At 39.5% G+C, this 1,153,433-nt stretch overlaps 3 protein-coding genes and 2 long non-coding RNA genes across 6 annotated transcripts; 2 read left to right on the top strand and 3 right to left on the bottom strand.

Annotated features, from left to right (window-relative positions):
* Nucleotides 1-66,586: 66,586 nt before the first annotated feature.
* LOC105082351 (kazrin) lies at nucleotides 66,587-70,404 on the bottom strand. Its single transcript, XM_045508058.2, is given in 3 exon segments — nucleotides 66,587-68,963; nucleotides 68,966-69,281; nucleotides 69,284-70,404. Coding segments are annotated over 3 exon segments (1,248 nt in total). The 5' UTR covers nucleotides 70,160-70,404; the 3' UTR covers nucleotides 66,587-68,907.
* A 32,449-nt stretch (nucleotides 70,405-102,853) lies between these two features.
* Nucleotides 102,854-220,585, bottom strand: LOC123613044 (uncharacterized). The gene is made up of 4 exons (XR_006720380.2): nucleotides 220,404-220,585; nucleotides 219,573-219,669; nucleotides 123,496-123,545; nucleotides 102,854-103,402 (listed from the first exon to the last, which is right to left on the bottom strand). It is a non-coding gene; the product is annotated as an uncharacterized LOC123613044 (long non-coding RNA).
* A 2,927-nt stretch (nucleotides 220,586-223,512) lies between these two features.
* Nucleotides 223,513-376,721, top strand: CYP7B1 (cytochrome P450 family 7 subfamily B member 1). Its single transcript, XM_074355101.1, has 6 exons — nucleotides 223,513-223,814; nucleotides 344,895-345,031; nucleotides 352,026-352,613; nucleotides 353,077-353,283; nucleotides 363,398-363,573; nucleotides 371,129-376,721. The coding sequence occupies exons 1-6, from the start codon at nucleotides 223,702-223,704 to the stop codon at nucleotides 371,414-371,416; spliced, it is 1,509 nt and encodes a 502-aa protein (XP_074211202.1). The 5' UTR covers nucleotides 223,513-223,701; the 3' UTR covers nucleotides 371,417-376,721.
* Nucleotides 376,722-382,601: 5,880 nt separating this feature from the next.
* LOC123613025 (class E basic helix-loop-helix protein 22) lies at nucleotides 382,602-388,383 on the bottom strand. Its single transcript, XM_074354898.1, has 2 exons — nucleotides 388,246-388,383; nucleotides 382,602-387,204 (listed from the first exon to the last, which is right to left on the bottom strand). Exon 2 carries the CDS (start codon nucleotides 386,838-386,840, stop codon nucleotides 385,698-385,700), a length of 1,143 nt encoding a protein of 380 aa, XP_074210999.1. The 5' UTR covers nucleotides 386,841-387,204; nucleotides 388,246-388,383; the 3' UTR covers nucleotides 382,602-385,697.
* LOC123613024 (uncharacterized) lies at nucleotides 388,378-874,103 on the top strand. Of its 2 annotated transcripts, XR_012503154.1 has the most exons (7): nucleotides 388,399-389,247; nucleotides 389,986-390,388; nucleotides 397,399-397,474; nucleotides 616,944-617,057; nucleotides 684,494-684,561; nucleotides 844,081-844,289; nucleotides 871,402-874,103. It is a non-coding gene; the product is annotated as an uncharacterized LOC123613024 (long non-coding RNA). The 2 variants fall into 2 exon arrangements; XR_006720339.2 differs by lacking the exons at nucleotides 616,944-617,057; nucleotides 684,494-684,561; nucleotides 844,081-844,289; nucleotides 871,402-874,103 and adding an exon at nucleotides 415,193-417,300 and having other exon boundaries at nucleotides 388,378-389,247.
* Nucleotides 874,104-1,153,433: the final 279,330 nt, after the last annotated feature.

Below are 1,153,433 nucleotides of genomic sequence, written 5' to 3'. Positions count from 1 at the left end.
TGGGAAAAACATTTGCAAATGATACATCTGATAAAGGGTTAATATCCCAAATAGATACACAGCTCATACAACTCAATATCAAAAAACAACCCAATTAAAACACAGGCAGAAGACCTGAATAAACATTTTTGCAGAGAAGACATACAGATGGCCAAAAGGCACATGAAAAGATGCTCAACATTGCTGATCATCAGGGAAATGCAAATCAAAACCTCAACGAGATATCACCTCACACCTGTCAGAATGGCTATCATCAAAAAGACAACAAATAACAAATGTTGGCAAGGATGTGGAGAAAAGGGAACTCGAGTACACTGTTGGTGGGAATGTAAATTGATGCAGCCACTATGAAGAACAGTATGGAGGTTCCTCAAAAAACTAAAAATAGAAATGCTGTAAGATCCAGTGATTCCACTCCTGGGTATATCTATTCAAAGAAAATAAAAATAAAAATTTGAAAAGAAACATGGACCCCCAATGTTCATAACAGCATTATGTTTAATAGCCAAGATTTGGAAGCAACCTAAGTGTCCATCAACAGATGAAGGAATAAAGAAGATGTGCGATACAAAAAACACACACAGAGTGGAATAATAGTCATCCATAAAAAAGAATGAAAATTTGCCATTTGCAACATGTATGGAGAGTATTATGTTTAGTGAAGTAAGTCAGACAAAGAAAGACAAATACTGTATGTTTTTACTCCTATGTGAAATCCAAAAAATAAAACAAACTAATGAAGATAACAAAACAAAAATAGACTGACAGATACAGAGAAGAAACTGCTGGTTATCAGTCGGGTGAGGGATCAGGGAGGGGCTAGATAAGGATAGTGAATTAAGAAGAACAAACTACTATGTATTAAAGAACTAAGATACAAGGATATATTGTACAGCACACATAATAAGGCCAATATTCTATAATAGCTTTAAATGGAGTATAAACTGTAAAAATGTTGAGTCACTGTGTTGTACACCTAAAACTAATATAACACTGCAAGTCAACTATACTTTAATAAAATAATAATTTTCCCTTAGAACACTGAAATTATACTACCATCAGTACTGTCTTTTAGAAAAGCCAGTGACCATGAGGAATTTGATGCAACTATGATTCTTACTCCTTTGAGAGGGACCTGTTGTTTCTTTTTGGGACTCAGTGGCCAAGAGTTTGGGCTCCAGGGTCAAACTGCTTTAGGTTCGCATCCTAGCTCCATCACTAACCCCCAGTATGATCTTGGGCAAGATACTTAAGTTCTTTGTGTTTCACTTTCTTCATCTGTAAATAGGAGATACTGCTATTTACCTGAAAGGGTTGTTAGGAGCATTAAACTAGTTAATATTTGTGAAGTGTTTAGAAAAGTAGCTGGTATGGTTAATGCTCAATAAATGTTAGCTGTGGTCATTGCTGCTATCCTTTATAACTTTGGGATTTAAAAATTTTATGAAGATGCATGGGATTTTTTGCACTCAGCTTAGCAGCACCTTTTTCTGAAGATTAATGCTCTTCAGTTTTAGGCAATATTTTTATATTCAGTAATAATGTCCTCTTTTATCTTTGCTCTTTTCTTTGTATCTGGATCTTCTGATACTGGATTATCAATATTGGAACTCCTGGATTGAGCTTTGATGAGTTATGAGTTATTATTTTTCTTCTCATATTTTCTTGCCTTATACTCAACATTACGGAAAAGTTTTTTTTTGTTGTTGTTTTGTTTTTATATTTTCTTCTGATCCATATATTAAATTTTTTATTTCAAGAACATTATTTTTCTTGTTCTCTATTCCTTTTTAAATGCTTTGTTTTACAGATGGAATATCTTCCCTTCTTTGATTTACTATTTCCCCCATGGTATAATTTTTTTGTGTTTGTTTGAATTTTGGTCTTTCTTATTCTGCTAGTTTCTGCCTGCTTTAGCTGTCTTTCATATTTATGGTAAGAAGCATAATGCGGGTACATATTCCCTCGATTCTTGTGTAGGTAAAACTGTTTTCTCCAGTATGTTTTCCCGCCAGAGTGTTTTTCCTTCAGAAATTCCTGAATGGGGATTCTGGCTTGGAGCTCCAAAAGGAATGCTGTTGTGCATGTTGACTGTTGACTTTATTACAGGGAGAGTGGATGGGAAGCCATTTGTCAAGCTGAAGATCGCCCAAATGGCAGAACAATGAGGCACCACACTCAGAGCCCTTGCTTTCTCCAGATACTTTGTTCTATTTTTTAAGAGTCTACCACTCTGGTTTCCCATGTTCTGTGTATGAATGTCAAGGAGTGGAGGGCAACTAAAATAATGATTCATCACTATATCTTCTATCAAGTCAATTTTTTAAACTCCACTTCTTAATTCTGCCTTATGACCTACCCTATTGACTAAACTAAGATTTCTTTCTGGGATTTCAATGACTATTCCAATCCTCACTTCTGTAACTTCCTTGGAATAGACTTATGTCTGTGGCTCCTTCTCCTCTGCTACTTCGATCAGCACAACGTGGTGTAGGTATTAAAAGCAGCCTTTGGCAATCTGTAGCCTCTGGGCTAAATCGGTCCCACAGCCTGGTTTTGTTTAATAAAGTTTTATTGGAAAAGAGCCACGCCCACTTGTTTATGTCTTGTCTGTGGCTGTTTTTATCCTACAACTGCACGGCCGAGTAATTGCAGCAGAGACCATATGGTATACAAAACCTAAAATATTTATTTCTCTGATTCTTTACAGAGAAAGTTGTTTGAGCTCTGCTTAGCAGCATAGATTCTAGAGCCAGACTGCCTGGGTTCAAATCCCAATTCTATCACTTTTTAATTGTAAATATATTTGATATCTTTGTTGCACTATCTTTATTGTTTAAGTAAGTATTAAAAAATCCAGAAATAGTTATAAGGACAGTCATAGGTTTGCTCAATGTAGACCTTTCTCCTTCTGATTTCATTTTTTTTTTTCTTTTTTGGCATTGAATTTTTCAACTGCAAATGGCTGTTTTCATGAAACTTAATTTCTCAGGTAAAGAAAGTAAAGTATATATTACTTATACATTGGAATCAGAATTTTTTGCTTTATATAAGTTATAGAGTTGATCATTTCTTTTTGTTAAATGAGAATGATCTCTTTAAAGTGTAACAATATCCAAACGTATATACACTAGAAGCAGGAGACGTTTTATGAAGGTCACTTATTGATGACTTTCTTTGTTCTTCATATACCTGTTTTGTATGTTTTGTTTACATTTAAGTTACTTGTTTTGGAAAGTTGTGTGTTTTCTAGAAGTTTTTGACGTTACTAACATGCAATGGTGTATTCCCCTGTAATAAAAAGTTTTACTTTTGATATGCTGTGCAATTTCTCACGTGTAGGTTTTTTTTTTCTTGTTTAGATTTAACAGAGGTTTATGTAACTTATTAGTTCTGAATTTTAAACAAGTAGTTTGATAATAATAATCAATTTCATTGTTTAATTTGTTTTCTAATTATTTTTGCCATTTTTTCCTTAGAGATTTTGTTACTGCTTTTAGCTTAAATGTTCAGTAAAATTTGAATTTACCTTTTCATTTGTGGCCAATGAAAGGATTTAAACATATGAATTTACCTTTATGGGCAGCTTTGACCCATTCCAACAATTTAACTTTGAATTTTGTTTTTTCTGTTTAGGAATGTGTTTTGCTTCTTTTTTGATGCATTTTATTTAAAAGAGAGTTAAAACTTTTAAGGATATTGAAAATTTGTAGTGTTTATTTTGTTGAATTATTTCAATAAGTATAATATAAAAGTTCTGCTTTTATAATTTGGGGGGATTTAAAACACAAATCAATATTTATAAATATTTTGTGTATAGTTGAACATAGGAAAGTCATGTCTCCCTAGCTTGCAAAACTTGATATTTATATAGTAATTTTGCCCTGTAATATATTGTGTTTATAATCTTTATATTCTTAGTTTCCCTTGAGGGCACAGAATAATATTTACATGTTAAAATTTATCAATCGAATTACATCTGTAAATGTATCTTTGGACATATCTCTCAGGAAGATATACAAATGGCCAATAAGCCCATGAAAAGATGCTCAAAATTATTAGTCATCAGGAAAAGCCAAATCAAAACCATAATAAGGTATTATTTCATATGCACTAGAATTACTAAGTCAAAAAGCCAGATAACAACAAGTGTTGGTAAGGACGTCGGGCGTCAGAACTGTCATACGCTGCTCGTAGGAATAGGAAATGGTGCAACAACTTTGGAAGACAGTCCGGCAGCTGCTCAAACAATTAAGCATAGAATTGCCATATGACCCAGCCATCTCACTCCTAGGTATATAACCAAGAGAGATGAAAATATGTCTACACAAGTGAAGGCATTTATCTACACAAATTCCTGTGCATGAATGTTTACAACAGCACTATTCATAACAACCAAATGGTGGAAAGAAGCCAAATATCCATCAACTGGATAAACAAAATGTGATATATACATAAAGGGAATGTTATTTGTCTTAAAAGGAATGAGAAGCTGACACACGTTACAATATGTAACGTTATACCAATAGAAAGAAGCCAGCCACAAAATACCACGTGCTATATGATTTCATTCATATTAGATGTCCAAAACAGGAACATCTATAAAAACAGAAAGTAGATTAATGGTTGCTTAGGGGTAGGGTTGAGATTTTCAGGGTTCTGTGGGCTGATAGCTGAAGAGTGCAATTTTTTTTTGAGGTGATGAAAACTCTAAAATTGACTGTGGTTGTGGTTGCACACATCTTTGAATAAACAAATATTGAGCTAGAGAAGTGTAGGAGGTGGAGGGGGTCCTCTGGTCCTGCCTTTGACATAGGTGAAGACTTACCTGGATGTATCACTGTGGTCAGTCCTACCCTTCCATGGGCGGCGTCCATAGTCCAGTGTTTCAGCCACCTGGCTCAGCAGACTCCTGCATCCACTGCTGGGCTGAAAACATGAATTCTGGAGCCAAATAACACGGTGCCCCAAGAACTGGCCTCAGGCACTACTTAAATGTCACTTTGGCTAACCAACTTGTCTTAGTGCTATTTGCTTTCTAAGCGAAAGAGACTTGAGTTCAAAGTTTCATTCTGTGGTAAAGGAACCAATATTCTTCAACTTCTTTATCCCTCCTCACCACAAACATCCCACCCATGGCATCAGCACCCTTGGAACACTCTTAACTTCTGACTGACGTAGCGTTACGTAGTAAGATCCAAGAATGAGGAGGAGGAAGGAACAGTGCTGGTGAGTTTCTAATATTGTCTTTCCCTTATTAATTTTGAACCATTTCCACTTGCTAAGTCATTTCCGTGAACACAAGAAGAAATAGGCTCTGTTGTATGAATAAAACCCATTAGCTGAGAGTGTAAATCCCGACAGCATGTTTTGTAATAACAGAACTATTAAGAGGAAACAGTCAGGATGACCTGCGGAAGAGGGACTTAACTTGTATTTTCCTCTCTGATTGATATGTCCCAAGATATATCTCTAGTTGATACGTCCAAAGATACATCATTGAGTTCTGAAATAAAAATGGATTTTTAAAATTTTTTATTTTATTTTATTCTTTTACTCATCTTTTCCATCTTTATGTGCTTGTCAAGTCTATTTCACCTCTAATTCCAGATTATCAGTTGTGGATACTTAAAAAAGCATATCTTTATTACATCGTACATTATTTCTATATATGTGCACAAGTGTTGGTAACACCTGTTGTCATTATGTATCCATCTTCACTGAGCAACAGTCGTTTCAGAACCCAGGGTAGACTGGTAAAATCCTTGTCTTTGTAATAAGGACAATTTAGAGGCTATCTCTTTCCCAAGACATTATTCCCCTTCATCAATGAAGTGGATAGAGAAAATGAGGACTGGAGGTTATCAGGACTGTCCAAGAAAGTGAAAAGACCATTATGTGTCCTCTGATCAAAAATATTTGTGGATTAATGTGTTTACTACTGATTTATGAACTTAGGTTATTTTATGTAATGTTTGCCACCATATTCTAGCACTGATATTTATTCTTAAGGGAGAAGCGGGACACTATTCATTGAGCCCTAGGCCAGCCTGTCCTGTCACTCACTTCAGCTAGTGCTCAGGGTTAGTTAGGCACACCTCAAATTTCCGTAGTCTCAAGTAATAGTCATAAATCTCAAGATTTTTAAAATGATTTCTCTAAAATGTTTGGACTCATGTTTTCCATCAAGTAAACGTAAATAATGAACAAGATACCTCTTTGTGTTTTAAAGAATTAAATAATTTTAATAAAAACACGCTAAATTATATTTTCACAGGAAATGCAAATTTTTCTCAAGTTGTCATCTTCAACACATCCTTAAGGGTGGGATTGTGGAAGGTTGCGAAAGGTCAAAGGGTTGGAGACTGGCGAGTTAGTTTGGTCAGTGTGCCCTTCACACCTCAGAAAACAGCAAAAGAAATGGGTATTATTTATTCCCTTCTGTCAGCTTTTTTGTTCGTAGAAGATAAAAATGCTAAACACAGGAAACATATATTTACTCCATTTTACATTCCTGCTTGGACTGACATGCTGTTCCAAATATGCCCACACCCTCTGTAATGTCCCTCTCTGTCTTTCAGAGGCTGGCCCTGAGTCTCTGAAAAGCTCTATCAACTCTCTCCTTCACTGAAGGCACTTTCTTAGCCTTCAGAACACAGCTGGGGCATCCCTGTCTGAGGAAGCCTCTATAAACCCCTCCCACATGAGCTCCACTCACCAGCCCCTGCTGCCATCCAATCAGTCATTGTTCTGAGAAGCATGTACTTATTAATTGGTCTATCTTTCCCTCTAGGTTGTGTGCACATAAGAGGAGGGACCGTGCCCTTCAGACTGTGACACCTGGAGTTCTACCTGGCCCAGAGTGGGAGTTCACTAAATGTGGGTGAAGTAAGTAAGTAAAGGCTTGTTCAATAATTGTGTGCTGATGGAATGAATGAAGTTTCACCTAGCCACGAGTTTCCTAATTTCACTAACTTTTCTAACATGGCAACTTTTGACACATGCACATTCCGTGGAGTGGGAGGTATAGTAAGAAAATGGGGAAATTTCCTCATTTAGCAATGTTGATATTCTAAAAACATAAACCTGTACACGATGTTCTGTATTTTGGGGGTGGGATCATATGGATCCCATCATACGCTGGCATATGAAGTTGTGGTTCTGTCCAGATGGGGTGGTCAAGATGGAACAGATGCGTGTCACTGTCCCTCTGAAAACACTGCACGTCATAATCGGTCCCAAAAACTCTGACAAAGAAACTGTTTTTACATGAGGGCACTGCAGCTACACCCGGTACCGCCCAAAGCTAAATGGCGCTGTACCTCCAGTGAAAGCACTTATTGTTTATTGCTTGGGTAGGTAGCTAAATCTATAAATATACTTTAAAATAATCCTTGTAGAGTCTCAGAATATCGGGAGGGGAGTGCCTAAAGAAATCACTGATTTGACTGTATATGTGCTGTTTTTAAGACGAGGACATTATGCCGGTGGAATATTGATTGGACTCACATCATACCTGGAACTAGAATCCAGTTCTCCTGCTTAATTGGTCCATTGCTGTCTCTATTATACCATAATAAAGCCATTTAAACAGAGTTTTCAAAAACCATTAGGCCTCCCCAAGTTCTAAACCGGATACATAATTTGTGTTACTCTCCGCCTTGTGGTGACAAGTGGTGAAAGAACACTGGGTTGGGATGACACAACTCGGGCATATTTGTGGAGGCTCTTTGTGTCAGCCACGGAATTCACTCCAGCTAACTGAGATGGAAGGGAAGGAAGTCCCCCAAACCTTGCAGAAAGTCACCTCTGCTGCCCCTGCCATGCGGCGAACCGGGAAGTCACCTCTGCCCTGAACGGGAAGCTGCTGAATTAGAGACGTGCTGGACAAATCAGGGAGTCGCCGCCATGACTGCTGGCTCCAAAATCCTGCTGCTTCTGTCCCAGTCTGGTGCCCTGCAATGGACGCCCTGCACCCCTCCTCCCTCTGCATGCAGCTCAGCCCTCACATACATGGCCCTGGATGGCAGTACCTGAAGCATACGCGGAACCCTCGCTTCAACAAAGGAGTCTGGGAAATGGTGTTTTTGGCATCAGAGACCCACTAGAATATATGGTGAGTGAGCCAATCACCGGTACCTGGCACACTGGTTTTAATCTTTTTTCTTTTTTATTGAAGTCTAGTCAGTTTACAATGTGTCAATTTCTAGTGTACAGCGTGTTTCAGTAATGCACATACATACATATATTCCTTTTCACATTCTTTGTCATTGTAGGTTACTACAAGATATTGAATATAGTTCCCTGTGCTATACAGAGGAAACTTGCTTTTTCTTGGGTATTCATGGGATAGATTTAACCTGAGCCCCAAATAAGACAATGGGTATGAAAGCAGTTTGTTGTAAAGATGCAAAATGCCAGTCATCTAGTATTATTATGTCATTTTTACCCCCCAAGCCATTCCTACTTCTGTTTAGCTTATGTGGTGTTCTCGTAGGATGCAATACAACCATCTTACTAGAATACCACCCTTTTATCCAGTCCCTGAATATATCTGCCCATGAAAATAGTACCAAAGGGAACGGGGACTATGATATCTTTAGCTTGGACTTATTTCCATGGCTAAGTTTAGAAAAGTGTTTTAATGAGTCTTCTTGTTAGCAGGCTATAGCTTAATGCCATTTGGCTCTTCCTGAAGACTCTTCTAAAATTATTCCTGATCTTGAGACATATTTTACTTTAAAGTAAGCTGGCATACTCTGTGAGTCTTCAGCTGGTTCATTAATTGCCGGGTGAGGAATGAATGACCTTAGAACACTTAACTGGTGTCCTTGAGCAAAATTTTGGCCTATTAGGAACATTTTAAGACCACACTGAGAATCTAACTTGCTGGCTGGGGAAAATGGGCCCTCTGTTTGGACACTCATGGTTTTCCAGTGGTCTGGGCTGTTTTGTGCCCTCAGTAACAGTCCATTGTGATCTCAAGTTCCTGATCTTTCTTCACACCTGCCTTACACCCCCTTCCCACAGTCTTTGCCATGTTTTTACTTCCAGGGCTATGTGAAATAAAAATGTCAAGTACATTCCTACATATGCTCTTTAAATTCTCTTGGATAATGAGCCATCGTTATTGTGGGTGAGAAAGTTGATCACTGATTCATTCTGTGGGGAAAACATGACACAAATTAATTTTCAGCATTGGCAGGTATTTGCACTTACACTTCCCTGTGCTTAAAATATTATCTCTTGCCATTTAAAAAATGTATTCAACATTATGATTTGTAAATACTGCTCAGAAGGATTATAAAACTTTCTGTAAAATGTAGGTTATCTCAACTGTGATTGCATCGTTGTAATCTGAACTCTTCCTGACAGTGCTCTGGTCCTTGGGCAATCTCTCTGGCCTTCCGTTCCCCTGTGTCTAAAACAAGCTTCATGTCTAACACTCTGATGATCTGTGAGTCACTGAATGCCTGACCCAGTTAAATGCAATGACTCTTGCCAATTTCACTGATCTACCCCTAGAAAAGGATACGAGGAATTAGGACTACAGAGCACATTACTAAATTCTCTTTTCTATCTTTCTCTTCCTTCTCCTCTCTACAACTCCTTCCATCTGTCTCTTCTCCCTGCACTAAAAGATTTTAAGATGAAAAAGGTAGACCCTGAAGGGTGGTCTTTCTTTACACTATCCAAGCTAGAGGTAGACATGGCCGTGAAGAGCTAAGAGTGGAATTGTTTTTGAGCCTTGCTTTCCCTTAAAGGAAGTAACAGGACACACCTCACCAGAACAAGGCCACAGGGCAAGTTTTCACTTTCTTCCTTGGTCTGGTAGCTCATCACAAGCAGTTACATATTCAAATGAATCTGTCAGGGACAAGAATCTGGTGCTTGAGTTCCTGCTCGGCCCAATGACATTGATTTGTGAGCATAATGCTCGGCTGCGGGATGTGTGACAGATAAATTTTATCAAAATTAAGGCACAATTAAACATTTCATCTTCCTAATTACTGGCTGTAGATTCAGCCTGATGACCATGTGCTGTAAGAAATCAGCGACCATTACACATTTTAATGGAGCACAGCTGTCTTACAGCTTGGTAATATTTGCACAGTGCCACAGAACTGTAATTTATGATAAAAAGAAAAAATGTGTATTGGCGCTTTTTTGCCAAAATAGATTAAGGATTCATATACTTTAATGAGATTTGGACCTAGTCTTGAATTATCGTTATAAATGATTTATGTGCATGTTGGTGGACTCCTGTAGTTCAGAGTTGATTTGTGTTTGGGTCTACCAATATGTGATTCAGTATTTATCCTTGAGCCAATATCTATCACTTCCCTCCCTTTTCTCTTTCTTTTGTGTCTTGAATTTCTTTGACTTCTCACAAAGAAGGGCAGATGGGAAGGTAAACAAAGCAAAAAAGGCAAGGACAGGAAGGCTCTTGCTGAAAACAACTGTGGCTTCTTTAAAAGTCATCGGAGAGGAGCTGGGCCAAGATGGCGGAGCAGAAGGATGGATAGCTCACCCTCTCCAGCGAATATGGCAAAAACTACACCTTCATATGGAACAAATCACACAGAGTACCTACTGAACTGTGGCAGAATATCTCTTACATCAGAAACACAAGGAATTCCTCACAAAACCAGATAAACAACAAGTTTATACTGTACAGCACAGGCAATTATATTCAATATCTTGTAGTAACCTAAAACGAAAAAGAATATGAAAAGAAATATATATATATATGTTTGAAACATTATGCTGAACACTAGAAATAGACAAAACACTAAACTGACTATACTTCAATTAAAAAAAAGTCATCGGGAGCAAGTGCAGGGAAGGGAGGAGTTCTGCTGAGGGCAGGAGCAGAGGCAGCCCTGGCCTTACATGCAGCCACAAAATCCATGCTCACTGAGGCAGAGCAGCAGATGGTTCCACCCTCCAGCATGAAGCTTGAGTGTAGAACTGGTCTTTACTCTTCTGAGAAGGGGGAGGACTGACAATTAAACTCTCCTCTGTTTCTTCATTTGTAAAATGGGGGGAAGACACATTTCACCCCATTAACTGGAATTCATGAGTGTACCGATGAGAAGGATTGTCAATGATTTATAATTATAAAAGCCAACATGGCAGCGCTGTGTTCCTTACTGCTATGACTACTGCTACCACTGTAAGGGCTTCTGGGCTGTGAAGTTGACACCACTTGCTGTTAACGACTGTTGATAAGTGTCTCTTTATCACCGTTCTTACTGGAAAAACACTTAAAAGTGCATGTATTTGTGGATGAACTGCCTTCAGCAGATTGGCCACCAGTAGGGTCGTGAGTGGTCAAAAAATGTCCACGGGAAATGTATATAAACAGTTGGTGCCTGGTGCGTACTTGTTGTTAATAAATTAGGGAGAAAATGTAATGTTATATCTGCTTAGTTTGTGTGATGGTGATTAAATTTGTCCAGGCCAGTGGATGCCATCATTTCCACTCCTCCTGATACGAAAAAGATGCAGATCTCTTCAGAAATATGTCTTTTCAGAAAGCACACTGTGGATGAGAGAAAAAGGCGAGATACCAGAATCTACATGAATCTGCTCAATTTAGGTGTTAACGTGCCTACTGAAAACAGAGAACATATCGTAATGAATTCAGAAGGCCTAAATATATATATGTAACAGGGAGAGAAGAGCCCATCTTTTTATCATCCCGATCTTCTCCAGGCTTGATTTATTTCGGCACTCATATGCTGGAATGTTTCATACTGTACCAGGTTGCATATGCTTGTACACTAATTCTCAATTGCCGTATGCAGTTTGTGACAACCATCTGCTTCGACCTCCCTTTGAGTTCTTTCTCCCACTCAGCCCAGCTGAAGTAAAAATATGGACAGAAACAACTTCTGCAGGGAAATGAAAAAGTTAATAGGAGAGTTAAACTTATACTGTGTGTCTGCCTTTCGCATGGATGTGCTCCTGCAACTTATGCTCCACTTATCAAATATTTGAAGTGCAAAGCCTGACACTTAGCAGAAAGCTGTAAAAGATGCCATGTTTCCTCTGACAGTCTTGGCTGTGGAGGAAAGGTAAGAATAAAATATGTACATCTAGTGCACATGCCGGCGCTGGAGCCCACTCGGGCTGCTCCAGCACCTAGACGTACAGCACGTAGCACCTTGTCACTTAACAGAGGGCGATGGGGGGGGGGGAGGACGAGGAAGGAAGAGATGGGCTAGCAGATTTGAAAATGCCTGGAGGAATCAATGACATATTTTGGAGTTTGATTTGAAAAGGAGGGTTGGTGTATATTTCCTAAAAATTATTGACTTAGAGCATAGGAGGAAGAACCCTTGTAATTACAGAGCCCCGATCTCATTTCATTTTTGTATGGAGCATGAAGAGAGAAAATAGGGAAAGGTGTCTGAGCATTTTAAAAACAGACATTAAAGTTTGTGGATTTGTGTTTGAGAGAGAGATTTTTCTTTAAAAAGGGTGCTTGAGTTTACTGGGAGACATACCACTGTCATGAAGTGTTGTGTTTACTGTACTTCATCAAATCAAAGGCACCATCAGTTGTATCAGACTTGATCTCGTGAATGCCGAAATGTGAAATAATCATGTCTTAAATCAGGGCAGAGTGATCTATCATCTGTCTATCCATCTATCGATCCATCTATCTCTGAATCTGTATCTGTATCTCCCCAAGGTGATCAAAGGCTCAAAGTGTGATATCTAGACTTTTCATAGCTTGACCATATGTCTAATTATAAAAAAAGAAAAAGAAAAATGACCTTGGGACCATAAGAAAGATGGATAGTATGGGAAACTTATGGGAGAAGAGGAAGGAAAGAAGGAATAAGAAGAGGATGAGAAAGGAAGAAAGAAAAAACTGGGTATGTGGAGAGAATACTAGAACAGCAGTCTGACTGTTATATTCAGAGGACCACCATCCTAGCCTCCGTCATCCAAAATCATTAATATTTCTCCAGGAAAAGCACAGAGTGAGACCATGAAATGAAATTGGTGGATAAAGAAAAAAGAAACTTCCTGGATACAGCACTGATGAATTTCAGATGGAATCAGATACAAAGCCTGGTGAGTCATTACTAAAAGGCGCAAAATACAAGTTCAGTGTGTTCTTGTGGAGTCTGAACTACCAGATTCTGTCTAATTATAATTGATCAAGTCTTAAAGCCACAAGTCATGCAAATACTGGCTGTTGCATTTTACCTTTTCCTTTAAACTTAGGTGGTTTATCAGAAGAATTTTGGTATCAATACATCAGGGTCAGATGGTATAGCGGGAATATCTCACCTTACAATTATTGAGAGAATTTTAGAAATCCTTTTAAGAAATCCAAAGGTGATAGTTAATGATCAATTATGTGATGGTTAGGAGCATGGGCTTTAGAATCAGACTGGGTTAAAATTCGGCTAGAGTTCTGACTCTGCCATTTATTAGCTTGTGAACTTGAACCTCAGTTTCCCTACTTGTAAAATGACTAGAAAGAGCACTTATCTTTTTGTTGTTAGGAAGTGAGACGTGTAAATCACCTAGCGCCTGGTACATAGTAAGTGCTCAATGAATGACAGTTACTCCTATTACTGTCAAAAATCTGGAGGGAACAAATGAAAGGGGGGAAAAAAATGCTGTACACGGAGTGGGAGGGGAAATGCCGAGAAATGACCAGGACAGTTTGTGGTGAATGGGGCAGAGTTCTGTCTTGGGCAGATAGGAACCTGAGATGTGAACTTTGGTTATTCTAGAAAATGTGGTCTTTTGTCATCATGTGACAGTGATGCATAAATTAAGAATTACATAGGCCACTGATTCCTCTGCAAATACTCTGTAAACCCATAGCACACGTGCTACGTGCTTCTCCAACAAGCAGAACTGGTTTATCTTCTGGTTTATCTTAAGCTTTTTGCTACCTTTTGTTCATCAATGCCTGAGCTCAGCTGAAATAAATGTGTATATGAGTATCTATACATACTACCTGTATGAATACATAGGTACATATATTTCTTAATGTTTTTTAAAACCTGTTGTGATCTGGATTTTCAAAAGTGGTCTCTATTTTGTTTCTTAGTCTCTTCCAGAAATGGAAACACTTGCTCACCCTCATTTTTATTTTCAACTGATTTTATCTACTCTGATTTGTGTCGTACAGCAGAATTTTTAGATGCCAGATGCCTAAAACGCATAGGTTAAAAGCAGGTCAGATTTCAATACGAGACTATCATTTTACAGTTTAGTGAATATGTTTACAAATGCCATAGTAACGAGCCTGTTGACACAGGCTCAGTGAAGTTATTATCCTCAACAAATAATCTCATACAAAAACGTTTCCTTCAGAGCCTGTGGACCTCTCAGTCACTGGTGAGAGCCCAGCACCTGACTGTAGGGTTTATGAAAGTTTGAAGCGGAGGAAGAGGAGCCGTAGCTTGGGGCTCTTGTTAATCATTACCGAATCCTCACTCTGCAGCCAAGGCTGGCAAGGTCCACAAGAAACAGCAGGGTTTAAATAGCTCACTGCTCATCCTAGCAGGCTTCTTGTCAGTCAGATACATTCACTGCATACCTATTGTGTGCAGAACGCATCTTGTCACTTGCCAGTTCAGCACTGAGACGTTGGTTTAGCTCTTTTTATCTTTATGACCCGCAGACTGGTAACAGCGTTTCTAGCAGTGTGTTCATTTTAACAATAATTTATTCCAATAAAACAAGGTGGATGTTCCCTAGATATGGTCACCATATGCCCTGAATTTTCTGAGATAATCCTGATTTTATGTAATTTTATTTTCATTCCAATAAAGGCAATTAGTGAAATACAGAATGAAATGCAATTTCAATTTTTTGTATTATTCTGAGATTTCATATAATGAATTGGCATATCAGAAAAAAATATTTTGCTAGATTATGATTATGGATTTCTAGTTTGGAAAATGTGGTTACTGGGTAGGCCATGGTGTTCCTTAAAAAGGGATTTTATTTTTTACTTCTTGCACAAAAACCATGGTATTTCATGGTATTTCTACGTACATCTCTGGCACCATTGATGACTTCCCAGCTCCTCTGTCTCTTCCCTCAGGGACCACTGAGGGTTACATCCCGATACAGTCTTGGATCTTATATCTTCCAGGAATCTTTAGTTTTCACGTAGGAATAGAGACCCCGGCACAAACTGATATAAACAACAGAGGAGATTTATTAGCTCACATACTCGAAAAAGCAAGTCAGGGCTGGCTGTAATTGAGACAATTTGGAAACTTGTATGATGTCTTCTAGCTCTGATTTAATCTCAGTTTCTCTGTCTTTTGTGTTGACTTCATTCTCAGACTCCACCCAGGGCCTCTGAGAGCCCTCAGTTGCCTCATGGTCTCGAAATGCCCCAAGCAGTTCTAGACCTTACATTTTCACACTTTATCAGCGAGAAAAAGAAAGATTTCTTTTGGTAGCCTCCATGGAAGAGACGTGCTTTTCATTCCCAGAAGCCCCTGCAAACATTTCCTCTGCTTCACTGGCTTTACTTAGGTTCTGTGCCCTGTACTCAACCAATTACTTGGCTAGAGGGATGGGAGTCGCCTGTGGATTTAATCCAATCAGACACCACTTTAAAATTTGGGGGGTGAGGTCAGTGGTATCTATGCCATGTCACGCGATTTAAAAATGGTTCCTCCAAAGCAAAACTTGGGTTCTGTTACCAGGAGAGGGGAGGGATGCTGGGAAGAATGAAAGAACAAATGTCCACTACAAGGCGCTGTGATTGTGTATACCGTTAAAACACACTTTCCTAAAATCAAAGATCATGTAATGAGAAAACAGTCAAATTGTATTATCTGTAAGATGCTGAGTGGTCAGCTAGACTCCCACACTAGCTGAAAGTCTTTTTTTCTCAAAGACCAGGCACATCACCATAAGAATCAGTTTCAAATTTCAAGAGCCAAAATGCTCTTCAGTTTCACTCATAAGTAGTCAAAATTACAAATGTTAAATCAGGAAATTCCAAGTGGGCAAGAAGTATAATGATATCAACATTTCTTTTAAAAAGCATGGGAATTGTGAGGATTCCAGAAGTCCTTTGATAACTGAACAGAGAGGAACATTCTAGAATTATGGATCTAAGTTGGTATAAACCTTTAATATGGTATCTCCCAAATTTGCTCCATTATAGGTATCCTCTAGGAGAGCTGCTTTAAAACACTGATGCTGAGGTCCCAAACCTTCTGAATCAGTACCTCCATGGGAACGATCTGATAATCTGTATTTTCAAAACCAGGCAAATTGAGGAAACACTGACTTACTCTATACCTCCTACTTACCTACTGTAAAAGTCACGAGAATTTATGAAGGACTGGGAGGGTGCCACTTAAAATTGCCTCCTTCATTCATTCGTTCAACAAATATTTATTTTATGTTTATTCTGACACTATGATTCTAGGCAGTAAATATAGAGTCAGATATAGCCTGTGTTTTCATAAGATTTACGATGTTATACAAACGCAGTTAATAAACAAGAAGTGCATAGATGTATGGTTATAACTGTGATACTTACTGCAAAGGAGAAATACAGGAGGCTAAAAGAACGATTAAGAGACCTAGCATCACTGGGATATTGTTAACTACTTATCCAAAAGCCTGTCCAAGTGTGTGGTGCAACTGAGTCTCCACTAGTGCGAGAGAATGAAAATACAGCACAACGTCGTTTTACGTTCCTGATCTTCAGCAGCAATATTCTAAAGTTTGACAAGATGTTATTTCTTTATGAATGGAAAGCTAGTGAGTTAGAAAGTGGGTTAAAGGTGATGAAAGTTTATTGAAGGCAAAATAAACCAAGATGAAGTTTTTATGTCTTAAATTTAATAATTACTTTTGCAATTACACGGTATAGGATGTTCTGCCAAGCACAATCTGCAAACTCTTCTTATAAGAAAGAGACAAATGAACAGAATTCACTCTCAATGTGTTACGGTTGTTTACAGTGTTTAATAGAGAGTCAACTTTATGTTTCAAAACATCTGCCTCTGTAACACAGGTGACCTGAAATTCAGTAAGTTTTGTTTACTAACACATGGAACTGTATACTACAAATCTGGGGAATGTTGCCATAGAAAAAGGAAATTAAAACTCTGAGAACTTGAACTATCCACAGAATTACTGACTAACCCCACATAACTGAGATCTTGTAGAAAGATGACGAACTTTAATGGTTCTTAAGCAACAAAAATACAACTTGATATGCAAGAAGGATTGTAGAATCCTTGGTGCTTTCTTCTAATTCAGTATTTATTGCACAAGTGGGGCAAATGTATCTAACATTTTTAGTCCAGTGTGTGTTTCCTCACACCGGTGTCCTTGAATGAAAGTTTGTATTTACACTTTATTTAAATGCTTACTGTAAAAGAGACATACTTACTACCTTGTACCTTGTTGGATAAATGGACTTTGTTTTCGATACTCAACTGACCATCCCAGGGAAACAAATTGTCAGTTTGATCCCTAGCATCAAAGATAAGAAAAAGGATGCCCAGATATTTGAGGTATGTTAGGGAGCCACCTGTAAATCTCAGGACAATTTCTTCTCACTGGCTAAACACGCTTTCCCAGAAGGGGCTGCATGTGCTCCTTAAACATGATCTATTCCCTCTGTTTTTTGGGGTTTTTTTTTTCAATCTTTTCTCTGCTTCTCATACTTCTGTGTTCATTGTTAGTTTCTTCTTTCTTAGTGATGATGGTGCCCCCAGTCATAGCTAGTAATAAACTTCACCAATTTTTATTAACCAATTTTTATCTCATTAATTTTTTGGCTTATTGTTTCTCCTGGCACTCACTATAATTTTTATGGTTATGATTATAATTAACATACCTGGTTAAATTTGACTATGTACTGGTTATTAAAATTAAAAATCATTTGGAAAAAAATCATTTGGAGAATTAGTACAAAGCATAGGATGATGGCATCTTCCTCTGTAAAGAGTGTTATGGATTGAACTGTGTCTGCCAAAATTTCACAAGCTGCAATTCTAAGCCCTAACACCTCAGAATGTGACCTTATTTGGAAATAGGGTCATTGCAGGTGTAATTAGTTAAGAAGGGGTCATGCTGGCCTAGGGTGGGTTCCTAATAATGTGTCTGATGACCTTATAAAAGGGACAGAGATCGACACAGAGAGAACATCAAGAAAAGACTGGCATTGTGGTGGCACAATCAGGGAGCTACCAGAAGCTGGGAGAAAGGCCTTGCCTGGAACTTCCAGAGGGAGCACCGCCCTGCCAACAGCCTCATCACAGAATTCTCGCCACCGGAACCGTGAGGCAATACATCTCTGTTGTTTGTGGCGCTTTGTCAGGGCAGCCTCAACAAACGGATACAGAAGGTGTGCTTCGCTTGCACTTAGGATGGGGACAGAGAGAGCCATGCCTTTGGCTGGCAACTAAGTTGATCCTCTTCAGGACATTTAGAATCTCTCTTGCCCTCCTTCCACAACTTAGCAGATGGAGACAGTTCCCAAGTCGGTTCAAAGGCAAAAATCGTTCAAGGGCAAAAGAACGCAGCCTGGGGATGACCCTCCAACTGGATTTAGTGCTGTTTCTCCGTTCCGTGATTACACGTCTGTGTTTACAATCTCAGGATATTAGTGACTGCTCTTTACCCTGCACTACTCAGCTCGAGTTAAAATAAGCTTTCATGAGAAGGCCCGGACACATTTATAGTTTAATGAGCCAAGTAGCTCAGTTTCCTACAGATAGGTCATTTGAAAAAAGGGTTCAATACACTTTTTTCCAGCCAATTAAATATTTTTAAAAATAGCTCCTTTAGTTAGACAGCTAAACCTAAATTTTCAGAGAGACAGTAAAAGCAGATTAATAAAGGAAACAAGCCTTTAACTATAATTAAAGACTTTATTAATTGAAATTTTACTTACATTATTAATTAACTTAATTTAATTCTAGCTTTTATCCTGGCTTGAGAAGAATGTCTTTGCAGATTTTTCTGACTTTCCTAAGTCATCAGGCTGGTTTCTTGGCTGCTTTTTTTCTACCTGTCACGTGTCTATTTGTGTAATTCTTAGCATAAGATCTTGAACTAAAAGCAGAAATAACAGTGATATCTTATATCTGTAGAATGCGTTATAATACACAAGGCACTTTATACGACAGAAGCTTTCCTAAACCACCTACACAGACACAATCTACTAGGTGAAGAAAACGTTTCATTTATTTCTTGGCACCCTGAGGATAAGGGGCCTATAAGTCCCTGGCCAGCAATCTGCTCACCCTTGTGCCCCACAGTCGAGCAATTTCTACCGAGTTAAGTTGATGTTCAAAATGGTTTAAGTGAGGAACACTCGTTATTGTCATTGTGTCATTTAAATGAATATTATATAAACCAGTGACCTAGGAGTGCAAACGCAAACAGAACTGTATTTACACAACCCAAATCAATATTTCGGAGGGAGCAGAAGAGGCAAATCAAGTCAAAAATGAATTTCAGATTGGTTGTGGGACAAATATAAAAAATATCAAGAAAGAAACCTGGAAGAATTCAACCTAAGTTGCTTTCCAAATGTCTTTATATTATCATTTTACTTTAAAGGTACAAACCGGAAACCATAGACAATACACTTTATGTATGATTCACGAAGGAAAGAAAACTCATCGCCAATCGGCAGAGCCATGCTGTGGTTGGCAGAATAATGTCCCCACCTCCAGCCCCAAAGATGTCCACTTCCTAATCTTCAGAAGCTGTAAATATGTTACCTCATGTAGCCAAAGGGACCCTGCCGATGAGATTAAGTTAAGGATTTTGTCATGGAGAGAGTATCCCGTTTATTCAGTGGGACTCAGTGTGGTCCCAAGGGTTCTTTTAAGTAAAAAAAGAGGAGAGTCAGTCGGAGAAGGAGATATGAGGAGGGACAGAGGGTTGGAGGGGTGATTACTGGCTTTGTAGGTGGGAGACGGCCATGAGCCGAGGAATGCGGGTGGTGCCCAGAAGCTGGAAAAGGCAAGGAAACAGATTCTCCCCTGCAGCCCTGCTGACACCTTGATTTTAGCCCAGTGAGATGCATTGTGAACTTCTGACCTCCAGAACTATAGCATCATAATTCTGCATCATTTTAAGCCACTATGCTGTGGCAATTGGTTACAGCAGCAATTAAAACTAATACATGTAACTAAAGGAAAAGTTTGTCTCTCCATGTGTAGAGACTAAGTGTACATTCATGTTTAAAATTAAATTAAAATCATGAGAATATGTATGTTATCATTTTTAATGAGTTTTTATTTACCTAGCTTTTTAATTAATTGGCCGACTACAGGCTCCAATTGCTTCAAATGAAAGGACACCTACTTTCTATGGTATCTCATTTCATCCACTGGAGTTTTGCGCTGTCCATTTCACAATTGTATTCAGAGTTGTACTTTTGTCTCTGTTTTTGGCTTTATGACTCAGATGGAGGAAGTCATTTCAATCCTTTCTTATTTTCATTTATGAAAACTAGGGGCTTCTCTCACAGGGTATGATTTTAAAATTTTCATCAAATAATCTTCTCTCCCCTGTTTAATTTGTAGCTGGAATCTTTGGGTTTATCTGTGACTTAGCTCTGATTTAACTTGAAATTAAAGTCCACTTGCTTCGCAGCTGCTGGCTGCCCCTAACAAGGGAATTATGACTGGAATATCTGAAGGACACTGGAGTTGAGAGACCAGGATTTTAGGTCTGATTGGCACTCACTAGCTGGGCACCCGTTAACAAATCATTTCTTCTCTCTGGGACATAGCTTTCTCAGTTATGAAGTTGGAGTCAGTACTTCCTAAGGTCCTTTTTAGCTCTAAGGTTCTATGATTCCATAATTTTAATTCCAGAAAAATTCAGTTCTGAGGAATGTTGAATTTCTCTTCAAGGTGGGAAGAAAGCTATTATGGCTTATTGGCTATCTATATTCCTGTTTCTCTTCTAAGGAATTGAAAATCTCCATTTAAGTCCTATTATTTGCCTTATTTCCCCAAATCATACTACCCTAAAATCTTCACTGAGATACAAATTACTTTTTGTTGGGATGACCCACTCTCGGTTTGAATCCAGCCCATTCTGCAAGGCAGAGCAGGTTCCCATCTGTTATGGACACTGAGTACTGGGGAGAGTACAGGGGAGCACTCCAGCACCTCACACATGAGGGGGACTCAGACTTGAGGGCAGATGGATTACAGTATCACCTGGAAGTGCTGTGACAAGGGCAGAACCAAACGCAGAAAACGGGCAAGGGAGTGAGTGATTAACTTCTGTAGTAGTGACAACTGCTTCCTTCACACCATGCTTCCAGAAGGTTCTGAAAAGCAAGTTTGGGGGTTGGGTGAGCAATTTGGGCAGAGAAGATAACTTGTTCCAAGTGCAGAGGTGTGAAAGGTGTGGCTTATTTGCAAAAATGTGAAAATTTCATGTTTAAATAGAGAGCAAGTGAGATAAAGCACTAGGAATAGATGGAAGAGAAGACAGAAAATGTGCAGGCCATTTAGTGCAAGCTAAAGGCGACAAGGATTCAACAAAGTTACGTGGGAAAATGACGTGCTCAGAGGTTCCTTTTAGAGTCAGTTCTGGCAGATACTGGGACCGTGCAGATTGATAGGTGAGGCTTTGTGGAAGGAGGGAGAGATGACACTCAAGAGGTAGAGACACCGAACTAAGACAGTGGCATCTGGTAGCCATTTCAGAAAAAGAATGTATTGGTTTTATAAATAAGTATTCTTTCCCAGAGTACTGCCCTCTTCCCCTGGAGGGCTGCCAGGTCACTGACTGAGTCTCGGTTTATTCTCTAGAGCAATGAAGAATATTTCATAATACAGAGCTCCTAACCATCACCACCGGTAGCGCAAAAATGTCATTTTAAAAACATATGTAAACAGAATTTACAAGGATTCAACAGATTATAAAGTGGTTTCTTATCGCCTCTCAAGGCTATGAATACATTGCAAAATCTAGGGCAGTTAGATACTGTATTTAAATTCAGATGTGATATTTACATATGTTTCTTACTCTTTTTATAAAGATCTGTCCTAGTGCAATTTTATCAGCATTTGCAAGTTTATGTACCGTTTGTATTGGGAAGATGGTTTAAACTAAGTTGATTGTTTTAACCTGACTAAAATCTCCAGCCGGCCTTTCAGCAGAGAGATGTCTCAGAACCAGGTTTACACAAGTGATGGAATATCCAAATAGCAATGTCTAAAAAAGATAGAAGCTTGTCTCATGGATACATAAATATGACATGCAGTACGGAACTGGGATTAGGTAGAGCACTCATCAGGAACTGAAGCGCCTTCCATCTTTTTGCTGCCAGCCTTAGCCCATGATTTCCTCTTCATGGTCCAAAACAGCTTCTAGAGCTCCAGACATCACTTCCTCTTTTGCGAATAGAAAAGAGGAAAGAATGGAGACAGCTGTACTTCTCTAAGGACTTCTCAGAGCTCATGTGTGATACTCCTGCTTATATACAATTAGAATATTTTTACATGGCAGTTAGGTAGCTGAAAAATACAGTCATTATCCCTGATGGCATTATTCTGACTAATAATTTAAAGACGGTCTATAAGGAAAATAAGCCAAATACGTATTTGAAAGTAACTAAACTAGTAGTCTGTGCTGGAAGGAGACACTGGACAAAGTGTGATAACAACTGTAGGGCCAAAATCAATCGCTCTGTAGTCTAAATGACATTTAGCAACCAGTTCCATAGTTAAAAAAAAAGTCTTAGTCGTTTGAATCCAGACTGCCTAGGAGGTACATCACCTGGGATAGTGGGAACTGAATGGTTAAACTGCTCCAAGTTCCTTATCTTGTCGAGATATATATATGGAAAACTATGGAGTCATTGTATAAATATACACAAGTATCAATATCTACCAATCTATCTATGGCAAATATTAAAAGAACACGACAATGAGAAAGGTTGGTATGGCAGCTTATCTCTAAGAGGGCTGCCACGAATTCCTTCTCTCTGTGTACATACAGACGGAAAACTCTTCAGTTATTTGTATTCTTTGGGGAAAAGAGAGATGATGGGTACCATATAGTCTTTGGGCTTTAGACAGATACATTTTTTATGTTTTTACATCACCCACACATCCTTGCCAACGCGCACTCACCCACCACTGCCCTCCACAGCAGCCTTGTAGCTTCCTCCTGGGCCTTGTTTGCTCCTGGAAGGCTCACTTGGAGGAAACCAGCTGCTTTGTAAGAAGTGTGACTGTTTTGTAACCACCATGCTGTAAAAAGCCCAAGCTGTGCACAGAGGTCTTGGAGGAAGAGACCCTGTGGAGATTGAGGGGTCATCTTAGAAATGGATCCTCCGGAGCCGCCCCCACCCTGTGGGGCCACGTGGATCAAGATGAACCATCCAAACAAGCCCTTCTCAGATCCCTGACCCACACACCTGTGAGCAAAGTAAAATAAGCATCTTAAGTCCTTAAGGGCTGGCACAGATAGGTAGCTGGAAAAAAAAGTTAGGTAGGTTAAAAAAGGCTATAAAATAGGGAAATGTGGATTGAAGCAAGAGGTGAGATCAAGCTGAAGGATTCAAAATGAAGGTTGGAAGCACAGGTTTTTTCAAAACGTCACGATGTGCATCAGCCGTAAAGAGCGTTGTGCCTCCGTTAGATGCGATCACTGCCGCGCCTACATTCGGCACTTTTAGCCAGTTTCCTGCAGTGACCATGCTTCCCTCCCTCTCAGTCAGCCTGGGCTGTCCTATACATTTGTTCAGTCCAGCCTTCCTGCTGACTCCACCCACTGCCCACGCGGTCCCTTTACCTGTGGCATTTTGCACTTGAGGGGAGCTGCGAATGGTTAATAACAAAAGGCCTGCTAATCACACCAATTAAGAGGTGTGACTGTCACCTGTTACCTACCAGCTTTGTGACTGAACATGTTAATGAGTCGTTGTACAGGCGCAGGCTTTTAAGTTCATAAGGTTAACACTGCAGCACAGCTTTGTTGTGGCTGTTTGTTTAAATATTGAAAAATCATGGGTAAAGGGCTGGTTTATGTTGAAGAATGAACAGATGTCATTGCTATACTTCGACAGAAAATCTTTAGACTGACTTAAAGCAATAAAAGTGACCTTCCAAGGAGTGATTCTCTCTGGTCGGTCTAACCAAGGGCAGGTGTTTTGGCTTCTCTTGCCCTCTGAAGGAACAGGGAACTGGTCTTTACCTCACAGGACTCTGGAACTCTACTGGAGGGCATTATACTAGATGCATGTGGAGTTTATTAAGAATTTTCTATGAAGCCCAGTGTTTCCATACATTAATCTCTGAAAGCTGAACTCATTCCATTGATTGGTGTCACACATGTCCTCTAGACTTCCCTTTAGAAAATTTTGACTGACAAAACAAACCCCTGGATGTTTCAGAATCTGTTTCAGAGTCTTATACCCTCAGTTTGACAGAAACCCAGAAATTACTCTGACCAGCTTCTAACTAGGGAAGGTAACAAAAATTCATTCTACCAAGGGGACAACTGAGGTCTGAGACATTTCACAACTTGCCCAAGGCCATTAAGACAAGATTAACCTTGATTTGCAAAATGAGATAGATTTGGGGAAGAGCTAACCTTCCATTTTTCTCCAGCAAAATGAGTAATTCCTATGAGGAGCTGGTAATTTTTAGCTTGTCCTCAAGCCTACTGAAATATCTTTGCTCTTTCCATGCATCTGTAAGAGCAACTGTTGTTTGCAGTCATTCAAGGGGAAAGTGTGCGGTAAGGGCCTCTTCTATTTTTGTGGTAGACTCCACAACAAATAAAGAACGTCTCTCTGGCTCCCTGGAACCCAAGCTCCAGGGTTTTGAGAACTGCTGTGTGATGGGAAAACTAGTTGACTGGTTTGAGATCAGTGCCCAGATCACGCTGGAAGGAGTTGATCCGGTCCCGGGGGACCAGTGTGGTCCCCTTGCTTGTGATGTGCCTTGCTTGTTATCTGATGTACAGGAAGGAATAAAATCGGAGTACGGATGGATCAAAGTTGAGGATGATAGGCTGCCCTTCTGTCTGAACACAGGGAATAAACCTGAACCCTTACTTGCGTTTAAGCAAACACATGCCCTCCAAATTCTTAGCACATGCCTGGTCCCTTGTAAATGCACAAGAAATGGAAGTCGTTATTGCTAGCAGCTTACTCACCTCTGAAAACATTTGCATCTTATATTTATTAACCATAAAAACTAACATTTCCATTGGTTTTCGGTCTTGTCTTTTTCATGAAGCTGAGGACTTTTCTTCCCTCCATTTTGCATTTAAATTTAATTTTTAGCTTCTTGTTGTTGTTTCACTAAGATAAGAAATATTCAGTATATAAAATTATAAAAATACATGTCTTTCAGTAAAAAAATTTATAATCCTACCTCTCAGGGACAATTATTATTAACACTCTGGTATGTAACTTCAAGGGTTATACTCTATACATGCATAAACATTTAAAAAATTAAAATGGGAGTGAGGATGTGAGTGGGCTGGTTTGGAAATTTTATTTTCATTTATTATATTCAAATGCTTTTCTTTAAATATATATATTCATTTCCATCATAATTTTTGTTAACTGAATAATATTTCCTTTTGGAGACTTTTCATAGTTTAACACATTCTCTAATTTTGCATATATTGATTGCTTCTAAATTTTCATAATTAAAAAATACTATTTTAAGTATTCTTGTGGCTGTTTCTTTTAGGTAAATTCTTAGAAGTAGAATTTGGGGTTAATATACATGTCTTAGTACCTACTGCTGCCTAACAAATTACCTGAAACTCAACAGCTTAAAACAACACACTTTTATGATCTCGGTTGCTGTGGGTTAAGAGTCTGGGCACAACTTAGCCGGTCCCTTGTCAAGGTGGCAGTCATCACTGGGGGCTGTGGTTTCCTCTGAGGCTGGACTGGGAAGTTTCCACTTCCAAACTCACTCAAATTGTTGGAAGAATCCATGTCCTTGCTGTTGTAGGACTGAAAGCCTCATATTCTTGTTTGCCATAGGCTAGAGGGTGCCTTCGGCTCCTAGAGATGGCCTGACAGTCACTACTATGTGGCCTCCCAACACAGGCAGCCCACAGTACGGCGGCAAGGGAGAGAATCTACTCCAGCAAGAACTGTTTCATCTTATGTAACATAACCATGTAATCACATATACCCTGCTTCTTTTCCTGTATTTATTCTGTTGGCTAGACGTAGGTTACAGCGTCCATGAGACACCAGGAAACAGCATGACCCTAGGGCATGAATGCCAAGAAGCCGGGCGATCAGGGCCATCCTAAGAGCCTGTCCACAATAGTCCATGTTCAAAACTTTTGATGAATATAACCAAACTGCAAACACATCTCCGTTATCACAGAAGTAATGTGCCTTTTTCCCTACAACACTGACCAATTTATAGGAAGTAAATTACCAGTTTGATAGGAGAAAAAAAGATACGTTTAATTTGAATATATTTGAAATGAAATATATAAATGAAAATAAATATATGTTTTCCTGTGTTCTTTGGTCCTTTGCATACGTCTCTTTTGAGAACTGCCTTCCATGTTCTTTGGGTAGAGTATTAACATTTTTCATGGCTACACTTGTTGCAAGTGTTTTTCCCCTTTGTCTGCTGATCTTTGTATTTTGGGGGGAATATTTAGGAATGTGGCTTATTTATTTTATTGTAGTCAAATTGGACATTCATTACATTATTGATATTCTCTTTACCACCTTGTAGAGGGTTTTCCTGGCCCAGGATTACATAAATATTTTTAAATGTGAAATCTAAAAAAATAATACAAATGAATCTATATACAAGATAAATAGACTCACAAACAATAGAAAACAAACTTATGGTTACCAAAAGGGAAAAGAAACGGGGAGAGGGTTAAGTTAGAAGTATGGGATGAACAGATACAAGCTACTATACGCAAAATAGATTAGCAACAAGACTCTACTGTGTAACACAGGGATATTCAATATCTTATAATAATAACCTATAATAGAAAATAATCTGAAAAAAATACATAGCTGAATCACTTTGCTGTATACCTGAAACTAACGCAATATTGTAAATCAACTATACTTCAATTTAAAAAAGTTATAAAGAATTTTATGGTTATTTGCAAATTTACATTTAATCTATCTGATACTGATTTGGTATAAACATAAAATAGAAATGATTTATTATTATTTACTCATTTATTTTAACCACAAGTGGTTGGTAAATTTCTAGAAACTCATTAAGACCTGAAAGCCTGAAGGATCTGAAGCAATGAATTGAGATTTGTAGAATTTGTAGCATCATTAGGGGCACATAGAACAGATATTTATTCAGGAAATGGGAGCTTAGTTATGCCTACTTGTTACGGTCCCTCTGGTGTGTCACGAGTTATTTTTTGTCTGTGAATGTAGCGGGGAGGTAGTGCAGTACATCCCAGGGCAGTCTGACAAAGTGTGGAAGACCTTCCACTGGTCCCCTTCTTCCCCAGAGTGGCAGAATCAGCTAACTGTTCCACAAAGTGAATTCGCCTCTTCTCCTTCCTAATAATAAAACCTCTTGAGTTGGAGCAAGCTCAGGAACTTGGTAGGGTCAGGCCCTGGAAGACGTCTGCTCTCTTGCTCTCTGTACATCCCCTGCCCACCCTGGCCCTGCCTCATTCTGACCTTATGCACATGACTGCCTCCCCACCCGAGGCTGAAAGTTTAATCAGTAACTGCCTGCGTGATGGGCCAGGCCCGCAGCTAATGACTGTTTGATTCCAGTCTGTTCGGTCATCAACAGGAAACATCGGCCCTCGCAAGGTTGCTAACCCAAGGAGCTGTGGGGTACACGTTCCTTCAGGGACCCACCCTGGCAAGCAAGGAGCCCTTCTGACGTCAGGCTCCCTGTAACTGACAGGCTCCTCCTCCCTGGGGTAGTGAAGATTGCTGCCATGTCCTGCCTGCCGTGGGCCTGGGCCATACAAGGTGGGGTGTCATTCCAGGAATTTGCCTCTGACTTGCCACCAATGTCTCTGTTGCTGACACTGGGCTCTTTCTTCCATCTTGTGGCTGGGCTACTGAAAGGATTTCAGGACTTCAGGGCTCAGACCGACCACCGTCTACATTTCCCACATTCTTCTGCAGCTAGTCACGGCCCTTTGACTAAGATCAGGCCAGTGGGAAATGAGTGAAAGTGAAGGGTACAATTTCTTGATCATGTGCTTAAAGAGGCTTTTTTTCTTTTCTTTTGCTCTGGAATGTGCATTTGCAGGAGATTCAGCTTTGACCGTGAAGGCAAAGACAAAGCTGTAGGGTTGTGGTTCTCAATGCAGGGTTTCCAAACCATCAGCATCGTCATCACGTGACTTCTTGTTAGAAATGCAGATCCTTGGGGCCCACTCTGACCTACTGAATCAAAAACTCTGGGGGTGGGCTGAGAAAGCCCTTTAGGTGATTCTGAGGTCCGAAAGCAGGGACTATGACAGCCTGCTTTTGTACTGCAGGGAGCTAAGAATGGTTTTCATATTTTTAAGGAGTTCCAACAACCAACAACAACAAAAAAGCAAAACCAAAGAAGAATATATACTTGAGACTAAATGTGAGATGCAAAGACTAAAATATTTACTATATTGTCCTTTACAGAAACAGTTTACATTAAAGTTTGAGAACTACTGCCAAAATAGTATCAAATGATGAGAAAGAAGGAGCTTGGATCCCCGAATAACTTTACAAAGCAGACCTGCTCTGTCAGCTTGGTCTGCCCATCCCCAGACTGCTAAGCAAAGGAAAAAGAAGCCTCTATCTATGTGAGCCTTATTATGTGGGTCTCATATTATGTGTGAGTCCATACCTGGAAAGGGTAAGAAGAAGTTACTATGCAGTATATCCCTTTCCACAGCTCACCCGTTAGCCAGTGGTCTATGGTTTGCTCCTAGACTTCCACTTCACCTCTCTCCAGGGAGCTCTCTTCAAAGATTCAGATGGACTTGTCAAGAGTCTTCCACATAATTTGAGCCCCAGAGGCTTCAGAAAAGTTTACTGGAGCTTCAAGGTCAAGTTCAACCTGGCTTAAATGTTTCCCACTGAAAGAATTCCTTCAAAATCATCAGTAATCTTAAAACCAGTCATCTTGTAATTCCATAGCCTGATTTTGATCTATTGAGTTAGAACGCTCGGTGTATCAGCATTGAACAAACCATCCTGACCCGTCTCCTGGCTGACGCAAACAGATTCAGCCTTGTTTGAAAAGGTACACAGAGGGGCACCCCTTCTTAAGAGATACGATTTGATGGTACAATCTGCAGCTGTGGGCTGTGGGGATTTCTTTGTAAGAGGGCAGTTATGCATTAGGCCAGACACATAAGATTATTGCAATGAGGGAGGTAACTAAAAAGGTAAATGACTTTGTAAGGAGAGGGGTTTGTATTCCGGGCTATCTGCGTGGTAAATCATCCTGTCCAGATCGGGAGATGGTCCAATGGAGACTGAGGCTCAGAAAGTGTATATCAGAGGGGAAGGAAGAGAAAGGATGGTTTGGAACAACAAAGTTCAGTAAGCAAATAAGCTCTTCTCTGAGTCCCTGGAAATTTATACATCAAACAGCAAGCAGGGAGGTAGAGCCTGGTTTCCAGCAGGAGCAAGCTGTCCCAAGGTGAGGCGCTGCAGCTGGGAACAGAGCTCAGGTTGGGGGCACTGGGGTGGGGAGTGTGAGTGGGCGGGAAGAGGGGTCGGGACTGCAAGGAGAGGCAGTGGCTTCGCAGCACTCCATCGGCGCAGTGTGACCACCGGCTCGCTCGTGTCATTTTGTGGGCAGTAATGAAGCCTGACGAGAGGTCTCCTGCTCACGGAAAGCCGGCTGTTGTCCTAAAAATGCAAACCATCGCCTCAGGCCATGGAATCGGGAACGGGCAGAGGACAGAGGCTCCGGCTGGGCGCCCCACTGCTCGCCCTCCCTTCAGCACTCGCAACTTGGACGTGGAAAGCTGGTCTTTACCCTTGTACATAAGGACACAGAAGAAAGGGATTTTTTAAGGTGTCCCAGAGGCCGATGATTTTAATCCCGTCTTTTTGCTGACCCGATATTAAAGACGGGGGGAGGGGTGATGCCTACCACCGGTCCTCCAGTCCCCGTGTGTTTTCTCATGCAAAATAGGCCTTTTGAACTTGAAAGCTGCATTTGCGCCCGGTTCCCCATTGCCCTCCCCGTCCCCACCTCCACCCTCTGTTTTCTCTAGAGTGCAGGCAAGTCGCTCACAGCCTCCCTCAGCAAGTCTTTTTTAAGCGATGGCTCTTTAATAATCGATGGGCCAGGGGAATGCAGGGGTTCACAGCTCCGGCAGCCGCCGACCCCTCACCCCACTTTAGAAACCCGGGTGTGGAGGGAGCCCCCGGGCGGTGTGCAGCGCTGCTCCGGAGGCTGAGACCTGAAGGCCAGTGAGAATCAGGCCAGGCCTGGAGCCGCAGCTCTGCCTGGGCCCCAGTCGGCTATGCAAACCGAGTTGTTCCTTTTCCGCAGTGTTTGTTTGCTTGTGGTTTGTTTTTGTTTTGAAATGTTGCCTTCTTGCTTCCCAGCCAGCCTGCTGGTCCCGAGGCTGCAAAGACATCCCTGACTTGGGGAAAGGCAATGTCTGGGCCGGTAGCCGGTCCCCCATTCCTCCCAGGGTCTTTGTGGCTCACTGCTCATGTTTCAGAAACCCTCCTCCTCCCTCTCGTCAATCTCCTTGGAAGCAAACCCTGAAGTTGGGAAAAAATGCACTTTTCCTTGTGTTTTTAGGCATCAATTATTTCTATGGAATTCTTGACAGACAACAAAGGATTAAAAAAAAAAAGCTGTCGATTTTCTGCTGTCAAGGAAACAAGCTGTTCTCACCACTTAAGGCTCCCTCGGTAAACCTGGTGAAAACTGAAGAACTGACAACGACAGTCAGGCTCTTGCAGAGCTCACCTGGAGGTATTTCTAGAGCTACTATGTGCGGCGGGAGAGCTTGGAGGAGCTGGGTCTGTGGATCCCAGCTCCGGCGAATGGATGGCATCCCGCACGTCTGGAAAAAGAGCGCAGCACCTTCTGGTGCGAAAGCACTGCTCCCCCGGGACCCGCAGGGGCGCGCGTCTCGCAGGTCTGTGGGCGGCACACAGTGTGGCGCTGGGCGGTTTCAAGTGCTGGTGGCATGTAACCAACCCCTTCTTTCTCTGTCCTACTTCCCAGACAAATTCCCGGCTTTCCCCTAGCTGCGCTCAAATCCCCATGGACTGTCCCTTCCAGGTTCAGAGCCAATCTACCCCACAGACCACTCAGATTTGAATCCAATTTAATAAACTTGAATTGTGACCACGTTGGCAGTACTCTGTCGTTTTCAGAGTGATTTTAACTGTGTCCTCTTAATCGACCCCGATAAAGGTAATTAGTATATTCGGACCCATTCCTGGGAGGTCGCCCGAGTGGCCTGGCCCATGTCACAAATCTAAACCCAAGTCTGCCCTCACCTAACCAGCAGACCTCGGTATCAAGGAAGCCACCGCACAGCAGTCAGTCTTCCAACTTAGCATTCGCAAGTTCACCTCGCCCTGGAAACCAGGACCTGCCGGTCTCCTAAGGACATCCCCCACCTCCAGGTCCACACGCCCTGATTCACGTAGCCGCTTCTCACTGCTACAAACTCGCTGTTGCCTGGCAATGGGAGGAGAGTGTGTGCCCCACCCCCAAGAGGCTCTGTACTCCCAACCCATGGGTTGGTTTCCCTTGAATAAAGGATATCCAACTTGTTACTAAATTGTGTTCGTTTTGTCATTTGACAACCCTCACAGCAGTCCTGTGAGGTAGGGGCTTACGGAAGGCAGCTCAAGCTCAAGCAAGTTGTGAATGAGCCCTTCCCGCCCGGAGCTCCTGTTTCTCCTCCGCTCCGGGCACCTGGCGGACCACTGGGGTATGTTCACAGGCGCACCAGCTTGGCCTCTGCTTTTGTGAAGCCTATAAACCAGCAGGTAACCTATGATGTGTAGAAAAAGATTGTAATTCAAAGTAGAATTGTATTCCCATGAAAAGAATATGAACCAAGTACTGTGTTGTTTGAGAGTAGGAGAGATTCCTTTTGGTGGAGAGAGCACATGGAGTTGGTTAAAGGTGTAGTCTTTAGGGGCCAAGGGCCTGGGCTGAATCTGCCTCGCTCTTTGCAGGCTGCTGACATGGGACAAATTATTCAACCGCCCCGAGTTTTAGATGTCTTACCTGTAAAACTGGGTTTGTTACACTTACGGCATTCCCATGGGATTAAAGGAGCTAATGTATGTAACTCCCTGGGTCTTGCACAGAGTGAGGACCCCACAAATGGTAGCAATTATTGGAATTCTCTGCAGGCACAGGATTTTGACAGTTAGAGATGGAAGGGTTGATGGCATTTCTTTCTTTCTTTTTTTCCGAGTGTGATAGAATTTTAAGAAGGGGTAACCAGGTCGCATTTACATTTTATATAAATCACTTTCTGACATTTTCTGCTTCATAGTCCCAAAATTGCACTGCGTGACACAAGTCGCTCGCAAAGAAGGTGATTACCGCGGTAGTTAATTTGACCAGTACTTGACAAAGCTCTATCACGTCTTCTGTACAAATGTGTGGATAGATATTGTTGCTGCTATTAACAGAGGAGAAAACAGGAGCCTGAGAGGTGACATAACTTGTTCTTGGTCACACTTTCAGTAGCCAGAGCAGATTCCTTTTTCTGATTCCTGTTCAAGACTTCTTTCCTTGAGCCCATCCCGTCTCACATTTGCCTAGTACATACAGTACGCTAGGCACTGCTTCAAGCACTTTTACATGTTAAGTCCATTAATCCCTACTGCGTTTCCTTGAGGTCCGTCCCATCATTATCCTACATTAGAGGGAACTGAGGCACAGAGAAGGTAAGTTAACTTGCCCGAAGCTTCCCAGCATGCGCTGGACCTCTGCATGGCACTGTGCCCAGGAAACTGAGCATCCCCTGGTTGTGTGCTCTGCATTCTTCAGTTCCCTTTCCACGACTCCCTCTACCTTGTTCCAAACTAAAGAACCAGCATGGGGTGATTAGGCAGTCAACAGGCGCTGGCAGCAGCAGGCAGCTCACCTCAGCAAGGAGAAGTTGGCGGCCAGTGTTTGAGCTGCTCTGTTGGGGCCCTCTTCCGGGCTCCTTTTTATGAGGAGTGGTATGACCCCGAGGTGCACAAGTAAAGGTGCTGGGGCAGCTGGGGTGCGGGGATCATGGGATTTTGAACTACAGATTGGGATGGAGACCAGTGTAGCAATGGGGACTTGCTCTTCTGGAACCTTATGCTTATCACTGAAAATCTGGGGGTCTTGGTTATCAAATGTGAGAAAACACTGGGGATCATAGGAACACTACTCCCACTCGCCTCACACACTGTTCTGATAATAAAGTAAAGTACTGAGTGAATATGCAATGTGAGGACTCTAAAGGGTATATAAATATGAATCACTGAAGGGCACAAACTTATTTTTAGTATCATATGAAATCCTGATTTGCCGCGTTGGCTAGAAGGGCCAGGGCAATAATTTGTTTCTATAACTGATCTCAGACTAGATCTCTGGAGACCAACCTTCTTTTAATCCATCTTGACTTTTTCATCCAGTAAGTTATTCTCATTTCCACCGAAGTCCATCTTTAATGATTGCGTCACACTCCTAGGCTGAGGAGAGGCTCTGAACTCACAGCTCCCTTCAGCTTAACACCTGTGTCCAAAGAACAAAGAAGAGATGATTTCCCTGTTTGTGACATTAATTAATAACTGTAGTCAGCGTGCACCCCCCAACCCTACCCCCCCATTAGGGTGGAGGATGAGGTCACATTTATTTTGTTATGCAAATGATAATAACTGCATTTCATCCAATGTCCTCTTTCCTTATGGCGTTTCATGAAAAGACCACGACCTGTAGGAATTTGCTCTGTCCAAAGAGCTTAGTTTGCGTAGATACATCACCTTAGAAAGGAAGATGCTAGAACATCTGGCCAGACTGCAGAAGAGCCCCTTTCTCTGGTGCTGTTCTTGCATCAACAGCAAAACCCCCAAATTTAAGAGCTGACACCTTGTCTACTGACAGCTGCTCTGTCAGGACGGTCACGGGGTCACAGAAGGTTTCTCAGCACGTGGTCTGGGGAAGGGAGGACAGCATGCTGGAGCTCCCCTCACACTGCGGCCCTGCCCCGGGCACACAGTGGTTCCAACGGGAACTGAGCCTTGGCCACCTCGGGGCCTCAGGCCAGTCCTCCCCTCCAGCAACCCCAGCCCTAGAGTTTGCTTATTCGGTTTGGACCCTTCTTTCCTTTTAATCACTTTCCTCTTAATCACTTTCCTCCTATAAAATCTTTTTGTCTCTCCTGCAGGCAGCCTCTGTTGGAGTCACCCTAGCCCAGGGGTCATCCAACTACAGCCCAGGGCCACGACCAGCCTGCCACCTGGTTTTATAAATAGTTTTACTGGAACACAGCCATGCTCCTTTGTTTCCGTATGAGCTATGGCTGCTTCCCCGCAGCAGAGTTGAGGACCTGTGCTGAGACCCCGTGGCCCACAGAGCCTGAAATATTCACTGCCTGAACCTTTATAGAAAAAAATGCGTACAGACACCCGTGACCATCAAAAAAGTGTTATAGTGACGTTGATTATCAAAGTAAGATAATCATGATTCTGTCTCTTTTCCTCCTACAAGACTCTGTAGTCAAATAAATGGATGGAGGTTAATTAATCCTGGTTGAGGGACCACTCCAATCATCAAAGCAGCCACGCTCCAGGTTCTCGTCAAGCCAGCAGCACCACCAGTTCTTTTATACTTGTCACCCAGAGCAATGATTTCTTTTTTTTTTCCCCCGGAACAAAGAAGATGAGCTCTAAGCTGGCTTGATATCTCCAACTCCCAGAAATAGAAATAGGTAGCAAGTTTTAAATAGGGAACAATCTGACTCATCAGTATCGCAAACACACTCCCAAGGATAGGAGGTGCTCTCATAGGAAACAGCCAATGGCAACTCAAAATCAATAATCACTAAGGGGCGGGGCTAGCTCAAGTGGTGGAGCGCATGCTCAGCATGCACGAGGTCCTGGGTTCAGTCCCCAGTGCCTCCCCTAAAAAATAAATAAACCCAACTACCTCACTGCCCCCCTCCTGAAAAAAATAAATAAGAAAACAATTCAAAGAAGTCAATCTACACCTTAATAAAAATGGAATAAAATCGATAAGTACTAGTAAGAATGGTGACTTTCAGACCATCGAAAGACAGAGAGACATAAAATCAATCTTTCTCGAGAGATTCTGTGAACAGTAATCCTCATATTGAAAAACATTCATGAGAGAAGCCTAGGTTTTAAATAGCACTAGAGTTATGTTGACCCAACTGATTAAAAACGAGAATATTCACAATGCGGTTTGGCTTTTCCTCTCTCCCTTCAAGAGCCTTGTTTTGTAACAGCCTGAGCTAAACAGGCTGTGTCAATCTTATCTTTTACATTTCCCGGGTGTTTTCTTCTTAGATCATGCAACAACCCTGTCATTATTTTAAATATTTTTGCCTGTAAATTGCAGAATACTTGATCTGATTTTAATAGGACCCATGTGTGAAATCCTTTTTTTTTTTCTTTCTTTCTTTTTTTTTTTTTTTTTAATCTATCGTTCTGATTCTTTCTGCTCTTCAGCACAGCTTGGTAGCACTAGGTACGTCTTGTTGAAAGTATGTCCATAAATATGTCCCTGGCAGCATGGAACAGCTTGTTAAGTTGGCAGTCCTCAGCAGTTTGCCTAGAAAAGTTTGCCTCACTTGCGATAGTCCAAATGTAGGGCAGAACACAGCGTAACTTTTTTTTTTTTATCTAATTTTACCAATTGACATATTCTTCTTCAAATTTTTAACTACCTCGTGTCTTTCCCTTAGAGTGCCACCACCTGATTTTAAAGTGGCTACATGGTCTCACAGTTGCCAAATGTGGAGAGGGAAATATCCTTTTATTACTGGATATTAATGGAGGGGGGGGGCAGAGTAAGGAAAAGAATACCGTAATTTAAAACAGGATGCTACGGCACTGTGGGAGATGCATCTTGACCGGCCGACTGCTACTTCTGAGGGAGGCCTGGAGCTGGTTTTCCTTAGGGCAAGGGTGGGGCTCACCATTTTTAGTCTTTCCAGTGTTATTGATTACCTGATTGGCTTACAGTACTTAATGGCACCCCATTATTGATACTGATATACATCGGCATTTTATTGCTGGGTTGATATACTCTGATTCTCCTCTCTCTCTGGTTAGGATCCTGTGAGAACTCAGGATAAGTACAGAAGACCCCTCAGTCCAAAGGTTAATGTCACGAGGATGAGCGTTCCACACCACAGCTCTTGGCTCTGTCCCTGTGAGAGGAAGCCTGCTTCTCTCCCTCCCCACATCCACAGCAGCGCCACCCATGTCTCCAGGAATCCAAGCATCAGAAAAACCACCCCTGTTAGCTCCTAATCAAACTATCTAAAATTTGCCAAACCTTATCCTGGGGGGAAACAGCACAACAGAAGAAGACCAAACAAAGCACGTGTCTGAATACGGCCCCGGGCGGGGCTCAGGCCCCAGGGTGGAGCGCAGCTCGGTGCCTGTGCTCAGCGACCCTTCGGGTGGTCGCACACTCCAGGTGGTCCTAAGTGCTTTCGCGTAAGAGTCCTGAAGAGAATGCATTTTCCATGCTTAGTTCCTGTCTGCAGATTTTACCGCCCAGCAGAGGATCTGCCTGTTTCCAAAGAATCTATTAAAAAATACCATTTCAGGAGCAAGCCTTCCTAGAAGTTCCAAGTGGATTTTTTAGAAATGACATTCAACTTTCTATCCTTTTCTTAAACATGCTTTCCTAGATGCAGGAGGGTGAGGACCGCTGCATCTGGATCATTTTAGTTTTACTTGAACTAGGAGAGATATATTACCACCTCTTATTTTCAGGGGTAAAATTTCATATTCCACACTTCTTTGAAGATTTAGAGACAGAATCTGAAGCTCTGCCTCGATATTTCTCAGAAGTGGGGGGTCTGAGTCCCTCTTCCATCAGCATCACCTTGGGTTGACATAAGTGCACATTTCCGGAGTCCACTTTTAACTCACTGAATCGGTTGCTAAGGGAGAATCTAAGTGATTCTGACACACATGGAAAATTTGAGATTATTACATCTATTTCCCTGTACATAGCTAGTGTTCAATACATTTTTGTGGAGTGACTCAAAATAATTCAAGGGAAAAAACCCCCAAATCATTCAATCAAATATAGTACTTTTTTTTTTTAAATTAAATGTCCTTCAGGCTTTATGTTGATTTAACCACATTAAAACTGTGACCAAAGACATTCTAAATTGTGGAACTGTGGTTGATAACTGAAAGAGAAAATCTCTTGGCTGGTCTCTTGAAGAGTATTCTTTCATACTCTTGGAAGGGGATATAAAGCACATCTAAAATTTCAATTCTGGATCATTCTACCTTTATTTTTTTCATAAAAAATTTAGTCATTGACAAAAGCTACTTGCTGGAGTTGTGAAAAAAAAATGTTTACAGATGCCTTAGGAAGAAAACAGCAGAATGTGGAACTAATTGTGTTGATTCAAGATAATTATGAAACACAGATGACCATTACTTACAACAAGTCCCCTGACAATGAGGGGCTGACTCCAGGGATCAGGCTCAAATCAAGGGGAAAAATAAATAAATAAATGAAGAGTGGGGATATATTTATGTGATCATAATCAAACTAGAAAATGTGTCCTATCTGCACGTTAATAAAGGTCTTTTGTGACATTTCAGTATTTAAATTATATATGCTATATTTTTATTAAGTAAAGCCTTTTTTTTCTAACTTCAAAGGTGCATATTGTTTTTTAAAATCTTGAATTCCTATCACATTGCCTCTTGGGAGTAAGAGGTGAATGAGTGTTCCATTCTCTGACTTCCCTTTACAGTGGAAGGTGATGTATTTAGGCACGAATTATTTTAATTTCTTTTCCATCCTAGATTGTCAGTGGGCTTTTATATCAGGATGGTAAGAAGAAGCCCCGAAGAGACCTTCTGGATGTCACAAGATGTCTTGGCACAAAACTCTGGAGCAACTTGAATGTAATTTAGATCCTTACTGGGGTGTTTGCAGGCTGTCCCCAGCCAGCATGAAACTCTTGGTCTATTGTGATTTGGTCACCTTCTATTTAGTATGAAAAGGTGGAATTAAACACATAGGAAATGCCAGAAACTTCTAGTGGGAATCACCGCCTTTAAGAAACGTTAGGGAATCCAGTAGGAGTCTGAGTCTTCTATTGACCTGTAGCCTCTAAAAGAAAGACTCTTCTACCTTTGCAGGAAAACAGTCAGGCTTTGTTTCACGTGAGTAACTGAAGGAGAAGCTGTAAATCAACATACACGTTCCCAGACCAGCTTTGTCTACGAGAGATAGAAGATGGGCCACAGATGTGACTTGAAATTTTCTACTAGCTACTTCAAAAAAAAGTAAAGAGAGCAGTTGAAAATAATTTGATGACAATATATTTTATTTAACTCATTTCTAAAATACCTTTTCAACATTTAATGAATATAAAGACTATCAATGAGACTTTTGGGGTTATTTTCATCATACTAGATCTTCACATCTCTGTTTGAATTAGCCACATTTCAAAAGCTCAAGGACCACATGTGGCTTGTGGCTGCCATCCTGGGCAACTTAGCCCTGGACCGTTAATCCTCCATCCACATAGGAATTGTCTAAGAGGGACTCTTGTGAAGGATGGATTATTTCCGAGGCAATAAAATGTGATTTCTATTGTGATTTTGGTGCCCAAAGCTGTAAATATACGTGGGTCAATGACTAGAAGAAGGAGTGAGAGTGAGGAAGTCTACTTTCCACAGATGTATGTGAAGCAAACCCTTGGGTTTGCTCAGCCCGCAGAGGCTCAGCCTTCTCTCTTGACTGACTGGCTGGCTCACTTATATGTTATCTGTCTGTCTACCTTTCCATCCATCCATCTATCCATCTACCCATCCGTCCACCTTCTTATCTCTCTAGCTCATTTGGCCTCCATTTCTCAAGTTCTCACTGCCGTTCTCATTCTTTCTCCTGCCACAAGCAGTCATGTTAATGTGCTTATTATTTTTAATGGAGGTACTGGGGACTGAACCCAGGACCTTGTGCATGCTAAGCACAGGACTCTACAACTGAGCTGTGCCCTCCCCCTTTCATTTTAATGTGTTTGATGATGTCCTTTTGTTTTCATGTGTTCTTATAAATCATTTATTCATGTACTCTAATTTTACAAATGTCATCATGTTAGATAGCTCATTCCATTTTCTTTTTATCATTATGGCCCATTGTTTCTAAGACCTATCTGTGTAGCTGTGTACACGTCTAGCTCTTTGTTTCTGATTGCTACTGAATACTTTATAGTTGGCATCCACCATGTTTTACTTATTCTCTAGTGATAGACACCATGGTTTCCTCCCTCCACCACAAACAACATTGTGATAAACATCATGTAGCGTGTCCCCAAGTATGTGAGAATATTTTTGAAAATTATATTCAGGAACAGTACTGCTTGTCTCAGGGAATGTTTAATTTAGCTAAGTACTACCAGGTTCTTTCCAGAATATCTGTATCAGTCTATGTTTAAATCAGCAAGCATATAAAGGTTTCAATATACCCATATGCCCAATAATAATGACTTTATCCAGCTTTCCAATTTTAATCAGTGTAGTGAGTTTCTTGAACGTTTTTATGCTGTTGTGTCAAAGTGAATGGTAAAAACATATAATTGGCAAGAAAAACTAGGTGATAAAGTCTAGTTTTCTATTCCTTCTTAAAACTCTTGACACATGTTGGTTTTTACAGTACTAGAGGCAATAAATTCACTAGTGTCATATTTTTAGAAGAACCACAGGTCAGAGAGTAAAATATACTGATACAAGGAGATACACTGAAGATATGTTGTGGCTATTAGCCACTTCTGCACCGCAGCCTAGAAAGAGGAGAAATGCATTCTTTGTTTAATAGTCACGGGAAGCCTATTCTTGGTCTGGGCTGGGCTTAGGGAACTGGGGGTTCTCCAAGAATCAGTCAATTCTAAGTGAACCTCAAAACCAGTAAAATGTCTATAACCCACTTCTGCTTTCTCACATTCCTTAGAAGTTTGCTCCAATAGGTTCTAACTGCATAACTCAGGAAAGACTATGAGGACATTGTTAGCGTGAATCAAAGAGAAAGAACAGGGTGCCGAAACCAGATGGGCAAGGGGAACTGACCTAATGCTAAGCTATCTCCTGGGCCCTGGAAGAGTGGCTGATATGTAAGCAGTGCTGTGCAATGAGTCACAGTGTCCTGGATCAAGCTCTAAGTCAGGCAAGATGGTCCACTCTGATGGTTGAGCCACTGTTGGAATTCCCCAATGATGGCCTTATTCCAGAAGTTACATGGATGGTAGTCTCTTGGGAAATCTTTCTGTTTTGAAGGAAGACATAATTATTAACTATAGGTATGAAAAATAGGGTCCAGGGCCATCTCAGAAGAGACTGGCAAGAGGGAGGTGGGGTCTAGGGGCTTAGTCAGTTGGACTATGGCTCAGATGGCCTGGACATTGGAATTGAGATAAGGCCTGGTTATTTAATCTGAGCAAATGTAGATGGTCTTAGAAAAGACATAGGACTCAATGGCCATTTGAGGATTCAGAGCCCAACCTGGAGCCCAGATTTATGAACACAAAGGTTTGACCAAATTAGACACCACTGGCTGGTGGAGCCAAGCCTGGATTCTCTCTTGATCAGAGCAGCTCAGAGCCTGAATGAAGCTGAATCTACTGGTCTAAACTCTTGTTGCCTAGAGTTGAAGGGTTAGAGACACAGACCAATGAGACCCTAAGTTTTGGAGACAATGTAAAAATGGGTTCTAACACCACATAGTCTGGATCCCCAATTTGGCTCTGGAATTTTTTGGAAATAGATTTCAAGGTCTTAAGATTCCCTAAAGGTCAATCATGTACTTTTTCCCCTTCTAATACTTTAAGACCTCCTTTTCTCTCACCAAGCTCTCTCTAGATTATATCGGCATCGATGGAATTTTTAAAGAGTCAATAGAAAATCAAAAGGAAGAGGTGAATCTAAAGCCAGTTGAATGGGCACCACCATAGCGAGAGGAGAGTGGGTGCTGTGGCTGTTATTTATAATCCTCACCAAGTATGCTTCTATAACGGGCTTCTGAGTCTCAAGGAATGAGCTGCATGGAGACTGAGTGACTTCACATTGCTTTTTGGCAAGGCCTCAGCATATATGGCATCCATGATTCTGTGGTCTCATTTATGGACTGTACATGGAACATTCCACAGGGATCTCTGGATCATTTTAAATCACAGCATTTTTATGTCCATGTACTTAACAAACCTTCAGTAAACATTTGTTGAATGAATGAATGAATGAGTAAATGAATGTTGGAAGACAGGGTTATTAATTTACATGCCATGTAAAGGCACAAGAGTGTGTCTGTTTTTCTGTAATGTGAGTAATCAGGATTATGAGACGGTGAGAACAAAGTCTGAAGACAATAAATTGGAGGATATGTACAAAAAGAAAAACCACATTACAAATGGCACAATTTATATGCATATCCTCTTACATGTTTATTCATAATTAGGTTCACTGTAAAATAATTTCAGAAATGATCTTACACAAGTTGGGAAACACTGCCCTATGGGCTTTTAAGAGAGCCCTTACTCTGTGAGCAAAAGCACAATAAGGTCATGTCACAATTTGTTACCAGGACAGGATTTATCACCAGGCACTCACTTCTTAGACCCACAGCTCATGCACAGAGGTGGCTGAAAACAATTCTCTGTGTCCAAGTCAGTTCTTTGGAGCCTTAGAAGAAAGTTTGCAGAAAATCCTAAACCGTCCCTTCTGACTTTGGGTGCCTCTTGGCCCAGAAGCTGTAATGAGGGTCTGTGGTCCTCAAGGCGCCAGCCATGGCCCTGCCCTTCAAAATCAGGAGTCAGCTTATGCCCAGGTGAGAATGTGGGGCCAGGGGGTGGGATGGGGTTAAAGATAATGAGTCTAAATGTCCACAGGGCAAACCTAGAAGCACAGCACCTCCATTGAGACAAAAATAGAAAATGTCAGAAGAGCGGTTCTCCAAAGGATTCCTCCATTGTCTGGTTGCCTAGTGTTTCTAGGTACCAGAGCCCAAACAGCAGAGAGCAGAGGGAGCTGATGGTCTCTACCTCCCTTCCCGGACTGATTCAGATTCTGCGCTCAGGGTGGGGAGGGGTCCTCACATCAGGAGGAATTAAGGGATGATAGAGACTTTCTGCTTTGAAGGGTTGGCCAATACTTTAATTCAACCAGAACCCCCTGACTCATGTTAAATTAGTAAATGAAAAAGCAGCTGAGTGGCAAATTAATCTCGTCCAGCAGTTGGGCTCTTCCAGCAAGTATTAGCCAAGGTTTTTAGGGGCAGAGGCTAATTTGCATAAACAACTGACCCCCAAAAATATTTCAGGCAAGTACATGTCAGCACGTGGCATGACATACACGCTTCAGTTCAAGGCGGAGGAGCAAATACTCGCAGCAAGCAAACCAATTGGTTTAAAAGAAGTTCTTTGTTTTTTACTTTTACTTTCCTTGGGCAGCAAACGCATCACCACTATCCTCCTTGGACCGCCTGCCCACACCATCTTATCTCATTGTGATTATTTGAATTTGGTGCCTAATGATAAAGCAGCCTCACGTTACTTCCATTCATCTGACCTGGCCAAGGCTAAATGCAGCAACCGTTGCTTGTGTGTAGTCCTCTGACTGAGATTTTCATGGAAGGATGTTCATCTTCCTGTTTGTGTGACTCTGCAAAAATACTCAGCAATTTTTAGCTTCTGAGATACTTCTCCAACTATAAAGTAAATATCTGGTTTTAAACACTTCTGCTCCAGCATGAAATGAGACGCAAAAGGCAATATCCATTAACTTATAATTAAACTGTTTGGGGAAGGGAAGCGCCTGCTAGCAGATTTGTCCTCGGTGACTGATCCGCTCCCTGCCGCAAAGCCACCGCTGGAGGATGATTTATTATTTTTCCTAACGTTTCTCATTCTTGTTTCAGCTGAGAAGGTCACCCACAAAAGACAGAATCCGGGAGAGAGGAGACACAGTTTGACTTTGGGTGGCTGCCTTTTTCTCCAGCCTTTCACTTAAATTTCGGTATTTACAGCTTACCAGTCTTAAATTTGACACTCAGCAGACATAAACTGTATTCTTGAGAGGATTAAAGGATTATTCACTCACTAGCTTAATCAGATTAATCAGAGATTTTGAACAAGATATCTAATGCCATTCACAAGATGAGACGTGTGATCGCTGCCTGCTAGTTGAATTTGGCTTGGACACACACACACAAATACACATATACACACATTGATTTTTTATTTTACTTGTTAAGATTTATTTTTGAAAAGTACTTATTTTGTAATCATGATCAATTAGCCTCTTATGCCTCCTTTATCCAGTGACATAATGGAAAGGTTAGGTGCCTATTTACTAATGTTATTTAGATTTGGATTACTTTGTTCATTATAGGTAATTTGAATTTATTTTTAGAACTGCTTTTTTTTTTTTTATTGTCCTACCACTCTTTAAAAGAATCTCTGGAACTTTTTAAGGAGAAATAAGTTATTTCTATTTTTTACATTCATATGAAGTAGCCCTTGAAATTGGAATATTACTAAATTAAATTACAGTGCAAGAATAAGATCCTGAAAAATAGAATTTATTGTTTTTCATTATTATTATATCAATTATTGCTTTTCCATTCCTATTAGGAGCTTAAATTCTATTCTACATTTATTTTAATAAGCTCCTTTTTCTACAGAAACAGGAGGCAGCAAAGACCCTTTGTACTACAGACATATTAAACCAGGATTGGAACCAACTGTCCCATTGTATGAACTCTTATTTTAAAGCAGCCTGAGTTAAGCAGATTTTGTTGGATTTACTTTTATTTGGGTCTTATGCTATTTGGGGGATAGACATTGTAATATTGGAAATATTCTCAAAGATAGGAAGAGGCAAAATTAAAATGTGAGCCCTACTCGTCCACTGTATTAATCAGAATTACATGAGCCAGGAACGCCTGAGATCCCCGGGAGCAGAATTTAGATGTGCCTTCACACCAGCCTGGTGGTTTAGAACGCAGTGAATTCTGATACCCTTGCTTTCCAGCTAGACTGTAAGTTATTTCTGATAGTTTCACATTTATTATAAAATCTTCATTAATCTGTTTATAACACTCATTAATGTTTGGTGGTGAAGCTGTCTTTAGTATGTAATACCAGCCCCTGATATTTAAGCCTGTACAGTGTTTCATATTTTTACAGTCCTTTTACAGATTTGATCCTTACAGCAACCCCATGAAATGAAACATATTCCAATATCTATTTTACGAATAGAGAGAGAACAAGTGTTTTGCCCAGGTTAAGCGATAGAATTAGGACCCATATCCAAGCCTTTTCATTTTGAGTCCAGAATAATGCCCCTCCATCTCCTGTTGTACTTTAAGGTGTTTTCCCAGTAAGTGCTGTGGATCTGGGTGGCTCTGGCTACACCCACCCACCACGTGTGTGTGTGTGTGTGTGTGTGTGTGTGTGTGTGTGTGAGAGAGAGAGAGAGGAGACACAGCTTAGCAAATTTATAGGTATGGTTTGCAGCAATGAAAGAAAATAAACAATAGTTCCAACTTAGCAAACACTGAAAACCAAAAACAGCAAATAAAAGTGAACAATGAATTTTGGTCAGTTTCCTGGGCTTTGGAGCAGCAATTAGATTTTATCGCTACACCACAGCCAAAAGTGAGTAAAGGATCAAATCACAAGCCACAGTTTCACAGCCATCAGAGCAGTCGGAGTGCTGGCTAAATTTACGGTGCTTATAATTTGCCAGGCATGTTACTTATATTATCTCAGCTAATCCGAGGTAAGTTTCTTATTGTTACCCCTCTTTTCAGGTGGAGAGCCTGAAACACAGAGCACTTAACAAACACGCACAAGGTCACACCAGTCACCAAATGGCGAGTGAAGCAGGGGCTTTCTTCTTCACCCCTCTGCCCTCTTCCCTCCATCAAATGGGCATTTACGATTCTGGCTGTCTTACAAAATATGATTTCTACAGTGCCACCTAATAATCTTAATTATTGCATTGTATATGCATTTGCAGCACGAATTTTTAACAGGGATGGTGACGTTTGTTCTGGCTGGATTTCAGTCGTAGCATGCATTAAGGGCTTTGTACGTGCCAGAGACGCCTGTGGTTTCCCCTTCATGGCAGTTAATCCCCACTTGGGGGATTGGAATTGTCTTGCTCATTAGCAGATAGAGAATCTGAGGCTGGGAGACAGTAAGCAACCTGTCCAAGTCCAAGGCCAAATAAAGAGGCTACAATTCAACCCCAACCTGATTCCAAGCCCTCTGGCCTCTCCCTGCACCTGAACCCAAGGCCACGGCTGGGGTCACTGTGCTGAGCTTTGGACCCCAGCCTCACTGGACACGCCATAATCAGAACTGGAAATAAAAACGTTCAGTGTTTCAGACTCGCAGCATTACTTTCTCCCCACCTGGGGGCCGGGAAGCCCTGTATCTTAGCATGTGTCATCAACGCTAAGTCATCAAACTCAGTTTCCCTCTCTTTTTCCTGGGCCTTCGCAATCTTTTCACTTTATAAGACCACCTTTTTATTTTTCATCAAATGCACTGTTATTTCTGATTATCTCCCTCCTTGCTGGAGAGCGCGGGCTGTATTTGGCGATTTGGTTTTCAATGTGCATCCTTGTTCACGGTTTTTGCCACAGAACGACGTGATGTTACAAAGGTCAGGATCATCTGTTTACCTTTGCAGAGCTAATCCCAAACTTACTCTTCTTCGTGCTGGGTAGAGAAATGATATACGTTGGGGAGAAGGCTGATATTTTTAAAATCCATGGCCTTGGGAAACAATCTCTCTGAGGCTCATGTTCAGGGACCGGGGATTATTTCTGACAGGTGTGACTGCTTTTTCCTTTTTTGTGTCTTTAAATACCATCTGCAAATTTTCTCAGTACAGTGAGCACACAAGCCTATCAAACACTTACATTTCCTGCACACACCCAAACCTTGGAAGCATTATGGACACATTTCTTGATGCCCCAAAGGAAAAAAAAGTTTAAAGTAATAGTTTACCATAAATCTCTCCTCGGAAAACACGTTTGTGTTGGATTGTGCATTAAATTTCTTCCTCTTAAAAGTATTTGGTAGTGACTATATTCTGTTATAACAGCTGTTTCCTTAATCATAGAAAACGTAAATTAAGTAGCACCATCATGGAAGATGATGGGTTAAATGAAGTTTACCAAAAAAGTGAAGTTGGTCTTTTTAAACACTGTTGTCTTCTATTCACATCTTCTCTGGAAAGGTCTCTCATATGTAAACCAACATGTGAAATAACTGTTGGACTTGTGTTCTGGAAGAGACTTGGACTCTATTACTTTTTGAAGAAAAAAACTACCCACACTCCCAACAAAAGCTGGTACTTCTGGAAGAGCCAGGCCCTTAAAAAATGATGCATAAGAGACTGTGAATCCAGCATCTCATGGACAGAGAAATCCCATGCCATTTTTTTAAAATTGATGTATTTATTTTACAATATCGTATTTTTAAAATCGAAGTATAGTTGATGTACACTATTATATGTTACAGGTATACAATATAATGATTCACAAATTTTTAAAGGTTGTACTCCATTTATAGCTATTATAAAATATTGGCTTTATTCCCCATGTTGTACAATACATCCTTACAGTTTATTTTATACCTCTTAATCCTCCACCGCCATCTTGCCCTTCCCCTTCCCTCTCCCCCCAGTAACCACTAGTTTCTTCTCTACATCTGTGAGTCTTTTTTTTCCTATTGTATTCACTAGTTTGGTTGTGTTTTTTTAGCTTCCACATGTGAGTGGTATCTTACAGTATCTGTCTTTCTCTGCCTGACATATTTCCCTTAGCATGATGCCCTCCGAGTCCATCCATGCTGTACACTAGAAACTGGTACAACATTTTAAATCAACTGTACTTCGATTAAAAAGCAAACAAACAACCAACCAATCCATTTAAAATATGGCAGAAGAACCGAACAGACATTTTTCCGAAAGAGGGAATGCAGATGGCCAACAAGAACATGAAAAATTGCTCAACATCACTAATATCAGGGAAATGCAAATCAAAATCACAATGAGACACCATCTCACACCTGTCAGAATGGCCATCATCAAAAAGAACCCAGATAACAAATATTGGCAAGGATATGGAGAAAGGGGAGCCCTTGTACACTGTTGGTAGGAATGCAAATTGGTGAAGCCAGTGTGGAAAACAATATGGAGAGAAATCCCATGCCATTTTAACCAGAACCATCAGGGTGTATTGTTTATGGGAAAAGCAGTGGGGGCAGCCTTAGGCTCCTTAGTCTGTCTGTTTATGAGCATTTACTTATTTCTGTATCACAAGTCCGCTGGAGTTTTGAAAATGTCCTATATCTTGACCTGGACAGAGTATTTATATGCAAAACTTAAAATGTACATTTAGGATATATACACCCTTATATATAGCTAAGTTATATCTATAAGGTAAAAAAAAGTGGAGAATCACTTTCTTTACAGCTAATGTGTATTTGCTTCATCGTATTTATTTTTGCACATGTTACAGTTCCACTCGAATTCCTTTAGATCCTCTCAGAATTCCTGATAGTAAGTGACAATGGTGGTTTGGGAGAAACACACATTTTTACCAGCCAGCCCCCAATCTGCTCAGATGCTCAGAATTCCAGCCCTGTCTCCAGCCCTCCCCATTGTTTTTTTTCCCAGTGGAGAGTTTACTAAGAGGAATTTTTCTAGAGTCCCACCGTCCTTGGGGTCTTCCAATCTTTCTCACAGTCAACAGCACCCAAGTCCCTCCCTGGACCCTCGTGCCTTGACCCTTATTGAGACACAAATGGGCCCCCTCTTGGGATTACTGCAGAGAAAACAATGTAGAATTTAAAAATGTGTAAAATGAACAGAAAATCTTTAAAAGGAAAAGAATGACCCCAGTACAATGGAAGCCATAATCCCAATCACAGGAAACAGGATCATGTCACTTTATTTCCAAGCAGTGGCCCCTCCCCCTCCTGATCGCTTTTAAAAAATCAACACATGAATGATGCATCCACAGACACACTGGTTTTCACCCAGTGCCCGTCAGGAAGAAGGGATTTGAGAAAAGAAAGGAAGGCAGGACAAGGGGATTGCTTGACTGTACCGTCTTAATTTCTCGGCCTCGGCTGATGGAATTATTGTTTATTTTTTTAATTTTCTGAGGTAGGCCGATGACAGCTGAAGAAGACTGTATTTGCTGAGGAGCAGCATGACGGGAGAGAGGAGCAGAGCTCCTGAGGGAGACCTAATGGTTCCTCTCCTTCCTGCGCGGAGATAAAGACTTATAATAAGCGTGCATGTTCACCATCTGGCTCTGTGCATGTGGTCCTTATGGAGGGGCGAGCAGCGCAATCTGTAAATGATCAGGAGCCATGGCGCTCTCTCCAGAGAATCCACGATGCAATCAAGGTGACAGATGGCATGGCCACTGCTGTGGCCTCATGGAGAAGATCAAAATCACCTTCAATAAACTCTGACTGAAATGGGCATGAGCACCTCGAAAAAGTCAGTTTGTCAGTCAAACTGCGACAGCGAGCTGCATTGGGGACAGAGAGCGGCCAGCTCTGTTTTCAATCGTTTCCATCTGACTGGGCCTGAACTATGATCTTTCTCAAATTGTCCTTTCTGTTTAGCTGAAGCAGGCCAGCAAATTGCCAGATTCATGGCTTTATTGAAGAAAATTGAAAACACGATGTCCTCAATTGCGGGGCCGCCCGGCTGGCAGGGGCTGGGACACCCAAGCACTTGCAGGGAGTGGACCCCCGTGTCTTCAGCCCAAGTTTGCTCAACTTGAGGCAGATTTTTGGACACGGAAATAAAATGCAAATGTGAGCCTGGCCTGCAAAGCTCAGCTGGCAGTGGATAGAGGAAGGGTGGTAGGTGTCCAATAAATGTGTGCAGAATAAATAAATGGTTGAAAAGAGAAGGAGGGAGGAAGGAAGAAGGGAAGGAAAGAAAGGATGTCTCGGGGTTGTTAGAACTATGTATTTCGACAGCAGGCTGCAGCCTTGATGACAGGTCTGCTATCGGTTTCCATTTCCATGCATCTTAATCGTGCGTGAGTTTCTGTAAACTTGAAACGTTGGACATAAGGTCGATGACATGCAGACATATAGTTTGTCCTAAACTAATTATAGAGAATTTTCAGGGGTCAGCAAGTTTAGACAAAATTCCATTCCTTCCCTGCCCCTCCACAATTGAAAAATGTTCAAAAGCTCCAAATGCTTATAAAAGTTACCTGCAGTGGGAGAAAAATATACTACTGTCTTTTGAGAGGTAAGGGCACTGATTTCGGGTCAAAGATGATGGATCTTACTGAAAGGATTCTCCCCTCCCCCTCCCCCCTCCTCCCTTGGCAGAGTTCCACTGTTGTTCTTCCTCCCAAGCTCCAGGAAATGTGGATTTCAAGCAGAAGTCGACTTTTCCAACCTTGTGGTTCCCCAAGAACGCAACATCTTTTATCGGATATGGTGTTTTATATTCTAAGCCTGCGAGGAGACCTCAAAATTTCAACTTCCCGTTGATTTTCCTGCTTGAAATGGCCATCTTCTGGTTTTGCATCCTTGCTTTATTTAAAAATCCAGATCCTGTTCCTGCCCCTGTGTCTATCCTGCACGATGTAAATGATTTGTTTGACAGCGGAGAAATATCTTATTGTTGGGTCCTGAATTCTCATAAAGTGTGTATTCCTCTCATAGGTGCTTCTGGATGCTCAAGTCCTGCTGTAGAGATTTACAAACATAACTAAAGGGCTTCAGCCTTAACCTGTGTACACCAAATAAGAGAAACAATTAAAAAAAGGGGGGGGGGGCGCTCACTTTCTGAATGACAGGAATAGCAAGAACTTCATATAAGAACTGTCATTTCACTGGGTGTGTAAGTGTAGCTGACGTGTTATGTATCACAGTGAAGTGTGGTCTCCTAGGAACAGAGGGCTAAATTTATTCAGGAGGAAATACCCATTGAGTGCTAAACACCTACTATGTGTAGGCTGTACCAAGAGCTGAGAAATAAATCTTGATGAGGGAATAGTAGGCATTAAATGGTATTTTAAAAATTGAAGTATATTTGATTTATAATGTTGTGTTAGTTTCTGGTGTAGAGCATAGTGGTTCAATTGTACATATTTATATATATATTCCTTTTCATATTCTTTTTCATTATATGTTATTACCATTGAACATAGTTCCCTGTGCTAGACAGTAGGATCTTGTTGTTTATCTAATCTGTATGTAGTAGTTTGTATCTGCTAATCCCAAACTCCCAATTTATCCTTCCCCTTCACCTTCCCCCCAGTAACCATAAGTTTGTTTTCTATGTCTGTGAGTCTCTTTCTGTTTTATACGTAAGTTAATTTGTAGGTTATCATACTAAGTTGAATGGCATGTTTATGGACACTGACTATGCCTGCCCCTTCTACCCTGGTCTGGCTCTTAAGTGCGCAGGCTCTGCAGCACTGTGGGTAACAGCTCTTGTGGGACATCAGGGCCCGGACGTGTGGCTGGTGGGAGCGTGTGGCTGGTGGGAGTGTGTGCCCTGTGCCAGGAGATGCTGTGTGTCCACTCTGCCCTGGCCTGCAGCTCTCTGGAATGACGGGCTGTATAATGGATAAGTTCATCAACGTGGCCACCAGGAGGGGTGGCAGGGCAGGTCATTTCTGTCCTTCGGCAGCAGTTTCTGGCCCCAGACTCAACTTGCTTCGAGAAGTAATGCTTCAGAAAGGCAAATGGATCTAACCCTTCCCTTAAGGGTAAAGATTGCCTGGGGAAATTCAGCAGGGGCCAGATGTTAAGGGAGCTCACACTGGAATGTGAATGCTCTGAGACCTACATCTAGCATGAAATTTGGAAATCAGAGGTTGGTCTGAATGCAGACAACCATATTCTGGCCGTCTCTGCTAGGATGTGTTGCCTGAGCGTACGCAAGTTGTGTAACCACACAGCGTTACTTTCCTCTATGTGCCATCGCTCTTAAATAATCAAGTGCTTAGGGGAAGATTCTCTGGTGGTCATTCTGAAAGTTCTGTCTGTCAGCAGAGCTCCTCCTCCATCATGCTGCAGGTAGGCATTTGCTGCCTCTACCTGTGAGGGCGGCAGCTAAGAGCACATGCTGCTCTGCAGGGTCACCAGCCCCTGGAATTCACAGAAGATGCAGGCACAGGAGAATGGCTTGTGCTCACAATAAGGATCATAGCTCCAAGGTGGACTAAGGAATTTTTAATTGTGAAGAATGCTTTTTACTTTTGGAAAGATGGCTACAATGGTGAAAGAAAAAGTTAAACCGAAATGTTAAAACAAAAACCCAGGAAGACAGGCAAACCTTTGTGAAAAGCCAGATCTCTGAAATATGGCACTGGCCTGAAATAACCTTGCCATGAACAATAATAAATGAACTCTGTCTCCCAGGCCCTCTACCTACCAGGCTGTTTGGACTTCTTTCCAAGAGGACTTGCTGTCTTATGTCAAAAGAGAGAGTGGCTCACAACACACTTCTCTCACTGCTGGTAAAACAGCTCCGACGTAGCTCTGTTGCTTTTGGAACAAAGAAATGGAATAGCGTTTTGCTGTGTAGGATGTCACCACCCGAGCACACACCAGCTCTGCATCGGGGATTTGGAGGCCACCACATTTTTGGGTCAGATTCCAGCTCGAGCCCTCAGTGTCTGCACTTTTTTCTGTCCTTTCATAGCTGAACAAGAATGGCGGTGAATGAGGATGCAGCCCAGTACATCCACGCTTCCCAAGCTGCTTGTGTGTTTCTGTTCAGCTTTCCTGATTTTTCATTACCAGATCTGTGACTTAAAAAAAAGTCCTCCCAACAAAGTATTTGTTATAGCAGAAGTATTTGTTATAGCAGGATGTCTTGCTTAGAAAGGTTAATAAGCAGATTCCTGTTTCATTCTAGTGATTACTTGACACTCATTTTAATCTTCATCAGGCTAGCTGTGAGCAAATGGTTCCCGTTTCACATTAGATTCCTCCACCCTGTGTAATGAAAGAGCTGTTGATTTGATTTCAATGAATTCTTTTTGGTGAACCATCCACTATAACAAATGCTTTCTTTGGCCATCAAATCGTCTATCCTCCATACAAAAATGCTATTGTTTGGGTATTTTGAGCTGATGTAGGGCATAATTCTTTGCTTGGAGTTCTTATAATCAGCAAGAACCTATCTTCCTTTCTCCCCCATGACACTTACAAAGTCCTTAAGATAGTGTGTCCCCCACTTCTCCCTAAGTGTACTGAGGACTCTCAAACAGCATTGTCCAAGGGACACACTGCAAACTACAAATGCAAACCATGTACGTAATTTTTCCTTTTATAAGAGCTCTATTTTTAAAAAGTAAAAAAGAAATAAATGAAGTTAATTTTGCTTAATAGATTTCATTTAACCCACTGGATAAACAAAATACAGTATATTTATACGGTGGACTGTTATTCAGCCATGCAAGGAAAGAAAGTCTAACACGTTACAACACGGATGAACCTTGAACACAATATGCAGAATGAAATGAGCCAGTTGCTAAAGGACAGACAGTGTATGATTCCACATTTACGAGGTTCTGAGAGCTGTCAAATTCACAGGGGCAGGAAGTAGAATGGGGGTTACCAGAGGCTGGGGGAGGGAGGAGTGAGGAGCTAGTGTTTAAGGGGTATAGAGTTTCAGGTTGGGAAGGTGAAAAAATTCTGGTGATGGTTGCACAACAATGAGAATGTTCTTAATGCCATTGAATTATACTCTTAAAAATGATTAAAATAATATATTTTATGTATATTTTACCAGATACACTCAAAAAAGGATCAGATCATGTCATTCTTTGCTCAGAAACCTCCACTGTCTTCCCATCACACTGGGAACAGCATCCAAACGCCCTTTCCATGACCTCTGTCTCCCTGTGGCCTGGCGCCGACTTCTCCGGCTGCCTGTTCTTGCCTTGGCCACTCACAAGCTATGTAACTTACCCTGCTTCTGCCTCGGTGTCTTTTATATACAAGTTGGGGATAAATCCAGCATCTATCAACTGCATGGGTTAGGAAAGGGTTCAAAGAAATAATGCGTGTACAGGGCATGAGCACAGTGCCTGGCACAGAGGAAAGTCTAAATGAAGACTAGATTGAAATTTGTGGTTGCTATGTGCAGTTATTTTCACATGAAATGTTTAGCACATCATGTATCATTAATTCCTGCAAAAGGTCTGGATAAAAGCTCCAACAGGCAAATGACTGGTGTGTGAGTCAAGACAGGACAAGTATTTAACAGGGTTCATTGTCGAGTGGTCTGTGTCAACATCCTGACACAGGAATTGGGAGAATTTGGTCTAAAATTGCGTTAAAACAAACACAGGAATAAAAATAAAGCTCTCCCTAGAAGAGCTTATTCCCAGTGGTCATAATCTGTTGATCTGGTTACGGGACATTGTTCAGGCAGTTTGCAAAGCACTTGAGTATCAGCAGAGGACAGCTGAGCCATATCAGAAGGATCGGATGTTTTCACAGTTCAACACTTCCCAGCAAACAACATTGAGAGAGTCCACTGTTTCACAAAATTAGGGAGATGCAACTTACGTTCACAAAGAGCTATTTACAAGGGAGGGTTCATTGCCATCTGGTTCATCTCAGTGACCCTCCCTTCACCCTCACCTGATGCCAACAGGTCCCAGAGACACCTGACCTGGGCCACTGTGGAAGTGGTCAGACAGGCTTACCTAGGAATGTGACCGAAAGTTCTTGTTTTTACTGAGATGAAAATTGGAATCAACACAATGTGGTTATGTTATAGCTTTGCTTTTTTTTTTTTTTTTTTTTTTTTTTTGGTTACAGAAACTCAGAAGCAGCTCTTTGGCACATTTAAAGGGTAACCACTGTGTTTACTAGTGTATGCGCAATGCACTCACCCCTGCGCACCAAGAACCTGGAGACCTTTGCTCTCAGTCTCCCCGGGCTCCTCTGCTCTCTCCCTTTGCCTGGCATTTGGCAATTCCCCTAGAGGTGGCCAGTGACAAGGGGACAACAGAAAAACTCAGGCTAGTTGAATTAATCAAAAGGATTATGAGGAAAAGTTGAAAATATGCCTAAGATGAAGTATTAATCCTGTGATCTGTTTGAATCCTAGAAGCAGCCGTATGTCTTTTTAAAACATCATCAGACAAAAAAATGAAGAAATGCACCTCCAGATCCTCTTCTAGCCAAGTCTCTGGCCCACTATTTTCTTTGTGGGCCTTGGTTTCTTTCCCAGTTAATAGTAGTATCTCCAGTTCTGAAATATAAGAAGTGTTAGCAATACTGTAACTTTTATCACCTTATAAGCTGATTAGGAATCAAACAAACACCCCAAAAATGAAAGTTATTCTTTATCCACTTCTCCATCATTTTTCCCCTGAAAGGATGGGAAAGTTATTTAACCTAAAGCACTACGATTCCACCAGACTACTGGATGCGTGGATTTGCACTTGGGTGGTGGGGCACGATTTTATGCTACATCTTTTTCTGACAGTTCAAGTTTTAAGCAACTGATAACTTGTCAGAAACTGTCAAACACACAAAGAATTTGAAACTCTTCAAAAAATGTGAAGGAATAGTTAAGGGCTGAATTAGATGAACAAAGCAAGACCTGTGTTTCATCTTGTCTGCTGGTATTTGTATCTCAAATTTGGCAATAATTGCAAAAAAATTGCTAATCCCAATTCTGTTTTGCAGATGACCAAAGAGTTTCAAGATACAACATAATTTTATTTTTGATTGCTATGTCAAAACAAAACTATAGCCAATAAACATTTTGTCAAAAGGGTATAATTTCCATAATACTTAGGAGACTTCATTATCAGAAAATAATGTAGGCAGAAGATTTGGGAGGGTGTTTATAGAAACCTTAGATAGAGAGAGTCAATTACAAACAAGTTATTTTGTATAAAAATAAAACTCTTAATGTTGGGCTTGAGAATATAAACATAATATTTTTGGTTTTATATTTTAGTTGATTACCGGCTTTTATGTTGGACTATAGAGTAACAGAATAGTGAAATTTGTGGATTACTTAAGGAAATTATTTGCTTTTTATTTCTGTCTCATCGAAGGAAAGGTAGCTTTCTTGTCTGTTTTGCAAACAATGAGAAAAGAGAGAATATACACAGACATGGGAAAGGAAGCCATCAGGTCTAGTATTCAACTACTCACACTCAATTCCTCTGTTAGGTGCTCCCTGCTCAACAGACTCAGCGCCTTAGGGAAGGGATTACAGGAATCCTGGCCTCCAAGCACTTTTCATTTATGGGTTGTCGGTTGGTGTGGCCACCTCTGGGTGCACATCTAAAATTTGTAAAAGGCTGTCTGTTGGAAAAACAACAACGAAGATGTGCTCCTATTTTAAATACTTAGGTCTGTATCATATTCAGCTCCTCTGAATAGGGTACAACTGTTTCTACAGTTTCTCCCGGTGGACAGTGCAGGTGGGCACCACTGAGTCACGTGGACCTCAGCCACAGTGTGGCAGAGAAGTACGTTTTTGTCCAATGAAAGGTGTTTCCTCTAATAGACAGTCCTTTTGTGTGTCCACCATCCAGATGGCCATTTCTGTTTGTCTCCAGGGGTGAACAAGCAGTAGAGCAGCATAAAGAAGACAAAACAATATTTTCTCCAACATCCATTCTCTCCAACCTACTCCATTTCTCCTTTAAACACATTAAATGCAACTAGAAACTATCTTGTTTTGCAAGATTTTGATTTATTCAATACATTTCTTAGGATTTGGAGGAATGGATGCCTGAAGCTCATAAGGCTTATAGATTTCCTCTTCCAAAGATCATGAACTTCATACACTGGAGGATGGTACAAAAAAGAAAAGTTTGAATAATATGTGACGAGACATTTCTAGTGAGTTGAGGAGAGCCCAAATGTGATAGCAATCTTCATTCTTATTCCTATTTGGTTTGCTCCTGATTGTTCAGACTTAGTTCATGTATTCATTTCAAAATATTTCTGTATTAACTACTTCATTAGAGTGAGGAATATGCATCAGAAAGAATGTAACCTGTTAAGAGAAAAATTAAGTAGATAATGGCATTAATACATTCAAGGCTTGTATGGTATGTTACAAATTTCAGTTCTTATAGATTGTCCTGAAACAATAATGAAGCAATATTATAAATATAAGTAAGGAACGGCAGAAGTGAGGTATCTTACAGACACATTATTGTTGCTATTTTAATTATTCAACTTATTTTAGATTATTAGGCTGTGAAATATACATCTGAGTTGCATATAAAATTAGTCCTACTTTATTCTAAAAGGGCTGAACTACTTTTCTAATTAAGAGATCGGACCGTCTGATCTTGTGCGAGTCACTCACCCTTTGGTTTACTGAAACAGCAGTGTGTAGGGAGGAGCGGAACAGGCTTGAGAAAGACAGAGACCTGACTGGAGTCTTCATTTCAGCTCTTACCGGCCATGTGACCTTGGGACAGGACTTAGTCTCTGTGAGCCTCTGTCCCCTCATTTTCAAAGTGTGAGTGTCAACAGTCACCCTCCAAGGTCGTCTGGAGGACGCAATGAGAGGGTATTGGTAAAACACAGTGTTTGGTACATGGCACACGTCCAATTAGAGCTTTTCATTATCTTCGAAGGAAGTGGTCAGATCCACTCCCTCTGAGCTTAGTGTTTGATAATTCACGGCAGGTTGACCGGCCTCTATGTTTTCTCTCAGCAAAAAGTAATTTGCTGCTACCCCGCCCCCATCACATGTGCGGTGAGCATGCACTTGTGGGGTCCCTGGTCACATAGAGCAGGTCACCTTACGGTACCAACTTGGCATGGTTAGTTTTGCGCCTGGCGTGGAAGCTGGACACCTCATAACTCTTCAGACATTTGGTTACTTGAGCCACACATCAACCCTAAACCGTGACTGGGTGACCTACTTCTTTCCGAGGCTGCTGTAAAATCAGAGATGGAAGCTAGCACTGAATCAAAGCACTGTGGTTCTCTGTCACATACACTCTCTTGGTTTCTCTCCAACCTTATTTTAAATATCCTTAGGGATGGGCTTTTATCACTTTTCTTGGAAGACTTTTCTTAAATAATAATTTTTGACTGTCAGAAAGTTTTCTCTCCCATTCAGGGTAAATTCTCTTCCAGCTATCCTGTCCTAAATTTGATTAAATAATTCCTCCTGCCTGTTCAGTATTTCTCCTGTCAGATTTCTGTAGTCAATTATTGGTCCCCCCTCAGTCATTACTTAGCAACACCGGACATAATCTTTATCTTTAATCATTTCTTATAATTCATTCCTCCATCACCACAATCATTATGCTCTCTGCTCTGATTTAATCCATCTGCTCTTCTGAAAGTAAAGTAACCTCTATGTCTTCCTTGGAGGTAAAACATGTAAGCATATTTATTTTAAATTTTTAATAAAATAAAGAAAACAAAGAAAAATTAATCTGCTCTTCTAACACAATGGCTATGGTTACTTTTGTTTTTTCCATTTTAATCTTTTTAAGTATAAACACTTTATTCAGTGGAAATTAAGTATCAGGCACTGTGCTAAATGCTTTCTGTGCATTGTCTTGCTTATCACCATATCAGCCCTGTGAGATCGCTTTATAATCCCATTTCACAGATTAAGAAGTGAAGGTTCAGAGAAGTTAAGTAAGTTGCCCCAAGTCTGGCTCCAGGGATCACTCTTAACCATTGTGTTATTCTGTCCACTCATCTTTTCCCATGTTGTATCTTAGTAATTATTTAATGGCAGTATCTTGGGTGAAAAATAATTTAGTTAATAATTCCCCATCAATAGTTCTTTAGAGGGATTACAATTTTTCACTATTACAAACACCTCTGAAATAAACTTTTTTGAGCAACAAATACCATAAATTTAGAGATTGCCTTATTTTTCCCCTACTTTATATTTTAAAAACTTATTTAAATCAAGGAATCTTAAAAGGAAATGCTGATGGACTTGATTAAATTATTACTAAAAAAAGACCCTGAGTTCTGACTGGTACAAAATACCAAGAATAAGACTGTAAGACGAATGATAAACTGGGAAAAAATGACCTGCATAAACTTTGACAGGTAAATACCAATTTTCAATATGCAAAGAGTTCATATAAATGAATTTTTAAATACGCCATTAGGAAAACAAAAGAGGAATATAAATGGCAATAAACACTTGAACTAATGTCCAAACATACTGGTAAAGAAATATAAATATATATATACATACATATATATAAACACTAATAGTTTTTACTTAGCTGATAGACAACACCAAAAATGATGACAATATACAGTGCAGGCAAGGGTACTGAAAAACATCTTTACTCATATAATGCCAGTGAGATTAAAACCAAATACTAGAAGTTAATCTGCAGTGCACATCAAAGCTTTTCTCTTCTCCTCTTTGATGTGGCACTTCCTCCCACAGGGAGGAGGAAAGACCTTTATCCCTGCAGCAAGTTACTACCAGAGCGCACCCTCTGGAGCCTAACCTGATACTGGTGTATGTAGGCAAGATTCAGGTAACGTGTAACAAACCAACATCACACACTGCCTAGAACTCTGTGGAGCAGAAAGGCCTGTCCATTTTTATGTCACTCCAGCGAAGAGCATGGACATTTTGTGATAGACTTTTCCCATTAGGAGGGTCCAACCCTGGCCCTCCAAAAATTAGGTTTGAAATACAGAGAAAGATTTTGGTCCCCAAGGGAGAGAAAGACACATGTAAATCATTGTCTCTTCTCACCTGGAGGACTGAGGCAGGCAGCCCCGCACTGACCTGACGGTGTTCCCAACCCGAAGAAAACCTGGGGGAGAAGATACAGTCTGGGAACACCATCTTTTTTTTGGGGAGGTAGTGGGTCCCATTGAAATACTAATGACATACTTCCACATCTAATCTAATGTCAGTCACAGATTACCCTGGAAAGAACCTCCCGTCACACCTACAAACAACTTGATTAAAGCATTCTGCTAATTTGGCTGCACTGAAAAATATTTTGCAGAGAAAAAGGTTTGAAACTTTCCTACAGCCCAGCAATAGAGGGGACCCGGGTATTGCCAGCATCAATATAAATCCTTTAAGAATGTGATTGCTATGTCTTCTTTCCATGAGGGAATAAATTAGCAGATAGATTTGCAGGGATTGCAACTGTTTTCTCGGGCCAAATAAAACAGAGAGAAATGTGTTTTTTCTTAATCTCACTGTTTTCTAGCTGTGTGTTGGGGGAGGCAGGAAGCACTGGGTTCCGGTAGCTGATTTGAAAAGCACTGTCACTTGTATGGGTCTAATAACTTGTAGAGTCACTAAATATTACCTGTCCATCTCTGGGAGGTTAGGGACATTTTTCCCCATTTTACTTTTCAGTATTGGTTTCTTTTTTCTTTTTCTTTCTTTTTTTTTTTTAAATCAGTTAGCATGTATTATCTCTACAAAGAGAAATGATATCTTAAAACTGGGTTTATAATTTTACTATCATTTTAAAATTTCTAGACTGGTTCTAACTTTTTCCTCTTACTTGACTTGTGGGTTTTGTGATTGTTTTCTGATTTCAGAACGATGTATTTTGGGCATGTCACTGTGTTCTGTTTCTTTGTTTACTATCAGGGAGTTTTTCTTTTTTTTTTTCCCCCTCTAATTTAACTTTAATGTGGAAGCTCAAAACTTTGTTGCTCAGTAGTATTCAGTTGGGGGACCTACAACTGAAGATGAACTGGGAGAAGTTTTTTACTCCAGAAAAATAACAAAAATGATTATGGGATGAGGAAGTAAGAACTACGCTGAAACAGTCTAGAGGGTGAGATCATCTCATCGAAGGACAGTGAACAATGTCTTGTTTCCTTAATCCATTTACATTCTCTTGTTTCCTTAGTCTATTTACATGTTCATTGACAGCAGTTGGCATCTGCACCCCTCAGCTTTTGCTCCTTTCTGTCCTCCTTGCATCTTCCCTTTTCTTGTCTTGCTCCCCTTATTGTAAAAAAAAGAAAGAAAACAATGTTTCCACATCACATATGACTCCATGTCTCATACGTGCCACCTCACACATGGGCCAGTGTTCGGCAGTGAGCTCCTCTGTGATTTCGCCCATGTGTTAGAGGGAAACCTGGGAAGCATTTGGGAAGTAAGTGGAGTCAGGAGCTTTCCCAGCCCTGTTGAGTCAAGAGTCACAGGGAGGTTGTGTAATACTCGAAAAAGTAGCAGCCTACCGTTTCACAGAGACGTTTAGTAGGGGGTGAATTACCCTAAGTCATTTCATTATTGTTCTTAAGAGCATCATTTGGGGAGAAACAAAGTGAAACTGCAGTTAACTAACTGCTAGCATCTGTTTAATTGTTTCAAATCTACAAAATGTGGTGATTTGTGAAAATTCTCTTCCATGTTATACTGTTTATAAATCTCTGCAGCTGTAATCATAATTTATTAATTAATTCCCTCATCTATTTGTTTTCACTAAACGTTTATTAAATGCTCATTAATTCACCAAGCGCTGACCTAGTTAGTGGGTTACAAAGATACCATAATTAATGTGACTTTTGTTGAACTATTTTACCGAAATATGAAATAAATCTAGTTAAATAAAGTAGTTTTTGAGGCTCCTGTAATATATGTTGGGCCTTAGGCTTAGTGGCTTGTTGGTACTGAGAATCAGATAGGTGTATCCGGCAGAGCTCAACCAGAGAAACAGACCAGTAAGAGACACACATAAAAAGATATATTGTGAAGAGTTGGCTCACATGATGTGGTGTCTGGCTAAGCAAGTTCAAAATCCAGAGGACAGGCTGTCAGGAAGGCAGCCCGGACCTCTTGGACATAGGCCATAGCTGCTGTCCCAGGCAAAATTTCTTCTTCTTCAAGGAAACTTCATCTGTGTTCTTAAGAACACTCAACTGACTGAGGCCCACACAGATTATCCAGGGTAATCTCCTATCTACACTCAACTGATTATGGACTTTAATCACACACCAAACATTTTCACAGTGACACCCAGACTGATGTTTGATTAACTGGGGACTGTAACCTAGCCAAGTGGACATTTAAAACATTTCACCATTGGCCAACTTGGCATTCATACACATCTCTTTAAGCCATACTTAATCTCCAAGTAGAGGCAATAACAAAGTCATATGTCTGCCTAACATGATACGGCTATCCTCAGCACAACCAAAAATGTGATCACCCTTTACTCAGAAGAGAATGCACAGCATTTGGGTGCTATTCACTTGTCTTCAATAGCTCACAACTTAAACACTGCGACATAAAGTTAATTGTTATTAATATACTTTATGTCAGATGATAAAAGGGTAAGAGAGGAAAGAAAACAAAAATATTTGATATACACACTCACTCACAAACATATTTACAACAAGATAAGGAAGAAGTATTCACACCTATTGCAGCTCTTCTGCAGCTGGGCAGACACTGAGGCTGGTATGTCTAACTACCTTTATCCATCACCTGTTGCATATTCCTCTTGCCTTTACCACGCACCTCTGTTGGCCATGGTTCTCTGCCTGGTGAGGAGACCCAGACCTTCATTCCTGAAGGCTGTGGGTCATCACTAGCCCTGCCTGCACTGGGGTTGTAGGTTTCCACTGACTTTAACGATCAGACACAGTCGTACTGGGAGAGGCCCTGAGTGAGGGAATCTCCTGTGTCTGAGAGGTACTCCTTCTTATCTCCTGTGTGTAGTAGTAACTCAGTTGGCCCTTGGTAATCAGGATTAGTCATCCCAGGGAGTGCAGTCATCTCCTTTTTTTTTTTTTTTTTTTGCCTATTCATTCAAAGGCGTGATTAGCCCCTAAGTGGCCAAATGGCAGCCTCAGTTTGCAGTTCAATAGAACTGTTGTTGTACCTCTTGGTGGAAGCGTTCTTTCCTTGGGAGCCAAGACCTCTAGTAGCCGGAGCCTAGAGTTAAAGTTGTGACGGAAAGCAGAGATTCTGCTGTCGGATCACAAGTAGGGGGAGCAACTCCCATTTCCACTCATCGACTCCTGGCCCCATGAATCCTGGCTACGGGAGAAACAGCACCAGACGTTGGACACTGATTTAGAGCACACGCAGCCTCCTGGAGAACCTTGCCCCAGCCCTGCAAGGTTTTTCTATGTCAGTGGCACCATAACTGGGTCTGTAAGCCGGCTTCAGTTTGGGAATTGATGGAGGGGCCATGACTCTCTGCTTTGGTGATTCACATTAGACTTCCGTTCACTCAACCTAGAAGGCTTCTGTTTATACAGATCAACTTAGAATTTAGTAGACTGCCAAGTGTGTATTTTCAGGGGACACTCTGATCAACTAGTCAACACCACAGGTCTCTGCGAGGCAGACTATTTGCCCACCTTGTGCCTGGGGATTAAGTGCAGCTGTGTGGCCCCAGGCATCCTGGGACCCCATTATACCGACTGCACTTAGGGATTTCGTTTTGAGTAGAAGTTCTCACTGTAATTTCTGTCCTACAGAGAAGAGTGACCATAAACCACTTCAAGAGTGCTGAGGCTCCCCCCTCAAATTTACTTCTCACAGTTGTGATGAAAGGCACGTCCTCCAGATGCTCCCGTGGTGGGTGTGCAGGTCTCACGTGATACCTCTGCTCCAAGTCCTCTTCCACCTGCTCTCTCTTTACAGATCTTTACAAATCCTGTATCATTGTTTACTTCACTTGTGTCAAGGGCAGAAGAGCCAAGAGAGGTCACTGGACTTTTCACAGCAAAACTTTGGGGGTAATATTATTAATCCCTAACTAGTTAAAAAACAAATTGTGGAATGACTTGACCTTCCTTTAATAAAGTGACACAGTTGAATATTTTATCCTGTTACAATTCCAACAAGGGAAGAAGAAATGGCAGATACCTTGCTTATTTTTCTCTTTTCTTAATTATATGCTTCTTTTTATTTTTTCACTTATATAATTTTCTTCTATAGAAACAATTTTCTGGACAGCAAACCATTTAAGAATTTTGCTTATGTTCATGATTGTCACTGATCTTGGCTAATCTGATCTCTTACTTTTAAAGATAGCTGGGTTGTGTTTATAATTTTGAGGTAGAAGCTTATTATGTCTTTCTCGCATGCCCATAAGTAGGATATCAAGTGATTTCTTAGATTAAACTGAATGCGCTTTATAGAAAAAAAGTTAAATTGATACAAACAAAAAGCTATCAATTAATAGCTTTTCACTGTAAAATTGGACCAAGTTTATTTATTTTTATTTCTAACTATATATGCTCAGTTATATACTAAAAAGTTGCCACTTAATTTTAAACAATTTCTTTGAACTTTCTCACTAAATTTGTTTTTAAAATCAGAAATTGTGTTCTAACCTCTAAATATATGCATTTGGAGAACTCTCTTTTGCTGAGACTGGAGTGGGTACCGCTTTATCTTCCCGGCGGGGCTAAACAAATAAAGACTACCTGCTTCTGCTCTATTTGCTTTCCAGGCTCCCCCGACAGTGCATCTGAGACATATTATAATGTTTTCCTGCTTAAATAAACAAAATGGTACTTACAATAAGTGGAATTTCATCACCTTCTCATATTATTAAAATGTACTCACTTTAACGGAGGAAAATTCCTGAGGGCTCAAATACTTACATATTATAAACATAGATGTAGTAAATTACTACATAGGGCCTATACTAAAGATTCCCACTCCAAGAAGGATATCAGGAATTTAAAATTTAAATAAAAGTGTTAACCTTTGAGATGAATTACTAAGAAAAGTTATGGATTCTCTCTTATATAGAATTGAATAACCATAAATTATTTTTTATCTGTTTGAGATATCTGAAGATGGTGAAATTAACTATATAACTTTTCTCTCTCATAAAAAACATATTTCACAGATTTTAAAATATTCACAAATGGTAGAAAAATGGGAAATACAGGGCAGAAAAAGTAAAACAATAAGATCTATGTCAATCCTTATAACCAGAAATGAAACATTTGATATATTTTTCTTCAATCTTTTCTTTTTTTTAAAAATTGAAGTACAGTCAGTTACAATGTGTCAATTTCTGGCATATAGCACAATGTCCCAGTCATGCATACATGTACAAATATTTGTTTTCATCTTCTTTTTCATTATAGGTTATTACAAGATATTGAATATAGTTCCTTGTACTATACAGAAAAAATTTTGTTGTTTTTTTTTTTTTTAGTTTTTAATTCTTTCTTTAAATCATATGTGCGTGTTACATGTCTCCTATGCTTGCATACACCCATTTACATACATGGTATGTTAATATATAAGTATATGTTTTGCATGACTTAAATTATACTGTGTATATTCTTCTCATTTTGCATTATTTATTTATTACATTTAGAAAATGTGACTATAATGCCCACAGAGGATTTCTTTTTATGGATGTATCTTAATTTCTTACAGCATTTCTTTATTATTAGCATTTATGTCTATTTTTATTCCTGCCTTAAATATATCCACTGTGCCAAATTTTATCAAAATGACTTCCTGTCTTCTTAAATACCTTTAACACCTTTGTGTGCATCACAAATGTGATTTAGTTTTGCCTGATTTTGAACTTGATGTAAGTGTAATAATATTGTTTATATTATTTTGTTCAGGGCTTCTTCCACTAACTTTTCCATTCATCTATGTAGTTGCATGTAGTTCTACTGCGTCCTTTGTCTTTGCTGAAATGTATTCTATTATATGAAGATGTCATATTGAATTTATGTTACTTTCAGCTTGTGACTAGTACAAATAGTTCTGCCGTTCACGTCCTCCAGCGTATCTCAGAGTGCACGTGTATACCTTTCTCTTGGGTATGCAACTAGTGTGCAACTATCAGGTCATAGGGTAGTCATATCTTCAACTTTAGCTGATAATGTCAAATTCTTCATCAAACTGGTGATACCAATTGCTCTCCTATCAGCAGTCGGAGTTCCAGTTGTTTTATATTCTAGCCAATATTTGGTATTGTTGGTCATTTTCAATTTCTTCTCTTCTGTGACTACATAGTGAACATTATACTAGTTTTAATTTGCATTTCCTTGATTACTTACAAGACTTTATGGTTAGTTGGATTTTCTCTCTGTGTATACATATATTTATATATAAAATATATATATGTTTATATATACATATATACTTCCATAGTCTCTTTCCCATTTAAAATTTATTTTTGTTGATAAATTTGTTTTATTTTTGTTGAATTCTAGGAGTTCTTTTTATTTTCTGGATACAAGTCCTTTGTCAGTTACACGCATTGCAAACTTTCATTGATGGAGAATATTTTAGTTGCTGTGTAATTCCAGGTAGGATTTATTTTATTTCATCACTTTGAGGCTGTCCTCCGACTTCACTGCTTCTTTTGAGAACTCAATTGTCTATCTAATTTTTGTTTGTTTTGAGTTTTTTTGAAAGTAATGTGTCTTTTTTCTCCCTTGTTGCCCTTTGTAGCTGCTTTTTGGATTTAATGTAATGTGTTCAAGTATGCTTCTCTTTTTATTTATCTAGCTCTGTAATTGATGAGGTCCTTAAATCTGTGGGGTGAGGTCTTTCTTGGCTTTGGAAAATTCTTATCCCTTATCCCTTCAAACTTGTTTGTGTGGTGGTTTCTCTCCTATCTTTCTGGGACTTCAACCACCTGGATGTTGACTCCTCTCTGTATACTTCATGTCTCATGTTTCTTAATCTACATTTTTCATCTTCTTACCCCTAGAATTTCATTCTGAATAATTTCTTCTGACCTATATATCTCTTAAGCTGCATTTAATATTCCATTCATTGGTTTCTTAATTTCAGCTTTTCTTTGTAGAATTACTACTTTTTTTTTCTATCTGCAAAGTCACTTTTTAGTTTCCAGTTCTCTGCAAAGCTTCCAAGTCTCGGCTGAAGTGTTTATTCTTGAATAGTACACAGACATCCTAATCCAAGATAAAGAACGCCATGTTCATTTTGTCTTATCTTCTCATGAGCCTGGTTACTTTTATGTTAAAACACTGAATTTCAAAATGTACTGATTTGATAACTAAGATAATGTTATCTTCCTCCCGAGAGGATTTTTATTTCCTTATTCCAGGTGCAGGGGGCAATGGCGATCTGGGAACATCATAATCTGATTTTAGGAATTACACAGTTCAGATGAGGTCCACGAGAGGTTTGGCTACTTCTGAGTCACCATTACTGGTCGGTGCAGCCCTTTGGGTTCCCAACTCAACAGCTGGGGAGTCCCAAGCCCCCATCTTTAGCTGCCTGATCCTTCCGCTCTCATTCTTTCAACTGCCCCCAGTCCTGTGAAAGGCTTCTCAGTTAAGCTTCTCAGTAACTTCTTCCGCTTATCAGCACATGGCCCCAGGGAAACATGGCCCTGAATGCTCAGATCACTTTTCTAAAATTAATCTCTTGAATATTATCTCAGTGGTTCTTCATTACTTTTTTTTTTCATATTTTAAAATAAGCTTTATTTAGATTTTTTTTTTATATTTTATGTTTGCATCCATGCCTTCGAGAAACCTTTCCCCCAGGAAAGGTTATTTTCATCTAATGTTACCCATAACTCATTCGCTATTTGACATAGTTCTCTTAAATAAATCATCCTCAGTAACTCTTAGAATTATCTCCTAATTTACAAAAAACTGAAATGAAAAGGAACTACTAAATCATTACCAGGAGGGGTTGCAATCTTATTTTCTCGTAGGTAAAGGGCAAACAAAAATCAACCAAAAGAAAAAAAAGTCATGGGGGAGAAACGTATTTCCTAAAATATCTCTCTGTTGAGAAGGAGGCCAGCTCTGGCGATTTCCCTCAGCCAGCAGAGGCCAGAAAGTTCCTTATTAGGTATCCCGCCTACTCCTTCCTGACCTCCCCACCCCCGATCAGGTCCGAAGGAAAGGGAGCAGCCAACTGGGGCTGCTGTTTGTTTTAGAGACTTTGGACAAATCCTACCCCTTCTGATAAGACACGCTCCAGCATTTAAAAATCTTGTTTCTTGGTAAGAGCTGAAAATGTTACTGTTAGCAGAAAGCGCAACTACTGTTGTTTAGAGGGTGTGTGAACTGAGCTGTTAGTTGTTAAGGTGGAGCAGTGGGGGAGTCACAGGTCAAGAAAAAAGGGAAGGCTAGTTTTAGGCCTCGGGAGCCCTGGCGGAGCAGCCCACGTGTTCTCCATCACCCGGGGCTGCAGTGCACTCGTTCCTTTGCTGGTGAAGTCTCACTGGGGCCAGCGTTGCTCCCCAAATAGGCAGATGTTCCTGCCAGCCCTTCTCTCCTGGGGGGAGCTGGCTCAGGCTGCTGTGACACGTTGGAGGACAGGGCCTGAGGAATCCTGATAGATTCTGTGACGTGTGGCTGGAGGAACCCACCAGAATAGGGAAGGCAGAGGTGCTGGACACTGTGTCCCCAGCAGCCCTCCCCTTGCGACGTGGGCCTCCCCTGGGACACCTGCCTGGCCAACGTGCAGAATCAACCAAGGATGAGAGACAGCTTCAGGGAGTCCACATGCCACTCCGGGGCCCTCATGGAACCAACTCAGGCCGAGGGTCCCTGTGGTCGTACCCTGACGTCATGCAGTCGGCTGTCTCGCCCTATACCCAGCTTCTCTCGAAAGACAGATCCAAGAGGAAGTGACCTTGACAGTAGGCACTCTGCTCACTGAGGTCGGTGCTCTGTATTTCAGATAAATAAATATGTCTAGAAAGGCCTGGAGAGAGCTATAGCTGGGAAGAAAGGCAGAGCGCACTTCCATGCAGGGGCGGGAGAAGGGGGCAGAGAGGAGAAAGAACGGAAAAAAAGCAAGCTTCGAAATCCAATGGTCCCTGGGTCCTGGCCACCCTAAACTCTACCTTGCACAGTTTGGCAGCAGCATGATCAAAGACTAGCGAAGTCTGCAGAGACACCCGCCTCCCACCCGCCCCGTGGAAAAATATACATTCCAATATTTATGTAATAATTTAGTTAGAATAAGTCTTCTGCATTTGTGCAAATAAATTAAACGGAACAATTTTCTTTTCCCCGTAAATAAAGAAACAGCAACGCAATTTAGAAACTGGCCGGCCGTTAAAAAAGAGCCCATTTGGCCCCTGACAAACCCAGCCAAGATAGGGCCCCTTGGCCAGGCTCGCGAGTCTTTGTGAAGAGTGGACCTTTACCCTGATGACGATGGCGTTTAGTGGTTAAAGTGACTTGGGCGCACCCCGAGAACAGGGTCTGGTCCCACACGTTCACACTGAGAGTGGAGTGGGAGGGGGAACATCAAAAACAGACCACATCCTCGGGGAGACGGGCTCCAGAAGTAGCAGTTCGGACGAGGGACATTTACAAGCACGGAGTGCACAATACTTTTGTTATTTACAAATACACAGCAGTCCTTCAAGTTTTCAAGTTTCATAAAAAGGAGTTGGAGGGGAAGGGACAAAAGAAACAACCCAAAGAACCAAACAAAAAGGGAAAAAAAACATGGAAAGAAACAAAAACAAAACCCAGATTAACAACACAACTATATCGCTCCAAAGACAACAGAGAGTTGACAGGGTCACACACGTTTGTAGTATGTACAGCAATTACAGAGGTGGCGACGCGGGGGCGGGGGCGGGGCCCACGTGGGCGGGGCGCGGCCACACCCGCGCCCACGTGCGCAAGAGCTTGCGCGCACGCGCACACGCACTGCCACGCACGCCCAGACGCGCACCCCACGCTCGCACGCACGTCCACACGCACAGACACGCCCGCCGGGCAGCAGGCGAAGGGAGGCGGGTATCACCAGTCTGCGTCCTCCTCTATGTAATAATCAGGGGCGGTACCATCAAAGAGGCTGGGTCGAGGGACTTCCGCTGCTTCCCTCTGGCGAAGACTCGCGAGATGGAGCTGAATCCCATCTTCTCTTTCTTCTTTTTCCGTTTTTGGTCTTCAGGATCCTCTAGTGACTGTACAAGGGGGTTGTGCAGGTTCTTCTGAACCGGGCCGGGACTGTCGCCGTTGCAGAGGGAGTGCGTCCGGTGTCGAGGGGAGTTGATGTCGCTTGGCGTGGACGACCGGTCGCCTTCAGCCGCAGAGGCGTCGGAGATGACGGAGGGCTGCCGGGAGTGGCAGGGGCTCACCCTGACCGCTTGCCGGTCTGCGGGGTGGGGGTAGGGGGGTGCGAGTGGTAGAGAGTCTGCTGGCTCTGCCGGATGGCCGCGGTCAGCGGGAGGTCCACCTGCACCACCCACTCCTGGTTGCCGTTCAGCACTGTCTCGCCAGGCATGGCGAGTGAATGCCGCTTGGGGACGTCCTTGGTCAGCGTGGCTAAGGACTGCTTGGCCATGGCCAGCTCGGCCTCCAGCTCCTTCATCCGGTTGTCCTTGAGGTCCAGCTGGGAGCGCAGCGCCGTGGCGTGGTCCGTGGCCTCCTTGGCTTGGCGCCGCAGCTCCCACTTCTCGCGCTCCAGCAGGTCCTTCTCCTTGGCCAGGGCTTTGACAGCGTCCTCGCTTTCCTTGCGGTGCTGCTCGTAGTTGCGGATGAAGTCCCGGAGCTGCTCCTCGGGGCTCTCCAGCGTGGCGTACAGCTGCTGCATCTGGCTCACCAGGTCCGTCTTCTCACCCTTCAGGCGCTTGTGGTCTGCTTTCATGGCCTGCAATGCTTCTTTGGCTCTGGCTAGCTCCTGCTCCTTCTGGGCCAGCTGGACCCTGAGCTCGGTGGCCGAGAGGACCTCGGAGGACTTGCCACCCTGCGACTCCTCCAGGTCCTTCATCAACATCTCCTTCATCTGCCGGAGAAGGTGAACTTCCTCCTGGAGCCGTGACACTTCCTCCCGCAGGAGCGCCGGCTGCTTGCAGTCGCCATCCGCTCGAACTGAGGGTGCCCCGGCGCGGGGCCGATCGCCGGGCGCCGCCGCGTCCGCACCTGGCTCGCAGGCTGCGGGCCCCGGGTGGCGTGCCGGCCCGGCCCCCGCCCCGCAGGAAGGCGCCGGCTCGCCCTGTGCGGCGAGCTGGCGGACGCGCTCCCAGGTGCCAGAGTCTGCCGCCCGCATGCCGCGTGCCCGGGGGGCGCTGCCCGTGGCGGCGCGGGGGGCTCCCACTGCGGGCGCTGGGCTCACAACCCCCGCAGCCACCGCCGCATCTGGGCGCAGCCGAGCACCGCCCCCGCCGTCCGCGGCCGCCGCACGCGAGGAATTCCTTCATTACTTTTTAAAGTTCTCCATGACTTCAAGCACATTTCTTTTTACAGTTTTTTCCAGCGTTTCTTATTGTCCTTGATGGAAAGATTGTTTCAAATTACCTAGTCTCTCATTAAAGGAAGAAGAAATTTTCTGATTTTCTTTAATTAACCTATGCCATTTTTATTTGTTGAAAATTTGATCCCTCTTTATTAGTCTCTAGTAATTTCTCTATCCATGTAAATATATACACACTTACAGATGATATATAGATATTAATCACTTATTTCTTTGTTGTACGTTAGGCTGGCAGTTTGGTAGAGTGGTCAAGCACAAACATTTCTGCAGCCAATTGCCCAAGTTCAAATCTCAGCTCTAACACTTCCTAGGTGACATCGAGCATTTTACTTAACGGCTTTGCGTCTCCATTTTCTTATCTGTAAAATGAGGGAACTGACATGATAGTACGTCGCCAGAGGGCTGCTCACAGGGTCAAATGAGCAATATACGTAAAAGCACTTGGAAAAAATACCCGGCCCATAATAAGCTCTCCAGAGTATTAAGTGTTTTTATTTCTGTCTTTTTTAGATTATGAAATAAAATGTATTATTTATTGAATGTGAACTAAATACAAGGTGCTTTTAACAGACTGCTTTCTAATCATGCAAAGTAGACACAGTTATTTCATTTTTCTTAGGGTTTAGTGTGATCTAGTAATCTCCCCAAATACAGAGCTATTAAGCAAATTAAATGACAGAGCCGAGGATCAAACCCAGTACAGTCTTCTTTTAAAATAAAAATTTTAAAGTTTACAAAAACTTAGAAGAAACCCTGATTGCTTTGTAGCCATGGGGATAAGTAGCGACCAGAATGTATTTTAAACCTGTTCAATTAATCAGTGACAACTCAATTCAGTGAACATGCTTTTGCAAGTCAGCCAATCAGTGTCAATCTCTTGCTTCTGTAATTTAGCTAAGTAGAGACAGACTTAGTCCACAAAACACGCCACTGAGGGCTCATCCGTCAACAGCAGTCACACATGAGTAACCACACTTCTGACAATGCCAACCCACTTCTGAAAGCCCACCGGTCCCCAAATTCCATGCTTCTCCAAAAACCCAAATAAGATTAGCACTCTGCTCTGCTCTGAGAGAATGTGCCCGGCCAACACTGCTCTCCCTTACTACAGCAAGCAATAAATTCAAATTTGTTTATTTTAGCAGTTCAATGGTGGTCTCATTATTCTTTGACAGTTCTGAAAGTGCCACTGGCATAATTTTGAAGACCCCTGCATGGCAGGATCCCAGGCAGCCCGTAGGTATACGCACTGGGGCCTTTGGGCCCAAACTCCACTCCTCCTTCAGGTCTCCTGCCAGGGATGTGAGTCCAGCAGTGATCTGAGCTCCGACTGGTGTCACCGAGCTCTCGTTGCTGAGATCATTCTGCTCTCCTGGGATTCGTAGCCAAGTGAGTCTTTGCATAAGTCTGTTAGACTCAGGTCTTTGCATAAGGTAATGAGGCGTTGTTTTTTCTTTATTCAGGAATTAGGTCTTCGATTTGGAAGTGCATCATTTGGTAATTATGCCTATTATCTTTGTACAAGGTAATGAGACTTTTTGTGCTGGAGGTATACCATTTGATAAACGTATTTTCCATTAACCTGCATATTCTCCTGAGACTTGCTTTGTTTTTGCTTTTGTTTCTAAACACAAGGTTTTTTTTGTCTGTGTGGTTTTGTTTTGTCCCAGAGTTTCTGTTGAACGTGTGTAGAAGAGAGTGGCTTGAGGTATTTGTCTGATAAGTCTCCAGTCCAATCCAAGTTTAGAGTTCTACTAAATGAGCAACAAATTTGTGGAGAAGAGAGTGGCCAGGCTTTGTAGGTCCCTACAAAACTTTCCTGTGTGTTCTCCTTGTGTTGTCAGTTTGTCATCAGTCACACAGCTCTTCCTCACCTCTGCCTGGTCTGCGAGCTGAGCTACCATCCGGAAGCACATGTTGTTTTGTTGACCAGCTGTCATGGCTGCTTTTTCTAGTCCGTCATGGATCTGTTTATGTCCGATTCTCAAACTTCTCCTAGAAAAACTTCTGCTGCCTACATAAAGTTGCCCTGTAATCCTAACTGTCACACTTACTTTGGGAAATAGCAAAAATATATTTTAATTTTAAAAAATTGACCTAAAATAACAATTTCAAAATAGCACTTGACATTTAAAATGTCAAAATCGGTAAATTAATATGTTTCAGAGGAGCTCTTAACACTAAATAGTCAATAGTCAGCTTTTAAAATAGACACCAAACCTTCTCAACACAATTCTGACTCCAAGACAGTCCTTCTCAATGACCTTGAACCTTCTGGAACTCAACCTCCTTACATCTCTTCTTTTACTGAGCTTCACGTAATCTTCCATCTGAGTTCTTTTCTTCAGGATTTTCTAAGGAAAGAACCCTCCCATTATAAACTTACTTGACACAATCCAGATCTACAGAAGCTGAATTAAAACTCTCTGTAGAGCCAAGTTAATGGCCAGAATTAAAGGGTTTCCTAAACCTCAAAAGGACAGGCAAGATTTCCTATAGAATTCAGGACTTTGCTAGACACTTACTATCCTAAACTAAAGATCTATAAACCAACTAGTCAGTTAATTATTAAGCCCTCAGTTGGCAAAATATTTAAGAGAAGCAGGCTAGGTAAGAGAAGATTTAAAGAATATCATTGTGTAAAATTTTTAAAATAAAAATGAAAAATTTCTAAGCCTTTCTTTCATTAAAAGTTTAAGATTCAAAAATTTTAATGTAAATAAATATAAAAAGTAGATTTAGAAAACTTTCAAACTGTATTCTGGGGTAGCCTCAAGTACTGAAATAAAGGAGCTTTGTCTTCTATTTTTGTAAATGGCCTCAAATCTGAACTAAGGACTTTAAAAATAAAAAAAATAAATTAAAAAGTAGCATTGCCAACTTAGAATATATCCAATAATGGCTAGCCATTTCTAGATCATCTTACAAATAAACAAGGCATAAATCAATACATCTAATAACTCTCTGAATAAAACAACCAAATTCTGTCTTCTAAGATTTTGGAACCTATAGAGCAGGATACCTGTGGATGTTAGCGTGGAAGGGTGATTGTAGGAACCAGCGTCTGATACTGGCTAATGCATAAAAGAACAACTATCTAAAATGTATCCACTGATGCCACTCCATGGAGTACAAATGGATGGATTCCCATCTTGCTCTTTAACTTCTAAGGGGTATTGTATTTATTTACACAATAACACAGTTTTCTTTTTTTAATGGGTGTCACAATATATGCCACTAATTCCGTGACTGTAGAACATCAGATACTTCAAAGTAAAATGTTAAAGTTGTCTGAAAACAGAAAAGCAAATTGATTTGTAATAAGCAAAATATTTTTTAAGAGAAAAATGTTATCTTAAAGTAAAAAAGGCGATGAAAGACAAATTTGAGGGTGTCTAATACGTTGTAGAAGGCTGACAGGAAAATAAACTTTAATTTACCTTAGTTTGGCAGAATCATTCAAGTAGTGAAAATCTCTAACGATTCTATGACCTAGTCTGAGATGGATATTTGAAATCACTATCAAAGGAATACTTATTTATTCTTTGAGATAAAACACTTACATATTGAAAGGGTAGCATCTGCTTCTAGACAAAATGTTCTGAAGCTTTTATACATGTAAGACTGTAGACTATGAAAATGAATACACTTTCACTAAATATGACTCAAGAAATTACCAAAGAAATAGTTACGGTCTCAGAATCCCTGCCGGTAAAAGACCACAGACAAAGGCAGATTAATCGGAGTAGAGGTTTTACTGATCCAAGTTGATTCCTCCTGGATTATTGATTCCTCCTTTCTTTCTGTACAAACGTGAACAAGTTAAGCCAATAACTTAATAGTATGACACACATCGAAGAATCCTCAATTACGAAGCCTGTCTCTTAATTCAGCAGCCAGTGCTCAGACCTCTTGCCTCAGAACAATTATGATATCAACTAAATCAGTGGAAAGCACCTTCAGAACCTATTCTAGGCTTGAAAATCTAATGTAGTCATGTGTAGGAAATTCTTATTGCTACTGGAAACCATTCAACATTTTATACTAGTTGATTAACTAATTATGAATTATTATTAACTTTCCCTATATTACTATCCACTGATCTAACAATCTAGCAACCCCATAACCCTTATTCAGTAGAGAACAATCCTTCATTATATTTCTTTAATTCAAGTGTCCACGCCCAGCATAGAATTTTTGGACACTCCAATATCAAATGCTGACCTAATAATGTTTGTCGATGGGTCTTATATTTATAATAGAATAAGGATAATACGGAGCTTGATTTTTAAGTAATAGTCCAGCTTCTCTTGTAGAGTTGAATGCCTTACGAGGAGCCAAGTTGTTTAAATGTCTGACCTGTCCAGCCTTTTGTATGTAATATGATGTAACTAAAATAGAGCAGTAAATATAAAACTAGAAGCTGGTGAGTTTTAAAATAATCTCCTTACTTTAAATGCTGCAGAAAAATAGTTTTAAAAAATTTCCTTAGGCACTTTTTAATAATGAACAATGAATTTATTAATGAATAAGGAATAGATGCCAAGACGCTACCTGAAATCATTGCTGTCAAAAAGTGGATTCTCAGAAGAGTTCTAAAACTAAATCATGATGGTAGTTGCACAACTCAACGCATGTATCTAAAGCCATTGAATTGTATACTTAAAATGGATACGTTTTATGTGAACTATACCTTAATAAAGCTGTTTTTAAAAATTAAAGACAGAAAAAAAAGGAACTATAGAAAGCAGTGTGCTATACTCTAGATCTTTTCAAATATTTAAAAATACAATTTAGATACTTTGGGAATAATATAAAAATAATTCTAAAATACTATATAAGTACTTCAACAACCATCATGCTAAGCAAACTGTTTTAAGTGAGGTCCCTATACGAGGGCTTCATTTAAGACAAAGACAGAAATAGTAAGTCCCTGGAGAAGTTTAATAATTAGTCCATGATAAATACACAGAAAATGTCCTACCAAATTATGAAAACAGACTCTAGAAATGACTAGGTTGTATGATTTATAGAGTAAGCACTGGCAAAACCTGAAAAACCACCCAGAAGCACTGAATAAAATCTCACATGTCCATTTGAAAAAAATCTTCCATGAAACAAAACATCACATCAGGACAAATTTGCTATGAGATTAACCACTGTTCAGGACCCTTCTGTAGGCTAGCAGAGGACAGAGGCAGCTCATGCTGCAGCTGTAGTAAATTAATCTGGAAAAGCCGTAGTGGTAGAACGTGGACTGCTTCTATGCCTAAAGCACCGTTTGGATACTTCTGAGTAGATCTTAGCTGCCTCCCTCGATGAATTCTAAATATGTACTAATAACAGTAAACTTGTTTTTTTCCTGAATGAATCCAAGCATTTTTCTGCTGAAAATCATGACATTCACAATGGCTAAAATGCTACTGGCTTCTGTGTTTCCTGCTTAGACATTGCAACTTATTGGTCCAGTTAGATGGGGCACACTGAAAGTCATCTATGTAATTTCATTTTGCAAGGATTTGCTCTTAACCCAGAAATCCGTCTCCACCACTTCCAATCCTCTGGGAAGATGAAAGGAATTTAACATATATGGAACGTTACAACCGTGAGAGCCTAAACAGAAGTTCTCCAGAGTCTCCAGGAGGAGGTGGTCCTCAGAAGCGGCCGGCGGATGCAAGAACAAACTGAGGGTCACATGGAGCAGAGAGCGTCTGCCCAAAACCATCGGAACAAGATTCTTCTCTATAGACACTCTCACTTATTATCATTTCCCTCATCCTTTACTAGTTTAAAGTTATGACACTTCTGACTTAGTCTACAACGTTCCCCTTACTGATAAACAATAACTTGCCTACGTTCACGCTGTAAGTAAAATGTCTTCTCATTGATATGGCCATTAGCTAGGCCAGGAGCAAGCAACTACTTCCTGTAAAGGGGAGACGCACATGCTCTCTGTCATATATTCTTCTTTGTTTTGTTTTGTTTTGTTTTTGAAACACACTTTAAAAAAATGTAAAGACCACTCTTAGCTTGTGGTCTGGATTTGGCCTGCAGGCCACAGTTTGTCAATCCTTGAGTTAAGTTATTGCAGAAATGTGACTACACCCTCACTGGACTAAAATCTCTCTACAGCGAGTCCAAAGGGATCGGACTCCCCCCACCCCAACCTTTTTTGAGAAAAGACTTTTGGTGATAGTGACTCCATCCTTAGGAGGAGTCATTTGAGGTTGTCATCAAAAATTTGTTCCCTCATATTGGCTGGCATAGTCATTAGGACAGCTTAAAGATATAACGGACCAGTTTAAATTCCTTAACTGAAGTAGTTATGGATAATAAAACATCCATGGATTTTCTTTCAGTCAACTAGGGAGGGATCTGTGCTACTGCTGCCTGAATTAACACACACAGGAGAAAAAACAGTCCATAGCTAAGCTCAGGAAAAGACGATCTGGCTATTTCGCGTAGACCCAGGACATTGCTGAAATTTATCTTTGCCCCTCTTTCTAAAATATACAGCTTCTAATTCACCTCATTATTGTTCAGTGTAGTTGCACAGGGTCTTAAAGGCTTCTTGGGAGTCATTGTGCCGACAGACGATTCTACAAATGATTCAGGCAAAAGCAGAATAAAATCACACTGATCATCTCTCAAACTAAAAACCCGACGTCTATAAACAAAGGCTTATCTTCAAGAAGAATTCTTCACGTGTGGTGAAGATCCGGCCAATCACTGATAATCTCTCGTGCAGTTTTATCTGAAGACCAAAAGGGAAGAAAAATAAAACAGTCCCTGCAAATCTAGGGAGAAAAAACTGATTGTTCTGTAACCATGGCAACAAGTAGTCCCCCAAACCAGTTTTAAAGCTGTTCACTCAATCAACACCAACTTACATCAGTGAATAGACTTTGGCAAGCCAGCCTATAAATATATTTAAATATATATGTTTAAGACATTCCAACTTACTGATCCAGTAACCCTTAGCTACTTGCTTCCAAATCTGATTTCTTTTTTGAGAAAGTAAGAGTTGCCTAAATTTCTTTTCACAGAAATAAAAACTTTCCTCAGAGGTTATGAGACAATCTGGCTTTTCTGCCCACAACGTCCAACCCCTTTGCAAGCTTTTAAAATTTTATCTGGGATTATAGTTCCATCACATTATTATACAATTTAATACATTTTACTTTAAAAAGAGACTTTGACACTTGCTTTCTATTGTGTTATTTATTCACAATAGCCATTTATATTTTATGGTACATATTTCATCTGTTCCAGGGATCACTTCTAACGTAATCTGAATTTGTCATTCTTCTTTTTTCAATTGAGGTACCATCAGTTACAATGTATCAATTTCTGCTGTACAGCACAATGTCCCAGTCACAAATATATGTACATATATTCGTTTTCATAGAAGTTTATTAGAACAGATCTTTTGGCACACTGGTATATTTCTTCGGTTCATCTGAGGGGGTTCATCTTCAAGGCCTTCCTTATCTGGGCATGTCCCTGCTGTTTTTGCATGTGGGACAGCTTGACTTGATAGCTAATTCTTTGACCAAAAATCTGCTCCTGTTTGTGCTGAGAAGAAGACTGAGAAGAGCCGTATTTTGGTTCCTTTGGAAGTTGCCACATGCTGCTCCCAGGATTCCTTTTTGTTCAGGGAAAGGGAAGAGGGGGTGTGCTGGGCGGAGGGAGGAGCCTACGGAGGACGGGGCTTTCCTGGGGACTGTGGCAGGGGACTCAGTTAACTTGAGAGAGACCTGGGGGCCAGCCGTGGCAAAGGGTGAGGGGACCTGCAGAGGGGACTGGTCCTGGGGAATCTGGGAGATCTTCTGGCTGAGATGAGAGCCAAGAAGCCAGACAGAACCAAGGGTCCCAGGAAGCCAGGAGAAATCTCACCACGCCTTTTTTGGCTCCTGACTTCAGCCACCTTACCTGCAGTGTAATAACAACCAAGCAAAGGCTATCACTCCAGAATCTGAAGGACTGACAGGAAACAAGGTGGGTCCCAAAGCCCTTCTCAGTCGTGGGAAGAAGGGAAGCCCCTGTGAGGTGGCAGGTGGAGGGGTGGGCTGGGGAGGAATCTGAAAAGAATTTGTTCCAAACTAACTGAATTAAAACTGAAAAAGACTGTTCGACTTAGTGAATCAGATTCGGGTTTTCACCAGATTGGACTAAATTTACTACACAGTGAATTGTGAGAAAGGAAAGATAATTTTAAAGAAATAAATGAGCTCTATTTTCTTTGTAAAAACGACATCAAAAGACAAGTTTCACTGTATTCTGAGTGTGCTTTTTTCATTCACTTTTCCTGGGGCTCAGATCACTCTTCAGCTTGTGAAGTCTTCAAATGAAACATGACGGCTGACTACCTAAGATGATCATCTCTGTGCCTTCGCAGGCAGCCTTCCTCTTGGTTTGCCGTCCTTAAAAGCAATTCTCTTCTCTCAAAGGTTCCTTCTGGCTTCACCGTTGTCTTCCATATTCCGGTTGAGTATCCCACATTTGTCTTCTACCACTGATTTGATTTTCTGCAGTGTTGTCTGTGCTTTCTTGCTTCCAAAGTATATTTTAATTCTGCTATTGTTTTTGAACATTTTTAATGAAAATTTCCAAAATATTAAAAAAAAAATACAACACGGTCATGCATACTGGCTCATGGACCAGTGACATAGCTAGGGCGGTGAGCCCTTCGCATCTCTCATCTGGAGGAAAACTGCTTGCGCTGGAGGAGAGCGGTCAGCGGAGTCTCTAGCAGCAGCAGCATGGCTGGGATTTGCCCAGCACCCGTGCCAAGATCCTCCTGCGCCAGGGCAGCCTCCAGCCAGTGAGCAAGCATAGCGGGGTGCCAGGGCCTGGCCCCTTCTGCCCAGGGTGGGGACTCTCCAACGGAAGCCATCAGGTCTGCACCCGGATCCCTGGCCCATTCTCCCACAGGGGTCAGGTGTGTGTCACAGACCGCAGGCTTTCCCTGACTAATCCTGCCTCTTCCCCCTTTATCTTTCACAAGAATTACCCCCCAGAAACATCTGTCCTTCAGCTCTGCCTGCGCATCTGCATTTGCACCACCTGCCACTCCTCTGCAACAATGCGGTTTCACTGCATTCGCGCCCTGCGTCCATTCCCTCATTTTCATTTCCTGGCTGGAGTATTTTAAAACAAATCCCAGGCATCCTGCCATTTCACCTCTTTGTACTTTGTTGCGCGTCTCTTAGAAATACGGAAAATTTATTAAATGTTCATAATGCACACGTAACAATGGGAACAATTATTTCTTAGTGTCATCCACTTAACACATAATCAACTCATTCATGTTAGATTCTAAAACATTTTATGAATCAAAGCCTAATATTGTATTTTTATGTCTCTTAAGTCTTTTCCTGCTATTTTAACTTAAAATCTGCATTCATAGTTCAGCCAGCTCACTTAAAATCTCTTTTTCATGACTCTTTTTTCTATTTAGGTTTCTTGTTTTTTTCTACAGGGTCCACATTCTCCTGTGATATTTGGAGGGCATCAATCAGATTTCTTCTAACATTTTCATCTTTTTTTTTTTTTTAAAGAAAATAAGAGTTGGAAATATGATCCTCTTAACCTTCAGAGCAATGATTCTTTTGTCTTATCTGTCTGCAAAGTGGGTAATTCTTTGCTGTTTACACATATTGAAAAGGAAGACCTATATTTCTTGCGTTTCCAACAGACAGGGTAGAGCCGTCTAAATTCCTTTACTACAGACTTGTGCTAGATTAATTCCCCTCTCATATATTAACCTGAAGTTTCAAGCTGGTGGAATTTACATTGGCTAGTTGTCATTCTTCTAATGCAAGTCTCCTGGATTGAAGATCTATCTTCTGATTCAGTTATAGGATTTTCTGATCCACCTAGATAGTTAGACACAGTTTCCAGTTCTTTGAACAATCTGGAGTCAAGTCACAATGGTTCCCCCCAACTCCTTCGAAGTGAACTGTTCTGCTTGATTCAGAGGCGAGAGTACATGATGGTCTGTAGTCCAGAACTGTGTTGATAAAGTCATCTGAACGTTGCAATTAGTGCACATCCACCTGCACTTCATATGTCATCTCTGAGAGCTAGTGTCTGATGCAGTTGCCAGTTTTCGTCTTTCTTGATATCTTCATGGCAATTTTAATGGGAAGTTGAGCAGAAATGTTTCAGGCATGATTCCATTGTAACTTGGATGTCTATAAACGCCATCATTACCCTTTATCTGCAGGATTCTGCCACAGTATAGAAAAGTATTATGATAAATGTAGTGCACAACGTAGAAGGAAAAGCTATATACGTTCGTATTTAGGAGGAAAAAAGTAATACAAAGAAAAGAAAGACTATGCTAGACGTAAGAGCTGTTGCCTTCTGCATGAGAAAGGGGGGAAAGAAAAACGTAAATTTGCAACCAGAGGGGACAGTATCAGACCCGTTTGTGACACAGGCTAAGAATTCATCAAATATTTTGCTTTGAAAAGTGTGCATGGTTGTAAACTGATTAATTCCCACTGAAACTATGTACCTAATTTAGGTAGTGGTTATATATCTCTAATTAGCTGGTGATTATGAAACACCTTGTTTATGACAGTGTTTGTCGATGGACAAGAATTTCTCTAAAAGTGAGTTTTATGCTAAGCACATGATGCAATTAAGCTTGTTTTCTTAAAAGAAGAAACATTTAATGGAAATAATTGCATAAACCCACATATACAACTTTCCAGGGGAATACTTGTATCTAGAATATATTACTATTTATAGCTTTTTATTTTACTCACATTTCAAAATGTTAAATAAAACAAGACTTCAGGAAGACACATATTTAACTGTCACTTTCTTCTCTTTTTAGGATGATTTTTTTTCCCTTATTTTCAGAACTGATAAATGTCACCCTAGAGTTCCCGAAATGTTTCTTGTAAACAGCTTCTCTTTCCATCTCTGCCATTTCTGGCAATGGCACTAAAGCCTTTAACTAGTTCCTTTATACTTTTATTAAACTCCTGATTTTTTCTTTTGAGAATTGCTGTGGTAATGATTCTTCTGTCTCTTCTCACACAATTTAAAATGTCTATTTGTTTCTCCACTTTGTTTATCAGAATTAAGTCCCCATACCTTCCCCTTTCTGACTAATCAGCAGAGTTAAAATGTGAAATAAAATGACCTTCTTCTTATTGCTTACTTATTGTTCCTCACTAAATTAAAAAGGTAGTACTTTTGGAACGATCCTGCTGGATCAGTTGCAGTTTTTACCTCTTTTTTCACATCGATACTCAACACTGATTGATACATTCAGTTACAGAATTTTAGAGCTGCAAAATATCTTTTATTTTAAAAGGGATGGAGAATTATGATTATGGACGTTTCAGACATCAAATGAAAATGCAGATAGGTGCTTATACGCTTGCGTACACAGTGACACCTGCCTAAGGAGGTCCGTATAGATTTAACACACGATTATACCTGAGCTACTTATGCTCATTTGATATCCTGACTCAGCCAATCATCTAACCTAATGGCTGGAACACAGGCTCTAAAAAAAAGTTAGAGTGGAAAGCTCTAAGTCATTGACTCAAATTAAAACAAATGCACATTTTCTAGAACCCCATAACTGCAAACCCTTAAAGATACTGCAGGATAGTTGCCTTGAAGTGATGCAGTGATTGTTAAAATTATACACACATAAAATTCTTTAATATTCATTACTATGATTTTAAGTTTTCCTGATTTTGTTTGGTCATTTGAGATTGTAAAACATTATAGTGTCCTTTTGGGGGGAGGGGCTTAGTTTGTTTTTTAAATAAACTTTTTATTTTGAGGTAAGTTTACATTCACATGCAGTTGTAGGAAATAATACAGAGAGATCGTGTATATCTTTTCACCAGTTTTCCCCAAGCAGACACTTGCAAAACTATAGTACAAGATTACAACCAGGATACTGACAACAACACAGGCAAGATACAGCACATTTCCATCACCACAGGCTCTCTAATGCTGCCCCCCTTTAGCCACATCCATTTGCCTTTCACCCTCTGATTAACCGGGTCTCCTTAACTGGGTCCCCGTCAATCTATTGTTGATATTTATAGTTTTGTCATTTAAAGAATTTATATAAATGGAATCATACAGTTTGTAAGTGAGATGGCTTTTTTCATTTAGCATAATGTTCTGGAGACTCATCCGTGTTCTTGTGTTGTATGGCTGTTAGTGTAAGTGACGCCATCTTGGGTCCATATAATTCCTCTTGTCCTTCTGCTGACCCTACCCAGGACTGTCCCTTGGGCTGAATCACTTCTCTGTCATCAAGGGCCTTGTAGTTTTAATAGATACTTTTCAATCACTAGGACCAGGTGGCCTTGATGCTCTGTTAGTTCCCAAACAATGATTAAGACCCTTGCTTTCCGGCACCAACAAGACTAGTTACCCATTCATAAGTCTTGACTTAGGAATGCACTTCCTGCCTCCAAGCATGCACCCCCATACCCTAGGTTAAGTATAAAATTGTCCCAATGGCCCCTTGGCGGTGTGGAGTGCAGCTTTGAATACTTCCAGATCATTGTGCACTGATCCCACCCTGTGATTCAGTTACCCTGTAATAAACTGATCCATTGATTATAGGGAGCTGACTGCCTTGATTTTTCAGTCTCAAGATGGCTTCTCAGTTCAGGGAGCACTTTTGTACCATCCGCCCTCCAACACGTGTGCATCAATAGTCTGTTCCCTTTTGCTGCTCAGCGGCCTTCCGTGGTTTAGATAAACTATAGTTCATTTAACCATTCACTTGTTGAAGGACAGCTGGATTACTTGCAGTTCTGAGCTATTAGGAATAAAGCTGCTATCAACACTCACGTACAGGGTTATGTGTGAATATAGTCTTTATGTTTTGGCAATACCCAGGATTACAAATGCTGGGTCACATTGTAGTTACATAGTTACTTTTTTTTTTTTAAGAAACTGCCAAACTTTACTAGACCCAGTTTCTCAGCATGTACGTGCATGTGTGTGCGTGTATGGGCATCTGTGTGTGTGCGCGTGGGTTCAGCCTATTGTTGTTTGGTTTTGAATGGTGAGCGTACCATGAGCACTGTCTCTTGGTCTGGTATCACGCAGCCAGACTGTGGTGAACCTCTCTTAGATCGCCTTACACACCCTGGGAATGCTATGTGGAATCCTACTCTGAGATCACAAGCTGGAAGGCAGTTTGAGGTGTATTTCCAAAATTCAACATTGTAAATCTGTTAATTATCCACATAACATTTATAAATTCAATGTAATCACAAAAAGCTGCAAATTTACGTATTATTGTATGTGCAAAATGATTACTTTGACAGTTGAAATTTTAAAATAATATTGTAGATACACTTGTTTTAACAATGTGATGCTCAACAGCAGACAGACTAAAACGAGCAAAATTCTTCCAGTTTACATATGGCAAAATTAAGTAATTAGTATATAAGGAGTTTTTGTAAATTATTAATATAAAAATGAATGTCTCAACAGGAAAATGAACAAAGAACATTAACAAACGTACACAGAAAAATGAAACTCAATTACGAAGTAAAAATATGTTGAACTTAGTAATCAATAAAGTGCAAATTTATAAATTCTATACAATTTTACTTTGCCAAATTGGTGATTACAAAAGCGATAACACTTTGTGGTAAGGTATGGTGATATAATTAGGCATGAAGATTGGTAGAATTTGTTAGGGGTAGTTGGGCAATATATATCAAAAACTTAAACATTACCTTTGTTATTGACTAAATAATTCTGTTTCTAGAAATTCATGTGAAAGAAACAATCAAATGCATGCTCTCTAAATGTTTTATTTTAAGATGAATCAAACATTCAGCAGTTAAAAATTAAAGCAACACAATGAGTACAACGAAATATAAATGATTTTTATAGGAGAAAATTTGCAAACAATTTAAATTTCTTTTAAGAGCAATTTGGAAAAAGAGGTTGGTATTTATAAAATAGACTACTACAGAGCCACTAGAAGTCATGCTTTTATATTATTTAATAATATAAGAAACTCTTAGTGAAATATTTGTTTAAAGAGTAAGCTCTATCCAATAAATAATTTTACAAAAAACCCCTATCTGCATAAGAAAATAATCTAAAAGTGTATTGACAAAGTTGTTAAATATGATTATCTATTACTATTTGAATTAGAGGGGATGCTAGTTTCCATTTCATACAAAGTAGTTAATATTATTTCATTGATAATGTGAAAATTAGAGTAATATGTGTTCAACAATTTTAATATGATATATAAATTTGGCCAAGCATGGTTCATTTTTTACTGTACTCTTCTTAATTTTCCAGGGCTTCTACAATAACACATTATTTTTGTCCCCAGAAGAAATGTTAGATTTTGTAACTGATTGACCTAAAACAGAATAAAAATGAATCTTAATTGCTAGCGTTAGTTCTGTGCCCACTGCTTGTCGGCCACTGTGGTAGCAGCTAACATGCGTGCTCTCACTGACGCCTCAAAACAAGTATCATTGATAAGAACTGTTACCACTGTATTTTATGGATAAGAAGGTCAAGGTCGAGAGTCTAAGTAACTTGCCCCAGGTGACAGCAATCATAGATGATGGAATTGGGGTCCAGATCCCACGATTAGCTTCCTACATGGTACCAAGTACCCATTCCCCTCAGAGAAGTTACCTTTAGAAATACAGAGATAGTCCTATTTAATTGACCATTTAGTGTGGAGAAGAGAAAGATTTTAATCTTCAATTTACAACAAAGACTTATTTAATTATGCCAAAGTCAAGAGCAGAAACAAAAAAAATCCCCACAAATAGGGGGGATATTACTGAATTTTTGTTCAGAAAATGTTATCTAATCATTAACATCTGGACTAATGATTTCTCATACAATAAATTTCCTTAAGAGATCTGTTTTGCTAAACGATAAGAATTTTGGAAAGGAATTTATCAATTGTCTGAAAAGTACAATATTTCTCATGTGTTTAAAATCAGTTTGTCCTCTAAGAACTTGTTAAAAATCCCAATACAATTTTGTTTATAGAATTTGCAGTACTCCGTCCACGAAGAGTATGCTAAAAGAAGTTTAACTGCAGCTAGACTTTATAAAAAAATTCCAAATAGTCCAAATTATTTAAGAATGAATTTATGAAATGTTACCTAAGATACAATAATCAACAAACGAGAGTGTGTGAGTGAAAGGATGTTCTGGGCGCCTTGTGTGTAGGACAGTCTCTTCTACTAGAAGAGGTTAGGAGCTGGTTCTAACTTGTACGCAGCACAGGGTTCTCCTTTGCACTGCAGCCTTCCTGCAATCTATTCTTTATCCAAGCATCGTTCATTAACAAAATCTAGAGAGAGAGGATAAGTGTGAGTTCCCTGAGAACATGTCTGTGTCCTATTCACCTTTATATTTCAGACTCTAAAAATTACTTGGCATCTAGTGGTTGCTCGGTATTTTATCGCTAAATTAAATTTAACTGCTTGCAAAATTCAAGTCAATTTTTTCAGTGTCCTTATCTCCACCTGTCCTTTACTGTAATCAGCCTGAAGAGAATTCTTCTCAAAAGATATTGTTTATAGACTGACCATTCTGTGGCAAGCAAGCTTAAAATGAGTGTAGGAGTGACGCATAGGCAGACACGTTTCCTTCTTTCTCTTGTTTAGGAATAAGAAAATAGGAACACATCTCAACTCTTCTTTCCAAGATATAAGAAATTTTGTAATAATTTAATACTCTGTAATAATGGATTTGCTATTGCTGTATTTTAATTTGGGTTACTCAGAAATTGGAGCTTGGTGTTCTGTCAAAATTATGACCTGTACCAAAACACCCAAAAAGAGAGTCTGGTTTTTAATTCTGGTCTCTCAGAAGATTGTAGATGTTTTGATCGAATTTACAGATGCTTATTTATTTGAACATTAAAGGAAAGTCTTCTAAAAGATCATTGTGCCTCTGGGCTTCAGAGTGAATTCAATTTAAAGCTGAATGTATTTCTCCTTGCTTTTGGGGTATATTTACGTAAACATTGCTTTGTGAAAAAAAAATTGGCAATGGTGTGTTTATCATGAAAATAATTCATTATATTTATTGAAACCATATCTTCTGTAATGGCAACATCCTGAGGGAGGAGATGGTAGATAGTACTCATTAGATACTTTTCTTCATTTGTGAGCCAGACAGTATATTAGTTTTATCCAATTGCCATCTGCCATCCATTTTATATACAGTGTGCCTAAAGAGCTCATTCCATATAAGGGTCTAGAAGATAAAGGTAGACCATATTGTATTTATATTTGTAAATACTGTGTGCACTGAATTACAAATATTTGTGTGCCATTAAGTTTTGAATAAAGGAAATAGAGAGTTGAAACAGACATGCCTTTCTCGCTCAAAGCTGGGAGTTGAGAATAAGGTTTGGCTAGACGTGTGGTTCATTTGTGGATACAGTTGCATTTGTCATAACTATTTGAATGTGTCACTTTGATTTCATTTTCCATTTACTTTGCTCAGTACCAGTTGCAAAGTAATAGCAAATATCTATATAACTTGAGTTGATTTAAAAGGGTGAACTGTTGAAAAATGCATGGTGTAAACTCAATGATTCAATAGCTCTAATGAGGAGACACATTTAATAAATTTTTTAAACATTTAAAGAATTAATTTTTTACTGTGTGCAATTATGTAATATATTACACGATAGCGAAAGCAATAGATTTTTTTAAGCACGTTGGCATATATCACTTTTGAAATGGGAAAAACAAAATTGTTTACCTTTTTTGCAGTTGTATGCTTTTAATCATACATAAGAATATTAGTTTTCAGTATAAAATATTTGCTACAAAATCCATTTCAGAGAAACCAAACTTAAAAAAAAAAATGATAGGAGTGGAAAACGAGCCCTAATCTAACACGTTCAAAACATGTTTTTGCTCAAAACAATCCATGTAGGCTTGCAAAAAAAAATCTCTTATTCAGTTTGAAATTTTGAAAATAAAAACCTCAATGTTAAATGTTAATTGATAAATTATCATAAGTCTCCACAGAGGCAGCAATAAGGTCATTCTAATGGACCTGCTGGGATGGGGTGGATGATAGCAGTGCCATTATAATATGACAAAGGTGTGTGTGTGTGTGCGCGCAAGTGTGTGCACACACGTGTGGCGTGCCTGTGTGCAGGCAACATGGCACTCAGAAGCAAAGGAAATGAGCCAGAAACGCCTGACATTCTGCTGGCATCTGTGGAGTGTCGCCATATGAGAACCGCGTGACTGCCGGCAGATTGGCCTCAGCTCAGGCATGGAAAACTTGACCGCACTGAGCTCAGGGCTCAGCAGTTTATCGCAGGAATATGGATACAATGTTGACTGCACTCTTCATGCAAGGACATTTTATCTTTTCCCAATGCCTCTAATCCCAATCCCGCCTTTGAAGTTATCTCCAAGCAGAAACAAGACATACAAGGCTTTCCAATGGAACTTAAAATGAAAACGAACTGCTCAAAACAGCCGCAACATTTCATGCAGTGAAACTGGCTTTTCCCCTCATGTTTCCACAAATGCTGACCGCCATGTTCCGTTCTGACTCAGAGATTCGTTTTTAAAAGAAAATCGCTTTAACATGATTCCTAAGGTAGGGCTAGAAAGGGGGACCACAAACCTTCTAAACTGGGGAAAGGAGGCCTGTCTTGGTGTGAGCTCTTCCTCCCACAGGTAGAAACTCTTGGTGAACTGAGTCTCCGGTTATCTTTGGAAGATGGTCTCAGTGTTTGATGTTTGCAGGGTAAGTTTCTATCATCCATCCTGTTCAAAAGCTAATTGCCTTCTGTTGGTACAGTCTTAACTGGCCTACCTTTCAATGAGTAACGATTTTGAAATAGAATGTTCTACTTGATCTTCATAACCAGGAAAGACAGAACAGAGAGGCCATTAATCTATTTTTCCTGGGGTCTACTTAAATCATAATATTTCTGGTTACTGGTATGAATTAAAAATGGAGATGACCAGACTCAGGCCTAGTTCCTGACAGACTGGAGTGGGCGGTCCAGGCTTTCCCTCGCACGGCTCCACCTCTCCTCAGCGGCCTCGTTTCAGCACAGGGGTGGCAGATAGCTCCATGCACAGGGTCCCCTACCACGCACAACCACTCTGTTTCTCTGCTTTGCATCCTTGGAGCAGTCTCCATAGCCCAGTCATCACTGAAGTGTAGACGTGAAGTAGACACGTTGGGGGCAACTGTCAAAACAATGGGGCAGGGTGGGGGTGCTAAACGCTCCAGTCTTCCTGTCCATAGACGGGACAACCTTGAGGCACGTTCTCTGTGCTCCTCAGAGGGCTTCCAGAGGTGTTGAGCTCTGGCTGTCTTGAGCAGTAACCGGTTCATTAACATACGTTTTATTGGCTTTTTGCATTCCCCTGTCTCATTGTTCCCACCAACTCACTACCACTTCCTGGGATCAAATTCAAACAAACTATTTATACCTGGGACTTTATCTCAGGCTCTGTTTTAGTGAGAAGCCAAACTAAGGCAGGAAGTGTGTCTCATGTGTCCTGTCCCCTTTTATATCCTCTTTGGGAGTATCTGCCCCCAAATGTGACTTGTATCCCTTGACCATGGTGAATTTTGGCTCCATATTCTGCTATCTTTAGTCATCCTCCACCTCTAGACTTTGCCCAATTCTTTCACACCTTATAGAAACTTCCCTGTCTTTTTTATTGTTATTATTTAATTCCCTTAGGGATCCTGAATTCTCCTGAATAATAGGTCCCTTAAACATGTGTCCAAATCGCATTGATACACTATTTGATTTATGACATTTGACACATCACAGTGATATTTTATCAAAGCCTTAACCCAAAGCAGTAAGTCCACTGGTAGGAATTTGGGTTCCCTCCAAGTCTTGTCAAAGAGGCTAACAGCACTGCTGCTGACACAGGGAACTTGCCCTGCCAACACCCTTCTGCAAGAAACAAATCCCCGAATGTGTGAGTAAAAAGGGGTCGGGAAACTGGAGAGCCTAATGAAATGCATGCTTCAAGTATCATTGTGTGTGTTGTGTTTATTCAAGAAAATCTCGTTCGAATCATTGACCAGAGCACCTAATACAGGAAAATACAACATTCTGAACTTGGCCATGGCATGATTCTACTCACTGCATAAAAAGTCTGTGCTTGACAAGACATCGCCCCCTTGATGTTACTCTTGACAATATAAACATACGATGTACAATTTCCTGTCATTTATTACCCTGCAACTAGATGCACCTTGAGGTGAGGGGATCATCTTGCCCATTTTTTATTTCTATCACCTAATCCATCACTTAGATTAGACTTTGGGCAAGTATTTGTGGAAATGAACGTGTGAAATACCTAAACACTTCTATTATTTATGGAGCACTAACTACTTAGCAAGTTCAGTTTAGGGCTGGATGAGTGCTTTTGCAGTGCAATTTAAAGTAGTATTAGATGGTACTGTGAGCTGAAGATCACTCGGAAAAAACCCACTGTTTTCTGAGCTGGAATACAGCAAGGACACGTTAAGCTTCACATAATAGTTAAGGGCGCTGGCTTAGAAGCCGGACAGACATGAGTTTCAATCCTGTTTCTTCCAATTCAGCACTGGGTGACCTTGGACAATACACTTAATATCTCCAAACCTCATCTTAAAAATGAGATAATAATAATAATACTTATTTTACAGGGTTTTTTTTTTTTTTTGGTAAAAGTTAAATAAGATAAAGCATACAAAGTACCCTAACAACCAATTTGTTGTCCCCACATCTGTTTTTGTCACTGTTACTCAATGTCCCTGGTGCACACAACTGGTGCTTAACAGATCCAGGGCAAGAATCTGGCTTAACGATTTTCAAACTATTTTCCTTTTCATTGTAAAACACTGGGTCAACACAAAAACCCCTGAAATTACAATCTTAGTTGATGAGAACAGAGGATTTGATGTATTGGTATATTTCTGAGTTGCAGCTATGATCTAATGTGTCCTCTGATTGATCCAGTCCATTAAGAGACCCACAGGCTACTAGCTGAGGCAGATGACAACCTTCAAGGTTCTATTTGGAGACTCAAGTAACTAATTTGTACCCTTTACCTCATAATAATGAGGTCACTAGATGTCTCTTCCCTTAAGAAAGTACTAACCTAACCGATGTCCTTGAGAAGACAAAAAGGTCCACTTGGCCCCAGGCATCGTAGTCCATGGCGATGAGCTGATATAGCAACTGTTCATGGGTGGCTGTTTGTACCGCTGTCTCATGATGGGTGGCACAGGCCCAGGACGTGCTAACACCAGAGCTAAGCTTCCTGCTGCTCTTTGCCCCAACAAGGAAGAGGGGAATCACTTTTCAGTACGAGCTAGACTGCAGCCTTCTCTATCTGAATTAAGGATTGCTGTTGACATAAAATCTGTAGCTGGCGCAGTAAGGGTTCTGACAATGAAATTAGACTAGAAATCCAGAGTCAAATATTTTGAAAGGGTCTTTATGACAGTGGGTCTCACCTGGTTGCACATTAGATTCAGATGGAGACCTATGAAACCTTTGCTGTCCAGACCCCATTCGAACCCACGGAATCAGAGTCTCTGGGGCCGAGGCCCAGGCCCTTGTTGCCTTGTCAGAGCTCCCCCACCTCTTCACTCAGGCTCCGGGAGGACTGTACACCACCTTTTTCCTCTTACTGCCGTGCTAAGGGACAGGGAGTTCCACCCAAAGCTGACTCTCACTCCCAGTGCTGGCCTCTGAGCTTCAATTCACTCCGGCAGGTGAGTTTCATGAATCAGAGGAGAATCCAGGCCAAGTGGACTTTTTCATTAATTTTTAGAAAAGCAAATCTATTTGTCCTCTTGGCTTCAAGCTGCAAACCACTTAGAATTGTGAAAACTTCCGTGTATAATGGAATGAAAATTTTGACTCGGCTTGCAGAAGTATTTGTACCGGAAACGTGCTGAAGAAGCCTGATAACTTTAGCTAATTTTTTTAAAAAGACGCCATCAAGAATAAGCACATAAATCCAAGATATCTTTGGAACTTTTCCTGCTCACCCCTGTGCCTACCTCTGGCAAGAAGATGCCCTTGCACTCACCCAGAGCTGAAACCACAGGAACATCAGTGGGTTCAGCTCATCCTCTTCTAAACCACACATAATAACTGAGCTGCCCCCTTTGTGCATATTTACCCCCTCCTTCCTCTGAATAACTTCAAGGGGTTTCTTTATGCCTCCTGGTAGGCAAACCACCCCAGATTGATGAGTCTCTGTCCATCCTTAGGAAGCCCAGCAAAACAGACATGTCCCTCCTCTCTCCGCTGGCCACAGTTGGTCTAAATCTGTGAGAGACAGGCTCTTGCAGGCTTCTGAAGTGAAAGAATGGGTTTTGTGAGTAAACCCAATCAGAAAGATCACGATATCTCCTTTTGGAAGAAAGATGAAGTCATATTGCAACAGAAATCTGCCTCTAAAAAAGCTATTTCTAAAAAATCTGTTCAATATGTATCAAAGAATCAAATTACACCCATCTGGAGAGACGCATGTGAAAAAAAAACTGCATTAAACAGCAAACCACATCTATAGAGCTTCTTGCAGCAAACAAAGAAGTGCTGGGGGTATCAACAGGCAGGGCCTCTTTTGATTAAAAAAGTACTTAAAAGAAGATGACAAATCAAGCTCTTAGCCTTTCTGGCTCTTTTCATAAGGTGAGGACGGTGGGGGAGTGGGGGGCTGCTGCATACAGGAGAAAAATCATTTTCAGCGGCTGGTGGATGGCTGTGAGTGAGAGCAGATTGCCATGCAGAAATGATCTATGGGCCGGGGATTACACCCCCTTTTGCTCTCACAAGGACTGATTGCATGGCCCGCAGCTGGAGCTAATCCAGATATCTGTTTAATTAAATAGGAGCTGTCATTCTGTTGCATTACATCAAAGCCCGGGAAGGTGACACGGAGGTGAGATGGCAAATGTAAATTTTTAGTCCTTCATTTCTTACATAGTGAAGGGATAAAAATTCTGGTTTCTGCAGGGTTTGTGTGTGTGTGTGTGTGTGTGTGTGTGTGTGTGTGTGTGTGTGTGTGTGTATGTGTCTGTGTGAGAAAAGAATAGAAATATAATTGAGACATCTGTGACTATTTCATTTTCCGTCAGGATCATCCTTTCTAAAATCATATGTTTTTCTAGGGCAGGACGTTTGGGAGGATAAATCTAAAAAGCTACCAGTGAGGCAGTACTTTCCTTCAAGAAAAATCCACTGAGCGCCCCCTATAGTAATGGCATCACAGGGAATATAATGGACCCAGCCAAGAAGATTTGCTAAAAAGAATATACCAAGAGCACCGTTTACATTGTTGAGCAATTTTGGGTAACAGAATATTTATCATACTTGCTCTTTGGAGTTCAGATAGTTACCAAAACCATTACCTGAATGAATGTGTTTATATTTACATTCAAACAAACAAAAGATTATTTTTAAAATATTGATTTTGTTCTTTTAATGAAATTATCTTAATAAAAGACCAAGCATAGTTTACTGAATTGGCTTTAACATGACATACACACATTAAATACATCAAATGGAGACTTGTACAAATATGATTCTGATATTAACTATCTTCCCACGAAGTGATTATAAAAACCCTTCCCCAGGTATGGTGAAGAGAACTCTTTCTGTTACAGAATTTTTTCTAAGAGACTCTCCTTTTGCTTCCATGTTCCCCGATCTCCATGCCGCGTGCATTCTGTACCATTTGTGATGGAGTCATCACTTCCATATGACAAGGTCTTTATTATTAGCTTGGGAAGATGCTCCAATTCTGTCTGTGTTTGCTCAAATTTCTGACTAAGTTTAGAGTCCTCAGGAACTGCAGTAATAGCAGATCTGTGCCATGACTACAATTTAGAAGGTTTACTTCCCTTTAATGTACTCTGCAAAATGGCCTCTCTATTGGACTGACCCCCCCTAAGGGTCTCTGTTTGCACTACACTGTAGCTCTTAGCTTCTTTCTCTAATCTGAATGTTGTAATCACCACTATATTCTAACAATGAGTAGAAATTCTTCTTCCTGGTTTTATTGGGGAAAGGAAAACACAAAAACTGGGCTAAATCCAGAACAAAACCTCACGCGGCCGGTAGTTATCTGCTACCTACCTGTCTCCTGAAATAGTTGAGAGTGTACGTTCTAACGCCCACAGGCCTATGTTCATTTCCAGGCCATTCACTAGCTGTGTGACCTTGGGCAAGTCACTTAACCCTGCTGAACCTCAGTTTCTTCATTTGCAAAATAGGGGTGACAGTAGCTACAATCACTGGGGAAGAAAGAGAGAAACAGCAGGTCTGTAACTCAGTTCCTCCTTCCTTCAGAGATTGCCTTCAACATACAAACTTTTTTAATAGTTGAAAGACAACAGGAGGGGCTATTAGCATTAATTCTCCCCTCAATTCATATCTAATACGGCTTTTAGGAGAATATACTTGGTCTATGTAGATTTTGTATCACAAATTGATCTGTAAATTATAGGCTTATGAGTCACAGCTCCACTGGAGAACAGAAATTTGGTAACAAACATGGACTGGGTCATTAACGTGGAGCTGTGTGATGAAGGAGACACAAAAACAGGGGCACCCTGAAAATACGCAGCTTCCTTGGGCTCACTTGTACTTCACGCATAGTGATTTTCTGTTAAAAAGCCAGAGTGTAACTCAGTCCAGGAAAAGGAAGCTCCATCTCAGAGTTCAGGGTCTCCTGGATACTGGTTCTGTGTCACTGATGGTTGCTTCTGTTTTGTTTCTTTCACTGGTCATTTGTAAAGCTCTGTGTTGGGTAAGGCTTGTGTTTAATGTGATTCTGTTTGGGTCGGTGCATTTCCTCATAGGGGTGTTGCAAGGAGTAAGTGAGTTGATTCATGAAAAGCTCTTAGAATGGGGTCTAGCAAAAACATGCAACCCAAGTGTCATCTATGAACAGTATTATAGTTTAATGATTTCATGAAACAGTGTTACGTGGGTTACTCTGGATGCTGGGTTTGAGTGTTGGAGAAGCCAGTGGTCTCTTCCCACAGCTAATTTAGATTAAGGAGAAAGGCACACCGAACAACAATCTCACAAACAGGTGCTTTGCAGGATTTTTCATGTTATTTCTTCGCTGTCTTTGGTCTCAACTATTCATGTTCGTTTATTATTACTTTATTACCAATTATATGCATGATGCTAGTCTCAGATGATGGTATCTGAAATTAGCTTGGTGAGTGAAAATGAAGTGGCAGGGACGTGTTCAGGAGATGTTTAGGAGATTAAGCCCACAGAAATGTAGACATCCCAGATACCAAAGTGTACCATGTTGTATTGTGCTTTGCAGACATCTTCTGTTTTACAAATTGAGGTTTGTGGCAATCCTGCATTATCAGATAATGATTTAACATTTTTTTAGCAATAATGTACTTTTGTTTTTATTTATTTTTAATGGAGGTACTGAGGATTAAATCCAGGACCTCGAGCATGCTAAGCATGTGCTCCACTCTCCTCACCACAATAAAGTTTATTTAAATTAAGGAATGCACATTGTTTTTTAAGACATAATGCTAGTGCAGACTTAACAGACTACAGTATAGTGTACACCATAACTTTTATATGTATTCTGGGAAACCAAAAAATTCGTGTGACTCACTTTATTGCAATACATGATCTGGAACTAAACCTGCAATGTCTCCAAGGTACGTCTGTACAGAATGAGTCCAAACAGTTTCATACTTTATGATATAAACTGTGTCACATTTAAAATTTTTTCAAATTAAATAAAAACTAAGTGAAAACCCCAGAAGCCTTGCTGGCAAGAAGTTTATTATCACACTGTTGGGTTTCCCTGGATCACTGAAGGACCCCAGGTCTTACACAGGCACTGGTGAGGTGCATGAGTCAGCTACATCCCAGTGGGGGATTTGGCGTTGCCATGGCTACCTGAGCTCCCTACTGCAGCAGCAGGTATTTGCTAAGTCCAGCGCGCCTCGCTCCTGCTCTGGAAGGTCCTGAGGAAGCCATCCTCCCTACTCCGCCGGACCCCTCAGCCCCCAGCACACACAGGGCCTGGAACGTTCAGCTGTAGGTGCTCTTATTCTTTTCTGAAGTCTTGACAATTAAAACATGCTTGGCCTGAGTGAATTTAGGCATCTGGCCTTTGAGGAGCATGCAAACACTACCCTTTTGCTAATCCCAGGCAGCCACCCAGGGAGCTGGCCGCTTTCCTTTGCCAATTCCCGAAACACAAAGGGTGTGTTCAGTAATCTCCTTCCACAGAGAGCTTGCTTTCCTTTCAGGAAGCCTCCAGTCATTGAAGATATATACAAACATACAAAGGCTTTTCCTCTCCTTGAAGTGGAAGGGTGGAGGAACATTCTTCTTTCTGAACCTCCCCATTTCTACTGCCACTTATCCCAAAGACAAAAGATGATTCTAGAAAAGTAAGTGCAACCATATTGTCGAGGGCTTTGTAATGGCATATTTAAAAGTTCAGACTTTTCTTTTTCCGTAGGGAATGGGAAAATATTATAAATATTTTTACTATATTTTTTAATTGGAGACAAAATCAGATTTGTATTCCAGAGAGTTGGTTCCAGGAAAACCTTGCAGGAGATATTGGCAGACAGTAGCATCTGAGTCAAAGAAACACATCAGAGGCTACTGCGGCTGTCCTAATGAGACACTTACTCAGTGTCTCCTGTGTACCAGAAACCACGCTAGGTGCTTGGCACATGCAGCAATCACGGTGGTTGAGAGTGGGGCTGCTGAATGGCTCTGGAGCCAGTTTGCCTTTATTCAAATCCTGACTCCTCCCTTACTAGCTTAGTGACTTTATAACAGTTACTCAACTTACCTGTGTCACAGTTTCTTATCTATAAAATGATGACAATAAGAGACATATATTGGGACCATTGTAAAGACTAAATATCAGAGCACATCGAAAGCACTAGATATACGGTACTTATTTTTGTCTATTTTATCCAAGTAACATCCCTTGAGGTAAAAATAATTATTCTCACTTTTCAAACGAGAAAACTGAGTCTCACAAAGGTTATATGCTTTGCTTAAGTCCCAGAAAGGAGTCAGGAAGAGATGGAGCTGGTCCTTGAGCCCAGTTCCCTTTGATGTTAAAGTTCATGATGTTCTCCTGTCACTGTCTCTTTTTGGAGGCTGCATGTGAGGCACTGGTCTGGGAGTAAGGAGGAGCTAATGAACTTCAGCATCATTAGGAGGACGGGATCTATAGGAAGAGAGTTGGCTTCTGCACTCACTCAAGGAATGAAAGGGAGAAAGCTCGAAGTTTAAGAGATCTTTTTGCAGCATAACATGCTCTCTCTAAATCAAAGCTGGGTAGTTCTGCACATAGACTGCCTGGATACAGGCCAGGGACTACGTTATCTGTTTCTGATGCATTTTGTCAATCTTGGGTTTACACAGTTATCAGAGATCACACAACTGCAGGGCACAGCATGTACTCTTAGGAAGGAACACTATGTCATCCATCACGCTCAGGCTTTGATCTAATAGAAGCTGGGCCAAATGCATTCCTGAACTTAGTGATCCGGGACCAGAACAAAGTCTGTTCCCAGATTACTCCAAGAATTGTGCTCGTAACCCACCTACAAGTTTTATCCACCTTGACTTCAACAAAATGAAATGTCTGTGAGTGTCAGATCTGGGAAAACAATGGAGTAAATATTTTTGGAAAGGGTGGTCTTCCGTTGTTCCTTAAAAATGAGATAATGTAATTAATGCCACAGTCATGATGTGCCCAAAACTAGCAGACAAGACCTTCAGACAGGGAGTTATTAGATACTTGCGCACTGGAAGTTGCCAGTAGAAGTTGCCCCAGTTAGCATAAGTCACCGCCCATCAAGATCTGATTCTAAGCTTTGCCCCTCCAAAAGATTAATGTTATTAATTTTTCGGGTTATAGGAAACAGATTCTTGCTGATCAAATTGAAAGAAAACAAGACACGATAACACTACCTTTAAAAATCAATTTGTGCCCTCTAGTTTCTTATTCTGATATATTTTCATATTGATTTTTCTCCATTCTAATTTTCCCTTGACTTTTTTCTTCCTCCCTCCCTTTTTTCTTTCCTTCCTTCCTTCCTCTTAAAAATATGTAATTAGAAAGAATTATTTCTATTGAAAGGAGAATATGTTGTAATCTAAATTCCAGTATTTTTCCTAATATATTTAACTTTCTAATTTCACAATGTATACAATGAGGGCAAAGTAACAAAGCGTGTTCAGACAATAGGACTAACGGGAGACTAAAATACCCCCTTCCGATAAATGAAATTCCACTGTACAGAGTCATGAGTTGCTGTGTGATTTCTTCAGCAACAAAATGTGAAACTCTAAATGCTAGTACTGAAGGCTATTTAGGGTAGTCCTGAACCTGAGTTTAAAATTTTAGGAATGAGACAAATGGAAGTAAACTATATGAGGAAATGTGACTAATATAATTAAATGTGATTAGGCTGACCAGTTTCCATATTTAATTTGGATATAGAAATCTGAAATCCAAAATATAAACCTACAGTACATCTAAAATAGAAATAAGAAAGAATATTACAACACTGCATGAACTCATCCATTCATTCAAAAACATTTATTGAACATACACTTGATGTCTGCCTTGGTCCTGGGATTTATAGCAGGTAAAGAATTTCTGCCCTTGTGAAATTTGCATTCTAGTCTGAATGCTATTTTTGTGGGGGAAAAGTTTGTCTTGCTATGTCCAATGATATGATATGTTGGTTTTCTGAAATAACTTCTTTTTCAATACTTCAACAAATGCTTAAATGTTAAATATTTTAAATAATGCAAAATATTTAATTCCTTTCTTAACTATATGGCCAATCAGATGGGAAGACTTTTAAAACAGATGCTTGGGTGTTCCTATGGATAGAAGAAAATTGACAAGGAAACACTTTGGAAAAGTGATGAAGATTAGAAGAAGAAAGCAGAGCATGCCTTTGAGAGACAGAAAAGTCACTAGCATGAAAATGGCTTACCAGAATACTGTCCTTAATGTTTTTTCAAGTTCATCAATTCAACATTTTCTTTATGATTTAAGTTCTTAAATTTTGTGCTGGATCTTCAGTTAAATCCAAGAAGTGTAAAATTCTTAGAGAGTATTTCTGACCACAGATGATACTAAAATTGTCTTTTCATAAAATAATAAAATAGTCAAGCTTATAATTAGAATGTCCCATCTAAGCAGTAACGATGCTTCTTTAGCATGGTCTTCTGCTTTGCTGAAGTTCTACATCTTTTTAGCCCACCGTGAAAAGATGTTATGTCTCACTTGACATTTTCTTCATGTTTTCAAACCACTCAAGTTTTGAAAAAATAAGTAGCATTGTAAAATAGTCACTTCATTGGAGGGGAAGTGTTTTGAGCACACCAAAATAAAGTTTCATAATGAAAAAGACCTGAAATATGAAATAATGCCTGTGCAGTTTAGAATGTGAATGGACTGGACAGGAAAATTCTGTAAAACACTGTGCTTTTAGCAAAGTCCTCTGATGCATTGTGGGAGCTCAGATAATGAAAAATAGCAAATAAGGATAATATTCACAAATTCACAGTAACTCTATGGTATTTTCACACCCAGAGTCTGCTAAACTACACAGGAATTTAGAACCATATTTAGAAAGGAAAATACAAATCAAATGTATTCCTCTCACGTCTGTTTATACTTACTGGTTCTGGTCAAGATCTTTTCTCTCTTAAAAAGTTGCAAGGCTTCATTATTTGGTTCACATTACTTACAGAAAATTAAACCAACATAATCTTATTAGTTATATTTTAGCTGTTTTAAATGATTAAATCCCGAGTTTCCTTTATTTTCAAGAAAAAAGGCAAAAAAGACACAACCTGAGTTTATTTTGTAAAAAGAAGTAATTGCTATTCTTGAAGAGATGGTTGATCAGCAGCTATTCAATTTAATAGATTAACAAACATTAACTGAAAGATAATGCTTATCATCTGCCTAGTTTAGCATCACACAATCTAGCGCAAGTGGTCTTTAAAAACACTCTGGCCACCCATTCACTTCATTGTGTGTGGGGTTGTATTTGGCTTTCAGGAAACAACGCGCACTATTAGGAGAGTCAGCGGAGGTCACTGCCAGAAGTAGAGCCGGAGGTCAAAGACCGCAACTCACCTAGACAGAGCCAGGCACTCTGTCATTTTAATAGCTCACTAATTCCAAAAAGTTTTAACACTTATGGCCTTGAAGCTTAATTACTCTCATTTATCTTCCTAATAAATGATGCCAGAGCTTAGAAATGGAAGAGATTTACCCATGGTAAGTCAATAAATGAATTCGGGGGCATGACTGTATTGGAACACCAGACCTGTGTATGACTTGGGTCATCCTGATGCCAAAGTAGTCAGGAAGTGAAACACTCAACCCGAAATCACTGTACCTGTCAGATGACTACCACCTTTTCAACTGATGTTTTGATAGAGTTGGCTGAGACTACACCATTTGCCACAATGAAATTTCGGTCTCTAAATAAACATACACAGAGATGACTAAAATGAATCAATCAGTAAAATAATTCCAAGATTGAGAGGTGCATACAGATTTGAGTTTCACTGCTTCTATTGAAATTTAATAGAAACAAATACAAAAATGGAAAAGAACGAGCAGTTAATAGAGATCCTAAAATCAAAAATAGATTAAGTGGAATGAGCTTTAGAGATTATTTAGATCAATGACCAGCTCAAGTCAAGGGGAAAAAAGTCCAAGGAACAAGAGAGATTTGTTCTGCTTGGAAATACAACCGGGTGCTGTAGAATATGAAAATACTCACTTTGTAAACTAATGTGAGGCTCTGTTCTTTCTTAAAAACTGTTAGTTCATTAAAATCATAGTGAAATATCAAAATGCTTATTAATATCAAACTCACATTGGAAACATCTTCTGCCCAGATACTCAAGTTTTTCTCTTAATCATGTTTCTGTTTTCAGCCGCTAGAGAAAAATACACATGTACATATGGTGAGCATTAGTTTGAAGTGGTCTGTTAGCTTTTGTTAAGTCCTTTCATTAAATTCCTTGGATGGATTCCTATCCAGCTTATCCTACCAAATCTAAAGTTTACTCAGGTGTTGACAGTGAAGAATTTCAAAAATGAGTCAATAGGCTCATGAGCGGTCACTAGAACCGGATTGTAAGACCAGTCAGTGGACTGTTCTCTGTGGAGGCTGGAGGAGGAAAACACCAAGAGAAGAATGAAAAACCGTGAGAACAATGGTGGCAAAAAGGCGCACCAGAAAGTTGTCCTTGGTAGCATTTTACCGAGCTCTGAAAACCCAGATTCTAGCACAGAGCCTGGAATGTTTTGCCGATGGCTAATACTAATTACATTTATAAACATTTTCTCAGTTATGCACTTTTCTCAGAGCTTCGCATACATGAACTCATTGAATCGTTACTACCGCCTCATTAGGTAGAAACTGCTATTATCTCCACTTTACAGATAAAAAGATGGAGGCAAAGTCAGATTCTACCTATTCCCCAAGATTTACTGTTGCTCTCTGTTGTTGTTTGCTTGTTTAGTGATTTTTGTTAACTAATTTTGTAAATGTTCTTTGTCATGTGTGGACACTGATACCTCTGTTCCATTTGCTTAGTGGTCAGCTAAAGATTGGAAAAGAATTTCCTTAAGTATTTTGAATCAAAAAAATTTCTTTTTGCAGAAGGTCTCTGGGTTTATTGAGGTACGCATTCAACGTTTCTCCAAGCAGGGTACGATTCTGCCTTAGACTTCTCTGTCTTCTTGTGCAGAATCTCAAGGTTAGCCAGAGGTAAGAGCTTCGGGTCTTCTTAGGTCTTTTCATCTGCACACAGCCCTGGGCATGTGTGCAGCCTTCTAAGTTCTCAGAAATATTTCAGAGCCTTTCACAGTTGTTACTTCTAAAAGCACCTCATTCTCTAGCCTTTCCTTCCAAGCTTTCTGATAAGTCTATTTTTTTTTTCTCCAACAGTTGTCTATTGCCTTAGACAAGAGGAACTAAAGCATTTATCTGTAAATGTTTTCAACCAATGCACCGACTTCATCCCCTTACTCCTACCCACCACACATTGCAGCTTTAGCACTGGGTATGTTCTTAGGTGAGATAAAGACTAGTCTTTTGAGCCAGACTAGTCAAAACAAAAAATAACAATTCTTTGCAAGTAAGGTCCATTCTTCTCTCTCCAGCACCAGTGCTGGGAATGTGGGCTATTATTTTCAAGTCTGAGGGAGCTAGGATGAGACTAGAGTAAATTAAAATGCCACAAAGCTCATTGGTCTTACCAAGAATTAGCCATTTTCTTGAATAAGCACTCCTTGGATTGCTGCAAGCTTTCAATTAATTTCTAAAGTTTAAAAATAGTTGAGTCTACCAATTTTCCAGTTTTGCTGTTGTTGCTGTTATAAAAGGTGGACTTTTGGAGTTCCTAACTTCACCATTTATATTGATATCACTCGAAAACTGTCTCTTTTATAACCGTACTTATAATTTTGTTTTTTTTTTCTTCTGAAGAGGATCCCCCAAATTACGTAAGCATAAAAATCCCATAAAACCTGAATGTGTCCTTATATATGACAATGAGCAATTGTGAATGGAGTCTTTTAGAGGCAGTATTATGGAAGGGAGAGAACATTTTGAGATTAGGGGAATCAAGAGGAATTTAAAGTAAGCATGGAGCAATTACATTTTCACGGGTAGAGATGGAGAGGTGGTGTAGAAAAGCTGAAAAAATATTCCAAGCCAAAAAACAACGAAGCAGAAAATTTAGATTACGGGAAAGCTGATACCGTATTTGGGGAAAAGAAATGGGTTCACTTCAACTTAGGTGAAGAACGTCTGGAGAGTGGTGAGGGGGATAAGGCTGACGAGGTAGGTTAAGGCCTCAAATGCCCAGATTAGAGGGTTATATAACAAGTTGCACTATAAAAAATAATATTTTTTTCACCCTACATCTTCTTTTACCCCCAGGTTAGAACCTCACAGTCTATTCTGTAAATAGCAGTGTGATTTATCCTGGCATGTGTATCTGTTGTGATCTGCAAGCCATGTCTTACTCAGTATTCTGTACCCTTAAATAACACAGTTGTGAGTAACTTATAAAACCTTATTGAACCTAAACACAATTTTAAAACTCTGTATGTCTGGAGGAGATCACATTTCAGAGGCTCACTCATCACCCCTCTGGATAAACTTTTAAGTGTTGGGATCCTGATTCTGGAATCAAAATAGAACATGACTAGGAAAGAAGAAAGAGGGGTGTGTGTGTGTGTGTGTCACAAAGAGAAAGAGAGAGAGAGAATTAGAGGAAGCAATAGAGATAATAACTCAGCGCCAAAAGGAAACACAAAATTCTAAAGTCTAATTTTTGGAACTGGTGAGGCTTTATAATAGCAATTCACTTCTAATCATCCTCAAATAATAAATGAATAGAACAGTCAATGCTATTAGAATAATTTATTATTCATCAAGAATAATAAATGAGGGGAATAGGTTGTTATTCAAATTTCTCTAAAAATAGCAAAGAAGGAGAAGTACTATTGTTTTCCAGTCTGTCAGCAACTTGTGCAGTGGTGGTAGGATTGCAGGGACACTGGGGTTGACAGACGGGGCAATGGAGCCAAATATGCTTACAGCCAGTGCCTCTGGCTTGGCTAGACACCAAAGTCAGCTGAAACAATGATGAAGCCTCCCTGTTATTCCAACTCCAAAAAGCAAAAGACCTTCCTGCTTTACTAATGTTTTCCCCAATGGGTTGCCTCTTCCTCTCATTAATCTTTAGTTTATGAACTCTATTGACAAGAGGCACACAAATCATCCACAAGTCACACACAGAGGTAGATGGTGTTGACGGCTCCTGGACACACAGGGCTGTTCATTCATTGGCAGTGGCTCTGAGTCAGCATCCGGCTCTACATCACTAGTTTAGCCACACGATGCAGATGTGACGCAGATGTGGTTTGGTTGTATTCTTCCTCCGTCACTCCTTTCCAAATCCTCTCAATGAAAATAAGAAGTGGGGATGAGCACTGGGGCACAAAAGCTGGGCATGGGAAGAAAGGGTAACGATTCTGGACCAGCCTCCCATCAGGTCACCTACAGGTCTTGAATTGCCATTAGCACCATTAACGGGCTGTTGGTGGCAGCCTGCTAGTGTTGTTGAGCACCAAGCTGAAGCCCCAGGAAAGAGCTATACTGAATTCTTCCCTTGCTATCACTCGTGAAGATCCTGAGAATTCACACAATCTGGGGGGACTGTGTCAAGACAAACCAGCATCCATTCCCCTCTTGCAACTTGGCTTTACTAGTGGGGTTAGATCTTTAGGCCAAATTCCATCAATATTGATGGTGGGTTTCCTGCTGTGGCTCAGTTGTGTCTTTCTACAACTCAATCTGATGGGCTGGAGCACCCCAGCCAATCATTTTTTTTTTAATAATTAAACTTCCCATAGGGCTAATGAAGTTCTAAATCAAGATCTAAACATTTTTTTACACCCAATAGGCTCCTCCAAGCAGTGTAATTCAGTAGATCTAATTTATGGGAAAGGCATACCACCCAGTTCTCTCTAGCAACATCCAAGATCCAAATGGCAGGAGATTTGTTAGGGGTAGGGAGTTGACAGTTTAAGGCAACTCCAAATGTCTTGTTCCGGAAGTGAAGCTTCTATATGGCTTGTACTAGCTTAAACTATCTGTGGTTGAACATTTTTAAAAGTAGTTGAGTTCATCTTTCTAGCACAAAGGGGTAGGACTGTCAGGTAAAATACAGAGTGCCCAATTCAATTTAAAATTTAGGTAAACAATAAGTAATTGTTAGTATAAGTATGTCCCCAATATTGCATGAAGCAATGTTTATTCATTGTCTATTTGGAATTCAAATTTAACTTAGTGTCCTATATTTTAATTTGCTAAATCTGGCAATCCTAGAAAGGGGATTATATCACACAAATAATTTGCTCAATGGTGGAAGAAATTTTGCTTTATATATATGATTAGAAGCCCTTCATGGATATGTGTACCTTGTGGAATTACTCATGAACTTGTTATTAAACATGTGAAAAGGCAATGCTCTAAAGTCTCTTAAACTGTTATTAACATGTGACTCATACTGTGAATAAAACACCAATAAATATGTATTATGCTAAAATAAATAGCATACACAAATGGTTCCAAACACAATATCATTTGATTCCTAATGCCATAATCAAATGGTTTCATGCAAATGAAATGGCTCTGGTAGTTATCAGTGTAATAATGTTGTGAAACAGCCCTACTGTCAGGTAACCTTATCTTTTATGCACTTTTCAAAATGCCTAAAATGTCACACTAAAGAACTTCTGGAATTAAATAATGCCCTGCTATTTCTGAGGTGAGATGCCTGCTGAGTTTAAATCATTAAAAAAATAAAGAAACGCTGGTAATTTTTCTGCAAAATTAGGTAGTTAGTTATCTAATTCCATGAAAGAAATACATTAACATATTTTAGGTTAAACTAAACCTTTTGGTAAATGTTTAGCTACGACAATCAATATTTCCAAATAAAATGATCATTCGAAGGGTAAGTCAAAAGTTGAGCTGCAGAGGCTGAATCTCTCTGTATAAATATTCAGAAGCTCTTAAAATAAACTCAGAGTAACCACTGCTCACTGAAGAGTTTTCTACTCTTTGTTTATTCATCAATACTGACATTTTTTCTGTCAGGCTCTAACTTCTTGAATCTCTTACCCACTTCATTCCCCATCTGGGGCCATTTGGTATCTTCTTGCTAGGTACACCCATGTCAGTCTCTAGCACTATAATCCCAATCTAAGGCAAAGGAAAATTAAGAAAATCTGGCCAATACTTGGTGATTTTGCATCTTATCACCATCATGGCCTGTCCCTTCCTGATCTTGTGCTTCAGTAACAGTAATCATGATTGGTTGTGCTCCAAGATATGAAATCCAAAGTAGGTTGTCCACCTGCACCCTACAAATTTCCAACATTCAAAGTGATCTTTTCTACCCAATTACCTCTTCCCTTATTTAAACAAAGTTTCTGTAATTTAGAGTAAGACAATACAATTACATGGTAAAGGGAAGTCCCGCATAGTAACAGAAAGGGGGAGTTTTTCCTCATTACAATACTAATGTATTGGCCAGTTGAAATCTTGATACATATAGGAGAGGGAACCTAGGTTAAAAAGGATAATATGAAAGTAAATCAAGTGAGTGCAGTTGGGTACAGAGGAAGAGAAAGAAGAGAGAAAACTACTGTGTGGAGCTCAGAGCACTTTGAGGTTGGAATTTATGTTGAAAGCTTGGGAAGGCTTTGAGATAATGGGATTCCACTGAATGTGCAAGAAGAAAGCACCAAAGACAGTTTTTCTCTTTTACACATTTTTGCCTTGAACTAGCTGATTTTGCTCATAATTATGAGTTACATTTTCCTCCTTCTTTGCAATTATAGTACTTATTAAAATTAGATGCTAAATATTATAAGTGTTACAATGTCTGTTCAGATTTTCTTGTTTTCTTTTTGTTGTCTGGATTTTGGGTCTGGATTCGGTTGTGTTTCTTTAAGGAGTATTAAGATATTTCTGACAGGGCATGCATTTATTTATTGATTAGCTTGAAACTTTTAAGGCTTGTTTTCAAGCTTTCTTTTGGCAAGTAGCCTTTCCTCATGGACTAGTCTGGCACTACTCCTAAGGCATGACCTTCACGGGGCTTTATTGAGTACACATGGTGTTCAAGGAGGTCTCTCCACTTTGGTTGGTCAGGACAACATGTTCAGTCTCGAGTATTTTTCTAGCTCATAGCTCTCAAGTAGTTATTTTTCCCCTGAGATTTGTTGTTTCCACAGCTTCAGGGAGTCTCATCTTATACATGTCACGGTTTAGTATACAGTAGAAGACTCAACAGTATCCACGTTTAGGTGTTTCAAACTCTTCATCTTATACTCTTTCATGCAAATTCTAGTCATCTGTGCCTCCTCAATCTTTGATCTACCTCTTCAGCTTAGAAGCCTTCGTTCATCTATTCAGAAAATATTGATTGTCCGCCTACTATATGCCAGGTATACCATTCTAGATGCATGCAAATATTAATGCAAAAAACATACAAACCCCCTAATTTTAGAGGGAGATTACATTTGCATATGTGGGAGACAATCCATAGAATAAAAACAAAATAAACAAATAATAAAAAATTTAAGTCATGTGTCAGAAGATGACAAGCAGCTCTATAGAAAACAAAATCGAGCAGGTGACAAGGCATCAGGATACAGGAAGTTGCAATTTTAAGTAGGTGGTCAGGGTAGACCTCATTAAAAATAAGCGGAAGGATTTAGCATGTGAATCTCTAAGAAGAAAGCTGAAGGAACAGAGGCGTGTTCTTGGAGTTCTGAAGGGTTGGCAGAGTCACCGTGTCTGGAACTGAGTGAGCTATGTGAGGCCCCAGTTATCCATTATAAGGAATTTGGCTTCTAGTCTGAGTAAAACAGAGAGCCACTGCAGGATTTTTAGCAGATGAATGATATAATTTGATTTACATTTTAAAAGCACCATTCTTGCTGCTCTGTTGTAAATGAACAGTAGAGGCACAAACAGGGAGAAACCCAGTTAAAAGGCTCTTGCAGACCAATGGACAAGGCTGGTAGCAATGGAGACAGCAAAAAGTGGTCAGATTCTGAATAAATATTTTCAAGGTAAAGGACATAGAATCTTATAAAACAATGACTGTGAGCATGAAAGAGAGATAAAGAGGAATCTTAGACAATTGGAAGGTTTTGGGTTGAGAAACAGAAGGAGTAGAACTGCCCTCTGATGAGATAGAGAGGGCTACGGATAAGGCAGACTAGTGGGAAGAAAATCATGAGTTGAGTTTTAGATTGAAATCGTAGATTCCCAATAGATATTCAAATGAAGATATCAAAGGAGCAGGAGAATATAGGGGTCTGGATTTCAGGGAAAAAATGTCTGAGCAGGAGAAATAAACCTGGGAGTTACGTGCATAGAAATTATATTTAAGAACACGAGATTCAATGCTATCATGAGGGTAAGACTGCAGGTGGAGATAAGAAGAGATAGAAGAACTAAGTCCTGGAAAACCATGACATTAAGAGGTCAGGGAGCAGCAGCAGCAGCAGCAAAGAAGACTGAAAAGAAGGACCTAGTAGAATGGTAAAACCAAGGGAGTATGATGTCCTAGAGGCAAAATGATGAAAGTGTATCACAGAGGAAGCAGTACTCAACTCCGCTAAAAACCACTGAATAGTCAAGTGTAGAAGGACTGAGAATGGACCACGGGATTTAGAAATGCAAATATTATTGGAGACTTAAGCATGAAGAGTTTTGTTGGGGTGGGTGGGGGCCCAAGCCTGCTCAGAGCTGATTCAAGGGGAAGTGAGAGAGGAGGAACAGGAAGTACTCGTTTGGTAAATGCCATTAAGAAGTTCATCAGATAGGGAGGGAGAATGAAGGGATAGTAGCGGAAGGGGCAAGAAGAATCAAGTAAGGACTTTAAGATGAAAGAAATAACAGGAAGATGCTTTGTTGATGAGGAAGCTCCAGAAGAAGGGCAAACTGATAACATAGGAGAGGAGGAGAAGTGGAGCACTGTCCCACGCGGCAAGGATGAGACCTGCTTTCTGCGTAAGTGGAGAGGTTGATGATGGGGAGGAGCACTGACGGCTCATCCATATAAACAACATATGCAAGTAGATGCAGAGTGCAGAGCAGGTATGAAAGTGAAGGTAGCAGGGCAGTGTCATGCCCCAAAGCGCCAACATGTGCGCCTATCCTTACCATCCTCACTCTCAGCGGATGCCTTTGCTTCCCACTTCACTGAGAAAAATTGAAGCAATCAGAAGACAACCTCCACAGCCTCCAAGAAAAAGAGTGCACTGAGGAGGGGTGTGGAGGTTGAGGAGGGTGAGAGGGTGTCTAGGAGAGTGAGAGGATGGAGGGACTCAGGAAAACGGCATGACTGCCCGGCAACATCATGGGTGCACCTGAGGTTCACGATCATTCATTCAAAGAGAAGCCAGTTAGTTTTAAGTTTTTCTCCAACCACACACTGTCCAAATGCAGGCAAGAACTAGCTGACTGATATGGATTTAACCTTCAGCCATGGTTTTGCCATCAAGCATGAGGATGCAATTATAATGCCGGATCATCAAATTTAAGCTGGGAAGGAGGTTCAAGAGTTGGGAGGATTAACAGAGTGCAGGTCCCAGGCAGGGAGCTGTCCAGCCATGGCACAAAGACAACGTGTGTGAGCACTACCCCCAGCTGGGCTAACGCTGATGCTTTAGAAACCTGATCCGAGGAGAAAGACATGGCAGCCCTCATCTATGTAGCAGAGGAAAATGAACAAATAGGTCACCAGGCAGCGGCCCAGGGCACTAGTTTCTCAGACGCACTAACACGTTACAAAGGTGCTAAAACATCACTGGAAGTGGAAAACAATTTTTTTAAAGAGAGAAAAAAAAAAAATCCCCCCCAAACTCTTCACAAAGGGATTTTAATATGGTTGTTAAAAATACCCTTCTCGCCCCTAGACTTCATTTTCCCCATAGAGCTTCAGCCTGTGTATTTTTGAATTGCAATAGGTGGCTTCTTACTTGTCATTTTATGATCTTGCTCTTTAACATGATCTCCATCAGGGCTGCTGAGGGATAGATGGAGTTTTGAAGCATGGCTATTTTAGCCAGAGTTTACTGTTCACAAGGATCCAAAATCCATTTTAGCTAACTCTGAAAAAGAGAGACTTATTGTAAAACAAAAACAGCCCCCTCTCCCCAGAACGGCCATCTCAAGGACACAGCAAGGGACACGGCAAGGACTCAGCCAGGCCCTGTGGAAACTGAGACAGGAAGACCCGGAAACTGAAGGTTCTCTCTTGTCCAGCTCAGAAGCCACATGGCTGCAACGCTTTCTCGTTCTTTCTGTCTAGTCTTCCCTTCAACAAATTTCCTCTGTTTATAAATGAACCACCTGGCCTCCAGCCCTGGCCTGTTTGTCCTCATAGGTCCAACAGAGACCCCACCAGTGACCACCAGTGACCAAGATCTTGGTGTCTCTGTATTGACATTTTCAAGAGGGATTCTGTCTCTCAGAGTTACTGGCCTGTCAACTGATAGGTTGCACTAGATAAACGTCTGCCGAAGGCTAATTTATCAGCTGCAAACAGGGAAAGTCAAGGTTACATAATCATCGGCACCATAAATGGTGATCCTTTCCAGAACAAAGGACTGTAGATGGATAAATATGTCTATTGCAAGAAAAATCATGGGACACCCCCCCCCCTTTTAATATGCTTTCTATCAATGCCTATTTCATGTTTTGGATTAAGTAAGCGGGAAAGAATGCAGAAACCATAACGATTCTACCCCTGGCCACTTAAGGATAAATTTTTTAAATTAGATTTTTTTTTAAGTTAGCTTTGTATACAGACTCTCTGCTAAAGCTGCAGCTGATAAAGGCAGCAAAGTTAAAATAAAACTGAGTTTTACCAAAAGGCTTAAAGAGTAGCAAGGAACCCATGCAAGAAAAGAGGGGAAAAAAAGTGCCTGAGTGAATATTTTAATTAACTCACATGCAATTTTAATTAAAAACATAATGTGTCAGGAAAATGAGTAATGCCTTAGGGCAATAAAGTAGCTGGGCTTCTTGCTTAATCTTCCACTTCATCTCTCGCATGGCACGTGTATGTTATTGTTAAGAAAAGATTTTCTTCTTCTGTTTCATAGTCAAAGAGAACCCCTGCTGACAAAATAGCGAAGTTGTGGAGAAATACTGCGTGTGACTCTTTCTGAACTAAGAGTCCCTGATTCCCTTTGGCTTGGCCACTTCCTCTCTTAGCACATACCCTTCCCAGAAAGCTGATAGCTCGATTAAATCAAGGCCTCGAAACTCACGCTTGCCAAAATTTATTTTCCTTTTGTGATTTAGGATTATAATGAAAGGGCAACAATCTCTTCCCACCCCCTACATGTTAAGAGTCCTGAGAGTGCCTGGGTCCCTGTGTGGTGCAAAAATAACCCTGACTAGAGTCATATGATTTGGGTTTTATGCCACGTCTTTTTGCAAACTCACTATAAATCTTCCTAGAGTTTAGTCCTCTCACCTATCAGCTATGGAGAGAAATTCCCAGGGCTGCATGGAGCCATGGACACAAACGTGGTCACCTCTCCTTAGGGATTTTATTCTGGTGTAATAGAAATATTTCGTTGCTTTGTTGTGTAACTCACCACTGCCTTCTAGGAGGGACTGGTGTTGGTAACTGCATAATTAATAGGGGAAGACAGGAACCCACCAGAAGGTGCCGGGGCACCGTGTGATGGAAGAACAAAGAGGAAAACCACTGTGGGTCCTGGTCAGGAAGGTGGGTGTTTAGAAAACAAACATGTCCGATGAGCTTTTTAAAATGATACACTGTTGAGGCCTCAGGTTAAGTCTCCTCTTCTATTTCCCTGATAAAATCTCTAGAAAATTCCACATTGTTCACTATTGATTTGTGGGCTGGTGGATTCTTCATGGAGACTGCACAGAGCTACAAAGTCCTCTAACCCTAGTGACAGCTCATGTTGGCTTCCAGGGCCGAAGAAGAGGTTGTCCCTTAAAGTCTTGCCTTTTAGAATTACTCTTGGTTCCTGGAAATCCCAAGGTCCCTCTTCTATCACCTCTAGAAGCCAAATTACAGAAAACAGTACTCAGCACCAATGACACCCATTGTGTTACCCAACTGGTCTCCAGAACTTGCCCAAAGCCTTGTTGTTAAGCTGGGAGGACAGACCTATGTCATATCTGCTTAGCCCTAATTCTTCTGAAGAATTCTGAGGCTGGAGTAGAGCGAGCTTTCCTAAATGACCTAAAACTACAAAGTATGCCAGTACGAGAGAAATGGACAAGATCAAAAGTTGGGTAGGAGTGTTAAGATCTGAGAAATCGGAATTGGTGTCCACACATCATGAAGGCCAAGAGATCCAGCAGTCAGAAGTAAGTCAGGTCACTGAGTTAGCAATACGGGCCCCCAGAGGGTTCATGTCCTAGGGTTCACAGCTGCATATTCCTTTATGAGCCAACCATGGTCTAGCCTGTGGGTGGCTTGGCCTTGAATAAAGGGCCAACATCTCATAGTCAACTCTACCTTAACAGTTGTTTGCTTCTAGCCACCTGGCCAGGTCTCCTCCTGTGCACTGAGGGAGCGCACAGACCTCCTGGCTCTGCTGGGCTCGAGGAGAGCGCCCACAGTCTGGAGGGACGCTCTCTGTTCCTTACTGTTTCTCTGACCTCTTACGGAGCAGTGAAGTCATCACTCCGGTACACCCAGGGGACTTGATAAAAGCAGCACTTTAGTCCTTTCCATAAAGCACTTGTTCAGATTAGTTCCCCCGTCTGTCTCAGGTACCCTAAACTCGATCTATATGTACTACATCCTAATATTTTTTCCGAATTTTCCTAAGGAAAGCACATTCTATCTTTAATGAGATTATGGGACTTCTTGCTCACTGTTGGCATGTCTTGTAACTGTATTTGCATCCAGATGTACTGGACGGATAACAAATAAGAACAGACAGATAACTTGGGAACTTATTTGTGTGATTTTTTGCCAAATAAATCACAAATTAGAGGTAAAAGTTCGGAGTTGAATTCACTGCATGCTGAAAAGATAGGATCTAATTGTGTGTTACAGTTCCTGCTATTGTGACCATTCAGACTGGACTTCCTCCTCCTCCTGCTCAGGCAGCTACCCTGAGATCAGGCAGAAGTTCATTCAAAGAGCTGTTAATTCAGCATCAACTCCCTATCTTCTGGGCTAAAGGTAGAGAAACATGAATACAGATGTGTGATTCGTCACACATTCTGAAGCGTGCTTCTCCAAAAGGGGCCCACTTACAGTCTTGGGATTTCTATCTTTTTGGTTCCCAATCCAAGTCTCTGATTTTCAAGTCCACTGGCTGAAACAAGAGGTTTTCACTGGACGTTCAACGTCACCAGTTGAGGCAAAGAAAAACCACGCAGTTTCAAAGCTTCCTTCATAGAAATAACAGCAATGCCTTTCTGCCAGCATGGTGACGGTGGTACAGAACAAATCCACGTAGACATGGGAACCAGTTCAGACTGTCCTTCACGAGAAGAATCTGCACCCTTGAGGTTTTTGCATGGTTCCTTCTGGCCCAACAGCCCCCAGTGACCTCGTGACCTCTTCCTTCCTACTTCCTGTAGCAGCCCAGAAAGGCAAAGGATAGATCAACAGAGCAATTCTGCTGAACTTCCCCTTCCGTAACCATCCTGCTCTTTGCCTTCATCTGGGGCTTACCCGAATCCTCCCTTGAAAAGAACCCTATTCTGCACCAATCAATTAGAGGTAAACGTTTTATTTTGAATGTGGAGCTTTTTATTTACCAAAAGAATCCTTAAGTCATTCTGGCTTCATGTCAGTCAAAAGTAGAAAGCAATTTAAAATAATTCACAGTCTCAGTATTGCATAGGACATGTCCAGAAATCATGTTTTTTCTCCCAGTGCCTCCTTCCTATACCCCAAATTTCAGTAGGGACTCCATCATTATTAAGATAAATCAATTAAAAAGTATATATTTTTTACCTCCAAAATTCATTTGCTATGCTTCTATCAATACTTTGGGGAAGGAGTCAGTAAGAATGATGACACACACTTCATTGTATCATTCAGTCCTTGGAAACTTTACATGTAAACGAAGCAGGTGAATGCAATGAGTCTATGTCACCTGTCCTTGGCTACATGCCTAAATTTCCTCCAAAGGACCTTTAATCGGTTAGTTTGGAGGGATTTGATTCTGGTCACAATGCAAGTAGCCCTTAGTTTTCAATCTCTACCCTGCAGTGTAACTAAACTCCTGAAAACGTTCTGAGCTCAGCTTTTAGTAGAACAAAAGTACAGTGTGTCAGGCTCAGTTGAGACAAAATGAGAAGACTGTGCCTTGAAGACAAGTAGTAGGAATTGTGAGGCTGGGAATGATGGGACTTCACATTCAGCCCAATTTTGACTAGGACTAGCCTGAAAGCAAGAATTTCCCAGGCAACTGCCAGTTCAGGGGAGGCTAAGAGAGTTCTCTTAGCAGCCACTCAGGGCTCTCTGCGACCACCGAAGCTCAGGATGGTCCTTCCCAACATCCATAGTTCCATCTCATGTCCTAACACAGACAAAGCAGCATCGTTTACTAAGGAGCCTATTTCTTCTATCACCAAAGAGGAGGTTGGTGCTGGATACCTGTTTGTCCTTCCCTTGAAGCCATCAAAAAGTGAACTGTCCTGACCGCCCGGGACAGCCTTTTGGAGAAAGCGATGCTTAAAGAGAAAAGGTACAACCACTCAGAATATTCAGGCGGCTTTGGGTGTGGATTCTTGTCACTGCCGTGGAGATGGGAATAAAATTGTTTTCCAACACACAAGGGACTTTCCACTTTCACTAGATATAAAGTAATTTTTATTAGATTATTACCATTTTAATGGGTACTAATCAGCTGGTAAACATACGGGCAAAGCTTCTATCAACACCTGTTCTCTGCTGGTATGGAGATCTCTTTGCAGCATTCTGCATACATAGGCTGAGTTCATTAAATACTAAATACTATATTAATAATTGACTTCCTTGGAAACGAATTGGCCCCAATGCTGCATGTTGTTTTAATTTTCCTTGTAGAGGCACAAAAAAACATAGAAAGCTTCTCGTACAGGGTATTTTAACCAAGTAATCACAATTATTACTGAAAACAATGGTTCTGATGCTTTTTTGCTGGTTTCCAAGGACTTGTGAAAAATTCCCTTTTTTTCCCTTTGTAAGACTGTTCATTTCATTTAGTTTTTAAAGGCCATTTCAATTCCCATTTCAACTGCAGGATCTTGCTGCCTGAAGCCAGAACACAACCTACTTTCTCTTTCTTTCTTTTTTTTTAGACAAATAAGAAGAAACCAGAATCTTATCTACTTAGCTCAATTTACTAAATAAATTTAACTAAATGTCTGCAGTTTGGATTCAACGTTATTTAAAAAATTTTTTTTCAGCTCTTCATTTGATCTGCATTTAATCTGTAAGAATAAGGATAAAATGAGGAAATCAAAATAAAGAGAAATAAAGTCAAAAGAAGCCAGTGAAATAGGGTAAACTCATCTTTTAACCAGGAAGTTACTGTAAGTATGTTCCACCTGGGCTCCCACTGGGACATGTAATATAATATTAATAATTCTAATGTGAACGATCATTTATTTAATGATTATTATGTGGTATATACTATGCCAAGTGCATTGTTTAAATTTAAAAAAAGCCCATAAGGTACCTATTATTATCTTCATTTTTAAGATGAGTACACAGAGGTTCGGGGAACTTAAATTCTCTAAACTACTGAGTGCTAAGTTGGGATTTAACCTAGAGCTAAATCCCATTTTCTTCTACTATCCTAGGCTGCTTTCTCTCCCTGATAAAAATAGTTATGTTTACTAAGTTTCTACTATGTGTGCTGGGCGTTTTGTATATCCACCTTTGTAGCCACCCTCTGAGATAGCCATTTTAATCTGTCTTTAACAGGAACAGGTTTAGAGAGACCCAGTTTCTTGTTCAAATTTGCACAGTTAGGAAGGGGCAGGACACAATTTCAAATCTGGATCTGCCTGACACCAGAACCAGGGTTCTTTCCATTTGGCATCAACTCCTCATCAGGGACCAACAGTGGATGGATGGGGAAGAAGAAGGCATTTCTCAAGATTGACACTGTAGTTCATTGCCAATGATAAATTAAGACATTAAGAAATACTCTATCTATAAAGTACCTAGCTTATATGGCTTTCACAGGTCTGGTAAATTAATCAGAAAAGCTTTGTAACTTATGGATAGGTCAAAATGTACCCAGCATCTTATAACTACATGAAATGCTTAAATATTATGTTTAATTTTCCTCTCATCTCTGTTGATCTATCAGCTATTTGGTGTTTCATATTTTAAGAACAAAAGACATGTAATTAATGCTTTGGAAATATGGAAACCAACCTCCACCCTTTGGGATACATGTCTTAAAGGAGATGTGTTCCATAGGATTATGTCCTTGAACTCAGAAGATATTAATAACAATAATGACATCATTCTTTTGTCTCGTTTTGTTCACATAAGAAGACAGGTGGGGCTGTGTATGTGTGTGTGTTGGGGTCAGGGCACAGCGGATGCACAGGAGATTAGGTCTTTCTTAATAGATGGATAGCATTCTACCCATATGACCTACATTGTATAAGTCCCTACCTCATCTCCCAAGAATGTGTCGCTCTGCTCGGTTTCAGAGGCAATCACGATGTGCCGAGAACCACACTCGTATCACCTCAGTTCTCCACAGTGGGGTCGAGAGTAGCCACCAAATCAAGGTATCTTAGTGGTCTTCTCACTGCCTGTGTAGCCCCCGCTCTCCCCACTGACAGGTCCCAATGGTGGGGCTTGCAGCTTTGGTCTCACTTTTGTTTGAAGAACTCGGGCCTGTCCTCGAGCACTTGCTGAGTAACTGAAGCCCGCTGCTCCGATGGGTGAATCCAGATGGTGCCTGCCTCCCCCTGATTCTTATCCAGGGGCCGCACTTTCTTGTTGCGGTGACCTTGCTGCCACTTGAACAAGCTGCAATGCTACTTGTTGGCAGAGTCACTACTGAGCCTGCCTTAACCCTTGGACACTTTCTTTGGCCACTTAGTAGAAACCCCATAGTCATATACCAACCTGTTCAAGTCTAGTGAGCCTCATTCACCGTCTTTCTGCCCAAGGATGTCTCAGTGTTCATCGCGTCCCAGTCTCAAAGCGGGAAAACAACGCTGTCATTCTCCATCAGCCCCGGGCATCTCTACCACCAGTAAAGAGTCCCATTATAGTTATTTTAATACGATTCCTTTTCTCTTTTTCTGTTAGCCTCAATTCTCTCTGATGCATTTGTCACAATGAAAATGAACCAGTTAAGATCTCTGAAGACAGTCTCTCCATTTTGAGCCCGATATAGCCGCTTAGTTCTCTACACTTGCAACCTGCATCCAAATAACGGATGTGTAACGACACTCACCCAAGAGAATTATAGTGGGTTGAGGCAGCCAATTTACTGCTGCTGATAAGGTGTGAGGGAGTTGCTGCCCCTCTGGGCTGGAGCGCAACGAACAAAACAATCCTTCTCTATGTCTTCACAGAGCTGGTGTGGCTGGCAATATTCTTTTCATTTAATTAATTTTCAGTTAGTATTTCTCAGGGGTACATAGAGATAAAAATTCTAAAGTTTTCTTATAAGATGTGAATAATTACTGGCAAATACATTTAAACAGTAAGAAGAAAAAGAACATAACTTCAGTATTTCACAAGTTTAGTTATCAGTTCATTATTTGCCTCCTCAAGTTAAACCCACAGCTGTTTGACGACCACCTGCAATGTACAAGATACCCACTATGCACAAGGCACCCACTATGTACAGTTCTGATGGGATACTCTCAATCTAAAACTCTGCCTCTTCCAGCTCTAACACCCGCTTCCTCCATGTTTCCTCACTATGATGCTTCTTTCCCTAACAGTCACAATAGCACCAGGGATAATTTGGAATTTCAGTGGCCACCTCGGGGAGTTTTGGACAGGAAAGAGATTATTATTAAATTGAGATTAGCTTAGAATAAAAAGCAGACACTTTAGAAGTTGACTTGTTTGCCTAAAAGATTACTATGTTTATCAGAGGAGACATAGCCCTCACTGCGGATTTTTGTGGTTTTTTTTTTTTTTTTTTTAATTTTAGAGATTTTTAAGTACAGGCTTTTTAGTCATAATTAAACTGAGATAAAACTGTCAAGAGCCCAAGCTATGTCTAAATCAGCTGTACTTCACTCTCTTTTGTGTGTATGTATGTCAGGCTGTTTTTCTACATTGAAACTTTATTGTCTTACAGAGGAGACACAATTGTTTTTGTATATTAATCTTCTATCTTGCAACCTTGCTTATTGTAAATTATAAAATCGTCTGTTAGTTCCAGGAGTCTTTGTTGTTGTTGTTGTTGAATCTCTGCTTTTTGCCTAGGTAGATAACCATGTCATATAATTACTTTTTATAGCAATAATTTCATATTTTTATAAAGCTGGCTCCCTCTCATTACTTTTCTATTCCTCTTCCTCCTTTTTCTATTCTTTCAGGAAGCATTAAAGATTAACTGATTTAAAAAATCTGTTAAGTGCCCACTCAAATATTTGGTCCAAATAAATAGTCTAAAATGTCCCAAAGAAAGTAAAAATTAGTTATTTAGCCATGTTTTTCTACGTGTTTTGTTTTGTGTTTCTCTTTATGTATTTTGATTTTCTATTTATGAATATTTATATAGTAGCCTCTATTACTATAGTTACAAGATAAGAAAAAGCTTTAGTTCTAAGATAAAAAATGAGCTTTACCCATGATTCAAATACTTTGAAAAATTAGTTTACTGTATGAGAATAATGTCACTACAATAAACTTCTCATGATTTAACCTTCCTAAATATCCTACATTAGTTTGGTGAATTAAGTAGAATGTCACTGTTTTCATAGCTTGTTTAAAATTTTTAATTATATGTATTAAATTGTACTCAACTAAATGGAATGATAATAATGAAGGACTTTTTTTTAAAGGTTTAATTGTGTGAAATTCTTACAATCCTACAAATCATATGATTTAAAGTGTTAACTAAAATTAGTAATTTCCAGATCCTTAACCAAATTTAAGACCTTAGGTAAATGATTAACTTAATTAATAAGCAATCTTTGGAAGCCTATAAAATTTCTAAACAAGCAACAGGCACAAACATTGGTTAGTTGAACCTAATTTTAATTTACTCATTTCTTAAAATGACAATAGATAACAAAATATGCAAATGATTTTAAATGACATAATATATGTTTGTTTTTGCCTTCTTAAATAAGTGTCCATGTAAAAGAGTAGCTAAATAATTTCATCATTTTTTGTTCTCTGGTTTTCTCTTGTGTCTGGAAAGAAAAAGAAATGCTTTTTTTTTTTTAAACTAAATAATCACTTTGATTAAAGATAATCTATATAAATGATTCCTTAAAATAGGTAGAATAGCTATAGAAATATACAAATATGTATACAAGTCAATGGATTTTTTTAAATTTTAAAACATTATATGATACACTGGTGTTATATTACATTATACTGCACATGATACTAAATAATATACTAAACGTCCAAGGCCCAAAGTTCTGTCATTAGCTTTCATGGGATTAAGGCAGATCCTTTCTAGGGCACACAAGTTGTCTCTCAAGAGAATTACTCAGGCTTTTAGAAATTACTTTCAGTCATAGATTCTACTCCTTTTCAAGCTGATATGACTACTTAATGCAATAGACTGGTATGATACCAAAGGTCTTGTCACCAGTAGGTGAGAGCTGCCTTTCTAAAACATTCGTCTAAGTAGCCTTTATAAAATCTTAAATCTACAGATTTGTTCTTTTGAAAAAAGACACAAGAGAAAAATTGCCCTTGAGCCTTGATGAAAAAGAAGCTAGCAGGTACTATTAACAAATAAGACAGCAGTAAAACTCCAAGATGTTAATCATGAGGGTGATGTTTTCAACTCAGAGACATACATTCCTTCCTCCTTACTATTGGACATTTATTCCATAAAGGGGTCTTACAGCATTCTTAGGAATTCTCTGCAAGTGACAACTACGTAAGTAGACAACTCTTGTTTAAAACTTTAGAACAAGCTGGTGATTGGAAAAGTAAATGGCTTTTATACAAGACAATGGGATAAAATTAACTTTCTGATTCTTCAACATATTTTTCTTACCCTTTGTGAGCCTACTAATATTGCCTATTATTATTTGTTGACATCCTTTATTAACTAAAAATTTCTCAAACTTATCTTCCTTATCTTTGTCCTGTTACTTTAAACTTCCCATGGTCTTTTGCCACTTAAAGCAAAATCAAAACTCTAACATTAAAAAAAAAATGAATAACTGCCATTCTGAATTTGACTTAGTGCCAACAAATTTTATTAATTATTGATTAAGTATTAAACACTGCAGAAGATGGATTCCGTTTTACAGTCCTCTTCTGATACTTAAGTACACCTCACATCATTTAGTCCCAACCTTTCAGTCCTATAAAAATTAGATCTTGACCTCATGTCAATTAAAGGCTCCTATTGAAGTAATTGTAATCTTATCAGCAAAACCTAGCCTATCAGAAATAAAAATTAATATTTGGGTTATTATTACTGTAATAGCTGGCTTGTCCACTTCAGAGATACTCCAGCCTGCTTAAAAGTGGACTATTTAACTCCACTCAAGAAATCTTACACCCTTGAACAAAGAAAATGGTTCACATCTATTATCCGAAATGTTATTCTTACTTTCAATATAGTCTTTGCCCCACTGGGACATTACTCCTTAAATGAATGTCAAACTTATATGCATTTGCTACACACTGAATCCTACGGATTCATTCGAATTATTAGCTGCCATGTGAACTACAGTTATCCCACAGAAGGGATAATACATCTGTAAAAGGTGGTCTGAAACTTGTCTCTGATTCTGTCAAACATTATAAATAACACAAATTCTTCCCTGGAAACCCAGCAAACAATTGTAAATTTATTACTCAGCATTGTCATGGACAACTCAATAGCCACTGGTTTTCTCTCAGCTAGCTAAGAAGGAGGTGTCCTGGAGTAAATGCTTCCTCACCTGACCTATACAGGTTACCAGGCAAGTAAAACAAACCACAGCTAAGAAAAACAACACGCACAGTTTGATTCTGGTACGTGTTTTCATTGCATAGGTTTTATAATCTAAACTCCTGGCTCCAAGACTCGATACAAGGACTAACAATCACTATTTTGTGGTAACTGTGGTACAATTGTTGACATATCTTATTCAGAGCCTTAAATGCACAGCCTTTGTCACACAGGGTGACTCAAGAACTCAATGGAAAGAAAAGGATGGATTAACCCTTGTACAAAGATTGACTATGTTCTCTGGACACCCTCCTGCTCATGATCAGTAAAACCCTGGCAATGGAGAAAATTCGAGTATCATGGATTAATATCCCAACTTCTGTCTTTGTCTTTCCTTGGTTAAAGAGGAGGACTGAAAAAGAAAAGTAGAACCTGGCGGCTGGAACCTGGTCTGGCACTATCGGTGTCTGGGGTTGCCAGGCACTGGTGTTCCCCAGTTAAACATAAGTGATTCCACAGAACACTAATATCAGGGAAGACTGTTCCTGTGACCACGAAGGATCAAGGCAAAAGCAAGAGCACACCATAATCATGTCTGAACACAAACAAAACATGAACGTTTTTTAAACCACAAAATTATCAAGCATCCCCTAACATGGCTAATATGTGTAACTACTGATTCTTTAGCAATTACACCTTTAACTTCAGTCTATATCTTCTTCCTTCTAGTTGAGATCTTCTAAGATTGCTGATCAGAATTACTTCAACTTCAAGTCAGCATCAAACCCAAAACAAAGGCTTGCTTTCCTAATTACTCCCCAAAAGCAACAACCACAAACTCAAATGTTATACATAATTTGTCCTAAAACTGCAATATGCCCCAGGGTGAATATTCTTCCTCCTTGAAATAGCAACAAACCCAACCTCATCTACAGGTGTGTTCTTGGTTGTCTCTGGTGAGAGAACATTGACAGGTGATCAATAAAAGGCAGTTTCTGATTTAAGACATGTACAATTCAATGTGGAAACAAGCAACTATTTATCAAGATTTATTATATAACATTACATCCCATGATAGGTTTAAAAGCAGTTTTATTACAGAGGAGAAAGCATAGTGTGTTCTGCTGCTGGAATAGGTGCTCTAACCGTCTCATAAAGGAGAAGGCATTTGAAGTGGACTCTGCAGGATGATGAGAGAGAAAGCAACAGAATGAAAGCTAACACTCACAAAGAGGGAGGAACCTACCCGCATGAGCAGCGGCATTGCGGTGTGAAAGTTGATGGGTTTTCAGTGACAGCGAATTGTCAGGTGTAAAGCAACTGGACCTGGTACAGGAAACTATGGCATTTGGACACAAGCAAGGCTATGGCAGGAGAAATTAAAAGCGCTAAGCAAAGCGATATCTAATCAGAGTGTGCTTTGGGAAGACAGCCCGGGAGTGAGAAAACAGAGTAACCTTGGGGAGAGACTGATGACAGTTATAAAACTATTGCAAGTGTCCTAAACTCAGGCAGGCAGTGGGAAGGGCACTGAGAGGACAGACTTCAAAGGAAACATTCTTGACTTGCAGCATTACTGAACTCAGGGGCCCACAGGATGTGTGAACTGAGGGTACAGAGAGGACCAAAAGTTGACTCTAACATGAAGTCTGAGGAAGATATAAATCCTGATTTGAATCTGCTACAATTTCTGTATATTGGAATATTTATATGGGAAGGTGAAAAGGCTTCTGGAAACACAGATTTGGAATTTAGAAGAGAAGTCTAGTCTGGAGAAAGAGATATGTATGGAGGTCAGAGATGAAGGTACAGCTTCTCGTGAAGAGATGGTTAAAATGAGGACTGAAATCTGGAATTCTGGAGAATCCCATCCGTTAAGGGGCAGACAGAGATGAAATAGAATGTTAAGAGAGATGAGATGAGAGCTCGGAGATAAAAGGATGCCTCAAACAGTACATGGAGTGTGGTAAACACACAGCATGATTTTTTTCTGAATGAATACATAAAAGTTGTAAATTCCCATCACAATTTTATCTCTCACAATACCACCGTTTCTCCAGTTTTGGCAAAATGTTCTTTAGTGTGATTTTTCTGCTACCTTTGGCTAATCTAAAAATCTTGCCATGGTCAATGTCAGGCTCTTAGACTTCCCTTCTGAAAAACACTGGCGAAGCAAGTATACGCAATCCTATTTATATTTTTTAAATTACTTGCCTGCCTTGACCTGCCTGAGTAGTCAAGAGACCCCAGGATATCTGGAACACGTAAACAAAGAAACAGGAAACAGTTAACGGCTGCTTCTGCAGCAGCTCGGTAAATTAGAATAATCAAATGCATCTTGGAGTAAACTCACGTGCACATAGCTGTAAACAGTAATCTCCATTCTTTTAAAAGTGCAAATCATTTATTACAGCAATTCATAATCATTCTCATTTTGAGTTCTAGATGAGAATAAGTCATAATGAGAGAATCTGTACTTTCTAATTAGAGTTGAATTTTTTTTTAAAGCAGAGAAATAAAATGGTGAATTACTACAAAGGAGAGGAAGTCTATAGTCGATTGAAGAAAAAGAAAGAGAACTTAAGACATATCCAAATCAAACAGAGATAAAAAGTTTCAGTCACTGAGGGAAATACACAAAGCACATATCCTTTCTCCCAGCATCCCATAGAATTTTGTATAATAGAGGTAAGACAGTATCGTGAGTTGCTGTGGAAGAGGAATTTGGAGGGTTGGCCAAGCTTTGAAAAGGCCTCCCTTTTGGGTGTGTGCCAGGCTTCCCCGAGCACCCAGTGCACACAATTACTGCATTTGCATGTGTAAATTGGGTAATGGCGTGCCTAACTATCAGATTTGTATGTGAAAATGCTATCAGCATATGCACTATTGGTTGTGTGCCCACTAAAACAGGACTTTTAATGGGGCTGCATTAGTTGGGGTGCAAAATTTCTAAGAATTTGAGACCAGGTTCTATATCCCCGGATCCAGTGTAGACGCCCCTCTGGATAATTGGCACCCCTGATAATTACTTTGTTGTTGTATATCCTCTCAAATTCTATCTAGGGGAGGAAATTCATCAGAGGACCATTTGACCAACTCTAATTAGCACAGAGCAAAATTGTACCCAAGTCACTCTTGACAGTGCCTGTCGGAGCCAAATGAACAGACTGCAGCACAACCAACCCATTCATCCTGGCCATCTTAACAATCCACATGGATCTATGCAAAATTGACTCAGGTTCCTTTTTTCCCTAAGATACAATATTTCTCAAACATCTTTTTTGTCACCTCATGTTACTTTTCCGGACGTCGGTGTTTCTCAGTTACATCACAGGAGGAACAGACAATCCCGTTGTCCCTCCACCCCCACAGAATAGGTAACAATTGATCATTCTCTCACCCTACCTTCGCGGTCTTCTTTCTTCCAGAAGTTTTCAAGCTTATGATTTAGGACCCTAGAATGTAAAATGCAATCTGAGAATTTGCTCAAGAAACATAGCGATCATACTTCCTGAATCAAAAGTTGGTTCACATGGTGTGGGGATAATAGCACTGAATGCTTCAAACCGGAATTTGGTTTTAAAAATCTGGGAAGTTTGGCTGCTGCAGCCCAAAGGTGCCTTAATCGGGGCAGCTCCCTGCTGATAACCCTTACTTCCCCTGCCCACCCCTCCTCCAAAAAAACCCCCACCTCAGTGTAAAACAACTGTCAGAATACATCCCTCCAGAAGCCTCCTTTCTTCAGTCTAAAGTGATAATTTGCACACAAATTGCTCGTCCCAATTCAGGATTTCATCTCTTAATATAACCTTCGGTCAAACTGCTCAAAACAAAGTGATTATGGATCACTTGATCTTTTTTCACCCATTCATCTTTCTAGAAGTCTTTCTCAAAGTCTGTCCTAAATAACATTTAATAAGAAATAACCTGGAGAACTTGTGAGAAATGCAGATTCCAGGCCTCACTCCAAACCTCCTGAACTGGAATTTGGGGCAGTGAGGCCTAGGGATCTGAAGTTTCACAAGTTCCTCAGGAGATCTTTGCAGATGAAAGCACGCATGTTGTGCGGGTTTAGCTTGGTTTTGTTGTTTGCCTTCTTCCATCTCGCTGCGAGGGGTCTCAGCACTGAGTTGCAAACTATCAAAAGCATGAATTGCAGCCTCCTCCTTTAATACAGATGGGATCATTGTACTGGTTTGTAGTTATGAGAATGAAATCTTAGCAAGAAAATACATCATGAATATTCAAAATAAATGTCATAACATAAAGCACGCTTCTATCCAGGGAGATCACTGCCTTCCTCAACCTGTCTGCTTTGCCTCCTGATATTTTGGAGAAATGGCAGCCCGGAAGACCCAAGATCATCTCCCTTCAGGTCCGCCACGAAACAAGCATCTCTCTAGCAATTACCCCTGCCCCAAGAATGCATGCAGTAGGTGATAAGAATAGACTGATTTACGGTCGCTCAATATCGGAAAGGTGTAGCATTCCATTTCACAAATGGTATTCTGCTAGATTAGAAACTATCATAAACACATTGGAGAATTCCCAGCCCAGGACCCATAAACCGCTGCATTTTCCCCCCACATTTTAATTTAGCTATCTGTTTTGGATTACATAAATAAAAATGAGCCTGCATTTTCTTTATAAAATAAGTCAGTCTCTCTACATAGGAATCACTAGTTAGATTGAGCATTAGAGCATATATGAAATTGCATCCTTCAAAGACATGAAAACATTTCTCAATGAGAAAGGGGCTGCTCACGGTGACCTTCAGGTTGAACAGTGGGGGGGTCGGCACCGGCACTAAATCATTGTGATTCACAGATGAGATCAACATATTCATATTTGTTTGCCAAATGTGTATTTTAATTTAGGCTTTTCTGATTGATGCGTGTAATTTATGCTGCCCAGAACTAAGGCGTCATATTTTTCTTTTTTTCCTAACTAACCGGGGGAGACTTTCTTGGAAACAGATAAAGGGAAGAGTCCAGTAATTTGTAGCAATGTGACTACAGCCACACATGTCCTAGAATTAATGTTCTTCATTAGGGTGAGTAGGATCAGCTGTATGTATACATCAGGTTTTTAATTAACTCGGTCCCCACAACAGGATTCATGATTCAAACTGTTAGCATTTTTTTTGTTGTTGTTAAATCACAAAATAAAAAAAATTGGATGGCACATCTTTTTCACACGCAAAAAAAAAAAAAAAAAAGAAAAAAAAAGGAGAGGGATGTTCAGAGAAATGAAAGGCTCTTTGTATAATACTGAGAGTGCTCAGAAGATCTTTATAATCCTGTGTTAACCAGATAAAGGAGAGCTTGGCATTGAGTGATTCCAAAGAGATGCTGAAAACTCGACCATTGTGACAGTTTTCTCTCTGTATGATACATACGATTGCAGTTTATTCATGTTGATGTCTTTAAGCTAACATTTGGAATTTGTTAGATTATTTTTAACTGCCTTGTTCTTGCAGAACTGACCTGGCGATATTTTAATAAGACACTGCCAATTTAAAGAAACTTCAGTAAGGCAACAGAGGAGCTTAAGCGAGGGGTGAGGGGAGAAACTTTTATAGCAGCTTCATTCTCTGAGATCATATTAACATAAATTTGACAGTTAAACTCCATATTGCAAAAAGGCTGCCCAGACTTATTTAATTAAACTTAGAACAAATATGTTTCTTTATTTGCCAGGTACAGCTTTTATCTTAAAATATCCACTTCCAATTATGATGCAAGACTATGGTTTAGGGCAGGAGCATGGAGCAGTGGACAGTAAGACTGCGCAGATGGAGGGCTATGCAGCTAAGTGGAGAGGCTGGCTGCTGATGCCCGGCTCCTGGTACCCACGATGCTGAAGAAATTCCAGGAGAGCTGCTGATAATTTGGAAAAGTTATTTCTTCTCTATAGATTTTAAACTATAAAATTCAAATACGATTGAGATAGTTCTCCCAAATACATTTTCAATCTATTCTTTACTAAATATTTGTCGGATAAATGTCCAAACTAATTATCCAAAGAACTCTGGAGGAATGAGCAAGGCCTCTGACCTCAGGAGGTACTGAATTTGTACTTTGGATCTGTTCTGTATTGAACTGCAAATGAGTTAACCCTGATGAACCTCGGCTTTCTCTGCTGCTGAGATTATCTCATAATTTTTGGTAAGGATGAAATATGATTCATTCATTCAATGAGTATTTATGGGACACCCTTATTTTGTGCCAGTCCCTCTTCTAGACAATAGTGAACAAAGTAATATCCCTGCCTTCTTGGAGCTTCTATTTCAGTGGAGGAAACAGGAAGAGATAAATGGATTCTACACGGTCAGGGAGTTTTAAATTTCATGAAGCAACATGGACGAATAGGAAGCTAAAGGCTGGTGGCAGTGGGAAGGCGGTACCCAGACGGGGCAGGAAAGTGGCATTTGAGCAGAATGGAATGAAGGGAGAAAGCAAAGCCTGAGAATTATGGGGGAGACAAGCTCAGAATTCCTGCTGGGATCTGCCTTGGCCTGGCCAGCAGACGGGAGGCTTGAGTGGGAGGGAAGGGGGCTCACCAAACCTGACTCCAGGTTGACTTTCTCACCTCCTTTCCCACCACCAGCCCCCTGAGGATTCAGTCTGACTCAGCCAGGGGATACCACGGAGGGACTGGTGGCAGGGAAGAGACAGGATCTGCTTGCATGTTACAAATACCGTTTTGGCTGCTGTGTGGAGTGCAGACTTGTAAGAGCAGAAAAGACAGACGCCAGAGGTGATTGCTATTTTTTTAGGCAAGACAGTACAATGGCTCAGACTGTGGAAATAAGGAGAGAGGAGAGAAAAATGGTCATTTCAGGATATATTTTGAAGGCAGAACTGATGGGATTTGATAATGGATTGGATCCCATTCCTCTTGGACAAACTAAACAAATACAGAATATATTTACCTAAGGTCACTCTACTATAAAATAAACCAATAAGAACGCCAAATGGTTTCAGAAATGCAGCAAATAGGAAAGTCCTCTCAACAGGATGGCTGGGTACCACACAGGACTTGTCGCACTGTTACAGTGATGAAACAGTGATAGAAAGCCCCGGCCTTTGTTAATGGAGCTACTGTCCTAAAGGACAATGAAGCGTTTGGAAACCCCTACAGGGGTTCCTGTGTCTGAACACACTCCTCGCGGTAATGTGTGTAGGACTCCAAACTGAAAGCAGAGACAGCGATGGTGGAAGTACCCTTCTCTGCTGCTCAGGCAGAAATAAGAGGTCAGACCAACTCAGTGGAATTTTCACACCAACAGAGGAAAATCCTCTACGTTGTAAATCCCAGGGGAACGAGACCATGTATTCCTCACGTCTTCAGGGCCTACTTTATGCTAGATGGCCATTTAATATTTGTCAAAATGAAGAGAAGTGGAGAATACAAGGGCTTTTCAGGGATGGTGCATAAAACCACATTCAGAGATCCAACCTCCACAAGCAACATTTTGGGTTTGGGTGAGACTTGAAGCAATTGCCATTTACCAGTTACAGTTACAAAACGTTTGTGGTCTGTTTGTTCCTTTCAATAAAACATCCTTCTGCCACATCATAGCCTGGGCGCTTGCACAATTTGGAACTGTGGCCAATCAACTTGGATGCCTGGTTTCCACGTTTCTCAGTGTGGCCAAAAGCCAACACAAGTGTCACTTGCCCACAGAATGCCTTGAACCCTCCCTACTACAGATGTCTCAGCACACGGCTTCCGCTGTAATACTCCTGGTCATCTGTCAAACGTGAAGAGCGGGAGGTTGAGGGAAGATGGACTGAGAAGATTTACTAGAGGGAGGTGAGTATCTTCCCTTCAAGATGTGAGTGGGGTGGTCATGAACTTAGCTGCCACACATTGGCTTACCTCCCAGCTCTTTGCAAACAAACTGCTGAGTTGTAGGCTTTCTGCTACTTGTTTCCCATAGAGTGGGGATGTTCTTCTATATCGAGTTTTAAGCTCCCCGGAATATTCTAGCTTCTCCATCATACATGGGAATGGCTGAGTAGTTTTCTGCGGACTTCTTAGCCTCGTTCAGAGAAACAAGAGGGAGAATTTTCTCCCTTTCCTTGAACAATATTGAGCCATTGTGTCTTGAGAATATAGAAGAGGACAGTAGAACATAAGATCAGGAATAAATTAACTTTCCTTCTTAGAATAACATCCAAAATAATCTGTTTATTAGTTTCTTACCAATTGGTGAGATATAAAATCAAAATAATTATCATACTCTGAGCATACAATAACTTTTCTTTCTATTACATACACTGATTTATATTTGACAGAGTAATTTTACACACATTTACTTGTTCATTAAGGGTAGATGGGATAGAAATTGTTTCTGAACTTTATAGATATAAAATACTCTCATCCAGATTAAGTGGCATGTCCAAGGATACATAATATGCAGCGAGCCTGGACTCTGATGTGGGTCTCACACTTGGTTAGGCACAGAAACTCAGCAGGGCTTTGCAACATCTATTTAGTAAAATTACTATATCAGTCAGGGTTCTTAGTAGCCCAAATCAGTTTTGCTGATTTAAGAAGAAAGCCAGTTTATTGGAAGGCTCTTGGGTGGCTCTCAGAATTGCCAAGAGGGCTGAGAAATGATCCCATTTATGGGCCCACGATTTTTAATGAAAGAGATTTTTATCACATCCAACAGTAGTCACACTACCTGGTCACTAAACATCCACTTAAGGAAAGCTTTGTCTAGAGAAATATTTAACTCATGGGCCAATAGTCCAGCATAATCTGTCTCTTCTCTTTCATCCCTCAGTAGTACTTAGTGAATTTAAAGGCAGAGGAATTCAGCGATATGTCTTTTCCCTTTAACTCCTGCATATGAGTCTACAGAAAGCAGAAGATTAGGTACCTTGAAATCCTTTGAGTCCCAGATCAGCGCTTACTGCCCACATGAAATCAGACTCCTTACATTTCCTATTTACCTCAAAGAGTTGATTGTTCATTCATTCAGGAAGTATTCATTGAGGAGCAGAGATTAATGCTGTGAAAGTGGTTCATAGACTATGAAGTTCAATGACAGTTGTTGTTACCACACAATTTAGTGCCTAATTCTGTCCTGGCACTTATTTATAACTGTTCGTCTTTCTGGTCTTTCCTCCTGGATTGCAAGACTCTTTCCTATAGTCCATTCCTCTTTTAATAAGCAAGAAGAATGCTAGTCCACAGTAGGCTCAGACGGTGCCAGACGCCGAAGTCCTAAGTTGATCTGTGCAAAGGGAGCTCTGACTTTGGCTCTTAGCTGCAAAACGTCATCTAACTTTTCCATTGCTCAGTATCGCATCTGAATTCCTTAGACCATCACTCAAGACCCTTCATGATCTGGGCTTAACTTACTGTGTTTTTTCCCTTGCTCTCCTTCACCAAACTTCAACTTTCTCTGGTCAGATTAACTTAAAACCCCTCACCGTGCAAACGCCCTGTGCTCCCCTGTCATCTCCTGAAGCTCGTGAGCTGTTTCTTTCCTGTGGAAACACCCCAACCGATTGCATCTCCACATTGCAAAGCCCAGCTCAAGTGCTAACTTTTACATTACGGTAAGTAGGCACAATGTCTTTGCCTTCAGAACAAACAGCAATGTTTGCGTCTATAATATTTTTGCCATTATGAAGTCATCACACTCATTTTATTTCTTTGTCATCTCGGGGATGTTAGTCTTCCAGGAAGCTGCATCTCCTGGGTCAGATACTGCGTGTTCTGGACAAACCCCTGAGTGAGGAAGAGCAGAGTTTATGAATGCCTGGGCATTCTGTAGATTTTCAGCTCTTAAAGCTTATTGTAGTTTTTATTGTGACAACTTTTTGATGTATTATTGCTTACATTTTATAGGCAGAAAGTTTAAGTCAGGCTATAAGCAAATCAGGTACTGAAGGGAAAACAGGGTTAGAAGCCGGGCTCCTGGATGTGAACTTTATATTGCTTATATCCAGCTGTTGTGTACATTTCTCCCTATAAATTAAAAAATAACTGTAGATAAATTAGTATCCACAGTTGTCTGGTTTGTAAGTGACTATATTTCGCCAACATTTCTTTCCTTCCAGACATGGTATGGTCAACGCTGTACCTAATCAGATTTTAACTGAGTTTTTGCTCAAGCCACAGACTCTGAGAAGCAGGTCACTGTTCATGAATGAAAAGGAGCTTTCCAAGCAGCTAGAATAAAGTATTTTGTTACACAAATGGCAGGTCACGTAAGTCCTCAAGATACAGGCAAGAGTGAGGTGGGAGTGAATCACAGAACACTTACTGGGCTTCTGTGGACATCTTACTTTTGAATTGATAAGAAGAGGATTGTGAATCTCTAGATTCCTATTCCTTGTCATCAGGGGAGATGCTACAGTAACTCTCCCCTGCCCCGAGAGACTGTGCCTGGAAGCCCTTTTTGCCAGTAAAAACTGGGTTACGTATTTCCTTTGTTTAAGAAAGTTAGGGACCCCATTTTCAGCCATCAAAACAGATATTATCAATACAAGTATGGGAAAAGGATTATCACTGTGGCACTATGATTTCATACACGTCTAGTCACCAATACTAAGGAGTGTTGTCAAATATTTCTGAGAAAGCTCACACTGTCTCCGTAGGTTGATTAGATGAGATTTCGTACATTGGAAATCTGACTACTTTCCAACAACTTGATTTCACAAATGGAAAAACAGCATCTGTTTTCCTGCCGTTTCACATATGGCGATCACTGTCGCTGAGATGAGCTGAAGCAGGTAGTCCGTGTGACAGTGTCCCTCTGGAGTGCCGCAGTCCCCTGGGACCAGATAACACTGGTCTGCTGTGAGGGGCTCTGGCTCCCCGGGCAGTGGAAAGTGCATATTTCATCAACATATGCAAAGCATCCGTATGAACAGCAGATTACAGAAAAAATGATCAAATGCAACATTTAGAATCTTTCTGTTTGTCTTTGCAGTGGCTAATTTGGATAGGTGTACTTGGTCCCACACTCTCCCAGTCTGAGTAGCTGACAAAAGAATCAGCCAATGGCTTGCAGAGGGAAAGGAGTGGAAATGCTTGTAGATACACAGGAAGGCGGGTAGTACTTGTTAGGAGAGACTAAGACTGTGTCACGTTAGCCAGCAACGAAAAAGGAAAAAAGAGAAGCCATGTTGGACAGAGATGGGAACTATGTTTGACATATAAAAAGACTTAGACCCCTCTGGAATTTCATTAAGGGGGTCTCTGTCCCTCTGGATGTTTAAAAATCTTCAATGTCTATAATGGAAAGAAGAGTCCCTAATCAGTGGTCCAACTGGGGGAAGAAAGTCATGAAACTGAACCATGAAACCCTTTTTTTTCCAGGATCAATGTTTGTGTTTTGAAGGTCAAGAGATTGGCAGCAGTAAAAATTAAATTCCAGAATCCATCCACCAGCCAGGTGCACTGCAAGGAGATACTCTTTTTCTGAAATCACTGTGCCAGTGGCTTTCATCCTGGTTTGGAAGGACAGCTCAACCAACTACAGAAAGGAAAGCCTTCAGGGATTCCAGAGCAGTCCTAGATTTCTCCTGAATATCACTACCATGAAACAAACTGTTCATCGGGAGCTGTTCCTCCAGCAGATCTCCATCACAGGCCCGTAACAGACTGCAACTGCAAAAGCTAAAAGTGCTCAATCTTTAACTATGAAAACAAAAGCCAGGGTTCTCAACTTGCCCATACTTATTTTAGGTCAATTTTATTCTGAAAAATTATCCAGTAAGGCACTGATAAATTTGGAGTATTCTGCAAGGTTGAACAATAATCCTCTTTTGACATATGAGAATCAGAAAGACACTGGGAGAAAAGTAGAAATTGAAGGCAAGGGAGAAGAAGCACATCAGGTTAAAGACTAAAAGGTGCACGCGGGCTAAAAGATACCCAAAAGAAGACAGCTGAGGCCACCGTTCCTCGGGAGAGACTGCAAAATTAGATGCTCCCATGCCGATCGAAAAAAAGATATCTATCCGGGGCTAAGTTTTACAATTTATAATTTAGAAACTTACATACTTTAGGACTGGTACCCCTGAAGTACATAATCTGGAAAGTATCGGATGTTGAACTTCACGCAATTCTATGACCACCAGGCTGCCCACAAGGGCTAGACCATTCTTAAAAGGTAATTGTCAATGATCACCACCCATGAGTCTCCTACACATGTTCTCAGGTTGCAAGAGAAGTCACCAAGCCAGGCCAGCTCTCTTCTCAGATCACACTTGAGCCTCTTGTCCCGAGAATTGTCCCTTCATCAATTTGGCCTCTTTATGCTAACGGCCCGTGTTACTTGCAGTGTGACTCTTACCTTCCCATGCTTGACCCAGGTGATTTGCCCATACCTGCATTTCTGCATCTTGGTCAAAGCCTGTTTTGGACTTTACTGTTCTCCTATCCGGCCTGAGTTCTGTCAGAAAGAATTGGGAGGTAATATATGTGGATTCTGTTTTCAACTCTCGACCTAACCAGCAATGTAACCTTGGGAAGTCAATTTCTTAATATTGCTTGGCCTTAACTCTTCTCAGCTGCACAATGAGGAGATTCAGCTTGAACAGGGAAGCTCCTCAGAGACCCAGGGAGAGAAGTGCTTCCATGCACTCTTTGGCCAGATTTAGCTGAGTAACATTGTGGAATTCCATATAAAATTTTGTTTGAAAAAAGGATTGGCCACTAAAAAAGAGTCTTCAAACTTTTGAACTAGAGGGTCACCAAGTTCTATTTTAGAGTCAGTAATTTTGTCCTTTATCCAAACATTTAATCTCTTAATCAATCTTCATTTGAAAATTGAGGTTTTATCATCCTGCAACATGGCCTGATGAAAATGTCAGGGATCAAGGTGAATTATAAGCAATTTGTGAGCAGTGAACATACATTTTAGTATCCTGCATATATTTTTTTTTATCATGGGTTAGATTGTACTGAAGGCACTTAATACAACTCAATAAACACTGATGGAGTGCCTGTTTTGTACCAACACCTTCTTATTTTTGGGGATGCAAAGATAAATCAGGTGTTTTTTTTAACAGATTCAGTGGTTGAATGTTGGCAGGATGAAGAAATGGATATATCTAAACGAAGAGGGAAACTCTGGAGCAAAATTTTAGCCAAGTTGACATAAGATACAGAGCAGCACCCTACTTAACGGTGTAGTGTGTTTTATTGTTTATCTAAGTTTCAACGAAAATGAAAGCCTTCATAAGGTTGACCATACTAATTCAGCTTGAGGAAAATTTTCCTTTGACAGCTTTTCCAAACTTAGTAAAAGTCCTAAGTGTTTTACTGCACCCTGCAAAGAATAATTTTCATGGCTGAGACTGCAGAGTTGTCCCTGACCCCACGCTACTCACAAAATTTATAAACAAGTTAAGAAGTTTTTATATTTATAGTGTTCCTCTTGACCTCCTCCTTGAAACACCCTCCGAACAGCTGCCTGTCCAACGTCTGGTGACCCAGTCTGGTAGCTGTCGCTGCATCACTAGGCAAACTCTAAGGGAAACCTTATCAGTTCCAGAAAGTCCTGACAGTCTACTTGTTTTTCAGCCAAACGAATCCCAGAAACAGTATCAAGTGCAGATATATATTAAAACAAAAAAAAAAAGCCTTGGAGAGCAAACTCTTCTTCAAATGCTTGTTCCTCCCTGTTTCCTAACTGAGAAGTAAGTAGAGATAAAAACAGCACAGTCATCCGCGGGTGTGCATGGGGGTTTGTTTCAGGACACGCCGGTGATACCAAAATCTGCGGATGCTCAAAATCACATAGTCAGGGCTTGGTGACTGCGGGTGCTCATCCGCGGATACGGAGGGCTGCGTGGATCTGAGAGGCTGTCTGAGGATACAGTGTATACGGAGCGTGATTGCCCCTAAGAGAGCTCTATAGGCAGCAGCTACTGTTATCATTGTCAAAATGTTTTTAAAAAACCCAGTGAGTTCATTAACAGGCATGATGTCTACATGGAGATGTTCATACCTGCCTTGGGAAACTTTCACACAGAAACCGTGGGGCGCTCTGGGGGAAAAGTGATCTTTCCGGAGTGGGAAACAGCAAGGGCTTAGAAATCAATCCGCTGGAGTATGGGCCCTCCTTCCCCCACGCTTCAAAATCACCAGAGATGCTGGAAAACGCAGCCTCCGAGGCACCACCTTAAACCTCCAGAGTCAGATTCCCTGGAGTTGGAGTTCAGGAGGGCCATACACACAGCAGAGTCTTCTGCACATTCAGCCGCTCAGGGTTTGAGCCTGGCTCTGCCAGTTACCAGCATCTAGCTGGTGACTTGGGGCCTGTTGCCCCATCTCCTCAAAGCCTATTTCCTCACCTATACAATGAGGCTACTTGTCCACAAACACCCCGTGGACCTTAGACGAAACAACGCATGGAACGCACCCGGGTGGTCTGGCACAGAGAGTGTTCCATACGCGACCAGTGTTAGTTCCTTTAAGCTTTGCCCCTGTATAGCATTAACTCTGCAGAAAGCACAGAAGAAACACTTGGATAGCACTCACGTATGCATCGATTTCCGTAGCGCAGCAAGTGCCCATGTGACTTTTTTTGCTGAACCACGAATCTTTCCTGTGGTGCATTTCGAGGTGGGCTGGGAGGACACCCATCCTTCTGAACAAACGAAGCACAGTAACTGGTGAGACTGAGATTATGTTGAAACCCTTTGTTGTGCTAAGGAGCAGAAAAACAAAGTCTGACTACGCTGCCCTAAATAGACCCGTGTGACTTTCTTTCAGATAGTATCATCCAACTCCTCACCCTCAACTCAATCTTTGCTTTTATCTTCCACTCACAGGGAACTTGGTGTCCAATTATAGTAACTCACTTACCCCAAATTCCTGGTCCATTTCTCTCTCCCCTTTCTCTAATGCCTCTTAATGTTGATTGAAATGAAACATTTTGAATTGTCTTATTTTATATTTATTTTAGGAAATTAAATTATATCAATTCAATTTATTTATGTAAGAATGAATGAAAAACATATAAAATAAAGTACAACAATGTACAGAGAATATATTCATGTTCCTCATCTAAGAAAGCTGAAACAAGAGCAAGAAGAGATAAAATACTGATGGAAGTAAATTCAGGTCTGAGCTCAACAGAGACAAATGAGGCTCGTAATTTAGCGATCAGGAAAAGATAAATACATCAAACAAAAAGCTGTTGTTAACAAAATACAAAATATTGAATAAAAGAAAAGCAATGACTAATCAAACCAAGATTTTCTTGTAACTATGACTACACCTAAAATTGCCACATATATAAATAAAAATAGAAAAATCTAGTTAATGATTTCTAATTACTCTTTTCTAAGTGATGCCAAATGTATATTAACAAATAGCTGAATGATTGAATGTTTTGCTTTTCGTCTGTATGTTTGGTGTCATGTCGATAAATACTCACTCTAAAGAGGATCATATTAGCAAAGCGAAAAGCAAAGCAGCAATCCACTGAGGAAGGGATGAAGGATTTTAATCCTTGTCTTATAGATAAATACCATGAAGAAATTCCCAAATCAAAACTCCTGCTAGCATCATTTTTAGCTCTTGGTTGTGCTTTTTCTGCATGGATGAGTCTTTCTTGAACACTCAAAATGCCTATTTTACTCTTATGTAAATTTTAATATTCTAATATACATTTGTTAATCAAATAAACTTCAAGTGCAGATTTAATAACCACCCATTTATGATGTAGTGGCTTGCATACAAGGCTTTTGTGAAAATGGGGTTTTCTTTTTAGCAAAGCAAAATAGCAAAATAACTCTACAATTTACTGATGAGGACTGCCAAAATAAAAAGACAGTATTTACATATACACATGAATGTATGAAGAATGGCTGGTCCATATTGATGTTCCAAGCTGAATATACATATGCATAAATCTCAGGGCTGGCATCTCTATCTTTGAAGCAGTGAGGTTCCCCTTTTGGGGTAAAAAGGGAAGTTCTTGGAAAAATAGTAAAATTCTTCTTTTATCCTTCCTTTATGTCCATCTCTCTCCCTTCCTCATCCTTTCGACCGTCACAGCCTGCTACATGCATGATACATAGAATGTCAGGTGTAGGTCAATGGGTGTGACTGGCAGCAGAGGGCAAGTAGTCTCCCTGTCACTTCTCAGTGCTTTGTGTCATGCACACTTTTTTTTTTTGGTATAGGGATGTTAAGGATCAGCATATGCATTTGCATGAACTTTTTCCCACCAATTAAACCAGATGCAATGAGAATTTTTTTTAGTGTATTTGAATGTTGTCCTGGAAAAGAAAAAAGTATCCAGACACTTAACTGGCACAGAACATTAAAACTAAAGAGAATTTGTATGCATTAGGCAGCAATATGCAAAGAGTCAATTCCCAGTCCTCTGTGCCGATGGATGATACAGACTATCACAAACTGTGGATGATCTAACAGCCATTTGTGCTTGGCATTGATATGCTTTTGTAATTTAGTTTTGCCAGACATTTTTCTTTTAGTTTAGGCAAAAATGAAAATGTATTATTTCTTGAGCACACAGAAATGATGCACATGAATAACAGGTTGAGGAAGGACGATTTAAAGCACATTATCGGGTCACTGTTAGAAATAAGCCATTTAATTTTTGATGCAATGGAGAAAGAATAGAAGCCAGTAGTTAATGGACAGCTAACTACAGCATGCATTTTACACTCAGTATGTAAGGAAATCTACAAAATAACCCAAGGTGATATATGCCCACTTTGTAGATGAGAAAACTGATTCTCCAAAAGTTCAATTAACTGACTTCTACGAATTTGCAGAAATTATGTTAATGAGGTGCTTTCCATTTTGTTTTGTTTTGGGATTGCTGCTGTTTGCATGCACTGCTTGCCTACAAGGTCTTGGGTTCCATGCTTTTACCTTCTACAGCCTCTGTCTTTCACGTTCACAACTGTCTTCAGAGTGGGTCTGTGATACCCCGAAGGCTCCAAAGAGCAGAGTTGAAAACCACTACATCAGGCCATTCTGCTTCTCTAATTAAAATATTTCTAACACAACTCGAATTGTGTTTATGGTTTAATTTTTAGAGCAATTTTAGGTTTATAACAAAATTGAGGGGAGGTACAGAAATTTCCCACATACCCCCTGCCCTGCACAAGCATAGCCTTCCACATTATCAACATCACTCTCCTGAATGGTCCACTTTTTACCAAGAATAAACCTACACTCATGATTGCCCCAAGTTCACGGTTTACATAGGGGTTCACTCTTAGTGTCGTATATTCTACAGGTTTGGACAGTTGTATAAAGACACATACCAATCAGTATAATATACAGAATATCTATGCCCTAAAAATCCTCTGCTTTTTCATCTCCCTACCTCTAGCACCACTGATCTTTTCACTGTCCCCATAGTTTTGCCTTTCCCATAATGTCATACAGCTGGAAGCATGCAGTATGTAGCCTTTTTGGTTTGGCTTCTTTCACTAAGCAACATGCATTTGAGGTTCCCCCACATCTTTCTTTTCATAGCTTCACAGCTCACTTCTTTTTTAGTGCTGAATACTATTCCAGTGCCTAGATGCACTGTGGTTTATGTATCCACGCACCCACTGAAGAATATCTTGTTTCTTTCCAGATTTTGACAATTACGAATTAAGCTATGACAAGCGTCCTCGTGCAGGTTTTTGGTTTGGACATAAAGTTTTCAACCTTTTGGGGTAAATACCAAGGAGCACCATTGAAGGATCACATGGTAAGTGTTGTTTAGTTTAGTAAGAAACCACCAAATTGTGTTTCAAAGTTGCTGCACCATTTTGCATTCCCACCTGCAGTGTATGAGAGTTCCTGCTGCTCCACATCCTCGCCAGCATTTGGTGTTGTCAATGTTCTGGACTTTTGGCCATTCAAAAAGGTGTTTAGTGGTATCTCATTGTTATTTTAATTTGCATTTCCCAGCCACCCCTACTTGCTTGTATGTTTATTTGCCTGATACATAAAATACACAATTTAAATAGCTTTACTCTCATTTTGTGTGCTTCTCTTGTAAAAAAAAAATAATTATAATCATTTATAAAAATACTAACTAATCTTTATTGAGCATGGGCCATGCTCCAGAAACTAAGCCTATGATTTACTTACTTCTTAATTAGCATTTTTATATGAGAACTTGAAGCACAAAAAGAATTGTCTAAATTTGCAGTTTGTATTTTAAACACTAGTTTATTTTCACTCAGTTTATAAACTTCGCATTTTAATAAGGGAGTTTAGCCTATTTACATTTTTTATTTTGTTTATTTTATTTACTTTGTTCTTCTGATGTATAAGAAATAAATTTTGTCTTGAATTAATTGAGATTACCTTTTGATATTTAAAAATGCATTTACACTTAAAAAAAAAAAGTCAGTGTTAAGACAACAGCCTCCCTTTCAGCTCACCCTGCCACTCCTTTACACACTTCTAGCCTCTTGTAGATAACATCTGAGACTTCTTAAAACTAGGAATTATTTTTTTTAAATGTCATATATTGTATATTTTAAGTATATATTTAACTTTTGAAGCTTTAACTTATATTTACAACAACTATTTATACAATCTGTTTAACTTTTTATATTCAGTTCTGAGGCTTTTTTGTTGGCCACAACTCCCCCATTTTTATTATTTAATTTTTACTTATATTTGGGTAAGTTAGAGCATACCTTCACATAACACTTTTAAGAAGCATACATGGATGTTTATTTTCTGAATTTATGTATACCTGATAAAATCTTTGCTGTTATTTGTGTTCATTTAATTTACAGAGTTAGCTTTTGCCGACCAACACTATAAGTATCTGTTGATTTTCTTCCTATTCATACATTGTGGGTAAAGTTTGAGGCTAACTTGATTTAGTGGTTTTATAGACAAGCTGTTTTTACTGCACAAGTCTTTAGAGAATATTTTCAACTTTCCTTAAAGTCCAAAAATTTCAGTAGGAAATATTTTGGTATATGCTGCTTCTCATTAAATGTACCTGTTTTCCTGATGCAGACTTCCCACGTGCATACTTTTGTCTTCCTTTAGCTCAGGAAACTTCCAGTACGAGGCCACAGTTACTGATATTTAATCTTTTCCTTTTCAGAAACATTATTTGTGTATTGAATGTCCAGGCTGTATCCTAAAAAATTATCCCGTCATTTTATTTTATTTTTAATTTTTTTTTCTCTGAGTTCGGAGAAAGTATTTCAAGGTTCCCCTCCCTATTATTACTCAGTCTACTTTCTACCTTGGCACTTCTGCATTTTATTGATCCCAGTGATGATTCTGCATTTCTTCAACTTAATCATTACTTAAAAAATAAATCTGCACAATTTGTATGTGAATTTAGCAATATGTTATAGCTTCTATCCATACAGCTTATACATTTTAAATTAATTTTTAAATTTTCTGATCCCTGATTAATCTCAGCCACAGCTCTTTAACTTGTTTCCTTTCTGCAAAGTCCATTGACTTCTCAGCTTTGTTTTTACTTATTTGTTGTTAGATAATTTACTGCAGTACAGAGAGGGGCTTAAAAAATGGATACAGTGAACTCAGTTAAATTAATGCAAGTGTCAGAAGAAGACATTTAGAGTTAAAGGTTACTGTGATCGTTCAGTCTTTACAAGACAACTGAAGAATCTCTTGTATTCTGGCTATTGGTGAAGTTAATTGAGGAGGAAGAGAAGAGAAAAATGGCATTAAAGACTCTTCAAGAACTATGCAAGAACACAAAACCAGTAAGTAAAAACCTAGATGATGCCTTGACAATAGAAGTTAATGTGACTATGCCCTAAATCCCTTAAGTAATCTAGAAAATATCTACCGAGATGGAAGTCTAAAGTTAGTCTGATTGGGTCACCATGCAGACAGGACTTGGGAATTCATGTAAACAGAACATCATTTGTATCATAGGTTGGCAGGACCTATGGGCAATAGGGGTTGAAATGGTAATCCCAACATTACAACACATCCTATTGCATCATCTCAAACACTCTTACTAGGATGCTTTCACAATCACAGCATCCAAATTCCCAGCCTCCGTCTTTCCCCAGGGAGATCATCTAGGTCCAGAATGGGCTTTAGACTTTGTGATTTGAACTGCAGCTTCCACCACAGCCACTAGTCCCAAAACTGGGTGATTTCCCAAGTTTTGAAAATAATCCATTTTCAGCTCATTGCCCTTTCTATGTTTATTGCTCTTTTATGTGGGAAACTGGATAGATCTGTGGAATAAACTTCAAGTTTCTTGCCTTTCTCCCTCTGCTTATTGCCACCATTTGTGTTCCTTCTAGAATAAATATTTTTGAGTCTGAGCTAGGAGTTAAAACAACTGGGAAACACTCATAGCCTCTGAAAGTTATTATTGGCTTTCTCCTTTCCCTTCACATTCTTTTTCCTGTATAGAGTTTTCTGATACCAGGAAGCAAGGAAATGAATCACTTCTCCAGAACTTTCACGGCTACAGTGCCCCCTTGTGCAGCTTGATAAGGGCCAGGATGGCGGAGATCCAAGAGAAAGAAAAAGGCTCAAATAGGATTATTTTAGAGGTTTTGTTTCCAAATATCTAGAGGAGCCAAACTACATTTTCACACACAGCAGTTTTTTTTTTTTTCTTTCATTGCCTATATAGAAGAAAACACTTTGTTTTTAAAAAGGGGAAATCCACCTCTGAAATTACGGAACACTGACACAGCATCATTCATCTTGGCAAAAGTTGACTGAGCAGATGATGTAGATCCACTTAACTTGGACTCAATCAAAGGTTTTGCTATTTTCATTTCACAGGCCAGATGTAGCTCATCATCGGTTGGAATCAATTCCAGAAGAGGTGTTAGAATCTGTTGGTCCAAGAGAAAGTCTCATCCAGGCACCAAAAAGAGCCATGAGGAAAACGGATACTATCTCCACTAATCTCCCAACAATTCAGTTAGTCCAATATTCAGTTCAGTTTAAGCAGTGGGATAATCTAGAAGTGATGCTATTTTAGTTAATTTATAAGTTACTAAATCCCCAGTCGTTGTGAAATCATCTCCCACATCCTATCTTTGTGAAGACACTGTCATATCTGAACGGATAGGACAACTGAATAATTAATAATATGCACTCCTGGTTTCCAGTAAACAGGAAAAGCTAGAAACCAATTACCTCTTAGGGATATGTTTAATTGGGCTGCTTGAGTCACCTGTGTTAACTTGAATCTGGCCATCAAATGCTTTATAATTTGTTACTGCAGCTCCTATCTCTCAAACGGAAACGAATGCTCAATTTATTGAATAGAATACAAGGAATCAACATTATCTGGCTGAAATAAAAAGAAGTTTTAAAAAGAAGTTTGGAATTTTTTTTTCTTATGTGCTTTCCTGTTCAGCTGTCATCTCATTGAAGCCTTTCCTGGCAACAAAAACTACTCCTTTTATTCTCTATCTTAATTATATTATCTTTAGATTTATTTGTTTATTGAACGTCCCTTTCCCTAGAATGTAAGCTCCAGAAGGGTTAATGATGTTTTCCCTAGCAGATACACGGTGCTCTGCCCGCAGTGCTCACTTAATCAACATTTGTTGAATTGTGATTCCAGTCCAAAAATCTCCTAGTTAAACTGAGACCCAAAGATGTTAAGTGACTAATTTCTTACCCCTCTCCTTTGATTTATACTTTTGAGAGGCCAGAATAATTGGCAGAGAAGAAGTAAAACAACAAATAGCTTTCCTTGGCTGGGAGCAAGGTAAAGAAAGCACAGTACAGAAAGATTTTACTTTAAGTTTTTAGAAAGAAGATGAAGAGCATGACTGAGCCAAAAGAAAAAAATGTCAAAAAGAAAAAAAAAATTATTATGTCACCTTCCATATTTAAAAGAAAAATAGAGTCAATGTTTTGAATATGATTCAAAATTTCTGTATCTGTTTTATGTCAACTGCATTATTTTCTTTTTACCTTTTGACACCCTTCACTCATTTCTCCCACCCTCCACCCCCCACCCTCTGTCTCTGGCAACCACCAATCTGTTCTCTGTATCTATAAGCTTAGTTCTTTGTCTTACTATTTGTTTGTTTTCAGATTCCACATATATGAGAGATCATATGGCATTTGTCTTTCTCTGTCTGACTTATTCCACTTAGCAAAATGTCCTTGAGGTCTATCCATGTTGTCACAAATGCCAAGATTTCCTTCTTCTTTATGGCTGAGTAGTGTTCCATTGTGTTTATATATCACATGGTCTTCATCCATTCATCCATTGATGAACACTTAAGCTGCTTCTATATTTTGGCTATTGTAAATAATGCTGCAGTTAACCTAGGGGTGCAAATATCTTTTTGTGTTAGTGTTTTCATTTTCTTCAGGTAAATACCCAAAGGTGAAATTGCTGTATCATATAGTAGTTCTATTTTTAATTTTTTGAGGAAACTCCATACTGTTTTCTATAACGGCTGCACCAAGTCACATTCCCACCAACATTGCACAAGGGTTCCCTTTTCTCCACATCCTCATCAACACTTGTTATCTCCTATCTTTTTGATAACAGCCATTCTAAAGATGTGAGACTCAATCTCATTTCCCTGATAATTAATAATGTTGAGCATCTTTTCATGTTGGCCATCTGTATGTCTTCTTTAGAAAAATGTCTCTGAGGATCTTCTGCCAATATTTTAATAGGATTGTTTTTGTTATTGAGTTGCATGAGTTCTTTACATATTGTGGATATTAGCTCCTTATCAGGTATATGACTTGCAAATATTTTATTCATTCAGTAGGTTACCTTTTCTTTTTGTTTATGATTTCGCTTGTTGTGCAGAGGTTTTTAGTTTGATGTAGCTCCATTCATTTGTATTTGCTTTTGGTACCAGATTCAAAAAATCATCACCAAGACCTATGTCAAGGAACCAAACACCCATATTTTCTTCTAGGAGTCTTATGGTTTCAGGTCTTACATTTAAGTCTTTACTCCATTTTGACTTAATTTTTGTGAATGGTGTAAAATAGTGGTCTAGTTTCATCCTTTTGACGTGGCTGTTCAATTTTCCCAACACCATTTATTGCAGAGACTGTCCTTTCCCTATTGTATATTTTTGATTCCTTTGTCAAAAATTAATTGACTATATATGCGTGGTTTTATTCTTGGCTTTCTATTCTGTTCCATTGACTTATGTGTTGGTTTTTATGCCAATACCATATTGCTTTAATTACTATAACTTTGTAAAATACTTTGAAATCAGGGAGCACAATGCCTCCAGCTTTTTATTTTTCTTTCTCAAGATTGCATTAGCTATTCGGGGTCTTTTGTGGTTCTGGACAAACTTTAGGATTGTTTGTTCTGCTTCTGTGAAAAATGCCACTGGAATTTTGATAGAGATTGCACTGAATTTGTAGACTGCCTTGGGTAGTATGGGCATTTTAACAATATTAATTCTTCCAATCCATGAGCACCGTATATATCTCCATTTATTCTGTCTTTTTCCATTTCTTTCATTTATTTCACCACTTTGGTTAAATTGATTCCTAGGTATTTTATTATTTTTGGTTCAATTATAAATGGGATTGTTTTCTTAATTTCTTTTTTTTAATAGTCTGTTATCAATGTATAGAAATGCAACAGATTTTTGTATATGATTTTGTATCTTGCAAATTTACTGAATTCCTTTTATTAATTCTAACATTTTTGATGGAATTTTTAGGGTTTCCATATATAATATTATGTCATTTGCCAAATATTGACTGTTTTACTTCTTCCTTTCCAATTTGAATGACTTCTGTTTCTTTTTCTTTCCCAATTTCTTTGGCTAACACTTCCAATACTGTGTTGAATAAAAGTGGCATGAGTGGGCATCCTTGTCTTATTCCTGATCTTAGAGGAAAAGCTTTCTGCTTTTCAATACTGAATGTGATGTTCACTGCGGGCTTGTCATACATGCCTTTATTATGCTGAGGTACATTTTCTTTATACCCACTTTGCTGAAAGTTTTTAATCATGAAGGGCCATTGAGTTTCATTAAATGCTTTTTCTGCATCTACTGAGATAATTTCCAGTCTTCATTTTGTTAACATGCTGTATCACATTGATTGATTTGTGAATGTTGAACCATCCTTGCATCTCTGGATCCTGGTGTGTGATTCTTTTAATGCATTGTTGAATTTGGTTTGCTAATATTTTGTTGAGGACTTTTGCATCTATATTCATCAGGGATATTGCCTTGTAATTTTCTTTTCTAGTGGCATCTTTGTCTGGTTTTGGTATCGGGGTTATGCTAACCTCATAAAATGAGTTTGGAAGTGTTTCCTCCTCTGATTTTTGGAATAGTTTGAGAAAGATTGGTGTTAAATCTTTTTTGAATGTTTTGTAGAATTTTCCAGTGAAGCCATCTGGTCCTGGGCTTTTGTTCCCTGGGAGGTTTTTGATTACTGTTTCTATCTTCTTATTAGTAAGCAGTCTATTTAGATTTTCTGTTTCTTTATGATTCAGTCTTGGTAGACGGTATGTTTTTAAGAATTTATCCATGTTCTAGGTTGTCCAATTTGTTGGCCTATAATTGTTTGTAGAAGTCTCTTATGATCCTTTATATTTCTGTGATATGAATTGTAACATCTATTCTTTCATTTCTGATTATTTGAATTCTCTCCATTTTTTCCTTTGTGAGTCTAGCTAAAGGCTTGTCAATTTTGTTTATCTATTCAAAGAACCAGCTTTTAGTTCCACTGATCTTCTCTGTTGTCTCTTTAGTTTCCATTTTATTTACCTCTTCTCTAATCTTTGTGATTTCCTTCCTTCTGCTATTTTTGGACTTTTTGTCGTGTTGTTGTTCTTCTTCTAGTTTCTTGAGGTGCAAAGTTAGATTGTTTATTTAAGACTTTCTTTTATTCTGAGGTAGGCATTTATTGCTATGAACACCCATCTCAGAACTGCTTTTGCTACATTCCACCAATTTTGGTATGTTGTTTCTATTCTCATTTATCTCACGGTGTGTTTTGATTTCTTCTTTGACTCATTGGCGTATTCTCTTGCTTTTGATGGACTGTTCAGTATATATATATATATATCTGTTGAGTCCATCTGCTCCAACTTGTTTAAAGTTTATGTTTACTTATTGATTTTCTGTCTAGATTTGCCTGTTCATTGATGTCAGTGAGGTATTAAAATCCCCTACTGTTATTATTGTACTGCTATCTACTTTTTCCTTTAGGTCTGTTACTATTTTCCTTATATATTTAGGTGCTCCAATGTTGTGCTCATAATATTTATAAATGGTATATTTTCTTGTTGGATTGACCCCTTTATCATTACATAACACCCATCTTTGTCCCTTATTATAATCTGTGTTTAGTTTATTTTGTCTAAGCATAACTACTCCAGCTTTCTTTTGATTCCCATTTGCATAGAATATCTTTTTCTACTCCTTCACTTTCAGACTGTCTGTGTCTTTATATCTAAAGTGAGTCTCTTTAAGGAAGCATTTAGATGGGTCTTGTTTTTTTTTTTTTTTTATCCATTCAGCCACTCTATGTACTTTGTCTGCAGAATTTAGTCCCTTTACATTTAAAGTAATTATCACTAGGTATGTACTTATTGCCATTTTGTTCATTGTTTACTGGTTATTTCTGTAGTTCTTCTCTGCTCATTTCAAAAAGTACTAAATCTCAATAAGATCAGTAAGAGTTTATGACTGAATAAAGAAGATGTGGTATATTTATATGATGGAATACTATTCAGCCACAAAAACCAACAACATAACGCCATTTGCAGCAACATGGATGTTCCTGGAGAATGTCATTCAAAGTGAAGTAAACCAGAAAGAGAAAGAAGAACACCATATGAGATCGCTTATATGAGGAATCTAAAAAACTAACAAACAAACAAACAAAAAAAAACCATGAACAAAACATAAATACAAGAAACAGACTCATAGACATAGAATACAAACTTGTGGTTGCCAAGAGGGCAGGGGGTGGAAAGGGACAGACTGGGATTTTAAAATGCAGAATAGATAAACAAGATTATACTGTATAGCACAGGGAAAAATATATAAGATCTTGTGGTAGCTCACAGTGAAAAAAAAATGTGACAATGACTATATACATGTTTATGTATGACTGAAAAATTGTGCTGTACACTAGAATTTGACAGAACATTGTAAATTAACTATTACTCAATAAAAAAAAATGTAAAAAAAAAAAAGATCATTGAGAGTTTGTGGTGCTTGAGCCATCATCTCTTCCATACTCTTGCAGCACAAAATGATGCAATCTCTACTCTTTACTGGGTAAAAAACTGATGAAAGAAATCAAAGAACTAAATAAATGAAGAAATATTCCATGTTTATGGACAGGAAGACTCAATATTGTCAAAATATCAGTTATTCCCAATTTGATCTTCAGTTCAACACAATTTCAATAAGTTATATTGTGGATGTGGACAAACTGATGCTAAAGTCTATATAGTGAGGCAAAAGACAACACAATATTGAAGGAGAAGCAGAAGTTGAAGGACTGACATTATCCAACTTTAAGACTTCCTGTAAAGCTATAGTAGTCAATACAGTGTGGCATTAGTGAAAAAACAAAAACAGATGAATAGATCAGTGGAACAGAAAAGAGAATTCAGAAATAGACCTACACAAATATAGTCATCTGGCCTTTAACAAAGGACCAAAGGCAATGCAATGGAGAAAAGATGGTCTTTTCAACAAATGGTGTCATAACAACTGGATATCTACAAGCAAAAACATAAATCTAGACAGACTTTACTCCTTTCACAAAAATTAACTCAAAATGAATTATATACCTAAATGGAAAATAAAAAGCATAAAACTCCTAGAAGATAGCATAGGAAAAAGTCTAAAGGACACTGGGTGTGATGATGGCATTTTAGATAAAACACTAAAGGCATGATCCATGAAAGAAATAATCAGTAAGTTGGACTTCATTAAAATTAAAAAGCTTTCTGCTTTGTGAAAGGCACTGTCAACAGATTGAGAAGACAGACCACAGACTTGAAGAAAATATTTGCAAAAAACATATCTAATAAAGGCCTGGTTTCCAAAATATCCAAAGAACGTATTAAGTCAGTACCTTCTGGATGCACAACACTGTACTGGCCACTAAGGTGATATAACACTAAGACCTACTTGAATGAGACCTTCAGAAGCCTATAGCTGATCAGACAGATAAGGTGCATCTGCATGGCACTAGGTTAAATTTTTTCCCATATATCATCCCACTGAATCCTCATCATACTCTATGAGATAATTTTCATTTCTCAAGAAAAGTGGGTATCAAATAAATCACATGGCTAGTAAGTTGCAGAAAGAGTTAAGCCTGTTTTCTGTTTTCAAATCTCAGTCCCAGATTCCACCAGGCAGCAAGATGGCCCCTTTGCATTGACCTGAGATGGCTCACCAGACCCTGAGCAGCCCAGTCATGGTTTTTTTTTTTCTCTATTTCCATCTTCTTGGCTTACAACTTTCCTACCATACCTAACTCTTACTCATTTTCAAGCCCAACTATGAAAAGCACCTCGATGTCATAGAGGGTAATCAATTGCTACCCTCTCTCATTTTCAGTAGCTTTTTGGACACTTCTCAGGTTACTGATTCAATTCTGGGGAGAAGAGAAGAAATTTTTATCCAGCATTTCTAAATTTCAGGCATACAGTAATGTTATGAGGTATTATTATTATCACACTAAAGATAATTTAGAGCAGTAATTTAAATTATAGATTCTATGAACACTCTTCACATGTTCCAGTCCTGGCTCCACTACTAGCCATGCTATGTTACCCTCAGTAAGATGGGATAATTACAGCACCCAACTTCAACGGCTTTTGTAAGGACTGAATCAAATAATGCAAATAAAGTGTTTGATGCATAGTAAACACTCAACACGTGTTAGCGATTGTTAGTTAATGTATGAAAAAAACTAAGGATAATACAGATTAAGTAAAGGTTATTTAAGCCTCCCAAGGCTAGTAGGCTAATAAGTGGTGGGGGCTGGATTGAAAACAGATCAGTCTAACTCCAACCTTGGAGTTCCGCTTTTTCTTGAGAGCAACTGTATCAAAACTTTTAAGTTACATACTCATATAATAGAAAAAAAAAGAGCATGTAATCCAAACACTTATTATAAGTTGTATCTGCAATTCTCTAAAAATATAGTATGTATAACACACAAAATTATAAATCAAAGGAAGACTATAAAAAAAAATACCAGTTTAGTGCACTTTCCCTTCAGATTATTATTCTTACTACCTCTAGGTGGGTGTTTGTCCAATCCTAGTTCATATCGTTAACCCCAGTGTAAAATACAGTATTTTGCCTATAGCAGGTGCTCAATAAGTGAGGTAAAATAAAGAGTATGAGGTTTCAGTCTATGATGTTACACTCCACACTCACTGCTGTAACATACGGACAGATTTGAATGCAAATGTGCTCAAAAGCAGTGTCCTTGAATTGATTTTTAATATATCTGCTAGCTTTCAGCTGCTAAAGGTCAAGCTTCAGTCATCTTCCTCAGAGCATTAGTTAAAAGAGAGTTTGTTACACAGCATGAACAGCTGGCATCCCAAAAGGGACATTTGCAAGGAAAAGGAGGAAGGTCCTCAAAGGCAGACATACTCCATTCAAAACTGTTCACTTAATTCTCCTATCTGTAGTCCTCCAGAAAAGAAATACTGCTGCTGTCTCTTTAAAAGCTCTAGTTCTGCTGGGGAATTTGTAATTGTTTAATCACCATGGCTCTCAATTTTTTTTTTTCAGTGACTAGAATAAACTATAGGTGTAGATCTTCAACCTGGAGGTGATTGCCTGTGGACTGGATGGAAGTGTGTGTTTTATTTCCTTCCCCACCAGATGAGAGGGTATAAAAGCAGTCACCTGTCAACCCACTCCGGCGATGAAATTCAGCAGCCTATTGTCCCAATCACTGCTCTCAATCACTCTAAATGGCCTCCAGAGGCCATGATTATTATAGGACATGTTCCTAAGAGTAGATAAATGGAACTCCACCTGCCAGCCTGCATAGGGAAAGATGGACATTCTTGGCCAAAAATATGAAAGGGCCTGGAGCTTTATTGACATTTACATCAAAAATAGTTAGCAATGAAAGCAGCTGTTGTGGCGTGCCTTCACCACGACGTGTTTGGAATATGCTGTGAATTGAAATACAGACCTCCTGACAAGCAATTTACCTTCTGTCAGTCTCCATGTGCTTGCAGCATTACGGGGTCCTCGCTGTGATAGGCCACTTAAAGCTGCACATGTGTACAGTTTGGATGAAAGATTAACTACAATTTGAGGCAGGAAGTAACGAATTGTGGAGTGTCATTCATAATGGCCTACATTGTCATCTGCAGGGTGACACCACAGCAAGAAGGTGCCTCTGTTGTGACTGCCTTATGGAATCAGATGTCATTCATTCTAATGAAGATCTGACTACAATTCTAATAAGCAGAGTGCAAGACAGCTCAGGACTGGAGGCATTAATCTGCCTTGTTTGTTGACATTACAATGATGACTAAAATGCCATTCTGCACAAAATTCTTTCAGAAGCGATTCAACAGGGGCAATCGTAACACAACGTATAACGGCCCAGAACAAAGGATGTGCCAGGAGTTAATTACGGTATTTATTCTTGTCAGTTGATTCAGTCCATTGAATTCTCCCTCCCTTTAAAAATTTCTACTGGATGAAATATTATGATGCCTCACGCGTAAAGTACCTATGGCTATGTCAAAGCAAGATCTAGAATTCCAATCTCTTCCATACAAAAGTCTGAACCAAGTTTTGGTGGCAATTTCAGAAAGCAATGAAGGATTTATGATGAATAAGAGGAGATTAAATACTTAGTTGCTCCTTCCCTAAAACTGTTGCCTTCAGCCATGCTATCCACCACTCTAGAAACAATATTTCATCAAATCTAAAGAGAAATAAATAACTGATGTAGCTTTTCTTCCCTTGGCTAAGGAGTTCATCATTTTCAACCTGATAAGCTGCAGGGTCAGTGATCACCTCCCAAAGCTGATATTTCCATAGAATTCAAGCTTTTTATGAATCATTACACATTTCTCTTGAAATGAGGACACAGGGTTTCATTCTCCTTGCTCTGTGTCTCTTCTCTTTTACTAACATCTGATTCTTTGGGTTCCTCGGGGAAGTGGCTGATGAGGAAATGGTCCACAACAGTTTAATTCTTCATGACTCGAGTAGGAAGAAGACATTTAGTACAACAATGCCTCAAATACCCGGTGCACCTGCTCTTAGGATTGTGTGTCCGAGATCCCTGCAGTTGGTCGTCAATCCTAGAACCATCCCGGAATACAATTCTGCAACTGTCCCCCACCTCCACGCCTAGAATCACGGGCTGCGTGTGTCCAGTATTTCTACTTCTGCTTCAGATTAAAGTGTGGTCTAAAGTCCTTAGGAAGCTTGGGAATCTAGATTTCAGCCTCCATAGGCTGACCAAACTGCCCTGGGAATCCAAAACTACCAGTAAAAACAAGTTGCTTTTTGTTTTTTCTTCACACTCTATTTTGTCAAGAAAGAAAGAAAGAAAGAAAGAAAGAAAGAAAGAAAGAAAGAAAGAAAGAAAGAAAGAAAGAAAGAAAGAAAGAAAGAAAGAAAGAAAGAAAGAAAGAAAGAAAGGAAGGAAGGAAGGAAGGAAGGAAGGAAGGAAGGAAGGAAGGAAGGAAGGAAGACAGAGGTGGATATTATCACTAATCTCTGACGTATGCTGAAAGATTTAACTAAACCTACTCCAGAAGCATATTCCTGCTAATAACAATTCCAAACATGTTCCCATGAGTATAAATATAGGCACGTATTTCAGAGAATTCATAATTCACGGAATCATTTGTTGTGATTGGCTCCTGGGCGCTTGGCAGCTAACGCTGGCTCAAAACTGAAAATTTCTGCAAGGTGAGTTCTAACAGGCCCGTGTGTACCGGAGCAGAGGCGACACTGAGGGTGACTTTCACTTTCAGTGAAACTGCCGTAACTGAGGATTTTGGTAGCTTCCAGCCAATAAATGGCCAAGGAAATCACCGGCAGCTGTCTGGCTGCTGGCAGACACAGGCTTTGAGGCAGCTCTGCAAATTAGCATGTTCCTGGAGCCCCTCCCAAAAAACAAAGAGGCTGCAAGCACCGAAGTTTCTATTGAATGACTTACTTTTGCCTTTCTGTTAACTCAGGCCTATTCCTAATTGCTGCTCTTCTTGCTCCTGTAACAACTTACCACAAACAGTGGCTTGAAACATACAAAGTTATAGCTGACAGTTCTGTGGGTCAGCATGCAAATGGGTCTCACTGGCCTCCATTCAAGAGGTCAGCAGAACTGTGTTCCCTCCGGAGGCCCTAGGCTGAATCTGTTCCCTGACTTTTCCAGTTTCTAGAAGCTGCCTGCATACTTTGGCTTGTGGCCCCTTCCTCCATCTTCAAAGCCAGCAATCCAACCCTTCTCTCTCACTGAAGCTCCTGCCTCCCTCTTTCCCTTATTTGTACTTCTTTGATCTCCCATCCCCAAACCCTTAACTTAATCCCATCTACAAAGGGCGCTTTGCAATGTGAAGTAACAGAGCCCCAGGTTCTGGGATTAGGACGTGGACATCTTTGAGGAGCCATTGTTTTGCCTCCACATTTACTCCATAGGAATGGTCTCTGAGTTCATTGCCTTTGCTCCTGTTCCAGCCTCTAGGGGTGGTCATGGCAGCAAAGGCTGTCACTCCCACTTACAAGGAGACTCATGCGTGCAATCATTCATGACTTGCCTAACTCCACACTGCGTTAGGCAGAGTCATATGCCCGGGGTTGTAAAAGGAGTGTAAAACACGTCACGTTCTTTTTAACTCTCAGTTTTGTACCCATATAAGGAGAACTGGGCTGCCACAAAGGTAGGCAGCAGAAAGGACCTGCTCCCACTTGGCGACACTGTATTCTAGTCCTGCTCCTTCCCATACCAGCCTCTCATAGCTTGAGTCTTTGCTTTCTTTGCACTCTGAAACTGGGTTCAACAGAGACCAAATCTTTCACTTCCGTTTCTTAAAATTCCTATCTGCTCTTGGTCTAAGAAGCACCTACACACTTTAATCCTTCATTTCAGTCCAGATCAATAAATATCTTAAAAACAATTTTTTTTATGGGCCACTAGATTAGGTTGAGCTTTTTAGTAGACTGGAGGTAAGGAGTTACAATGTCATAATCCCAACAGTACAGTAGTGAGACCTGGATTCGAATCTCAGTACATTCTTTTCTACCCAGGAAACCTTGGCTGGATTACTCTATGCTTCTTGAAATCCTAGTGCCTCTATCTTCAAAAAGGTGATAACGTGGCACCATTATTAATGGTTAAAAAGGATTACATATAATAGTACCAGGTCTGTGGAACAATTAACATTTGTCTGTTCCTTCTTTTTCTCTCTTATTACCCAGAGAAACAGGACAGCTGAATCAGGGACCCAAATTAGGAGTATTTGGCCATTAAAAAAAACAAGAGAAGAAATTTTATTTGCCAATATTTAACACTGGTAATAAGTCTAAAAATTTGGAATCTCAAGTAGAATGGCAGGTGCAGAGGTGTTTCTAAGTGAGCACCTTCCAAGTACTTGTCAGATCTCATCACATAGGTGTAGATCCCAGAATGCAGGGAATTACAGTCCTTCTAATAAATTACATGGGAGACTGCTTCAGATATATGATAAAAAATGACTAGGTAATACAAATCTCTCTCCTTAATACAGGAGGATCATAGGGAAGTGAAAAATAGTAAAACAAAAGTCCTTGTCTTATCTCCTTAATTTCACCCAAATGCATTCATTTGTAATTTGCCCATACATTAATTTATTTGATAATTTTTGAACATATACTATGTGCCACCTTCATGAACCTAGGAATACTATGATTAATAAAACCAGGTTGTCCTCCAAGATGGCACAGACAAGCAGTAACAACTGAGGAAAATAGAACTATGATGAAGTATGCCAAGATGTTTTAGGAGCAAAGTGGAAGGGCATCCGTTCTAGCCATTAGGGTAAAGGAGTCAGGAATGTCTTCCTGGAAAGAGAATACCTAATATGAGAAACAAATAATAAGTAGAAATTAACCAGGTAAGGAGAGAGAGGAACCGGGGTATTCTGGGCAAAAGCAGAGCACATACAGAGACTTGAAGAAGACAGCACACACCATGTTCAGGTGAATATAAGATCTTTGTTTGGCTAGAGTGGTTTGTAAAATGTTTAGAAATTTGGAAACATGCTATCCTTCTCTGTCTCGCCAACTTTAATAGCTCTCTTGAATAGCAAATGTGGAACCCTCTCCCAAGAGCTTCACACTCTCCCAAAGGAGACACAACTTTCCAAAATGCAACTGCTTCTCTATTAGAGATTTCCCCAAAGGTTTTGTAACCTAAAATCTTTCCCTCAGAAGCACAGATCACTTTCCCACAGCTCTGTATCCATATTTTGGGGGAAACAGCCTCATGCTTCACACCCTACTGAAGTGACTCCAACCTTATCCTATAAGGCTAGAAAAATATGGATTGAAATAAATGCAGTGAGCAGCCCGCCTTATGGCTACCTGATATTAAGCAGAAAGTGCTCCAGCTCTTCCTGCTTTTGTCTCCTAGACTTGGAAATGCAAAGTGTGATCCCGTCAGGAGAGTGAGTGGCTTTAAATCTACTGACTAGGTGCCACTCAGGGAATCAGACTGAAAACTGCCCTCTTTCTTCTGTTACCGTCAATGCTGCTTTTTCTGTTTCTAGGGTAACATATTAGGTCACAAAACAATTCTTAACAAATTTTAAAATGTTGAAATCATATAACGTATCTTTTCCAAATACAATGGAATGAAACACAATGGAAAAAGTTAATAGAAGAAAGACAATTGGAAAATTTACAAATACCTGGAAATTACATAATACACTTTTGAATAACAAATGGGTGAGCAAAGAAATTCAAAGGAACATTAGAAAATATCTCCAAATGAGAAGAAATACACAATACACCATCATTTATTGGATGCAGTAAACACAATTCTAAGAGAGGAGTTTATTGTGAGAAACAATTATATTAAAAAAGAAAAAAAAAAGAACTCAAATAAACTAACTTGACAATTCAAGGAACTAGAGAAATAAGAACAAACTAAATCCAAAATTAGAAGAAGGATATAATAAAATTTAGAGAAATAAATGAAACAGACAGTATGAAAACAATAGAAAAAAGTCAACAAAGCTGAGTTGGTCCTTTGGAAAAGATAAAATTGACAAACCTTTAGCTGGACTCATTAACAAAAAAAGAGAAGATTCAAATAAATGAAATAAAAAATGGAAGAGAAGACATTACAACTCATGCCACAGAAATAAAAAGGATCATAAGGGACTAGTATGAACAATTATATACCAACAAGCTGGATGACTTAGAAGAAATGGATGAATTCCTAGAAACATACAACCTACCCAGACTGAATTACGAGAAACAGAAAGTCAGAACAGGCCTATAACTAGTAAGCATACTGAATCAGTAATAAAAATAAACCTTCTCACAAAGAAAAATCCAGAACCAGGTAGCTTTAAAGAAAAATTAATGCCCATACTTCTCAAACTTTTCCAACATTTTATAGAGGAGAAGACTTTTCCAGATGCATTACCCTGACACGAAGGCCAAACAAAGGCAAATATAAAAAAAACACTATAGGCCAATAGCCCTGATGAGCATAGATCCAAAAATCCTCAACAAAATACTAGCAAACCAAATTCAGAAGTACATTAAAAGGATCATACACCATGACCAAGTGAAATTTCTTCCATAGTATGCAAAGATGATTTAACATATGAAAATCAATTAATGGTATAAACCACATCAACAAAATGAAGGATAAAAACCACAAGACTATCTCAATAGACACAGAAGAATCATTTTACAAAATTCAACATCCTTTTATGATTAAAAACTCTCAACAGACTAGGAATTGAGAGAAATTATCTCAACATAATAAACAACCCATGTGAAAAGCCCACGGTTAATATTATACTCACTAGTGAATAACTAAAATTTTTTCACTAAGGTTAGGAACAAGGCAAGGATTCTCACTACTTCCATTTCACATAGTAATAGAGGTCCTTACCTATAAATTAGGCAAGATAAAGAAATAGAAGGTATTCAAATTACAAAGGAAGAAATAAAGTTTTCCCTGTTTGCATATGACATGATCTTATATATAGAAAATCCTAAAGATGCCACCAGAAAACTTAGAATAAAATAAAGTTGCAGAATACAAAATTAACATACAAAAATCAGTTGTATGTCTCTACACTAACAGACTATGATCCAGCTACCCCACTTCTGGGGATTTATCCAAAAGAATTAAAATCAGGATCTTGAAGCGTTATTGGCACTCCTATGAGATAATAATATCCCCACATTCATTTGCAGCACTATTCACAATAGCCAACACATGGAAACAATCTAAACATCCAGCAGTGGATGAATGGATTAAAAAGGTGCTATAAACATACAAATGAATATTATTCAGCTTTAAAGAGGAAAGCTATCCTGCAATATGTTCACATGGGTGAACCAAACGATATTACGCTAAGTGATATAAGCCAGTCACAAAAGGACAAATACTGCATGATTTCACTTACATGAGGTATCTAAACATATCGTCAAACTCATAGTAGCAAAGAATATAATGATGGTTACCAGGAAATGGGGAGAGGGAGAAAGGGGAAAGTGCTAATAAATTGGTAAAAAAATTTCAGTTATGCAAGGTGAATAGGATCTAGAGACCTGTTGTACAACGTTACGCCTACAGATAACAATATTGTTGGACCCTTGAAAAACTGTTAAGAGGGTAAATCTCACGTTAAGTAGTCTTACCACAATAAAAAATAAAAAACATACTGGTATAATCTGAAAAACGTCTGTACCTGAGTAAATAGTATGACAATATTAATTTCCTGGATTTCCCAATATACTATGGCTTTGTAACATACAGTATTATCATTGAAGGAAGCCAGAAGGTACGGTGCATGGAAACTCTATACTGTTTGTGCAATTTCTTGTAAATCTTTATTCAAAATGTACTATAATTTTTAAAAAAGAGGAAGAAAGAAAGAAAGGACATGCCCCAGTGGCAGGAATGCATGAGAATTTCAAAGCCGAAGCAACAGGAACTTACACTGAATGACTCTCACGTGGTCCTCATGGAATGTGTGATCAAGCCCCAGATCTAACTACCAGTTTACAGGAAGATTGGGGACCCAGAAATATGGTGAACATGACAGGAATGCCATTAGGGAACTGCAGACTGTGAGAACGTATGGAAAAGCCACCCGGATTCTTTCATAAATTACAAAAAAAGTTGGGGAGTGAACAACAGTAAAAACTAAAAGATACTTAGAATATCAAACAATTACAATCTATATTCTTATTTGGATATGAATACATTGATAAATAAAATGGATCCTGGCCTCAGGGTTGAGAGCTGTGGCTTTAATTTCCACAAAAGAAGAGGTGAGTCATAAGCCTGTGTCAATCAGGGAGGTGGAGCTGGGCTTCCTGCCTAGTCAGAAGCCACAATAGACCCTCTGGTCTGGGAATCAGGGACAGGAAATGCCTCTAGAAACTTGGGAAATGATAAGGAAGCTGGTTAATTTGGGGTGCAGGGTGGGGAAACATTCAAAATAAAGTAGGCCAAAAATACTCTGAACCAACTACTATATATAAAACATAAACAACAAGTTCATACTGTATAGCACAGGGAACTATATTCAATATCTTGCAGTAACTTATGGTTAAAAAGAATATGAAAATGAATATAAGTATGTTCCTATATGACTGAAGTATCGTGCTGTACACCAGAAATTGACACATTGTGAACTGACTATACTTCAATAAAAATATATTTAAAAATACTCTGAAACATTTATCAGAAGATGAGTGTGGGATAATTATTTAAAAGGAGAATAAAAATGTTCATTAACTTTAGGCTGTCCTTGGTATGTATATTAAAATTTAAAAGCAACCACAGAAAGGATGAAAGAGTGATATATAACACTTCTAAAGAGAAGGAGGCTTTCTGGGAGAGGAAAATAATAGAATATGGAAAATTCCATTAAATCTAATAAAAAATAGAAAAAAAGGAAGCAAAGAAAAACCATGTTCTTTTCAAGCAGAGTTGATTATAACCACAAAAATTGACCATATATGAGGCCCTACAACTATGTCACAAAATTCTGAAAAACTGGAAATTGGTAAGGAAAATATATACTCCCAATCATATATATTTGGAAACCAAAGTAAGTCTAACTATTTCAGAGTTAAGGAGAAAAAAAATCAAACTGGAAACCTAAGTAAGTCTAACTATTTCAGAGTTAAGGAGAAAAAAAATCAAACTGGAAATTTCAAAATATTCAGATTTCATTAATTAGTGACAAAAGAAGATGAAATTATTTCATTGTTCATCAGTGTTTTAAGAGCCCTCTGTTTTCCTGAGTTTTAGTTTATTCTGTGTCTCAGTGCCTCTTTGCAAGTCCTGCAAGTCCTTGTCCTGTCCTTCAGCTCCTCAGAGTCCCGTGGGAGCTCTGAAGATTGTTCCCTTTACAGCTCCTTCATCTTTTGCCCTGCTCAGCTGAGGTCCGCCCTGTGTGTGCCCAGATCAGTGTGCAAAGACCAAATCCAGGACCCCATGAATCTCTGGACTCTTTCTCTGTGGCTCGAGCCCTGCCCCTCTGGTGCCCTGCTCCACAGATCCTAGCTGCCTAAGCTTCCCCCAGCGCTATTGCCCTGACTCAGCCAGTGGCCTGTGGGATCCCCGCCCTGCACGCTGGTCAGCAAAATGCCTCCAGGCAGGAAGCCAGGGCAGCTATTCCCTGGGATCACAGTCCTGCAGGGCTGTTACTTATGTCTGAAAACAGTCTCATATATTTTTGTCTAGTTTTTAGTTATTTACAGCAGGAAGGCAAGTCCAATCCCAGTTACTCTCTCTTAGCTGGAAGCAGCTCTCTGACCCACATTAATTTTAGCATTTTTTCCCATTCACTATTTGAAAAAAAGTCCCTAATGTGAGAAATTTCTTTCTTGTTTATTTCCCTCCATAGTTTCAAGACAATTTGAAAGTGATTTTTTTAATTGAAGTATAGTTGATTTACAATACTATATTAGCTTTAGGTATACAACAGTGATTTGATATTTTTATAGATTACACTCCATTTAAAGTTATGATAAAATTTGGACTATGTTCTCTATGCTGTACATTTCATCCTTATATGTTACTTATTTTTTATGTAGTAGTTTGTACCTCTTATTCTTCTTCCTCGATCCTGCCCCTCTTCCACCCTTCTCCCCACTGGTAACCTCTGGTTGTTTTCCATATTTGCAAGTCTGTTTCTGTTTTGTTATTTTCATTAGTTTGTTTTATTTTTTAGATTTCACATGTAAGTGAAAACATAGAGTAATTTTCTTTGTCTTACTTCACTAAGCATAATAGTGTCTAGGTCTATCCATGCTGTTGCAAATGGCAAAATTTCATTCTTTTTATAGCTGAGTAATACTCCACTGTATGTACATCTATATATATCACATCTTCTTTAGCCATTCATCTGTTGATGAACACCTAGCTCATTTCCATATCTTGACTATGGCAAATAATGCTGCTATGAACATCGGGGTACATGTATCTTTTCAAATTGGTATTTTTGTTTTCTTTGGATATATGCCCAGGAGTAGAATTGCTGGATCATATGGCAGTTCTATGGTGTTTGCAAATGGTGACAGTTTGACTTCCCTTCCAATTTGGTTGCCTTTCATTGCTTTTTCTTATCTGATTGCTGTGACTCTCAAACTTCCAATACTATGTTAAATAGAAGTGGCAAGAGTGGCCATCCTTGTCTTGTTCCTGATTTTAAAAGAAAAGCTTTCAGCTTTTCATCATTGAGTATTATGTTGGTTGTGAGTCTGTCATAAATATCATTGACTATGTTGAGATATGGCCCCTCTGTACCAGTGTTGTGTTGTACCCTGCAGTCTTGCAGTCTTTGTAATTGCCCAGCCACTGGACTGAAGATAGAACCCAGAGTCAGGAACAGAGACATCTGTGATTTATTGGAAAAGGAATCTTATAAGTCAGAGGCAAAGGTCCTGGAGTGACACCCCACTGTGCATGACCAATGGCAAGTGGGACACAGCTTTGCGCCCCTAAGGAGAAGAAGGTTATCAGTCATGGGGGCATGATGTCAGCAGGGCTTCTTGGCTGCCAGGGGAACTGGAGTGAAGGCCACTCTTTCCTGTTGATGACTGAACATACTGGAGCTGTTCTGGTCCAAGGGCAAGAACAGTTGTTAGCTGGAGGTTGGGTCAATCATGCAGGTAGTTACTGAGCAAACTTTCAGCCAAGGAGGGGGAGGCAATCATGTGCATAATTTAAGAGTGAGGCAAGACTGGGTCACCCAGGGGCTATACAGAGAGCAAGAGCACAGACATTTTTATAGGGCCTGATCCTATAGCCCACTGTGATGAGAGTTTTTATCATGAATGGGTGATGAATTTGCCAAACACTCTTTTCTGCTTTTATTGAGATGATCATGTGATTTTTGTCCTTCATTTTGTTAATGTGGTGTATCACATGAATTGATTTGCAGATATTGAACCATCCATGCATCCCTGGAATAAATCCCATGTGATCGTGGTGGAGGATCCTTTTTATATATTGTTAAATTAGGTTTCTAGTATTTGACTGAGAAATTTGCATTTATATTCGTCAGAGGTATTGTCCTGTACTTTTCTTTTTTTGTAGTGTTTTTGTCTGGTTCTTGTATCAGTAGTAGTGGCTTCATAGAATGAGTTTGGGGGCATTCCCTCCTTTTCAGTTTTTTGAAGTAGTTTGAGAATGATATGTATTAACTCTTCTTTACATGTTTGGTAGAATTTAGCTGTGAAGTGTCTGGTCCCAGACTTCTGTTTTAGGGGAGTTTTATAATTACTGATTAAATTTCAGTACTAGTAATCATGCGTTCAGATTATCTATCTCTTCCTGATTCAGTTTTGGAAAATTCTACGATTCTAGGATTTATCCATTTCTTCTAGGTTGTCCAATTTGTTGGCATAACTGTTCATAATATTCTCTTATGGTTGTTTGTACTCTGTGATATCAGTTATAAATTTCCTCTTTCATTTCCTGTTTTGTTTATTTAGGCACTTTCTCTTTTTTTAATGATCCTGATATAATTCTGTCTTTGTCTTTAACTTTTGCCATTTTAATTATGATATGTCTTTGTGTGGGTCTCTGTGGGTTTGTCTCATTTGGGATTCTCTGTTTTTCCTATACATGGATATGTTTCCTTTTTCAGGTTTGGGAAGTTTTCAGCCATAATTTAGTCAAATACATCTATCCCTTTCTTTCTATTCTCTCCTCCTGGGACCCCTATAATGTTAATGTTTGTACATTGGATGTTGTCTTAGAGGTTCCTTAAACCATCCTCATTTTTAAAAATTTGCTTTTCTTTTTGCTGTTCTGACTGGGATAATATCCATTATTCTATTTACAGATCACTTACGCAGTCTCCTGTAACCTGCTGTTAATTCCTTCTGGTATATTTTTCACTTAAGTTATTATGTTCTTTAGCTCTGACTGGTTCTTTTTCATATTTTCTAATACTTTTCAAATGTTCTCACTTTGTTCATCTATTCTTTCCCAAGTTCAGTTAGCATTCTTATTACAATTGTTTTGAACTCTTTATCAGGAGAATTATTTATCTGCTTCATTAGGGATTTTCCAGGATTTTGTTGTTGTTGTTCTTTCATTTAAAATGTATTCCTCTGTCGTCTCACTTTTTAAATTTTCTTTTTCTCTATGAAATCAGGTGAAACATTTACCTATCTCAGTCTCAAAGGGGTGTCCTTGTGTGAGAGTTTCCTCATGCAGTCTGTGTGTGACCAGTAGCTTTGGTGAGAGCTGGATCTGAAGTGAGCACAGGCCACATCTTCCTCTGGGGTGCACTGGCAGCCACCGCCTTGGTGGGAGGCAGGGCTAGAGCCAGAGCCAGGTGCAAGCCAGGGCTTCTCCAGTGCTCAGTGGCATTCACTGCCCTAATGGGGGCAGGCACAGGGCCTGAGGGCTTAGGGCTGCACTTCTGGCTGGGGTCACTTTTTCCCTGGTGTGTATGCCTTGTTTCAATGCTGAGGCAAGGCCAGAGGGGTTGGCGCCACACTATGAGTTGGTTTTGCATACGTAGAGATGCACACACTGGCAATGGCAGCCTCTGCTTTAGTGGAAAGCAACGCAAGAGCACAAGGAACTGTAGGGGGAGCCCAGTGTGTGCTGTGGGGCACACTTGGGTGGTCCTGGCAAGCCAGTCAGAGCACCCGGCAGGTTTTAATCTGCTGCTTCTATGCTGTGATTGGGAGTCAGCAAGTCTGTGCACACACTCTTTAAGAGCAGAGTCTTGGTTTCCTATGGCCCTCTGGTTAGGCCCACTGGTTTTCAAACCAGCTTTAGCCCCTTTAGGGGCTGTCTTCCCAGTGTCAGACCCCAGGACCGGGGAACCTAATAGTGGCTTGAATCTCCTTTTCTGGGTCCCCTGCTAGGGGTGCATGTCCCAACTAGATGGCTTTTCTTTCCTTCCTATGACACTTTGTGTGGCTCTTTCTTGCCACCCTGGTTGTAGAAGAGCCATCCTGCCGCTCTTCAGGTTAATTTCAGTGAGAGTTGTTCTTTATGTAGTTGTCGTTCTGATAGTTCATGAGGGGAGGTGAGCTAAGCCTCTTTCTACTCCACCATCATGATCCCACCTCTGGATGAAATCTGACTTCTAATTAAGTGCTAGTCAAAAATCGTCAGTCCAGAATGACAGAAATACTTAAAGTCTAGACACTAGGCAAAGTGAAAGTAGAGGATAATGCTATTTAACTCCTTTAAGATGAGTGCAGAGTGTTAATATCCACATCACTCCGAAGACCTACTTCCATCACCACCAAGAAAGCAAATGGAAATTCTGGTAGGGCGTGGCAGTAGTACAGTGGTCCCATAACTCCCTTACTCACTCCTATTGTGTGATTCCTTCCCAAGTCACAAGAGGTATGCACGGTAACCTTCACCTGTAAGTGATCATCTCCGTGCGCTGGTGCTCACAATCACCTTCACTTTTAGTTTTCCTCTAGATAGCGCCAGAAGACTTACATGGTCACAGCACTAACTGAACTAGGGTAAGTTACTCTAATCTGCATAGTGGGGTTCCTGCAGGCCATAGTCTGTTATCACGGTTCCATTCTCCCATTTGGGACAGGCATAATTTGGCTTTCCTCGGGCTGGAACAGTGATCTATTGATGGTGGACAGGTGGACTGCACATCCTTGCCGTGGGCCCCTCAGCGCTATACTCCTGTCCGAGTGCTCACACAAGTGGAAATTTCCCAGTAGGTGCTCCACAACTCAGCCCACTCACTTCCCTTGATCCACCCTACTTCCTTCCATGGCCCTGAAGGAGCAAGTGCCTCACGACTAGGAAAACCCCTCTGATTTCCACAGAATAAAAGACACCAGTGGAGCGGGATCCTTCCTTCACTTCTGCCTGACACCTCACACAGCAGGCCCATCAGCAAACATGTTGATGGCTATGTCCCAGGTAGACCAGACCTTCCTTGCTGGTGATTTGCTGTATGACTAACGCTTTGGTTAGGAACATCCAGAAAGTGCCACGTGCTGATGAAGGTATGAGTGTCCTTAGCCTTCTGGCTAAATTTTAAACAATCTATTGTTATCCCCTAGTTTCACACAAGCCATTTAAAGTAGGCAAACGAGCATAAGTAAGCGTAACTGTTCCAATGAAAAAGTAAACAAGAAAAGGAAGAAGCGAAATGCTTGACGTATTTTTTGGTTAAGTTCACTATAGCTTATATTACAAATTAAGCCCCAACTTGGTAACAGAGAAACCTTTCTGTTTTGTTTGTATACATTGTCTTCTGTTTTTAGTTTAATTGGGTAGGTTGTGTTTTTGGAGGTTTTAGGTTAAAGATGATTGAAACATTAACAATTGCTATGTGTTGAATTTCTTTATATCATCCCAAATCACTTTCTTGCATTTGACTAAAAGATTGAAATTAAACATACCATCCTCTATGCCTCATGTTATTTTTAATTTTTATGGAAGATCAAAGTAATATATAACTTGCATTTATTTACTCTCCATGGTAGAACATGGAAGAAAAGTTTATGCAAACAGAGCATATTAAAGTATAAAAGCTACCAGGATAAAAAGATGACAATCTATTTATTATGAAAATGGCAAGGAGAATCTTCTAAACTGTATAGTTTTTTTTTCTTATAAGGTTCCCAAAGAAACTTCATAATAACATTTGCAAATGTTTCCATAAGAAGGAAAGTTTATGAAACATGCTTAAATATTTATGGAATGTTAAAAATGAGGCATTAATTGGCAAACAACTTAATTAAAATGCTTTCTCAAGTAATTAGCAACAAATACTTCCCTATCTGTTTTGCATGCCATTTGTCTTGTTGTGTTTGTTAAACCCGCCTGTCAGTCAAACTTTGCTTCAGGTAATTTTTTTGCTCTGTGGGGAGAATCTTCAAAAATTACATCTGAATTTAAAATATTTTGATTATCATTTTTATCTAACAAATTCTCTTTTTCACTTCATCTTCTATATGTCCCAGTAAACCGCCATCCTGGGAATTCAGGGCCTGAAGATGAAATTCCGCATCAAGGCATTACTGAGTTTCCAAAAACACTCTCCAGAGAACAAACTGAATCAATCTAGAATCAACAAACAGTGCAGTTAATTAATGAGAACACCATAAGGGAGCTTTTTTAAACAATGTTGACGGCTGCTGCCTCAGGACCAATAGCACCAGAAGTTATTGCTGGTTTGAAAGAAGTGACTTGTAGGGGTCCCCCAAGGCACCTTTTGCTTACATTAGCTATTTACCACAACTTTTCCTTTTATTTGCACCCTAGAGGAAGCACACATTTCCTAAATTACTTTTTAAGTGATGCTTATTCCTGCCAGTAGCCTGAGGTGCAGTGAAGTTACCTCTGAGTGAACAAAAAACAGAAACCAAGTCTGAAAGAGCACTGAATAAGTCTGCAGAAAAATCCTTATACTGAAGGATTGTTTCCCAAACCACAAGTCCTGAGATGGTATGTAAAGTGTGGGGCTCCTTCCTCTGGTCTGGTCTAACTGGGGGATGGGGAGGGGTTGGCGAAGCTCGGGGGGAGCGTTAGGGGCCGGTGGTAGTGTAAATACTGATTCTGGGCAACAAGCCTTCTTAAAACTAAGGCACCTAAGAGATACTTAGACCTTATAATGAAGTCTTGCTATGTCTTGGTGTTTAGAGGCATTGGTCCATAAAATCTTGATGTCCACAGAATGTAAGTGCCTCAAAGTCAGGCAGCTATCTTTTGTTCCCTGACTACCCCAGCTTCAAAGACAGTGCGTGGCATGTGACCAGCACTCAAAAAAAAAAAAAAAAAAAAGTTGCTGAATGAATGATTAAATGATTAGGGATTGAAGTGTGTGGAATTTGGTAACAGAAGATCTTAGTTCTGCCCATAACTCCCCCAGTGAGAGGCACCTAAAGAAATCCTTGGTTTGTAGAATTATTAGCCATTTGCATTTTATGTCTGACACATGCTACAGAAAATAAGACCTATAAAGTTCAGTCATTCATTAAGTATTGATATAAAACCTAGTAGATGTCATGTATTGTGATAGACTCTGAGATCGACAATGATTAAAAGACAATTTGGTTCTTGCCCTGAGTTTGTCGTCTGATGGGGAAATCAGATATTAATCTAATAATGATACCAATATACAATTAAAAGAATGTGGTAAGTGCCTTAAAAACAATACTCAGGTGTGTGGAGGCACAGACAAGCGTTCAGAAAATTGGAGGGGTCATATAAGGCCATTTTCTTATATGATAAAATATTTTAAATGCAGAATAGATAATTTAAAGATGATGTGAGGTTTAGGGGTTCACAAAACAAGAATATTCGTCTACGTATCTTTCCTTGTGAATTACAGTCTCATCCAAACCTCTGACATACAGTTATTCAAGATGTCAGCTGCTTCAAACTATGCTGTGCAGTTTCAAACTTTCAAAACTTGTACACCCACGTAGGACTATTTTAGTAAAACAAGTAGGCATTAAACTCAGTAAGTCTTAATTCCTTTCCTATAATTAGGATTTTTAAATATCTTAGTAAAAAAGAGAAGATTAATCCTTTAATTAATGAATAACGAAATACAGTTTCCAAACTTATTGACTTTAAAAAAGTTCAGGTTTCATGTTAAAAACAGTAATAGGAAAAAAGATATTTATTGACTGCTTTTTGTATACCAAGAACAATGCTGGATTCTTTTACTCATTTTTAATATTAAATTATATTTTAGTAGTTTTATTAAACTAAAAAAATTGGATTTGCTTTCCAGACAAGATTCCTATTTTTTCACTATTCATTTTATTTATTTATTTATTTATTTATTTATTTATTTATTTATTTATTTATTTAATGTCATGATGGATAAGATACAATATTACAAATCATGTTGGTGAACGTTTTTACAAGTTTAAAGAAAAATCTGGATACAGACATCTAAATAATAACCTTAGGTTTTATTTATCAATGTGTGCCCAGTGCATCAACAGAGTTGGGCAAATAAAGGTGTTCCATTATTGAAAAAGGTGAATGAGTAAGTCAGCTTGATTGTTTTTGGCTGCATGCGTGTCTGTGTGCTAGGGAGAGCTGGGGGTGGGGGAGGGAGATAGCCTGTTAGCATCCTACCGCTCATGCTTCATTCTTCCCAATTCCTTTATCCTGTAGGTTATTTGCCACCTAATAAAGTTGAATTTCATCACTGATAAAATCTACCAGAGTTGGTTAGGAAGTCTATTTTGAAAGTGATGGTGTCATGAGAACTGGACCCCCCCCCCAAAAAGACAGAAGAGCAGCTTGGGTTTTTAGGCATAATCTATGGTGGACAGTCAAATGTTTGAGAGCCTATTTGATCAGAATAGCAAATTCTGGGATTTCAGTGGTGGGGGTGGGGAGATGTGGGTCTACATAAACTGCCCACTTCTATTCAGAAATACTCTAGTGCTTGTGTCTTGGTGAATCTGGTACTTCTCTTCACCTTGGTTATTCACACAGACTCCTCACCTTGTCCACAAGTTTGGGAATTCCAGATGGTAAAGCAAATTACCTAAACTAATGTGACATTCAGGTCATACTTGAATCCAAGGAAGAAAAAAAACCAGTAAAAGCTGGAAAGTTATAGATCTTACTTATTAAAATAAGTGTTTTTAAAAATAAAAACTTAGTTGGACTCCAAGGAATCTAATATGTACCATTCAATAATCAAAAAATTGAAGACCATAGAGAAACAATAAATGTGTCACAGAAAAGGAGACCTGGAGAAGAAAAGTGAAAATCAAGGCATTTGAAAAATAATTTTTAAGGGGACAATATTTAGGAAAAGAACTAAGTGAAGTACTGGCTGAAACAAGCATTAAGACCAAAGACGGTAGAATTGCATAAAATGAAGACTGTAGAAGAATGGAAAGGATATAAAGTATATTAAGAAAAGCAAGGGAGAAAAGCATTAGGCAATTATTTTTGGACTCTTTCCATTTATACAAACAAGTGATTCTCTGGCAAAGAAAACATAATACTAGGAAGCAATAAAAATGGACAGGAAACAAGCATGCTTCAACAACAACAATAAAAAGTCATATTTGGGGGATGGTACAGCTCAGTGATGGAGCACTTCCCTAGCATGCATGAGGTCCTAGGTTCAATCTCCAGTACCTCTAATAAAATAAAATAAATTAAATAAAAACCTAATTACCTTCCCCCACCAAAAAAAAAGTACTGATTAAAAAATAAATATATAAAATAAAAATTTTTTAAAAGTCATATTTTTGTGAAACTAGCAATGACACTGTCCTCTTCTCCAGTAGCAAATCACAAATTAAGGAACTGAATTAAGTAGCAGTGGACTTTTAGAGGAACCAGACGAGTAGCATTCAGCCATCACATAATTTGGCACATAACATTCAGTCTAAAATTTATGAATCAATGTTAGGTACCAGAGGTAATCTATTAAAAGAAGAAAAAAATAGAAGTATTAAATGTAATAATCATGACCTCTACAAAAAGCAGATAATGTTTGGCAATCTATGTAAATATTAGTGGGTAAGAACCCTGAATCTGAACATGGAAATTCCCTAGGAAGTTTTACATGACCAGGAGACTATCCAATGGAACCGCAACTCTGAAAAATCAGTCCGGTTCCACAGCATTCTGCAGGTTCACTCTTGGTTATGAATACTAGATTTAAGAGCCCATGGCTCTAGGACAAGCCTAGGTTATTCTTAAATTATAGGCTGGGTTATGTCTGATCTAAACTCATAAGAGTCCCTTTAGCTTCACAGCAACATGGGAATGAGGCTGTGGATTTAGATCAAATTAAATTCCCAGATAGCCTCTTTCTTTGTAACTTGCTCTTTTCTAGAATTCTATTATTGGGGCTTGTCCAGAATTTAGCCAAACTCCATGGTGGCAAGGACATCTGGGCATTTACCTCAATGTGTTCAACACGTTGTCAGATCGAGAGATATATATGCATCACAGAATGGAAAGTTTTGGTTTCACAGAGCATTGGAAATACCTCCTAAGAAGAGAAGTGTCTGTTTGGATTAGATGGTTTCCAGTTAAACAGATGGGGTACCAGCCTCCTGGGTTTAAAACTGGCAGAACCTTTTAGGGCATTCAATAAAAGAATCAACAGTGTTTAAAGAGGAAGCAGAAACACTAGGGTCAAAAACATGACATATTTTTGCATGCCAAATAATAAAGTTAACATATCTACAAGTTAAATGTGCCAATAAATTTGATTCTTTGACAAAGTACAATTATATAAAGTAATGGAAACTCTGACTTTTTTAGATTTCAACATTTTTGTCCTAAAGTCATCCAATTTAGCATACAAATTTCAATTTTACAGAAAACATTTGCTTTTCTACAGTTTAGAGTTAGGATTATCCATGATAATGTCAGTCTATTCCTTCTACCATTCAACCAAATCTCAAAATGTAAGTGAGGCTCAATTAAGAGTGAGTTCAAGTTAATTTAATAATCATATACTGGCTACTTAACATGCTCCAGGAAGTATGCTAGTTTCAAAAGGTGAGTAACACTCAGTCCCTGCCTTCAAGGATTCACTATTCAAGACATCAGTTCCCCTCATTTTTTCCTGTTCCCACAAATGGGCAAGACATTCCAGAAGAGAGATCTAACCTGAAGGTATGATTTTCTTAAGAGTCTGACAGACTATATATAGACTTCCAGATCCTCCAGTCCCTCATTTGAAAATCACTGCTCTAGTAGAAGGAAACCAATTTAGAATCCAAGAATCTTAACAAGGCTTTCAGGTGCTATTTAAAATCTGACTCCAAAACAGTTGAAGGAAGACAATGAATTCAGTTTTGCATGTGTTCTCGTAGATTCTTTTGGAATACCCACATACGCTATCCAGCATTCTACGTTTCTGGAGTTTGAGGCTGCAAGATGATCCACATATGGGTAGATACCGAAGATCTGAATGCAGATAACTTGTATGTATAAAGAAGATACAGAGGAAGCAAAAATCATAAAGGAGCTCAAGAAGTGAATATGTTGTAAAAATCAAGGCGAAGTAATTCCACATGACAGTTAAGTGGTTTTAAGAGCAGGAGAGTTCAAATATGAGACCTAACAAGCATGGACTGGGTGTGGCAATTTAGATACAACTGGTGACTTTTATCTGAACAAATTTTATAGTGAAGTGAGGCAGGACCCTAGATTTTAAAAAGAAGTACAGAAGAAAGATGAGTGTGAGGAACTGGTGGATTTAAAGACGATCTTCTGTGTAACTTAACTATGAAGAGACAAAAAAATGTGTAAAGTAAGAACTAGAAGAGTGTTCAATTAAACAAGGAATTGAGGAGGGGAATTATTTGTTGGTTCATTTGAGTTTGTTTGCTATTGTTGTTTAGTTAAAATTAATTTTAGCAGGATTATTAGAAGGAACTTTTTAAGAATGGGAGGTTGAAATGGAAAACAGAGAAACCCAAGAAAGAGTACACACTTTACAGAACGTCCCTTTATGATAGCAAAGAAAATTAAAGAAAAGAAGAAAAACTAAGAAAAAAGACTTTACATAAGCTAAATTTTTAAAAAGCCCTAACCTCTGAGGACAAACTGCAAAATGTAGCTCTTTTTGGAACAAATCTTTAACAGCTAAGTAGTAACTACTAAGGCAAGGAATTAAAATCCATCAGAAGCATAAAAAAGTCATTAACTTTGGTATATCCAATAACATTTGCATTTTAAGACATAAAGCAAAAGGTGTTAAAAATATAAGGAGAATTAAATAAAACCACGGGGGTTTTATTTTAAAACTTTTAAAAACTATTGTAGAATTTGGTAGGTCATAAAATCAACAAATAGATATACATACAGATGATTTAAATAATAGGCTTGATTCTATATACATGAATTGTTATAAAATTTAACCATGTACTAAAAAAGTGAATCATCTTATCAGAAAAATGAGAAAGAATCATGAACAAGAAATTCATACAAGAAGAAACGTAAGTGGATGATAAACACGCAACCTTACCATTAATCAAAGATGTGCAAAATAAAAACAATGAGATACCTTGTCTTCCCTATCAGATCTAAAAAGATTGAAAGACAATAGTGCCTAGTCATGATGAAAATATGGGAAATCATGAAGTAATCTGCATTACTTATACTGTGAGTATAAGTTGGCACAGTTTTCTGGAGATAATTTGGCAATAAAACTAAATTTTAAATGTTCACATATTTTGGTCAAGAGATTTCACGTCTAATAATTTCTTCAGGAAATAACAGTTCAAAGGTGTATGTAGAAGGATGTTTTCTTCAATGATGTTAAGGCAGTCTTACATTTAAATCAATGAGAGAGTTTTGCAAACATTAAAGAGATTAAATCAACTATTCTCAACTATGACATGAGATGATACTAATAGAGGAAAGTAGGTTGCATGAGAAATAGTAAATAAATTATAAACCCACTTATGTAAATTGAAAACTAACATAAGTATAGCAGATGATGTATTTTTTAATTGTAATGGAATCTACTTTTATTTGGGGGATGACATAAGTGTCTCTGAAGCAAATATGGAGCTTTTTAAAATTCAATTAAGTTATCATTTCCTGGTAGACCAAGATGGTTGTATCTTAAATCATTAATTGCACATAATTCACATCTGCTTCCTGAGATCTGACGGTACCTAGATCTGTTGAGCTGGATCAGAGTTGCCTCACCAAGGTCCGTATCAGGAAAGCTCCTGAAATAAAATTACCTCAAGGAGAGGGTAAAAATAGGCTCATGACTGGGGCAGGAAACAAGGACCCCAGGATTTATGAAGGAGGATTGTTCCAGCAGAGTCTGTAACTGACCAGGGAAACAATTTGAGACCTCACCACAATAGTTGACTTTTAGAATCAATTATTAATTTTCAGTGTGTGGAGAATGGCTTTTACTCTTCCACTGACTTTTCATCTTTTGCAATGATCGTATCATCAAATAAAATAATAAAGTTACAGTAACAGGCAAAAAATAGTAAAAGAAAAATGCAATATAGAAAAGAAGCAATCTAGGATCAAAATCACAGAAAAGAGTAAAAGGAAATACACAATGAGCACAGAGGAAGGATCTGGTTTGAACAGACAAAGAGCACATCTCCCTAAAAGATTAGAAGAAAAATAGAAGTAGAAATAGATGTGCTTTTAGGCATTGATGGGAGATTTGAGGAATTTCCATTAAGAAAGCCTTAATCTCCTCTGTAACATATAAAAGAGGTTAATTTGCTTAGAGAAAGATTCTAGATGTTGGAATTGGGGACTTGAAGAGGTTGGCAAGCATCTGAAATAGCTGCAGTGGGAAACAGTGCTGAGAAGGCAGCTGAAATTGAGAACCATAAAAATATAATGTCATCATTGCTCACATTTATGCGCTTTTTTTCCCAAGCAGCCCCCCAGCATCTCAGAAATAGAAGTAAAGAAGGCAGATGTTTGGATTAAACTAAGTTTCTGAATTGCAGTATAACATAGAACAGGCTCTGGGAGACAAACTTCTGGCCATGATGCACTAGCAGGGACTAGATTTGCCCTCACACCTTAAACAACTACCTAAGGAGGCGAAATGCATGAAACAACAATTTTCAGATAATTGGTAACAGCCCCAAACAGCCCCAAACATTGTTTTCCTGAGGAGAGAAAACAAATAAGATGAAACCTAAAGTTGTCCAAGCTAACATCCCACAGACACATCCAAGGCCTCAGTGCAAAGGGAAACCCAAAGCCCAGAGGCCTGGCTGAGTAGAGGAGACAGAGTCGGAAATCCAGGAAGGCCCAGATGGCTAGAATTTGTTGAGGTGGGGGAACCGAGGGAAATGAATTGCATCAGGCAGCTCCAGAGATCTGCAGAGGGTTCCTGCTGAATGCGTGACTAAGTCCTGGTCTGCACACCCATGGGATGAAGGTACCAGGGGCTGGGGAAAGAAGTATGAAGAAGAAAGAAAATAAGTGTGACAATGTTTGGAGTTAACATGGGTTAACTTCAGAGTAGAAAGGCTTCCAAATATAAGAAGAATCAAGTAATATCTAGAAGGATTTTGCCCCAGAAAAGCTTAAAAACAAGCCTTGAAAGACACAAACTGATTCCAAACAACTTAACTATGCCCTAGAACAAAGCCTAATAATATTTAAAGAAATATAAGTTATACAATTTACAATGCCGAGCATCTAATAAAAGAAACCCTGTTCATGCAAATGAGTAGAAAAATAGAATTCAAACCCAGGAGATAAATCAATCAATATAAGCAGACCCAGAAATAGCAGGTTGAGAAAATTATCAGACTATTTAACACTCTCAGATAGTGTTAAATCCAATATCTCAGATATACCCCATATAGTTAAAAAAAGGAAATCATGAGCATGATAAGAAGAGAAATGGAATATATAAAAGAGGCTTTCAGAGTTAAAAATAATGTGAAATTAAAAATTCACTGACTGAGATTAAGAGCAGATTAGACACTGCACAAGAGATGATTTGTGAATTAGAGGACAGAAATAGAAGCTATACAAAATGGGATTTTAAAGATATGGCTGAAAAAAATCAACAGGAAAAAAAAGAACATTTGAGACCTGTGAAAAATGCCAAATGATTAATATACAGGTAATTAGAATCACAAAAGAAGAGGAGAAAGGGAAATGGAAAAAAATACAGAAATAAGGGTAGATAATTTTCAAAATTTGATGAAAATTTATAAACTCAGAATCTAAGACATTCAACAAAGGCCAAGAAAATAAAATAAAAGATGAAGAAAACTACACAAATATATATCATCATTAAACTGCAGAGAATCAGTGATAAAGAGAAAATCTAAAAAGCACCCAGAAAAAAAAGGATACATTATTAACAAAAGGACAGAATGACAGCAGAATTTACATTAGAAACCATGCAGTCCTGAAGACTGTTAATCAAAATTGTAAAAGTATGAAGAATCAAAACCCTGTAACCTAGAACGGCATACTCATCTAAAATGTCTTTCAAAAACGAAAGCAAGACTTGGCTTCCACTTTGGATGTAGAAGTCTGAAAAGAGTGTCATTCTGGTCCTTACAACAAGAAAAAGACCAATAACCTAAACTCATAATTTTTCCTGCTAACATATTAGAGAGCTGAGGTCACAGGACAATGAACTAACCTGAGGTCTAAGGAAAAAGGTGTCTTCAAAAGAGAGAGGATGAAAGAATCTTTTTGTTCTGCCCTTGAAAAATTACAGTGCAGTTTTTCATTTGCAAAAGTCTCAATAACGTTTCCCATCTTCTAATGGGATTGAGGTCTCTAAGTTAACTGTCATGCATTTGAGTAATGTATTGTGATTTCAAAAGATGCAAATTTTGCTACTAAAAATAATCTCAAAGAAAGTAATATTTGGTATCCTGAGAATAGTAAATACTCTAAATATTTGGCATAATACATCTTCATTCTAATATAATAAAAACCTCAATTCAGATGTTAATCTTCAGGATTAGTTTTATGAAAACCTGTGACAAAAGCAGAATTTGTCACCATTGCCCTCCTTCTTCATGACCCTCACTTAACGTCTGATTTCTCACCTGCCGAGATGCCCAGTGCCAGCAATGGCCCCTGGCTAGTCGAGCTCCTTTATTGGAGCTCTACGCAGGCCTAGCCCTCCCAGGTATAACTCAGTCATGTCCTACCTTTCCACAGTCCCTCTTATCAAAGAAGCTTCAGTGACTTCTTGGTCCTGAAGAGGCTTACTCTCAAAATGCATTAATAATGCAGGAGGGAAAACTGATGAAATCTCTTTATATAACCATGTTAATGAGCAGTGAAGTGGGATGTTTTGCCTATCCCCAAAGCACACACAACGTATTACAGGTCATTATTCTCTCAGATGAATGCAATTATCTTTTATTGGTAAAATGTTACACACCTCAGTGCAGATTTAAACCAGCAAGGTAAAGAGTTGGAAAAATGACAATTTTCTTTTTTTAATATTTTTAAGGATTTAAAGTTCTTAAGGTTTTTAAGCTTCTAAGGCTTTTATGATCATTAGGGATTTGGGGATTATGAGAGTACCTCACTTAAGTCAAATTCTTGGGTAAGGAAGACAAAAGACAGAAGAGCTTAGTAGAGCTCAGTCTCCGAGCATGGCTAGACTTTTGATCTATAGCAGTGAAAGATGATTGTGTGCGTGTGTACACGTGTGTGTGCGTGTGTGTGCACTTGTTTTATTAAACAGATTGCTTCACAGAGATCCTAGGAAAGGAAGAAAACTGTGAGGGTTTTTTTGGTTTTTACAACAGCATGATTGTTTTCTCATTAAAGAACAACATGTATAATTTTCATCTGACGTATTACCATGATGAGCACAAGTTGGAAAAAATTCTCCTTTTGGCTCAGTCAGGGAATGTACTACTAATAAATATTTAACACCTCTGGAATTCTAAGAGATGCCTAAGAGGCATCTACAGCGAGTCTAATAATTTTCAAAAGTAATTACTCCACTTTGTTTACATGCAAAGTTTATGCTGCACACTTAAGAAGGCCTTTTATCTTCACTATTTAATTGCTGGTCTAGCTGGAAGGAACATTAGAAGTGTTGGCATCACTGAGTCCTACCCAGGAAAGACCACTCCAGACTGAAGAAAACCTATCCAATCCTGATAAGAGAAAAACAGAGAACAAAGAAAGGGCCCCCATTCCTCTATGGAAGAATGTTTCACTTCTCCAAATCCTTCTGCCTTACTTCGCTCGAGATCTTTGCAGCTTGGTCCGTGGATTCTAGCCTTGTCCACTGCGCTAGACTACTGAACTTTTTTCAGACACTCTGTTTGGCTGGTTCATTCACCACAAATACAACTAAGACCATTTTTTTCAAGAAACAAAATAAATTCTCTCTCCTTTCTTCTCTCTCTCTCATGCCTTCTTTGTTTATACTTTAGACATTTCTCATTATTTGCATAATAGTACATAACATGTTCTTCACTATGGGGGATCTGAAGAAACCTCTGAGATGAGGTCCTTGCCTTCTGAGGGCTGAGAATTTGATAACAGTGTAGGTTTTCAGGGGTTGAACTCTGTCTATGTTATCTAGGTTATGATGGCCAAGGTAGTTACCCGCTTTTGCCCTCAATTTTCCCCATAAATAGAACAAAGGAATTGAACTAGATAATTTTACTGCCCCTTCCAGCTTCAACATTCTAGCACTGTTTTGTTCTATTCTGATTTTTTCCCAAACTTCTGGTTTCATTAGTTTAGTGCTTTAAGCCCTTTCTGAAATATTTTGTGGAATGTAGACATGTTCAGCGTAAGTGAGTATTGTGTTGAGTCAAAACCTAGTCAAACCCATTGTGCAATGATAAGGGGGTGAACTTGTCCTGCCCCATTCCTTCACCTAACTGTACACCCTGATCACCATCTTCTGTGTATACCACCTAGTTTGGTCACATTTCCTGCTCTGTAACATACACCAACTCTTTAAAAATTATGTTAAAAATTAAGAAATTATCATTTGGTGATTTAATTTGAGCATTGGAATTTGAATATGTGTGTTTACTATAAAATCTATAAATACTCATGTCTTTCAAACATAGCTTCATATTTTCTGCACAATACTCTGCCATCTACATGGGGATGCTGAGTGAGGACTGCCAAGAAGGTTTTCAAATCAGTATCTGAGCCTCCACCTTGAGAAATCAGGAAAAGGGCAAATTAACTCAAAACAACCAGAATAAAGGAAAAAATAAAGATAAAAGCAGAAATAAATAAAACTTGTACTGGAAGATAAATAGGAAAAAAAAAATAATGTAACCAAAACCTGGTTCTTTGAAAAGATCAACAAAATTGATAAACATATAGTCAAACCAACCAAGATAAAAAGAAAAAAACACAAATTACTGATTTGGGCAAAGAAAGTAGATATACCCTGAAGACTTTATGGACATTATAGGGACAATAAGGTACTATAACAAAAATATTTATGCCTGTCACCTCAACAGTGTAGACAAAGCAAAAGTTTCTTAAAAGACACAAAATACTAAGACTAATTCAAGAAAAAATAGATAACCTGTATATTCTTATATCTTCCAATAAAGAAAATTTCAGGTCCAGATAACTTCATTGGTAAATTCTGAGAAACATTCAAGGAAGAAATAATGCCAATGTTCTATAAACTTTTCCAAACAGTAGAAGAGGTGGGAGCCCTTCTTAGCTCATTTTATGAAGCAAGTATTACCCTGATGCTAAACCCAGATAAAAATATTATGAGAACATCAACAACACAACAAAACTATAGACCAATATCCCCTCTGAATATTGACGCAAAAATTCTCAATGCAATATTGTTAAATTGAATCTATATAAAAAGGCTAACATATAATAATCAAATAGAATTTATCTCAGTAATTCAAAATCAGTTAATGTAATCACCACGTCACAGCCTTTAAAAAAAAATCTATTTCAATAGATGAATAACAAGTTTACCTTGCACCATAAATATAAATGACTTCAAAATGGGCCCTAGGGTGGGAGGGTATAGCTCAGTGGTAGAGCACATGCTTAGCATGCAGGAGGTCCTCAGTTCAATCCCCAGTACTTCCATTAAAATAAATAAACAAACAAATGAATAAATACAAACCTAATTACCACTCCCCCTAAAGAAAAAGAAAAAGAAAAAAATCCTAGATCTAAATTTAAATTTATTGGAAGACAAAGAGAAAAAAATAATGTAAGCAAAAACTAGTTCTTTGAAAAGATCAACAAAATTGATAAACATAGCCAAACCAGTCAAGATAAAACTATATCTAAATTCAAATCTAAACTCAACTAAAGTAAATCTAAAATTATAAACATTTGAGAAAGAACTAGAAGAAAATCTTCCAACATAGAAAAATTGATAGATTTGATTTTATCAAAATTAACAGCTTCAATTCTTTGAAAGAATGAAAAGATCAGTCACAGAGGAGAAGAATATATTTACAAATCACATTGTCTGATACAGTTTGACATTTTCTTATAAAGTTAAACATATACTTATCATAAAATAGGAAATTTCTTCTTCCTCTTCTTCTCCTTTTTTTTTTGGTATTTTCTCAAGAGAAATGAACACCTATGCTTACGCAAACACCTTTAGGCAAATGCTACAACTTTATTCATAAACACTAAATCTGAGGACAAGCCAAATGCCCTTCAGCTGGCAAACAGGCAAACTGGTACAACCATACAACTGCATATTACTCAGCAGTAAAAAGGAACTGACTACTGATAGGAGCAACTAGATGGATGAATTTCACATGCATGATGTGAAATCCAAAAGCTACACATCGTTTGACTCCATGTTATGGGATACTCTGTAAATGGCAAAAATACAGGGACAGACATCTGGGGAGGGACGAGGACTGACCTTAGAGGGCAAGAGGGACGTTTTGGGTTGGTGGAACAGGTCTACATCTTGACTGCAGAGGTGATAGTGCAACTGCACGTATGCATCGAAGCTCACAGAACTGCACACTTGAGCAAGTGAATTTTACTGTATGGAAATGATAACCCAGTAAAGCTGACTGAAAAGAAAGTAACTGTGGAGATAATTACAAATATGTAATATCTATAGGCCAAGTTTTTTGTACTTAAAAACATGTTAATTCAACTAATAAAAGTACACATACCTCTTGATGACTACTCCCACTTCCTGGGATCCTTGATACAGACGTCAACAAAAACCACACGGAGATATGAGCATGTCTATTATGTCATTGTTTGGATTAGAGAAAACCAACAATTTAATGTATTAAAATATATAGGACTAAGTGACAACCATCAGCGGAATGGTTAAACAAAGTGTGTGTGTGTGTGTGTGTGTGTACGCACATGTGTATGTGTAGTATATAATATATGTGCACACTGTGCAATACTGTGCTTTGAAGTTCCAGAATAACGTATCCAAGTAATGACCGCATTTGGAGGTTAAAAAAGAAAGAACAGAGAGGGAAACTAAATACAGAGCTAAATTGTTAGCACAGAAAAGAGATATGAAATATATATCCGATAACATCTGTCACTTTGGGATGGTTGACTTGCAAGAAGAAAGGATTCTTAATTTTTGTGTAAGTTTGTGTATTATTTGGCTTTATAATGATCATAAATTTCTTTTGTGAATGAACAGATCTAACATAGTAAAAATAGTTTAAAAAACATATTTTTGAATTCCATACCAAAGAGAGTTGATATTAACAAAATCAAGACACTGTGATGTTTAGTGCAGTGAGCTTTAATTGGACAACTGGTAGCCCCATGGTCAAGCGCACGGACTCTTGAGCCATACCCTTCAGTTCAAATGCTGGTTCTACTACTAGGAGCTGTGTGACTTCAGACATATTCTTTAACCTCTCTGACTCACTTTCCTCCTCTGTAAAGTGGGAATAATAACAACAGTGTTTAACTCACAGGATTTTGTGAAGATTACATGTTATATGTGTATTAGTTTACATGAGAGCTAAGTCCACTACCTGATACCTGAACACTCAGTAAACGTTTGCTGTTATTAGTAGTAAAATCTGAGATTTCAGCTCATTCTAGAATCTGAAGTAAAGAGTTATGATCATGACTGTTCCAGCTAGACTACCAGAATCTAAGCAAGTTCTTTTTCTTTATTACTCAAGGGAAATAAAAAAAAAATCCATGTATACTCTAACAAAACCATAGTACTAAAATTGTCTTTTCACAAAAAAAGGTGAGTACTCTTTACTTGTAATATAATCCTGTATATTAAGCCTGACACTTTTTCCCTTTTCTTCACCTCCTTCCCCAAAATTGTGCCCAGGTGCAGAAAAGGATTTGAGTTAGTAGAAGGGAATTCACTGCCATCTAAACTCCATATGGTCACAAGAGATACCAGAAAATGAAAGAAGGTTCAGTCAAAAAGACACTCGCAGTATAACTGAATTTTTAAAGCTACATCTGTCATATTATTTGTGCCACATGAATCATTTGGTTGCAATGAGGACAAAAGGAACGCAGCGCTAGGACTGCAGGACGCGTGTGTATCCGTGTGTGCACGTGCACGCGGGTGTGTGAGCCTTTCCCACAGAACACATATTATCCCACTTGGATTTTGCCAAAGGTGAAGCTGGATCATGCGATAAAATACAGTGATACACAATCGGAACGTTGGGGTTCTGAAGAAAAGCATTTGATGTGAACTTGGATGAGGCGGCTTTGTTGACATTTTCCTACGACTGAAAAAAAAAACTGTTTTTATCTTTTCCAAATGAGCTCCCCTTCTTTTTCCCTCCTCCCCTCTTTTGTGGCATTCAACAGCCAGCAGGGGAACTTTGCAGACAATAAATGCAGCTGAACCCTGAAAAAAAAATGAAATAAAATGGAATCGCTCTGCGACTCACATGGTGTGGCTACAGCGAGGCAGATCCCAGAGAGTTGGAATCATATCATTGCGAGCATCTGCAGCTCCCCTCCTTGGAGAGTGCATACTAATCATCTCTCTTCATGGTCAGTAACCACATAAGGACACCACCAGACGATGCCAGTGGTTTTGGTCCTGTAGCATTTATATGCTTCCCTGCAAAGACAGTCATGCCAGATAATATTCGTCAACCTTGTCCTTGGTCTTCTCTCCTGATTGAGGCAGATGTTTACTTTCCATCTGTACTATATGTCAGTGCAACTGCAGCCTTCATCTGGCAAAGGGTGCCTGTAATATTATGAGGCCATCACATAAGCTGCTGGAAAGATTACTCTGGTGAATAAAATCAGTTTATGGCTAAAAACATTTATTCTTCATTTTGATAAGCTCTTAACAAATGGAAATTTGCTTTCTTACACTTTTGCCAAGCATAGGACTATGTTTATTTCTCGCTATATGGGTCACGAAGGATTCCCAGCTGTTAGCTAGAGTCAGTTGTGCATTGCTGCACTCAACAACATCTGTTTCACAAAAACAGTATCCAGCTTTTAGCACTCAAATGGAGGTTGTACCATATGCCGGCAGACCACTTAGTTTTTACCTTGGGAACTAACTTTACTCCAGTCAAGGTAACAGAGGAAAAGTTGAATATTTAAATGTTACCCGGCTTCAGTCACATCTTCATGTGTGCTTGTCATTTCCAACTATATATAGTAAAGTTAGTTCCAAGCCTATACCGCAAGCTGTTCCTCTGTTTAATTATTAATTGGAAGAAAGTTTGCTTGCTAAACAGTTGAGACGTATTTTGTGATAGACGCTGATGTTGAAAGGGGTGCCATAAGGTGATTCCGCAAAGAGAGCATTCTATTAAAATGTCGACTAATATTAGCCATGGACAAAAGCAGACCAGGCTCACAGCCCCCAAGCAACGGGTGCCGTCATGGAAAACTCCAGAGTGCCAAATATTTTCTTACATTGCGGAATAGCCTTTGTTGCTTGACCTTTGTCTCGGTTCCCTTATCTTAGCCTATGACACTGTTTAAAAGAAAACAGAAAACAAAACATGTGTTTTCAGTTTATTTTATCAGAAACATAAACTTTAAAGAAACATATTTTCAAATGCATATTGGTTTTCAAATTTATACCCATTAGCACAGTCCTTAAATCTCTACAAATTTAGTGTTTAAATTGATATTTTGTCCTTTTTGATTCTAAGGCCCTTTCCAAGTGCTGTGGTTCTACAATAGTACATAATGATTACTCAAAGAAGTCTATGGTTCCCCTCAACCGGCAGAGGTCTGACTTTTTGAGTCTGAGTCTTTGATGCTATAATAAATGCTAAGAGAAGAGATTTTCCTGAGTCAAAGCCTTAGTTATCAGTCCAGAGCATCAGGAGGGCCTTATCTGGACCTCAACTGGGGAACACCCAGCACAAATGAGTTAAAAACCATTCAGCAATGACCACAACTAATTATTACATTATTTGAATTTTCCATCTGTGAACTTATGCATATAAGATTATAAATCCATCCCTGGAATAAATCACATGACTAAAAAGGAGATAAAGATGGGTTATTAGCATGTGCAGGTTATTCCAATGTTTACCTTTGGTTATCTTCTACTTTAAAGAATTGTCTGTTTCAAAAGCTAAGTCAAGGCCAGTAATGGGTAAATATATGAATTTATTCAAGTTCATTTTGGCCCCCTCCATAGCTGACCTCCCCTCTCCTTTTCTTGAAACTTATCTTTTAGAAGTTATCTGTCTTTTGACTTATCGCCAAAGAACTTCATGTTCAACTATTTATCAACAAAACTTTTCTGCAACATTTGCTAATAAAACTCAAGTCCCTCAGACCCTTTTCCAGAAATAGTTTTATTTTTACAGGTAACCTTGGGAAGGAGGAATGGTGAAGATGAGACTGAGAATGGCAATAAATGATGAATCACCTTGTTCACCAATAAGTACCAAGGTAGCTAGCGTGACTGTTAGCTGCCCAAGTTGACAACTTTGGTTGTCAACTTTGATTACAGCAAATAGAAATCCCGATAGAGTCATATCCAACGGAGCCGAGGCAGGAAGAGCAGGTAGATCTGACAACGAACGCAAGGCAGGAACTGAATACAGAATTCAAAGTCATTCTCTCCATTCCTCTGAGGCCATGAAGTCTTGACTTTTTTCTGCAACCACGCACTTGATACGCCAAAAACACACGAGCATGCATGGCCAGAAATGACTGTGCAAGCCTTGACTCCTCACTGCTTCAGTCTCTAGTACTGATGATGTTCACAGTACTTTTTAGCCATGTTACAAAGATAGATGAGCCCTTCAAATGGAATACATTTCAATTAAAAATACTAGAAATGAACACACTGCAAAGGCTTAAGACCTCTTATAAAAATGAAACCTTTCATGTTTCCAAAAAGTCAGTGCTCTTGGTACTTGATTTAAACAAATCCTCCTGCATGTTTACTATTTACTGAATTCAACCAGTTTTGGGGAGAGAATGTGGTGTTCTCAGAATTGTGTTTTAATACATGAACCAGCAAAGACGTTCTCAGAAACCACTTAATTATTATACATTCATCCTTTTGTACTGATTTATTTTCTAAATTAATGATCAGCTGCAGTCAAAAGAAAGGGTGAGAAACAAAAGGCAACCTAAAGTAACAAGCCTCACTTTCCAGGCTTTTGAGCAGAATTCCGGGAAACATCAGTCTTTGGCTGTTAATTGAAAATAATCTTATTTCCCTAATAAAAATAGTTGAATAAATGTTTATCTCTAAGTAACTGATAAAGACTGGGAGTAACTTCTTAAGACGCTCCAGCAAAATCGCTTCCTTCCTTTTTATCATCAACCATGATTGTGCAAAGCTTTGAGCAAATTTAAATTTCATTGTTAACAAACTAGGACTGGGCTGTGTCACTGACTTTCTTTGCATATTCGGCTTTCAGAAATACAGGAAAACCTCTAAATGTTCTTTGCATGTGTGTAATTCTTCTTCCACTCTTCTTTATTCTCAAAGTACCTGGAGATGGAATGACCATACAATTTATTGCAAAAATCAGGAAATCTTTGAAAACAAAAGGGTTGCTATGCAGTAATTTTCTCGAACAACTGGTGTAACTGGGATATAGTATTACCCTATTTACAGGGTACTTTGAGCTTATCTTGCACCTATTGTAACTGTAGAAAATGGTTTATAAACTCCTCTGACAGCATTTTGATTGAATTAAAGTTGTTTATCCTCAGTCCCCATTTGAAAATTATGTATAAAGAAAATGTCTTTAAGAGCTGTGTGAGTTTTGATCCATGAACACAAAGGTTACTAAAGATAATGATAACAAACACATTCTTGAACCTTGACACAGTCACATGCCCCTCCATTCACTTATTCATTCAAGGGACAGTTACTGAGACCTCACTGGACTTGGGATATGCTCATAAGCAAGACCCACACACTTCACTGACTCTGTTGTGAGTTGGTTGTCCGTGAGCAGACAATTAGAAAATATAAGGGCGGCGGATACCTAACACAACCAGTGGGCAGAAGCTGGCTCTCCCCCTCCATCCCTGGGCATCTCGTGGAGGCCCTCCCACTGTCCCCAATCCCTGGTTCAGGACTGTAGGAAGGCTTGTGGTGCCACGGCAATCCCTAGGAGGGGCACCAAGTCTAGACGTGGATGAGGGCATGTTTGGGGGGCGGCTTTCTGCAGAAGCAAGAACTTAATGATAAGTTCACAGTCAGCGAAGGGTGGTCTACAGGGATGGGCTGTAAGACGGAGAAGGACGGAGGGGGATGAAGAGGCTTCCAGGCAGAGAGAACACTATGCATACACGCCCTGAGGACAGAGAGATCAAGGGAATGGAAGGCGGTCTGGTGGAGCTGGGGAGTTGGCCAGCGCAGCAGGAGAATGGAAAGCAATCGCAGACCACTTGGGGCTGGAGAGGGAGGCCAGTGTGGAGCTCCAGGCCTACACCAGGCAAGAAATTCAGTGACGTGAATTAAGGAAATGTAAACAAAGATGCCAGACCATTAGACTTGAGGAAACCTCAAACACCCTAAGTTAGGTAGGATCAGAGAGAATGTTGGTTCCCAACTATCTAGTGCTTTCAGACAATCTATTTCTGCCTGGGAAACCTAATCCACGATTGGCTGCATGGCAAGTGTCCTGCAGCCAAAGCACTGACGGATGATACGTGACCCTCACATCCAGTGGGGAAAGCTGGCTGTTCCCTCCACCCCTGAGCACCTCATGGAAGGCTCCATTGTCCCCAATCCCCAGTAAGGATTGCAGGAAGGTTTCAGTTGTTTATTTCCTACCTCCACCTTTTGAATTGAATTTTAAAAGAAAAGTAAATGCTGTTTAAAACAAAAGTACTGCCCTGGATTATCTAAAAATCTCCCCCAGGGAAGTTGAAGCTCGAGGGCAGGTGGTGACCATGGTGACTTTATCCAGGACATGGGCTATGATTATGACTGTGCTTTGGATGTAAACACATAAAATGCAATATTAGTCAGTTCCATGAATGAATGCTCATCTAGAAGGCCAGTGTCACACACAGACTGAAACCACAAGAGTCCTGTGAGTTGCAAACTCTTCTGTCAGTCACAGACACCTGAGGATGGTGACACAGCTCTGTAGATGGCAGCTCCTCCCTTATCCAACCCCCCCTACGCTACTCCTCTTTTCTCACAGGGCATTGAGACCCTTCTTCTCCCTTTCACATACTGGCCCAGTCCTTTCCCATCAGCCTGTCACTCCCTCACTATATATAGTCAAATGGCAACTGGAGAATAAAAAAAAAAATCATTAGCTACTAACGAGCATCTAAATAAAGGTCCAGCTTCATTACCATCCTCAATTATCAAAGAAACTAAATTGATACATACTTTTTGATTAAGAGATTGGCTAAGATTAAAAAAAATACAATGCTACTAATGAATCTTTTGAAACTAAATCTGTCTCAGTGGGTATGGTTCTGGTAACACAGAAAGCAAAATATTTCATAGATTGAATGCTGCTTCTTTCACAACAAGTGCACATCTGTACCTGGATACTTTAGTTCAGTTAGAGTTCAGTTCGGAACCAAGTTTTTTTGATCATGTACTATGGGGAGCCCTGTGCTAGATGCTGATGCTCCGAGGACATGACTACTCCATTCTTGCCCTTCGGGAATGCAAAGCCTGCTGGGGTCGGGATTACGACAACGTAGCATTAGGTCATGCACAGGGTAGGGACGGTGTTAGATGATGCTCTGTAGAAGACTCAGAAAACCCTTTCTTATGAAAGTGTAGAGACTTCTGCTGAAATTTTAGTGTCAATTCCTCTTTCACTGGCACAGAAGGGGGTGTGTGTGTGCATATCTGATAAAAAGCATGGTGGGGATTTTCTAAAGAAAGTGAAGGGATGGAAGAATTTTGTGACAAAACGGTCCCTCAGCTCTGGAGAATCCCGAGCTTTCCAGGATGCCCTGGGGGCCATCGGGGCTGCCTCCGTCCTGGTCTGTGAGGAGGTTCCCAAGCCCCTCTAATCCGTAATAAAATTATCTTGATAGATCAGTGGTCCTTCCTTTGTTTGGGATCGCTAGCCCCATGATAATCTGATGAAGCTGGGAATCTTCCCTCAGGAAAAGAAATTCTTACCTAACTTTTTGCATAGAATTGGAAGAATTTATGGACTCCCTGACATGCATCCATGGAATCCTATTTAAGGACCCCTGCTCCCCACTGGACTCCCAGAAAGTAGGGAAGAAATGGGGACATCATCATATTCTTGTTTTATTCCCATTCTCTGGCAGGGGGCCTACAAATTTTTTTTAACAAATATTAAATAGTAATAATAAAATGCATATTTATCATCCAGTATTTATTAAATGATGACTAGTTGCAAGTTTTTTTTCTGAGCAGAATATAACTAATTTAATCTTCACAGCAACCTTTGATGGAGATTTCATTATCTCCCTTTTACAGATGAGAAGATTGGTCAGAGAAACTGCATAAGAAATGAATGGCATCCTAAACCTAGCAGACCAAGGTTTAAGTTGTATCTTTCTTTAAGTTCTTCTTACGTACTTACCTAAATTTATGTAGGAGATAGCAACTCAAATTTCCTATAAAGGAAAGATCTTATGCCATTCTACAGCCAAGAAAAAACAAACAAACAAAAGATAGAGAGAGAGAAAGAAAGAATGCCACAAAATCCCAGCTTTTCCTGTTCTATAGATTATGACCACCAGCAACTTCCCTACAGGGTTTTCCATTCATTCCTTATTATTCAGAACAAAAAGCCTGTCCTGGGATTACCAAGGCAAAAGTTCCAAACACCTAAGATAAACAAATCTCACCATGGAGTTATTTTTAAAGGTGGATCACAGATTCTTTCAAATGGACTAACTGACATTTCCTAACAGAAAAACGCACACTGCTATTTGATTTTTAACTCCATCTTCCTTCTCAGTTGGTATTTTTATTATGATTTATTGTTGCCCTATTTCCCCCATTTCCAGTTCTCTATTACTTCCATTTTAATTCTCCCTAACCTATAAACTTGATGAACTATCTATAAAGAAAGCAGGAAAGATATTAAAAATAAGAGGATTTTCCAGGTGGGTTCTCCCAAGCTCTCGGCTCTCTCGTTAGAATAAAGATTTTACAGTTACATCTGCATAGTTCTTAAAAAAAAAAAAAAGGAAAAGGTTTATAAAGGGAAAAAACAGAAAGGAGTCCGAGAGATGTCATCACTCTTCACCCACCACCGCCCAGATGTGCAAGGGCATTAGAGAACGGTACTGAGACCATGGTGAGACAGAGCGTGCGTGAACTAGAGCAGAGCACTCCAACTCCACTTATAAAAGCACCAAAAGCATCTGTCCTTACATATTAATGCGCCAGCCTTAAAGTATTCATCTCATATTTATATATTGTATTATATTTTGCTGAGATTCAAGTAGTTAACAAGAATTAAGGAAAGCATGCAACTAAGCATCGGTCTCTAAACAACCAAACTTTAGCTCCAATAAGACAAGGTGACAGGAGAGAAAAGTCCGTTCCATCTCACGTTCCTGTAAAATTGCTCTAGGAGTTATATTTTTATTAAAAGTCTCTCATGCTTTATATTTAGTAATTAGGGAAATGCTGTCCAATATTTATCTAACTGTAAGTATGAATATCTGAGTTAAATATATGAGCAAGTGACTGAGATTATGACATGGGTTCTGAGTGACTTCTGTTTTCACATTATTTTTGGACTAAGAAAAAATTAACCATGTAAAATCAACCCAGGATGTTTTAAAATCATTTTTCTTTTGGTCTCTTGTCTTGATCTACCTGCTATGGAATAGGAAGGACAGGGGAAAAAAAGATGCCAGAAATCGCTAAATATTTAAAATGGAAATTTTCCTCATAAATTAGAAAATTGATGTTTGAAATTATACCCATATTGGGCTACTCAAAATGCAGTTTCAAGGCAAATAATGTGTAAGTCATCCTGGCTCCTGAGTTTAGCATCATTATTTTATATATGGATGGATAATAAATCAATATCCTAAAGAAGAAAGTATAATCTTCTATTTATTAGCTTTCTCATGGGGATGAACTGAGTCATTCAAAAGAAATTTCGTGCTGTGTTTACATCATTAAAAGACATGATTGCCTACTTCAAGAAATCTTTCCTTACAAGACCTATACATTGCTAAGAGTGGAAATAAAATAACCAGCTCCCAGAGCAGGGGCCTCTGTGGCAAACCCACCACATATTCATCTACCTGGACAGGGACACCAAGCATGATCCAGGCACTAGCACGCTCCGCATATGAGACAGAGCAAGAGCGGAACAGGTGAGCCCTTGGGACCGAGACACAGAAGGGGAGATGCCTGGTAAACAGGTCACCAGATAAGCAGGCAGTTTCAGTAGGTGACAGGGTCTCCTTGGAAAATGGCACGAGGCATGGGGTAGGATGTCTAGGGGGAGTTAACCTGAATTGGGACATAGGAAAAGACTTGTCTGAGAAACAGGATTTGAGTTGGACTACAGGGTGATGAAGTAAAATTTATAATTGAAGGCAAGACCAGAAAAATGAAACATAAAATTCTTTCTCTGTGTGTGTCTGGGCCTCCTCCCTCCTCCCTAATGTGCAGTGTCCATCTGCAGTACACACCAACCAGAGCTCGTCAAGGACGCAGGGCCTGCTCCACTGTAAAGACCAAAATTTCCCCTTTCTACTGATGCTAGCAATGTAATTTCTCAAAGAACAGAGCTCTTTCCCAGCTCTGTAGGGGGTCACGGTGACTTGCTACTTGCTTTGTACGTGCGTACGTGGACCACGTACCCTCGGTGAACTTTATATAAAATACCTGTATGTCATTTTGATACGACTGTGCCTTCGACTTCTAAGAGGTGGAACAGTTCTCAGAGCTTTCTGAGAATCAGCTTCCCGGGTTATACTCCTCAGTTTGGCTTGAATAAAATTCCTTTCTTTCTTTCTTCTTAGCGTGATTGTTAATTGCATTTTCATCAACCAAGTCAAGGAGCCAGTTAGGCAAAGATCTAGAAGGGAAAACACTCCGGGCAGAAGGTAGAGCAGATACCCCAGACTGTGAGGTTGAAAGGAGTAGTAATTTTGAGGAAAGTCAGAAGGATCGAATGAGTGAGCAAAAGCAAGAATTGATGTGATGAAGTTAGAAAGGGAAGCAAGAAGCGAAAGCAAATCTGACCAGGGTGACAAAGATGTTATCAGTAGGCGGCTCACGGGAGACTCAACACTTGGATGCGTAGTCTGGTGTCAGGCCTCCCTGCCTCTCTCTGGGGCTCTCCAGGTTGCATTCAGCCCACCCCGTATACAAGCAGCCTGACAATAAGCCCTGCCCCAGTGCCTCTCATATTTGCTAAGACAGTGACGCCGCTCACCTCTTCTACATGCTCTTCCTCCAACGTGTCCAGCAGGCTTGTAAGCCCTTGGTCTACCAGTCCATAATGCACCCCCAGACTCCTCGGCACATCTAGCTTCAAGCAACATTGCTTTCTCAGACACTATTTTGTCCTGGGTCTCTGATTCCAAACAGTATCTGCTGGAAAAAAAATACCTCTGCTCTTAACCTGGGCCAGAAGAGACCAGGGCAGCCAGGTCTCTCCACTCAGCTCTCCCAAGTGAAGGGAGCTGCACAAAAGGAAGGCCCCCACCCGGCACTGTAGCCTGGTGACTGCTGGCTGGAATGAAGAAGCAATGGGCAGGAAGAATGACCCCCATGGAACAGAGTCCAGAGCCACATGGGAGCACAGGGAGGACAACAAATGCTAGTGGAGGCTAAGGCCATGGCCGTGGTGGTGCTGCGACCCCGTTCCTCCCCATTACCTCGCAGAGCGTGGCAGCTTTGCTCAGTGTATAAAGTCCTATATTTCCTCCGGCGAGGCTGCTGTTGGAAGTTGTCCCCACCACTAAAATACAACTTACAGGAAGACAGAGAGAGAGAGAGAAAGAGAAAAAGGGTCACCAAAACGGCTCCAGTGCTTTGGGGGAACAAATATATCGGTGATCTTTGTAAGAAGGCCTTGTGTTTGTATTTTGAACATTTTCTGATTTTTCTCCATTCAGCAAGTATTTCGTACTTAGAGGAATGGTACAAAATAAGGTGCACATTTGTTGAATAAACTAATAATCTATTGTTATTTGTTATTTTCCTACCTCTAGAATCAGAGTTAATGTTCAAACTCGATTTACTTTATTCAAATTAAATGTGCTGCTTAAGAACGTATGTTCAGTTTGAAGAGCACTGTTATTATATTACTGAAACATCAGTATGACATTCTCTCTACATACACTATTTCACTTAATCCTTACAACAACTAAAAGATAGATGTTCCTAATCCCATATTATAGAAAAGAAAACAAAAGCTCATAGACATTGTCACCTGCCCAAGGCCACTTACGTAAGAAGAGGCCAAATCAAAATTTAAGCTCATAGCTCAGCCATCACACTACACTGCCTCCCGTAAATAATATAGAAATGAACACAGACAAGTTAATTAAAACATGGCATCAAATGCCTTGGAGAACAGACTGTTTTTTTTTCATTCTAAGGAAAAAAATTAATTGGCCTTTTGATTATGCAAATATAAAGTTAGAAAAAAAATCTATTCTCTCTGTCTGTAGAGAATGGGCCTTGGGTAGTAGAGCTATGCTCAGGGATGCTCCTATTGCAAGTGACCTCAGAGCTAAGAGACATGGTGACACCCGAGATTAAAGAGAAACACTGTCTGCAGGCTACCCCGATAGAGAGGCCAGGCCCCTAAATTTCCTGGAGTCCTATCTACAAGATTATGTTTGCATCTTTTCTGCACTGTGATTCCCGTTTGCTATTCCTCAGTCTTCAGCAGATCTAGTAGGTAGTATAGTTTGTTCTCATCTAGCCTGAGGTGAATTCACTGTAATCACTTAAGATAAAGTGGCTTAAGCAAGAGAAGGCCAGCAGGGCTGTGGAGCAGCGGTTCAGAGCGAGACACTCAGCTGGGGGCAGGTGACCTCCAGAACCTATCTTTGGAGCATGTACACATTCCCCGGTGATTCCCATAGATACATGGGGTGACAGCACTGATATAAGACTACATTGTCTGTAATCAAGGAAGATGAGGGGTCTTGTGACAATAATTTGAGGATAAAAAAGGAAATGTGACTTCAGTTTGTGATCAGATTTTATGACAATATGAATACAGGATATGTATTTTCAATCTTAGCCAATCTCAAGTCAAAAATATGTATCAATTTAGCTTCTTTGATAATTGAGGATGGTATTGAAGTTGGACCTTTATTCAGATGCTTTTAGCAGTATGTATTCATGCTAATGTCTTCTACTACGTTTATGGTTTTAGTTTTTAAATTTGAACATCAATACAGCAGAAATTCACTTCCAAATTTTACCTAACTTTATCCATTTATTGAATCGATCCTTTCCCAAATGAACTGAGGTATCCCCTTTGTGAAACTTTAAAGTATTATACATACAAACGTGTGTCTGCTTCCCTTCTAGCTTTCCTCAAATTTGTAAGAAGATTTATCTTGCAAGATGTATTTTAAAAAGAATTCTGAGGTCAAATAAGGCTGAGAACTATATTGTATAGTAACGCCTTAGAAATTCACAATGCATAGTAGTAAATGAAAAGTCTTGAACAGTCCTGATTAATTTACACAACTTATATACTAGTGATCCTCAATACACACCTGTACATACTGTTCTGGTCTGATTTGTCTCACTGCAATACCAGTGAGAAAAAAAAAAAGTGGGATCACCATTGTTTCAAAATAAATGTTACTATCTCTTAAAGGAAGTACACCTTATTTGTTTCTGTTTTCAAAATTGCCTTGGCAATTTAGAATCATGGTTTTACTGACCAAAAAAATTGAGAATAATTGTGATACACTCTAAAATCTCACCCATTAGAATTCTCATCATGTTCACATGACTTTATGAATAATTTGGGCAAGAATTCACATATTAAAAATAGTGAATCACCTAATTCAGAAACTTTAATTGTATTTCATTTAATTTTTTCAACTTTGTTTTTATCATGCATAGTAAGAAATTTCAGTTTTCTTTACATAATTTCTACCCATTTTTGATAAATTAATCCTAAGTATTTTACATTTTGATTGCTGCTAGGAACAATCCCATTGTGGTTTCTCATTATTTTGGGGTGATTATTGCTAATATACAGTAAGTTCAATATTTTTATAGTTACAGTTGACCCTTGAACCACATGGATATGAACTGTGAATGACCAGTTATTCACAGATTCTTTTTCAATAAATGACATACTACAGTACTACACAATCCACCACTGGTTGAATCCATGAATGTGGAACCACAGACAGGAGGACAGGAGGGCCTACTGTAAAGTTACATGTAGATTTTCAATGAACTGAGGGTCAGTGTCCCTAACCCCTGCATTTTTTAAGAATCCATTGTACTTTATAACCTGCCGCATTACTGAACAACCATATTCATTCTACTAGTTTTTACTGTTGATTCCTTTATGTTTAACAAAAAGAAAAATAATAAAAATAATCATCAGCTAATTTCCAGTATCTATACTTATCATATATTTTTTCTTGTCTTATTATAGTGGATAGAATTTTCAGAGCAAAATTTAAGACTAGCACTGATGGTCAACATATTCGCCTTATTCTTAATGTGCAGCAACTGGCCCTGGGGACTCTCTGCAAGCAGTGAGCACAGGCTAAGATAATGATGTGGGCTGACCTGCCAAGGAGTATCGTCTCTTCCCTCGGCCTGCATCCTGACTGAAGTTGCTTTACAAAGCAGCAACATCACTTTTGTTAAGCAAGAGGGAACTCAACACGAAATGGCTGAAAAGAACCTGAAGAAATCAGATTCACTGATTCTTCCAGTTACTCCCAGTCATTCTCATGGGAATTAACAAGATTCCACATATTCAAAGCTGGGCATTAAACAAAAACACTAGGGTTGTGTCCAACTTTACAAATAGTGCTCCAGTAGCTAAAAGTGTATGTATTTCTTTTCATGTGTGTCATGAATTGGTGACAATATATTGGTTCAATACTACATACCACTCTCCTAATTCAGGTCTTCATTTTTCATCACCTAAAGTTAACGCACGGTAATCCTTCCACTATATGATCCTCAAAATCTTTGTTAAATTTGGCCCCCACACAAATGCCAGAGTGTGTTTTACTTTAAATCCAAATCTGACAGATTGGATACTCTGATGAAACCTTTAAATACTCATCTGTCTATCAGGTTAACTTAAGTTCCTTGAGCTGGCATGAAGAGTTCTGCATGATCTGATCCCATGTCTTGCTCTCAGTTCCATAACCCATGTCCCACCGATGCCTTTGCTCAAGTCTCTTTTCCGTCTGGACGCCTTCTGCATCTTTGTCTACTTCTGTGAGACTCAACAGAGGCGGCACCTCTTTCAGGAAGCTCCTCTCATCCTTGGTCAAGTCAGGCTCACTTTATCCGTGGTCCAGAAAGACTAGTGCCTATTTCTATCACCGCATTTAAATGGCTTTTATAAATAGGCACCATTACGTCTGTCACCTGGATGGCGGTGGTTATGTCTTACTTTGTATTTGTATTCTCTGTCCCTAGCACACTGCTTGGCATATAGAAAGAAACAGAAACAAAGTGGTCTTATAAATAAACTATCCAGATTTATTGTCTCTTTTTAGGAGTTCTGTTGCCTCTTGTGCATCAGGAATCACATTTGAAGCCTTAAGATTCTGCTATTTTACAACATGTATCCCTGAAGTTTTCCCCTCTAAGTCAGGTCTTAAATGTTTCCTAGTTGATTAAATTCTTTGGGGAAATATTACATTAGCTCTAAGTTGCAATCAAATTGCTTTTCATAAAACAAAACATTTTAAAGCCCTTGTTTAAAGGAAAATGAATCTTTTGAATTCATTATTCATAATATCTCATATTAGATAGTGATATTTAATCATTTAATTTAGTCACAATATGCTAATAGAAAAAGGGTTACATCTAATTTGCACACTTATGTTCAATGTATTCTAGGAAAATGGGAGTCTATAAACTTCAACTGTACAGAGCATTTATCATGTACCACGCTTATGCTTTACATAGCAAACGTAATCCTCAGAAAACCTCAACTACTTGAGTGCCATTATTCTAATTTTACAAATGAGGAAACTGAGTCTCAAACAGGTTAAGTAACTCTCTTCATGAAGTATTATTTCACTTTTTTCAGGAGTTAGATTTGCTAAAATAAATGAACTTGTTCTTCCTCAACATCTTCTACTTCCACATTCTGAGACCTAAAGGCACACACCCTACACCCTCAGAACTTCCCTCTTTTTCTTTCCACAAGGAACCTTATTATAGAGATGAAAAGAGCTAGTTTATGCAACCAATATTTAAGAAATCAGATAGGAAATGGTATTTGTTATACGGGTTTCCTCCATTCCTTCTAAGAATGCCTCTGGGAGCTACAGGCGGACCCGCTCTGATTAGGGGCAGTCACCGAACAGCCACTCTCAGATAACGCTCTCACTGGATCCATCCTTCAACACATGAAAGGTCTTCCTTTAGGAAAAAACCACTCCATCTCCCCTGTGCAGAGCTCAGATATCAGCAAACTTTATCCATCTGAACACAGTTAAGAAACAGAAAGGAACCAAAAAATACACTGACCCTGTCCAGGGACATAAAGAGTAGAAAGCTCATGGAAATTCATCCACTTTGCTGACCCGTAAACCTCTCTTCACCCTCAGTGCACATTCACTCCTCTGCAGCACTTGCTTTCAACAAGTGTCTTTGTATTGTTTCAAAGTCCACTTCACAGAAATAGCAGAAAAATCATGGAGAGAAAAGCCGTCCCTCCTCTCAAGATAGACTGACAATCACAAGAAACGGCAGCCGAGAGCAAGAGGACACACCGGGAAACCGCAGCAGCGTGGAAAATGTTAACATCAATTAGTGAGATATTTAAGGAGAAGTTTGTCGAGGATCAACACCCTAGACCGACGTTCAACTAGATATTCTCAAATGAGGATGTTAAAGGAACAATAACTTTGTCCAGTGCCTCAGCTTAAGATGCTACACACCAGTCTGTCCTCCACTGGAAATGACAGGCTGAAATTTCAGTAAAGCTGTTTAAGACCAAGTAGGAAGCACATCTTGAACAGTCCTGCAGCATTACAGGTGAGGAGTCACAGCAGATGACAAATATGTTTAATTAAATCGGGAAGCAAACGGTCTCAAACTGAAGCTTGCAGTGAACCGAGCCACGGACATTAACATCACAGGCAAGGTCCTCTTGAACGTGGCTTACTGTCCTCCTTTCTCAAGTTTGCTGAAGGCCAAGTATTCCTCATCTGTTATTGTATGCAACTTCAGTGTGTTGTGTAGTTTTAAAATTGCTGTTTGGTAAGGTGTGTACATAGATGTTTGAGTGTGTGTGTGGTTAACCTTTTTTTTGTGTGTGTGGTAAGGAACTATTATCTCTGATAAATTGATTTCATTTAACCAAATTAACTCTGTTAGTTACATGAAAGATTACACACTATTACCTTATACTGGTAGGCAGAGAGTTACACAGAAGTACAAAATGTACATTGAGGGCCAATTACACATGAAGAACTACTGATAATTATGAGAGCTGGTTAATATTTCTGAATTATTAAGTCTGACAGCATAATCCTGCTCTCTGCATTGTTTAGTCTGTTGATACCAGATGCTTAATGCATAGTAAAATGTGACAGTGCAGCAGAAGTCAATGCCATTCCGCAAAATAAAGAAAATTACTGTGCGGAACGTGAAATACAGCAGGCAGAAGCCGAAATCTAGAATTGGTTTTAAACAGAAGGGTGGCTGTGAGTCTGAAACCATACTAAACTCCAGACATGTTTATGCCTGATTTCTGCGTGCACTGGAGGCAAGAGGGCTGCAGTCGCCTCCTGCCACGACAGCTGGTTAGAGATTGCCCCTTCCTGGTGTCAATGGAACTTTCCCACCTGCAGGGACATTATTTTGGGGTCATGGGTCATTTGCCATCAAGCTGATGTTCAGCACTGGTTCAGTGAGGGTGATGATAAGCTTTTTCTCTTAAGTACTCAAAACCAGTTTCTACAAAGCAGCATCAGAGATGAGTGAGAACTATGCACCTGACTAAATGTTTGTGTGTGTTTTTAAACGCTAGTTATAAAATTCACTAAGTGACACGAGGGAGAAAAATTCACGAGGGCCAATTATGCATGATATACTATAGATGATTATGAGAGCGGATTAATAGTCTTGAATTATTAACTCTGACAGTACAATCATGTCTTTTTCTTGTTTCTTCTGTTGATACCAGATGTTTAATGCAGAGGAAAATGTGAGTGCAATATTATCGGTACTTGTGGCTAGAAAACACAAAAAGTGCATGCTATCACTGGGAATATAAAGACACACAAAACACATAAGACAAAACAGATGTCTTCTTCAGGATTTTCACTCTCGTTTAAAGTACATGAATCCCCTATAGGAAGTGTGAGGGAATTTTCTGTGACATGAAAATTGAAGATAGCATTTCGCCTCTTGGATAATAAGAGATGTCACTTCTGTTAATTGGTATTATTAGCTGCAGAGGTGAGGGAATATGATGTATTAGATTCTGCCCACACGAACTGAAATTTCCATTGGTATCAACCCTGGGGTCAGTGAAATTTTTTTGTGATAGTAGCTAAGTAATGACATAGAATATACTAACTATACTTACCTGTATTATTTAGGTCTTCAGTAACAGTACTGAGAGCTAAGCGTACTACATGTATTAATTTAATCTTTACAAGACCTCTGAGAAGTGAGAATTATCATTATCTTCATTTTACAGATAAAACATAGACATAAATGGGTTAAGCAAGTTGCCCAAGATCATTCAGATGTTAAGAGGCAGAACTGAGATTTGAACTCAGGGGGTCCGGTTTCTGAAGCCGCAATCTTAAAATACGTGTTAACACCATCGCTGCCACCAGCCCAACCCCTGCCCACTCTTTCTCCTCTCTCCCTTGTTGTTTAGGACACAAAGCCATGACTGTAGCTGATGGGGAGAGGTAGAAAGCCTCTGTCTTCTTGCTAACAGAGCACACAGATACAAAGTATACCGCATCATCACAGGCGTACATCACTGCGTGCTCCAACTCTCTAACCATGGTTTATTCTTCTTGGCATAAATGGGTTCTTTCAGGTGACACAGGTTCTCTTATTTACCAGGCCTTTCAATTCTACTGTCACTCAAAGGCTAGAAGCTTCCTCTGTCACTGAATTTCAATTTTAAAAGGATCTAGGCAATCATGGAAACAGAAAATGCAGGGACCAGAGATGTTTGTAGCTGGTGCCAGGCCACAGGAGTTCCTCCCACATAAATCTCCACACTAGCTGTATTTGCCTTTACTTAAGTTGAAATAAAAAATACAGAACTCCAAACAATTCCAGGTTGTTTATATATGACCCAAGACAGTCAAATTCCATGGGTTTTTGCCACTTAATATTCTATTTTAAAATCCTGAAAAATATTTTTAGACAGACCAATAAGATGTTATCTTAGCAAAATATTTTAAGGAAAAATAATTGCTTGGTATTTATAAGAGGATTATATACATGTGTGTGTATGTGTGTATCGATCTTGTTCAAATTTCTTTTTATGTGGTTTATATTATCACAACGACTGTCACTGGAATTTCTTTTAGGAAGGGAATGTCTTTCCAAACAAAGACATTCTTCAGAGGGAAAGAGAGTGAATTACTAAAATGCTTTGCTGAAACCCATCTGGGAGTTGGGGTGTTCTGAGCACTAGCTGGCCTGGACCCCTTGCTGGGCGCCCTGCTATAAACACTGCACTTCCCTTCACCGCAGCCAGGGGCCAGCCGATTGGCTTTACTGCGCACACAAGTGAGTGAACCCAGGTTGGATTCAGTTAACAGAAGTGGTAGAGGGGCCCGCAGCTAGATAGGGTCTGGGCCCCATCATTAACGTCTGGAAGATACTACAGTTTGTGTGGACAGGTGTTTTTAGATTTGGAAGTTTGGGGGCACACAGAGAGAACGAGCAAGAAGGGCAAACGAATTACTGAAGTTCTGTGAAGAAAAAAAAAAAGATGAAGAAGAAAAGACTCAGGATATTTAAGAACTGCCTCCCTCTGAGAACTATTTTATTTCTAGTCTATCTAATGACACATTACACTGGGATCAACGGCTGAATTTGGGGGAGAGGGGTTTTGGAATTCAGTAGTGCAGTGGTTTTCAGTCCTGGTTGAACATTATAATCACCTATAGCTCTTTTTAAAAAATACTAATGCCTGGGCCCGTTCACAGCCAATTAAATCAGAATTTCCAAGACTGGGGCCCAGGTGTTCATATTCTTTACGCTGTATTCCAGGCACTGAGTGACTCCAACCTGTGGTCAGTGTGGAAACAGCACCACGAAGGAACGCTCTGTCGGTACCGCATGTTTCAGTGGAATACACAATTAGGCCTTCTACTGATCATTCTGGCACTTTGAGCTTTAATTATTCTTCACTGGTTATGCATAAGTGTAATCTGAAAACTAAAACACTTACTCAGGCTGAGAAACTAATTTAAGAAGTCCAAAGCACACCTTGGCTTGCTGAAATGTTGCTTGCTACAACTCGAATATTCTAATCATCCTCATTATTAAAAAAAGGGAAGGTGCATGATATAACAAGATTACACATTGGGTTCTTTGATAAAGTGAAGATAATGCAAGTGTTATCTTACAAATTTGGATATCTGAATCTCCGGTAAAGTTAAAGAAGGTTATAATTGGAAATCTGCACAAATGCAAAACACAGTTTGAAAGCAGATCTCCTCTGGGAGCTGATGATACATGTAGCAGAATCTGCAACAAGGAAATAATGTTTTCCGGAGTTTGAAAAAACTGAATTATAATTTCTCTACTTTTTATAAACAATGTTATCTAGTGCATTATCTTCCTAGTTGACAACTTGGAGACAAAGTAGAATATTCAGATGTTAATCTGTTCTTTCCTCTGAGGATCTTCAAGGATGTTGTGTCCCAGATATACTATTTTTAAGTTTAGAGCTGGGTGGGGTGAGGTGTAGTCAGCATACTGGAAGTGAATACAAGGTACCCCTGAGGCTTGCAGGAGAAATTGTTCTCAAGCAAGGTAAACTAATAAGAGGTTGATCATTTAGAAAAAGGTCTTATAAACAAAGCCCCCAGAGAAGTCTTGTTATAACTTTATTTTAAAAATATGTTGAGGACTTGACTACTCTTCAGTTCACCCTGCCAGGCAGCCCGCCTGGGAGGCCCTGTACGTTCTTCCCAAGTGCGCCAAGAGCACCAGGCCTGCCCACTCCTCACTTAGGACGCAACTTAGGGCTGTGTTTGCAGTGAGTGACCTGAAGGGATGGAGCAATGTCACCCTCCGGGATAAAGAGCAGGTCTGCTTACTGCCTGCTGCTGCGAAAGAGATGGATTCCCTGAGCTCGGTGTCCCTCAGCTGCAACACGTGCCCATCAATCACGGGGCACTCATCTGGGCCCATCCGCGTTCCTCTGAGGGACTTGGCAGGACAAGGGGAACCAACACAAACACGAAGCTCATGCTGCTGTTATGCCATGAGTAATAAAGTCCTCCATCTCTGACCCAAGAGTCTCATGTCTTCTGCCAGAATCTGTGAAACAGTTACAGTTTAATGTATTACCTTGTAAGTAGGGTAAAATCAACTCGCAGACCCATGACACTCATCAAACACCACATCAATCCTAGACAGCATCACCTCTCACCCAAGTGACCGCCATGCTTTCCTTCTTGGCCTCCCTGCTTCTGCCCCTTTTCCGTTTGTTCTCACACAATACTCAGAAGGACTGTGTTAAACTGAAGTCTGATGACCTCACTCCTCATGTAAAACTCTTCAGTGGATTCTTATCTTACCCAGGTCTCCACAGTGAGCCACAAGTCCCAGCACTGTCCCTCCAGACGCCGTCCCCTATGGGGCTCGCCCCGTCCCACCTGCCACGCGCCACCGAGCCTCAGCTGCTCACGAGGCCCGCTCCCTAGCTTCCTGCAGGTATTCACTTACTTTCTCAGGAAAGCCTTCCCTGCCGCCTTCGTAAACTCTCCACAGCTCTGCTCATCCCTCAGCACTTCATGGTCTCCTTGCTTGCATTTTTATTGTTGTTGTTGTTTCCCTTTACTTCTTAGCCCTTATATCCTATTTTGTTTCTTGTTTGTCTCCCTCACTAAGATGTAAGATCTGAGAAGGAAAGGAAGTTTCTACTTCTGTACCTCCAGCACCTGGAACAGCGCCCAATATATAACAGCAATACAATAAATGTTACGTGAACGAGTGAATGAGGGGCTTGTGAAAGTCACTAACGAACAACTGGATATAAAGGAATAAAAAGCTTATGCGATATCCTGACCTAGTTGAAGCAAAGATGGATTGAGGGACGGCAGATGAGTGTTTCTAGAATCTGTTGCTGCTTGACATACCATCCCAAAACTTCAGTGGCTTAAAAAGACAGTTTATTATTATTTCTCACAGTTCGGTGGTTTGACTGCTTTCAGCTGGACAGCTCTGCACTTGTGGTCAGATGGACCATGGGGCTACAGCCATCTAACACGGGCTGGACATTCAGGGTGACTCACTCACAGGACTGGCAGTTGATGCTGGCTCGAGGGTGGAAGCTCACGTGATGCTGCAGCTGGAGCACCTGTCCACAGCTTGCACGGAAAGCCCAGCGGAGTAACAGGCTTGTTTTATTCCCCTGCGACCACCACTGGAAGGCTCGTGTGGAAATGACTTTCACTGCTTTCACAACTGCTAGTCGTGCCCTGGAAGATTCTCTCCAGAATTCAGAAGAGATGTGCTGTGTGATGTTTATTTAAATTCAGGTAGCTTTGCCCATCTTACAGAGAACTTACTGTGACGATTTTACTTTGCACTGTAGGTTTTGGGACAACCTCCTCCCCAGTCACAGTGAGTGTGGTCTGTCTCTTCTCTTTTTCTTTCCTTCCTTCCTTCCTTCCTTCCTTCCTTCCTTCCTTCCTTCCTTCCTTCCTTCCTTCTTTCTTTCTTTCTTTTTCTTTCTTTCTTTCTTTCTTTCTTTCTTTCTTTCTTTCTTTCTTTCTTTCTTTCTTTCTTTCTTTCTTTCTTTCTTTCTTTCTTTCTTTCTTTCTTTCTTTCTTTTTCTTTCTTTATTTCTCTCTCTCTTCTTTCTACCATGATTACCTTTTAAGTTTACTTTTCTACAAATAGCAAGAGAAGACACCAAAGTTTTTCTAACTCTAAGATACAGAGAACAAATCAGTGGTTACCTTTCATAGGTATTGATCCTTAATAATCACCTTGCACCCCAAACTGTATCTCAGTTCTGCCTGTAGAGAGTCCAAACTATGACAAGTACTTTAGCTCTTTCTGTCTTCATGTAGCAGGACACTGAAGACACTTTTCCTGTGACCCTTAAATTGAAGATTAGGAACAAAAGCTGAGGACAAAGATGCCAACGTCCTGCTTGCAGTGACCAATTGACTTGTTACACTTAGTTGTCACTCCAGGACCCTCACCCCTGGCCTTGTAAGCTGAAGGCCAGGGAGGAAGAATCTGGCAGGTCTACTGCTCCACTTCCACCCCTGCCATTGTGGAAGAGAGGAGGGGAGTGTACCCCTTCCCAAAACAGGGCACCAAGAAAATCAGTCATGGAGATTCAGGGGACCTACAAAGGAAAGCTCATTCTCCAGCTGATCTGCCTCTGTGCTTCTTTAAGAGGCAGAGACATGGGAAGAGAGAGAACTGGAAAACAGGCAAAATGAAATGGCCCGCACCAACACACTTTGGGGCAGCAAGGGTGTATGGGTTTCTCATTAATCAAATGAACACCATTCAGGTACCAGGTTTGACTCATCTTATGTGTCCCCCATCCCATCTAAGAGGCGCAGGCACCTGGAGAAAGACATATAGGAGCAAAATCTATGGGGTAGACCATCAGGGAAGGGGGCTGAGAGGTCAGAGGTCCTCCAAGAATACATCCTTTCCCCCAGGAGCTGGGCAGCAGGGAGGCCTTGTCCGGCCCCCTGGAGGGACACACACAGAGCCCCATAAGAGTGTCAGCACTTGGATGTTTTCCACACAGAAGGCACTGATGGCTGCTGGTTGCCATCCCTGATTGAATGTTTAAGAGCGCAATTCCAGAGTCACCTGATACATGTGTGCTTTCTCCAGCCCTGCCCTTTCCATGCCTCAACACCAGGGAGAAGTAAAGGCCTTGAGGCAGGAGACGGGTCGGGGAGGAGGAAAGGAGAGATGCCCATAGCAGGCCTTGCCCCGCCCCCCTCTGCCATATCCCTCAACGAAGCCTGGTGGACCCTGGGGAGAGGGGAGGAGGGGAAACATAAAATTGTATGAAAGACCAAAGGTTTCAATAGGGTTAAACTGGTTTGGAATTGTTATGCCTTAAAGTGACACATGAACAATTAAGTTTGTGGCAGATGCCATTAAAAGACCTGGAAGAGTTTCTCAACAGCACTGTTAAAAGCAGTGATTGGAGAAAAATTAAACCATTGCTGTTTGCACCTCATTGAGTTACCACTCTTCAACAGGCTGAGTGTATTTGTTTCCAAACTGTGGTTTCAGAATGTCTGTGTGCCAGATGGAGATGAGTTTTCTTGGTATTGATCCACTTTCAAAGGGTTGGATTTCCTGTCTCATTCTTATAACTTCCTTATTATACGAAAAGAAGCCATGTTGAGAAATGAAAAAGAAAAGACTTTGGGACAAAAATTACAATACACTATACGTGCTTAAGAGTCAGTGAGATGACTTTACACAACTGATCGAGAGGTGCTGGAGGCCATCACAAGGTGGCTAAAATCACATTTAATCGTCCTTCAGTGTGACAGCTAACTGTTGCCCGCTGGTCCTGCTTCTGTCAGCCTCAAACTGCAGAACTCTGGTAGACGTCATTGCTTCTGCACATAACGTGCCCTCTACATTGGCCACATCTGTGGCCTGAACACATCACTCAGACTACTTAACCTCTGAGAGCTCAAACTTCTGAAATGCCCTCTCTGTTTACTACTTCTCTGCCCACCACCTCCCCAGACCCTTGCTTCTTTTGAGCCTTCACAAGGGTTCTAATCTCCCAACATCCTTGAGTCTGGCTCAAATCCCTTCCCCTAGACCTGGTGGCCATTTCAGCACCTGCCAAGGTTCAGGCATGGAGGCGATGACAGAACAGGCTAAAACGCACTTGTCCTGATTAACCAGTGTAATGCCCCAAAGGAAGTCCAGGTTGTGGTTCAGGCCTGGCTTTTCAAGTATGAGTACCCCTCAAAGAAATTCAGGTATTGTACCAGGAGGGGAAAATTTCCAAGATGAACAAGACATACTTTCACAGAGCATCGGTTTTACTCATGAGGTCAGGTGGAGGCAGAAAATTATTTGAGCTAAGATAGTTAAAACATTATTTTTGCATTAGTGGGTATTAATATTTTCTCGATTTTGAAGCTAAAGCATGGAAAGAGCTATCATCATTTCAGCCCACAGGTACAAGGCCAGAAGCAGATCACATGCAGCTTAAACTTTCTTCTCTGTGTTAGGTAGAGGAGCTTTGGTAGGAAGGGTTGCAAAGCACCACGTTAGGGGGAGATGAGGGCGTGTGACGTGCAGGAAAGAGAAGAGGGACAGGAACGCCTGCATCAGGCCCTGGAGACCCCCTAGGCCAGCGTGGGAGGCTTTTACAGAGGGCTCTGGGTCTAAGCAATGTGAATCTAAGGTAAACAGAACCTCAGATCAAGATGGGAGAAGAAAAGTGATCGCGCAAATGACACAAACCTTAATCAGTTTCCTACTTCTTAGGAAAAAAACACACGTTTAGCGGCTTAAAAACAATATAAATGTATTATGTTGCCATTAGCTCACTGAGCTACAATCAGGATGCCAGTAGCACTGGGTTCCTTCTGAAGACTCAGCCTTCACCTTTTCCAGCTTCGAGAGGCTGCCAAAATTCCAACCTCAAAGTCAATGATGACATGACCTTGACCTATGCTTCTGCTACCCGTTCCCTCTGACTCTCCTGTGTCCCACTGTCCCTTATCGGGACCCTTGTGGCTACACTGGGTTTGTCTGAATAAGCCAGGATAATCTCCCCGTCTCAAGATCTTTAACTTGATTACACTTGCCAAGTCCCTTTCGTCAGGTAAGGTAACACATTCAAAGGTTCCAGAGATTAGGACGTGGACATCTTTGGGTTGCCAGTTTTTTGCCCACCACGTACAGGGAGTTTGAAGGTAGTCTAGAAACACATGAATTTTGATATTGGAAAAATCTGAGGCATTAATTCACTTCAACACTACAGTAAGTGCTGGCAGGTCCAGAAATGTTGGGTCAATTTTCCAAGGGCACATACTTAATGAAAGAGCCAGGTTATGGATTCTTTTGACCCAGACCACGTGCCTTGGGATAATAGTCTTGTAAAAAGCCCAGGAAATTGTTTGAGACCCAGAAATATATATACAGGCTCCAAAATATGAAAAGAAAATCTAAAATCAAAATTAAGATAATTTTGATTGAATGTTAAAAAACATAAAATCGCATCAACCTCATTATTTGTTAAATTTAGAATTCATAGTAATATAATAACATTTTAAATAATTTATGTTTGATTTTTGTCACTTCTCAAGAATTCCTAAGAGGGTAGGATGATGGCTGGTAAATTATTTCTAATAAAAATTTAAATAAAACTTTAAGCTAATCATTTCTAAAACAAAACTATAAAACCCTTTCCATCTTTACAGCCAAAAACGGATTTTATAGTGGACTATGAGTATATTTTAATATATTTAGTATGATGTGAAGTAGGGACCCCAAAAGGAAGAATGCCTAGAGCCTAGCAAGGTTCTCCAGTGCATACACGAGATGAAACCAGGGCTGATGGCCAGACAAATGCATCATGGGAATTCTACTGTTGTGTGAACTCCCCTTAATAAAACCTTTGATGCAATTACGTCTGAGGGGACTACAGCTCCATCAGCTTCCTCCAAGCCATGGAATTACAAAAAAGGAAGTCACTCCAGCTGTCTAAATAAAGGAGCTGCTCCCTCATTAGTTTCCAAATGTTTTGATTTAGAACTTAGCATAAATAGAGACAATACACAATTCCCTTTCAATTCAATTTGTATGTTTCAATGATGTATAATTGAACAGCACTGTACTTTCACAGAAGAATTTAAAATGCACCATCTCATGCAACCTTCACAATAAACCAGTAAGGGAAGTATCATTGGCGCCACTGTACGAAGGCAGAAACGCCTCTGAATGGCTCCTGACTTGCCCAAGATGAAACCTCTGGGAACAGTCAGAGACACGGTTAAGTATCAGGAGTTTTCTGCTCTCTTGCAATCGGTTAATCATGCAAGTTTTCACAGCATCTCAAATTAGGGAAACACTTTTGGAGATTTAGAATGAAAGGATATGGAAATGTGCAGTAAAGCAAGAAAAAGAAATAATTACATGTGTGGGTAATAACTCTAGAGGAAATTTTTTGTTACCATATCAAAAATCCCAAGAAACTACACATGTACATACACACTAAAACATGTCTATTTCCCTAGGTTTCAGGTCTTCTAGTCCAAACACGGAGAGACATGGGATGTGAGACAGAATATTAAGACAGAGGTTTACATACTTAGTTTGATATGTGACTATGTCAAGGGTCTTCAAAGAACAACTGTGACATCCCAATCCCTGTATTTCCATAGTAGTTAGAGCAGAAAGGTGAGGTTTGGAGAGGAGGCGCCGCCATAGACATAACCCTTAAACACACACACACACACACACGCTTATATGCATTACGGAATAACAGGATATCAATCTTATTTTTTGCATTTAGATGCAAGAAAGGTAGAGAAAATAGCTCTTTCACTGCAGGAACTACAGCGACTGAAGAAAGCCATTTTTAAGATCATACATGAAGAGAAAGGTCTGGGGTTGGCTAAGCAGTGGTTAAATTAGGAGCTGACATGAGGAAGTTGGCTCCGGCATTCTAAATGACTGGTGAAAAAGGAAAAGACCCTGGTGCCTTTGTAGAGCACCAGATGGCACATGAGTTAGCTTGCCTCCCCTTCATCATCGGAACAGGATTATTAAAGGAGGTTGTGACAGTTTGTATTAACGTTCAGCAAATAGTGCCTCCTCTTGCTTCCCGTGGTGTGCAGGGTCCACTTCCCTGCCTGACTGCTACTGGACCCGGCCTTCCTTTGGCCAATGGAATGTTAGTAAACAAGACGCAAGGGGAGGCCTTGACTGTCTTGAGGGGACTGACGACCTGATGCTCCTTCCCAGAAAGAATGTGCCTAAGAAAGTTTCTGCCCTCTCGGCCTGAACTTCAGAAAGAGACACATGAAGCAGCTCACATGCCCGAGATGCTGCTGGTTCAAGGAGGGTGAGAGACCTTTGTCCCTGACAGAAATCCGAAGAGCAGCCTGAGGCCTGGAATCTGGGGTCCAGCTCAGCCCAGCAACCTGAAGATCCATAAAATGGAAGTAAGTTTTAAGTCACTGAGTTTGGGGATGGAACTTTTATGTAGTGTTACCATAGCAAAACTGATTAAAACAGAGTAAATATTTCCCTCTCAAGTACAGGAATCCCCTAGGAAAGAAAAAAAAAATCGTATTTTCATAGTTACTCTACAGGATTCTGTATGTATGCTTTACTCATTAAAGAAGACTTGCACACATTTAATAACTATAATTATATACGTGTTGAAACAAGTTTGATGCATTGTTATTTTTTGGAAGTCTATAGTAATGGTATGTTTTTTAAGGACTTTTTTTTAAACAAGATAAATACAAGGAAAAGTAAATTTGTTTTTAAAAGCAAAACAACAAGAAAAAACCCATGTAAAGACTTTCACTTGCAGGAGGATGCACTAGACATTCTTCTCCCTCCTTCTACTGGACAAGGAGGGTAAATTAAGCTGGCTAGGGGCTTTGGAAGCCAAAGAAAGACATGGTGGTGAGTTTCCTAACTCTTCTTGACAACAGCCTAGAAGTGTCAACAGACCGAAAAAACACCAACCAAGGCCACTCTCTCTAGCCGAAGGACCAGGAAAGGGGCAGCCCAGCAAGACAGAACGTGTTTACACAGTAATTACTCTACTGTAAGTAAACAACGCAGAAAAAAATGATGGCTCTGCCTGATCCATGTGAACAAAGCCTGAGTGAGGAACCTCCCTCCCATGAGCACCCCACTGAAACCCTAGGACATCACAGACTAAAAGAAGATCTTTCAAAGCAGCCCGGAAGCAAAGACAGATTATTTGAAAAACTGCAAGAGTTAAATCACCTCAGACTTTTAAACAAAGTAATGGAAACTAGAAGACAGTAAAATCTACCTACAAACTGTTGAAAGAAAACTACTGTCAGCCTATTGTATTCCTAGCAAAATTACTGTTCAAAAATAAGACAGTGATCATAACGGCAAATTTTTTAATAAATTAGGAATGTACAAAACGCCACCAAGAAACTCACTTTACAGAAACCATGAAAGAATCTACTTCAGGAAGAACCGTGTGAGAAGGGCGGTCTGAAACATAAGAAGTAACAGTGAAAACAGAAGAACAAGCATGCACATAAATCCAGAGAAATATTGCTAACAAAAGACAATAATGTCTAATATATGGGGTTAAACAAAACAAGCGACACATCCAACCGGAGTACTAACAACGCTATATAAGGCGTAAGGAGGAAGACATAAGCTCAATGTCCCCCGGAGGGGCAGCTCGACACAGAATGCCACAGCCCGCGGGAAACACAGAGTGCCAGCAGAACGGGGCACTGGGGCCAGCGTGGACTGAGGAGGGCTACCGCTCCGCAGTGTGGTCCTGCAGGTGGTGTCTAGAGCATCAACAGAGGGAGGATGGTGTCCCTGTGGAGGCAATGACAGTAGCCTGACCCCAGGAGCTCAGGTGGCGGGAAAGAAGACATCCGTGTGAAAGACGGAGTGGCAGCAGCGACGGGAGACTGGCGGCACATAGGATGACTGATCAAAGAGGTAAATGTATTAGGGATAATAGGAGCTATGTTGCTCAGTTGCAAAATGGACTACAACTACGGGAAGGCAAAAATGAGAACAAATCTTGCAGTACTGGATTGGAATTGGAGGTGCTCGTGTGAACTCAGGGTGTTCAGTATACACACCCAGTGCTGTCCACTGAGACCATCTGAGGGCAGCAGCTCCCCAACAGCAATGGACACTACGCAGTCGGAACTTGGCTGCCAAATACTACCCTCCTTGAAAAGAACCCATAGTTTCTTGGAAGGCTGAGGCAGAGAGTGCACAAAATAGCCTGGCACATCTTGTTTGCCAGGAAGCAAAGAAATGCTAAAAAAAAAAAAAAAGGTAAGGCTGTATCTAAAGAACACAGAATCCATCCTGAAGTAGCTTCCATCAGCCAAATGTTGGATAGTTTGAGTATTAAAACAAAGAATGACAATAACGGAGTATATCCCTTTTAATAAAATAGAAATCACACATCTACACTGATATAAATAAATGAATAAATTAAAAACTTTGATGAGGAACACAATATTGATAAAGCTTCCAAGTTTTCCCCAACAATAATACTTACTTCTTTCTTTCTTCTTTTATTGAATGAAAGATTCTTTAAATTCTATAGTGTTCTACAATTTTCAAAAGTTTCACACACATGATTTCATATAATCCCATAATAACCCTCCTTTTTTTTTTACCTTACCCCTCTATTCCACCTCCCCCTTCCCTATCCTCACTGGTAACCACTGTTTGTTCTCTGTATCTGTGAGTCTGCTTCCTTTTTGTTTTATTGACTAGTTTAGTTGTATTTTTTAGATTCCATATATAAGTGATAGCATACAGTATTTGCCCTTCTCTGTCTGACATTTCACTTAGCATTATGCCCTCCAAGTCCATCCATGTTGCTGCAAATGGCAAAATTTCCTTCTTTTTTATGATTGAGTAGTATTAGATTCACATCATCAAAAGCCCAAAAACAAAAATGAGAATTCTAAGTGGGTCCAAAGCTTGTCTGGAAAGGATAACTTCTTGAGGACACTCAGGAGAGGCACGTTCTGTAAGGACACCTGAGACAGACGCGGGGTGTGAGGAATGGCGGACCACCCGGGGACAGGCATCTTCTTGAGCAGCTGAAACCCAGGCATGACCAGATGCCCATGTGACTGCAAATCCGGACGGGCTTGCCACGGGTAGTTAAAAGTCCAGCCTGAGGGAAATTTGGCCGCCACTCAGGAGAGACATGCCATGCATATTAAGATTCCATGGACCGAGAAAACAAACAATGGTTTTAAATATCAGCCTCGAACCAAGGAATACCAGTTCAATGTCTTAAATGTGTCATTATTGATAAAGACTGAAAATAAAAGATCAGTGCAAAGGTTCCACATGGAGGTCAATGAATGAACCTCCAGAAGTACTGAAATGGTTATTAATAGAGAAAAAAATAAAATTTTTAAAAAGATACTGAGGTCAATAACATTGTGTGAACATAGGGAGCAGCAAAAAGGAGCCAGGGTTTTCCCGGCTGGATCTCACTGCTCCCCTTGGACCACTCTGCCCTTCCCAAACCTCTGCAGTCCCCGTGCAGCTGCACTTCCCCCGAGACATTAACAGGCCACGAGTGTACATGCTGCAAACTGCGGTCACTGGCTGGTGACTGAGCAGTTTCCCTAAGTAACGTGCTTCACGATGGGGACAGCATTCATAGGCGAATCATATACACACACATGATACATCAGGCATAGCAAACGCATGCAGATATGAAAAAGATTTGTTACAAAGTTATAAATTATTATAGCTCTGTTTTAATTATTTATAGAAAAATATTACAGCATTGACTTTTAAACACCTTTTATATAAAGATAATTAAGGGTCCTCTCAAGGCAAGCTGGGCAACGTCTAGATACAAAGGGAGACAGAGAGAGAAACAGGAGAGAACAGCAAAAGGAAGGAGGAGGAGGAGGGGAGGAGGCGAGCAGAGGAACAGCAGGGCAGGCGCTGATTCAGAGTTTCAAAATGTAAACCAGTAGAAACTGATGAACTGACGTTGATGGAAGAAGATGAATCAGACAGATTTTGGTTAGCGGCTGAAAACTGGAGAGGACCTTCCTACCCCCAATATATTTTCTGTTTTCCTTCCAGTAGAAACCCTGCCTTCTCACTATTTTTTTTTTATATATATTTAAGGTACTTCATTCTTTGGGATTATGGTGAGACTACCAATTACAGTCACACAACTATTCCCAGAGGTAGAAACACAACCCAACCTACATCAACCATACTCACCCCCGAGGGACTTAAATAAGAGCAAAGATGCCGACGTGCAGAGGTGTGGCTGGGTGAGTCAATGGAGTCATCTCAGAAAGAGGGCTCTCAGCTTCTTGAAGCTAAAAGCCACAGAGACACTTCAGATCCTGCCTCTCATTTTCACGAGCTAATCTACGTTCTTCAAATGGATCACATTTTGTCGCTTAAATTATGGTTCCTTTAGCCTTCAGTCAAAGGGTTCTAGACTGTATCTCCACGGGTGCAGGGGCCATAAGGAATTTCACTCACTGTCATGTCCCCTGTGCCTGGCTCTGCGCTGGGCTCTCGGGAGGCATTCAACTATTTGCTGAATGATGAAACAACACGGGTGAATAACTTCACCCCAACTCCTAAAAATACTTCCTGCCTTTAGGATTCAACATCTTAAATCTAAATAGTTGAGGTAATTTTCATTAAACACCTAAAATAATGTGACAGAGATGAGTCAAGTCCTAATATGAAAATCAGATTTAAAAAGGCAAAAAATTTTGACAGAAACTTTAGAAAATGACTTTCGTCTTTCCCATTACATGTTCTACCCAACAGAAGTAAAGTGTAATTCTTACTTATTGATAACATGTAACATACTTCTTTTCATTCTTATCTATGTATATAATTGAATTATCTGCATGAATTATCTTGTTTTTTCACAGCCATCGATTCATTACAATTTGTTGCTACTTCTAATTTTTTTTGACCACTGATAAACGTGCTGAATGTATGTGTCCCCCACCCTACAAAACTTGTATGTTGAAATCTAATCCTAATACAATGGTATTTGGAGGTGGGCCCTTTGGGAGGTAATTAGGTCATGAGGGTACAGCCCTCATGAGTGGGAACAGTGCCCTTATCACATGAAAGCCTCTTTGTAGCACATGAGGATACAAGAATTTGGCAGCCCACAACCCAGGGGAGGGCTCTCAGCAGAATCTGACCATGCTGGAATCCTGATCTCAGACTTCCAGCCTTAAGAACTGTGAAAAATAAATTCTGTTGCTTATAAGCCACCCGTCCGAGGGTACTTTGTTATAACCCAAACTAAGACAAGCACATAGGCCAATAATTACCAAATTGGGTCCATGAAGGTTTTCCAAGAACTTTGTAGGCAGGGAAAGATTTAAGAAAATTCATTTTCACATTCTCAACTTCTACTGTGTCTGAAGCCTTCCTTAACCAAGTCAACATGAAGTTTTGAAAAGGCTTTTGTCTTTTCCTAACACATTTTTCTGTTCTAGACAAACTGAGTGTTAGAAATGGGGTGTTTTGGGAACTTTCTTTGTCCAGAGACCCACATGCTGGTTGCTGCTCCCTCATCTTCAGGCCTCTGCCCACGCCGGCCCTCAGCCAGCCACCCCTCTCCATGCACACAGTACAGCTGCCCCGGTCTCCGCCCCGGCCAGCTGTACGCGCCTTCCCATCCGACACAGTATAGATTTGGGTAAATTCTGTGTGTTGTTGCCACTTCTGTGAAAATGCTGTCTGTTTTATTTCTTTGTTTCTCGTCAGTGGCCCCCTTCATGATGGGCTCTTGGGGGACTCAGACTCTGTGGGGTGGGGTTCTGTCTGGCTGGCTCCCTGTGGAGTCCCTGTGCCTAGAGCAGTGCCTGGCACTCAGATGTTATCAGGGACTCACCAGGTGAGGGAGGGATGAAAATGAATGAATGAATGAATGAATGAATGAATGAATAAACGAATAAAAGAAATGGGGTATTTTGCCCATGTTGGAACGTTCCAAGATCAGATATATTTGTAGAGTTGGATTAAAGGAGAAGTGACAATTATCTTTTAAAAACCTATCTTCCCCAGCCTCTGTAATTCTTATCAAAGAAGCCGTTGATGTTGAGGAAGACCCTGGGAAGAAAGCAGCACATGTGTATTGGTAGTAAACACTGAAGGGTGCTGTATGTTGTTCCTCATGGAAACTCACAGAGAGGTTGTGTCCGATCTGTGTTCAATATCTACCTCCAAACTAAAAGAGTTCAGATTTGTAAACATGCTCCCATCCCCCTCCTTATCTGGTTTTCTTTCAGGATGATTTAGTCCAAAAGCCAGCAGTTAGGGCAGAGTAAATGACCACGAGGGAGTGCAAGCACAGAGCTGAGTGTCTGAGCAGGTGGAGGAGGCATCTGCACAGCGGCCATGCGTGGGCTGCACGAGGAGGTTGTGCAAATGCAGCGATGGTGGTGGTGGTGATGGAGGCTGTTTACGTACAGCTGACATTCATCAAGCAAGTAAATATTTTAAGGATGCTGGGATCCACGTTCCTCACTGTCAGAAGAGTTACATATGCATATACATTGATATGTATTTTACATATTAAAATGCACATTTCTGATTAAACTTCTTAGGTTTTTCTATCAATTTCTGTAATATATTCAAGTTTCTTTGATCAATAATGAGCCAATAATAATTGTAATGATAACTTAATCCAGGTGAAGGAAATACAACACTTCGGTCTTCTGGTCACACAGAATATTAAAAAAATTAATTTCAATTTATATACATATTTTTATAGCAGAAAGATATAAAATGTGATCGATAAAAGACCTTTAAGCATAAAAATATATTATGTTAGGATAAAATTCTGTAGGAGAAATGGAATGGAAATATGAGTTCAAGAAGAAAATGGGACAGTGTAAAATTTCTGGTTGTTAAAGAAGAGCTTATTCATGAATTTTTTAAATTGATAACGGTGGACATAAAGTCACTATAGCATTTAAATGATATTGAATAGATACACTGAAAAGAAGGATAATGTGATTTTTATATCAAATGTCAATAATCAAAATATGCCCAAAGTCACATCTTTTGAAACTATTTTAACTTACCATGAAAAAATTTCACTGTCAGTTTGAAAACTCACAAAAAATAGCTTTAAAAAAAATGTTAGGGGCATGCAAGTCAACATGTAAGTATTTCATCTATGTTTACAACTAGAAGAATAGAAATCCACAAGCATGAATGAATGTTCCCAAGCTCACAACAGTAAGTGATGAAACCAGGAGAGTCCGTTTGACTCTGATCTTCCAGGTTTCCCACTCCCTCATCACCCTCCCTGACCGTCCTCACTTCTCTTCTTCACTTCTTGCCCACTTCATGTCTCCAGCTGTTGGCCCGGCTGACCCTCAGAGGCCCCAGGGTCAGCACGGCGGCTTGGCTGCAGACTCAAAGGCAAGAGCTGCACAGGAACCCAGCCTCCACACACCTCCTCGTACTCCCCCTCAGTCCATTTTGGCAGATGTGTTTGGCTTCCCGATTTCTCTGCAAGCTCCAACGTGTCCACCTGCCACAGTGCTTCCAGAGGACTGAGGAGGGCTTTTTCCTCTGGTCCTCCAAATTTCCCTTCTGTGCCTTTACTTTCCTAGCTCCTCCCACAATTGTGTCAAGTTTAATTCATGTACTAAATCTCTTATTCCCATAATATGCATGATGGCTCTGCTTCTTGACAAACACAATTATTGTTACCTAAAGTAATTCCAGAGTAACAGAGCCATAGTATTACAAATCTGGAATTGGTTCTCTGGTCTGGCTAGATTAAAAGACAATTATGACCCTGTTGCCAGTGGTAAATGGGGTAACGGTAGTCTATGGTAGTAGGAAAACATTACTTAAAGTATCATCTACAGCCACCTGGAAAGACCTTGCCTGTCCAATAGTGGCTGCCACAGAACAATTTAGTAGAGATAAAAGTAAAATTACCATAGATGGATTTGGTTGTTTCTAAATGTGCTGGACAACATGGAAGGGAAAAAATGAGACTAGGGCTTTAAATTCCTAACTCAAGGTCTTGGTAAGAAACCAAAAAGCTTTTATAATATAATGGCCTTGAAGGTGACTTTTATCTTCTGTACTGCAGAACTGAAATTTCTAAAAACCAAATCCAAAATTCAATGTTGCAGATGGCAGAATTACAAAGAAAATTTAATTCATAACTTCTCAGGGTCTCTTAGGGAATTAATTAGAAAAGAATGAGATTTCAAAATCTGGGAAGAGGACACACACACAGATGCCAATAAACTGAGGATTCTGAACACCCAAATTCTGCAGTTTTCTTTGATAATCAGAGTATGATTTCTACCATTTGCTGGGATTAGTCACCTTTTGTCTGAAGTAACTGTAAAAGATCTCTTAGTTTTCAGGGCACTGCTGATCCTCCTTAAGGTCTACTCCCATCACTTCTCACTGCTTCTAACTTTATAAAGAGATTCAAATCCAGGATGGCTCCAGGGGTCCAGCTAGAGTATGCCCCATGAGGATGTGCTCCCAAGGGATAGGATTAAGATTATTTTCTTATTGTATAAGGTAATTGCACTACCTGTGAAGCAGTATAGTGTTATTTGAAAGTGTACTTGAATTAGTTATAAATGAGTATTGCAAAGTTCTAGGGAAACCACTAAACAAAGTAAAAGAAAGAAGTATAACTGATATGCTAAGAGAGGGGAAATGGAAAATCATTATAAAATGCTCAATGAAAACTTCAAAAGGCAGAAAAAGAGTAGAGAACAAAATAGTAACAAAGAACAAGGGCAACAAGCAGAAAACAGTAACCATGCTAATACTAAAGAAAATAAAATGGGAGTAGCTATAACAATTTCTGACAGAGTGTACTTCAGAACTAGGAAGGTTATCAGGAATAAAGAAGGGTATTACGTATCGATTGAGGGGCTAATTCTACAAGAAGATGTAACAATCCTTAACATGTATGTACCTAACAACAGAGCATCAAAATACACAAGGCAAAATCTGATGGAACTGAAAGTAAAAAATAGATGAATCCATTATTATAGTTGGAGACTTGCATACCTTTCTCTCAGAAATAGACAGTATAGCAGACAGAAAGAACATAGTTGAACTCAAAAATACTGTCAGTCAACTGGATATCATGGACATCCACAGACTACTTCATCCAACAACAGCAGAATATACATTCTTCCCAAGCTCACATGGAATATTCACCAAGATAGACCACATTCTGGACTATAAAATACACCTTAACAAATTTAATAAAAAATAGAAATCTTACAATTTCAGCTCTCAGATCATGATGGAATTAAACTAGAAATCAGTAACAGAAAGATAGCTGGAAAATCCCCAAATACTTAGAGATTAAACAACACACTTCTACATAACACATGGGGTCAAAGAAGAGATCTCAAGAAAAAGTTAAAAATTTTGAAGTAAGTGAAAATGAAAAACACAACTATCAAAATTTGGGGATGCAGCAAAACCAATGTTCAGAGGGAAATTTATAGCATTGAACACATATATTAAAAAAAGAAGAAAGATCTAAAACCAGTCCTCTACGCTTCCACCTTCAAAACCTATGAAAAAGTAATAACCAGACAATTATAAAAATTAAAGATCAATGGAATTTTAGCTTAGATCAATTTCGTAAGTGGGTTCCCTGAAAGAATGCATCTAATGGACATTTCCTCATTTACAGAATACATAATTAGAATAAACATACTCAGCAACTGACAGAATCCCCACATTGGTTCCTTGAACTGAAGACTGAGGGCTATTAAGGTAGAAAAGGTAAATGGTCAAGTTGTAAGTGGTCACATGGGATAATGCCTTTATTGGCTCAAAAGAACTGTGCTGTTTCATTTTCAGCCTTCTAAGTACAAAATAATTATGTTCTGATTCCTGATGCAGAAATGTAGAGAAAAGTAGGCAGGGAGAATTCTAATCCATTAATCTCTGAATAAGCATTCAAAGTTCCTTAAAGCATCACATTATGTTTTTCTTGGCATGTGGGTTGTGTAAATGCTAGAGGACTAAGTGTTACTGAGACATGGCAGTGAGAATTTAGATAAGGAACAGATTTACAGGTTGTTCAGAACTGCTACAGCAGAAGTCAAAACAAGGAGACATGGGGAAAGAGAAAGGGATTTTGAGGTTCTGGAATACTCAAAAGCAGGAGGCAGAAACACTGAAAAGCTGAATTAGCCCTTGAACTTTTCTAGAGCAAGAATCTAGCTTATCATGGTAGGGAGTAACAGGCAGAGAAAAGACATAATATGTCGATAAATGGGACTCTCTGAGACACCTATGAATGCAGAAGGGGCACATGTAGAGATTTGTCTGTCCATACACACTCGAATTGACCAATTACTGTCACTAGAGCACCTTTAAGGAGGGGAGAGAGGGGACACCACTCTTGTCCAATTTCCTGAGTATCTACTTACATTCTTGAAAAAGAGAATGGTTAATTTTGTTTTTTAAAATTTTTAAATTAGTGGTGTTGATGATGATGATTATATTTTGAAAGTATTATATGCTCATCGTTCAGAAGAAATTTTTCTATAGCTTCTTGACACGAGAGACCCCAGTGGTTTGCTCAACTAAAAGGTGTGAGTTGCATGGCTTTGCTTTACAAAAGCAGGAAGTACTTGATATTTGAATAGGAAAATTCTGGAGGGAAAGTAGAACCAGAGAGGCTGGACTCCGTGAAGGGAAAGAGAAATACATTTCCAATTGCAATGTGGTCCAGGAGGACTGGGGGAACACAACAGGTTGAGGATTTTGTGTGTGTGTGGAATCTTATGTGCTGTATAATGTGACTTTTTATAAATTTTCACCAAAGATTTCAATGCCTGCTGTGTTTGGGTTTATTGCAGAAATAAGTTGAAGTACAGAGCTGCCTTCTGGTTATTAGTTGCCCTAAGATCAAGACAGATCTGGCACATGTGATTCTAGGAAGTCCCAGACTGATGCTGGCTTATGTGTGTAGATATCCCATCTTTGTTATATTTCAACCCTAGCAAGCAGAAAATTAGACTTTTTTTTTCAGAAACATTACAAATCAATTAATTTCTCTTGCATTAGTGCAATGTTTGCTCATAAATCAGAATATTCAAAACTTCCAGTATATGTATAGTTGCTAGTATTAATTGCTTTTATAAATTTCAAAATGTAGCAATTTTTGTTGGTGGAAAAAAAGTGCCAGACTTCAGAGAAGAAAGGGGAAAGGAACAGATCAACCGAGGAAATGTGAGTTAGTGATCAGAAAACTGGAAGAGGAAAAGAGAAAAAAGATTCAGAAAACCTTAATGGAATAAATTTGATCAGTTTCCTTGGACAAGTGGAAGGTGGGGAGAAGCTGGGAGCAGAGTTCACACAATGAGGAGTCAGACAGGAAGGGCAGGATAAAGAGTGAATCAGGTCTTTCCTAGTCTGTGAAGAAAGGTATGGGTGTGGAAGGGCTTACCATGAATCCAAGTTGCAACCAGCCAGGTAAGAGGGTTGGGGCTCTGTGAAGGAGGGGGCGCCATGACAGACCAAATAAATAGAATGTAGCTAGTTAGTGTAAAAGAAAAATTGTCCCAAACATTGTCTGTAGCAGGAACTTTTTTGCCTAATGAAAAGGAAGAGTGTAGAATTCCTGAAAATGCTTAAGTGGTCTTCTGATAAGATTTCATAGGATTCAGACTTGTTTGGGAAAACTCCCTCATTGACCATCACCTATCAGCCGGGGGTTGAATGATTTTAAGCCTTCTTTTCCTTTTGTAGCTCCTCTAATGGTGGTTAGCTAACATTCTCTTTCTATGATGTTCCTAATTAGAGTCAGTGTTTGAACTGGCCTCCCAGAGGCTTTCTTTGTTGCAATATTGTAATAAGGTTCACTCGTAAACACAGCAGTTCCCCGCCACCGCCCGCTGCCATCCCTGGATTCACTTTATGCGGTTTCAGTTAGTCTTGGTCAACTGGGGTCCAAAAATATTAAGTGGGAATTTCCAGAAATAAACAATTCATAAGTTTTTAAGTTCACATTATTCAGAGTAGGGTGATGAAATCTCACACCGTCCACTCTGTCCTTCCTGGGACGTGGCCCATCCCTGTGTCCAGCGTATCGCGCCCGTTAGCCCTTAGTAGCCCTCTCCGGTATCAGATCAGCTGTTGTGCTATCAAAGTATTTGTGTCCAAGTAGCCCCTGTTTTACTTCCTAATGGCTCCAAAGTGCAAGAGTAGTGATTCTGGCAGTTCAGAGGCCAGGGAAAACCCTCAGGGGCTTCTTTTAAGTGAAAAGGTGAAAGTTCCTGATTTAATAAGGAAAGAAAAAACATCGAATGCTAAGGCTGCTAAGATCTAAAGTAAAAATCAAACCTTCTACTCATGAAATTGCGAAGAAAGAAAAAGAAACTTGTGCTCATTTTGCTGTCGCACCTCAAATTGCTAAAGTTAAGGCCACGGTGCTTAAGTGCTTAGTTAAGATGGAAAAGGCATTACATTTGTACAATAAGATTTTTTGAGAAAGAGAGGCCACATTCCCCTAACTTTTATGAGTATATTGCTATAATGGTTTTATTTTATTATTAGTTATTGTTACTATCACCTACTGTGCCTACTTTGCACATTAAACTTTACCACAGGTATGTATGTATAGGAAAAAACAGTATACATAGGGTTTGGTACTATTTGCTATTTCAGGCATCTCCTGAGGGGGCTTGGAAGGTATCCCCCGTAGATAAGGGGAGACTACTGTAATATGAAGTTTTTTCTTTAAGATTAAAATTATTTAAGAAACATGATTGCTGTATCGTCTCAAAAGCTGAGAGGCTAGTGTCACCATGGCTCTGCTAGCGAGAGAGCGCACAACTGCGAAATAAATGACTGTAAGAATTAACATCTCTGTACTATCTGACCGATACACTTCTGCGGCACTGCAGTGGACACCGTGCATTTGGTGGACACTGTGTTGTGTTGCTCAGATTCTGTTGGGATGGGAGGCCTTCTGGAAGTGTCACCAGCTGCTTCAGGAATTGCCTTCAGCTAAAGAGAACTCCTTTGCAAGGCTACCCTTCTACCTTTCGCTTTCCTGAGGGCACTCCACAATCAACGCATGTTGATAGTGAGCCCCGAAGGCCTGGACCTTCACCCCATCCTGGGGTAACGCCGAAGGGCTGCCTAGGTTCTGGATATCCTCATGGGCTGAGTCTTTGGTTGAGACTTCACCCCAACCCCACCTCTCCCTTTGTCTTTCAGTTTCGTTTACTTTTCAACCCCTGGTGCTGGTCCTGAGACGCTGTCCTAATGAAGTCCTGTGCTGGTCTGTCTCTCTCTGAGTCTGTTTCCAAGGGCTTCTCCTACAGCACATAGAAACAGCAGAACCTGGTGGGACAGGTGGTGTGGGTAGATTTTGTTTCAGACCAGGGCTGGTGTGGCTTCTCCAAGAACCAGCCCAGCCCAATAGTCCACCCTCCTCTCTCCAGTGCCCCCCCACAAAAAAAGTCTTTGAGTCTCTAAAACTTTCTCTTAGTGAACAGAGATAGCTGGGGGGTGAGGTTGGGGGGAGGTCCTTGTGCTTTCTGCCCTCAGAAATCTGGATTCAAAGGCTAATTAGGAAAAGAAATGTTGGGAAAACCAGTGAACCAGAAACAGAGACAGAGAGTTTCAAGTCTTGGCGTGGTAAGTAGGGTCAGATCGTGAGAACGAACTAAGGTTTAGCATGGGTTCGTGAATTTAGAAGCCAGTGTTTTCAGATCTCAAGTGTGTATAAGTAATGCCAAGACTATTAAACAAGAAACGACAAAACTCTTGAATCTATTCCTTCCTCTTGGAGATAATCAGAGCCATCTGTTCCACCATTTTAAAAACTGCTTCAAAATAATTATATTCAGGTCTTCCCTAAAACTGTACTTTATTAAAAAAAAAGATTCAAATGTAACAACACTCTATTGCTGGGTCACTCTGCTCATTCAATAGCATTTTATTTAATAAGCATTCTTTCCTGTTGTGTCTGTATGTGTATGGGTTGACACTATAAACTGGCTCTTTAGGAGACAAATTGTTCAAATTTTAAAGAAAGACAGTATAAGAGGAAGCATTTGTGATTTAAGATATTTGCAGTCAGGTTCAGTCAGAGCCAGGATCTAAGGTGTCTCACTGTTGACTATGTGCTGATTAAACAGTAGGTGCTAGCAGTCTCGGGTCTCAGAATCCACATACCATTACTGCCATCTCCGCTGCAACCAGAACAGCCACCTTAAGAAAACAAGATGTGGCGCATTCTACATTTTAACTGGGCAGAAGTAATATACCAACAAGCTAACACCTTAGCTGGGCTGAGTTTATCTGATAAACTCATTTCTACTTGCACCCTATGCCAGTGGAGCAGAAGGTCCTCGAATGTGAAAAAAGGGACACACTCCAGGCATTTCGACTGTCATATAGTTACTGCTCACTGTGCAATCCTCATAAACCTACAGGAAAATTTTGCAGATGGCGAAACTGAGACCAGCCCCCAAGCTAGCGAGGTTGCTCTGAGGTAGGCCAAGGTACAAAGCAGAGGCCCAACTGTCCCCGTGGGGTACTGCGGTTGTGGGCAGACCAAGGTAAAAACAGGATCCCTAAAAACAGAAGCCAGAATGGTTGAACAGATACGGTGGGGAGCTAGTCAAAGAAAGCTCTAAGGAAGGCAAGATGGTACCATGAAAGGAGGGACGACTTCACAGCAGAATGCATGAGCTGAATAATCACAGGTGCCCTGACACTCTTTAAGTCTGGGTTTCCTTTAAGAGTAATTTCTACACCAGAGGTTGAATTTGAAGATTAGGGGAAAACGTGTGTGTAAAACACGAAGCAGTACCTGGCACACAGCAGGTCCTCTCAACCCATGCTCCTTTCTTCTTCCATTTTCTCCCCTTCCTCTGCTTCACAGTTTTGCCCAGAAAGTGGTCTTAATTCTAACAGAAGGAGATAGGAAGTCAAAGTTAGCCAGGACAAAGCTCATGAGAAAGAGGAGACTAACTGCTTTTTAGTTCTAGGTATGATTCAAACCTGGTCTGCATTTTATGTCAAAGGTGAATGGGACCTTTCAGGCTTGAGTACTCAGATCTGTGTTTAGGAAATTCCCAGTCCCCGAAAAACAAATGTGTGGAATTCCTCTTTGACAATTTCCACAGTGGTACTTTCAAATGTTTCCCAATGCCTGAAGCCTACAATCTGCTTTCCCCAGAACATTATTTGCCTCCCAGGAGCTCACAAGATTGCAGCCATATGGGGGGCATGTTCTTAAATCTCTCAGTTTTCACCCTACAATCTCATGTCCACTAGCCTCTTTCTTCCTCTTTTCCAGTGTCAACCTTTCTAGTCCTCTTAGGTCCAGCTCATTCTCTTTTACAGCTCCAGCCGGCCAGGGATAGGGCCATGGAACAATCTGCACTTAACAAGAATTGTTGACTAAATAGTGGACTTGGAGGGCCCAGACCAGTACCTTAGTGTTTTCAAAGTCAGAGCAGGAGAATTGGGACGTAGATGTTGAAATGGAGGGAAACAGCCATTTTTATCAAGTTTTGGTGACTTTCAAACATGCACTTTAGACCCAAAAGAGAAGACCTCAAGGGAAGCAGGGTCAGAACTGAAGCCTTAATCACAGATTAGAAAGAGCGCAGAGAAAGAGGCTGACAGCTCAGGTCACCTGGTGATGAGGGTCCCCTGAGATGAAAGGCGGCGGCTTTGGTGTATGACCTGCCATCTGGACTTTCACGAGTCTTTCTTTAGAGATTCCAGCAGATCACCCTCTCCCTTTACTCCCTCTGATTCCACTTCTGTTTTTGCCTGTGTTTTTCTCTCTCCATGCATCTCACAATCAGTATTTTCTGAACAAAGGTCAGCTGCTATCCATACTGAATACATTTCCACATCTGGATACCTCAGAGTCTAAGGGCCACCCCATGACTCTTTTAGATCTGACCGTTGACCCTGGTCTAATTACTGCAGCCAAGTCACAGAAGACACTAACGTCGGTAGCCAACGTTGAAGGAAAAAATTGTGGCTGATTTTTGAAGAGGATTGTTAGGCAGCTAGAATTTTACAGTTGCCTTACCTGTACGCCTAGTGAACCCCTGGGTTGAAATTAGGCTAGAATTGCCAGATTTAGCAAAAACAAGTGTAGCATCCCCAGTTAAATTTGAATTTCATATAAACAACAGATAATAGTGAATGCAACATGTGGGGCATACTTATATGTGCGCAGATGGCTGCTTGAGTTCCGGGCATAGTGTCTACATCCTAACCTGGAGAAAAGGGGAAGGAGGCAAAGGGCCTGACCATTCCTGTGTCCTCAAGTAACATTGTATATCTAGTCAGCTGGTGAGAATTCATTCATATGGTCACATCTAACTACAAGGAAGGGTGGGAAAGCAGTCTTTATAAGGGACAGCCACATGCTCAGTTAAAAGTCAAGGACTGTGACTGAGGAGGAGGTAGGGGTAGAAAATATGGAGGGTCAACCAGTCATCTCTGTCAGAGAAATGATGGGAGGAAAGGCATGTTTTGGAGGTAAAATAAATTGAACTGGATTGAGTATAATGATGCTGTTACTGGGTTGCAAAAGTGAAAGAGGAATAAAAGATGTCTTTAGATTTTATTTCAACCAGATCAATTTACAGTAGGGAGGCCCCTTAAAACAGAAATAGAAAACATAAGAGAAACATACATGCAAAGTGTAGTAAGTGTATACCATGGTGCTCTGAGTAAGGCACTGTAAAGACCCCAAGGTCATGACACAGTTGCTAACCAATTATAGCAGGTGACAGTGTAGCCTTCTTCCCTCCACTTACCTAAGACAGTGGATTACCTGCAGGCGTTTGCTATTATTAATGTTATAAAATAAAATGTTTAGCATGTTGCCTGGCACATAGTAAACGTTCAATAAAGTGATGAATGCTTAACCTTTTAACCTACATTTTCAAACAGAAGAGTCATCCAGGAGATCAAATGGAAAACTAAAGTATAAAAGTTGAGGCTTCTTGTGAAAATTAGTGGGAGAGGCTTTCTGCAGTGGGTATAGCAATGCACAGTATAGATACCATCCTGCAAACTGGCTCTGTGGGCCAGGCAGTGATGGAAACCAATCTGCTTTTTCTGAGAGGAGGCAGAATAGCTGTTGGCTCATTGTGCCCTGTTGACTTTCCTGAGAAACTGAATCTACGATAGGAGAAAAGAGAGGCAGTAGAAAAACCCTGGAATAAAAGTCAAAGATGAAGACATTCATAAACACTACAGTTCCCATGCTCGCTCAGCCACAGTGTTAAGGCCAAGGAGAGCAATGCAGCTTTAATTTAGTTTCGGGGCATGGACTAAGAGCCAAGCACATGCTGAGTACTTCCAGGCATATTATCTCAACTCCAGGGTGGGGGACCAGGGTGATAGTGGCTAGAGAGCAGGTGTGGACAGGCTTGTCTAAGAGGTGGTTCTCACCTTCCACAGCAAGAAAGACAGGCATAAACAGAAATAACTCAGATACAGAGGGAAAACATGAAGGAGTGAAAAGTAGAGACAGTGTTGAAAGTATGGAGGTGGGAGCGATTAATTACAAGGGTCAGGAATACTTTCCAGAAGAAAGTGGGATTTAAACTGGGTCTTGAGAGGTAGGTAGAATTATAGTATTTAAGGGAGAGAGGAAATTTTTCTCAGGCAGAGGATACACCATAAATAAAGATGTAAAAGGGCTGATTGTGAGGGACACGGTGGCTCGAGCTTTCGTGTCTATGGAGCTTTCGAGCCATGGGATGGTGACAAACTGTGGAGGGCTTCTCACTGCAGGTCGAAGATTTATGACTTTATCACAAAGGCAACCATTAAGAGTTCCGAGTAGGGTCAAAGCAGGATAGGTCTGCGATGCAGGGACGTGGCAATGGGGAGGATGGGCTGGAAGGCTCAAATGTCAGAGGTATGGAGACCAGTCCTAAAGCTGCTGTAATTGTCTAAACAACTGCAAATAAAGTCTTATACGAACAAAAGAATGTCGTGGTCCTGGAACAGCCCTGGTTGGAATGGTTATTAGTTACTTATCAACTGAGTGACCACATTAAGTTACTCAACCTGAGTCTCATATTATATGTTTTCTGATATACTGATAACAACTACATCCCAAGTCTGATGTGGAGAGTAAATACACATGCGCGAAGTCCCTGGTGAAGGGTCATTACTCAGAAAAAGCTATTTTTAAAGTTTCTCCCTTATTCGTTCTAAGGACAACCTGCAGGACGTGTGCCACTCCTGCTGTAGTACCTTAGGGTCCTTCTGCAATAGCTTGATTCATCTGTCTTCTGTCTTCCTGGAGGCTGTGGCCCATCAGGACTTGTGGAGGGTCCCAGCCCTGGTCTCTGTACCCCGGGCCTCTGGGCCGGGCCGGCGTGCTGCGTGCAAGGAGCGGGGGCGGGGGGCTAGCGGGCGGGCAGCGCGGCCCGCAGGTATCCGCCAGCTCTCCGGGCGGTGCCTAAGGGAGACCCCCTCGGCGGCACAGCCCCAGGCCTCTTCAGGGGGGTCTGCGCGCTCCCTCCTCCTGAGGGGCGCGGGCTAAGGGATGAGGGACCCGAGCGACTCACTTCCAACTCAGAACAGAAATCCCCTTCCCTAGGCCTTCAGAGGCTCTCAGGAAACCCAGCCCCTTCGCCCTCATTTCTGGCCCTTCCTGCCCCGGGCAGCCGGCGCGCGCCGTTTTCCAGAAGCGTCCGGGCCGGAGGGGGCGCGGAGCGGGGCGGCGCACGGGGCTGGAGGAGGGGGTGGGCCGGGGGAGGGGAGTCCGGGAACTTTTAAGACTCGGCCTCGAGGCCCCTCGCTGACACGGCAGGCGGCGCCGCGGCCAGGCTAGCCTCTCGGGCCCGGAGCCTCCGCGGGCTGCACAGTCGCCCGGCGCGCCGCTCAAACACAGACCCCGGCTGTCCCCGCGGCCGCGCACGATCCGGACGGCGGAAGACGTGCCGGCGGGCATGGGCTGCTTCTCGCCGGAGCTGTGGCTGCGGCAGCTGCTCAGCGGCCCGGGCCTGGGCCTCGCCGCGGCCCTGCTGCTGCTGGTCCTGTGCCTGCGCGCCCGGCGCACCAGGTAAGAAGCGCCCCGCCGCCCCAGGTAAGAAGCGCCCCGCCGCCCCGCCGCCCCGCCGCGCGGCCCCGCGTCCCCGCGCCCCGGCCACGCATGGGTCCTGGGCCCCGCCACCGCGCGCGACGCGGAGGGCCCCGCTGTCCCCTCCGTGACAGCGAGCGCAGATAGTCACAACTTTAGCGGGCGCCGACGTCTCCGGGGTCGTGTGTAAAGACAAAGGCTTCCTCTGCCTCTCCCCTGCATCCGCGTACGCAGGCAAGTTGTTGGACTCGGTTTGCTGCGCCTGCCCAGGCTGCAGGAAGCGAAGCCCCAGGTTTGCACTACCCGTTAGGCATCACGCATTTTGCTGCCTTGTTACAGTGAGCTCATGCTTTATGGCCCAGCATTCATAGACTATTTCAGGAGGGGACATTTCACATTTCATTCAGTTAAAAGTGAAGTGTTTTAGGAAAGTGCCAATGTATAGAATGAACAGTATCTCTGAGTGCCTCTCGGTGCCTCAGTTTACCACTGGCCCAAATCTGGAAAAATGAAATGATAGGACCTCATGGGATTTTCACGAGTACTGAATGCGTCTGTAGTGTGTGTTTTATGCACTTGCTCTATTATTTTTATTAGAACAAAACAACAACAAAACCCAGAAGTGTGTCGCTTCATTATCTGATTTGAAATGTCGAAGTAGAAACAAGAGAAGTTCAATATAAAAACACTCACTTTGAAATCATCTATTTTCCTTTTCTTACTGGGTCACTTTTTCATACCAGTTTCCTAATAGCTTTTTTTTTTTTTTAAACCCCCCCCCTTTTTTTGTTTTTTGTCTGATCACCTGGGTGGAGTGTGGTATCATTTCCTGAGAAAGGGCAGGTTTACGGGAATTGAAGAGATCGATAATTTTGTTTGGACATGTCAGACAGACAGGTAGTCAAGTGTGTGTTTCTGGTGCTCTGTGGACAGATCCAGTCTTGATTTATAATTATGCAAGTCACAAATATGAACATGGACTGTAAAGTCATGAGTATAGATCAGATCACCTGGTGAGAGAGTTTGATGGAGAAGCAGGGGGCCCTGCCACTCGCCTTACTAGAGAGTCTGGCAGAGGAAGAACTACCAAAGGGCACTGAGAAGGAGGAGCCAATGGCATGGGAAGAAAACCAAGTGAATATGGTGTCATGGAAGCTAGATAGGGACAGGTTTAAACAAGCAGGGGGAGTTAATCTGTGTCAGATGCTGCTGCGAAGACTATAGTCTTTTGAGATCAAAGGACCATCAGAGGTGACAAGATGCAGAATTAATAAGAGTTAAAGTTGATCACTGAGAGTTAATGGAAATGACAGCCTGTTTGAAATGGATTGGAATGCTGTCTGTCCTCCAACAGCTTCTAAGATTTTATGTTGAGACATGAGTGCGATTTAGTAACATGTTTCATACCTCTTGAGCTCATAATCCCAGTAATTTTATTGAAAAGAATTTCTTCTGGTGAAATAATTATGAAGGCCCTTAAAGATTTAACCACAGCAGTCACAATTAGGGCAACTTATATAGTGAAACATTAGGGGAGAAAAACTTTTATTTCCAAAAAATAATTGGTTTAGTTAAAGAAACTCTAGCATATCCAAATAATAGAAACATATGTAGCCATAAAAAATATAATGTAGAATGTATGAAGTCATAGAAAGCCATATTCAAGATATATATATATATATATATGTTTTTTTCAAATAGCGGTATTTTCTTCTCTTTTTCTTTTTCTGTTCTTTTTTTGGGGGGGAGGGGAAGTAATTAGATTTACTTATTTATTCTTAGAGGAGGTAGTGGGGATTGAACCCAGGACCTCCTGCATACTAAGCATGCACTCTACCACTTGTGCTATGCCCTCCCCACCTCAAGATATATTAAGTAAAAAGAAAAACTACACACAGAATATGTTCATATACATGGTGTCAGTGACCTCCAGCCAAAGACCACCATCCACACACCTGCAGTGGAACAAGCTGAGTTCTCGCTTATGGCAGCGAGAAAGAAGACACACCATTCATTCTAGGGATGGGTGTTACGAAGGACCCATTTAAAGGATTTGGGTTTGTGTTATATGACTTTGGGAAGGGTTCAAGGAAGCAAGGTTTTGCTCTGTGGGTAAGATACTCTAAGAAAGCTGGAGCTAATCTATGACTGGACACCTAAATAAACCTCCTCTGTGAGTGAAGAGGAATGGATTAAGGCTAAATCAGTAATTCGTAAATGAGCAACAAATACGAATGTTAGTAAGGTTTGGAGGGTGTTTGGTCCTTTTATTCATTTAGACAGTGTTCATGGTTTTGTCAGTATTTAGACGTGATTATAGATTGATCTTGTTTTTGACTTTATCCAGAATAGTCATGGAGTGGCTTTCTGTGATCACTTAATAAAATATGTGATTAAGAATGGCTTAATGTTTGTGCAACTGTTTATGTTCAGCAGAAGAGCAAAGTGTGGTAGCTATTGTTGATTGAAAAAAATGCACAACCTACAAGTTGTGAGCTATGTTTCATTCATTTGGGGACCTTACTGAGGACTACATAGCCCGGGAGACAGCCGCTCAGATGTCTCCGAGACACTGTTCCAAAGACGTAAAGGAGGAACCAGGCTATATGGGAGTTTTTGCTGGAAAACAAAAATGTAGTTAACATCAAAAGATTGCTGCTGATCACAAAAACCAGACATCTCAAGTTAATGATTTCAGGCTTTTCCATAAATGGGTAGATGCAAGAGTCTGTGCTCATTGAAATTATTTCTTTGATAATGCGTCTTCACTGTCTAGTGCCAGTATCTTGTTTTTCCCCATCCTGAATTCCTCTCAGGACACACCACACCGTCAGGGGTGGCTGCAGTGGCTGACGGCTGGGCAGCATTCCTTGTTTACTGAAACGGCAAACATCATTTCTTGTCCACACTTGGAGTGCCAAGCGAGCAGCTCAGTGTCAGCATTGCTTTTATCTTTCTTAAAAATGGAAAAGGCTGCAAGGATACGTCTCAGACATTCTGGACGGCTAAATTTATATACAATGAAATGTGCAGATTTTAGGTGTACCGTTGAGTTAGTTTTCATAAATGTACACACCTGTGTAACTGTCACTCCAATCAAGATATAGAACACTTTCATCACCCCGGAAAGTTTTCCCACACACCGTTCTCATAAGGCCCTACCCCTAGGCTCTGATTTAGTTTTGCCTGTTCTTGAACTTCATGTAAATGGGATTATGCAATATCTACTTTTGTGCATGGCTTCTTTCTGTCCACAGAAAGATTCTGAGATTCACCCATGTTGTTGCATATATCAGTAATTCATTTATTCTATTTCACTGCGGAGTAGTTTGCATTCTCTCTGTATATAATCTGTGATATATATATATATAAAGTATATATAGTACTTTTATTATGTGTGTGTATGTGTATGTATATACCACAATTTGGTCATCTATTGTTCTGTTGATGGACACTTAGTTATTTCCAGTTTGGGACTATTGCTAATAAAGCTTATGTAAACATTCTTTTACAGAACTTTTTGTGGACATACACTTAGCTTTTCCTTGAGTTACAATCTTGAAACCTATGAGAGGGTTGATGAATCATAGGGTCTATTGCTAATAAAGCTTATGTAAACATTCTTTTACAGAACTTTTTGTGGACATATACTTAGCTTTTCCTTGAGTTACAATCTTGAAACCTATGAGAGGGTTGATGAATCATAGGGTAAAGTCTTATATTCACAACTATTTTGGAAAATTACCATTATTTCTGTCATCCTTGTCAAAATTCTCCCAGTCTCTGCCCATTGCCCAATTCCAAAGCGACTTCTCATTTTTAGGTATTTGTTACAGCAGCATGTCACTTCCGGGTACCAAAATCTGTGTGAGTTTCCTATTGCTGCTATAATAAATTACCCTCAGATTTAGTGGTGTGAAACAGCACAGACTGACTCTTTGAGGTCTGGAGATCAGAGTGTTACTGAGCTAAAACAGTAACTGGAGGCTTTAGGAGAGAACCTACATTGTGGGAACACAACTGACCTTGCACTGGCTGAGAAAAGCCTTCCACTAGAGAAAGACCTCAAAGATTGTGCCCAGGAGAGACACGTCACCACATGGCATTTTCTGGGCGACATCAGAGAGGATCACCTCCTCAGCAGGAGAATCAAAGGGTCCGCAGTTCTGTGACCACTGACCAGTCGGAGTAATCTGAGTCATCTTCCTTAGTGGAAAATGGAAGTAACAGCTACCACACAAGGTAGATATGAGAAAGGTGAAGGCGTGTTTATGAAATGTGAGGTTACTTGGAAGACAGCTGGCTTGCATAGTCAGGTCTCCTTGGTACTTTCCAGAGACCCCTTTCTCCTAGTCGCTGTTTAGGGAGGAAAAAAAAAAGTGGGATGGGTTTCTTTACCTCTTTCATCCCTCACACATATCCCCACACCCCCAAAAGGCTGTAATTGGTGAGAAATAAGATTTAAATGTTTTTGAGATAAATCTTAGTCAAGTAAAAATTCAATTAGTGCTTTTTTATTGAGTTGCAAGATGTCAAGGTTATGTAGATAACAAGTTGTTTTGAAATGTTTGTTTGTTGACATCACTCTGTCACACAAGTCAGTTATTCCCTCTTTCTAATTATTTACTCGCGAAAAAGACCCCCGTAGCTCTCGACCCCTCACATTGTTACACTCCTGCATCAACGAGAACTAGATTGCCATCATTAGAGGATGTTTTTCTTGTTTCTTCTCCTTTTCTCGTAACAAAATGTAGGAAAAGGTTGTGGGCAGCTGAGAGCAAAGTCATTTTCTGCTCAAGAGTATGCTGACTTCAACAGGTGGGTCTCTCTGTTCTTACACAGGAGGTGCTGGCTCTCTAGGCACATTTGTGGCTCTTGGTTCAGTGACTAATCAGGGACTGCATGGTGCTTCCCTGACCCTTACTAAGCTGTAAAGTTTGGTTTGGTCTTGTTGCCATTTGAGACATTTGGGGCTGCATCACTATTTTATTTTGTAACTTAAAAAAAAAAGGTCCCAGAGATGGAGATGGAGAGTATTCCTACTGTGTAATGAGAGGAACACGTAAATTCTGAAAAGCACATACTTTGCTGTCTATTTGTGTGACATCCAATGTAGGTATTTGCTGGGTCTTGGGAAGTTCGGAACTGCCAGCTGGGCCAACACTGAGGATTGGTTAATGCTGTAATCACGATGTGCTGATAAATACTGGTATGCTTAACTGAGTTATGTGGGACCACTTATGTATGTAAAAGCATCCACGGATCAGTTTTTCCAATAATGGAACTTTGTCATAGAAGGTCTTGTCTGAGACAAAGAGCGTGGCTGGGAAGACAGAATGGACCTGGGTCCAAAATCCAGTTCCAGCCCACTGTGATGTTGACTTTTGAGAGGCAGGGAAGGGAAGATGGAAATGATTGATTTTAGCCTAGGGAGACCCATTTTGGGCTACTGGTTTACAGAACCGAGCAATAGCAAATTAGCATTGTTTAAAGCCACAGATCGGTGGTGCTTTGTTACGGTGGCCATAGAAAGCTAACCCGGTAGGCGTGTCCCTCATGCTCTTTGCATGAAACTGTGCTGCCTCTTGCAAGAAGGTTCGGAGAGCCTGGGACCTGGGTGACTTTGCTGGTTGCCCCTGAGGACCTAGATTGAAAGTAAACATTTTTAAATTCTCAAAACCTTCATCACTATTCTAATGCATAAGCATTTGAGGATTTTTGGTCTCCACCACCACAGATTCCTGGGGGCTATTCATTGATGCCTCTCTTCCTTATCCATCAATTTACAAGTAAGATTTGAATGCTTGTTATGTAACTTTGTAACTCCGTGAATCTTTGAAATCTTTTTGAAAATATGACGGAGGCCACAGGCATTGAGACCTGGATGCGACTGGGTCGGATTTTTAATTTCCCAAACTTGGTACCTACCTCCTTACTGCTGCGCACGGCCTGGAGGAGATGGCTGAGGGTGACTGTGAGGAGGTGAAGAGATCTGAGGGGAGGGGACGCTGTACTTGAGTGATGTCCCCAAAATTGAGGAGTGCAGAGAGAACCGTCAGCTGCAAAGAAAAGATTAACGGCTTCTTGTAGAAGGATATTTTTGTACTTTATCCAAAGTAAAATCCTATTGAAACTACTTCAGGTTACTGTTCTGTGAAAGGCAAAGGACAAAATTACAGAAAGCTACTTTGCTGAATAAGAGAAGGTGACATCTATTATATCATGCATTTTTATAGCTGAAGTGCTCGTTTTTATGGCTTTGGCATTTTTTTTCAACACAGAAGTATTCGGGATGGGATCACTTTTTGTCTCTAGGAAGGTGGAAAGGATTAATTAAGTCTGTAATTGCTTAATGCAAAAATTAATAGAAATTTTAATAAAAGTGCAACCATCACAGGATTTAAATCCATTGTCATGTCTCCTTGTAACTTTATCCTAAATAGCTGGTAATAATGAAGAAGAAACCTCAGAAGCTTTACTTTAGTCTTAGCACCTGACACAGTGCCTGGCAGTGGGTAGGTCCTCAGTGAATATTTGCTGCAAGGATGAAGGATGAAGGATGAATGTGAACAGTTTGGTGCAGTAATTGTTATCTGTTCACAGTATGAATACTTTAGAGGAGTAGATATTGATATGAGACTGTACAAACTGCATACACAAATGATAAATCAAATGTCATGCAGATCAATTTTTCTGCCACTTTAATTGCAAAGTGAAGATTTCATAAGCAAGTGCTTACCTATCATGAATATTTATAAATGGAGCACATATTGGCGGAATGATTATTCTCCACTGTAAACCTGACTGAAAACATAGCAGTTGGAGTGCAGTCAATTCCTAAAATTCCTGCTTCTGAAAATTCAAAGTTTAAAAATACGTATTGTTAGCTTTCAGGTCTAGGTTCTGGATTTATATAACTGTGCTTTTGATTCCCCTCCTGGGCGTAGGTGGACCGTGTACTTTATTTAACGAATCAGAGCTCCTTTGTGAAAAGGCTGAGTCTGGTTGTGGTTAATCACATCGACTCACAAACATTTTGATCCTTAGTGCCTTTAGCACAAAGGATGGTGGGATGATGGCTCATAAATATTACCAGGTTTTCTGTTTGAAAATCACCACTGCCCTGGTGAAAGCATTGCTGTGTGTTAGCTGTACCTGAGAACTGTGACCCCCCCAACCACTTTATCCCAAAAGACAGGTGGCTTGTTGCTTTTGGTCATGTCCGTGTATTTTGGCAGTGTTGTACCTTTGGGACGGGATGTGAAGGGATTAGCCACTTTGGATGGTAGACAGTCACCTGATGGATAAGTTCAGCCACTCCGATATTGTTGACTTTTTAATCTGTTTTTGTGTGTTGAGAATGTAGCACTGTTAGAGCAGGCAGGTAGCTAGAAATGAGCAGAGAAAGGGGGACGGGGGCCCAATGGCAGGAAGCCACACATCTTGTGAACAACAGGGGTCCTTAGGCAGATCAAGAAAAGCAGGAACCTCCAGACTGATAAATAACTGTGCATTTTCTGTTGACAAGTGTCCTGGAGGCCGACAAAGAAAGATGGGACAAGACGGGAATCTCCACCATCTGAATGTAACCTTTTGCTCATTATATCCAACTTCCCAATGAAGACTAAATAAGGACAAAAATCCCTCCTCCCCTTGGGAAGAGGGAGCAGGGATAAACATCAGGAAAGAAGACCCCAAGCCCCTCCCCACCGATGAATATTCTGCCCACTCATTTTTACACCCATAGAACCAGCTTGCCAAGGTAACTCGGGGCAGCTACCCACCTGAGTCTGCCTGCTCTCCCCCTGAGGGCGTACTGTCCATCACTTAATAAATCCTCGCTTTGCTTTCTTGACCTCCATATCTCGTTTCTGAATTCTTTGATGAGAAAATAACCTGCTCTCTGACAACAGCATTACAGAACAGTTTTTGACTTGTTGTAACGATGGCAGTGGACAGTTCTGAGCACTTCCTGTGTACCTACGAGACACCGAGGCGAGACTATAGCTGTTATTAGACTGAATTGATTGAATCCTCCCTCACAATAACTTCCCTCACTTTATAGAGGTAAAAAGTTAAGTCTCATTTTAATAACGCTCCCTAAGTCATACAGCTAGAATTATAGTGCAGTTAAGGTTCAAATGCACAGTGCTTGACTTGACGTCCAACCATTTAACACTGTTTTTTTTCTTCTTTTTTTCTTATGCTTTGTGAGTTTTCTTGCAATATTGTGCTAACATACGCACCTACCCTTGACTAAAAATGAAATTATGAAGGTCTGATACAACTTTTAAGCATTTTTAGTAGTTATTTAACTAAGATATGAATATGTACATCTGGATTTTAAAAGAAGATGTTAAGTCTCAAAAGAGCAGGCAATAATAGTCTGCAATCTCCTTCTGACACTAGGTTGTGGGGAACTTACATTTGTTGGACAGTGTGAGAAAACACCTCTTTTTCCTGATTCCATTTACTGGCTTTTGCACCACATATTCGCTTAGCAGAGGTTTTGAGGTTCACTGTGTGCCCGGACTGCCCTTTGTTTATATACAGTGGAGAACAGACAGGTAATGCAGGACTCTGTGTGTCTGTCTGTCTGTCTGTCTGTCTCTCTGACATACACAAAACTACATATGCCTGATGAACACACTTCGATGAATTTGGAGATAAGTGTACATCAGCAAGACCATCATCACCACAACCTGTTCCATAAACACATCCATCACCTGCAAAAGTTCTCTCCCACCCTGTGATTATGATTATTTTTATTATTAAGAATACTTAACATAATGTCTACCCTTTTAGCAAAGTTTTAAGTGTATAATAGAGTAAAAACTACAGGCACCATGGTGGGCAGTAGATCTCTGGGACTTACTCATCTGCTGTAGCTGAAACTCTGCCCCCTTTGACTGACACTGTCTGTTTTCCCCTCCCCTCGGCCCCTGCGGACCACCATTATTCTCTCTTCTTCTGCGAGTGTAACTCTTGGAGGTTACTCATATAAGTGATACGATGTAGCATTTGTCTTCCTGTGTCTGGCTTATTTTACCTACTATAATTTCTTCTAGGTTCATTCATGTCACAAATGGCAGACTTTCCTTCTCAAGGCTGAATAATATTCTATTGCATGTATAAAACACATTTTCTTTATCCACTTGTTCATTGATGGACATTTAGGTTGCTTCCATGTCTTGGACTATTATCAATAACATGGGAATGCAGATACCTCTTTCAGATTCTTATTTCAATTTGGGGAGATACATACCCAGGAGTGGACTTGTTGGATCATATGGTAGCTCTATTTTTAATTTTTTGAGGGACTTCCATACTGTTTTTTATAGTGGCTGCACCAATTTACATCTTTACTAGCAGTGTACAGGGGTTCCCTTTTTCTCTTTTCTCCACATTCTTGCCAACACGTAGCTTTTTTTTGACAATAGTGTTCCTAACAGGTAAAAGATGATATCTCATTGTGGTTTTGATTTGCGTTTCTCTGATGCTTAGGGATGCTGAGCACTTTTTCATATACCTGTTGGACATTTGTATGTCTTCTTTGGCAGAATGTCTATTCATTTCCTTTGCCCATTTTTTAACCAGGTCATTTGTTGGTTTTCGTTTGTTTATTTGTTTGTTTGTTTACTATTGAATTGTTGGAGTTCCCTATACATTATGAATGTTAATGCTTTATCGATAGATGATTTGCAAATATTTTCTCCCATTCTGTAGGGTGCTTTTTCATTTTATCAATTGTTGGGCAGGAGACTTTTAGTTTGTAGTCCCATTTGTCTATTTTTACTTTTGTCTGTGCTTTTGGTGTCATATCCAAGAAATCATTGTCAGGAAGCTTTTCCTGTTGTCTTTGAGGGGCCACTACCTCTTGACACAAAGAATAATGAGCAGGCTAAGTGTCACTCTTCATCCTTCTGAAGACTTGTAAAATCCAATTCAAGATCACGGTTTCCAAAAGAAAAACCATGTTGAAGCAACGTGCAATCAAAGGAGAAGGAGATTTTCACCCTCTGGGAATCGATTAAAGACAGTTTAGTGAGGTTCCCATTTTAACAACCCTTCCTCAGTGGATTTTGCAAGCTGTTCCCGTGTCACTGCTGCAGTTACTGTTGCACTTAGAGACGCAGCATTAAATATTGTGTGGAAAAGTGTTGCAGACAGTTCAAATATTACTCGGTGTAGCAAAGTGTAGGGGCTCCTGATACATCTCTTGAATGCTTTCAGGTTTGTAGGGAACGTTTACTCCTGCGTTGGATTTTGGAAGACCTTTTTCACATGGACAAAGAATCTCAGTAGTTTGCAGAATGTGTAACTTTGCCCTTCTTTCTTTGCGGGCATACATGCAACTTCTTTCACTATGCATGCAGTGTATGTGTGTGTGAATATATAAATGTATAAATATATGTGTGTATATATGTGTATATATTTCAAACTAGTTCTACCCTTTTTGCTTGTCAGTGTGTTATACCATATGGTACAGAGCATCATGCCAAAAGATAAAAATATTCCTAGAACATATGAAATCACCAGTCAACTGAAGAAGGGTAAAGACTTTTGACCACAGCGTTTGTGATTCTGATGCTTTTGTGGGCAGTAGTACATGGCTTAATACCCCAATTCTAAAAACAGGACAGATTTCGAAGTTAAAATGGCTCTTCCGTTTTAAGGGAAGGAATCCAAAACTGAAGTCTTTAAAATTTTTATTTTTCTAAAGGAATTGATTCAAATAAGTGTTTTCTTTCTATGTTGAAATTCTCCATATGTATTTACGGAACTTTCCCCTCTTCACTCTCTCGAGTTACCACGCAGGGAGGCACTGGGGACGGAATACACACCACTGAGGGGTGGAGGCTCTTGGTTGTGGACAACACGGCCGCTACACAGGTTTTTCCTGACTTGTTCGGTGGGTGGGATGTTTCAGCCAAAAAAGGAAGGTCCAGAAAAATCAAATCCTCCAGTATCCCTAGGGACCCTGGAATGAACTCCTAACAACAGTGTGACTTAAGGCTGTTTACTGCCCAGCAGTCACAGTGAGGGCCTGCAGGTGGCCTGCGATCTGCCTTATTGTGCTATTTAGATTTTACTCATTTTAGGTCTCAAGTAGACGCGGGTTCCTTTGTGCCACCTTGGATATTGTTGTCAACTAATTAATTAAGCAAAAATGGGGGGAAGAAACTGCAGCAGTTAATTTCCCAGCCAAAGATTGAGTATATAGATATATTTTTTTACTAGAGAGATAAACTACCACTTAAAATAGAGGAAGTGCCATTGCTGTGAAATTACCGGGTAACAGTTCTGTAAATAGTACTCATGTTACTTGACAAAGACCCAGTCTTAACTTTCCATCTCTTTCCTGATTATGATTCTTCTTCTTTTGTATTGAATGAGCTCTTCTCATTGTCTTTTTTTTTTTTTTTTTAACAGAATGGTCCCACCCAGCCTTGGTTTTTACAGGGTGGATTTATAATAGAATAGTCTTGCTAGACTGCAGCGTGGCCCTTCCTCGTTTTATCATTTATGCTTGCACCCTGCAGTATTGCAGTTGACTTCTTAGGCAGTGGTTGCCTTACCTTGAGGCAAAGGTAGATCTCAAAAATGTTGCAGCAAAAGGCTTGTTCCTGACATATTTGTTTATTTCCTTTGTGCCTGTGCTTTTTCCTGTGTTCAGTGGAGTTCACCTTCAGAACAGTTTCTTTAGTCTCAAGTATGAGTTAATGAAATGGAGTTAGTAGGTAAAAATGTTCTGAGTTACATTGCATTGGAAGATACGTGAAAATTGCCTTCCACTTTACAGGCAGCTGTAATGTTTTTAAAAGGCTAGTCTTTCCTTTTTTAGAAGCCAAAATGACTGATTCTTGTCAGTTTTCTCAGTCTGCTTTAGTGGGACTAAGATAACTCAGTCCCTGTTTGAAACTCTTGCTTTTGCACTCTTTTAAGACAGCCGTATTTGAGAAGGAATGCTGGCCAAATAGAACCAGAAGCTGAAATCATGTCTGCTTTTGGACTTTAAAAAGTCCAAATTGCTACTGTCCTATAAAAAAGAACTCATAACAAAAGAGTCCCAGGCACTGTGTTTCTATGAAGTAGAAACTGTGTTTTAGGATGACTCAGATTTGAAGGACATCTCATGACCTGTGTAACAAATTTAGGATAATCCTAGGTTTACTGAATCAGTTAACATTGATCATTCTTTATTTGTCAACAACTTTGAACAATGATCATTTTAAAACTGTGTGTGTGATATGCATAGATTTAATTTTCAAATCTACCCCCTCCCTTAGAACTGATTATTACCAATAAGTGGAAAAACAAGGAAGAAACAGGAAGGGGCCTTGCTTCTGTCTGTCGCAGGATGACTTTAGACAATGCGAACTTTGGCTACAGCCAGAGCATCCTTTCCGCTGGGTCTCTGAAGCCTTGACAGGTCAAGTTAAGAAGAATCCAGAGCAGTGAGATCTTTCCTTTTCCAGCTGCTGTTTCCAAGCTCTTATTAGGATGGTGCAGCTGCAGCCAGGTCAAGAAAATAACTTAGCTTGTGCATTTTTACTAAAACAGAACACTGTGATGATGACATGTATGAAATCAGCAGTGAAGGAACTCCCACAGAACGGGAGATGATATGATAACACTTCTCACTAACTCTCTCTGAGCCTCAGTTTTCTCTTCTATAAATGAGGAAGTCAGACTAGATAATCACTAAGGAAATGATATAATTCTACCAGGACATTGCCATTTTCAAATGAACCCCCCAAGCCACATGTATTTCAGGATACGGAATGTACTGGTTTTCAAACATGGCATGTCTCTTTCCGACTCCTTCACCATACCCTTCCTCCTGCCCATTTAGTCTCAGTGTGAAAGCTCCATCGCTGGAGACTTTCCAGCTCTTTCCCAGGCAGAGTTCACTGTCTCTTCCCTCAGCCTCTCCTAGCACCTTAGAATTCATATCACTGTATGGTACAATTATCCATCAATGTGCATCGCTATCCAGTCAGTGTGTCAGCAACTAATATGAGAATCGGAGTCTGCTTTTCATTCATCTCTGTGTCCTCAGCGCCTGGAAAAGAATATCTGATGCACTGTGGATAGTCAATAAGTAATACGTTCTTAATTTAAAAATAGAAGTCTCCTTAGAATCAGTACTCATAATGTGGAAAAAAAGCTTCTGATAATTTTCTTTGTAGTCATAATTGATTCACAGAATGCTGAGAAACCTGACATACACAGCTGAATATAAAGAGCATGACCCGTGGTTCCACCTGAGTCAGAGCTGTGCCAGTTACTGGGAATTCTCCTTAGATCACTTTTAAACTACAGGAGTAGTTCCAGGGCCCCACATAGAAGGATCTCAAGACCCTGAATCCCAGAGTAGGTTCAGGACCGTGAAAAACATTTCATTCCTGAAGACTAAGGGCAACACTGTTTCTAAGAATTAGAGCAAAGAGTTTTTTGAATGGGATTGGATAAGGACATTTGGAAATCGAAGCGTCCCCTGAACTCAGATCAGAGACAAGAAGGCCATTTCAGGAAACACATTGGAGGACACTCTTGGTACAAAATTAAAGGGAGTGAGGCATTTGACCATTTCCTTTGGTCAGAATACTTCAGGCGGCAATATGGGAGAATTGTTACTATCCACAGAGTTGAAAGTCAGTTTCTGTCCTCCAGGAACCCCAAATCTATAGAAATATATAAATAACCGAGCAATTCCGTTACACAGTATGATAGATAATCAGGAGAGAAATAAGCCACTGAAAAACAAGTGTTGATGGTGGGGCTGGATTAGAGAAGTTCTTAGAAGCAGAAGCTGCTGGACTTGGTATTGGATTACATGTGACTGGAAGGAGGGAGCAGAGGAAGGTGTCAGAGTGAGTCTTAGGTTTCTGGCCTGAGTGACTGTAACTGGGCCACCTGATAAGATGGAGACTGTTGAGGAGGAGCAGGTGTGGGGCTGAGGGGTACGCCCACCTTGTTGGACATACTGAGTGTGCAGTGTCTGTGGGACGCCTTGCTGTAGTGTTATCTTTGACAGTTGTATGCATGGACATTATTTTTTCTTTTCACTTCTGCTTTCATAATGTTTGCTGGTAGAAGGGACGGAGTGATGGGGAGTTAGTGGAAATAAATTTGGGGTAACTGCCCGCTCGGGACAATTCTCCCAGATGTCACATCGTCACCAACAACTCATGTGACACATAAACGTTATTTGCTGTCCTTTTACAAGATGTGTCTTCTAGGCCAAAGGAGTTGTCTGGAGGGTAGGTATGTGACCTAAGTCTTTCACTTGAATTTTTCAAGCTGCAGTTGAGAGGGAAGACTCCATTCATGTACAGTCCTGGAGTTGTAAAGCTGTGAACCTGGAAATGGCCAGCAGGTGTCTGACCCATCTTGAGGGAAGCAGGTCTACACTAGGAGGAAATTTAACTGAGTAACAGGAAACAGAGAGGATAGCTGAAGAGCATCCTCATTCATCTATTCAACAAATATTCTCGAGTGTCATGTATGTGCTAAGCATTGTTTCTGATACTTGAAAAATACCAGTGAACAAAACAGACACACAAAAAATCTGCATATGGAGCTCAGACATTAAATAACAGAACACAGTAAATAAGTATATTGTACAGTATGTTAGGAGCAAGAGCTGTGGAAAAAATAGAGCAGAATAAGAGGGATCTGGAAGTGGGAGTGATTCTAATTTTACGTAGGATCATAAGGTCAGCTATCGCTGAGGAAGTCATAGTTGAGCAAAGAATTAAAGGAAGGAGGAAACTTTATATCAGTGGAAGGAACGGAAGGAACTTTCCAGTCAGAGGGAACAACCAGTGCAGGATGGGAAGGAGGCACGTGCCTGCGTTTCTGCGGAATAGCACGCAGGTCAGCGCTGTGGGAGGGAAGTGAGGGACGCAGGGTGTTGTTGAAAATGCTGCTGACAGGTGAAGTAAGATGAGGACCAAGAGGTGACTCTTGAATGTATCAAAATAGAAATTGCTGTTGCTCTCAACAGGAGAAGTTTCCATACAGTGGTAGAATTGAAAACATGTTCGGAGGAGGCTTAGTGGAAAATGAGAGGAGTGAAATTGAAGGCAGTGACTACAGATAAAACTTCACAAAGTTTTGTTGGCAAGGGAGTCAGAGAGATGGGACAGTAGCTGGTGGGGGACATTCAATTAAGGGCAAGTATGGTTTTTTTAAAACTTAGATATACAGAAGAGAAATGACAGCATGTTTGAATGCAAATGGAAATGATCCTATAGAAAGAGAAAATGATGACATAGACCAGAAAGGTGAGAATTCCCGGAGCGAATTCCTTGTGTTAATGAGAGGGATAGCTCTAGAGAAGCAGAACCAAAAAGATGTGTGCATGTATGTGATATATAATATATATTCCATAGAATACACACTATGTATTATATTATACATTATAATATATTCCTATATATTATAAAGAGTTTGCATACATGATTATGGAGGCTACAAAGTTCAAAATTTGTAAGGTGAGCCATCAGGCTGAAGACCCAGGAAAGAGCCAGTGTTCAAGGTCAAGTTCACAAGCCTTCTGCTGCTCATTCTTGTTCTGTTAGGCCTTTCACTGATTGGATAAGGCTGGCCAACATGATGGAGGGCAGTCTGCTTTACTGAGAGTAAAGCATTTCAATGTAAATCCACCCATTTCAATGTTAATCTCGTCCAAACACACCCTCGTAGAAACATCCAGAATAGTGTTTGACCACATATCTGGGCGCCACAGCCCAGCCGAGCTGACACCTAGAATGAACCGTTCCAGGCAGGTGCAGGAGGAGGGTTGGGTTAGCCAGGGACACGGATGGCTCCTTCACAGATGAAGGAGGAAGCAGTGTGCAGGCGTGCGAAGCTGATGGTGGGCGTTAGTGGTGCTGAGTCTGCAACGGTTCCCTTCAGATTCCTGCAGTTCTCTGGGAAGGTAGGAGCAGCGTCCCCTGATGAGAGTGAACGTGGGGGACTAGGTGTTAGGGGTTTGAGGAACAGAGGGAAGGGAAGGTGGGAATTAATTGTGCAGGAGCGTGGGGGAGTGAATGGAGTAGGGAAGTGTGGCCTGACTGCTGACAGAATTCAGGGCCCCCTGGGCTTTGGGGGCATTAACTGAAGGTGAGACCTATCAACAGGATGGTGTATTTCGCTCTGGCCAGGTTCACTGCACGGCTGAGTGTGGAGAAGGCAGAGCTGGACACCAGCAGGGTGACGGTTTTGCCCCGGGCCCCCCCCCCCCAGTGGGAGGGAGAAGGCAGTTGAAGGAGTAAGCCAGGAGTGACTGCGATGCTTGGCCATGGAATTTGATCTGGGAGACAGGCAAGAGAGGACGTCACGTGGGAGAGGGACTCAGAAAGTAGAGGAGTAGAAGGTGCATGTTCTGAGGGCCCCACCTGGGGCCAGGTTCACTCCTGACTTTAGATGTGTGAGCACGTTCGCCTTTGAGCCAAAGTAGGTTGGGATTCTGTCACCTGAAGCTGAAAACGTCCTGCCAGTTGGGCAGGAAACGTCAGGAAAAGAAGGAAAGGACCTAACTGACAAAACTTCTATCCACCAGACACTTGGTTCTTAGCTCTTACAGTGTACAGAATGGTCAGAATTAAAGTGTATCAATTTTTAAAAAATAATGCTTAGATCCCACCCCTGAGATTCTGCTTCATTTGGTGAGAACTGAGGACACTTTTTCCAAACTCCTCCTACAATCCAATGTCCAACCTGTGCTGGGAATGATAGTTCTAAATCCTCTCAGCTAAGGTCTTTAGTGACAGCCTCGAATTATTTAGATGCTGCAAATTAATCTTTGAATTAAATGATCAGTTAATTTTTGGATTGTGTCTGCGTGCTGCCGGGAGATGGATGGGGCGAGGAAAAGGTGTGCAGGTTTCCCCTGGGTACGTTTCACAGCTCTAGCGTCCGGCTGCATAGGAAGCCGAGGGGGCCGGCCGTGGGCTGTGGGTTCATCCACGGGACGTGTGTGACCCCAGAGAGCCGGGCAGCGTGCAGACAGAGGTGTGGCTGCCCCTCCCAGGAGCCCACCGGGGGGTTTTATTTGGGTTACTGTTTGCTTAATGTTTACTGTGAGGAGTATATTGGTTTTGGATTTATGGTTTAGTAGTTTTATTCTTTATGGTAGCTGAACACTTTATTGCAAATTAAGGCTCCCTAAATAATTGGTGTGTAAAGTTTGCCCTTTTAATAGGCATTTCTAGCAGGGCAGTAGACTATGTTAGGAAGGGCTGTGGTCTGCATGTCAGCAGGGCTGTGCCTGAGTTCTGTTCCCATCCCTTCTCAGCTCTGAAATTCAGGGCAAGTTTCTCACCTTCTTTGTGGCTTTGTGTCCCCATCTGAGAAATGAGGGGGCTGGTACTGGGGCTCTAAGATCCATTTCAGCCTTCTATGACTTAAATCATAATTTTATTTTTTTCCCAAATTATTTTTTGAGATACACTGGTGCTTTATTATTATTATTACTACTATTACTATTATTAGTTTTATGCCCCTGTTGGTCTCAGCTCTCGTTTGTCACCACTCCTTACTGAAGCATGGTGCCTGGGGGGGAAACAGGAATGGGCTTGGTGACAGTCGGCTTTCCAACATGGCCTTGAGGGATGCGTTGTGGTGAAAAGTGAGGGCACTGTTCACAATGTCATTGGGATTGCCAAACAATAAGGGTGAGGTAGAGAAGAGTGGGAGGAACACTGGTTCTTGCTGGACTTCAGAAAGGAAAGAGGGAGCACTGATTCCCTGTTGTTCTGGGAAGACTTCAGGAAAGAGCTGGGGACGGACCCAGTGTTTGCAGGATGAGCTGGATCTCAGTCTTCAGGGAGAAGAGGACTTTTCCACGTGCGCCTGGCTGGGGTGGTGGAATGAGAGTGGAGGCCTGGGGCCAAGATGTGGAGGTGGGGAAGCGAGAATTGTATTTGGGGGATGGAGGGAGCGGATCTGTTTGCCTCAGAGGAGCAGAAGGAAGGACTGGAAATGCAGAAAGTACAAACTGCATACCTGCAGTTGACACCACAGTGAAATGTAGTGGACTGGAGCACGTTCAAGTATTAATATTTAAATCTTTTTATAAAACGTTGAACAATTAAAATGTAATGGGGAATGGAGACTTAGCAGGGGTTAAAATAACCTATAGAAAATTGGAATAAAAAGTGGCGTTTGCCTATCCCTTGGGGGGCGAGCCGAGGGTAGAGTGAAGATAGTTTGATTCTTCACTCTATTTTCATATACTTCATAAACTTTTAATCTAACAGAGAGATACCCTAGATGTGCTTGGGTGCCAAGGAGTCTGTCGTACCTCCTCTTTCACAATCTTCCAACTCTCATTGAATCTTTCCATTGTCTCAAGGTATAAAAACCTCCTTGGTGAAGGGAAACAAGTGAAGATGCAAAACGTTTGTGTTTGTCAGACTGCTTTAATCAAGGCACTCTGCCACCCCCACCCATGCATTTCGTTAAGGAATTCGACTCCAATTTTACCGTTTAAGCTTAATAATGTATTAAAATATGTAGTGCATTTAATTTGTTTTGCTCAGTTGAGTGCTGCTAATGATTTTAATAATTTAATGATAGTTTAACCCAGAAGAACATGTTTAATGGAGTATGATGGTCATGAGCGTTAAAAACAATATTTTAAATGTTAATACACATAACATGTTTTTTGCAGAGAAGCATAGTGGGGTGATGCACGAGAAAAACTGGTGAGTCATTAATAATCCTGTGCAACTAATCTCATGTAGTTTGCAGTTTGTTTTGGAAAATACACCAGAAATTAGAACCACTCAAAGGTAAGCGATTCTTCTGTTGAGGAATTTGGTTTGATTTGGTTTGATTTTTCAAATGGTCAAGTCAGACATGTGGTTATGCCTAAAATCAAACAAATCTTTGAATTCAAGCATTGCCATCTACCGTTTATATAGTCTTAGGTAAGTTACTTAACTTCTCTGGGCGTCAGTTTTCTCCTAAGTCAATTAGGGATAATAAGACGTGTCATAGTGTTGACCTGAGGAGTAAGTAAGATAGTGATGCTGAATGCTTAGTACACTTCCAGATGCACAGAAGACTCTCTCAGTCAATGGCCTCTCTCTCGACCTCTCATTATACATCGGTAACTCAGGCTGATTGTAGATCAGTCATTAATTTAAATATTGTTTTAAAAAGTAACCTCACTGTGGAGGTTCCTTAAAAAACTAAAAATAGACCTATGATCCAGCAATCCCACTCCTGTGCATTTATCTGGAGAGAACTATAATTCGAAAAGACACCTGCACCCCAAGATTCATAGCAGGACTGTTTACCACAGCCAAGGCATGGAAACCACCTAAATGTCCATCCACAGATGACTGGATAAAGAAGGTCTGGCATATACATACAATACAGTATTACTCGGCCATAAAAAAACAATGAAAAAATGCCATTTGCAGCAACATGGATGGACCTAGAAATTATCATATTGAGTGAAGTAAGTCAGACAGAGAAAGACAAATATCATATAGTATCACTTATATGTGTAATCTAAAAATAATCATACAAATTCTATTTACAGACCCAAAACAGACTGATGGACATAGAAAACAAACTAAAAAGGGAAAGGGTGAGGAGGGATAAATTAGGGTTGGGGATTAACAGACACACATTACTATATATAAAATAGATAAACAGCAAGAATCCACTGTATACCACAGGGAACTATATTCAATTTCTTATAGTAACATATAATGGAAAATAATCTGAAAAGAAAAAAAATGTATATAAAAAAAGAATTAAATCTGCACAACTGATTTTAAAAAGGAACCTCACTTGGAAAATGATCACAGAAAAAGGTGAATAAATTAGTTTTTAAAAAATAAACAAAATATTGGAAATACACGAGAAGACTAAATTATAACATAATTTCTCCCTTAAATATAAATAATACCTTTAGGTCCCCTCCTCTATTTTAGATTATTGTTCATTTCTATCTATCTACCTGCTTGGCTATCTGCCTTTTGGCTTATTAATGTAAGAAATGCCTGAAAAGCATTTATTATTCACTAATAATTATAATAATGAATAGCAAAATGGAGAGGGAAGATGTTTTGGAGGAAAGAATGTTGTGGAGTCTCGGTTAATTTTGGTTCATAAGACTGATAACTACAACAGTTATCTGAAAGCTGTTTGGAAGGATTTGAACAGTTACATGAGTAATGGTCGCCAAAGCTCGTTTCCTCTCAAAAAGGATATGCACTATTAAAGTATATTCCTTTCATACTGTGCAAATCTGTGCTGTAGTAAACAGTTGGTAGCCCTTATCATTGCGTTATCTAGCCAAGGTTTCAAATGCACTATGAAAACTTAATGAAGTAATGTGTTTTCTTACCTATTTATGCTATCTTCTCAAACTAATGCCACATAGGTATGGGTAACTCATTGTCTTAATTTCCTTGCATGTAAATTATTATCAGTGTTACAGAAATTCTAGAAATTTGGGGGGCTAATTGTTTGGTTAATATAAGTAAAATTAACCATTAAACCTGTAACTGAAGAGGAGTCAGAAGAGAAAATCAGTATAATCACTTATGAACAGGTAAGTTTATTCTCATAGCATTCCAAAAATAATTTTAATATATCCCCAAGTGACCCTTTCCAGGCTTATGTAGCTTTACAAATCATTATTTCAATGAGATAAAACTGCAACTATAATATTCTTATTGATGTGCTAAAAAATCTACTGTAGTAGGTTTTTGAGCTGTAATTAGTATAACACCGTACGGTGTGACTCTCCCCATAAGCTGAATGTATATGCTCTGCGCTATCATTTACAACAGCTTTTGCAAACTAAAGAAATTTTCACATTTGGAAATTTGGAAAGCAGTTCAGAATCTCAACTTTGGAACATGCCTGTCTTTCTCATTTCCTGCCTCCCTCATCAGCCCTGCATGTCTCTTCACCCTGGAATATGCATAGGAACGAATGGGCTGAAGGCAGCACTGTATAGTTCACACAAGGTCTTGTTAAGAAGGTGGGACTGCATCTTCCACCATATGGAGTGCGGAAATTTTGGGGAACAAACCAAAATGGTAATCCGAAGGCTTATTTAGGAAACATAACTTGTGTGACTAGAAATAGACCAACTCCTAAATATATTCTGGTTTATGTGCATTCAGGGAGAAACCACATGTCGCTAAGTAGGGTTTTAGGAGGTTCACAAAGGGCAGCCATATTTTCTACCTGAAAATGTGTCCACCAGTCCAGGGACTGATTATAATCTTTTCTGGTTTGATCATTTCAAGTCTTTTCTACCCTAGTGACAAATCTGTGCATATATATATATATATATATATATATATATATATATATACACAAATTTTTAAAAATATTGCCCCTTTGAGGACATGAGTGTTCATTTTAAGATGATTTTGATTATGAATTGTGACTTTAGAAATCTCATTTCTACATTTTAATTTTTGAAATTATCTTATAAAATAGTCTCTGAAATATTGGTCCTCTCTTGGGCTTAAACAGCTGAAAATAAAGTTGTTAGGCTATTGAAATTTTTATATTTTTTCCCCAAATAATCCATGTTTCCTGTGATATGCAGCTGTGATAAGGTGGGTTCAAATCTCTAGACTTTGAGTATCCTTCTCATTCATTAGCTGCTTCATCTTAAAGCAAATGACTTAACCACTCTGAGCTTCAATGTCCTTGTTCATAAAATAAAGATTCCTGTATTTCATGATCTCTCAGACTTATTCCAGGTCTGAATTTCCACTTTAGTCAAAGTCTGATATCCCCTGCTCTTATTATAGTCTGATCATTTTCCATATTTTTTCTTCTAAACCATTTCCCTGTCAGCTTCATTGTTTGCTGGGTCTTATAATTTGACGCATGGTTATTCTTTGTTGCTGGCTGTTCCTTTGATTGTTTCTGGGGCATTTCTTGTGCAGTTAATAGATAAAAGGGACCCCACTGGAGTTTATTTTTGTAAAAATGATCTGAGAAGTATAGATATTTAGAGATCTAAGTGATGATAAACAGCATCAAGCCCATCCATTAAAAAGAAGAAAAGTGATGGCAGAACTGTTCAGGGCCTTGATTTGGGTTTAGAGGGAGGACCTATGAACTCAGTAATCAGCAGATTGATGACCCCTCACATTTCTTCATGTATCCCCTCTTCTGGCTGTGTCATCAGCACTAGTGTTTCTACTCGGATGTAATTGCTGGGTGTGGCACTTAAGAATACATCTTTGATTCTGGTGAGCCATGGCAGTTCCAGATTTCTGTAGTCAGGGCTCCAGTTCCTCCTTCCATCACTGGGTTCAGAGCTGACCAGGCTGAGAAGGCCACCTTAAGTCTTATTTCGCTTCCTCCACCTTCCTCTTCCCACCGAGCATCAGGGCCCCCACGGTGCTTGGCGAGCTCCTTGGTCAGCATTTATTCCTCATCAGGCCCTGTGCTGGGCTTGTCTTCCTGTAGATGGCAGTCAGGATTGCCTAATGCCCCAGCTGGGAGGCAGGGTAGTGTGATAGGAAGAGCAGGGACTGAGGGTTCTGCCTGTAATCAGTTAGATGGCATCGATCTCTCAGTCTCACTGTTTTAAAATGTGGATTTTCTCATTTTTTAGGTATGGTGAGGAATACCACACCATAGAGGGCCACTCAGGAAAGCACCAGGGTTGGTCAGGAGGCAGAGGGAGCAAGGAAAAACACGGGGAAGAGGTTTTGTTGGGGTTTCCACTGGAAGAAACGGGCTGGGCAGGGTCAGCAGGCTGAGGTCTGGCTGGTTGGAGTGGTTTGAGCAGGCTCTGGGGCAGAGGGGCTGTTGCTCGTTGCCTGGTGCCTGGCCCTGGGGTGATTAGGGCATGGGAAGGTCCCCCAGACTGTGAGAATCCGAGATGAAAGACGTGGCGGGGGCGTGGGCTCTGGGTTGATTGGTCTGTGTGTGAAAGCATGCTTGCAGGTGAGCCATTAGTTGTCTCTCACCTCGGGCTGGTGAGCCCAGGAAGGGACAGTCCCTCCAGTGCCGGCAGGGTCCCAGGTGTCAAAACATCATAAATCTAGAAGAAAGAGACGTGCTTCATACACTCACTCGCCTGAGAAGTTTTCATTTGAAATAAGTAATTATATTATTACTAACATAATATTTGTAATAATCGTAATAGTACTGAGAACAGTGCTGTGGTACTCCTTATTTCATTTGATTCTCACCACAGTGAGGAATGATGTATAGATGATTATATCCGTTTCACAGATGGAAAGTGCAGAGGTGGGGTTTACTGGCCAAGCTTACACAACGAGTCACTGCATCTGCACATCCCCTGCTCATTGCATTTTAAAATAAAAGGGAGAACAGAGTTACATGTATTAAGCATCTTGTATGTGTCAAGTACATTCTTAGGCACTTCAGCGTATTCTATTATTAAATGTCAAATACATAAAAATGTTTAATAACGTTAAGTATTCTTAGTAACACTGTGAAAAGAAATGATTATGCTCATCTTATAGATGAGAAAAATGAAATTCACCAAAGTTAGGAAAGTCGTTTCGAGGCTGCACAGCCAGTAAGAGGCAGAGCTGAGATCTGAACTGGCTGGGTCTGTTGGACCCAAGGTAGCAAATGAATTTTAAATCAAGCATTAGCTTCGGTTAGTTGATGGAGGCGACCTGAAGCAGTGCAGAGACGGATTCTGAGGCTGTGTCTCGGTTCCTTGAGAAGGAGTGTCACGCTTAGTTAGTGACCTTTGTCCCTGGAGTGGGGGGGGCGAGAACAACACCCGGCCATCTCCTTCTCATCCTGGAAGTAAACTCTCTTCCACGGTCCCTTCTACTGCATAAACCTATTACTCTAGGAAACCAAGGGACTGGGTAGTGTCAGCATGAAAGCAGAGCCTGACACAGAGGCCACATGCAGGTACTTTGTGAAGAATGTGACCCCAGGGAGCAGAAGCAAAGGATGGGGGAGCGAAGGGAGCCGATACAAGGGTGCCTTGTGGAGGTGGCCACCACTTGTACTCAGTTTCACGGGATCTCCTGAAAAGTGTCATGAAATGTGCCTGAGGCTTGTCCGTGTGCAAGGGTCACAGGGGCAGGAAGCATTTTTGCCTAGACCCCTACGCCTTATTGGACCAGGGCAGCTCTGCAGGTGTTAACGCCTCCATCCTGGGGGGTTCAGGGGTGTCCTCTGCTGTCATCAAGGAAGCTCAGGGGTGGGCAGCAGGGATGGGCAGCGTCTCTTGTTGATGAACTGCTGAGATGCCCCGGGGTGAAGCTGGTGAGGCTGTGCTGACCTTGGTCGGCTCGTAGTGGCCGGCGTGAGGGGCGGGCTGAGAGGATCTTGAGATGGTGTCCAAAAGGATACTGACCATTGTTGATTTCCATGACTCCAGTAGGCCTGGGGAGCCTCCAGGACTCTTGTGAAAGACTATATTTACTCCAGAAAAGTACTAATAGCACGTAGTCTTAAGTACTTCCTGAACTTTCCCTCTCCCCATCCTTTTCTGACTGATAGAAAGTTAGGCTTATAAATATCCGCCTATTTGTAAGACAACAAGTGTGTTGGGCGTTAGTAATTTTATTTTGTTGGGTCTCTATCAGGTGCCAGCCTCTGTGCTAGACTCCGTAAGCCCATGATCTCACTCAGTCTGAACCAGAGTATTGTGAAGTAGGTATTAATCCCTCGAGTTGCACAGGAGGAAACTGAGGCTCGGAGCCGAGCTGAATTGCCAAAGTAAGGCCACTTCTGCAGAGCTGAAATTCAGACCTGCCTCCAGCTGATTCCTGAGCCCGTGTTCATTTTGCTCTGAGGGTTGTCTGATGGCCAAACACAGGAAGGTTTTGGCTCTCGTTTGACCAGTGCCCGGGCTCTCATTCTGGGACTCTACCAAGTGAACTCACTTCTGGGACTCAGGTCTGTTAGCATCTTCCAAGTGAGTCAACTGGGGACCTGGCCGGTCTCCACCATAAATACCGGAAATCCCCACTGTGGCTCTGACTCACAGATGCCTTTCTGAGCCCATGAATCTTTAAACCGTCTGGGTAAGTACACACCCAAGTTGAAAGTTCCTAGAAGCTGCACTTTTTTTTTTTTTCCCAGAAGTGCTGGAAGGACACTTTTTCTCTAGGACTCAAAAACATAAAATTAAACAGCATGCCAACAGTCACAAAGAAAAGCAGGATCCACCTCTCTGCATCTCCGTTTTCCCATTTGTGAAATAAGGATGTGGATTTCATGGCCTCTAAGGTCGCTTCCAAGAGAGAGTCGATGAGGCTGAGGCTACACCGAAGGAGAGGCCGAGAAGCTGGAGGGCAGGGGCGGGGCTGCAGAAGTGGTGTTTCCCCAGGATTCAGCGCAGAGTAAACCCTGAGCCCCAGATGACAGAGAATGTAGAACAGACAGGACACCTTCCTGCCTTGATGGTTCATCCCAGCAGCTGTCAGTTCTGCTTCTGAAATAAACCTTGTGCTTAAAAACTGGTTGGACATTTAATTGTGCCTTCGGGTGAGGGACCTCAAGTCAGTGTCTTTTCTTCCCCGAGTATATTTGCATGTTGAGATTTATACCTAATTTCGAAATTAAAGAAATTTCATCCTTCAGCCAATTTCATTTTTGAAGGACAAGACTCTTCTAAGGCGCCAAAATCATCCCTTGGACATAAGACCCAAATCGCCCATTTGGTTCACATCCTATACCAGGAAAGAGTGCTTTTCATTAAGGACAAGAGGGGAAAAAATGAGGAGGAGGAGTGAAGATTCCGATATAAGAGGATCACAGGCAGTGCCGGCAGCCAGACACCCTGTCTGTGGTTGCAGCTGCAAACCCACCAGGTTCAGAGCACGTAGCAGGGGCACGTGGTGGGACTGCTTAGAGCAGGAGCTGGCCTGCGGCCCAAGTCCAGCCTAGCCCCCAGGCCTCTTTTTGTGCAGGGTGTGAGCTCGGAGGGGTGTTTACAGGTGAATATTTGCTACGGATTTGGTGACTGAGAACACTAACTTTTTAAACTCCAATTAAGTGAAATTTTAATCCCACAAAAAAGAATCCATTCCTTTCGCTAGTTGTATTATAACAACAGCAAAAGAACAAAAATTGTACTAAATCATTATTATTATTATACTTTAGACTTTATCAGTGAGAAATATTTGGAAGTTTTGTCTGACTCTTAGTATATAAATACCTACATGATAAGCTGATTTTGCCTCTTGGCCCACAAAGGTTAAAATATTTACTGTCTGTCTCTTTAAAGAAAATGTTTGCCAGTCTCTCATTAACAACAACAAAAAAAGGAATCATACAATGGGAAGATTAGTGGGGATATGGGAGAGGATAAAAGGAAAAGAGAGCAACGTGAAGTGGTGTCACACATGACGTGGGAGAAGTAGAATGTTCTTTCGCTAATCACGTGAAGCACTTACATGGAATCTTTAAGGACTGGTCAGTTTCCCCTTTCCCAGCGAAAAATTCTCTTCTGTGTTGAAACACATACAGGGTGTGTGGGTGTGCACACACACACACACACACACAGACACACGGACACGCCTGCAGTTGGCCTGCTACCAGGGAAATGTGATCGTGAGCCCAAATCCCAGCTCTGCCCTGAACTCACCATGTGATTTGCTGAATTATCTCCTCCTCTCGCCTCATCACCCTTCCCTAAAGTTGCCAGTGGAACTTGTAATCACTGAGGCTAGTGGGTTTTCCTACTTCTCAGTCCCCTTAAAGTCTCATCTCTGGTCTCCGGGATGCTTCCCTCACTCCTCTTCTGCTCTGAATCCTCTGCGTAAACATGGGCCTTGTGCGAGATTCGGTGCTCAGCCCTCTGCCCACTCTCCTGACACTTGCCCTGAAGATCTTATTCCTTCTGGAATCTGATCATGTCACTCCTTTCATCACCTTGACACAGGTCAGACGACCATCCGCGCATCCAGGCACTAACCCCTGCACCCGCGTCCCTCCAGCCCTGCCGGAGGCAGGCTTCTTGCCCTGCTTTGGCTGAAACCTCTGCCTCTGACTCCGGGCCTCGCTCCGTCTGGCCGCTTCATCTGCCCACGTCCTCAGTCTGCTCTCTCCTCTCACCTTCGCTGACTTCTGGTCCTTCAAGGCCCGTCTGCCTTGACCCCTGCCTGTTAAATAGGTGATGCTAAGCATTTCAACATTGCTTTAAAGTGAACAGGCCAGACTGTTTTTTGAGCACTCCCGATGTCTGTCAGGGCAGTCACACCTCCGGGGCTAAGGCCAACACTGAGACCTCATGCAGATCTTAAACATTCAATTGATCAGTGTCACATGTCAAGTCTGAGCAAATATTCCAACACTGAGACTCTCCCAGCACCACCAGAGAGCTCCTGCGCACTTCCTGGACAGGCTTTTTATCACTCAGGCCTTGCATGTCACTCCCCTGCTGCAGATTCTGCATGGCTTCCTGTTTTTCTCGAAGAGAGCGCACATCCTAGCTGGAGCAGTAGGGCCCTCACAGAAGCCTCCTCCCATCCTCTCCCCCTACCCCCCACCAGCCCCGCTGTGCATGGGCACCAGACTCACTGGCCTCTTTGTTCCTCCACTGTGCCAAGCTGGTTTCTCTTGCACCCTTGCTCTTTGTGCTGGAGCTCGGCCCTTACATTCTTATGACAAGTTCAGCCCTGTCACCCAAAGCACAGCTCAAATGTCAAATGCCATCTCCTTGGAAAGGCCTTTCCTTGCCACCCCATCTAAAGTGATCCTGTCACCCCATCAAATGAACCCACTGTGTTTCCTTTAGGGACTCATCACAGTGTGACTCCTTCTGGCTCATGGATTGTGTGCTTACTCCTATCTGTTTACAGTGACTAGAATCTAGGCTTCGTGACAGCAGGAATCTTGTCTGTTTGGTCTTTACTAAGCCCCTTCAGTTGTCCTGCCCCACACTTACTCCCTTAGGATGGACGGCAAAGTCAGTCTGAAAGGTCTCATTTATTCTCTGCAGGGAATGGGTGGCTTTCCTTTAAAGCGAATGTTAACCTTGGGAGTGATACGTTACATTTTTGGTTTTCAAGGAAATTCTCCATATATTGGCTTACTATAGAGAGGAAGCCAGGTTTGTTTGCAGTTTGTGGGAGCTGATGCAATGATGCTAAAGAACTACTGGCATAGTGCTTCAGATTTCAGCAAAGCAAAATAAATATTTTGTAGGCTATCAGTCAATTAAGATCAAAGGCAGCCCAAAATAGTGCGTATTTGGCATTCATTTTTTGTGGTTTCGAAAAAATTGCTATGTTTTTACGGCTAATTCCTGTCAATCTTTCCAAATCTGAGCTCATCATCTTCATTTTTAAGTCTATTAATCATTTAAAGAGAACCCTCGAATCCTGATGCATTCTAAACAGAAGTCTTCTCTTTAAATTTTCAGTGGAAAATAGCATTTCAGGAGCTGGAAGACTTCAGTGATTTGTATTTGACCTTTATGTTTTGTTCACTCTGTTAACTTTCCCCGAGTGTGTGCTGTCTGTAGGTTCTCTCTGATCTCTCTGCATCCTCTTACCATGGATACAAGTAGCATACGCATAGTGAATTTTCCAAAGCTTTCATAATCTCCATGCCTAGAAAGCCTAAATCAGGGTATTCAGTCAGAAGACATTGATGGGTACCTTTAAAATATTGTAATGTCCCAGATTTTACTTTCTTCATACGTTGCAAGAAAAATTATAACAAAATGGAGAGAGATATACATATATATAGGGTCAAAGTTTCAAACTTATTTATAGACTTACATATATAGAAAAAGACATAAGGTTTTGCAGTTTCCCTTCAAATACTGTACTGTATAATTTCACACAGAGAACATTATAAAAAATATTCTCTCCTTGAGTCTCATTCTGTATCTCTTACCACCTACCTCAGCTCTACATAATATCCCATATGTCTTTCCTCATTACCAGCATATTTTAAAGTCATTAGAACTCTGTGGGTGGCAGAGCGACATTGGAGAACAGCTCATAATTAATATAAACCTCTTGAGGGAACTTTAGAGTTTATCTTGATATATACGTATACATATACATACACACACAGTTTGTTTTAACAGAAAGTTGGACGTGACATTTAATTATGAAAATCTATTCCAAAGTATGTAGCCTTGCTTGTAAGTAAACTTCCTTTATATGGTTTTTATATAATCTTAGCTGTGTACCATGCACGATGTAGATGGAACGCTGGTTTGCTTACAGGACTGGAACTTAAAGATTCTTCTTCTGGTCTACATGGTGGATCAGGTAGTGGCATCTGCTGGCAATGAGTGATATTGCTTTCTGATTCTATAGGCATCCTGGCTTTTCATCACAGGACATCCCTGGAAAGCAGACCGTGGTGGTGTTTTTTAAGAACAAACATATACATGAAAGGATACGTGACAAAACAGAGTGGCGATGGTGATTTACATAGTGGCTGGTATGTGGCATATGGAAGGAAGAAAATGAACTTGTTCTGTGAATTTACTGTGCCTGTAGGGCTGTGTTCTTCTCCCATGCTATCAGAGCGGTTAGAGATCAGAGAGGTTGAGAAACAGGCCTCAGTTCACTGGCTGGATTCCAGTGAAATCGAATCCTGTGGGAAATAGTTAGGATGACCTAGTTTTTTGAGGGAAAACAGAAAAGGCTTTTCAGACAAGAAGGATTTGGACAGCAGTGAACACTCTCATATACTGCCAGTTGTAGTATATACTACTTCCATTTTTTCTGAAGGGCAATTTTCCACTATGCATCGAGAGCCTTAAAAATGTGCATGCCGTATTTGACTAAGCAATTCCAATTCTGGTCATTTATCCTCAGAAAATAATCATAGAGGTGCTTAAAGATTTATTAATATATATAGTTATTGCATATATATATGTATATATATATATATATACACACACACACACATGCTGTATGTTATAGCATTTACTATAATCATGAACATAAATTGTCTAAATGACAACCAGCAACAAAGTGTTGTTAACATAGATTATAGTGTATCCCTATAAAGGAATTATATTCATCCATTAAAAATATCTTGAATAGGAATATTATTGACATGAACAAGTGTTAATACCATGTTATTAAGTAAAAAAGCTGGCTTATGGTGCTGTATGGTGCCATTTTCAAGGACAGCTCTATATATGTACATGGGAGTTGTCTGGGCTTATGAGGAAAATTTAGCAAAATACCAACAGTGGTCAGTGGTTATCTCTGAGAGATAAGATGACAGATCACATTTATTTCCTTTTCCTCATCTCTATTTTACAAATCTTCTTCAATAAAAACACATCACTCTTTTTTTTTTTTTTTTTTTTTTTAGTAATTGAAGTATAGTTGATTTACAATGTTAGGTTAGTCTCTGGTGTCCAGCATGATGATTCAGGTATACATATATATTCTTTTTCATTATAGGTTATTACAAGCTATTGGATATAGTTCCCTGTGAGATACAGTGCCACAAATGAACTTATTTACAAAACAGAAAGAGACTCACAGACATAGAAAACAAACTTGTGATTACCAAAGGGGAAGAGAGGGGAGGGATAAATTAGGACTTCGGGATTAGCAGATACAAACTACTCTATACAGAATAGATAAACACATCACTTTAAAAATTTAGAACAGCTTACATTTTAAGAAGAAAATTAAGAATGTGGTAACAGGGAGCAACCAGGGGCCCAAGAATATGGAGAGAGCCAGCTGGGACAGACCTGGAGAGGGACTTGTCCCTGCAGCAGGCACTTGATGGGAAGTGACATTAAATAGCAAGGATGTCCTGCAGTGACACAGGGGTGGTTTTCTGGCCTGTTGTAAAGGGAGGGGCAAGAGGTGTGCAGATGCACCGTGGGCATCTGCGATGTTTAAACGGCAGCATGGCGCCCGGAGAGTAGCTCCAAGGTAGAAATCACTTTCATCCTGTAGGTGTTGGGGGGCCAGAAAGAGAGCAAAAGACGGGAATTAGGCTTGGCTCTGGGAAGCGGAAGTAAAGCCAGGGCAGAAGGAGAGGCAAGTCTAACTCAGTATTAAATTACTGAACAACTGTCCCAGGACTCTTCTTGTTTCCCCTTGATCACGCTCTAGACAAGTTTTGTTCCCTCTTCCGCCCCCACGCCAAAGACAGAGAATCGTTTGTCCGCAGATGGAAGAAGCATAATATCTAGTGCACGAAACGCTGCTTAAGGCTATTAATGTACTTGGAATGAGTTGGAAAACATGCAAATAAAACAAAACCAACAGATGGAACCAATATCTTTTTTATTTTCCCACTTAATCTTTCCCTAGGAAGCAAAGTTGATGAAATTCATTCCCTGGACTTCAAACGTGCCCTTAAGTTGGGGTCATTTGCAACATTTAGATGTTTTAAACCTTGCAGAAGGTTTTGTTTGTAAAGTTTTGAAAAGAAAAAGCCCCTTGGATCTGGGTCAGTAGCTCTAGATCCTGGTGTGCTGCCATGTGTGGCTGGGAGAGCCACTTCAGCTCTTTCGATCTCAGGTCCCTCATCCTGCAAAGGGGGGCAGAGGGGAGGATCCTGTCAACCCTGGAACCCCAGGACTCTTGTGCCCTGAAACTTTGCTGTTCTTTCCATACCCTCCTCTCCCGGCATATCTACCCACCCTGGCTCCCAAATCAAAGAGCCACAAGAGGGAAATGTGGATCACAGAAGGTCAGATGTTTGTGGGGAGAGCTGGCTCTTTTCCCTTTTTCTGGAGTGTCCTTAAAGACTGACTGTATGACTAAAAACCTAGGAGCACTTCAACATTTGTTTCTTCATCTACTCCATTATTCAAGAAACGCTGATCACCTGGTATTGTCCCTTCTGTAGTGTGCTGGGTCTTTGGTGAACAAAAATTTAAAAGATGCCTCTTCTGTTGTCAAGCAACTTTCTGTGTAGTGGAGGCTTTTCAGTTTTCCTCTGTCTGTTCCCCTAGAGATTTTGAACTTTTCCCTCTTCTCCTCCCCCTTCCACCCACACTGCTTTCAATAAGGTGTGTTATGATGGAAGTTGATTGCATTTATGGATAGTACGGAGGTAGAAAAATATTGAAAACTACTGGTCTGATGCAGAAGATAGACTTATATACAGACACTTACAAATGACCACTGTGCAACCTGTGACAGGGTGATGCTCCTTGGGCCATAGAAACACAGCCACGTGAACACATTGACCGCATGTCTCCTATTCTGTTTCCAGGAGTTTCTTTCTTAACCAGCTTCAGGGCTCAATTAAGAAGTATTGTAATAGTAAGTATCCGCAAATCCCAAACTTCTTGAGATATATATATATATATATATAAAATAGATAAAATATATCTATAAATAAAATAAAACAAACAGCAAGGTCCTACTGTATAGCACAGGGAACTATATTCAGTACCTTATAATAACCTATAATGAAAAAGAATATGAAAAGGAATGTATGAATATATTTAACTGAATCACTATGCTGTATACCAGAAATTAACATATCATAAATCGACTATACTTTAAATAAAAAATAACAAAAACAAGTATTACAAATTATTGAATCAGTTGTCCTAAAATCCATCTATTTCTTTCTGTCTCTTACTGCCTCTCCCTCAATGCAGTTTTCCATCGTTCACCTGGATTACTGTAGCACCTCCTAACTCACGGTCCTTCCCCCTTTGAATCCATTTTTCACATTATAGGCAGAGGGATCTTTCTAACACACATCTGATGGCTCTCTCCTGCTTTTATACATTTGAAGTCTACACCCTCAGTGCAAGTTAGGTGACCCTCTGCTGTGCTTTCTCATCTCTGTCGGTTGTTCAGCGTTGTAATTGTGCGTAATTACTGTTCTCCTGGACCACCCAGAACTCTCTGAAGGTGGAGACTAGTCTGTTCATCAGCAAATGAATGCGCCAAGGACCATGCCCAGCACAGAGTGAGTGCTGATCAGTGTTAGAGGGATGTGAGATGTCAGTTTGGAGGTCATATTTATTTGCAGTCATCAGTGTAGATAAAATTTGGATATAGGAAGTGCTCAGTAAGGGTTTTGTTGAATGAATACACAGATAATGAAGATTGGTAGACTAAGAGCAGGTGTAGACAGCAGGACCTGGAAGAACACTTACATTTCACTGCACGGTGGGGAAGGGTAAACTGTGAGAGCTATGGAAAAGACGGGGGGAAACCTAGGAGAGAATGTGGGAGGGATGATGAGAAAAAGTCTCAATAAACACTTCTTTGTATTTTCAGGGCCCAGCACAGGGGCAGGGAAAGAATGGGTTGAATGAATGACGGTCAGCAGATTCAGATTCTGCAGCAGAGCTGAGTACCACAGGGGCTTGGAAGTGCTTGCCGAATTTGGCGGTTAGGTGATCCTTGGGAATCACCTGGGTGTTCCAGTTTTAGTGGAGTGTTCGGTGCAGAAGCCCAGGTGGCAGTGGAGGTGAGGAAGGAGAGATGGTGAGTAGGGACCACTCTTGGAAGGCAAAGGAAGGAGACATGTGGGGCAGTGGCTGCCCCAACTCTGGCCATGCTTGGGAGGACAGACAAAAGGGCAGCTGGTGACAAGGGGCAAGCACAGATCCTGAAGTTCTGGAGGTGCTGCTTCTTCCAGAGCAAAGCACAGAAGGTCACAGGTCAGCCCATGACCTAAATTTTTCCATTTTCAAGTTTCCTGCTTTGCCATTGGGTGACTTAATACTTTCTTCTGCTGTATATTTTCTTTACATTTCTCTAGTAATAAAATGATGATGGTGGTGGTAATAATAATAATAATAATAATAATAATGATAATAATAATAATAATAATAACCAGGTACTGTGTTAAGTGCTTCTATAAGTACTATCTAATTTAATCCAGCTAATAACAATGATAGAGATAAAATTATTATCCCTATTTTATGGATCAGTAAAAGTAGTTGAATAAATGAATTTCATTTTCTGTTAATAGGGTTGGTGACAAAACTGAATTATTTTTATAAACTTATTTTGTACGCAAATTATAGGAACCAGATCTTTTATAAAAGGAGGTATATTTTAATGTAGATTTGTAAATGAAGTTGATTACAAGGGTATGTCAGATCCTTTTAAGCTCTATTCTGTAACCTTAGAGAGTTATGATATAAACAAATGGTATTTAGGAAAAGTATACAGCGTTGAGTACTGTACCTCTTCCAAAATTGTATGTCTTAAGTAATGAAAAAAAAAATTTTGAATTGTTTGCTATCCTGTTTCTAATAATTTATTTTTGAAATGAAAATTTGTCTCCTGGCTAAGGGGTAAAGATTTTCTTGCTCTTAATGCTTACTATAAAAATGCGGAAGTAGAATAGTTTGGTGATGATAGCACACATATAAAATATAGGTTATTGTTTCTTTTAAAGCACCAAAATGCGAATGCTTTTAGGATTGATACTTGAGCCTTCACAGCCATTGCAGTCAACTGACTACAAAATGTATTTTAATATATTCTGTAATTGAGTGATGATAACACACAAGAATGACAGTGTCTCTTGTGTTACTCCCTATGCAATTCTCAGAACTGATTTTTCTTGTGGTGAAACAAAACCGGGGTGGGTGGGGTGGAATGTCTTGTTTTTGAAGTAACGTTAAAAGTCTGCTTTAAATAGACAACAGAAGCTGGGGAGATCAACGCTGGGGGATCTTCTCTGCATTATGAATCTACCTTTTTGTGTTGCAGAATTACTGTGCATCGCATACACGAAGGTCTACACTGCAATTTTAACAAGAGACCTTAGCTATATGGTCTCAAGAAAGGGATTTCGTTCTTACCTCCTGAATACCTACTTCTCTCCTTTCAATTCAACATAGATTCAGCAAGAGAATTTAGCAATATTTGAAAATTTTTGTGGAGAGAAAGACTCCTTAATATCAGATAGATTAAAAAACATGCATTGAATGGTTGACTCAGGGGCTTTCACTGAACTGCCCATGAATGCTGAAACCATCTGTTTTTCTGGACGTTGTCAGGGTGAGTGTGGCAGAGGCAGCTGTTTGAAAAGGGACGCTTTGGATGATGAACCAGCCCATTGTTTCTAAGCAATTCACTTGCATTCAGAGGCTCTACCCAAGCGTACTATAGAGCAATCAAAATCAAACTATTGTTTGTACCAATCATATTGATCTGAAAAGAACGTGGTGGGATGACCCCATTGTCGATGCAAATAGTTGTTCTGAGCAGCTGTTTGCTGGTCAATATGTACCTCAGTAGGAAACAGGCTTGGAGGCTAGAGGGCTCTCTGCACCCTACTGGGGGAGGAAAAAAGATTATACCAGATTGAACTGCACTTTAAGGGGACTGAGGGGAATGAAGACACAGGTCTGTTGGTACTAGTGGCAATTTTCTCTCACAAAAACATTGTCGACATTAACTCCATGGTGGTAAAGCTACTTTATATTAAAGCTTTCTGCAAACTAGAAATCTGAAATCTCCATAAAATTAGATAATGACCTAAAATGATAGCACAAAAAGTGATTTTGCTTTGGTTGCAAATGTTAAGTCCTGACTAGTTTTGCAAATTAGAAAATTGCTTAAAGTTTTATAATTGACTTACAGTTCAGAAGAAATATAGAGACGATCTTGATATTGCAATAATTGCATGAGCATTAAAAAGGACATTTTTGTCTATGCAGAGAGCAAATGGAAGCACACAAAAGGAAAATTATACTGGCTAGTTTTTAAAAATAACCTGAACGCTGTCTTTTATCCATTAACATTTAAGCTTTTTGGTTGTCCTTATCACTTCATTGCATGCATGCTAATATCTTCTCATATAAAATTTAATCTGTTGAACTAAATGAAGGAATTAGTATCTGAAAGACATCTTTCATTAAGCAATTAACGAGTCTCTCCAACAAATCTACAAAAGCATATGTGTTTATAGTTAATAGTTATTTGTATGATCAGCCAGCTATAATACACGCATACATTTTGTTTTAGTCATGATATCACTACACCTAAACTTATTGTCATTGTAGTGTAGAGTCCTAACGAAAATGCAGCCAAAGCCGGTTATTTGCTAAAGGATATACGTATCTGTAGTTTATCGGCTGTCACAGTTCTTCTGAGGTTCACTTTAGAGCAACGGCGAGTCCCTCAAGCAGAGCTATTTGGTTGTGGATGAAATTTTGCATTCTGTTGCAGGGAAAACCAGAAATAACAGGGTGAAGTTAAGACAATTCACAGGTTTGTGGAATATGTTTAAAAGAAGGCTCAAGACCGCGTATACCAACAAACCTTTACTGTCAAATATAGGGGCCATAATGAGGCTTTGAGTCTTTCTTTAATAAAATAAAAGAAACATCTGAGTTACCCATAATTTAATGAAAACACTTTCATTGGCAGCCTACCCTGCTTCTCCCAACTGTATTCTGTTGTCCTGGTGTCACGGTGAGTATGGCATGGGCTGGAGCCTGTGGAATATTCCATCATGGCAAATTCAGTCCACCGCTAGGTTGGCAGGCATACGTATGTGAAAGAAAAATACTGAAAGCTATCTTTCAATTAAATCTCTGATTTTTACTTGAATTGAGTTATATGTGTGGATGGAATGGCTATGAAATCTCTGTAAAATGAACTTCATTGGTTCAAACTTCTTAAATGTTTTATGTATACTGTTATTAGATGCAGACAGTATTTCATTATTCTAACACTCAGCTGATTATATTTTCCATCTACTTTTTGTAGAATGAGACCAATTACAAATTTTTAAGCCAATATAAAGGGTTTATTCCAAAAAGCAATTTCCAACTAGTATGACTAAGCATTTGGCCGTATTTCCTATGAATATCTGTAGAAATAACTATAGCTGTGGTGAGTGATATTCAGAATGATGACTTCATGTGCCACAATGACATGTTGGCCACCAAAGGACAATTACATAATGTTCATAATACTGTACTTAACAACAGCTAATTATTATTGGATTTTTACCATGTGTCCAGGGGGAAGTTCAATTTCTTTATATGGAAGGAGACAATTTACTGCTCCAAAGTGATAAAAATGAGAAGTATATTAGAATGTGTTGCAGGCTGAATTGTGTCCCCCCAAAATTCATACTTTAAAGGCCTAACACCCAGTATCTAGGAATGTGATTGCATGTGGAGACAGAGCCTTTAAAGAGGTAAAGTTAGATGAGGTCTTATGGGTGGTGTCCATTCCAAGTGGTGTCCTCATAAGAAAAGAAATTTGGACATACAAAGAGGCACCAGGCATGTGGATGCACAGAGCAAAGGCCAGGTGAGGACACCGTGGTGGTGGGGGGGCACATCTGCAAGCCAAGGAGAGAGGCCTCAGAAGAAACCACACCCACCACACTTTCGAGAGAGGTTTTTGTATTTAGTACAGGTAAGGAACCAGAGGCTTTAAGAGGTTCAGATTTGCCAAGGATCCCACAAGTAACAACTGGGAAACATTGTTTTGAACCTATGTTTCTATGTCTTCAAAGCTTTTTTTTAACCACCACACTGCCCTTTGTCTCAAGCAAGTAGAGAACTGTATAACGCCATTTAGAAAGAATTTCAGAAATAAATGTAGAACTATACTCTAAATTTTTAACCATCATTAATAGAAAAACTAGTTAACATAAACAGTCTATTACTGAAGAGTTTTGTTAATAGAGGTTAATATTACCTATTACATAACTCATCTTTTGCTAATTTTATTTCCTTGAGTGAATTTACTGGAGAAAACTCCAGCTGTATTGATTATCTAGTATGTAAAATGAGATAAATTAAATTTCTCCAGGAAATGCTAACAGGAAGAGTTTAAGTTTATAAGAAAAATATGTTAGAGATAGAATATTGTAAAATAAATAAGTTAGGAAATTAATAATATTTTTAATACACTAAGTGTATTCACAGGAAAGTTCCACTTCTTTATAATGAAAAGGAACAATTTACCACTCCAAGATAATAAAATAAAAAAAAATGTATTCATATTCAAAGACCATATCATTTACTGTTTTTCTTTTTTATTGGGCTGAGCTGTATAATTCAGGGGTTGGTTAGAAGTTGAAGCTGAGAAAACCATACAGTGATCTACTTGGTATTTGCTCATAAATTCTTGGTGGGGGGGCAATAATTTATTTAAAAAACAAACTGTGGACATAATGATACATTTTCTTTTTGTCCTCTTCTATCCTGTCATCACTGATATCTTAGTACTTGTTGTAAAGAAAAGTATTCAGTAAACTTATAGACCTGCTTTTTAAAAAAGTTTTTAGATTAAAGTATAGCTGATTTCCAAGGTTGTGTTAGTTTCTGGTGTACAGCAAAGTGATTCAGTTATACATATATGCCCAGGAGTGGGATTGCTGGATCATATGGCAACTCTATTTTTAGTTTTTAAAGGAATCTCCCTACTGTTTTTCATAGTGGCTGCACCAATTTACATTCCCACCAAGAGCGTAGGAGGGTTCCCTTTTATCCACACCTTCTCCAGCATTTGTTGTTAGTGGACTTTTTAATGATGGCCATTCTGACCCTGTGAGTTGATACCTTGCTACAGTTTTGATATGCGTTTCTCTACTAATTAGCAATGTTGAGCATCTTTTCATGTTGGCCATCTGTATGTCTTCTTTGTAGAAATGTCTATTTAGACCTTTTACCTATTTTTTGATTGAGTTGTTTGTTTTTTTGTTATTGAGTTGTATGACCTGTTTGTATATTTTGGAAATTAAGCTCTTGTCAGTTGCATTGTTTGCAAAATATTTTCTCCCAGTCTGTAGGTTGTCTTTTGGTTTTGTTTATCTGTTTTACACCTTCTTAAAATGGCAAATGTGAACACATTCATTAATATAACCCAGAGGTAAAACCACTCCACAAATATAAAAATAGGAAGCAAAAAGAAAAATACATGGTTTAACACCATGCTTGAAACTAATGGCTCAGTATTCTGTTGTACTTAGAAATGTCCAAGTATTCAAAGATTATCTGTTAATTAACTCAGCATAATATTTGTCCAGGGTCTTAATATGAACTAAAAATTTTGGAAGTTAAATTTAAGTTGACAGAGTAGAGAACATAATTTCTGTTGTCATAAGATATTTGTCAGGATTACAATTCAATTTAGCTGAACACATAATTTTCTAGTTTTCATCATCATAGACCTTACATAGGACTTAGTAAATCAGTATTAGATATTTAGAAAGTTTATATTAATTTGTCCTTTTGTTAATATCTACAAAATAGATTGCTGGAATTTTAATTGGGACTGTTGAATCTGTAGGTCAAGTTGAAAAGATGTAACTATTCAGTCTTCCACTCCTTTAACATAGACTGTATTTAAATATTAATTTCTTTTGTCAAAGTTTTGTAGTTTTCTGCAGAGATCCTGTACCTATTTGGTTAGATTTATATCTAAATATTTCAAAATTTTGGTGCTGTTGTAAATAGTATTGTGCTTTCATTTTAAACTCCAATTTTCATTGCTGGTACATAGGAAAGCAAAAATTGACTTTTGTGTATTAATCTTGTATCATGTAACCTTGTTGTAACTGATTGTTTATTCCAAGGTTCTTTTGTTTGATTCTCTGAGATTTGTGCATAGAAAATCTTAACCATCTGCAGATAAAGAGTTTTATTTCTTCCTTCCTCTCTGACTGTCCCAACATGTATACTTTTTGTTTTCTTTCATGGTCTTATCACAGTAGCCAGGATTTCCACTATGATGTTGAATGGAAGTGGTGAGGGGCATGTCTTTCCCTTGATCTCTGTCTTAAGGGTAACGTTTCCAGTCCTTCACCATTGAGCTCTCTTCCTTTCTTCAAGTAGGTCCAAGTTTTTCACTTATATCTTGTTCCTCCCTAAGGAAATTCTTGTAACACTTTGCAGGGCAGGTTGGCTGATGACAAATTCCCTCAGTTTTTGTTTATATGATAAAATCATTGTATCTACTTTACTTTTGAGGGATAATTTGAGTCATATAGAATTCTAAGGTTTTTTTTTCCAGCACTGAATATTTCAGTGCAGTCTCTCCTTTCTCGCATGAGGAGAAGTCTGCTGTGATTCTCATCCTTGTCCCTCTTTGGATAAGCATTGTTTCTCCTCTGATTTCTTCCAAGACTTTGCCTTTGGTGTTCTGTAGTTTGAATATGATATGCCTAGGTGTGGATTTTTCAGGATAATTGCTTGATGCTTTTTGAGCTCCCTGCATATGCGGTTTTGTGTCTGTCATTTAGAAAATTCTTATTATTATGTCAAATATTTTTCTGTTTCGTTCTCTTTTCCTCTGTTATTCCACTTATGCTTTTGTTACATATTTTGAAATTGTCCCACACTTCTTGGATGCTCTATTCTGGTTTTTTTTTTTTTCATTCTTTTCTTTTTACATTTTGGTTTGGTAAGTTCTGTTAGACTATCTTTAAGCTGACTGATTCTTTCCTTGGCTGTGCCCAGTCTAGGGATGAACCCATCAAAAGCATTCTTTGTTTTTGTTACCTTTTTTTTTTAATTTCTAGTATTTCCTTTTGATTTTTCCCTAGAGTCTTCATCTCTCTATCTAGATTATGCTTCTATTCTTAAGTGTTGTATGCTTTTTTCCATTAGAGCCATTGATACAGTCATCACAGTCATTTTGAATTCCCTGTGTTGTAATTAATTCCACAGTCAGTGTCATATTGGGGTCTGGTTCTGATGCTTGCTTTGTCTGTTCGGAATGTTTTTTCTATTGATTGTTCAGGTTATTTTGTACAATTTTGGCTTAGATAGTTATCTTTATGGTTCTGAACTGTTGTGCAAAGTGAGGACCGCCTCTGTGTGTGTGTGTGTGTGTGTGTGTGTGTGTGTGTGTGAAGTATTTTGGTCAAGTAATGAAGTACGTAGCATAGTAAGTCCTGGGTTAATGCTTTCCCTTTGCTTTGATGTACCAAACGTAAAGCCACCTGAGCCCATGTCTTTAAATTGGCTGTTATCGTTCAGCTTCTCTTTGATTTCATTGTGGAGCTTTCTTTCCTCTGTCTGATTGTTGTTGAGCTAGAATTCCTATTGTGAACTTTTTTCTTTCAACAGACCTTTTCTGTCATTGCATTTTGAAGCAGTTAGGAAACAGCAGAAATTCCCTAAACATCTCGAAATTGAATTTCAGTTGTTTTGCTGAGTTTTGTTAGAAGCATGTGATAATTCCCTGGAGTTTTTCTTAATGACAGTAATAATTATAATAATAGCATCTGACATTTACTGAACATTTGGTATGTGTCAGCTTCTTTGCAGGGCATGTCACATCTATTATGAGAAAATACAATACATTTCTCCCACTCAACAAATAACTTAGAATTTGAATACGTTCAGAAGAAAAATATTTTACACATCAGTATTGCTGATGTGAATTATATCTTAGACTTTTTCCCAGATGAGACAAGGGTGCGGAAGGCTCTTTCTCAGATCTAGGCATTTCCTGCTCACTGCGTGGAACAAGGGGTTCCACTGGCCTAAGACTTGACCTCCAGGGAAGAGCTGCGGGTGCTGGCCACCAAAAGCACCAAGAGGATCTAAAATGTGCGTTTATGTTATTCTTAGTACCACCCTACTTGGTAACTTGGTTTATGATATAAAAACTTAAACATGGCCCTAGTTTAGAAAAGGAATCAATCTCCTGCCTGGAGATACTGGCAATGAATGATAATTACACTCTCCAAATCGTCCCATAGAAAACTCAATGAGCTGTATTTACTTCTTTCTGGCATTATAAAAATTATGTATCCTTTTATGTGCAGAGACAGTTCCTTGGGGATGAAGAGTTATGCATGCTCATTAACAGAAGAATATGTACCACAGCAGGTACTGCATGCTAAACCCAAGACTTATGCCCCTATTGTCCACATGAGTGGCAAGCATAACTTCTCCATTGTGGTGCTGAATGAGAGGATGAAGAGGTAATGATGATAATGAAAGGAGATAATTTAAATGCTCTTGCTAGTAGTTTGGTTAAATATTCAGATACATTTCAAATTAACCATGCTTCTTCAAAGGTTGCAATCCAAGTATGATAAAAGTATTACTTTTTTGCTTAATTTTCTGTGCTTTGAAATGGAAGATACTTTTGGAATTCTGTCTTATAATTGGCAGAGCACTTTGCCCTGGCTGTAAACCTTGATTATTGCTTTTACACCTTTCAGTCTAAAAACACTTTAGATTGTTCTCATTGGTCTTTCTAGACTGACTTTCCCTGACTCTGTTGGTAAGTATATTAGCATAATCTTTGCCTAAAGATTTTTACTTGGTCAACTGTTCTTTATAGTCCTTTTCAGTTTAGAAGAATGAAGTAGTGGGACAGAAGCGGTCACTTTGATGTTGGAATCTTCATGATAATTCCTCTTTTCAAGAATTCAGGTCCTTTGTGTCATTTACTCTTATGATCTATATATATATTATGTGAAGACCTGATTCATGAGAATTATCATGAAAATTGGTCATTGGTTATGTGTACATTAAAAGGTCTCGTGTGAACACAAAATAATTTCAGAAGAACAAATCATTTAAGGAAAGCAGTGAATGCTCAGAATTATGCCATTAGGAAGACTAGTGAGCAAAAAGAAATGGTGACTTATGCCCTATTGTATAAAAGAAGAGGTTTGAGAATTTAGGCTCCAAAATTAAGTGAAATAAAGTACAAGAGACTTAGTAACACATTTTGTCCTAGATCAGGGTCCTTAAGAAACAGAACTCCTGTGCAGGAACCCCCAGGGGAAACCTTAAGAGAACAGAGAAAACAAGACAGGGAGGGGAGGAAACTGAGGAAGGGGGAAGCTCTCAGGCAGAATCTCCCAGAGGGTGGGCTGCAGCCTAGTCCTGTGGAAGGTCCCCAGAATATGAATTATACATGTTGAAGGTTTGTACTCCCTCACCCCATAATCACAGCTCAACAGTCACTGGGCATGTAAGAAGGCTGTAGACCAGCAGGTCCTTCCCACCCTACACCTGGGGCAAAGCGATCCTGGCAGCCTGAGAGTTGTCCTCTGAAGAGTGGCAGGCCTGGCCATGGAAAACACCAGATTATAAATTCAAGAGGTAGAGTGGATGCAGAAATGTTAAAAAGGAATAGGATGGGGGTGGAGGTGGGGGGGGGGTGTGTGTTCAACAGTGTCTGTTATACAGATGACCCCAAGGTACTTCAGAGTGGTATTTTTAACATGCATAAAAATTCAGTGAAGATATTTCAAGCCTGTATAATTTCTCAAGTTAAAGAAAAAAGTCAAATCAGGCATACCAAAAATCCTTGTTTGTTGCTTTGTTCTTAATCATATAACAAAAACCAAATGAAATCTACTATTTACTGAGCTCCTACTGTAGATGAGGAGCCGTACTGGTCACTGTAAGTTTATTAACTCTCTGACCCTCAGGGCAGTGAACATGGGTATTATTTCCCCCATTTCAGAGAGAGCAGAAACTCTGCTAGAGGCAGTGGTGTGCCAGAAATGATTTTTGAATGAGCAAATGAATGGGATACCCCACATTGAATCAAACATCAGCGGGCCATATACTTGTTTTCCATTTATCTTATGAAAATACAGCTCCCTATGTCTGTCTGAAGCCCCAGGTGTTTTCATCTGTTCCTGTATACAGACAGCCCCGATTTCTAATGGTTCCACTTACGATTATTTGACTTTACAATGGTGCGAAAGTGATACACAGTCAGTGGAAAGTGTACTTGAGTTTTGAGTTTTGATCTTTTCCCGGGCTGGCGAGGTGTGGTAACAGCCTCTCTCCTGCTGCTGGACAGCGGCAGGGAGCCGCAGCTCCCAGTTGGCTGCCGTCACAAGGGTCGACAACAGATACACTGAGAAGCATTCTGCTGTTCACCTTTAGTACAGTGTTCAAGGAATTGCATGAGGTATTCAACACTATGTTAGAAAATCAGTTTGACGTTAGAAGATTTTGCCCAACTGTAGGCTTATGTTAGTGTTCTGTGCCCGTTCAAGGTGGGGTGAGGCTAAGTTATGATGTCCGGTAGGTTAGCTGTATATATAAATGCATTTTTGACTTACTATATTTTTAGTTTATGATGGGTTTATCAGGATGTAATCCTATTATAAATTGAGGAAGATCTGTAGTGCCTTCCCCCCCCAATTGTTTTTAAATACGTTTTATCTCTATTTCCCAAACAATAATGATAACTCCCTGCATTTGTACAGCACCACAGTTCACATAGACTTTCACATTCTCAGCCCATTTCATCTTCATCACCACCCTCCTTACAAATCAGGCAGCTGATGTTCAGAGAGGTTAGGTAACTTACTTGAGGTCACAGAGCCAGGAATCACTAGTGCTCAAGCCAAAGTCAGCTCTCCTGGCTCCAAGGCCAGTGCTCTTTCCAAAATCAAGTTGTTTTGATTGTGTACTTTTTTTTTTTTTTAACATTTTGAGTTTCCCCATGGGATTCAAAGTGTTTTATGGAACTTGTGTCATTACAGGGTCAGTGAATACATAGTTTCTAAGCTGGTTTTTATGAAATTGCATTAAAATGAAGGATTTTCTGATTCCCTAAGTTACGTATTCAGTCTCCATAGTTTTTCAGGTACATGAAGCTTTGTGGGGATGGCCTGTGGTTCAATTTAAATCATTTCTGAAACAAGTTTGCTAATTAAAATATGAAAAGTTTAGGGAATGAGAGGAACAGTGGGGTTTTGTTGTTGTTGTTGTTGTTTTTCTTTAAAGATCAGAGGGGCTGAAGAAAGGTTTCTTATCCTACGTTTGTTCCGTAAAAGGAATCTGTTTTTCCTTCAATTTCATCTCAAGAAGACAACACCTTAATTAAACTCCAGTGGGCCAGTTTAATTAAAAAATGTCAGTCAGATCCTCACAGGGTGACCAGATATCCATGAAACTGGCCGTCTGTTTCCTTTGCGATTACTCGGAAATCTCTGACCAGCTCCCACCAGGGCAGCACGTGGTGGTGGGTGGAGCTTGGGAGTTTCCACTGCTGGACCAGATCCTGCCCTTGGTGGGCTGGATGAGTGACGTTGAGACACGTTGAAGGAGGGGGCGCCAGGTTATCAGCAAATTTCACCACAGAGAGACTTTCTTCTCTATCACTGTCCGGAGCTAAGGGATTCATAGTCGCGTTTTTTATTGTCATCAACAAGGATACCTAGAAGTTAGTCACTCTTACATCCCCGATCTACTTCCGGACCTCTCTCCCTGCTTTCCTTTCCCTGATCTGGTGGGCTCGGATCCTGCAATTTTGGTAGCTTCTTTGGCCTGAGCCCAGATAGCCCTCTCAGCAAGGAGGCCACCTCCCTAAACCTTGGCCCAGAGTGTGGTGAGGGATTGCAGAACCACAGTGTCCTGAGGGCCTGCTGAGGTCATTCCCCCTTCGAGGTGCTTTAAATACATGATTTCATTTAATGCCCAGTTAATTATTACCTCACTTTGCATAGAAGGAGAAAATAGTGGCTTAGGGAAATTCAGTGATTTCCCCCAAATTATAGCGCAAGCATATGGAGAAGCTCGGAATTGACTAGCAGAGCTCTCCATGACATGAAAAGCTTCCAGCTATTCTTGCGTCTCAGACATCTCTTCTTCTTTATTTATGAGAATGGCTTTAATCTGATTGTATAGTTATTACACGCTTATTTAAAAAATCTGATATTATTGGAATAATACACTGTTTTCACTGAGGACTTAAAAAAAAAATAATTCCTTTGGTTATCAGCCAACCTGCTATCTCCTACCTGCCTCCCTCTTCCTTGCGTACTCATAGGAACAGCCTATGACATAGCCTTTCAAACCTTGCATGCGTAAATAGGCAGTTTGCTGTTGTCAATTATTTTTAAAATGTGTTCTCTGCCCCTTACTTTTCATCCAAGAATATATCATGGAAAAATTTCCTGGTCAACTGGTATAACTCTAACACATTCTTTTAAAGGTATGTAATATTCCATGTGATGGATGGCTTATAGTTTTTCTACTGTGTTTCAGAACTTTTTTCTTTTTTTCTCTGAAGAAACAGTTGTGCACTGAATGTCTTTGATTACATATGATTTCATATTGGTGCTTTTATTTCTGTGGGATAGATTTCCAAGAGGTGAGGTTTTGGGGGGGTTGAATAGTATATGCATTATTTTTTTTATTTTAATAGATATCTCCTGATTGCCTGAGCAGTTTCTAGGACAGTTTATAAGAGGATTATAGCTTTTATTAAAAAAAAAAAGTCAGACATACATAAGAATGGCTACATGTGTTTTCAACTAAAATTTGGCTTTCGCAAACCCTGATGATCCCTTGTCTGTTGTGTTATAAACATCTCAGCCCTGGATTAGGCAGAGGCCAGGATCCATAGGATGAAACGGAAAACAAATTTCCAGAGACAGTGGTTTACTTGTGTACACCCCTACCAAATTTCCAGGTTACGTAAACTCACAAAAAGCCTACAAAATTACTTACGGGGCATTTGGATAGCAAATTGTAGCATAGAAGACAAATTTGGGCATTTATTTGTAGAAACTTCTCCTATGATGTATGGTGTATCATAGGATTTGAAAACTGTAACCTTTGTATCAGTGTTCCTCCGCATATGTATAGAATCTATGAGAATCATGTCTTGATGGGACGTGCCTTTGGAACATGCTGCAATCTTATCTCATTTAGTGCCTTCCTGAAAGCCTATTTCCAATGTGTTTTTCAAAATGTTCACATTTTTAAAAAGAACAAGACATTTACTTAAATTTACTTTAAAGACCACTGATTCGGGGCTAATGGTTGTATAGTTTATTAATCAAATGTATTTAGCAGGAAAAAAAACTCAGCTACAATTCACTTACAATTGGGGTTTTACTCTATTTTAACGTTATTTTAATGAGCTACAGATTTGAATGTGGCCTTTGTTCATCTGTTGCTTCCGCTCAATTGCAGTTCCACCCTAAGACGACACAAGACAGATTGATCAGCCTTCCAGGCATTGTGAGGCTTAAATGAAGTGAACAGGGCCTTATGTTTCTAAACCAAATGAGAGGATTAAGGCAAAAAAAGAAAAAGAAGACAAAAAATTTTTTAAAGTCTTCCTCCCCCCAAGAAACGCTCTATACATCCTTCAAATCATCTTTTTGCTGTTCTTAAACTTGCTACTATGGTATCCCTGTTTTCCTAGGAGAGCATCAGAAGATGACATCATAAAAACGAGAACTGCAAACATCCCAGACAAATATTAGCATGTGTGCATGTAAGGGGAAGGCAACTGTCTCAACTCATGTTTAATTAACATATGAGATTTTCAGTGCAAAACTAAAAGCATTTTAATTACATTAGATTTCTCTAGTAGATAATGTGCTTACATCCAGTTTTAAAGGCTAGTTATTGTCTAATAGCTTGTTAAAAATTATTCTGTGTTTACGTGATTTTTTTGAATGAAAACACAATTCTTTTGCATTTGCAGTGATTTTTGTGGTTAATGTTTTTTCAACACTGGATATGTTTTAGGGGAACTTCTCAGATGAACCACTTAAGGTTTGCACATTCTGGACAGGTTTTGGCTGCTCTTGTTTGCAAGGGTAGCCTGGAGAGGCCATAGCTTCCGACATGCAGTTTTCCATTGTATTTATACACCAGCTATGCTGCTTGAGATGAAAAAAGGACTTCACATCCAGAAAACGGAACTTAGAGTCATCTTCTAAAGCTGCATGGCAGCTTTGACCAACCTCGTTCAACAAGAAACTAATCATGGTTTCTGAATTTTCATGACTCACCCTTCTGATAACAAGAAAGCATTGTATACCCCCATTATGTTATTTTTTTTAATTCTAAATGATTTATATTTAATGTAAGTTTCATAAATTAACTTTGTAGGTATGAACGCCTTCTAATTAGCAATGATATTTTTATGAATTAACATTCTTAGCAGAGCAGTCCAGATGCTGTGGACTTCTTTGAACAATAAAATAAATGAAAACATTTACAGGAGACAACACAATATGAACATGAAGTATTATTTCATGTATTAGGTATACTCAAGGACAGTCGTGAACATATATATTTTTAAAACAGCAAATTTCAACCAGAGAGCTCACTACTGAAAAATTGCTGTTGCTAGTGCTGTGCGTTACAAATGTGAATCTTTTCAGCATCCTGAATCTACATTTATTTGCTGGTTTTGCTTAAAGCAAGACAGACCTATTTCTCCCTGAGAGCTTGTTGCTTATTTTAATATGTTTCTTTCATATTGATGATAGGATAGATGTGGTAAGACCACAACCATATAAAATAAAAACCTATAGAAACTAAGGCATCTTTACAAAGGAGTGGAGAAACACCATGTCTATGTGCTACTGGCGGAGCAAAGCCGCCACGGAATCGCTTGGAGCTTTCCAGCAGCCAGAGCAGATGTTTATCTTACACTTGAGTCTGTTGTGTAACTTGGTGAAAGACAGAGTTGTCTCCAATTTCAATGAGAGTAGGTTTTGTTTCATTGTTTGCCAGTTAAAATTAATGCTGAAGTTTTAATCCATTCCCCATTAAAAACAAACACAACCACAAAGCAAATGTGTGAGGAAGTTGAGATTGACATTACAGGTAAAGAACTAAGAATCAAGTATTTTTCTATAGTTTGTCATTTGTGATGATGTGTGTGTGTGTGTGACTTTGTAATAGTTTAGGTTTTAATTTTCCGTTTTTAATAATTTTTGTTTAAACAAAAAAATCTTTATACATTCAATTGCCAGTAAATTTTTGCATAAAGGAAAATACCTATTTGGAAGTAGTTTACAAGTAGATTAAATTCAAAATGTAATTGAGAGCCTTTTACCAAACTCTGCAAAAATTTTGCTGAAAAAATATATAACATTCCCATTACACAGAGACCATTATGCTGCTTATTAAATCATGGTAAAACTTAAAATTCATTCACATGTAGTTTTATAATTACATAATTTAAAGAAATGTTTTTGTCACAAGAGATTATTTATTTAACTAATATGTCTTTTAAAATATGCATGTGACATACATTTTGGCCTCAGACAAAGAGGTGAGTTAAAATTATGTAATGACATACAACCAATGTTAAAGAGCTTAATTTCCTTTTGATGGCATGTGTGTACAGCCGTCGTGTGGATGTTTTTGTATTGCTTTGAGCATTAACATTTTCTGTGAATATTCTGTGTATCTAAGTAACCATGATTGTGGTTCATTTCACTTAATGGACATTCATATAAAATTAAAGCTTTGAGAATCTTATTATTTGCTTCAGCTAATACCAGTTATATTACTCTTTTATAGGATGGCTGATACTTTCACATAACAGAGATTTTTCCCAGTCTCTTGACTTTTTCATTGTGTTGTTTCTTTTACTGAAAATAAGCTCATAATAAGTTCAAGGTGAAGTTTTCAAGCTCAAAGCGGTAAGTCAGTTTTTGTGTCAACAGTTGGCCACAGCCATCTTTGACATCGGCCTTCTATTCATTCAGCTTTGTGTTCTGTTGTGTAAATAACCATACCTGTGTGGTTTTAAAAAATCACTATTTCTAATGGGCACATTAAAAAATCCTTAGGCATTCAGTGCTTTTCTGCAAATAAATGTAAAGTGGGTATATTGCACTTTAGATTAAAGGCCAGTAAGGCAGACAAAAGGGACACCATTGCAAATTAAACCATAAAGGCCTGAAGTATTATTAAGAGGTTCACAGATACTATGTTCCAATCAGGCTCAATAAGGGCTGAATTCCTATTATGTTTCCAAAGCCTTCAGAAAGACATGGGAAGGGACCCAAAGTTAAAGTCGTCAAATAGAAAGCACTTAGGCCAAAATCACATGAATGTATGAGTGGGTAACGGGCCTTTCATCTTGGAAATAAAAACAGTTGAGTTCAATTGGAACTGAAGTTTCTCCCTTTGAGAAAGTTTATTTTAATGAGTTTCCATTTTATGCGTGGGCTGCTCTTTAATCCGTGCTGGTCCATTGAAGTCTCACCCAATGAAGACGCAAGACAGATTGTCCAAGCTTGCGGCTATTGTTAGGGGTTGATGAAGTGTATGGGCCCTTATGGTTGATAACAGAAGTAGATGGTCAAAGCCAATAAATAAAACTTTAACTCTGATTGTTGGGTGCTTTATGCTTAAAAGGTTTCCATTAGCATGGCTCTTTGGTTTTGAAGAACTTGTGAACCCAAAGGCAGCTTGTAGCTCTGTCACACAAACTAAGTCACTTAGACAAGCGGCAATCTGTCCTAGCTGATCAACTCAGTTTGGCTTTTAAAATCGTAGACTTCTCTTTAGAAATCAACACTGCTGATATCTTGACAGACAATTAACTTAACAATATGTGAATCCGCTGCGCTGTTGATTTATCGCATACGTGGTTTAAGGAGGAGGTAGTTTGTGCTTTGCTTTGTGGAGTCTTAATGAAAATTTTAGAATTAACAATTTAGTATGTTTTAAGTGGTGGATATTTGAGTGTGTGGGGGGAGGAGGGTATTTTACAAGCAGTCATGGAACCGTCTCAAATGTCATAAATGTTGCTGGCTCACCCCTATGATATTCATATGCTCTCTCCAAATTTTTATTCTTCTGAATCTTATTTCATCTAATTTTTTGAGTGTTGGACATGATCCGTTGTGTACCCATCATTGTTCTCAAACCTACCAACACCATTTGTCATGAGTTGAAGTTCCTTAAAAATCTGCCCCAGTGACCTCAGAATTATACAACACTAACTTAACCCTTCGGAAGCCACTGCATCCCGTGACTGTTTCAATCATGATTGTAGTAATACAAAAGATGGGACCCCTGGTGACCTTGAAGGAGTAACTCTGCTCATCTGTGCTTCGCCACTGGAATGTTAGGTAGGCACGTGAGGGAATCCGTCGCATGCTCACCTTTCCCATTACCCCGAGGAAAATCCACCTGTGATATTTTTGAGACAGATACAAGTGGCAGCTATTAGCTCACACTCTGAACCTGCATTTCTACAAGGGACCTTGCATACCTGGAGTAGACCGCTCTGCCCCAAAAAGCTCCAGCACACTTCCCCCTGCCCCACAACTGTTGGCTAACTTCAGACCTACAGTGAACCCGATGACTGCAGTATGGGAAAACAGAGGCAGGATCCTGGACTGCGGCAGAATGGAATCCCCCCTCCTTCTCTCTGCATCTTGTGGTAAAATATGAAAGAGCGAATAAAGTGACCAGCAAGGACGAGGGGCAGTGAGGGAATGACAGAAGGAGGGTTAGAAAGTCTACGGAGAGGGTAACTTAGGTGGTGGTGGCTGATTGGTGTAAATGATCCGAAGAGTGTCCTTTTATCTCCCTTTTTTCCTTTGAAGAATACAGTACATAGTTTATAGCCATGTGCACAGCTGTCTCTTCCTTAGTAAGATTCCAGCTGTTGTCTCAATATATTTCCATGGTGTCAAATTTTTTTTTACTTACCATCAAAAATCTTCCAGCATTTTTCTCTTCCAGAAAGGACAGTCTAAGTATTAAGATGCCCACTGTTATTTTTTTTTTCTTTAAATAATGGCCTTTGAAGAGTAACACAAATCCTCATTTCTACCAAATTTCAAAGTAGATATGTTGGAAAGGTACAAAGATGCTTCCAGAATTCTAGCCTGTGATTAGTGAGTTGGAGGCCCTGAGAGGCGTTAGAGTCTCAGGTCTTTTACCGAAGTCTCCTCTTTCCTTATTACTGCATTTGGTTGTTTAATGTACGCATCCCCAAACAAGGAGTGCCCCAGCTTTATTCATATGTAAGGAGAAAGGATTCTACATCTTTTTACAAGACATCGTTGCTCTCTGCATTATTAGGTTAAATATTTGTTTAAAATATGCAGAAATGTTGAGTTTATCCTCTTTATTTTTTAACCTTTAAAAATCTCATCATCATCGTATGCAGCTATTCGTCCTGAGAGTGGAGTGATGGGGACATCAGTTTTCATACGGTATGTGACACAGAACCAGAACTGGGACGCTGTCGTGTCCAGATCTGTCCGTCACTGAGGAATGACCTTAGACTTCCTGATCAATTCTGACAAGTCACTGACAGTTTGCAGGGGAACCACATATGTGACAAAGGACAAACAGAGGCCACATGTGTCAGCAAGAACCCTCTGATTCCAACTAGAAGGAGTCAAGTTGCTGACAACTCTGGTATTTGGAGTCTCTTGGTTTTCTTTTTAAATATGACTATAGAAAACCACAGGTGCTCATTCTTCCGGACACGCAGTCTTCCTGCTGATTTAGTCTGTAGCCAAATGCCGGGTCACAGTGATTTCAATGGTAACGTGTTCACGGTCTTTTTCCAGTTTGTTTATGAATTTGTACATTTATTGACATAATTCTGGATCTTGAGTGACAAGGGGTAAATTGACACTATTTATTAAAACCACAATTGAATTGTTTTTTAAAATCATGTTTGGTATAAAAATGGGCACTTCTGGCTCAAGTTTGAATCTTAAAGCATTAATGTCTGTCCCTTGCACAGATGGAACAGAGGCCACATAGTATATTGACTAGGAGCTTAGATGCTGAAGCCAGACCTTATAGGTTTGAGTCGTGGACCCATGTAAGAGTCGGCCTATGTTGAGCATACTAACTAATATTTCTGGGAGTCAGTGTCCTTAGCTGTAAAACGGAGAAACGAGAGCTCCTGCCTCCTCAGGTTGTGAGGATTTTGTGGTTACTCCCTGTGAAAGCTTAGAACAGGGTCTGCCATATGGTTGGTGCCATATAAGTGCAATTATTTTAAAACTATCTAGCCAAGTTTTTATATCTCCAATATACAATTTCTATGAGTTAGCCTAATGTAAAGAGAGAGAATTCATGAGTTTATAATTTTGATCAAATCTGGAAAAATTTGGGCCATTATTCCTTGAAAATGCTTTTGTCTACCTCTCTTTCCCCCCTCCTTTTGGAATTCCAATCAGTTGCATTGCTTTGGCTGCTTTATATTGTCCCACAGGTCATTACTACTATTATTTCTTTTAAGTCTTTTATACCTTTTTTTTCTTTTTGGATTGCTGTTTCTTCAAGTTGACAGATCTTTTCTTCTGCAGTATCTAATATAATCTGCTGTTGATCTCATTTCAGATATAGTTTCATTTCAGATGTCTTATTCTTCATCTCTAAAATTTCCATTTTTTCAACCTCCCATTTCTTTCTCATTTCAAGTTCATGTTTTCTTCGATGTTCTTGAGCAGGTAGAGCATACTTAACATCCTTGCCTGCTAATTTTATTCTCTCTCCTGTATTTTTGTGGCAGCTTTTATTGATTGACTTTTTCTGTATTTTCCTACTTCTTTGCTTGCCCAATAGCTCTTTCCCATGCTGGACATTGAAGACTTTATTTTGGAGTGTTGTATTTCTTTTTAATGGTGTTGGACTTTGTCCTGACACGTAGTGAAGCTTCTTGGTCGTTGCAATTGATCTGAAGCTTGCTTTTAAGCTTTGTAAGTTTGGTTCCTGGAAAGATCATTTGACAAATCTCATACAACACACTGATAATTTTTGTTTGATGGTGATTAATTATTAATTTAATTTATTAATCCGGTCTCTATTTTATCCATTCATCCAGCTAATATTTTATTGAATTCTTCTGACATGGTTAAGATGAGTAAGAATCCTCAAGGAACTTACAGTTCAGAAGATCAATGTAGACATAAAATGTTATCAGGCAGTGATATGCTCTGATAGGATTATATGCAAAGTTCTGTAGAATCTGCTGGGATCTTTCCCATGTGTTTGTATGGATGTTTAACCAAAGTGTACTCCCTTATACTGAATTTTCTTTTCTCTGTGATTATTCTCTCTTGGCCTCACAATGTTTAAGAAAATGTCAGTATTATTAAAATATATATATCAATCATTAGGAGGAAAATGTTATCTATTTTTATAACAATTCAAGCATTTATTCAACAAATGTATCCCAGTTGGCTATAATGTGCCAGTCCACAGCTGGAGCTAAGACATGAGCGAAACAAAGTCCTTTCAAAATGAAAAATCAAAATGCACAACCAAGTGGTGATAACATATACCATATTACAAAATTATGACTCTATATTTATCTTCCCGCTTTTAAAGTGACATAATGATTCTAGTATTGAGTTAATGGGAGAAAAGTTGCCCTTGGGCTGACCAGCTTGTTCTGTGTTCGGAGCTCCAGATTATCAGTGCTGCTGAAAATGGCTAGTTCCAGAGAAGTGTTTTTAGAAAGGGTTGCTGATGTATCTATATTTTTGTTTGTGAGAGTGCTATTAATATAGATAGAAATTGGATTCCTCTTTTTTTAGAGCTCCAGGGTATGAATTGCAAGAAGATTTTTAATTGCAAAAGAAAAGCCAGGCTAAGAGCTGCTACTACATATGTTGCTGCTGCTGCTGCTGCTGTAAGCTGTAATTTCCTGAGTTATCAGCATCTGCTGGGGCTCTGTTAGGTGTTCTGAGAAGTTCTTAATCTGTTTTTGTCCTCAAAAGAATTCTAGGAGGTGTAGAATAATAATAGTACAGAAAAGTAAGGATGGCCATAAAATCATTTTTTAAAAGTATTTATGGAAATGAGACATAGTCACCAAGACAGAAGTAGTTTTCAGTCTGCATTATTGACAGTGCTGTAAGACTTAGCACATGCTAGGTTGCATATTGTAAATTGCAGTGAGCATTGCTGGTTTGATGGCTGAGCAGATAGGTGGCTTGCTGAGCAAGGTTTATTTGGAAGATTCAAATCAAATTCTATGTTATTTTTTAAAAAAAGGCATAGTATAAGAATATTGGGAATTTAAAATAACCTTTACAAGAGTGCCTTCTAGTATTTCAGCCTTACTGAACAGCAAAGGCCCCTCTTAGCTAGCCTTCCAAAGATCTAACTAAAAGTGGAAGGGAGACAAGATTAGAATGGTCAGTGGAGATGCGTGTGGGGGTCCTTTTTGCAGACTTTGGCTTCCTTCTTAAAGACAGGGGCTCCTTTAAGAGAATGACAGATGACAAGATCCAGACAGCCTTCTCTGACACCTCACCTCTTTGTAGTGCCTCCGTGTGCCCCTTCCCAGAGAGCAGAGGGGACGGGCTGATCAGCAGTGATTGGTCCCGGACCGGTGGGGCTGCAGGTCCACAGAGATGCCAGTAGGCTTAGGTGCAGCTGCAAAATCACTTCCACTCAGCTGTGTAGTGTGTAAAAACAGAGAGCTGGTTTGCAGTGATTCTGCCGTTCGAGGAGTTGTAGCAGACTTCTCTCTGTCTCTTTGTGGAGAGGACAGAAACTTCCCTCGAGCTAAAGTTTCCTAGCACCTCTATCTTTGTCTTCTGATGGATTAAACTTTCAAAGATTTGAAAGGTGGAACTTTTGGTCCACCCCTCCCTGCAGCCTCATGTCTCCCCTCCCCCTTCTAAAACTATAAAAGGGAAATGGGCAATCTGTAATGTGCTCATTTCTATATGTGCAGTTTGTTACGATGGCAGAGAAGGTATTTTTAAGAAAAGATATGTGTTAATGTGCTATTAAGCTTAATTTGAAAGCAAAATATTTTATCTATTTTTAAAAGGTGCTTTATGCTTACATATATATTATATAGAACTATATAAATATCTTACAAATAAATATCTATATATAGTATCTATCTATATTTTACTAGCTGCTTTGTATTTATATATTGATCTGTAACTAAACCATTGATTGATTCATTCATAAAATGTATTGAGCTCCTACTACGTGCCAGTACTGTGGGCCAGGTATGGTGATGGATGAAGCAGGTGATAGATGTGCCAGGTACGGTGATAGATGAAGCAAGTTTCTGATTCTAAATATGCTAAGTCTCCTAACTGAGCTCAGAGTGCTGGCAGAATTCAGGGAAAAGCAAGATTGCGTCCAGCTAAGATCAGAGGAATGGGGAACATAAGAACGGTTGAAGAAAGAAAGTGCCAAACACGGTGCCTGGCACATAGGAACTGCCTAGACAGAATTTACTCCATGAATCAATGATGAATGAACACCCAAAAGAGAAGCGGCATTTGACCTTGAAAAATGGGTAGGTTGGACTTGAAACAGTGCCTGAGCAAAGGCAAGCATGTGGGCAAAAGTTGTCTGACTGGTCTTTGGGGATTAGTGATTGTGTTTTAAAAGAAGGTCGGGGCCAGAGGGTAGTTGCCTCAGACTCCACGTGAAAGAATTTTGTCGTTCAGGGGAAGAAGCCACTGCAAGTTTCAGAGAGGAGCAGTGCCCTGCATGCAGTCAGTGACTGACTCTGCTGTGATTGCCTACTGCTTGAGCAATACCCTCAGAAAAATGACCTGAACCCCGTTATCTGATAGGACGCAGTTCGGTACGGTCTGTAGAAAAATGTCGGCCAAATAGTCTGGCATGACCTAATCAGTCCTGAAATCAGACTAAAATAAATTACTCCCCAGTGGTGAAGTGTGAGGCAAGATATCTCATGAAAAATAAAAATCATCATAGTGAAACTAACTGAGAACTGAATCCTTTGCTGTTTATTGTGCTTAACTTTCAACAGTCTTAAGTGCTTTGGGAAGAGTACTTGCTAAGCAAATAATTTCTTTTTTCTTCTTTGAGGATGCCACTCATTGTTTAGACCATGTCTCCTTTTTTGTGCTTATGACACAAATTACGGTTTCGTCCAGACTAGCCCCAAGGTATCTCCCTTTTAATACCCTTGAGAACGGCTTCATTCTTTGTAAAATACTCAGTGAAAATAAGGAACACGGAAAGCAGTCCAGGTGTTTAGGAACAGCCTTGTAAGTTCCAGAACTCTAGTTTCTTAATAATTTCACCATTCCACTGGTACATCTACATACATTCTGAGTAGTAGTGCGGGCATTACTTGAATGTAAATTCATATTCAGTTCTGCAGTCTCTCTCACACACACATTCACAAATATCTTCAAGCTTTATTTGAAGGAAAAGTTTATGTAAATATTTTTGACTGTGACTTTGCTTATGTGGGCTGTGATTTTAATGACTAATACTTTTAGTGTGGAATAGTTACTAGATCAGAACGCATGTATTATATACACGTCTACTTTCAAGAATGCAGACTATTTTTAAATATTTCAAAAAATAATGAATTCTGAGTAAAACATTAATTCAGAAAAATAATTGTAAGTTAAACTTTGAAAGTCATCATTAACATATTGTTTCAGAGCTGTAGCTGAGCCCCTGAGGATTGACGTGGAGGTCTCATGTTTCAGTAACCACAAAATATCTTCTAAACTTTGTGTATACATTTTTGTTCTCAGTTCTTCTTTAATTAAAAAAAAAAAAAGAGTTACCTCTGTTATATAAAATAATAATAATTTTATTATTTTGCATTGTTCCCAGTCACCTTCTAGAAACTCTTCATTGTTGGTCCTCAAATGGTTAAATGGGAGGCTCTCGCACAGAAAGTAAACCAAAGCTGAAAGGTCTAGGCTGCCCAGGATTCCTGCATTGCTATTATACCCTTTAAGTGTGTTTTATTCATGCCTTTGGGTTTTTCATGGGAGACTTCTTTCCTTAAAGATGTCATGTACAACAAAATAGTGATAACTAAGTTTTCAAAAGTACCAAAGAAAAGTTGGTGGGGTATCAGCTGGTCATGAAAATGAAAGAAGGATGACTTGTCGAGTAGGGTGAACTGCTGGCAGCAATGGGGGCAAAGGAGAGAGCAGAAGATGTCATCATAGAACCTCCCCGCTCGGTAAACTTAAGAGAGGAAAGCCACACTTTCATTTAAATATTTTGTGATCCTAAATGAGGTAAATAGGTTAGCTCGAGTTTATACTCAAGACTCAGTGTTTAATTTTATGGTTACCAGGGAAAAGGGGTGGGAAGGGAAAAATTTGGGAGTTTGAAATTTGCAAATGTTAACCACTATTTATAAAAATAGATAAAAAACAAATTTCTTCTGTATAGCACAAGGAGCTATATTCAAGGTCTTGTAATAACCTTTAATGAAAAGAAATATATGTATGCATATGCATGTCTGGGACATTGTGCTGTACACCAGAAATTGACACATCAAAACTGACTGAACTTCAGTTAAAAAAAAAAAAAGGCAATGTTTAGGTAAGATTTGTGCTCTGTTGTCCAGCATCTGTATACTCAGTCCTTGGTGTGGAGACAGACTGACACACAATCAGACAAGGAAGGAAAGAGCAGTTCCGTTGCCTCTTTCCGCTCATAGTCAGTGTTCCCAGAGGCCACTGCACTTATTTGGATGTTGCAGCAGCAAACCTGGCAGGATTAGAATTGTCATTAGCATTTCTGATTCCCAGTGCATCTCCCCTCTACGTCCCTTCCTCCCAGCACTGCCCATCATCTGCCCAAGATACAGCTCCCTCTTCCCAGTTTTACTGTGAGAGTGAATTATAAAAAATAGCCCCATCCAATTTCCTATGTATATTTACCAATGAAACCTTCTTCAGAAGTCTAAAGTTCATCATCAGTCAGAGTAGAGAGAATTTTACATTTGATTTTGGATTTTAAGCCTTTAGAAAAACAAGGTGGAGTCTAAGAAAAATTAAAAAAAAAAAACTAAGTTAAGAGGAAAATGTTAATGTTCTGGTGAAACTGTTTACTAGTATAACTGGGCAATAACTGACCCTTCAGTAGAGGACTTGCCCTTTCAGTGACTGGGGAGACGACTCGTCTCAGATGACAGCTGAATTCCATTCCCAGTGATTAGCTGTTGATGACAAGCCATGTTCGCAGTAGAACGTATTAAGGTTTTAAAACAGCTTTGCTGGTCTGATCTGGCCTTGTGAGGTCTCTGTTCACTCAGAAGGGGAAGAGGTGACTCTTTAGTCCCAATAAACCCACTCGGTTTGCACCTTTGCCTAGAAAAGAACTTTCACCCGGAGATGACTTCAGGAAGCGTATCGACTAACCTATTATCGGGGGAACGTGGACTTGAATCAAATACGTTGAAATAGAGAACAGACTCTGGAATTTGGGAAGTAACGTTGGCTCGGATGTTCGTTTTGGTGGCCTCTAAGGACCCTCGAAACTAAATGAAAATGAACTCCATTAAGGATGAAAGCATTATCTTAGCGGAACTCTGAGGTTTTCATTTTCTGTCTTGAAGGCTGTTTGGTACACACATATGTTGCACAGCATATGCATTTTGAGTTACTCAGGTGTAGACTCTACATGCATACTAATGCTTTATTGTTTAAAGCTGAATCATTCAGTGTCTCATAAATTCTGATTCTGTGAGCTGCTTGATGGCATGAAGTAGATAAATTGCTCAGTTCTGCTTTTGATAGTGATCTAAATACCTTCTTTTAAGAAAATGTTTTTCTGTTAATAATCTTTGCTCTCATTTCTAGAGGGCTTACTGGGTGCCACTGAGACATTACTGTTACTGCACTACTGTAGAGATGCAATTCAAAGAGGTGAGACACGTGTAATGTGATTAGCTAAGGCCGGACCTTCCTTGAAAGCCTCTTCTTGGTGGTGATGTTGGACAGCCTCTCTGTCAAGCAACATCATGGTTTTTGGGGGTTATTTTAATATTTGTAATACAGGATGAAATGGACCTGATTAAATCCAGTCAATAAGAACATTAGAGTTCTTATTATTTAGAACAAGAACTTACTTCCATTGTCCTAAAGCAACCAGGATTTCTTGCAACGTGTTCATCAGAAACCAAATAAGTGAAGGAAAGTTTCATAATTGATAAACTTTCGACAACTATTTCTATTCCATTAGAATTAGGATCCTGATTACCAAAGTTGGACAGATCAGAAGTCACATATTTAAATGACTCATAATGTAGTGATAGTATATAGGGAGTGAGTATATAAGAAGAATGATTATTCAGAGGACAATTATCTTCCTAGCTTAAGAGTATAAAACAGCACCTCAATTAAAATGAGCGTACTCGATATTAGCACTCTGTACTCAGTCTCACGGTCAGTCTTACCATGAAATCTAACTTCAGCGTCACCTTTGCACTCTAAGATTTCCTCGAGTCAGGGTCAAGTTTATAGCTGTATAAGATATACTTTTGTTTCCACGACAGTCCTATTGTTTCCATGACAGTCCTACTGAATATATCTTCAGAGAAAATGTTATCGTAGGTTTGAAATCTGCTAGCGTCAGTTAGAGGAGTTCTCAATACTGTTTTCCTTTTCTAGCAAGGTATTTTCAAGTAGGTATTTAATAAAAAGTAATTCTTCTATAAATAAAAATTTCAGGCTGATTCTAGACCTCTTGGGTTATAATAATCTGTTGGAGTTCAGAAAGCTTATATATACACCACAGTGTTAAATGCTTCAAGTATCCAAGTGCCACATTCCTAAATTTTATTGTTCTTGCTGAATCACTGTATTATCTTGATACTTTCTAGCATTTTCAGTACAATTATTAAAACAGTTATAGTGGCTCTAAAGGAATGTAATTGGAAAAGAAAGATGGTCTGTACTGGGTGAAATTCTTAATTAATCTTTCACTGTTAAATGGTTCAAAATTAATCAAGTATATTGCCATAAGAAGGCAACTACACTTTACATACCTCAGTATTATCACCAAGCCATATATTAAAAGTTAATTTCTGATTTAAAAGTGTACTTTAACTGCAAAACCATCAATCCTAAATAATTCCATTACCCCCCCCCAATTTCAATACCACCAAAGAACATGATAGAAAAAGTACCTTGTGCTTAACATTTTGAGATTTTTTTTTTTTTTAGGCATGAGTTTTGCAACATCATAATTAGGATGTATGTTCTTATAAAAAAAAAACTAACCTGATGTGGAGAACAGCATTCATTCACTCATTGATGCTTTCATTTGCTCTACACGTATTCATTGAAAATAGTGAGATTTCAGGCATTGAGAATAATGGCTGTGAAATGCAATAGCAATTTTCTGGTGTATAAGGAGGCAGTAAACTACTTGGATTCTAATCATATTTGCAGATAAATATCCTTGGGGCTATTTGAGAAAATTATGAAAAGGTGGTCTCTCTCCGCCCCAACTTGTTTTGAATTATGCAGATTATATTCTCCACTGGTTTTCAATATTTTTACCACCCTAACACACCAGAGTGACAAGACACACCCCACCGGACACACTTGGCCCCTAGGGCAGTGCTTCTCAGCTGGAGAGAGAAAGTCACTTGTCCCCTTGCTAGAGCCGGAGATGAGTGAGTCCCTTGGCTCTCTGCCCTATTCCTAGGTGGAGAATCACCAGTAAATGTGATCATGCTTAATTATGGAGCAGGCCACAGAGGTAAATGCCTCAATACATCCAGTGCAAGGTCCATATGGTCCTAATACAGTCAGCAGAATGACTTAACTTCAGTTGATTTTTTCCCCATTAAATCAAATAGTTGTTTGATTCAATCAATTAACTAGCTGATTTTGTGTGTGTGTGTCACACGACATCATCTATATATCAACATAGAGGAAATACATTACTTGTTTGGATATTTTGTTAAGATGTGACCATAAGCAGGACCATTTTAAGATAAACATGTAACAGATGTTCCTCAAAGCCAGACTAGCAGGAAACACTGTATTTCGTTGAATGCAGAGTCAAGAGTCAAGTCTAAGATGCTTTTATGCTGGAGGACTCTTGCTCTTATGAAAGATGGCAGAGACTATGAGAAGCTGTTTCAAAGAGGTAGGATGTAAAAAAAATGTGCTATTGTTCTTTGAATCAATGAAACAGGATAATATCTTTTCCTGACAATGTTCTATGTTCTGATAAATACTATATTCTTAAACCTACTTGGACAACACATATAATGCTGCACATCAAGAAAGACTTAAGTAGGAGTGTTTCATATGAATCAAATGGGGAACCTGCTGCAATGATTAAGATCTGTCTGTGGAACTTACAGGTATTATTTGTCTACCAGATATACCTTTTGATAAGCTATCCTGAAACACCTAGTGTGATTGCACGCCTTAAAATTGGGTAAAATCTTTTCTGTATCGGGCCACCATACAATCCAGTAGGACGACGTGTAGATAGATTGGACAAGCTACTCAATGTCTTTGTATTTCTCCATGTTAAGGATTATATCAGCCTTGCCTCCTCTTTAAAATAGACGTGCTTCCCTGAAAGTCCATCTATCCTATTCCTAACCACTTAGTATGAGTTCATTTTTTTGATTGCTTTCTCTCCTGGCTGGGACTACAGAAAGAAAAATGCAGAGCACAAAAGGATACCCTGAAGAGAAACGTGAGCTGTTTCTCCACGTTGCCTAGCCTCCTATCAGGACTTCGTTGATCAACTACAATATCAATTTTAGAAAACTGCTTTGAGAAAGCAGCAAACTAGAAGTTAACAAGTGAAGACGAAGTCCTTCCAAAGTTAAAGTCACGCGTGTGTTTTAAAATGTGACATTGAACGATCAATTAAAATGCTTCTTTAAAAAGGCAGACTCCTGCTTTAATTACTGGTTCAATCATCTCTAAAATTTCCGAAATATGCACTCTTGCTGTAACGATAAGAGGACTAGATTAAAACAGTCAAATGTGCTAGTGCATTTTCTCAATAGTCATACGTCCTCTTCCCCTCCTGAGTGACAGAGCTGCTTGACCAACTGCTGTTTCTCAGTTTGGGATGTTCTGCTTTCTCTTATTCACTCTGCTAACTATGAGGTTTTCTGATGCTTCCTCCTTGAGAGAAGGGGTTTATCCTGATGGCGTAACCATTACTGGAGACTTCCCTGGTTTCTTTTGTGTGGTTTTTAAGTGTGATTTAGAGGTGTCATCAAATTTCATGTGCACGAAAGGGAGAGCACAACAAGCATGCAAGAGCCAGGCAGTTTTACACGACTAGTAGAGCATCATGGTGGGGGGAGGTTTTTCCATGCTGCTGTTATGTAGTTAAGCAGATCATGCAAATCAAGATACTTTGTCTCAGAAACGAGATGATTCTTGTTCTCCTGTCAAATAGGGGCTGTCTTTTATTTTGCTCAAAAAATGCATTTTTACCTTGTATCTTGGAACAGAATAGAAAACATTGCACAAGACAGAATTTTGTTGAATAAGAGAATTGTTGAAAGAAATGAAGGACAAAAGCTCCCGAACCTTTCATAAGCCCCTTTCAGCCCACCTCCGGCATGGTGACATTGGCACAGACAGGGTTTGTCACCCATAAATTTACAGCTTATTCCAGTCTCTTTATAAATTGACTAAATTTTTTGAAAGAAAAAAAAATACATACAGGTGTATAAAATACCGAGTTACAGGTTGTGTTCTATTTAGCCCTTGATTGAAACATATTCCTCCTCAGCATCCTTTAGCCATGAAAATTATAATATGGAACAGAGATTAGAATGAGATTATCATGGCTTGGAGGCATTTACTCAGTGGTGGCAGCCATATAAACCTGGGTCCTGAGGACGGTGATAACACATTAGGTTCTGCATGCCCGGTATTATTGCCGTACATTATGTATGTTTCATTTATACTATTTCGCACACACCAGCAACGCTGACAGATAGGTAATTACTCCCTGCGCCAATGAACAGTTATCAGCACCGCCGCTGTTTATTGCTGGAGTGAAGTGCGTTTGTCAGTCAAGGTCACTTGTTCGTGCGTCCTCTGTAATAGTTCCTTCACAGTTGTTGAACTTTGCGGGCAGTTCTTACTGCAGGGTTCCTGGGGGCGGCTTCGCTGCATCATGCGTTTCCTGGGTGATCAAAGTCACTTGTATTTATCACTTTAATTGATAAACAACTAAGTTGCAGGAAGCAGAACTGAAGATGTGAAAGAACATATTTTGCTCGTCAGCTGATCCCACGAGGTGTTCAGTAATAAATGACCGACCTCAGGCAGATGCCTTCAGCACGAACTCCCTCCGCCAGCCTGAGCTGGGGAAATTTCATTTTCTGACGTTAACCTTAATTTCAGCCGCTGATGGATACTGACACCATTTCATGACTACTATGGACTTAACGTTGGTACCCCCTAGCAGGATTGTTCTTTGTTCATTTCTTGTGCAGGGCAGAGGTGATTTTCACGCTTACTATACTTATATAATGGGCTATATCCATTTGGTTTGACTTTAAACCAATCGTGTTTATTTTTTAGATATGTGCCATTAAGCCTCCCCTTCCCATAAAAAATGTTATCAGTCTAATGCTGGTTATCATCGTTGTGTTAAAGCACCAGTCTTGTTCCAAAATGAACATTGCATGGTGCCTTTTTGAGAGTAAAAATAAATCCAGTGCTGTTGGGTCTGTTCTGTGCAGCCTATAATTTCATCTGTTGGAAAATAAAGAAAGCGGTTGATCTTTTTATTTTTGTTTGTTGGCCACGGCACTTTATTAGAAACTGGAATAACCTCTGGGATATAATAATTTATCCAGTCAAGATAACTGGAGCTATTTCCTTAAGCCTGTGATCAGCTTGAGTTTGTGTGGTGGGAGATTTATGCTGCCATTGCTTATTACCAAAGAAACAGTTAAAAAGGATTTATGGTAGTGCACATTATGTGTGTGTCTGGAATTTTTGTGTATTTAACTTCTCTCCTTGCCTGTCTCTGTTTTTCCTCTCTTAATGTTATTGTCAAATAGGGAGGTTATCTATACCCACTATTACATGCAAATTTTATTCAGGCATTTAAGCAGCATCACATTCATTCATTAAACCAAATGATTCCTTTAGTTGAAAAAAATATACCCGCACATGGTAAGATCACACCCTGTTTACAGAGGACTTTAGCTGTCTGTCGGAGCAAAAGTTTACTATTTCATTATTAAAGGATTAAACTCTGGTAAAAGGTGCCTGGTGGCCGTGAATGTTTTAGTTAATTTGATTATGCCCATAAAAAAAAGAATTTAATTCCATAGCAGCCACTGAGTCTTTTGCCTGACAGTGTGGTTCCCACGCACTTCGGGGCTGATCTTGTCCTGGGAGGGACTGAAATGGCCATCCGTTCGGGCGAGGCGGGGAGGGAGAGATGAGAAATTCGGTTCACTCGTGAACCCGGGTTAACACCGTGCTCCTACGTGTTCAAAACGCTTCCTTTTCTTAGTTCTTAGTTACCAGAGTGTTACAAAGAAAGGGTTTTGATCTCATGTAGATAGCATAGCATTAATTACCCTGACACTAATTAAACTGCATCAAACAAATACCACCGTGTTCCTCAGGGGGACAACAGAAGGCAGTTTAAAATAATTACTGGAGCTTCATGCATGTGTGAAGTTTTCATTACTCTTAGGACACAAGCAAAAGAGATTTGATATCATTAAAATAGCCACCCTTTAGTGATTGCAGCCACCACCAAAAGAGTGACTGAAATTTCCTCGGAGCATATTGATGTCTAAATAGTGGTGGCTTCAGTCCTTGAGGATGGTATAACTTTTCCTTAAGAACTGCAAGTCTGTGAAGCAGGAACAGGTGTTCCAGTTCACATTCTGGTATGATTATGTATTAGCTTATGTTTGTCAGACCATTTCATTAACCACCCACTGCTATCACATATACATAAACTTTGTTCTTTCTGAACCATGAAATGAAATGCATATATCTTCACTAATGCTTGCTATCAATGTAAATGAGAAAAAGAGGCTTATTACCAATCACGGCTGCTGAGAAGCACACACCTCTGCACACTTACAGGTAATAAACATCTTTTTGTAAGTAGGACACAAGATATATTGAGTTCTGCCTATAATAAGAAATGGCGATCTTGCCCTACGTTTATAGTAATGGATGATACTTCCCATACGTATTTAGATGTAGTGCAACGGGACCGTTTTGAAGCAAGCATCTTCTCTCAAAGCTGGAAGTGGTCATTATTTTTGAGATCTTTTGTCGTCCTGAAGGTAAGCAAGCCTTTCTGGTCACGGATATCAGACTTTTTTTTCTTGCCACTGGACGAGTGTACCAGATCAGTAGCCTCTATTATTAGGACTGTAGATGGTCTCTGTAAGAGTAGCTGTGAGGAAGGACTGGTGTGAAACCTGTGAAATCCTTGCCAAAGGGGAAGGTGGATGGAGCAGTGGGTGTGCTGGACGCTATCGCGGACAGTTCGCATGTCTGATTCCCTCTTTCAGGTGTGTGTGCACCTGCATGGGTGTGTGCACGCCTGTGTCCCTGCACGTGTGTGTGTGCATGTGTGTGTGTGGTGAATCAAATGTATTTTGCCTCCTGTCTGCTCGGTATATACACACACTGCTTAGTCCATGGCCCTTACTTCACAAGGTCATGTCTCCTGTTTATTTCAGTGACATATGAGCAGTGGGAATCAAGTTGCCTGGGTTCTAGCACCAGGTGCCAGCCATCCTCCCTGAAAGATGCTGGGAATTAAAACGAGAGAGTGGTCATTTCCAGATTTATGCAACTCATATTTCATCCGGTGAATGACTCTTTGTGATTATGGACTGGTTCTGCATATGCAGTACTGCATATTATAAGCCATTTATTTTTTTTACTTCCTTCTGAAAGCAATAATTTAAGGGAATTATGCATTATGAGGTTTTTACAGTGATTTTTTTAAAAAAAATTAATATAATGCCAGATATTTTAGGAAACCTGTTTAGGAAAATAACACTGAACTCGAGTTTTAAAATAGTCACAATAAGCAAAAAATGGATCAAAACTCATTGTAGAAGAATAAAATTTAATCCAGTTGTAGAATTTGATGGGTCCAAAAATTATGCAAAAAATATACTTTTGTTCCTTTATAGCCAGATGGTTTGTCCTATTTTAAGCTGATAGTATCTTCGTACATCGCTCTTGAATGTCATTGGTTTTAACTGGCAGACAGTGTCTACTATTAGAATTTCCCTTATTCCTGGATGATCTAAAGTATATTTTTGGAACATTTGGATGATCATACTGTACACCAGGAAAATTTTTTCATTACACTTAGCTCATACTCAAAAAAGTGTTTATATAATTAAAAAAAAACCCCTCTGAAAATGAACAGTTCTTTTGACATGATGTTGACAGAAGTCACTTTGATGTAGTTTAGAGTCATGAATTTTCTATCTGTTCCATTTTTCCTGGGGCTCCATCAACTCAGACATCCTGAGCTGTCATTTTGCAACTCTTTGTGAAGGCCTTGACAGATAGAGGTTTTGACAAGTGCTGGACATGAGCGGCAGTGCAGAATAAGCAGTGTATATTTCTCCAGGTAAAGTGACAAAATGTCTCAAAGCGTCAGAAGAACTGTGTGGTCTTCAATCATGTCTAATATTATAAAGCCAGCCTCTCTTTATGTCCTGCGTTTTAGCATTGGACGGTGGCTAAGATTTAAAATTCTGTCTGAATCTAAGATTGCAGATCTTTTGCTTTATTTGTGAGCGTTTACAGTAATGAGAACATTGGGGGTAACTAGAAACATCCCTTAAATTCCTGTTGAGTGAATGACGGGAATTAATGCTTACTATCATAGGAGTCTTTAAAACTGTAACCTGCCAGGGGTATTCCTTGCTGTGTCTGCAGTACTGAGTAGGGGAGTGCTGCTTGATTAAAAAATACTCTCTCCTCCTTCTTTGGAGTTAATGGTTCAGAGTTCAATGTAAGAGAACATCCACTGGGCACTATTAGACCTGTTGGACAGGGCATTGACTTCTCAGACGTCAGTGTCTGTCTTAGTTAAATCCTCCATTAATGACGATGGAATAAATGCAAACCTTGCCCTGCATGTTGAATATGTTGTTCTTTTCGTGTAATTATTTTGCGTCTGTATTCACTCAAGAAACAGCTGTTGAAAGTTGAGTGGGATGCAGAATGGCACAGCCTGAAGATGTTCTTGTTCATGCAGCCAACTCCTTTTTGATGTGATACCTACTGGCAGGGTTGTGCGGTGAATTCAACTTCTTTGACAGCCGTCAGTGCTACTGACCAGTGGTTTCAGGTTTTCTGGTGATGGGAGAGAGTCGGAAGGGATTCCATAGTTTAGCTTCTCCCCCGCTGCTGGATCCAAAGCTTCTGCCAACAGCCATCTAAATCAACACCATGCCGATGTGCTCCGCAGACCGAAGGTCACCCCAACATCTGGCCCCACTGTCTGCTTCTTTCAGGTTTGTCACTGGGCAGCATCTGCTTGTGGAGTCTTTCTCAACCTCTCTTTGATCTCCCTGACAGTAAAAAGAAGCTTCTATCACCCATCATGTGTTAGGATTGAATAAAAAAACAACACATTCGAAAGCATGGAGCGTTGGAAAATTGGTGGGATTTTTTGTGTTTTCAACTCTATTTTTTGACCTGGGCATTCTGTTTGACCCAGAGGCACGGGGTGAGCCGATTCTCCTCTAGATTTCCAAAAATATTGTCACAATCAATAAGTCTAATAGGTGAGGACATCTGGTCTAAGCGAGCCCTGTCTTGTCCCTCTTGGTCAGCCTTTAAAGAATAGGAAGTGAATCGTGCAAACTGTTTTTGGGTGCGTTTGTTGTGTACCAGCTCTGAAGAATCAATGTTGATCTCTCTCATCTGTACTTCTGACATTTCTATCAGTGGCTAAGCACTCATGCATTTTTCATCCACCCGCTTGGAATGTAGTGGGTGGATTGGGGATACTGCATAATCCCTGGACAAGTATCGGCTAATGTGGCTGATGGTCATCCATCTGAAGAGTGAAGCCCAAAACTGAATGTCCTCCCCCAGCAGCTTGTGGTTGGATCACAGGCTGTTTACAAAGGCTGAGGAACATCCCCATCCTCTTTAGGTCTTTCAGCCCTTTGCCCCTCAGGAGGATGCTGAGCTCCAGTCTGGAGTTCAAATCCTGCAAACAAGTACAGAGGGCCTCCCCGTGCCTGGGTGCATCCTATGACCTGGACGAGACAGACACACTGCCTGTTCTGAGTTTGCAGTCTGGATGCATAAGGGGGTTGGAATTTTCCATGTCAGGAGTAAACTCGAGGATTCAAAATGTGTTTGACCTTCCCCAAGAATTGGCATCTCATCACTCTGTTTGTATGTGAATATCATTGTGACAGTTCACAGCTATGATTACAAGATCTTTAATTCTAGTCCAGATCAAATGCCAGAACTTGCAGGAGGAAGTTCTGGTGCATTCGCCGGCACCTAGCACAGCCACTCAATACACATTTGTGGAGAGATTTTGGGATTTTCTTCTGTTTTTACTCATTTTCTATAAGGGTTGTTGATTTCCTTCTGTTTTCCTTCATCTTCCAGGAAACCTTAGCCATAGACAAACTCCTTTTTTTCCTGTGTGATTTAACTTTGACTAAAACAAGAATTTGTTTTCACAGCACTTAACCACAATTTTCAAAGTACTTTTATAAACTAATTTGGCATCATTTGTTCTTCACGAAATCCCAGAAATTTTTAAGAAACTCAGAGTTTAACTCTTAAGTCCATAGTAATGAGGAGTTCACTTGGACCAGGAATCTGCATATATTATTGTTAGTATTTATGATTCATTTTTTTAATTCTCATTCCATCAAAGGAATTCCCCAGGAGCTTGTTTTGTCAGCTAACAAGTGCTTCTGAAAGGGCTTAAATAATCTATAAAATGTGAAAAGGTGCAAGCGGTGTGTCTGAAGGAATGAGGATCTTTCATGTGGGAATCAGTCGAGATGCACTGTAGTCAGAGGGGCACGCGAAGATGCAAACTTAAGGGAAGAACTGCTGATAAAATTAAGATTGTTTCTCCTTAGTCACATGTGACAGAGAGAGAAAGAGAAAGTCAGGGTACCCAGGTTCCAGCTCCTCTTCTGCTTAACTGGTTCCATGACCGAGAGCAAATCATTTGAGCTCTCTGGTTCCCAGATTTTTATATTTCATCTGAAATACAAAATCTCAGGATTAGATGGCAAAAATAATCATTTATATCTGGGTTTTTTGCTTTGCAGTTTATAGAATTTCCACATATATTATCTCCTTTAACCAGACCTTTCAGTTCTAATATTTTAGAAATCTGCAATTTCACTTTAAAGGGTACACATTTGTTATGTAAAATAAAGCCTTCATCACGGGCATCAGATTATAATGATTCTGTTTAATGACCTGATACCTGCTTTGGAATAATTTGTCTGTGGATTTTCAGTCACCTAACTGCTAAGCGCTGGTATTGGGAAAGACTAATCATGGCTTTATTAATAGATTTGGTAATGTGGCTTCTTTATTCTGCACGTCTAACATTATAAATTCAGAAGAATGAATTAGTGTCTAATCAATAAGAATTATAAGCTAAATATAACATTTACCACATACACTTAGATAATTTAAGAATAAAATCTACATTTTACATTTCTTTTGATGTATATATAACGACTTCATTTGAAGTACTCCAAAAAGAAATTGTACCAAAAATTTATTTTCTTTTGAAAACAGCCAGGTTTACAAAAGATAAACGTTTTTTTGGTCAACAAACCTGTGAATTTACATATATTACTTTGGCCACTAGAGGGCGTCCGCACTGCCACGAATACCGAAGAAACCCTGCGAACAGAACACAGGCTGTGTTAGTGTTGATAATACATCCATTGTCTGCCCACAAAATGTATGCAGGCAAAATGTCATACAAAATAATACAAATACAAAATAATCAAACTCAGTTCATCTGGTCCATTATTCGCCGCCAAAGGAGTTTTTCGTATTTTATTTTGCTTTTTTTTTTTTTTTTAAAGTACAACTTTCGAAAGGTGATCATTCTGATAATGCTTGCTCAGAATGACAGAGATTTGGAATCTGAAGGACCAGGAGTGATGAAAGAACATACATTAGTGATAACCTGATCACTGGTTTCCTAAGTCAGTTTTAGTGCTGGTGAGAGGAGTCCTCTGGAAATGGGAGCCTCCTCTCCTCCCTCCGGCCCTCCCCACGTAAGCAGCAGCTGTGCGGGCTTTTTTTCACGCTGACCTGCTGAAATCCATCACCCCCAACCTGCGGGGACTTCCTTCCAGGGTGAGAGGGTAATTGTGTCTCATGTCCGGTCAGTCTTCAGCCCCTCTTCTGAGACCGCCAAACAAGTGGCTCTGTGTGTGTTTATAAATGAGGAGCAGAGCTGAAACCACCTGCTCACTGCACCTCAGCTCCCGGAGAGCCGAGGGAGGGCAGGGGCGGCACTCCCTTCTCGGCGTGGCTGGTTTCCGTCAGCAGAGATCAAGTCTTTAAAATTTCAGGTTTCTGAGAAGGCCCCTTGGCTTTTGTGTCAGTGACGTTTGATTTGATTTATTTCTGGGTTATTTGCTTTTTCACTATCCATGTATGCAGAAGTTATCCAGAGGACCACAGTGCAGGGGATAATTGAAAATAGAGGTGGTTATTACAGATATTTATTTATATTTAACTTAATGGTCTCATATTGAGATATAGGTATCCTTGATATTTTAGGAAATCATTATATTCCTCCCAAATACACCCTGACTCAGAAGTCCTGGTGAAGTTTCCCAGCAGAGTGCTTCTCAAACTATCTGTGGTGATGGACCCATTCATTTTTTCCTTTTCCCGTTGGCTGTAGGTCAATTCTTCTGTAAAATACAGTAAAAATAAATGACTAGGAAAGTGAAATAAAAAGCATTTGAAATACTATCTAATTTTGTATTATTATATCCATCAGACATAAAACTACTGAGGGAAATTGCTGTCAGAGTTTCTATATCTTGCCTCCCATTTTCCGTATCTCGCCATGGACCAGCGCGGACCCGGTCTGGGTCAGTGAGGCGCGCTGGAGTTGCCCAGGCCAGTAGCATCCTCGTCTCTTTCACCGCAGCTCCATCCCTTCCTGACGGTCCAGTCAGAGAACAGGCGGCCTTTGCCGTTCAGACTGATGGAGAACAGCAGCTCGAGCAGAACTCGCTGCTTCGCCCTTACCCAGATTAAAGGAGGAGCTGGAAGGTTTTGCTTCTGAGCTGAATATCGGGTTGAGATAAACAGGAAAGGAGCTGTGTTAAAAATTAAAAAGCAGAGTTGGTGGCAGTGCCGGTTTAATGAAAACAAGGTTCTGAATGTTTGACCCTGAGCATATAATTAAAAGTTTGTTGCCGATGGTGTTTTCTAATCACCTCGCACTACAAAAGGCGCAAAATTAAATTATTTTTGTCTTTGAATTTGGGGCAGGAATGAAGCAATTAAAGGAGGTCTTTGTGCTCATGAAATATTCAGTAGGTGAAGAATCTGAAGAGCTTAGTGAAATAATAGACTGAACACGTTGCCTTATTTCTCTCCTTCTTTCTAGTTGCCCTTTTGAAATGGGGCTGACGGTAATTTTGTCTCCCAAGCCACAACGCGTATTGTGGATAGATTACCTAAACAAACACGCTGGCCTGGGAAACAAGGGACCCAGTTATCATCTTGTCACTGTTTACTAGCCATCTGGCCTTAAGTAAATCACTTTAGACCTCAGTCTTCTCTTCCTGAGATGGGAAGACTATTACCTGTCTGTCCTCCTCGTAGGATTACTGAGAGGACCAGGTTAATTAGCCAGTGTGCTTTGGAGACCATCAGGCATGTTACACACACACATATATGTGTGTGGCATTATTCATTTTTCTTAAACAGGCATTTATGTTCTTGAACTCTCTTGAAATATACATTCTAAGCTAATTGTTTACCCATTCTGTGTATATTTATGGTCCTTTCTCACCACATCCCCAGCTCACCCATAACTTTAAGTCCATAATGATTTTTATTCTTGTTTTAGAAGGTAGAGGAAAGAATCACGTAAATACCATCTCTGAGGTGCAGCCTTACTTGTTCAGTGATGTTACCTAAGCACTGCTGTGGCACTGAACTTGCAGGTCTGCATGAAAGGGAGCCCTGCTTCCGAAGGCTCAGTGCCAACACAGACGCACGCACGCACACACACACGCACGTGCCCAGACCCTTTATCGTCCTGGTTCCGCTCCACACGTGGTCATAATGGGGCTTCCTTTGGAGAACAGTGACTGCAAATGAGAAGAGAAGGTCGTTGCCCTGAGAGCAGAGAAGCAGGTGGTCTCAAGGTTGTGACACTTGGCAGAACCGAGTCCTGATCAGCCTGTTCAATCCCGGGAAAGAAAGGTCTGGACAACTTGAATCTCAGTATGAAGTTCTGGAAATGGAAAATGGAAAAGCACTTTTCACCCTAGTAAACTGCAAGGGTCTGCATTAGCCCCTGAGAGAGTTGCTCGTGTCTCGAGAGCAGGTTCGAAGAATTATGGAAGCTCCTTCATCTATCTATCCATTCAGATACTGATTGAGCCCCTCTGGTGATCCAGGGCCAGTGCCGCCTACATAGAGGCAGTGAAAAAATTATCTGGGTCCCCGCTCGTGAGAATTACAGGTAGTTACAGCGCAGGGTGTGGGAACGGCTTCAGGAGACTTTTTCCCCTCTCTGCTGTCTTTGAAGGTGGATGCAGTGTGATAAAGTCAGAGAACGCTGGAGAAAACCAGCTTGAGTTTATTTTTACCTTTACACGAGCTGTGATCCACTCAGTCCACTGTGATGCGGCTGCTGTTCTCTGTGCTCATCTAAGACATTTTTCGAAATGTCTCTGGCCAGTTTCTGTTGCTGTTATAGAGGGCTGAGCCAGCAAGGTCAAGAGAGACAGTTGGCAGAGCGAGATCCTGGCTCCATCCCTCTGCCCTGGGGCCTGGCTCTCTGCTGGGGATGGACCCTTTCAGAGACATAAATAATTGCATATCCTAATTAGGACATCAGAGGTAACTTGAGGTCACCTGGGTCTTCCAGAGGCCTCTTCATGAAAAGGGAATGGGAAGCAATGGAGTGTGGATAGTCTTGGGGCGACCTGGGGCAGGCACCTATTGGTACTGTATTGTATGCTCATTTCCTTGATTCTTTCTCCTTGCTGCATCTGTGAGTGTCTTTTCTAGTAGTGTTCTGCCCACAGAGGACACTTGGTTAATGCTGTTTGATTTCAGTCCTTTGAGATAGAATCTAGCTCTTGGCACTCTGTACCTTCCAGTATAAACTCCCTTGAGGTGTGTCAGAAAGTACAGCGCTGTGGGTACTCCCAGAACTCTGCGAAGCCTGGTCGCTATTGAGGAGGCATGAGTGGTGAGCAGGTGGACGCCCTGACAGAGGGGCCCTGCCCTCCCGGCCCCGCCCCTTAGTGCGGCAGTGGCTTCCCTCCCCTGCAGGCGGGAGAGACTAGACTGGGGAGCAGTCGGGACCTGTTGTTCAGCATTAATGTTCTGCCCATCCCGAGGCTGCGCTGCTACACGCAGGCTTGCTGGTCCTCAGGCCGCACTGAAGTGGAAGATACCTTTTATGCCCTTACCGTTGCACTGTGTTCCCGTTTATACACCTGCGTTGTCTCAGGCACGTGGGAGATGATACTAGCCTATTGCGTGTTGACTTGAAAAGGACGTTGGCGGCCACCCCATCCCACCTGGAACCAGTACCGTCCCCCCACCCCAGCTGTCATCACAACCAGGTGTTTGTGTTGTATTTCACCTGTGTGGTGGTGGAGGCGTGGGCCAGTGAGGTTCCTGCTTTCCTGGTAGTCTGTATCCTTTGACAGTGGACAGGGGTCATAAAAGGAGGAGGTGAATATTCATTTAGCTTCTCCTCTCCTGTCCTTTATTTCAGAGCTGTAGGGAGAGCTGATAAGTCATTTTGTGCCCTGTTCACCAAGCCAACTTAACTTCCCTAACCTCTATTAATGGTTGCATTTGTGTTGCTAAACGAGGAAATTTATGCTTTTTGGTAAAGGATACAACTTTGAGAAGTGTTATGTCCATTTAGGCTTTTTGAGACTTTTAGAGGCCGTGGGTGTTGCTGTAGAATGCTGAAATAATACTTAGGCTATAGTATGACTCTTCTTACTGTTGTGGGTGAGCTGCCTCCACCTCAATCCCTGAACAGCATTTACCCCAGGAGCTGGCTCCCTCCCCAAGCACTGAATTGTTCCTAAAGCCAGGAAGGGGATGGGGTGGTGGGTTCCAGGCAAAGTTACACATGTGCAGTCCCTTCACACCCTGAGTATTCAGTTTCACTTCTTACTGGAAGGCATAAAACTAATTGCTTATGTGCATGTTTAAAACACAAAAATGTCCTGGCAGTTAGCGAATGCCTGGGGATATTTGTATCCACCACCCGCCGTGGAATGAATGGGAAAAGTAGTTCCAGATAAAGGAGAAGCAGAAGACTGCCTGGGAATATCTCTTCAACTTCCAAAATTTATTTTATACATTCTCCTTTCGAATAGAACACATCTCAAGTATTTCTTTAGCCACAGCTCAGCATATATATGGTATTGAAAATACATGTTATTCCTTCAAATTTAGGAAAGAATAATCTTTGGGGGGGGGTGCCTTTAACCAGCATTTTCTAAGCAGAAAAGCAGGATTACAAATTACAAGGGCCTTAGAATTTCTTAACTTCAAAGTAGGTTGCAAATAAGAGTAGCTCTCTGTGTCCCCCAGTATACAGCATCCGGGTCAGTCCATTGCCTTTTAAATAGAGGATTTTATCATAAACATGGCAAGCCTGATGGCATCAAATAGTTGGTTTTGTTTTCAAGAGTCTGTAGTGTTGGGACATTCTTTTAGAGTCAAAGGGAAAAAAGGTATTACACATGATGTATTTCTCCTTATTTATAAGGCGGGTATATATTATAATGCAATGAGTGCACAGCTGCAATTTATTTGAGGCATTTTCCAGAGTGGAGATAATGCTTGAAACCCAGAGTCAAATAATTTCTTTACTGGACCACTAGCCAGTTAGGGGTTGTGTATTATTAATAGAGACCATGGACATTACAAAGTGGACTGATTTAATTAATAAATAATAATGCAGAAGGGGGAAAGTATTATGCTTTTCATGATTTGAGGGATAATAATGTCTCTGGATATGTGTCTGCAAGTGTCAGTGTATAAGGCAAGTAAGTCCTCATGGTTCCAGTCAAGAAATAGGGGCTACGGGTGGGGGTGCACTGTGAGGGAATTCAGTTATTAATATGTTCCCCTCTCCTGTTTGGGAAAAGCCTAGAAATGAAATTGACTCCACCATTCAGCTATGAATATTTTGAATTTATATAAGTATCTACTTCATAATTTCTTTAAATAACGAGTACCAGTAGGACATTATAAATATAACATATTTTAAAGTTCGATGTTCATACATATTTTAAAGAATATCTCAAAAGAGTGTGTAATATATTTGGAAACAAGAATATTTTTAAAGGTAAAAACATTTACACAGCTATTTTATAAAGCCAAGTTAATACTAAGAAAGAAATGAAAGGCTATTTAGACTTAGTGACAAACATCTCAGAACCTATTTTTAAATCAACAATTTTTTAGCACCCAGAGCCTGAAAAACCAGAACCCTAGAAACTTGAACTTCAGCAAAAGTAGGTTGTGGAAGCTTCCCGGGAGGGGTACATTTTAAGAGGAAGTGTAAACTCCTTGTAGGTGTGTCTTTTTTTCATTCACTGTATCCTCAATGTCCAGTATTATGTCTGGCACATAGTCCATATGTAATAAATATTAATTGCTAAATAAATAGGTGAATTTAAAATTTAAAAAAAAGGAAGGGAAAGAAAAAAGGAAGAAGGGTTCCAGGAAATGGAAAAGCTTCACAAAAAGCTAGTTTTAAATGTTTTTTACTTACTCAGCCACAACTGCCCCCGTCTCTAAAGCTTTGCTGGGGGAGGTGATGGAGATGGAAGGGCACAGAGTTGCCGGAGTTGCCACAGAACTGTCACAGGTCCAGTGATCCAGCTTGAATTTGGAGTTTTATGTTCAGACATCTGTCTTATCACCACGGCTGTCACTGAGTCAGGAAATGAGTTTTATGCCGACGACAAAAGCTGAGAGCATAGGAACAACGGTTGAGTATAATTATTTAGTGCTAAATATGTTTGTCTGTTTTGTGAGATAGGATGCTAGAACTCTGCAAGCCCTGGAAAGGTCTGCCAAGGGCAGCGTGACCTGCAGGATGTTAGAACACCCATTGAACCAGCGTGCCCTGTTGCTAATCTGTAGTTAGCCAAATGCCTCATACTGAAGAGAATCTTGCAGACAACCTTTAGGTAAATCCCCTGGAATGCAAGAGAGCTTTGATCTCCTGAAAAGATCTACAATGAACGAGTGAGGCTTTTATTATTTATGACTCCTTCCACAATGTTGAAAGCAGGTGGAGCTATTTTCCCAGCTATTCAGAGTAACACACACTTGAAAAATACTGGAAGAAACTTTGAATTATCTAAGGAGTAATTTTTTAAAGAAAAATTTACATTTCTTGAGCATCTGTTATGTGCCACGTAATTTTAGATGCTATGGCATTTTGATGTGAGGTCATTTATTTTTTTAATTGAGATATAATTTACAGACTATAAAATTCACCTTTTAAAAGGGTACAATTTATCAGTTTTTAGTATATTCACAAAGCTCTGCAACCATCACCACCATCTAATTCTGGAACATTTTCATTACCCCCAAAAAATAGCTATGACTCCCCATTAATCCCCCCTCCATCCCTAGATAATCACCAGTCTACTTTCTGTCTCTATATGGATTTGCCTGTTCTGGAAATTTTGTATACATTGAATCATACACTGTGTCTCCTTTTGCGTCTGGCTTCTTTTACTTGGCATACTGTTTTCAAGGTCCATCCATGTCTTTGCACCTAACTATGCTTCGTTCCTTTTTATGGCTGAATAATATTCCACTGTGTGGATATACCACATTTGTTCACCCATTCATCAGTTGAGGGGCATCTGGATTGCTTCTGCTTTTTGGCTGTTACGAATAATGCTGATATGAACATTTGTGTGCAAGTTTTTGTGTGGGCATACGTTTTCATTTCTCCTGGGTATATACCTAGGAGTGGAACTGCTGGGTCATATGATAATTCTGTGTTTAACTTTTTTGAGGATCTTCCAGACTATTTCCCCCAGTGGCTGTACCATTTTGCAGCCATCTTAGTAAGTGTGAAGTGTTGTCTTATTGGGGGTTTGATGTGCATTTCTCTATTGACCAGTGATGTCGGGCATCTTTTCATGTGCTTGTTGGTCATTTGAGTATCTTTTTTGGAGAAGTGTCTGGGAGGTAGTGTTGTTTGGTATTATTATGCATTTATGAATTGTTGAGGAGACAAAAATTAAGGCAAACTTTAATTCAATCCATCACCAAACATTTATTGAGCATTTCCTTTGTACCCGCTGGTAATTGCTCAGGAAGATGGCATTCAGAGATGCTTTTGAGTAAGATTGTCTCTGAACTTGGAAGAAATTTTTGATTATGACCTTACACATTTTTATTTTGAAAAATAAATCTGTGTTGTCTGACTTCTATAATACATTACATTTTAGCATTATTTCTACTGCTTACTGACTTTATTCAATTATTAAATTATTTAAGGCCTTACATCATGTTTATCAGGTACTCAGCATTTTTGTAAGCACTTGAAAAATAGAAATGCATTTAATCCTTATTGCAATCAGTTGTAGATTTTATCATCGTCCCCATCTTACAGATGAGGAAGCTGAAGCAACAAGAGATCAAGTAATTTGCTCAGCCTCACACAGCAAGTAAGGCAATATGGTCCTGGACCACGTGTTTTAAACTACCATGTTCTTCTGTCTCTCTCATGCTTTGTTGACTCACTAACACCCAGTATTTGGAATGAGGAGTATCTAAGCTCAATCGTGCATTTATTTAACAAATACTTGAATGCTTACCCTGTGCCAGCCACTGTTCTAGACTCTGGGGAAGCTCCAGTGAAGAAATTGAGCAGACCTCCTGTCCTCGTGGGATTTCCCTTTTAGTGGCCCATATCCTGTACCAGAGAGACCTATTATCCATGAGGTGATACAAAGAAAGTTAACACCACATAACGGGAGAGAGGGTGATGGGTGGTGGTGGGAGTGTTTCAGTAAGAAGTCAGGGGAAGCTTTTCTGAGTAGGTGACATTTGAACATAAGTGGGAATGAGGTGAGCCACAGGGGTAGGTGTATGGACGAGTAGCATTCCAGACTGAAGAAACTGCAGGTGCAAAGGCCCTGAAGTCAGAGCTTGATTGGCAAGCTCCAGGAACAGAAAGGATGGTATTTCTAAAGTCTTGTTGGAATTGGTATCTGGAGAATAGCCAGCTGCAGAGCAAACACTAGCCCCGATACAGGCTGTTGAATTTGTGGGGGGAAGGGATAATGGTGATCTGGACTAGAATGTAACACTACTTGGCTTTGGAAAATATTTTGGAGGGAGAATGAAGTAATTTGCTAATGTTATAGTTGAGTTGTGAGAAAAAAGATGAGAGTCAAGTTTAAATCCAACTTTCTTGGTCTGAGCTTTGGGTACATGGGCCACCATTGGTTGAATTATGGAACAGTGAAGGGGAGCATCCTTGGTAGAAAAATCACATGCATTTAGGACTGGGTAAGTGGAAGATGTTATTAGACCTCTGGCTGGTGATGTTGAGTGAGCAGTAGGATTAGGAGTCTGGAGTTCAGGTGGAAACCTTAACTTCTCACAGATATAAATAACATAGCATTGTTAAATGTTGCTTCAGAATTTAATTTCAATTTTCAATGCTAGGGAAAAGTGACAGTGTAGAATAGTCAGGGTCATCTGGGTCTTTTTTCTGCCATACATTGTGCTTCATTGAAGCCATATTTCTGGCCGAAGTATTGGCAGCTTGTGCCACTGGCAACTGTCACCATCTTTCTTTATTTTCTGTTTTTAATTTTTAAAGGGCCCCTGCATTGGTTTATTGTGAATTCTTATAAATCGGAGAAACTTCTATTGTTTAAATGAGACAATACCCCTGTGCTGCAAGACATGGGAGGTTGGATTTCATATTTTTAATTTAAATAAAGTAGAAAGGTTGAGACTTCCCACCTCCAGTCCCACACCCGTGGCAGGAATTGTCACCTGTCCCTCTGGATGAGAAGACAAGGGACTAGCCTAGCTTATCAGTGGGAACAGCCAAAAGGAACATGTCAGGGAAAAAAGAATGTATTTGAAGGAAATAGTCAACTGGTTAGACAAACTAAAATAAGCATGTACAACACGGAGAGAAAAATGAGTTTGTGGTGAAACCAAAAACATGAAGTTTCCCACAGAACAGCTAGGAAAAGAAGAGCTGGTTTTCCTAGTGGAGGATAAAAGCTACTATACCTGGGGAAAAAAGGTCAAGGGGAAAAGGTTTTCTGTTCCCATTAAAATAAAAAAAAATTAAATAGAATTATAAATTAGGGAAAAAAAGGAAAACACTTGACAATTTCTATTAAGAAGAATGAGGCATCTCTGCTAGCAGTCACTGAGTTGAGCCTTTTGCCGAAAATGTGTTTTTTTTGTTTTAAAAATCATCTTTAACTGATAGCAACAAAAATATTTTCAAAAGCAAGAAAACAGGTTTAAAGGTTGCTTTCATCTATCAACAGAGCACAGATCCTGGAAAAGGACTCTTGCTTGGCAGTCTGTGGGTCTCAAGGAGCCACCACCTGAGGTCAAGGCTAACTGAGGTTTGCTCTGGGATGAGCGAGAAGGCTGACGCTTCCTTTCACAAAGGGCTTCCTCATTGCCTCCTGGTCGTCCGCCCTAGTCACTGGCCAGTGAGGTACTGATGATAGAAATCCCTGCCAACTTCCATGAGAAGCCGATGTGCTCTGTCACAGAAGAGACTGTCCCTGGTCAACCCTTCCTTCTTCAAGCTGACTGTTGGATGAATGAACGAATGTGGGAAAACAGGCATTCTAGTTTGACTATCTCAATGAAGTTGAATTTCAACAGGAAAGTTACGAAAGTTATACTGGTCTGTGAATCATCAATTCTACCTTTTCTGCCCCCTTGAAACTCAAAAACGCTAGGACTGTCATAGATATGCAACCAAATTCATCCTTCAGAGTCTCTTGCCCAATTGCTATCATGCTGTCTTTTCAGAAACTGGCACTGCAGTCTCCTTGCATCTCTCTGTCTTTCTGAATCCTAGATAGACAGACAGACAGACAGATAGACAGATAAAGTGATAGTTAGCTATAGATACACACACACACACACACACACACACAAGATTGTCTTACATATATAGGGCATTGCTGTTTAACAAAAGCAGTTTCCTTAAGTTCTAGAAGAGTTCCACTTTCTACTTTCTTGGGATATGCAAAGCCTACATGGACCTCATATGGATGGGATCCCTTCTGAAATGTCAGCTGCCTTTTCACACAGCCGTGGCTATCGCTGTATATTCTCTATCTCAAGCAGTATTTTCTTTATTTTTCTGTGGATGGAGTAATCGTCCTTCGCAGCAGTCCCGGGACCACATACGGATGGTAGACATTGTCTTGCTCTGCTCTGAATATCACCGCATATACCCCACCCCTTGATTTGTCCAGAGTATTCCAGAGAAAAGCTCATCTTGGCTCAGTGTAGGTGAGATGCCCACTGTGGACCAATCTACTGAAATGAAGACTGGGTCTTTATCATAGCACATGGCGCTTCCCGTGAGGATGGTGGAAAGAGTGGTTACTGGATCCCATGGATGTCCACTGCATCATAACAGAGGAGCCAGCATTTTATTTGCAACTAATAAATTGGCTTTGTTGTCACAGGAGGAGTTTTTTGGAAGAGGACAGATACCTTCTTTTGTTCTAATGACTTCTCTAGGGGTAAAGAATAAATCCTACCGACTGGGGACCACAAGAACCCTATAAGGTCTAGCTCTTTTAAGGGCTGTGTCAGGGCAGTTGGTGGACTTTCAGCCTTGATGCACGCGGACAGCAGGCCTAGTGAAATGAAATTCACTCTGAACATACCCAAATGCTGCTTCTCAACAAGCAGGAATGGGAGCCTAGCCCTTGGCTACGTGTGTGGGAGGTTTTGTCCATAATGCCAGACACGGAAAGTGATGCAAGGACAGAGTCAAGGTGAAATGAGCAACAAAGGCAAGACATACAGATCAGAGTCTCAGTCCTAAGCCTTTAGGCAGAGAGGGGATTTAGGGAGAAGACAATGGCTTGGAACTAGCATGCCAAAGCTGAGCAAAAATATCCAGAAAGGAGGGTAGAAACAGAATTATGGCTCAGCCGTGAGACATCCTTCAAGGATTCCTTTGAACCTTGGGAGGGAGCCACGCAGATCAATGAGTGAGCTGATTCTGACACCGTAATAATAACAATCATAAGGGCAGCTACTATTATCAGACCCTCACCATGTGCCAACACGGATGCTGACGGCTTGATAACAATGATCTCCTTTGCAAGACCAGGTTTTATATTGAGTTTATTTTCTAATGGAGAGCTTACGATACATTTGTACGGAAAGAAATCCAGGGCTGTGGCTCCTTCTTATGCATTCCTTCCAGCACAGAACCTTTGGGAATATTTTGATGAATCCTTAATTTTCTGACATGCAGTGATTTTAGATGAGGCTTTTAATGTGATGGTGATAGAGCTTTGACGGCCTGTCCTCCTCAGTTGCTTGAGAACGTTCTGGTGAGCAGTTAGTTTTGTACTTGCATGTAATTGTCATTTCTCTGGCAATTGACTAATAGAATCATCAGGTTTGCTTTTTTTTTTTTTGCTGTTTTTTTTTAGCTCTTGCAAATGTGCTATTTGCCTCATTACAGAGAGTTTTCTGTAAGAACTTTCAGCTCTTATTTAGATGTTATTTAAATGTTACTATTATCTCTATGATAACTTCTATTGCAGTGTATTATTTTGGTCAATTTTAAAAGGTTTTGTTTTTCCTTAGGGTTTTTGATTGTCCAGTGAGCACAAGACAGCTTTGTTCCAAATATTAATGGCCAGTTGGGGCAGGAAGCCCTACTTTTTGTTTTGAATGTATTTTGCCATAAGGGTGCATTTTTCCCCCCTGTAACTCAAAACATTGTATGAGGATTAGGCTTCTAACCATCTTAATTCAAACTGTACATGTAAATATATTTGGTCTAGTGAGCTTTTCTGTTAACATTTCTGAGTTTTTGTTTTCGCATCATAATGTGCTGCCTTTTACATTAGAACAAAAGCCCCCAAATGTCGGTTCATCAGCTGACAATACCAGTTTTGTCTCTTAATTAGAAAAGAGAATAAAGCTGTTTAGGGGTGTCAATAAAATGACAGATGCATCATTAGCAGACGGTGATGGTGGATCAGTTCTGTGCAAATACTTGGAAAGGAATTAATAGGAATTTCTGCGAGCATATTTAAATCACAATCTTGGGGGAAAAATCAGGGTTTTAATGCACTGAACTAGTAAAAGAAAATGGGAGTGAACAGCCATTTAAGACTGAAGTAAGAATGCAGGAGAAATTAAGTTGCAATAGAGAATATATGACTGAGAGATTTATATATTATTAATATATCACAAATGAGCCGTTGTGGATATTGTATGATTAATTCATTTAATAAATATTTATTGAGGGTCTACTACATGCCAGGTGGTAAATTTAATGAGACAGTTCAAGCCCCAAGTCCAAACCCAATGTGACTGCCCCTGATAATTAGGAGGACAAAACTGCAGTCCAACCATGAATCTCTGAAGAGGTTCTTCGAAGGTTTTGCATTGGATGGTCTCAGACTGTAAAAGCTGGATCACTCGGTGAGATTGAAGGGAGAATTCCATTTAGTCCACATTCCCTGACTGGTTGGCAGGTATATGTGGGTGTGTCATGCACAAGAGGTTATGGCATGTTATTCTGTGATCAGAAAGCACTTAACTCACAAGACCAAACACTCTGCTTGTCAATGATTATGTTCCGAGGGCTTAAAATAGTGCCACCGTAGAGTAGGCACCAGTAAATATTTATTAATGAAGGGTCTTGAGAAAAGCATACATATAGAACTGAAGACAAGTGATTGACTGATCGGATACATTTTAAGAAATATGTGAATGGTCACGCTCGAAGACTTTCATTTTATTTGAAATCTATTCCCTGCTGTCTTCTCTGGCCACCTATGGACACCTCTGTGGAGCAACTATGTTGTACAGTAGTTTGATTTTTTGTAATTTTCCCATGTCAGCTCCAGATCTCCGAGAAGAGGGACTGTGTTTTGTTCATTGTACGTATGTCCAGTGTCTGGCACTGTTGTTGGTGATAATGTACTTTAATCTAAAGAAAAATTGTTAAAGAATGAAAGTTAGTGACAAACAAAAATAACACTATGGCGAATCCGTGAATTACGTTCTTATTGACTGACCGAGAGACATGGATTACCCCAGGGATAACTGGAGGGAATACCCAAACTGCCAAAATTAAAGGAATCAAAAAGAATATAGCCAAGCAGCCCCATGGAACTTCAGTGGGCTGAAACTATCACTGTTGTACAGAACATCATCTCATAGTTTCTATTCATGATTCAGTCCTCCTGCCATAATTTTTTTTTTAAATTATGGTTAAGTATGACAATGTTGAGTCAGGTAAATTTGTAATAAAATTTACAAATATTGCTATCCTGAGCACTTCGTTATAGCTACAGCTACACAAAGCTGGCTCATCAGAAATATTCCATTTCTCTATGATCCAAAACAAAGGTGTAACTGTTTTTCATGAACAGCCCTTCAGGTCTACGTGAATTTTAGTTGGTAGTGGCTCTGCTCAGAGCTCAGTCACTAGGAGTGAGCCTTCTGCATCCTACGTAATGTTGTGAACAGCAGCTTGCCTCGGTTTCCGCAGGGAAGAAAGTGCCCAGTTCGCTCTATCTTTGCTTCTTTTCACATAATAACTACAAGGTGAGGAAGGGAAGCTGGAGCATCAGTGCTGTCAGTTTTGTAAAGTTATAATTACTTATGCATTCACACATTCATCTTTTCAACAAACATGTATCAAACACTTGCCATATGCCAGACCCTTGCCAGGCTCCAGGCAAACCAAGTCCAACAAGGTAGAGGGCAACACGGTGTTGACTGATGAGGAGCTCTCCTCTGTGGTACAGCTTGGCCCGGGCCAGTGACAGAGGTGCGCACTCTCAGCTCTGGGAACACAGGCGTTTTTGAAAATGGAAACACCAAAGCACACAAGAGAAAAATGGAAATGAATTTAAAATATCCGTCTCTGTGTGCACTGTAGCTAGAGTCAGTACTCAGCTGTTAAATCCGGCAAAAATTCCATTGCTTTAATTAATTTCTTTGTGCTGATTCTTCCTGGTAAGCCTTAATTTTAACAAAGTTAATTAGGTTGAAGATTAAAAATCCCATTAATGTCGATCATTCACTTCTTGGTTCTGCCAACAGGGTGCTAAAACCTTGCTCGGTTCTGGAGGGGCAGAGGACAGAAGGGGCAAATGGGAGCCCTCACGTTCGCTGTTTGGCATTTTTCAAAATCGATATTTCATGCCATTTGTAAGGCTTTAGATGGATATCAGGTACCATTTTCATGTTAAAGCATATTTTTGTATTTTTCCAAACATCTCAACCCTTTAGACCTGCAACTGTTTATTTTCCAAGAGGTCTGTGGCCATGGTACGTTTGCTGAGAAACTTACCCCATCTCCTCTGATTATCTAATTTGCAGGTTTGCAGGGCATGGATTTTTAATCAAGGACCTGTTTCCACTGTCACCTTGTCTGCCCGTTTATTATGGTTAAAGACTCATTGGTGGCTAATACCTCACCCAGTGCAGGAAAGAACAAACAATTAATAGACTCATGAATTACTGGCAGGTCATAATTCTGTTCAAAATACTGGTTTGTTTGAGTTACGCTGTCTGCTTTGGCTCTCGCACCCGACTCACAATGGCAGGAATTGCAGACACTCGAACATGTACTGTTGACGCTGGTTCCCAGGAAGTGGCTGTAATGCTGATGTGTCAGCCACACAGGCACAAAGGGGACCAAGATCAGAGCAAGGAGCACAAGCGACCGTCCTAGTCGCGTTACCTCATTCACGATGGAAAGTTGTTTATAGGAAGGAGCCCAGAGAGTGTGGAGGAGGCAGGAAGCCGTCTGAAACCCAGTGACACAGCGGTGAGGTGAAGGCGTTCCACTTCCTGAGCGGAAGTGAAGGCCGGGGGGAACTGGATCGAGGGTGAGGAGTATAGAACAGAGTGAACATTGTGCATAACGGTATTTTCCAAGCAGATTCATTTAAACACAAGATCAGGGAAAATCAGAACAGGGCACAGCCCCGTAACACTTACGTGGGACACCAGGGTTCATAAAAGATGGAGAAAGTCCCAGAGATGGGAGCAAATAGGTTGCTGGATAGGTACCTTGAACCTTCAAGTCGTGTGCCCATGTGCGTATCCGGCGGGGCAGGCAGAGAGGGAGTGCGTAGTGGTACATGGAGTGTATGTTCTACACGTAGTGAATCATCAGAAGTGTTGGGTTCACAGGGGAAAGTCTATTATCTTCCCTTGAGCTCCTGCCAGCACATCCCTGTCCTTGTTGTCATCATCATCAGCATCAATATGTAATATCAGTGTGAACAGGTGGGGCCAAAGCAAGCTGAGGGTCTCATTTATACATGGTCTCTTGCTATAATATCATTGAGAGTTAGGGCCTAGGGCAAGCTCGGTAGAGATGCTTTCCTGGCAAGAACCTATTGATAGGCTTGGGTAGCCTCCATCTGCAAAGTACTACCTACTCAGGGCAGAAGAAAGGAGTTCTTCAGATAGAAGGTGTTTCTCTTGGAGCTTCAAGTGCATTTTTGAAATAATGAAGGCGAGATACTGAGTGATTTTTGTGGTCAATTTTAATTCTTTAAAAACTATTGATTCTTAACTCTAAATGAGTGTTATTGTCTCTGTTTAATTTATCCTGGTCTTTCCCTCCCCCCTCCTCTTTGCTGAAAAAAAAAAAAAACCATCTCCTATGACCTCACCCCAAAACACCCTGCTGCTATGGAAATCCTGTTCAGGTGGGTTGGACGACGCATTCTGTCTTCCTCTCAGAGCACAGGTGTGAATTAAGTCTGTAGCACCACGTCTTATCTCTTCACACACTCCTTATTCTGGTCAACCTCTACTGCCTACAAGAGTCTGCTTGAAAATGCTCCAAAGTGCCTTCTCTATTCAGATATTCAGCCTCTGCTCACATTTTTTGCATCACAGCTCAAGGCGGGAAGGAAAGAGGCCTCAGAGTGACAACCTGTGAAGGAACCATCCTAACTCACTCAGTTAATCCCTCCTCATAGGTAGGAATCATTGTTTTAAGGCATGATGTCTCTACTTGAAACTTTTAGCACCTATAAAGAAGCCAGCATCTTACCTGACCCCATTCTCCATCATTCCGAGTATCCTGTCCTGGAATGGCTTCACTTGGACTTATTTTGTCTAGACCCCTAGATCTTGAGCTGGTGGGCAGCAGGTACAATGTCTCTTGAGATGTAACTAGAGAGACTCTGAGTCTGACTTTCTTATGTGTAACTTATGAGATAGATGTTGTAATTTTGCCACTGTACCTCCTTTACCTTTTCATTCTCTCCCTTAGCCTTGAACACGACTACTCTGCTTATGTTTGACCCTCATGAGACCCAACAGAACAGAATGAATCTATTTTTAAGCAAGGTTAACATCACTTCTCACATATCATTTGAAAACCTGCAATCCAAGAAACACAATGAAGAGCAGACAGAAGGGGGCACACTAGCTGATGGTTGCCGTTGGCTTTTGCCTACATCTGGTCTTTGGTTATGATGTACACCTCATGTACTCATACTCAGAAGTCCATTTGTGTGTGCTAAGAAAAACCAACTTCAAATCTGCATTTCTTGGAGATGTACACCTGGGTCTTGCTGCCCTGTCTAAAATGGGTGTCTAGCCCAGACCTCTTCTAATTGATGTGAGCTACAGCTCTTGGATAATAAGAACGTCTCTTGGTTAAGGTTTGGAGGATTCTCAACTTTCTCCCTGTCATCTGCCCCCTTCCCTCACACCCACACCCACCCAGCCACACACACACACACACACACACACACACACACACACACACACAAACACACAAATCATTCAACAGTAAAGATAGTAAATGTGATTGGCCAGGTAGTAGGAATTATGGACAAGAAAATTGAAATATTTGTGATGAATAACCCATCAAGTCTTGTGGGTTTAGGGTGGGCGAGTGTTTATGTGCTTTGAAGAAAAGGAGGAGGAGATGAAGGTAAGAAGAGGCAGAATGGGGTCAGGAAGGGCTATTTGTTCTGCTTTGTACTTTGTCTACCAACTGTGTTCACTGATACTGTTTTCAGATTAGTGCAGGTAAAGGGAATTGCATACCCAGAACGACTTCATCAGTCACCTTCACTCATCAATCAAGCCAGAAACAGGAGCCTCCAGCTCCAAGTTGATGTAATTTCAGCTCAGAGGAAAGACTTCTTCTCATTAAGGTCTTAAACTCAGCTTGTTTTTTGGTTACCTAAAATTAGAATGACCAATCTTCTGTAAGACTGTATTATTAATCTGCTCATTATTTATTCAAAATAATTCGTTGAGTGCATACTATGTAAATCACTTTATATGAGCTGTGTGGAAGGAACACCAACAGTCAGTATAGACTCCTGTTTCAGCTTAAATGTCACACTTCAGAGACGCCTTCCCAGACCGCTCAGTCTAACCATAGCTCTCCACTGGCAGTCATTTTTGTCTTGCTTTATTTTCTACACAGCCTTGTCACTCACTGTATTTCTTTTGATTAAGGATGTGTTTAAGTGATTATTAGTTTATACCTAGGAGAATGTAAGTTCTATAACAGAACCTTAAATCTTACCCAACTCTCGTTATTAGTCCAGATTTTCCAGAGAAATAGAACCAGTAGGAGAAGAGACATACATATATATAAAATGTGAATATGATATATGATATGTATATATATGGTATGCATATAATATATGTATTACATAATGTGTGCGTGTGTGTATATATATATGATTTATTTTAAGAAACTGACTCATGGGATTTTTAGGAGTTGTCACAGCTAAAGTCCATAGGGCAGGTGGCAGGCTGAATACTTTCAGGCAGGAGCTGAGCTACATACTGTCTTGAGGCAGACTTTCTACTTTCTCAGGGAAAACTCTACTTTGCTTTTCAGGTCTTTCAACTGACTGGACAAGGCCCACCCCCATTACTGACGGTAACCTCCTTTGCTTAAAGACAACTGACTATAGATGTTCAGCACATCCACAAAAATGCCTTCACAGCAACACCTAGATGAGTTTGACCAGTAGCATGGTGCTGTCACCTAGCCAAGCTGACACAGGAAGCTAACCATCATGCCTCTCTGTCTCTAGCATTTAGAGCACTGCCTGGCACATGGTGGGGAGCCAGTAACACTGTTGGCGACCTAGTAATTAACTCATAGTATAGGCTTTACAAGAGACCCTGTAAGGTACAACCCTGCCGTCCAGTGCTTATGATCTGGATGGTAAGACACATTCCACACAAGGAAATAAATAAGCCACAGCAATGGGCAATGTGTGATTCGGAGCTAAAACAGGTGGTAGTAATGCCAATTAAAAAAAAAAGACAGGGCATTCAGAGAAGGGAAGATCCTCATTAGCAAGAGGAATGAGAGAAGATCTACTCGGGGGTCTGGTTGTCTACGTCAGGCTGTTATTTCATTACCGTTTTTCATTGTGTGACAATAACTGACAGCCCAGGGGTGTGGGTTTCCCTTTGCCCTCTCTGGGTCTGTGGCTGTCTGTCTTCAGTCCATCTCTGCAGATGAGGATGGCAGTGAACTGTTTTCTTGGGAGGATGAGCTGCTGAGATTTGGTTTCTGCAGCACGAGTGGCCCTTCTGCCTCCCAAACTGTCGTCCTCTTGGATCCTGTGGGTCAGCTCTTAACTGGGCGGAGGAGGGTACTCACTGAACCTATTTTGTACTTAGTGACTTTAGTGTTATATTTTATGGACGGTCATAAATGTCATTTGACTAATGAGATTGGCAATCTTTTTATCTTGAGACAAATGATGGAGACTGACTTTTTTCTTATTTTGTGTGCTTATTCCTACAAAAGTTATCTTTCCTCGGGAAGCTAGAAGACTTAAGATTACACCTATATACACTATTAAATATAAACATTAAGTGGAAGTGAGTAGGAAAGCTGGTGGAGGGTGAGGTTTGTTCATCGCTTTGCCCCTACCGCTGGCTGCTTTGGACTCCTTGGGCTGGGATATGTGATATGTGTTTGAGATGGGGGGGGCGCCCAGGGGTATGGAGAGGCCCCGGGGTGCAGGGCACTGGGGGAGGTGAGATACCCAGTGTCCCTGGGGTCTGCTGCTGGCGTGTGGCTTTGGACGAGTCGTGTGGCTGTCATTGTGGGGACACATTCAAAATAGAGTGGGGACACATTCAAAATAGAGTTGGAATGGCCCTGAAACATTTTTAAGTCCTGAAACACTGCTCGCACAAAACCTTACGTTTAATTCTAATTCGTGAAACAGAGAAAGGAAAAGCTGGAGGCTGGAGTCGATATGGAGGGGGGTGCGTGTGCGTGTGCGTGTGTGTGCGTGTGCGCACGAAGCCCACTAGTTACTTCCTTTCTCCCCTCCCCGCAAGCAGGCTCTAGAAAATCCCTAAGGCTTCAGAGTACAGTTTGTAAACTATAAATTCAAAGAAATGGAATGATGTCTTTGCCTGATACAGAATTCTATGAAAATTTGTGAATGGGATAATTCATACACAAGTTTTTATAAAGATGTGTTTTCTTTAAAATAATAGTTGCATAAGAACTATGAGGACATACCTGCCTATCAGAAGTTCAACTGTCTATGAAAACATTTCCTATCAGAATGGCAAATTTGAAATCTTCCTGTTATTTTAATTTATTTTCTCTAATTTTTCATTCACTTGAGCTCTGTATATTGGCAAGGTAGGTTTTCCATTACCTGTTATGTTGAAGATTGTCTAAGGTCTAAAAAGGGGTGAACATTTTAACCATGGAATCTGTTTAACAGAGCTATTGACTGTTCATATTTTTTGTCTCTGATAAGAAAGTTAGGCTTGGTAACCTCTAAAGCAATTTTCTTCTGGGATTCAAACATATTTTCATGGATTTGTAGTCATTAATGGCCTTGGATAAAGAACATTTTATTAATTAGAGAAAACTTGTCCTCATGATGAAATGTAAATAGAATTTTAATTAATAAATGCAGTAATTATCAGCCCCACCTTGATTTAAATTGCCAGGTCCAGCAATTATAAAGTCCCAGTATTCTCTTTTTAGCTTTTTTTTTTTTTTTTTTGGTCAATATATGTTCTTGTCAGTTTAATAGAGATTTTTTTTTCCTTTAAAAACAAGACAAAGCAAGACAGAATAGCCGGCTTTCACTTCTTATTTCATGTACCAACCAGTCCGTCAGGTAAGTTGCCAGGCCCATCCATCAAAAGGAGGCACAGATCTCCTAAGTAAATGCCAGTAAAAAGGAATAGATTTAGTAAGATTAATAATCCCTTTAATTTATAGCACTCTCTCTCCCAAAGACACTTGGGAAGCTTTGCAAACATGTGAACCAAAGTGCAGTTTAAACCACTGGGAACCAGACACGTAAACTTGCTTAAAAAAGTAAAATATGACCCTCGTATAGTGGTCCTTCATAGTCAGAGATGACACATTCATATTATATAGTTATCAGTTCAACAAGTTTTTACTGCATTTTATTTGTTCTTCCCAAAGCCTTATTTTTGATAGATGACGCCTAAGATATACAGGGAGCGTCCTCTCAATATCGTCTGAGTGATGAAAAGCAAAACAAAACAATTTATCAAATCACCCCGCATCCATCCCTATAAATTTGGAGAGTGATGAATCTGTAGACCCAGAGAACTTGACATGTCGTGCATTCATCAAAGGTAAAGCTCCAAACATCTCAAACACTGCTGGTGACAGGAAGGCTGATCTTACTTGGGGGAAAAGAAAAGTAATTACCCTTGGAAATTATTCTTAAACTGTAAGAATTCTTTGGAAGATTGAACAGTTGTCTGTAGAGTTTGAGTTCAGTGTTGTGCGGAGAATTTGAGATGAATGTTTGTACAGAGGACAATGTCATTGTATTCTTTCCCATTTAGCAGAGTTAAATGGGTTTACAAAAACAATCGAAAACACCTACACTGTGTTATGCTATATGTAGTATTTATAGCTGATGAAGATCCAAATAAAACACTTCTTTAGGTTGTAAAAAAAGAAAAAAGAAAAAAAGGACTAGATAATCATTTTTACTCATCCTGCTCCAAGGAACCAAAGCAGTTGTTTCCCCTATCCCAGATATTTCACAAATATGAATAAGGCACATCTTGACCTAAGTTGTTCTCTGATGGCGCGGTGCCCAGCTGACACCTCATTAGAGGTCAGTCTCATCCTTGTAACTTGGTGAGCTGACTGACAGATCACTGCAGTGGGCTTTAGAACAAAAGGATCAGATGATAATTATCTCCTTTGTCTGCTTCAAGACCTCAAGATTTTTAAAGGTCACTATTGTCACCAAGTCCTGAAACACTCAAGTTTTTTCATGGGAGTGTTAGGGAAGTGGTGGCTTTTTAGGGTTCTCTGGGTCTTTATACACAATAGGAGAGAACTCATGCTCTCTAGCCCCCGGCCTGGCTCTCCGGTGCCAGCATGCTCCGAGAAGCCACCCTCTTCTCTTCTGCAAGGGGGTGAACATGGTGGTCCCTGAACCAATGTGTAATTCTGCCCGATTTTAAATTACAGTTGAACACAGTGACGTGGGTTAATCCTCGTGTAACTTCCGGTCAGCCTGCCACATCTGCAGTTCCTCTGCATCCAAGGATTCAGCCAAACCAGGACCACGTAGTACTGTGATGTTTTCTGTTGAAAAATAGCCACGTATAAGTGGACCGTGCAATTCAAATTTGCGTTGTTCAAGGGTCATCTGCACTTAATCATCATGAGACCCTCCCCTCAAAACCCCCTTTTTTCCCCACGTCTGTAACTCCACTAGCACAACTTAGCACATAGTAATAGCGTCTGGGTTTTTTCCTTTTGTTTTCCCCAGTCATTCAGAGTCCCTCCACCACCTCTTTGAGAATGAATAGCCATATGTAATTAAGAAAAACATCTTCCAAATTAAGCAGAAATTTTACTTTGGTGAATAACCCTTGAACCAGTGAGAACCCTGGCTATTTTCTGTAATATCCAGTAACTTTGAGACTGTTTGGGTGAGAAGCTGGGTGGCAATAAGGGAATTAGAGTGGAAACCCCATCCTGTAGGCTTGCAAAGGCATCCAGAGTAAAACAGGTGAACATTCTAGGGTACGTATATTTTCACTTGAATTTCCCAATTTAAATAAAAACACTGCCTTAGCACAACTGTTTTTTTAATAGCCAACAGTGTTTGTTATTTGTTGGTATGTGTAATTTTTTTAGGGCAGACAATAGCTATAGCAAACCAACGGACTATCACGTCAAATAACAGGTGTAACCAGTATGGTTGAAGGGAAAAATCCAAGTAATTGCATAGTAGACTATTTTTCTCTTCAATTCGGTATTCTGGTGAGTTCTGCTCATTCTCATTCACTAAATCAGGTGTAAGTCAGTGTCATCCAAACTCACCCTTCTGCAGAAGGAACACAGACACTTTCCTAGGCGGTCACTTCACATTTTTCTCCTTCTATTTGTATTTTCTCTGGAAGATAATCCTTTTGGTTGATACCCTTTCTAAAGTGCATTTCTGATAACATGAAAAAGTAGTCTCTCCCAACAGTGTAAAATACATTTGTTTAGTCTGAGCCCCAGTTAAATTCAATGATGCAAGACTAAAACAACATTCTAAAAAAGAAAAATGGCATGTATGTGCTTGTGTGTTGGAGGAAATGTATGATTATATTTATATAAGCTTGTTTCTTTTTCATCCAGAACTGATACCCTAAAAAAAAGTCTCTTTAATGATATACATCTCTTAGTTATATAATGAATAATGGGGTTTTTTTTTTTCAAATTAATACGTATTACTTTTGGTTTCATTGCTTAAAAAGAAGTGATGGAAAGATTTTTGATTCCCAAGAGTTTGCTTGGTAATAATCATAATTAGTTTTTAAATTGGTTATAATAGACACTGTTTTTTAAACACATTATCTCATTTTATCCTAACCACCACCTCACCCCCATGAGGGTTTGGTCCATTTTACAGATGACTAAGGTGGGGTTTAGGGGGGCCGGGTAGGGATTTCTCCAAGGTGAATCTGGGATTTCTGCCAAGTCCAGCTGACTCAAGCATCTGAGCTCTTTGCCCCCATTTCTCATGGCCTTGAGTTACCTCTGTCCTACCTGCTGCACTGCTTACTTTTGAGAACAGGTTTACTGTTGGTGGTAGAAGAGAGCCTACAAGCTCCCATGGGATCTGGACCCTCCCTGTCTCTCCAGATTCCTCCTACCCGTGCAGCCTCCCTGTAGATGGTCCAGCCGCAGCATCATAGTCCAGCCCCGTGCTGGCTGTCTTCCTCCCAGCCCTCAGGCAACATGCTCCTCTCACCCGAACACCCCTCCCCAGCCTGTTGCTGATCAACCTTCATCCAGTCCGGAGTGTCAGAACCTTTCTCCTTCAGCACCGCCCCCTCAGCCACCACCAATTTAATTGTGTTTGTTCCCATGACCCTTTTTCACAAGACCCTGATCTTTTCTTACTTTCAAGTCAAAATTATGTATTTTTAATTTATCTAAGTCATTTGACTTCTGCTCCCTCAGTAGTCTGCAAACTTTCTGAGGGAACTCTGACTCACCTCCGTACCCGTAATGACAAGGACAGTGCCTGGCACATTTAGTGGGTTTTGATTTGTTGAATGTGGTTTTGTTGTTGTTAAATGTCTGAGCTCTTGAGTTACTAGCTCTGACACTTTCTCTCACATAACACATTTAAAAGTCTATGTAAAGTAACTTGTGCTTAGGACTGTTTACCAAAGAAGTGTAGCTTTATTATTGGAAATTTGTAAAACTTGGAAAGGTGCAAAGAAGAAAATGAAAGTTACCCATAGTCCCAGTACTCAGAAACAGTCACAGTTAATTTAATATCGTAGTGGGTGTATATCCTTCACGTCTTTCCTCTGTCAGTGCATGCATTTGTAAGGTAAACCATTTTAAAAGAGCATTAACATTTATTTGCAGAAAGTACACTGACTTTTCAAATACTTAAAAGTATAACTTCTGTGTGTCAGTGACAGCTAATACTTAAGGGCTGGACAGTCATTTAAAAAATTGGAGAAAGTGTGTAAATTTTTTTTAAGTACTTGAAGTGAAGCACCTTGTCTAAGGTAAAACAATTTGCCCAAACTCAGTTTGCCTAGTCGTTTATATAGCTTGTTAAATATTGACCGACCTTCTCTTTTCTTAGAATGCCTTCCTCTGGCATTTCTGCCTTTTAGTGTAAAATGGCCCCTCCTCCTTGAAGCCTTTCCAGCCTATCTGAAAAGAATATGACCTCAATCTCCAAAACCCCAGAGTGCTTGATACTCCACATAGCCTTAATCTCCCCACCTTTGTAGTCTTGTAAACAGACAGGGTGGGAGATCCCTGGAGGAAGAGAACCAGACCTAAACTTTCACCTTAAGAGAAGCCATTACGCCTAAGCCATTTTGTGAGCTAAGCCTGGCCACCGTACTAGTCCTTAAAGAAGAATAGCTCTCAGTAGTTAATGATTTTAAGAGAGCAAAGGAAATAAAAAACAAACAGCCAGGCCAGGGAGAAAAGGAGATGACCATGTCAGAGGACTGGGAGTCAGTGTGTTAGTTGCAAAGACTCCCAGTTCTGTTTCAAAGGCAAAAATTAGCCTGAAGCGTGTTCTTGAGCTGTTCTGCAGAATTCACCCCCTTGACCGCTCAACCAGCAGATTAACTGGCACCTAAGGAATAATGATACTAACCTTTCTGACCCTCATAACTTCTTCAGTCACCTAGTGCCTGGACTGTGTCACCCTTTGACCCAATTCAATGCTGAATTCTCCTCTGCTCAAGCCCCTTCATGCATATGCATACACCACCCAAATTTCTTCATGAACATGCATGTCTCCTTAGCTTATAACTTTTTTTTGGAAAGTTTTTTCAATTCTGTTGTTGAGGGAGACATTGCTTTGGGGAAGATCCCCAGTCTTCTACCTGCTGCAAGTAATGATAAATCCATCCTTCTCCCACTCCTTGGCTTGCATGTGTCTTTTGGCTCAATACCCACTAAGAGTCAAACCCAGTTTTCAGGTAACAATCTGATTTTATTCCCCGCTTCTTATAATGACCTCTTAAGGGAGGGCAAAAATCATAGCTTTTCATCTAGGAATTGCACACAGAGCCTGACCCGGTACCTCTAACACAGTAGGCATTGTCTGCTGAATTAATAGGCATTAATGTGTGCCCCACGGACAGTTATGAACTGGTATCATTTTCATATGTGACACATAGAAAATCATTGTATAAGTTGCCAGGGTCCAATTCACTGGCCAGCCATGGTCTAGGTTTCTTCTTTATGGTGATGCCAATGTGATTGGCAGAGACAAATTTTAATTCCATGCATAATCAAGCCAAATTGCAGTTGGCTTGGGTTCCTTTGGACAAACTAATTATGCCATTGTTCTGCTGGTATTTCAGCTCTGTATTCTGTCTCAGTGTTTCTCGTGCTTCAGTGCCTTTAAGACAGACAAGAATTTATAGATAAAGGACAGGTGCAACCAAGGTAGCTTCCCCATGGAGATTAAGGCTCACATCCCAGGTCTCTCCACCTTTGGCACGCCCACCCATTTAGTCTGCACTCAGCAGCGAAGGTCAGTGAAATTGGGTGAAAGGGCGTCAGCTTAATGGAATAGCAGTTCTGGGGCGTGGCTTTCCCATCGCGTTCAGAGGGCAGCGGCCAAAACCTAGCTTCTGACTCAGGACTGAGGGGCCCTAGCTGTGACTGTGGCCACAGGGTCCAAGCAACCCTCCCGTAAACCCCTCCCTCTTTGTGTTCTCACGCTGTGGAGCCCCCGTCCACCTGGCGCCAGGGCTAGGCTGTGTTACCCACAGAGTAAGTCGAGTGATGGTGCATCACTTCCGGGTTGTGAGTTCTCCCCGGGTCACTTGCTTTGGAACTATTTCTCTAAAGTGGAATACTTTAAGCAAAAGTATGGATGAAAAAGAATGAACTACTGATACACAGAACATTGATAAATCGCAAAATAATTATGCAGATTTTTAAAAGCCAGATACATACTAGGACATATTATCCCATATACACACATACACACACACACACACACACACACACACACATACATAAAATTCTAGGAAATTCAAACAAATCTATTGTGACAGAAAGCAGGATGCCTGGGAATGGGTGACAGGAGAGAGAGAGTGAGAAAGGGAATCAGGAAACTTGGTTTCAAAGGTGCAAACATGTATCAAAACTTATCAAATCCCAACTTCCTTGCTGTCGTGTGAGACACACTTCTTTCCTCTGCAAGTCTTGGTTTCTCTCCCCGTAAAAAAGAATAAAGTTAAAATCTGCTTCAGGGGTTGACTGTAAAGATGAAAAGAGGTGATCTATACAAAGCATTCAGCACAGTGTCTGACAGAAGTAGTTTCTATTATTATTAAAATTGAGCTGAAACCAATAGCAGTGTGTGTGTGTGTGTGTGTGTGTGTGTGTGTGTGTGTAAGTATATATTGTGTGGCCTGAAAAATAGTGCACTCCTGTTGGCCGGGTTATTCAAATTGCGAAGCAGTCAGATCTCAAGTCCCACCCCCACCCACACATGTGTACTCGCACCCCCCGGCTGACCTCAGGCCTGGACAGGGTGTGCTCTGAGACCCAGCAATGAGAACCAGTACAGGCAGCCTTTCCCCTTCCCCAGCCTGGATTCTGAAAGCGCCCAGCTGCAGTCTCTCCAGTGCTCCCCGAGAGGCGGCCGTGGGTCTGGCCAGAGAGAACAGTGGTGGGGCTGGCGGGGCTGAGAAAAAGGGAGTATTGGGCAACTTAAAGGCAAAGATGGGGTTTCGGGGGACAGGCTAGAGAGAAGCATGGTGCTGCCAGATTCAGTGGACAGAAATGCAGTTCTTGATCCTCGGGATCTAGGGGTGAAACTGAACGCAACCTTGTCTCTTTGTGGTGAGACAATTGTTGAAAAGAAAGCTTGGAGAACTTGCAGAGAAAGGACGAAGAGGACAGTCAGCAGTATGTGCCATGTGCTGTCTGCAGTGTGGCTGCTGGTGGAGGTGAGACAGCAAAGAGCCCGGGAGGCGAAGGGTCACCTTGTTGCAATTGTCTGGCAGACATTTCCTTTGTGTTTGCAACTGTCAGAAATTGGAGGGGTTCCTTGGCTACTTCATGCATCTTTTAGAACATAGTGTTCCGATGAGACAGGCCGTGTCCATGGATGGAGAAAGCGAGTGGATCATGGCAGACCATATTTCAGGAGCTTCAGCGTCTGATTCAGAAATGACTGCTGTAGATCCAGCTCTTGCACGTTCCTGAGTGGAGTCTCCATTTAGCCGTTCATTCCCAGTCATTCGTTTGGACTATTTAAGTGTCAGGCACTGGGCTAAGAGCTGGGGAAGCAGAGATAAATATCAGACACACCAGTAGGCATTCAGGAATAATTAGTTGTGCGAAATGAATCAATAGATGATTCCCCGTCGCCGCCTATTACAAATAAACATTTGTAATAAAAGGAGGTGGCAGCTTCCTCACAACTATTTGCAAAGTATCACTGAAAAGAAAATACTTCTCATCTTCCAGCAAGGAGAGGGCGGAGGAAGGAAGATGAGAAAATGGTTCAGAAGAAGTGGTTTGTTTCAGCTGAGTCTTAAGTGATCCCGAGATACCTGCCAGGTGAACAAGAAAAATAAATAAATTCTGGAAACCAGGAAGAGCAGGTTTCAGAAATTGCCTGTGTTCCAGGATTACTTGAGTAGATGAATAGAATGAAGGGGAGGAAAAGGACGAGGGGGAAATGGGGTCCTGGTTTGGAGGAGAAAGGCAGAGGGTCAGAGGGGGATGCAGGATTGGGGTGGAACAGACTGAGTTTGAATCCCATCTCTGACAATTAATAGCCTTGTGATCTTAGAAATCACCCCAAGATATCATTTGTTCTTCTACCATGATGGAGAGCACGCATATCTCGTAGGGTTGTGGTGAGGATTTGTGGCCACGTGAGTGGAATTCTGGACACCTGGAAAGGACTCAGAATTTGACTGGGGCCGTTACCACTGAAACAGCTGCTAAGGGATTTGTGCTTTGTTTCGTCTATTCCAAGGAGCCAGTGAGGCTTCTAATCAGCGAAGTGGCCTGGTGTGCATTCACATTCTGGTTTATTGGGAAGAACAGAACTGACTTAGGATTTGGGCAAGTTGCTTGACCTCTAAGTCTTAGTTTGCTCATCAAGAAAATGGAGACAGCAGTAGAATTACCTTCTCACCTTATGATGAAGATTAAATGAGATCCTGCCCAGCCTTGAGCACTGTGCGTAACCCAATAGTAAGCTGTCAATACACATCAATTGTCACTTTTATCCTCTCTGTAGGGGCGAGGCTGAAAGCAGAGAGACCAGCCAGCCAGGAGGCCTTTGTTAGGGTCTAGTTGGGAAGCAAGGTAGGGCCATATACCTCATGAGATGGGCTGGAGAGTTGGATGTTAGATATTTAAAAATTAAAGTCAGCAGGCCTGTGATTCATTGAATGTGGAAGATAATCTTGCTGTTGGTATTTTTTGCTTCACAACATGCTTTTTCAAACTCTACTGAATAAAAACTATAGTTAAATTAATTTTTCTAAATAATGCATTTCATATTAAAGTCATGTATTTCCCAAACAATCAGGTTCACACTCCCTGAATGTCCCTATTAATGAACCATTGCTTTTGAGTGTCACATCTTAAAGGAAGAGGTTACTCTGAGTTCAACAAAATTGGAACAAGTACGAGAGACTGCAGTTGGATTTAACAAATTCATCAGAAGTCCAGCAGGAGCTGTGACTTCCAATCTGTACCAGATCTGCCCCCCTTTACCCTGCACACAAATCTAAATATATTAAAAGGATTATTAACAACATTAAACAGTTTAGCAGAAATCAGCCTAAGCAATGCAAACCATCTGGATGTAGCTAGAATCAACTGCTCTGGCTCCAGTATCATAGGAAAATAGTTTCAATCATCTCTGGTTCTCAAAATGAAAAGGATTCAAAATAAAAACTGGCTTCCTTGCAAACAAATGGCAATAAATCATATGAGAGTGGTTGAGCTGGCAGAAACTAACTTTGAAGAACACTGAAGTGGCCTTACGTGGAAGGACTTGGCTGCCTTCTTCCCAGATGCTTACAAAACGCTGTTTCGTCCTTGTCAGAACTTTAATCTGGAAGAAACCTGCACCCTCTGAGGTGATCCCTCACATTCAGAAAGGACCACCCTCACACTACGCAGACCCATGGGATCTCCTGTTCTTGGACTACGTAGCCCTTCTGCCAAAGCCTTTACCCTTTATGCTTATTGAAGTCCTGCATGTTGCCGCTGAAGTGCACTGTGTTGCACTCTCACTCATTTAGTAAAGATCTGCAAGTTATCATCACACATCCTCTCTCACATCTGCAGGCCTCTCTTACGTTTCTCCTCCATTTTCTGAAAATTTCATTGTGCTTTTCCAGCCTCTCAATTATTAGCTTTGTGTGTTTTCTCATTACATTTTCCAGATTAAACAAACTCACAGCAGCACAAAGAATGAAAATGATAGCCTACATTCTAAGGTATTGCTCAGGGAAGTGTAAGTCCCCACTCCTTGCTGCCTGTGTCCGTCTGGTTAGCCTAATATTACTCTCACAGAGTGGTGGGACACGCAGCCTCTAAGGGGCCTCCCGGTGATCCTTGACTCCGGGTAGTTATGTGTGTTCCCCTCCCCTTGAGTGTGGGCTGCACTTAATAGCTTGCTGCTAACAAGTAGAAGGAATAATGGGCTGCTGCTTCCAAGATTAGGTTACAAAAAGACTGGCTTCCACCTTAGACGCTCACGCCCTTGCTCTCTTGGGTCACTGCCCCGGGGGGAGCCAGCTCCTCCGTCACGAGGCAGCCCTGTGCGGAGGCCCCAGTGGCCAGGGACCAAGGCTTCTTACAGGCCTGCCCACCGAGCCTTCAAATGAGACCACAGCCCCAGCCAACACGTGAGCACAACTTCACTAGAGACCTTGAGCCAGAGGCACCCTAAACGCTGCCTGGATTCTAGACCCACAGAAATGGTGAAATAGTAAATGTCCTTTTAAGCTTCCCCATTTGGGGGTAGATTGTTACACAGCAATAATAATGAACACAAAAGGCTAAGACTGTAGATTCTGGAAGCATAACGTGTGTCTGGAAATCCTGCCTGCACCATGTTTTAGTGAGTGGCCATGGGCTAGCTTTGCAGCCTTAGAGAGCCTCACTCTTCTAATCTATAAAGAGACTGTGATAACCATAGTAGTGCCTTCCTCATAAAGGTGGATATTTAAGCACTGATCGAGATAATGGATATAAAGTGCTTGACGGGCCACCTGACTCGTAGTAAGAACTCAGTGAATGTTGTTTTGTTGTTGGTATTATCTTTAGCGCTTATCATTTCTAAATACTGACTTTTGACTAGGTTCTGTCCTTTCGTGTCTTGCCGTTGGCTCTTCCTGGGTGAGTTTCACACACCCCAGGACTTGACTTCCCTCCTGTGTTCTATGTATTGACAACCAAGCCTCTACATCGTTTACAAACCCAAGATGTGTGTTTGCTGTTGCCTATTGAATAACCCTGCCAAGCTGTCCCACCCCCAGCTGTCTCAACTCAGAAATGCAGTCTGGCTCCCACTTTTCCTCCCAGCCCCGCAGTAACTGTGGCTATTTTCTCCTGCTGGGGAGGAGTCAGGATCTAAGAACCTTGTTCCAAGTACAGATAGCCAAGATTGTGCTAATCTTTCAAAACAATCATTGCAAGCATACAGTGATCTATGTGCAGGGATATTCATCATAATATGTTAAAATTAGGAACTATCTAGACATCCATCAATAGGAAATCAACTAAATTGTGCTCATAAATATTAATAATTAACGTTTTTTTAGTCCTTGCTATGTGGCAGGCCCAATTCTAAGAGCATTATGTATATTGTGCCACTTACATCATTACAACAACCCTGTTTATATCCAGTCCGTGGAAGTCACACAGCCCATTTTAAAGGATGCTCTAGGTATAGATTTACTGATATAGAAAGATGAAATTATATAAAATCAGAAAAGAAAATTACCAAAGGTACATAGAATAGCACAATATTAAAACACATCTTAGCATAGATGTGATGTATGATAGTTTTTTATTAGTCACTTTGCAGTTTCAATGTGCACAAATTTTGAGTTACATGACTTAGTTAAGTAACACCAGTTCCCCAACAATATTGTTCAAATGTCAGTTGCTACAGCATATTACTGTGAAAAATAAAGTACAAACGTCCCTGCTAACTCTTCAGTCCACAAATCACCATGTAGATAACAGATGCACATCATGACCAGTGACCAATCACGTCAGTCCTTTCAATGTCAGTCCGTGATCGGTCACTGCATGTATGTTATTCAGTTCACACCAGTGTGTAGTTGTCTTGCTGCCTTGTCTCCCAGTGATAAACCTGTCTCAAAAATTGGACACTTGAAAGAGGGAGTTGACCAAGAAAGATGAAAGTACAGCAAAGAAACAGTGATAATGCTGGGATCGTGACTGGAATCTAACGAGAGTGGGGGTTGAAGACGAAGTAGCTGAGCCTGGGGATGTTGACACCGTGGCCATTCTGGAGACTCCAGATGAGCAGCAGAGGGACTTCAGTGAAGGGAACGTGACATAAATGTGGAACGTGGTTGTGATGCAAAGGATAATCTTCCCGGGGAAGTGACCACAACAAATAACTTATTGCACATTAAAAGAACTCTTGGAGATATTTCCCAACGCTGAAAGCACAAAAGATAAAGTTTTGGAAGCTGACCCCGGCTTAGAAAGGAATGTGACAGTTGGCCAAGGCATAGAAAAGATGCTCACCCTGTGTCACACGGCAAGAAGAAGCAGGCAGTCCCTGCTCAAACTATTCAAGTTTTTCATTAAAAAAAAAAAGTTGCTTTTCAGTGTTTCTAATGCTTTAAAATCCAGTTTACTAAGTAAATATTAACTTTACTTTTTTTTTTATAATTTCACTATACATTTATACCCAACAGAAAGAGGGGTTTTAATGCTTTGACAAAAACTTTAAAAGATCACAGAATGATGGTCATTCTCCCCACTGATTATTAAGACCACTTTGCACAGTTCCATCACGTACAGTTTTATGGTCCCTCATTCCTGTGAAAAGCAAGGATTGCCTGTGTCTATCGGGTTCTTTTTTTTTAAGTCCTCAGGATATCTGTGGTGATTCACAATAGTCCCCATCATTGATAGAGCCTTTCTTTTGAACTTGAATGTTTCTAAGTATTTTCCACACATCATTGAATCTTCACAACCACCGATAAGGCAGGAGATATGATTAGCCCTACTTTGAAAAGAAATTGGAGCCAAGATGCAGAGAGATTTCACCCCGAGAGAATACACTGAGTAGATAGAAACCAGGAGTCAAACCCAGATAATCTGCTCCAGACCCTGTGCTCTTAGTCACCCAGATCAACAGCCTAGGTTCTTGGGAAGCACTGCAACATTTGTTTTAAATTCCAGAGTCTCCATATGTTCATTTACTTCCCCCAGATTACCTTCCAACCACGCCATTTTATTTTGTAGAAATAGCTTCAGCCTTAATCTGGACCTTGTGGGTCAAGCGGTGCAGCAGAGTGGCCTGGAAGGTGGAGGGGCATGATCTCTGCACCTGCTGGCTGCCCTGCTGGCTGCACGGTGGGAGAATGAACCATATCTTCCGGGTGCTGTCAGAGGGCAGAGAAACCGCATCCGGAGGGCCAGGGAGCTCTGGAGCATTAGAGAGCCACTGAGAACACTCTCCACGGAGTATTTCCCCAAAGCTGAGAGGATCGGAATAGATGGTGGGTGGTCTCAGCCTCTCATCCTCACTTCCCCCGTTTCCCCCCACCTCCAGTACACCTTTCTGTATCTTCGTAATCTAAGAAATCGGCATTTGTAATTGTGTTTTGTACACCCAGTGAAAATCGTACAAGGTCCTCCAGGTCATCGGCTGCTTCTTGGCCCAACCACAGTGCTTTGCAGGGAAGTTCCCAGGTACACTTGAGAGTGAGGCATTTTCACTTGGATGAAAGGCCCTATGAAGACCAAATACAGGAAATTTTCTGCTGCTCTTAGTTTACATTTTGAATGATAAGTATTTCAGAAGGTCCAAATTAAAAACACGAATTTAAAAAAAAAATTTCTAATCTATTATGATTTAAACTTAGAAAAGCTCTTTGCCAGGCTGTGTTAGAAAATGATTTTACCTGTGGCATACAAAACGACATCTCTCTGTCTAGGAGTGATCTGTGACTTTGTTTCTAATGATTTTTAGGACGGTAAGGCAGTTTATAGTAATACATCTAGTTTTACCTTTTTGTTTCATTTTATTATTAGGGACAGGTACACAGTTTTAATAAACTTGACCCATATTGAGCATCCAACATTTATCTTTCTTCAGGGAATAGTATTATTAGAGAGAAGCCTCTGTTAACTTAAGTCCTTGTTTATTCTGAAATTAAACAAACTGTAAAGTGATTTTATTTTAAACATATGCACAGATCCTAGAGCATGTGGGCATGGAAGGCTGATGCTAATGCTTATTGGCAGGAAGGTGCCATCATACTGTATTTTTAAACCTCAGATCACTTTGGGAGGCTGACAGTTGATGCTTCTGAAGTATAGAATTTACTAATCCCCTGTCGCTCCCATGTCTCATTCAGCAGAAATTACAAGATGCATTTTGGGAAATTAAATTTTGAGAAAAGGTGCATAGCATCTTCTAGATCAAATGGTAGGAAAAATATTCCCATCCTACTCACTAAACTACCTTTAACATAACCTCCTTGTGGGATGAATATTATTGTATCGCAAGGAAAATAATTATTACAAAGCTGCCAATGACTAGCAGAGGTGAAAACAAAACAGGATGAATCAAATTTTCGAAGTTCCCCTTCACAGAGATACAGAGGTATCAATGAGAGAGGGGCCCTCCAAACACCACGTCACATGCACTGAAGTTACATAAGGTGTTAATGACATGTGTTAAGAATATGAGTGCGTCCTGCAGGACTGTGAATAAACCACTCTGGGAGTTGCATGTTCATGTGGGGATTTGAGCATAATTTTACATGGCCAAGATGGATACAGCCATTAAATATCATTGTCTTTCTGTAGAGTAACAGTATTCTTTGGCGAGGGTATGTGGAGACCAGATATACAAGGAAGAGGAGCAGATGCATGGACTAGGGTGTTAAATTCAACAGAGAGGAAAGACAAGGAAAAAATGAATTGGGGAAGTCATTTAGAGAAACTGAATCAGAGTACGCAGCGAGTTACGAGGCATAGCACATAACCCATAACAACCCTATCATGACAGTCATTGCATTGTATCTTAGTTATCTTGGTGGGAAGGTGCTGAGCAGTTTCTTATAATGGTAAACATACACTAACGGTACAATCTGGCAATTCCACTCCTAGCCACACTGCTCACAGACCTTTGGCCAAAGAAAGTCACGTGGTTAAGCCTGGCATCACTCGGGGCATCAAGGATTAATGCTTCTAAGGAAGGAACAGTGGATATTTTTAACATGACTGCAGTTTATCACAGCTCTTAAGCTATTTCCTTAAAAGTTTGTGTTTAAAGAACTTCTAGTTCTCATATTCCTTTTTTCCAGGGCTTTTTCTGAGATTTTGTTAAGAATTAGTTTGCCTGAGCCCTTTGGGGTAAATACTGCTAGTTCTAGTCTCTGAAAACTTAGGTGCCACAAAGCCTTGAGTCTCTGTCACTTTGCTACAAATAGTGTAACTCTCTGAGTTGGTGGTACTGAGGGCTAAACCGTTCTGAGACTCAGATAGCCTCATCTTGCCTTTTGCTTCAGATGCCTAATTTTTGGCCCTGCATTATACTTCTGTCAACGAGAGGTGATTAAAAAAAAAAAAAACAGACATTAAACTAGACAAAGTTTCTAAGTAGTTTTCTGTGTTTCTAAGTAAGTTTCCAAGTAGACTAAGTTTTATTGGAGAAGTTTCAAGAGATACCGCTTGGAATCTGGAGATGGAGGAAAGGTATTGATGGAATATAGACTTTGAACCCCATTAGCTACCACACTCTGGCTGATATCAAGTGGCTCATTTTGTTCCCAGAGAATTAATGTTGTTTCCAAAAACGAGCTCTCCTATGGCTCATTCAGGTAACCAGTGTTGAATATGGAAATTAGATTTTTGTTCATACGAGTTTATTACATTATAGTTTATGAATCACAGTGGCTATGTGCCAGACTCCCTTTCAAGCTCAGCAGCCTCTTTGCTATGCTGCTCCAGCTGAGTTTTTTATTTGAAGTGTTTCTTCATCTTGGCTCATTTAGCCACAAACAGAAGTTGCCCTATGGGAGATAACATCTTATGTTTATTTACTTTATAGCTTTATCACCTCTGGGCTCATTGCAAGTGAAAAACATACCAGAAAAAGAGAAAAATCTGCTTTCAGAAAGTCAGGACTCCCTCAACCCTGAGACGTGCCTGTCTTGCCTTGGATAGTATAGTCAGAAAAAACAAATCATTGGATTGGGAGTCAGGAGACCTGGCTCCTGGTCTTTTTGCTGCTTTGTTCCTGGTGTGACTTTGGGAAAATCATTCATACAAGATGCCTCCTTGTTTTTCAGCAGGTTCGTCAAGGTGTGCTTTACATATCATGAGATTCATTCATTTTAAGTGTACAATTTGATGACTTTTAGTAAATTGATACTGTTGCAGAACCATCACCACAACTCAGTTTTGAAGACTTCCATCATCTGAAAAGTTTCCTTTTGCCTGTTTGCATTTAATCCCTGTTCCTACCATCAACCCCAAGGGAGAACTGATCTACCTTCTGCCTCTATTTTTATCTTTTCTAGAAACTCCCTGTAAATAGAATCATGTATCTGGCTTCTTTCTCCTACCATAATGCTTTGGAGGTTTATCAGTATGGTTGCATACATCAATGGTTTATTCTTTCTTTATTGCTGAATAATATTCCATTATCTAGATATACTACCTTTGGTTTATCCACTCACTGGTTGATTGACATTGAATTGTTTCTGATTTGGGGCAGTTGTGATTGATATACCTATGAAAAATTCACATGCACAAGTCTTTATGTGGATATGTATTTTCATTTCTTGTAGGTAGAAATATTTAGGAGAGCAATTGCTAAACTGTATTGTTAGCATATGTTTACCATTGTAAGAAACTGCTCAGTACTTTTCCAAAGTGATTACACTGTTCTATATTTTCCCACCAGCTGTGTACAAGAGTTCCCATTTCTCTTCGTTCTTGCCAATACTTGGTACAGTCATTCTTGATTTTCACCATTCTAGTGAGTGAGTATTAGTATCTCATTTTAGTTTTTAATTTGCCTAAAGATGAGTGATGTTGACAATCTTTTATGTGTTTATTGGACATCTGTATATCTTCTTTTGGTGAAATGTCTATTTGAATCTTTCGCCCATTTTTTATTGGGTTGTCTTCTTCTTGTAGAGTTACAAGATGTTTAATACATTTGTCTCTAATTTTAAAGGGACTTGCTCTGCCATTAAGCAGGCATATATATATGTGTCTATTTATAGATGTATGTAAACTGCTTGTTTATTTCATATTCATGCTTTGAAGTAAACGCCTTTAAAAATAACAGGATGAAATTTTTCATTCTAGGAAAGAGGCAGAATGAATTTTAAAAGGTCATTAACAATCATTAAGTTAATATTTTGCGGGGTTGCTTGTAAGCTCTCAAAGTGGTAGAATGACCATTTATAAATCTAATAGTGGCATCTGTTTTTTTAGCTTGTGCCCTACTTATAGAGGAGGAAAAAACACCTTCTGTAGATGCATAAGGGTTCTGTCAAAATCCAGGTCTTCCTGAGGAGGGACAGGAAGTATCTGAGGAGCGAGAAGAGAGAGAGACATCGGAGTCTTTGCTTTTTCGTTTGTCTGTCTGTTTTGGTGGTGGGGGGAGTGATTAGGTATTTATTTCTTCCTGACAGAGTCACTAGAGATTGAACCCATAAGCTATACCTTCACACTGAGTCCTTGCTTTTTTAATGCTTTTATTCTACTCAGAGTTAAGGCATCTGCCTCCTGAAGAGTGGTCTGTGGAAAGAATTCATGTTTTACTGACCCTGGCATCACTTTGTTCAAGTCCTAGTTCAAAATAGTTACATATGTACATGCTCACACACACGCACACACACCTCACCAGATGAAAAAGACGAACCTATCGGTACCTCAGCTCTCTCTGCCAGTTCTCCCTAATCCTCTCAGCCCCAGAAACAAGATAATATCACTTAACAGAAGTGTTGGAGTTCTTTTGGAAACAACACACTGAAATAATAAAGTCCCTTACTCCACCCTGGAATTTTTGCTGAAAATTCGCACAACTATAGAACCCATCATCTTTTCCTCTTTTCTTATTTCTAATGTCAACCTTCCACTTTGTGACAATATCTTCTATTTGTTCTCACCTCCATAAATAGAAATGAACTTTAATTTTTTTTTTATCTGCAAACTTTACTCCAAATGACTTTGGCAGTAATCTCCAAAAAATGATAATTAAGACAAATTCAAAATTGGTTAACTTTTTGTAGGAAATATATTTATATATATTTGTATACCATGTTCTATTCCCAAAGTCCCTAAAGCAAAATTAGAATTCACAAAAGATATAGCCTTATTTATTTAACTAGCAAAGAGACATAGCTTATTAAAATGATGAGACACCCTTCCGATTACAATATAGTGAAATCCACCAGCCTCACCAACACACACACAGTTGTGTTTTCAAATGTTAAAGGAAGCTAAAATCATGAAACATCGAGGAACGCTTCCATCATGATAGGGAGAAACCATGACAAAGAAACAAAAAAAGAGACAGAGGAAACACGATTTGGGAACAGAAAAAAATCCCCCCCGAAACTGTGTTTAATACTCTTAGAAAGATAAGAGAAGAAACTGCATTTATAAAACAAGAATGGAATGTAGTTTGTATAAAGTATAAGCAGACAGCACAAAAGACCTCTTGGAAATTAGAAATCTAAGAGTAGAAATAAAATAATCTTTGAAAGGGATAAGTCAAGGCAGCCTTTTTTTGACTGGAGCAAAGGAAAAATTGATGGAAAATAGGAGACGAGCTATATGAAAATTACGGGACCATATGTCTGACCATATTGAGAGCAATTTTAGAGAGTACTGAAAGAGATTGATAAGAATTAGTGATGAGTGCACAGAAAACAAGGCAAACACAGAAACAAAGCAGTTGAACATGACCTAAGTAATGATCATGGTAAAAACACTGAAAATGGATTTCACAAAATAAGTGGGAGCATGCTCATAAGAGGGAGCAAGATGAGCAAAGGACACGGCAATAATTATATTTAGAATATGTAGAAGGTTATCTTTAACGGAACTTTAGAGTCTGCAAGATAACTTTAGAATTGTCTATATATAAGTATGGCACCATGTCTTCTATGTCCCATGCTCTCATAGTGGTGGTGGGCTTCCTGAAATAGTCATACATTCCTTTTATGCAGTGACAAAATCTCTAGCCAAGGTTAGGAACCAGTATTTGGAAAAGAATGCTATTTTCCCTCTTTAAGAGTGCTCTAATTCCTGACAAGATCAAAACATTGCCTTTCTCAGGGCCTTGTGCTGTGTTACAAATGTAGAGATACTGTTAGATTCAGCCATGTTAATAGTTTACACAGTATTTTGGTTCTAAATGATTGCATTATGAAGCAGATGTAACATATGGTCCTCAGGCTTTTCATAAGCTCCACTTCTCTGCAAACCACAGTACCCTTGAACTGCCTTTCCTATGGTTCTGATAAGTTGAGCTTGATTATTTTAGTATTGGCCATCAAAATTTGGACCTTGGTTTCTTCATTGGCTTGGATTGATGAAATATCATTTGATAACTTGACTATGCATTTATATGTTGTTGGCATTGATCTCTGTATTGTCATTACCAAGGCTCTCTGGGCTAGTCCTCTGTTACAGTTTAGTTTCCACAAAACTGTGGGTTCTGATTTTTGATTAAATGTTTCAAAAATCAAATGATTTAATCAAATGTACAAAATGATGAGTTAATGGAATTGATAGCTTGTCCATGGAGTCCAATCAAATCCCGTCTGTAAAATAAATTAGCAACTGATCATTTCAGAAATTACAAATTCAGTTGCACGGTTTTCTATTTTAATTAAGGAGTTGAAATAACTTTCCATTATGAACTGATTTCCCTTTTTTAGAATGGTCCAGGCCATTTAAACATTCTTAACTGGCTTCCTCCTAAGATCCTGTGCTCTTCTGAGCCATTTTGTTCTTTTGAGTGTGTTTATTCAACTAATCCAAAGCCTGAAAATATAGGAAGGGCGTTGTGGTGTCCAGTCCCCTTACCAGCAAATCATACGTGGCAGCTCTAAACTGAAATCTAAATTAGGCAAATAAAAGAAGTGAAATGAAAATGAATGCAAATGAAAAAAAATCTTAAAAACTGGTACTCTATTGTAAACTTTTAGGGAAGAGAAATCAGGAGAGAGCCGAGATTGGATTTGTATTTTAGAAAACCTCAGTGGCAATGTGAAGATGATGATGACAATGAAGATGATGATGGTAGTAGTTAACAGTCTTCAGTCCTTTCTGAGCACCAACTTATTTAATTCTTACATGAGGAAAGTATAGTAGTGTGTCCATTTTACAGATAAGGAATCTGAGGCAAAGATAGGTTAAGTAAATTGGCCAAAGTCACCAAGCTGGTGGCAGTGGCAGAGACCTGAATCTGAGCCCCACAGTGTAGCGACATTCATGAGGAGCTATTGTAGTAGTGCACATAAGAACAGATGAGAGCTTGACCCGTGCCCTCCTTAGCCTAGGGTCCAGTTCGTAAAGAAATGGTATTCCAGTATTGTGATCAGTCTGTGAAGCCTGCTTAGATTAGACTCAATTAAGTTTTAAATGATAGGTTTGTAAAATATGCCTTGACGTTATTTCCATGGTGCCAACCTGGGCATTCCTCTCAGCTTAAAAAAAAAAAGAAACAGCTCAGTCATAGATTTCTCAGAGGGAAATCCTACATGGTTGTGGTTTGGCTTCTTAGCCAAAGAAGCATTTACAAATCACTCACTTGATCAAGGCATGAGTATAAATCTGCTAATGGAATCAAGTTTAGAAGGCATACTGTGCAGACGAAGCTTTGTTCGGATCACACAATTGCATAGGTGAACTGACAGCTTAAAGATTCAACTGGAACATGGCTTGAAGAGTTATGCTCTCGGGTGTGAAGATACGCTTAGTCATGTTCATATTAGTTTTGCTCTGATCCCAAGCCAATAATGGAGACATTTGTGACCAGTAAGCATTGCTTGCTTTTACTTTGCTATTACATTTAATGCATTGATCAAAAATGCTTGAACAGTGAATATCTTTGCTACTGAGAAGTTAAGTCAAATTTTAAGTCAATTGCCAAAACATTTCCAGAGTAGAAGTCTTGTGTGTGAGCCCTGAGTTTAACAGACCTTCCTAGAGTGGTACCGAAGTTACCAAAGAGCAGAGAACAGAACCATTGATAGTCTGAAAGGTGGCATTTTCAGCCTGGGAGTTCTTCATTTATTTTTCGTGAGGCAGTGCTTGTGTGAACACCAGATGCCAATCACACACCACCAGCGGATTTGCAAGATTATCGAACTGGGGACAAAAATGAAGGTTAAGCACAGGGTACAATAGAGATTATGTTTGGTAATGAATTGTATAATTTTTCTAGACAGAGTTGGATTAATGTTCATCCTGAAAAGAGATTACAGTAGGTCTGCTTCTTGTAGTCAACAAATATTAAGCAGATCATACATGTACAACGTACGAATCAAGAGTCCTAAAAATGTATGATTTATTATTTACAAGGGGAAGAAATTAACCTGTCCTCTAACCATGCACGTGAGATGCACTGGGGTTTTGTGAGGGGGTGGAGGCAGTGTCCTCAAAGTGTCTCTATCCGTGGATAAAGACTAAGGGCAGAGATCGTCACATCGTGTCACGGCTGCTCCTCTTCACACTGTGAAGCCCCGGACACCACCAGCTCGGTCCATGGGGGACTCTGTAGTCAAGGCTTCTTCCTCTGAGTGGAGCCATAAAGAGACTAGCAGGTTGTCACAGTCCAGCAGCTGCACCCCGAGTTGTGACAAGCACCCCCCCCGTGGCTGTCAAAGAACTAACTTTGCCCACCTCATTTGCATGTCGCCTGGACCCTGCTGGACTAAATGGGCTCCTACTTTGTAGGGTTACCTAGTCTGGCCCCCCACTGCTTGCTCTTCCTTGTCGGAGTGTGAGTGGGGTGGGTTCTGCTTGTCCTTGGGGTGAACCTCAGGCTGCTGCTGCCGCCTCCTGCCTTAGGACCATTGTGCTCACTTTTAGAATCAGCCTTTGGTTCATTTGTAGAGCGTCATTTTTGCCAGCCACTGCTTTTTAGAAGCCAGTGCCTTCTGTACGTGGCTTTCATGCTGCCACTAAAATAGCATTTTCTTTAAATTTCCATAACAATCCACTGAGAGCAGCACACTTCTGTGGGATTCTTCCCAAAAATGTTACCACCTCAGCCTCATCAGGCAGAAACATCAGACAACCCAAACTAAGAGACATTCTACAAAATCAGTGACAAATATTCTTCGAAAGCAGTATGTTTTGTCATGCAAATGAGAAGGCCAGATGACCAAACCCTGTAATTTCACCAGCCAGAAATAATGACCTGTAGCATCTGAAAGTACACCAGACCTTTTTCTTTGCATTTATATTCCCTTTTTTTTTTTTTTTTTTAGGAAAATAATGTGATTTGGTTGTGTCTGTGGTTACTTAACTGCCTTATTCACTTAAAGGTATATTGCAAACAAATTTCTCTGAATAATAAATAATTGATAGACTCTGAGGCGAGTGTCAAACAGCACCCCAAAGTGTCTCTGTCCATGGATAAGGACTAAGGGCAGAGATCGTCACATCGTGTCACGGCTGCTCCTCTTCACACTGTGAAGCCCCAGACACCACCAGCTCGGTCCACGGGGGACTCTGTAGTCAGGGAGTGGCTCCCTACAATTTAGTTCCTCATCTCCATGCTCTGCAGGCATCCGGGAAATTTTCATGATTTGCTCTAAAGTGCCTCTCTTGCTGGAATTGAGGATAAGAAATTTCTCTGGAGCAGCTTTTCACACTCTGTGGACAAGTAGAAGGAAGCTACCTGTTCCCCATGCTCCTTTAAATTCTGTCCATCAAAAGGCTGGGGTCCACTGACCAGCGTGTTTGTAGGGTGACTCTCGGGCTCCACACACCCACCGCGAGGCCCTGGCAGCCCGGGGGAGCTGCCACACGAGGGATCCCATTTATTGCCAAGGGTGAACTCCTTGCTGAAGCGAAGGTCTGTGCAGCCTTGATGTTCACGTCAGCATCCAGGGCGGGTTTTCTGGCTGCAGTGCGTACAGGGGATCTCCTCTGGCATGATTTGCCTGGGGCCTCTCTCTTTCACACCTCCGTGATCCACTAGGTGATCAACCATCTCTCCTCCACCAGCGCACTCCACGGCAAGGTCCAGTGTTTCCTCCATCTCCATCACTTCAAATAACTTCATGGTGTTGGGCTGATCCAAGGCTTCCTTACTTCGACTTTGTGGGATAGTCTCTGGAGCCTGGAGGAGCTCTGCTGGCTCTTGTTAATGGTGTTCAGGGCCACCTCTTTCCCTGTCGGGATGCACTGGGGCAGCCTCGCCTCCGTGAGGGTATCCTTGTCGACGTCTCCTGCTCCTCGGCAGACCTCGCAGCAGCTTGCCCTGACTGCGGGGGCAAGGTGCCCCATGCTCAGCTTAACACTGAGAAAAGGTGGTGAAAACCTTGATCCAGATCACTTCGAAGGAAAGTCAGTTCCAAAGCCCACCTGTAAAACTGATCTCCTGTAATGGAATCAAAGCACAGGGCCAAACAGAAATGAAGATAAACAGACAACAAATATTAACACACTAAATTGTTTTTAAAGTGAGAAAATACGAGTATATGTATGTGTATGCATTGTGCTGTACACCAGAAATTGACACATTGTAACTGACTGTGCTTCAATTTAAAAAAATAAAGAAAATAAATTTTTAATGAGAAAAATAATGAAGAAAAGTGTAAAGAAAAAAATGAGAAGGAAATAAAATAAAGAAGAAAATCAGAAAAAAAAATTAAAAAGATTAAAGAAAATATGAAAAATAATAGCAAACAAAATAGTCAAAAACCCCACAATGCCAAGGAAGAAACTAACTTTGGCCAAAGTCCCTCAGGTCACTGAAAACCAGCTTCCTGACTTAAGAGATACAAAAAACTCAGTGCTCAGATTTTCATAATAGTGACTCCTTATGAGGTCATAGCCAGAATGGACCTAGTTTGGCTGAGGATAACTGATGGCAGATATTCTCTTTTTGAGTTCTAGAACTCTTTACTTTAAAAAACAAAAAAAAAAACTTGCAGATTGTACCAGTTTACATACTGAGCAGTCCTAAAATCCTAGAATTGCCTGTCTTTTTAAAAACTCTCTTTAACTTTTTTAAAAAATGGAAACTGATACATATTTCCTGCTTTAAATTCATTATATATATATATATATATATATATATATATATATATATGCTTTATTTTATAGGACAGTTTGAGGTTTACAGAAAAATTGAGAGGAAATGGCAGAGTTCCCAAAACCCCCTCCTGACCCTCCCATCCTTCCAGTTGTCCCTTTTAGTAGCATCTTGCAGAAGTGTGGTACATTTGGTACAACTGAAGCAACACTGATACATTATCATTAACTAAAGTCCTGAAGTGTACATCAAGGTTCACTTTTTGTGTTGTACGTTGTGTGGGTTTTGACAAATGTATAATGACATGTATCCACCATTCCAGTGACATAAGGATAGTTTCCCTGCTGTAAAAAATCCCCTGTGCTCCACCTTTTCATTCTGCTCCTTACCCCCTAACAGCTGGCATCTGCTGATCTTTTAACCATCTCCAGAGTTTTGTCTTTTCCAGGTCATGTAGTTGGAATCATACAGTGTGTAGCCTTTTCAGATTGGCGCCTTTCACTTAGCAACGTGTAGTTAAGGTTCCTCCAAGTCTTCTTACAGCATGATAGCTATTTCATTTTGTAGCTAAATGATATTCCACCGTCTGGACTTATTATATAAGTTTGTTACCTATTCATCAGTTTAAGGACATCTTTATTGCTCCCAAGTTTTGGCCATTATGAATAAAACTGCTGTAAACATTTGTGTGCAGGTTTTTGTGTAGACACACATTTTCAACTCATTTAGGTAGATACCCAGGATCATAATTGCTGGTTTCTCTAGTAAGAAGAGTATGTTTGGTTTTACAAGAAACAGGCAACTGTCTTCCAAGTGGCTGTTCCATTTTGCTTTCCCACCTGTAATGAGGGCTTCTGTTGCCCCATATCCTTGCCAGGATTTGAGGCTGTCCATCCGTGTTTTGAGTTTAACCATTCTAATAGATGTGTAGTTGCATCTCATTGTTTTTTTAATCTGCAGTTCCCTGATAACATCTGATGTGGAACATTTCACATGCTTATTTGCCATCTGTATATCTTCCTTGATAAGATGTCTGTTAAAATCTCTTGCCCATTTTTAATTTCTTTTCTTATTGTTGACTTTTAAGAGTTCTTTGTACATGTTGGATACTAGTCCTTTATCAGACATGTATTTTGCAAAGATTCTTCTTCCAGTCTGCAGCTTGGGTTTTCATTCTCTTAACAGTGTATTTTGCAGAACAAAATAATAATTAATTGGTTTGATTAATTAATAAGTGGTTAATAATTAATTAATGATGGATTCAAATGGTGAAATCAGACTCTTGTCTATAAACTCACTAGATTTGTATTCTTCCTCAAACAGTAAACAGTTGTTGAAAACTTGTGATTTGCAAGGTGTCAAAGTGGGGCTTCTGAACTCAGTGATAAAAGAAACAGACGTCAGTCGGAATTCCTTTCTATCGCTTACCTTTCTCAGATCATAGCTCTTCAGCTGAGCCAGGTTCTCCAGGTGCTGAGATCACTAAATCATTTGACATCCAAGTACTTCTATTTACACATACACTTAAAGTAAACGTGTGTGAAATTTCTATCCCACATGGGGCGGGAAGTCCAAGGTCCCCTTTTAATACCCACGGGATTCTCCACAGAGCAGGATGAGGAGCAGGTGTCCTCTGGCTCCCAGTCTTCCCGCTGTGTTTTGCCTCCTGCATCCGCCGTCCTTGACCCGCTCCCTCCCACCCAGCGGAGTCCCTCAGCTGGACGCTGCCCTAATTCCTCCAGTTTCTCTACTACCGTTGATATGAGCTTACGTGGTGTGTATGACAGACTCATACTGAATGTTTTCAGGTGAAAAAGGCCATGTGGGTGTAATTTGGAATCACTCTGACACTTTATAGTTTGCTAATGCACCTAATGCTGTTCCCTGTGCATATTAAACACTCAGTAAGTATTGCTAATTACTTTACTGGGCATTCTAAGCCCTGGGCTTAAAGTAAAGAGTCACATATATGGAGTATACTGAGACTCCTGAATTTCTGTGGCAGACTTTTGCTTTTGATTAATAAATTTACTCCACAGTGAACTGCTGTCTAGAATTTACCAAGGGACAACTGTATAATTTTTTTAAATGTAAGAAATATCATTAGAACTTGATATGCAAACTTCAGAAGACCTAATAATTTCTAATTACACTGTCACACACCAGAGAACCATCAGATATTTTATACTGCATTTTTAATGTATTGCTAATACAAATGTATAACTCTTCGTTATAATATTATCTGAATAGTCTGGAAAGAAATAAAGAAATAAAGAAAGAAAGGAAGAAAGGAAGAAAGAGAGAGAGAAGGAAGGAAGGAGGAGGGAGGGAGGGAGGGAGGAAGGAAGAGAAAGAAAGGAAGGAAGGAAGGAGGGAGAGAGGGATGGAGGGAGGGAGGGAAGGAAGGAAAGGAGGAAAGGAGGAAAGAAAGAAGGAAGGAAGGAGCCATGTGGTTCCCAGGCCAACAAACAACTTCCTAGAGCTGAAGATTCGTCATGTCTGCTCCTATAAGCAACCTACCCCCACTGTGTCGTTTGTCCTATTAGGGTCCTTCTCAGGGTCCCAGCTCACCGTGATGTAGCCTCACTATTTTGTCCTCTGTCCTTCCACTTCATTTATTTCTCTTGCCCCTTAGTGCCCAACTGCAGCCCCCCACTGAAATTCCTCTTTGCATCTTATGCAGAGACATTTCATTAACTCTTAGACCAGGCCATGCCCAGAGAACTTCATCATAAACACAGCACCCAGTGAAGCTGTTCTTGTGAATGAAGGCTGTTCTTTCCATAAGAAGCACACTCAGACTGAGCAAAACCACTTCAGTGCACTGCCTATAACACACAAATAGCAGGGAAAACAAATCCTGCTCTGTGTACCAGCCACTTTCAAATACTTTCTCAGCTCGATCCGTGGATCTCTAAGTTTAGAATTATTATTATCATTTTTAGGTGAAGAAACTAAGTGTCTCCATAGAGTTTAAAAATTTCCTAGGGTGAGTCAGATGTACAGAAATGTAACTTCAGTTCTTTACAACTGCACCCAAGTTTCTGAGCCCCTCTTTCTGCTAATGGCAGAAAACACTGAATATTTCCAGGCAAATGTGGTTCGGTCACTTCTTGTTTAAGACTTGGTCCCACTTGTGTACAGATTAAGTGAGACTTGAGGTTCTCCCTCCACCTTCCTTTCTGTTGATCTGGTGAGTCCTGCTGCACAGATGTTCACGTCGGTCACCTTTGGCTTCCCGGGGTGCCTTCTGCCTAGGGTCTGGGGGTGGTCCTTCACCTTTGTCTTCCTTACTAAAGTGCCTCAGTTGGCTGTAACTCACCTAGTTTCCAGAGAAACCGATACACGTGCCTCCTTGGCCCAACCTGGGCTCCCACTGAGGCTGCTGGTACACCGAGACTCAGCCATGTCTCACACACACACCTCTTTAGGGACCTTCTGTCCACAGCCCTGCAGTGAGGCCCCCTCTCCCCAATATCCTGAAGAGCATGTTGATTCTCAACTATCTAGAATTGCAGGAACATTTTCAGGTGTCCCGGTGCCTGCATTGGAGCCAGAAAAGAGTGGAGAAATAGAGGATGTCCCAAGAATAAGTTCTGAGTGACACTGTGCAGCAAGTTACGTTTTCCAGTTAAGTAGTTTCCAGAGTCAGTCAAGGAAGCGTCAGACAGCAGCTGCAAAAGTGCCTTGCTTAACCGCAGTTTGTTCCAAGGTCTGTGTTATCAGATACTGCCGTGCACTTCAGCTGTGCTTTCTGAAATTTTAAACACACACACACACATACACACACACACACACACACACACACACACACACACAGAAAACCTTATTAGTTAGGGAAAAAAAGGTTAAGGCACTGTTGTAGATACTAGGTGACCTGATACCAATATATTAAGTCTTCAAGAACTTCTAATCAACATGTTATTTTATTTTTCCTGAATTGCTGTGCGTGTATCAAGATTACTTAACCACTTACTTGGGAGATGCTTCCAGTAACCGGGACTCCTAGCCTAGAATGATCACAGGAAAAATGGAAAAGAAGAAACCACTCTGATAAGTATAGATTGCTTTGGAAAACACTGGGCTTTAAACATCTAGGGGAAGAATGTGTGAAAGGTCAGGTCTTTTACCCGTTTATCTAACTAAAGGTGTTCATATATCATTAAAAACCAAGGATTCTGTGTTGGTGCACTCTTTTTAATTTTATGTGCCTCCTTTTAACCAAAGGAAAGTGTTTTAAATATCTCTTAAATTTTACAGCTACTTAATGTATTTAGATTCTTCTCCGCTCTTTGCTTCCAGATAAATGTGGACCATACTTGACACTTTGTATAAGCTTTAAGATGTAGCCTGCAACTGGTACAGAAGAACTTGCGAGCGGTGATGCAGCGGTCTATGCACAGAACTTGGGTTTAATCACTGAGAACCTTTGTAAGCTTAAATTTGTGTAATGTACAAGATATGTCCTTGCAGCCTTTTAAATAGTAAAGAGGATATTTGAGGAAGTCTGTTTTGTTTGGGTGGGAAAAATAGGGATACGGACCATAGATTTTGAGGGGTTTTTTAGTTACTCACCACTGCTTCTGGACCTCTTTCTCTTAAGCTTTGGAACGTGATCATCCCAGTAAGCATTAAGCATCCTCTCCCCTCACTCAGCAGTGAGCAGTCAGTATTTCATTTTCAAAGTCGCGGAGCATGAGAGAGACAAATAGCAGTATTTGCGCTGCGCCAGATGTCAGCAGGTCTTTCTGGATCATTATGGTGCTGTCTTTCCTCCCTAAATAATTTTTACAAATACACTGATGAAGACAGATTTCTGTTACCTGTCTTCGATGGGTCATAAGTTGAACTAGCACTGTATTTTTTTTCCTGAAAAATATGCAGAGTGGTGACATAGTGTTTAATACTTTGAAGCTTATTTCTGCCAAAATGAGCCCAGCTGTAAGAAATGATGACCCCCTCATCTTTGTAACAATGGCATGGCTTTCTAACGTGTTTCCCTACTTTGAACATTAAGTCCCTATTTCCCTTAGGTTTCTCAGCTCCATCCTCCCACCCTCCCCAGAAATCCTTTGAAGACTACAGCTTTTGACTGAGTGACAGAACATAGAGGATGAAATTAGTTGCATTAAATTATGATATGACAAAAAGCCTTTCAAAATCTTTGTCACGATGCAACGTTCGAGCAACAAGAAACAAAACAGAGTACAAGTAGACCGAGGAAGAGAGTTAATATTTTGAAAGGAAATTTTGTGAACTAGATCACTTGTGAATTTTGGAAGAGTCTTTGATGAATAGCCTTTCTGACTTGAGGATTTCTAACTTGAAAATTCTCCTCTACAATCATATGTGCAATCTCTTCTTTTTTTATTAATCTTTAGATATAAAATTAACTGTTACAGTGGTTTCTTGGTACACTTTTATATTTCTCAAAAAAGCAAATCTCCATTGCTAAGGTTGCTTTCAAGAAAATAATGGGGAATGGGACAAAGAATAAGACACACATTTCTATGTAACGTTTCATGTCTTCCTATTCATAAGTATATGTATTTAAACAACAGCATCTATTTTGTAAATTACTATGAAGATAAATTGTCCTCTAAAGACAGAAAGCAAAGTTTTGATACAGATTTCCTTTATTTCTATCACACTTTGGATTTATTTTATTTTAGTTTATTTTTTCCCCTATAAGATCCAATATTTCTTACTTTTTTTGTTTAAGTCTAATTCTACCATATTGGGTTGTAGGAAAATAAAATCTACTGATAGGTTAATCGAGTCACATAGAAGTCCGTCGTGAGTATGAACATAATCTTGATCTTTGATTAGATCTGAGCTAGTAATATCTTGTGATTAATCAAAATGCGTTGTACTGCGTGTAGTATAAGTCATCTTCACAGATGGGATAGAGAATCATCAGAGTTCTCTTGAATATTTGTTTTAATCCCTGCTAGGATAAAATGGCTTTGGATTTTTTTAAACTTTAAATCAGATTGAGTTCACCAAATAAATGACTAGGAAGAAATTTTGCAGTCTGGTTTTGCTAGGATTATAGGACAAAAGAAGAAACTTGCTTTTTATTTCAGTATTTCAGTGTTTCATTGTACATACTTCATATGTTCAAAAAAAGTTATCTTGTAAAATTTAACAAATATTCCTATTTATTTGGAGTTTGAATAAAAGTCTTCATAAAAGAGTATGATAAAACACACTTCATGGAAATAATGTTAAGGTTTTATTGTTCTGAACAGTACAAAAGATTTTTCAACACTAATAATTGCCTCTTCTCATTATGTAATTCCAGTATGATTAACATCTGTTAACAAGAGCTTTCCTTCGGCAGCTAAGCTACCTGACATCTAACACCCGGCACCCAGCACATGCTCTCAAACACAAAATGTTTACCGAACGGGTCTGTCATTTCAGCCAACCATTTGGGCCTCACAACACACAATTTCTCAAAAAGTTGCTCACCAAAAGCTATGAATTGAAACTGTCTACCCCAGAGCCATCCTGGAGGGACTCAATAAATCCATGTCTATGATTATATTAGAATCAGTGAATAAAAGAATTGAAAAAAGCTGTGTGATTCATCCAGTTCACTTCGAGACTGGATGAGTGACCCACATGTATTAAAATAAGAATGACTTAATTTTTTCTTTTCTTTTCTCTCTCTCTTTTTTTTTTTTTTTTTTTCTTGCAGGAGACCTGGTGAGCCTCCACTGATAAAAGGCTGGCTCCCTTACTTTGGAGAAGCCCTGAAATTAGCGAAAGATCCCATAGGTTTCATGGCTACTCTCCAAAAGCAGTATGGTGATACTTTCACTCTTCTCCTAGGGGGTAAGCAGTGCTTCTTGCCCCTCCTTACCTGTATCATAATTCTCACCTGTTCTTTAATGTCTTTATCTTTTTCTCTAGACAAAATATGGAATATTTGTTTCTTATTGTTTCATTTGTAGACTAATGCACAAGAAAACTATGTTTCTGAGTATAGTAATCCTCATCTTAAAAAACAACCAAATTATAGAATTCTCTTGAAGGCACCTAGGGACCCCACCCCCCTCCTGTTAGCATCACCTGTCATTTGCTTTGGTGTGGCTTGCCTTTCAGAATTGTTTTACAAAAAGCTAGAATGTGTTAATGGACTTAATTTTGTAGAGCAGTTTTAGGTTTACAGAAAGTGGATCAGACAGTGCAGACAGCTCCCATATAGCTCCTCTTTCCCTGATCATTGTTTCCTCTATTATTAACACCTTATGTCAGCATAGTATCTGTTGCAACTGATGAGCTAATGTTGATCCATCATTAGAAGTCTGTGGTTTACATTAGGGCCCACTCTTTGTGTTGTCCAGTTCCTTGGGTTTTGACAAATGTATGACGTCATGTATCTGCCATTACAGTATCCCACAGAACAGTTTCAGTTCCCTAAAAAATCTCCTGTGTTCCACGTATTCATTCCTCTTCCCCTCCCTTCTGAGTCCCTAGCAACCACTGATCTAGAATGTATTTTTAATTTAAAAATATTTGTTATGATTCTAACTTCAGTAAAATGTTTATAAAACAAGGGTGGAAAAAAAAGCCCACCACAGGATAACTACATATCCCAGCATCATTGGGCTGAGAGAAGAAGCTAGGACGTTCTCAGCTCATCCTCCTTTACGAGCTCCATGCTACCCAGCTGCATCAGCTATCCTCGGCTGCATAACAAATCTTCCTCAAGCTTGATGCCTTCAGACAACAGTTGGTCTCGCCTGGGTCTCTTGTGTGGCTTGAGTCATCTGGCTGCTTGGTTGAGGCTAAATGGCCCAAGGTGGCTTCATCACATAAGATGTCCTTAGATGACAGCTAGTATTTCAGAAGGGTGAGAGGAAAATGTGCAAAGCCTCTTGAAGTCTAGCCTCTGATGTTGCAAAACCTCACTTCCACCACCTTCTATTGGTACGAGCAAGCCAGAGGCCAACCCAGACTCAAGGGTGGGGAAAACAGATGTCCACTCCCTCCTGGGCAGAGTGGCAGAGCCACACTGCAAAGGGGCACATGTAGAAAGTCAGAAGGAATTTATTGTAGCCACGTTTGCACACAGTCTTCCCTATCAGCTTATCTCCTGGGCTAGCCATTCCTTTCCTTCACTTTTCATCTGTCCAGTCTACATCCCGGAAGGCTGATCATTAATTACACCATAGATTAACTACACCCCTTTGCCTCTGACTTCTAGTTGGGTGTGCAGGTGGGAGGGCAGGAAGGCTGTGTTCCAGCTCTCCATCTCTCACTGGGCTCTCGTAACAGTTCCCTGTCCTTCCTGAGAACATTGAAGGCATCCCTGTCTCACCCAAATCCCTGTGTATCTACCAAGTGTACCTGTGTTTCACCTCTGTCCTTCCCCCTTTGCTCCAATTTCAAAGAATGTTCAAGACCATCCATTTACCTGTCCCCATGGTCCTCACTTCCTGCCTCCTCTGGGCTGGTGTTGCATTATTTCTTCCTCACATGTGTATCTTCATTATTTCTCTCTTGGGTCCTTACCCTTAGCTTATAACCATGCTTAAGCTTTCCTATCTTCTCCTTCTAGTTACTTTTCACTTTTTTTTTTTTTCCTCTCTCTCTCTTTTGCATCCAGATTTTTTAGGAGCGTTGCCTACGTTCACTGACCCTGGTTGCTTAGTTCTAAGAGACCTTCTGCCTGCAGAGGTCAGCAGTGGGCCCTCACCTGACTGGACCTCTCTAGCTGGTTGACAACCAGATCTCTCATTCCTTCTCAAAACACTCTCTTCCTTCATCCTTTTGACACCACACCTTCTAGGTCTTTTGCCAACTCTGAATGTTCCTCATCTGGGTCATATTTACACATGGGTCTTTCTTCGCTCAACCCCTTTTATCCTTCTGTAATCAGCTTTAGAATTTTATGTTCTATTCCTAAGGAATTTGGGTAATTTCTTCTTACTGTAATTACTTTGCCAAGCATCCAAAGCAATCTTTTGTACCTAGAAAACTTCATTTTGGAACTACCATTGCCTTGTCATTGGGAGAAAAGAACGATCCATTGGAAGAAATGGTCAGTACAGTTTAGCTCTCCCATGAAACACACAGTATTTGTTTCATCACAACTTATTCCTTTGCTTGGCAGCTGGCAAGTCGCTTCCAACAGCAATTGTATGCACTCTGATTTCAGAAGAATTAAATGGGAAAAAAAATCCTACATCATAGAAATGGAGAAATAGTAGCATATAGCGTGATCCTCATAAAGGTCCTGAAGGCCCAGGCTCCACCTCGCTCTCCAGCCCAGCCCCATCTCTTACTACTCCTGGCCATGTGCTTAATGCCCCATCAATACGCTAAGTTGCTTGAAATTTCCTCCTCACACTGTGCCCTCTTGTGCCTCTGTTTTCTCTTGTGGTTCTTCCTGCCAGAGTGCTGTTCTATTCTTTTTGAGTCATCCTTGAAAGGTGACTGGCATGAATTCATCGCTTGAGGCCATCATCGCATACCACTTCTTCCCAAAAGCCTTCACTGACGCTTTCCCTCCCCGTGCTATGTGTGATGCTTCCTTTCTAGGCTCCAGTTACTCCCAGTATCACTTCCATCGTAGCATTTAATAAATTGTGAATTTATTGCTAATTCACTTGTCTATTTCCCTTCACTACTTTCTAGCTCCTCTATTGCCAACATTTAGTTCAGAGCTCAGCGCTGATTGATTCACAATAACTATGTGATGAGGAAATCCCCAGTACTTTACAGCTGATGAGATACTATAATACAAATGAAGGCCATCGCTGGTGCTTCTGTTCTAAACAAGCTTTTGGCTTCATAATATAAAACTATATTCTTCACTTAAAAAAAAGTCAGCCTTACCTGAAAAAATTAAACCTTATGTTCCAATGAGTAGATACAACAAATTATTGAAAATTTCGGTTTTCCTTTTTAATACATTATACAAAAAGAACCTAAGATGATTAAGCAGTGAATTTTATTCACTTTTCAAAAAACAACCCATTTCTGCTGACACTTGATGTCTTAATCTTAGATACTGAGACGCTTACTGAATTCCTAATGTCTAAATAATTTGACCATGGTTATGCTTTTAAACTCAACCGGTAGACAACCGTAGTTGAATATGCCCTGCTACTTTCCTTTGGCTTCTTTCTAGAGTTTGAATAAATTCCTGTCAAGAAATCCTTTTAATGTATGTGGTTCAAATGATCAGTTTGCAAAGTAGCTCATTTGGCAAATGTGAAATGAGGAACAGAGTCTTCCACCCTTGTCCTATAATATGATTTCAGTGAGTGTATGTTTTTGCATGATGAGCAAATGATTGTCATCCCCCAAAGTCTCAAGGGACATGGATGTCATCTTAATCAAGAAATTAAAAGGTACATCTTTTCATGGGAAACCACGTAAATTCATGACCTGTCGCAGAAAATAGTTCTCTAATTGGTTTTGTGTGGTGGTGCAGCGGAGTCATTTTCCCTGGATGTCACCCCCGCGAAGCACCAGGGCACATCATTGTCAACAGCTAGTGAAATCTCCCTAATAAGAGGGGGAGCGTGGAATGTGGCCATCCTCGTACAATAAAAAGTTGGTTCATAGTCCACTCTTCCGACCAATATTTTCAGCTTCAGATTTAAAAAAATGTCTACTGAAGAACCAGCTAAACATGGACACTAAAAGCTTATAGTTATGGAAAATTTCTTTAAAATTCAAATTTATCTCATATTTGTTGACTGGGCATTTCTATTCCAAATAGTCAAATAGTTGTTCTGAATTCCCTCAGTTGTACAGCATCAACTGTCTGAAATACTTGGCATCAGGTAGCTGCACCTTCCTAAAAGAAGTAATTTTGAAGGAAGTGTAAAGGCTGTTAGGTTAGTAAAGGATCATACGCGTGTTATTCAGGAATGCTGGAGTTAATATCTTTAGGCCCAGTCAGCTCCTGAAAAGGAGAGAGAATGAAATTATTGGCAAAAAATACATTAAAAATTTGTACCCCATTTCAAATTTACTGCTCAAAAGGATGATTTTTTTTTTTGCACAAGTGAGTCTCATTTTGACATTTATATTTTAGACAAATGCAAACCCTGAAATTCTTTAAATCAATATTTCCTATCAACTGCCAAGAGCATTCTTTTCTCTTTTGAAAACACAGCAAAAGATATTGTTTCTATCTTGTGAGCTTTGTGAACTAGGCAACTTGCCTGTTGACACTTGGCATTCATTACATGAAACCACACTGGAGCAAAAGTTAATTTTGCTCCAAGAATACACGGCCTTTAGAATAACTTTTCAGATGTCCTTTGTTAAGAAATTTAAATTCATTTTATGAATGTATATGTGTTTCCTTAACTGCCTGATTAAGGATTACAAAGAAACTCTGGTTTTGCATCTCACATTAGCAGATGGTGGACAGATGGTTTAAATTAATATTAATTTTGGAAAACTTAGCTTAAATTGTTTATACTGAAGATTGAAAGTTGGAAAGCCAGATAGCATCTCCTGTGTGATTAGTACTTCCAAACCCACTTGAAAAGTAAAACCTAGAAAATCAAAATGTCTTACTCAGCAATCCACATCTTATTCGGAAAGATAGTAGGTAAAACATAATGCCCTGATGTTGAAGAAAATTAAGAATGAGAAAAAAGAAAATACAGATCCTGAAGTATGAAGAGCCTTGAAAAGAGTGAGAATTTTATTTACAGTTTGCTTTAAACCAATCAGTAATGATTTCTTAAAAGAACCTATATGCAACAACTGCTTATTTTAAAGTATTAATAATTGGCTTATAAAAATATTAATAATACTGGTGATTAATAAAACCAGACACAGCTTTCAACATTAGCTTTTACTTTTTATTTGAAATTAACCTCATAGTTTTGTTCCATATCCTCACCCCCGAGGAGAGAGAAAGAAAGGGCGAGAGAGGGAATACATGTGTATTTGTGATGAATTCTACATAAAGAAATGAAACCGCTCCTTCAGTAGGCCAGTGGCCAGTAGTTTAATGCTGCCATGGCTGAATGGAGTTTTGTCTTTCCACTTAGGTTTTGATGAATGTGGAAAATCAGTAAGAAAAATTTCAAAATATTGTCTTAAATGTATTTATACAAGACTGAACCTTGTATACATTCTCTGAATGTTAGTGACTAATTTTAAAGAATTCTAAATAATAATAATAATAATTCTGTAAAGATATTTAGCAAAATCATTTAGTGAAAGGAGAAAAATGTGAATCACCGCCTGTGAAAATACACAGCCTTGCCTAAAATTATATCTTTTGCAAAATAAGAGAATTGACTCTTTTTTTCAATTATTTGCCAGGCAGATGCTGGCAGTTTTATTTAATTAAGCTGCAATGGTAAAGCAAGTGTCATAAAATATGCCCAAATCCAATTGAGTCTCTCCCCGGGGGGGTAAAAATTCCAGTGTACTTTATGAATACAGCTTTGGGATCTGACCAGAATGAGCAGTCACTTAGCTTTCCCCTCATTCCTACATTGAACCACCTTATTAAATACATTAAGGGGAAATAGGGTGAATAAAATTCAAGTCATATGATGTGTAGAAAAAAAATTATAGCACATGTATGTTCATTTACATTAAAAACTTAAATTATGTTTTAAAACTGCAAAACCAAAAACATGTAACCTATTCCTAGGATTAGGTTGAAAATTATTCAAAACTTTATCCTAAATCTTATACCAAACTGAATTTAGTTTCTGTGTGTGGTGCAACTAGGAATCTCCAAGATCTCTGCCAGTTTTGAGAGACAGACCATAGTATGACTCTGTTCCTCCTTGTGCCTCCTTATGGAATCACTTGAGGCCCTTGTCGGAAAGAGAGACTTGTAGGTCCCACCTCCAAACCTTATGGATTGGAATCAGGCAGGAATCTGTATTTTTACCCAGCACCCTAAATCTGGACTGACATATGAGACCAGATGCCATCACCTCAGAGGACCCTTGTTGATAACTCCAGGCAGGCTGAAGCAGATGCCATTTCCTGCTTCCCTTACACTGTGTCCCCACCTCTGCTCTATTACTGTCCGTAACAATACAGTGATTCTTTGACATCTTTATATCTTAGAAGGAAAAGGATCCAACCAAGTATCTGAATGTCAATAGCTGTTGAATGAATTCATGAATGGAGGGGTGAAAGCATGAATGGATGGGTTCTAGTTTGGAATCCTCTTTTAGTCACAAATCAGTATAAGACCTTGGATGTGTTATTAAATCTCCCTGAGCTACTATTTTCTCATCTATAAACATGAAAATATTGGTATTTGTGATTTGTTGTTAGTGTTGAATTAGACATTCATTTGTGAGTACCTGCTTCATACCACATCTTCATTTATTTGAATTAAAATTATTGTATCTAATCAAAGCTAAGATAGTACTAAATATGAAAAAGCCCTTTGTGAAGTGTAAATAATCAGGAATAGGGGAGCATCTTGCCAATTTGAGGTGTTTGTTTGTTTCCTGTTTGTATTATTGGGGAAAAAATGAAGTGTTTAAGTAAGGAACTTTGAGGCTATTTAAAAGATAATTTAAATATCTTGGTACTTGGTTAAAATAAAAATTTGAAGAATAAATTATCTTTTTGAAAGTCATTAAGAATTTCACAATATTTAACTTCAAGCTTCTAGACTTTTCCCACCTTCTCCCATTTTAAAAAGAGACGTAGCGGAATTTTGAATCAAATGGATTTTTATTAAATTTTTCAGCCTTTCCAGATGTTAATTCTTAAGGTCTTTCTAATTTTGATTAAGATATTTTCAAATTTCAGATTTCTTGTTTTGTTTTGTTTTGCTACCACATAAGCTCATATTCTTATTTGTTTATTTTAGGAAAGTACATCACATTTATCCTGGACCCTTTCCAGTACCAGCCAGTGATAAAAAATCAAAAATTAAGCTTTCGAATATTCAGTAATAAAATAGTAACGAGAGTATTTGACGTCAAAAAGTTGATAATGGATGATGAGATGAATGACGAGCTTCACACCTCCTACCAGTTTTTACAAGGGAAGCACTTGGACTCACTCATGGAAAACACAATGCAGAGTCTAAGACAAGTTTTTGAACCCCAACTCCTAAAAACCACAAGCTGGGACACAGCAGACCTGTTCAAATTCTGCAGCTCAGTAATATTTGAGACGACATTTACAAGTCTACATGGGAATTATCTGGCAGATGATAGGAAGACATTTATTACTGAATTAAGAGATGATCTTTCAAAATTTGATGACAAATTCCCACAACTGGTATCAGGCATGCCCATTGAGCTTCTCAGAAATATCAAATCCATTCGAATGAAACTTAAAAAACACTTGACAACAGAAAACTTAGCTAAAATACAAGGATGGTCAGAAATTATTCAAAGGAGGCAGGATACCCTGGAGAAATACTATACACCCGAGGACATTGAAATAGGAGGTAAGAAACTTGTGAATGATGAGTTGTCTAAAATAAAATAATTTACAATAGACCTTTGAAATAAAAAGACAAAATGGCGACCTTGAAAATTTTTATGCTCTTTCTAATTGGCTAATGATAAAATGTTTTACTCTGAAACAACCCTTTGTGATAATTGATTTTTTTTTTTTTTTTTGCTGAGGTGGTAATGCAAGATATTTAACAGTGATAATGAGAAAGAGTATAACTAAGCTGCATTTACTCCTCTTATCTCATCCCCCTCCTCCCCACCCCCTCACACACACATTACATTTTAAACTATTCTCATTAAGCAGAAAATTAGACTTCAGAAGCCTATTGGTCCTCATTAGCATGCACTGATCCTTGGCTGGGTCTGTGTCCTAACATCTTTTAATTAGCACACTGCAAATCTAATCAGTGTAATAAACGCTATTAATCTTCCTTTTCACTTATTTTCTCCCAGCACATCATTTATCCTTTCTCTGGGCCTCTGTGACAAACACCACTTCAGCTATGTTCTGGACGATGTATTACCTTCTACGGCACCCAGAAGCTATGGCAGTGCTGCGTGACGAAATTGACCATTTGCTGCAGTCAACAGGTCAAAAGAAAGGGCCTGGACTTTCCATCCACCTCACCAGAGAACAATTGGACAGCCTGATCTACCTAGGTAATTTATTTTTATCTGTTATGAAGAAAAGAAGGTAGCTCTCTGCAAACTCAGTTTATCACTCAAAGCTGTTTACCAAGAGGTGGAGGACACAGCTGCCTAATTGACATAAAAACACCCATTTACATCAATTATAAATTATGTAGTTTAGGTAGGTACTCTCACTGCATGTAAACATTAAGGCCTAGGTAATTAACTATGTAAGGTATGCAAAAAAACAAAGCTTTGCAATTATTTATTTGAAAAAAAAAAAAAAGTTCATGCCTGCTAAGTCATCTGATGCTGAGCATCTGCTGGTGGGCTGATGTTTTCCGAATACTGTTGCACAGTCCTGACAAGAAAGGTATTTGGGACTGAAAAAAAGAGTATTTCAGAGAAGCAACTTGTGCGCAAAATGTATTTGTTCTTCCCTAAAATGTTATTCCTATGTTTTCAAGCAGAGATTAGGGTGTTCTGTACAGCTTGGAGTGTATGACTCTCAAAAATGTAGTAAGAGTTGTTTCCCCTGGGAATTCATGATTTAAACACACTTGGGGAAGAAAAAAAAAAAAGGAAGGAAGGAAGAAAGGGAAGGAGTGAGAGAGAGAAAAGGAAAAAGCCACAACTACAAATTACTCCAGGTGAAATGTCAGTATTTTATAAAATAATCACTGACTCATGAGATATACATGGTCATTATTTCAAAAATGTGTGTTTTTCTATTTCCGTGGAGGCCTGTGTGTCAATAACAACGAGCTTTTGATGACAGTGATTCTCCTTTTTGGATTTTGATAAGACCACTCTCCTTAGGGGAATGAATTTTAATTCCTGAAGTCTAAATTCCATCTTAACGAATTGTTCTCTGTTCATTCTGTGTTGACAGTTCACACTGTGGTGTCCTTGACGACACAGTATTCCAAGTCCTTTTGGACAAATGTAGGAGTAAGTCTTTATATGTAGGAGTAAATTGCTTTCCTCTTTTGACAATGTGGGCAAATCTTTTAGCCCACATTGGCCTCAACTTTTTACCTTTTAATTATGCTCCAGATTCTTTGATGGGAATTTCTGGGAGCAGAGGCCCTCCAGGTCTTGACCAGTGGTGACCACCAGTCGGCAGTAAGAAGAATGGCCCAAGTGTTCTAGAGATTGTCCTCACCGGCTGGGATAAGACCGAGCAGAGGCAATAGCAGAAAACTTGCCTTATAGAGACAGCTGGCCAGCTTATTCAGTCATGCTGGTTTTAGCATACATTATCAAAGTAATCGTATATTTGCTTGGAGAAAGAAAATAATCCCAGCATTATTAAAATACAAATTTTATTTTATCTTTACTTTCAGAATTACTAGGGAAGAAAGGCACAAAGTTTGCATAAAGTTCTGGGTAGTTGCTTTCACATGGACATACAGTATTTTCTGGGTAGAAGACTTACAGTTCCTCTGAAGATCAAGGTTGCATTTCCCATATATTCAAGTAATTTCAGTTGCATTTTATGAATCTGATGGTGTATACCAGGAAGTAAAGCAAATAAACTTTAAAGAATATGCATTTGTATTTTAAGAGTGACACTGTTGTTCCTCTTTAAAAAATCAGATGAAATTCATCAACTCTCCTTTTATCCTCAACTTCTCACTATTGAAAGAAAAGATCATTTCAAAATTGTGGTATTAAAGCAGACATGTTTAAATGTATTCAAGCAGAGGAAGTGGCAATTTCCAGAGCTATAATTTGGGTCCATTTAAGTCCATAGTTTGAGCTAGAGATGTTCCTCCTGGAACCCTCCTAAATTTACCACTGACTTGTCATCAACAAATGAACTCTATCCCCAATCCCAGGAGCATGTAGATCTACCTGAATAAAGGCAGTGCCTTCAGCAATCTAGAAGGTGGACCCCATTCATCACAACCTCAGGTACCAGCAGAGGCCAGTGTTGCTCATTATGGGAATTTAATCTTCTAGAAAATAGGGTGCACTTTTTGTCTTTCTCCAGATAGACAGTTTTATGCAGATTGAAGCAAATTTTTATATGAATCAATTCTACAGCAAATAACCCCTTCATCTAGTCAGGTCAATCGTATGTCTATCAAAAGAGTATGACCTCTATGTGAAAAGGGAAGATGGACAGAATTAAATATTTACAGGGCACCACATGGCATGAATATGTGTGTGTGTCTTCTTCTTAAAGAAAGAGATCTATTCTAAGTACAATTTCTTTAAAGAAAGATATCTTGAATTTTTATTTTTATAAGAAAAAAGATCACAAGGATGAAAGGAACACTGCATTTTTGTTTTTAAACTGGGAAGGAGAATTTCCATAATTAGTAGAGCAAAGGGAAAGGAGTATTTTTTTAATAGAGATTTTACATGTCAGCATACATTGATGACCAAGCAAGGTTGGAGAGGAAATTTAGCATGCTATAAAAACGAGTATCTTATTCCTGAACAAAAATGATTTCTCTTGTTGAGAGTGACCCTAGGAGACAGAGCCCCCTGGGGCACAGGCTGATCGTGAAACACATCACCATGCATATAGTATTAATGGATTTATGCTTTTTTTTCCCAATGCTCTTGAGAATCTTTCTTTATAAGCATTCTGCCTTTTTCTTATAGATAAAGAAAAAACACAACTCTCTTGTTTTATATTTATGTAACTTATTATAAGGATTCTGCTTCTCAGGTCCTCACTAAAATTTTCTATTAGTGTTTTTAAATATACATTTAGAATCAATGAGTATACACCATGAAGTTCAGATAACCATTACTTGGGACCTAATTCTTCTTAGGAACAGTTGCTGATAGAAGAGAGGTTGCTGATAGAAGAAAGTAAGCAGTTTTCAGTTTTCCCAGAAAGAAGAGCCTGGGGTAGAGGTAAGATTTAGAGTGACAGGTTTCCAATATGGGAAAAAGGAAAGGAGAAAACATGATTCAGGGAGAAGACAAAAAAATAAAAGATGATGCAAGGAAACAAAATTGAAGTTCCAATAAATGGATAGCAAATAATCTCATTGGGTACTACTTCTTCAAGATTCACCTGAATAATGCATATAAACCACTTGGGAAGTATAGGTTCAGTAAATGCCATCTATTGTTGTGACCAAAATTATAATTTAACCTCCGTGCCCTCCCTCTGATGTTTCTATTGTTTCCTTCGTTTTTCAACTATTTGTGAACCAAGCTGGTATCAAGTTCAAGTCTGCCTTACCCCACAGGAGTGCTCTTTCTGTGTATCACACATGAAAAGAGCAGACATGCTCTAAATAAGAACATAATGCAGAGTGGATTATAACTCCTGAACTGCTCAGGGGAACTGCAGGCCCCTAATTTTGTTCAGTTACACATCCTGAAAATGAGAAAAGGTGCAAAGGTGGTCCAAGTGAGAGATTTTGGAATAAAAGGAGGTGTTACAAAACTAGAGCTCGGCAAAGCTTGTAATACCTTTTTTAAAGGAGGAGAGCGTATATTATAATAACTCTAGAACTATAAGCTTGCAGTGATTCTCCAGCAAAATCCCATAGAGATTTCTAAGCACACTGTTTGGGAGTAACTCAAGGGGGAAAGAAACAAACGAATGATCATTGGAAAAAATATTCTTTAATAACAAATAATGATTATGACGTTCTATCTATTAATGACTTCAATATTTCAAGGCAGTCTTACAGATTTATATTGTTTCCTATGATCTTCACCAAGATACTGGGGGGCTGGGGGCAGCTATTATTTTGTCATTATTTTTACGGATGAGAAAATCCTCAGGGAGCCAAATAATTCGCCTGGTAGGGTCCTGGAGGTAAAGGAGAGAAGCAGGATCTTAACTGTGGTTTTCTGGCCACACCTGTGCTTCTCCCATCAGACCCGTCTGATCCCAGAATCCTTTGAGTCCTTTTCCATTGTCCGAACTGAAAGGGGAGAGTTCTTTGCATCTTGATTCATCAAAGCCAGCTCTGATTTGCACGTGGGCGAGATCAGAAAATACGGGCTAGATGGTGATAGAGTTAACTGTATTCTTAATTTCAGATGAGATGTTATAAATGACAATATTAATAGTTATTATTTTACTGTGTGGCAGGCTTATTAGTTCATTTAATCATCATCAAGTATTAGCTTATTTATGTCTATATAGATATTTATATAGATAGATGTAAATTTATATCTATATATAGAGAGATAAATAAGCTCAAATATAGGTTTTCTAATAACCCTCAAATATTACTATCTTCTTTTAACTGTTGGGTAACACAGTGCAGAAAGGTTAACCAACCCGAATCATGTAACTAGATAGTGGCAGAGCCAGAAATGGATGCCAGGTCTACCTAAGCTCAACGCTAACCCATAAATACTGTCACCTCAGGGAAAAGTGCCCCAGAAATATACCAGAGATCTTGACCCCTACTGTTTACAAGGATATGTATCACAAATTCTCAAATGCAGTTGGATTTAAGGGTGAGATTGGGGCTAGAGGTTCACATCAGAATTTTGTGCCTTTTTAAAAAAATAAAAGTAAGCTTTTCATTTTAGAATACTTTTAGATTCACAGAAAAGTTACAAAGAGAGTTCTCATATACCTCTCCCCCCCCCACCACCACCGCCACACACAGTTTCCCTTACTATTAACATCTTAGTGTGGTATATTTGTCATAATTATTGGGTGTAATTTTGAAAAAGCTCATTCAATATTATAAGATAATTGTGTACTTGAAAAATTAAAAGTGTACATAATTTAGCCAGCAGTAGTGAAGTTTAGCAAAACCTCTTCCACTGGGGATACACAGAAGGTATAAATTCTACTTCATGTTGGAGACTTCTAACTGGAGGAGAGGAGAGAGGTATCTTCCACAAAGTTGTACACCAGAAATCAGGTCATGAAATTTGTATATGTAACATAAGGAAATGCTGGCTAAAAAGTGAAAAATACTGATTTGGATGTTTGTCAAACTTTCTGCTTAGCACACAGCAAAGAGGGCTAGATAATATAATGAAATGCTGGAAACAGGAGTTGAAAGGATTGAAAGGGAAATTTAATGAGAATGAAAATTATTGTACTTAGGTCTAAAAATCAACTGCATAAGAATAGGATGAGGCACTGTGTGGTCTAGCAGAAGAGGGTTTAAAACCATGCTTCTCAACCTCGTTGCTCACTGGAATCATCTAGGAAGCTTTAAAAAGTACTCAAACCTGGTCCCACCTCCAGAGGTTCTGATTTCATTGGTCTGGGATGCAGGCTGATGGCTTTAAAAGCTCCCTAGTCAATTCTAGTGTGCACCCAAGGTTCAAGATCACTCATTTGAAGGTTTCAGTGAATGCAGTGGTTCTGAGTCCCTTGGTCTGGGATGGAGCACTTGTTTCTGTAAACCACTTCAGGGGGTTGTGACGAGAGGACATCCTTGATAACCTCCAGAATATCAGCTTAAAACAAGTCCGTGGTGGTATTACTTCAAAAATCTGTTGCTCATCTGCTTCCAACAAAATATTAATTGAAGTGTGGTTTCGAGGGCAGAGAGAGGTATTCCTCTCTGCATTTCCAACTGAAATAGCATGCCCAGCTCCGCCACATTTTAAGGGCATGTTGACGAACTGAATTAAAGACTAAAGGCCGTATCATCACTGAGGTATAATTAAAAATGACATGATAAAAAAAATGACATATTTCTCTTTAAATACTTTTTAAAGGGCTGTTGCGTGGAAGAGGGATTCAAAAAAAATTTTTTTTGCCTTTGTATTTGCTAAAGGGTAGAAATTAAAGGGATGACAATTTCAGCCCAGTATAAGAACTAACTTGCTACTGTAATGGGCTTTCTGCATGCCCTCACTGGAGTTACCCAATCAGAAACTGAACAATATCTTCACTAGGACCCTGGGGAGTCTTCCTGTGTTATTTGTACCTTGCAGCCCTGAATTACCTAGATTGTAGTGTCCCTGAAGGCCAAATCCATATGCCGTGTTCCCTTTTCTACCAACATCCGTGGCCCAGTACACCGAGCAGAGAAGGACCTTAGTAAATGTCTATTGACTCTATGAAGGTTGAATTTATATTTCCATCTTTTAGCAGTAAACCAAAAGCCTGCAGTGCAGAGAGTAGGCATTCGTACCAATTCAGATTTATTTTTAACTTAAAATATACAATTGTGGAGCCAAAAAGTAGTTATTCAGCTTCATATTGTCTAATTATGCCAATTTCCTATTTACCCTCTCACCTGTCTTGAAGGCAGTTATGTAAAACCTCGTGTGCACACCTGGAGGGAGGCTCCCTGCATTTCCTCACACCTTCTCAAGCACACTACCTCCAGGTCCCCCTTCCCATTTCTGTCCCCCTTCCCCTTTCTGTCCACCTTCTTTTTTAAGACCCCCCAATCCCCCCACCGAGTGACCAGCCCCAGCCGACCGCAGCACGGCCTGGCTGTTCATTCCACTCCAGCCATCACCGCTATCCGCTGATCACCATAGCTAATCAGATGGTGTGACAGTCTGCACCAATCATTAAGATGACCCAAATTAACAGCCTGGCCATGTCACAGCACATTCATTCCACATACCCAGACGTGGCCTGAGTGTGAGGCAGCAACTTGGATGTGCTTATTTGTGTTTGCACTGTAACATGCATTATTGATTGTCATAAGCTGCTTCTGTGCTTTAAATCTGCAAATGAGAATCATCTGTCAATTATTACAGCCAGAATTGAGAGCTGAGGGCAGAAGAGAAAGTGGATATATTCCTTTTTCTCCCAACATTTCCTTTTATTTGCCTTTTTTTTTTCACAGTCACATTGTAAAGCATCTTAGCTCAAAGTATCCCCCAGCTTTTTGCTTAGAAGGGATACTTAATCAGAATATTTTTATATCCTGTAAAGAGAAACAAACCTTTCCGAGACAGATAAAGCAGGTTAGTGCTGGCTCTGAATTGTAAGTTCATTGCGGGAATTCTGTAATCCAATTTCCTGGTGTCTACTGGTCAGTAAAGTTTCCTCCTTGATAAAACACGGACTGCCTTTTCTTAATCACAATTGCAATTGTTGGCACCTTGCAATGTCTGGTGTAAATTATCCCCCAAATATTTGCATTCTTGTTAGCCGTTTTCCTACGATGCATTTAGTAAGTAGAGGGTCCCCATTACCTGCTAAATATTAGTATAAATTAACAATCCATTATGCACAATAAGTTTTATAAAACATTTACAGAGAGAGATCATGTTTAATTAAAATTAACGTGCATATGAAAGCCAAGTGCACTAATGATCACAGCGACCTTTTATTACCTGCAGCCCCTTGTTTTGGCTGGAATGATTGACAGCTTGCTGTTTGGCCACCATGTTGAATTTCAGCTGACAAGACTTTTCATTTTAACTCAATTTGCCCGCCTATCACAAGCTGGTGGCAGGCCAGACCCAAGTCACCCAGCTTTGCCTCAGCAGCTTGCTCCAGTTCTCATTAGTACGCATTTATTCAGTGGAAATTGGAAGACAAATGCTTGAAGGCATGTGAACTAAGTATAGCAAATTAGGTTTAAAGACTGAATATTTATAAGTGTATGGAAAGTTTTTTTTTTTTTTTTAATTCTAGAGCGAATTGAGAACTGAGTGCTAGCTTTGGTATAAAAGACATGAAGCTAGAGGGGGAAGGAAGATTCTAAGAATAACAATACTATAAGGTTTTTCTTTCCATTTTGGAAGTATGTAAAATCTCTCTGACAACACCTTATCAAACCAACCTGGCCACTCTTCCGTGGAGTACTTGCACGATGAAGTTAGCACCTCAAGTGTGAGAAGGGGGGGAAAATGAGGGTCATGTTCATCTGTTGCTTGGTTATCCCTTGGTATGTTTTAAATTGCCTTGTTTGTTCGGCACTAGCACAGAAACAGATGTTGCTCGGCCGCGCAGGATAATTTACTGTACCTCCTGGTGCAGCATGGAAGTCCTCCCAGGGCCCAGCTGGTCTGTCAGTGGCACTGGCTGGTGTCTGCTCGACTATGACAACTACAAGTAGAGGCTGCAGTTTTTTTGTTTTGGGTTTTTTTTTTTTTTTTTTGGTTTTTTTTACTATGCAGTTGTCATTCTTCTCAACTTATAGCTCTGCCTGCGTTCTTACTGGGGAGAGGCTGCTGGCTTTTGTGTCTGTACTTTGAAACACAGAGCCACGGAAGCACCCTCTCCATTGCTGCTAATAATGCCACTCATGACTTTCGGCGTCTGATGCTGATCGGCACAATGGCTCAGAGCGAGAGCCAGCCTGTCTTGCGCACGTAACTGGTCCTGGAAGGTAAAACCGATTTGTCATTTACGATCTGACCGCTAAGCCACACTTTGTGCTCCATTATTGTGATTAACTTCTGCCTAAGAGATGCTTGCCCGATTGTCATTTGTGATCGTGCAGTGGGCGCAGGCCGCCTTGCTGCCCGCGAGCACGTCCTCCAATCGGATGTGACCGCGCTCTGCGGGCTGTTAAATGCCCGCCCGGTCACAGCAGCCACCCCACAATTATTCTGCTTTTGTCTTTCTTCTTCCCACACCCCTCCTGGACTTGGTGGGGGAGCAGCCCCGCTGCATATGTCGGCTACCATTTCGCACCACAAGCTAAAGCGATGCTCTCTGTTGTTGATCCAACAGAGCCAGCAGCAGTACGTGGGAGGCTGACCCTCGCTTTTCACCGTGGAAATGTTGGTCGCTGGTGTCCTGCCAGCTGAAATCCGTCGTGTCAGGCGCCTTGTGGCTATCTGCAGTAGAGTCCATGTTCCAAAACCAAAGTTCTTTTCTGGCCTCATCACCAACAAACCGATTTGACTCTGCCTGATTATAATAACGAAGGCAGTCCAAAAGAATATGCACAGCCTCACTGTACGTCACATTGAATCACCACACTGGCCACACAGAGCTGACCGCAGCCTCATTTCTTTAGACAAATGCATGCTTATGGAAAAAGCTCCCGGGAGAAGGTCCCCAAAGCTACTTGATACCCCTGTGCGAGCTGTGCGTAGATCTCAGTGTTCAGGAAATAGCATTTATTTGTATTTTTGGATGGATGCAAGCCCTCACTAACCAGCCTGCTTCTATAATCTAATAACTGGGTATTTTACGTTTGAGAGCTTTGCATTCAGCTAAGAACCTGGGCACTGTGTGTGTGTGTGTGTGTGTGTGTGTGTGTGTGTGTGTGATTCTAAACTGCAAGCCATAAACACAACCATTTATTACCATGTGAAGGGGAAAAAATACTCAATTTGGGGCTCTTTTTCACATTACTGATTAGAAAGAATCAAGCTTTTGATACTAGGACCCATTCACGCTGGTGAAAACATAGTCAGTTTTGATTATGAAGGCAGAGATGCAGACCTAGACAGGAGCTACATGCTGCTATGCATGCTATCAGAGTGATTTATGCAAATTATGCATATTATTCCCAAAGGAATTCCTCCTCAAACTGCCAGGATAAATTGCCGGAAATTAGCCATAAAATCTGTCGTGCTAGGAGCAAAAGGTGAAGGCCACTGGGAAAGCAAGGACATTCGGCTTCTGGAATCTTCCAGGTTATGATGGTGGCTGTTACTTTCCCTGGATGCTGGAGGGAAATATGGTTTTCTTCCAAATCCTATGAAATAATTTTCCCTTTGAAATTTTTCCAGCAAATGCTGACTCACATTTTATTTACAGCTTACATAAAAGAAATTAAGAGTTAAGCTGTCTCAGAAAGCACTACTACAATTACTTTACTATTAACTGCCTAAGTGGTTGTTAAATTCCTGTGCCTGTCTTTGAAGTCATCACTGTTCTGAAGGTTGGTGTGCCAGTGGTGTACTTTAAGTGGGATACAGTTTTTCTTTCCAGCACAGCCTTCCTCTCTCGCAGATCATTCTTTCCTACAAAATTCCTGATGAATGACTTTCTGGCCAAGTACAGCGCTATTGCCTCCTGCCTGTAAAATGCCCCAAGCTTGGGGGACTGGGTGTGCCTTCCCTGCCTTCTGTCTCATCCTCTCCCCTTCTCTGTCTCCCATCCAGAGCCCCCATTGGTCCCCTCTTGGTGCTCAGTGGATCTGATTGGGAGAAGGTTTCCCTGTCAATAAAAGCTGTTGGTAATGAGCTTTACTGACAAATTGAGAGCACTTTTCAGGAGCAGTCATGTTTTAATATAACGTTACTTTCCTGTTTCCTTCAGAAAGCACCATTCTCGAGGCCCTACGGCTGTGCACGGTTTCAGGCATCTTCCGTTTTGTTCAAGAGGACTTGACACTACATCTAGAGACCCAGGACTACCGTCTGCGAAAGGGAGACTTCGTGGGCATCTTTCCTCCCGCCCTACACTACGACCCTGAAGTCTTTGAAGCCCCAGAGGTAAAGAACCATCCAGCCGGTACTGCTCCCTCCTGGGGATGGCAAGCTCACTCCTTTTCCCGTGATCTCTCTCTCTCTCTCTCTTCCTTTTGCCACCTTGTTCCAGAAAGGATTTGAGAGAACCTGAGGACTCCTGTTTTTCCTTCCAATGGGGAAATGTTCCTATTTGCAGAAGTATTTCCTTAAGGGTCTTTCTTTCAAGGGTTTCATGATCTATAAATAGAAATACAGTGATAAGACTAAACTAGTTTCTTCAAATGAAATGAACATTGATACACCTGTGGACACTATTCACTTTTGGCCAAAATTGGGTTTCACTTGGCAGAGAATTATTAAAAGCCGTGGAGGGCTAGCTCTTGACAGGTGGCTCGGAGAATAAATAATGATGACTATTTTGCTAAGTGTTTCCAGAGAGGAGTTAACTCTCCCAGAGTCCAACACCATCATTGCCATGGTTAAGCCCCCTACTTTTTCACCTCTTACTAAGGGTACGTGCCCCTTCTTGATCAATTAGGATGGCATTATGAACTTGAGATTGTAAAGCCGCCGCTCACGGGTGAAGCTCTGAGGGTAATTGTGTCATCTCCTTGTATTTTTTTTCTGAAGCTGGAGTTAATGAATATCAAAGACTGGAAATTAATCCACCCTGGCTCATCCCTTAATACCACTTCCGAGGCTCACCACCTGCATGCAAATTGAATGCAGTCATATTCTGCCCATGCTTCTCATGAAGTCATGTTCTTGCTGCAGTGGTTTTTGTACCTAAGATGCCATTTTTCAAAGGGAAACTTCTGTCCTCTTTTTTGAGCGGTTCATAGCTGAACCACTTTTAAACCCAGTTTCTAAGATGTTTTTGCAGTCAGGCTAGATGAAAATATTGTTGAATTTTGGAAATTAATAAGAAAAGAACAGACTTCAAAAACAATGAGATAATTTGCATTATTTCATCAGCAAAGGCAAAATTTTTTAAGTGACGGGAGAATGTATGTATAGTTTCTATGTGTTTCAGAAGAGGCATTACGTGAATAATAATAGCAAATCATAAGTAGGGTGATAGTTGTGAATGAACATTTTGCAGGCAACAAGCTTTACCTCCACATTTTATAAAAAATAAATTCCACACATAAATAGGTACTCAATAAATAAATAAATAGCTAATATTTGAAAAATATTTTAAAATTTAAAAAATAGTTTTATTTCTAGCCACAATTTTTAATTTCGTTTCTGCTTAGTATTTCCATCATATGATTATTCCACTAGTCATTATGTTTACTATTCATGTCACAATAGTAAAACGGACATTAAAGTTATCAACAAATAATGAATGTTTGGCAAGTCACCACTGTTGTTGTGGTCTTTGGGCTCTTCCCATTCTCAACCCCTGACCCTGACCCCATGATGGAAAAGACCATGAGTTAGACTTCTAGGAATTTAAATATCAAAGTTAAACATTGAAAATGTGCAGATCTATAGTTTTTTTCTGTGAAATACTAAATAGCAGTGCCCAAACATTGCATAATAAATCAGCCAATCTTAATAGTAGTCAGAAGGGTTTGCCTCATACTAAATCCGTAGGAAGAACAAAATTGCAATATTGTGAATACTGATTTAGCATCATTAGGGTAGCTCTAAAAAGTTGATGAGCAGTCTCTATTACTTACTAGACTTGACATTAGTCAATTATGCTTGACTAGTGTTAAAGTCAACTAGCTAATTTTTTTGCCTTGGTACTGTTTTCTTGAAATGGGTTGTGTTGTGCTGATAGTTATTGGCACAGAAAAAAAAAAGTGATATAGTTCAGAACCATTTCCATATGATTTGGCAAAGTCTTATGTAATTCATTCTGTAAACATTTACTGAGCATTCACCACTCTCAGGCTTGTAGGTTAATTCCTTTTCGAAACAACATAGGATGGCGAAAAGTAGGTACTGTAGCTGCTCATGTAACAGGTGCCCATCTGAAAACGATCATGCACTAACAATTAAGAAGAGAAGACGACTCGGGAAAATTCTGCCCTTGGCCATCTGTCACTGACAGCACTGTCCCAGAAGCCTCATTGGAGGCTCATATTCCTCACTGCCTGTCTTTCGTACCCTACACATCTTGAACGAGAAGATCCAGCCTTAGAGGCAGAAAACAGGCGATAGCTACTAGGCCAAAATCATGGGGAAGACTAACTCCACACACAAGTGTAGTTGCTCTAGGAGGACATGGAGACTGAGGAATCTTAGCAGAACATGGGTTACCCGACCCGGTGAGGCATGGTTCCAGGATGTTCAAGCCAAAGACACTCTAGAATATTACATTCCAGACACAGGCCGTGATCGTCCTTCACAGAGCTCTCTGTTGTGGAATGTCCCTCCTTACTTGTCCACCAAGAGACTCCAGATTAATCCACAGGAGTCTCCCTTAACTACCTCTTTTTGACAACGTCTCTAATTCCCATCTCGTTCCTCAGAGTGCTGGCCACTCCTCACTCTGTGGCCTGTGTGTACTTTGTTCTAGGGCGTCCCACGCAGCATTTTGCAATTACTTGTTTGCCTGTGCTCCCAAACACTGTAAGTTCCAGAAGGAGAGAGACCCTGTTATCACTTTCTCTGAATTCTCAGTGCCTGGCACACAAGAGGGTATCCTGGAGGGTGAATAGAGGGGGGTTGCTGTGATGGGTGGATGTACTGAAAATGAAAATACACTTCAGTTAAATCACCACAGATATGTACTGGGCCGAATTAGACCCAGTAGATGAAGTGGCTTGTGTCTAAATACAATATTGTTGGGAGTGGTATGAACCATGGTGAAGGGACAGCCCAGGAGGCATCTAAGTGAGACCATTTGGCTACTTCCAAACCAACCCTGAGTTCTTACGAGCGTGTCAACTTGATGTGGCACAGTCATTTTTATTACTTTTTTTAAATGTCAAAAACAGATTTCTGGGTGAAACATAGACTTTTTAAATGTTTGAAAAATTAAATTTAAAACACAATGTGAGCTAGACAGAAAAACAAAATTGGGGGATCTTATTGGATCTATAACCGACCAAAGTGTAACCTGTGTTAAGAATTATTCTTTTCCTGAATATCGGTTCCTTACTCGGGTGGTACTTGGGGATGTGGGAAAACACATTGGCAGGTGAAATTTGAAACAATGGGACAGAGCAAAGGAAACATCCCTTCCCAGTTCTTCCTTCCTCTCTCTTTATCAGTCAGAATGCTACTTGAGAAAGTCTAGATAATCTCTTAATTAACTGGGAATGGATAGCTTTTTTAAATTTCCTGAAGCTTCCTCAAATTTGTGCCAGTTGTCAGCCAGAATTCTAGCCACTGGCTCGCAGGTAATCAGTACGTGGTGATGACTACTTTTCTACCAAAATGCAACATCTAAAACCAGAACTATGGAGAAGCCCAAATCTCTTGGTTGGTTTTTCTACGGAGGTGCTAAGCTATAAAGGGAGGCTGAGGGGTAGGGAAGAAACAGCCACCATTTAAGATGGTAATATGTTACCATAACCTTGTAGCCTCCTCAAGTGAGGACTCAGGGAAACAACAAAGTAATTGCAAAGCCATTGGAGTACACCCCAGCCCCTGCAAAAGCTCTGAAGTTGAAAAGCCTGATTTGACCTCATGCAAGCCTGTTCTGTCTACTTCTCAGAGGCGTAGGGATTATAAAGTGATAAATGAGTTTGAAAGCCCTTGAAAAAATTCTAATCACTATAAAAATTGTTGTATCAATATTCTTTTGATGATCGTCACTGTTCTTAGAACACACTAGTTATGACAAATGTGGAGATACTCTCAATAATTTTTTGTCTGCCCCTCAAGTTGGAACATTGCGCCATGAGCACACATCAAGGAAACAAATGAATAAGGAGCATCTACTAGCCTGAAAGCACTTGCATGGGTATAGCAGGTAACATGGATATAAAAAAAGACGCCTGTCCTCAAGAGCTCACAATTTAGGGGCTTGTCCTGATCACACGGCTGTGTTTTCATAGCCAGATGCTCCGTGTTCAGAGGGTTCCTGCCATGCCAGTAAGGTGGCCCTTCATACCTACCATGTTGGAACCTCAGTGTGCTGATAAACCAACACTCTGAAAAGCCCCGACTTTGTCATTTGTCATGGTGTGAATACTTTCACCCTGGCTGATTTCACGTTACCAGTGTGAAGACCCTGAACACGGTGTTGGAAAGAGACGTATATATTCTCTCTAGCTGGTCCCAAGTGGCTACAGCACACCGCTGATTGGAACCTACGCCACGGAGATGGGAAAGGAGCTTCTGTACTTAGTCATCTTGCTCCCAGGAAGACTGACTGTAAACTGGGGGCAACGGTGCAGCCCCTAGTCACCCATTTGAAACAGTGACAGTTTTTACTTCTAGGAAATCCTAGCTTTTGTCTAACTTAGATTCCCATACCAAAAATGATGAATTGAGCGAGTCCAAGGTCTGATCATATTCTGTGTCACCTACCCCAGCAAGACCGCGTTTTATGTCTTTTTAACTTCAGTGCTTCATGTACAGAAGGGCTGGGGAAAATCTGTTGAACTGAACTAAACATAAAATTTGGAGAACAGAGATTAGGGTGTTATGCAGTGTTCCTCAGTCACTCGTACCCAGAATTCTTTTCCATCCAGGAAATTGTACCATCTACCCAATCTTTATTTCTAGTGCTAAATATCATACCATTTTCTATTTGTAAACATTTTCTATCTGAATATTCATCTACTTTTCATTCCCTACATCTTTATTTACCCCTTCAATATCTCTGTTTTCTTCAAAAGCTTGAAGATTGCTTTTAAAATATACTTTATTGTCATGTATTTATTCAACAAACACATAGGGAGCCTCTACTATGTGCACAGCACTCGGGTGAGGGCTTTGAAAATACAGAGATAAATAAGACAGTGTGACAACTCCCGTCTCCTGGGATTTCTCAGCTCTGCCATTTCCTGTGGATGAGCTCTGTCTTCAGCTTGGTGACAGGATAGCTGCCGCCTTGTCGGCATCGTAGTCACCTGTAACCGGCGCCAGCAGAATGGTGATGAACCACCGCATTTTGTTTTTCTTTCTTTGTAAGAAGGACGCTTTTCCCAGATGTTGCCACAGACTTTTCCCCTGTAGCGCAAATGAGATTGGTTCACACGTCCGATCCTAAATTAGTCAGAGGCCAGGGCAAGGTGTTTACCATGATGTCCTCGACAAATCTCATACAGAAGACAGGCTGCTGAGGAGTCAACCACAACTATCATTAGAGGAGCAACGGGGGATGTCAGTGTCTTACACTTTTCTCTTATCATTTCTCTACTCTCATCCATCAAATAATATTGCATTTAATGTACCCCTTTAAATTGTGAAGCGCCAGGCTGTTATGGTTCCTGCAAAGAGTTGAAGTCAGCATGACGCATCCTGTATTTAAGTTGTTCCAAGTCAACCTGTGTCTCTTGAGCACCCTAACTTTTCGTTCTGTGTCACTGTGACCCCCAAATCTCCAGGGTAAGACCATTATACCCTTTCTCTTTTGGGCTAAAATCAGACTATATTCCTAGCAGCTGCCACAAGCCTTTCCTAATATTGGCTTCCGCTTGGGTTCTCCATGTCCCTGCAATGGAAAACAAACAAAATAAATTCTAACTCAAAAAGATATTTATGCCCATATTCCTTTTGAGCTTGATGGTAGTCACAGAGCAAAAGAGGTTGGCCTTCCCCTTTCTTGTTTCATAATGTAAACAACTAAATAGGCGTTTCTATGATTTTGTTATGAGGTCATTGAATGGAAGGTGATGGAAAACAAGAGGATGGACGTTACTGATTGGCTAGAAGTTTGAGGGCATTGAGTGTAACACTGCCTGCAGGTGGCAGGGGTTGGGGAGCACTTAGGCATTATTTGTTGATCACGGTGGCTTTCCAGATGTGTATTCACTTTCACAAAGAAGAGCAGAAAAACCATGACAGTGTTTGGCTTATTTATGATAACAGCATTCTATGAAGTCATAACCCAAGCTAAGCTTTCCTTTTGCACGTTCTGGCTTAAACAATGGGGCTGACTGCAGTGAGAGCTTTTCCAAACAACAAATAATTTCGTGGCAAAATTGACATAAACTTTGGCCCAGCCAAGGAGCTCTTGGGAAGACCTCTGGTCTCCTCTGATCGGTCACTGAGAAAGAGGAAACAGCAGTCCTGGACCCCAATAATGGAAAAAGACTGACTGGGAGAGAATACTGTATAGTAGTTCTATCTCCAGTGACAAAATGGGTGTCCACGGAGTGTGTGCTTGTTCATGCTACAAGGAGGTTAGCACTGGTGAGAGCCTTTTCAGACTCTCAGACATCCCAGAACTGCCTGTGGGAGGTACTCTTGTGTCCTGATGCAGACTGATTTTGCCATTATGATTTCATCAACTTGCAAGTTTGAAGACGGGGTGAATAGAAGCTAAGTACGTTGTGTTTTCTAAACTTGAATATTTATCAAAATCAGTATCCTAGGTAAATGAAGATAAAACCAGTACTTTTAAAGGGAGTGACTTCGCTCACATGAATACTGGCATTGAGTGAGAAAAGTAGGTCATCTGTGATGGATTCAGAATCTATTCATACATCGCAGGGTTTTTGCTGTAACCTAAATGTTTTCGCCTTCATGGTGCGTATCAAAGTTGTGTGCTGAGCAGATCTAACGCTAATGAGCACCACGTACAGGAAAGACTTGGTCATTGTTATGCCTGCCATGTGCGTTAATCTAATCAATGGTTTAATTCACCATGGGCTGAAATAAGGTCACTCAGTCTCCTCTCAGAAACTCAAGTGAGAGTAAATTAAGATGGCGGACCGAACACCCTCGATAGACCAGTCCCATAATTTTCTGTAATGAGTATTATAACTTATTTACGGAAATGTATCAGAAACAGAGTTAACCCAAAGAGCACTCATTCTAATAGAACTGTTGTAGGAGAGAGTCAGAACGACATCAAAAAACAAGCAAGACCAATACTGTGCTTTAGTTCCTCTTGTGCGCAACGTGAATCTTACTATTTTATATCTGTTTCGTCCCAACATAAGCACTGAATCCTAAACTCATCCATCAGTAGATGACTGAGAAGGGATAGAGAAGTGAACACTAGGAATCCTCAGTTAGGCAGCTTCTGTGGCCAGTCAGAGTCACCGTCCACAGTGACAATGGTGGCAGTGCGGGAACCCTTCCCTCCAATCCAACACTTGTATTTCAAGTGCCTGTAAATCAAGACCCATCTTAAAGAACAAAAACGGAGATACTGCCTCTAGACTTAGGAAACTCAGTGTAGGAGAGAAGTGGGAAGGAAAGTCATGTAGGAAAGTCTGGATTTCAGTTTAATACTGGAGATGTAATTTTCTAATAGCACTTGAGTGTTTTGAAAGTTCATGCATGATTTGCATTTAGTCAAGTTTTACTTCTTGGTGTTTGCTGGGTTAAAAGGAGCCTGTTACAATGGGGTAGGGAAAGCCAGCAACTTTGTGAACCTGAACTCAAACTATTTCATGTAAATTTTTTGTTTTAACACTCTTTTTTTCTTTCTTCCTTTTTGTAGGAGTTTAGGTTTGATCGTTTTATAGAAGACGGTAAGAAGAAAACCACCTTTTATAAAAGAGGGAAAAAGCTGAAGCATTACGTCATCCCATTTGGATTCGGAATCAGCAAATGCCCAGGCCGATTTTTGGCGTTTGTTGAAATAAAGCAGTTGTTGGTTATACTTTTAACTTATTTTGATTTAGAAATAATTAGTGATAAGCCTGCAGCACTGAACTTCAGCCGCGTTTTGCTTGGTGTTCCATATCCAGATTGTGATGTTTCATTTAGGTACAAAGTAAAATCTTAAAGAAGCTAAAAGGAAAAGAAATCTATCAAAACTAACCTAACTGTGTTTAGCTCATTTATTTGTTTTAAATTTCTTCAAATGTAATTGCTTTTGTTTGTTTGTTTGTTTAAAAAGCACTAATTTCTATTTGATCTGAGATCAATCCAGTTTGTACTTGGTCACAAAATGCATCATAAAAAAACCAGGATGGTGGCATGAGAATGGACATCAAAATCAACATAATGATAAATTTTAAATAAATTTTTTAAGTTTCTATGTATTGAGATTTGGGGGCTGTCATAGTAAATGTGCCTCCACAGCAGTAGGTTTGACACTGGGATTTTTTTAAGTCATAAATTCTCCTCTAATATGTAAAAATACACTTTATGTACTAATAGAAATTTGTGCTGGAAATGGGCAGGAGTCTAACAAATTCCAAGTTCTCAGAGAAGAAGGAAATTAAATTTCCATGAGACACACTGGATGAAAATGTTCCCTTCAAGTGTAATATCAATAATATCTATATTGCCAGGGTACGTTTGCATTAAATGAGTTTTGCAGTAGATTAAATGCTTCAACTTCACTTCAATATTTAATCATCCATAAATGTTCTTTATTGCTTTGTATACTGTGGCTCAATGGAACAAAATTTCTTGTTATATAAGGCCACTCATGTTCAAGTTAGATACTGGTAAGATTTATCAGTATAAGAACACACGAAAACCTATTATATATTCAGCAATTGCCCTAGGCATTAGTATTAGGTTTATTGTGGGAGTGAATGCTGAAATCATTACAGGATTGATTATAGCATTGGACTCTAGTGTAAACTCTAAACTCTACGGTTATGCCCGTATTGCAATTAACTTTCCTAAATGCTTTCATTTATATCAACTGAGAAACTAGATACCAGTATTTGTTCTTGACACCTCACCTCTTGGACTTGGAGTTTATTTGCATTATTTGAATGGCAATGTTACGTACTACAGTATAATTCCATATGCCACAATGAAGCATTGTGCGGATGGTTCAAAGATTTCTAATATCAGATTGTCTGGCATCTGGCCTAAATGCTCATGCTGTGTATAAACAGGCAGAGCAGGTGATTGCACCCAGTTAATTCACACTGCATTTACAGGAACTTCTAGTATTTCAGAAATGCACTATTGTTTTCAAAAAGGAAATTGATTTTTTAAATAGCATTGTAAAATATTACCCATACTTAAGAACTAAATAGGTTTCCTAGCATTTATTTTCTCCTCCCCGAAGTACATGCTCTAAACGTACCTTCGGGAAGCCCTGCTGGTCTAAACTTTGTTTTCGCTGGACTGGAGATGTTTTCATTTTTGCCCGCGTTTCTGAAAGGTGCTCTGGCTAGGTGCACACGTCTAGACTGACAGTTACTTCCTCGCGGCACTCTGAAGACATCTCATGTTCTTAAGGCTGCCCTTGTTCTTACCAAGAGGGTAGCCTTCATTCGGTTTAATTATTCAGTAGGTTGTCTGCCTCTTTCCGCTGCTTTAACGTGCTCCCTTTGTCTCTGATGCGCTTGGTTTCTGTTTATCATGCTTGCATCTCCTGGTGCTTCTTGAGTCTGAGAACGTGTCTTTCATCAAGTGTGGAATATTCACAGCCATCTTCTCTTTTAATATCTCCTCTCTCAGGCTCTGCGTTAGGGCCTCTCCCCCTGTACCCCATGTTGTTTGACCTTTTCTCCTCATATTTTCTATCTCTAATTTACATTCTGGGTGATTTCTTTGGATCTTTAGATCTCCCTCCCAGTTTATTCTGTTCTTTACCTCATCTACTGAGTTTGTTTCTTCCTTCTTTCTGTTTTAACCTTGGGTTCATATGACTGAGTGATCACATTTCTTATACCCCCTTAGCTCATGGTACACAATTATAATTGATCCAGACAAGGCCTCTCTGGCTTTATTCACGCGTTCTGTTATAGCCCAAATCGCTACCATTATACCCTTCCCCATCATAGGCAAATATTCTAATGTGCTTGGTGTGTATCTTTTTGTTTGAATGTGTTTTTATAAAACATATATTATTACCTTGGGTGCATATGTTGTTAATTTATGTAAATGTATTTTCTATACATCATGTTCTTAACTTTTTTACTAAGCTCTATATTTTTAAAGATATATCCATATTGCTTTTTATATATATGAAATCTATTGCTTCTAACTGCTGTAAAGGATTCCATAATGTGTACTTGCCATGTTTTAATGCTCTGTTCACCCAGTGATGGAAACTGTGTTGGCGAGATGGTTAATTTCGGGGAGAGGCCAAAGCAGAACCTAAAAACTCTAACCCCTACCCTACCCATCCTCCCACCACTGTATGCAGCCATCCTCCACCCTGGATTGGTGTAAACCCTGTCCTCAACGTCCCCACCACACACACACACACACACACACACACACTCACTCACTCGTAGTTCATGATAGCCTTCATTCTCTGAGATGTTCTAGATTTTTGTGTTCCATCCTCAGATCCTTACCACCCTCTCCCTTCTATATGGTCTCCAGCGTTGATTTGAGTCAGGCACCACCTGTCAACTTGTCAGCTTTTAGATGTTCAATGCCACTGAGTCTGCTAAATTTAACGATTACATTTTCAGTTTGAGAATTCTCTTTGGTTCTTCCTATCTGTCTGGTCATTTTTGATAACATCTTGTTCCTTCATCATACATTCAACATCTTTTTCATTTCTTTAAATGTATTAAGAAATGTACTTTATTTTCTGTATCTGGTATTTCCAAGTCATCAGCATTTTGTGGGTCTGATTCTGTAGCTTTTTGGGGTTTTTGTTTTTTTGTTTTAACTCTTCCTCAGGATGGCTTGTTTACTGGGCCCATGTTCCTTGGAATTTTATCTTTGGAAAATTTTTTAAGACCTGAGTTTAAAGCTTACACCTTCAGAGAGAATTTGTGTTTGCTTTTGTCCGACTGCTGATGTTCCTGATCAAACTCAGGTCACTTCGGATTTTCAACTTGAGTATTTTGAGAGGTGATTGGAAACGACATGTGTGGTGTGGTTTAGCCAGACTGCAACCCTATGATGAGGAATAGGCAGGAGAGACTTTCTGGGGTTTTCTCCCCTTTACCCAAAGCCAAGGCTGAGACAGGCAAGTACACCCACAGTCCCTCTCTGTGGAGCAAAGTTTCTTTCTAGGTCACTTACTGAGGATGTTGCCTCAACAAGTCTTGGCTTTGTGCAGAGGCCTTGGATTACACACACACACACACAGCTTGGGCCCTAAGCTTTATCTCATGCCTTCCACAAAGTGTAGCCCATTCCTTTTGTACTAGGACATCTAGTCCACCTTATTGCCTGAAGTGGAAACCTCCAGATTCTTAAATTCATCTCAGTAGTAACCTTTGTGATGCTCAGCAGAAGGAGCATAGAGAATCATCCCATTCTAGTACCTGCTTAATTTATAATTAGAAGTGAAAGGAATTGAGAATAGAAATATTATATAAAAGAAATGGATAGTAGAACCAAAACAAGAGAGTCTTGTGACAGGCTTACATCTGGAAATTAAAGAGTGTTTACGAATAGGATAAATGTCACAGAGAACTAAGTTAACAAACATAGACTTCACCTATGACATAACTGGTCTGTTATCATCGAGTCACTTTGCCTCTCTGTGCTTCAGTTTCTGTATTTGCAACATAAAAATAACAAGGCTTTTTAACATCAGGCTTCATTATGTGGACTGAACACAGTAAGATGTGTGAACTAATCTTGGAAAGTGTGATGCAATATACAAACGCAGAGCTGTAAAAGAGATACTTTGACAATGTTGTGCTTTTTTAAATCTGTTCTTATGTATTCATTAAAAGGAATGATTTTTTGTCATTAGTTAATTCATTATGCATTTATCCAATCAAACATTTATTGAGCATTTCCTCTATCCTAGATATAATGCTATGCATTAGATTATGCTTCTTCAAGAACACACAGTCTATTAGAGAAAACAATTCATAGCCAACTAATTTATTATAAACGTAGTTGTAATAAGTTCATCTCCTTAAAACTATTCTAAAATTCTGATTTATCACTAGTTCTAACTAACCTTCCTTTACTCCTTCCGAATTAGTGTTCTGTGATGAAAAGTTACTATCAGCATAATTACATATAATAAAACATACACCAAGTATTGTGATTATATGGTAAAAATAACCAAGACCAAATACAGTCATTGAGGCTTCAGTACTTTTTAAATACTATTTTACATTTAGTAAAAACCCATCTTTCCATTTTTACAGCCTCCTTTAAATGTCAAATTAAAGAAAATGAATAATTAAAAATATTATTTTATATCAATGACCAACAGTAAATAAGCATTCAGTTAGCAAAAACTGAATGCTCTGAAGGTATTAAGAAAAAAGCTATTTATCACTAAATAAGATGTGCCGATAAGCAACCTCTTTGGGAACTTTTATCTGCCTTATTTTGGCTTTCCTGGTATACTTCACTATATTTTCTCCATTTTATCATTAAATTTTGGGTCACAAGTCTAAGACAAAGGAGATTCTGTACTCAAAATTTGCATGATTACTTCTATTTTCCCATAAAAAATAATTTGGGTAGCATTTCCTATAAGCTAATTCTTCTAATTTAACCACGGAATCTTAAATCCAATCTCAAAACTCAAAGCACAAAAATTATCTAGGTTTTGATCTTAGTATAAAATATTTTCAATAATTATAAAATGAGAATTATATGCCCTTAGAATGTACACTGTTTTTAACCTATTAAATTGGCCAATATTGCCAACCATTATTTGCTTGAACTGCATTATTAGGTATTCATATGCACATACTCAATTAAGAAAAAGTTAGCAAGCCAAGACTACATTCCCTGTAGCATTATTTTAAATTATGATGAGCGACCACATAAAACTCTCTAGCATTTCTCAAAAGCAATTATTACTTACCCTACTTCATAGTGTTAATCTAAATCAGCAACCGTTGATATTTGAACTTTTTTGCTTAAATGTTTACTTTTTTATATTTTCCTGAATAAGATTAATTTGTGAAAATCTCTACTGCACAATTTTAAAAAGGAACTAATTTGGCAATACTTACATTGTGAAATATGTTTTAGGCAGATGAGTGCTGTGTATTTATAAAAAATCTGTTGTCCTGAATATTTGTTTAATATTATCTTTTGATTTTAAAATGGTATATATGTGGATTTATGAAGAAGCAAATTATCTTGAAAAGATCTTAGGTGACATGCAAGCGCTTTGTAAGCCAGTTTTAATTTTTTTTTAATTTACCACAAGCCAGTAAATCAACTTTTAAAGCACAGATGAGTGACTATGTCTCCTTATTTCCCTACTAGGAGCATGTTGGGTGACATAAGATTTGATTACAAATAGTAGATTATTGGGGAAATAATTTTGCTGTCTGAATATCCCCACCTCCCCGTTCCCCCCCCACACATACATACATTCTTATTTTCTCATACTTGTGATAAAAAGTTCATTAATTGTTATATTCAGAATGTTTTTCAATATGTTTTCATGTAGGTATATATATGGGAAATAAAAACAGATCCAAGGAATATCAGTGACTAATCATTTTCTTAACAAGTTTAGTTTAACCAGGCTGAACTTGCTAGGCTACAGTTCTTAATAATAGTTACTATTCTGCAGAGAGATGTTTAAGAACAACGAGAAATGGGAGAGAGAGCCCATTTCCACATCAGAGAGATGTGGTCTTTGTCTTCTGCAGCTTACTTTACTACAGATAATGAATGAAGCAAAGTAATAATTTGGACAGTATTCTATGTATTCACGGAGCTGAATGCAAGCTGTAAATAAAGCCTGTAATGCAGAATGCTGTGATGAAGTGTGGCTCCTTCAGCAACTGTACATCCAGCATCTCACTGGGATTCTTGGCATTTCTAAGGAACACTCCTATGAGCCATTAATGCTTTCCAGGATCGCCTTAGACTCTGAAACTGTTCCTGTTCATTTGAACTAATCTGTTCAGTATGTTTAATGCTTAGGGTAAATTATGTCGTTAAATGGACAGTCTATGAAATGATTATCTTTGCTTTCAATTTTACTCTAAAAAACACTTATTGAGTAAATAATTGTGCAGAACTGTCTGGCATTACCCATGGTCATATGAGTAATAATGTGCATTTTCTATTCAGGGTATAGCTGAATAGAAAAAAATACCCAGCAGCTATGCTGGATAACATTAATGTGTATTTGAGGTATAGTTTATGTTCTTAATTCCTAAATGGGTTTATTTTTGTAAAGAGAGACATGCTGTATTGGACTACATAGAAAGTAAATATTTAGGAATTGACTCATGAAGGATTTTCTTTTCCTTACAATTTACAAGTTTTGTGCCTATAGGAGAATCTAAGGCAGTAGAAATAACAGGTAATGGTATTAATACCTAATGGTTTGTCATTGAGTCAAATTTAAACACTTTCAAAGCACACATTAGCCGGAAATTTTTGTTTGTGAGAGAACCTTTATTCTATATAACTTTTATTTCTCAGAACTACCCATTACAGTTAACATAAAATGTATTATTACCTGACAACCCCCATTTTGAAGTAAATGATTTTGTCTTTTGTGTTTCAATTACGTTTAAATTAAATGTACTTGCATTCCATAACCTCTAAGAACTGGCCCATATATTTAAAGTTTTATAAATGCCTTCACTTTATACTTTAAATGGAATGTTTTTTTAAAGTGTTTGAAATCACTTTTGAATTTTTTTTAATAAACCTGAAAGTATACAGAAAGTAGTACTTTCTCCATGTATTTAAATTGGATGTTTCTTAACTTTACTTTTAACTAATTTTAGACTTGTGAAAAAGTGTAAAAATAGTATTCACTTTTCAAGAAGAAAGTCCTCAGACTAAACAAAGTCCTCAGACTAAACTAAAAAGAAACTTTTGCCAAAAGTTAAACTAAAGGGTGGGCATAGGACTTAGCCAGTTGAAGATCTCAGTTAATCCTTGACCTTTGGAGTTGTTCATCCACAATTACCACCCGAGAAGGCAACATTCGGGAAGTAACACCTGCGTGGCAGGGATCATTTGTGTGTATCTGCTGCCCAGATCCTCTATGGTCCAAATAGGTGTTGCGTTTTCATTAAAACATAATTTTCTATATTTTGAAAAGAGCTGACTTTGTTGAGTAATTCCAGATTTTACTTAATTTCACTCTCTTGAGAAATCTGCATGCTAAAGATACATATGCCTGATGCTCTCCAAAATTAAAGTAAGTTATTCCCTGACCCTGCTTCCTGATGTGTTTATCAAAGGTATTTAATAGCTAGCATCCCTTTCCTCCTTCATGACTTTTCACGTTTCTGTGTAGGCCTGGTTAGGAAAAGAACTATTTTCCACAGAAGTCTCAGATGGAGGGCACAGGCTCAGCTGAACAGCTACATTTTGACCATAGCTCTGCAGAAAGAGACTGTGCATGGCATGTAGCTGTACTGACTTGAATAGACAGTGCATGATTTAATGTTTTAACCAGTTGGGTACGTCATCTGAGTCTCTCCCATAATAAGAAATTATTTGTCTTCCCTTTTCAAAAGGGAGATAAGGTTATTTAACAAAGAAGTCCTTACACCAAGTTCTCCAATAATTGCCAGAGCAGAATAAATGCATAAAATGAGGTTAGGCCATGAAGAATTTTTATGTTTAAAACTAAATTCTCATCTCTAAACATCCCTATTAACATAGCAGATTTGAGTTGCAACCAACCTCCTAATAAAATATGAAATCTTTTAAGATTGGGAAGCATTTGTAAATAATGGATCCTTTAAATATCCCTGAACTTTATTCTAAAACTTATAAAGAGAAATAATAATTGCTTTATATAACCACTGGTACCATTTTAGCATTTGATGAAGATGTTAATTTATGGTTGGTTAGCAGTTTATGGCTGTCATTAGTTTTTCAGTTTGGTCCACATTAGAAATCTATTTTTCTTTTTTATTTTAATCTGAGACAATTATATAAAGATATGGTTATGTTTTATCTAAAATGTATCATTCTAGTATAGCATTTCAAATTATTCACAGATCATAGTTCTTATATGTGCATATATGAATTTAAAAATACAGCAATAAAATGCTTGAAACAGATCATAAATTTGCTTCATATTTTATTGCATCTCTGAATCAGGTTGAGAAGACAAGGGCAACTATGGTCTTTGGGAAAGAATTAACTCTTTCCCAAGTTGGGAAAGAAAATGATATCACATTGTGCATAATTAAAGCCAAATCCCCATCAAAGCATCCTGGTGACTTGTAAGATAGGCTTGTCCATCATATACTGGGGGCTGGGGGTGGGCAATAACTGCAAAATCTTTCCCTTTGCAATCTGACCTTCCCAGCCCAGTGATTTCTCTTCCAGAGCTCTCTAATGTGTATGTCTGTATTGTCCGAATTAGAGAACACAGGGAAAGGAAAGAAAGAAAAGTCACACACGCGCACACACTCAGGGGTACCTGATAATTTTGCAACAGTCCAGAAGTCTCCTGGATCGTATTAAGATGAATAATTTAGAAAACGTGGTAGAATTTAACCAAAATCAAGCCTCAGGGAAAGAGAGATAAGTTTCTCTGCCTTGCTAGGAAGCGATGAGCAACTGGAGGTTTAAAACTGGGGCGCTTTCGCAGAATTCTCAGGTTTGGCGCGGCTGCGGGGGTGCCTCTTAGAAGCCTGGCATCTGCGAGTGAACTCACCAGGTCACTGAGGTTGCAGAGAACAACCCGATCCTGGTGCCTCCCTCGAAAGAGAGTTTGAGGCAGAGTCCCTGAAGTTCGCGTTCTATCCCTAAGAACTTGGAGGCTGGATAGCCTTGCGCCCCGCAGGAGAGGCCCAGAACGCCAGTCCAGAGGAAGCACCGGGAGAAGGGATGCTCTTCGGCTGCGATCCCGAGTCTCTCCCGGGCAGCAGCCCCAGCAGAGCAGCGCGGTGGGCACGCGAGTTGTGGACGTGGTTCTGTCTGTAACTCGGGGCTGGCAGACTGGCCTCCCCTCCTTCTCCTGCCCTCCCAGGTCCCCAGCACAAACACTGGCCCTGGCCTTGAAGCGGAACAGACACCTGGCAATCTCGCACAGCCCACAGAACCCTGGTTCTAGTAAACACACAACGGATCAGAAAAGCCAGACATCCGCCAGGGAGAAAGAGACTCTTATCCTGAGAATTGCTTTACTCTTAAAGTTACTGTCGTCTGGTTTTCCCTCCTGTTTCCTTCCTTCTGGCTACTGTGCCCAATGTCTGATTTAAAAGGCCCAGTTTGAATCGACCTGATGCTCATTCGCTTGGCAAATCCCGGGGCATCCAAGTTATAAGCGCCAGCGCAGAGCTCGAAGGAGACCGGCTCGTTTGTTTTGCCCACACAACAAAAGATGTTAATCGATATAAAGTTGCTTGGCACGTGGATAATTTAGGCCGACCTGCATTTAACTAAAAGAATACTTATTCTTCTGATGTTTGTTTTGCAATTTGATTTTGTTTAGAGGCACCGTTGTACAGTTGACCCTCCCCATCCCCCACTTCCTCATCTGAATTACATTTTCATTAAAGGTATTACTGAGGAGCCTCGCCTGACCAGGATTCATTACCTCCCGCCTATCATGAGCACACGTTCGGGTCTCCGCTCGCTCTGCTGCTCCGCCCGGCAGAGCCGCCACCGTGTGCTGCGAGCCGGGAAGTGAACTCTCATCAATATTTTTCAAAGTCTGAGAAGTGTATTATCCTTTTTCCTAGTGGTAATTAGTTACCATAGCATCTAATACGTAAATGTGCCCAGAGCACACCATTAACAGTTAAACGGAGGGTTCAATTTAACACATGATTATATCTTTCATAAGTCATTACGTTGGAAAAGTCAACGCCACTCATGCTGGAGCAATCTCAGAGTCCTGGGCGCGTAGAAAGGTTCGGTTCCGGTGTCCGAGCTTGAGAGTGCAGGGTGAAAGGAACCCTGTGAGCCTTGGCCCTCCCTAGTGAGCCGTTGTCATTAAGGATGGGTGGTGGATGAGACAGAAGGGAGAGGAATTTAAGCTCAACACAGGGTCTTGGAGGGGATGCCCAGCTGCGGAGAGTGGAGAGCGCACCGCAGGGCGCGCGCTGCGCGCGCACTCAAACACACACGCACACACACACACACACACACGAACACACAGAGGCACCACAGGGAGGGAGGAGGGGTAACTAGTTAGCTCTCCGAAGATGATCATTTGCTGGTCCTGCAGTCCAGGAAAAGCCCCAACACTTCACTTCTGTAGATGCCCAATGTTAAGCTGGAGATGAGACCTAAATGGAAATTCGAAATCAGAGAAGGAAATTGAAATTAGAGAGAAACCAGCAAAGGAAACCGGTGCAATAAAAGACCAAGTGGGGCTCTGGGTTCTCGTTCGGCCTCTTCTGCCCACTGTCAGTTCTCTAAAAAGCCTGAGCAGCGGGATGCTCCGGGCGGCGTGCTTCTGGGAGAAGCGCTCCAAGGTGCGTACAGTGTCAGAGCAGAGTGGACCAAGGTACTCTGGCAGACGCCGCAGTTTTAAGGGCCAGGCTGACGGTTCTGGCCCAAGGGCACTTCCGCAAGACCACACTGATCTCTTGGTGTTCAGACACCCGGTCCCACCTCGGTCCGAGGTGGACCATGGAAGGCCATCAGGGCCCACAAGTGTGTGGGGCAACTTTCCATTCTGGGCTGAAACTTACGGGTCAAGCGCCCCCGCCCCAAAGGGGTTCCGGATCCGCCGGGTGGGGGTGGGGGCGAATTGCCTCTCCAATCATTGGTTTCCTTCCCTAAAAGCTGATGCTGAAAAAACTTTGAAAAGGCTAGGGTTAAGGCCTGGAGGGTCATTTAAGTAAATCACCAAAAAGTCCTCTCTTGTTCCTTTCAGATGTCCCACATTTATTCCTAGAAACAAACGCTGGTCAACTGCTTGATTTGGAAACAGAATTAATTTGTCTGAAATTATCAAAATGAAAATAAGTATTATCAACCCTGCTACTTTAAATAATTGTCTATATTTGTCAAACGTTTCAACTTATTCTCGGCATCCTCTCCTTTCCCCCATGCTATCCATCTCCAGTTTCATTCAGGACTAAGGCAAGAGACTGACTTATTAAAGGGTGAAAGGAGGGTGAGCATTTCTTTTTCTCCTGAAGTTCAAGATCTTTTATTTGTACAATTTCTAATAATATTTGAAGAGTACAGAGGTTGCAGAGGAAGTACTCCAAAGAGGCCTTCTTAATAATGAGAAATATTAAGCAGTAAATCTTGCAGCAAATGTGTCCCCTACAATGTTAATATGCAAAAAGAAAAAAAAAAATTCAACTGATGGTGGCTGTGGTTAATTCCTAATCAGAATGATGGACAGCAGGGCCAGAACAATACAAACTAATGGCTGTGTTGCTGATCACTTTACCCCTTGATTAAAGACACCCAATTATGGCGCAGAACAGTGTCGTAATTATGTTTCTTAATCACATCCAGGAGGTTTAATTGCCTTAACGATGTGTTTCATTAAATGAATTTAGGTATTATAGTCGACAGTTTTCATACACAGTTGTTTTCAAATTAACATAATATTAGACATCGTCATGGAAATTGTTTTAATAATTATAATTAGACGCACCCAGGCTTTGTCTGGTAAATGCTGAGAGACGGGTCTCCTCCTGCCTGGGGGCTGCCCTGGTCTCTTCCCTGCCTCTACCCCTACTCCCAGACTGGGACGGCTGCAGCTTCAAGGCCCTTTCTCTTATGTTTTCTGAAAAGTTACAGGTTCTGATTAATCTTTTTTGATGGCAAGTGGAGCAGAAAACATCCTCCCTCACCCCCCACTAAGTTTGATGGCGTTTAGGGATATCATTATGAGCTGAGGCCATACAGACCAAAAAGCGTGGAGCAAACTGCCCACAGAGGAAACGCTGTAACTTCACCACCACCAACTCCATCACCTTCACCACAAAAACCAAACCTAAATGTCAGGGCATTACTAAAGTCCAAATACAAGCCTATACAGACATTTTTTAATAGAATCAATGCCCAATCCAATCCAAACATAGTACCTAAAAAAAAAAAAATCTCATTAACAAGCAATATTAGAACGTTTTAAAATCTCTATGGGCATTGTTTACACATATAATTCAACCTGGTTGATTCTTCTGTCACATAATAAAAGGGTAAAGCCACAATCCAATTCATCCTTAGCAAATCCAAATTTTTTCAGGAAGTTGGAGATAAAATTTTTGATAAAATCTCTTTAAGAAACTTCACCCTCTTTGATGGGCCCTGGCATGTTTAACAATGCCATACAAAGTGGGAAAAGAATTCCAGGGGGAGCAGGCCTTTCAAAGTTCATGCCAGCAGACAGGAGCTCTGGACCTCCTTGGGGTCTCACCACTGACCCCATTTATCTCTCCTCCAATGACCAGGCCCAGCCATGGTCCTTTAACAAGTAAACAGTGAACTAGGGCTGCTCCTAATTGTGTAACCCTACAAAACTTTAGTTCCACCTTCTCTGAAACTCCTTTCTTTTTTGTTACCTTTCAAGCAAAGAGTAACACAGAAGAGAGGTGATTGCTCCTTCCACAAAGCACAGCATAATAAAATGTTTGATCAAAATATTTTAATAAAGATTCTTTCTGACATAGATACACATACAAATGGTCGTACATAGCTGTCATAGTCTGATCGACCTATTTAATATATATATCATTCTTCACACATCCAAAACCCGCCAATAGATCCATCATAGCTCCCACTCACCATCCATCCTGACAAACTGAATTTGTATTATCTGCAAGGAGTGGAAAATAGCAGGACTCCATTTTTTAAAAAAAGGTTTTCTTGATTTTCATAGGATAGAAAGGCAGGCAAACAGCCATGCAAACTAAAACTGAAAGCTCACTTTGGGTAAATAGCTTCTTGCTCTTCCTTAAGTTTTATTTCTTTTTAAATTTTACTTTTTTAGAAAAATAACAAAGGATTTCACACCATAGGCAAATCAAACCAGCCTCTCAACTTAAATAACTCTCCACAGTTAAAATAACTTATATATGTACATATATATTAAAAGCAATTAAATTAGACCTTTTAAAAATGCACAGCACAGCCTGGAAAAATATTTGCTTAGCATGTTCTTAAAGGATCTATTGCTGTGATGTCTTTCCTTTTTAGAATGCAAAGGAGTCCCCTTTCAAAAAAGAGATCAATTCATTCATCAATTAAGAATACACCTTTCCTGTAATTTTTGGACTGAAGCAATTTATTAAAGCTCAATTTAAATACAGGGATGATGCAACTGAAGATATCCAGGTGACCTTTGATAAACCTAAGCAGCTCAGATACATCAATATGTCTCTTCATACTTGTTGGCAAATAAACCCTTTAAACACTTGGCACACAATATAAGTTAATCTATAAAACAGAATTTTAGAGTCATTAAAAAAAATCTGCACATAAGACCCATGACCTTAACACATGATAAATACTGTTGGTGTGGAAGGGTCATTGAAGAATAACAAATAAATACCATGAATTGTTAATACATCATTGCAGAGTGGAAAGTAACAAGGTGCACATAAATATTTTTAAATGCAATTCTTTCAGCCACAGTCAGTTTTTTTATATCACTCTTGCCAAAACTTTTGAGCAGTTTCACAGGATTAAAGTTCAGAGACAATAAAAAATACAAGTCTTTCATAGCAACGTGTCTCTGTTTTTTTTTTCCCCCACTTAAATAAATCTACATTTCAAGTTTTTCTCCTGGCTCAGAATCAAAATTTATTTTCAAGTGCCCTTTCTGATTTGTCTAAATGAATATTCCGTCCCACAAGTCACCCAACCCCGGACTCCTCTCCCTCTCTGCACTAGCCAAATTCACAATTATCAGTAGGACTACTATTTTGCCATTTAATACTCTCCACGCTTAATAACGACTACTTCTCAACTTATTTGTAATCTTAATGGAAAACTCTGCTTCCTCGAGGTCTAGGCTGCCACCAAAGTTGCCACTTTTCCTAGAAAAAAGACATATCCACACTCTCCATCCCAACTCCACCTCCCTCCTCCCTCGCTCCCCAGCCCAAAGACCGAGATTCTGAGGGTGTCAAGGCTAGAAGTCCCGTTTGTCTCTGATACTTCTCAGTTCTCGCCTCTGCTTTGTTTGCTCTGCAAGTGTTTCACAACTACCAGAGGACCAAATAAAGGGGGCCGGGGAGGGGGGCAGCTTTTCACTTTCCTCTAGCTTTGGGGTCGGTCTTGTGTTTTTCAGGGGAGAGTGTTTAAGGCTTCTCCGTGCACTGTTTGCAGAGGCTGGAGGAGACGCTATTGAACAGGGCGCACTTCTCCGGGCAGGAGGCGGCCGGGGGCAGCCCCGCGCTGAACGGGTAGCTGGCAGCCTGCTCGTAGGCGCCGAGCGCCGGGTGCAGGGCAGCGGCCGCCGCCGCCGCCGCCGCGGAGCTGGGCAGCGAGGCGGCCGAGATGGCCTGGCCCTGGTTGAGGTAGGCGACGAGGCGCCGCATCTCCTCCAGGGCCTGCGCCTGCATGAGGATGTAGTTCTTGGCCAGCAGCAGCGTGGCGATCTTGGAGAGCTTCCGCACCGAGGGGCTGTGTGCGTAGGGGATCACCGCGCGCAGCTCGTCCAGCGCGTCGTTCAGGTCGTGCATCCGCCGGCGCTCCCGGGCGTTGATGTTGAGCCGCAGCGCCTTTTGCTCTTTGGACTTCTTGCTGCTGCTGCTGCTGCTGCCGCTGCCGCTGCCGCTGCTGCCGCCGCCGCCGCCGCCGCCGCCGCCACTGCCGCTGCTTCCCCCACCGCTGCCGCCGCCGCCGCCCGGGCCCCCCGGGGGGGCGCTGGCGCCGCTGTGGAGGTGGGCGTTGGAGCAGCCCTCGGCCGCCTTGGCGCCGCCGCCTCCCGCGCCCGGGGAGGCCCGCGGGTCGGCGCCTCCGGCCCGCAGCACTAGCTCGCAGCGGCCGTCGCTGTCGTCGTCGGGGCTCTGCTCGCCGCCGCTACTCTCGGCCACCGAGCCCCGGCTGGTGCTCTCGCCGTATTTGAGGCACAGGGCGGTCCCGGCCGGCAGGCTGCTCAAGCCAGGGTCGCCCCCAACGCCGCTAGAGCCCACGAGCAGCCCGGGGACGCCCATCCCGCTGCCGCCGCCTCCCGCGCCGCCGCCGCCGCCTCCCCCGGGCGGCGGCAACAGCAGCCCTGCCCCCTCGGGGTCAGCCGGCTCGAAGCAGCCCAGCGGCGACGACGACGAGGAGGACGCCGGGCGCTCCCGAGGCGGCGGCGCCAGGGACAGGTCCATGCCCGGGGGCGTGGAGCGGAAAGCCGCCTCCAAGCGCTTGGCGGTGGAGGCGCTCAGGCTCTTGTGCAGGAAGAGGTCGTCTTCGCCCGCGGCGGCCGCGCCGAGGTGCAGCCCGCGCTCCATGGTCCGGCGCCGGCGCGCAGCCCGGGCCCGCCGCGCCGGCCGCCGCCGCCGCCTCGGCTCGGGAGTCAGGCGGTGCCGCAGACGCGCCCGAGCCGGGCTCCGGGGCTGGTGCGCGCGTCGGTCCCGGTGCTGCTGGCAGCCCTCTCCCCTTCTTTTTCTTTTTCGCCTTCCCCCGCGCTCGCCTCCTCCTCTTCTTCTTCTTCTTCGTCTCCAGCCGATGGTGCTGGCTGCTGGGGCTCACCATGGGCCGCGGCCCCGCATGGTGGGAGGGTGGGCGCGGAGGGAGTGGAGCCGCCGCCGCTGCCGCCGCTCTGAGCCCAGCCCCGCGCCTCCTCTCCGCACCGTTTATCTTGCTTGGATTCACCTTCAAGAGATTTCCGGACCCATCAACCAGCCGCAGCCACAGACGGGGGAGTCTTTTACATCATTATCTCTGAGTAGGTTATTATGAAGAAGAGTCGCCTGTTGGGACAGCGCTTTCTACCCAATCAGGTTAACGTTTTAATTAATAGGATTAAAACGGTAACAAACAATCGCAGGCGCTATCTGGCCGCGAGTCTGAATAGTTTCATTTCCCAGGTCTGAAGACAGGCAGCAGCTAGAGCTTTATAAAAGGCGCCTGCTCCATTATTCTGCCTGCCATCTGTATACACAGCTTAGCGCATATGTTTGCAAGGCGCTGGGTCCTGTTAGTAACCCAACAACTGCCTTTAGCTTGACATGTGTGGCGACTTTCACTCATCAATGAGCACACTAAAAGCCCTACTTAGAGCCGAGGATGTTCTTTGCTCCTTCAGCAAATTGTAGATCGGTGCTGAAGCCTGGGAGTCCCGTGGAAAGCAGACGCCCCCGCCCCCGCACCCCATCCCCCACGGCCCTTTCCTCGCCACTGCTGTCTCATCTTGTGCTACATGACCCTTCTGGGGGAGAATGATACTCCACCCCTGTTCCTAGGATGACTCTGGTCTGGATTTGGAGATGGGACTTTCAGGGGAAGTGGCGTCCCCGCTGGCTTGCCCAAAAATTTTCGCCCAAGATTCTCAGCTAGTGAGAGAGTAAAGCGGTCGCCCCCCGCCCCTAGAACACACTGCCTTATGCCGCCCCCGCCCCCAATTGCCCACTTCCTGCCCGGATTGTCGGGGGAGGGGGGAAGAAAAGGAAAAGCAGGTGGATTATGCAGCCCATTAGATTATTTTTTTTAAAAAGGGGAGGGGGTGCTTTTGCAGCACTCTCCAAATAGGCTATAGGGATGGTGATTATGAAGCACACGATTTCCTAATCAGGAAGAAACTGATTGCTCAAAATTTCCTCAACATTAAAATCTAATTGTTTCAAAATAGTTCAACTTCACCAGGAGTCAAAGCCTCTCACACACCAAGTGGGGTATTCGTGCATATTTATTTACCCGGAAACGTAGCCGCCACAGCTAGGAAGCCATTCAGGGACATCTGGGTCTGCCTTGGTTGTTCTTGGAGGGAGAGCGAAGGAAGAAGTGTGAAAACAAGTGCTCCTCTCCGGATGGGAGATGGTACACACGGTCCTCCGGCTCCTGTGTCCCGTGTCTGGGAGCACATGGTATTTAGCGGCTGGTTTTCATCCTTATGACATAAGAAAAACAATATTTCCCAACACCTCCAGTAAATCTTTCTTATGTGGCAGAATTACTGAAGCCTATGAAATTTTTGGTTTCTCTGGTTTCATTAAAAACCTTTTAATTGTGGCTTTCAGAGTTGGCCCCAGGTGTTGGACTCTTTTCATTACATTTTGCTCTAATGTGATGAAATTCTAATTCTCTCCTTACCATATGGTTAAATTTCCCCACTGAGAATTAGTTGAAAAAGGAGAAATAATCTATTAATCTCTGTAATAGATTCACAAATGAGGTCCGCCACAGAACCTGTTTTTGAATGGTAATATCAGAACAGTTGGACGCCTTATTTCATAAAGGAGGGGTGAGGACGACGCAGAGACCTCTGAATTTTCACCTGGAAAGGAGGAAAAGGGGCCCAGCGGTATTTTTCCAAAATAACTGCCTGAGATTCAATCCCTTGGGGACAGAAACGCCACGCAGTCGTCGGTTACCTTCCCGCCTCTGGACTGACCAGGACCCAAAGGTTGGGAAAGAACAGGCAGGCTGCGAGAGGCTCTCCAGCCCGGGACACTGGCCGGCGGCTCTGGAGGGCGGGAGCCGGCCCACGTGGCTCGCGGAGGCCCCAGAAGCACGTTGACGTGCGGGGCGGCCGCCTGCTCCCGCCCCCTCCCTCCCCCTCCCTTCCCCTCCCCTCCCGGGCGCGCGCAGCTGTTAACCTCTCGCTTTAGGAAGCTAAAGACACGCTCCTGTTACCGTTTTTCAATTAGCAGCTTGGTTTTCACTGGAATCATAAACAAAGGTTCTCTATAAGCATAGGTGAGTCGTGTGGGCCTCATACCAACTGACCAGAGAACTCTGGCCACCCACGGGGGGACGGAGGCGGGCACCGTCGCGGCCCTGGGCAGGGTGGCGACCCGTCGCCAAATGTCTGACCCGGTTCTCCGTCCAGCCCGCCTTTCTGGTGCGCTGGCACTTACCGCAGGATGCCTGGAATCCTGCCGGCCATTCAGGGGGCACGAGAAGGGCGAAGGATTTACCAGGTCCGGGCTGGGTGGGAGCTACGAGCGCCACACAGGGCTGTGCCCTGCAGGACCTTCCGGTGGCCAAGCAGGGGCCACCACCGAAGTGGCAAAGGCGCCGCTCCGGGCCCCTCACCAGACCCTGGTCCTTCGCTGCTATCAGATAACTTAGAATGAGAGAGTACCTCATGACCGTTCCCCGACCCCACTTCCACGCCTTCCTTCCTCCCCTCTCCTCTCCCTGGCCATCGAAACTACTGGAACAAACTTTTGCGCAACTTAATTTCACTCAGTAGGAGCCCAAAACCTTTCTTCGGCTGTTCAAGAAAATCCCCCCGGTCTCCCCAGAGGAGGTGGCCGCTTAATTGTCCCTGGAAACTTAGCTTTGGGAAACTACCGAAGAATTTATAGAAGCTCTAAATGTGGGCCTTATAACAACCGTCGGGGAATGGTCTTTGAGGTTTATGCACTCGTAAACTTTTGCTGATTGCTTCTGGGAAGTTGTCAGGCACTTAACGCTGCATTTATCTTACAGGGCAATGAAAACACATCTGCCCGGTGTCTCCTTACCTGGTTTAATCGTCGCCAGCCCCAAGTCACGGCCTAGGCCCTTTCTTCTCACTTGAGTGGAATCCCGCCGCCTGGTTTCGGGCAAGCGAAGGGCTGATGTCAGCTGCTCATTTAGTGTCCTCTGGCCGCAGGAGCTCTGGAAATCTCTGCTCGAACTTTATTCTGCCAAGAAGCGGGGAAGGGGCCCGGGTCCTGATCTATCTAGCAAGTTGGAAAGATAGCAGAGGAAAAGCCAAAATAAACACTTTCTGGTTGCCCAGGAAGAAAGGGTGGGAACTTAGCCCGCGGCGGAAACTCCTGACCCACAGATGACCCCTGAGAATGAAGCATTGGAAGTGATATCCTCTGACTGTGCAGTTTCAGAGAAGGTCAGTGTGAGTTACTGAAGCAGTTGGGGCAAAGGCAACGCAGGGGGCTGTTTTCTCTGCCCAGTCATGGTGGGGGCAGCTCAGGCCACTCGGTGTTCCAGACGGTGGGGTGGGCGCCATCCATGAACACCGAGCAGGGCGCCGTTGGTACTGGGCTGGCTGGGGCAGTGAGGCTGGTTGGTAGACAAACCAGGACAGGGAGCTTTCTTGGCCGAGAGTTGGATACCAAATTTACAGACGCCAGAGCAATGTTGTGGAAAGATGAGTACAGTTTTGTTACATCAGGAAGGAACACACCTCTGGCTTTGAAAAGATTCTTAAATATTCAACAAGCCGCACCCTATTGAAATTATAGAGCTTTTGAGTTTCAGACCAAACTAATTTTTTTAGGTCATACTTAAATTTCTTAATGATCATCTTCATTAATATTTGCTTGAAATTTGAAATAGGAACCTAAATAAAATTAGAAAGTAACACATCCACCATTTGAGAACGAAGCTAGAGAGTTCCTCTTTGTTATTTCTACAGACCTGATAAACAGCTTATTATTTACCTAGATAAAAAAGATAGGAGAACACCGAAATACTGGGATTTGAGTATCTGTGTGTGTGTTTTCTGAAAGGGAGAATTGTGTGTGTGTGTGTGTGTGTGTGTGTGTGGGTGTGTGTGTTGCAATTTATCTATTTGAGAACATTCTAAAAAGTAAAAGCAAAGTTTGGAGAAAATGACCTGAACTTTGGCTTGAGCTGCTCTGGAAAAGCAAATTCCCTAAGAGTGACGGAAACCCTGTTGGGGCTGCGCTTCCCCCGCCGCGGACGAGTCCGGCCTGGAAGGTCGGGTCCGCGTAGACCCCAGAGGCATTTCCTCTTAAGAAACCGCCGGGGAAGTGCAGGCTCCGAACCCTTCTTCCCGGCGCCTAACGCGCGCGCAAGCAGGGCGCGCCCCCAGCTCTCCAGGCTGGAGCACCCTCCAGCCCAGAGGCATGCTGACCTTGAAGTTGCATTTACCCACCCCCGCCCCTCGCCCGCCCATCGCTGTCTGGTGGCACTTGGGTCTGCTTGAAGTCCGCACGGCATAGGTTCATCATCCTGCGCCCCTGCGGGGTTTGGAAAGGCAGGATCTACTTGATGGCAGAGAAATTCAAGCTCATCCAGCTCCTGAAGTCAAGTTTCTCGGTGTCGTTTTGTCATCACTATTTTCTTACCCTTTTGGCGGAGTCCCAGAAAGCTCACTCACAGAGACGCTATGGGTCCATGTGTGTGTTGGGGATTGGCGGGGCTCACGAGGAGGACAGAGAAAGTGCAGGGCCGGCGGGAGCTGGAACATCACTGGCAGTGCTCCAGGGGCCCCAGTCTTACACTTTCTCTGTAGTGGTTGGCAATTCCAAGGACTTCGACCTTGGAAAAGTGGAAATCTGTTTACGTAAAGTTCTTTCGGGAAGATTTCCCTTTTCTTGATCTATTTTAAAGAAAAGAGGTCGATCCTCACGACTGGGGGCAGGTTGGTTTAAGTTGGAGCAAACGTTGAAGGGAAACTTTCAGCTCCCGGAGAAGCAACTTTTTACGCTTGACGGTGCGTCCGGAGCCGGTGCGCAGGTTGGTCCCCTCGCTCGCTGAGAAGGGCTCATGTGGCTCCCGCGGGGTCTGTCCCATTGCGGCGACGTTTAAGGGGAGGGGCGCGGTAGCGATTGAAAAACTTGCGCCTGCCTAGCACTGCTTGGGCCCCAGAGAACAATGTAGGGACACTGATAGAGGAAAACCAGTAAAAAAAAAAAAAAAAAGTTTCTTAACAATTCTTTCCCTCCTTGGTTACCTGGGATGTACGCCTGCCGTCGTCAATTGCACTCCCTAGGGACTGATAATATTTGTGTTATACGTGTTTCCCCTTTCGAATCTTAATCGAATCTTGGAAAACATTCGAAAAAAAATTTTTAAAGGAAAATTGTTGGGACAAAAAAGTGAACACTTGTAGGGCTTGTCTGGTGTCCCTGAATTAATGAAGAAACACTGAAAATTCAGGGCTCAGTTCTGCTTCGAGATTTTAGCTCTGAGATTTAAAACCCACAGCGCCATCTCCTGGCATTGAGGAGAATGTAACGGTGGATGACAATAACATACTTAAGTGCTGAGTATGAAATATTCAACTATGAGACATACTTTGTTTTACGCCTCAGAAGTTATTTCAGTGACAAGTTGATTACGGAGACAAAATGAAAACTGGAAATTATGATAATTAAAGGTTGTGAGACACAATCCTGGAATCTAATTATTTGTGAATAGAAGTTTGTATGTTATATTTATATACGTGTCATTTTTATAGAGTCAGATATAGTTATTATTCTTGGGATTTGTGATAAAATATGATCTTTAATTTATCGTGAATACATAATTTGGTGGAAGAAATTAAATCACTAATTAATTTCTAAATCAGGATTTGAACTAGTTATTTTATGCAAAAGGCACTGCAGCTTTTTAAATACCTCAGTTCTCTCAGGCATTAATTGACTGATGAAAACCAATTGCTGAATTGCTATTCAGATCCCTTAATCACCGGACGGTTCTTTTTCAAGTATGGGTTTACTCTTGGTTTACTTTTTGTGGATGATGCTTACCATATATGATAGAAAGGAAACTACTGTGAAATGATGGGGTTGAAACACAAATTCTCTTAGTTCCTAATCGAATTTCACTAATCAGTATCAGCAAGTAATCTGCCTGATTTTTCTCAGTAGCCCTTTACCGCTTTCCTTAACAGTCTTCTCATCTCACAATCCTTCTAAATGTTTTATTTAGGCTTTCTGAGCCTGAAATTTCATCTGAAGCTAAATTCTTTTTGGAAAATTTAATGCACATAATATAACCAAGGATACTTAACACTTTGGTGAATTAAAATGTTTCTCAAATTTGACTGTTTTTGCAAGCTTTGCTCCCTTTTATAAATAAAATCAAAATCCAGTAAAATTTAGAGATGTTACCCAATTAAGAAAATGTCTCATCTATGATTATATGCCCAGGCCAGCTGCTTGAAATACAAATAATAGTAGATATGCTTTTTGTAGTGTACAAAATATTATGAATATCCTTCAAGAATATTGTAGATCAAACAGACAAATGTAAACTTCACTTCAGTTGAAAGATTAATTTTATTTGATTAATTAAAGTGAAGATCTATTAAGCCAAATATTTGGACTCATTTACTCTGTCAATGTAAGCCTTCCTGTTTGAAAGAAATTTGATTATATATAGGAGGAATGAGATAAACAGATGGTTAGCTAGAGAGCTTTTCACAGTTGAAATTTTTAAACTTAACATGGCTAAGTTTGACACCTTCTCAAACATTTTTGATGAGGTCGTTGGTTCTAGCAATGCAATATTGCTGCACATGATCATTTTCACGAATGTTTAAGAAACATTTAACTTGGTTTTCCTATTAATGTATTTGGCTGGAAACTGTATTGATTGGTTTGTCCACTTGGAAAAAATTGCACACATACACATTTGTGCTGTATTTGCACAGTGGTAAACAAGTTTTAAAAAAGGAAATCAGCAGTGGTAAGGCATCATGACAATGGTGTCTTAACATAAAGAGAACATTCCTCGATGAAATATTTCATCCAGACTACCTGAAGGGGGCCGTCATTTGCTTACAGTGATGTTGGCAGGCAAACCAGGATGTCTGCCTATTGCAGCGTAATGCCCAGGCGGAGAGTGGATATTACCACGTGGCAGGCAGACAATCAAGTCAATCTCCAAAGTGACTTAAGACCCTCCTAGGCCTTAGATACTTGTGAAAAAAAATCTCCTGTTGCCTTCACAGATCAGAAGCTGAGATTTTCCCAGAAAGATTGTTTTTTGATCCATGTCCTTAAACATTCTTTCTCCCTTCTGTTACTTCTCACATTCCCCTGGTTTTTAAGAACAATGGTCATGGGGACAAAAAGGAAGAAAAAAAGTGAGGAAGGGTAGAAAGAAGGAAGGCTGAGGAGAAGTGGGGATACAGATTTGAGGCCAAAGGATGCATCTCGTGTATTCAGTGTACGTGGAAAGTGCTTGTCTCATGAAGATACAATCTGCTTTTCTTTTAAAGAGAACTTTTTGAATTGTGATTTTTACATATGTCCAAACCTGATTGCACTGCTCTATGAATTACTTTAAAAGGCATGAGTAGGTGTAGTAGAAGCAGCAGACTCCCAGCAGAATGACTATGTCATATTTGGCAATTGTCTTGTTTCTCCTTAGCTTCAGGAGGAAAATGGATCTAATAATCACGCCTTTCCTGACTGCCTCAAGGTATTCATCAGAGGAGACCAGGTGGAAGCATTTTGTAAACACTAAAATGTTAACATGAATTGAATGTTAGCATCTTATTATGCCTCTTTGTTTCATCTAAACCAGTTCAGTCACCTTTAATTATCATTATTGGTTTGTATTTAATTAATTCATTCTTATTATTTTTTAAATCACAGCTTTCAGAGGCTGGCAGATGTGAGAGCATCGTTCACTGCCTGGGCCGTGTTTGAGGGTCATGGGAGGAGGAGCCATAGCTGTTGGACGTTTTATGTTCCCGCGATCAGTGCCCATCCCCTCCTCCTGGGTGTCCCTACTGCCCTGCTTCTGGAAGGCTTGCTCCCCTTCCGCCATCTTGGATGAGTGAATTTTTCTCTAGCCAGTTACAAAGTGGTCACCATAGTGTCATTTGACTGAACTACTTGGTTTATAGATAGACAAATGGCTGTGGATTTGGCTCCAAGTCAGTTCTTACTTGGAAACCCTCCCTCCGTGTTTCTGTGCTCTATGACAATCTCCTATTCTAATGCCTCCAAATGTGTGGGACACGCTTTTCAACGTAGTGACACTTGTGAAATTAACGATTGCATCATTTTCCTTTCTTCCTTCTAGATCATTAATATAAAAGCTTCATGAATCCAGGTCTATCACTGGCCTTAGTGTGGTATCTGTTTTTCCTCCTCACAGATGGATACATCAATGCTATTATTATTTCTGTTGTTTGTGGTCCATCAAGCAGTTTTCAGTTCAGTTGACAGTGCTTACCCCAAAGCTAATTTGAATTAATTTTTTATGAAAGATTTATGAAGACAGTGTATGTCAAGGGTCAAGATTTATTACACTCCTTGCCTTCCCTTACTCACTACTTTAGTATTTTTATCAAGAAAGGAAATCAGGCTTGTCTGAATTGTTCTTTCTGTTTATTGGACCCAGGTTTCATTGTTCTGTAAGAATTTGAAAATAATTTCTACTTAAATTTTGTTTTGTTATTTTACTAGAATCAGAGTTAAATCAATTCCATATGGATTGAAAAAAGCATTTAAATATGTGATGGGAACGTTATTTATAGAGATGCTTTGTGTAGACTTAGGGTGGAAAGGCTCTCCTAAGCAAGGCAAAAATTCAGAGACTCACACAGAAAAATGTTGACATCTTTAACTACACATTAAAAAAATTAAAATTCCTATTCTCCAAAGAAAAAGACCATAAACAAAGTTAAAAGACACATGGCAGACTAGGAGGAGAAGATGAACACATCAAATATACAAAGAGTTTCTACAAAACAAGAAGCAGCTATCTAATAGAAAAGTAATTTAATCTGGCAATTAGCTGAAGAAATATAAATGTCCAAAAATGATATAAAAAGATGTTCAGAATCCTTAATAAAAAGAAAATATAAATTAAAACAACTTTTAAATAGATCAAATTAAAAAAAAATAATGTATAGGGTTGTGAGGGAAATGGTCGTCGTGAAAACCAATACAGTCTTTCTGGGAAGGTGTTTTTGAGTTTGACACCTAAGAATGTATCCTACAGAAATAATGACATGAGTACTGTAGATGTATGTATCAGGGTTTTCCGGAATGGCAGAAAATAGAAAGCAATCTGAATGCTCTTCAGTAAGCAGACGATTAAATAAATAATGGTATCTCCACTCTATAAAACAGCATGTTGTTACCAAAAGTAAATGACCTGCAATATACACCGACCTGGAAAGACATTTGTGACACAAAATTAAGTTGAAAAAGCACAATGAAGAATCTAACAGGGTCATTTTTGGTATTACAAAAAGTATGTGGGTGGATATAAGAAGGACAAAAAATCTAAAAGAAGTTAGCCCTGGTTCACTCTGGGAGCTGAGATCTGAGGGTCAAGGGTAGGATTTTTCACAAGTGATTTTAAACAGTTTGATAAAGACTGGGTGACAGACAGGTATTTACTGTCTGTTATGTGTATAGTTTTTTTTTTTTTTTTTAGCAATTAAAAAGTTAAGAGTAAACGAATAAATAAATAAATAAATGTGTTACTATTTCCTGGAGGTTCTTGGCATCATTATTTATTTAAATGATGCACTATTAAATTAATAAATAAAATTTTCTTTGCATCATTATTCATTCTCCTCTTTTTTAAAATACTGACAATAATTTTCCTAATTTTAAACACTTGCTCTCCATAATTTTGTCCCTCCTATTTTGTTACCCAAAACCATATTCTTTCATGTTGTTTGGATCAAGAATGCATTTAAAACTAATAATGATATTTAGGGACAATGTCTATCTTTGCTTAGCCACAGATATCTGCCCTTTATTATTAATAATTAAATTTTTGAAAAAAGTATGATATTAAAATGTATTATTATATATTATATGATACATATTATTGTGTGTATTATATATTCTATATGATTATATTGCAACATTAGTGACTTTATTGAATTTCAATAAAGAATAACTCAGTTTGACTTTGTAAATTAAGCCATTTTAGACTTAAATTTTAGCATGATCGCACAGCTGTCTTCCAAAGAGCAGAAGAAATACAGGTTTCTGTGGAGCAAGAAGTCTCACCTCCAGCTTTGACAGAGTGGTTTTGGGGTTTGACTTTTCCCTTCTGCTCTCCTTACATGTGTTTGTATTACCGTTTGCCCATTCTATTTCCTGGTTCAAAAGTGAAAGAACAATGGTTTTTGCCTTCGAGGTTACTGAAACTCCCACTTTCATCTTTCAGGGGCTGCTGTTTCCCAGTCACGCTCGGATGTCTGATTGTCAGCTTTATGTCTCAGGAAGTATTCCCCGCAATTCAGGTACAGTAAAGCATCGCGCTCCAGCCAGCCTCTGTGTGCTATATAACTTTTATAGTCATTATAAAAAATAATTTATTGAAAAAACTAAACCTTTTCCAACTCAGGTGACTTTTGATTTAAATGTCTGTGATCCTGGCTATGGTAATCAGCGATGGCAGATTTTTTTTTTTCTGAATTAAGTTTGCTGTTTATATTACAAAGTTTAGAAAATATGAAAGTAACATCATCTCAGAGCTAAGCGGTTAGAAGAAATGGAGAGTCTGTCATCCACATTTCACCCTTACTTGCTTAGGAATCGCATTTAATACAAGGCCCAGAGAAATTTTCCATTCTTTGTGTCGTATTTTTCCTCTTCTATATATTTTTACTTTACTTGGGTTGCTACATAGTAAAGTCTAAAATACAGCAAGCCTCACTCTGCCATGACTGTTGATTGGAAGTGCTTTGTTAGGTGAAATTATGAGAAGCAACTTAAGCTATTAACAGCACCAGTAGATATTAAGAATAATAATTAATTATTAAAAGGTTTTTAGGAGGTTATTTAAAGGAGATGGTGCGGGCAACAAATCTCTGTGAACGCTTAACTGCTTAACCTCTAAAGACATAAACGCTCAATATATTGTGACCTGAATTTGGAGGCGCTGCGCTGACGGCGGTATTTCCTGTGCACATGGGGGTAGCTGACGAGACCGAGGGGTCCTCTGCAGCCTTAGACACTGGTCAGGGATTGTGTCTGTTACTTGCAAGGTGTGTTTCACTACCTGTGGGCTGCTTTGTTTCCTAGACTTTGGGCATCGAACTGAAATCACTCCTTACTCAAATGCACATGCAAATAGCACCAAGCTATTTTTATATTTGCCAACTGAGCTCTTCTGACTCGGACTGTGGTCAAAGCAATTAAGTCATCTTTCATCTGTGGGTAGTTTGATGTGCCAAGACCCAGAAATACCATTTGTGTTGGTTATGCTAGCGTTTAAAAGAAAGCAATTTGCATACGACTTAAGGTCAGGGCAGCTCTTGACTGTTTTTTTGCTACCATCCAGCTCCCTGTATTTTCTAGTTTCTGATGCTGTTATATCTTTTTTTTTTCCCCTTTTAAATGCATGGAACTTTTCACTTGAAAAATATATTGTGATACAGAAATAGACATGTTGAAAACAATCGCAGACTACAGTTATGAGGAAGGCTTTTTCCCTTGTTCAAGGAGCACAGGCACTTTTCGTAGAACCTGATGCTACTTAGGATGTGAAGACATGATTGTTGCCTATAGAAGCTTTAAAATCAGTCTCTTCTGCCTACATCAGAATATACTGATGGATAATGAAAGACAGGAGAGCAAAACTTCTTTAAGGAGAGACTTGAAGGGGTCTGGAAAGTGGTAACTTACTTAATTGGGTATCTTAAATAAATGTATGGGGAATAAAAGGACCTCCGCTATTAAAGGAAGTGTCAGAAGAGGAAATGTATTAGAGAGGCTGACAGATGACAGTGTGTCTAAGAAGCGCTGATTCTTACTGAGTGTGACTCATAACAGAGGTGACAGTTTTGAACCGTGGGTAGGTCTGAGAGGTAAAAGAAAAAGCAGAGGGCTTCAGCAAGAATTTCTTCAGCCTGTTTTTGAAGAGTAACAGTCCTGCAAGGAGAAACTATGCTTCAAAGCTCATTAGCAGGATCCAGTGTGATCTTTATCTTGATAAGAGTAAGCACTGAGTTTAAAACTCACCTGAAGGTGCAGAACCAGGAAAGCTCCTGCCTCTATGAAGCATGTCAGAGTAATTTTGTAACCTAAATTAAGGTAAGTGGTGACAAAATTTATTTAAACATCCCAGCAATGCATCTATCTGTACAAACTTGGTTTAGTGCAGGGCGATTCAATTCAATTGGATGCAGTGCAACACAGCAAATATTCTATGGTCAAGTACAGGGGTTTCTTTAAATCTTGTTTCTAAGATGATTGCTTTTGTAAACAAATATTTAATTAATTTTTTTGTTAGTTCAGTTCTATTTTAATAACAACAAAAAAATTCTGAATGAGATGTGTTGATTGTTGGTTAAGTGTCAGATGCCGTGGAGCAGAGGGTGCAGAATCAGGATGAAGCTATTGTACCAGGTCACTGCTACCCTAGGTAGTGCCACTGCCACCTAGTGGCCTGAATTTGTGGACACCATACGTGCACATGGAGTGGTATCTAGTTAGTTAATTTAGTGTAATTTCAGTAGCAGCAACCATTATCCTAGATAACATAAAAATACATTTTCTACTTGTGATTGAAAACATCAAAATTTGCTTTTTTCTTTACCTCAAGGAAAGGCACCCTCCTTTTTCGTAATCTCGCCTTCTTCACCTTGTATACACTCCGTTGCCCTTATAATTCCATATACAGAGTTTACTTTAGAAAAGAGATAGAAAATAATCATAGCATGCTAGCCTTGTAAATTTATTTGGAGGTTACAAAGGCACTTATTGCAAAATGGGCCATTAGATAGGCAAACAGATACTTCTTAAAATCTCATTTTATAATACAAAAATGGATTTTATGGATTTTCCATTTGCTCAAATGCGTAACATAATTTCAACACTTCACATGCCTGTAATTACTTAAGGCGTCTGAGGGCGGCTGGTGACTGCCTCCATATATCTCAGCTTTCTCTCTTTCGCCGATTCTTGGCTTTATTTGTTTTTAACACACCTGTAAACACATATTCGCTACTGCATCTTCATCCTGTTCAGGTTTCATCTTCTTTTCATTGCGATTTTACTTTAATTTGCGACTGTGAATAATTACACACTTTATCTTATGTCTTAGAGAGGAAAAAACGCTTGCACACTATTCTGTGAACCACGTGCAGGAAGGCAGGTTGTTCCGTTCCTTGCCCCTTGCGTTCCAGCGCAGCTGGTGAGCTAAGTGAGGAACGACCATCTTCTGAAACACATTCAGGCATCACGTTCATGGGGGGAAATAAGGCACGGAACTGGCTAAACTTAGCATTTGCTTGACTTTCTATTATGAACTTCAGGGAGTCATGGGACCTGGAACCTAGTTCTAGTTTTCTCATTAATTAAACTGTATGACCCTTAGCAGTTCTTTTAACCTCTCTGATCCTCAATTTCTTAAGCTATAAAATAAGTCCACGTAGTGTTTTCCTATCTGGCATCTATCGGGAGAAGGTAGGTCTGGCTTTTGATTTCTTGGTAGTAGCATTCAGTGTCCAAAGGCAAGGGAGTAAAAGAAGCCTGGTTCTGAGGCAAAGTGTGACCCAAGAGTGTTACAGCCATCAAAGCTGTCCGTTAAGTCTGAAGGCAGGAGGCAGCTATCCCCAAACAATTCGGCACTGTTGAGTCCTTCCTAGAAAAATTACTTGATGCTGAAATTTAGCCAGCTATGCAATTAATTAAAATAAAGAAATCAGGAACGCAGACAACTTGAGAAAAGGAGCACTTCATGTCAGTATAAAACTAAGACAGAAATCTATGGGGATTATTAGAACTGGGACAGAAGGTAAATGTTGACAGGCCAGAGATAATACTTAATTAACCAAAAACATGAAATGAAAGGCAGGAGAAAGTGTTAGTGTGAGAATCTCCTCAGCCAGTAGTATTTTAAAGAGAAATACAGTTTGAAAAGTAGCCATAAGAATTCCAACTACTCAATTCTTTTTCATTGCGATTTTCATTAATTTTAGTAATAAAAACATACCTAAAATTAGAACGCTTTATATTTCAATTTCGTTTTGCTGTTAAGTGCAAAAGATTAAATAATTCGAACACATGCATAGAACAACCTCTGTTTTGTAATCGCATGTCTCTGGCTGTTATTTCTCTGTATTTGCAGTATGAGGATGTCTAGGCTGACGCTCACTTATGTTTAATAAGGAGAACTTCTAGCTGGTTGGATTTGAAGTCATTATTTCTTTGGTTTTGTTGTTGTTGTTGTTGGCTAGAATGTTATAAAAAAGCCATAGATCATTTATAAAAGTAATTTTTAAATGAAAGAGTAACATCTGCTGTTTTACCTTTGGCTCATACCATTCCCTTTTGCTGTGAGCTTCGGTTTGGGGCTTTGTTGGTTATAGACTCGGAGTGAAGCATTTTGTTAATCTGGGTGAGTGAAGTAACTGGTACTGTTTGACATGCTGAGTGCATCACACAAAGCTAGTATTCAAATTAAATATTACAGCAGATGTACCCACGCGCCATACGTGTAGTTTGCAAATGCTGCTTATTGTGCGTTATGTATATTATGGGTTCCTTTGATACCTAAAACTGTGAACTTTTGTTGGAATATGCATTATTTTGCTTCCGAACTCTTAACTCCATGTTGCTAAAATTGTACATGTTAAAGTCTGGTCTTTAAAAGGAGCGCTCTTTTGGCTTCTCAAATGAAGTCTGAAAAAGGGTTAAAATCAACTTAAGCAAAATCATTCTTTGCAGTGTGAACATGGAAATGTAATTTTAAAATTCAATCTAGGTATTGGGGAAAACAAAGCATTTTTGGAATATTTGATAGTGATTAACTGACAACAATATGTTGTTTAGACTTTTGAGTGCACCCACTTAAAAATACTAAGATCTGGGCTCGAGCGGGTTGTGCTGTCCTTGCCCACTGACCGTGCTGTAAGTTCCGCTGTCATCACTCAGATAGCCCTTGCAATTATGCCCACCGTTCTGTGTGATCTACACCATCTATTACGTTTCCATCTTAGTTCTTTCTTGATGATCTCATTATATGTTTTTCTTTAAAATTGTTTTCTCTCTTTCATTTGTCTTTTTGTTACATTTCCGTTTTATCCTGGGACTATTGAAATAGACATAAAAAATTCAACTTAATACTATACTCCCTTATTGGACCCCTTCCGTGTACTTAAACACTGTGCTATGCACTGAGTGGTACCAAGGTGCAAAAAACACACATCGTGTTCTCCGAAACTGACAACGTAAGGAGTAAGATGTGGAAATAATAGCTCAGTTCTGGTTTATTTGTCTCCAAAGTGAATGCTCTTTCGTTGCACAAAGCAATAGCAGTTTTGAAGTATAATGAGAACATGAGTTTTTAAGTCTCACACAGACATTAGTTTGAACTTTGGCTCTGTCACTTAACTGTGAATAGAATGCCAGTTTACTCAAGTTAAAAAAAAAAGTGGAAGTGATACCTCATGCAATTGTAATGTGGGATAAATGAGAAAATATTTGTAAAACTAGTCCACTCTCTGGCGCATTGTATTCCCTTGATAATACTTAGTTTTCTTCCTCACTTAACTCAGAGTAGTTGCAAAATGACTATCAAATATATTGCCAGCCTTTGTGAAAAAGCTATCCTTCCCTTCTGCGTATTGTTTTACTCCATCCTTATAGCATGTGACTCTTGTATCCTCATACTATGTGAATCTATCTCTGTATCCAACCTCGCAGTTTTCCCCCTTATTTGATTTTATGTATTTTTATTCATATTTAATTGCACATTGTCTTGAAATCATTCCCATTTCTTGTATTATTATTGATTGAAACATTATTGCGGTCCCCAGGGTGAGAGCAGGCAGCCCTTCCTCCTCCAGTTTGCAGCAGTCCCTGTTCCTGCCTCTTGTTTTGAGAGGAAGGTGGTGCCTTTCCTGCCATCTGGTCCCTCCCCATGGACTTGGTAAGCTGCTGTCCCATTTTCTCAGGGACCTCTCCTGTATCTCACTCCACTCCCTTGCTGCTGAGCATTTCCTGTAGGATCCACCAGCCACTCCAATCCTAAAACAACAGAACAAAACAAGGCTGTCCCGCATCCTTACAGCTCCCTTTCGTTATACCTTTCTACACCTTCCTTTTCCTTTAAGGCCAAGTCTCTTAAGAAGCATTTCACATTTCTTTTCTCTACTTCAGTTCCTCTTCAATCCTCAAACCACTCCCGTCTGACTTATCCTACCAACGCTCAATGAGAATTGCTTTCACTGAGGACACTTGTAACATCCGGGTTCCTAAATCCAATTCACTTTAAAGAGATTCTTTCTTGTCTTGCTTGGCCTCTGCACCACATTTGAGTGGACCATCGCCCGTCTCTCCATCCAGCCGTGCGGAGTGGCGCGCTGTGCTCTCTCACTTCTTTGCATAGTGGTTGTTACAACTCCAGGCCACTTTGGCATGGTCTGTGATAAATGTGTATTCTCGTAAATAGGTGTTTAGGTCAAAAGTCCAATTTTAGAAATAAAAATATATTACTAGGTGGTGATATAATATTACCAGGTGTGATAACCAACAGCTCTAAGCTTTCAGTGGTTTAACAAATGCAAGTTTATTTCTCACCCGTGCTGAGTCAAGGCGGATGTTCCTACTTGGGTGGCTCTCCTGGGCTGCTTTCCTTCATGTGGGGACTCTGGGACTCAGGCTTCTTCTGTTTTTTGATGCCACTTACTTCAACATACAGGGCACTGTGGGAAGGAGGGTGATTATGGCAAGAGTGTGATTACTAATTATGCACCTCAGTCTGGAAATGACACACATCATTTCTGCTCACATTCCATCAGCCAAGGTTGGGGACATGGAGTTTCCGGGTGGTCAGGGGCTTCCCACAAGCGACTCTAAAGTACAGAAGGGAGCGCACGTCTTCTGTGCTAGCCAGCCACAATTTATCACACTTTTCCACTTTTATATGACTTCAACAATCCTCAGTAATGATTGCATTTACTCTCCCAAAGGGTAAGTAAGTGCTCTTTTGTGTCTCACCAATGATGGCCATTAACATTCACTGTGATCCGAGATGCTGATGCATTTAGTGTTGTAACGAGGTCCCGGGGACGTAGCAGGTTGTCTAAGGAGAGACCTTGTCTGTTTCTTCTCTCAAGTAAAACAACTTTCTCGTGTTTCTCTGCCTCATTGATTCACCCTCTCTTTTCAAATCTCATCTGAAAATTTGCCCTTCTCCCTGGACTGTGCCTTTTAATTTATTTCTTCCTCTACTCTTTATTATTTAACTTTGTATTGTTTAATTAAATTAGGTCACATTATTGTGTATGGAAGATGCTATTCTCAAAGGAAAGCTGTTGCACAGTAGTCAGCATTTTTATTTCACTTGCTGTTTCCAAAGCACTTTACTGTATTTATTAATAAATTGTCACAACATTCCAGGGAGATAAATTAATTAAAACCTTTTTTTTTTTCCTGAGAAATAGTCCATCTCAGTGAAGGACCAAAGATATACTTTGCTTCACAGATACATCCATGCTAAAGTCCTTCCCCTTGGCCTAATACCAATAGAATTTTATAATGATAGAAGTTTCAGCAGTGATTTCTTGAGGCCCTACAATGGATCAGAAACCATGCTAAACACCTTACATGGGTGAAATCTTTTAATTTTCAGAATATCCCAGATTAGGTAGTTTGAGGCATTACGCCTGAAATCACCCACCTCATGACCTGAGTTGCTGCATTAGCATCGTTGGTAGAAGACCGTCTAGTGCAGCTCTGGGCCGGTGACATGCAGTTCATTCTGGGCTTGTGCCATCAACATGTGTTACAACTCCTCGTTAGTTACCCAAAACTTTTTCATTAGGACCTTTTGCGGAAAAGACCTTTGTGTGTGAGTTTCTCTGCATCATAAGGACAACTTCAGTAGAATTTAATCCAAGCTGTATTTTCTATTGCTGAGCATCATTAGGGTTTAAAACTTTGCAGACTAGCAGGTTAGGTACCCAGTGGATGGCTTCAGACTGGATCATAGGATGTTTGCTGTGGGTCTCTTAAGGACAGTTTGGTAGAAAACCCTAACCAGTGAGGCCAAATTCATGCAAAATGTTGAAGTGTCATTTTGATGCCACCTTTCTGGTTTTATCTCTTTCTGTGCTCTTTTCCCCAATGATGAGCTCATCCTGTTTAGAGTGTCTCCCTTCTGCATGTGCTCACTGCTTTGGCCCTGTTGGACTGGGTAGAGATGGGATTAAATAACCTCAGGCCAGGTAAGCTGTCTTCCAGGTATACCAGTTGTCCCTTGGAGATTCTGCCGGGGACTTGCCATACTCATACCCATTCTGAGGGGTGCCTCCCTTAAATCTTACCTGGCTTTGTCCCACGTGACCTTACTATTTTTTAAGCTAACTTAAATACCTTATGTAGTAGAGAACCAACAGATAATGTCTTATTGTAGGAGTGACCAAGGGATTATATAAAGATATTGCTTAGTATAAATGTACAGGCTGGAACAGCTATGCAAGCTTTCCTAAAGCTAAAAGAAAATCAAAGGAAAAGAGACCTCATAGTATGTAATAAACATAACTCACAACAATATGACAGTACTGAGAGCAAACACATCAGTAATATCGGCAAAAGCAATGGCTTATCTCGATTACTGAAAGAAAAGAGACGTCACGTGGACTAAGCTAACCCATCTCTATGCTCTACCTATGATACAAAACCAAACTAATTCGGAAGGTTAAAATTAAAAGGATGGGAAAACCTGTGACAGGCAAATGTAAATAAAAATAAGGCAAGGATCACAGGTTTGCTATCAGAAAAGATACAATTCTGGCCAAAAGACATTAACCAAGACAAAGAGTATACTTCATGAAGGTACAGTCTGCAAGTAACAGCCAGTAACATGATAGCCACATCTGTACAGCAGATACTGCAGGAGGTGCAAGCGAAAACAGAGACTGTAAGTTCAGGAGACTGTCACACACATGTCTTGCAAACCAAACAAAACAGGTAGACAAAAAAAAATTAATAAATGTATAGAAAAGACAAACACAAATTTAATAAATAACCTGATAAGTACATATTTTCCCTCAAAATTAATATCTCTTTTTCAAGTGCACATGGATTATTTATAACAGTTGATCAGACCAGACCACAAGGAAAACTTCAATAAATTCTACAATATGGAAATAATTCAAATAACATTCTCTCATCATAATTCAGTACAACTAGAAATCTATAAGAAAACACATATTTTTAGAAAATATCTTTATAAAAATTTAAACTTTATATTAACAATTTTGGATCAAGGAGGTACATAAAACAAAGTTGAAAATTTCTAGAAAATAATGGAAAAGAACATGTGACAGAAAAATCTATGAGAACCCGTTAAAACAGTGTTCTGAGGAATATTCATAGCATTTAATATCTGTGTCAGTAAAAGTAATAAGATAGAGTAAATAACTTAAAATTTTAACCCCAAAGCTAAAAGTGTTCAGCAAAGCACCCAAAGAAAGATGAAAGCAAGAGTTAACAAAGATAAAGGTAGAAATAAACAAATTAGAAAAGAAGAAAAGCAGTAGAAACAAAATCAAAGAAATGAACAAACTGGTTCTTTGAAAAAATAAACAGAAACTTAAAATCTCGCCAACTAAATTTAATGAAGGGGAGATACCAATAACATAAGAATGACAAGGAGGAAACTCTATGTTCCTAATGAAGCAGAAAAAAATTTAAAAATTTACTATTGTGCAATTATATGCAATTAAGTACTACTGAAAATGTAAACGAAATAGAAACCATTTTAGGAACACATAAAAACCAAAACTGACCTGAGAATACAAAAATCAAAACCCATCAGTGACTGAAAACAAAATAGAAAACTGATCATTTTCCTCCAAAAAGACCAGAACTACTAGATAATTTTAATAGGGAAGTCTACCTGTTTATCCTACTGAATAAAGTATGGACTTTAAATAATTTGGAAAATGTATGAACATTGACTCATCAGTTGTGACGAATGTATCATGCTGATGTAAGATGCTAATAATAAGGGAAAATGGATGCGGGGCATATGAGAACTCTTTGTACTGTCTTTGCCATTTTTCTGTAAGTGTAAAACAATTCTGAAATTAAAACTTATTTTTAAAAAGCTATTAATTTTATGATAAAGTTCATAGGAGCCAACATGGAAGGACTCCCACTGGCCAAAAATGGGACACTTTGTAAGTGCACATTACTGATACACACTGAATAGACAAAAACCCATAGGTTCATGATGAAAAAGTAAAAATAAAGTAAAATCGTTGGACACTATTTGAAATAACTAGGTGCCAAATTCTTACTCTGAAAATCTGCAATTAAAAGAACGCAATTCAGGGTAACGGCAGAGCTGTAGGCTATGAGAAAACTAAAGCAGTGCACTGATGGATCTTAGCATTAGTAGGTGAGATAATCAGATGTCGTTTGACTTACGACAGGATGCTCTATGAAGCCCATGGTAACGCCAATGAAGTACTCTTATATATATAAAAAAGCACTAAATCTGAGTCTAATCAAGTCTCTGGAGCTAACTTCTCTTTACAGAAACTGTAGGGATAAAGGAATAAATTTATTATTTAGGCAGCAGACAACTGCATCTGAAAAGTAGGACCATTCCTTCAGATGATGAATCTGGTTTCTGACACAATTCGGTAACAAGGAAAAAGAAGGGAAGAAAGAAAAAGGAGCAGAAATTCTTAAGCTAGAAGAGATCTAAGAGACATGAAGTCCAAAGTAGTATATGGGTGTGATTTAGGAATGAGTCAAACCAAGCAACAATAAGAAGACACTTTTTAGTCAATTGGGAAAATTTGATAATGGTTGAGATAGAGGATCCCAAGGAATTGTTAATTTTGTTAGATGTAAAATTGTTACCATGGATTTGTGACAAAATTGTTTTTAGAGATTTGTAGTGAAGGATATAGGATATGACAGGAATTTACAGTGCTTTGGCAAAAAAAAAAAAAGTGGTGAAATAGAAATAAGGATAAATACAGCAAGAGATGCAGATGCTTGCTAATTGTTAATTTTTTGATGGGTCTGTGTGTTGTTCTCTCCATTTCTATATATGTTAAAATTTTCATAATATAATATTTTTTAAAAAGTAAATGCACTGGGTATTTTTTCACTTATGCTGGGTGGGAAGGACTTTCTGAAAATGACAGCAAGTGTAGAAACAATAAAGGAAAAATTTAACGGCATACCATGTAGAAATTTTAAAATTTTGTACTGAAAAAATTAACATAAAGGTAAAAAACAAATATATTTGGAGAAACTTATTTGCTGTGCATGTGTAAACAAAGTTAGTATTTTTAATATATCAAGACTTTTTAAAACAGGAAAAAGTAGGAGAAATGGGAATATCTAAATTGACAAATTCATATTCCATATGCAAATTACCACACAAAGCAATGGGAGATTATTTTTTATCTATAAGAAAGATAATATTTAAGAAGATTATTAACATCCTTCGAGGCAAGGGTGTGGGAAGATGGCAGTGGTACATTACTGTTGGGAATAAATTGCTGCAAGTTTTTACAACCATGTATTTATATTTTAGATGGGCACACTTTGACTCTGTAATTCTACATCTGGGGATTATATCTTAAGGAAATAATTGGAGACCATGTGCAAAAGATGTACTTAGTAGGATGTCCTCTGAAGCATTTTTAACAAAAACACAATCTTGAAATGGCCTCAGTGTCTGTCAGCATGGAGATGGATACATGAGGTATGATACGTCCACATGGTGCAATATAATGAGGTCATTAAACTTGGTTATGTGTAGATCTCTATTTATGGACAGAAATATGCTACAAGGGAGTTGAAATGGGGGTGAATGAGCCAGTCTGCCCTGTGATTCTCAGATACATATTATTATAGTGCCATTTACGCTTACTGGGTAAGGAGTATTTCCAGAAGTGGGAGCCTGGGGAAAAAGGGAAAGAACAATTCTAGGCCTTTTCATATATGTCACCCAAGTGACTTCTGAAAGATAGTTATTAATTTATGCTTCTCTGAGGGGCCATTTTTCTGAACACTTGGCAATCCCTAGAATTTTAGCTTTAAAAAGTCTGGCAATTTGGTGGATGAAGAATGCTTCATTATTGTTTGAAGGCGCATTTCCTTGACGACTAACTAGCACTTCATACATTTTTTCATCTCCTTATGGACTGGTTGATTTCACCTTTGTAAAATACTTTTTCGTTTTATTTGTAATCTTTTCTACTGGTGTTTTTATTTTTCTAGTTTGCTTGTGACAGACTTTAACGACCTCAATTCTTTTCTCATTATATGTTGCAAATTTTTTTTCTAGATTCTTTGCATTGCTTTAATTTTTTCACAATGAATCTTTGATACATATAAGTTCTAATTTTATATGATTAATGTAACATCTTTTTTTTAAAAAATGGTTTTTAAGTTTGGCACAATTCATACAAAGGCCATCTCCTCACTATTGTTACCTAAATCATCACTCCTACGTTCTGTTAATATTTTATAGTTTTATTTTTATATTTAAAACTGTGGTCCACATGAAATTCATTTTGGTGCTGTATAATATATGAAGTACTGTAATTTGTTGTACAAATGATTGGTGATATGTTCCAACACCATTTAATGAATAATATATTGTTTCCTCAATGATCGGAAGTTCCAGCTTTATCAGAAAATATGATTTTTTAATGTAGTCTTTATACTCAGTGATTGATAACTTGTGAAATAAAGTTTTCCCTTTTCCTTAGTGATGTGGCCTCCTTATTCCCACTTCTAGTCCCATAATATTTCTTAATATCAATACAGAATAACTATTTGAGGTAGAAAAAAGGAATACTATTTTCTTGGATGTGTCAAGTCTCTGAAGAAAAGTTTTGTAATTAGGATTATTTTGTCACACACATACACACACAGCACCATGAAAGACACCCACTGAAGACATAATTTAACTCTGGGTAGAGGTTGAGAGATGCTGAAAACATTTGGACCCACTTAACCTTGAAGGCTGCTTTGAGCCTTGGTTTCCTTTACGTGGGGAAGGCGTTATCTGTATTAAATTCCTTTCAGAGTAACGTAGAGGACTCACATTTTCTATTAGATGTGAGAGATGTACCATTGACCCCTAACTGGGCACATCTATTCTTGAAGGAAGGAAGGAAGGAAGGAAATTTGTGGACAATGGGAGAAAGGCAAATGAGTAACATTTTTTGAGAACTAAAGGAGAGGTTTGAAGTTCCCCCAAAGAGAAATGATGGATAAAATTTTGGAGGAATACAGAATCTTATATAAATATAATTTCTCCCTGGCTTCATAATTTTGCCCAGGGCAGAACCATGCCCAGTTTTGGGAAGCATTCTTTTGAGGCATCAGGGGGCTGTTCCCCTTCTGCTCTCAGTGGGGCTACTTTCTCCCACTCTTCTCTTTCACGGAATCAAGAAAGTTCGCAAGGATGATTCATTCCATGACTCTGATCCCAGAGCTGGCTCTGGAAGATGCTTTCTCAGCTGAGACTAAGTGATACCTTGTATGTCTTCCCTAGATAGAGAGATTGGAAAGTTACACCAAAAAAAAGTGGTAGGGAAGCACATTAAATATGTGATAAAGTAAGTGGTTTTGTAACTGATTTTATTGCTTAAGTCCAAACATTTTTTTCTCACTAGTCTTTGTCAACCATAAATTAAGATAGAAGAAGTTGGACAAGGGGCAACCAGAGCCATGCAGGATGCTTCAGAGATCACGTCTTTAAGGGTTATTAAACACAATTTGTTTTTGTCAGATTCCAATTTATCTGTATCTTAGCAAATCCAGGGAATGTGAGTTCTGACATCTTGTACATCCTTATTAATTATTCATGCTTGAGATTCTGTACTTGCTTGACCTTAAGGAATATGTGCTGTTTACTCCAGTGAGAATGGAGCAGAATACTCTGCCCATTTTGAATGAACACAGCCACTCCTCCCGTCCCCTTTTCTGGTCTCAGACACATTAAATGTCTGGTACCCACCTCCCTCACCCCCCAGCCCCTCCCTTGGAGGGAAAAATGACCGTAATAAGTAGAAGTGGCCTTAAAGGGATATTGTTAATGTCCAGGGAATTTTTTAACTATATAAGGATTTTAAAATTCAATGTTACAAGCCTCAAAGAGTTTTATTGTCAGAAATAATCACTCTATACACCTGAGTTCTGCAATGATGCTTTCTGAGTGCCCAGTTATTTCTGAGAGTTCTTCTGATGTGCAAAGAAAATGTCACTGCCCCCGTGGTTATAACTGTTGTCATCTGGCACCAGAGCCCTCCTTCCCTCTGCTGAAGGAGGTGGGCGGGGGTGGTTCGGATAAGCTTAGATTTTCTATGCAAATATAAATCAGGCTCCTCCAGTTTACAATATACCTGTTGGTAAACATTTAACCCATTCAAAGATCCACTCTCCTTCAGGAGCGATTTCTCTTTCTTAACAACTCTCCTTCCTGCCTTCACCTTCCCAAGTTGGTATCTGCGTGCAGGGAAAATCATCAATAAATTCATTGTGCAGGTAAGAGCATGTGGCTACGGTCTGTGTGCTGTTTTCCAAACAATGGCCAACTTCCTCTGAAATCCCCTTCTGCAGATCCAGTGGGTGTTTGGTGCTGGTGCCTGCTGAAGTCTGGTCCTGTCCTGGTCTGTCTGCTGACAGCCCCAGATGTAGGCGACAGTATCTGCCATAGCTCAGCTCTCAATGTCCTGTACCACTGGACAGTCTTGTCCCCAACAATCTTCTGGTTCCTCCCATCCTCTCAGAATTCTTTGCACCGCTATTCCTATACCTGGGTCCTGTCCTTCCACCCCTGCCAAAGCTGGCGTTTCTGGATTCCCTGCAAGGCACAGGTGGGCTGCTCAGGGCTGGGCGCTCCATCTCCCCTCCCTCTGACCACTGGTGTTGTGCTCCCCGACCAGAGCCACACTGTGCGACTGGACTGAATGCTCCTGGAGAGGCTGTCAACTTATTTGTGCAATGCTGCAGGGAACTGGGGCCCTGGCTGCCGTGTTCTTAGATTCCTTCAAACCCATTTGGCCCACCCATCTTGGGTTATACCACGTCCCCAGCCCCAGCCTTCTCTTCCCTTGTTTGGTGGGGGTTGGAATTAAGGATACTGGTAGCTAATCTCTTGCTTTTCTTCTTCCCCCTCCCTCATTCTCCCAGCACCATCGTGGCCTTAAAATGATGATGATGATGGTGATAATGTGATGACTGATGATGGTAGCTGCTTACATCAATACTGCTCTGCCCGTGTATCAGGCACTTTTCTCCTAATTAACTCACTCAGTCCTCACAACAGCCCTGTGAAGCATGGTCTATTATTCCTCTGTTTTTACACGTTAGAAATGTATGCATTAAGAGCTGGATAACGTGCCCAAGGTCACCTTGCTAGGAAAGGGTGGAGCGAGGATTTGAATCCAGGCAGCCTGGCTCCAGAGTTCGTGTTTTCATTGTACGAGTCTGTCTCTCACTTCTTCCCCCATCTGGTCAGATCTCTTGTTTCACCTCCTCCGTTTTCCTAGGATGGACTTTTGGGATGACTGTGTCAGGCTCGTCCCCCCAGAAAGCAGATCTTAGGACCAAATGGGTGTTTGATTGGGAAACGCAATCCCAAAGAAATGGGAGAAAGGGAAAGGTGAATGACACAGGGAAAGAGGCAGAGAACTACAGGGGACTATGTCGTTGAGCTTAATCCCAAGACCATTTCTTGGTCTCCTGGGATATCTCCTGGGAGGATTAATGACGGGACTGTATATCCCACAGTCTGTCCCAGGGCGAGAAGGGATAATCTTCGTCCACTGGCTCCAGCATCCTGTGGGTCACAGCTAGTCCCATGGAGCCTGGACAGTGACATGAATGCCAGGTGAGTCCTGGTGTGCCCCCACCTCAGTGCAGCAGGAAAGTGGGGGGGACACTGACTGTAGTCACAGAGACAAGTAGCTGTGTGACCCATGGAAGGGGACGAGTCCTACTGAGGGCTTCACAGGCCAGTTACAAGGCCAATGTGTGGTCACGGGGCAGTGCAGACACGGAATCTGGTTTATGCTCCATCCAGTGCATAAATGTAGTGATAAATGTCATATCAGAAAGGAAGCAGGAGAGAAAACAGAAAACTTAACTAGGAGATTTAAAGTATCACTCCCATTACATAAGGAAATACAGCACACAGAACACTGCACAGGCCGAGACCCATGCCCGGGGTCCAGCTGCCTTTGTCCCGCCTTGTCCAGCTTGCCTTCGCTGGGGCAGCAGCAATTCAGGGCCTGCCCCCGCTCGTCCAAGTGTTCCAGCTGTCTCCAGACCACACAGTTCGGGCCCAGCAGCACCTAGCAGCCCCCAGGTTAATACCTCTGCCCACAGTCTTCGTTTCCTGCCATAGACGCGATCATTTCCTAGAATCACTGATGTCAGAAATGTTCATTCTCTCTGGGGAAATCTTTTCTCCACTTGAGAGAGAGACTGGCCCTGCCAAGCCAAGGGGGCTCGTCACTCGATCATCTGACATCAGCACCTCCTGACACACGAAGACTGGTCTTGAAAAGCACGTATAGAATGTCCGTAGCCTAGCCCAACCTCAGGCCAGTTTTTAAAAAAATAAGTCTCTCTATGTAGGGTAAAAACATTTTGAGGTCCGGATTCACCTTAGGACAATGCATTCTGTTACATTAAGTGATCAGTTTTAATGAACATTTAGAAAAGAGATTTCTATTATTACTCTCACCATTAAATTTGTGACACTGAGTTACGTGGTATAATAATATTTTGGAAATACTAGTTAGTATCACCCCCATCTATTTTGCCTCTTTTCCTCTTCCTCCCGTTTAAGCAGCTATCTCATTCACTGCCTCTGGGAAGAGTCGTGGCCGTTACCAAGCAAATAGCCCGTGGTCTACCCCTGCCCCCGCCCCCTTCCCCAGTGCCTTGGGCCTTGTCTTGCACTAAAAAACAGGGAAAAAAGTGTTGAGGACCAGGCTGAGCATCTAAAACTCCATCACAACCTCAGACTGGAAGATGGCACTGGACTTGGGGAGAAGGAAGGACAGAGGGGAAGCGATGAGAGTGTCCGTGCTGGTGGTCCTGGGGGGAAGGGCACTGCTCTCAGACTTTGCGGGGGAAAACCTAGAGGTTCGGTGAAAGCAGGTCTTACATGGAAGATTCCTGCAAAATTTATTACCGAAGGGCTCCCAGGAGAGGCCGGTGTGAAAGAGAGCAGGGTGGGACAGGAGACGGGGAGGAAGCACACAAGCCTTTGCTCTCATGCTAAATCCTGGAGTCCTGATCCTGCGGTGGGGCTCTGCAGGGTAGGTGAGCCTCAGGATTGCCCTGACCTGAGCCAGGGAGGGCCTCCCTCTGCACAGGTAAGCCCCTGAGGAAAGCAGACTCCGTTGTCCCAGGGAAGCCTTTAGAAGAACCTTAGGTGCTTGTTGCTGGAAACAAAGGCACTGGCTGTGGCTTGGGGAGGGAGGTTTGCAATATAATATTGTAAGTCCACCACACCTCAACTAAAAATATAGGGTAAAAACGGGATCTTTGTTATTCTAGGTAGAGCACTGAATTCTTCTCCACCCAGGGAATAAGAAATAGAACACTGCAATGATGTGTGTGTGTGAGGTGTGTGTGGACAGTGCTCAACTGTATCTTTTCTCATCTCCATTACAACCTTAGAAGATACTAGAAGATTCAGGGAGTGTATGTCACGACACGTGTCTCAGGTGTGTGAAGCTGAGTTACAACACAATCAAGCAACGTGCTCAAATGATGACAGCCTGTGTGTTGGACCCCAGACCCAGCAGCCTCTCTCCCTTCTGCAGCCACAGTCTAGAGACTCCTGCAATCGTCTCATGCAAATCCAGAATCCAGGGGTTATTATCGAGTAGATGCTAGGCTGTCGTTCCCGTCGGAATTCCTTGGCTCCCATCTGAGACCCTCTGAGACCCTCTGAATCAGCATCTCTCAGGGGGAAGCCAGCAGTTTCTATGTTTTTTTTTTTTTTTCAGGCTCCTGGGAGGATGCCTCTTCGGCTGAGGAAGTGCAGTTGTCTGGTCCCGACTGAGGAGACCACTGGTTCAGAGCACCTGGGGTTCAGGCAGGACAGAGTTTGAATCTGGTTCTGCCATTTACCATCTGTGTGAGTTTAGGTTAAGTCGCTGAAATTCTCAGAGCCTCGCTTTTGTCATCTGCAGAACTAGGTAATGACGGCGCTTACCTCAGAGGGTTGTGCTGAGAACTCAGCGAGGTATTGGTAGGTACCAAGCCCAGGGTCAGGAAGGAGTAAGTTCCCCCAAAGCAGGATTTTTATGATTTTATTATTTTTAATCCTCATAGTTTTCCGCACATCACTCAGACTCAGGTCACCCTTTCTCTAAAATGATGTTTTTCCCCTCTGTGCCACACTGAATGTCAGTGTGGACCGCTTTCCAGGACTTGAAAATGATTCGGCAAAGTGAACCTTTTGGTTAATGTTGTTTACTGGAGTGGGATTTGAGCTGCAGCAATTTAGACACTTGGCTGGCAGATGGCGGATGGCCTTGGGAGGCTGTACCATTTGCTTAGAATACAGGGTTTGAAGTCTCTCTTCACCAGTCATTTCAAAAATGAGCCTCACTTAGAATTTCACAGAAGCAAATAAGCCTGTAGTTAAAATCCTGGTGAAATAACCACTTGTTTAGTATTTATTTACAGCCCAGAAACCCAGCAGGTACAATCTCAGGTGTACTTCAGCTTAAAAGCAAATCCTGCAGTTCCCTGAGATGTCCTGTTTTCTGGGCATCTAGAAAGATACATTTGAAGACCGGCGTCTTCCCAGCCCCCGGCCCCATGACAGAAATAAAAAACGAGGAAAGAATTTTTCTCTCTAATTTGTAAAGCAAACAAGAGAAATAAAAAGAGCAGGAGGAAGCCAGCTGCTGGAATGATACCCAAATAGAACAATTCTCAATAGGTGAGAAATCACAGCATGATGAAGCCGGAATGAGGGTGGTGTCCAGGCTCTCGGAACTTGCAGCTCATATGTAAGTGGAAGGAAGCATCAAGGGGTGATTGAGGGACCCTGATGACAGGATGAGATGAAAACTAATGGTTCGTCTTTGCACAGAGCACAAGAGCACAGCCTGCTGAGAAGGCTCTCTGTCAATCACGGACACCGGATGGGATAATTCTGGAACTGCAGGGTCAGGGAGGGTTACCTGCAGCCCCTCATTCTCAGCATGGCCAGAGATGCTGAGGGAGTTGCCTCTCCCTACCAGCAAGGCCAGTGGGCACCAGGACACGCACCTCCACGTTGCCATCTTCGATGTGCTAGCCAGTGTGGGCTGATGTGCTGTAAACTTTCAGTGAAGTGCAAGCACTCAGTCACGATGGGACAGAGGGAGAACAAACACAGCTAATCAAAAGAGAGCTCACCTTCACTGTGCCTTTTCCTCTGTGCCGAGAGCTGTGCTGGGACCTTTATGAACGTTATCTCTGAATCCCCAAAGTGCCCCTATCAAAGATGTACTTTCCCCATTCCACATGGAAAGACACTAACTTTGCAAAAATACAGCAGATAGCAAAACTGGCCTTTAATCCTGAGAGTTCTGCTTCCACAGCTTATGCTCTAAACTTCTAGCTATGCTGTCTTGCAGCAAAGAGAACCCCTTCATTGCAAGTAATTGAATGAAGCCCTCCTATGTTGTGGAAGACATGGAACAAAGAAATGTGTGTGACTCAAATGCTTCCCTGGTGAGAGCTGCTTGGTTCCTTTAGGGTTCCACCACAACACACTGAGAAGCAGGGTTTCTCCCCTCTCCCTTTTTTTTTTTTGGTTGAAGTATAGTTGATTTATAATGTTATGTTAGTTTCTGGTGTACAGCATAGTGATTCAGTCATACACACACACACATACACAAATATATATGTATATATAGACACACATTCTTTTTCATATTCTTTTTCATTATAGGTTTTACAAAGTATTAAATATTTTTTCCTGTGCTATAGAGTAGGACCTTATTGTTTAGCTATTTTATATATAGTAGTTTATATCTTGTAATCCCAAGGTTTTAATTTATCCTTCTCCTCCCCCTTCCCCCTTTGGTAACAATAAATTTGTTTTCTATGTCTGTAAGTCTCTTTCTGTTTTGTAAGTTCTTTTGTGTCATTTTTTTAGATTCTGCATACAAATGATATCACATATTTGTCTTTGACTTACCTCACTTAGTATGATCATCTATAGGTCCATCTATGTTGCTGCAATGTATGGCATTATTTCGTTCTGTTTTATGGCTGAGTGCTATTTCATGATCTTTATCTATGTCTGTCTGTCTGTCTGTCTGTCTGTCTCACAACTGCTTTGTCCAGTCATCTGCTGATGGACATTTGGATTGCTCCCATGTCTTGGCTCTCGTAAATAGTGCTGCTGTGAACACTGGGGTGCATGTGTCTTTTTGAATTGGAGTTTTCTCCAGATATATGACCAGGAGTGGGATTGCTGGATCATATGATAAGTGTATTTAACTTTATAAGAAACTGCCAAACTGTTTCCGAAGAAGCTGTATGTACCATTTTGCATTCTCACCAACGATCTATGAAAGTTCCAGTTGCTTTCAATCCTTGCCAAATTGGCAGCTGTCAATTAGTATATCATTAGCTTTAGTTTTAGCCATTTGAGTTGGTGTGTAGTATTACCTCATTGCTTCAGGGATTCCCAGTATCACCTTGGACTTACTGTTTTGCAAGATGGACTCACAAGACTTGAAAAACTCTTTTACTCAGGGTTATAATTTATCCTGTGAGAGAATACATACTAAAATCAGCAAAGGGCAAAGGCCCATGGGGTGAATTCCAGGAGAGACCATGTGCAAATTTCGCAGTTTCCTTTCCCAGTGGGGTCACATGGAAATATGCTCAATTCTCCCAGCAAAGTGTGACATATGCAAAATGTTGCCAACTGGGGAAGCTCACTTGAACCTTGGTGTCCAGAGTCCTATTGGGGGTCAGTAGCATAACCATGCAGCACCTGGCTGACTGACCTCAGCTACTCCGACCCAAGTACCACACCCCAAAGCAAAACCAGGAATTTCCTACAAATCACATTGTCAGGATAAACTTACCTGGTCAGACTGGGACAGCCTAGCCTAAGGGTTGGGCATACAAAGTCAGGTGTTCACCATATATACAGCGTGACTTAAGGGTTCAGACATACAGAAACACTCTTACCAGGCAGAGTATCCCATAGAAGGGTCCAAGGGTCAGTCCTGAACACAGGCCTTTCTTTGGGATGTGCAAGGTTTGAGCAATCTAGGCTTGCTGAGTTAACCCTTTCCTGAGCACTTGTGATCTTAATTTTCTTTCCCAAATGACCACTAATGTTGAATATCTTTGCATGTACTTACTTGTCATTGATGTCTCTTGTTTGGTGAAGTGTCCAAATTTGTTGCCATTTTTAAAGATTTGATTGTTTGTTCTCTTTTTATTGAGCTGTAAGAATTCCCTGTTGTATGTTCTGGATACAAATCATTATCAGATATTCTGCAAATAGGTTTTCCTAGTGTGTGACTTTTTTTCCCCCTGTTACTTAAGAGTGCTTTAAAAGAGCAGAAGTTTTAATTTTGATAAAGTTTAATTTATTAATATTTCCTTTTATGTACAACTGAAAAATTGTGCTCTACACTGGAATTTGACACAATGTTGTAAAATGACTATAACTCAATAAAAAATGTTAAAAAAATTTCTTTTTATGATTTGTGCTTTTTGCTTTTTGTATCTTATCTAAGAAATCTTTCCCACACCAAGGACTTATGTATTTTTTTTCTAAAAGTTTTATAGTTTTAACACTTTCGTTTAGTTCCATGATTCCTTTTGAGCTAATTTTTATATATGATGCAATGAAAGAGTTGAAGTTCTCTTTTTAAAATATAATCTACAGTTGTTTCAGAACTATTTGTTGAATGTTTTTCCTCCATTAAATTATCTTGGTACTTTTGTCAAAATCATTTGAGAAGTTACACATGAGTCTATTTCTAAACTCTGTATTCTAATATTTAATGATAGCAAGTACTTACTGATACAAATTTCCCTCCTAGCACCATTTCAGCTGCATTCAATAAATATTGATATGTTGTGTTTTTCTTGGATTCACATCAAAATATTTATAATTTCCTTCTTTTCTTGAATTGGTGGGTTATTTTGAAGTGTATTATTTACTTTTTAAACATATGGGGAGGTTTCTCAGGTGTCTCTCAGTTACAGATTTCTAGTGAATTCCATTGTGGTCAGAGAACACATACATCTTTTATGATTTCATTCCTTTTATATTATTGAGATTTGTTTTTATCTGAGAACATGGTCCTGTCTAGCTAAAAGGTCCAGGTGCCCTTGGAAAGAATGTGCTTCTGCTGTTTTGGGGTGAGTAGAGTGTTCTATAAATGTCTGTTATGTCAGCTTCTTTGGTAGCGTTCTGATCTCCAATACCTTTACTGATTTTCTGCCTACTTGCTTTATTTACTGGTTACTGAGAGGGAAGTGTTGAAATCTCTAACTTTAATTATAGATTTGTCTATTTTTCTTTGCAGTACTATCAGGTTTTGCTCTGTGTATGCCAAAGTTCTGTTACGGGATGATTTTTATTTCTAGCATTTCTCTTTGACTTTTAATTATCATTTCCATCTTCCTGCTGAATTCCTCATGTGTCCAGGCACGTTGTCTGTATTTTCTACTGGATCTTTGAACACATTAATCATAGTTATATAAAAGTCTCTGTATGATAGGGCCAACATCTGGGGCATCTCTGGGTTTGGTTCTGCCATCTTCTAACAATGCATTGATTATTTTTCCCTTGATTTTATGTGTATCTTATAATTTTTTTTTATGAAGTGCTGGACACCACATGTAGAAGAACAAAAGAGAGGGAGGTGAATACTGTTCTTGTCTGGAAATGGGCGTTGTCTTCTTTCAAGCTGTTCGTGTGGGCGGTTGAGTCAATCTCGTTCGTCCTTGAGTTGGGTTTGAGGTACTGTTGATGTTATTACCTTTATCATGGCATGGTCTTCCATTTCTTTCCGCGGTGGGCTCCTGCTATGCTGTGCTTGTGAGTAGTCTGGGATTGTGGTTTTCTCAGTATTCCCACTCTACTCTTAGCATTCAGCAGATAGTGTGTGCTTGTGGCTCTTTTTTTTTTTCTTCGTATGTATATTTCTATTGAAGTACAGTCAGTTTACAATGTTGTGTCAATTTCTGGTGTACAGCCCAATGCTTCAGTCATACATGAACTTGCATGTATTCATATTCATATTCTTTTTCACCATAAGTTACTATAAGATATCGAGTATAGTTCCCTGCACTATACAGTATAAACTTAATTATCTAAGGAGTCACTTTTCATGCTTACTTGACTTGTAACTCAGTGTGAGGCATGTGACGGGCCTCTCAGCGGAGGGGTCTGCCTCAGTCTTAACCAACTGCAGCAGAGTTTTGCTTTGTGTCAGAGCAAGGTCCTGTGCTCAAATGTCTTTCCTCCCTTCCGGATGGTTTCTGCTTTTACTCCTCTCTCAGCAGCAACTTACCTTGTGATCTCAGCCTACTGATGAGCTTCAGAAAATGTATGACTTTACAGATTATCTACCAAATCTCCACCCCAATTTAGGAAAACTCTACTCTCTGTCACAGGATTTAGTGGTTCCATCTCCTGGTTCCATGTTCTTCTCCATATTGGGGTATCAGCTGAGATGAAATTTCCTGAAGTCCAGTTTATCAGTCTAACTGACTCTAGGAATATTTTGTTGTGTATGAAATGTATGGAGTATGTATGGAGTGGGGTTGGGAGATTCAGTAGGACGATTCAGACGGGATCTGGTGCTTTTCGCTTGAGTCTTCTTTTTGGTCCAGCTACAGTGATGTGAGGGAGCCAGTGTATCTCTTCCCAACTCTTCCTTCAGATATGTCTTATTGGTAGTTTGTAATAAGGTAGTCGTAGTGGGAGTGTTTATACCATGACAATCCGCCATTGTGACAAGTCAGGGCTTTTCCCTGCTCCAGAGAGCCAGCTGTTAAACACCTGCTAGCACATCACTGTCTCAGCATCCTTTTAGGGGCCTCAGAGCTCCCATTCCTAGCTCAGGTGGTCCAAATGGGGCTGACTCTCTTCTCTGGCTCTGAGAGTAGGCAGAGTGCCACATCCTTCAGCTGTGGTGACTGGTACAGATAGGAGTAAATCTTTTGAGATGGACCAATCAAAGTCCTCTCTGGGCTTTTCCTGAAACGAGTGGAAAAGAGGCACCCTCTTCTTTTGAGCTTGGAGACTGAGGGCCCTGAAAGTCTGGAGCTGGTGAGGGCCATGTGGACAGGTGCGTGGGGAGAAACCTGCTTGAAAAGGAAGCCAGTCTAGAGGAAAATAAAGCCTGAACACAGAGCGAGCAAAGAACAGAGCTTGGGCTCACTGGCTGCATTCCTGGACAGAGCCCTTACGTCTCAGATACTGACACCAACGAATGCTTATTATTGCTTCAGCGACTTTGAGTTCAGTTTCTGTCACACGTCACACTGACCGTGTAAATTTTGACTTATATAGTTGTGGTGAGAATATGCCCCCCCCATCACCTAAAGGCAGACAGTTCTTTTCAGATAGTGAGGAAGAGGAGACTTTTCTGCAGGCAGTGTGGAGCATCGCAGTGTCACGCGGAGCAATGTCATGTCTTCTTTTCTCACCCTTCTGCTTCCAGATCGTGCCCAGGGCCTTAGCAGACAACAGACTCACACCTCCACTAGTCCAGCACCAGCAGAAATCTGGGAATTGTCCCTCCCCTCTCCTCCTCCTCTGCATCCCTTTAGACCTGGTCAAAATGTACTTTTTCCCACTCTTTAGATTATAGACAGAAACAGTATAGAGATTGACATTCTCCCTGTCAGAGCAACTTTTCCAAAAGAGGACGGGTGTGACTACACACAACGAACACATGATTATTTTACAACGAGGAAGAAAATATTCAAAGAAATAAAAATGTAAACCAGGACGTTATTTTACCTCAATCACATTAGCAAGTTGTGACACAATTACTGCCCCAAAGTAGAAATGGTTTAGTGAAACAAGCGCTCTCTTACACAGGTGGATGGAAAGTCAGATGACAGAACCTTTTCTGAAAAGCAGTTTGTCAACATACAGCCGGAGGTTCATATAGTTCCACGGCCCTTTGCTGAGTATTTCCACTTCTGGCAACATACTCTAAATAAGTTATCAGGAAATCAGATGGAAATTTATATACGATGATATTCTTTGGATCCTTGTCTATAAGACAGAAAGATTGGGAAAAAACCTAAATGCCCATAATAAATAAATGATTAAATAAATTGGGGCCCTTCTACATAAGACAATACAATTTTTAAAAATAGTATTTCAAGAATTTTAAATATAATCCTGACATGACACTTAAGAAAAAGCCCCTCACAAACTGATAAATAGTATGATCTCACATAAAAATGCCTGTAAACCCGCATCTCATCTCAACAAAGGCTGGGAGCATTCCAGTGCCTTTATGTTTTTGCATCTGCTGGGCCTTCACCCACGTTGCCACCTGTGAATTCTTATTTTTCCTTAAAAATCCAGCTTACATATTACACCTTCTGTGGAAACTTTTCTTGAGAAGGTGGTGCCTAAAGGGAGTTAATTATTCTGTCCTAAAAAATACTAGAGAGTAGACCATATTTCCTGCGGATTTATTTGTAAGTCCTCCTCCTCCCAGAGCGCATTGCTCTCTGCAGCCTGTACGGCCCACCGGCACTGACGCCCGCGGTGAGACCCACCGCCACCCTGCAGCCGTGCTGTCGCAGGGGACCTCCGTGGGGCCTCGGCCAGCAAGGACCAGTGAGGCTGCCAGGGGTTTCCATCAGCAACAGGAGCCCACCGCTGGGTGCTCTGAGCCGGACTGCCATAGACACACATTTTTTTTTTTTTTTGGCTTAGACAACAAATGTTTATTCCTCACAGTTTTGGAGGCTGAAAGTCCAAGATCAGGAGATGCATATCATTTAGAAAAGACCTTTCTACTCTAGGATGTGATGCTTCACAGCTGTGAGATATTGACGCACCTCACAAAATACGGACTTATGCCACTTGCGATGTGTCAATGATTGGGTGGAATCCATGAATAAAATCAGCCAAGCTGTAAAAACATACATAATTGTCTCTAGAAACCATCAGGGAACCATGGAGATGAATCTTATGTTACTAATGCAAACCACAGCTGAGGGCCCACTGCCTCAGACAGTGTGAAACCACTGCTGGTGTGACAGGTGGAGAGAAGGTGAATCCTTGCCCCTCTTAGTCATCGACTAAATGGATGAACAAGGCAGCCAACATGGTCCCTGAACTTGCCTTTGACAGGTGTCTCCTCCATCGAGGATCACGTCTCTTTCCGCCCAGGCTGTGCCATTTTCAGGCACTACGCTTTCATTGTTATTATTACTGCTGTTTTGCCAATAATTAGCTGCTAAAGCACCAAAACTTACTGACAGATGTACTGCCTTTTCTGGCTCTGTCTCCTTGGACAGATTACTTAACAATCTAGAGGGTGAGCTGGGAAACTGTCCAGGAGATACTGGGGACAGTAATGCGACCTGAGTTTGATGCAGAGTCCATAGGATTGCATGTGGATTTTCCTGTGCATATCACTTATATAGTAGGTGCTCAGTCTATGCTCGTCATTCTCATTAGTTGTGCTAGGAATATTGTTATTGTTGGGTAACTATGACAAGTAAGTAATCTTCCTCCACCTCATGGTCAAGGTAGGTCCCCACTAACGGAAGTGGGAGGAAAGCTCTCTGGCGTGGCTCTTGCGTGGGCAGAGCTTCCAGCGGACTGGTCAAGGTGGGGTCCGGGTGGGTGTCGGGCGATGAGCTAGTGATGTCTCACCACTGACACTCTGGGGAAGTGGACCTTGTCTGGCCAGTACTGGAATATCCTCTAGGGAGGCCTTATCTTGGCTAGTTAGCATATTTTCTGTATGTCTTTACCTTATAAAAGTGCCAGGATGGTAGTAGTCTGGCAACCCATCAGATTAAGTGACAGTGTTCTGATGCACTATGGAATGAATGGGGTGGGGGAGGACCACCTTTATTGGACACCTGGGCTTGCTTTCCCTTAGCCCTTTATTCCCCTGTTCAGTATCCTTTATCAGACAGTGGCTGTGTCTTTCTCCTTCATTATTCTGTAGCTTTCAAGGGCCAGAATAGAGTCTGTTATTCGTTCATTTGACAATTACCTACTAAATGATTGCAGTGGGTCTCCCATGTCTATTTTTGTATTTCCAGTCCTTAGTGGTTGGCACATAATTGTTTACAATGAATATTTCAGGAGTAGATGATAAAAATATGCAGTTTTATGACATGTGAAGAAGGGGACTTCTAGGACCCTTAACCCATAGTGGGATAAGCCTGACGTGTAGAAAAGGGAGAGAACAGTTAGAGAATTTGTCTAGAATGCAGACTCACTACAAGTAAATATTTAAAGTTGTGGTTTAGCAAGAGACTACTGCTTTATTGAACAAACAGTGGTGACAGCCAACAAGGAAAAGGATAAGGGGAAGTGAAAAAAGAGAATGTGGATAAATACTAAATTTAGGATAGAGGTAGCCTGTGGGCAGGAAGGAGGAATTTGGTTTGAGAGAGCATACAGTGGGCTTTGTGTTTGTAACATTTTATATCTTAAGCTGAGTGGTAGGTGAATGGATACTCACATTTTTCTCTATGTTTTTCATATTTCATAAAAAAAGAAAGTCATTATGATGCTTCATTGCTTCTAAGCATTTTTATAGCTTTATTAGAAATTTATAAAATTAAAAATATTAGTCACTAAGTTTAGCCAAGTCGCCCTCAGTAATACCCCTTCGACTTAGATCCTCCCTTTCAGGTCTTCAGTAACCTCTTCCCAAGGGCTCAGTGATTATGTTCTAACTGTCCTGGCCGCCAGGCCCGGATCTCTCCAGAGAGGTCTTCCTAAAATATAGATCGCATTATTCTTCTGCTTTAAAACACTTAGTGAGGTCAGCTTGCCAACCTAGCGTTCAAAAAGCCCTACAGTTGAGCTCTTATTTACCTCTCTGGCCTTCTCCCCACTGTAGGGCATGGAGGTCCAGTCACGGTCGCCCGCTTGCCCCCAGCCCACATCGTGTGCTTTCATCAGTCTTTAATTCTGTCTGTTGCACTTGAAAGATGAGTGCAAAACCAGATGGCTTTGCTTTTTTGTTCCGCTCAGGAAGATGCCTTCAAATAAACCAAAGCTCTTGGTATCTGAGAACCTCAGATAAATATAAGACTAACATCAAAAGTACCAGTAAGCTGGTGTTGGAGATATACTGGTATCCACAGTGTCTAGAACACTCGCTTTCCTCTTATAGCAGTTGGCTTGCAATACAATACCTGTTCTGTGAGAATGAGTTATAAGACATTGAAATTATGATAACTGCACACAATGAAAAAAATTAAACATTATTCAAGAACTGAGAATTTGATTTGTACGTGTGTGTGTTTCAACATTTCTTGCATGTAGATGTGTGTGATCAGTCAGTAGACTAGAAATATAGGAGATAGAACACTGGTCTGCAAACTTTGATGTTGATCCTCAATTGGCAAGACATTTATTTTTTATTAAATGCTTAAATTCTTGGAATTTCAATGACCTTTCCTGTTGATGAGAAACAGTCACTTGACTTTAACTCCAAAATCTAACCTGTCATGCATTTGCAAGCCTTTTGTCCAGCGTTACTGAAGCGGAGTAGGAGATGCCTATCCAGTACCTATTGCAGAACAGCTTGTCCCCGAGGGATGAGTTTGCTTCTGGTGTTCTATGAATCCCTGGTAGTTATATGCGTTTGAGGAAATAGGTTAATAATTTGTTACAAAAGCTGTGGACTTGATAATCACGGTTCAAGCAAGAAAGATCATGACACACTCTACTGGCTAAATTAAACTCATCCTTCACCATGCTGTCTTCCGTGATACCTGCTGTGTAGCAGAGTCCAAATGGTGGTGGATGTGCTAAGAGGAATGACATTCACTAACTCTCTGGTTTGGTTTTAGAGAACCCTTGGAGGTCCCACTGGTTTGTTTTCACTCAACTTTAACCCCAAAATGCTATTTGGGGATTTTCTTTTTATTTTTAAGACTTTCATAAATACTGTCTATATTAAAAACTTCAGCTGGCATTAAAGATCTGAGAAAAGACTTTAATGAGAGAGGGGGAAAGTAATTAGAAAATCTGCAAAGTAGAGGAGAAGTTATGTGTCCATAAGAGATAGAAAATGAAAGACACTACGGAGGTTGGAGCCATTGAATTTTTCACTTGTTTCTCAGTCCTGCCGAGACTCAGCACTTGGCTATTATTGTTTTCCCCAGTACAATCCATGTAGTATTCTAAATGGGAAGAAATGATAAATAGGTACATTAGGTTTTTATTCAGAAAATGCTCACTTGCTGCCTTCCCTACTGCCCCACCTCTGTGGGAGAATTATACTTCCTCTCCCCTCTGATGTTGAGCTTGGCTGTGTGACTTGCTTTGCTTCTGAGGGTCAGGAACTATAGAAGGTCTGATATTTTGCCCTAGTTGCAAGTTAAAAACTATTCTGTCGCAGTTTCATGGATGCTGGCAGAAGACATAAGGCTCCTACATCAGAGACAGAGAACTTTATTACAGCAATAGCAGCAGCTAGAGTATCAGCGTTTTCTCGTGCTGCTCCCTGTGCCCCAGTCCCCACAAGGCGATAGTCAGAGGACCGGCTGACACCTGCGCTCACGGGAGTTGCATTACAAGAGAGGAGCCCTGAGTTTAGGGAACCCCAGTCTTTTATAATGGGCAGTCAGCATGTTTGCCTTTTATTCTGCAGGAGACCCTATTTCTGCCTTTTAAGGTGGTTTGCTATATATCTTTGAAAAAAAAATTAGTCCACAGTAAAGGCAGTCAGTGCCTCTGCTTCAGATGTGCAGAAACATGAGTGATGCCTGGAGCATTGTCTCCTGACAGCAGCCTCTGCCTGGAGAAGAACATTCCCTGGATTTCTGTTGCCATGTGGGGCCAAAGTCAGTCAAGCTACAGCCTGATATAAAGCCACCAGAGCTACACTCACCTGACCCAGCTGAACAGTGGTCAGCATGCACATACATACAGATGGGAATAAACGTCTATGGCGGGGATGGCTTGTTATGTAGTGTTGTAGCAATAACTGACTGGTATATAAGTTGGTAAGGGAAATGAGGTGCTGCTGTATCAAAACCTTAAATATTTGTCCTGCGTTTGGCTTTGGGACCACACAGTGGGTAATGAGGAACTATGACAAGAGGCTGAAAAAATGGTGCTCTGTGTTCTAGAATGACAAAGTATTTGATAAAAACTGTTGTTTGCTGTAACTCAAAGGATGGAAAATATACCTAATATTCTTGTAGCATTTGGTTAGGAGATTTCAAAAGCATGAGCTGACAGCTACCAATCAAGATCTATAAAGTGCTGCGGGAAAGACTGGTTGATTAGCAGGGAGGATTCAGAGAGCCCAGAAATCTCAGGTTTGGAAAATAAAAGTTTTTAAAATTAAAACAAAGGCGATGTTTATAAAGGCCAAGATAATGATGGATATGAAATCCTTAGTTAAGACATATGAACAGATTAAAGTGTGGCTTAGTAGATCTTCTCAGCTGGACAAAAAGGCTTCTAGAAAAATTGAGGGCAAGGACCTACAGAAGACTCGTGTACCCAAAGTTACCTGTAATTAAGTCTAGAGAGAGACAAGCCTTGGAAAGAATTATGGGTGTGACTCTTGGCACTTGAATTTAACTAGAATCAAATACATGGAAAATAAACCAAGCTTTTGAGAGACCTGTACTGGCAAAGGTGCCACCAGCCTAGACTAAAAGACACTGAGGCTGTTCAAGATATAAAAAGATATCTTGCTTCCTAACTTTATATAGTCAAGAATTGAGCTTAAAGCAAAACAACCCTACGCTCCAAAAAAAATCCTGCTTGGCCACCTAGAAAGACTTATTTTCAAATGCCCTCCTTAGAATTAGTCAAACAGGGTGATGACAACAGACGAACCTCCAAGAAGGCCAACTCAAAGTCTGTGGTGAACAATGGACTGAGAATCACTCCCGGGAAGCAGAGCCAGGGTCTTACCAAGAGCCTTGACCATGATTCTGTTGCTTATGGGTTCCATGCTCACTAAGAACTAAGCAAATCGTTTTTTTCTCAACTCAGTTGATTGTCCAGATACAGGTTCCCGTTGAGGAGTCTTGTGCAGGAAGGCTCGCCTTCCTCTGACGGGGCGTGCACAGGTATCATTGACTACTACTTACATTACGGAATACCTTATCTTGGTCCATCTTTAAGGCAAGAGCAGTTGCTGTGGATGTTCTGTTCAAGCTTCGTCATTGTGTATTGGGTTTGTGGGGACAGAGAGCTTGTGTTTTTAGTTCATGGGCCAGTGAATCCAAAGGAGGTGCAAGAAGAAGCTTAGAATGTGTTTGCGTGGTTAGGCTTCCTCTCTTGCCCTTGGACTGTTGCCATAGAGAGACCTGCCGGAGTAGCTGCTGGCCCTCCAGCCTGGGGACCAGTCTTTGACGCGTGGAGCAGGGCGGGCCTCAATCCACAGAGCTGCCTCCGCCCACCTCCAGGTGCATGAAAAAGTAATAAACGCTCCTTGCCATCGCTGAGATTTTGTGGTGGTTTTCTTTGTTGAAAAAGCTGACTTAATGTTTGAAGACATAGAAAATGGTCACTTTTGGAAGAGAATAAAGGCAGTATTATGGACGGAAGGTGGTGGACAGAGGGCAGGAATTGACTCTTAGGGCAGTTCTGAGTGTCGGAGAGATGATCAGCAGTGAATTTTCAAAGAAGTCTATGGTCTTCTGAAACCAATACTGCTGTATTTTTCAAGTTGAATGGTTTTAGTGAACTTTTACCCTATGCCATGCATCTCTATTAGAGGGTTCTTAAAATTAAATCCTAAGTGTTTGTTGGCAGTTTGTAAAGTGTTGGCATCTAGTACCCCTGGGAACAGTGAGCAGGAGTGGCGTTTGGGCTTCCTTGAGGTGAAATGACTTAGCAGTTGATCACATTTTGCAGGATTCTATTTGCAAGCTTAGAAAACCACCACACACAGTTCACCATATGGCACAACTTACTGTGCTAAGGGGACTATTGTATCTGAAAAATCAAAACCACTCACTAAACCCCCAGATCCCTCTTTTTCTCTCTGCCATCATGGTTTCCATGACTACATTTCACAGCTCCATATTACATCTTTTATGTAAATGATTCCTCCTGAAAAACACTGTGTAGCATTTTCAGAAGGAAGAAAGTGAGAGAGATGTTTATTCTTCCAGGCAAATGGTATGTGTTGATTTCCACAACTCTGTCTGGGATTGGGTACAGCACAAATGAGAAGTATATTTTAAAATCATGTTTTTTTTTTTTTTAAATTGAGTTATAGTCAGTTTACAATGTTGTGTCAATTTCCAGTGTAGAGCACAATTTTTCAGCTATACATGAACATACATATATTCATTGTCACATTCTTTTTTGCTGTGAGCTACCACATGTTTTCTCAAATTTTTAAGATGGATCCTGTGACAGGTTGGAGATATTGGAGAGACGAAACTTAATTGGCAGATAGGGGTTGGTAAGAGTAAACTTGTGTGTAGAGAGTTGGATTCTTACACCTCCTAACAGTTCCTAAATAGTCTGCTTTTCTTTGATGTTTGTGGTTTGAGGTGTGCTCTGAGTGTAATTTTTTGGTTGAGAAAGTTACAGTCACATACATTTTCCCCTCGTGGATTTCTTAGAATAACAAAGACAGATAAACTTTTCTTTTTTGTGTGTTAGAAAAAAGAATGTTGAATTTAATTCCATGCCTACTTCTTAAAAATATCCTTCAGAGCTGCCCTTCCCTTGTGTACCTTTCATTTTATTGAAGACCATATGTTGTTTTCAGCTGCATGAGTGCCGTCCAGTCCACAAAGCTATTACTGTGTTTAAAGTGAACACTACGCAGCTTCTGGCAGGCTGCGCCCAGAACCAGGGATCTTCATTGGTGTGTTTTATAAGTGCTGGTGCAAGGGCCTCCTAGAGCTGTTACTCAGAAAGAAAACTCCAAATGTGCCTCATCTTACAAACAGACAATACTGGATGCCCCCCACTCCTTGCTGTAAAGTAACATCACGCTGCTTCAAGAGGAATAACACTTGAAAGGTAGGTTTGATGCAAATAGATTTTACTTTTCTTCACTTGCATATTTCAAGGTTTTACACCTTTCCTTGTTAGTAATGAGCACACCTGAAACTGGCCCAAAATTAGCAGTGCAGTCTCTACCTTGTACAGTGGAAGTTTTCCCAGGTTCCTAGTCAAGTCTATAAGTTGAAGAATCCACACTGGGCAGATCAAGAATTGGATGACTTGAGTATGCCACATACAAGCATAGGTCACACCAGAAGCTGCTCAGGTATCTTAAAGTCCTAGATCTTTGTCTCCTATTTCTCACCAAAGGGAGATGTGAAGAGAGCCTTACTGCATTTCCAGTTTTTTTCTGTTCAACTACTGGAGGCCAGAGTTCCTGATGAAGATTGAAGGGTGATGCCATGGGGTGTTAGGGTCCTTATTTTTGCAGAAATTGCTGCGTCTACCACATTTTAGTTTCTGTTTGCTTCTCTTGCATTATTGGAAGCAAGCCAGTTGATAAGCCTGTAGGAACAGAAATTAGTGAACGCTGAGGGCACAGTAGGAAGTGTATGAAGGATATTTTCATTGGTGTGTGCATACATGACTATTGGGAAATTTTATGAATAAAATACTTCCTTTTGTAAAATTCTACTTGTACAAAACTACATGTATGCATAGGTACAAATAAAATTTTTATTAGTAATATATATTAAATGAGATCCCAAGGAAAACTCAAGATTCCCAAATTGAGCAAAATGCAGAGGAGACTAAAGCAAACATGGGGTAGTAATTACCCCCAAACATTCTTCCCTCTGTTAATGAAATGAAAACACTGGCAAAAAATACTCAAAGTCAACTTTTTCAAAAATCTGGAAATTAACAAACAGCTTGGAGCAACCCAGGGAGGTTTATTCAAGAAAAATGACTGAATCTCAGTCAGAACAGTGACATTTTAACCTACCCTGTTCCCATTCCCCCTCCCCAGTTCTGTGGTTGCCTTGCAAAAGAACAGCTTGTGTTCACAGCTCACTTAGTGCAGACAGCCTTCTCCCCAGGCGTGTTTGTCAAAATAATCAGAGGCAATTGTTTAACATTGTGTCTGCCTGAGGTGGTAAATAATAATTGAGGCAAATAGGCTAACCAGAAAGCTTACAAGGAAAAGCTGGGGAATGAGATGTCCACTAGGAGCTTGGAAAAGCTGCAACATATTCCGGAAATGTAGAAGTTAATAATATATGTGTGTATGGCTGTGCATATACCCAGAGCTGTGAGAATACCCAGGAAAGACCAGGCAAAGCCCTAAGTTCTCGCCTCTGGACTCTGTACAAGCAGACAGTGAAGGCTAAGGCAGAATTATAAACTGTCTGGCTGAGTGCTGAAGGCATGCCCCAACATGTACACAGAGTACTTCAGCAAGAACTGGGAGACTTGTTGGCTCCAGGTACTTTAGGAAACCTCTGTCCAGTTATTAGCTGACCACTAAGCTAAATGAGGAGAGGCTTCAGTGGTCACAAATGATGAAAATTCACTGAAACGACCAATGACAACAAATAGTAACAAAAATAAACCTTAGGAAAAGGGTAGAATCTAATTTGCAAAAGTTGCCATTTTTCAAAATGTCCAGTTTTTGAGAAATAAGACATGCAGAGAAAGAAAAGTATGGCTTATACACTGGAAAAAGCAATTAATAGAAACTGTTCCTGAGGAAGTCCATATATAGGACTTATTAAACAAAGACTTTAATTCAGTTATTTTTTATATTATCAAAGAAGTATAGAGGAAGCCATGTATGAGAATGATGTCTCCCCCCCAAAAAGAATATCAAAAAGAAATAGAAATTTTAAAATTAAAAACTCAATAGAAAAATGTAATAACTGAAATTAAAAAATTCACTAGAGGTGCTCAACAGCAGATTTGAGCAAGCAGAAGACAGAATTAGAGAATTTGAAGATGGGTCAATTGAGATTATCTTATCTAAGGAACAGAAACAAAAAAGTATGAAGAAAAATGAACAGCCTCAGAGACCTGTGGAACACCATCATCTTAGTCTATTCAGGCTGCTGTAAAAAAAAACTGTAGACTGAGTGGCTTATAAACAGCACGGATTTATTTCTTATAGTTCTGGAGGCTGAGAAATCCAGAATCGTGGTATCAGCAGATTCAGTGTTTGGTGAGGGCTTCCTTGTTCATAGGAGCTTCTGTGTTTATTGTGGTTGGGTGTGAAGCCAGGGTGAATAGTCCAATGGACTGGGGTTTGTGTGATTTGAACTTCCCCTCCAGTGCCAAGAAGGGGTGCCCAGGCTTTCTTAATGGCTTATCTAGATTGAGCAAAAGGGAAATGGGCTTGAAAGCTGTCAATGGTAAAACATCAGAATGTCGTCAGATTCTATTACATATGTTTTCATGTCTTTGGAGTAAATACTAGTAGCAGAAATGGTGAGTCATAGGATACATAGATATCTGACTTCATAGGAAACTGCTAGTTTTCCAAAGTCTCTGAATCATTTTACAACCACCAGCCACATGTGAGAGATTTTATTATTTTATTATGCATAACTGTTTCAGATCTAGTCCAAAATGAACTGTTTTTAGTCCTTTTAACTGTAGCTCTTCTGGTAGATAAAAAGTAGTGTCTCATTGTGATTTATGCTTTCATTTTCCTAAGGTCTAATAAAGTTAAGAATTTTCAATTGCTTATTGGCCATTTTTTTGTAAAGTGTCTGTTTGAATCTTCTAACTCATTAAATATTGAATTGTTTTGTCTTTTATTATTGAGTTGTCAAAGTTCTTTATATATTCTCTGTCATATACTTCCAATAGTTCCCTCTGTTTATAGATTACCTTTCAATTTTTTTTTAACCATGCCCTTTAATGAGCAGAATATTGTAGTGTTGATGAAGTCCAATTTACCAATTTTTTCTTTTAAGGGCAGTGTTTTCTCATATACTAAGAAGTATCTACCTCAAGGTCTCAAATATTTTCTCCCATGTTTTCTTCTAGGTATTTCATAGCTTTAGCTTTTATACTTAAGTCTACGATCCATTTTGAATTAAGTTTTGTTTATAGTAGCAGACAAAGTTGGTAAAGTTAAGATTCTATTTTAATACAGACAGTGTAGTTTTTCCAATGCCAATTCTTAAAAATAAATCCCCTTGCCACTTAATAATTTTAGCACTTTTGCCAAAAATTAATTGACCATTTATATGTGAGTTTATTTCTGGTATGTTTATTTTTATCTAATAATGAATATGTTAATTGTTACATATCTATTAATATATTTAGAGCAAGACTTGAAATCAGGCCCTAAAGATTCTCAAATTTTGTCCTCTTTAGATTTTGTTTTAATTATTCTAGGTCCTTTACCTTTTCATATACATTTTAGAATTAACTTGTCATATTCTACAAAAAAATCTGCTGTGATGTGGGTAGGGATGACATTAAATCTATAGGTTTATCAGGTTATTTTGTGCCTTGGCATAGTTTTCTTCCAGTTTTAGTTTCTTTTGGGCTTGCAGCTTGTTGAGTTTCTTGGATCTGTGGGATGGCAGTTTTCATCAATATTTCTTCTAGTTTCTTGAACACATAGACTGTAATTATGATAACTTTTAATGTCCTTGTTTTACCATTACTACCCTGGGTGTCATTTCTGAGTCAGTTTTAATTAATTGATTTTATCCTCATGATAGGCTGTATTTTGGGTTTTGCTTTTTTGCCTATTCAGAAACTTCTGACTCGGACTCCGGCATTGTGAATATTACCTTGTTAAGTGTTCAATATCATTGTGTTTCTGTAATTGTTGTTGAACTTTGTCCCGGGACGCAATTCGATTTTTTGGAAACAGTTTGGGACTTTCAGGTCTTGTTTTTAAACTTTGTTGGGTGGGACTAGAGCTGTATTTAGTCCCGGGTTAGTTTTACCCACTCCTGATCCAAGACCCTTCCTAGCATTCTTAACAGAGAATTCCCAAAATACATGGTGTTCCATCTGGCTGTCGGGAGTGGGCCCTATTTCCAGACCTGTGTTTGGCTGAACGTTGTCCCTTCTGTTCTCCGCGGTGGTTCTTTCCCTGACTCTTCCTCACGCGCACACGCTGCCCTGAGCTCAGCCCAGGACCCGACGGGCCGCACACAGGTCTGAGGGGCTCTTCCTCCCGGGCAGCTCTTGCCTCTCTGGGGCTCTGCCGTGTGAACCCCAGCCGCCTTGGCTTCGCCAGACACCCAGCTCCTTCTGCTCAGAACCCAGCTTTGCTTCCAGGCTGACGAGCAGGGAATTGGGCGAGGGGTGGGATGCGGGGCTCCGTAACTTGCTTGAGTGCTGCTGAAACGTGTCCTTAATGTTTTCATGTGTTAACGGGGGTGTAGAAGTCTAGGAACAAAGTCAGGAGTTTCAAACTGCAAGAAGTTTTTATATTGTGTTGCAAGATGTGAAATTTGGGACAGTCTGCTCCTTTGATCTGGGAGAGGCCCTGGGGGGGGATTAATTAACCCTTCAGTTGTTGAGCAGAACTGACCCTAGGAAGGCTGTTTGAGTCGATGTTGCTCTAAACAACTAAACTGACACTCAAGATAATCAATAATTTTTCTGAGTAGTGAGCAGAATTGTGTTTCTTCTGTGTTTGGGTCCCCTGCGAGACGTTGTTTTGTTTCTTCTCTGAAGATTCAGGGGGAGTGTTTTTCTTTTCCCCTTGGTGAGATTTCTATTTTGTTGGATTGGAGGCTGGGAGCCAGACACTGAAGGAACCCGCTTCCTGAGAGACTCGGCGAAGCACTAGGACCCCTGGGTGATACTTTGAGGGGAGGTCAATTTTCAGACCAAGGTTTGGGACCCTGGGAGAGTCTGTAGCTGCTGGGAGTAAAAGCTGGGGAAGGTAGATAGAGAGCCCTGTTCAGGAGCGTGGGTGGTGGAGCTGTGCACGCACAGCAAGTCCCGGCAGCAGTGGGAGCCACAGACGGACTTGAGACGTCACACTGGGGTGCCCTCTAAAGCGACCGAGGACCCCTTGTGGATGGCTAAGGTGGAGCTCCCAGTGTTGATCATTTCAGCAGTAATGTAAACGTGACCTCAGTTGGATCCACAGGCTGGTGAAATCCACCCCATTCAAGTTTCTTCTAGAAGGCACTGCACTGTGTAAAGTTAGCAAGAGAAATGCTTGTCTAGCCTTAAGTTCTAGAAAACAGGAAACAATAAGAAACCAAAGATAATCAACTGGCTGAACAAGCAGGGCAGTAAGAGCATCTCGGGACTGACCTTTACCACTTGGTGTCACCGAATGCAGTGTGATGATCAAACGCACCTCTTTTTAAAGAGGTCACCCTACCACAAAGTAATGATCTTAGTTGTGGACTGCTCTTTTTTTTTTTTTTTTTTTTTTTTTTTAAGGAGAGCCTTTAATGCGCTAGTTAGTGATTCATTTCTTCATGACGAGAACTCCGCATTTCAAAGCAGCAAGACACCCTGGAGTTAGCTGGGTTGAATTTTCTGCAACTACATTTTTTTCTAGGCCTCTATTTTAAAATAAGAAGATTTGTTATCATGAAGTTTACTACCCACAGAGCAGTGTCACACTAAGATTAGTTTCTGTACATCTATTATCTAATTGCAAAGATGACAAGTGAAAGATAATGCTGCCTCTGTTATGATGACAGTTATGCTTTCAATAGTTTATTGTTCTTAAAATCAAGGGTGAGTCAGATCAGTAAATTAAGTGTATAAAAATACAAAGCAATATGAATAAAACATTTTAGAAATGAAAAGCTTTTAAAACATTCTTCCCTCATTTTTATACTCACTGAATTCCCTTATTAATAAGAATTATGTTTTTACTAATAGTCGAAGGAACCGGAAAGCTATTATCCACCAATAAAATATGTTATTACTGCAATGCATAAACTTTCAAGTGTGTGTACAAGAAGTTTCTCTGAATGCAAGAAAATCAAAGCCAGGAACTGGACTTTTGTAAAAGTTATTTCAATAGTAAGTTTGGGCAAGCAGGGGAAGGAGTTTCTTTTTTTCTTTTTCTTTTGTTTATTGAAGTACAGTCAATTACAATGTGCCAGTTTCTGGTGTACAGCACAGTGTCGTTTAGACTTACTGATCCCCAGCCAGTAAGTTTCAGAGGGACCTAGTTATCTATTTCCAGGTCCTTTTGTTTCCTCTCTGATTTATCTTCCTGATTCTTAATTGCAAACCATAACCATGTAGCTCAGCACTCTTGCTACTGAGAACACACAATACTTCCAGTTGGGTTCAGAGAGCACCAACCACTGGCGCAGGCTCACTCTGTATCCCAGTGGGTGCACTTCCTGAGGAGCCCCAACCTCCAGGGTCAGCCTCCTCCTCGGTCCTCTCAAGATGATGATGCAGCCCACATGAAGTGCCACCGCTTGGTTAAGCTCCTTTCATGTTTTGTTGTATTTAATCCTCACATACATGATGAGATATTGGTTATGTCCTTGCCCCATTTCATAGTCAAGAGACTTGAAACTTAGGGGGTAAATTCATCCACCCACATTCCCAGGGTTGATACAGCAGAGCCAGGATGCAGACCCAGATCGCTCTGTCCCAGGGGCCCCCACTCATGGCCACCTGGACAGGTGCTGTCTCTCTCACTGAGGACCTTGGGTCCCTGGGACCCTGCCTTCCACTCCAACTGAAGGGTCGACATGAACTCCATGCAAGGGAATCCCACGAACATACCAACAGGGATGCCCGCACTCCTTGTTGGTCACTGCTGCTGCCATCAGCCAAGAAGGGGGACCTCTCCTTCTAAGACTGAGTCCTTTTTCCTTCATCAGTGCTATTTCCCTACATTGGGTGTTTTATGCTATCTTAATTCCTCAAACTCTCCTCCACATGTTCCTAGTCGTAATTCATTCTGTCTTGGAGTTTTTCCTTGCCTCTGCCACGTCCTTACTTTTCCTCTGAAAATCACATATATCTTTTCTCTCAGGTGGAATTCCAGGCTGACACAAACCTATTATTGTATATTCCATGAATCAATCTTTATAATGTCTGTAAGTTAATATAGCAGCCATGTGGAAGTAATAGTCACAAGAGTTGCAACAGAAAAGGCAGTTGAAGGCAGAATCCTTCCTCAAACAATGAAATGATGGTTGCTGAATTTTTATGTTAGGCACTGATCAAAATTCCTGATCTCACTGACAACAGTACCTTAATTTTCTTGACTTTTGTTCTCTATTTAGGCTTATTAACATTTCTTCTTATCTGCCACCTATCACATTTGAGGTTCTCAAAGATTGCTAAATGATGAAGTCCTAAGGGAGTAGCTAGAAATATTTTATGAAAATATTTTCTTCTCAAACCTAAACTTATTGATTAACTGGTAGGGACAGTCTATGTGTACATGTGTAGAGATATATGGCAAAATTTATCTATATGGTTTTACATATAAATTATATAAAATTGTGCAAAATGTATGAAATCACATGTAAATGTTGACATATAAAAATATGTAAAAATCATACATATGAGGTAAATATAAAAATTATATATGTATAAAATAATAAATATGGCATATGATTTTATACACATATGATTATATATGAGATAAGTTTATCATACACACACACACACACACACACACACACACACGTATATGATTTTAACATTTAAAGAGAAACGTGGGGCACCTTGCAGCCTGGAAGTCTCATCTCTGAAGGATGCTCTGAGTGTTCTGGGGTCTCCTCTTCTGACACTGCCTGGGAAATTCTCCAGCTAGTAAGCCGAGAGTGGAGCCAGGAGAGGTTCAGCGTGGGCTGTGGGCTGAGGGCTTGGGGTGGCGAGGTCTGAGCCCGGCCACGCAGGCGTTTCCCTGGTCTTCCCATTGGCGTGCTAGCCCACGTCTGCACAATCTGGGACCCTGTTCGCTGGGTGAGGGCTGGGAGAGCGTCTGTGGTTCCTGGCCTTCCATGTACGCTTTCAGGCGGACCGTGTTTGCTTCTTACAGGAACCTGCTCAGGCAACGTTAGGGGCATTGCTGGCTCTGTTTTAAGGATGGAGAAATGGCTGTCTCCTGATGTAAACTGTGAAGTGACTTGTCATGATGTGGCTGAGAAATGGTAGGACAGGCTTAGAGCTGAGTTGTTTCCGACCTGACACATGTTCCCATCACATCTTGCTCTGCCTCGTTTTCCCTCCGCTTGTTAAACGTACCTCGTGCTGCCCACCAGCTGGGCAGGCCGGCCCGTGGACGATGCATCATTGTCTACACGAGGTCTGTGCTGCCCTATTTTGAACAGTATAGGTAAGGAACGTAAATTGAATCCTCTCTCCCTTCGATGTCATGGTTTAAAAGTCCTAAGCTGGTTGGCAGCCTGCTTTCAGCCTCGTGTCATTTCACGTGGTTGACATATGAGCCCGTCTCTCCTTCCTGCCCTCTCCCCCGGCCCCTTCAGTAAATTGGGTTTATAATAGAAACACTAACTCAACGTTAACTAAAGTGATACTGTCAAGTGATAGGACAAGACTGCTGGGTGATGTTTTATGGTAATAGATTCTCTTTGGGCTTTGTTTCCAAGATCATGAGATGGTGCCTTAAAGGGCAAACAGAAAGCGTGGGAACCACAGAGGAAAGATGTCCATGGCACGTAAGTCGCCATTGTGTTTCCGTCCCCAGCTTGGTTAAGCAAACAAACAAAAAACCAAACCAAACCCAGTCTTTTGTTAAAACAAAACATAGACAAGAGTTTTTAGAAAAAAGAATCTTTGCATAAGATGAAGCCTATAAAATGAATCGTAATGTTGTTCAGCCCACCCAGTTGCACCCTCCCGTGGGGGTGTTTAGCATGGTTAGTGTGGTCACACTCATAAGAACCTCTTTATTGAACCCCCTTGGCACTAACATGTTATAAATCCTTTCCTTGGTTTCTCTTACCTGATTTAAGACAAAGTCTTAAGGGGAAAAAAAAAGGAAATCAGTGCACAAAGAATGTGAAGAAATGTAATGAGTATTAGAAGGGTGATCCTTGAGAAGGTTCCTGCTCCTGTCTTAGTAGCTTCTAGTGCCAGAGGACTGACAGAGTCCTGTAGGTACCTTACCAGGCTGTGGTCTTTCTAAATCTGTTCCTGTGCCAGGCACCATCCTAAAACTTGCCTTTAGTGCCTGAAATCTGTGTGATGTGTTGCAAGTTGAAAAACCTCAGTTATTTAATCCAAAAAATGGGAGTAATGAGAGCACCTACTCCATTGGATTGTTGGGAGGATTAAAGATTTTAAAGTACTTAGCGTAGTGCCTGGCATAGAAGTAATACTCAATAAATGTTAGATGTTATTATTATCATATATCTTAATGGATAAAACCAGGCTCCTGAGAATCCAGTCATCCCCTGAGATAACACCAGAAGAAAAGAGGATTTCAGATTCTCCACCCGGCTAGGACCAAACCGTTTAGCTTTTGCTTTTGCTTAGAGGGATGTATTCCCTTCTTAGTACCCTGACGATGCAATGGGTGATTTCCCCCCATCAGCTAAAGCCTCTCCTTTCTAGACACAGAACATGGGAGCTTGCCTTATACTTTACATAGCTTCCTTCATGATTCCTTAAGAAGCCAAAGGCTGTAGGAACCAGGCAGAAAGGAATGCACAAATTCAACAAACAGAATTCTGATGTGGAGGAAGACAGTACCTATTAAAGGGTTCAGTCCTAAAGTCATATTGCTGGGTTTGTAGGATGGTGTCTCAAACAGTGGCTTGCACATTTTTTACAGATGCAAATGTTGAAGACCCAAAAGACACTGGCCGGAAAATAAAGCTGAGTGTTTACAACCTTAGAGAATTTTAGAAAACCATGAGACTATGACCTGCGCCACTGCCATGTAGATAGACATCCAAACCACTGGCTCACTCACCATGCTTATTTGCCATGTGTGCTTAACTGTGCGAGAGTTGCTGAGAATTATTTTTCTGACCTAAGGTTTTTGGACGTATTTCTGGGCAAGAAGCAGAAAAAAATATTTCAAATTCCCCTGGTTTGGTTCTTTTTGTCATAAGCACAGAGTAGATGCCACTGTAGGAAATAGCTCCATCGTGAGCAGAGTGGCCTGAAATTCGTGAGTTTGGAGAGTGCAGGAGGTATAGTGGCCGTGTATCCATCCTTGGGCCCAGGACCATTCTTTCTGCACATGTTAAGTCTAGGAAGTAAGGGCCAGTGGGTTGTGTTAGCAAGAGGGCAGATGGCTGGATTTTTCCCAGTGAGCCGATTGCTCGACCCATGAAGGCTTGCACCTGGTTGCCCTGCTGCCTGGCTCTCTGGAAGCCTCTTGGATGACTTGGTCACTCCTCCCTCACAAAGAGGGGGCGGCACTTGTGCACTGCCTTTTTTGTTCTGGAAAAGAATGTGGGTACTTCCAGGGGATTTGCATCTCATCTGAGGAGAAACCCAACTCTTGTAGCAAAATGCTGCCTCGCAGGTGCGTGTATCTCCTTATACAATCCAAACGGCCAATATTCTTCTCCAAATTTTCAGAAGAAAATGTGACCGCTAACCAGACCCACCTTTAAATGAATCATATGAAGAATCTATTTCCTTCTTTTCCCTACACAGAGTCTTTACAAAGAGAATCAGTAGGCAAGAAGGAATTCAATTCAGACAAGCCACTGTGGCCAAATTCACCTTCACAAAGTGCTCTGGTTGGAACTGCACTCTTGGGGCTGAAACCTGGAACAATCTCTCCTTGCTCAGCTGCTCATGGCTGTCTCTCAGAGGAGCAGGGAGTCCAGCAGGAATTATTAACGGAGTAAGGATGATGGATTTAAGAACCAAGATTGCATAGCTTTGCGGTTCCGTGCCTTTCACTGAAGCAGAGCAAGGAGGTTTAAGGATGGGGCCCTGAGTGTGAGGTCTGTGACACAACAACTTGTTGTAATACGCAGATAAGGCTGCGCATCACTCTATTGCCTGCATGAGACTGCGGCTTAATCACAATATTGCAGTGGGACGGTGCCTTGGAAGTGCTGGGTGCAACCCTGAACCAGCCACGCTGATCTTTGACACCACGGTGGTGGAGAAGGGGTGGGGAAAAGTGGGTTGGGGACCAGTCACGGGGGTTCTGATGCCCATGCCTGCCTTGATGCCACAGACCAGAAATCTTATCCTGGCTAAGGCTGCCTGGCGAGTAATTGCCGGGCTGAAGTGCTAAGCAAGCAGCCGCCGTGTCAGAGAATCTGCCCTTGGGAAGATAATGAGACAAGGAGAATTCAGAACAGATGAAAGCTAAGAGCACCTACTTTATCTACTGACAGCCAGAGAACACCTTCATGCTCAATCAGTTCCTGCTAATGAGACAAGATGGGGCAAGATGGCAAAACAGCAGTAACAGGCAAACTTTTTTTTTCAGCTTAATGATCTATAACTTTGTTAGAAAAAATTGTCTTTAGGTCAGGCAGCAACATAAGTCGGAGCATAAAAAACACAAAGGCAACAGCTGAGTCATTTTGGTTTTGTTGGCTTGGTGAGGGGAGTGATGAGGCTGAAGGAAACGGCGAAGACGAGACCACTCCCCGACGGACTCACCGACGAGGACAGCTTTTAATAGGGCTGTGCCGTGGCCAGTGGGGTCCGCGCATCACTCTCTTTCGCAAATCCTGCTGTTCGCTGTTTCAACGTCCAACAGGAATTTTAACACGTGTCTGATGCTTTTAATTAATTAGAGCTTTCGTTTCTCTCTTCTGTGCTGCAATTTATTACAAGCCTCCTGGAGATGACACTGCAGTTTCCATAAAGATTTGAATACCTATCAACGGGGGAGCTTGGGGGTACCTCCTACTTTCTTTGCAGTTGCAAACATGGCACCGAGGTCACAGGATCGGGCCCTCTTGCTGAGTAACTTTCATGCCCTTGATACGGCGCGAGACGCTGTATTCATGGTCTCGTTTAATCTTCCCTCCAACCCTGGGCGGCAGTTCTTATTTACCATCATTTACTGATGAGGAAACTGAGGGCACAGACATTACGAAAGTCCTCCAGAATTCAGTGGCTTTTAAGTCATCACTTAGCTTTTTTATTGCCAAAGTTCCTGTCCTTTTCACTGTATCCTGATGTTAATAGACCATTTTTCAAGACAGATGCGCTAGAAGGGGTGAAAAATATAACCCCCCCAAAAACAAAATCAATGTTTTTAAGACACGGGAAAGCTGTTTCTGAATTAACTTTTTGGAGAAATAGACAATGTTTCTGCAGTATGTGATAAAAGATTAGTGTATTGTCATCGGTATTATCAGTGGTACCTCATCTGGGTCAGAAACAACTTTGCGGCTTCTTGAAGGGCTGAAGACAATGTTCTTATCTGATGCCACTCGCGTCTTTCCAAGAGTTTTCCTGCCTTCTGAAGAGGGAAAGGCTACACCATGGTCTTTATTCTCTCTGCCTGTACATACAAACACACACACACACACACACACAGCGGTGAAATCACAGGCAAGCTGAAGGCTGCTCTCAGGAGTGGAAATGGAGGAAATGAGGGCTGCCACGGCTGCGTGGGAAGTGCAGCTCTCTGCATGGACTCTCCTCTAAAGCACGAGCCGGCTCTCACCCCTGCCCACCTCAGAAAGCCTGAGCCCCTGCAAGCCGTCGGTGGTTTTTGTATGTCAGTGAAACATGTTATCCAAGAAACGCTTCCAGTGATGTGGAAGTGGACACCCTCTCAGCGTGGCTCCTCCTGACTGCCCTCAGGGGTCTCGCAAGGTCAGCTTTCATAATAAAATGACACGGCCTTGGGGACCACATTGGAACCACTATTTGTTTTCTTCACTTGCTCATAGAACCTGCCCAAGCAGCCCCTGCATGGATAGGGGAGGCGGGAGGTCAGGAGAAGGAAGGGGCCGGAAAGGAGAACGAGGCTTTTACTGGCTTATTTGGTAACCGAAGTCAAAAAATTATTCCTCTTTCTGTAGGCGTGTGCCACGTATCTGTAAGCTTCTGTGACAATAACCAACCTTTTTTCTTTCTGCATTAAATTACTCATTCTGCTATGTTAGGATTTTCATCTGTCTCTCCTTTCATTAAAATGAAATAGATTTTATTGTACAAAATCTATACTCATTGTAGAAAAAATAAGCCCCCAAAATAAGCCAATATTATGACATGAAATTGGAAAGTACAGTGGGTTTTGTCCTTGGGGCAGCTGGACTGCTTCACTCAGTCTCTATAGATTTCACATTTCCGTTGCTTTCCTCTAAATAGCTTATTTTATGTTTACCTACTTTAAATATCCCTGCTCCTTATATAACCACTCACTTAGCCTGTAAGTCCTTTCATAGTTCGGTGGAAAGACACTTAGCCATTTTTACAATTGTCATGAGATCCCCTTCTTCCAGATTGTCCACTGGAGTGTTATTTCTAGGAAACTAGCTGCTTAACTCGACTGCCCTACTGCAGCCTTCTGTCCAGCACCATGGTGATGCGATTTTTATAGTGAGGGTTGACGTGATACTTTGTCAGTACTCTTCTAGCAGCCTTTACAAGTTACTTCATTGGTCTTCTCCCTGTCCATACGCTTTCCGTCCTTTCTGTGCCCTTCACCTCTCCTTGGAAAGGTGGTGCCTTCTCCACCTGTCCTCTTAGGAGGTTGCAATGAAAGGCTTCATGGTCGTGGTCTCGATCCTGGTTTCCTCTAGGTGGTCAGATATGGGAAGGCCTCGCAGCGTGTTTACTTCTCAGACTCTGCTGGAGCTCACAATTGCAGCTTAGCTCTCCTTGGACTTTACCGTGGAGGAACTCCACAGGAACAACAGCCAAGGGTTAGAATCTGCTTTCTGCACACAATTCACACACACACACACACACACACACACACACACACACACACACACACACCCCCGACCCTGCCTGTTTAACTGAACAGCTTTTATGTTCTGTGCTCCCTCCAGCACTACACCCCTCCAAACCCTGTAATTGTCATATCAGAATGTAGACGGAAGAAACTGAGTATGTTTCCTGTTTCAGCAACTCAAGAACACTTCAGCGACTCAAGCATTTGAAAGTAATCAGTTTTTCAGCCACAAATGACATCATTTTGAAACAACACATTTCTACATAACAACCCTACTGTGTGTCTAAATTTTACTGCTTGCCCTGCTCACAGTCAGTCTCAGGACTGAAGGGGTCTTAGCATCTAGGTGGGATGCACTAGTGACAAATTCAGAGGAAATAGGAAAATGGAAATTTCTATAAGCTATGCCAAATTCCTTTCCCTTTGTGTCTCTTACAAGACATTTCTCTTAATTTGTTTTTCTTTTTTACTGAAGTATAGTTGATTTACAATGTTGTGTTAGTTTCAGGTGTACAGCAAAGTGACTCAGTTGTACACGTACACGTTTATATATTTTTTCAGATTCTTCTCCATTAGAGATTATTACAAGATACTGAATGTAGCTCCCTGTGCTACACAGTGGGTCCTGCAGTAGGTACTTCCCTTAATTTTTGAATAATTAGAAATAGAAGATATCTCGTACCTGACACTAACAAAATATTGTGAGTCAACTATACTTCCATGAAAATTTTTTAAAAATTAAAAAAAAAGTCAGCTGATTTTATCCTCTCTCCCTATTATCTATGGAAACATTTTAAAATCTATTATGATTATTAATTCAGATAATATATTGGCTGTCTCTGCTTTAGACGATGGGTATTTTGAAGGCAGGGGCTGTGGTTTGCCAAACTCTTGGTACATAGGAGGCCCTGACTGAGAATTTATTGGGCAGATGACTGAATATTCTGAATGTAATTGTGTCCTGGGAGTGTGGTGGAATAGACGCTAGACCAGGAGGCAATGGATCTATAGATCTGTGTGATGGACCTGTAGACGTTACGCTGCCAGTAACTAGCCACAGAATCCCCGGGAATGTACATAACTTTTCTATCAGTTTCCTCAATGCTGTAGTAAAGCATTTGGGGTAGCTGTTCTCTTCTAGATCCATTCCATGGCCTATTTTTCTTGGTGACATTTAAAGTCATTCCCCACCCCACTATGATAAATGGCTCTTTAACAGAGAAAAAGGACAGGTAGGAGTGGGCAGAGCTGAGAAGTGGTTGTGGGCAGTGGACAGTCCCCAAACCCTAGTCCTTGCTCTTATAATTCAGCAGATGACTTTGCCTCCTTTCCACGTTTTCCTTCTCTAATTGCTTAGACAAATACTAAAAAGATCTTATTTTTCATTTTCTGAGTACCTGTCACGTGTGTCAGGGGAAGGTGACTCTGAGTCATGCCGGGTGGCCAGCAGAGAGAAGCTAGGGGAGGATTAAAATGCGACCACTCTTCAGACATTGATTTCTAAGCCTTTGTTTCAGTGAGGTGATTTGAGCCACCTGGATAAGAGCTATTTTTTAAAATCTCCCTTTGTAATTGCGCCTTCATATGGGCATGATGGATGGTCAGGGTGACAGGCAACATCTGCCCCTGACGGCATGTTATGTCGTCCTGCAGAGAGGCAGTGGGGCCCAGTGGACCTCTCGGGGCGGGGCGAGTCAGAGAGGACTGGTTCTAACCACAGCTCCGTCCTTCAAACTTGTGGGATGACCTTAGAGAAGACACTTCACTAATCTGTAGCTCTGTTTTTTATCATCCAGAAACATGGAGGAAATAACAACTTTTTAGCCTTTAGTGGAGGACTAGCTAATAAATCATTGGAACGTGCTTGGCAATAAACTCTGCAGAAAAGTGGAAGACTAACAGCATGCAAATGAACTAGAAATTGCAATTGTCCAGAGAAAGTAAACTTTGCTCAAGCCTGCATGAGGGAAAATGAACACATTCCCAGAAGAACACCTTTGAAATGATGAACAAGAGTTCTACTTGATCTGTATGGCTCCCTGGACAGAATGGGCTGGATGGTGGCAGGTCTCAGCGTAGCTGGAGTTGAGGAGTGTGATCCCTTATGTAGCATGTGGGTCTCACTGGAGTTCTAATTCTGCCCTCAGGGAGAGAGTCTGAACTGGGATGCCGGTTCCAAAATGTCAGTGGAGAGCCAGGGGACTGATAGTTTGGGAGGAAGCAAGAGAAAGGAGGCCTTTGCAGGAGGCAGCATCCAGGTACAGCCATCTTTTTAATGTAGTCATCCTTGTGCTGGTTTGTGGATGCCTTGAAGGCAAAAGCCCAGGGTTTCTCAAACTGAAAAGATGGCTATTCCAATAGGTTTTAAAGTCCAATTAATGAATCCACCTTGAACTTCGATGTCTGAAATTCTCTCTACCCCAGTACAAGATTGCTTCCTCATCTGTCTGTACATTTCTCCAATACAAATCCTGCCCATCGGTCAAGATCCCCTCATCTGGTAGTTTCTCCCAACTGTGAGTCTTTACCTGTGATGACTTGGATTCCAGAGCGCCTCCATGTTTGGCCTCATCTAGCTCACCTTGCTAATCCTGACTGCAGCAAGCACACAGAGCACCTTTGTGCAAATTATACCAAGACTCCCTCATCATCCTGTGGGATGAATACATTGCAGAAAATTCCACCTGCTCTGCTCTAGCTCCCTTTCTGTCCCATCCTCCCCACTTCCTCTCTCTGTCTTCTCCAGTCCCCATTTTCAGTGCACAGACGGCTAGGTTGTGTGTGAGGCTCTGGATGAATTATTTTAATCCTCTTTGGTCCTCTTGGTGTGTGGCTTTCCAGTGTTCTCTGGGTGCAGATGCTGCAGACCATCTCTCTGCAAGCCCAGCTTCTCCTGATGCCTGAGCCAGTGCTGACCAAGCCTGGGGGGCTTGCTTAGGAGCTTGTGGCTGCAGGGCTGACCTGGAACTAATCCCACCTTCTTGCCATCATCCCTGTCGCTCCATGTCTTGAATCTCCATGGATCTTTCTAGTCCTCAGGCTTGAACTGTGGTTTGGTTATCCTTTTATTCCCCCAAACAGTTTTGCTTCCATTATAGAAACAATGCATGCTCTTGCAGTAATAACTAGAAAAAATGGTGCAAAACAGAAAATATAAATTATGCATAGTCCCAACTCCCTGCCCATTTTGCGTGACTTTCTAGACTTCTTAGTGTTGAACACACATGCACACACTTACACACATTTATCAAAAATGGAATCATCCAAAATGGGTATTTTATATGCTTATGTTTTTCATTTAGTGTGATGTTCTCCATCAAGCATAAATGTACCTTTCTTGCTTGTTATTAAATATAATGAGAAAAGGTGATTTTGAATAGCTACATGGTGTTCCTTTACATAAATATGCTAAAATGTATTGTCAACACCCTAATGTTGGACATTGGCATTCTTTCCCACTTTCCACTCTGATAAATGAATGTAAACACAAACGCAGCTCCAGTTTATTGGCTTCTCTCCATCTCCTTTGCCACCCCCTGGCCCAAGTGACCACCGCCTCTCTCATGCAGAACTATGGTACAGCACAGAGGTCCAGCATGGGCTGGGGTCAGAATGCCTAGGCTGGGATCCTGGATCTGCGTCTTGTAACTGTGGCCTTGGGGAAGTTACTTGGTCTCCCTTTGCCTCAGTTTCATCATCTGTGATGGGGAGGTATTGCCGGTAACTGTACCTGTTTAAAGAGTTATTAAGGGAGACAACAAAATGCTGTTTATAAGGCACTTGGAATATTGAGAAGCATGTAAGATGTTCTCAGTAAACACTACTTTTTCAATGGCTCACTCATCACTCTCATCCACTCTTGCCTAAATATGCTCCATTCTCCACGTGGTAGCTAACATTCCATCAATGCCTTTTCCCAACCAAAGTTTACAAATATATGTGCACGTATATTGAGTATTTGCAATGTAGCTTCTATCTAGATTTGAAAGGGAGCCCAAGTGTACATATTATTGAGGAGAGGGTTATTCATCTCCCTATACTTTCAGAGAAAAATGCAAGTTATGATTTGAAGCACTTTCCTGACATTCATTAGGCCTTTAGAATGAAGCAATCAGGTTGTGTTTTCTGCATTTTCCCCAATATTATGCCACATATCACCATAATTTGTCCCCAGATTCATCCCCACCTCAAACAGAAGTTTCCTGATGAGGGCATTAGGAGTCTACAGTGAATCACTGAGGACTTCGTGGGAGAAAGCAGCCCAGATTTTATTTGATAAATTCTTCAGAACATGAATTTAACATCTTGTTCTCTAAAATATGTTCTCTTCGGTGGTGTTAATTATCGCGGGTGTGAGTGAAGCTGAGTTGGAATCATTTAAGACCTCAACATTCGGAAAGAGTGCCCCGTGGAGCTTTTTTCTGATCCTGGTGTTTAAGCAGTAATTTAAATAATGACATCTTATTGTGTTTCAAGAAATTCAATGAAGTGTGGAGATGATTAAGTTTAGGTATTCTGTAAAAACGTTCACTCCGTTGAGAAGGGCCGTTACGAAAGCGTTTTGGAGCTTCTAAAGGTATGATCCTTGGAAGAAGTATGTGTTTGGGATTAGTAGGGTCATGGGAGAAGTTAGAGGCAAATTATGAAACGTGTCAGCCGTGAGAGTCCTGTGAAAGTAGTCAAACTAAAGGGCAGGTATGATTTGCCAGGTGTTACTGAGGGACTGACCCTGATTCCTGCTTGTAACACAGTCTCTTCCATCAGGAGTGATTTTTGTCTAACTTTTGGCAAGTTTCTTTCCAATAACCTTTATCTCTTATAAGGGTATGATATCATTCTTTGGGTTCTGAAAAGTTGACAGTTTTCTAAAAATAAATCAAACTGTTAGAAAAATAGGGCAATTATGAAGATCAAGCATAGCCTCTATTTTACTTTTTTGTCAGTAGCTGTGTGTGTGTGTGTGTGTGTGGGTAAAGAGGCTGTCTTTTGGGTGGGCATGTGATGAACATTCCAGAAACACTGGCACAAGCTTTTTTGGTGAAGTGTAGATTAGATCATTTTAGGGCAGGAAAAGAACTTTTAAATCAGTGGGGTCAATTCTTCACTTTACAAGTGGAAAAGCAGCTGCAAAGAACCCGGACTACTCCGAAGTCACACCACATCTGTGACTCAGAGTAAAAGGCAAAGAAGGACAGCTCATCAGATTCAGGCACAGTCAGTAAGATCACAGCTTCTGATTTTTTTTTTTTTTTTGGTAAAACTTTAAAAAAAGAAGGGCCTGCGATAAAACTGGCACTACTGTGAGCTGTTTAGACTAGTTTCTGGGCCATCAGATTGTATGTTTTCCAAGGCAGCGGTAGCCTCTGTTCAAAGCCCCAGGCAGGCGTTGTAGCCCTAGCTCGCCTCGGCAAGGAGCAGGAATCATACTTCCTGGAAGAAAAACAGAGGGCAAGTCTCTAAGCATGTAGCCAGATGTGCATGTTCAGACTTATTTTCATATGAAAAAATTCCCCTTCCTTTTGTGGTGCACTAGAGAGAACTGAAGTTTAAATTCCCCCTGCCTTTGAGGAAAAGAGAATTAGTTTTAGGTTGATTTGTGGGCTTTAGATGAAAAGTCCATCAAAGTCTCTTGGGAGAGAATAAAGGCGTGGTGTGTGCTGGGGAGCGGATGACTGAGAAAAACGCGGAATTAAGCGCTAGAAACACAGCATCTTAAGGGGGCAGGGAGGAGGGCTAGGCTTTACCCCCGCCTCCCAGACTAGAGAGCTATTGCTGGACTTGGGAGACGGGGATGCTAGCGAGAAGCCTGTGGGTCTGTGGTCCTGGCACCACTGGGTCCCAGACGAGGGGTGCAAGGTGCAGCTGCATAGAACAGACCAGAGTCTCAGTGAAGCTTCTTCAAGTGACAGGAAAGTGCAGAGACTTGCAGACGTCTCAACTGGGTTCCCACTGGCTGCATCAGGGACTTTGCTGGTGTCCCTTCTCTCAGGGTTCACTGAGGAAGGAGTTCAGCTCATCCACACCCAGGGTCTTAGCAGGAGACATTGTTTGACTGACTGTCCTAAGCCCAAGAAGAGGTGGGTGGACCCTGGATCCCTGCTGGAGTCAGGGTGAGAGCTGGAAAGAGCAGAAGCTTTTTCCATTGGATCTGGAGAGGCTGAGCTGAACTAGCTTAGACCCCATATATTTGGAAGAGTGGTTAGTGACATCTTGCTAAAAGCAGAGGAACCCCAACTCTGGAAGTGCCTCTGGGAGGTACCGACTGCTTCTTCAAGTCACTTTGCTATTTAAGTCCACTGACTTTCAGGACTGAAAAAGTGGCATTTCTCAAACTATGAATGAAGATGAAAATCTTGTTGTTGCATTGCAGTGAGGCAGGCTGTCTCCCCAAGCTCCAGCTATGAGTCTGTCCTCTGGCAAACCTCTTTTGAGCATCTACACTAAAAAGGTAGAGCTAAGGAATAGAGACACACGTGTGAACAAAACAGACCTCGGTCTGACGTGCAGCTATGCTGGTTCGTGACGTGTCCACCATCCATCAGCCTGGGACTTGCTTGAGGCTGGCACCAGTGACCGCTCTGACTCTCTGGGCTTCCGTGATCACTGGGTTTTGGTGAGACTGTTTGTAAGCTTTCTAGGCATGATGTTTCTTTTCTGCAGCAGAAACAGTGAGTGAGCGAGGTTACAGAGACCCCTTAGAAATACCCAGCTGAGCTTCTCGGGCTGTGTCAGATCAGCTAGGTCAGCGGGCGTCTCTGTGAGTAGTAAGTGGTAAAAATACGCTGACGCAACATGTTCACAATTTGGGATAGTCTACTGAGTCTGCAGGGCAACTGATCTGCTTTTCTGAGGAAGGCAATGGCACAGAACGGTAGGGGGCAGCTGTAAACTTAAAACGACCTTAAAAATATAACAAACAAATGCAATGTGTGGACCTTTTTCTGATATTGATTCAAACAAACCAGCTGGAAAGAGACAGTTGTAAGACAATCAAGAATTTGAATACAGTTTAATATTAGGGGATGTTAAGGCATTATTAGTTTTATTAGTCATCGTAATGATACTGTGTTTATGTAAGAACACTTGTTTTAGAGATGTTTATAGGAGTATGTGGAAGTAAATATCATATTTAAGGTTCACTTTAAACTACTTCACCAGATAAAAAGATGCAAATGTGGAAAAATGTTCATCATTTGTCAGTGCAGATGACAGCTTTATGGAGATATTACCCTGTCTTCTTTTACTTCTATTTTTAGATTTTTAGATAAAAAGTTTAAAAAATGCGCAGGCACTGACTCTCAGTGCTTGTTAATGTGAAAACCTGGTGCTGCTCCTGATTGCTTCAGTTCTTTGCCTGATGAATTAATTGATATATAAATGGTATTTTGGCTGATTTAGCCAACCGTCTAGTAGCCACCACTCATTTGTTCGTTTACCCAGCCAACCCGCAGGGTTTAATGCCAGCTACGCTCATGAGCAGAATGCTCTTTTTTTCCCTCCTTCCTGTCCTGGAGCTCAGACAGTGACAGTCTTCCCTCTGCTGCTGTCGCCCACCCCTCTTCTGTTCAAGTCAATGACAACAGGGAATTGATTCCCTCAGCACCTTCCTCTTGAGTAGGGAAGGAGGCGTGACCAAATAAAACAGATAATGAGCCTACCTTAGAGGTAGATCTGAAATCAACTTCTGGCTTTGCCAGCTACTTGCTTTGTGACCCTTGTGTTCACGTTGTGTCCTCTGAGAACTTCATCAGTAAAATAAAGACGAAACACCCTACCTTGTCCCACTGATGCTCATGTTTTTATCTGTGTCCACAGCTTCCCACCACAAGTATCTGACTCTTCCTGAAGGTTCTCTCTGGGCACAAAGACTTTGATTTTGTCTGCTTCAGTTTCCCTTGTGCTGTCTCAAATACTGAGTAAAATTGTATTAAATATTTGAGATCTGAATATGTGAATACGTGAGAAAGTGGGAAGAAGAGATGGGGAAAGGAAATAGAATAAAGGTCCAGAGCAAGTGGTGATAACTGATACCTAGGATTGGAGATACCGGTCCCTCGGAATTCTTAGCAATGTTTGGGGAAGGAGTCTGAGCTTCTGCAGTTATATGAGAGGAGTAGGGTGATTTTCCTTGGGGATAGATGACTCTGTATTCCTGGAAAACTTGGAGACATAGATCACAGAAAGTTTCCAAAATTAACACATTTCTCGTGACTCAGAAGATCTAGCTGTGGAAATTCTAAAACTTCCCCAGCGGATGAGTGAGGCACAGGCATGTTTAGAGATAATGACTCCACTCTAGTAGGTGGCCAGCAATCCAAACTGCAGTGTTGAAGAGAGTATGATCTTATGGGTAGGGCAGAGTAATAAACATTTCTGGAAAGAAGGAACATTTCTAGTAAGAATATCCTTGTGGCTTCAGGCAGTCCATGCAATTTGAAACGGAACTCCAGTAAGCAACAGTGTTCCTCCTTTGTAAACTGGAGATAATAACATTACTACCTCACGAGGTTTATAGTGACAATTAGATGAGCTTATATAGGTGAAGCCCTCATAGCAATGCTTGGCACATCGCACGTGCAGTGTGAGCTCTGGGTGGTTGCTGACACTGTCACCAGCCTGCTGTGAGAAGGGTGTGGGGAAAGGCAGGACACTTTCTCAAGGTCAGATTCTGGTGTCAGTGAGGGGACTGATACATTTATCAAGAACAGAGACAGAAATCCCAGTGGGTAAACTAGGCGCCAAGGGAACAGGATTGGAAGAAAATTTGTAACACAGGGACCCTGTGATTCGCAACTATATGCTAAGTTTTCTGAGGATAGACATTATGTCTTTATAACTTTATCCTTAGCACCTAGTGCTGACGCATAGCAGGTACTCAGTAAATGTTTGTTGAATGAATGAATGAAATGAAAATGTAGGTACGATGGATCCTAATACTAACTCAGCAAAACCTTTCCAAACCTCATTCCTAGGATATTTGCGTCAGTCTCTCAGGATTGCTTGGAGGCTACAGCTAGGTCTTACAGTTAAAGCCGTCACTGCCTCCAGGTGAGAGCGCTTGTGCAAGGTGTGGAAACAAAAGTTCTTTCCTCTTTGGCTCTCTGCATGCCACCCCTCTTTAGGGTTTTGGAAATCTCTGCTACCAGTCTTACTTTGGGAATAAGTGTTTTATTTCTCTTCTGTAAAACCGGCTGACTCAACCCCGTTAGACACCGTATTGAGCTGCTCATCGTAGCCTTGGTCTGTTTCTGGTTCGGATTTGCTTCTGGTACATCCAGAAAAATCTCCTTACATATTTGGATACAGCCCCTTGTCTTCTAAGTCGTTTTCTTTTTCGAGAAGAGGACGCGTTCATTTGCCCCCCTCCCCGCCACCCAATTCAGCACACTGTTCTTTCTCCCCAGCCTCCAGGCCCTTCTCCCAGCTCCGTGTCATTTCTGCCCCATGGGACATTCACTTTAGGGTTTCTTTCCTGGAAGCACTTTCCAGTTCAGCACAGGGCTGTTAAGTCTCGGCAGAAAGCAGTAGTCCCTTTGGGCCAAGCAACAGAGGTCTGAATTTCTAAAGCAGATAAGACTAGAGGAGCAAATCTTTGAGCAGAGAAAAACCACAAAGAATGGAGCTAAAAAGTCTGTTCGCAATTTCCCCTTGAAGTAGGCAGAGGGAGACTCCAAGCAGCTCAGCAGAAAGCAGCAACTGAAAACCGAAACTGCCCAGCAGATGTCCCAGTAGCCACGCAGGGCCAGGGGCCGAGGCTGCTGTCCAGTGCCTACCCGGCTGGGCTCGGCTCTGGCCAACGCAGTGGGCCTTCCTGCAGAGATCTCACAAGGGCCATGCCAAGGAGTGAGGACAGAACTGAAGCGGGCCAGCCACCAACGAAGCCAAGAACAAGCTCAGGGTGGTCTGCTGGTCCCCTCTATGCCTGCCAAAGAAAATGTAACCTTCTCGGAAGAAAAGGACATTCAGTGCCTGCATGATTTTTCACATGGAACGCAGAGCATTTAATACAAAATTATATGTCATGCTAATAAAATAATAGGACCAAGCAATCCAATGACTCTGTATCAAAAGGAAAAAAACAAACAAACAACGAAATAGCCCCCTGGGTGACTCAAATATTAAACTTATCAAATAAGAACTTTAAAATAACTGATTAGTATGACCAAGAAAATAGAACAGAAGATGGAGAATTATAGAAGAGACTTGAAACCTATAAAACCAAATGGAAATTCTACAATTAAAATACACAACAACTGAAGCTAAGAATCCAATAAATGGGTTTAACTAGAAAATGAGAGCAGGACTGAAGATTAGAAAACTGGAAGTGAGGTCATTAGAAAGAGAAGGATGGAAAATACAGTAAAGAGCATAAAATACATGTGGAATATTGTGGGAAAAAAAGGTTAATATGCTTGTAATTGGAACCCCAGCAGCAAAGAAAAAAAATTGTCTGGAAGTAATATTTGAAGACATACAAAGAAAACCACACTTAATTATATCAGAGTCAAACTACTGAAAAATTAAAGACAGAAGAATCTTAAAAGCAGCCAGAGAATAGAAAAAACATTATTTTCAAAGGTGGTTAAATATTTTGATTTAGATCATTTTAGTCTTTTTTCGGTCTGTATTACACATATATTACATATATATAATTTAACATATTACAAGTATATTACAATATGTTAGCTATATTTTTTTACAAAATTTTCATCATTTTTGTAAGAATATTTTTGTGAAAACTATATGAACATTTTCTTATGTTATTAGGGATCCTTACACAGCATTATTTTAACAATTATTAATGATAAAGAAAATTGCCTCAGTTTTATTCCTAATTGGACATATTTTTTTTGCCCAAATTTTTGCTAATACATAATGAGATAATCAACATCTTTATATAAAAATCCTTAAATGTTTAAATAGATAAGTGAGGACTTCATCAGGATAAGTTTCCAGACGTGGAGTTTGTAAAGGAGCAGTATCTGAGCCAGCTCAGTCCCCTGTGACAAAGTACCGTGGACCGGGTGGCTTGTAAGCAGCAGGATTTTATTTCTTACAGTTCTGGAGGCTGGAAATCTGAGACCAGAGTTCTGGTGAGAGCCCTCCCCCAGGTTGCAGACTGCCGGCTTCTGTCTTCACACAGCGGAAAGAAAGCCAGCGAACTCTCTGGCCTCTTCTTATAGGGGTGCTAATCCCATTCATGGGGCTCCATCCTTGAAACCTGATCACCTTCCAAAGGCCTCATCTCCAAATACCATGACCCTGGGGACCTGGTTTCAACCTGTGAATTTGATGTGGGAGTCGGGGGAACAGAAACATTCATCCATAACAAAAAAGGAGGCAGTTCTTAAACAAATTTTCGTACAGGTTGCCAAAGAGGCTTCCGGAAAGATGATAACCCATTTACAATCCCATCTAGGTTTTGATGTTGCTTGTTTTCTAAGTTCTTGCCCTGATTTTTTTTTTCTCATTGCAAAGCTCTACATTGATTTTCATTATTTTCTTCATAAAATAATCAGATGAGAAAAGTGAAGTGATATTAAAAGAGGGACTACGAAAATACACGTTTCTGTCTCTGACTTTGGGACCTCTCCATGAAGCATGATAGGAAATCAGACGTGTTCTCGGCTCTATTACCACGCCCGCCTTGTGGCTTCCTAGGGTCAGTTCTTGGTGATTCATTTAGGTTCTTAAAACATCCAAGGGCTCATGTGAATGCAGAGAACAGTACACTCCCAAGACTTGTTTTTCCTCCAAGCGCTTCCCGGCAGATCTCCCTCCCACAGGTCAGAAGCTGCAGTTCCCCCAAGTCACCACTAAGTGTCAGGCAGGGAATAGTCAATCACACATGTTCTGGTGGTTTTTTTTTTTAAATCAGACTCTCAGACTCTTTCATGTGGAAATATTCAAGAAGAAAGCACATTATTTAAGCACACAGTGAACTTTCTGATCCACTCCTCTTTCGACCCTAAATTAGAGAACAATAATCTGGTGCTTTCCTCTCAAAATTAAAAAATACCATCTTTTGATTCACAAAAATCTTTTTCTTAAGCTTCGTTCCCCCTTGTTCAGTTACTCACTGTTTTAACTACTTCTCAGTGATAAATCTTCATTGTAGTATTTGTATGTACAAGAAACACACCACAAAAGATCCCTGGATGAATGCAACTCAAAGCCAAATTAATAAATTGTCTAAAAATAAAACACTCATTCAGTTCTAACTATAGATTTGAAAGGATTACGCTAAAAACTATGTCCACCCCCCATCACCACTCAGGGTTCTCCTAATAAATCATGTCAAGAAGACAGCCCTGTCAGGCAGTCCATAAAAACCCTGATTTAAGTAAAAAAAACATATGGCTCAACACAGCATGGTAGTCAACAATTTCATAAGTAACTTTTTTTTCCTGGGTGATATGAGAGCCCCAAAGTTACTTTCTGCTGCTTAGAAATATTTTCTACCCAGATCAACTCCTAATTCCAGACTGGAGACATTGACAGTTATTGTGCAAAGTTCATACTTTAGGAAACATCCAGAGACATTAAAACACTTCGAACAAATAGCCAAACAGCCTGTAGACCTAAAGGCAGGCTACTGTTTCTATTAGACTTGGCGACAGAGGTGGGTCTATTTCACGGTTTACTTTTGTTACGGTTGAGTTGTATCCACCATGAAAAGGGATGTTGAGGTCCTAACCTCAGTCCCTCAGAATGTGACCTGACTTGGGAATGGCGTCACTGCAGGTGTCATTATTTAGGATGAGGTTGTACAGGAGCGAGGGACCACCTCCTGTAGTATCACTGGGGTCCTCTACCCCAGTAGGACTGGTGTTCTTGTAAGAAGATGGCCGTGTGAAGACTGAGGCACACGGGGAGAAGGCCAAGTGACCGCGAAGGAGGAGGTTGGAGTTACACAGCTGCCAGCCGGAGCGCCACAGACTGCCGGCAGGTCGCTGAAGACAAGGGAGCGGCAGGGGGGGTTCCCCTGCAGGTTTCAGAGGGAGCGTACGGCTCTCTTGACATCTTGTTTTTGGACTTCCAGCCGCCAGCACTGGGAGAGATTAAATGTCTGTTGCTTTAAGCTGCCCAGTTTGTGGTGGTTTGCTAGGGCAGCCCTAGAAAACAAAACTTTCTTTAGAACAATAGAAATTCACTAAAACTGCCTAAAAATATGCCCATTTATGAGCTGGGGAGCTAGTCCAAGAGCTTGTTGGCATTACCGATTCACCATGTATAACATACAAAGAAACATGCGTTAAGCATTTCACACGTAGCACTAAAGGACATTCTTCCCAGTTTCTCAACAAGCTTGTTTTGTGCTGACGTCACTTTGCGCCCTCATGGATTGTCACCTGATAGTGGTGAAATCAGTAACCCTATGGCGTGCCCGCAAATGGTGGGATGTCCCCAGGCCAGCCTGACTCTGAAGACAGCAGAGCCCTTCAGACGTCAGGCCCATTTGCAGACTGACTCTGTGAGGAGAGCCAGGCCAAGGGCGGTATTGGGATCAGTGGTGCCATATGCGACGTAGAACAGAGGATGCCCTGTAATTCTCTCTGAATGCAATTTGAAAAAAAGTTAGGAAAACTGATCGCTGAGGGAAAACATGCTGATTAATTTATTCACTATATATGTATTGAGTCCTGTGAGAGTGCTTTTGGCAAAAAAAAAAAAAAAGAGCAAAATAGCACAATATTATTTTCTTGTTTTTCTGTCTTTTTTTTTTTTTTTTTTTTGCACAATACTATTTTAGAACAAAATGTTTAAAAAGAGAGAGCGGGCAGTGATGTGCTGAACTAGCTACACTTTTGCCAGTGAAAAGCCACACGTGCTCAGTAGATACTTGACGGTTCGCTGCTTACAACTAGCTATGAGGTGTAACGTAAGGGTGAGTCAGCACTGCTATTTTCAGTGGGTAGACATTATTGATAGTATTGCATCATTTCCTAGTGTCACTGTAGTCTTTGGGTTCAAAGTGTTGGTGTTCAAAACGAATTCCAATCAGATTCCATTTCCTGAACCTCAAATTGGTATTAACCAAAAAAAAAAAAAAAAAGTACATCCTTAACTCTATGCTGTGAAGATAAACTAAAACTTCCGATTTTTTCCCTACTAGGAAGATTGTATATGTAAAAGATCTGGAATTCTTTCAAACAAAGGACCCAGACAAGTCTAGGTTACTCCCCCAGTCCCCAAAGCAGCCGTCTCCCGGGCGCCCACCAAGTGCTAAGCACTGGGGTGGATTGCGTTCCTCTCCGCCGCCCTGGGAGGGCTATGCCACGGGAAAAGGAAAGCACGGGAGGTTAGTGACTCAGCCGGGCCGAGAGCTGGTAAACGCTGTGGTGGGGATCTGAGCAGGCACCCTGCCTCCAGAGCTGTGAGCATTTATGGTGCACCTTCTGTGTACTGGAAGTACCACAGTGAACAAGGCAGAGGAGCGCTGGGGACTTGGGACTCATTTTCTAGCAAGTCTCATCTTTGCGGTGTAGACTGTCTTTTCCTTCTCTAGGGATCTTTTCTTTCTGTCATTTAGTAAGCTGGTTCCCATTCCCAGTGTGTCGTGAGCAATTTTACTGATTTGGGTGGTTTCTACCGTTAAAATATCAGAGGCTCTGGGAGCGTATTGTTTGTGGGCCCCTGACTGTAAAGTTGATGGCACTAAACGGGATCGAATTTGCTCAGACTACATGCAGTTCATTCACAAACCGAGAAGCGCCATCTGACTAATGTTTTGCACATATCATTTCACTTCCAAATGTCAAGCACTATTTTTTAAAAAACTGTAAAGTAGTTAACAACACACGAAAACCCTTCAAATGTGTTGCAGTTGAGGTGTCTGCACACACGTGAGTTGTGGCTGCATCTTACTTTTCACACACGTGACAAACACAGTTTTACTACCAGTTGGAACTCACTAAAGCTGACCTTGAGTTTGAAAGGCTCCCATGCTTATTTCTTCATGGTGGGTCTTTGTCCAACGTACACAGTTATATAACTTTTTCCCACAACTGGCAGGCAGGACCTTTGTTCTCATTTAGGTCACTTTTAACCCTGAACTTGCCTTCACCTGTTCCACTCCTGTGCCCTCTTTTCCATTATGAGTTCAAGTCCAGCTGAGCAAGTCGATCAACTCTTAGAAAAACATTTCAAACCAAGACAATGCACATTTTGTTCCTGGGACCAATATCACTCTCCAAACACTAAAAGAAGTTTTTTTTTTTTATTTTGTTTTGTTTTGGCCAAGACATATCTCCATTTTTATTGGAATGCCAAAAATTTGATAATTATTGTTCTCTAAACTGACATGTGTCCATAATTTGTCTGCCAGACATTTCTGGTGGCATTTACTTCTCCTTACCCAGGCTCATGCCTTTCCTCGGTCGCTGTCTTTCTCCTCTGAGGGGTCTTTCTAGTTGGAGATGCCTGCCTTAGTCCTGGGGTGATCATGTGTGGTCAGTAGAGGAGACCAAGTACTTACATCTAAGTCTGTAGAAATACTCCAGAAACTCAGGTGTATCTTCTGAAAAATTGCAACTGTGAGAGGTGCCATTATCCCTTCCTGTCCTGTTCTTATTAACATTCCACCTGTGCTTGTTTACCTGTATTTAGATATAGAAGCACCTGATTCTTGAAAAATTTCCCCAAGTTACAGCGAAAATAGAGAAGGGAGTCATTTTTTTCATAGACGATAATAAAAAGAGCTGAGGTTAATGAAATCATTTTGCTCTTACCAAATTTAGGACGAAGAACAGCCAGTTTCCTAACAATTTAGCACGTTTATTCTCCCAAGTCAAAGAGCACATCTGAACTGTCTCTCATGCAAAGTTCTTAATGTGGGGCCAAGCACACGGCGACCTCCACAGCTCCGACTGACTGACTGACCACCTACAACTGTCTGACTGAGGTTGCCAAGAAGGTTTGGCACACACGTCCTCAATTAACAGATTGGATAGTTGCTAATTATCTGGATGAGGGATTTGGCTCCCTGAGCTTGCCTTTTCCTGCAAACAGGAAGGAAAGATTCCACCATCGTGTTCTGAATTATTGGAATTTGTCCCCAGTGGCCTGCCATGATGTCACACTGACATTTTCTCACAAGTAGTTTTTGAGGTGAATATGGAATTTTAAAAATTAACCTAAAAGATTAAATAAAGGATTTAGTATTGAAAATACCATAAACCTGAGTGTTCTAATTGTGATAAAGACTTTAGAAATGCAGGTTTTGGGAAAATGTTTTCAGGATATTTAATTATTTCCATGGTGAACTACTGACAATCTGCTGGTAGACTGGCCACCAGGTGGGTTGTCTGTGACAAGTTGTTTGTCTAAACTGGCTTCCTTTGTCACCGCATGTATCTGATGCCTTCCTATACCGCAGTCCACCCTAACGACTGACACAAGCTCACTTGACATTAGCACAACAAAATTGCACTGCAAAAGGGAAGATTTTAGCCCAAATATAGAATATATTGAGCATATATAAACATTGTGCAGAAGTTATTTAGAAATTCCCTGTGCTTTTAAATCTTATAGATTGAAAAACATAATTCATTTCACTGGTAAGTAAAATATAGTGAACTTCTTACTTTGATGACTAAGAATCTTGTCGGATCCCAGAGGCTTCAACTTCAACATCAGCTTTCATCATAGAATGCCACAAGTGTGTTGGCGCATACATGGTTAGATCAAGCATGTACCAGTTTCAATATCTGAAAGGTTTTTTCATGTCATAAAACACGCAAGAGGAAAATAAGACTCACAACAACAACAAAAACAATGACAACAAAACCTAGCTAGGTCATTCGTTTTTAAGGCAGACTGCCCAGGGTTGAAAATGAATCTCCCACTTCCTGGCTGTGTGACCAAGGGCACTTACTAAAGCCTTCCGTGCCTCACTATTGTCATCTGTAAAGTGGGGGTGATGATAATTGCACCTACCTACTCATAGGGTTGTAAAGGGGACTGAATGAGTCAGTTAATGCAAAGGACTTGGTGCAGTTCCTGATACATTACATATGCTAACATCAATAAATGTTAGCTACAATTAATTGGTGAATTTTAGTTATTTTAAAATTTATTTAAAATTTAAACATAGTATGTGGAGCAAATTAAAAAAAAAAAAACCCTTTTAGAAAAACTACCTTTTAGAAGGTTTCTACCAATTTTGGTTTCTACAGGTGAAATTTACTGTGACCTCATTTTGATAAACTCTCCGCGGTGAGCCTCTGAGTCAAACACACAAGGCTTCCTGGAGAAGCAGAGGCTCTGGTCAATGCTTGTTCTGAATAGAGAGGTGTATGACGAGCGTCACTGCCTGTGGCTTCCAAGGCAGGCAAAAAATGTTTTATCCTGAAAAATGTTGAGATTTAGATGGCAATTCCGGTGCCCCACACTAGCGAAAAATCCTGGGTCTAGAAAGTGGGAAAATGGAGACCATGACTGTTGCCGTTCCAGGCTCTGCAGGCTGCCTCGGCTGTGGGGGCTGCAGAGAGGAGGGAGGAGTGATGCTGGGGAGAAGAGCTGTCAAGCCACAGAGCACACAGGTGGGGGCTCTGGTCCCGGGGGCTGAAGTCTCTGCTGACGCGGCACCCAGAGCAGGCAGCGCCTGGGGCAGCAGTGGTGACTTTGAATAGATGTTGGCTGCAAATCTCCCCGCGTCCTGGGGGCTGAGGTAACAACTTGCCGGGGTAGCAGTGGGGAATGGGGCCATGTGGCAGACCAACTGGACAGGGGACAACGGAAGTCCAGGGAAGGTAAGAGGCCTGCTGAGTCCACTCAGGTGACCCGTGATAAAGGCAGAGCCGAAGGCCTGGTTTCATAGCTTCTCATCACATGTTCTTTCAGTTTCCTTCCAAGTTCGGAGATTTAGAAATTTGGTTAGAGCTCCCGTGGTGCCCAAAACGCTCGAGGAAAACTGAGTTAGATGCGCACGGTGCAAACCTTGTCAGTGGACGATGTCTCCTTCCCCTAGGGGGGCGTGCATGGGGCTGGGTTGAAGCTACCTGGTTGAGGGTAACTTCAGATAAACCAATCAAGAAATATGCTCGACAGTGTGTGGAATATGAAATATGCTTTGGTCCACTCCTGCTCTCTGGCTGAGCCGCTTCTATTTCTGGGTAGCGACAAAAGCAGAGGACACCAGAGGACGCTTCCTACACGCTGAGCCAGCCACCGACATACAGACGGGTGGTGAGGAGCCTGGCTCCCTGTAACTAAGGGAGGGAAAGGTGCTCCCCACGTTGCCTCCCGAGTGATGGAAATGGATGTCTTGCGCTCTCCCCTCCAGCAAAGGCTGCCTGTTAGTACCCAAGCCCCTTCAGATTGATTGTGACAAGTGGTACAGTCCATGTTCAAGGAAGACTTTTGGGATGCGTGCCTTGGAAACTTTTTTTTTTTGTTGCCCATCTGTTTTGCTTGTCGCAATTCCTGTTTGTTTAAGATGTGCGTGTGCCAGAAATGTGGAAAGAATGTGTGTAGCGACAAGTCCTATCGAGCCATTTTCACACTGGACTTATGGGAAGCATGTGCTGCCCATCTGTGAAGTTCTCATTTTATGCAAATTTAGAAAATATATTCTTATGTCATGTTGCCTTAATGCCCAGGGGTAGATTGGAACATACATGAGGAGGAGAGAGATAGGGAGGGAGTGACCTCACGTCCGGTGACAGAGTGGCCTTGCTGTGACTAAAGGAAAGGCTGAGATGCCTGCTATTTGTCAGACAGTGTGAGGCCAAAGGGAAGTATTCCCTCCAAGAGTGTTGCTTGCAGCAAAACACTATGTCTTTAAGAAGATTGATTTTTTAATCTATGAATGGGCTTGGAAGAGACCCCTGTCTCAAGAAGCTTTGAATGGTAGAGAGAGAGTCCATGCTTAACTGTGGGTCTGTCCCATTTTCTGGAACATTCTGTGATGAAGGCTCCAGGTATCCTCTGAGCTCTAAAGCAGAGCCTTTGTAAGGAGGACATCAGTGTTACTATGTCTGAGGGGGTGTCCTCTCTGGTCCTGTAAGACTGGGATTGGAGTCCCATTCATCTCCGCGCACTGACTTAGTCAACAAGCATCGTCAAGGAAACGTGCCCGCAAGTGGAGGAGGAAAGACAGCGCTCTTGGAACAAGCCGTGTGGCCTTCATGTAGATTAGAGAAGAGCCTCGAGCTCAGGCCACGGCGGGTTATCCTGAGACTTGGGCGGGCGAAGGGTTCCCTGGGTCGAAAGGCGTGGTCCCAGAGGTGTCCCCACGTCCAGGGCGCGGCCGGGAACACCTCCTCACGGCTCACGTCGGCCTGAAAATAACTGCTTAAAATGTATCTCAATCCGTTCTCAGTCTTCAAGACAATAACAAAATCTGAATATAAATGAAAATTTTCTATCACTAAGACAGTCAGAACTCTCAGAAACAGATGGTGAAGGGGGTCCCAGAAAACCAGCTTTAATGAAGAGGTGGGGTGCGGGGCACGGGGGCTGCCAGAGCTGGTGCCCGAAACCCAGAGAAGGACTAACCGAGACAGGTGGGGAGAGGGGTGCTTCCCGGGTGTGAGTCCCGTGCGGTCACGCAGGCACCCTGCTTGGAAGGCTCCTGAACTTGGTTTCATACTCGCTGTCACCATCTTGAAGTTCTGAATGATTTTTAAGCAGGGTGGCCCACGTGTCCATTTTGCATTGGGCCTCCCAAATTATGTGGCTGGTCCTGCTGAAGACAGACTGAAGCAAATATCTGTAAACCCAAGCTGAGCGTGAGAAGGACAGCTGAGACTGAAAGGCCAAACCTGAACAGGAGGGCAGGCGTAGCCAAGGGTCTGCGTCCCCCTCACTCGGTCATCCGCAGGCGACAGCCTCCGACATGCAGTGGGCCCTGTCCCTCCTCTGAGGGCTTCTTGGTTCTCATCCTCACAAGCGTGGATTCCTCTTAGTCACTCCCGCCTTGGCCTCAGGTCATTTTGCTGCTGGCGATGGTCTGGAATTGCTCAACACAGCCCCCTCTGTTGAATGTTGCATCCACTGACGTGGGGGTGGCACTGGGGGGAGTTCAAGCGTTCTGTTTAGGTTGTCAAGTCTGAGGTGCCTGTGCATCAGCTAGTGGGGTGGGAAGAAGGTGGCTGGATAGAAGGATCCAGATTTCAGAGAAGTTCAAGGCTCCCAGAACTGAGCTTCTTAATGTCTGCTTCCTTTGGTGCACACGACTCGCACGTAGCTTAAAGACCGCCCCTCGTAAGGACTCAGTTCTGCGCCGAGGCCCTTTTCCTACCCGCCTAGGGAGGGAGAGGCAAAGCGCTCACTTCGTTCTTTCACTTAGACTCATTCACTTTTATATGGTGGTAAACGGGTCACTAGGTGACAGCAGTGAACTGAGGGGTGGCTTGAGATAGGAGTGAGCACGGGACGCAGAGGAGCAGCTGGGGACAGCCACACCTGGCCGCGCTGTTTTAATCGCCGGGCCCTGCCTGCCGCACCAGCCCGCTGAGCTGGGCCGACGGCGGGCTGGCTGCCGGGGACTCGGGCAGCTCGCTCGGTGCCTGGCGCGTGCCAGGAGCCCAGTGAACATCTGCTAGGGCAAAGGCATGCCCTCAAAACCCTCCTTCTTCCAGCCGAATGCAGGGTCACTTCCCTGGGGGTCACCCAGTCCCTGGGGACCCCTGGTGGGGCTCGCTCGCTGTCCCCGTAAGTGGAAGTCTGTTGCTGCCACTGATCCAGCGCTCGTTACCGGTCACCTCGTGCGCGCTGCAGGCCTGAGTCAGAGTGAGAGACACACGCTCACAGAGAGGCGGAGGCAGAATGAGAGAGCGGTGGCAACGGGGAGGAGGCACTTTCTCCACTTCCTGTGCTTCTCAGTAAGGCTTAGCACACAAACATGCGTCTCTAGTCAGTCCTGTGAGACACTCCGCCACCTCACCCTGCAAGGAGCTGCTAACGTGCCTCTGTGAAACACAAAGCAGAAAACGGACAGGAAAGAATGGCCCTCTTTCATTCACAGAATAAATGGCATGTGTTGGTAAAGCCAAGTTTAGACTTTTCACAGAACAAAATTTCTAAAGCCAAGCTCCCATTTTGTTCTGCACAACTACTTAGCAGCTCAGAACGACACCACGTCCCGTCTGTTTCAGCCCATGCCCTAGGAGCCATCCTCGATTCTTCCATTTCCCCAAGCGCAGTCCGTCGGCAAATCCTGTTGGTTTCACTTCTCAAATCTCAAGTGTGTTCACTGCTCTTCACCTTCATCCTCATATCCCTGGTCCAGGCTGCCATCAGCTCTTTCCTGGATTTTTGAAAACTCCTCCCAGCTGATCTCCTTGCATCCACTTTGCCGACCGCTTGATCCGTTTTCCACGCAGCAGCCGCGGGGTCACAATCATCTGTGCCTCAGTTTCCTCGTGTGTGAAATGGGAGTGGTCTCAGCACTTACCTTGTAAGGATCTCAGGAGCGCTACGAAGATAACACAAGTAAAGACTTAGTCCTGACAACCAATTAGTTGTTCCTGTTTCCGTAATTAAACCATTCAGCAGCCCTTCTCGTCCCATCATTTTCCACCTCGCATCCTCTTACTTGTTACATAAGCCAGAGACGTTTCTACTGGACAGTGAATCTGATCCTGTGGAAGAGCTGCCCATTGCCTGCAGGCTCAACTCACATTTCTCTGCCTGACATGCACGGCCCCTTACGATCTGTCCCCTGCCTGCCTCTCTTCCCTTTACCACGGTTCCTGCCACTGTCCCCATTCCATGCCCACATACACCTTCACCTCTCCACACTTCGGCCACACCAAACGTCAATGCCAGTTCCAAAAAGGCCAAAAAGGCATGGCGTTCTTGCTCAGTCTAGGTCTTTGCCAATGTTTTCTCATCTGCCTGACATGCCTTCCGCTCCTCTCCCCTCTCCCTCCCTGCACCAGGCACCAGTCCCCACCCACGTGGATGACCCCTCCTCAGCATTTAGGACTTCGCTTAGATAGTAAAGTCCTGGTCACAGCCAGCTTTCCTGAGCCCAGCAAGGCTGCGTTAGGCTTCCCTCTGGTGTGTTCTCAAAACATCCCTTATATGCATCTGTGATAGAACCTATACGAGGATGTGAAAATGGAAATCTTAGCTGAGGCCGAAGAAAACAGAAACCAGATCCCAAAGGAGATCTAGAACACACAGAACATTTACAAAGAGGTGGTTGGAAAAGGTAGAGTAGTTGAAAGAGACAGAGTAGCTTATTAATTTTTTGTTGTTTAGTTTCAGGAGAGAGAGAGAAAGCTTGAGTTTCCTAGAAGAAAGATCCTTTTAGGACCCTTCAGTTCTGAAAGCATTCTAGCCAAATACCAATTTGAGCTTAGTTCTTTTGCATGGTTTTTCTGTCCTGAGTGGCTCCTGGTCTTGGGCTGCCTTTTACTGCTGTGAACCCCCCTGTAGTGGGTCGAACGGTGGCCTCCAGAATGACACGTTCACATTCTAATCCCCAGAAATTGTGCCTATGACCTTACTTAGAAGAAGGGTCTTTGCAGTTGTAATTAAGTTAAGGAACTCGAGATGAGATTATCCTGGATTATCTGGGTGGGCCCTAAATCCACTGGCAAGTGTCCTTATAAAAGATACACCAGGAAAAGAGGAGAAGGTTGTACGAAGGCAGCAGAGAGCAGAGTCATATAACCACAAACCACGATGGTGGAAGAGGCAGGGGAGGACTCTCCCTGAGAGCCTCTGGAGAGAGCTTGGCTCTGCTCACACCTTGATGCTGGACTTCTGGCCTTCAGGACGGTGAGAGAACGCAATTCAGTTATTTTAAGTACCAGCCCCCCCCCGCCCCAACCGTTTGTGGTCATTTGTTACAGCAGCCCGAGGAAACTAACATACCTCCTGTGATGCTCTTCTGAACAGGGCTTGTATCCCAGAGTCTTGATCACGGTGCCTCGCTAGAGCTCAGCGCTCCGGGTGATGAGCCTCAAGGGCCCGGCCAGGGGAACGTCTGCGCTGTTTGAAAAGCCAAGGCTTCTTTCTCTGCGTGGCTGGACAGCTGTGGACAGCATTCTCATTTCTCTGGAGACCTTTCTGCCCCTACGTGAAAATACTATGGTATTTTTTATAATACTTTGTACTTGAAGGCATTTTCAGGAACGTTATGCCATTCTTCCAACTGGATGCGTTAGAGACAAAGTCACCCTCATCTTGAAGCTGAAGAAACTGAGCAACAGGAGAATGAGTGACTTGCTCAGGACCCCTAAACAGTAGTGACACAGGCAAGACTGGAACCCAAGTCTTTGGCTCGAAGGATACTAACCTTCTCACTGTCAGAGGGCCTGTGGGAAGCTATCTTGAACACAGCACCAGTGAGTACTTCTCAAATCATCACAACGAGGTGACTGTCTATGCTGGTCACTGGCAAAGCTGTTGACTGCTAAAGAAGTAACCCTCTGCCAATGTCCTGAAAGGAACTCCCGCCTCACTTAGAGGGCAAGTCACATTCTTAATGATGGTCTGCAGGGCCCGGCCCCACCTGTTACCACACCTCCCCTCTCTCACATCCACTCCTACAGCCCCGCTGTGGCCCCCCAGCTCTACCCACGCCCCCCGTGTGCTGCGGCTCCATGGGGTCCCTTGGGACACTGGCCTTATCTTGGCCAGTAGCCCCCCTCCACGTCTCCTTGCTGCCAGCGCCCTGGCTTCCTCTGGCTCTTCGTCACTCGTCTCCTTCCCAGTGCGAACCCACCACTCTAAGTCACATTGGACATTCTCCCCACCCCCAAATCCGCTTTGCTCTCCTGCTTTATTTTCTGCCCTTCATGATGTATTCTCGTGATCCCTGAAGGGTGAGTGACTATAAAAAGGAGAACTGAAAATGGAGAGGAAAAGACAGTTTTATCCATGAAAACATCATGAACAAAGGAATCAGGGAATAAAAGTTCAGGACTGTCCTGGGGCCAACATAAAGGCCCGCTGGGCCCTTTGAAGCCTCTGTGTCACAGGCCGAGTGCTGCTCGTCCAGGGCTTTGCTTCCTGGGCACGGGAGAGCCAGGCCAGCGGAGCCGAACACCGGTGGTGGCCTGGAAATATCAAAATAGCATCTCTGAATGCAAAGTAAATAATGATTTGAGAAGTTTTCTCTTTTATTTTTAATTTACAAGGGAAAACGAAATGTATTGACAGAGTAGACAACCACAGATTAACTGCCTGATGTCTCCGAATGTAATTAGGAAGTTGGTCCTTGGAGCTGCAGGGGCCACCGTCCCACGCAGCTGAGACAGCGGAATTGCCTGGAGCTGGTGTTGGACCTTCTCCACGGCCCGGGGCTCACAGCTCCCTCCAAGACAGCAAAGTGAAAACTGCCTTTAAGACATGGAGTATGGATATTGTAAACCAAAACTGTCTTAGTCAAAGAGGTGTGTGTGTGTGTGTGTGTGTATTTGTGTGTGTGTGTGTGTGTTTGTGTGTGTGTAGGTATGTCTGTGAAGTTCAAAATCTTATCCTCAGAACTTTGACACCAAAGTCCAAGGCTGACAGTTAAATTGAACTAAAATAAATGAGTGCCTGACATCTCTAATCAGGGTCTGGAAAGAGGCATTGGCTCATCACGTGACTGGGCAATAATGAAATGAGCCCCCTTCTGCCCTCCCGTCCCTCCACTTTACTGCATGAAGAAGAACCCAAGTCATGGTAGAGGGGAAAGGGCGCCAGGCTGGAGTCCGACCGGTCACATGGGCCGGGCTCCAAGTCCTGCATTTTTATGTCCAAGACAAGTGAGTTTGGACAAGTCCTTAACCTCTCCCAGCCTCTTCCCTCATCTCAAAATTCTACTAATCTCACCTGCCTCCAAGACTTGCAGTAAGAATCCGACTTTACCATAAATATTAAAAAGGGTCAGCATTGCCCGATGGACACGTCAGACTACCTGTGTCCAAATTCTGGCTCCACCTCAAGCTTAGCAGTCAAACTTTTGCAAATTGTTTAAAGTCCTGAAGACTCAGTTTTCTCCTCTGCAAAGTGAGGATCACAAAGGTGCCCTCTTCACAGAGTTGTTATGACAGTGAAAGCAATTCATGAAAAAGCTGCTTAGAACCTGCATGGATAAAAAATTCAAAGCCTGTTATAATTACTGTAACAATTGTTATAATTTTTGGTCAATGGTTTATTAAATAATTGGAATAATTATTTAGCTGGGTCTTGGCAGGCAGAGGGGGCTCAGGAAATGATAGTGGATAAGCTAAATTTTGCAACTGGTCACTTCCAGCAGAAAGTACCTCCTCCCTCTCCTGAGTGTTCCAGGAGTCTCAGTCAGGACAGTAACGGGTCAGATGCCAAGGCAAGCAGGCGCACTTGCTGCTCCAGGCTTCCAGTTGGGGAGTAAATAACGTTGGAGACGCGATGCATTGATAAATATCCACAGTTCTAGAAATGAGTCCTGGAGAACCATCTGAATTGCCTAAAAAGTGGGGGATTTAAAGGGACCAGTGTGTATCTCCCAGGCTACAGGCAGTTATTTTGCTTGACCCTCCCTGTAACTCTACAGACTGACCTTCTCACGTATTTGCACAGGAGGAGAATGTGCCTTAGCCTGTAAAAGCAAATTGCTCTGGATTCACATTCGGCTGTCTGACTCTAGAACCCACAGAACTGCCCTCTTCGTAGGATAAAGCCGTGAGCAAGTCCAAAGCCCCTGCCTTTAAGGGCTCATCCGTGTAACGGTGGAAGTTAAGACAAAAATGTCAATGTCCCAGGTGGGGGCCTGATTATAAATGGAGGATGTTTCTGCACCAGGGTTCAAAGGAAAGAGGCCACGTGTGGGTGGAGATCAGGATTGGCGTGACCAGCTGCTAGAAAAGCTACTTCGTTTCACTGGGCAGAGCTAAGGGCAGCTGGTGGAGAGAGAGACAGTCCAGGAGGTAAACAGATGCCACAACAGGAGTCAGCGAGGCCCGTGTTTGCCCTGCCAGGCAAGCTATTGATCTCTCAGCCCTTCTGTCTCCTGGGGGTTGGGACATTTGGAGGTCATGCACAGCCAACGTTTCAATAAACGGTGCCACTATTATGATTTCTCCAGCTAGCCAGAGGTAAGGGGCGCAGAGGAGAAAAATGTGTGCCTGACCTAAAAGCATACTTAAGAATAGACATAACATAAAAAAGAATGGAAACAGTGAAACAAGAAAGAAGGCTTGTCTCTACGAATACACACATGTGAGTGCGTGAACATGAGCTCAGACACGTAACAGAAACACAGAAATATTCCGTCAGTGTCTTGGGAGTGGGCGGAGCTGAAGACCATTTTTACTTTAGGAATAAAAATGATGGTGGCTTTCCTAACTGCCTTCTTTTTCCATATCTGGAGACCTACCAGGACAAGAAAAAGCAGTACCTTCCCCACCTTCACATTCCTTAATCAGACATGAGCCAACTCCCAAGAAACGTGGGGTCTGGTCAACGGGGCTGATCCCAGAAATGTGGCATGTTTCTCACGACCACAGGGCTAAAAAAAAGCACTCCCAAACAAGCGGCAACCCAAAAAAACAACATATTGCCATGCTGCAAAAAAATCTAAGTGTGCTGAAAAAACAACAACATATGGCTGGGTGGGGTGTGACCAAAAGGAATATAGTTATCACGTTTTGAACATTCCTTTTACAGACTTGAGTGAAAAGAAATTTTCTAGGACAGAACATGGAGTAGTCCCAAAGCCTGTCTTTTTTGAAAGCACAATTGGGGACAGGAAAAGCAAAGAAGGATTTGTTCCAGGTGACTTACAGCCGAGAGCCAGGAATGGAATCTCACCCTTGACCCAAGAATCTGCTGAAAGGAACCAAAGCAGACAGAAGAGGAAGAGATAAGGCCAGGCTCGCTGCTTTGTGACCAGAGTGCTGTTGAGATTAAAACAGAGAGAGGAATGGAATGTACTTGAACATGCTCATTATCAACACCAAAGCCACAATATACACTGATAATAGCTCCGGGGTGCCATTATTATGTACCTGGAATCTGGGTTTCATTTGAACAAAGCAGAATCAGCTTCAAGTGCAGTGCTCTGTTGGGGATCTGCATTATGTAACTGTTGCATAACTCAAGGTGAAGTCACACAGCAAGGCTGGAAGAGTTGGGGAAATGAGTTTTCAAACTTTGGGGCTTTTGCTATTTATCTAGACCTGGCCTATTTACCCACTACTTACACAAACCGCGAGTAATGTACAACTGAGCCTCTCTCTGTAGACTGGTATCTCTATGGGTCATTTGTTGTTCCAGTAGGAAATTATGCAGCATCTCCTTTGTGCCAGGGCTGGAGGTAGAAAGATGCACAAGAAAGATTCCTGCCCTCAGTGAGCTCACAGTCCAGGAGGGAAAGGTCATATGAACGTGTCATTAAAATTTACTACTGGTAGCATGGTCACAAGTATCCAGTACTGTTCCAATCTACAAAGCAACGCTCTCTGTTTTAAAACTGCTCTCACCGTGTTCTGGCCTCTCCTCTCCATTTCCACTCCAGCCCTGGTTTGGTGGAGGAATAAAGAAATTACATTTGTCCTTTCAAGGCATCTCATTATCTTTTGGTATAAGCATTGCCTTTGTTTGTCTTGAACGAGCTCAATCTGTTCTGGAATAATATCTATTTGGGGAAGTTATCCTGGTCTGTTTGCTCTGCTGTAACCAAATACCACAGACTGGGTACTTGATGAACAACATCAATTTATTGCTCACAGTTCTTGAGTCCGGGAAACCCAGGGTCAAGGTGCCGGCAAGGTTGCCCTCTGGTGGGAGCCTTCTTCCTGCTTCCCTGTGTTCTCGTGTATCGGAAGGGAACAGGGAGCCTTCTCAGGCTGCTTGTATGAGGGCACTAATTCCATCCATGAGGGCTCTGCCCCCATGTCCTAATCACTTCCCAAAGGCCCACCTCCGAAACCGGCAGCTTAGGTGTTAGGTTTCAGCACGTGAGTTTTAGGGAGACACCAACATTCAGATCATAGCAGAAGTTAAGTAGAGTCAATTCTGGATTCCTTGCCCTGAACTCCCAGCCTTCTCCTGTCTCTCTTTCTGGGAAGCTGGTAATTTTTGGAGTGGGGGTGGGGAGAGGTGGTTGCGAAGGTCATTAGTCAAGTATGGTTTCGTTGTGTCTGATACTTGTGATGTCTTTGCAAATGTCTCTCTAATTGTCACTGAGTGTTCTATGCTGGATTACTGAGTGGTCACCCCTTTGGACATCATGGACTGGACTGCGGCTGAAGCCTGGAGTTCCTGTTATCTGTGGTCTCCAAGTCCCATCCCAGGTCTTTTCCAGTCCCTAGGGTCTCTTAGCATTGTAGCATTCCCCATCGTGGCCCTGGAGATACTGGGTCTGTACCATGTGAATGGTACCATCTTTCTCTGAATTTAGGAATCCCCTGGGAGGCTTGAAATTGTCCTTCTGTAATGTAAGGAAAAGCCTCTCTTCTCTGGACTTCCCCCAAACTCTCTGGTTATTTCTAACTACACACCCCACCCCCTGCACCCCACAGATTCAGCACCAAGGCTAGGGAAGGCTCACATCTGACCAGTCAGTGCCCTCTGCTTCCTCTCTCTTACTCTTCTATCTCACTAGGAGGGTTTCAATCTTCCTGTAGGACAGGAACTGCTCCTCTGTTGTGTCCTTACTTAGGTGACATTTGCATTCTATTTCCATGAAGCAAGACATCAGGATGGCTACAAAACCAACTGACCAACCAACAAACAAACACACCAAATTACTAAAGCAGTAAAATATATCAGGACATGTTTAAAAAACAAGGCCTTTACAACAGTGCTGTGATAGATGAGACATCTTGAGGCAGGTGCTCTACCAAAGGGGCTGAAAGTAGAAATTTTCCATCCTTGATTACTGCCCCAAAGTGGCATTTGAAGATAGCTGGAACCGAAACATTTACTCTTAGTATACAGCTTTCCCCCAAGATAATTAGAAAGCACACTGTCTTCTCCAGAAGCCCAATGCCTTTAGCTGTATGAGGATTCTGAAAACTTGAACATTATAATGTTTAGTGTTAAAAATTGCAGTGTTTGAGAAAGATAGTTTTATTTCAGTTATATTAAAGAAAAATAGCTGTGTCAGGCTGCAATTTCCATAGTTTTCTCCCATCATATGTATTCTTCTTCAATATGACCTTGCCTCTTCCCATGAAGACGTGAAGTCCAATTCTCCTGCTCTTGAACCTGGGCAGGGTTTTGACTGCTTCAACCAACAGAGTAAAATCGAAGAGACAGTATGTGACTGCCCAGGGGAGGTCCTAAGAAGTCATTCCTCTTCTGCCTTGTCTGCTGGACACATCCATGTAGGTTGTCCAGCTACCCTAAGGCTGCCATAGCATAGGGAAATCACGCTGTGTGGTGAGGCCAGGCAGGCGCTCTAGTCAGCAGTCCTGGTCTTCAGAGTCATCCCAGCTCAGCACCAGACATGTGAGTGAACTCACCATCAGATAATCTCAGCCCTCAGACATCAGGCCAACCTCAGCCTTTGCGCCTTCCTCCTATTCCCCAAACCATCTTCACTGTCCCCTGTCCTAACTCCTGACCCATACAATCTGTGAGCGTAAAAAAAAAAAAGTTTGTTTTAAACAACCAAATTTTGAACTATAAATTATGTAGCTTTAGTAACTGGAACAATGACTTAATGTATATGTTTGCATATTTTCAAAGCTAGCTCAGTCAAGGACTTAAGAACCAGACTCTCTTTATTGACTCTAATAGTCAAAAGTGAAAATGAACCACTGAATTATGTTTAATCTATTGAGGAAGGCAGGGAACACCTTGGGTTCTGTGAATTGCATAAACCAGAGTTTGTTGCATGAACATTATGTCAAAGTTTAGACAACTTGGTTTTGAGATAATCCAAGTAAAATTTTCTAAAATAACTAAAACTAGATGATACTTGGAGGGGAGACTATAAATAGCAGGATTTTTTTTTTTATCTCAAACAAAGATCTGCAGAAATTACTAGAACTAAGTACATATTATGAGCTTATAATGAGGCACACAACACTTATGGAGCAAAGTTTGACCCCATTAATTTGGGATAGAGAGGGAAGAGTGACTTGCATGAGGATTTGACCAATGTTTTCATTAAACTGAAATCTACCATGTGTGTTTTTTGAGGGGTGGTGGTGATGAGAGTGGAAGGAAGGCCTGGGTGGAACTTGCTCTCTGACAAGAGTCTGGAAACTTATTCCATATCCACCAGGGGTTGGATCCCCATGGATACCAACATGTGTGGATGCTCAAGTCCCTTATATAAAGTGGCTAGTACAGTTGGCATCTATATCGGCAGGTCTGCATCCGTGGATATGGAGGATCAGCAGTATTCTGAAATTGCCATTCTGAAAAACAGGGAAGGCATAGGGGAGGGCATAGCTCCATGGTAGAGTGCCTGCTTAGCATGCATGAGGTCCTGGGTTCAATCCCCCATACCTCCACTGAATAAATAAATAAATAATACATAAACCCAATTACCCTCCCCCAAATAAAACATAAATAAAAATATAAACAGGGAGGGCTTCTCAAGTCAAGTGGGGTCTGCTTTTGCCTCCTCTGTGTACAGACATGAACTAATGACCTATGACAGGCTGAGAATGTATACAGCCTTGGGGGTGGGTATAATGTCTCTTCTCTGGTGGCCCTGTAAGACCCCAGGGGAATCAATTCTGATCACAACAGAACTGGTCAAAGGACCCAACCTAATTCAATGCTTAGTTAATCCTTGCGATGTGAGAGGCCACGGATGTCCTAAAGATGAAGAGGAAATGCAGTAGCTGGTGTAAACGAGTCATTACCCTAGAAAGCGATTCTCGTGCGTATCTTTATGATAACATTTATTACATTGTGTTGAAATTGTCTACATATGTGTCTGTCTCCTTAACTAGGGAAAACATTCTGTCTAACTCATCTTTCTATCCACAGCATCAACATAGATTTTGGCTCAGAGAAGGCACTCAATAAATGCCCTATAAAAATAATTGAGCCTGAAGTAAAAAGATAGAAATAGCGGCGTCTACGTGGCACAGAACTGTCCTGGGCTCCTCCCTGCCTCTCAACTCCCACATCTCCCTGACTACCACGCCCCGATATATCTCCCTCCTACTTCCCTCAGCCTTCCTGTCCTTCCCCACAGCTTCTGCCTTCAGTCCCTTCCTGACCATCTTTTTTCCCAGCTGCTGTATGAGTCTCCTAACTGGCCTCTGCCCTCTGCCTTGCCTGCCTCCAGTTCATTCACCACACTGCCACTGGAGTGATGCTTCTGCAGAGCAGATCTGCGTGTGTCACTTCACTGTCTACAAATATTCAAGATCCTCCCTTTGTTTACAAGGTCAGGTCTAAACCACCTTGATTACCATCCCAGACCCTCTCCGTGGTCTGACCTACAGCCACCTTCTCCAGACTCAGACTCATTTCCTGCACCCATCCAAACTCCTGCTTGCACTCGGTCAAAGTGGTCCTCGTCCAGCCAGCCGATGTCGCAGTAAATATCCGTGTCTGCACATCCTGCTCTCTTGGCCGTGGACCCACCTCTTCCTCCCCAGCCCTGCCTTTAACATGTCTGGCCAAGTTCTGCCTGTCCTTGCGGGCCCACTCAGGCCGCGCTGATCACCCTCTTTGTACAGTCATTGTACTTTTACTCTGTTACAGAGAGAGCAGAGCTTCAAGAATAAGATGGTGGCCTCCGGCCTGAGGCTGCCTGGGTTCACAGTCTACCTTTAAGGCTCCCCAGCAGGGTAACCTTGGCCAGGAGCTTAGCGTCTTGGTATCTCAGTTTCTTCATCTGCAAAATAAACTTTCTGGAGCTCTGGGAGCTGACTTTGATGGCAGCCCGCATGCCTGTCTTGCGTTCTGCTGGGGTTTGGCCAGTAGGAGGCTCAGATTTTGGAGTTTTGAGGAGAGTGAGGGCAAAATGGTTTTTGACCCACAATTCCAACATGTGCTGGTTTCCCCCCACCAACAAGCAGTTCTCAGAGGCCACCTGGGTGTCCTCCATCAGCTCAGCCTGACACTGTCCACCTGGGGAAAGGGTCAGATCCCACAGGTTAATGGCTCAGACCCACAAAACTGCTCCCCCCGCCCCCAACACACACTTTAGAAGCCAATCACAAGCCAAGGCGGTTGCCTGTGTTTCTCACTGAAGGACTATAGATTGGAGGGCCCAACAACACCTCTCCCTGAGTTTGATTAATCTGCTCGTAGAACTTAGAGACACATTTTACTTACGAGATTACCAGTTTGTTATAGAAGGATGTAATTCAGGAACATCCAGCTGGAAGGGATGCAGAGGGCGAGGCCTGGGGAAAGAGCGCAGAGCCTCCCCGTCTCCCCAGAGTGCACTACACTCCTCAGGTCTCCACGTCTTCACCAACCCAGACGCTCTCTGAACCCTGTCCTTTTGGGTTTTTATGGAGGCGTCACTACCTAAGCAAGAATGATGACATCATTGGCCACTGGTGATTGAACTCAGCTTCTAGCCCCTTCCCCTCCCAGGCAGTGGGGGAGGTGGGGGGGTGGACTGAAAGTTCTAATTCTCTAATCACAGGGTTGGCTCCACTGGCAACCAGCCCCATCCTTAGGTGGTGTCCAAAGCCACTCACTAACATAACAAAAAAACACCTTTATACTCTTACTACTTAAGAAAATTCCAAAGGCTTTAGGAGATCTGCGACAGAAATGGGGACAAGAACCAAATACATATTTCTTATTCTAGATCCCAGTCTCCCCGGGGCCAGGCGTTCATTTCCCTGCTTGTCTCCCTGGCCAGCCCCCTTGCCCCAAGGCCACAGCTGCTGGAGGAAGACCTTTGTCTACAGCTACTGCTGTTGCTTCCAGGTTCCATCACCTTCCTCTGCCTTCCTCAGAGCCCCTCTTGGTCTCCACCCTCCCCCTTCCACACCTTTGTGAGCCGACCCTTCCTTAGACTATCGTTGAGTTTTCCATTTGACTGGACCACCTGTTCCTTACCAGGACCCTGACAGACACATTAAACGCTGGGCTTTAAAGAATGTAAGGCTAGACTGCCGTTCGGCTGTGTACTCTAGCACAACACCTGGTCCAACGTGGTGAAAGTTAAATTTAAGTCTCTGAATGAGTTGATGAGCAAACGAGCGATTAACACTTTGGAGGAAGAGTTGGGGAAAGGCCTCAGAGAGCAGATGATTGTTGAGTTAGGCTTGAAGGATGTTATGCAGGGACATTACTTGCAGAGAGAATGGCATGTGCAGAAGTGCAGGTGGGACGGAGTCTGCGGAGCGGCAAGTGGTAATTATTCCCGGAGCACGAAGGCGCCGGCCGCCTGTGTCGGCTTTCTTTGGTACGAGTGATTCTGCTCCTATTGCCAAGTTTGAGATCGCTGTCTTAGCCAAGCTCCTCACTTTCTAGATAGAGAAACTGATATCTAATAAAGTAAAAAAAGGATTGTCCATGTTCACGGTGAGCCTTCAGGGGCAGTGTTCATTTACAACAGGGAAGTTCAGGTCTCTCCACTGCATCTGCTACCGTGAGTGTATTAAGCTCCGGAGAAGCTCAGAGTGAAAAGCAGGCGCTCTGCAGACCTGAGGCGAGCACATTAACGGGGCCAAGCTCACTGCTTTGTCAGAGGCATCACTTGCCAAATGGAGTTGGCTGTGGAGGGAAGGCTCCGGGGCAGAGCTCTGGGGAGGCCAAGGACATGGCATTGCAGCAAAGAGACACAATTAGGCCACGATTCATTCTGTGTGATTCCCTTCGCCAGAGAGCTGACCTTGGAGACCAGATTCCCAGGGATGAGTCAGACGGCAGGCGAGTAAGCTGTCGTCCTGTAGGTCCACACGTTATTGCTGAAGTAGAGACACAAAAACTTGAGTCCACTGTCCAAATGTCAGCAGAGGAGTCCCCGTAGGAAACCGCACACTGGCATTTACTCTTTGCAGCTACTTTCCTCTGTGTGCTTGCCCACTTAGGAAAAGGAGGCAATGCAGTAGCAGTGGCCATGTCTGCCTCCCGCAGCTTTGGGCAAGAACTACTCTGTGGGCAGAGGAGGCGCTCAGATGAGAAGCTTAATGAATAAATGAATGAATGAATCAGTGAATGAATAAATACCATGCATGTACCTTGCCTTTGAGCTCTTTGGATAACTGGCTATTATGAGCTGAAAGTCTGTGTCCCCTCTAAATTCGTATGTTGAAGCCTTGACCCACAATATGATAGTACTTGGAGACGGGGTTTTGGGGGAGATATTGGGTGGTCCCTCTGGACAGGATTAGTGTCCTCATAAGAAGAGGCCCTCTCACCACATGCACACAAAGAGGTCATGTGAGCACACAGCAGGAAGGCGCCTCTGCAAGCCAGGAGGCGCCCTCCCAGAACCCGACCATGCCGGCATCTTGATCTCAGACTCTGAGCACCCAGAACTATGAGAAAAAAAATACATTTCTGTTGGTCAAGCCGCTCAGTCTGTGGTAGTTTGTGACAGCAGCCCACGGTGGGTGACACCCGGCTACAGCTGCATCATTTTTGTTGCTGTTGGTAAAGAAATAAAATGACTTTCAAGTTGCTAGGAAGAAACACTTAGAATCACTCTAAGACTGAGATTCAGTGAGAAAGTTTTCTGTTCTAATGAGGCTCGAATATTAACCCTAACATCCCATAGGCGTTACATCTGAAGGTTCAGGCCATAATTTAAAAAATTTTAGTAGTAGTAAAACAAACCCCCAAACACTTCTCCAAAACCCTTGGGATGGGGGCTGTTTCAGAATTCAGAATGTTTTAATTTTAGAAAAATCAGATGCATATCCCGTATACTTCCTGGTACCCTCAGTGGGTTCTGAGCCGCACACTGTAGCCAAACACATTGCTGCTTCCAGAGCGAAGTGTGTACATTCTCCCGCTAACTGCGGTAGAGACTTTGATTACGTCAACTCGATTCGGGTTATGTTTTGACATCAAATAATTTAATACAAGTTATATTTATTCAGTGCTTGCTCTGCTACGTGCTTTACTTATATTAGTTTATTTAATCTTTAAAGGAGAGAGACAGCTGCTAGTAGACCTGTTCTCCCGTGTTGAAAGCAGCTCTCAGGGAGCTTGGCAACACGCCTTTGGCCACATAACTGGTCACCTTTCAGCCACTCTTCTGCACAGCCTCCTGCTGTATAGACAGAGAGGCAGAGAAGGCTGGTCTGCCAGGGGGTGGAGGAGACCGAAGGAGATGCAGAGTCAAGAGATGGAGAATGAGGAAACACTTCTTAATTCCAGTTTCTGATATCAGCCCTGCCTGAGGTCTTGCTTACTTCTGGGGTTGAAATGCAACCCTGTTTCCTTAAGAAACACTTCGTTTTTGCTCATTCTAGCTTAAGATGGTTTCTATTACTTACAAACAAATAATCCCAACCAATATCTTGGGGGCAGATATTATTTACCCAATTTTTATAAGAAAGACACCGAACCTTGGAAAAATTAGGAGACCTAACACACACACACACACACACACACACACACACGAAAACGGCCAAATCAAACAAAAAGCTTCCTCTGATTAGGAGCCAAGGTCGTCCTCACACCCGTGTTATCTACCTGATGAGTTCTTCCTCCTGCATCAGGTTGCCTTTTACTACACAAGAACAAGAATGTTCCAGACGATCAGCGGGGTGTTACATTTGGTAAAGGTTAAAGGTGCAGCATTATGAGCTTAGCGAGAATGCTTTCAGCGCAGAACCAGTACCCAAAGGAGAATGATGCTCAGGCACGTAGAAAAGCTTCCTTGTACGTGGAACTGGAAAAACCCAGCAAGGTGAACGGGTTGTAACATTCAGGGTTTGTGCGCGGGGGACAGGGGCGCAGCGAGGAGATAGAGGAGCAGGAGTGGGGCTCTTTGTCAGTGTGGACAGTGTTCTCTGAGCTGGCCATTAGCTCAAGGCTGTCTCCATAATGAACCGTGGCAATACTGCCGATGGCTCCTGGGCTGACCATAGATCTTCTGTGGATGCTGCGGGTTTTAGCTTCTCTTTGGCAGCACAGATATTTCTTTTATTTATCTGGTCTGTCTTACACAATATACTACCTAATTCACTACTTGGGAGCGTAACATCTAGCAGGCAGGTCACAACACACACACTTCATTACGGCAGCTGTCCTAGAGCCAGAAGAGCTGAAATGCAAGCCCGTTGTGATTCGTGCACACAGGCAGGCTCTGGGTGTGTTTGTCCTGGTCATCTTAGGATGGGACTTTTAGCCAACTGGTATACCTGTGTTCAGCAGACAAAGCTTTCCTAAGGGCTCTTTGGTTCAATTCTGCAGCTATTACCTTACTAGTGAAGTTTCTTAAGGGAGTGTGTGAGAAGGAAGTATGTTTTGTTAGAAGGACCCCTGTCTGGGCAGGACTCAGGGTTCAGTCCATCCTCGGCTCTGAATCAGCTGTGTGACCTTGAATAAGTTACTTAAATTCTCTGGGATGCTGTTTGCTCACTTGGAAAAGGAGGATTTTTTTTTTTTAACAGGTTCTCAGTCCTCTTATTAGAATTAAAAAAAATACTCTTAAACTCTGTTTTTGGGGAAAAAAATCTCTTAAAGATTAACACAAAATTCTACTACAGACGAGCAAAAGATACAGATCATGCAGCTAAGACGTGTAGATTGAAAGGACATGTTTCTTAAAAGGTGGGAGGGGGGTGGATACCCTAATGCACAATATTTACCAGTACTTAAATAACCCAGTTGAAATCTTTTTCTTCACTAATGAAGAAGTACAGCCTAGGTGGTTTACCTGTACTGTGACAAGCAGAAGTGAGGGGAGCGGGGAGAGGCCCGGGAAGGTCTGTTGTGTTGGGCTTTCTTTGCAGCCCCAGATCTTACTAAATCAGCTCCCTTGAGTCAGTCACTAGACAGATGATTTTAAAGTTCTCTCTAAATTTCTAAGCTTGGAAAATTTTAGAGTCCTTGAAACATTTGACCTATAAATAATTTAGTAAATTTAGTAGAAAAGGCACAGAATGTAGAGTAAATTCACTTTTAAACATTGGGCATATGGCAAGTCAGTGAGTTTCTCTAAAGATCAGTTTCCTCACATAGGAACTCTTGGGCTAATAATTTCAAGATCATGAAACTAGGGTATGAAGCTAATTAGATCCCAAATGTCAAAGTGCTGAACATTTTAAGAGATTTTCCTGCTGACATCTTTTTAAATAATGCCTAGCCCTTATGACTGCCATCTAGTGGACAGTATAATAATTACATTCCTCAGGCTCCTTGGGTGCCTGAAATCCACAGCAAATGTGTATTGTAAATGGGACCTTCAGTTTCTCCACATCAGTAAATGACAAGTAAAACCTAATTTATTTTATTTAAATATTCAAAGAGAAGTATCTTATTAGAAGTATTGTGCATTTGTTGGCTTTTGAGCCAGTCAGCCTTCTTTGAGTCCTAGTGTAAGATTTCTTTGGGGTGGGGGTGGGGGGTTACTTTACCCCTGAGGGATCTACACCGGAAATGTGATCCCAGCTGGAATGTGGATCTGGAACAGGCGACTACAAGACCGAAAGTGGTGAAAGTGTCTGGACCCGCCAGCCAAAATCGTTCCTGCTGCTTAGACCTACCTGTTACTTCTCCTTTGTCGTGCCTGACCCTGGAGTTTTCCCACCAGCTTTTTAAGGGCTCCGTACACTTTGAATAACATCTGCATCTAATGTATGTGAGGAGGATTGTGTTTTGTTCTTTGCAACCAAAGGGCCTTAACTCACATATTAAGAACCAGCATGTACAAGGCAGCCTCGGTAAAATCTGCAGCAAAACAACGGCCATTAGGAGCTGCTATGGCCTCTCTTACTGTAGGCTATGCACCAGGTTAAATTCCTACCACGGACTATTCATTTAATTATCACACCTCTCCTTTCAGCTATTATCATGTATCCTCATTTTAAAGATAATGAAAGTTAAGGTGAAAGAAGAGAGGTAACTTGCCTAAGCACATGCAGTTAATAAAGGCAGAGCCAGGGTAAACTCCAGCCATTTTTTGGTGACCAGCAGACAGAATAACGAGGCCACCTTTTTCCCCTGTAATCTGTCATTTGGACGTTACATTTCTTTGGATGCAGCCTGGGAGTGTTAGTAGCTACAGGACATCAACATCGTGAGCTTAATTGAATTTGTTTGCCCAAACCCGACATTATCCTTCATTTGAATTGCTATTAAGCACTTCCCTGTCATTTCCAAGAATTTATCTCCGCGTAGCACATCAAAACCAAGAAATCCTCAAGGGAAAATATATGAAGTCTGAGTCAGAAATCTTAGTTTTTTGACCCTTTGATTACTAACTCCATCAAAGTGGGTCCTGTTCTACCTTCCATCTGTCTGAGGGTCTAAGAAGAAAGTGACACTTTTTAATTCTGAGGCTTTTCTCTCTTCTCGTTAGAAACAGAGATCATGGCTGTAAAGATCCTTAGGAGGAAACAGTATGTTAGTCATTTATTGAACAAATTAATATTCAGTAAATGAACAAAGTATTTTTGTAATTTATTTCTTAGTGCCCAGCAAGGCCTGCCTGTCTGCTGTCCTGCAGGAAAGGCTCTGATTATGGAAGCGTGAAGTCAGCAGCACAGACTTTTCCCTGCGTAAAGCCAACTGGTTCCTACAGGCATTGAAACCTGATGCCAGGCTCATTAGTGCAGCCCCGTGAGTAATGGAGCCAACTGGACGGTCCAGCACTCATGCTCCACTGAGTGAAGTGATTCTCTTGGGGTCTGAAAAACCTGACCATGCCCTTGTCAGGGACTCTGATAACCTGCAAGGGAAGGTTTGTGAGTGACTGCACTCACCCAAGATCCATGGCTAAGCCAGGAGCAGCAAGTAAGCTTGTCATCATTCGTTTGGAGCCAGCAAGGAGTGCATGACAAACCCTGGCTTTACCCTGGGACCTAAATTCCTCTGTCTGGACACCACTTAGCTCTCAGTAGCAGCATTTGCATGTCAGCCGTGAGATCTGGCAACCAGTGCCCCTCCCAGGCACCTCATTTGTCACAGAGCCTGATAAGAGGGGACACGCTTTTCTCCTTCCAGTTTTTCAGACAGTAACCACCAGAACAAAATTGCTAGTGAACAAAACAATGCCTTTGCTTTTATTATTATTTTATTTTATTTTTCCCTCTTGGCTCAATGTATATGTTCTTTTCTCCCAAAGGCTTGCACACTTCAAATGTAATAGCTCTTTGTGGGGGTACATGCTACCTAGAGAAGTCTCAGGGCAAAGAGCCTCAGCTTCGATCAGAGGGACCCTTTTCTAATCGCATCACGTTGAGCAAGTGACATTTCCTGAGGCCAGATTTCTCATCATTAAAGAGAAATACGAATAGCCCTACCTGTAAAGTTGTTGGGCATACTTAAACAAGATTATGTGTGCTTATATAGATATAGTTCTTAGCATAAAACCTAAGCTAGTAAATGCTCGATACGTTTAAATATTACTATCACAAAATGGATAGATAAACATGCCTCATATGCCTAGTGCAGCTTAGGTGATAAACAAATGTTAGGGTAATATTTGTAAACTGTGGTGTGCCATTCAGATGTCAGGTCTGAGTGTTATTAGCGCTCGTCTGAGTGACAGAGCTTTTTCAGTCATGGTCCAGTAAGAGATGAGTCAGAAGGAAAATTAGGGCACACAGCAGATGGCTTTCCCAAGCGTATGACCTACTCAGTCTTGAAGATCAGCCCAGGCTCTGGTCAGCTGCAGTCCTTGGGTATTCTTCCTTTGAATCGCTTATCAAGTATTTTCCTCTCTCTCTGTCCTTGCTAAGAGGAATGACCTTTCTTCTTGAAAGCACAGAACACGCCGAGGAGAGCATTAGAAGGAGAAACAGTCTGGCCTTTGCCCTGATGCTCCCCTGGAGTCATTATTCTCATTCCTGCTGCCTGCATTTCTATCTGGTCCCCAGAAATGGGCCAGAGCCCACATCGGGGTGTGCCCGAAGTCCCCTGAGGCCATCTAAAAGGGGCCCAGCAGCTCAAGAACTTGCCTGCCAGCTGGTGGTTCTTCAGCCCACTGACACTGAAGCTGTGTGTTTCCTAAGACCAGAGACCTTCTGCTCCTCTTTCTTGATTGTTTTCATTCGCTGTTTTGGGTCCCTCTTGTTGGACACTGAGCCCCCCAGATAAGAAGCAGTGCTCCACACTGATGGGTCTGGGGTGCAGCAGAATGGGCCAGAACTGACGAATGGGCGCTGCCGGGACGGACCAAGTAATTCCGTGGCCTTAGATCATGCTTTTGATCCTATCTGAATGTGTCTCATTTAATGAACTCTTGAAATTCTTTTCAAGGATAATAACTGATGGCACACTGGAACTCTACTTCAGCAGTTCTCAGAGCATGGTTTGTGCATCTCTGGAGGCCCCTGAAACTCTAGGTTCCCTGAGGCCAAAACAACTGTCATAATAATGCCAGGATATTATGGGACCTTTTTGTACTGGGTTGACATTTGCACTAATGGTGCAAAAACAGTAGTGGGCAGAACAGGGTGAATCAACACCGTGGTAGCCAATGTACTTTTTATTTGCCATTGTGTTCTTCAACACCACACACTGACAGTGAAAAAAAGAAAAGAACATGTCAGTTTCACTTAAAAATGCCCTAAAAAAGCAGTAAAAAGCATTCATTTTATTAAATCTAGACTTTTGAGTACATGGAACACCATTTTTTACTTCAAAGAATAACTGACAAACGATGGTTATGCAGACTGGGACACTGGGGACAACTTCTTACAAAACTGAACGAAATAAAACCTATTACTTGAAGGGTAACAACTCATAGTATTCATTGCCAGTAGCAAAATTTGAACTGTCAAATAAAAATTAGAATTTTTGAAGACTTGAATTCACCACTATGGATGACTTCCCAGTATGCACAGAATTTTCTGATGAGATAGGTGGTGATATTAACAACTGTGACTTTCTAATATTGTATGGCAAAATCTGTGAACATTTGGAAAATTTGCACAACTCAGCGAAGCAGTACTTTCCAAATAACCAAAGCGTGTTGTTAAAAGTGGTTTCCGATCCCACATCGCCACCAACCTGTTAGAAACTACCTTTCAATGAATTTTGGTACAGTTTCAAAGGATATTCAAATTACCTAAAAACCGCTATTGAAATACACCTTCCTCGGGGGAGGGTATAGGTCAGTGGTAGAGCACGTGCTCAGCATGCACGAGGTCCTGCGTTCAATCCCCAGTGCCTCCGTTAAAATAAAAATAAATAAATAAATAAACCGAATTACCCCCCAAATTTAAAAAAAAAAATACACCTTCCTCTTCCAACCATACGTCTGTGTGAGGCTGAATTTTATTCATATACTTCAACCCAAACGACAGCACAGCCAATTGATGTGCTAAAGCAGGTATGAGAGTCCAGCTGTCTTCTGTGAAGCCAGACCTTTGCAAAAATACAGAAAAATGCCAGAGTTGTCACCCCATATAGCTATTTTTCATAAGAATATGTTATTTACCTCAATCTGTGACTACGCTGTGTAATGTTTTATGACACAATTGACATAAATGAAGACTCTTGGGGGTCCTCAATAATTTTTAAGAAGGTAGATGGGTCTTGAGAACAAAGAGTTTGAGAAGTACTGCTTCACTTGTCTGGAAATGTTAAACGGTCATGGAATTCATGCAGAGCTTCTTTCAGCATTGACTGGGTCCTTACCGTCTTCCAGGTCCCATGCTGGCCTAACAGGGGAGAGACATGCAAATAATTAGGGCGCAACATGGCAGCTCTGTGACGGAGATGGGCACTAGCGCAGGTGCCAAGCGGGAAGGCATCTCGGGTAATGGGACATTTTAACAAGGTCCTTTCTGTGAGTAGGGAATTAAACAGGAAGATGAAAAAATAACGGCATCCCCAAATTAGAATCTATAAAAACAGAGATATGAGTGGGGGAAAAGTATAGTTCTTAATATATTCATAGGTTTGTGTGACCATCACAATTAATTTTAGAACATTTTTGTCATGTTAAGAAGAAACTTATGTCTTTTAGCTATCAACCCTTCCAATCACTTCAACCCTGTCCCCACTCTCAGTCCCAAGCAACCACTAATCTACTTTCTGCCCCTGCTGATTCCCCCGTTCTAGACTTTCATATGAATGGGATCAAAAATATGTGGACTTTGTGAGTGGCTTCTTTCACTTCAGTATAATGTTTTCAAAGTTCATCCAAACAGTAGTGTGCATCAGTAGTTCCTTCCTTTTGCTGGCTGGATAATACTCCATTGTGTGGCTATAGCATATTTTGTTCATCCATTCATCCATGGATGGACATTTGAGTTGTTTCTACCTTTTGACTATTATGAATAGTTCTACCATAAACATTCATGTACAAATTTTTGTGTAGACATATGTTTTTAATTCTCTTGAGTGTACACTTTGGAGTGAAATTGCTGGCTCATGAGGTAACTCTATGTTTAATCATTTCCCAAAGTGTCTGCACCATTTTAATTCCCACCGGCAGTGTATAAGTGTTCCAATTTCTCCCAATCTTCACCAACACTTGAATTATGTGGCTTTTTTGATAATAGTCATCCCACTGGGTGTGCAGTTGCCTTTTTTAAAAAAAGACTGTGAACCCCTGGAAAACTGGAATCAAATTTTATTCATCTTCACATTTCCAGTGGCTAACACTGCCTGGGACCTGGTAGGCACTCCGTTTGCTTAGTGGTCGAGTGAGCAGCAGATAGAAGTTAAAGAGGTGAATGAAAGCAATTATAAGGGCGATTAGAGAAGGATATTGGGGAGGGGTGGAAGCAACAGACCTCAGTGACTAGCAATGGGAGGTTAGGGGTGAGCGCGGATTAATTCACTCTCATTCTCTCAGTGGTGTGACTGGAGGAGATGCCCCCGCCGACTCCAGCACGTGGTTCTCACGGTGCACAGGGAGACCTGTCTAATCCTGAGAGCCTAGTGCAGGGCACTTTGTGCCTCAGCTCTTCATCTGCACAAACAGCTTCTTAAAACTGTGAAACATTCACACGTTCACTTCACGTACATTGTTCTATTTTGATTTTGATACTTCAGTGGTCATGAGAGACGTGGGTGTATTTATCGTCACTTTGGAAGAAAAGAAACGGAAACTCAAAGACCTCTCTCCTAAAGAGCAGTAGAGCTGAGACTCTGCCTGAAGTTTCTTGACCTTGAGTGACAGGTGTTCTTTCCCCATGACCAGGATGCCTGTGGACCATCTCTTAAAAATGTCCTTTTCTGACTCTGTATGTAAACTCAGGGCCCTGCAATCAGAATTGGCCATAAAGTATTGCTTAAAAGCTATGGAAATTCCCCTTTATGTCAAGTGCCGTACTTAAATTAAGGCGTGTCTTCTCATATCCATAATTTTGGACTTTCCTAAGGAGACGTTTTTCAACCTGTAATTGTACTTTCAAGGAGGAAGTTCGTGTGTTGGTTAAGAACGTGGGCTCTGCAATCAGGCAGACATAGTTTGAGGGTTTCTCAATTGTAGATTCGATATTTCTGAGGAAAGTGCACATTTTGAAGAATTTCCAGAAAGGGATCATCAAGACAGCAGGGTATGTGTAAATAATTTTGCCTGAGAAATAGATGAAGGAATTGATAACTGCTACTTTGGAGGAAAAAAAGGAACATAACTGCTGTGAAGCAAAGAAAATACATCTTGTAAAGGAGAATGTTGTGTTGTGTTCTAAACATGGTTAGGGTGAACAAACAAGAAATCACAGAAAGGCAAGATTTAGTTGACTAGAAGAAAATGTTTCATAATAAATAGATTATCCAAAGATACGTTTGACCCTATGATGTACTGAGCTCCTCATCATGGACACAGTTAGACAGTCAGAATCTCCCTGTCACCCTTAAGGATGCTATAGCTTGGGTTTTACCTTTAAGGGAATGGGGCTTCATTATTCAGAGGTCTCTTTCAGATCTCAGGTTTTCTGACTCTAAGGATAATACGTATTTTTGATCTTGTGAACTGGGTTTATATTCTGTGTTTGTCAGTACAATATTTGTCTTGCAAGCCAGTTCTCTCCCCTACCTCTCTTCCGTCTGTTGCTTTTACATAATCCAGTCACCCAGGCTTAAAACGTGAATTGATTTTAACTCTTCTCCCATCTTCTCTTTTTCTTCTTTCTGCAAGTCCAAGTGGTCACTAAATTCTACCGCTTCTATCTCTGCAATATCTGGTTCGTTTCCTCATTTCCATTCCTGATTCAAGCTGTGAGGTAGCCTCTCTGCTGTACCCCACCTCTAGGCTTTCTCCTTTGTTCTTCATCCTATCCATGTGCCGGATGGACATTTGTGCAGGCTCTTTTAACCCTCCCACAACACTGCTCTAGCAAACCCGCTTACTTATTCACAGTTCTCATTGGCTCCGTTGACTAACAAGGAAAGCCTTTTTTCAGAGCTCAGTAGCCCGTTAGCACCCAGCACTATTCATGTGTCTGGTCAACTGGTCGCTCCTTAGCCCTCCGTATTTGCAGTTTCAGATTGGAATGCTCTTACTTCTCATTTCTCTCCACCAAAATGTACATTATCTCTTCTTCAACACCCAGGTTGAATGGCATTGCTGTAAAATGTCCTCATCTTTTTCTGACTTCTTAACGTGCTGGGATTTCTTTTGCCTCTGAAATTCTGGAGTCCTTATTCGTGCTTCTCCGGCCTAGCCTTCCATTGGCAAATGCTATTCTTGCTTTCTCCCACTGGTCGCCTTGAGCACAAAGACTGATTTCACCCTCCTGGGTATAATAGCCCATGTACCACAGTTGTTTGATAAATATTTAAGGACATAACCATGGGTGAAATGAGTGAACAAGAATGCGAGTGATTTTAACAACGAGTCGTCTTTATAAAAACAATGTGAAAGATTGGATGTCGTGTGGGGGCTCCTTACTTTTTGTGCATGGCTCCCACCATTTATCCGTTGTCTGGAAAAGCCATTGCTCATAAGACGAACGGGGCAGGGAAGAGGCAATGACTCAGGACAAGTTCACGCAGGGATACCGTTCCAAGCATTTGTTTTACTGAAAACTTGTCAGGAGCATAAGCGCCTCATATTAGAGGAAGCTCATCAAAACCACACATGGTTCATTGCTGGGCAACATCACGACGTGTCCTAAGCACCTGTCACAACAACGATGACAACAACGAGAGCAATCCAGTGACTCAAAACCAAGGAGGTTGAGACCCTCGTGTTCCCTTGTCAGAGGCTACAGGTTGGACAGCGTCGTAAGCGGTGGTGCCTGTGTGGAAAGTGGTTCTATTAACGAAGCCTCAGGGTCTCCCAGGGCCATTTCAGATACTGCGTCTGTTTCCCCACAGAACCCAGGGCATGCTTAACTAGCGACCCGCTGCATGCTGCCCTTGGTCTTTGCAGCACGTGCTGGTAGCCCGCGGCCTGCGCTGATCTGAAATCAACAAAAGTAGCAAGACACGGAGAGAAAAACTTCCTCAGATAAACCTTTCTGTAAATAAGACTTGTGTTTTCACTCCTTACGGCCTAAAGGGGGTAAGCGTTTTTAAAGAAGAAAATCATAGGGTTTCAAATTTGGAATTTTAACCATTCTAGTTTCCGATGGTGATGATGAAATATTCTGTGTTCCAGATAAGGTGCGGGTTTCCATTCTGCTCCAACCCTCAATTTAAAGCACACTAAAATTTTATTTTGTGTGATATTCTCAGAGAAGTGAGAACTGTTAACAATTCGTCATTATTTCTGTGTTTAACCTTTCGTAGAAAGATGGTTCCAGAATCTTTGCTTATTTGCTTTATAAATCACTATTTAATCTCAGTGTGAGCACTTTTACCTTTAGGTGTATTTTCTGTGAAATGGGTTAGTAACTTCTTTCTATTTCTTCCCTTTAATAACTTTCAAATTACAGCATGAATTATGCATATCCAGTTTCCTTCTCTGCGGTGTTATCAATTAGAGATGTTAAAGAAAAGATTGTATCAAACTCTTCTGAGTACATTTTCCCAACCCGTCTTTGTTTGTCAATTGGATTGGTCACTAGATGGCACCAGCAGCTAAGGTGGTGAGTGAAAACCTCCTTTTTGTTAAGATCTGCACTGCCGACCCCTGGCAAAAGTTATCACTGTCATCACTTTGATGTTTTTATTTATAAGAAAAGCCGATAGTCAGAAAGAGAATATTGCTACCTGAATTTGTTTGCAGCTATAGGGAGATATTTTAAAACAAAATATTGCCCTATTTTAAAATGTATATATAGGTGGTTTTTAATTGCTGTGGGGCAATTTATAAATGATCAGCTGAATCTCCAGCTATAAAGGCTCTGTCTATAATCAGAAAAGGCAGTAGATATAAGTTGTCAAGATAAGTCAACCCTGAAGTCTTCTCATGTATTGAATTTGTCAAGTAACTCAGTCTTCCTCTTCTTCCTAAACTGGTTCCTCAGTTCTGGAGGCTACTTGGCTTTTACCCCCTCTGCTGCCCTCTGGTTGATGGTGGGGAGGAACTGAGCCGGGCAGGCTGTGTCGACATGGACATTCAGATGCTAGCACAGGGTGCCTACGCCGTGACCCTGCTCCTTCCAGACAAGCTGTGCTCACTGTGGACAAAAGGGATCTGATTCATCTAAGAGCCTTAGGCTAGAATTAATTACTTTTGGAGATCTGTATAAGGACAAACCTTTCCATATTCATGAATGACTTCCCATTTCCCCAAGAGTTCCTGTAACTGTCATCTAAGATTTCTCTCCTGTCTTAGGGAACCGTGTCCCCAGATGAGGTTAATCACCCACACAGCGTTCATACCCAGAGAACATAGTTCAGCGTGGTTTCCCGCCAGTCTCCTTCCTGAGTATGTTAATTTAGTCAGTCTGATACCCGAATGATGCCATGTGCTGTCTTCCCGCTTTGCCTTTTGCCTTTGCTTGAGCCCTTCCCCTCCCTGGATGCCTCCTCTCTCCCCTCCACCCATGCAAAGTCAACTGTCTCTTCAAGGTTCACCTCCTCATGGGACTGGCCCTGTCTCCCTCAATCTGACACTTTTCTTTGCTCTGATTCTCATAGGATTTAGGTTCTGTATTAGAACACACGGTCGAGCACATTGGTCAACAACTCAGCACATATTTTACAAGCACCTGCTGTCTCCAGGAACTATGCTGAGTGATGAGGACAGAGCAACGAATAAGTGAGACTTACCTCTGTCCTCACAGGGCTGATGCAGATTCTGCTTCCTGTTCCTTGAAAAGCTCCAGAAAACCCCCTGTCCTGGAGAGCCCGGTCCTGACTGCCGTGTAACTGAGAACAGCTTCCCTGAGGGAGAAGGCTCAGTGTGTGGCCTCTCTTTGCATTCTCTGATTTGAGTTCAATTTTGAGTATATGAGCAGGCCCCGATAATTTTATGTTCTGGAGGAAAATAATAATAATAATAATAATAATAATAATAATAATAATAATAATAATAATAATAATAATAATAATAATAATAATAATAATAATAATAATAAAAAAAAGAGTGACAGATAAAACTAACCACCAGCCACTGTATTCAATCCGTTTAGCGTTACCTAACCACCAGAGATGCCGTGCCTGGCATGTGAGAGAGCGTTCTGGAAAGTGGTCAGGAAGGGCCATAATACAGCTTTCTTTCCTGGTCTTCTCATTGTGTTGATTATTTTTCAAGTCATAAAATAAATTCCCGAGCTCTGCACAGTGGCCTCCTGCTGTGGCCATGGAAAGGGTTCCAGGCAAAATGTGCTGAGGGCACAGGTGTCTTCTCTGCTGGGCTTTGCACACGAGCCTAGACTTACCTTGGATGGGGTTAGTCGGCCAAGGGCGAGAGAGACCACCATTTCTGCGTACTTGCCTCTGGGCTGCTATGGCTGGAGAAACCGAGGACTTGCCATTCTGAGTTTGAGGCGTGAACATGGAAACAGGAAAAAAGGGAGTTGACCTGGGAAAGAGGAGGAAGCGGCGCCAAGTCATCCTTCCTTGATTTAATCTGGGGCTTCTCAAGAGTGACTCTCTTGACGATTGGACTGGCCACTGCTTTGTTGCTGGGTGGGGAGGGAGGTCACCCTCCTATGTGTTGTAGGACGGTTAGCAGCGGCCCTATGCTCTGTCCATTAAATTCCGGTTGGAGCACTCCTTCCCCCCAATCATAACAATCAAAAATGTTTCCGGACAGAACCAAATGGCCCCTGGAGGAGTAAAATTGCCCCCAGTTGAGAACAACTGGCTTCCCTGAAGCGTCACTGGGTGTGTGGGTGACCTGCAGGCCACCTGCTAAATGACCCAGGATACTAAAATAAGGGCAGAGGCCAAGAGAACATAGTTCTTTGACGCCTTACTTTTAATAAAAGAAACATAGAGACTCAGAGGCATGGTGAATCCGAAGCTGTGAAGGACATCCTGGAGATGATTTAAATTGGGGGGGATTTCTTTTCACATAGGAAAAGATAGAGAGAGAGCAGCCCTGGGGATGACCTGTTCTCAGACCAGGGGCGGCGCTCGAGCTTCAAAGGCAAAAGCCCAGCCAATTGCCTTTTCACCTGCACTTTTAAGACTGATCCTTCCAAGAAAAATAAACCCCTAGATGACTTATGGGTACGTATCACGTCAATTACTATGTGTAGTTGCACGTCTGTCTCTCATGTACAACAACAGAGTTGCTGGGTACTGCGTTGTATCTCTTAGTAGAACAGGTAACCGTTTCAAGAGCTCAAGACATGGCAAAGCCGTAGTTTTTAATTAAAATGTCCAATGACAAGATTTAGAAAGCACTGGGAAGGAATCTACTATCTTTATTGATAAAAGCAAGATCTCAATATATTTAATGTTATTTGCAGGCAATTTTAAAAGGTGACTGCTGAAAACACTGTTACGTACACTTATTTTCCTTCTCTCCATCACAGATCCAGACAATCCTCCTCAAAAAAATGTTCAAAGAAGAGGCAATTATACAGAACCTGGGAAGGAAGGAAACTGAGGCTGTTAGACACGTCTGCTTGCTGGCCACGGGCCACGAGTCAGAGCTTGGAAAGCTGCCCCAGGTCACGCAGGCGTGGAAGAAGCAGCCATGTTTTTAGCTTAGTAATTGTTTCTTTTTGAAAAGAATCACTGTTTTAAAATTAATTGAAATCAGAGTTTCAATCCTAGGTCAACGAAAGTCTGAAAATAACAGAAAGAAGGAAATGAAAAGGAATCTCTTTATTACTCCCTCAGAGAGATGTTCTGCTCATTTCTTCCCTGGAAGTCTTCAAACGCAGGTCAGACAACCAGCTATCTAGGCTGATGTGAACGGGCGCCTGCCTGGGGAAGGGAAATGGTCGGGCAATTTGGGGACTCCTGTAGCTGTCTGATTTTAGGACGTCTTCTGTCTTCCCAAAGGTGTGTGTTACTGAATGAAGAACCTGGGGAAGAATCCTCAGGGGGCAGTAGGCTCTGGTCATGTGTGCTCCTACAGAGAAACAGTAGAGAAATTTAAAAACTAAACACATAAAAGAGCTGTTCTGAAAATTCATATTAAATCCTTCCTTGTAGACACTAACAGAGGTTAGGGCGTAAGAATGGGGAAAAAAGTAAAGATACTTAGAAACGGTCCAGTCCTACCAAGAAAGGTATTATTTAAAATATAATAATTTAACTTTAATCTAATGTCCTGTTGGCAACTCTGTTACTGCTGCCTCCTGTCAGTTTAGAATGCCGCAGTGTAAACATGCTTCTGCGGTTGTTACACTGAAGTTTCACTTCAGAGCCCCGGGTCTCACTGGCCCGGGAGCACAGTGAAGCTAATAGCAGAGACGCAGTCCCCTCCTGCCCTTCCAGTAACCTCCGTTCCTTTAAACCCTTTCCATCTGGTTAAGGGGACCTTAGAGGGTCTCCCCCACCAGCCCTGAGCAGCGCGGAGCTCTCTGCATCTGCCCTGTGGATTGTACCATTCTCTCTTTCACTCCTGATGCAATGCTCCTCCATCACGGTGTCGGCTGCCCTCAGCTCTGAGTTCCTTTTTCTAGGGCTTTTAAATTTTTTATTTCTTTGACCTCAACTTTATTAGAGATTCTGATTCTAGATGGAAGGCTATGATCTCTGTTGCCAGATTTAACAAATAAAAATACAGGCTGCCCAGTTCAATTTCAATTTCAGATAAACAAGAAATATTTTTTTTTAGTGAATTATGTCCCATGCAATATTTGAGGTATAAACTAAAAAAATTATTCATTGTTTATCTGGAATTGAAATTGAACTAGATATCCTGTAGTTTATTTGGCAATCCTAGCCCTGACTTCCAACTGCGCTCACAATAGTTTTTTGGGTGTTTTTTTTTTTTTTTTGTCCCCGGTGAACATTCTCAGCCTGCCTTTCTGGAGGAGTTGCATTCCCATTGGGTGCAGTGTTTGTGATTCAAGGCAGGGTTTTGTCTTTGATACTTTACTGCAAGTATAGCAGCCATCCTGCACAGAAACAGAATCCCAATCATCCTATTCCTGCTGCCATTTCGGACATCTTCACTCGTGCTCTAATTCAGGGAAACTAATGCTTTTAGGCTGGGAACGTTCCTGTGCAAATCAATGTAAATTCTAAATAAAGTAGTAATCTTTGGTCTAAAAGTAATAACATCAGAGGACTTAATTCATTATTTAAAAATCGTAACTGGGGATTTTTACCTAATTCATGCCTTAAGGTGTTGTTTTATAATTATTCTTCTTATCATAATAGTGGTTTCACAGTATAATGAGTAGAGGATTCCCCCAAATTGTGCCTAATGCATGACTCTGTATTAGGAAAGTAAGAATAATGTACGATTGTATGAAAATTTTCTATTGGCCAAATTATTTTAACAATTGAAAGTAGTTAAATCCTTTATACTATAAGAGTTTATATATTTGAATAATCTTTGCACTGGTTCTTTTTTGCATGTACTAAAGTATGAAATATCTTATTGTGGGAAGGTTTTGGATTAAGGTAAATAGATTGAGCTCATGCACCTAATTTTATTCTCTCTAAACATCTTTAGCAATAAAACTAAGAGATTTTTTAAAATGATGTAAACACACAAGAATGAGAAAAATGGGAAGGAGAGCAATAACCACAGTCTACTGAGAGCTGAAAACTAGAGAGACACGTGGTAACTGACTCAGCAGAGCCCAGAAAGCTGAGTCTTAAGCTGATAGCAGAGAACACTGAGGATCAACCTAATTTGTACTCAGATTAGAATTCTCAAAAGTCTCTGAACCTGTCAGTTGCAGGCATCTCGATGTGATGAAAGGAGAGGCCAACATAAGAAAGATGGGGTGAAAAAGCAGGAGATTCCTGGAATCTCACCCCTACTCCAGACCACTGAGAAACTGCCTGTCCTGTATCTCAGCATGTTTGCGAGTTGGTTCTGTGGAGAGAGTGAAGGGTGGGTTGGGGAGGTCTCTGCACTTGAGTCTTTGGGGCTGCTTGCTCTGCTGAAAACAAAGAAATGGACTCTATGTATATGGAATATAAACACCGAGGACCCCCGAACCCAACCCTTTTGCTCTATTCAGTTTCCAGGACACTAGCAGCCTTTCATCTACGTGGGAGATTGCAAAATTCTTCTCTGGCCACCAGCCCAAGAAAGAGACCTAAAGCTCTAAAACCAGGAGGTTTCCCCAAAGCAGCCCACGCTGATCACGCTGTACTTCAGAGTCCGCAAGCCCCGTGTGCTCAGACGTTCCCGGTACCCTTCTAACCCCTGACTGGTCTGACAAGGCCCAGACCACCACTGGTGATCAGGCATTTCTGAAAAGCCTCTACCTGAAAGACAGAGAAGAAAGTACACCCACTGAAGAAAAACAAAACAAAATAAGAGCAGTTTGGAAGAAACAAATTATTTGAGGGCAAAAAGTAAACCTCTGTTATTAACTCTAGAAATATAAATCTAATCTGTAGTTTCAGATAGTGGATCAGTTGTTGCTGAAGATCAGGGGCAGTGGCAGAAATTGACTGGAATAAAGCACAAGGACCTTTCAGAGCATGATGGAGATGCCCTATATTTTGGTCAGGGTGGTGGTCACCCAGGGGTACCCCTCAATGCCAGCTCTCATCTTCCCAGATACCTCATGGGCTCCTATAGATGTTACAGCCTGGCTGACGAGGTCCCTGCAAATCAGGTTTCAGATATTTTACCCTCAAATACGTTGACTTGCAACCTTTCAAAGTTGCTGAAGATTTATAACTTGATTTCGAATGATAAATTATTCAAGAATAACTTTCCTTCTTTTCTGTCAGGTATTTTGTGACTATAAACAAACAGCACAGTAAGTGAATTTTAATTGATCAATCTACTTTATGCTTCAGGTTATAAAACCTCCATTTGTAATTTCCAATGACATTTTTTTCCCAGAAAACCTTGATTGACTGGGAAGACGTAGAAATATCTCCAGCATTTCTTTCCTGGGCAGTGGGAGCTGAAAGAGAAAAGACTGCAGAGGCTGTGGGAGAACCTCGGTTAAACTGACGACATGTGAAATAGGAGAGACACAGGACACATTATTAAATGATTAGGTTGACTGTTGAAGGGCTAATGGAGCCTGGAGAATTGTGAGAAAGTGGAGTTCCACATCTCTGTTGAAAAAAGAAATCAGGATTTATTGGTCTGGTTGCTGGACTCATTCAAGTCCTTTACTGGTTAAATTTAGAAAATATTTCTCAGAGGATTTCAAGACTATTCCAAGGTGAAAGGACTATAAATATTTCACAAATTTCTGTTTTGATTAAAATGCTTTACCACGCTACCAAAAGAAGTACGCCCTTCCTGAGAGAAAGTGTGTAATTATTTGCTACCTCTATTTCCTAACCTGGAGGATGGAGACCCAAGGACAATGGAATATGGGAATAATCTCCTCTAAGGGAGGTGTTCCTTGTGGATTCCTTGCCTGAAAAGACATTGTTAAGAAGATATTAAATAATAAAGTTATTTGAAAGCTCGTTTCAAGACTTTCATAGAATTTTTATAATTGCAGCTCATCAGGAAGATGACAGGTGTTTAACTCTAAATGAATGCCAAAACCGAGTAAGCCTGAGGTTTCTAACAGCGTGTAGGCTCTTGCTCAAAGCTGACTGGTACTTAGGCGGACCACGAGCCTGAACGTCCTCCTGGTCCTCACTTTAGAAAAACACTTCTCCAGTTAGCCTTGGACCAAAGACTTACTGTGAAAAAAGAATAAAAACGAAAAGCAAAATAAAACCCTGAGCTAATTTTCCTGCCACCATGCATACTGACACTGAACAGACTAAAATTAACTTCGGCTGATTTTCAGGTAAGGGAGGAGTGCTTTTACGCGTCTCTAGACAGTTTGGTTTCGTGCTTCTCTTTGTTAGTTCCTCCCAGATTTCAAGTTGCTATTGTCTCAGAACTTCTAGAGTCAAAAAATGGCTGTCCCAGCAATCGGATGCCTGTGGCCCGCCATCTTCTCACATTGACGTCAAGGGCATTTTCTGGACCCAAATATAAAATTCAGTGTCTGGTTGGATGTATCGCTTGTTGCAATGTTTATTCCATAGTCCTTTATTGAGTTTTTTTCCCCTCTATAATAAGCTATGCTCTTTGTGTTCATTTAAAAAATTTGGTATCTTGGGTTGCTATTCTTAATGTTGAGGGCTCTTATTAGTAATCGTACCTTTAGAAGTGTTTATTTAAGTTATCCAGAAAAATACAAAAAGTCAATACAATGAACACCGGTGTACCTGCTACCTGGCTTAAATGAAAAAACAGTCAGCAGAACATGTTTGTGCTCTTTCTGAATTATATGTCCTTTTCTCTCCTCGTCAAACATGACCACAACTCCAGAATGGCTTTCTGTCATGCCCATGGGTTTACTGACACTTTACTGCATGGAAACGTGTTCACAAACAATATAATAGAGCTTCACCAGGCTCACATGCATGTACACGTTCACAGTCTGTGACTTGCTTTTCACACAATTTTATGTCTTTGAGACTCATGATAATGTGTGTAGCTATAGGTTATTTATGTTCAGTGTTGTATGAATGTTCCACAGTGTGCTCATCCATGCTCTTGTTTATGGACCTTTAGGTAATTTCCAACCTTTTTTTTCTAGCACAAACAACGCCATGGGAACCACCTTGTGCGTGTTTCCTCACGCACATGTAGGAGAATAGGGCATCTGTCTAAAGCTGGTCACAGGCATTTGCATCTTCACTATTATCAGAAAGTAACAAAGTGTTCTCTGCAGTGGTCGTAGCCGTTTATATTCCCTAGAATGTGAATTAATAGTTCTTTTTCCCCCAACATCCTTAACAACGTTTTTGCTGTAAGACTTTGTAATTTTCATCAACTTGATGCCTTACTGTTGGTAATTCATTGTGCACATAAGATTTTCAAAAATGTGACCTGTGTTGTGTGAGGGTCTTCAAGTGACGGTTATTTTTTGCACATTTGTAATTGTAACCATGAATTCGTGGTTAGAATTATCCGTATTTCTTTGACACAGCTTAAAATTGATCCCAGAGGAACCAAAAAGCATAAGATAACATTTCTATCATTTTTACAACTTATCTCCTTCCTTAAATCCCAATCCTCAAGCCTTGGGAGGAGTGATAAGAGGGACGCAGTATGGTCACCCTAGAGCTCTCTGGACGATGTAGGACTGTAAGCAGTCGTATCAGGGGTATTTGGATCCTGAGATTGCTTCCTCACTTGCCCTGGGAAAATCGCCTGTCCATGCCTAGTAAGGGGCGGAATGATGTAGAAATATGCCAGTGCGTTAAATCAGAGCTTGCCTTTCAGAGACTGAAAGACTGGATAAAAATAAGGCTTTTGAGAATTCCTGCAACTATGGCAACTTTAAATATGAGTATAGTTTTAATTTTAAATGGGATTAGGTATGCAGAAATAACAACTAGTTACTCTGATCATATGTATTTTAGAATCAAATCTCTATAAGCTACTAGTGGTACTCCCAGCCTAGTGTGAGAGTAATATACAAGTAATCATGATGCCACAAATCTTTACAAAGGAGATGATAACGCTTTCTCAAAAAAAGAATCCCAGATAGACAAGGACATGATGAATCAAAACAATGACTTATTCATAAAATGATTTAGGCCGTGCTCCAGTGAAAGATGAAGCAAAGTCAAGAAAAAAATAAAAACCAAGGTGGCCCCTCAGGTCTAATACATTTGATACGGTCTGACCAGGTGCCTGAGTTTAAATCCCAGCCCCACCGTTCACTTAATGTGTGACCTTTCACAGGTTAAGTAGACTCTCTCAGCCTCAGTTTCCTAACTAATAAAGCAGAAAAAATAACTGTATATGCCTTGTAGAGTTATTGCTCTAAATAAATACATGGATATATGTAAAGTGCTGAAAGAATTTATTGCCACTCAGTTAACACTCCGTAAATAGTTATTCCAGGATCACTCAGTAATGATGTACTAGTGATGGTGGAACGAAGTATAGTCTTCCTTCATGCCCAGTGTGAGGACTTCACTCCGTATTTCCTAATTTCATCCGAATAATCTGGAAACAAATATCACCTACGAAATCATGGATTCAGTCACTTTAAGAGTCCATGGTTTTCTGAGTCTGTTGAAGATTTTGACTTCAGCTGCATATTTGAATCACATCTCAGGCCACATTAGGCTTTTAATTTTGCTCCTTTTGTGGGATGTCAGGACATTTGTCCACTGTGCATCATAGATGCTTTAATCTCTGCTCCACTTTCGGAGGCTTTTATATCTCGTTCTGCCCCTGGGAATGGCGTTTCCTCTCTTTCCATTTTGAGATCGTTGTTGAAGCCCTGTGTCTAACTGTACTCAAAACTTAATATCTTCACACTGGCTTCTTTGGTTTTGAATGCCATTATTGGGAGGATGAAGGAGATAAATATAGAATCTCTATTTCCTTTTCATGTGGAAGTCTTGAGAGCCTCAACCTTGTGGCAGTTGCCAGCAGTAGGCTTTTTGTAAAGCATTCTTTGTGCTTTTATCAAACCCAGACCACGCTGGCATGTGAGTGAAGCAGCCACTGGCAGAGCTCCTAGGCAGCGTTTCCAGAATCCTCCCTGCTCGGTCCCCTTCCTGGGCACACCATCGCTCTCTTGGAGTGGGATATGGGGTCAGGACAGAGAGCAGAGGAATACTCTAAGCTGTGAAAAAGAAGGGAAGGGCTAGGGAAGGAGTTTGAGGGAAAAGCAGGAAGAAAGGAGAGTGGAACAAGAAATCAGCATTTATTTGGAATTCATCACACCCTGGGGACCATGCTGGATGCTTCAGACAGATGGTCCTGTTTCCTTCTTGGCGGGAGCGCTAGTGCGTGGCGAGGAGGGACTGAGCTGTAGTGTGAGAACCTCCTTCTCAAGGACTCCGTCAGCCCTCTTTGGAAAGTGAATGGAAGTTTTTGCGATGGGAGAAGTTGCACTCACACACAGGTGTCTTGTGACATTGTTTCCCACGTGTTGGCAGGAACATTGAATGACACTCCAGGATCCTGACGTATTTGTTTTTAAATAATAATAATAGTGGTAGTGGTGATAATCCTGGGATATTTGTTCTCACTCTAGACTTAACCACAAGTGAAAGAGAGAATTCTCCATGCCCATGAATTCGTTCCCAGTCTTTGGAAGAATTCAGCGAGTGCCTGCCATGGGCGAAGTGTGGGAGCACCGCTGTAGGGACACACTGTCACCATCCTCAAAGTGTCAGAATCCATGGTACTAGAACTAAAGTCTGTAGTTCTGAAAATAAATTTCGCTGTGTAGTCTGGGAAGCGCAGCCCTGAAGAAATGAACTTTGATCAGGGTATTGGTGGTAGATTATAGATAGGCAGAGAGGAGAGAAGAAAAACACCACAGGTAGACAGAGAAAACCCCCGCTACCCAAGTCGGTGGAGAGGCTTTGGAGGGGCTGGTTTGGAACCACTTGGGAAGGATGGCTCTGTGCTGTTTGGTCCATGTTTAAAAATGTACCAAGTCCCACACACAGAAAGCCCACTATCCTTCTCCAAATGTGCCTTTAGGATAGAGAACCCAGAATATGTAATCTTTTATTTGCTGTTTATAGAAAAAGTAGCACTCTGAAGCAAAGGCTAGTGACTGACGGGCTAAGCTGTGAGCTTCCTGTGAGTAAGAGTGAGTGCTGCATTACCAACAATGAACTGAAAAAGCTGACTCTTGAAAGACAGTGGTTTGGACATTCATTTTGCTGCTGTCCGATGGCTCTACCGTGAAGAGTCTGTGTGCTTACTCCCTGCATGTTTCTGAGTCTCTCTTTCACTCCATCTCAATTTCTTAACCCAACACTGATTCTTAAAAGAGCAAAGAAAGTCTGTGCCTATGGCTGAAAGGCATTCTTATGCTACTCATTAATATTCCTTTGGGAGAAATATTCAGAGAGGATTCTAAAATATAATTGTGCTCCAAGGGAACTCAATTATGTTTTTGAGAAGTTCTTATGGAGATTACTTTCCATTATCAAATATAGCATTCAGCACTTGATCAGAACTCAGTGATATCTTACTTCCCAAGCACAAAAGCTGAGACACGAGGGCAGTTACGAACGTGCTACTGGAGGTTTGTTGGCGAGCAGAGGTTCGTGTGCAGCCTGGATGCAAGCCGGTGAGAAGGTCCAGGCTGGCGTAGTACGGGGGGGTGGAAGAGCAGTGGATTTTGTATCAGGAGACAATGAGATCCGGTTCCAGCTCTGCTCCTGTCCTGTCCTTCGGCTTCTTACCGCGTCTGTTTCCTGCTTTGTATGAAGGGAGAGTGATGCTTTCATCCCAGCCCACGTGTGAGACTTGTAAGTCACATGTGTGAAAAGGCTGTGGAAACTATTAAGTGCTAGACAATTGGAGTTTAATGTTATTGTGATTAAGAGGGACTCAAGTGAACCGTACTCAAATTAGCACTTAAGACAACCCTGGCAGCTATAGAATTTCTAGCATCTTTAGCCTCTGTGTGATGGACGCACTGCTGAGGTCTGAGTATCTGAAACAGCAGGGTTGAAAACTGTTAATGGATTTTGCTACTTTGTAGAGTTCAAAAACTACACTTGTTAGAGGACACGGTTTATTGATAACTGCATTATATCATTATGAATTGACTTGTGAAACACATAGTAGTGATTAGTATGAATTATTTTCAGTCTGAGAGATAATGGGCTCAGACCCACCTTGTTCAGAGCCTGGGACAACTCAAAGGGAGAGTGTCCTGCAAGCTTATGTGAGTTGTCGCCAGCCCTCAGCGCTTTTGGGCATCATGAAAAGATGATGATTCCAAAAAGCAGAAACACGTGAGAACACACGTGTATTAGTCACGCGGAGGCTGGCTTCCTAGGTACTGAATTAACCACTGTGTATCATTGAGTTAAATGTGTTAATGTATTTGGGTCACATTCTCCTTCCATATTCTCATATCTTAGTGGAAGTGGGAAAATGAATAGCAAGAAGAATTATTTTGAAAAGCAACAAAATTGGTGTGTTCCCTCTAAGCCCACTTTCTGGAGTTTTTTTTTTTAATCATAAATGGATGTTGGATTTTGCCAAAAGCTTTTTCTGCATCTAGTGAGGTGATCATACGGTTTTTATTCTTCAGTTGGCTCGCGTGGTGTAGCGCATTGATTGATTTGCAGATATCAAAAAATCCCTGCTCCCTGCAATAAACCCCATCTGGTCATGGTGTGCAACCTTTTTAATGCGTTGCTGGACTCAGTTTGCTAGTATTTTGTTGAGGATCCCTCCATCTATGTTTATCAGTAATATTGGCCTGTAATTTTCTTTTCTGGTGATATCTTTGTCTGGTTTTGGCATCAGGGTGATGCTGGTGTCCTAGAATGAGTCTGAAGTTGTTCCTTCCTCTGTAATTTTTTGGACTAGTTTGAGAAGAATAGGTGTTAACTCTAAATGTGTGATAGAATTCACCTGTGAAGCCATCTGGTCCTGGACTTTTGTTTGTTGGGAGGTTTTAAATTATTGATTTGGTTTCATTACTGGTAATTGGTCTGTCCATATTTTCTATTTCTTCCTGGCTCAGCCTTGGGAGATGGTACATTTCTAAGGCACAGAGGGAACATAACTCAACATAATAAAAGCCACAGATGACAAACCCATAGCTAACATCATACTCAATGGTGATAAACTGAAAGCATTTCCTCCAAGATCAGAAACAAGACAAGGATGCCCGTTCTCACCACTTTTATTTAACTTAGTATTGGAAGCCCTAGCTACAGCAATCAGAGAAGAAAAAGAAATAAAAGGAATCTAAACTGGAAAGGAAGAAGTAAAGGTGTCACTGCGTGCAGATGACATAATACTATACATAGAAAATCCTAAAGACGCCACCAGAAAACTACTGGAGCTCATCAATGAATTCGATAAAGTTTCAGGATTCAAAATTAATGTCCAGAAATCAGTTGCATTCCTATACACTAACCGTGAACTATCAGAAAGAGAAATTAAGGAAATAATCCCCTTTACCATCACACCAAAAGGAATAAAATACTTAGGGATAAACGTACCCAAGGAGGCAAAAAAACCTATAGCCTGAAAACTATAAGACACTGAGGAAAGAAATTGAAGACGACACAAATAAATGGAAAGACAGATTGTGTTCTTGGACTGGAAGAATTAATGTTTGATACAATGACAATGCTACCCAAGGCAGTCTGCAGATTCACTGCAATCCCTATCGAGATGCCAATGGCATTATTCACAGAACTAGAACAATTAATTTTAAAATTTGTATGGAAACACAGAAGACCCCAAACAGCCAAGACAATCTTGAGAGAAGAACAGAGCTGGAGAAACCAGGCTCCCTGACTCCAGACTATACTACAAAGCTACAACCATCAAAACAGGTTATTATGCTAAGTGAACTAAGTCAAACCGAGAAAAACAAATAATATATGATATCACTTATATGTGGAATCTAAAAAGTACAACACACTAGTGAACATAAGAAAAAAAAAAGCAGCAGACTCAGATACAGAGAGCAACCTGGTGGTTACCAGTGGGGAGGAGGAAGGGAGGAGGATCAGTGTAGGGGTAGGGGATTAAGAGGTAGAACTTATTATGTATAAAATAAGTATGAGGATATGTTGTACAACACAAGGGGTATAGCCAAAATTTCATGGTAACTGTAAATGGGATACAACCTTGAAAAAGTGAGAATCACTATATTATATATTATATTATTACCTGTATTATATATTATATACCTGTAACTTATATAATATTGTACATCAACTATACTTCAATTTAAATTAATTAAAAATGAATAAATAAAGTTAACTACCTCTTTATTTCTGGATGATCAATTACTACTCTCAGAAAAAGAAAATGATGAAGTAGTGTTTGGCTGTGGGGCTTTTTCGTTGTTGCTGTTCTACGTGAGAGTGTGAAGACTGGCTCACCTGCAGCAGACCTTGAGCAACCTTATGAGGGATCTGTTGCTCCTTTTGGGTTCAGATACTTACTACCTATTGTCTTAATTAACTCTGAGCAATTGATGGAAATTTTAAGTAAGATACACCTATTTCAGTAAGAAATCATTGTGCACTAGCCCTCTATTACAAAGGCTGACAGAACCTTCTACTGGAGCTAGAAGCACATGGTAAAAGTTTGTTATGTGTAGATATCCTATTACACGTTAAATTATATAGCATTGGTACCATGTTTTATAATTAAGTGTAAATCAAATGCTAAAGAAGGATATATACCATTCCAACAAGATCCAATTAATCTTAAATCTGTTGATTATAGTCTCATTTATTAAGAACGTATTCCCATTGCATTAAATAAATGCATTGTTAAAGACTGTCTCCCCAGACAGATCAAAAATCATTTATTAAGTTTCATGCACATTTATCTAAATGGAGGCTAATGCACTCGGAGTCAGTGTCGGATTTCCTACCCTTTCTCAGCCTTTTGTGAATGATATGGCTCTTTGGGTGACATCTGAATGTGCCTTCGGTTTTCTTATTCCTCAGTGTAGCCTGGACACTGTCAGTGTAGCCCAGGTACTCTCTCCTGAAGTACGGGTGCACGGGCAGCCCGGAACCAGCGTCCATCTCAAGGTGAGGGTCCGAGAGAACGCAGACGGAGTGGACCACAGCCTTCACGGCCGCAGCGCCCTGCGACGTCTGGAGGCACCACGAAGTCCACATATGTTACACTTTAGGGCTACCTCTATTCACTAACATTGGAGTCTGTATTTTTCAGCAGGTGTTTTATTCTTTTTCTCACTGATGCACAACTATTAGTTATCAAATTAATGCATGAAAAGTGCAGAATTGCGTTGCAGAACAGCAGAAACCTGGGTGCCTTTCAGTGCTTTTTTTGTCCCTCACTCTCCTCCACCGTAACTCAGATGGAAAACCGGATCAGTGTTTTTAGAGTTTCCAAGAGTCCTTAATAGGAGCCTGGCTGATTGTACTGGAATCTCCACATTCTCATAAAACCTGCTTCTTGCTTCCCCTACTCTGGAGCTGGAGAAGGTCCAGATATTCCTGCGAAGAGTTCTTTCTAACTTTCAAAAAGTAGAAACTGACTCGACAGCGGAGTCATGCACTGGGGCAGGGCTGGCTCTAAAAGCATTTAAGTCCCTGGCCACCTTTGATCCTATGTGCTCTTATCTGGCTGAGATTACTCTGCTGTGTTAGCACACTAGTAATAGTCAGAAGCACTGACTGAGGCAAGGGCTTTCGTGGGCAGGTCATTCATTCTGAGAATAAAGCCAGGGAATGGAGTGCGATGGGGGCAGTTAAGGAGGTACAGACGGAGAGAGAGAAAGAATTCGTCCGAGAGTGCTTTTGTGAGTTGGTTATGTTGTGGGCTTGATGCTGCTGGAACCAAATATACAGCCGTGTCTCAGTATCACCCATCTGGAGAGTGAGGCTGCAAGGCGTGAGTGCTGGGCAGATCCCTGAGGCCTCCCGTGGAGCCCGTAAGTCGCAGAATGCCCGTGAGGACCTAGAGAGAGAGTGACGACCCTCACTGTCCAGTCTTAGGGCAACGCTCCTGATTTCCTACACATCAAGTAAAAAGGGAGAGCTTTCCTTGTCAGTTTGCTGCACACAGAGTAGATGATATCAAATCTCTACTGTTGTTAAGTTTGCCGTTATGATCAGAATGAATTGAATTCTGGAATACATCTTAGTTATCTAATTCCACCCTTTTATTTCCCAAATGAGAAAATCAGGGCCCAGAAAGGTGAGATGAATAAGCAAAATCACACACCAGTTCAGAGAAAGAGCCTATTTTTATACTAAGAGATTACATGAGTCCCTGTGTAAGCTCTATCTACCACACCGAACTGCCTTCAAAATGCAAAAATAAATTTGAACACAGTTTCTATTTCAGCCACATTAGATTCCTTAACTCCAGAGCTCTTAGAGAGAAGGTAGTCAGCCACAATATACAAGGGAGAGTGTTTGCAATAAGCCTTATTTTAGTAAGCATTACTATTCACCAATATCTGTTATCTTCAACTTCCAGATACATGGACAATTCCAATTATCTACATGGCCATGTGATCAGTCCTAGCCAATAAAATACGAATGGAAGTGATGTCTGTAACTTCTGGTTCAAAACATCTGTCTGTACTTGAAGCTGCAGCCACCTCTTTCCCTAAAACATTGTTGAAGGTCATGTGTTTGGAGTGATGGTGTCTTTCATAATGAAGCCTCCATCAGCTGGACTTCTTGGGACGACAGTATGAACAGAGTCCCTCATCCAGCCTGTGCTGGGCATGTATTATGAGCAAGACGCCAACCTTTGTTGTTTTAGACTAGTGAGATTTGGGAGTTGTTCATTATCGTAGCATAACTGACCTCCTTCTAACTAATACGTTTGGGGGGTAAGGCGATTATTCTACATACCTTTTGAATCACCCTCATCTTTGATTGTTGGTCCTGTTCTTATCAAATCTGGGTCTCCTTGAAAGTGATGGTAGATAAATCTCTCTTAAATTTCCTAACAATGGACTCATTTTTATTAACAATGATTTTTGATTAACAGTTATTTTCATCAGCGATGACTTGCCTCTCTGTGGCAGGTACACCTCACAAATCTCCAACGACTGGGAGTGTAATTAACCAGGGGACCCAGCTTCCATGCTCTAAAATCTATCCTTATGTTCCGAGGCCACCAGCCTGCTCTCAGCCTCTAACTGTGGTACAGATCCTAGAGCAGGGGTGTTCTTGGAAGGCCTGGAACTCCTCCGACAGCCAGCTGGCCCAACGACTTCCTGATAACTTTGCCAAACCTTCCTTAGGTTGCATTTTATTCTGAGACACTGCAGCCCACCTTCCCCTCCTCTCTTTTTCCTTGGGGATCAGACCTACATTGCAGTCTGAGCGCTCACCCAACCTATAAGACCTGCTGCCCCCATCTTCTCTGACACAGGCATTTTCCATAATAAAGACATTGTACCTTTAATTCCATCATGGCATTTCCTTTCTGAAGAAGCCACACTTATTCTTCATGTCACAACCAAGATTTCCCCCAAATATCAATTTTTTCTGGGTCTGCATATCTCGTGATCAGATTCACTATCTTAGAATTACTAATTTCCTTTATTTCATAGCTAGACAGTTTAGAGCTACAGAGGTGCTTGGAGAACTGGTCCTGATTTTCTCAAAATGTAGATCAGTTGCAGTTAGAACCATTTGTGGTACTTGTTTAACTGTGTCTCAGACCTGCCTGCTGAAACTGAATCTCCAAGGATGGGACCTAAAAACCTAAATTTCTAAACTAGCTCCCAGGGTTTTTTTTTTTTTTTTTTTTAACTTCAGAGAGTCACTGCTCAAGTTCACATAAAATAAAAATCCAAAGAGAGAAAGAAATCCAAATTACTCGACCAATAGAAGTCAGAGTTTCACCGAAAACATCAGTCTCTGAACTCCAATGTCAGCAAACTATTTACATGGTGTACCATATTATGCCGTTTACATCCCAAATCTGGAGAATTCCTGCCCTCAGACTTTTTGATGCATTGGGTAATCGGAACTTATAAAAAGAGATCTTTGACTCTTTGGTACACATGACACCTATTACTGTCTTCAAAAATCTGACAAACGTCTGTCCATTTTCAAAGGCTTGGTCAAGGTGATAGCCAACAGTTATAAGCAATTAACTGGAGAGATAATCATAACCATTTTCCCCAGAACTATAAATCTAAAAACGTCACAGCTAATGACATGGATTAAGGAAGAGTTTCAAAATTATATCTGTGGGAGTATTTCGGAATAGATTTTTGAATGATTAGTTGATCTGATGTTTATTTTAAACATTTTAAATAATGAGGTCATGAAGAAGTAGGTCTAATTATGATGACCAGTTTAATAACTAAATTAGATTTGGTTAGATACATTTGTAAGCCCTGTAGTAAAACAGCATATAAATTGAAAAGAATCTTGATGATTGATGAAATAGCTCATTAAAATGAAAAAAAAAATGCAAACAAACAGAAAAAGGAAAAAAATGAACAGGAACTAAGCTACAGCTTATTAGAAACATGCATAAGTAAGGAATAAGGGCCAAATTATGGAGTTTGGACAAACACATACACAGCAAAAATTTCATGACAAGTCCAAATCCGTGACAAACTGAAAATAAATATAATTAGTAAACACAAATGTCATGTATGAGCAGTAAACCACAAGTGAGATGGGGGTCAAGAGTTTGCCATCAACACCACGGGCGCTTATACCAACACTTTGCTCAGGTGATCTCCAAAGTGGAAACGGGCTCGTAACGGTGTTGGTCTTTGCCGATGGCAGGGCAAAGCAGGTCTACCACAAAAATGTAAATGGACTGGTCTTATTTATCCCAGAAAAGTAAAATACAAATCTGCTTTTATCATGAAGAAAACGATAATTGTTGAAATAGAAGGACTTAAAAATAAAAGGACTGAAATCATAGAAAGTAAGTTAGTTAATGGGAGTAGAAAAGTTAGTGTTGGGAAAAGCTTCTGGATAAGACTGTAAACTCCGTAAAGATCGATCCCATTTGTTTCATTCACCGCTTAACACTCAACACGTAGGACAGGGCCTGGCAGCGAGGAAGCGTCACACAGTGATGACATGAAGGAACAAATGTGCTTTTATCACTGGATAATCTAGGAGAGTCTGCGTGTTTACCATGACAAGAAGGGGAGGTTAAAGTGAAAATTAATTCAAGTTCTTTTGTAAATTTGCTTCTGTGGTGCAAATTTGAGTCGTGAGTCCATGAATGAAGGAAGTGTTCAATGTTATTGGTCTAAAAACTTACTGTGTGGGGTCCCATTATTCAATTCGGATAAGTGGAAACAGAGAGAGAAGTGGGAAGATAATGTAGCAAAACTTTTCATCAAAAGGACGTTGGTGGATTTAGGAGATGTTAATTACTGCAGAAAGTTATTACAGTAACAACAGCAGGAGTGTGGAGAATAGCCCGAAAGAACCAGTCAACTTTTAAAGTGTTTTTAATAATTCTCTTGTACTGTGGGGTTGTACCATGTCAATTAGCCGATAGTAAAACGGTAATAGCAGGAGAGATGGCTCCAGGTCACAGCTGAAGTTGTTTCTCGTTTTTCCACAGCTGTGCTTTAAATGTTAACCGTGATCTCTAATTCAGGTATTCATCATTACTAGCTTTCATTTGAGCTTTCTGAACTGAAAAATTAAGTAGAAAATAACCCTTTCCCAGAATCTGAATCCCTTTAAGTATATCCAGTTTGTAAAAATCATTTACTGAAGAAGGTATTCATGAGGTGCTTGCAGCCAGTCTCTATTTGATTATCTGATCTTGTCTGAGCAATTAAAATGAACAACTACTGCAGCCCAGTCCTGGGAATTGAGAGAGTCAAGTCAGGCCAAGACCTCCAGAGAAGGGATACATTCCTCTGATCTGGAAAATTGATGCTCCACAGCTCTGAGCAAAAGAACGTCTTTCTCCACTTGACGTTTCCATAGCAGCCCAAACGTCATAGCCTTTGAATTGACCTTGGCCAAGGTTCTGAGTGTTGAGCACAACAACCTGGGACTCACTTCTCACATTAACATCGTCTATTGGGAACCCCTGAGAAGGTCCCAGTTAAGTATCCTGTCTGTCTAAATATATCATGACTCCTGCTTAGAATGCTGAAACCAGTAAGAAACAACTGGCTAAACCAAGTCTCTTTTTCACGTATTTTTGTATTTAAACAAATTGACAAAAGGAAGATATTTTGCCCAACATGCTATATTATAGTAATTCTGTTATTTTAATTTTAAAAGTTTGACCTACAACTAGGAAAGGAAAAACAATTCTGCCTTTCAATCCATAGGATAAGAGTTGAAGAATAAAGTAATATTTTGTTAATTTTATTTCCAATTTTTTAAACTGTCTTTAACACAATGCAGTCAACATTGCAACACATTCCTGTGAAGGAACACTCTTTTAAATAATGCCTAGTAGCTCCTTAAGAATTTTCTACATAAGTGTCTTCTACTGAACTATTAAGAACAGAACTGAAGTCTTATCTCCTCTTAGTTCTTGCTTCATGTATCTCAAAGTCTTAATTTCTTTGCATTTCATCCCATTTTGCCTTGGTAGTATCGTCTGCTTTCAAAACTGTTTTTTGTTTTGTTTTGTTTTGTTTTTACTTTCCTGGGTATTTGTTCTTTGGTGTAAATATTTTCCCTGCACTTTTTAACTCCTGATCTTCTAATCAATTCCAATTTCTTGACATTCCAATTTTATTCTGTCTTAAAACACTATGTTTTAAATTCCTACTCAGCCATACTTGTACCAGATTGTACCAGTTACTTAATGGTGGCTGATGGAAATTGCAGTGACAGCTTAATCTAAATACTGGATAAAAAATACTGGGTGTGTTAAAGCCTATTTTTTCTAATCTGATGTCTGTGATTAGCGCTTTTGTTTGTTTTTCTTTTTTTAATTGAAGTACAGTCAGTTTACAGTGTTGTGTCAATTTCTGGTATACAGCGTAATGTTTCAGCCATACATATACATATGTATTTGTTTTCATATTCTTTTTCATTATGGGCTTTTATTTTTGCAGTCAACAAGTATTAAGGAGTGGGCATAAATGAGGGTACAATTATTTTTGTGTTTAATTCTTAAAAGTATCAGTAATTAGTTGCTTTTATTGTATTAGCTTGTCCTATAAATTTATTGTTTAGATGAATACTTCTCCTATAGAAGTGAATGTTTCCATGGATTCTAAATAGCCAGAGGAAGTTTGGATGAATGTTTCAGTTACAGAATGTTACCCTTGTACAAATATACAATGAAGAGAAGTTAAAAACCAAATTACATCTGAATTTGAATGACAAACTGATTCAGCACTTCCTCTTGGGCGGCATCTCTTGGAAATTGGAGAAGCTCTTTTAGTTGGTTCTCTTCCATTCTTCTTTTAAAGAATAGAGCAAATCATTTTTAAAAGAGAAAAAAATATTTTGATATGTATTAGGCATTTTATTTACTTCTGGATGTTGTTTTTAAATTTATTATAAAAGTTATTAGGAATATAGCAACATTATGGTGCTGTGTTTATTCTTATGGGTAAAATATGAATTTATTTAGAAAGAAATATAAATTAAGCAAAAGAAAAATATTAATTTTTAAAAGGATGCTTAGAGTAAAAATATAAAAATTCGAACAATTTTTATACTTTAATTATTGTGCCATAAGGTTGTAAATACATTCTTTGTAGAAGTAGCTTTCAGAAGACAAATGTACCTATAATTAAATGGAAGTTTACATATTTGGCCAAATATTTAACTTGGTTTAATATTTAATCAAGGCTTTTTTCTATTATAATAAATTATGTAATCATGTAATTTAAAAATTTTAGCTTAATATTCTTAGCAACCTTATAGTTTAATATTTTTGTAAGAATTTTCACTTAAAAATTAGGATTAAGTAAGTGATATTAAATAGCTTTTCATTCTGACACCACAAAATAAACAGAACTTTATTTTTACAATATTTGTTTAATAACCACATAATTCATAGACGCATTTATTACATTAGCACTGATATATTCAACAAAAGTCTTCATGGCAAAAGTGTGTGTGTGTTTAGAAATAGGCTGTAAGTTCGAAATTCATAACATGGAATTAATGCAGCTGTACACTGATTTTAGTCAATATACACCCTGTAATACGTAAAAACTTGAAAGGATTTTTAACCTTTTTTTAAAAAAAATCTCTTCCATTTGAAAGGAGATTTTTTTTTCATACTGGAAAACTCATTTTTAATGCAAACAACACTGAGGAGTTCCCCTTGCTGGGACCATATCTGATCACTTCTGCTCAGAGTGAGTTCTATTCTGAATAAGTCTTTGCAGGCTAAGTATGCATATAAATTCATTACAAAGATTTCAGTGATAGAAAGACTGTTACACGTTAGTGCCAAACAAAAGTTTCAGCTTCTTCAAACATAACTCACTCTCTTATTCTGAAAGTAAAAGCCTGAGAAAAATCTGGGCTAATTGCCAAAGGAAGAAAAATGATTATTTACCTCAGTCCTTAATTTTTAAAAATTTATCTTTTTTAAAAAAACTAATAAACCACTTGTGCTTGATATCTTTATTTTAATTATTTTTTCCTTTATTAGATATTAGTTATTGGATAAGGTAGGAAAAGTCTTCTTGAATTATATATTCACCACAAAGGTTTAAAATTCTATTTGCAATTTTATATTTCCATATAAAATTTGCAAAAGAAAAGATGCAGAAAAATACAGAAATAACTTGACTGAAAACTTCAAAACGTTGACTTTTCACTATCCTCCAGAATGAAGGAAATTACCCAAAGAGTGTTTAAAATCAAAATCAGTTGGCCTCTTCAGAAGTACAATATGATTAGAGTTTTTAAATTTCACAGATTAAATGTTTCTGAGAGCTTAGTATTTTCACTGCTTATTGCGATTCAGTGCCATCTGGCTTTTGTAACTGATGTTTTGCCTCTTTCGGGCAGCAGAGGGAGCTCTGGCACTGTTGACACCGGATACCTTCTGGTGCACTGCGCTAGCATCTTGCCCCCAGGAAGAAAACATACTATTTCCCTGGAGGGTTGTCGTTGAGTATCTCAAAGGGTCAAGCTGTTCCTAAGTTATTCCGAGAAGCTTTAATTTGAGACTACTGAATGAAAGTTGTGATTGTCAAAGGGCCCCCACGGCACGACCCGCCGAAATTCTCCCATTAGGAAGCCAGGATTGTTTTATTGCAAAAATACTGAGCATAGAATTTCATAGCAGGGGAATTGGCAATGGACATTAAGGCGGGTGATTATTTTTTAAGAGACGTAGAAAATAAATAGTCTTTAAAATCTAGAACTATTACAGATCAAACCAATTCTAGACTTAATCACAGCAACCATGTAACTAAATTATGTGTTATCTAAGTGGTATTTTACCTTCTCTCATTCATATCATGTACTTCATTTCTATAGAAAGGGAATTTTTAAACTGATTAAGCTTTCTGGAGGACGAGTTTAGACTGCCCTTTAAAGGAAGGATTAAGGTGAGGGAGATTAGGTGTGTCCTTATTATGTAACATGAATTATAACACAACCCAAGCAGAAATATTTTGCAGTCTTGGGCCCTTGTTGCTTCCTGAAATATCCGAGGGAATGTGGACACAGGAGATCAGCTCAGTTGCATGAATACTGGAAGGAAATCAAGGCTCCCACAATAAAGTGTGATGCTTTAAACCCACTTCAGTGTCAGTTGACTGGTCTTGATTGGCACAAAAGAAATATTTACCAATCCTTTCCTTTTACCATCTGAGTAGCCTGCTTTTCTCCCAGTGTGTTTCACCTACTCCCTCCCAAATTATATAAAATAAAATATAAACCTAAGTCACCAAATGGATATGAAAGACCAAACTCTCAAGAGTTCTAAAATCAGAGGACAAATAAAATCCACCCTGAGGGAGGGGGCAGGGCATCTCCTGCCAAGGGTTTTGTGCTTTGCCACTATGTTTCCCGAATCATTTCATATATCTCGATCATTCAGGTATAAAAGAACGAATCCGATGAAATCATGCCCCATTTATGGCCTATTTCTGTATCTGAATCGAAATTGGTGTCGCTGCCTCCATTGCCTGATTTGGATTGTTTACATCGTTTACGGGTGTGAGTTTATAAGTGAATGCAAACAAATGCGCAGCACTTTTTTTTTTTTTTTTTTTTTCTGAGAGCGAGACCAGGCTGGCTACAAATTGGTTGATTTTCCATTTCCTTCTCTCTCTCTTGCCTCTTTGGTTCATTATTTAGTTAGAGCATTTAAATTTTTATTATTTATATTCAATGCTGTCAATATGTAGGTTAGGATTATGAGATATGCTGAGAGATTTAAGATTCATTGGATATATGAATACTGTCCAGTATAACCCTTGACTCCTAAAGCGAATCTTCATTGCCTATGATTCGGTAAACCACCTTGCCTTTTTCCATCTGTCTGATCTATGAAGAAGATGCTGCTGTGGTGGGTGGTTTTTTCCGCAGTGCGGATTTCAGGCCTCCTGGCCCTGCAGTGCCTCCCGCCGGCTGGAAAGCGCGGAGCATGCTCAGTGCACCAAAGTGGTCTGCAGGGCTCTGCGTTCTGGACCCGCCTAGGAAAGCTGTCCTGCTTGGAGCCTGGTCCAAGGCGGCACTCTGGGTGGGCTCCTGCTTGGTCTCATCTATTCAGTCCCCATCCCATGCCTTTCTGGTCAGTCTCGAGGCCCACACTTGAGTCCTTCGTGGGTTCCTTTGGTGACCACACCAGCACTGTTAAGGTGTGTCGCTGAGGACCTACGTTTTTTATGTTTTAAAGAAAATTACTTAAGAAAGGAAAGAAAAAAGAGAGGCTTCATTCTCCTTCTTGCAGGTCCTACATTCATGTTTGAGCCTAAGTAAAGTGAAACAGTTTCCCCAGTATACTCAGATTAACTGTATGTGTGTCTACGGGAAAACAAAAAGTACAAGCCAAGTGTGGCAGCCGCTAGTGGTCTATTTTGGTAAAATATTAGGTTTCGCTATCTACATTTTGCTGATTTTAATTTTTCTTTCTCAAACTTCCTAATATTTTGTTATTCTTTTGGGTGGGGGCAGGACAGTCCTATTGCTTTTTCGTTAAATTACGTAAAGAGAAGAGAGCCATGGTCAGCACCGCGGACAGCGCCAGGAGCCGAGGGAGCGGCCACCTTACTGAATCCTGTCTTAGCTCCCCTCCTTTGTTCCCAGCCCCTGCAGGCCAAGGCGAACAAAGACATCTATCAAGGCTCGCTTTCTCAGCCTGAATTTGTCTTTGGCACCAAGGCCGTGGTGCGGAACTATTACCTTAACAAAGTCCAGCTCATTGGCTTCCAAGTAAATTAATTTATCCAGTCCTTCTAAAGTTTCTGGCCTGGCTTTTCCGCCTTGTCCTACTCCTTTGACTGATTTGACCTTTGCGACTACAAGGAAAGAAGGAAATCACCTGGGCTTTTTTAAGCCAGGCAAGGGCGACTGGAGACTGGGAAGGGAAAGGGAGAAGTTGGGGGGAGGCAGTGTTCAGAGCTTCCCGAAGGAGCTGAGCTATTTGAGGCTTCTTGCGCAGTGTGGTGAGGGTGCCATTTAATGTCATTATCCTCTCTCCCTTCTGTTTTGTTTCCAATCTTGGCCCAGGATTGCAAACAATCACACTACCTGCTCTTGAAAGAACCACTGCTTTCTAAACGCCTCAACTCTCCAGAATATATGCATAAAAGGAAACTACTGCTCTCCTGACAGCTGTCACTGAAGCTCCCCTAAAATCCCCCTGGGGGATTTGCCTGCAGATTTCCGAGACTCATAGTGAAAACTATGACCATTTTGCTTTCAGAACATTGGGCTGGTTCTGGAATCAGTTTGAGGGCCTTTATGTGGCAAAGGATGGGTTCGTCTTTCCACACCTCAGCCCCCTTGCAGGTGCCTGTTTCACGTTCTAGTTCTAAGGCGCTCTAGTGTCCTTCAAGTGCAGCCGTAGGCTCCGCTCTTGGCATTCACCGCGTGCCTTAATTGTATGACATTAAATCAAGGTCCGCTGTGAACACGGAGGGCAGAGTCTGATCTTGATCCGGAAAGTAACTGACCCACTGCGAATACCACACTTCTCCTCCTGCCCTTTCCCCCTGCCCCAAGCTCAAGTCCCTAAGACTCCCCCAGAGTCGTAACTCATACTCTCGGCTCCTGTCTCAGCTTGCCTCCTGCCACAGCTGCCAGAGCCGCTGCTAATTAGTCTGTTCGGTGGAAGTGTAGACGATGCATGTGTCTGCGTATACATATGCATATATCTGCATGCCATTTACAGCACACCTAAGAACATACATACGCCTATAAATCTAGTTTTCAGATGACTGCGTGGATCGAAGTTAATTATCCCTCTGGTGCAGAACCAACTTTCTAATCATGTTATTTTACTGAAGGCAATTAACCGAGTTGGTTCGCCCTGCACCTCTTCTCAGTCACTTGTAAGGAATGAAAGGTTTTAAGGACCGCGCCATTGCATGTTCTGCTGCAGAAAGCTTTGCCAGTCATTTCCTGCTGCCGGGGATGAGATCTAGCACATACAAAAAGGAAATAATCATACGTGTGTGTATGTAAGATAAACACGCAAGATTCGCCTAGTCTCTGTGTCCTCTCATAACGTTACCGCGGTTTTGGATGGGAGATTTGGGGAAGAGATGAGAGTCCAAGGGCGGGCTGGGTCATCTTTCTTTGTAATGCGGAAAAATTAACTCAACAGCACCTGCCTAGTCCCGAGAGAGCTGGGCGGCCCATCTGGTCTTGCTACAGCTTTGCTGCATTGAAAAGGCTGCTCTCTAAGGCTTCCCCGTCGCCGGGGAGCGCGGACCTCGCGTCTGGGCCCGGCTGAGGGTTACGGTTCAGAGCAGCATAGCGGACGCGCACTCCTCAGACTGCGGCCAGAGTCAGGAGGCTGGCGGAGCCTGGGCCGGGCGGAGGGAGAGTGAGCAGGAGAGAGGAAAGGGTGAGGGGAGTTGACCTCTACGGGCGGAGCCCTGTGCGCAGCGGGCTGGAGGCGGCAGGCGCAGCGGCTCTTTTCTCGGCGTCCCCTACGGCGCGGTCCGCGGGAGGGAAAGGCCCGCTCCGGCTCCGGTGTCCGAGGAAGGGAAGATTCTCCGCCACCGCGGCCCCGGAATGGCGTAGAGCCCGGCTGTGGCTGCAGAGACCGTTGAGAGCGGGTCTAGCGCAGAGACCCCAGAACGCGTCCCTAAAAAACAGAATCACAGCACAGAATTAGAGAGGGAGACAGGAGGGGGGAGGGAGGAGGCTGAGGAGAAGGGACAGGAGGCAGGAGGGAGCAGGTGAGGGAGATAAGGTGACGGGAGGACGGGACCCCAGCCGGCCAGCCACGACCTCTGTTCTCAGGCTTCAGCCCGGCGCGGAGAAGCCCGCAGCGCGTGGAGCCCGTGGCGCGCAGCCTGGGGGGCGGCGCGGTGGTGGTGCGCTCAGGTCCCGGCTGCGGAAGCCGCGGGGTGGGGGCCAGACGCTGCGCCACCGCCGGGGCCAGAGAAGGGATTTCAGGAGCTGGAACCGTCAAAGCGCGTCCGCAGATGCTCCTCCAGTGCAGCCCAGCTGTCCCCGCATCCCGTGCTCCCTCTCCCCAGCTTCACGCCTTTCCTCAGACCGCACTGGATCCCCACTCTCCAATCCCCACCCCTTCTTGGCTTAGTACCCTGCAAACTGCAAGACCAGCGAGTCCCAGTAAGAAAATCGAAACGATCGATGAGAGAAAGAATTACATACACACATAGCCCTAGAAATCCAAAGGAGACAGACCTGCTAGCACTGCTCAAACCTGCAGAGGACCAAAGCGTTTTCAGTCGCAGCTCAGCACGTTCGAGGAGGAAAGAGGAGGCTGAGAGGCTTCCGTGGTATAAGGTGCTTTAGGGTGGGAGGTGGGGGTTGGGAGGGGGTGGATCGGAGCGGTCCGGTCTTTCCCCCTCGCTTGCTGATCCAGAATTAGGGATTAATGGCTCGCTCCAGCCAAACAAATAAGGCATCTGCCTTCAGCACAAGAGGATTACACGGGCTGCTGACGTCACCAGTCAGACAGATGTTGGCTCCCAAAGTCCTGAGCAGCTCGCTGTGTCCTTGAAACCAAAGAGCCGCAGAAGGCGCTCAGCCCCCAAGAGCTGCGCCTGGGTACAGCAAAGGGCGACTACCCTGTCCTTGCCTATACACCCCACTGGCGCTAACACAGTGGCCCAAAGACACCCCCCTAAGACGTCGCGCCCCAGTCTCTCCAGCCCTTTTCTGATAGCCCAACCATCAATACTCGGGCTCGCTCAAGGCAAGTCAAAGTCATCATTCTCAGTTGCCTCCCCCAAAATGGAGACAAGAGCCGACATCTTCTGGACATTCATCTAGATGCTTAATTCTAAGCTCTTGAAAAATGTTCCCTAACACATGGATGGCCAAGTAACAGCAAAATAAGGACCTTAGGCCGGACAGAGCCCACGCTCCAGCTGAGCAGCGGCTTCTTAGTTATGTGCGCAAGCAGCAGAAGCGGGGCTCATCTGCATCTCCTCTTCTAGCCCCCACCACCATCCCTTTCCCAGGCCAAGGGTTAGGTTTATGCTTAGTCTTATCATGAATGCCATTCCGGACGAATGTGCCTTTCTAAACAATGACTCTCTTCCAACTGAACCCTGCATCCCAAGCAGAGCCGTGGGCCACCATTTGGTCAGCCATGGGGACCTCACCATGGTCCTGATCATCGCATTTTCTTTGCAAGTACTTTGAAGACATTGTCCAAAAAAAGGGTGGGGGGGGGGATGTGTGTATGCGTGTGTCCAAAATATATCTAGCACCTAATTTTAAGAATCTGTACATTCAAGTAACTGCAGTTTCATTCTATAGCTAAACCCAATGAGTAAAGATCAAAAATTAATTTATAAACCCTAAACTCTCTTTAATTTGATGGCATTTTTAAATTTAAATTTAACCTATTTTAGTTTTTCACGCCTGCATATTATTTTTGCTTTATGTGATTTCTCAGGCCTCAACAAGTCACTCTGAATTCAGGTTATGAAATAAGCCAAAAGAAGTGGAATTGGAAATTTAAATGAGCAATTTTGAATGTGTTATGTAATCCACAAATGAAATGGCTTTAAATGAAGTTAAATTCTGTAAAGGAATAAAGGCAATTCAAACAATGTATGAAAGAAAATAAATTGATCTCTGACACAGAGCCACACAGAACCAACCCTATGCCCCAAATCAAATGAGTATATATGAAAAAACCTGTGACTTTCTTAGCAAAAAATGTTTGCCCACAACATGGCACTGTTGGTTACAGACTACAATGCCTAAACAGGAGCAGAAGGACTAGCTGGATTATATCTCCATTCATATTATTCCTGTCTATCAAAGTGGCATTTAATTTTTCCAATTCTATGCATTTAGAAATTCAGTCACTGATAAAAATCAATTTAATTTGCTTCAGTGTCATTCAGCTAATGCCGTCCTAAAACTTCTCTAACCTCACTCTGCTTCAAGGCCTTATAAGAAACAGCCCACATCTTAAATGGATGAATTGAAACTTGCTATTTACCAGTAACAAAAGATAGACCTCATCTTATCTAAATTGGATAAAGAACATACACTGTTTGAGCAGGGTATATAAGTCACTGTTTCTTTGACACTTGGTAGAATAACTTTGAAATGCCACAATTTAAAGGAGTCCAATTCCTTCTAAAAATCATAAAGATTTTCTTTGCCTCCCAACATGCTTTGACTATAAACGTCCATTCTGCTCCCACAAAATTTTACAAGAATCTTCTTTGCTCAGTGATTTAATATTAGTTCGCTGTCCATGGTCTTGATCCACATGAAGGGAGGTACTAGTGGTACGTTTTGAAAAATGTAAATTACAGTGCTTCTGCACCCATTTGATACCCTAACATTTTAAGATAATGCCACGGTGGGGGTGGGGGGTGTCTATAGGCTTTAAGTTCTCTCTTCCATTCCAGTTGTTTTCATTTTTCGATATTTGCCACCACATTTAGAGTACAGGAAGCAGATAGGGAAAGTTTGCATTTCATTATTTTTGAGCTGATAAAATCACCACCACATTTAGGGGTCCAAAGAATTGTACCAAGTGGGAAATTCTGTTTTTTAACCTGCAATTTTTTTGTTTTTCCTTTTAAAAATGGAACAGAAATCCTCATCCGTTTTTACATATGGTTTAACAAGTGAAAAAATTTCCCCAAAGATGACAAATTAAGGGGGGAAAAAAGCCAAAAACAACCTTGGCAATTCTGTATCTATGGATATAGATAAATCACACAATATGCACATACATAAATACTAAGAGTATTAAACTAAGTCCCTTCTTCAACTCCCTACAATTTTTTTTTCTTGTGAAGCCAAAGAGGCATATGCTCTGATGGTTAAGGCTGCTTAATAATTCCTTCTGTCCAAAATAATGTTTCACCTTCGGTTTATAAAACAAAAGACTGACCTGGCAGAGTAACATTTAACCTCTCCTGGGGTTTCCTCGAGGGGGTGAAAGAATAAAGAGCAAACTTCCCTCCTCTCTATAAACATTTAATTGTCTTTTGTCCTTTATTTTCCCCTTCAGACTCTCAGGAAAAGTATGTTATTTATGTATACGTATGTAAGCACATATAAACAGATACTTCTCTGAATCCCTGAGAGCCGCTGCAGATCTTTGAAGGGCGTCGACCTGCACAAACTGGTCACATTTTTGTTTCGATACAAGTGTCCCAACGATAAGAAAACAGGCTCTCGCCCAGTCTGAGCTCGGTCCCCATCCCAGGCCACGGGGCTGAACTACAGCTATTCACACTTTTCCGGGCAGGAGAAGGCTACGTTCCGAAGAAGTGTTTAGAACTTGGGGAAATCCTTGTACCGGAAGAAAATGGCCTAAACACAATAGGACTCGCCATTTTCTCCTTGTGAAGCACAAAGCGCTTGGCGCTGCCCGGCACACAAAGAAAGCGTGGGCCCGCGGAATTCTTGCACATTTCCAAGAGACCGAAAAAATACCTCCCCCGGAACCGCAGTTTCTCCCGCCAGGGCGCTCTGAGATGCACTCTCCCACCTTCACTCAGCCCCTGTCACCAGAAGATCCTTTATTTGAGGTGTAGATAGAAGACCCACCGAAGGCGCGACGGTAGCTAGCCAGCTAACCCGGCAAGACTAAGTCCGGAAAACCGAGGGGCCCGGCCAGCGGCGGCCCCAGACTCCATTCTAGGCCAGGGGTGCTCACGTCCCCTAGCTCCTCCTCAGATCTTTCCTTCCAATTCCATCCTGTCCCCCCGGCGCGTCGGGTAGTCCAGGAGCTTAGGGATCTCCGTGACCTGATTTCCATCCACTGCCAGGAACCAACCTTGCAGCCCGGAGCCGGGCGCGAGGCTCTCAAGGATGCTCGCGACGCGGGAACCTCTCAACTCGGCGCCTCCCGTCGCCCCCCGCCCGCTGCTCCAAGTCGCCGCATCCAAGACAGCCAGTGCCCTGCTCTGCACGCCCACAACGGGCGAAACACTTCTCCCGCTCACGTGCGGAAAGTGCAAGCTTCGAGGAAACCCCTGTGAATAAAAACACCAAAACACAACCGACACTGCCGACTCACAAAGCGAACACTACCAACCCAGCCAGCATTGCAGAGCCCGGCTAACGCAGGAGAAGGTCGTACTTACAGCCGGCGCGCGTCTGGGTAATCCGCGTCTCAGCCCGTTTGGTTTGTTTGTTTTAAAAATACATACACATCTCGATATATTTGATTTTGCACATCTTCCACCGTTGAGAAGGAACGAAAACAAAAATCTTGTAGCCTAGCGGGGATGGGGGAGGGGATGGAGATTTTCATTGTCTACGCTCTGCACACGCAGCCCAAGGAAAGACGCTCATTGCCGTGTGGGGCTCCTGCTACTTTCTGCTTGAAATTCAGAAGCTTTCAACGCAGTAAAGCGGGGGTTTGGTCTCCCTGTCTCCCTCCCTCTGCGTTCTCTTCTCTCTCTCTCTCTCTCTCCCTCTCTCTCTCTCTCCTTCCTTTCCCTCCTCTCCCCTCCCTCTCTCTTCTCCAGCTCGAAGTCTCAGTCTCTGTCTCTCTCTCTCTCCCTCTCTCTCTCTTTTTTTCAAAAGAGGGCAGGTCGCTTCCTGCATCCCAATGAGTTAAATCACTCACTTACTTCTCATGCATCAGCAGCCTCTTTAACAACCCGAGGGCTGCAGGCACAAAAGAGCATTTAGCTGCCTCCAATTTGTGTAGAAGGCCTGTCCTTAATTTGTTTTTGGAGTATAATTAAATCATGTATTTCACGTAATATGAAAATACCAAGTTCCCAACTTCAGCGAATGAACTGTTAATGGTAACCTTTGAAGATATACCCCCCTTCTTGTTGGTGTCTTTAGAAAGAGCCTAGGACGCCCCAGAAATGGAGAGGCCAAGGGTTTGGGCCCAAACCTACCCGCCCCTCCCCCATTTCACACGTCAAGGTCACAGTCATCTGATTTCCCCCATTGCTTTAAAATGGAGCCCCCCCCCTTTTTTTTTAAATCAACCCTTTGCCTTGGAAAGGAATTAAATCTTTTTTGTGGTGTGGGAAGATCTGAAGGATTAAATAAATAAATACATACATCTTTAATCTGAAATACAGACGTAAGCAGAATCAACCATGATCAGACGTTGAGATGGGGTTGGGGGGGAGGCAGACATACCATGGGAGAGTGTGTGGTTTTCACCCTCCGCGCCCCCCACCCTAGCCTGGCGAATTCTGAGGGTCTCTCGGTTTTGCTCGGGTTTCTTCCGGAGGCTGAGTGGGCCTTACCAGGAGACAGGGCCGGCGCCTCTTTCTTTTCTTCTCCTTCTTCTCTTTTTAAAGCTCTCAGAGAGTCTCTGAGGGGTCCAGATCTCGCAGACACCGCCCAATGGTCAGGGGGTTCGTGTGTACGGCTCCCCCTCCTCAAAAGGGCTAGGGGACAAAGAGCAACTCTGCCTTCCTGCAGTTTCTCTTTCAGAAAAAACCCCAGGCCCGGCTATTGTTCTTCCTCAATGAAGGGGGCCGAGGGTGACAACAGAGAGACCTCCTCTTCCCCGACACTCACCACCCACCTCCTCCCTCACCCAACCCACGGCCACTGCAGAGGAGACATTTGGGGATATTTCCTTGCCCCTGAGATTCCAGTCTGGGAGATCATGAGATCCAGTATCATTAATATCTTGGTTATCTTCTTTGCATTTTCTTCAGCAATATTCCCGTAAGTCGTCAGCCCTCCGCCTCCTGGCCCCCCATTTTCTGGCTCTAACAGGGCTTGTTCGGAAACATTGCACTTGGATACCAGAGAGGTTAGGGCTGCAGATAACCGCATGCAGTTCCATCGAAAGGGAATGAAACAAAATTAACTCGCCACCTCCCGCCTTTGAGTATTCGCCCTTATACCCCAAATCACTCTGGGGTTTTGAGTAGGGCCATGTTTCACCTTGAACATTTATCAAACCGGACTCTGCCGCCTCTGTTGCCGCAGGAGGATGCACAGGCCACCAGCACCCAGCTGACATCCGCTTGAAAAATTCAACAATACCTCCAACGGGGTCGCTTGCAAAAAAGTGAAAACCAAAAATGAAAGGATTTTTAAAAAACTGTGTGTGTGTGTGTGTGTGTGTATGTATATATATATGTATATATATATATATATTCAAAATGCCAGGTTTGAGGGCTCGAATTACGTAAGATAAAACATGTCTGCGGTTGAGCCCAGACCGAAGGCCTCACTGTACTAGCTGTTTTACTAGCGGCGAGAGACGATGTTCTCCTTGGAAGCTCGAGTCAACTTCGTCCCCCTGCCCTTTATCTTTCACCGGATGATGCTCATTCTATCCGTTTCCAGTTTATTGACCTGAGATGTGGGACTGTTAGAGACCGGCAACGTCTTGCCAAAGCCCGAGGGAGGCAGGGTCACGCGGTGCGCACCGTATCCGGCCGCCGGGAAGGTGCGGCTCTGGGCTCCCGTTAGCCAGAAGGGTCTCTTCTGTGGGGCGACCACTTCAGACGACCCTGGTGGGCCTTAATCCAGCAAATCCCCCACTCCACCCCGGTTCCAGCGATGCCATCTTTGCCTCCCTCATCTTCTCTGGTCGAGGAATTTCAGCCTTGTCAATGGGGAGGCCTTGGGAGGAAACCCAGTCTTCGGGTGGGTTTCCTACTTATGGGACGCTCCCTCGTCCGCGGTTTATTCTAAGTAGAGGTTGCAAAGAAAAAAGCTAAAGAGATCAGAGGCGAATGCTGGAACATTTCGACCCCCACCCCAAACAGATGGCTGGGCCAGGACACCTGCAAAGCAGCCGCAGCCACCGCCTCCGCGCAGCTCTCCAGACGTGGGCCATAGTGTCGGATCAAATAAGGTCATCTAACAACCTGGGACCAGGATCGCTCAGTTTCCCGCCCAAAGAACCTTTCTGTGGGCCCTTTTCGGTCCATTTGGAGAACAGAGCGTCCGACCGCCACCTCCCGCCCTCGGCCCAGGAATTTGAACGGGCAACTCCTTATCAACCCGGGTTTTTTCCGGGTTTGCCAGGCGCGCAAACCTCCTCCTGCCCTGCGCACCTCGTCGCCCGGGCTAGGAGTTTATGAAAATGTAACCCAACTCATTGCCAGAAGTTGTTGCTAATTAGTGGATAATAAACTTCTGTAGCCAGGGCACAAAAGTCTTTTAAAAGTGCAAAGGTGTTCTTTGTTATGGCATCAGAAAAGGGATTAGCATATCAATTGGACTAGGGGGACCGGACAATGAGCCCTCCTCCCCCTCCGCTGCCCTGAGTTTGCCGCCTGCCGCTGCCACCTCCTCCTCCTCTTTCTGCCCTTCCTCCTCCTCTTCTTCCTCTCCTGGCTCTGAGAGCTGTCAAGGAGCGGTTGGGGAGCGCTGGGCGGCGGGCCGGGCCGAACGGGCAGGCGCAGTGCGAGCTTCCCGCCGCCCACCAGGCCGCGCGGCCTGCGCGGCCCCTCACCCTCGCCCTCGCTCCGCGCCCAGGCGCGCGCCGGGGGAAGGTGGAGGCGCGCGGCGGGGCGTGCGGGGACGCGGAGCCGCAGAGCCGGAGCGCCGCAGGTCCCGGCGGCCGCGAGGGCGTGGACCCGGCCTGTCTCGGGAGGGCGGCCTCGCACGGCCCCATGCAGCGCCCCCTCCCAGCCTGCGACTCGGGTCTCGCGAGCCCGCGCCCTTTGCCTCCCCCGGGCCGCGCGAACCCCCAGCGGACTTCCCACTCCTTTGGCAACGCGGGGAGCGGCCAGCTCCCCACGCTCATCCGGCCTTTCTCGGCCGCCCCGCTGACCTCCCGACCCTTGTTGGCACGCGTCGGGCGGCTCGCGCGCGTTCGGGGCAAGCCGAGGCCTTCGGTCTCGAGGCAGCCGTGTCTTCAGGGGCTGCGGGTCCGCTCGGCCGGCCCCGGGGCGGGGGGCGGGGGCGACGGGCCGCTCGGGGGCCTCCGAAGCGAGGCGGCGAGAGCGGCCCAGGCCCAAGCAGGCCCGGCGAGTCTCCGCGCGACCAGGCCTGGCCCCGCCGCCCCCACCAGCGTGCCCCCGCCCCGGGCCGGCCCTGGGGGAGCCGGCTCCCCGGGCCGACGGAAAACTTAGGAAGGCAGCCCCGGGCCGGGTGCAGAAAAGCAAAGCAGAAGTAAGTCTCTCGGAGGCGGAGACGCGGCCCAGGCCTGCGGGGCCCTGGTCCCTCTCCCGCCGCGCCCCCGCCCGGCCTCGTCGGCCCCGGAGCGCGCCTGGGCAGGGTCGCCGGGGCCTGCGGGGCCGCCTCGGGCGCGGGACCGGAGGCGCGGAGCGTGGCGCGGGGAAGAAGGGCGAAAGGGGGCAAGGGAGCAGCGACGGCGCGGTTTGCTTGCCGGAGCCGAGCCGGACCCGCCACTCCCCGGCCGGCCTCCAGGAGCCGCGGGCCTGGCCGCCCGCCTCTCCGCCCCGAAGCCCCCTCCGCCCCGGCTACCCCGCGAGGAAGCGTTTTCTTTTCCCCTCCCCCCTTTCGCCTGTCTCCCTAGAGGCAGCTTCCGTCCTCTAAATGCATTTCAAAAAAAAAAAAAAAAAAAAGGAAATCTCCGGGGCTCTCCTTTCCACCCGTCTTGCCTCCCAACACTGGCGTTTGGCGAACAAGCGTCAAACTCACACAAGTTTCCCCGAATACCAACAGTTTTAAACTGCCGTGAGGAAAAATGTCGGGAAAAAAGTGGAGGTCGGTGTTTCCCTAAATGCAAAACATCAGAGAGGGATCTGAAAAGAGCTTTACTTTCCCTGCGAAATCTCCATTGTTGCTTGGCAAACAATGGGAGCCTGGGCGACTGTAGGGCTGTGAGAATGAATAGGCGATCCGCGGGATGTGTGCGGGTCAGTGCTTGGGGTCCCGGGCCTAAAGCCCCTTTCTCAGCTTGCCACAATAAACCAGAGCAAGGTTTAGTCTTTACTGGGTCACCGGCCATCCTCTATTATTCAACACTTCGCAACAAAAAACACTTATTAATCAGCGCTGACCAGAGTCCCCTTTTGAAACAAGAGAAGAGGGGAGAGGGGGAGAGGGAGAGAGAGAGAGAGGTGAAAAGAAGATTGAGAAGCCCTGGACAGATCTTTCTAAAGCCAGAGCAACCATAGGGTACTTTCCTCCAGTGGCCAAAGTTTATTTGACACAACAAAGTTTCTAATCAGGCCACGGAGACCTGGATTTCTCATTTGCCTTACTCCCCGTCTCTTCCTCTGAAGATGCTGGAGACTTTGTGGCGAGGAAGGATGGCTTTAGGTCAAATTGCTAAGGCCTGATCTTCAAGATCTAATTGCTTTTGGAAGAGAAGCCTGTTTCCCAGCTGGGCCTCCACTCTGGAGATGGCGCAGAGAAGACTGTCCAGCCCTGCTCTGGGCACCCTGCTGATGGATGAGGTGTCAGGCCAGTCGTCATGTGAGCACTGGTTTCCAAATGGTATGAGCAGTAGTCAAATGTGGTGCTTATTGGTGGTACTGAATGCAGTCTAGATTTTCTACTTTATGGTGTTTCAGTCCGGAGGTATTAAAAGAGTAAACTTGCTTGCTAGGATGAAGAGGAACCGATTATTCCTGTGCTTAGGCAAGGTTTTAAGGGAAAGTTGTGATGAATAGTTTTAGAGAAGAAAATGGTTCAGAATGTTCCATGCCACTGAAATCAGTGGGTTCTTTGAGCAACTTTGATAATTCTTACAGAGATTTTTTTTTTTTGATGTTTGTAACCTAATTGTGTTTCTTTCATTTATCTGGTTACATGATAATTGTGAACACAGGCTCAGACATACATGGACACTCATACATCAAAGCCAAGTGCTACATACATCAGCTTTGTGGGTGAATTTAATTCATTGGGAACTCAGCTAGACAGTTTTGATGGCAAAATTTTGTCGCCTTTTGATTTGGGGTTGGAAGCCAATATTTCTCTGTGTTTCTGCCTGTTTTACATTACTCAGGTTGTAATTTAGCCAAAGGAGCAAAGCTCTTTTGTAATGGCTGGTGTGTACAAGTGAACAGAGGCAGCAGATACTGAATCTTGGTTGTCAAAAGGCATGAAACAATTATTTTCCTAAAGAAATAGAAGTGAATATCAAAGCAGTATGCTTTTAAGTTAAAATTTTCGTTTGTGTGCACTTTTGGATTCCTGTGTAACATAACTAACCATTTCACTTGTTATGATTCAAAGAAGCCTTTAAATCCAGAAAATGTATGGATGGATGATTATGACTTCAGCAAATTAAGCTGTAGAACTAGATGGCTTGGTAATGAAAGCAAGAATGCAGAATTACTTGGTAGTAAACTCCAGTGGTATTTACCAGAGTTTATGCAGTAAATGCAAGAATGGGTTGCATGGCTTGGTCTCAGGAAGTGTTTTACTTAGATGCCTACTATTCAGAGATTGGCTTTTTTATGTAGAAAATATTGTGTTACTCAGATTCTGCAGAGCTCAACGCTTCTTGCAATGGAATAATCAACTGTTATCTGAATTATTTAAAGCCTGGGATTAAAGGCCTTGGAGTTGAATGCTGACAAGCTCTCACATGTAGGCAGGGGAAAGTTTAGTATTCTTTTCTTTCTGTATACACTTTGGAAATAATTTGGTCATGTGTGGTGAATTATGTTTAAAATTCATGCATAAGAACAATGAATAATTCTTTTACAAATTGTTTTCCAAATGAGCAAATTAGATTATTCAGAAAAAGAGTAGGAATGTGTTTAATACCTAAAATGTGTCACCTGAAATGCAATGTTTTAAAAGTACTATTCTTTAAAAAACATATTTGCTAAAGAAAGCCCCACTCTTTTAGAAAAGTGTTTAGAGGGTGTGGATACACAGAATATAGTCATTTCACCAAATCCATTTCTGGGACATGACAATTTTATCTCATATTTTTTCCTTTTAGTATTTTGCTTTACTTCTTAATTTGCTTAAAGGAAACAATATTACGTGTGTGTGTATTTTTACTTGTAAACTGAAGGTATGCACTAAATGGTTCTAATTCACAGATTATCTTCTGAGTGAGTTCTATTGAATAAACATAGTTGAGAAAAGCTTTAATCTTAATATATAATACTTTGAATGTGTATATATATCATCACATAGCACATCATTTTAACACATATTTATAGACTCCAAATACTTTTCTTTCTTTCCTTCATTTTTTTGGGGGACTAAGAAATTAAGTAAATAGCTTTGTAATGACATTCCCTTAAACATACCAGTGAATCTGTATGGAAATTGGAATAGCTTCCACATTTGTCAAGGGAGAAAAGAATAATACATAGATGTTATATTCAGTAAACGTTTAAATAGAGAAATGTTATTTGTTGATGTTATTTACCATGGAAGGAATATTTATTAAATTTAGTAAATCTTTATGAAATCATTGTTATTCCAAAGTGCATTTATTCAATAGTGTATGCATATTGTTGCATTTTTAAAAACAGAAAATATATCTGTAACAAAAACCTAAAGATTGCATGATAGATTTAACACATCATAAAAATTACTTTGTGGGTAGCTAAGTCATCTAGATATATCCTGGAAAAAAATTTTTTGCCTCAAAAAAAAAAATCCATCTGGACATTAAAAAAAAATGGCACATTTAAATAAATCTCAGCTACAAAAGGAAACAAATATCTTGATAGAAATTGTGCATCTTTATCCAAATGAAGGTTAGATGGCAAAGCCTAGGGCTATGAAATGAAAAGTACATGCAATCTGGTATGTTTATTTTGAAACACATTTCAGTTTTTGCATTTTTTTTCCTTCCTGGCAGATACATATAATTCAGACACTTTTCCAGCTTAACAGAATTTGTCAAGTTCCGTTCAAATTTATATCAACAGGATCTGACAAAGTATAGTATCAGTAGGTTATCATGAAGTATAAATGCAAACTCTACCAAATGTGGCCTTAATACATGCTACTTTTTCTTTTATCTAAAAGTAAATCAGTGCAGCTTTTCATGACAGAGAGAAGGTAAAAAGGAACTGATAGAAATTTGACTTGCCCCCTGTGATTTGCCCTGTTGCCAGAGAATTCTGGTTACTTGTATAGATCCAAGACTTCTGTGGAGAGATTCAACCTGGTACTTACTTATTTATAAACTTTCACCTCACTAGAGAGTCAGAGTTATATTTAGGAAGCTAGAACCTCACATGATATGTGTTTATTTGATTCTTCAATTTAAATACTTCATGAGTACACCAGAAGTAATTTTTAATGGAAAACTTTTATTAGGTTTACATGTATTACATCCAGACATCCCCAATGCATCTCTGTATATACCATGATGTAGCATCTCACTTTTTGGAAACAAAGGAAAATCAAGCTTCTGAATGAAACTTCCCCCCCAAATTTGTCCCACAGTTCTTCCTAGTTTAACATTTCCTTCAATGAATTGCATTTTGATAATTTGCTATAAACTCCATTTTGACTTACACAACAATTTTTCACCCAGAAATCTGTTTATATAACCATTTGTGACAAAGCAGAGTATTCTAGAGAATTTCATGAAAGTCTCCTAAGATGTATGTGTATGTTTAAACTATTTAAATTTCAATAGTTTGTGGATGTTTATTAAAAGTTCGAAAGAAATTATTCAGCACTCCCTTTTAGGTTTTTTTTTTTTTTTTTTTTTTTAATGAAAGCTAAGGTTTAGAAATGCCTACAAAGTAAAAAAAACTAAAATGAAACACTTCTGTATTTGGATTTTTTGCTTTGGTAATCAGAGACTGAGTCTAAAAGGTTGAAAGAAGTTTTTCTTTCAATTAAGGAGGCTATGTGGAGCTACTACAGGAGACTAGCTGTGTTGAGGTTGTGGCAAGCAACTAAGGTGTTTTTGTTTGTTACATTTAGTTTTTGTGTTTTTATGGATCCGAATGTAGCTCTGTGTCCTTGAACTCCTCTAGTGCCCCTTATATGGTTTATTGCTTTTTGTGGGAAACCTGATGGGGACAGGGGTGTGAGAGAGGAGCAGGTGTGGGTGGTGGAGTCCACGGATCGGGTGGAGTTGGTGAGGTAACCTCCTGGTACTGAACCAGTCTCATGTGCCAGAAAAGGATGTGCTTTTCAAGCTTTCCTTCCTCTGTGGCTCTCCCACCTCTCCACTCAAAGTGCCTAAGAGATCCCGGGAAAATTAAGCTCTTGGAAAAATCATTTGTTCTGTACCCAATGACAGCGGTATCGAGGTGGGAGAGTGACTCAGGTCTCAAGTCAGGATTGGCCCTTTGGAGTTCGTGCTAATCTGCAGCAATATAATGTGATGTTTTATGTATGTGCATGATGTTTTATTTCCCAGTAGTTTACATGTACATTGCTGATGCATGGAGCCCATATTTAAAATTAAAACCCGAAAACCGAGAACATGTACTTGAACGTATTTTGTAAGAAAAAAAGCATCAGAATGGAAAAGGTCTTAGCTCTGGGGAAGGAAAAGATACCCAGCCATGAAAACAGGTCATTGTGCTGCCATTGCAAGTAGCTTTCATCAAACTCGAGTTTTCTGCAGACCAGAGTTAACATGTTTATGAACATCTCAAGAGTTTTTCTAGATACTCTAGCTTCTTATAAAAGGCATAATAGCTCCCCAATAGCTCAACTGCTTTCTGTCCCAAGGTGGTGTCAGTGATCCCCTGAGACCCAGAGATGAACAGGTTTGTTTGTACACATACATCACCGCAGCGTCTAGCCAGGACAAATCATCCTGCGGTCACCTGGGAGGGACTGAGACTGGGGCTGCGGCCCGGATAAGAAAGACTGCTAAGTTGGACATGGCAAGTTCCTTGGACTTTTGTGAAGGACCTTACCCTCAGGAGTAGACCCACAGTTTCTCCGAAGTGGCGGGGTGATACCCATTTCATGCTTTGGTGAGGAACTGGGTTTGCTGGCATCAGACCTAATGATTCCTACAGCTTTAAAGGAAATGAGTTTTGTGGTTAAGCTTTCATCCTCTCTTCCTTTACCCGTTCTTCTTTCCTCCTCCTCTTTCTCCATCACTCCTTCTGTTCTCTTTCCTCCCTCTCCTCTCAGACTTTAGTTCCACTGACTCAGCCGTATGGACAGATGCATACTCTGCTACAGGTTTGTGTTTGTTAGTTATGTTTTAAGACCTCTCAGATGAAGGCTTAAATGAAGTGTCTTTACTCAGTTTTTGTCTGTTTCTTTTTTCTGAATGTTCTACTTTTCAAAGAAGCTAAATGTCTTAGACCAGTGTCCTTGCTGAGCACAAGCGTCCCTCTGGCATCTGGAGGTCAGGCCAGAGCCATGGAGAAGACCAGACTGCAGGTGCGGTTTCCGTCTAGGGTGTTCTTAAGGTGGCCTGAGGTTACTGATCTGAGCATTACCTCTGACACCGCCTAAGCACAATCTCAAACCTTTAAGAATTCTCCAGGTTTTTGAAGTTTTCTGAAAAGAAAGGGAATGAGTTGCCCTTTCTGGAAAATTCTATTTTGATCATGTTCACTTCCCCTTCTAGTGTGTGTGTGTGTGTGTGTGTGTGTGTGTGTGTGTAAGGTGAGAGAGAAAGAATATGAGAGAGAGAACAAATGATGGTAGGTTAGTTGCTGAGGTATGAGGATGGCTTTAGTTTAAGGTTGGAACACAGACATATATAAACATGGTTATCAAGGACTTTTAAGAACATCAAAAGAAGTCAAACAAACTAGGACAAATAATCGTGCAGTTTTATACATCACTAGTTTGGAAATATACTTCAATAGATGGAGCAAGAGATCAAGGGGACCCAAACACCTGAATTGCCCAGAAGACAATGGAATTGTTGGATTGTCAGTGAGGTTGTCCTTTGTGTCCCCTAATCTTTAAGACTGGGGGAAGGCGGGAAGAAAAGTGAACTGATATTTGGTTGTGTTTACTATATGCTGAGTGCTCTACCTGGCTTTTTCATGGCACATTATTTCATATATTCTCACCGAAATCTGTCAAGGTGAGTATTAATTTTTCTTCATTTAGAGATGAGAAAGCTCTGGAGGGTTATATAAGCTGTCCAGGGTCACACAGCTAACACATTTTGGAATCCCAGATCAGAATTCAAATAAGCTTGTCTCCAGAATCTGTGTTCTTTTTCTTAAACCAGAAATATCTCACATGATTTATTTTCCTCATAATCATTCATGGCAGAAGGAAGTGCTTAATCACTGTGGGTCTTCCCAGACTCACCTCTCTCTCTGCTCTCATTCCCAGGGCCATGTCACCCTTCTGTTGTAGGGCAGAAGCCCCCACGCTCTTCCATACACTCTTCTCCAAGGGTCCCATTCTTGGGCTCAGACTGTTCAGTTTGGCCACAGTGCCTTCATCAGGACATTGACTTGGGCTGCCTTTTAGTCACATAGGTGTGTGAGCTGATGGGTTTGGGGCAAACCTATTTATATACACATCTCCCTGAAATGGCGTTTTATGTTACATTATACTGTGAAACAGAGAAATTGGGCAAAGGCAGTTGCTTCTCAGAAATTTAATTTTGGGATTTGATGATTCTTTTTCCTTCTTTTCCCAGTTCTTTAATATTTATTTTAAGAAAGTTTTGTTTTGTTTTGTTTTGTTTTTGTTTTTGTTTTTGTTTTTTGCTATCCTAGTTCACATCCTAATGCACAATCTAGCGAATTAAATCATTAACCTGAAACTTCAAGGGTTTGGGCTACTTCCTTATTGAGGTTAGGCATCATTTTGTAGCATAGTTAACTCTTTCAAGCCCTTGATTCTGTTGCATTTGTTAAATGTTTGATATTTAGTGCTTAATTCTCAAAGAAAGGAATTTATTGCATTTATTAAACGTTTGATATTTAGTGCTTAATTCTCAAAGAAAGAAAAAAATAAGGGTAGACTAGTAATATACCTGTATTGCATGGGGTTTTCTAGAGATGAGTATCCTTTTAATATATTGAATATAATTCTCTGCTTCAGTTTTCTTACCATGAGAGTAATAATCCTTATTTTAATGGGAACTGTAAAAATTTATTAATACTGGTGAACACCATGAGAATGATAAATGATATCAAATATAAAAATCAAAATATAAATGCTAAGTTAGAAAACATTTAACTTCAAGTTAAACGAATGCTTCTATTTTCTTACAGTTTCTTGTTGAAACATGAATTTTCTTTCAAGATCCTTATGTTAAAATCTTTAAATGGCTATTGCTCCTATAAAAGACTATTTCTGAAAAAGTGAAGACCTTAATGTAAGTAATCTAAGAATTCTTTTCATTGAGCTAAAAACTCAGAGAAAATTAGATTTTAAAAAAAAGATAGAGTAGTACTTTTAACATTACAGTATTTTTTTGGTGATTAAATGATGATAAAATATGAAAGATAGAATATTACAATTTAATACAGTGTTTTTTTGGATAGGAATTAAGCATTGGAGATCACACTAGTTATTTGCTTCAAAGATACTAATAACCTTGGAAGTTATGTGTTTGGGTGTATTGATCAAAATCAAGGGTGGAGGATTACTACATAGAACAAAGGAGAAGGAGCAATAAGGGCGCTTGTTTGAATTCTCTCGGAATGGTACTATAATGTCAGTGGCCAAAATATTAGCCAAATAACCATTAAATCTTGAGCTTTATTTGGAGCTAAGTCTCAGGTGAACCAGTGCAGCTCTTTGCCTTTGATTTAATTTCTTCATCCCCAAAATGGAGACACAATTGCTTACTTGCAAAAGAGAGAGTGAATACTAATTAGTTAATGGGTATGAACGTGGCTAATAAATTCCCTTTCCTTAATTTGGTTTTCTGGGCTACAATCTCGGAAGGACTAAAGATGCAGAAGTTCTGTGTTCATACATAACGCATCCCCAGTATTTGGTTTGCTCAGATGTGTCCCTACCAGACTCGAAACATAAATGAATTACTCGGAGAGCTTAAGACTCATTTTAAACTAACAGAGTAACAATGGAACTCTTGGTAGAAAACAATGAATTTTACTGATTTTACCTATAAGGCTTAAGATGTTTTTGTGTGTATATGTGTGTGTGTATACGTGTATATTCAGTGACTTTTAGGTAGAAATCTAGAAAAATACATTTAGGAAAATAAATCGCCAGATCACCATGAATCCGAACTATTGCTTTTCTCCAGTTTCTGATATGTATGCAGTGTCTGAAGGCCTGTGAATTAGCAGGCCTACGCGTAAATGGAGCTGGTTGCATCTGCCCTGCTTAACCAAATTTTAAGGAATTGTTTCAGGTTTTCAGGAATTAACTTATCGCAGTAGTATCACCTGTGCAGGGAAGCAGGTTAGACCATGTGGTAGCCTTCCAGGGTGAATGGGTCTCACATGTATGTGGTGTCATGGAAAAGGCACCAACGAGGATCAGGAGCCCCCACTTCTAGGCCCGGCTCCACCTTTAGCCAAGTGAATGACGCACGCAGCAGTGTCAGTTTCCCCAAAGGTTAAGTGAGCGCCGTGGGTTAACATCATGCTCACCTTGTGCTGCAAGGAGTTCTTCTGATTCCAAGGCTGGTGCCACCTCTGTTCTTCTGCACTCTCTTCCCAAAGAGTGTTTCTCTGGACTGGAAATCAACTCTGGGCAAACCACATGGCAGGGAATATTGCCTGTGGAGAACTGTGCACATATTCAATAAATACATATTACTTGAAATACTTGATGATTAATTAACCATCCAGAGAGAGCCTGTGATCAATATTGATGACTAAGCCTTAATGGCAAAATAGTTAAAATTTATCGAGTACCTCTAATGTGCCGGGCACTTTATTTGCAGTTTGCATGTGATATCTCATTTAAGCAATCATCCAGGAAACACATCTGGATCTTCCTGGAGAGTTTGGACATTATGGTATTATTGGCCATTCTTCTCAGGAAAAGTCTCTTCTGCTGGGCTTGTTTGGAGCCTCCCTCATGATGTCATTTGAAGAAATTCAATAAAGGAAAATGGATTTGTATTGGAAGACAGCAGGGCTAAATACCCACGGAAAACTTAAACTAAAGCATTGAATGTATAACATTACATCTTGAAAGCTGTAGCCAAAATCCTGTTCAAACCAGACCCTTCCTCATTATCCATGGTTTCCCCCCTTTTCTGAATATTTAAATAGGCAGGAGTATAAGCAGGAAGTGGCCTTAAATTTTTGCCATGTAACTATCTCAAGAATCCATCTTTTCCTGTCCATCCCAGGGATAATGGTTTTAGTTCAGACATCACCATCTCACTCATGGAATATGATAGTAGTCTGTCCATGGTCTGTCTCCCTTCTCACCCTTTTCCAATCCACTCTCTTTTCTTGCTGCCACAGTACTTCCTAAAACTCAAACTGATCGTATTTAAGATTCTTCAGTAGTTCTTGACGTCCTATAGGGGACATTGCCTCTTTGTCCCCTGCTTCCCAGGAGGGGGCTCCCCCACCCTCTGGGTTTCTGTGCATTTTCCAGTCACACTTCTTTTTGCAAGTATATTTTATGAATGTCTCTTCTATTTGTGAGTTTGTGAGTTTTCTATAATAAAGCATCTTTGAGGTGTATCGGTGATTGGCACATTGTTAATAATTGTTGAAGGAATAAAGAACTTGGAGAGCTTGAGCTGTTCTGGGTTCAATAGAGGAGACATGAATAACATCACAGTTCATTTAAATTGCTTTTCTAATCCATTATCTTGTTTGATTCTCTCAAAAACCCCAACCCTATCATTTTAATCCATGGAAAGGACTTGGTTCGTCACCTTAGAATTTCTGATAGGCGACCTCTTTGGCCAGGTGACAGTTGGGCAGGACCCAGAGGTAACTATTTCAGAATTACTTGCTGAAGCCTGATCCTCCTTCCTCAGAGCAGGAGTGAAGTATTAGCACCAAGATTATGCTGAGAGCCAAAACTGAATCCCTCATCCTCAAAGGAAATGCTTCCAGGGATGAGCACAGGAGAGCACAGGAGGACTGCAGGAGGTGAGGTAGAGTAGACAGTTTGAGAGTGACCTGAGTGGACATGAGCGGGGAAGGGGGCAGGGAAGGAACCCGGTCAGGGCCCCTGCCGAAGCTTTGCAGATCTGTAAAACCCAGCATTCTGAGACAGGATTGCCGTGCTCTGGCAAATGAAGCTGATGGCTGTGGTATTCAGGAGCCTTTTAGCATCAAGATACTTTCTTGCACTTTCTTACCAGATTTCTTTGCTTTGCCATACATCCGGACATGCCATAAAGTAGGGACTTATCTTTGTTAATGAGCCCCTTGTAATAGACAGATGTGCAAAAGGTATCTCAAATTTAACATGTCCAAAAACAGAGCTCTTAATTTCCTGCCCTTCCCCTGCGAAATCCTCCCAGTTTTCCTTCTCTCAGTAAATGACATAGCCATTCCCTGGAAACAGCGAGGAGCCCCCACCCCCCCGGATTCCCCCTTCTCTCTAGCACCCTCTCCAACCATCAGCAAACCCGCTCACCTCTGTCTTTTCTAAGTCCGATTATATTTCTCTTTCTTTACCACCATCCTCTTCAAACTGGTCTCCTTGTTTCTGCTCTTGACTCTTCTGCTCCCCAGACTGAACCCATCCTCCACAGAGCTGCCAAAGTGAACTGTTAACATCGAAATCAAATCACTTCACTCCACACCTCGAAACCACACAAAGCTTTCTGACACACTCAGAATAAAATCCAGAGCCCTTGCAGTGACTCTCGGGTCCTACACCATCTACCTACACCTGCTCTTCTAGTTCTTTTCCTTCCTTCTCTCCCCACTCATTCCTTTCTATCCGTCTTGGCCTTCGTATTCCTGGACCTTGTGCCTTTTATGAAGCTAGTGGATTTTCCCCCTTTTAATTCATTTCTAATAAGCATAGAGCTAAATTTGTGGTCTAGCTTCAGGAAAGACCATAACAACACATGTTTAAAAAAATACCAACAAGCTTCGGGCTCAGGGTTGCTTTCTTGTCATTATTTTCTCTTTCTCTTTATTAATTCAAACTTAAATGTACTCCTACGGTCTTATTGTAAAATCAGTATACGTGTTTATGAAGGGAAAATCAGAAAATACAATTAAAAAAATAGAAAAATATTCTTACCACATTGTCGGCATCCTGGTCCTCTAGTGACTCCTTGTCATTACTTCTACTGCAAAGTTTAAACACATTAGCACGAATTAAAAATCCTGGTTTCTTCCTACCTCCAGCCTCATCCCTCAGCTCTCCCTCTTCACTTGGATTCCTTCTGTTCATTCTTCAGGAGTCAGTGGAAACGTTGTGTTCTCAGATAGGTCTCATGGGTGAGCCCCCTGTCCTCACTGAGTCCTAGCACTCTATTGTAAGGTGATGTCATTGCCCCTTTTAGTGGACAGGGGCCATGTCCTTCTTATTCTTCATTGTATTTATAGCTTTAGCTGGGTATCTGTCCTCTAGAAATCTCTTAATGAATATTGATGAGTAAGTGAATAAATGAATGGATGAGAAGCTTTCACTGGGGAAGAGGTTTTAAAAGTATCTGTCCAGGGTTTACTTTGTGCAACAAATATAGTATGAGAGCTGGGCAGGGAGTAGATGTGAATTATGAAACACTTTGAACAGGTATACTTTAGAGGTTGGTATTGTCAGAAGCTTTCCTCTTGGGAAGACACCCATTAAGACTCACGATTGCCAAAGGCCTCCTTCAGCAGGGGGTCTCTCTTCTTCTTCACCTTAGTGCTGTTCGTAGACACTATTGAGTTTGAGTGCTTGAACATGGCAGAATCAGAAAGTTGAAGAACCAAAATGTGACCTTTGTCATCATTCTAATTTTATTGACCCTCAGTATTCATTTTATTGATTTATAAAATCAATGGTGTTTTCTTTGTGTCCGTGGCTGGGTGGCAAGTACTGTGAGCTTGCAGAAGGTCTGTGACTGTATTTGCAAGCTCAGCTTCTCATTAGGATGGTGGCGATTTGGCTCAAAAGTAATCTATTTTCTGAATTAATGAAATAGCTTTTATTTGGCCCTGCCATCTTTATGGAGCAGTTAAATCTTTGCTCTAGGCAGAAGTGATAACACCACTATTTATACAGACAAACAATGTACAGGGATCAGGAATGCAGATAGTTCCAGTAAATTGTTCATTCTAGACTCCCTGGTCTTTCATAAAATGGTCCAAATAGTCTCTTCATATGCAGAGAGTTTTTATGAAAATGAGGGGGAAAGCATCTCAAATTTAGACAAATATTATGCAAGGTGTTGGATTTGGAAGCCACTATGATGAAACTGATTTCAAATGTCACTGTGTTTCAGTTGGACTTCCCATAAACATGAATTGAGGATCCCCATCCAATAAGTAGTGATTTGCTCTTTTTTTTCTTTACTACATAGAGTTACCATTTATTGAGTGCCTACCACGTGTCGTAAAATCTTCTTGAGCCTTCAAAACAACATGGCAGTTGGGTGCTTTTACTCCCAGTTTACTGAGTAGTAAATGAAGGTACCTCAGTGGTAAATAACTTAAAACCAAGATCACAAATCTGGGGTTCCATTTGTATTTCTTTGATTCCAAAGCCCCTGCTCCTACCATGATAAGGATATAGGAAGAATGGTGGCATTGTCAATGTGGAATCTAAAGGTTTTTAAAATGCTAAAAGGAAGCAGTTAAGAGATTTTTTTTTTCTCTAACATGCAAGTTTACATCATAAATTCATGAATGAGGCTATTGTGAAGGTAGGAGAAAGTTCTCTTGAAGGTGAGGGCAGGTGCTCTGGAGAGAGAATAAGGTGGGATAAAGCTGTGAAATGTTCATTGACTCTTAGAACTGAAAAAATTTTGTAAAAAAAAAAAATTGAATGGAGAGAAGTGAGGATGGACTGTAGGTCCCTAGAGTCCCGTGGTTGATTAAGGAAACGTGAAAAGACTGGAAGCCAAAAGTTGGGTATCCTAGAGGGTGTGTCCTAAAAGGAGTCTTGGAAGCAGACCCCAGTGGAGCAGCCAAAGAAAACAAGACAGGGAAGCAACACAAAACACAGGATGCTTTGATTAGAAGAATATGGCCCAAGTCAGTAAGATGTATGCCAATCACAGTTCTTAAGAAGGAGCTTTCAAGGGTCATACAAAATGATTATAGATTCTGCTCTGTAACCAGAAACAAGAAGGTATGTTCCTCCAAAGATTATAAGAAAAGGAACAAAGGTAACAAGTACTGAAGTTTGATCTAGAACTGGTTAGCAGAAGTCAGTCTAGACAAAGGCCAGGGCCACATTGACTGGCCTTCCAACCCCAAGGGCAGGGACAACATTTAGTCTCCTGGAAGTCTGCTTGCTAACTGAATGGTAGACTCCAAGATAAATTAGCTACAATCTCTGTCTTGATTGATCTCCAAGATCACTATGAGAGGAGATGGAGGAGGGGTAAAAAGAGACAAATGTATAAACAGATAAACCACAGACAGCACAGTGAGTTATATAACACTGATATATACGTAGAAGTCACTTTGGAGGTACAGAAACAGTGATGACTAATGATTAGAGTAGAAACACACACAAACTATTATGTGAAGTCGTAAGTGTTTTAATATCATGAGCAAAGTGCTGTTTACTGGCACAGTTACAGAAGAATTGATTCTTCCTGGTGGCTTTAAGAAAAACTTCACTGAACAAGGGATATTTGAGAGATCTTGAAGGGTGAGATTTTCTCCAGGCAGAGAAAGAAATTAACTCCCAAGAACAAGAAGGAGGATTCTGTACCCTTGCTGTTTCGCAGAAAGATTCTAGGGATAACACTATAATCTGGTCAATCAACCAGGAAGAGGCACTCAAACTGTGGACTCAACCACAGTCTTCTCTCTCAGTTATCATTAAAATGACCCAATGTAAGCGATTACCCATCTCCTGTGACAGTTAAGCTTGTAGTGATGGAGTTCCTTAATGTGGAAGTATGTTTTATTGTGGGTGTCTATGTTTACAGATAAAGCATAAAGGAAAACTGTTGGAGCTCTAACTTCTGCAGTGGTTGTTGGAGAGAATTCTGTGCGCCTCTGGTAGATGAGAGGGTTAAATTTGTGTGTGTGAATGTGTGTGTCTGCATAATGGGTGTGGTGTGCAAGGGAGGCAGAGCCATGGTGACGCCTGGAGACAGTGAAGAGGCTATGACTCCGTCTACCAGCCTTTGGGCGTCTTTGGCCACCACTTGTTGTAGGAAAACTGTGCTATCCTGGCATCCAGCTGATGGCCTTTGCAGAGATCTGGCCTTAGCCAGATCCATCTCTTGTCAATAAAAGACCGCCACATTTTGTATGTGATGATATTCTGGATTCCATAGAAAGGATTAAAGAAGACAGATCTCTTTCAGAGATCAGCTTTAGTCTTCAAATTATTGTCTCTGGTTTAGTTATGTAGAACATGTCTAGGTGGTTTACCATTGCTTCTCAACAGCTGCCCTATGGTGGGAAAAGTCAGGCACAGTACGTACCCGAAACTGTAGAAATGTCAGCATGTGCTATGCTGATATATTAATTCCAATAGTGGTGATTCAGAAACACATATTGCATATACACCATATGGGACTTAAATATTTATGAAACTTAAAAGTCAGAAAAACAATTCTTTAAATGTAAAAGTTACAAATCTATTACTCTAATTTTTCATCATCTAAGTTTGAATCATTTAATTTTAAATGTACAGATTATTACTGAAAGGACACATAATTAAAAACAAAGTTAATTCTTATTGATTACCTACTTTGCAAAAGACACTATGGTAGACATACATGGAAGAATAAAAAGAATGTCCAAAATTTGTCAGATTCTTAACTTGTTCTTCTAACTGTCTATTTTTACCACCCATTGAGTGGTAATTTCTCATTGTAGGATAAGAATCAAATAGGAGAAATGGGGAAATCTCCAGTCAGTCCACTCTTTGTCTTTTCCAAGTGAGATGGCATCTAGGGAAGAGCGGAGCTTGGGAGGAGGTTGGAAAGCAATGATTGTAAAGAAGGTGTCTTAGAATTATGAAAGATAGTTTTTTTTCCCCTTAGCATGTCTTCCAAACCTGGAGTGATTTGGCATAATTTAGTCTAAAAGCTCTGGGCTAGTAACCCAGAGACCTGGCTTCTACCAGTGGCTCTGGCGTTAATTAGTTATATCTTAGTTTCCTAATTTATAAATGAGAGACTGATTAGTTTATCCTTAACTTTGATGTTGTAGAGATTATCTATCTAGCCTTTTATATGTTTGCTATGAAGACTTTAGGCTACCGAGAACTAGAATCATACCTATTTGGATCACCATTGTATACTGCGTATCTGGTACAGTTCTTGGCAAATGTACTCATGGAATATTTAGAGTGAAGGAAGGAATAAAATTATTAAAGTTTAATCTTAATAAAAATTTCTTGACACCATCATGGGAAATGTGGCTTCTAAATTTATTGCTTTTGGAGAAGTTGTGTTGACACTTGCTTTGTCACATAATTGTAATATAAATAACACTTTACTATGTTTTAAACACCCTTTATCCATTTTACTCTTTTCTTCCTATCCTCATTGTTAATCATCAAATAATTTCTATCAGTCTCATCCGTCTTGATAATTTCAGCTTATTGCTTGCCTTTCTACTTTAGCTCCTGTGAACATCCTTAAATTTTTTTACTTGATTATTGGATACTTGATTTTTTTCTTAATGCCCCCATTTATTCACCTTTACTTTATCAGTATGACTACTCCTGTGGGATCTCACCCCCAAGTAGAATAGTTTATCTCCAATATCTTAAGATCAGTTATAATAATGATAATTATATCAGTAGCATTATTTCCAGTGTTTCCTGTTCTCATCAATTTTTACAAGTTGTCCCTTGATCATCCCCTTACACCAAATAACCTAATATTGACTTTTTATTTTTAAAACTCCTTTTCCCTGGGGCTGTTGATTTACTTTTGAATTGTTTTGAGTTCCTACCTACTCTGAGTCCCATGATCAGTGATGAAACCTTGACATTTTAAGAGTGCTCAATCTAGCACGTTCTTGATCTTGCAGTGGATCTGTTCTGCCAGTTCTGAGATCTAATGCAGCCTGACTATGCATTCCCCGCTCTCACCCTGCCAGTTGGAGAGAAGGTCATAAAAGCATAATAATTGGATCCTATAGAAATTGATGCAATCTGTCCTCAGCCAGACCTTCCTTGTTCTCGTGACCTTACATCACATTTGGATGCAGCAATTCCAATCCATTGCTCTGCTCCTTATGTCTCCAGTCTTGTTCTTATTTCTTTTACACTTAAAGGATAAGCTTTCCTGATTTACTTAGAGCATTGAGGACATCTGTGGCAATAATACCGTCAACTTCTTTCTCTTCAATTCAGAAAACCTCTAGTACCTCCACTCATTATTTCCCCTTTCTGCTCTCCCATTTTTCCATGGTTAATTCCAGCCACTTGTGCTTGATCTTATCCTTACCGGAGTCATCCAGGAATTTATTTCTTGCAATTTTAAGTTTCCAGAGCTCTCACTTACCTGTATTTTTTTTTTTGAGTAGGTCATTGACTTTGAGGCTCAGTTTCACCATCTGTGAAATAGAAAAATTATACTCATTTCATTGGATTGCAAAAGGAGCAAATGAAATAAAGGAATCTTGTGTGTATTTCCAACTGCTTCTTTGTGGTGATGTAGTCTTAGCTACTTGGAGCAGAATTGTAACATTTTTCCTCCCAAGTCCTTAACCTTTGCTCTAACTAGGACCAGAATCACAGTAGGCAGCATGCTTTAACTCCAGAATGTGTAAACATATTTATGATTTTAAAAAATCAGGCTAGAACTAGAGATATACTCCTGCCCCAAGGGGACTTTTTTCCCCCTAGAAGTGTAGAGCCTTGCTTGTTAAGAAAAATGAGAATAGTCAAGTTTGAAAATAAAAGTAATAGACAACTGGGGTATTAGTATGACTTTTATTAAGAGTTTGCTGTTTTACCTGCAAAATAATGGGGGTTGGCTGGATGATCTCTAAGATCCCTTGCAGCTTCAGGAATCTGTGATATTATGGCCTGAGTCTGAGCTCCTCTTACAGGTATGAAATTCACAGACTGAACTCTGTGCCTCCTGAAATATAAGGCAGCAGCTCAGGGATGGTACTATTTCATCAGACAAAGAAGAATTTCTTGTTGCAAATGATTGTACTATTATTTTTTGAGAGAAAACTCAATGATCTGCTCAGTGTACAAGGAGCAGTATTGAGTGTTTCCTAGCAGATAGATAGCTGGCAGGCTTAAAATGAGTATTGATGTGTTTATGTGGAGATAAGGATACACGTTAGCTTTTCTCAGAATTCCATTTTCAATTACTCTTGAACTAGTTTGAAAATTCATCGTCTTCACACCAAGTATCTCTTAGTGTGCTGCGTACGCTGCGTAGCAGACCCTGACATCTCCACGGGGCTCACAGAAGTATACTCAGGCAAGAATTAAACGGAGTCAGAGAGTGCAGATTTCCGGTGCTGCCCTGGTAGTCAGGAGTCAGGAATTTTTGTCCATTAGATGATATACTTCTGTGTCTGATCTCTTCATTCTTGTTTTGCTTCTTACCTCCCTCCCTCTCTTCCTTCCTGTTTTTCTCTTTTCTTTTTATGTCTTTCCTTTCACATAAAATCCATTGCTTTTTTTTTTTTTTTAAGAATGAGCAAATGCACGAATACAGATCTTTCTACCATAGCTGCTCTTTCTAGTTAAAAGCAGAGAGAACATCACAGAGACCTAGGACCGGACGGGGTCTTGGGAAGTCATTCAGTCCACTTCTCTAATCTTAGGCCATCCCACACTAGACATAGATGACCTTTCTAGATGAGAAAATTCCATCACCTTTTCTGGTCTCTCTTCCAGTATTGACCAACTTTCAGAAATGCTGCAATGGTAAATCTGTTGCTAAATTGTCTTTAATACTGGCAATAGTGAATGTGTTGACAAATTAGGGGGAAAAAAAAAAAAAAGAAGGGCTATTGAGGCATGGTTCCAGGAAAGTTCAGTGTTTGTGACCATGATGCTTTATAGGATGGCTGTAGGTATATGCAGCCTAGGATCGAACTGATCCTCTTGAAATATAGTAAGACTATAAAACTCAGCTACTTTAAGTCCTGTCTTGGTCCCATATGCAGCCACAGCTGTGTGGTCCTCAGTATGAGTATTTTAAATCAAACAAACTGTTTTTCTAAAGATAGACAATTAATAATGTTAGTAAAATTGCAGGATGCCTATTTTTACAAATTGAAATTTTACTTATTTCACAGAATTTCATGGATTGTTGGATTAGAAAGGGACCTTGGTTCTCTATCAGATGCTTAAATCCCCCTTAGAGTACCCAAATGACCATCTATCCTCTATCTCAACATGTCTTGGGGATGGAGTGTACTTATGAAGGCTCTTCTATTTTTAAAACGCTCAAATATTAAAAAGTCATGCTTTACATGAGAAGCTCTGGGCACAATCTGAGTATTTATCTAACCAATCCTTTTTCATTCAGGATTTGTGGCTTGCTTGCAATAAACCACTTCCCCTTATCCCAATAAAACAAAGCAAAGCAAAACCAACCTGAATATCATTTATAAAGCTAAATAGATTAGTGAGAAATGACTAAATTTATTTAAAATTTAGGTTGTTGATAGTAATGCAATGAGGTGATTTATTAAAGCAGGCACACTTACAAAGTTTTTTTTTTTTTAATAGCTCATTATATATATATTTTTCCCTTGGGGAATCCAACATTTTATTGCCCAAACTATTGATGACTTCAGCTGTTACATTTTTCTTGTAAGACTTAGGATCTGCCCTTTGCTTTGTATTTGTCAAAAACAGGATCTTAAATTAATATTAATTTATTTTCTATTTATAAAAGCAAAATCTTTGCTATAAAGTTGCCTCAAAGCATAGTGCAAAAGTAAAACACGCTATTAGCTAAAATGAGAGTCAGCTGAACTAAAAATGGAATCTATTAAGAATACTGTATTTTAACACTACAAAATTATTCCTTTTAGTTTGCTGTTGACATGAAAAACAGGCTTAGTGTGGGAAGGGGAAGAAAGAGCCATTTGAATAGATCGTGGGGGATCAGGGACAGGTGTGTTGGCACCCAGAAATGTGATGTGGTGAAACATACCACACTCTGCCTCTGATCCTTGGTTTCTTTACACAAAAAATTGGTCAGTTATAATACCTGATATAGAGGGTTGTTGAAGAGATTAGAAATAAAATCCACAAAGTATCGGATAAAAGTCATGTTTATGACTTGTATACCTAGCCTCCATGTTTATAATAAATCTAAAAATTGAGAAGTTATAAGTCAAGGGAGTTCCCAGAGTTAATGACTAAATTATTGCTTTGTGAGTTGGGATGGTGGCTAGAGTTGAAAGATCATGAACTTCAGAGTCTGAAAGGCTTAGTTTTGAATTCTGGGTATGCCACCTGCCAGAAGAGTGACTTTAGGCAAGTTACTCACCTCTCTGAACCTACATTTCCTTATTATAAATATCACATGAATAAAGCACAAAGCAGTGAGAGAGAGGTGTTTAACAAGGACTAATGCTTTCTTCCCCTCAACATGACTAATCTATTGCAGACGCTCCAGAATTGTTGAGAGTGATTATAACCAGGCAGGCAGTATCTGGTTACTCTCAGAGAGTCTAAAGATTCAGATTGCCAGGCAAGTTTTGAAGTTTTGACACTGTAACATGCTAGCAGGGGCCCTGCTGCACCCCAAATTTAGATTGGTTACTGTTCCATGTAGGAGTGAGGCATCTCCTACCAGTCTTCACTGGATATTTTATATACTGAAATACAGAGCCCCATGGCGCCTCTGAGACAGTGCTACTGTCATAAACTCAGTGTCTTCAATCTGTGGTTCTGTCAAGTGATGTTTATCCAAAACTCATATTTTTCCCCCCATCTTTTCTTTTTCTCAGAAGAGAAGGCCTTGTATGTTTCTGAAATTTGGGCATTACAGTAAAAATAGAACTCTCAAATCCAGATACCTGGGTCTGATTCTTAACTCTGCTACTTACAAGCTGAGTGACTTTGGGCAAGTCACACACCTCACTTTAGCCTCAGGCTCCTTATTTATAACACTAGAATGGTGACACTGGGTTGATATTGTCACAGAATTGTTTTGAGAATCAAATGAGATGATAAAGTTGCTGGAAACAGGTGTGTATTATAGAAATATGAAGCTTAGTATCTTATCAGTCCTGGCCCAGCCAAGGATAACACCATCTCTGGAATCTCCCATGAGACCAAGAGAGCCTAAGATATTGTCCTTCTCAGCACAAGATGGTCCTCTAGAGGTCAAAGCCGGGGAGCACTATGCTGAGACCATAACTGCAGTCGATTTCTTTCTGGGCTAGACAGCTTCATGAGGAGACTGGTCCACAATACAGATTACACCTCTTAACTCTAGACTGTCACAGGGAGACTAGACAATGTGGTTGACTCTGAACCAACACTTCCATCAGATAAACAGCTCAAAGTGCATGCCTTTCTTAAGGATTACCATCACAGATGAAGTGTCATTCATTTATAATAATACCTGATAACTACATCACCCACACATGTTAGAGTGCTTTTATACACGTCATTTGCTCTGATTCGCATGTAAAACCGTATGATCTCCGTAAGTCAAGAATCATCATGATCCCCATTTTACAGATTTGCTTCAGATTAGTCAAGGAGATTGCCCAGTGTCACCCAGAAAGTTAGTGATGGAGATGGGACCATAAATGGAGGTATTCAAATTGGACTGGATTCGTGATCCATTTTTTTCTCCCAGGCTCAACAACTGTTAAGTACTGAACCCAAGCACTGGGAAAATGAAACTGCAGCAGGTTCAAAGACTTTGAAAGTCTGCATGAGACCATTTCTGTTTTACTATGCACACAGATAAGCAGGCAGTAGCCCATGGAAATCTAGCACATTTTTATCCAGGGGGCCAGCAGGATCTCACTTCTTTTTTAGATGTTCTTCTTTGATTTTGGGTGATTAGGGAAAAGAGAATGCTAAATGTTAAGAAACCAATAAAAGGCTGGTAACAGAAGTTGCGAATATGGAAATTTAAAGAAGTACCTGTTTGTGCACAAGCTCTTGAATGAATTGATGTGTTGCACTTGAGATTCTGCCTTCACGTACTGTATGAAGCTTTGACTGTTAACGTCTGTGGCTGGACATCAGGGAATGCAAATGTGCAAAAACATCTTTTGCCAAGATACCACTTGTTTAAAAAACAGCAACAAGGGTTTGCCTGCCTTCCTGCAGACTGACATAGGTTTGGATTAGGGTAAAGTAAAATCCCCTTAGCATGGCAACCCTCCAGGGTCCTCACCTGCTTCTCCAGCATCTTCTCTACCCCTTCTTCCCAAGGAGATACCTACCTTAATGCCAACCACAGCAGGGAGCTGTGAGTCCCTGGAGAAGTCAATATGAGTGGTGACTTGGTTTTTCCCTTCTCACCACCACCTTTTGATGATAGATTACTACTTGTTGCTGTGGCCATTAATACAATTGAGATATCAGGGTAGAATGTTTTGTAAACTTTACCAAGGTTTTTGTTCTTTTCAACATATGGCACTGAGAGGAACATTTTCTTTTGCTTTTCTCCTACATTTACCTCTGATAATTTTTTTTCCCTGTTAAATGAACATGTCACTTCCACACACCTGTAAGGCCTGTTTAGAATAATTTATTTCTCATTTCCTTAGCCAACCTTTGTGCCTCTCCCACTTTTATATCATTCCTTTCTTCCAAGGCAAGAATTTTCAAGCATGCCAGACTCATGATTTAAGTAAGAGTCTATGTCTGGAGTTTATTTTTATTTCTGTATTTATTTGAGTTTAGGGAAGGAATAAACTAGTGCATAGTTTATAAATAAAACACATTGTTGAATCTGTAATGTATATCAGTGCTCCAAACAACATTTATATTACATTAGTACATTTATGAATTATCTATGTATCTGACTAATTTATTAGCTGAAGAAACATAAAACAACAAAAAGACCACATCTTAGCGTATGCAGGACAATATTTCATTGGAGTAGACATAGTTTAGGGTGTTAAAACTGACAAGCTTTAAGTGCTAGATTTAGGAATGCAGATTAATATAGATTTATGTCTTTAAGGAGCTCTTATTTTTCCTTTCTGTTTTTAGTAGGTAGCTGTGTCCCACAGGACGAGACAGACAGCTAGAGGGTATAGGAGGCTGAAAGGAGGGCTGGGGAGAGGTGTGGAGACCCGCCTGAGGACTCTCCTTTTGCTCACGCACTTGAGAGCCAGCCCAGCCCCCGCACTGCTCCTCTCTCCTTTCTGGCATTATATGCCTCCCTCCACCCCCAAAGAGTCATCTTGCTTAGCTCATTTTTCCTAACACCTTCCACCTTCTAATAGGTTTTCTCCAGAAAGCAAAATAGATTGGCAATTTAGGGTATGCAGAATGTATGTTTTTAATGTGTAAGTTTCAAGCTGTAATGGTCATATGTTGTAAGGGTTTTCCATAGTAGATTGTTTGTAGCAATATGATGTATGTCAATAGATCAATAGTTGGTGAAATACTTTTGTGAACACCAATGAACTAACAAATGGTAGTTACTTTTCATTGTGACAACTGTTAGATATTGCAGTCAACCCCTTAACAGCTCTCCAGCCCTGCCCTGCTTCTCCCACCACCTTATCTCCAAACTCAGACTTGGTTTCCTAGATAATTCTAAAGCGATTTGATTTAAACAAACAAACATGGGAACAAATTGAATTAATCATAACCTTGGTTCTAATCATTGGTCCTATACATGGTGTTTATTTTTGACTAACTACTTAATTTTTAAAATTTTAAATTAGTGCAATAAACACAGGAAACCCATCATCCAACTATTGACATGATGTACATGTGTTAACCTCCCCCCATTCAATAATCCTGCCTCTCCACTTGGAGGTAATTACTGTCTCAAATCTTGTGTTTATTATTCATGCTCTTGCCTTTAAAAAATAAAATTTTATCTTACATATGTATCCCTAAAAGATGTGGTTTTAGATGCTTTTTTTTTTTTTTAACTCTGTAACAATGTATTATGCTTATCATGCTGCATGGAACCTTGTACTTTTATTTTTCACTTAATCATATATTGTTAAGATTCAGTTATTTTGTTGTAACTATAGTTTACTTCTTCTGACTTCTGTATCATATTCCATTGTGTCAATCTACTGCAGGTTTTTTTCATCCATTATCCTGTTGATAGACATTTGTGCTATTTCTAGATTTTGCTCTTACAGTGAACATTCTTACACGGATCTCTTCATGTACATGTGCAAAGCAGAATTTCTAGGTTTGGGGTTATATCTTTGTTTAATATTTATTGTTTCATATGACAAGACAATATTTTCCAAAGTGATTTATACTCCCACAAGCAATGTCAAAGAGATCTGGAGCTGTATACCCTGTACAACATCTGGTAATGTAAGATTTCTTAGTTTTTGCCAGTGCTTGAATATGATATGATACATCATTATGGTCCTGATTTGCAGCTCCCTGTAACCAGTGAGACTGAGCATTTCCTTACTGGCTTTATGTGTTTACTCTTTTGTGAAATATTTGCTCATGTCTTTTTCCCACTTTCTATGAGGCATTCTTTCCTTATTGATGTGCAAAACTTCTTCATATATTCTTGATGCTAATTATGTGTCAATTATACAGGTTGCATATATCTTCTCTCAGTTTGTCATTTGTCTTTTCTCTTTCCTTAAGGTACCTTTGGTTGAACAGAATTTCTTTAATATCTTGCGTATGGTTTATTTATATGTACCTGGTATCATTTGATGCTGATGTTAATGGTGTGCTCTTCTTTTTTCTCATTTTTAAATAACTTAGATACCTTCATTAGATGCCAGAACAGCATTTGATAAAGTTCAGCATTCATTACTCTCAAAAATTTAGAGATTGAAGGATAGCCTCAGATATCATTGTGATAAAGATCTCTGGTCAGTAGTGACTTCATCCCTAGTAGTGAAACACTCCAGCAGCATTTTCCAAAATATGTTTGAGGAACATAGGGTGCTATTTGGTATTGTGAAAAAAAGAATTCTGGGGACGAATAACATCTAAAAAACACTGCTCTAAGGGACAATACCTTAAATGTCAGTTGCAGGACAAGCATGCACTCTTTCATTACTATTTAACATTATTCTAGAAATTCAAGCCAATGTAATAGGCTAGGAAAAAGAAGCAGAACAGCTTCTTAGAAAGAAGGTTGCAAAATTAATGTTTTGAAGTGGATATAATGGTCATCTTAGGTTTTCAAGGTAGGCAAACTGAAAAATAATTAGAAATAATAAGACACTGTGGTGATCAGTTGCAAAATAAATATGCAAATCCTACCACTTTCCTGAGTGTCAGTGGTAACCAGTTGGTATATTTTATGTTAAAAAAATGTAGCCAGAGAATGAGCATCTCCAGCACCTGTGTGCTTGGGTGTCAGTGAAGCAGTGGCCTTATTCCCTGGATTAGAAAAAAAGAGTAAAACCCAGGCAGCCTCCAGCAACAGCCAGTATCTCCCTTGTCTCCCTGGAGCCCCAAACCTCAGGAGATGTTAGGGTGTACGGTGTAATGCAGAATATTCTGGATCTCTCCTTGGGTCGTACGGAAGCTATTTCTTGGGGCTGAGTCTCCCACTTAGCGTTTCAGCTTTGAATTTGTGGTCTGGAGTCAGGTTGCCTGGATTCTGATTCTGGTTGTGCCGCTTGCTGGCTGTGTAGTTTTGGATGAGTTACTTCACCTCCCGGAGCCAGAATGTCCTCATCTGTGAAAGAGGAATAACAACACCATCCTCACAGGGTTATTCTGAGGAGTCTGGGAGTACGTGCAGTTGACTTCTGTATATTGATCTTCCATCCAGCCATCGTATAAACGATTCCATTATTTTTAATAATTAATTTGTATGTAAGTTATTGAGCGATTTTCATGTCATATGAATAATAAAAATATGTGTTACTGTCTTTAAAATCCTTATGCCTTTACTTTCTTATCGTTTTGTTGTTGTTGTGCTGGCTAAGACCTTCAGTACTATATTGAATAGAAGTGGAGACAGTGGGCATTTTTGTCTTGTTCGTGATATTAACACAAATTCTTTGACCCTCCTTCATTAGGCTCTTCCGTGGGGACCCAGCATGGTTTGGCCAGTGCTTGTGCTTCTTGGTTCATTTCCACTGGACTCTACATTAATGCTCAGACCACTAGTCCTCGTTTTCAGACTTGTTATAATTTTTTTATCTGTCCATTGCATCCAAAGAGTCTTTATAAAATGCAGATCTGATTATGTTACTCTCTTGCTTTAAAAATTTTAAAGATACCCATTGCTCTAAGGATAAAAAAAAAAAAATCTGTATTCCGTCACAAGGTCAAACATGCTCTGTATTATTTAGTTCCTTCATCCCTAGCCAGCCTTATGTCTCTCCATGCCCCACTACACATTCTCCAATCCAGCCAGAGTTTATTTGTTAAAAAGAGTCTCTTCCGTCCTTTGGAACATGCTAACTGGCCTTCCATTTTCCTTGCCATCTTTGCTATTTCCTGCACCTTGTTTTCCCAATTAATTCTTACTCAGTTTTTGGATTTTTCTCTTGGAATTCCTTGAGGAAGTCTCCCCTACTAGCTTTAGTCTGGGGTTGTGCCCCTCTGATGTGCCCCTCGCACCCTCTTCTACCCTTGTCATAAAACTTATCTATATTTTTTGTTTCAAGTGGCTTACATTTCCCACCAGAAGATAAGACCCTCAAAGGTAGAGACCTTATCTCTTTTGCTTTCCATGACATTCCCAGTGTCTAGTATGGTGCCCGTCCTGTGATAGTTGTACATTAAACATTTGATGACTGGCAAAATGAATTTTTTTTTCTGTGCTCTCAGAGACTTCAAGCGTTCATCCTTTTAAGCCATAAGAAGCATTCATAATGGGGGGAGGGCAGGGAGCGCAGTTCGGTGTTCAGGAGCCCAGAATCTGAGCCGTTTGAGCCGAGGCTTGAAAACTTGCTCCAACATTTACTAGCTATGTGACTTCGAGCAAGTTATTTAATTTCTCCAGGCCTCAGTTTCCACATCTATTAAATGGAGATAATACTAGTACACACCTCACAGGGTTGTTATGAGGATTAAATATGTTACCTTTGTAAAGGATTTAGAATTTACATGGCACATAGTAAACATATATTTTAAGTGTTTAAATAAACAAATAACCCCTCCCCAGCAGCCTTTTGAACTGAGGATTATGAATTACTTAAAGCATATTTTTAACTGACTTTCAGGTCCATTAGCATACCTCAAAGCGTGGTTGCTTAAACTAAGTTGAACTTTTTTTTTTTAATTGTGATGTTTTATTCCATTGGCAATAAGGAACGAGTCGCTCATAGCACTATTTTTATTCACCATAATCAACTGTCTTATTTATGGAACATCCTTATGTTCTTCAAAAACTTACTTCGCAAACTAAAGCTCTTTAATATCCGCCAGCCACCGTAATGTGAAGAGAGTAGTTGTGGTCCTTCTCGTCTCCTGGTGCTTCTTTCACTGTGAAATCATGGCTGTTGCCTTAGGTTATATCCTAATATCATGATTTTGGATGACTCTCGGTAGTAACCTAGTCAGAGTACTTTGGGACGACACTGCAGAATAGTTACCCGTAGAGGACTTCGGCAGCTACTGTGCCTGTAATGTGAATTGCCAAAGTGACTTCCTGTCTTGCATGTGCTTGTACCCCAGTGGGCTCCACTGTAGCACGGGCCAAGGCAGACATCGAGGGCACTGGTGCCATCAGGGTTACAGGCATTCCTTACATTCCCTTCATCCTGAAATACGAACGTCCTCTAGAGTATATGAAGACCAGCACTAGTCTGGAACCATAAGTTTACACTAGGATATGTTAGGAGGCCCAGAAAGAGTAGAGAAAATATTCTAAGGAAATCTGTAGGTTTGGGATAACAGACAAAGAACAGGTGCGTATCACGATATGTTGAATGATGATGGGGAGTATCTCAACAAATTTTATTTCGATTTATTTGAAACACTGGGAAAAGATGTAAACAGCATTGTAAATGCATTTAAAAAACTCATTAAATTTTTCATCAATATTTATTGAACGATTACGATCAGGTTTAGCTGTGAAGTGTCTAGGACTGCAAAACAAAGTGTTAGTAGCGTGAAGGAGGGTCTTGGGATTTGGGTTGACACACTTATGAATGTGGGCTTTGAAGAAGTCAGTTCAAATGCAGAATTTAGCTCCAGGGAGGGGGAAATGGGAAGTCCAAGGCGCAGGAGGCAAAGGGGTTAGTAGGTTCAGGTGTGGTTGGGCACCTCTCTTTATCAGATTAGCTTCATCATGAAGCAGGGAATAGTAGCTGAGATGGAGCCCTTCAGGAGTAGCGCAGGACAGATGTCCACGTCATGAGCCCTGGCCTAGTCTGTCCTTAGTCTTCTTTGGAAATAGTTGGATTTAGAGAGGAAACCTTGCCATGTTGGGTTTCATGTTTCCCAGTGTTTGTATTGGACACTCAGGAAATCATGCTACACAGATGACCTTACCCGTGATGTTCCCAAGATGTATACTCTGTAGATCCTCAAAATATGTCACTGTGGTTATATGTGAGGGCTCTGGAATCAGACAGCTTTGCTTCCTATACAGACTTTGAGCAAGTTACTCAACTATACGTGGAAATAAAAATAGTACCTTCCCATTAGGTTGTTGTGCGAGTCAAATAAAATGTATCAGTGTCTGGCATGCCATATGCAGTCAGTAATCACTAATCATTATCATTTTTATGTAATATGAGAACAGTGTTGCTGAAGATGTTTTGGCTTTGGTCACCCAAATATGAGGTGACTGCATTTGAACCCTCATTATAACAATTATCCACCTGGGCAAGTAAAAACACCCACTGAAATTCTCTTTCTTATATATAAAATATGGATAAAAATATTACATTGTAGGGCTGTTATAAAAGTTAAGTGAGATAACGCATGTAAAGCACTTGGTACATATCAAACTGTTGTTGTTGCCATTGGTTCAGTTTTCCAAAGACAAGCTAGCTGTGAGCATCCAGCATAGATATTAGAGACAAATTGTATCTGTGGTTTTCCTCCTCTCTGGGATAAGATCTGTGTGCTGCTGATGAGAGTAACTCTGATTTATGGCTTTCTGCGTCGTGCAGTTCACAGGCAATGGGTTACTTCGTCCGAGTAATAAAAGTGGCAGAGAACTTCAAAGTGGGATTGAAGAAAGGAGAGCATTTATATACAATTTATTACCTTTTGTATCAGTCTCTGAGCAGTAATCTCAGCTCTGAGTCTCTACTCTAGGATCTGGTAGGTTAATATATTTGCCTTGGAAGGATGCTTAAGTACATCTGGAATGGAAGAACTTACTTCTTTATGGCTGATTTATCCCTATACTGATTTTACTGGTGGGTAGGTACGAGGCATTATCCATGATAAGTCTCAACCACCAATTCTAGAGACCTGAAACAGGCTTTTAAGAAACTGTCACTATAAGGTGTGAGAACAGAACTGGACCTGAGATTTCTTGAGGTATTAGAGAAAGCCTGGGAGAATTGTCCATATTCTCTAGTATATCTTGGGGAATCACTGGAAGTTCCACTTCAGTTCAGCATCCTGAAGGTTCTGTATCTTCATCTCTCCTGTTTGGCAAGGGGATTTTCAGCCTGTTTTCAGGCAACTTCTAAAGTAACTTCATATATAAGATATAATACGTAGCGTATAATTACCTGGTCAACTGTTTATGGGCTTCTTTAAAGACTCAGCATATGCCATGTACAATGATAACTTGAAAGGTGAATAAAAAACTTTTGTTTGAGAGATTAAAAGAAACTAGATTAAATGGCTAGGCATTGGATAAAAAGTACATGAGGATGGAGAGAATGAAAACGTAATAAAGGGGAGATGGCAGACGGAACAAATCTCAGGGAGGGAGAGGTGGGCAAGGACGGAGGGCAGTGCGGTGGGAGAGCTAGCGTACATCTCTCTGGGATGGGGATTAGGTAGAGTGGATGCCGAGGCTGTAGAGAACCTTTAATTGAATAGTCTCTACTTTTTAAGTGACGTGACAATGTCATCAGCCCCGTGTGGTTGGGGATGAAGTGTTAAGATGATTGAAAGGGTTTAATACAGTTGAAGTGAAATATGAAATAGGGAGACAAAAATTAAAATGATTTCTGAGTGGTGTGGAGGGTATGGACAATCTTAGGTATCATAAATTGTAGTGAGTCCAGTTGGCATGGTTCGGTGGCTCTTCTCTAGCAATGCTAAGTAGCCTGGGGGTGTAAACAGAAAGTGATGGAATTGAATGCCTGTCCACCACAGTATCAGTCTGTCAATTTAGGACTGTTTATCCTCAAAGGAAGAAATTTTCCTCCTTTTGCTTAAGCTGATGTAATGTTACATACCAGCTCATCAGCATTATTTTTTGGGTACAAACCTTGACTAAGTGCAACAATTGATCACATATTCTTTTTTATATTTGCAAGGAATTTCTTAACATAAAATCTTTCATAAAAATATATTTGCTAATCATACTTGAAGTGGTAACGGTTACCTAGTGTATGGAGTGTGACTATTCACTTTTTACCTCACTACTGTCTTCTCAGATAGCCTTTTCCATCTATGCTTCTGTAATATGGCAACCTTCAGTTAAAAAATTTCTTCATCTTTCAAGCCACTGATATAGAACAATATACATCCCTTGGACAACATTATGTGTGGGGTGCTGCTAACCACGTTTTAGAACTTTGGAGTCTACCAGATAATAATATGTCTAGTTTTTTGAGTATCAAGCTTAGCTTTAGTAGGCAAAATTTCTTTTTTGTTTCAAACAGTGTTATATCCCAAAATCTTAAATACACTCATTATCCTTTCCTTCTTAAGCAAGCCAGAGATGGTGTGATTATGAGCTTGGCAGTTTTCCCAGCAAGAGCTGGAGTAGGTATTGACCTTTCCAACATTTTGAGTTCTATTGACTTTTCTTCATTACTTTGTAAAGGCTCAACATGTTACCTGAATGGATGCAATGCCATCATTCATGCTAAGCCAATATCCAGCTGAGAGAGGCAGACTGCTCCATTAAAATATGTTGGCTTAGGGAGAAACTGTTTTGCATGATACTGTAATGGTGGATACATGTCATTACGTATTCATCAAAACTCATGGAATATAAAATACAAAGAGTGAACTCTAATTCAAACTATAGACTTTAGCTAATGATAATGTAACAGTATTGGCTCTTTATTTGTAACAAATGCACCACATTAATGCAAGGTGTTGATAATAGTGGAAAATTGTGTATTTGGGGGGATGGGATGGGTGAGGGGATAAAAGGGGACTCTACTTTCTGCTCTTTTTCCATGTAAATTAGAACTGCTCTAAAATAATATTTATTAATTAAAACATTATATAGGCTTCCAAAGGGGAGGTTAATATTGATAAGTAAAAGAAACAATAGAAATTATAAAGAATGCTATAATAAAATGCAGAAAGGAACAGAGTAAGTGTTCATTTGAAGGTTACTAACACTATATGTTAATTTAAAGGTTTATATGTTATAACTAAAGCATTGTAGTTACCTGGTTATACATGCATTTCAAACCACATATCTATATTCTAGATATAAGTCCTTTGTCAGACATTTGATGTGCAAATTTTTCTCTCAGTGCCTTGCTTGTCTTTTCATTCTCTTAACTGGGTATTATGCAAAATAAAAGTTTTTTAGTTTTGGGGAAAAAAAAAGGAAATTCCTATATACATATGAACTACTGTTATCTGTATACACAGGGCATAAATAAGCATGAGAACTGCTTCATTACACCCAATAGAGCACTAAAATTCTGGCAATAACATTAAAAATTCTGCTTTGTGAGAAGATATGGCTGCCCTTAACTCCTGAGATCCAAAATTCCTCCAAAGTTTTTTTATTTACCCATAACCTGTTACGTAATTATCTACTATCTTGTCATAGTTTTTCTCGAGCCTATTCATGCTTGATTTTTCTTTAAGTAGTTCCAAATACACTTAGCAATAATACTTATATAACTTAAAACAATCTCTTTAATAGCTTCCCAGGGGTAATCCATTTTTCTAGTGTTCTGGCAAATGAGCTTGTTCTCCCTCTGCTCAAATGCTACCTAATTTAAAAAATTAAAAAGACATCTCATTTCATATTTTCCCCTTGATCACTGCATTGTAAGTTATCTTCTTATCTCTTGAAAAGAGACCCATGTTATTCTAAGGAAGAGTATAAGGCTGCCTAAATCATGTGAGTTCAGGAATTGCAATAAAGATTGCTTCCCTTTAGTTCTTTGCCAATTAATTGGCTGCTGCCTAAGGTTTCACGGTTAAATATCTATTCCTGTATCATAACTGACTGCTGTTATAGCTTGACTACTTGGGAAGGACATACAAAATGAAGAGACTGGGAGTGGAGAAAATAAACTTCCTCAAACTTTGCATCTGTGCTCAGAAGAACTAGAAATCTCTGAGTGGTTTCCATCAGTGGATGCCCCAAAGCCCTTAGATGATGGTCTGTTACATCCAGACACCAGAATCGTCAGCATTGACAGCATGCTAGCCCAGTGCTCGGCAGTTAGGCCACACTGACTCTGCGTACCCTTGCTGGATTGTAATTGGTTATTTGGTGCAGTGACTGGCTTTGAAATGTTTCCTCTGAAATTGGGAAAATTTCCCCTAAAACGATACCATTCTGGGCAGTAGCCTATTATGATGCAAAGAACATGAACAGGAGAGGGAGACAGATCTGAATTCAAAGCCTGCACCTGCCAATGTGATCTGTGTTACTTTAAGCAAATTTCTGATTTTCTTTTTTGCCTCGACTTACTCCTCCAGAAAACAGGGAGAAGTAAACTCATAGGATTGTTTTGAGTAACGAGGCAATAAAAGTGAAGTACAATTTCATTGCCTGTTGCCTTGTTAGCACCCAACACATGGCACCTATTACTGTGGCCTCCAGGGAAGTTTATCTGCCACTTTCCTGTGCTTTCAGGATCTTCCACTTTATCTTCAGAGGTTAATTCACTGTTAGGAAAAAAACGAGTTTCACTGTTACGAAAAATTAGTTTCCTCAACTAACTAACAGAGACTTCCCTATATACTCTTTCTTTCAGATCATTTGTAATCTTGGAAAAATGAAACTAGAAAGAACTTGGAGAGAACCTATTTCCAGAGCTTTATAATGCACACCAAAAAGTCTGACACCAAAGGGCTTGACAGGATTAGCTGAAGAACCTGCTTGGGGCTGCTTCCTTCCACATAGTAAGACTAAGCGTGATCTTGCTCTTATCTGAATGAAGAAATATCATGACAATATGGCAGACACAAAAAGCACACAGTGTATTTTCAATATCACCCTTGCAAAAATCAAATTGTCTTTCTAGTTCTTGCCCATATAACATAAGTTGCACAGAATTATAGTAACAGTATTGTTCTGAATCTTGCTTTTACTCTTAATCACATATCTATCATTTTTCATATTGCTATATAACCTTTTAAGTTATACTTTTTAATGCCTATATAATATTTCACTGAGTGGAAGTATTATATGAAAACATCTGGCTATAATTGGAAATTTTAGTTGTTACTTATACAACAATGAATGTCAGTGCAAATAGCCATTTTATTATTTCATTAGGATAGATTCTGATATTTGGGATTCCTAAGTCAAAGAAAAGGAAATTTAATGTGTCCTAAGATATACGGCCAAATAACTTTCAAAAATACTGTGATAATTTGCAACACCACCAACAGTGTGCATTAGATTCACTGAAGCCACACTAACACTTAGAATTGTTTTTGAAATATTGTTTGCTAATTTATTAGGTGTAAAATGGTAACTTACTGCTTTAACATAAATTTAGTTGATAATTAGCATGGTTGAACATTTCTCTATGTGTTTACTTATATGTCAGATTTTTTTTCCTTATGTCAATTGAGTGTTCCTAGCCTTTGATTATCTATTAAGATATTAAAACAATCATGTTCTAAGAAATGTTTCCTTCAATGGTTTAAATGATTTTTAAAATCTCTATTTTAAAAGGAAATTCACATTTCTGGTAAGTCATTCAGTATGTTCTAAGACTATCATAATCTTCTGCCAGTGTTGTCAAATCAACTTATATTAAAAAGAGATACTAGAAAAATCCCTTTGCACGTTGAAAATGTGCACATGCAGTATATTTATTTCAGGTCCTAAGTATGTAACATATAGAGAGTCAAGGGAGATAGAACTACTTTATTTTGCATTGCAGTCCTAAGCACTCTATTTTCATGTTATGAAAAACAATGATATAATAAAAGAAATCATGGATTTTTTTTAAAGCATTTAATAATGATTTTTGAAATGAATATTCAAGGAATAGGCTATTATTTATATATTTATATTATTTGTATTCAAGGAATAGGTTACTATTTATATAATAGTATTTCTAGTTTAAAAAAATATTAACATCTATCTCTCCCCTCTTGGTTTACTTTCAACTTGATAAGTTTTATTTTCTGGATGAATTCTTTTTATTCTGATGTTGGAGAGTTGAGAGGTAGTGGATTAAGAAAAAAAAAAATCAGGCTTGATTTTCTTGGCAGATTCAACATACCAATATATGAAAAGATTATATTTAAGTTGGATTTTCAAAGTGCCTTTAGAAACATAAAATTTAAAAAAAAATCACTGGTTTGTAAGGTACTATTATTGACCATCTGGTCCAATTTAACTATCTTTTTTTTTTTTTTTTTTTTTTACCACATTTCCTAAAAGTCTTTTTCAAATCTCTGCTGAACATGAGAGGGAATGTACTACCTTCAGAGGTAGCCCAGTATTAGGACAACTCTGAATGTCAGGAAATTCTTTTCTGTATAGGGCTAAAAGCTGTCTTTCGTATCTTTTAGTCATTAGTCTTGTTTCTACTCTGGAGATTTGAGGAACAAGTTTAATCTCTCTTCCCCATGACAGGCTTTCAAGTATTTGAAGCCAGCTCATGAACAAAAAACTATAATGCAAAGCACAAAAGAAATGTCATAACTGTGGCACAGGGTCTTCAAAGTGGGTAGAGATTAAGGAATCAAGATTGTGTGACAATTAAGATGGACTGAGGTGAGTGGGTAAAATCTTAACAGGGGCATCAAGAGGTGACTTTTCCAAGTGGAGGGGACTGCCAAAGCAAAGACACCAAGGAGAGCACAGAGCATGTCCTGGAAACAGTTCAGTTTGGTGCATAGAAAGTGAGCTCTTAGAGGGGAAGATGGAGAAGGTATGATGAGAAGTCTTGTATGCAAGCAGTCATTGAAAGTTTGAGAAGTAGAAGGTGTCATGTTTGGATCAGAGCTTTGGGAAAATTAATTGAACTTCATGACACAGCAGGGTATGGCTAACTGCTCTTGCCCTCTTTCATTGTCTTGATTCAGTTTAAGCCATCAGCTCATTTTAGGATAAGGGAGAAAATCCTCAGGGCTCTTGAATTACTGTGCCAGCTCCTAGGGACACTCTGGGACGTGACCATGTTTTATGGTTTTAAACATTTGCATTTCATGTTATAAGCAATAAAGCAAAACAGTATTTTGATTTTCTAAAATGTAAAATAATGTAAATATTTGGCATGTGTACTAAAGATAAATATCAATTTTATTTTTAAGTAGAAGAATTACTAATGATATATGTGATAAATTATAAACTCTTTAATCTAATTTATTGTTATCATTTTTTCTTAACAAAACAGCAGAAATTTGCAAATTTCAGAATAGATTGGAATCTGAAGAGGTGAAAAGTTTTACAACCCATGAAGTCCATAGATTCTTAATGACTTATCCCAATAAATAAGGCAGAATTTTGTTCAGTATTAATCAAAACTTCTTTGTTTTTGATGTTAGGATATTAAAATATCCATTAGCTTCTGTCTTGAATACTTTGTGAAACTTGGTGGTGTTAGTATGCTTACATTTTGAGTTGGTATTACAAGTTCAACTAAGTTGATGATTTTTCAAATTTTAATATATATAACTTGGGAATCTTGTTAAATTGAAGATTCTGATTCTGTAGATCTGTGGTGGGACCTGAGATTCTAACAAACTCCCTGGTGAGGCAGATCCATGGATCATACTTTGAGCAGTAAGGATATAGTGGACAATTAGAATAATCTTATTTAGGTTATTCATTTTTACTATAATTTTATTAAATGAAGTTTTTTTTTCCATTATTTAACAGCTAATGCTGTATTTCTTTGCAAAAATAATTTAAACAGTTTGCTGCAACAAAGTAATTGTCATCTATAATGCCTCATTATTAAGTATAATTTTTCAGTTATACAACGTCATCCTTTTACATGAGTTATAACACAAGGTAGTAAGTAATCTAAAGTAGGTCTGTCATCTTTACAAGTTGACTTTATCAATGTTCCAGAGAAAAACAAGTTTAATTTCTTCAGTGAAAAACAAAATTGGCATTGTTCTTCTGGTTGAGACTGTCAAAAGCTGGTATAACACTTGAGTGGATAGATCTATTAAGTTTTTACATGTTCAATTTCTTTGATGGGATATCAGTGGGAAATGATTAATTAAGAACAAATTAAAAGGAATCAAAATTGAAGATAAAGATATACTGAGTTGTATTTGGAAGTGTTGCTGTTGAGCAGAAATATTGCTTCTTGATTTTATTTGTCCAAAAATAAAAATGTTAATGACAAGTTTTAGTTAGGGAAATGTCACAGTAGTGTTTGTATCTTGCTTAAGAGCGGTGTCTCATCTTGGTGGCATACTTACTAGATTGTTTTCCTATCCACAATGCACTAAAGACCCAAATTAGAGATCTCTTAGGGGATTTACTCATCCACAGTCAATTGCAAACCAGTGATACAGGGTGACCTGAAGAAAGGCCTGATGCTGTAAATGCTTGGTTGTGAGAAGGGAAATTTTGAGCTTACTTTACTGAAGGGCATATCCTTGTATATACAGCAAAACACCACAGACCCAAAAATTTATCAAATTCACGTAACTTTTATCATCTCTTGGGATTGATTTTGGCCTGATGGGAGATGTATTGTGCTGCAAGACATTGGTGATTAGAGCAAGAAGCAGAAAGTGTTACTGAAGCAGAGAATACCTGCTGGGATCAGGAATGAAAAGCGCTGAATGGAATAAGTTTGTATGTGGGTCAGCACAGAAAGAGGTGTGGACAATGGCAGAGTCCAAAGGTTATACACAACAGATAAGCTGTTTTGCAAATATTGGGGAGGAAAGTTTAGGATCAACACTAGTGGATATAGTATATTTACTTAGATTTATCATGCATTAAAGCTCTAAATACATATGTTCTTCTACTCAGTCATTCTGAGATCTCACAGTAATTTCTGTTATCCCAGATGAAAAGGACACGGGCTAATTAGTCTTCCAAGGCTGATATGAAATAAAGAAACATGAGTGTGTGGCTTCATTTTAATCTAAAGTCTTCTTAAAATTCTCTCTTACTAAGTTCTTTAGCAATTTCCCCTCTCATTTTGCTGCCATGTTCTATTCTTGTTTCCCTGATTTTCACTGCATCTTGAACATTGGCATTTGCTTTGATTGATACTCTGTCCTACAAACAGGTTATCTTTTGAACATGACTTATATTGAGGCAAGCTCAGGCCATCTAGCATGCAGAAGTGGTTTGGTTTCAGAGAATATTTCCTATAGATTTCTTCAGCATTTCCTCATCTCTTCTCATCCTCATAGTTACTGTCAGTGCTTCACACTGCCATTTGTACGATTTCTTAGGTACCTTCGTGCCTGATTGGATTTGTTGAGTTTGAGCTTAGGGAGAAAGCCTTTTACGTATCTTATATCATGGTTGTTCCATTATAGTGAAGGAAGGAGAAACAGTAATGAAGAAGGGGTTATTAACATCTATTGACAGGGCACTTTATTTTAGAAACTCTAAATACATTCTACTATTTCTTTTTCTATAAAGACCTTCAGATAATGAAAACAACCTTAGAAGTTTAAAAACTTGTCCCAGATTTTCCAGCCAAGAAGCTGACAAAGATGAGTCCAGGTCTGCCTGACACCCAGAGCGGCAGAATTTTAAATTAATCCAATGTGTAACAGCATACCACAATTTAGTTAATCTTAATTATGTAATAGCTTTACAACGCAGCCACTTAGTCACAGTATCTCACGGGATGTCAGGGGAAAAGCATGATGGTTATGATGGGGGCAATCAGTCCAAAACCTGATGTATGCTGATTGTATTTATAAACTCAGGTGTAACAAATGTATCAATCTAAAGTGTATAAAGTGTATGTGTTTTTCTTTTCAAAGGATTATATGTTTTTGATTTTTAGCTAAGCATGAACATCTATATCTGTTAGGATGATTATGAATAACAAAAACTAGTAAATAAATTATGTGTCCTGTAAGGTGCTGATCCTGACAACAAATGTGTATGTAAGGGTTATTACAACTTAGTTAAGATTACAGAGTTTGTAAGTTAAGTGGTAGGTCCAAAATTGAAAACTCAGCCCCCCTTACTCCAAAAATTCACTTTTAACCATTGACAGAAATTTTTTGCCATGCACAAAATAAAGGTTAAAGGATTTTATCAACTCCATTTGTGCATATTCATAGGAATTTAAGTTGAAATGGAACTTAATCCTAAAGGCTGGTTCAGTTCCTGGTTGATTTTAGGCTCTAAGTCTGAGCTGAAGGGAGAAAGAACATTGGGTGAACATGAGCTGAGATGTCAGCTCTTATTTAAGGCTGCTAACGTTTTCTAGAAGGCCATTTTTGCTAGTGGGGCCATTATGGAAGTTGAAGTTCATGCCTATTAGACTTCTAAAGTGAATTTCACATTTGTGTTGAGGGGGGTCAGATTTTCCTTGGTTATTTAATGCTAAGGAATTGGGAAGGCTGGCTATTTTAGTCTTTATCTCTAGATATCTTTTAACTCATACACAAATTCTAAACTAAATAGCATAGATATTTCTTTGGTAAATTGTTTTACGAGACAGAGGCCAAGAAGTTCAAGTGATGGTAAAATTATGAAAATGTACACAATTTATGATGGTTTAATGCTGATTAAAAAATGGTCAAGTGCTAAAGCATTAAGGTTAATCACATCTTTAATGGAAACCATATCCTAGGCTCAGCGAATCAGGTGATAATTCCCCTGGGACTATCATAGTTTGATTTTGTAATTCATTTTAAATGCAACAAAGTGCTATTGTTAATATTTTAATAGTTTGCTATTTTATTTTAGAAATTATTATCTACAGTATTTAAAAATGTATGACTGAACTGTTGTTCTGGTATTTTAAAAAGAACTCTTAATATTTCAAAAGTCATAAGCTAATGTGAGAAGGAACAAAATCGACATTAAGATCATAATCTAGAGACACCACTATTAATATTTTGTTGTTTTTCCATTTTTTCTGTTAGGGAAATGCATATTTTAATTGCTTTACTCTTGACTGAAATTTTATTACATATATGGGAATGTTTTTCCCCAGAGAACAAACATCTCTATAAGTCAATGGGAAAATAGCATTTGCTTTGATGTAAATTTTTCTGGAAGACATCTCCTATGTTGAATAAGAAATATTTTGATATACATTTTTAGTTCTGTAATATGAGAGCCAAGCTGGGGGTAGATCTTGAATCTGTCCACTTCTTTCCCTCTCCACTAATGTTGCTCTAAGTCACAAAATTCCTTGCCTGAAGTACTGAAATAATTTCCTATATTCCTTCTTTTTCAGTCATTTTTCTTTCAGTCTTATATATCTAGAGTTCATTTTTTTTCCACAATAGCAGGTGTTATTTAAAAACTGCAATAAGATTTTACCACTGCTCTTTAAAATCTTTCAGTGGATTTTCACACTGAGGATTAAATCTAAATTCCTGACCTTGTCCTACAAAACTCTACATCACCTGATCCCTGTCCTCCTCTCTGACCACATTTTGTGCTACTCTCTTTGCTATTCACTACCCTCCACTCATTCAAATTTCTTTTTTGTGTGTCCATTTTTGTAATTTGTGTATTTCAAGGAATTTTCCTATTTTACCCAAGTTGTTGAATTTATTAGCACAAAATTATTTATAATGTTCCCTTACTTATCTCCTAATGTTTGTAGGGTCTGTGGTGGTGTCTCCATTTTCATTACGCTTTTGGTAATTTGTTGTCTTCTCTCTTTATCAGTTTAATTAGAGGTTTATCAATTTTATTTATTTTTTTTCCTCAAAGAACCAGCTTTTATTTTGTGGATTTTCTTTGTTACATTTGTTTTCTACTTCATAGATTCCCACTTTTTTTTGTATTATCTCCTTTCTTCTACATGCATTGGGTTTAATTTGCTCTTGTTTTCTAACTCTCTTAGGTGGAAATTCAAACCTTTCTTTTTTTTATACATAAACATTTAAACCTATAAATTTCCCTCTAATCATGCTTTTAGTTGCACCCCACAGATAATGGCATATTGTGCATTTGTGATTGTATTGTGCTGTGAATATCAATTAGGTAGAGTTGTTTGTTCATGTTGTTTAAATCTTCTGTATGCTGACTGACCTTCTGTCTGCTTATTCTATCAACCACTGAGGGGAAAGTTGCACTCTTCACCTGCGACTATGAGGATTTCTCTTTCAGTTCTGTCAATTTAATTTTTCTTAATCATAGCAGTTTATTTATTTATTTTTATTGAAATATAGTTGATTTACAATGCTGTGTTAGTTTCTGGTGTACAGTGATTCAGCTATACATACCTATATATATTCTTTTTCATATTAATCCTGTCCATTTTAGACTCATGTATTTTGCAGCTTTGTTACTACTCACGTACACACTTAGGATTGTTATGTATTCTTGATGAATTGATTCTTTTATCATTATGAAATGTTCTTCTTTGTCTCTAGCACTATCACTTGTTCTGAAGTCTGAAAATCTGTCTTGTATCAATGTAGTTCCTCCAGCTTTCTTACGTTTAGTGTTTGCATGGCATATTCTCGACTAACTTTTTACTTTTAGCCTATCTTTGTCTGTACATTCAATGAGGCTTTCATGTAATTCTGCATAGAGTTGAGGTTTACTTTCTCAGACAGATTTTGTCAGTCTACTTTTTAATTGTATGTTTAGACTACTTAATAATGTAATTATTGATATGGTTAGATTTAAGTCTGCTGTCTTACTATTTACATTTATTTAATCTGTTCTTTACTTCTTTTTAAAATATACTTTTGGATTAATTGAGTAATTTTTAGTATTCTATTTTATTTTTAGTGTTGGTTTATTAACGGTACTCTTTATTCCTTTAGTTTAAATATTCTTTTAGTTGTTCTATGATTTATACTGTGTGTCTAATTTGTTACAGTCTATATTCATCTAATATTGTACCCCTTCATGTATAAGAACCTTATAACTGTGTACTTTCATTTATCCCACGTTAACTTCATGTATTTTTTCTTACATATATTTTATTTCTACATATGTTATATACTTGACAATATGTTGTTGCTTTAAACAGTCAACTGTCTTTTAAAGAAATTTTAAAAATGAGAAAAACTGGCATTGTGTATACTGACGTATTACCCTTTCTTGCACTCTCTATTCATTTGTGTAGGTTCCAGTTTATATCTGGTATCATTTTTCTTCAACTGGAGTAATTTTTTTATCACTTACTATTGTATGGGTCTGCTAGTTTCAAATTCTCTCAGCTTTGTTTGAAAATATCTTTATTTGGTTTTTATTTTTGCAAGATGTTTTGGCTGGATGTCAAATTCTAGCTTGACATATTTCAGTACACTAATGATGCCATTCTATAGTCTCCTTGCTTGCAATGTTTCTTATTAAAAATTGGCAACTTTTCTATTCTTTATCTGATTTAAAAATTTTGTCTTTGTTACTGAATTTCAACCATTTAATTATGATGCTTCTTCTTATGTATCTCTTTGTTCTGATTGGAGTTTGATGAGCTTAGTGTATCTGTTTTTAGTTTTTATCAAATTTGGAAAAAGTTTAGCAAATTTCTTTAAATTTTTTTTTTGATCCCCTCTTTATGTGTCTTCAATTACATGTGTTTTAGCCATTTGATATTGTCATACAGATTGTTAAGACCACAAATTTTATTCTCTGGGAATTATTCTTAGCATTTTATTGCTCTGTGCCTCCAATTTTATAACTTCTCATGTTATGTTTTCCAACTCACTGATCTGTTTTTCTGCAGTGTCTAATCTAGCCATGTACTAAATTTTATTTCAGATATTGTGTTTTTTTTTTCAGGTCTTGAATTTCAATAATTGTTTTTATCCCTTTCCTCACTATACTCATATGTTTCTTTAAAATCTTAAGCGTATTTATAATATCTGTTTTAAAGTTCTTGATTAATAAATTCATTGTCTCTGTCATTTACGGGCCTGCTTCAATTGACTAATTTTACTTCTGGCTATGGGTTAAAGTTTGCTGCTGCTTCATATGTCTTGAGTTTCTGGATTTTATTATTTTTCTTTACCAGTTGTTTTGGCAGTTACTTCATTTAGCTACAGTGCAACTTAATCCTTTTGTGGATCTATAGAGACCTTTATTGTTGGGCTATTTTAAGGCATGTCCCTTTATTAGCCCTATTTCTAATGTATAACCCTTCTCTCCTAAACAGTTATACTGAATGCCTCAGGTATTAAACGAACTCTTCCTTCTTGGCTTGTGGGAATTCTGATATCTCCCTGCTCTGCACGAGCTCTGTAAATTGTTTAGCAAACCTGAATGTTATTGTTTGGCATTATGGAATTCTACCTGCACATATGCACTTTCGTTTTCAAGCAAGGATACAAGGAGATCCCTATTCATATTTCTGGAATTTTTTTTTTTCTTTAAAAATAGCTCCCTCCTCTCTGGTGCTGTTTTATGCCAAGTCTAGCTACTTCAACCTCCCTGTGCTTAGCAGTTTTTCTTCCTCCCCCTCTCCCCAAAATAGTCTCAACTTCAAGCGGAAAGCTAAGGCAGTGGGAGAAGCCATCTCATTTCTTCTCTTGTTCTAGGGGTCACAGTCTAGCACTGCCTGTTCTTCAGTGTCTGAAAGCAGTTTTTTTTTTTAATGTGTTTTTCATACATAGTAAAGAGAACTGAATCCATAATTTTTTAACATTGTTTGTATTTATTTATTTTTAATGGAAGTATAGTTGATTTATAATGTTTCAGGTGTACAGCAAAGTGGTTGTTAAACGTGTGTGTGCGTCTATGTGTGTCTAGGTCCTTGTTGTTTATGTCATAGATAGTAGAGTGTATCTGTTCATCCCAAGTCCCTAATTTATCCCTCTCCCTCCTTTCTGCCTTGGTAACCGTAAGTTTGTTTTCTATGTCTGTGAGTCTATTTCTGTTTTGTAAATAATTTCCTTTGTATCATTTTTTTTTTTTTTTTTTTTTAGATTCCACGTAGAGGTGGTATCATGTGATATTTGTCTTTCTCTGTCTGGCTTATTTCACTTTGTATGATCATCTCTAGGTTACTGGTTTTAATTCTGAAGTAGATAGGAAAATAGCTGACCTAGATAGTCATGAAGTACTTTGTTTTGCACTCTCTTAGGTATATGGTTTTTATTAATCATCCATTTCACTAAAATGTAGGTCTGCGTTTTCCTGCTTTTTTGGAAAAAGAATATTCCTGTCCAAGATCTTGGGATTTGATATTTCTTAATATTGCTGGCCTACATGATGGAGACTGGTATTTAGGAGCACAGAGGACTTTGTGACCTGTTTTGGGCCCATGCTTAGTTGTAGGAACCCTCTTGGAATCTGTAGGATAACTTTTTTGTTTGTTTGTTTGTTTTTAATTGTCCCCAGAACTTTGTTATTGGGGTTATGTTTATAGTCCATTCTTCATCAAGTGTTGGTAGCTTTAAGTAATTCATTTAGAATCATGGGCATATTTTGATACAAACTAAGACATTTATTTAATTTTTAAAAGTTATGCCTCATGGTAATAATATCACTTTATTCATAAACATTCTTAAATTCATCTGTGCTACGTTGTCATAAGTCAGTATAAAATTACAAACAAACACCACTTTAATTTACAGTCAGGTAAATAAATGGTATAATTTATAGTATATACAATTTTTTAGATATTTTTCAAAATATCCTGGGAGCATGACTTCCCTGCCTAGATGATAACAGCCCAGCATGAATATTTAAACATAAAAAAAAAATCCTTGTGATATGGTTAGAGGCAGGTATTTATTTATTCAACGTACTTAGCTTATAATTTTTCAGATGTGAAAGTGAGGAGTCAGTTTTATCGTCTCAGAATTTCCTGAACATTATGACTTTCAGAATCCCATATAAATACTGCCAGGTTGGTAAGAGATGCCACTAGTAGCTTTTATGTGGAAGTGGGAGTGGCTTTCAACATCTCACGTAACAATGGTCCAAGAGTAACTTATGTCTGAGTCTCTGATTTACGCGGCCTCACTTAGCTGTCATTATCATTGAGAACACTTGCTCTCAAGTCCACTTTCTCCAGAGTCCTAAAGATTTCTGATGATCCCCACAGGGAAGTGAGATCTGGAAATAATTCTGTTTCCCTAAATACAATGTCTAGTGTTTCAGCCTTTTTGCTTTAATTAAAGAGACCATGGTCCCTGTCAGTCTTCTCCCCCAGCTTGACTTTCCTGACGCATTAAGATTTCATTCTGTTGTTGATTTATTCTTTCCTTTTAGATTGTTTGGGCTGGCTCCCTCTTGTCAAAAAGAAAAAAAAAAGACTGAGAGAAATGATACTTACCCTAGTTTTGGGGGAGACACATAAAATTGAACAGAAAAGAAAAATACAATAGAAGTATAATTACCTGCTCATTCTTTGTAGGTATCTGTGCCCTTTTGCATAGCTGCTGTCCACAACCATTTGTTGAATAAATGAGTGGATTTGTGAGTAAATCAACTATGTTGAGATATATTTAAAATTCTTATAGAAAGAGGATTATTTTTTCAGACAGTCAAAACTCAAAACACAGGAGAACTGGATACTTAAATCTATTCTTTTGTTAATATATGTAGTAGTAAACCTTTAACAAATGATGGAAACCTTTTGTTTATGACCAGTGTAGTTTACCTAGACCAATCCCTGGCGGTTCCACTTTGTGTTCAGTGGGCGCTGTAGAGGGGGCAGGTGTGTCTCTGGTGGGAGATCCCTATGTGTCTGTATACCTGAAACTGTAGCATTTGTCATTTTATTCTGTGACTTGTAAACTAAAGAAGGTCAGTCTGTTGTCAACATATTGCAACTAGTTTATTTTTACTTAATAGTGTTTATATTCAAGTCTGGACAGAAGTTGGCTGATAACAAGGCAGTTGTTTGCAAGCATCACGATATTGTCTGACCTTTTTATAAGATGCCCTACTTCAGACGCCCACTTTCTTGCAAAGTTTCGGAGTCCTCATTTGCTTTTTGTACTTGATTTCTTTTTTCTTTTTCCCGTGAGTTTAAGATGCTTTTCTAAGAGGAAAAGTATATCAATAAGTTCTTCAGCACTGCTAAAATTATCAGTGAACATCTTGTCAGACAGTGATGTGTGAATCTGTGTTGTGTGCCTCTATCCAAGGCCAGGTTTGTTGATGGGGGGGAAGCGTTCTCAATTTTAATCCTGAACCCCACCCTGTGTGGAACACATTGGTATAATGCAGGGCCTGTGAGAGAAGACAACACTTGAATTTGTTTTCTGGTTTTCTTATTTGTCCCTGGTTCCATAAACATTAGGGTTAAAACCTAATGGACGCTACTATTTGCTCTGAATATTCACTGGGCGCTTTCAGAGATCCTTTCTGTTTCCGCTCAGGCAGAATCACACCTTGGTCCTAGGAGCCTGTGCGCTAGGGCGGACGGAGTTTACTTAGTACTGCTGCCTCGTGCTCTTAGTGTTGATCGAGAGCTCATGGCACAGATATTTCAACTTTCATTGGCTACCTTTTCTTGCATCTGATTCTTCCTAAAATTCAGACATGATTCCTTAAGAATTATTTTGGAAAACTTTGAGTGCAGAGAATATCATGGTGGTCTCATAAAGCCTGCTTGCTGGTTTCGACTCTGTTGCTGAGACGGTTATTGGAAGCCACTCTAGACTTTTATTTCTTACTTTTACTCTAAAAAAAAAAAAAAAAAAAACTATGTTCTTCCAACATTCCTCAGGAAAAGCATATGCTGACTGTGTCTCCCTGAGAATGTCCTTTTAAATATCTGTGGAGATCTGGCTTAGAATCGGCTTGCTGGATATTAACACTAAAAGAAAAGAGGACTCCTTTCCCATCTCCAGCAACAAAAGTAAGGAGAAAAAAGATCTATAAAAGCTCTAGCATTGCAGACATATGTAAAATACAAATAGAAAATGTTTTGTGTATATAGACCCAAATTTTAATTTTCTTGATGTTTTAGTTAATCCTATTTTGAAGATTAGGGGAAAAATTGAAAGAAAAGCAGAATTTTAAGAATGATTAGGGAAAACCACTCAGAGGAATGAAGAACAATAATAAAGGAAAGACATAACAAAAAAGCAAGCACACTGAAAGAAAAAGCAATGGGTTTTTTTCCCTCTGAGTACCTCGCACCTGATAAAAAGAAGCCATACCTTCTGGCTTCTCCTCTGCTTTTATATAATAATTCTTGCTCTTGATTTAAATATTATCATCTTTGGTAATAAACTCTAAACAGTTACATAATCTAAATAAAGTTTGACAATCCCATTTTTAAAGGTTTAAAAGATGACTTCATGATAAGGTAAAAGTAGTGATTGATTTTATTTATATATATATATATATATATATATATATATATATATATATTTGTCTAATGGCTACTAAAAATAACATAAGTAAGATACTGAATTCAAACTCATGAACAACTATGTTTGTCACCTTTCTATTGGCAAGAAACTTGGCACCAGATGGAATTCCCTAAATAAATATTCTGGTTTACCACCTCAAGAGAAAATTTTTGTTATTTCAAATAATCAATAAAGTACGTGGAGGTAAAGCAAAAAGAGAGGCAGACAGAAGTCTTTACTTCATAAAGACCAAGTGAAAAAATGCAATATATTGCCAAGTGTTGGATTTGGGGAAGAAATCTCAAGAAAGTACTATTCGTGGTCCAGAGTGTCTCAGGGAGTACAGGTGGCAGAAATTTGAGGGCACTGGTGAGGACACATGGTTGGTTTATGTATGTTCTGTACCTGTTTAGAACAGGCAGGGCCATGGGTGGTCCACTCAGCTCTGTGGTTCCTTCCATGGGGCACCCATGCCCTTGGTTCCAAGAGCCGGCCTCGCAAAAGCCCACTCAGTTCTCAACCAGCCCAGACCAATCCTCCCTTAGGAATCAGAAGCGAGATGGGGTTGGTTAGGGGGAGAAGCAGTCTCTGTTTATGTACAAATACATATTAAGCTTTACTGTCAAATGTTGCTCTAACACTAAGTGGAAACTTCTTTTATCCCCAAACCACGGAAATGGAAGTAGGTGTTAATGTTCACTCATTTTTTCCTTTTTTGCTGTTTTCACTTGTGTGTACTTCTGCTAAAATCCACCCAGTTTTGAGAACTTTACCATTTAATACTGGCAGACATTTCCTTTGTCTTTGTGCTGTCGTCTCTGACTTTCCTGCTCACTGCCTTTTTGGGGAGGCCTCCCTTGACTTCATGGAGTAGTTTTTGCATGTTCTGTTGGAGCACATATTTTATTATAAGCAGTTGTAATGCTTTTTACACTATTTTCTGGAGTCACTGCCTACAGGGGCCAGGCAGGTAACATGAATTTCTGAAACTTCTGTGTGTAAGAAAATAAGAATGAAATCACTTGTACTGTGAACAAAGCTAAACTTACGCCCTGGTCTTCAGGCAGTAAACTCCACAAAGACAGGAAGCTTTCTTATTTTGTTCATTGTTGTGTCTCCACCAACCAGCACAGGCTGTGGTACGTAGCTGATTTTCGTTGAGAACAGTTACATGATTGAACACGTCAGTTAATGCAGTCTGGGCTTCCCCCTCTGGCTCCGTGAAAGAAAGTGTCTCACTTTTAGGTGATCAGCGACTCTTAGGATTGCAAAATCCATCACTGTTATGTCAAATCATTACATTGGACATTTAAACTTATACAATGTTATATGACAATTATAGCTCAATAAAGCTGGAAAAAATAAAGAAAAAATAATTGAAAAATCCAACACTATATATTCAGACGTTATTACTTGAAGACTTTCAAATTTAAAAAAAAGGTATTTTAACATGACTATGTTTTTCTCATTAGACAATTTTCTTTCCTTGACTATCTGATGCTGTTTTTTTTTTCTTCCCACCTCTCTGGCTGCTCCTAATAGGTCTCATTTCTCTATCTGCTTTTTAAATGCCTTGTACCCAGTAATGATGTGTTCCTCCCTCCTGTTTATTTCTCTGTTTACTTAATCAGTTCCCATAGCTTTAATGCTCTCTATTTACTAATTACTCCTAGATTTGTGTTCTGATCAGAACTCCCACCTGAATGCTAAAACAAAAATTCTGAAAAGAAAAATTGCTTTATGAACATTCCACGTGGATGTTCCACAGATATCTTATACCAGATTACCTGCGAACTCTCTTCCTACCATGAAACTCTTTTTGTATCCTTTTCAGAGTCCGCCACTCCATGTATTTATGGGGTCTTTATAAATAAGTGGCATTGGGTTAAGCACTATAGATAAAGAGTGACCAAAACAGATATAGTCTTTTGATAGTGACGGTATCATGAAAAGAGGTACTGTGGTAACATACCCTGAACTGGAGGCCAGAGAAAGCCTTCCTGAGTAAGTAACATTTAGGCTGAGGTGGTGGGTGTGAAGGGGTAGGGAGACACTGTTCCAGGAGAAGGATTCGTAGGTGTGAGAGCCTGGGCTGGGCAGAAGAGGGTGCGCTGTAAGGACAGAAGCACCGAGGACGAGGACTCTGGGGATGCTGGCAGAGGTTGTATAGGTCGTGCTCAGGAATTCAGGCTTTATCCTAATAGCAGCACAAGTCATTGATGAGTTTTCAGTGGAGGAGTGACACAGTTTTTATGTCCAAAAAGATGGCACAGTAATCTGCCCAGTCACCCAAACCAACAAAGTGGGCGTCCTTCTCCCCCCTGGTTTTGAGCCCTCACGTCTGCCGTGTCAACCAACCTGCATTTGTCCAAGTGCTCAGGCTCCTCTCTTGGCAGAGTTGCAGGCCTCAGAGGGTATTATCCATTCTGATGGAGAGAAACACTATCTAGAAAGACACACCTGGAAATAATGTTTAACCAGATATCTGGGTGCCTCGTGGCCTAGTCTAGTTGACTCGTAAAATCAACTCTCACAGCAAGCCGTAAGTCAGAGTTCTAGTATCAAATCACAAACTCTAGCATCAGAATCGGGGCCCAGGTTCCAGGTCAGAGAAGACACCAAGCTAACTTCCTTTTGAAGCTAAAGTTTGGTTTGTTCTCAGAGACCAGAGGCAGACTGAGAAATGGAACTTGGCTGCTGGCGTAGGGGAGAGGCTGCAGGGCCGGATGCGCCACAGGTAACGTAAGTTTCTAGGTGATTCCGACTTAGCAGGGTGACTGGGGAAGACTTGTGCACAGCTGATGTCAGCGCTGACTTTCACTATGACTCACACATTCAAATCGAAATGTGGATAGAAGATGTTCCTCTGAAAAAGCTGAACAGGGACTGAGAGTGTCCCTGAGCAGGAGTATTTGTAGGATTTTTTTCAGCATCAGAATGTTGGTGCTCTGTTCCATTCGGGCCCCGGGACCAGGCAGCCTGCGTGATGGCGCTGCTGTTACCCGGTGTGGGGCAACTTTACACCTGGAGCTGGCAGGTAATGTGCAGAACTGGAGTAGCCTAAGGCAGGAGTTCAAAGTGAGTGAAGAGCCTGAAGACAAGGCCAGCACAGGTGGGTGCCCACGTTGGCTGTGAATATCTGGAAAGCTGTGGAAGAGGAGAGGAGAAGCTGTCGAGTCTGGAAGTGATCTGGGCAGCAGTTTGGAAAGAAAAGTTACTTGATTAAAGAAAAAGTGGAGGAAAAAGTATCACTGAATTGGGATTGAGTGGCAGTGAAATCTTAATCTGGAGTTAGGATTCCAAGGGAGCTGAAGACCTTGGAAAGAACAGCATTACTTGAAGAGCCGGGATCCGGTTACGAGCCAGCTGACTTGGAAATGAAACCCGGATGATTAGCCTTTTAAATGCTTGACTATTATGTCAAACAGCATCGAGTCAACATGAATGCCTTTGTAACTATCTATCCTCTCTAACCTAAAGTTTAAGATGAAAAAAATAAATGCATCCTCTGCATGAGAGTAAAGTTGCTGTGTGTGGTCTCTAGCTGACTAAAACATGAGTGATACTGTTTTAGGAGTACATCTTCCAATGTAGCTACTTTTCTGATTTAGAAAAGTAAGATTCATATTTGCTTACAATATGTAACAGTGTGTTCTCAGCCTCTTGTAGTTGTATGGAATGAGTCTGAGGGTCAATGGAATCAGTCACACCCCTCTATTTATTGAGGCATTCCTTCATCAAACATTTTTTTGTAACTGCTACTGTACTAGGTGCTGGTTATGGAAATCAAGGATAGAATACATGCTCTCCAGAAGACTATGTCTAATTGGGGACCCGGCAAGTAAGTGCTAAATATCATTAGCCGTATGATAGAGGAACGTCATGGGAGCTTGTAAGGGGACGCATAACCCAGACTAGGAAGAATGAAGAAGTCCAGCTCAGTAACTATTTACTGGGAGTCAGTAATAACCTCTCTGTTGAGGGTTGAGGGACAAGACAATTAGCCAAGAGAAGAACACTCCAGAAAGAGTAACATAGACAACATGGTAAAGACTTACTGTCACAGGCTGAGCATGAATAATTACAAATAGTTTGCTACAGGGGACAGGATAGAGGTATTAGAGAGTTGGGAAAGAGAGGAGGTCCAGAGAAAAGCCAACCGGCATCTGGTGACCAGGTTATGGAAGAGCCTGACAGGTCATACGAGGGGCTTTGTGTTTGTCCTGACATCAATGATAGTCTGAGATCTTTGCCAAGTGTTAGCATGAAGATAATAGTTTCAGGTTTGTCTACTGAAGATTTTATCTTGACAGTAGAGTGGAACATGTTTAGAAAGAGATGGACCTGGGGCAAGATATATTGCAAACTAACCAGAATGGATAAGCTTTTGAACTAAGATGATGGCAATGGAAATAAGGTGAAAGAAGCATATTTCAAGAATATTCAGGAGACAGACTTAACAAAACGTGGCAGACAATTGGATGAAGTGAGTAAATGAGAGGCAGGAAGGTAAAGAATGACACCCACATTTTCTAGTAGATAGACTGGATGAAAGATGGTGTTATTTACTGAGAAAGTGAACTCAGGAAACCTGACATAGAGGAGAGAGATAATGAGGTTTAATTTTGAACCTACTGAATAGAGTGTAGATACAATACCTGAATAGGGATGTTCAACAGGGATTTAGGCAGGTGGGTTGATGCCCAGAAAAGAGCTTGGGATAGAGATTTGAGTTTGGTAGCAGCCAGCAGTTGAATAGGAAAGGATGAAGTAAGTCAGTGTCATGGAATGAAATGTGTCCCTGCAAAAATCATACATTGAAGCCTTAATCTCCAATGTGACTATTTTCAGAGATTAGGCTTAAAGGGGGTAATTAGGTTAAATGATGTTACCAAGCTGGAGCCCTAATTCCACAAGACTTGTGTCCTTATAAGAAGGAGAGATACTGGGAGTACATAGACCGAGGAAAGGCCATGTGAGGACACAGTGAGAAGGCAGCTGGCTACGAGCCAGGAAGAAACACCTCACCAGAAAGCAATCCTGCCGGCACTTTGATCTTGAACTTTCAGCCTCTAGAACTGAGAGAAGATAAATTCTTATTAATCAAGCCATGCTGTCTGTGATACACTGTTACAGCAGCCTGAGAAGGCTAGTACATTCAGGAAGATTCTGTAGGGTTAGAAGAAAAGATGACTAAAGATAGAACTCTGGAGAATTAACATCACTTCAAGAAGAGGAGCTGGTTTGTAGCCAAGTGAAAAGAGAGATAATGGAGATACTGAAGATACAAGGGGAAGAGATGATAACTGGAAATTGAGGACCCCGATGAAGCTGAGAAGCTTGGTTTAGGGGGAGGGGAGGAAGGGACTAAGAAGTGGTTACGGACTTAACACAAATAGTAGAACATAGAGACAGGAAGGTCACAACTCATACACAAGACTTTAAGTAAGGTTGTTTACTGAACGAGGCTTTGGGAAGAAGAAGGTGGGGTAGGAAACTTGAAGAAAATGCGAATGATCTAATACATTTCTTGTAGACTTCTGATTCTGGTTAAGATGAGATCATAAAGGCTGGATTTAACCTCTTGCTTTAACAAAGAGAACATTTGGACAAAATATAAAACTTACAGTTTTCCAGACAGCGGGGACACGAAGCAAGGAAGGACAGTAATTCCTTCCCTGAGAGAGGGGGAAAATGAGGCGATCCCTGCGGTTGCTCCAGCTGGCTGCCCGGAGAGTTTCCAGCTATAGACAGGAGAGGGGAACCCATATGGAGCATAACAGAGTCTTTGAACTGAGGAAACAGAAGGGGGACTTCAGCAAGGCCAAAGTAAGTAGAGTTTGCAGAGCAGAGCACTGGAGGGGAGAGAGGGAGAGAGGGAGACAGACAGAGAGAGACACACACACACACAGACAGACGGGGTGGGGAAGGGAAGCTGTGACTCTGAGGATCTTCAGAGTCCCTTTAATTTGTCAGCTGAGTACTGATCATCACACGCATGTGAGAGAAAAACCCAAGGCCAAGGAAAGAACCATTCAAAAGTAATGGAGAAAATAGTAACTGGAATTCACTTAGGATCAGGAGAACTCTCTCTTCCCACTAGCCTTAGCGGACACACCTGTCATCAATAAAGTATCAGGTGGGGTACTGCTATCGTAGTGAGGAAAAATGTGCCCTAGAATAAGACTGCTCTGGTCTAGCCTACAAAATCAAGTTTCAGAAGGGTCAGATTATTGCCGACTAACTTGACTATGGCTCAGAAAAAACCAAAGTTCAAATCTATGTATAGGGATATAAAAATATTCAGCACCCAGGAATATTTATAGGAATACAAAGTATCTTGTTCTCAGCAAGGTAAAATTTACAATGTCTAGCATCCAGTAAATGTTGCCAGGAATGCAAAGAGGCAGGAAAATATGACTTTTAATGGAGGGAAAAGTCAATGGTCAGAAACAGATCTAGAAACAACACAATGATAGATTCACTAGACAAAGACATTAAAACAGTCATTACAACTGTATTCTGTACATATGTTCAAGCAGAGAAGGGAAGGATTGAATATGGTAATTGGAGACACAAAAGATATCAAAAAAAGACTAAAATCAGACTTCTAGAGATGAAAAAAATTCTATTTTAAATGAAAAACATACTGTATAATATCAATAGTTGGTTAGAAACTTCAGGAGAAACGAGTAATGAACTTGAAGGCAAAGCAAAAGAAACTATCCAATAAAAAGATTAAAAACCCAACAAACTATTCAAGATATACAGAGAAAGAAAAATGACTGAAAAAATAAGTCATGAACGAGGAATAGAACAATGTAAAGATGCCTAACATATGTGAAGCTGGAACTCCTGAAGGGAAGATCAGAAAAACATTTGAAGAAATAATGGCTGAATTTTTTCAAAAGTTGAGGAAAAATATACACCTCAGCACAAGACACTTGGAGAAAACTCCATCAAAGCACATGATAATAAAATTCCTTAAAACCAGTGTTTTAAAGAAAAATTTTTAAGGAAAAGGGCATATTAGGAACAGAAGAACAAAGGTAAGAATGGCAACAGACATCTCATGGGAAACAATCTAGGGTAGCCTTCCACTGCACGTCAGTAGAGCAGAACATTTAAAGTATTTAAAGAAAGAAAAAAATCCTGTCACTTAAAATATCTTTCAGAATTAAGGTGAAATAAAACCTTTTTCAGACAAACCAAAGCTGAAGGAATTAGTAACCAGCAGACCTGCATGACAAGAAATGTTAAAAGTCCTTCAGTGTGAAGGCAGATCTTACCAGATGGAAATCTGGATTTACACAGAGGAATGTAGAGTGCCAAAAATGGGAAATATGTGAGTTAATGTAAATCTTATTTTAAAAATCTCTTTAAAAGAGAATTGACTATTGAAAGAAAAAGTAACGAAAAAGTAGTGCTAGGTTTATACCACATTTAGGAATATGATGTTCGAAATAATAGCACAAAGGTTGTGAGGGCAGAAATGCAAGTACTATTTTGTTGTAAGGTTCTTATACCATACATGAAGTTTTATATTAATTGAAAGTAGACTGTGATTAATCAAGTATGTATATTATAAATCAAAGCAATTGCTACACACACACACAATGAGTTATAGCTAATAAACCAACAAAGGGAACAGTGTAATCAGAAAAAATACTGCATTAATCCAAAATAATGAAGAAAAAGAGGAAAAAATGAGCAAGAACCATTGAGACAGATATAAAACCTATAGCAAGATGGTAGATTTTAATAGAACTGTATGAGTAATCACATTAGATGTAAATTGTTTAAGCACCCTCAACTAAAAGGCAGAGATTCTCAGAATGGATAATAAGTACCCAACTGTAGGTTGTCTACAAGAAACCCACTTTAAATATATGGAAAAAAATAGGTTAAAAATTAAAAGATGGAAAATGATACACTATGCTAACACTAATCAAAAGAAAGCTGGTGGGAATTTAAAATGATACAACTACTTTGGAAAACAGTTTGACAGTTTCTTAAAAAGCTAAATATACACTTACCATATGATCCAGACATTCCACTCCTAGGTATTTATGCAAGAGGATGAAAGCATATGTCTATACAAAGACTTGTGCATGAATATTCATAGCAGCTATATTTGCAGTAGCTGAAAACTTGAAAAAAATTTGGGTGTCCATCAATAGGTTAAGAGATAAATAAATCGTGGTTTATTCACAAATGAAATACTCCTCAGTAATAAAAAGGAATAAGCCATTGATCCACAGAATAGCAAAGCTGAGTTTCATAATAGTTATGTTGAGTGAAAGAAGCCAGACATAAAAGTATACATACTGTATAAGTCTCTTTATATAAAAATCTGAAAATGTAAAGTAATCTATAATGAAGTAAAGCAGGTCAGTGGTTGCCTGGGGATGAAGTGGGTGGGAGAGAAGGACTGCCTAGAGTCATAAGGAAACCTTTAGGGGTACCGAATATGTCCATTATCTTGATTGTGTTGATGGCTTCACATGTGTTTATATCTGTGTTGTACACGTTAAATGTGTATAATTTATTGTATGTCAATTATATCAAATAAAAATAGTTATTGAGACAAATGGTCAAGGAAGTTGATCGTACAGATGGAACTATTACCAGTTAAGGGTTGAGAACCCAACTGAGGTTGAAGACTGTGACTGTGTTTGCATACAGACTTACACCACTGCATGCTTTTTTCATCAGTGTTAAGAGTTGGAGTTATAGGAATAGAGAATGTGAAATCTTCAAGGGAACAGGTTAGTTATTTTCCAGGAATCACAACTCACTGTCAAAATGGTAGCATCTACTAATGGGTGAGAGGATTTAAGTCTCTCAGAATGAAGCCTGTTTTAGGAGGGGTATTCACTAATGCACAAGGACTGAAGAAATAACTCACTAAATGTTACCATGAAAGAGTTAACGTACTACATCAAGTGCCAAGTTTTCTACTAGTGCTTAGGCGCTCGAGAGAATATGACTTAATGTATTTTCAACTATCTTGATAACATGCTGTATTTAATAAATGTTTTCCAATACAATATTTGCTCTACCAGCTCATTTCATATCTCCCTTGTATTTTTTAATAAACTGGTTATAGATGAGCTTAAAAGCACTGAATAACAATGGACAGAGAATTTTATATTTAGTACCTTCCTTGACCTACAGCATTAGAACATAAGCTTTCAAATAAAGATTGCAAGGAAAAAACTCATTTAATTGTTCTTAGTTCTGCCATTTGCATCATTCATGTGTTCAGCACCTTGCAATTAGAGAATACAGTGTTTTGCAAGGGTAGATTTGTGGTGGGTTCTGTTGCTCCCAGCGATGCTACAGTCAACTATAACTCAAAAATACCAGAGGGCTGACTATAATCAAACAGCAATATAGCAGAGAAGGATTAATTCTGATTTTTTGAATACGATGTTAAACTTTAACAAACCTATTTCAAGTTAAGCTCAGGTGATCGATTTATGGTTTCATAGACATACATAACATAGAATACTGTGATACTGAAACTATCAGTCTAGAATTGTCAGTATTTTCTGTTTTAAGACTCTCAGAATATGATTTCAACTCACCCTTGTAATGTGTCCATATCTATGTGCATAACTTAAAATAAGTAAGATTAACTATACATTTAGTGTGTTTAGAACCACAGTGAAAGCCTGCCTTGATTCTGTCAATGAGGCAAAGTCAGGCTCTATTCCTTTGTCCTCTTCATACCTCATTCATAGCATTATGAAACTTATTAGAATTATTAAGAGTTTTGGGGTTTTGTCTCTTCCGTGAGCTCTTTGAGGGCAGGAACTGTGTGTTTCATCTTCGCATCCCCATAGCAAGGCATGATGCATTTGTTCAATTAGTGAGTAAATAAAATTGGAATTATGTAATCCAGCAATTATAATTATCCTCAAGGTCTTCAGTATTAACTGGCATCATTAGCGATAAATCTAATAAACGTTTTTAAAATGAGATTTTGTTTGCATAACAGAGCCAGAGCCCAGTTTGGGTTTGTTTCACTTTGAGGAGTCCTAAGCAGGTGGTACTCTTAAAGGCCTAAGGAAGTACATTTGGTTAACTGGTTCCGTGGGCTAGGAGAAGCTCGATAAGTAGATTGTCTTTATTGTCTACTTTCTAAACATACAGAACCAAATTTTTCCACAGTCATAGAGAAGCCATTTATTTAGGTAATGTAGCTCAGAAGGTAATTGTTTGTCTTTTTTTTTTTTTTTTTTGGTCAAAAATAAATGAATGCCCTTGCAATTTTAAAGTTGTTTCCAAACGAGCAGAGTGTGCGGCATCAGGGGTATCTTGGCATCAGCCTCTCCTGCTCTCCTTGAAGCCTCCTGATGGCCAGGTGATCTTATGTTGGTTCTGCTGAGACATCACATCTCATTACCTTATAGTCTTGCCAAAGTCCTGAACGTGTTCCTTCTGTTTTTCTTCTATTGCATTCACATGGCAAATAACGCCCTTGAATTAGTTTAGGGCTGCCTTTTCGATACCTGCTCGTAAGCTGCTTAACACCACTGGAGAAAATGAATTAGATAGAGTGACATGTACGGGTGGTCCCACCGCCCCTGTGCTGCCAACACTGCTTGCCTAGCGCTCCTGGCTTCCAGTTGGTTCTCACTCTCATTGTCTGCAAATGTTCCTTCAAGCTTCAGCATTATTTTAAAAGTTTGACCCCACGAAACTCCATTGTCTCTCTTCTTTGCCATCCTTCACATCAGCAGGGGATACCTGGTTAATATTCACAGAAAGATTGGAAGTCATTTGGAAAGGATCCCCTCATCTCTCTCCTTCCCTTTTCCTGTTGCTTTATAAAGTCTTTCCTCTTCTCCTCTACCAGTTCTTGTGTCTTTTCCTGCCGAAATAGGATGATCTTTGTATTAATGACCGTCTCTCTCTCTTCCAACCTCATTCCCTGCTAGCTCCTTCCTGCCAGCATTCAAACAGCCTCAAATCTCGTGTTACAAACCCTCATATTCCCCCAGCTTATGCTTCCTTACCATAGCTAAACCTATTTTATGTTTTACGTACTCCTATAATCTTGTACCTCTTCATCTTCATTTCAGTCCTTCACATGCTGAATTATTTCCCAGTTGAACTAGCCCTGCCTCTGAAATTCCTTAAGAAAAGTCAGAAATGCCTTCTTCATAGAAAAATACTGTGGATACCTTTCAGGATTCATCTTGTTAATCTCCTGGGGACACTTGGTGTTGTAGATCACTTCTTTGTTCTTAAAAAGCTGTTTCCTGGGATCTTCAGACAATTCTGTCCCCTGATTTTCCCCTGATCCCTCTGGGTTCTTCCCTCGGTCTGACTCTGCGGAGACTGTCAGGCTTTCAGCCTCCTCTTTGTCTTTCCCTCAAGAGTGGGTTTGCCTCAAAGTTCAGTTCAAGGCCTTGCCTTCTGCCCACTGTCACATGTTCTCTGCTGGGTGATCTCATTCTCTCTTTGGCCTTGAAGAGTCAACCTGTTCAATTACAACTCTCAAGTCTAGCTCCTTGTTCTCTGTTCTGAGCTTCCTTTGGTGCCTGACTATCTTCTGGAGACCTCCACTCAAGTTTCTCATACAAACATCAAACTCTCCATGTCTCCCCCAAAGCGATTTGTTTTTCCTGCCAATGTACCTCTTTTCCTGTGCTTTATAGCCGTGAGTGGCAGCTCCCAATCTTCCAGCCCTGTGTGTCTTCCTAGATCTCTCTCTCCACTCCCATGTGTGTACTCAGTGAGTTACCCGGTGCTGCGAAGATTATCTTGGATATCTCTGTCTTTCAGATTCTCTCCACACACGTGATCCTTTCCCTCCTTCAACCATCATTCTCTCCCTGGAAACACTAAATAATCCAACTGTTTTTTCCATCCTCAGGCTGCCGTGCTCTAATCCCATCCCTACACCGCAGCCAGTGAACTCTCTCAAAGGTCTCACCGTGTTACACTTGCACTTAAAACTCTTCAGCGACTCCACATTACCTTCGGAATAGAGTACAAGCCTCTTACCATGGCTTACACGTCCTTCATGATTTGTCCCCTACTTACCACCTTATCTCATCTCTCACCAATCTGGGCTTTCTCTTTAGGTTCCAGCCTCCCAGCACTACTTCCAAATACTCCATATGCCAGTCTCTCTTGCTCACATCTGGGTCTTCACATGTTCTGGGATATTCTTACCAGTCTCTCAAGTTAAGCTCCTCGTTTTCAGCTTAGACATTATTCACTAAGAGTCTTTCCTAATGACTTGAGTCCGGTTTAGTTATTACTATTAGATGCTTCCATAATATCCTCTCCTTCATCTATTACATCATCAGCCAGAACTCAATTGTATTTCCCCCACACTGTAAGCTTTATAAGGGGTGAACGCATCTGTTTTGCAGCTATATTTCTAGCAGCTGAGATCTACTGGAGCTTACTGATGGTTAACGGAATGAATGAATGAATGAATAAATGAATTAAATTTCTCTTTTTCCATTTATATTGCCTGGTTTCATTCATTCCTTTATTATAAAATTTGCATGTCATCTTGGGCATCTTATCTCCTTAAGATCTATGTTAAGATTGACTTGAGCCCGCATTACTGGTTTTTTTTCCTAGAAATTCAAAGCTTGCCTCAGAATTGTGTCCCACTTCCGGTAGGCTTTTGCTTTCATGAATCCTGGACCCCCAGCTCTTGTGACTGTTATTCCTTTCCTGCATCAAATCAGCCTATATATGAAGCTCAAATCCTTTCACAACTTTCAGAGAGCCTTGCACACGATAACTGTGAGTGTGGGAGATTTTACTGAAACAAAGGGCGGTGGGGTATAGGGGGAGGCAAAGAGGGTTCTATATTCCAGCAGCACGAACAGCTTCAAAGGGCACCTGCCACCACCAGGGGTCTCTGACTGGTCCAGTTCAGTGATTCTTTTAACCATCTTCATGCCCCCCTTTTCTCTGTTTGTTCTTTCTTAAATCTCTTACCAAAGGCAAATTCTTCTTCATCTTGTACAAAACAATTTGGCTGTTCTCTGACCTTGCTGTTGGTTTCTTATCCATGTCTTCAGCTCTCACTGTTTGAGGTTATCTTTCCAATCAAAGGCTGTTCCTTTCTTAAAACAATGCTTTTTAACTCTCACTGTAATTCTTTTATCCATTTTTTCTTCCAACACGTATTTTTTTGAAGCACATGACGTGCTAGGCATTACTCGAAGTGTGGTGAACACAAAAGTTAAGAGGATGGGGTCCTTTATCTTGAAGAACTCAGCCTGGTGGGGGAATAAATCTGCAAGGGCAGGGTATGTTTACAGTGTTGGGGGGGGCACAGAGAGGGGAGGGCTGTGCCAGTCTAGGGGTGCATCTGATGGCAGACTGAGGGATCCTGAGGAGTGACTAGACCAGAGAAAGGAGGTAGTATGTTTTAAACTTCTTTTCCAAAAATTTTAGTTACAAAAGGCAGGCAGTGGTTGTGGAGGAAAGGGAAGAGGGCTCTGGGCAACATCAGCTTCTTCATTTTGCAGCCAGCTCAGAGGTTTTCAGAAGAAGCTGGTGGATGGATAACTGAGGATACTGAAGTCTGATGCGCTCTTTTCTGGGGCTGGCCTGTTGCAGGGGGTAAGGACTGTGGTACAACAGAAATTCTAGCAGTCTAGGTATGTTGGATGTAAGTTTACCTCCTCCATGAACTAGAAGGGAAACTTGAGCAAGCTGTGCAACTCTGACTCTGTTTCTTTGCTTTTTAAGTGAGGGAGAAAGCACTTAGACTCTTTTGCAAGTTTTTATAAGGATCAAGGGGGGAAATATATGTGTCCATTATTTAAAAGAAATATAAAAATCGGTGAAAGTCAGCTCTTCATTGACAGCCAGTGGTTTTGTTAGGATAAAACTTAATATTCAGAAGTTAGAAGCTGTACTATTTATGAACAAAAAGTTCCAAGCCTTAAAAGGACTCTATGAATGTGGGTACAATGATTCACTACGGAGATAAATAAGTACAAAATCTTTTATAGCCAAGTTCATTTTATTTTATATTTGCATATACTTGGCAACATGTCTAAATCGATGATGCAACAAAAAGCTGCACCACAGTAAATCCGACTCTGAGATTTTCCAGCCTGAGCAGGTGGAAGATTATGAGTCCAGATTCTTACTACTGATGATTGTTCTGAGTTTTTGTCCATTCAGTGATAGTGCCTTCTGCCTGGAGAAAGTTCCCCTTTTCATGTGTGTTTAATAACAAAAGAATGCTTTCAAATTGAGTCAATTTACAAAACAGCAAACTGTAACATCTCTAAAGGCCACACACGCGCAAAAAGGCAAACCAAATCTATAGAAATAATCCTAAGTCATTAGCTGGCTCTGCGCTGAAACTGTTTGAAGAAACATTGCCGGAGGTACAACGTAACTTTAAAACAGAAGATTGCAGGATAAAAAAAAAAAAAAAAAGAAAGAAAAAAAAGTACTATGATTGATGTAGATTGGTATATAATTCTCAAAAGAGACATTTTAGAACAGGACATTGGCCTTAGGACTTATTTGCTGGTAAACTTCTTTTCTCAAATACAGAATTAACTATTATTTGCAATTTAACCTTCTGTGTAATGAAAAATAGAGCCATGTATAAAGAAGAAATCTAACTTATTGTCTCCCATTCTTTGAAAATTGAAAACTCCTACCAAAGTATTTTTTAGTGAGCAAAATCATAGTGAGTGGAATTTAAATATTACCATTTCTTTATTTAAATGTTTTATATAGGGCTTGTTATACTTACAAACATAATTTGGGAAACAAGGTTGCTTAAAACTGTGATTTATTTAGTGTGTTTCTACGCATCTCACTTAAAATTCATTGACTTTATTTAAAGAGTCAGGGCTTAAAATGTAGTGGTTCAGATCTAGGATAAAAATAGATGGATAAAAGCACCAATAAACTTTATTCAGTCCATTATTCAGCATTAATCTTAAAAACAGAATATGAGACTATTCTATGTAAATTCAAAATGACCTAAAAAGTCTAAGTATAAACTATACTTCTGCTTCAACCTGAAAAAAAATTTTAATAGGATTTCAAAACTACTACAAAATAATGCAGTAACATCTAGCCTTATGTCTTCAGGTTTTGATAAAGTGTTTGGCTAACTAATCTTATACAGTAATATGAATATTACATAAAACTTTTGTTTGATCAAATGAAATTTTACTTTCTGATTTCATGTAAATAGGAATTAAAATGTGAACTAATGTATTGTTTTGATCATGTTGAACAATAACTAATCATATGTTAGGCCAACTTCATTCGAGATTACTGCAATTATGAAATTATTAAATTCTATGAACGTGGCTTTGGTCATTTGACCTACTATTGACTTGACTAAAAGTAAACTGACCTGTTTATAGAAGTTTCTCTCTCCCCAAAGAATATTCTTTGAAAAATGAAAATTTTTATAATTAAATGTTTTATTTTCAACCTTTAGAAGAGACGACATTCATTCAAATAAGAATTATACAACCCTATAGCAATAAGTATTCTCATATAAACACAGTATTCTCAAGAGGGTATGAAAGGGAAGATGTCTTAAAAATTATGGTGATTTAATTTTATTTTGCCCTAGAATGACATTCTCTTGAGTATTTGTGAAAATGAAGATGAATATGCAGGGATACATTTGGTTGATTTTGTGCCAGATGGCCAGTTGCAGAGGCTGAACTAAGCTGAACTGATTGATTCGTTTTTGCCATATTGCATGCTGGCGTTTACCACAGTTCACATCATTCAAGTCGTAACATATTTGGTAGGTTTGGGTTTTTTTTTTTTTTTTTATTGTAGTATAGTCAGTTTACAATGTTGTGTCAATTTCTGGTGTACAGCATAATGTTTCAGTCATACATATGCATACATATATTTGTTTTCATCTTCTTCTTCATTATAGGTTAGTACAAGATATTGAATATAGTTCCCTGTGCTGTGCAGAAGAAACTTGTTTATCTATTTTGTATGTAGTAGTTAGTATCTGCAAATCTTATGCTCCCAATTTATCCCTTCCCATCCCCTCTTCCCCCCAGTAACCAGTCTGTAAGTCTGTTTCTGTTTTGTAAATAAGTTCACTTATGTCTTTTTTTTTTTTTTTAAGATTTCACATATAAGTGATATCATATGGTATTTTTCTTTCTCTTTTTCACTACTTCACTTAGAATGACGATCTCCAGGTCCATCCATGTTACTGCAAATGGCATTATTTTATTATTTTTTATGGCTGAGTAGTATTCCATTGTATAAATATACCACAGATTCTTTATTCAGTCATCTGTTGATGGACATTTAGGTTGTTTCCATGTCTTGGCTATTGTAAATAGTGCTGCTATGAATGTTGGGGTGCATGTAATCTTTTCAAGTTAGAGTTCCCTTTGGATATATGCCCAGAAGTGGGATTCCTGGATCATATGGTTTAAAAAAAAAAACAAAAAACCTCTTGGAATGACCTCTTCTTGAAAATACATCTTTTTCTTTGTTCTATCAAATGGACAATTCTGCTAAATAGTTTCTTAAACTTAACTTTCATAGAAAGAAATTTTATGCTTTCAATGTACTATTTTGTGTGCATAATTATTCATTTTGAGTGATAAATATTTAAAGTAAGTAAAAACAATCACCTGTTTAAATGTGGAGGGGGGAATCTACAGTAGGTCATAATTATAATTCAAATTAGTAAATCCTTAGTAACTTTAAAGGGAAATAGAAGACTAAGTTCCTACCTTCAAGGTGCTTGCATACTAACAGAGAGGAAAAGGCAGGTGCCAAGACTATTTTAAGACTGATGTTGTTTAAGTACTTCAATACACATATTAGACATAATTTCCAGGCAATCTATAGAAAAGCACAGTGATTGAAAAGTGAAGCTGCATATCACCAGGGTCCAGAATAGGCTCGTCCATTAGAAGAACACCCTGTTAGCCTCTTGGGCTATTTTGGCAATTCCTCATTGATTGTGAGTCTTCTCTGATTTTTCCATCATTAATCTACTTATTTGAAAGGAAAGAGAGACAGAGAGAAATATGCAGTATCCAAAAGCTGGGGTTCAGGAGTCACATACCACCTCTTCTCTTTGCTTTACTTTCCAGGGTCTCGACTTCCAGGGTCTAGTGTGTGTAGGCTTTGAATACGAGCTATTTTATAGTGACTGATAATTTAAGAAGCAAACAGTGGCAGGAGCAGTTACCAAAACCCTGAAGAAGAAAAAAAGTCACAGAAGGACCATTGACCTGGGGTGATTGATGCTATGTGTGTTTCATTCATAGGCATTAAACTGAAAGGATTAAATGCATTTTCAAAAGTTTAGTCTCATTTTTAACATACATGGATCAGCATACAATGCAATAAGTGTTTAAAGAATTGTACATTTAGTATAGTTTTTAAAAATTTTTCCAAGAGTAAGATGTTATTGGTACTAACCCTAAACAAACATTTGGAAAAAAAAAAAAACAATGAAAAAGCAGAAGAATAATCATCATTCATAATCCTCTCAAATAACAATTTTACATGTTCCAATTACAACCAAGAACTTAGAATCTTTGAATTCTAAAATATTTGGGGAGAAATATAATATGGAAAACACTTTTCAAAGAAAAAAAAATCTCAAACTATCTCTGGGCATGAGGTATCAAGTTTTGAATTTTTATCCTCCACAGAAATTTTAGAGAACATCATAGGAAAACGAAAGGGATTATCTCAAGGTGCATTAGGCCAAATTCTAATCTGTTTTAGTTCTCATTTATATGTTTATCAAGGTTGTGTAATATCTTCGGTGAATGATGGGTGGGTGAAAAATTTAATAAGGAAACAGATTTTATTGTGAAAAGAGGGCTAAAAATGGCATTACCTAAGAAATGAAGTTTGGCCTTTATTATTTGAGTTGAGAGAGAAAAACTTGTTAAATTATTCTGAGAAATTAGTTTTTTTCATCTTCTAAAACTTGAGACTGACTGAATATATAAATTTCCACTCTGCCCCAAATTCCCGTGACATCCATGTTACCTCGAGTGATTTGGTGAATCAGGCAGAGCAGCCAGGACTGCAGGCTTGAGGATTGAAGGAGATTAAAGCCGTGAACCTACAGTACTTTTATTGACCTAGGTCCCCACATTAACCTGATCTGATCCTGTAATTACTATGAATAGAATAGGGCTTACAGTTCTCCGTAATAACACGCCATGCTTTTTTATTCTATAAAGAGATTTTCTATTCAGGTTCTTTACTCCTTTTCAGATTTACAGATTTGTAGCGAGGAAGAATGTGCGTGGCTTTGCTGACACACCAGGAGAGAAAGATACCTAATGTTCAGGGGCAGTCAGTGACATAGTGCAACGTGTCCACACTTTTTTTTTTTTTTAACTTAACTTACTTGAAAGTTTTGTCTCATTTTTCCAATTATCCAATTTTTCTCCTGGTCTTTAGTATTAAAAATTGAGTTACAAACATTGTTAATTATGAAGGCAGACTTGTCTTATACTTAGAGAATGGTTAAAATACCATCATTTCATGGTATTCTTCTGGTTTTAAGTTTTAGAGTGCATACGTTTGAAATCATATTGAAAACCATTACCTACTGTAACCTATTGAGAATGATATATAGGCAGAAAGATCACACATATGAGTGATACACAATGCTGTAATTAATATTCAGTATTTTCTTTCAATTTAGAAAAACAGCTGCAGCCAGCTGATAAGGTATATTATGAGAATAAGGTAATACCTGCCTATTAATAATTATGATTTCAGGTAATCAAAAAACAGTCATGTAATCCTTTTACTCTTAAAAATAGATTAAAGTCTATCAGTAGTTGACTGAGTTAGGAATTAAAACGTAAACAGTAGTCAGTATTAGGAGTTGGCAATTTAGATTATCATGAAGTCTTTTAAAATATTTTAAAGTCAGAATTCTACTTCTGCATTTATAGCTTTTAATTTTCATTGCAATTGCGCACAATTTCAAACGCACATCTTCAACATTCAGGAGTGATAAATGTGCTTTGGAGTGAGTGAGGGAGTGAGGGTAGGCGAGGGAGTGAAACAATGGCTGTGTGAGTCTAGGGAAGAGGAGAAATGAACTTACTGGAGAACTAGTTTTACAGGCGTTTCCTCCACCTCAAGTAAAAATATATTTTGTAAGATTTCTATGAATATTATATTTGTCAAAATAATTATCTTTCTGAAGTGTCAGCATGAGTCATTCTTTTCCAGAAGAATAAATAAAATCAACCCATTAAGAGAATAAATATTAGTGAAATTTTCTGAACAAATATTTAAAAGTCAGGTATGTTCAAGAAAAAATATGAGCTACAAAATAGAGTAATACTTTGACAGTTATGGGATATTAGATGGATGGTATAAATTCATTTCTTTTTAAAGTTCCTGTTTAGAGCAATTAACACAAGTAGAATATAGCATTTAATATGAGAAATTTGTTTTAAAATCTTTTATCATAATTTTCTCATCCTTCCAAATAGAGGGATTATTATAAGTCAATTTGATTAGTCTGTCAAAAGCCTCTTCCTTTGTTGCATTTTACTGAGAGTGTGAATAATCTATATCATGCTTTTAAGAAGTAAGAATTTGAAATTAGGCAGGTTAATAGTTTGCCAAACAAACTCATTTTGCTGGTATTCGTTGTGAGAATTATTTTGCTTTAAAAGTGTCATGTGCATACAATCTATTTAACAGTAGGATTCTTTGATGATATTTTGGTATTTGAGGTTTTACCACTGAAGGAATATTGATAATATAACCAAGGACATTATGAAAATATTTCAGGCTTAAAAAATACAAATTAGCAATTAGTGACTTTAAAAAGTATGTGACTGTATATTATACTTTGCAATAGTGTATCCTTGGTAAGGGAGGCTCCGTGAAATCCCACCCTTTTGGTAGCTATTTTTACCATTAGAATGAAAAAGCATTTGGAAACAGTAGGATAGTTTTCATCTGTAGGATTAAAAAGAATCTGAACAGAAAAATGGATTCATATCATCTTCTTTTTGGGGTACGAAACCTAGAGAAATATATAGCAGTTGATTTATTATAAGTGGGTTGAATTTTCTCTCCTGGTGGGCTTTTCAAACCTTTAGTTACTGTTCTTATCCTTGCTGTGTGAATATCATTTTTATATCACTTTTTGTTAAAAGGAATTTCCCCTGAAAGCCCACAAAAGTAGCCTGGAATGTGATTATCCTCTTTCCATGAAAATTCTGATGGGTTTGGGTCAGTCTTACACCTCTGTTCACTGATTTAATTTGCACCAGTCTCTATCATCAGGGCACTGTTCATGAATGAGAGTGGGCATTATAGTCTTTAGGACCAGAAAGGATTTTCTCTGTAAAACACAAAAGGACCAAAATGACAGTTCTAGGAAACCATGCTATTAGAAAAGGCTACAAGATTTTGGTGAATTTTTATGGTTACCGTAGATAAGATAAACATGTTCCCTCTGCATCTTGGGAAGATTTAGTTGATAGAGAGGGCAGAGGAGAACAAGTGTTTTTTGTTTGTTTGTTTGTTTGTTTTTTCCTTTTTAAAAAATAACCTTCCCAAGTATTTTGGGCTGTTTGATTTTTAAAATTTGTTAAATCATTTGAATTATCTCTGGTCCAAACCAATTTGTCTTAAGCTAGAATGTGATGATGGCTTTGAAGCTGAACATCAGCATAAACAAGTAATATATTTTTAAATGCAATTACTATTGTGTTTTACTGCCACGAATGCAGGTTTGTAAACAATAAATCATATTTTGTATAATCACTCCCAGAGTCAATTACAATAATGTTTGGTTGGAATATAGACTATGAGTTCTAATAAGCTTAACTCAGATCTTAGAGGTGATACTGACAGTAGGCAGAGATTTTACAATTTTTGTTTTAGAAGAGCAGCAGCTTTTGAATGCTTACTTCTTTACAACTGTAAATAAACAAATGTGTATTTTGATTTAGTAATCTAAAATATGACACTACAGTTTGCTTTAAAATAGGGAAGCTTTGTGCTATTGTAAACTGGTTTGTATCTTCCTACTGCTAAGACTTATACTAAAGTTATTTTAATTTATAACATTGCCCTCTTGGCAGAAACTTTAGCAGATCTGACATTAAAGATTGTAAAAGTGGACTATCCACTGAGCAATTTTCTTCCCAAATAGAAACTAAAGCAGTGAGATTCATAAGCGTATGTTCAGAAAGCTAAGTCTTATAAGTTATTTAGCTTTTTATTAAAGGTTTTTAAGATGACTTGAATTTTAAAAATTTTTTCTATGTACGAATACTGTACATTTTTATTTCACTGTACATTAGTATTTCAGAGTTGACTACTGGAATTACAAGAATGGAGTTTAATGCCTACAGAGCTTTTTTTTTTTTTTTAATTGCTATGATTTTCTTTTCTTTCTTTTCTTTTTTCTTTTTTTGGAAACATATTTATTATAGAGATTGCACTGGGTAAGGTTTATATACTTAGTACCTTTTTTTTTTTAATTAAAATATAGGTCTGTTAGGAAAGGGAAACATTTAAAAACATTGTTTCTTCCTTGGTAGAAAATCTTATGACTTCTGTTCAAAAGAAAGATATTAAACCAGATTAGTAGGTAAAACACAACACTGCCTGACTAGTTTGAATGCAAGTAAAACTAAAATTGAATTAATGATAAGGATACACAGCAAACACAATGAAAAATTAATTGAATTCAAGAAAGTCTTTCTTTAACATTAGTATTGACTGTTGCTTTGTATTACTTATGCAGAATTAATGGCGGGCTTTGCTACTACGTTCTAGATAATTCTCTTTCGGTTTGATAAGCATGTTGAGAGCACAAATAATAGTTGTGTTTTGGGGTAAAATTCTTGGCTGTGGGATATAAGCAAAGCTTCCGTTTTCCAGCTTTTCATATTTCTTTTACGGGGCATCAAACAGGTATGCTGGGTCTTGGAAAACAAAGCATATGGCTTTTTTTTCCCCTGACGTCAGTTACATTTATTATATCATTTCAGAACGAGTTACACCAAACTTTTCTGTTGATTTATATGTAATTTTGTGTATATATGCATGTGTGCATATATGTATCTAAATTAGCTGTAGATTTCTAAGGAGTACCTTTACCTGAGAAAGTTTACAGTAGCTGTATGTCATCTCCCTATTTAAGCAAGTCTAACGATTATTAGTAGCGTAGTATATGAAATGGGGGCTCTGATCATGATTTTAAAAAGACTACAACTAGTTACAACTTACTGATCACTTACTCGATGTCGTGTACTTTTCATACTTTTACTCCTAAATGGCAGCTGTTATGATCCTAATTTTATAGGGGAGATTAAGGCTCAGAAAGGTTAAGTGACTTGCCAAATGTAAGGTCACCAGTAAATGTGACTGTTTAATCCCTGTCCATTTGATTCCGCTTGGCCTCTTTATCCCAGAGTTTGTATAAAAAATTTAAAGTTTACAAAGCATCCTGGCATAAAGGAGTCCAAGCTCACAAGAGCTAATAAAACAAAAAATTTCTAAAATGCTTAAAAAAAATAAATGAATATGATGACATTTGGGAGGTAGTTCCATGCCTGATAGGCTGACAAAGATAAATGCGTATTATTTTACCTTTTATAGAAAGGCTCTGAAAAGGCTGCCAGACTCACATGCTTTATTCAACGGAAGTGGCCTGTTGGGTGTGTGTTTCAAATCTAGTTTTCTATTTGCAAATCAGAACCAAGGACTGGATAACGTATGACTAAATAGTATTAGTAAGGAGATATTAAGGGATCTTTTCTTGATGTTTTCCTCCTGAAAATCCACACAACTTCATTTGTACATGTAAATTATCTGGTGGATTTAACACAGGTAGATGCTGCGTGTTGTTGGCAATTTTTGGAGTTCTTTTATTTTCTACCAAAATACTTCTCCCTCCTAATTTTTCCAATCAATGAAATATCTTTATATTGTTTTATTTAATACTATTTTTAAGTTATATAGTTATTAAAAGATTTTAAATGTGAACAATTTTGTTTTTGCAATATGCTCTTTGGAATAGAATGAGAAAAGTGTTTTGTTTTGTTTTGTTTTTGCAAATAATTTTCATTTTTTTTGCTTTTTGGTAAGTATTCCAAAAATACAGTGCTGATAGTAAATGTAATATATATTTAACAGTGCTGGGAGAAAAATTCACTGTGCTAGCCCTTAACACACAAACGTGCTATGAAACTCCTTTATTTCCAACCTGGCCATTCTATCAGCTGTCAGGGAATGGGTGGGCTGGGGGAAGGGAATTTAATCACCAAATCACCCCAAATTTTCATTATAAGCCACATGAGTAAGGTGGCTGAGGGCTGCAGGTCCAAAGTATAATAAACCAAATTATTCTAAACGAATTGTAGGATTTCATACTTTCACTAACAATAGCAAATGACTGTGCTTTCCTAGTAGTTCATTCAAAGTAGTAATAGAAAAATGAATACACCCCGGATAGACGCTGGATACAGTCCTGTATCAGAAGATAACAGTTTACGGTTGTATATAACATTACTTTTGTAGTACTCTTGCCAAAAGTGTTTAACCTAAATCTAACTGTTAAAAAAAAAAAAAACTAGCAGAAATTTCAGCTGAGGAGTACTTAAATGACTGACATGGGTTCTTGAAAAATTTCAGTGCGTTCAAGACAAATGCTGAGGAGGTGTTCTAAATTAAAGGTGACCAAAGAGATGGATAAGTGGATGCAATATATAGTCTGTGTTTCTTGACTGGCTTCCAGACATCCCACCCATCAACCTGAATATGGTATGAAGGGTCTTATCAAGACAACCGGAGAAAGTTTACATGTGGATTTTATTGTAGATAATGCTAATGTAACAGTGCTAAACTGGTTGGCTGTGAATGGTGTTGTGGTTTATCAAGTGCATTGCACTTGCTCTTTGGGGGTACATGCTGAAGTAGTTAGGGGAGAAATGTTTGTAGTTTAAGTTCACATGGTTCAGTGTAAGAAAGTGTATTTTAGGTTGCAACAGGGTACTGCCACTATTCAGCAATGCTTGACCAAGAGAAAGCAGATGTGGCAAAAAATGGTAACAACTGTTGAATTAAGTGAGGGATATATGGCTACTTGTTACACTAGTTCAAATTTTCTATAACTATGAAAATTTTCAAATTAGAGAAAAGATTACATTTTTGTCTTATTTTGGTGAGATACAAAAATAACTTGGTTGAAACTGACATACTATTCACTGTACACAAGCTACCTCCTATTCTTCAACACAAATAAAAACTTCTCATTCTCAGTCACGGGGAAATAGTACTCAAGTTATCCAAATAATTGCTTCACAGATTCATGTCACTTTTACAGAAAGTGGCACTTACGGGTTGTTCATCAGAAAACCATTTTGAAGTGCATTTTGTATCTCCAACTATAGATATAATCCTTTCCTATATTAATTGGGATGTATCCTATCATTATAGAGCCCCAAGACCCATCAGGCTTTGATTAGTTTAACAATGGCAAACTGAAGTCCTAATCTTACTTTGAAATTGTGCAAACTGAAAATGTTGTTGTTAAAGTGCCTTTATGATACAAATTGAAATGTAGTATCTTTCAGGTTAGTATAAAATTTATTGAGAAGTGATCAATATTTAAAACAATCCAATATGATTTTACGTTTCTTATTATCTCAAAGTCCTGGTTTTACATCTTGCTGGGTAAGTTTGGTACTTGAGTGTGGATTCTCTGCCCTGTCCTCCAATAAAATGCAAACTGTAGTGAATAGGTCCTAGGTACCAGCCTGCAGGACGGCCAGAGATGCCCTGTTGTATGTATCAGATTGGGGATTTGTTTTGTGGTGATTACCCTTTCTGATTTGAAGATTGCATGACAAGGGGCCATTAAAGCAAAGGGCAAGGAATTCAATTTCTTGATGTCGCTTTTTCTTGGACAGACTTTAAAAACAGGTCACTTAATGTTATCGGGATTTGTGTATTATAGCAGCACCTGCTAACGCTGCTGTGCTCAAGGGTCTATCAGTGCTCTCATTTGCAGGGTTTGTAGACTGTATCTTGATTCTCTAAACCTAAGTAAGCCTCCATCCAAGTGGCAGTGAATGAGGTCTGCAGGAGGATGCATATTTTCATAGCATACTGCAATTAAAAAATGAATGTTTGCTTTAATATATGCTAAGAGGTGAAAAATGAAAACATCAGATTAACAAAATCATCCTAACATTGGATACTGAACATTTGGTTCTTTTTAAAAAGGTCTGTGAATTGTGCAATTAGGTATCTACTTAAAGATCCATTAAAATGGTAATTATAAGTTTCTGAAATTTTTGTGTGTGTTATATTTTAATCATGAACATATTAATGTGCTACCTTTTAGCTATTGTTAAATTTCACCTTTTAAATGTGTCTAAGTAAAGCTTTTTAGAATGGGCAATTATACTTTATTATCATGTGCTATTTTTCTAATATAAAGATAATGCCACTAATACTTTATGTATGTATATATGTGGATATCTGTCTATCTGTATATGCATGCATACACACAGAGAGATTTTGTATGTAATCATTTCATTCAAGAAATAGCTTCCCTGATATGTCTGGATGTAAGCTTCTAAGTGGCATGTAATAAAAAAATAGTAATGATTGTTTTCTACATGAATATTAAGCTGCATTTGACACTTAATGCCACCTATGTTTATCTTAAAGTTTTACGAAGGGCTTCATTTTAACACAGCTCCATGTCAGCAATTTATATTTAAGAGCAGAAGTATATTTGCTAAGTCTTTCATTTTGTGGGTTCATGATTATTTTTAAAAATCCAAAAGTTGAAAATAAAAAAGGTGGCCATTCTATATTGTAGAGCAAAAACTCTGTGCTGCCACTTGAATCTAATTAAATACAATGAAAACCACTTACCTGCTTGTCTGCTAGAGAGTATTATGTCATATAAATTAGAAAGCAAATGGTTACACTGCCCTGAAGTAAAACACTGATTTTCAGTGATGATCCTTATCTTTCTATGAAGAAGTATTGCATCTCCAAATAAGATACTGAAATATTAGAAGAAGAGTAGTAGACGATGATTATTATTTTGGTGATGTTAAACCTATATTTGCAAAAATATGGCCAACTAATGTTATATTGTAAATGATTTCTAAGTTAATAATCTTGTGCCTGTGCATTGAAAGATCCTGTCTTTTATGGAGTAAATTTATCGGTTACTGTGGTACCAGAGATTCTTGCAATATCCAGGCTCTTGAGGGTTAGATTAACAATTGGTTTGAAAGAAGTACCAGCGACGACTTTCCTACTGTCTCTGTTCTTGCATTTCCTTTTTAAGGGCTTTGATTTTGGGATCACATGCTGTAATATTTAAGCTTGATGGGATGGGTTAAGGATAAAGGCTTAAGATGGCTTAACTGGCATTTCTGCTTACATTTTAAAGACTCGGATCAGTGTCATTGGAGGCATCTTTGTGGTCTATCCTGACACAACTGAAAATATTAGAAATGCAGATGGAATTTTGGGACGGGGCCATGCTTTACGTATTAGGTTAATTTATATTTTGGCCAAGTTTCTTGCTTCACACAAAGGTTTCTACGGGCATTGATTTTTTTTTTCCCTGTTGACATTAAATGAGAAAGCAAAAATATTTTTTTCCAGAAAGCCAACAGTTTTCGACATAAATGAGTTCAGACTTAATTTTAATGGAAGTGAAACATAGTCAATAGAGGCAAATTAAAACCATATAATTTTGTAATCTTAGTTTAGCTATAATTGCAGCAATAAAACAGTGGAAAGAATAATTGTGGAACATATGTTTGTGAGTGACATTATCTAGGTGACTTCCCCTTTACGGCAATGTGCGGTCCTATTTGTTTCCCCTCCCTATGTATTGGAATGACAAACCTGCAAGCCTGGAGTTAATGCTGATTGCAGCAGCTGCTTACACATGGAGTCTCCATAGCAACGTGAAGGTTGCCATGCAACCATATTCTTTTAGGGACAGTGAAAATGCCCAAAGGCTTACTAAAAATACATGGGGAAAAAAAAATCTGAAATTTTCGTACTACTTTTAGTGGTTATAAAGAACTATGATACAAGTTGAAAGCACAGGTCAAGCAAATAAAAACCCAGCCCTGACCTTTCAAAAATTGCTTGCTGTTGCCTGAAATCTCAAGCTTTATTCACAGAGATGACTTTTGATCGATTGTAAAATTGGTAGCTTATGCTAGGCAGCCCTTGAAGACGGGAAGATTCAGTATGGTGCTATTGGTATTCCTCGTGGGGTTAAAGGTCAGGAGAAAGTCATCAATGCAATATTGATTGGTGGGGCTGAAAAATGCCCATGTTTACACCTTCTCACTGCTTAGGGTTGCGTACGGAACCTTAAGTAGACTCATGCAGCCTCTGAGCGTGCTCTGGAACAAACCATTCCATCAGCAAATGTGACATCACTTCAGTCAGCTCAGCTGTTTCTGCAGCTTTCTATAAATAGCTAGATAAAAAATTGAAGACTACTTGCAGGGCATTTAGCCAACCAATCTGCTTATCCGAATCATTTAAGATAGGTTACGATTCTGGTTTTTAAAATCTTGTTAGTATCCATGTTTTTCACTGTAAATTGTTATTTTAATTGTAGAATCTTTGGGTATACATCTAAATATGCTTATGTATAGGTACCTTTGTTATAACTTGATTCTTTAAAAAGGCAACCCTTTAAAAAAATTAAATAGATATTGGCCAGCATCTAACAGGGTAGACTATAGCCTAATATCCAATCATACATGTTCATACACATATAGATTTCTTATTTATTATTTTAGAAACAAAAATTTAGTGAATAAATAATATATCAGGCAAGATGACCATCTTCAAATTACAATATTGTAAAGTTTTTAAAAATCAGCTGATGTAATAACAAAGAGATGAATACTTGAAAAGCATAAAGAATTTATATACATCTTCTTTAATCGCAATTTCACATTAATCCATCCTATTCTAACATTTTTCTGTGCAATTTTCTCAAAGATAGTTACATGGTTATATTTTTTTAATAAATCAGTTTCTCTACAAATATTCTGAAATAGCAAACTGTTTACATTAGATTAATACTAACACTGCAATATTTTGTGATGGAGGCATTTCTTAATTTTCCATAGATTTTATACCAGTAAAGATGATAGCAGGTTACCTGGGTCATAGTAATAGAGAATTTCTCTACTTTAAAAATCGGCAAAACAGACTTCCTTGAAACTTTGTGGATAGCCTGTTTATAGTGTAGCAAAATACGCGGTTAGCTCACTTAATCTAGAGGACCAAATGGATGCTTTGTTTCCAAGACTTCATCTATCCAGACTGACCTAAAATGTGGATATATATGTATAGACAGACAGAAAGTAGACTAACACTGCCATCAGTTTGAAGCGTCCTTAAGAGCAACAAAGAACACGTATGTAGTAAGAAAATCTCCACCTACATACCAACTCATCTCTTACTGCTCTTAGGGTTTTTGGTTTTTTTTGTTTTTTGTCTTTTTTACCTTGTTACTAGCAGTTTGTGTTTTTAAAATACCTTCATCCCCTCTCTAGGAAAGATTATGGTGGGCAGTGTAAATTTTATCCAAACCTACTCTTTTCTTAAAATAACCATCACAGGTATCCTAGGGCTATTAACGTGCTTATTCTGTTCCATATTTCTCTTTAATTGACAATTCATATAGACTATATAGAAAATGATGTTAATGACCGAGTTGAGAGCTAGATTTGCTTTTTAATAAAGATTTACTTTATTGTGTAAACAAATAATACCTAGAGCCAGACAAAATTAATCTATAGTCTAGTAATTTGAAATGAAAAAAAATTTGAAATATCATTATAAAATTAAATATAGAAAACATTTAATAAATATTAGATTTGACACCAAGTTATCTAAACACAGCGAATACTTCAAAAATTAGAAGTATTTGAATGGACATTATTTAAGCATGTATATGTAAGCTGTGTAGTAAGCAGTATAAACGATCTATAGAGCAGGGTTTTGGTTTATATGCCACAGTGTTGCTGCTTCTTAAACTGCAGATATAAATGGAAATATGATATAGGAGGCAAGCTTCAAAAAGTTAAATTAGTATTGTTACATCCTGTCTCCCCCACTGTAGTATTTAAAAGCATGAGGGAAGAGTGTCCTTGTTTTAAGACTATTTTCTTTCTGACGGCTATTTGCTGTGCATTCAAACTGTACATTTATATTTTATTTAACTCTGGTTTGGTTTTAAATGTGAGTCTTTTCCAGGGAGCAGTTTTGGATTTGCATTCCATAGCCTTGTTTATGTTCTCAAACAAATTTAGGAAAATAGGTGAACTATTTTCACTTGGTTTGATGGACAAGCCTCTTTCAGAATATGTGCAAAAATGTTCTGGCATTTTAAGATTATTATAAAAATTTTTTTGAAAGAGCCATCCTAAAGTAGTGAAATAAGTTTTATTTTATTTGAAAATTGAATAGAATAAAAATGCATAATTCTGGTTATAGCTTTATTTAATTTATCTCAAAATACCCCTGTGTGTTCATGTATGCCTAAATGTAACACCAGAGCCAAAACTGCACTTAATTTTTGAGCATTTGTTCTATGTGCTCTCAAAAGATTTTAAAGTAAGCATTTAGTAGCTTGGAAAGAAAAATTGTTAACAGCAAAAGGATAACTGTTTATTAAAATATAATAAAAATGCATTTTAAAAATAATTATGTGATCCTATTTGAAGTCAGTATATATCAGGGCTTTATCAACACTCTACAAAAAATCAAAATTGAAAAAAAATTTTTAGCTTTTTTTAATGACAGTGAACCATTAAATCTCATGAGTAATGTTGAAAAAAGCTGGATTCTGCATAGATTGCTCTTTACCCAGGATGCACTTCTGTCTGCAAGATTCTGAATAGAGACACACCTGCTAGCTAGCTGATAACACTCTGGGGTCATTTCATTGAAGAAACTGTCAGCCAGGAGGTACTTAAAATAAAGCCACAGACAAAATCATGACCTGCACTGTTGAGTCTAAAAAGGTGTAAAAGCAGGAAGGAAATGTAGATAAATGAACATTCCTTTGTACCATAACAAAACTTTTACATGTAAATTCAACTGAATAGGGAAGAATGGGGAAGAATGTTTCTCTCTACAGTAGAAACAAATTAGATTGTTCAGCTGCACATTTGGCTCTCAGCCAGAGGAGTCGTGTGCCATGCTTGTTTGCCTACCAGTGCTGCTTAGATTGGCAAATGCCCATGCAGTCTGAAGAGGGCAGGCGGATGACTGGATGCCTGCCAGGAAGTGTGTGGGACTGATGCCACTGCTGGACTCCATAGCCTGGTAGGAATGGGGAGTACAAAGGCATTCAATAATCTGAATGTCCCTTTGCTTCAAGAGAGTGGTGCCAGGCAGCATTTAATGAGAGATTGCTTTGTTACAAAGTCCTCAACATCAAGTGGGCTGGTGAGCTCATTAACCTGACTGCAGCAAATAAAAAAGGCACACTCAGAAGACTCCCATGATAGCCTACTCAATGGTGTAAGAGCCCTTTTGCTTCCTTTATGGTGATCCATTAGCAAGCAGCAGTGTAAACACCATAAAGCAAGCCAGGTTTCTGATTGTTCAACTAAAGTCTGTTTCCCCTTGGGGATTATACCACCAGTTGATATAGGATTTTTCCTTTTAAGGTTTCTATCTACTCTATAATAACCTTCTTTGCAATGAAGGATTTTGGGGGTTGCTCCTAAGAGCATAGCTCCAGTTAAGGAAACATGAAGAGTTCAGGTGTCTGAAAGAAGGTAATGATGTAGGACATACAGAGAAACAAACTACAAAGTGGAGCGATCCCAAGGGAGAATCTTGCCGAGCACTTCTGAAGCCCAAAATGGTGAACACATTACGTTACTTTTCTATGTTCTCTTTATTTTTAGCTTTCATGGGGTTTTACATTTATACCGGAGGTAGGCCACCCCTGCAGTTAGGAGACCGTTAGTTCACTGAGCATCTGTCTCTGAGTGCGGCTCTGGCTCTCTGGGGACTGCATTACTCTGCAAAGGCTCTCCAGCAAGGACTCAGTTCTCCTCCATTTGAAACGTGTTTGGTTGGCTGTGCAAAAATTCAACTTAGAGCATCTAAACAGAATGCTATAGAATAATTTTTTTTTAACTGTCAAACTAGAAAGGAAAGGAAGACCCAAAAGAAAACACAAAATATTTCAACATTACGTCTTTAGAAATCTAAAGGCCATCTGTTACTTTGTTATGTGTCCAATTACTAATCTGGGGATGTCAGACTAGGGGGAGTGTATGACTTTCGGGTATGGAATGGGAAGTAAAAATCCTGTTACTTTCAGGTCACCGGTTCAAATCCAGGGCTAGTTACTCATGAGTGCTGGCCACTGTTTCCTGGCTGATATTTGATGGTTAAGCTAGAATGAGTTAATCGTCTTGGTCTTGTTTTCAGTTGACATGTATCTTCGGTAATCAAAATTACTACCTATATTTGCAATATAATCTGGATATAGATGTTATTATTTTTGTTTTTTCCATAATCATTTCAGAAAAAGGATCAAGTCTGTGATGGAATCATGTGTGAGACTGTTCTGGCACTTTGTTAATTAAAAAAAATTGAATATATAAAAAAATTTTAAAAAATAGAATCCATCAATTTGACTTGTGCATATTTTTGAGTGAAAGATGATGCCACGACTAGGGGACTGAATGAAAAATAAAGAAATACTGAAAATGTCTTATGTTAATAGCATTGAATCTGTTCATCTGACCATATAAAGCAAAAGCAGCTCTGTACCTTGGTTTCCCAATTTATGTAGAGAATAAATTTTTTAAAAGAAGGTTATTACCTTATATATGAATTCCTGAAAAATTAATTAGTATTTGACCTATATATCTATATCTATTTCTATAGATAGGATAGATAGATTCATATATATGTTTCTATTCCTATAGATACAAATATAGATATATTCCTATAGATAAATATATAGATATCCATGTATATATTCATATATGCATATCTGTATCTATACATATATCTATATGTATACGTAGATGTATATATAGAGAGAAAGGCCAAGTTAAAAATATGGACGACTTTACTTTGAACTGGTGGTTTGTTCTACTCAAAATGGGAAGCATATAATGAAAAAAGTACCCTTTGTTGGCATATGGGAAATAGATTGTTAAAGGATGGTTAGACCACTAAAATACCAGAAAGACTTAATAAATGTTTTAGAGTTTTTTTTTTTTTTTCCTGCATGGTGAGTTTTTGGAGAGGAAACACCATCATTTGTTTTTGTCTTGTTCATCTTTGTTTTCCTCGTTGTACTTCTCATAGTGCTTTACATAAATAAATTTTAAAATTTCTTTAATTTATTGCATAAAGATTTTGAAGTAGGGAGCTAGAATTGCTTAGAAGAAAAAGCAAAGGTTTTGAAGTAAGGTAGCCTTGGTTATAATTCCAACTTCTCCGTTCACGAGCTGCGTATCCTTGGACAGGTTACTTGACTTCTCTTGGCCCGGTGTTTCTCATGCATAAAGTAGGCAGGAATGCTTGCCTCCTGGAAGGTTAAAGGACCCAATATCTGAAAAGTAACTTGAACACTGCTGGTATAGAGTAGGTGGTATTGTTACTGCTATTTCAGTAATATTGCTATTTTGAGCTTTTATTCTGCATCCTGTGTTTATTGAAAATCTAACATCCCACGCTCATTTTATTAAGCCATGTCCAGCGATCTCCATTTGCTATATTATATTTCCTGCTGCTATCAGCAGTGGCAACAGAGTCATTTAGAATTATAAAAAAATTATGCCCTATTTCTTACAAAAAGTAACCAGGAGACTTGATGCTTATTGATCAACGCTCCCTTGGCAATGGTAAATAACTGAAAAATCTAAGAAAAAGGTATGTCCTCTTTTAAACTCCACAGTATGCCCTATACAGGGAGCTAGATAGCAGTGTCTTCTTACTTTCAAAGCAGTTCAAAAATAGCATTGACTCCTTAGGTATTGTAAACTACGGAAGTGGGCCACCGGTGGATGGATGTTCCACTAGGAGGCAGCACAATGTCGTGAGAAGGTCTAGTACTTTGAGGTCAGAGAAGACCTGGGTTCAAATCAGCCCAGTCACTGACTAGCTGGGTGTGACTTGAACCAGGTCATTTTACCCCCTCAAGCCTCCTTTTTTAAACCCCAGGAGTGGATGTAAGGCTTTCTTTGCAGATTATTGTGAAGATGTGTACAATAACAACGTACACGGCAGGGTGCACGTGAGGCATTAGACGATTGCGGTTTACATGAGAGCTTAGCGCCAGAGCCGCCCATCAAGCCGGTGCTCTGAGCACCGGCAGGGGCGCTAGAGAGCTGCCAGGCGGCTCGGAGCGCGGGCCATGAAATAGCGGCCGAAGCTGTGATTCCGCCAATGGCTGGGAGCGTCAGAGGGCAACAGGTGGGAGTAGTGTGGAGTGGGGAAAAGAAGCAGATATTTCCTCCTGACCTTAAGCTGAGTCAAGGAGAAACTGTAGCGGTTTTGTTGTGCAGTGGAACTTCAGAACGACAGCTTAGGGACAACAGAATAAACCTGGAACTATTTCTCAGGATATGAAGTGATCTCTGCTAAGAACCATCATCTCATGGTTAGGCTGCTGCCTTAATCTTTCTATGGGCTTCCTTTAATTCATTCTTGCCCTCGTTTAAATCCCTTTTCCATGCTGAAGCTGGATTTTTTCCCCCCAAAACATATATTGCCACCTTAATTTCCTTCCCTTGATGTGCTTATCTGAGTCTCCTGACCTGGCTCACACTTCTTTGGTGATATCCGTGGGCAAGGGGAACATTCAAAGGCGAAAATGCCACAGTTAGTAGCGTCGAAGACAGTTAACAAAAAGCCACCACGTGAGTGAATTCCGTTGTCTTTCTAAGTTTGTTTATTTAGTGATAATGAACAAGCTAGTGTTCTGCACAAAAACCAAAGTTCCCAGGATCCCAGGCCCCGTGGATTCATCTGTATTTATCACTGAAGTCTTTCCCTGTTTCATAATCTCACTTGTAGTTCTTTACTCAAAGCCCTTATATCTCCACCTCCTGAATGTGACTCTCACATGATTCCATGTTACTCCGCCTCTGATGATTAGTTACTGCACTTGCATATGTGTTTGCCCATTATAATATTATTGGCTTGAGGAGCAGATCATGTAAAAGAAGTTACCAGGAGGGACGCTGTGCAGTTCTTTTTAGCGGGGATCTTTTCTCAACTTGGAGCTGCCGTTTTTGTGATTGCAAGAATACAGTCTTTTCTTTTTCTAGCTTACCTTACTAATGCCTTCACGTATTTTATGCACCAAAAAAAGAATATTCTCCTAAATGCACTATAAGTTGTTATAGTTCTACTAACATTATACACAAATATTGCCAATCATTAAGGAACCATATGATTGCATCTTTACAAACTATCCATACAAACATATATAAGGTCAATTTAGTGTCCCGATTTGTCATAAGTATGTTATGACAAACATGTTATGCTATTTGTCTCTAAATACATTTTTCAGAAAACAACCTATATGCCTACTGATTCGTGTATAATTCAACCATAAACTATCTGGTGATGGCTCTCCATGCTTTGTGTGCTAGCGGAGTCTCTCAGCCAATGAGAGCTGGTGTGGCAATCTGGGCTGGCCTTGGTCTCTCAGCCAATGAGCATCATTGTACCATACTGCAAATGCTCTCAATTTCAGTCTCTCTTTTTACCATTATTATATATTCCTGTAAGTAATTTTGACTCAGGTTGGATGGCTGCCAGAAAATGTGATGGACCTGTCCATCTCCTCCAAATCAAGCAAAAGGATATATTGGCAAACATAAAAATTAGTTTTTGCAAGTGACTGAAGGAGCTTAATGAAATGGTAGGGAGAGCTGGATAAAGATCACAGGCAGTTAGGGACTAGTGCTCTGGCTTTATAAAGGGTGTCAGTGACAGTAACACAGCGTGGACGTACTGACCAGCCATCACGTAAACGCAGTTGCAAGCACGTATGGCTGGAGACACGCCATGGTTTCAGGAGATTTGAAGAGGATGAGTGGCTCTCTCCCTCTGTCTGTCTAGATGACGCTGAGAGCATATCCGTCTGTAAGGATGATTCAGTTATTGCTGATTCAGTCCTTTTATTTCTAGAAATGCATCTACTATGCTAAATAGGATACCCTTTGTGTGCCAAGTTAGTTCTTAGCCTAATAGGCTTCTCCTCTGGTCCAGGAATAGTTTCTTTTTCAGATCAATACTAACCATTTGCCTTCAGTGGTTCCCCAATCCTCTGACGATGGGCTTGGGGCCATGCATCATTTGTTTCCTGCATATGAATCCAGATTTATCCTCACACTGTGCCCTTTTGAAGGTGCCATTCTTTCTGTCTGTTCCTTCACTGAACCTTCAGACAAGCCAGGTTTCCATGCAATATGCCCCCACACTGTTAACCTTTCCTTCATTTGCTTGCCACAGCTTACAATTCTTTATGGCAGTATGTTGTGATATAATCACACAAGAGCAGGAATTACGTGTGTCCCCTGACTCCCCAGACAGCCCAGCAGCTAACATGGTACCCTTGTCCACTGCAGTGCCCGATTACCACTCGTGTAACGACTGAATGGACTCGAAGTCACTTTCCAGTTTCATTTCCCACCACCCTCCCATTTCCCTACGCTTTTTATTTTCCAGTTATCTTAATGTCAATATGCTATTCCCCAAACACGTCATGTGCTTTCACATTTATCTGCCTACGTTTATCATCTCTCTTCAGTCTGGTATGCATTTTACGCTTATTGAAATTGTGCTCGCAGCTTAAATACCTTGTTCTCAGATATTCATTTCCTAGTCCCCCCAACTAAAAATTTGTTTTTTCTTTCTGAGAACTTCTACAATGTTTAATTCTATCTTTGGCTCCCCCTCCCCCCTTTTTTACTTTAACCATACTGCATGCTCTTTGTCTTAGTCACTTTGGCTGCTATAACAAAGAAACAGACTGGGTGGCTTAAACAGCACACAGCTATTTCTCACAGTTCTGGAGGCTGAAAGTCTGAGATCACGGAGCCAGCGCGGGCAGGTTTGGTGGGGACCTTCTTCCTGGTTTACAGCTGGTGCCTTTTTTCTGTATCTTTATATGACTGAGACCGAGGGCTCTGGCCTCTTTCTCTTCTTATGAGGACACATTTCTCTTTGGGGACTCATGACCTCATATAAACCTAATCACCTCCCAGAGGCCCCCACCCCCTAAAACTATCTGACTGGAGGTTAGGGTTTCTACCTATACGTTTTGGGGGAACACAAACATCTACTCCATAACCCTCTTAGAGGGCCAAAATTTTGCAAATGTTCTTTGTTCCTCCACTGATTTTTCCTGGCACTTAGACACTAACCTTGCACACACATTGTATGTACCTTATAAATGTTTCTTGGTTTTTTAATTGAATTGAGATGTACCAAAAAGTGCATTTTCTAGCTCTTCAGGAAGCTGGTCCCAGGTAGGGAGGGTGCTGAGACACGGCAGCACCTTGAGAGGGTGGTATTGGCAGAGAGGACCACGTGCAGGGTGCCTGGTGAGAGAAGGGAGGTGAGGCGGTGTGGAGGCTGTCTGGAGAGGCTGTGCTTACGAGGCGCAGGGCGACATCTGAGCAGCCTTTGTGGGGGCTTCAGAGGTGGGACAGGTGAGGCACTCGGCTCGTGTGGCTTAGTGCAGATCAGTGCTTTACGTAAATTCTGCTTTCCTCTTCAGGAAAACGTACCACAAAGGTCTATGTTATTCTTCAAATTTCTGGAATTGAATTTGTGGGCTTGGGGATTGGTTGATGATGGCAAGATATGAGTCTCAAGACAGTTTGCTATTTGTAGACTAAGTAATATGAAATGCTGAAAAGAAGAGGTAAAAAGAGGTGAGGAGGCACAGAGAGGCTGGGCAGACACCAGGAGAAAGGTCCCTTTCACCCTTTTTGTTAAGCAATTCATTTTTTGCCCTCATATCCTTTTGTTATTTTATATTTTTACAGTGGTCCCCGAATTATTCAGTCCTTAAAAAACTTACTGTGACATTTGATGCAGTCACTGGCACATTAAAAGGTCATTTATGGTCTATGTGAAATTACACTGTGTGAAATGAAATCTCAAACCCTGACGGGCTGAAGAAAAACCATACTGATTTGGGGTTAAGAATGAACTTAGGGCAATGGGTGTGATGCGAACTCCCATGGTTCATGGAATCCAGTAAACCCTTAAGAATAAGCATGAAGTTAATTGGTGATGTCAGTTGAATAGGGACGTGGAAACAAAGGGAATCAAATTATTTATTTGTATGTTTTCAAGTGTCTGCATACAGAATCACAAGATTCTAGGGTTGAAAGACCAGAAGAAATAATTTAACTGGATCTGCCAAAGTCAGTCTGATTAACAAAGATACTGAGGGAAGAAAATATTACATTTCACTGTGCCCTATTTTTTTTAGACAACCTTTATTAGAAAAAGAATCGTTTTTATGTATGATATGGGTTTATCATCGTTCAGCTATTTTAATTTTAATCTGAAGAGTTACCTGGCAGAAAGCAGGAGACGTTTTAAGATCCTTTCTCCCACTGAGTTAGGCCTGGCCGTCTTCATTCATAGGAAATTGCTTCTCATTCTCCTAAGAAAATTCCTATTGGATAGAAACAAATCTCTCCCTTCTTCTCTCTTTTTTAAAACTATTTTTTATTGAAGTATGGTCAGTTTACAATGGTGCATCAGTTTCTGGTGTATAGCATAATATTTCAGTCCTACGTATATATATATATACGTATATTCCTTTTCATATCCTTTTTCACTATAGGTTACTACAGGATATTGAATATTGTTCCTTGTGCTGTGCAGTAGAAATTTGTTGTTTATCTACATTGTTGGTGGGAATGTAGTTTGGTGCAGCCATTATGGAAAACAGAATGGAGATTACCTTAAAAAACTAAAAATCATCTTGTGGTAGCTCATGGTGAAAAATAATGTAAAAATGAATATATGTATATTCATGTATGACTAAAAAATTGTGCTGTACACCAGAAATTGACACAACATTGTAAACTGACTACAACTCAATTGAAAAAAAAAAAAACAAAACTAAAAATCGACTGTCTCCTCTTCCCTTGACCTCACAGGTAACTTCAACTCAGCCCTGCCTCCCACAGGTACATTTGGGAAACTGAACCCGAGAGGGTGAGAAATGTCAGACCTGTGGCCTGTTGTGACTGTACTTTCTATGTGTCTTCTTCTCTCTGAAATAAATGGTGGTACTGTGGATACAAAGGTCCAAAAAGTCACATAGTTCTCTTGTATACATCTTGAGGAATAGTAATTTCTTCTTCATTTAGCACATTTATGTTAGAATTCAGTTATTCAAGTTATCCCAGCCTTTTCTTTTCTAGACTAAGTAATCTATGATTTCTAAACCTTTTTTTTTTTTTTTTGGTAGGTCCTTGATTGCAGTGCCTCTCTCCAGCCATCATCATTCATGATAAAGCCTCTTTTCCCCTCGGTACATACTCACTGAGCACATCCAGGCGTGAGCAGAGCAGTCAGCAAGGGGCAGAACTTGTGCCTTCTTGAAGCTTGCTTTCTGAGGGGCCTGTACTGCCCTGAGTGATGGGAGAGCCTAAAAACTGTGTGAGACTGAATTCCTCCCCTCTAAGAAATGTCGCTCTAGCGGGGTGGGAAGGAAAGCATCAACGTTTGTCAATCTTATAGGCCAGGTCCCGTGCAATGTGCTTTCACAAAAGGAATGTCACTTAATCTTCACAGTCCCCTTCACGCTGTGTTGTCATTGTCTCCATTTTTGTGGAGGAAGCTGAGTTTCAGTGAAATTAAGTGACTTCCCAAACATAACATAGGTGGATGGAATCAGGACTGGAATGAGGGTTTATTTCACTCCAAAGCTCTAACTTTTTTTAAAAACTAAAATTACTATACAGAGTCATGCAAGGCACCATCCTACAAGCTGCCACATGGCGGCTGCACTCTCGCAGGGCCTCTCCAACTTTAGTGTGTGTGTGAATCACCTAGGGGTTCTTTTTTTTTTTTTTTTTTTTTTGAATTCAGGATTGGACTCAGTAGGTCCAGGATGCCGCCCACAATGCTGCAGTTTAACTAGCTCCAAGGTGATGCTGCTGGTTCAGGGAGCACACTTTGTGTAGCAAGGGGCAATAGGGACACGGAGGTGAGAGGAGCAGTTCAGGAGTGGAAAGTGCCTCATAGAAGAGGCGACCTTTGGAAGGGTCTTTGAAGGACAGGAAGAATTTCACAAGGCAGAGATGGTGAGGAAACGGTGGAGTGAGCACTTCAGGTAGCAGAAAAGCACGAGTCAAAGCATGAAGTTCAGAAAAGTAAATGCAAGGGATGTTGTGGAAAGGTTAAAAAGTACAGCTAATACACAAGAGCGTGATGGGTAGTTACACGCTGGAGCACAGCTATTCAGCACATGCTGGAGCTTCTTGATATGAGGCCAAGGGTCACGAAATTAATTCTAAATGCAAAAGGAATCCATCAGAGACTTTTGAGTGTTACAGAGGTATGAACAAGGTATTACCTTAAGAAATCGAATCTGGCATTGTTGGGTAGGAGGCAAGGAAAAGGCAATGAATTAGAATATTTTGCAATGATTTAAATATTAAGTGATAAAACCTTCAATTTCACTGATAACAGGGGAAACACAAAGGAATCAACCAATGTCAATATTGATAGTACTTTGCAACCACTTAATTTAATCAGTAAGAGTATGGAAAGAGTCAACGATGAATCTGAATTTACCACCCATGTTATTAGTAGACTAACAGTAACAAACTTCGGACACGGAGGATTAGTTGGTTAGAGAAAAAAAAATACGCCTACTATATCATCTGTCCCCCAAATCTGTTGCCCGTCCGCTGGGTCCATTCTTACAGAGGCTGTCTTTGGTGCCCATCCCCAGCAGGTAGGTGTTTGAATTGACTCCAGAGTGAGGATTTGTGGTGAATGTGGCAAACTGACATTTGGTGGTAAATATTTTATGGTGGAGTGTGATGTCTGTGCAAGACAGGAGGAGACGTGATACTGGAGGCTACGAAGGATGAGAGACTGGAAAAGAATAGAGGATCTAAATGTATTTTATGTCTTAGGGAGTTGTGAGCCAAAGAAGTGAAAATGAGGGACTGAGAAAACAGGAGGATATAAGTTGTGACCTGAGTGTAAAATAGTGGAGTGAAATATTCCAGAGATGGGACAGACACAAGGGGTAGCAAAATCCAGAGTTACCGCAGAAGTGCATGACTAACCCGGATGAGGGAAGAAGGTCATTTCTATCTTGTAAATGAGCAAAAATGTCTCAGAAGAGGTGAGCAAGAGTTTGGGAGATAAGTTAAGTCAAGGAGTTTTGAGGCTGTAATGTTGAATGTATCATCTACACAAATGCTAGAATTGACTGGGATAATGACAAGAATTATAGAAGAGAGACTCCAACTAAAGATCATTCAGAACTTATCACAAAGTTAATGCTCTTGGCTCAGTAAGACATATCTCTTTTGTGTTATATGAAGGAAGAGAAAATCTGAAATTTATGAAGTGAAATAGAGGAATGCTGTAGCAAAATGAACGATGAAGTGCTTCTGTAGGTGGAATCTTGTCATTGGAACAGTTTTGAAAATTTACCAAGCCTGTTTTCCCAAAGATAATGTTGATGCATATGCATTGTTTAGACCAAGGACTGAAAAGCTTATTCTGTAAAGGGCCAGGTTGCAAATAAGTACTTTGTGAGACATACAATCAGTAACAATTGCTCAGTTCCAGTATTTTGACATAAAGGTAGCCAAAGACAGTACAGAAATGAATGAGTGTGACTGTATTCCAATAAAACTTTATTTACTTACAAAGCAGGGAGTAGACTGGATTTGGCATTCAGGCTGCATTTAGCCACCCCTTGGTCTAGATACTTCTCTAAAGGATGAACTTTCCAATATCATCTTGATATGGAAGCCCCAACCCTGCCCAGGTGCAATAACAGATTGCTCAATGATTCCTGCATTCATTACCGTATTGTTCAGTTCCTAATTCTCCAGCACCATGGCTAAAGTTCTACCAGAATCATCCCCTGTCCACTTATCCCCCGTGCTCACATCTGCTTGTATGGAATGGGGTTTGCCTTCTGAATTTGAATTTCTCTTTTTACCTTTTGTTTCTGATCTCTACAAGGTGCTGAGATCATTTGAAATGATAATTCTGTCTCTCAAAGTATTAGACCGTATGCCCAACTTGGTGCCATGAATTTAATGAACATAGATTTTATTATCTGGGCTGTTGGCTAGAGAACTGTGGAAATATAGGAAATTAAAAGTCTCCTGAAAGATATTAGAAAAATGTTTTCTTGATTCAAGAGGATTTATCAAACTCTTATTTAAAAGTTTGAACTAGAGATAGGTGGGGAAATACCATATAGTTTCATAAAGAATTCCTCTCCAGTGGACTATATACCTGTTCCTCTACAACAAAGGATCATGTTGTTATGACACAATGTAACATATTTAAAAATTGCTGCTCTGTGACAAATGAGTAGCTGAATGGGATGCCTCAGATAAAAACAAAGGTTTGTAATTTGAAGAAACTTTCTGGACAATTCTGTTACACTCCATCTTTAACAAGACGTGTCACTACAGTGGTGTTAAATATCAATCTGGCTTTATACAAAATAGGCCACCAAGGCATGATCACCCACTGAGAAATAGAGTTGCAATAATTACGAGTAACTTTCGTCAATTGTTTTCAGTTACTTAAAGTGAGCTTTGTGCCTTTGTGATGCTCATAATTTTTCTTTTGCTTTTTCCCCCATAGTGTAAGCTAATATATTGCAATGCGTATTTGAATTCCCCTTGCTGCATTATGTTCATCAGGTGTAACATTTCATTTTAATGTTCCTCTACGATTCAGATTATATAAACCTAGAATTAAAACTGTCATTTTTTTATTTTTAAAATACCTTTTCCTTATATTTCACATCATTGTTCTGGTACCACCTTTAGTGTTAATATTTTGTTACCATCTTATTTACCTCCTCTGTGTATTTCGGAACAAGACCATCTCAAGGTGAAAGGTGGGTAACTAGAAGAACTGAAAATAATTATTTTTATCAGCAACCATAGAAACATCTACCGAAGTGGTAGAGGTCAGGTAGACAGGCGGTTTGGCTGATGCCAAGGTGAGAGAATGGGTGGGGGTCAATAATAAACCATATTTATTTATCTTCCTATTTGTTACTTCATGATAGTTTGACATCTAGGATTTGCAAACTGTGAATAACATACCAAATTTCCTTTAGGTTGCTTTGAATTATGCATACTTATGACGGTGTTCTTGTTCTTTGAAGCCTGCGAAAAAATTTAGGGTGTATTTTTAGTTTCTCCATAGGTCCCTGTAGGGAAATGAAGCTACTTAGCTCAGGCTAATGAGGTGAAAGTCCGAGGTCCAACATCCCAGCATGAGTCATAGAGCTTTCCTTCGTTCTTTAGATACCAAGTACGTCTGCCATCCAGCCAAATACATCACAAAGGTCCACCTCTAGCAGAATCGGGTGCTGTGCATGTCCGTTTCAACTGGAAAATAGCAGAATGTGCATGTTTTACAGCTACTAGATCATTAAAGTGGTTGTTATACAAAGTATCTTAAACATATGATAACACATAAAGACAAATACTTTGGGAAGTGGGCTTTCTATTTACTTTGTTCATTATCTTAACAAAGTAAGCATGATAAATTAGTAGACGCCAAATAGTTGTTGAATCAAATCACACTTTTGACTAAAAGTGGCTGAATTAGAAATTTTCTAGATAATGTGTTGACATGTGCATATCTGATATTCACTTACATTTTGGTCATTATTATTATTATGGACATTAATATTATTTTCCTCCTGAAATAAATTATTTTTCTTATTCTTGTCCCCATCTCTGCCCTCACTTTGTCTTTCAGTCCTCATTTCATTATTCTCCATTCCATTTGCAGTGCAACCAATACCCACACGATTCCTTATTTTCTCTTGGAGGTTTTCTCTTTGCTTTCCCATTAAATTTAAACTTTTGATCTCATATTCTATACTTGTTTCATGCCCTTCATTTTACCTCTCCTAAGGCTTGGAATGAGCCTGAGAATATATATAATTGATATAATGTTTCCATTGTGTGTTTTCTGTAAATGAGACTCTTGCAATGTGCTTTAAGGAAGAAGATAGAATCTCTTGGATATAACTGATATATATAACATTTTATATATATATATTTTCCTATATCATCACTGCAAATCTTTTTTAAACTCTTAACACTTACAAGGCACTGATCTAGGCTCTGTGACTCTGTGGTGACTTGAAAACTGTGCTGAAAAGGAGCTTCTAATTTTGCCATTAAGTATTTATGAATACCTCATCAGTGACTTAACTCTGTCTGTCTCTGTTTCCTCATCTGTACGTTTTGGGGAATGGGCTAAATAAGAGATTGTTCAAACCTTTTTAAAGTAACAATAATATTTTTAGAATTAAAGTATTATTTGGTACTGCGATATATAAAACAGTTAAAAGCAAAGCATCTTCTGCTGAAGAGGGAAGGGAGCTGATTCAGCACCCGCTGGGTCTCACCTTCCCGTCACCTCTCTCTGGGCTCTGCAGGCACTGCCTTGGAAGGCAGCTTGAAGCCCAATGGACTAGGTGATTTCCAAGTCTTTTCCAAACATCAAATGTGATCCACCCTTTCGGCCGCTACAGACAGGAGGTGCTGAATATGTGTTGAATTGAATTAAACAGAATTGAATTGAATACCATCCGGTATCTCCAGCATTCCTCCTGACTAGCTCCTACAACAACAGAATGGAATATTCTTTACTTCCTGTGTTGACTTGGCCTCTAGCAGTTTGTACAGCTGAAAACCCAATTGCTTGGTTGGGTTCATTTGTAACGTGTTCAAGGGCTGCCTGTTTGAGTATCAGATGCTAGTAGCTTGGTCAATAGCTTACTTAGACAATGGATCACTGAATGAGTATTTTAAATTCATTTTATTTATTTACTAATGGCTCCTCAAAAATTAAACTGATTGTGATATTTTAAGAATTACATAAGATTTCCAGAAGTAAAGTTGATGGCTTAATTTTTTTTTTTTTTCTGGGCCAAGTAAGACTTTAGTAGGACAGATTTTTAGGGCTTAAGAACAACTAGAGGGAGGGTGTAGCTCAAGTATTAGAATGCCTGCTTAGCATATACAAAGTTCTGGGTTCAATCCCCAGTACCTCCTCCAAAAGTAAGTAAATAAGTAAACTGTTCTCTCCTGCAAATAATAATAATAAATAAAATTTAAAAAAGAATAACTAAAGACCATATATTTGATATATGAATAAAAAATTATAAGTAGAACATTGCCTATTGGGGAAAAAGTATTTATTTGCAGGGAGTTTTTACTTTTTATTTTTTTACTTTGAGTTTATAGCTGCTGGGGTGCTATATTTAAAAAGATACTTATAAAGGTTTAAGAGGGTTATTATAATTTTTTGAAATTTAAAATGCAAATGTGCCTTTTTTCTTCTCCTCCCCCAACAGGAAGAAATGGATAATCAAAGAAATACAACAAACCTTTGTTTAGCCTTGGTAACTGGGAGCTGGAAAAGCATGGACAATTAAATTTTACAGTTAATTAGCAAGACTCATTTTAAGGTAAGTGATTTTAACCTCATTCCCCATTGAAATCTGGAGCTACCAACCAACTGCGATGTGACTGGGTCTAACTTCATTTCCATTATTTTCTGCGCCCCCTCTGAAGCAGTACCCACATGACAAGAGCAATTATAAAAAAAAAAAAGTCTGTGAAAGGGAAGTGGATAAGAGGAAGTGTGGCCAATGAAGAAATGATTCTGTGGGCTGAGCAGGGAGACGGCTGGGATTCCTTTGCTCTTCTCCTCTAGTTAATTTGACTGCATTGTCCCGAACTGAAGTCCTGTTGATGTATTTCCCACGATGTATCCAATGGATATAACCATTTCGAGGCCTTTTCTTTCAGAAGAAAATGCCATGAATTAATTCTAGAGTTAAAACCCTGAGAAATCTGGACCCTTCCAATTGTGGGGTCTATTTCCAAGCATTCGTTTTCCTTGCAGACTGGTTGTGGTGGTGGGTGTCACGTAGGAATTCAGTAGTCCCCATAGCTATTAGAGTGGTCTCCTTTCTACCGTGTTCAGAACTCCCATTAGAAGGAGTTCCAGGGTTGTACATTGTTAATATGTAGCTATTTACTTTTAGTGAAAGAGTATATTTTGAATCAATGCCATAGTATACCACATCCACCTGTTTACTGTGTTTATTTAGTATTCATGGTCTAAGGATATGAGAGACAAAATAACAACTGAGTTTGCTTTTTATAGCCTTGAGTATAAAGTTGGTGATCCTGACTGTAAAGGTCTTGTACTTGAAATTTGTTTTTATCCTGTTTTGGTTTAATATTACCGCATAGAAGTGCTAAATATAACCAGAAGGTGTAATGAAGAGGTCTTTACAAACTTGAGCATGAAGAAACTGACCTTTGAGAGAGCCTCCCCCCTGCCCAGAGAAGGGCTGACTTTTTAAAAATTCTATTTGAACTTCTGTAATCACTCATACAGAGACTTCCACCTTTTGGAGACCAGTGGGACACTTATACAAGATGCTTCTCTGAACTCAGGGGCATTCTGGGCATCATGAACTCAGGAAAAAAAGCAGTCCCAAATCAGGGAATGGGTTACCCATTTTGCAAAGTAAGAAGAGGTTAATGTGGATGCACATTAGCTTTACTGCATCTCTTCCTCTTTCTATATGTCCTAGTTTCCAGTACTGGAATCACTGCTCTTTGCTCCTTACCTCTGAATCTATTAAAGAGGTGATACTCAATGGTAAGAAAGAATCTAATGATTTATCATTTCTCTAATAAAGTGAGAAAGCACAAGTTTAAGTCTTGCTAAAACTTTGTGGGTAAATATCTACAAAACAGGACATATAGCAAGATTTTGTTACAACTTAAGTGGCTGAGTATTCACACATTTGACCCCCTTGGTGTGATGTGTGAGTCAGATGACCAACCTGGAGTACAGGTAGGTAATGGACAGGTGGTCCTAGAAACACACTAGCTCTAGGAAATAATCAAGTATGTGATTTAGCATTAGTTATTCAGTCAAGTCCTGTTTTCCATGTTACAATGAGGATTGTGTTCTTAACAATTTTTTTTTCACTGTTAAATTCTCAGTAGCCAAAAAGTACCATAAATATTGGCTGATTTGTATCTATTTAATCCGTAGCCCTGTTCCAAGTACAAGTGAGAAATTTAAATATACTCATTGCTGGCAGTTGGAAAGGGGACAGACTTTAACCATGAGACTCTTCTCACAACTTCTTTTCTAGGTAGCGCAGGGGGCGAGGTGGGGCCCTGTTAGACTTTCACGAACTCCATCACCGAGGGGGCATCACCAGCGTTTCATGCAAGTGCAATCTCTGTTTTCAATTACATGGATACTTGTTCTTAGAATACTTGTTAAGTTTCAGCTTTACTGAAGGCAGACAAATACACACACACACACACACACACACACACACACACAATGGTTTCTTCTCGATCAGAGCTTGCCTTTAACCTTGATACATTAGTGCTTTGGCCTCAGTGTTGAGTGCTTATTTGTAACAATGAACTATTACCAATTACTAAAGCTTGTAGTACACTTTTGTTGAAACAACATGATGAAATACAAAATTTAAGCCTCTTAAACAAGTCTTAAAATTCCCTCATTCTAATCCACATCTCAAAATACAGACAATCAGCACATTTTAATCTTGTAATATTTGGGATCATATATTTGTTTAATAAATTGAACAGAAATCATTGATATGGCTACTAATTAATTACCTTAGTGAACATAGTGTCCTGGGCATTACTTGTCTTTTAGAAAGCTTTATAGCTCTATCTTAAGAGAGCATTGCTGCACTACGTCTTCATTCATTCAGTAAACATCTGATAAATTTTTCTAGGAAGCCGGCACTCTGCTAGGAATTAGGGCTGTAATGTCTTAATGAAGAGATCTCAGTCTGGGAGCAGGGAAAAGAAATTAGAGGAACATGGAAAACTATGACAAAATTATACCTAACATGCTGTGGAAGCATAGAAGAAGAATAAAATAAGACACTGGAGGGATATCCAGGCGTACTTCTCAAGTGGGAGTATGTATTAGTTAGATAAAGAACAGGACAAAGGGACACATGGAGATTTGAAAGAAAGTGACATCTTTGAACAAAGCTTTGCAGATGATAAGCTTAGATCAGTGGGAGATAGTCCATTTTGGATCTAAAGTGATAAGCTAAGGCATTGTATTCTGAAGATATGGGAAGTTCCTAATGGGTTTTAAGAAAGAAATGTCATGATCTGATTTGTAGTTTTGAAAAATCACTTTGAAACATTGTGAAAGAAAGATTGAGAAGGGGGCTGAAGATGGCAGCTGCGCTAAAAAAAAGAGTCGACCCTCTAGGGGATGAACAGTGCTGAAGCCTGAATGAGACAATGAACACTGAATTACTGGAAAAAGTGCACACAGAGACACAAAATTTTCATTTCTTGGACTTAAAAGATGTTTCAAATTGGAGATGTGATGAGTTAACAGGAGGAACTTACGATAAAGCCAAGATTTCCAGAATACAGGAGGGGAGATGAAAAATATGAATCTGGTATATTAAGTGTGAGGTGCTGGTGGAGGCATCACGATGGAGATATCTACCAGATGGTTAGATGTTTCTGTCAGGCCTCTGAGAGCGCTAAGTTGGAGACACAGATTAGGGGTCTTGGATGGTTCTTAAACTAAGAGTATGTTAAGTGAGGGAGTACACTGAGTGAAACAAAGAAAGAACTAAGAATTAATTCATCAGGAGAAACCACATTGCAGAGGAAAATGGAGGAGTTAGAATCTGGAGAAGAGATCAGGGAGGAGTGGCTACGGAGTTAAGAGGGAAACCAGGAGAGGACATCATCATGGAAGCCCAAGAGGCAAAGATTTTCACGAAGGAGGGTGTGGCCAAGCATGCAGGATGGCTCCAAAGAAGTCAGGGATTAAACAAATGCAAGCTGTCCAGGGGACTTGGTAAATTTGGGTAAGCACTGGTGACCTTAGAACAACCATTTCAGTGAGGTGGTAAATCAGGATTATAACTAGGCATGGGCTGAATGAGAGGGGGATAAGTATGCATCGTTATTGTAACTTACTGATGGTTTGCTGCGAGCGCCACTGACACTTTGTAAAGAAGTTCACCCTTTGGGAGTTCAGAGAAGGGACTGGTGAGCAGAATTAGCAACTAGATGCTACTGGAAGAACAAGGAAGGCTTCAGAGAGATGATAATATTTATTTGAGCTTTGAAATACAGGAGAATAATTTTTATGGAAAGGAAAGTAGAGGCAGGTATTAGAAGTGGAAAAATGACACTAACATGCATATGATGCTGAAAACATAATCTCAGACTTTGGCATGTATCCAAATCAACCTATGTTTCTGATTTACCAGGTCCTGGGAAGATCCCCAGAAATTTCATTTCCAACAAGTTCCCCTTCACATAGAATTTCACAAGGGTTCAGATACATTTTAAGTGCTCCTGGGGCATCCAAGTTAAAATGTCTCCAGGCTAGTAGAACTGAGGGGGAAAATTAAGCCTAGTTCAAAGTTGAAGCTATAGGAATGGAGATGCTCACCAAGAGTTTGAAGAGCATGAAGTATGTGGAGTTGGAAAGCAGAGCTTAAGAGTTTAGCCACAGAGCAGTTTTGGGTGTTGACAAATTCCAGAATAAGACCACGAGAAGGTGTGGCTGAAATAGTCAGACAAAAAGCACTTAAATTGAGGAGGTCCAGGAATTCAGTCTAAGTTTTTGAGTAATCCACATAGAATCTAAACTGGCCCAAGAAGAGAGCTGAAGAGAAAGATCGAGTGAGTTGTTCAGCCTTTCACTGAATTCTGGAAAGTGACTAGAGAAACAGCATATGATAATGACATGGAAACACAGGGTGTCCTATATTCACAGGAGTGTGAACGTCACATGAGCTGTATTATTATGAAGGAGGCAGGGCTGGGGGCAACAAGAAGGATTCTGGCTGTTCTTTCCCAGGCTGCCCCTCGTTCCTCAGCTGCTGTGGAACGTGGGGAGCAGGAGGAGAGGCAGCCCTGACTGAGAGGGTCACGTGGGGAGCAAGACTGAGAGCCCATGAGGATGACCCAACAGCCTAGAACTGCTGGAAGAAGGGCATTTTGTGGAAAGTCTGTGGCTGGAGGTGGAGGGGAGGTTGACTGGGATGGGAGTTTCAGTGAAAAAGTAGGCAAAAAGGGCAGGAGTGAGAGGTGAATGAGGGAGGCTGAAAAAAAAAAAAAAAAAAAAAAAACAGTTAAATGGAAGATTGGCCAGCAGAGAAGGGTGGAGCGGCATGCATTCTGAGGCGTGGCTGAACGCAGCCATTCCTGGTAACTCAGACATGGGAATTCATTGCAACTCATCTGTCCAGATCAGTTTCCTGCTGGATCCACTGCAAAATTTATTTTGTGTCTTTTCAAATGGTATAAGACTGTACCATTTTTTTAAAAAAGTGCACATGTTCAAATTTTCTGTAAGATTTTGAATTTTGAGTGTGTCCTTGCAAAGTCTATGAGAATTTAGTGAATTCAGAGTGCTTGTTTATAATTCAAGAAATTTAGATGTCATACATGAAATTCTACTGTAACTTGGATGCTTAAATACTTATTTTTCCACTATTACTTAAAAATAAGCAATTAGAAAGGTCCAGTTGGTTGACTGGCCACTCTGAAAAGTTTATATGAAAATGCATCACCTTTTAAGGTGATTTTGTATATAATTCATTAAGATGGTGGTCCATGACTTTAATTTTGTTTTCCCCTTAGTTTATCATCGGTATTTCTTTATCATCCTTACCCTGTTTTCTGTCCCATTTTCCACATCCCTTCAGTGCAGTAGTTACAAACACGAGTTGGGTTTACAAAGCTTCACTGGCTTTAAAGGTCAACGTGTAAATGAACTAATTAGGTCAATGCAAATCACTATAGCTCTGTCCGTTACAAACCTCGCACCTTTTAAAGTCTTTCTGAATTAAATAATGAGCCATATTGTTAACAGAGCTAGCATAACATAAAAAAAAAGATATTAAATACTTAAGATTCCTAGATAAACAGAAAACTCATTTGCAGATATTTTACAATGATAAAGTAATGCATAAAATTAGAAGTCTAAGATTTACACAGTACAATATTTACAAAATGGAAATGTAACCTTAGTGCCGGGAAGAACAGGAAATTATAAAATGGAATTGAAAGGAATCAAGGAAATGGAACCAACTCTCCATTTGCCTAAAAAGAATTTCTTTCTCAGCTTTCTAAAAACCAGTTTATTAAAACAATAAATGAACAGACAATAAATTAAACAAACCCCAAACAAAATGAAAATTTCTATCATCTTAAGTATCTTGATTATTTAGAAATGTTGGAGTTTAATTGCATTAATTGCTTTTGCTATTAGTATTTTTATGTCATAAAGTAGAATGTATATAGACAGATATAGCTGAGCTGTGTTTTGACTTAAAGACAGACAATATAAAAAAACAACTCTTTGACTCCTTCGGCTGCAGAGTGGGTAAGTGTTATATTCTGAGTCAGGAATCACTAAGTTACTTAAGTTCTTAAAATATTTCCAAGGGTAGATATTAAATTTAACTATTCCCAACTCATAGGTAGATTATGTATCAATTTCAATACTTATTTAAATGTTTATAAAAATAGTATTTTTCTGTTGAGAAGGTGATTGGAGTAAATAAAGTACTAATGCTAATTTCTGTTTCTGCTCTTGTGTATATAACCTATTGAACAAATCTTCTCTTAGTCTTGTGTCAGGACTAGAATTAGGAAACCCCTTTTCTTCTCTTCTACTGCTTTGAGCATTTCAAAGGCACCAGATGCCTCAATTCTGAAAATAATAAATACTTCAAATTTTTTTTATTTTGGTATACAAATGAATCGATCCCTAAAAACAGAATAAAATTGACATAATGTTTTTCATTGTTATCTACCAACATATGAGTTGTCTGCAGAATTTTCATTTCTTTTATAACCTAGATCATTTTTATTTTTAAAATAGAGTGGGATTTTTAAAAAAGAATAACAAATGAGAGAGTAACTTATAACGTATTAATTCATGCAACAGCAGCTGCCTCTTTTGCTATTAGAGTGTGCTCATGTTCTCGGTTTGGGGGAGAGAGCTCCTGTGAGCACACTTGTCTTGTAAAAGAGACAGCTGCCGCTGCATGTATTAATACATATCAAATGGCTCCAGCGTAAACAAAATGCTATAAATTGCTCGAGGCCTTCTGCTGACGTCATGAAGCCTGAGTCTGCAGGCGAGCTGGTGAAGGTCTTCTCCCTCCATGTGACGTCACGGCCAGGACTGAGATGGTGAATGCATTCCAGTACCTTGTTTTTTTGTTCATTGGCCTAAGCAAGTCATCCACAACACTCTCCACATTGTTCTTAAGTGATTCACAGAAGAGATATAGCCGCCTTATTTTAAGAAATTCAGTTTGTCTATTTTAATCTTTTCTTTTTTTCTTTCACTGACACCTTCCCTAATCCTTGCTGGGTGCTGGTACCAACAGAATTTCCAGTGCCCAATTAGAGCTGGCTTATCCTCTCAAAAACTGTGATGCTAAAAAGAGAAGGGGGAGAAAAAAAAAAAGGGAGGCAATCGGTGAAGTGACTGAAGCACCTTGGGAAGCCTTTAAGTTAATTTAGCAAGACCCTTCTGCAGAAGGCTCAGGACCTCCGGCTTGTCAATGCAGGCAGATGTGTCCCATCGCTAAGATTTCGTCATCTTGCTTGTATGTTTGTGAAGGTATGCTCGAAAGAGTGGTGGATTTTAACTCTCTTAATAGCTTACATTTTTATTGTTTACTGTATGAAATACCCTATTTTGACAACTATGCAGAATTATACAAGCATATCATAATATTTATATTCACAGATAATTTAAAAACCTTATTTAAACCTTGTAAAAGAACATTGCCCATTTATACCTTTATATTAAGAACAAACACACTAAATCTTAGAAGAACAAAGAAACATTTCCCGGTTTGCATTTTTACTCTATATTTAGGTAAAGGAAAACCTCTTTTTGCAGTTCTTTTCCTATTGGAATTATAATAAATTTACTTAATGACATAAGCAAATGTATGGTTCTGTAAAAGTAAACATATATTTGTTACGGTGTTTGTAGCACTAGAGAAAGAAAGCTGTTAGTATCTGACCTCTTTCAGTTAATCAGGATTGGGAGTTCTAATTGGCTTAGGGGAAATTTTGTATCCTGGTAACCTCAGGACATCCTAGGTACACGAAAGCTTATGGTTCAAGGAGAAACCATTGTTAAAGATAAAAAAGAATATCTGATTTGAAATAATTTCTAGACATCTCTACAATCCAAAGATTTTTTTTTCTTTCTCTCTCTTTTTTTTTCTAAAGCAATGAATAAATTAGGAACCATATCTTTGTTCTATGGGCCTAATTCCAAAGACATCCTAATAGACTGTCAAAGGTCATGTGTAAGGCATTGTAATGCAGATCTGCAAATCCATATCTTGCACAGGCGTGGGACTCCACTGCTGCAGATGAGAGCAGACCCATCCCTTTAACAGCCAGGGAAAGCAATGGATCCCCCACCCTAATTTCCTCTTGGAAATATGATACAGAAGCTTCCTTGAAGCTGCGAACTTGCTTGAACTCTCCTAAATTACAAATGTCTTTAAAATTTTAGTACATTATCATTCAAGTGTTGTGCAAGACCATCTCAAATGCTATATTAATTACATATAGAGACACGTTTCCTTATTCGTATTGAGTTAAGGCCAACTATTTCTCATGTGAGGAAAACAGGTCCAGCAAGGTGAAGCAATTTAATCAAAGGTCAAACTTTTCTCATTGAATAGTCTCTTTAGTTGTAGTTTTTCTTATACTCCCAATATTTTTTTTGGATATTGAAAAAGAAAAGGCATAATAGGCTGTACCCAGTGTTAAAAAAGAGAAGCCATCATTCTGTGTGCTGGTTGTTTTTAATTTTGTTTTCTCATCATCACTATGCAAGAGAATCCTTGAAAAGGGATGTCCCATCTGCAGTGAGAGATCCTGCATAAATAAATAAACATTCTCCTAACCCTAAAGGAGAATGCATACTATTATAAAGATATATTTAATAGATACCAATTCCTTGACAGCATATTTGGCTAGTGAGTAATTCACTATCAATATCAGTAATGAAGAGTGATCCTGCCTAATGTAAAATAAGAATGCTTCGCAGAACTCTGTTCAAAAAGTTTTCAGAGTGATTTGTATTAGAAAATAGAAAAAAAAAAAGCAATTATTTTCAAAATGAATCCCCATAAGTGGCCTCCTTTTCTTTTTTAACTGATTATTGAATTAATTTAGGATGTTTTCCAAGAAGAACAGTATTTGATTTCTTATAAAAATGCTTTCATCATTTTTACTTTCTAAATTCCACATTTGTCTATCTGGAGATTTTAAGGGCAGGTGAGATAAATGGAGGAAAGGAAGCTTATACGCGATGTATAAAACCTATAGAAAGGATTTTAGAATCATCAGGCTAGTCCATGGCAGTTTGTGTGCATAAACGTCAGAGCATTTCCTTTTTTTTTTTTTAATTTAACAAGGTAGAAGCAGAGTTCCTGGCTCCTGTTGGTGCTTGTGGTGGGGTAGAAAAGTTCTGTCCCACCCAAGAGCTGGGTATTATGAAAGCAGATTAGAAAGGATTTCAAGAGAAGGGTGATGTGAGGGAGGGGATGTCACCCTGCACAGGAAAAAAAAAAAAAAAAAAAAAATCAACAAAGGGGAAGGGAGAGCCGGCCAGCTGCCCCACTCTATTTCATGGCCAGAGCCACCCCAGCTATTCCCTGAAGGCTCCAGTGAGATCCCCAGACACCGTTTTGCCCTCTGCCAAGAACTCTGGTCACCAAGTCCCTGTAAAAGGGGTAATATTTGGAGTGGAAAAACTTGACCAAGAAGGCATCCTTGAGGCAGCATTTAAGGGCATTCACCAAGAGATCTGGTGGTTGACGTGAACCCAGGTCTACACAACATACTCAATGCCCTCAGAAACTCTATGTTCGAAAAATTACCAGAGTCTCAGTAATTTCTGATTACCATGTATAACAGTGTTTTACAAGAAATAGACAGATAGTATATTTTAAAATATTCTATTTGAGAATGTAACATTTCCACGGATAATCCTTTCATCTTGTCACTCAGTAGCCATGTCGATTCATTAGTAGCTAGCCCCAAGTACAACTAAAATTACTCTATGTAGTAATTTCTAGGCAAAGCAATTGGTAAATATCCTCATGAAAGAAAATCAAACAGATAGGAGAAAAGCTCCCTTCTCCCCCATAAAACGAAGGATGATGAAGTTAATTTACTAAGGGGGGATATGTATAGCCTGCTCTTCTGGGACCACCTATGCATTAGCTGTCCTTTTCTTAGTTCTGAGATTATTTATTATTGATTCCATTTCTACAGAAACCAATATTATAAAGTGCTGAGTCCATCAGGAACTGAATACTATTTACCATTTTCTATATCGTATGTTTGAAGTTGCTCCTATTGCAGAATTTAAACTTCAAAATGTGTATCTCTAAGTGTGATATAACATTTGCAGAAATAATAACTCTCTTAGTTAAGGCGTGATAAATACATACCATTTTTGGTTACAATTTTTATTTTCTTCTTGGTAATTGAACTGTATAAAATATGTCATTGTTTTAATTTGGATTACAGGAATAAAGCAGCTTAGTCCAAAGGAGAAATTAATTCTAGTACCCTAGAACAGAAAGTCCTTACCTTTAAGCCAAATTTTAAAATGTTGCTCTTCTCCAAAATTTAGGCCATGTTAATCTGCTTTTCGTTGCCTTACAGTTCTCTTTAGAGTTCAGATATTTATGAAATTTCATACAGAGAAGCGTCTGTGTATTACTTAGCAAAGGGTTGAAGGTCCAGATTTTTCATTTGGTAATTCTCATTTCATAGTTGGGAGAACTGCAGCACCCCAAAGTCAAGTGAGTTCATCCAAGACATTCAATTATTGAACTCGGTGCAGGAGGCCAGGCCTTTAACTCTCAGCAGAATTCTGTAATCTGTCCTTGACGATCCTCGGGGGATTCTCTTCCTTGATCTAGGAAGAATTAGTTATACACCCTTATTGAAGTCACCCAGCTGTGACTTCAGGCTGGCTTCGATTTAGGAGGAATGTGGGTAGGCTTAGAAAGTTACCCCATTCGTTCCCTAAAGAGCCTTATGGGTGGATTTGTTGATGAGCAGCATGCTATAGTAGAAAGGCCATAGGATTTAGAGCTGGGTTGGTTAGAATCCTGGTTCTGTTTTTAATGACTGTGCCATTGGAGAAAAATCACTGAAATCCACTAAGATTGTTTTCCCTTAGCCATGCCTAACTCATATCACAAAAGGTATATGATCACCGGCTATGGTGAATGTTTAATGGAAATGTTTCTTTCCTTCCCTGTTGAACCGCTCAGTCAATCCTTAGGTATCTTCTAGGCTAGGAGTCATTTGGGGGCCACAAATGAAAATGTTCAGCCCAAATCCCAGAGGAAATACCATACCCTGGCCTCATTTTAGGCTTCACACAACTAGCCTGGCTGGCCTTCTGAACTCTGAAATTCCCTCCTGGTGCATTAAGAATTGGTATTGGTGATTAAAAGCAATAGCCCAAGCTGCCTTTGTGCTTGGGCTGTTTCAAAGGTAACTAACTGCTGACAGTGCCTCTAAAAGGCAGACCAAACCCCAAACAGCAAACGGATCATCAGTTCTGTAGCATGAAGAGTGGATGGTGAAAACTGTGAGAGAAGTCTGAAGAGAGTTTTAAATGAGCTGTAGCCGTGCTCACCTACTCTGCTCAATTAATTATTTTTTTCAAATACATATAGATACTGATGTGCTTAATAAAATACCATTAATTTAAGAATGCTACTAAATTTACATAGCATTTTGTCTTCGTTGTATTTCAACAGATTTACTAGAAAGACATTTACCATCATGTGGTGAGTGAACCATGAAACTGTTGGGTTTTGTTACATGGTTTTGTTTTGGGGGATCCACTGGTACAACAGAGAGAACTTCGGCCTAGGATTTGAGAGATGCTGTTTTGATTCCTGACCTCGCCACTTACAGACCACATGATTGTCATCAGTTTTCTTTTCCTTCCTGTACTTTTCCTCCCCCCTCATTAGGGGGAATAACTTAATAAAAGCTTTTTATTCATATCATTAATACTTACAGTACATGAGAATATTTTGTAGTCTAAAAGCTAATTATCAAAATGGTTTCACCAAAGTACAGTGACAAGGTCTATTTGGGACCAAAAAATTGAACAAATCAAATGGTTTTGAAAAATTACTTGTGCGTTACCCTTTAACGTTTCAGAGACATTTTTGTTGAGCACTCACTATGAACTAGGCAGTTAGCTTTGAAGACTAACTTAACTCTAAGGAAATTCTAGTATTTTAAACATAATTGCAAAATAATATTTTCGATTCAAATTGATTTTTAATACCTAAATCATACTTTTTCCTATCCTTGCTCGGGGGCCTCTTGCTAGTATGAACACGCCATCCATAGATGGGCCAGATTTCATCAGTGGTTCTTATCTTAACGCAACCATCACTTGCTTACTTATGTATATGTGCAGTAACTAGGACTTTCTAATGTCTCTAATTAAAAGTCTTCAGGACTGAGTATAAATATCATAATCTAATAATTACTGTTTGGAATTCACAGTGCTGGGGCAATTGATGCAGAATTTTGAGAAAGTAGTACTTTTTTGGCATCTAGCTATTGCGATCCTAAATATTTCAAATGCTCCCAGGGCTTTACTTATGTTAACTCAGTTAAGACATGACAACCCTCATAAGGTAGGTACTATTATTATCCCCCCAAACTTTAGCACAGAGAGACTAATAACTTGGCCAAGGGCAGACAGTCTCTAAGTGATACAGCCAGGGTTTCCCTCAGTTTGATTGTTGCGTTCGTCCTCTTAAGTGCAGTATTTTTACTTACTGAATCCGTATAATTGGCCAGATCATGGGGCTCTAGATTTCTAGATTCATTATTGATAAGAAGCCACCATCCACAAAATAACCCAGCTAATTAATAGAAGAGCTGAGTCTAATTAATTTCTGACTTCGATTAAGCCTCTGTGTGCTTAATAACGGCTTTATTGAGATGTCCTTCACATACCATAAAATCCACCCTTTTATAAATCTACAATTCAGTGATTTTTAGGATATGCACAATTGTTCAACCATTGCAGCCATCTAATTTTAGAATATTTTCATCATTCCCTAAAGAAACCCTGCTCCCATTAATAGTCACTCTTGATTCCTCCCTCTGTTTAGCCCCTGACAACCAGTAATCTACTTTCCGTCTGTGTGGGTTTGCCTATTCTGCAAGTTTCATATAAACAGAATTGTACAATATGTGGTTTTGTGTGTGTGTGTGTGTGTGTGTGTGTGTGTGTGTGTGTGTGTGTGACTGGCTGTATTCACTTTAGCATAACCTATTGAAGATTCATTCTTGTAGCATGTATCAATACGTCATTCCTTTTTATTGTTGAGTACTATTCTGTAGTTGGATAAGAAACATTTTGTTTACCCATTCATTAGTTGATGGACATTTGGTTGTTTCCACTTTTTGGCCATCTTGAATAATGCTGCTCTGAATATCTGTGTACAAGTTTTTATGTGGACACATGGTTTCATTTCTTTTGGGTATATGTCTAGGAGTGGAATTTCTGGGTCATACGGTAACTCTAGGTTTAACTTTTTGAGGAATTTTCAAAAAAAAAATCCACAGGAGCTGCACCATTTTACATTTTGACCAGCATGTATGAGGATTCCAGTTTCTCTAAACCCTTGCGAACACATCATTGTCTTTTCGATTATAGCCAAACTGGTAAGCATGAAGGACTATTAGCTTGTGGTTTTGTTGTGCATTTCCCTGATGACAAATGACGTTGAGGATTTTTTCATGTGCTTATTGGCCATTTGCATATCTTCTTTGAAGAACTGTCTATTCAAATCTTTTACCTATATTTAACCTAGCTTATTTGTCTTTTTATTGTTGAGTTGTAAGTGTTCTTTATGTGTTCTGGTTATGAGCCCCTTATCAGATATAAAATATATAAATATTTTCTTCCATTCTATGGGTTCCTTTAATTTTCTTAATGGTGTCTTTGACAGCCAGAGGTTTTTAATTTGATGAAGTCAAATTTATCTATTTTTTTCTTGTTTGTGCTTTTGTTGTCATATTTAAGAAAACATTCACCTAACTCAAGTTCATGAAAATTTACTTCTATGTTTCTAAAGGTTTATAATTTTATCCCTTACATTTAAAACCTGTGTTTTTAAAACAATATTAAGTTTACAATTTTTTTGACTGAAGTATAAATTTTTAAAGTTACTTCCATTCTCAATAATCAAGGGTCAGGATATTCCTAGCTATTTTGTCCCTTTTTGACTTTGCAGTGACTTTCTAAGTTATTTTAATGTAGTTTTGAATGGCGCTTTAAAATTTGGGGCTTTTGTGGTGTCATTCCATCCATGTTCTTTCTCTAAAAGGTAAGGACACAACTAATTGGAGCAAGGCCTAAACTTTTGATTAGCTCATAACCTTTTCCCAGGGTAAGGTCTTGGTTTTGCATCTCCATTTACCCTTAAACTTTGAGTGTGATAAACATTAGCAGATGCTCCCCTGACGCCTGGTGCTTGCAATAGGCATGCCTCTTGATGCCTGGCATATCGAATGCCACTGGGGTCTCTGTGGTGTACATTAGAATACCTGTCACTGTGAGTTGAGGCAGATAGAAAGGTTAACAAATTAGAACACTAATCATTTTCTCATGTTTAAATTAAATCTTTTTGAACATGTCATTTAGAGATGTCCTTACCAATGATTAGATGTATGAAAGTGTGAATATTTCAAAGGGTGTTTTTAAGGGGTCAAAACAAAACGACCCTATTGATTTATCTATGCATTCTCAGCCTTAATTTTTCTTTGTCAGCCTATTTTGGTGACATCTTTGAATGTCCATTTGGTATGTGAACTGGGGAAATGGCATAGAAACTGACTGGGTACTTTGAACATTGGTTCTTGGGTGTAGCCCTGACTGATTGACAGGTAGTCCTTGGATACTCAAATTTTCCATATGTAAAACATGATAATTCCTTTTTCTACTCCAATGACGTTATGTAGAGACTATATCAATTAAAAAAGTCTTTAATTCTAATAATATTCCAACAAAATAGCTTCCTTTTTCAAGCAAGTCTTTATATCATAGTATTTTCCCATTTTGTTCCCACACTAAATGCTTTGAAATTCCTATAAAAGAGAGCATTATTTATTTTCATAGTTTTCAAGTGGCATTAATTTTGTCTAGAAGTGAGTGTTCTAGCTTGGACCTCTAAAATATAATACACCTAGGATCCAGGAAATTATATTAAATTTGGATTTTTTTAAAAAAAATTACAGAGTAGCTCAAAATATGACCCCCCACACAAATGTAGTCTTACATCCTTTCTCACAGATTATGGTCAAAGATATGTCCTAATGTCTTGTTTAGTCCTTTTAAAGCATTTGAAAAATAATAGCCATTTACATTTCTAAAGTAAGCATTCTGTAGAATAATAGAAGTGACTGTGAAGGAATTGTGCTTATAAAGCCTGTTATAACATAATCTACATAAAACTGGATATTTTTAGAAAAGGATTTTTATAAATTAAAAACATTGGATCTGAAAGTCAATGATTCTTAATTTCTATAATTATTTCAGAAGTCCTTAATAATAATGACTTTCTTTAGCAAAATACAAAAATAATGATATACTTAATACCAAATCAAGTATTTTTCCTTCTCATCATCATTTCAGAGTAAAGATTCCTACTTTTTTTCCATCTAAAGTCAGAAAATTCAAATGAGGTACATACAACTTGGTTGCCTCATAATTTGCAATGGAAAGCAGGATTATCTCAATATATTTTTAACCAGGGTGGTAGCAGACATATGAATTCCAGTCTAGAAACCTGCTGTACGTTCCACTATATTCAGTCCAGAATATATAAAAATAAGCCTTTTTTTAGTGCACACGCACACACACACACAATGGTAATTGCAATGTACATAAAACCTGTCAAAGCTCCAATTTCCAATATTCCAATGAATATCAAAAGAGTCCAGTATTTCTGACTTTGACAAATTGCAGATGAGGTTTTATTCATTAAGAGGGGCTGCTAATGTTTATTTAAATGCAATTTACTGTTGCATTATTGATTAGCTACTGCAAAATTATCTTACAAGGAGCACGTGTGGCAAGAAGATTTCAGGTTGAGAGCGGATTTATCTAGGGAAGGCCTGTAGGCTTGATTTAGGCCCCAGGACATGAGAGTTTTAATTTATCTGGAAAGAAAGGCCTGGTGGAAGGTTTGCTTTGTTTGCATTTAGACAGCAGATGAAAGGGGTTTTGATGTTGAGCTGGGAGAAAATGGCTGCCACTCTTGTTATTCACGCAGAGAATTCAGCAAAAGAAAAAAAATCTATTACTAGGCAAGATAAAACAAGCCTTTTCTTACCCTCAAATCATTTTTCGAATCAAATATGTGGCTCTTGTTATCTTCCAAAGAAGAAATAAAAATTTTTAAATGTTGACTGTTATCTAAAATCTTAAAATAATTTTCCATATTGCATTTGTTACTAAACCTTCACTTTCTGTTATGGTTCTTTGTACTTTGGTGGGGTTGTTGTGTCTGAAGTATCTTAAAATGGAATGCAACTTAATAAAAGAAGCAACGCTAGACTTAAATATTTTAATGAAAAATGAACAAATAACCTTTCATATGCTCTTTTTGAAAAGAGGTGGTAGAACCAGTATTTAGGCAGAAAGCCTGTTAGACATAGTAATGATACATTATCGATTCTGCAAGGTGGACACATTTGTCCTAAGAAGTAAAGCTTTTTTGTGCTGATTTGTTTTAGCTTAATCACTGTGAATGTATTAATGGGTAAGACAAAGCCATAAGGACTGTGCTAGTAATCTTAATGTAACTAATAGCACGTCTCTATGCATGTATATGAAAGGATCACAATTGGATCAAGAAGTTAGTTTAAATGAAGAAAATGAGTACTAAGAAAATTCACGGAGTTTACAGAGAAAAATGTTCATCTCATAGTTTGACTGTGTATACTGAACAAACAACATAAACGTCTTATAGTTCTTGCCCAGACAATTAATGATTTATTCCCAGTAAATATTGGGATTTTATTTATTCACCCCTCTCTGTACCCAGTGTGAAGAGCAAATTTATAAAGATAATTTGGGGATTTATAATTTTTTATCATTTAAAGCTGAGAAATACATATGGTGAGAATTGATGCCTAAAATGTATAACTTTATATGCTGGATGTCAGTTATCAGTTTAGTGTTCAGTTACTAAGAATCCCATGATAATTATTTTGAATGTATGTCAACCAGCCATAAGAATTTAGAAAATGTCTCAACTGATCAGTAGAACATACGAATTGCATTTCAATATGCAATGATGTGATACCTAAATCTGGACTCGGAAATGTTATCATTCAGAATACATTTCAGCTGGCTTATTATTCTACAAAAATCAATTTCATAGGCAGCATTCTGCATTGAAAAAGGAGCAGAAAAAAACTTTGTGAGATTTGGGGCCACAAATGAGAGTGACAGCAACAAGAATTATGTTTTCCTTTGGGGTTTATACCACTGGAGATACAATGATGATGACTGTGTATCAGTTCTGACAACCTGAAGGTTAATTACTTACCCCATATTTCGGGTCTGCCAGAATAGGATCCTGCTATGCATTTATTTACAGAAGTATGAAGTATTCGCTATTTTTTTTAAACTTCGTCTCATAGTAAGGCAACACTAATGACTTTGTAATTGTTTTTTTTTCTATGTAATTCTTATTTTTGATTTTCCTTAGTTAATTTTCTCCTCTGTTCTTTCTCAAGGAGGCCCTTTGCTATTTTTCCTCTTCACATTCAGTTCTTGGTAACCAGCATAACACGCAGAAGAACATTCAGCTCAGAATAAGAGCAGTTAAAAGATACAGCAAGCTAGAGGTTATGTGGTCCACTTCCAGATACCCTAGCATGTTGTTCTACTAAAAGTATTTTAAAATTCTGATTTGTTATTCCAAGATGGAACTTGGTACAGATTTGACTTACCAAGTAAAATCATTGGGAGTAAGAGATCAAGAAGATAATTCCAAAAGAGAGATTCACTTAAGATGCTATTAATGAAACTGATTTATTGAATTATACTAGTTTTATTTTTAAAAGATAAATGAGGTGGTGGCCATGCCTGTCTTGTTTGGACTGATATTTAACCTTTTAAAACTCTCTGGAATGTTATATACCAAAATGCTCCTACGTGGGGAAAAAAAAAAAAAAAGAATGGATGCTCCAAGTTAAGAATTAAGGGGGAAAAATTTGGCAGCTTTCAAAGGAAGAATTAGTTAATGTACTCATAGCCTCAAATAAATAAAAGGATGGCAAATGAAGACAAGTAAATGAACATACTAAAAAAAAATCTGTTTGCTTATTCATTCATTCAACACATATTTACCACTGAGTACCTACCAAGAGTCAGGACTACTGTTCGTGCAGCTGTCTACAATAATAAAGCTTCTATTCTGGGCAAGTGGCTAGATGATTTTTATAAATCCCTTGCAGTGCTGAAATGTCTATGATTATTTCTCCTTTGTTTTCCTTTGGGTTTATTCTGGCAAAAGCTCAGCCACATTTACCGTATTTTCCTGTTCATTTCTACTTGGATCTCTTATCTCTTAGATGGACTGAAAACTTTCGTATTCTTAGAATTTGGAGAACCATTCTACAGTATTTTTTTTTTCTGTCACATAACCCAAGATTTAGGCCTTACACTGGGGATGATTAAACAAATTCTCATTAAATAAAGTTATTTTGTGCCTCCTTAAAAAATAGGCCCCAGAAATCTGTACAGAAGTCTGTAGTGGAAAAATTACTTTTTCCACAAAAAGTAGTAGAGAAGTTGAGTAGAAAGAAATAATCACCTTTTTTAAGCCAAATGGAATATTTATAGACCATATGATTTTGAAAAACGAAAAACTGGTGAAATAGAGCCTGGGTTTCTCTCCTAACTCTATTCCACATTGTTTAATCTAAGTTAATGGCTCCTATTTTTATCCTTAAAAATCGAATATAAGGAGATTTCAACACAATGTCTACTATACAATGAAAGCTCCACAAACAATGTAAAACATTTATTTTCATGTGGAATTACTCAGGTCTAACCCTCAATCATTTTTGCTAGTAAGGTTTGAATAGGAGCACAGAGAGATGAAAACATTTGGATTTCTTGGGATAACATTTTAACTGATTTATTCCTCCTATCATTATTTTCAAATTCTACTCATTTCATCAATGTGGTCACCAGGTACAGAATGATTTAAAATAAACTTAAAATTCTCCATTAAACTGTCTCCTTTTGTTTTCCACAGTCAGGCCGACTTGCTCTCTTTGCAGGGCCTGGGGCAAAGGTACAAATGGAGGCCTATACCATGTGACTGAATATTTGAAATTTGTACATCGAGCTAACAAACACTTATATAAACTTTCTATTCTACTTTTTAGGCAAATGTGCCTTCACTGGAATCTTTATAGGACAGTCAGGTTTAAATTTAGAGCTCCCAGGCTCCCTCACTGTGTGCGCTGAAATGTGGAGAGACTGTACCTTCAGTCCTCATGGCCTGATCCCCACCACGTGCTCACTGCGTCTCACATGCATGTGTGTGTACACCCCAGGCTGAACTTCCAAGCTCTGCCCATGCCCATCCTCCTCTCTCCCAGCAACAGCCACTCCCTGAATGAATGGTTGAATGGTCAATTCTTCAGGCTTCTAAGTAGCATGGTTTGCCTTAGTTCAAATATCAGTAAGGGCCATGGAAACAGGCTGGGGGTGTTGTGAGGTGCTAGTTCCTTCAAGCACGTTCTCTAGCTTGGTGTATTTCTTTGGTCTCATGGACTCATCACCCTGGGAAGGAGGGCCAGCTTGGGATTCTTCTGAAGCCTGGCCCAGATAGAAGGGTGGCACATTGCAGCATCATTTTCAGACTTCTAACTTTCCTAATTTTGAATGACTTTGTTTTCCAATTTTTCGTTATTTGGTATTGTAATTTGTATTGTAATGACAGTCTCTTTTTAAAAAAAATCACTTTATTTTAGTTATTTGGTAAGAGGGTAGATAATTAGGTTTATTTATTTTTTAATGGAGGTACTAGGGATTGAACCCAGGACCTTGTACATGCTAGGCATGCACCTTACCACTGAGCTATACACTCCCCACTGTAATGAACATTTTTGAACATATGTTTCGATGCTCATTTACAAGGGTTTTCACCTAAAAATATAGTTGCTGACTCTTCAGGTATGAACTTCTTTGGCTTTACTGTATATTACAAAATTGTCTGGGAGTATTTCCCTGTTCTGTGATGTTCCTGCTCATGTCTTTTGCCCACTTTCTCCTATGTTGCTTGAGCGGCTCTTGTTGACTTACAAAAGATATTTCAAGGTCAGCACATGCGTGTTGTGTACGTATATGATTGGTTGTATACTGCACAAGTCAGCACATCTAAAGAAACATTGTTCATGTTTAACCTATTTTATTAATTTACATGCTAGTGTGCAGGCAGGGCTAGTCCTGGTGCAGTGAGGAGAGGCCATTCCTCCAAAATCCCACAAGGGTACACACAACTACAAATCACAATGTAGGTGCTTGGGAGAGCAAACACTGAGCCATCTACTGAGCTCTGGAATTCCCTGCAAATCACTTCTCTCACCTACCTCCAATCTTGGGGGCTCAATTCCTACCTCTGCCTAAAATGGTGGCCTCCTCCAAGAGGCTGAAAGAAGGCATGAAGTGTGTGCTTTGCTGGTGTATGTGTCCAGAATCTGGAGGAAGGCCAGGTTATGTGTGTGCACATAACTAGGTGAGAATGTGGGGCTGTGGGGACATGAACCAGGGATGATGCCAACTGAGGTGGTTCAAGTTCTACAAAACTATACTCACAAAAAATTTGAGTAATGTTGCTTTTACCAGTTTGTCCAAAAGTGCCATATGGGCTGCTTGTGGCTCACCAAGACTGTTTATGTATTCTTGTCTCATATTGTGGCTTACAGGTTGACTTTTTTATGTTGTCTTAAAGATAGAAGTTCTCAATTTTAATGTAGCCAAATTGATCGAGCATTCCATTTATGGCTTGGATTTTTTTTTTCTCTTGTTTAAGAAATTCTCCTTTGCTATGAGGTCATAAAGTTATTTTCCTATATAATTTTCTATAAGTTTTATTGCCTTGTTTATTACATTTAAATCTTTAATGTGCCTGGGATTTATTTTTGTGTGAGATATGGGTTAAAGATCCATTTTAATAAAAAATATAAACAAATATATTGGAAATATCATTGAATTTATAAACCAGTTTAGAGAGAATCCTTAGATTATATAGCCTTTCAATAAATGAATATGAGGTATATCTCTCTAATTATGTAAGTTTTTTTTAATGGTTTCCAAAATACTTAAAAAAATTTCCCAAGAACATGTTGCACAGATTTTGTTAAATTTATTTCTTGATACTTTATTTTTTTTATAGTATTCTAACTGATGCATTTTTTAAATTGAAGTGTAGTTGATTTACAATGTTGTGTTAGTTTCTGGTATACAGCAGAGTGATTCATATATATATGTGTGTGTGTATATATATATATATATATATATATATATATATATGTGTGTATATATATATATATATACTTTTTTAAATAGTATTTTCCATTATGGTTTATTACAGGATATTGAATCTAGCTCCCTGTGCTATGTAGTAGGACCTTGTTGTTTATTTTATATATAGTAGTTTGTATCTGCTAATCCCAAACTTCTAAATTGTCTCTCCTCTGTCTCCTTTCCCCTTTGGTAACCATAAGTTTGTTTTTCTATGTCTGTGGGTCTGTTTCTGTTTTGTAAATAAATTCATTTGTGTCACATTTTAGATCCATGTACAAATAATATCATATGATATTTGTCTTTCTCTGTCTGACTTACTTCACTTAGTGTGATAATCTCTAGATCCATCCATGTTGCTGCAAATGGCATTATTTCATTCATTTTTTATGCCTGAGTAGTATTCCAGTGTATATATATACCACATCTTCTTTATCCACTCATCTGTTGGTGAACATTTAGATTGCTTCCATGTTCTTGGCTGTGGTAAATAGTGCTGGTGTGAACACTGGGGTACATGTATCTTTTTGAGTTAGAGGTTTCTCTGGTTATATGCCCAGGAGTGGGATTTCTGGATCATATGACACTATTTTTAGTTTTTTACAGAATCTCCATGCTGTTCTCCATAGTGGCTGCACCAATTTACATTCCCACCAACATTATAAGAGCATTCTTTTTTTCATCACATCCTCTCCAGCATTTATTATTTGTAGACTTTATAATGATGGCCATTCTGACTGATGTGAGGTAATACCTCATTTTAGTTTTCATTTGTATTTCTCTGATAATTAGCAGAGTTGAGCATCTTTTCATGTGCCTATTGGCCACTAACTGATGTATTCTTAAAATTACATTTTCTAACTATATGATTCTGACATGTGAAAATGCAGTTGACTTTTGTATATTGATATTCTTTTATTTGAGAAGGCCAGTAGTCCTTCCTATTATTCTAAATAGTTATCTAAGGAATCATATCATTTGTATGTAACAAAAAAGATAATATTGGTTCTTTCTTTTTAATTCTGACATATTTCATTTCTTTTTCTGCCTTACTGCACTGTTTAGGATTACCAGAATGTTGTTAATATAAGTGGTGGAAATAGATATCTTTAACTGTTTCTGATCTTCACCACTCAGTTTCTACTATTAAGTATGTTATTCAGTGAAAGTTTTGAGTAATGTTTATCAAGCTAAGGAAGTTTATTTTTCTATTCTCAAGTGTTTTTATCATGAAATGGATGTTGAATTTTATCAAATGCCTTTTCTGCATATATTGAGATGAGCATATAAATTACCTCCCTTAATCCATTAGTATAAGGAATTCAATCAAAGTATGTTTCTAATTAAATAACTTTGCCTTGTTGGAATAAACTCAGCATAGTAATGATGCATTACTTTTTTTTTTTTTTTTATTGTATGCTTGCTCTCCACTTTGGTAGTTTTGCTCTTATCTTCATTATTTTCTTCCTTTTTTATTCTTCATTTTTTGGTTTTATGTGGTTTTTCTTCCAATATCTTAAGTGAGCTTCTTAGCTCATTAATTTTCAGTTTTTTCTATAAATATTTCAGGCTATAAATATGCCTTGAGATACTAGTAAGCAGTATTTCACAGGTTTTCATAAAATTTTTATTATCATTTAAAAATTTCTAAATTTTCATTTATTTATTTGATTCATTCACTAATAAGTGTGTTCCTTAATTTACAAGCTCTTTAAAAGGAAAAAAAATCCTTTTTATTGATAATTTTTGGTTATTGATCTCTAATTTCTCTGTACTGAGAGAATTTGGTTTGCATACTAGTTTCTTGAAATATTTTAATCCTTGCTTTATGGCCCAGCTTGTTATCAGCTTTCAAAACATTTGACATGTGATTAACTAATTCATTCTCTAGTTTTAGGATATATGATATCTATGTGGCCATTAATAAAGCACTATTAATGATTTCATTAGGACTTTTATATCCTTCTTGATATTTTTTCCCCTTGATCAATTAGTTACTTAAAAAGTTGTATTAAAACCTTTCAATATGATAGTAAATTTGTCCAATTCTTATTCAAATTGCAGTCATTTTTATTTTATTATTTTAAGATTATTCTAGTAGGTACATTGAAGGTCAGAATAATTACATAGTCTTATGAAATAAATCTTTATCTCTGGAAATACTTTTTGCTTTTAACTCTATTTCACTGTTACTAAAATAACCTTACCAATTTTCTTTTGATAAGTAATTGTTCTATTAAGAATTCACCTTCAAACTTTCCGTATCCTCATTTTTTAGCCTGTATGATCTTGAAAATGACATGTGGCTGGATTTTCAAAAACTCAAATCTTACTATCTTTGTCTTTTAACCAAGATATTTAGTCTGTTTTCTTGGATTAATATATACTTGGCTTCATTTCCACCATTTTTTGCTTTCAATTTTATTTTCCTGTATTTTTTCCTCTTATTTTGCCCTTTAAATGTATTACTTTTTTTCTCATCCAAAATTTCTTATCTATTAATTCTAAATAATACATTCTATTTGTAGTTTTTAGAAAATACCCTAGAAATTTTACATTCATTATTTTAAAATCAAATTATTAAAAATAATAGCTCTTTAACTGTTATCATCACTTTTCTGACATATAATAATGTTATATGTTTTAATTCTATAATTTTTAATTCCATTATTTTATTTCCTACAGTTAATTGAACCAAAGTAACTACCAAATTCCCACTAACATAGCAGCTTAAACAACAACCATATTAGCTCCCAGTTTTTTTAGGTTGGAAGTCTGGCATGGTAGGGCTGGTTCCTTATCAAGATACATTAAGGCTGAAATCAAGTTGTTGACTATTCTGACTTTTCTTCTAGATGCTCTGGGGGAAATTCTGCTTCCAGGTTTATTCTAGTTGTTGAATCTAGTTCCCTGAGGTTGTAGGACTGATGTCCTCTGTGTTTCCTTATGGGCTGTCAGTTGGGGGCTGCTCTCAGTGCTTAGAGGTTACTCACAGTCCTTGCCATGTAGCCTCCTTCACCTTTAAACCGGCAATAGCATATCAAATCACACACCTCAAATCTCTGACTTCCCTTGTCTCTGACCTCTAGACCAGATTTAAAGGTCTCATATCATTAGGTGAGGCGGTTCTGGATAATCTCTGTATCTTAAGATCAATTGATTGGGGACCTTAATTACATTTGCAAAAGGTAGTTCACACTTCACAGCAACCTTTGACTGATTGAGTAGGAGAAGGTGTGTGTCCACCAGGAGCAGGGAATTTTAGAATTCTGGCTTACCACATCATTACACAGATTGCTTGCTTCCATTATTATTGTGAAGGAGTCGATTATCAATCCAATTCTTGTTCCTTTGAAGGTGATTTATCTTTCTCTGACTATGATTAAGATTTTATTTTTGCTTTGGCATTCTTTTTACCTAGACCTGAGTTTTGTTTTGTTTTGTTTTGTTTGTTTTGTTTTTATCATATGTACAGTTTGGGATTTGTTGGGTTTCCTGGGTCTGTAATTTGATGTCTTTCCATTATGGTTCCAGAATAAGGACGGCTAGCAGGTGATTATAAATTCCTAGAGAAATATTTTTTCCTATACACAGGTCTGAGTTTTTTAATGTTAAGACATGATTTCCTAGTGGCTGAGAGTGGAAGAATGTTTCTTTGCCTTTCAGTTGAGGTTGTAACATTTTGAGACCAACTTTATAAAGGAGACAGAGTGCTTCTGTTAGATCCTGGTCCTTAAGCAGATCTTGTGCTTTGGTCTGTGTCACATGTTCCTTGAGAAATCCAAAACCAAGGTTCATACAGACTACATTTTGTATAACTGTCTTTATTCTCTGGGCTCCTGTTGTCACTTAATTTTTTATTTCTGATTATGCCTTATTTTTTTGCTAGCTCATCAATGCATTTAACAAGATTTTAAAATATATCTTATTCAGAATTTCTGTTGTTTCAGTGGCAGGGTTAAACAAAACATTTATTCATTTGTTTATTGAGATATAGTTGACAAACAGTATTATGTTTGTCTCAGGTGTACTACATAATGACTTGACATTTGCATACATTATGAAATGATCACCATGATAAATCTAGTAACCATTTTTCCCCATACAAAGTTATTACAATATTATTGAACATATTCCTTACACTTTATATCACACTCTTGTGACCTATTTATTGTATAATTGGAGGTTTGTGTCTCTTAACCTCCTTCACTTATTGCCTTCTCCCTTTCATCAACTATCTGTTTGTTCTCTGTATCTATGAGTCAGTTTTCAATTTGATCTGTTTGTTTGGTTTTTTTAAATTTTGCAAATAAGTGAGACTCGTGTGGTATTTGTCCTTCTCTGTCTGACTTATTTCACTAGCATAATACCCTCTAGATCCATCCATGTTGTCACAATGGCAAGGTTTCTTTTTTATGACTGAGTAATATTCCTGTGTGTGTGTGTGTGTGTGTGTGTGTGTGTGTGTGTATAGATAGATAGATAGATAGATAGGTAGGTAGATGGATAGATAGAGATAAATAAATATATCACATCTTCTTTTTTTCATTTTTCCTATCTATGGGCACTTGGATTGCTTCCATATCTTGGCTACTGTGAATAATGCTACAATGAACATACGGGTGCATATGTCTTATTGAATTAGTGTTTTAGTTTCCTTTAAGTAAATAGCGAGAAGTGAACTTGCTGGATCATGTGGCAGTTCAGTTTTTAATATTGTGAGGAACCTTCATACTGTTTTCCATAGTGGCTACACCAACTTACAGTCCCTACAGTGCATTAGGGTTCTTTTTTCTCCACATCCTCAACACTTGTTATTTTTTTGTCTTTTTGATGATAGCCATTCTAACAGGTATGATGTGATATCTCATTATGGTTTTGATTTGCACTTCCCTGATGATTAGTGACGTTGAGCATCTTTTCATGTGCCTATTGGCCATCTGTATATCTTCTTTCAAAAAAGTCTATTCAGTTCCTCTGTCCATTTTTAAATTGGGTTGTTTATTTATTTTTTGATGTTGAGTTATATAATATTTTTGATATTAACTCCTTATCTGATACTTCATTTGCAAATATCTTATCCCATTTAGTGGACAGTATTTTTGGTTTGTTGATAGTTCCTTTCACTGTGCAAAGCTTTTTAGTTTTATGTAGTCCATTTATGTTTGATTTTGTTTCCCTTGACTGTGGGGACATGCCCCCCCCCCCAAATATTACTAAGACCAAAGTCAAACAGTGTACTGCCTATGTTTTCTTCTAGGAGTTTAATGGTTTCAGGTCTTACATTTAAGTCTTTAATCCATTTTGAGTTTATTTTTGTATGTGGTGTGAGAAAGCAGTCTCATTTGATTGCTTTGAATGTTGCAGATCAGTTTTCCCAACATTTACTGAAGAGACTATCTCTTCCCCATTGCATATTCTTGCCTCATATACCATAGATTGATTGATCATATAAATGTGGGTTTATTTCTGGGCTTTATATTCTTTTCCAATGATCTATGGGTCTGTTTTTGTGCTAGTAACATACTGTTAAAAGGTTTCTCAATTTTATGTTTTCAAAGAACTAGCTCTTAGTTTCATTGATCTTTTCTATTGTTTATTTTAGTATTCATTTCATTTATTTCTGCTATGATCTTTATTATTTCTTTCCTTTTACTAACTTTGGGTTATATTTGTTCTTCTTTTTCTAATTATTTTAGGCATAAGGTTAGATTATATTTGAGATTTTTCTTGTTTCCTGAAATAAATTTGCGTGGCTATAAACTTCCCTCTTAAAATGTTAACCACTATATATAAAAATAGATAAAAAACAAATTTATTCTATATAGCATAAGGAACTATAGTCAATATCTTGTAATAACTTTTAATAAAATATAATATAAAAATGAATATATGTCTATATATGCATGACTGGGACATAATGCTGTGCACCAGAAATTGACACATTGTAACTGACTATACTTCAATTAAAAAAAATATATATATATATATATAAAAGTTTGTATGATTTTGAAAGATTAGCAAGTGGGTATGACCCAGGCTCCTTTCAAATTACTGCCTCTGACTGGGAGTCAGAGTGTGTAAGATTTTGCATGCACCTTTTAATAATGGAGTCTCTGTTTCCTACAGCCCTCTGGCTCTCCTGTAAGCAAGCCCCACTGGCCATCAAAGGCAGACATTCTGAGGGCCCATGCGAACCTCAGTGCAGGTTTCCTGGGCTGGGGAGCCTATTGTGGGGCTTGAGCCCCTCACTCCTTGGGGAGAGCCTCTATAATTGTGATTATCCTCCCATTTTTATGTATGGGCTACATGACTCTGTGGCATCTCTGCACCTCCTATCTGTCTTGCTGTGGTTTATTCCTTATATCTTTGTTTGTGGAAAATCTTTTCAGCCAGTTTTTAGATCATTCTCCCAGATGATGGCTCTGTAAATAATTGTTATTTTGGTGTGCCCATGGGAGGAGGTGAGCTCAGGGTCTGCCTATTCCTCCATCTTGGTTACACCCTCCTAAATAAAGTATTTAATCTGTCATACTGCCAGAAATAGAAGTTCTTTAAAATGTGTGCTGGGTATATGTGTAAAAATTTTTTTTCTAAATTATGAAGCTTTTGCTATGTTCTAAGCACTAGAGATATGATGATTCTTAAGTAAAATAGTTATGGTTCTTGTTCTTACAGATTCACTAACTTATAGGCCAGTCCAGTAAGGAAAACATACCAAACCACCAACCAAACCAATAACTGTTGATTTCTTTCCCCTGCTCCCACCTGGTTATGCTGATAAAGTGTCTATATTCCTCTTTCTGCTACATTTACTCTTTTTCATATTTATTCCCCTGTCATATGTATAATTCTATAATTTTTCAAAACTTGGGTCAAATAATGTTTTATTTTCTACCTACTATGTATGATCTCCTTAGTTCCTTCCCTAAATAGGATGAAATCAACTTCAAGGGAACAGGGAAATGTGAAAATAAAGCCCAGGACATGGTAGGCCTTTTTGCAGCAGGAGATTGAGTCAAAATAAGGGAGGCCCTCTTCATCCTGAGAGCCATGTTCATGAGCTGGCGGCAGGGCTGATATTCAGAAGGTGTGGACTGTGCCCTGCCATTGTCTTTCGTAGATGGTGTCCTGATTTTAAAGTGTCTGTTCTGACTGGTAGATTCTCCTGCTGCTGTTGCTGTTAAGGATTTTGAATATCATCCCTGACTGATGGTGTGAATCTGAGATCTTCTTAGTGCCACCTACACCACACCATCTATCCTCAAAGCCCAAAATCAGCAGGAGAGAAAACACCCTGTTCTTCCCTGCCCAAGTGTGAAGCCGGTAGCATATGTCAACATTTGAGTTGATCATAGCATCTTCCCTCCCCTTTTGGTAAAGAACAGCATTCATCTACATGCCTAAAACAGGTTGCACTCGACATCTATCCAGCTCACTGCAGGAAACGGGCAGAGAGCATTACTTATGGGTCTGCCCTTACATAAAGCCAGCTTACCTCCGGGCTTCCAGATCTGACTTAGAGCGAATGTCAATCGGGTCCTCTGTATTTCAATTCCCCTCGTGGGACTGACCCCTCTTTTCCTGGGCCACACATTTGCAGGACGCTTCTCCTTCACTGCTCTCTTTTTCTGGCTCTTATCGATGCTAATTCCTTAGCCATTGCTCTCCTCATCTCAGAGAGCCAGAAAGAGTGCTGTGCGCGTCCCTCTGTTCTGAGCTTCTAGACTGTTTTTTGAAACAAGATGTTTGTCTTACTTCCTAACTTTAATTTCTGTGATTTAATCAGGCCATCTTTTTTTCACTCTTCTCCAGATTTAACTGCTCTAATTATTTCTGTTTGTCCTTCTATTGAGAATTGAAGTAGAAAGGTCTAAGTTAAGAGTCTGTCCAGTTTAGAATTCAAGTGGACAGAATATTTTTTATGAGAAAGTTTGTCTTTCAGCATCTAGTCCAGTATTCTGCACACTATGTCTGTGGGGTAATGCTTCATTTATCTGAATTTCTCAGAGCTTCCAATTCTTTGATGAGTATGAAGGGCTCAGTTAAAAAACTCCTTTCTAGAAGGCAATGTCTTGAAAAATCAAGCTTGCAGTCTGTTGACTTATATTCACTGAGGTTTTCAGATTGTTACGAAGCACATTTAAGTTGCTCATATAATCAAGAAATCAAATTCAGGAAAAAAATATTCAGGCACTGAGGCAGCAATTTTTTCACATTGATGTATTTAACAGGTGTTCATTTCTTGTAGTTGGGTATATACCTGCATTGCTATGATTTTTTTTTTATCCTTAGAGTCATTCAGGATTGCTTTACCCTTTTTTTTTCATTTTCTTTTGAGATATTAAATACTAATTTGTGGAAGAATAAACAATTTGGAAAGATGTCAGGAATAATGTATGAAAAACATTTAGAATATACTTCAGTGTGGGTAGTAATACTCCATCAACACACAGTGTTTGCGAAAATGATAGAACTTCAGAGTTGTGCATTCTGGTAAAGTCTCTTCACATAGCTCTATACCTACACAAGATTCCCCATCCACACCATTTTTGTTACGTAGCTGCTGACCGAATATAGGATTGGCTGGACTTCTGCTCTTATGATACAGCAAATTAGTCGTGTTCTCCTCTCTACTGAGTCGAAGTCTACCTCCTTGTAATTCACCTACTACTTGACTAACTTTCTTCCTTTTCTTATAAAATTTATTGAACATCAACCATATGTCAGGTTGTATGTTCAGATGTATGGATACAGAAATGAATACAACACAACCCCTTTTCTGGAAAAATCTCACAGTCAAGATGGGGAGGCAGAAATATATAAAGAAATATCTAGAGCAGAGGCAGAAGTGCTAGGAGAGGGGCTCATGACAGCATAACGTGAGTAGAGCTCTTTGAGCCGTTCATCATATGATGTGGCTTCCAGGGCCTTTATCGTCATAATAAAGGACTCTTCAAGTAAAGATCGAAGAGATCTTACAAATTGCTTTCTTACGTGAGGCGACCATTCTGAGGCGTTCAGTTACAAGAAGCACAATAATAATTAGGACTCAGCTACAGGGTGATTTTAGACAGAAATAAGTAGTGAAGGTTCAGTCAGTCCTGGATTACCCATGCACAGGTCATTATATGTAGTTGGATGCATAAATGTAATTTGTAAAGAGTAATGTGATTCATTGGCTCTTAGAAATAAATTAATAATGATGTTTGTCTATTCAACAGAAGAAATGTCCAAATTTTAACTTTGGTTAATGTTAATTAATGCGTTACCCATACTCAGTGTTCTAGAATTTTCAAAATACTTCCAGTTGCATTGATTCCTTGTAATTATAGTTTCTTCTCCTTCTGCTTTGATCTATGATTTCTAGTTCAGAAGTTTACAGGGATTTATTCTGCCTGTTTTGTTAAACTGATCTGGAATAATCATATGCATTCTATTATTCCTTTCATTTTAAGTAGGTGGAGGTTACATAGTATTTGGGACCTGAATTCAGTGTGACTTTTAGAATGTTACTTGATTTATGGTTGGAGTGCCTTATAAACAAAATAAAAAAGGAAAGGGCTTCCAGATTGTGCAGATAATTCTCTTTTCATGGAGAGTTTTGCTTTGTACAATGTTCTTAACTTGAGCTTTCTTGGAAATACTTGGAATTTTATGTAAAGTCTTGTGTTTGTGTGCATATCATGTGCTTTTTCCTGGGAACGTCACCTGGAGGATTTATCAACGCTCAGCTGGGGCTGTGTACCTGTAAACATTTGCAAATCCCAGCAGTAGAGCCTTCTTGCTAGAATTCGTGCGACCACATCAAGTGATAATGTTCCCAAAGCCACGAACATGCTTTGTGCTTTATGTCCTTCATTATGGCCTGTCATCCTCGCCATGAATAGCATTATGTATGACTCTAAAAATGGCTTCTCCAAGAAGGGATTAGGTAATAAAAGTCGTGTTTGTGCAACACTTTATGGTTTCAAAATATTTCGAAATGTGATTTGTCATTTATTCCTTACTATTTATGAAAAAATATTGTCCCCATTTTACAGAAGAAAGAATGGAGATTCAAATATACAAAGCTCAGAACTCAGAGAACATAGACTCCAATCAGCGATTCAGAGCTAAATACTCATTTGCACATCGAATGTTTATTGAAATTTTTCTTTTGATTCGCTTCTGTGTTCTTTATTTAAATGAGGGGTGCCTGTGCCTTAGACTTGCTCTGTAAAAGGGCAATCATCTGCACAATGAACTAGGAACTTAAGGAAACCTTGCGACCTTGCGGGGCCTTGGTTTTTGTACGTGCAAAATGAGGTAGTAAACCAAAGCCATGCTGAGATGCCTTCCAGCTCCTACATCCCATATGTCTTTGTCAAAGTTTGGTCTAAAGCTGCTTCTCAGGAGAGCAAGTCCATTCATTATACCCGCGTGCCAGGTGAGTTGGCCTGTTCCCCACCAACTGCAGTTATGTCCCCAGTCCCAGTGTCCAGGCTGGGCACTGCTGATGTTTAAGGGGTTTCTTCATGCTGTGAGGACCCCACCTTAGTTAACCTTATATAAACAGTTTGCCATGCTAGCTTTCATTCGTCTTCTCTGTACCCAATTCCTGGCTAGAGGAATTACGTTAATCATTGCTTTAGTGGTGTTAAGCTGGCTGTATTCTAAGATGTCTCAGTTTCCTTGTATTGTCATGTGCTGTGGAGTAGGTAAATCATTGTTAGAGAAGTGTGGTGCCATTATGCTTCAGAACGAAAGAAATTCTGTTTAAAAACTCAAGAATTAGCTTGACTCAAAGGCTTGAGTGTGACTACTACTATTGCCAGATTTGTTTTAGAAGCTGTGTGTCCTGGTAGAAGAATGAATGAGTTGGGGATTCATGGTAAAGGCTTGTCATTGGACAAGTCACTCAGTTGAGCCTTAGCCTCTTCATTTATCAATAAGTTGAACCAGACAGTCTCCAAGAGCCATGCCAGAAGGAAATTGCCTACTTTTTGAACAGTTTAATTAATCAACTATTTCTTCTTGTTATGCTTTGTAGGCAGGATTGAACCTTCTGATGCTGTCTCTTGGGAGCCTTCAATAAGACCTAGAGTGTTCTCTGATAATCATATGCGATCGCGTATGTAATGTGTTCTTCCCCACCTTCCCCCACCTTGACCCTGGAAAGTTTTTCCCCTAAATTGATTTGACTTATGAATTCTTCTGTTTCTTTTAACTTTAAAATTGGTTGCATAAATAGAAAATTGACACCACAGTAGGAGCCCAAAACCCAGTAGGCCCATCTCAGCTCCTGTTTCACAGGACGCTGTGTGTGGCTGGTTGTTTCCTCAGGCTCAGGAGTGAGTGTTTTCTCAATGTAGACCCCTTCACTGATGGGGGGGCCCTCCATGCCGCCTGAGGCCGTGCCCACTCCAGAGCTGACGCCACAGGCTGGACTTTTATTATGATGGGATCACCGCCATTGAAATACAATTTCGCTGTTCCATTTGTGGCCTGCCACCTGATAAACGCTAGGTTCTGAGTCAGAATAACAACCACAGAGGTATTGTAGTAGGCCCCAAAGCTTCTCATTGTCTAATGTTACATCTGTCTTTTTAGGAATATTCTCAAAGGAAAACAAAATTTGAATGTGCGCCTGTATATTACCCGTTTCTGGAAATGGCAGCCCCATATCCATTTTCTTTTTAAATCAAAGCTTTCTGTAAATGGTTCACATAACCAGTTATTTGGCTTGAAATGGCCTCCCCATGAAAACGCCTGCTTTAATGTCAAGTCAGGGAATAGCGAAGCTTTGCTGGAGTCCCAGTGTCTAGCAGATATACTATAAATTTAATTTCATGGCAAAGTGAAGTCTATTACAGAAAATCAGAAGGAACTACCTTCTCAGCAAGGCCATCTCTCTTTTTTTATTGAGTCCTTTTTGTGTAGCTTTTCCAAGCTTTGTCTGCACCTGCCAATAAAAAGGCGCTCTTTGTTGGAGGACAATCCTGACAAATTAACCAGCAAACATATTTCCAGAGGTGGGTGGGGGCACAAGTTCAGGAGTGGGCCAGAGCTGCCACTTGTTTTCCTATAACCTGTAACTGAGGAGTTCAATCTTGTTAACAATTTTTATTCTGCTAAATTTGAATAGCCCTGGTTCTCTTGTTGTCTTATATATTTGTCAGTTGAAACCAGGGCATTTTTATAAATTTTGCTGCTCGAAGTGTAAGCCATGGAGGGAGCGTGATGTAGTGGATAGTAGGAACACACTGTCCTATAGGAAGCCCAAAGAATCTCAAAGACAAGTGACAAAACTTCGGAGCTATACCGAGTGTTTCTTAACTGATGCTCACTGATTTGCTGTTATGCGGTAACACATCGGTTAAAGATCTCCTGGGTACTCTGAAGAACAGCTGATGACTTTAAAGTGGCTGGCTTGGCCAACACTCGTCCTTTTCACAGAGTCAGTATAAATTTTTCTCGGTCATTTAAAAAAGAATTACATTCACAGTGTAAAAGTGATGAGCTGATGCTGTTATTATTAAAACCTCTGGAACTGAGGTTTTAGAGGAATTTTCTTTTGAAAATTACCATGAAATACAAATACAAGGTTTCTCCAGAATTTATAGAGGTGAACCAGACAGTAAATTAAATAGTAAGTAAAAAGGAAGAGCCCCCACCATCACCACGACAAGGTGAGTGATCAGGGGTCTCACTGGATGCTGACTTCATTGAAGCCTGGTGGTTCAGTTTAAATCGAGGTCAATTTCTTGTGAATTCTTTATTAATCAGCTCTCTGTGAACATCCAGGATGCTGTTGCCACTCTTCTAAGTTTTGTGAATTACAGAAATGGTAAATATGGCCCCGTCCTTAAGGAACTAATGACACATTCAGTAATCTCTATACATTTTTTCTTTTAAGCGATGAACTCTTCCAGGAGTTTTACAGTTTCAGGTCTTACATTTAAGTCTTTAATCCATTCTGAGTGGATGTTTGCGTGTGGTGAAAGATAAGGTTCCAGTTGTATTCTTTTGCATGTGAACATTCAGTTGCTGCAAAATCAGTTTCTGTCATTTTTCTCATATGTTAAGAGACAGAGGAATAAAACATAATTTCACAATAATGTTCTACTTACTTTGTTAAATTTTGGTAAAATATACATAGTATAAATTTACTATTTTACCATTTTGAAATGTATAGTTTACTGGCATGTATAGTTAAATATATTCACATTTTTGTGCATCCATCACCACTATCCATCTCCAGAGCTTCATTATCTTCACAAGTTAAAACTCTGGTCTCATTAACCCATTCATTTAAAAAAAATTTTTTTTGGGGGGAGGAGGTTTATTTCTTTAATTAATTAATTTTTTTTTAATGGAGGTTAAAAAGTTTATTTACTTTTTAAATGGTATCGAACCCAGGACCTCATGCATACTAAGCAGACACTCTACCACTGAGCTATATCTTCTCTCTTAACCCAATCATTTTTTAAAGAAAAACATATTTGAAATTTTATCTTCTGTTTCAGTATTTTCCAAGCAACCCTATGATGGAATTCATCTTCTAATAAAAAAGAGGGGAAGATTTATTTTTGACATGTTATTAACTTTTGAGTCACCTGATAAATCAGATTTAATTCTCAAACTTGGCATTATTGGGAACACAAATGAATCAGTTGAACTAGCTAGCCACAGACTGAAAATTTCACCCATGCCAGATAATGAATGTTGAACATCAGAGTTCAGTTTTACAGAGCTTAAGAAACTGAGAAACTGAGGCCCAGAGAGCTAGAGTGATTGCCCTGAATTTGATAGTTGAGCAGTATGTTGGGGACAGAACCTGGATGATTGGCAGTGCCAGAAGGCTCTTTGCAAGATAGCCCACTTGTCAGTGGAGCTTGACCATCTCTGATTTCCTATATCCCGTATGCGGGTGTACTGAGAGATTTGGGAAGCCGTTGTCCTGAGTGAAACGTGTATGCTGTGTGCTTGTATGTTGGGAGTAAACCCTGTGAGGCACGCCCTTATTCACAGTCTGCCCTCAGAAACCTCCCAGTTGAGTGCAGGTGTATGCGTGGGCATTCTGTGTTACCAGCAAGTATCTCTAATTGTAGGATTTGGGAGCTTCAGTCAGCTAGGTTTTGGGGATGTTAATAGATGTTCTCTGAAAAAAAAATTGTGGAAATTACAGGATGAAATTAATTCTCTCTCTTTTTTTTAAACTGTTGGACTTCTCAGTGTCTTTATTTTTAATATACACCTGAACTTCAATAGCAAGTTATGATAAGAAACATGCCCTAAACTTACATGGCCATGAAACCAACTTTCTTTGAGAGCATCTTTAGGAACTAACCTTCCAAGAAACACTTTGGGAAACCCTAATCTACTCCAATAGCTACATCCCGCCAAGAGCCATGATAAACTTGTTCATCACACTGTCACTTAGTTTTATGTCTAAAACCACATTAAATACATTTAATGTTTAATCTAAAATAGGTAGGAATCATTGTTTGTCTTGAGACAGAATAAATATATCAACAGCAAGTGAAAGGTCCTTGCTTGATAGAACTTCACAGTTTGAAGCTCTGGCCTAAGTGCGTAGTTCGACTCCTTAGTAGGCAGGTTGCTTCTGACTGCTTAGGGTAACAAACTATCTGAACTTCAAGGGACTTAAGCAATAAGAGTGGGTGACTCTCCGCCTAACAAGGAGTGGGTGGTGGAGTAGCTCAGTGGCCCGTTGAAGTCAGGGAGGACTCAGGCTCTCACTGTCCTTCAGGTCTGCCATCCTCGGTGAGACAGTGATGTCACCACTCACCGTGGTCAGGCTGCCTGCAGCAGCCCCCAGCATCACATTCTCCCAGCCATGCCGAATACGGAGTTAAGCATCTCGGAATGCTGCACTCCTCCCCCATTCCCCCTCGCCCAGCAGACTTCCCTGCAAGGCCTTTGAGTCCAGATGGGTCACACATCCATGCTCTGGCTGCACCAGAGACTGAGAAAGCGAGGCTGGTCTTTCGGTCTCCATCCTAGGTGCTATCTCTGCCATAAAGACGGAGCAGGGGGACGGCTGTGTCCTGCATGTGTTTTTTGTATTTATATTTAACTATTATTTTACTGTGGGTATATGTGCTGATTTCCTACTGCCTAAAACTTCTTTGTTCAGTAATTTAAAATGACATTAAATGCTGAAATACTTTGGAGCAACTCTATGAATACAGATTTATTGCAGAAAATGCAAGTTTTATAGAAGAAACAATTCTCTTGATATGCTTGAATCCTTTAATTATCATTAGACGGTTTTTCCCCCTACTTCTTCACTAGTTTGTTTTAAATTAAAGGCTTTCTAGCAAGATTATAGAACCTAATTTCAAAGAGAACTACTGTTTGTAGGAAAAAAGTGAGAACCCATCAAGCACTGGCTTTTTAAACGCTCTTCCTTCCCGTCCTCTCTCAGTTCGTGTTCCTCGTGTCCCTTGCGTTTTATATTCCTAGCTGGGCTCCTGGATTCTATTTCACTCGTTAGAGTCCAGGAAGCTGTTGCTTTCTTCTGTTCTTCGCAATTAAGGGAGATACGTAGAGATGGGGGTACTGATCATCAGTTCCAGAAGAGAGGTGGCTGGTTTTGTTGTTACCGTTTGTTTGTTTGCTTCTCTTTAGCCCAGCTGGGAATTTACAGATGTAAAATTTGGACATTGCGGGATAGAAGCCAGTTCCTTGGTCTCCCCTGTTCTTAACTCCATATACTTTTCTTCATACCTCTTCACCGTCAAGGCAGAGTGGAAAAGGCAGTGTAGCAAAAAGACAAAGTTAAGTGTAGTCTGAGGATGATCAAGTTAGTTTGTGAGTCTGATAACAGGTACAAATCATGTATGTGGCACGTGTGCAGTTGCCACAGGGGACCCTAAGCTATTTGAGGTGACATTTGAAGGAGATGGTCTCTGAAGATCCAAGACTTATTTTCAAATAGCTTAATAAGGAGACTGGCAAAGAGGGAAGAAGCAATAAATATTAGATTCTAGAAGCAGGGAAACAATTAGGAGGTCCGTGCAATCCTAGCAGAAGGTGGTGGTGGCTTAGACCAGGCAGTCAGATTCTGGATATGACTAGATATAAAGCAGGCATACTACGTGGGTAGATTTGATTTAAGTGTGATGGAAAGAAAGGAATTAGGGTAGCTCTGAGGTTATTGGCCTGAGAAATTTGAATAGCCACATGAGGAAATTAGAATATCCATTGAATGTACTTGACGGAGACTTGTGGAGGAGCAGTTCTGCAGCAAAATCAGGAGTTCTGCTGTGGATGTTTGAGATGTCTATTAGATGCCTAAACAGAGAAGCTGAAGAAGCAGTTGGATACAGAAGTCTGGAGGTGACGGAGAGGTGATGCCTAGACTGGACGTGAAAATTTAGACCTCATTAGCATGTAGATAGTATTTTAAGCCATGAGACTATATAGTGTCACCTAGGTAGTGGTAGAAGTAGGGAAGCCAAAAGATCAAGGGCAGAGTTGGCATAACCAAACCTTCAGAAGCTGGAGAAATTAGTAGCAATGAACACAGAAGACAGAAGGAGTGGGAGGAGGGTGTGGTGTCTCAGAGGCCAAGTGCAGACAGTGTTTGGAAAAACGGGGAGTGATCATCTCTGACAGAGTTGCCGATGGGTTGAGAAATATTAGGACTGAAAACTGGCCGTTAGATTTAGCATCAGAGAGGTGGTCTCAGTATTTTGGTGGAATGGTAGACCAGAGCATGAGAGTCGTTTGTTCAAGAGGAATCGGGAGGTTGAGAGTAGAGTCAGTGATTACGAATGCCATTTTGAGGGTGTTTGTTGTGAAGAGGAGCCGAGACATGGTTTGACAGCTGGCAAGTCAATGGTGAGGCTTCGTGTCATTTATCTGTTTATTTTTTTAAGGACTGAGAATATTTATCATGTGGTATCCAGCGTAGAGATAAAATATTGTAGTAACATTCAGAAGTCATTTGAAGGTAACGCTGATAAGGTCTGGTCACCTCTTTGCATGCGGACGGGAGTGAAGAAGTAATTGATGAATATGCCAGTGTTTCTAGTTTGAGAAACATGTGACAGTACCCACTTAATAATTTGAGAGAGGAAGTTTTCTGATTTTTTTTGAACTTTCTTTTTTTGACAGAGTTTTCTATGACAAGATATTTTACCTGGGTCTTTTCACCTGATGGATGTGAGCATAAAGCATCTGTGTGCAATAACTTAACAGTAGTGGTTAAGGGCGTGGCTGTTGGCCTTAATTTTAACTCCACCACTTACTGCCTATGTGACCTTGGCCAAGGTTTTTCAACATTTCCCAAGTAGAGGCACATCATTCTACTGTTATTTTCCTGTATCTGCTGAAATCTTTTGAATTAAAGTTTAAGAATAACACAGCATATTTCCCCAATGTATTATTTTCCCCAATTATTTTTAAAGTGTTAACGATATATAAATACATTGTAAACAGATGTGAGATATTCTATTCCTGTCCAGCTGTCATTTTTGAAGTGATAAGTCATCTGGGATGACATCTGCGCTGGCAGGACTGTTTGAAGGAGAGTAGCAAACAGATCTCGGTGTGAATCCAGTAGAGTTAGTATTTTCTTCTACATGCATCTTGTGTTTTGTCAAAGCTAACTCTTGAGACTAATTACGATCTTAATGGACAATCAGATTTTCAACTGCATGTAAATATTTGAAAAGGGAAGAGAAGGGGGAAAAAAGAGCTGATCAGGCCGTCATGTTTGATATATCAGGGTTATCATTTCATTTTGGGAGGATGCAATTACAGGGAAAGCAAATCAGAGAGAAGGTGTCAGGAACTGCTAAAAGACATTGAAGTTCACATGTACAGATATTCATACTTGTTTGTAATCATCTCATGTATATGAGAGGATCCCCCTGACTCCTGCAGCCTCATCCATCCCTGAAGATACATTTTCTTTTCGTGATTCTGTCCTCGTCAAGATCCTCTTGCTGCTCATTTTGACAAGTTTCCATTTGTATGACAAAGTGTAGCCCTTGGGGAAGGGGAGGTAAGGAGGAAAGCTCAGAGTATGACTTGCTTCATGAGCTCCTTACCTCTGAGAATGTCTTAGTCCACAGAGAATAATTACCTTTACCTTGTCCAGTGCAGGAGGGGAGAAACCACATGCTGAAGTAATGTTAGATCATCTTAAAGGCCTGTGACATAGAGCAGGGGTCACAGGAATCCTTTTATTTTCGATTTTGATCTGTTTGCAGCATCCAGCACCTTTAATCATGCCACCTTTCGAAAGTTTCTCCTCCTCAGTTATTTTCAGACCACTCAGTGTGGTCTTTGGGCTCCTCTTGACTTAACTGTGAATTACAAGTTTTCCCAAAAGAGTTAAGTCCCCTGGGCCCCTGCTCTTTAGGTGGGCAATTTTGTATCCAGCCCAAATCTGTCTGTGCAGCTAAGATTTATTTATCTCTCTACCTCATTCGTATCCAAAACTGAAAACTCATTATTTTGTTCCAGAAACCTCTCTTTCCTAGAAGTCTTCTTTCTGTGTATATTTCTCAACAACCACAATGACACCCAAGCCGGAAATCTCGTAGTCGTCTTTGACTCTTCCCTGTTCTCCATACCCACCCTGTCGTGGCGTTCCTTAGATTGCATCTTGATGTCTGTCTCTACCACAGTTCTCCATCTCCCATGCCCACTGCCACTGCCTTGTTAGTTCTGACTCTAATCATCAATTTCTTGCCTAGGTCATTCCATTTACAAAAGCAAAAAGAATTAAGGCATTCGGCTTAGCACACCAGAGAGTGAATGATCTGTCTTTTGTCTGCAGCTCTGATTTCATTTCCCTCCACCCACCCACACCCTCCCTTTACTCCAGGCATGCTTGTTTATAGGCTGTTCCCTGAATGTATCATGCCACATTCTCTTCTAGAAATGCTTACCCTCTTCCTTCTCTACTTAACTCCAGGTTCTATTTAAAATTTTGGCTTGTGTCTTCTTCTCCTGGAAACTCGTAATGGTTCAGAGAGTTTCTCAAGATTTGATAGTAAGTCTGGCAAAGAAGGTAAGCTTGGAAGCAGGTTTCAGATAATTCAGCAAACACATACTGAGCACCTATTATGAAGTTTTTAAACTGAATGATGTCTGCTTCCTGCTTTCAGTCAATTGACTGTTCAGTGAAGTAGACAGAGAAGGAAATCAGCCAAAGCAGGTGCAGCCCGGTGGTTAAGAGCTCGGTTTTGGAGGCAGAGGACTTGGTGTCACAGCTGCCCGTACCTCTCACAGCTGTGTGAACTTGTGAAAGTCGCTTAAGTTCTCAAATATGTTTCTTACCTGTTTATATCAGAATAAAAATACCTACTTGAGAGGGCTGTTGTGAAGATTAAATTAAATGAGATTATGTAACTGGCTCATAGCAAGTGCTCACCTTGTGATGCTGAGAAGGAGGGTGTTGGTGATGACATGACAACTGCAGTGCCTGGGATAGAAGTTTCAACAGGATACGCAGGAGGTGCTAAGGGAAGTTCAGATAACATGCACCCCACCTCTAAGGGCCAAGGAAAGCTTTTACTTACTTAAATCTCTTCATTGATAAAAATGGAAAAAATGCAAACTAATAGAGTTATGAGGATTAAGGAAACAATGTGTGTGGAAGCACCTTCAAAGAACCTGGTACATTTTGGATCCTGAGTGATTGCTAATTAAATCTGGGGTTTACATGTCAATCTTTTTCCTTCTCCATGTTGTTACATTAGATAACCTGCGAGGATTCCTAATGACAGTCAACTCTGGTATAAAGGTCATTGGAGGAACACTTATCACTCAAGATGTAGTTAGTATCCAGAGACACTTGGCTGATATGATATAAGAAATTTTTCTGCACTCACAATAATTCAGTATGGGCATATCTTACCCAGACCACCACCAAACTCATGGTTTCCTTCTTGCGACCAAACCCACCAAGAGACAAAGTGCTCAGCATGAAGCTGGGTATCAGTCAGGTGATGAGGTGTCACCACAGAGAGGGATGTCTACAGAGACCTGGAAGAATAGCACGTCCACCTTTGGTCTGTCGCTGGCAGGAACCCCGTGTGAGGTCTTTACAGAAATTTTGAGAGAGGTTTCAAGTACTCTTAAAGCGATGGAGGATGGATGCGTCTGTGGGCTGAATGATAACATGACTCCAGAGATCCTGGGAAATACTGTGGAGCGTCTGTCACTCCACGGAGCGCTGAGAATTGCAGCCATTGCCAAAGAAAGGGCTGACGCTGCAGTGTTAGGTCCCTGTAATTAGAGGAATTCAGTAAATGAACCCTGACTTGAGAAAGGAAGCCAGTACTGTTTAGGGCAATCATCCTGCCTCTCCCCCCATCTTTATTACGCCTTTAACAACATTATTACTGTGTTTTTGAAATGTTGTATAGCTCTGGATCATAATTTGGGCATGAGACTTCCTCTGTTTTAGATATGACCTCTTTAAAACCACAGATTTTGTTGCACATGATTTAAATGCAAGCCTGCCTTATTTAATGTATTAATTGAACAACTCCTTAGGGAGTAACCATTAAGTCTCATGTTCTATGTTAAACCTTGGGAGTAGATTGATGTGAATACTCTCCCCATTTGTGTCCTCAAGGAGCTCATCGCCTAGAGAGGCAATCACATTAATAAAAATATTGCAAAGTTGCCTGGTGATCCCAGTAATAAAGGGTTAACAAAGGACTAAGGAATCCCAGAGACTGAAGACACTAACTTTGATTAGGGAAAACTGTAAGACGCCTTTCCATATCTTTGAGCTTGATCTGAAGGCTTAATAGAAACATGCCGTGAAAATATGTGTGAAGGGGCAGTCCTAGCATTGGAAATGAGATATGCTGAGGCTCCAAGTCCTACTGCAGCCTGCTGTGTTTGGAGTTTAACTGGGCTGGAGAGTGGGCGGTACCTAGGAGGGGGTTAAACAGTGAGTCTGGAAGAGTCAGGCAGGGGCTAGATCATGATGAGGTCTGAAAACCGTTTTGGGTGTGGATTGTATTCATTCTCCGTGGGGAAAGGAGGAGAGACTAGAAAGGACAGACGCAGATGTTTGTGGGACCTATGGTCATGACCTTGACCAAGCACGGGACAGTCTGAACGAGGGAGAATACAGAGGGAGGGCGTGAGCAGTCTCTGATCCAGGTGCCACCTGGGGGCCTTCGTACCTTAGAGTTTAATTGAAATTACCTTGTTCCACAACCTACCCCCTTTTTTGCCGCTGGTAGGAGGTTCAAATCCAAGACTTTGGGGAGGACAGAGAGGAGTCTTACATTCTCCTGGATTCTCTTACCTATTAGATTCCAGGAGCAAACGTCCTCAGACCAAGTGTTCACAAGTTTAATGAGCCCAGTTCAAGTTTTGTAAGGATCCCATCACTTAGTGCCCAGATCTTAACCCCTGTCATCACTCCTCTCCTTCCCATCGCTGCTCCTCGTTCCCTGCTTTCTGATTGCCCAGTAAGTGATGCAAAGATGTCTCGCTCTCCTATCAGAATAAACAAGCTCCCTCAATTTACGCAAAATTCTTCCATCAGATAATTATTGCGTTGCTCTCAGTGCTATGCCTCAGGGATCTGTGCGGGGCAGAGAACGGTGCACGGAAATAAGCCCTGTCTGTGCCCTTCTGGAGCTTATAATCTGTGAAAAGGAGAGTTTAATCAAATAACCCCACTGATACATGGGTTACTGTAAGTGAAAAGCACTGTTGAGGAAAGAGGCACTGTGCTATGAGACGGGCCAGGGGAAGTTCCCCTGGGAGATCTGAGCTGAAATCTGAGGGACCCTCAGGGAGCTAGATCAAGGGTTTGTGGGGCAGGAAGCACCTGTCCAGCCGATGCAACAGCCACACACGCGCTCTGTGCTGGGAGGCGTTTACTGACACTGAAGAGCTGACGGCAGAACTGGCATCACCTTGCAAATCGCCAAGCCCTGAACCAGGCTGCTCAGCAAACCAGGGTTGGTGTGCCCAGCGTTGCAGCTCTTATTGAAAGAGTTAGCACAAATCTTTTCTCAAAAAGATTTCCTAGGCTTTTTCAAAGAAATGGCTCACTCTCTTAGGAGGAGCTAAACTGGATAAGATACACCAAACTCAGAAACATCTTCCCACAAAAATTTACCCAGTACCGATTGTGGGTTGAGCCTACCATTCTAGGTGGTGGGCCGTAGGTATGAACAAAACAGGTAAAAAATCCCTGCCTTCGTGGAACTTTACATTCTCCTCAGAAGGAAAGAAAGGAGAGAAGGTAAATAAAAATGTGCAGTTGGCTACATAGTAGTAAGTGTTAAGGAGAAAAAAAAAGCAAGGTAGTTATGTGAAAGTTCAAGGTAAGGGGTTTAATATTAGAAGGGAGCCAGAAGAGGACTAGCTCTACAGAGGGAGCTTGCAAATCACGACTTGAAAGCTCTGTTGGTGCTTGTCAGCCTCGCGGCCATCTGAGGATAAAGCGTTTTAGGCAGAGGGAAGGGAGCAGGTGCACAGTCCTGGAGGCAGGAGGGTACCTGGGTGTCCAGAGGAAGAGAAAGCAGCCGAGGGAACTGGGAGGGACTGGGGAGACCAGTGAGAGAGGTGGCTGGTGGCTCTCCTCTGAGCCAGATGGGATGCTGGTGAAAGGTTCTGAGCAGAGGAGAGACTATCTGAATTACACCAAGAAGCTCGCTTTTGCTACCCTCCTTCTCCAAGGTTGCAGGGACACAGTGTATGCCTAGGAGGGTTCTCCTAAAGTACACTCCAGTGGGACTTTCTGTCTCCATCCGAACCGAGAGGATTAAATACCCTTTTATTAAATAAGTGCTAAGAACAATCTCTGGAGGGCACCTGGCTGCCTCACGTTGTGGCAGGAGGATGTCCTCTCAGAATATCTCGGGGCAGGAGGGGCTGGGGTACAGGAGCGGCTGCTATTTATAGTAAACCCCTTTCGCGAGGATTAATTTCATCAACACTTAGAGACACAGTTAGTGAATGAAGAAATGAAAAAGTAAACGAGTGGGTGGAGGTGACGTGTGTGGACTGAGCAGATTTACTAAAAGCTAAATGATTTGCCCAAACCTGTAGGAGCCGAACTAGAAGGAACAAGGTTTCAGTTTCTTTCTCAATTACGAGTCTCTTCACATCTTTGCTTTTTGGAACTGGGCACCTTTCCGTCTGGGAGTATTTCCATGCTTGTTTTGTCACTGGGTCTGAGCAGTGAATACTGAACACCAATCCTAGTCATCCTTCACGTTGATAAATCCTCAGTTAGCCACCAGTTTAATTTGGAACGATCTTTTCTTTGCTTCTAAAATAGTGAAAGGGGAACTACTTCCTGAGGAGAGATTTACCATGATGGAAAAATGGCAGAAGGTAGTTTCATAGAGGGGAGGCCTGGCTTAGAAATCAGCGTTCCTCTAAGAGGCTCTGCCTTGGGTTCACTGTGGCACTAAGTTAGAAACACCGTATATTTATGTCTGATGAATCTTAAATCATTTTGGCCAAACCCGTCACGGTGGGCCTCCCTCTTGTGCTCTGACTCTGTCCAGGACGGGGCCTCAAAATGTTTGCTCTTGTTTTACAGTATTTTGGATATGCCTGAAAGCGGAGGATACATTTAAACACTGAAGTTGGACTGGATTTTCAATACAGGGAACTGTCTCTTGAATTATGTATTACATAATGAAGTGCACTCTTGGTGTAATTAAAGTTCCTTAATTCACAGATATATGTCACTTTTCACATCATTGAACACTCAAGGACCTCTAAATGAGCTAAAACTAGAAGGTTGTGATTTTCTTTACAACTGTATTTTTCATTGGCCTTTATTGGAAAACTAGTCTGACAAGGTGTTTGAAGGACTCCTGCGAATGTTAAAACCTGCCTGTTGTTGATAAAGGAATTTCAGAAATCGCACGAGGCGTATCATGGGGCTGAAGAAAGGAAAACTAGTGCATTAAATCAATGCTTAATAAAAATTACCTGCTAATTCAGTTCACAAGACTCTCAACCTTCGTATTATGAGATAACATTCGTAATCACCCAAAAGTGAATTAGATAAGCAAAGTTTTAATCCCTCATCAGTCACAGGAAACTTCGGCATGTTCACTTTACTGTCAAAATCGATGATTCCGCATCACAATTAAATGTTTGTTTTTAGTTAAATGGTTTATAAATCAGTTTTGTTTGCCCTTTTAATTAATGATTGATTGTTCTTCTATCAACATGATGGATTTCAAAACCATTGTGAATAAGACGGTGGTTGGTGGTTTTGTGATAAAAACGAAGGTGAAGTATGAAGATAAGAAAAAGTAATTTATCCCAAACAGATAATTATACTTTTAAGCACAGTAATCCTCAAAAAGTGACCCCTGTGGGGTCTGATCGAGATTTGGATCACAAAAGTTCCAAAGGATTCTCATCCAACTCTAAATTTTGCCATAATGTGAAAAATGCTTTTGACAGAGTTCTCAATTGGCAAAAGAATAGCATTATTATTGTCTTCCACTGAGTTCTTTTGAGGGTAGGTAAAGGCATGCATTTATTCACTTGAGATCTACTGAACCCTTACTATACCTAGATGTCGACAGATGCCAGGATCATCAAGATAAATGTAAGCTGTCCCCAGCGAGCTCGCTGTCTAATGGGGGAGACAGACCAAAAAGTTGCAAAGTGACAGAGGTGACAATAAGGGAGGTGAGAACAACTCTCTGGAGTAACGTAGAAGTTCAAAAAGAGCTTCAGGAGAGAACGTAAAGATGCCTGCAGTTCAGCCGTTAAGGACAAATAAGAATTAACCAGGCAGTCCAGGTGAAGAAGGGTCAAGGAGGGAAGGGCATTTTGGGTACAGAGGAGAACAGAGCACTGGATTTTCTACCTGGAAAAGCCTTTCCAGACCATCAGGTCTGTGTTCTCTAATTCATAAGTGATGAAACTGAGGGTCAGAGAGGCGAAGTGCTTCTCCACGCCGCCTTTCTCTTCTTTCCCGTGGACAACTCCTGGTCGTTCTTTTGGCCTCAGTTTAGATCTCACTTTGCTACTGGAACATCCCGGAACACCTTTAAACTCAGGAGGGGCCCCAGTAGCCCCTTGTCCTTCCCCCCCACGAGCACATGCCTCTTTCACTGTACTTGATTTTGGGGGATGTCCGTCTTTCTGCTACTCCGAAAGTGTTGGCGAGGCAGAAATACCACTCACCACTGTCACTCTAACAGATACCTGCTTAATTAATTAATTAAAATGACATACCAGCCTTGTTGATTTCAACCTTCATCCTGAAAATCCCTTGAATGCCCTTTTTCAGCTTATGACTGAAATAAAAGAGTAGGGAAAGTTGAGTTTAGTCACCAACAGGCATGGCTGTGCTTTTAAATATACCCTGAAGTATCGACTAACATAACTTACTTACATGGTGGGAATTATCTGCATCATTTACATGACATTCTGTGCAAGGCAATTTTCATTAACTGAATGTTAAATTTAATATTGACGTCAAAATTTAATGGGTGAAAGAAGACTTGTTTTGTGATGGATTATGCAGGTCCCTTTCTATCTCCAATGTCTGCAATCCTACAGCAAACTGAGTTTTAAATGTTATGAATCATTCCTCTTACAATAATCCATGTGGGTGGCAAAAAGAAACAAGAACATAAAGAGAATAAATGCAGGATTCCTGGAGTTATGTAAACTGGAAAAACTTGTCTAGGACTACGTGGTGACTCATTCTTAGAAGAATTAAATAAGGTTTCTGAAAGATAAGTTTTAGACAATAAATAAAAAGTTGTACTGAAAATAAAAGCAGCCAGTAGTTTTTTTTAAATCTCCTGTAATATAAATGTAATGTCATAAATGGACAATTAAACAAAATCCAAGGCATAGACTTAACTGATCATGGGACTAGAATAATTTTATTTTAGTGAAATAGACAAACTTCTTTTCTTGCCCCTGAAAGGTGAATATCCCCTGATGCTCTGCCCTTAATCCTCTTTGATGAGGCTTTCTTTATTTCTGTTGGAATGGTTATCAAAATTTTTATCCTTATTTTTCCTGGATGCCTCCCTGATATCTCAAATGTAGCAAGTTCAAAACTTAATTAAAATGTTTGATACTTTTTTAAAAACAGATATTCTCTCTTTCCAAAACAGTTTCTCCTGTTGACAACTCTACTTTTATAAATGGAATAATTATTCTTATAATTACCAAACTTTGAATTAATTCTAGGACATTCTCTTCTGCTTTTCACACCTCACAGTATTATCAAGCTTTGTTCATGCTTCTCCTGAAATGTCTCTTGACCTGTCCCTTCCATGAATGCCTCTGCCATTGTTTAAAGACTCTGGCTACCAGCCTTCTGGGCTATTGTGTTCAAATCTCTCAGTTTCCTTCCCATCCTGAGCAGAAGTGCCCAATTAATCCTCTGAATGTGAAGTTGTGATCATGTCACTTTTTTTTTTTTTTTTTTTGTGCTGCAGCCTTCATTTGCTTTTCCTTGCATGATGGACAGAATCAAATCTTAACAGCGTCTTTGGGGACTTTCACAAACTGACCACAGTCTACTTTGCAGCATCATCTGTCACTCTGCTCGCGTGGAGCTTAAACACCAGCCGAACTAGCTTATCCGCTATTTTCACACACACCATGACCCCGCCTCCTGGAGCTGGCCGAGTTAGTGCCTTCTACTCTCTGACCTATCAGAATCCTGCTCTACTCCATACTGTTTCCTCTGAGATTTTTTTTTTTTTTGGATGCCCCTCCCCACACCATGATAACTGCTTGCAACAATGCTTGCAACACCGAGGTGTTTTACAGAAATCATTTTAATTTTCACAATAATGCTGTAATACAGTTACGACTTTGCCAGTTTCACAGTTTATTTAGTCAACTGGGAAACACTTGCTGGATACCTAATATAGGGCATTCACGATGTTAGTTACTGCAGTTGTAGTTTTTGCCCTGAACTAAAACTTAGGGTGATTGAAGGTCTTGGCCAAAATCAGTAAGTGTCAGAACTCAGCATTTCCTTATTTGTTTGACCTACTCTACGCCTGATTCTGACACATTTTAAAACGTATGTGTGTATGGTAGGGAGGGGCGTGAGGTTGGGGGGTAGCTGGGATGGTTGGGGGCAGTTGAAAAAGCTTCCCGGGTGTTTTGAAGCCTCGTCCTCCTAGCTGGCACCACTGTGTTGAACCGTACGTAGCAAAGCCCTCACCTTACTCTGTGTAATTCGTTTATATATTCAGCACACATTGCCCTGATTGTGGTGTTTTGCTTCTTTAAGGAGGAAGGGAAGTCACAGTGACCGACTGAATAGCAATATTTTGCTAGACGTTTTGGGTACGTTATCTCCCCAGTCTTGTAACAGTCACTCAGAAGGGCATTTTAATCCTGATATGACACATAAAGAGCCAGAGACCCAGCTGGGGAAGGGCAGAAGTGGACCCTGCACCCAGCCTGTGTGTTCCCAGGGCCCTGCTCTCTCCACCACCCCATGCAGCCTCCGTGTCTGCGCTGGAGCGTGTACTCCTTAAAGAGAGGGACCGCCTTTCCCCTCTTCTCCCCTGCTTAGCACAATGCTTTGCACAGAATGCGCTCTCTTCATACATTTGTCTAAGGAGTGAAGAACCATAGCAGACCAGGCAACATTCCTTTGTTCAGGGAAATCAAATGAGCATCAATGTATAAAGCCCTTGAAGAATAAATAAGCCATCGGAAATTATAATGTCAGACTACATTATTACATTTCACAGTTTTTCACAATTTGCACATTCCTACTGATCCATGAAATAATTTAATTACATAGATTATTGCATTATGATATAGTTTGGTACTGCCATTTTCCCCAGCATGTTGTTGGATGGAGATAAATTCTTTCTCAGAAAGAAAATATATAACAGAAGAGTCTAAATGAAGATGAAAGGACTTAGATTCAACTCTTCCATCCCCAGAACAGAGCAGGCCGGTTCCCTCCAGCATCGTTTAATGATTTTTTTCCCAGGGCAGTATTCCAAGTGAAGAAGCTTCAATCATTTCTCAAGGAATGCTGTGGAGAAATTGAGATATTTTAATGGAAAACTGTTCTGGCTAACTTTTTTTCTTTTTCTTTTTTTCTTTTTTGGAGGAGAACATATTCTGACAGTTATCCTCATTTAAACTCTCAAGGAAATCAGAACCTTAAAAATGCCTTTCTAATATATTTCATAGTCACCTTATTGTAAATATAATTCATTTATTTTTTCCTATTCATTCTAGGTAACTATTTTTATTGAAGTTTGGTCTATTTATCCACATACAGTTATTATATCCCTTTGATATAAAAACAGCCTGTTTTGTGTAGTTCTTTATCTTTTAAGGCATTTTAATATTTAATTTTATCTTCATTTGAGGTTCATAAAGCTCCTTGTCAGACTTTCTGGTTTCAGTTCACAGAAATGTGATCAGCTTACGTCAGCTAATGGGGGTTATGGAGATGGATAGGGAAATCTTCATAATCTTGTTGGTGGAAGTCAGAGAACTTAGATTTCAAAATTTACATCATTGATTGAATATACTTTTTACAGTACATTTAAAGCAGGTCATTTTTTCCCCCCTTGATAGCTGTGGTGGAGGTTAGACATCTATCTACGTTTGTCTCAGTGTCTCTCTGCCTCTGGATTTACTTTCTTCTCTTCTTAGAACTTCATGGTTACCACTAACTCATGATTTCTACCAATTCATGGGTTTTGTTTACTGGCTTCTCTCTGTGTTTCTTTTGACTTTAGTTGGTCCTATGACCTGCGTGTTTCTCTGTATCTAGGAATGTTGAGGCAGCCTGTTTTTGTTGATTTCATGTGAAGCATGAATCTCTAACACAGACACCTAAGGGTAAATTGTTTCCAGCAACTTGCTCAGGATGGGGCTGTGAGTGTGTCCAGTATTCTCCTCCAGTAGAACTTGGCACTATTTGGATATGACAAATGTGGAAATGAAATCTCAGAAAGTTTGCATGATTTGTATATATCCACCCAGCCACTGGAGGCAGACTGAGAAACAAAGCACAGTTGTCCTGAATCATATCTGGTCATGTCACTAACTCACTGAGCAAAGCTATCTTATGCACACTTAGCTTGTTTTAACTTAGTATCGTAAGTGCCTCCAATAAGTTATTTATCTTTATGAGCTATAGTTTCTTTATTTGTAGAATAGGAACCTCCAGGAGTTGCTGTAAGACTAAATGAGATGATACATATAAAGCTGTTAGCACAGTGCTAAGGGGCTAATGGCTTGTAACTATCCCTTGTTTTTAGACTCTAGGGCATCTGAAATATTTGAGCATTTGCATCTTATAATTTTCTTTTTTCTCCAACATTGTCCACGGCTCTGTTTATTTTCTCAATTGTTGTCCTTTGTAAAAATATTCTCCCATTCCTAAACCTGTCAGATTAGGATGGTTAGACGAATCTGAGGAGCATGATGGTTAGCTAAGATTTATTGAATAGTAATCTGCTAAGCACTTTACTTATATTATGTCACTGAATTTTTATAACATCCCTCTAAGATGTATACTTTTTATCACCCTCATTTACAGATGAGGAAACTGAGGCTCAGAAAGTTTAAGTCACAAAGCACTGCAAGACACAGTTCCATCTGACTTCAGTGATTATTCCAAGAGGTGTCTCTCTGAATCTCTGCCTGGCCAGTTGATCATTTTCTTCTTTGCTTTGTTTTTGTTTCTGTTTGTTTTAATACAGACCTGGAAGGCAAAACTCTTTATGTCTCTGGATGCTCAGCTTTAAAGACGTTGAACCCAAAAGATGTAAATGGCTATGTTTCCAGTATTGAGGATAAGCCACTCTGAGAATGAACTGACAGAAGAAGAAATAGAGCAGAGTAGGGAAAGAGTCCTAATTACATACTTGGTTTCTGTTGTCCCTAAGTAGCTGTACCCTCACTTTTAAGTACTTTGGATAGGATTAAATTCAGTTAGACACAGCATTTAGCACTTTTTATTTTAAAGCTAGTTCAGCTTGCTAGCAAAACATTTTGTCTGATAAAATTCTCTGCCTGTTAAAGTAAAAAGAAGTGGGGTACAAGACTATACAGCTTATAAAATGAGAAAAATATTTCCAGTAAGAAAGAAACACATAGAAAGACATTAAAGTTAGAGATACATAAAAAAATGAATGGAAAAATTTAAAAACTGCACTGTAGAAAATGATTAGTAAAAATGGTGAGTTTTAGGAATTAAAACTTTATGATTTTATACATGAACATGATTAATTCCATAATAAGGTTTTGTGTTCATTTCACGGTCATCATGCTGATGCTAAACTTTATATCTTATTGCTTTATTAATTCATTATTCTTTATTCATTCATTCATTCACTAATTCATTTATTTATATTTAGTTATGTTAATTTCCTTATTCGTTTACCAGGTACTATTTATATGTTACGGTATTTGGCTTCTCTGTTAACTAGAATAGAAAAGCAAATATGACTTTGTCCCTGCCCTCTTGGAACCCACAATCTAGAGATGGAAATAGATAATTACAGCCTAATCTGCTAGTCCTGTAGAAAAGGCAGTACTATGGTAGCAACAAGGACCAAGTGATTTTATTGAAATTCAAACACCAGGTCAAGGAAAACCTTTGTATACATGACATGAAAAATAAAAACCATAATGCAAAGTGAGTTAATAAATTTGACTCTGTTATAAATAACAAAAATGTCAAAAGCAAATGACATTCTAAAAAAATGTTAACCTCTCAAAAAACTAGGACACATAATATACAAGGAACTCTCACACACTGATAATAAACTAACAATAAAATGGGAAAACTTTCTAAATAAAGCTGCCCAAAGAAATAGAAATGCCAATAAACACACAAAAACACAATACAGTACATAATAGAAGATACAAATTAAGACAGTAATAAATAATTTTCAAATATTAGATGGGCAAAGATTGAAAGATTGGTAATACCAATTCTCTCTTGGTGAAGATATGAATGTGAGATATGAATGCTTTTTGGAGGCCAGTTTGAAAAAAAAAACACAGAGATGTAACCCAGAAAATATTTTATTTTTGGCCCAGCACATATTTAAATTCAAAGATATAATACCAACGCCATATGTAATGGTATGATATTGGCACCAACATAAATATCTTTTAGCAGAGAACTAATTGATGCTGTATAAGAGAACAGTATACACACACTCACATATATATAGGAGTGTTTGCATGAACATCAAATATGTACCAAAACATTGTTAGTAGCCATTTCTAAGAAGTGATTGGTGATCTAGGAAGAATGGGAAATCTTAATTTCTGCTTAGACACAGCTGCATATTTTGTCCATTAAAAAAGAGTCAGATTTAATCATATACTGAAAATATCATAAAAACAAAAATATTTTAAATAAAAAAAATTCAAAAAAAGAGGAAAAATGTGATTTTTGTATGAAGACAGTGTCACAATAGCTTTCACGCAGCAAAAAAACAATTAAATGAAAAGTGGACTTGATCTTGTAAAGTGAATAAGAAGTTGGTTTAAAGATATGTGTGGAGAGATTTTGCAGGGAGTGAGGAAGGGGGTCAGAAGGGGGCAAAAATAGCCCAGGAAACAAAGAGAAACAGAATGAATTAATCACCTTCCATTCCAGTGCTTTGAAATTCCAGAGTGCTATTGACGGTGGCTTAAGCCTTCATCACCTGCAAATCTCTTGTGGTTTTGATACATGCATTTTTTCCTAGAATCTTTCCACTAGAGATTGCTTTATTGTTTAAGCAGAAATCATCATCACCACCATCATCATCACCATCATCTCTATCAAATCTCACACAGAAATTCTTCTATTGTGATTTTCAGCACTACGAAACAGGACCTTTGGAATTACAGAAAAAAGCAATTTATCAGTTAATCTGATCATTCCCTTTTCCCCTCTTCTGTACCATAGTCCTTATCACTTGGTGTCATCTATTTCTAAATGACTTAAACAGTGCAGCTTCTCTTTCTCTTGTAGGACCAAACCACCAGATAACAGATCTGGTTTTCTGGACATGTTCATGATGTCCAGCTAAAACACACTGGCCTCTAGTCACAAGTCCTGACTTCTTTTATACTTTTCTTCATGATATTTTATAACTCCTCTGACCATCATTTTTTAAATGTTCTTTGGATATTTTTGAATGGATATATCATTTTTCTTCTGCTTGTGTTATCATTTCTTGATTTATCTAATGAATTTTTTTTGTTAATTGAATTGTGGCCATAACATTATATAAACTATAATACATTTTTCTGGAGAAAATAAATGCTAAAGTCATTAATTTTATTGTGCACAACAACATCCGATCGCAATGTTTAATTACAAAAGCCAGATTTCCAACACTTAGAATTTTTCCTAGTAATACCTTTCTTTTGATACGGGGTAGTTGCTGAGAAAGAAAGGGTTCTCTGCATTCTGACACATGCTTTAAAATTCATGGCCATTTCTCATACCTTAAAAAGCATCTGGTGGGCTGTATAAGGGAAAAGGGGGGATGGGCGGCAGGCGCAATAGGTTCTGCATTAGCTCGTTAAATACTAAAGTACCATTTCTATTTTACATAATTTAACGTGGCAAACTATAAAAAAGGTGAAACCGGCAACCCCTAGGCATGCGTTTTACAACATCCTCATTTAGATGCTAATTTTGATTCTAAGTGTATGACTGGCTTAAAAAAAAGCCATTAACAACGGGGCCAGATTACTTAAAAGGGATTATTAGGCAAATATGTGAGGGTGTTCTGATACCAAGTGGCCTCTTTATGGCCAAGTCCAACTACCTGAAGTAAAAAGGGATATAAGTATTTGTTTTAAAATAAAAGAGAAAAATCATATAACAGAATTTGAAAAAAAAAAAAAGAGAAAAGTTGATAATAATCATCCAAACATAAATCATACAGCTGAAAAATAAGGTTACCTTTTCCCTAGTGCTAGACGGACATGAATGACCGTAACATCTACAGCGTTCAGAAATACAAGTAGCTAGATGTGATGGTGAAATGGGCTAATAAAAATCCGTTTAATAACAGTTTAATACCCTCCTTTTGTGTGAATAAAATCCACCATGGCAGAAAAAGTGGAACAAGGGAAATAACAGACAAGAGGGGAAGTCTGTAATCTCCAGCTGAGATCGAACTTACGACTGGCAAAAAATGATGCTCTAATGATACTGAAATGAAACCTGTCGGACAAAAGAGAGATACATAAATGTATCCTACTGCATAAATAAGTGAGTAAAAGAGGATAGGCAGGTGGTTCTGTAAGTACATCCCGGCCAAGAAATGCTGAACTGGCCTTGAAGATGGTGTGCTGCCAAACTCAGACAAATTTCTCAGTAAAAGGAGGACAAAGGAAGTTTAACCAGCAGAGCTAAAGCATGCAAACCCACTGAAACAGTTACATCTCACCTTTGAACTTATTAGACAATTAGTCTTTCTCATTTCATAATTGACTTTCCTGCTTTCAGTCTCTTACGGATAAAGTTCTTCTCCATGAGGCTGCCAGATTAATTTTCTTAAATGGCTTCTTGTGCTGTTGCTAATTGCTTAGCAGTTTTATATCTTTGCAAGAATATAAACAGTAAAGGGACAGGAGTTGTTTCTTACCCGTTTTGTCCTGTACCTTGTAGAGGGTTTTGCCTGTTATAACGTAATATATTCTTGTTGAATGAATGGATGGATGGATGGATGGATGGATAGTTTTAAATTCTTCCTCATTGGTCTACTGAATGTTAAAATCATATTTGCTCTGAACATCCAAGGTCCCTTTTATCTTTCCAACATTCTTTCCTGTTACATCAGATTACACATTATCCTCCAGCCAAAATGGATGACTCACTGTTTTCTAAATCCACCCTCCTTTCCCTCTTCATCTGTGTGCCTTGGCCCATGCTGTGAACTCCATCTGGAATATCATTTCTACTTTTCTGCATATCTGCCTCCCTAAGTCCTCCCTGCTTTCAAGTTCCATCATAAACATCAGTTTCTCCATGAAACCTTCCTCCTGAGTGAGTGTAATCTCTTTTTTCAACTTTCCTGATGCTTATTCTTTTAATATAGTCTCTCCTTTAATTAAACTCTAAGTCTGCTTCTTTTTCTTCTTCTTATTGCTGTTATTTCTCTTTCTAAATTTTCTTTTGTTTTATTCTTGCTATTTGACCCTAACTTTCTTAAGGACAGGAAGTTGAGGATTAGTTATCTTGCTGTCTCTTCCATATTGTTTCCAAACTGCAGATTTCAACCCATTAGTGAGTTTTAAAGTTAATTTAGTGGGTTTATCATTATTTTTATTAAATGGATTATAATAATAAATTATTAATTAGAAGATGATAGAAAATATAAGGATGTATCACATATTAAAGTTAAGTATTGTTTCATAAAATTTTGAGTCATATAAATACCTTTGCAAGTGTTTACTATGTCATAGTATAAAATATGTTCTTTACTGTTTCTCGCAATTAAAATTTTGAAAATCACTTCCATGTAGCATTTAACTCAGTTAATTGTATGCCATAGGCAATCATGAGTTTTTTTTTTAATGAAAGAATGGATTTTCATGAATTTCCTCTTTTGCTTTAAAACACCTGTATGCACCATCAGTTATACATATTTGTTCAGGTAGACTTAGTGTCAAAATAACACTGACAACCCCTGCTTCAGTTCAGGAATGATGGAAGACTTAACGCTGACGGTACCGTTTAAAAACAGGAGAGGAAAATTTCTACTAAAATGGAAAGTATTGTTACTTGTCAGAGAGGCACTTTAATGCTTAGATTTTGAGGTTTTTCTGTTTGAATAGTGTGGTCCATTTCTATTCATTGCTAATGCTTTTTGTTTCTTAATTCTAGTCTCATGAAAAGGCTCTAAATAAATGTAGATTTCAATTAAAAGAGTCTAGACTGTTATTTATAATTAACCATCCTAATGGTGTGAGATTGTTTTCTAGCCAAATGAAATAGAAATGGTGGCTTCTACAATAAATTCAGAGTTGCAGCTTGGAGCACGTTTGACTTTCTGTTATGCCAACACAGCTGGAGGCAGATGGTGACAGTGGTTTCGAGCAGCCCGCCCATGAATAATGGTAGGCAAGGGGTGCCCAGCCCTGCAGGAGGGCTCTGGCCCTGCCCCTTTGGGGAGGGACTAGGAAACACCTCTTTGTGTTTAGAATATTGTTAGCCCTGAACAGGTTCAAGACCATCCACTAAAGAGCAGGAAACAGTGAGGGAGCAATGCAGATGGAAATTAAAGCGATTCCTTCACACATGAACACCTACACCCTTTCCCATGCCTCCTGTCAGGCTGGTGGAGGGGAGGGAAACACTTTCCTCAACCCTCTTAGGGTCCCTCGCTGGGCCTGAAAATTAAACTGACAAAAACAGACTAACAGGAGAAAAGCACAAAAATTTATTTAATGTAAGTTTTACATGACCTGGGAGCCTTCATCAGGAAGTCAAGATTCAAAGAAATAGTTAAGCGGAGTGTTTTTGTACTATGTTTGATAAGCAGTAAAAAGTCGTAGGGAAACATGAGAGGACAAAAGGGTGCAAGCTCTGGGTAGTAAACTAGGGGAAAATGAGCAAAGTCTGTGCATTCTGATTCCTCTTGGCATCTCTCTGTCTCTGGAGATAAGGATGCTCCTGTCCTCCAGACATAAGGAAGCACCTCTCACGTGAGGGTCTCAGCACCTGCTTCAGGGGAGAAAGGACAAGTGAGAGTGCTTCTTGTGCTTGCCATTTCTCAAATTCCTTCAACTTAAAATAACCTGTATTCCAGGGTGTCATATTTTAGGGAAGCATGTTCTGAACCCCGTCACTGACATGACAACCAGAAAAGACTGCACTGGCCTTTAAGAAATTTTAAAGAGGTTTAAAACTTGAAGGTTATTGTTTATATGAATTAGAAGCTTGAGGTCAATAAGAATTATTATTAGGGAGATAGTATTTGATCCTCCAGACACAAGAGAGTAAAAATAATTTTGTTAAAATGTTAGCATGATTGTCCCTTAGTCCTCCTCTGAAATATTTGGTTGCGATGACTGTAGATTGTCCTTTGGCATCAAATGTCAGCATGTGGCCTCGTGCCAATCTTTAACCTAGAACACGCTGTCCAATATGGTAGTCACTCACCATATGTGGTGATTTTAATCCTAATTTAAATGAACAGAAATAAGATAAGTCAAATTCCTTAATTGAACTAGTCACACGTCAAATGACTATTTAGACAAAATATTCATAGGTCCTTCGTGTTTACCCTCCTGGCCAGTAGAGATATAGAACCTTTGTGTCATTGCAGAAAGTTTTATGGGTAGCACTGTTTTAGAAATTTCATCCTTAGTCCCACACTGTAGAATGCCAGGGTAGTATATAGGGTCCCTATGTCCACTTTGAAGAGTTGTATGCTAGCTGGAGCTGTGTTCTATTTTAATGTCCACTTAATGTTGACTTAGTAACCCCCCCCTGCCATGGCCAACTTCTTTTTTAAGAATCAGAAGTACCCAAAGGCACTTTGTTCAGATTATTAATAGGTGGGGTAGAATTGACACTTTTTTGGGTAAATATTTATTGAGTTTTTAACTATACCATAGAATGTGCCAGGAATTGCAGATAGCACAGATATGCAGAGAGACATGATCCCTGCCCTCATGGCAATAACACTGTAACAAAGGACACAAATAAAGACTAAATACACACCTTGCTAAGTGATAGAATTCCACTGGAGAATAAAAAGGAAAAAATCTGACAGTACTGAAAGATGAACAAAATTATTTAAATTAATCCACTAGTCTTCCGGTAATTCATTCAGTTTCAGAAATATTTATTATTTTTACATCAAACTGAAGAAGATTCTCATTGAAGGACTGGTCAGGGGAAAAACAGACTCATTAATTGAGTCCATGCTGCCAGATTTTTATATCATTAGATTGCATAAAGGTTATTATTTTTATATTTATCGAAAGGCAGCAGGGGGAGTTTCCTTACGAAGAGTAAATGGGAGTGGATGCCGATGTTTATTTTATTAAAAATTAAAATAATAATAAAAATAATGCTAATAATGCTAAACATCAATAATAATAGCAATGAACACTTATTGAGTACTGTGTAGCTTTATATATTGATATAAATCATCTCATTTAATCTTCCCAAGACCCCTATGAGATTGGAACCAATATTACCCCATTATGATGAAACTAATGTTTGGGAAAGTTAAGTAACTTAGTCAATGTCACACAGTAAAATGGGTCTTAGGACCCAGGTCATTTGATTAAGACATGGCGGTTTGACATGATACTGTCATAGTTTGGAAGAAAGACTTGTCAGTTAGCAGTGTTTCAGGGTCCCTGCTGTCTGAAGATCAAAGTTCTGATTTGTAGCATATGCTGATTTCCACGATGGAAATGCTCCCACCATGGTCAATTTCAAGGAGCCAACATGACACCATCTAGCTCCGGAATCCTGAATCTCAGCAATTAACTCGAGCCATCTCTTGCACAGCTTTGCTGGAGGTGACCAACCCTTCAGAGGGTCTGGGGGCTCCCACAACATGTTCAGCAGGGGCAGGGGTTGATCAGCAGATTCGCAGGCTCAGCAGGGATAGTATTTCACTGCAGGGCACAGGCAGGATAAGAGAACGAATCTGGGCTAGGCAAAGAATGTTTGTGGTCTCAGGAAGGAAGAATTGGAATTTAGGATTGTTTGGCTGAGAAAAGGAGGAGCCAGTTGCTGCAAAGGATGCGGATTTGGTCTAGGGACTTATGAGATTAAAAACAAACAAACAAAAAAACTTATTAATTAAGAGAGAGAGTTGAGGGCAGAAACACTTGCTGTTTTCCTTAGTTGAGAGAGAAAAACAGGTTAAGAACATAGTCATATTTTCCATTTCTGTGAATTCGTAGGAACTTTCCTACAGAAATATGTCTCTGAAGGTGATAAGACTATGAAAGTAAAAAGTGAAGTTCATTGCTCATTTAGCTGCCATAAACCACTTCTAGAATAAGATCTGATATATGTGCCTGTGTATATATGCACATAGAGAGAGAGAGTTAATATGTGGGTATCTGAAAAAGCACCATTTGATGTATTGAAGCATCTAACTTCACATTTACCAAATGTCGGCCAGCCCACCCTCTCCAATGTTTACCTTCTGGAAACACACAGCTTGCGAAGTGAATGGAAATCAGTTGTGTGCGCGGGCTCATCGGGCACTGAAGGATGTGGCTGGGCTGCAGCAGCTGCTGTGTTCTGGCAGAGACTGCATCACTGGGAATGCTGCAGACTGAGAAGCTTCCTGTCAACTGGTGGCACTTACCACCAGGGAGCAGAGGCCCTTTTACACCTGCTTTAATCTGCAACTTTAGGAATTTATTCATGTTTCCTACTCTGCAATGTCTTCTTATCTCATTCACAACAAGAAAAAGATCTATGAACAGACTGACTGTATCGCTCCTGCCGGGTCTGGGGAGACAAGTGTTGTATATACGGATGGTGGGTTGGGTGGAGTTAGTTCCTTTTAAATGTTGTCCTGCAGCCCTCTGTTCCACCTGGACGAAGCCCTTGGTATATAGAGAAAATACCAGCTTATGCTAGGGAATGAGCGTTTTTCCTCTGGGAACCCAGGAATGCTGTCACACTCCAGGGTGAGGGAAGAAAAAGGGAAACGGAAGGCACAATTGTTTCAACTTCTCAGGGTCTCACGATGTCAGCATTGTGATACTCTGTTGGTTAACACATAGAAGTGCTTGTAAGCCCTTCACACGCTGGTTCTTCTCCAAATAGAAACATGAACCATTGCTTCTTTGTGGGACACAAGAGACTTAAAAGGTGGTGCGGTTTTACATGAGGTTCTACTTCTCATTCTTTTTCTTCTATTTATTGAAGTATCGTCGATCTACAGCATTGGGTTAATTTCAGGTGTACAGCAGAGTGATTCAGATATACATATTTATACGCCTTCTGTCTCAGATTCTTTTCCATTTTAGATTATTACAAGATATTGAATATAGTTCCCTGTGCTGTACAGTAGATCCTTGTTGTTTCACTTGTATATGGAATTTAAAAAAAAGATACAGATGAAGTTACTTACAAACCAGAAACAGGCTCACAAACATAGAGTACTTCTGGCTCTTTTACGATAGCTGTCTCTCCTTCCACATCCTCACCATGTTAGAGCTTCTGAAAAGCTGAGGTCCCACACACAAGATCTAAAAGAAAAAAAAATCACATGGGTTTACACGGGTCTGTTGTCTTTGGATTGCTTTATTTATTCAGTGAGCGCACACACATTTATTCTCCAGTCAGGTGGTAGTTGAATTCTGTTCTTGGTGAAGTCCTTAGAGTTAATGAGCTTTCGGAGAAATCAGTGCCTAATTTTGTTGTCTTTTCAAGAGTGTCAGCGAAGCTGCTCCTGAGGTTATTCCATTCACTTTATCACATAGGCTGAGGAGCTTGTCACACGTGCTGGGCAGTTAGAAGGATGCCTGTATTGGTCAAACTACTGTGAGGTGTTTGTATTATATATTTATTTATTTTCTCAGTACAGTCACCAAAATGGAGGCAGGAACAGGAAACGGGTCCTGTTCAAAGAATAGCATTTCATGGTCTACAATCAAATAGCTATTTCCCAAGAAGCCATAAAATTCGAGCCAATTCTATTATTCTATTACTTTTTACTGAGTACCTACAGGGTAATGTGGCAACATACTGGTTACTATCAAATACCCAAAGTCTAAGAAATGTGATAAATTATCATTGCCTTGTTTTAAGCCTTCTTAGTATTTGAAATATAAATGGAGATTTAAAAAAATTAATCCTCCCTCTACAAAACTCTATCATTTCTCCAACTATTTCTCTGTCGTTTCTCTAGGGGTAAGAAAGATTTGAGGATTTTAATTTTTCTTGTATTTCTTTTTCATTTTGTTTAATAAATTGAGTAGTAACTTTCACAAATGATATTTTTAAGATTTAATTAATGACCTCATGAAATATGACATGCTAAAAACATGGATTCAATGTCTGCCCACTATGTAAGTTTAAAAATTGTAGAAAAATATTTTATTCGAACTCAGATGTAAGTATCACATAGGAGTTTTTTTCTTCCTTTTTTGCATTCAATTCTGGAACTGAATATTTTGGTTAAAGACCTTAACATTTTCCATTTTTCCATGTAAATTGTAAATTAGAGTGTTATAGACTGATATATCACTAGTGTATAAAATGCTATCATAAATTAAAAAGAATCAGCAAAGTCAATTTTAATATTGTCACTTAAATCATTATTTCAAATCTCATTAGTTATTTCCTGTCATAATAATAATGGAAGCTAGTGAAGTAAAATGTATTTACTTGAGTTGATTTTTAGACAAAACTCAAGATTGTGTACTTCTGATATCCATCCTGTTTGACCCAAATAAGACAAAAGCGGGGGAAGGGGCTCAAGATGGTCTCATTTTGTCACAATCAGAAGTCTTCTTGATTCAGTATGTGGTCTGAAAATAATGGGCCAGATGTACATCCTATGGGAACTTTCCCATGGCTAAGTGATTTAGGGCACAAATCTGATGCATTTTTAGTAAGATAGATCAATGGAAACTGAGATTTTTCTGTTCAAGGGCTTCATGAGCTTGTTTCGTTGTTGTGTTGTGTAGTAGTAATGGGTGTTGGCTTTTAGGTTTAGCTTGAGGTTTAGTTATTTTTTTAAGTTGCCAATTTGTTAAAACTTTATTTTGGTGAGTAAAACATGTCCAAATCACTTGTTTTCATAGTTTTAGGTTTTTAGATTTCCAGAATATTTTCAAAAAATGAGTAAAATTTCACTAATAAAAGCTTTGGATTCCAACTTTTATAGTTTGGTCTGACAATGTGGATATAATTTGTGATGATTTTAAAATATGCATTGCTGTTCAAAACTCACTCAACAAAAATTTTTGTTATTGAAAAGAACATGTCCTTATATTTACCCTGAGCTTTCCACATTTACAAAATGCTTTCACATCAATGCCTTGAACAATGCCTGTTACACTTGAATGCAAATGTGAATTCATTGTCTCATTTTATTCTCACAGCTACTCTGAGAAACTCTGTTTTATTACTTCAACGTTTCAAAAGAGGATTCTGAAGTTCAGGAGCCACAAAGGTTTTACTGGCAAAACTGAGGCCCCAAACCAGGATAAATTTATCCCTAATCTAGTCCTGTTTGCTCTACATTGTTAATTGATAAAATAAATTATAACACCATCTTGCCCATGAATGTCTAGTCTAGATGATATTACAACATGAATTTCACTATCAAACATGTTTTAAATTTGTGGGAACACTCATACTAAAACTTAAGTAAATAAAGTTTCAACATAGATTGGGTATCTACTACACACAAGACACCTAAGAAAACAGGCACAAATTCTGCCCTCTTGAAACTTACATGTAAAGAGGGAGAGACCGATGAACACACTAAGTAAGCCAATGACACAGGGAGTTAGCAGGTGTTAAATGCTGTGGATAAATAAGCAGCAGGGACCTGAGAAGCTATTGGAATAACCCAGGTGAGAAATGATGGTAGCATATAAATGAGAAATAGCAATGTAGATGGTAAAAGGCTGATATGTTTTGAATGTGCCAATGATAAGATTTGCTAAAGGATTGGATGTAGGGTGTAGGAGGAAACAACGAATCAAAGATAACTCCAAGATGTTTGGATTTAGCAACTAATATTATTGGATCTCCATCAACTCATAGAGAAAAGACTTTGGAAAGGCAAGCTTGGGAGAGGAGGGAGTCTGTTTTGACCACATTTGGTTTGAGATGTCCCTTAGCCATCAAGAGGAAATATGTAAGCAGTTTGGATGTGAGTCTGGAATTCAGGGGAGTCTGGACTAGATAGATAAATTTGGCTGTTATCAAGGTGTATAAATGGTACATAAAGTTTTAACATTGGATGGGATCAATCATGGTGTGAGTCCAGACAGAGAAGATGAAACAACCAAGAACTGAACCTCGGTCTACTCCAATGTTCAGAGGTGAGGAGATGATAAATTAGGGAAGGAGGTGGAAAAGAAGTGACAATATGTTACGAGGTGAAGTTGGAGCCAGGAAGCCAAGTGAAGAGATTGTTTCAAGGAGGAGAGATCAAATGCGATGAGGCTAATTTAACAATATAAACTTTCAGAAAATGTTTGAAGGGAAAAGCCTTTTTAGAGTGGGTCCAAGAGGGGGTGGAAAGAGAGGAAATGATAATACATAAACATCTTTCAAAGAAAGATCTATTTTAATGATCTATTCTAGAAAATTCTTTCATCCAAGGATAATTTCAGTAATAGTAACTGTAAACATTTGTTTATCAGTTAGAAGCTCTGTAAAAAAATCTCATTTAATCCTTAAAAATGAAGGAGAGGTTTAGAGGAAGTTTCTCAGCTGGACAGCAGGACCTGCCCATATCCGCTGGGTTCCAGTAATATTTCACTCAGAACAGCTCTTCATCAAATGGCTTATTTGGCCTCATATAGTCTTAAACTGAATTGGTACATGAAAGATGCTGGATGTTCATATGGCCAGGCTGGATTTTATAGCCTAGTTGGATCTGCTCCTGGCCAGCGATGTGACCTTGGGTATGCCACTTTATCTTTGTCAGTTTCCACTGCTGTCAAATGGGAATTACAATGTTTCAAGCTCACAGAACTGAAATGATGATGAAATGGGAAAAAACTAGTTTTTGTAGCCTTATCTGGATTAACCTGATGATTGCACATCTATAATTAATTCTTATGTGTAAATAAAAACAGAAGACTCAACTTTGATTCCATATCTCTTCATGTTTGGAACAATAATATTTCATGGTCAATTAACAGCACTGACTCATTTTAAAGGTATTAATATAATAGTGTACACGTGAAACAGTCTAGTATGGTATAATGTCGAGTAGATTCATGTAGAAAGTGAAAAATTTCATTTGATTTAAGGAGCAATTTTCAAAAAGAATTCTCTGATGGTATATAGTGTTTATGATAAACTTTTCATTTCACACTTCTATCTTTGGGTCACCAGAATTTATTCACTTTTATAACAAAGAACCATGACCATTATAATGGTGCTGTGTACATGTCTGTCTATCCCTGTCTAGATCTTTATCTATATCTATACCTATATATTATGAGGCACAGTGCCACCAGTTCCAGAAACTTAATCTTAGTTTGGCTTTATTTCTTTTTTTTTTTAATGAATCTCAGGAGGAAGTTTTTTTAAGTTCATTTTATGGTTCAAGGCAAGAGTCATATGTATAGAACAGGACAGTTGGGGAGAAGAAAGAGAAAAGAAAATCTTTATTATCAGGTAGACCAAATTTCATTTTAAAAATACAATTTTTCCAAGCAGAGGCTTCCAACTCTTTTAAATACATTGTGTTGTGTTTCTCAGTGCCTCCCTTGTAGAGAGGACTCAACCCCTTAGAAAATCCTGGCTGAGAAATACACATGATGGTCTTCATTCTATCCGTTCTAGAATCTTTTTATGATCCAATAATGTGAAAAATATGAACAGCTTAGATTAGCACTTCCCAAAGTGTGTTCCTTGGAGCACGTACATCAGATACGTTATCAGGAAGGGAGTTCTACAATCGATTGTATTTGCGGAATCCTGCGTTAAATGATGTTAATCACTGAGCGCTTTTAATATGTAAAAAAGGTGCATCGTGAATTTTCTAGCATATGCATCCTTATGTTGCTTGCTAAAATTATTTCATGATGGAATCTTCATTTTATAAAACATTAACAATGCACACCTTCAGACAGTCGATCTAGACCAAATTAAATCCCTTCCAAAATATTAGCACTGTTGTTCTTCATCTTCACCCACATCTTTCCTCAGTAGCAACGCTTGCACAATCACAGCAAGGCTCGGGCAGCCCTGCCTGCCCTCTTGCTTCTCTCAGTCTGCCTCTGGCACCGTCTCTTCATCTTCTACAAATAATACTGGACAGAACTGAGGCACTGTTGATTCAGAACCTCAGAAACCAACTGATGGTTCACTCCTTAGGGAAGCAGAACCAACCAGTACAAATGGCTTTATTGGATGGTGGGTTGGCTTCATGAGAAAATATCCTGCAGGTGAGAAGGAGAGATTCTGAGGCTGATGGATGACTAAACGAGAGAGTAGTTGAGAGGAGAATTAGGTTTGCTTTTGCTCCTGGGGAGAGAGAGAAACCACGAGATCTGTCATGAGGTTTTAGAAAACACGAGGCAAAAATTCGTAAGCAAAAGGCAAGGCAGGTTTTCAGCATTTGGTTTTAGATGCAGACCAGCTGACAAGATGTAGGGCTGAAAATGTTTAATACATCTCTTAAAATTTTTATAAAGTTTATGTTAATGCCATCAGGTTTCACAAGAAAAATTCCTTTCATAATTCTTAAGGTTACTATAAATTCCTCATGCACTCAGATAGGTTGACTGACTATCTTAATCCCTTGGAAAAGTTACTCCAAAATTGCTCCATTTATTGTGAGATATTACAGCTTTATAAGAGGGTGGGTTAGAGAGAGTCCTTCAGTGCAGAATGATCAGGCAAGTCAGACTTCATGGTGATGATTTCCCTGGACAAATCATTTAGTATCTGTTGACCTAATTTTCTTCATTAGTGGAAGGGGATGCTGAGGAGGAAGGAAGAGAGAACACACACATCCACAAACAAGGAAAGATTCTTGGCTAATTAGCAGCAGACCCTGTTGGGGCAGAGTCAACAATGACAGTGCAACGATTCCTGTCTTCAAAAAGCTTTCAACAAACTAGGAAGAATCAAATGTGTTACAAAACTAACAGCGGCACGCTAGGGGAATTCAGAGGAGGGAATGCTCATTTTCATGGGAGCTCTCGAGAGAGCTCCCTGGCGGTAATCTGTGCTAAAAGTTATGACTAATGGGTATGGTATCAATGCCAAGAACTTGGAATGATTAAATAAGAAGTTCAGACTAAACAAGAACAGCAGCAATGTTAACACCTTTCTTCCCACCCAACTGGCACTGGGAAGGCAAAAGAGAAGGAAATATGAGAGAACAGTTCTAGAAATGAACTCAATAGACTATTGATTAAAAATGGGGCTGAGGAAGACACAGCAATGAGGAAGACACTTCTTAGTATCTCTAAGAAGTGCCAGATAGCAGCAGGTGGCTTTGAGACTCAGTGGATGGGATTATTAATGAGGAACAGGAAAGTCAAGAGAGGGAGTATTTTTATGCCCAGAGAAGGTGGAGTGGAGTGGTGGAAAGTATATTCTATTTGAAATGAGAAGCTGAGATTTGGATACCATCTTGGACAAAATGTAACTTCTGTGAATTTATTTTTCTTAGGTAAAACCTCTCTTGCAGACTGGTTAAATGAATTATGCGAAAAATTTATGGAAGTTTCTATTTCATAATTGGTGCTTTATAAAAGTTTGTCTGGAATTGAATCTCTGGGTTGGAGGGGAACGTAACTGTAGTTTACCTAGGTCAGTTATCCTTTCTATGTTTGAAGATGTTCCCCAGCTTTTGCACCAAATGGCCATTCTGCTCTTACTTGGACCACTCCAGGGACAGGAAACCCCCCTACCCTGCAAGATACTCATTTTATCTATGAACAGTCCTGAGTATAAACAATCTTCTGTGCATTGTGTGAAGTGTCTTGCTAAAGGACCTATTCTCACCTTGCTGTGCATGAGAAGAGCTTCAGCAGTTTAAGGTCCTCATGAGATTCATGTTGGATTGATCTGTGGGCACAGGAATTTGTATTTTATAGAGTTTTTAAGTGATTCTGATTAAGGAGATTCTTTGATAAGAAGTAGCCTAAACTTCACCCACAGGTCTACTATGATTAAAAAAAAAATTTGCTGCTGTGACCTCAATGACTGTCTTCTCCAAGTAGAATGTGAAATTATCATGGGTAAAAGTGCTTTGGAAAAACAAATATAATACATAATCTTGAGATGAAAGAATTTTCTTAAGAAAATGGTGAAATTACAAATAGTTTTTATCATAATAACAATTTTTACTTAATGAAATTTTTCATCTATATTGAATGCCTTATTCTGTCTAATATTTATATTTTATTATTTTCTCATTATACAGTTAAAGCTTAGAAAAGTTGCTTCTTTCCCAAGGTCATAAAATGGCACAGCCAAATTTCAAACACATTTTTTTTTGTCTTTTTTAAAAACTAAAGAGTTTTTTTCTTTTGTAGCCAAGAAAAATCTTCTAGGAACCTTATGGATGTGGCACCTCAAGGAATATACATGTCCCCATTTAAAAGTAAGCACAACTATTTCATCTACTAATGTGCTTTCGTTTATCAGACTTCTATTTGTTTACATTTTTATTGTCATCATGTTACCATGTGTGTATTAAACAGCAAAAAAAAAAAAAAAATAGACTCCAAAGAAGGAGTCATTTGAATTTTCTTCTGGGAATATTTTCCTGTGATCTTAGCTCCCTAGAGGAGCCTTGTGGGGTTAGCCTGAAAATTCAGAGAGAATGGGATGGGGAGTGAAGAAAGGGAAGAGTAAGGCATAGAAGACTTTTTTTCTGTTTCACAGTTTTGTTCAGAGCTAGCTGTGATAAGTCTCTACATATTAGGTCTATGCCAATTAATTCTGAATCTGCCAAGAGTTGTTTCATATATTGAAAAATTTTAAATAATGCATGAATAATTGTCTTGTGAGAGTGGTACACTTTTTTTTTTCAGTCGTGTGATTTTTAAGTCTTACACAATATAGACCTGAGTTCTAATTTTTCCAGACTGAAATATGCCTACTATGGTGATTGTCACCACAGGAAAAAAAGAGACTCATAGATCTTGGGTTCCTTAACCAGTATTTCTCAATCCTCAATGCAATCTAAAATCATTTAGAGAAATTCAAGAACTATTGATGGTCAGCTTTTACTGGAGACCAGTCGTAATTAACTGAACCTGTGAAATGGTACTTGAGTCTGTATTTTAAAGCTGCCAGACGATTCTGGTGTGCACCAGGGTTGAGAACTATAATTTAGCTCCATGTTTGGAATCTAGCATGAAATTGGAGCCTGTATCACAGCTGTAAATGGAAAACAAAAATGATAACCAAAGCAAAACTGAGTTCTCAGTATCTGTAATCCTTAGGAGAAGTGCTGGCTATGAAGGGTAAACTGCCTCCACATAACAAACTCATGAAATTTATATGAGGAGAAAGAAAGATTTTTAAGTAGAAAAATGAATGATTCTCAGAGAAATAGAAATGCTGCTCAGATAACGCTTGAGAATCTGAGGATAAAATTACAATTCAAACATCACCTGGGTAAAGTCTAGCTTCTTAATATCTTTGTACTAATGAATCTGAGTTTATTTTAATCCTGATTCTTAAAAAGTTAAAATTTCACTTAATGCTACAATTTTGGTTAATGCTCTGTTTCCAAACAGAACAATTTCTCTTTAAAAAGTGCAAATTTCCTTAGTGGGCTGCATTTTTACTGAAATAACAGCATAGCTATTGTCCTAAGTCACTTCTATGACCAAAGAAAGCTGAAAAATTGAAGCAAAAGAATTACATTATATTTTTGACTAATTCCTTCAGTTCGCATTATCTTTGACGTGTTGAGTTCTGGTCACAACATATCATTTATTTAGCTTTACTTCAAAGGAGGATGCTTTAATTTGTCAAGTACTTGATTCTTTCATAAATGATACATTTGCTTGTAGAACTTGCTTTAGAATCTCAGTTGAACATTACTGGATCCTTTTTGTATGTCACCAAGGTTTACTTGAGTTGAATATAAATGTACTAGCTATTAGGCAACTGTTCCTGTAGCAAACAGATCCTGACCATCTCAACATGCCAGTGGTATAACATAACGGCCCCTGTAAAAGCACAGCCTGGAATTACTTTGATTACGGGGGTTCCAAGGGTTCCTGTGATTGACTCCCACAAGGCTAAGGGCCATTTCAACTGTGGAGGACATTTATTGTGATGAAGTCTTTGAGGGGTCTCAACAGAATACTGTGAGACTGAAGTGGGGTTACTTAGACATTCTCTTGCCAAGAGTGGTTTCTAGTTTTGGTGTCATTCTGAAAGCCTTTCACTGTCCCCACTGTCTTTTCCTCACGTAAGTCCTTATCTTTGTGACTTACTATTACCTCATTCATTTTCAAGGAAAGTTGGTTTGGCATCATTTGATTACCCAATCATTAAACTGTTCCCCTTTTGTTATACATTAGCTCCTTCCCCTTCCCGCCCTTCCACCCTCTCTCCCTCCCTCCCTTCCTTTCTTTCATTTTTTTTTCTTTCATTTGCTCTCCACTCTTCTTCCTTCCCTCTCTCTCTCCCTTCCTAATCACAGTTGCTGGTCATAATCAGAGTATGACTGAGTCGCGAGGTATCCGTTGAATGCTGTAAGTCTGACACTTCCCAATTGTTAGGGGTTGTTTTGAAGGGCATAAATTGAGCTATTAGTTCAGAGTATTTGAGCTTCTTTCTTTTTTCTTGTGCTTTTATCTAGTTTCTGACTTTTAGATCCTTTGCATCATTTTGCAAGGTTTTTATAAAGTCATCCCTTTGTGAAAATGTACTGCTTTGTTGAATCTCATGGAATTTTTATTGATTTGCAGTTCCTTCATCTTGGGACAAATCCTCAGTTACCTGGGATGATATATTTTGTGTGTTAGCATTCCCTTTATTGTTTGCTATATATGTTCTCTTTGACGTTTTGATTTTCCAGTCTTCAAGCAATGGTTTTATCTTGAGTTTTCAATGCACAGTTTCCAACACTTTATGTTTGAGTACTTTTTGCTGAGGTGAAGTTTTTTTGGGGTAAAATTTATTAGTAATTGTATTGCTCTTCCCTTAATTGGTGCTGTTTGGCAGAGTTTACAAAGCATGTGACTGGCAGCTGAATTTCTCTTTGTATGGCTGATGATCTGAATTTGCCCCTTTCTCTGATACTACAGACTGCATCTTGGCTCTGAGCTGTTGCTGAAGTCAAATGCCTTTGCTATTTCACAAGCTGTTGAATCTTAAATGGTACAATGTATGACAACCTTTTGTTAACTCTAAAGCATTGTATAAAAGTGAAGGATTACTATTAGCTGAATGAAAGATGTGTATCTTAATCAAATTTAAGCTTTTAAAAATATCAGTTTAATGAAATTATGTCATTTGATAGAACAAAGGAAAGGGGAAAAAGGAAGAAAGGGGGAATATATAAAAAGTCAAAAAGGTGAATATGTGAAAGGTCAAAACATGGAGAAAAAAAGTGGCTGCTATAATTTGGGACAACATCTAGGAAGGAAAAAGAAATTTGAAAGTGATTCACATGTATAGTCTATAATGACAAATTTGGACACAAAAAAACAAAGAACAAATTATATGTGTTATTTTAATGAATTTTTTTCTCTTCCAGTTTTACGGAGATATATTTAACATGTAGCATTGTATAAGTTTAAGATATGCAGCATAACGCTTTAACTTACATACACCACGAGATGATTGTCACACTAAGTTTAGTGAATATCCATCATGTTATATACATACAACACTAAAGAAATAGAAAAGATATATTTTCCTTGTGATGAGAACTCTTAGGATTTACTCAGTTAACAACTTTCACATATAACGTACAGCATTGTTAATTCTTTTTAATCATGTTGTACATTGCATCCCTAGTACTTATTTATCTGATAACTGAATGTTTGTACCTTTTGACTACTTTGATCCAATCCTTCCTCTTTCTACCCTCTGCCTCTGGTAACCACAAATCTGATCTCATTTTCCATGAGTTTGTTTGTTTGTTTTTGAAGTATAATTGACCTACAACACTATTAATTCTTGGTACACAAGAGAGTGATCTGATATTTTTATACATTTTAAAATGGTCACCATGATAAGTCTATTTGTTATCTGTTCCCATACAAAGATATTACATAATTATTGACACTATTACCCACACTGTACATTTCATATCTGTGAATCAATTATTTTGTTACTGAAAATTTGTACCTCTTAATCTCCCTCACCTATTTCTCTCATCTCCCTCCCTCCTTCCTTCTGGCAACCACCTATTTGGTCTCTGTACCTATGATTCTGTTTCTGGTTTTTTGGTTTGTTTTATTTTTGAGATTCCACATATAAGTGAAATCATGTAGTATTTACCTTTCTTTCTTATTTATTTCACTTAGCAAAATACCTTTTAGGTCCATCCATGTTGTTGCAAATGGTAATATTTCATTCTTTTTTATGGCTGAGTAATATTCCACTGTATACATATACCACTTCTTTATCCATTCATCTATTGATGGCCACTTAGGTTGCTTTCATATCTTGGCAATTGTAAATAATGCTACAGTGGGTACATATATCTTTTCAAATGGGTGTTTTCATTTTCTTTGGGTAAATACCCATGAGCAGAATTGCTGGATCATATGATAGTTCTGTTTTTAATTCTTTTAGGACCCTCCATACTATTTTCCAAAGTGGCTGCACCAATTTACATTCCCACAGCAGCATGAGGGTTCTCTTTCCATCCACATCCTTGCCAACACTTGTTATTTGTTGTCTTTCTGATAATAGCCATTCTGATAGGTGTAAGGTAATATTTCATTGTGGTTTTAATGTGTATTTCCCTGTTGATTCGTGATGTTGAACATCACTTTATGTGCTTGTTGGCCATCTCTATGTTGCCTTTGGAAAAATGTCTGTTCAGATCACCTATTTTTTAATTGGGTTATTTGTGTTTTTTTCTATGTTGAGTTGTATGGGTTCTTTGGATAGTAATCATTTGTTAGATATATAATTTGCAATTTTTTTCTCCCATTCAGTAAGCAGCCTTTTCATTTTGTTAACATTTTCCCTCTCTGTACAAAACTTTCTTAGTTTGATATAGTCCCATTTGTTTATTTTCACTTCCCAACAACGTTTATCGAATAGTCTTTCTTTTCCCCCACTGTATATTCTTGCTTCCTTGGTCCTAGAATAGTTTCTTACGTGTAAGTGTGGGCTCATTTCTGGGCTCTGTTTTTGTGCCAGGACCATACTGATTACTCTTGCTTTGTAGTATAGTTTGAAATCAGGGAGCATGATGCCTCCAGTTTTGTTCTTTCTGAAGATTGTTTTGGGTATTAGGGACCTTTTTTGTTTCCATGCAGATTTTAGAATTATTTGTTCTAGTTTTGTGAAAATACCATTGATATTTTGATAGTGATTGCATTGAATCTGTAGATTGCCATGGGTAATACAGTCATTTTAACAAGATTAATTCTTCCAGTTCATGAACGCAGTATACTTTACCATTCTTTGTCTCAGCTTCAATTTCTTTCATCAATGTCTTATAGTTTTCAGAGTAAAAGTCTTTTACCTCTCTAGATATATTCTTAGTATTTTATTCTTTTTGATGCAATTATGAAACTGGACGTTCTGAATGTTATAATGTAATAACACGGAAGATCAGATTCTCCCTCCTTCCCAGGGCTTTTTGTTACAGCTTGTTAGAGTAGTTGTTGTTTGTTTGTGATTTTTCTGAACTAATTTTCTAAAGTCTGTATTCTTTATTGTGTATGGCCAAGGAAGTTTATGTTCCATTAACTTAGTACGCAGCTAGTGGTTTGATAGAAATTTTCTCAGAATTGAAGACTGAGATTCAGCTCTTTTGTTTTTATTTAAGCATTCACCTGCTTGCTGTACACGTTTGATTAGTTTCCAGAGTTCTCATGGACTTCACTTTGACTGCTTTTGACAGTGTATTTGCTGCTTGTGTGGAGAGACAGGCTTTTGGATTTCCTTACTCCTTCCCTTACCAGGATGTTGTTCTACATATATTGACATTCAGTTTTAACAATAAGCAACTCTTGTGTGAGATGATGCAAATAGAAGTCTATGAACCCTGCTTCCTTTCTCATGTGTCCATCTGGTGGACCTGGATTCATGAGAAAGTCCCCAGGTGGGAACAACTGGGTCTACTTAAAACCAAATGCTTGGCCTATTCCTCTGCTGTGACCGTTCCCACTGTGCTCCAGCAGTGCTGAGCCTAGCCTCTGCTCACAAGATGGGATACAGAGCAGCTTCTCTTCCAGCTGCTCCCATGACAACAGGTTCTTATGCTTTTTCTTGAACATATTTATTACCATCTTTGTGACTGGGTGTACAGGTTTATTCTTTTTTCAAAATTAATGACTTAAACTTGTTTTGTGTACAATATTTCCAAATATTGAGCATTATTTATACCTATTTGTGAAAAATTTGATTTACTAGAAGAGTATGTTTTCTTTGAAAAGAACATGAAGCTTTGATAGCTTCTTGCCACTAATTGTCACAGTTTTGTAGCAGACAATGGTCCAGCTACCAGAGGCAGAGCAAGAAATCTCCAGGTATTTTATATTATCTTATTTTCCTCATTTCACTCTCATTTTTTTGGATCTGTGTATGAAATCATCATAGTTGCAGATTCCCATTTTAGATTTGCCCTGGAGCTCTGTTCACTATAATATTTAAAAACAATAATCTGAGTAACTATATTTACATTTCTATTTCATTGATATTTTTAATGCTTTGATGAATCAATTTTGAACCATTATCTAGTTTCTTTGAACTAATCAAGAATTTAAAAAAACCTAATAATAACAAGGAAAATTTAAAAATAACAAATGTCATGCAAATAATTAGAAAGTACATGTTTTCCAAGATAAAAAATACTAATACTGTCTTTGAAAGTGCAGGCACAGCACTCAATAATCAACGATTATTAAATACATTTGACAATTTTTAAAACATCGTGGATTTATATTTCAAATTTGTTAAATAAATATTGGCAAAGCTACCTCACTGTTTCTTGTCCTGAAACTTCCAGACCGTTGGCACGTACCTTTGTGCTCTATGTAGTCACTAGTCTTATGTGTCCCGCACCCCAAGGAAATTTGCACTGAGTCACATCTTTTAAATGACTATAACAACAGTAGTGAAGGTGAGCCTCTGCTGCAGGTTTACATGCCTGCTGATACCGCTTTAGCGGTGTGTGTGCGTGTGTGTGTGTGTGCACATGTTTTGTTTTAATCCAGCTACATTAGACTAGTACTAATATTAGAACCAAGGTGAAATAAAGTTTTCCTGAGAATGATATCAATTTCTGTCAAGTCATACTCTCAAAATCTTCAGGTTGCATATTGCATAAGTCTCCCTCCCCTGGTACGTAAATGTATAATTATGGAAGTTTATTAATTGAATTTCCATATTGTATTTACTACATTTATATCAAAACAATAGCTACCAGATGTTTTGCTGTCTCTCTCCCACCTCTTAAATGTTGATGTTTTCACAGGTTCTGTCTACGGCCTTTTGCTTTTCTAAATCTACTTGTTTCTCCCGACAATCTCACACTCTTAGCACTTCATCTACTGATTACAGCCAATGAATCCCAAGTGCATATTTCTAGTGTTGATCTCTCTTATGAGATTCCAACAGCCTCTCCTCTTGGGCATCCACAAATACCTCAAACTCATCCTGTTCCAAAAACAAGGAATTATTTTCGCTCCTATGTTGTGTTAGTCAAGGTTCTCCTTAGAAACAGAACCAATAGCAATGGGATATTTCCCTCTCTCTCTCTATCTCTCTCTCTCTCTCTCTCTCTCTCTCTCTCTCTATATATATATATATATATATATATATTCTTCCCTTGTGTTTTTCTCTTTTTCTCCACCAACTATCCATCCCCGCCTGTGCTCTATTCTTCCCTTGTGTTTCTAGAGAGAGGGAGATTTCTATATATGTAAAGAAGATTTATTATGAGGAATTGGATCATGTGGTTTTGGAGGCTGAGAAGCCCCACAATCTGCCATCTGTGAGCTGTAGATCCAGGAAAGCTGGTGATGTCATTCAGACTGACTCTGAAGGCCTGAGAACGAGGGGCGCTGATGGTGTAAATCCTAGGGCAGAAAAAGATGAGGTGAGATGTCCCAGCTCAGGCAGTGAGGCAGGAAAAAAGGGGCAAATCCCTCCTTCCTCCATCTCTTGTTCTATTCAAACCCTCACAGATGGCATGATGCCCACCCACGCTGGAGAGGGCCGGCCCTCTCTCTGAGTGCACTGGTTCAAATGCTAATCTCCTCTGGCAGCACCCTCACAGACACATCCAGAAATCATGTTTTAATCTGTGCACTGTGTCCCGTTAAGCTGGCTTATAAAATTAACCGTCACGTATATCCACCTCCAACATGTTATTTTTCTTTCTTTTTTTTCCTTACTTCAAGTTGGTGGCATCATCTATTATCCCGTCACTCAAACTAGAAAACTGGCGATTGGTCACCTGGTGCTTCTATTTCTTCTAATTCTAGTTCTCTGTGCTTCTCATTCTACATGGGAGATATTTTCCCAATGTTTCTTCCTCTCTACCTCTGCCACCTCCACCACCTGCCTTAGTTCAGGCCCTTGTGGCTATGTCTCCCAGCCTCCCTCTGTTGGCATCATTCTCTCACTGATTCCCCTACTCCCAGTGTTTTCATTTTCCCATTATTCCTCCGCAGTCCCCAGAAAAATCCATCTAAAATGTGAATCCGACCATATCCCTCAGCTGTGTCTCAGTATCTCCCTGTCCCCTGCAGTGTAAAGGATTACTCTTCCTTCAGTGTACCTAAAACTGCTTTCTCTCAAATCAAAACCTATTCAGAAATTTAAGAGCAAGCCAAAGAGAGATGCTAGTGAAGAGAATGTGTGTGTGTGAGCACCACTGTCCAGTTTTTAAATAAGCAACAGCTTTTATGATATTTTAACAGAATGAACTTTTAAAAGCTTGATGGTATCTCAAATGCTACTTTGTATCAAATACTGTTAAGTCTAGTGTGTTCTATAGAAGAAGATCGTTGTATGTTTAATTTGTATACATACAACGAATGCTCATGTATGGGATACATGAATTTCTATTCCCAGAACTTTATTTTGGACAGTGTAATTTAATACTGACTTTCCACAGGAACAAAGTTACATATGGGAATTATACTTTGGGAAAACCACCAGATTGTGCATATCATGAAAGAAAGGAAATAGGGAAGAAAAAGTTAAAATGAGACTTGGACTGAAATAACATTTATTAAAAAACAGCCATCACTAATGTGTCTCATAGTTCAAGAACTAGATGTTTGCTAAACAAAACAAAACAAAGCAACAACAAAAGCCCATGTGATTTGGCCAGCTGAGTCACAAAGGAATAGTCACACTATTATCCTGAATAATTTGAACACCAATGCTCATCTTCCATCCTTCCCATCAAATCTGTTCCTCCTTTGTGCTCCTTATCACAGTAAAATACTCCTATTATCCACTCAGATGTTCAAGGCAAAAAAAAAAAAATGTGATCTGTGACTGCCTTTTTCTTCATCCCTAATATCTAATCTATCAGTAAATCCTCAAGGTCCTTCCTCCAAAAGATTTCTTAGGTCCATTCATTTCTTTTTATCTGTCTCACTTCCTTCCAATCCATTATCTGTCATCTAGATTCTCTCCGTCCCTTCCTAACAGTTACTGGCACTTCCATCTTACCCTGCCTGCAATTCATTCTATACATCAAGAAGGTGATCTTTCAAAGGCACAACTCAGGTCATGTTACTCATCAGTTGAAAGTCATCCAAAGTTGCCCACCCCTTTGACGAGAGTCAGACTTCTTGCCGTGTCCTGCATGGCCCTACATCATCTGGCCTTGCCTCCAGTTTGACCTTGTTACCTCCTGCTCTCCCTGGACTGTTTCGCTCTAAGGACCCTGGACTTCTAGATGGACTGTTCTGTCTCTAAGAAGGACCCGCTCTTGTCTTCAGGGACTTAGTGCACTGCTCGGGACACTTTCTTGGAATTCTTTGCCAGGCTGGCTTCGCCTCCTCGTCAGTCCATGTGTAACTGTGTTGTGGTTGAAATTCGGTTATCTCCCAAATTCCTATGTTGAAGTCCAAATCCTTAGTACCTCTCAGAACGTGACTGTGTTAGCTTGCCAGGGCTGCCATAACGAAATACCAGGCTGGGTGGTGTGAAGAACATAGGTTTATTTCTTCACAGCTCTGAAACCTGGAAGTCCAAAATCAAGATGCCCGCAGTTTCGGTTGTGATTCATCTCTCTCCGGCTTACACGTAACTGCCTTCTCGCTGTGTTTTCACATGGCCTTTCCTCTGTGCCTGCTTGTTTCTAGTGTCCCTTCCTCTTTTTACAGGAACACAAGTCCTGTTGGATTAGGGCTCTGCCCTTATGATTTTATTTAACCTTAATTTTCTCCTTTAAAAATCCTGCCTCCAAATGTAGTCGCATTGTGGGTTAGGGATGCATATGAATTTTGAAGGGACATAATTCAGCCCATGACATTGGCTGTATTTAGAGTTAGGGTTCTGAAATAAGTAATTCCGTTAAAGTGAGTTCAATGAGTGCACCATCCTGTCACTAGAAGGTAAGCCCATGAAAGCGAGGGTCTGTCGTGTTGTTCTCTGCATGCCTTCGGCACCCAGCAAGGTGACTGGCCCACAGAACTGTGTTCTTGTTGATTAAGTAAGTAGGTGGGTGATGGATGGGCTGACTACATAGTTAACTGGATGAGTCATCTTGTAGGCAACAAAACCAGAAGAAGTGGGACATGGACTGGGTAAATTTTGAAGAAAGGAACTTTCCAGGGCCCTGCCTAGAAAAGAGCAGTGAGGTCGCAAAGACGGTATGGTTTAGGTTAAAGGGTTGACCAGGGCTGGAAGAGCCTAGGAGAGTATGTGAGAGGAGAGACAGGGACAGAACCACTGTGTTGAGTATGAATGTTTGCTGATCAGCTACAACCACAGAGTTGGAAACACTGTGTAGTTGTCTTTTCATGAGATCACAGTGAACAGGAGACCAGGCCTTTAATTCTGCCTGTAATGGGGACCACATCTCCCTTTTGCATGCAGCACACCCATCCATCCATCGCATTCCAGGTGCTCAGGCCCTCCTTTCCTGTGCGTGAATTGAGAACAACCCAATTCTTGCTTAAGTCTGGCACCTCTCCCTGCACTTGCCGCACAAGCTCTCTCCATGCACCCCAGATCCCTGGCAGTGTGTGCTGTAGCTGTGTTTGTGTCTCTCCACTTTGCCTCCTTGCTGTCTGATTCTTGCCCAGGATTACTCACACCAAGCTTTTCCCGGGTCTTAATAGGAAGCGTTGATGTTCCATTGAAGTTACAGAGACTCTGGTCTTTGCCCAGGTCCTAAGGAGAGGCCAGAGGACAGGAAATTTGATCAAAAAGCTACCACCTAGAATACCAACACTGAAGGAGAACAGCCCCAGAAATGGAAAGAACTAAATTCAAAAATAAATAAATAAAAGCAAAGCAGAATATTGAAAAGCTCATGTTTCATATTACATAACTATTGAAGCACATTAACTTTACACCAATCTCATGTGTTTGTGTTTTATTAGATTACTAATCCGGTGTAATTCATGGTTCACATGAGCAAAAAGTGTCAGTACGCACTGTCAGCCTGAACCTGAAAATTAGCTTGTAAGATGGAATCAGATGCTGTCGTGGCACTGCTAAACCCTGATTGAACCTGGATAAATTCATTGATTTGAGTCCTCAAGTTGTAAATGACTTTTTAAAATCATTATTCAGGGATTAGAATGAGTCAAAGTAACCAGGTTCCGTTTTGGGGACTCATAATAATATACTAATCAATGGAATTCAAGCTTTCTCAGGCAGCATTCATTTCTAAAACTTTTCAATGGATTCCATTTTCTAAGTAGTGATAGTGAATGTATGAGTTTTAAGCATTACTTCATTAAATTTTTACAACTCTGTGAGGTAGGCATAATTTTTATTATCTTAATTTTATCCGTGAGAAAACTGCTTTACTATCTTGCCTTTAATCTGTAATTGATAGAGTCTGGAATTAGACCCAGACAATCTGATTCCTAGAAATCTGTCTTTAACCATTGCATATGCTGAATTAGAAGAATTTTTGTTTTATATAAATTACATACACCATTTTAAATCAAAGTTTATTTTGCTTGTGCTTATAATTAAAAATTTTGGTGGCTATTTTATATATATGTATTTGTGATCCATGCACTTTGGGCAAAATTTTATGTAATGTCTTCAGCTTAAGCAAAAAAAAAATGCATATATGGTCATATGTGTGTTATGGCATTTGATGATTGATTGATTGATTGAATGATTGATGTTTATCACATACCTGCTTTGATTTCCTGATTTAAACTTTTCCCTGGTCAGGCACTTGGTGAAGATAAGTTGCGAGTGGCTTTGAAGTTGCTGTCTCTAATTACTGCATGTGTAATGAGATGTGATTTGTTTGTAGAGTTGATATTCAGACACAGTTCCATTTCTCTTTTGTTCACATTATTCTGCTTTCCAGTGCCAGTCCAAGCCTCACAGTCATGTTTTGATTAAGGGACTAATGCTTTATTAAATTTTGAATAGAGTCTGTTATCAGTGTAGTGTTATTCTTATTGAAATAGCAACATAATATTCTTCAGCTGCTTTGTGAAAGGGGAGCAAAATGTGATTTCTATCCTTACTCTGATTCCTAGTTGTTTACAGTGGGTTAAATAATTCTTTTGGTGAAAGGTTCCCAATTTTATTTCGAGATGATGCTGGGCTGTGTCACGGATTCTGTCATCATCAGATACATTGGTGGTGCGGCCCGCCTGTTCCGATTTTATTACTTCTTGAGAGACAGAGATACATTTACATGAAATGCTGATTTCTACTCTGAATTCTGCTTCATGGGTCCCAGATATGCAGTTTATTTCTGAAAGTCAGATGACTGCTTCAAAGTTTTCCTCGTATCTTCTGATTCTTTCAGTCCTACTTGGTCAGCAAAACCCAAGATCTTGTGAAGACTATTTTTTTTTTTTTTACAAAAGGTACATGAAAAAGGCCAGAGTTTGGGATTCATGGTCCTCTCAGATAGGCAAGACACTCAGAAAGAGTTCACTGTCATGTGTCTGGACCTCAGTTACAGCATCTATGAAAGGAAGAGAGAATTTTTAATCATTCTAACTCCCAGTTTTATGCTGAATGACTTCATTGTTCTGTGTTGTAGTAGCTTCTGTAAGTATATTGACAGCACATTCATGTATTTATCGAAAAACCTAGTGGGACAGAAATGGTTGATCTGAGCCCTTTAATCACCCCCGTATGGCAAACGTTTCACATGTGTGAGACACATTTATTCATTTAACAAACGCTTATTCTCTGGCTGTTAAGTGCAGAGCCCTGTTCTAGGTGAACATATGCAGGAAAAAGAATAGGTTGCAAGTACTCAAGCTGCTTCTTGATTGTTGGGAACTTGGAGAGTGCAGCTTTTATCCACAGAACCTAGCAGAAACAGTCTACCAACAGGCGAGAGTTAGGTTCAGACTTATGGTCTTACCCTTAGCATCAGTGGGCTGAAATGGGTCGCCACGGATGCGTTTCTGTCAGTCCACTTCCCTTGCCCTTTCCAGCGTCTAGAAGCTGCCCGCATTCCTCGGTTTGGCTCACGGCCACAGCACTTGGACCTCTGCTTTATCACCACATCTCCTCTGACTTTGATAAACCTGCCTCCTTCTTATCAGGCTCCTGTGGTTGCATTGGGCCCATCCAGACAATCCCGGATAATCTTTCCGTCTCAAGATTCTCAACTTAATCACATCTTCAAAGTCCTTTTTGCTACCTGAAGTAACATATTCCCAGGTTCTGGGGATTAAGACATGAGCATCTTTGGGGAGCCATTGTTCTGCCTGTCAAACATTTTGTGTGTGAGGAAATGTATCTGTTAACAATAAAGGCACCTAGAGATTTTCTGCTATGCAGAATGTTCATATAATATTACAGGTTTTAAATAATCTAATTAACATGCTAGTTATGATCACGTGACCACCATTGCCCCACCTATTTCTAAGGTGTCTACTTGGCAACTGCTAGAAGAGCCTAGAACATGTTCTTCATAGATCTTCATCTTCATATTCATGTAATAACTTATGACAAATGGAGCCCAAAACTGATGGAGGAAATGGTTGCTCCCAATGGAAATTTTGGATTTTAACAAAGGAAAACACAAAAATTACTGCCACAAAGACATGAGTCTGATTAAAAAAAATAATAATAACAGCTGTCATTATTACTATTATTCTTATCACTGGGCACTACATGCCAGGCCATGTTCTAAGAGCTTGTACATATATTAATTCATTTAATCCTTGTAACAGCACAATGAGTTAGATGTTATTTATCTTGATTACAAGATGAGACAACTGAGGCACAGAAGTTAAATAACTTGTTCCAAATCACACAGCTTAAAGAGGCAGAGGTGGGACCGGAACTCGGGCCTTCTGTCTCTAGAGTTCACGTTCGCTCTCTAGGCGGCTCCGAAAAATACTTTAGAGTCCAAGTCCTGCAGGAGGCCTCAAAGAGCTTATTCTTCATATACAGTTAGACAGATAATGGGGCAGAGGGTCAGGGCACCTCCCAGTGCTTCTATTGTGAGATGCTCATTTGGAATTTTAAATGACTTCTCCATTATAAAGCTTTGTTTGGGAATCACTCCTCTCTTTACTCTTCAGACCCCTGATATTCTAAAACGCCACCAATAAAATGGAAATGAGCATTGTGATTATAATCATTTTAAGCTTTCTTTCTCAGCCACACTCCTTGTAATCAGACATGGTCACAGTGTGTCTACAAGGTAACATGACTGACTTTTAGGAAACGTGATAGCGCTTAGCTGTTGAAATGAGTAGCTGTCCTAGTTTCCTCGCACAGTTTGTTCATTGGAATTGGTTCAGAATGCCGCTTAGCTATTCAGTTTACCCTCAGAAGAAAATATTGCCTGCTCACACAAGTCGAAACATGCATCAGGGACCCAGAAAGCAGCTCCAGAAGGGATCTTCCTGCAGTGGCTTGGGCGAGGCCGCCGTCCACCTCAGAGCAGCCCAGGTTCTCCCAAGGTGGCTACTCTGAAGATAACTGACGGGGTCACAGGCGTAATGGGTGGCGCCCTAACACAGCTGGCTTGGCTGCCAGGGGCTACTTATTTGGTTCACCCACAATGAGTATCAACATCTTGACGGCAGTAGTCTACTTACAGTCTTCCTGAAGGAATTCTGATCTCTGAACATTAACAGGAGCATTAGGTTGGAATTTGTGAATCCACAGTCAGGAACGACAAATAGGTGTAGTTGATCTAAATATAACGCACAGCCAGCCATAAACAACACGTGAGGGTTCTGAGGGCATTTCCAATATTCCCTCATTAGAAGTGAGTGGAAAACATTCCTTACCCAAGCATTGCGGAAGGAAATACCCCTGTCTGGTCCACACTTCTCTTCTTCAGCTGTTCACGTTCTGATAAAGGCATTCTGGGTGACTGTTCCTAGCTGTCCTAATTTGGTCTGCTTCCTTCCTTTCATCACTGAGCTTGTTCTTTCTCTAATTATGGACTTCTTCAAAGCACATCTCAAGTGCAGGATGTTATCAACGGGCTTGTTGCAGAGGAGGCTTTGTTTACCTCTGCCCCACTCTTCAAAATGCTTGCTCCTGTGTGCTTATTATTGGGGAATGGCTTCTGTTTACATTTGTGTGGCCCTGCAGCTTTAATCTCTTTATCTGTGTTCACCGCCGTGCATTCTGGTCAGCCTCTGTGGTGGTGATGAAAGGAGCGGTTTTAATTCACTTATCTTGGGAGGAAGAGTAAGTTACTAAATGGGATCTAAGCTGAAAATGGATCTTCCCCACTGGGGAAAATACAGCACACACCCCGATACATGCATGTATACATGTGTGCAGAAGAGCTTTGAGGCCACCAAGCTTCTTGTGTGGTACACTGAAGCACCCCTCCTGGCTTCCACTGCTCAGGAATACTGACTGCTCTTTTTCCACTTCATGTCCAACGTCATCCAGGCTAACTCTGCAATTTAGAGGGAGTCTTAACTCTGACCCATTGCTGGTGGGCAATGCTTGTAGTTCTGTGTTACCTTTAAATCCATCTTAAATCCCTTGGCTTAGCTTCATGTTAGCTAATAACTTAGGAAGCAACATGTCTTTGGATATTAAAATCCAGAAGTCTCAACTTGAAATTGTAGTACAGAAACCCTTGTAAGTCAGAGTTTGTCAAGAGGCTGAGACGGGCTATGGCACTACCTACAAGACTGTGCTTTCTTACAGGGTGCATGGAGAAACGTTCCTTTGGGGAAAAATTAATCAACAGCTTTCAAAACAGAAAATAAGATATGTAAATGTTGTACCTTGTAAAACATTTTAAGTGCTTTCTGTTTAGATTTGCATGCAGATAATAATAAATGTAGGCACAAAGGCTAAGAAGTTTGGGCTGAAAAATAATAAATTATAGAACCCCCAAAATAAAAATTTGTAAGAGTGTATATTTGGAAAACCCATAATGTAATATACATGAAAAAAACATGGGTTATTCATTAAACCATCAAATGTTTAAGTTCCTAAAAGTGCTAAGGCCTATTAGAACATAAACAAAAATATCTGAATACAATATCTTTATTTTAAAAATATTGAGCAAAAGTCTCTGAATTATTTAATATTATATTAAATCTTCCTTATTTGTTTGCTGCTTATTTTACATAATACCCCAACCTTTTAGTCATTCAATAAAAAGTCTAATGTAAGGGAATTGGTCAATGTTCATTAGAATTGACCATAAATGCTCATCTACTAAAATTTTGAAATAGTCCCACTTATTTATTTTAGATTAGATATTGGTCCCTCTGGAAATGCTGAATGTTTTATATATATCTAAAATATTATCTTAATTTAGTTTTAAGCAATTTAAACATCAACTCTTTACCACCCTGTTAATTATTTTAATCACATGAAATAATAACTAATGTTAGAAATATGCCTGTGTTAACCAAGGAATAAAAAATAGAAAGACATAAGGAGTATCATTCTTAGATGTATTTAATAAACCTGGAAAAGACTACAGAGTGTGCTCTTAACTCAATGCCCTTAGTTTAAGGGCTCTCAAACATTGTTCTTTAATGTTAAGCATATCATAAAATTGCCTTAACACCGCAACTTACATTTTCATTCTCAAAGAAATAGACTGGTATTTTTACATTTAGTATACTTGATAGATTCCTATGGGGTAGATGTGCTGACTAGACATTAGCCATCTGAAAGAGATCCAACTTACTGCAGTGAAAAGCTGCATCACCTACAGCGGCTGTTTTCCCAAGGGTCAAGACGATTACTTTGACGTTATGTAAAGAGAATGACCAGATCTGTTTGAGCTATTCCAGCAGTAAACTTCCAGATCAAACAGCTGTTTACAAACCCATGGCAAAACTTTATCAGGTGTTTTATTTATATTAGAGGTTAAATGAAGCATCTGGCCATAGCTGATAGTAAAGTTACAAACGAGCATCACAATTGACCTGATTATGTCATTAAGGTAAAGGCCAGGGAGGAGGCTTTGAAAGGCAGTATTAAGTAGCCTCTGATTTTGACTAATGAGTTATTTCTCTTCAAAAAGCTGCTTACAGTTTGACTTGTATTTATCTCAAACGTGGCCTATGGCAGTCCTCTCCAATATATCATAATGTGTTCAAAAGGTCCCAGATAAACCCACAAGCTTGAATAGTAACTCAAGTAATGTTATATTTGCTTATATATTTTCCTAGACATTAGCACATTAGAAAACTACTTTAAAAATTTATTGTTTGATTTAAGAAAATGCCACCAAGAATGCAAAATCCATAATTTAGTAAACCTCAAAAATGTACTGGATATATAGGAAGCTTAAATTCTCAAGAAAAATACTAGACACTAAATCTATGAGAAAATTCATAACAAAGTCTCCCTCCCTCCCAGTTGTATTACATAAGCCCCCCTTGTGTTACATCAGCTCCAGAAAGATGTAGGTAAGAGCCCATCTTTGTGAACACATGGCACGGAGGTGACAGTGGAGAGGTATATGGAGATTAGGAAGAAAAACTCATCCCATCACGAAACCATGTAAGATTCATTAAGAGAACAAAAACCCAAATAATCTTGTTCAATTCCGGTTCTTGAAAACGGCATTGTCAGTTCTGAGTTGTCAGGAGAAGTACTGCAGAACGTGATTTGGGCATGACTTGTATTTCATTTAATAAAGACACTAACCCCTTTTCACTCAGTGATGCATGCCGAGAAGCCGTGCTCTGAAGTGCGCTTTGATAAACTGGATAATATTTCCTCATCACAATGTTATAAGCGTAGTTTTCTCCCTAATCAAGTACTCAGAACCAAACAAATCATAGATTTTATACATAATATGTCATAAAAGCAGCGGCAAAACAACTATGAACATCTATAAAAATGCAAAATCATAAAAATAAGCCACTCCTAGTTATATAAAAAGAGCATAAATATCCGGCACCCATTATTTATAAGATAGGCCCCGATGTCCAATAAAATGTACATATAAGGTTTAAAAGAAAACTCTAGGGCTTGATAATTTGACCCACAATTAAGAATATTGATAAAATAAGTAATAAACATTAGTAAACAAAAACCACATAATACAATAACCACTTTGCTTGTTATCTTACTATTTGGAAGATAATTTAGGAAATAATTTTGTTGACCTAAGTTTCTTTTAAAAAATCTATCAAAGGATGTTTGAGTGGGTTCCTTTTTTCTGCTCCCAAAAGCCTTGGAAGGTAAGGGACATTTTACATTATTTTGATTTTAGAATTGTCTAGAGGTAACATAGTGAGCATGCTAAAATTGATAATTTTAGGAATGTGTTCTACTTAGAATATTGTAATAAGACAATCGCAGCATCAGGAAGTGGATACCATTTATTTTAGCACTTCACGTTGTGCCAGGTACGGAGTTGTTTTTTCTATTATCCCAATTTACTCTTTCACTGTCTTCTGTATTTGCAAATTACTTGTGTCTCTGACCGAATAATTTTTGGTTAAATTGAGATTCCCAAGAATATAAGTGACAGTTGTAGCAATATTTTATTTTAAAGGATAAGAAAATTTTTCTGATTGTCAGAAAACTTGAGAGTTCCCAAACCTCTCGCTCCTTTGATACTAGCAAAGGCAGGCATCAGGTATCATGCTGACGCCACAGGTGGTGCTGGAAATGCAGCTGAAGCCACCAACTGGAAGGAAAGGTGTGAGTCCACTTGGAAGTGAGCTGTGGCATGTTTTAAAGTGCTTCCATCCTCACGCTTTCCACACGCAGTAAGTACTCTATCAAAACAACACTCAACTGCACCATTTAGTAGTGCCTTGCTACAGTAAGAGAATTGTGCCACATGGAAAATATTTAGATATGAGTATAAGTAGCTCTTATTTATCTGTTATATAGTGAATTATTTACTTAAGTGGGGACCGTCAGCCTTAGAGAAAAGCAATCCTCTACCCATTTCACTGTCTCTATAGCATTAGACGAATTTATTTTATTGAATTGGAAAATTTGATTTCCACTGGATTTGTATATTTACTGTAGTAGATTGTGCTGCATGAACCAATGACTGCTATGTTTCCTATCTGCTCTAATGTAAATGAAGATCTTAAATTATCCTTACCAGTGCCCAGCACCAGTACCTCACTGCTAGCGGCAGTGTTTCCATACAAATTCCCTCGCCTTGTCAGCAAGTTCCTTTTCCTCATGGGATCTCAAGAGCATCTTGACTCTTGAACATTCGTTCTTGTTTTTTCTCAGATGGAGGCCGTCTGTGAGTCCTAAATATTCAGACTTACAAATTGGTAGGAAATATAGATGGAAAATGAAAGCTGATATATCCAGTGAGTACACTATTTTCTGAAAATAAGTCAGAAAATATGTGGCACTCACCTCCATTATGCTATATAAATAGTATTTTAGAAGAATAAAATAAAATGGATGTTTTGTCTTCATCGTGTTTGGCATTATACTTGAATAGCTGCAGGATTTTTTTTTTAAGCCACAAAACTGGGATAACTCTAATATTCTGTTCTGTGGAATCTCAGAAATCTGAAAGCCTGCACTTGTTTTATTCTATCTGTGTCTCCTTTGGTCCAAACTGGAAGTATCTCTGCTTGTATCATGCTGTCTCTATTCCTGGCTTTTGCTGAGATACTGATTAAGTCCACAGGTCATCTCTTTATGGAGCGATTGCCCAGACACACACTTGGTGTTCTCTTCACAACACATGTTCTCTCTCTTTTAAATTTTTTTGCAATATAGAAATAGGCTGAGGATATTCCAAATCTTCAAATTCTGGTTGCTTTTTGCTTAACAATTCCTTCAATTAACCTCACTTCTCATATTTTGCTATAAGCAGCAAGAAGGAACCAGGCCATATTTTTAACACTTTGCTTAGAAATCTCCTTAGCAAATATCCAAGTTCATCACCTTTTTATTTAAAAAAAAAGAAAAAGAATATGTTATTGAAAGGCTTAATGAAAAATAACTCTCTCTTTTTTTTTTCCCATTTTAAAATTTACACATAGGCACCGTTCATTGTTTCTAAGAACAGTTTAAAGAGCGGAAGCAGGTTCATCACCTTTAACTTCTACTTTCCACACAACACTGTAACCCACTTCAGCCAAATTCTCTGCTGCTCTGTAACAAGGACCATCTTTCCTCCAGTTTCCAGCAGCACATTCCTCATTTCTGTCTGAGATCTCACCAAAACCAGCATTACTGTCCGTATGCCTACCCGTAGTCCCCTCAGTGCAGTCTAGGCTTTCTCTAACACGTGCCCTCAGACCCTTCCAGCCTCTGCCCACCATGAGTTCCAAAGCCACACATTTTTAGATATATGTTACTACAGCACTTAATTTCTTGATACTGAAGTCTATTTTAGTTAGGGTTCTCCTGAGAAACAGAACCGATGGGAGATTGATTGATTGATTAATTAATTATAAGGAATTGGCTCTTCTGATTATGGGAACTGACAAGTCCAAATCTGCAGTAAGAACCTGTGGGTTCAAGACCCAGGACAGCTGATGGTGCAGATGAAGTCCAAAGGCAGTCTGATGGGCTTTTGTTCTAGTTGGGCCTTCAACTAATTGAAGGAAGCCTGCTCACCTTAGGAAGGACAGTTGGCTTTACTCAAAGCTCAATCATTTAAAGGCTAATCTCATCCAAAAACACCCTTTGACTTGACACATGAAATTAAGCATCACAGCAAGGTACTGATTAATCTGAGGTGGTTACAGTTTGAACTACAGCAGTGACATGAATGTGGGGTCAAGGACGACTTTCAGTTTTCAGATTAAAGTGACTGAGTCGTTGGTGCTGTTACCAACTAAAATTAACTGTGTTTGAAAAAGGAAAAAGTTGAATGAAGAAGATGATAAATTCAGTTTTGAACTTACTGGGTGGGAGGTGACTGTGGAATTAGAGTGGCAGGCCTGCCCCAGGATGAAGGGACAGTGATGGACACAGAGATGTGGGAGTTCTAAGCTCATGGACAGCAGGAGAAGCTAGGTGGGTATGACAAAATTTCACTGAAAGCAGAGAAGGAGACAGGACCCAAAGATGAGACCTTGATGTGTTAGGTTCTATTAGTGGCAGGTGACAGAAACCTATTAGAGTGAATTAAGTCAAAAGAGAGGATTTGGGTCAGGCACATATGTTTCTCATAGAAGTCCAAGGTTCTAGGTCAGCAATGAACTAGAAACAGGTTTATTTGTTTGTTTGTTCATTTATTTTATTTAAGATGAGAGATAATCTGACTTATTTATGTGCAGTTAAGAAGAAGCTAGTGGAGGGGAAAGACTGAACATAGGTTAATATAATAAATAATTAGTGGGAAAAGGTCCTTGAGGAGAATGGGTTCTAGAGCAGTACTTCTCAAAATTTAATGTGCAAGAATTACCTGGGGATCTTGTATGAAATCCAGACTCTGATTCATTAGGTCAAGGAGGGACCTGAGATTCTGCATTCTGACAAGTGCTCGGGTATTGGCAAGGCGATTGGTCCACAGACTACGCCTTGAGTCACAAGGGTCAGGGCACAGTTGCACGATCTTTCAGTAGGATGTGCACACCTCTTTCCCTAAAACATGGAGAGATTTCTCAAAGAAGAATTGTGCTGAAAATCCAATCAAATTTATTTTCAACTTCAGGGCTAATACACAAAGATACCTCCAGTTGGAAAATAAATTATTATCTCTTAAAAATACCCTTTAATATGAAAATGTCCCAACATACAGAGGAAAACCCATATACCCATCAGCCAACTTTGATAGTTATCAACATTTTCCAATCTTGTTTCATCATCTGTTGCAGCTCCCCTCACTTTACCTCTGCTACTGGAGTTTTTCAAAGAAACTCCCACATACCCATCATTTTGTCCATAAATACTTCAGTGTGTATCCCTAACAAATAATAATTAAAAAAATTAAACTCAGTGACATGACCACAAAATCAGAATTGCTAATTGTCTCAAACATGTGCTTTTATAGTGAATTCATTTGGATCAGGATCCCACAAGATTTTTACACTGCTTTATGTTGCCCTATCTCTTAAGCATCTTTTACTATATAGCAGTTACCCTTCTTCCTTTGTTTTCAAAGCATGTTTTGTTGTTGAATACACTGGGTTATTTTATTTTCTGTAACATTTTTCATATTCTGGCCATGCTGATGGCATCTTTATATGATGTTATTTTACATGCTCTTCTATCCCCCATTTTTTCTGTAAAAATGATAGTGAATTTGGAGATCTGATTCAATCTGGTTAATTATTTATTGACGAGAATAGTTCATAGATGATGCTGTGTCAATTACTTGCATCACATCACAAGGTATGGAATTTCTTTTTGTCCCATTTCGATGATGTTGGTATTAATTCTGGGTTCAGGTGTGGTCAGCCTCATCAATCCATTAGAAATTCCCTATTAACTTCTCATGTAATTATTTTAACAGCCATTGATGATTGCAGACTTCGATACATTATTTGAATAGAAGCTTCACAATGACGATTTTTCCTATTCTGCCATTTCTTTAGTATTTATTCACTGTAATTCTTCCATCGAGAAGAATTTTTCTGTGATCAAATAAATATTTCAAACCAGGAAGGCAAGATAAGTAGATGATTTTTCTACTTATTTAATAATTTTCAGAATAGTCGTTGGTACCCAAGCAATTTCCAAAAGTGACCACAAAAATGCAGTTAGCAAAATTCACATTGTGGGAAAAGTCTGTAGAATAATATTTCTATTTTCTTCAATGGCTAAATTGAAAGAGGTAAAAAAGATGACAGAGAATGAGTAAGAACCTACAGATTAAGAGAGACTTAGGTACCTACCTACCAAACTCCATGTGTGAGTCTTATTTGGTTCTCATCTAAATAAATTTTAAATATGACACTTGAAAATCAGTTTAATTTGAACGCTGATGAGATATTTGATGATACTAATGCATTATTGATAATTTTAGGTTTGATAATACTGTGGTTATTTTTAGAGGTACTTATATATAGATGGAACTATATGGTGTCTGGGATTTTCTTAGAAATAACATGAAAGAGGATGTAGAGAAACAAGACTGGCTGTGAGTTGATAATCAGTGAAGTTGGTGATACACACACGTGAAATCCGTTCTACTGCTCTTTTTTGTATATGTATGAAATGTGCCACAGTGATAACTTTAAGAGTCTCTCCAGGACAGGAAAATTAAAGTAACAGTCAAATTAAAGTCACAGAGTACATTTTTGTTTTCACTGGAGATCCTTAAATATTTGCATATATTACTTTGCTATTCAGAAATAGTTCTCTTCATATACTTAATTCTCTGTCTGTCTAGCTGTTTCATTCTTTAACCACCAGCAGCACAAGGCCAGAAGCTGTCTTTTGCTTTTGTATTTTCAGCGTCTAGCAAAATTTCTAGTACAGAGTTCTCACCAAATGTTTGTTTAATAAGTAGCTGATGTTTTCCATACCAACCTCATGTGTAATCAGAATTTCAATGGGAATTTGCCATTTGAAAAAACACAAACATTGTCAAAGATGATCATCAAAAAGGCTAAGGCAAAAGAAAATTAGGTCATATCAAAAATTCTAAAATTGAGATCTATTTAAAATTCCTGAAGCTATTGTAACTGCCCCATATCTTAACATAAGAGGACATCACAGCTTTATCTGTTGTAACTGTTATTTTTTTTCCCTCTGGGAATTGTTCATATGAAATTTTATGTTTACAAATTGTGATGGAAAGTGATTGCATTTTATTGTGAAGAAATCACTGCATTCTTGCAATAATCAGAAGTTGAGAATGCGGACTGATTATTAGCTTCTCTAATGCTCAACTTATTCCATATTTGTTCTCTCTGCAATGCGACTCTCAGGGCAGATTGGAACTCTAATTAGGGGTCTAGTTTCCCTTTGATGTTGACGGCAACTCTTATTAGTATTAATGTATATGGAAGAGAGAATAGAACTTTAAATAATTTAAAAACAGCTTTGTGTATTATGAATACAGACATATAAAAGATTTAATGATGTGACTTTTACATATTTATGCTATGGTGCACATAAACACACACTCCATGTATTGTATATAACTATGTCTTGGGGACTAAATGAAGCTCATAAAATCTTGTCATTAATTATGTTGACAGAGGGAATATCCTTTTGTGTTTATTCATTCATTCCTAGAAATGGCTGAAGCTTCTTTTAACAGTGATCTGCCTAATTTTCAGCCTTTCAGAAGAGAACTCTGGTTTAGATTCTCTAAATTGAGGAATACACACTTTTACAGCCACGGCAAATTAAAAGAAAGGGAAGCCTTGGTTTTGTGTCTTTATACGTCAGGCAGATGAGAGTGTACATTTCTTAGTAAAAATGTTTCACAATAGTTGACATTTTCTCTCTTTCTGTGTGTTTCTTTCATAAATATTGTGAGCTACAGCGGTAATCCTTCTTTGGGCACAAGTGACCTACAGTGAGATTGTACCGTATTGTATTTATAAGTTGTAAGTGGTGCTTGACATGGCAGTAAGTATAGCTTGTCTGTGACTTCCACGGTGAGAGGCACTGGGGTTTTGTTGGTCAGAGGTGTATTTTTCACTTATTTTGACCCAGCTTCTGTATTTGAATGGTCCAGTTACATTTAACCTACACACTCTGGCTTTCTCTGCGGATTGCTTAACACATAAATTATATCTTAAAGAAACTTTCAAAAGCCGAAACGCAAAAAAAAAAAAAAAAAAAATTATGCTAAGTAGGTTTTCATTCAGGATCACAGAAACAAAGCTAAGAGCAAACTCCATCTAGGGTTCATGCCATCGGTTTCCTTGTAAGGCCAGAGCATTTCAAATTTCCTATATGCATAAATAATTTTTTTTCTTTTGAAGACCCTGCCCCTGAGAAGCAGCCCTGAAATGATTGCAGGAAAGCCCCTTTTGAAGGACTCTCAGCACAGGTCAAGGAACAAACAATGCCAAGGGGCAAGGTCTTTGTTATGCAGGAGGCCGCTGGCCATTTCAGAGCAGCTCTGGGTGTCACGGAACCCAGCTGATGACAGATGGTGTGACTGTCCTTGCAAATTTTTCACCTTAAAATGACAGCCTATGTGGAAATACCCTGCAATCACTGCGGAAAGATACTCTAAAAGCCCCTTGAAAATTGCATAAAGGGAAACAGTTTTATTTCAGGTATGGGTCTGGGTTCTTTTGATATTTAAGAAAGCTAGGATGTGTGTAATGAAGAAATAGGAAAGAAGGAAAATGTTTTAGTTCAAAGGGTACTGTTCCCTTATACACAAAGCAGTAAATAGCGAGAAAAAAAAAGGGTACAGATAATCAATATCGTTTCAGATTCTGCCTTTCAAGTGCATACATTGTTTGACTTAGCACAGTATGTCAGTAACCATATACTATGGTCTTGGGATGAAAGACAGGTTTTTGTTTGTTTGTTTTTGTTTTGTTTTGTTTTGTTTTGTTTTGCTAACTTCAATTATTGCAGAAACCGGCAGAAATAGTTAGGAAGATTTCCCAGTTCCCAGATATATCCCAGAACAAATGTTTGATACCAAATTCAGCAATAAACTGCTTTAAGCAGGTTGCTTTGAAAATTGTTGTCAATATATAATTGGAGGGTTAAAAAATATCATTTTCCTTTCTCCATTTGTTCTTATTGAATCTACACAGGAAGATGAAGATGGGAGAGTTCTGTAACTTGGGCAACAATTGTGCATTTCCTATACATCTTTTAAATTTTTAATTATGTTGGTTTGTTCAAAATCGTCGATGAAATATTTCTAAAATTCTGAGTGACAGGGAGGGGTTTCTAGCTTACATACTCTATAGATTTCCAGCGGCAGTCAATATCATAAAATTAAGACATATTAAAAAGGCTTGGTTAGTTTTGAATGCAAACATTGTTTTAGGTTGGTTTTAATGAGAAAATCATAGCTGTCATTTCTGCTTCACATTCTCCTTCATGTACTATAATTTGCTGGTATAATACACTGTGGTCTCAAAGTCTACGTCAAGGAGCAGAATGCATTCACAACAAAAGAATCAATAGTTCATTATTTTGATTCAATTATCTGTATGTTCCTTTAGTAACCTCATTAAAATTAGAAGATTGAAAATTAAAACAATATTGGAATCAATTCATTAAATTGTTGGTTTATGTTCTTAAATGAGATTTTGCTTTAAGGTTTGTGTAAGAAAAATATCCATTTTCTCTCTATAAAATATGAGACAGTAGCAGTTACTAAGGGAGATGCGTGTGGACAGGCATGAGTGGCTTCCTCACATACCCCAGATTGGCCAGCTTTAAAAAGTAGGTTCTCCCTTTGTTCATGAGCCACTTCCATCATAAATCCCCACGATGACTGAAGCCTTCTGTGGTTCACTATGGGAATTATGTTTCTTGGGATATGGAGTTCAGTAGTATTTTATAGTTTACTATCTTATTTTTAAGGAACGTAAACATAGCTGAGTCAACACCAAAGTGAGAAATTGACTGTTGTTGGATACAGGCATAGAGTATAAAAAAAAAAAAAAAAAAAAAAAAAAAAAAGCACAGGGTCTAACTTCACAAGTATATGACCCAGGTTTGCAATGATAGATAAACAACGAGGTCATATCGTATAGCGCAGGGAACTGAATTCAGTATCTTGTGGTAACCTATGATGAAAATGAAAAAGAATATGAAAAGGAATATATGTACATGTATGTGGTGAATGACTGAAACACTGTGCTGTGCACCAGAAATTTATACAAAATTGTAAACTGACTATATTTCAACTAAAAACACATAGAGTTCTGAAATTAAAAAAAAAAAGAAAGATATATAGATTTGGGCAAGTTGTGTGACCTCTTTGTCTCAATTTCATCATCTAAAAAATGGGAATAGTCATGTGTCCTTCAAAAGTCATTGACAAAGAAAGAGAAACAACATGTTTCAAAGCTAGGATTATGCAAATGTGATACACTTAACTCTAGTAGTGTTTCTGGCTGAGAAATATTCCCTGGGGGCTGACAGCTCCTGAAGTCCACTGAGAAAATGCTGAAGTTTCTTCTTATCTAGGCCTGGAGACTTCAGTCCCTCTGTATTTATCAAAGACAATCAAAGACAGAAGAGTGCCAGAATGAGGAACTAAGATATTAGAGGTAGGGGAATAGATCAAGAAGTCCCATAAATGTGAATCATGAAAATAACCTTGACTCTCTATTAACCCACTTTGTGAAATGCTCTGAAAATTGCCAAATGTTCCCATCTGGGATGATTTCAGTTGTGTGCAATTATTTGAGAGAGAAGTTCCATTTCATACTTTCAAAATTTCCTGTCTTGCTTGTATGACTTCTCCAAAAGACTAAGAAAGAAGAAGAAATGTTATTCAGATTAATCACTTTAGCTATCAGGATGCGATGTTATATATGTCATGCTTTTATATTTAGAGCTGATGATATTTCTTTTCCATAAGCCTGTGGCAAAACACAGAATGCACCCTTCATTAGCAATATTTGTTGCAAACTTGGGGGAGGAGCGTCTTCTTTGCTGTTCCAGATTCACATCTCCTTCCACACTTCACAGAAGCGTACAGAAAGATGTGAACTTGGCCCCAAGGCACATAAAATGCACCTAAGAGAGAGGCTGTGAGTCTTGTTAACAGTCTCATAGAAGTGCAGATTTTATTTTATTTTTCCTTTAAGGAGATGTTTTATTTCTTAAGTTAAAAATGTATACAGCCACAGAGCTGATAAAACATTTTTCCCATACAAGTATAAAGGGACAACATACCAGACTATTTTCACTTCAGAGCCTGTACCCTCGTTCCCTGTCCTGAGAATTTTCTCTGAGATCTTCCCCTGAGGCTTTTACCCTCTCCTTGTTTAGATCTTGGCTCCAATGTTACTACTTCGGAGGGGCTTTCCTTGACCATCCGATCTAATCAGCTCCCCACCTCCTGTCCTCCTCCAGGCTTTACTTACTGATCATGTGTGCACCTGCTAATTATTTGTTTATTGTTTGTCTCTCCACTAGGCCTTTTACGGTTTCCACTTAGAAACTGGTAGATGTTCTAAAAGTTGTTGAGTAAAAATGTGTACAGATTTAGACTAACGAACGTAGTTTTTGCAATATGGTAATGAACAATTATGGAGCATATATTACATGTATTATGTATGATGTGTCCAACATTGTTCTGAGCCCTTTGCTGATACAATTGTATTTAATCCTAACAACAGCACTAGGAGGTGGATACCACTGTCATCCCCATTTTAAAGCTGCACTGATTCGATAAGAATAATGAACTCTCGAAGGTCAAAATCATTGAATAACGATTTTCCCACTCAGTGCAATGCAGTCCTGGACAAGTCAGTTAAATTGAGTGCTGGTTTCCTCATCTGTTGAAGTGGGATCTGAATACCTCCCGAAAAGGGCTTCCTGAAGACTGACTAGACAAAGGCTTAGCACAGCGTTTTCGGGGACAAATCACTGTACAAAAAAAATGAGCATATTCTTCCTACGTCTTTATTCCTCTACTTTTCACCCAGTTCTCCTCACTGTGTCTGTGGAATTTGCTTGGTCTCCAGATAGCTCAAGCCTGGTTACAATCCTATTGTAACATCTCACTAAGGTGGTAGGTAAAATTCAGCTAAGTCAGATATTTTCAGATAAAAAGCCCTCCACGTTCTGAGTGAGTCCTGAGCTAAAGTTGATTATTTGTAAGAGAAACGGGGAGCTCAGACAGGGAGGACAGTCCCCAATAGGGGGGGGATGTCCCCGATAATAGGACTTCCAGATTCTGTGCATGACAGGTGTCCATGGACTAGTAGACAGCACACACGGACGGGCCAGTGAGAGCCAGACCTCAGGAGACCGAAGTGAAGCCCTGACAGCCACTTGCCTGTAACTCAGAGTCCCTAATATAAGTCTTTACAAGATTATGTATTTAAACAGTGGATACAGATTTAGTAGCTGAGCCATATGGCTGAACTCAGAGAAAAAGTTTAAATTGTGAGCCATTAGAACTAAGTTGATGATAAAAGTGTTTGTAGCCAAATATACGTATATGTGTGATGTGCGTGCACCTGTGTGTATGATATTGCACGTGTGTGTGTGTATGTCTATAAATGCAGATACGTATAAGCATGACAGATACGTATTTAGAAGGATGGAGAAAAAGACAAATGTGCCCAGAATCGTAAGATCAGTTTGCAGCGGACGTGGGATTGTAATTCGTGTCTATCTGACTCTAATGCTCATTCCATAATATCATCCTACCGTCTATAGTTAATAATTATACACACACATAGGGTAAGAGTCATCCTTTCCATAGGCACTTAATTGTCACATAAGACTCTTACTTACCCTACAACATGGGTGTTTTCAGACTCCTTTTACAAATGACGAAGTGGCTTCAGAAAATTTATCCAAGGTCACAGAAGTATTAAAATTGGTCTCAAAGCCAAACCATGTTCTCCCTCCCCCATGTGTCACCCAGGCTTTCCTTTTCATTCTTTCCTTTTCACTATGTAGCTGCTCCTAATTTACTAAGTGTGAGTAAATCAGAACAGAAAATGCATCTTTACTTTCATAACATTCCCCCCAACATGAGGCAGTGCACACATTTGTTCTAATCACTCGTGTCATTTTCTTTCTAACCACGTAGAAGTATTTGATTTATTAATGGTATGGTGGGAAAATGTTAAAAGGAAAAGAATCCAGAGGTCAAGCAGTTTCCATGTAAACTCCACTGTCGCTTCACTGTTTGGCTACTTTATAGTAAATCAAATCCATTTTATATAATGAAAGCTTGTCTTTATTATCCCATTATGGCCCCCTTAGCAAGGAAGTAGCGTGTATGCTTCAGTTTCGGGTCATTTGTAATTATAAAAAGGTACGCAGGAAAGCCATGTGCTTCTTGTATGCCTTAAAAATCTTCTCCTTTGGTTGTTCTGCACGTTTTTACAGTTTTATAAAGAAAGTGTTAGAAAGCTGTGTTTTTATTGCCCTGATACCTTTAATAGTACATACTGTGAAACTAAGCTGGATACCTGATTGATGCCATTCCTACCTGTCTAGGAAGATAATGATCAAACATCGAGGGGTCTGTTCTCCAGGTGATGTGTGCATGGAACTCCCATTAATGTTAATGGGAATCCTGCAGCTAAGCACAGTGACTGGAGACAAGAGGCTGAAGGTGTGGTAGGTCCATTAATACCTATTTCTTTCATAGCAGCTGGTTGGAATTTAAGTGGTAGGCAGTCCTTTTGAAGCTAACAATCAGCCATATTTAAAAAGTGCAAGATATGTAGATGTATTGTCAATAAACTCTTTGTATAAAGTATACTTAAAAAATGCTAGATTTTACTGTACCAAAAATTCTTAGGAAATGCTTGCTTTTTTGAATAATATTTCCATAAGTAATTTTCCTCAAAATGACTATAATAATTCTATAAAGAATTCTAGAAAAGATTTTGATAATTGGTGGTTAATTGAAAAATACAGACATGAAATTAAAGAGCCAAAAAGGAAGTAGTTCGAAAGGTTGATGACATTGATTGATTAAAATCTAGACAAGAGAAGAAAAGTGTAATACACAAGACGAAATTCTGTGCTGAGGCAAAGTTACATTTTTAAATAATTCAGAGATAAGATAAAATATATATACATATATGTATAAATATGTGAACTAATCCGCTAATGAAACCACAGGCATGAATATATGTCACTTAATTTACTCTGTCCTATTTACTGAGGTCCAGGCATTATTTTAGACATTCAGGATGTTGCACTGACAGACGTGGGTCTTTGTTTCATGAAAGTTATAATCTACAGGTATTATAAAGGAGAAAGGAAGCTTAGAAATAGTGATGTCCAATCTTTATTTTCTGCAGACACAAACTGACACAGAGACGTGTTGACTTGCTCATTGTCACAAAACTAGCTGACGGGAGAGCCAGTGTCCAAACACTGGCCGTAAGTCTAACAATGTACTCCCTGGATGGATTTGCTCTGCTGCTCTGCCCCTGCAGCTAACGCAGTGTTGGGTATACATAAACACCCAGAAATAATTTGCTTCATCAATAAATGAGGGGATTGTTTTTAAAAATTACCCTTCACAGCAGTTTCTGTACTACCTAAATATTCTACACACTGTGAAATCAGGGACTAATCCGTCTTTGCTAACTTCTTTTTTTTTTAATTGTGCAACTCCCAATACAATAAAAAATATAACTCAATATAACAAATAATTTCATTATAGGATCTATATTTTTCCACTTTAGAAATGTGCAGAAGGCCCTTCTGCTTCTGATTATGACGGAGTACCTTCCAGTAGACCAGTGATTCTACCAAAAACAATTAGAACAGCTGTAAAAGCCCAAAAGGAAAAATAAAGCCACAGTTTTACGGTCTAGATCTGTAGAGAAGAGCTCTGGTGACTATAAAAGGCATTTGGGCAAAGAGATGTATATGCCAGCAACTGGAAATCAGGCTGAAGGGGTAATGTTGCAAGACTTTAGGAAAATTTGGAAATGATGTTACATAGCCAGAAATGGGCAAGAGGGGAAATAAACAGGTAAGATAAAGCCATCCCTGGGTAATCTAGATAATGGGGTTATCAAACAACAAACCTTAACTAAAACTATTAATGTGTTAGAGAAAATAATTGATAAGGTGGACAATCTTACTGGGAAATAACTGATGTATAAGAAATAGCCAAATGGCTATTTTAAAATTGGGAAATAATGTAACTAAAAATAATAATTCAATAGATGAATTTAAAAGCAGATATGAAGCATGGTGAAAAGGTCCAACGTATGCCTATTGGATTCTTAGAAGGAAAAGAGAAAGAAAATGGGGCACAAGTCATATTTGAAAAAGGTAGTATCTGACAATATTCTGAAATTCATGAAGAAACTGAGCCACAAATTCAGGAATCACTGATTACCCAAGGCTGGAAAAATACAAAACATACTGCATAGTAAATTTGCTAAAAATCAGAGACAAAGAGAAAATATTAAAGGTAGCAAGAGAGAAAAGACAGATTATCTTCTACATTACAATAATATGATGGTCCACTGACTTCTCAACAAGAACAGTGGAAGACAGAATAAATTTGGGTAGCTCAACACTGAAAGTTTCAATAAACCAACAGTTTATCTACAACAACAGAGTTTTAAGTTCTAAACATTATTTTAAGATCTATAATGATTACGTATTTTTATCACATGAGGAAAATTATATCAAAAGACCCCAGATACTAACTCCTTCTAACTTACTTCCACATGACATGTCCCCTTGCTCAGTACACCTGATAAATACCCTTGTCCCTCAGGATCCTGTTCTCAAATCCAGACCTAATTGTAAAGCCTAGAACTCCTCTTAAAGAAAACAGGGTAGTGTCTTCACAATCTTAGACTAGCAAAACTTTCAAAGGCTATATAAAAATGATAAGCTGGAACTAATCATAATTTTCATCAGGAAAATGAATAAAATAGGAAGCAAATAAATAAATAAATGAAAAAAGTCAAAAGAGACAGACACTGTAGATCATTGACAGCCATTATCTGAGATTGATAGATGTCAGATTGAATTTGAAGCACTCTGAAGCACTTGTGGAATGCAAGTTGACATCATGATCAACCCAGTCTTACCTTTCCTAAGAGGTTATACAACAGACTTCATCTTGTCATTCACTGACCCCGAGTGATGCTGAAGCCAGGGAACTCACAACATATATTCTAAATTCATTCACACATTTGAAGTGTATCAAGCCATAAAATAACCACATATTCATCCAATGATGCAGAAACTTCAATTTGATTATACTTTTAAAAATTCAGGTATGAGATGGGGTACATTTTTAATTACCCTACGCATTTGAAAATGCATTTGTCATAAAATCTTGCCTTATTACAAGATAGAAGTTATGGTGACAGCGATAGTTTTTACTGTCCAGATAAAAAGGAAGTTACTAATTCAACCCTTTTCTGGTGATGCCGTTAGCTGCCTGGGGTCTCAGTTGCTTCACTTCATTTAACATGAAAAAGTAGAAAACTGACATGTGAAAATTCCCTGGAGAAACTATTCATAATTGTTATTCTTTTAACTTAGTAAAAGTTTTTACATTAAATATAAAGCCTTTAAAATATCAGTATTCTTTTCAAAATAAACACACTAATTTATGTCTCATTGCAGAAGGCTATAAATTGAACTTACATTTTCTTCTACATGTGGACTGTTTTTTTTTTTTTTGCGGTTTTAAGAAAACCAGGGTATTATTTCACCTAGTCATTATCAAGTGCCTTATATAATAAATATTTAATAATATATTCATTGGCTTCTTTAAATCAGTGTGATTGTGCTGTAATTCATGTACCATAAACTGAATGCACCCATTTTTAAGTGAATAGTTGGATGAATTTTGATATATGTCTATACCCATATAACCACCGCTCTAATCAAGTTACACTGCACATGATCATCCCTAAAATGTTTTTGTACTTTATTTTCTTTTTTGGGGGGGGAGGTGAGGGGTAATTAGTTTTATTTATTTATTTGTTCTAATGGATGTCCTGGGCATTGAACCCAGGACCTTGTGAGTGCTAAGCACATGCTCTACCACTGAGCTATACCTTACTCCCCCCTGCCAAAAAAAAACCTTTTTGATGCTACTGGTGTCCCTTCCTGAGCAGCCCTTCCAGCCCTTCCAGGCACTGTGGCTTCTATTCTACCACTATAGATTAATGTTACCTGTTAAGAAACTCATGTAACTAGGTTACACAGTATATATGCTTTAAATTTTTTTTAATATTTTTATACAATTTTGAACAGTTACTTTCCATTTACAGTTATTTAAAATATTGACTGTATTACCCATGTAGTACAATGCATCCCTAACCCTATGTTACACCCGATATTTTATACCTACCACTTTCCCACTCCTATGTTCCCCCTTCTGCCTCTTAATGGTAACCACAAGTTTGTTCTCTGTATCTGTCAGTCTGCTTCTTTTTTGTAATATTCACTAGTTTATTGTATTTTTTAAGTTCCCCATATGAGTGATATCATACAGTATTTGTCTTTCTCTGTCTGACTTACTTCGCTTTAGCATTACGCCCTCCAAGTCCATCCATGTTGCCGCAAATGGCAAAATTTTGTTGTTTTTTATGGCTGAGTAGTATTCCATTGTATATATACATACTGCATCTTCTTTCTGCATTCATCTGTTGACGGACACTTAGGTTGTCTCCGTATCTTGGCAATTGTAACTATAGCTGTTATGAACATTGGAGTGCATGTATCTTTTCAAATTAGTGTTTTGGGGGGTTTTTTGGATATATACCCAGGAGTGAAACTGCTAGGTCATATGGTAGTTCTATTTTTAGTTTTTTAAAGAAACTTCCATACTGTTTTCCACAGTGGCTGCATCAACTTACATTCCCACCAACAATGTGCAAAGGTTCCCTTTTCTCTACATCCTTGCCAACATTTGTTATTTGTGTCCTTTTTGATGATAGCCATTCTGATGGTTGGAAGTGAAATCTCATTTTGGTTTTGATTTGCCTTTCCCTGATAATCAGCAATGTTGAGCATCCTTTCTTGTGCCTGTTGGCTATCTGCATTTCCTCTTTGGAAAAATGTCTGGTTCTTGTGCCCATTTTTTGATTGAGTTGTTTGTTTTTTAGATGTTGACTTGTATGAGCTGTTTATATATGTTGGATATGGATCCCTTTTCAGTCATATCATTTGCAAATATTTTGTCCCATTCCATAGGTTGTCTTTTGATTTTGTTTATAGTTTCCTTTGCTGTGAAAAAGCTTTTAAGTTTAATCAGGTCCCATTTGTTCATTTTGGCTCTTATTTCCTTTACTTTAGGAGGCAGATCCAAAAAAAATATTGCTCTGATTTATGTCAAAAGTGTTCTCTGCCTATGTTTTTCTTAAGAAGCTTTATAATATCCAGTGTTACATTTAGATCTTTAATCCACTTGAATTTATTTGTATATGTGGTGTTAGAGAATGTTCTAATTTCATTCTTTTACATGTAGCTGTCCAGTTTTCCCAGCACCACTTACTGAAGAGATTGTCTTTTCTCCATTGTATATTCTTGTCTCCTTTGTCATAATTAACTGACTATAAGTACCTGGGTTTATTTCTGGGCTCTCACTTCTGTTCCATTGATCTTTGTGTCTGTTTTTGTGTCAGTATCATACTGTTTTAATTACTGTTGCTTTGTAGTATAGTCTGAAGTCAGACAGCATGACTCCTCCAGCTCTCTTCTTTCTCAAGATTGTTTTGGTTATTTGGGATCTTTTGTGTTTTCATACGAATTTTAAAATTAGTTGTTCTAGTTCTGTGATCATAGACCATAGATGATATGTGTTTTTATGCCTAGTGTCTTTCACTCAGCATATTTTTAAGATTCACCCATGTTGTTTATGTATCAATAGTTTTGTTTCTTCATATTGCTAACTAGTATCCTCTTGTATGACTATATCACCATTTGGACAGTGGGTTTCCATTTTGTGGCTTATTACTAATAAAGCTACTGTGAACATTCATGTTCTAGTCTTCTTGTGGTTATGTGTTATTTTTCCCTCTTGAGTAAATACTTAAAGGTGTGCTTTTGCTGGGTTATATGGTGAATGTATATTTAACTGTGTAAAAAATTGCCAAACTGTTTTCTAAATAGGTTATACCATTGTAGCATCTAAAGAGCACATTTTTGCATTAGGGAGTTCTAGATGTTCCATATCCTCACTAACTCTTGGTACCAATAATTAAAAAAAAAAAAAAAAAAGAAAGAAAGAAAGCCATCCTAGTGGTAAGTAGAGGTATTCCATAATAGTTTGAACTTCTTTTTCCCTAATAATTAATGATATGGGGCTCTTTTTAAATTCATGGGCTTTTGAAATTTGTATATATTTTGTGAAGTATCTGTTTAATATTTTTGCCTATTTTTGAAAGTTGTTATCTTTTTATTACTGAATTGCATTCTATATGTATTCAGGACACAAAAGTTTTTGTTAAGTGTATATTATGACTATTTTTCTTCCAGTCTGTGTTTTGCTTTTACATTTTATTCATAGTGTCTTTTGAAGAACAGAAGTTTTCAGTTTATAAATTTTTTCTTTTGTAGTTAGTGTTTTTCATGTCCTGTTAAAGAAATCCTTGCTTATCTCAAGATTGCAAAGATTTTCTCCTGTTTCTTCCTAGAAAAATTACATCTTTACTTTTATGTTTTATTCTATTATCTATTTTGAGTTTAATTTCATATATGGTGTGAGGTAGGTTTTGATTTTATTGGATTTTTTGTACTAGTTATTCCAGAACAATTTGTTGAAAAGATTAATTCTTTACCCATTCTTTTGCTTTTAAACATTTTCCCAAACTCAATGGACCTTATATTTGTGGGTTTATTTTGATTTTCTATTCTGTTCCATTGATATATATGTCTATCTTTAGGCTAATTCTACTTTGTCTTCATAATTTTAATTGTATATTAATATTGATAGTCCTCCAAATTATTCTTATTTTTTCAAAATTGTTTTAGCTATTCTATGATTTTTGTATTCCCATGTAAACTTTAGAATCAGCTTAAATTTCTATAAAAAAATCTGCTGGCATTTTAATTGGAAGTACACTGAATGTATGCATCAATTTGGGGTGAATTGACAGCTTATTAATATTGAGTCTTCTAAACTACAAACAAGATATATCTCTTCCTTTATTTAAGCTTTCTTTAACTTTACACAACACTGTTTTGTAGTTTTCCATGCATTTTTTGGGTTAAGTTTTTTATTCTATTAATGCTTTTATAAATGGTATTTTTAAATTATATTCCTATTGTCCATTATCATTGGATTTTTATAACTTTGGTCATATGCAAAATATGTCTCTCCTCTGCTCAAAAATTTCTAATAGTTTCTGAGTTCACTTGATAAAATCTAAAGTCTTTCTCAACTAAAGTATTTAATCCTATATAATCATGCCTTTGCTGCCCTCCCGACTTCCTTGGACTTCATTTACTCTGCACTGGGCACACTGCCCCCCTTGCTCTTATTTAAACATGCCAAGTAGTCTTCCATCCCAGGAACTCACTCTGCATTTTTCCTGGAAACACTCTCCTGTGCAAATTCACAAACTCACTTTCTGTGAGGTCTTCTCTGACTACAGTACGGCCTTCTTCTCTGCAGGTTGAGGCCCTGTCAATTCCCTTATTTTTGCTTGATTTTATACCATCTCATACTCTCTATTTATTTGGTTATTTTTCCTTTTTTTTTTTTTTGTCACTTCCATCACAAGCTAGTGAGGGAACAAACTTTGTTTTGTTCGCTGCTGTAATTATAATAATGCCTGAATGTAGTAGTTGGCACTCAATTAAATGCTAGAATGAATGACCAGTTTATGAGAACTATTTCAGCTATGAGGGCAGAGATCAGATTGCTACAGGTTATGGGATGGCGAGGCGGTAGAAGAAAGAATGGCTAGTGAATAATGGTCCTCCTCGGGGATGCTTATCTGAGAAGAGCAACCCGGTAAAATGGAAGTTGCTTAGAAAGCTGGTGTTTCAATCCTAGCTAATTGAAGCTTTGAGGGTATCTGATTTCTGGACTTCAAGAATATAGTGTTTAAAATATAAGAGAGATACCAATAAGGAAAAAAAAAAGAATTGCTTAGTCACTCAAATCTATTAAAGCATGCTGAATTATTTTAAAGATAATAGTAATTATAATAGTCTGTTTCTTGCAAAGACATCAATAGTTGAAAGACTATTTTTGAAAAGTGTGTAATTCTCATCTTTGTTGTACTGAGATGCAGAGATGCAGTGATGTTTTTCTTAGGCACACTGAGTGGTAAAGCTTGACTGCATTTTATTCTCTTTAAAGTGCTTTATATTTCAGGTCAGATGCATGAGTTTTCAGAACATTCATGTGTATTTTGTCCTACAAAATGGTCAACATGACTCCCCATTTTCCTGTGTAATTTGGAGTTAAATTAGCACATTTGGTTAGAGGTCTGTGCTAATGACACCAATCTAATTAGCTTGTTCCCCACATAAACTAGGTGGCTTTGCTTTGTTTTCTATCCCAAATTGCACCCCAGTGGCCGTTTTGAAATTGTATGACATTTTTACCCAAGGATGTCTTAACAAGGAAATGTGGATGTGTTCGTGAAATCCATAACCTTTATTCCAAATAATAAATGTGCTCTGCTTTATTGATGCTGACTCAGTCGAGCAATCGTCACATGTTAATATTCTTGAGCTTACTGCCTCTGTCATGTGGCATCTCTTTGTGGGTGCTTGTGATGTGAAGCTTATCTGGGTGATCCACAGGCCAGCTGAAGACGCCTTTGTGTTCTATTTAAGGATACAGTGAGAAAACTATTGTGAGAACTTCGTCTCTTGAGGAATGTCATGGCCTATTTACTTAAGAATTCACAGACTCTGAGTTTTACAGTATGTTGGTGGGTTTCAAACTTAGAAAATGCATTATCCTCATATGCATTTCTTAATTTGTATATCTAAATGCTTTTTTTTTTTTTTAGAATGGAATGGGTGTCAAATTCACGTCTCCTAGGTTGAACATATACTCCTTGTAGTTTGCTTTAATCACTTCATACTTCAACAAAGTAAAGAGTGGTGGTACCTGTAGTAACCTCATCATCAGGATACAATGACTGACCCTTGCACTCTTACACAGGATAAAGCAGAAAATTACAGTTCAGATAATAAACAACAGGAAAAAGAGAGAGAACCCCTTTAAAATAGCCCTTGTTTAAGGCTAATGTTGCAAGCTTAGAAAAGGAGAGTATCAACCTTGATTCCTAAAATCTTGAATAAAGCCTGGCTCTCTTCCAATATTTTTAGTATAGCACATATGAGCTTTTGATATTTCATGGGAACAGAAATTTTTAGATGGCAATAGTGGCAGTTGTAAGTAGGATGCCAAGGACTGGATAAACATGGGATTTGTGCTGGAGCCTGAATAGACAGAGGGCTTAGAGAGTGACTGGATGTCAGAGCATCAGGGATAATCCCCCAGGATTCTGGTCTAAGTAAGAGCAGGGATGGAATTGCTATTAACTGAGATGAGGAAGACTAGACGGGGAACAGATGGGGCAGTAGCAGATGATGAAGGACAGTTTTGGATACGAGTTTGAGATCTTGTGAGACACATAGGCAGAGATCTCATTCTGGCAGGTGGATTGAGAATAGATACAGGCTGGATATATCAATGGAGGACTTCTTGGCAAATGGATAGTGTGTCAAGCCATAGGAGTGAATGAAATAGTCTAGGGAATATGTTATGGGCTAAATGGTCAAATCCCTAAATTCACAAGTCTCCAAACACCCAACCATCCCCACAAAAGAACTATTGAAGTCTTAACACTCAGTATTCTATAATGTGACCTCACATGGAGATGGGTTCTTTACCAAGGTGGTCAAATTAAAATGAGGTCATTGGGATTCTAATCCAATATGATGAGCATCCTTATAAAATAAAGGGGCATTTGACACAGACACACACAAAAGAAGAACATCATGTGAAGATGAAGGCAGAGAGTGGGTGATGCGTCTACCGGCCAAGGCACACGGAAGGTTGCCAGCAAACCACCAGATGCTAGGAGAGAGGCCTGACACCGATTTTCCTTCATCCCTCAGAAGGACACCTCGATCTCAGATTTCTGACCTCCAGAACCATGAGACATTTGAGAACACATGAGAATACATTTCTGTTGTTTAAACCACCCAGTTTGTGGTGCTTTGTTATGGCAGCCCCAGCAAGCCATACAGAATGCATGTTCAGTGAAAGTATAAGAGATTTCAAAACTGAGCCCTCAAGTGCTCCTATTAATGTAAAGAGGCCAGACAGAAAAGAGAAACCCGGGAATGAGGCTGAAATTGAGAGGTCAGAGAATAAGGGAAAAATCACAATGACGTGGTATCATGAACGCCAGCAACACAGAGAAAGTCTCAAGAAAGGATCGGACAACTGTCCTGCATGTGACTTACAGGGCTGTGTCTTTAGGGTTGTATTTGGTTCTAACATGCTGATTCTCTTATCTGCTTTAGGGGACAGGTTGCTCAAGGGAGAATAAACTCACTTTTTTATAAGTTGCAGGCCCGTCAGTAGGTTCCCAGGGTGCCTGTTGGGCTCAGAGGCAATCTTGTCTTCTTTGGAGCCCCTGAATGATGTCGTAGATTTTTTTTTCAGTAGATAACTCCAATTCTGAGACCAACTCCCATGTATCGGTTTTCCAGTACCACTAAGCAATTCTCCATCAGCTGGGAGTCCTACAGTTCAACTTAATTCTGGCACTATCTACCTGGATCATGTCAGCTCTCACAGGTTAAGGGCTCAGTCCCACAAGAACGCCCCCACTTCAGATCCCACCTGCAAGCCCAGCATAAATCAGAGATTCCTATGACCCCCCTTCTTGGGGTCAATTCATTTGGTACAGTGGCTCATAGAACTCAGAGAGACATTGTTCTTACTAGATTACCAGTTTATTATTTAAGGACAGAGTTCAGGAGCAGCCAGATGGAAGAGGTGGATAAGGCAAGGTAGGGGAAGGGACGCAGAGCTTCCCGTCTTTCTGAACACGCCACTCTCCCTGAATCTTCACGTGTTCACCAACCTGGAAGCTCTCAGATCCCTGACTTTGAGTTTTTTATGGAGGCTTCATTACATAGGCACAATTGGCCACTGGTGATTGAACTCAGTCCCGGCCCCCCTACCCTCTCCGGGGTGGGACTGAAAGTTCCAACTCTCTCATCATGTGATTGGTTCCCTTAGCAACTGTCCCCCATCCTCAGTTTCCTGGGGCTTTCCAGAAGTCACCTCAGTAACACGAAAGACATCTTTTCTGTTCTCCTCACCTGGGAATTTCAAGGGTTTTAGGAGCTCAGGGCCAGGAATGGGGACCAAGACCAAATATTTTTTCTTCATCGTAAATCACAGTATTATAATAACACAGTCACAATGTTCAGATTTAACAAGTGAAAGGTCCCCTCCTTGTCCCTCCTCTGGTCATCCAGTTCCCCTCCTCGTGGGTACCTGTGTCATTCTTTTATTTTGTGTCCTTCCAGGGACACTTCAGTTTTATTAAAGTATTTATAAGAACATGGGAATGTGTATTTCCCCCATTTATAATATGAAATATGGCATGTTATAAACAAAATTTTGTACCTTATTTTTTCCCTAAATAAGTTCTTTCCATACCAATATACAAAGAATTTCCTTATTCTTGTTTATAGCTGAGTTATATTCCATTTTCTGGATATAATTTATCTATCAGTCCTCAGTTGTTGAGCAGGTAGGTTCCTTCTGCTTTCCCAGTGGAAAATATTCTGTAACGAGTACACATGTATGTTATTCAAATGTGATCAAGTTTATCTATAGGATAAATTCCTGACAGCAGAATTACTAGGTCAAAAGATGGCGAGCTTCTTATTTTGATGGATATTGTCAAATTGCATTCTGTGTGGGTTTCAACAACTTGAACTTCCACCATCCAAGTAAAAGACAATTTGGGTTTCTTGTACCCTTTCCAAGGTAGTGTGTCATCAAATTCTTAATCTTTGTCCATCTTAATCTTTGGTAGGTAAATAATGGCATCTTGGGACAGTCTGAATTTGCATTTCTCTAATTATGTGTAAAGTTGAACCTTTTTTTCTTCTGTTTGAAGCATTTGCCCACTTTTTCTATTGGGTGGTTGGTTTTTCTTATCATGCTGTAAGGATCAACTTATGTATTAGGAAAATTAATTCTTTTTCTATGACAGAAATTGCAAAATTTTCTCAAGTTGTCATTTTTTGATTGTTATGGATTTTTTTTTCCTTCACAGATTGTTGATTTTTATAAGGTCAGATTCATCAATATTTTCCTTGGTCTAGCCTTGCCTTCTGTCCATTGGGCAGGCATTAGATTATGGTATAAAGTGATCTTGCCTTAATCCCAAGTCATATTATGACATTATGCGTATGGTTGGAATGTTAAATGCTTGTTAATGTACACCATAAATGCTCTTAAAAACCAGAATGACCCCTTAAATCATCTAAGATTTTTCCTTCAATCTTATTTCAGCCTTAAAGATAGGTTTTTTTAAGAGGGAAATTTTAACCTAATTCTTAGATTATTTGAATAAACTTGAATTTAATGAGAATTAAGTAAATAAAATCTTAAAACATATTTGTTCAGCATAGATGACATTCGAAATGTTGATTTTTTTCTTTCCCTCTGATGTATATTAAATTACATGGAGCCAGGCTATTTCTTTTTGGTGTTATTATAAAAAGATAAACCAATCCTTCAGAAGTAAAATTAAAAAAAAAAAAAAAAGACTCCATGAAGGAGCCATTTAAATTACGATTATGGGAATTTTGATATGGAATTAAAGTATTTTGTGGTTTGTTTCTTCTGATAGTCTATTTAAAGCATTATATTGCAAAATAAGTAATATTTAGAAAAAACAAGGAGCGAATTGCTTAACAGTTCACTCCATCCTATTCACATGATGGTAAGAACTTGGTTATAACTTTCACTCCTCACGGAAGAAAAACGATTTCAGGAAGCACCCGAGTCAGAAGGGAAAGATTAACCACAGAAGCAGAATCACTCCTGTGACTGAGGATGAGGCTGGGAGGACTGATATTTGGAGGCTCCAGGAGCAAAGATGCATCGATGCTTAAAGGAAGGGTTTTGCAATCCCTGACAAAGTGGTACTTTTTCATCTGGAGTTAAGAATCCCTTATTGTCCACACAACTTCGTTTTCCTTTGACAGCATTTAAAAGGAAGTGGATTTTGCTCGAGTTCACCCAGGTGGGTCAAAGTAAAGAGGACCAACGACCAGAATTTGTGTTAGCTAAGACTTGTGTGCTCCTGCCTGTCGACTTGTACAGAAAAGTTATTTTCTAAAAAATAAGCTGAAAAAATTAAAATATTAGGCTAAACACAAATGCCAAATAAATAAGGTCATTAGGTCTTTGTGAGCCTAATTCACCAAAAATTGGACCCGCTCAACCTTCTGAATTAGCTCTTCTTGGAAAAAGGCATTTAAAATTCTATCTTAGGCTTGGAAACCAAGCCTGATGACTTAACACACTGCAGCGGATTGTGGGAGGGGGTGAGCTTGCCCACTGACTTACTGTCTGACCCTGGCCAACTCATTTCACTGACAGTAACTCTGGTCACTTGCAGAGTCATCACAAAGGGACCCTACAGCTGTTCCATTTCCGGGAGGATTTTACAGAGTTAGGCCTTAAAATTAGTTTAAGTTAGTCTAAAGTTCTCAGCCCAAATTTCTGGCCACACGGTCATGTATCTCCAGACAGGATGCATTTAACTTTGTTTTGTGTAAGTGTGTGTGGATTCTGTTTGTGGATACAATGTATTTTAGTATATTTAAATTCATGATTTTTTCCCCTGATAAATTGATCAGGTTACTGAGACTAAAAACTGTAATTTCTTCCCCGTCAACAAAATCTCAGTGTTAAGATCAAAAGAATTCCACCCTGTTAAAACTGATTCCATTTAAACATCATCCGTTAACTCCATGGGATTGATAGAGTTTAACACTTTATTTACTACTCTGGCCACATTTTTTTTTTCCATAGAAGAGCGAAAAATGAATGAATATTCACACTTCACTTTTAGCTTCAGGCTAAAATGTATTATGCACCGTATTTTGGTTTTTAAAAATAATCACCTTGTCACAGTTCAATGGCAAAGTGAAGTCAACTCTGTCAATAGAGACAATTTGAGGAGGAAAAAACAGTCTTCACCCCTTGAGTATCACTTCATTTGAATGCTCCTGATTTTCTACCTGCTGCTTTTTGGGGAATGCTCCATGGGGCAGTATAATGAATGAAGTCTGAAATACCTCACACAGAAAACTCATCTCTGCTGACAGCACAGAGCTGACAAGTCCGGATGTTCTCATACACTGTCCCTATTTGAACACTGTATTTTATGTACGTAAAAATGCATGTCTAGAAGGTTCCTTTTAAACTCCACAAAGCCCGGAGAAAACCTGGATTCCCATATGTCTACCGATGTATTGCATGAATATATTAACACCATCACAACACCAACTGCTTCCATTGTTTTGCTATGAATGGAATCATAGTCAGGATATACATCACTTCAAATGCATTTTTCAACATATCCCAGAAGAAAGCAAAAGAGTTTGCTAAAAAATGCTTGTGTGAAAAAATGAAATAAAAGTAGCAGGTATTCTCTGTAATAGAAGATATTGGTAACTGACTGCAGCTGACATCATTTTTCTTTTTATTTGATGGGGAAAGAATATGGGGGAGATTTGGATTCATTGTTTTAAGACTTATGCTCAAAGAAAGGCCAAAATGATTTCCACAATTTTATGTTGATACTTTAGAGGCCAGATACTTTTCAATTTGCCTCTGCCTAAAGCAGATGCAAAGTAAATGGAGATTATTTCTGAAGAAAATCAAGATGTCTTTAATGGCCAGAGTGGTTTGATTTTTCTGCCTTTTTTTTAATTATCATTTTTGTTTTAATAGAGATCAAAACCTTTATCTGAAAAATTGAAATGACTGTGGCATATTTTCAGATATCACCCAGCAAATATGAATAAGGAAATCAATGAATTAATGCATGAAGACAGCGGAATCCTAGGGTCCTGCAAATCATGGGGGAGGGCAAAGGATTATTTCTTATGAGTGTGGATACAATTAACATAGGTTTTTCTTCAATATTGTAGTTTTTGCCCTGGTCTTGGCATCCAGTGAAAATCGCTTAAGGGATGACAATGACACAGGAGTAATGTTGTCCAGATTTCATCTTCTGATGGTGATATTCTGAGGTCATGTGAGATTTGTAGAGGCTGTGAGGTCCTTAGAAGAAAAGTTTAACATGAATTTAAGTCGCAGTCACCGCCAGGAATACATTCCACCTAAGGAAATCTTTGGCTTGATACTCTTCTCTTAAATTTCAGAAGAAAAAGATAAGAAAACCCATATTATGAGAGTAGGCAAAAGCCAGCAGTTGTTCAAAATGGTTGATACACGAAACTGAAGGTAAATGAGTAGAGTAAGGCTAACTTCAGTGAATTTCATGAAGGTCAAAGACAGCTTTGTCAACAAAAGTCCCAAGCTGTCTGTGTTCTGCAGCTCACCTTGAACTTTTTGTTGTAGAATCCCATACATGTGGACCTACTTTTCTAGGGGATTGTAATAAAAGCCACCAAAGCAAGTGTGGGCAACTCTACAAATTAGTGAGTTTATAGATAACTCCATAAATGCCAAATAAATACACATGTGAGGGGCTTAGGTAGTTTGTGATTATTTTAAATTCCATTTTACAAACTGATATACTTTCTGGACAGAGAGAGAAAGATATGCAGATAGTATGATGTTGTCAATGTGAGGATTAATGAACTAAGAGTATTTTGTCATGGTTTCAAATGGCCATCAGTTATACATCATTTAACAAAATCCATATAGGTGGTCAACACTAGACTTTGCTCATCTCTCCACATCGTGTCTCCCTTTCCTTCTAAGATGGCTTATTAGCAAGAGAATCTCACTGTGCTCACTGAGCACAAAGGAAGTGAAAGCCGTACCTCATTATGAGCCTTGAGTCTCCACTCCCTCCCGTGCCCTCAACTCTGTTCATGAGCCACCTTAGACGGACCTTCATCATGGCACTGACAACACTGATTGAGATTGTGTGTTTACAGTCCTTCTCCTAGAGGACAAGGCCTTCTCGTCTTGCTATTGTTAACGTTTTGGAATTAAGTCATTTTTAATGAATTAAACTGAGTTCTGTCCGTATGCTCAAGAAATACAAAAAGCAGTTTTTCTTGAAGATGGTGCAACTTTCGTCATGGCTTAGGAGAGCAGGTGTAGACATCACTAAACCATTAGGGTAACTATGGTCTGCATTAATAAATATGTAGCGATGAAGTGCAGTAGTATAACTTGCCTTGTAAGACCACATTTGGCATAAGGTGTCTGTTTTTAAGTAGTGCTTTTTGGAAGGTCATTAGTGTACAATGTCATTGGAGAAACATTTGAGGAAACTAGAAAAGTTCAACCTAGAGAAGGTTTTTAGGGGTGTTGCCTTTGTTTTGATTTTATCAGTTTCTTATGAAACAAGATTATATTTGTTTTTTGTGACTCCAGAGGAAAGAATTAATGAATAGCAATAGTTAGAAGCACATGTAGCTGTATATAAAAAAATATTTTTCAGTGTTTTAGCATTTTAAATCAAAATAAATACATAATTCTATCTACCATTATCATTTTATAAATGTAAGAATGTTTTCACAATAAAATAGAATAGACATAGATTCATGATAGAGAATATTCTCTTAATATTAATAAATATAACTTTAAAAAAAACTCAAGACAGCATTCTTATTTCTCTCAGTTTGTCACAGACCAATAAAAAAATCATGAATTGTCCCTGAACTAAGGACGACTTTTGGGAGCCGTTGGCCTCAATAACAGTCCTCTTTTCCGGAGTCTTTAATTCTATGAATTCAATAAAAGGCAAAGGACAATTTTTGGTAGTAATTTTAAGTCAAAGATTTAAATCAAAGATTTTTTATATCTCAAAGATTTTTAAATTATTTAGAGTGTGAACACATCTTTAATCCCTTATTAGTGGCTAAACAAAACATGACTCCCTTTAGAGCCAGAAGAGAAAGTTAGGGTTAAAACATTTTTTCGCTTAAATGCTCAAAGCCTTCTGAAATGCATCTGAATATTTCTTCTCTTTGCATTAGGCTCTAACTAGATGATGGTGCAAATGGGTGAGTGAAATGGACTTTTCTGCTTCCTCATTTTCTCTTCATTCTTTTGATGAGCCGACTGGTTTTAAATATCTAGGGCTGTAATGATAGGTCATCATTTATACATGAGAGTTAGCAAACTCTAGATAAATGGTCCTAAGAATTGAAGAATGTAGTCAGTATTTTTCAAACATCCTATAGTCTTTTTTTTTTTTTTTTTTTTAGCTAAAAGAAGAGTGAAGCTGCATAGAGACTTAATATCTTCTTCCACTGGAAGGTAGCCACCTTTCTATCCAATTGTAACTAAAAGAAAATGGATTTAATTTATTATTTCAATTTACAGAAGTGCATCCACAGCCCAAACCTCAGTATAATACAGAGTATATATTTCATTTCAGTAAAGAAAGACTAAATCAATATTTGAAAGACCTGGTCAACAGACTCTGGATGATCCGAACTACCTACCCTGGCACATCTGTGTGTGTGTGTGTGTGTGTGTGTGTGTGTGTGTGTGTGTGTGTGTGTGTGTGTGTGAGAATGCCTGAGTATGTGTGCCTTGCTCATTGCCCTGCTTATTTTAAAATGACACCCCTTGGGGTCTTATTATCTCAGGGCACAGAAATGCCTATGAGATCTGATGCATCACCGACCCCTAGTCCTCCCCCCATTATCACACGTGTAGCTGGCCTGCTGGTTGAAGCAGAATCATTAACTTCAGGGCCTTACTCTCTACTGTCTGGGCTGAACAATTCTTACATTTCAAACACTTCGTTTCATTCTGGCTTGCAGGCTGAAGTGGTTTGTTGGAACATTGTAAATAAAGTTTTCTGTTTCCTTAAAACCTTCTTTTAGAAGAACTTACACAACTTTAAAAATTTTTCCATGAAGTTATAAGAATTTGAATAGCAGCTGTATCATTCAATGCCCTAGTTTAAATATCTCCAAAACCTCGGTGTCTGTTATCCACCAGGTTAATCTCGTTTCTATTTTCAAAGTAATAGGTACTTTTTTATGGTCATCACAAAAATAACACAATGATTTCAGCAGAAAAAGATAATCAGTGTTACAGAAGATCATACCAAAGCAACCACTGATATGAATCTCCTTGCAAGGTTAATCCAAAAATATAGCACTAAATGGGTGTTCTATAAACAGAGACATTCTGAGACCTCACTCAGGTTATTAACTTCAAGATCAGTTCTCTGCCATGGAGTCGTGTGTGTATGTGTGTGTGTGTGTGTGTGTGTGTGTGTGTGTGTTTATTTTGGCTTTGTCCCCTCTCCTCCAAGTTCTTCTGAAAACCTTCATATTCTCAGTGGTTTTTTTTTTTTTTCTTTTTAAGACTCAGAATCAGAGTTGTACCATGGCACTCAGGAGGACAGTGCAGAGTATCTCATTGGAGTTCAGGGACATGATCAAAGTCAGTGACATAAAAGCTAGTGAAAAGCGTGAGGTAGTCCGAAGGACGTTTCCCTGGCTCTTTCACGGCTTGGCGCTGGAGTTCTGGGATAGCCATCCAGAACAGGATTAGCAAAACTGAAACTGTCTCCAAATGAAGGGTGTATATACTTACTTTCATCTTTGTCTTGAAACTCATTACTTTCTGATATTTGCCGAGATGTGGCCAAGCTGTTTGAAATGCCAACCAAAATAATGTGCTAACTCCTTACTAACTAAAAAGGCCCCCAGACACAATCACATCCAGAATGAAATTTTACTGCAAAGCCATTTCTAGAGACTTAACTTAGAATAAGAAAGGAATGTTCTAATAACAAATTATTATAATTATCATTTAAAATTGATATTTCCCTTTTGAGAGTACTCTGGTATTCTGGACATTTTAGCTGATCTCTGTCATTTTTCTCTTCAGTTTAGGGATTTTTTTTTAAATTTTTAATTTATTTTATTTATTTATTTTTGTTTGTTTATTTTTTTTAATTGAGTTATGGTCAGTTTACAATGTTGTGTCAATTTCTAGCGTAGAGCACAACTTTTCAGTTATACATGAACACCCATGTATTCATTGTCACGTTCTTTTTCGCCGTGAGCTACCACAAGATCTTGTATATATTTCCCTGTGCTATACAGTGTAGTCTTGTTTATTGATTCTGCATATGCCTGTCAGTATCTACAAATTTTGAACTCCCAGTCTGTCCCTTCCAGTTTAGGGAATTTTTTAAGATTCGAGGCACAAGTTCTTATAGCAGATGCTAATTTGTGTTTTCAAGTAAGAAATGTTGGTATTTCAGGATAAGTTTTTAAATCCGTAAGCACTTTCCTGCTCATCTGATTCTAGACTCTTAGTAGACTCCAGCACAATGAGTGAGCCTGAGAGTGTAAGAACAAATGGAATATTAGATCTGCAGCGACAGGGAGGAGTGGAGAGCATGGTGAGGAAGTTGTGAGGGAATCGTTTATCAGCAGAGAGGGTGAGGAACGAGGCACTCTAGGCAGGTACTAGATAATTACCACTGAGGGGCCCTCGGAAGCACTCCTGCGTGATTCTGGAAGTATTTTGTTCCTGTAAGCAAAATATGACTCTGTATGACAGAGTCACTTCTGTGGCCTTTACCTGCACATAAATATTGAAATTCCAAAGACATTTCCTCTTATTTCTATTATTTCTAGATTATAATTGGATGTGCTAGGAAGTAAAAATGCAACTATTTTATCTAACTAATTTGACTTATTCAACAAGTATCTAACTTTTTTCTCTCCCAATGACTATCTTTTCATATATGGGAATATTTGTGTGGGTTATATATATATATATATATATATATATATATATATATATATATTTTATCTATAAAATGATTACCAAGGGTTGTTAATTTCATTGGCATGGTGAATTCATTTGAAAAGTCCAACAAAATGTTTCAACTCTGCCCTAGATAAAAGCTCACACACACATATACAATTTTAGAAACAATTTTATGGGCTTTACAAAATGCTTGAAGTTTATCCATGAATGCTTAAGGACCCCTGGATTAGAATAAGATAAAATTGTAGTTTAGGTGACAGCTTACTATGACTGAAAGAGGTTTTGTTGGTGCCTTGGATGTAAAAAATAGCTGATAAGGGCCTCAATCCTGGTTGTCATCTTTTAAAATGACATAGTTTATGGGCCTGTAATGAATGTTCGGGGTTTTTGGAGTTACACCAACTTCCATTTTAAAGTGAAACTTTTTCATTGCTATCCTTTGCTGCCTTTATTTGAGAAGTGAGAATAATTACCAGTGTGCTTTCCAAATGGAATCCAAGTTAATTTCTATTAGTGACAGGATGTTCAATATCATATGTAAACAAAAAAAAAGACTACCTAATTAAATGATTTCTGAAGGAGATTTCAATTTTCTAAATGTTGGTGTTCATACTAAATAATATGTCTCAATTGAGCCAGCTTACATCACTGCCAAGTTTCTGTCATTTGGCAGGTTTTTCCAACATTTAAATTCAAATATTCAATGAAAAGAGCTCTGCAGGAAAGGACATTTTTCTGAATGAATAGTCGTACCTGCCATCTGTGTGTGAAACAAACTACTGCCCCACCCCAGTTTTCAATGGACCACCAGTCAGTCAGTCAGTCAGTCAGTCACTAAACATTGGTTGAAGGCTTACTATGTGCTAAGCATTCAAGTACAGTGTACAATCTTTGTCTTAAAGGGCTGTGGTCTACCGGAGAAGCAACCAGGATTCAATGTACTAGATGTTATGGTGGGGCAATATGGAACCCAGTCTAGTCCCTAATCCAGGCTTGGATGTTAGGGAAGATTTATGGATCCAGTTAATGTCTAAATGTAAACATAAAGATGAGCAGAACACCGCATGAGCAAGGCAGAGGTGTTCAGGAGAATGAGGATGAGAATGGAAACGTTGCTCTGGGATCTAAGAGGAAGAGATAACAGACACAGAGTGCAGAGAGCGAAGGATTTTGATCCCAAGAACAATGTGAAACGCGTGCAGAATTTTAAGCAGAAGAATGACATGCACTGTTTTGAGGTTTAGAAACATCACTCTAGCTGAGGTAGAAAATACAAAGTTGGGTGCCCCTGAAAAATTGTAGCTGAAAGATATTGGTGACCTGAGTACAGGTAGCTAATGCACAGGAGTGGAGTATTAAATAATTCATCAGGATTAATAGCTGAAGGATCTTGGAGAGAGAGCAAAGAGTAAAAAATGAGTCCTTTTCTGTTTTATGTAACTCGATAAATGATAGAATAGTTTACAATGACTGACATGCTAAAGGAAGAAAGGGTTGGAAAGAAATGAAGATGAGTTCAGGTTGACACATGGTGAGTTGTAGTTGAATATGGAAAATCCACATGGCGATACCCAGTTAGTCATTAAATATGTGGATTTGATGTTGTAGGTAAGACCTAGGTGAGGCTGAGCCAAGATGGTGGAGTAGAGAGACTCACAGCTCACCCTCTCCCACAAATACACCAAGAATTACATCTACAAATCCACTGAATTGCACAGAACACCTACTGAATTCTGGCAGAGTGTCTCTTGCTTCAAAATACAGGAGGATTCTCACAAAATACGATAAACAGGTTTATACTGTATAGCACAGGGAACTATATTCAATATCTTGTAGTAACTTATGGTGAAAAGGATATGAAAATTAATATATGTATGTTCCTGTATGACTGAAGCATTGTGCTGTACACCAGAAATTGACACAACATTGTAAACTGACTATATGTCAATAAAAATATATTTTAAAAAATAATAAAAAAAGGAAAAAGAAAAAAAAGATCTAGGCTGTAAATATAGGTATAGATCATTCATGTATATACAGATCACTGAAAGATAAAAAAGAATGAGATTAAATAGGAAGGATGGAAAGAGATGGGGACAAAGTGGGAGAGAGAGAGAGAAACTTAGAGAGAGAACAGGAAGGGAATGGAAGGGAAGGGATAAGATGGATGAGATTCAGATTCAAGGACAGAATTCTGTAGAAACCAATCTTATAACGGATGGTGGAGAAAATAAATTTAAAAGAGAAGGCTTAAGAAGAAGCAGCCAGGAAATAAATAAGAAACCTACCTCAATCACTTGTTTGAAAATAAATAAGCATTAAGGTTTTCTCTATAGCTTAGTTTTACCTTATATATGACAACCCCTCACTGCCCCACCCTGCAGAAAAAGGTTTTATTTCTAAACCCCCAGGAAGGAACTAAAAATAATGGAGCTGGAAACCCAAATCAAACACTGAAATAAACAAAACACAAGCCTGCTGGATACCCACGAGGACCTAGCTGGTCGGGGCTGGGAAGTGGGGGAGATGCCGCCTAGACAGACCTCACCCTGCAGCCTGAGTCTGTATATCAATGTGTCTATTCTGGGGAAAGGAAGATGGAAATCAGAAATCCTCACCCCACCAACCCCAGCGTTGCCCTGGATGGCTACGAGAAAGAAGGCCGCCCTCCCTGGCAGCTGCCGTTAGCTCCCACAGATCATGGTAGGCAGCTGGCCACGGTTGTCTCTAGAAATTGCTCTCCCATCAGACTTTCTGTCCCGAGGCTGGTGTCGCTGTAGTGATCTTCTCTACCAGCTAGTTGTAACTCGGTCTCCCAGCTGCACTCACAGCCTTAGGACCTTGTGCATCAACAAGTTAGCCATGTACAGAGGTACACGGAAAGGTCAAAGACACCGTGCTCAGATGGATACTCAAGATCAGACATGCCCGTGAGTTGTACATGGACGCCTAGACCACTGTCCAGTTTAGGCAGAACGTGGCATTGCCCACATTCTGCTGAAAATGAAGCTGAAGTCCCTCTGACTTCTGAGGCTGGATGGACAGGAGGCAGTCTCCAAGATGGGCCTTCAGCCATCTACTGTGATCACTTCCTTCTAAGGGAGCAGCGCGCACACACACACGCACACATATATACACATAAATGTGACATGTATATATGGTATCTTTATATAAAATTGTTACTTGGGTCTTATATTGGCCTTTACTGTGTGTTCAAAGGGGTCCTTTAAAGGAATGTTTTCAGTATTTCTTTTAGCAAACATGTCTAGAAAAATGCTTAAATGATGTAATTTCCTATAACTCATTTTGATTTCTAGTCTCATCATCTTTTACGTTACCTTAAAGTATGGTGAAATGAAAATATTTAACATTTGAGGGAGAAAGAGAAAACAGAGAGCATCTCTATGTAAGAACCTGAAACACGTGTGTGTGTGCAGATCACATGTATGTACACCCCCACAGATGTATATACATACAAGGATGTGTATCTACACACATATATCTAAACTTATGCATGTATATGTATGTATGTATATATGTCTGTAAACACATTAACATTATAAGCATAGATTTTAAGCTATATAAAATTCATGTGTGTTTTTCCCTATAACATTGGAAATGTATACATTTTAAAATGATAAAATATAAAGAGAAATTGACTTACAGTAATTATTATCTTGGACAATAATTTTCCTTTATTCTGATAACTAACCTTAAAAGACTTCAAATTCATCTTGAGATATCACATGGTTTATGTATGTGACTAACATATTCTGCTTCTCCTGAAAGAGAAATAAAAAAAAAAATCTCTACATGATCTGATGCTAACTTTGTAATGGCCTTAACTGGGGGAGATGTGAAAATTGGCAGTTCTGAACTGCATTGTCTTGAAGTTTGGTTACTCTCCTAAGAACCTTATGGTTGCATTTCAGTACTGAATGTTAAAAGCAATTTCAACAGGAATGGTGGAAATGACTGTGCCTATAAAGATATTGTCCAAAATTTAATCCGTTTCAACAAAATTTTTCACAAATATATATTTCAGACCATTTTCAACACAATTTCATAGAGACCAAATACTTCCTGTGTGAGTATGAGTGACTGTGAGTGTGTGTATGCCTGTGTGTTCTAATCCATTAGAAGGTTTAGTCCAGTCTTCCTGGTTTCTATCTCTTAGTCTAAATAACACCTTTAATCTTTTTTAATGGTTAGGCATTCTCTCTTTGGTTTTGAGGCATGCTAAAGATAAAAGCATGGGAGGCTGGAGGTTAATCCTTCCTGTACTTTATATCTTAATTTCTGCCTCAGGGATTCCCTTTCCATCATAGCTGTTTATTCAGGAACCTGATGATATGCTTTGAGTAAGAGGTCGTTGGTTTAGAACTACCATCCACTATTACTAGATATTAAACGTTAGGGGCTATAATTAATAACTGCTAAATGAACACAACTCCAATTTCTTATGTATCTTTTTATTATTATGCCTAAGCAATTAACCAAATTAATGATTTTAGAATTAATATTGAACCCAGGTAGCACCATTGCTATGATCTGTGTAGCAACATGGAAACAAAAATGGTAAACAATCCCAGATTTAGTTAACTGAGGATGTTACAGATGAACGCTAGCTTACCGATGACAATTTGCCAAGATCTTTGCTTCTGTAGAGTTTCCATTTTAGTAGAGCGAGGAGTAGCAGACAGACAATAAACCACTCAACAAAAAAGTCCACTTTTTGTAAAGTTTAGCAATATTTACAGATTCCTGAAACTGTTTTAGTTTTTCAATTATCTTTATAGAACAGTGCACACACACACACACACACACACACACACACACATACATACACACACACACACACACACACACACACACACCCCTGTTCTTATAGTGGCTAGAAAGCATAGGTTGATTTTTCTGGCATACAGAATTATTTGCTTCTGTGTATCCTATACTATCGATAGCCAATGGCAATTAGTGAAAGATATAATCAGTAAGTGCCACGTGCCTAAATGAACATAGCCTAGGAGAAAGTAAAGTCCTTGATGTCAAGTAGCTCAAGACACAATGAATAATTCAAGGAGATACATGCAAGGGTCAAACTATTGGTAGAAAAACAGAACTACCATTGGGTTTCAAACAGACTGAAATGACCAGGAGAAGTCAGAGAGGGGAACTGGTCTTGAAGATGTACCCTGAGGAAGGGTGGGAGCAGAGAGCTGGAATGCATGGAGAGGACCTTCTGGGAGAAGGAGTGGCATGAGGAGAAAGGGAAGGACTTGCCTGGGTAAAGAGAGTGTTGATCACTCTACAGGAGACTAAAAGGCTTGGGAAAATTATGAAAAAAAAGTAAGTACTAGGCAAAGACTTTTAGACATCAGTTTATAGGTCATGTAAGGCACTAAAATTGTGGGGAGGGAGACATGATTAGCAATAAGACTTCTAAAAGATTAACGTTGCGGTAATCTCTCTGGTGGCTTTGCCCACATAGGAACTAAAGGTGGGGGAACCATTATGATGCTATGGAAACTGCCCAGTTTGTAAAATGAGAAAAGTTTGAGTTAGGATGAGACTTACAATATGGATTGACATGATTTGGGATGGGTGGTATGGAAGATAGAAGTATCAGAAGTGACTGAGATTTTGACCCAAAATGATGGGAAGAATGGAAGTTTCCACGGAATTGAAAATAGACGATGAATTTAAAGATGAAACAACTAACTATAAAGCAAGGCGTCTCCGCCACTCCCCCTAATGCTGTTTAAAAATGGGAACCCACCATTGTCCCTCTTCACTAGCTCCTTAACTATGTCAACTCGAAACTTGACAATGAGGCTGACAGTCCCATTTGCCCTAAGAGGCCAAATAGCATTCACTGTCATTGCAAATAACAGCATTTCCTCAGTGAAGGTTGAACTAAATTACTTTAACAAGGCTAAATTAAAAATCAAACATGTTGATGCATTTAATGTGAGGCACAGAGGACACAAAAGATCATCAAAAATGAGTGGCAATATTGATTGTCATAAACAACCCTTCATGGAGTAAAACAGATTCAGTGCCAACCCCTTGAAATGTGGTTACCCTATTCCTTGTATATTTACTCACAGGTTTTGTAATTTAGGAGAATTATTTCTCTTTCACTGTTATTTTATCTTTAACCTTAACCTTTCCTTCCTCACCACAGTCTGTTTTACTCCTAAATGAAGAGAATGGTAATAATAATAATTCCATCTTAAAGTTTAGAATTTTATGAAAGTTTCATTCTTTTATATTAAAAGTGTGAAGTAAGTAAAACATCTAATTATACTTACTTCACAGGAAAAAATCTTATGGATTGTAAGTATGTTCTGACAGATAAGTTGGATATTGTGAGGCAGCAAAATTTTTATTGCCTTTGCTCAACTTTTACTGTATTTCATCCACTTCCTGAAAGAAACACGAGCCACATCTATGGCCTTACTCTTTCCGAAAAGTTTTAATTCTGTTAAATAGCACAGGATGGCCTTTTAATTTGGTTGTGCTTTAAAATGTTGGCAGACACCATGGGATTATTGGACACTTGTAGATTTCATCTTTACAGTAGATCTTCTTAGACTGAATTCTTGTAATTCATATCTAAGAAAATGTGAGATGAGGTTAAAAAAAATTCTGGCAGAAATACTGGACATTAATATGATAATTTCTTTTTTTGAAAATTTGTTGATTTTCATTCACCAATTCAGAGGAAAAGGTATTTTGTAATATTTATCCCTCATCTTCAGGGACAGATTCACCAACTCCTAGAATCCATGTGACTACCATAAGACCCTGAGTAGAAGAATTTTATAAAATCTCCAAACACAGTGTCAAATAAACCATGGAATGTATTGCTCCTTGAGCTTAAATGTTAACAAGTACTACTTGGTTTTTATGATTTATGATTGATGCAGCCATATTAGGGTACTATAAGAAACTGGAAATATATTTAGAATAAATGCTTAAGACCTTTATCTGTTTAATTAATATTAAGTGTGGTAAATATGATTTTCCGCCCAATATCTGTTATCAGATTTGCAGTACTGGGTAGGATATGTCATGTGTATGAAGCAGATTAATAGTTTTTATTTTTTTCTTACTGTATATTTAGAATGTAATTCAGCCCTGACATAAAACATTACATAAATTAATTCCCCATTCTTCAACCTAATACCCCAATAAATCCATAATTACTTCCCCAGTCATTCCTGCCTGTCCTACAACAAATACATCTTCATGTATTTATGCCCTGCCTGACACGGCAGCCTATCCGTTACTCTACCCAAGTTTTCTTTCTAATGTATAGATTTGATTACGTCCCTCCTGTGCTTCAGAGCTATGCCTATAGAACACAACTCCCTAATGCAATACTCGGAGCCCCTCAGAATCTGACTCTGGCAAACATGTCATTCTCTCAATAAATATTAAACCTTTGCCTCATGCTGGAACCTCTGTAGCAGCAGGGGTTCCTGGCAGGGAAGGGCAAGAGACATGCCCTCAGCCCTCATAATATAAAAAATTATGATAGGGTATTATAATAATTTTATAAGTGATTGTATTTTTTTAAATTTAATTAATTGGTGAACAAGGAATGATAACCCGCTGTGGTCAGTGTGTCACACTTGTGCATAGTAAAAATAAACTAAGATTAGAAGAGTTAAGGAGGTTTTCCCAGAAGATGTGGTACAACAGAGATTTGTTTGATGGCTAGAAATTCATCAGACAGAAGAGAGGTAAAAGGGTCTTCTGGAAAAGGAAAATGACCTACAGAGAGCCTCAGAGGCGTTACTGATTGTAATAAAATCTGAGAAAAGCGAGCAGAGTTCCCTAAGCCTGGTGCATAGGGTTCAGTGGGAGCCTTGGAGAGAGAGGATGTTGGTGTCAATTGTGGGAAGCTTTCTGTGCAAAGGGATATGGTCTCTATCAACCTGTAGGATGAGGAAGCATTAAAGGGTTTTTAAGAAGATGCACGAATGATTACCTGTGGGGAAATAGCACGAAGAAGAATACACAGATTAAAATGAGGACAGGTGCAGAGGAGAGCAGGTAGTTGAGACAGAAGGCGGTGGCCCACAGGCTATGAAGGTAGGCAGACCAGTGAGATACATGAAAAGCAGAGCTGTCATAATTTCATGGCACGGTGGATAGTCGAGTGAGGGAAAAGGAGGAAGCAGATGACCTCTGTGTCTCCAGCTTACACAGATGGGTCCATGCTGGCTTGAGACTCCAAGAGAAAGAATGTAGAAAGAGGGGGAAAATCTGAATCAAGCAGGGCAGAGGAGAGGTAAAAAGGCTATTTTGGATCCCACTGAATCTGAAGTTCCACTGGGGATCTGAGTAGAACTGTCCCATAGGCAATGGATAGGGATGCCTCTGGATCAGGAGACAATTCCAAGCTTAATTTCTGCTCTGGGAATTCTTGGGATACAGCTGATACTGAAAATTGCCATAGCTAAACAGGGGACATAAAGAGTGTCCAACGATATTTCAGAAGTCCATTTTGAAGATAATTTTTCCAGTTCATATTTATAGGCAAATGTGGTGAACCCTTTTATCTGTTCCTAATTTTCTCTTTTTTCCCTTCTTTACAGCTTCAGTGAATCTGCTCACCTTTCTTTTTAGACAAACTCTCCACTAGTGAAAAATAGACGTTACTGCTACCACATGACGTATCAGTGAAGTTTACAGTTATTGGCTAAAAAAAAAAATTATGATAGGGTATTATAATAATTTTATAAGTGATTGTATTTTTTAATTTAATTAATTAGGCACCCATCCCATGATTGCTTTTTCCATTTAAGTCGAGGGCACTTTGGAGTTGTACTAGTTTTACAAAATTTACCACACCTTCAACACCTTGTATCCCTCAATTTTTCAGTAACTAAAGTGAAAAATGTACGTTTAAGGCATATATTTTTAATTTGGATAATCTGTCTGAATTATTGTATGTATATATTATTACTACAAGTTTCTTCTTTTTTTATCCTCCTTACCACGCCAGGTACCAGTCTTCATTTGAGCCAATTGTGCAATTTAGTTATTTTGCTTCAGTGTCCTAACTCATCTGCAATGTAAAACAAACAAACAAAAAGCAAATTCCAAAGGATTAAGTCAAAACTGATTAAAAAGTAGATAACTGTGTATCAAATTCTAGTTCATAAAATAAAAAATTGTGGTAAATTGTTCTAAGGCTGTAGAAAACTTTTTAAATGGCACAAGCATTTAATGCAAGAACAAAAACAATCAACATTTTTCTGAAGGTAAAGAAAATCTGATAAATATTCTAATATTTTGCAGGAAAACAATGTCATACATAATAACATTATAAAAATATTGTCCAAATACTAGGAACCCCACATAAGATATATAACCATGGATAGAGGAAATTATACTACTTCTTCATTCTCTAAAACTATAAACCAGACAAATAAGGAAACATTTCGATGATTCCTACAGGTGACAAAATTCTTTCAGCCATGAGTCAAACGTTGCCTCAGTGCCACACACTGAAAGTAACCGTGTTGTAGTTCTTCTCCGAGACCAACAGAAAGTTTATCGATTTGGGTGGGCGTCACCATCAAGACCATCCTGGGTGTTGCAGGACTTCCTCTTACTGTGCCTGATTTGTCCATTACAAACGGCAAATGCACTCACAGTTACCCTTAAACTCACAGTTAACCAGTTTCCCTAATGTCTAAGTTGACACCACCATGGCACTCAGGAGGAACAAATGATACCATGGAAGTAAGGCGAGTGGTTGAGTTTAAACAACAAGCTGAAAAAGAAACAACTTTCAGAGAATGTCTCTGCAAAAGGAAAGCATGACCCTGTGTGAGAGACGGGATTCACACTGCCTCTGCCTGGGTTCTGGTCCTGGCTCTGCTGCTCAGTAAGTGTGTGGATTTAAGCTGGTTGTTTGCCCACTTGTGCTTCAATCTCCTCATCTGTAAAATAGGAGCAATTTGCAGTTTTTACCATTGGATTGTTGAGAGGATCAAATGTAATATTAGTTGTTAAGGGCTGAGCTCCCTGCCTAGTGCATAGTGAGCACTCATAAGTGCTGCTTGTCTTGCTCCTCCGATTCCTTCTTCATATTCTTCTTAAAATAGTACTGTTTCCTGTCAATAAACATGGAATGCATATCATCATTTTTAAGGCTGCCAACTCCATCAGTTATTTTTATGAGCCCCCTTTTGATGAACATTGAGTTTATTTCCATGGTGGGGGGCATGGATGGCTTTTATATTACATTGTAGTCCATATTCTGGTTCATGAATCTTTTTTGACTTTTATGATTCTGTCCTTAGGATATGTTTTTATACAGAGAATTGCTGGACTTCCAATTATTTTGAGGATGAATGGCCTTCAGCCAGTGTATTTGGCTCTCTGTGACCTTCTCCTTACCCCTTCTCCAGCCTCATCTTGTCCCCACTCCAACTCCACCTTCCAACCACATGGAGATGCTTGCAGTTGCTCCGATGCACCAGGTCCTGTTTTCCCTCTGAGGGCACTTGTACAGATTTCTTCTTTTGCCTAGGGCATGGTCAGAACGCTGCCTCCTTATCATCTGTTTTCTTATCTTTACCCCTTACTAGAGACTTTAAGCTAGAAGCACATCTGTCTTGACAGGATATCTGGTCTCACTTTCGACACCAACTGAAATATCGTATCTGACACTCTATACATTGTCTGAAAAAGCTTCCCCATCCTCCTGAAGTCAATTAAGTTCCTGAGTTAATTATCCATACAGATGAAATCTTACAGACAGCATATATCTCACTTACCAGTGTTGCCTTCTGTGGCTCCCTGAGGCCCTAGAAGGAGCACATCGCTTCTGATGATGCTTTCAGCTCGAAGTAGGGTCTTAGATTTGTGTCTCTCCATTCCACAAGAATTTATAGTAATAATCTACAGATTTCTATCGGTCTTTACAATATCAATTTCTTTTCTTCTTGAACCAAACTAGGCATTGGAAAGACTGATGGTGGGGGTGGCCTTTTCCTACATGTACATGACCTGAGTAATCCCCAGGACTGAGAATGTGATGAGCTTTATTTTTATGATGAGCATGTGTTGCATGGCACAGTTGACCTTCTGGAGAGCATCTGTGTGGGCCTTACCTAATCACATGATCCTGTAGAAGCTGAGAGTTGTCTCTATCTGGTTGTAAAAGAGGAAGTCAGAGACTGGATGCATGAGAAGGATTTGACACACCATTGCTGACTTAAAGATAGAGAAGCCATGTGGCAAGGAGTTTTGATGACCTCTAGGAGCCAAGAGCAGCCTCACCTGAGAGCTAGCAAGGAGACAGAGACTTAGTCCTATAATTGCAAGGAACTACATTTTGCTATTAACAGGAATGATCTTGGAATTGGGTTTTTCTTCAAGCTTCCTCAGTTAGAAGTCAGTGTAGCCAACACCTTGATTTTAGCCTTGTGGTATCCTAAGAAAGAGCTCAACTGTACCATCCTGGACTTTGAATGTGCAGAATTGTATGATAATAAATGGGTGTTGTTTTAAGCTACTTATTTTGTGGGAAATTATTATGGAGCAATATCAATGGGGGTGAGAAGTGAGAGTGGAAAGGCAGAGTAGGTGCCCAGGTGTCCCTGAACAAATATGCCTGCCTCCTATTTTGAGCCGTCTTGAGAGTCTGTATTTGTTGAATGAATGAAAATGAATCAAATCAGTGGGGTACGTGACAAAGAAGGTACACACTGGGAAAGAACCATGGCATTTAGTGGATGATATCAAGGCTACAGAGACCCTGACTTCCTCTCCACTGATGACAGATGACAAGGCTATAGTCACACATCCGGTATTTTGGATTTTGAGACTTTTAACCTCAATTTTTATATCTGTAAATTTAATGATTGTTAAATGTTTTCCTTATTGACTAAAAATATTTCTACAAAATAATAGCCCATATTATTACATATACTAATACAAGTTTCTGGGAGGGAGAAGATCTACCTTGAGTCCTCCCCGAGAAAATGATTAAATTCAAAGACTTCGAAATTTCTATTAAGTATCAATGGCATATAACAAAAATAGATGCATTTCTATACTTAAGCATTTATTTATAATATAACCATAGATTGGCAGGAAAGAAGAACTGAGGGAAGGAGCTACCTAATTTGAGACAATGTCTTGAACTAGTTCACTAAAGACATTGTTAAATATTCAAGGACCATATGAGCCAGTGATCAAACCATTGGTAACTTGAAATCAGCCTTCTTTTGGCCCCCAATTTATTGAGATGTATTGACATATAACATTGTGTAAGTGTCAGGTGTACAGCACGATGATTGAAATAAGTCTTGTGGGGAGTATTTAATTAGTGAACACTATATATCAGGGGTTTTGGGGGGTTTTTGTGAGTTGCTTCATCAGCACACCACAGATTCCATACAGCGTGCTAAGTGCCTTCCACGTACAACCTAGATGGTCATCCGAGGCAATGCACGTGCTAGTTAATTGTAGATGGTATAATTTATCCTGAAGAAATCTCTAGTCAGAATTAGAATCACATAGAGGTGGGGTTAGTGGGTGGAAACTTCTTGAGGATGTTAGTATCCAAGTGGGCCTTGCTGTGTTGGCAGTGAGGAAAAGAATGGAATTTCCAGACAAGTGGAGAAGGATTATTCAAATCAGGGATCTGAAAAAAAGCAGAGAATCATAGTAAGACTGCTGCATGGCTATACGGTTTCCTATTACAGTTTTAATGAATTGCCATAAAGTTAGTGGCTTAAAACAGCCCAAATTTATTATCATACAGCTCTGGATGTCAGAGTTAAAAATGGGCCAGTGAAGCTGCATTCCTTCTGAAGACTCTAGGGGGGAATCCATTTCTTGCCTCCTCTACCTTCCCGAGGCTGCCTACACTCCTTAGATCGTGGCACACATCACTCTGACCTCTGCTTCTTTAGTCACCTCTTCTCTGATTCTAACTGTCCTGTTTCCCTCTTTCATTTAGAAGGACCCTTGTGATTACATTGGGCCCAACTGGATAATCCTAGATAATCTCCCCCATCTCAAGGTCTTTAATTTAATCACATCTGCACAGTCTCTTTTCCCATGTCTAGTAACATATTTAAAGATTTGGGGAATTAGAACATGGACCTCTTTGAGAGGCTGTTCTTCTGCCTAACACAGTGGGCAACATAGCCCAGTTGATGATGGGCCTTAAATGGATGACTGAAGAGATTACAGAATTACTGATATTGAGCAAGGGAGGGATTTAATGAAAATAGTATTTTAATAAAATCTGTTGCAACAGATGGCTCATCGAAACTGGAAACAGTTTCTATAGTAGATTATTGTAGTAATCTAGGGGTGATTAGGGTATGCATTGGGGATGGCATTGAAATACACATGAGCACTAGATATGGTCAGACTTTGACATCAACAGATATGAAAGAGTGCCTGATTTTAATAATATACGTACAGCAGCTTTTTCAAGACGTAATTCATACTTTATACACTTAGCCCATTTAAGGTGTACAATTCAGTAGGCTTCAGTTCAGTCACAGAGTTTTGCAACTATAGCTAGAATTAATTTTAGAACATTTTCATCCCGCCTAAACAAACAGACAACACCTGTGCTTGTTCAGAGTAACTTTCCATTTCTCTCTGTTACCTCAGTCCTACACAACCGCTGACCTCTCTGTCTCTACAGATTTGTGTATTCTGGATATTTCCCATAAATGGAGATTATATAATATGTGGTATTTTGTAACTGACTACCTTTGCTTATAAAGTTTTCAATGTTGATCCATCTTGTGGCATGAATCGGGATTTCAGTCATTTTTGCTGCCGAGTAATATTCTATGGTATGGGTATGCCACATTTATTTACCTGTTCATCAGTTGATAGACATTTAGATTGTTTCCACTTTTAGACTGTCATCAATAATTGAGAGTTCATAATGTAATGAACATTTGTGTCCAAGTTTTTGCATGGGCATGTGTTTTCATTTTTCTTGGTATGTACCTAGAAGTTGAAATACTAAGTCACATAGTAACTCTATGTTTAGAGAAACATTTTGAGGAACTGCCAGCCTGTGGCCCAAAGTTGAATGCATCATTTTACAATCCAGCCAGCAGTGTATGAAGGTTCCAATTTTCATACCCTTGTCAACATTTGCTATAATCTGCCTTTTGAAAAAACAGTTAGCCATCCTGGTGTGTGTGTGAAGCGGAATCTCACTGTGGCCTTGATCTATATTTCTCTAATGACTAACAATGTTGAACAATTTGTATTGTGTTTATTGGTCATTTGTATGTCTTGTTTGGGAAAATATCTGTTCAGATCCTTTGCCCATTTTGAAATTGTATCTTTTTATTATTAAGTCATACATTTCTTTATACATTCTGGACACATATCTCCTATCAGATGTATGTACGCAAATATATTCTCTTATTCTGTGAACTGCCTTTTAATTTTCTTGATGATATTCTTTGAAACACAGAAGTGTTTCATCTTGATAAAGTCCAGTTTATCTATTCTTTTTTTTGTTCTTCTTTTGGCTTTAGTGCCATATATACAAATACTTTGTCTTACTCAAATTCATGAAGATTACTCCTATATTTTCTTCTAAGAAATTGGGGCTTATGATCCATTTTGAGTCCATATTGTGTATGGTGTAATAAAGTGGTCCAGCTTTATTTTTTGCAGGTGGGCATCCAGTTATCCCAACACCATTTGCCAAAAAACAAACAAACAAACAAACAAAAAAACTATCATTTCACAATTGGATTGTCTTGGTACCTTTGTCCAAAATTAATTAACTGTTAATGTGAGAGTTTATTTCTGGACTCCCAGTTCTATTCCAGTGATCTTTATGTCTCTCTTAATTCTAGTACTTCACTGTCTTGATGACTTACAGCTTTTTAAGTGCGTGCTGAAATCATGAAGAGTGAGCCTTCCAGCTTTGTTCTTCCATTTCAAGATTTTTGTCAATTTGGTATCATTTCTATATGAATTTTAAGATCATCTTGTCAATTTCTGAAAAGAATCCTGCTGGGATTTTTAGATGGACTGTGTTAAATCTGTAAGTCAACCTAGGAGGATTGCCATTTACCAACCTTAAGTCTTCCAGTCCATGAACTCAGAATGTCTTTGTATTTATTTAGATCTTCTTTAAATTCTTTCAGGAATGTTTTGTAGTTTTCAGAGTACAAGTTTTGCCCTTATTTTAAAATTTTATTCCTAAGTTTATCATTCCTTTTGATATTAAGATAAATGAAATAAATTTTCTTTAATTTCTTCGGATTTTCTATATACAAGAGCACGTCATTTGTAAAAAGTTAGCCTTACTTTCTTCTTTCCAATCTGGATGCCTTTTGTTTCATTTTCTTGCCCAGTTGTCTTGGCTAGAAATTCCAGGACAATGTGGTGAAACTCCAGTACAATAAATGAGGTGAGAGAGGATATACTGTTCTTGTTGCTGGCCTTAGGGGGGATCATTCAGTATTTTACTATTAAGTATAGCATTTGCTTTTTATCAGATTGAGAAAGCTCTCTTCTATTTCCAGTGTGTTGAGTATTTTTTTTATTATAAGTGGATATTGTGTTTTGTTAAATGATTTTTATGAAACTATTGAGATGATAATTTGGGTTTTGTCCTATTTCCTGTTGCTATGGTATATTATATTAATAGATTTTTGGATGTTAAACCAACCTGCATTCCTGAGATAGATCCCACTTGGTCTTATTGTATGATGACCCTTTTTATATGTTGCTAGAATCTATTTGCTAGTACAGTCAGTCCTCAGTATGTGCAGTTTCCATATTCATGCATTCACTAAAATGTACTTGTAAACCCGAATCAGTATTTGTGGCACTCTCATCATCATTTGTGAACATGCACAGAATAGTGGAAAACTGAGTTACCCAAGGCGCACGTTCCCAGCTGAAGCTAAAAAAGGTGATACGGTGCTTTCTTGCTTTAGGCCTTATGCTGTAAACAAAGTGCCCTTTTTGTGGAATATTTAATGTCACATTTTCCACTTATTTGTGCCTTCTGTTGTTGATTTGGCTATTTAAAATGGTCCCCAGCATTAGTTCTAAAGTCCTGGGTAGTGTTCTAAATACAAGAAGGCTGTGATATGCGTTATGTAGAAAGCAGTTTGTTCGATAAGCTTTGTTCCAGCATGAGTTATAGTGCTGTTGGCCATGAGTTCAATGTTAATGAATCAGCAGTATATATTAAATAAGATGCCTTAAAGCAGAAACACACATAAAACAAAGCTATTATTGATCAGTTGATGAAAATACTGTGACCAGAGGCACTCGAAGAACCTAACCCTAATATTTCTTTTATGAGCAATGGTCCAATTCAGTGTTCTCAATGATTTTATAGTACCTAACTTCTATGAATAATAAGAAAATGAATTTTTAAAAAAATTTTGCATATGTGTTCACTGGAGAATGAATATATGAGAATAAATAGTTGGTAGTTTTCTGTTCTTGTAATTTTTTTTTTCTGGTTTTGGTATCAGGACAATATTGACTTTATATAATAGCTTGGAATGTGTTCCCTTTTCTTTTGAGGGGAAAGATTTGTGAAAATTTGATATTAATGGCTTTTTTAAAATGTTTGGTAGAATTCACCGATGGAAGAAAAAACTGGGTCTTGGCTTTGCTCTGTAGAAAGTTTTAAATTTTCTAACTGTACCCCCAAAAAAGTTAACATAGCAATCCTAAGATCCTTTGAAAGGCTAGCTTACAGTTAGCTGGTGTCTGGGGATTCAGATTTTGAGAGGGTTCCCACCATCCCCAGAACTGATAAGAGTAACTCGCTGTGCCTTATCTATTCAGCATGAACAATTTGGTTTATGCTGAATACCTGCTTTACTTTTGGGAGTCTAGGATTTTGCTACGTGCTGGGCAGAAGCTGTCTCTACTACCAGCCTCTGGATGGCTTTCAAGATTGGCAACATTTCACATGTGTTCACATGACTTTTTAGCGGGGAAATTAAGCCGGTCTTTGTGACCCTAGTGAGAGGTGACCCTCAGACGCCTGTGCCTTGCTTCCCCTGGACTTTGCCACCTGTACCTGTTCCCTTTGCCCATCATGCTTGGTACCCTTTCGCTGTAGGAAACCAGCGCCCTGAATATAATTCCATGCTGAATCCTGTGTGTGAGTCCTCCTAGTGAATTAGCCTTCCTTAGGGCGGTCTTGGGGATCCTCCCCAATGTTAATTCACTCTCTTTACTTGTTAAAGACCTATTTAGATTTTCTGTTTCTTCTTGAGTAAGTTTGAGTACTTTATTCTTTCCAGGCATTTTCCCATTTTATCAGAGTTAACTAATTTGTTAGCCTGTAATTATTCATAGTCTTCCTTTATAATCCTTTTATTTCTGTACGGTCAAGAGTAATGTACCTTCTTTCAGACCTGTGTTTAGTCCAACTAAAGGGTTGTCAATTTCATTGATTTTTCAAAGAACCAACACTTGATTTCATAGATTTCCCCTACTGTTTTTCTAGTCTCCATTTCATTATTTACTCTCTATTTTTTGTTATTTCTTCCCTTCTGCTTGTTTTAGGTTTAGTTGTTCTTTCCAGTGTTTTACGGTGGAAAGTTAGCTTATTGATTTGAGATCTTTCTCCTTTTATTTTTATTTTATTGCTGTGGAAAGGCCTTTATATATTGCAATTGGATAACTATAAGTTAGTGTGTATACAGATATCCCCCAGTTTTTTTTTAACATTTTTTATTGATCTATAATCATATTACAATGTTGTGTCAAATTACAGTGTAGAGCACAATTTTTCAGTTATACATGAACATATGTATATTCATTGTCACATTTTTTTTTCTACCATAAGATCTTGTGTATATTTCCCTGTGCTATACAGTATAATCTTGTTTATCTATTCTACAATTTTGAAATCCTATCTATCCCTTCCCACCCTCCACCCCCTTGGCAAACACAACTTTGTATTCTGTGTCTATGAGTCTGTTTCTCTTTTGTATGTATGCTTTGTTTGTTTGTTTGTTTGTTTTAGATTCCACATATGAGCGATTTCATATGGTATTTTTCTTTCTCTTTCTGGCTTACTTCACTTAGAATGACATTCTCCGGGAGCATGCATGTTGCTGCAAATGGCGTTATGTTGTTGGTTTTTATGGCTGAATAGTATTCCATTGTATAAATATACCACATCCTCTTTATCCAGTCATCTGTTGATGGACATTTAGGCTGTTTCCATGTCTTGGCTATTGTAAATAGTTAAGGTCGTCAAAGACATTCATAACTGCTAATTTCATTTGCCAATTTTCATGTTATTTGTACTACTGTAGGGATGAATACAGTTGATACCCTTCTCCTATAATCACTTTTTTCTCTTGATGTCCATCATTTCTCTGACACATTTGACTACTGCTTCTTAGTCATTTTGCCAGTCTCTCCTTATTTCTCTGAACTCTAATTCTTACACCTATTTTCTTTTCTACCTGTGTTACTTTCAAAGTGATGTCATTTCTCCTCTTATTGTTTTAAATACCATTTCTATGTTTATGACAGCAAAGTTTATTATTTTCTATCTAGAATTTTTTCTCTTAACTTCACATCTATATAATCAATTGCCTTATCAACATACATATGTCTATCTATCAGACAAGTCCAATTTAAAGTCTTTAAAACTCAGCTACTGTTGTGTAACTTCTGCTTACTTACGTACGTTGGTTAATGACTATGTTCTTCCAGTTACTCGTGTCAAAACTGTGGTATCAGTCTTGATTCCTTCCTCTCGTAGCTGTTCCACCAACAAATTACTTCTTCTCTATCTTCAAAATAGATCCAGAATTCCACCCCGTCTCTTCACTCCAGCTGCCTCCATTCTTCTCCACGTTACTGTCATCTATCTCCTGGATTATTGCAGTGGTTTTTAGATTGGTCTCAGCTTCTGTGTTGCCTGTGCAGTCCACAGTCAAGACCTATTTAAAATTTCAAGTCTACCTTTGATGTCTCACATACCCATTCTTTGCTTTATATTTTTTCTTTAACACCCATTTCCATGATATTTTACTTTTTAATTATGTGCATTATCTGTTTCCTTCATGCATGCATACTTCATGAGAGTAGATATTTTTCATTTTTTATCACTTCTCTATTTTAAGTGCCTATAAAAATGCCTGGTTTATAGGCAGAAGCATGATCAGATCTTTTTTTGAATGAATGACTAAGGGGTCTATAATAATTTGGAGAAATGAAACAGGAGGGAAAGTAAAAGATAGGATATTCAGGAAATAAGAATGTTTGAGTTGTAAGTATGGAGGAGATAATTAAAACATTTCAATGTATAAATTCTGTAAGTTTAGAGGGAAACCAATAGTAGACAACAAAGAGAATCACTAAATTGGGGCACAGAGAAAAGGAGCAGCCTAGTTAGTGAGAGATACAGAGAAAAAAAAGTCACAGACATTGTCATGGAAACTAAAAATGAGGAGAGAAGCTATGTGAAGTATAGTGGGGAATCTGAGGGGTATCAGGATAAAGAAACTCAAGTCCATTAGGAAAATGATTTAACTGGGCAATTTCAGGACATTGATGAGTTAATGAATCATATTATAGGAGTTTAAGAAAGTAAGGGATGGCGAGTGAGAGCAGTGGGGTGTGGAGGTAGATTGCTTGTTTGAGAGCTTAGCTATAAAATAATGTCAAATGATTTGAGGGTGATTAGAATGGAATAGTGGTTTCAAAAAGGAAGCATTTTTAAGGTTTTGGAAATTCAAACATAATTCAAGAAGAAATAAAAGAGTTAAAGAAAAAACTAAAATACGAAGTGTAGGCACTAGTCTAGGAATGTAATCTCTTTGGAAGACTGGACCCCATCCAAAACAAAGGAAGTCAAGTTTTACTCTGAGGGTAGATATCTTGTGTGTATATGACTTAAAAAGAATTACAAGAAGAGGATTTCTGTTCCCACAAACTTTTGGCCAACTAATCTTCAACAAAGGAGGCAAGAATATACAATGGAATAAAGACAGTCTCTTCAGCAAATGGTGTTGGGAAAACTGGACAGTAGCATGTAAAGCAATGAAGCTAGAACACTCCCTTACACCATACGCAAAAATAAACTCAAAATGGATCAAAGACTTAAACATAAGACAAGATACAATAAACCTCCTAGAAGAAAATATAGGCAAAACATTATCTGACATACATCTCAAAAATGTTCTCCTAGAGCAGTCTACTCAAGCAATAGAAATAAAAGCAAGAATAAACAAATGGGACCTAATGAAACTTACAAGCTTCTGCACAGCAAAGGAAACCATAAGTAAAACAGAAAGACAACCTATGGAATGGGAGAAATTTTTGCAAATGAAACCGACAAAGGCTTGATCTCCAAGGAATACATAAAAATGATCAATAGGCACATGAAAAAAATGCTCAATATCACTAATTATCAGAGAAATGCAAATCAAAACTACAATGAGGTATCACCTCACACCAGTCAGAATGGCCATCATTCAAAAGTCCACAAATTACAAATGCTGGAGAGGCTGTGGAGAAAAGGGAACCCTCCTATACTGCTGGTGGGAATGCAGTTTGATGCAGCCACTGTGGAAGACAGTATGGAGATTCCTCAAAAGACTAGGAATAGACTTATTGTATGACCCAGGAATCCTGCTCCTGGGCATATATCCAGAAGGAACCTTACTTCAGAATGACACCTGCACCCCAATGTTCATAGCGGCACTATTTACAATAGCCAAGACATGGAAACAGCCTAAATTTCCATCAACAGATGATTGGATAAAGAAGAAGTAGTATATTTATACAATGGAATACTATTCAGCCATAAAAACTGACAACATAATGCCATTTACAGCAACATGTGTGCTCCTGGAGAATGTCATTCTAAGTGAAGTAAGCCAGAAAGAGAAAGAAAAATACCATATGAGATCACTCATATGTGGAATCTAAAAAAAAAAACCAAAAACCAAAAAACAAAACAAACCACAAACAAAGCATAAATACAAAACAGAAATAGACTCATAGAGATAGAATACAAACTTGTGGTTGCCAAGGGGGCAGGGGGTGGGAAGGGATAGAATGGGATTTTAAAATTGTAGAATAGATAAACAAGATTATACTAGAATAGATAAACATGGGGAAATATATATAAGATCTTATGGTAGCTCACAGAGAAAAAAATGTGACAATGAATATATATATGTTCATGTATAACTGAAAAATTGTGCTCTACATTGGAATTTGACACAACATTATAAAATGATTATAAATCAATAAAAAATGTTAAAAAAGAAAAAGAAGAGGATTTCTGGGTTAAAGTGAACACATTGAACTTATGTTTGGTACTTCTAGGATGATCAGACCATTCACTATGGGGAGAACATAGTTTCAAGTAACTGATATTAAACTGATATTGTGAATTGCCTTCTAACTTTCATAGAGGTCTCTCAGAAATTTGGTAACTCTGACTCCCAAATATCCCATACATGTGTTTGAGTCTGCAAACACAGAGTGATTCTGTGGCTGGCACACATCTCATCCAAAGACTGAAAGCTCCCAGACTGTGAGTAGATGTTAACAATCGAGCTTGGCTGATGAAGTAGGGGGGTCTCCCTCCAGGCCAGCTGCTCCAGGCAAATTCCTCCTTTGACTCCGCCTGAGGCAGGCCTCCCGTCTGAGTATAACCTGGGAGAAAAGAAACTGCTTGAAAACCCTGGTTCTACCACTTTCCTTCCTCTGATCTTGCCCCCTTCACCTCTTGATACCCTAGGTTTTTATAATTTGTACCTTAATTTCCTCATTCTCCACCCTGAACACTTAATATGTGGGTAATTTTTATAGTATCTAAAAAAGATAACATGTAAGCACTGCTGATGTTGTGGGTTAAGATGGAGGACTCCTCAGTTTATGAAAAAAATATTAATAGTGTTGAATTTACTTCCAAAAATACATTTATTCGTTTATGAGTTCCATCGCAGTCGTTATTTTCATACAAAATTAAATGTTATTTCTGGCTGGGTTAAAAAAACGTTTGCTCATTTAAGAGGTCAAGAGTAATATTTTGTGGTTAAGACTGATGTTGGCTTAGTGCTATTCATTCATTGTTATTGCTATTCTTATGTTATGTAAATAAAACTGGCCTTTCCCTTCAGGGTGGTTGTGTTGTGGATTTAATTAAATGTGAAATTGGGGAAGGGCGGGAAGGCTTATCAGTTTTAAAGAAATTAAAAATGGGTTCTAACAATTTAGAATTATAAAGCATTGTAGTCTGTTTAAAGTTAAGATATTAAAGTAGGTTCTTTAATCAACCACTGTCGTATGAACAGATTCAATCCATTAAAAGCATTCAATGGAACTATATTTTCTCTATAAAATTATCACACATCAGCATTGCTGCATGGTATGGCACTGATCAATGAAATGGTTTTTACTTATTTGAAGGTCAAAAAATTCAGATTTCTCAGTAGGATACAGAAGTAGTTTCTGGTCAGTTGTATTATCTGGAATAATCTCAAGTAACATAATGCGATAATGAGCATTTTGCTATTTAAAATTGTTCTATTAAAGGCATTCTGGTTTTCAACTAACTAAAATTCTATTTTTTGGTGGTAGTTTTCTGAGTTGAGTTTTTTACCCTTCTAGAATATGGGGTTTCTTCCCAGGAAAGAATTTAAATGCAGATTTTTCTTTTTTTCACTTGAGCACTAATACAGAGGCATCTGTGTTCAATATTCAGTACTTATATATTAAATACAGTTCATTCATTACAGATTATTTTCCTCCCTTTCTAATTACAGAAGATTTGTGCCTAATGAAAAGTCATTATTTATAATCTTTGGCCAATTTACTTACGGCATTAGTTAAATCTTTATTCTTTCATAATATGGGGAAGTAATTATGATAGAAGAAAGAAATGCCAATTTAAAAATAGAGGCATTCTTATCATGTGTTTTATATGAACAAAAAGGTTTTAAAAATAGTTTTAGTTTGGATTAATTCATATTGCAAAATGTACAGCTAAGAAAGGAGTTTACATTTGGGACCAAAACGTGGAAAGTCCATAAGCACTAGCAGAGGAATAATGATGCCCAGTTGATTATTTAAATTTGACTTAATCAGTATTTTTGTCTCTTCCTATAAAACTGAACAGACAGTTGGTTATATCAATTATGGTATAAATGATGATCAGTATCAGCCCAGTACAGCCAGTAAAATCTATTGTTTTCAGTAAAATGAGCCAGAGATTTCTAATCCAAGTAATAGGAACTATCTTTCCTTCATTACAGTTCAATAGTTACCATTTTATTTTTTTAAAGCCTATTTTTTTCCCACAATTAAAAGAATTTCAACATTATTTAAAGTAAAAGAACAAAATCTGGGATTAAAAAAAGAAGCAGTTGCCCATCTGTCCCATCCCCACACAACTGTTCAAATTGACAAGCTGTATTCTGAGACCTTATTCCAGCAAATGTAGGACACTGTGCGTTTGCAAGTAACTAAAGAGCCATACAGATATTTTAGTAGCATTTTTATATTTCCTCCTTCCTAGATGAAATATGGTATTCTTTTCCTAGAAATAAAAACAAAAAGAACCCAGAACTTACTATGTCATGTGATTTATTGCTATAGAGTTTTGCTTTTAAAAGACATATCTGACAACGCAGAATTGCAGATTGCATAGATGGTTTCATATTGTTCTGCTTTATGACATAAAACGTGTTTAGCTAAGTACATTTTAAAAATGGGGACTGTGTGTCGTGAGCAGTACAGTGTTGCAAAGGCAGCGAGAAAACAGGCAATGTGCAGTTGTCTTTTGAAGAGAGCGGTAATATGGCCACCAGAAAATTTCTGAGAATGTCTGGTTTAAATTTCAGCTGCTGATCATGTGACTGAGTCTAAGCTGAGCAAAGAGAACATTCCTTCCATGTTAGCATGTTTCTGCTTCAAACCTTCTGACTAGACAAACTCACCTTGGTGGGGTATTTCATGCATGTGATTTTATAAACAGAGGAGGAGAACAGAATCCAAGTCACAACTTAGAGATAGTGTTCAGGTTATACCTCCAATAAATGGCAGGTACGTGCACGTGACTTGCTTTTTAACATGCATATAAAATGGCTACACGCAAAAAGGCATTATAACCATGGTAATCGTCGGAAAAAATGAATACTGAATGTAAGAATTGTCACTATGACATGTTTTGCACTACCTACATGCTAAAAATCCTTTTATGCCAATAATTTGCATAGTATGCTTAGACAAGCATGTGTCGTTCCTCAATTTCTTAAAAGAAAGGACCCAAGGTAACAGTGCAGTTAAGAAATGTATTCCTCTTTCATTGTATACAGTTGGCATGGGCTATAGATGATCCCCCACAAAATAAAAGAAAAATGATAAAAATAAGGAATTTAGGGAACTGTTATACTTAACGGTCAACATCACCGAGATATATATACATTATATACATAATATATATAGCAATTTTGCAATTTTAGGAGATTATTCTTATTATGAATGTCCTTTGTGTTCTGCACTTTTGAGGAAAATTCTAGCCTAGATGGTGAAAACATATTTTGGATATTTATTGTACCCACCTGATGTTTAACCTGAAAGATTTAAATCTACTACTTCAAGGATCAGTAACCAGTAGTGTTGTTTTCCAATATGCACGTTAAAACCAATTGTCAAATCGGAAGAAAAAGCAGGCTTTGGGGAGTCTTTGCACATTTTTTAAACAAATGATAATCAATTTATTTAAATAACTGATTTAAGCATCTGCAGTGGTGACTTCAACCTCGAGTCCTGGCTGTATATTTTTTTATACTTCACCTCTCATGTACTTTTATTACAAGCGTCATCTAGAAAGTATGTTACTTTAATAGACCTACCCCAATAATATAAAATGTACTGCAAAAAGAAAGAATTTCTGCACAGCAGCACTGGCTAGCTGTGCTGCACTGAAGCTGTCACACAGTCTGCAAAGTAACATGGCGACCTGGAAGATCTGTGCCCAATGGAACTGCTACATTTACCTTTTTCTTACTCTCACTGTTTACCTAAATTATGATATAGAAGTGCCATTTATCAACTCTACTTTGAAACTGCAGACCACTTTAGTTGAAGAAGGGTAGCGAACACAAATAAAGACTCATCAGAAAGAGGACAATCAGTGTTATTACTTAACAGAATGAAATATCATGAGGATGAGGAGGTTAGCCTAGATAACTTGTTTTTTTGCCAGAGATTTTCTATATAAGCACCTGGGAAGGAAGTAATGAACTAAAGTTAGGTAGTTTTGTAATTTTTGTTTTCAGCTTTTTCAAGCTGGCTTCTTACTTGCATAGGTTTCCGGTCAGGTAAACTCCACTGTGAGGATTAAAATGTCACATAATGTATATAAAGCACCTAGTTGCATAAAACACAGCGAGTTTTTAATAAATATTAAGTTCTTTCCCCCTTTGCCATTTCATATTTATTTTGCTTTTTTTTTAATTAAAATATAGTCAGTTTACAATGTTGTGTTAATTTCTGGTGTACACCACAGTGATTCAGTTATACGTATAAATGTATATATACACATATATATGGCTTTTCAGATTCTTTTTCATTATAGGCTGTTACAAGATAGTGAATACAGTTCCCTGTGCTCTACAGAAGACGTTGTTGTTTATCTATTTCGGATTTATTTTGAATATTCTATTTGTCACATTTGTAATATTTGGCTTCAATTCAATAGTTCTAGATTTTGTTTGAATTCCCATTTCTTTTAATTAAACTTTGGACTGTAGCTGAAATTCTTCAGTAAGCCACCTCTTCCTTAAGCTTGCAAAGTCATCTGGATAAAGACTATCAGTAATCTTGCTTTTCCTCTGCTTTGGAAGTGAGCAGGAACCACCTCCACTCCGTCTCTACCCACCCTGCTTAGAACCCTTGTAGGAATCAAGCTCATCTTTGCAGGGCAGGGGGCTGAGATGAGGTTGGTGGAACTGAATCACAAGCTGAAGAAGAAAGTACCTTTTCCAGTAGCTGTTCTCCAACAGCCGAGGTGGCTGTTACCTGTCTCCTGTGTGTCAGGTTCTGTGCATCTATCTCATGCACCTGTGTTAAACCCACACGCCCTCCTTGGGAAGCACACCAGCTGTGTGCCGTTTTGGCATCACTGCAGATAAATCAGCAAAAGGTACTTTGTTGGGTACCTGTCACCATACTTCACTATCAGTTTTTCTTTATGGCAAAAAAGGAAAAAAAAAAAAAGAGAAAGAAGAAAAGATTATAATACCTACACATGTCTATTAATTTCAGTTGTTTCCCTTCTGTCTTAGTAGAGACAGAAAAGAACTGGTCTGATTGAACTTCATCTCTTCTCTTCAGGACCCGCTCTCATGACTAAGAATAAGGTTCTGGTCTCATCACTGTCCCACCTCCTTATTCAGGGCAAGTTGCTCACACTTTCTTAAGACTGTTTCCAGCCTATAAAATGGGGAAAGTTGTATTTTCAATTGCCTGGAGTAGTGTCTGTCACATAAAATATGTTAATTGTAGAGGGTGAAATATTATATTAACTCAACAATCTAGGTTCTTTCAACCTTCCCGTTCTAGAAAGTCACATAATCTGCATTCTCTCACCGCACATATATATCTGTGCACACATACATACACTGATCTATAGAATGCTGCATTGTACCCTTGTGTTTCACTGACAATAATATGCTGTGGTTATCTTTCCATGTTATTATAAACTACATTATATACTACAACTATAGTTTTAATTTTAAGATAGCATTTTATAATAGGTATATACTATTATTTAATTAGTTTAATTAAATGGCTTATAGCCATATTGATAAAATATAGACTGTATTTAATTTTTCATTATTATAAATATTGCTTCAATAATATCATTGTGTTATCTTGTTTTTTGTTTTGTTTTGCTTGCTTGCTTTTTATTGTTTGTCTTAGTTTGCAAAACAATTTTTATTGACGTATAGTTGATTGACAATATTATGCTACTTTCAGGTATACAACAAGGTGATTTGGTTAATTTTTTTTCAGTCTTGTCCATTATAGGTTATTGCAAGATACTGGATCTAGTTCTCTATGCTATACAGTGAATCCTTGCTGTTTATCTATTGTATACATAGTAGTGTGTATCTGTTAATCCCATACACCTAATTTATCCCTCCAACCCCATTCCCCTTTGGTAAACATAATTTTGTTTTCTATGTTTGTGAATCTGTTTCTGTTTTGTAAATAAGTTAATTTGTATTATTTTTAAGATTCTGCATATGAGTGATATTGTGTAATATTTGTCTTTCTCAGTCTGACTTATTTCACTTAGTATGATCATCTCTGGGTCTACTCATGTTGCTGGAAATGGCAATATTTCATTCTTCTTTATAGCTGAGTAATATTCCATTGTATATATATACCACAACTTCTTTATCCAGTCCTCTGTTCATGGACATTTAGGTTGCTCCCATGTCTTGGCCATTGTGAACAGCACTGCTGTGAACATTGGGGTGCAAGTATCTTTTCAAATCAGAGTTTTTATCTTTTGCAGTTTTATGCCCAGAAGTGGGATTGCTGGATCATATGGTAACTTCATTTCTAGTTCTTAAAGAACCTCCATACTGTTCTCCATAGTGGCTGCACCAATTTACATTCCCACCAACAGTGTAGGTGGATTCCCTGCTCTCTCTACCCTCTCCTGCATTTATTATTCATAGGCTTTCTGATGATGGCCAGTCTGGCTGGTGTGAGGTGATACCTCATTGTAGTTTTGCTTTTCTCTAGCATCTTTCCGTGTGCTTGTTGGTCATATGTATGTCTTTTTTAGAGAAATGTCTATTTAGGTCCTCTGCACATTTTTTGATTGGGTTGTGCAAAACAGATCTTTGATACACTCAAATCTGACCACTTTTTCTTTTATTGTTTCTAATTTTTGTGACATGGTTAGAAAGGCTTTCCTTAAAGCCAGTTTATAAATATTTTAAGCATTGCTTTCTGTGAATAAATTCATTACTTCATTGATACAAAAAGAATTATTACCATTTATATTCTTGTTATTCTTGTTATTAGATGTAAGAAATGATGCAGAGACCCCATTTTACTTTTTCCCAAATGATTAACCAGTTGTTCTAATATTACTATTGCATAATCTATTCTCCCACCAATTTGAATATTTTCTCATCACATATTAATTTATTTCTAGATTGTCTATTATATTTATTTGGTTTGCCAAAGTCTGCACTGGTACCACACTGTTTAAAATGCTACAGGTGTTGTGAATAAAGTCATTACTTATGACTTGCAAACATAAGGATTGGAGGATTAGTAGGGGGAAAATCTCCAGCTCAAAGTATAATTGAAAATATTGGTTCTGTGGTTTAGGGAGTTTGAACAATGTCTGGACAAGGTAGATGGGAACAACAAGTGAGGTAAAAGATGAAGGGTGAAGGAAAATAGAGATGAACAGCATTGCAATTCTAAAGGGGGTTGGAAACCATATGTAGAGAGAGAAGTATGGCTTGTTGTACTTTCCCTTAGCACTGTGTGCATTTGTATCAGAGTGAAGAAGGAAGATGATTGGATTGTTCCAGCACTGAGATTTAAATGGTGGTGGTGACAGGGCTGACTGACATGGGCTGGAAGGCACCAACAAAAGGCTAGATAAAATGATGACCTATGCGGCTGAGAGTAGCTTCAGAAGGACATAAAACCAGAAGAACACAGATGGACTGAGAAGAGCAGTAAGAGTAGTCATGAAACTGTGATGTTGATGAAAGTCAAGTGCATGTTAGATGTGACTTAGAGAGTAAAAGACCTGAGCAGGTGGAGTTGTGGCCAGAGGCGAGAATTTGAAGTTTATGTGGCTTCAAGTAGAAGGAATCCATTGTAATTTTCTTTGTGCTGCCTATTTTTATACAAAAAAAAATTACTAGTAAGAGTGCAATGAAAACTTTGTGGACAGAGAAAATATAAAATCCTTTTGCTATAATGAGGCAAGAAAGGGTTTAGAACAAAAGAAGGGCAAACTACGTTTTTAAAAAAAATAAAGACATTAGGATTTGGGGTTTGAGGCAATCTACTTAATAGAAAAAAGAGGAATGGACAGTATTTTGGAAAAAAAAAGAAAGTGGATCTGATCTAAAATGTGGTGCTTCAGAATTGATGATGGGGCAGGCAGAGAAAGAGAAAGTGTGTATAAATATTTGAAAGGAGTTTTCCAAGTTCAATTAAATGCTTAGGCAAGTCCTCAAATGAAATTAGATGCCAAGGAATAGTTGGCAAGCAAAGTGTAGTAATTAAGTGCCACAGGGCTAGGAATGAGGCTGAGCCTGGCCACCTTGTGCCACCTCGTCATGGCCCTGTGCACCTTTCTACAATGGCACACTCAGTCAATGAAACGAATGGATCACAGCCCAAAATGGAACAAAAAGATAACTGAAACCAGACACCAAGGATAAACACAACCGTGGCCAGAGATGTGGATTCCAAGGGCAGCTCTGCTTTGGCCAAATGGGCATTTACACTCTTGTATACATAATGTGCCAGGATCCTGGGGTCCTGCCTGGATGACGGAAGATGCAGTGTTCACAGATAAAAGAAAAGCAGACTGTAAATTAATATGCTGTTAATGTCTTTAAAGATAGGATAGGTTTGAAGCCTGGGTGACCAGAGTTTCAAGCTTTTGAAATCAGTTCTATCAAACAGACACCAGGCTCATGTTACAGCTGTGGCGATAGCTCTAAAGTACCAAGGGTATGTGACCAACTAGAACCTCAGATTAGAATGTAAAGATCAGAATCCTGAAATATGTAAGAGCTCTTACCAAAGTTCCAAAGTTCCACTATCTGCAAACTGTATAAATAAATACATATATTCCTCTTGTAGTTTGCTTGTATTTTAATTTGGTTATTATACTGGTGTTTAAATTAGTGCAGAGAATCTGACTTCCAAATCATTTAGTATTTCATATAGTTGTTTTTGAATTGTAGAGTGGCCTTTCTGATGGAGAGCTGAGGAGGCATTCTAAACGACTGCAGTTGGCAGAGGGAAGTTACTCGTAGTTTATTTGTACTTCCAGATACAAGTATCTAACAGGCACATTTAATTACTTCATCTCTAATGGACAGCATCAGCTTTGCAGTATATGAACACAAAAGAAACTGTAGCAGCTGAAAGGAATTCTGTTGCTACCTAGAGCGTTTTGCAGGGATCAGAAACCAGCTAATCCAAGCATTTTGCAAGGATCAGAAACTGGTTAATCAAAGGAATTAGAATTGTAAAGTACTGGGGAAAAAAAAAAAGAGAGATTCAGAAATTACTCTTCATTTAATATGAAAACCAGTAGAAGTTCTACAGGATATCCTCTGTATCGTGGTTACAAAATAGGAATTTTTTTTTCTTTTCATTCATTTTCTGCAGACAAATTATTGAGTCCATTCACACAGCATCCTTTGAATAACGTAGACCCAGGGACCATGATTTCCAGTTTAGGGATGTGCACATGGATGCAGAAAGCTCTCAATGAACTATCCAAAGAAGTGCAGCAGTGGCTGAACTGAGAATGGTCCCTGCTACTGGTTTAAACACATTTCTAACTGGTCCACACTGCCTTTCATACTCCTTGGATTCCCAAAGTCAAAATGGTCACTAGAATATAATCCTTTAATAAAAAAGATTGAACTATTATAATATTAAAAAATGTAATATGGTATTACTCAACACTTGATAAATGTAACTAAATCACCAACAAAGTACTAAATTTCAGGTTATAGCCTTAAGTGTTTTTAACTGAGTTGCAGAAAAGCATAGAAAGCAGAAAAGTTTTCCATTTTTATGACTGACAGCCAAGAATACATGTAATAAGTTTCGTATAAAAAAATCACTGCTGAATGGCATGATGTGTTAGAGAATTTTGCCTAAATAAATAAATTATCTGTGAAATGGGAATAAAGCCGATGACTGCTTTACTTCCTATACAGTGAGGATTAATGAATAACACTGACAGACTGCTCTAAAATGATGGGAAAAGACTTGAAAAAGGGATTCAGGGTATTGTCAAAACACTAGGATTAACGGGGAAAGAGATTTGTCCAAGAGGATATGTTAATTCACTTATAATTTAAGTGGTGAATCAAGAAGACACGTACATGTACTCTCCATTAGAACCGCATCCTAAAGGTAGGGTTTAAGCAGTTTCATTTTATCTCCAAAAAGAAACAAGTAAGAGAGAAATTTAAATTTAAGCAATAGACATAGACTAGATATTTTAAAATCTTTTTACTTCACAATCTGCTAATTTACAATTTATAACAGTTCAACCAGAAATGGATTGGACTTTAATATAACACATGTCTTAAAAAGAAAAGACTTCTTAAGTTAATAAAGTAAAGAAAATTGTTCCATTCCTCTGGAAAGAAATATTTATCTCGCTTAAACATTCAGTCTGGTTGTAAGTAGCTTAATAACACCTACTGGCCACAAATAATAATTTTTCAAATGTTCATTCTAATAATCCAAACACTTTGCAGGATGTCTACAACATTTTATTTACTAGTATTTCTGTGTTACTGTCTGTAGTTGAAAGTCTTTCAATAACATTTCAACTTTTTTATCTTAAATTTCAAACTTTATAGTGTTCAAACTGACCTTTCTCCTAAAAATTAAGCTTTTCCCAAACATATCTCATACCTGTTTTCCCTACTTTTCTAACAGCCTTAGTTCAGGGCTTCCTGGTTTCTCAAGTGGATTATTGCAAGTCTTTTGGGTCATGGTGTCTCTCTGGCACAAACACTCACTGGCCTCTCTCTTTCCCAGCGTCTGTCTGAATTCACTGTAGCCATAATCTTTGGAAATGGCAAATGTTACTACCTTTTTAAAAAACACCTTTAGTGATTCCCTTTCGCCCAGAGATTAGAGTCTGATGTCATAGTTATGTTCTTTTACATCTTCATCTCCCAGCCCTAAGCTCAACTCATAAAGCCTACTCTCGGGTTTATTTGCTTTTCTAGGAGCTCTATCTCATCATTTTTTCATGCTTCGGTAACTTTTTCCATCCTGGTCATTCCTCTAGAAATCCCTTTCATCACTATCACAGTCCTTTCTAGGATAGGGGAGCAGCTCACATATCCAGACATAATTAAGCGTTACCATTTCCATGTTGACTTTCTCATTGTTTTCTATGCACATCTACTAAACTCTGTAAACACATTAATAAAGAATAGTAACGAGAGCTAATGTTTATTGAACACTTTTGCTAATCACCTCGTGGATTATCTATTTAAAATTCACCACAATTATATGAGGATGATGCATCCTAGCTCCTTTTGCTGACACAGATCCCAAAATTTAGACAGTTTGGGTAAACGGTCAAGGTGATTTAGATCCGAGCTGAAGCTGGATCCACACTCTGCTGTCGTGTCTTCCAGTGGCACTTGTTTGTTTTAGGTCTGTCTTCCCTACAGAGCAAACTCTGAGAACAGAAACAATGCTTCTTCAGTATCTGCCTCACCCAGAGATTGCAGAATGAAATGCAAGAATATAAGAATAATCGTAGTGATATGAATTGCTCAAAGACGTGGTGAAATCGTTAGTAATACAATTGTTAAGACTTAAGAGTATATTCATCCTTTCTGTGTTAAAATATGAAAAGTTTTCCTACTGAATCTGTAATTTTCATTTTAATAAATGCTAAAAACTCCTGATTTTCTATTCAACAACATATTCTGCCTTTACTTCTTTGCTAAAAGAAGTCTGGCTTTGGCAAAGGTATTCAGGGCCACAAACTTGAGGAGATGCTTTAACAGTACATATTAATTAGACTAAGCCAATCAATTATTTATTTTGGGCTGGTGATTAGGAGTGAACATATGGTACAATTCTAGCTGGAAGAGCCAGTCTTCCAAGAAGTTTCTAGGTCGGCTTTATTACTCTTAAGAAGGGAAATAAGAAAAAGACCCTGTCTCTCTTCTGCTGTTTGGACGTGTGCAATGATGTGCTCTGGTGCCTTTGTAAACATCTTTGATCACAAGGGGAGCAAACTGTTAATAAGGCAAAAACGAAAGATGGAAAGAATCTGGGTTCTTGTCTTGGGTGAGATACTGAACTAGTCAATTCTAGAACTACTGTGTCTCCAGACATTTTCTGATGTGTGATAATACTTTTCTTTTCTGTGTATGTTTTTTTTAATTGTCATCTTTCAGCAGTTTCATTACATGTACCTAGGGGTGATTTTCTTGGTGTTTAGCCTACTTGGGGTTTGTTTACAGGTAGATATATTTGTTGTGAATTTTGGTGGATCTATTTTACCAACTTTGGCAAGTTCTTGGCTATTATCTTTTCAAATATTCCTTTTTAGCTCAATGTTTTTCTTCTCTTTTTTTGTGACTTCAATTATTCACTTGTTACATTGTTTGCTATCATCCCACAGAGTTTAGAAGCTCTGTTCTATTTTTTTTTCTCTTTTTGTTTCAGCTTGGATTATTTCTATCAACTTGTTTTCAAGTTTATTTATTCTTTCTATTCTGTGTCTAATCTACCTGTGAAGACATCAAATGGATCCTTCATTTCTGGTATTATGGTTTTCATTTCTACTATTTCTTTAAAAAAATGATTTCCAGCACTCCAAAAAAACATCCTCTCTGTTTACTTATATTATCCACTTTTTCCACTTTCATTTAACACATTTAACACAGTCATCATAATTATTTTAAAGTCCTTATCTGAGAATTCCAATATTTATTCTATTTTTAGATCTGTTTCTATTGACTGATCACGTTTCCTTTCTTCTTAATATGTGCCATCATTTTTTTAATTGTATGTGAGAAAGGGCATCTAAAAGAATAGTAGAAATTGAAGCAAATAACACTAAAACCCAGAGGAAAGCAGGCTTATTTTTCTCTTAGGCTACTACAGTTGGGAAGCTGAGTCAATCTAATTTATAGATGAGCTGCTACTGTTGTTGATTCAATTTACCACTGACTTTAAAATACAAAAATTAATATATGTATGTATATGCATGACTGGGACTTTGTGCTGTACACCAGAGACTGATACATTGTAATTGACTGTACTTCAATAAAAAAAAGTAACTGACTTTAAATGATTTGAGATCAACATCAGGACATTGCCTTCAGCAGGGCTGGACATCTAAGCCCCCAGGGGACCCTGGACACCTCTTTGCTTTGTATTCCACCTCCAGCTTTCTGAGCCTTGGAAGACTTTTTTCTACCCTGCTTCCATGTACCCAGTTTTGGGGGCTGATGGGGTAGATTTGGTGAAGGTCTGGAGCACCTGTGAGGGGTTTTTCTCCGTCCTTTGGCCCTGCTCCCAGCTTTGACTGGCCCTGCATGCTTGGCCATCAGGAGGTGGTCCCTCCCAGCAATTCTGCCTCCGCCCAGCCGTAGGCAGCCACTAATTCATACTCTCTGGGGGATGGGACTGTCTGCTACCCTCACCTTCATTCGGCCCTCGCCCTACTCAGTCTTCTGTGTGAGTATCTCAAGGAGGGCCTGTGGGAAGGAGTCGGTCAGTGGGTGCACATTCCACATGTGGCTACTGCTCACTGAATTCTAAACTGTCGTGTCTGTTCATGCAAGCCTTAACAATTTCTAAAACTTTCAGTGATTTTTCTTTAATCCTGTCCTTCTCCTCTCACTGCTCCTCCAAGAATGAAAGTGGTTCTAGGTCTCTTTTCTCCAGGAAGAGCTTGTCACTCTCTAGATGTCAGTTACTCGGGTTTTATTTTTTGCATCCCAAGACTTGTGATGATTAAAAGCAAACAAAAAGCCAAAGCTATGACTGTAGAGGTTATCTGGGTCATTCTCACTGTTAGAATGGAAGCAACGCTATCCTGCAGCTGTCTTTACCCTGAGTGGAGTGAAAAGCTAAGGCACTTTTAATTGAGTTTTCTGGTACTTGCGGCTGAATACACCCTAATCAGATTTCTACTCTACTTGAAATTGTTCTTTGGGATGAGAAAACCATAGATTATTTTAATTACTTTTCTGGTGATTATAAAGTTGACCTATTTTTGTTACAGGAAATATTAAAAGTATCAAAAACATACAAAGAGGAAAATAAAAATTACCCATAGTCACTTTTCACAGGTATAAGCATCATCTTGTGAAATATCTTTTCAACGTTTTCTTCTGTAATATATTTCATATGCTTTCTATTTATGTAAGACTGTGCCATGCACCTTTTCTGTATTATTAAATATTCTAAAAGTATGGCTTTTAATGCAGCATTATAAAATATAATTTATGATTTAAATTTTTTATTTAATTGATCACATGTTATTAGGCATTCTGAAAGTCTCTAATTTCCCATAATGACAAATAGCTCTGTGATGAAAATGCTAATGTTCTGGAGAGGATGAGACTTGTTGAAGGTCAGACAGCTGGTTAGTGGCTAATCCTGCCGCAGGCGTAAGGCCTCCACCACTGCTCTTTCTTCTATCACACATCACTTGTCATGGAGCAACAGGAGGTGTACAGGTCAAAGGGAAAATGAAGATCCGGGAGCTTATTATGGCAGAAAGAGGACCAGAGAGCCCCAAGCGTAAAAGGACTGGGACTCAGGAAGAATCGAAGTTGGAGAAGTCTAGAACTGGGCTGGGGACCTGGTTAAGTGTGGTGGTTGCACCTCTTTGTTTCCTGACCAGGCACAACGTGGACCTACAGGGTAACCCGCTTGCCCGCTCAGTGCCTGCCGGTTGATGTGATCTACGTCTCTCCTAGAGCACTCGCCTTGCATTGCCTATTTTCCTTAACAGAGTGGGAACTTAATTCCTTGTTCCCAGTCCCTACAATCAGTGCCTTATTTTAGGATCTCACCATTGGTATCCTTGATTAATGCAAAAGCGTTCTTTCTGTATTTTCTGACGTTAGCCTCATCCTCATCTCACTTTTCTAATCCATACTGTTCTCCCTGATTGGACCTGTTAGTGTCTTTTTTCATAGGTTTCAGTAAAAATCAAGCTCTTAGCTCGCTAGACAAGACTCTTCATGATCTTGTCCCTGCCTAGCGCCTCGCCCTTCGTTTGCCCTTCATCCAACACAGACCCTTCATCCCGTGAGCATCTAGTCTCCCAACAGCTGTGCTTGGCTTCTCTGTGCGTTTGCCCTGCACATCTGAGTGCCTCCAGTGTCCCCCTGCCTCTCCTACCGGGTGTTACTCTTGATGATTTCAACTCATCTTCCAAAACACGGCTCCAGTTTCACAGTGATTGGAAATACTTGATAATCTCTCAAACTAATATTGATTCTTTTCTGCTCAATGTCCTGTCTGTACACTGATGATAGTACACATTATAGCATACTACAATTTCTAGTTTTGTTTTTGTTTTTATTTGCATAAACAATGGTTTTATTTTGACTTTATATTCCCAGCACGTAGCAAAGAGCCTGGACCCTAGTGTTACCAGGACAAAGGAAAATAAGCATCACCTCGGTTCTTAGTCCCCCCGAAAAAATATTTTTGACAACAGACAAAGTGTGATATAAGCAAGATTTTTACTAGTGAAGTAAAAGATAGTACACTCCCAAGAATTGGGAGCGGGCCAGTCCAAGGGAGGAAAAGTGGCATCCTTCCCTTTTTTTTTCTGTTTGTGTTTCCTGATTTCGTGACTGATAAATTGATTGATTGATTGACAACTCAGGTTCCCTGCGCTCTGGTTGACTGACAGCTCAGGTTCCTTGTGTTCTGGACTGTTCCTTTTCCCCTCCTCTCTCCCTGCCCAGTGCTCATTTCTGTCTAAACTACCTAACGCTAGCAATTTCTTAATCAATATTTATTAGAATATTATAATAATAATAATAGATGAAGGGGAGAAAAATGCAAAGGTGCCTAATTAGCCAATCACCCACCCCCAAGCTTCCCCTCCTCAAGCCTTGTACATATCATTATGAGAATCCACCACCATTCATAGAATTGTTAGGACCAAAAATTTAAAAATCATTCATGTTACTTCTCTTTCCTTTACTTTCATTACTTACTCTGTCAGCAAGTCCTGTTGGGCAAAATGTATCCTGACTCAAACCATTTCTCATCCTTCCGTCATTGTCTTCCTGCAGCAAGCTGTTGTCATCTTGTTTTTTGGTACTTCTATTGGCTTCATACTAGTCTCTCTTTCTCTTCTTTTTTACTCTGCCATTTTCACATTAGTCTATTCTTCACATGGCACCTAGAGAGCTCTTTTAGAAATGCAAGTCATGCCGTGGTTCTCCATGCAGCTGCACCGCCACGCCTAGGATTGAAGTCCAGAGTTCTTTGCAAAGCCGACACCCTTCCACAGAGTTGGCAGCTGCATCTCCCTCTGTGTCGTTTCAGCCACTCCCCTCCTTAGGCACTCCAGTCCACTCAAACTGACTTTCTCGCAGTTCCTCCGTACGGGTCAACAGTGTTCCTACCTGGGGGACTTTGCACTGGTTGTGCCCTCAGTTGAAACGTTCTTCTTTTCACCGTTGAGGTTCTTAATCAGATGTCACCTCCTCCCTGAGCTCCTTTTACAGTTGAGCTTCAATAACACCCAGCCTACCCTTGGTTTTATCCTCCACTCCTCTACCTTTCTTTCTTTTCTTTATGACATTTCTTACTAGAGATGATATCACATATACATTTTGTTTACCTGTGTATTTCCTGATTTTCCACTGAGTTCCATGATTTCCCAGACTTTGTCTTGTACACTATTGCACTAGTGATAAATATTTATTGAACATGTGAATTAAGCAATGCATTTCAGAGTCTAGACTATTTTTTTCTATGCTCCTTATATGCTGTTTTACTGGAAGATCCTTCCAACTGTTATGACCTTAATTTACAGGAACACATACATAATGCATCATGATATATACACTCAGACACACACACATAACTGATAAACGTGTCTTACAAAACAGTACTTTACTGTATGAAATGAATTCTCCTATTTTCTGTTTTATCCTATTTTTTATAAAATTGATTTTACCACTGAGTAATGGGTTATAACCAGGGTTACTACTTACGAGTTGCAGGCTCTTTCCTGCCAGATGGGTTATGGCCAGATAGGTGTACGTATGTATGTATCGATATAAAAATAAGAGTGTGTACATACACACATATCTGAAAGTGCTTATTAAATTTCTTTTCAGAGTAACAGCCTTATAAGTAAACATAAAATGAATAAAACATTTCTTGGAAATTAAAGCCTTACTTTTCTATTCAACCAAGTTTCTTTTGAAATACTGACTTGAATTTGAGAAAATATTTCTTTGAATTGGGTTAACCATAAAAATTGTTTCAAACTAATAATTAAAATACTTTGTATGCTAGGAAATTTTTTTTTAAAAAATCAGAAATAAAAGTCTTTATTCTTGTTAAGAAGAGATATGTGACTATAACGCAAAAGTAAATGAAAGAATAAATCAGAGTCATTCTCTTCAGTTGGGACCTTGGCTCTTTTAGCCAGGAGCCCAATTCCAGGAGTAAGGAGGTGGGGGTTCTCTTCTTTGTAAACTTGCCTTTAGAATTTAGGTCTGGCAGATTGAGAAGTTCATATTTAGGGGCTCTGTGGAAGAATGTCACTGATGAAGGAGGGTCAGAAAAGTTGGAATAAGGTCAAGGGATTATTTCTGTATCTTTTTTTTTAAGCCTGTAAATTTTGCTTTAATTTGTCTTGTTCGTTCATCTTGTTGCATTTTCCAGGCAGGACACTGGGGAACAGCAAAGAGAATTTTATTGATATAAATTAATGTGCTAATTAGCTGCAGTCCTCAGAGCTCTTGGAAAATTGCCATTTCATTTTATTGAGCCTTAAAGATTGGGTGTCCCAACCCTTGTATGCCTTTAAAAATAAAAAAAAAAAAAAAATCTTACTAAAATATTTTTGCCACTCTAAAGGGAAGGGAAATGTTAAATACAATGGGCCTCATGCTCAGTTTCTGAGTGACCCCTTAGAAGCCTGTTTTTCATTGTTTTTGCCTTTAGTCTAGAATCTGTGGTTTGTTTTTTGTTTTTTGTTTTTTTTTTTTTGAGGACATGGAATAAAGTTCTATAAAGTTTTAGCTCTTGCCTCCTATTATGTTGATTAACAATTGTGTTTCTGTCTATAACATATTTTACATATAAATATATGTATATTCTGATATGCCCAGAAAAAGCATTATGCTAATAAATGAGCTATGTAAAAATGCAAAAATGTGAAACTCAAAGGCTGAACTATTTTGATGACTATTTTAGAATTTGGATGCCATCCCCTTAAAGGATGTGTTCCAGAAGGCTGTATTTTCATCTGGGATCTACTAGTATTGAGCTGAACAACCTTCCCCCCATTAACTGGATGTCTCTTCATTTTGACGATTGCACATGAGTGAAATATTTGCCTCCTTCATGTTTCAGAATAATGTTTCGGAAAGAAATAGAAAGTGCTCTGATTTTCTTGGAATAGCTCTGAACTTTCGTAAATCCACATGATACACACATGAGATACTCTCTCCTATCACCACACACACACACACACACACACACACACAAAACTGAACCAATATATGTGAGTGTTGGTTATTAATTAATGCCACATGAATGCTAAATTGATAAAAATGTACTCTTTATTTCTGTCCATCCTTCTTAGATTTAAGATTTAGAATAACTGGCCTGGTCCTCTATTTTACTTTGTTTTCTTCAACTGTTGTCAAAGGAGAGTTTGTTTTGTTCTATCATAAGGGGACAGGTTTTAACTGATAAAGAATTAGCTGACTAAAATTTAATCACAAAAGCCTAGGCCTTCTGGAAAACTCTACTCCAGATGTTCTTCCCAGAGGTAAACCCCGGTGACTGCAGAGAGGGATGTCCTGTCCTCCCTACTTGCTCCATCTCTTACAAGTTGAAGAGATGTTTCTGTTTTTAAATACCTTAAATCCTTCCTGCATATCCCAGAACATCTGAAAAAGAACCACAGCATTTTAAGAATCCTTTCTATATTCTGTAAAATGGAAGGAAACGCCAAAGAAAATGTCACGAGAAGGGTAGAGGATGAAAGCCACGATTGTGGAACACAGGAGAGCTGCGCGGTTCCATAGGCTGTAGATTCTGAGTGACACAGCCCAGTGCGAACGGGGTGGGTAGACACTCAAATAGCCTCTTCTTATTCGCCCTTCCTGAAGAAACAAACAAATAAACAAATAGTAGTTCTGGAAAGAACAAGGCAAAAATGTGACACGATATAAAAAGCACTACATCAAGCAGTGCATGTGGTGGCCTTGGTGCTGGTCTGGGCTCTACTGCCACAGATTTACTTCGGTTCAGGAGAACTTGTTTGACTTCACCAGCACATTGTCTTTGACCTGGAGAGTGGGATGACTGGCCTCAGTAAGTCCTCAAGCCTATTCTACCATGACTCTGTAACTCTATTTTTATTTTTCAGAGACTGTATAACCTGTTAATACGTCTTTACATACTTGCTATTGCAAACTATCAAATAAATTGTGAAAAACAATAGTGGCAAAAGTTGCCTACAAGGAAGAGTTCTCTGAAATGATTATAGAAGAGAAGTGGTGAGATAGACAAGGAGCTCAGTCATTCTTTTTAATTTTTGTGTTTAAAATATCCTAGCACTGAAATAAGTACTTCTCCACTGTTAATAACTCTCTGTGGTGTACAGCATGACTTCCCATGAATACTGTCCAGGGAAGAACAAATGAAAGAGATCCTACGGAAGTGCTAAGTGATAGGCTAGCAGCTTTTTAAAAGCGATTGGCAGACGTGATTCAAAGTCGTTCCTCTAGAAGCCAATCAAATGAGGTCTATTTGAGAACATAGGCGTTAGCTTACTAGACAATGGCATTTGCATCTTGAATTATTCTGTTAGATTCTAACCTTGGCACAGTATAACCCTTTTGCTGAAGTATTTATAATTGCCTAGTAACATGGGAAATAAACAATTTATTCCTATTATCTGTGTGCATGTTTTGATACAGAAAAAGCAAACTGTGAATGACTAGATACTAATAAGATCACGGACCGTCCCCAGCTTGTCATGATGGCTGGTAACAAATATTTGCTTCAAGCTCTGGTTATCCAAATAGTCCTTGTGAAGAGCGGCTGAGTGGGTTTGATTTCTCTAACCTTGCAGAATCATTTTATTCTATTGTTTGTGTGATGGATATGTAGGGTAATGCAGCCCAAAGCCTTCAGGCAATGCATGAATTGAATATTTGCCATTTGTGTAGCATGTTGTTTCTGAAGTGTCTAATTTGGGAGTGATTTAGTGAATACAATCATCAAGAATGTGGTGGTGTTTTCCCTTTGGTGTTACATAGCGGGGTTTGGAAAAAGTCTCTCTCCCCCTAGAAATGTATAAAAAAGGGGGGAATAGCCTAACTTAATGCTGGTAAACAGCAATACATATATATATATATATATATATATATATATATATATATATATATATATATATATATATACATATATATATATTTTTTTTTGGCAGTTGGTGGCTGAGTTTAAGGGAAACAAATGGTTTCAAGTAAATGCACGGATCCACATTAGAGACTAGCCACATTTTTACATTAACTTTCATATTACCCAACTGTAAAACTCTCAAATCATTGTACAAGAGTGCTAACATTAAATGACTTTGATTAGAAAGATCATCTTTGCAGGACACACATGTATTGTCATGGACATTAGCTGCAAACCTGAGCATAACATCAAAAGGAAAAGGCCTCGTTGCCAATCAGAACTGCTTTAATTTAATGAACTAATATTGAAAAGATTCACATAGTATATCTTTCACCATCTTTCAGCTGGAAAGCATTCATTAAGGAAAATCTATGCTAACGTTAGCAGCATAAACAGAATTCCAAATAAGGAAGAACACAATGAACATTCTGAAAAGCCCTGTGGTCTCCTTGAAGGATTCACTGCTCAGCTCATGCCTGTAGCAGCCCCCTGCCCCGCCAAAGCCCCCCAGCCCCTCACGGGCATCGCACCAGTGCTGTGAGGGTCTCCAGAGACAAGTCGCTCCTGGCAGCCCTCAGTGCTGACAGTGAGGACACATTGACTGCTTTGGAAAAGTTTCGAATCAGCTCCAGTTAGGTGGTTTCAAAGCTTGACCTATTTTAGTCTCGACTTCTTTTTTTAATCCCCTTGAGAAAAAATGTATCTTTGCATGATCAGGGGAAAAAAAAAAAGCTGAAATGAGTTCCAGATCTCTTTAGATAATAAACAGCATTGGATCAGTTAAATACAAAGAAAGAGACAGGAAAAAAAAGAGATTATATTTTTCTTTCTACTATCCATGGAGTGGGGTCGTGTGTCCTAAGATACACTGTTTGGAAAAGTTCTTCACACTTTACAGATACCAACTAACCAAGTGATCTTGAGCAGATCACCTTCCACTTCTGGGTCTTGGTTTCCTCATATACAGTATATGGGATTAGACTAAATTATTGATACATCCCCTCTTGCTCTGAAAATAACCTATCAATCAATCAATCAATCAATCAATCAATCATATTTTTATAACTGCCTGATAATGTTTGGTGTTATAGGAAATGTATAGGAAATCTGAAGGGGAGGGTAGGTGTGGGATGGGGGCTTTGGTGGAAATGTTCAGAAAATTCCTGAGCCCCAGGTATAGTAGAATTGGTTCTTGAAGTTGGTTTTTGAGCCTTAATGGTTAGGAGATGGAACAACATATTAAAAAGTTAAGAATTTTCACAGCAATTCTTTTCCAATGAAATTTGTAGATTTCTCCATCTAAGTAAACTAAAGCAAGAGGAAACTGAAAAGTATAAAAATGTTCCATGTATTTACCTTTGGAAAAATCCAAACCTACACAAAAGAAATTGGCCCAGGATAATTAATACATTAATAGATTTGATGGCTCCCTGGCCAGGCAGTGACCTATAAATGGAAATTTAACTAAGTCAATAGATAAAAATGTTCATAATTATATATTGATAAATTTGAGGGTCTTTTTTTTAAACTTCTCTCCCACAGTACATCAATATATGTTAGTTCTTTTGTATTCTAAACTTTTGTGGTCAAAAATAACATTGAGGCCAATGATAAATGATATTTTTAACAACCCATTTTCCTTGAATGGTGGGTAAAAGTAAATAAGATATGACATCTTGGAATGATTTTATTTTATAATTAAAGTGCCCTTTAATTTAGTTTTCATTCTGAGTTGAATTTAAACCCAAAGGAAGGGATTATTCATAGAGACAAAGCAATCATGTGATTTTGAGCTATTACATTTAAAATTTCATAACTGTACGTCCTGCAATAAGTAGATGTATGAAAATAAAACATTGTGAAACTGCTTTAGACACACATCAGGAATTGGACCCTCAGAGTACTGTCCTCTTCAGATGGTCATTTTAAGCCAAGAAGAAGGTGTTAACCAAAATACTACTGTAAGGGAATTTTAGGATTGTTTTCACGACTTGTGACATGTTCTTCAGACTACCGACTACCATCGAAGACTGGGAACTTTTTTCTTTGAGGATTATTTTGGTTTGAGAAACAATGATAATTCATCCAAAGCCAAGTCTAATTGCTAAAGTGAGTATTCCAAACTGGATAATGCCATTTTCAGGATCTAAAATTGTGATGCCAAGGTGATAAGAGTGACTTTCTTGTGTGAAGAAATGAACCAATAAAGGACTCTGGAGGCAAAACCCAGTGAGATGGAACAAAGTGCAAAACCTCACTATTGACAAACGGCAGTTCTGGGAGGAAATAGTTAACTGGCTGGAACCCAAGCTACAGACTCTACTGCTGCTCCAGTTTCTAACTGCACTGCTCATTATTTATTTTTTCTCTTTCAAGATAGAAATGCAATGAAAGTCATAAAGAGTGTTGCCATAGAGTAACGAGTAGATCTATTTATAAGTAGCAAATTAGTATGCATAGATCCAAATGAGTATTGTCCTTGAAATGAGCCATCTTGGAGCCCATGCGTCCAGTCACCAGTTCTGCTGTCTTCGTTTATAACTTGCTTTGAAACTCATCTTTTAGAACTGCCTTTTGAATACGTTCATGAATCACACAAGAAGACCGGTGACTTTTTTATATCACCCAGTCTTTGACAATCTTTCTTTTCTTCTTCACCTAAAACAAGCTAGATCACCTACCTGCTCACCAATATTGGCACTAAATGAGATTACTAATCCTCTCAATACACAATAATTTGACCTCACTGCAGATTTGTAAGCAGGATGTCCATCAAGGAGGTAATTTTAAAGAGAAGAATGGCCACACAAATGGAATAAATACAACCTTGAAGTGATACCTCTAAATGAAAAGACTTATTAGAAAATGTAACATTGTTTTTTGGGTTTTTTTTTTTGGTTAGATTCTTATTACTCTACTCTCAGGCCTCTATGTTTTGTATAATTTTGGCACCCCAAATCAGGAAACAGTTATGTGGTTCTTGAATGAGATCTGCCAGGGGAATTGCCTGTAGTACTGAGAAGGAAGTCAAATGGGTGAAAACGAGTATATACTGAGTGCTTTAAGAGGATCGATTATATTTTACTGGACTAAGATATTAATTTTTAATTCACACATACGTTCCCTTAGAAGGACAAAGATTATCCTTTTAAGGAATTAGCCTCATGTGACAACACTAGCATTTCAAAGATTTCTATCGCATATCATATGTGAGATATGTAGGGAGAAGGGGAAGTGGAAACATTCCTTGAAATGTTCTGAATCCATGAGGTATAGAAGGTAATTATATTATCCACAAAATAAAATTTAACTTCCTGGTACAAAATAAATTGGAGAACAATCTTTCTTTACACCCCCAAAGAAAACAGGAAACAACATCTTTAGTTTTCACTTTCCTTCAAATTTAGTAGTGCTCATTCTTCAATTTGATGATTTGCTGGGGAAAAAAAATGGAAACTATTACTTTTTTCATTAACTGAAGAATGAACACTTTTGTTACTTTACAAAATGAGGGTTGCAATGAAACAGATACTCAAGCTTAAACCCTTCCTTTGTGTTTGGGCTCATAATCGTTTCTCTACTTTGCATGTCTGAAACTCACATAATATCAAGTGTATCCTAATTTTAAATAAATTAATACATTACATAATCTCCTTAGCAAGCAGAGATTAGATTATTTTTATATTAAAATAAACCAGCAAAATAACTGAGAGGGCACATCTTAGGACATATTCATTTTTATAGAATCATTTAAATCAGCCCTGTTCCCCTTTGCAAGCATGGATATATCAAGCCATATTTCTAAATATATCCTATGCACTTTGCTTCGAAAATAAAAAGAAATGAAATGAAAAAAGATCACAATTAGTACTCCATTTAGATCTTCAACATGTAAATATCATATATTTTGGCTCTCTGAATTAATGGAGCCAGGATCATTTTATGGTTGAAACATGCAAGAAACATTTGACACTTGTAATCAAGGCTTCAGAGATGTCTGTGTGCGTTATTTTAAATACTTTCTGCATCTGTGATCATTTTTACTTCTCCTTAGGCATGAAGCTTTCCTACCAGCATCCTCTGTCTACACACACACACACACTCACACACACAGACACACGTACACAATACATTCTCCCAAACTAAATAAGATGATCAATTAAGCAAAATAACTGTTCAATTAAGTAAAATTCAATCAAATTGTTAAATTGATCATTACATTTATTTTAAGACATTCCAACAGATCTTTAGCATCAAATCTTTTCGGTCAATTAGAACGATCAGTGAATGAGGAGAAAAAAATATTTGCCCATATGTCACAAATACTATCTCATAAAGACAGGATTTTGTTGGTTTTTCAGCAAGATATTCCTAAATATCTCCAAAACTCTATTGATAAATATGGGACCATTGCTTTCTGCAGGGGAATTTTTTATAGTGAGAAAAGGAACAAGGAAAGAAGATCTTTATGTACTTGAAGCATTCTTAAGTATTCTAAAATGGACACCTTGTCTACACACCTGATTGCACATTTTCCTCATTATTTCATTTAGCAGTTCCTGTGACTTTGATTCTCGCCTCAACATTTTAAGGTGAACGTACATACATCACACAGACAAATATCATCTCAGCATACAAAACAACAAGGTTATCTGAAACGAATATGGAATTCATAGCTATGTGTCCTTTTTAAATGACATTTGCAAATGGTCACACTGTACATCTGTGGTTTGCTCCTAATAAATGTAAGATTAGAGCATTACCTTTTTAAACCTGCAGATTCTTCTTTCTGTAAGCTTTGGCTCCCGCAAAGCTCAGCTATTCTTATTACAGTCCTTCTCACATGCCCCCAAGTAAGGAATGCTTTGCAAGCTTTTTGGCAAGATGTGTTGTTAAAGCTGAGCTATTAATCTGATAAACATTTTCACTATAACTCAGTGTTCTTTTTTATTTTTCTCTTTTGTCTTAAATAACTGACAAAATTCCAAACTGAAAAATTAAAAGGAAAAAAAACAAACCCGGGATAATTATTACCTTTACAAAAGTATCCATCATAATATTGTTCAAATAACAAATGTCCTTCCTTATTTCCTTAAAAGCAATTTAGCTAACATTTTCATATGATTAACTATCACATAATCTTCACAATTTTGTTTACAAAGGGCTTGCAGTGATGTGGGAAAATGCTAATAACATACTTTGGAACAAAAGTGCAGAATACTAAGTTATGTAAAATTTATAATATTAAATTTTTATAAAAAGCAAAATTCTAGGGAAAAAAAAAGACTGGAAGGAAATATTCTAAAATATTTCCAGTAGTTGCTACAGCAGTTAGGATTACAGATGATTTATTTTCTTATTATACATTTTTTTCTATTTTTTTCAGGTTTTACACAGTGGGTTAAAAGATAAAAACTAATTACAAAGGTGTTTTTCTTTGAACAAAAAGGATTCAGTGGAAACTTTTAAAGTGTTATACTTCTCTGGTATAAGGCAAGAAAGACAGGGATTTTTTTTAAAGATATAAAACCTTTCAAATTTTTTTCTTAACGAATTCAAATAGTGATTTGAGTAGAGACTGGATGATTTGTGTGATTTAGTCTCTGAGAGTGAATTCCCAATATAAGAGAAATTATATTAACAAAATACCGTCTATTTAGAATGTGTTGATATTTAAGAATTATTTTTGCTTGACAGTGCAATTATTATACTGTGATAGTTCTGTTTCTTTCATGTGGATTTTTAGTTAAATCAGCATTTAACTGATTTTTTTTATTTTGTTACAAATAAAAAATTTTACATGAAGGTAATTTTAATAACACTGAAGTCCTTTTCAGGTATATATTTTTAAAATTCTTAATTAGCCAGCACAATTCTCCCTTCTTCAAATTATATTCTACAGTTTTCTAATTTCAAGGTAGCATTCATGTATTCAGTAAACTAATAGTTTAAAGGATTTTTTTTTCCAGACAGAGATAATAATACTATGATTATTATGATTACAGATAGAGATAATAATTTTACTATGATTAGTGACCCATTTGATATTATTTTCATTAGAAGAAATCAAAGTTTTACAGCATTACACTTTCACAGAAAAAAAAATCTGCTTTATAAATTATTCTCATATATGCTTCTTGATTCTTTTACGTAGATTAAAATGGAATTTATAAAACATGTTAAGTATTAACTACATTGTCTAAAGTTATACATAACAATTTAAAACTCTTTTCCCAAATTGTATGCAGAAAGCAGATAAAATGTAGGCAAAGAAAATGCAAGTGAAAATGGTCTGAGGTTGAGTCGTACATGTATATGCAGCAATTTAAAAATCCTAATTTTGTTTCATTTAATGGTAAAGAAATATTTCTTTTTCATACTTTGCCTAAAGGTCATCTATAATCGAGGGCAAGTTAGCCAGAGTCCAGAGGCTGAGCATGGCTTTGATCTAGGTGTCCAGCCTTTCTCAGCGCAGGTCATTCTGTGGAGAGTGGTAGGAGTCACATCAGTGAATTGCTTGCCTTCCTAAAGGTTATCAAGACCCCTCTCCCCTCTTCCCCTGCCGCCTCCCCCACTCCACCGGCTTCGTGAGCACTCTGTATTTCCGTAACAGTTTGACTTTGTCTTGCAGAAATTGTATTCAGGTGTAACACTAAGTCTTAGACCTGTTCATCTTTATTTGTACTCAGTTACCCTGATTTTAGTTTGAGATTCATGGCATGTGTCTTCATCTCTGACCACCTTTATCAAATCATTTAAAAATAAAGAGAGCATATGTTATTTGATTTTGGAAAAGCAGAATAGTTTCATTCTCAGAAAAGGATCAGAAAACCATTTATTAAATGAATCACTTCATATGATGCTTTCCTTCAAGCATTAAGGCAATAATACTGATTCTATGGATTTTCTTTTGAAATAAAAAGAACAGCCCTAAATGCTCCAAATTAGAATAACTCCTGGAAATGTTGAAATATATATACATAGAACCTAGGTACATTTATGGAGTTTTTTGGAAATATTTTTGTTTTAACTTATATAATAAATACTAATAAAAATAAGAAAAAAAATTAAAGTCATTCTTAATAGCCTTTTACCAGTTATTTAGACCATTTTGTACAATTTGAAAACTTGGCAGAAATTTCATCAAACATCTTATAAACATTGTCAGAGTTCTGTTAAACAGTCATTTTGAATTACACAATACAAATTATTTTTATAATCAAATAGTTCATCAATTATAAAATGCATTTATCTTTTATCCCATTTAGATAAAAACAAGTCAGGTATTTCTAAAAACAGTGCTTCTTTATAAGTACTTTTGCATGAGTAATTTATGTTCACATCATTTTGCACTTTTTTCTATCAGACAAAAGTATTTTTCACTGAAGAAATAATACAGCTTTAATTTCAGGCCCCATACTACTTAATCAAATAAATATTTATATTTACAAACACACTTTAGATACTGTTCTAATCTTAAAGAGGTGATGATGATGGCTAAACATTTGTTTCCAAGTTATGTCTTAAAAGTATGTGGCAAATTCTTTTGGAGAAGAATAAATCCTTTTAACAGATGTCTCCATTTCTTTCATACGTGATTCTGTCTTCTCAAGAACTTTAGTATATTTAGACTAAATATTGCATTTCAAATAACTTGAATTTTTGTGATATGAAATGAGAATTTAGTATTGCATACTAAAGTAAAAATATATATTTTTTGGTTACATACCTTTCTTTTGGAATAATTTTATTTCATTTAACAGATTAATTCTGCAGTGTGTTTTAATAATTGCAAACCTCAAATTGCCCATATGGTTGTACCATGTATGTGGTCAAGACAAAATATAATTTGGGTATATGTTGAATGGATTTGGTTCAAACACTTATAACTTTTGCACTATTTACTACCAATTTGATTTTTTTTTTCTATCATTTTTTGTGCTATGAATACTTTTGTGGTAGCATTTTTTACTCTCAATCAGTTATGTAAAAGCAGATCTCAGGGTACACAGGAAATAATTACATTTGTAAATGATTCTTTGTGCATTATTATGTTTATATATAATTTTTTCCTGAGATTTTTGAATAACAATTCTTTTAACTTCTAAAAATCTGTCAACATAAAAAAATCTATTTACTTTTTTAATCATGGCAGGACTATTTTCTAGAGAACTCTATCTTAAAATTTAAGAAAACACTGCTTGAATAATATTAAACTTAATAATTGAGAATAAATTTTCATTTTGAAAAATTCCCTACATTTTTCTATTCTCTAATAAAATATTAGTTCATTTTTATGGCACAGTTACTCATCACCTTTGCCTATGTAGCCTGCTTGTATATTATATCATACAGTCTTTACACTTGCTTTCCTGAGAACATCCAGTTCTAATGCTAACAGATAGAAAAAGCTTTTGTATATGATACTTTATCCTCAAGAAAAATAATTCTTGGTTTTCTCTGAATATCATTTGTAAAGCAAGAGATGGTTCTTTTTTTTTCAAATGTGATTGGTAAGTGTCCATTTTCATATCATTTTCAGTAAAGGAAGCAATCTCATTTAGGAGGAAGGCCATTTTAATGTAAGTGTATCTTAGTATGAAAAGAAGCTTGTCACAGTCCTCTCTAATAGTGAAGGATTTCAGTTCCCCTTTATGCAGACATTTGCACCTAGTATTTTCCAATTCTGTAATGCAAACATTCACAGAGAGGTTAAATACAATGTTGGCTTTGCAATATGTATGCATAAGAGCTGCATGCATTTTGCACAGGCTTCCTTGAATTTAACTCTGGGTCAACAGACATGTTTAACTGTGGACTTGATCATAAATGATGTCTACCAAAAGAAAGTAAACGAGTGGGAAGTTTTTATAAAATGTCACAATTGATGTAAGAACAAGATCATGAAGGGAAAAGAAACAGGGTGGGAAAGATGTTCCAAAATCACTTGGTTGAACATATATTTCATCGTTTTAATTTGATTACTGTACCAAATCATAAGTAGCCAAATTGGAGTTACAAGTATCCACTAACGTTTCCTTTTCTACATCCCTGATATGTTCTCTCGCTTCCCAATTCTATTTCCAGGCAGTTGTACCATATGAAACTGACAGCAATTGTTCTGATTCATGGTTTAGGAGGAGTAGCTGATTAATCCCATGTCAGCAGGCTTGACCCTACGTAGAAAATAGAACCTTAGACGGCCCACTCAACAATATATCAGGGAGCAGAGTTGTGTGGCTTGCCTTGCTCTTAAATGTAATGAAAGTTTGGGGCAATGCTGAACAGTGATTTGATGCCCCCTGCCCCCTTTAACCCGTGTTTTGAAAGGACATTCTGGTGTGGGGTGAGAACGCAATGGGGAGAGAGGGTGACCAATTAAGATTTTCTGGGATGAAATCTTCAGTTTCCAAATATTTAATTTGTGTCCTCCATGAAATGCTTTAAAACATTTTTTTCTTAAGCATAATTATGGGTTTAAAAAAATAATAATTGATTATATGCGTTTATTTTAAACCTTTAAATTTTCAATGTTGGCATTTTTTCTCCCTCTTGGATGACTAGAAAATGCTCTTCTACCTTTAATGCAGAGATCTAATTGTATGTATTATAAAATAATTGCAAATAACTCCAAATTTCAGAACCATGTGTAATAAGACAATGCTCAATTTTAAAGAAAAATGTGCATGGTGTATTTTAAAAACACAAAAGACAAGCTTTGAAGAATCTAGTCCTATAGATCACAGTTTTTCACAAAAGCCTTAAACTGGGCATGTATTTCTATTATAAATTAGGAGAAAGCCTTAGTATTCTGTATTATGTCCTCAGAACTTATAATTAAAATAAAGGGATAAAGTGAAATTACAGCTTTTTCAAAGAGGACCATGTGCATGAAGGCACTAATGTGCAAATTTTATTTACAACCATAAAGCAGATTGAAATGCCAAAGCAACTTGAAAACTGTCAAATAATGCTAAATCTTAAAACACGGGGTGCTGTAAATGGTGGTCGCAGCGTACAAGTTGGATTTCAGTATTGGAAGCCAGGCACAACTAGTAAAGAAAAGAAGGAAAACAAACAACAACACGACTACCTAGCCTAGCCAGAGAAAGCTGAAATGTGCTGAAATCTCCCCGTGCAAACTGCATAATAGCACTTGCAATGGCCCCTTTCTGTCACCCACTGTCACCATCAAGCCCGATTCTGCTGCAGTCAGGTGAACGGCAGCAGAGCCCTTATGGTTGGCTGCATAGAATTCCGAGGAGAGACACATTCGTCCAATTTTTCCTTGGGCGATAATCAACAGTACTTTTGGGTACATTTAGATCCTTCCTAAATAAATTTGAAACAGATTAGGCAGGATTTTCTTATGCATCCTCCTAAAGTGGAGGTTTTTATTTTGACCAAATCCTTCAGTAGGAACGTGCTGCCCTTTGATCAAGTAGCATTTGCATTTCTGTATGGGGCAGGATTTTATGTTCTTTTCATACATTCTGTCTACTATGTGTATCGTGTTGGTTCTTGCTCGTCACCATTTGAAACACTAGGTACCAAGTGTTGCCTTGTGAACAGAATCCATATGTATAAGCAGAAGACAATAGGATAGTGCAATTTAAAATTTAAAATTAATAGGTCTTTTGAAGGGAATATCTTTCTTACTGTGGGTAAAAATACCAACAGTATAGTATATGCTCAGATACAAAATGCAATATTTAGGTTTTTAACTGCTGCATCTTCAGATTAGCCCTGCCTCATAAATTTAAAAAAAAAAAATGCTTCTCAGGGCTTTTTTCAGAGCCAAGAACTCTTCACATATTGTCAAGTGGGTAGCATTAAAAAATAATAATAAAGCAAACTGTACGTTACATTATGTAGCCCAAAGAGTTCTTAAACGTGAGGCTCTGGGTTTACAGAAAGGTGTCTTTGGGGAATCAGCAGTCACACTGCTTTGTCTACAAAAATGGAAAGAATTTGTAAGTGCATGTATGTATGTGTGTGAAATGATCTTTATCTATATCCATTTTTTTTTAAAGAGGACAACCATTTTTTTTCTTTGCTTCACAGAGAAATGTTCTTTTACTGTCATCCGTCCCTCAAAAAGCTGATAAAAACCAGTTTTCCCTTTTTCTCCAATTTTGAAAGCATTTTTTTTTTTTTATAAAGAAATGGCTAAACCCTGTCTGCTTCATTTATCCATGAGTGGCTATTAAATCTGCCTGGATCTCAAAGATATACAAACACCTTGTCAATAAAGTAGTAAATTAAATAACTGGCATACAGGGGAAAAAAAAACCTTCCAGTAAATTTCCTCATTACTAGACAACTATTTTGGGTGCTTTCAGGCTTAGAGCTTTAACATTTGGAGAAATTTTAGTAAGACAGGCTCTAGGTTTATCAAAAAGTATATTATAACAGACATGGAGTGGTCATTCATTTTATCATTTTTAAGAAAAATGTTTCAATTTAACACAGTTTTTTTTTTTTAAGAACAACAGCTTTATTTACTAGGTTTCACATAGCACATGTTTCTGAGAAATATGATTAAAGTTTGCATTTAGAAGCATTGTGATAGCGTTCATCAAAAATAAAAGCTAAGCAGAATACAAATTACGTATCTCTCAATCAGAGTTTCGGCTCTAACGTCAAGAATATATTATTGGAGGAGAGCCATTTTGTGTCTTCACTGATCGGATGGTTCTTTCTGCTTTTCCTCACCTACTGAGCAAGGCAGCATGTAGTAGCTATGAAGATGCTTGATGTTTCTTAGATAATATGGTTTGGAAGATGCTGTTTGCAAGCGCATTTGCTTCTGTGTTGTGTTCATAAGCAGGAGAATATAATTCATTTCTGCATATCTGCTAGACTGGACAAATCAAGGTGACAATCCGTGGTTAGCTCTGTCAGGCCCTTTGTCCGACTGCTGCTGTGGATGGAAGTACAATGGGAGCAAAGTGGAATATGTAACAGTCCAGCTGCCTTGTTGTGACAGCCCAGCCCCACCACTGCAGGTGCCAGCTCATGTTTGTGTACCGGGAGCCGGTCCATAAGATGACAATGCAAATTGTGTGAAAAGTCCATGAGACAACAAATCATGTTGGGGCGTTGAGGTTCGGGAGGAGAGGAGAGGGGAGGTTGGACACATGTCTTAGAAAAATAATGATCCGTAAAAGGTTATATTTTTGGTACAGTGATTCCATTCAAATGCAAGGCCCTCTAACCAGTTCTGGCTTGTGTCTCAAAGACGCAGGTAGGCGCTTACACTTAAATTTATCATACCATTTCTGGGTGCGAGTTTCTGCATTAATGTTACTTTTAGGGCTGTTTATATTTCATTTACGCATGCAATTAATCATCTTTACTGTGTTGATGCTACTAGCGTCAGCAGTGTGACTTAATTAAATTTGAAATTATAGTACAGTAAATACAGGCTTCCAACTAGCCGGTCCAAATTAAATGCTGTGGTCTATTTCTTACCCATGGTGTTTTCCAATTTAAGTGTTCATTTGAAAGGTTACATTTCAGACTGAAATCGGGTTTCTTTAAAAAAAAAAAAAAAAACTTAACTGTTGCTAACCTAGAATCGCTCTTTTTCAATGAGGATGCCATTCCTGTCTGTTACCTCTGTTCTCAGTATAGAAGTGCAGTGTTGTCTGGATTTACTGTATTACCTTTATCTGATTAGGTAACTAACTAATACCCTTCCAGGAACGTTTTTACCTTCCTGCTACGTTTGCTCCGATGCGTCAGCCCTGAGCTGCTCTAACAAGGTCTCGCCTCCATTTTGTCTCAGGCTGGTAATCAAGCAATTAGCCCACAAGATGGAGGTTCTGCGCTCCGCTGTGTGTCCCGGCTCCCGGACGGGTGGCTTTACCTGCCTGAAAGCTCAGGCACAACCGTTTGCTGTGGATCCGGTTAAATCGGCCTCTGAAGAGTGTTCTGACGATGTGGAATAAATGACTCTCGCTTACGGGAGACCCTAGAAGCTGGAGCCCTTTGTGGTGTTATCAGTGGAGAATTATGCTTTCCGTGCAAGACCTGGGCGTCCCTCAGCCCCTCGCTTGACACAGGGAACGATCACACTGTGTGTTCAGAAATCCCAGTGTAAACTGGCAGGCTCCAAAACACTGCTAACTCCCTTTCTTTCCATGTTTATGTTTCAGTCTTCTTCAAGTAGTTCGTAGCGTGTCTAGCAAGGTACCTGACCAGCAGTGCAGTCACCCTCCCATCCTAGGTACTGTACAGGGTTTGAATACCGGGAAATTTGTCGTCCGTAAAGTGCAGCACAGGACTTGTGTGTAAAAAGCACACGCTCTTTTTTTTTTTTTTTTTTAAATGCAGTGCTGCCTTGTCTGCACTTTTTGAAATTGCATATTTATCAGCTCATGAATTATTTATGAGATTGGAAACGTGGGGGGGGGCACGAAGTACTGAGAGGATGAGGAGGAAGAGCGTACAAAAAAAATATATGCTTGAAATGCTAGGGAGAAGAGATGCTTTTCATGTCATTGCCAGCAATTCTGCGTAAGAATAGCTGTATTTTGATTTTTGCTGTAATGTTTCAATTCCATGTTGTATACTTTGGTATTTTAAAAATTGTTTTGCTGTGGGGTCTACTTGCTTTGTGAAGAAATTAGGAAGAGCACAGTTTGTTTAAAATTGGGTGAAATGGGGACTAAAATGAACAGAGCATTTCAAACACTTCTAAAGTGTAGAGTATTTAATAAATTTTAATCTTTTGTCTGTCAGCCTCTATTGTTGTCAAGAAAGAGCTGACAGATTGAGGATTAATGAAATGTTTCATAAATTAGAAATGAAACGATCAGAGAACGTCCAAAGTAGGACTCAAATATTGTTTGAGCAAGAGCTTTGGGGCCAGTAGAATAGCCCATTTTTAAATCCAATCCCTTCCAGTCTCATGGTGGGGAAATAAACCGCTCAATTCCCCTGGCTGGGAACACATATTCAGCTTCTTTCGATAAAGAAATCAGTGTTTTGTACATGTTTTTGGCGTGATGCTGTTTTTCACTTCTACTTCTCCAAAACAAACTAAAAGTACGAGAAACAAGAAAACAACCTCAGAAGTGACTTTAAAACCAAGAAACTCACTGCTAAGAGCTTCATCCATGAGTATAAACATGTTAGTAGGTAGAGTAACACCAAATATAATGTAGGATTCTAAGTCTGTCCCCAGAGCACTTTACTGGGGTCCCTGTGTGTGGCAGGAGGGCCTACGGGACGAGAAGGGGTGACTGTATGTAGGACCATGCTGTAACCACAATGTAACATCAAGGTGCGTCACTAAACCGCCAAAATCAACCCTTCCTGTTTTAAAAAAAAAAAAAGATGAATGGCATAATGACAAATTATCAAAGTGATATTTACTTATTTTTAATCCCCACAGAATTTCCTACATAAAAATATGCAACACAAAGAAACATGTTGGCCTGAAATAAATAAGAGGGCCACTGATGTATTGAGCCTGGAAAATACGCTGTGCCTCAAAGAGAAATATTTTGTGTGTGCGTTATGCAACCAAACTCTCTGTTTTTGGTTTAGAAAATCCTGACAGGTTTTAGCAGGTCAAAGGTGAAACAGGAGCTCTTTTAATTCTTCTTCTGGCTTCTCTCTTCATTTGGATTTATTACCTTTTCCGCATGGTGGTTTCCAACAGTCACCTGAAGTGCCTTTCTTCCTACCGGCCGGAGATACAGAATTTGAAAGTGGGCTAGGAGAGTGTATAAAAATGTTTAGCCTAATCACTCTCTAATGACAGCGACTTATGTCCTTAGTGCAGTCGATTTGTTTCCTGGGTTTTAAAAGTAGATTATTTCCATGGTGCAGGCTTAGTGTAAGCTGCTGCGAAACCACAAGCACCACACTTCAGCCTGAGTTTGGGACGTTCGCCAAGGGTAATCTGATTAAAAGGGCATTTTTCTACAACATTGCACTGCTTTGAAAATTCTGTGCTGCCCAATAGAGTGGGGGCCAAAAAAATGGCTTTTTGAAGACTAACTAGTTTTTCTTGAGCAAAATTAAAAGCCTGAGGATTCTCTCCAACCTCAGTGCAATGGATAAACAAAACGTCCTTAGTAACACATCTGTCACCACAAGTCCTTTCATGATCTGCCGGAGCAGCTGTCCAAGCGCCCTTCGCTTTTAGCCACGTGCATGTACGACCTAGGTGCGCCGTTCCTTAGTCTGATGCCAGGGAGAAGGATGGAAACAAGAAGTTTCCAGTTCTAGTTTTGTTACAGTGTGGCTTGCAGTGCTGTCTGCCCTGAGAACCGGTAACAGTGATGGTTACCTGAGAAGTTAGCAGCTGTAAGTTGTTAAAAGGTAATTATCATCTCTCAAATCTTGGGTGTCTTTTAAAAGATGGAATATAATACTAATTAAATATGTCATGTTTGCACACATTGGAAGGCGCTCAAAAGAAACTTTCTTGCGTCACTTGTGGAAGTATTTTCCTATTTTTTTTTTCCCGTGGGACCTCAGTAGGCAAGTACAGATAGAAAACTGAGTCTGCTCCCGTTTTCCTAACATCCCTAGAGCAGGGTGGATGGTAAATTCATCCACTGTGAGAATCCATGCATTTAAAAGAGCAGAGGTCTGTTTGCACCCCAGCATGTGTATACACTGCTGACAGGTGAATTCTTGGTTTCTGTTGTTCCCTCAGACTCACTCTGCTAATGGATGCCGTTAACATTTGTCTTTGTTGGAGGGGTCTTTAATAATTTCCTCCCTATCCCCCAACAAATGAAAGCTTTTCAGAATACCTGAAATACTGTCATGAGATATGACACAGTTCTGAAAAGAAAAATAAAATATATTTTCATGCCATGCATGATTGGTTCAGCGAATGTGCCAAGCATCGTGTTGGTGTTATATACCAACCAATCCTTGCCCATGAGCTGATCATCTTCTCCTAAGGGAGAGACAGTATGATGCAAAGGAGTAAGTGTTACACTTAATGCAGAAGCCAAATGCTGAGAGACCAGAGAGAAAGGAACAGTATTACTTCTTGAAAGAAATTGGCATTAGTTAAATGTAGTTAAAAATATACGTAGATTCCTTCTAACAGTGGAACATTTTAATAAGCCCCAAGTGTACCTGTTACGATATAAAGTAGTGTCAATGAAAGGACACAGGCAAGTTCATGTGTAAACTTCTCTATATCAAGACCTCCTTATTGCCTGGCCAAAGCTTTGCTACATTTTCGTGGTAGCCTAAAACATGCTGAATTCTTCCACGTTGTGTGTTTCTAAATTCTCCGGGCTATATTTTCATGGAAATAAATCCCTGAGTGTGTCGTTCTCAGTAAATATCAAAAATGGTGGCATTTCTTAAAATATACTCTCTAACTTTTGGAAACGTAGAGACACTGTGCTGAAAACAACTCAAGTCAAAATAGAAACCCAGAGATATGACAAATTGAATTAGGCCTTTCCCCACAACAAACACGGATTGCATTTCTTTGTTAAAGATGACAGGTTTCCTTCTGAGCCGTCTTTAACTTCCCTGGTACATTGCCATAGAATGGTTCAGGAGTGTGTGGTATGGTAAAGATGGGTCAATGAAAAAAATATGGTGTTTCCAAAGAAACTCTTTACAATCATTAGGTCATGTTTCAAGAGAGCAGTGCTGTCACCTCAGAGCAGAATCCCCATCTGTGCCAATGGGGTTGTCCTTATGGACCCAGAGAGCATTTTATGATCTTTCTTCCCCCTGCAGAATAGAAAGGGTAATTGGACTCGGGCACATTAATATGAATGGCTTGGAGTTATATGATTGAAGATTTTTTTTTTTAATACTAGCGCCAACGTCAGCATGGAGGGGACAGGCAATGCTCCAGGGTGCCAAAGGGCCAAAGTACAGATTGCTGTGACCAGAGAGACAAAGAGAAATTATTTTATTCTGGAGGGGTATAGGTTTGAGTGAAGAGGTATTTTTCCTGCTTTCTCTGCATTTGGTGTGTTATTTCAGAAGCAGCCCTTTGAAAATCTTCTAGGGAAAATTGACCATGAGAAGCCCTTAACTCTGCATATCTGTCCATGTAACCCTTTCGTAGCACCAGTCATGTTTGTTAACCAATTTTACCCTCTGAAGTTCAATGGTAGATTTTTTTTTTTAATTCATGTTTTGGGTATCTCTTTAAGATTTTTGAATTTTGTGCCACTAAAAATGAGATATTCATGTCAGGGAGATGTCCTGCTGTTCGAGGAAAGGGAGGGGGACACCATTAAAAAAAAAAAAATCTTAATAATCAAGGCCACCTGTGATCCTGGGTTGCTTTCTGGAGCACAAAGACACTGAGGAAAGCTGTTCTCCGAACCAAAGCAAAATTTCTGTGATCCACAAGACACTTCAGCCTCTTCCCACTAAGAAAAAAAGGAAATCAGGCTACAGCAGGATCAGCTGCTTTCTGTTCCTTCCTTTAAAAAAAAAAAATGAGGTGGTTGCTATTTAATACAAAGCCCTGTGACCTTAGGACCGGGGCTGCTTTGAAACACCGAGCTATTTAATGATGCAAATTACAAACAGAGGGAAAACATCAGAAGAGTCTGTCTGGAAATTAGCTTGTTGGACTGAAAATTAGCGAGCTTAATCGAACTTGCAGGACTCAGATTTTCTCTGCGGAAGCCTGGCTTGGAGTTTTGGTCCATTTGCATTACCTCACTGCTCAGTAGAACCCTTGGAATTGTTGAAAATTAGAGTCGGGAAAATCTATCTTCTATTTGCATGGTTGAAATGACCAAATTGACCTCTGGGATTTTTAGTAAGGGCCTTGAATTTTCCAAAGAAACACTACATTAGATGCTTGCAGAAAGTCAACCTTGAAAATTAAATTGAATTATAGCTATATTGCGACAGTTCCTAAAATGCTGAGTCAAATTATCCTTTCATCTTTAGGAACTAGGATGAATCATATATGTGTTGATAATAATTACATTTTTCTTTGGTTTTAGGACATTGTATGGTAGCAACATGACCCAATTCATGCAGAGAGAATCCTTGTAAACACTGAGTCTAGTCAAAGACTTCAAAGACATGCTTAAAACATAGAGCTACGTTTGAGACTTATGAATAATTCTGAAGGTCAAAAAAAATTGTACCATGTAGAGATAACAGCATCAGGTCATCAAGATCTGTATTAAAACATCAGTTTTTAAATTAAGGGAAAGACTCAACAACTTTAAAGCCATATTTTTATTTTCTAAGACCTATGAACAGGACTGTGGGATGATTTCTCTGAATAGTTTCAGAAATATTTGTGCCTTCACATTTTTTTGATGGATGGGATGACTAGGCTTATTTTTTATTATAATACCAAAGGAGCAAAAGTCCTAAGCCATTTACCAAGCAGCTCTTCTTCTTATGTCCAGCCTAGCCATCCAAGTCAGATAAAGACAAATAACATATATAAGTAACGACACCCAGTACAGTATATCCCTAAATTAAAAAACAAAAAAAAATTCTTTAGGTGATAAATGTATAACTAATTATAAAGTAGCCTCATGTCCTAATTTTTTTTTTAAGTTTAATTTAAGAAAGTAGTCATGCAGAATATAGTTGGAAGCAATATAACAGCACAGAGACAGTGGAGAAAAATTTACTGCTACTATTTGGATATCATAATAAAATAATATTGGTGACTTTAGGCAGAATTCATCAAAATGAAATGATATATATTTTTTATCATTTTTTATTTTAAAAAGTAAAATATGTCATTATTTGTTATTTATAGACTTTAAATTTTAATGAAAATCTCTGGTAATAGTTTCTGAATTTCTGTTGAGAATACTGACAGCTCATAAGTATGTCAAATTTAGCCATTAGGAGCATATTGTAATTTCTAACTTTTTACTAGATAACTTATTATCTTTGCAACTATTTTAAAACAACTGAGGTTATATGAAAACTTAGTCTCTGTTAATTTTTTTTTTAAGTTGAATGTTTTTCAGTGGTGAAATAGTCTATAGACTTCCACAAAATGCCAGTATTTATAGTACCAGGTAGCCAACTTATTTAATTGTGATATTCAAGTCCATTATAACTAAACTAATGACAATTCTATTATTCAGCAATTTTTGCAAACTAAACTATATGTTATTGATTAACATTTTCACAAATGTTGAATAAAATGCATTAGCTATCATTAAATGCTTATAAAGTCATATTTTACAAATCTAAAAAAATGCTAAAAAAAAAAGGATGCCATCAACATCTTTAGTCTGTGTCTAAATAGCACATAATATTTTGGGTTACTCTTTATCTTGGTGTCTTTAAAGTGATAGAGAGACAAGAGAACAATGGTCCTCAACGAAAATAGCCTGTGAAACTGTTTTATTAAGTCTCTGGATTTCTGTGATGTCCACAATCCACTGTTTGTTGATTGCATACAGCAGTGCATTCTGGATTCATTCTCTTATAACGCAGATAAAAACAACAGTTACTTAAGATAATTCTTTTTGTTGCTGTGAAAATACATTTAGGAGATGATAAGGTGTTTTCTCTTTCGTTTACCATTCAGGGTCGATCTTCATTGTGCTCCTCAGACTTGGGGGCTTGGTTCTAAACAACTTTCATTTTGTAAATCTGAACAGTTTTCTGAAAGTATTTCTAGAGGGAAATTGCCCAAGATTCCCTCTCTTCCCCTTCCCACTGCCTATCCTCTGCTTTACCTTTGCAGTTTTTCTGAATGGGTGAATACCGCGTTATCACCTGACTCGCCGTTTAAATGTGTTGCCCTCATCTAAGTAGTCTAATACATCAGCCTTAGGTTTCGTCATCCCTGGGGAATCCTAAGGTTGACAGTATGGTGGTCACGCTAGCCGAGAGACTCTGGAGCACAAAGTCGTCATCTTTATTCTGTGAAATGTGGTTCCCACTGTGAAATTCACATTGGTCAATATATTTTTGTTATTATTCTGTATGGAGGGCCTTGATTCTTCTTTCATATTTGGTGCATGAAGCCACCCCATGATTTAAGAGTATTGAATATGGGACATTTATTTAGTGACTAAGCTAATTCTGAAGCCTAATATATTTACACAAAGAATGGACTATAACAGTATAAATTTAAGTATACATAATGACACATATGAATGTATGTTTCAAAATATAGCAAATATAATACACATTATGATATATTTAGACTGTATTCATAGATAGGCATATATACCACTCTAGGTGGCAAATACATTTAGTTTGTGTTATTTCAAAGAAAAGTCCTGTGTGCATTAAAACTGCAAATGGTTTATAGGCAGAGTATACATTTTACAAGGGGGCAAACATTTTTTGCCTTAAAAGACCATGGTAGTGGTTAATTTTTACTGTTCACGTTGACAGGTTCTAAGTGAATTGTGCCCAAAAGGTGGGAGATGGAGAGCAGTGGGTCAGGACATCCTCCCATCTCCTCTAGGGGAGCAGCCAGCTTCCCCACATAGGGATGTGGGGGGCACCCCCGCAGCCCCCGTGCGTCCGTCCTGAGCCCAGTCTGTGGACAGCTCCCCTGTGGAGAAGTGGCTTAGGAATGCAGTTCCGCTTTCCACCCCCTCCCTCCATCCCTTGGCTACGTTCAGCAATCTGAGCTCCGAATGTGAGCTGGGATGTCTGTCATTCTCCCAGCAGAGCCTGCGGGAAGAAACAATATTGGGTGTCTGTGCGGGGTGGGAGGGAGGGCATGGAGACCGGAGGGAGAGATGGTGGCAGGGAGGCACGGGAAGCAGGGACAAGGGGCGAGGATGAGGCTTATCTCTTCCCACTGGATCTCCCTTGATCTCCAGGCCGAGAATAGAACCGCCTATAAATACAAGCAAATCCTGTTTAAACACGTTGCCTTCCTCTGCCGACAGGGCTGTGGACTTCAGGTATACGACTTCACTTACCATCGCCTTGGTGAATTTCCAAAGCAGGGAGCCCACCAACATTTCCCACCCCCACCCCCCCATACGCAATTGCTTTTTTTCTAGGAAGCTTCTACCCGTTTACTTATTCTACCGCTACCAACAGGTCATTTGTGTCTCTGGCTTTCCTGTGGTCATTACATCAGAGTAAATATTGTTAACAACAGGAGTAGGAATTTGGAATTACTTTGCCTGCATGTAAAATTAATGCTTTCCTTTCTGCAGGAACCTTGAAAGCTTGAGAGGCTTATACAAAAAGTGCTACAGAATTGTCAGGAGAAGCATGATTGTGATCAGCATCCTTTTCATTTTAGAAAGTAAACATTTAAGAATTAGCCAAGAAAATTCTGCTTATTGAAATGTAGGCAGATGACACTTTAGTTAAACAGAGTCTGTATCCTCTAAACTTTTAACTTTTCATCATGTGATTTCCCAACTAATAGCTCTCACTTAGCATTTTCTCATTTTTCTCAGCCTAAGTAAGCATCCCCCAGACTTATTCAGTGGCAGGGAGTGTACTGAGTATACACTTACACCCTTCATGGAAAGATCTGATGGGAGGCAGACAGCCAGAGAGAACTTCAAGGATTTGGCAGAGGCAGGGACATCTCTTAACCTATCCCAAATTCTCATTTTTGAACATGTAAAATTTCAGTCGCTGAAAAAAATAAATTCAATTATGTGTAGCTCAGTACTTTCTTCGCAGTACTGGTACTAGAAATAGTTTAAGAACAAACTGTTCTAGGTTTTATTTTTACTGGATCTGTAAGGTAAGACTGCCAAAACTGTCACTTAAAAAATGTTGTTTGCAACCAGATTTTGGAATCCTCGTTTCTGGTTCAGAACTTTGAAAATAGCAGCCAAATGTTTGGATACTTGTGCAGTTATGCACATAAAAATTCTAGGACGGTCCAAGGCATTCCCATCTCCAAATGGAAATAATAATAACAACAATAATATGATATAATAATAATAGAGAAAAGGAAGGAAAAAGGGAGGAAGGAAGGTGAAAAAGCAACCTCATGAGAAAAGTTACACACACCGTGCTTTGACCTACTTTGGAACTTTCCCTTTCTGCCAGACTATATTCGTAAAGACAGAGTCAGCTTCCGCACAGACTAATACGATTATTCTTTCATGACACCTTAGAATTCCAGAAAAAAGAGACCTCTTGGGTCACCTTGGCATCTGCCGCCACGGCAGGCTCGAGTCGAGACCTCATGGGTGGTGCTGTGTGGGGCATCAAGGCAGGTTCCGATGTTCTGTAGCTCCTGTGATTAGGAGGGGAGAAGGTCTCTTGTGCAGAGTGGGTTTAATCACTCCCATTTCCAAATGACTCGGTCCGGGGCTCCAGTCCTACCTTCCTCCTGTCCTCGCCTCCCTCCCTCTCCGAACAAAAGGCACAGTAGTCTGAACATTTTTTTTGTTGTTCTCTGCTTGGGCAAAGATCATCATGCTCTGATTTAGTGTTTTCAAATAAGTGTGCCCTGGGTTGCAGCTCTCTATTGAGAGACAACATAGCCGAGGCGGGAGAGTTCAGCATGGCCACTAATAAAACACAAGTACGGCTTTGTCAGGCCACGAGCGATTACTTGAACAAGTGCCAACGAAGAAACCAAACATTAGAGCTCAGCGCTTCAGACCCTCAAGACAAAGGGCCAATTGACTTTCCTCATTAGTTTTTGTGCCAAACATGTAAACACAGTTTCCTCTCTATCTTTGATGCTCAAAACATGCCAGCTTGTTAACATCTTGGGTGGCACTGCGGTTTACGAGGCTGTAAAGACCATTATGTTGGGTTGGGTATTTTTTTTTCTCTTCTTCTTGGAAAAGATTGGTTTGTCCCATTCAATTTTTTTTTAAATGAAAGGAGAGTCTTTGGGGCACTTTTTGCTTAACCACTAGTCCCACTGATTTGAATATAATAATTCACAAAAGTAGGGAAAAAAAAGAAGAAGAAGAAAAGAAAGACAAAGTGTAGAGAGACAGGCTTCTTACTAAACCTCGATGAACATGTGGGATGAAAAGTCTGTTACACATATTTCAAAAGCAAACCTCTGAGTATATCGTTGTGGGAATAAGAATAAGGAATCAAGAGGGCTGATGAAGGAGGAGCCATCATGGTGGTGAAGTCAAGTCGGAGCTCCATCTTGGGGCGGCTGGTACTCACCTCCACACCACGTCGTCCTGCAGTTAGTCCCCTGTGCGTGTCTCGGGGTCTCGTTGTGTTACTTCAGCTGCGACTCTTCCTTCTCCTCTCTTCCTGTTCTCTTTGTGTGGTGGCTGTTCTCCTCCCCCTGGGACACTTCATACCCCTCTTCCTTTCACTCCTGACTTCTGAGGCCAGAGGAAACAGGCGTCTACAGCTGTGTTATTCTGTTGTCATTTGTGCGGTTATATGGAAAACCCTTTTCCTAGATGTGTCTCCATAACAAGGCTAACACGAGAAAAAGAGCGTTGGCTTAGGTATCTGATAGTCATAATTGTGAATCTTGGCTCATGAATCAGCTATATTACTTACCTTCTTTACTGTGAAATCATTTTTTGCCTCTTAAATTGGCCAACATTGAAATGTGACACATTATAACAATTGTGTGAAATATAGCACAACATATTGTCGAGACAAAGTAAATTTGTGTTACAGATACCGTGGATGTCCCTTTGATAGTATCTATCAATATTAAAAATGCATACATCTTTTGTTTCAGCAATTCCATTTTGAGGAATTTATTCTACAGATGTGTGCACGTTTATGTTTAAAGGCTGATTTTAAAAAAATACCATATGTAGCATTGCTTGTAATAATAAAAGTTTGCAGGAAAAGCTCTAAATATCCATCATTAGGGACTGGTTAGGTAAATCGTGATATAGCCATCCAACGGAAAACTTTAATGATTAATTATTAAACCATTATTAAATAACTCATGCTATGAAAACTATGAGTTATTGTGTCCCTTAATGAAAACTGGCTCTGTTTCACAATATATACAAATATCAAATCATTATGTAGAGTATCTGAAACTAAGATAATGTTATATGTCAATTATACCTCAATTTTTAAAAAATGGATAGTGTAGACTCCAATGGGAATGGGATTGAGTTTTGATGTATTTCATCACGGAAGAGGGAGGAGTGTAGAACCAGGAGAGCAAAATGTAAGGAGGGATCACAAGTCTGGATGGCACAGAAAAATGAGCACTAACAGTAGGATGAGGAGCCTGGGTCCCTGGGTGAATTAGCTGCTGGGTGGTTGGGAGAGTAGACGTGAGACCTCCCAAGTTAAAATAAACTCAAAGACAATTTGATATGGTGCCGGCCTTGGCCAGAAAACTCTAATAAATGTTTAAGCGTCTGGGAGGGGAAGGGTTTTCAGGAACATCCCTAAGCTTTGCAGTGAGTTTTGCACTATTGAAGGTGCATTCGGTCTTTCGGGCCACTGGGGTCCCATTTAGCCTGGTGTACTGTTGTCACAGCCAACGGCCTAGAAACAGAAGATTTCCAAGTAATGACACCCCAGTGGCCAGGAAGAGTTAATGCGCCTCGTAAGTGACTAATTTACCATTAGGGAGTTATTTAGCCTCTGGGGAAGACAGAATTTGTTCTCACAAAGGCAGAGTAGTTTGTTCGACAACACTGAGAAATAGAAATAGAATAGGAGAGTGCTCTGTTTTGACTCCTTCATGGATTTGTTCTGCTACCTGGGTCAGCGCTCAGCATTTCTTTGTTCCAGCACCTCTGTGAAACAGGGCCGTGATTTTTTTGGCTCCCAAGCTCAGGCACGATATATGGATGGCTGACATAGGTCTTGGAAGAAGGTACTTTTTAAATAAGGGGGCGGGGCAACCTGTTATGGACTCCAAAGCCATGTGCTGAAAATCAAATGGCTAGATTTTAGTCCTCAGTGTGCTAGTCAGTAGCTACTTGCCCTTGGGTATGTCTCTTACTTTCTCTAAGCCTAAGGGTCCTTTTCGGTAAAATGTAAGATCAGACTTGGTGACCTCTGGCACTTGTTCCAACTCTCACATTCATGAATATTAGACAGATGACTAAAATAATAGTCAGCTAGAAAAGGTTATAATATATACAATAAAATTTACCATCTTCACTCTCTCCTGAGGTCTTCTATCATTAGTCAGGCAATAATGTGTACTAAGAAGGTAAAATTGAGAGAATACGTCTTGGCCAAAGGAGATAACAATGAACTGATAAAAGGTGATGCTTATTAGCAATAGATTTATCTCTTTGTTTTGAACAATGGGGCATGTACTTATGCAAAAGGGAAAAGGAAACATAAAAGGAAACATATTTAGTAACACAAATAATATAATTCATAGCCACGTTAAAAATATGTAAAAATTAGATGCAGTTAAACCAAGAAGACTTCTTGGAAGATGCAAAAAAAAAAAAATAAATAAAAAGGACATATGGGTTAGCAGAGTAAAGAAAAGTCTTTTAAAAAGTTAAAAAAAAAAAAAAGAAAAATTATAGTAGGGGGATAATTAATTTGCAAAGCCAGAATTTAAGGAGAATAATGTAAGTAGAATGATAAGCAAATTGGCAATATTATAGTAAAGATTTTGCATAAAAGATTAAGGAATTAGCATGAGGAGGTTAAGAATGTTGTAGAAGGAAAAATTTATTGATGAAAAAGCTGAACAATGATTATATTGAGGAATTTTTATATGAAAATACATAAGGTTTAATGTTCATAACTGTTTTGGGACAGAATCATGATGAAGTGAAAGCATAATTTAAAGGAAAATTATTGCATCAAGATAAAGTCATCAAGGCTGGAAGTAAATTCAGCAAGACCATCAAACAGTACATATTGGTTATTATAATTAATAATGTTTCATTAGGTAGCATTGTTTTTTTACTTCTGTCTGTCTGAAATATTAACAAACAAAAATTTGAAAAGCCTATTAGAGGAAATAAAAACAATATGAAGTTAAAGGAGAAGAAATATTGTTTCAAACACTCCGCGATTTTATAAATTTTAGAGTCTAATGACTAAATAAGTTGCAATTAGCATCAAGCATTGGATGCAGGAAGCCAAAAGAGACAAATTTCCAGTTGTAAGATAAATAAGTTCTGGGGATGTAATGTACAACATAATAAACATAAACACTGCAGTGTGATGTGGGTGGAAGTTGTTAAGAGAGTAAATCCTGAGAGTCCTCATCACAAGGAACATTTTTTCTTTTTATTTCATTTTGTATCTATATGAGATCATAGCTATTCACTAAACTTATTGTGGCAGTAATTTCATGAGGCATATAAGTCAAATCATTATGCTGCACACCTTATACTTACACTGAGCTGTATGTCAAATAGATGTCAGTAAAACTGTAAGAAACAGGGAAATCAGCGTGAAAATATTTAGGAATAGAGTTTAGAGAAATTAGGTCACCATTTCTCTTCTAATTAAGGATTAGATTGGATTGCAAGAAAATTTGCAACATTTTATTGTACTATGTACTATGTTTTGTGCATTGCTCTGAGCACCCTTCAGCAGATTACTCTCAGATCAGTGATTGTCTGAAATATTTATTTCAGCTTCCCAGTGAGATGCTGCAGATGGAAAAAAACACAAGTGAAATTCCTGAAATATTTTTGTATATCTAGTAACAAGTGTATTCAGTGTCTTATTGGCACCTAACTTTGCAGAACACCACAGCACAGACAGCTCAGACTTAAGTAACGGTCCTCTTGCTTCAAAATAATTTTCTATATAAAGCGCCATCTTGGGATTTAAATATTCCAAGTTACCATTGTTGTACATTGAATGAATTAACTAAGTACATTAACAAATACCCTAAGTAACACACAGAGAAACACAAGTGAGTGAACAAAGGGTGTCTGGGGAGTCAAAATAGATGATACAACACTCACACATACAGCAAACAATTTCATCCCTACTGTGCCCTTCAGGTCTTCACTCAGACCTGCTTATTCTGATTTTATACATGATTATGATCAGTCTGATTGTATATACTTATTTCTAACGACTCCATAGAATAATTAGAGTAAAAATCATCCAGAGAAAGGGGCTGATATTGGCAGGCACACTGCCAGCCCAGACCTGCGGAAGGTTGTCACACAGGCTGGGGGAGGAGAGAGGAACACTGCAGAACTACAGATACAGGACCCAGGCTAGACCAGCGGGCTGGGACCATGAAGAGAAGGAGCAAATGGCTCTGCAGAGCTCATTAGCTCTTCAGGGCAAGATACCAGGGGCTGTTGTAGCTCTGTACAATAATCGACAGAGATAATAATGAGCCTGAGTCACAAAGAATAAAATGAATTATGTCAAGTACATGTTGTTGACCAACATAAGCAGTTAAAACCATAAGCATGTTCTGTTTGTAGAGATTAAACTTTGGCTATCCAAAAAATTATGCTATTTGGAAAAACTTAGTCCACTGGGATTTCAGGTTGCCAAGGTTTAAGTGTAATATACTTTGCTTCCTAGTCTTTCTGAAAGAGTGTTTAATGAAAGCATATATTTTGTGATACATGAGCAAAAATCTGTCTTGAGTTCAAATTTGTTTTACTGTGTAATGCAGGACAAGTTTATGTATTTAGTTTCAGACTTTCTCAGTTGTAAAATGGTGATAATAATACCCATGTCAAAATGATGATCCATAAATCAAGTAAAATGATAAGAATTTTTTAAAATCACGCTTAGAAAGTGTTGTAAGGTTCCAGTCTCTGTGCTAAGGCTTTGTATGTATTCATTCACTTCTCACAATCACTTTTTCCGGTTCTTCTATTAATATCAGCCCCAGAGTACAGCTGATGAAACTGAGGAATAGAGATAGCACATCTCTTGTCCAAAGTCACAGTTATACAGTGGCAGAGCCAGGTTTCAAATTCAAGTGTTTTGGCACCAATGTTTAATCACTAATCTAGTACGTGCATAAGGAGCACATATAAAAGTCAGAGTGCGTAGCATAAACTGGGCTCTAACTAGCTCCTTCTGATCTTCCACTTCCTTTCTGCAAAAAGTTAATCCCAAAACAGAGAACAATAATTTTATTTTTCTAATCACCATTCTTTTATCGATGCTGGTGACTGACTCTCCTGGCGTAGCTCGCAAAGCTATGCTATGACTGCATTGATCACTTACACCACTCCACGTGTCAGTTACGCAACTTCTGTGTACTAGGTACCAAGACATGGGGATGAACCCTTCTGCGGTCGGCTCTTTTAGATGCTTATGGCCTAGTGTTGGGGGACACTGTTTAGAACTACAGAGCTTTCCAGTCAGTGCTTTGCCTTCATTGCTAGGAAAGGAATTCTGTCCTTGTGGTTTTATCTGATACTGGGGATATTCAGTCAAAAGGAGCATGAAGTTCCAGATCTCGTTTTGACCATGGTATTCAAATGTGGTCTTGATTTATTGCCTCCTGGGTGAACTACATAGGAGCTGTAAGAATGCATTATTGTAGGATGAGGAACTGCTTTGAAAAAAAATTAGTTGGAGCAGGAGAAATATCATTTTCATATTTGAAATGTACGAACTGAAGCAGAATATTTAGCAACTTGTCCAAAATATTCTGTTGTTAATATTCTATTGTTTCTTCTATCTTCAGATAGTGAAATGGCATTGAAGTAACTTTTTTGTTTTTCAGTTTCATTACGTAGAATTATTACAGTTTGACAGCACATATATGTTATATTGCATGTAAATACATATATGCAATATATTGCACATATTTTTTTAGTTACAAAAATGTAGTACATAAAGTAACTCTAGATCTGAGGCACAACTAACAGAGAAGATTATAGTATATTTTACTGAAAAGGTATAAACTCCTAGTTATGTAGGTTTTTAGGAGAAAATTAATGGGAGATAATGGGAAAGGAAGTTTTAAAAAACTTGATTAGTTGTGGGTGATGCCCCGGAATATCTGGGGACAGCATACAGAACAGAGGTGGGACACCAATAACCTGACTTTGGAGGCTGGTGAAATTGGATTAGTGTAATTTTGCTAGAATTTAACTATTTTTCAATTGTCTTTATAAGAGAACAGTTTTTAGGATTATATACCCAAATGATTGTGAAAGAAATATATACACATAAACAGATACGCTGTTGAGGATAATATGCAACCATCTGTCTCCTAAAATATATATATTTTATAGAGAGAGAGAGAGAGAGTTATATATAAATATATGTAGTTATAAAATTAGTTTGAGCATTTGACAAAAAGATAGAAGACAAAAGGAGGGGAGAGAGAGAGTCACTTCAAATTTTAATATCCTTATGAACAAACTGTAGCAATTTGTGTATATTTTCTTCCATGTTTGATTCTAAGTATGTATGTTTCACCAAGTTACATGGATGGTATAAATGCAGTTTTGTTTCCTTCTCTATTAATAGTTTTCCTACGTTATAATACAGTCTTATACCTTAAAAATCTATTTTAATAGCTGTGCAGTATTTCATCTACAGCTTATTTTGTTTATTCACTTATTTCTTTAAAAACTGGGTAACAAATACTTGTCAAAAACTATGTTACTAATTTAAAAGGAACCACTGTATTATTGATCACCAATTGCTCATTATTCTGCCACAAGTTCATTCATGTCATATTTGGACCATGACTTTACTAAATGCCTCTTCCCTTGGCATTTCTAATTTCCTGATTTTTTTCAAGTGACAGAGGAAGTATGTGTCTTCTTCACCATCTCATGGAGGTCTTCCAGCTTTTTCTTCATATAACATTTTGACTAAGATCTATTTTCTTCTTGAAAAAAATTCTTGGGACGCCTTTGATAACCTGCTCTAACTGGATCGACTGCTCTTCCGTTCTGCTGTACACCTGATACTCTGGGAGTCATTTTCATCCTGGAGTCATTCCGTTCTTTCCTTGTAGCCCCTGACTAATGGCTATGTAGTAAATACTCAACAATCTACATAATCAGAATCTATAATTTCAGAGGAAGGGAGGCGTGCCCAGCTGTTTGACACTGGTCACCTGCACTGTCTTCTCCCACCCAAGTCCTGTTAGTCCACAGAGGCTTTTACGACGCCTTGCCTTTTCCCTTGTTCTGAAGGTTTTTTTGCTTTTTTTTAGAGTTGCTAATTTTTTGTTTGTTTGCTATTTGAGGCTTATTCTTTCTTAAGTGGGAAGAAGTTCATCTCAACTTTTCAGCAGTTTCTGAATATCCTGTTTCTTCTTTCAATCTTTTCTGTGATAGGATATGATCTTGTTCGTATTTAAGTATTTAATACACACGAAGTTTATTTCAGTATGTAGGAGGAGGTTAGAATCGTAAATATCATCCTTCCCCAATCTTCTAAGTCATTTAAAAATACTTTATTGAATATTATTCTTCCACACTGGTGTATCATATTAATTTCATTAAATATTAAATTCTTATAAAAATAGTAACATCTGTGTGGGTCTAATTATTCTGAGCTGTTGAAATGACTATTCTTACCTCAGGGTCAAAATCTTTCAATTATGATAGTTTTATAATATGTTTGATTACTTAATAAGATAAATTATATTCAATCTCACTTACAGATATGAAAGCCTGAATTCTGGGTCCAATCTAGGTTATCTCTTACTTTTATTTGAATTGCATGGAGTAAGGAACAAGTAATCCAAGAAACTTCATCTTGGATAGAGACAGAATAGAGAAGAAAAGAGAGAAAAAAAAAAAAAAGAAAAAAAAAGACAGAAAAAAAAAGAGAAGCTTTGAAGTGTGGCATCAGCTCATAGGGTAAGATGAGGACAGCAGGCAAATTGATAATAAAGAGTCGATTCAAATTATGATTTAGAATATCCAGGATATATTGCAAGCGTCAAAAAGGGCAGTTTAACATACTTTTGGTAGCCTTTAACATAGGAGAGTGGAGGGTGGTTATCAGTGCCGACAAAGCTGGACATTACCTTTCTACCACGATGCTGGTTTTTAAGAAAGTTTTATTTGTACTTGTTCAGTTTTCCAGCTGAACATTAGAGCCCCAGCTTTTCCATTTACTGGCCAAATGACCTCCCCGGTTCCTTAACCTCTCTATAACACTGCGTTCTCATCTACAAGGAAAAGCCAGTAAAGGAAGGATGCTTAGGTCTAAGAAGCGTGAACCCTTGGCGGTGGACGTTAAACACCAAGCAATACAACAACTCTGACATCATAGTTTTGTTGTTTTTATTACTCGCTTTTTTGGTAACTAGAGAAAGAGGCCTGAATCTCAAGCCAGATGATGTGAATAAACTGATTCCTTAAGAAGAGCGAAATAGGAATGGTTTTCTTCCTCAGTCCTTTATCTGTGGCTTGCAACCCTCTGTTCTCTCCTACGCTCGCTCTGATTGCCAGCTCATATTGCAGATAAAAGCCACCAAATCCAGACAGACCCGCTCTGCTGCCAAGTGTTGACTGTTCCTCATTGTTTGCTAGAACTTGGAACAGCAGTTGCTTCACGAGCTTGGATTTGTCAATGAATAATTGGCTGGGGGCATTTTTTGACTAGAAAATCTTTTGGGAAGGTCAAAACTATAAAAGGGAGACTAAGAAACTATTGGAGCAGTCAGAGCCAGGAACCCTAGGTCCTAGTCACTTCATCATCAGAGCATCAGCCTCTTTCCCTCTGTTGGCTTTTTTCCATGGGTCAGAGGCCAGACCGCCCACTTCCAGGCAGCCTAGCAAGAAGAGGCACTGCTGAGAATCTAGCTTGTTCCATACTTGCAATATCCCACTTTTAACAACATCATTTTGGTTAAAAATCACCAAACATTAACCTTAATTTTGCTTTCAGCAAAACTCTGAGACACCTACCTGCATAATTCATAGGGGAAGGAATAGATCAATTGGGCTGTGAACATCTGCATGATCTTACAGTGTCAGTGTGATGAGACGCTGGTTCCTCCTGTTGTCAGTGGCGATGGCATTGCAGTCATTGAACGTAACTTGGAAGGCAAAATTTTATTGAAATGTGCTGTATTTGTTGGTCACAATGAGTAAACACTAAACCCTTGAGTGAGTCCTGGCCAACGTGAAAATTGAACTGCAAAGCACAAGCGCTTGGCTGGAGAGTTCATTATTGTAACTTCTGGGCTTGCTTCAAAGCATGTTCCTGTCATTTAAAGTCTGATGGAGAAGACATGCCAAAGATCCACTTTTCTCTGTTTAGAAAACAATGCTGCCTAGCATATTTTATAAATAGATTAGAATGGTTACCAATATGCAACAAATGCTGCTTTTCATGTGTTCATGATTTTTTCTAATACAAGCTCAGAAATGTGCCAGATCAACACACCAAATGTTTTCCCAACTGCTGAAAGGGAGTGATGCTGTCTCATTCTGAATCACTTAGTCTGAAATTCTTGTCTTAACATTACCTTTCAAAGTAATATTTCAGGGGCGTTGTGACTGTAGTTTCCAATCCAGGAGTCATTGAACATGATCTGGTGAGAACTTGTATACATTAGGGAACACAACGATACATATTTATTGATGTGGAATGTTCCCATACATAACCGTATTAGCATTTTTACTCTGTGTCTAAGTTTCTCCCATGCATAATGTCCTTCTCATTACCTTGATGAAGTATTTACCAGATTAACCAGTTTACTACTGATGACAAATGAGAAATAACTTCCTAGGAAAAAATCATTGACAAAATGACTAAAAGTGAACAAACATGGGAGGACAAATAATCAGAATGATCTAACAATTTAGGAAAGAACATGGAAAATCTATCGAGTTAATCGGTGATGAAATTGATCATGTTTCTGAAACAGATCAATATGTTTATACTCACTGAGGAGTGAATCACTGGCACGATATGTTGTGCCAAGTGTGCATTTTAGGGGGACAGTTAAGCTTTGTGTCAACAAACGTCAGGGTTTTGTTGGAAGTCAATTTTCTTTCTATGAAAGGTACACTGTAAACTGGAGAACCCTCTACAGCAAGAGTAGTTTTGCAATCTCCTGGGTCCTAACAAAGTAAATACCTGGGTAAATAATAGTATAGAGAAATTTTTATAAGACTGTGTGTTTTTAAAATGCGTGCGTATTATTTTCATGGCTCTTGAATATTGCCTTGCTACTTCTCTATGGAAATGTTTTATTCAAACACTGCAGTATTTATTGAGTACCTACTACGTGGCACTCAGCATGCTAAATGCTTCCACATACACCATTTGATCTGAATGAACAATAGGGCATGTTTACAAGTGAAGCGACAGGGACAAATGTGTCTAACTGTGCCTTTTCAAAGATGCAACGGGGCAGTCATATATTTGAGTTCTGAACTAATCAATCACCTTAGAACACAGGCCAATTTTGATTAGTCTCAAGCGTAGATGCTTCTTTCAAAATTTGCAGGCTTTACTATATATTGGAATTCCAAATATCATGCTGTTCTTCCTACCTTTGTTCTTCTGCACTGATAGTTTTTAAAATGAAAGCCCTAATCTGTATTATATAGGATCATTAATTTCTGCATTTTACACTTGAGCAACAGCACTCTGATTATCTGCTGCAATGAAAAGTAAGCAGCCCTGCGTTTGCAGACTTAATTACCTACTGCAGGGCCTTTCTTTTACTCGTGCCACAAACAGTCTGGAAATGGGGTCAAAAGCATGATTAGAAACCAAATTAGCCACTGAATCCAGAAAACAAACATGGAAACAGATCCAATAAGCCACTCTGATACAGAAATCAGTTTCCTATCACACCTGGGTTTATCCAGAGAGTCTCTTAGTTTCATGCTCCTGACAAAAACAAGGCCACTGAAGAAGGGCTTTGTCCAGTGACTTTGATATCTGAAAAAATAAAATAAACTTAATAATAAGCAAGGAATCAGTCTTCTGAGGATCAGAGTCAATCTAGGTATAGGAACTCTCAAAGAATTTAATTTACAGGCAATACAAATGCCAGAAAAATGCCCACATGGTTTTTAAAACTCGATCCCCAGACTTCAGCTTAAAAAAAAAATAAGATAGGAAATTTGTTGATTATGAGGTATTTTTATAATAGTTAAAAAAATTAGCATTAGTCTTGTTTTTTTTTTTAATATATATTTCCTTTACTTCAGAATTTCATTATGTACTATTTTATGGGTGTTTTCCAAAGCCCTGTCAATTGATATGACAAATCTCATCCATTTAGTGTTTTTCTTTAATCATATCCAGGTTCTAAACACAACACTAAAGTGCCAAGAGAATTTGGAGGTATTTTCTAGCTGCATAGAAAAGAAAGATGTCTCATAGATTAAGGTCTTCTTTTTCAGGGAATTTAATGGATGGTAATAGAATTTTATACCATAAATGAAATGCTGATCGATTTATATTAACAGGGATAATAGTGTTTACTTACAATATTGATAGGTACAGTAACATGATGATCTAATTTAAAAGATTGTAGGGCAAGACATCTATTGTTTGAAAATATGCATAAAAGGCAATGGGAAAACAAAATAATAGAATATTTAAGGAACATATGGGGAAATGAGTCAATAAAAACCACAGTTAACATTAAGAGATCATTCAGTTCCATTTGGAATTTGCTTACTTGAATATATTATACGCAATTAAATGCAACCAGTCACAGTAGCTAAAGCTTAAAATCTCAGATCTAATCCTGTTTTTTTCATAGGATGAGTGTTCAGAAAGCAATAGTTTAACCAGCTTTACTCATCAGTAAACAGTCTTGACTGAATAGTCTGACTGTATTTCAGAAACACTGTTTGTATTATTTCAGGCAGCTACATTCCGACAACATGTGAGTCTTCATAGTCACGTATAGCTTAGTGGCAGTTATTTACAAATCCCCATGTCCACTGCTAAAATCAGGAAAATACGTACATTTCCCTGGGATAGTTATTCCTTCTCTGGATTTGTGTCCATTTTCCTTGCATTTTTATCCAATCTCTTTAATCCAATAATAACCAGAGCTGAAAAGCTTACATTTCATAGTGGAGATGTCACATCACTTTAACCAAAGTAAAGGAAGGATTTGAAAAATGACGTAGTGACTATGTGAGAAATATACTGAATAGAGAGAATGAGCTAGGTAACAACTCTTTCCTTTAATCAAAGTTTTTCAGTTTTGTTTTTTTTTTTTCCTTTTAGGGGGATATGTATAGGGTTAGAGGAAGTTCCTCAGTCTGCATTGTCCAATAATTTGATGGATACTTCCATTTTGTGACTGCAGCCTTGACCAAAGCAAAGACTGAAAGCTCGCTGAAATAGTTTTGAAACAACCTTGGCAATGGCCTCCTATTTCCTGACTTTTCAGAGGGTACCAGTAAAATATAATGTCCAGGTATTACTGAACTGAGGCCATTTTTTCAAGGAGAAAATGATCTCATTGTTACTAGCTCATTTTTGTAGAGCTGTTTTCTCTCATCAAGGGACCATTGTCCAGTGAGTATAATTTTGGAGCAGAAGAGCCTGACAGTCTATCCACATTGAACCCACCTCTGCTACCTGCTTGTTCTTATTTTGAGGAATTCTGTCACAAAAAATTCTACCAGTTGATCAATATTTATTGTCTTCTGAGGCAATTTGTGCTTAGATGATACAAAAGGACCCAAAGACCTCAAAAAGCTTATAGTCCATTTGAAGAGACTTTAAAAATAAAAGTAACCATAACATAAAACACAAATCTATAGAGAGGGAGCCATGGCACCTTTGAGAATATACACCTTGGAGCTAAGCAGATGTGAATGACGTTCATTCTTTCCTATACGAGTCTTGAGACCTCCACAGATGAGGAGTTTTTGAGACTCAGTCTTCTCGCCTACAAAATGAAAATAGAATTATCCAATTATCCGATTCAAAGAGATTTTGTGAATATTAGAATACTACGTTTTTAGCACCTGGCATATAATATGTGCTAAGTGCACAGTTGCTGATTATGACTATGACTACTCCCAGTAACCCTGTGTATAAGCAAATTATATATAATACATATGCATGTGTTCTAACAGGTGTATATAAGGTGCTTTAAAAAGCAAAGAGACTGAGGCAGCAAACACACAGAAACTGAAGAAGCCTAAACAAGTGGTGATAAAGAATTGAATTGAAAATTCACAGAAGTGAAAAGCAAGCTATTTTAAAAACAGAAATGAAAAGCAGGATTTAGTAGACAAGAGAAAGAAAGAATCAGAGAAACTAAGTGGTAATTTAGATCAGGTACAAAAAGAATTGAGATACAAAAGAAGTAACAATGTGAAATTCACAAGGTTTGTCTTTCAAGTCAAGATTACCAGGTATACAAATAAACACAAAAACACAGCCCCGTAATGAGGAAAATAATCGATCAATGGAAGCCTCTCCAGAATTCACATTTGTTATAATTAGCAAGAGTCTAGATATCATTCAGGTTAAAAAATAAGTCACATTTTTAAATACAAGAAATAATTGAAAATAAGATTTAAGGAATAATATTACTTAAAATATTATTAATATTTTAAATACATAGGGATAAATCTAAGATAGTACCATAATGTAGTGGGACCATCTTTTCAACGATACTGGGCCAATTAGATTTCCATATGGAATAAGCATTAATTCTGATCCTCGTCTCATATTACATATAACAATTAATTGCAGTTGGACTGTACATCTATCTATACATGAAAGTCAAAACAGTTAAAACCTCTTGGATATGACCTGTATCATCATAATCTGGAGTAGGGAAATATTCCTAAGTAGAACATTATTCATAAAAGAAAAACTGTACAGATTAAATTAAATTAAAATTAAGAATGTCTGTTCTTCAAAAGAGAGTAAAAACAGCAAATCACAAAGAAGAAGATATTTTCACACATCTAACTAATAAGAGGCACATATCCAAGTTAAAGAAGCTCTTTCAAGTTGTTAATAAAAATTAGGGATCACAAAATAATTTGTAAAAGACTTAAACCGGCACTTCACACAAGAGGCTATCCAAATGACCAATTAATTAACACAGGAAAAGCTTTCGACCACATTCGTCATCAGGGAAATTCAAATTAAAACTACAGTGAGATGTTACATCTACCAAAATAGCTAGAATTAGGAAGGTAATAATATAAAGAGTTGGTTGGAGATGTGGAGTGTTTGTTGCTCTTACACTCTGGTAGTGGAAATATGAACTGACTCAATAACTTTGGAAAACCTTTTGAAATTATCCGTTAAATTTTAATGTATGCATACCTTAGATCTCAGGAAATCCAATCCTTGTTATGTATGTAACAGAAATGTGTGAAAATGTTTACCAAGAGACATATACAAAAATATTCATAGCAGTACAGTTGGTAAGAGAAAACTGGAAACAACCAAATGCCCCTCAACAGTAGAATGGGTAAATATTCATACAATGGAATCGGGCAAAGTAATAAGGTGGATGAGCAGTTTCCATATGCAGTAACATGGCTGGATCTCACAGACAGAATATTGAGTGAAAGAAGCCAGAAAAATGTATGTTATCCAGTATCAACTATACAATGTGTAAAACAAAAGCAAACTAAGGTGTTTGTGAAGAAACTATTACTTGAGGCCCGGGAAAGAGCCAGCTGAAGGAATGTGAGAGAACAGTACTCAAAGCGGACAGAAGGCTGGGAATTGTGCTCGTTCACAGCAGTCGGACTGGACAAACTCACCATTCACAGAGACTCAGGCAGAGTACTCCAAAGGATCAAGCCTAGACAGTGGAAGACGGTTAGCCTCAGACTCAGCACCTCACTGGGTGCACACACTGGATCATAAAAGCAAGACCTAAAAGGATAAAACTGTTTTCAAGTAACATAACTGCACCCCAGAACAAAACTCAAGAAAATTTATGATATGCAAAAATCCCGGCACCCAACAACGCAAAATTCACAATACCCGGCATCCAATTAAAGATCATCAGGCATGCGAAAAGCAGGGAAACACAACCAGTAACAAGGGGAATGATCAATGAATCAAAACTGCCCCAGAACCGACACAGATGTTCAAATTACCAGACAATTATATTAAAAGAGTTATTATCACTCTATTCCATATGTTCAAAAAGTTATGTAGAAACACAGAATATGTAAGGAATATTTTAAAGAAAGCTTTCAGAGATGAAAACTATAGTGTCTAGGATGAGAATGACCCTGGGAGGAGTTAACTACAGATTAGACATTGCAGAAGAAATGATAAATGATGAGTGTACTTTAAAATGTAGCAATAAGAAACTATTCAAATAAAACAGAGTGGAAAAATAACTTTTTAATAAAGGAAAGAACATCAGTGAGCTATGGGACAACTTCAAGGAGACTAATATATGTGGAGTTCGAGTCCCTGAAGAAGAGAAGAACAGAAAAGAAAAAAAAAAAATAGGATAAATGGTTGAAATTTCTCCGAACTTAATGAAAACTAAATCCGCATATTCAAGGAACTCAATGAACCTGAAGCAGTGGAAGAATAAAGAAAAGATATCAAGGCACATCATAACCAAATTACTCAAAACCAATAATAAACAGAAAAATCTATAAAGCAACCAGAGGCAAAAGAAATGTTCAATACTAAGGAACAAGGTAAATTACTCTTTGGAATCAATGCAAATGAGAAGACAGTGGAGCAAAATCTTTACTAAAAGAATGAAACTATCATCCTAGAAATTATACGAATATATTTATATGTGTATATAATACCTATATACATAGTTCTTATTTAGACAAATGTTATCATTTTTAACCATTTTAAAGCCTTCACTTTAGTGGTTTTTAGTATATTCACAATGTTATGCAACCATCACCACTATCTAATTTCAAAATTTTTCTATCACCCCAGAAGAATCCTCATATCTTCCAATCCATCTCCCCCTTATCCCAGAAACCACTAATCTACATTCTGTCTCTATAGATTTGCCTATTCTGAACATTTTGTATAAATAAAATCATACAGTATGTGGCCTTTTGTGTCTGGCTTCATGTGCTTAGCTTAATGTTTTCAAGGTTCATCCATTTGTAGCACATATCAGTACTTCATTCCTTTTCATAGCTGAATAATATTCCATTGTAGGTATATACCATGTTTGTTTATGCATTTATCAGCTGATGTTCAGTTGGATTGTTTCTACTTTTTTACTATTAATGAATAATCTGCTAACACTTGTGTTCAAAATTTTGAGTGACACAAGTTTCACTTCTCTTGGGTGTACATCTAGGAATAAGACTGCTAGATCATAGGGTCAATCTTTGTTGAACTTCTTCAGAAACTGCCAAACTATTTTTCATAGCAGTTACACCATTTTACACCTTCACCAGCAGTTTATGAGGGTTCTAATCTCTTCACAATTCATCAACACTTCCTTTATTCTATTTTGCTGATTATAGCCATCATGGTGTATGTGAAGTGGTTTCTCACTGTAGTTTTGATTGACATTTCCGTAATGACTACTGATGTTTAGTGTCTTTTTGTGTGCTTATTGGTCTTTTGTATATATTATTTAGAGAAATGTCCATTTGAATGCTTTTCCTATTTTTTTAGTTGGATTGTTTGCCTTTTCCTTGTGGAGTTGTAAGAGTTCTTTATATATTTTTGATACTAGATGTTTATCAGATATATGATTTGCAAATATAACATCCCGTTTGTGGGTTGTCTTTTTACTTGTTTGATGGTGTCCTTTGAAGCATAAAAGTTTAAAATTTTTTTCAAGATTGTATTTTTTCCTTCCAGTTTTGGGAAATTATTGACATACAGTGCTCTATAAATTTAAGATGTGTTGTATAATGATTTGACTTACATACATCGTGAAATGATGACGACAGTAAGTTTAGTGAACATTCATCATCTCACACAGATACAAAAGAAAAGAAAAAAATTTTACAGTCATTAGGAAAATGTACGTTAAAACTACAATGAGATACCACTACACATCAACTCAAATGGCCATAGTAAACAAGATGAACAATAACAAATATTGACAAGAATGTGTGGAAACTGAAACCCTCATTTATTGCTGGTGAGAATGTAAAATGGTACAACCCCTTTGAAAAGCAGTTTGGAAATTTCTTAAATTGTTAAACATAAACTTTTAGTAAGACCCAGCAGTCTACGTACAGGTACTGCCTCAAGAGAAATGAAAACATATTTCTGCACAAATACTTTACTACACATTCATAAAAACATCACAGTAGTGAAAAATTGGAAACAATCCAAAGTTCCATCAGTTACAAGATGTGCATACCCTTATAATGGAAAACTATTCAACAATAAAAAGAAATGAACTACTGACCCATGCTATGTCATGAATCAACCTCTAAATCATAATACTAACTGAAAAAAGCTAGACACGAAAGACTACACATTATATGATTTTAGTTCATATATAAAATGTTCAGAAAAGACAAGTATATAGAGGCAAAAAGTGGACTGTTTGTTGTCAGGGGCTGGAGGTTGGGTATGAATATTAACTGCAAATGGACACAAGGGATGGACTGATGACAATGCTATAAAACTCAGTTATTGTGATAGTTGCAGAATAATAAATTTCATTGTATGATAAACTTATAAGTAAGTGTTTTTTATGTTTTATTTTATGTGTATTATATCTAGATGACAAAAATTTTTAAACTATGGGGTTTGACAGCAGTCTTACTAAAGGGAAAATTCCATATGCACTTTTCTTTCCAGACAAAATTAATAAAAGCAAATAAGGTTACCATTTAATTCAAAAAGCTAGAAAAGAACAAATTTAAACCTAAGAAGTTTAAGATCGGAATTAAAACTATAGGTTGGGTCATTGCCCTGAAGAATGATTTGAAAACAGCAGCAGTGACAAGATAGATGATAAATAGACAGATACAGGATATGTAGGTACATAAGTACAAATATACATAGATAAGCACAATCAAATTTAACACTAAAAAAATGAATTGCATACTTAAAATTTTTGCTGTAGGAAACGAGGTCATAAGCACAGGTGCAGTGAGAGTTAAAAGAACTCTGAGAAAACTTACAGTTATTCACAGATAAAGATGAAGTGTACATGTTATAAACATATATTATATACATAGTATGTATATTATGTTTTAGGAAACAGCTCTAGTTTAAATGGACAGATAACCATAAAGGATGTTGAGAAAGCTTTGCAAGAACCACTCTTAAGAAAAGTACTAGATTTAGATGTTTTTATGGATTCATTTTATTTCAAGGATTTAAGGAACAGACAATTCTTATGTTAGTAATACTGTGATGAGACAGAAATAAGAAATGAACATGCCTCAATTCGTTTTCTGTAGTCACAACATTGACAATAAAACCTAGCAAAAATATCCTAAAACAAACAGAAAAAGACTAGTCTCACTTGTAATACTGAGGCAAAAATTCTACAAAAATATTAACAAATTAACATAAGTATAAAACACTATCCGTCTTGGCTTATTTTAGGAATTTGCTAACTTTTTTTTTTAATTTTAGGAAATTCATTAATGTATGTCTCCATGTGACTTTTTCAATTGATACTAAAGTTATAATTGATAAAAATTCAGTATCAATTCATTCTTTTTAAAATAAGCCTTAAAAATGTTAATAGAAGGAAAATCCTTTACCATGAAAAAATTATATAATCACAATAGACAATTTGATTGGCTTAAAGCATTGATTTTTAAAAATACATATTCCAACATTTGCAAATTTGAAAGCCATTTAGAGAGAGAATAAAAATCTCAATCACAGAGTATTTAGATAATAATAAAGCTTATGGGATGCAACAAACTTGTGTCTATAGAAATATTACATGGACATTGTCATTGTCAAGAAAAATTAGTAAATGCAAATAAAGTTAGCATTCATCTATAACTCTATCATATAAATACAGGTAGTGGATAGGGTAATGGGGTATATATAGCGTGTATAAATGGTACATATGTTATATATAAATGGAGTGTATATGCATAGTGTGTGTGTATATACATATACATACATATATATATGTATATAAAATAAACTGAAGGGGCATTGATGGAAATATATCATACTGTAAATGTGGTTTTCCTTAGAAAGCAAAGAGAAGAAGCATGAAATAGAAATTCAGGAAATCTTTTTTACTTTCTGTTTTTTTATGTTTCTGTCTTTTTAGTTTTTTTTAAATCAGTATAGTCTGCTCATGTGGTTTAAAGTAATAAAAGGAAACTCAAGAGTAAAGTTGTTTTTAAATGTTAACTTTGAATTTATGATGGGTCATCTAAAATTATATACTGCAGATATGAAATTTATAAACACAACTTCTGATTAGTGAGATTTATGTGAATATACATGTGTATCTGTCTTTGCCCCTTCCCTAACTAACTCTTCCTAAAGTCAAATTTATTAAAAATGATAAAAACCTACATGTGCCAAAAGGATCGATTTGGGGAGGGCAAAGGAGAGATGCCACGTATTTGTTGAACAAGTAATATGGATTGAGTAATTCACACTGCTGGATAATCTGAAAACCACTTTTTCCAGGAAACATGCAAAATTATGCCATTGTACCCAGGAAAGCCTCCAGAATTAAGAGGTACCAATTGTGGGAGAAAACAGGGATGTGGAACTTAAATACAGTGGGACTTAGGAGCATGATGCTTCAATAAAAGATTGGTTTAAACCATCTATATTAGAAGCAGGTAGATTCACAGGGACTCCTTTTCCTCCCTTGTGTCCCCATGATTACCTTTCCTCCACCCTAAAAGAAAGATTATTCCATGGCAAATTTGAACCAAGCTGTCTCCAAAATCAGTGACACCAAGCACATTGGAGGAGAGATACTCTGTACAAAAAATAGGAGATACAGTCAAAATCTATATATGAAATACCATTTCTCTCAGATTTTATGAACACCAGCAGTCATGCAGATTGTGGAATATTTTGTCTGGAAAAACTGAAAACAGGACCAGCAGAAATTGATACTGAGAGGAGATCTACCAATAAAACGACTGGTCTAATAGTGCCAGCTATTACTGCTTTGTGAGGGCCAGTTGTTACATTTGCAGGAACTTTACAGCCACTTGAAGTCAAGTGGATAACTGGAAATCAGCCATAGTAGGAATATCATACCATGGAAATTAGCACACACTACATCTCTGCGTTTCCCCTACCTTGAGAGCCACCTATTAAACAGTTATCAGCATGCGAGTGACTGACTCCTTACCCATTTAGTAGTGAAACCAGTCATCTGTGATAAGCCAGACACATACACACACATTTCAGTGTCTTTCTATTAAATATGAATGCATATCCAACAATTCCCAGTCACTTGAGGAACGTCTCCAACAGAAAGACAGAGTCCAACAAATCAACAAAGAACTCAAAGGAAATAGAGATGATCCTGGAAGAAAAAAAAAATTCTCAAAATGTATTGTTAAAATTCTCAAGGAGAAAACTGAAGGTCTATCCAGAAAACCATGAGAGGCTGAAAAAAAGATTAAAGAACACTCAGAAAGCAAGGAAGAGCTTTTGGAGATATGCTACATGAAATAAAGAACAACCAGTGGAAAGACTGTTAGATATAGTTAAAGAAATTTGCCAGGAAGTACGCCTAAACGAAGGAGGTAATTAAAGCATTGCTCCAGGTACGCATCATGTACATTACTGGAAGAGAGAACAAAGCAAATTAAAAATATCAAAGAAATAACACAAGAAAAGTTCTCAGAACCCTAGAACATGACTTTACATTGAAAGAGACTGCCAAATGTTCAAACATAAATGAAAGGCACACACCCACACACAGCTGAAGGCACAGCACCATAGACTTTCCCTATAATTGAAATTAAACAATGAAAACCCTTTAAGCTACAGGAGTGGGGAGATAAGTCATAGGAAGAATGAGGAAAGGACATGGGGTAGCATTTCTTAATTGCAAGAACTGGAAATTAGGAGAGAGTGAAGTCATGCCATCACAACAAGGAAATTTGCATTTTATATTATTATGGACCCAACCAAACTACTAAATGTGATCAGAGAACAGTTAGACATTTTAGATAGATGTCCTTAAAAATCTTTCCTGCAGACTCTCCGGAAGCTATTATAGCATGAGCTAAAACATGAGAGAGCCAACCAAGGAAAAAGGGGGACATCAGGTCCCGGAAAGAAAACATGCCACACAGGAGAAAACGGAAGGGAAGTCCTGGATTGAATGTGGTGCAGACAAAGCGGCTACTCTCAAGTAACCAAGAGGACAGAGAGTTCCAGCCGGGATGAGGTCAAAATGCACTCAACCAAGAAACAAAGTTAGAAATTACATTATTTACAAATAAAGTCATACTATTATAGCTAGCTACATGATTTATAATTACTGTTACATTGTTTAGAATTATGGAGGGAAATATCAGAAGGCACAGCTAAAACAGTGGGAGAAGTAATTGCCTCTGTTGTGTGAGAGGGGGACCAAGTGCAGGGAAGATGCTGTTTTTCATCACAAGACTTGTAGTATCTTAGGATGTTTTAAAATGGATACATGCATTACTTTCACACACACACGCAAAATTAATGTCTAGACCCACATAGCCATTTCTAATTAACAGATCCTATGTTTCACTAATAGAATATGTGTTAGCAGGGAAATATCAAAGGCACAATACTGTTAACTGAAAGTTGTGCACATCTGAATCATGTCCTCGCTTTGCACGTCAGTTACCATGAACCCGTGCAAGAGACACACATTTCCAACATACAGGAGTTTTCATTAACATGGCACTGTGCAAATCAGACTGCCTGAACCAGTCTTTTAAATCCCATTTGGAAACTGATCCTTTGTTATTATTTAACTGGTATCCTAGAAAGATTTGTTTTCCCCTCAATCCGTGTAAACAGCAACTTTCGAAATTTCATTTGGACATAAATTCCTTTAAGAATACAGAGGTCTTAGAAAAGAAACAAGTCATATATATTTTGGAAGCTGTTTCTAGAACACTCCTTCCTTGTCACAAGTACCATAATACCTTTCCTTGAGGAATCTACTGCTTACAGTCCTCAATAAAAATAGGGTACTTGGAAGTGCACTGATGTGTGAAAATCAATTAAGAACACAACTGAAGTTTTAGGATCTTGTTTAATGTGGTTCTAGTTTTAGATTAGGGTTCAGGTCGGTTCTTACTTTGTCCCTATCAATTCATCCATCAGAAGTTATAATTACCTTTGTTTCTGTCCTTAATTACTTTTACCAATAATCTGTATAATATTCAAGATGGTTTAAATTGTGTTATCCATAAGAAAATGTTTAATTCAGAGTGATTAGCCTGTACAGTTGATAACTACAATTGTTTTCCCTACAGGAAAGGGGCATTTGTTCAGGATAAAGAGTTTTACCACAAGCAACAAAGTAAATCCATTCTACATAATATGAAAGTGTGACAAAGCTCGAATCTCATTGAATAGAGTATATATATATATATATATATATATATGAATGTGAAGAAACTGATACACTGAAGAGTAGATATGTTTTAAAATTGCATTCTTATATAATACCATGTTTTGTAAATGCAGTTATGTTTTATGGTTCCTTGTTACTTTTTGACACAACTTTAATGAAGTATAATTTAAGGGTAGAGATGGAAGTGCCCTTACACATGTATACACCTCTGTTACCACGAACACGATTGGAATATAATATTCTTTACCCTCACACTTTGTCTTATGCCCGTTTGCAGCCAATGACACTCCCTTCCACCCCAAGCAAACCACCCAATAGTCTGCTTTCTGTCCCTGGAGATTAGTTTGCCTGAGCTAGAATTCCATACAAATGGAATTATACATTATGTATTCTTTCAGTTTTTGACTCTTTTTGTTTGGCATAATGCTTTTGAGACTCACCCATGTTGTTGAAATATCCCATTATAAATAAAATTGCAGTAGACATCTGTGAACAAGTCTTTGTGTGGACAAATGTTTTTATTTCTTTTAAATTTCTAGCAGTAATATTGCTGCGTCATATGGTAAGTGGGTGTTAAACTTTCTAAGAAACTCCAGTCTGTTTTGCAAAGCATGTGTACCATTTTATACTCCCAGCAGTAACGCACACAACTTCTAGTGGCTCTCCATCCTTGCCAATACTTGTTATTGTCAGTATTTTAAATTTTAGTCTTTCCTATGTGTTTAGTGGTAAGTCACTGAGGTTTTAATTTACATTTCCTTCATGACTATTGATGATTAATGATATTCGACATCATTCGACTAGGCATTGGTATATCCTTTTTGTGTGTGTGTGGCTTGTCTGTTCAGATCTTTTGTACGTTTTAAAAACTGAGTTGCTTAGTTTCTTACTAAGTTGGGAGACTTCTTCTTAGGTATTGTGAAGACAAGTCTTTTATCAGATAAATGTGTTGTTGATAGGATCTCCCTGTCTGTCACATGCTTTTTTATTTTCATAAAGGTGCCTTTTCAAAGAGATTTTAATTTTAAGAAGTCCCATCAGTAGAGCCGTCTTTACAGTGCTTTCTGTATCCTCCTAAGAAGTCTGCCAATCCCAAGGTAGCAAAAATTTTCTTTTATTTTTTTTCACTCATAAGTTTTATAGATTTAAAATCCTTCTCTCAGTAGTGATTTCTTTCTTGGCATCAAATCTCACCCTATGCACAATTTTGTATGCAGAAGCCCCCAGTGCTGGTGTCTGCAAACTTTTCCTTGTGTCTCTCCATTCTCTGAGTGCTGTGTTCCACAGTGTCCCTCCCCCTCTGGCTCCTTCAGTGTTCATCTGTCTCTTCAACTTGACTCTGCCTGAGCTCCCCCTCCCTGCGCTGTGGTCTTTAAGGTGCCTAAAGGCAGAAAGCTCAGAACTAACTCGTGAGTCTCTTTATAACTATGGTCTGAAAACTTGTTTAGTATATTTTTGTCCAGTTTTGTAATTGTCCATGGTGGGAAATCAGGTCTGCTTTCAGTAACTCGGTCATAGCCACAAGTAGGATACTTCTGACTTTTCACCACCCAAGCAGGTGGGCTTGTAAGTAAAAATAAATAACGTAGAGTAGGATGAACAACAAGTATTCAAAACCACTTGATTTTCTTCACTTTTTACATTCCTCAATGATAACTAGCTGCTGAAGAAAATGATATGAATACAGTGAGGATTTCAGGATGTTTTCCAGGTAAATAGTCAACAGTATTAAAAGATAATACAATCATATTTCAAAAAAAGATATTGGGCCATTATGTTAAAAAGAATAGCCATGAGGATTGTCATATGTACAATAAGACCAAGGAGCAATTTACTTATTCTCCAGATACTAGTCATCTTTTTTTTATAAACTTTCTCTCATCAGCCGGCACTGTTACAATAAATGTATTAGGGCTGCAGGTGATTATTCGTTTTCCATCCCACAGCGTAAGAAAGCATCCTGTATAAGACGGCATAAGATTTGAGGCTGGGTGGTTGCTTCTGATGAAAAGAAGTAAAATAAGTTTGAAATGCAGAGGATTGATGTTAGAGAAGGAGGGAAGAGAATATTGTAAGATTTTCCACACATGTACTTGTGGCTGCCTGCTTATCCAAGTGATTTGGATGAATTAATCAGTTTCTTTAAATTTACCAGCCAATTTAATCTAACATCTGTTTTGACTAGCTTTTTATCACTAAAATTTGACTGTGAGCATCCGAGTATAGTTTTTCACATTATGCAGAAACAGCTGAATCGTCTCTTCAACCTTAGATAGCATAGAGTCTATTTCTTTGTCTCATTTACATTCCTCAGTCCACTCAGTTAATTTAGCGTCTTTGCAAGTGTGTGAACTTTTTCGGGCCATTACTATGCTATGGAATAAGAGTGATGAAATATTTACCAAATTCTCTTTCAAATATCCATTGTTCTGTGGTATCTAAATTCAATGACACTGAAAATAATCATTATTAATTATAATGACCTGCGTCAGCAAAGGACCAATACAGTGAGCTAACAGTAATAACCATCTTATCCTGGACACCTGCTTATGCTGCTCGCTTTGCCTACATTTTCTGTCTTGTGTTGCTGTATTATTTCACACTTGTAACTGGGTACCTGGTGCTCAGAAAAGTTAAATAACTTGCTGAAGATTTCACAGCTCGTAAGTGACTAAAGCCAGGATTCAAACCTAGATTTATCTGGTTCCAAAACCAATGGTTATTTTATTGTAGCACATTGCCATCTATTTTATCTGAGTTTTTGTGGGTATACATTGATTCTGGTGAATTATCTTAAAGGGCATAAAAGGTTCACACGAAGAAAGGTATCAAACATTGCTACTTTCCAGGAAGTTTCTTCCCGACTGGCAGTGGAAGGTCTTAGGGGTACAGAGGTGCCTCTTGATCCTACAGAGCAAAGAAAAGAAGAGGGTTGACGGCTCCACTCTCCACACTCCACTGTATCTCAGACTTGTCTGGCAGTTCTTTCTGCACCATAGCTTCTGCTTCCAACTGCGCTGACACTCAGGACCATCGACTCCCGCTTGTGTATGGGATTCGACAGGCAGTGACTCTTAGAAATACATCACTGGAGTTTGTATCATTTTACTAAAATATACCATATTATTTTCTTAGTTAATGCCTGAGATTAAAAAGTTACTTCAATAGCTATCTGAAAATAGAAGAAACAATAGAATATTAACAAAATTTGTCACACTGCCAGGTTGGGTGCCATGATTTTTGGATAAGTTGTTAAGTGTTCTGCTTTCATTCCTACATTTCAAATGTGAAATGATAATTCTCCTACTCCAGACAAATGATGTGGTTGAGTAAATAGTGATTCAAGGGACCAGGGGTGCCTTCAGTAGAGTTTTGAAGGATCCTAGAATGTGCAGAATTTGGGGCCTTGACTATTAAACCATTTTAGTGAGAAAATGTATTGTGAAGTTCATGGGCCCATGAGAGGTATGGTAATTTATGGAGAAAGTTCTAGAATGATGGGCACAGAAGAACGACTTAGGTATTTTAATGTCCTATCAGTGCACATGAAGATTCTTTGGGGTACACAGGCATCATTGTTCCTTTTCTTTACTGTCATAGACCCATTCCCTGGCTAATTTCGTATTTCCCACTTGGAGAAAAAGGTAGAATGATTCAAAATGCTATGTTCTTTGGAACAAGTTTTTCTTAAGACCATATAGAACTTCTTGCCTCTCCAGTTCCTTGGTACCATGTATTCAGTGTTAATAACATCATTACTCATATCTTTGCATCCTTGAGCAGGACTTTCCAGGGACTCCTTCAAAATTTGTTACAAGGACCACAAATACAGGGAAATATGAATGGTGCGTTCTTTTCTGGTCATTTTAAATTTACCAATCAGAATTTTATAACATAAAATTGGAAGATCTTTTGTTTTTATATAAAATATGTCTGGCTTTTACTTATATTTTTCTACTTCAACAATCTTTTGTCTTCCAACTAGAGCTTTTAGGTCACCTATAGCAATAGTAATCATTGACACATTTACATGCGTTTCTGTTACAGTTTGGTGATTTCACTTTTTAAAATTACTTTCCCCATTATCTATATATCTTATGCTCTTTTTTTGCCTCTTTTGGATTGAGTTAGTTAGTTAATTTTTCTCTTCTATCCAGTGCTTTCTTCTCTGGAGGTGGAAAGTTATGCATTCTGTTTGTAATTTTATGTGCCCATTCTCACATTTATCCAGGCATATTTACTTCAACAAGATATAAGGTTAATTAATATATTTTCTTTCTCCCAGATAATAGTTAAGATATCTGAACTCCAACTATTCCTTTCCTGACTCATCCTATTATTATCTAGGATTTCAGTTCTGTATTGTTATGTTTTTGTTTGCACTCAAAAATTTTTATTTACACTTCATTTCTTCTTGCATCTCAAATACTCTACCATTGTTTTCATCTTCTTCTTCCTAAATTACATAATTTAGACAAAATTTGGCAGTTGATGTAGGTTGAATTGTGTCCCTCCCAAAGGTGTTTTGAAGACCTAACCACCAGTACCTCAGAATGTGATTTTATTTAGAAATAGCATCATTGTAGATGTGATTAGTTAAGTTGAAGTTATACTGGAGTAGGATAAGCCCTTAATTCAATATGATTGATGTTCCTGGAAGAAGAGGAGACACAGACAGATAGGAGAGGGAAACACCAGGAGCTGATAAAGGCAGAGATGGAAGTTCTGTACCTACAAGCCAAAGAATAGCAAAGATTGCCAGAAAACCTTCATAAGCTATGAAGATGCAAGAAAGTACTCTGTCTTAAAGGTTTCAGAGGAGCATAGTCCTGTTGACACCTTGATTTTGGACTTCTAGGCTCCAAAACTGTAAGAAATTTGTGTTGTTTTAAGCCACCCCAGTTGGTGGGGCTTTGTTACACTAGCCCTAAAAAAGTAATACAGTCATCAGCTATGTTAGTTATTGCATTTCTGAAAGATCCTTTATTGTGCCTTTATTCTGAAAAGATGGTTTTACTGAATACAGAGTTCTATTCACTGCTAATTTTTTTTATCATATTGAAGATATAATCCCTTGGAAAGAAAAAAGAAAGCAAAATTCCATATCTTTGTGGAGCCTACAAACCATTAAAGAGAGATAGTCAATAAATAATTGTATGTTAGCAAGCAATAAGTTCTATGAAAGAAAGAAAAGAAAACAGCAGAGTAAGGTGGATTGGGAATGCTGGCAGGGGATGAGCTGGGCTGCAATTTCAGATAAGATGTTGAGCGAGGTCTCACCAGAAGGACATGAGGGAATCACACAATTGAAATCTGGGGGACCAGAGCTCAAGGTGAAGGTAATAGTGAAAAGCCTTAAGTCATGTTTGAGAAACTGAAGAAGGCCAGAAGAAGGAGGAGGAGGAGGAGGAAGAAAAAGAAGGGGAGAGAAAGAAATTTATTACGGTGTGGATGTGAAGGCAAGGAAAGACTGAGCTTATGTCCTAGCTCATGTATTTAGGCAGAAAATCCCCCCTTACTCATGGGAGGGCTAGCCTTTTTGTTTTATTCAGGCCTTCAATTGATCGTATGAGGGCCACTTACATAAGGAAGGGAAATCTGTTTTGCTCAGTCGAACAATTTAAATGTTAATTTCTTCCAAAAACATTCTCACAGACATACCAGAACAATATTTGATCAAAATTCTGGACACCCCGTGGCCCAGTCAAGTTAACACATAAAATTAACTATTACACCACCCTTTTGTGATTTTGTTCAGATTTTTCTAATCCATACACAAAAGTGAAATTATATGTACACACTCAATTTTACTGAACACTTGTCAAATTGTTCTCTAAAATGATTTTTCCTATTTGTATTTCCAGCACTATTTCACAAGTTTATTTAATATTCAGTGCTCCCCGTTTGTGAAATGCTGATTTTTTTTTTTTTTTACTTTTTCTCTTGGATTGGACATGTATATTTTACATTTTAATAAAAAAATTGTCTAAATTCTTGGGAAAGGTGTGACAGTTCACACTCTGATCAGCAGTACATGATAAAACTGCTTCCATGCATCTTGATAAGCAATCAATATCATCCTTCTTTTTCATTTTTCCTAAACTAGTGAGCAAAAAGTGGTTTGTCATTGCTGCATTATTTTCATGTTTTCATTACTAGAGAGGGTTATCATTCTTTAGTGTTTATTAGACAATTTGATTTTCTCTTTTGTGAATGATCTGTTCACATAGAATATATGTTTATCTAATTTAATTTATCTAAACACTAATACTCCAAGAATACACATCAAGTTATTAGAGACAGCACTATAGAAAAATGAGCTAGAGATAAATAGGCTAAATCCAAAAAATGAAGGGTAAATCATCCTTGAATTTCCTTTTGAACATGATGCAGTAGCTTTTCAATTCATTGCTGGATTTTTTTTTTCTTGGAACTTATTTTTTTACATACATATTATTCTACAATTTTTGGATTTCAAACTCAAATCCATTGAACCTGGTAGTTCAGTATTGAAATACTGTAAGAAGATTTTTTCTCAAGCATTGAAACTATATATATTCACTGGATATTTTTTAGTGTAGATAAGAATTCTAAATATCACTTTGAACTGAAATAAATCTGATCTGAACAAAAATAATCTTTCCATGATATTTTGAAATCTATGGTTCATTTATAATATGTTTTTCCCTGAACTTTGTAACTTTGAAATACATTTTTGAAGAATTGCACAAAGGGTTTTTTTTTTTTTATTTTAGTGTCTGAATTAGTAAAAAAGGATTTATAGATTTAAGCTAAAAGTAAAAACTACTTTCTGTCATTATTGACTTACACATTTGCAGCTCTAAGTAATTAGACCTTACATATTACTTAAGTCCCTTTTGATTTCAATATCAAATTAAAAAAAGGATGGATGTGTTGGTATATATAGCTATGCCATAGTCAATATTGTGCAGTGTATCCCACTATCACTGATCAGAGAGTAAAGCTCATTTCTAGAGGTTAATTATAAATTTTACACCTATAGTTAAAGTGTCAAAATCTGCCTTTTTCAGTCTTGAAGAAAATGAGTCTTTTCCCCAAGGGTACATTGGTCAGCTTTGTCACTACAAAGACTGCTTTTCTTTCCACATCCTGCAAAAGTTGAAGGAAAGCCAAAAATAGAAGATTAAAAATGAACTTTTAAGTTTCTGTATACCTATGTCTCATATTATTTTCAGCCTGCTTTGTTATAATAAAAAAAAATTCTTGATGACAGCCATGGAAAAATGGAGTTAAAATCAATAAACACATCTAAATCTCTCATTTTTAATATATGCAATGCTATCTACTTATGGTGAACTGATAGGCAACAATTTAAAATAAATGCTAATTCAACATCATAAAGTATTGTATGGATTATAAAGCCCACCAAGATATAATATGGTAGGCACTGAGGGAGAGAAGTTATTGTGGGACCTCATTATGCCAAAATCTGAGTGTTTTCTTTAAACAAGGGTCTTTTGGAAAAATAAAATGGTTTATCTATTTGTAGGAAAGACAATATATACTGAATCAGGAGAGGAGGTTCTACTGTCATGCAATCTCTAGAGATCGGTTGAAATGCCAGCTGTATCATTTACTGGGTAGAAATTCCAGCTTCATAATATACTTGTTCTACAAACCTTTAGTAAGTTACTTAACCTTTCATTTCTTACTTATAAAAGGAGGATGATGTTAGTTCCTTCTCCACAGATCTGTTATGAAAATTAAATGCCTTAATTTGGAAACGATGATGGGGCAAAAATTGAAAACACAAGATTTTCTTGTTGTAGGGATCCTATGGTCCTGGTCCTGGATTTGCATGGAACTGTCCAGCAGAGTTACCGCTGAAATTACATATGGGATCTGCTACTGTCATATTTACTTTTTCCCCTCTGAGGAAATTAAAAGTATCCAATCTCAATAGATAAATGTTCTTTTGAGCTGATTTTTTAAAATAAATGTCCCTAATATGTTCTGACTTCTTTTTCTTTCAAACTTTCCTCTTCATCAAATGAACACTTCCTTCTTATATATTCACATATAGTGACCATGTTAAGATTTTAGAGTACGTGGGGAAAAAAAAAATCACAGTGCTAATCAAAAATGTGCATATTTCAAAGACACACTGATTTGAAAAAATACAAACGTGAATTAATTTTTGATAATAAATAGAGTATTTCAAAGGTTACACTGAGCATTGAAATTTTAATAGAAATTTGAGGTTGCCCAAAGAAGTGGGCAATACTTGAATCTTTGGGAAGGTGTCTATTAGCTTCTGGTTTAAGCTTGATTCTATGATGCTGTAAAGAGGTTAGTTGGTCATGGTATCATCCTTGTTTATGTTCACTTGATGCTTTCAAAATAACATAATATACTAGAACATTACCTTCTTGAAAGCCATTGAAAATTTCTAAGAGAGAAATTGCCACATTTCTTTAGGATATACACATGGATTAGAATTCTAGTCTTTCAATCTATCAGTATATCTGTAGCAAAGTCTGCAGTGTAGCCATTTCTTATTAACTTGTTCTCCCACACAGTCCTCACATGTTCAATTTTATGATCTTACACAACTGAATTCTATGTGTCTTGTTTCACTCCGCCAGGTCAAACCACAAACCATCAATAGATATAATTCTATTTAGACCTGGTTATTCTAAACCCCTCAGCTTATTTCAGCTCTTATAAATACCTATCTATGTTTTTATATGCTATTTTAGACTTATGTTTTAAAAGATAGAATTAATTTTGGATGTTAATACTTTGCATGTTAAAATGTATTATGTGTCTGTATGTTAGACCCAGTCCATTCTTGTTGACCTGTTATTAAAAAAGATGATCTTTTCTTTAACAGTATTCTATTTCACCATGCCATTGCTCTCTCTCATAAATTGAGAAGGTTGACTATCATTTCAAGTTGTCTAAACATTTTTATTCTGACATTTTGCTGAGTTGTATGCTAGGAGATGAAGAAAGAACTATTTTAACCAAAAGCCCAACTAGAAATTCCATACTCTGTACTTTCAGTTCCAGACCACATGGGAAAATACTTGACTGCACTTCTCACATTAAGGCTAAACTTTCTTATGTATAAAATCCCTTGGTAGTATACCAATTCAAGCCTCAGATTTTGGATAATTGAGAATTGGTAATACCTGGGAATTGAAGATTTCCTGTGAGATTCTTTGTTTCTCCTAGTAAAAATAGGGCCAAACTAATTTTTTTGTTTCTTTTCACTTTTCTACTTCAATAATTCTACTCATAGTGGCCGATGAGATAAAATACAGAAAGGTGGTTTTGGAATTATAAAGTAATGACTACCATAGAGCAATGATTTTCACTTCACGGTGTCAACCATGTCCACCCTCCCCTTGGCATAAGTGACATGTCTAGCCAGCAACTGACAGAATTTTGCAACAGAAGAATCAGTGGGACGGCACTGTTCCTTCCACTGATTCTACAGACGACCTTCAGGAGAACTTTTGTACCTTCTGAGTCTGGAGGAATTTGGTGCCTCTTTCTTCAAAATGCAGAAGGTAGAACTTACTTAGAAGCTAAATAGGGATTAATGAGAACTTGCCAGTAAAGTACTTCCAGCCTCAAGATTAAAGACCGCCTATAAGGGCAAACAATTATCTTTTCTAAACTAAGCCACCTCTCCTACGAAAGCTTCCACACGTATCAGTTGATTTAGATCTATCTAAACTGAAGAGGTCATCTGAGGATGAGAGGTTTTCAGTTTTTAATTTCTTGATGGTGAGGAAAGAAATAGAAAGTTTCAGCCCTTTAAGTACATAGACATTTATCTTGGTATAAATTAAATGGTTCCCAATGGAAGTAAATGAAAGAGTAAGATTTTTATCACAACTGTTTTAAAACAGGATAATATTTTTGTCAGGGAAAGTAACAAAGAGATCTTAAACTCTTTGCCCTTCATGAAGAAATGTGAAGTTCCTTTCATTTCTATTGGCATTTTACTGAGCAGACTCCTCACTCTAAACTGGAGGTCACAATTTGTTTTGAATTTGAGCTGGAAATAAGATAACAAATATTGCCTAGAGCTTTGTGGGTTGCCTTTTATCTCCGAATTAGATTAGACAGTCAGAAACTAGTGCAAATCCTTTATTATTTTGTTTTTAAGCCCTAAAAATCAAAAGCAATGCATACAGGCAAAGTACATTTAAAACATTAGCATTGTACCACAAAAGTTCCATATATATCTTTTCCTATATTGCTCAGTTTGTATGGAGTAAACATAAATCTCCTTTGACTATTAAACTCTAATTTTTAAAAAATCATACATTTTTGCCGTCATAGGTTATCATTCTAAAATTCTAAATGTAGAGTGGATAGGGGTGTAAATGTTAGTATTATTAGAGGGAAAAAAGTTTAATTTTTCTTCCTTTTCATTGGAAAAATTCATGTTAATTATTCCTCTGCACCTGCCTAATGGGGCTGAAGTAATTTGATTGTCATATTGTTGTAGATTTTTGCTTTGTGTAATGTATCACCCCTGCTGTTCCATTAAAAAAATTCTATACTCTTCCATTATTCAGCAAGGCCTAATGATTATTCCAACATTTGTACATGCTGCACTGTTATTTTGACTTTAATTGACTTCACTTTTTAAATTAAGCACATTGGTTTTAACACTGTTGTTGACAAGCTTGGCTTTGTCATTATCAGCATTGGTTCCCATATACATTCCATACTCATTGGCATTTTATTTAGACTCATTATAAATGATAAGAGCAACACATACACTGAGTTTATCACCACCTCTAACATTAATTTATTTCACAAATTATTAATACATAGTGGTCTGCAGAATATTTTAAGGGACCAGTTGCTCTGTTTAAAGTATCTTTTAAAATTAAATCATTAAGCCTTTAGTTTTCAAATTAGAAATAAAGGTTTGATTATTTCTGAATGTGTAATAATCTTTTAAGGAAAAGGACACATGTTTTACCCCACCAGTTAAATAGACTCACATGTAACAAGCACACATGGTGTTGTTAGCTGTGTTTAGTAAGACATATAAAAATATGATTTGTATAAATTCAGAAAAGTAGTCATTTTTGGAGGCAAATTCTTTCATTTCTTTCAATTATTTAAAAGTTTACTAAAATAAATCTTTACAAATATGAATTTATCATAGACAATATGTTCTTTTAAGGACAGAGTAATACCCTACAAGGAAATAATACCCTTGCAAAACCCATTAAAATGTCTCCTTTTGAATGATATCTCAGTCGTTTATCACAACACAAGATAATGGAAAACAGGCCATAGACAAAATAAGTCAAGCTTTATTTAGCTGAGATGTTAGAAATTGGTGAACTGAAAGGAAGAGCTGGAAAGAGAACAAAATAATGGTAACTTTTAAGATGAGTAAGTCAAAGTTTAAATATTTTTAAAAACTGCATGATGATATTTTGTGGTTTTCATATCTCTGAATAGAAATCTGGCACAAATCTGGCTGGTAAAAATTCTATAAATGGCACAGACACACCTTATTTGGGGAAGCGTTGACATGAGAACTCTTATCTCCACTTTGCCATCTTTGTTTTGTTAGTGGACAAGAATGAATGAATGAATGAATGAGTCACATGGGATTTGCCTGCCATTTGGTCATCTGAGGGACAGAGGACAATGGTTTCAAAGTGGGCCCTTCTGCCCTTGTCTGGTGCGGCTTCATTGCCTCAGTCCTGACGGCTGATGCACCTGCTGCCTGGGATTTATGTTCAACCTCTCCTTATGCCTCTGTGTGCCTGACCTAGCTCTATTAGCATAACTTCCATTCCCCGTGACAACATGAATAAAAGATGACTGGTGTGACCTCAGAAAGTGCCAAGATAGTATTGATGTAATGAGCCCAATATCCACTGTTTTATGCATTGCCATACAGTAGCAATCTTAATAAAAGGTTAAACAGCATTATAATGCATGCTTCTCGGATGTCTCTCTGACTCATGGACTTCACTTTTCTGTTCTCTGGTGCTCCTTTTGAGTTTTACCAATAATCAAAAAAAAAAAAGTCCTCTTTATTTTGGTAAACCTATAACAAAGCAAGACAAACAAAAGAAAAGTTTTGCTTTCAGTCATCTCAGTGTCAGAAAACAAGTTCTTTCACTTCCCATTAGTTTCTATTCAACAGCAACTATTATTGCTAATAGACTAGAGAAATCACTGCCTTTACTCTGACTTGAATATCCCATTTTAATGTTCACAATTCTGCTCTACCACCTCATCTTCTTGGCTTTCCACACTTTTTTCTGACAGTGAAAATCTAAAATAAAATCTTATTACTAGACGCCCCTCAATACCAGCCTTGTATTGCATTTTTTTCCTTTTCACCTTGATATATTGTAAAGACCTGTTGTACATGGAAATCTTAGATGCAAATACTCTCATTAACTAGCTCTGAAAAGCCCAGTGAGAAGAATTGCAAATGTGCATAGGAAATGATCAAGGAGTCCCCTCTTTCTGGAGCTTCTTGACCAGAAACAACACCAGTCAGTTAAACTTTTCATCACCCTTCTCCTTAGCTGTGTGAATAGGCAGGAACTGGAGGGGGATGGGAACGTAGCAGGCACACGTCTAAAGTAATATCACACCTTGCCAACAGCATCCTTTATTATATCTTTCTTTAAAACCAAAAGCACAGCACACTCATATTCATCCTTTCAACAACAAAGAGAAAATAGTGTGCTTTTTGTAAGTTCTTTAGAGAGCAAATCACAGGTGCTCTTGTAATATTATTCTTTGCTTTCTTGCTAGGTCTGTTACTTAGATGATCTGGAAATACAACAATATGATAACAACTAACACTGCATCTTTGGGCCTTATAGGTAGATTAAAAATCATTTAGAAACCAGCAATTGCTGAAACGTCTTACCACTTCAAACCTCAAATTTACTAGTTGACACATTGGTTGTGTCACTCTGCATTTTGAAAGGGTGACGGTGAAGCAACAAACAGGGAAGAAGTTTTTCGAATATCTACTGTGTTGCCTCGATAACATCATGTCTTTTTGGAGCATTGCATCGCTAGCTTAACAGAAAATGACCAGATGTCATTTGACATGACATTATGCAAGCAGGCACCACTGTCGAAGTTGTGAAATGGTAGCTTTCATGTAGCAAGATGTAAAGTTAATTAGACCACATTCACTGGGCTTTGTCTTGGAGAAAACAAATACCCTTATATCCTGTAGCGTCTCTAGGATCCTTGAGTAACGAGAAAATCACGTACTGTTCCTACATCTACTGAAGACTCTTGAATGACTTATTTAAGAAAATTCTAACAAGGATACATACATCATTTGTCTCCCTTCAGTTTGATAGTGATTCCAACAGTTAATGAAATCTATTTTTTTTTAATTTTTAAAAATTTTTAAAAGCTTTTGTTTTGGTGGGGGGAGGTAATTAGGTTTATTTTATTTTACTTTCTGGTGGAGGTACTGGGCACTGAACCCAGGACCTCGTGCATGTTAAGCACACACTCTACCACTGAGCTATACTCTACCGCCCTGAAGTTTCTTGTACGGGTAAAAGTTGTAGGAAAATGGAGATCCACCTACTCCGAGTTAAGGTGACATTTGATGTTAAAAAGGAGCAGTAGAGAACAGTCAGGATTCTACAATGTGCAATGTGGATTATCACTGAGGGAAGGATCCTTGATGAGGACTAAGTAGCTATGAACACAGCCCTACAAAACTCAACCTTGAGATTGCCAGGAAAAAAAAAAAATTGGCTGCTCAAAAAATTGAAGCAGATGTCAGATGCAAGCAGCTGTGGCCTGGGAAATTCAACAAAATTCCAATATTCAAATTGCTCCTCTAGATAAAAACTGCTTGATAGCACAGTTTCAGATTTGATCTGGACTGCCAGTGAACCATCTGCTTAGAATGAAAGTAATCTGCTGACATTGTCGATACAGGTAGGCGTCAGCGTCATTTGGTTGGAAAAAGAACACTGCTAAGATGTTTTTGGGTGAGTTTGTTAGGAAAGCAGTAGAGTAATTAACCCCAGTTTTTAGGATCGTGAACACCAGAATACAGAAAGACAAAAAGTGTGTCTGCCTCATTATTTAAGCACTATTTGAAAAAAAAAAACAAAACAAAAAACAAAAAACAAAAACAAACAAACAAAAAAGTCAAAACAAAAACTAAAACAAAACAAAGTAACAACCTTCACTCTAATTTTAGCCTCAAAATGGAATATTCTGGTAGAGATTGAAATTGGGTGCGAATATTGGGAAAATTACATTCCCGGCACCAAGGAAAAAGTGATAATCATTCTGTTAAACTTGACCTTGTGAGAATAATGGAAATGTACAGAGGGTTAGGAAGCAAATTGTTAAGCAAATTGTGAGCTTTAAAAATTCAGCATCTCACGTAAAGGAATAAATCCCTAGAGGGTTGGGGAAGACAACTTTTATTTTACCCAGCTCTGTGTTGGATAAAATAAACATATGTAGATGCTGAAAGGCTGCTCACAAATAGGTCAGCTTGTGGCGGAAGTCTTTCATAATTCAGGATACATCGGCCTTAGCAGTAGCTGGGAATAAGAGCAAGTAATCAGAAGTGACCCAAACAGCGACACCAGAGTTTCCAGATGGTATAGAAAAAGGTCCATGATTTATGATTGCCGGTGCAGTAAATAAATCTAAAACAATAGGCGTGGATGGGGAAGCAGTCGCAGCTGACCAAAAGAGCAGTTGTAATGCAACCCGCAGCAAGCTTGGTGCCAGAAGTAATTGACATAGTCGTCAAATCAATTTCCTAGGGTGCAGACGCTCAAGCACTCAGTCTGATTCCGTATGCTGCGCAGCGCCTGGATTATACAGCTGCCTCTAATTCTGATAGCCTTAGCTCAATGTGAATCCAATGCAAGGAACTGTCTGGAAGTGAACAGTAATTATTAGGCTTCCTTTCTGCAGGTTTACTGTGTTCTAGTCAGATTACTCTATTTTGAGATCACATACATTTCATATTAATTATTTAACATTTAGCTGATCTTTTTTCTCCTCCTCCTTTATCACCAAACTCACTGACATCTCTGAAATCCACAGTCTTTTCTCCTAGGGCCCCCGTGGGTACCGTTTCAGCACCAAGGAAAGGCCTACGCATGGTATGATATTCTTTATATCGACTATGGAATCAGCTACTTGGTTGCAAATATGTAGTAACCCATTCGGAGAGGGATCTAGCTATTTTTCTGTAGTTCAACTCAGTGCAGTAATAAGAGTAAATAATCTTTTGCTGCAAATAATTTCATTGGCATTCATTGATTTTTCAATCATCCAATGTTTATTGAATGTCTGTGGCACATCAGAAACATAATTAGACACTAGGGTATCAAGGTAAGAGACAGAATCCCTGCCTTAAAAGTAGTCATAGCTTAGCGAGCTCATGAGACACCATCTGTAAAGAATCACATGAGGAAAGTTACCAAGAAAATACCGAGGGCAAGTGGGGACAGAGAGGAATCCCCTAACCCAGCTGTGGGTGGGGTGAGATTGGAGAGCAGTAGGGGAAGGATTTTGGAGATGCCAACATTTCCCATGAAATCTGAAAGATGATGAAAACTTTGCCAGGTTGAGAGGGGATTGCTCATATTACAGGGAAGCCCAACAGCAAGAAAAGCATGGCATTTCATTTTCAGGGAGTCATGTACTCAGTGCGGCTGGAGCATAGGGTTTCATAGTGAAGAGAGTGGAAAGCATTGAAGAGAGAGAAAGGCACAGATACGGGTGAGATGGCAGAGGGCAAGGGCGGTCCTGCCTCTAGAATTTACACAGTGCGTTCACCTGTACACTACTTGATGCCCACAGCAGTTTGTGAGAACGTGATGGCTCCTATCTGAAAATCAGCAAGGATCAATGTTGACAGAGGTCACCTGGTCATTTACCAAAGTCCCGTAGCTGGGAGTAGGCCCAGATCTGTCTGCTTTAAAGACCCCACTCACAACACAGTCTTCATCACTTGGCTTCTCCATCAAGGGTTCCCTTGGTACTGTTCTCAGCCACTTGTGACGATTTTCAAACTTTTCAAAAACACAAAGGCTGGATGATGGGGCTACAGCGGTATGTGAGATGGCAAAGGAGAAAGAGGAAGCAAAGTAGAAAGCAGAAGAAAAGGAGGAAGAGGAAAAAAGTGGATGTTAATTTCAAAACACTAGAAAGACAGAACAAGCTGGCCAGCACCCTCCGGGACATACAGAGAGAAAATAAATCCACAGGGACCGCAGACTCAACAGAATTTCTATTGTTGGGAAAGGTCTTTGAGAGAGCAGATTAGAAGATGATAAATCACATCGTTAACAAGCTATTTGTTTGCTATTAATTTAACATTCTATCTGTAAAAATAGTGGAGGCTGAAGAGTCAGAAAAAATGATAGCAAGTTGATGATGCAGACTGGCTGAGCTGTCACCAAGTGCAGAGATGAAAACAGAGACCCAGGATATGAAAAAAGCTGGTAGGACTGGAGGAGCCAGCAGTGAAGACAAGAGAACCATGAAAGGAGTGAGGACCCAGAGAAAATTCTGAGAAGCAAATGAGAAAAGAACAAGAGGGAAAATTGCAAAGTTCACAAAAGCAAAAGGATCAAAACAAGAAAACAAGTTACCTTGAAGAGATACTTAAAATAAAAAATAAAAAAATTTCAACTAAAGAATTAAACCTGCATTTTAAAAATAAGTTGCATTTTATATATATTTATAAAATAATACTGGACTTGTAGAACAATTAGATAATAATAGTATAAAAGAAAAAATACTTCTATTTCACTATTTTATGTGCTTCCTTCCAGTCATTTTTCTCTAGACACTTTCACATAACTGTTCAGAATGTAGAAAATGTGTTTCATTTTTCTTCTGGTATTTTAGAATAAATATTTGCAATATTATATAATCAATTTTATAAGTATTTTCTTTCGAACATGATTTAATGACATTGGAAAAGAGCATACTATTATTTCTTTGAGAATGTGTATTTTGGTTAATGAGTAATTTCCAGGTGGATGAGATTACCTGTTTGTTGTATTTTAACTCAGAATTTTTATGGCTCTAAAAACAACTCTCCTTCCAAAGTTACAAAATATTTAAACATATCTAATATTGTAAATTTTAATGAATACATGTAATAAACATGAGGCGTATATGCAGGTATCTTCTGTTTTATCTAGTAATGCAAAGAAAATTCAAATAGAGTAAAAATCTATTTTTCTACTCTTTTTCAATTTTGTGAAAACAATTCAGAGGCAGGTTGAAATACATGGGTCATGTTGTCCACACACGATGACTCTGCTCAGCATCACGTTGTCTACAAGGTGAAAAAGACGTGCTGTGGGAGAACGTGTGGACGTCTCTTTATTACTGCAGAAATGCAGAAACACACAAGGCAGATCGTGTTTAGAGCACTTAATCCACCATTCTGTCTAATAGAACATCTGAGATCACTGTATCCTTTGGCGTATCTCAGTGGTTATCGGACTCAAATATGCCGACACTCTAGTTGCGTGGGAATTTGTAAATTTACGGTATATGCACTTGACCCAATTAATTTTGTCTAGTTCTAAAACAAGTTTCTCTTATGATTATAATAAAATGTCAAAATTAACTAAATATTATCTTACAGTCTGCATCAGTTAAAGTATTATTTCAAGTTAAGTTTCAATGCAATGGATCACATTTTTTTAATCTAGCATAAATAATTTATCAGAGGAAAAGAATAACAACACTAGCATTTTTTTTTTAAGTGTGGACAAGATGATCTTCTGCAGTCTCCCACAGGAGACAACTTATTAGTGAGGGAATAATCCATTCACAGTGTTTGCATTGAAATACATTACAAAGAAAAAGGCTATTCGAATTACAGCAGGATACATTTGGGGAAACGACTCGCAGACAAGAAATATGGAGCTATTTGGACCACTCTATTCACAGTTCCAGATGAAGAGACTGATTTGACAAAAGATGCCTTTAAAATGTGCCTGCTTCTCAGTAGAATTCCATGGTCACAAAATAGCCACTACAGTAGTTCATTTCGCAAAATTTGTTCCTGTTACATGCCAAACCCTGAGCAGACAAAAGTGAGCAAAATAAACAGTCTCTACCTTGTGGAGCTTTGATGTGATACACTCTCAAAATGTTTTCACAATGACAAAAACAGTCAAATTTATTTTATCATATGCTAAAGAAAACATATGAGCTACAATTTTTTGACGTATATATAAAACAATTGTTATATGTATAAAACATACACACATATATATATATAAAACAATTTGCTGGATTGGTTGCAAAAGGAGGAGGACTACAGATATTTAGAGTTTTATGTGAAAATAATGAGAAACACCTCTATAACTGAAAACATGTTGACCTTTCAAATTACACATTTAATTGCCCTAATTGCATTTTTTTATGTTGAAAAGCACTGGACGAATCTTTGAAGAAAGGATTTCTCTTTGACCTATAGCATCGTCTACACTATTTGGTGGTTATATTTTATGTCCATCTCATCTTTCTCAATTTCAATATATTGATTCAATTCAAAGAACCATTTTTAAACTAATGAACTACATAAAGAAGATGTTTGAAAACATTATTTTATTAATTTTAATTCCTATTACCTATTCCTCTCAAATGACTATCTTAAATTCTAAAGCCCTGGGAGCAACGAAACATCTTTGATGTAAATGAGAATAATCTAGTAATTAACCCCAGATTTTTTTCAGCACTAAATGTGAAAGCAAAACGAATCGGTGTTAATGATGAAGGAAATTCTAGACCTAATGGCCTTAAGGTATCAAGTTTTTTCTCTTAGTCAAGAAATGGATTGATTATATTTAGTTTCTTAATGAAGTTTGTTTTGAAAGAAACTTCTCTAAGTAGTTTTCAGGAGAGATGATCATGATAGTGTTAGTTTCAAAGTTCATGCTGAGAAATGACTTCTTGTCATATTTTTCTGTCCCACAGACATAATACATTTATTTATGTGAGGTAGATGAGTAGCTTCTAACCCCTGCTGCAGGTATCTGGTTTCAGAGGGCATTGCTCAACATGGAGTAGTTATTAAACACTTTCTAAACCCAGTTCACAATCCTCCTGTTGCTGAAGCAGTTGCTACAAAATAGAGATGTGAGAAACCTGTCTTCATCTGTCTTCTTCATCTGTCTTCCTCCCTATGTTTAGAGTGGGGTATGTCAAGATATCACCACCAGTCAGGAACTCAATTTCATCACCCATAGAACTGATTCAGTTGTACAATTATTCTAATGTAAAATTCAGGAAAGGAGTAACATCTGTCTTTCCTATGAGACAAACATAGACGTGTCAGTGGTTACTTTAAAAACATGTTCCTACCATGATCATGAAATTAACATACTGTCCAGGAGAAATGTATTTTTTATAATAACCTGAGTGATATATTTGTGAAATGCTTATATGTAGATGTATAGTACATGTTTAGTAAGACAGTTTCTTTGAAATGAGAAGCTTACCATATGTTTCCATCCTGCCTAGGGAACAAGAGATTATATAATGAGTCAAAAAAAAAAAAAAAACCCAAGAAACAAGTGATTAGCTAACATAGTGATTAAATTTCAACCTTCCAAGATTTATATTTTTATTTTACAAAATGTTGCCATCTCCGCCTACAAGTAAGACATGGCAAGAGCTAGGAAAGGTTTTCGGGTAACCGTGAAGAAGACGGCGCTGACAAGCGTGAGAGTAGTGAGACTTCATCTTATTTCAAAGCAGAATTCACCTGAATTATCTCTTTCCATACCTAGCGCCTCCCTCTGGAGCAGAGGCCAGGTTTGTCTGCTGTCCAGGATAATAAGAATTATGTCTCCCTCTAGGATAAAGTTTGGGAAGGTTTGCTTGGTAAAAGATTTGGGTTTCCTAGCTCAGGATTCCCTAGCTGTGATATAAACCCACTGTGTAGGCAACATTCTCTGCCACCCTGCAGGGACTTGGGGGGCCAGGACGGGGAAGAGCCAAACCTGAAACTGAAACTCACCCTGCTGTGGGACTACACGTCGTGAAGTTCTAGAATCCATGAAAGTAGTGGCCAAACTTTTTAAGTGCGGACAGGATAAAATCTCTGACCCTGAACACTCTTGCCACTTCCATGTAGAATTTTTATCTTTTGGCTTATGGAAGTATAATTTTTCACTCTCCAAACTGAAACCATTTATTTGTATCATCTTGGTATTCTGAATTTGCCCCCATTCTCCTCCTCCATCTTTTCATCCTCTTTCTCTCCTATACTTTACTGTTGCCATGTCTGATTGATAGCATCTTCTGTACCATCCATATCACTCTCTAAGCTCATTAAGGTCTTTTGCTGACAGCAGCACAATGGGACCAATATGTGCTCTCAACGATGTGCGAGAGAGCTGTGCTCTCTCAACACCGACTGTAAAGAATTCAATTGGGTTAGAATAGTTTTCCCTCATGAATAGATATAGGATGGCTCCACGCTTTCTGAACATGCTCTGCAGGGCTCCCATCAAGAACCCAAGTGGTGTAGACAGGAAGAGAAACCTCTATCTTTGTTCAAAAAGGTAGCACATTGCCAAGATGGACCATGTGTCTTTCGGTGTGCTAGATCTAATTAATTCCTTTTCCATATAATGACCGAGAAGAACCAAATGTTGTGTAGAATATAAATACGTGGTACCAGGTAGTAGAAGGGAAGTCACTTATGATGGAAAATCCCTGTGTAGGTTGCACAGCTGACCCCAAGAGCCACATGTCCAGCTGTACTTAAAGGATTTCTGTCTCTAAAGGACATTAAGATGTCATCCCAAGATTGACATAAGGTGATTCCATGTATGAAATTATAATTCTGAGATTTCTTAAAACTGACTACAAAAGTACAAGGACTAAGTTTCAGCTCAAAAGAACATTGGCCTCTCGGTTTCTTAGTGTTTGGGACAGACACCGGAGAGGAGTCTGAAACGTCGCACTTCTCAGTGTGGCATGATGTTACATGCGGTCGGTATGCGAAATCTCTGCTGAAGCAGGTGGGAGAGAGAATGCGATTTTATTCTGCCAAATAATTCCTCCGAGCGATGGAAATAAGCACTTGCTGTGAGTCTGAATGAAGCAAGGGTAATACTCATCAGAATACACTATGAAGTAATTTCATATGTCTAGGTGATTCTTTTGGTTTTCTTTTCCAGAGGCTCTGCTGGAGTTCCCACAGACAGGTGTCTGTCAAACGCTCTTAGCCTTTTGAAGTTTAGTGGTTCAGGAAGACAAAAGGAAGGTGATGTTGGCTACAGGAGAACACAGAGGCACATCAGGGTCTTTCTATAATGTTGCCCTTAGAGTCTGTGCCCTGAGACCAGAGTAACGAGGCTTTATATGAGGTTATCTGGGTGATTTCCAAACTAATCTCCAATGGGTTTTCATTTGATTAGCTTGCATTTCATTCTAGAGCAAAAGATTATCACATTAATAAGTTCCTAGATATCTGTAAATGAAAGTAGAGTTAGGAAGGAAGGAAGGAAGGAAGGAAGGAAGGAAGGAAGGAAGGAAGGAAGGAAGGAAGGAAGGAAGGAAGGGAGGAAGAGAGAAAGAAAGAGAGAAAGAAAGAAAGAAATCCAATAATTTTCTTAACTTTTCTTCAAGGTCAGATTAATTCAGGCCCTTTTATGAATACATCTTCCTCCTTATCCAATGCAGGGATCTCCCAGAGGAGCAAGGAGTTTTGACCACGGCACAGAGAATGCCTGCAGGTTCCCTCAGTTTAGGCTGGAAGACTCTGAGCAGTTACCCACAGACCAGAGAACACCCTTCTGAGTTAGATGTACTGTGTGTTGGACCTGACCTTGAGGAATTTCACATCTACAATTTCCCCTTCAAAAATGACAGTTATAATCAAGGTCGTGACCTTTCCTCCCAACATCACACAATTAATTCCTCACCTCTGTTTTGTTTTGAAAATGCAGAACAGCCTTTCAGGGGCTGCATATCAATACCATGAGAAATGGAAAGATGTCAGAAAGAGCCATTTGCAGCCGACCATGTGCCTGCTCTGAGAGCTGGTTACACAACTCAGCAAATAGATGGCATGCACTTGTCTGGAGGAAGATGGACTGCAAATAAATTATTAAGCTTTCCCTACTGGCGGATGGGACATTTTCACATAGACTGCAATGCGTGTCATCACATACAGCAAAAGGATAAACAGACACGGACCGGCTTGAAGAAAATTGACAGTGACTTGTACATCCTTATTCATAACCACTTCTTTCCAGATTAAGAAAGCTCTGAACAGCAATTTCTATAACAATCCTGTAGATCTCTTTATAGATCTCCCAAATCATGCAAACACATATACACACAAACCCCAAAACACCAGAAACAAAACCAAAAACACTCTGTTGATTAAAAACTAAGAGTTTTAATTTGTTGGCTCAGATGGTTGCTAAACAGTCAAACTAGATTGTATTTTAAGGGAGGTGAGTCAAGCAGAGCGCATTGCTGGCTGGAAGGTAAAAGATGGAAACTTATTTTCGTATCATTCTATGCTAAGGACAGCTGAATGGCTCTTTTCCTTCTTAAACAGTTCTGTTTCCCCCTCAGTCACAGATGTTTATCTGTCTCTGCCTATGTTAATAAAAGGAGATTATTTGAGGCAATATGTGACCAAAAACTTAGATTTAAGATAAGGTAACCAGAAAAGCTAGGGTAGAAATGAGACCAAAGTGAACTTTTTTTTTTTCCTACTTCAAAGAAACAGAATAAAAATTATTGAAAAGTCCAGGAGTTGAAACAAACAAACCAAAAACAAACAAACAAACAGAATCCTACTGTACTTCAGTGTGAAAAATGTGTCAAGGATTGAAAGTGGTAGAATATAAAGAAAGTCTTGGGGGGGGGCCCTTTTGAAGACTAGCAGGGAGAGGCATAAAGAAGAATTGGGGGTGAGGGCTGCTTAAACCTCAACTCAAAGCCAGACCACCCAGTGGAATTTATGCCCCGCCCTTTGCATGCCGTTTATAGTAAGAGCACGTGGTGAGAAAATATGTTTGTTAAGTCGCTTGCTCTGCTAGTTATGGAACAAATCTTACTTGAATGTGTATATATTCACGGAGGATTCAGAAATGATTTTTCTTTTCTTCTTTTTTAAGATTATTGCCTAAAGGTGAAGAACTGCTTCCGGTTTGAACTCTGTCATTACACAAAGTAATGGATCCATTGGACTTACCGTCTCAAAGGATGAGAAGAGGGGCACTCTACCCCTTTGCAGGCATCTCTGGAAATACCAGCACACAACCTGAACTCTCACTCAGTTTCTCATCGTGCCCTCACCGCGGCCACTCACCGGTTGGACACACAGGTAAGCGACAGGAGGTTGTGCCTAGACATCTTCCTACCCTCGCTAGTACCTGACTCTGTAGTACTTTGGGGAGGACGCGTAAAGGACATAAAAATCATAATATCAGAGGGAGGCAAGTCCGGATGGCCTGGGAGGCCCATGTCCTTGCTTCTCGGAGCTCAGCCTGACGCTGGCTGCTTGGATGTGACGTCACTGGGTGGAGAAGTGTCCACGCCGGAGGCCGAGCTCAGGAAGCTTCTATTCTGAAGGCTGTTTCCTGGACCACAGCTCTCCCACCATGTGTTCCTCCGCTCTGAACGCCGGGTCCCTCTCCTGGAACCCTGTCCACGGTGTATGCCGTTCTGGCTTATGTACTCTGAGATCATCAGAGCTGCACGGCCTGTGTGTTTTTCTGCTTCTCAGCTAATCATTTTGCTCCCTAGTCTCTGTGTATATTCACACTTTGTAACGGTGGTGGTGGTGGTGGTGGTGGTGGTGTGTGTACGCCCAGACCCTTTAGAACAGCAATTGTAGGACCAAATCAGAAAAAAAAAAAAAAAAAAAACCTAAACTGATAGATATTTGAATTCTCTCCCTAAGCAGTCCCGTGGCTGCCATCTCAGACACTCAGTCCTGGTCTTGAATCCAACTCGGCTGGGATCTCTTTTTCTAAACTGTCCCAGTACTGAATCCAGTCAGCTCTGCTTCTTACTGACGCCTGATGTGTCTGTGGCTGCCTGTGTGTTTTTACCCAGTTATTTTAATGAGAAATGTGAATAAAGAGAAGGCCAGGGCCATATCCCAGGCTCCAGAGATTCTTCTTTCGGCATAGAATAATGGCATAAATACTCGTGTGTTAGTCTTTTTCTCACCTTAGCCCAAAATTTGGCATCTTGAGGCTGCTCCAGGTGGAGACTCCTCAGCCCAGCCTCTCTGAGGATGATTTCTGCAAATATGGCCTGTCTATGTGATTCTTAATTTCTCCTCAGAACCAAACCAAGTCCAGATGTGCTGAAGAGCTCATACAAGTCATTCCTCTTGTTATAATGAGATTGCTGGCTTCGAGTGTCCTCCAGGAGAAGGATGCTATGCCAGCTTTTTCTGTATCTGCTGCAGTGGGTGGTTTTCCACTTTATTCTTTTAAATGCTCATTTGATTTTCACTGCTTTGGGAGTCCTTATTCTGATTCTGTGTTTCAAAATTTTAGTTGTCCCCTAATTTTATTGAAGATCAGAGGTGCATAGCTGTTTTATATTTTCTCTATAACGTCGAGGTGTTTTCCCTGGGGAGAGATGAATGCTAAATTTACTCCACCTTCACCAAACACCTTGTTATGGATCAGAAATTTAGGGCATTTCTTGAAGTGATGCAAAACTCTTAACAATAACACATGTCCTATCAAAGGGTAAATAATAGTATTTTATCTAAGAAGCAATATTACTTTTCTTGTTACATGTATTATCAGGTTGAAATATGGAAATAACTATTTACAAGATAGGATTGTCATTTATTTTTTAAACATGATACTTTCAATTTATTCAATAAATAGTAATCGAACATCAGTTGGTTATATTCCAAGAATCAAGAGAGGCACAGAAAAACAAAAATTATTAGTACATCATTGCTTTCCTTAAGGAATTTCCAAGCTATTGGAAAGAGAGACAAAAAATGATAGAACAGTATAGAGGAAGAGCACCTAACTCAGCCTGGACAATAAGGCAGGGCTTCTGAGGGGAAGTGAAAGTTGACCTGAGTCTTGAAGAAGAAAGAACAACCGGGCAAAGAACTGAGGGAAACACTTTCCTGTCAAGAGAAGTCTATGAGCAAAGGCACAGAAGCAAGACATCTCAGGATGTGGTGAGCAAGCAGTCTCATGCCTGTGGCTACATCCATTTGAAAACCCTGAGTGTTTGCCTCAGATGGTACATGAGCATCTCTAAAGCTTTTTCTTCTGATTTGAATTTAAGACACTCTCCTTAGAGATTTCTTAAGCTACTTTGTTCTATACCGACCAAAATGATAATAATAATTTAAGAAATAGTTATGTGACTTCGATCTTACTTATTTCATAAGTCTTTACTGAGAAGCCATTATGTATCTGACAGTGTGTATACTTTTGTGGAGGATATAAAGGTAGCAAGGCTGTGCACCCTCAAAAGGTGAACAGTTAATATTTGGAGTAAGGATAAGGAAAATGAGCCTCTTTTGCTGTCACTGCTAAATACCTCAATTCATCTGCTCCTACTGTTTCTCGCATTATTTTTATTGTTGAAGAAATAATTTGTGTAAGTATTCCTTATATATTTGTATTTCACATGGCAAGGTATTTTTGATATTAATATTAATGTGCATTTCTTAATGCATTTTTATCCATGACCTAATTTACTTTGACATTTTACTTAACAAAATGGCAAAATTTTAAAAAACACTGCATGTGAATTATTTTAATGTCTATTCTGCTTATTTACAATGGAAAACTAAGCAATTTATAAATTTTAACCCAATTAGGTAATGATCTTTCTGAATCTTCCATTTATTCTTGAGTTTTTCAGTGATTAAAGAAAATCAATGTTAACTACATCATCCTTAAAAGTTTTTGTTGTTTGGCACAGAAAAACAATACAAAATTATGGATTCATTTTCTATTTTTTTACTTATAACTCAAACATATTTATTTTAATATGTAATATTGCTATAAGCAAGATTTAAAATGCAAAGTAAACCAGAGAAAACATGTATTCGAGTTAAGATCTATTTCCTTTCTAAATCAAATCTCATTTTAGGAGGCTCTTTGGGAGACTAACTCTGAGACAATCACCCCTTTGTCCAACATGTGGGTTAGAACCAAGTTACCCATCTAAATGTTTGCCAAACTGTATATTGTAGTAGTGTGGGGCAAGTATCAGTATGGTAGGTGCTGAATGGAGTTGCTCTGTTGGGCCTATGTTAACCCCAGGTCTTAAATGCAAGAAAGTCCACAAAAAACTCTTCTGCTCAATTAGGACAATGCAATAGAAGTCTGAAGGGGAGAGAGAAGAAAATTTTGACCTGCATCTATATTTAGATCATCCAACAAAATGTCTAGTTTCCCTGAGAGGAGATGAGCTGACAGTGTTTTCAGTTAGCTGTAAGTTTCCAAGGGTTAAAGTAGTTAATTGATACTACAGCACTCCTGAACGTGCAAGCCAGAAATATGAATGTTTAGCAGATCGAATGCCATGCTTTTGAGGAATTAACTACTTATTCATTCAGTCTTTAAGCATTATTGCAACAAGAATTACATTTGAATTTTTAAAATGATTATGAACTGGCTAAAGGCTGAGAATAAACCTGCATTTCTCTACCATTGCCATGGGAAAAGGAAACCCTTAATTATAATGCTTGTCTTTGAATAATATTTCAGTTGTAACAGCACATTTTTTCCAATTTTGCATGATAAGTGCATTAATATTTATTCATATTCTCTGACCTTTACATAATTCTCCTGGGCACTATTTTCCAAACTATGATGTTTGCTCTTTTCTTTCTTTCTTTTTTTTCCTTGCTCTTTAATACTTATCACTTATGCACTTTTGCTACTCCATATTTTATGAGAATGTTAGGATTATTATGGAATGAGTTGGAAGAAGACACTGGCTCTGACTCCTTTTTATCACATTTATCTTATGGTGGTAGGTATACAATTTTATACACTTGGCAAAAGTCATCAAATTGAGTGACGTCAGCAAAAACGGCAGAGTGGGGAATTCAAAAAGTCCATCCCTTCACAAAGCACAGAATAAACTAGTAAAAACCATCAGAATAAAATTTTTGGAACTCTGGAAATTAGCCAGAAGTTTGCAGCTACCAGGGAAATACTTAATTAGGGAAGGAGGAGGAAAAAACAAAAAAAAAGGCCGAATCTTGGTAAGACAGTTTGGTGTCATTTTAACTTACCCTGGTCTCATCGCTCATCCCATTGCTTACCAGTGGCCTTGAACAACAGCCCAGAGCTAACATAGAATAGCGGAGAATACCAGAGAATAGCGGAGTGAGCCTTATTCTCAAAGAGTTGTGATAGTTTAAGCTGTCTGGTAGCCCACAGTGAGACTGGCTCAAGGGTTTGTGTTATGTCACCTAACTCTGAGGTCTCTCAGTGTTGAGGCAGGGCATTTATGGAAAACATTTAAAGGAGAATATGTTAGTTTCTATTGCCAAAGGCAATACGAAAGAGGAGGGATGAACAACAAAATAACTGGATGCTTCAGAAGAAAGACTGGAGGCTAAGAAGCTTAGAGGAAAAGGGATGTGAAAAGCGCTGACACATTTCTTGGACTCTAGAAGGCCTAGAGCATGCCCAGAAAAGATGTGAAAGGCCTTAACCCCCATGTCTGGCTGACCTTTAGACTCAGGGAAAGCAGAAAGTGGGCTCTATGACACAGCTGTAAATTGCCTGACGGAGTGTTGAACGTATCTCATATACACAAAGCCCATCTGCAGACACAAAGTGGATTATTTTCTTTTTTTATGCCAGTTTTTAGAAAGCCTATCCAAATCACTAGCTAACCACTAAGATAAAATATAGCTCTTGCTGGCCTCACATAACATGGGATACAGATTTTACAAAATTCAGTCAGAATGATTATTGAATAAATATAGAATGGCAACTACAGCAATTAGAAACAGAAATACCCTTGGCAAGGGGAAGAATCTGATTTCCAAAGTTGCCACATTATAATATTTACATGATACAGTTTTTCAGCAGCAACAAAGTATATGAGGCATGCAAAGAAATAAGAAACTGTGGCCTATTCCCCCAAAATAAAGAAATTAGCAGATACTATGCTTGAAGATGCCCAGAGATTGGACATACTAGACAAAAATGTTAATTCAACTGTCTTTAATACATTCAAATAACAAAATTCATCCATAAACCAAGGATTGAGAGAAACCAGGAGAACATTATTTCACCTAATAGAGAACATCAATAAAGAAATAGAAACTATAAAAAAAGAATCAATTCTATGTTTGAAAAGTACAATAACTGAAATGAAAAGTCCCCAAGAAAGGCACAATAGCAGACCTAAGCCAGAAGAAGGAAGAAAAAGCAAACTTGAAGATAGGTCTATTCAGAGTATCCACTTTAAAGAAGCCAAAGAAAATTGAATACCAAAAAATGATCAGCAGCTAAGAGATCTGGAATAACATTAAACATATTATGGTATGCATAATGGGATTTACAGAAGGAAAGGAGAAAGAGAAGGGGCAGAAAAAATATTTGAAGAAATAATGACCAAAACTTTGCAAATGTTATGAAACACACTAATCTACATATTCAGAAACTCAAAACTCCAAGTAGGATAAACTCAAAAAGATCCACACTGAGACAGAGTATAATCAAACTTTTAGAAGACAAAGACAAAGCAAGACTCTTGAAAGCAGCAAGGGAGAAGCAACTCATCAATCACAAAAAAATTCTTCAATAAAATTAACAGCTTATTTCTCATCAGAAACCACAGAGGCAAAAGGCAATGAGAGAATATATTTAAAGTGCTGAAAGAAAAAAAATCTGTCAGCTAAGAATATTATAACTAGCAAAACCATCTTTTACAAATGAAGAAGAAATTAAGACATTCTCAGAGAAACAAGACAAGAGAGCTCATTACTAGTAGATCTGCCCAACAAGAAATCATAAATGTAGTACTTCAGGTGAGGGTGAAGGGACATTAGATATCCCATGTAACTTTAATCCACACAAAAAATAAATAACACTGGTAATGATGACTCAGAAGTAAATGTAAAAGTCACTATTAATGTATTTTTGGTTTATTACTCCTATTTTTTCTTATGTGATTTAGAAGGCAATTGCTTAAAAATGACAATAAATCAATGTTAATGAACACATAATGTATCAAGATGTAATTTGTGAAGGTAACAAACAAGGAGGTATACAGAGCTAGAGTACCAAAAAATTTATGCAATGTTGAATCTAAATTGATATTAATATTACCTATATTATTAAAAAATGTTAAATGTAATCTCCAGGGCAATTACTAATAAAATAACTAAAAAATATATAGGAAAAATGTGATAAGGAATTTAAAACAAAAAGATGGCAGTAAGGGAAGAAATGAAGAACAAAAATGGTATGTATAGTAAGCAAGTAACAAAATGGAAGAAATAAACTACTTTATCAGTAATTATATTAATTATAAATGGATTGAACTCTTCAACTAAAAATTAGAAATTGCTAGAAATCATATAAATGATCTAATTATGTATTTTCTATGAGTGACTAACTTTATCTTCAAAGACACAAATAAGTTGAGTGGAAAAAGATGGAAAAAGATATCCCATGTAAATAATAACCAAAGAGGGCTGGAGTGACTACATTAATATCAAAAGACAAAGTAAACTTTAAGATAAAAATTGTTGCAAGGCAAAGAAAGATATTATATAATGATAAAAGGGTCAATTCATCAAATAGATATAATTATAAACACATATGTGCCTAACCACACACCCAAAATGTAGCAGACAAAGCTCACAGAATTGAAGGAAGAAATAGAAAGTCAACAATAATAGTTGGAGACATCCAACATCCCACTTTCAATAATGGATAGAAAAACTGTATGAAAGATTAGCAAGGAAATATAAGACTCGAAGGCATAATAAACCAACTAGACTTAACAAACATATATGAAAAACTCTGCCCATCAACAGAACAATACACATTCTTCTCAAGTGCACATAAAATATTCTCCAGGATGCAAAATACGTCAGGCTACAAAACAAATCTCAATCAACTTTAAATATTGTAATCATAGAAAGAAATTTTTCTGATTACAATTGAATGACATAAGAAGCCACACATAAAAAAGAATAAAATAATGCCATTTGCAGCAATATGGATGGGCCTGAAGATTGTTATTCTAGGTGAAGTGGGCCCGAAAGGGAAAGAAAAATGCCATATGACATCATTTATATGAGGAATCTAAAAAAATAGTAACAATAATAATAAGGACACAAATGAACTACTTGTTATTTATAACTAAGATGATTGATTTCTTGAATATGTGTAAGCACATTTGACTGTCCTTTATGATTGGGTTACTGCATTCTGTTGATTTTTATTTTGTGGTTGGCTTTATTCCTTTGATAACTATGTAAGTTTAAAAAGCTAAAGCTCTAATCTGTTCTTAGAAACAATGATCAGTACATACATGTAAACTAAAAAAATGTGCAGTATACTATATATATGTATTTGCATGCAATTTCATGTGTATGTGCAGTCAAGCTATAATAATTCTACCTAATAAAACCGAAAAAGGAAAAAAAAGAGAAAATTTAACAGGAAACCGTATCATGGAGGCTGCTACAGAAGAATCTGAGAGCAAAGATTGTCTTAGAAAACTTTCTAGCACTGATGGAATCTGGTCATTTTGAAAAACAAGAAATAATTAGATTGTTAAACTCAGTGAGATTATGAATTTATGATTTAAAAAAAATAACCAAGTTTTGTTTTGCAATACTGAATACCAGGAATCTGATCATAAAACAACAAGAAGAAATTGAGAATGAGACATTAGTCTTACAATCTAGAGAATTCAATTAAGGTCTGAAAAAAATCTAAGTAAAAGAGTGCTAACTTTCCCTGTTTTAGTCGTATTTTCTTTTTTCCCCTATTTTCCCCTCTTTTGTATTGTATGCTTCATATGTTTGACTTATTAATTTCTAACTGTAATTTATAATACATAATTTATGTAAGTACTAGATGTCGAAGACATGTGCTTAGAGTTCACATTTTTCAAAACCAAATCATATTCTGCATAATTAACAAGAGCATTGAGAAATCATATAAAGTCTGAAGAAATTTGCTTAAAACCTCAAATAATAATACAAATGCTTTTCTACGTGGAAGTAAAATTTACTGTACGAGGGTGTTTTATTTGGACTTAGAAGGATGTAATATTCTCTAGAAGATAGGGAAAAGTCAAGTTTCCTCTTGATGCAGCTGGCATAGACTAAGAACAGGACCAGGATTCCAGGACTCAGAGAATGCTCTGCCAACGGCTGATTCCTTAGGCTGAACTATCCTTGTGCCAGATTATTCACCAAAGGTTTCTTCAAAGGCCTTGCCCTTCTTATCCACATTCCCCTATCATTTTTTCTCCCCTTTTACTGGGACTCCCTACCGCCAATAAAAACATGCTGAATTTCACAAGGGGAACTGTAAATCCTTTTGCACGAAGGTGATATTGATGAATCCATTTGAAAATGCATCCCTTCCTGAAGGTATCTGCATTTCATTGTGGAGCAGCAGCCCCGCAGAGGGTTGGATCTCTACAGGCCGCATTTCGAACATTTCATGTAGATTGCTTTTAGATTTAGCACTAGCATTTAGATGTTTCCAGGCCCCCTAAGATTTTACCGCATGGGTGCACACCTGCTCTGACCACCTGCAAGGTTAACCTTGTGTCTGTGCGATGCTCAGATCTCCCCTCACCACCTGGAATCCTCCCTCCAGCAAAGCTGTGTGATTGAAAATGTTCTCACTCTGTGCTTCTGCTCGGCTTTGGGGAGGGCACTGATGTGGGCTGGGTTAGTGTGAAATGTATTTTGCCTCTTGCGGAGTGCGTCTTTCTGAGCCATAAGGACGTGTGGGTGCAGGATCGGCAGGCAGACACATTGCCGCGTCCAGGCTCTAGGAGGTACGTGGCAGGTGCCCCAGGCTACTTCCACTTGGTGCCTCGAACTTGGCAGTGCCCAGAGAAACACAAGGCAGAGACATGCTGATGGCCCATAAGAGAAAGTGTCCTTGTCCCAGGTAGGACAGCCGACTCTTCACGTGGAGGAAAGCAGAGCAAACAGGGAGGGGAGGCCATGAAAGCTCAAATGTTCTCTGTGAGCAGCAGCCTCCAGAGATGCTTTGTCCTTCCCATAAGGAATAGCACGGACAGGTTTTTATGCTCTTTAATGTAACATATTCAAAAGAGAATGTTTGCTTAGCCAGTGTCACCTAGCGGTGCTCTCCACGGATCACCGTGAGGAAAAGATCAGAGTAATTACATATTTTGAAACAGAATATAAATGGGGAGGTCTCATTTTTAGGCTGACAGTAATGTGAACAAAGTAGATGGAAGTGCAGAAAGAATGAAAGGAAAGAGGAGGGGTCCGAGTGAGGGGCAGTGGGAAAACTGGTGGCATTAGTTAACAAATAAGAACATCGCTTCAGGACTGACAGTTTGGGAAACTGCAGATAGAACCGACTGGAAAACTGAAATTATGTTGGAGAAGAGGATATTCCAAAAGGAAACAAAATATATTTGACTGGACTTTTTATTTAAATTTGAGTTGTTAATCTAGTCGAACATTTTCATTGTGCAAACGAAAACCCAGAGAATGTAGAAGGGCAAGTGGAGAGAAAAACAACCAAAGCGGCCAACAGGACTTTAAGAGAAAGTTGTGTTTTGCATCTTCGCATGAGTAATTGCTATTTCGTTAGTTCTAGCTGGAAAATGACTGGCCCATGCCCTTGCTTCTGCTCACAACCAGGCAAGGCAGTAACTTACTTCATTTTCAGTGCCTCCATTTTGGAACCCTGGCAGGTCCACCCACAGAGGACTTTCTACCAGTATTTGAATAGTCCTTTTCATGGAAAAAAAAATGGAGCTTATCTAATTTTCTTATTCCTTCAGGGTACTAGCTAATATCTGATATTATTCTTTAGGAAACAAAGTTTCTCTCCCTCTCTCTCTTTTATTTTTTCAGGTTCAGTATTCCCACGGTGGTGGAAGGATATCCAGGCTAAATAATTTATTGGCGTTATCAACAAATCAGCCAGTTATTTCTGGTCTGGATAATTCAGGAAAACAAAGCAACGTTTCTTTCAAAAACAGCCCCTGTAGATAAGCCCATATCTCAATGCTGTGTTAAAGACTGTTCTGTAATGAAGAGAATCAAATTAGTATCTAATCTTGTACTTGAACCTGCACAAAAGGTTTTTGTAGAAAAGAGGAAAAACAACGTTGGAGAAAACTATACTTCCTGAGCTGTTCAAAGTCTTTTCATCCTAACACAGCTCAAATGCTCCTTTCTGAGTAATGATCCTTTGTTTCAAACAATTACTAAATCTGTTTTAATGTAAGTTTGATAATAAAATAAATAGGAAACAGAACCACTGGTGAAGAGGCCGATCAGCTGCTAATTCTTCTCTTGGCTGCGGGGAAATCGTTAACCCTTCCCCTGGCAAGCTACAGGATGACAGCTTAGACACTTAGAATTGCTAGGGATCCTTGAGGTCATCTGCTGGAAAGTTTTTCACACAGGTATCGCCATCACCTGCTTACCCACTTCCTTCAGCTTTTGACTCCAGTATCGCTACCTAATGAGGCTGCCCTGACCCCTGTGTTTCACTTCTTAACACTCTTCATGTCTCTTTTTGATTCCTTCTGATAACCTCCTGAAAACTCTCCCTGTAGGGCTGTCCTGATGACTAATGAAATACAGATGCCCCTGACTTACTATGGTTCAACTTACAATTTTTTTTTTGACTATCCAGTGGTTCAAGAGTGATATGCATTCAGTAGAAATTGTACTTGGAATTTCGAGTTTTGATCTTCTCCCGGCTGGTGATGTGCAGTATGGTACCCTCTTGTGATGCTGGACAGTGGCTGTGAGCCACAGCTCCCAGTCAGTCATGCAGTCATGAGGGTGACAACAGACACGACCATTTTGTACCCAGACAACCATTCTGCTTTTCACTTTCAGTACAGTATTGAATAAATTACCCGAGAGATTCAACACTGCATTATAAAATAGGCTTTGTGTCAGATGATTTTGCCCAACAGTAGGTTGATGTAAGTATCCTGAACATGTTTAAGGTGGACTAGGTTAAGCGATGATGTTCAGCAGGTTAGATGTATTGAATACATTTTCAATTTACAATATTTTCAACTTACAGTGGGGTTATCAGGACATGATGCCATCATAGGTCTAGGAAGATCTTGTATGCGAAGGACCTGCACACTTTTTGGTATATGTCGAACGTCATCTGTCCCATGGCATTCAGTGGTATACAGTTGCAGGATTATTTATTACTTCCTTTTGCACACTTTGTCCTTCAGTGCAACAAAATATTTTACTTTTCCTCATTCACTTACGATGCATCTCCATCCTTTGTCCCTTTGTACTTCCTTACCCCAGTCTGGAACGCTCTTCCTCTTCTCACTAGTCCAAATTCTACTCTTTTACCACAAACTCAAAGTAGCTGCATATTCCTCAGCTAAAAACAAAGATCGACTCCTGGCAACACTGCTGGTGCATTTTCTTTCGTGAAGGCACTTAGCATTTTCTGAACTATACCACAGGTAAATCTGTAAAGGCTCTCCCTCCCTCTCCTTGGCTGGAAGTTTTGTAGAGAAAGTCTGTGTCTTTCATTCCTCTTCTATCATCATCAGCATCCTCTAATTCCCGAACAATGTCTGGAATATGATAGGTATAACAATTTGTAGAGGAAGGAAAAATAATGACCTACCAGCAAAGCCAGAAGTGACAGCACTGCTTAGTTCTCAGTGTCCTTCAGAGAATTGTAACAAATGACAATTTTTCTCTTCTTTCCTGTCTGTTTTTTACTAAAATTTCAAGTTATCAACGTGAATGAAAAGCCAAATCCTCACCTTGCCTACAACACTAAAAAAAAACAGACATAATAAAAGAACCAACAGTTTCAAGGACTGATTCATGATTCCACTGCTCTGAGCCAAAGGGAAACTTGTTACGGTTTTAGAGTCAGCAGTGTGGTCTCGGGGAGACTCCTCAGTACCTTTTCCCCTGTGCTCTGTCTCCCCAACCTATCTGCTGTAGCCTCAGTTCTACAGCAAACTCTGCAGAAGGACAACAGCTGACATCACTGAGTCAGGGCCTGAGGAGTTCGTGATTCAGACTGAGCACTTTTAAGTTCCTGACTGAGAAAGCTTAAGACTGCCAAAAAATTTACTGTTCGACATAAACACCCTGATCCTATACCTGCCTTGCCTAACAATTCTTGGAAAACAGCCCCCTACCTGATTTCTGAAAATTTCCACTTCTTTGACTCTGCTCAAGTTTCCATTCCCCACCACCCCCACCAAATGTCCAGTCATCTGTGCACAGAGTTGAGCACAGTTTGTACCAGAGTTTCTCTCTCCTATTGCAGTAGGCTGAATAAAATCTGTCTTGCCACCTTTAACAAATGGCCAACTCTGCTTCTCTTTGACAATTCTCAAGCCTAAGGCTGAGAGGGAGGAGAAATGAATGACGAGTGAACTCTTGGCTGCCTTACACTAATGGAAATTTTTTTAGAGCAGAGTTTTCCAAGAAATGTGTGCTTTTTTTTTTTTCAACATTAAACTTATTAAATCCTGCAGTAACATTTTTGGAAAGGCCATATGAAAATACAAACATAAAATATGGACTTTAAAAAATTATTGAAAAGAAAAGGCATTGGGAAGTAGAAATTAAGTCTATTTCCATGAACAAATACATATTTTAAAAAATCAATAATTTTGAAAAAAATTCATCTCAAAAATTCAAGATTGTTGCCTGTAGGCTCTAGTTCAGAAAATACAGCTACAGGACAGAATGCTGTCATCTACGTCTGCTTAACAGGACTGTCTTATAATTCTTTTAATTTATCTCAATTTTCAAAGCATTTGCTTAACAGATTTTAGATGAGCAGCTAATCTATCATTTACAGAAGGGACAGTGATGAGAGAGACCAATGCCTAATTCATTCATATGCTCTTTTATCTGTTGATTTAATTTATTTAGTTCATTTTTTTTTTTTTTTTTTACTAAAAATATTGACTGAGGGGGAAAATATTTAATCACAATCTTGCAGGTTAAAAAAAATAAGATGCTGATATCGGGCTCAGGGCAGCAGGGGAAAACTGGGATGTTTCTGATCCCAGGAGGACAGAAAAATGTGATTGAGTGATGTTTATCTGACCTATTTTATTCTGAATTGTTATGGATGCAGCAATAGTAGTGGAGAGCTTCATGCATGTGACAGGTATTCACCAAAGGATTTTCCTGCACTGTGTGTAATCATGGACATTGATTTCTTACCCACAGCCCACTGTTGTTAGGGTTTGTTAGGGTTATGATTGCAGCAAATCAGAAGCCAGGATTGTGATGATATTTTATAGGCAGAGAATAGTCATTTCATGTTGTCTAGCCTTTGAAGGGTTTTCATTATTGTCTGTTCTATTTTAGATGTTTGTTTATTATTTTATTTAGCTCTCAGAATTCTTGATCCTCTGGCCTTGGGAATACCCCAAAAGGGAACAGTACAGTATCTAAGGTGCAAAAACTGTTTTTGTTTTGTTTTTACTTTGTTGCCCTTGATCGCTTTAAAGCCAGGGTGAAAAATATTTGAAATAGTAGAAAAAATATTCCATTTTTATTCTTAAAAGATAATTATTTGCTTCTTAGTAAAACTGAGGAAAAACAATCCTATTATTGATGTTGGATTTTTTTTTGTCTAATTGATCTTGGTTCCAAATGACTTTTTTTTCTATTTTATATATATATATAGAGAGAGAGAGAGAGAGACATATAGTCAGTTTACAATGTTATGTCGATTTCTGGTGTACAGCATAATGCTTCAGTCATACACGAATATATGTATATTTGTTTTCATATTTTTTCACCATAAGTTACTACAAGATAATGAGTATAGTTCCCTGTGCTATACAGTATGAACTTGTTGTTTATCTCTTTTATATATATTAGTTAGTACTGCAAATCTTGAACTCCCAATTTACCTCTTCCCACCCCTCCCCCCCCAGTAACCATAAGTTTGTCTTCTATGTCTGTGAGTCTGTTTCTGTTTTGTAAATAAGTTCGTTTCTATTTTTTTTTTAGATTCCACATATAAGTGATATCATATGGTATTTTTCTTTCTATTTCTGGCTTAATTCACTTGGAATGACAATCTCTATGTTGCAGCAAATGGCATTATTTGTTCTTTTTTATGGCTGAGTAGTATTCCATTGTGTAAATGTACCACAACTTCTTTATCCAGTCATCTGTCAATGGGCATTTAGGTTGTTTCCATGTCTTGGCTACCAAATGACTCTTTAGAGTGGGAAGCTTAAAGATCATAAGAGATCTGATTTTATAAAAAGCATAAAAAAGTGGAGAGACCAATCTAGAGATTTCTTAAATGGATGTAATCTAAAGGTTTAGGATTTTTCTGAAGACTGGTCTTGGATTGTGGCTTGCCTCCGAATGAAATTCTTGAAATGTTATCCTCTAGTGGAGATTTTTTTCCCCCCGAGATGTCTCTCTACATGATCACATGGTCATGAAGTAAAATCATTTTCTCAAAAGTGCCAAGCATCTAATAACTATTGACCCAAAGAACACATTTCATTCATTTAACAAACATGTGTAGAGCACCTGTTATGCTCTGGAAACTATTACTTTCTGAATGTTTAGTGGTGAACAAATGAGATTTGATCTCTGTTGTCATAAGTAGTGACGGAGTAGAAGAACTCAGGTCCAGAGAAGTGATGGAAATAAACTGTAAACCACATAAACAAAAGTATGCATATAATCTCTAATTGTGATAAAAATAAGTGCAATTTTTTGAAGGAGACTAACATAAGAAACCAATATCAGATTGGAAGTGGACATCAGAGATGTTCCTTGACGAGGTGACATTCAAAGTGCAACCAGAAAGATGAAATATGACTAAATTAGGTATGCAGTTATCTGAGAGCCAAAGGAAGAAGCAGTTTCAGATTTTCTTTGCAAAGCTTCTATTTTAGCAATCTGGAAAGTCTTCACCCTCTTCTTCCTGACCTTCCTTTGTGGTTTTACAGAGAAATTGATCTGTAGCAAATGACCTGTGTTACCTACTTTAATCCATGATTGATTATGTGAAAAAAAAAAAAAGAGAGAGAGAGAATAGCTTGTGTTTTTGAGAAAAGGCAGTGAGAAGCAGTCGGAAGTAATTCAATTTATGAGTGTAATATTACGAGCTACTGAGTCAGATCAGGGAGAGACAGCTCTGCTTTGAAGATTGTTTGTCCTCAACTGAATCAACTTGGTGGTATCAATCATATTTTTTTCCAAAGCATTTTGATGAAAAGATAATGGAACCAAAGTAAAACATCTGATTACATGACCACATGTGAGTGAGCAGAGCAGAGACAGTCTTCAAGGGTGGGAGTGGGGGGGCTCTCATTCCCACAAAACCAGACGAGCCCTGAAGGAGGAACCTCAGTTTCTGAGTGGTTGAGAGTTGGAGGCAGTCAACAAACATACTTCCTGGGCCCCGCATGAGCAGGCAGGGGACAAGGGCAATGAAAAATCATTAACCACTCACTTCCCCAGCCTGGGAGTCTCTGGCTGGTCTTCTCTACCCAGCACTCCACCTCCCACCTTCTTGTTTGTTTGTTTTTAGTTTAAGGACATGATGGTGGTTACTGACATGAAATAATCAGATGTGAGTCAAAAACTTGTTTGTGATTGTGCTTTATTTTCCCTCCTTGTCTATCCTGATTTACTCTTCATCCTTCTCCGCTCTGCCCTGTGTCCTGGGAACCTCACCTCTGGGATTATATCAACATTTTCCACAGGGTTTGTTTTGTTTTTTTTTTTTGTTTTGTTTTTTAATGGCTTCAGAAATAGTACAGGGGCTCTGAGATGCACACTAGAGTGACTCAGAGGTATTATTTTCAGCCTGCGCCCCATGCTGTGCTGAGGGATGCCCACCTCCATTGATGGAAACACACACATCCTGTAAAAGTCCTTTGACACAGCCCTCCCTGCCTCAGGGTTCAGTAACCACGCTTTTCTGTTGCCCCTTCTGGCTGAGGAATGGATTCTGGGTTCTCACTATCATTATTTCAGAGTTACTGCAATATTACTTGCTAGTTTCTTTAAACTTCACCTTCACCTTTGTAAATAAGTTTGTGTTAAACTCTCTTTAAACTACATATTTTGAGTATGACTTCTGGGTTTATGGCTTAAGCAACTGGGTGGACTAAGACGACGATGATCAGAGGTTGGCTCTGGGATGTATTACATTTGTAATGTCCTTAAATTTGAAATCAGAAGAGAAATCTGTGCTGAAGATAAAAACATAAGAGATGCCATATAGGTACCATATGTCAGAACCCTGTCTTGTACCCAACCGGGTGGCCAGCACAGAGACGGGGAGAGCTGGTGAGGTGCTGAATGATGCAAGTGAACATGCCAGGCACCAAAAGCGCCATATTCTTAGTCTCCGAGCAGAGGAAAGGAGAGGTGCTGGCTCCAGTGAGCGCCGGCCTGAGAACTGGCCTGTGAGCTCTGATTTGGCTCTGGTGCCTCCTGGGCCCTGGAACAAGGCCTCTCCTGGGGCCCTTTACCAGGTCCAGCCTCTCAGCTGTGCCTGAGTTTTCCCAGCTGGTCCCTCTATCCCACTTGCTCTCAGTCTCCCGGGCTCCTCGTCTATCACACTTACCCTTCCCTCCTCCACTTTCCTGGATCCTCCCTTAGTCTCAGGGAAATTCTTTTCTCATCTTGGTTTATCCCCTTCTATCTTTCTTTAGAACCCTCTTTTCCTCCTATTATTACTTAATAGACTTTGATGGACCATTAAACTCAGAAAACAAATCATTAGCCACTGAAAAACTCATTCTCCTTCCCAGAGCCTCCCTGGAGGGAAAATATTTGCATTCCATTCTTTCAGTGCAGCAAAGAAAGAGGAACCAACCAACCAACAAACAAACAAGCAGAGCTCATGCCCAGTGCAGCAGCACCTTAAGGAATTTCAAGGAAAATGGAAGATGCGATCTTTGAGATTTGATAATCTGATAAAGGAGGAGGTTGGGTGGGGAAATGAAAATATAAAGTTCACAGTGAAATTGTAGCAGAAGTAAATTAATGTATAAAAATCCACTGGAGGAGAAAAGTAATAATCAGATATTGGAGTAGTCCGACTAGGAAGATTTTAAGAGAAAGGAACTTTGGAATAGCTACTGAAGAAGAGAAAGAATGTGAACCGTAAGAGAAGAGGTTGTCCCTGGTGAGAAAATAAGGAATGTCTGAAGCCACAGGCAGAAACAAGAGAACTATATTTTGAACATACAAGCAGAATTTTTTTTTTTTTTTTGGTGGGAGTAGGTAATTAGGTTTATTATTTATTCTTGTAGGAGGCACTGGGGATTGAACCCAGGACCTCATGCGTGCTAAGCACATGCTCTACCACGAGCTATACTCTCCCCGTAGATTTTCTTTACATGACTGGGAATGGGGAGCAGCAGATCCAAGAAATAGAGTTCATTCATGAACTTGAGCATTTACCTGGCAGGCCCAGAATTCAGGACAGGCCAATAGACTCTTCTGCCCATGGTACCATCAGTAGCTGTTATGTCGAGTGAATAAGGCTTTTAACTTCTTTGTGCCTCCCTGTCATGACCTGTAGATGTGGATGACTTTGGTTCATCTAACTTCCTTCCTCAAGTCTGAGAGGGACATTATGAGGCCTAATAATAAAGACGAGAAAACACGGCGACCCCTGGGCAAAGCCCCAGACCTGAGGCAGTCAGACGTGCTCAGGGCCAGCCAACCAGGAGAGAAGCCACTCTAACTGGGAAAGCACCAAGCCAGCCGGAGCCTGTGGCGCCTTGGCAAACACTTACAGAGGACACGTGTATTGTAGAAGGAGGAAGACCTGGCTTGGTAAGATTTAACCAACAGTGATCAGGACAAGATAGGTTCCAGGTTCAAAATAGCCTCTCTGGACTGGAGGATTATTGGACTGGGAACTACACAGAAAGACATTTTCCCCTGAAGCCATCAGTATTACATGGCAATACTTAATTCTTTATGCAATGACCACAATCAAATTTTAATTTTGAAATTCTGTTATACCTTAATAAAGCATAAGCATCTGTCAAGTCAGCAACAAGCGAAGGAAAATACAATTGGGCAAAATCTCTGAGTGAACTGACCTTCCTTTGAGTGACAGGAATAATGGCTACAGTCAGAGGGAGCTGGACGGAACCCTGTGTCCATCTGGGCTCCTGTGATTATCAGGGAAATACCACAATCATTTTTATCTTTGAAACTTGGGCTTTTACTTTTTCCCTTGTAAATAAGTCACCTAGAAGGTAGTATGTTTTCCTTTAGCTCAGAAATAAATTGCAGCTAGAAGAAAACATTTTCCTTTGAAAATGTGGTACAAACTAATTTCTAGTTTCTTTTGACTATTCAATTACAGATATTAGCAAGAGAAATAGCAGAAAGAAGCCCATCCATCGAGTAGAGCGTTTAATAAAAATACAAAGGAAAAAATATGAATATATTAAATTGTAAGTACACTGCACTGCAGACACACTGAGTGACAAATATTCTGTTCCTTGACTACCAAAATCAAATGTTCAAGGGCTGTCTCCCTAGTTGTTCTGGTTATATATGAAAAATGTATTAAGAATTATTAAAGGAAGAAAAATTAGTAATGAAAACTGACTACAAACTCCATTAATATTCAAATAAAGTGCAGTTAATTAGTTCACTTAAAAAAACAAATAAGAAACTCACTGGAAGGTTATGCCAAGACTCTGAAGTACTAGCCACAATATTCTTGATAATTACTATGCTTTACAGCATCATGTATTTCTTTAAAAAAATATATAAAACTCTCATATAAAACTGTTCTTCAAAAATGTAGTTAAGGATCAGTCAAAATGATGTGCCAAGTCATTGGGAATTAGAGGACAAATTAACAAATTAACAAAACACCCAACACATTGGAGGATCAGCAGAGATTATCTTCTGTGCAGAAAACGGCAGTTGCTGGCGTAGTTCATTTGTTGCTTTCGGAAAGAGCAGGGTTTCCTGGGTGTGAACAGAAGACCACCAGAAGCATGAGACACTGCATCTAAGAATTCAGAATCAAATAATTGAAGGTAGAGCTGATTAAACATAACATAATGCAAGTGATTTTGTTTCTTTGTTAACTTCAGATCTCCACCAGTCTTTAATGTACCATTAGCACATTATGAAGTCTAAGAAAGAGCAATGCCAGGCAGCATTCCCTGATCCTATTTAAACATGAGATTTTTATTTACAGACCTATGATTAATATTCTATGGTCCTATTTTTGTTTCACAAAATACCTCATAGTCTTTCATGGAGAATGCTTTGGGGAGTTAGAGTGTGGAAACACTCTGATGCAAAAGAAGCATTAGATAAATTATATACCAACCAAGTGGAGTTTACTCTGCTTTAAGTTAAGGATCTGGCCCAAATATAAGCAAATTAAGAAAAAAAATAGACTTTTCTGCCTGTGTGTGTAGTGAGCCTCCTGTTCTTTGTGAGTGAGGAGAAAAGGTAAGGACTGAGAAGGAAAAAGAGAAGTGGGGTGGGACTAAGAGAAGGCATGATCAAGGTGGTAGACTCAACTCCTAGACCCTCAAACACTACCTCTTTTAAATGAAAGACACTAATGTCGAAGCTACAGTTTCTGTCCTAATAATCTACTTAGGGAGGAATATAAGAAACTCAGCGAATAATCCAGTAGGATAATTTGGTTAAACACAAGGTTCTAAGGAAGCAATTAGGAGGCAATATAACCTGATCTTGAAATGGGAGTTGAGACTTAGCGCAAGGTTAAGTTTTGCACATATGTTATCACAGAATAAGCAGGATCCTGAAGGGTGAGAAGGAAGTAGCCAGAACAATTTTGGGGAGGATACTTCATAGAGAGGGTTTAACCAATTACACATGAAAGAATAGACATCTCAAGAAGGACCCAAAACCACTGAGAACTTTGTATTCTGATAAGTGGAAAAATATTCATTATACACACATTGAATGAAAGAAAAGATCTTGCCTAAACGTTAGGCATTATGTTTTAGTCCTAATGTATCTGCTGACTGACGTGGAGACTTAGGGCATGAAAACACTTGGGATCCTAGTTTCCTAGTCTGTCAATAGTGGACGTTAACTGTAAGACTGAACGTGCTAGGAAGCTGTTTACAGGTTTAACAAAAACATGATATTGACAATGTTAGTAGTTTATGTTGAATAAAGGCACTGATGTTAACACTTTGTGTATGATAACAATGAGGACCCTGAGACCTTGAGGACTTAAGAGACTTTCTCAAGGTTTCACAGCTACTGGGACAGAACTGGGATCAAAATGAGACAAGATGATTTCAGAATCTGCACTCTTAACTATAGGCTGAATTGCCTCTTCGTGCAGAAAGAAGAACTAATAATAAAAATAATCAGATTTTTATTATTTTCTTCCTCTAACGCTTCAAATCATATAAATAACACCTCTGTAAGAGAAAGAAGCAGCTTAAGTAAACTCCTTCAAATATGTCATATTTGGTTCAAAACATTTTCCAAATATTGAAGAACTAGGAGGTTAGATCGTCCCAAATAAATAAGTAAGTGAATATCTCAAACACTTTCAATTATTGGGGAAAATGAACTGTGTGTTAATCCCAAGTCTCTTATTTCTAGAGATTCAAGCTAACTTTTCAGGTGAGTCCCACGGAAAAGTATGGATTAGAATTGATAGAAGCACTGGAACAAAGACAGAGAACAATAAGCAACTGCCAAATTAACTGCAAGTAAATGTTAAAAACCACCTACCCTGTAGGCTTTCTGCTACTGTCTTTGAGGGCTGTCCAAAGGGACGTCTTCAGAGAATCCAGTTACCATGCCGCCCTGTTGCCCTCAGTGACTAACAATTTATGTGTGAGTTCCAAGGTGGACATGTCTATTTACCAAGAAAATTATGGTCAAATTTCATTAATTTTCAGATGAGGGTAAATATCTTAAGCCAATTCTTTATAATATTCCTTTAAATTAACTTTATTCTTGATATGAAGTGTTTTTATATATTGTAATGGCTAACTATACCAACTATAAACAAACAAAACCATGAAACAATGCAACAAATAATGACCCTTAGATTACACAGTCATCCATGAGAGTCATCCACCTTTAAAACAAGATTTTTTTTAAACAAATATATAACAATAAGGGTATTTCTGTCTTAATGAGAGATTTTTGTTTTGGAGACTACAGAGCAGAGTTGAAAGAACTCAAATGTTAAAGAAGCTGTACCTTTTTTACTTTCTTAGGGCAAATTACCACTGTGCCTCAGTTTCCTCACCTATCAATTAGAAACAGTAATACTTAGTCTGCAATGGTGAAAGAATAAATGGAAAAGTTAAATGTGTCAAGGATACATAAATCCTGCAACACATTGACACAGAAACAGCAGTCAGTAAAAAATATTATATGACCATTGACATTATTGGCACTATTATTAGAATTCATGCCCCAATCCTAAAGTCAACTATAAACCTACATTTTCATCTTTGTTATTTTATCTTAATATTAAAAAAGTCTTTTACAAGAAAATCAGAAAGAAATTTGAAGCCAATTTATATCATTCTGTTGGATATCCACATAGATGGACATACTGATTTAACCCACAAAATTAATGTTGAATATTACCAAAGGTAAAATGCAAAACAGAACAAAACAGAACAAAACAAAATACATCTATCCAAACAAAGTGGAGAAAAATAAGGTATAAGGATGCTGGTGAGAGCCATTTGAGGGTTTTCAGCTACACCAATGACAGTAAATATGCTGCAGCTTCTTTGTTCTTGATGAAATAAAATAGTCCCTATTGAGTAATGGAACTTAGTTCCTGTCTTAAAGGAATAATTACAGAATAATAATGGGATCACTAAGAAATTTATGAGTGTAAAATAAGTGTCTTTACCATAATACCAAGATATGATGAAGTAAAGTAAGTCAACAGCCCCATCTTATCAAAGGCACTTGAAAGTGTTAATGTCTTCCAAATGTCAAAACAACGCTACAATTTAGTTAAAAAATAGTCAAATTCTTTGAGTGTGTGTTAACAAAACACATGAAATATATGCTTAAAAGCCTAAAGTTTTACATTTTAAGCTAGTTTCTTTGAAGTCTTAAAAAAGAATTTCAAGGTATAGTACCATTTTCATTGTATCTCCAGGGCCAGGCCAGCTTCACTGCATGAGACCAGTGCAGTCACACAGGGCAGTGCTGAGAAGGGTCCCATGCTTAGGGTAAAATGCTTTGTGGTTGGCACCTTAGAGTTCTTAACAATTTTATCTGAATTTATTTGTGTTTTGTAAGTGAAGTCCCATGGGACAATGGAGCATGTGCCACAAGCTTGGACTCTTGACTCGGATGATCCTGCCTCCTACCAGCCTCTCTGGCATGGGTTCTCCCCTGCTATTTAATCCCTCCCTTGATGTCCTTGCCCTCTACCCATGGTGGGCACCTGTGTGCAGGGAGAGCTGAGTTTAGACGTATATCCTCCTGTGTCTTAGGGTGGGAGCACCATGGCTTATTCATGAGTGACTACCAACCTGTCATGCACATCTGAAGAGGTACCAAGCGTGCCCTGGTACAAAAGTGGTGAACCTGGAAGATGTCTTGAATGCCTTGTGGAAGAAGATACAATTGTGGAAGAAGGCAAAAACCACAGGAAGTCAGCCTGGCAGCCTCGTGAGATCCTAGAGACAGACCCGCATAGCTCCATGATGCTCTGCTTCTTGCAGCAACGGGACACCCTGTTGTTGCCGAAACACAGCCTCCATACCCTGCTTACATAATTGAGACTCAAGGACAGAGTTTTGGATAAAGTAGAACAGGCAGCTTTATTTCTTTGCCAGGCACAGGAGGTCACAGTGGGCTAATGCCTCTAAGACTGTAAGCCTCCTGGGGAGAGAATGCAGAAGCTTTAATAGTAAAAGTTCAGGAGTCCAAGGGGCGGAGCTAGTTTCCGTAGAGATAGTATACAGGATATTGCAAAAAGTTGTTGCAAAATTGTTCTTGTTTTTGCAGATGCAAAAACCCCTCTGCTGGGTATGAAGTTTACCTCTGGCTTTGGGACTTTCTTAATATTCTTGTACCTAGAACAAAAGATGCATAAGAAGGGGCTCTGTGGAAAACAGCTCTAGAGAAAAACTGGTATAGTTTAAAGTCAGGTTGATAAATGCTTTTAGCCTCTTATGCAGGCTGAGGCCTGGGACCTCCTGCTGTATGCTAAGGGCTGCAGCTGGAACAACAGGACACAAGGAAATCACTAGGGGGTCAAGAGGAGGGCGCTGGGGTCAGAAGCAGGGCACTGAGCATGATCCCTGCCCTCAGCACCACGAGGGGATTGGGCGGGCTACCCAAGCCTCCCTCCTCTCCAGCCCCACTCTGGTCAGCAAGAGCATGAGAAAAAAAAAAACATTTAAACCATCATACAGTGAAGCAGTTAGAGACACTGTTATAGATATCAGATGGTCATTGGTGACGACAGTAAGGTCCTTCTCAGTTACACTGTGTGCAGAAACAGAAGGCTGAGAACACGCAGGTGGCAGGTGCTGTCCTGGCTGGGCGCAGGCAGGTGGAGGGGTTGCAGCTGCCGGGCCAGGCCTGGCAGGCTCTCCGCAGAGAACAGAAGGAGCCGGTGGCTGTGCTAAGGGAGCTGCGTGAGGAGGAGACGGCTGGGCCCAGGAGCAGAAGGCTGTCAAGGTCAAGGGCTCGTGACCCAGCATGCTGGGACTGGGCAAGCTGCCTCTGAGAACAGTCGAAATGGTACCCAGGCCCAAAGCAGTGATGGAATTTGCTGAAGGACAGGCCTGAGCAGTCCCCACTGCCACTGTGTCTTTGGGGCTCCCTTGGGGTCACACACACACTACCTTTAGATGCCTCCTCATTTTCTGCTAACTTGAGGATTCTTGGCCAGCTGCCACTCTGGGAATCAGACACCATGCTTTCTCTTTTCTAGTTTGAGGTCAACACGATCCACAGTCCCGCCACCCTAACACACACACACACACTCAGGTTTCTGAGTCCTTCCTAGGACCTGGCTTGGGGAATCTGTTTTCAGTCCCCACCGATTGCCCCTTGCTGGCCAGCCCAAGGGCCCTTAAAAAAAGTCCCTTGGAGCGGCCTGTCCATTGTGTGCTGCGGCAGGGAGCCTGTGGGAAGAGAAGTAGTGGAGGAAGTGGAGAATCCCATTGCCTGAGGGAGCACAACATTAAATCGCAAATAAAATATACTAGGATGAATCAAGAAATAGCATGGAAGAAATGAGTTTTACATATTCATGCCTTTAATGACATTTTTTCCTGCTCTTTGAATAAGCAGCTCCACATTTTTACTTTTCGAGCGCACTCACAAATTATGTAACCATCCCTGCCTAGTGCCTGTTGTCCAGGCACACAGTTGGCACTCAGTGCATTTCTTTAATGGATGCTGAATGTACTCTTCATTAAAGAGGCTACCATTGTCAATCTTGACAATTTCATTTATCAAATAGCGAGAAATTACTTTATATTTCTCCGTCAAGGAGAATGTATCTTCTTAAGTACAAAGTGGGCAGGGTAAGGGTAGCTAGTGTCACATTTTTGGCTGATTAGAGAACCTTGCTAGAGTTCTTGTTCTTGTCCCGAATTAGCTATGGGGGAGAAAAAAAAAAAAAAAGAAGATCCAGGACCACATTATGCCTAAATCCAGTACCTTTTACTCTTGCTTAATCGCAAGAACAGTAAGGAGTCCAACTTACAGAGCTCAAAGCATTTTTTCCTTCAAGTAATTCCATTTTTGTTTTGTTTTTTCTTACTCTAAGCTTGACTTTTGTATAAGACTTGGGGAAAAAGTTTGAAAATCACTACCAGAAGAGCCATCTTTACAAATAAAAAATCTGGAGAGTTCCACTTTTGAGAAGACAAAGTGGATATAATTTTCTCTGTTCCTTCCACTAAATACAACAAAAATCCCTGGATATTTGCTTTCTTTCTTCTTTTGAGGTTTTTAAATTATGTTTATGGTTGAAGAAAAAAATTATCATCTTGTCTGATGTGGTTCTAAATGTATGTAGAGGAAATATAAATACAATTATAGTGTAAACAAAGCAGGGTAAAAGGAAATAGTTTCTGTAGTTCACTTGAACTGGTAAAATGATGACACCAATAGGCTATAAGTTATGTAAGTGTAATTTAATACCTAGAGAACATCAAATATGTATATATAAATAAACTCAAAAACACTAAGTAAATCAAAATGGAATTCTAATAAATATACAAGTAGCCCAGAGGATTGGAAGAAGAAATTGAGTGGGATCAGTCTGATTTCAAGACGATTTAACTACAATAATCAAGAATGCGTGATTTTTTTGAGAAAGACACACAGATCAATGGAACGGAAGAGAGAACCTAGAAATAAATATACCCACACAAATCTGCCCAGTTGGGTTCTGATGAAGGTGGAAATGCTGGAAGGATAACCTTTTCAACAAACGGTGCTGGAGGAATTAGGCATTCACAAGCATGAATTAGTCTCAGTCTAAGCCTTGTGTCTTAGTTGAAAATTCCCTCCATATGGATCACAGACTTAACTGTAAAGCGTAAAACTATAAAACTTTTAGGGGGAAACAAAAGAAAATTTTAGAGATCTAGGACTAAGCAAAGATTTCTCAGACTTAACACCAAAAGCATGATTCTTAGAATTTTTGAAAAAATCATAAAGTGGATTCAACAAAGTTAAAAGGTTTATTATGCAAGATAGGTTGTTAAGAAGATTAAGAGATAAGCTGCACAGTGTGAGAAAATATTTACAGACCACATATTTGACAAAGGATAGTATCTAGAGTGTATAAAGAACTCTCAATTATCTATAGCGAAGGAAGCAAACAATCCAATTAGAACATGGAACTAAGATATAAAAAGGTAATTCACTGAAGAAGATATATGAACAGGGAATAAGAACAGGAAAAGGTGTTCACATCATTGGCCATTTGAGAGATGCAAATTAAAACTGCAATTAAATACTACTACACACCTATCAGAATGGCAAAAACAAAACAGAACAAGTGACAGTGCCCAATGCTGGCAAAGACGCAGAGAAACCAGATGTCTTATATTTTACTGGCAAAAATGTAAAATGGCACAGTCACTCCAGAAAACTAATGACGTGTTTTCAAACACACAGCCCAGGGATTGTAGATCTAGAACTTTATACTGAAGAGCTAAAGATTTTTGTGCACACAAGAACCTGTACGAGTGTAACTGCAGCTTTATTCATAGTAGCTCCGAACTGGAAACAACCCAGGTGCCTTTCACACAGAGACCAGCTTTAGAAGAGCAACATGAGCGATCCTTGTGGCGATGGAGAAGGTCTGCATCTTGATTGTGACAGCGTCAGGCTGTGACACTGTGCTGTATAGTTTTGCACAATGTTATCTCTGGGGAAAGTGAGGTCACAGTTCTCTCTGTATTATTTCAAATTACAACTGCTCGTGAATCTTCAGTGATCTCTACATAAAATACTTAACTTAAAAACTAAAAAATATTAAATCTTAGATTTATCAACATCTAAGAAGGGATGATAACCACTGCATTAAATAGATTATGCTTTTCAACATTTAGGTTCATTAATAGCTCGAGAATTTTAAAAGGTAAAACCTTGCACCTGTGTCTTAGATAAGTTCTTTCTGTCTTCAACTGCTTCTAACACTATGAAATGAAAAATGGAGTAATGTGACCCCAAAACCCCTGATATAAAAATGATCACTTGGTATTTGCCAACAAAACAATAAAGTGAAAATAGCCTTGGTTCAGGCAAAATCATTGCAAAATTGCCACAAATTGAAACAAAGTGAAAATTAGAGTGCTACTCAAACCTGGAAGAGGAATTTATTGAATAATACACTATGGTCATGAAAGTGTTAATGCATATTTTTTAAAACCCTAGTTCACACACTTACCTACTTCCCAAAGACCTTTGCATTCTAGTATTTTAATATATGCCTTGGGTGTTTATTAATAGGCACTTTGTAAAATCATTCAGGCCACTGGCTCCCTTCCTTTTAGTGACGGGAAATAGTAATTTACTAAATAGCAACTCATTAATGCGAAAGAGTTAATGGAAAGACTACGTTATGCATTTTAATAATCTACTTCAATAAATATAAGCACATAATGATGATTATTTAGAAATATAAGCAGCAATAGTAAATCTAAATAAAGCCATTATTTACAAAGTTGAGGCCAGTGATATTTTCCCACATATTGGTAGGATGAAAATGATTTTTTGTCTTTTATTCTAGATTGTTGGTAATTTAGAATTAAGAAGAAAAGAAAATTGTTTCTGGGGAAGTCCGAGAAAAGAACTTGAACTAGGGACGACGATGGCCGCTCTTTCCCCTTGGAATTGTTCTGGGTTTTATTAAGTGATCTACATTCCCTCTCCTCTTGCTTCACTCGCACGGCAGAGCATTGCAGCCATCGTAGTGTTGGTGCGTCTCGTCTGCTTTTTCTGCACGTTAGTGTCCCAGTGAGAGGGAACATGAAATGTCTCGGGGTGAGGGAGACATACGGTAAGACCGCCTCTCTCCTTTCATTTCCTGGAGCCAATCTGAATGAAGACTCAGAGACGAGGAGGAAAAGGAGCTGCCAAAAATAGACAATGGGAGAAGGAAAGTGAGGAGATGAGAAGAAAGCATCCCGGGATGAAAATGAGAAGCTGGAAATTGGTCATTTTCCCTGTTACCATCTTCTGCTGTACTTTACATCTAAGAGCTTTTGTGGAGGAAGCATACACACTTTTCATATAACGGCGTAGAGAAAATTTATCTTTAGTTTAACGCACCTGTTCCTCATTGGATTTTTTTAGTCCATTTATTCCTTGGTACTAAAAAGACTCACAGGCAGAAGAAACAAAACAAAACTCTCTAAGTGCAGCAGTGAATTCCAGTTACTTTTCAAGTTTATTCAGTTATTATAGCCATGGATTAGCTTTCTATTTGTATATATATTTTTATTAAATACACATTCTTTAATTCCATATTCACTAATCTGCCAAATTTCCCACTTTTTTTTTTTTTTTTGGAGCTTTCCTTGTTTGTACTTCTGAGGCCTGAAATTTGCTCCTGACAAGAACGTACACCAGTATGGTAGAAGTTAACTATTGGTCAATAACCATGGATCAGCCATGGCCTGATTTGTCCTTGGTGACGGGCTCTTAGCCCCTCTCCCAGTCATTTCTCTTACACAGGGCTTCAAATTTCATTATATTTTCCTCTGACTGCCCTTAACCACTTGTTCAAAGTATGCCAGTCCCAGCCTGGTGATGGGTAACCAGCCACGTGTTTGAGTGTGAGACTGGTCCCTGGTCCCTGGAAGGAGGCTCTGTTTAAAGTCTTTGATGACGCATCACAGAGGCTGGATGTCCAGGGCTTGTGCTCCATCAATCCCTAGGACTGAAAGTAACTGGCAGAGGTGCTCTACGAGGAAAAGACAAGAAATGTATTTGCTTCCCCAAAGCGTCCTTGGAGAAGACAGGAAGGCCTGGTGGGGATTTACAGCACTGCAAAATCTGCTTTCTGCCTCTGTCTCAAAGAGGGCCTAGGACAGGCGTATTCCAGACCCACTCCTCTTGCTTCTGTAGCCTGCTGTCTGTGCCAGGAGGCTGAACCACATGGGCTGCATCAACCGGCTCCGCCCTGACAGACGAAGAGCTGGGTTCAGCTAATGGGGACCTTGGCCAGTGAAGGAAAGAGTACCCATTCCCCTTCCCTACCTAAGATGTGCCTCTTGACAAAAGGTCTCTTCTCTTCAGGACCCTTTTCATTCATACCTACCTATTCTTTTGTGTTTCAGTAATTCCTTTCATCCATGACTCCTCTGGACCAGGTGTAAGAACAGCCAGCACCGTTAGCCCCTGGTCATTCAACCTGAGTTTCCTCATCCGTGTGGCTTCCCTGCATTCAGCACACACCTTGTGAATAGTCCTTTTGAAAAGAGATCCTCCCTGAATGAGGCTAATTTGTGTGTTGTTTTCCTGTTGAAATCCTGGTTGATATTTAGTCAATAATGAATAGTTAATATTTATTAAGTGTTTACTCTTCTAAAAGATTTATGGGCATTGAATCATTAACTCCTCCCAACAGGACCCATCACGAGGTCCTGTTATCATCCCTGCTTTGCAGCTGCGGACAGACCTGAACCCTACGCCCAGGCTGCACAGTGAGAAAGTGCTGGGATGTGACCTGCACCAAAGCATCCTGTCTCCGGAGTGTGGGCCCTGCACAGACGCCCCATGGCTGAGCACATCTAGAAATGCAGGAGGGTTGCCATTCTCCTGCTCCTTCAGAAGTCCTGGGGACAGTCATTTACATTTTTAGCTACTTTAATCTATAAAGAGTTACCTTGTCTTAATTTGCATTTTGTTGATTAATGATGAATATTTATTTCCGTATGTTATCCCTAGCTATTTGTCCTCAAAAGAGACTGTCTTTTTATGGTCTTTGACTGTTTATCTGTTGAGGTCTTTGGGTACTTTTCCGATCTTATGAGCTCTTTATGAAATAAAATATTCTTAGTTCTATGCATTTCAGTTTTAATTATATTTTAGACACACAAGTTTATGTATTTTTTCTTTGTAATTTAATTCACTTAGAAAAGGTGTTTTTTATTATTAAAGAAAGATGTGGTCATTAAAATATGTTTATTAAACACATAGAAGGAAAGGAAATAAAATAAAGCTCCTTCAGAATCATGCCAATCAGAGGTAGCCATTGTTCCCAATGTGAGCTACCTTTTGAAGGCTTTATTGGAATGTTTGTAAATGATGTTTTACCGTATATACCATTTGGAAACTTTTACATTTAAAGCATTGTGAATATCTTTGCATTTCTTCACATTTTGGTGTATGTTATCAGATTTGATTTTCATACATAAAATTTGTAATTAAAATAAAATGCATGCTCACTGTAAAATATTCAACTAATAAAAATATTCCCCTCTGTCATCACTGTCACACTCTGAATAGAGAGATACTTGTCACAGTTTGCTGTATGACCTCAGGATCTCTTCTTACAAACCGCAAACATACATGCATCGTTATCACACGGGCATAGTGTTGGTTTAACTTACCTTCTAGATTTGAATATTTGTGTTGTTTCCAGAGTTTTACTATTATAGGGAAACTCAAGGCTCATAATAGCCTACCTGCTCAAGGATATATGGACATTATATTTGAGATAATAATGGATCAAAAGCTCAAGCTATAACTTTCTGTGGGATACTAAAGTCAGATGGCATTTTCTTCCAGAACACCTTAAAGAGAAAAAAGTAAAATAATGAACTGCATCTTCTATCACATATTAATAACAAACAGCAATTTGCTTCAAAGAGAAATTTCCTTTTATAACAGTTATATCCCATTATTTAAAAATGACTTATGTTTATTGTAGAAAACTTAAAAACTACATATAAAAAAATGAAAGAAAATTTCTCATAATTCTCAATACCCCCAAATAGTCACATTTCTCATTTTAATGTAAATTCATTTATAACCCTTTATCCTTGTGGAAAATTCACACTTTACATGTAACTATCAAACATCCAAAGTCAGGAACAAACGATGCATTCATTCAACAAGCATTTATTGAGCCGCTGCTTTACAGCAGTGATGGCGAGAGTTAGGGCTGACAAGGGGGGCGAAGTCAGAGAGGGCGGTGGGGTATTGTTACTTTATGGTGAGTGGTCAGGGACGGCTTCTCTGATAAAGTGACAGGTGAGCAGAAAACTGAACAAAAGGAGGGAAGGAGTTCTTGACTATTTGGTAGAAAAGCATTCCAGTCAGAGGAAAAAGCCAGGTGAACAGAGAGAGGCCATATGGTTGGAGCTGAATGATTGAGAGGAAGTGACAGGAGCCTGAGGACCCCAAGGTGCGGCCCCTGGAAGGCCCTGGGCTTTTATCCTGAGAGAGATGAGATGCCTTGGTATGGTTTTGAGCAAGGGGGTGAAATTCACTGACGTTGCTGGCTGCTGTTTTGAGAGTAGACCCTGTGGTTCCCCTACATCCATCACCCACCTTGTGAATAGTCCTTTTGAAAAGAGAGCTCCCGTGAATTAGGCTAATTTGTGAGTTGTTTCCTTTTGAAACCCTGGTGGTGGGCGGGAGGTCAGGTGGAGTGTGGGCGGGGCAAGCGTGGTGGCCGGGGCCAGGGCAGTCATCTAGGTGACAGCTTTGTGATGTGTCAGACATAGGGGAATAACCCTTGGAAGGGACAGTGAGGACTGGCCGAGCCCCTCCGGAGAACTAGACTCACAGCTTATCAGTCTTTACCTTCCTGGCATCATGTAGCCTCCGGCGACACTGTGCTCCACAAATGCTCCTTAAAAGAACTTCTTCCCGGGACACCCAAGGTCCGGGCCAGCTGGACTTCCAGGCCAGAGGTCTCTCCCCTCTATTACTGTCTCCTTCAGAATCACTGTTTTCTGTCCTTCAGAACTTGTCTTAAACTCCCCTTCTGCTATGCCTTTTCCATGAACAATTCTTGCCCCTTTTAGAACCTCAGGAGTGTTGAACGGTCCACGTGTTCATTCAGCAGATACCTTCTGAGCACCTTCTATCCATCGAGCACTCCTGCCAGCTCTTGTAACAGATCAGGAAGTAACAGGCCAAAACCTCAAGGTGGTTATGCTCTCTCAGGGGAGGAGAGAAACATAAAATGTAAGTGAGTGGCAGAGGGTGCCGGAAGGTGAGACGTGTGAGGACGGAAACACACCTGGGGCCGCTCAGAGCTGGTGGCGGGGGCGCCTGCACAGCTGATGCCAGGGAACAACGCACGGCCAGGAAGATCGGCTGCACACGCTGCCTTGCACATTTCCACCGACGATGCTCCTCTGACCCTTCAAATAGCTCTGCTGCTGCTTCTCGTAGATTCTTTCCAATACATTTCTTCAAAGCTATGCCTGATATTAGCACTCTAACACAATGGGAAACTGTTTACTAGTTTGAAGAATAACAACATACATGTATGTAGATCATTTACGAGGTGCTTTCATGCCTAAAAAAATACGCAATTGAACTCATGTCATTGTTATAGTAGATCTCACTTCCCCATTTTGTAAATAGAGATACTGAGATAAAGCACAAGATTTTATACAAAAATGTGACAGATTCAGAGATACAGCCCAGCTTCCTGAGGGAAAAAATATATATTCTTGAAAATTGTATCCTATGGTGATTTTTAATATAAATGGGTTTTTTTTGTCTTTGAGTCATCCTTCCATTGATGCAAAAAGCATACAGATAGTGTCAGCAAATGGTGCTGTTAAGTACATATTAATACAAATTAAAATAAGGAAAGCAACACTCACAGAGTTAATTATTTGTTACCAACTATACATATTGGATCAGAAATCTTAGGGTTCACAAGTCATACTTGATAAATGAAATTTGCTATTTTGTGTTGTATACAAAATTTTACAATTTTTCACGAGAAGCCTATTGGTTGATTTTGTGATAATTTTGGTCTTATTATGAGATCATGTGAGATCATTTGATCTCAGAATAATAAGGGAAAATGTGAAAAAAAGGTCAGGGAGGAAGAATATTGCATGGATGAGAATGAGAAGGCTATAGACTCAATCTTCACACAGTTCTCCTGGAGAGGGGCCTGCAAACTGCAGGCTGCCTGCACAATTGCACCTTCGTCCCCTCCCGCAGAAAGTAAGCTAGCTTCTTCCTAGAGAAGAAGGCACCCTCTGGGGCCTCAAATTAACCACTGGTAGGAAATTCAGTCTTAACATACAGCTTCCCTTTCTCTGCACCATCCCTCCTATTTTGCTCTGGGAGTTATAACCTGGTTCTTGGGAAGTTGCTATTGTCCCTACTACAGAACCATGTGTCTTAAGCATGTTCACTGTGAGGACGTGAGTCTTTGCTTAATAAATTAGCACGATGGGGAACAGCTTTTCATTGGTTTGAACATCAAAGAATAAATCACTGACCTCTCACTTCCATTTTTCACAGAAAGAACATGTCATACTCTTGGGAAGGGATTCTAAATTAGCCCGCTCTATGCACTCTTCCAACACCAAGGTTGACGCAGGACTTTTTCCAGAAGAACATCAGAAATGACAGGCATCGTGTGACTCGTCCAAGAGAAATCAAAGAGAGAGACACCTTCTGAGACCACTGTGGTCTCCTGCACATTCCGCAGCAGCCTTCGGGCCGGTAAATCTTTCTTCCTCCAAACTGTAATACCGTCCTAGTGCGTCATATATTGGAGTAATTGCCCCATCTCCTCCTACTGTGATATTATAGGAAAATACTTAGCTTTCCAACAGTCACACTTTCTCTGCTGTATCATATCATAATAGGAGCTAATTATCCCTTTTGGCCAGTGTTTTTATTTAAGAAGCAAAATTTCTACTTTAGAAAGAATTAGGGACAATCATTAAAAAAAAACAAAAAAGATCTAAACATTCTATGTCAAATGTCACACCAAACACAATGTAAAATTGATAGCCAAGGTCCCTGATTCATTTATGGCTGTTAGCCCTGCCGATTAGCCACAAAATGTGCACATCTGATGTCTTCTATTGAATTGCGGTGCATGGTTTCATATGCCAGCAGCGGGAAATGACTTGGAAAATACAAAAAAAAAAAAAAAAAAGTGTAAAACTTTAGAACAACAGCTTAAAGTGTTTAATGAACTATAAACAGCTTCCACTGTTTAAACGTCTAGGAGCAGTGCAATGACAAAGAACAGCAAGGAAGGAATAGAAAACTGTGCAGTTTATAATTAGAACTATTAGGAATGCTGAAGTGGATAGAGAAAACAGCTCGTAAGGCTGAACTGCTCACCAAACCTGATACAAAACGCATACTCGAGGGTGCGTCTACACTAGCCGTTTAAAAGGAAACACATTAAAGCACATTTATATCTGCTCCATGTCAGCATGGAGGCAACAAAAACGCATTACACCCAAAGAATGCTTTCTATTCTGTGCAATAACATCTATATTATACATCACAATGATGGCCATTATTCTGGTGTCACTGCCATTGCATTCAATGCTAACGCTATGGGAAAACGGACTCTTTGTGAGGAACTTGAACGAAAAAAATGCTTGGTGGAAAACACAATGTTCATCAGTGAATTCATGTCACTCCCAAATAAAGTTTATTTGCCAATAATGCACGACTGTGCCTAAGGTAGGTATGTCTAAGATTTATCCTTTTACTTTTGTACTTGGAAGAGTTTGAGTAACTTCATTTGTTACGAATGAGTTGTTTTAGGGTTCTAGAGAGCTCCTTGGTGTTGTTAATTACAGTGTGACCGGGAGTCTAAGAAGAGCCATGTGTGAAAAGGGACAGAGAGGCTGTGCCAGGAATACGTCATCCTCCCTAGAGTGCCCATACCTCACAGTGTCCATAATAAAACAAAACAAACAAACAGAAACCCTTGCACAGTCTTTGTTCAGACCCAGTTATCTTAACTGCCTTGAAATTACTTCTTCACCATCGTCTGTTAAAGCACAGAGTGCCTGCAAATAGCAGTGACAAATTTCAAATATGGGTAAGGTCAAGGGAAGTGTGGTGACTGTTCATTTTGATATCAAAGATCCTTGACTGATCACAGTTGAGTTCCCCAAAGCTTTTGTTATTTGAAAGAGGCAGGTTTGAGAGTCTATGAATGGTGGCCCAAGTCTTGTTCTATTATTAACAAGCTGTGTGGCTTTGCATGTTGACTTAACCTCTCTGAATCTTGGATTCCTCTTTAGCTCTCTGACAACTCTGGAACTGACAGGGTTATGAGTAGAATGTGGACTGTATCATCCTGTAGGCTTCAAAAGCTCAGGGCCATCTCGACCTCCTCCCCTTTGGCTATCAGTCCCTTGGTTTGGTAGCACGACCCTTTCCCAGCCTCTACAAGAGGCTAGGAAACATGGAATTCTCAGCTTCTATGTTCTCTCTTGGAAATGAATTCCCCTGGGTCTCTCACATAAACTATCATCCGAGCGAGGGCAGTTTCAAGAATGAAAGGGGGCACTATGATAAGTACACCTACACCAAACACATACACCAGAACTATAACCAGCAAACTGATAGAGGCCATGGTCTCTGATAATCAACTAAATTATCTTTAGTTTCTGCACTGTTTGTGGGTCACAGGAAGAAGAAAAAAGAGTGTAAAACATGGTTTAATCCTCAAACAGTTTAACAAATAGGACAGAGTATAAAATCTGTCCACTGACTTAGGATACAGTGCAACCTGTGGTTGGGCGGCAGGGAGTCTGGTTCCATCAGAGGAGGCAGGAAGTAACCCTTGGGTCAATTCTTGAGGGAAGAGCGGCCATGAATTGGCAGAGAGGTGGTTTTGCGATGAGTGAATGTCAACAAAGGATAAGAGAAATAATGTTGGGTTAGTCTCTGCTCAGGGTCTTTTGTGAAAATTCTGAATTTATACCAGACTTCTGAAGGGTGTTGTTGCTGACCGCTTCCCAATGTATAGCACTAGAAGGAAAAGCAGGCCGTAAGAAGGAAAATTCCTTCATTCTCTTCTCCCTAATCACATAGATACACTGTAATTTATTCTTAGACTCATCTTCCTTCCGTCTTCTAGAAAGATCTCTCTTCTTTGGGTCATGACTCCTCCCTGGACTTTCAAATCCAGCCCCTTCTCACCTCTTCCCTATTCACTGTAGCTATATAATTTAGTGCCCCAACTTCCCCTCTGGTTTTAGCCCCTTCTTTACTGAATCCTTCTGAGTCCTTATCTGCTAGCTATAAACACACTTATGCCCTTTAAAGAATATTCTTCTGTAGAATCTCTGTATTTCCTCCACGTTTTACCTCCCACCAGCTCAGCTCCATTGTTCTCCACACCACAGAAACTGCTCTGGAAAAAAATCTCTAAAGCACAGCCACTGCCTGAATCCCAGCCACTCTTCACCAGTCCCTGATGAGCGCGGGGCACTCGGCCCCACTGACCACCCCTCTTCATCATCTCCATTGTTTCTCAACTGCTCTTATTCTCTCTCAGTTGCTTCTCTTCGGTCTTCCTCACTCATTCCCACGTCTGCGTGGGCTCAAATGCTCTCTGGCGTCTTGCCTTCACCCTGCTCTCCACCTTACTCTATACCCTCTCTCAGACCAACTTCTTCTCCTCCCTGAGCTTCAGTTACCGCCTCTACTCTGGTTAATTCCAGACAAGCACCTACAGCCTTGATCTCTCTTGAGTGCCAGACCTTTACCCCCAGCTGTCTCCTGGCGCTGTGCACCTTGATGTCCGGAGGCACTTCAGAAGCCGAACGCTACTTCCTTCTCAATCCCTCTCCCAGGAAATAGCATCACTTTTACCGAGACAACTTAGCTAGATCTGGGGAATAATTTTTAACAATTTTTCCTTCATTCTCAGACACTACATAACACATCCTGAAGCTTCTATGCTTCCAGCATCTTGAGTATTTGCCAACTTTCAACCCCTACCCCTTAGTCCATGCCAGTGGCTACTCTCTTAGCTTAAAATTCCATCATTTTTTGGTCTAGATATTTAAAATAAGTGCTCTGTTAGTCACATCACTCTGAGCTCCGTCTCCTACATTCTTCAGCGATCTCCTTAGAATTCTGCTTAAAGACCCTGCTTACGTCTGAAATCCCTGCTGAATGAATTTCCTGAGGCTGTGTGAAAAATTACCACAAATTTAGTGGCTTAAAACAACAGCAATGTATTCTTTCAGTGTTTTGGAGTCTGAAATCCAAGTGTCAGCAGGGCCAGGCTCCCTCCAGAGACTCCAGGGGAGAGCCCTTCTTTGCCACCTCTAGCTTCTGGTGGCTCCAGATGGTCCTTGCTTTGTGGCTGCATCCCTCAAGTCTCTGCCTCTACAGCCACATACCCTTCTCTTCTGTTTGTCAAATCTCCTCTGTGTGTCTTTTATAAGGATTGAGAGTCCATCTGGAACATCCAGGATGATCGTTTCATACCAATCTCCTTAGGTACTTCTGCAAAGATCCTTTTTGCAGATAATCACATGCTCTAGGAACTAGACGATGGACATAACCTGGGGGTGGGTCACCACTTAACTGACTACACCATCCCGTAAGGAAAAAATTCAGACTCCATGTAGCATCAAAAATCTGGATTCTGTCTAAATCTGGACTCTCCTGAATCCCTTGGGTATTATGCTCAGCCCTGCTAAACCGCCTGCTGTCTCCTGAATGCCTCCTCCTATTCATCCTGCAGGGCCTTTGCCCCCTGCTTTATCTGTCAAGCATCCTCTTCACTATTTTCCTGCCCACCAAATGCAATGCAGCTGTTACGTTCAGACATTACTTCTTTTATGAAGTGGTCCTGAGCCCACCTCGCCCTCTGTGATCACTGAGCTCTCCTTCCATTGTGACATTATTGTCATCACATGTACTTTTATCACATTAACATTTGGAAGCCTATTCTTGATCGTATCTTTCCCCTCCCACCCTCCGTCCCCTCTTCTCATACACACTCACTAGCCTATTTTTTGTTAAATTTACATCTCATAGAATTTACATGTCCAGAATCTGGTATGGTACTTAGCATATAGTAGGCTTTTAGTAAAAAGATCGCTGGATAACACTGGTGACTGAGCACCTAATATGTACCAGTCACCAGCCAGGGAATTTACATATGAGATAACATTTGTTGGATTCCTCACAAGAAGACTGTAAGGCAGGTACTCCTAGACCCACTTTAAAAATCAAAACCTAAGACTTTAAAAATGAAAACTATCACATATTTGTTGGGGTTCTATGTTATGGGTTAGTCCTGCGTGTGCCAGAAACACACAAGCATTGATTGAGGTCAGGAACTGCTGTTTGGTCAATTCATATTCAAGCTTAGACTTTTCGACATGGACCTACAACAAACACATCACGTGATGTGGAATTTGAATAAGCATAAAGGGGTACATTCATGCCCCTTGGAGAATCATTAACACTCATACCAAGACCCGCTGAACTCTGTAATGGTTTCTTTGTTGTCCTGATGACACCGATCTTGGACCATGGCAAGGATTCTGCTAACCTGGTACAAGCGGGTGCGCCACCTTAATCCTCTTCAGCCTCTGAGTCTTCTCTTCATTCTGAGTTCATTCAGAATTTTAGTTTATGGTGCCAGCATTTGTTGTTCCAGCAACTTCTCTCCTGCAGCTTACAGGAAAACCATCTATGACTCCTGATGGACACAGTTCACCAGGCTTTTGAAGTATTTGCCAATTACACTTGTCTGCAAATGCAGTGTGCCAATGCAAAGCAGGTGCAATTGAATGCAACTCTGCTTTACTCCTCTTGTGACAAGCCAAAAACGTAGACTAGGGCATCAAAAAGTTGCATAAAACTGGCTAAACTGTTATAGAATGGAAATCTGAAGCAATTAAAGAGACACTCAAATTCTTTGTAGTACATGCAGAGTAGAGCCTACCTGTAATTTGACACTGGAAGCAAATACGTAATGGAGGCTGGAAAACATATGGGGTTCAGGGTCAGAGGATGAGACCTTTAGCGACATCTAGACACAGCTGGAATTTGATTACATCACAGCTTACATCCACCCAAATAGGTCGCATGGAGTTCATCCAGATTCTTTTCACATGTATTTGAATTGTAGCACTGTATTTCCTCTTTTTGCAAGCTCTTAGACGCTTTCAGATCACTGAGCATCATTTTGCACACTGAAGACAAATTCATTAAACTGCTCTGTGTTTTTTGAACACCGCCTGGAAACTTAGAAATAGGTTAGATTCTTCCACAGCATTTAACGGATCTAAACTAGCCCCACAGCAAAGGCTAGGTAAGTTTATCTCATTTAGTTGCGTTAACTTTTGATGAACACTGAGCTTTCAATTTCAGGCGCAGCCATGTGTGAGTTAAATGAGTATTATGTACGTCACCCCACCTTGAAATTTAATGTCCATACTTCAGTCACAAGTTTACCATCTCCTTTTGACTCGGAATCAGGTCTTTGTGCGTTCCACGTGAGCAGCTAATAGTGCGTTGATGCATTTCAGTGGCAACCAGAAAAACAACTGAATCGAGACAGGAAAAAAAAATTGATTTCCATCCATGGTAATTATAAGATCTTTCTTTCTTTGTACAATTCCTGTGCAAGGTTAATCATCCTTTAACAATAACCAAAATATTAGTCTTTTTAACACGTTAATGATGTTTGGGCTGTATTTTAAGAGAGTCAATAAAGTGTCGTGAAATTATTTCAACATTTCTTTAGAAGCGCGCAGTTTTGTCTTTAGTGCCTCCTCCTTCTGGAGTCCCTGCCTCATTGTAAATTTCCACCTCTTGTGCCTTTGCTGGATTTAGTCAGTACCAGCCAGACCTCTAATGTTATTTTAATGTTGGGAAGGCGGGGGTCGGTTTAATTCAAATATATTTTCATTTTAAAGTTATAATGTCTAAGTACACCTGCTTACTTAAAAATTAGCACCTAGTTAGGCAGTTTTCAATAGCCTAATCATCTTTTGATTGTCTCTACTTGTATCATAGGCATTTCACCTGCTCTTCATCTAAACTTAAATGTTTCCTGTTTACACGTCTGAAAACACTGAAAGATGATAATATTTAGAAAACAAAGAAAACTGAAACCTACATTCAAATGCATTATTTATATAATTATACTGTAATTAAAGTAATTATAGTTTGTGAAAAACTAGAGTTTTTTTTTTTTAATTTTCATTTAGATTTCTCATGGGATAAGCTGTGAACACATAAAAAGCACACACACACACTCACACACACACGTACACACTCACAAGTTATCAAGGATGTTATCTGCGCAATAAATAAAATGTTACCTCCGGATTTAGGGGTTCAAAATCTGATTTCTTTCCTAAAATAAATACACCAGGAAAGCCATTCGGTGAGTTAATCCTATAGAAGGGATTACCTAGATTGAACTTCAGCAAATCTTTAATCCTCTATAGTTTCAACAACAACAATAAGAAAAAGACCCCAGCTACACCTTGCTGAGCGACACACTGGTGCCGGGATGCTCGGTCAGGTCTTACAAACGATGCGTCTCCAGTGTTTCCTGCCAGACTGGGACAGCGTCAGATAAGGCCACGAGACACAAGTGTGCTGGAGGGTGTGCAGAGGAAATGCAGAATTTTCAAAGAGGCCCCAACAAGAACTCACAGCTGGATTTCCGTTATCTTCAACGGGAAGACATATCAGTCAGTTTGGGGCTATATAGTGCCATCCGCATTACTGCTTTTTATATGATTTCAAAGTGCACAGCACAGTTTGCGTCCAGTTTTTTCATTCTAAATATCCTATTCAACAGTTATGCTTCTTTTCTATACCTCTAAACCTGTTTTTTTCTGTAAGCACAGTGAGATCGCATCCCGCATTGGGGGCATTCGCTTGGAAGTGAGCTAATAGATCTGACTCTTAGACCCTCTTCAGAGGCTCCTTTAGAGAAACACTTGCAACTGAATCACAAGAGTTTTATTTTCACTGTGTTTTTGATCAAGGTTTGTGGGAAGACGTGAAAAGTACTAAGAATATCTTTCTGCCGTTTCCACAGAGAAATTCTGTGTCCTCATATGTACCCCCGTCACACTTTCCAAATTCTTGGCCTCAAGTCTGCATGCAAGGACCTAGGTGGACACACTTGCTGGTTTTAAGACTACACCGTCACCTTTGAAATTAAAGGAGAAATAGATGATAAAAAAGTCTTTGAGTCTTTGAGTCTTTGAACTTTATGCATTCAGGATATATTAGTGATGACACCTCAGTGACACCCAGCTCCCGGAAAGCATGCTCCATGGGCCACCAGCCCCCGAAGCAGGAGCCTCTGCTGTCACTCCTTCCTCAGCGTATGGACATCAGTTTTCCTGACGTACCAAGAGCAAGAGAGGAGGAGACGTGACAGGCAGCGGTACTCCCAGACATCAGCGTTTCCTCTGGTCGCCACCCCCAGGGCTGCAAAGTCAAGCAGAGATGGACATTCCTTGCCTTGGTGTCGCACTGTTGGTAAACATGAGGCAGGAGCCTGACTGAGCACCCCTGTCACTGCCCCTCGGAGGCTCGTCCGTCTCTCGATCTCCGGAGCCCTGCTGCCTGGAAGGCGCCTCCTCCACGCACACCTCTCACACCGCCCACTTGGCCACGCTGGCTCCTTTTCTGCTTAAAATACTGAACTCACATTATCTGAAAAGGACCTTCTGTGATAAATGACCATTTCCCAGAAATGTTAGTATTACAATCGATAGGAAAATGACAAGAGTGTTGAAGAGATGCAAGACGGCGTCAGGAGGAAAGACGAGTCAAAGGGGCTGGAAATGTGTGCCCTGGACAAGAGAAAAGTCAGACACTAAGGCGCTGATGACGTTGAAGTGAGAATTTACATATCAGGCGCTGCTGGATGACCTCTGAAGAGTCCAACTCCAACTGCAGTGGTCTATGCTTCTGTGAACAGCTTTTTAAGGGAGACATGAAGTTTGATGCACTCGTCCACCAGTTGGCAAAGAAAAACAAAATCAGTAGATTCAAAAATTCCTCTCCCAAGAGTACAGGTGCCATATATTCTCTGTCAGGAAGGAGAAAGCCATGAGGACTATGGGGAGTGCACACACACTACCAGTAGAAATGATATTCTGCAGAGCTGTCCTTAGAAGGGAAAATATAATCTGCGATATATTAGTTTCTATAATTCAGAATAAAAATGTAGAAAATAGCTATTTTGTTTTTGCAACAGACATGTGTTCATTCATTCATTTATTCATACAACAAAAAGTATGGAGTGACTTTATGTATCAGACACTGTTAATATTTCTGAGAATGTAATTGGGAACAAAACAGACATTGTCTGCCCTCAAGGAACTTACATTCTAATAAAGGTACATTTGCAAAGCAATGAAAAAAGAGATTTTATAGGTTTCATGCAGGTTAGATCATTTCACAGAATTACTGCTTATCAAATTCATGCCTCAGAAAATTTAAGTAAAATGGATTTTTCTAGAAGTTTAATGTTATGTCATGATATATTCTATATTGACACACACTTGGCTCCCTCCATAATATAAGGGAAAGAAATGTAATGAAATACCGAGAAAGCATAAATTACAAGTAAATATGGAATGGTCAAAAATACCTGCTTACACAGTTAGAACAGGTTTTGTAGCCAATCTCTTACAAGTTCTATGAAAATAAGGACTGTGTCAGCCTGACCCACCAGAGGCTAGGGCAATTCCTGAAACAGAGCTGGTGATCAATAAATATTTGTCAAATAAATAAATGGATGAGTGGATGGATGATGATTGGACGGTTGGATGGATGGATGGATGAATGCGTGGTTGTGTGGATGGATGGATGATTGGATGAATGGATAAATGGATGGTTGGATGGATGGATGGAAACATAAAATTAAAGTAAAAGATCACCTAATCTTCTAGTTCTAAATAGAGGATTAGTGAAGGGAGAAAACTATTTTCTGCCTTTCCCTCAAATAATAAATGCAAAGGAGAGTTCATCTAATTAAATAGTGTTCATGACAACCATATCTTGGAAGTAGCAGATGTAGAATTAAATCAATCCAGTGAGGACCTAAGACTAGTGTTGAAAGGAGAAAAGGGCATAAGCATTGGCAATATGGAGGCAACTTCCCAAACTACGTAGAAGTAAGGCGTGCTCTTCAATCTTGGGGTAGCAACAGTTCAGCTTTGGTGACCAGTACAAGACTGGAGAGAATCTACAAGTAATTTTCAGGGAAAAGCTGAGTTGAAAATAGAAGCTTGTGAACTTAAGTGTGGGAACCGTCTCCAGATAGACTCTGCCACGGGCCCCAAAAGAGAAGTTAAGAGTGAATATTGGCTGTCTGCCTGGGGCTTAGCTTCCTCCTGATTGTGTTCTCACTCCTTCCATCTAAGAGCATTCCATTTATTTAACCTTCCCTGAGGTTTTCATTGCACAGAATATGTCTACCTCTGTTCCTGTTCTTTGTGAGCTGTTGGTTTCCCTAAGAATGGGGAACAAAGCGACAGAATGAAAAACCTTTTCATAGTTACCATTTATTGGGCACTTGGCATGTGTCACTGTGTTAGGTGCTTTACATACATTGCCTCACTGTGTGCCTCATCACAACAGGTAAGGATTATTATTCCCATTTTGCAGATGAGAAAACAAAGTCTCGGAGAAGTTAAGTAAGTTGTCCAAGGTCACACAGGTAGAAAGTAGAGAAGCCAAAATTCACACCCAGGTCCACTTGACTCTGAAGTCTGTGCTCTTCCAATAGCTCAGCTCCACCCTGCAGTCACTCCACCAGGGCTCTCTGATACCCACCGATAAGACAGCACTAAAGCCTGTTCCTCAAATGTACAAACAAATTAATGTTCAGAAAAGAACAAAAAAAGTAAAATGCTAGCTAAGGACAGAGCAATATATTCCATAAATGAAATTCTGTCTTGCCCTTGAAAAGAAGCAGAGGGGAAGAGATTTTTCTTTCCTAGGCTATCAGAAACTCCATATTCCCTGGCTGCGATGAGGGAGTCCAGAGCACTTTCTCTTTCCACATTTCATTTGCTTGAGAAGGCTTGATTTTACATGGGTCTTAGTCTGACAACCCTACTTGAAAAAAGCAAAAAATCTAAATGAATGTCTAAATTCAAAATCTGTGTCCTCTTCCCTAATGGCTTCTGCCTCTCAGAAGTCAGGGCTGGTAAATTCTTCTTGCTACCTGAAACTGACATCTTCATCTCGATTTGCACGTATGTATGCATATTAATCTAGCCATTTTTGCCATTTTGAGGTTGCGCCTAGCACAGAGTCTTGAATCCGTCCTCCTTAGGGGTTTGGATGTGATGACAATCTTGGGTGTCGGGCTCATTTGTCACCGAGCACACATGAGCGCCAGTTCTGTGCAGTGTGTAGGTATCTTTTAATTAGCTTTTTTCAGCTCAGAAAGAACTAATCAGGCAAATGTACTAGAATAAGTCGTCCCACAGACAACAAATATTTTATCATGTTTCTTCCAGGATGACTCTGAATAGAAAGTTTGCACTTTTCCCCCTTACTTTTAGATCGCCCGGAACCATTCCATTACTCCAGCCACACTTCTAATAGATAAATATATATACTTTTTTCTTTGTTTCTCACCCAGGCTCTTCTTTTCTGTCTCTGAAAGCCAAATACTTCTTATATCTCTACGTCTGGCTGAGCCACTTAGAAGTCAGTCCTGCAGTCTATTTAGTCAGTATGACAACAATTCATCACCACGTATTCATCAACCACTCACTGAACTGTCAATAGCCCTGGATTCAGCTGTGGGAAAAACAAATAGAAGCAAAGTAAAAATAAAATACAAAGCTTCTGTCCAATAGGGGAGTTATCATCAGTAATTCATAGGCTGTGTGCTCCAATTACAAAAAATTACGTATGTAATGGTGATATTCAACTTCTTTTTTACCTAACAAATGAAAATTGTCTATGGTTCAAAGTAATATGTCCACATTTATAATAAATGGAAACTTTTGTTTCAATACAGAAAATTTGAGATTAGGATAGCTTAAAACATTAAGTTTAGGTACAAAAAATAAGTATGAAATTTTCTGCTTAAATAAGAAATCCCATTATTTCAAAAGAAGTTAACTTTTAAGGCAAACAAACATTTTAAATCTCAATTTTTCATCTGCGCTTTTTTTTTTTAATCCTGAGAAATCAAATGACCCAAAGCAAAACCTGCTGAGTTGTAACTATTGGGCTTCAAAAATAGAACAATTGGGACAAATTGGCGAGTCCCAGGATTACCACACCTCCGAGGATACTCACGGAACGTCTTAGAAGTTCCTGTTACATTCAGTAAGTGGATATTGTAAGTTGAAGGAATGCCACCAAACATTTATCAACAATGTCTAAATGATTGATTTTTGTTATAAATTAGATGACCCTAAATATCTGAGGGTAGAACACGAGGAACATCTACTTCTGTTCCTGGTGTTCAGACCATATTCATAAGCAACTTCCTGAACACTTCTCGTATTTTTCTTTGCCACTGGGTCACAGTTGCCTGGCCTGAGGCTAAAATTGTTTTACTGGGCTTCCACATTTTAAAGTTGATGGCCCATCTGTTTTCTTGTTTTACGGAGCTATTTGTCTGATTAAACCCATTGTTAAACAAAACAACTCAATGTGGCAACTCAGAATGGCAGCATTGTCAGATTGCAATTTACACCTTCAGAAAGGGATTTAGGAGAACAATATTGTTTTGACACATTCCCTTCCCCTTTAAGTATTCATTCAGATTTATGGCTCTGTTCCTTTGTTTTAATCTTGACAATCTGGAGGAGTTTTAAACTGAAAAAAAAAAAAGTTTAGTGTTCATTTTGTTGTTTTAAAAAGATATTATTACAAAAGAGTTGGAAAGGACCTGTGAGACCATCATTTTGTAGTAACTGAGGTGCAGAGTTAGGGCTCTTGTCCAACAGTACGTATGTAGCCAGGGGGTGGCAAAGTCAAGGTCCCCTGACCCATAGACCTATCATTGCTCTGTCCAAAACTACATGTTGGAGGCAATATCCTGTATTCAGTGACAGTGAGCTAAGATTTTAAGAAACAAATTGCAAGACTCACGGATTCTGCAACTTTACTTTTATAAATTCTTTATTTGATCAAAGTATTTTATTATTGGCATTTAGGTGTCTCATAAAAGACTGCACTATTTTATGGTTTTCTCAGCATATTAATGCTAGTAAAATATTATGGATTATGATGAAATTAATTCAATATGTCATGTCTTTAGTCATTCCATGCTGAATTTGAAGGATACTTAAATGGCATATGGGGAAGGACTTCCTGTAACTTACGTTCCAGCAAAATATGTTAATTTTTTTCTCCACAAGAAAGTTGTAGAAAGTTCTTCCTCCATATGTCATTTAAGCAGAGTAAACCTTAGGTACCTTCCAGCCTAAAGACAGGAAAATGGAATGCTTGATTTCTAGAAGTGCTAACTACCACCGTGTATTTATAGAACTACACTTGCCTCAAAATTATGTTTGTATTGATAAGTATTTCTTCCTTTATGGATGTTGAATTCCAGCTCACTTCATTTTAGTCCAATAAGCAGCTACTTTATATACAGAGCAGGATTACACACCAAAGAAAGCAACACATAATTAACTCAGTTTTCTGCTGGTTCTGTTACCGAAAACTCGGCCTCTGCACCCCAAAAAGTAAATTCAAACTGAAAGGCAGAGTTTTGGGAGCAAAGAAATGAGCATCTTTATTGTTTTGCCGGGCATAGGAGTCACTGCAGGCTCATGCCTTAAAAACTGTGAGCCCGTCTTGGGGTTGTGGTCTTGAGGTTTTATAGAAAAACTGGATGGAACAGAAAAAGTGATAACCATCAGGGCGTTTTACAGGAGCTACATTCCTCTTAACCTCAATGAATCTTCAGAAGGAACTCCGGAGGGCCCGTCCATTGTGAGATCATCAGCCTGTGATCTCCTTCCTGGAGCACAGCCTCTGGGTTAAAGTTCTTCTCGATAGAGAATGAATCAGCCGACCGTTTCGCATCAGGGAGGTCAGTTTGTGAGTTGGCTTTATTCTCCTTCAGTCCTTTAATATGCTTTGAACTTTCTCGATTCCACCCTGGAGCTCCTTCTGCTCCTTCCACTGAGAAGCCCTCCTCCATGTTGCTTTTCCCAAAATTCTACTCAGTTTTCAAGGTGGTGCGGGAGAATAGGTCTTGCCTCGCACAGGAACGAAGTCAAGAGCAAGGCACAGTAAAGTGAAAGCAAGTTTATTTAGAGAGATACACACTCCATAGGCAGAGTGCGGTCTGTCTCACTCAGAAGGGAAGACGGCTTAGGAGACACACACTCCATCTGAAGAATGTGGGCCACCTCAGATAGGTGAGAGGGAGAGAGGCTGAGAGGGAGAGAGGCTGAGAGGCGTGGGGGTATTTAGGTTAAAGTAAAAGCAGATACACACTCTAAAATGCGTAGGAGGATTATTCCAGCTACTTTGGGGAAGGGGCAGGGATTTCCAGGAAATGCCCCCCACCCACTTTTTGACCTTTTATGATCAGCCTAGAAATGGTCATGGCGCCTATGGGTGTGCCATGAGGCTCAACGTCGACTGGAAGTCGAACCATCCTCCATCTTGGTTCTAACCAGTTTGCCCTGTCCACAATTGCTCTGTCGTTCTTTCAATGGTTGTGCCCTGCCCCCTTTCCTCCCACTTCAATTCTTTATAAGCAAGAAGATAAATGATATTTTGGAACATTCTAAGAAAAGTAGAGCATCCAGTTAAAAGATTTTATTCTATGCGTACCTTTAGTTTTAGCAAATGCGTGTCCTAAAATTGGAAATATTTTATTCACCAGTGTTGACTGGATTGGTTGGAGTTGGCAAGCATTACCTTTATATAGCAGAGTTATAGCCATTGTAAAATAATTCAGGGAGTAAATTGTACTCTGAAATTACTTTTTAGAAAAAGTCAGAATATTCTTCTGCAGCTTGAAAACTATATCAAACCTTATAATGTTAAGACTCACTTCAGCAGTTCAGAGTACCTTCCACAAATTCACACGTATCTGTCAACTGTATTTATAAAAACTATTTAACTTTATAATAAACACTGAAAAAGAAATTCTTTTCCCTTTTTATTTAAAAGAGAACTACACAGAATGTAATTTCAATTTTCAAATTTAGGCATATTCAGGCAACAAAATACTCAATAATTTTAATTGGCTTTAAATTTGCAAAGTACTTAACCCGTCATCATTTATCAACTCAGAAGATGTTACCAATTTATTGAGTGCTTATTTTGGACCAGGCTACCCAATTTCACTGAGTGTTAGGACAGAACCAAAATAACACTAAACCTTTCGCCTCTAAAATGCTCACCGCTTGCATGTTGTGCTGAGAACTGCATGTTTTCTGTTTGTTTTTTTTTTCCAGATTATCAAAGCCTTTAAATTCTATACTACATTCTTTTGTTAGCACATATGATCGATTGGTTTCTCAGAAATATTTAGTTATCTTGTAGTAGCCTTGAGACAGGAAGGGGGCAGGACACAGCCATTCAAGGAATGCTATAGCAGTTAACATCAAAATGGTGAAAGATTCAACCCCTAGTAGGCCTTGAGGCTCGAGATGATGGGAGATTTAACTTCTAGTGGAACTTGAGCTTCATTATATGCTTATTGTATTATGTTAGCATGATGAATAACATGCCTACAGGTGCCATGGCAGTCCCAACGTTAGCCACAAATGGTCAAAGAGTGGGAAATGGCCAACTTCCTGGGAATCCCATCCCCTTCCCCAGACTAGTTAGACTGGCCCTTCCACTTATTTGCATACGAAGCTACCAAAGCCCATAAAAATGGGCAACACTGCCCCTCACGGGCTCCCCTCCTTCCCCCAACACCGTACGGAGACAGCCCACACTCTGTCTATGGAGTGTGTACCTACTTTTAATCTGAGCACCCAATCCCCACACCTCGTGGCCTTTCTCTTGCCTTTCAATGTATCTCTCTAAATAAATCTACCTTTACTCAACTGTGGCTCGCTCTTGAATTCTTTCCTACACAAAGCCAAGGACCCATACTTGGTGGGCATGTCCCAGGGGCTCAACCAAAGCCTGGGACACAGCCCTTCTCACACCCCACATCTGTTTTCCTGCATCAGCCTCAGTTTTTCACATTTTGGCTTAACTTATATCAATGCTACAGTGAAATCTTCCCCTCAAAGGAGAGTCTCTTTGTCTTATTCTCTGCATATTTCCAGGGTCTAGTAGACTTTCAAACATATATAAGAAAGAAATGACTGAATGACTTCTAGAAGGCATGTACTCAGCAGGACACTACTATGCAATGATATATTTTTTAAGCTGTTGGAGAAGCACAAGCTTTACCCTCTCACTACATAGCTAATCCCCTCTATGTTGTCCCTTTAGTATGCTTTGGAATTACTGTACCTGAGTAGCTTATCTGCCCTTAAATGAAGAGATGGAGAGATCCTGAGGATGAGCCACCTATGGTGCAGCACCTGAAGTTCATTGTGGGGTTGAGTCAAAAATCCAACCTCTATGTCTTTTCATTGATTTCTGTTTTCTAAATATTACACCATTGTCTATTTTAATCAAAAATTAATTTTTTGAAAACTAGTTACACTATTTTTGTCTTACACACATTCAAGAATATTTTTTTACAATAGAGAGTTGGACAAATTAATCAAGTTTTTAAATTCGGATACCTCAAAATATTTAGCACTACAACAGGTAAATAGGAATTGCATTTTTTTTTTTTTTTGGATCCAGATGAGATCCTTTCTTCTTCTTATGATCAGAAATTCACAAAAAGCAAACTTGCAAGAGTGAAAGAAAATCACCCTTTATCATTTTGACATAGTCACAAAATCTACATGTTAGTAGACTGAGAGTCCCTTCTATGTCCACTTCACTGAAAGCCAAAAAATGTTCTTTTATGCTGGCAAGTCTACTGAATACATGAGCCATGCACAGAGTCACTGACAATGTGTGACTCTCACTGCATTCATGGCCTCCCTCCTTCTTTGCCATACGTTCCATGGTATCTGTCACAGCAACTAGAAACATCCGTGACTTACATAGGGAAGATATTCTCATCTTCTCACTGGCCACAAAAGACAAGGAAAGGATGCTGCTGCTAATTAGAATGATAGAGCAGCCAGCTTCTGGTAGCTCCTTACAGACAGCACATACTCAGACGCAGTTACAAAGCCACGCTGAATTTACATGTGTTCCATTTAATGGTGTTTCCAGAATAAAAATAAATCCATTCATAAAAAAGGATTGTGCAAAATACAATTTTTCAAGAAGAAAGGATACATTTCTGAGTATAGCCCCTGGGAGAACAGTGGCACAGCCCATTAAAAGCTTTCAAAAGTTAAAGGAGGTGGAAGGGGGTAGCTCAGTGGTAGAGTGTGTGCTTAGCATGCAGGAGGTCCTGGGTTCAATCCCCAGTGCCTCCATTAAAATTAAATAAACCTAATTAACCCCCCTCAAAAAAAATTTAAAAAATTTTAAAGTTAACAGAATTTGTGTTACTATTTACTATATGCCCCTTGAATATGTACCATGGAATTAAATAAGCTCAAGACCACGTGAGACTCGCAGGGATAAAATTTCAAGACACAATCCAATAGCTGAAAATATGTTAAAAGAAAAGATATAAACATGAAATATGGACAATTAGAAAAGTGAATGTCTTCACATATCATATAATATTTGTATTAATAATTGTATCTCTTCAAATACAAAACATAATTGTTTCTACTACAGAAATATTTTATTTGGTAAAATGTGTTTGCTAGAAAATTTTTTTTATATTAACAGTGGCTTGTTTAGAAGGTTTTTTTGAAAACTGTATCAAAATTTTTATTTTTGAGGCACATAAACTTTGTTTTTTATGTAATCTTTTGCCACACTAATGATCTTTTAGCTACCATGTAACTTCATTTATTTCTACAAAATAAATTACAAATTATTTAGAGGGAATAGTCTAAATATTAAAAATGTAGGAATACAGAAATCTTTAACAGTCACATAGAACCTTCATTGTCTAAGTATCTTATGAAAAATAACTGCATGAATATTTCCACCTTGAGAAAGAATCCTGCTTTCTATGTTGCATAAATAGCATAGAAAGCATCTTATGTTACTGGCTGTTCTAGTCAGAGAGGTTTGGGCTGTGAGAAATAGACCAATTTCAAATTAGTTCGAGAAAATGGTGACCTTGTGTGTGTGTGTGTGTGTGTGTGTGTGTGTGTGTGTGGTGTGGATGAGAGAAATAGGAAAACGTTGTTAAAGAGTCAGAGTTTGGACAGCGTCCAAGAACAGCAAGTGAATCTCATGAGTATTGGAAAGCTACCAGGAACCCAGGTCATACTCTCTTTTACTTACAGGCTACGTGAGCCTTTGATTTTTCTTCTCTGTATATGTCGTTCATCATTTTTTTCTGTATGTTTTTTTTGTACCAAATGCCTTTCTCTGCTTCCTCTTTAGTTTATGCATTGTTCGAAATTGTCCACTCCGTCTCCCAACACCAAATGGATTTCTCATTCTAGAATACACTACCAACTGACTTGAATTTAAAATTTTGCCTCAATTTCCAACTCTCAAAGAAGGAATCCAATTGGCCTCTATGTCTTTGTTTAAAGTAGTTCTTGCACAGATTATTAAGACATGTCCACTGCTGTTTCAATCCTGCACTCTAGAAGACACTTTCTCATTTCAAAAGGGCTCTGAGTGGGCAGCGATGACTATTCTCTCCAGCTCACGCCCTTTAAAGAAAACTCTTTTAAAATGAAACATGGGACCCACATGTGGGTTTTAGGAAAACATGTATTTCCATAACAAGCAGTAAGGAATCTGTAAACCATCTTGGAGAAAGCCCATAGCTGACATCAGATTCTTAGAGTGCCCCATTTCTGCTCCACTCCCCAAATTAAGAATCTTTTTTTTTTTTTCTTGGTCTTTGGTTCAGTGTTTATGAAGCAAAGTCATAATACTTGGAATATCTTGAAAATCAGATTTGTTCTTCAAGCTAATTGTGATTAAAGAGTGGTTTCAAAGACTTAGATTTACCATTCCTTCAGGTAATTAAAGTAATAAATTGTATATAGTTAAATTCCGAACCTTCAAAGTAATGGTTTCAGCAAAACAAAAATAGTAAAAAAAATTAAAAATTTAAAAATAAGTATTTTTAAAAATATAAAAAAGAATCATTTCTTTAAGATAATCTTTACCCCCACAATTTTCCCCCCAATTGTACTTTAAATTATTGGTATCACTTACTAAGGGACATGGAGCAAACTGCAAATGTAGGTAATTAACAGGTAACACAGACAATGTAGAGTCATTTTTGTTGCCTTGTTTGTTTTTCTTTTCTTTCCATCTATTAATTTCCTGGTAATTGCTTTATGTATTCACTTCTGCACTAACTAGATTGTTGGTAGTAATGATGTGAAATGAAACTCTGCCCCAAAGGGCTTCAGTACACTAATCAATGAACATTTATTGAACATCTATAATATACTTAGAACTGTGCTAGGAGCTATAACGTACAAAGGAAAAAAAGTCCCAGTGTATGCTCCTGGAAATCTTATGGTCTAATTAGAGAGGCAGAGCATCCATTCTTGAAACTGCTACTCAGCAAGGAACATTGTGAGAATGCTAAGCTATGTGTGCAAAAAGGATTGTAGAGCTTGCAGGTCTTCTCAAGCTCCTCTTCATCTTACATATCAGGAACTCAGCCTGGAGATAATAAGAAGTTTACCTTGGTAATTGACAAGTACAAAAGTCCAAGGCAAGGCTCTTTCTACTACACCAAGAGAGGTATTAATCTCTGCTCAAGGAGTTAAAGAACCAAGATATTAATATGGGCAGAAAAATGAGAAAAGAAATGAACTGAACGTTTTAGGAGCAAGCAATCCATAGAGATGAGCAGAGATGTAGGACCACACCCTCAAATAGGCAAGATATGTTGCTCTTTGGGGTTCTGCACACAATTTCAGTGCGGGGAGTTCCCCCACTAGGAGGTAATTCTTGGAATACCAGCTGGGTGTCCTCCAATTCAACTCGATTCTGACCCGAGCTAGATCAGATCCCACAGGTTCAGTCTCACAAGAATCCTCCTGCTCCCACTTAAGATGCCAGTCACAAGTCCAGGTTGTCACCTGTGCTTCTGACGAACCAGCCATAGATCACAGGTTCCAATGACCCCTGCCTTGGGTTCAAGTAATTTTCTAGAGTGACTCCTAGAACTCAGAGAAACATTTTACTTGCTTGATTACTGGTTTTTTACAAAAGGATAGAGCTGAGGAACAGCCAGATAGCAGAGATGTATAGGGCAGGGCACATGGTAAGGGCTTAGAGCTTCCATTCCCTCTTCAGGTGCCACTCCCTCCACATCTCCATGCGTTCGCCAATCCAGAAGCTCTCTGAACCCCATCCTTTGGGGTTTTATGGAGTCTTCATTACATCAGCAGGGATGATTAACTCATTGGCCATTGGTGATTGGTTCAACCTCCAGCTCCTCTCCCCTCCTTGGACCAGGTTGGGGTGGGGGTGTAACTGAAAATTCCAACCCTCTAATCACATGATGGGTTCTCCTGACAAGCAGCCCCCACCCCTAGGTGCTTTCTAAAAGTCACCCTATTAATATAACAAAAGACACATTTATTGCTCTCATAATTTAGGAAATTCCAAGGATTTCTGGAGTTCTGTGCCAGAAATGGGGCAAAGACCAAATCTATCTATCTGTTATTATAAATCACAGTATCAGAGCAGCTTTCCCCATTTTGGTCTGTCCATGCACGAATTTTGTGAAACTAATTCAGCTCATGGAGCCTCATGTGTAATGACAAGTCTCCAATTCCACTCAGTGGTGGTGTTTTCCAGTTTTATTTCATATAACACTGAAATTTTCCTTATATATCTTGGATTTAGTTAATTTCTGTGCTTTCAAAAACTAAGTTTTTAAGTCACATCTTAAAAGCAGTATCACTATATCTTTTACAACAGGATAGCTATCCAAAACCATGAAAGCTTTTCAAGACATCTGTCTCTTGGAATTAAAGCTATATTTTTAACCAGAAGATAATTTAAAGAGTTGTACCTAGAAATAAACTAAATGCTTTGAACAAAGACTGCAACAGTGACCATTTCCTGTAAGTAAATTTTACAATAAAACTAACCCCCCCCAAAAAAAACATGTTATAAAATTCCCACAGAAAACATTTATTTTAGCAACATCATACAAAAAAGGAAATAAATATAATTAAAATGGAATTTTTTGCTCATTTATATTCCAACATAGACACTACTTGTTTCTTTCTCTAAGACTCTTCGTCCACAGAACAGAAATATGATGGGATATACATTGGGTATTCAAGACAGGGCTCACCTCTGACCACGCTCCAGTTTTATTAAAATTAGAGACTGTGTGACTAATAAACCTACCTTCTGTATTTTACTGACCACTTTATGAAGAAGGAAGAAATAGAGCTCAAATCTCTAAAAATCTTTGATTATTCCTTTACATATATACTTTGTTACTTCAGAGGTAATTGGCTGAAATGTGATGATTCTTCATCATCTATACTGAAAAACTTACATAGAAGGGGCTGGAGGGTTTGCCCCACACACAGCCCCCTCCCCCCACCATGACATATTACTGCCTGATTCTAATTACAATTTTGACCACTAGCTGCTGATTCTCTTGTGGGTGGTGAGGTAATCCAAGCAGGTGGATTGGGGGCTCACGGTAAACACCCCACACACAGAAATTAAAGTCTGACTGATGGGCTTAAAAGCTGTTAATCAATATGTAGAGATAGCTAATTCAATTCCTTTGTGTTTCTCTCCACTCAGTCATTGTCCAAAGATTATTTGAAGCTCTTGTTCTTCGATGTAAGGAAGTAAAGGAGTCAGGCTCACTGTTACCTCTTTTCTAACTTTTTAGATGGCTGGTTGGCTGAATTAGGTCTGCCTAACTCGAATTTCTAAGGGTCTGAAACTCCTTAGAGAGATTTGGAAGAAGGAATGAAGAGATTTTACCCAATATATGTCTTCCAACTACAGAAATCTTGAACCCACAGTGAGGGTTATCTATGACTGCTCAAACCAATCATGAAAAACCAATTACTTCAGAACAAACTACCATTCTAGATTTTGAAGATTTTGATTTCTTCAATATAAATTCCTCTTCAAATACTTACTGCTTTCAATTTGAGTTGAAATTATTTCCAATCTTCCTAATAATCCACAACCTAAATCACGCCCAATTGCATATTTCTTTCCTGGAGTCCACTTTTGAGACTCTGAGAAAAGTTTGAGAGGCCAAGGAGAAAGGATTCAGATTGGCTGAAGTTTTTTTTGCTAGTCAAGAAACTGAAAGTAGTTAATGGACACATGACTTTTGAGTTGTATAAGAAAACAATTCTATCCCAGAAGACTGAATCCTTGGAGAGGGACTGTGCAATGCTATAAAATGGGAGCTAACTCAGCGGAACAATTACAGGAGGTGCATGTGCCCAGATGACCGGCAATGACAATGATGAATTCGCCATTGGCTGGGAAGACAGCTTCTGAACGGCCTGAAGCCAAATGTAATGAATGTCATTATGGACATGCCAGTGCTACCCACGGAAAGAGAAGTTATGGCTACAGCCTCCAAGATTTACCACCGCTGGAACTGTTCTCTCATCACAACAAACTTCAGGGAATAACAGCTGCTATCCAGTAATCAAAGTTTCAAGGATACTACGCTTGCCCCCTTTCAGGTGTAAGTACATCCTTAACCTCAGAAGTACTCAATTTTTATTGAAAGGATAAATGAATATCTCCTTCATTGCTCTGTCAATGAGTTGGGAACCCTAATGCTTCCCCACTTTTTGACAACTTATTTTCTAAGGATGCTTAGGAAAAGGCCCCTTAAGAAGCTTTCATTATGTATGAAACAAAAATAAAAATGCAATTGAACATTTAGAAAAAAAAATTCTCTGTAGTAGGGGAGAACTCCCACAGTGAGCTGAAAACTTTTTAAGCCAGAGCAAATTTCTCACAGAATAATCCACTGTCCCAAGAACGTGTGTCCCTGGTGGATCTGTGAATGTTTTTCATGGTCAAATTAAAGCAGGCTTGTGTTCAAGGAAGACATTCAATGATTCTAAACATGGTACTTCATAAAACGTGTGGCACATTTTTTATTATGTTTCATTTTCATAACTTTTAATACATAGTCGAAGTTCATTTTTAAACAGTCACATTTTTAAAAGAATACATTGAAATCTAACGTGTCACCTTCCCTTATCCTTGAGCACTACGGGAATCATTTATACGTAATTTAAATTATAGTATATACATTTACAATGTTATACAAAATATAAAACCTGAACATTTGCTAGAGGGTACTTGCATTTCTGATGCACCTTATTCCTATACGCACAGTTAATATAACTAGAACTTTGTTTCATGAAATATTGTGTGTGGTGCTAAGTGACATCCATACCAATGACAAAGTTTGGTGGTTATTTGAACTGGACCATCAACCTCAACATTCCAGTGGAAAAGTGTTTATTCTCGCTAGTTAAATCACAAAGAAGAGCAAATACCACCTCTCCAGGTGGTCTGGCTTACAGGTTGAAAAGAATGACATCTTCAAAAAATCCTTTATATCTCTCAATTTTTAAATAATAAATTTTGAAAATACTTCAAGTGCATAAAAGAAAGTTAAGGTTGCCTGCAATCTCACCAGCAAGAGGTAACCATGGTTATTAAAGAATACCTGTCTTGTGTGTCTTTCATTCTAATCTTGTGTATGATTGTTTCCCTGTAAGAATGCCAACACTGGGTTTTATCATTTTTGAAAACTTTATCAAATTGACAAAGAACGACTATCACCAAATTTTAATGTCTTATTCATTGAGAACCAAGGAGGAGGAATACTTTTCATGTTCATTATTGACTGGTTTTATTTCTCCTCTTGTGTGATAGACCGAATAATGGCCCCACACATATGTCCATGTCCTAATCCTTAGGTTCTGCCAATGTTACGTTGCACAGCCAAAGGGATTTTGTGGGTGTGAATCTTGAGATGGGAAAATTACCCTAGACTATCTGGTTGGGACTGATGTAATCACAATTGGTAAAAAGAGGGTCCCAAGAGGAATCAGAGTTAGAGGAGAAAGTGATGCGATGATGGCAGCAGGAATTGGAGTGATGTGCTGTGAAGATGCATGAAGTAGTACAAACCCCCAGAACAGGTGGCCACTAACATAAACTTGTGTTATTTCAAGGCCTGTGGTATTTTTTTTCTACAGTAATAGGAAACTAATAAAACTTGTGAAATGTTTTTACCTATTTTTTTTAATTGAGATGTTTTTCTTATTGATTTGCAGTGTCTCTGAGTGTATGAAGACAATAGGGTTCTTTTGGTAAACAACTTAATTGAAGAATTATTGGCATGCCATAAATAGCACATGAAGTGTACCACATGACAAGTTTTGTGCACGTATATGTATAAACACAGACACGCATTCAGGAAACCATCACTATGATCAAGTTATTGAACACATCCATCACACCCAGAAGTTTTCAAGTGCCCCTCTGTAACCCCACTCTCTTTGCTCCACCTGCCTGCCTCCCTCCGGCAACCACCGATGTGCTTTCTGATACTATCAGTTCGTTTGCATGTTTAAGAGTTTCGTGTAAGTGGAATCATGTAGTATATACTCAATTTTGCTCATTTTCCAGTGCCTTCAAATAGCTGTTTTTAAATATTTTGTCTAGAGTTTCTAATTGCGATGTCCCGGTGGAGAGTCGACAATCTGTCACTGCTGAAAGCTGAACTCTAACAGCAACAGTTTGATGACAAAAAGCCCAGCCACACAATGTTTTCCTTGATAATGTTAATTTAAGGATGGGGAGTGTGAATTTATCCTGATAACTAGGGCTAGTTGTTGACAAATTGTAGACATGATTCGCATTTGTGTTTTAGAAACACATCACTCTAGCAGCCCGGAGAGCCAGACTGAAGGCCAACTTCCAGGCTGGTCTCCAGGAGGGCGCTTTCTTCCCAGAGCTGCCCTGCTGAGCGGCGCCGACTGAACAACGCCTGTGAGTGTCCCCATCACGTCCAAAACGAACTCATTAGCCGCTTCTCCATATATTCTCCGTATCAGTTGGTTTCCCCACCATCCATCCAGTCAGCCATGATATAAACCAAGAAGGCGGTCTCGTCTCAGTCCTTCCTTTATCATCATACCCAGATACTGCAGAAACTTGACAGCGGCTAGTGACGCCTTTAAATGTGTTTGATTTATTTATTTGTTTTTATCAAAGCATAGCTGATTTACAATGTTGTGTTAGTTTCTGGTGCATAGAAGAGTGATTCAGTTATACATATATACATATTCTTTTTCATTTTCTTTTTTACTATAGGTTATTACAATACATTAAATATAGTTCCCCGTGCTGTACAGTAGAACACTTTTGCTTATCTATTTTATATATAGTAGTTTGTATCTGCAAATCCCAAACTCCTAATTTATCTGTCCCCTTCTTTCCCCTTTGGTAACCATGAGTTTTTTTTCTATGTCTGTGAGTCTGTTAGTGTTTTGTTAATAACTTCATTTGTGTCATTTTTTAAGATTACACATATAAGTGACATCATATGATATTTATCTTTTTCTGTCTGACTTACTTCACTGCTCTGATCATCTCTAGGTCCATCCTTGTAGCTGCAAATGGCATTATTTCATTCTTTTTAATGGCAGAGTAGTACTCAATTGTATTTATGTACTACAACTTCTTTGATCATCTGTCCATGAACATTTAGCTTCCATATCTTGGCTGTTGCAAATAGTGCTGCTATGAACACTGGGATGCATGTTATCTTGTTGAGTTAGAGTTTCCTTACAATATATGTCCAGGAGTGTGACTGCTGGATCATATGGTAAGTCTATCTTTGTTTTTTTAAGGAATCTCCATACAGTTTTCCATAGTGCCTGCACTAAATTACATCCCCACCAACAGTGTAAGAGGGTTCCCTTTTTTCCAACACTTTTAAATGTGTTTTAGGGTTCAGAGAAAACAAACAGCTGGTGGATGACCCTATAGTTATGGGGAAAGACTGAGTAAGAAGATTGAATTTATCATACAGAATGGATTGTGAGGTGAAAGGTTTAAAAAGAAAGCAAGTAATTTTAAGTCTCAGTCCCTGGGACTGGGAATTATAGAGGTTTGGGACATAGCAACGCAGTCCAATGACTATGGTTCTCAACAAGGGAAAGCCTCCAAGTGGGCAGGGATATGTCAGATGGGAGGGGAGTACACACAAAGCATCAAGATGAGAAAAATGTACGTCTTGGAGCACGGGAGGAATGTGAAAGTAAAGGAGAGAAGAAACACAAAGTGCTAATAGTATATTATAAAAGATGTAAGATATGTTCTGTTGAGGCAACAGGTTACCAACAGATTTTTAAATAAGAGAGATTAACTTGTCCATTTGTTGTTATTTGATTTTGAATTTTTACTGTTTTATCCCTGAAGATAACCTTGTTGGTAATTTGTAGGACTGAAAATATGATGGGTAGAAAGACCAAAGTGTTATGAACACTATCAGAGGGCTCTTGTCTATGAGAGAAGATCCTGCTGTCTGAAGTGACTCAGTGCTGATGAAGCAGAGAGAGAAATCCAGACAAGTTTTAGGAAGTTCAGTTATTCTGAAGGGAGAAAGAGAAGAGGACTTCAAGTTTTCTGGCTTGCATAATTAATAGAAGTATACTAAATTTATTAACTGAAATAAAGTGATATCTGTATATCTACTCTCAAAGATTAGTAAGAGTTAGAGAAGGCTATAAAAGATGGCTTTGGGTGCATTGTAAAGCCTGGCGATGACTTTCATTTAGTAGCTGGATCTGAAACCAAGACAAGCGTGTAGGTCTTTCACGTCCTCAGTACCTGTCAGTAAGAACTAGAACGTTCGTCTTGTGTAGCAACTCAGATAAATTGGTGGTGCCTTCCTAGAAGCTGTACTGAGTCTGAATTTACTTCCAGGTTTAATGAGGGAAAAAAAATGTCGTGTTTGGTAACTTCTGTAGTTGATAGAAAGCAAAGAGCAGTGGTATGCATCTCTGTTCCAGATGGGCATGACAGCATTAAGAAGAGTAGAGGAAGAAGACAGGAACCCCTAGGGCAGACTTTGGGGAACTTCAATTATCTAAGGTGACATAAGGGAGAGCGGCTTGGGAGATATACACTCCATAGGCAGAATGCAGGCCATCTCAAAAGGTGAGAAAGAGAGAGACCAAGAGGTGTGGGGATGTTTTGTTTAAAGTAGAAGCAGATACACACTCCATGGACAGAGTGTGGGCTGTCTCAGAAGGCAAGAGAGAGAGCAACCACGAGGTGCAGGGTTGTTAGTTTTTATGGGCTCAGTAATTTGATAGGCTAACCAGTAGGACAATTATTCCAACTATGCTGGGGAAGGGGAGGGGATTTCCAGGAATTGGATCCCTGCCCACTTTTGACTTTTTATGGTCAGCCCAGGAACTGTCGTGGCATCTGTGGGTGTGCCATGAGGCTCACGGTCGACTGGAAGTCGAATCTTCTGCCATCTTGGTTGTGACCAGTTTGTCCTGTCCTCAATTGCTGTGTCACACCTTCAGTGGTTGTGCCTTGCCCTCTCCCCTCCTGTCTCGGAAATGCCATTTTAAAAGCTCAACATCCCCTCTCAATTCTTTCTCTTCTTTCTGTTTTCATCACGTACTATTCATTGTTGGCACAGGATCATTTGATTCCAGTGGGTTTGTGTGTGTGTGTGAGTCTGTCAGTCTCCAGCTGCTCATGCCTTTATTTTCTATCATGGTGACACATATGAACATGACACTAGGTATGGTTCCTGTTATGAAACTTTAAAAGGTTATGAAACTGCAGAGAATCAAGACAATGCTTGGGCTGAATGATGACCAGAAGACAAGGAGCCTAAGCCTCATATAAAAAGGTCTTCAATCTCCGAGTGCACCCAGGTTATGCCTCCAGGAAGCACTGGGTTAAGGGGATGAGGGCAAAGTCTTTTCAGCCTCGCAGAGTCTTAGGAAAGCTTACGGAGTATGGAAGTAGCAATGTGGAAGTAGATCGTGTTATTCTCCAATTCCACACTAAGAAATAAGGTATAATAACAGCTTATTTAGGCTAAACCTGTCATCTTAAATGCATTATCTTTTCAGCTGAAATGCATCCTATAATAATAAGAATTAATTTCAATAAGACAACGGAGGAGTGAACCTGAAAATTTGACCTGCAATGTTAAATTTGGAGATAGTTCCCAAGAGCTCTCATCAGGTAACCTTATCATCTCTTGGTGAACTCTAGGTAGCTATAGCATTTATCACCCGCCTACTAGCACAAGAAAGATCTCTAGTTGAACTTGGGACCATTCAGTGTCTTGTTACCACAGTTAGATCGTGCTTAGATCTCTCTGACACTGAGCATTGGAATTCAAGCCAAATACTCACTTTTAGAGATCCCCTAGGTGTCCTCACCTCTGTGTTAGGCTTAGGTCCTAATAGAAATCCAGAAAGCAAAAGAATAAAGCATCTCCAAGCCATTTTTACCCTGGATCCATGGTTAGACCACCCGTGAGACCAGTGATAGCGAAGGAATCAGCAGATCATTTTCACTTTCATTGGCACCAGTGCCTGGAGACCCCAGAAATGCACTTTGCCTGGACCATGGGAGGTCTAGGGTGATGTGAGGAGAGATGTGGGCACTGAGGCTGGAGATTAGAATCTGAAGACCCAAGAATGCCAGGCTGAGTAAATGATGAACTATTGGGGGTTTCTGAACTTAAAGTGTTTATAACTAAAGCTGCGCAACAGGAAAAAATAATCTAAAATGGATGTTAGCGATAGACTGGCATTTCACGTTGATGAAATTATCAGAATCATTGTTTAAATGTTTGTATTTCGACTGTGCACTATCGTTTAATTATACTTTGCTGTATAGAGTTATATTTTAACCCTTAAAATTATTCCAGAATGAACCAGAGTGAAAAAGAGGATGGAAAGACTAAGAAAGAATTGCTTTCAAATTTTCTCTTAAACAAAGATAATCTCACCTAAACTCGTTACTTTAGAACTTTTTGGATATATCACATTCTTTCTGAGACTTTATCATAAACACATCGCAGATGACAATTTTCATAGCTTGTCTGCTAAAAATCTGTGAAATTCTAAACTAACTACTTACCAATTTAAATATACTCTACCTACTTCCAAAAAGGATATAAGATGACTTAAATTGGAATATAGCTTTAGCAAAACAACAAGTAAAATATGGTTTCTTCACAAGTATTACTTGCATGAAAACTTGCTGAACTATTCGTGACCCAAGGGACTTAGCCACAGTGTTCAAATACTAGAACCATAGGGGGAAAAATCAATCTCTTATTAGCTAGATATAAATTAGGTCAAAGAAAGCATGCTTTATGTTTTAGTTTCAGCTTAGATTTCATTTAAAAAAAAAAAACTGGAATCCAAACCATGTGTGACATATCTGGGACAAACACACATACGCAAACAATGATTTTATTATACTGCATCATTTCCCCAGGAATAGTCACAGGACATATTACATATCTTTAAAAGAATGAAGCTCTTCAGAACTGATCTCTTTAGGCTAATACGGATTGGCATAGTATGTCAGTACAAATCCTATCATTTGGGGCAATCTCAAGATAATAAAATAATTTAACTGTATGTTCTATAAAATTTAAAATGTCGTTTTCCTGATCTCTGAGCATCCTCAGGTCCTTATCTCCACATTTCTCCGTCTTGGCCTCTCACTTTCTCTTACTTTCAATCCAACCCTCTCTTTATCCCTCCCTCCCTCTTCACAATCATTTTAAGTCTTTTCATCTTTGAAACGAGATTGGGAAGCAGAGGCAGCCAGAAGAAAATACATGGTTCATTTTCTTCTAAATATACTCAAATTTCTATTCAAAATAATAGCTTCCTCCTATAATTGTTTTAGAAGCAGTAAGCTGACTCACACACCACAGCTAATAACAAAAGCAACTCAATTTAGTCCTTTCTAGTAACCGCCTAAGGCACAGGCTAATGGTGAGAGAAAGCCGCAAAGAATGTTCCAAAGAAGGGGGAACAGCTACAATTAAACAGCTTTTGTTAAGCCAATGTTTTAAAAGGCATATACTACAATTAGAAGCAGCGGAAGTTGGCAGGAGTTTACCACAGAAGGACGGGGGAAGGCCACCGCGCCTTCCTCCCCTCACACCTTGACAGAAGGCAGTGCTGATGTGAACTGGTCGAAGCCAGGGAGACTGGGGGCTATTGTTCTGGGGAACAGAGCTTTGAAAGGAAAGGAGTTAAACTGTTGGCTGTGTTTGCTTGTACCCTCATGGTCTGTCTCTGGGGCACACAAGAAATTGATAACCCCAAGAAACAGAACTAGTGTCCTGGGGAGATTTGGTCTATTTTGAACTTCATAACCTGTGACTATGGCCAGTATGACCTTAAATATATGTCGACAACATCTTTGACCCTCTTCTTCTCCAGAGGCCGGACTTAACTCACCTCTCCATCAGTGTGGACTAGACTTGGTGATTAGCTTTTGCCAATTAAAACCTGCTGGAAGAATGAGATGTCCCTTCTAATGTTAGGTTATCAAAGCCTGCGGCTTCTGTCTTGAGCATTCTTCTTTCTTTCTCTCTGGAATCACTTACTATAGAGCAAGGCAGATGCCATGAGGTGTGAGCAGGGTGAGAGGCCCCAGGGAGTCACCTGAGCCTCCTCTCTCTCCAGCAGTGGAAGAGAATTTGGAAGCAGATTCCTGGCCCCTCAGCCTGGGGTCCACAATGTGACTGAGAGCTTGTAAGAAACCCCAAGTGAGAACCATCAGGCCAGTCCCTCCCAGTTTTCTGACCTTGAGAGACTTTGAGAACATTTGAGATAATAATGTTTGTTGCGTAAGCTGCCAAATCTTGGAGTAATTTGTTCTGCAGCAATAGATGACGGACACAAAGTCTAAAAATATAAACAAACGTATTAGTTAGTTAATTCGTTATATGAAAGTGGAAACACGTGTGCCTGTGTTCTCTGCATCTACTGCACCTGAGTGGTAACAACATTGAAACTACTCCCAAAGGGGAGGTGATCTGTTTCTACTGTCTGAGCCCCTTTTCACTCTCCCCCAGCGTTTAAAGAACACAGGACTGCTCTGAGTCTGACCCCTCTGGCCCAGTCACATTACTTTCTTATTGGACTTCCCATGTGTCTATTTGGCTGTAGGATTTGTCAAGGTTACTTGACAAAAGGACAGTTTTGAAAGGACCTGATGACACTGTAACAGGTTTTCCCCCACTCTATGAAACTGACTTTTGCTCCAATTTTTTTAAATCTCGCACCCTTTCCAATGCTTCTCCCTGGTATATGACCCCAGTTGGAAGACAGAGTGGGTTTTCCAGGTCTTTAGGTCAACATGGAAGTTTGTGGCCACCAAAATATGCCCCTCATCCCTGACTGCAGGGAAGGTGATGAATGGTGGCCCCCGTTGCTATGTTCTGAATCCATCACTGAGTCTAGACTTTCTCATGGCTACTGTCTCGGAGAAAAGACCAAGAATGGCAGGGATGCAAAAGCAGACCTATTCTTGCAAAATGGGGACTGTCTCTGACATGGAACTTTGACTTCAGAACTCCCCATAGGTCTAGCCAAAATATTCTTAAAACTTGCCGGAGTCGGCCACTCTGCCCACCCTCACTTCCTTCTCTTTCTCTTCTGCAGGTGTAACACCTACAGCCCTCCTCTGCTCCTGCAGTTCCCCCCTCTCTTTTCCCTCACATTTGCTTTTTCCAGTCAATCTCTTTCACATCCAGCCTTGGAGTCTCCTTCCCAGAAGACCCAACGCATGCATCCTCGTTCCATTCTAAGGCACTCGGGATGACCTGGCCTCAGTAAAGGAGCTCTCCACAGGGCCAAGCACTATAGCACTAGAATTCTGGATCATGGTTTGGGGGCCAATCACCTAAACAGTTAGTGTTAATGCATTTACTTTGTTCTCTATGCAGATGTCTCTATCACAGTTTTAGCAGCAAAAGTAGCTGTCCAAAGACAAGGATGGACATGAAGAGCTGGAGTCCTACTCATTTTCCTTTGCTCTTAGTGACAGATCCATTATTTATCAAGGCAATGGTATAACCAGCCAAAAATAAAATTACCTTTTTCATGTCTGCCTAGCAGATATGTTAGTTAATGAGGCATAAAGAGAAATCATTGGGTAGGGCTTTTAGGAACCTTACACAAGGGTTCCTGAGGCAGCTGAAACACACCTTTCCCCCCTCTTTCTCTTTCCTTCTGTCTAAAATGAGGATGTAATAGCTGGAGTTGAAGGGGCCATCTACTGAACACCACGTGACTCTGAGAACACAATTCAGCCTTGAAACATGGTAGAGAATTCTCTTGCATGAAAGTCAACAAATTTCTATCTTGGAAAAGAGGTCATTGTTACTATCAGCAGAACCCAATCCTAACTGGTAGAGACTCAATTATTTACTAGTCTCTGACCAATTATTATCTCCATATGCTAACTCACTAACTGTACCCTAGTGACCCCAAAGGCTGGTAGAGTTAACAGCACCCCATTTCAAAATGACTTACATTTTACTTTAAGCAAAACCAATATGGAAACATCGGACATTGTGGGCACTCCGTATTAGAAAATGGTTAGTCACATTATAAAAGATTTCATATACCAAAGGAATTTAATGTTGCATTCTACTAAGCATAAAGTCTACTATATTTCAGTATGAGTTCGTATCTCATTAAATTCATGACAGACACTATTGTTGGGGAAACAGAGAGGAAGCCTGTCAGAGAAACTTACAATTAAATTCTTCAAAGTTTTTCCCACTGAAGAGGAACGAGAAAGAAAAAGGCACTGCTAATGACAGGTCTAATACAAGGCTGTTATCGCCACAATTTAAACTCCATCCATTTTCCACCCCAGTCTGCAGTAGTTTGATAGATATCTGCTGACTATATTATTCACAAACTTGTGATAGAATCTTCTAGTTGTCTATCAAAATCTGTGTTCCCTTCTCGTATTTGTCCATAGTCATAGCGTTAAAGCACAGAGATGGTGATTCAGACAGAAACTGCATTTTCCAGTTTTCTTGCAACGAGGGTGGGTTCTACAGTTAATTCAGCAGCTTCATTTGCTTAGAAGAAGCCACCATACTCAGCATTAATCATTTGGAGATGCATGAAGGGGACTTGGATCCCTAAATGATTCGTTAGAACAGGGTTGACCCCCAAGCGTAGATTGCTCACCTTATGGCTCTTAAAGGAAAGTCAGTTTTGTCTTATTCAAGTCACTGCACTCTGATGCCTCTTTATTTTAACATCTTCACTCTTTTCCTAAATAATGAGCCCAATAATAATATTGCTTTGCTTAATTACCCTGGAATCATTGTGTGTGTGTCTGTGTGTGTGTGTGTGTGTCTGTGTGTAGGCTAAGATGCTTTTGGGACCTCTGAAGAACCACAGGCTCAACCATATTCTATTTCCTATATCACAGATATATTAATAACTTAGGAATTCAAATTAGAGGGAAACAATAAAAATTAAGAATATATTATAGTACCCTTAGCATAAATAATAACGTTCTCCCTTTAGTTAACAATGTTTTAATCAGCCAAGGTCTAGTGTGTTATAGGCTAATTTCTGAGTCGTACCAGTTCAGAGTTTCTCAAAGGAGGGGGTCTGGAAACCACCATGAATAAGCACCATTATTGTTTTAGAATCACGATCCTAGTGGATAGTGGACTACCGTGGTCCTGTGGCAATGATGGCCTCATGCGTGCTCAGCACACGCTCTACCACTTGAGCTACACCCTCCCTCTTCGGTAAGTGTGTTTTTTGTCCAGTTAAAAAAAATTTACCTACCCCAGGTCATGAACATATCCTTCCAATTTATCTTCTTGTAGCTTCATTATTCCAGATTTTATGTTTTGTCTATAAGTCTATAGTTCACCTGGAATTTCTTTTTCCAAAATAGGTAATATCAAAGTTCAGTTCCCTTATGAATAGCCAATTTACCCAGCATTATCTATTGAAATAACAATCTTCTCTTCACTGCATTGTAGTGGTAACTTTACCAAAATTCAGATGCCTTTACATATATTTTTGGACTGTATTCTATTCTGTTGGTCCATCTGCCTGCTCAATTTGCTTACCATACTATCTTACTTACTATAGTTTTTTTAGTAAGTCTCAACATCAAATAGAGTAAGCCATCCAAATTTGTTCTTCTTATTCGAATGTTTTTTGAATATTCTTGAAACTTTTCATTTTCATTCTAATTCTGAATCTCTTTATGGAGCTTATTATTTCTCACCCTAAAAAAATCTTTTAGAACTTTTATTGGAATTGCAATACATTTTTAAGATCAATTTGTAGAAAGTTAGCACTTACAGTATCAAATATTCCAACACAAAAATATGACATCTCTTTGCATTTGTTTAGGTTTTTGCAATTTCTTTCAAATTGTATATTTCAGCAGAGAAAACATTTTTATTAGTTTTTTTCCCTGTCATTTTAAGGTTGCATGTTTATTATTGCTTCTTACTAGAAATGCTTTTAATTTTTTTATATTAAATATGCATCTAGCACCTTTGCTACCTTCACTTATTAATTCCAATAACTTATCTGTAGAGCCTTCCGACTTTGTACACACACTGTGCTGTTGTCCTGTTTAATCGGGACACCTCACTTTCTTTTTAGCCCTTGTACAGTTATTTATTTGTCTTGTCTTATTGTAGTTGTTAGACCCCCTGTCTCAAAATAGACCATAGAACCATAAAGAATCAAAGTGGTTTAAATAAATCCTTCTCATAGTTCAATCTGCATATAAAACACCTTGAGATCTTCTCAAAATGCAAGTTCTAAATTAAGTGAAGTCTGGAGTGAGGCCTAAAAGTCAGCATTTCTAACAAGCTCCCTGGTGCTATAGCTGCTGTCAATCGACAAAACCTGACTTTGATCAGCAAAGATGCAGTGAACATCCTTGTCTGGTTCCTCATAAGCACTTCACATTTCAGCTCTCAGTCTGTGTGCTGGAGGTTTTGCTTGTTTTTGCAGGTATCATGTACCCAATTAAGAAACTTTATTTGTTAAAATTACTAACAAATATTGAATTTTATAAAGTTATTTTGCTTTCGATGAAATCATCATATATTTTTTCTGATGTATTCTCTTTTTTTAAACATTTCTTTATTGAGTTATAGTCATTTTACAATGTTGTGTCAAATTCCAGTGTAGAGCACAATTTTTCAGTTATACATGAACATACGTGTATTCATTGTCACATTTTTTTTTTTTTTTGCTGTGAGCTACCACAAGATCTCGCATATATTTCCCTGTGCTATACCATATAATCTTGTTTATCTATTCTACATATGCCTGTCAGTATCTACAAAGCTTGAACTCCCAGTCTGTCCCTTCCCACCCCCCGCCCCCTTGGCAACCACAAGTTTGTATTCTATGTCTTCTGATGTAATCTTTTAACGTGATGAATTAAACTGACTGATTTTCAAACTTAAATCAACCTTATATTCCTGAAATTGGCTCAACCAGGTCATGAAATATTATTCTATTTATTTATTGCTGGATTCAATTTGCTAATATGCTGTTTGAGACTTTTATGTCTATGTTCGTAAGTGAGACTGGAATGTAATTTTCATTTCCTTCAATATACCTGTCAGGTTATGGTATTATGATCACATTGATCTCATAATTAATTCAACGCGGGAATGAACCCTCTGTTTTTTATCCTCTGGAAGAATTTGTATAAGAATGGTTTTATTTCCTTCACAAATATTTGAAAGAATTTACTAATGACACAAATCATCTAGGCCTGGAATGCCCTTCCTATAGAGGATTTTAACAAGGGATTTCGTTTATTAAATAGTTTTCAGTTTGTTTTATTTTGGCTTGTATTAATTTTTGGTAAACACTGTTTTCTTAGAAAATTTTCCCTTTATTTAAATTCTCAAATTAAAGTTTTTCTCAATTTATTCTTATGATCTGAAGAATCTATGGTGGCTTTTTTTTTTATTCCTGAGATCAGGAATTTGTACTGTCTTTTATTTCTTGATAAATCTTTCCAGACATTCATCAATTTGCTATTCTTTTTAAGGAATTGATTTGTAGTATAGTTAATTCTCTCCATTTATTTGCTTTTATTTCACTGATTTCTGTATTGTCTTTATTTCCTTCCTTCTGTTTTATTTGGTTTTATGCTGCCCTTTTTCTAACTTTTTGAGACAATATTTAGATGACTGAATTTTTACCCTTTTTACTCTTCAAATATAATACATTTAAAACTACAAATCTCATCCTAATTATCAGTTTAGTTTCATCTTACAAGTTTTGACATATCTGTATTTATTATTATACAATAAAAATGTTTTCTGTTACCCACTGAGAATTCTTAATTAATATTCTGGTCAATTGCTACTTCTCATTTCCCTAATCTCCAATATTTGGAGATTTTTGAGTTAACTTTTTGCTCTTACTTTCAAGATTAATTCTACTATAATCAGAAAACATACCCTGAATGATTTTCATTTTTTGAAAGTTTTGGGGATTGGTTTTATGCTCAGTATATGATCAGTTTTGATAAATAACTTATTTGAACGTTTTCCTCTCTCTAAGCTACCACATTTTTTATTGTTATCATAAACCTTTGAGTCCTATATGCACTTGAAGTCTCAAAACTATTCATTTATGTTGTTTAGGTAATATTCATTCACTTTACCCACAGCTGTGTTGATCTTGTTTCTCCATTAATTCCAGCAGTTCTGTGTTTCTGTCTAGAATAATTTTCCCTCTGCCTGAAAAGTCCCTTCATTTTTTTCCCTTCAGTTCAGATTTACTTGCAGTGAATTAAATTATGTCAGTGTTTTTTTTTAATCTGGAAATTTCTATATTTTACTGGCACTGCTGAAAGATAATTTTCTAGAGTATAAAATGTTTTAGGTTGTCATTTATTTTTTTTCAGCTCTTTAAAATGGTCATTCTATTGCAACTGGCATCTACACTTTCTTATAAGAAATTATTTTTCTTATTGTTTCCCCCTGAAGGTAATGTGTTTTATTCTCATCTGACTTCTTTGAACTTTTTACTTTGCCTTTCTCTTTCAGAAATTTTATTACAGCACATCCAGGAGTGGTTTGTTTGTTTTATTCTACTGGTGCTTCATATTTCTTCTTGAATTTGTGAGTTGATTTCTTTTCTCAGGTTTGGAAATATATTTTTGTCATTATCTTTTTAAATATTGCTTCTGTCATACCTTCTCTTTCCTGCCTTTCTGAGACTTCAGTTGCACCGTATATTAGACCTTTTCACATTTTCTTGTGCCCTTTAACAGATTCTCCACCTTTTCTGATCTTCCTGTTTGAGTCTGGATATTTTCTACTATTCCGGTTTCAAGTTTACAAAACCATTCTTTTGCTGTGTCCAGTATGTGATCAAATCCATTTACTAGTTTTTAATTTTCATTACTGCATTTTGCGATTCTATAATTTCCATTTTATTCTCTTTATGGATGTACAGTTTCCAGTGAAATATTTTATTTTTGTCATATATTATCTTGAACATGATAATTACAGTTGTTTTAAAATTTGTGTTTGATAACTCCGATGATTGGGTGATCTGGAAATTTTCTATCAGTTTTCTTTCTCTTGACCCTTTGGTATGCCTATAATTTTTTTTAACTGAATGACAGATATCTTACAAGAAAAATTGAGAAGGTTTTACAGGATATGTACCTCATCTTTCAGCAGGCAGCTGGAGTCAGAGCAGATTACCTTCATCTAACCAAGGAATGACTCAACTGAACTAAAGTTTTTTAAGTCACTCTCTACCTTCTGTTCTCCCCTGTTCCCAAGATTGACTTTTCCAGGTCTTAACTGTGTTTAGGATCCTTCCTCTTTGGCACATCCTGAGCACCAACTCATATACCCTCAGCAGCAGATCACTGAAAAAGCTCCTATGCAGTGACTTTTGCTTGGTTTCCTTGCCTCTCACCTTGCATAACATTAGAATCTGTCAATACCTCTGGGAGGAACGTAAAGGCCCCCTGGACCCCTTCCTCTGTGTATTCGCTCTCTAAGGGGTCTCTCCCATGTGCTCAAGAGCCACCACTGGGGAAAAAAAAATTCAAATTTTGACAATTTTTAAAATTCATATTTTATTTTGGAAAATAGGGAGAGAGTTTTTAACTCCCTAATATACCAAAAGGACTTGCAAATATTTTCGTTTAAATGTTTTCTTTCTATAGAAATCTATTTAAGTGTTGTCACTAAAATATATAGTTCCACTGATCAACAAATAGGCAGAGTCAAAGTGCTATCTACCACTAACCTTAATTACATCCTGGGTCTACATAACTGGCAATACTTCTCAATCAGACATAAACAGAAACCCAATGGTCAGGCAACAGCAAGCTCAAAATGAAAAACAGGCCCACGGAGAAGGCGCCGCCGTGCTCTGGCGCACACGCTGGCTGGTTCTCAGATTTTCAAAATGGTTGATTTTGACTCCCTGACAGATAGCATTTTTAAAGTTGGTTGTTTTTATTAGCTGAAGAGTAAAGTTGGCATCCTGTTGAGATGAGTTTCAGTGAGGTTTATGGTTGTTCTTTCCATTTCTGGGCTCTTGTCCTGTGAGATATTATCCATTTCAAAAAGTTGTGCTATTTCAGCAATTTCTTGTTCAACATTGACAGTTGCCATTTCACAAATATTAGAGAGATTGAAAAGGCCTATAAGATCATTAAATCCATCCCCCTGGCACTGTAGGCGAAGCGAGTGAAGCAAAACTTTTTTTTTTTTTTTTTTTGCGTGTAAGTTATATTTGGTTTGGTCGTTTCTAGTAAAAATAATGCAGAGAACAATGGGTGAGGGTTCCGAGGTGGGTGAAGAGCTTCTGCAGGCATTTTCAGCGTTCCTTTCCTTATCGGCCGAATACCACTAATCAGTAGATGCCGATTTTATATCCCAAATGCGCATGTTAAAACCACTTCTTAGGTTTCTCTTATACTTTTCATTGACAGACCATGTTCTGCTTATTTTCAGTCCTAACCAGATAATCCGGGACTGAGTGGAATCCCGCAACTAATGGCTTTGGAAATCTGTTATCTCAACATGTAAAGTTATGAAAAACCTATAGACTGCATTGCCTTTAATTTGATGATAATAATTTCGCAGATGCTTGTAGTTTTTCTAATGTTTAAGGTGGCAGAAGTCTTCTGGTTAATATTAAATAGGTGAATCTCATTGAATTTAGTCAAATTTACCCTTTCATACTGTTTCATGTGATAATATACTAAGAAAGCGTCCATGTAACTATCCATTCAACTGTCCGGGTGGCTATTTATTACATTTAGTTAAAATCCAGAGGTTGAAATGTCTTACAAATACCTACTTTACCATAAGATATCAACAGACCTACTGCTTGAGTTCAAAACAGTAAGTAAAGTATTAAATGTTGTGTTTAAACACACTAAGGATTTCTTATAATTACATAATCACCAAATATCTTCTTATCTTACTATTAAATATTAATCATTTAATTAAATCACCAAAATTTTTGTATAGCACAAGCTTTGTAATACAAATCTGGCCACATATAAGTGAATAACAATCTCTCTAGGCAATATCAAAACATCACCTCTTATGACTAAGTTAGAAGAAAAATAGCAAGAAAATAAAGGAGTTTCTCTATTAACTGTCACAGTCATTAATAACAGCTAGTTTTAAAAGTTTTGGCTTCTAAACTCTTGAACTAGGGAATAAGACAGTTAAAGCCATGTCTTTGGAGCCTTACTATATCATTTATTTAATATTTTATTACATTATTTGAAAAGCACAAAGAATCAAGTACTTCGTAAATATCCTTCAGCAGAGCTCAAAATATTACAGAATAAATTACGGACCCTGCTGTCACATGCTTGGTGGTAGACACATTCCAGAGGGTTGGTGAACTGCTGGTACAAAATAATTCAACATGCTAGCACCATACACTCAGAAAACAGGTATTACAGGCAATTTCAACTCTCCCGGAGGCCTTACCATAACAGTGTGAAGTTCAAAGTCAGGCATAGGTTGTGGCTGCTCCCATCGCAGTACCAAATAATGAAACACTGCTTGCAAGATTCCACTCCTCTCACCCTGCTTTGAGCGTGCAATCCAGTCTGTTATTTAAATAATTTAACATATCTTCATTAGTAAAAGCAAAGTTCTCCTGGCATAACTTTTAAAGAATACGCGTGACACATTTCTAGTAAGTACAGAGTCTTTCTGTTGTTTAAGAGTAATTATGTAAATCCAAACGTGATGATCATGTTATGTCGATATTAATACTTTATTGTGAGAGATTTTAACAAGATAGATACTTTTTTTTTGCAGGAGATAATGACAAATGAATAGGTGAGCAAAGCTGAAGGTAAGCTGGTTGGAACAAAGGAAGGCACCCTTGAAGCATAAATAAAGAAAACCTTTGCTAATTAAGAGTTGTACAAATATTTCACCTCTGTCTCAGGTGCACTGGATTCTGTACCTCCACGTCCTACGTCCTGGAGAGTGTGAGATGAGACAGGTTCCTCCAGTTAGTCTCAAAAGCATGTATTTTTCTCATAATACAAGCACCTTGCTACACTGAGGGTGCCTGTATTTATTTTAAAATGCTTTAATCCATATTAGTCCATATTTTTCACATGCCCCTAAATACAAAAGATCTTTTCTATGTGGTACTCACGCCCCCTTGCTCTCCCAGATGTAGTCTGCTTCAGAAGGAAAGACGTGCAGTGCTGGGTTTACTGAGAAACTGCATGTTGACTTCCAATAGGGTGATCACCTAAAGAACATCCACGTGTAAGTTCAGTCTCACACCAGTGTCATCTTTACAGCCTCCTCTACTGTCTGCCTTCCACTTCTATCCTTTTCACACTTCCACGCTTTCCCCCGCATCTTCTCTACCTCCTCGCCCTCTACCTGAGAAGCGTCCTCACTGTAAGTGCACGTTAAATCTTACATTTTTTGGTCCTTTGTAGACCATCTAACCCTAGTCTCTCATTTTAGGAAGAATGAGGAGGAGTAAGATTTGCCCAAGTTGCATTAGGTCCCAGTAAGGCTGTCACTAGATACAAAGTAGTTTTGGCCCCCAAGGCGACGTTTACTTTGGGGCAGGTGGTTCTTCAGGAAGGCCTGTGTCTTCTCAAGGGCCGGTATGTCCCCTCCCAGCTTAATAGTCAGGGGTCACTCCTAGAGATGACAGGCACCTCTTGACCTTCGTGTTGCTCCCCATTGGGCTCCTACACTGTAATGCTGCAAGAAATTCTAGACACCCCTCTTCAAAAGACTATGGAAAAATAAGACATATATTAAACATAATTGTGGAAATTCGGGAGAATATTAACTCTGGTTTATACATTTAGGAGCCCACAGCTGTGAATGTTAGGGTGCTGGGTTAGGAACCAAGAATCGAGTTTTGGGGTTTGCGTCTAAGTACTTTTGAAAGTTTGGGTAAATTTCTCAATCCCTCTGTTTCTCATTTGCCTTACCGGGAATTTAAGAGGATTGTGGTAGATGATTCTTAAGGTCCCTTCCAGCTAGAAATGCCTGTGATTCTTTATCATGCAGAGTAAAGTGGAAACCTGAGATAACCACGTTGCTGCATCCAAGGGTAAACAGGCTCAGTACTTCGCTTTACTTGTCTGCATATTTCAGATGAAAATTATTTTTTAATCCTAAATCACCAGTAAAATTGCTTCCGCTCTAACTTTACCCTTTGCGCCAGTGCAGCCAGAACTCCGTGCGTCCCTCATACATACTGAGTCTAGTAGACCACGGTAAGCAGGATGCTGGACCGAGCTATGAGGAACTGGCATACACAGTCCTTGTATTAAAACGGACCCACGTTCCCAGTGGCAGAATCAGAAAGACAATGCCCACAAATATAAGTAAGGGGAAACTTCAAGACCTGTTTATGTAACTGCATTCTAGCATGTATGTGAAGATGTTGCCATTAGGAAAATGTTGCCTGTCAAAATTGGTCATTTAAAATTTGTTCTCACTTCCTTTTCCCTGTGATTTTTTTTCTTTTTAGCAATGATTTTTAATCACCTCCTTCACCAAAAATAAGTAGAAGTGTCTCTTCAATTCATTTGCACTTCGACTTTCCCAGCTTTCTCTTGGATGTAGCGTTAAATAGTTCTGCTCGGTTCCCCTGTGTTAACCCTGGGGCTGGGTTTGCCTTCATTTGCACGTACCAACACATCGCTGGTACAGTCACCTTTTTCAGTTGAGTCCTTTAAAGGAGGTTTGAGCTTATCACTAGAACAGTGCCTGCCTCGAGACAATACTGTGTCCACCATTTTCTGCATTTCAAAAATTTTCCTAAGAACACTTCAATTTTAAAACCTCCACTATTAAATCCCTTACTTGCCAATGAGACTAAAATGGAAATAGGTTCCCAATTAAATGTTTCCCTCTACTGCATCTCCCATCCCCAAGCCTAGTCCTTTTCATTTGCTGTTCAGTCCAGCCAGGGACACTGTATTCAAAGTAGGAATCAAGTCGGTGCCTTACAAAGGTGCAGTGTCACTCTCTTCTCATCTCCTTCCCCTTTGATGAGATAACCTAGCAAATCTGGGTTGCTTTTTCTAATGCAGTTGTGCTCCGTGCTGATGGTTTTGCAGATTTTCCCGCAATATCCTCCAAATCCTTTTCTGGGTGTATGTTCTGCATAATTGGCTCCTTGATCCCGTACTTATGAGTTTGTATCTTTATACCGGAACTGCATTTGGCATCCTCCGCCTTAATCATCCGCAATTCAAATCCTTCTCGATCTGATAATATTGCACCTTATTATTTGCTAAGACTTCAGTGTTAGTATCACCAGCAAATTCGATGATCTTTTCTCCTCTGCATATGTCCTCAGATATGCAGGCCCGATTCCCAGGGCTCTGGAAAGCATGCTATTTCTAACCCCGTTCGAAGCCGAGCCTGCCATCCACGGTTGCATTTTGTCTACTACTCTTAAATTAGTTTTCTGCCACAATGTACTATTTTTACCTCCTGTTCCCTGGGTCTGCTTTAGATAGAAATCTTCGATGTGAAACCTTGTCAGATGCTTTTTGAAAACAATGTTTTCTTATCTACGGAGGCAGTGCCATCCAAGAGCCCTGGACAATCAGAGAAACGTGGCCTCCCATGCGTGGGTCCATCCTGACGACCTCAAAGCAATCTTGCGCGGATTTTCCGTTTATGCTCAGAGAAATTCCAGCAGCCTCTTAAAGGAGGTGGACAGATAAAGCAAGCAGTAAGAATTTCTTGTATTTTCCTACATATTTTGGGACCAAAGACCAGAGCCCAGTTTTTCTACGCCTTTTCTGGAGAGCACTACGTGTTGGTAACAGGGGCTTTGCCACATCGGGCTCAGGTTTGGGGCAGGGAGCAGGCGTGAGCAGGGCTATCCGTCCTGGCAAGGCAGTCTAGGGAGGTTAAAGCCGCAGCGACACTGGCGATGACGAACAAGACTTTGCTGAGCATTTACTCTATACCAGGCCCCTAAGAGATTCACATTGTTCCAGCCTAAGTTCATTATTTGGAAAGAGATACGGACTTTGAGAAAAGTTGTTGAAATGGTACAGGGAATGCCTGTGTACCTTTGACCCGGCTTTTAACGGGAGCATCCTACAGGACCAGAGAGTGAGCCCCGAGGCTTAGGCGTTAACGTGGGTGTAATGCTGCTGACCAAACTGCAGACCAGGACAATTCTTACAAGTTTTCCCTCTACCGTCCTTTCTTCTGCACCAAGTTCTGATGTCTCCTTACTCTGCTTCCATCTGTGACAATCCCTTGTCTCTCCTCATCCGGTCTGTGACAGTCTTTTCTGGCCTCACATGAATTAACACTTTTGAGAGTCCCCGCCGGGTGTTTTGTAGAATGCCCTCCAGTTGGATTTATCTTCCTGATGTTTTCTCAGGACTACCTTAAGATTGTGTATTTTGGGCAAATTTATCACAGAAATGATGCGTCCTTCTCAGTGAATCATACCAGATTTTTTGTAATTAATGAATATTTGGGAAGTGAAACTTTGTGACGCCACATTTCTCCTCAAACTTCTGCCCACAAATTTCAGCATCCGCCAGCTCACCTACTATTACTGTAGTAGCCCTTCATTGGTGATTTTCAACTTCCTTCACTTCTTCCACATTTATTAATTGGAATCCTCTTATAAGCAATCCTCCCATTTATTTGTTTATGTAATCATGTGTCTATACCAGTATTAACCCATGGATATTTATTTCATCTTAAGGATGATGCGTAATAGGGTCTTCAAAAATTTACCGGGATAAAAATATATTGCTAATTATGTGTGAAAACATTGGTAAAGTCTATGTAGAAAAAAAAGTAAGTCCAGAAAAAAAATATGCTTAGACAAGCATGAGTAGACTTATCTGATGGATAAACTGGTTTACCAAGAATGCCCCAGTGCCCACCAGATTTGCCTCATTAGATTTAAAATAAAAGAGCGTCATCACTCCTGTCTCTTACCTCATGAAATACAGGGTCGGAGGGAGGAAAACAGAGGTGTACAGATTCAGTATTAGAAATGATTGAGCAGTTGGTAAATCTAATAATTCAAGAACAGAGCAGGTAGCAGGGTGTGATAATGGAAAGAAACAAAAAAATTGCCTACCTGCCATCTATGGAGGAAGTCCAGCTGGGGAAGTGAAACGTACCAGCACAGAGCAGAGGAAATTGAAACTGATAGGAGGAATGATGGAATAACCCTGCCAAATGTGCCCTGCTCACCCAGGGCTGTTATTAATAAGTTGCTGACACAGTCCCAGAATTTATTCATGATGCACCAGACCTTGGTAATCAAGGAAACTGGATCCCAGGAGTGGAGGACTGAGGGTCCTGATATAATCCCTGTCCCCGGTCATATCGAGCTCAGAACCTACAGAGGCCCAGGACTGCAGGTTTACCTGCCGATACACCCAGGTGCAGGGAGCAGAAGAAGACAAAGGCAGGAGAAATGAAAGAGATGGTGATGATGCCTCTATCAAGCAGATAAAGTTTTATGGCAATACTTTTATTGACAACCTCCATTCATCCATTGTTCCATATATCCCTATATTTCCTCAATAAATATTTATGGAGTGCATACTATATTCTAAGCATTGTGCTAAGTGCTGAGAGCTCAAAAGTAAACAAGAGATGATCCCTGCTCTCAAGAGGTATTTATAATCTTCAGCTCCCCCTAAGCCCGTTTGAGAATTGCTTCCTCCAGTTTGCTCATTTGCCCATTTAAATATATATATATATATATATATATATATATATATATACACATATATACATGTCACATGTAAAATGTGGTGACTATGGTTGCTAACACACTATTGTGCAATTGAAATTTGCTAGGAAAGGAAACTTAAATGTTTTCACCAAGAGATGAAAAAAGTTAAATATGTGAGGCATTGGGTGTGTTAGTTAGCTAGATGGAAGAATCCATTCGCAATGCATACATATATCAAATTATGATGTACACTTTAAATATCTTATAGTTTTGTCAATTATACCTAAATAAAGCTGAAAAAAAAGTAAATTACATGTAGTATTAATGTACATTCTTTCCTTCCTTGGGGGGAAAAACCAAAGGTTTCTGCATGTGAGAAAGATGAGTCCCTGACGCTCTGGGTCCATGGAAGCCGTGTGCTCGCTCTGCCTGAAACAGGGAGCCTCTCGGAGTGGAATTCTCACCTGCAGGTCTTGACCTTCAGGAGATGGTATTTCAAGGGCCCTGCCCTAATCCTTGAATGAGAATCTCTGAGGTTGGGGCTGCGGAGAATGTGTTATAGCAAGTCCTCAGGTGATTCTCCTGTACGTCAAAGTCCAGGATCCCCTGCTCTATGTGACCCCAGCCTGACTGGCCTCCCTTCCTCCAGGATGTGTGGGTTATGGGAGCCTGAGGACTACCACCTTCTCCTCAACCAGGAAAAGGCCCGAGACCCAAAACGGCCGTGTGAAACAGGCCTTGCCTCATCCTTCCCAGTCCTCGTGTCCTGTGTCGGAGGCAGAGGGGATCAGAACTTCCCTAAATTCTGTCACACTCGTAAATGCTGTCAAACAAAACTGCCTTCAGGGGATCTGACAGCCACCGTTTACACACTCAGCTATTCAAAGGTTCCCCTTCCTACACATGAATTTAATCAGTGGTCTCAGAAAGGAAAAGTAGCTGCTAAGTGGCTGCCCTGGGGTCTGAACCAATGCTCTGACTCCAATTCCCTTTTCCTGCCACTTAGAAAAGATTCTTGACAATAGCTTCCAAAGTTGAATTCTTCCTTTGTTTTTTTCTAGGAACATCTCATAAAATCAATACATTTTGTGAACCAGACTACATCTGGTTTTTTTTTGTTGTTGTTGTTATGTTTTATTTTTCTGAGAGCCTGCACAATTGGGACTGTCTTCAGAAAAATGTCTTAGCTTGATAAAAATTACTCTTTTTCCTCTCAATTAGCAAAAGAGCTGCCCATGGCTCAGTCACCAAAACATCACAATATATGTCAGAAAAATGAAAAGCTATCGCTCTCCCTGAGTTGTTGCAGTACCGCATAAAGGCGCAGACAGCCGAGAATTCTGCAGGAAGGCCTTTGGAATCCCAGCACAGAGACAGGCCAGAATCATTTAGACAGCATTACAGCTGTTATCCTGAACCGCTTTTAAAATATATGTTGCTTCCCACTGCAGTAATGATCAAAAATCTGTTTTGACCAAACCACCAAAATTTCTACTGCATAACAAGAAAAATTCATATGGAAAGAAGCTGTAAGACTTTTGCATCAATGGTTGTCTCTCTCTCTCTCTCTCTCTCTCTCTCTTTCACCTCTCCCCTGCCCCAACAAACACACAAACACACTTACACACACAGCCATTCCTCAAAGGAAAAATTACCAATTATGTTCTCCTCACAAGTCTAAATTCAATCACAAGCAATCTTAAACCAATGGAAGGGGGTAGGGGAAGCTCCTCAGAGATTTGCGAAAGCTTGCAAGATTCCTGGTGATTGAGGGCTTGATTGCTTTTAGGGCTAATGAATTCTCAATTTTGCAAGCCTACAGGAGCAGAGAACACCTGGGTTGGTTTGGATATCTGGTAAAATTTGTTTTTTATTAAAACAGAGCATTGATATCTTTCAAGACTTTCTATCATGGGATATTGAATATCATATGCATGAAGTAATATCTTACATTGCTGTTAGGTTTCTAGAATATGTGACAATCTCTGCATAATAACTGTAATTCTTCAAATCACAAATTTTAATCGTATATTTTATTACCAATCTATATACAATCTTGACCATCAAAACACCTAACATTTATATAATGTCTCTACTTTGAAAGTATTTCTATATAGTATATTTCATTGTGAATCTCACAACTAAGTCATTTTAGATAGTCGTATTATCCTATTATCATGTGGTCATATTATCAGCACTTTGCCTATGAGTAAACTAAAGCAAAAAGGGATCAGGTGAATTTTCTGAGTTTAGAAAAGAAACCAGGGCCAGAGCCAGGACTGTAACCTGGGTTGCCTGGCTCCCATTTCCAACATCATTCTCCAAACAAATTGTCAGATTAAATGAAGGCTTTGGAATCTAGACTGCTGTACTTCCAAGCCAGAATGATTTCTGCTTATAACTTTGATGGTTCCAGCTAATCTTTAATTCTTGAAGACAACTGCATCCTGTGCTGGTAGTCTGCAAATCAAATTCAGAATTTGAGACAAATAAAATAAACATATGAAGAAGAAGGAGAAGATGGAGAAGGGGGAGGAGATGAGCCATCCTGAGGGCGTTCTGTCTGAGTATGATACTCAAGTAGAGGGTAAGAACTGAAACTGAGAAATCACCATCCCAAGGACCATGTAGTCATTCAGTTTAACACAGATCACAAGTCTGACATGTCAACCAAAGTGAAACAGTTACTGCCAGGAGCCCACAATATTAAATCAATATTAGATAAAAAACGGAAGTATGGATATAAAATACACATATTTTAAAGAGGCTATAATCAAATTTATATGATGAGGATTTGTTTTGTGGTAGTTATCAGTTCATATTGATAGTTACTAGATTATTGTTTTGTTATGTTCTTCTAATACAGTTAGGTTTTTAAATGTTTCAGTTGAAATAGAGAAGGTGTTAATGATACACTGACAAACAGAAAAGTTTGTAGATATATCAAATAGCTTTATTTAGTATGAAAGATTTAAATCATGTAAAAAGTATACTTGAGCATCCTAATTCTTCGGGGAATGAAAAGATTAAATAACTAAAACCATAAGAAAAAAATAACAGGCTTTATGTGGCATTCTCTCATGGCCAATACTCTGCTGTGCTTTTTATGGGAAATTACAGCTGCTGGAGTTAATTTAATTTAATGTAATTTAATTGTTGAATTTGTATTTTGTACACATCATTGGAGGCCCTAAAGCAATGATATGTTTTTCTCTGAATAAATAATTTTCTCTCACAGTTTAAAGAAATGATTGGCTTAGAAGACATTAGTAGACGGGAGAAATGACCAAAAGATGCAAAATCCCATATAGAAGGATTTTCCTGACAACAACCCACCAATGAAAGCACTGAAAGAATTAAGGGGTCTATTTCTCTCCTTTTACGAACATGTAATTTAGTCTTAAATACCATTGCCATGGTCACAGACCTTGGAATAGATTTTATGTCCTCCCTCACAGCTAGCCTTCCCCCACCCAGCATGGCACAGTATGCAGTTCATTCTGCACCACCCTGCTTTGACTCTACAGATAGAAGGATACTGAGAGTTGGGTAGAAGTGTGTGTCTCACGTCTCCTCTATAAATTTTCAGTAATGTCAGTAAAAACAACAGTTTCTAATTCCAAATAGGTTAACAGATGTACTTAAGGACACTGGAATTTAACAAAAAGAAAATGAAAAAAAAATTACCTTATATCCAGCTTGAGTTATGAATGATGGGGTATTGGACTCCTATATGTCATTTCATTCTAAGTCACATCTCTTCTCTTCCTGCCTCCCCAGAAGCCCCTCATCCTAACAGGGCTCCTACTCTGAATCTCTAGGCTTCCAGAGAGAAAAGAGTATGAACGCTCTTGAAAATTCACACTTCTCTTCTTTTTTGAAGGCAGAAGGATGTACCTAAAAGCAAATGATTCAGCAATGAGATCGAGTTACAGGATATCTTTAAGTCTTTTTTTTTTTAATATATTCAACTTACTGATTTTTCGATTTCTTACCATGTTTGGGGAACTATGTATTATCTAATCATCATTACACACTAGTGTAGGCAACATTATTATCTGTATTTAACTGCTGGGGAAACCAAGGCAAGTGAGGTTAATGACTTGCCCAAAATCACAGAGCAAATAAAGGGATGGCTGGAATTTGTTCCTGGTTACAGTCAACCCTGAGCTGGTTGTTGGTTTGATATTTTATTGCAATAGCTTGTTCTTGGTGCTGTCTGACTTCTGCACATCCATCGAGCTATCTATGACCGGATTTGATTGTCATATACAGTGGAGACAATGACAGCAGCCTGAAGCCAAACTTATAGAAAAAGAGACTAAAATGGGGGTTTCCAGGGGCTGGAAGGTTGAGGAAATGATGAGATGTTGGTCAAAGGGCACAAACTTTCAGCTGCAAGATGAGTAAGTTCCAAGTAGCTAATGTACTTCCCACACGGAGGCCCCCCCCAACATGGTGTCCATGGACACCACTTAGGAAGTCATCATTTCTGCTTCCAACCAGCAGCAGCAAAGAGTCAAGCTAAGGTGTAAATGGAGGCTAGTGAAGCGCCTGGATTTCTACCTCCATCTGGCAACAGCAAGGTGGCACACTTCTTTCCCTGCAGGAGCACTGTCCAACTCAAGCTAAAAGAGAAGATTAAATAAAATCGAGTCTCATAAGAGAATGCAAAAAAGTACACGTTTCAAGAGAAAATTACTCATCATACCAAGGACTAGGAAGATCTCAAACTTCATGAAAAAGATGATCGATAGGTAACAATACTTAGGAAAACTGATATTCACATGTAAAAGAAATGGACCCCTGTATACCACTCACAAAAATTAACTCAAAATGGACTAAAGACTTATCCAAGACCTGAGATTCGAAAAACTCCCAGGGAAAAAAACTCCTTGACATTGGTCTTGGCAACGGGTTTTTTTGGATATGACTCCAAAAGCACAAACACAAAAGCAAAAATAAGTAAGTAGGACCATATCAAACTAAAAAGCTTCTTCCCAGCAAAAGCAAAAATTGTCCAAATGAAAAGGCAACCTATGGAATGGGAGACAATATTGCAAAGCATCCATCTGACAAGGGGGTAGTACCCAAAATATAGAAGAAATTCAAACTACTAGAAAGCAAAAAAACAAATAATCAGATTAAAAAATGGGCAGAGGACCTGAATAGACATTTTTTCCAAAGAAGACATTCAAGTGGCCAGCAAGTACATGAAGAGGCACTCAACATCAAAACAAAACAAAAATACAAGGGTCAACAGTTTTAAAAGAATTTAAATCATTCAGAATGTATTCTCTGACCCAATGAAATTAAATAAGAAACCAGTAATAGAGGACAGGAGATTCTCAAAATATCTGTAAACTAAACAACACCCCTCCAAATAACCCAGGAGTCAAAAAGATGCTGGTCTCAAGAGAAACACACACACATTGAAAAAAACTAAAAACACAACATAATAAAATTGATGCAATGCAGTTAAAAGTGTGCCAAGAGGGAAATTTATCACACTAAATGCGTATGTTAAAATAGAAGAAAACTCTTAAATCAATCATCTGAGCAGCCACCTCAAGAACTAGGGGGAATAAAAGAGTAAAATAAACACAAAGCAAGCAGAAGAGAGGAAATAAGAAATATAAAAGGAGAAATCAATAAAATCGAAAACCAACAAACAATAGAAAAGATATGAAATAATAAGCTAGCAATTTGAAAAGATCAATAAAATTGATAATCCTCTTGCAAGACTGACAAAAAGAGAGAAGACACAAAATATCAGTATCAATATCACAAATCAAACAGGGATGTCCCTCCAGACCGTCAGACAGCAAAAGGAAAAGAAAGAAATTCTCCAATAATCGTTTACACAGCAATTTGATACCAATAGCTTAAATAAAATGGACCAACTCCTCAAAAAACAGAACCTACCATAATTTATCCAACATGAAATACATAATGTGAATAACCATACAACTATCAAGGAAACCAAATTCATAATTTAAAAATTAGCCAAAATGATCGTTCTGGGCCTAGCTGGTTCCACTGGAGAATTCTACCCACTGTTAAGAGAAGAATCAGCGTTATTCAAAGAACAGATTGGTGGTTGCCAGGGGTGGGGTGGGGCGGGGGTAGGGAGGAATGGGTGAATGGGGTCAAAGGGTCAAACTTCTAGTTATAAAATAAATAAGTCCTGGGGATGTAATGTATAGCACGGTGGCTATAGTTAGTAATACAGTATAGTATATTTGCAAGTTGCTAAGAGAGTAGACCTTAAAAATTCTCATCACACACCAAAAAAAAAAAAAACCATTGTAATTAAATGTGGCGATGGATATCAATTAGATGTATTGTGGAGATCATTTCACAATATATACAAATATTGAATCATGTACATCTGAAACTAATATAATGTTCTATGTCAATTATATTTCATTGGAAAAATCGACATCAATTCTACACAATTACTTCCAGGAAATAAAAGAAAAAGGAAACTTTTCCCTCATTTTGTAAAGCTAAAATTACCCTGTTACCAAAACCAAAGAATGTACAATATGCCTTACTGAGTACTGACATCAGACTCTAACAAAATATTGGCAAATACAATTCATCAACAGATAAAAAGAATTATACACCATGATCAAATGAGTTTTTTTCCCAAGGATAGAGACCTGGTTCAATATTTGATTATCAATCAACATAATTTTATAATCTCCATTTTAAGAGGTTAAAGAAGAAAAATAATATGATCATAGCAATCAATGAAGAAAAGGCATCTGACAAAATACAATACTCATTCATGATAAAAACTCTTCAAAAATAAGAATAAAGGGACACTTCCTCAACTTGAAAAGGACATCTATTTGAAAAAACAACTCAACAGCTGACACTACACATAATGGTGAAATTTTCAATATTTTCCACTAAGATTAGGAACAAGGTAAGGATGCCTTCTCTTACCACTCTTTTTTAATGCAGTGCTGTAAGTTTTAGCCAGTATAATCAGGTAAGAAAAGGAAATAAAGGGATACAGATTTAAAAGGATGAAAGAAAATCGCCCTTATTTGCAGATGACATGATTATCAGCATAGAAAAATGCAAAGACATCTTAAAAAACTCCTAGAAGTAATAAGCAAGTTTAGCAAGTTCAAAGAACATATGATAAAACACAAAATCCAATTGTATCTCTATATACTAGCAATGAACGTCTGGATACCAAAATTAAAAATATTTACAATCAATAAAAAAAATGAAATACTTAGGTATAAATCTAACAAAATATGCACAGGATTTGTATGCTGAAAACTATACACTGATGAAAGAAATTTTTAAAAGATCTAAATAAACAAAAAGGATAATGATTTTCATGGATTAGAAGACTCAATACAGTAAATATGTTGGTACTCCCTAAATTGATATGCAGGTATAACTCAATTCCTATCAAAAATCCCAGAAAGATTTTGGTAGATACAGTTTTTCTAAAATTTATATGGGAAGATCAAGTAACTAGAAGAACAAAACAAAAATTTATAAAAGAAGAAAAAAGTGGAACAAATTAGTCTACCTGATTTCAAGCCATACTGTATAACTTTAGTATGATAACAGAGGGACAGACACATAGATCTCAGAAGGAGACCCAAGCAAATGGGCCCAACTGAGTTTAGACAAAGGTGCAAAAGCAATTCACTTTTTGAATGAAAGATAGCCTTTTCAACAAGTTGTGCTGGAGCAATTAGAGATTCGTGGGAAAAGAAAAGAAAAGAAAAAGAAACCTTGACTAAAGTCTCATGTCTAATTAAAAAATACATAAAGTATAAGACTATAAAATTTTTTGAAAAAGAAACCCAGGAGAAAAGTCTTTGGGGTCTAGGACGAAGCATGGAGTTTGTAGCCTTGACAATGAAAGCACAGCCCATAAAAGGAAATACTGACAAGCTGAAACCTTTACTTCATGAAAGACCTTGTTCGGAGGTTGAAAAGACAAGCTACACAGTGGGAGGAAATGTTTTCAAACAATATATCTGTAAAAGGGCTAGTATCTGGACTCTGTAAGGAGCCCTCGGAACAACACTAAAAACAATCCAATGAGAAAATAAACAAAAGACTTGAAGAGACCTTTCACTGAAAACAAACACATGAAACGGTGATCAGCATCACTAGCCAGTGGGGGTATGGAAATTAAAATGACAATAAGATATCACTATACACCTATCAGAGTGGCCGAAAAAAAAATAGTGACAACACCAAAAGCTGGGTAGGATGTGGAGAAACTGAATCACTCATTCATTTCTAGTGGGAACATATGATACATCTTAGCAGCTTCTTAAAAAACTCCACATGCAAGCACCATAGAACCTAGCATTTATCCTAGAGAAACGATGGTAAGGTTCACAAAAATCCCTGTGCATGAATGTTCATAGAGGCTTAATTCATACTAGTAAAAAATTGTCCAGATTTCCATGGGTGAATAATTAAAGAGTCTGAGGTACATGTACACCATGGTAACCACATTATGAGAATACATTATGAGCCCTGAGTTGCTGCCTGGTCCTCTCAGCCTGCCAATGTCACACTCCGTCTGTCCCCGTGTCACCCAGCAAACACCCATCCAAAGCAGCTCCGACACCTCACAGTGCCCGTGGCGTTAGGCTCACACTTTGGGACGTGACACGTCTCATCTGACGCTTCCCAGACCTGCCTGGCTTCTGGTCTTATGACTTGTCTTCATGTTTGTAATTTCAAATCCTTTCTTTATCCCTACAAATTAAACCACTTCCCTGTCTTCAGCTGTGCACTGATTTCTCGGACAACAGAAGCTCTTTCTCCTGCTCGCTACACCCGGTCACTCCCGTCCCTCTGGCCACGAGGAGAGAAAGGGTCTCCAATGCTCCACCTAGTAGGCAGGGCTGGATGTCGGGGGACCGTGGCATAAAATCGAAGCTGCCTGAATTGGATGGAGGTCACTAAGATGGAGTAACTGAACGTTTGAAAGTGAGGTGTTTTCTGCCTGTTTGCTCTTTACGAATCTACCCATTTCTGTGGTCAGAAGTTTTGAGTAAGACAGTGGACTCTGCTCAGCACCAGATCCAGGCTCCTGACGGTCTCTGTTTCCTCAAATTATCCGTGATCCTTTTCCATCCAAAACCAAGCCAAACAAACAAGTAATAAACACAGGGAGAGAACTGGGGAGCTTTCCCAACTTTACTCAAGGTTTGTACTATTAAAAAGGGAAAGTTTCTTCTTATTTAAATTAAAAAAAAAATTCTCTTTTTCTTTAACCTTGAGTGATGGATCCAGACTTTCTCAATTGACACCCGGATCTCTGCCGGCCCTGCATCGCATTCACTGTTGTGCAGAGGGGAAGCAGAGATGGCCCGATCCCACTGGCCTGATTGGAATCTACAGTGATACGCAGTAATAGCACCTGGGCTCTGATGTCAGCCGTTACCAGCAGGGCTCCCCCTGGAGAGATCTGAAGGAGTAACGTCATTGTTTCCAGAAGCTTCCTTGATGGCCCACGTTTCTTCAGAGAGAATGGCTGCACGAACATCCCAGCTGGACCGCAGCGAGCTTCTCAGGAAGAAGTGGGTCAGGCACCCTCAGACCGGGTGCGGGGCGGTCCATCTCAGGGAAAGCGGACGTTTCCCGCCCAGCCCAGCCCAGCCCAGCCCCCAGCCAGCCCAGCCCAGCCCAACCAGCCCAGCCCCCAGCCCAGCCCCCAGCCAGCCCAGCCCCCCAGTCCAGCCCCCAGCCCCCCAGTCCAGCCCCCAGCCAGCCCAGCCCCCAGCTCAGCCCCCAGCCAGCCCAGCCCCCAGCCCAGCCCCCAGCCAGCCCAGCCCAGCCAGCCCAGCCCCCAGTCCAGCCCAGCCCCCAGTCCAGCCCCCAGCCAGCCCAGCCCCCAGTCCAGCCCAGCCAGCCCAGCTCAGCCCCCAGCCAGCCCAGCCCCCAGCCCAGCCCAGCCCAGCCCAGCCCAGCCAGCCCAGCCAGCCCAGCCCCCAGTCCAGCCCAGCCAGCCCAGCCCCCAGCCCAGCCCAGGGCCGCTCTGCCCGCATTCCCTTCTCCGGCCTGCTCTGAACCGGTCCTTGGGGCATGTTCTGTTTCCCAGTATTACAGCAAACTTTTCACTGAACTCATTCTTTGGTGAGAAGCAATTGTGAGACCAACTCATGTGGTACAAAGCCTGGGAGAAATGGACCCACATTCAGCACAGCAGAATCGGAAAGGCAATGCCCACAAATATAAAGCCAACTTGTTTGGGTTTCTGCTGAAATCAGAGGTGTTTTTAAAAATCATTTCAACAACCATGCTGACCTTTATTCCATCCCCTCCCTTCAGGCTTTACCCATTATCTTTAATTGCACAGAATTCGATTTTCTAACCAAGACACAGATGCAACCTAAATGCCCATCGAGAGATGACAGGATAAAGAAGATGCAGTGTGTGTATAAACACACACACACACACACACACACACACACACACACAATGGAATACTACTCAGCCATAAAAACAATGAAATAATGCCATTTGCAGCAACATGGATAGACCTAGAGATGATTATACTAAGTGAAGTCAGACAGAGAAAGACAAATATCATACGATATCACTTATATGTGGAATCTAAAAAAATGACACAAATAAACTTATTTACAAACCAGAAACAGATGCACAGATATAGAAAACAAACCAGTTATCAAAGGGGAAAGATGGAGAGGAATAAATTAAGTTTGGGATTAGCAGATACAAACTACTACATATAAAACAGATAAACAGCAAGGTCCTACTATACAGCACAGGAAATTATATTCAATATCTTGTAATAACCTATAATGAAAAAGAATATATGTATGTGTAACGGAATCACTATGTTGTACACCAGAAACTAATACAACATTGTGAATCAAGTCTACTTCAGTTTAAAAAAAGAACAAGAGGAAAATAAAGCATTTTATTCTAAAGTTAAAAAATAAAATAAAATAAAATACTACCTCCCCAAATTGCAAGTAAGAGGGTTTGAGATATTTTTTTTCTTACTGTCAAATTTCTTCCCTTTTCAGTTGAAAAATCTTTGTCTCAAAAGATCATAAAATGGTCAACATTTCCCCAAGTCTAAGTAGGGAAAGAGATCACACACCATTACAATGGTCCGGTCAGCCCTGACCACGTTCCACAAGAGGACAAGGTGTTACGTGAGCACCACACAGAAGTCATTTAAGAAGAATGGCTGCTTTTCAAAAATGTCAGCTAAGCCACAATTTCTCTGTTTGTTAAAATTAACACAGGGTGCTCTTTTAGCAAAAAATAAATAAATAAATAAATAAATAAAATAAAAATTCCTCCCAGCCTCCCGGGCCGTTCTGCATCTGTGTTCGCAGCCCGCCAAACTTCAAGCTACAGTTGTAACTCTCGCTGGTTCCCTCGGCACCTGCATTTAACGTTCCCATTTTACTGCCAGCTCTCTCTTCATACCCAAGAGGTGACTCATTTTGATGGTAAACGAAGAGGAAGATGCCCCAGGTTTGAAAATGTTCAAATCAGAGTGTTCAGAGAATGCGGAAGATTATACTTAAAATACCTGTCACAGCTCAGGTGGCATCTGTTTCAAGAGCACAAATCATCCAATACTTTGTTGTCTCATCATTCACGGCCCTTTGGGAGGAAACAGAAAGCAGAACAAGCTATAAGTGAAACCAAATAAACAAATTTTGGTTCAGAAAGGGGGACAAACCAGGCTCTTTTAAAACCTAAAAATATAATCACCTCACTTGCTTATGTGATGTGCACATATTCTGACAAACTTTTAAAGCCTGCATTTTCTGGATTAACGTGGTTGTCCAAATACCATGAGGCAAAGTGAAAATGATGGCGGCGAGAATGAAGGTGGCATAGCTGTTCGTCTGTATACAGCTGTAGGTGAAAAACTACACTTTTACACACATATACATATATATATATATAAACTTTATACATGATCAGACAGGACTTCTCAATTTGTATAATTAAAACAACCATATGCTTTATGTTAGAGACCATTTAATGCCATTAGAGACTTAAAATAGATTTTAAAAAACCACAAATCATGCATTTTGTCTCTTTTGTATTTCATTTTTTATTTGTACAAACAAAACAAAATAGAAATGGGTATCTTAAAGGCTGCCATGTTAAGTTGCTGAGACACACGATTCTCTATAATTCGCTCACCCCCATACTCATATCAATATTTAGAAATTTGCTCTAGAGAGAGATTGATTTACCATATGTGGTGATAACAACGATTACAAACTCCCAATGTTTCACAAACCATGATATAAATTGACTTTACTTCACACTCCTGGATGTCATTAGGCTCCTCCCCTACCAGGGAAATTGTTTCCATGGTAACAGAAAGGGGAAAAGCACAGGGAAGGAAAAAAAAAGGCACAAAAAGCTAACGCAATGAGATATCTACAGAATAAACAAAATATGGGCAAGTGTTGGATGTCAGAACACTCTCTGATTGCTTCTAGACCGAGACGCTAAGGCCATACGGTCTGATAGATCAGACGAGAAGGAAAAGACTGTGCCTGAGGTTGGACTTGTTAAAATGGCCAACAACCGGCAGGGCTGCCTGCTAGTTCCCAGTGTAGGTGTCTCCCGGTGAATGGAGCTGCTGACTCTCTCCATCACCAGCAACTGTGCAGAACCCGGGTGCTCATGGCTGGACTAATGCAGAGCGTGGCAAAGAGGCTGGAAGCAGAGCCATTCACAGGAGCACTGGGTCGCCCTTCCCAAGGCAGCTGTAGCCCTGTCTCAGCCACACAGAGAATTCCCCCGTGGATGTCTGGCACTAACCCATTCCGACCAGTCGGGACGCTCCAGAAGTTCTCTAGAATGAAACGTTAGGTAGCACCTGCTTTTATCTTTTTCTCCATGTTGCTGCAGTAAAATATGCAGCGAATGTGATTTAATTTTATTAGATTCTGCATATATGTGGCTTTTAGGGTGAACTCAGGGGAACACACATTACTTATAAACATATACTTTTTAATTAATTTTTCTTTGTAATTCAAAGTAGATGTCTAATGCATTCATGGAACGATATGCCCTCCCTCTGGGGGGCAATTTTAATACCTGCGATTCCCTAGCTTGTTAATCAAAGACTTTTTAGCCTTGTAGATAATTTATATCTGCTTAATGTTCAGAAGGTTGAAATTGCAGCTATATGAAAAAAAAAATTCTGTACCTCTGACAAAATCAGAAAATATTAAAAAAAAAAAACCTTATGGAAATTCTACAGAAATGGGAAATGGAGGAAATTTTCTTTCTGAGCTGCTTTCTGTGAAAATATTTTGTAGCTTTATGGGAGGGGAAAAAGGAGTTGTTTTTTTTTTCTCCCCAGAAGACACAGTGAAATTGCCTGGCTTAAAATACAGCAGTGGTCAGGAATCTCCATCTCAGAACATGCCTAATTCTAGTAGTTCTGTATTTTAAAAGAACACCTCTTTTGCTCCTTATGAAAATATTATTGGCTAAAAGACTTATATGGGAAGAATCTAGATTTTGTGGTGGGGGTGGGGGTTCAGTTTAGGGTCAAGTTCTGGTTTGCTAGTCTCGGGGTCCATTTGTTTTTGTCCTGTTATATTCGTGTCACCCTGCCATTCAGCTCCATTTTCTCCCGCACATAGTCAGACAAGGTGAGAATAATGGTTCCATTGGCACCCAGGGTGTGGCCGGGAGGCGGCGATCATCAGAGAAGGACACTTGTTCTCTCTGTCTGTGATCCTTGTCTGCAGTGAGGCACTGCGCCTTCGTGTGTGTGCAGGCTCGTGTGAGCATCTGCACATACACAGACACGTCCGCTTGGACTTGGACACACACACACATTTTCACAGCTTCATTTTAACTGAAAGTGGCAGTCCTACAATGCGGCTAGGAATAGAAAGGGGGCCTCAGAGATGGAAGGGAGGCTTGAGCACCCCCTGCCCAACGGCTCACACGGCAGGGGGACCAGATGTGGGCTTATTTGCGCAGCCAGGTAGCGCTGCTGGCTCACGTTGAACTTGGAGTCACCTTGACACTCCTAGATCTTCTTACTGCTTGCGTTCTAACCTTCCCATTCTGCGCTTTGGCCTCTGACTTGCTGCACTCGACTGCAGATCATTAGGTTTATCACTGTTACAATTCATCTCACAGGTTAAGTCTTCCTTTCAACCCGTTTGTATCATTTTCAACCCTAATTCTATTATTTTAGTTTTTGCTGTTAATCTTGGATATGGAGTCAGTCACAGAGGTGGACAGGATGTGATTCATGACTCCATCTAGGTCCTCAGTGAAACGTGGCCCACGCCCAGATGAGGAAAGGCTGTCGGGGCTGCTACTAGAGACTTCTCTTAGAGTAAGAAGACTGTACATTCTCTGATGTTTCATCAACTGAGAATCCACCTAGCTGTGCTGTCAGACCATATTTCTAAACTTTACCCATTAAGGGAAACTGTGAAAGAGTTTCAGGAATGTTGCTTGAAATTAAGGAGCACTCTTTCTCATGGACCATTTTCCATGTATATCAAAGAAAGGAGATGCGAGTAGTTTGGTGTGACTCGTACACCTTGTGTTGCTCCCAATAATCTTTCCTCCTGTTTACTCCTTGGCTTTATGGGACATTTCTTCTTACTGCTATCCTTCTAGGATACGAACTTTCCTTCATAGGAATTGTTTTAATAGTTTTATCTGGGCATTTTTCTCCCTCAATTTAGAAGCTTCCTACTAATGTGAGAAAATCTTCTGCCAGTTGCATTCTTCCTAATCTTCCTACTGCCAGTCCCTTGTCAAGAACCTGGGTTTCAGTATCACAACCTGCCAAATTCTGCTATTTAACATTGTCTCTTTGGCCTGCCTAAAAGTCACAGCATTCAATACGAATGGACTGATAACATCACCTACCCCTTCCGAGTCCTTTAAAAAGTCTTGTTTTGAAATTTTGTTTCTTGTTTGTATATTTGTATCATTTCCTTACGTGAATCTGCAGAGATGCGAAAGGGCTAATGGATGTGATGACTCTGGATGAGTCCTCTGCCTGGAGGATGTCATTTTCAGGGAGAAACCCCATGCTTCCCACGTGTCAGGATGTCCTTTGCTTGGCTGCCTCATGTCTCTGCTGCGGGGATGTCGCTCCAGTCGGATTCTAGGTCCTGACTGAGCTGAGCACTCACCAACCATTTGGCAGCCATGCACCAGGGCCACAGGTGCCAAACAGAAGACCTCATGGTTCTGCCACAGAGGACCACACAACCCTTCCCGGGTCCATATTGCACTACTGCATCTCCTAATTTGGAACCCTTGTTCTATTCTGGTGCTCCCAGTTTCCAGCCTAATACCACATTTTCTCTCTTGTATTAATGCTTTCCTTAAACTACCAGGTTTTCATATCAGCTTCACACCAGAAGTTATTTCTTAGATCTGGTACAGAACATTTTGAGAGGCCATTTTGATGCTATGGACATTTTGTGGCCACAGGGGTGAGAGGTGAGTAAGGATCAAGGATGGAACAATGATTACTTGGTAATGATTTATTTTCCTGAGCATTTTTTTCCCCCAAGAACCAGAAAATACCCATGGCACCAAAAGGCTATATCAAAATAGTGATTTCAAAAGCTTTCTCCTGGTCTTCTGTTCCATGGCTGTGTTGTAGGCGCCCCTCTCCATGCTCACCATAGCCTCACACCCAAGCCTGGCATCCTGACTCTTACCTGCCAAGGAAAGGAGTTCAGATAATTGTGGGAATCGGTTGAGCTAGTTTTACACAATTCTGACCTCGCCCAGTTTCTTTGTTCTTATACAGAAAGAAGAAAACCAAACCTTCCCTGAAGCTGCCTATCATTCCTTCACCAGCCCACACAGGGGCAGAGTCTGGGCAACTGGCACCCAGTGAAAAGACGTACAGGGGCACAAGAGTTCAAAGATGGAGCCTCGGGGGACAAGGACAGTAGTGGGCAGAGTTTGGAGCCTGATGAAATTCCACAGACTTACACAGTTACTTTCGTGTAATAGAACCATAAGCTCCCAGATGAGTGAGGAAAGGTGTAGCTCGCTACCAGAAGCCCACGATGGACCACTGTGAGGGAGAAAGCTGTTCCTGCGAAAGAGTGCTGTGAGATTGGAAAGCAAAGGAAATAGGACAGTAAAAGCATATTTGATTCAGTTCTTGAAGGACTTTAGAAATTTCTGCTGTCCTGGTCTTTCAGAGTCTTAAAGTTGGGGTTCTGGCAAACTGCACAGGGCGGCATAGTGACTGTCCCCCCAGAGTGTATATATCTGTGCGTTCATCCACTGCCACTCAGTGATTCACAAGCGTGTATGTCCGGCTCTCGGCTCTCCTCTGAGCCACAGGACATAGCTCTATCTCCCATAGGTATGTCAAAGGTATTGTAGTAGAGAATAACCTTTGTTTTGTTGGAGATATACAGGGATACCAAGACCTGGCCCACAGGGCCGGCTGCAAGAACAAAGAACGCCTACAGCAAGAAGATTGCAACAATCAACCACACCCCCTCCCTTGTTTTTTGCATAAAAGGAGCTGGTACTCTGACTGGAGCAGGATGGTTCCCCAAGACATGAGTCTGCCATCCTCTCGGTCTGCCGGCTTTCTGGCTATTCCTTGCCCAAACATCTCATCTCCCGATTTATTGGCCTGTCGAGCGGCAAACAGAATGAGTTTGGACTTGGCAACAGTATCTAAAATTTAACAGGACCTAACTAGGATGCTCAATATGCCTTCTTTTCCAAGCCTTCACCCTACATCAGTAAATAAGGATTTCCTCTACTCCCTATTTCAGTAAGTAGCACCACCACCAACTTACAGGCAAAATCAAAAACGTAGGCTTTCTTAATTCTTTCACCACTCAAACCAGTTCAGTAGGATGTCCTGTGAGCACTGCCCCATAAATATATCCCAAACCAGCTTAGTCCAGGCCATCATCAATCACCCCGTAACTGGGTTACTTCAGTGGCTTCCCAACAGGTCTCTCTGTGGCCCTCTAGATCAATTTCCTTGTTTCCTTTGTCCAAAACCCTTTGATACTTTCTATTGTAGTGAAACAAAATAATGTGCAGATTCTTTGTGGGGCCACTTCAGCCCATATAATCCGGTCCCTGCCAACCCCACCACCTTAACTCCACTCACCCACCCCCTCCCCTGGGTGCTCCCTTCCATTGTTCACTCCCACCAAAGTGCTCACACCTCCAGGGCCTTTTCATTGACCCTCCTTCCTGCCCAGACCTTTCTTCTTTCAGATCTTCACCTGGTAAACTCTTTTGTTATTCAGGTCTCAGCTCCAGTGTCCTTCCTCAAAGGTCACTTACAACCACCCTATGCAACATTTTTGAAAGTCACTTTCCATCTCATTGCTCTGTAGTATTTTTTTCCCTGTACTTGCCACCCAAAGTTGTCTTGCTTATTGATTTACTTACTTCTCTACCCATTTATTATCTGTTTCTCCTGCTAAAATACAAGTTCTATGAAAACAGAAATCCAATATGTCTATTTCACCACCACATCTTTTGTTCCTGAAATGTGTCACTCGATAAATAACTGATAATGATGTAACACAATGAAAAATCACCTTCTCTTTAATTTCTAAATTCTCCTTATTTAAACTAGTGGAGCTATGTTTTCTGCATATTAACAGAATGCATCAAATCTTAGCTCCAATGACAGTATAGAACTTTACTGACTCAAATGAAAATTATTTAGCTACTGATACTAATGAACTAACAGTTATTGATTCATCACAGGAAAATGTTTCTAGTGAACATTTGATTTATTGATTTATTTCACTAGAAACAATATTTTAAAGTTTTATAAGAAATTATGACAGGAGGTTGCAACTTGATACAAAGTAAAGTGAATGTCAAGAGAAATAGATGTTTTCCTTGCTAGCCTTATCTGATGACTTACGAATAGATATCCTTGAAAAACGTAAAAAGTTACATAAAAAAAATCAATAACAAACATTTGTAAATTATGATTTATAATCTGAGAGACATAATTTAACTGGCAATAACCTCAGAATCCATATTTGAACAATACCAAATAAAAAATTATTCATATATCATTAAACATGTAGTTGAGAAAAACTCAGTTTGAACATATATATATACCAAATTTGTGCATAGACACATCACTCAGCAGAAGCTCATTCAGGTAAAATGAGCAATAGATAAATATCCAGAAGGCCCGGATGCTAGCAAGGTGCCCATCAATCTCCTTGCCAGGCCTACAAAAAACAAAACAATTAAAGATAAAATAGTTGGTGCTTATTGAACAATTCTTATATGCCAGGCACTCAGTTCCTAGCACCTTATAAGCAATGGTCCCATGTCTGGAATCCTTTTTCAGTATCATGCCAGCATTAACAAGCATCCTTAGAACGTATCTACTGAAGAAACTGACAACATATTAGTTTTATCAACTTAAGAAAGCCAAAGAATGGGTCGTTGAGAGGAAAGATTATGTTGGTAAAATAAAAAGAACCTTCAGAATTAGGAGAGGATTCTGACTGGTATGAGGAATATCTTTCAAATATCTCAACCTTATGGGAAAATGTAAACCTTAGATCAGGTTAGTAACTGGTTCTCAGAAACTGGGGATTGGTAGGACCAACAACAGACACAGACCGAGAAATCAGAGGAAGCCAGGTGTAGAGGACGTCCTTCACAACCTTGTGATGTCTGAGGTCTCTGCTCGGTCTGAGAGGCTCCACGCAGGCTGGCCTCAGCCGTGCCTCCGACCCATCTCCCCCTGTTCTCGTTCACCTTGGCGTCTTGCTGCGCCTCCAACTCTCCAGGCAACTCCTCTTGATTCTGCCTGGAATGCTCTACACAGAGATCCTTAGGATTAACTCCCTGACCTCTTTCTAGGGCTCATTCATTTCTCCCTTCTCAGAGGTGCTTACCCTGACCATCCAATTAATTCTGAAAGTTGTTACCCTCTACCTCCAGCATGACTGATACCCTAACCCTGTTTAACTTTAATTTTTCCATAGCGTGTGTCACCTTCTTATATATTATATGATTTACTGGCTTTATTGTGTCTATTGTTTATTTCCCCCTCTGGAATTTAGGGTCTAGGAGGGCATGGATTTTTGTCTGTTGTAATATATTGCAAGAAAAAAAGGAGGGGGGCTTCTCTTTTTCATCCCTCCCTATGTTAATTTGCCAGGGCTGCCATAATAAAATACTATATACTGGGTGGCTTAAACAGCTGAAATTTATCTTCGCAAGGTTCTGGAGTCTAGAAGTCCAAGATGAAGGTGCTGGCAGGTGTGGTTCCCCTTGCGGTTTCTCTCCTTGGCCAGCAGACACCGCCTTCCTGCTGTGATCTTGGACAGACTTTTCTCTGTGTGCACACATCCCTGGTGTCTCTTTGTGTGTCCAAACTTCCTTTTATAAGAATACCAGTCAGACTGCATTACGGCCCACCCTAAGGACCTCATTTTAACTTCATCACCTCTTTAGAGGCTGTATCTTCGAATATAGTCACATCCTCTTGCCCTGGGGGTTAGGGCTTCAGTGAATTTTGGGGGGATGCAATTCAGCCGTAACACATGGTATAACCCCATGACTTTTCAGTGTTTTCCCACACTGCCTCTCAGCTTGGCTCTCAGGTTGACTTTGGCCAATGGGATGTTAGGAAATGTGACACAAACGGAGGCTTGAAAAAGCACACACATGATTGCACTTGTGCACCCTCGCTCTTCTGCCGTGGCCCTGAGCACATGCCTAGACCAGCCTATCGGGGAGTGAAGGAGGCACACAGAACAGAACTGTGCTTCCCCAGTTGTCCCAGCCGAGGCCGTCCAAGCTCAGCCCCAGCCAGCTGAGCCCAGCTGCGCGAGAAAGCCCAACCAAGGCGAAAGGGCCGCCAAGAGGACACAGCTCCCTGCAGACGCCTGTGTCCCAGGCGTGGCTGGCCAGGCCTGTGCCGCACGTGAGCCTTGAGACACGTGCTTACTGTTGCCTCGTGCTCTGATCTGGTGACCGTTAACATGTCACTGGGGCAGGGAAAAACTGACACGACTGTTTCGTCCATTGATGTGTCCCAGGTGGCAAAAATACTAGCTGGCATGTTGCAGGTGATCGATAAACACTGCCTGAATGAATACATGGGCGACGTCTGGAGTTCAGCACATGTGAACAGGCGCCCAGGTAGACGGGACTTCTCGTTAAGATCCCTACTACATCTCTCACTAGGATGACTTCTTCTGGCTTAATTAGCCTTGAGTTTTTAAGTGGTTTCCTGAGTAGCATCTAGCATATGATTCATTATGGTCTAATAGGCTCACTGCTCTTTGAGGAGTTCACATTTCTTCAGGGAGCATTGCCTGAAACAGAAAAATAAATATGTGAAGCCAGTGAGGGAAATATGGGGGGAAAATTTTGGAACTCCTCCCTGTGGCATCGCAGAATTTTTAGGTCCAGGTGACCTAAAATCCACCCATAGGAGCTGTTGACTCCAGCCTAAGGCTATACACTAGTGAGAGTGATGAGAGGGTATTAAAGAGAGGGAGAATGGGAGTGATTTTACTAACAGTGAATTAAAATATACAAAAACTACTCTTGGGAGCCTGAATGATGCTCAGCGTCACTTTTTCACGCTATTCCCTCCTTCGGGGCAAATCTCCGCCTCCTCAACCCACTGCATCGAGTTCAGCCTTATTCTTTCTTCGATACAAGCATCACCTCCACCGAGTGGTGGGCAGGAGGAGGATGGGCAAGTGCTTCCATGCGCCTCCCAGCCCACCCCCAGGACTTCTCCTGTCTTTCCATGCTGCCTTGTGTTTTCCTGACACCATTTTCCACAGTACGTGGTTACAAATTGTAGTGCACATCCTGTGTGCTGGCTTCTGACTCCGTGAGAGTAATGGTGTCTGTTTAGCTCGGTATCATATTCTTAGAATCCAGGGCAGGTTAGTATGCCCCCAACACAGATTAGCATATGATAAATACTTGTTGAGAATTAGGGCAGTGATCAAATATTATTCACTGTGTGTTCTCCCATCTACTAATAGATAGAGCGCTGTCAGTGATCTAGGCAGGATCTCACTGGTAGAGAGAAATCACAAATGAAATTAAATACGGCTGAAATAAAACATTAAAAAAAAAAAAGGCTGATCATTACCAAAGAATTTCTGAAATTCCTTACTTGAGGAAGATTTTCAATTAATTTTTGTTAAATTGAGAAGCTACTTCAAAGAAAACATTCTGAAAAATTATATTTCTTTAGTGAACCTGAAATTCTAGATTAAGATATTATTAAGGTTTTCATAGTCTTTCTCTAATGAATAAAATCCCAGTAACAACAGACTCACATTATTCATCAACCTTTGGCAATTTTGTCATGCCATTCAGAGGATCCAATCATGGGAACCAAATCTACAATAAAGGAATTTGGAAGCAGAGAGTTTCCACAGACGTGAAGATCATGCTCAGACTCTGATCGCTTCTTGGGAATGAATACAAGACAGATTATAAAAACGCTGTTTTGCAAACGGTGCCCAAGCATGGAAGATTTGATTCTGATGGAGGGCTTCACAGAGGAAACAGCACTGGGAACAGCCCAGGCACAGAGGAATGACAAAGAGAAAGTCAGTGCAGCCGGAGGGAACTGAGCCTGAGATGAGGCTCCAGTGGTACCCAGGGCCCAGACCATCTCTGGGTTGGAAGGCCACATTAGAGGCACTTGTCCTCATCTTAAGTGCAATGGAAAGCTACTGGGTATTTTCTGAGCAGAGTCACCTAGCTATTATGTGGAAGAGAGAATGGAAGGCAGGGTGAGGTGAGACTAGTGTGGTGGTCTAGCGATACTTTACAAGGCTTGTGGGAGAGAGCCTGGCCACTATCTGCTATTTCTTCTCCTTTATAGACATAAATAGAAATGTGTTTTGAAATTAGCCAAAGCTTATCTTAAGGGGAAGAACGCACTCGACTTGTTGAGACTTTGGCTTGGAGCTCTAGATAGCTAGCAACGAGGTCTCAATGAACTGTAATCCCCATCCACAGAGGCTGTGAACAGAAGCAGAACTCCAGTGCCTACCACCAGCCTGGCAGGAGCATCGCTAGTGAGGGATGCAGTGCACGGTGGAATGCATAGAGGGCTGCAAACCATGAAAGCTTCAAAGAAACACGGGAATTAGCAACAAAAGCCACTTTCCTTCCTAAACCTCCAGTTTCATTCCTTGCGAGAATCCAATATATTATTTTTTTATTTTTTAAGGATTTGTACAGATGCCCAAACCATATGCTGAGCCATCCATTGAAGTCCACTGTACAAAATGCCCTGTCTGCAAAACGTGCCTGCCTGCCTCTGGCCGATGTTCTGTTTCAATCCCTGCACAACCGAAACAACGAACGTAGCTGTTGAGTTCTGGGGTCGGCAACTTGTTCTGTCTCGATTTCTAAATCTCAACGCAAACAGCTTCGATGCTAGAATGAAGGGAGCTGAAAAGAAATTGCCAGTTCTTTTGTTGCCTTATTAAGTCTGGAGTATTCTATTTAATCATATCTTCCTCTAGGAGAAATCAACTATTTGAAGAAAAATGCCTTCCTGGTGTCTGAACGCTGTCTTTCAATAAGGAGCAAAGATCAAAGAGGGTGCATTTTCTAATCTTTGAACATTAACAATGTCCCTTGTACTGCAAAATGGAATTACTTAGGGCTGTTATGGAGACCCCTGTAGTTTTGAGCATATAAATGAATGTCTTAATACAGCATATGAAATTAATTGTAACATATTTAATATCCCTCAAATAAATTGGAAAGAACAAGGTATGTGGCACTTGGATATTTATTTTAAACATTTCATCCAGTGCATGGAGCTCCCATTATGTGTCTGAAATATTCAACACAGATAAGAAATCTGACCAGGCTCAACATTTTCCCCCCAATGTTTGTAATTTTTGTTATAAGAAAATAGGACATTTTTATCACCAGGTAATATATGTTAACCAGTGTGTGGGAAAGGGGAAAAGATGGATGACTGCTGGATCAGCATGTGGCCTGCCAGGAAAAGAAGAGAGTACCCAGAGTAAGTGACTTTAATCTGTTGGTCAGTGCCCTGTTCAGGAGGTCAGATTTCTTTTATGAAAATGCAAAGAAAAGGTTCATAACACAGCATGCTGAAGTATATAGCTACTTCTCATGATTTACAAAGAGGAGGCAGCTCATTGACTAGTGGCTTTACTCTCTCTCTTTGAAAGCTAGCACTTGGAGTAACCAAAGAGAACCTTCTTGTTTTCATAATTGCCTTATCATTCCAAGGGGATGATGGTGCATGGCTCATTTTCCCCTTCTTTCCAATGCCCCCTGTACTGCTGCCTCTTAATCACAGGACCCTTTCCCCAAGAATGCACTTACAGAAAATTGAGATACACAGTCTGCATGGATGAAGGCAACTGTGTCATCCACATTTTCCACGATTCAGCCATGCCCTTTGTTCTTGGACATGATAGAAAATCTGTTTTCATTCTCAAATGGAAAGCCAGCATGAGTTAGACCAGATGGCTGTTGACCTTCAGGCAATAGAGAATGGGAGAGGTTCCCAACTGTTCTCATTACTCGGGGCAGTGACCTCCTTTGGAGCCACAGCCTCAAGATGCTGACACCTAGGAAACTTGTTTCTCCTTGAATATAGACACTTTACTCGTTGTGTGTTGAGAAGTTCAAGGTTACTTAATCGTCATGGTGTCAATGTCTTGTGCCAGTGTTTATATGCATTCCTCCTTATCCATTGACGTCAAGCTGCTGGGAATGTGAATGTCTTGATAAGTAAGTGGAAACGTCTGAATTCAGATGTCTGATGATTAAAATATTTCCCCCATTTTTACATCCATCAGGGTGTGATACACTCAGTGGATGAGTGTATGTGTTTGATTGAATGAATGAATGACAAATGAGTGCTAGTCACCCCACCTTCCATCATGCATAAGGTGTTTCCAGAAAACGCATATGCATCAAAGTGTAATACGTACATTGCCAGCGCTGTGTCCATGTGTCTCCAGAGAGTGCCAGTGAGACAGGCTCTGTTACTGTCCTCTCTTGCTAGATGAAGAATTCGATATGTGTAACTAGTAAGTGGAAGAACTGGGACTTGCCTATGTCTGTCTGTCCAGTTCTGATGCTCAAATATTTAACTACAGTTTTCTGCTGCTTCCCATGTAGTTATCATGGGGAGATGACTCACTAGGTTAAAATTATATCCCCAAAGTCACGGGACAGTTTCTCTGTAATTTTTATTTCGGAGCCCATGCCTGCTTATTCTTTGTTTATTTACACACTTCAATGTAATAAATGACTACACCTGCAATATAATGGTCACTATATGGGCTACAAAATTGGGAGAGCTGATGAATGCTTGGCAGAGGTTGGAATAAGGCTATTTTTCTCTTCTCTTTCTATGAGATTGCCTTTCAGATCTGATCTGAACTGACATCTCCCCCCAGGACATCTGAGTGTGCAGGGTTATCAGTTGTCTGTCTATCTCCTATTGTCTAGCCAAGGAAAAACGGGTCTCTTGCTGGGCTGGGTCTCCAGCTCCCCACACTGCATATATTAAATGAATAAAACTGAAAGAACTGGGTTATTGGAGCAAGAGTATCCATTTATTGGGCCACAGATGAAAGGATATCCAGGATATGCCCTTAATTATGGAAGGTATCCGAATCCAATGTTATGTCACATATTGGTTAAAATCACAGATGGAACAGCCCATATCGCCCGCACAGCTATTCAGCTATAGCTTCTTGGCACAAACCGCACTCACATACAAGATAGCAGGGAGAAGAGCTTTGTTTCTGTGTTGATCTTAAGGCAATCCATTTTCTTCGCATCATAGCGCCATCATCCGGCCTCCTGGCTCAGCAAAAATAGCCATCCCTCAGCAGGAAGAACAGAGTGGGGTGAACCTGCATGAGGAAGGGAGGGAAAATCCTACGAGGCCAGGTCTCTGTGGGACTGAGCGTCTGAGGGAGTGGTCCACGGCTGTTGTTTCCCGTCACTGAAAACTCCTAACACTGCAGTCTGCTTCCTGGGCACATGTGTTGGTCTTACAGGAAGGTGGGTCCAAAGTCAGAATGAGGACTTGTGTCCATGGTACCCTCGTCCTCATCCTTATCCCCTCCACAGCACAACCTTCTCCTGAAGCTAAGAACATTCCTTTTCACTCATTTCCCCTGGCTCCTCACTTATCCATCCTAAGTGTGTCCATTATCAAGTACTTACTGTTTAAAAGCAGTGTACTTTTTGATATTTTGCTACACATTCAGAAGAAAACCATTATAAATCTTCAAGGACTTTTTTTTTTAATCTTAAGGAAAAAGTGTAATTGGGCAGAAGGTTATTTACTAGGTATTTTTGAAAAGACCAAATAATAGCTTTTCAGCTTATCCTACATTAAGCAGCATCAAAATGATGCATGAACAGTGTCTGACAATGACTTGGTAACTCTGTGTACACATGGCATTTTAATGCATCTGCCTGGATTCCAGACTCCATTCACAAAACTGTTCTGATCTACTTACTCAGGGATATTTTTACTTGAATTTATATTTATTTGGCACAAAACTAGTCATTTTATAATCATCACTTTAAAATGAACACAATTGATATGAAACGATGTTGAATTTGTAGGAAATTAAGCAATCAATAATCTGAGATACGACAAAAAACCCTACCATTTTTTAAAGTATTCATCTTGTTGCATTGTTAAGAAAACTCACTTCACAATTCACACATCTCTCGTTTTCATTCCTAAAAATGTTTAAAGACAGAACTTTTCCTCTCTGAATTAGTTGTTTGCAAGGATGTCTTGCAGGGGAGAAAAATGTCCTCTGTCGTCTCCCGGTTTTAATCCAATAAAAATAATAACAGATTTCAAGGGTTAACTTTTACATATTGTTTTTACCTAATTGAATGATGAGAAGAATTTTGATGCTCCAGCCCAGTGGAAAAAGTATTATCAATTAGTGATGTTCGCCTTGGGAGCACATCTGAGGCACTAAGTCCCAAATGCCATATACTTGTCATCTGTGCTTAAGGCTTTCCTTAAATATAACCACTTTTATTAAGTTTAACTCTACATAAAAAATATCGAGATTTGCGGGTACTAACTAATAAATATAAAATAGATTAACAACAAGTTTATACTGTATAGCACAGGGAACTACATTCAGTATCTTGTAGTAACTTTTGGTGTAAAAGAATATGAAAACAAATATATGTGTGTACATGTGTGACTGAAGCATTGTGCTGTGCACCAGAAATTGACACAATATTGTACACTGACTATACTTCAATAAAAAAGCATATATACAAAAACAAAACAAAACAAAAATTTGCATGTAGTAAGATTAAATGATTTGTGTTTATTGAATATTACACTTTTAAGTGGATACTAAAATTTTTTTTGCTATATGGTACAAAATGTAAGACATGACAGAAATTGCATAAGCTTAATAATTGTAACTTTTGTACTGCACGTTCCAGGTTACAAAGCACTTTTCATAAACATGGTTCCCTATGTGCTCCAACCAACCTGTGAAGTAGGTATTATCTATCCCTGTTTATATATGCTTGGATTAAGACATAAAGAGTTTCAGTAGCTTTTCCAAAATTACAGACAGGATAAAAATGTCTGTCTCACAAAAGTGGCATCGTGAGATTGTTGAGAATATCCAAAGAATTTTGAGAGGGGTATATTTACTCATGATGAATATTCCCAAATCAGTCCGAGATGATACTCCTCTGGACCATCCAGGGCACAGCTGATGCATGATGGCTCCGCTGTCTGGTCCAGCCAAATTAAACTGCTGCTAGTTCCATAGTAAAAAAAAAAGAAAAAAAACCCAAAGCAATGATTTTCTACATCTGTCCCTTTGCTCTGAAATGTCCCCTGCTAGTGTTTTTCATCTGGTTAGCTCCTTCCTGTCTTTCAAAACAACTCAAGCCTTAATTCATTTTCAGTGTCTTACCTGTCCCTTGCCAGAACTGATGTGATTTCCCCTCTTTATGCCCATTAACTAAGGCGTGTCCTACCACACCCTCACAGCAGGGAGGGTCCATTTCCTTGTGTTCTATTGGGGGAATGAAAGGAGTTTTTATTTAATTATTCTGATTCACAGGACATTCATTGGATGATGAGGGATCATCATGCTTTAAAACACACAAAGCTAAATGTAATGCACTCTCTTCCACCCTTCTTGGAACTGTCCTTTTTCCTGCCTCTTGGTGGTAAGGGGAGGCTTGGAAGGACAGCGATCCTGGGGCCAGTGCGAGAAGACTCTCTCCCACTCTGCAGAGTCGGATGGACTTTTAGACACAAAGTCTGTTCTTTTTACTTTTGTTTCTTTACACTCACTCCTTTGCTTTCAGAGGTTGGATCCAGGATTCAGAATATGAGGATGAGAGCTTTTTTCTGAGTCCCCACTTAAACTTTTAGGTTCAAGAAACACCTTCCAATCCAATTTTAATAGAAACTCTTTGTTAAACTATTAGACACATGTGAAGCCGTGAAAAGTTACCTTCGTACTTACCCTGCAGCTGGTTACTGTGGGGTAATTTCTTTAAGAAGGATTATTGCAATGAAAGGATCTAGGCGTTCTGGGTTCCCTGGCTATAATAGCATGTAATAGCAATAAATCCCCACAACTGTAACACTCTTTCCACAGATTTCTATAATTGTATTTACAAAACCATCTGAATAAAGTAGACCTTGCAACTCAAGACCGGCTAAATCCTCTTCCTTCAGTATTATTTTTTTTAAGATCTCAGTCACTCATTTTAAAAATATTTTTAATTAAAGTATAGTCAATTTACAATGTCATGTTCTGGCATTCTGTTTGATTCAATCAATGATTTGATTCAATAGTTTCTTATATTTCTTCTCAACACAGCATCAAATAGAAGTGTTTGAATCCATTCACTGATATGTATAATCATAGTTCCCTTGTATTTTTAAAATTTTTCTTATTAAAGTATAATCAGTTTACAATGTATCAATTTCTGGTGTACAGCATACTGTTTCAACCATACATATACATACATATATTCTTTTTCATTATAGGTTGTTATAAGATAATTGAATATATTTCCCTATTCTAAACAGTAGAAATTTGTTTTATATATAGTTGTTAATATCTGCAAATTTCAAACTCCCAATTTATCCCTTCCCACCCCCTTTTCTCCCCGGTAACCATAAATTTGTTGTCCATGTCTGTGAGTCTGTTTCTGTTTTGTAAATAAGTTCATTTGTGTCTTTTTTTTTTTTAGATTCCACATATGAGTGATATCATGCAGTATTTTTCTTTCTCTTTCTGGCTTACTTCACTTAGCATGATGGTCCATCCATGTTGCTGCAAATGGCATTATTTTATTCTTTTTTTATGGCTGAGCAGCCCTTGTATTTTAGAGGCACTGAGGTAATAATCACATATTTACTGGGACGGTCACTATGGACAACTACTTTTAGCTACTGTCACACATTATTTTTACTGCTATTATTAGCATGATGTGTAGGAAAACAATAGTGCTCATGTCAGAGCCAAAGGACCAAGATACTGAGTTGGTCTCATCATTATTTCCTTTCTTTCAATTAAATCACTTCAGAATTCACCTGTCTTTACAAAATACATATATATATATATGTAAAATATATAAACTAGACTAGATTGCATTCACCATGCTTTTACTCTGCTTGTTTGCAAATTATTTTCAAATGACTATAAAAGCAAAGAAGAGTAATATTGTGAAGGCTACATCAAGACTGAGAGCTTTTAAGTGTCTGTGCTAATATACGGCAAATATCGCTCACTCGAGGTAAATGCAAAATAATGAGCTTCTGAGTAAAGTATATAAAATTGGAAATATCTGCTTAATGAAAAGGTACTGCAGCAGATTGATTAGAAACACATTTGAGGAGTTGCTGCAAAATTGTATCCATTTAGCCTTTAGCCCAACATAGAATTTTGCAGAGTGATATCGCATTAAATCACTAAAAAGAACCTGTTGTAAACCAAAGGTAGAATCACTGTAATAAGAAGTAAGTATACACTTGCCCATAGAAAATACAGAGCATAGGTCACCTTGTTTTAAAATCAAGACATCAAAATTGTTGAAATGGGCCACATGCTGGGTCCAAAATAACTCTGAAGTTCAAAACAAGTTACATAATGCTGAAAGATAAAATTATCTATCGGAATGGTAAAATAATTACATAAGAAACAAACTGAGGAGAAAAGAGAATGTTTCAATATTGGAAAAATGGAAGAAGAATGTTAAACTTATTTCATAAAATTATATAAATGTGAATGTGTTTTAAAGATATCTTGAGGCAAGATAATCAGTGAAACAAAGATACAATTAAAACATTTTCCAAGACAGGACTACAGAATCCTGAATGAAACAGATTAGACAACAGGAGAAAAATCAATGGAACCATATTAACTATTAGTTTTTTCAGTTTTTGAAATGACACTGATATTATTTTAAGTTAATTCCATACATGAAATGAGTTATCTTGCTAACCCCAAGACTACCAGTTGTGTGAATGAAGATTTATTAAGAAAATCCTTAGCCAAAGTACAAAGGCATTGCCTCAAGTATAGCTTGCAAATTTTACTAAATTTGCATCCAAATAATTAAGATGTAAGAGTTCTGTAAGACTTGTGTCTCAAAGAGTACATGCTAAGTGTTTTACTATATGGTCAGAAATATTGGGCAAAATTGCTTTTTGATTCACACAAAAAAAGAAAATCTCCCTAGCTAAAGTTGGGTCATAAGATATTCACTGGTATGTCTAATAGTTTCCACAATTTTCACTTTTGGGAAAAAGAGCAATGACTTAATGAATGTGTTCTAATGTAAAAAAAAAAATTATCAGTAAATTAGGAACATTTTTCATAGAAAAAAATTATTTTTTAGAAAAAAAAAATTTCTAAATTGTTTTTGTAGTGTTCCGAGATTTCATCAGAATTCTAGCTCTATCCATTAGCCTTTATACTGAGATAAAAATATTTCACATACATTGTATCTACGGAAGCTTGTTAACTACGTAGCTGACTATCAAACATCAGCTTCCCCCACGTACTTTCTACAAGGAACACAGATGTTCTTTGTTTCTGTTGCTGTTATTTAGATGCATTTCCGTTGTCTGCCATCACTGATTAGCACAACACAACCGTAGGGACATCAGGGGGCAGCCCCAATCACGTGTCTACAAACAGTGTGAGAAAAGAGCACCGAAAATGACTCGATATTTGATTCAGTATTTGAGGAAAATATATAGAACTTCAGTTCAATTTCATTTCAATTGATTCAGTGGTTATTTTTCCAGTGTCTATTTTGTGCAGGGCACTTCAGTTTCTAAAATCTGCCCCTAAAAGTCCACCAAATGGATAATCCTCACCTAGATCTTCAAAAGCAGGGCAGCTTTCGTGTCCTTTGCTATGAGGTTATCACGGCTCCCTCCATCCAACAAACTTTCCTTTAAAGAAGCATCTGGGGCTTCTTATCAGGCTTGCATGTCTGTGGGACTTAGTGCAGTTGAGGCTCAGCAAATGTCACTGGCTCGAGTAACCTACAAAAATTGGCCGTGATATTATTGTAGAGTAGTCCTGGAAACAGAGTCCCAGAGATGGCACCCCACTTCCGCGTGCCCTTTCGAGTCTGCACATTCAGGATGTGGTCTGGAGATGAAGGACGGGTAAACAAGAGGGAGCATTCACAGAGCATCTCCCTCTGCTTCTCAGACTGAATCCTGAAGCAGCTGCTCGCGGCTCTTTTATGTTTATTATCTCTCTGAGCTCCTTAATCCTCCCAACATCTCGATGAGTCAGGCTGTACTATTATCCTCAGTGCACAAATGGGTGAAGTTTGAGAAAATGAATCATCTGCCCTGAGAAGCTGTGCTTATCTCCTCGTGGGCTTCCTCAGGGCCACCTGGTATTTGGTTTAATCTCGGGGTGGGCTAGCCAACGCCTCGGGGAAGGAGAAGAAATAGGAAAACTGAGTGTGTGTTCTGCTCAAAGGGAAGACTGGCAGGGACTTCACCCCAGTTATCTCTTTCCCCGACAAGTAGAGAACCTTGACTAATCACAGAGCACCTCTCTAACATTAGACCGAGCTGTAGGAGAACTCCCATAGCTTTTCCCCTTCTCATTTTTCTGAACACTCTCTACAAAGAGAATGTTGGATTCATATTCTGAACTTCCAAGTAATTAACTAGGGATTTGGTTAACTCAACCTGGTCAGTATCAGTCCTGCCCAAGAACCTCTCCCAGTGTCTGTGTTTGGTTAATGCCTGTTGCCCTTATCCATTCATTCAGCAAGTGTTTACCAGCATGGTGTTTGACTTCAAATGTCCATAAGAAGGATATAGTTCTGGCACTTAAGACATTTATTCTCTAGTAGATGAATTAACAAACAGGGTAAGACAAACTGCAAGATCAAGATAAGCACATAGTAATACGGGAATGCAGAAGAATGAAGCTGAAACAGGAAAAGGTCAAGGAAGGACACTCAGAAGGTGTGAAGGGTGAGGAAGGAGGGTTGGTGGAGAGAGAAACACGTGTAAAGGAGTGAAGCTGTGGTTAGTTGCTGGTGTGTTATTGTAACTGGAGGAACGTGAACAGACTCCAAGAGAAGATGAAGCCAGAAGGGAAGACAGTGGTCTTGATATGAAATATAAATTTGTCCTGAGGGCAGTGGAAAGCCACCGAAGGATTTTGAAAGGGGGTTCATTTGATAAACATCACCCTGACAGCAACGTAGGGAAGTGGGCGGGAAGAAGAGAGATCTCACACTCTGGGGAGAAACTGACACATCTGACATGGAATTAGATACTTGAAGTCGCCACCATCGCACATGAAAATTATTTGTAAATGGAGAAAAAGATGATGCTCTTGTCCTTTTAGGATCATGCACACCCTTCTTGCTGAGTTTTGTATTTTCGTTATATCTCATTATGTTTCACGTCACATCCTTCTCTCAGGTCAAATGCTGGTTCTGTGGCTTCTGAAGCTTCTTGTATCTAATTCTATTGTATTTATATGTTTACTAAGAAGAACTATATGTTTCCTTTAAAAAAATTGCTTGTGACTAGAGACAAAGCTACCAACTTATATAAAGAGAAAAATCTGATGGGAAGGTCATTGTATACTTGGTGCACATTCAACCAGATATTGCCTATTTATTTGCATGTTATGGCATAGTGGCCAGAGTGCGCCAGCACAACTTGCTGGGAAAGAAAACCTGTTTTAGTCTGTGAGAAAGCCCAGGCACTGTGCAAGGTTTCCTGTTCCTTGTTCTCTAGGTTACAATGTATCATTTATAAATGGAGATGTCGGCTCCACACATGGTGTCGCTTTTAACTCAAGTTTATCAAGGCAATGTTTGACATCATGTGCTACCTATATTTTTCAGATGAGCAATTAAAATTCAGAGAGACTAAGTAATTTGTGAAGGGCAACACAGTGAGGAAATCTGTGCAGAGGAAGACCTGACTCTGTGGTCTGTATGCTTTCTTCCACATCAAACACATTATTTACAAAGTGCTGACAAAATGCTTCCATGTGCATTTGCTTGTTTGATCCATTTTATAGATGTGAAAACTGAGGACAGTAACAATGGAGCTTATAGGTATAAGGCTACGAAGCACTAGGCACTATGATGAAAACCCATTTTCTGAGTGGAGATTTTGCTCTCTCCCCTACAGCTTGTTCCTCTGGGATCTATCCTGTAGAAAACAAAGCTGGGAAGTCACATGCCAGTGTTCCGGGAGAAAGGGAAAAACAGAGCTCAGGCATTTTGACTTTTCTCCCTTTGTAATTCACTTTTGAGACTTGCATCCATATGTAAAATTTTCCTTCTATAGGTAGTCAATACAGAGCCTTCTTGTATTAAATTCTACAGAAAAATGAGGGTTGAAGCACTGAATACAGATAGAAAATTTTAGAAGTGGTTCTTGATATTTGAGTTTTATATAAACAATTAAAGCTCCATGTATACATGAGAATTCACACACACACGCACACACGTACATATTATATTATTCCCACCAAAAATTCAAAAGAGTGAAGGAGCCAAGATTCCTATAAATTCTATTAGTTAGTCACTCATCTCCTGAAAACCTCGGCTGTGCAGTGTTAAAAATAAACGTCTTAGTCTTCCTATTTTTTCCTAATGAGTCAGCAAGTTGGATTATTTGTTTGAGAACTTTGAATAACTAGATTTTCTAGTGAGTATCAATGGGAAAATGCACGATAAGTTGAAATGATAACTGTAAAACAAAAACACTGCATCCCCAATAACTTCATCGATTTATAAAGTATCTAAACACATTACAAATAAGAGGTGCAGGAGTTCTTGTGTGGCTTCTGACACTTATTAATTTGTTACCTTAAACTAGTTTTCTCACGCCCCTTATCTGTTCAAAGTAGACGCTAATTTCTTCCCAGTCTATATCATGAGTTGTTTTAATAAGTGATATGATTTATGTAAAATATGTCTTGAAAACTATGGAATTCCACAGTTCGGATGTTGTTATCATAGCTTTTATTCATTTATTAAGCCTGAACTACTCTGCTCACTGTGATCCTTTCAAGGAATAAAAATGTGATTTAAAAAAGAGATTTAAAAAATGCAAAGTGCTTTCACCAAATTGATGATGACCACGAGTCAGGGTAGAGGTGAGTCAACGCAATAGCAGGAATAAGTCATTTTTAAAAAAGAAGAAACAACTTCTTTTCTCTGATATTTATATATGCAAGTAGGTTTATGTCATCATACACACAATGTTCCTTGCTTTCTAGTTCCTTAATCTTCTTAATTCTAAAGACCTTCAACTCTACCCCATTTCAGCAGCCTACTGAAATATCACCATTACCCTAAATGGATTGGCTTCTGAGATCTTAATCTCCAAAACCTCTCTCTTTTGCAATAATTTCCCTTCATCAAGCCCTCGTTTTCTCTCATCCCTATGCATTTTCTAATGTCACCAGCACCACCAGTTCCTTGACCCTTCATTCGTCATCCATTAGCTGCTTCTTGCTTCACTAGGAAGCAGTGAACCCATGGCCTAGCTCTAAAATCACATCACTCTCAACTCTTTTGCTCCCTTTTCTTCCCGCCTTAATGATTCAGCAAATCCAAGTGTTGGATTAAGAAACTGATTCAGCTCTGCAGCTCCAGGTAAACAGCACTATACCTGTTCGGCAGCTGGACAACACAGCTACACAGACTGACGCCACAAACAAGTTACACTGAACTAAGCGGTCCGTTGAATGAGCTAAGGCCATTTTCAGACTTTGGAGTTGACTGAACCTCGTTTCATAGACACAGTGTATTACTCTAGCATAGCCCTTGTCACTCTGCGATCCACACCAAGACAGCACTCACGGCCCCTCCCTCCATGCTAAGACCAAAAGCTTTATTTCAAATGCAGCCACCTTCATGTAACTCAAAGAGCTGCCCCAGGCCCTGCTCCCCAGGCCCCTCCCAAAACTTCCCACTGTCCTCTGGTTTCCCCATCTTTGTCCCTTTGGCTTTGTACCGCCCTCTCTCTGCCGAATTCTACTAACTGTTCAACACCTTTCCTGTTCAGCAAGACAGTTCCTTGACCCATCATCCAAAAGGTCAATGTGCCACACCTGGCTCAGACTGCAGACCCTCACAGAGGTGGGAATTTCAGGCCTCAGCTTCCCTGGGAGGAAAGATCGGATGTATTTATGATGATAACTTGTTTGTACAACTGTGTCATCTAGTAGACGGTGAAGCACTATGACCAAGAACTGAAGGGGTTCAAGACCTAAGGTTTAAAAAAATCCCCTAAATAGTGTCTTCTACGGACAACTTGCATCAGAGTCAACTGGGATTTTTTTTCTTAATATGTTAATTTCTGGATCCCACCCAATACCCACCATATTGCTCCCCCTGAGTGGTGCAGGAGCATTTGAATACGTTTCCCAGGTGATTCTTTTGCACCTTTTCAGAAGCTCTACTCTAAAGAGACATATATGATAATGGAGTGCCCTACATTCTCCAGGTAGGCTATAAAAAGTAGAGGTAAGTGTGAATTCTGTGTTGGGCTAAAAAATTCTTATTTTTTACTTCCAGAAGATTGCTGGTCCCTCAACAAGGTGAATTTCAGGGCCACCAAACTTTTTAAATTTCTGACTCCAGAAAGCTCGATTTTTATGTGAAATCTGTTGATTTTCACAAAATGATAAAACATTCATAATTTCTTAAAAATGCCTTGAACTACAGAAAACATGTCTATAGCCTGTTTGCAATTCTGATTTTAGAGCAACTTGAACAAGTATAACTAGAAATCACATGATTGACAGCCAAGAAGCTAGAAAACCAATAGTTGAGGGCCAAGCAAGGAGGAAGACACTTAATTGAAATAGTCCATAAGGAAAGAGAAGAATGAAGAAGAGGTCAAGGGAAGAAAAGATTAAGAATGAGAGCTGCTGAGCAGTGCTGCATGGTGTGGAGAGGTCAAGCTGGACAAGACTGAAAGTAGACAATTGGCAATTAGAAGGTCATTGGTGACTTTGGTGAATGTGTTTTCAGAGTGCTGGGGCAGAAGCTGGGACATAATGGTCTGAGAATGAGTGGATTGAGAGAGAGGGGAAAGAGAGAGAGAAGCAAGTAGAAATTATTCTTTCCAGACATTTGGCAGTGAGGATGAGGAGGAAGATAATGCAGTGCACTGAGAATGAGACAGTACAAAGAAAGATGATTTCATAACCTTTTTATTGAAATACAGCATGTAGAGAAACTTTCACAAATCTTAAGTGTAGAGCGCGGTGAATTCTCCCAAAGCAAACACCCCTATGACAATCACCATGGTTTAGGAAGAGAACATGCAAATATTACCAGCATCACAGAGTCCTTCCCTGTGCCATCCCAGTCGTGCCTCTCTTCTTCATCACCCAAAGTACTTGCTATCCTGACCTCTAAACACCACAGAGTAGTGTTGCTGTTGGCAAACTTCGTGTAAATGAGATCATAGCGTATGTAATCTTAAGTGTTCACTTCACTCAAAAATAATGTTAATAAAATTTATCTGTGTTATTGCATATATCTAGTGTCACTTATTTTCATTGTTCTATAGTATAGATAAATTGCAATATATTTAGGACAGATTTCTAGTTTTGACAATTGTGAATAATGCTGCTATGGATATTTTGTATGTAAACATATTGTATATGTTTTATGCACGTATGCATGTTGATTATATGTCTGTGAATGGAATTGCTGGGTCATAAGGTAAGCATATGTTTAAATGAATAAATGCTATTCCATTTTTCAAAATACTTGTAGTGTTCATATTTACATTCACCTTCTCACTATCGACATGTGAGTTTCTATTGCTCTGCATTCTTGTGGCATGGAGTACTGTGTTTTGTAATAGAATCTCATTATAACTTTAATTCATTCACATTTCTTTGATGATCAATGAATTGGGCCACTTTTCAAGTTTGTTGGCCATTTGGATAGCCTCCTTTTTTGAAGTGTCTGCTCTAGTCTGCCCATTTTTTCTATTGAGTGATCCAGATTGTTTCTTGTTGAGTTGAAGAATTCCTTATATATTATGTACAAGAGCCTCTGTTTTAGTTACGTGTGTTACAAATATTTTCTCCCTCTTTATACTTCTAAAGAATCATTTCACTCTCTTATTGGTGTCTTCTGATGACCAGAAGATCTTGATTTCACATATCAAATATGTCAGTCTTTTTCCTCTCTGTTACTGCCTTAAAATTCTGTAGCTCTATAGTAAGTCTTGATATCTAGTAGTAGAGGATGGTCTTCCACCCTGTTTTTCTTTCTCAGATATGTTGTAACTATTCTTGGCCATTGCACTTTCGTATCAGTTTTAGAACTAGTTTGTCAACTTATACATTTATGTGAACACAGTTGCACACAAATAAAACCTGCCATTTTAACGAGGATTTCATAGAGTTTATAGATCAATATGAGAATCCATTTCTCTTTAATATAGAGCTTTCCAATTTATAAACATAATCTATATCCCCATCTATTTAGGTCTCCTTTACTTCCTTTCAGTGAAGTGTTACAGTTTCCTTAATCAAAATTAAGGATTCAGTAGTTAGGAATAACGGCAGAAAGGACACAATGAAGAGGGAGTTGGTGAGTTACAGACAGGAGAAAGAATACAGAAAGAAAAGAAAATATAAAAGATATAGACATACAGTATCTTGGACTTCTAAGGGTCCATCTTGCTCTAATAATCACTAAGACCCATCTCATGGCACCATTGGCATCACTCAGTGCTTATATTCCTCTCTGAGCAGACTATTCACTCAAGGTAGCTTCTGCTCCATTCGCTGTTGCATTACAGATACTGTAGAAGGGAGAAAACACATCAGTACATGGAGACCGGGAATAAAAAAGAGACAGATTGTGACAAAGACTTTAGCCTACAAGCGCTCAAAACATGCAATAGAGGGTAAAGAAGTGCCAAGCCGGAGGTCTAATCCATCTGCCACGGATTCGTTAAGCCCTGGAAATGTGTCTGGCCGAGAGGAGCCGTCTCAAGAAGCACCAAAGGGGAATGAATGGCTGAAAATTTGAAATGATCAAAGTGTGAGGTCATTTGTGTGTTTTTATTTTTACAAACACAAACCCATAGGGTCCTGTATAACATTTCCTCTTCTAGTAACCTTTAAAAAGGTTGTATTATCCCATTGTGGAGAATGATCAGAATAGGCTTTTACCTGCCTTTAGGGACTGAGAAGAATATTTTGTCCAAGTTAAATCAGCAGTACAAGTGTATATATTATATCCTGAGATACATTTCTTACCTGTGATTAGTTGGACAATGGAGGGTTCGAGAGACACAGTGTGATTTTACAAAGCATTTGGAATAATTACAATGTTAACAAGAAAAAAGTCATGCTAAAGTCCCACCTTAAGGACTGATTCAACATTTAGAATAAAGATATTCTTTAGCATTTTAGTGTGTACAGACATCATTAAGAAAGGAAAGGATTTGAAAGACTAGAAAAGTAGTCCTAATTCCCTTCATTACTATTGTGTCCCCTTTGCCAAAAAGTGTAGTGTAGATTAAGAGGGTAACTACAGGGGATTATGGTACAATGGAGATTTTAAAGGAATGATGGAAAAATATCACAATCTTGATTGACTTTATGAGTAAACGTGCCTGAAAATTCATGCAAGTTCTAAAATGGCTCTTTTAAAATGTAGTGTTATGCTACATTTTACATGTTATATTTTCCCATGTCTTGTAATGGAACATTTATAATTACATTGGATAAAAATGTTATAAAGAAGAAAATCATGTTATTTAGAACAACATATGACAAACCCACAGAGTTGAATTTTCTAGGGTTGCCTCTTCCGTGCTCACTTTTCAGGAGAGCAGAACTGAACTCAGTATTTATTACATGAGATCAAATAGTATGTTTTCAATTTTGCTGTCTTGTTTATTTATTGTTTATTGTTGTTGTTATGGTTTTGCTCCAAAAAGTTTGAAGTTATAGATTTATTGGATGACTGTATTTAATGCAACTTAATAGGACCAGGGAGGAACTGGGTTTTCAGGGGCTTGGGAAAAAACAAACAAACAAAAAAAAAAAACTAGGACACTGTTCAAATTTGATCAAGGTTGGGAAAAACCTAAAAATCACTGTTATTTGATTGCTTGTGGGTGACCCGAGTAAAGATTCTTAATTCAGCATCAGAAGGCATTTATCTGTGTCATAGAATAACCACAAATATTTGCTTTCTTTTGAAAAACAAACTGAACTCTCCCTTCACATCTCCAGCCTCTCTAGTTTAGGGGAGAGGCCAATAAACCGTGGCGTAGAGATGAAATTTTTTTCATAGCTAATTTCTGTTTGAATTAAGAAATAAACAAAAATAATAGGTGATAACTCCCTGGGGAACAAATCCACTGGAGCAGAAAGCAGATGAACAAGTATTTGTCCTTTATATTTAACAATCTTTTATGTCAGTTACAGGTGTGTGACTGCTGTCTAAAAGATGACCATGTTCGCAGTTAGGTTTAGAAACCCTTAACTAAAATGATCAACTTAATATTGAACTCTTACGAGCCAAGGACGTTGGTGAATGTGGCTTGGGTTCTGTTTTATTTAACTCTATTACAGTCAAATCTACTATTGAAAATGTTAAGCCATCGTTGAACAGCCTGTGCTGGATGTGTATTTCACAATTGTGCCCTTTCTTGTCAGCAATACAAAAAATTTACATGTTGAATATAAAAAGGGGAGGAAATATTAACAATTATTTTCTTTTTAAATAGAGTACAGGAAGTGTATAGGTAGCTTTCAATTCCTTCTCTTATGAGATTCTATATGTTAGTGAGACTGTATTAGAACAAGAGATAATCTGACATAAGGTAATATTGGCAAGAGAATGAAGTAGTGGCTTTTGCCAAGGACACCTGGAATGAGAGGGTAAAGAAGTTATATGAGATGAAATGAATACTGCCCATGCTGGAACATTCACTCTGACTCGTCTCTGGATGTTTTGATGAGAAAGGGTGGAAGTATTGGATTATTTTATTACATAAACTTAATTTAAAGGAGAGAGTAAGGGCAATAGATTACATAACAATCCTACTTCTACCATTAGCTGTAGCTGTTGTGTACTTTAACTCTCAGATTTTTAAATGAACAATTTCCCCCACCCTTGCAACATACTTGGAGCAATTCCCGCCTCATTCCACTGGTGGAAAGCCAGAAGAAAATTTTGTTGCGGTAACTTGTGTTCATCTTTCTTAGAAAGAAGACATGCAAATCTGGGGGATGAAAAAAGCAATGTTTTACATATGAGGTATAAAAAGAAGACAGCAGATTTCATATGTATGTATACTGTATCCACACACACATACACGCGTGCATACACGCACACACACACATTCGCACACCCTTTGCTTGACGCAAATATGTCACAGAGCCCTGCAGGGCACTGGTCTTTTCTCTGCAGTAACTTCCAGTGCAGCTCAGAACGCATACCTCCCTCACAGAGACAGAAAGCACACACATTTTACGCTATAAAATAAATTTTATGTTGTGTTGTTACTGTTATTCAGTTAACTAAAATGCATTTTTAGGATTTTTTTTTTTTACAATACCTAAACTACTTAATAAGTAATGGAGGAAAATTAAATAAAATAGAAAACCATCAATTATTTTTCCTGTCAATAGCACTTTCCAATAGAAATATAATGCAACTGACATATGTACTTTTATATTTGCTAGTGGTTACATTAAAAAAAAAACTAAAAAGAAATAGGTGAAACATATTAAGTTTTATTTAACTCAAGATAGCCAAAATATTTTCATCTCAACATATAGTCAATATAAAACTTTTTAATGAGATATTTTACATTTATTTTACTGTCTTCAAATCCACTTGTGTATTACCCTTACAGGACGTTCTTCTTTTTTATAACAGCTTTATTGAAAAATAATTTACAAATGAAATTCACATTTTTGCACTGAATATTTCAACAGTTTCCAGTATATTCACAGTGTTAGCACATCCCTCTTTGGACTAGCTCTATTTCAAATATTTAGGGGCCACATGAGGTGTAGTTGTATGAACAGTATTGCTGATTCTCAGATCTATACCCTCCCCAATGTCTCTCCCAACTCCTGACTCGTATTTCCAAATGCTGTTACTCATTTCCAACTGCATGTAATGTACTACGACTGATCATAATATCTTTGTCCTCTTCCTTCCACCTTGTTGCTCCACTATTTAAAGTCATGTACTTGGTCAATAGCATGACTATCCGCACTCCTATGATTGTTCAAATTAGACACCCGAAGGATATTCTCTACTTTTCCCTCTCCCTCATTCATTCTCAAGTGTAATACGGTCAGATCACTAGGACAAAAAGAAAGTTTTTAAAACTTCGACCCCATCTACATGTCCAGTTTCCCCTGAGCACATAAACATGTGACCACTAAGCCAAAAAAAAAAAAATCATCTTTGGTGATCTAAGACTTTCAAAAATTAGTTTCATCAGAATCATTGAAGGTTAGTCAAGGGCATTTTTTTCCCCACTTAGGAGCTAATAAACACCAGTTTATCACTATATAAAGCTAAGATTCTACATATGAACCTTTAAAAGAAAAAGAAACGGTTCTAGGCTTAAACAATTACATGCTATTCTGTGATTCTGTTTTACTAATAAATTACAATAATAGTACTCTCTAGGTCTCTTTATCTTGTTTCTTTGTTTCAGTTCCCACATTTCTGCCTAGTTCTAATTCTAATTTATTATATGGTTTCCTGCCTCTTTTCATTCCTATGGAAAGCTACAAAAAATTACTTTAGGAGAAATAATGTATCTTTTAGGGGACATATTCCACTCTATAAAATCCACGTGATTCATACTACGAAGTTGGATTCTTGTTAAGATACTTTGAGTTACAGGGCTTTGAGTTCCTCCATGGGGTTCCTTGGATCTGGCTAGAGCAGGCACAATGAAGACTGTGGAGAACTGTGTAGAAAGTGTGATGGAACAGGCCTGGACGTAGTGACCCTCACTTCTGTCAAATATTTCACTGGCCAGAACATAGTCACGTGGTCTGAGAAATCGTCTCTCCGATGCCAAGGAGGCAAAAGAAAGGGTTTTTGCATATAAAGCCCCCTTTCTTCTGCGCAAAGAAGTGGACATATTTATCCTCACTTTTTAAAGGAAGATTGGAGGCACTGAGTAGTTTGCCCAGGTCACGTAGCTAATAAAGGAGAGACTGCAAACCTAAGTAATCTGACTCTCAAATCATTTAGTTTTCAACAAATTTTTTTCTGGCTGCTTGTTTTTTCCTTGGATCTTTCCAAAATAATGGGGAAGCAGTGGTTACTGTATTTCCACTTTATTACTCTTTGTAGTAATTTATTTGATTGATAAATTTGGAAGAAGCGCCAAGCACATTTGACTCGGTCCCTTAATCTATTTAGAGCAGCCTGTCTTCAGAATGTTCTTGTTCACCTTCCTGCTGCGTGGGAGTGCCTGCCTAGTCAGGGATGTGTCACGGCGCCGCCTGTGACTAGTGCTGGGGGTGGGCAGGAGGTTATCTGAGGTGTATGTGACTGTCAGAAGGACTTGGCCATGGATCCAAACCACTTTCCCCATAAAACGTTTCACTAACATAGCTGATGTCTTGATACCTCTCCACCTCAGTCCTTTCTCCCTAATGGTTCCAAACTTCAGAGAGGAAAACTAATGTATAGCTGGTCTTAAATTAACCTACTATTTTATTTAATTTTTTAGAGCAGTAACAATATGTAAAATTAAAAAGTCATTGCACATCTAAGGCGACTCAGTGCCTCCCAGGAGAATGTGTAGCCATCAGAAAGTCTTAGACAATTAAAACAATAACAGACTTCATATATTGCATAATACCTGACAATCTTGTTTTTAATCATGCTGTTTGACATCGCTTATAACCAGTAATGGAGGGGTACCTTGAAATGGGTGGTTAGTAACCTAAATGATCCCAAGAATAGTTTTGTCTTTGTTTAGACTGCATAGAAGCTTGACATCTCAGGATGACCCAGTGACTAACGCAGACGCTTACAGGAGATGGGGAGCGGGACTGAAGCTTGAAGAAGTCACACTAGACACAAAGTTTGTGGCAAGTGAGGAAGGAGGACAAAGACCTCCAGGGACTTGGTCCAGTTTTTGTTACTTAATTTCTGAGAGCAAATCTATTCTATATTAAGGAGTAACTTAATTCAGTCTAGTGAAGAAAAGCACCCCACTATATACCCAATAACAGAGGGTTAATATTTCACTTCAGTTAATCTGTGATGTGAATCTAAGTGCAGTTAATGAAGACTGGATTTTAGATAATATTTTCCAATGGGATTTTTTTTAATGAATCTCTATTTTCCCACAGTGGAAAAAAAATAGGAAGGAAGCTCAAGTACATGCTCCAGGTCCTAATACAAGTGCAAAACCAAGCAAGAAAATGAGCTAACAGTCCCTCTCTACCACTTGTAAGTACAGCATAATAAAATTCATTATAATAGCATTCCAGTTTTGTCATAAAACTGTTAACAAACCATAGTTATTACATGAAAAATAGAGTAACTAATATTTTGCCTAGTAAAACTATGTTAAATTGGTTCTAGTAATAGCAACACTGTAATATCATACTGAAAAATAGCGGTGTTACAATCTGTATATTTACTACACTATTATAATAATTATAGTTCTACCATAGATTTCTTTTATACAAAAGCTAAATTTACTCTGGTAATTGCATTCTCTTTTCTCTTTCACATAATTATAAGAATATAAAAGAGTAACTTTTGATTTGAAGTATGAAAGCTTCAAGTGTGTTTTTTTTTAACCATTATTAAATGATTTGAAATTAGGGAAGATTAAAAAAGAAAAACACAATTTTTTTCCAGAACATATATATCTACCTGTGTAAGACTAGTAAAATGTCAACATCAAAAGGTAAGTTATTATCAAAATTTAAGCACAAATTTTTTTCTTAATATGTAGAATATGGAATAATCAAAATAATGGAACCAAACTGAAGCTCTTTAACCTACTCTACGTCATCTCTAAGAGAAGTCTCTCCAGCTTGCCCTTGGATGGTACCTGGGCCAGTGCACCTGAACTCTGCCTGCTGCTCGAGCACTCAGACAAGAGAAAAGACTCATCAGAAATTTCTAGGAGAAAATGACAGAAAGAAGCTTATTGATGGACATCAGGGGATGCAAAAACCGTGAACAGCAATGAGCCTAGAAAGAAATCAAAACAGTTTCTTGGCCAAGAGTAATCTTAACTCATTGGATATGGATCTTTACTACAAATCTAAAAAAAAATTTCATAAAAGAAACTTCAGCTGCTATAGAAAGTAAAGTTTCTTCAGACTCACAGACATAGTAAACAACCTTATGGTTACTGGAGAAAAGGGGTGGGAAGGGATAAATTTGGGAGTTTGAGATTTACAAATGTTAGCCACTATGTATAAAAATAGATTTTTAAAAAGGTTTCTTCTGTAGAGCACAGGGAACTATGTTCAATATCTTGTAATAACCTTTAATGAAAAAGCATATGAAAACGAATATATGTGCATATATGCATGACTGGGACATTGTGCTGTACCCCAGAAATGGACACATTGTAACTGACTATACTTCAATTTTAAAAGAAGGAAAAAAAAAAGAAGTCAGGAAAAAGGGAGACAGGACAGTCAAGGAGTGCAGGGTGAATAAACTTTCCTTTCAAACTGTTTAAAAAAAAAAAAGAAAGTGAAGTTTCTTTTCCTCTGTCATTTGCTTCTGCTTGTTTGTACCCTGGAGTGACCAAACTGAGACAGAGACTGGCTAGATGTTCCCCAAATCTGTTTCTAATTCCTGGCCATGCAGTTAAACTGCATTTCTCAGCCTGTTTTTAATTATGTGGGGGCTACATGACTCTGTTCCAGGATCAGCCTGGTGAGATGCTCATCGTGCTCTCCCCTCCTACGTCAGGTAAAGGTGGCAGCACCTCAAGATGAAAGGAACCTGGATCCCTTTGTCTGATGTTTGCAGGAGAGCTTCCCAGCCCACGTGGGCTGCAGCAAGGGCCAGCAATTCATCTTTTTTGTATTCCGCCATCAAGAATTCGGGCTTGTTTGTTGGAGCTTAATCTTCCCTGACTTTAGAAGCCCAAGTTCCAGCCATCTCTCTACATTTTGTTTTAACACTATTTGTAGAAGCTGTTGGAGAAAGCAACTTTAACTGTATTATGTTTTCTTTCTCTTTCCTCCCTCCCTCCCTCTCTCCTTTCTTCCTTCTTTCCTTCCTTCCTTCCTTCCTTTTTTTCTTTCTTCCCTGCTAACAGAGGTGGGTAGGCAGAAGGTTATCGTTCTCCATTACCCTTTATGTACTTGTCTTTCCTTTCTTTTAACTCTCAGTTCCATCTCTTTGCTTGTGTTTTACATTTAGAATAATATTGTAAACTCAAATTTGTAATGTTTTGGCTGTAACCTCCTAAGAACCTTTGCTGAATATCTATACAAATCTAGCACGGAGATTTCAGCCATAAAAGGTTTACGTATAAGCTGTCTAAATAGCTTAAGGATGTATTGCAACAGTGAATTTCCTGCTATTTAACGTTACTTAAAGTAAGGTGGAAAAACACCGATGATTTTAATTTTGAGCTCTATAATTCCTAAGGCAGATAGAGAATTATGTTTCATCATGTTTGCAGTTTTTTTCTTCCTGTAATTTCCTGCCTGTTGCTTGTTTTCAGAACTTGCACTGTGTTGTCTCCTTCAGCCCAGCTTCTCCTCGTACACGTCTCTGCTCTGCAATTCTAGATGAGCCCTCTCACTCCTTGCAGGGGAATCGCATCTCCAGCTTCTCAAACCCACAGTAACTGCTGTGTTTTATATGAAGTGTTTTAGAATGTTCCCCAAGTTGAAACGATCCACCTTATTCTCTTCCCATTGCCTTTGTTTTCTTAAATGGAATCCATCTTACTGCATCTCTTACAGCCTAAGATATTATCCAGAACATGCAGATCTCAGGGTCTTCCCACCTTTAGTAAATCTCCTTCCCTGCAAAAAACTTGAGAGAAGAAGAAGCAGTCAAACCTCCAGTGCAGTATGTGTGTTTGTATACGTATGTGCATGAGACTGGGCTGATTATTTTTTTTAATTGCCTAGAAGGAAACAGATTTTTTTAATAGAAACTGTCAAAAGCAAGTTTTGCTCTAAATGAAATTTAGATTCCGTTTTTTGTACATTGCTAACATGAGATAATCTGGTTCATTTGTTTGGAAGCCAGGCAGCATGGAAGCACTTCGCTGCCCCTGATCTGCTAGTTTGGACTGGGGAGGCTTGAACAGCACTGCTGATAAGCTGTCTGACCCAAGGCCTTCAGTTGCCTCCTCCCTGGCCAACGGCCAGCATGTAGGGTCCCCCTGGAAGTGACCCGTGGGAGTGACAACAGCATCCTTAACACAGTGTTAAGTGAGGGTGCTGTCATTGATCAGAATAAACCTTGAGTTGAAATTCGCTTCCTTTTTCCTTTTTATGGAATCACTGCACATGGGTTTTAAGATCAGAAAGGCCTGTGTCCAACTCTCTGCCACTAAGTGGTCACTCAAGAGAACATTTCCAGCACTGCTACTTATGGTAGCAGGGTAACAAATGGCCTCGAGAAGTGAGTGCAGATCATGGTATGAGGCCAGCACCCGTATTTCTCCCTGTCTTGCACAGTCCCCTTTTGGGCAGGAGGATGGCCTCAGAGGGTAATAGCTCAGGCACCTGCCACCTCAGGCATCCAAAGCCTTGACAACTTGTATCAAAAGCTGCCTGGATTTGTTGGCTTCTTTAAAAAAGCCATAATGCAAAAATGGTTTTGCATTGAAGTGCTGCCTTTCACCTATCCATAGATGGAAGGATGTCCCGCACGTCAATGGAAGTGTGGCTATACTTCTGTCCAGGGAGTTTATATCTGCCCTTCTTACCGTAGCAACCACTTTGGGGCACTTCTCTTGCTATAGCGTGTACACACACACACACACACATGCTCACGCACAACCTCAGCTAGGCAGGCCATCCTGCTGTGTATGTCAGTTACCTGTGACAATGTCCTGCACGTGATTAGGCATGACGTTCGCATTCATTCACCTGTCTTTCTGGTGCGTCTGTTGTTCAGTGCTCATTGCTCCTTCTGGATGTATCTACTGTTTGCTGCCCTTCCAACTATTCTATACTTTATCAAAGCCAGAGTGGAGGGATGGGTGTCTCATCCAAACACAATTCAGAAGTCTTAGGTTTAGCAATGGAGATCTCTGATTGTTAGGAACAAATCTATTAGGGAATCCCTTTCCATATTCTTTTCTTACTTATGCAACTGTAAGGGGTAAATAGCTACCCCTGGTATTGAAAAGACAAGGAATAAGAGTGTTCAGGACATTTTTGGTTTGTTTTTAGAATTCCCTACCAAGAATCTCCCCCTGCCCACTCCTGTATAACCTGCCTCGATACACAGTGATGGAGTCTGTGACCAATTTAAATTTACAAAAGACACCCAGGAGTCTTCAGATCCAAGGATCCCCATTGGGGTGAATGTGGCCAGGCTATGCCAGCCCCAAAGGCAGCGAAGGACAAAAATACTCTTAGAATTAAATTTTCTGGAGGAAAGGAAGAATCTGGGGTAGTGTCTGCTCACTCTCCAAGAGATTAAGGGTCCATTAGACAGAGTTTTTGTATGTTTGTTCATTTTCCACTGTTCGTGCCAGATGCTGGAAGCTTCTGCTGACCCAGCCGCGCTGGCACTAGGAGCTGGGGGAGCGACAGCCAAGCCTGTGAGTGGGAAGCAGAGAGAGCTGGAATGTGGGCACTGGTGCAGCTGGCAGGGACGTGAGCATCGCGGGCAACCTGGCAGAGCTGACCCGTGTCTCTCAGGCAGTGACGTCTCCACAAGGGACCCCGCGTGGCCACAACAGGCAACGGCAGGGCTGCCGTTCCAGATCCCCTTAGAGCTAGGTGTTCGGGGCAAGACTGGTTCTGCTTCAGGACGGAGCCCGTGGGGGCTGTGGAGCCTTCGGTGTGCAGGGGCTTCAAGAGGGACATCTAGGATTTCATTGCTCATGTGATGATTTCCTGGCTCAAGTGATTCATTGAGAAAAGTTAAACTGGATATTTATGAACTAAACTGGTGAAGCAAGGACCTTGGAAAGTTTACATATGCAGTGTCCCCCACTCCCTTCCCTGTTTCTTGCTCTGTAATAGAGAAAACAGAAGCAGCTAATTTATGCTTCCATAAATAGCAAAAGTCTTATTTACTATAGTCGGTAAAAAAGAAACTGAAGAAACCGCTCCAAACTCTAACGTGTAAATGAGAATTCAAAGCTATGCATGGAGGGACCTATAAAGTTTATCACTACAGGTAGTGAGGACTCTATATAACAATGTGCATAATTAGACCCCATCCGCAGCTGTTAAATACTAATTCTGCACAAGGCGCTCCATCTGAGACTTTAACCTTGAGACGTGGGACAGAATTATGAAAAGCGTCGATTCTGGAGTCCGATTGCCTGGTTCCTATCATAGCCGGCCTCTTGCTCGCTTGTGCCTTAACTCCTCTGGCCCTCAGCGTCCGACGTAGGCAGTTGGAATCAATAACATGCCCCATCTTATAGGCTTGATGTGAGAATTGAATAATTACTTCATTTAAAGCTCTTAAAACAGTGCCTGGCAGATCCTATGAATTAAGCATTGTTGTCATTATTTTTGTCCTAGTTTTTATCACGAGTCATAATGGCGATCAGTCAACGTTACTTGAGTTGAATGAGGAAGTAACACTAGGCCCTCCCCTCACAGATTGTAAAAGCAATTGTAAACTGAGAGGACGATGAAGAAGAGAAGGGGGAAAAACTCAAAATGAGACCAAGAACTGAAAGTACAGGATACTTATTTGGCGCAAGTGGGAGGAGAATATCTTTCAAGCAGTTTTACACCTTCAGTCAGCATACAAAATAAATTCTTGGATCACTCAATCAATACATCAAGAAATAACTTTGTACAGCAGTAATCTAGGATTCATTATGTCTCTGTTGGACCCCCCTCCCAAGGTGGTAATGCCTTTCTTGGTTCAAATACGAAATCTCCACCAAATAACACATGCCCACTCCTCTGCAGCCACGGGGTTGGGGAGATGCAGGAAGTCAGCGCACTGCCACCAGTTGTTAATTACTGAGTGAGATGATAATTAGTCATAATTACCACATTTCAAAGAAATTAAAAATAGTACAGTGTGCTATCTTGATTGTATTAAGGAGGCCTGGCCTCTGGTCTGAGCACAAGCAGGAACTACAGTCAGAGAAATAAGTTGAAAGATGTGCTGAGTTTTCTGTGACTTTTGGTATTAACTTCCTCTTTGGACACATGCAAATGACTTCAATTAAAAGTTACAGTGGAAAAAAAGAGGGAATGCAAAAAAACACTATTTTTGTCATGTAAAGAAAAAACAAAGAGAAAAATTACTTTTTTTTAGAAGATACAGAAGCACGTCTTTTAGGAGGAAGAATATTTTTAAGTTGTGTCTACACTGACAGTCTAAAAGGGTACTCATTTAGTTGTTTTTTAGTAACTATTATTAAACAACAAATTTGCAAGGTTTTTTTTCTCAAGTGCTCTATTTACTCCTTTTTTTGTTTTTTTTTTTTTGTTTTGTTTTGTTTTTTCTTGGTGTACAAGAAAAGGAGTCCAAATGTCAAAACAATTTGTGGTTCAAAAAAACTGATTCATTACCTGATTTTTATATTTTGTGTGCGATAACATATCAAAAACTCATACAAAGAGTTAGTATATCCAAATTTGAGAGAACCCAAAAGGTGACTAATGATCTTCCCATGTTCAGAATACGGGGATTTGTTAATGAATCATTATTCTCTGGCTGGCTCAGATGCTCTGAAATTGGCCCCATTTTTCTTTCTTTCTTTTGTAGTGGGCTCTGTCTGCTAATTTTACATTTTCACTTTCTTTTGGGGAGCCAGGGGGAGTGGTCTTTAAATAACCTTCCAATGACACAAAGGAGAAACTGGAGTTTGCACTTTGGAAAAGCGAGAGCTTCAAATTAGTAACTGCATCTAGCATCAGCCGCTATGATTAGAAACAAACACCTGCCAAGATGACCCATGGCACCAACCAAAGAGAAGCAGAGGCGATGCAAAGAAAGCCGAACCTCCCACAGTGGGGAGAGGAGGAGCCTGATGGTGATGGGGAAAATGAATTTATGAAATCATAACTCTGAAAACTGGGGAGCAGTGTTTATTATGCTTATGCTGTACAAGTGCAACAGCCAACAGGATTAGAGGACTGTACAAAATTGCTTTATGACCCAATGGTAAGGAGTGATTTAATACATGAATACCACAGGGTCTTCTACTGGGAGCTCATTGTGCAAGTCACCCTATTCTGGGATGTGCATTGGGATAAATTGCTTACACTGGCTTTTAGAAAATGTATGCCATTGTCCTTTGCCTTTTTGAACAGTTTTAAACTTCTGATTATCAAAGTTAGGCATGTGGAGAAAATCTAGAGCTTACAGAAAAGAAAAAAGAAACCAAACATAACCTCACAATCCAAAAATAACCTTTTGTTAGGGTTTCACCTTTTTTATCTTGCACTTGTAGGTCAGCATGTATATGATTAATATTATGATGTAGAAAAACATTTTGATTACTTTTAAATTGTATTTGAATATATAGAATTAACAGATGTTTATCATAGGAAATTCAAAAAATGTAGGGGAAATTTCAGAAAAGAAAATCACTTGTAATTCTAATATCCATATACCTGGAATGTGGGTCCGGATTGCTTCTTTCTTTACACATGCATCTGTTAATACTTTAACCTCTTTTTTTCAACAATACATCATATACATCTTACCAAGTTTCCATAACGTGCCTGTTACTGGCTGAATAACATTTCACTGAAAGGCTGTCCCATTGTTTGAGCACTTTTTCAATAATTGCATTTTTTTGTTGTTTTTTTAAATTGAGGGCTGTGTGTGTGCTTGGCGTAGTGTGTGGTAGGAATCCTAACTCAATGCGTCGAGAGAACCAAGAGCTCCACTATGGTGCCTGTGTCTTAGCATCAACAATACTCAGCCTGCAGAGCTGCCATTGGCTGGATTATTAACAGAAGAACTTCCCAAAAGAAGCCTAAGAAAATGGCAGAGTTTTGATTCTGAGTAGCCAAACTTGGCCCAAACAGAAAGGTCTATATTAGCCCCAGCATTTTTATTTACCAAATTACCAAAGAGAATACGAGGGACACTTGGCATTTTATAACCAAACATCATCTCCCAATGTCCATATGCAAACTCAGACTGATTGTTGGAATTAATTGCTATTTACAACAACTGTATGAAATAGCCTTCTGTGTCCAAGTTCTGTAAATGGAAAAAATGAAGAGATATAATACAATATGACTTTCATAAAACAGAGAAAATCACAAGCAAAACAAAGCAGAAATTCTTACTTTTTTTCCGTGCTTCCCCATTTAGAGAAGAATTAAAACCAAAAGCAGGAAGCCCGTGTTAAGAATGTTTTCTTGAAGAAGATCTATTCATTTCTCACAGAGGTCTGAAGCTGCCCACCCTCAGGTTGTGGAAGAACAGACCTTGCCTCGTGCAAGAAAGAAGTCAAGAGCAAAGCACGGTAAAGTGAAAGCAAGTTTATTTAGAGAGATCCACACTCCATAGACAGGGTGGGGTCCGTCTCAGTCAGAAGGGATACCGGCTTAGGAGATACACACTCCACAGGCAGAATGGGGCCATCTCAGAATTGTGAGAGGGAGAGAACCTGTGAGGTGTGGGGTGTTTAAAGTAAAAGTAGATACACACTGCATAGGCAGAGTGCGGGCTGTCTCAGGAGGCGAAATAGTGAGTGACCACACGGTGCAGGGTTGTTAGGTTTACGGGCTTGGTAACTTTACATGCTAATAAGTAGGAAGATTGTTCCAACCGCTTTGGGGAAGGGGTGGGGATTTCCAGGAATCAGGCCCCCCCACCCACTTTTTGGCCTTTTATGGTCAGCCTAGGAACTGTCATGGCGCCTGCAGGTGTGCTATGAGGCTCAAGGTCGACTGGAAGTTGAATCCTCCGCCATCTTGGTTGTAACCCGCTTGTCCTGTCCTCAGTTGCTGTGTCACACCTTCAGGGGTTGTGCCCTGCCCCCTTTCCTCCTATTTCACTTACAGAGAAGCTGATGCTTTTCAAAAGCATCTAGATGGTCAGGGCTTTAAACTGAAAAATTTATTTAATCAAGTTTATCAAAACAGGAGTGAATTTGAATTGTCATCAAAATGGTCATTAGCGACGAGCAGATAAAACCCCAAAGGAAGAGGATGCGTGTGTGTCTGCATAAGCGCAGTGTACAATTTTTACACTGTATTGCATTTTTTAAATTAAACCATTCAGTATTTTTGAATCAAGTCAACCAAAAATTTTACTTAAATCTAATAATATTATCAAACGGTCACAGGTGTTGATTACATACAGTTCTCAGGGATGACAACTACTCAGTGCAAATATAGACATGTGCTGTATGTTTAGAATATAATTGCTTTTTTCCCATTTTAAATGCACATATATTGTCATGTCTGAAAGAAAAATGCTGATCTATCTATGTTGCTGCAGACTATCATCTCTCCTTTCCCAAAACCTGATGAACCAACTCCAGGCTCTCTTCCATAGAAATCCTGCTGAACAATATTGCTAATTCTGACCATTCAGTTAAGCCAGACTAACTCATAAATAAGTTTAGAAAAACACCAAACCCTTTTTCTTTGAGCAGAGTCATTGGTAAACTCAATCAAAATAATTGAACTACAATCCTCAAATAAGCAACACTCCGGGCGTATTCAAAGCTTTTACGGGACAGAAACAATTCCATTTTAAAAGCATGCAATGCAGTGCAGGCGAAAATGTAAAAATGTCCTCACAATGACAGTACTCAACTGAAAATAAGCAACAGAGATGCAGCCACGTGGAAGAGCTGCTACCTTACAAACCCCTAAGGGTTGAATAAGAACGTGTAGCCTAACAGTGTGGGACAGTGGGAGAGGCAGCCCTTCAGGAAGACAGTAGGCGGCTGGGTTAGGATGTGTCCAGTCAAGTTTTTACGCCCTCCCTCTTTCAGAGAAATGGAATTCTTGAGCTATAAAGAGAAGAAAGAAATCTAGATAAATTTCTGCGTGGTGCTGAAATTGTGAATTATTCTTTGTTGTTAACATACAGAGGCAGGGTGATGTTAACAGAGAATGGGCTTTGGAATGAGATGAGCTGGGTTTAAATCCCAGCCTCTCAGTGTGTGACCTTGGCCAGCAACTGAATTTCACCTTCCTTTCTTGTAAAATAGACATGATAATACCTGCCTGCCTCTCAGGGCGGGTTAGAAGCAGTAAATGACCCACCGAGAGGGGTAAAAGCAGCTTAGCCTAGGACCAAGCCCCTGCTAGATAGCCAACAACCATTAGCCGTGCTTCCTCCTTTAAAAATACTCTGCCATAAACACGAACGCTTGGGTGTCTGCAGTCAATTTTCAGGTTTCTCGGGCAAGTTCAAAGTGTTCCCTTAGTTCAGCTGTGTTTTCCTTGTAGTTTTCCCTGCTTTACTTTGCTTCATAGCATTTATCGTCATTTGGTATCTATTTGCTTGTCTGTGTTCTACTTTCTACTCTTAGAATACCAGCTACAAGAGGGCAGGGATGTTGCTCGATGCTGCGTTTCCACCAGTGAAAAATAGTCCTATCACATGGCGGGCACTCAAATATTTATTTGTTGAAATAAAGAATGCCCTATACATTTGTTTTATTTAAATCTATTTCTAGCATTTCTTGCTGAAATAGTTGGCGATAATACACCAACTATCTGTAAATAAATATGTACATGAATAAAAAGCATCATGCTATATACTTTTATAGCTCCCCATAAGATAAATAGTGCCCTGGATATAATCAACATTTAATCAATATTTGTTAAACGAGCTCTTTATGCAACCATTATACATGCATGAGTGTGTCGTCAGCTGGCAGAAAGGTGTTGCTTCTTATTTTTCTACAGAGGAATTTAGGGCTTTGTGTGGGGATAAAAATACCAGAGTCCTATATTGCCTAGTAGGATATATTCACAATTTCCCACCACAAACACTAGAGGAGTCTTGTAAAAAAGCAATAATTCCGGATTGAGTTGTCATTTATGTCTGTACAAACAAATATAATGTCATAAATGTTTAGGTGTGTTGTGTGTGCATATGTGTATGTGCTTGTTAAGTAGATCCTCGCTGTCTATTTGTTGAATAATTCATTAATATATTCACATATGTGTATATAAAACAAGCTATAAAAATGTGTAGACATTGTGGCATGATACCATAAACGCTGGGATACGTGGTATATGCCAAATGCCACTGCACTGAGTCGTGAAGGAAGAAGGCGGCTAAAGTTTGATTAAAATAAAAGATCAACTGTGTGGGATGAAATTAAAAGAAGAGGGTTTGTATATCATGTTTTATTTACCTTTATATATATATATACCTTTATATATATATATATGTATGTGTGTGTGTGTATATATATATATATATATGTATTTTTTTTTTTTTTTTTTTTTTGCCCTGGAGGAGAGAAAAGAAGCTTTCCATGGGTCTTTAGAAGACAAGGAAGACTAGAAATTGAGGGTGGAAAGTTACGCTTGTAGTGAGATTGTGGCCAGCCTCCCTCCCCCACACCGTCCACGCTTTAACTCCTGCCAGGCAGGAGCTGGAGTCTTTTGTGGAGCACCATTATAGTATTAGAAAGTAACAGAGTCACAAAGGGGAGAAGAAAGGCTTGAAGTCCGCGGCCCGGACTCTGAAAGGCTCCCCTGTGAGGAACCCTGCGGCAGGCTGGAGTCAGGGGAAAAGACCTACCCAGCCTGACGATCAAGTCTAAGAGACGCTCTGAAGCTGGCTGGGGAAAGCATTTCTCCCCTAAAAGGCTTTTATTTATTTTACTTTATTTTTAAAATTAGCCCAAGAGATATTGCAGTGCATTTGTGTCATTCCATCCTGAAGCTGGGCTCTGGACCTACGGCTCTCCCATCTCTCGTGTACGGATTCTCATCCCCCCGCCCCCACATCAGGGGAATCTCAGGTGTCTCCTGTGAAATGTGCCTAGCAGGTTACCGTGAACATTGGCAGAGGAGGGCACTACTGACAGAGAATCCACACACGCGCGCGAGCGCGCACGCACGCAAACACACGCGCGCGCTTCGAAGCTTCTTTCTCCATCTGCTCCGTCGGCTGGAAGAGTCTCCTATAGCCCCCATTCCACGTCGTCTTATCCAGGCCCCTTTTTTCTCCCCTCATGAACAGTCTGGGAAACTTCCAGATTGCTGTGTTACTTTCTCAGTAAGGAAACAGAAAAAAAAAAATCTAATAAAATAATATTTACCATCCTGTAGCACCGCCTCCCCCACGGTCCCCCAAACGCGCACACACACAATGCACCCACGATTATTTGCTCCGCCTTACAATGGCACTCTGGCCATTTCACGGGCCTTTTGTGAGTGCTCAGGCCCAGCACGTCTGAACTCTAGACGCTGAAGGAAAAATAAAAGCTAAGGACGCAAAGGAGCCAGAAGGAATTGTTGCCTTTCCCTGGATCGGAGAACATTCCCTTATGCGATTTCCTCTCCCTGTAACAGGGCTGTGGAAAGTCTCCCTAAAATGAAGAGGTAGAAGAGGGGAAAGAAAAGGTTAAAGAAAAATGGACAGCCATAAAAAGATTTATAATTTACTTTGGAAATAAATCAGCCCAGGAGGGCCCAACCTGCCATGCGCTCTGAGGGCTCCGGGATCCCGCTCTGACTAATGTGCTCCGGCCCGTTTTGATCTGCACCGAAATTAACAATCAGTCAGCCACTTTATGAAATATTATCTTTGTTAGCTTTACCACTAACAAAAATACACTTCCAATTTTTCACATCCACACACTACATCTATTAAAGCAATCTGGGAAATTAGTTTGAGATAAACTGTACAGCAATTTTATTCATAGCTTCCCTGTATCTCACACTGTTAATCTGCATCACAGCTCACTAAATAGTGCCTAATGTTTATTGCATTTAACTGAATGTATACAATTCTGAGGGTACGCCAGGGACCGATTATCATAATTATACATGTTTCTATGGAAACCCACAAGTCTATCAGTTTTGATTCATTATATTGTTATACCTTCTAGCACTTTCTAATTATTAGGTGCCCATAAAAAGTCTCCGTCTTGCTGTTACTATAGAAATGAGCTATAGACAGGCCTCAATGGTTAACCCTTAAAGGACCAAAATATATAGACTCAGACAGCTGGTAGCTATTCACATAACTGAAATAGCTAATAATTTCATTTATTACTTAAATTCATAATTGATTTTATGTAAATTGCTGAAAATACTTCATGTAGATAACTCATGAATGATTATCGCAGATTTTATGGCTGTCCTGACTTCCAGGTTCCCTGTCTCAGACGTACTCCCTTCAGATATGATAAAAGACACCCAAGCTTTCGTGCAACCCAGAATCAGTGAGCACACAGTGCACCATCTGAAGTCTTTCAGGACTGATTTCTTATTTCGTAAAGAAAGACGCACTTGCTGGTGTAAACACAGAATTGTGTGCTGAGTGATAAAACAGATAACTCAGGAGATTATAGCAAAAAAAAAAAAAAAAACCAGAAGCACAGAGAGCCTTTAAATCAAGCATTTAAAATGGCTTCAGAGCAATATGGCTATTTAGGTATAATTTAATATTGCTTCTTAAATTGCAATTTATAATTTAATATTTTCATTTTACTTTTTCTCCCACATTCACTAACAGAATCCTGAGAAAATTGAAAGGGACTGAGCAGTTTCATTGTCTCTCTCTAACCCTCCTGCTATTACAGTTTTCAATTAGAAGTGCCTTTTAATTTAGATCAGGAAAGCTCTCCTAAAGTGACAGCTCGCCCTTCACACTGCATATCTATTTATTTCGGAAGTCAACACACCATTCAATAACCTGAGAACAGCCCTGATTGCTATGCTAATAGTATTCAGAAATATGTCGACACCGATCGAAACAAGTAAACTAAGGCTAATTCATAAAGTGAATAATAAAAGGCCAGGGAAAGCCTTTCATACCTTCTACTACTTCAGCTGGAATCTTCAGCTTACAAATTTAATTTTTGTCCCTCCCTTAGGGAAATGAACACTATATGATAACCAAACTGAAATTAGATTTTACCTAATATTACAGCCTCGCCTATTTGACGTGGCTTGTTTTATTATAGGAAGCTGCAGTGGGAGGCAGCGGAGACAATGACCGTGTATGTAAATGCTGTGTGATCTAGGAGATGCTGGCTTCAGCCACAGCCCTCTCCAGCTCAGAGCTAAATGCATTTTGCTTTTCGAGGAGCTGAGGAGGAGAGGAAAAGCCAGAAGAATTTTAAAGGGATGCCCACATGAAAAGCAACAACACGTGTTAGATCGCCATTTTCTTCGTATTCCAAGCCCAAACCAGCAATGCCCATAGTAGCTCCCACCAACCAGGAATAAATCAGGCTCTATAAGGAACAAAAGGTGTGGACATTTGTGGGCTGAAGTTCACACCCTTAAAAGACAGAGAGCCGATCAGAGCCTTTTGTTCTCCACTCTGATGTCTCCATGAGCATCTAAGAAAGGTAGATTTACCACTAAATAGAAAATTTAAAGTAGATGAAGAGTAAATTAAATCAGAGTTTCAAAACTCCATTCATCAGTACCTGCATACATTACCACATGTATCTACATAGCCTGAAATTGATCATATTTAATTCATATTAAACTTCGTCTCCTTTGCATATCCAGTATTGGTTATCCAGAATGATTCAACTAGGTATGCATTCTTTTTTACTTACCCATAGAGACTAAACTAACCTTCAATAATAAACGTCTTCTTTTTCGTCTTGTTCACACTTTCATTCCCATGATTACTGGTTACCCCACCTAATTCAATAGGCCCCTCCAAGAATCTTAAGAGCTTTTTCATACATTTTTTAGACTCAGAGAATACATACACTTACTGATAAAATCTAACAAAATATATAAGTGTGCAGAAAATACGTTACTATTCCTAGATGAGTCAAAAAACTACATGAGATGAACAATGATACTAGGGCCAAGATTTCATACCCTTGATTATTAAGCCTTAGAAGTGACAATGAAAGCTTCTGAAAGCGAGCGCACAAAGTGGTGTGTGCTTTTTGAGAATACCTCAAGATCGCCCTTAAGTTAGTGACTCCTGGGGAAGTAGAGGGGGTGGGGTGGGGGTCAGATACTGAGGATAGGAGAGTGATTAAGCAAAAAAAAAAAAAAAAAAAAGCAGAGACAGTAAGTCGTTCAAGCAGCAAACATATGACCACCTGAGATGTCATTTATTTCCTAGAGACAGAGTCGAGTGAGGTCCATGCATGGTAAAGCCATAAATTAATTATATTCTGCCCCTCCCAGTGAGCATAAAGTGATCAGATTTTCTTTTTGGGTGATAGGGGAAAGATGGCTTATCATTCACGGTTGGCTGTTAAAATCTCAGAGGAGAAAGCCAATAAAAGCAGCTCTGAGTGACAAAAATCCAGGAGCTATACCATCACTATCCATCAAACTGAAATGTTTTAGGATTCATATTTATTTGCACCACTTTGTCATGGAAGAAAATGTCTAGTCAACTAGAGAATGTATAAATTCTTGGTTTTTGATGCTTTAAAGAAAAGTGAAAAGACATTAGTGGGCTGTGACTTCCCTCAGCGGAGAGCAGGTTCGTTTGGAGAAGGCGGGTCCGAGGCGAAGGGCGGCTGACAGACCCACACAGCGGGCCTCGGGCGCTGTTCCCTGACCGGCTGTCAGTCTCCAGGTCAGCACCCGCCAGCCCTGGACAGAGGCACCGGGTCAGTCGCCCCTCTTTGGCGTGTCAAGGGTGAGGCGGGGAGGTAACGTTATTTCCGTGGGGCTTTATTCAGGGGCCCTTGGGCAGTGGATCTTTTTCCAGTTTAATTAGGAGAAATCAGAGCAGGAAATAGATGGCTTGCTCCCAGAGTGGGAACCATCCAGTAAGTGTAACAGATTGGGGCCAGATCAATGAAAACGGATTCTCATCCAATTGAAGGAAGATGTTCTGGGGAGAAAGTGCAGGAAGAGAAAGAAGACGAGAGCCTCAGCTAAGCAGCTGCCACCAGCGTCGTGCTCCCCTCCTCTGTTCATTCTAACGCCCTCTTTTGCTGACTTCCTTCCATGTCCATTTAACGTGGACACACGTGTGCCTTTTACCTGTCCATCGCCACGTTGAGATGGCCGCTAAGGTTCTGGGCAGGACTGGGCTGCAAAAAGAAAGCAAAAAAGGAGCCACTCCCACAGTAGATAAAATGTAATCCCTACACAAGGGTATCCAAATTCGATCAAAGTATTTCAATGTGTTTCTTTTTCTCAGGCCCTCTGTGTTATTTAAGAAAAATACGATATTGCTTATGCCTGAGGAACACAAAAAGGCATATATGTTAGTTTCTCCTGTTTAAGTAAATAAAGAATATAGTTCTCATTCTCTCTGGGTGTCTCATGTCCTCTCTCTCTCTCTCTTTCTTCCTCTCTCTAGCTCTCTGTCTTTCACGCTTTTTTTTTTTTTACTTTATCGGTGTATCAGCCAAACGCTCATTATTATTCACTTTGGAAAACAGTCATTTCAAGAGGCTAATCAGCAATGCTAACAATTTATCTTTAGTTTTTATGGTAATTGAAGTTTAAAAATGAAAAATCACCAATATCAACAAATGTTGGTTTGTGTCTCCCTCTCTGACTGACAGAAAGTGTTCCTTGGACATTCACCTATAGCATACATGACACACACATGTTCCCTACCAGTAAGCGGCTTATGTTCTGTTCCAGAGACAAGGCATAAAGACTAAACAGTTAAATATGCAAAGGGCTTACTGCAAACCAGGGTGTCAACCAGCATGTGCTCTGGGACTCAGGTAAGGATGGTGTGGTCAGTGGGGGCTGGGACTACCAGGAACTTGACCTTGTGCTGCAACGAAGCATAAGGTTAGCTCACAAAAGGGAGATGCAGAAATGCATTTGACAAATTTGCAAATTACCACCACCTAAAGTGGTTGGTTTATTTAGATGGAGAAAAGTGGGGAAACTAGAGGGTGATGGCTGATTGGTTAAGGAGTTTGAGAACAATCAGAAAGTCATCAACCATACTTTTGAATAGAAGATGTAGCTTGTGTTTGGAGGAAGAAAAGTTGGAAATTGTGTGCTGGAAGACTAAAATGAGGAAAGACTTTGTCTAAAAAGCCACTTAGAGACTCATACACTACGACAGACATGAGTTTTATACTAGGGTGTTCATGGGGAGAGGAAAAAGAAAGGAGTATGATGAAAGAGAAATAAGATGGACACACTGGGTGAGGCGAGGAAGAGATACAGGGTGGGTCCAAGCAACAGAGGAAAGTCACTGAGGGATGACAGTGCAGGGGCAGAAATAGGTTTGGGTGCAAGAGAACTAGCCTGAATGTTGACATATTGCAGGAAACTGTGAAGAAGCCAGCAGGCCGTGGGGCTAAAGATCAGAAAGTTATCTTTACAGGGAGGTAGCTAATTTTCATTCTTATTGTCATGCATGCATTTTGTTTTGTGTTTCACATGAGCAAGTAGGTGAATGAGTATGAATGAGTAGAAAAAATTGAAGTGTACATGTGATCTGATATTTGACATCATAAGAAGGAATAAAATCTACAAGAAGATGTGGGGAGAGAAAATTAAATAAATAAGAATTTAATCTTTCTATTTTCATCCAACCATGGACAAAGGAAGAAGTAAGATAAGGAAAGAAAGGAAAAAGGAGTCACAAAAGTGAAGGGAGAATTTTCAGCAACATGGATGGACTTGGAGGGTGTTATACTAAGTGAAATAAGTCAGACAGACAAAGACAAATACTGTATGATATCACTTATCTGTGGGATCTAAAAGATACCATGAACAGTGAACGTAACAGAAGAGAAGCAGACTCCCAGACAGAAGAGAACTCATTGGTGGTTACCAGTGGGGAGAGGAGAACATGAAGGAGAAATATAAGGGTAGAGGATTAGGAGGTTCAAACTATTAGGTATAAAATAAGCTACAAGAATACATTGTACAACATGGGGAATAGAGCCAATATTTTATAATAACTATAAATGGAATATAACCTTTGAAAATTGTGAATCACTGTATTGTACCCTGTAACTTATATAATATTGCACATCAGCTACACTTCGACTTTTTAAAAAGGTAAAGGGAGAACAAAGCCAAGAGGATGTCAAGAAGAGTCAAACAGAACAATAACCTAAGGTGGGTATCAAGGCTGAAAGAAGTTTTAGTGATGTTGATTTGTGTGTCTGTGTGCATGTAAAATAAGAGAAAACTGAACACATCTGAAGGCACAAGAGGAGACACCAATGAAAAAGGACAGGTGAAGGTGTTCTACTGTGAGAAATACCAGGTGACCCTCCCAGAAGCAAAGGCATAGGGGAGAAAGTTGAGAGAGTTCCAGGAGGACGTTAGACCTGGAAATGGGGCGGAGGAGCACGAGGGAGCTCTTCTTCAGAAAAGGAAAGAAGAGAACATAGGTGATGAACCAAAAATATTTTGAGGTATGAAGAGAAAATGTACACAAAGATAAAAGTAGGAAAGAAAAAGGAATACATGCCAGATGGTCTCAAACTAGGAGCAAAATGGCTGGGTAAACCAGGCTGCAAAGAACCAATCGAATGAAGCCAAAAAGTAAAATTAATATTGAAGAGTGAAAGGGCAGGAACTTAGTATTGCTAATGTGAACAACAGTCACCTGCATTTTTATTGCTAAGTAAAGCTTCCATCTGCAAATCTTGGAAGACTACAGGTAAGAACAGGTAAGAACAGTGAGGCAAACAAAACTGTCAGTAGAGGGAAAAAAAAAAGAACCATCTTAAAACTCAATTCAATTAAAAACATATCTTGAGCATTAATTACATGCCAGGCACCGTAATATCTATTAGCTGGAAAATTGTAATGAAATTCTAGGACCTGGAAGCTTGCAAAAAGTGAAAATAAAATTTGTGCTAGTTTCTTAAAACTCTATAAATGAGCATCCTTTAACCAGGATGACTCAAGGTGACATTCAGCTGGCCTCCAATGGCCCCTCCATTCTTTTGCATATCCACTTATTGGGAGAACTATGAATTTCTAGAAAAAAAAATTGAGAATTAAATCAATTAGGATGCTACCAACAATAATGCTCTTGTGCCACCAAAGCCAGAAAGAAATTGTATTGGCCCATTACTGACTAACTTGACTCTCATCAGTTCCAATGGCTGTAGGTTTTCTCATGACCTGCAACAAAGCATGGAAAGGACCACACTGAAACAATGTCCTACCGTAGTTCACACACATTAAATATTCAGTGACCACCGTTTTAGGAACAATATCCACATCGTCTCATTTAATCTTTATATCTTTATGGAGCAGATATTATCCTCCCAATTTTACAGGTGTGGAAACTAAAGTTAAGAGAGAATAAGTAACTGTCCAAGGTGACTTAGTAAGTTGACAATCACCAATTCAAACGTAGCTGCAGCTTCTTCCAAAGTCTGTAAGTTTTTCCTCTAACCTAGTGACACTCAGTCTTGGTTGTATATAAGAATAAGGTGAAGAAGTTTCAAAATATATCAATGCCTGGACCTCATCACAGACCAGTTAAGTCAGAATCTCTGTGGCTGTGGAACCACCCAGGAGAATCACCTTCCTGGGTGACTGTCATGTGCAAGCTGCCACTGGGAACCACTCTTCTACATCAAGGTGCCATCATTCAGCCATCTTTCAATCCTCCGTTTTTCCCTGATTTCCTCAAAGTCAGCCTACTTTTTTATTAGTGTTTCTGATGGACAATAAGAAAAAAAAAACCATGTCTTAGTGATCTCACATTTTCAAAATCCTGGTTTTCTCATCTGTAGTTGACCTTTCTAGTTGAGAGTTTATGATTCTGTAATTGAAATGTGTAACATCTTTTAAATCTAAAAGGAGTTGCATTTATATCCATTATACACACAATATGCATTATTCTTAGAAAATTATTGATCAGTTATCCACTATTTTTCATGCATTATTTTAGGGACTTGGAGTATAGTAACGAAAAGGAAACAGAGACTAATAAAGGGAGTTAAAATTTGAATTTAGCCTTTTAATTCTAGGTTTAGTCCTCTTTGTACTCCCTTATACTCATATAAAGTGTATTTATGAAGCTAAAATTATTAAGAAAGAAGCTAATATAATTCTAGGATTTCCTATGCAAACATTAAGTATATTATAATATATTGTATTTGATTCCATCTGTTACAAAACATTTTTCCACTATTCTATTTATTCTAATTTTCCTTTCACTATAAAGCCTGAAATTCCCTTCATTCTGTAGAAATAGACATGAAATACAATGCTTTAGTAAAGATTATTATCACCTGTCAGTTACAGAAGACTTGATTATGAAGAGCTTAAGCAAATCACTTCTTTACTGCTGAGAAGTCTGAAGACAGGTGGCTATTAACACTGTTTCAGTGGCTCACAGATGTCAAAGCCAGTGTCTGTGTAATTCTGATGACCAGAGTGACAAGATGGATGCTGCAGTGCCATCACTCACATCTACATTCAAGGCAGGATAAAAGAAAAAGGGGCTTTTTGTGTCAGCTGTGTCTGCCCCTCCAATCAGGAAAGCAGAACATACCCTGAATCCCCAGCTCAGTTCAGCTTATAGCTCTCCAAACTGTGCAACACAATCACCCCTAGCTGCAAGGGAGACTTGGAAAGTATATTCTTAGCTTTCCTTTTCTTTTTAGAGACAGGTATGGGAGATAAATTCTAGGCTCTAGTCACTAGCATATTTAGAAGCCATATTTTTAAATTACTGCATTTGTGAGGGGATGTGAACCATAAGGAGTTCTAGCCTTTCCTCATCTGTTCATTCAGAATAGTTTATCAAAACAGCTGAATGTTTTCTTGGAAACCACGGAGCTTCAAACAGTTTTCCGACAAGAACAGATTGAACGTCGATGCAAGCTCTATGCATCTGGAAACATTGAAAGGGACTAAGGATTTCAGCACCTGGAAGGGGCAGTAGAGGAGGTAGCTGCTCATCATCAAGGAATCTCCAAAGAGAGGTGGGTGAAAAGGTCGTGGAAACATGGAGACGCAGTTTGGATGAGAGTTGGCCCTCTTTTTGTGTAAACTGATTCTAATATTGTAAAAGCCATTTCATTTTTAACAGCTTTATTGAGATATAATTTAAATACCATATAATTCACACATTTAAAATGTACATTCCAATGGTTTTTTTTGCATATTCACAGATATGTGAAAACATTACCCCAGCCAATTTTAGAACATTTTGATCATCTTAAAAGAAAGCCTGTAATGTCACCCATCCTTCATCTTCTCCAGTTCTAAGCAACCACTCATCTACTCTGTTTTTTCATAGAGTTGCTTCTTCTGGACATTTTATTTAAATGGAATCATATAATATGTAGCCTTTTGTGACTGGCTTCCTTCGCTTCGCACTAGGTTTTCAAGGTTCATTTATGCTGTAAAGGTATCAGTACCCCATTCCTTTTTATAGCTGAATAATATTCCATTGTATGGATTTTGTTCATGCATTCATTCATTGGTGTATGTTTGGGTTGTTTGCACCTTTAGGCAATTCTTAATAACATTGCATAAACATTACCGTACAAGTTTTTATTTGGACATATGTTTTCATTTCTCTTGGGAACATACCTAGGTGCAGAATTTCTGGGTCTATATTAACAATTTAAGAAATTACCAGACTGTTTTCCAAAGGGGCTGCACCATTTTACATTTCCACGAGTAGATGTATGAGGGTTCTGATTTCTACACATCCTTGCCAGCAACTTGTTGTCTGACTCTTTTTTAATCCTAGCCATCCTAGTTGGCGTGAAGTAGTATCTTGTAGTTTTGATTCATATTTCGCTGATGACTAATGGTCTCCAAAATCTTTTCATGTGCTTATTGGTCATTTTTATATCTTCACTGGAAAAACATCTGTTCAGCCCTTTGCCCATTATTAACTGGCCTATTTGTCTTTTTATTATTGAGTTGCAAGAGTTCTTTATATATTCTAGATACAAGCCTATTATTAGGCATATGATTTGTAAATATTTTCCCCATTTTTTTGTTTTTTCACTTGTGTGAAGCACAAATATTTTTAATTTAGATGTTGTCCAATATATTGCTCATGCTTTTAGTGTCATATCTAAGAATTCACTGCCCAATCCAAGGTCATGAATATTTACTCTTATAGTTTATTCTAAGAGCTTTATAGTTTTAGCTCTTACATTTGAGTTTCTGATCTATTATGAGACTGACATGCTGCCTAGTGTGCTAAGGAGGCAGATTCTGATCTATTATGAATTGATTTTTGTATATGGTGTGAGGTAAGGGTCGTACTTCTTTTTCATGTGGCTGTTTATTCAAAAGGCTATTTTCTGTCCATTCAATGGTTTTGGCACCCTTGTTGGAAATCCGTTGACTGTGGACACATGGGTTTATTTCTGGATTCTCAGTTCCATCAATCTACATGTGTCAGAACCACACTGTCTTGACTACTGTTGCTTTGTAGTTAAGTTTTGTAGTTAGGAAGTGTGAGTCCTCCAATTCTCTTCTTCTTTTTCAAAATTGTTTTGGCTATTTTGAATCCCCAATTTTATATGAATTTTAGAATCAGCTTGCTAATTCCTACAAGAAAGCCACCCGAGATTCTGACAAGGATTGCGTTGTATCTGTGGCTCAATTTGGGGGCATTGCCATCTTAACGAGATTAGTCTCCCAACCCATGAACTAGTTCTAACATTGTCAACGACATTTCTTACTGTCTCTGTGTTTGCCGTTGTTCAGTCTGTTTTCACTTTGTGTAAAAGAGGAGTGTAATAGGGAAAAAGAGAATTGAAGTCTAGTTTTATGGACAAGGAACCATAATTAAGGAATAGAACACAGTTCCTGTGAATACATCCAGATAGAACACTTTCCTGCAAGATCAATCTTCTGTGTCTGAGGGTCAATCCTAGAGGCATTTCATTCCAGCACCTCATTTGGGGTCATCTCTTTCTTTCACATGCTGTAGCCTGTAGGCTCACCTATTTTTTTTTTTTTTTTTAAATTGCCCTAGCTGCCATGGCAACAGTTCACATGAGCTGAAAGAGAGATGAGGCTTCTGTGGACCCATCATTAGTGCTACTCTGGCCAGCAGGGGGTGCCAAGAAGAAAAGCTGCTTGCACCTCCTGTTTGTGAGTAATCACACCCATCCCCATGAAAGCAGAGGACCCGGAATTAACTGAGGGATGGCCTGTGAACTACGGCAAAAGGAGATCTTGAAATCTCTGGAGAGGTTTTTAAAGGTTTGTGAGGATTTCACTAAGAATTCATATCAGAACACAATTCAAGGGTGAGTAAATAGGAAAATGGAAATTTTTTAATTTTAAATACAAAATAGGATCTTTCCAGAAATCAGGGATCATCTTCTTTTTTTTTTACTTACTTATTTTTGCTGCACAGATTTAATTTTACATATCCTGCACTCAGAAGAGTCACACACATTAGTCTCTTCTCTGTGCAGTCTGCATTAGACAGCCCAAGGAATTAATAAATGTTTATTAAGTTGAATTCAGATGTCTGTTCTCTAGATGCTGAAGCAATTTCTGTTTCCATTCAGTATATAGCAGTGGCTCACCCACCCATGCTTTCCTAGCACCATAGAATTCATTTCAAGAGGACATTGGGTCGTTACTTTACAATTCTATTTCATGTATGCATCAGAATATTTTACCTCACACACGTAAGCAGGCAGGCAGCTATTAAAGCAAAATGATGCCAAATAGGCTTTCAAAGAACTGCAGAGAACAGGGTAATGCCCTCCTCTCACCTTCCCAAAATATTGTGTGGATAGTCACGGATTTGTATTTTTGGATTTATCTTATGTGGATTAACTTGCACATCTCTGGCTTGTGATCTCTGCTGCCTATGACTGGCAGTTTTTACCCTTGCAAATTCTTTGGTATGCAACCAATGCTGCATGATGCACAGAGTTGACTAAATATTTATCAAATATTCATACAGTTACTCAGCGGATTAATTATTGAACAAGCTTCCACTCAACTATCCTTCTTTTCGATACAGCTAATTCTCTGTTGCTCCACTGACATATGTTCTGGGGAGTCAGGGAAAGAGCCAACTCAGCAAATTTTATTCCTTTCAAGGTTATGCATTAAAGTGTGAGAAAGCCAGACACACATGGAAAGCCCACAGTGCTGATTTGGCTTGCTTAACAGTTTAAATATATAGGTAAACATCCTAATGGGTTTGTGGTTTTGGGGGTTTTTTTGAACAAATTTATTTTAAGTAAATCTTTAATAACCTATTACTTGACAAAAAAAAAGAATTCTTTAAAGAGCTAACATCATTATTTCCATAGAAACATATCCTAGAATATTCTCCTGTACATTATTTCATTTTTCCCCCATAAGAAACCCAGGATAGCTGCTCTATTCCCATTTTATGGAGGAGGTAGATGAGGTTCCGAGCTACCCATAGATTTTCCCGAATTCACACAGCTGATAAGTGGCCAAATTGGCACTGGAACTTGTGTTCTGTTTTGTCCAGTGTAGGATAGCTAGGTATATTAAAGGAAAAAATGGAAATATTTGCTATTTGGATAAATAGGTTTTTATTTTAGCAATGTTTCCATCATTCTCTGTACTCAGAATTGAAATTACACCATGCACAATTCTTCTCTTATTTTTGACAGGCTATACCAAAAAGAAATTAGTGTTTCCACAAACCACAGAAAAAACAGGCAAAAGGGGAGCCCTAAGATCTTTGTCCCCTAAGAGATCAGCTGCGCTACAGCTTGGGGATGGTCAGAGCAGGATGAGCAGGTCTTCCCATGATCACACCATCATCACCAATCAGTCATCAAGAAATGGGTAATTTTAGAAAGGACTATGGAAATAAGCATGTGGGTGGAGGGAAAAAACCAACTTCTGCTCATATTCCACCGGTGGAGTCTTACATAATAGGATTCTCTTTCGGATCTTTAACATGGAATTTGCACTCCTCAGAAGAATATCAATTCTTTTACAGCTGGATTTCTGCTTTCAGTTAGATTTAGGTAATTTATATCTGCTTCCAAGAAGAACAGATCTCCAGCTACCCTGTATCATGCATCTCAGCATTTCTAGACTCAAACACAGTGCAGTGTTCTCATTTCCACACCCTTGAATTGGTCATCAAGGTCTTTTATTATTATTATTATTATTATTATTATTATTATTATTATTATTATTATTATTATTATTATTAAACATTCTAAACAAAGCATTGTAGTGTACTTCTATATGCTAAATTGCTTAATTTTCCCCCAACAACATCATCATCATGTACCCATTTTAGCGGTCTGCTTAAAATCCTAAAGATGGGAATTTAAACAATATTCTTGGGGCCACAGTAAATAAATATATTGAAGCCAAACACTTGAACATGCTTCCAAATTATCCTTTTGTGAAGAAATGTCTAAAAACAAATTATTTTCTATGCATGTGATAATTAATATCTATTATAAATAGGTCAGGATTTCAAGGTTACTGACCAACCATTATTTACGAATGTATTGTTTTACATAAATAATAACATAGGTTATTTACAACATGATCAGCAGATGTGTTCATGTCATAAAACACGGATGGTATATTTAATTAGTTGTAAGTAATACAAATGCTTGACATAAACTCTTGAGACTTCAGATGTGGAGATGGTTTGTGAAAAGCTTTGAAATCCACCAGCACACACCATTCTTTCATTCAAGACAAATATGTGGGCGAATCAGCAGGAGTCCATTCTGGCTTCCAGAGAGTGCCCTGGAGCTGTCCACAGGAAGGTGCTGGAAAAGGCAGCCGCAGATGGTCCAGGTACACAATTATTTCAGCCTGAAATGCGGCAGAATAATCAGACTCATGTTGGAGTATTGCTGCAGTGCACATGACCTGGAAACTGCTTCATGGAGGTTTTCAGGGCCACCTTCAATCTCATTTGACAATGATAAAGAAAAGATGGGTTTTTTTCTAAGAAACAGGGAGAAGATTCAAAAAAGACAAGGAATCATTTATTTAGTCTCAGAGATTTAAATGACATTCCTAATAGGTACCTGGCTGAATTGCTAAATAACTGGCATTTTATCCCAGAATATTTAAGTTCTCTATTGAAGGATGTTAGTTCAGACTTTATGGATTTTCCTAGTATTTCCAACTCCATATTGGAAAATCAAACGTCATTTAAAAAAATCTGTTATTTACCCCCAATAGAATTGCCCTCCTAGTACGCTGAAAAGAAAGGGGACAAAAGGATTTGTAGTTTTAGCAATATACAAGGACTGACTTTCAGATCCGTGGTAAAGGTCAGGTGTAATATTCAAAAACAAATTAAAAGGCAGCCATTCTATTGGACTCAGAAGATTCCAGCAAGCGTTGGGCACCCATGGGCATTGGCTCAAAATGTGTTTATTGTGATCACACCCCAGATGATGCTGCAGGCACTATTAAGGACCCTATTCACCACCATCCTTCTTGCATTATGTATGCAGTTATTGTTTTGCATTATGCACTATCTAAAATGATACAAAAACATTTTGCTGAAAAATAAACCACTGGTTTTATGCTTAACACCAGGATTACAAAATGTGATGTCATGAATTATTCATATCATTCGATTTAATGTAATCATTTTCTCCCCAGCGCTTAAGCCTCTGTGAATGGTGTCCTATGCAGCCACTGTTTTGAAGAACTTAATACTAGGGGAGAAACACCTGGCATTAACTGACAGTGAATTAGGCTCATTGTCACTTTGGAAAAAAAATTGCAATTTAATCTTTGATCTTCTGTACATCCTAATTCCAAGGAGCATTTATCAGCACTGCAAAATGAATCCACCTTAGGAATTTATAGAAATATTGACCTTGACATTTAGCTATAGACATATATAAAAGCGTATACACACATTTGAAATGTGAACTACAGAATGGAGTTCATCTTTGTTTCTTTCAAAGCAATAGTGGGATATATTTTGAATGTGTTTACACTAATAGCAAATAGATTTTGATACACATTTATAATTTACTTAGATCAAATCTTTCAAAGAAGGACTAACTTTAGGACAAAGCATGTTGAGAAAGATCAGTACATCAAGGCAACTTAGTCTGTAGATTAAAGTAATTTATCTTCAAGGCAGTCCAAAAAAAAAAAAAGAAATCAAAACCAAAAGGAAAGGATGCTTCTGCACACCTGAAACTCTATAAAGTACAAACATTGGCTTAAAGCTGGTAGAAGCAACTTTTAAAAATTCAGAATCTCCTTCTGGTGGCCTATCGTTGATTTTAAGCCACCTATTGACAGGAAAAGTTATCTCGAAATGTTTCTATTACTCTTAAGTTAGACAATGCTTCATTCTGGGGTTGAATATATACCATGTTACAGTGAGAAAAGTAGAAATCCAGCAAACTTGAGTCCTAACCCACCCCCCTTCCAAAGTCCAGCTCCCAAGCTTCTCAAGTGATGTCATGCTGTCACCGACTCTACCCCCCTCAGGATGGAGTAGGGAGGCCCAAATGACATTATGTGGGGTAAAACATGTCAAAAACTCTGAAGTGATCCACAAATATGAGGAGTTATTATTTAAAACCAAAAATGTCTATAATCCATACATGTTTGTAATCTACAGAAGTGGATACATAAAGATACTTACAAGCATCAGTAAGAAAGTCAGAAAGGTTTAATAAGAAAATTTAAGTAATTTTCTCAAATTTTAAGAAAAGAACTGACTTAATAAGAAAAAATAAGTAATTTAAGAATTAAATGATACCCAAACCTATATGGAATAACTCACCCAGATAATTAGGAAAAGGAAGAGAAGTTTATACATAGTGTCAGGCAAGACCACAAGTACGTTTCCAGAACAAACGTTCTCTCTCACAGCTCCTGGTGTAGCATCTTGCACAGAGTTGGGACTCAGCCTCTGTGGTCTGATTGATAATGAAGACAGCTACCTTAGTCAATCCAGTAATTGAACGTTCATTTTTTATAAGGTCAACATAAAATCTGTCAACTGCTCCTCTGTGATAACAAATGTCTGAAAAACTTGAAACTCGACTTCACCAAATAATGATTGACAATGTTTACCATTTTTAAAAACAGCAATGGGGTATTTTAAGAGGTGGGAGGGGGCAATCAGGGAGGCAGAGCAGTGGATGGAAATCATTCCTGAAACGAATGGCTTAATTGATTTGCTTCTGTAACATACTCTCTTTTCTACTTTGTAGCCTAGCTGAAGGAAAAATTCTCATTCCCCTAAACAAAAATTATCAGGCATTTTTGTCTATTAATCTTAGAAGCATGCTTCAACTAGTCTCATTAACATTGTGAACTGGGCCAGAAGAAACCATGTCATGTTCTCAGAGCTGCCTTCCTTTCATTTCAAGAGCACCTTGACCTTCTCCAGCATCATGTGCTGCTATCCCCGTGTTCACCGCTTCCCAGGGCGGCCGCCTGGTCTCCCGAGAGTCCGTTGGCGCAGGGCGGTCCCCAGAGATGGTCTGTACAGAAAGCCTCTGGGGTCAGCTTTTCATTTGCTCACTTACACATGCTCTCACAGTTTAAAAAAAAAATTATCATGGATTCAAATCCAAAAAAATGTTTGTGCTTTAAAACAAAATCTGAAGAACTGAGAACCAGAGCCGGTGCTTTAAGCCTCTCTGTGAAGCTGCAGCCTAATTACTGCCTGCTGCGTGGTGCAGTTAAACACAATCAGTCAGAAAGCCTTAAAGATACAATATCCCTTTTCACAAACTGTCTGCTTGTCAATTCCAAGTCACCCCCCTGCTTTAAATCAACCAACCACAGAGCTGTTATGAACAGCAACTGATTTTCCATGCAGTGCTGCAAAACAAAATCACACTGTATCCTATTTTTAATGGCCACAGTTTTTCAACTACATAACAAGAGTTAGCTGGCACTGCTGAGCTGAACGGTATCAAAAAAATGGGTTCAAGTAGAAATCGCATGGAACCCTTGAAGTGAACAAGGACAGACCCAATTACAAGTGCATTGTGATGCTCAGTACCAATTACATCCAAATAACAGTGGAGCAAATTCCCCCTTAATAGTTATATTGTAGACATCAACTTCTTTTATTTTTGTTCCTCTAGGATACAGCTTGATACTTAAAAGGAAAAAAACGCTGAATCATAAATATTATTTTATTAACACACAGTCTACTTATGCACAAAGGCTTTCCTATGATGTCAGCTTAGAGACGTGGTACCTTGGGCACCACGAGAGAAGTGCTCTGCGTCTTTCTTGCGGAGTTCATGGTTTGTCAGGAATTTCACTTGGGAAGATCAGATTTTCTTCCTTGTGTATCGCTCATTAGAAACTATCTTTCCTCAGACAATAGCCTTTCCAATTATTTGAGCCTTAGGGATGGAAACAGGCAGTGTCAGGGATCTTTTTTTTTTTTCTCTTTTAAGGAAACCTAGCCCCATCTCCAAAATAGTGGGTAAAATTAGGCATTCCAGGAATTGAGGACACTGCCATGTGGGCCCCTGGGGGTAGGTATATGACAGGTATCCAAATAGCAAGAGAAAAAAAAGGGAAATAGGAAAACAAATGAGGCTGAATGGGAACAGAAGTGATGGAAAAGAAGGTGCAGACACCAAAGAGGTCCTTAAAACCTGGAGACAAGCTATGGGAAAAGAAGAAGCAAGGGAGATCGGATTAAACAAGGCAAACCAAGAAAACGTAGCTCTAGCCAAGGTGTGGTGTTTCATTGACCATCAGAGAATCAGAGAAACGAGGTGTCTTCGAAGTCACCCTGTCGAACCCAAACCACATCGTATCGTCCAGTGACCACCCTCGCTCTGCTGGAGTGTCCTGCCCCGGCAGCCAGCGTTCACTTATTCCCTGCGTTATCAACTTCACTTTCGATTTGTTCCCAGGCCACTGTGGGCGCTGTCATTGCAGCAGCAAAGCACGGCATCTTGCCAAGCCTGGCCACTCGAGCTTGAGGAAGGTAGCAAGAGAGGTTAATCATGTCTCCAGGCCTCTTCAGCATGCTTCGGCAGGCGGGGCACGACTGCGAGCAAATAGATCTTTCTGTATTTGCCCCTTTGCTCTGCCCCTTCCCTCTTTGCTCAGAACCATGAGATGGAGCACGTGGCCCGACCTTTCCCACCAGCTCGGTGTCCTTCGCTCTTTCCTCTTTGCCGCTTCAGTGTGAGCTTCATCCTGAAACACACTAAGGCAGAAGGTGCTGTGTGGGTGTAAGAGAAAATTTAAGTTCTTTAAAAGTTGTCATTTGGAGTAAAAGATAAACCAGAGACGTGCCGCTAATTCCAAATCAACGTTAAAAAGCTACCAACCCATCTAAGCCTCTCACTGTAGAGATGAGGAAACTGAGGCTTCGGACAAGATCGATGACACAGTCATCGTCAGCAAGCAGCGACGTCAACAGCCCCGACACCTGGCATTGGTTCCCAGACTCAGGGCAGCAGTGGGAGTGCTATTTATTGTACAGAGTGACTCACAAATCTAGGTTATGTGAACTATAAAAAGCCTGACTCAGAACTCCAGAGAGCAAGGAGCTAACACTCCTTGAAATATAGGCCATAGATCGCTGGGTGAGGGTGTTTGTAGAATGATTTTTCAAGGCAGACTGATCCGAGCTGCATCGAATAGAGTCCTATGTCCACAAATGAAGAGGTGTCAGAACAGATTTCATGACATTCACCAAAATAACCTGGGATAGCAACCAGGATCGGTACTTCCGGGCAGTTTTGGTGAAAGGGAGGGAGAATCGGGGGTGTGGCTGAGGTGGGGGCAGTGGGGAGATGCCCATGTAATGGGAATGGACCCGGCGGGGGCCCAGTGTGGGCAGGGGGAATGGAAGTCCAGACCAACCAGCAATCCAGTAATGAGTCTCTGTCCATCTCTGCCAACCATCCCTTTGTCCCTCTGGCAGGCCAGGGAGAAAAGTGACAAATGTTTCCACTGCCCAACTTCAACACCTCCCCGCAAATGTTAAATCAAGTCTACCTTCAGGACCTCCGAATGATTTCAGCCCTCCCTGCCTTGCCTCAAATTTCCCCAACCTTTGTCAATAGCTGACGCTCCTTTAGACAGTGAGAGCGAAAATGACCCAAAATGCAAATACTTGGATGAGGTAATGTTTCATCAGTGAAAAAAAAAAATAGAACCAATCCATCAGATGGAAAAGAACGATGTACGATCTTCTGTTTTGGCGGAGGAGTCTGTAAACAGAAGCGGGGCACAGGCTACCTCATGCAGGGGGAAGGGGAAATAAGTTTTAAAAAAGGGAGCTGAAGACACAGAAAGAACACGTTTAACGACATCACAACACAGCAGGGATGTGGAGGGAGGTTTAGTATCAAGTGTATTTTAATCTGCAGCTGGGAAAATGGAGTTTAGCCCTCAAATGATTTAGGGAGATTTTTGTGGGGGTGTTTGGAGATGTTATGTGGAGTTTTATTGTTTGCTGCTTCTGTTGTTTTTAACATTGCTTGCTTCCTATAAAGAGAAATTTTTCCTTCAGGGGATTCAATCCCTGTAACTATATTGACTTAATTCTGAAACACCAATGCAATTAAAAGACGGTTCTAATTAATAGGCAATAGAATGGTTATATGTGAAAGATTTAAGCAGTTTATGCTTGGTGCACTAAACGAATCTGAACAAAGTCACAAAAGGCATCGGAGCGCCATTAGAATTTATCAGCTGAGATGTTTGGAATATTTTTCACACTGGGTAGTCACATCGCTGCCTGCATTTGGGATTGGACCGAGAGGGGAAAAAAAAGGCCGACATTTTTCTGTACCAGTGGCAGTCAAATGACTTCTTATGTCAGCTGAGAAGTGCCAACCACTGGAGCCAAAGTACCTTTACTGCAAAAATGCTGCTTCTGACCCACCGGAGAGAAACCGGACAGCGTCACTGTGTTTGATTTTCTAACAGGCAGCCGGGCTGAGTGGGTCCAGCTATGGGCTTTGGGGTCAGACCGTATGGCTTCCAACCTGGCTCTGGCCACATACGAGATGTGGAACCCTGGGTGGGTAACTCGCTCTCTCTGCTTCAATGTCCTCATACGCAAAGTGGAATAAGAACAGCCTTCTTCTTAGGGCAGTTATGAATTACATAAGTCAGTTCACGTAAAGACTCAGAATGATGTCTTGCCGTGCCGTGAGCACTCAGTGAATTTTATATTATGATTATTATCTAAGTCTATCATTACAAACCTGGGATAGTGTTGTAAAAAAGCTATATAACTAAGTGCATCCCATATTTCATATGATTATATTTTGTCCTGTGGATCTAATGATGCATGGCCAGGGTTGAAGGGAAAGAGGCTGTAAACTCTCATCTCCTAAATAAATAAAGTTTCCCCAGTGTGATGCTGCTCAAACCATTACAATTCCGCTGTCTCTTCTGTTGATGATTTCTGAGCACGTGGAAGAACGATGACCTCTGGTTACCCACAGAGGCTGAAAACGGTAAATCTTAAATACTGTGTTGTCATTATCACTTACTTACTTTTAAAGGTAACGTCCTTGATGCTCTTACTCCTGCATGAAGTCTGTATGTAAACTAGTAAGAAAATGTACTCTTTAGAAATGAAAGCATTTAATTCCCTGCCTACCGCAGGACATCTTAGGAAAGTAACCAAGGTACAGAGAATTTTGGTGTTTGCATAAGTCTAAGATGAGAAGGCATAAAGTAAGTAGGTAAGGGGGCACCAATGATAATGTTGTTGGTCTTGTTGGCTTGCCCAGCTTCTGAACTCTCTGACTGTACTTAGAGAATTCTGCTTTGATTTGGCACAGTTAAGAGGAGATTATCTCTGCCAAGTAAGTCAAGCCGAGAGCTTGGCTGGGACCAGTTGGGTAGCCACTCTCAACATCCAGGCAGTGGCTGCTGTAATTCTAGAGGCAGCTCCAGGCTCCAAGGTCTGTGGGGTGGGAAGCTGAGCTCCAAGACACAGTGCCCAGTGGCAGTGCTCTCTCCACCAGAGGACACTTTGAGACGTGACCTTGGGCTTCATTCCTGGCTGCATAAACTTTGAGGCTAGTTCTCTGGCCCAGGTGGAGATTTTGTAAACTCTCCAACATCTTTTTTAGTAAACTTCTTTTCTCCTCAGTAAGTTTCTGTTGCTTACAGCTAGGAACCCTGATGGACTGATGCAGTAGCCCAGTGGGGTTTTTCTTAGAGCCAGACAGCTCATAAATCTTAAAAAGTATGAACTGGGGTGAGACAACCTAAGCAGCTCTCCCTGGACTGTTCCTGATCAGGGCACATCTGGAAATTGCATTAATTTCTGATTGCAATTGAGAAAGATATAGTCAAACTAGAACTTGATCCCAGTGGGACAAAGCTAGGGTAACAGGGCAGGAAAATCCATCAGATAAGAAAGGTACCACGGCTGTCTCTCCAGACTGCTGCTTCCAGGCTGGAATAACACAGAGTGACTGCAAGCCCCTTCTCCTTCAGGAATCCAATGTGATCCTTATAAAAGTGTCACCTTTCCTAAAGTAAGTGTCCCCAGGGATTTCAACATGGGGTAGCATGCTAGATTAAATTAGATCTAAGATCCCGTCTCAATAAAAGATACTATTCATTCTTTGAATGTCTTAAGTTCCAAAATATTGTCTGAAGTCCCCTGGCACTGACATTAAATCATTGGTACAGCTATCTAATACAAAAGAGAGAGAATATTTGACATCACAGGTAAAATATCATGTGCTCACCAATTTCTCCTAAGTTTTCAAAAATCTGTGTGGACTCCATTCAACACCTAGTAGGAATTTGATCAATACTGCTCTGAATCGAACTGAATTATGTCCACAGTTCCATTCAGCCAAGAACATTTTTTTTTCCAATTTCTCAGCTTCTCATTCTCACTGGTTCTCTGATTCTGTGTTTACCTGCTTCCTGACCCTAAATTCATTGGCATCACTTGAATCGCTCAGTCTTTGTGGTCTCTCCCCTGCAGAAAAGCTCATCTCAACCAGCTTTCTTTACCAACTTTCCTTTCTTCCTTTTGATCCATCTTGTCCAACAACCTTGTACTTTCCTACAGCTACCCAAATACCTTTCTCAGGGTAGAGGCTCAGCAAATATTTATTGAATAAATGAATAAATCACTATCTCATAATGATTTTTTTAAACACTCATTGGCTAAAAAAAAAAAGTTTATTATTTTTCTCATATTTCTTACTGTTAATAAGCACATATTTTAAACTTCTTGAAACAAAAAAAACATTAGATTTAAGATTTAAGAGCTTTCAAACATCGATTACATTTGTACTTATTTTCATGTGAGGTCAAAGGACATGCCTAGAAATAAGGCTTAAAAGGCTGTCTGTGAGAAACATTCTATAAACTTTGAAAATGGTAGCTCATTCTCAACACTATTGCTCATAGCTTATTGTCTCTCTAAAATTATGTGATATCACAGTGAGAATTAGCATTTCTGTGGGCAAAAGCTTGCAAATAAATGCCTCTTTTCATAACACTAAATAACTATGTGCTTTATTTAACAAACCAGGGCCACTTTGATCTGATATTAAAAAGGTGTTGGTATTAAGTGACTAAGCAGAGCTTGAACACTGGAAGTACTTAGTTAAGTGATCTGTAAGCCTTTCATTTTAAACACTCCATCACAACATTTAGGAAAATAAGGCTACCTCCACTTTCCTCACAACTGCCCAGTTGTTTCATAAGATATGAAGAGCTGGATTCATCAAAGGGATGTCAGCAAGTAGCCTTTAAAAATTTTAGCCCCTCTTAGAGATTTAAACGCAAGACAGGACACCATAAATCTCCTAGAAGAGAGCATAGGCAAAACATTCTCTGACATAAATCGTAGCAAGTTTTCCTAGGTCAGTCTCCCAAGGCAATAGAAACAAAAGCAAAAATAAATAAATGGGGCTTAGTCAAATGTATGTTTTTGCACAGCAAAGGAAACCATAAACAAAACGAAAAGATAACCTATGGACTGGGAGAAAATATTTGCAAATGATGCTACTGACAAGGGCTTAATTTCCAGAATATGCAAACAGCTCATTAAACTCAGTAACAAAAAAACCAAAAAACTCAATCAAAAATAGGCAGAAGACTTAAATAGACATTTCTCCAAAGGAGACATACAGGTGGCCAACAGACACATGAAAAGATGCTCAGTAACACTAGTTATCAGAGAAATGCAAGTCAAAACTACAATGAGGTGTCACCTCACACTGTCAGAATCATTACCATTAAAAATTCCACAATAAATGCTAGAGATGGTGTGGAGAAAAGGGAACCTTCCTACACTGTGGTGGGAATGTAGTTTGGTGCAGCCACCATGGAAAACAGTATGGAGATTCCTTAAAAAACTGAAAATAGACTTACCATATGGTCCAGCAATTCCACCCCTGGACATATATCTGGAGAAAACTCTCATTTGAAAAGATACATGCACCCCCATGTTCACAATAGTATTATTTACAGAAGCCAAGACATGGAAGCAACCTAAATAATATCCATGATAATTGGAGAAAGATGTGGTATACATATACAATGGAATACTACTCAGCCATAAAAAAGAATGAAATAATGCCATTTGCAGCAACATGGATGGACTTAGAGATTATCACACTAAGTGAAGTAAGTCAGACAAAGAAAGAAAAACATCATGATATCACTTATATGTGGAATCTTAGAAAATGACACAAATGAACTAATTTACAAACCAGAAATAGACTCACAGACATAGAAAATAAACTTATAGTTACCAAAGGGTAAAGGGTGTGGGGGAGGGATAAATTAGGAATTTGGAATTAACAGATACATATTACCATATATAAAATAGATAAACAACAAGGTTCTACTGTATAGCACAGGGAACTATATTCAATATCTTCTAATAACCTATAATGGGAAAGAATCTGAAAAGAACATTTATACATATAACTGAATCACTTGCTGTACACCGGAAACTAACACAACATTGTAAATCAACTATACTTCAATAAAAAAATTTTAGACCCTAAAAAAAAGCATTTCTATTAATTTTTATCTTTTTTCCTTCAAATATTAATGAATAGTTCCAGTGATAATTAGCAATTTTCCCTAATTACAGAAAATTGGCACTTCACAAATAACAAACTGATATTATCCAGTATTGTGCCAGTTTTCCTATTAATTTGGAAATTCAGCAATTATCACCAAAACTATGTAGGTTCAAGTGTGTCAGATTCGGGATAAACAATTTGAAATACACAGCAATATGAGGTTCAGTGTCAAGGAAAGCTCAATATCGGCATTTAAAAGAAAAACAAAAATATATTAGTGACCAGCCTTTTGCTATTGCAGCTCTGCGGGAAGGCTTTCCGAACTTGTTTGATTTCAGCCCCGCCCCTGCCGATGACATCAGCTGCAGAGCCTGGACGGTTTGTGCCTCATCGTCAGCTGGAAGGAAACAGCAACAAAAACGCAGATTCCCAGACTGGGATGCAACGAAAGGTCTGTGTCAGGTCTAAGTGGACATGGATGTTAATTTTCTTTTCTGGAGACGGAAATTCTCTGGTCCCTATGTTGGGTGGGAAATAACTGACACACTCTTACACTTACCAATTCCTAACATCCAAATTGTTTTTTTTTTTTGGCTGAATGCAAACCAACTTTTATATGAACTGTGTTCTGAGGTTCACCTTGGTGTTAAGAAGTCACAAACTGGAGAACTGCGTTATTTCTCAGTTCGCTTTGGAACTGCTTGTTTAACGCTGGCCAATCACAAGCCCCTAATTAACTCTGGTTCACCCTAGGAATGATCAGATTGACTATGACTTTTTCACCTTAACGTGGGTCAGCATTACCCTCCGGACGATGTCACAGTTTTAGCTGGAACAGATCCTCGCAAGTTCAACAGCTGGAAGCAAATGCCTGCCTAGGCTTCCCAGTTTTCAGCAGTCTTTCCTGAACTCAGCAGTTCTGAGACCAAAATTTAGGCTGCATTTGCATGTCATAAAAATAACTGGTTTTCTGAAATGTATAAAATTCAGTCAACTGAATCAATCCACAGGAAACCAAATCAGTTTGACAGGTATTTTTTTCCCACTAAATTGATATGTGGTTTGTGTGTTACTCAACCTTCTCTCAAACAGGAAAACTGAGGTCAGGTGACAAGGGTGATCAGATTTCTATTACCATGATCAATAAAACTACAGTTTCCAATAATGCTTTCCAGAAACTAAGAACTTATTAAAAAATCAAACTATGACTATATTGAGAAACATTGAATTCATGGAGGGGAGACAAGAGAGGAATGGACTTAAGTTCCAATAAAAGAGAATGAAGTCAAACCAAAACAAAATCTTGCAGCCTTTGGGAGTTAGGAAACAGTGAAATGTATTAGAGAGGGTGAGATAGTAGAAAATGTTCCAGTCCACCAGAATTTAAAGTGAGGGAAATTATTTTTGGTATCACTCCTTATGAGGAAAAGAAAATCACAACGGTTCACCATTTTCCTTCAGATCAAGTTCAAACCAAGGCCTTGGCACCACCTAACCCATTGAACCATGCATCCCGCAGTTCCTGGGCCCCTCCACACCCCTGCTGCAGCCATCAGAGCTGTTCCCATTCACTGCCCCTTCGGTGGAGACAGCTCCCTTCCCTTTTCTCTACTTAAGCAAATCCTGCCCTGTTTTCAATCTATTGGCCAAAATTAGATAGAATATATAAACCAATGCTTCATTCACTGGGACCGTCCAGCTGGACATTTGACCTCTATTTCTCTGAGTCCATTGAAATCCCACCACTTTTTTGAAACCTTTTCTAAAAACTGCAGGTAATGATGACCTCTCCTCTCTGAGAGTCTCAGGATACCACAGGCATTGTGCCGTACCCTGTGACACATGAATTTTATGTTAACGTCTTATTATTTCACTAACTAGTCCCATTTTCTAATTATTTTAGGACACAAGACATGTGTCCCTAATAAGATTACAGCGTCCTTGAGAACAGGAACCAATCTCACCTTTCTTCTGGGTCACCCACAGAGCCTCGCTAATACTTGACAGATGAGGGTGATGGGGTAGAGAAAGGCTCTGAGGCTGGACCAGAGGTGGTTCTCGTCCTTCATCACTGACCAGCCAGGTTATGTGGTACAAGTTGCTAAGTTCATATGAAGTAAGCAGCGTCTGTAAAAGGATCATAGTCATTTCTACCTCACTTATTTGTCATAAGGATTAGATAAAATAGTCTATAGAAATTCCTAAACGTAATGGAATATGGGGTATAATAAGAAGCTATTACCATTTTATAATCGTCTTTGTCTTACATTATAACGTACATTTGTACCACGAACGTTTGTAGCCTAATCTGAAAGCAGAGCATTCACGCTGAAGCCTATTTTACTTTTAAAATAAAATACCAGAAACTCTGTTTTATTACATTCTTTAAGATTAACATTTGACACTGGTCTTTCCCTGTGAGCCGGCATATTCTTCCTTCATCCTCCATTTTCCCTTCCCCTCCGCTGTCAGAGCAGCCTGGTTTGTCTGGAGTAGTGGTGAACGTCAACACAACTAACCAGCGTGAACTAACTATACTCAGCAAGTGGAGAATTCATATTTTCTCAAGAAAACCTGACACATTTACCAAAACTGATTATCATTAAGACTACAAAGCAATATTCAAAAAAATTCCAAGAATTGCTAACACTCCAATCATATATTCTGATCACAACTCTAATAAATCAAGAACAAAAAGGAATTTTAAAGCACCATACATTTAGAAATTTTTACAAAACACAAATAACCCATGGTCAGAGAAGAACTAATGATGGAGATATAAATGAAATTGTAATAATTAAACTGTAATTTTATAACTGAAAGATAACTTTTGATATAATAAGCATATCAAAAGTTGTGCCATATAGTAACAACAATATAGACAGGAAAATTTACTTTTAAAAATCTTACATTAAAAAAGAGAAAGGCTGAAAAGTAATAGGTTTCCAGTTTTAAAAGTTTTAAAGTAAAAAGAAGGAAAATAAGTTAAAAGTACCCATCAGTGAATGTAAATAAAACCAAAGATTCAATACAGAAGATCAACTAAAACTATTTTTAAAAAGACTGATAAAGTGGGGAAAATCTTTAGCTATGTTCTTCCAGAGGGAAAAAAAGAAAAAAAAATAATAAATGAAATTAGGTATGAAATAGTTCAGATACAATAGAAATTACAAAGATACTAACGCATAAGAGAAACTTCTGGGGGGGGGGTTGTCAATAAATTTGACAGTTTTTGTGAAATGAACAAAATCCTAGTCGTATATAATGTACCACTGGTTTAGGAAGAATGAGAAAGCCTGAAATGTCCTACAACTATAAAATAAGTTGAAATAGATGTTTTTACAGATTAGTTCCACCAAAGTCTAAAGGTGAATAACTTTTATATTATGCTTGCTCTCCCACAAGATAAAAAAGGGGGAACCCATTAATGAGGTTATTGTAACCTTAATATCAGTATGAGAAATGGAAATCACCTGCCGACCTCGCCACACTGATAGTTTATGTGAGTTAAATCTTCATCCTGCATAACGTGGTATCATAGGACTGTACAGGATTCAAAACTCAAGAAATTAGAGTATAACCATATTATTTAAAATTATGAGCATATAACCAATGAAGGTAACAACAGACACAAAAAAAGGTGACAAAGTAAGAATAGAGTTGATGTGTAGGAGAACTTCTTCATAAGCTCTTTTGAACTGTTTGACCTGTAACCAAATGATAAAGTAAAATGTGTCTTTTACCAAAAACAGAAGAGGATGTGTGGTTAAGAAGTAAAGATAGCGATTGGAATAGAACATATTTTCAAGAAGAGGAACAGGTTAAGGAGTGTCTGAAAGCTTAGATCTTACTTATCTTACTTTCTTCTTCCACCAGGCTGCCTTCTTCACAGTTGGCTGGGGGAGGGCTGACCATGGAACCAGAGCTTGCTAGTCCCAAGCATCATGTCAGTCATTGCTCAGATCCATCACTTTTTTTTCAAAATAGCTATCAAGGCTTTGTCATAAATTAAGTTACTTCCTTTCCCCACTTTGTCTTGTGGTTCTTGAATCACTAGGATTATTTGGATTAATGCACACATTTCCTTCATTTGCTTTTACAATGAGAAATATCAATATCAATATCAATATCTTGATATATGTAATGTACCTAAAACATGGTAGACATCTGATAAATTTAAATTTCCTTTTCTCTGCTTGGGCTTCTGAACCCACTCATTACTTCTCAATGGAAGAGTTAAGAAGGAAGGTATGATCAAATTGAATGTTGTAGACTCCAATTAAGCACCGCTATCTTGAAACTGATGGCCTTTAATTACTAGAGTCCATAAGTGATATTTGCTATTCCAGAATCTTCATTGATACTTAATAAGTACTCTCTTTTATTTGTGCATCCTTTAAAAAAATTAGTATGTTGGAATTATTTTAGTGTATAACGTTCTTGAAAGCACATTCAGTAGTTTTCATGGAGTATTTAAGTGGATACCAAGATAGAGGAGCACTCAAAAAGTTACTATCTACCAAGGATTAAGTCACCATCATCAAATTAGGACACACTGAAAAAACAAGGGTTGGGAACTCAGAGTTCTTGAGTACTTTATTTGGTTGTTTTGTTTGTTTACTCTTATTGTATTGCATGCAGTGAAAAAAAATCCTTCTGTGATTCAAAGGTTAATAAAACATTCTGGATAGCTCTCAGCATCTTCAATTATGTATATTGTTGAAAATATCAAGGTTTTGTAGCTATTTTCTTAGCTATATAGACAGCTTATTCTTAGCTATGACAGCTGACAACACTTTCTCTTTTGCAGGGGATAAGGTAAATCCAAATGGGTCCTGGGGCACAGATGATCCCTGCAAATATTTCCTAATGCCAGAAAGATATCTCTCTTGCCCATTTATCCTTTTAGTAGCAAAGTGATCTTAATTTCCTTTAGTTTACTTGAAAAAAGCAGACAAGTCGAGGCTCAGTCAAGGGAAGAAAATCACTATTTGTTCAAATATAATCCTGCAGCTCAAAATGAAGCAGCAGACATTGGAGTCAGTGCCCTTTAGGTCAGAGGAATTAGAGCAGAAGGTGAAGCATGAAATTCTCCTTTCTTGCTGAAATGGTGCCATTGCAGAAGACTTGGAGGTGGGATATTAAATTACCTGCTTGTTTTATGACTGCTGTGTAGCATTCTAGAGCCTCCTATGTGAAGACAGCTCATGAAAATAAAATATAGGAAAAGAGGCGGAAATGATGAAGCCCTTCATTGGGCCACTGTTTAGACCAGTGGCCAGAGAAGAGATTACACAATATCCAGAGTTCATTGCAGCCTTATGATTCAATGAATAAAGATGTAAAGACAAAAATACTTATGCCTTCAGTTACTGAAGTCTTTGCTAAGAGGTGAACCAAGGCATCAGGATACTTGGCTGAATTTTTCTCATTTCTTCAGGATTTCTGGAATCATGCAGATGTTGAAATAACCCTTTTGAATGAAGTGTATTCTACTCTATGGCAAATGGTGGGTGAGCAACTGCTTAAGAAATTCACTTGAAAGAAACTTGATGAAAGGTTTGATGTCTTTATCATTGTCCAGCCTCCTCAGTTTATACACATTGGGCTCTGCATAGGAAATCAGGGTTTTCACAGAGCGTGAATCAAGCATCTGCACTATTTTTCACATCCATAAAACGTGAGCCCTTCGAAAAACAGGGGTTTAAACTCACTTTGTGAAAAATCTGATCTCAGTAGTCCATGATCTAAAAGACTGTGTGATGTAGGGAAATAATAACCTGAGAATTAGAAAAGAAAAGAAAAGAAAAGAAAAGAAAAGAAAAGAAAAGAAAAGAAAAGAAAAGAAAAGAAAAGAAAAGAAAAGAAAAAAGAAAAGAAGAGAAAAAAGAAAAGAAAAGAAAAGAAAAAAAAAAACACTTCCCAGAAGCATTAGCTTTACTGTTTCCTTCAGTGTCATCTATCACACTTTATAATGTGGGATAGCTCACAAAGAGCTATTTCAATAAAGTTGTTGAAATTCAGATTGTGAACCTCCCTAGTCGCTACCTTATGGAATTTTTATATTTATGTATTCCCCTACAAAAAAAGCCTCATCTGAGGATGGAGTGAGTGCTGCCTATTTGTAAAGTCCCAAATGGGTCTCCTTGCACCAAAGCCTATTATCCCACGATTACAATTCCATGTCTTCGAGTCCTAAAAACTTTTTGTATTCAGAAGTTCCCTATTATACTTGTGCGCACAGTTCCTCAAGCTTGTGTTTCTAAAATTGCAGTAGATGTGCCACCTGGCACATGCAGAATTGTGTCAAGAGAATGAGAAACTATATAATAAATATGACATCTCCTCCTGGAAAATAAATTTTACTTGAAAATTTTGAGGCAGAAAGTTAAGTAATTTAAATGAAAATTTAAACACATTTTATATTTAAATACATATATTTATATTGTTGAAGAGAATGCTAAGTGTGTGGGAATTGTCAGGGTAAAACCAAGAACTTCGAATAATTTCAGGGATACGGGTTTGTGCCAGTGAATCGGAAAAGGTTTCCATTTGTTTATTTCAAACAGCACAATGTTCCCAGGTGGGTTAAACACAAAAGGAACATATTTGCTTATATAAATGAAAAGTCCTGGCTTTGGGCATGGCTTGTTCAGATGTCTCCTAGACATTGTTTTTCTTCATCTCATCTCAGAATCTTCACTCCTCCATATTGACTTTATGCTTATAGCCAGAAGATGAGTGCCAAATCTTCAGCTTTTATATCATTTTTGCCTTAAATCTCGGGAGGAAAAAAACAAGGCTCTCTTTCCTAGAAATATCAGAAAAAGAGACAACTTGAATCTCACTGACTCCAGCTGTGTCACTGAACAAATCACTATAGCCAGCGATAGAGCTGGCTAAACTTCACACCCACCCTGGAACTTCAACAGAATCCCCTCCCCACTAGGTAAACTGAGGGATGTTTTCCACCATAGAAGTGACTAATGCCAGGTGGAATTGCTACTGAGTCCAACCCCATACTGCTGGCCACATGATGGGCCAATAAACTGAGAGATGAGTTTTGGGGGGCACAAGATAGTTAGTCTATTCAGAAAGCCAGCAGATGGAGGAGATAGTGGACTAGTGTCCCAAAGAACCATCTTATCTGAGTTAGAATTCAGGCTTCTTTTACACTATCAAGGGAGGAGGTATGGCTGGTCATCACAGACTTCTTGATACTGGAATCCTTTGTTCCTGTAGCTGTCCATGTAGGTCTGGTCACAATGTTCCTATAAACCTCCAACTAGACAAGTGTTATTCTCTGTTCTGCAACTTTTTATCTACCTTTAAAGGTCAGAGCCTTGAGAATGGGCCGATCTGTATATTTCAAGCTATATGCCACATGCTTTTACAAAAGGTGCAGAGTCAGCATGACTCAGCACAGGCAACAGAGCACAAAGGTAAGAGCTAAAGGAACAGATCCAATATGGAGTCAGGTTTGTTCTTCTCTGTTACAGCATGCTTTACACACACACGTGTTGCTGTCACCCTATGTCACACACATGCCCCTTCCCAGGTTTATTTCCACGTATCAGGGGTACACTTGTAGAAAAAAAAATCTGGAAAACACTACTTTAACTTATCCACCAGGACTTTAGTTGGGATTAACAGCTGGTGGAATCTCACAATGCTCACTGGCAAAAGGTTAGAAGTCCCCAGATCAGAGGCTTCAGGGATGTGCAGGTGCACTGACAACAGACACCCCAAAGATCCTTCACTGTATTTCCTTTAGTGCTGGTCTCACCTAATGATCTACTGATGGGAGGTAAACCTAGCTGACTTAGTCAGCATAGACAGAGCTGGAGGAGTGTTTGCAGGACAGGAGACTTTTTTGAATACATCTTCAAGGCTGGCCAAGACAGTTGTAAACAGTATAAGGAACCATAATAATGACAGTGCAGAGAGCTATAAAGTGTTGAGCTCAGAAAGCATCCAATCCTCTGGGCAAACCACACACCTGGGAAAGTCCTTGCCCACTGGATGAACTTTGTTCCTCTTAAAATGTCAACAGCAATGGGTTTTGTTGCATGTGCTACAGCACCGCACCATATTTCCCCATGTCTTTCCCCCAAAGCAGAAATCCTGCTCAGTCTCAAGAGATTCCATTAAGAGTATATAATGTAATTCATTTGCTAGTAACTAATTGTTAAATATACACCAGGCAGTGGATTTTACTGCAGTCTATCTGTTATCCATTCTCCTTTTCTCTTTTCAGGAGAGAATCCAGATTTTGTTTATAGTGGCAATGTGCCCAGAAAAATAAACCCTCAATATTCCAAACTCAATCACACATAAGGGTGATCTTGAGACACGTTTCTGACCAGGGAGGTATAAGCAGAAGGCTTCTGTGATTTCTGGGGATATTTTTGATTTTTGGCAGTGACACCCCTTTATTTTTCCCACCTCAGGGACTGCCTGACACACAGACATGAAGGTTTAGCTGAAGCAGCCATTCTGTGACCATGTGGTGACACACATGGGGTAAAACTATACACGAAGGAAGGTACAAGGGAAGGAGGGGCCTGGAACAATAATAGAATGTGCTGAACCACCCTGGGCCTAGGCTTAATTGTTTTATGAAAACATTACCGTATGTTGTTGAGCTGTTAATATTGAGTTTCCTTCTATTGCAAGCAGCCAAACGTATTCTTAACCAATAAAAGCCACTTTTCAAAATTCTGCAAAAGCTATTGATTTCTCACAACAGTAGCAGGACATTAATCTAAAAAAATTCATTCCAGTTATATGTATATATATTATTTTCATATTCTTTTTCATTATAAGTTATTAAAAGCTATTTACTATAGTTCCCTGTGCTCTTCAGTAGGACCTTGTTGCTGATCTGTTTTATATACAGTAGTTTGTATCTGCTAATCCCAAGCTCCTAATTTATCCCGCCTCCCCCACTTTCCCCTTTGCTAACAATAAATTTGTTTTCTATGCCTGTGAATCTGTTTCTTTACAGCTCTTTTGTTCTGCCTTCAATTAGCCTCCTTTGGCTTTCTTACTTCGTTGCTGCTTTCACGTCACTAATTTTCTTTGCTGTTTGGCAGAGTCGCTGACACCTTGTGCCGTATAATTTCAAAGGTGCTGAGAACCAGTTTTTCTCTCCCTCTCTCCCTCTCCTCCCACACTCTTTTTCTCTCTCTCATCTTCCTCTCTCTCCCCTTCAAGGCTGTGGCATCGTGGTGAGATATGTGTGATCTGAAGTACGAGTTAAATGCATGAGTTAGAATTCATCTTCCCTACGTACTAGCTCTGACCTTGATGATATTCTTTAACTCTGGTATTTTGGATTCTTCATATGTAAGTAGTAAATGATAATAGTATCTACCTTATAGAGCCATTGAAAGAATTAAATAAGTAAAACTGTGCGTGGCACCTAGTAGTTTATTACTCTTATAAGCCTCTCTGATATATGCCTAAAATTTCACACCCTTTCCAAGCTTTGCCTACTTGGAAATTAAGAAATAACCCACTTTAAGCTGTTAGTAGCACCTGGCCAGCAGCTAATTGCAAATATAAAAGATACTAGAGAAAAGTTAACTACTGGGGTTTCAGTAGAAGAGCAGGAACCCCCAGAAAAATTCACCACTAGAAATATTTACCACTGTCTCTGCCACTTACTTTCCCTATTCAATTTAAGACATTTTTTTTTATTTGCTGATTTATTGAAAAGATGTTGAGCATCACTTTTGCTTCTTTCCATCTCCTATAGACCGAGACTGATATTCCTAGTAATATAGTCATTTCATTGCACACCTATTTTTCCTATGCGTATGAATGACCATGCCTCTAATTATTTGTATGAGCATCCATTTTAAAGGTTAGTTGAACTCTAAACTGTGATAGGTTCAGTTCAAGGCTGAGACTTCATCATAGGACTATAGAATTATTCTCCTGCCACCCTACGTTATCACCATATTACTGAAGGACCATTTATAGCAGTTCTTTTACCCAGTACATCATGTCTGGCTAGCTAGAAACAATTACAAGGCACACTAAAAAGTAAAAAACAAAATTTGAAGAGAAAGAGCAAGCAGAGGACCCAGACATGACAAGGATGTTGCAAGTAACAAACCAGGGAATTAAAATAACTATGATTAAGATGGTAAGGGCTCTAATGTAGACAGCCTACAAAAACAGACAGGCAATGAAAACAGAGAGATGGAAATCCTAAGAAAGAATCAAAAAGAAATAAAATGAGGAAAACATTGGATGGGCTTATTAGTAGGCTGGACACAGATGAGGAAAGAATCTCTGACTTTGAGGACACAAAAAATGATTACAAGTCAATAAAAAATGTTTAAAAATAAATAAATGAAAATCTCTGAAATTGAAAATGAAACAGAATAAAAACTTAAAAAAAAAAAACTAGAACAGACCATTCAAAGACTGAGGGACAACTACATAAGGAAACAGAAGAAACATTTGGAACCATAATGATTGAATTTTCCCAAATTTTCCTAATTAGTCAGACACCAAACCTCAAGTCCAGGAAGCTCAGAGAACACCAAGCAGGACAAATGCAAAGAACAAAGACACCCACAGCTAGGCATATCATTTTCAAATGACAGGAAATCTAAGATAAAGCAAAAAATCCTGAAAGTAGCCAGAGGAGAAAAAAATGTAAGAAAAGAATTATATTCAACTTCTCCTCAGAAAACACTTGAGCAAGAAGGGAGTGGAGTGAAATATTTAAAGTGTTTAGAAGGAAAAAAGCCCACCAACCTAAAATTCTGTACCTTGCAAAAATTACCCTTCAAAAGTAGAAAACTTCCTCAGACAAACAAAAAAGAAGGAAATATATTGCCAATAGGCATGCCTTGCAAGAAATGTTAAAAGAAGTTCTTTGGAAGGAAGGAAAATTGTATAGGTAAGAAATTCAGATTTATATTTTTTAAAAAAGGAAGGGCATTGAAGAAGGAATAAGTGAAGGTAAAATAAAAACTTTTATTTTTCTTATATTCTTAATTGATCTAACAGGTAACTTTTTCAAAATAATAATATCAACAATGTATTCAATTATACATCTATATTTGTGAATGCTTATATATAAATGAAATGAATGACAACAATGACACAAGGAATGAGGGAGAAGGAATTACAATTATTTTCTTAATACAGGGTACTCACTACCAGTGAAGTGGCACACTGCTATTTAAAAGTGAACTTGGACTTGTTGTAAATATATATTGCAAACTCTAAGACAAGAACTAAGATAGGACAAAAAGTAAAGTATTACTGATATGCTAAGGAAGGAGATAAAATGGGATTATATAAAATGCTTGATTAAAATCAAAGGCAGAAAAAGAATGAAAGACAAAAAAGTGGGTCAAAGAAGAAGAGCAACAACTAGAAAAAAGTAACAAATATGGTAGATATAATCCTAGTATATCAATAATCACTTTGAACAGCAATGGTCTAAAAGCACCAATTAAGAGACAGAGACTGTCAAAATGGGTCAAAAAAACAGGACCCAACTATATGTCACCTAAAAGAAATCCACTTTATATATAGGACACATATGGATAAAAAATAATGGACAGAGAAATATATATCATGCTAACACTAATCACAAGGAAGTAGGATTCGCTATAGTAATTTCTGACAGAGCCGACTTCAAAGCGAGGGAAGTTATAAGGGCGTCACTTAATGATAAAGGGGCCAGTTCTCCAAGAAGACATAACAATCTTTAATGTGTATGTACCTAATAGCAGAGCATCTAAGTATATGAGGCAAAAATTGATAGAATTGCAAAAAGAATAAATGAATCCAGTATCATAGTTGGAGATTTCAACACCCTTCCATCACAGATGGAAAGATTCAGCAGGCAAAAAAATCAATAAGGACTTAGTTGAACTCAAGAGAACCATCAATCAACTGGATATAATTAACATCTATTGACTGCTTCACCCAACAACAGCAGAATACACATTTTTCTCAAGCTCATGTGAAACAATCACCTGGAGAGACCACATTCTGAGTCATAAAACATACATTAACAAATTTTTTTTAAAAAGTAATAATTATACAACATCTGCTCTCAGACCACAATGAAATTAAGGTAGAAATCAGTAACAGAAAGATAACTAGAAAATCCCTAAATACGTGCAGATTCAAAAACACACTCCTAAATAAAACATGAGTTAGAAAGAAATCTCAGAAATTGTAAAATATTCTGAACTAAATTAAAATGAAAGCATAACTTATCAAAATTAATGGAATACAGTGAAAGCAGTGCTTAAAGGGAAACTTAAGAGCATTGAATGCATGCATTAGAAAAGAAGAGGCTGGGGGTGAGGGGTGAGGGAATTGGATGAAGGCAGGCAAGAGGTACAAACTTCTGATTATAAGATAAACAGCCTAGGAATGTAATATACAGCATGATAGCTGTAGTTAACAATGCTATATGGTGTCTTTAAAAGTTGTTAAGACGTTAGATCCCAAGAGTTCTTATCACATGAAACATTTTTAAAATTTTTCTTTGATTTTTTTGTACCCATATAAAATGATGGATGGTAACCACACTTATTATGGTAGTCATTTCACAATGTGTATAAGTAATATTGTTATTCTATATGCCTTAAACTTACACATTTTATGTCAACTATATCTCAGTAAACCTTGGTGAGGGGAAAGAAAAAAGTGAAGATCTAATGCCAACCTTAGGAAATTAAAATAAAAAAACCCCTGCAAATTCAACCCAAAGTAGGCAGAAACAAAGAAACACTAAGAATTAGAGGAAAAATCAGTAAAACTGAAAATAGGCAATCAATAGAGAAAAATCAATGAAATGAAAAGTTGGTTGAAAAGATCAATAAGACACATAAACCTCTAGCCAGGACAACTAAGAGAAAAGGAGAGTGGACACAAATTAATAATGTCAGGAATAAAAGAAGGGACATTACTACAGATTCCATGACAATAAAAGGACAACAAAGAAATAATCTGATGAATTCTTTGTCCACAAATAAGATAACCAGAGATGAAATGTATCAGTTCTTTTAGGTATACAACCTGACAAAACTCACAAAAGAAGAAATAAACCTCTAAATAGGTTTATATCTATTAAAGAATTTAAACCAGTACACTTTCAAAACAGAAAATACCAGGCTCATGTAGGTTGACCAGCGAATTCTAACAAGTATTTAAGGTAGAAATTATAACAGTTCTCTACAACATCTTTCAGACGGTAGATGCAGGGAGAATACTTTCTAACTCATTGTACGAGGCCAGCATTATCCTAATATCAAAACCCCAAAGGAGTTGAAAACTTATGTCCACACAAAAACTTACACACAGATGTTTATAGCAGCTTTATTTATAATTCCCACAGCTTAAAAGCAACCAGGATGTCCTTTAGTAGGTGAATGGATAAATAAAGTGTAGTACAGCCTGGCAACAGAGTTTATTATTCAGTGCTAAAAAGAAATGAGCTACCAAGATATGAAAAGACATGGGGAGACTTAAATGCATTTTACTAAGTGAAAGGCATCAATTTGAAAAAAGCTACATACTGTATGATTCCATGACACTCTAGAAAAAGTGAAACTTACAGAGACAGTAAAAAGATTATTGGTTGCCAGATGTTGAAGGGTAGCAGGGAAGGAAGAATAGGTGAAGAACAGAATTTTAGTGCAGTGAAAATTCTCTGTATGATACTATCATGATGGCTGTGTCATTGTTTATTTACAAATGTGTTTTATATACATTTCTCCAAACCCATAGAATGTCAAACACCAAGAGTGAGCCCAGTGTAAACTATGGACTTTGGGTGACTACAGTGTGCCAACATAGGCTCATCAGTTGTAACAAATCCACGTACGTTTCTCTCAATTCTTCTGTGAACCTAAAACGGCTCTTAAAAAAGTACTTTTAAAAATAATAAAATAAAATTCAAAAATAATTAAAATGACCATATTGCAACCTTTAAATAAATTGCTTTAGGCAGTGATCATCATAGATAAATCATGAGATAAAAGCTTGACAATAAACAGCAGTCTGTCACCACCTGAAACCACTGATTACTTTTAGCATCTATAAAGTAGAACAACCAGACATTATGTATCTGCTGAAGTAACTCACTTTTATACGTGGGACGGTCCATGAAATATTCCTGCCTAAAAAAAAAGAAAAAGTTGTCCTGAATCTAAATTTTAATTTTATTTATTTAGTTGTTTTATTAAGATATAATTCACATACCATAAAATTCACGCTTTCAAAGTGCACAATTTAGTAGTTTTCAGTGTATTTACAAAGTAGTGCAGCCATCACCGCTACATCTTATCACCTTTCAAAGAAGCTATCTGGCAGGAGTCATGCTCCTTTTTCTCTGTCCCTAAGCACCTGGCAACAACTAATCTACTTTCTGTCTCTATGAATTTGTCTATTCTGGAAATTGCATATAAGTGGCATCATACAAAATACAGCTTTTTGTGTCTGGCTTCTTTTACCTCGTATGATGTTTTCAAGGTTCAATCATCTTGTAGCATGAATAAATGCTTCTTTCCTCTTTATGTCTAAGCAATTATCCATGGTGTGGATAAGTCATAACTGTCTGTTTATCTGTTGATAGGTATTTGGGTGGTTTCTGCTTTTTAGCTGTTATTAATAATGGACCTAGAGAGTATTGTGCTTAGTGAAATAAATCAGACAGAGAAAGACAAATACTCTATGTTACCAAAAAGAAATAAAATAAATGAGTACATATAATAAAACAGAAACAGACTCACAGATATAGAGAACAAACTAGTGATTACCAGTGGGAAGAGCTTAGGTGGGAGGGGCAAGATAGGGGAATGAAATTAAGAGATACAAACTGCTATATATAAAATGGATAAGCAACAAGGATATATTGCACAGCACAGGGAACTGTAGCCATTGCTTTGTAGTAATGTTAGTTGGAGTATAATCTGTAAGAGTACTGAACGTTGTACACCTGAAACTAAAATTGTAAATCAACTATACTTCAATAAAAAGAGCATACAATCAGGATGGACCATATGTTAGGCCATAAAATAAGTCTTAAAAAAATTAAAAGGATTCGTCATCCAAATTTGTTGTCACAATTGAAGGGAATTAGGCAACTAATCAAAATTTTAAAGGCAAATTTTGAATGTATAGAAAACCTGGGCTACAGAAGAAGAGGTTATATGACACCATGTGGAAGCAAATGAGCAGATCCAGAATGTAGCCCATCCTGCATGAGAACGGAGCTAGCTTCTCAAAATTCAGTGGCATGAAAAATCAGGAGGTAGAAGAGAAGACAGCATGGTAGACTAAAACACTTAGAATATGACATTTTGGGGGGATCCTAATTAAAACTTGTTAACTGTAAAAAAGAATTTTCAGGACAGTTAAAAATTTGACCTGAGCTAGATAATGGATGAAACCAGACTAGTGTTGATTTTGTTAAGCGAGATCATGCTACTGTGGCTATGTAAGAAAACATCTATATATTTTAGCAATACTTCCTGAAATATGTGGAAGTTAATTAACATAATACATATAATTTGCTTTTTAAAACTTCAGCAAAATTAAAAATGAAATAAAGTGAAAGAATGCTAGGGACTAAAAAAAGAATTAATTAAATAAGTCTGGCAAATTTGTATCCAGAATATTGATGCTAGGGATGAGTCTCCTGGGGTTGACTGTACTCTTCTTTGAGTATATTTGAATGTGTTCATAATAAAAAAAAAAATTAAAGCTTCTTGGATCTAGCAACTGTCTTGTGAGAAAAGGGACAGCGGCTGTATTAGGGACCTTGGTGGCCAAGGCAGTTGGCTGAGGTTTGATGCACCTGCTTTTGCTCTATGTTATCAATTCCCTTCTAATATGTTTCCTTATACTTGGCTAAATATTTGGAAATTTTATGCAATTTGCATTGGGAGTGGGAGGAGATGTCAATAATTTAATCTACAGTACATCCAAAACATTGTCACAATTTAATAAATCTGGACAAAATTATGGCTTTAAATACCCAGACTAGAAACCAAGAAAGCTAATATCAATGACTTAAGTATACAATTTGAGAATCTTTTTAAATTAATAAATAAACTCAAAAAAGAAATTTTTTGCAAGCAAATTTTTGAAACTTTGATTTTGAAAAATAGAAAGAGAATACGAGCTATCAAAATTAAAATGTTAAAAGGGGGCATGGAATACAAGAAAAATTTTTGAATTATAAAAGAATACTATAAATATATGCCATATTTTGAATGTAGGAAAAGATAAATTTTCAGAAAAAATGTATTATGAAATTGACATACAAAGAGATAGAAAGCCATAATAGTCCAATAATCTTAGATAAATTTGAAAAGAGTAAAACATCTTTCTTTTAAAAAAAAGTCATAAAAGAGAAAAAAATAATGCCATTTGCAGCGACATGGATGGATCTGGAGATCATCATTTTAAGTGAAGTAAGCCAGAAAGAAAAAGAAAAATACCACATAATATCACTCATATGTGAAATCTAAAAATAAGAAAAAAAGAAAAAAGGAGACACTAATGAACTTGTCTATAAAATAGAAACAGACTCATAGACATAGTAAACAAACTTACGGTTACCAGGTGGGAAGGGATAAATTGAGAGTTCGAGATTTGCAAATAATAACAACTATATATAAAATAGATTTAAAAAACAAATTTCTTCTGAATAGCACAGGAAACTATATTCAATATCTTGAAGTAACTTATAATGAAAAAGAATATTAAAATGAATATATGAATGTACATGTATGACTGAAACATTATGCTGTACACCAGAAACTGACACATTGTAAATGACTATAGTTCAATTTTTAAAAAAAGGCACCTGGCTCAGGTATTTTTACATAACAGCCAAGAAAAATTTAGCCAAGAATGTAGGGTTGTTTTATGAATTGATGAGCTGAGACTGACTTATATCAGTACATGAGAATTGGTTGTTAAATGATCAATGATTTTGTGCACCAATGTCTGAGGGCAAGAGAAGATGGATGTCCCAACTCAAACAGCAAACTTGCCCTTTCTCTGCCTTTTTGCTTTATGTAGGCCCTCAACAGATTGGATGATGCCCACTTGCCTTGAAGGCGGTGATCTTAATTTAGTTCACCAAATTCAAATGTTAATGTCTTCCAAAAAACCAGAAATAATGTTTTACCAGCTATCTGTGAATCCCACAAAATTAATTATCGCATGGAACAATTAGGGTTCTCATACATTGCTGGTGGGAATTAAAAAATAACTACAACCACGTTAGAAATATGTTTGGTAATTTTTTTTTATAATTAAACCTACCCTTAGCATTCAACCCAGAAACTCCACTGCTAGAAACTGAAAGACAGAAAATGAAAACATACATTCACAAAAAGGCTGGCCAAATGTCCATCAGCTAGTGAACGAATATACAATTGTGGTATATCTATACAATGATATAGTCTCTGATGATAAAAAAAAAAAAACTGAATTCGTGTAATAATATGGATGAATGTGAAAAGCATTATTCTAGGGGGAAGGGTACAGCTCAAGTGGTAGAGCGCATGCTTCTCACGCACGAGGTCCTGGCTTCAATCCCCAGTACCTCCATTTTAAAAAAATAGTGACAAATAAATAAATAGACCTAATGACCTCTCCCTCCCCCAAAAAATTAAATTAAGTTTTTCCAAAAAAGCATTATTCTAAACAAAGAATTCAGACACTAACCCATTATAAATCAACTATACTTCAATATAAAAAGAAAGAATCTAGGCACAAACAGCTACATAGTTTATGATACCATTTATATGACATTCTGTAAAATTCCCTTTTGTCCCCCAAGCATATATCCATGTCTTTATGTGAAATACAGTCTTCTCCTCACCTGGAAAACTTTACACATTATTCATGGTGCAAGTATCCACCAAAATATATCAACCATTTGTTTTCCATGAAACTTTTTGGAAATTTCAGTTTTTTTAGAGGTGTTTTCCTTAGAATATGTGAATTCTTCAAGGACAAGACCCTCTCTCCTTTGTATCCTAGTGTTTGGCAATGACTGACACATGGTAGGACCTCAATCCATGTTGGACAATACGTTTAGTTTTTTGTGTTCCAGATTCCCTTTGAGCCAGCATTTCTACAATGAGAAATGATTCAACTACAATTAAGTTGTTGGTATTTTAATTTATTGGCATTGTATAATTACATAGAATAGTCCAAAGAAGCAGAGAATGTCTCAACAATGTACAGTAGAGTTTATTATAACCAAGGTTATTTTTCATATAAAAATATAGTTTTAAAGTGTATTTTTTCCTGGTCATTTGATAGCAGAAACTAACAGTCTTTTCTTCCTTCCTTCCTCTCCACCTCCCTCCCTCTCTTTCTTCCTTTCCTTTTTTTTATTTTTCTTGTCAGTATTTCCAGCTAAGGAAATAAAAGGAGGTCACATTTAAATAGACACAGGAAAGACAGAGAAATCTGTTTAGTGGACACTGAGAAGATTCTGAGAGCTACTGTATAAGGAAGCTGGTGATAATTCTACTTTCACAGACACGCTGCCGCTGATATTTAAGCAAAATACACCAAGAAGAAGTGCTTATAGAAACAGGGCACTTCATTTCTATTTTCAAGCAGACTGCAAATTCCAAAAACTTCTTTCGAAAGGACTAACATGAATTCTCATTCATTTGTTAGGTTTGATTGCTCCTGAAAAAAGAGGTAAAGGTTTTGTTTTTTAAGATGTAAACCTGTGTCTGTCTATACAGACATAATTAAGAAAAGCATGCATAGTTAAAACAACTCTTATAGGTTAAAAAAGATACTTTTATTTAAGGGCCTTGAGGTAGAAGTACTATACAATACTGCGCTAGTGACAGCATTTAAAATAACCAAGAGCGACAACAGAAACAACAACAAAAATCGAAAACTAAGGTCAAATGAATTTGAAAGCAGTTTATTCACACACACACACACACACACACACACACACACACACACACACACACTCAGGGGAAATCTATCTTAAAGGATAACTTCAATGCATAGCACACATTTAACAAAATTAAATTTTCCCTGTGAAAGTAAGAGAGGAAATCGGAAAACATGGGTTCCCCACAAAGTTTGCTTTGCTAAAACTAGTCTTCATGCAATTCGGGTGTAGATGGTCTTGGACCACAGTCTCACGGAAAGAGTGGTGAGACCACTGAGAAGAGAAGGAGACTGAGTTACACAACCTGATGCTCCTGGGCCGAAGCAGCCAGCAGTCCCTCTGACCTGCGCCTCCACAATCCACCAACTCCAGATCATCAGCTCCATGCTGCCCTCCCTTCGCCTGGGCTTTCCTTCCGTGCCTCAAGGACCTAAGGCTCCGGATCATCCCTTTCTTCCTGCCCCACTCGCTTGTTCTCTGTGCTCTATCACGGGCTGTCGGTGTCTCCTCCTCTTGTGGCCGCTCACGAGAAGCCTCCTGTGTAAGTTCGCTTGCTTATTTCACCTGCTGCCCACCCATCTGGAGGGTTCTGTCTCTTTCTTTGGTCTCCCCTCCCCTTTGTGTACAGGGGCCCGTTTCAGATGACATCCTGGAAACTCCTGAGGAGGTTGCAAAGCAACATAGGCCAGTTTAACCCGTTTACCACAACTCAGCTCAAATTTCTAGAACGCCAGCGTGAGAAAACCTCAACGGGCAGGAAGGTCAGACACAAAGAGCGTGATGTCTTACTCAACAGCAAGGATCAGATGTTCCTCTCAGAAGTAGGAAGGGCTGGTCCCCTGCTATATTCATATCAAAAATCAACACGTTGAAGTTCAGAATGAAGACTGAGGAAGGTGCAAACAAAGGCCAACCATAACGGATAGGACCAAGTCCAAAGGCGGCAAAAACTCTGGCAGAGGCAGTCGCAGAGAACCCTACACCTCCTGGAAAATTCTCTTCCTCCACTTTAACTGCCTATGAAATAAAATATCTGTAGCAGTGAAGAAATTTCGAAGTAGCCTAGAGGGGCCCTTGAGAGATTTGAACTTCAAAAGCTTCTGGAAGGGATCTCAACACCTGAGTCCCTAGGTCTCCTGAGACCACTGGTTTAAAAGGAGGGGGAGGCTTTTCTGTGGCACTGAGCTCCAAACGTACATTCCAGAACAGAAGCTGGGCCTAACTGCTCAGGATTTTTTTCAGTAAAGGCATAGGAGTCATTTGAGTTCCCTTTTCTGCTGTCCCTGCTTACCTGGAGGGAAAGTTTCAAGACAAATTCATGTCTATAAATTAAGATGATTTTGGGGGGAGCATTTACCATTGCTGCATCTCTTGGGGCCTAACCCTGTGATAGGGACATGGTTTGGAGCAGTAAGTCACTTTAATAGTCGCTATGCAAATCCCCGAGGGGCCGTTTGCAGGGGGAAACAGTCTCCACCACAGATAATGGAAACACACAGACTTGAATCCTTTCCTGGCCCAGGGGATACCTAGAGAAACAAACCTGGAATGAATAAAGTCCCTCCAAAATGTCATGAAAAGTGTGTTTAAGTTTATAGTATAAACAAATTCACCTCAATACAAAATACAAGACAGAATATCAGTTAGTTGCCATTAATCAGGTTCCTCTGAGCTCTCAGATAAACCAGCTTCCCAGATTTATAGCTCTTTCTGTAATACATAACTCTTGGAGTTAGAATCCTTGTAAATGAGGATGGTGATAATAATCTGAAAATGGTCTTCTAAATTTAAATGAGCTAATACAGTGCCTGACATATAGGAAATGCTAAATAAATGGGTTTCACTTTTCTATAAATATCTATTCCCCATCACCCTGACGTCTACTTTTTGCCCATTCTTCTTTAATGGGCCCTGAATTCATGATTGCACCACAAACCAATGTCAGAAAGACTCATCGCTGGATCATTCAGGACACTGGTCTCTACACTGCTCTTGACATTGTGGACATGGGATATGGACCAGCTGGTGTTATGTTTGAATAGAAATGGAGATTCAGAGCACAGATTTAATAGCGAGTCAAAGAACGTCTACCAGAGCAGCTCGTTAATTACATGTACCAAACACTATAATAACACAGCATCTATCCATCCAGGAAATGTTCCTTTACTTGCCGTTTGAAAGCAATGATTTCCATAGTTGAGTTGTGTACAATTATTCCTTCAGTGACTGAATGTCTGTTGAAAGTAGTTCAAGGGCTCAGAAAATTCTCTCAGATGTGACTCTAAGGCAGGAACAGTACTTAGGATATTATAAAATTGCCTTCAAAATCCAGGTTAGCTAACATTTAACAAGTGCCCCCTGCAATGTCAGGTACCACTGGGTGCCAGCAAAAAAAGACAAACAAAACAGGGTGGACTTTGCCTTCAGGAAGCCCAGAGACAAACAAGGGCATGACTTCAGTACCATGTGAAATGAAGTGTTATAATAGAGTAGGGACGTCAGAGCCAGCTGTCCTGGGAGCAAGGGGATGGAGAGGCGACTGCTTACAAGAGGGGCTGTGTGAGGACCGTCTGAGACAGTGAGTGGCCCAAGCCAAGCAAAAGTTTGCAGCAGAGCATCGGAGGAGGGAAAGGGGGCAGACAGTGGTAGCCAGCTGGGGTCAGAGGGAACAAGTATCTGAATGTGGAGAACCTCTTATGTATGATGTAAAAGGGCTTAGCACTCAAACCAGGGTGGACAGGGAGCTTCTGAGAAGCTTGCTCAGAGCAACGTCACGGTGAAAGCTGCCTTTTAGACAGCCGCCTCTGATAAGCCATCAGGAGATTTAGGAAAGTTCCGGCTTTGCCATGGGCCAGCTGTATGCTCTTGTGCATGTGGCTTACTCTATCTGGCCCCAACATATTTTTCCGAATAACGGGAGGAAGTGGGATTTAATCATTCTTAATGTCTTTCTCAGACCTAAACTTCTGTTAGTCTATCGTCTTGAAGGTTGGGTGATCCATTCACTTTAACATCTGTAGAAATGTGTGTATTTAGTCCTACAATCCCTCTGTTAAGAGTTAATAAAGATTATCTTTTAGCTGATTGAGGAGGTGGAATGGGGTAAAAATGAGATACATTAACGCGTTTACTCAAGGAGTTTTATAAAGCAACTTGGGACCCTCGTGTCCAATTCATAATGAACACACCAAGTCTGTGGTTCATTACCTAATGGTAACGTTAGGTGACGTGGAACTTTCCCCTTTTAGAAAATGGTTTTGACCAAATTACTGACACCATCAGCCTGAGAGACTATATGCACTCTCAAAGGTTAATGGACATTTCAAAGGCACCATGATTCAAAGTTTCTTTAAACTCTTTTATGCACTATAATGAGTTGCTCCTAGTCAACCTTGGGCACAGTCATTACTAAGGAGAATTCAAATACATTCTTCCCATTCCTAACAATTATATATTTTTCTAAAATCTACTCAGTTATTGCAGGCAGTGTAGGTTTATCAATTACCTCTCCAAGCTGTCCATTATCTATTTTGAGAGTATAATTTGTTTCCCGCATAGAGTATGTGTTAACAGCATGATGCGTTTTACATTTGTAATTAATTTTGAACTGACAAAGAAGGTAGGAAAAATTCTCCCATAAATAAGAGTAATGAATGCAAGTATTTAAACAAAGGGTCCTAGTAATTTCCAGCAACCAAAAAAAAAAAAAAAAAAAAAAGGAAAAACATTCAATCTTCTCTTTTAAACTAAAAATACCAAGATATCTTTTGTTCCTCCCTCATGACACTCCCTAGATTTTGAAATTCTAATAGTAAAAAGGATAATAAATGACAGGTAGGCATGGTATATTGAATCTGTGAATAAGAAATTGTTTACTTCTCAGTACAATTAATGACCAGCTTTACTATACCTGACTAATTGGCTAGTTCACACGAAGTTTTATCAAAAAATTATTTCTGTAGACATAAATTCCTACCCATGGTGAAACTAAATATTTTGCTACTCTTAGCACTTTTAAAATGATAGAGAGCTTGAAATTAAATTACACTAAATGCCTTTATATTTATTTGGCATTCAACCTTATTTTCCTTACTGTCATTCTGCCAGCGTGATATCATCGGAGTTGAAGAGAGATGCTAATGCTATTTATATTGCACTGCACTGTCCTCTAATTGACCTTGTTTGTGCAACGGAATGGCCGCCTTTCTCAAGCTGCCAGCCCTTTATGGCAGCATTTTGACCATGCACTAGTGGCTCTTTGTGCCGCTGCTGAGTTCAAGAATCAATACTGCATTCCCCACAGCCAATAAAGGCAGCTGACAGCATGAATTAACTGAGTGTGGCCAGTTGCATGGAGGGCCATTGTCTTTAAGGAAAATCTGGACGTGATTACCAGCCTCCATCTCTGAGTGAAGGTTTTAATGCAAAGTGCGAGGTTGCTGTAATTTAATTTAGCCTGCTGCTCCGACACACTCCCCTTTGCCACTGCTTCATGGAATCCAAGCTATAAATGGCTGCAAACCAAAACACATACAGAGACAAAGGCAAATACTCACAGTCGTCCGTCAGCAGCGGCTTCACCTGACTTGGCCATTCTTTTCTGATAGTGTCCTTAAAACAGATTCTTTTTCTGCAGCCGAGTCTGCCTGCCGTAGTAATAAGTCAAGGCAGAGTTAAAAGTTAAACGTGTTAGGACTCTATGTCTAACTGAGGTGTGACATGTGGCAAGGCTGAAAAAGCTGCATAAGAAACACATCGCTTCTGGACTGTCGAAATTACAGAAAAATTTATCGATGCTTCCTCATACCCCACCCACAGCAAGACGATTTCTGCCCTCTCTGTTCCATTGAACCCATTTTTCCATTACAACAAAATCAAATCAATTATTTCCAGTCCTTATCTTCTCAGCCATACTTACTATGAAACACCCTCCTTCGTCACACATTCTCATCTCTGGAATCTTGTCTCTTGGATCCTGTCCTCTCAGGGCTGAGGTGCCTCTCATCTTCTCCTAGACCTTCTTCTCTTCTCACTTTAGTGGGGCCCCTTTGTGTAAAACCTCATCCTTTTCCCTGCCTGTGATTCCTTTCAGTTTCCATGTACTGACTCCCAAGTATTGACTCCTGGCTTTCTCTCCACACATGTCCTCTTCATAAATCTAGTTGTCCCATCAGTGTTTTGACCTCATATCTCAGACTCATAGCATCATCTCCCGTTAGGTTTTCCAGTTGAGTGAATGGCCATCTGTTAAATACGCAAGAACCTGGAACTTCCCTTGGAATCCTCTCTGTCCTTCACCTTCCACACCCAATCAGTCCTCAAGTTCTCCTAATCTACTCCTTAATCTTGTAACCTGGCCATCCCTCACCTCCATCATTTCCATGGCCTTCACACTGCTTGGGCTCTCCTTCAAGGCCGTCCTGATCAGCCTCCCTGACTCCACATTCGACCCTGCCCCCACCATTGAAGTGTCTACCCTGAAACTAACTTTATCTTCCTAAAAATCAAATCTGTTTACATCATATCTCTGTTAAACGTTTCAGAGACGTCACGCTGAGACACTCTCTCTTTAGTTTGAAGTTTTATGGAGTGCTGTATTTAACCCTTTCCCAATGATGTGGATTTTGGTCCCATAACTACTAACTCAATCACTTAAATTCAAGAACCATGGCAGAGACTTAGTTTGCAACTAGAACAAAGGAAAACACCTACTGGACACTTGACTGCAATCATTATGCTCCAAAACTGCAGACACTGCCTAAGCGTCCACAAGTATGTTAGACAAAAGGAAAATCCACGGAGTAACAAAGGGAGATATATGTAAGCCTTTAAAAGGGGAAATGACATGTCATTTCTTGCTTTATCAAAAGACCTGTATTTCTGAGAGAATTTTGGTATTGAAAACATCAGTTCTGTTTATAACAGGCAATGCTCTTGGTTGAAATTAATTCAAGCAGAGTTATTCAAGGGACAGTGTATTATGTACAAACCATTTAACTTCAGCTTTAAAACGATTTTTCATGTCTGAGAATTATCAAGAAGATACCGGTTTGGATCAACACTTTCCATACACTGGAATAAAACCTGTGGTTTTAAAGGCTTTTATTTTAAACACAAACGTCTGTGAGAATCTTAAAGGCACAGTTTCAGATCTATTCCTACTCAAAAATTCTGTGGCTGTTAATTTTTTCAGGAGAATTTTATTTTACCTCCATTGTCCCCAAATAGCCTTCCCATGAAAAAACGAATTAAAGTAGATAATTCTTCTATCTCCACTTCCAGAAAGGCTGAGATGAAGATGGTAATGCTACCACTGCATAAGCTGCCTCATTCTCCCCAGAATATGTATGTAGCTGTTAGCTAAGAAATAGGTATGTTCAGCTTCAAACATGCGCTTCTCCTTCCAGGATATCTAAAGAAAGGATGTTTGTTGTTTTCCTACTCTTCCTCCCGCCAGCCCTTCCGTCTTTCATGTGATGCTCTTCCTCGGCCTAAGAAACTTCAAGGGTTTGTGGCTTGGCATCTCAACATCATGTGAGTGCTCTGCCCGGAGTACCAGAGGCAGATTAAAGGAAAGCAAGTACAAATCTCTGTCCTCCACCTCTCTCAAGGTCATAGCATTGAAGGAGATGCAGGCTCCCTCCACAGAGATGAGGTTGCTGCTCTTTGTAATCCATGGTGAGATGTTGGGCAGAAGTGGAAGGCGCATTTTGGGATACAGTGACGCATTGACTCTGCCATTAAAAGAAGAGGCAACTTGGTCCAAGAAGCCCAAGGAGGAATCAACAGATACACATCTCTGACTCGCCCTCCTTGCTCCTGTCAGGCACCTCCTGGCATTGCAGCTCAACTACAAGCTTCCTTGAAAGGAAAGTAGACACGAAGAAGGAGAGGATGGCACACGCTCTTTATACTTGGGAAGAAACGTTTGTTAGCTGCTCCCAAGGCTTCAGAGTGACTAATGAAACCCATTAAGTATCTTTGCCCTTGATTGATTTTACCTAAAATGATTCCTCTGAGTAGCAAGATGATTTTTTTACCAAGTTCCCTTAATCCAAGACAACATTCTCTAGGTTAGATCTGCCTAAAAGTATATTTTATAGGATTCAGTATACTTTACACTTTCCTGAAATAACCCCACTGTTTTAATGACAGTTGTGGTTGCCAGGCCTTTTGACCTGATAGAAGAGTGATAGCAACCCAGTTCCTCAAACTGGCGCACGTTTGGATGGAGCGGGAGGGAGCAGAGAGCCATTTGTCAAAGTCCTTGCTGTGGCCACGGCCACGAGAATCGCTGTATGTCAAAGCCTGAAGATACATAGGATTTTGCTCTCTCTTCAGTCATGTGCAAAGGCCACGTTTATTTGTTCGTCTCTTCTCCATCCCCCTACCTCAACCCCAAAAGTTACATTTCCATTAATAGGAAAATGTGGCTGCTTTTTGTTGTTTGATCCAAGCTTCCGAGTGAATTATCTGGCCAAAGCAAAAGGCCTGGGGGCCCCTGGATACTGGAGATGATATACGAGACACCTCTGTGGCATCAGCTGGGAAACCGGTCAACACTGGAATAATCAAAAGTGACCTGAATGCAATAATAGCTTGTGTGACAGTGAGGAGGGGACACAGGAGGCAGGTGGTCTATGTGATGGAGGATCAATACTCCCGTAGAGGGGATAAAATAGATTCCAAATGGAAAATAAACTCATGCAGAATCCGTCCAGGAAGACAAGAGGAGAGAAAATAAGTCACACAACAAAGAGAGAGTAAGGACGTGTGTGGGGCCCACGGCTGACAGTACGATAAGAACTGACTGTGTGAGAGTCCACGGCAGAGGATGGGGGCATCGCAAGCCTTCAGAAGCCAGAGTGACCCACCTGAGCCAGGAGCTTCTCTACTCCAGTTTAACAGGCTTAAATATGTCATTACTGGTACCATGTGTTGACAACCTCAACAACTCGATTTGGTTAAGTGAGACCTAGTTTTTAGTAAGAAAACAAGGGCAACCTATATTTCATTTCTTTTGAAACTATATTTCAATGAAAAGGGAGATAGATAGAGGTAAATCTCATTTGCATTATTTAGTTCAAAAAGAGATGTTGCTTTGATGTCATTGCGTGTATTTGCAAGTGCTTCCTTGCTCTCTTGGGAGCTGGTGTGTATTAACATCCCATTCCTCTTTTTCATTATTGCTACCATAGATATTAAAATACACATGCTCGCACAGAGACACATATGCGCGTGCCCAAGTGCACACACACACACACACACACACACACACACACACAGTATTAGCTGATAAAACTGTATAGCAGCAAACTCCAGGATGAGAACTTTCTCCAGAATTCAGTTCCAAACATAAATAAAATGAAATACTCTGACAAACCTTAATAAAATTTCACTAGATTAAAAAACAACGTTGAAATTTCAGGATTCTGCGTTCCTGTCGTGGGTGGTGTGACTCTGTGCTTTAAGGGAGTCACACTCTTCTGGAGTCAGGCCTGGAGAAGGTTTCAAATCTCATTCAAACGGTGGAACATTGCATCGTCTCCGGCATCATTGAGATGTCTTCCTTTTATGTTTCATAATGGAAACATGCAATGTGTCGTTGTGCCGATGCCTGGAGCGGGGCGGGGCATCTCATTTCTCAACCGGTGCACAAGGCGGATTTTTCTCCCAACCCCTGAAAACCTAGGTGGAAATCAGGTGTCAAGGACTGCGATTTTCCCGCAGACACAGATTTAAAAAGCTCTAGCTAGTCCTGCAAGGCAGCGGAGGCGCGGGCTGCTGCCCGCCCCGGCGAGCGCGCAAAGATGCTGCCACGACGGCCGAGACTCCGCGAGGCGCAGCGGGGCGCTCGCCCGGCGCTGGGAGCGCTGTGAGCTGCCCTCCTCGGCGTGCCCTTCAGGCGCGCCTTTCGTTCCTGCGTCTCCACGGGGCTTCAAACGGGCCTGCTTCCCTGCCCCTCGGCTCTCGCTGCCGCGCCCGTGAGCGCCGTGAAGGCAGGGCTGCGCTCTCCGCTCGCAAGGAGCCGGGGTCCGGCACGTGGTAGGAAGCCCGCCTCTCCTCGCTGGACGGATAACTGGAGTAATAACCTTGACGAAGCCTCCTAAAGGCGGATCACTTCCTGAACCTGGCGGGCAGCTCTGTGTCCCTGAAGGAAGACTTAGAATTGACAGTGGCCGACGTCCCTGCTGCCTAGAAGGGAAGAAAAGCCGAACGGGCCCCTGCTGCTGAGGACAGGCGCCTTCCTTCCCTTTCAGTGAACCGTCTCGGGGGCTCAGCCAGTGATTCCCAGTGCAGCCTGCAGTCACGCGCCGCCCCGTGCTGGTCTTTGCCTCCTGCCTGGAATGTGCTGGCTCTTAAGGTCGGTCTGAGCAGGGGTCTGGGCCACTTGTGTGTCTGTAACCCCACCAGCCAGTGGCATGCTGCTTCCAAAGTCAAAACCAGGATCCAGGTTTTTCCTTTTGACCCTCTTGTGTGATTTTGGGGTGAGTAATACAAAGTCGAGATGATACCTGGATGATGACAGCTCCAGCTCCAGCTCCAGCTCCAACTCCAGCTCCAGCTCCATCTCCAGCTCCAAGCTTATGGCCAAGCTAACCTCCATGCCTGGGATAAAAGACCCAGAGAGACTGTGGGCTCCTCCTGCCACTGCCTGCTCCCTGGTGGCCCGGCCCTGCTGGCCGAGCTGCCCCGCTGAAATGTGCCAACGCGGCGTTCGTGGCTGTGTGCGTTCAGGCGGGCAGGGCATTCGCTGTAGCTGCTGGACGTCTCCTGGATCCTAAGAGCAGCCATGTCTTTTCCAGCCTTTCCCTTAGGAAGATCCCAAACCACACTCTGCACAATCATCTCTTCTTCCGGCCCTGTCACTTGGAAAGTGAAGGCTACAGGGACCCTTACACTTAGAGGCTGTACTAACTCTAGAATTCGGCTGGTATGTTGAGGGATGCTCTGTCCGCCACAGGATGCGCCATCTGCTCTTCTGTAAGCACAAGTGACTGAATCCTTCAATTGACTCTTTATCTGAAGGAGAGTTAAAATGAGTTGTCAAACATTTTCAGCTCAGGACCACATTCAAGACTCTTTTTCTTCACGTGGTTCTTTGCGTAATTAGGACATTCCTAAATGTATTAAAAAGACCTTTAGTCTATTTACCTGTGTAATCATTTTCAAATTTAACTGTCAGCAGCGAATCAAGGAAGATCTAATGTAGAAATGTCTTCTGTATTATTAAACAATGCATTTAATCTCCAGCACTTTTAGATAAATATTTTAGTCTGGGGCAGGTGGATAATGTTAGCCCTCACCACAATGCATAAACACACATGTATACACACACTCACATGTGCATCAAACACATGCACACATACACTTTTACCTTTTGGAAAATTGCTACAAACTTTTTTCTAATGCCAGAAGCTAGAGGATATACCAAAGAGAATTAAAGTCCTTTGTGATTTAATAAGGAGTTAAATGAAAGGAATCAGAGTGTCCCTTTTGCTCAGACCCCAGCCTCTATTTGTTCATTATTTGTGGGTTTTAGACGACCCCACTTCCCAAAGGCCTGATTACATAATCTTGTTCTCTGTGCACCACCTGTGAGGACCTCACCGTGGGGGCTAAAAGACTTTGTGGGAAGTATTAAGTGTGTTTTATAAGGAAAACTATGTTTTGCTCTTTTGAAGCTATAAGCATAAGAAAAGGAGTCCTTTGCTGTGTTGTTTTTAATGTATTCACTTAGTTGTCTATGGGAGCTCTCCTGACTTGATTTCCCTGCACATTTGATGTTTGTTTGAACCCAACCACCTGCTACTATATACAAATGAGTGACTTGGGAAATTTTTTTTGTTCCTTAATTTATCAAATCCCAGACTGATTCCTGAAAAAAATAAATATTCTAAGAAAAAAAATGGGGGAAATAGATGTTTATCTCTCCTTTTGGAATAAAGAACAATGAAGACAGCATGAACAAGGGACTTGCAAAAGGAAAATGTGGCTTTAGAAAAAATTATTCGCAATATGGATAACAAAATTCATCCCAGGTGAAATTTATTCTTTAAAGAAGTGGATGATTTCGCTAATGCTCTGAATACAAATGGTATGAAGATATTCAGGCACTTTATCTAGCCACCTGGATGGGCTTTTGGATTCTGTGAAATTCATTTTTCTTTACTCTTAAAACGTCATTTATTTTCTTTATCTAGATATGTAAGGGGGGAAAAGAAACAAACAAAAATAAAAATTACTACAGAGGGAACATGAGAAATCCTTCCCTAAACAATGAGGGTTGTGGAAAGGAGGCCTTCACACTGACTCTTTCCTCGGAGTGAAAAACAAAAACAAAAACAAGTTGAAGATATTTTCCCTTGAAAGCAGCAAAACGATTTGTATTCTCAGAATTAGCAAAATGATTCTGTGTTCTCAGAAGTATCTAACAATTCATGGGAAAAACTAGAACTACTAACCTATTGGTAATGATATCTTAAAGTGGGAAGGAGAGGAAACTGAGGAGGCAATTTTTCTAAAAATGTCAGTGTAAGAGGAGTCAGAGACTCAAAATGATTTGTCAATCTTAGAGCAAGATTTTTGAAATAATAATTTGGCAACCCTGATCTCTAGAGTTTTGCCTTTTTATGCTAAGTGTGTTCTATCTATTTTCATTTAATCTTCCTTTTTCATAAGGTTTAAGATAAATCTTCTGATATAAAACTACTGAATTAGACAAATGACATTTGTCTGATTAATATCTCTCATAAGCAAGGACTCCATGACCTCTGCATGTTTCTGTCAGGTGTCATTTAGGCCACATTGAAATTTAGGCTAGGATCAAGGAGAGACTGGGTAAAGGCTTGAATTCACTGTGATGGCGTGTCTTTCCGATTGGCAGATAATTAGTGTGAAATAACTTTTCACATATATGGGATGCCACGTATGTATAAGAGGGGAGGAGGAATGGTGTCAGCTCAGAGCATCTTTTATTTCAAAAATAAAATAGAATAAATTTGAAATGAATTCCCCAAAGCTTGTAAGCAGCTTTCACTCACCTATTTGGCATCTGTTTGCTTGCATTTATTTACCGTATTTGTATTTCTATGTGACCCACAGGAAACCAGTTTAGATTGCTGTTGGGGAAGGTTGCACTGATAATTTAGATTACCACAAATATCCTTAATGTGATATTTTTAATCACTAGCTAATTTAAATGGTAATAGTTAAGATTGTAGTTATAATCTCTCCTTTACTTGTTAGGAATATATTTAGCTGTAGGTAATGAAGTACTAAACTATAACATCTTAACAAAATAGGTGTTTGTTTTTCCCTCACACAGAAAAAAAGAAGGTAAAAGGCAAGCTGTTTCTGATGTGTGTCAGACAGCTCCAGGACAGCAAGCCAGACATGTTTTCTCCCTTCCAGGCTCAAAGTGGCTGCCCAGCTCCAGGCATCACTGCTGCATTCGAAACAGGAAAAGACGTGAAAAGCAGTGTAAACCTTGTCTATTCTTCTATACAAAAAAGGGAAAATCCTTTCCAGAAACAATCTTAACAGACTTCTTCTTAGCTTCCATTGGCAGAACTGAGCCTCGTGGCCACCCCTTATGCTTTGGAGACCAGGAAAGCAAGGAGAAGAACATGATTGCCATAATTGGTTTTGGCTAATTACAATCTCTATCAAATCCAGGATGGCAAAGGACATCACCATTCTGAACAAATGGGGGCTTCTGTTAGAGAAAAAGGAGAATGGAGGTTAAGCAGACAATAACATTGTCTGTCTTACGTCCACACATAGAAAGCAGTGGTTCTCTTGCTTATTGCCAAAATACACAACATGATGCATGAGCTTCGATCTTCAAACTCAAATTGTTTGTACCATTGACAGCAGGCACGCACATCATCTTGGTATAAAAAGGAGCACACTTGCTACTAATTTCCACAGGGTCCCTCATATCTTTCATTAGAACTAATGTTACATTGGCAGCAGAACTTAACCAAAGTATAAATAAAATTTCTTAATTTTCCTGCTGTCATTTGAAAAGGACCTATCCATGTGTTCAGGCTCCATCTTCTCTACATTTGCTCTCCAAGGCAATAAGGAGCAGGTTCTTTGGTTCTTTGTGAGATGCTCAGACCCTCCTCAGTCTCTGAGAGAGTTGACAGGACTTAATGGAAGGCTCAGAGACTCTGGCAGACCCGAGCTTGCATCCAAGTTTCTTCTCTTACTTGCTGCCTGATCTTCGGTAAGTTACTTAACCCTCTTTCCACCTCATTTTTCTCATCTGGACACCAGCCAACCATTTCTAACTCATGCGTGGCCACGAGCACGCGGCAGACCAACGCTCAGGACACCTGTTGTGCCTCCATCTCTCTCCCTTCAAAGAGTAGCCTATCCTGGGCACCAGCCCACTGCGGACAAGAGCCACTGTCTTGTTTAGGGTTTTAATATTGGTTTTAAATCTCATCCTTAAGTCTGCAGAGAAAAACCTTTCATTTCCTATATTACAAAATGTCTTTTATTTTATTGGGATAAAAAATGGATTCAAATTCTTCCAAGTTTCAATCTGCAGGCCTAGAAAATAGAAAACAGACTTGACAATTCTTGGAAGTTGGAGTCTGGAGGCTTCGGAAAACAGATATATCCAGGTTGCTGGGGACGAGGGAGGGGAATGGAGTTCCTGGACGGGAGAGGATGGGCAGATTCGGACACTGGAGTCAAGTCTTTCTTTCCTGCAACCTTCAGCCCTCATTCGAGTAGCTGATCTCTCCTCTAACTTCTTTCTTTTTCTGAGTTTATTTTATACCCAATCTAACTTCTCAGTTTTGTGATTATTTTATATGTGTTATTTGCTTTTTCAACTGTAAAAAGAGGATAACAATAATAACATCTTTTTCAGCGGAATTATGTGAAGATTAAATGAGATAATGTCAGTAAAAGTGCCTGGCACAATACTTGACTCATTTTTGGTCCTTCAAATATATGCATTAAGTGTGTATGTATGTCTTCTGACTACTTACTCATCAGAACTTTGCAAAGTAATTTTCATCCTTCTTTGAATAGTTTGGGATTTTTTTTATAAATTTCCAACATTCTCCATTTTATTCATTATGGTCTTTCGGAAATCTTCCCGAGGGATTTAAGGTTCTAACAGATGCTCTGCCTACACTGAATAAACATTTCCAAACCATTACATTTATATTAAAAATCTTTTTTTCATCTATCTGCACAATTTTGTCTACAGCACAGACTGCTAAAGTTAAGTCAGTGGGGAATAGACTTGATGTGACTTTTGTCTCGAAATAGTCCCTGAAAACAGCAAAAGCCACTTTTCTAAAGGGAAGTTTTGATGAAGAGACTTGCAGGGCAGAACCGGTTCTCATACTAAAAAAAGAAACACCCTGCACGCACCAATAATTCCTTCCCAAACATGCATTTTATGATGGGTAGACACAGCCTTAATGGCAAGTTAACACTGTATTGAAGGGGTTGTTTTTGAAAATTGGAGACACATTAGGCATGAATCTCATTTATGTAGAACAAGAAAGAGCAGCTATGCTACTTACAAAGCATTAGAACAAAATCCTGATCACAAATAAGATAAAAAGTCACATGTAGTGTTCTATAGTAAATTGATTATGCTGATTTTGGTATCTTTTCTTTCCTATTCCCCAAACTATTTAAGTAATAAAGTTTTAATTGCTGTATGTACCAATTAAGAGTTCTTGGCAAAATGTTTGCAAGTAAATAATAAATGATGCAAACCTATAAATAAAATGAAAATATGCTAAAATAGTAATGATAGACTGTACGTACAAATGAGCACACTGGGGGCTTCCCTGCAGAAGAAGGGAAGAGCCCCTCCCCTCCTTCATATTGCCATTTTTTTCTGCAGCAAGGGAAAAGCCACCGTTAGCAAACAAAAATTGCTTTTCACTTTGCCAACGAGATAAATAGAATGAAATTTCAATGAAAATGACTGGGAAATGTACATGATTGATGCTAAATTTGCAAAAATTCCAAAGATATGGGTACAGTTTGTCACAAAAATTGATGTCGAAATCTTTTTGTTTTGTCAGAAAAATTATGCAAAGAAAAAAAAATGGCCAATTTTCCTCCTCCAGCTCTTGTCCTTGCCTATTCTAGAATCTGTTTGCTTTTTGAAGAAAAGAGACAGGAGTATTTTTACTTTTAAATCTTTTATTTCGCTAATCACTAAGAATCTGTGGCAGACATGTTTCTGCGGGAGCTTTCATGAAGATAATGGGTTTGCATCTGGCCCTCACAGCATATGAGGACGACCAAAGGCGGAGCCTCACATGAAAGCCCTTTGTAAACTTCAAAATGCACCCAAAATGTTCATTTTCCTTATTAGCTAAATTCTGACTTAGATGCATTTAAATACTGTTTGTGGAAAAGAAAATGATATTCTAAACTCAGAATCAAAGGGAAATTAGATAGCCTTAAAAGTGAGGATGGAAGATAAGAAAAAAACAAAACATGCTTTTACGAAGATTTATAGATCGGACCTATATTCAGTCCTTATCTTTTATAACAACAGCAGTTCACTTTTTTTTTTCCACAGATCAGAGGAGCCCCAGACTCTTGTCTGGGTCTTCTCTGAATACCCAGCCCTTAAAATGTAGGAGGTCCATGGAAGGAGGTCTATAAACACATATTCAATGAGCAAATGGATGATTGGTTACTAAGGAGCAGGTATAGGGCTGGGATTTTGTGGGTTTTTTAACTTGCCATAGTTTATGTCATCTGTACATTAAACATATGAAATAGGCTTGATCTTCAATTTTTGATAAGAAAACTAAAAATTGGAAAGGAACTTGTTACACTCCAGGAAATGCAAGCATTTCACATAATGACATCATTTAACCTTCACTTCAGTCCTAGGGGGTGGGCTCTGTTATCCCCATTTAAAGATAAGAAGACTGACACAGATAAAAAGCAAACTTCTTTGCCTAACAAGGGGGCCCCCTAAGCAGGATCTGATCCAGGCAGTCTAACCCCAGAGACTGCACTCCTAGTGTGAATATTACTCTGCCTTCCCTGCTAAGGGCACACAGGGAGAACATGGTACAGACAAGGGTTTGTATCCAACTCTGCTTGACTCCAAAGCATGGTCTCTTCGCATCTCACATCCAGAAGAGTATTTCCAAACGTGCCAAAACAGAATAGGGGAGCAAAAAAACAAGTTGGACGATTGGGAAAGTCTTGGCAGGAAAAACTGAAGTTGATAAGCCCTGCTTCAGGGGCAGTTTTGCTGAGGAGACAAAGAAGAAGACAGCATGGACACCAGGGAAGCTCACCAGATCCAGGAGAGGGTCTGAATTCCACCACTTGTGAGTGGATGACACTGAACTCTAATGCAGTTGATCTAAGATTCAATGAGAGAATCGAGTAAAAGAGAGAAGCAAATCCTACACATCTCGGGTTTTAACCAAAATAAGCTGGACCATGAAGTTAGGAAAAGCCACTATTAGTGGCAGTACGGTTTAATTTTTTTTTATAGGCACTATTGGTTGTAATTGGAAAGTAATAGACCATGTCTGGTTTGGAGGGAAGGAGCATGTGACCTTCAATCCTGTTTCTTTGAAGGCTTTTCTGTAAATCTGCTAGAATCTTCAGTTGAACCATAACGTTGGCTTCTTCTTTTCTTTAAATAAGTACAGAATGCTCTGGAGTAAAGATCATTCAAAATTCAATTTGTTTTCGAATCAGATATGAGGTATTTTTTACAGAATGAAAGAATGATAGCAATGAAAAGGACTTCAAGGAGGTGAATATAGCTCAGTGGTAGAGTGCACGCTAAGCATGCATGTGGTCCTGGGTTCCAGTTTAACAAAAAGGAAAAAGAAAAAGAAAAGCTCTCAAAAATGCATGTAATCCAATCCTGTGTATTTAAGCCCTGTTTCTGCTAAACGTCTTTGAAATGGCTCAACCATGAACCCCTTCAATTAACCAGAGTCTACTTAGTATTCATTATGTGACAATATTTATTGAATAATTCTTAGTATTCATTATGTGACAATATTTATTGAATAATTCTCTGTATCATGTACAGCATTAAACTGCATTTGGATTGTCTCGTTAAATTCACACAATTGTCCTTAGGAAGAGTGCGTTTTTTATTGCCATTTCACAGAACAAAGGCCTGGAACATAAGGAGACTGAAGTTCTATCCAAGATCACAGAAGTCATCAGTAATCCAACCAAAATTAGAACTGGGTGTGTCACTCCAGAGCCCAGGAAGCTAATCCTCAAGCCACAGGGAGACTGTGCTTGGGGCTATGTTAATGTGTGAAATTTTGCTATTTGGAAACAATATTCAATTTATAGAAAATTTGAAATAATAAGACTAGTAGCATAAGAATAGTACATAGAACATCATCATGCCTCGTACATAATTCATCTGTTAAAATTTTCCCAGTTGCTTTGTCCTTCACAAGATAGATAGATAGATGGTGATAAATAATGACAAACTGATAGATGACAGAATGATAGGATGACAAATTGATACTGTGAAGGGAAAAATTAAAATTGAGTCAGTGTTGCTAAGACAGCGCTCTAAACTGGAGCCGGGAGGCCATTACAGAAGCGTGACTTACATCTCAGCCTGCAGGGAATCGGACCTTCTGACCGCTGTTCTAATGAAGTCATCCAGAACTTCTACCAGAAACTCAAGATACTTGAGGCCTTTACTCTAAAATAACTTGTGACAGCCTGTCTCCTTACTGGACCCCTATCCTGTAATAACTCATGATTCCTTAATAAGGACAAACATTTTCCAGCTCCAGTCAGTCAGTTGATTCAGACTGTGGATTCTCATGGCTCTGTGTCTTTCTAAGCCCCTGACTCTATGTCTTTCCCAAACACTCTTTTGCTCTTACCCTATGCTATGTCTCCTGAATTGCAATACCTAAGACCCCAAATGGACTCTTTTCTTATTTGCAGCCTTTGGCATTGTTTTTTTGGTTGACATTACCAATAAATCTATAGATTTATACAGATAGATAGAATAAGTAGGAAGGTAGGTTAGTAGGCAGATGGATAAATGGGTGAGTGGATAGAGATTACATTTTAGATAAAGACACAGACACAGTTATGTATTATTTTTTTCTCAATTCTTAGAGAATGAGCTGCATTTATTAGGGCCCATTATCTCTATATACTTCAGCATCTAATTCTTAAGGATTGAGTATTTTCTAACCTACACTATGGTTATCAACCTCAGTAAAATTAATATTGAAAGGGTATTTTTTTCTAACTTGCTGTCTGTACTCCAGTTTTGTCAACTGAACCAATAATGTCCTCCACAGCATTTTTTTCCCTCCAGTGCAAGATCCAGTCTGAAGTTAGGTAATGCATTTAATTATTACGTCTCTGTTGCTTAGTTTAATCTAAAGCATTCTAGTAACTTCCTTTGTCTTTTATGATGTTGATAAGTTTGAAGAAGATAGGCCGTTTTTTTTACATTGGGATATTCTTCATTTGGGGGTTTGTCTGTTTCTTCATGATGAAATTCAGCTAATGAATTCTGAGCTGGGACAATACATAAGTGATATGGTGCCTTCTTCAAATTATTACTCCTGGACAAACACGATGTCCATCTGCCCTTCCTTGGTAATATTAATTTGGCTGAGGTTTGACTGGTTTCACCATTATATACTGCTACCATACAGTTACCATTCTATAGAAACTAAATTGTATATAACTATGTAATACACGCATGTAATATTCAATATATAGCTACAATGTAGTTACTATTACAGTGGTACTGTTTTCCCCCTTACAGCTATAAGCAACCTGCGGGGAGATACTTCAATAAGAAACAAATAGCTTGCTCCATCAAACTTCTCCTCTGGACCAGTCATTCTAAATTAATCCAGTCTTTAGCAAGGCAGCTGCAAAATGCAGATTTTCTAACCCCAGCACTTCCTCCAGGTTTACCAGTGGGCACCTGAGATTCTACTGTAAGCAACAGCCCTTTCTGTTCCCCCTTTTATTTTTGGCATAGACTAATGAATCCTTATTTTTCAATGGTTTATTATTGTGCTTAATCATTTTGGTGCTTGAGATTGTTTGAACATGGCCAGTAGGGGTCCTTGGAGCTGTTCCTGAGCCCTTATAATACGTCCCATCATTTTATTAATTGGGGTGGGGGTACCTTCTTACTTTGCAGAATAAGAAGATATCCACAACTCATTTTGCACCTTCTGCACCTCAGTCCCTGAAATCAATCATTTCTTCCAGGAATCCTCAATCCTTTTCATAGGAAATCATATTAGAGACAAGATGCTAGTATGATGTTTCCTTTTTAATCAATGATAAATCATTCCTTAATGCAGAACTTCTAAATTTTTTAGAGCTATCAGAAATCTTCCACTAACTAGAGCATGAGCCCTTTCTTATGTATGTGGAATTCTAGCATTTTAGTGGGGTCTTGAAGGAGTTACAGGAGGATAAAGGAAAGAGAAGTACAGAGATAAGAAAGCAATAAAGAGCTTTCAAAATCCCCCCCGCCCTTAAAATGCTTGAGTGGGAAATCCTCAACCTTGAACACCAAGAAATTGGTTTTTAGAATTCAAGCTAAACATGTCATGAAGAAATTTCATCCCATCTGCTTTTGTTCTATAACTTGTGTTAGCATTTTCCAATGTTTGTTCAGTAGAAACTAGTCCTGTAAGTTCCTCTTTGAGAAAGGCACTGCAGTCAGCTTCAGGCAAATGATGCTTACAAAACCTCCCTACCTAGATTAACCACACATGTTAGAAGGCTCTGGTAAGTCCTGCATTACAGAGACCACTGGTTAACTTTAACCCAATATTGTCACATTTATTTGATTCCCCCAGTAACACCTGTTATCATCATTCAGAGCATTATTTGAAAATACTCATTTGTATATTAGAAGTGGCTATTAAGCTGCCTTTGAGGTCTGTCCTCTTCCGTCTTTTTCTCCTCCATAGCCCTCTGAGCATTCTTCTATGAAAGCTCTTAGTAAATTGCTTTGCAACTAGCTATTTGCTTATCAAACAGCTCCATCTGACAGAAAGGTCCTAGAGGAGAGAAATTTGTTGTTTTCAATATTTGCCAGTTCTGCTACAGTACCTGGCACTTAACAGGCATTCAAAAAAATGTGTGTTAAATTGGAACAGTGACTTGCCTAAGAGATATCAGATTCGCTCAACATTTTCTCTCAGTTCAGAAGTTTCTTTTCCTTCTCCTCTATCCCCATTCAGTGAATTATTATTAATTTTACCTTGGAAACTTAACAATTAATCTCCTGTATCATTAAAGAATAGATGCCCAGTTGAGATACAAAGCAAAAGTATAGCCAGTGAGTGTGAGAGTTCATTGGTGGGTGAAATGTGAAATGGATTTTAGGGCAGAGAAGGTGTGGCCTCCACCTCACGTCTAGCCTGTGATGATATTGAATCCAGTGGGCAGAGCTATCTGTCCATCACTCCATGGTCCTGTCACTAAGACAAATGAGATTCCTCCTCTCACAGAGCTATATTCTAGTGGTTGAAGCCAATGAAAAAGAAGTGAGCAAATAAATGAAGAAGAAAATTGCCAGAGCACTAAGCACTTTGAAGACAAGAAAACAACATAACAAGATAGAGGAATAAAGCAAGCAGACCTAAAACTTTGAGGATGAGGAGCCTGAGAATCTGAGAAGGAGGGACCAGCAGGTGCAAAGGTCTTGGGGCCGAAAGCAACTTGGAAGGCTGTGCACCAGAAACGGCCCAGGTGACAACCGAAGCATAGGCATCGCATGACATTCTGTTGCTGCAGCGTGAGACTATTCTTGGCAGCATCCTGGGAAGGAGTGGGAAGCGGGAGTAAATGATAGAGAAAGGTCTGAGAGCTGTGAACAGCAATAAAAAAGGAGGCAATGTTTTAAAGTTAAGTGATTGATGATAATGTACAGAATCTAAGTCAGCACCACGGTGGGAAAACAGCGCCTCTGCCTTCGCTGCTTCTCCCTCCGGTCCCCTTGCTTCCGCTCCCTTGAATTCTCACTTCATTTCTGTCTCTTCTGCTACCGTCTTCCCTTCTGTGTTTGCCTCCCCAGCCCATCAGCTGATCAGAGCTCTCTCGTCTGTTCAACCTTCCTTCTCCCTCTCGTCCCTTCACCTTTCTCACGTTCCCTGCGGGTCATAGCTGCCCCTGCAGCTAGCCTTTCTCATTCATATTCATTTATTTGACAAACCTTCCCCACATTACTACTTTAGCCAGTCACTCTTCAGAGTACCTGAGAAAAATACTAAGATGAATTCGTCAGTGCTCCCTGCCCTCAAGGAACTTGTGGGCTTCTCCGGGAGAGAGAGGAACACATGCTTACAGTGCATTCTGTGCTGCATAAGCGTGTGGACACATAGGTGGCCCTCAGTGTCACGCTCCTTCTCTTCTCTGCCTGAAACAATCGTAATACAGCCGGAGTCTGCTGGCACCCCTGCTTTTACCTCTCTGCGCTAAAATCCATTTCACATGCTGCCTTAAAATTAACCTCCCTCAAACGCTGCTCTTGCAAATTTTGGAGCAAGACAGAAATGGCTTGAAAATGTGCCCCCCTCACCAAATCAAAACTAAATGCAATGTGGGATCCTGGATGAGATCCTGGAACAGAAAAGGGGCAGCAGTGAAGAAATTCATGAAAATCAAAGGGGCCCACAGACTAAGTTACAATATGGTCCCAGTGTCAGTGTCCTAGGTGATCGTTGCTCTGTGGTAAAGTTAGATGTTATTTAGGAGAAATAAGATCTGCAGGAAGTCTGTACCATTTTTGGGCTTTTTCCTGTAAGTCTAATATTCATATAAAATATTAGTTAAATATTAGTTAATATTAGTGAGCTAATATGGGTTAATATTTGTTTTATTTTTTTAAAAAAAGAAAGAATACCCATCACTGAAAATGTTCAAGAACAGGAAAACAAAATAAAATATATCTAGCAGTATTGTTCTTGATAACAAAAAAACAGAAAACCACCCAAATGTCAAACAGCAAAATGTCAACCAAAAAAAATTCATACAGTCGAATTCAGCATGGCAATGAAAACAAGTGGCGTGCGGGTTTACCCCTTAACACAGAGGGATCTCGTCCACACACATTGAGCAAAAGAAGCCACCACGGTGGAGAACATGTGGTGTGAGTCCATTTGTCTAAAGTCCGAGAGCAGGCAAGTAAAATCCTAAGTGAAAAACCGCTTAGAGAGACATGTGGGTGGTGCGTGTATAAAGCAAGCTATGGGATGACAGTCACAGAAGTCAGGGTGGGCTACCAGGGTGCAGAAGGATGGAAACATGCTCAGAGAGGAGCCATGCCCACCCCTGGTGGGGCTAACATGTGCATTGTGTCATTATAATTCTTACGTTGTACCTATGTCCTTTGTCATCCTTCTGAATGACTATTGTGCCTAACAGTTTTGAGTATATACAAGAAATATGTCTTTCTCACTGCCCCTTTGATAAATTATCCTGGTGGAGATGTTCTGATCTAAAGATTAGAACACTCACTAGCTGGTGTGCGGGCAGATACGTGGGAAGGTCAGAAGGGCGAGTCAGGTGTTGGTGAAGCAGGCACTGGTCAAGCAGGGGATGTCCGAGAGCAAGAGAACAACGGTCTTGAGTGGCCTGACCGAACACGGCCCCTTCAGGGTTAACAAGGCCCCAAAGCATCAACTACAGAAACTGGAAAATGTGGCTGTTTTAATACAAGCCACGGATGTAAGTTGACATTTCCTGGTAGCCATTTTTAAAGAGTGAAAAAAAGAAATGAATTCTAATGAAATGTCTTAAATATCATTTCAACATGTAATTGATATAAATATTATGAATGGGCCATTTTATCTTTTTAATACTAAATCTCTGAAATTCAGTGTGTGTTTTACACTTGGAGCATGGGTCAATTTTGATGAGCCACATTTCAAGAGCCACGTGTGGTTAGTGGCTATTCAGTTGGACAGTGTAGCACTAGGGAGCCACCAAAAAATTCAGGGAGGTGGATGGAGGCTTCAGAGAAATCTCTGAGCATCTGTGGTGGCAGCCATGCGGCTCTTTAAAATCCTCTCTATCCTCTTACCCCCAACCCCACCTCAGCATGTTACCAGCATGGCTCTTGTCTTTTGCCAGCCTGCTCCCTCTGCCCTCCCCCTCACTACCATGCCCCCATCATGACTGCCATGACGTAGTGGTCTCTCCTGGGTCAAAGGAAAGATGTTACACTACTTTTCTCAAGTTATTAGCGTAGAAACCAGGGCTCCTGAGAAGGCACTAAGATTGACCTTGGAGGTGAGAAGGATGCCAGAAGACCTTCCTGAACGGGCTTAGGGTGCCAAAAAATGCAAATTAGAAGAAGAGAATCATAGGTCCTCTTTTAACTGCTATAAGCACAAACAGCACTTAGCCGACAGTAAAACTTCTTCCTTGGTGATTTGGATATAAAGAAAGAAAACAGATTTTCCTTGTTGTTTTTGTTATTGCAATCTATCTGTCAGCTAAAGGATCACAGCAGAATAACCAAAACATAACCATTTTTATTATATTAAAAGGTAACTTTTTTAAAAGCAAAGTAGCTTGCTAATTTAAAAACATAACTTCAAATCATGTGTGATTTTTTTTTAATGAGATATTTTTGCCTCTGATCATTTGGAATATTTACCAGCATTCTTGGTGAAATCTAGTACAATTCAAGCAATGTTAATGCCCAAATAGTCAAGGTCCATGTAGCACTTCCCAACCCAGACGCCACATGATGAGCTGAGTTCCTTAAGGTAATGTTCCCTCGGTTCCAAGCCCCCTGGTCTTTGATCTCTACTTTTAGGTACAAATCTGATGCACGGGAAAGTTAGAAATACGTAGCTTTGTTCTGAGCCAGGACTCCTGTGAATGTATCTCAGGTTGGTTCACGGAGCTCAGCACTCGCCCTGCAACATGAGTGATGCCCTTGTCTTGACTGTGTTTCCTGTAAACAGTAGTTGACCACAGACCTTCACAGAAAGTATCAGCCCCAGCGACGTTTTCCAGGACTAAGAATTTAGATCTACCTAAACATCTTCTTGAAGTTTCATAAAACGCTCATAAAAGTATAGTTATGTATGGTAACAAGCACTCTAGCTTTGGCTAGCCTGTTGGAAAAATTCTTCTTTGCATTCTTATTTTCTTTCTTGTTTTAATTTTGTTTTTCATTGGAGTGTAGATGATTTACAATGTTAGTTTCAGGTGTACAGCAAAGTAATTCAGATATACATATACATATATATTTTTTCAGATTTTTTTTCCATTATATATTATTACAAGAAATTGAATATAGCTCCCTGTGCTCTACAGTAGGAGTCCTTGTTGTTTACCTACTTTATGTGTAATAGTGTGTATTTGCTAATCCCAAGCTCCTAATTCATCCCTCCCCTGTATATCCTTATTTTCAATCACGCTCCTCCTCTTGAACACCTTTGGTAAAACTTCCTGAACATGAATTAGCATGAACTTGAACTTGAAATAATCCTGAAAAACAGGCACTGCTTTTTTTGTAAAGAAGTACTTAAAAAGTGCATTGGTTACAGGACAACACGAAGCAAGAACTATGGCCTAGTCCTCAGTCTCAATTACTTAAGCCTTACAGGACGGGTGCTTCCAGTGATTTCTCAGAAATGATCCATGGCCATGATTTCAAGTGAAGTCACCAGCGTGTCCTCAAAACACTAATCTGCACTGGTGAAAACTGTCTGTGAAAAGGCCACCACCCAGTACAAGGTAACCATAAGGAGACATTATTATTATTTTGCTAATTAGTCAAAAATCATTGGCTTTTCTGTGGCTTCTTCCTGCTGAGCAATCATTTGATCTTGCTTATGTTGACAAACATACACGTCACCAATCCTGCCTCATTTGTCATTTGACAGGGACGATGTTTGCTTCCTCGTGTGTGAAAAAAAGGAAAACTGAGTGTAAGCAAACAGGCAGCAGGAACCAGGGGATAACTCAAACTCCTTTTCTCGTTTGTAAATAAATAAATAAACACATAAATACATAAGTTTTAAGCTGGTGCAATTTCTTACTCTCTAACAAACCAGCTTTTGCGTGCTCTGGCAAGGGCTAATATAGATTTCATACCCCTTAAGAATAAACCAGATCAGAAAGTGAGGAAAAGTGGTGTATTTAATATTGCATTTAATACTGGTGTTAAATACACCAATATCCAATGTCAATATCCAACTGGGAGCAATTGATACCTCAACAAAAGACTGAAAAATCTTATGGAAGAGCCAAAGACATGGAATAGTCTTTCTTCTGTTTGAATTAATAATACCAAACATTCATTTAGCTAGAAAAAAAGATAAAAAGGACCTTCTCTTTGCCTCTACTTGGTTAAAATATAAGAAAAATGTTACATTCTGTGTAAGACAGACTTTCAAATTCAGTGTGATCATCATTTGAAATTCCAATCAGGCTGCTTAGATTCTGTTGCTAAAAACATAAAAGAATTAAATCAGTAACTAAAAGAAAGTGTCTAATAATTGCTTTGGGAAAAATATATTTGGGTCTACAGAAGAATGCGTCAGAGAGAGCTTAGCAAAATTTCTTGGTTTGGGCAGCCCTGACCAGTTAATAGGATCAAATGCTTGGTGGACTGACTGATCATTTATGCAGAAATCACCATTATGATAAGAAAAAAGAAGTGGATCCAAGGGTTTCAAGTAAGAGGGTGTCTGGATGTGGCCAAGGGGGCAGAACAGGACAAGAATGGGGAGGGGGCAGCCTTACATCCCGGGTTAGATACAGTGGGAAGATGAGCCGACTTTTAAAGCAAAGAGCCGTTTGGGGAGCCTGTGCTCCCAGCGTCTCGGGTCTGTGTTGTCTATAATCTCAGGTGGATGAAAAATTGCTTTCTTCCTCTGCAAAACCAAAGAACCACTTCACCCCAATACCACAACTCAGCTTCAGACAGACCCCAAAATTCTTAAAAATGCCAGTGCCGTGGCTCCAATGTGAACGCTGAAAAAAAAAATTTTAGATGAAAGATTAAGCAGCTGCTGAGATGTGAGAAACACAAGTCAAGGAAAATTCCCTGTGTGTTCTCATGTTTTTTCAGTGACATAGATGTGATAATCTATTGAAGCGTCTGGTACTTTTTATTGGCCGTTAAAACTCCTCTTACGTAAATTCTCTTTAATGTTTGCTAAATTTTGCTCATGGTTTTCCTTTGTGAATGGAATTGGTATTAGGGAAACGGTACCAAACTGCATTTTAAAACCCTTTTCCTCTTGCTGAGAGTTAATATGCTGCAGCTTAACTTCTGCTTTAGTTAAGAGGCATTCAGAATTCGGTAGTTTAAGCACTTTCTTGAGTAACATCCCAACAAATATTAGATTTTTCATCATTAAAAAATTTAAAAATTATTTTTAAAAGTCATTTAAAAATAGTACACAGACAATATGCTTGGTAATTTTCAAGAGGTTAAATATGCTACTGCCCTTTTATATGGGAAATTTTTTTTCAATTTTTATTTTATTTCATTTTATTATTTATTTATTATACAGAAACTTTTAAAGGTGAGACCATTTTCTCATTTATGTGGTGTGTGGTATCAAGAAGGCCTGGATGCCATGTTTTAAGTTAAAGAACAGTTATTAGCTAAAAAGAAAAAAAAAGGTTAAATTATGGTGCTATTCAAACTTTATTTAAAGTGCCTTTCTAAGCCATTTTAATAAACAGAAGCAAATTTACCATGATGAAAGATTAAGCAAAAACAAAACCCCAAAATCTTCCCTTTATTCACAATTACATCTCCAGAAGACATGAGGCATATGTTGTTTAGGTCCCTTTAAGTGCTGTCTTAAATGCTTTCGATTTTTATTAAATGACAAAGTTTGGCTTGACCCACAATTCGTGTATATATTTATTTCCACCTAAACATTTTGCAAGATGAGCAAAGTGCCAGGGCACTTATATATCTAGCTGACTGTCCAGGACACTTTGGGGTTTTTTCCTTCTTTTTAACCCAGGCTTCTAGAGATAAAATTAACTCCTTAAGAATAAAATGCTTTCTTCAGACTGTTGGACAACTTCACAAAGAGAACATTGGAATTTCATTCACTATTTGCAAATAAAATATTATAATAAAGTGCTTGCTCTCGTCCTAAATGGAAGCATGATATTAGCAAACAGAATATTCAAGGCTTAACTCAAATGATTAAAAACTGTAGCTGTCTCATTAATATAGGATTTTAAGGTAATGGCACAACGGCTCATTGGTTCTTTGTGTGAATAATGTGATCAAATGAAGGGGGAGGGGAGGGAGGCTAAAACACTATGGAATCTTAAGAGCTTATCTCCATTGCCCACGAGGAGAATACAGAGAACAGTAACCCCCCTCTCTTTTCTTCTCCTGGACAATGATTTTGAAATGTTGAAAAACACCTTTAAGGACTAGAGTTTGCCAGCAAAGATGGCTAAAAGGTACCTGGAAGAAGAAACCAAACAATGTGCTTTATTAACTTGAATTATTAACAATTCACTGCCTAAATTTCTTTCCCACCTATAATTACAAGGGTTCTATTTTGATTTTTATTATCACTGTTGTATGAGTCTCCAGGTATGATGAGAAAGGGGACACACACACTCACACACACACACAAACATACACACACACACACACACACTTCTGACCTCTGCCTTTGGTTTGTTATCTGTTATCAACACAGCATCTCACGTTTGCCCATTTGAATGGCATCTTTGTTCCAGACCCATGAGATTATTCCACAAACTGTACTGATTAAGTCCTATCACCATAGCTCTTTTCTTAAGAATTAGCCCATTTTCCAGATTCAAACATAAAATCACAGGGGAAAAATAAATGAATATTCCAAACAAGAACTAAAAATGATTTGAAAAAATTTAACTCCTTATTTGTTATTTTTTCTCAAGTTTTTAGACCATTTCTGATCTCTTTCAAGAGTGCTGAAAAATCTATATACACGCAATGGAGCCGTTAATCCGAGTACACGAACATGGAATCTGCTCTGTAAGAAAAAAATAGAAATATCATGCCATGTTCATTTATAGTAATAATTTCATGCTTTGTCAGCATGTCATCTGCTATTAAACCTGTGGACAAATATCCAGATTAATTTGTTCACCGATAGGGCAGGACTACATTACCATACAAAGCTCTTCTTTTCTTTCTTTGTATCCCAAAACCTATAAAATAAAGCAAAAAAACAAAACAAAAAAACAAAAACAAAAACAAAAGAAATAGACATGATATGTTTAGGCAATATACCATCTATGGATTTAAAGAGGCAGAGTTTTTCACAGGAAGGTAACCAATGTTTTCCTAGAAAAACTGATTCAAAGAAAACCCTGCTCAATTTTCAGTCGACAACGGTACCGTTACAGGGAGGCAGAATTGAATACGTCTCCCGCGCTGCAGCCCGGGATGTATTTTTAGGGTTAAGTGGGCAGCAGCGCGCCTCCTGCAACCCCTGCATCCTGGAAAGCAGTTTGCTGCAAGGCCTGGACTGGCTCTTCTTCCAGAGGCTTGGTCCCTGCCACTGCTTCGCCCTGCCTCCCTGCGTCCAACATTAAAATCACACACAGTCAAGAAGAAAGCCCTCTGCTTCAGCAGTCACTGTGAGTGATGGCAACACACCAGGACGATGGCGAACGTGCCGGAGAAAGAGTGTTCCCTGCAACCACCCGCAATTATCAGAGGAACCTCTGAACCCTGCCCTCCGTCCCAGGCCCTGGGAGGGAGCTGCGGTGGGGAACAGAGGCGTCCTCAGGAAACCATTTCATCTTCAGATTTCTATACCATGCGTTTTTGCCTCTTTTTCAGGAGGACTAGAAAAACACCACCTCACATCTGTGCCCAGTGAATGTCACAAATCTGTTCTCAGACTAAAGAATATCCTTGTCAAAAGAGGATGCTAAAATCCCCAAGCAGACAGTTAATATTTTTGTTTCATTTTAATTAAATGCCTAAAACCCTAAAGGCATCCACCATATTCATTCTGAGTTATTTATCTAGATAAACTGTATTAGTGTAGGTGAGAGATGATCATTTTATCACATTTTATAAATTACACGTAGCCACGTGCCTGCGTACCACCGTTTCCGATTCCAGGAGGTACTGTATTTGTTAAAAAAAAAAAAAAAACAAACAAAAACAAAGACATCATTTTGTATTTTTACACAAGAGTTTTCAAAAACTATGCACTAACACATTTTATTTACAATGTAGGTTAGAGACATCATTCTGCTGGCTAGAGGTATAGCTGGGTAACAGTGCTATCCCTAACTCACCTGAGTAGGCTTAAAATTGCAAAAAGATGGACTTATGCTTAAAGCTCTTGATAAGGAACTAAATATATTTTCACAGCCTGCACACATTCCTCAGGGCAGATCCTGCCATGGCCACCTCTGTAAGCAATGCGGTGGGTGTTTGCATATCTGCATAAGATGCTGCGGTGCTGCGGAGGGCTTGAATCCTTTCCAGAACGAGGGAGCATTCATGATTGGTCCAATTGATCACTGCAGTCGCTTGATATTACATAAAAGGCTTGTGTTGAAGCATATGGATTGGATAATAATCAGAGTTGTTCTGACATGGTCTATTTAATAATTCAAAAAGGAAAATTTGAAAATGATTCTGCACAAAGCTGCAGCAACCCAGTTGACACTTTATTTATATCAAATGCTCTTTGTGTAGTTTGTGAGCTGTGCAGATCGTCTGTTCAATGGAGCTCTTTTTCTGAAGCATCAATATTCCAAATCACCCTCAGCAAACAATCAGACACATCACCTGTCACTATGGAAGGGTTAAAATGTTCAGCTTCTCCCATACGCTGATGTAGCAGAAACCAACCCGGAGGAAAATCACCATTTATGAATATGTCCAAAATGCAGCACAGGACAGGGTTATAGGCTTTGTGGACGTGGTTAGTCCACCTGGGGGGGGGAAATACTTACTGGTAACATTTGATGTGGTCAGAATGTTTCTATCTAATGTATCCTTTGTATCATTTGAAAAATTCAGCCAGGGTGGGGCTAAGGGGTGCAGGATGCAGCTGGATGAATGATGCTGACCTCTTCTCAGGTGACCACGGAGTCGGGCTGTTTCAATAGCTGGGAAGTAAGAGCCAGATGTTCATGGTGCCACGAAGGCTCTGAGCGCTATGGGGGAGGGGCAGGAGGCTTTCCACACTCCCAGCCTGTGCCCCGCCCCATACTGAAGACCCCCACTGGCAGGTGCCCTGGTTGGTCACCTTTTTGGCCCCCATAGTACAATTGCCCTCTCTCCTTCTATGAGCCACACTTCCCACACCTGCAACATGGAAACAGCACTACAGTATATCACCGGCTTCCTTTCTGACTCTTCTAACCAAAGAGATGATTCCGTGGCCCTGTGGAATTTTTTTAAATATGCTTTGGAAATACTAAATGGTAACCACTCACATTTTCAAAGGCAAAGCCAATCTGTTACTGAAGCAAGGGAAATAACATTCTTATCTTACCTTATACTCATATATATATATTTTTAGTCTCAAAAATTAATCACAGCATATGTTCAAGTTCACAATTCATAAGAGCTACCCTGGCCAATGAGGTTTTGACACCCTAAACCAGGGCAGGTCACATGTTGCAATAACCACATACCATTTTAAATGCTCCATTTGCCTCCTAATGGTTTTACTCACGAAAAAAAAATCATCTGAAAGATTTTAATTTTGGAAAAAAGCCACAATCTTTTGTATGTCTTCTACCCTTTTGAACTCATTTAAATAGACAACCGCCTGTAATTCTTAGCAGCCACATCGGGATGTACTCATCAGGCACCTGGCTGTCAAAGGTACATGTTTTTCAACGTAGAAAATAATATTAAGAACATTTTCTCTTTCCTGTCCATGCATCTAAGAAAGACAGATGATGGTCAACATGCAAGGGATTCTAACCTGAAAATAAAACCAATTAGCTTGTACAAAGAGATGCTAAAGTAAGATCATGCACACTCCAAAAAAGCCCATCTTTCTTGGCCTAAATGTTTTTCATTCCAATCTCCAAACTGCTTATACCCCATCACTAGTGTTACTGGCTACAGTCAGCGTCTGAGATGAGGCAGTCTGATGCGGAGCACCAGTTAACATTGCCTTGGAGTTATCCTCATTGGAAATAATGAATAAACACACCTGGTTTCCATGTCGCATGAGCAGCTCCCAAGTATCCTGGAGGGTTCCCGGGGAGAGGAGCTGAGACCTATGCTTCTGAATAAAAACAACCACTTTGTTTTTTTCAATCCAGCAATCCCATTCCTGGACATATATCCAGAGGAAGCTTTCTGAATTCAGAAAGATACATGCCCCCCCTCAATGTTCAGAGCAGCCCTACTTACAATGGCCAAGCCACAAAAACATCCACTTTTTTCTAGCAAGTACTTCCTACTCTCATGAAGCGGCTTCATTATGCTCCCTCACCTCACATGCAAAGCTGCACTCATGGACTTTGATTTTCTGAAGAACATTCTGGGTGGATTTAATGGACAGGAAGATTAGGGACCCATGGCATAATGATAAATTAAGACCTGAGACCTGAAATCATAGGTTCCTCCTTTCATTTCTGCAAAACAGAATGTAATCAAGTGCAGTATGAAAGTTCACGGATGAAGAAAAGACCATGACATCCGTACACGTGCAGGTTAAACATCTGGATGCTAACAGGAGGAGCTGATGACATTATTTTATGCTCTGCCTCCGTCTGTCCTGTTCCCTGGCCATGACAGCACCCCTAACTTGGTCTGTTCATCTCTCAAGTGAATAAGCCAAAAAGGCCCCAAATCCCTGGATTGGTTTAATTCATATTTGCAGTCTAATTTCATCCTGAAAAGTATATTTTAAGTTAAGTATCATTAACTCCATTTTATTGATGATGACCCTGAAGCCTAGAAAGTGTCAATATCTTACCTGGGGTGGGGGCGGGGTCAGACCTTTGATAAAATGGTGCTGCTGGGTTTTACCCCCTGAGCTTTAGAATCCAAGTTCAGGGACTTGTCCCCTCACCAAACTACAGAGAATAAGTGACAATAGATGAGCAATGCACAGGTCGTAAATTTGGCTAATTGGCATCTTCTGCTTACACATAGGATAGTCCACTCAATTATCTGTTATCTAATAGTTGATTTAAATAATGATTAATAAGTACAATCATGTTGTCAATTATGATTCATAGAACTGAGCCGGCGCCATGAAAAATAACCACAGGAATGTGACAGATGAGACAGGGGATTCGTCAAAGGCTCTCTGACCCACTCTCCTCAAGGACAAAAGTCAACAATTACTGTTTACATCGCAGTATTCCTCTATAGGACCTGTCTCAGGGGCAGGGCCATTGTCACTTTTCCTCAGAATGCTGCTATTTTTAGCCTGGCTTCTAAAGGTAAGAAATTAGAGAGTGACCCGCCCCCGGCCCCTCTCCAAATCCAGCCCATCTCTTGCTGCTGCCAGACGAATGAGAAGCATATGGGACAGCCCTCCGAAACCCCTCTCCCAACTCTCCAGCAGCCACAAGAAGAAGGTGTCTCTAGAAGTTACCTCAATGTATTCAGTACAGACATTCCTGGAAGTCTGAGTAAAATGTGCGATTTTTTTTTAATTTTTAAAAATTGAGCACCTTCTTATATTTATCGGAATATATGACTATGTAAAGAAAAACCCTGTGAATGCTTTCATAACTTCATATATTAGATTTCAAAGTTCGTGGGAAGAGCACAGAGTTTATGGGAACAGGACCTGGACTCAAGCTCTGCCTTCCCCTCGCCCTACCTTTCCAGAGTCGCTGGCTAGATGTCAGGGCTCTCAGCCTTACTTTTTTATAGGATTATTTTAAAGGTTGATTACAATGATTTGCATTCATGCACAATATGAACTGTAAATGTACTATGCAACTTAAATCATTCTCCCGTATTTCCTAAATTTACTCCTGCAAAAGAGAATGTAACAAAGTGGCAAGATGAAAGTGAACACCTTTGTAAAGTCACATATGCTTGTAATTGTTTTCTCATAGAGAGATGCAACTCTTTTTTTGGAATGAAATCCAATGTCCTCGAGATCTGAAAAAAAAACAGGCAGTCTTATCTTTCGCCGCTCTCAACCCAGGCTAGCCTAGAATCCCTCTTTCCTAGCTTCTATAATCTACCTTCACCACACTTACTGAAGACTCTTTTTCAAAAATAAATTATGGACTATTGGCTTGAGCCTCCAAGCTCCCAGCCTGTAAGAATCTAGAGTATTCCTCATACCTTCTGCTACTCTCAGAGTATTTAACAGACCACAGTCCTTCTGTCCCACTGTACCACCTCGACTGAATCTCTCACTGCTCAGGGCAAAGAGAGCAGCTTTTTTTTTTTTTTTAACAATTTTTCCACAGATGATCCATTGTATCAGGCTTTTCACAAGGTTAGAGGTTTGCAGAGCACCTCACAACATTCAGCTTTCTTCCTCTTTTTCAGTTCTACCTCGACTAAGTTTATGCCCCTCCCCCAAATAGGACAACTGAACATCCTTCCCTTGGTTCCCTCGGAATGGTTCCATCCAGACACAGCAACTTCTAGGTATCTTCAGCACCCCCCCAAACCAAGCTCTTTTCAGTATTTTTCCGAGTAATCAGGATTCCCTTCATAGAATAATTTCTCCTCTCAGCTATTAACATAAACTTTTCTGTCTTTGTCAGATTCATCCTTGTATAATTATTTGTTGACTATCTCTCCACTTGGACTATCAGTTCCATGAGGGACCATATCTCGTTTTCTCATCACTGAATTCCTAGCACCTATACATAAGTGCTCAGTAAACATTTGCTGATTGAAATTAATAAATGAGAATGAATAGAATCTAAAGGGGAGATAAGAAAGCAGGATACAGTGCAGGTAATTGTCAACTGACATTGGTTTCCAGTAAAGTTCTCTTTAAGTAGTTATGCTTCAGAAGTGGCCTCCCCATTCTCCATCCTACTTGAAGAAGGAGGGGGAGGGGGAGGAGAAACAAAATAATTTAACAGTCGATACTTAGATTGCATTGGGTTTTTGAAATGAAATATCTTCTATTTTCCTCAGACAATTATTAAGTGTCATTTCTACTTTGTAGATTTAGGTAGATAGTCAATGAATAGGCTTCACAATGGGGATGCATTAGTGATAAAACACTGAAAAAAACTAGAAAAATTATTTAAAGGGCTAGAATTTCTGAAAATATATTCAAATAGTTTTACCATTTTGTGCTAGGCTTCAGCAAACCATTTATTGGCCTGAATTTCGAAATCAACAAAAATCCCTTTTGCTCTCTGCTCTGTTTTAAAGAATTTCCCAGTTTCTAGCTGGAATTAAATCAAAATCTGAAGTGGGCAGTGTATGCCCTTTCTCTCGGTGATAAAGAAACCTAACAAATGGCACAATAGATTTTAATATTATGGGGAAACGCATCTGCCATTTGGTCTACTTTCATTCTGATGAAATGGTTTGGGGTCAGCGCACAGTTGCAGCTCTTAAATGCAAATGCTGCGTGATGCGGGCGCACGGAATGACATCAGCGCCTTTGATGAGAGGACAGAATCAATACGGAGGTCAAAAGTGCACAACGGGGAGGGGAGCCACAACCAGGCACAGGGATTCCCCCAGGTTACAGTTCCCCCGGGGAGACCGCGCAGGTGCACGAGCATGCTTAACACGAGGTGGTGGGGGGGGCACCTACCTACACAGCAAAGGACCGGCTCGTGATGGTTTTTCTCTACCCACCCTCATCTCTGCGCCGACTTGATTGGATTATGTTGCAAAGTTTGCTAACAAAATGCTGACACGTAAGACCAAACTTTCAGAAAATCAATACCAAATAATTGCCGAGGCCACGCTGGAAGATAAACTTATCCTGGGCATTATGTACCTTCGGTTCTAGAGTGTGGTAAGCCCCGAGCCCAGGGAGCTAAGCTGTTCTTACTGTGCATAATATACCTTTATATATCAGCAGGCAGCACAAATCATTTCCTTCCCCGCTGTTCAATACCCGGTGATTCCATCTCGTCTATATTCATTTTTCGTACCAGACTGATGCCCTTAAATGCTATGCTGCTGTCAGTTCTTGGATATCCCTTACCTGGCAGCCAAAGGCAGTGCTCAGGGATGAATCTCTTGTCCCCACAGTAAATGTCTCCCAGTGGTGGTATAGTTTGATAAGTTTAAGAAATAGACCACGATATCAACCATACTGTAGTTTCCATAAAATTCTGTCCTGCGGAATGCATCTCTCAATTTATTTTTATACTGGATGGATAAGCGATGAGGTGAAACAGATACCAGAGGCCCTTTGTTATTGCAATGTTTCAATAAAATGATTTCTGCATCAAACAATATTAAAAGTCAAGATATCAAACCAATTGTAATAAAGCATGTATGCTTGTTTATACTTCAGTGGCAAGAGCTGTTCTGTTACATAAATGAGAGCAAGAATCATGTAATTTCTCACGTTTCAAAACTTAATTTTCCCCTCCCCCAATTAAAAAAAAAAAAAGATTTATCTTTTGGGTCATAGCTGTGTGTCTTCTATAGTATTGCTTCCAAAATGTGATTTCAAGCTTAGACAACAAAGCAATGACCTAAGAAAAAGCAGTTCAGTTGCCAAATGTTTGAACTCGTGACTCCTACTCCATACACTGTCTTTTTTATTATTGTGTTAAGAAAAATAGATAGCTGAAAATATTTCAATAAAAATAACAGGCATGCCTATTCAAAACTCTTCGGATGCTAAATTCCTGCCAGCCGTGTTCATCTCAAAGACATCATATTCACATTTATAGAAAAATCTACCACATAATATAATTTGGAGATGCAGGCATAGAACAGGGGGGAATGCCAGGAATAAAAAGAAACTGTGTCAAGGTATTTTAGCATGAAATTGGCTTGAACAGGAGAAAAAAAAAAGAAAAGGAGCTTATAATAACTGGCTCTGGAATCCATATTCACCTCCTTAGAAATATATTAATTTTACATGATTGTTCCTTTGCACTTTGTGACAGAAAGCAAGGCCCTGTTAACATTAGTCCAGCATCGTCTTTAATCACATTAATTCAGTAACATGTTGTAATTGGAAGATGAAAGACTCGTGCTTTATTTACATAAATATAAACGATAAATGAGCAATTCCTGGATTGGACCAAATCAATACACACTGCATTGTCACGTTGACCTCCCTAGCCTCAAGGTCAATAAATGTGCGAATCCTCAGAATAATATCCCATCAAAACCAGAGGCGAGTCTCCGAGTCCCCCGGGATGTTTCCATCACTCCTTTATCTACTAGTCTGAGGCCAGCTGATGAATGTGTGACCATACTAGATAGATGAAACGCAATGTTTGGAACTGAGGGGAAAGACCAGCCTTGGTGACCACCGGCTGCTGTCTAGGGTGTCTCGCTGCCTGCACTGGAGGGGGAGTTAGCCTGCCCTTACCCGCCACGTGAGTGGACCACAGAAGGGAGCACGCACAGTGATGCGTCAGCTTAGCGTCCTGACTTGAGGACCAAGAATGTAATTTATTAACAACTGGAAACCTGGCACAAACATACCATATCTACAGCGACCCACTAGAATTTTCTGTCTTGTCACCAAATTGTGCCTTTCTGCCAGGAAATGACAAACTTGTGAAGAATATGTGTTTCTTCTCCTTATTAACAACTCACGATGCAGTCAGTTAGTCAACGTTACCTAAAACTGCCCTAAGAAATTGGACCAGCCTAAGATTATAGAGGGGAAAAAAAAAACCTACCATCGTAGCAGCTTATTGGAAAAGAAAAGCAAGATTACTCTTATATAGCGACTCATAAATTACTATCAAAATGACACTATCCACAATATCCAAATATCAGAATAAAATAAAATCAACAAATATTTATTGATGAGCTACAAATCCAGGCTGTTCATTAGAACAAAGGTTTAGGATCATTTACTCTTTGACGGCAATTTATCATCTGATGGAAGATTAACAAAATGCAAAGACTGAGAGGGATAAAAAGATTCATGGGAAATTACACCAAAAAAAAAATATATATATATAAAATACATTAAAAAGACGGGCTATCTTATCCCTAAGGCAACTTGAAAAGGAGTTCACTTTTGAAAGCTAAAAAATTACCCAAGAAGAAAAAGCTTATATTTCTGACTCCATGGGACCTAAGATTTAAAGATTAATTTTTTAAAAGAAGGGGATATAGAAGCATGTTCAAGAGCAGTGTTTTAAATTTAAAAAATTTTAATATACATTTTGAAAGCACTTGATATTTGAAATCCAAGGTATTATTGTGAATTTGTGTACAAGAGTGGAATTACAGTTGTTTTATCTTTTTAGGGTACACATTAAAATTACAGGAGAAAAGAATATGTCTGAAATTTGCTTTAAAACAATCCAGAGAGAAGTGAGTTCTGTTTATGAAACAAGATTTACCACGAATTGCTAACTGTTAAAGATGGTTGATGGGCTTATGAAGGAGAATCATTACACTCTTCTCTCTACTTGTGTATAAGCTTGAAATTTCATAATTTACATGTGTATGTAAAATGTATTTACACACCTTTTAAATGTATATAAATTATAAATATATACATATGCATATAAAAATTTATATATATGTATATAAAAATTTATATATAAAAATTTATATGTATGTAATACACACTTGCATTAGCAACACCGTGAAGTAGGTTTATCTCTACCCAACGCTGAACCCTGGTTCCCCAACTTTTTTGTTGAAAATCTTTAAGTCTTGCTGAAGTGTTCAGGAGTAATCAATTCCATATTCACTATATGTCAGGCCTTGTGTTGGTTTTGAAGACACAATGATCACTGGCAAGGCTTCTGTCTACACGGAGCTTCAATTGTAGAGGAGACAGGCATTTATCAAGCATGCACATGAATAAGCAAGAGAACTACAAATTGTGATCAATACTCTGAGGAAAATAAACAGAAATAAGACAGAGAGAAAACTGGAGAAAGTCGCTTAAAGGATGGTGGTCAGAGAGTTCCTCTTTATGGAGGTGACATTGGAGCCAAGTCCTGAAAGATGAGAATGGACCAACCATGTAGATGCTGGAAAACATTTAAGGCAGAGCGATTAGTTCAAGTCATGATCCTAAGATGAGAACAAGCGTAATACGTTTAAAGACCCAAAGGTCAGTTTGGTTGGAACGTAGGGCTGACCACACTTGGTAATGGATTACGTGAGGGACGTGAGAGAAATGTAGACTTTACCTTTATTTCATGTATTCATCCATCTATCTATCTATTCACCCTATGTATCTGCCTATATATCTTTACATAACATGCATTCTTTATACCCATAGATATAATATATATATTACTCCAATACAAATAATGTATTTTATGTTCTAAATACAGAATATATAACTTTAAATTGAAACTACATTTTTTTTTATTACAAAGGCAATACAAGTTCACTGAGGAAAAACTAGAAAATAAGCAAAAATAAGAAAATGATGATGAACGATCCTTTAACGTCCCCACAAAGAAAGAGCCACCATTACCATACTATTCTTTTAATCCTTCCCTTCCATATTTTTAGATAAAATAATGTAAAAAAAACTATACAAAATTTAATCTGGTTTATTTCACTTAACAATAGAGTGCGAATAGCTTCCATCGCAACTATTTATTACATAATACATTGTGTGGATAATTTATTTAACCCACTCTCCAACATTTAGCATGTAGATTACTTCTTTTTTTTTCATGGTTATCTAACACTCTTATACAAAACTGCATAAATTTTTAATGATTTCCTTATGATACAGCTCTAAAAGGGGGATGACTTAGCCAAAATCCATGCACACCTTTCCAATACACATCAAAAGAAAAATAATTATCTCCACGTTATTCAAAACTCCTTTCTGTTCTGTTTTAATTCTAGATCTTCGAACTTCTACTGTCTGCTGGCTTGAATCCTCACATAGAACGTATTCCCCCAGGATGGTGTTTAGAAACAAACCCACACAGACAGACTTTGATATTTCTTTTAATAAGATGTGTTGAATTCATCCTTCATGTAAAGAAAAAGGGGTGGGGGGCAGAAGGGGGCTTTCTTCCTCTCTTTCACTTGGAGACCATATTTAGCCTATGTGATAAACCCTAAATTAATTTAGAGTTCAACATTTAGAATTGGGAGGAAATTTAGAGTTTTCTTATTCTAGTTCTTCTCCCCTAATCGATGGAGTTTGCCAATGTCCCAATTAAATTACAGTGCTCAGAAATGACCGTGACTTTATTCCCCAGGATCTGAATACTGTACTTCAATTAATGCTGCCTACAGTTAGAATCTTTACCTACATCTTGCTGTTAAAAAATAAAGAATAGATGTGTTTTTTTTTTTTTTTTTTACTAGTTGGCCTTCAGTTTTCTCCTAATAATTTCATCTTCTCAAGATTTCTGTCCTTGGGTCTGCAGCACACACACCCAAAGTTGACTGCCTCTTAAGTATCTTGAAACGTTTTGGAATTCTTTCTACAGTTAATCCTTTGTTCCTCTCTTCCTTTCTTCTTTTTCTTTGTTTATTTTCCTTTTATGCAACTACTCACTTGTTTTCCTTGTGTTAAATGCATATATTCAGGGCCATGCTCTTCTGGAAGGGGGAGGTATACACAAAACAGGACAGGAAGAGACAGCCATCCATTCCCAAGGTTTGTTCAAGACTCTTCTCTAGGACTTGTCCTTGTTCACCATGGAAGAACTAGCCCTGGTGTCGACTTAAACGTAGGGTGCACACTGACTTTCAAAAAGAAATGTAGCATTTTTGTTAGGACCAAACCATCTTAAAGTTCGTCACTTGAAACAAAGCTAATGGAGGTCCTCAGGCATGGATAAAGGATTTAATTTTGTATTTACATGTCCAGCCCCCTCATTAGACTGTGAGTCTCTCAAATCAGGGGCTGTATTTATTGATTCTTCTTTTTCCAGGACTCTGAAAAATGCCTGGCATGAAGGGTTACTAGAAATATTTGTTGAAAGGGTGATTAATAAGTAAATGAATGAGCAGATTTCATGGCACAAATCATTTAAAGTACTTATAGGGTAAGAAGGTTGCTTTTCAAATTTGTGGTCTTAGATTAAATTAATATTTGTAGAAACCATCTGACTCTCCTTGCAGTGAGTGCGTGACTCACCCACACATTGAGCACCCCCCACACACAATTACCTTTATTTTAAACAGTTTACTTTTTACTTTTTTTAACTGAAGCGTAGTTACTGTACAACGTTATATAATTTACAGGTGTACAATATAGTAGTTCACAATTTTTAAAGGTTATACTCCATTTATAGTTATTGTAAAAGATTGGCTAAATTCCCGTGTTGTATAATATATCCTTGTAGTTTATTTTAAACAGTTTAAATGCACAAACCTATGCTTACTTTTTTGTGACTATCTTAATTTCTCTATAAAAAACATTAACCATTGTTGTACAAAATTACCATGTTCACAACTGCTGCCTTATGACTTTAATAATTTACTTGGGAATCAAAAACCATTTCTTTGAATATTATGTGCCATAAACCATTTGATCTGTTAAGCATGAAATAATTTTGATTTCTTCTTTTCCAGTTGAAATTTTTGACTAAATTATGTAGAAACATTCTCTATGACTATTTGTTCTCAAAACTTCAGGTCATATTCAAGATGAGAATGAAAACAAATAGTCCAATTTGCTTTTGAAATTTTGGTATATACTTTAAACATTCTAATAATTCCACCTTTTCTTAGGTAAAATTTTCCATTTTGTTCAAAGGGACACCTTCTGCACTTCAGAACAGTGTTGTTTTGTTTTGGTAGTTCTTTCTGCCCACTCTTGATTCTTCTTTCTTAGGCAGGAACTTAGTCTCATAAATTTACAGCAGTCAATCTCCTCCAACCTCCATTCTTTTCAGTTTATGTGACGTGGCCCCAAATGAGTCTTGCTTAGAATGCATAAGCCTTCTCTTAGGAATCTTTGTTCTCAACCCAGATCTCTGTTTCCTGATTGTGAAACTTACCTTAGTTTGCTATTTCAAAGTCAGTGCATTTCTCTGCACCACCCGTTTTAAAATTATGCATAGATTATGTGCCATTTCATTGTTTATTCATGATTCTGAAGTTTCACGGCCCCCAAGTGAAGGATGCAAAAGGTCGTATGTATCACTCTCTGGAATTGCAGGTGCAGCTTCATTTATGTTTAGAAGTGTGGCCAAGATTTGAATTTGGCCTTTTACCTTTTTCATATTTAGCATAAGATTATAGGTTTACAGTTCTGCCACAACACCCTTACCAGGAATGTTCACAATTCTAAATACTGCTGTATGATCTTAGCAAACTCCTATTCAACCTCTGCTGTCCACTCACCATGAAGGTTCCTTTGACTCCTGAAGGAAACGTTGGCCATTGATTCCTTGTGCTTTGAGGTGCGCATCTGCCAGTTGACCACTTTGATATCACTGCTTCTTTCTTCTGATGACTGCATCCTGGGTAAGCATCCTCCTCCCCCTGCTTCAAGTCCATCAGGTTCCTTCAGCAGTTCATGACAGAGGCCTGAGTAACTGGCATATTCCATTCCCATGGCCTCAGCGATGGGTTCCGGAAGGGGCATGAGATCTAAACCAGGCCGACATGAATCATGGAAGGAACTTTTATTGGAATTGGTGGGAAAGATGTGCATTTGCTAATGAGATTGCTAAATTGAGGATGATAACGGCCTGGAGCTATCAGGAGCTGTGCTGTCTATGAATAATGCCAGGTGGATAAAGAAGCCAAGGCAGAGGAAAAACAAACTGAGACAGAGAGAGAGAGAGAGACAGACCAGAGGCTGACTTGCTCCGCAGCCCTGATACCATTGCAGTTGTGCACTGTCACTGTTAGTGTTATTTTTAGCCAGGCCTTACACACACTGCACTGTGAGCTCCTCAAGAGTACCACTGATGCTCACCAGGGTTTTGAATTTGATTTTCTGTTCACACCTTTCTCAACCAGGTCTTCCTATATCAACCACAAAGCACACACAGATTTGCTGACTGCTTTTTCAATTCACCCAAAGGAGGTGTCATGGTCAATTTTCATGTTAACTTGACTGGATCACGCAGTGACCAGACAGTTTGGCTAAACATCATTCCTGGCTTTATCTGTGAGCATGCTTCCAAATGAAACCAGCATTTGAATTGGTGGACGTGGGAAAACAGCTTCCCCTCCGCAGTGTGGGTGAGCATCACCCGATCCGCTGAGGGCCTGAATAAAACAGAAAGACAGAGGAAAGAAAAACCCACCCCTTCCTGCCTGCCTGCTTCTGTTGGAACATGGATTTCCTCCTGCCCTGGACACTCCCGCTTTGCAGACTTTCGAATTGAGATTGAGTTACTCCACTGGCTTTCCTGGGTCTCCAGCTTACAAATGGCAGTTCATGGGACTTCTCAGCCTCATACTAATGTGAGCCAATTCCTTAAAATAAATCTCCTTACATATATAATATAATACATAATTGCATATATAATACAATACATAATTACATGTATAATATAATATAATATAATATAATATAATATAATATAATATATCCTATTGGTTTTATTTCTCCGGAGAACTCTGACTAATACAGTTTAGTCATACCTAATACCGCCCTAGATGCCCAGGAATCACATTAATTCATTATGCACAGTGGATGCCTGAGGACATTCAGGCTTAACTTCCTCACAGATCCTCCCCTCCTTGAAAAGGCCTTATTTTTTTTTCTGTGGTTTCTAATGACTTCCATATTTTCATATATAAAAAATTTTTATTTCTTCCTATATTACCCAGCTCTTGTTTCTATGCTCCAGACACTAGTAAATATATTTAGTTAGCCTTTCAAACCGTATACATGCAGATGTGAAGTCATCATATTTGTCCCCAAAAGCGCTTCTCTCCCTGGATCTCCCTTCAGTCAATGTCACCAGAAAACGGGCAGTCATTCTAGACCACTTCCTCATCCCATAAATTGCAACAGTACTTAGTCCTGTAGATTCAAACTCCTCAAATATTCCTTAAATCTATATTCCCAATTCAATCTCTATTGCCAATGCCAGAGTTGGGCTCCTTATTTCATATCCAGACCATTTTTTTGAATCTCCAAAATTTTTTCCTCCTTCCAGCCTCTGTTTCTTCACACCCATCCTTTATAGCCCCACCAGGAACATCTTTCTAAAATATAACTCTGACCATGTGTTTCTTGTCTCCCCTACTCTTCAGAGACAGAGTTAAGGTTCAGACCAGGTTTGCCTATTCTAAAACCTATCTTTTCTGTATGTCACATTCCACTTCTTGAGTTCACATAGAATAAGAATCATCACACACTTTTTTTTTAGACATGGAGCTTAAAAAAATCATGGGCATGTCAAAAATGGAAAACACAAGGTAGAATTATTCTGGTTAAAGCAGGAGAAAAAAATACTTAGAAACCACGCCTCTCAGCCTCTTCATGACCCCTTCACATTTCCACAGAGTGCTTTTGTACAAATCACTCACCCATTTTTCAGATGAGCAAACTAAGGCCAGTCAGGATTCAGTGTCCTGCCCTGTCACCGTCTCTCTCATCTGGGATTCAGCCCTCTTCCCACTCTATCAATCTGCCTCCCTGAAACATGACATATAGTCTGTTATTTTGAAGAATTTATATCATAGGTTTATGAACAAGGGGAACTAATTTTTTAATTGAAACTGCTGAAAACCTTTGAATAAAGCATATCATTTTTTGATAATGCCAAATAGCCATCCTTCTGATTCATCTGTTTCCGAAGTTTGGCTGGCACTTATCAAATTTTCCCGTGGCCTAGATTTCATTATCACTTGATCTACCCAAGGCAGCTACATTCCACCCTCCATGACAGCCGGCTTATTTGTAAGGAGCTGTTTGGCCTCTGTCTGTACGATTTCTTCTGGATATGTATTCTTAGAAAAGCCAAATTTGGTGGTGGCCTTTACCTCTAAATCTCCTTTGAAAAATTATGATTGTTAATTGAGGTATAATTGACATAAAACGTTATATTAGTTTCAAATGTACAACAAACAATTGAACATTTGTATATATTGCAAAATGATCACCACAATAAGTGTATAATTACGATGATTTTCATAGCTTTCCAGGCCTTTATCTAAACTCGACTCATTCTACCTAACAGGTTGCAATCCATTGCATACATTCTTAAAAAGACCAAGAGTCTGAAATGAATATAGTTGCCCATAAGACTTGAAATGGATTATGTGTGTGGAGAGAGAGAAATACATTTTCCACCTTGTCTCCTTGGCTCCCCAAAATCATTTTATAGGCAGAGCTTTTCTGTGTTTAGAATGATCGCTGTACAGTAAAGGATGGTGAGGTACATAGTAACACAGAAATGCCAGAGAATCATGGTTTGTGCAGAGAACTGAGGACGGAAGACAGGCTCCCAGGAACAGAGGACCCAGGGACAAGACAAAGGGAGCGAGGACTTCAAGCCAGGGAGATTAGGAGCAGTCTGCTTAGAAGGCAGGGATGGTGTCCAGGGTCCTCCCATCCAGAGAGGGCAGACGAGGAAGGTTCCAGAGCGTGGCATGCGTTAGGTCAAAGACACGAGAGAGAGACTTTGGCGATGAGAGGGACTGAGAACCGTCTCTGATGTGTTGCACCCCATGGGGCACCAGCATCTGTTCCGGCCAGAGTGAGCGGCTAAGCTCTGCCCACCTCACCTTCCCTGCCTCTCCGGGTCCAGCCCCTCCCTCAGGCCTGGCTGCCACCTCCAAGTCCCAGCGTTGTTAGACGAAATGGTTACACTTCCAGGCGGGGGTCTAAGTAGCCTTTAGTTCAGGTGCTGTTTCATTGCGACCCCGGGTTCTGAAGAAATTTTGCCAAGTTCTTTTTCTCACAAGAAGAACAATTTGGCAAAGATTTTTCTGCTCCTCTCAAAAAACTAAAATAAAAAGTTACATATTACTGAAATTTTTTTTTCTTTCCAAATCACCTAGAGTGAAAGATTTCCACCTTCTGTTTTTATACTGTGAAGTGGGAAATAATGGTAACCCACTTTCCCCCATTACCAACCTTGGCCATAACACCCCCGGAGTTAAAAGTGTAGCGGTGCCCTGATAACCAATTCAGACCTTTTCTTTCATCTGTGACTTTGGTGTCAGTGACTACCTACCACAATCCCTCAGAAATAGCCTGTCATCACGCCCACTCCAAACCACAAAGGGTAGGCGGTCGGGAGGGGGTCGGAACGAAAATGGATGGCATGGGCATTTGTGATAACCATTGATAATACACTGGCCCATATTTCTTATACAAAGTTCTCGTGCCCCAAATTAAACTAAAAACCCATTGAAGGAAAAACGAGCCTTCACAGCGTTTGCCCTGCACAGGGAATCAACACATACTCCTTGAATCAAAATTTCAATTTTTTAAAGACCTATCAAAAGCAAATAAGAAAGAAATCCAAGCTATAATTTAATCCAAGAGGAAATCTTCAACTCTTTCATACCAACAAAAAGAGCATTTCAGAACGAGGCTTGTTACTAATTATATTTTGCTGACATACGCCAATTATATTCAGCAATATTGTTCTCTCAGCCTGTTGGGTCACGTAACAGCCTGAGAGAACAATGATGCTGAATTAACAATTGCAGTGAAAGCTTTCAAGAATCTCTTACTCAATTAGATGCTGACAAATTTACCTGTAAGTCATAAAAATTTTATGCAATTTAAATAGTTTCATAAAGTGTATTACTTCATACAGTTAACAACAGCTCTGAGATACGGGTCCATTTTTATATATTTATAATGTTCCTTTCTCATGTTTAAGTGACTTACTAAGTCAAATGCTTATGTATTTTTTTAGCCATTTCATCACATAATGTGTATATTAAGTTGTCTCTGCAAATCATTTGAAACTAAAAAGAAAATGTATTTCAACAATTCAATGGCCTTCCAGTGATGTCCATCCAGTTCCTTCATAATTATGAACAAATTATCTAAACCTTCACAGGTCCAGTGATGATAGATGCTATGGCAAAGAGTAACCACAAATACCAAAATTAAGTCAGCAGATAAATGTTTTCACACATTCATGACTCATAAAAATATTAACAGTCCTACTGAGGCACCAGAAATAAGCACTACCATATGCATGACAGTGCCATTAGGAAAACAGTTTGCTTCCTATGATATACATGTACAACACAACTGCTTTTTATTAAAGTATTATTTTAGAGAAATAGGAGAAGGTTTCTATAGCCATTGTACAGACAGAACAGTAGAGGCACAGAGCTAGGACTGCATGATGAAAGTATCCCGTAGAAAGTCTCACACAGACAGAAATGGGCTCCGAGAGCTTCTCCAGACTCTGTACTGATCTCTCCCCTTCAGTGGGGAGTTCAAAGATGATTCAGACCTTGAGAACACACGGTAACAGCAACTTAAAAAATATCAGATCAGGATCTTACAAATCTGTATCTTAGGTATGTCTTTTATTGATTGATTGAATAATCTATATGGCAGACTCCTGGAGAACCAAAACTACACTTCGCTTGTTTAAATTACAGCCAGCAAAAATACAGGTTTCCCCGGCTATCCGAAAAGTAGAGGCTTCCTATGAAACCTTTCTTAAGCCAAAATGGTGTAAAGCAAAGAAGTAATGACCTTAGTCCACATCGTGCTAACGGATACACAAAATAAACAGAGTGAAAGCACAAACACTCACAGACACAGTTCAAAGCTATGGCGGCTGGATGCTGACGTGCTGAGAGCGGTTCCCCGGGAAGGAGCTTGGCGGTGCCGCGCTCACTGCCAGGGATGCCCTCCGCCTCTGTACCGACTGGCTGCAAAACAAATGCTAAACTAGATTTTTGCTTTCTGCCTTTTTTCATAAAAGCAAAAATATTCCAATCTCTTTGGTTTCTTTCAGTTAGCAAAAACAGGTCCTAATGTAAGTCTTTTGTGAAAGTGAACTTTCGAAAAGAAAGGGATACCTATGTATCGTCTCTTAATTGAAGCCAGCTTTACTGATTCCATGCGAAGATGATGATGAAGGCAGATTCCTGGTACTTAGCCTATAGGCTGACTTTATGTGGCATAAAAACCATGTTGAGCGAGACAGATTCTGACCTTCTGTAAAATTTTGTTTTTTAAGTTATTTTCTTTTCATGTTATCACGCTTAGCCACCTTTCAAACCATTTTCACATAATATAGAATATATGTTTCCAGTAAGAATCATTTGAGTCATATCACATGTAATGTCTTCAGAACAGCACGAGATTCCTTTCTAAAGCACTCTTGGGCTGCACCAAGAAGAACTGTGTAATTCAACAGGAAGGTTGGGAAAATCCAGGGTAGTGACACCGTTTCCCTTTAAAATAAGCATATCTATATATTCCCCAGTCTCATAAGCCCTTGTAAGTTTTCCTAGATCCTTTCCATTTTCAAAAACGTGTCGCATCAAGATCAGCTGAGATCGCCTTTCTATCATCGTTTCTCCAAACACGGATTCTGGCTACCAGTTCAGAAGTCATGTGGGTTGTGGGGACCCTCCATTTAGTCTCACTGACGCGATCTCTTTGCCCTCTGGTAGACAGGAATAGCTCACGGAGCCCTTATTTGATTTTGCATCTTGACCTTGACCACTGAGTCTTTAGAAAAACGCTTCTTGCTTGTGCAAGGCAACCATTGCTGTCGTGGCTCTTCCTTTCGGCTTGAGAAAGCTTAAGGTCGTGAAATGTGGCCCCTTCTCCAGACCAACATCTTTGTTTGGCCTTTTCTCTTGAAATTATCTTGTGCTGACTTCCAGATTTGCACTATCATGCATTCTTTTTCGCTCTCCCCTCTCTCCTTCCCTCCCCCTTTCCCTTACTTGCACAGACACACACACGCACATACACACACAGAGGAAAATCTATATGTGTCAGACATTCAGCAAGGGAAAGACAAAGGCAGTGAGTTAATTACCCATCATTTACTGCTGCTGAGAAGAGCAGATGGCAGCAGACGATATGTAAATGGCAAGGGGCAGTGAATTATTCGATTTTTTTAGATTAATCGTCGATGACAAAGGAAGTGATTACAGGCTGTGACATTTATACAAATGTATAAAGTACATCACACTAAAAAATAGAGCTTAATATTATTATGAGGATGTCAGGCATATGAACACTATTGTCACAATACAAAGCAACAAATTTTACAAAAACCTAAAGATACAGTCTCCTTTTACCTTAAAACTTTAGGGAGCCCCAGACTCTAGGGAAAAAAAAAAAGACAAATGTAAGCCTAAATATCATGAAATAGTCTCCCAAATTTGACCAAATGAAATAGGTACAAGATACGGGGACTGCACCATGCAGTAGAACAATGTTTACGGGAACATGAAACAAAACCGTATTGTTTGCTCACAACAGATCTGGTGCCCTATGAGTGAGTAGACTGTAAAACAGAAAAGGTGCTAATAAAATACAGGCTAGAAATAGAAATTAGAATTAAAGGTGATGTTTGGCTGTGAGGCCCATTTAAGTGATGTGGAGGAAGAACAGATTAAAAGGGAAAAGAAAAAAGGATTGTGTTCCTATTACATCAAATACTACCCTATCAGACACACACACGGAAAATCTCCCAATAATTTTCAAGGTCAAAATGAAATTTCTGGCCAAGTTTCCCTTCTCGGTAATATACTCATATGTATAAACATGAGCCCAAGAGCACAGACAGCGAGACACACACTCACACACACACACACACACTGCAGCCTTTTTGCAGGAGGGAAGCACTGTGGCTTGTATTTTCTGTTGCTTCAATAATTAATTGGTACACGAGCAAATCAGATGCTTTCAGATGCTTTCCTTTGCAGATCAGAGAAACTGCCCCATCATCAAAATGTTTTCAATCACCCCGTTATTAAATCTATACGGTGCTAATATTGTGGAAAAGAGAGGAAGCCACTGAGCCACCCATTTGTTCCCCGAAAGCATTCTGGCCACTGCGGTTCGCAGGCCGCCCCATTCGTTGAGAGCTTAGCTCCAAATATCAGCAGAGAGAAAGGGGGAGAGTTTAGGGCACATTTATTTATACTCTTCAGGAATACTTTCAAAACACGCAAGGCAAAACATCACCAAAATTACTGCTGAGTACTTCGCCATTGTGCATTCTTTGTTGACAATGGGGCCACCGGTGCCTGTGAGAGAGAGAGAGAGTGTGTGTGTGTGTGTGTGTGTGTGTGTGTGTGTGAGAGAGAGAGAGAGAGAGAGAGAGTGAGAGAGGGAGAGAGAGGAGAGAGAGAGGGCGATCACGAGTGTGATGGGGTGGGAGCGAGGTGGGGGAGGGCATTATTAGTCAGCAGCCGCAGCCCGGGATAGAGCATTTAAGTCTGCCAATCCATTTCGAATGAACGTGGGTTCAGGAATAAAGTGCAGGCAGAACCAATCTGCCCGGAAGAGAAGGAAGGCATAAAATATTGCACAAAGAAAGGAGAATTTCCAGGGTGGCTTTAACAGCATCCCAAACTGGCAGGTGCACGAAGCCAACCATTAGCTTTGTGTACTGGTTTTAGAAAATATTATTATTTTTTTTTTGTTTTCATTTAACCATACCAAGCCATACTCGCAGATGCAAAGACTGCTGATCTCCGCCTCGCTGTAAACATGATGGGTATTCCACTTTACGACTTCCGTTTTGCATTTTACCTGTAGAGAGGCTTTGCTGACATTGTGTAAACATATGCTGAGATTTGGGTGATCGTTACCTTTAGTGGAAACGGAGCCTAAAATCTAGCCACCTTATCTTTACTCAGCGTTTCTTGTTTTTCCATGTAATCATCTTTTAAATAAAAAAGATTGAAATATTAGTGAAGGTCAACCACCACCTGGAAAAGTTATGTAAATACCTGGACCCCAGAAAAGACCAATTATTTTAGCCAAGGATACTTGCCTGTGTGTGCGCCGCACGCAATCTGTCCTCTGCACCTTCAGGGAATAGGGTTTGTGGCTTTAAGTTCATTGTCGACAAGTAAAAACAAGGAAACAAAATAATTCTCTCTATACGTGAAGAGAGAAATATTCTGGGAGAATTTGCATGTAAAAAAAAATTCTGGAAATATATGTAAAACCTTACAATATGAAAATAGCAGCCTTAGGAAGCCAAAGTTGTTTCCTGTTATTGAATCGTTATTAGAAAGTCCACTGAAAGTCATCATTCTTGCTCCAGATAATTGCATTTTAAACAAAACAAAATAAAAATTAGACAACATTTATTCACAATGAAAACTGCATCAAAAAGAATTTTATTAAAAAAAAAACACCTGAAAGGACTATAAATAATTTTTGAATCTTTGGGTTTTATTGGAAGTCTCTCTTCCTCAATTCATAGGAAAAAAAAAAACAAAAGACACATTGAAATATAAATGGTAATCAAACTCTTCTACATAAACACTCAAGTTGCAATTGTGTTTAAAGCATTCTTTTTTAGCAAAATATTTTGTAAATAAAAAACATTGAAAATGTTTTTAGAGATAATCAAACCAAATTTTATTTACTTGATAAGAGATTATAGTAAGGACATATGTTATGAACATATTATTCAAAATAAATAAGGACATTTATTAATATAATCAGATCAAAATATCTTATACAGCAAAATCTTAGCAGGTCAAAGCCATTAGAGTAAAAATAAAGATAGTCCTTTTGAAGAAATATAGATTATAAATACTGAATATATTAATATACTATTACAGAAAACATACATTCATTATACATAGTTTATATACTAACGGTTTACCGAGAATATTAAATCGTAATCTGCATTTGAATTCCATAAGATCTAGAAGGAAACATTTAGGTAGTGAATACAGGCATTTATTAAGATGCCAGTATTTCTAAATGACATTGAAAAATATTTTAAAGGAGTATTTTTGGAATTTTAGGTAAATGCATTTTAGGAAATATAACCAAACCTCAAAATATTTATTTCAACAGAATACTAGTTACACCATCGATCTCACATGAAACAAACATTTTCAATCACACATTATCAGATGGGTTAAGAATTTTAAAAGCTGTCTGCTCATAGAATATAATGAATTCTTAGATTTCAACGACCACTGAAAGAGATGAGATCAAAAAGTTAAAGACAAAGATTTATAGTCCAAAAGTAACTTATTGTTTTAGTTTATTCTTTGCTTTACTTTAATGCATATATTGCAAGCTTCTTCGACCTGAAAATAGAATAAGAAGCTTGGCCTAATATGAAAAAGTGAACTGCATAATATGCATTCGTAAAGAAATATATTTCACTAGAGCTTATTCTTAAGCCTTTGTACTTCACCTTTCTAAACAGTTATCACTTGTCTTTGTAAAATATTTCACTAGCATTTTTCATTTTGCATGCATACAAACATATATTTTGTGTATTAAATATTTACAATGCATTTTACGTACATACCACATCTCCTTTCACCAACACTAAATCATTTGCCAACAGCAAAGATAAAATGTCTCCAAAGAGAGAATGAATCCAGTAGCTCCTTTTTTCTTTTAAAATGTAACTGAACGAGGGAATATTAATAGTACTTCAAAGCATGGAGTATCTCTAATTTGCCTGCTCTCTTATTTAGAGATGGTAAAATGTATTTTGTCTTTTGAAAAGAACATCAATTCAGAGAATTATGAAATTCTGTCTTGTAAGAGTAGGTCTTACATTTAATCTTTGGCTGATTCTTCCAGTTCAACTCAACTGACTCCATTTTTATCGGTTCTATTTTTAAGGATAATGCAGAATTTACTATAGCAACCTAAACCCAAGTAGTTTTCCCTCACTTTCTTTCTCGATCTAAATCAAACCCATAGAGCCCTCTGTTGGAAGGATTTCAGATTGCATGGCATCGCCTTTATTTGGAGCATGGGAAATGTTTGGAAGGCTAACCTTTTTTATTTCATGCTAACAATTTTGATTTTAGAAGGTATAGGACACCAGGTTACATGCAGCTTCCCAGAAAACATTTTGTGTCAAAATAGTAAAATGCATAAGCACATGATAGCTTTGTTCCAGAAACTCCAATCTGTGCTGCGTTAGTTCGGGGAATGATGTTAAACTAGCCAGTTCTACTCACTGCGTTCTTCAGCCAGTAAACACTTGGAAGCTGTTTTCACAAAAGGGAATTAACACAGGCACCCTCTGGTTTAGCCTGTAAGAGTGATCTGGAGACGAAAAGATAACACTCATTGGACAAGTAATCTTTTAAGTGGGTTCTAGGAGCTTTTAAAGTATTAAAATATTTATACATTCATTTGCAACAACAATATTTTCTTAGATTTAAAAAAGATGTAATCCAAAAGAAGATTCCTGAACTTTTAAAGATTTTTTTTTTAATATGAGGCTGTGTTTAGCACATTTTTAATATCACAGTGAGGAAGGAAACTGTTGGCATACCAGGGTGCCACCTTTCTTGGACAGCTCAGGGCTCCCATATGCTGCAGACATCGCTCCGGGTCTCCTGTAGGTTTCCTCACCGTATCCAGACTCCTATTTGATTTCAACAGTGGCAAGTTTCTTATCACTTCCCACCATCCTTATGGCTGTTACCCTGAGCTTCAGCCCCATCTCCTCAGAGAACCATCATCCTGATCTAACGCAACACCGTCTCCTCTAACAGGAACGTGACACATTTGACCTCATCCTTTATAAAAAGTATCATCGCTCTACATGCTGATGGAATGACTGGCATGGAGAACGTGGCTGACTGCTCGGCTGGGTCGAGGAGCAACTTCACTGGCATTGAAGAACTACTTTTTTAATGCACTGTCTTCATGAGCGTTCCCTCTCCATGCATGTGGCAGACTGCTTGATTGGGAAAACCCTAACGGTTACTCAACAACTTATAAAATTCTCAATTTATATGAAATGAAAATACAGATTTCCGTCATATTTTGGGGCCAAAAAAAAAAGGTATGTGCACATCAGCTTGTCTTCTCCCAAGGACCCTGAGCTTACAGGATATAGATATTTTTAAAGTCACACTAATTCACCTCAAAAAAGGCTTTTTGCTAGCTCCAGGCAAAGGGCACTAGGTCTATTTTTAAAAAGACTCAGTCATCCCACATTATTTAAGAAGATATCAGTAAGGGGGCCTTAGAAACTTCTCTACATGAAAGGAAATGCTGATCCTCTTACCCCTGGGCCAAACTAAAGCTTTCCTTTAGTCCTTATCCCAGCATATGTCATCTTCAACAAAACTAGTTGAAAGTTTATAAAATGCATATCCACATGCAGAGATGGATAGATACCGATATTGATATATTTTGAGGGAATGAAAGAAGAAATATCAGCCAGGGCAGCAAAACTTAGGTAGTCATGAAAATAAGCAATGGCCCATACGTCAAAATTTTGGAATAAGCTTGAAAAAACAAAATCAAGACTGCTTGGCTTTATCCTTCTTGCTTTAGCTCTCATGGGACTCTGTACCGAAATAACTCTTGTGTTCATTTGCTACAGGCACTTACGCATTTTACCTCATTCTGTAAAGGGGAGGGGAGGAGGCAGTGGAACAGCTGTGAAGGAGGCTGTGACATTGGTAAATATAGGCAAAAGCACCCCGAGGTGTTTGAGACAATGAAGTTGGGGTGAAGGAGCTCAAAAGAGTGAAGGGCATTTTGAAAGTAATTCCAAGACTAATCCAGAGAATTAAAATTGGGTTTTGGAGGGAAGGCCAGTTTTCCTAAACTTAAATTCATTTGCATAATCCTCAAGAATTTTCCTCAGTTAACTACAAAGATTCCAGCTGTACAGAGAATGGTACTCAAAATTCCAAGCAAATGAAGAAGCAAAATCTTCAACCAAAATTAAACTCAAGGGGTTGGTATATATCTATCAGCTGATTCTGGCCACTTGTTCTCAATTTCCAGAGCTCAGAGCACAGAAACTGGGAAAGGTGCATCTCCCTGGTGAGCAGATTCACCTCTGCTGTCTCCTGGGTGAGGAGAGGGGCATGTCCGTGGCCAGCACCAGCACAGGCAAGTCATTGCAGCCGTTAGCCTTGCATCGGCATCGTGACAGACTGGGGTGTCATTCATGAACTACCAGATCGCACATTCTAAATTGGTGGACCTTCTAGATTAGTCCTCTAGAGTGCGTCTCTGCGTGTGACTTTTTACAGATTTGGTTCCCTGGCTTGACTTTTAGCCTGACCAGCAGATGGAGATGCCTCTTTATCATTTGCATCTTTGCACCTGAATGTCCTCATCTGAAGAAACCTCACCTTTGGGAGAGTAAGTAGTTAAAGAATCATGTTTCTTTGGGGACACGTATTAAGTGCTTATAAGTGAGAAAGCTTCACGTGCTAAAAACAATTTAACATCACCCCAAACTTCTGATACTGGGGAGCAAAGACTGCTCTTCAATAATTAAAATAAGAGTCACCAGTGCGTCTAAAGAAAGTGGTTACCAGGTATGTGCACTTCGTGTCCTCATTAAGACGTTTTCAGAGTAAGATCTCAACTGACCATTGTATAAGAGCATCTGATATTAATTTGTACCTGTCCTTGCACCTGGTAACAAAGGTAAGCACTTGAATTTTCTACATTGTTAATAGGATTCTGCAAATACATATTTTAACTTATTTAACTAATGAAAAAGTTTGTCATTACACATACATATTTTCAGCATCTTTAAAATCAGTTTCAGGGTTGGATGTGTTACTTGGATCTCTTCTCTTTCAGTGAAAATATTTAATAAAATTGCCTGAGGAAATCATCAAGCCATCAACAAGATGTATAATACTATTAGTTTTCAACAGGCTGAATTTCAGCAAATTAGATCAAATTTGATAAATTTGATAAAATTAGATAAAAAGAGAAAAATCTACATTGAAAATTGTCTTAGAATCATAACCTTAGAAATTTACTTTATCCAGAAAAGAAAAAAAACCCTAAAAGATTTGTTTTCTTCCACTGAAAGAGTAAAAAGGCATTCAACAGGGAAAGCTAATTTCAAATGGCAACCAGATCAACCTCTAAAATTGAATAAAAAGCATGTCCTAGTGTTTTCTAAGTTTGTCAACAGGAGTATCCAAGGAGAACATTACTGTTTAAACTTCCTCCTTGTCCTGGTGGACTCTAAATCAAAACAAAGCAACAGCGTCCAGAAAAAATGTTCATCACTAAGTTTCATCAACAGAATTCTAGAAGGAGCTGGGGTGGTCCCCCTCCACTGATGATATGACGGGCTCCTGATGCCAGCTCCTGTATTAACAGTCCTTGGAGCCTGGATTAATGTTAATTAGAAGCATCTTCACATTCGGCACTATATTTTCTCCAGCATCCTCACATTCTGTAATTTCTAAATTGCAGAAAAAACAAATTTATCTTTGGCTTTTACGCTATCAAGAGAATTTCATCTATATATATCTGAGAGCAAGGGTTTAAACTGGAAGAGACTGCACAGTGGCCAACCTTCCTGGCTGTAAGCTCTCTCTCCTCTCTCTCTCTCTCTCTCTCTCTCTCTGCAAGCCATTCTGGCATTTTCTCAAGTGGATCTTTGTTAAAATGCTTTTTTCATCAGTTTACTCTTCTCTTAAAAACCCTCAGTGATGCAAGGTCAAGGGAAGAATCCTTGGCTTGGCATTTAAGTTCAAGTTGCCAGATAACATGCAGGATGCTGAGATAAATTTGAATTTCAGATAAACAACAAATAAATTTTTTTAGTGTAAGTATGCAATATTTGGAACATAACTTCAACTGAAAAACTATTCATTGTTTATCTGAAATTCACATTTAACTGGGCATCCTAAATTTTTATTTGCTAAATCTGGCAAAGAACCCCTGTCCCCAAACTTCTGTCAGCTGATTTCCCCACCATTGCAGAACCAACCCTCTGCTCCAGCCAGAAGAGGACCTGCATGTCCCCTGTGCCTGCGCCTCCCCTACGCATCTGTGCCGGTGGCTCCTACCCAGCATGCCCTCCCTCTCTCCTCTGTTAAAACTCTACTCATCTTGAAGACCTAGTTTAAATTGCACCATTCCCATAAAATCTTTCTTGATTATTCCAGAGTCAATTCCTATAACACATCGTCTTTCACATTAATTCGTCAATTGTCTCTGCCCTGTGGTTCATCTCCCATTGTTAGCTTTCAATTTCATTTAAAACCTGGATTCAATCTGAGCTTTTCTCACACTTAGACTCACACCCTCAAATAGTTTATCGTTGCAGTTTGCCTCGTGCATCAGCTCACAGACCCAGGCACGTTGCCTAGGGCAGCGCGTACGTCCTGGAAGTTTTATACGTTGTTGTATTTCATCCTTGCCACAGACTGGCATTATCTCCTCTGTACAGCTGAAGAAGCCGAGGCTCTCAGAAGGGGTAAGCAGCTTGCCTACAAGAACAAGAACAGAGGCAGAATCTGAACCCAGATCTGACTCCCACATCAGTGCCCTGTCACTGCCTCCATTCATGCAGTCGTCGCTGCTGCCACCAGTGCTCCAGCTGCTACCACTAGGTTTCCAGGGTGGATTTGGAAGCCTCAGGTAATAAAAAAAAAATCTAGGCAGGGCAGCTGAGGTCAAGCAGGCAACTAAGGAACTTTGTAGGAAGCACAGATTGCAGATGGGGCGGGCTCGGCCGTCCTGGGAAAAGCAAGAAGAGCTGGGGCAGCAGAAGGGAAAAACTCAGTGCATGGGGTGAAGAAAACTAAGTGGAACAGGAGCCGAGCTGACTCCACATTTCCTAGTAACTGAATGTTTGCAAGCAAACAGCAGTCCGGAGCCAGCCCGGGCGGATAGGCTGGCCCCACGCTTTCCCTGTGGGCTGGAGCAGTTGGGGTCTGGCCGCAGATCACGGCTGCTTGGAGAGAGGAGGGAAGGCGGGAAGCAGCAGGCGAAAGCCGGGAGTTGAATGCCCAGCAGAAGCCAGGCATTTATGTGCGGTAATTGCCTGTAGGTCAGTAGATCCTTAAACAGCATGAAAGCTCCCGAAAGGTCAGTGTACATTTTTAAAAATTTCAGTCCACATTCGAGCACCATTGCATGCTCCGCTGTTGTTCAGCTCCGAGGTGATTCATGTGGTGAATCCAGGGTCCGGGAGCCTCACCCTGCCCTGTGGAAAATACCGTCTACTGGAGAAAGGCACTTGCCTTCACCCGCCTGGTCTTTTGGAAGCTTTATCTGGTGATAAATTTCACTTCTGCCCCCCCACCCCACCCCTGCTCGGAGACCTCTGCAGTCAGCAGGGGCGAGATAAGAACAGAGGAGCTGGAGTTCCTCTCTCTTGCTTTTGTGGGTTTCTGACACGGAGGCCTATCATTTTCACGTATTTTGTGTAGTTAAATGCGAAACATTTAGAAGAGCATTCCGGAGAAGGTCCGCCGGCCCATTTAATAGCCTCAGTGGCTAAGACTGAACACAAACTGTGATCTCAGGATAAGCAGTGATTTTCCCCCACGATGCCGAAGACATTATTATAAACTCGGGATCAATAGGCATCACAAAGCAGTGTTGCTTTTATTTTCAGCTTTAACCTTTGAGAAAATCAAGGCTTCGAAGCAGATCAACAGATCCGTGATCGCAGCCACCAGTACTGTTAGGGCGTCTGGGCGCAGCCACACAATTACAAATCTCCTTTGTGAGGCGCCTTAGTTTCCTATCCTGTGTGGTGTTCACACAAATAAAGCATCTCACTGAACAGAGGTTTTGCCTTAACACATATCGAAGTGCATTCTCAGTTCACAATTACGGGACACTCTATTTTACATACGGGAAAACTAAAGTCACAGGGTTTATAAACCAGAGATGTTGATTAACCTATTGGTTGTCTCGCCAAGATGAGTGGCCAAAACTAATTTAAATGCATGAGGTATTATTAGTGTCAAAGATGTTAAATCTGCAAAATCTCAACCAGCTAAACAACCCTGTGCGACTGACGAAAGCCTGGTGAGTCAGAGACCGCTGTTCAGCCGGGACCCTGCACTCGGCCGTGACCCTGCACTCAACCGTGACCGTGCACTCGGCCGTGACCCTGCAATCTCCAGAACACTCGATTTCTGAAGCACCTGTGACCTGGAACACTTTCTTCCCAAGATTGCTTTTCTGCCCGTTTGTCACTATTTCCAATGGCCCAAAGGTTTAGACTTGGGGGATGGACAGAGGATGTTTTGGAAGAAGGACAAAAGTGAATAGCAGTTTTAGGAAGCCAAGCTCCTTGGACAGAGCTCCAGCTTTTTATCTGGTTTAGAAGCAAGACAAATCCTTCAGACATTTCAAGGGCACACAGACATACTGAAACACAGAATCTTGCTAATAAGTGACAGCGGCCAGCCAACCATGCTGACTGGCAAAGGGCCACCAGAGGCGAAGTGACTCTCTCTGAGCTGAACTATGAATCAGGTCCTTCCCTCCCACCCCGTACTCTGTCAGTACACACACGCACAAACACACACACACACACGCGCACAAACACACACACACACACACACACACACATACACTTTTTGGATGATCATACCACTGAGGTCAGGTCCTGGCAGAATGTGAGATCTGAAGAAATTCATTCTTTTTCCTCTCCTAAGTAAAGATATGCTCATAAATTATGAATATCATAAAAAATTATGCCTGCCAGCCTAGAAGGCAAGAAGGCCCCAAGAAGACCATTTCTTCATACACACGGGGAGGGCAGAAGTGGGGGCTTTAAGTGAAGACGAAAGGCAGCAGTGTTGTTTATTCCAAGGAAGGACAGGCTAGGAGGTGATCTGGTGACTGATCTCAGGTAGACAAAGGGCATTTTTACGAAGGTGACGATGATTGCTCTCCACATTGGCAGGGGACCTACGGGGAAGAAATGAGCCCTGCAGATAGAGTTCAGTTAAACATAAAAAAGAATGAATTCAGCTTCAGGTTGATCAAACACAGAAGTGGCTGGTGGGGAGCTGCTCATCCCAGAGATCTTCAGCAGCAATGAAGGAGTTACCATCCTGGTGTCTCAAATCACACCTGTCGGAGAGGACCTGCCGAATGACCACTTATGACTTATTCTAGGTTGATGGTTAGGAAATGAGAATGGACGGTGGAAACTGAGTGCTAGAGGAAATGATCCTGTAATGCCTACAGTGTTCACCTGATAACTCACTTAACACCAAAACAAATCCTAGGAGAGCTACGATCGAGCTCCATGCTGCCCCTGGTCCAAACAGCTACACTGGACAGAGCTTTTCACTCCCTCCTTCCTCCTTGAAATCTCTCCTTCCCTTGGTTGCCAGAACCCCACTCTCCCTCCGCCTCACTGGTTGCTTTTTATCACCGCAGCCTCCAAATGTGGACAGACTAAAGCTCAGGCTCAGACGGACCTCTTCTCTTCTCTGGATCTACCCACCCCAGAGATGATCTTGTCCAGCCGTGGGGTTTTAAATGCCACTTCCATTTTGAAGGTTCCCAAATGTATATTCCCAGCCCAGACTTCTCCTGAACTCCAAACTCACATATCCAACTGCATACTTTCTACTTCCCCTTGAATCCCTAATAGAGACAGAGAGCTAATCAAATCAAACTCCCAATTTCCCTCCTCCTTTGTCAACACGCTTGCCCTTCCCACCATCTTTGCCATCTCTCTAAATGGCAAATCCCTTCTTCCAGGTGCTCAGGCCCAAGGTCTTGGAGTCATTCTTACATCCTCTCTTTCTCTTCACCCCACATTCAATCCATAGCAAATTCTGTCAGTTATACTCTCAAAGTATGCAGAGTTTAACCTGGTCTGCTGCTACCACCCTGCTCCCTGTCACCGTCATCTCTTGCCTTGACTGTTGCAACACCGTCCTAATTCATCTCTCCTCTTCCACCCCTGCCATCCTACGTAGTACAAGGTCATTCTTTAAAACTGTGTTCATTCGCGTCACTCTTCTGCACAAATTTCCCATTGGCTCCAAATTCACTCAGATTAAAGCCAAAGTCACTCTCTATTGACCTTGGTCCCCAAGGACATAGGTGACAGGGTGGCTCTGACCTCCTCTCCTGCTATCCTTCACCTCGTTCACCATCTCCAGCCATGCCAATCTCCTTACTGATCTTTGATCATGCCAAGCACCCTCTCACCTCAGGGTCTTTGCACTTGCCTGGAACTTCCTTTTCTCAGATATTTACACTGCTCACTTCCTCCCTCTCTGCTTAAAAGATGTTTTAACAGTGAGACCTTCCCTGACTAACCATTATAAAATAACAGCCCCCACCCCAGGCCTGTGCCACATCCCTCCTCCCTTGCCCTGCCTAATCATCCTCTCTACCTGGGGTGACCGTGTAATTTACCAGCCCCAAAAGACATTTACATGACTGAAAGGAGGCACAATTAGTGACCAATACAGGTGACACATACCCCAGAGCATTTCCGGGCAAACCAGCACATATGGTCTGTTGTACCCATCACCGCCCAACATACTCTTACTCGTGTGTTTATTTGCGGTTTGACTCTCTTCAGTGGAACGTAGTCTCCACGAAGTCAGAAACTTTATGTTTACAATTATATTTTCAGTTCCTCGAAGGTAACTGGCCAAAGTAGATGCTGAATAATTTACTGATTGAATAAATAACTGGATGAATCAATAGGTCCCGTAGTGAATCGAATCTATCAAAAACTGTAGCTATCCCAATGAGTAATTTCAACTCTTAGCTGAAATTTTGGAACGCTTACTAAGTGTATGCCAGGCACAGATGTGATGGCCATTGTATATAGTCTCACTTACACTGAGACCCGTTCTCTTAGTCCCACGTTACAGACTGAAGGATGGCACGCAGAGAGGTTAATGAGCTGCCCGAGATCACACAGCTAGAATGTGTAGAGCTGCTCTTTAAACTCAAGTCTCGCAGCCCCTACAGTGCTTTTGAAGGTCACCTCCATGTCCTGTTGACCGTCTCCCTCTGTCTACAATCTGTCTCAAATCCGTCCTTCCCTCTGTCCTCAGAATGCCTTCCTAACATACACGCAACCTTCCATGCCTTCCCGTGGCGTTCTCCCACGTGGCGCTCAAAGCCCCTGCGGTGGAGCGCGCCTGCCTGCCTCCCGCGCCTCCGCTGCGGCTGCTCGGCCTCCGCCCGCTCTGCCTGGGGCACGTCGAGGGGGCGCGGCCGCGGTGGCAGCTCTCCTTTCCCGCCCTGTTCCTCAGGCCGCGCTGGTTTTTCAGCCTCGTTCTTCTAAGGCTCCTCCCTTCTCCTCCCCCTCCCCTTTCCTGTGTCTGTCAGAGGCTGACCCTGTTCCATCCTCCTTGTCCCATGGGATTTCCCAACCCCCCCCCCCCCCCCAGTAAAAGTCAAGGTCTCTCGCTCCCAAATCTGAGCCTGCGTCGTTGAACCCATCCACTGTTTATCACTGCGCCTTATGAACGCTCTTTGTATGTGGTTATTAGAGATTCACAGAAGACAGGGCTCTGCTTAATTCCTCGTTTTATCTTAGCAGGGCCTAGCAGAGTGCTTGGCTCGTAGGAGGAGCTAAAAGCGGTATTGATTTTGCTAGATGTGCCGTGCGTGGATGGTTTAAGAAGCAGCTGGAGATGCAGGGCTGAAGGAAACGCCGGACAGAAATTGTAAAGCCTTCACGTGCACATGAAAAATACATGTGTAAGTGAAAATGGGAATTTTAAGAGAACAAGTGACAAGAAAGACTTCTGAAATGCCACATTTAAGGTAGAAGTATAAAAAGTGTGAGTAATTTTTGAGAATAACTTGGCATTCATAATTCTATGTTGTATGTAAATATATACAATGTGACAGAGAATTGAATGAATAAAGTGTGTAAGGACAGAATCCCTTCCCTTTCCACAGTGTACGTGGGACTGATTTCTTGGCCTTGATCATTTGGTTTCTATGTGGAGTTAGATTTCAGAGCAGACCCCATGCGGCATTGTAATTCATATACAAGAAATACATCTACTATTTTGTGTAGCTCTATATCTGCGATTTAAGGAGAGGGGGAACTACACATCGACTAAGTGAAATCATTCCTTTAAGCTACTGTACAAATTTGCTTGAGCCACAGACCTATTTGGGTGGGGGCAGGTTGGGTCTAAAACAAATTAAAAAATGAAAATTTAGGTAAAATGTTAAAATGCAGCCCCACACAAAATAAATCTGTTTCTTTGGCACATTAGCGGTCATTGACACAACATGTAACATTATATATAGATTTGGGGTAGGTTGTAAAAATCTTGCAAGTGAATGCATTTTATTTGCAACTCACTTGCAGATCAAGCATAAGAATAATTTCCAAATTTTTGAAAACAGACCTCACAAATCCCCATCAGACCAGGTCTCAAGGCGAAGTTTCTGAGGACTATGAACCACTTTTAGCATGACTTGTACCAACACCTGAGCTGTAAATTACTTCACAGGCAAGTATACCTCCAAGTTTGTCCTCCTGCAAGGGGATGGTTAAAGTATTGTCCCACTGATCAAGCAAATGTTTAACGTGGGAAATGTGTGTGTTTGACCAGGTTGTTAAAAGGTGTGTTCAGGTATGAGCGGCCTCCTTCGGCATTATCATCACAAGTGCAACTGGTGCTTTTCTGGTGTCTCTCCGAAGACCCAAACGCTTGCCTGTTGTTCTATGCATCGCTTTCATTAGGGAGGGAATGGCAGCGTTGCCCAGGTGTGTTGCCTGGACAAAGGGCATTCATTCCACCGGTGCCCAGGCATTAAAGATAAAGGACCCAAATTACAGTCAGAGCTGTGTTCATGGATAAATGAAGCAGGGAAAAGATAATTTTGCCGTGCATCCTACCATTAATTCCTGAGGGAAACAGATCATCGGGATTTTTTTTTGCCTTGAGAGACAATGCGTTGCCCCACGAATGTTCTGCCTCCTTCTGTTTATAGGAGAGCCCTTTAAAATGCCAATTTCCCAAGCCAGAGCTACAGCGATGCTATTTAGAAGTATATCTATATGGTAGATGTTGTGCAGAAGGATGGTCTACGCTTTCCCACTCCGGAGCATTCACAATAATCTTCTAACAGTCTTAAGAGGGACCACAGGAGGCAAATGAATAGCAAAAGCCAGCCGGTTGTGAAAGCTAACTGTGGTCCGCAAACTGTTCTGAACTTTGTGCTTATTAACTCATTTACCTCTAATTCAGCTATTATTAGCCCCGTTTTACAGAAGAGGAAACCGAGATATATCACAATTATGTAAATGGCCCAGGACCATAGTGAATGGCAGAAGTGAGATTTAAAATGCAGGTTGTCTAACACTAGAACCTACCTCTTGAGCATACTCTGAAGATATTATACCCCTCTACTTAATAAAATTTCAATTAAAACCCAGTATATTCAACTTCTAGGTAGAAGACAGGCTACAAGGATGTATTGTACAACATGGAGGAAATAGTCAATATTTTAAAATAACTGTAAATGGAACATAATCTTTAAAAATTGTAATGAAATTATTTAAAAAGGTAAAAAGCCATTATGTTCATCTACAAAAATAGCTATTGTTTCCTCCTTTAATAAACCATTTTACTCCTCCTCCTAGGCAGTTATTTGAATTCTCACATGGATCTGCAGTGAGGCAGCCTGACACTTTTACAACCTATCTTACTTCTGAAAAGGGTAGAAGGACATAAAACTTGTCAGCAGTCAACAGGCACATGGAAACATGCTCGACGTCACTGGCTGCTAGAGAAATGCAAGTCAGAACTGCAACGAGGTATCACCTCACCAGTCAGAATGCCCATCATTAAAAAGTCTACAAGTAATAAATGCTGGGGAGGACTGTGGAGGAAACAGATCCCTCCTACACTGTGGATGGGAATATAAATTGGTGCAGCCACTATGGAGGACAGTATGGAGGTTCCTTAAGAAACTAAAAATATATAGACTTACCATATGATCCAGTAATCCCACTCCTGGGCATATATCTGGAGAAAACTCTAATTCAAAAATATACACACACTCCAACGTTCATAGCAGCACTATTTACAATAGCCAAGACATGGAAGCAACCTAAATGTTCATCAGCAGATGAGTGGATAAAGAAGATGCAGCGTGTATATACAATGGAATATTACCCAGTTATAAAAAGAATGAGATAGTGCTATTTGCAGCAACATGGATGGACCTGGAGATTATCATACCAAGTAAGTCAGACAGAGAAAGATAAATGCTGCATAATATCACTTATATGTGGAATCTAAAAAAAAAAAAAAAATACAAATAAATCTATTTACCAAAACAGAAACAGACTCATGGACGTAGAAAACAAAAGGGGAAAGGGAGGAGGGATAAATTAGGATTTGGGGATTAGCATATATAAAACAGATAACCAGCAAGGGCCTACTGTAGAACACAGGAACCATATTCAATACCTTATAATAACCTGTAATGGAAAAAAAATCTGAAAAAGAATAGATTTATTTATGTATATAGCTGTATAACAGAATCACTTTGCTGTACTCCTGAAACATTGTAAATCAGCTAGACTGAAAAAAAAAACAATTTGTCATCAGTTTTTCAGATTACAAGACAATGGGTGCAAGAGGTAAAGGAAGAAGAGGGGAATTTAAAAAGGTGCTAATATTTACTGAGTGACCCTACAAATGGAAGTAAGCTGTTGAGGGCTGTATTCATTTCCTAGGACTGCCATAACAAAGTCCCACAGGCCAGGTGGCTTAAACAAAAGAAAGGCCTTGTCACGAAATTCTGGAGGCTGGAAGTCCGAAATCAAGGGTGTCGGCTGCACTGCTTCCTTCTGAGGGAGGGAAGGGTCTGTTCCTGGCCCCCGTCCTGGCCTTGACATGGCCATCATCTCATCATCTTTCCTCTGTGTGTGTCCATCTCTATGTGCAAATTTCCCCTTGTGCCAGGACACCAGCCATGTTGGATTAAAGCCCCCTCTAAGGACCTCATTTTAACCTAAAATGAGGGTCTGTATAAAGACTCTGTCTCCAAATAAGGTCACATGCGAGGTCCTGAAGGTTGGACTTCAACATATGACTTCGGGGGAACACAATTCAACCCATAACAAAGGCCACAGAGCTACTGAGAGGTAAGGCTGGGATTCTAACTCAGACTTTTCTGATGCCAGAGATGTTCTGTTCATGATCATGCTACTTTGCACTTAAAGATCCATTGGTAATTTCTAACACCAATTTCTGAGGCCACCAATAATTCAACTGGTGCTCTAAACTGGTAAAAAAAAAAATATGCAAAAGGTTTTCTTTTCTGAAAATAAACATCTTTACTCTCAGTCTCTCCAACATTCCTTCATCCCAGTAGGAACAGCACCTCCTACCTTCCATTGGGGAACTGACCCTCCCCCACTGTATCTTCTGCTCAGCTGCAAATCTCAGCATCTGTCTCCTTCCGCACCCAGACATGGGCTGAACTCAGACTCCCAACCAGTAACCCTCCCCCTTGGGTCTGAAAATTGTAAAGAGGATGTGATCCCAGGTTTCCCACAGGTAATGTTCTCCCACAGAAAGGCAAGCCCGAAATCTGATACGAGGAGCACGAGCACATAGAAGCCAAGTAAAGAGACTGAGAGATGGAAAAACAGACGAAACAGACCAACAGATAGAGAAGCTGAGGTCAGAAGCCCTTCCAGGCCCTAGTTTGATTGACCCTGAGACTAGATCTACCCACCAGCCTGTTCACGGATGGGTTGTATGTGTCAATAAATAATCCTTTTTTTTTCCCCTCAAGATAGTTTAAAATGTATTTTACTCACTTGCTACCAAATAGTGGTTGGAAGTGAATAAATCCTGAATCTCACTTTTATATGTGCAATTGCACCACCGAATTTATAATGTATGAGGTACCATGATGCGAAGAAACATTTCAAAAGCAGAATTCATACAGTCCTATTTCTGAAACTAGCTTAAGTGTTTGAAAGGTCGTAAAGTCTATGTTTCCCATTTGCACCATAATCATTTTGACTCATAATTTCACACAGTAACCCCTAGAGCAAATCATCAAGATGGTTAATTCATTTTAAGATGAAAAAGTGAAAATTAATAAAAGTAAATATGCGGCTACTATCAAACTGCTGTTACTAATGGATACATTTTTCATCTCATCATTACAAATCATGTTTCAGACCAGAGACTCAAACTATTCTATAACATTTTAAATAAAACTATATTGCATTCTCTGGAATTAAAAAAAAAGCAGAACCGGTTGCCAAATACAATAAAACAACTGTTCATTACATAAACATCTTTATTACTTAGCCATATTTTTCCACATTAATCTTAAGCTTATTTACCAGACTCATGTTTTAAAAATTAGTTGTATAATCTGTATCTATCTCGGCAAATAAAATCAACAATATTTTCTGGAGGAAGAGCACTTTCCTCAGGAATGAAAAGAAAATCGACGGCTAGAAAACACCAACTTCAAAAAAATTGCAAAGTTCAGATTTCGGGTAAGAAATTTTCTCTCTCCAATGCAAGAACACTTTAAATTATATAAAGTGTCACATATCTTTTCCCAGGAGTATTCCTTCTGACAATGTCATATAAAGAGAAAGTGAATAAATCATGTGTGCATCCTGTGTGCAAAACGTTATAAGAATATTTCACCTGCTTTGAAGCAACATTAATTCTAATGGTTGAGAAAAAAATAAGACATACAGGACAGGGACCATTTGAACTGGATTTTTTATTTTCCTAGAACTGTGTGTGTTACCGTCAGTGTTCAATAAATATTTATCCAGTGGCTATATTCATATAATGGATCATCCTAAACAGAAAAGTATTCCAAAGGGCTATAAAATAAATAACTCTTCTATAAACAATAGGTGAATGTAGATAGAGACAGACATCGATATTGACACATATTTAGAAATATAGATGCAGATACTGGTATAGATATGGAGATATGGGCATAGACATATCATGGACTAGTTACTTATAGTTTTCCGCCTGGAGTAGACATCTGTTATTTCCATCTCTCCAGCATTCCTTTCCTCCCACTGGAAACAGCACCTCCTTACCTCCCATTGGGGAACGTACCCTCCTCCACTACCTGTTCTGGTCAGCTGCAAATCCCAGTACCTCCCCCCACACCCAGACACAGCGTGGATTCATAAACTCTCCCCAGCACCTCTTTCCCTGGGATCTAAGACTTGTAAATATCTGATCGCAGGTTTCCCAAAGGTGATGCCAGCCCCACCTTGTTCCCCCAAATTGAAGCCTGAAACTGAGATTTTGAGCACAACACTCCAGGGCCATATGGAGAGATGGAGAGATGGACAAACAGATAGAAAGACGGCGTGACTTGAGCTCCATGGCAGTCGACTGTTACAATTCCCAGATGGTAGCAAAAGAGAGGAAAGGGAAGAGAGAGGGGACGCCTGCGAATGCCAAAAAGGAATTTGAGTCTTCATGGGAGAGAAAAAATGCTTTTCCCAAAAATTTGGATTCAAGAGTCTTCCACAAAACATGGTGTTAAACACTGAAATGGGACACCGTGGAACTTTTTACCAGGAAGTCTTTCAGTAAAAATACACTCTCTTCCTCAATCAGATGTTCGCTAAAATAAGGAACAAGATGTGAAAATAGAACTTAGAGCTGTAAGGCTGGGATGGTTGGGGCAGGCTAGAGACAGAGGCGCCACCCGTCAGCACACTCTCCACGAGATTCTCTTAAAGAACACGAAGATGCAGGTAGAGCGGATGTGAAAATGAGATGAATGGCCGTGTGGGTATATATCTACCCTGCAAAGCACAGGATCAGAACTGCTTTGTAAAATAAAGAATCTTTAGCATTTGATGTTGGCGAGATATAAATAAGGAATGAGACAAGAGCCTAGATATTTCACACAGACTCTCTGGAATAACCCAAATAATTCAGAAATGAACTCTCTTCGGGGGGGGGGGAAAAACCCAGATGCTCTCTTAGCCTCTGAAAATAGCACTCTAATCAAGACCATGAGCTTCATTTTAAGATTTAAAGGAAATTCAACACTATGCGTGAGCTTCTGTCTTTTCTATCAAACGAGGCAACATAAAAAAATAGTTGTTCAGAGTTGAATCATTCTCAGCCCCAACCCTCTAGCGCTCAGTAAATTTTCCAAGTGGGCAAACAAAATATAATTTAATTTTACCAATTGCTGTGGTTTGCTATACCGTTAAAGAGTTAGACATATTAAAGAAACCTAGTAACTCTAAAAAGTTTAATTATAATGAGTTCTAATTGTCAAAGCTTAATGATTAGCATTTTTAAGAAAACAACGTGTCTGGTTGCAGCATGGTTTTGAAAGGGACCCACTTACTGGGTCGATCTTCTGCCCCATCTAATGATTTATTCCCAGGACACTAGAGGAGAGGTCTTTAAACTGGTTCCGATGATTTTCAGGGGCAACTACTTCTTAACAATCACCCAACGCTTCCTTCCAAGCACAACACAAAAATGACCCCCCAAAAATAGATTTACTTTGATGGAGACAATAAAAGTATAAGCACACGTGAAATATTCATTTATACCAGAAACCAGTAACACTATTTTCACATGAAAAGGGCTGCACTATCAAAAACTGAGACACTCTCAGCAACCAAGAAGATGATTTTGGCTAGAAATTTAAGAACCTTATCTACATACGAGAAACATACTCTTAGAAATTTAAGAACTATTTTGTTACCCTTCAAGCTATAGAAAACAGGTAAATATCACTTTCAATGTCACATATATTTTTATAGGCTGGTTTAACACACCAGGGTCCTAGTTCCACTTCAATTTTTTAGATTTTTTAATTATTTATATCAGTTTCTTCTTTAAGATAAAAATATATAGATAGAAAGGTACAGTAAAATGAAACTAATCCGTTCCATGTAAAGAAGTAACACAAACTGCTCCCATCAAAGGGAAAACCAGAGTCCAAGTAATTGTCATAAAATTGTTCCACCAGGTTAATAAACCTTCTTTCTAAACAGTTTTTAAATCCTCTTCTAAAACGAAATGCCATCAGAACCATTTTCAAATCTCCGCTAAATTTAAATAATGTGCTTAAGTGTTTAAGAATACTTGGATATTCTTAGATCATTATTAGGATTCGGGGGAAGGTTTAACTTTGCTCTTGGGTCAAACAGAGACATATTTAAGCTCAAAATATGACTATGAAATGTTGATGGCTAGGAATCTGCAAGTCCCTCTCCTTTGAAACCACCTCACTATCCCTGCTGGAGATGTCAGACATAACACTACCTACCTGTCCTCTTGGGCAGCGGCCGCACCCCGTCTGCTGTGCACAGTAGACCCAGGAGAGCCCCTGACTACACCTACCACGCCTGCGGCCACAGGCAGGACCTCACACGAGTCCCAGCATAGGGGTTCCAGCCACCCATAAATTCATCCCTCCAGATTCTACTAGGACAAATCACAACACAGCTCTGAACACTTGCCTGTGAAAGTCTCATGAAATCCAGTCTAGCTCCTTACATAGTTTAAGATTAGGCTTAACTGAAAACAGAAAATTTAGCATAACAGGTTTTAAACAAAAGTATTACTATCTTAGGCAAAGTCCGGCAGTGGCGGTTCAAGGCTGGTGGGTGGCTCCCCCATCTGTCTCATAGCTCTGCTGTTTATTTCCACCACATGACTTTACCTCACAGTCCAAAAGAGCTGCTCCAGATCCAACCCTCCTATCCGTATTCTAACCAGGGAGGAAAAAGAGAGTTTAAAATAAAATTTGACCCTTTCCCCCAAGGATACCTTACGGAACTTATATATGACACTTCTGTTTACATCTTGCTGGCCAAAGCACAGTCACTTGGCCACATCTATCAAGGAAGCCTTAGAAATGTATTCTTTAATGAAGTTAGCCAGGGAAAATCAGGGAATTCTATTGCTAAGTCTTAAAAAAAAAAAGTAATATTGAGGGATGCATAGCAGTCTCATGTCTCTTTCCTCGCTTCTAAAATGCTTTAGAATTTAAAAAGTTAAAGGGAGGGCCTATTACACAGTCAGATACCAATAGCTAATGTGGAAAAGATAAGGATGGAGAAAGGTCATAAGCGAAAGATTTCAGGTTTCTCACTTGGGCATGACAATACACTGCAAAATTTTATTTAAATAAACAAACTGTAAAAATCCATTATGGCAGATACTTTACCCAGAAAAAGAATTTTTCATCAGTAAAACCCTTCTGAGTCTATGGGTGTAGAATGGATTTCTAAAACTTATGCACCTAGGAAATTGTAAATTATATTCCATTAGAAGAAGCCCACCCACGACTAATCCTATACCTGAGAACAAGACATTTCTACAAATTCTTTATTAAATTGCTGCTTAATGTTAGAAATTATATTTCTGTGAAAATAAGTAGGTTTTAATTTTATCTGTTTGGAGATTAACTTAAGATCTGGGGCAGATAGCAACCATGTGTTTAAACAGTGACTAAAAACTGCATTTTTCCTGGCCTTACAGTTTGGCTTTCATTTTTCAAAAGAGTCTCTTCAGAAGTAAATCACTTGAGCAGAAATCTTTACGGGATATGATACATGTAAGGAGAATAGTGTTGATGGTTTATGAGAAAATTAATTTTGCCAATCCAGGTGTGTTCTCAGATTCAGAGCTTTAAAGCCAGAGGTCAAAATACACCAAATTATAAGCCAAAGCAAATAAATATTAAGATATTAATATGGCTAAAATGCTAATATCATATAAGGTTAGGATCATTCAAGATAAGATTTCTACTGAATATTCCCAAACTTGATTCATTTCTGGTAGGTGTCCCACTAAGGTATGTCCTCTCCTACACTGCCTTCAACATGCCTAATCTTCGATCCAACAAATAAATGCTCTTAGAAATAAAATTTTAAAAACTCAGGGAGAGAGTTAATCTGGAAATTTTGATCAAGAAGATAGAATTTTGTGTGTGTGTGTGTGTGATCACTTTTCATTTCTCCACTTCAAAAAGGGACAAAACCACATTCACAGCAGCACCAGGAATATCCAAACTCAAGCCAGATCAAGGTCAGAGCAGGTCAAGTTCCTGCAAGAAAACTCTCCAAACAGGAGCTAATGAGCAGGAATCAGAAGCCACAGTAACCAGTTTCTGAGCCCTTCTAAACTGAAGAAGAAAATGTGTACTTTTGAAATATGTCCCTCAAATGTTAGAATAATCGGGTTGAAGAGACTTTAACAACTGACTTATTAGCAAGGGCGATGGCATTTTGTTTATAGCTCTATTCATCAATGAACAGTTCTGGATGACTACTGCTAAAGTTGATTCACTCATTCAGGTATTCCTCCAACAAATAGCTACAATTTGAACATTCCAATTTCTTTCTTTTTTTTTTTTAATTGAACTATATAGTCAGCTTCTGGTGTACAGCATAATGTTTCAGTCATACATATACATACATATATTTCTGCTATATACAATAGCCAAGACATGGGAACAACCTAAATGTCCATCAACAGATGAATGGATAAAGTTTGGTATATATATACAATGGAATACTACTCAGCCATAAAAAAGAATGGACCTAGAGACTGTCATTCTAAGTGAAGTAAGCCAGAAAGAGAAAGAAAAATACCATGTGATATCACTTATATGTGGGATCTAAAAAAAAAAAAAAGAACATTACCTTTCTAATCCCCTGAGAAACAACATGAATGAAACACATCAACCTTCCCTCCATGGAAATCACTGTGTGTGTGTGTGTGTGTGCGCGCGCGCACACGCACGTGCACTGCAGTGCACAATCTTGGAGAAGAAACTGAAAAAAGTATTACAAATACTATATAAAGGGAAAATGTGGAAGCTACGGACTCCCTCAAAGAGCGCCTACTTGACTTGCTGGGGGTAGCAGAGTAGAGCAAGGGGACAGGAGGGACTTCTCAGTGCAAGTGACGCAGAAACTGACCCCAGAGGGTAATGGAAATAACTAGAGAAAAGGAGAAGACAGTTCAGCTTGAATCCAGAGAAGGAGTTTGAAATAAATTGATGATCTGGTGTCCCAACTGGTCAATAGGATTATTTTCCCCAGCTCCTGATAGCTGAGTGTTGGAGGCCTTTTTTACATCCATTCAACAGACACTCTCCTGAGCCTTCGTTGTGCTGGGCACTCTTCTGGTCAGTGGTTGTGCGTGGGAGAGGAGAAGATGGGAGCCAGGAAGTAGTGAATTCTGTCTCTCAGATGTTTTGTGTTGATTTTGAAAGTCTTCGATGAAAAACGTTAAACATTTATACCAGGATGAAAGCATTTCGTTACTATTCATCAGCGTCCCCGCATCACACGGGCACCACATCCCTCCAGAAGCAGTCAACTGCAGTGGTTATGAACCTGGACTTGGGAGCCAGATTGCCTCGGCTCACATTTCCACTCTGTCATTTATCAGTTCTGTGAGCAAGACCGGGATAATTAACCTCTCTGGAATTCAGTTTTCCCATCTGTAAAATGAGGGTAATAATAATCGTTCCTACCTCATGCGGTGGCTTGAGGATTAAATAAGTTAATACATGTAAAGCGCTTAGAACAGTGTCAGCTCCATTGTAAGCCGTAAGGGTTGCATATTATTATAGGGAAAATTCCAGTATAATCATCCTGGAGTTCAACGCATTCTATGTTACTCTGAATAAATAGCGTTCTGTCAGTCTTGGGGCTTTTATACAACCTCAGACAAGTCACTTAAACATCATTAGCCCGAGTTTCCTCCTCTGCAAAGTGGGGACATTAATACCAGCCTTGCAAGATTGTCTTGAGGGTTAAAGGAAATAGCAGATTGAAGGCCTGTAGGCTGCAAATTGCTATGCAATTGTTCCTTGTTGTTATTATCTGGCTCTTTTTAACCCTCGTCTCCAAATTGGTAAATGCTTCTCTCCTTAAGTGGAAGACAAAAACGAACACACACACATGACTTTGACAAAACGTTTCCTGCTCTCCAGATAGTAGACAGAGAGTGAGAACAAATGCCTCCGAAGTGAGGCTGGAAACTAACTTGACATCAATTTGTAAATTCGAAAGCTGATATCCCTTCATTGAGGAAGAATAGAAGCGATGCTTTTGCAGTTTCTGCTTTTGGCAGATGCTGCCGTCTGTCTTATCGGAAGGGACGTGGCATTGTCCTTTCTTCAAGCAGCATGGGGACAACTGAGAAATCCATGCACCAGAAGCCCCTTACCTCCAGGTTTCAGGTGAGCCCCGCCTCGCCCCTACCTGAGTGCTTTCCACATGATGGTTTCCTGCAAGGAAGCCACATCTGCCTTGCCTTTGAGAAACACCTTCCAAAGAGAGATGCTTGGAAGAGAGGAGAGGGTTGACCTGATGGGTGCAGAAACTGACTTGGGTTCACTGCAGTGCCCCGTATAGTGGTGGAACGGTGACAATGTGTCTGGTGACCGATTTAGTCTCTACGGAGTACGCAAAAATGAAGCTGAAGGAACTCCAAGCCCCAGGGGACTCATGGACTCTAGTGGGAGAGATGGACAATAACACAAGTTACACAAGTCAATGCGGAGTCAGCACTAAAAATAAAATTGTAAATGAAGTACAAAGGCTCAGAGATGATAGGAAGATAATCTGACTGGATCAGTGAGGATGGGGCAGGAAACCACATCTCTGCCTTCCCAGAAGTGTGGGAATCTCAGCGGGGGCTTGAAGACTGAGTCAGTTTCTCCAGTGGGAAAAGGAATAGGAAAAGGTTGCTAGGTCCAGGAACGAGAGAAGTACGAAAATGAGCCTGGACACGTGGAAGGACAGCTTGTGTCCCGAAAACGCAGTAGAACAGAGATGCTAGAACGTGGGATCTTTGCTGGAATGTGGGGCAAGAAGGAAGAAGGCAAATAAGACAAACAAATGTCAGGCCCCAAATAGAGAGAGCCATTAAGAAGAAGTTGGTCTTTTCTGGGCGAATTTGGGAGCACTTGATACATGGGTCTGCATTTTAAAAGCTAACTCCCTCTACTCTGGACAGGAAGCACCATGGATGCCTTTTCTTCTAGAGAAGAGTCAGCATCAGCCAACAGGAGATCGTAGGTTCGCCAGCTGATCCGCTCCCCGCAGGCGAGGTGTGCCCTAATGCTGCAGGAAAGCCGCTGCAGGACCTGGGAGTCAGAGAAAACAGAAGAGTTATGCTGTTTGCTCACAAGGGAAAGTGTTACGTCCTAGAAAACTGACGGTAAAGATCCTGGATCATTTAATGACATGCTAACAAATAATGCTTGATTGCTCTGTCATACACATGTATGCGTGAACACATGTCTTCATATTTCTAAGGAGGCCTGTGGCTGCATTAGAGTGTGTTCTTCCTCTCATTCCAGGCGAAGGATTTATACAGAATGAAAACAATTTCCAACGCTTCCGTCTCTGAGGAGGAAGGCTAGCTTCCTCTGATCAACCCCAAGGGTGCAGCTGGCTCCACATTTTACAGTTGTATTGTGCTTCGCCCGCCTACTCCCAGCCCTGAGAAGTTCTAGAATTTGCCTGTGATGTCCTACCGTCTATTCCTCAGGATTCCTTCCCAGAGGGACACACACATAGTGGAGCAGAATGACAGGCAAGAAACAGATTGCTGAACTGGCTCGTTCCACAGCTGTCCTGTTGTTGTTGTTGTTGTTGTTGTTGTTGTTGTGTGTGTATGTGTGTGTGTGTGTCTTTTTTGAAGTAGTTTAGACAAGTCACAAACGAAACCACCACATGATGTTTTCTAGTCCTCTGCTCACATTCACTTCAAAAGCAGGAGAGAGTGAAGGTGCCTGTGATTTCAGCTGAGCCCAGGTGAGGCAGGCAGATGCTGTCTGATCAGCAGAGGTTTGAGGACGCCGCTTTGAATTCAGTGCCTGAGAATGACACCTGCCTCTCCCAATAATTGATGTTCTTTCCAAGTTTCTCTTACTCCTTTTTGAAACTTGGAGGGTTGGAATTACTTTAATGCCTGTTTTACAGATGAGAAACATCGTGGTCCCGGAAGATGAAGCCAGCCAGGATGGGTAACTGGAAACCCTTGTATCTTTCCTGTTTTGTCTAAGAAACTGACACAGATCTGGAGAAGTGAGGACAGCTGCCAGGTCGCAATCCTCCGTGAGATCAGGACACGTGTACTGAGCAGCTACAACCAGGAATCAGAAAGACACAAACCAGTATTTTTAAAAGCCACTGTATTTCAGCTAGACCTTTTAGTCTAGATTAAGAAATGAAACAGGGCGGGAGTCGGGGTATAGCTTAGTAGTGGACTGTGTGTTTAACATGCACTGGGATCAATCCGCAGTGCCTCCATTAAAAAAAAGTAATAAAACATACATTTATGAACATTTAAAAGCTAAACAATAGTAGATGACTGAAACATGCTTCTAGGGCCGTCTTTCAGGTGTTCCTAATGACTCGGTGTGGAGTATTTCAGGAGTCTCCACATGGTCCGTACACCTCCCGTGCAGGTGCCTCCCCTCCGACCGACCGCGGGGGATCTGTGTCCCCTCACTCCCTGAGGTACGTGGCCGGGCTGTAAGCTCTGCGACAGGGCTCTTGCTTTGACTCCGTTCACACCCCATAACTTCATTTCTGTATTTTCTTCTTAATGCTGCTATTACAAATTGCCACAAACTCAGCAACTTGGAAAAACCCAGATGTGCGACCTTGCCGTTTGTCCTGGAGGCCGGAAGCTTGAAATGGGTGTCACTGGGCTAAAACCAAGTTCTCAGCAGGGTTGTGTTCCTTTCTGGAGGTTCTGTGTGCCACTCCATTTTCCTGCCTTTTCCAGATTCCGGAAGATGCCTAGAGTCCTTGGCTCGTGGTCGCCTTTCCACCTTCGAAGCCAGCAACAAGGTCAAGTCTCTCTCACGTCACACTGCTCTGACACTGACTCTCCTGCCTCCTTCTTCCACATTCAAAGACCCTTGAGGTCGCCTTAGATTCACCTAGAGAGTCCAGGACGATCTCTGCCCGCAAGGTCAGCTGATTAGTAAACATAACTCCCTCTGATGTGACCTAACACGTCCACAGCTTCCAGGGATTAGCGCATCTTCAAAAGGGCTGTTATTCTGCCGCAGGAAAACATTTTCCCCAACTTTCTCAGGCAAAACCCTCTCTGAATAGTAATTCATTCCTCCCACTTCTCATGCAACTCGTATTTCTTGAGTTCCTGCTATGCAGCAATGATTCTATAACATTTTCAGTAGACAGCCATGAATAAAACAGATCAGATCTTTTTTTCTTTCTAAATTCTTTTTTTTATTATTTTAGTTTTTTATTGAAGTATAGTCAGTTTATAATGTTGTGTCAATTTCTGATGTACAGCATAATTGTTGTCATACATATAAAGACATATATTCATTTTCATATTCTTTTTCATTATATGTTATTGCAAGATACTGAATATAGTTCCCTGTGCTAAACAGTAGAAACTTGTTGTTTAGCTATTTTATATATAGTAGTTTGGATTGCAAATCTCAAACTCCCAGATTATTCCTTCCCATGCCCTTCCCTCGCCAGTGACCATAAGTTTGTTTTCTATGTCTGTGAGTCTGTTTCTGTTTTGTAAATAAGTTCATTTGTCTTTTTTTTTTTTTTTTTTTTAGATTCCACATGTAAGTGATATCATATGGTATTTCTCTTTCTCTTTCTGGCTTACTTCACTTAGAATGACAGCCTCCAGGTCCATCCATGTTGCAGCAAGTGGCATTATTTTAGTCTTTTTTTGGCTGAGTAGTATTCCATTGTATAAGTATACCACAGCTTCTTTATCCAGTCATCTGTCAATGGACATTTAGGTTGTTTCAGGATTTCTTCTTTAAGAGGGTCAAGTGGAAAGTCTAGACATGAAACAATGAATCACATATGTAAAACAGAGGTTGTAAGTCATGGTGATGCTGTGTGGATTTGGAAGAGCTGTGTGCATAGGAGAAGCTGAGGGGGAAAGAGTTTGGAAAGGAGGGTCCAGGGAAGACTCTTCTGAGAATGGGACATTTAACCTGAGACACAAAGGGAGTTAGACAAGGGAAGGGAAAGCAGCAAGTGTGGCAGTCAAGCAGGGCACAGGGGTTGGTGTGATCAGGGACTGGCAGCAGCAGCAGCAGATCTGGCGTGAGAGTGCCTGGGATGTGAGAAACACAGCTAGACACGGACGCTGCAGCCAGGGCTCGTGGAGGAGTCTGCACTGTGTTCCAACACAGGGGACATCATTTTAGGGGTTTCAGTAGGAGACAAACATAATCCATTTTGCATTTTTAAAAACTCACTCTGGATGCTGTGTGAACAACGCAGTGGAGGAATTCAGAGAGGGAGCAGGTAAACTGAATAAGAAAGATTTGGACGGAGGAGATGGAGGCGGGATTGAAGGGAAAGGAAGAGATAAGAGAGTGGTCTCTTAGGGCAAGCTTCCTAGAGAAATATCGATTTCTGGGCCATGTTAAATACTCATCTGAAATGGTATTGATGCGTTTGAAGGAAAACTTGTCTGCCCAGTTTATCATTTTTACCAGCGACAATCAACTGCTCAGATGTAGCCACAGGGGAAACAGATGGTTGGATTTATCCCGGGTTGGGATTTTTGCCAAGAAATATTGTGGATGGAAAATATGGTGGATGAAAACTGGGGCAAGGCAGTTGAGGGCTTTTGCAGGGAATGATTATAATGATTTACCACTGAATCCTCCCTGGATCAGAAGGCAAGGAGAAAATGGCGAGGAAAATAAATGGGAGAAATCTCTGGAAGGATGTTGCCAGGGTGTTTTTCAATGAGTGAATTAGGAGGAGGTTGACGGGAGAAAATGGGCCATTTCATTCTGTTATTTTAAACGTAGTGCCCTCTCTGATGATGGCAGCATCCAGCATGTGACTGTGGCAGGGAGGTGGGAAGCAGGAAGGAGCCACCAAAGATCAGTGGTCAAGAAACCGAGAGTCAAGCATCGGGGAGAGGTCAGCCCTGTGTGTCTGTGTGATCCAGAGCTCGTGAGAAACAAGGAATTGGTTACCAAGAGATTATTGGCCGACCACACACTGAGGAGAGACAGGTGGCTTTACCAGATGGTATAAGGTTCAAAGTAATAGGATGCAGTTGGATTTTTATAAGGTGGAGCAGAAATAATGACCAGAATTGGCAACGTAGAGCAAGGAGGACTCTGACTCCAAACCTCAGCCCTGCGTTCCTGTGATTTGAGAAAATAAGCAGTGAACCTCTTGCAAGAAAGCCATGACCTTATGAAGCAGCTGGGTACCAATTAAGGATTCAGGAGTGGAGGCAGCATTCAGAGAAGAGTTTGGACTGAGTGTGGACAAGAACTGCTGAGGGCAGCTGGTGAGACCTGGGGACGGGGAGGGAGAGAGGATTGGATTAAATCAGATGAAGTACAGAGAAGGAAAAGGATACTTTTGAATGATAAGGTTTATTTGTTTTATACCTCCTTTACCACCAGAGCGTGAGTGTTGGAAGACCAAGGATTTTATCTTATTTCTTTCCACATTTTAGAATCATACTGGAACTACCAGGTGTTCGGCACATGTTTTTCAGAGACTAAGAAATCATTGCTAAGTGGTAATTACAAAGCAGAACTTTGATGATATTCAGAGGAAATAATCCTGTGGTTTAGAAAAGGTATGGAGTTTGGACAGAGCACTGCATGATCTGGGGCAAGAATGCAACTAAATAACACAATATGAGAACAACTTTTGAGGGAAGAGTATCTAGAAGCAAAGAAAACAGAAGTAGCCTGCAGCCACCTAAGATCTGATTTAAGAAGCAAAGTTATTCAACACTTAAGCAGACATTTCCACATATTTGAGGAAAGGGGGAAAAAAGACACTCGGCAAACACCAAATCTAAAATCATTTGAAATAGTATCTTCCTCCAGAGAGACTTGGTTAGAAACACCGGAGGATTTATTTCCTTTTCCATCCTGGGAATGCGGGGTGCAATTCTTCTGATTTATTTCAGCGTCTCTTCCCAGATCATCAGAAGCGGGTTTTCTCCACCCCTGAGGGAGTACAATGCAGACAGCGTCTCCCCATCTTAGGCTGTAGCCTTCTCTGTCCCATAAAAGTGAACACGACATTTTGTTTATGAAGATTGCTTCACAATGACTCTCTAGCCTCAGGGATGGGTCACTCAGAAGATAAAACAAAATGTCGCTTGTTAGGTTAGTACCAAGAGATTAGTGCCAACAGATAATTTGGCAAAGTGTCAAATGTGGAGATTACACAAGGGATTGGCGTCAGCAGTGTGACCTGCAGCCATGTGTCCCTGTGCCCACAGAACCATCCAGGTTCTACCAGAAGCACGGAGCGAGACTGGCTGAACTTCCACTCGATGAGTGTGCATTCTCCTGCAGGAGGAAGCAAATAATAACAAGCTCTAAATCATGAAATAAAGGGAGTGGCCATCAGCTACCGTGTGGAAAAAAGGAAAAAAAAAAGACAAAACTCAGAACTGAAAGATCTTGCTACCACATTAGGTCTTTGAACTTGGTCTTGACCGACGCCGCTTGACTATTTCCTCTTCAAAATGATGGTTGTATGGAATGATTTCTAAGTTCTCATAGCATTAAAATTCTATTGGTTGGAATGTATACTAACAAAGAAATTCCTTATTTATTAGGAATATTTAGAGAAGCTGGGGTCGTCAGAGGACTGTGGGGTGAGTGGAGGTCTCCACATCATGTTTTGGAAGAAGAGGAGCTGATTCAGAGGGAGGATCGGAGAGTTTGGGGCAGGCAGTTATGCACGAGGAAAGACTTGAAGCCAAGAAAACTCATGTACAGGAAAAAAGTGGAGAGATTTATGTCTGAAGAGATGCGTGCAGCCTGAGGAACTGTGGGGACAGATTCATAGGGGAAGAAGAGTGGCTTGTCTAGTAACCACCTCTGCAGATGTGATTTAGGCTTCAAGTTGGTTTTCGAAGCAGTTGGGAGCCACTGTTGATTTTTGAGAAAGGAAGTGACATCATGTGACAAACCACTGAGGACGAGAAAAGCAAAGGCCCGTTGGAGAAGCTCCGGGACAGGACAGACAGTTCCTTCCCCGCTCTGTGTCTGGCCCCACGACCATGTCTCTCACCTCCTGCACACATGACCTCCCTGGGGGAGTCGACAGAGGCTGGGGAGTGCCTTTGCTCAAGGTCGCAGGCCAGGATTCTCGTTTCCTGCCACCCGGACCGTAACTCTTTTCCAGTAAACCCTGCCACCTGCCCACTTTCCCCACTGATGCTCCCCCCAGCTTTGTTTCCACATCTCCAAGAATAGAACGTGTCAAAATTTCATGGGTGCTGCATCCGAAGTGATCCAAATAAAGGGTTGGGAAACGGGTGCAGATCACAGCTGAAAAGTGTCATGTGTGTCGCCGGAAATAATAGAAGGAGAGAGGCAAGAAAGGTCCTGTCTCCCCTCTCCCCCCAGCCCCACCCCCCGGAGTCTCACAGAAATCTACCAGGGAATTGGGGGAGGAGGAGGGCGAAGTCTGCCGTCGTCCTGCTGGGCCCAATTAGCATTCTAGCCACACACTGTCCCACCAGGGGAAAATGCTGCCCGCACACACACGTGTTCAGGGTATCCGTGTGACGGATCCGAGCGCGGGCCCCTCCAAACACAGTGACCATCTGCTAGGCAAAACATAGGGGTCTGACAAGCAGCAGCCATTCAGCCCCGGTGTTGGGCCACATTATTACATATTTGACAAGGGTAATGAGGGGCTGTCATTAACCTTACATGACAGTCGCTACAATGACACACTAAAGCAAGGACAAGGAGCCCAGCTCAGCAAGAAAGGCACCTACTTCTGTTTAACCCTGGAATTACGTGACGCCATTATGCCTGACGGGGGCTGGCAGGCCTGGGGTTAATTTCCATTTCTGTGTCTGCTTGTTCTCTTTTTAAAATGTACTGCTCGTATGGCTAAGGCAACTGTGGGGAAGGCACTGCATTATTTATCACGACACACTGAGTCAGACGCAAGAACAGAAAGGGTCTCCTGGAAAAAATGAACAAACAGATTCCACGAGCCACCACCCCCCTCCAGCCCACCTGCCATGGCCGGAAATAAGGCTTCTGAACCCTGCCCTGGGGTCGTTAAGGTGACTTATTCAAGCAGGACACTGCTTGGACTTTTCTGCTGGACTTTTATCAGATGTAAAGGAGTAAGTTTGTTTGGAAATAAGAATATACCATTACTGCACCTTTTTTAGGCCCCGGACAAACTTAGGGGCGGGGATCGGGGAGTGGGGAGGGAGACATAAGATAATAGTTTTGAAAATTGTACACAATTTTGGAATCTAACTTTATGGACCTTATTGGTGGAATATCCTAGACAGCATCTTATATTTGTGTTTTATTTGACAGAAGGGGCAGCCAAAACCATGCGATGACCAGGTGCTCTCACCCGCATTAACCCCTGATGCTGGAGAGGTGACAGCCACACGGTCCCCTGGGCAATCCTCCTTTCCAGAGTCATACTTTGCCCCAGCCTCTTCTTTGATCATTCAACTTTCATTATCAAAAGGAAAATGTATTGATTTTCTTTTTCATTCAATGATTCAAATCGGCTACTGCTCCAAAAAGCATGAGGCACCAATGTAGTTGGCAACAGCACCGTGCTGCTGCTCCTGAGAGCTGTGTCCTAACCCGGAGAGCAGGTCCGGCATCCTTTGGCCACTCACCGAGCTGCTTCTTGGTGCATTCTGTCTGCCTGACACCACAGAGCCACTGAAATAATGACAGCCAATCAGGATGCTTTTCTTTAACACACTGTAACCAAACCAGCTGACTATAACTTTTTATCTTCTATGCAGGTGTATAAGTATCCACAATTTGTTTTTCTGAATTAAACTGCCAATTTATAAGTGTGACCTGACATCCTGTAAAACAGAGTAATAACAGTTTTTCAAATAACATATTTATAAATAAAATACGGTCATAACATGCTAGGCCAACATTGTAATGATGTTTAGCTAACACATTTAAATGTAAACACATATTTAAATATGTACCCAAATATACTACACAAGTAGACTCACATATTCCAGTTATATGTGTGTTACCTCTGGTACATAAGCAACTAATACATTAACTATCTTTTCACTATATTCCACATGTTAAATGGGACAAACGTTATTTTCATACTTAGAGAGCGTCAGGTGAAAAATATCCGGACTCACATAAGGAGAGACTATTAGAAATTCTATTGCAGTGGAAGCGTGGGGAAGGTTGGGGGGCAACTGCATTAGGGAGAATGCGTCAACCTTCAGATCTACAAGCTTCTCAAAGCTAAGGCAGATGGGGTTTTTTCTTTTACAAGGAGGAGTAAACAAAGCTAGAAAGAACGAGGTGTCAGGAAGTGGGATAAGCAGGTGGCAAGACTGGAGAATTGAGCCGGAAGTCTTTGTGGCCAGCCAGTTTTCAGGACGGTTCATTAAGGAAGGACTGCTCCACAGTTTCAGTGCTTGTTTAAGCTCAAAGGCAAGCCAGGGTCTAGGGGCTTGTGGAGAGCGGAGAAGCCTGGCTAAAGCTTGGTGAAGTCAAGTTGCAGGTATTTTGTCCAGATTGACTGGGGGGACAAACACTTAGCTAATCATTTATGAGGCAAAGAATGGATATTTGGAAGATCTATGTCTGTCCTTGTGATAGATAAACAGGGTCATCCCTTAGCTTACCCAACTCATATGCAGAAGGAGGGTTCTTTGCAGTAACCCCCAAAACACAAAAAGATAGGGGCATTTCTTTTTCTTTTCTCCTTTTTTTTTGATTTTTAATTGTGATAAAATACACATAACATAAAATTTACCATCTTAACCATTTTTCTGTGTACAGTTCAGTAATGTTAAGTACATTTACATCATCATGAAACTAACTTCCAGAACTCTCTTCATCTGTCAAAACTGGAATTTTATAACCATTAAACAGTTCCTAGCACCTCCTTCCCCCAGCCCCTGGAAGCCTCCATTCTGTTTTCTGTCTCTGTGAATTTGACTATTCCACATACTTTAATAAGTGGAATCGTGTGTCACAAATTCCTTACTAGTTAAAAATGACTTTTTAAAAGGTTAAGAAGTACTAAAGATAATATAAAAAATAAACCATTTTTCCTTCTCTAATCCACTTTCTCCTTCTGTAGACTCAATCACTAGTAATAGATTCTTGTGCATCCTTTCAGAAAAATTTGAATGTATGTATCAGTATTTATAAAATAATATAGTTTATGCATTATTTTGCATCTCATTTTGTTCACATGATAATATTTCTTGGAGAACTTTTCTTCATCATTGTATTTGAATCTACCTCACTCTCTTAACAGTTTATCTGGGTTTAACTGGCTTTATCATATTGTTGAACTAGTCATGTACTGATCAACAATTACATGGTACCCAGTCCTTTGTTACTGCAAAACTACCGTTAACTGATACACATATTCTCAGGAACACACGAAAATATGTCAGTATAGTAAATTCTTAGCAATGGAATTTGCTTGTGAAAAACAGATTTAAAACTTGGATAATTCCAAATCACCCTTGCAAATCCTTATATCAATTCGTAGTTCCACTGAAAGTGTGTGAGTAATTATTACCCCATCCTCTGTCTACACAGTGTGGTATCAATTAAATGTGTGATCCTTGCAAACTTTATGTAAAAAGCATCTCCTAGTTTTATTTTATTAGGACTGAGGTAGAGCCTGTTTCATATGTCTAAGATAACCATATTACTCTATATCAACTATTTTCTGCCTATTTTAAAATTAGTATTTTTATTATTGATTTGAAGGATTTATTACATATTAAAGAAGTTTAAACTTAAAAGTCCTGTATCATACATCTCACAAATATATTTCCTAGCCTGACTTTGTTTACAGTATTTGCTTAACCAATCTGTTTTTAATTTTATGTAATTATTATTTTATTTTTTAAAACTAATGGCATTTACATTTTTATCATTTTTAGAAAGAAAAACCTTTCCTATTCCACTATTACAAAAAACATGTTTCCATTTTCTTCTAGTGTTTTTACAGAATTGTTTTAGTGGTTGCAGGGAGGAAAACAGGTTTAATTTTAACATTTCAATTGTTGAGATAAGTCTAGAATTCATTTTAAGAATAAGAATAAAGTAAACATCCATACTTTTTCCCCATGATGACAACTGACTGAAATCCCAGTTGTATCAGATTACCTTGTGTATTTATCTATTCAGGGTCTCAGTACTGTCCTGTGGGTCTGATTATTCCCTATGCCAGTACAGAATGTATTGTATGAATACATTCTTATATTTGGCAGATTTAATGTAGTGCTTAATTTTTATTTTTCACTTTAAAATCCTAGTTTCTTTTTTGTTTCTTTAATAGATGTTAGAACTAGCTTTGCTAGTTCCAAAAATAATCCAAAATTAATAAGTTTTATTAATGTGATTCTACTAAATTTATAAATTAATTTAGAAAAATGTACATCTTTAGAATACCAAGCCTTCTTAGTCAAGAAAAAGTTATAGCTTATCTTTTATTCAAGTGTTTCTTTATATCCTTAAATAGAGTTTTTTAAAAATTATATAGGTCCGGCATATTTCTTGCTAAGCTTATGGCTAAGTATTAATCTTTGTGCGTGTTATTATGAGGGCAATGTTTTCTTTATACTGTCTCCATTGGTGGCTGGGTTCTATTGATTTTTCTGTTAAAGAGGTAGCTAGTCACATTAATAACTTTCCTCATTTTTTTCTAACTGAATTTTAGATGATTAACTCAGACTGTCTAGAAATACAATATCATCTGTAAATAATTACAATTTCTCCTGTTTATTTGCAATTTTTTTTTCTTCAAATTGTGCTGTTTGGCACTTCAGGAAAAGTTTTAAATGACAGCAAGGATAATGGACATTCACAATATATTGTTGGATTCTATTTGCTAATATTTCATATCAGACTTTTATATCAATATTTATAAGTGAGATTAGTGTATTTTCCTTTATTTTTCTATTTCTTCCAGATAGTTTTACCAGAGTAGATCACTTTCTTAATGGTGTCTTTAATGAATAGTCATTTTAATGCAAATAAACTATTGATTATTTTCTTTTGAGGTTAGTACTATTTGTCTGCTTCTGAAATATCTCTCTGCCCCAGAATCATAAAGATGGTCTCCAATATTTTCTCCTAAAAGTTTTAAAGTTTCACCTTTCAGATTAAATTTTTAATCCACTTAGAACTGATTTCAGTGTAAGGTATGAGGCAGCAATTCAAATTATTTTTTCCAAATGAGTAATTGTCTCACATCATGTATTTAACGGTCCAAATTTTTCCTACCTCTGCTTCTGTCACATGTCCAGGATCCATGTACGTGCCTACCACTGACTAGCTCTTCCAATACAATGCTGAACAGAATCAGTGATAGCTAACGTCTTTACCTTGTTTCTGATTTTAAAGGAAATGATCTTATTATTATCAAAAATGATGTCTGCCATCAGGATTTTTTTAAATGGTCAGCAGATTTCAATAAATATTTCACCAGAAAAGATATATGAATGACAAATAAGCACATGAAAAGATTACCAACATCAAGAAAATACAAATTAATACAAAATAAAATACTTCTATATACCCACTAGGGTGACAGATAACCACCTTACAAATTTGTTACAGGATGATGCAAACATTTAGCTCCTGTTATGATTTTTATTATTCTTGGACTTATTCTGAAGACAAGAAGGATCCAATGTAAGTTTTGACTGAGATGTAACGTGGGTGACCATACTTGTCTCTTAAAGAGACAATCCTGGGAGGTACAGGTATAACTCAGTGGTAGAGCGCGTGCTTGGAATGCACAAGGCCATGGGTTCAAACCCCAGTGTCTCCATTAAGGAGAGAAAACAAAGGAAAATCCTGGCAGCAATGTGGAGGGGACTAGAGTGAAGTAATCTTAGGGGTGCAGACACCCCAGAGAAGAAAGTTATTAGAAACAGTCCAAAGAAGGGAAAGAAAAGCTTGAACCATGGCAGTAAGAAGTTAGGGAACAAATTAAAAAGTCATTGCTGAGAGAAAAGTTGATAGAGTCTGCTGTATGATTAAATGTATCAGGATTCCAGAATTAACCTATTGGTAGTACTGTCCTAAAATATCAGATATTGTCAGAGAAATGAAAATCAAAACTATAATGAGGTATCATCTCACTTTAGTCAGAATGGCCATCATTCAAAAGTCCACAGATGATAAATGTTAGAGAGGGTGTGGGAAAAAGAAACCCTCCTACACTGTTGGTGGGAATGTAGTTTGGTGCAGCCATTATGGAAAACAGTATGAAAAGTCCTTTAAAAACTAAAAACAGATTTAACCATATGATCCAGAAATCCCACTCCTGGTCGTATATCTGGAGGGAACTCTAACTTAAAAAGATACATGCACCCCAGTGTTCATAGCAGCACTACTGACAGTAGCTTAGACAGGAAACAATTTAAATGTCCACTGACAGATGTCTAAATTAAAGAAGCTATGATGTATTTATACAATAGAATACTACCCAACCATAAAAAAGAATGAAATAATGCCATTTGCTCCAACATGGACGGACCTGGAGATCATCATTCTAAGTGAAGTAAGCCAGAACGAGAAAGAAAAATGCCATATGATATCACTTATATGTGGACTCTTAAAAAAAAATGACACAAATGAACTTATTTGCAAAACAGAGACAGACTCACAGACATATAAAACACACTTATGGTTACTGGGGGAAAGAGGGTGGGAAGGGATAAATTGGGAGTTCGAGATTTGCAGATACTAACTACTATATATAAAATAGAGAAACAAGTTTATACTGTAAAGCACAGGGAACTGTATTCAATATCTTGTAGTAGCTTCTAATGAAAAAGAATATGAAAAGGAATATATGTATGTATACATATGACTGAAACATTATGCTGTACATCAGTAATTGACACATTGTAAACTGACTATACTTTTATTTTAAAAAATTAAAATATCAGATATTGAAATATACATTTCAAAATGGCAAAATTGTATACATTGTATAACTCTCATATTAGGGAAAATATTAATGGGGTTCAGTTCCAACCAGTTTGGAAAATTCTTAAAAGATAATCTCCAAGGTTTTTTATGTTGTTTCATTTTATCAAATATTCAGATAAATATAATTAAATCTATTGACCTTTTTTTTCCCCATTTGTAGTAGGCATCACATGTGGTAGGGACCCAATACACTTACAATATAAAATTTACATGTTGGCTTAGAATAAAATACACGAATTAAAAAAAATGGTAGGAAACAATTTTTTAGTTCAAACAGATATGTCAGCTCTGTGCAGATACCCTAAAAATGGAATAGAAAATTCATACATTTTGAGCAGGAGGACTGGGGTTGTTTAATGTGTTTAGCATATCTTGACAAGCTGAAAAATATATAAAACGTCTCTCCTTAAATTTAGTGTGAAAGACTAAGCATATGTTTTCATGACAGGTGGCAGAAAATCAGTTTCCCCCTTTATCTTGACCTTCATCTCTGGCTCCAAATGTTTGTTTCTCCTATATGTATTGAGAAGGACCTTCTAGACTGAAACAAACTTTCCCAAATCATTGGTTTTTGCTTTCTCTTAATATCTTCTTTGGGTCTGTCTTGACAAATATCACACCAAGGAAAAAAGTTAAGGCTAATATAATTCAGTACATTTGATAAACATTTGCTTGTGCAGCCCAACTTGAAGTCTCTTTGCCCTGATTTACACTCACACGGGAAAGCATTTTGAATTACAACTAGGGCTGCTCACCGAACTGTGCACCAGATGAATTCGCTTGAACGGAAGCTACCCCAGTGCCATTGCCTAGGGACTCTGGGCAAACATCCCTGATATTTTTATTGCTAGACAGCACCTGAGTCCTTGGGACCACTGAGCTTCTTCCATCAGAATTAAGTAAGAATCATGGAACCCACAATATCCTAAGTCAGCCTCCAGGAAACCACACGGACTTCCATCTTTCGGGAGGAGGGGTCAAACTGAGAACCAAATTCCCATGAAAATAGTTTCTAAGTGAGGATGTCTCTACCAGGACCCAAAGTCAGCTATTCTAGTGAGTGGTGCCTCACATTTAAATACTCTTGGCTCTCGCATTGACCCACTTGTTCCTATTGGATGCATAATTAATGTTGAGGTCAGAGGTGTCCCATTGTCACACTTCCTGCTTTGCAGTTATTGGCTGTCCCAGTTGCAATTTAAATCACTACACCAGCTCCAAGTGATAACACCTAATTTAGGGGAAGGGGAGATTTCTCTGTCTAAAGAAAAAAAGCCTAGGGTGGTAAGAGCTGAATTTGCAATACAAAGATCTGAATTTCAGCCAGTTTTAACCTTGTGACTGGTATTTATCTTTTCTGAATTTGTCTCCTCTCATAAGAGGAATGAGAATTATAGGACCCCCCACTAACACACACACAGGATTTTTGTGAAAACCAAACAAGTTAAAAATTGTGAAATCATTTTGAAAATAGTTGTAAAAGCAAGAATGGCATATTAAGTGCTTCTCCGAAAGCAATGACCCCTGAGCATGCTAGTCTGATTTTAGACTAGCAACTAGACTGACTATTGGCCATTTAAATGGATCTCCTCACCTTAAAAGGAGAGACTTCACAGATGGTTCAGTCTTATTTCCTGAGGACTTAAAAAAATTATCCTATAAAATCATGGGATAGGATAGAAGAACTTCACAGATAACCAACCTGTACATGTATTGCATATAAATTCCTTTAAATACGGGTTAAATTCACACATACACACATACACACACACACGCTCACACACACACACATATGATTCCAAGTGATCGTATTGGAATGAGAAAAATCATTGTTGAGAAAATTTACTGTATATTGTATCCATGGAGTGTTCTTCAAAATTCAAAAGCCTTGCTATACTGTGAACCCTAAAGAATCTACTAAGAAAATCAAACAATTATATATATATATATATCTCCAATAAAAGATGTAAAATAAATTCATAAAATAAAATCAATTAAAAAGAAAGCATAAAAAAAGGAAAAGGAACATGACAAACAGGCGGAAAAATAAAAAACAATTATCAAAAGTCGCTAAAGTTTAACTGGGAAAATAATACATCAATATAAATGATCTAAACTCACCAATCAAAAAGCAAGGATTTTTAGACTCAATAAATAAGCTAGACTTCACCACAATCTACAAAAAGTCCACTTAAATATAAATGTAAATGATGTTTTTATATTTGTAAGTATATGTAAAAGATAATACTTTATTAAAAATAAAAAGATTTTTAAAAATTCAAAGGCTGTGTGTGCATGTGTGTTCAGGTGTCAGGTGTTCTCTGAAGCTGATGCTGTTGACTGACCACCGTCAGTAGCTGAGGACTAATACTTTCTGCAAAACTTCCAGGTACAATTTTATGTTGCATCGCCCCACACATACTCTCCAACATAGGGCCCACCCCAGGTGAATGGAATTACCTATCCAAATGTCTGAGATGCAAAGAAAATACTGTCCAGGTCTTGATTTCATTTTCTAAGGAATTGACTTTGTCAATCTGAAAATTACCAGAATAGGAATGCTCGCTGTGGAATTTGACCAGGATAATAGTTTTCCACAACTTATCATCCTACTCTCATGAAATCTGACACCTGTATTGTTAATGAATAAAACAGGTCAGAACCTGGGCGTTAGTTCAAATTCGAATGCCAGAATTTCCAGTAATTCAGTATAGTCTTTATGTTACTGCTCAGAAGCCTGCTTCTAGAATTCTCAGCATCAGGACATGAGAATATCTATCAAATCAGCACATGCCACTTTAACCATAATAATTTTAGAGAGTAAAATCTCCGGGGATCACAGTCCGACGCTAAACCAGCAAAGCCTATGGAAGGAGCAATGTCAAGGTGCCGAGGGAATCAAGGTAGATTAACTGCCCTAAGACTTGAGTCCTAGTCTTAGTTATACAACTTACTTACCGTGTGACCTTTGAAAACCCACTGAAACCTCAGTGTCCAGATTTGTAAAATAGAGATAACAGCTTTCCTGGCTGCTTCACAGATCAAGAAATGCATCTGAGAGCCCTTTGTGAACGGCAAAGCCCTATCCATTCACAATTACACTATATTGTTAATGGATGATCATGGTCAGAGGTGTTTTTGTGCCTGTTGGCATCTATTTGCAATTGTTACTGTTGCTTTTTTAAAGGCACATTAGGAAGTGTTTTTTGCCTGCAGCCCTCGGGATGTGATAATTTACCCACAGCCCCATGATTCACACTTCTATGCACATTGCTCTGCAAGACAAAGTTCCAGCTGTAAATGTGAAACGAAGTACAGCTTGGGAGATGGCACATTATCCTTATTGGGCTTCCTCTGATGTAGCAGTATTTATGCCAAAGTTATCAAACAACCAAATGCATAAGCACTGGATAGCAAGTTCCTTGTTTCGTTCACCGCTGTGTCTCAGACATCTAGAACAGTGCCTCACACAGAGAAGGCAATAAAACTTTTCCAAATCAGTTAACTATTGCTGTTTTAACTAGTGCCATTGGTACAACCATCTATAAAGGTCAAATATTTTTTGCAAACACCATTATGTGGCTCTTCTCAGGGGTGTTAGATACATAACATCTCAAGTCTGCCAAAATTCAGGGTTTCCAAGCCAATCTGTTTGATAAATGTTATACATAATATTTATACGTGTTTTGTATATACTCATGTATATGTTCTATATATAGTCATGTACATGATTTGTTACTTATTGGTGCTTAGACATAAAAAAAGCTTTTATTAACTAAAATGTTCACAGTGTAAAATGTCACAATAACTGGAAGGTTTTGTTAACAATTACTAAACAGGAAGAATTGTTCATTTCAAGCTTTATTGAGATCTTCCTGGTTTGAATTTGAATTTATTTTTTTCTGTGTCTTTAAGGAAATTATGCTATAAATATAATGAAATCTTTTGTGTTTGAAAATCTTAACAGTGGCTGAATATTGTCAACTTGGAATATTGGCTTTTATCGTGCAACAGAATAAATAAGATTTTGGGTTGATTTTGTTTTGATCCCAGAAATGTACACTAAACTTTCTTTTGAAAATAAACCCTTTTTATCAACTTGTTTTTATTTTGCCTCTTTCGCCATTTAAGACTGAAACTGCAGAGTACAAAACAAAACAAAACAAACAAAAAATGGTTCCTTTTTCTAGAGACTTCACTGAGATGATTTCAATACGTATACGTTTTACTTGGTGCATTTGTACATCTCCATAACAAACCATTTTTGTTTTCTTTGTACTCCATCTCCTCATGTGACAATCTATAGGAAAGAGAGATGAATCTCAAATCTCTCATTTTTGTGTTGCCACTTAATTGTTTAGAAGCTTCAGGACTCTCTTACCAAATTAGGATTATTTTAGTGTGTTCACTGCACTGTGACAATCAGGATTTTAATGAACACTAAAAAAGGCAGTCTGGTTTAGCAACAGAGTAAACATTTGGCACTGTTTACAATATCCAAGACATGGAAACAACCTAAAGGTCCATCAATAGATGACTGAATAAAGAATCTGTGGTATATATGTATACAATGGAATACTACTGGGTCATAAAAAATAATGAAACAATGCCATTTGCAGCAAAATGGATGGAACTGGAGATTATCATACTAAGTTACGTAAGCCAGAAAGAGAAAAAAAAATACCATATGATATCATTTACATATAGAATCAAAAAAATAAAAAGGACACTAATGAATTTATTCACAAAACAGAGACAGACGCACAAACGTAGAAAACAAACTTCTGGTTACCAGGGGGAAGGAGGGGAGGGATAAATTGGGAATTTGGGATTTGTAGATACTAACTGCTATATATATAAAACAGATAAAAAAACAAAGTCCTACTATATAGCATAGGGAACTGTACTCAATACCTTGTAATGACCTATAATTAAAATGAATATGAAAAGGAATATATATATGTGTATAAATGAATCATTCTGCTGTACACCAGAAATTAATACAACACTGTAAGTCAACTATACTTCAATTTAAAAAAAGGAAAAAGAATTTTTTTTTAATTTGAAATGTTAGCTGAGTTTAGTTGAAACTTAGTGTGATGGTTAGCGTGATGCTTAGTTGCAACATCACACTATCTCCAATGGCAGGAATTATTTGTGTCAACTCTGCCAGGTCAGAAGAACACACTTTTTTTTTTTTTAAAGACTGGGATCTTGTGGTGATGTTGTCATTTTTACTTTTAAACTGAGATTAAAATATTATATTATATTCCCTTTGGGATTGACTACAAAGATAGGCTTGTTCAATTGTATGTTTCCTAACTAATCCAAAATAATTTTCTTAAATTCCCCCTAGATTGCCTGGAAATCCAACCCCATATCTGATTTGTGTCTGCTTCTTGAGTAATAGCATTGGGTCTGATTAATTGGGGAATTGGTAGCCTCCCTTTGTGGACAAACACATTTTCCTTCCTCTGTTCAGGAATCAAATCAGAACTAAAATTCAGGTTGGTCTCATGACAAATATATGAAATTGTCATGAATTCATAGTAATACAAATTATATCTTCCTTCTCATTGCAACTGTTCTGGTCCAAGCCTTTATCATGTCAAGTCTAGAGAACTTTGAAAGCCTCCTGCCTGGGTCTCACCAGGGTCTTAAAGCTCTCTTAGAGCTCTCGCATCCAAGCTCCAGATTATTAATTCTGCAAATGTATGCCAAGTCTCTAATGAGCGTGGGGGATGTTAGGGACACAAAGATCACAAGGCATAGTCATTGCCTCTTGCCTATAATAGACTGGAGAGAAAGGGCGTATGTACACAAATATTTTTCGAACTGAATCTTCAAGAGAGAGAAAGTGGAAAGGGGACTCCAGGGGGAAGGGTACGAAGTGAGCTAAATATTAAGGCAGGAAAGATGGGCCATTGTTGTAAGCAGGGTAGCCATGAACCCCAACACCGCCTACCGGAGAAAGAGAAACCTTGCTTCTGTCTGAGAACACCCACAGCTTTGCCGTAGTGCTGGGATGCAGTGACTTGGCGACAAGAAAATCTTACATAAATAGAACCCACAGTTGAGTCATGGTGATCTAGTCCTCAGAACGGCTTGACATAATCTACAGTACTGGTTATTTAATAAAATAAAATTGAGATTACACAGCTGGGATGCGGGGAATATCCTCCACCTGCTCTCTGAAGCCTCTACCTGGACACTAAGAGAAAGGTATTTGCTGAAGAAAAAAAGGAGCATCTCTGCCCGGGGCCCCCGGCTTGGCTGTGACGCTGGTCCTCTTCAGCCTCCTTGCACTCATTTCTGTAGACTGTATCTCACTTGGCAGAGACTTTTGGAATTGTGTGAATGACCTTGTGACAAACAGTGAGCTGTCCAGATGGACCCTATTTATTCCCACCCACCTTCTACCCAAGCAAAATCAATCACTGTCTCCTTTTCCTTTTCCTAACAGTGTGACCACAGGTTTACTGCTTAACAGCCAGGGTTGCTAATTTGTTTATGTTTCTCACTCCCTAATAAAATGTGAGTGCCTCCAAGCCAGGAGCCATGTCTCTTCATCTCTGTATCCCCAGAGAATAACACAGAGCTCACGCACACACGTTATTAAATGTAACTGCTGTGTGCAGCTCACATATTGGGAACTGGGGGTTCGGAGGGGAAGGTTGGACTCCACCAGGAATCAGATCAGGCAGGAACCTACAAGCTCTGTGAAGGTGTTTGTGGACCCAAAGGAAGTGATCTCAATCATTCTTCCCGTATGTTACCTAATTTGTACATGACCTTATTTAATGTTTCAAGAACACCTTCAGGGATATATCATTATCATCCCTTTGTTATACACGAAGAAGCTGGGCCTTATCAAAATTAAATAAATTGCCCAAGATCTCTCATCAAGTGAGTGGAGAGTCAGGACTGGAGCACGATTCCGTGAGACCCCAAGTCCACGCTCGTAACGGCCACTTTATACTTCAAGTCCAAGGATTTTAATTACGTCGTGATGATGGCGGGCGGATGAGTTAACTATCCTCGCGTGTCAACAGGGGCATCGATTTAGACCGCACCAAAAATCGGAATTAATGTCCCCAGTTGTAAATCAGTAGGTCTTGGTCACACACTTGTTTCCAGTTGGATTCTGAGAGCAAGATCATTAGACAGGCTCTAAACACCGCTGTACAGATTGGTTCCAGGGCAGCAGAGGAGCTCGATTTGTTCCTGCCTCTTTGTACATTTCCCGTTGAAAACACCCTTCTGGCGAAGCCCGTAGGTTGTATTACACGTCTGTATGGAACATGCCCATACGGAACTAGAGCATCGTGTCCGACAGGAGCAAACGTATTCAAGTATTAGCTTCCAAAACCATTCCCTTTCCCACCTCCTGAAAGATTCCACTTGTGCTTCTGTGCTAAGTGCAATAAGCTGGGAGAAGGGAAAAATAGAGGAACTTGATTGACTAAACAAGAAAAGACGTGACGTGAGAGGAGAGAAAGGCAGAAGGAGAGGATGGTGGGACGTGAGCAAGAGTTTCAAGAGAGAGGATGGAGATTTGGAGAAAACAGCTCCCACTGTGAGTGAGATTATAGCAGAAGAGACAGCTAAAAAGGATGTTGAAGAACTTCGGTATTGTTTTGAAAAGCATAACCCATCTTACAGCTCCCTCAAGGAGAAGTTTACCATGTCCTTCAATATTTTGAGAGTTGACAGTGTATCCTTTATATAGTCACCTTGCAAGATGGGACTTAGGACAGAAGCAAGAATTCAGTCTCCGTGAACTTCTCTTATATTTGGCAGGACCTTAAGAATCTCTCTCTCTCTCTTATTTGACATTTAATGAAGCACATAGGGAGAGGTGAATAAGCCAATCCAAGTCCTACACATGGTCTGTTTTATTGCTTTAATGTGAGTTTTGTATAAACGACCTCATTTCAAAAGGAAAGTAAGGTAACTCACAAAATACACAAGTCACACTATAAAAGGTAAGTTAATTTCCATTTCATCACAGTGGATTAGGTACAGGCCTCAGTCTCTCCCTCCTCAGACAGATGGGTGCTTGTCAAACTCACATCGCAGGGCCCCTTCCCAGAGTTTCTGGTAAAGCAGGTCAGGGACAGGACACAAGAGTGTACATTTCTGAAAGTGTCCACACTCCACAGGGGCCGTGGTTCCTAATCCACCCCCACTTACAGCTGCTGGACCTTGAGAAAGTGATATCACTTCTTTCAGTCTTGTTTCCTTGTCTGTAAAACAGGGATCAAGACAGTCTGGACCTCAGAGCCAGCCTTGGGAGGGTTAAAGAGCACAGAGCCCAGCAGGGTCACCCCTGGCTCATCCCCGCGCTCTCTCCAGAGCACCAAGCTGGCCACTTCCGTTTCTGTGTGTAACAGACAAATACTAGGGTGTTCCTTCCCTCTCAGTTTTGATTCAAGACCAGAAAACTGAGCACAGAATGATAGATGCCAATGACCCCCTCTTCTCATTACGGAGTGAGGGGCTGGATTAACTACTCAGAACTTGTAGAGGACCAAGCCCTCCCTAGGGTGACCCTACACAGGGGCCCCGTTCACAGAGTTAAAAGCCTTGAGTTGAATGATCACGAAGTGCCTCTGGTTGTGGGATATTTCCGAGGATTACCCACCGCGATCTGCATGAGCAGTAGGCTTACCCACAATTTGCCTGCTCAGGTATTCACCAGGCTGAGTGCACGTCACCCCAGATGGCAGGGGTACGAGTCGAGGAAGGCTTCGCGGCATTCTTACCTTGCCGCCCTCCTCTGGCTGCAACCCTGGAAGAATCAGAGTCAGTCCCATGGGGAGCTGGTTACCACGCAGAAGAGAAGCCAGACAGAGACATGAGAAGACCCCAGCCCGACTCCCACTTCCTCCCGGCAGCTTCCCATTCGCAACACATCAACCTGGGGGAGGAAACAGCTTTAATCCCCAATAAAGTTCTGAATTGTTATGATTACAATAGATGAGGTGATTTTGCTACCAAAATGAGACTTCTTTTATAATTAGAAGTACAAGGAGACGTGTTGTTATTTTGAAGAATCTAGAAAAACTTACAGACCTACACAGGATTTCATCCAGGGGCAGGAAAGGGACCAGCTCTCAGAGCAGGTTTGATCAGACAGTGAGGATGAAAAATGGGTTTCTTCTGAGTTGCACCCCTCAAATTTTGGTCTTTTTTTCCACCATTTTTAATTGAAGTATAGTTGACTTACAATGTTGCATTAGTTTCTGGTGTACCTTATAGTGATTCAGTCATACATACAGAAGCATATCTTTTTCTTTACAGGTTATCACAAAATATTGAATATGGTTCCCTGTGCTACACTATTTACCTGTTCTGTACATGGTGGATTGTATCCGTCAACCCAAACTCCCAGTTTGCCCCTTTTAATGCACCACGTACACACACATGTGTACACAGCCCATGTCACCAAAGCGTATTTCTCGGTTCTGAGATTGGGCTTCCCCTCAGCATCTACCAGATGAGGAAACAGCCTTATTATCTTAATGCCACTCGCAAAGAAAAGGAGACATGATCATTTGGAGCAGGTCTCAGAAGTTCAAATACGCTATCTTAAAAAATACGTACTCTGCAGGGCTATTTGAAATACTATGCAGACAGGAGGAAGTTAGCAAAATATGTGCTGTTTATAGTCAATAAGTATAAAAAGCACTTTTTTCAAAAACTCCATTAAACTTAACAAAGTCCAGATCAATCAAGCACTGTTTTTAAGAAAAATGTTTTGCTGCTTTTGGCTTGTTTTTCCAATCCAAGCCACTGACGTTCCTCTTCGTTATCCTAGGAGAAGCACGGCTGCCAGGAAACATCTGAACTTTTCAACACGCAAAGCAAAGTTTATAGTCTCTTCATGCTTTTAAATCATTTTCCATGCACGTCAGTCACGTGGTGTAGGTGGTATCACGAAGGATTAAGTTATGAGAAGCTGGGATTTGGGCACACTTTGAATATTTTACAGTGAGGATATTCTTGGGACTTGATTGCTACATTATTTCCTGCTTGAAAACATTCCAAATTGCATTTTTTCATTTGTCTCAGAAAATTTTGATTAAAAATCAAATGCTATTTGTCGTTTCTAACAATAAGCACCCATTGTAGCTTTAATTCACTTCTAAATGAAGACACATTTGTATAAAACATAACATGTTTATCAAGCTTCATAAATGAAATAATTGCTTTTCTAATGAAAAGCAATTCATTGGCCTCCGAAAGCAGTCCGATGAAATTCACACACACACACACACACACACACTGATTCCCAGACTCAATGTGTGATGTGTGATTTTGACAAATAGATTTAATAAATACTTTATTTACCCCAACTCTACATCAGGAGTTGTTTGGCCATGAAAAAAATTCAAGAAATTCCTACTGCCTCAAAATAAGTAAGAACAAATTGTTTAAAGGGGCGATCCATCCTTATCCTTTTTCCTTAACTTGGGCCTGATACAATGTTCTATGTCCACCTGACTGTTGAAGCACAATGAACATCACAGCCTCCCACATTATGAAGACTAGAGTAAGAGTTCTAGAGTAGAGAGAAAAGCAGTAGGATTAACACTGGAGCTGTAGTCACGGGTCTTAAATTTCACTTCCAGAAATCCACTCCCCTGGTTATTGAAGAGCAAAAACAAAACAAACAAAATGTATAAATATTCCAGAACTCTATCCAAAAGTTGATTGCAACACTGCATGAGAGGTGACACAGGATGTCAGGCAGCTTGGGCACTGACCCTGGCTCTGCCATCACCCACACGTGGTACCCAGAGGTTGTTTATCTTTGCTGAGCTTTGCAGTTAACAATAATACTTTATCCACTGAGCAAGGTTGTTGAAAGAATCCAGCCAGTTAAGAAAGTGTGCGGTCATTTAAAAACAAAACAGGGAGAGTGTAGCTCAGTGGTAGAGTGCATGCTTAGCATGCATGAGGTCCTGGGTTCAGTCTCTGGTATTTCCATTTAAAAAATAGTAATTGAAAAATAAAAGCAAAACAAAACAGCATCCTCCCTAGGGAGGGGCCAGTCAGACTTGAGTTTGAAACCAGGCTGTGCTACTTCCAGGTTAAAACCTCGGGCCAATATTTGACGTTCCCTTGTCTTTATCTCCTCATCTAAAAATTGGGGCTGGTAGTAATTTAAAGTTTCCAGGGTTCTTAAAGGGATTAAAAGTCACAACATATATTAAAGATATAGTACGTAATAGGAACTCAATAAATGGCAGTTGAATTTATTACTCATCTATGTCAAAGTGTTTGGGGAACATGAAGAGATTTGCACGTGCAAGCCATTAATCCCATGGAATATATTCATATAATTAATCAAAAAAGGACTTCCATTGGGGTGGCTGCACACCCTCATGTGATTCTACTGTTATCCTTTCCCATAAACTCTTTCTAGAAGACCCCCTTCTTACATCTTGTAAAAATTCATGATTCCACTTCTTACTTGTGACCACTAAAACGAAGTCTGCCACGAGCTTAACATCTCCTTCGATAAACTGTAATTTAATACAGTCTGTCGTTATGAGCAAACATCCCTTTCCCCGAGCTGCTTCCCTCATAAGTTTCCAATTCAGGGAAGCCTCCTTTCCAAGCCACAGTGTTGTACATACTGAGCTTTTTCTACATCCACTGTGGCTAACAGAGTTTCACAAACCAAATGTTGATTTTTTTAAAATGAATCACGTAGACTTCTAACCTCCAAACCAACCCTACGTAAGAGCATGAATGATAATAACTCGCCCAAACTTGTACGAATCATACGCTGCAAATGATGTTTAGCAGGGGCTGGAAAACACGAGTCAAGCCGATGTCCTTCTCTGCCCCGCCTGTTACAGTACAGCGCACTTGCAGGCTTCCCTGTGCCGGTAAAGCACTGGAAGGAGGCAGCTTTTGTAATAGGATCATTGGCTAAAGTCAAATGAGTCAATCTGATCAATCGAAACTGCACATGCAGCAAAGAGCTCTTAATGGATCTTAATCTCCATTAGGCTGGGCTGGAGGAAGTTGCAGGGGATGCTGCATCGCATTTCAGCCATTTATAGTAGCATCGTGGTCCACGAGCCGCTTTCAGGGAATGGGGGTGCTCGTCCCGGGCGCTCTGGGACAACCATCAATGGGATGGGAAGCTCTTGCATCATCGGTGTCCAGGAAATGCTCTGGGGGATACTCTGGAGAATTGTCTCCAAGGCTTATGAAAATTTTAGCAGGAATTCATGGTAGGTCAACCAGAAGAACATTAGCACATGAAGCTTTTCTGTCATATGTAATTAAATGTGGTTTAGAATCCTTTAGACATGATTTATAAAATCAAAAGGAACCGTTCCAAGTTTGTTACCAGAGGCCCATAAAGGGTGTGCTGTGACGAGAAGGACAAGGATCAAGTTTTCCAGAAGTAGGCATCCTTTGCATGTGACATATGGAAATTAAAAAAGAAAAAAAAAAAAAACTAATGTTTGGATACCCAGAAGGTGAAGCTAACTGCCTCTCAATGTAAAATATAACAGGGAGAGCTTCATGTGGAAATTTGAAAGAAAAGGAAAATTGCACACAATTGAGAAGACTACCCATTGTACATGCACTTGGAAATTACAGCACAATATCTCCTAATTAATGCTGATTGAGTACTTTGATTTCAAAAATTGAAAAACATAATACATGGACGTGGCGTTACACATTCCCACACTCTCCCTGCAACGTCCTTGAAGTCAGAGACCAAAATAGAGAAGCCAATAGCAGATTGCTTCATTGCTTTTTTCTTTCTCTAAGCAAAGCTTTAGGATTATAAATTTCAAAGTCCAGAATTAATTAAAAAAACGAAACTGTCTTGTGCTATGGCACAAGTCATTTATCCCAACAGTGTGGGCTACTGAATTGGAAATTTGAAGTTGGTTGTTTTTTTTTTTTTTTCTGTATCATATCAATAATTTCAAATGCGGGTGCTGTCTCCCGCTGAGATTCTGGAGCAGGTCACTACAGCTTCTGTTACCACAGAACTTCACCACCACAGATCCTGGGTGTTCATTCTCGTGTCTGACTCTCACCTTAATTGTTGTGAGATGAATTGTGAATCCCTTGAAAGCCAAAATGGACCTTTTCATCAGTTTATGCTCTGTACCTAAGACAATGCTGCTCTGAAATGAGTACACAATACATTGATAGAATAAACGTGAAAACAGTAAGTCATTTTATATACCATAATCTTTCAGGGAAGCATTTAGAAAATACTACTTATTTCTTTAAAGGTCTGAGAGACCTCTAGAGGCACGTCAAAAGATCCCCTTGACACGAAAATCTAAAGTGGGGGGGCGAAAGCCAGATTTGTGTATTTACCTGAGGACTTCCACAATAGAGAAGAGCATATTATGACATCAATGAATGTTTCAAGTATGCTACTTCTTTGTCTTCAATTATGAAATTAAAAAACTGAGTCAGAAAGTTTTAATGTCTTGGATTTTTCTATTAAGTAAATATGCTGAGAATGATGGAAAAAAATAAATAAACCTAAGTGGCCAAATATGTTTTATTCTCTTTGCAACTGAACCTAGACAGAAAAGAAAGTACATTTATGTAAATGAATTATTGATGCCAGAAAGACTGTCTAATAACTTTCATTTTTAATTATCTTATTATTATCTATTAATTGCTTCTACCCATGGCACTTTCAAAACAGACAGACAATACGAAGTGCCCACCACACAAAGTAAGGATTCGAGATACATTGTTGAAATAACACATAAGGAAATCTTGTTCCAAGAAAATAATGGAAGGAAGCATGCAGCTTTCTTATGGTCCCACACCATGAATAGTCTGGCTCCCAACACTTAAGACAACCTTTCTCTGTTTGAAAAATATCACTGTGACCAACTCAGATGGCTTTACTTGCCTCCAATAACTTGCAAACATGTTTGACCATCTGAGAATTGAGGACGGACAGGAGAGAAAGTGCTTACAGTAATGAAATTATTGATGGTATAAAACATTTCTAATAATTTTCATTTTAAATTATCTTATTATTTATTACAAAAATATGAAGGTTAAGTCAAGTGAGAATTTTCCTACTTTTTAATTAATCTGCTAGATTTGATAGTACTTAACTCATCCTGTCTTTTGGGAGAAGCTTCCCCTTTCTATGTAGTCTTGATCATAGACAGGTTTATATCAGCTTTATTAGATCATTATTTGGAAGAGGGGAAAAGAGAATTTGCCAATGTATATCCTGGTTTAATAAATATGATTGTCTGAAACCTAGCAAATGTACATTTTAGTTGTCATCACCAAAAGTTCCTTTAAGCAACAATTTCTTTCAGTAAAAAAAAAGTCTAGAGTGCAATAATTACAATAGACCCCCAGTGGGAGGTTTTGGGCTCAGCTGTAAGGAGCAATTAAGTGCAGGTTCTGAGACATTGCGTGACTTTTGTGTAAGGAATGTGGAAGCACTTGTCTCTATAGATGACTGGACAAGTCACTCCATTCAGCCGTCATGGTTCCTGCATTTGGGAGGTTCCAGGAACTGGTCCAGCTGGGAGCCTGGAATTCCCTCCACTCTAAAATCTGATCAATCGTTAACTATTAGAAAAGATGACCCCAGGAGAGGGTCTCTTATCAAGAAATCGCTTAAGCATTTATCTTAAGCAAGCCCAATTTTTAAAAATTAAGTATTATAATTAGCTTCAGAGCCATTATCCCTTTAGGAAGAGTATGGAGTAGAGTTCGCCTTGCCCTCAAAAAGAAAGATGCTTTATCTGTTCGAAACAATTGGCTTATTAGACTCCTAGACATTCTTTTCAAATAAAACAGCAAATTAATTCTAAACAAATGTTAGGATCACAATTTTTTCCCAAAATGAATAACTTTATAAGGAGTGAGATGATTTTAGACACATCTTTCTCACTGTTAGTGAGAAAGGTTAGTTTTATAGAGAATTTTATCTCCATGAATGATCAGATCAAAGCAATTTAAGACACTTTATGAATTTCAGCAATCTATGACAGCGGCAATGTTACCTAGCGGTTATGGGCAGAGACTCGGGAATCTGATTGCCCTGGTTTGAATCCAGGATTCTCTAGTTACTAGCTGTGTTGATATTACCATTCTTCAGTTTCCCATCTTTAAAATAAGAATAATAATTTTTAAAAGTGTCTTCTAGATTTCGGGTACACAAGATCAAATGAGTTTATATACATAAAGCCCTTAACACAGTGCCTAGCAAATTACAAGTACAATTCAGAGTTAATCCTTATTACTACTGTGAACAATAAAGCTAATGGATATACAATCTGGAACAGTTGTGATATCAGAGGCTACCGTATCTTGGTGTTAGAGCTAAAATCAGAATCAGCAAGAATATTTTCATAATACATATAAATGTTAATGTAAAGGATGTCAATCACGGTTATGTCCTCATTTCCTCCTTGTCCTCTTATTCACTTACATCAGACAACTTGGTACGGTTAACAGATACACTCAATACATGACTTACCCCCCCACACACACACTGCAGGACAGTACTCTTTGATAGGTAGGGTTCAGGGCAGGCCCCCCCCCAGAATGTGTCACTTTGACATGTGGATTATTTTGAGCTGAAGACGATCAAAGCTCAAAAAAACTCACAAAGAGCTTTTACCTCCCTCATAACTGCCTAAAAGAATTTAGATAGGAAGCCAGTCCAGGAAGAGAACTGTGCCCAGAAGTAACTACAGAGCACATGGGCTGGGTGCGGTGAGCTGGGGGAAAGCTCAAAGTCCTCTCTGTGTCCCTTTGTCTCTGGACAGCACAGCAAACATTTGTTCACAAAGCATTTGTTCTTCCCATCTTCCTGTAAATTGTCCTCTTCCTGTTTGCAGTCCCAGACCTCCGCCCCCTCCTCCTTAGCTCAGGGTGGCATATAAGTCTCAATTTCCCAACTGCTTTTGGGTCTCATATCTTATGGGGCCCTGTACGTACATAATTAAATTTGTTTTTCTCCTGCTAGTCTCTGTCTTATGTTAATCTGATTATTAGACCAGCCAAAGAATCTAGATGGGAAGAAGAGAAAATTTCCCTCCTCTACAGCTTCTTTCTAAAAACTTCTGGTGATATGTTTTAATTATTGTATAAAATCAATTCACTTCCTAGTTACTTTCCAGAAATGCAAATCAGTATCAAACATCAAACATAAAAGCAAACTCATTGAACTGACAAGGCATTTCCTAACATTAATTACATTTCAATTAACTCCATCAATTTTAAGTGACTCCACCCAATGCATTAATTCTTTCAACTATAAGAAAGTGCCTTTTACAGTTAATTTTATTCTGTTTGTCTTATCAGGATGTAGTCCCTTCTCAGACGAGATGGTCTATCGGTAACAAATGTCTTTAATACAGTTTCATGTGAAAATGAGCTCCTACAGGCTACGTGCTGCAGGACCCAGGAACCCAGCCCAGTGGCTGTGCGGATGCTGGAGAGGATTTAAAGCTCTTCTTGGAGAAACCACTGCCTTTACTGCGGGTGTCTCTGCAGTGGGTCCAAGGAGGTAGGCCTTCTGCTTAGGGGGAAAATAAGAAACCGGGTTCTTAAGCAACTGGATGAGAATATCCACTTTGCTTCCTAAACATTTAGTACAGAAAATACACGGTCCTCAGTTAACCATAGAAGCACAGAACATCTGCTCTACATCTTAAAAAATGACCTAACTGTAAGCTAGACCCTCCTAACGGCTCACGAAAGTCGTCTGGTAGTAAGTAAAGAGAATGTTCAAATGGGCATCCAGTTCCCGACTCAACATTCCCTAATTTTATCCCTGTAATTAACGTACATGATCACAAGGAAAATCACTCAGCTCTTGATGATGAATTCAAAGATTCTGCTAAGTTACCACTTTATGTTGCCACCTAAGCTTTTGTAGGTCAAAACAAGAAGCATTCTTTTGAAAAGTGTCTCTGGCTTTGGCAAAACGATCATTGAAAAAAGTTTTCTGCACATTATCCAGAGCGCTTCAGAAAAGTACACGTGAAATAGGACTGCCCCTTGCATTTAGTTCAGGAAAAAGTTGCTCTCCACAAATCAACGTGTATAGTTTCTTTGATCGTATGACAAGAGCTGTGTCCCTCATGTGTCTCCCTGTGTGCCTTGACCATTGGGAAACAGTGACATCATTCATGAAAATGACCGGTGCTAGGCCTGGTAAGCACTCCACTACAGTTACCGCCTAGCAGTAGCTATTGTTAAAAATAATAATATTATGTTAAGTGCCAGGTGACATTTCCTCCACCCATTGCTATAGATGGTCTCTGTTCTAATCCTACACTTAATTATCCTGTTTTGTATTATTTAATTGTATCAGCCAGCTCAAAAGAGGCAAAGTATAAGTTCAAATCAAAAATTTTAAAACATGGAATTCCAGACCGTATTTGTGATTCCAATAATGTATTTTAAACTTACAAATTAGTGCTGGTGATGGAAATATAAGAAAGACTGAGATTAAGAAGTATGTTAATCTTTCTACCACAATGAGAATATTGGCCCAAATTCAGTGTGTAACTATAATTTCTGACTTACGGTTAGACATAGGAAATTCTCAGTAGGTCAGGTGAATTGGGAGGTGTGGAGAAAGGCTAATGTTATGAATGGAAAATTTAAAATGGAAAAATTTAAAAAATTAAACTATAGAATATATAAACAATGTAGTCATGTTATTTTAAAAATCGTGAAAGCAGAAGTCATGTGGGTCCAAGTGGGAGATGCTAACGGGCTGATGAGGGCTGCAGCAGAGGGAAAGAGGGCTGAGTGCAGAGGAGAACTTTGATACACAGAGCAGGGTACCCAGGGTGCAGGAGGCTGAGCATCCTGGCTCCGAACTCCAGGAGGTGACAGCAGGAGGCTGGTTGGAACAGAGACGGAGACATTCCCAGGTTTCCAGGGTGAGCAGAGTCTGTACCCAAGCTGGAAATGCAACCTCTTTAAGACATTGTATAAATCTTTATAATTTGCTCCCATCTCAGTCACTGTAAATAGTCCTGAAATCACGGGCTATTGAAGCAGGAAGGAACCCCATGGATCCTACAGCCAGAACTTTCATTTCGCAGCTGAGGAAACTGCAGTTCAGAAAGGTTACCCAAGGCCACCCAGCTGGTCAGTTCAACAACCAATACTTAATATCAGGGTTTCTAATTCTCACTTCAGTGCTCTCCGCCCTACTGTCCTCCTAGGATAGGACCGCCAAATGTCCCTATTTGTTGGGGACTATCCTGGTTTTGAATTGAAAATCTCATGTCCCAGGAAACCCATTAGTCCCAGGAAATTAGGATGGACGGTCACCTTAAGGGAGAGATGAATTATTATTCATATTCTTATAATCTTCAAAAGAGTAGTTTTCATCACTCATCGTAGCGAAACTTCTTCATACAGGTAGCTTGTCCAAAACAACTCCGGAATAAAGAGTGGTGTCTTTACGCTATTAGAGCAGAACAGAGAGAGAGCCTCTGGTTTTCCCACCGCATTTGTGACGGGAACACCTACTGTTCGCCCCAGGTTATGCTATCAACACCCCCCAGCCCCTATCACACTGCGGCCGTCAGATCACTGGTTACATTTGCAGAAGGTCCGCTTTTCTCAACACCAGCGATATCTAGAAAAATATTTCAAAAGGTGAAGATAGAGTGAGGTTTGATCCCAGCCAGTTTTGCTTTCCCACGTTACTCTGCAAGAGTGTGGACGGAGAATGAGACAAACAGATAAAGAGACTTCAGGGACGTTAAACTCTGCTTCCTCCCAAAATTCCCCAAAGCAAAAAGTAAGCCCTCTTGAACGTTCCAGCTGGAGCCCATTGGAAAGCAAACTGCAAAGCTATTGGCTTTCCTGGGAGAAAGGCACAGAGGACATAGGGCAGAGGGCCCCCGATCGCCCAGCAGCAAAAGACTCAAGCAGACGACTGTGATTTCCACCCCGAAGGTCTTTCAGGGTCGCGCAGAGCTGTCCGGGCCCCGCCCCTGCTGGCGAGTCCCGCTGGCAGTCACGGCCCCCCGCGGCCCAGCCTCCTCTCCCTCAAAGTCACGGCATCCATCAGGGATGCAGCCCCGACAGTCACATCCCAGGCAAGTCCGAGGATCTGAGCATCCACTTCCAACCTTTGGGCAGAGGGTTTCAGGGATTTTCATTTCAGATTAAGCTGCCCTGTGTCTGTAAAAAAAAAAAAAAAAAGAAAAGAAAAGAAAAGAAAGAAAGAAAACAAGATTACACTGTATAGCACAGGGAAATATACACAAAATGTTATGATAACTCACAGAGAAAAAAATGTGACAATGAGTGTGTATATGTCCATGAATGACTGAAAAATTGTGCTGAACACTGGAATTTGACACAACATTGTAAAATGATTATAAATCAATAAAAAATGTTAAAAAAAAAAAAAAAAAGAAAGAAAGAAAAAAAGAAAAGAAAGGCCTACTGAGAAGACAGGCAGGGAGGGGCACAGAGTGATACGCTTGTCCCTGGACCCCCTCCATGTAACACGCTCCTTTGGGGAAGTGGATAAGCTGTTTCTTCTCTGCCCTTTCTTCTCCTTTGATTTTGTTTTCAAGGAGCTTGTGAAAAAAAGAATATTTTTTCGAATCAATTCCATTCACATTAAAGAAACCATAATATCTTACTTTTTATTTTTTTACTTTAAAAAAAAATGCCTCTTTTACTTAGTCTACATGAAGCTAAAGGGTATGGAACCCAGCCTTCTATAGAAAGGTTGCTTTTCATAGAAAAGTTTGCACCTCCTGGCCGTGACTCAGTGAAGGTGCAGCACGTGTTGTGTGGCTTCCTTTGAATTTCCTTTTCCGAAAGTCGGCGGGAGCCTACAAAACACCAAAGGTGTGGAGGAGCCTGGCTCGAAATAACGTGAGCTACAGTTCATGCACTTTCTGTGAACTGGAAAGATACTGTCATTTCAGTTGGAAGCCTCTGCCCACCCCCCCGATCATTGTCAGCCTCCCATCAGAACACTTCATTCCCGTCTCTGAGACATCTTGGTGGACTCGACCCACAAAGGCTGCCTGACTTCCCCCGACGTTTGCAAACTGACTTTTGCAGTGAGCATCTAATGTGATCCATCAGTGTATTCTCACCCTCAATGGTTTGGTTTTGCGTTGTTGCTACTGTTGGGTTTTTTGTTTTGTTTTGTCTTATTTTAGGAAATCTGTCTGGAAAGAGCATTGGACTTAAAACGTGAAGACTTGCGCTGGAACCTTGGTCCTACCACTAATTGCCTTGAACTTGAGCAACTTCCTGAGCCTATCTGCATGTCGGTTTCCCGTCTGGAAGATGATGATAATGACCCAATTCTACAGGTTTACGGGGGCGTCACCACAGCACAGGTAAAAGCGCTGGCACACAGTAGGTGCTTAGATATTTATGCGATTCTGCAGAGGAACGGCCACCTGCATGTGAGATGTTCCTGTGCCTGTCACCACGATAAGGCAGTAGAGCAGGGCTCAGAAACGAGCCTTTGACCTCAAAGCAACTGCAATCTCCTAACAGCTACCGTCTACTGAGTACCTATTAGGCACACATGCTACGCTGAATATTTGAACATACATTGTTGTACTTAACTCTCATCGCAATTCTGTGAGGCAAATATTATTAGATCCATTTTGCAGATGAGGAAAATAGAGCTTAGAAAAGTTACACAGATTTCCCAAAGTCGCAGAACTTCTACGTGGCAGTGCTAACCCTAGAATACAAGTCTGTCTGTCCTCATGCTGCTTTCGCGTGCAGACTGCCAAGCCTGAACCACGTGCACACGCACGGAGACAACTGGTCACACTCCAGCATGTTCCCCTTTCTCGTTCAGGATTCACAGGGTTAAAGAGAAGATGACAAAATAGTGTAAACAGCTGGTTCCAAGGTGCTAGCTGCTCTTCTGTGAGACCCTTTCCTTTGTCCTCTGCAGCTGTACCAGGAAGTTTTTGTTCTCTGAAGAAAATACTGAACTGAACGGATAATTGGTATTCAAGACACACATGTTTTCTACCAGCAAATAAGGAGACAGCAACCGCAGTGTTCTTGAAGGATGCTGATTTTTGTGTGTTTTGCAATTCTGCATTTTCAAAAATGACAGCTGTTTTGTGAGTGACTAAAAACTCTGGAGGAGGAATTTGTAAAAGGAAATAAAATAGTGTTTCTGAGCATTTTACTCCTTACTGCCTTCCAGTGAGATTTGTTTAGTTGGTCCATTTTCCCCAAAACATTGTCAAGGCAGAAGTCTCTCCATTTCCTGCCCACATTTCTGACAGGTTGGAAACGATGTTCCAGTGGCAAATGTTTTAAAAGTTCCTTTTTGCACCTTTTTTTTTTTTTTTTTTTGCCATGTATCAAATCATCCTGTCTTTTGAGCACTCAAAAAAGAATTGTGCCTTCTAGGAGCATAAATGAATATAACACACCACACTTACATTATGCGTTCGAGGAGGAACTCAGAAGGATTTTACTGTCTTCACTTTCCAGGCTGTTTGTTGTTTTTTTTGTTGTTGTTGTTGTTTTTTTGCTGGTGGATCAACAAATAGAGAAGTTTAAGAGAGCCATCTCTTCTTCATTCCCATCTCTTTGATTTATCACTTCCCAGTCCATAAATTCCCAGTCCCTGCTTCACACGGATAAAAAGATGCAATAACTCAAGTAGTTTGTCAGACAAATCCCAGCTCTAGAGAAGGCTGAATATTAATGAAGGTCGTCTGAGGGAGCCCCCACTGCACATGGTGTCACGTCAGGGTGAACCCCCCACCCTCCCAAATCTGTACGTGGCCACTTTGCAAGAATCACCATCCTAATCCAAAAACATGACAGCTTCCCAGTTATAACTGGCAGAATCAGTGCCCTTTAAGGTGGGCAGGAACTCCCGGGCTGTCGAAGTGGGTCCTTCTCCTCCTGCCTTTGCCCAAAATTTATGGAGCCACACGTAGCCAAGAAATGAAATATAAATGAATCGGTGGGAATTTTCACGAGGCAGAAATCTCCCAAGTTGTCCTGACGATTTAGTTCTCATTTATCTGGTCCCATAATTCACAAACCATAAATCCTGTTTGTTCAATGTTTCTTTCTCCAAGTTTATACACGTCATTTTTGCTATGATATCTTAGTCACACACACTTCAACTTTCTTTTAATTTTAGGCCTTTGACTAGCCAAGCACACCTGCATCAGCGTTTCCTTTCTCGCACAATCCCTCTGGCCCCTTTGGGATCTATTAATTTCAGGCATCTTTTTGGAAGAACTTAAGCAGAAATTCCATAATGACTTCACCCAGAGGATGGCTATATTACCACAGAGCATGGAGGGACCAAAGCTACAGATAAGGAAGAAATAATATACCTCATTCTTGGAGTCAAAGTTCTCACTGACAAAGGCCAAACAGAGGGCGATCACCAAATGCTGCTTACAGGTAACAGAAATTTATAGACAAATAATAAACGTAGCATATTTGTTAGGAATCTCATAAGCATAATAGGAGTTCTGCCATGCCTGATGATCTGGGAGTGAGACCCAAGTGAGGCCTCATTCTCTACGCTTTTTTTTTTTTTTTTTTACTTCTTTTTTGGGGAGAGTGGTAATTAGATTTATTTATTTACTTACTTACTTATTTACTTATTTATTTATTAATGGAGGTACCAGGGATTGAACCCAGGACCACGTGCATGTTAAGCATGTGCTCTACCACTCAGCTATACCCTCCCCCCCAATTCTCTACCTTTTTAATAAACTCCTGATACTGCCTTGAGCCCCTTCACATGACAAGATAGACTCCATCAGCTCCCCATCACTAATGCACACCTCCCCCCAGAGTTGTTCTGCTGGAGAAACCCTGGAGATTGGAGGGTCTGGTACAGCCCAATGGACAGGCCCCACGTGTTCAAGGTGGCACAGAGATGCAGGTCCCAGACCCATTTCTAAGTCACCGTGGGGAAAGCTAAAATAAGTCCAGGGTCCTCATTCACTTGTTACCCCAAAAAATGAGTAAGATGGAGAAAGAGAAAGGGAGAATTTTCTGGACAAAGGGAGCAGCTTGAACAAAGTCGGGGTGAAACATTAACAATATGCAAAGATACGAATTCAGTAAGTATGAGAGAGTCCTGGGAATGAGCATGCTTAACAAGCATCCCCTGAGTAATTCTGATGCAGGTGGACGCAGAACCAGACACTGTGAAGCATCATTCCACGTTCTAGTTCTTGAAAAACTTGCTTAGAAATGGTTGGTAGTGGGTAAAATGCCTCATTTGGTGAGAGAGGAGATCCACTCTTGCGTGCACAGGTCTTTCCTTCACACACTTACCCAAGTGATCTGTCCCCAAAATGAATCTGATTATGTCCTCTCTCAGTTTATAATCCTTCAGTGACATCCCACTGGCCAGAGAGGGACACCCACAGCTCTAGTGGGACATCCCTGGCTTCACTTGAATTGACCACCCTCCCGGGCCTTGCCTGTGGCTTCATTGCTCAAACTGTACCTTTCAATTATATTAAACCCCATATCTTCTGCTGCTTCTTATAATTGTCACAAAATTACTAAAGCTTAAGTCATATAGAAAAGGCTTTCTACTGAAAATACTCAATTAAATAAGGTTATTGTGCTTACAGAAACACAAGATCCATTTAAGTGTTAAGAGTGAAGTACCACAAAACAGAAACAGACTCACAGACACAAAAAACAAACTTAGGGTTACCGGGGGCAAAGGGGAGGGGAGGGATAAACTGGGAGTTCAAGATTTGCAGATGCTAACTACTATATATAAAATAGATAAACCACAAGTTTCTTCTATATGGCACAGGGGACTCTATTCAATATCTTGTAGTAAACTATAATGAAAATGAACATGAAAAAGAATATATGTGTGTACATGTATGATTGAAACATTATGCTGTACACCAGAAATTGACACAACATTGTAAACTGACTATATTTCAATTTAAAAAAAAAAAGAGTGGTGTATCAGAGCACATCCCTTCTGTCTGTGGAATGTTAAATGGTCTCATAAATACAGTTAAACCAAAAGAGTTCAAAATTCCAAAAGAATGTTAGGAAATAGCCCACGCAATGATGAGACATCCCATGAAATGAAATAATGTTGATGAATACAGAAGCAAAAAAGCACCCTAATCTCCTTTTCCTAATAAATCTATGTACAGAGATGCCCACCCACACGCGCGCGCACACACACGCACACACACACACACAGATGTCTCATACCACTGGAGGGCATCCTGGAATCCGTGCATCACCAAAATATTCAGTGATAAAGACATTTTCTTCCTGGCACATTAGAGAGAGAAACTGAGACCAGACAGCTAGTAAGATCAGACACACTCTCCCTTCAGGAGCACATGCTGCTTTGGCAAACACAAATATCACTCACTCACACACACATGTACTCAAGCCTGTGCATAATTCTCTTGACAACTCCAACTTATAACATTAGCATATGAATGCCGAGGCTTACAGTCATATTCACCCACCAAATGGAGTTTATAATATAAATGCAAGGAAAAGTATCTAAAAGATTACTCTCACTCCACATTGAGTCTGTCAGAGGCTGTATGTAAAATATATGTAATATCTGTAGAGAACTCGGTGTAAATATATTCCTCCTGCCTGCTCCCACGGAGGAAAGCTGAGATGGTTAGGACAGTACTCAATTCATACTTCCTTTCCAAATAATGCACAAAATAAATGGCTCCAATTTCCCAGCTTTATGCATGTGTATCTCCCCCTGTTTCCAATATTTCATGTTTTATTAGGCCAAATGTGGTTTTTCTCAAGGTCTCTTTGTCTTCATTTTATTTTTGTTCGATGTCCTTTTCCTAGCTGCCAAGAATTATTCACAACTGCGGGAGAAAGATTTTACCATCGTACCCATAATCTACTCAAACGAGAGCCAGAAATTATTTAGTGGAGGTGACATGCCTTTCCCAGCTGATTATAAGCTCCTTAAAGGGAATGACATTGACTTGTTCCTCTCTCAAGTCCTGCCATCTTTTAAGTCGTGTGCCTAAAAGAGCAGCAATGTATCATCCCACGTGATCCTGCAGGTTGTCCGGGAGATTCCTCTCCCGCCTTCACCTGGGCTCACGCGTGTGGCTCCATTCATCAGGAGTGGCTGGCGGGGCTGCAGGCTTCTAGCTTCACTCACAGGTCGGCAGTGGATGCTGGCCGTCAGCTGGGCTTCCTGGGTCCTCTTCTGCGTGGCCTCTCGTCCTCCAGTTGGCTACACGGGCTTCCTTTCATGCTGTCTCAATCCAAAGCAGCAAAGCCTCCACTGCCTGCCCTCAGACGTCACACAGATGTTCAATTTACTGTTGAATCTGTGAGCCTGAAATGCTTGAAGCCCACCTGGTCCTGCATCTCCAGTAGGTAGTTGAAACTATGAACCTGGAGTTCCAGGGGACAAAATGCAGCTAAGAGAATGATTTGGAAATCTTCAGCTTAAAATAATTATTAAAGCCATACCATATGAATGTGTAAGATGACCTAGACAAAGTACGCAGAGAAATTTTTTAAACAAAGTTAAGATGCCCGCTCTGACATAGCAGAGGCGTATAGACAGAGGGAGGGTGGCAGAAGAGAAAAGGCAATGAGAGAAGTTACAGGAGAACCAGAAAAGAGTAAAATCTGGAAATTCAAGGACAAAGAGTGCTTCAAGAAGTTCATTACCGATGCCAAATGGATAGATCAACTTGAAAAGAAGTAAGTGACTGTGATAACTAGAAGGTGATCTATATAGGTTACCAAGTGGTGTCCTCCAGGAGACCCCTGCAGGCACTGTTATTTGACCACATAAAATTCAGAATGTATTCGTTGTATCTGTAGATGACTCCACGTCAGACAGGACTACGAATAATTTAAAAAACAGCTCATAATGTCAAAGTAGACAGTAAGTTTAAAAATGGCCAGCGTAGGGGAGCGTATGCTCAGTGGTTAGAGCTCAATCCCCAGTACCTCCAGTAAAGATAAATACATAAATAAAAACCTATTTACCTCACCAAAATTTTTTTTTAATTTTTTTAAATGGCCAGCTTAAAAATACACACACACACGTATATACGAGACAGGTACAAGGCATACACGTAGACACCAAACACAAAGATATAACTGTGGGAAACAACTAGGTAAGCCTAAGTAAACGAAGAGAAATATTTGGTAAAGATTTTATTTTCAACTCAATAAAACTGTTATCATCACAGCTATTGCTCTCATGTTCTAGGATAATTTACTAGGATATCAACATACGACCCCTAAAAAAATAATGTTTTCCTGGGTGTTGATCAATGCCCAGTACACATAAGGGAAAACACAGTGGCTTAGGGTCAGTTAACTGCTTTTATTGACTGCGTGGATGATTGTTTCATGTCCAGTGTCTCCACCTGGGACATTGCAACCATTTCCCTCCCTCAAGATGTTTATAATCTACCAAGTTGCCAAATTTTCCAAATATTAAAGTTTAGTTTCTCTACCATCTTTGACTTTTTCCCCAAAGAGCTCGTTCCTTACACATTTAAAGGTCTAGAGTTGTGTTGTTGTTGCTGTTGTTTTTCTCTACATCCTGACAACTGGTGGGGGAGGTGAAGAGACAGGAGGACAGGGAAGAAGAGAGAAGACCCCACATCGGTGTAACAGAGATGTCAGATGAAGCCCCTTGTGCCTTGGAGACCCAGGCTGACTTGGCCAGGACCCCAGCCCACTCTTCAGCTGCCGAAAGTCTGATGATTGCCCCTCAGTTCCTGCCAATCTCCAGCGACTTTATTAGAAGGTCCAATTGCATCATTCTTAGCATCTGTCTCATTTTCTTCCACACATCACTCTGGGCTTGCAGCTCTGCCCTTTCACCAGTTTCCGCAAAAATCTACTCATTCCAAGTATTTCGCCAATTTTTGGAAGAAGTTTATTCAAGATACATATGGTTGTTGGGATGGGTCCCATCAGTCTCCTGCCATGGGCTCCCTCCTCCACCCTCCTGTTCCTGTTCTCTCTGGAGCAGAAGCTGAACTGTGATTCTCACCCTCCACATTCTTGCAGGCAGAGTAGCCCCCTTTTCTTCAGAAATCTTAGCACTGAAAGAGGGATGGTCTTTAGCTTCTACCAAACTCTCCTACACAAACTCGTGAGACCCTCAGCAGAACCAAATCCTGAGCACCGCATGACCCCTTCTCCCTAGAAAGCAGGTAAATTGGAGATCACATGCAGCCTGTCACCATTACCCATCATGGTACACTGGAGTTCTGTGGTGACACAGCTCACTCCGGGTTGAGTTCTGCCTCCTCAGATGTGACAAGCCCTCAGAGTAAAGATCCAGCAGAAAGAAGTTTGTCTTTATAAAAAGCAGTCGACACATTCTCCACGTGTGTCTTATATAAGCATCCGAGTGCAGTTTCTCCAAGAAAGTCTACCGAAGCTACCAGAAAATGTTGGAAATCTGGAAAGGGAAATTAAAAGGTCATGTGTTTCTTACATTTTATTTCCTGAACCTTAAGGATGTAAATGAGGCAAGAAGTGAAAAACAGCAGGTCAGGTTCCCACTTCTTCTATTGAAATGTTATCACAATTTAACAAACTAAAAAGGGGGCTGGCCCGTGATATGCTAATGACTGCAGATTGGGAGTGTGTGAGTTTCCAGACTTGGGGAAAAGCTCGTTAAGCCTCTAACCTAAGGAGAAAGTTCATTTTTGTCTCTCAGGGAGCCTAGATCCTTCCTTATCCTTGCCCACGTCCTGTTATTTGCTTCAGGGACTCTCCCTACCGGTTGGGCTTCTATTCTCCTGTAAATCAAGCTTTCTTTTTTCTTTGTTTCTAACTTTGTCTTTTGAAAAAGAGCAAACTGACGTCCACAGTCACCTTTCATTTCCTCACTCTAGCACTCTACCTATTAGGATTTTAATGATGACATAAGATAGGATTTTGAAAAGGTTTCTATTCGGATAGGAATTATGGCCTCAGCCACATGTTTTCTACATCTCCTTGTTTTGGGAAAGGGTGATAGTATAATCAGAAAATAAATATTACAGTAACACTTCTTACTGCTTTAATTTGGTGACAGTCTGCACGCAGCCTGCCTCTGTGGCTCACATTATGCTGCTCTTGGATCAGAGCTGGTCCACGCCTTCAGTCCCACCGGGGTAATCCTGAAGCCCTCAGCGCCACTGCAATTTTACCAAGTGCTGAAGCATCAAAGCCATTTTATATTTAGGCCGCTTTTACTTGAAATTCTCTCTCCCTGAATTCCATGCATTTACTGTACTTGTTTCATTGGTGTCACCTGGCTTTTATCTTAAAACAGGAAAATGAGTTCCTATGGTGTTCAAAAAATAGTCCAATGAAGGTACATTACTGTCTCTTTGCTCAATAGGAGTAGATGGGTCATAACAGGATGTCTGACACTAGCAGGTTTATCCAGTAATTTTTTTCTTATCAGCTACTTAATGAAATGAATTTTTATTCATCTTTTAAATGTTAATACTCTTACAGCTGTCTTCAAAGACCTATTTTGAACTAAATATGTTATCAATCAAAATACTCATTAAAATTCGATGCAAGCTTATGTGAAGAGAGATTAAATCATTGAGGCATCTGGGCCTCTTATTCCACTAATGTGACCTCATTATATCGTAATTTGTTATTACAGAAATTTAATTTTCTGATGCCATAGAATTACGAAGGGTCTTCACATTTCCCGGGTTCTTATCCTCCCTAATTGCACACTTTTTGATCATTTGCTGGTCGGGTCCTTGGATATTTTCAAGGTCTGTCCTTCTGGCAGACTACAGTGTATAACCTAAGAACGCAGTGCTTCCTGGCACTGGAGGGAAATGACGGTTCCGATCCCTAAAGGGGCTTGGTGAGGGTGTTCTTTTGAATGCGATTGGAAAATACCTTGAACTGGCATTTCATTTCCCCGTGGCCACCATTAATATATGTGGATCCTAACTTCCACACCTTAACACTCTCCGACCTTATCATTTCATGGAATCTTCCTTCCATGGCTGTGCGATGGAGTCAGAGCTCAGAGAAGATGGCTCGAAGTGCTGTGCAGCTTTTCCACCGCCCTCAGAGTCATGAGGACCAGAGAAGGTCACGCGCAAAGCCCTAGGGCAGTGCCTGGCCAGAGTCAATACCAAATAAACTCTAGTCCCCTTCCCCTCTCTTCCCACCACCTTCATCTAGGCATTCAACCAAACACGTTACTTGGCTTCCTCCTGCCATTGAAAGTAGAACCTAAGGGGTGGGGCGCAGAAGGAGAGATAGAACATCCTGAGTGTCAGTCAAGAGTGTGGTACTTAAAAATTTAGTCTATTTTTCATATGAAGACAATTGCCAAAATAGCATAAGGTAGAAGAAAATTCAGAATTCCACCTTGAAACCTTGCCACCTTTAACTCATACAATAATATCCAACACTGCTCTCAGTTACAACAAAATGGTCATCCTTTTCATCTCTAATTTTTCCCCTATTCCTTTCTCTCTTAAAAAAAAAAAAAAAAAACTCAATCAATGTGGACCTAGTTGCCATGATTAGGGATAAATTCCAGCCAGATCCCGGAACCCAGAGATGCAGAAGTGGCCCCATTGTGATGGCCATTGATTAGGCGGCTTGGTTCTTCATGATCACAGAGAAAGACTCAGAAAGAAGGACGTCAGCTTCTCATCAGATCGACAGCCTCCTAGCCTCAAGTCATTACAACGCATCTTTATGGCAGATGTGAGCTGTCAGGAAGTAGGTACTTCATTCCACGACTCTCCAATGAGACCTGCTGCCAGTGTCTCCTTCTGGTCTCCTCCTCTGGTGCCTGCTGCAGCTCTACTGGCCTCCTACTTCTGCTGTTTCTCCTATTTCCACAGTCAGCCTCCCACCACAGTAGGGCCTTTGCACTTTCTGTTCCCTGAGGCTGAGAGGCTCGTCCCTCAGACTTGCGCGTGGTTCTCTCTCACACTCTACGAGGCTTTGATCAACTAACATCTTTCAGTAAGGCTTTTCTGATGACCTAATTGCAAACGAAAACTCCCAATCCACGTCCCTGCTCAGTTTCCTGGGCGGCATCTGTCACCACCTGACACCCCCCATACTTCACATGTGTGTTCATTACTGTTAGGCTCCCAGGCTCAGCTGTGAGGTCCACACGGTAGGCACTTGGGGCAGTTTTTTTGTTGCCATGTCTCAGGCACCTACAAGAGTGTTTGCGACAAAGGATTACAAATAAGTGAGTGGAGAAACAGACAGTCGTGGATTTTTGTCATTTTGTTGGAGTACATCAGACAAGAGCTAGTCACTCAAAGAACATTGTTTTTAAATCCATGCAGCGCATGGTTTTGATGACTTGATTTACGCATCCCTATCTTCGTAGACGTGAATACACTGCAGTCTAAGTTGTCGGGGTTCTTGTGGTGCACATTCGGTAGGTCCTGAATAAAAAAAAAATGGCTCTGAATTCACATTACCTTCAGCACATCTCTGAATAACAGATGACAGACTATTTTCCCCATTGTTTTATGTAAAAATAATGAAATAGAAATATGTAGGAGAGAAAGCCATTTTAGAGTCGAAAGAAATGCCCAAGTCGGCTCAACACAACCACCACTCGCCACCGCAGGACCCCAGGGAAGCAGAGGAACTCTGGATGGCTGGTGACAGACAGCTTCACGTCCCTCCCAAGCAACAGTGCTTGTCTCTAGCCTCCCAAAACCTCAGCTTTGGAGAATCTACAACCAACAGAGGAGGGAAATTGTGGCTTCAGTATTAAATAAAGAAAAGAAAACCCCTCAAAGCAAAAGCATGACATTACTTCTCAACACCCTCTGATTTGTCCTCTGTTATTATTTGAAATGAAGCCTCAGTACAAAACCAAAAAAAAAAGAAAAGATGCAGACAATTCTTTGCAGATAACTTACAGTTCAATAACCTGATAATTATTCATTTCGGCTTAAAGCATGCTTGTAAATATCATTTCAAATGAAGGACTGACTTGATTTTTAATCAATGAAAACTGACATTTGTTGAAAAGGCTTTCTGAATAATTACCTTGCATTCTTATTACTAAAGCGGATTTAACAGAAAATCAAAACAAACGATATTAATTACATTGCAGCCTCATTATATATTAATAGGTTCAGAAACCAAACACTGAGTGTCTTATAGAGCTCGGTGTAATATTTATATGAAGCTTTATGATGGAAGCCAGCTTAATTCTAATGCATCCATTTTAGTGCTCTGACCTTCTGCTCTCTGGAGCCATGAGTTTGATCTCAACTAAGAGCACACTTACCAGGCATCAACATTTTGGGCTCATGCCTGAGAACCCAAAATGTCAAAGGAATTTGACTTTCTCATGCCAAGGGGCATACGTTGACTGATTGATCACTTACCTTTACCTCAGAGTCGTTATTGAAACACTTCCTTTCTGGTGGTGAATTTAGAACATCAAGCAAAGGGGTCTCAGCGTCTGACGATGCACTGAGACCTATTAGTGCCTCTGCGTCCTGCAAGCAGCTGGCCTGGTACAAGCAGGAGCCTGAAAATGTGGACTGTACCACAGGAGGAGGGATTTCCTTAGGACCTCGTCTCTTGGACTGGCCTCTAGACCATCACATCTTTACAGTCACGTTCAGCCCCCACTCTGTCTCCTTAGCTGTAATTAGAAAACAGCAGGTGGTTTCCTAGCTGGGGGACAACACCACCGAGCACCAGTTTTCCCATCTGCAAGTTGAATGTAAAAATAATAGTCGATCGTTGTAAAGATTGAATAAAATGGAGCTGCTATGAAGATTGAATGAATAATCCAAATGAAGTGCTAAGCAGAATTCCTAACAGGTTCTAGGTTCTCAATAAATATTAGTGATGAGAATCATTATAATTGAAAGCCACTTCCAGTCCGGACAGTCCGTGACTGTTCGTGACTGTTCAAAGGCAATATGGAATTCCCACTGTGAGAGTCCAGTCAGACTTCTTATCCCTTCAGTGTCTTACTCTGGTTCACAATGTCCTTCTGACCTCTGGGCTTGCTGCAAAACACCAGGCTGAGCAGAGTGGACAAGTACAGAAAACCGAGTAAAGTTTGGACAAAGAAGTGCCCCCTACCAGAATATAGACCGCACGGAAAGCGGGGAGGTTTCACCAAAGCAGGTAGCATCCAGACAGCCCCAACATCCTTGAGGATGACGTTTGCAAAATTTGAATCATTCATTCAGCAAAAATTGGATGTGCTGCTAAGTATTCTAGATACAGAAGACTCAGCAGTAAACAAAAAGACAAGTCAGCATTGGGGAGCTTATGTTCTAGCTGGGAGTGAAAGATGGGTGGGGTGGAAAGGGGTGAGGAGGTGACGTCGTGCCCTCCCTCCTTCATTCGGCCTCCTCAGAGCTTCCCTGACTCCCCCATGACTCCACTGTGCACAAAAGTCAGCATCAAACTGCAGCTGACTTATTTTTTTCGTATGAATCCTCAATCTCCCCCTCCTCTTCAAACCCACTGACACTTCCTCAGCCAGGTCTATAGCCTCTCTAGTCTTGGCTACAAGACTAGCCCCTTAGTGGACTCTTTTTTCCACCAGTCTGACAACCACTGAAATGCCCTCTTCTACTTTCCTTGAAAAAGTTCTACTCAGCCTTGAAGCCCCGGCTCACATGTCACCTCCTCCTCCATGGAGTCTTGCAAGCAGAGCTAATAACAAGTGTTCCGTAATTTCTTAACTTGGTTGCACTTTCTGTTACAGCCCTGCTGAGCTGTAACAGAATCCACCCACTCATCTGATAAACAGTCACTAAAATCTGTGCCTAGATCCGGCACTATTGTAGGCACTGGAGTTAAAGCAGTAAATGAGACAAACTAGGCCCCCATCTCAGGGACCTTGTGACTCCATCTCCATCTCCATCTCCTTGAAGTAGGGGGTCCTGTCTTGTTACCCGATGCCCTTGGCACATGGCCTGTTTTAGGGACATAGAGTGTCAGCCCCATCACCATAATTTGATTCAGAGAGAACAGGAAAAGCAGGTGTTGGCCAGGCCCAGCCCACCGGATTCTACGCCAGAAAAATGGCGTAGAATTTCCCAGGGTAGGGGAAGGTCCCTCAATCCTTTCTCCAAAACAGACAGGGAAAAAAAAATTATACATCCCAGAAGAGGCCTCGGTGTGTACCCTTTCATCCCATTACTTCTAATTATATGGGGAGAAAAAATCCACCTCCTTTCATAGCAAACCAAAATTCCTTTAATCTATAATTTAAGGTAAAATTGGTCATTTTCTATTATCTGTGAGTATTTCCTTTAAACGTTATGCTATTAGTCATTCAAATAAAATAATCCCTAAATTTTCCTGTCAGAAGAATTGTTATCATCATATCAGACAATATAAGCATGAGGTGTGGTAGAATGAAAGATGAAGTCAAGATCGCAGGGCTCTGTAAGGTTTGAAAATTCTATTTATGCAACTTGCTGGTTTCTGCATAACCAGTATCATAGTTAGATCCTAGAAAGAATGGGTGCTAGTGAGAGAGGGCTACTTCCAGGAAATGGATTATTAATGAGATGATTATTGTTACTAAAATAAGATATACTGTTGTTGTCTTAGTTTGGGCTGCTACAAAAGAATACCATATATTGGGTGGCCTAAACAGGAGAAATTTCTTTCTCATGGGTCTGGAGTCTAGAAGTCCAAGAGCAAAGCCCTGGCAGATCCAGTGTCCGGTGAGGACACACTTCCTGGTTTGTAGATGGTCATCTTCCCATTGTATCCTCACATGGTGGAGAGAGAGAGAAAGAGAGATCATCTCTCCTGTCTCTTCCTATGAGGGCACTGATCCTATTCACGGGGGCTTCCCCCTCAGGACCTAATTACCTCCTAAAGACTCCACCTCCAAATACCACCACACTGGGGATTTAGGCCTCAACCTGTGAGTCTGGGAGGGACACAGACATTCAGTTCACAGCAAGTATTATTAGTAATATAATAAAATAAGCATGAGAAATTATAAAAGGACCCCATTAACTAAAAGAGTTAGCCCTAAACAAAACTTTGAAGTAGTAGAATAATAATGTCAAATATGTCATCTCTGGCCAGACCACCAGTTAGGTGAGTGCCTGAACTGTTATGTGCCTCACCTGAGTTGTGCTTTGGTGTCATTCCATGAACAAATATTGAGAGACCATGAGAACCATGCCTTTGAATCCAGCTCCTCTATTTTAGAATTAATTCGTTCATTCCATACATTCACTGAACATTGTTGACATTGATTATATGCCAATTGTTGTATCCAAGGCCCTGGGAATAGAGGATTAAAATATCAACCCTCCCTTTAAGGATCTGAGAGTTTGGAATGAAGTCAGACAAGCAAATTATTATAACCAATGCACAAGAGCTAGGCCAGAGTTAAGTCCTGAGGACTCCAGAATCTCTGAAGATGTGCACCAAGCCTTGATGAGGGGATCAAGGAAGGCTTCCTGGAGGAAGTGAGAATAGCACTGAAGGGAAATCAGACAGAAGGAACCAGAAGACTGAAAGTACATACAAATAATAAATGCTGGAGAGGGTGTGGAGAAAAAGAAACCCTCCTACACTATTAGTGGGAATGTAAATTGGTGCAGCCACTATGGAGAACAGTATGGAGTTTCCTTAAAAAACTAAAAATAGACTTACCCTATGACCCAACAATCCCACTCCTTGGTATATACGTGGAAAAACTCAAATTCAAAAATATATATTTACCCCAATGTTCACAGCAGCACTATTTACAATAGCCAAGACATGGAAGCAACCTAAATGTCCACTGACAGATGAATGAATAAAGATGTTGGTATATGTATACAATGGAATATTACTCAGCCATAAAAAAGAATAAATTATTGCCATTTGCAGCACCATGGACAGATCAAGAGATGATCATATTTAAGTAAAGTCAGACAAAGACAGTATCACATGATATCACTTAAATATGGAATCTAAAAAATAAATAAATAAATAAACTTATTTACAAACCAGAAATAAACTCACAGACATAGAAAACAAACTTATGGTTACCAAAGGGTAAAGAGGGGTAAGGGATAAATTAGGGGTTTGGGATTAACATATACATACTACTATGTATAAAATAGATAAACAACAAGGACTTACTATATAGCATAGGGAACTATATTCAATCTCTTATAATAACTTATAATGGAAAAGAAACAAAAAGAAAATATACAGTATGTATATATATGACTGAATCACTTTGCTGTACACTTAAAACTAACACAACATTGTCAATCAACTATACATCAGTTAACAAATTATAAAATATTAAAAATTAAAAAAATTTTAATTAAAAAAAGAAGAGTGAAAATACAGAATCCTAGAAAAGTATAAGGCAGTTCTAGAAGTGCCAAATTGCTGATGTGGGTACAAGTGGGAAGGGAGAGGTGAAGGAAAGAGAACTGATCTCTGCATCAGATGGCTCCCCTTTCGGAGAACACGCAGGAAGAATTTCAACCTTACTCTCAGGCAGTTACACCTCTCCTGTGCTATCAGTTGATGTCATCTTAGGGACATGACAAAGTCGGCATGCTTTCTGTCAACAGTACAGAACGTTATTGGCATGCCCTGTTCAGCACCTTGCCCGGGACTCAACACAAAGCAGGCACTCGATAATTTTAGTTGAATGAAATATTAAGATAAACTTTGGGTATATCAGCCTTGGTTTCATCTTACCTTCCAACATTATTTTCTTATCTGATTTTTGTATTTTTTATCTCCATAAATCTTTGAAAGGAGATGGGCTATACATAAGATAAGTAATCACATTTAAAAAATACAACTTACTTTATCATCTAACTCTGTAGGTAAGTCCAAAATTGAAGTGTCATTTTAAAGATAAGAAAATCGAGGGCTTGTGATTCTGGCCAAGAAGGTATAACAAGGATTGGATTCACTTGAAATGCCTCCCACCCTAAACGCCAAAATTACTGGAGAAAATACGAGAAACAATAGTCTTTAAGGCACTGGACATCAGGCAGTGAAGGGCAGTGACCCCTGGAAGACTAGAAATAAACAAGAGGAGCCACACCATTGTCTGTGGTTACTTCCTGGAGAGACATTTCCAGGCCATGGAGAAGGGACAGGGAATCAAGCAGAACCCAGCAGCCTCCCTGAGTTGAGGAGATGGACATCACAGTCTAGAGGACAAAATGGCTAGAACTCAAAGGACAGAGCACAGGAGAGGAGAAAGTTGCACAGAGAGAAAAAACCCCAGTGATGGGCAAAGGAAGGGGCCCCTCTTGGATTCAGCAGAGCACAGCTCAGCTCATGCATGTAAGGCAACTACTCCAGGCCAGGTAAGGAAACTGTAGTAACCTATAAAGAAAAAGAGTATAAAAACAAATATATGTGTGTATATGTGTGACTGAACTATCATGTTATACACCAGAAATTGACACAGCATTGTAAACTGACTATGCTTCAATTTAAAAAAAAAAAAAAAGAACCATTTGGGAGGATGAGGGGGAAACGTACCCAGAACATGCCTGTGTCTCCCTCCCTCCCTCCCTCAGTCAGACTGGAGATTCTCTTGATTCACACGCCATCAGGCAGAATATTCGGAAGGGTCTTGTCTTAGTAATGGGGTAAAATTAACTCTAGACAAAACACAGCTCCGGACTCACCTAACAAAGCTTAAAAGCAAGACTTGATCAAACTGCACCTGCATAACTTAAAGGAGTCCCAGAATAAATACGTCAAGAAGACGTATAGGACTAGATGAATACTTGGAGCCCATAAAAGACAAAATTTACATTCCATCAAAAATTACCAGGCATGCAAGAAAAAGAAAAAAGCTAGAAAACACAAACTCATAATGAGAAGAAAAATCAGTAACCTGCCATGACCCAGAACTAACACATGTCAGAATAAGCAGACAAGGACGTGAAATCAGTTATGACAACTGTGTTCCATGTGGTCAAACAGCTAGAGGGACAGAGAGGGAGGGGTGAGGGGAAAAAGATCCAGATTCAATTTCTAGAGATGGAAACTACAATGACCGAGAGGAAGGATATAATGGATAGGATTAGCAGAAGATTTGAAAATGGAGAAAAGAAACATTTTAGAGATATTAGAAACAACCCAAAGAGGAACACAGAGAAGAAAAAAAGAGAAAAGACTGACAAAAATATCAACAGGGTACCAGTGAGCTGTGGAACAGCTTCAGGTGGCCTAACATATGTGTAATTGGAGGAAGGGAGGAAAGAGCAGGGGGCAGAAAAAAATATTTGAAGAGGTAATGGCCAAATTTTTTCCAAACTGGATGAAAATTACAAACCCACAGCAGCAAAAAGCTTCAAGGGACCCAAGCGTAAGAAACAGAAGAAGAAAACTGACATCAAGGCACATCGTAATCAAATCGCTAACGAGGAGGAAGCTAAAGCTCAGAGCACTTCCCTGATGTCCTTTTCAATCGACGACAAGTTTGCACTGGGTCCGTTCACAATGAGCAGGCTTTATCCGTATCGTAAAGAGGTCACAGAAGTGGGTTGGCAAGGAACAGATCAGAGGTGAAAGCAACAAGGAAAACACCACTTAGGCCTAAAGGCAGAGAGGCTGCCAGCGACTCCCTAATACAGTATGTTAACGCTTTATGCACTTAGCCAAGGTCGAGGAGGCCATGTCTCTGCAGGAAATGAGCGCCAGTGAGTGTGGAGCCAGTACCAAAGGCCACGGTTTATGTTTTCACTTCACAAAGTCGCTGCCCCATTTATCCAGCCTGCCTTCTTCTTGGGATTATTGCCTTGTTCAGTGTGGCGTGCTGTTTTTTTTGTTTGTTTGGTTGGTTGGTTGGTTTTTTTGTTTTTGTTTTTTGGTTTTTTGGTCATTGATTGGATTTTTCTCTTGTTCTGAAAAAATAAAAAAAAGCTAAGTAAGTGGGCTATGTATCATTTCCAAAGCTTAGAAGACAAAGAGGTTTATCAATTATTTTTCCCTTTTCTTCTTTTTGTCCTTGTAAAGTAGAAATTTCTCTCCTCCTTCATACACTTGAAAATGCTGATTCTCCCATTATTTGCCTGATAGGTATCCTAAAAATTTGGAATTAAATTTATTATTGGGCTAAGCACTCTTTCAGGAGTTTACCTTCCTGTCTTCCCTCCCTACTCTGCAACTCCCAAATATTATTTCCACTGAAGTTGGAACATTTAAAATATGCTTTCAGTTTCATTCAGCTACTATTATGCAGAAGGACTGAGCTAGGCCTGCTGGCAGTGTGAAGATGAATAGTACTGACCCTTCCTATAGGAAGCCCATAACCTCGAGGCAGTTAAACAAGACAAAACTAAACGAAATCCAAACCAAACAATAGTAAGTCCTTTCCTTATCAATGGGCATTCTCTTGAGTGGTTTGTTCACATACCAAAAACACACTCTACAAGTTACAAAATCCTTGTTCTAAATCAGTTCTAAATCAGTTTGTTGGGGCAGAATTCAGGCCTGGACTCATGAAATCATGCACATGTTTGTGGGTTTCAAAAAATGGGTTTTTTTAATTTTAGCCTTTTTGTTTTTGCATATATATGTAGATATAGATATATAGATATAGATATATAGATATATATCTCCATATAGCAAAACATGATCTACCTAAAACAAACTGAAAAAAACCCTTTATTAGGACTACTTTAAAGCTATAAGACTTAGAAAACTGGCAGTGGTCAGCAGGCCATGGAAAATGAGCAACGTACAGCCCAGAAGGTTCAAATTCTGGAAATAAACCTGGCTTTAAGCAATGCAGGTCATACTTGTGGATCTGCTTATTTATCTTTTACTATTTATAAAATAATTTGAAAGAGTGGTGGTCTGCAGCAAATATAATAATTTGTTCATAAAAGTGTTCACATGACTCGTGACACTGAGATAGATGTCACTAATGAAGCAGACCATAAAGGGAAAGACAGGACAGCTTGCCTTCAAACCCCATCTTGACCGCCTCGCTTCCCTGAAGACTAAATAAATAGCTGTAGTGTGCACTAACTGAGCATGGGAAGAGAGCAAGGTGCCATTCTTCTGCCCAGTCCACAGGCAGATGGATAATGCAGCCATCAGAACCTGACTGAGGACGGCTGCGTGACCAGGGCAGTGGGAACGCCGTTCCATCTGTCAGACTCAGCCGGGAAAGGACAGATCCTGGAGGAGCAGGGCAAGAGAGTGTGCCCAAGTTATGTTCCCTGGCCTCGGAAAAGGAGATATCATTTCAAGGGGCCAGTAGATGTCTGGGAGCCAAAGGCAAAAAAGCAGCCTGAGCCCAGGGAAAGAACCACAAACGGTGGGGTAACTAGGAGATGCCTGGGGAAAATTTATTTACTTCCTGGCATAAGAAGGACATGAATTGCAGGAAAATGGTTTTATTTCAGCTCCTAAATTGTTTTATGGGTGATTTCCCTAGAAAGATTTCCCCCTACCCTCGGAACAGGTCAGTATACATACTCTCCCAGGATTTTCTCATTTGCATCCTAACAGGAGTGTTCATGTCCTCTCACTCCAGCAGTTAAAAGCTCTCTACACTTTTCGCTTCATTCTCTGAGGCTTCCAGCTCTCCTTTGTTACAAATGCTCTGCCGGCAAGAGAAAAAGATGCTTTCCAGAGAGTGCGAAATAGCAACGGGATGAATGGAGAAGGAGGGAGAAGTGAGGGGAGAGACACAGAAGGAGACGGAGGCAGAGAGAGGGAAGCAGGAAGCCCCAGGCTCCCTTCTCCTCCTTGGTCTATTGTTGCCTTTCCTCCAGGCTGGCCTTCGCGGGAGCTGCGGCTGCGGGGACAAGTCTGCGGCCGCGGGGACAAGTCTGCGGCTGCGGGGCTGTTCTTTCCGCCCTTCAGGCTCTCCTCGCCGCGTTGATGCAGGAATGAAGCAGAGCTGCCCCGTCAGACCTCATCAGCAGTCCTGGGAAGGCAGGATGAAATCACTTCCATTGCCCTCTGGGGGGTCAAATATTTATAGGCTCCCTCCGTCCGCTGAGGCTGGTGGTGATCACCTCCCCAGCCCCGCCTTGTGTTTATTCTGCAGCCCGCTAAATCCCGCCCATGTGCGGGAGGGACGTGCATCGGGAACCGCGAGCCCCTCTCCCAGGCTGCCGGACCTCCCCAATTACTGAGGCTAAAAGGGACTGCAGAGAAAAAAAGAAAAAAACCAAAAAAACAAAACTAATCCTTCGGCCAAGCAAGATCTCTTGCTTGCACCCTCTAAAAATAACACCTTTTGAGCGCTGCACATTTCTCCTGTCCAACCTGCACGTTGACTGCGAACTGGCAGAGCCCCCATGTAGCCTTCATTGCCTGGGTTTCCAAGATCCCCTTTCCTTTTTGAACAAGGAGGAAGACACTCTGCGCTTCTCTCTGGAGAGGTGGGGGAGAGGACTTGGGCAGCTCCGCGGCCGGCTACCTCTTCAGACGTGCGTGTTATGCAAGTTATGCAGTCCTGTTCTGCTGCAGGGCGGCCAGTACTCCGGTCCCATGCTGCCCTCTATCTTTCTGTTTCTTGTTAAAAATGTTGCAGTCTCCTTTCATAAGTGATTGGGAAGAAACCGTTAAAATTAGGAGGAAAATTGTGTCATGTGACCTAAAGTCATGAGAGCTAGCTCCAAACATTCGCCTAAATGTTGACAAATGAAGATGGCAAATTGTTGAAAAGCAAGCGTCTCTTAAGACGTATTAATTTATTTAGAGCTTTGGGTTTTTTACGGGTACTTGGCAATTTCTATTTCTCTTGATGTAGCTTATTATTCAGATTAGAAAAAGAAGCAAAGATTAATATTGTTAGACCTAGGATCTTATCGTGTAGCCTGCAATGTTTTTTGAAGCTCATGACAATGGAACATTTATGACTTAGGATTTTTTAAGTTATGGGAGGCAGAGTTGAAGAACAGCAACAAAAATCTGCCCAGGACGTAGAAAACCTGGATTCTCATCCCAGCTTTGCTTCTACCTAGAATTGTGGCCTTAGAAGCCATTAATCACTCTAGGCTTTAGCTCCCTTGTCTATGGTTCTGTCTGGAGCTAACACTTCCATACTTACATGCAGGGGACTGAACAAAGGGAGCCTGGCCAAATGCCCCCTTGATTGTTGATTGTTTCCCTTATCCCCAGGGACTAATGCATAACAGCCTGTGAGGCCACAACGGTAACATACAAAGTGTAAGAAGGACACCTAGACCACGCGTCAGCCGTATGGGGTGTGCTGGTCCATGCTTAACCAGTTCTCAAAAAAAAAAAAAAAAAAAAAAAAAGAGAGAGAGAGAGAGAGAGACTGATTTGTTGCTTTAGCCAATTTCTGTGGAATAAATACCCCCCACCATGGTTGACTTCAAGACACCAACTTGATTTCACTGATGGAAGAATTAGGGGAAAATGCTAGAAATTGACTCTCAAGAGCCCTTATCCTGGTGCTGCAGCATGACACAATGACACAAGTTCCACCCAGCACACTACTATTTGCTCAGCCCATCTACCCACACCCCACCTGCCCTCATGGTCCCCAGAGATCAGCTGTGCTTTGAGAAGGGAATAGGGAATGGTGGAATTCCAATGAGAGCCTGAGACACATAAGATGAAGACAGTAAAATTGAAAAAAAAAAAAAAAAAAAAAAAGCAAAAAAAGCTTGTCTTAACAGAGAGTTTTCAAATACTTCTCCAAAATGGCACAGAAAAATCCCCAAGAACAGAAAGGAAGAAAGGGATCCTGGGCCTCCAGTCTTTCTGGAGACATAATCCAAAGATCCCTCAGAAGAAAATTTCTTTAAAGTTTTATGTAAATTTTGCATTCAGTTTTGGAGCGATCTAGGACTATTTTAATATAAAAATAATGTAAACATTATAAAACAGAAAAAAAAAATTTTTATATATCCCTAGTGTACCAAAATGAAAACAGAAAAAAAAATTTATATATCCCTAGTGTACCAAAATGTAAGTCAATAAAAAACTCTAAAATCAAATCATAACTTGAAGCGTTTGGAATGATTTTCTGAATGAAAGAAAGAAGAGAGGGAGCAAAAGAGGAAACGCAAGAGAAAGGAAGGGAAGAGGGCAGACAAAACAAACTACAAGCTCAATAAAAATACTTAGGCGTGGAAAGAGAGTCAGTTTGGAAGGAGACATCACAGTTGTGAAATTCTTCTTATGACTCAGTTCATCATTATTCTCATGACAAAAAGTTTCCAAATTTCTGTGTTCTTTAGCTCACTGGAGAAATGAACTCTTTCTTATTTAGGCTAATGCCTATGTAAGCAAAATTTGAAGATCAATAGGAGAGGTGTTCTAAAGGACACCAAAATGGATGTGTTAACAGGAATAAGTTGAGAGAGATAACGATGATAGAGAACATCAAACAAAGATACTGAGTTATGAGGATGTCATCACATCAATTAACATCGCATGGTATCAACATACTTAGAGCAAAAGACTGAACGGTAATCTAGAGGCCCCACTGCTTCAGTGGGAAAGGGAATGTTTTAGATTATTTGTGCAAACGGGTCAAAAATTTTCCTAAATTGATGTTGGACCATTTAATTTAATCTCATAAATATTCATGGCATGCCTGTGAGTGCAAAATTCCCAAGTGCAGCAGAAATCAATGCAGGAAAAGGGGCTTAGCCCAGGAAGTGTGTTCAAAGATAAATAAAGACATGATACACACCCTAAAGAAGCCGAGACTACAGCAAGTGTCACTGAAATATCTAAAACACAAGGGAGAATGACAGGTGTTATAAGAGAGGTCAAAACACAAGAGAGTGCTTGTGTCATAACTTCCAATGAGGAATAAAGAAATGCACTGTGACCTGCTTCTATTTCTATTTCATAAATTCTTTTTTTTCCTTCAAGTGATATATTTTGCTTATGCAAAAATAAGAAAGTCATTTTTTTATTTCAACTAGATTTACTTTACCACATTTTTTCTTTTCTCAAGTATCTTTTAGCATGGAAAAGGGACTTTTGATGCATTGCCAGCTAAGTCAAAAGGAGTTTACAAATAGCCCGTCCTTCTGAAGACCTTGCAGACCAATTCTCAGTGATGAGCTCACAGAGCTGTCTTGTCAGAAAACTGTTTCATCTCCCTCCCAGTGCTGAAGTGAAGACTTTGCTTTCAGGTTCTAGCCATGAGTCTAGAAATCTTATAAAAGAATTATTTTTTACTAAGGGACATAATTCTCAACTTAACTTTCCCAGGTCAACCAAATTGTGGACCACGGAGTTGACCTAAGAATTCTAACCTTTCATAATGCTACCCACACCACTGGAAGCACAACATCTCATAAAAATCTAGTAAGTCTGGTAGGTTAGTCATTTGTGCAGCCAAGCATCAAGATACTCTGAAATTTCAGATAACTGAATTTTTTATTTTATTCACTTATAACATTTTCCTGGAACTGCAGCTAAAGGCCAAATTTCAACCATGTATGGCAGGTGAATGGGCAAACTCATCAACTATGAATCAAAATATGTATTTTGGACCAGCCTAGAGAGGCCTGGGGTGCCATAATGAACACAGACTCTGGGACCAGACTCCTTGGATTCAAATCCTAGCCTCCCCCGTTCTCAAGCTGTAAAGTCATGGACAACTTGCAGTTCAGTTATCGTACAGAAGTTAAGTCCTTACTACCTCAGAACTTTGCTGCAGGGGGAGGTCGTGATGATTAAGGTCTGTAATACATGGAAACCATCCTTAAGCAGTACATACATGTGAGATATTACTATAGCCCTAAGCCAAGCAGCTTTCCCATATCTTTCTATTCCCCAGTCTTACATTTCCCTAAACAGGTACCCTGCTCTAGTTAGGCTGTTAATGAAAGATTTGTTTGCACTTCCAAGCCGTGTGAAAATCCAAAGAACCAAGTTCAGCTGATATTACAGAGAATGACGTCTGCGATAAGGCTTAAGGAACTCTCCCATGTTGACCCACGGACCCCAGGAAGAGGTGAAAGAAGGGGATCATTGATGACCCTGAGGGACTCTGTGACCCTCTCAAAAATTTTTCATGCAAAAATGACTAGATCTCAATGGATATTTTTTGGAGGAAATTTCTATGGCTTTCAGCAGATGTGACAAAAAGATCCAAAAGATGACTAAAAGCCCCTGCATATAAACCAAAATGCTATTTTTTTTTATTCAAGGCGACCTTAGAATTCAAATAAAACCTAATTCAGGTATCTACCCCCTGATCTTTATGTTCTTGACTCCATTTTATGTTAGATGGCAATTAATGTTTTCTTTAACTTGCAGTTAAAACATAGCTATGCAAACTATTATCACACCCCATTTTAAAATTCAGGGTAACTTATGCCATGTTAAACTGTTCCTTTCATTTAGAATTTTCATTACTCCTCTTCTACGTTAATTTTTTTTTTTTTTTTTAAGAGAAGCATCCTATGAAGACATAGAGGGATAGTAGGAAAAACAGGGGCTTGGCATCAAACAGACGTGGGTCTGAATTCCAGCTTTCAGTCCAGGGTCGGGAGATGGGGTGAGAAACCTACCCAAAAGAACAGCTGGGAGGAACATTGGAAACTACACAACATGCAAAGTACAAGACCCAGGGACACAGTGCATGTGCAAAGGTTGTTTTCTTCCCCTTGCCTCCTCTTCTTGCCCTCTGCCCCCTAAGAGGAACTGTTGCAGTATTACAATTCACTTACTCCACAGACTCCGTCAAAATTAGCATCACCCCCTTCAGTTTTATTCACTACATTCAGAAGCATGCTTTCCATGGAAGAAGGTGGACTGGTAATAAATAAAGAGTCAGCTTTTAATGTTTAAGTGCAGTCATTTGTTCTATAAAGAACCCATGTTAATAAAAAAAAGTTTTAAGCGTACATGGAGATGGTAAATAAGTTGATGGTGTAGTATTCCTGAAAATGACCAATTCTCAGCCAATTATTTTATGTGCCCACAGTGAAAGGTATTATATATTTATTTTTTAATTCTTTCTACATAAATTCATATCTTTCCCATCAGTGCATTTCTTTCAGACATAGACCTTTAATACAGAAACATTTTCAAAAATATTTCTAACACTGGGAAAGGTACATGGGAAAAAAATATCAGGGACTCAAATACGTCATTTCTTGTTTTAAACCCAAGTCTCGTCCCCTCAGGAACGAACTTTTAAAGTTGCCTGGAAATTTAAATCCATAAAGAAAAACTAATTTTAAAATTTTAAACTATCAACAGTATTTACTAGGATAAGATAAAGCATAAACCGCGGGTCCTAATTACCGCAAGGGCACAAAATTCTGAGCCAGCCCAAAGGGAGAGTTCAGATTTCCGGTTCTTGAGACGGCAGATGTTAGATCTACTGACGTGAAGGAAGCACTTCTCCCATGTTATTTACATTTAGGAATCTGTAGCATTTCACAGCTACCCAAGACTTGCACAGGGATGTTTTCCCAATCTCCCCATGAGTAAGGACCAGAGTTAAAGCACCTGAGGGGCAAAGGAAAACATAATAATAGGTCTGGGGTGGGGGGCGGGGGGATCCTCCAGGGATGAGTAACTCCGGGCGGTCTTAGAAATGGTGGGGACTATCCCATCAGGAGCTCTTGGGAGGAAGCCAGGGACCTGCGGCTGGTAGAGCGTTCAAGTCCTCTGCACAAACCGAGCCCTCGTCCCTCCTCGGGGCAGCCCTGCAGTGAGCAATAATTACAACACATTCTAAAGATTGTCACCCTACAAGTAATTTCTCAGATGTTCCCGTTAAGTGATATCTTGAAGGCGGCGGACTCCAGCTAGGAAGGGACAATGAGAGGCACGGTGGGCGACAGCGGACAGCAGTTCAGCAGAGGTCGCTGTCAGCCCTCGTCCGTCTCCATCCGTCCCTCCCCTCCCCCAGGCCTTCAGGGAAAAAAGCCTTTGGCTGCTCTTAAAAATTCAAGGATGCAAGAATAGTACCAAGTAATAGCAATGAATTCTCCTTTACGCTTCCAGGTTCGTGCATGCGAATGCTGGTTCTGCCTCCCAACAATTCTATGACTTTCAGATAATTTTCCTTTAAGTCTCAGGGAAAAGAAGCCCTGCGCCCTTAAGACTATTGCGGTGACTAAATGAAATGATGTCTCTAAGATGCCTGGGCGGGGCGGGGCGGGGCGGGGCGGGGTTTGGGGCAGTAGAGCTCAGCGGTAGAGGGCCTGCTTGGCATGCACCAGGGTCCTGCGTTCAATCCCCAGGACCTCCATTAAAAATAAATAAATAAATAAATAAATAAATAAATAAATAAATAAATAAATAAATAAATAAATAAATAAATAAACCTAATTACCCCCTCCCAAATAAAAATAAATAAGTAATTTTTTTAAGATGCCTAAGCCAAATGCCTGCATATGGAGGGCACCCAAGAAATGGTGGAAATGCAAATATTTAAAACTGATTGAATGGTGTCTCCAGACCAGACACTTTGTTGACTTTCTCAACCATCCTACACGGGAATGTGGAGGAATTTCTAGCAAATGGCAGCATCCAACATGCAGCCTTCAGAATCCGAAACATAAAAATGCCAGCCTAGCCTTTCACTTATTCCTGAACTGATCATTCTTGAGAACCTTTTGTCTGCCGGGCTGCATGTTAGGGGAGGGAGACACAAAATTTAAAAAGGAAATCCTTGCCCACATATTGCCTCATCGAATGGGGGAAATTTATATACTAACTGCAAAAAGAGATCAAATGAATCAGGGAAGAGATTATTAAAGAGGAATCAGACAAATCATCTCACGTGTGACTATGTTTTCTTTCCTAAATGGATTTCCT

The sequence above is a fragment of the Camelus bactrianus genome, chromosome 29, assembly GCF_048773025.1.
Source record: "Camelus bactrianus isolate YW-2024 breed Bactrian camel chromosome 29, ASM4877302v1, whole genome shotgun sequence".
NCBI lineage: Eukaryota > Metazoa > Chordata > Mammalia > Artiodactyla > Camelidae > Camelus > Camelus bactrianus.
The sequence above is the reverse complement of the archived record's forward strand: the minus strand, read 5'-3'. Positions and strand labels throughout refer to the sequence as shown.

Excerpts from the sequence above, each read along its gene's own strand:
- CYP7B1 (XM_074355101.1), top strand. The coding sequence starts at position 223,702 with ATGGGCTGCTTCTCGCCGGAGCTGTGGCTGCGGCAGCTGCTCAGCGGC. Across the intron at positions 345,032-352,025 it reads TTTCACTCTTCTCCTAGGGG|GAAAGTACATCACATTTATC; the intron begins GTAAGCAGTGCT and ends TGTTTATTTTAG. Across the intron at positions 353,284-363,397 it reads GGACAGCCTGATCTACCTAG|AAAGCACCATTCTCGAGGCC; the intron begins GTAATTTATTTT and ends TGTTTCCTTCAG.
- LOC123613025 (XM_074354898.1), bottom strand. The coding sequence starts at position 386,840 with ATGGAGCGCGGGCTGCACCTCGGCGCGGCCGCCGCGGGCGAAGACGAC.